At 32.8% G+C, this 1052262-nt stretch overlaps 34 protein-coding genes, 3 long non-coding RNA genes and 1 other non-coding gene across 69 annotated transcripts; 21 read left to right on the top strand and 17 right to left on the bottom strand.

Moving 5' to 3' along the window:
• Positions 1-23692: 23692 nt before the first annotated feature.
• Positions 23693-122808, top strand: ASPP (Ankyrin-repeat, SH3-domain, and Proline-rich-region containing Protein). 3 transcript variants are annotated; one of them, XM_070107889.1, is made up of 8 exons: positions 23693-24346; positions 52861-52922; positions 111841-112108; positions 117561-117781; positions 117850-120266; positions 120342-120559; positions 120647-120849; positions 121836-122808. In XM_070107889.1, the coding sequence occupies exons 2-8, from the start codon at positions 52890-52892 to the stop codon at positions 121878-121880; spliced, it is 3405 nt and encodes a 1134-aa protein (XP_069963990.1). In that variant the 5' UTR covers positions 23693-24346; positions 52861-52889; the 3' UTR covers positions 121881-122808. The 3 variants fall into 3 exon arrangements, with proteins under 3 accessions (XP_069963990.1, XP_069963989.1, XP_069963988.1); XM_070107888.1 differs by lacking the exons at positions 23693-24346; positions 52861-52922 and adding exons at positions 61124-61273; positions 105741-106850; XM_070107887.1 differs by lacking the exons at positions 23693-24346; positions 52861-52922 and adding an exon at positions 105595-106850.
• A 4531-nt stretch (positions 122809-127339) lies between these two features.
• LOC106626153 (UDP-glucosyltransferase 2) lies at positions 127340-133130 on the top strand. 2 transcript variants are annotated; one of them, XM_036362275.2, is made up of 6 exons: positions 127340-127499; positions 131093-131254; positions 131349-131445; positions 131532-131990; positions 132047-132525; positions 132595-133130. In XM_036362275.2, the coding sequence occupies exons 1-6, from the start codon at positions 127497-127499 to the stop codon at positions 132985-132987; spliced, it is 1593 nt and encodes a 530-aa protein (XP_036218168.2). In that variant the 5' UTR covers positions 127340-127496; the 3' UTR covers positions 132988-133130. The 2 variants fall into 2 exon arrangements, with proteins under 2 accessions (XP_036218168.2, XP_069964087.1); XM_070107986.1 differs by lacking the exon at positions 127340-127499 and having other exon boundaries at positions 131066-131254.
• A 3653-nt stretch (positions 133131-136783) lies between these two features.
• On the top strand, positions 136784-143147 carry LOC106623376 (UDP-glucosyltransferase 2). The gene is made up of 6 exons (XM_070108528.1): positions 136784-136928; positions 140637-140786; positions 140934-141030; positions 141113-141574; positions 141755-142233; positions 142301-143147. Exons 1-6 carry the CDS (start codon positions 136926-136928, stop codon positions 142691-142693), a joined length of 1584 nt encoding a protein of 527 aa, XP_069964629.1. The 5' UTR covers positions 136784-136925; the 3' UTR covers positions 142694-143147.
• A 2584-nt stretch (positions 143148-145731) lies between these two features.
• On the top strand, positions 145732-152329 carry LOC106623379 (UDP-glycosyltransferase UGT5-like). 2 transcript variants are annotated; one of them, XR_011396048.1, is made up of 7 exons: positions 145732-145913; positions 148980-149135; positions 149232-149328; positions 150064-150525; positions 150593-150796; positions 150862-151814; positions 151869-152329. XR_011396048.1 is itself a non-coding variant. In XM_036356772.2 (6 exons), the coding sequence occupies exons 1-6, from the start codon at positions 145911-145913 to the stop codon at positions 151542-151544; spliced, it is 1605 nt and encodes a 534-aa protein (XP_036212665.2). In that variant the 5' UTR covers positions 145732-145910; the 3' UTR covers positions 151545-152329. The 2 variants fall into 2 exon arrangements, 1 of the variants encoding a protein (XP_036212665.2); XM_036356772.2 differs by having other exon boundaries at positions 150862-152329.
• Positions 152330-155568: 3239 nt separating this feature from the next.
• LOC106623377 (titin) lies at positions 155569-188921 on the bottom strand. The gene is made up of 3 exons (XM_036356774.2): positions 188751-188921; positions 155940-157160; positions 155569-155877 (listed from the first exon to the last, which is right to left on the bottom strand). Exons 1-3 carry the CDS (start codon positions 188755-188757, stop codon positions 155810-155812), a joined length of 1296 nt encoding a protein of 431 aa, XP_036212667.1. The 5' UTR covers positions 188758-188921; the 3' UTR covers positions 155569-155809.
• Gyg (glycogenin 1) lies at positions 157280-188893 on the bottom strand. Of its 5 annotated transcripts, XM_070108524.1 has the most exons (8): positions 188751-188893; positions 173796-174106; positions 173426-173715; positions 173166-173346; positions 166733-167563; positions 162598-162811; positions 158139-158794; positions 157280-158108 (listed from the first exon to the last, which is right to left on the bottom strand). In XM_070108524.1, the coding sequence occupies exons 1-8, from the start codon at positions 188755-188757 to the stop codon at positions 157692-157694; spliced, it is 2907 nt and encodes a 968-aa protein (XP_069964625.1). In that variant the 5' UTR covers positions 188758-188893; the 3' UTR covers positions 157280-157691. The 5 variants fall into 5 exon arrangements, with proteins under 5 accessions (XP_069964625.1, XP_069964627.1, XP_036212668.2 ...); XM_070108526.1 differs by lacking the exon at positions 166733-167563 and adding an exon at positions 172865-172912 and having other exon boundaries at positions 157280-158794; XM_036356775.2 differs by having other exon boundaries at positions 157280-158794.
• A 2779-nt stretch (positions 188922-191700) lies between the features above and the next one.
• LOC138857068 (uncharacterized) lies at positions 191701-241510 on the top strand. The gene is made up of 6 exons (XM_070108487.1): positions 191701-193372; positions 239087-239656; positions 239724-239838; positions 239899-239989; positions 241039-241269; positions 241343-241510. Exons 1-6 carry the CDS (start codon positions 193036-193038, stop codon positions 241508-241510), a joined length of 1512 nt encoding a protein of 503 aa, XP_069964588.1. The 5' UTR covers positions 191701-193035.
• On the top strand, positions 213087-216235 carry LOC106625040 (uncharacterized). The gene is made up of 4 exons (XM_070107796.1): positions 213087-213828; positions 213894-214124; positions 215373-215474; positions 215791-216235. The coding sequence occupies exons 1-4, from the start codon at positions 213688-213690 to the stop codon at positions 216082-216084; spliced, it is 768 nt and encodes a 255-aa protein (XP_069963897.1). The 5' UTR covers positions 213087-213687; the 3' UTR covers positions 216085-216235.
• Positions 241511-286098: 44588 nt separating the features above from the next.
• Positions 286099-289285, bottom strand: Ir41a (Ionotropic receptor 41a). The gene is made up of 11 exons (XM_036378267.2): positions 289178-289285; positions 288856-289106; positions 288644-288800; positions 288330-288577; positions 288104-288239; positions 287647-287755; positions 287510-287587; positions 287097-287450; positions 286885-286987; positions 286713-286821; positions 286099-286656 (listed from the first exon to the last, which is right to left on the bottom strand). The coding sequence occupies exons 1-11, from the start codon at positions 289233-289235 to the stop codon at positions 286208-286210; spliced, it is 2052 nt and encodes a 683-aa protein (XP_036234160.2). The 5' UTR covers positions 289236-289285; the 3' UTR covers positions 286099-286207.
• An 11766-nt stretch (positions 289286-301051) lies between these two features.
• On the top strand, positions 301052-334421 carry LOC106621413 (uncharacterized). 4 transcript variants are annotated; one of them, XR_011396257.1, is made up of 10 exons: positions 301052-305584; positions 319367-319492; positions 320638-320733; positions 323556-323741; positions 324926-325243; positions 325321-325518; positions 325631-326140; positions 327864-328067; positions 332023-332149; positions 334053-334177. XR_011396257.1 is itself a non-coding variant. In XM_070109188.1 (9 exons), exons 1-9 carry the CDS (start codon positions 301730-301732, stop codon positions 334166-334168), a joined length of 5532 nt encoding a protein of 1843 aa, XP_069965289.1. In that variant the 5' UTR covers positions 301054-301729; the 3' UTR covers positions 334169-334421. The 4 variants fall into 4 exon arrangements, 2 of the variants coding, with proteins under 2 accessions (XP_069965290.1, XP_069965289.1); XR_011396258.1 differs by lacking the exon at positions 332023-332149 and having other exon boundaries at positions 334053-334241; XM_070109188.1 differs by lacking the exon at positions 327864-328067 and having other exon boundaries at positions 301054-305584; positions 334053-334421.
• A 4055-nt stretch (positions 334422-338476) lies between these two features.
• Positions 338477-339659, bottom strand: RNASEK (Ribonuclease kappa). Its single transcript, XM_014240260.3, has 3 exons — positions 339406-339659; positions 339093-339212; positions 338477-338912 (listed from the first exon to the last, which is right to left on the bottom strand). Exons 1-3 carry the CDS (start codon positions 339472-339474, stop codon positions 338814-338816), a joined length of 288 nt encoding a protein of 95 aa, XP_014095735.1. The 5' UTR covers positions 339475-339659; the 3' UTR covers positions 338477-338813.
• A 311-nt stretch (positions 339660-339970) lies between these two features.
• Josd (Josephin domain containing) lies at positions 339971-341278 on the top strand. The gene is made up of 3 exons (XM_014240259.3): positions 339971-340242; positions 340292-340463; positions 340540-341278. The coding sequence occupies exons 1-3, from the start codon at positions 340167-340169 to the stop codon at positions 340892-340894; spliced, it is 603 nt and encodes a 200-aa protein (XP_014095734.3). The 5' UTR covers positions 339971-340166; the 3' UTR covers positions 340895-341278.
• Positions 341249-342555, bottom strand: kune (kune-kune). Its single transcript, XM_036378263.2, has 2 exons — positions 342418-342555; positions 341249-342355 (listed from the first exon to the last, which is right to left on the bottom strand). The coding sequence occupies exon 2, from the start codon at positions 342334-342336 to the stop codon at positions 341542-341544; it is 795 nt and encodes a 264-aa protein (XP_036234156.1). The 5' UTR covers positions 342337-342355; positions 342418-342555; the 3' UTR covers positions 341249-341541.
• A 205-nt stretch (positions 342556-342760) lies between these two features.
• Positions 342761-345852, top strand: d4 (double PHD fingers d4). The gene is made up of 3 exons (XM_014240271.3): positions 342761-343473; positions 343680-343949; positions 344014-345852. The coding sequence occupies exons 1-3, from the start codon at positions 343083-343085 to the stop codon at positions 344865-344867; spliced, it is 1515 nt and encodes a 504-aa protein (XP_014095746.1). The 5' UTR covers positions 342761-343082; the 3' UTR covers positions 344868-345852.
• Positions 345853-346579: 727 nt separating this feature from the next.
• On the top strand, positions 346580-347583 carry LOC106621408 (uncharacterized). Its single transcript, XM_036378265.2, has one exon. The coding sequence runs from the start codon at positions 346761-346763 to the stop codon at positions 347211-347213; it is 453 nt and encodes a 150-aa protein (XP_036234158.2). The 5' UTR covers positions 346580-346760; the 3' UTR covers positions 347214-347583.
• A 259-nt stretch (positions 347584-347842) lies between these two features.
• LOC106621401 (uncharacterized) lies at positions 347843-349903 on the top strand. The gene is made up of 4 exons (XM_014240255.3): positions 347843-347994; positions 348092-348336; positions 349475-349585; positions 349684-349903. Exons 1-4 carry the CDS (start codon positions 347857-347859, stop codon positions 349832-349834), a joined length of 645 nt encoding a protein of 214 aa, XP_014095730.2. The 5' UTR covers positions 347843-347856; the 3' UTR covers positions 349835-349903.
• A 1196-nt stretch (positions 349904-351099) lies between these two features.
• Positions 351100-355327, bottom strand: LOC106621406 (cytochrome P450 4p1-like). The gene is made up of 8 exons (XM_070107938.1): positions 355025-355327; positions 353191-353388; positions 353043-353124; positions 352874-352974; positions 352155-352416; positions 351870-352087; positions 351486-351800; positions 351100-351420 (listed from the first exon to the last, which is right to left on the bottom strand). The coding sequence occupies exons 1-8, from the start codon at positions 355221-355223 to the stop codon at positions 351251-351253; spliced, it is 1545 nt and encodes a 514-aa protein (XP_069964039.1). The 5' UTR covers positions 355224-355327; the 3' UTR covers positions 351100-351250.
• Positions 355328-364761: 9434 nt separating this feature from the next.
• Positions 364762-368591, bottom strand: LOC106621402 (cytochrome P450 4p1). The gene is made up of 8 exons (XM_014240257.3): positions 368224-368591; positions 367936-368136; positions 367703-367784; positions 366152-366252; positions 365777-366041; positions 365490-365713; positions 365104-365418; positions 364762-365041 (listed from the first exon to the last, which is right to left on the bottom strand). Exons 1-8 carry the CDS (start codon positions 368420-368422, stop codon positions 364875-364877), a joined length of 1554 nt encoding a protein of 517 aa, XP_014095732.2. The 5' UTR covers positions 368423-368591; the 3' UTR covers positions 364762-364874.
• A 1059-nt stretch (positions 368592-369650) lies between these two features.
• fdl (fused lobes) lies at positions 369651-414928 on the top strand. Of its 4 annotated transcripts, XM_014240268.3 has the most exons (9): positions 369651-370279; positions 374575-374750; positions 408048-408230; positions 408316-409118; positions 409911-410646; positions 410718-410941; positions 411027-411121; positions 411775-411869; positions 411940-414928. In XM_014240268.3, coding segments are annotated over exons 2-9 (2298 nt in total). In that variant the 5' UTR covers positions 369651-370279; positions 374575-374748; the 3' UTR covers positions 412100-414928. The 4 variants fall into 4 exon arrangements, with proteins under 4 accessions (XP_014095743.3, XP_014095745.3, XP_069965427.1 ...); XM_014240270.3 differs by lacking the exon at positions 374575-374750; XM_070109326.1 differs by lacking the exons at positions 369651-370279; positions 374575-374750 and adding an exon at positions 375069-375430.
• Positions 382633-397394, bottom strand: s-cup (stanley-cup). Its single transcript, XM_036378260.2, has 4 exons — positions 396421-397394; positions 393753-394271; positions 391279-391426; positions 382633-384360 (listed from the first exon to the last, which is right to left on the bottom strand). Exons 2-4 carry the CDS (start codon positions 394238-394240, stop codon positions 382792-382794), a joined length of 2205 nt encoding a protein of 734 aa, XP_036234153.2. The 5' UTR covers positions 394241-394271; positions 396421-397394; the 3' UTR covers positions 382633-382791.
• A 3435-nt stretch (positions 414929-418363) lies between the features above and the next one.
• LOC106621409 (uncharacterized) lies at positions 418364-419200 on the top strand. Its single transcript, XR_011396127.1, has 4 exons — positions 418364-418390; positions 418458-418521; positions 418590-418715; positions 419068-419200. It is a non-coding gene; the product is annotated as an uncharacterized lncRNA (long non-coding RNA).
• A 3555-nt stretch (positions 419201-422755) lies between these two features.
• On the bottom strand, positions 422756-486629 carry Dh44-R2 (Diuretic hormone 44 receptor 2). 8 transcript variants are annotated; one of them, XM_036378236.2, is made up of 16 exons: positions 486233-486628; positions 483761-484497; positions 467482-467579; positions 444882-445322; positions 444404-444823; positions 441230-441368; positions 437220-437421; positions 436843-436939; positions 436600-436693; positions 436450-436530; positions 434224-434303; positions 431099-431209; positions 430208-430396; positions 429951-430075; positions 429836-429886; positions 427414-427856 (listed from the first exon to the last, which is right to left on the bottom strand). In XM_036378236.2, exons 5-16 carry the CDS (start codon positions 444617-444619, stop codon positions 427811-427813), a joined length of 1431 nt encoding a protein of 476 aa, XP_036234129.2. In that variant the 5' UTR covers positions 444620-444823; positions 444882-445322; positions 467482-467579; positions 483761-484497; positions 486233-486628; the 3' UTR covers positions 427414-427810. The 8 variants fall into 8 exon arrangements, with proteins under 8 accessions (XP_069964982.1, XP_036234129.2, XP_069964977.1 ...); XM_070108881.1 differs by lacking the exon at positions 427414-427856 and adding an exon at positions 422756-423253 and having other exon boundaries at positions 444404-445322; positions 486233-486629; XM_070108876.1 differs by having other exon boundaries at positions 444404-445322; positions 486229-486628.
• A 3453-nt stretch (positions 486630-490082) lies between these two features.
• Positions 490083-493655, top strand: LOC106622520 (acyl-Coenzyme A oxidase at 57D distal). Of its 2 annotated transcripts, none has more exons than XM_014241725.3 (7): positions 490083-490367; positions 491126-491285; positions 491340-491632; positions 491693-492605; positions 492668-492773; positions 493043-493198; positions 493262-493655. In XM_014241725.3, exons 1-7 carry the CDS (start codon positions 490226-490228, stop codon positions 493520-493522), a joined length of 2031 nt encoding a protein of 676 aa, XP_014097200.2. In that variant the 5' UTR covers positions 490083-490225; the 3' UTR covers positions 493523-493655. The 2 variants fall into 2 exon arrangements, with proteins under 2 accessions (XP_014097200.2, XP_036234105.2); XM_036378212.2 differs by lacking the exon at positions 490083-490367 and adding an exon at positions 490416-490671.
• A 1433-nt stretch (positions 493656-495088) lies between these two features.
• Acox57D-d (acyl-Coenzyme A oxidase at 57D distal) lies at positions 495089-501509 on the top strand. 2 transcript variants are annotated; one of them, XM_036378211.2, is made up of 9 exons: positions 495098-495207; positions 495293-495448; positions 496735-496891; positions 496966-497258; positions 497328-497733; positions 497806-498312; positions 498547-498652; positions 498728-498883; positions 498952-501509. In XM_036378211.2, exons 2-9 carry the CDS (start codon positions 495307-495309, stop codon positions 499210-499212), a joined length of 2028 nt encoding a protein of 675 aa, XP_036234104.1. In that variant the 5' UTR covers positions 495098-495207; positions 495293-495306; the 3' UTR covers positions 499213-501509. The 2 variants fall into 2 exon arrangements, with proteins under 2 accessions (XP_069964975.1, XP_036234104.1); XM_070108874.1 differs by having other exon boundaries at positions 495089-495448.
• Positions 500368-501054, bottom strand: LOC106622516 (transcription factor B5). Of its 2 annotated transcripts, none has more exons than XM_014241722.3 (2): positions 500529-501054; positions 500368-500459 (listed from the first exon to the last, which is right to left on the bottom strand). In XM_014241722.3, exon 1 carries the CDS (start codon positions 501052-501054, stop codon positions 500590-500592), a length of 465 nt encoding a protein of 154 aa, XP_014097197.3. In that variant the 3' UTR covers positions 500368-500459; positions 500529-500589. The 2 variants fall into 2 exon arrangements, with proteins under 2 accessions (XP_014097197.3, XP_069964983.1); XM_070108882.1 differs by having other exon boundaries at positions 500368-500456.
• Tfb5 (transcription factor B5) lies at positions 501138-501359 on the bottom strand. Its single transcript, XM_070108883.1, has one exon. It carries the CDS (start codon positions 501357-501359, stop codon positions 501138-501140), a length of 222 nt encoding a protein of 73 aa, XP_069964984.1.
• Positions 501510-502965: 1456 nt separating the features above from the next.
• LOC106622515 (acyl-coenzyme A oxidase 1) lies at positions 502966-510560 on the top strand. The gene is made up of 8 exons (XM_014241720.3): positions 502966-503236; positions 507246-507402; positions 507796-508088; positions 508153-508558; positions 508617-509123; positions 509186-509291; positions 509909-510061; positions 510122-510560. The coding sequence occupies exons 1-8, from the start codon at positions 503110-503112 to the stop codon at positions 510380-510382; spliced, it is 2010 nt and encodes a 669-aa protein (XP_014097195.1). The 5' UTR covers positions 502966-503109; the 3' UTR covers positions 510383-510560.
• Positions 510561-510960: 400 nt separating this feature from the next.
• Positions 510961-902221, bottom strand: LOC106622514 (syndecan). Its single transcript, XM_036378214.2, has 7 exons — positions 902080-902221; positions 899423-899813; positions 605450-605569; positions 545509-545791; positions 544407-545081; positions 517162-517335; positions 510961-517065 (listed from the first exon to the last, which is right to left on the bottom strand). The coding sequence occupies exons 2-7, from the start codon at positions 899642-899644 to the stop codon at positions 516893-516895; spliced, it is 1647 nt and encodes a 548-aa protein (XP_036234107.2). The 5' UTR covers positions 899645-899813; positions 902080-902221; the 3' UTR covers positions 510961-516892.
• On the bottom strand, positions 806608-846527 carry LOC138857147 (uncharacterized). The gene is made up of 3 exons (XR_011396153.1): positions 846347-846527; positions 838721-838762; positions 806608-806671 (listed from the first exon to the last, which is right to left on the bottom strand). It is a non-coding gene; the product is annotated as an uncharacterized lncRNA (long non-coding RNA).
• LOC106624583 (uncharacterized) lies at positions 897971-907505 on the top strand. 2 transcript variants are annotated; one of them, XM_036378246.2, is made up of 3 exons: positions 897971-897990; positions 906371-906662; positions 906772-907505. In XM_036378246.2, exons 1-3 carry the CDS (start codon positions 897986-897988, stop codon positions 906928-906930), a joined length of 456 nt encoding a protein of 151 aa, XP_036234139.1. In that variant the 5' UTR covers positions 897971-897985; the 3' UTR covers positions 906931-907505. The 2 variants fall into 2 exon arrangements, with proteins under 2 accessions (XP_036234139.1, XP_014099802.1); XM_014244327.3 differs by lacking the exon at positions 897971-897990 and adding an exon at positions 906135-906287.
• Positions 903588-906782, bottom strand: LOC106624582 (probable serine/threonine-protein kinase dyrk2). 2 transcript variants are annotated; one of them, XM_036378242.2, is made up of 2 exons: positions 906699-906782; positions 903588-905049 (listed from the first exon to the last, which is right to left on the bottom strand). In XM_036378242.2, exons 1-2 carry the CDS (start codon positions 906707-906709, stop codon positions 903693-903695), a joined length of 1368 nt encoding a protein of 455 aa, XP_036234135.2. In that variant the 5' UTR covers positions 906710-906782; the 3' UTR covers positions 903588-903692. The 2 variants fall into 2 exon arrangements, with proteins under 2 accessions (XP_036234135.2, XP_014099801.3); XM_014244326.3 differs by lacking the exon at positions 906699-906782 and adding an exon at positions 905167-905359.
• Positions 907506-909446: 1941 nt separating the features above from the next.
• Positions 909447-910274, top strand: LOC106624581 (ATPase inhibitor, mitochondrial). The gene is made up of 3 exons (XM_014244325.3): positions 909447-909675; positions 909767-909905; positions 909976-910274. Exons 1-3 carry the CDS (start codon positions 909629-909631, stop codon positions 910057-910059), a joined length of 270 nt encoding a protein of 89 aa, XP_014099800.1. The 5' UTR covers positions 909447-909628; the 3' UTR covers positions 910060-910274.
• A 79-nt stretch (positions 910275-910353) lies between these two features.
• Mthfs (methenyltetrahydrofolate synthetase) lies at positions 910354-913053 on the top strand. 2 transcript variants are annotated; one of them, XM_036378245.2, is made up of 4 exons: positions 910354-910431; positions 912186-912320; positions 912389-912644; positions 912733-913053. In XM_036378245.2, exons 2-4 carry the CDS (start codon positions 912201-912203, stop codon positions 912960-912962), a joined length of 606 nt encoding a protein of 201 aa, XP_036234138.2. In that variant the 5' UTR covers positions 910354-910431; positions 912186-912200; the 3' UTR covers positions 912963-913053. The 2 variants fall into 2 exon arrangements, with proteins under 2 accessions (XP_036234138.2, XP_036234137.2); XM_036378244.2 differs by lacking the exon at positions 910354-910431 and having other exon boundaries at positions 911595-912320.
• On the bottom strand, positions 912991-919701 carry vir (VIR_N domain-containing protein). 2 transcript variants are annotated; one of them, XM_070108969.1, is made up of 7 exons: positions 919463-919701; positions 918688-919370; positions 916995-918616; positions 915329-916645; positions 914425-915127; positions 913319-914359; positions 912991-913267 (listed from the first exon to the last, which is right to left on the bottom strand). In XM_070108969.1, the coding sequence occupies exons 1-7, from the start codon at positions 919526-919528 to the stop codon at positions 913081-913083; spliced, it is 5619 nt and encodes a 1872-aa protein (XP_069965070.1). In that variant the 5' UTR covers positions 919529-919701; the 3' UTR covers positions 912991-913080. The 2 variants fall into 2 exon arrangements, with proteins under 2 accessions (XP_069965070.1, XP_069965071.1); XM_070108970.1 differs by having other exon boundaries at positions 912991-913255; positions 919463-919700.
• Positions 919702-919960: 259 nt separating this feature from the next.
• Positions 919961-921719, top strand: LOC106624357 (ATPase inhibitor mai-1, mitochondrial). Of its 3 annotated transcripts, none has more exons than XM_014244080.3 (4): positions 919961-920030; positions 920201-920267; positions 920814-920958; positions 921325-921719. In XM_014244080.3, exons 1-4 carry the CDS (start codon positions 919982-919984, stop codon positions 921451-921453), a joined length of 390 nt encoding a protein of 129 aa, XP_014099555.2. In that variant the 5' UTR covers positions 919961-919981; the 3' UTR covers positions 921454-921719. The 3 variants fall into 3 exon arrangements, with proteins under 3 accessions (XP_014099555.2, XP_036234142.1, XP_036234141.1); XM_036378249.2 differs by having other exon boundaries at positions 919990-920056; XM_036378248.2 differs by having other exon boundaries at positions 920001-920077.
• Positions 921720-923724: 2005 nt separating this feature from the next.
• LOC106624359 (uncharacterized) lies at positions 923725-924446 on the top strand. The gene is made up of 3 exons (XR_011396191.1): positions 923725-923909; positions 923969-924029; positions 924115-924446. It is a non-coding gene; the product is annotated as an uncharacterized protein (transcript).
• Positions 924447-927864: 3418 nt separating this feature from the next.
• Positions 927865-997290, bottom strand: apt (apontic). Of its 2 annotated transcripts, none has more exons than XM_070108131.1 (5): positions 995617-997290; positions 932577-932682; positions 931050-931310; positions 930441-930687; positions 927865-930314 (listed from the first exon to the last, which is right to left on the bottom strand). In XM_070108131.1, exons 1-5 carry the CDS (start codon positions 995617-995619, stop codon positions 929471-929473), a joined length of 1461 nt encoding a protein of 486 aa, XP_069964232.1. In that variant the 5' UTR covers positions 995620-997290; the 3' UTR covers positions 927865-929470. The 2 variants fall into 2 exon arrangements, with proteins under 2 accessions (XP_069964232.1, XP_069964231.1); XM_070108130.1 differs by having other exon boundaries at positions 927867-930317; positions 995617-997289.
• A 26912-nt stretch (positions 997291-1024202) lies between these two features.
• On the bottom strand, positions 1024203-1025395 carry LOC118683833 (uncharacterized). Its single transcript, XR_011396056.1, has 3 exons — positions 1025158-1025395; positions 1024665-1024785; positions 1024203-1024397 (listed from the first exon to the last, which is right to left on the bottom strand). It is a non-coding gene; the product is annotated as an uncharacterized lncRNA (long non-coding RNA).
• Positions 1025396-1052262: the final 26867 nt, after the last annotated feature.

Here is a 1052262-nt window from a genome sequence, read left to right as displayed (position 1 = left end):
ACATGAACCAAAATGATTGAGTTGATCCTTAGGAGATAGTGAGATCCACTGATTTTCTCTGATACCAACTCGACGACTTTCAAACTCTATTTCTATAACTTCTTCGAAGACTTATCGTCATTAAGAAAGATGCATGGACGACTCTGATAAATCTAATTTTCGATGACTTCACAATCATCACTAAATATTTTCACACACTGAAATACTAGTGTACGTGATAGAGAGGACTATTTTGTAACATTGTCAATGATCAGGCACCAAACCTTGAATCGCTGTCTACAAAAGGCATAACGAATGTACAATACATAGTTTTATTGAGAACACTAAATGGGTTGAGAGCAACGATGAAACGAGTTAACAATATTATAAAGGACTTACGTTAGTGCATCAAAATGGCGCATCCAGCGCCAACTGAGCCCAGGGTGGCTGCATTCTTATCTACCTACCTACCTACCTATAAATTCACCATCCTTCATTGTTCTTATCAGTAATATAAGTAATAAAACTCCTTAATTTCGCATTAATAATAAAACTTATTGAATTTATAGATAATCGGCAAATTCTGACCTTTTATCTTACGCCCACTATAGCAAAATATCCATTGAAGTAAACTCATTCATTAAGAATTTTAAAAATAATTTACAAATAGACTGCTCACTTATTTTAATTGGAAATTGTCTTGAAAGGTTGCCTTTACTTTCCAAACAACTTAGTGCTGACATTTTTTTTGTAGATGGCGTATAACTATGTCCAGTAAACGATACATTCAACCAAATAGCTACAATATTGTGGCTTTCTTTGCCATTGAGATATTTCAGGATTGAGTTGTGATACGCTACTGCGCTTCCGGTGTGCTTCCTTAACCTTTTAAGAGAGTGTGCATATACATTTTGGTTGAAAAGTTTCTGTTTTTGGTATGAAATATATATTTTTTATTCAATACAATCTCCTTTAACTTCAATACACTTATTTTAATGATCCTCCAATAATTTTATGCCATTCCTATAATGACTTTCCAGAAGCTTTACAAAATACACACCTGCGACTGTAATAGCTTCTTCAATCGACGAAAAACGCTTTCCACGAAGGAATTGTTTCAGGTTTCTGAAGAGTTAGTAGTCGCTAGGGAGGGAGCCAAATCCGGTGAATACGGTGGATGCTCAAGCAATTCGTACTTTAATTCGTTGAATTTTGTCACTGTTTAAACATCTTTGTAAGCAGGTGCATTTTCTTGATGAAAAAATATTTTTTTGTGCAGCAAAGCAGGGCTTTTCTCACGAATTTTTTCATCCAGCTGATCCAAAAGACTGCAATAATATTCAGAGTTGATTGTTTTAACTTTCTGCAGATAATTAATCCTTTAATTCCTTTTGCATCCCAAAAAACCGATGTCATAATCTTCTTTGCTGATCTTTGTGATTTCACATACTTGGGAGCTGAACAACCAGCTTCAGTCCGCTGTAAACGTTCTTATTTCAATTTAGGATTATGGTGGTAGATCTAAGTCTCATCTATAGTTATAAATCGATGCAAGAAATCGGTTTTATTCTGCTTAAAACGCTCCAAATTATGCTCAGAAATTTGTTTTCGATCCAGTTTTAATTTTTCATATGTAATTCTCTATCTAAAATATGAAGTACTCGTTCATCTGAGATGCCTATGACATTACCATTTTCACACTTTGTCAAACTTGGATCTACACTAACAATATTATGAACTTATTCAATAATTTCTGGTCTGGTTGCGGTTTTTGATTGTTCTTCGCGTGGATCGTCTTCAAGCCTAGTACGACCACGTTTAAACTCACCAGCCCGAAATTCAACGATGCGTTTTGAAGGGGAGGACTCTTCATATACTTCTAACAATTTTTCATAAATTTCCTTTGCTTTTAAACTTTTCAAAACAAAGAATGCAATCACTGCTTGATATTAAATTTTTTCAATAATAAAAAATATTCTGACATATCAACTTCAAATGGCTTCTAAATAAAGAATTAATTGATAAAATGTCTTGTAACTTTGCATGTGTTCTTACGACAGATGTACCAACTTGAGAAAAAAAACAAATTTGGAACTAGTAGTGCTATTTCTTGGTCAGAGTTAGCAACTTTTCAACCAACCTGTATATATGTATGTATTTGTAAAGCACCAACTCACCTTTTTAAGTTTTTAAACACTCAAAAGGTGTGGTCTAAGACACAGCTCCTGTTATAAACCTATGTATATATGTTTAAACAAATATATTTTCCATACTTCCGCTTCATATTTACTAAATTTAAATACAAGTAAGTATATATATATGTAGTAGTGCGCTATAAATCGATAACGATGTCAATAAAGAAAATGTTCAGATTGCCAATGGGACTCTCAACGGAAATAGAAAATACAATATAATATTATATATGTGTATATACTGCACGCTGGGGATGAAAGTGAGTTGTTGGTTTTGCTGAGTTGGACAGGTGAAAGTTTGCATAAACAAAAAGACCCTTTCGCTTAACTTGTGTTGAATACAAACACTAGAGACAAACAATAACTCAATGATGGTCTGATAAAAATTGTTTAATTATTTAAATTGTATGCGATTTATGTTTTGTTTAACTTTTTTTCATGCTAGTAATTTTTTTAAAATAATTATTGAAAACTTTATATTGGACGATTATTTTCTTAAGTTGCTGAAGCCTTAAATCCTAAATAAACGTAAGGAACGACTTAGCAGCAGTGTTGCTTTGGTATTTAAGTTGTAAATTCCTCACCAACTTTCTAGAACCTTCTCTCTCTAAATAAATTACGCCAATTTATACTCCATAATATCCTAGCAAACTTCTTGAAAAGAACTGTCCATTAGAGGCGAAGTTTTGGTTAGACCAAGTAGTACTTAAAAGAATTAGGATAAGCAAAATATTTATTTTATTTAACTTATTTCGTTTGCTTCAAGTCTGTATTACTTAAATAATGTAAATTCAATTGGTGGACTCAAAATGCAGAATGGTTTTTCTTTGTCATACTCAGCGGCTCAACTGCCGACTTAGGTGCACCTTAATCCCACATAATTTATGCGAAAGTAGGCAAGTTTCGAGACAGCATGCAAATAAAAATAATATTGTAAAATGAATTGAATTAAGAACAATAAAGAAAGCAAATAAGAAGACGGCTGCGGACTAAGGCTATGCACATAGTGAAATGAGAGCAAGCGAAAAACAACAAAATTTCTGTTTCTAAAGTTTATAAATATTTTTTTTTTTTTAATTTTCACACGGTTTTGACAACAGAAAGTTGTTGTTCGTTGCATGAAATCTAATTTTATTTGTTGACAACCTACTGTTCACCCTATTTGTATATATTTATATATATAACCAGAATTGACTTTAACGCTATACTAATTGTATTATTATTTTTAAGCAACCACTCAAAATCTACTGCTTCTCCTTTAACTAATTTCATTTGGCGATCAAACATCTCCTTTCTCGCTTTTGATCTCCACTCTCATTATGAATTCGTTACACTATGTCCACAGCCTTACGAAATGAACTAGCCGAGCCTAATGGTAGTTGATAGCTAGACAATAATGCCGCTGAAGAAGCTGCCGCAAGATGTGCACATTGTTTTGAATATAAGTATAATGACATACATACTTGTATATATACATATATTAAGTAAATTTCTGTGTTGTTGTTTTAGTGACACAATTTTGTGTAAAGATTTCCATAACACTACCACCTACAAAACCAAAAATATATGCAAAAAATTTCAGACAGGAGTCGTTTCATAATGTCACAGACACATTCCATTTGTTTTCATTTACTTTCTGGTTTCTTTCGCTTGTGAAAAGCACTCCCATTTGTTTTGTGTGATTTCCATTTACTTAGGGTGTATAGTTGTCAGTGCAGGAGCAAACGAAAACGCAGTTACAAACCAACTGACAATGCGATGTTCCTGGTATGAAATTTTAGCACCATCTGTTAGCTATATTGTAGGGTAGGTTACTTTTAGTTAGAGTTTTTGATATCAAGTTTTTCAAAAAAATAAAATCACGAGTTAATAGCTGTCCTCGATTGGTAATTTATGTGATCTCTTGTCAAAAAATCATGTAAAAACAACAAAAACCGGATACCTCATTAAAGTGGTATAACTTCTATTTCCAATGCTGCCAAGTTTTGTTTTGCTGATATTTTTTCATTTTTACTATTGTGAATGGCTCAAATGACAAATAAGATTACAAAATATTTTTTTTGTTGTATTTTTAAAACATAAGACTTAAAATCAATTATAATAATTTATAAAAAAAAAAATAAATTGTTACAGCAACGTAACGAATCGATTAGATTTTTTTTCTTCTCGCGATTTAGTCATAAGTAATGAATTAATCGAGAGCGAAAAAAATTTGTATATACAAATAAATATGAGGCTGCTTAAATGGAGTTTATGTCTTGTACTTGTCCTAATTATCCAGTTACATATAGTCTGCGTCTGAGACATTTAAAAATATAATCCATTAACTTTCATTCCTTTAAATGGCGCAACTATTTTTGGGGTATTTTTTTAAATATTTTATAAATTACTATGATAAGCAAAAAAAAAGCCTTTGGTTAACCTCGATTAGGAAAACCTCTCAGCACGTAACACTCTCTCAATATATTCGGTTAAGGCCATCCCCAAAAAGAAGTAAAATTATTATATTCTATTCAGTTGAGAAATCTTTCCTGCAGGGGCTATAACTCAGTCATACCCACATGAAAGCAAGGTCACACCTGTATACTCGCACATACATGCTCTCTAGACATATATACTGTTAACATAATTCACTTAGCATCTGCTTTTCATACGAAGAACCCACACTCTGAGCTTTCGCCTCTCAAATTTCCATTTGCCATTACTTCTAATTTCGCCGCATTTATGTTCGCTGACAAACTGATTTAATTCTTAGATTGCTTGTTGTTGCTGTTTCTGTATTGTTGTTTGGTAGTCTAGCTGCTCTTCTATATTATATTGTCTGCAATGAAATTATGTTAAATTATTCCACCTCAAGGTGCGATTTAATTGTTGGTTCCGCTTCACGCCAACTACCATTCCTATGCTCTTTTTCGTGATTATTTGTTGTTTGTATACAGGGTAGTATTGAGGTGACATTAAACTAGGAAAATCCTTCATGTATTAAAATTCTAAATTGTAGTTCCGCGACTAATTTGCTCCGAGTAGAAATTGTCTAATAAGTTGGAATAAAAAGTAAGTAAACAATGTTGCCAATTTTCAGGAGTGTAAACGTTTATTTTAATTCAGCATCAGACTGTAACTATTTCATAGTTCTGCAATCAGAAAATATTTTTTGAAAATATATAAAAAAACAAACAAAAGACCCTTCTCTTTTTAATTCAATTGAAATCGGGTTTTCGGTGTCTAAAATTTTTTTATGAAGACTCATAATTACTAAAGCTATAGAAATCTGGGCATAACCTTTAATATTATCATCCGTTTTCCTGCTTTGGATTGAGGGCTTAGTAAGCGATCGAACACCACATAGTTCATGAATCTTGTGAGGAGAAATGGGAATATTTTAAACTTTCTCTCATTGCAAATGGAAATCTTTCAGAATTGCCGATATAGGTCCTTGGTTAAGTCTACCTATTCTAATGGAAATTTGTAATTTTCAATATTTTATGAGACTTCCTTCCCTTACACTACATTTTTATAAAACATCTAAGTGGAGTCAATATGAAATTAAGAAGAAATACCTATTCTTCAATTAATTTATCAAAAAACATTTCGCAATAAGTTTATGACAATTAACTCTTGTGTGAACCAAATAATTTTAAGCATTCATATTTAATATCAGTAACAAAAACTCGAAACCATATTCTAGGAACTCGTTTAATTCACTATTCTCACCCTTTATCCTTCTCTTGAGATTACTTTTCCAGAGTTTATCGAATAAAGGGTTAATATGAGCAATATAGGAGAGCATCAGCGGGTTAAAATCTTCGAAATGATTTTTTTTTTGTAAAATTTTTGTACTTCTATTGATGTGGTCGAAAATTGATTCCTCCAAATATAGTCACAATGAACTGTGGAAGAAATAAATTCTCATGAAAAACGTTATGATTTTCCACCAAAGAATTAAGTTAATACGGTTAATTTTGAAGAGCCTTAAAATGTTCGCTGTAAAAGAAAAACAAAAAAAAATTAGAAAACGATAGAGCTATACATACCGTTAAAAGCCTTCTATAGATGAAGCATTTGTGATTTTTATGCATCCCTTCAGACAAATACATTCATCTTGCTCACACTTTAGGCTAACAACTTTTAATAACAACCACAACAAGTTAAAAAAGTAAACTTTAAAATCTTTAATGCCAGACAGCAATAAAGAGTGAAGAAGAGTAGATATATTCGTAAAACTTTTTTATGAGTTTATGATTTCGCGGCGAAGACTGTCGCAGAAAGCAGAGCTAGACATAACACGTCACGGCATGGCATGGCTGAGCAACGAGTGTTAAAGTAGTCATAAAATGAAAGAAGTTTTCTGCGAAAAGTTTTATCACTGACACCCAGTTTTTATGAGCTTTCGCTTGTTGCTATTGTTGTTGTTTCAAGTGTATATATACACATAAATACATAGTTGGAGGAAAGCACAAGACACAGCTGTAAATGTGAGTCAATTAAATCAACAGGTTTTTACGACTGATGCGGCTCTTACGCGCTTTGCTGCTTTTTGTTGTTGGCTTTCTTTGCAAGTATATAGCATACCCATATATTTGTGTATGTATGCGAGTGCATGAGTTGAAGGTAGCTCTGTATGACTGCCATTAAATATTACGGTAACTGTCTGCTTGCGTATGCGACAGTTGCGCTGATTGAATAAAATTTGAATTCAAATCCGTGAAACGCTTTCACATTTTTTGGCCTCAAAGGACTACTTATTTCAGTACTTCTCGTTAAACGCACGATGTGCTCACTAACACAGCTACACTAACACATTTAGCGCAATATTTAATTGGTGTCATTTGGTAGAGATTTGAGATTTTTTTTTTGGTGTGTGTGTTTCTCGAAAGCTACTGGCTTTGCGCCTTGCGATTATACTCTTTCCTTCTTTCCATTACGAAGCACTCTTTATGGCGTTTATCGATTTATTTACATCCTTTTCGTGTATATACTTACACACCTAATTACACATATACGTACAAAAAAATATGAAATTTGATTTCAATGTCAGTGTAATACCTTTTATCGCCGCTGTCCAAGTAGTACATATTTACATATTTGAGCGCTAAAAATATAAAAAAATAGTTATTGAATTTACGGTTATGTATATGCGTCCCACGTATGTAGCAACTGCGGTTGCTTATGTCTTTCCTGCTCATATGTGTTTGACTTCCGTTTTCGCCTACGCAACTCTTAAATGTTTATGCGCGATTACGTGCTGGGCGTTTGCCATAAAAAAGGCTCAAAAGTAAAGCAATAAAGAGCGTGGCGACCTTGGGAAAACAAAAAATAATATATGTTTAAGTAAAGAAGTCAAAGGCGTAGTCTATAGGTTTTGCATATGCAACATTTTTTTTTTTAAGAAAATAAATTTCAAGAAAGAAAACATTTGGGAGCATATTGCACCTAAAGTGTTGGAAAAACAAGAAAAAACGTAAACTTCGGCTGCACCGAAGCTTCAAGTATAATATCCTTCACAAATATATTCTCTGTGCCTAAATTTCGTGAAAATACCTGGTCAAATATTAACTCAAAAGCAGCCTATTTGGAAGGCGATAATAAAGATTTGTATTAAAATACGTGAAAATGTTTTTTTTTATTAGTCTGGTTCAAATTTGATCAGATGATATCGAATATATATATCGAAATCCGTAACTTAGCAAACTGAATTCTATTCACTTTGTTGAGACTTCTTGAAAAATATTTTTATAAAAAATGCTTGGTTGAAAAATGTTATTTACCGTTAAAATGCGCCTGTTTTAAATTTTTTTTACACCCATTTTTCTTACTTCACTTATCCTCTATGCTATTTAAGTCTATGTATTTGATTTATTTGCAGAACAGGCATATATTTTATAGGTGCATTTATGTGGAGCGAAAGAGTGCATATTTCTTATTATTTATGATTAAGCATATTACTGTTGGCATTATAACCCTAACAGGCGTGCTATTAGCATTGAGAGCGCTTTTATTGCGGTTCTTATAACATTCATGAAATGTATAGTCGACCGTGATTTATGCAGTGAATATGTATGTACATATGTATACAATGACATACTTAACTGACTGTGTTATATATATATGTCTAAATATATTGAAGCCGTAGAATCCACATAGCCATTATGAAAGCAAAAAATATATATTGAAATACTGATTTATTATGGCACCGTAATGCATTTATGTGTAAATGTATATAAAATTTATTTGGCGTTCATTTGCTCAATTGCGAAAGCTTTCAGTCCTACTTAAGAATTTGATGAATGAGTGTATGTAGTCATTGTAGTCCATATAATGCACTGTTAATGCTAGTATTCGAAAGGAATATTTACAAATATATATGTGTGTTGCTCTATTGGTTTTTGAGTCGAGATATGTAGTAATGAGTACTTATTAAATAGTTTTTTTTTTCAGTAAAATTAAATTGTGGAAACTACAACAAAATTTTAGTCAAAATACACTCACCCGGAAGTATGATACTGAACGGATATGAGATATGGCTCGTGTCTCTGCTAATCATTTTTGCGAACCAACTTACCAACGTTGGCTCTCAAACTGTTGCTTTGTATTTAGACATTGATAGTTAAATGTTCCACAATAACAAAAATCGAACAATTTTGTTTAGTTTGGTTTTAGCTTTTAGATCAATTAGACGAAGAAATTAACTAAAACTCTAAAGAACAGGCTTCGCGATATACTATTTCAACCGAAACTGCATTTCTGCATAATTTTACAAAACTGGCGCATATGTTTAATAAGCAAATAACCTCTGAAACGCAAATAGTTTTCAAGTATCTCTGGCGCACCTTCTCAGAAATTACTTAGATTATGTTGCCTTGGTTCATTCCAGTTTTCTCCAATCACTAAAAGTTAGTATAAGATCTGCATGGACCTGAATTAAATGATTTCATAAAAAGATTTGAAATTCATAAATTTTGGCAAAGCTTGTTTCATTTCCGCAAGAAAACTTTCACATTCAGCTCCTTCAGATCTTTTAGGCTTTCTTATGACATCACTTAATTTATTGTTACTCTGTTTATGTTATTTTGTGTTAAAATTTCGACCAGGACCAAAACTGAAATAATAAACATATTCTATAAACGGATGGACCAAAATGATCTTTCAAGTATAATTCTGTTAAGAAAATCTTTAAAAACTCTTACGGACTTTCTTCTCTTTCAAATTTCCGAAACTTTTGATATACTTTTAAAAACTGTTTCCAAACAAACACAAACAAATGTCCATAATTTTATAAATAGTTGGCAACGCGGATCAATTATCTAAAGGCAGACTTCATTCAATATTTTTTACAGAATTAAATATCTTCGACTCTATTATGACCTCACTTAATTGGATAGTACTCTGTTAATTTGAAAAAACCAAAGTAATGATAGTATTTTATAAAGCATTCGACATAAACGGGAAAAATGAAAATCATTCAAGGACAATTCTATCTTGAAAATCTTTAAACTTTTATGGTGCTTCTTCCCTTTGAAATTTCCGTTACTTTCTGAATAGTTTCAAAAACTGTTCTCAAACAAAATACAAACAATTTTCTATAAATAGTTGGCAAAGCTGCCGAAATTATCTGATGACAGTAGGTGGAACAAACGAACAATACCTGCTTAAGTGGAGAAGCCAATATTACCTGCCTGAGTTGAACATACATGTATTGCAGAGCGTTTCTAAATATTTAAACACTCTCTGTCTTACGCCAACGTAGCGTGGAGAACACACCAAAACAGGTAAATTTTTCTTAGTACACCGACACACAGATACAGGTGAGTTCAAAGCACATACAGGTGAGAGTACATAAACAGCTAAAAGCAAGAGAAACAGCAGAGTGTGAGAGTTGGAGAGCGCAAGTAAGCGTAACACAAATACAATACAGCAAATGAGAAAAGGTTGTTAACCAGAAAAAATTCAAAATACCAACGATCGACCACGCACACGATTAAAACAGCTCGAAGCGAACAGGTACGAAGTGCCTACAAGTATAATATGAGTGGCAGTGTAGAGGCAACAAAAACTTAACGAACATAAACGGCCGAGAGTAGATGACTGTTATTGACATTTACCGATTCGCTGCATGTTCGAATGAGTAGCGCTGTGTGAGTGTGGTGGTATGTGTGTGTGTAGTAGTAGTAGTAGATGTGGGAAAAAGTGACTGCGCGAGCATTCTACGCAGCGTTAATAAATGATGAGCACGCTGTTTGCGTGGGAAAGAGCGTTAATGCCAACAAATGAGCTTCACAAGTTCACGAATGAGGCTGGCAGTGAGTATTTTATTCTAAATTGCAATACATTAGGAAAAGACATTGTTTCAGGAGTTGTTGCAAGGTATTTCTATGTTAAGATGTCGCATAGTTTATTGCTTTATTCAAAAAAACTCTAATGCGCTGCGAGGTGGCGCGCTCTTCCCGCATGCGCGCACACACATACATATAGCTTGCGCGCTGAGTAAGTAAGTGCGCGTCGGAGCTGGTAGCGGCTTGCTGGTACCGTCTTTGCTGGTGCGCTCGCTAAAATCGAAGTGCGGCTCAAATAGTTTCCCAGCGCATTTACCTGTTTGCGGACGTGTTTTTCGGTGTGTTACGTGCAACAAAGCTAGAGCGTGTGCGCGCGTTACCAATTTGTTGTTTTTGAGGCAGGCCCGCTTGCTTGCCGTCTACACATGAAGGTGCGCGCTTGTGTGTTTATATCTGTATATGTTTATCTTTGTGTGTATGTATCAAATTTGTAGCTGTGTTTGTTACTTACTTGGCGAATGAAAGCGCTATGCGCATTTAATTGAAGAAAATATCACGAAAAGATGTGCCTCAAGATGAAAGCAACAAAAAATTACTAGAAAAAATTAACAGAGTATATAATTTTTATGCCGCCATGATCATTAGTACTTCTATATACGTATATTTATTATAAAAAATTAACGCGCACGTCTATAACGTAGCGGTTTTTTAACGACGCAGTGCAATTATAAAAATATGCCGATTTATTATACATATCTACATACATATGTATTAGTATATAAGTACTTAGTTGTGGAAAAATACCGTAAAATATATATAAGTATCCAGCAGAAGTGCAAAAAATCTACGAAAGTTCATGAACAAGCACATTTCTTTGAGTCACTGTAATTACTAGATATTTCAAGTCACAAAAAATATGAAAAAATAAAATAAAAAGCCGAAAAATACAAGAAATTCCTGAGTGTAATTGACAAACGTGCATTCTTCTCTGTAAATACATACCAACACATAGGCAAGGTGCAGTAGTGTGTGTACAGCTTAAGCTGCGCCTGTGTATTGGTCGCTATGGCAGTTACCAACGCGCCTATAAGTGACTTCGCCGAAAACTATAAATAACATTCAAAAAATGTATGCACACATACATCTAAGAATATATATAAAAAACTAAATAAAAACCACAACAGTCAAAATAAAAACTCAAAAAAAAAAATATAACAAAAAAAAAAAAATTAAAATTAAAAATATATTTAAAAAAGTTTAAAAAATTTTAAAAGTTTATGAAGTGAAAAAACAAATATTTTTAAAAATTTTGCTAATGCGTAGATCTCAAGCATTGCTACAAAAAAAAGCACATAAAAGCAACAACAAAATAAATTACTCCGCAGCAAATCAAATCGCTTACTTCCTACAACTGTCTGCGTTAAATACGCAACAGCAACATTTAAATTCAAGCGCAAGCAAATATAATGCAAAATTTAAAATTAAAAAACAACAACAATAATAAATTTACAAAGTTACAACTTCATTGCCAGCGCGCGCTCCGACGAGTAGCCGCGGTAGATGGCGCCCAACATAGCGCAGCGCTTGCCTAAAACTTCCCAAAGCCAGCCACTTAAGCATATATGTATATTTAAATGTGTTTGTATGTATGTACATACCTACCAGTGTATATTGGATTTCAGCATTCTGTGCGGCCATCAATCGAGCGCTTCACTTCACTACACTTCACTCTACATTTTGCGCCAACTCACCTACTCCAAGCAGCGTCCAACGCGCACAGCATCCCAAACTCCCCCACTCGCCCCAGCAGACCTGCACTCACGCTATGTATAAGTACTCTTGATATTCCAGCACGCCACACATGGCGGTACAGCGTAGCACACCACATCGCTCTACAGAGCAGCGCTGCGCATCGCATTGCCTTACATACAGAGATTTGCTCTTGAAAAATCCACATACAAACCGCCGCGGCTATGAAAACGGTATAAACGTGATTTTTTGCCGTTTTGTTTTTATTTTTTATGATTTTTTTTGTTCGTTTGCGAAACGCGCGCTGTTCACCGCAAGCCGCGCGCTATGAAACGAACTGGAAATCATTGCCCGCCGCGTACACGAGCAATACTTCACTGTTTGGCTTATGTGTGTGTGTGTGTGTGTTTGAGTGCTCGCTTGATTGCGCGGTTTGCTATCCGCTTGTTTTACTTGTATGCCGCAATGCCAGCGACGCGCGGTGCGGTCGCTTGTTTCTTTTTTCCCGCCGTTACTGGTATAAAGTTTCTCAACGTTGCGGCTGTTGTGGCTGACTGAATGACCGTCCAGCCGAAGCTGAGCTGTTGTCTGTGATGCTGACTGGTGATGTTGACAGAAAAATTCTTCTTCTGTGATTTCAATAATTTATTGTTGTATTTTCTTTATTTATTAATGAATTTCAATGCGCGTCTGTTGATTGCTGTGGTACGCTTGCGGGTTGTGGGGTTTTCGTCCTAATATCCATTCAATGACAATATTGCTCCATTCATCACGTCATCCCATCAGCTGATGATGAGTTTATGTAAGCCGTGTTTGTTAATCTTTATTTAATGCACTCAGCGAGGTTTGGTCGAAAATCTTATTTTCGGACGATCGTTGATCACTAGATCGAAATTTTAGCGACGTTAAAAACTGCTTTGATATGAAGAATAGAGTGTAGAATACAGCTTACTCGTAAACATAGCATCTAATAAAGTCTGCGCTGTGTTACTAGTTTAGATCTACTCTATAGCTCTTTTGGTTTGATCCACAACAGAAAATCTCAATAAGTATTCGATTTCTATTATGCCAGAGTATAGATAAGTTATGACGTTGAGGAGCCCATTACAATAGCAAACTTAATTTCTAACTAAACTCCAACAAATTCAAGTAATTGTATTCATGTCCCCGGAAAAGCAGAGAAAGTAAGTTAAAATATGTTTGCGGTCCTCTGAGTTGGTCAAATGTTCACATATGGGTTAAGCATACAATACTACAATACTTCTCTACATACAAATCCATAAATCACAAAATCCTCATTGTATATTGTTAATACATAACTCGAAACTATCTAATATATCGCGTAAAAATTAACGAAGTATCTGGTACTGGTTCCGATCACAGATTTTTGTGACAGATCATTCGTTTGCTAAGACGGACTAATAAGTATCATGAGAAGCTGTAAATAACATGCGGTTTAAGAAGTTAAAGTTTTTACACCTGTAATTCAGTTCGTAAGCCCATGTAAACTCATCCCGTCAATTCTTTCCAATAAACTCCACTTGCGAGTTCATTCAGTTCCGCTCACTTCTACATTAGAAAGTCATATAAATTTATGTAAATAGCAATATTTATTTGGTTATGCCATAAGTTCTATTACAAGTTTAAAGTCCAATGGATTCAAGTCTGGACTTATAGCCAGCCAAACATCTGCAGCTATGAAACCAGTAATACTACTTCTAAGCCACGGCTGGGTGATTTTGCCTTATGTGCTGAAACAAAGTCTTGCTGGAAGATCCAATGCTCTCCATTGAAAAGAGTATTGCTAAACAGTTTTACCACGCCTTCTAAAACAACTTACTGGTAAACTCAGTTTCAAACCCTATTTTACAGTAGTCAATATGTGTACCGCCATTACAAAAGATTCCCCACCAAACCATTACAGCAGTTGAATAGTGACCACGTTGAACCCCTGGCAACAAATTTTTTTTTGTCCAAGGAAAATTTTGCGTTGATTTTGTCGTTTTGCTTATTCAAAACTTTTTCAAAAGTAAAATTTTTTGCCTCTATATAAAGGAATACTTTCATGGCCGCTGGCCGCGCGCCAATAAAAAAGCCGCTTGCAACTGTTGAGCTTAATTTGCTGCAAGCGCGTTGTCAGAAGATTATCAGTTGAACGACGTTAGGATTTCATGTGAAGATCATCTCTAATAAGTCTTGACATTGATCCGGTCCATACAAACATTTCCTTTCAAAAACTTTTCCGTTTTTAAAGCAGATTTTTATAAAAGCGTTTGCAAATAGTTTTTGTGTCGAATGCGAATTTTTCCTCGCTGTATGCAATATGTACTTGGCAACAGAATTTGTGGCAAGGCTAAGTAGTATATCTGTTCGATTTACCACTCTCCCAGTTTTGGCAAATCGTAGACACTTAATCTTACATAAGATTTATGAAAACTATTATTTGTGAGAACGTTGCGACAAATTCGTAAATTGAATTATACCTAGAACGAATTATTGTATAGCTGGCGTACCATAATTTGATCAATATGGTTTACTATGAAGTCATATTTAGGTCTTTCCAGTGACTGTTGATGCCGTAAGAAATCTCTTTTCTCAATTAGTTGAGATTTCCGATGATTTTACTAGATTATATACCGGTCATTCTAAGGTTAATTTTCTCTGGTGTTACACAGGGAGTAGTTTTAAAACTCCAATTTTAGTTTGTAGTCTTATAAAAAAAGTTCTAATAGGAACGGTATTTGTGATGTGTTTTCTATACTCGAGTAAACATATTCATTACTTCTCAGAGTAATTTTTACATGGCTAATTTCAAATTCTATATCCTATAGAGTCATAAAACATTCCGCAATCACTTTTAAAGAATACCACGGAGTTGGATGTAAACGTGTTCGGACGAAAATCTGGGTGTATTTTTCTCTCATAAATCGGGTTATTATGCGAACGATCCTCCAGGATCCTTTCTTTAATGTTGCAGAAAATTTTCATTAATGTTCTGCTCCGATATGGGTTCATTTATCGTTATACGAGTATAATAAGCCTTCACAGATTGGTTTAAGTGAGTTTAATATACTTTTAGAGTAATTTTTAGAAACCGATTGACAAATATACGCACATATATTGAGAAAATGTGGTCCGAAGTTATCTGCGTAATAAAAAAAACTTTTTGGATGCCCTAGTAGAAGAATTTTGCAACAGTGAAATTCTCAGCCATCCAGAGTCTCTGATTCGTTTAGCTAGCCTTATTATCTCAAATTCACTGTTCACACCACATCCCCTTATAGTATTGTTTAACTCACCGTTTCTTCGCCAGCTCTTTTGTGCTTGGGGAAAATATTTTTATTGAGCCATCAAAGGTCTTGCTAAGAGTTGTCTCCTTTGCAATTTTCTCTCCCAGTTAAACAGTTTAGACGCCTCGTCACTTGCCCACTTCAGTAAATGTACAATTTCATTGTACAAGCATCCGTCCGTTTAACAGGTTACCACCAACCACCTACCTTAACCGCTAGCCGTCATCCACCGGCCGCCAACTGGCTATTTGTTCATCCGCCCATCCGCCCATCCGTTATTCATCCGGTCATTCAAACGCACAAATGACTTGTATACGCGTATTAATGGCGGTTGGCCACAACTTGTCTATTGACTATTGATTAGCGGCGACACATTCACCAAGCAATTCATTTAGTTATTGGACCACAATAGAGATACGTATGTAGGTAACCATGGTGTACGTTTGTAAGTGGGCTGACAGCCGGACTAAATGACCGATGGAGTGGTACATCGGTGGTTTGCTGGAGCGCAGTGAGAATGTCGTTGTGCTTGGTTGAATGAACAGATTTGTATAAATATAAATATAAATTTAGGAGTAGTTATATAAAAACGTGCATTAGGGTGGCACTTAAAAAAACAAATGGGAGATTTTTTCAGTTTTACTACCCTGAATCAATAATAACACGGTTAGGGATAGCACGCACATATTGGTGGCAATTAAATAACATTTGGGTGTGTCGAAGTCAAATCCCAATTCCAGACATCTTTGAAAAATAGGAAATTTTTGAGGATATTACATTTTTTTCTCATAACTTGGTCGAACAAGCTGACTTATTTAAATATATATATGGGCGTAGATTTATAAAATCATGGTTTAGGATGATCCTTGCGAAACCAAATTAAGGATATCTCTCTGTTTAAATTCTGTAGTCAGTAATATCACGGTCAGTATATCAAATATAATATCGGGTGGTATTAAAGATCATTAGGGTGTGTTGCAGTTCAAACTTACGATAATCTTCAAAGATATAAAATTGAGTATGATAATTTGTTCGAACGGTCAGTTTTATATAAATATAACCATAGGCGAATAAATATGAAAAAACTACTAGGTTGATCTTAGAAGACCCACCATGACATATATTTTTCTGCTAAATTTTAGAATTAGTTATATCCCGGCTAGGGATATCTGTTAAAAAATTGGGGTCGGTTGAGGATCAATGGGATTTGTCAGACAGAGGTATAAATTCCGGGTACCCTAAAATATTATCAAATTTACTTTCTGATAAATAAAATTGTTACTAACATATTACGTTGAAGTCTTCATACAGATAACTGTATATTGAACCCTCTAGTAAAAGTCTAAATTGTCCCCAACAATATATACTGATAGATAGTCGGTGCTACTGATAGATCTTTGCCAATATTACTCATAAGTCCTAGGGTGCGTCGAAGAAAGGTCAAAATTCCGATCTTCTAGATGGCTCAAAAAGTTAGCATATTTATGTGTCTGATACTTAAAATCGATACTACCACTTTAAGTGGGTGATATTACACTGGTGTATATACATTTCGGACCTTTATAAGCCAATATAGTGCAAGCCGATCATTGAGCTCTCTGGGAGAAGCCCAAACTATCTGCAACAGTTTTCATGTGACAACTGGAACTATAACAGCAGCGATATAGTGATAAAATTTCAGGACGACCCTAATAAAGTATATCTTTATAAAAATATCCGTTCCACTAAATAATGCGATGGATTGCCGGTGCTGCTTAAAGAGCTCTTCCAATATTGCGTATGAACATACATCGAACAGAGTTCAAAACCCCGCGCTCATAGATGGCTTAAAAAATTAGTGTTTTATTTTTCTGATACTTCAAATCGATACTAATAGTTTTAGTTAATGATATCACATATATGAACATTGCGGAACTACATAAGCCATTATTGTGTATTAAGATGCATGTAAGGACGACCCTAATAATTTAATAATGTCCGTATATATATTTTTTGTAGTAATATACCAGTTGCGCTAAATGTTCTGATGCTAATATGGATTGCCGGTTGGCCGGTTGGTCGAACGGAAGGCTGCATGCCCCGCAGCTTTGCTGCTTAGAAAGCTTCTTTGCCCATATTACACTTACCTCGGTGAATGGTTGCACTGAAAGTGGGATAAATGTGTGATTGGATCGATTGCGCGATTGACTAATAGCAAGCCGGTGTTGAGCACCGCTTGCACCGTTGTATGGAAAACCTTCGCTCGAATCACTGCAGCACAGTTTCGCGTGTTGAATTGCCTGCGCCGGGTCTGGTCCGGTTATATATCAAGTATGCCGGTTGCCTTGATCCGATATGCACCGATATGCGTAAGCTTGTATGTGTGTGTGGCTATTTATGGTTGATTGCTTGACAGCTGCCGCTTGAGTGATTAACTTCACCATCAGCATTGACGATGTGATATCGTTGACCGATCTTGAATTGCATGCGGCGATGCGATGACGGTGTTCGAAAACTGGCTGTGCGCGAAGAAAAGTCGCCCAACTGCTGTCGCTGTGCAAATTTTATTTTGCAAAATATAGTTTACAACGACAACTGTTGTTTTTGTAATAGTTAACTTAAGTTTCAACTAGATCAATCGCCTATGCGGCATGAGTGAATGTGCGCAGCGGTGTATATAGGTGTGCGTGCGCGCGCATGTGTGGTGGTTTCGCATAAACAGCGCGCGTTCCACTCCATTTCCCTGACGTTATGAGCGTACGTCAAGAGCGCTGGCAGGCGCAGGCGCAAACGCGGAAGAAGACAAAGCGACGTGGTGGCGGCACACTTACATTCGCCTACACTGCCACTCCAACGCTTCGAATCGAAATAATAAAAATCACAACAACAATAACAAAGTTGAAAAAACAACTAAGCGCTGATTTTTATTGTGCTGCTGACGTGTGCTCTACAATATTTTGTTGTATTTAACCGAAGCGCAGCCGCTGTCACAGTTGACGCCTGCTTTGGAATGCGCTGCTTTCGCTGGCGCAACATTATTGTTGTTGTATATCGTTTGACTCAGCGCTGTGCTCTCCGCTACTCTATAACAGGCAGCGCAGCTTCCCCACGCGCGCTCTCCCAACTGTTGCTTCACCCTGCTGCGCCACATACCGGTTTTTATTGCTGCCGGCGAACTGTTTGCTGCCCGTATTTGTAGCGCTCACTCTTTTCTACTGCTTTTTGTTTTTTTTTTGTGTGCGCTTCGCTCTTTACAGCTCCACACGGCCACTCAAGTTGTTTGCTGCGTATTCGGAGATTTCGCGCTGCCCAGCGCTGACAGCCGCAAGCATTGAAGCTAAGGGACCAGCGGAAAAACTACAAATAACACAAAACATTAAATGAATAGTAAGAACAAAAATAACAAAAAACTCTGCTTGACTCCACGCCGCGAACAATCACCGGGGAGCGCTTGCCGAGTTGCGCCGCGCTGTGCTCCAAGTGAAGCGTAGTCTACAGCGTAAGAGTAGAAGAAGAAGAATAGAAAAAAAAATAAAACAGAAACTGTAAAAAGTAACAACAAAAACAGGCAGCATTCACTGTGAATGTGATTTTTCAATTGTTTGTGGGTGCGGAGCTTATGGAGGGGCGCAGGCGCTGTGTACAACGCGGCTGATTTGTGGCAACCAAACTCAATTGTAAGGCAAGCGAGTGACAGACGTTGCTTTGTTGTTAGTGTGTTGTTGGTATTGCTTGTAGAAGGAAACAAATAAGAAGGAAGCAGTAAAGTACCGACATTGTGACAGACGTAGGCAGCATTGCGACAACAACAATAAATAAAATCAGCAAGAAATGTTTGGGGAACAATGGCACGAAAGACGGCAATACAATAAATACACACACACCTACAAACATATATATTGTATAGCGTATATATCAAATGCCAACTATGGGAAACAAAACAACCGCAAAGCCAAAGCAAAAAACAAAAAAACAAGAAACATAAAACAAAAAGTCAAAGAAATCACAAATAGCAACAACATCAACATATGTACATAAGCTTTTATGTAGTCGCATTTTGTGTACAATGGGAATTATGGCACAACAAAACCATCAAAGACCGCTAAGCGTCGTGTAGGAAACAAACCACGAACTTCCTCCCTTTGTTGCTAAATTAATTGTTGTGATATTTTATTTACTTCTTTATTATGGCGTTCATTTCGCAGTTGCTGTTGTTATTGTTGCTGCAACTTACTTTCTTGCCATTTTAAAGCTCTCACCAAACATTGTGCGATGACTCATTGCGTTTTAGTTGGAGTTACTAGCAACTTCGTCTACAATAACACTCACACACACACACATACAAAGCAATACTAAGTTGAGCATTACCGGCTTGCGGTCTTGCAACAAACAACACTGTGTTTGTGTTTCGAAAACAAAGTGGCAGTAATGAATAATACCGGTTGTACCGCAACTTCGACACTCTACGACTTCGTTTTGAGGTTAACCGGGTTTTCATTTCATAGCTTTCATACTGTGATACATAAGAATGAGATATCCTATCGCTGGCTTTCAGATTCTCATTACTTTGAGGTTAAACTGGACCCTTTATCATACTAGATTCATTTCTGGACATATTAATGAGTTGACTACATAAGTCTTCACTACCAAAAATAAAAGGAAGTCTATCGTAGGCTCAGATAAAAGAAAACTCCTAAAAATAATATGAAATAAAAAAATACCAATATGATTGAGTAGGTTGTTGGGATTCAAGTTAATATAAGGTCTAGATAAAGCAAATCCATTATTTTTCCAATAGATGGATTTAGTAATCTATATCTCGCGACTGGGTTACTTTATACAGCGTTAGATAGACAAGTGGCCAAGCAAGGATAGATGGTTAGGAAGATTTTTCTTTATGTTTGGTGAGATTGGCAAGGAAACACCTACTATGAGCTACTTTCCAAGGCCAAACTCTTAATTTGGATCTGTACTGTTTACACTTGGACAATTGAAGAAAGCAATCACCCAGAAACGACCAACTTTGGCTAATAGGAAAGGAATTGTCTTCCATCAGGGCAAAGCCAGAGCACAAACATTAATATTGACTCGTTCTGGAAACTTGGTTGGTCGGTTTTTTGCAAACACTTTGTCGCACGGATTTGGCACCAAGTAGATGGAGGTTTCTATAAGAGTGACATCATGAAAATTCCATTAAAATATCAACAAGTTATGAAACTGAACGGTGCATATAAAATCGTATCATTCTAACTATAATAATGGATTTCTGTTTACTAGACTTTATTTAACAAATTCTGACGTTATTGTTCGCTGTTAATAAAGGAAAAAGAGGTACTCACAGTAGTACTCTCTAGTTACCCTTGGCTTTCATACTTTGTCAACTCTCATGTCTGTCTCATTTCTGATAAAATGTTAAGCCATATTGGTCAAAATTCCGCCTTTATCTGACTTTCCTACGTGTATTTTTCTACTCGCTATGATTTAGCTCTGCTCTTTTGCAAAGATTTACATGGAAAATAGCAGAAAAGTTACTCAGCTTAAATCTATGAAAGTATATGGTAATTTCTCATCAAATTAATATACGGTAGACGCTCACATTTCCTTTCTTTATTATTATGCCAAGCTATTGCATTAAATACAGTTTGTTCGATTCGCTACTCTCTAAGGCAAAAGTCCGAATTTTTTATTTTTAATACGCTTTTTTATACTTCACATCCTCTATAGAAAGAAAATTGTATAACTCTCATACAACTCACACAAAAATCACTAAAAATTCAGAGAAAGTTATAAATCTGCCCCATCACATCATATTACTTAACATATCCTTTTATTTACGTTAGCTTGCCGGTTGACTTATTGAAGCGCATTACTTCGGCTTAAATCTATTGAAATTCTCATTAATTGCATCCTGCGCTTGTATCTATTTAACTCGTACTTTTGTTTGTGTATTCTGTGATAACTGATTCCGGGAATATACAAAACACTTAATGCGCTGCTCTGGATCACTCTCTTACTTCCTGTCCTGCTCTCCGGCGTCCAATCAGTCGCAGTCTTGCTTATATTGAAGCGGGGGTGGTTTCCACGGCGCTTATTGGATTTTCTTTCTTTTCTTCTCTACTTTGCTTATGTATATTTACGCCTACAAAAAGAGCTCGAAAATAGATGAAATAAAAACGATAAAAATAAAAGAAAACCGCCACACGCATTTAGACAACTCGAGTCTGAGTTTATGAGCATGAATGAAAAAAATAAACATTTCCAGCGGCAGTCAAACAATTACGATGAACGTGAGCGCAATGGTGACTCGAGACGGCACAGTTGTTTTTATTGCACAGAGCCAAGAGTTTGTGATTTGCCGATGAGCGTGGCGATTATGCTGATCGTCGGTTGCTTAGTTGAGTTATGAACGGTTGGGGCGGCGCAAGCGTTTGTGAGATCTTTAAGATATAAAATCTGTGGCACATCAAAAAATAAATAAAAGTGAAAAAGTAAATGTTAATGGTTTAGAAAAGTAATATATATAGTATACGTATATATGTATGTATATATTTACAACATATTATTGAAAAATATTGTGTGTCTCTGAAAAAATGTGGAAAAAAACCATTCAAATTCATAATGAACTGTAAAAATGCGTGCTTTAGGCAATTAGATGCCGCCGCATCAAAAATTCCACGCTTAAATTAGTAAGACAAATTTCTATATTAAACGCATTTACTTATCGCTTACCGGTTTTCTACGCTTCTGCTGGAGAAATGTGAAATATTTTTGTCTGGCTAGTAATGTGTGTTATTTATATATTCAATTTTTGTTTTGTTTTGTTTTCTTACATTTAGTATAAGCGCGTAGTTACAGCAGCTAGACGACTACAGGTATTTAAAGGTGTATAACAACAACAACAAAACCAAAACTAACAAAGTGAAAATACAAAATACTAACAGAAAGCCGAAATATTAACGCAGCACGACAAAATCAACGAGCTAATGAAGTGTGTTAAAAGCGGAATGAAGCGCGTTTTAGTAGTGAAATAGTGAAAACAACAACAAAAAAGTGAGTTAAAAAAAATTGTGTGCTCAAACTGTGCGGCAAAAGTGTTGACAGCGTTCGAAAATGAGTGAAAAATGCTGAAAACGGAAATAGAGGTAAAGGAAAATGGTAAATGGTAAATTAGTGGGCTGGAAAAATTTGAATAAATTTAAAAAATATTAAAATTAAATATTTATGATAAATATTACTAAGCACATGCAACAACAAAACAGCTTAAATAATTAAATATTATTACAAACATTGCATAATATACATAAAAAACGCTGAAAAGTATAGGCCAAATTTAAAAACAAAAATAATTTTTTATATACATTTATTTATATACATATATTTTTTTAACTATTGTTGGAAACTAAAAAGAGGCAAACAGAGCTTAAATATTATTTTTAATACTTTTCTACAAAAAACAATTAAAGCGGTAAAAAATAAAAAAATTTATGTAATTAATATATATTCCACCCAAATAAACATGATACACATATTTGCAACGTGAAAAAATTAAATGGGAAGCGCTTGCGCGCCTTTAAAAAATATTAATGAGAAAAAAATCAAAAAAAATAACACTTAGTGGAACAAAATATTGAAAATAAGTGTGGGAAAAAATATTTTTAAAAATACCAACAAATTGCTATAAAAATAATTATGAATATCTCGCTCTTTATAGTGCAACAACAACAAACATTTATTTTTTCTATTGTTTATATTAATAATGTATAAATTATTAATTAAAAACAACTAAAAAGCAAAGAAACAGATGGTAAACTATAAAAAGACAACAAAAATAAGAAAAATAATATATAAAAAAGGAAAATATTTGTATAGAAAATACATACCAATTATAAAAATTAGACAAAAATTAAATTCAAAAATGTTGAAAATTTTATTAAGAAAAAGTAACAAAATATGTAATAATAAATAATAAAATAAAAATTGAATGCAAAAAAATGTGAGACACGAAATATTTAACAAAAAATGCTATATTTTTTTTTTAAATTTTATTACATATAAACATTTTTTTTTACAAATTGATATTAAAAAAGTTATGTATAATAAATAAAGAAATAGAAAATAAATAAATATTAATAAAAAGAAATCTAAAAATTCGATGAAAGATTGTGGAATACGAAACATTTGACGAAAAGTGCTTTAAATTATATTTTTTTATATAAAAAATATTTTATACTTAAATGTAGTTAAAAACAACAAAATATTAAAAAAAAAGTTTAATAAAAAATCAATATTAAATGTAAAAAAATATTTTACAAAATATGAGTAAAGAAATTTAACAACTAAATAAAATTTAAAATATTGATTAAACAAAAATTGAAAACGCGAGAAAATAGAAAAGGGTATCTAAAATATTTCTCAAAAATATTTTTTAAAAACGTCACTGGCATTGCAAAGTTTAGCTGATGACAAGCAATCAGCAGCGTGTCAAGTCAACAATACGGTGCAACAACAATAAAACAATTGAAATAAACCTAAAGTAAATAAATAAAAAAAACTCACACTCAACAAAAAAGAAAAAATTGTTAAAAAGAAAAACGGCTAAAAAAATAATAATAACAACAGCAACAACAAACACTGTCGACAATCCATCAACACAGCAATTTTTCAATTCGCTCACCAAATTCAAAAGTGCGAGTGCAGCCAGCGAAACAACAATAACAACAAGCGATAGCACCGTGTGACCGACCTACCGCACGCATACAATCTCACACTCGAGCAAGCATACACGCGGATAGCAGATAGAAGGCAACAACAGCAACAACAACAAGCAGCAGCGGCGGCTAGTTTATTTGGCAATCGTTGAACCTGCAACGGCGCATCAACTGAGGTCAGTAACACCACCGACTACAAGTCACGTTTGTTTACCTCATAAAATACACACACATACACACATAGAGCAAATTTAGAAGTAAAAACTTGCAAGCAGACATACTTATATATACATATGTTTATGTACATATGAATGTATATACCTATGTGGATAGATGGCGCGCGAGCGCTTGTGTCCATATAAGTTGAAGGCAGATAAACCATAGTTGGGCACTGCCTTTGAATTTGGCATCCACACCCACAAATCATTTGCGCTACACAAGCACGTACACAGTCACACATACATGCAAGCAAACTGAAATAGATATATGCGAGTTGGTCACATGTGTGCCACCATCTGCAGGCCATGCGTCGCCAGCGCGTTACTCAATAGCGCGACTTTGTTGTTGTGTTGTTTGTATTTTTATCTTTATTTTCATTTTTCTATATTTGTTTGTTCTTTATTTGCGCGCTGATTTGAAATTTCGCTTTCAATCCGAATTCCAATTTCGAAATATCAACAGCGCACGAGCAGCCGCGCTATTTCTGGTTCAACGCTTGCTCCACTCGTCAGCCAGCGCCAATTCGCCTGTGTCTATATGTGTATGCATGTGTGTGTTGTTATTGTTGCAATTACTTTGACTCACTTTATGCGCACATTTTTCGCAATTTTAATTTTATAACTTTTTTGCCTTTGATTTTTGATTGGAAGTTTTTATGCGATTTTGTTTTTCATAGTCGAGGCACACACATCCCTCCATGTGAGTACATAAATTTGAAGTATGCATTGCCCTTTACTCACATTCGCCATGGGGGCTTCTGGAACACGCCCCAATGCGCTTCGATTTGGCGAACTGTGTCCGCGTGCGTCGCGTTTCGCATCTCTAGGGGCCTTAAGTGGTCCAACGGCGCATATGGCAACTGCCAGCGATTTCAATTCAATACTCACATATGTCGCGCTTTCAGCCGCAATGAAGCGTGCTAGTTGGTGCACAGTGTGTTGGAGTAGTAAAATTTTTTGTTTAAATGTGTGAAAAGAGAGTTGAAAAAAAATATTCTGTATAAAATAAATTTTTGAAATTAAAGTCAACAAAAAGTTTTGTTATTTGCATGACACTGCTCTTTTAGGTGTGCGTCTTGGATAAATCATACTAACAGTTCCTAATTGTAGGCAAGGATTTAATTATAAGTTTTGCTATTTTCATTGAAAAATTAACCTAAAACCACTTGCGAACTTTAAAACATCAATGATTTCTATTAATTAATATTCATGTAAATTTGAAGTTGTTCGTTAAAATAGTTTCAGAGATAAGTTAAAGCATTTTTCTCGAACGAAATTTTCAGAATTGCTGAACTGATCAAATTGAAATTTCATACGACCTTTTTAAAAACATTTCTCAGGTAATAATCGAAGGAATCCGATTTTTTTAAATAATTTCGATTAAGCACTCTGAAGTGTAAATTTCTTCAAAAAAAAAAGATATTTATTGTCAAAATTCCAAATTTTAACTTGTTCTTCGATAATTACCTGTATCTTTTTAAAATTATTATAATTTTTTTTTGAGTTTTTGAATTTTAGATAATTAAAGTTCAAAATTCTTTTAAACCGCTAGACACCATTTTTCGAAGGTCAGTAGAATACAATTTTACCAAATAATTTCGATTTTTTTGGAAAGCCGCCATTTTTTCAAAAACACGGTTTTGACTAGTTATTAATCAATATCTGTATGCAACTATAGCAATCAAAATTTTTTTTGGTTTTCCGATTTGAGATAATTTTGTGCAGAAAAATTTTCCTCAACGCTCAGAACTTTTATTGAAAGTAATTTTGGAGATCAGCTACATGATCAAGGGAATCCAAATTTTTTAAACGTGATTGCCGCTTATTAAATTATAGTAAAGTTCTATAAATGTATATTTTTTTCTTAATTTTTTAAATAAAATGTCTTTTCAAAGATAAATTCACCAAAGAAGACATATTTTCTAACTTACAAGTGGAAAATATGAATTTTTATTTGATATAAAGCTATCGCTGAATACGTGAAAAACAGTATTTGAAATCATAGTAGTTTTGTGATCGACCTTTATTTTTGGTATTTTTCTGAAAGTATTTTTTAATATTATATTTTCATTGCATCACAAATTTCAATTTAGGGTTATGTCTTAATGAAAATCCATCAAGTGTTCTTACTTAGAAGTATGAGGCATCCTGAGATGTGGCATACTTATAAGCAAATATACATAACGTCAAACCCTTCAACTTTTGCTCCACAGTGATCAGATTTTGTTACAAAACTGACTTGTTTCTCCATAAACATCAAAAAATGTTATTCAAGTAGAATTTAAGAGTAATATGTCAGTGTTTTTGAATGGTATTTAATGGTAAATTCCAAAATGGGTATTAAACTCGATGTGTCAATGAGTTGCTATTAGCTCGAAAACGAAAAAAAGGCATTTTTGAGGCAATAAAAGGCAATGAAAAAAAGAAGAGTTTAAACTTTAGATGAATTAAGCTAAATGACCACATGATCTCTACAAAAACAAATTATGAGGGCCTACTTATTTTATGGGTTCCAGTTAATTGTTTTATAGATTATTGAGTATCATCTTAGCTGTTTTTTTTTTGTAAAAAGTCACGCTGGTTTAAAATTCTGATCCAAATAATCTTTTGATATGTCTAGTATCCCGGCAAGTCAGCACTACTGAATATCCACTAAATTGGAAGAATTAGCGTACATATATACACCGTGTAACTGATAAGCCCTTTGCGTAAGAAAGGGATGAACGCTTACATGTACACAAGAGTTTCGCTTAGATTTGTCAATTGCGCCTTAAAAACACATAGAAACTATTAACGAAATTTCTGTTAATGCTTTTGGTTAATAGTTGCCTTCATGGAATTGTTTCACTCATTTGAAGCTTTAATTATCAAATTTTTCTGATTCTAAAGTTTTTATTTATTGTGATGTTTTTATACGTAATACATCGTTGTGACCTACATTGCTACTGTTCTGCTGCATGTGTAATCAAAAATTTATTTTATATAATAAATCACTATAAATTTGGACGACTTCCTTACACATACACGCGCGTTAAAACTTTTTTAAAACATAAATGCGCACATCGAAGTTGATGAAGTTTTTAATATAATTTTTTCACGGTACTTACTTGAAAAAAGGGCACCAAAATCAATTTGCTATAACTTTTTTTTTTCTGCATACACATTTATTTGTCCCTGTAGGAAAAATACGAGCATAATGCTAAACATCGAATTGACAAAAATTAGCTTAAATAAAATCGAAAAGCTTAGGGCATGACTATAATTTGAAGCAAAGTACCCTAAAAATTTAAAAACTGTATTTTAAGCGAAACTGTCGTTTGTAAATAAAATTAATGTAGTGCGAAAAAGTTAAAAAAATTCAAGAATAATATATGGTTCCTCATAAGAGTAATCTTTAATAAATAATAATTAAAGTTAAATATTTTTTTGCAAAAAGTACTAAAACGTGTATATGTTTGCGTTGGTGGAGAGTAAATTATTGTGCTAGTAGTTCTGGGTTTTACCATTTTATCCGCTGACTTTTATAAAATTTCAATAATTTGTTTTTTATTAATACATATTTTAATAAAATATCATAAAATGTTCTAAAATGGACTCTCGGTCGCTTGTTAACCTCCATATAACCACATTTTGGGGGTATTTTCCCCCTACCATTTCATTTCTCATTTCACTGTAGCAATTTCCTACAGGCCACGGCAACGGCATGTGCCACTGTTTACTTACACACACAAACGCATGCACATATTCGGGCAGGCATGCGGGCGTGTTTACTCACAAGTAGTCACACAAACCAAACATACGCTTTTTCTGTTTACCTACAAATATTCATACGCGCTGTAAATGCAATTAAACAGATGTACAACAACACTTTAGCACACACTCACATTCACTTACTTATTTTGTGTATATATAATATGTTATATGTGTTTGTATGCGCTGAATATTTCATTGTTGACTCACTGTGGCATCCGCCTGTCGAACATTGCCGCCAGATAGTTATCTATGCATGAGCATGTGTGTGTGTGTGTGTGGGTGTTCGTGTAGGGCAGGATCCTATTGGCAACACTCCCATTTACAATTAAATATAATTTTTTGTTTTTGTTTCTTTTTCGTGACATATGTCACGCTTGCGCTCACTAGTTCGCTAACCATATGAAATTCACTTTCTCTTGTGTGGGTGCACATTGGTTGGGATACCGCTGTGTTCTCCATATGGCATCTCCTGATATTTGTAGATTTGTATGTATTTATGTGTGCTCGTATGTGTAGCAAAGTTCCCCAAATGGAATTGGCAAATTTCGTCAGTAAAATTTTAATTGAGCCTCTGACAAATTGCTGTTGTGTAATGCAGTGAATACCGAACGAGCGGCGTGACATTTGATCAGTGCGCGCACAAAAGTATGCAAATATTAATGCATTTAGCATGTTTGTGTGTGTGTGTGTATTTGTCCGGGTTTAAATATTTAGGCTTCTCTGTGGATATTTGGCAATTTAATATTTCCCTCTGTTTTCCTTGGGGAAATGTAAATTCAATTGTTCAATTATTCAAATGGTAAGTCAATAGCGAAATCTGCATTTGTAATTGGGATATTTACCTCAGATTATTGAGGTTAAATCACGTTGGTGGCGAAATTGATACGAGCTGAGGTATCCATATATATATATATAAGTATAATTAATGTAATTGAATTAATTCTCCATAGAAGTGAGTAAGGGTATGCATAACACTATGAGACTGATAGAGATCTTTAAGCGGTTATATTCTCTTGAGAATTTCAAAAAATCAAATTATTATTTTTTATATATATGTATATATCAAATGTACATAAATTTGAAAATATTCTCCGAAATTTTGAGATTGATTCGGTTAATAGTTTCGAATATATGATTTCGAATTTGTAAGAAAGTTTAACTTTTTAACTAATCGCCGTCCAAAATTTTACAATGGTTTTTTTTTTTTTAAATTCTGTTTTCAAAATAGATAAGGGACATTTCTCGGAAATGGCTGACCCCATCAACATTTTCACCTGACCCTTTTAAATATATTTTTGATTTTTAAACCACTCTGAAGTGTACATTTTTTTACGAAAATTAATTTTTTTGCGAAGCCGCTATTTTATCAAAAACTAAAATTTTAACTGCTTCTTCTACCATTACCTGTAATCACCTCTGGCAATAATAAAAATTTTGTATTTTCGGATTCGAGAAATTTATGCAGAAAAATTTTCCTCACCGGCAGACACCTTTTTTCGGACAGGATAAAGAGAATCCAAAATTTTTCAAAATTTTTCCTTTATTTACCATTCACTTCTCAAGTAGATAATAATAAAGAACCCCTACGGGAAGACGATTAGTGGGTTCACTCGATCTTCATAGGGCAACTCTTAACCTTCACCTGTTTGTCATTTGCAAAAGCATACTTTTAGGCTTTTCATATTCAATGCCATTTATTTCGTTCGTTGAGGTGATTGTATGAGTAATTCTCAAGTGGTTTGAAACTGAAATGAGCTTAGTCTATTCAGTAATATATCTATCGGTGAATATTCCGAGCTAATTCTTATGTATTTTATTTTTTATATTTATTTATATCATAACTACTACTAATTTATAGTATAGTTATAGTTTTGTAAAAGTCATATTTTATTAAAGGTATATTAATATTGGTTTGTGTTTCCATACAGAGCATCATTGAATTAAATTTTAGGATTATTAGTACTTGAATAATATTCAACTGTATGTTCCTTTAATGAAAGTATTATAACACTTTATGTTTCATTGTTTTCCGATAGTATTGAATTAGCTAAGATTAACTACTTCCTGACAGTTCCTTAACGAGCGTAGTTTCCTTCGAGAAAGGGTACAACACGCTTTAAATAAAGTTATCATAAGTAACTCGTGGCGCTTCTCTAAACTCCTGAATTTAGCAGGTATAGCTTTATGCTACACTTAAATTCCGTTAGTTAGGACTCGCACCTCTTTCCAATAGATCTCATCCTAAAACTGCACTAATAGTTGTACTTTGTAGTAAAAAAGAGCTATTGGCTTTACTTACTAGTTGTAAAAGCAATTTCCAATATTTCTTGCTCTTTAAAATATATTTCAGTCTTTAAATCTCTTCATAATTTTGTAAAATATCTTACAAACCTAATCGAAAGCGATGACTTCACATTTTACACTCGAATTGGGCATATTCTCCCAGCTACTTTGCATATTGTGGGTGTGCGTATTATTTTTTCTCAAATTTGATTTGTAAAAAGGGAGGTAAGCTTGTTTGTGGGTAGCGCCTTTTGAATTTATTAACGGGTTTCACTTCGCTCTAGTCTGATATGCATACAGCTGAGACGCTTATGCGTTTATCCAAGCTGATCATATCAGTATGCAGACAAAAGTATGCCGCACGAAAGCACACATTGATAAATTTATATAAATGTTTTATAAGAATACATATTGTTGCAACATAAGTGAGTCAGGACTCCTTTTCATACATATCTACCTACTATAGGCCAGCGTATGAATGAACTGAGCGAGCGAGTGAGTAGTGAGTGGCGCCCACGCACCGCCAACCAACACTCAATTGATGTCAGGGGCTTTCAGCAAATCTTTAGAGCACCATTGCAACCTCCGGTACTTCACTGGCGAAACTGCCGAAACTACGCAACCGCCAAGCGGCTGAATGCCGGCCGCACAGCTGTACAAATGAGTTGGGGCAAATGCGGGCTGTTTGAATTGATTTGACCAGCTGTGTGTGCTGTGCAACGCTGTGCTTTTACTCGTTTGTATGTATATTCATGCGACTGTGTACTTAGACTTGAGTTACTTGTGCTACCAACTTTAAAGGCTAGCCACCAAGCCGGAGGGATTTTCCACTGAATTTGCATTCATGAAAAATTTCATCAGCGCCAGCGTAAATTTGCCAGCAAAGGGAGCAAAAAAAAAACAACGATCTAAATAAAAAGTAATCAAAAATAGCAGGGAAATACGTGTATTTAGGCAAATAAAAATATTATAAGCCAGCGCGAGCAACAGTGCCTCTTGTTGCCTCCCACCCCACAGGTTGTGTTCCAGAGTTCAGCATAAAATGCACAAAAGAACAGAAAAAAACTTAAAAAAAATCGCTCCAAATTATGCAAATTAGGTGTAGGAAATCAAATACGAAACACCACGCACGGGAAAGCGGTCATTGAGGCAGCCAGGCAAACAACAAAAACTATAACAAAAACAGAATAGACAATGCTGTGCCCACACGAGGCGACAATAAAAGTTGTTGCGTTGAAATTTTTGACTGGCGTACGCTGATTAACCCGACTTTTGGGGTCACCAGCTAACATTTCCTTTATGTTTATTTGTTTTTGTAGGTATGTATATGAATAAATAATTGTTTTTGTTTTTTTGTGTTTTGTTTCGCCAACTTCGCATTGCGGAAATCGCGAGTAAATTTTTGGCCACTTAAGCACAATGGACACGCAAAGCGAACTGGCTTAAAGTTGAGACAAAAATATGATAAAAATTTTCACAGCAAAATTGCAGTGATTTGAAAACAAAATTAACGAAACAAAATAATTTTTGTAGCCAACGGCTGTGCTGCTTGATCGTAAGTTGACATTGCAGTTAATTACATAATGTGTTAGTTCAGTTTTCCAAGTATGGCTTTACTTTCAGTAAGAACATTTCTGTTTCTTAAGTAGCAAGGTTGTAGAAGACTCCTTCTAAAAAAGGAAAATATAAACAAACTACTACTGAAAATCCGTGTTTATGAACCATAGGCTGTTTGTAAAAATTTCAGGAGAGAAACTTAAGAAACACTCCAAAACATTTATTATTTTTCTTCTATGAAAGGGTCAAAATCAAAAATCAAGTGAAAAAAAATATTAAACATTTAAATTGCTCGATATTGTGGAAGTAAGATATTTATGGGTCAGAAACTTATATGACAGATATCGTTTATTATCCACATGGCAGTTGTGTTTTGATTTTCATCGTATTAATGCTTATAGCAACCAAAAGATACGTATTTCGGTTCAAAAATATATTCATACGAGTCTATAAGACACCAAATTCGAATTAGGCAGCCGACAATGAGAGAGACCGTTGGTTATTTCCATGACTTCCTTTGAATGAACGAAAGCTACACTGGCTTCCTGTGATAATTTTAGCAACTTTGACATTGTTGTAAGCCAAGGCCAGTCGACTGGGTGGCTGATTGAATACCCCTGCTCTAGGAAATGATCTGATAATCTGAAATAATGCTAAAGAGCATAGGATATATACAAGTATGTACTACAAATTGAATAAACTTATTATTGTTGTTGCTATAATCTATAATCTATAATCTATAATTTATAATTTATAATCTATAATCTGTAATCTATAATATATAGTATATAATCTTTAATCTATAATCTATAATCCATAATCTATAATCTATAATCTATAATCTATAATGTATAATCTATAATATATAATCTTTAATATATAATCTATAATCCATAATCTATAATATATAATCTATAATATATATAGTCTACAATATATAATATATAATCTATAATCTATAATCTATAATCTATAATCTATAATCTATTATATATAATCTATAATCTATAATCTATAATCCATAATCTATAATCTATAATCTATAATCTATAATCTATAATCTATAATCTATAGTCTACAATATATAATCTATAATCTATAATCTATAATCTATTATATATAATCTATAATCTATAATCTATAATCTATAATCTATAATCTATAATCTATAATCTATAATCTATAATCTATAATCTATAATCTATAATCTATTATATATAATCTATAATCTATAATCTATAATCTATAATCTATAATCTATAATTTATAATCTATAATCTATAATCTATAATCTATAATCTATAATCTATAATCTATAATCTATAATCTATAATCTATAATCTATAATCTATAATCTATAATCCATAATCTATAATCTATAATCTATAATCTATAATCTATAATCTATAATCTATAATCTATAATCTATAATCTATAATCTATAATCTATAATCTATAATCTATAATCTATAATCTATAATCTAAAATCTATAATCTATAATCTATAATCTATAATCTATAATCTATAATCTATAATCTATAATCTATAATCTATAATTTATAATCTATAATCGTTAATCTATAATCTATAATCTATAATCTTTAATCTGTAATCTACAACCTATAATCTATCACCAATCTATCATCTCTTTGTAAGAATAAATGTTTAGGGTTCTTAGCATAATGTCTTCATCAAGCTAACTCTTAGGTAATTGTGCATTGGGTATAAAAACTAGAAATCAGAAAAAAAAATTTAACTACAATACAAACAAATGCTCAATCTCCTGCAATTAAAGTAAAATTACTACAAAAGCAAGTAAAGCTTTCAGTGAGCCCGAAGAAGTCTTTCAACTTATAAATTGTACTTACCGTGGCTAAATGGACTAAGTGACTGACTGACTGATTGCTGTTGCTGCGACGATTACTATGACTTAGTGGTACGCAGTTGACCCAGTCTGTGGCAATAAACCGCAGACGCTTCATCAGTTTGACTGCCAAAGCCGTACTGCTGACAGGCTAGAAACCGAGAAGCGCTCATATTACGGCCAAATGCATATAATATGTGGGTTATATAGTAAACAAGTATAGCTACTTGTAACAGATATGTATAAATGTAAATATATATATATATATGTTTGTGTATATGTGTTATAGTAAATATATATACTCATGTTTTATGAAATAAAAAGCATATGCTTTGAGCGCACTTAAAACGCTTGTTTCACAAAATGGTGTCAAAAAATAAAAAACAATAAAAAAGTTGGCAGCTGCAATTCACTCGCATCGGAAATCGGCAGATGCGCCGAACGTCATTCGCCCCGCAATGCATTTCGCACTCGACTCGACTCACACATTTCCCGCATTCACACGCGTGACCCTCACTACATTTCATTTGTCTGACAGCAGCTATTATACTCACACATACATACATATGTACAACCGTATATGTGTTTTTAAATAAAAAAACGCTTCCCGCTGCTGTTTGCGCTGTTTGTAGGGGGCGTACATTTCATTTCATACCATTTTTGGCCAGCCAAAACTCATGTTTTCATTTTTTCCCATATCCACTTTAAATTTATCTCTTTAGTTTTGGGTTCAAAAACGTTTCTACTTTAATGGCTTATAATGTAATGGGGTTTGTTTTCACACATAATTATAGTTGGCGCAGCAAATTTTGTTGGCATTTTATTGCAGACACAAACGCATAAATATGTCTATACTTTTTTATATAAATATGTGTATAAGTAAAACTTTTGACTTGAGTCAGCGAAAAATATATTAATATATACAGCTAGCTGTAAAGGCGTTGAATTTATGCGCTCTTATTATTACACTACTGTAATAAATTAACAACGCTTCGAAATTGGAAGCGGAAGTCTCAGCCTCTCTGACGGCAGTGGCTAAATGCAAATATAATTAGTCAAAATTTGTTAGAATAAATTGGAGTTGAAAGTTCACTGTACAAGGTTATACTCGCTTAATTGGCGAAAACTTGAACTGAATGAAATGAAGTGAGCTCGATGCTAATAAAGTTGGGAGGCTTAGATCAAGGCTACTAGCCGAGATTTGAGAAACTATTTAGCTGAGGAAGCTCCTTGCCTCAGTTTCCATTTTATGATGAATATTAAATTTATAATTTGTTTTCATTTGAAATTAAGTTTTTTTTTTAAAAGAACGTGTTTTTCTCGTGTCACTTTGTATGACCTTCATCAACTTCTCTACTTTTAAATAAACTGTGTATATAGAGACACGGCTTGCCCGAGTTACTCTCACTCGCTCTCTCAACAAACATAATTTGGAGAGATATTAACGGTGCACGAAAAGGTTTTTACCAGCGCTTTCGGCTTGCTATTATTAATTTTTGAAACAAAATAGTTATTGCTCCTTTGGAGACCTATCATTTATACATTCTTATAAAAATGTACCTTTATTGACGTAGGCAAGGCTTACGCGATTAAAGCCGAGTTAAAAACCGCGAACGAGTCATTTCTTCTTTCCGAGTACAGCCAGATCCTTTTTCACCTGATCTCCCCAACGGAGTGAAGATCTTCTTCTTTCTCTGCTTCCACCGGCGTGTACTGAATCCAATACTTTCAGAGCTGGAGTGTTCTTATCCATCCGTACAACGTGACCCAGCCAGCGTAGTCGTTGTTTCTTCATTCGCTGAACTATGTCAATGTCGCCGTATATCTCATACAGCTTATCGTTCCTTCGACTGGGGTATTCTCTCGACAACTCCGTACACCGAAAATTGATTTTTTTTAATGGAATGTTCTGTCACTTTATATCATAGTTGTATGTAGAAGAACTCTACAAATTGTTACGTTTTTTTTAGCGAAAAGTATATAAAATTTCCAACCTTTAAGAAGTCGCTTAGCATTACTTCGAAAAAACACTTTTTGCAGTCTGCTCCATCTCATGTCCCAATATTCACAACTAATAAATTATGTTCAAGAAATCAGATTTTATTTTCTTATATAAATTTTGAATTACACTCTGATAAACGTCAATAATGATTACAATTGTTCTTCCAGTAAAACCTAACAAGAAGCACTAGTACAACGATTTGAATCGTGGAATACAATTTAAAATAAGTTGTATAGGAATCCTTTCAGTATAAAATTGCCTGAAGAGCAATATATTTTATAAGCATTTAATTTGTAAAAAATCACCCAAAAAACTGCACTCGAACTCCTTAACACACTAAACGAAATATAAGGGATCTTGCAATAAGGACTTGTTGAGCAGAAAGTGGAATTAAATGCAAGCGCTATTATTGCGAAAATATTGTTTTATTGACTTTTGTTATTGAAAAATGTGCGTCCGTATAAATGTTTTGATTTTTGTATTTCAAATTAGATTATTCCCGGTCTCAGCTAAGTTTTGGAAGATAATTAACTTCATCACTATAATAATGAATAATATTTTTCAAATTGTCCTAGAGGAAGTTCATAGAGAGTTCAATGTGTCACTTGCAGGCGGTTAGTTACGATAGGCGATTCTCAGCAAAGGTATTTATGAAGTCATGAGAAGTCCTATACTCGCCTGAAATCGCCATACAACAGATTATTTTTTAGGATTTCCAATTTAAGGAAAAAAGGTGAAAAAACTTAACGATTTTAGTGACTACTAATTGAATATCGGACACTAAGAGAATATTAACTAGATTCTTACGCATATTTTCATGACCTCGGCAGAATTTTCAACTTTTCTCAGCCACAATGAGAATCAATCGTACCAACTCAATGGAAACCCCCTCTATTTACACACTTTCTACTCTAACACTCTTTTATATACTTAGATAGGATATGGTGTGTAAAGTATTCACACATTTCACGCGGAAAAATAATACTCACCGAACTTTTTCACAGAGAAAAAAGTGGGTGAAAAGGCGACACAAAAAACCGTTAAAAATTGAAAATGCATGGAATTAAAAAAAGCCATGAATGATGGCGAATGAGTTTCATTGTCAGCGTTGGCAAAAAACGACTGGCTTTTGTGTAGAAAATCGCGTAACGGCGGCGACCTCTTTTTATTTGTCATTTTTTTTACCGACAAACGAACCTCTTACTTCGCGCGTAGTTATAGTTTATCACACTATTGTTGTTGTTATTTTCGTATGCAACGCCTTACACACCGGTATAGCAATCATCGGGAGGAGGACTTTCCTTTCATTTTCACCACAATACACATGACAGTATGTCTGCGGCTACACAAGTTTGTCTCTTGGAGTGTATGCGTGTATATGTTTGCGTACGTGTGCTTTACAAAGGAAATGAAAAGCGCGAAAGTAAACACTTTGACAAGCGGAAAAGTATGTTACCGCCAAACGGCGCGGTGTCGGTGCGACTGAGTTTGTGGTGAGACGAGCAAACTTTGCCAATAAAAAAAAAACAAACGATGAACAACAATAACAAGACAAGTAACAATGAAAGCTTAATAACGGGTAATGAAAGCAACGGTCCATGTAGGGTACCATTTCTTGCCACATCATGCCCTAACTGACCCATTGCGGATTAGATACTTTTTTCTGCTTCTGCTATCATCGAAAACCGCATTCTAACTGAACTGCTGCTCAGGCTTGTTGGCTCCGACTGTTAGTTTAACAACTAGAAACCTCTTGCCCTTGTGTCCTCTTATTTTCTCGAACTCTAATGATTAGCGTGGAATTCAGTAATTTGTAATCACCAGTAAGCATTACTAGCATGCGGTTCTCCAATCATTTTTGCTTTGAGCCTTCTTTAGAGCTCCTAAAAACTGTTGGATTCAGTTTGGGAAGATCTTCCGAACTCTTCTACTTCTATAAGATTAACGCGCTGTTAAATATTTTGTAGAGCTTTTTCATTTATTTGTTTTGTCATCAAAAAATTGTAGGCTCTTTCTTAAAATATAGTTAAAAAATGTTTGGTTTACGAGTAGAAAACACGCTTAGTGGCATTCGACAAAAAATGTGCACGAATTCAGATATTGAGCAGGATTAACGAGCTCCTCTAACCACTTCTCTATTGGTGCTAGTAGATTGCCGAGGCAAAAGGGTTTTTAATTGTCATATTATACTTACTGTATAGGGTGCTTTAAACTAGTGATCTAAAGAAGTAACGAACGTCATATACAAACTATTTTCATTAACTATACATAACATTAACCAAATTTATCCATAGCACATAGCTTCAATAGAAAATCTTTCCACGAATGCGACAAATAAAAAAACATTTGTGCGAAATTTCAGATCGTTATCTCAAAAACTGAGCGACTAGTTCGCGTATACCAGGGGTATCCAACGTTTCCTTTTGGATGTTACAAACTTCGTGGCAAACTTAATATACCCTGTTCAAGGTAAAATATGATAGATCTGCATTTTTCCTACAGGGCTAGTTGCAGCAACCGTTACATACAAACAGCATGTCGCGTTCAAAAGCGTGCTTATGTGTGAGCCTTAGTGTGTTTATTCACTGGGCTTTTCAGTGATTTTTTATAGCTTAATTGTTCAGCAAAGTTTTTTTTTTTCTTCAGTCTACATGTTTTTGGCATTTTCGCAACAATTTTTTCCATCGCGCAGTACCGACAAAAACTATTGAACCGTATCATAAGTACATGTTACGCTTTGTGTAGCGTCTTTTTGTCTCACATAGCATTTATAGTCCGCTTATTTCAGGGGATTTTTCCGCTTTTGTCAAAACCTATTAATTTTACTATGGTTTTTTTTCATCACTTTTATTTTACAAATTGCATATATCAATATTTTATCAATGCTATTTGGCGCTGCGCTGAAAAAATTCGGAGAAATTATTTTAAATTGAATTTTTAAAATCGGCGTCAGGCATTTTTGCAATAACAATTAATGCGTCGGAATTTATAATAAACGTTGACATATCCATAAAACTGCAGTTTTTATGTGTAGTCTTAAAAATGTTTGCTGGCTTAATTAAGTTCGCATTGTTTTCCCCTATTAAAGTTAATACATTTTGATAAAGTCATTAATTTGCTTTGTTGGGGGTATTTTATATGAGTTTGCAGCAGTTATATTAGGTGACAAATTTTAATTGAATGATGGTATTAATTTTTAATGGAAAATATGAAGTTTAATAGCACTCTTTTGATGCATTGTCCGTCATTTTTGAGGACATTAACGCATCAAATTTATTATTGTTATTTTGAATTTTAAAATATGAGGTTTCAAATAAAATTTAGGGAATAATATTACAGATATATTTAAATAACAATTCCAATAAATTTAGTTCAATATCCACAAATCATATATCTAGAAACTCGAGTTTATTGGCCGTTTCGTGTTAAACATTAAACACTACTCTTGAACACGGTTACATGGTGTATAAAAAACTCGTGTTTATTAGTTCTTTTGATGTGAAACATTAAACATATTTTCATAAACACAAAGTTTAGCATACACATATTTTCCTTTTATCTCGACTTAAACACCGATCATAATACGGACTGCTATGACAGTTTAATGGTGTATGTTCGCACTGCATATAAACCTTTGTTAAAACAAAAACCTTCAACTTAAGTTTTTGGTACAAACTGAAAAAGTAAGAACAGATATTAAGTTTCGTTCACTGATAATACATGAGATTAGAATTTACCACTGATATTTTTAACGCTCAAAATTACTTATTTAGGCTGTAAATCCCTACCTGGCTTTTCAGAGATCTATGTCCGTTAGAATCCAATTGAATAATTTAGCGAAGTCGCCGATAGCGTTGTTGAGCATTATTTATGTGTATGGAATTCTGAAACTGAGGCCGTATGTCGGTCATAAATTTGGGTCCATCCTAAAACATAAAAGCAAGCAAAATGCTCTTGTGTGAACGAGTTTCGAGCTTTTTCAAACATTTTGCTCGAAACCCTCAAGCTCGCCACACAATACTCTTTACTCGGTCAAACATAGTATTCTTCCAGCTTTCATTTATGTAATCAATTTACTCATTCGTTTCATAGTTTAGTCGGCTGCTGTAGCTTTTGTGAGGTTATGCACTATGTGAACTCATTAGTGATGCGTAAATGTGTAGATTGTGTGCGGTTGTTTGCTAAGCTGAATTGCAAAGTTTTTAACGCGAAAATAATTACGGTTCTAGAATATCATTATACAATTTCCCTACAATACTAACAACAATAATTGTAATCATAATCATACCTTTAATGGCGCAATTGAGAATTGCGGTTGGCATTTTAATGTACTCTTAATGAATAGTAATATATATGTATATATATACTTATGTGCATATATGAAATAAATAACAAAAACAACCAGATTAGATAAACCAACTCGACTGATTGAGAGTGTAATCGCATTAAACGAATATATCAATTTATAATTTATTTAGGATATTTGTGTTTATTTTTTAAATATTGTAATTTGGCCTATTCGATTTTTCTGCGGTTGAAATTCTGTGTAAACAAGTATTTGTGGATTTATATATTTGTTTAGCTTTTATATGGATTTATATTTAAATTTTTACCTATGAATTGGGGTGGTCTCCAATAAGAAAATTTAAGACTTATTAAATCTTTATGGTGCTAATCGCCATAACTGTGTAAGATAGCACATATAGGGCGTGGTACTTCACTGAAGTTGTTGAGATGTGTCTCAAAGGGTATTTTGGTAAACCTGACGTGTCTAACCGCAACTGAAATTAATTTCAATTAGCTCTGGAAATATATGATTCGAACACAAAACCGGTATAAATTACTTATACTGGTATATTAAAATAAACGCTACTGATTCGTTAGAAACTGTTCTGAAAAAGTTGAGGAGTGGTACATCAAACATATAACTGGTATAAATCACTTAATCTTCATTTCCTGTATGTCCCACTGGAGCATAGGGCCTCTCTACTATAGAATTCGTGTTAATGTGGCAGGAAATTTTACACCTCCAATACCATTGTGTAGGCTGCCGAAGCAGCGAGACTTCTCGATGCACGGTAACCCCTTGGAGGCTTGTCAATCTTGATCCATGTGTAAATCACATGAACTGGTATAATTAAATATAAATTATATATTCGGCCGATTTAAATTATTATTGGATATTAGAAAGTTAAGCAAATAACTGGTATAAATAACCAAAACTGGTATAACAAAATATATAACACTGTCGATTCTAAGATTGTGTAGATAGTCGTATACTAAAATATAAACTGCCTTCGGCTCGAAGCATATTGGGCATGATCACCCAGACTGGGTGAATAGAAACTGCCATCCATTTGGTAGATTTTTTTGTATTTTTATAATTGAACTACATTTCATAAACTGGCATTAAGCAATATAAACTATCTTCGACTTGATATGTTAGATTGTGGAGCCTAGCAAACCGAGTAAATAACTGGTAGAAATTATTTAAACTGACATAAAGAAATTAAAACTTATTTTTAAAAAGAATTTTAGATTGTGGAGAGGGCAATCGAATAAAATCACATAAATAAGCTGTTATAAATATATAAACTGGTATAAGAAAATTCGATAGATTGCAGAATTTAACAAGTTAAAACAATAACTGGTATAATCACACAACTGGTATAATCAAATAGATATTTTTTCACAGCCTGATAGGCTGTGTATACTGTAAACCGAGCAAATAGCTGGTATAAATTACTTACACCGGCATAATCAAATAGTGTTAGAATTACTAGCGCTTATACCACTTCAATCAGGTATTCACATACACTCTCAAATACGAAATCACCGCGATTACCTTATAGTTGCTTTCACATGTGCAATTTTGAAGAATATTGTTGAGCTCTTATACCTTGAGGAGTCCTGGTGAAGCGAACACGCCTTATATACGCAACCAGAGCACATTAGAGAGTAGGAAATTCGAAATTTTTTTTTACATTTAAGGATCACCCTACTAACAACATATGCATTGATGTAACTTTGAATACTTATAGAGGAACACATATACATATGTATATTCCCTACATAAACAAATGCATTCATTCAATATTTCTTTTATTTGAATTTTTAATATTTCGCCGGTCATATATATTTCACGGCTCGCATATTTATCAACTTCATCGTAGTGCCGTTTTCCACCGATATGCGATTCAATTACCGCACAAATAATTTATTTATACTATATTTGATGCATCAATGAGTGCAGTGGATAAATCAAATGAAAATTGTATTTTCAAATATTCACATCCGCACACATATGTATGCATGTATGTGTGTTTGTTTGCGCAAATTAACGCGCCAAGCTAGCAGGCCCATTTTGTTTACCGGCATACATCATTTGATTATCGCCAGCGAAACGAGAAATCCGCCGATGTAATTACACGCATACAAACACACCTAGGTATACATATATTGGCACATACTAATATTTGTATGAAATTATGGATGGAGGCACGTGAATTACTCGTGCTTATATACCTTTGGATGCGCACTTTGTACTTACACAATGCATTTGTGGAATTTCAATGCTTTTAGTTGCAAACACACATACGCCCATACATATAACTATAGCTATATAAGTAGGTTTGTATGTTTGCATGCAAATTGCTATGTTTACCTACTTGCCCGCATTCGGTGTCAGTGGGTGCGTGCAGCTGATCGGCATTTGCACTTTGCATAAATGTTTGGCATAAACACTGGTTAAATAGCATAACTAAACGCATAATACTCATGACCTAGTAGTTATACCCATAACCACATACATAAATATCCTACAAGAACAGTGACAGTCATCTGACCGGTCATATGACAGTCACAGCTGAAAAAATTTTGTCAGCGCGCAGAACAAAGTTTCTATAATTTTCTTAAGGACCTTGTGCAAAAACTGATGTAAACAAACGTATGTGTGAGAGTTTGCATCTCTCTTTAATACATAGATATTCGGAATTGATTCACTATATATCTATACTGCTCACTCTCATGTCTTTTTCTGAGACATTGCTGACCATCATAGCTGAAAATTGTCAGTTATGACTGTAAATCTATCACAAGTGAAAAATTCATTTGCGCAGTAGATAATATAATTTTTATTTCTTTAATAAATTCAAAATTTGTAATTAAAATTAGTTATAATAATATACAATATACAAAAATAAAATAAAAATATATTTACAAAAATAAATTTTGAAAAGAAATTTTCACTTAATTCTATGGTTGTTCCTCTCAAAGGCTCTGTTGTACGTGTTTCTTTAGTTCGTGAATATTTCGAAATATTTGAAAATGCGGAAATAAAAATGAAAATTAACTAAAAATATAATTTTATTTGAAACTTAATAATAACTTGCTTATATTATATTTGAAAACTCCTTCGTTATCTATTTATTTTTAATAAAACAAAAATTGTTATTGCACGGAAGCACGCAACACTTTTGGTTTATCGCACGAAATAACAGCTACATAGGTATTTCACAACTTCGCGAAACTTCTATGGAAATGTATACTGTTTCTTTTCAACGTATACAAAATTTGCTTTTGGAAAAATCGTAAACATTGGCAGTCATTTTACTGTTCATATGACTGTCAGTACAGACACAATAAATGTGAGTGCATTGGTGAACCCATCAGCAGTTTCTTGTAGGGTACATACAAATGTATAGCTATAGACTTATATACAAATTTCATACTCGAACGCATACATCTATAAAATTTTCAAAATATGCATGAAAATTTAGGGTTTGAAATCCTTACGGAATACGCAGCGCAACTATTGTCCATGTGAGAGACTTTCAGAGCAATTACGATAACGCAATAAATTTTTCATTCTCAGTTGGGGAAATATTAACAAAAATTAGTTATCTGTTTAATTTTGAATAATTCTCAAGAATATATATTGGAGAAGGCTAAGAACGTCCTGTGCGCCAAAGAAGTTTGAAGCGAAAGCATTATTCAATGAATATTGCTGCCAAACATAAGACGAGTTCGCAGAATATTTGGAATTCACTCAAGATACATTTAAAAGTAGTCGCATACATTCACAGGCAAGGAAATTGGGTGTCACACGAATGTAAGCAAAGAGATGTTGAAATACAAATTTACATGTCAGAAATACTGCTTGAATATTACAAAAGAAGTCGCTTTTTCATCGGTTTGTGACTGGTAATTCAAAACTGATCCAATAAAACAACCCTAAATACAAAAAATAGTATGTTATAATCTTGGCTAACCAACCAAATCAACGGCAAGCCGAATATCTATGACGCCAAAGTAATGCTCGGTTTTTGGTGAGGTCAGAGATGGTTGCTGATGAGTTTCTAAAACCGGATAAAACCACTAATGGGGAAAGCCACTGAGAACAACTCATCAAATTGAAACGAGTGATTGCAAAAAAACACCCAACATTTGTAAGTAGACACGAAGCAATAAATTTCCGTCATGACAAATTTCGGCCTTTAAGGTGTTATAATAATAACCCTCTGAGTATATAGCTGCTAAAAATTAACACATCATAAATCGAAGTTTTGGTTTATTAAATTTTTTTTCTCAGTTAAGCTTAGTCTGGTAGTATTTCAATACTATTCTAAAAATCTTAACGCTATTCAATATTTGCTAAATCGTTTTATAAAGTGATAAATTAATTACAGTCTTTTAAGCATATTTTTGTCATGGAAAAGTTTCTCATATTATATAAACCATCAGACGTTCGTGTGCGGCTAAAAACTTGTAGAACCCTCACTGTCAGCACATATAGTCAAGGCGTTCAATATAAATAGGAAAACCTGACCACTCACTTAGCTAAGAACATATATATATATATAGTTTAAAAAATTTTTGCTAGACATATGTGTCTGTAAGCTTTATTTATATATTGTACTTTATTACCTATAAGATTTATGTAGTTACATAACCCTGTACCTGTTTCTTTATTCAAAACTCTTCGAAAGCATTTAGTAATAAAGAATCTTGGGCACCCCTCTCATTTTAGCTGCTAAGTAAAGATGATTGGTAAAGTGTCGGAATATTATCAAAAGTATAAATCCTACTTTAAAGCCACCCACATAAACCTCTTATGCATTAATAGTTATATACAAACATATGTATAAGCATCATAAACCTTATACCTTCTAAATAACCTCACACAATCAAATTTATGTCGCCAATGTTATTTCCTTTGTGTGCAATTTCCTACCACTTCATCCGATTGCTTTGGTTAATTAGAGTAAAGGTCAGCCAACTGAAACACAGACATTTGATATTTAGATTTTTTTGCGACATTATCTTGATTGTGTGTGGTCAAATCTAATTTCACACTTAATTGAGAAATTTTCCTTTTTGGAGCATAACATAGAATATTCGTAATTACGAGCAAGAATGCATAAATATTACCGATTCCATTACTGACTTGGGTACAGTAGTATTTGACTGATGCTTTAGAGTAATTGCTCTACTAAAATGGGGTTGAAGTTATTAGGATAGCCATTTTATAACTGTACGATTAACGGTTTGGGGAAATTTTTATATCAAGTTTCTCATACTTGTAGAAGCATGAATGTTTCTTTGTGGTGGATTGAGTTGTAACGGCCTCTTTAGAGTGAGTTGAAAACAATATTTGTGTGTGTACAGGTTTAACGAAGCTTGTTGAAAATTGGTTAATCACATATGTTAATGTGTGAGAAATTCAATTAGACTTTAAATTTATAAGTAATAAATGAATTTTGCCTAGATTTTAATTACTTAAATTACGATAAATTGTTCAGATCTGCCCACTATAGCATAAAGCTGCCATACAAACTTATGGGTCGAAAGCAAGTCCTAGTAGTGAAAACTTGTATGAGCAACCTTGCATTTTAAATCAATTCACACGGAATTCAAAAACTCATTGTTCCCCCTCGTAAATGCAGGAAAGTATTTCTTTTGCATTTATGTACACTCGTGTGCACACAAAAGTGATAAATTTCTGTCGTAAAATTGATTGAAATATTAATTAAAAGCTTGTGAAATTTCAATTTTGATTTCCTCTTTCAAAATGAGCTTAAATGTGTGTGTGAACTGCAGCAGTCATTCAATTAGAAAGTTAAGCGTCTTTTAATTAAAAATTTATTAGCCAACGATTAAAACTGCTTAATTTGAAGTTTAAAGAAGAAGAAGACACAAAAACTAGTTATATATTTTACCTAAATGTTCATTTAATTTTCTTCTTAAAGTAGTTTAAACTTTAAACAAATTCAATATATAGAAGTTATTGTTATCGAAATTAAGCCGCTTAAATGTTTTTATCCCCAGATTGATTTGAAAAAATCTAAGACACCACCTATGTACATGCTTGATATTTACATAACTGTAAACGTTTTCACATAAATTTAAAATTTACCACCAACGCACGGTGTGTACAGCAACAGCATAGACGCATGTGAAAATGTTTAAGTCCGAGCAACTGATAAGCTGCCACACACGTGCTGCCTTTGTGGGTGTCATAAAAGCAGCGAAGAGAAGAGAAATTGAGAGCAAAAAATGAAGAAACGAGGGAAAAATGCACATTTGAAGCAGAAAATAATTTTAGGAAATCTTCATAACGCATTCATTCATAATATCGCTTGCACTTACACCCACATACACACTCATTTCATATAGCAGCTGCTTTGAGGATGTATACAGTTATGACACACTTACATACAAACATATTAAATAACAATGACAACTGACAGTGATAAATGATGCAGCCGAAGGCATAACTAATACTTAACTAACTTGAATTGCCACCTGGCGGCTTGAGTGAGGAACTTAGCAGGTGTAGTTTAATAAAGAAATCAAATAAAAAGTAAATAAAAATCAATTAAATGATTTGCCTTTGGTTGAACCGTTAACACTGAATTGAAATGGATTTTATTTTATAATATCAACTGACTCTTATGAGTTTTGAGTTACAACTGAGAGGCAATAAAATTGAGTGAAGTTCGTTAAGAGCATTATTATGCTGTAAATAACACATAAATTGTGGGAATTTCAATAACATTGCTCAGATAATATTTATGTATGTAAATTTGGAAGGTTTTTAGTACAACAACCGTTTTTGTATTTGACATAATGTATTATAATCAAGAGAAAATACCTTAAGATCAGCCCTATGAGAGAAATCTATCATTTCCGATGCTTATTGGAAAACAATTTTGCATATTGCGTGCTCGAATTATTTTTAGCTATTTTTCTATTTCATTTGTATATCTGTAAATACGTCTGATCAACTGTGATCCGCACTGACGATAATACAAGTAGAGATTTGCATTAATCACATACACTCACAAAAGCTCAGCACTCTGATGAATTCCATGAACGTGCTAGGCGCTCTTGACGTGATGTGATCCAATGGCCTTAAGCATGCGTCTACAGATCGTTGTATAATCTAAAATCATGTGCTCAGGAGCTTCCGGTTCTAAGACGCAAAACCGGCAGTTTACCTATACAAGAAGCCATACCCCATTGGACAAATGCTTCTATAGCCTACAGTGCCCAGTGTAGAATGCGACCAGTAGACAGAATTTACCTGGGGTGAGGTTTATCATGTTATTGAACCTTGTAGGGTTGTAATCTCTCATTAGTAGCTTTGCATGGCACAAGCCTGTTGCATGTCGCCAATAACTTTCTCTGCTCACTTTTTCCTCCGTGCGGAGCAGGTGCTTTATGGTGTAGACACCACCTTCCACCAGCGATCTGGTCCCGTCATCCTATAAGCTGCAGCAGAGTGGGCGAGCTCGTTAGCCAGCTCATTGTCGGTTAACTCTTCATGACCTGGCCACCAGATCAGGTGTACACAGGATGTTTTAGGGAAAATATATATGATATAATATATACTTGTATATATGTATAATCATTAACATATATGTGTATACTTTATAGGGTCTCCGGAGTATTCTCTTGTGAAAGCATTTATGCCATGCTTGGTTTTCTAATTTTGTTTTGCTATTCTGCATTACGTTTCGTTAACGTTATGGTATGCTACCATCCAGATGTTTAAAGACATTTTTCACGAATAATATTTTTATGGAATTTGGAAAACAATTTATGTTTAAGTAAAATTATACTATACAATATGCTTTCTTATGTTATGCTTTGTTATGTTACGCCGATATATTATGGTATGTAATGCTAAGTTGTGTAATCTTGTGTTCCATCTTATGTGACGTTTCGTCAGTTTATCTTTTGCTGATTGTTGCTTTGTTATGAAATATTTGTTTCAGTAAAAGAGTTTGGAAACCAAGAAAACTGTGGTATTTCAAAAATAAGATTTACCGTCGATGTCACTGCTTAAAGGGTTACATGGGTTTCACCAAACGCCAAAAATACAATTTTCACTTTTTCTTTTTTTTTCTCCATCCAATATTTAGTTAATGGTCTTAGTTCAAACATGTATTTTTTCTTTTAACTTTTGGTGCTCCTGTCAGGAATTCTGCTGTCAACGCGAAACCACCTTTTTTTCGAGAGACTGCCGGAAATGACGTCGTAATGACCGAGTTTTGAATATTTTCTTTGAAAATTTCACAAAATATTTATCAAATATATATCTTCAGAATAACAGAAACTGTGAATAAAATATTTAATTTTTTATATGAAAAAAAAAAATTTATATTAGGCCGTTTTTTGCTCGACGACACCCATGTAACCACTTAACAGAAATTGATTTTTTTTTCAAAAAATGTGCAGTTAAACTAACTGATATATGAGCCTATATAGTCTGGAATAGTTTCAATAAACATTATGCTTGAGGTTCCTATAATGATATCTCGAGATTCTGAGTGTTGGTAATAGGAATGTCTTTCCGAAATACACACAAACAATAACAATAATCCACTATTATTATTATTATATTTTAAGCAACTCTTGGAATGCCCATTACTATGCAAATATCAGCAATTACAATAATATATATATATATACATATAAATATCTGAATATATACATACATATATACTTACATATATCCAAAAGCGTTTCCAATCCAAACAATTTCCCAACAAGCAACCGCGCAGTCATTGACATTTGAAAGGCCATATATTGAAAAGAAAGTTTTCGGACTTCTCCCAAAAAAAAAAACAAAAACGCAACAACAAGAAAAAAACTTACTTAAATACCAGTTTTAATCGTTGGCAGACATTACCGAAGCTTGGCACGTAGAAAGCGCACGAAGCAATTATCAAACAAAAATTTTGCTTCGACACATGAAATTTTCAAATACACTTCCTTGCGCAATTTCCAAAGCAATCTACCACTTCTTACTGTCAATGTTTTTAACTACAATGCATACAAACACACACACATATATATACCTATAGAGATGTGCATATGTATGTATGTATGTACATTTGAAGCTTAATTGCTGCAGACACTTCGGAGAACGTCAAAGCTGCTGCCGTCCACAATAGTGCCATGGCGCAGCGCAAGCCATGATGAATATGTGACAAGCAGTGTAATTACAACATGTTTGTTTGTGTATGTATGTGTGGGCACACGTATTGCGAATGATCGGAAAATTAAATTGGAAGCTGGTTTTAAATGCAGCAGCAAACCGGCACAAACAATTGCATACTAGTAGTTATATGGCAGTACTTATAGACATACATAGTTGTATATATACACATGCACTTATAGTATAAGCATTAGGGTGGATCAAGAACGAATGTTCTTTTTTTTGCTTCCTACTCTGTAAAAGTGGTTGACAAACACCTCTAAGAAAGCCTCTCCAAATATGTGCTTTTAATTCTAACGGGATGGTGCTCCGCTTAACGGTTTTATATATTATTCTTATTATCGAATAAAAAAATTCATATCTCGCTAACAATATCGTAAAGAAAAGTACCCACTCTAATAAGCATGCATATGGTTGCATGTACTCATATTTGATTTGCGGCTGTTGCAATTGCACAGCTGCAAATGGCAACTGACGATATTTGTTGTTAATTTTTATTGGCATGCTAACATATGTACCCTTATACAAGCATACGTAGATATTTACATACATATACATACACTCATAAACATTTATATGCTTGCATGTCTGCTGTCGTTTAATTTTTTGTTTGAATTAATTACTTGTGTAAACCTCTAATGCATACTTGTATTACATACTGACATGCATACACTTATACATATGTATATATACACGTTATGTACAATATAATTTATGTCTTTTATATCTTTGAGTTTTGACACATGACCATCAAACAGTGATACACACATATATATTTAAGTCCAGCGCAATAACAATTGTCTCATTAAGTTTTATCTGGAAATGTCCATATGTCACTCCTACTATTTTTGATCGCCGCCCCCACACGCGCTTAGCTGGCTACCCTCTCATTACCCCTTCAAGCGTTTATGCCATGGCATGAAGCACGTGTGGCACGCAAGGTTAACGGTATAAAACTGTCATTAACCAAGTATATGTTTTTACAGTTGATGATAAAAATTAAACAATTTTCCGAGTAAACGAAGTTGACTTGCTGCTAGGATGGTTCAAAAAAAAATTTTTTTAAATATGGAGAATGAAAAAATTATTGAATTTAATTTATGTAGTAAAGCCTCAATAGAAAGCTTTTTTTTTAAATACTTTCGTTCTTCAGAACCAGTTAGATCAATGCATTTGTCAAATAAGCTCAATTGGCACACGACAAATGATAGATAAGGCACGAACAAGTATCTAGCGCATAATATTATATATTAACAAGAAACTGCATGAATATGCATAACTATTATAATTTATTATCGTTGCATTAATTTTAATAGCGTATTAAGCTGTTCAAGTTAATGCTAAGAGCAGTTTAATTCATACGAACAGCTCTGATAAAATAATCCATTAGCAGAGAATTGGTAAAAAGTGCTTTCAATAGCAATGTAAAATCAATAATCAATAGTTCCCATCAAATGTTCGAGCGAAGTCTTAAATATATTTCAGTAATCCTATCCCTTCAAGAGTATTATGATTCCGTAATATTCTATTTTGGAAAAGCTACTCTTGAAAGTGGTGTACAAAATACTGGAATAAGTTTTTCGATGCAAGATATCGGAATGCCAATGCAAGACATTTCGTTCTTAAGGGTTTACCAACAAGAACCCATGACATTGTGGGGATGCAACTGCGTTTCCTGAACCAGACGAGGATTCGACTCACCCCAATAGCGGCCATTTCGTATGTTGACAAAGCCATTAAGCCAGAAATGGGCCTAAACTGAAAATATGATTATTCGATGACAATCGTCGTTTACTTTCATCATTGCCAACGCTCAATCGGTAAAGCTATCGCGATTCAAAGATTATAGCGGCTTCATTTCTTGTGCCAACATAATCTTAGACTGTTGCAGTGCCAAATTCAACAGCAAAAACGCCATGTTGTCATCGGAGAGAGACGCAATTGTGCGGATCGACGTTGAACTGATTGATTCGGATTGGCCTCAACACTGTCCTGAACGCCATCGATATTTTCTTCACTACGCGCTTTTATTTGTCGAAAAGATGGCACACTATTGTGGAGATTATAATAATTTTCGAATTTTTCAATTATGCGCGTTCAGTTGGAGCATTATGACGACCGTGTTTGGCGCGAAGAGCTCTTACAGTAGTCACCGAAGAACGTGAATTTGCGCGATAATCTTGAACAATTTTCAAGCGTTGTACCAAAATGAAACGTAACCCGATGTAATGATAAACCTTACTGAACATACTGACAAAATTTGACACAAATCCATAAACAAACATGGCCGCCACAAGCTGTCAAAATCGCCTCATTTCTATTGGTAGACGCCGTATATGCAAAATTTTGTTTTTGAAAAATTACTTTAACATTATTTAACTAATGTTATCATTCGTGAAACCCTTCTACATATTTTTCGTTAGATCTTTAATAAAATTTAGGCAACCTAACCTCACAAAATCTCACATTAGCCCACCGAAATATTATAAGCATCTATTCTTTCTGTTTATTTATTCAAAGTAATTTTAAAATTTCTTTATTGCTATTCAACCTCATGACTGTCACCCGTTCGATAACGAAAATGTATATATGTACCCACTAATAGTGTACATATGTATGTTTCGCCCGCCTCGCTTAATGAGCGACAATTATTTGTATGCAAATTGTGATGAACAAAACTCCCACCCAAATTCAGGAGCAACCCGAAATGAAAAAAAAAATACCAAAACGATTTTTTAAGTGTTGTTTAAATAGCGGAAATGCGTAAGATTAAATCACCGGCAATTATATGCCTTGGTCGCGGGGCTGCCGCAATTCTCAAACTGAAGAGAACGAAGAGCGCATGCGACTTTATCCATGGCATTAGCAATGAAAGCGTTGATTTTGGCGCTGGCGGCGATTGTGGCATGTCAGCTGGACGGTCTGCCATGCAATGGAACGCGTAGCGACGACGTTTCTGCTACGCAACGCTGCTCAAATTCACTCAAGCATGGCAATCCAAGTCAAGCCAAACCAATGCCATTCAAGCCAATCCAATTCAATTGAAGCCGAACCAAGCCGCATCAACAACCATATCGTTGCTGTGAAAATATTTGGCAAGTTTTGAAAGTGCGCCACACCGCAACGTTCCCGCCGCGTCACGTGTTCATGCAAGTGTGCGCGGGCGCGGACGGACATTCATTTTAATTGTTATCAGCAAACGACATTTAAATGCAAATAACTCGTAAAAGTAGCGGCAATAGAAATGACGCCTTCATCGGTGCACCGCCCGTCCATTTGCGCTCCCTCACTCTTTCTCTCTAGTCTTAACTTCGCTGACTGTGCTGTGGTGCGCACGCTACCCGGCCATTTAGCTAATGCCATGTTATGGCGGCACGCAAACCCGCATTTTGTATTTATATTTACTACATTGTCTTTATGTTTGTGTGAGTGTATGTATATGTGTGTGTATATTTGCATTAATTTTTGTTGTATTTAACTTTTCTTTTGTTATTCATTTAATTTGCAGATTGCTGTGCTGCGCATCTACGAGATGGTATGAAGGAGCCGACGAACAACTTGGACGATATTGTAAGTACGCATAACAACAACAAATAAATATACTAACGAGCCTGCCTATAATCACATAGAAATATATATATATACTTATAGTTATAGTTGAGTTGAAATCATCATCAGAATCCTAGTTAAAAGCGGCGCGACAAACACACAAGCAATATGTCGCAAATGCGAGCGCTTGTCGCACCCTGTATGCATAAGCAGTCTCGCGCGCATATAATACTTTTTCATCAACAATGCTTAGCGAAAACAAAAGCAAAAATTTTCTAACAAAAAACACGAAAAATGAGCGCGCAGTGGGGGAAGCATTAGAACAATTGAATTGGGGCAGGATCAAGTTGAAAGTTGAATAAGCATCATAGAGAGAGGGGGAACGCGGGCGCCAGAGAGTGGTTGGTAGAATTAAATAAAAGAAAATGCCATAAAATAATAAAATAGAATGTAATGAAATGGCCAGGCAAGGCGCGCTGGAGCTTTGAAAGACTGCTAGGCGCTGCGCTTTGTTTTAGTTTTACTTGACTTGATGTGACCTCGTGCCGCGCGTCGCGCGCGCATACAAACACGCGCGCACATTATGTACATCGTATAAATTCCAATTTAAATATGTGCGCCCACATGTGTGTGTGTGTGTATGTATGTGGGTATCAATCTGCCAGCCAATTGTGCTAGCATTGCATCAAAGTAGCAGGGCGACTCGCACACACAAATCGCTAACAGAAGAAGAACAAGAAAGGAAAACAAATATTTGTATGAAAATAAGTTTTGTCGTAAAAGCGTTTGAAAATTCTACTCGAACTTGACATTTTTGAGAAATTAGCACCGTTACTGCGACGCGCCGTGCTCTGGCATGCAGATGACAATAATTCCAATGTCTTAACTCAGCGACACACACACACATGCATGTATGTATATATGCGTTTAGTTAGCACTGCTGACAGCTAGCAAAGTCGTTGTGAGTGCCTTGCCTGAAATGGCGCAATTCAACACCTTCTCAGCGCATCAGCAGTCTGTCAGTGGAGAGCGGCGCGCGCCATGCGAACTCGCAGTCAGTAAGTTGGGCGACCATAGCCTATTCTAATCCACTACATACATACTAAAGCTAGTTATAGCTAAAATTTTGTTATGCAAACGTCCGCAAGTCTCAGCGGGCACAATTCCTTTGAGGCTCACTCGGTTGCTCGCGGTTGCCATGCAAAGGCGCGGTTGTGGTTGAATGTACGCAGTGTAGCATACTCTAGGGCGCTATTGCATGTGGGTTCGGTGCTTTGCAGCTTTATTGTTGTAGTAAGTGATAGTAGCAAAACTATTACTTAATTGCATGAAATATTTGCAGTAATTACTAGTTTTAGGACAAAGGTAGACCATACACTACATATATAATGATATTTACTAACTATACAGTAAATATGTACTGAAATCATATCTACCATATATATATTTTTTTTTTAATATCTAGATAAACGGTAATTTCTGTATATCTAGGAACATACTTTTTGGTACTATAGGCAAGTCTGTAGGTAAGCTAGTAAGGGTTCAGAAATGCTATCACATAATGAAATATACTCACTCTATGAGTTTTCGAGGATGGTGCAACAGACCATGTTTGTTTTTACCTTAAAGTACTATAATTTTCTTATTATGATATCACTCTCGTGAGAAGGATCAAAAGTAGGTTAACGAAGTATAAAAAAAATGCATGCGCACGTGAGTTCTCTTCATCTTTCCATACAATTATAAAAAAATCTAGAGCTACTAGTAGTTTACTGTAATTGTTCATTATATCTGTCCGCTAATGAACTTAAGTAATGTCGTTTATTTATGGTATCTGTGAATATACTTACTTCTATGTACATATACATATGTGGGTTCAAAAATGTGGTGGACTACGATCGAATCCGAATTGTTATTGCGTCAGCAATTAATAATATAATGATGATTTCAGTTATTGCTGTTGAGTTTATAATCTTCAGTCAAATATCGAACCCGGTCCGTTACGGGTCTACACACAGTCGTTTTTTTGTGAAAAATTTACACTTCGGCTTACGTAACAAACATATCCAGAAGTTCGTATGAAAATTTCTAGTCGATTGCACTAGTCGTTTCGGAGAAATTTTCCACATCGACTCTGAAACCCGAAACACTGAAAAAAGACGTTTGAAGTTTTGAAAGTCGATTACACTAAGTTAAAAAACTCTTGCAAATACGCTCATATCTCTGCAATTCTTCGTTGGCTTAACTTCAAATATTCGGTAAATATTTTCATCGTATATGCAAGAAGAAACATCGATTTTTGCAGAGAGATGCGTATGAAACATTCCGCACCGATTTACGTGAGATACTTTCTGTTTGCCTTTTTCGTCTTGAAATTTACATGTTAATAGTTAAACATTTCACAATACCAGCCATTATGCAAAAAGATACGACGAAAAATTTGTTGATAATTCAAAAATTCTTAATATTTTTTTTCTACCTAAAATATGATCTCAAATACTAATCTAACAACTCGTACATGTCAAAAGATGTTGGCTCCTTAAGTTTGCCGGTTGCAAGTAGAACCGTGTCACTCAGCGAATCAGACTAACGAATCTCTGCAAAAAAATATTTCGTACTGCTGAGAAGAAAAAGAGGTGACTTGACTAATCATCTTGGTTTACAGATTTAACTTTCATATCTTCTTTTTGTGAGGGTATTTAAAACTCAAAATGTATGACATTAATCGGTACTCAGACCATTGTCGCGCCCCAGGCAAAAATTCGTTTGCTTTAACGCTCGAGATTGCCGAAAAAGTAATGGAAAAAGCTGTTGTTTTTAAAAAATTGAACAAATTTATTTCCTTGTTTACATTTTACAAAACTTTTATTATTTATTTTCATACGGTTAAATTCCTCTCGAAAATATTTACTTTAGAAATTGAACGAAACAATAGAAAATTAGGTGACCACCAGAGGGTTGCTTACATTTCGCTAAATAAATTTAACTTCAATGCAACTGCAATGCGCTACACAAAACAACAACAAAAATATAAACAACAATAACAGCACGCTGTAACAGTTTCTATGGCCAGCTTTAACCCACCTTAATCCCACCGGCGATTTAAGGCAACCAACCACGCTGCGAGTCTGCCACTATATAATACACACACATATACATACGCACATACATACATATATACATTATCTTCATTGTGTGGTGTGTTGCTTTGCATTTTTAATTCATTTTGAGCATGCAATGTTTACATTTTGTTGCGCTCAATGTCAAATTGTATTTATAAGTAAATTAATTTGAGACAAGCGAATTGGCAAGCGAGCAGCTGGAGGCCGGCAGACACATGGATGACACAACAGCGAATGTGTAAACAGAAGGTGGGAGATGGCAGAAGTCGCGGCAAAAAAAAAAAAAAAAAAAACAAAGCAAATACTCGTAACAAAAAAAAGCACGAAAATGCGAAAAAAGAAAGCGAACAAAGCAAAGGAGTGAAAACAGTTTGCATGTATGTCTGTGTGTGTGCGCGTGGGTGCATTAAAAGTAATAACAATGTTGTAGTGTAATAAACAAACATATTGTGCAGTTGACGTGGCACAACCAGCCAGTCAGCTGGAGGCGTAAATAGCTGGTGGGCATGTGAAAAGCCATGGACAGCAAAGTGGGGTAATGGAAGCAAAGGCAGACAATCGCTCACAAGTCAAAACTTTAGTTAAGCTAGCAGCGCGAAATACCAGAATGCTTATGGCAGCCGTAAACATATACATAAAAATAATAATAATAATAAAATGATAAGGATTATAATAAAAATGAACTGAGCGAACGTCAAAGGGTTGAAAATTGTACACAGCAGACAAGTGCTGAAAAATAAACAAAGTAGGGAGAAAATGTGCTTATGAAATATTCTGTTGAAGAAGATGAGTGGAAAAAATAAAAAATTACTTGCCACATAATAAGTCTTTATTGTTTTAGTTTATTATATTTATTATATTACAATTATTTTAAGCTGCTTACATTATACGGATCATAACTAACAAACGTGTCGAATATTGTTGAATTTGGTCGAGGGGTTCGGCTTGTATAGTTTTTGACCATAGGTTGATAATGAGTCGACTCATTTGTTTTCCATTTTTACTCGATTATAGTAATTTTACGTATGGCCTATCATTAGTATGATTTCTCAGTTTCTAAAACTACTGTTATACTTAGCTTATAGTTTTCCATTCTCGCGCAAGCGCACCGCATCGAAAATAAGAAATTTGTTTTGTTTTTTATTTAATTTTTATTTATATATTTTCTTTTAGTTAGTATATTGGCCTTGATCGATATTAGCCACCCACACATTTGGGATAGATTCAAATATGTCCGTCGATACAGAAGAGTCTGTGGATCAACATCTGACAGTTTTTGACTATTTTTTATTGAGGGTAGACACGTATCAAAACTTTAAAAATCTGTTACAATAGTAAACAATTTGCTCCCAATAGTAGGTATTTTTGTATTTTTTTTACCTATTCTTCAATATAGGAAGTTTCAAAAACTGGTTTATGAATCGATCTCTATAAATCTCAAATTCCATCTCATCTTGCTCTCTCTCTCTCTCCGTAATATCTATTGATCTCGAAATCCATCCTCTCTCTCTCTCACTCTCACTTTTTTTTATCAAACTTCTTAGAGTTAATTAATGCCTTGCTTAAAATTTTATACGCTTTAACTAGTTTCTCAATCTCTTGTTGAGTTATTCTTGGGAAGAACAAAATGCCAAAGGGGAGCTTTAAGGATTCTCCTGGATCAAAATCACATACGCTTCAAACCCAGAAACACCCTCAAAACTGTCGCAAACTAAACTGGTTCCGAATTTTTCAGACAATTCAAGGCAAATCTTCGCATAAAGTACTTAATTTCCACTCACATACGAGTTATGGTAACTAATCCGTAAGAAGCGCATTTAAAAATCAAACTAAACTGAAAATGTCAGTGAATAACGGGATGTGCAGCAAAGTGGCACTTTCATTTCCATGTGGGCGAACTCCTTGAACTCGAACGTCATTAAAAGACAGCAGAAGTGATGTCTACTACCACACACACACACACACACTTGTTCGGAGTGTGGATGAGTAAAAGAAAGGAAATTGCTAGCAATACAATAGTTGTTTTTGTGGCCATATTTTGAGTGTGGTATATTTTTGCATGAGCCGCTGTTTAACAATGACAACGACAGCTGTCACAACGGCTGCCACAGCTTCCGCTCCAAGCGCGCTGCACGCCACACGCGGCGCCTTCAGCTAACGCTAGTTTTTCGTCAACAGCGGCTAGCCACTTTCGCAGAAGCCAAACGCCACCGCGGGCACGTTCTTCTGCATGCTCTTCATGGCTGCAAAGCCTTGTGGCACGTACATATGTATTATATGTAAGCGCGGCAGAGCCTTGGACAATCTTTCATCAACTAATTCGACACTCGATTCGAGCGCTACATGTTGCATGACGCAATTGTAAAATGAAAGAAAAAAATAAAAAGAAAAATTTAAAAAAATTACATCGCTGTATGTATGTGTGTGTGTCTGCCACATCCAATTGTCCGCGAAACAAGTGTTTTAGTTAACATCCGTTGCGGCAGCTTAACTCGCGCAGCTGCTACACTGCTTCACCCTCTTGAGATTATCTTCTGCAACGTTACTTTTTTGTGGCGCTTTTTGTTGTTGCTGCTTGTTGCTGGCTTTTGGAGCAATCGCTCGCGCCACATTGCGCGAAATTTTAATTTTCATCAATAATTCAAACAAAACGCTGACAGTTCAGCCGGAAGGTGAAGTCATTTCTTTTAACTGTTGTTGCTCTATTCGCATACAAAAAATATATATGCATGCGTTTGTGTATATATATTTGTGTGTTTGCTTACAATTGTTAGCATCTGGCAACATGGCGCACAGCTGTGAAAAAGTGCCACAGCGCTGCAAGCGGAAAAAGTCATGTACTTCTGCATATGTGTATGTGTGTAAATGTCCATGTGTTTGTATGTGTATGACCCTGTAGTGCTGCCTACGCGCGGCATTGTTTGTAGCGCTGATGTTGCAGCAATCGCCTCAGGCATTGTGCGCTTGCTTCGTGCAACAATTTACTTACTGACTTATAGCCTTGCATCGCACCCTCTCGTTTAGTTATCTACTTCTTAGCACTTGTCGCTCCATACTGGCCTCACTGCCCACATTCTTTTGTACCCCTTTCATGACCCCTATCTGCGCTGCTTCAGTTTTACTTTTATCCATTTCTTTGCATTCCTTTACACTATTTCTTCCATTTTGGTATTTTCTATGCAGCGCTTCTTACAGGCATCGTTACACATATCCTTTCTCACACACACACACACACACATACATACACTCATACTCATTGCATATACTTGCATATTGACTCCATTTAATATTAACTCAAAGTAAGCGTCATTATTGGGGTCGGTCATGTCAGCGTTGCTTTTAATCTACGCCCCTCTCCTAGCCTCTCGAACTGGCACTTCAGTGTTAATGCAACAATCTGTTCAAACATTGTGCCAGTGTTGGACAACTGGGTAAAATTGTACCGTTGTAGGAAGCCTTTTCTAACGGTAGAGATATTTTCAGTGAACTAAAGAAAAAAAGGTTAATGAATTGGCCATGGAATCAACCATTTATTCCCACTGAAATCTCTTTAGATCTCGAGCCTGAAGCTTCATCAGTTATACTAACTGGGTTTTTCGGTTTCAGAGCACAACAGAGGGAAAGGACCGCTGATATAACTCTAATTCAATTATTTTCGTGCCCTTAGTAACAGAAATGCTCTGCAGTTCTTTCAATGCCTCGACATTGCACTCATCGGTCTTAGCTTAACGCCATTCAATTTTGAGAGATAGCTCCCCTAGTATAGCGCAATGACAAATTTTCAGTATAATATGATTTCAAAATAAATTATTAGCTTATTAGTTCGCTCGTTCGTGTTTTACTCCAGAAACTGATGCTGTGCAGTACGAAACTGGCTTCATCCACTGGAAATCGAAATGTGGCTTTGCGGAGGGATACTTCAGTAGACGATCAATTCCATACTATCTGGTTATCGGACCATTGTTAAAAGGTTTACGGAATTCTAAGTGTGTGTGTTGGATCTCAGATCATTTACCTATTTGCTTGGGACCTCAGTATTGACTTCTCAGATTTGTTTTTTAAGTGAATTCTATTATCTGGTTCTTAAAAAGGTTGGCTTACTAAGATAATTTACTAAAACGGACTTTAGCTTATTTTATTTAAAAGTTCCAACACTGTCCTTGTACTTTCGTATATATGTACATCTAACATGTTCTAATAGGATGAATTTCCATTGCAACTTCCTACATATGACCGTAACAGTTCGTTCAAACACGCTCACTTCGGAACGAACACACTCAACAAGTTAGCGGAAATGCGCTCAAGCTATGCCACCACGCCAGACTCACTCAGCACATTGTGAGTCGAAGTCACTCAAAACAAATGCACACACACACACAAGCGATACGTATAGTTACCCACTCACCCCACACTTCACAGTTACTCCACAGTGTCCACAGTGGAGTCCACACCACCCACCACCCAACACGCACAACAGCCCTTTCGCTTGCTCGACAAACGCTCGGTTGCTGGTGGTGCTCACTTCGTGCAACGCTACTTCACTCGTTTGCTCGCTGGCGTTTTAGCCGAACTCGGCGTGCCTCCTTCGACTGCTGCGACTGTTTTCTATGCACTTTTGGCTTTTAGCAACGCATTCAAACATTTCGGCCAACGAGTTTAGTTGAATTTTTGACTTTGCACATTGCGGTCACGTGTGTCAAGCCCCAACGGTAAAGGTGAACTTTGAAGCATTGAGTTCTAACTCGTTGACTTTTCGTGCGTATTCGTGCAACACAAGTGACACACCGACTTGTATTTATACGAGTATGTTAGAGAGGCGATGGTTAAAATAAATCAAAACGAATGTGTTTAGTAGTTGTTGTTGTATTCTCTAGTGGTAACGACAACAAAAGGGTATATCGTGCGTGCGCCCCAGCAAAAGTTTTCATGTCAGTGGATTTAATCAGAAATTTAGAAAAAAATTGAAAAAGCAACAAGCAAAACGAATGTAAAAATTAAGTAAAATAGCCAAAAAATACAACGAATTCGGGTGCTAAACGCAAAAGCAAAAAAAAAAAAAGTTAAACATAATAAAACAACAACAAAAACAAAAATTTACAACTATTTTGTAGCTTGTATTCGTTAGGTGCGCAACAACAACAATTTAGTTTGTAAGCGGCAAGTAAGTTGTTGGGTTGTTGAAAAAAGTAGTTCAGCAATTATTTACGTTTGTGGCAACAACAACAATATGTATAAGCACTGACTTTTACGGTAAATTTGCTGCCCTAACACAACTGAATTATAACTTATCAACATACACACACACACACACTCACACATCTTAACACTCTTGTGGCATAAACTTCTTCCGGCAACACAACGACCTTTTCTTGAACTTCCTACTGAACTGATAGCTAATAATAAGTCGGTGAGGTAGAAAGGTCATTAAAATGCTATAAAAAAAGATACATCGTAAGCATATGCAAAATATTGGCAATACAGCGATTATCTTCGCTTGCAATTTGCGACAGACGAATGACAACTTCTTCCTCACATGACACGAGCCACAGCGTCTACATGCCGTTACAGAGTCTTAAAGGAAGTAACGGCAGTGTGTGTGTAAATTAATAGGTGGAGCGCTGGAGGAGTGTGACAGTCGCAAAACAATAAAAACCGACTTGATGACGGTTAATGGTAAATACGAAGGCATGCAGGGAGCTGCCATTGGGCCGGCCGAGAATGGCTAGCATTGTTTGGGTAGCTGAATGAATGTATGAATGGCGGACACCAAATGCATACGTGAGCCAACAACATTGATTGTTTTTTATATAGTATGCATGTATGTGTATTATTGATATGAATGTTTTTACTATATACAAGTATGTATGTATGGCACAATACACGTACATTGAAAGCTAAGCCTGTGTGTCCAGTTCGTGTAGCTGCGGGAGAGTTTAAATGAATGGGCGAGTCATGTGTTGGTCAACTGGTCGGCCGACTGGCTCAGCTGGTGGCAACTCAGTCATATGTACCAGAGTGTGTGAAAGTGTATGTATATGTGTAGGTGTATGTGCGTATCGGTGGTCGGTCATTAAGGTGAAAAATTATGAACCTGCAAAGAACAGTGACAGTTGTTACACTAAACAAAAAAAGTCGTTAAAACGAACCGAAGGGTCGGTCAGGGCCAGACACTGAAATACACACAAACACACACATATAGCAATACAATACATAAACCGATTTAATGTGCTTGATGGACGCTGCAATGGATTGAACATGATAAAGCGAATGAGTGAGAAAAAGCATATGAAGTGTTGTTGGTGTTGGCAGTTGGGCGCGAATGGGTTAAGAAGAGGGAGGAGTATGTTTAACAAAGCAGTAAAATCGCTTAAGACAACGCTTAAGGGTTGAGCGTAGCAAATAGAATAAACGAAATATTAACTCGAGTGTGCCACGTAACAAGCCACGTGGTCACGTGGTCGCGTGGTAATGAAAATTCGAAAGCACTTGCCTCAAAGTGGCAAAGAAATGGCAAACTGCTGGCAGCGTGTTGCATGCAAGTAAAGCGTCTATCAGTTTGCTTACATATTACTTGAAGTTAACGACAAATGCCAACGCTGACACATGCCAGCTGTTAAAAATGAGGTAGCATCTTAGTGGGCGGTGGCACGAACGCAAAAAGCAGAAAGAAAATCTAAAAAGCAAAAAACCAGACAAAAAAGCAGAAAGAAAAGAAAACAAACAAAAAAAGTAACAAACTTTTGCAGGAAACTAAGCATTGCAAATGACATTTCAGGGAATTTCCGGTGTTAGTCAAATGCAAAGATGATTAGCATGATGAATGCAAGCAGCAGCTGTGACAGCTGTTCGTACACGTACAACAATGAGCAGAACAGTGAGCAGCTAAGCTGATATATACAGTGATATAGTTATAGTGCGGATGAGGTGCAGTAGCGTAAGAGTATGCTAAAAGATCATTAATATAAATGGGTGTCAAGCAAGCAAGAAGCAGCAACGCAGCAAGCACAGCAATCACTGTGCAAAAATATATGCGAGGTTGAGGGTGTTGAAAGTATGGTCCACTATTATGAAATATGTCTGTAGTTGTGCGCAAGCAATTAGTCGAGATGATGATTGGTGAGGTAAAGGAAAGTGGGTGTTAGAGAGAGCAGATGACAAGCACAAGCATGAATTATTGCAATGATGATAGAAAATATGAACTGTAAAATGAAGCAAAGGATTAAATTAATGATAATAATTGATGCTAACAGTTTTGCTGGATTTTAAGCTAAGTTTATGCTCATATTTTTTAGGAGTTTTTTTTTTGTTGTTCGAACGATGGAAAAATTGTGTATTTCACTGAAATATTGTAATAAAATGAAAGAATACCCTTCACAGGTGCATTTTTTATAGCATAAAAGTTTTTAAGTTTTTAAGCATTTTCATTTTGATAGGTTAGGTTGTATGACAGTTATATGCCATAGTAGTCCGATCCAAATAATATGTTCGGAGATTGTAGTGTTACCTTGTACAACAATGCGTGAGAAATTTGGTGAATATATCATGTCAGAGGAAAAAATTTTTCATACATGAGCTTGATTCTATACGGCCAGTTTGTTTGGCAACTATCTGTTATAGTGGTCCGATATCGGCTGTTGCGACAAATGAATAGCTACTTAGATAGAAAAAGGCGTGTGCCAAATTTCAGATAATTATCTCGAAAAGTGAGCGACTGATTCGCATATATACAGACATACCAGGGGATGGTTAAATCGATTCAGCTCATTACGTTGATCATTTATATATATATATATATATATAAGTACTTTATAAAAAACAGTCCGTCCAAACCCCAGAAGATCAGCTATTAAATAAGCCTCCCTTCTATAACTCTACATTTCGACTCAAATGAAAAGAATGCATCCCTGACTCTTTGAGTGATAGTCATACGCTCAACTCAACCAGCTACGGTGGCAATCATTAAGAAAATAGCAAAAAAATTAATACAATTTGGTTGTTGTAAATCTCATACACATATTATCTGGTGTGTGTAGGAAGAATCCATCGAATAAACACCAATTTTTTTTTTTTTATAAAAGCTGTTTGGCTTTTTCTTTGTATGTTACCGTCGCAATAAAAATATTATCAAATTTTACGTAGTTTCATCAAGCTGAACATGCTGAGACTCATCATTTAATGAAACAGTCTTTAATGTAAAATTTTTGTAAGAGGAAAGGAGATTTCAGTTACTATTTCAGGGACTTCTTATCCCACTGGGTCGTAGAAAAGATAGCGCAAAGCAACCATACAAAAGTAGTTATTTATATATAAATAGTCTTAAGGAATAATCTTAAAACAATGAGAGAATCTACGAAACCCGAATTATCTTCTTACAAACTGCATTATGTGCAGAAAAGAGGAGGAAACGAAGAGTATTTGGTTTTCAATACCAAGTGTGATATCATCATTATTTAAATAATTTCTTAAAATTAAAAAAAAAAAAAAATTAAAATCTCATATCATCATACACGAACCGACCGTGTCTTCGTTACTAGAAGCGATCATGCTTCAGAGTATCACTAATCCACAACTCATAATTCCAGCCTTGAACTGCAACAACCTGCTATAATTACCCCCCATGGAGTCGACGTATATCCTCATAACCCAGTAATTAAGGCACAATGTGAACATAAGCATATCATTTTCATAGCAGCACAACATTAATACGCTTCGTTGTGTGCAAAACAAATCAAGACAAATAAATTTAAATGGACTAAGTAATATCTGCAACAACACTTGCAGTAATTTCCTTGACGATTCCAACTTCACGAGCAGCAAACATTCAAAGCAGCTGTCACATCTGTCACAAATTGCCTTATTGCATGTGATAGCGACAAGCCGAAGCGCACACACACACACAAACACCGATAGCAATTGAAATATCAAGAAAGCCATTTAGAGGCTTATGAGCATTGCATAAGTACACGTACGTAGACGCGGCAAGTGTTGCGGCAGGCAGTGTGTATTGTAAGTGTTTTGCTGCGTCGCCTTTATTGCAAATGACTGCGCCTGCGATATGAAAGCTCTTTAAGTTATTTGCATAAGTATGAGTGTGTATATGTGTTTGTGTGTATATGTGTGCTTCTAATTGACAATGTGTGCGTGTTACTGTTTTCCACTTTGCGTTTTGTTTATTACCAGAAATATTTTTTAAGATTTTTTATGTTCACAACATTGAAATCAATATTGCATGCTTGATAATGCATACAGGTGGCAACGCTTGTGCATAAAATTTCACATATATGTGTTTATTAATAACGCACACTGTTCATTAGAAACGAACGTTGATGAGGCCAAGCAGCTGTGCGTGTGTGCTAATGGTCGGAGTAATTTTGAAGCGACAAAAGGAAGTCAGAGGTGAAATATTCGCAAAAGTGGAAAGGGGGCGTAAGGGAGTTTGGGCAAATTACAGAAAAATAGTGCCACAGGCGTGGAGTGAGTATCGAAATTTTCACTGCTAGAAGAAGATGCGCCTTCCAATGATTATGTCGATTAAACGTCGAGTGGCGCAACAGACATGCGATGCGGCGGTGTTGCAACATTCGTGAGAATGCTTGAATATACTGAATGTGTACTAAATTTCTTGCAGCTGAAGAAGATATTAAGCCAAAATGATCGTAAGTCCCAACGAATGCCGATCTGTCACACTGTATGCCTGCTATGCGCCGCTATGCCATCCTAAGCCATCCTATATTAAGCTATGCTGTGCTATGCGCCGCTATGCGAAGCCATGCGCTTTGTTGCTGTCTAGCTTTGCTATTTAGGTCTTCTCTATGACTTTCAAGTGCTGTTACTGTGTATTAATAACTGCCACTCCGCCGGCTATGCAACTCCAATTTCTATGTATAAGTGTGTATATGTGTATGTGCGCCTGTGTCTGTTTAATGAGTGCAATTTGTGAGATAGAATTACGCGATTCTATGCGACTCGTCCATAGCATCAACCTCTACAGTGTTGCCGTCAAAACATTCACATTTCAGTCGAAACAAGTCAAAGCAACAATCACATTTCGCAGACAACAGGCGCAGAGCTGAGGCTAAGCGCGCTTAAGAAGGCGATGACTATGCGGGAGGGGGAGCGCCGGCACGGCGTGTGTAACGTGGCAGAATAATTCAGGAGATTGTCGGCGAGTGTGGGCATATCTCCAGCGCACAGTCATTGCAGTTATTTTGGAGAAACTCGCGAAGCTTTGCATATGCACATACATACATACATACATTCATTCATATAAACTTGCTGCACAATTTCTAAATAAAAATGGGAGAGCGTTCGAAAAAAGTTCTCGTTTTATTGAAATATTTTCTCCAATGATGTTCGAAATTTGAGTTATTAAAAAACCAACAAAAACTTTGCTAACAGAATTGTATTTTTCAATGGTTTCAGCGCTGTTATTGGAAACCAACAGGGTGTGTCATAGAGTGCTAAGACTTTGTTCACAAAATTTTTTTGGTTTTTTAATATGTCTAAATAAATTGTGTTTTCGCATCTTTTGCCTTTTATGAATCTGAGGTGTTCGGCATCGGATTGCACAATATCGGGATCCCGAAAAATTTCGTAATATAAAGTAATTTTTATTTTTATGGTTATGCTATAGTGACTCGATCTAAACAATTTCTTCGGAGTATTCACCGTTGCCTTAAACAAAAAGCCATTCAAAATTTCATGAAGATATTTCGTTAAATAAAATTTTTTTCATACAAGAACTTGATTCTGATCGTTCAGTTTGTATGACCGCTATATGCTGTAGTAGTCCGATAATGGCGGTTCCGCAGAGGAAAGGAAATATGCAATATTCTCCAAAACTGAGGGACTATCGCGTATATACAGACAGACAGACGAACGTGGCTAAATTGACTCAGTTCGACATGCTGTTCATTTATAAGTATATTTTATAGAGACGTTTTCTGCTTGGTGTTAGAAACTTGATGGCAAACTTAGCTATTCAAGGTTATAATTACCAATCGGTTAAAAAGAAACTGGCAATGTGTTTAAGTAATTAAACTCGCTCGAAATCACGAAATATGTAGTTGGATTAATTGAAAACTCATTATAATTTTAAATTTTCATTTTATCAGCAATATTTTTATTTCTCCTACAGCCTAAGCATAAAGTCTTCTAATATAATGTGTTCTCCACAAAAACCTGTTTTATCCCAAATCGCACCAATACATGGCTGTAAACTCGAGTGTATTGATCAATTTGATGCTTGGTGGTTAAACACCATAGACTTTTGCTTTCGTAAACATCATATTTGCCGCCATCTGGTGCAGTACCGCCCCCTAGGAATAACTAGAGAATATTCCTACAATATGCTAACGAATTACAACAATATATCGTCATAATTTCGGAAGTGACAAACTTTAGACGTGTACTGACAGCCATTCATAGCGGAGCTATTAACACTCTCACTGACTCGCTCCCAGTGAATGGCGTCCTTGAAATCGAAATAGCACCCATCGCCGACCTTGAGCCCGATTTACCGATTGAAATCATTTATTTAACACAGTTTTACCTACAGTCTGGACTATAGGGACTCCGTTTCCTGGACCTACCGTTATATGACTGCGATGATAGTTTGTGATAAGAAGGAGTTCTCTCTCTCTGCATCTAACAAAGTCTTAAATTTTCTTTCATCCATATTGCGACAGTAGTTTTAGGTGTAACTTGTGGCTTAAGAACATTTTCTTTTAGACCATGCGATTAGCGGCTATCTACCCATGTTAGTCATAAGCCTCATCATCAGGCTAATCAGGTTAAAATATAAATAACGATTTTTAATAATTTTAGAAATTTTGAGCCTATGGATATGATTCCATAAATTTCTTTATATAAAATAAAGTGTGAAATACTTGGCACTGAGCTTAGCACGTAACTCTCGCCAACAAGAAAAACCTCCACGAATCGAACGTTTGCCTGATCCCCGTAAAATCTGCATATTTGATTAAAATTCGTGCGCTTATCGGCGCTTACATGGAGCAACAGTGACTCATAGCTAAAGTCAACGCAAAAGCCTCTACACATATTTATACAGCGATGATTATGATTACTCCGACACTGCTACTGTCACTGCGCCACACTACGGCTGACAACTAGAGCATGGGCACAACTTGGTAAGAGAATAGGGAACCCGCAGCCGAGCCTTGATAAAGTATAAGCGCTAATTCACAAATTCGCGGCTTGCCTGCTGGCCTGCTCGGGTGGTTGCCTCGGTGACGACGTCACTCCACACCCTACCGAGGTGGTATTTGCGTTGCGCGCTTGCCTCACCTAACGGACCGACTGAATGGTTGGCTTGTTGTTTGCTTGATGACTGTTGAATGGCATTGCCTTTGCTTGCTTGTCCTCCACCCGTTCCAAACCAACATGCTTCACAGGCACTTCCTTTCAGTCTGATTCAAGCTAAAGAGCTTTGAGGCGCATAGCATTTCAGTTACATGCAACGCTGCTGCTGCAACCTCAAACGGTGTAAGCGTGTGTGTTGGCTTGTTTGTTCTCCATTGACTCTCAGCAGTTCAGGTAACCGAGCGAGGTTAGATGCCAACGAGGTTTGCATTTTTTTGTTTGTTTGTTTTGTTTTTGTTTCTTCATTTAAATGCATGCAACATGCGCTCGTGCAGCGCTATGCGGAGACGGACGTTGCAAGTATGAATGGCAACAACGATGCCGGCAATTTAGCGGCGGCGTTGCGCAGCTGCATACAGTGTCAAGCCACTAACGGTAAATAGAGCTATGACGTGGGCAGCAGCTAGCAGCAGTGGAGGCGGTGGCAGCGGCCGCATTGTAGGCATTTACGCTTTTTAAATTTTTAATGAAGATGCAACATTGCGAAAGAGCAGATTTTCATGTACATTCACGCTGTTTTAAGTCGACAAATGGGCGCATACAGGGTGCTCACAAACAAATAACTGTTTTTAGATTATTTTTTTAATTATTTTGTTTTGTAGTGCTGTTGTTGTTGTGCTGCTTGTGCGTGCTTTTTGTGCGCAATCGTGTTGTGTTGTGTATTTCGTGCGTGAGTGGTTTTGTTGTTGTCATTTGGCGCGTGATTCTAAATGCAACAACCACAGTTAACAGTTAACAGTTAAAAGTGAAAGAAGCGTAAACAAAATAAAAAATAGCAACATAAACTAAACAAACACGTTACAAATTCATAAAAAGAGTAATAGCGGAAAAATGTGTTAAACAACAAAAACAAAACAGCAGAGCGTACAAGTTTTTAACTCACCTAAACAGCGCCACTTTTGGCACTCTGAGTGGATTTCTTTGTAAACTTTGTAAATTATGTCGTCATGTCATGGTTGCCTCGCTGCTTAACAACGCTTCCAGCACGCAAACGAAGTGACGACCTTTTTTCTTGTTTACTGTTTTTTAAATATTTTTTTTCTTCGCTCTGCGCTGTTTTATTATACCCTAAACAGTGTTGTATTAAGTTTGCCACGAAATTTGTAATACTCTGAAGGAAATATCAGTGACCTTTAAACTACAAAAACTAGTCTCTCAGTTTTTGAGATATCGATCTGAAAATTTGCACACGTTGTTTTATTTTCTAGAAGTTGCTCATTTGTTGAAATCGTCAATATCGGACTCTTAAGGTGTTACGCTCTATTTTCATTAATTATTTTTCATATAAAAATTAAATATTTTATTCAATCTTTTTATTATTTCGAAGATACATATTTGGTAAATATCTTGTGAAATTTTCAAAGAAACATATTCAAAACTCAGGCATTACGACGTTTTTTGTTTTTTTTTTTAAGAAAGTGTAATTGAAAAAAAAATTCTCCGCGGCAAGACCTTGTAAATTATATGTCAAAGTAACCTGTGTAAAATTTTATTAAGATCGGTTGAGTAGTTCGTGAAAAATCTGGACAACCGATTTTGAAAACACTGTTTCGCGTTAAAAGTTTTAAGCGACTATATAGCTGCGCCGAGCGCGCAACTTTTCAAAGCTGTATCTCCAAAACCATTACTGGTATCAACTTGAAAATTTAGGAAAATATTCTAGAGATCTTGTCGAATTAAATTAGACATTTAATTTTTTTTTGAAGCCATGAAACCCATGTAACCCCTTCTTGCATAAAGCTGCCATACAAACTGACCTTTGAAAAGCAAATACTTGCATGGAAAACATTTTTATTTCATGAGATATCCTCATGAAATTTGGCGTGGATTATTATCCAAGGCAACAAAACTAAAATCTCTGAAGAAATTGTTCAGATCGAAATACTATAGCATATGGCCTTAATACAAACTAACCGATATAATTGTCCTTGTATGGAAAATATTTTTATTTGTTAAGGGTATTTTAGCTTCGTTGCAGCCGCAGTTAACGTTTTTTCTTGTATAATTTATATTTTTTTCTAACGCTTTACTGTTTTTTGTGTTGTAGCATATTTTCGCAAACTTTTTTTTATGCTCAACACTGTATGTAAGGTCAAATTTGGAGCTTGTTTTTGTTCTTTTTATTTTTAAACCTTTTTTTTGCGCTTTCAGCAGCTTGTTTGTTGACTGTTTTAATTCATAATTTGGGATTTGTAATCAAGCGCTCTCAGCTTTTAGGCTGCTTATGGATGTTGTTGCTTATTACAGCAGACCCTTTAGCGCTTGCTGCTAAAAAATGCTTAATGACAATATTATGACAGGCGTGGAAACAGAAATGGAAAATACTGTGCACTGTCTGTGGGAGTGTATGTATGTAATCAGCTTTGTACTTCACACTTTTGGGTGTTACCTCGTACATTAATGCTTGTTATTGTGCATGTGTATGTGTTGGTGTGAGTGCATTACCTTGAGAGCTATTAAGAGACAAGCAAATGCATTAATGCATTACATCCGAAAATCCGCTAATAAAACAGGCTTTTGACACATAAACCTGTATGCAGTATATATATGTATGCATATATATATCAAGGTAATATATATATATATATGTATATATATAATATGTTTATTTATAATACGTCTATTTATAATATTTATTAAGTATGCCTTTAAGTGCGTAATTACCTATAAAAGTATTTAGACATGCACGTGTCACTAATTATTTAATTACTGTGGTAAATGTGAGTTGTGAATTATATAAATAATGCGTAATTTTCTTTAAAATGCTAATGAAGGCGAAAAATCAGACAGGGATCTGATTTATCAGTTGCATTTTATTTCATGAGAAAATGTCCATACTATTTTAATAGGTAAGGTTTGACGAAAAAAAAAATAAATAAAACGTTATCTACATATACTTGTATAAATTGGACATTCAGATGCCTGGTCTAAACTCTTCTCCATTTGTTGGAGTTTTTATAATTTATAATTCTAAAACAATTTACGACTTGGTGCACACGTCGCTGCTGACAGTCATAACTTTAAAGTCGTCGATAATTTCGGCTATCTTGGAACCAGTATTAACACCAAAAACAATATCAGACTTGAAATCCAACAGGTGCTACTTTGGACTGAGTAGGCAATTGCTAGGTAAAGTCCTCTAGTAGTCATTGACACTATAGTACCCAATATCTACCGATCTAAATTGAAACATAAAGTCAAAGAGAATTTGCCTATAGTACTTAAGTTTAAGCTCTAATATTTAAATACAATTTTAAAGCCTTGTAATTATAATACATATTTTGGGTCGGAGTAAATGACCGATTAGCAATGAAACAGTTTAAATTTCACTTAAGTATAGTATAAGATATTATTTTATTTATTAAGTAACTTATTAATTTTTTTTAATTAAATATAAGCCAAAAGCTGAGGCATAATTCTGGTTTAACGGGTACATATATAAATAAAAAGTGCCATATTTGAATTGCAAACCTGATTAAGACTGCATATTTTCTTGAATTTCAAAAACTGTCCGTTCTAAAGGGTTGGTTGTAATCAGTTGTGAACTCTACCGGCAAAATATTTGCTACTTGTTGGTTCTTCACATTGGAAATATGAGAAATATTAATTTTATTGGAACCAACTTATATCACGAAATAGGCTCAGCTAGCTATCTAAGTCAAGTGATTCGACAAACTTTAGAGTAGTTTTTAGAATGGTGCGGCAGTCCGGGTGGTCATATGCTCGAAACTCTGTTCAAGTGTTTGAGTGCCACAAACTAATAAATATTAAAGCAAGAGCTAATTGTGGTAGTATTTGGATTATGTTATAATTTTTTCCTATTTTTATGTAAAATAAAATTCCAATACTACAAAAACCACCCGTTTTTGGTCTATATACTTTTGTATAAACCAATAGAAGTGAAACCAATTTCAAAATAATAAAAAAATACAAATTGAAAGTTTAGTGCCGTAAGTCACATTTAATTATACCGTTATTGAATATGCTCAACTACAATATGAATGTGTATGTACATGTGTGAAATCACTTTGCTATTTTACCTGTTATTATGTGCTCTTAATTAGCATTTACCTGAAATATTTAGATGTGATTCCATTCAAATTGATTCTAACGGGTTAGCTTTCAGGACTCAATTTGTTCAGCGTCCGAATTATTGCGTTTTGTTATAAGATACAATTGCTTGCATCATAAGGGAAAATTTTTAATTCTTAAAATTGATAATGAAGTAATATAAGTATGTATTTAAAAACATTATATAAGACCTGTCCTGTACAAGCGACTGAGTAAAAAGATACACCAAACAAAATCGTGAATAAGTAGACAAAGAACAGCACCAGAAACCCGATATTGTAAGTACGAACAAAATCAAATTAACTAAATAAAAAAATATCGAATCAATATTTCTGTGAAATTATTTCCACTCAGCAATACAAGATTATGATAGACATAACTAAGTGATTACTAAGAAGTACGAGTACAAGCGCATAGAAGAACATCGCCATTGACCACTCAAGTTGCTTCAAAAGAGTTTACAAAACTAATTTCACTGAAGATGGCTTAAAATAAATTAAAAACGCGCTGAAGTCTACTCAAACACACATACACACACACGCACGTGCAAAGCAATGAGAAATAAATAGGAATGCAAACAGAAAAAACCACAAGAAGACATTTTTTGCGATTGCAAATTATGCATTTCAAGCTTGTTCAGCTATTCAAGCAGAAGATGATGAGAAAGAAGAGGAGAAGAAGAAGAGGAAAAAAGAGGAGGAAGAATAAGCAGTTGTAGGAAATAAGCAGCAAAAACAGTTATGCAAAAAAAAAACGCACCGCTAGCATGCTTGAATTGCCTGCATTGCAAGGAACGGGGATTATTGCAGATTGTCTTCTTAAATAAATGATAGTAAATTTGCGCTGCGCTGGCTCTCTTCTAGTGGAAATGCATAAATAGTGACAGCAGAAGGCGATGAAGAGAGCTGGAAAGTGTCATATATATATAAGTGTATATATACTAAACGTTATATATATATTTCATTATATATTTAAATTTATACATATTTATACATATATATTTTTGCAACGGTGTACTTATTAAATGCCGTAAAAATAACGGAATTTTCATTTTTATTGCTGCAGCGTACTTCACTGCAAAACTACAGCAACAGCAACAAAGCCGCCTCGCTGCCATATGCACTTACTCACTGACTCACTCAATCACTCATGCATTCGTTCATTGATTCAGGCATTTTTTGCGCAATGCTTTTCATCTCCTTTGCTGTTCATCATCATTTAGTTGCACTTACATTGCAATTTCCACCGAAAACGAAAATGCAATGCACATCAATAAGGAAAGTGTTATACACTTCATTTACTTTATTCACTTATTGGTTGTCTGTCGTTAACTTAGCTTGCTCAATTCAAGCTATTCTACGTTGTTGCTTTTGTTTTTATTTTGGTTGTGCTATTTCTTATGCTTGCCTCATTCAGTGGCGGCTTTGTTGGCTTTAATGCAGCACTTTTGGCCTGAATGATGGGCATAAAGCGTTTATAATTAATGCAAAAATTTATATATATATATACTTATACAAAACTATAATACATATGTATGTGTATGTACAAACACTTACAAATACAAGTACAAGAATAAAAAACAATAACTTCGCTTGCAATGAAGCTGTAATACCCTTCACAAATAAACAAGTTTTCAATGCAAAAATTTGATTTTGATTGTTCAGCTTGTATGACAGCTATATGCTATAGTAGGCTGGTATCGACAGTTTCGCCAAAAGAGCAACATATTGGTGAGAAAAGGATGTGTGCAAAATTTCAGATCAATATCTCAAAGACTTCGCGTATATACAGACAGACGGAAAGAGGAGCAGACAGATGGTCCACACTAAATTGACTCGTCTTGTCAAGCATATCATATATATAATATATATTAAAGGGCCTCCCAAGTTTCCTTTTTGATGTTACATACCTCGTGGCAAACTTAATATGTGTTCAGAATGTAGCAAGTAAATGAATAGAGCAGCCAGTAGGCAAGCGCAGGCTTCACTGGCATAGTTTGCTTCCAAATTCTCAACTACAATTACCACTTGCTTTGCTATTTTACATTTTATATAGTCGCACATACTCACACTTACACACACATTTATATTGAGCATATTTATGCGCTGGTGGCTGGCTAGGTTTCGCTGGCAGCATCGTTCTAAAGTATTTTACAATTTTTAATTATTAATTTATCGTTACTTTATTGCCCAAAATGGGCTATTCTCATGTTTGGGCGTCTCTGTATGTGTATGTGCTTATTTATACAGTTGCTGCATATAAGTTTGATAGTGTGTGTGTGTGTGTGTATGCTTGTATATGCCGCCTTTGGCTTATGGCATGCCGAAATTGACCAACGTAAAATTAAATTACACAATAAATTAATGTGCCAACTTCATTATTGAGTTTACATAACATCCGCACAGCGCACACAAACAAACAGCGCTGAACGATCTGCCTGTAATTACCCATTTTCGGCGACTTAATATCCCTTCGTAACAGATAAAATCGACTGGAGGAAGCGTTGAAATGCTTTTTATTCTTTTAGTCTTTTTGTAATTCTTCATGCGTCAAGTGTAAACAAACGTCTCACGAGGTTGCTCATACGTCGTGGCTCACTCGAAGACAGTGAGTTAAAGAGGTTAATGAATACTATAGTTATTAAAGGTTTTTTTTCAATCAGGAAAATCTTGAATAATTTTTTTTTTATTAAAAATCTTTCTTAGTGCCCTCTCTAAATAAAATTTTAAATAAGCTTTTTACGCCAGTTCAGCTTAGGAATCTAATTTTGAGCTTCATCTATCAAGGAATCTCTATAAATATACGAGGCACCTTCTTTAGTATAAAATGTGGTCGCTTTAAGATAAATGCGTTAGTGAATATTATTTAAACAACCCTTTTGTAATTTTTTTTTTTTAGAATAGTTTTTCAAAAAGTTATTGCTTAGAAATAAATACAAGTGAAGGTGCTCGTTGGTGACTTGGATAAATTTTGAGGGATCAACGTTTGAGAGTTAAATGAGCGAAACCTACTCATATTATATAAACCTCATTCGATTACACCGAAAGCTTTAAGAGGAGTAAAAAAGTATTGAGTTTTCACAAATGGACACTCATTTATTCTCTAATAAGAAGATCAACTGACTAAGCAACAACAAACACTTAACGCAAACTTGAGTTCGAACTTAAGCCTGGAAGTCTGAAGTCCTGAGTCTGAACCATCACCGGTTACCAAATTTTCACTTAAATATAATTGACTTAAGCCTGAACTTTATCCTTAAAATAAATTGAAGTCATAACTCAAAGGCTTAAACCTTAAGCTGAATTTGAATCCTAACATAGATCTGAGCTTGAATCTCAACGCGAAACTGAATGTGAACAGGATGCAGAAAGTGATGTTGAACTTTAAACTAAACTTGAGTCTTGATTTGCATCTGAACTTGAGTTGAGACTCTGTCAGACTCTGTCATGAATATAAAAACTGCAAACAATATTGAAATAATATTTAAATTTTAACAAGTTTTAACCCGAATATGAAGGCAAATATATGACTAAGCTTGAATCTTATCACGAACATAAGCTCGAAACTTCACCAAAAAACAGAGCTTGAACTCAAATATGTGCCTAAGCTTGAATCTTATTGGGAACATTAGCCTAAAACCAAAAACAGAGCGTGAACTTCAATTTGAACTTGTAGTCATACGGAAACTGAAATCTGTACCGAAATTGTATTTAAAATATATAAAAAATAAGCTTAAACTAAAATTGAATAAATTTGAATCCCAGCCCTTACCTAAAACAGCTCAGACTCTAAAACTGCGCTTAAACTTGAGCTTGAACTCGTTTTTTGTTATAAATCTCTGTCGAAGTGCCATCCTCAGCTTCGATGTGACGCTTAATCCCGACTTAAACTTAATCTTTAATTAAAACCTGATTCGAATCCTGTATTTTGTTTATAAATTTATTGATCTGTTGTCAACATTTTATTTTTTTTTGTTGAAGAAACCTTTTCTATTATAAATATTTTTTCAGATTTACAACAAATTAGTAAACACTACATGCAACATTTCCTTAGCTTGAACAACCACAAATCGATCCTTTAGCTTTAGTTTTTTTTTGATGTTTTTGTATCGTAAACAAAATGCTGTACAAAAGGAGAAAATCAGTGAATCAGCAAAATACACTTTCCATTACGGAAATTGATATTTCAAATGCAGCAGAGCCACACAATGCCACTGAGATTGTTAATAGAAAAGTTCACGCCTGTCTGGCGATGCCAATGCAAATCGCCCAGACAGACACAAAAGCATAGATACACAGTTTAAATGCAAATATATGTACACTAGGGCGGGTCGATTTTCTTGCTAAAAAACCGCGTATGCGGAAAATGTTATACGGAGTATATATTAAAGGACATTTCTAGAAAATTACAAACTCTCAGATTTTTTATTAAAGGCAGGCAGCCGGAAAATAAAATAACTGCATAATCGGTTGTGTGGGAGATATGTGATATAGTTGTCCAAACTGGTCGATTCCAACAAGTGATCAATAGAATCTTAAAATGCATTCGGATATCTCAGAAAGTGACGAAGAAATTTTAAAAATCCCCAAAAAAAAATCCACTTAAAAAATCGCTGGTTTAAAACCAGTTTTAAACCCATATTCTCTCAGGCAAAGATGTTCAGAATAATACCTAGAACATATCCCGCATACGCACTTATTAAATTTTTTTGGCAGCCTGTAAATCAACCCGCTCTAATGTACACATATACTCACAAGCATAAATTTGTGCTTGCGATTTAATGAAAACTTATGTAGGCACACATACACACACACATAAATACACTTAGCACAATTCACAAGTGCAACAAAAACAACAACGATTTTGAGTTAAGCAAATATTAGGCTATTCCTGGTCTTATTTTATTTGACTAAAGCGGGCGCAAATAAATATGATTGTTAGCTAAAGCAAACAACAACTTGCTTACAAACACATATGCATGTATATAGGTATATACACACACACACACCTTGCATACCAAATTGCTGACTTTTGAATTAGCATGCAAACATTATAGAGGAAGCATAGAAGAACATGTGTGCGAATGTGTTTAAGTAGGCGCTTAGAGTCGTAAAGCACAATAAATTGCAGACACCAATCTAGCATTGAAATGTGTCAGCACACAGATGAAAAAGATAAATAGAAAGAGAAAGAGAGAGTTCAAAACAGAATGAGAAAGTGAAAGCATTCAAAATGTTGGTAAAAGCAATCCAGCAAACAGCGGGATATATTTTTGTTTTTCTTTTTTGCTAGAGAGCGGCATGCCCGATTGAGCACCGTTATCATTTTGGTAATTTAAAAGCCGGAGCGCCGGAAATTAGAAATACTATTCTTGGAAAATTAAAAAAACAAATTTAAATTGAAATCACAAAAGTTTTATTGCCAAGCGCTTTGAGTGTGTTTGTGTCGACTGCTGTCGATAATCAGTAGATACCAACGAGCATTGAACACGATTTTTCCTGCAAACTTTCTATGTTAACTGAAGTTTTTTTCGATGCTACAAAATATTGCTGCAGCTATTTTTAAATATAAATTGAAATGCTGGCAGGCTTTGCTTGGCTTATTTTGAAAAGCCTAGCATATATACAGGCGCTGACATGTACTACAGAAATATAATATTTTTAAGCGAAGGTAAAAGCTTAAATGTTGCAATTGATTAATAATTAAATAGCAGGAGTAATGCAGAAATAAAATAAGAGAAAGTACTCATATATTTGTTTGTATTCAATATCTTGCTCTACAGCTGGCAAATCTGGATTTTTTATACGATAAAAAATTAAAAGTTTCGACAGTATATTGCAAAAATTATGAAAGTGTATATAAATACGGACACGTTTTACAATAATTAGGGCCGTATGTCGGCAATAATTGACCGAATATTTTCTTCGAAAGCGCCAGTTGTCTCGGGCTTTTCTGCGTGAACAAGCGGCTCTCTCTCATGAAAAGTTTCCTTCAATAAATTGTTTGTTACATTGGTGGTAGCGCCGTGTCGTTCGAACTTAAGGTTGTCCACATCATCATCTTCCAATTTCAGCACGTGGAAGTCATTTATAATGACCCCATTGACTGTTAAAATTATGGCCGGCTTTATGTTTGAAGAAATATGTACCAATGATTACTACTGTCCATAGAGCACACCAGACCATGACTTTTGAGTATGAAACAGGGTTTTAACAATGGCTTGTGGATTATGAACACTCTAAATGCGACACTTTCGTTTATTAACGTCCCCATTCAATCAAAAGTGCGCCACATCGCTTAAAAGAATTTTCTTGTAAAAATCGGCATCGGTGGCCTACTTGTTTTGGGTCCATTCACTAAACGTTCGACGCGCTTGATGGTCGTTAGGTCTGTTTATTATTAAATGGCAAACCAAATAGAGTATAAATCAAGTAGCAGCTATCAAAAAGACTAAGTATTGCCTCATTGAAAACCACACGTGTTAATAAAACACCCCTTGAATAGAAATATTTCTTCTTCTTCAGTTTTCAGTCAAGAAGATTCTTTTATGGATGCAATGTTATATTATAAATTATCTCACAATGCAAAGAAAAGGAAGAGTTATCGCCTACATTTAGGATATATAAAGAAAAGGACAGAAATTGTGGCCTACATTTGGGGGCGAACCAGTTGTAAAGTAGGAGACAAATGTTTAGCTAATAGATTTTTAAGCAAATTACTCGTTTTTACCTAACATTTAAATATATAAGTTTACTTTCGAATTTTATTGGCAAATGGTACTGACTAAAGCTAAGAATTTAGATAAATGATGGAAAAACCTATACTGAAAAAATCGAATCATGAAAAATTTGCACACTTGCATCATAACCGGGTTCTATAACAATTTTTAATCTATTTTAAAAATGTTTGTGATATGGTTTTTTTGTTCTAGTCACTAGTACCTTATACTTATCTTTATTATTATTAGAACTTACTTCAAAGTAGACCAATAGAAAAACGTGTTTAAGTTAATATTTTATATTCTATTTTTTTTTATAAATATTATTATTTCTTCAAATTTTCATAGACATTTTTCAGCTTTCATTTAAATTACTTAAAAGTTTACATCTACATATTTTTTTATTTTTTGCTAAAATCTCCAAAAGCTTCTCATACTCTAAATAAAAATAATTATTCCACGAATAATAATAATTTTTGCAAAAAATTCAACATTGTATTTAGAGACAAAGACGCAACATTGTTGGTGACAATAAATGTCCCAGCTCGCCTAAATCCCTTCCCCCTGCACCTAGCGCATAGCTGTTCGCCCTTTGCAGGTAGATGTGCGCTGTTATTGTTGTTGTTTTACTTTTAAAGTGCTATGCAATTTCCAGTAACTTTGCGCTCAACATTTAATTATCCACCACAGAAATTATCTCTGAAATATTGAAATACCAAATTCGTTGAATTTGTTTAAAACTTTGTGTTGTGCTTAACTCTTTTGTGGAAGAGTTGCATTTCGAAACTTACTTCGTTTAACTTTCGGCCAAGTTTGGCAGTAATACATGTAATTTATGAAAACTTTCGTAGCATTTGCAAATTGTCGTAACGAAGCCCAAAAAAGTAGAAAACAATAGAAGGATTACCCAATCTCCTGTTGAAATAAAGCTAAAGAATGAAGCAAGCTAGGGAACGCAGAGTTGTTGTCATAGTAATGATATGGATAATATTGCTGAAGGTGCTGCAGAGGGTTTTAATTTAAGAAAAAATTATTTTTACAAAGTTTAAGAAATATTATCTTCTATCAGTGTTGCATCTTAATTTGCTGTCTTGGCAAAAAATAAACAAATAATATTTATCTCTTCCAAAATAATTCAAGCAGAAAAAATCAATAATAATTAAAATAATATTTAAAATATTAGTTACTGTATATAAATGAAAATAAGTTTCAAAAATTTAGGATTTCCTACGATTTCATTATTGTAAATGATTGTAAAGTTATTAGCATAACGTTAGATAAATTGATTTTGAAAATTTGTATGCTAGTTCTTGAACTCTTTCTCATGAACGTTTGCTATATCTAGAAACGAACTCTTATTGATATATATGTATACATGTATATATTTTCAAATAATGCCTAGGTGGTAAACATTTTTTTCATTAATCATCACTATAAAAACCAGAAATGCTTATACAAAAAATATACCTGTCATATACAAAAAGTTTCCAAGTGTATGAAGTATTAGAAAAACTTTGAACATACATTTAGGCGCTGAAACCTAATTCTATCAAAAGTTCGCACAAAAAATCATAGCATTACCATTAAGATTTACATTTACGTACCTAAACTTATATATTACATCACTGCACCTTGTTGATATTTAACAACTCTAGGTACCTGTAAATTCTATGCTGACTTCGAATGCAATCTGGATATTATGAAAAGCTGACAGAGATACACTCAGTGCTTCTGTCGCTGCCAACCGAGGGCCACCGCCATTTGATATTAGGCGCAAAGGAGAATGAATTAAAGTTTTTTAAAGGGTGTGCATCTCGAGCCATTATCTCGAGCGCGCCACCAGAATCTGTGAACAAGTTTGGTAGTTATTTACGGCTTTTATTTGCATGATAAACTAAGATACAAAGCTAACCAATTTCTTTGAAGTAATCATTTCTACAAAAATCTTTAAAAATATTTCTTAAATAACTTGCTAGTTTCCTATAACTAAACTTGTACGCACTATAATTTTTATTTTAGCGCCACACATATTTAATACACTATATTAATAATGTATTTATATGCGGGTCGCTGTGATACTGTCATAAATGACAAGGTCAAAGTTATTGAGTTTTCACGCACGGCAGCGCTGTGTCACGAATTGGAAGCGATCAATTTACAATGAAGTTAAAGGCATAGTATTTTTTGTGATTTATTGCGAACAAATGTGATATGGTTTATGAAAGCTTAAACTGATTATATATACTTTTATACTCTGAGGTCAAAAAGTAAGGTGAGCGGATTATCGTGGTGTGGTGTACTATGAATATTATTTTAGTGTTATACTTCCTTGGCGCCAAGCTATTCGTCTGAAATTGCCGGAACAATGGGAGAACAACTCTTGATTCCTTCATCAAGATAATGCACCATATTAAACTGCATTGGTTCTACCCAACTTTTTTGTCAAGAAACTTGACTCATATCATTCCGCAACCACCATAATCGCCTGCTTTGGCTCCGTCCGATTTCTGGCTATTCAACAAATTCAAAAGGTTAATACGGGAATGCCGTTTTGACACGATTGAGGAACTAGAAACCGAGTACAAAAATGTTTTGTAGGCTATATCGGGAAAATACTATTCCGATTGGTTTTATCAAACTTGAGATTACTTTGAAGAGGATTAAAATGAGTTGGAAAACTAAATAAAGAATTCACTTGGAACTTGATTCCGATCGTTCAGTTTCTAAGACAGCCATATGATATAGTGATCTGATCTGAAAAATTTCTTCGGAAAATACATTGTTGCCTTAGATAGTAACTTAAGCCTCGTCAAATAAAAAAGTTTTCTATACAAGCACTTTCCTCCGATTGCTCAGTTTGTATGGCAGCTATATGCTATAGTGAGCCGATATCGGCCGTTCCGACAAATGGGCAGCTTCTTGGTGAAAAAAGGACGGGTGCAATATTTCAGATCGATAGCTTATAAACTGAGGAAATGCTTCGCGTACAGACGGACGGACATATGGACATGGCTATATCAGCTCATCATGCTGATCATCTACGTGTATATTTTATAGGGTTTCCAACGTTTCCTTCTGGGTGTTACAAACGTCGTTGCAAACTTAGAAAACGCTGTTCAGGCTATAAAAATATTGCTTGCACTACTCAAACATAAACTCATTGAAATTAAATGGAAAATATATCTTGTATTAAAACCTCTCAACACTTATACCTATATATATATGCCTTTATTATAACATAGTTCAACTAAATTATTATATAACACATATTTATATAATATATATTTGCAACTAACTTCAAAAGCGTCTTTCTACTAACAATATTTACTTTCGCAACAAAAGCTTCGATGTCCTTGTTACCCGGCATATTTTGAAAGACTAAGCTTACCATTCTTCAGTTGCTTTGTGTAATTAATGTTTCATAAATCTCACCACTAATCACTTACGTGCCTCACTTGTCACATTCTCATGACCTTCCCGCATGAAAAGCAGAAAAAGGAGGACAGAATCGAATAGAAATAAAAGTTGAAGGACACATTGAAAGCAGTAAGGAGCACAGTGCTAATAGCACGAAAAAATATTTATATACATATATACACACACACTAACACATAAATACCATTAGAAAAGCAAACCTGCACGCTTGTGTGTGTGTGTGTGTGAATAAACAGTGCAAACCAGCATAGCGTGCAGCGCTTTACATTCAAACACACACACACATGCACATGATATACTAATCTATTTCCTCGCTTCAAATGCAGCTGTGTGTATGTGTTGGTTGGCGCTGGCATTCACTATTTGTAAGTCCCTGACATTTCATGTCATAACTTAATACAACTAAGTCACATGACAAATGTCAATAATATATGATTACTACAATGCCAACAACTAACAAGCGCGCGCTGTATAATGCTCGTGAAAGATAATAAGAAAAGCGGACTGTGGCTTGAATTGGTAATGGAAAAGTAAACAAAATGAGGAATAGAACTTAAATATAAAAGATAAAATAAAATTCTGGTTTCTATTTTCTTGGTTTGGTATTTTCTTGCTACACGCTGTGGCACTGTGGCGCTGTCACTGCCACATGCCACATACCAGCAGCTGTAACAACAAATAAGTGAGCGAGGTAACATAGAAGAATGGTCGAATGACAGTGGCTTCGTTATCAGCGCCCTGCATTAAGCGCTTGCGACTATTGTGCACTCTGCCCTCTACACTTTATGTGTGCATTTTGCTACAAAAACAACAAATGACCTGCTTTTCGCCTGTGCCAAGTGAAACGTGGCCACTTATTGAGTCTAACAAATTCCTTTCCCATTTGTTGCTATCTTCAGCATATCTGCAACATATCAAATGTGTTCGACAATTGCAAAGGAAAGGCAGCAGCAGCGAAAGAAGTAGAATTATAAAAGCACAAAAGTGGAGCGTGCACAGTTGGAGAAATCGAAAATAAATTGCGCCCACACTCGCCACTGACTAAATAACCAATCTATTGTTGCTACGTGCTAGCTTATATGTGTATGAGTTTGTATGCTATGTATATATGTGTGTATGTATATGTATATATGTGTGTGTAGATATGTCTAGGTGTATGTGTGTATGCATTGCATTCAGAATGACCAAGCATCGTTTTGCCGTCCACAATTCGATTGTGAATTTCTATTATTTTGCTTAGCATGGCTGCCGTGCGCTTGATTGTTGCGTATACGCCATGGCATGCGGTGTCACAGTGTGAATATTCATGACGTACAAAGGATTGTGAATGTTGCGCTGCGTTTTGCAAGTGCTAGTGCTACTGTGCTAGTAATAAATATATGCCAGCGTGTGTTCATGTAATTTAAGCGTCCGCACGCATGTGTGTTTGTGTGCATTTATGCGGAAATTTGCCAAGTGTCAAGTGCATTTTTATCTTTGGGTGTTCAATAAAGTAGCAAAATCTACTTTGCTCAACTCGAGCGTGCCGGATGTGGCAACAACAAAACAAAAAACTAACTAAACTTACATATATTAATATGTGTATGAATGTGTGTGTGCAGAATAAAGCTTGTGCTAATAAATATGCCGAAAATAAATTATTCTAAGCTGGTTTGGAAACTCGATGGTTATGGGGCCATGCGGCCTTAAATAGTTACGCGTGTGTAAGCCTTTTATCGTATTCAGTTCTCCACCTTTGGTCAACAGCGCACACATTTCATTTGATTATAGGCAGTGTGAAGGAAAATAATTTGATCGGAATTACTTGTCGTAATGTTCCATTTAGTTCTAACACTTATAAAGATATTAAATAGTTTGGGCATATGCGGCGTATTTTTAATGTTTTTTTAAATATTTTTTCGGTGCATTGTACTGTTTGGCCTATATATTGTAAAAATCAAAAAGTTAGATTGAAAAATGTAATTTTACTCGAAAATAATTGATTAATATTTCCTTAGTCGGTGAGTTGCTGACTGCTTTCTATTCCAATACTTCTCCCTTTCGAAAATCTTTCTTGAACTCAAAGAATTTTAAAAATGTTTGAGTTTATCATAAAAATAATAATTTGCGTATTTCAAAGTGTTTAGTTCATAATAGCTCTGGTTTGTAAAAAACGACACTTATATACCAGGTAGACAATTCAAATAACGGTTTTATTTAGATTTTTATTTTAAAAGCATCGAATTGCAAGGAATCATATTACCATGAGTTATTTGAAATCTAATTAACAAAACTAAGAAAATTGTATATACCAGCAAAAAAATTATGCATCATGGTAATTATTTCGAACAGCCACTTAATTAAGTCAATTTAATTGTATCGGACAAATTGTTAATTGACTTAAGTAAAAAAAAAGTATGTTCCATGGCCATTATTTTAAAGAGCCGCTTAATTGAGTCAATTAATATGTTTCGAACAATTTGTTAATTGACTCAATTAGGAAAAATATTTATCACAGTAAGCGTTTTGAGCAGCTTAATTCAATTAGTTTGTAAATAATTAAATTGCTAATTGACTCAATTAAAAATAATATGTGTCAAAAAATATGTTTGCAATTTCTTATATTGTATGCCATGTATTGGGGGAAATTGCTAATTGACTCAATTAGAAAGTTGTCTAACGTAATTGAAGAATAAAACAAAGACTATAACAACGTATTAATGTATTACAATAAACACGTTTTTTATTGATTTAGTTTATTTTATGTTTTTATAAAATAATATTATGGTACAAATAAGGTATATCGTTTAATTATATTGTAATTATATTTTTTAAGTGTTTATTTAGCAATTATATTTATAACGCCTCTGAGTTTAATTTCCAAAACAACATTAAGAGCATAGAACTTCAACTTAAAATGTAAAATGGGGAAGTTTTACTGCTTACTAACTAAGGGTTAAGCATAACTCTGTGTAAAAAAACTCTAGTGAACTTTTATTACGGTATGAAATTGATTATATTATTACTTGAATAAAATATTATTAAGAGTGACAAAATTAAAAAAAAAAACAAAAACAAATTATTTCAGAAAGCCAGCACAAAATCAAATTTATAAAAAAAAATTGTTTAATTAAATTTTTTTTGACAGCAAAATAATTTTAATTACTTTTACAGCATGTGAAATAAGTAACAGTGCTTTATCTTAACATTTTAAGAAACCTGTATCAATTTTCTTTAATAAGAAATGCTTAAATTTCTTAAACGAAAAAGGTTTGCTGTAAATTTGTCTATATTAATTTTTCTTACACCCACTACTCTTACACATACTTTTTTGCACAAACTTGTAAAAACTTGCAGTTTTATCTAATATTATATTACGAGTATATAGTACTCGCCCACTGTGTGCCAGCAGCATTCGCCAGCACGCTTGATTGCACTACTTTGACAGGCCGGAAAATTGCCGCTACTCAACTGTTGCGCCGACAAACGCGCCGCTGAGTGTTGGTGTGGCATAATGAGTGAGGTTTTTAATTTTTTATCTGATATTACTCATTCATACATATATACTTTTTTATTATTTGGTTTTTGCCAGCTTTTTGCTTGTTGCACGAGATGGAAAATGATGTGCGGCTGCGTTTGGCATTGCGCCACACTCTAGATTTCATTTAACAATCGTAACAAGTTTTAAGTGTGTTCAACCGCACACATTACGCATACACACAGACATAAAAAATGCACAACACATACAAGCATATACATATATATATATATATATATATTCATAGAAAAAAAGGCGGACTCGCACAAACGAGTCGAAAAAGTGCAAAGTTTTGCGCAATTTAGCAGTTGACAGCACCCGCGGGACGTTTACGGTTGCTCGGTTAAAGCATGAAAGTGTGTTGGTGCATGTATGTATGTGCGTATATAGTTTTGCTAATGTATAAGTGTGAATATGCGCTTTTATAAGTAAACATATGTGCGCGTAAATATAGTGAGTACTTATACACGTGTAAACCAACTTATGTCCGTATGTGTACCTGTTTGTCTGTATTTATAGTATATATATATAGTTATACACATACATCTGCATATCTGCGGGTGCCAAAGTTACCATAAGTGTCTGACGAATTACAATTGCAATAAATTTTAAATTAAAATTGATCAACATTTCATGTCAGAGCCACACAATGACTCATACAAGCACACATACACATACACAGGAGCGAAAGCGCAAACACCATGAACGTGGTACATGTGTGCGTAAAGCAGGAAAATCACGCACTCAAATTAATTCGCTTAGAGGCCGTAAATCCATTTGGTAAGACTTTACTTGTACGCTTGTAAGGCCTGGTGTTTGCGAGTGCTCACCTATGTATATACATGCATGCTTGTATGTGTGTGTTTGCAAAAGCATACTTGTGTCACTTGCGCTTTATTGTTGCTATTTTTCTACTCCCTATGACCTTACAGCACACACACGTGAATTTCCAGTGTTGTACTTCATTGCTGACTGCACCTGTCACCGTCGCCGAAAGCACTGAGCTTCGCCGTGTGCTCATACTTACATATACCTGTATATATATATGGGATGTGTTCGTACACATGTCTTGAACAGCAACAAGCACTTTGCTGACAACAATCGTAAGAACTTCCACTTGAACGTGCCCTGTGCATGGCAAGAAAGCGTTGCATGTAAAACTCATATGTACAAGTATATATTACATGCTTTCACACATATGTACATATTTTTATGTAAAGAAGTACATAGGTTGCACCCAACATAAATTCTGATAGTGGTGATATAAAATTGATGGTACTACAACAGAAAATTTAATTTTGATATTGATTACTTTCTACATTACTCGTAATGGATATTGTAATGTGTTTCCAATTCAAAGAAAAAGTAGTAAAAATAAATATAAGAATGAGTTTTATTAAAAAAAATATGTTTAAAGTAACTTTTTCGTTTAAGTTGTAATGATTACTTTTCGCATTACTAGTAATGCGTACGGTAATATCGACTTATTGCAAGTAAAAAATAGCAAAGTACATAAAAAATGAGTTTTATTTACTAAAATAAATTTTTGTAAGCTTTTTCATTCAATTCCTGCATTTATTATTTTTTGCATTACTCGTAATGCATATTGAAATGTGTTTTAATTACAGTCAATAATTAGTAAAGTACATATTAGAATGAGTTTTGTTTAAAATAGTATGTTGGCATTTTATTAAAATTGTAATGGATTACTTTATGCATTACCGGTAATGTTCTTAACAAAAGTAAATGATAAAACATTACAGATTAGAATGCCTTTTATGCATAAAAATATATTAGGTCTTTAATATAACGCTTTCATTCAAATTGTAATCTTTTTATTTCACCAGATTACCAGTAATGCATATTGGAATGTCTACTTAATGAAAGAATACTATAATAATACTAATATAGTGGCACAATGGCTAATTAAAAGAACATGTTATTTTCTTTGACTCATCAGTATTGATTACTACTTGCATTACTAGTAATATATATAAAAGGATACATATTGTAATTAAAAAACTTAAAATGCATATAACAATAGATATCTTTAAAAAACAATGTTTTTGAAACATTTAATTCAATTCGGTATTGATTACTTTATGTATTACCATTAATATGATTACTTTCTGCATTACTGATAATGAATATTTTAATGTCTTGTTATTGCAAATAAAAATTAGCACACTGCAAATTATAACGGATTTTAACTTTTGGGACTTTTCATTTGATTTCGGCATTGATTACTTTATGCATTACTAATTGTAATGCCTATTTATTGCAAAAAAAAATAGCATAGCACATATTATAATGGATCTTATTAAAAAAATAAATGTGTTTGGAATTTTTCATGCAATTACTGGTAATGCGTATGGTAATGTTTTGTAATTGCAAATAAAAAATTGTAAGTTGCTTATATAATAACGAATTTAATTGTAAACAAAATATTTTTCGATTTTTTCATTAAATTTCTGCAATGATTCCTTTTTGCATTACTGGGTTACATCGCGACATATATTATATGTGTTTGTTTTCACGCGTGTCTGTATTTAAGTTGCTCAATAAGTCAAATTGGCTTCTTCCATTGATGTTGGAAAAAGGATAAAAGCGTCAATTTGACTGCACAAAGGAGCTGAGAACGGTTTTATTTGCCATACTCAATATGTCAGAAGTAACTCATTGTGACTCACACTTGCGCACACTAACAGCATTGTAAATTTTAATTTGAGTAATTGCTCCCGTGTAACCTTCTACTTCATGGCAAGAAAAGCTAAATGCATAAATAATTGCTAACAGCTTTGCCTTAGCTGCCAAACACATCAAACGATGTTTAACACTTGCACAAATTTGCAGTTACTTATGTATGTACATAAGTATAGCTGAATACTTGCGTGTATATTGACTTTTAAATTCATTTCAGCTGTTTATTTTGCGCTTATTTACTTGCGGAATTGATTGTAATAAATAAATACTTGCAATTTATTTGTTGATTGCGTGCGACTTTTTTTTACTCTTATGAGATTTCTTTTTCGTGAATATATATATATTTTATGTGAAAAATTTTATTTTAAAAGCGTAAGAAAAAAGTGAAAATATTTTTTATTTTTAAATCTAAGCCCTGCGCCCTACGCTGCGCTGAATTCAGTGTTGATAGTAATTTTTTCGCCAACTCACAAGATATCCCGATTCCTCCGGCTGAAGGCTGGGCATTCGTAAAGATAATGATTATCATCGATCATGCTCTGCGGCTCTATTTTTCAAAGTTTCTCAAGATAGTGTCTCAGAGTTAGGTCCCCTGTAACTTACTTAGTTCCCTCTTACCTAAAAGTAGAAGCGTTTTGATCTGTCTACCATCAACTCTACCACAAATTACTTCTATGGTAGGCCCTGTGTTGTCCTAGACCTAAGGTGTTCCTTTAGAGTCCATTTCTTCAAACAATCCTTGAAGGAGCACTTTGTTCTCTCTTATAATGCCAACAATTTCAGCCGTCTGTGTATGGATTGCTACAGAAGAACACTGCTTGTGTTCCCGATTCACTGTTTTTGATGCATTGGTAAACACATAGATACAAATAGATTTCACCGTTGGAGCTGTTGTTCACACAACGATTGGTGTATATTTTCTTACTATGGAGCTTCTGCGCTATCGGTTCGAGATCTGACAAAAGAGATAATTCAGGTTCAATTACTTTTGCACCAGTAGTTAAGTTTAAGCGTGATATGATTGGAGATCCTGTATATCAATATAGAATGGTACTAGAATAAATGTAGATTGAATGGATGCGGCTGTAGGTAGGTGCATCGTCAGAGTACTCTTGAATTTAGAGAAAATTGTTTATTTGTATGAAGTAGAAAAAAAAAATAGAAACCATTTGGCATATTTCTTACCAATATATACTCATATAGGTTTATCAAACTAACGAATTTTCATTCCCATTTTTATTATATTTTGCTATATATTTATCATATGTTGGACTTCTAGTTTCAGTAGCAAACCTCCATAGATTCATGGCTTGTACTCCGAAGCGAATACTTGAAATTTAGGAACGGCAATCATACAGCGAGTATCACATTTGTTTACAAAATGATCTAAGTGATGATTTTTGTTTGTATCCCATTGGCAAGTCACTCTTACGTTACCACTAAAATCATTTAGTATATTGCAAAGCGTCAAAGTTTCGAGTGACTCATTTCACAATCTCCCTAAAACACTTGTACACAGTAACATTTCAACAATTTTCTGCCGAAATTCGATGCCAATTGGAAGCATGGAATTGAAGGAAACATTTTTAGGTTCTTTTTTTATTTGTTTGAATAAAAATGGTCAATTCAACTTTTTGTTTCAGAACCAAAAATCTGTCAAGCATACACTCTGTACATGCTGTAACTCACAACAACTTTGCACAAGAGATTGTTGAAACTTAAATTCGTTAATACCATATATTTTATTTATTATATCATTGTTCTTATTTCTAATTTTTGTTTTTTTTATAACTTGAACATGGTATATTATGTTTGCCATGCAATTTTCAACACACAGAAGGAGATGTCGGAGACTATATACAATATGTATACAAATGATCAGCGTGACAAGCTTAGTCGATTTAGCCATCTCCCTCTGTCTGCCCGTCTGTTTGTCTATGTATACGCGAGTTTTTGAGATATCGATCTGACATTTTGCGTACTTTTCTCCCTAAGAAGCTGTTTGTTTGTCGGAACCATCGATATCGGACGATTGTAGTGAAAAAGTGCTTGTATGAAATACTTTTTCATTTCACAAATTATTTCCACAAAATTTGGTATGGTTTATTGCCTCAGGCAGTAATGCAGTCTGCAAAGAAATTGTTCAGATCGGAGCACTATAGCATATAGCTGCCATACAAGCTGACCAATTACAGTACTTATAAAGAATCTTTGTATTTGTGAAGTGTATTATGTCTTCGGTAGTTAATGTTTTACCTTGTTTTTTTGTTTTTAATTTATTTATTTTTGTTGTTTTTTCGTTTGCTTGTTTTGGTAAATCGAAATTTCTGCACTTGAGGTGAATTATAGTCACAACATTTTGGCATAACTCATTATTTGCAGGTTTATTGCGAAGTAAAATTTCTTTAGAAATATTTTTAAAAAATACAACAAATACTGCAAACACATCTTACTGTAATAATGGTGCAGCATTTAGCATGCCATAATAGCTCATTGACAAATAAAGCATTCAAATCAGCAAAAATAAATTAAATTTCGTGTACTAAGCTGAATTGATTGCCAATTCAGAGATGAATAATCAATTAAATTTCGATTATATAATATGAAATGAGTCTGTATGTAAGGCTGAGTATGTGTATGGATGTATAATTATATATATGTGTATGTGCTTCTGCTAATGAATTTAAGTAAGCCATTCAATTCATTGATATTCATTACTCATTAGAGGCTGCAGCTGCCCTGGAGAGTACAAGTATTTTAGCAAGAAATAGCTACACCCTGCATTCCATATTACCGCAATATAACGGTCACATGTGCATGCTATGCGAAAAGTAATACGCAAACGAATTGCTTTATTGGCTTCTTCTGCGAATTGTAATTTGTAAGAACAGCACGAGTAAGAAAAAAGAACACAAGTGGAAAAGTAGAAAAGTTGAAAAGTGCAAATGCGCCTGTCTGTGTGTGCGTGTGTGTGTAGGTGTGACCGTAGTGACTGCGGCCTACAGTGCAAGGACTCGCAACAGCCTGCCGCATTGAGTGCACATATACACATAAATACATACATACACAGCTATATATATATACTAAATATAGGTGTGTTTGTATGCGCTCTACACTTCTATTTTGCACTTGGCCTGCTTCCACACTTTCGCTGCATTTGTGGCCTAGAGCAACACTGGCGCTGGTGCACATAAACCAGCATTTGTACTTACATATTGTACCTAATCGTGCACGCTTCTTCCGGCTTTTTTTCCATTACTACACAGCAACACCAATACACAGCTCACCAGCCTGCAATTGTTTGTTGGTGTTGTGCTCTTTCGCATGCAACAACAAAGCAATCATAGCAACAGCAACTGGCAATGAAAAGCAATAAAGGTTGTAATGGTAACAACTGCAACAAACAAAAAAATAACCACAACAACCAAACCAACTACAACAACATTATAAACAACAACAACAAAAACGAAATTAACAACAAAATCAAAAAAAGAAGGACCATAGTAACGACAAATCAAAAGTAGCAACAACAACAAAAACAGCAAAAGCATCACAAAACACCAGTGACTGAGGCGGCAAAAGAGTTTCGCCAGAGCAACTTTATTGTATTTTCTTGCCATTTAGCATGTAAATGGGAAATTACTTTTCCATTTCCAATTTCAAGCGTGAGCAGAGCACACTGCCAAGTTGCAGCAGCATTAGTGACGCAGCTGGCAGCGGTGTTTATCCAATTGCCAGCAACTAACACCGGCTTGCAAACATACACACACATATATATATACAGCTCATAGATGTTTGTGTGTGTGTGTGTGCGGTGTCGAGTTACCATAACGGTACAGTTGTAAGTAGCGGTCGAGTGTGCAACTCATGAAAGCCGCAGTATTTGCTTAGGAACTTTTCAAAAGTTGAACGGCTGATCAACAGCAACTGCAACAATAACAACAGCAACAACTTTGCATTGCCTGCCTCAGCAACGGCCGTATCACACGTGCTGCAACTTGACTAACACACGCCCAAAGTGTATGCAATGCGACAACTCAAACTTTTAATGTTTGTTAGGGCAGTGGTTGTTGTTGTTGTACTTTAGTAAATTTTTGTTTTGCTCGTGCAAATAATTTTCGTTTTCCCTTCGCTCGGTGTTGCAATGATAAAGCGCACTGTGGTCACTCCATTCATCGCTTGTGTGGTATACAGATATACAAATAAGTAAGGTATACACATAGATGTATGTTTATAGGTCTACATATATGTATGTGTGTGTGTGTTGTGCAGCAGTAGTGAAAGTGCAAATTAATTAACATATCAAATGCCACAAATGCTGCAAGTCAAATGCAAATATTATATCTGGCAACACGCACAAGCATTTTATGTACATACATATGTATGTGTATGTATGTCCATGCAATTTAACATTTACTCTCATTTGTTCCTAATATGTATGTGTGTAGCCCACAAATGGCCACTACACAAGTTTTTGAAGAAGTAGTTATACGAGTACGTGCCTGTGCAGCATGTGTATAGTTACCCTTATGAACGAGCCCTTATGTGTATAGTTACCCAATTTTTACTGCTCAATATATGGTTCAACAGTGAAGCTGCATTAGGGTGGTTCAAAGTTTATAAAAAATATTTTATTAACATATTATATAATATCCATTAAGTATATAGAAGTGATAGATTTTAGTTTAAATAGAATATGAATGGAGAAATTATTGTTGGTTTTGTTCTTATAACAACTTTTTTTATAACTGATACTGTAATTTCGACGTAACAAAAATTACATTAAATCATTTAAAAAATTATAATTAATTTAAAAGTGCTCTCAATGAAAATAGTCAGAAAAATTAATTTTTGTGTCGAAACTTTTTTATAAAGAATTTTTGTAATGAAATACAAAAAAAAGTCAATTTATTTGCTAAAAAAAATTAATTAAATGAAATTAATTTAAAAAATTTAATTAAAAAAACCAATTTAAAGAAATTTAATTAGCTTTAAAAAATTAAAAAAATAAATAAAATGTATATATGTATATATAAATATAAATAATATATTTTTTAATAAATTAAATTAATCTTTTTTTTTTGGTATATCGTTATAGTTTTGTCTACTAAAATTCTAACTAAATACATTTTTTTTTTTAATTTAATTTAATACAATTTTTTTGTGGTACTTTGTTGTAATTTTGTCTATTAAAACAGATAAATGTTAACCTTCTCGATTTTTTCGTTGAGACCACTTTTTGGTTTATAATTTTCCATGACTTGTATCATTTGAAAAATCACTACTAAGTCAAAAAATTTGTTAAATTTTACTCGATAGAAAATTAGAATGGGCTCCGAAAGTTAAAAATCCGAAACTAAAATATATGCATAAGTAAATTTTCACAAAATTTTATATTTTGTTCTTAATTGTCGAGTTGTTTTGATAGCGAGTATCAAACAATTTGAGAATATAGTAGAAAAGCTATGATTTTCATTATAATTAATAAAAATATAATGAAATAGAAATATAAAATGGATATGCCTTTACAAATCAATTAATATTTTATTGGAAAGTTTTAATTCTAAAAAAAATGTTGCATATTAAGCTGAGACCATTGTGAGATCGCCGGACCATCATGGCTAGAGCATCATTCGTGGTACTATTGTACGTACACGTATATGTAGCGGAACATTTGTGCTTCAAGCACAAAGATATGGAAGTTTGAAAATGTGATTGATCAAAACTGATATATCGATAATTTGGTCATTAGTTAGCGCTAAACAATATTTATTTGCACTATTTGTACCTCTGGATTCGCAGAGGTTGTTGTTGATAAAAATTAAATTTTGTGAAATTCACATGTGCTTTTGGTAAGACCTTCATTTTTGCTCTGGAATTAGCTTCTTTTATAGACAAAAATTACTAAATAGTTTATCTGACATTCTGGCTGCTTCCATAACTACAGTGAAAGGGTTTGTCGTTTTGATCAAATTTTAAAAGTGCTAATTACATTGTTTAAGAAACTCAAATAAAATTGACATTTGTTTTTGAATTGGAAGTATATATCAGATGATGATGATGATGTCAGCACCGGAAAATTTTTGCACTGGAAAACATTATTTTTAAGCGACAAATTTTGAAAAAGTCGATCATATTTCAATTCCTTATACCTTTAAAAATAACATACCAAAATTCAAATTCAATATCTCAAATAGTTTTTTAGTTTCAGCCATTTAAAGGGTAGCCGCCCAGTTCAATTCGGTCCACGACGTTTTTTACGCCATCACACTGAGATAGCTGATTTAACTAAGCGACTACATTTTAGAAGGCTGTAACTGCAAAACTGTTTGAGATATCGGTTTAATATTTTAGTATGTTATTGTCAAATGTATAAATTAACGAAATATAATTAAAAATTAAAGATTTTTTTTATTTCACACTAGGTGTGACACGTAACGTCCTTAGGTATATATGTCGCCGAGAAAGCGGTTTATTATAGACATCAAAAATCTACAGAATATCGCTTAATATGGCAAAAACAATTTCTTAGTGACAAAGTTCGTCTAACAACAAAATGGAGTCATTATTCTTCCATATGTCATCCAAAAATTGAAATTTTGTTGAAAGAAGCACCCTATCTAAAGCATTAAATCCAATTAAATCACGCTTAATTTGAGATGAATTCACATTTAAAGGGTTTCAAAAAACTTATTTTGTTTTATATTTGGTGTACAACAACAATTTATTTGCAAGCAAAGTTCTTTGCAAACTTTTTCAATTTGATTCTGATCAGCTGAGTGTTTCGCAAAATCACAAAAATGCAAGAAAAAAAAAACAAAAACAAAAAGTATTTAAAAGAAAGAAACCCAAGTTGATTCTGTTTGCTTATCTCTTATTATTTGTGTAGTTTGTTTGCTTGCACAGTGGCTACCCGTAGTTTAGCTAATCAGTGTAATAGCAAAGAGCCATCAGCAGCTAAAGCTATTCGTTCGAATTCGAAGCGACAGCAAGTAGTATTCTAGCAATGATAACAGACGCATTGCGAGACCGCTGCCGGCGGACGTCACTCAACCAGCTGTGCAGCCAAGCCAACAGTCACAGCCAATCAGGCGTATAGTGCGAACCCGCAAAGCAACTAAACTTAAATCCAAACAAACAACCAGAAAAGTAAATAAGTAAATGGCTTAATATGACTCGCACCGTACAACAAAGTAAATGTAGATGACCTTACGCCCAATATTTTCATTTTTTTCTTGTGGTTATTTTACCCTAAACAGGGTGTATTAAGTTTTCCACGAAGCTTGTAACACCCAGAAGAAAACGTAGAGGAACTTATAAAATATATGCTCATATTTAAATTATCATCGTGGCGAGCTAAGTCAATTTGGTCAATTCCGTCTGCCCGCCTGTCTTTATATATACAGTCTGGTCCCTCAGTTGTTAAGATATCGTTCTGAAATTTTGTACGTGTGCTTTTCACTCTAAGAAGCAAATTTTTTATCGGAACCGCCGATATCAGACGATTATAGCATATAACTGCCGTACAAACTGACAAAGCCAAATTAAGTTCTTGTATGGGAAACATTTGTATATGACAAGATATCTTTAAGAAATTTGGTATGGATTATTTTCCTAGCTAACGGTACTATCTGCGAACAAATTGTTCAGGTCAGGCCCCCATAGCTATTCAAGTCCAAGAATCTTAGCATAGTATAAAATACAAGCCAATGCTACAATCTCTGACTATATGGTTTAGGTCGGATCACTATAACATATAGCTTCCATACACACTGACCGAGCAAACAGATGATAAAAATTTCCTAATATTATTTTATAGTTTTAGGAATGCACCTGTGAAGCGTATTACAGTTTCGATGCAACCGAAGTTAACATTTTTCCTTGTTCTTATTTTTGTTGCTACTTTCATTATTGTTGTTGCCGTTGCTACTTTCCTTGCTACTGCTTTTGGTCGTAAATTTGGCAAGTGCTGCGCTGCCTGATTTCTCTGGTAAGAGCAAACAAACGAACCGTTACATGTGGCACGCCTCTGCTTGGCTGTCACACCACCTCAGCCACTTAACTGTTACTTTACTCGGCTAATGCCTCATTTTCATCATTCACAGCACCCACCCACAAATTTGCGAAGCCAGCACGCAAACATACAAGCATGTATTTATAATATTTATATACATTGTTGCTTATACATATACCATATGTATTAGGGTGGAGCGAAAATTTTTTTTTTTTGCTTAGCCTGAGGGTCAAGTTTGTAGATTATAAAAAACCAAAATATGTTTGGAAAAACAAAATTATTTTTTAACATCTAGAGGGGCCGCTTCTCACTTTTAAAGTAAAGATTCGAATTAAAATTTTTAGTTCACAAAAATTTTTTGATAAGTGTTCTAGAAGCTATGGAGAGTCCTCTTTCTGACCAATTAAATGTTATCAACTTAAATCAGTTTTTTGTGGTCATTATTGGAGTTTACAAAAGTCTTAAACGACAACATGCTTTCCTTAAGCGTTAAACTCAGCTAATATATTTAAATTTTCAGTCAAAAACCGTTAAATTCGGTTATTTTTATACAAATGTGAAAAGTTTAAACCAAAACAAAAATTTTCTGGCCAAAAAAAATTTTAGCTCGAAGTTAACTTTAAAAGTGAGTGCGATGTAAAAAAAATTAATTTTTTTCAAAAATTTTATTTTTTTATAATCTACAAATTTTACCTAAGGTTAAGCAAAAAAAAAAAAATTTTTCGCTCCACACTAATATATACAATATATACAAACACGTGTACATACATACTTTTGCCTTTTGCCATTTGCCTTGCTGTGTGTCGCCTCCGCTATGTGAGTTCAGCGCAACTAGGCAAAAGTGTCACCGACATGAATCCACTATCGTTGTAGCAGTTGTTCTTGCTGTTGTAGTTGTTGTTCTAGTTGTAACTTGCTATCGTGCGTTAAATGCGTAAAGGTTGCGTGCGCCCATCTTTACAAGCTGCCTTGCATTCGAGCGCACCCAGCACAGCACATCTCAGTCGAGTCAAGCAAAAGGCCATCCATCAGTACGCATGAGCCTTTTCCCACACACATACATACGTGAGCGCCTGACACTTCCTCTCTATTTAGCATTGAGCGCATGTGTGCTTGTAGCGTGCAACTTTTCATGATAATGGAAAACAAAGTAGTCTCCAAGGATCAACGTTGAACTTGATATGCTACGGCATACGTACGACGACACATATCCGCTGCTCATACGCACACACCTACACAAACATGCTCAAATGCTCACTCGCAAATTCACACAAATAAATAAATTGCGTAGCTATTATATCATCGCATATAGTTTAACGGTTGTGTGACCCTTTATTTCTGTGTATTTAAGTGTGTAGGTATGTTTGAGCGCACATACGCATAAAAGCAATTGTTCCCTCTTGGGAAAACCACTGGAGATCTCTTAATAAAGTTGAATTTCTTTCTGGTTATATATATTTACAACAAAAATATTTCAAACTAGTACTATGCGATTTCAACCATCTAGGCGAGTTTATTCTCGGATATATTATTTTCTTTCAATATTTCACACACACAAATTGCAAAGTAGAAGTTCCCGACCGAGTAATAAGTCCGCGTTCGCTTGCCCATGCTGCTTATGATTTCATAATAAGCGACCTTAGATCATAACAAGATCCGCAGGACACATAATAGCTTAATTATTAAGATCAGATATAAATATTTTTTGTTTGATTTGCAATTGTGATCCACCAACCATTTCATAATATACTTCCTTTGCCAGAGTAATATAAAATATCTTTTAGATCAGTTCAGTTCAGGTTCAATAAAATCTATGTTAAAGACGTTTTTTTTCATAAGAGATGAATTAACTTAAAAGTAATTAATTGTTTTTACGAGTATATCAAAGGCCCAGATTTCCTATATGGAATTCAAATGCAATTCAAATAATATGTAGTTGAATATTTCGACTCTCGTAGTTATCTCACTTGTTTCTTGGAGAGTTTTATACGAATAAATTAATTTTAAAATTGAAATATATTGTATATTCGGCCCGTTCCCTTAGTCATTGTCGTTTTAAAACGAAATGGGAATAGCTATGTGGCATTCCTGTTGGCGTTATAGTCATTTATCTAAAATAAATTAAAATAAAGTAATGGCATGTTAGCAGTCGTTCCTTGTCGTTGTAGTAATTGAGAGCGCGATAGAAATGAGCGCGATTATTTGAAGTGAATATAATAATTACTAACACGAAGTAGTTTGAAATTTTGGTGTCCGAAATGGAAAAAAAATTCTGCGTGATCTTTTTTAAATAATTTACACGTCCGAGTAGCTTAAAAATTAAAATTATTATCAAAAGTCTTATTCCTTCGATCATTTCCAAACATATTTATGAAGAAGATTTAGCGAAAATTTCAAGTCGTTTCAGTCGTTTCAGAGAAATTTTTTTCACTGACTTTGTAAAGAGCGTTTCGAGCAAAACTGCTTTAAAGGTTTGGAAGCCGATTATATTAAGCTAAAAAAATTCATACAAATATGCTTGTAACTCTTAACTATTTACCGGATCAATTTTTCAACATTCAACATTCGATATGCCATATATTCAAAGGCGACTTATTGAAATTCACAAGTTGTTATAAACTCTTACGTAAAGCGATGTTAACAAATCAACTACCTTGTTGCAACAGAAAAGAGCCCTAAAGTAATTAGGAGCAATGCTGCCGAGTTGACAATACTTGGAGAAATCCGGATCTGTTCCGGTTACGTAGAACCGACTGGCGTGGGAACGGATCGCTTACATTGTGTACAGATTATCCGTGATCATAAATTATCTCTTCGGCAACGCTTAGTTGCTGGGTACACGTTTTAAAATTTCTTTCGAAAAATAATTGATTTTTCCGAAACAATTTCAAAGCAAAAAGTTAATTATCAAAGTCGACCCTGGAGTTGTCGGCAGTAAAAACTTTCTTCTCCACTAGTATAACTTTAGATTTGTGTTGTAGACAGTATGCGTATATATTTAAAAGATAAATATTTCTTCTAATAAATATATACCTAAAACTTAGAGAACCAAATTTAATTGAAAATTAGTATTTTCCAAATTTTTTTTCTGTGTTATATTGTGTGTCCTACAGGCTATTTATAAGCCTCTAAATAAAGTTTATTAGTGTACGTAGTTATATGTCAATATATACATATGGTATATCCTAACATTTTTTGCGTGTTTCGGCTATTTTACACAGTTGTTGTTGTTGTCATTATTGTTGTTGCTGTTATGCGTGCATTGATAGTACCGACTTGGCCCAAACGGCATTTAAAAGGGTAAAATCAATAAAAAGCTTGTTGCTCAACACAACAAAAGCAAGACAAATAGCAGCAGCAACAATAACAAAAACAACTATAGTAGCAGCAACTACAACAACAAACAATATAATGAATCACTACGTCGACAATAATAATAATAATAATCGTAAAAACAACAAAACACATTTCCCACTACAACAACTGGAGGAGGAAGCTAGCAACAACAAACAATAACCGAGCAACCGCATGCACGCAATACAGCGCACGCATACAAATGTATGTACATATTTGCTTACATGACGCAGCGTATACCAGCAGCAGTTTGAGGGACAATAAGCAACAGCACCGGTTGACATCAATGACAGGAAGTGTCGGTGGTGTCGGTCGACTGCATGTTAAAGTCATTGCCGTTGGCGTTGTATGTATGTGTGTGTGTATCTTTGTATGGGTGTATGCGTGCAAATAACTGTTATAATGCTGGTGGTCTTGTGTGATTTTTCCAACATTTGTTGGCGCTGTTGTAAGCAATATTTAGTCCAGGCTATACGTATGCGTATATCACTATGGCTGTGTATGCATGTAAATATGTGTTGGTGTGCGAGTGTTGTACTAGTTCATTACCGACTTTCAATTTGCACCCAAAGTCTTGCTGTTACCACTAAAGTTGCTGCCATTTCTGATTTCTATTTAGACTCTGTAAGTGTCCTTTCCCTTTTTGTTGTATGTGTGTGTGTGTGTGTGTGTGTAATGCTGTGTATTTACTGCTAACAAATAAGTTGCAAGCTTATATTCGTGCGCTTGTGTATCGGTTCATAGCCTGCAGGTAAAGTTAGACGAAAACATCAGCATTCTTTTTGCGTTCACTCTACTTATAAACATAACGGCACTATAAATATGATTTTTACCGAGATTCTAAGCCATGCAAGTCAGCAGAAAATTTATGTGCATAATTTGGCACAATGAAATGGGGCTAATCATAAAAGAAAATTTTAATTCAATTTCATGCCAACTAACTTTGTAATTTGTGTTATGGTAGAGAAAACTTCTTGATGGCAACGTAAAAGCCATTAAGGCTAGTTCACATTTTTCCATAATCTTTATAATTTTGGTTTTCCTTTTCCTTCTCGTAGTGAACTGAGAGAAATACTAGCTTCAAAGGTAGTTATGTTAGGTACTGGTTCAGTTTGCATTTCTAAGGTAGATGTGCCGAAAAGAGCAGCACGTGGGTGGTGAGCATGTTAGATTTCTATTAACCAGAGAAAATTTAGGTCACCGTATGAATTATGTAGGCGATAAGTTAGCGGTTAAGATTATATTAAGGGATTTTATAATATATATATATATATCTATTCCTTATTCAAAGAGATGGTTTACAATTTTTAAGTTTTTTTTAGTACGGCAGTGCGAATCCTTTGAAAATTGTAAAAAAACTGAATGAAAGTACATAATACGTAGAAACCTATTGGAAAAAGCAGACTAAGTAACAAAAATGAAAAAATAAAAATTTACGTTCAGAAAGCGGATGGTTGAAATTTAATGGGCTAAAAATGGGGCAAAACTACGACTCCTATCGCAAAAAGTTGTATAGCAAAGTTTCAGCTAATGAAAAGATATATAACTTTTGTATCAATACCTTTTTCACGTAACCTCAAAATATTGCATATGATATGAAAAATTAAAAAAAAAAAACAAGTTTTCGGTTTTTTATTTTTATTTTGTACAAAGAAAAAAAAACTTTTTTCTAATTTTAAATCAAAAGTTCCCGACAGTAACTAAAACATTGCTTTAGAGAAATAGAACTAGTTAATTAAACTTGTTTTGAACCATAACTATATTTTTTCTAGAATATCTACAAAACATTGTAAAGGCAGTTGAGTAATGCATATGAATAAGAGTCGATACTGAATAGTTGACAATTTAATTGCTATTTTTTCGGCAGAAATATAAGAACTATGTATCGTTATTATATGCGAATACTTATGCCCACTGAATATTTTTAAAAGGGAACATCCGAAAAATTTGTGTTTATTGATTGTGCGCTCCTGGCAGACTTTTTTGTATTTTTAAATTAAGTCAAATTTGTTACACTGTGTGACGTTTTCAAATCCCAAATTCACAATTTTAAGGGATTTTTATAACCTGAACAGGGTATATTTAGTTTGCCACGATATTTGCAACACCCAGAGGGAAACGTCGGAAACTATACAAAAAAGCATGACGAGATGAGTCGATTTGGCCGTGTTCATCTGCCCGTCCGTCTGTTCGTCCGTTGATCTGTATATACGCGAACTAGTCTTTTAGTTTTGAGATATCGTTCTGAAATTTTGCACATATACCTTTTTGCCCGGGAAACTGCTCATTTGTCGGATCCGCCGATATTGGACCACTATAGCAGATAGTGTATAGTAAACTTTTTCATTTGGGGAGATAATTTCACGAAATTTTGCACGGGTTATTATCTAAGGCAATAATCACTATAGCATTAAGCTGACAAGCAAACTGAACGATCAAAATATAGTTATTTTATTCTTTTGAAGCTTTTGCGTTTGTGAAGGGTATTATAGCTTCGGTATAATCGAAGTTAAAGTTTTTTCTTGTTTTTAATCGAATTTAATTTCTCATAGCAGTGGAGTATTCAAAAAAAAGTCAGATGTAAAAGAAAATATTTTGTTATTAAAAGTTCTTGCAGTAAGATGTTGTGTGCGAAGAAACAGATTCTTTGTTTTTCTAAAGCGATCACCAGAGTGCGCTGTGGTTCAAGAACTTGAAAATTCCACCTTTTTGGCTCTTTATTTCTTAGGAAGAACAAAAATGCTTGTAGAGCTGAAATTTTTTCAGCTGTAGTGGAACTATTTTTCTACTAGAATTCAAGCGCTATTTAGGCCTGCTGTTATTATAGCGGCAGAAAACACTTTTAAAATAATTTTATGAAATTGTAGTGTAGTGCTTTTTCAGATAAAAATCCGTTCCTGTTCTGGTTACGTAGACCAGCACTGTAGTGGAAGTCTCTAAGCTAGTAAATTTCAGTTTGGAATTGTTATATGAATGTATTTACCGCAAAGTCATTTAAATATTGTGAGAATAAGTAAAATTTGGTTTATTTGAGCGTGACTGCATAAGAGAATTGAAGAAAATTTAATATAACAATATTAAAGAGCTCTTAATATAAATGGTTGAAAAGTTGTTGTGTAGTTCCTAAAAACTCCATTTTTGTAGTTTCTAATTCCATCTATATATTTTAATGTATCTGTTAATACAAAAATAATAAAAATCTTTTATATTGTTGATTTTTTTTTTTGCATTTTGTGGAATAACAACTCTGGCTTCCTTTAAATTATTACTTTAGAACTCAGAATATTATAAGATTTTAAAATGACAACTTTAATTTTTCGAATTAAAAAGAAATTTTTTGAGCACTAAATATTCAAAAATTACAGTATAAATGCATTATTTCTCTTCCCGGTACCCTACAATTAACTTTATAACAGCCAAAGCAAATAATTATATTTTATTTACAATTTGCCATAATTTTGTAACACAAAGAGACATGCAAAAGATTAAACTCCCATTAGTAAAGTCAATAATTATCGCCTTGAGTCGGAAAATCAATTTGAATTCTGAAATTGTAATTCCTGGTTTTGGAAATAATATATAATATAATAATATTATATACTTATGTACTCGTATCGTATTTGTATGTAATTTTCATAAGAAATTGTAGGCATAACAGAATGGATGTTTAATCGTCTTAACTCAGTTGAGTTGTGTGTGTGTGTATGAAATATTATAGTTTTAGGTTAAAGTTCATTTGCAGAAGTAAGCTTTATGGCTTAAAGTAAACCCTTAGTCCCTCTTCTCTGCAAAAATTTTAATTTATATACATATATTTGGCAAAATAATTTAAATATTTTAAACCTCCTATATTTAAGAGGTATATATAGCGGAATATATATGGTATATAATCTGAAACAGTTACAAAACATTTTCTGCAATCGCTTACACGCATGTATATGTTTGAAATCCGCTTTGACACTTAGTATCGTATGCGAGGAGTAAGCTCACTAATAGGTTAGTGAGAAAAGAGAAATGGGTGGATATATTGGGCTTGAAAATGATGTTGTCGTTGTTAGCGAAATTTGTGCTAAAATAGTTGGGAGTGCAAATGTACGTATGTACATACATATATTAGTTTATACAGTATATGTGTACTAGGATGTTGGTTATTTCCAAACAGTTTGCTTATTGTAGACGCCTCCTGAAGTTTAAATTTTTGTTCTAAACAAAATGATCCATAATAACCAAGCTTTTTATTTTCGATATAGATCGTGCCTAAATCATTTTACTTTACTGAATAATATTTAAGAGGGTTTTTTTTTGTGATATAATGTATTAAATTGAATTAAACTCCAAATTAAATTAACCTGCGACTATGAAAATCTGATATTCCAATGCAAAATTTAGCGCTCTACAAAAAAGGTTCATCTAATTTTTTCCATAAAAGTAATCCTTTAAAAGTTATACGCACTTAAAATAATGTCAAATGTATTGAGGGTTCATACAAGTGCCTTATAAATTCTGTGTTGCTCATACGGCATGGCGTACTAGTATATGAATGCAGCACTTTTGATGCATAACTTTAACTGAGTATAACTTTTGAAGGCATGCTTTTATGGAAAAATTCAACAAGACACTTTTTGTGAAACGAAAAATTTTAAATAGAATATCATATTTCTAAAGTTGTAGATTCACTTGCTAATTGCAAAATATGAAAAAATCACATGATATGTAGATAGGAAATGAAACATGATTTAATAGACTCGATAAAAATTCACAATAAAGTTTTTATTTGGCTTGGACATTTTTTTAAGACAAAAACTGTAAGTTGAGGGTTCGTCTGCAAAAACAAAAAGCAAAAACACTGCCAGTGTAATAATGGACACTCTAGCATATATGTTAGTCTGTTTGTGAGTTTGATTGGTATTTTTATACAAATTTGTATAAGCTTTTTCGCTTATACTATACCCAGAAAGAAAAATTTTTGACATTTTTACGGAAATGTTGAGAAGTATTTTTAACCTTTTCTGTAATTATGAGATATGGTATAAAGTTCAAAAATTGTATATACTTTGAATTTACCCTTTTCAGGGTATACAAATATTACATAAATTGTATACATATTTTTTTTTACCTTGAAAACTATTTTTTCTGCTCAGTGGGTACAACTTTTGGTTATTGTTGTTGGTGCGATTATAGTTTCTTAATATTGTTGCTGCCATATTAAGCTGCTATTTTTGTTGTTACTGCTGCCATACTCGTTTATTACATTAAACTGATTATTAGTAGTGTTGCCGTAGTTGTTGTTGCTGCTACCATTGTGGTTTACAGCTGTGTCTGGCATAACAAATACAGGGTTAGACATGGTAGTTGCCACAGGCAACAATAGGCTAGTAACCAAAACAATTATTTACAAAAAAACAGCAAACAACATTTACAAGCACACACAAAAAACTACAAGTGCACTTAAATACAGACACACACACACAAATATATAAATGCTCAAAGAAATAGCCATGAAAATGGCTTCACATATCCTCAGTGGAATTTCAAGTGCGACAAAAGCAGACAGACAAGTGAACGTCGACAAAACAGTTAACGGAGTGAATTATATTGAAGTGCAAGTCAAAAGCTGTAGCAGCAGCTAACTGTAAAAGTGTTCATTGTGCGCAAGAAAAAGAAGAATTATTAGAGAAACGAAGAAGGCAAGTGGAAGAAGCAGCAGCATATTAAGTGAATAGGAGTGCGCCTAAAAGCCCATTAGGCGCATACATGTGCAGAGTGCGAGAACATTAGCCGAAAAGATAAATACAAAAAAAAGAACAAACCAACAACCACAAAAACACATCGACTAGCTAAAGAAAAATTATACAGTATATTCGAGCGTCGAATAAAAGACAAAACGAAAACAAACTCGCATGGTGTGAAAAAGGTGTTGCCATATGAAGCAATGCGCGCACACTAAGTTGGTTAAGTAATTGGTGAGCGCCACAATAACAACAACAAAGTTGCACAGCACGCAGCAGCTAGCTTGTTGTGGAGGCAATGGTGCACAGCTTGTGTCGGTCAGCGCCTGACACATCATTATAAGCACATCAGCAGCACATCAGCAGCACGTGCGAGCACATACACAAGCGCACGCATATACAACCACACATATACATGTATGCTTACAAAAATATCGCACGCGCTTGTATTGTCCTTTTGTGTGCACGTCACTGTAACCATTGTGCTGTCGTGCTCTTTTAACAACAACATTTTCGTATAATTTCACATTATTTCTGTGTACGCCTCAACCGCAACGTGTCTGCCGTGTCACTGTGTGGCGACTGTGTGTGAGCGCGTGCATGCGTGCGTCAGTCATTTGCAGCCGCAACGTCCGGCATTAGAGTACCGCGTCTACGTCAACGGTAACCGCAACATCACACACACACATACACGCACATTTACATTCGTAATCCAAAATAAGTGTGGCAGCGCTCATCAAGTGCTCAAAACAATGCTAACTTGTGTGTGTCGTCCCGTCTCCGGTAATTTGCCGAAAATGCCACCAACAATGATGCCCGCACCGAAGCCGCCACGCAGCGCCATCGCCATTACCGGGCTCGGTGTGACGCCCACTGTTGTGGTGACAGCGGAACCCAAAATGAACGTAAGTTACTAAGTTGTGCATGCAAACACACACACACACACATATATGCATCTACGGTAAGCTGTGAAACGTGACTTGGCGCCCCTGACAGTGCGCGCGGTTGACCTTGTCACTCAGCGGGGGGCGTCAGCATTGACCGCGTTGCTAATTTGCAGTGCAACTGCGCTGAAGTTCGAGTTGCTACAAAAGTATCCATTGTTTGTATGTGTGCGTGTGTTTAGTGCTTTTTGCTATTTGCGCGAACTCGACTTCCGCTTACGGCGCTGCCAGTTGCTTGGCTTAAATAAAAAGTGATAATAGTCATAAGTAGTTTGTAAGCTTTCGCTTTGCTTTGCCACAATTCTGCGGTTGATCCTTATTTATTATGCATGTGCAAGTTATTTTTTCGTATTCACTTTCGTTTCTTCTGCTTCTTTATTCTACTTTATTGTTATAGTTTATTGGATGGCCGGAATCGGTGTAATACAGTTTCGTATGTTAAAAGTAAATCAACTGTAATCATTACTTATAAATGGCAGCATTAGTTTAACAGTGTAGTATTAATGTACAGATGTCATGCAAAATATTTACGAATGTGCTTGAGAACATTAAAATTGAAAATAATACACAAATATTTGGAAAACAAAATAGGTACATTTTCCTACTCATATATATTCTTTGAAATAATTGCTTAAATTTGTCTTTAGATATTCAGTGAGAATAAAATTAAACTAAAATTTGTATAGAAAAACAATTTTCAAGTTAAAAAACTTCAATACTCTGGTATATTTTTAATAATAAAAAAATGTTAATTTCATAAAAAAGTGTATTCATCTGGAAATATATAGAAAAATTTACAAGTATCTTGGAGTATTTTCAATTCCTTTCTATTTTGCATATTATACTTCAGAATATTTTAAATTTGATCCGAATCTTGCAGCTATTAGAATTCGAATTTTAAATATCAAAATATCTTTTGAGTTGCGTGACCATACTATATAATAATATATACTATAAATAATTTGAATTTTCGGATATTCACATGTGCGGGTAGTTCCAACGCTGCTACTAAAGCAATCTCCAGGTATCTGAATATCTGAATATTTAATGTCCGAATATCAGAACTTAATGAAAGTTGAAATGAAGGGAACAAGAAACAAGCAGTCTTAGTGACAACTCAAAATCCGCAATTACCGTATCTCATTCAAAGTTACTCACATTGTCAGAAGTGCTCGATGCGGACGCAAGAGTAGTGATTGAGTAGTGTAGTTCAACTATAACTGAATACCCAAAGTAACTATCACACCCCATTTACTACCCATACCGTATTTATATTTTATACAAAAACTTTAAGAATTAATCTTTTCAATAAAATTTGAAAAAATTTTCGAAATTTTCGCTCTACAATCCATAGCTTTCGTAGCGAACTTTACGTAAAGAATTTTTAAGTCATTTTTTTACACCTTGGCTTACATTATTTTTAATAAGGATTCCTAACTTTTTTGAAAAACGGTTATATTTTTCATTATTAAGACGATTTATAAAGATTTAATAAACTTTATGAAAAATTAAAAACTTCGTGAATTGCTTCACATTTCAGAAGCCATGGACAAGAACCACATTTTAATACGTTTTTAAAATCAGTTAACAAAATCTGTTTCTGGTATCAAATAACATGCTTTCAACAATTTCATAATAGATTTGGTTTAATCTACAAAAAAATTACTAAATTTATGAAATACAGTAATACTTTTTTGAAGATCGGTGCAAAATTTTGCTTTTTTTTTGTATGCTTTAAACATAAACGTATTTCCTTTTCTTTTAATTTTTTCAGAACAAATATTTAATCTTAATGTGTTTTGTTTCTATAATAAAATAAATTTAATTTAATATTTAAAAAAATAAAGAAAAAAAAAGCATAAAACTTATACATTTATCATTTAACATGAAACAGCATCAGTTAATGTTTGAACATTGACACCTTACCTAATGATTACAAACACTTTTTTAGAATTTGAAATTTATATTCAGTAAAGTAATTGTTTATTAAAATCTTTCGAGTTGCTAGTTTTTAAAAATTAAAAAATTATTTTATAAGCCGAACATTTAAGAGGATTTTGGTTGACGACACCCTCATATAATATATGAGGGTTTATTTTTAAAGCCTATTAATGAACGTATTAAATCAGCTCAAAAATAAATCTAAAACTCAAAATTCCGAAATATTATTATTCAATGAATTTAAATTAAGGAAAAATTAAAATTCCTAAACAAAATAAATTAATTACTTAAGCATATTATATTGCTCTTTGTTACAATATATATATTAAAAAATTAAAAGTGAATAGAGTCAGCTTTTACACCTGAGCCCGTTAATCTGTTGGAACTTGATTGATAATTGTTGATTGTTGTTTTTTGTACAGTTTTTGAATGAAAAAAGTTAAATTAGATGTTTGTTATTCAAAATAATTCAAAATTATATGGTGCAATATGTAAAAAAAATATCTTTTATTTATTATATTTTTTTTTTAATTATACATAATCCATATCCGAATGCATCTAGGTATATTTCCAATAAATAAATTAATAAACAGCCAAAAAACTTGGATATTTGCATTTTTCATATCAAATCTGAGGTTATGTGAAAAAAATGTGTATACAAAAATTGTAGATCTCTTCATTTCCTAAATCGTTGCCATATAACTTTTTTCTATAAGACTCGTAGTTTTGTAGAAATTGCGGTAAACCATTTTTAACCCTTAAAAATTCAACTACGGCCCTCCCTTTCCCCTCTTCTCGAACACAGATCGCCCGTAAATTATTTTTCCTTTCATTTTTGTTATTTATCTTTGGTTTTCAATGCGCTTCAACCTGCTTTAATGTTTTTTTTTGTTTGCTTTCAAAAATTGTCTACGATGGTCTATTACAGAAGTGGTCTTAAACAGCATTCCGTCAGAGAAAAATGCATTCGAAGTAATTTCACTGATTTCACTTTAAGTCAGGAAAAGGCATAATAAATCTTTCATTCGGCTCAACCCAAAAATATAACGCTGTTCATTACTTAGTTAAGTAGGTTTTTCCATTTATTGTGGAAGTGCTACTTCATAAGCTTCTCACCGAGTACATTAAAATTTCATATATGTTTATATGTTGGTGAAGGCAATATTAAGCACTCATGAGCTCTGAAAACTGCACTTTAAGCAAAAACAACAACAACCACAACAGTAATGAGTGCTTAATACTATTGTTATTAAACTATTATTACAGATTTGAGTGGCTGTGTTTTCGCTTGAACATTCTCTTAATATTCTAGGCATTTCGGAGTTCTGCGATATTTTATTATTTAAAATCAAAAAATGTCAGAAAAATTTAACATCTTTCTTTAAGCATCTTTTCTTATAAAGAAACTTTTTATTCAATCTTTTCAGTTGTGTAATTTATCGGAGAATAGAAAATTTTGATTCATATTAATTTTTATATCCTAAACAGGGTTTATTAAGTTTACGCCGAAGTATGTAATACTCAAAAAGTAATGTGAGAGACGCCATAAAATATATATGTATATGATCAGTAAGACGAGCTGAGTCCAGTTAGCTATGCCTGTCTGCCTGCCCGTCTCTCTGTCCGTATATACCCGAGCCAGTCCCTCGGTTTTTGAGATATCGATCTGTAATTTTGTACGCGTCCTTTTCTTCTAAATTAGCTGATCATTTGTTGGAATCGCCGTTGGAATGTCGGACCATTATAACATAAAGCTGCTATTCAAACTAAGCGATCAAATGCGAGACTTTGTATGGAAAACTCTTTTATTTTACAAGATATATTCACAAACTTTGGCATGAATTAATTTTCAAAGCAGTAACACAATCTCTGAAGAAAATTCAAATCACACTGCTATAGCATATAACTTTCATAAAAACTGATCAATCCAAATCAATATAAAGATCTTTGTATATCCTTTTGTACCTATATATATATAAAATAAAAAACCTGTGAAGAGTAATATAGCTTCGATGCAGTCGCAGCTTACGCTTTTTCTTGTTTTTAAATTATTGAAAACTACTTTCGATTATTTTTAATAAACATTTTTTTATGTATTTTGTTTTTTTTTCTTTTATTTTGACTGAAAAAAAATTTTGTACAACTAATACTTCTCTGCATTCCATATACATATATTCCATAACAGAATATTTTTCATATTGAAATATTTTAGTGTTTTCAATATTTTGCCTACACCCTGTGTTTTTGGAATGTTTAAAATAATGCTATCATTATAAAGATAGTATTAATAGTACCACAGCAAAAAATTTGCATATAAAAGCTATTTCAAAGTTTCAATATTTTGTCCTGGGAACCTGTCATGTCAATGTAAAAATGTGTATAATTATATTTTTGCGTGATTTAATAAAAAACACTTTTTTACTCAAATTTTCCAACTTTTCCATTATTGTGTGCACGCACTGTACCATTGTCCCACTAAGCATAATTTTGGTCGCACTTAAGTTAAGCTGTCACTGTTGTCAGCACTTTGTGCGCACCGAAAACTTTTATTGCCCCTCATTCCTTCATTTCAGTGCGCTGTTTATTACTTTTATGATATATTGCTTGTGATTGATTAACTTGCAGCTTATTCGTACTGTTTATGCTTATTACTACAGCTTATTGTATAACAGACTGCCTGTTGTGCTTGATTTTACCACACAGCAAACTCATCAAATTTATTTTCTGCTCTTTTCTCTTTTCATTTCACCTGAAACGCATCGCTGCTGGATGAATATATCTCGAAATAATATACATACATTTCGAACACTTATGTCACAACGTCAACATCAACGTCAACCCAACCACTATTACTATCACTATCAACAACAATAAAATTCAAATTGAATTCACGCGTTCGCGCTTCATCAACGCCACCGACATCTTACCACCCCGTGCAAACGGCGCTGCTGATGAAATTAACAAACTCACACACATCCACTATCGCGCTGTAACTGTGCTGGTGTTGTAGGTGCCTGGCAGGCTGACATCAGCCGAATTACGGGCGATGGCATTGCGACAACAACAGCAAATCGACTCGCAACACCAGCTGTTGGCCACCAAGGAGCAGCGCTTGCGTTTCCTCAAATCGCAGGAAGTGCGAAATGCGGTCGCTAGCGCCGAAGGTGAGCGCCTGCGACGTTTGCGGGAGCGCGTCGAAGCGCAGGAATCCAAATTGCGGCGACTGAGAGCGCTGCGAGGTCAAGTGGACTTACAGAAGACTTACAATGTTACGCTGAGTAAGTACTAAAACAGGCAAGAAAAAGTCACGCCAGCCCTTAAAGTGTGTGTTATATGTATGAAATATGAATTTACAGTTGTAAGCGCGCGCATGTGCTCGTGTGTGTATGTGTGTGTGCGTAATGACAACTATTTTGCGCTGTCATAAACATATTCACATGCTGTAAGTAGCCTTGTTGTGTTTTACGCTGCCTCTTTGCCTGGCATTTGTATGTTGAGTGCGCCAACAACAACAACAACAACAACCAGAGTGTTCGTGTGTGACTTGCAACCATATGCCGCGAGCAGTCAGCCATTTGCGGTAAACACACCAGCGGCTAAAAAACATCAACGAGTCGTCATGTCAGTCACAGCGCCACAAAAATCTCCGTAAAAGCGCTTTTGGCAAATTGAACGAGCACAAGTGCTTTGGTCAGTTGTTGCCTGGAAGTGTTTGGTGAAATATGTATATGTCATATAAATATTAAGCAATGTGAGCTTTTCGTAATTTGCATGTTGCAAAGTTATGAAAATTTTATATCCGGCCATTTCATTGTTGTGAATTTTAGTGACTTTTGTACCCAGGGATAATTGTGAGAGAAAAGGAAAACATTTTAACAAAATTTTTTGTTTGAGAATACTATTTGCATCTAATAAAATTAGCGGGTAGAACTTTTGTAGAGCATATTAATCTACTATCGCCTCGAAGCTGTTATTTTTACAAAAACGGATTTCAAATGTTCCACATGGTGGGTATAACAAGGATTAATATATATAAGATAAATTTGTATTAAACTAAGTTTAACTACATATGAAACTTTTATGCCCATAGTGTGATAGCTTAAATAGGCAATTTTGAGCATTGAAAAAAAGTTAAATTTTTAAGTTACAGTAAAGTTTTTAAAGGAAAAACTTAAATATATTTTGAGTTACCTGCGATTTCTGATGACGCAAAAAGCACAAGGCCTTCCTGTCGGGAATTTTACTCAAACTGGATCTTTGATCTGCCAAAATTCCATCGAATCAAATTCGAAAAACGCTGTTCCGAGTAAAACGCCTTCAAAGACAAACTGATGGAACAGAGCAACAATATTTTAGAAGCCAGTAACTCAAAAAATATTTGAAATATTAAATTAAAAATTTGGTATTGTGTTTTTAATTGTCTAAACTTACGAAATATAAGCAAAATATAAAAATATAATTTATTTTTTTTTTCACACAAGGTGTGCCTCTTTAAGACCATAAAAATTGATAAAATTAGCGTTTTCAGACGTAATGTTGTGTGGATCCACACTGGCGAGGTACCGTTAACTGGAAAATTGGACCTACGAATCAGAAAAAGGCTCAGATTTCGATATGTTCAACGTTGTTAACTTAATATCTTAATTCCAATTAATCAACTAGTTTTTAGGACCGCCAATTTTCCTTGATCGTACTTATATACATATATTAAAAATTTGTTAAATTGAATAGAGGCAGGCCTTCACCTAGTGAATAGTGGTGTTGCTCAAAGTTAAAAAAGGTGTGATAATTTTAAACTAGATATCGGTACAATACACATGTATGAAAAAATCATATCGCATTATAACTTATTTCAGTAATGGGTGTGGTGATAACAATTTTTCTGTTAATTTTAAAAGTATTTCAAACGTCACTTGTACAATATGATTAACAACTATATAATAATTTTCCACACCATATAATCGAAAATATTATACTTCGAATTTGTAAAACAATTGACAATTAATGAGAATACATGCCATATAATGGTAACCTGAATACCGTTACTTTTCTTTTTTATTTATATATATTTATATTTTTTTTTTTCTAAATCGAACACTCTTGTTTAACTTGACTTAAAAATCATCGAAAATAATCCTAACCTCTCAAATTTTGAAGACGTAATTTTCTCCACAAGTGCATTTACCTCTCAATCTGTCTGTATATACTCGAACTAATCTCTCCGTTTTTGAGATATCCAACCATTTCTCTCAAGAAACTGCGCATTTGTCGGAATCGCCGATATCGGACCACTACTGCCATATAAACCGACCAATCGAACTTAAGTCCTTGTATGGCAAACTTATTAATTTGAGGAGATAGCCCAACGATATAAACGCTCCTTACTTCTTTTGTGTTTACTATGTACTGTGTTCATATGTATATGCGTACCTTTTTTCCAACATCCGCTCTCCCTTTCCAAGACATTGTTGCGTGGCACTACTTTTATTATTACTACACAGGATTAGCCTGGCTGACTCTTAAGCATTGTTCTACTTACAACATGTTCTTCGACTCTAATTGGATTTGTAAGTGCGGCGCGCTGCTTCCTCCCAAACCTACATACACACAAGCGCACAAACTGAGGCTTCAACTTTAGCCTCGCGCCTGCCCTATTATTACACTCGCTCGCAATCACACTCAAAACTCGGAACTCAGAGCTTCACAGCATGCCACTTGTCAAATTTTACATTTCATCATGCCACGTCGACCGTGTAGAAAGCACAAGTATATGTAGAATGTATTTAGTCTGCAGCATGTGCTTTGACATGCTGCTGCGGACACGTCAACCTCGTCAACCTCGCCAGCCTCATCACCGGTAAGCAACGGGACTCTAAGGTACACGAAATCCGTGCTAAGCGGATTATAACCGGCACGACATTCACAGCTTCACAGCTGCGTCGCTCGCCAGCGCACCAGTTTAAGCCTGCTTTTCGCTTGGCTGTGGAAAAAAATAGATATATATTTGTATGTGCGTGTGTGTGTATGTGTTCACTTAGAGCGACATTAGTGAAAGACATTTGCACGAATGTTCTAGTACATATTTTAAGTAGAGCTTTATCCTGCCAATGATAGCCGTGCCGCATGAGCGCCATTCAACCAGTTGGCTGTTAGAAGAGCATGGGGTTGCTTGTGGATTATGGGGTTCTGCCTCGACCACAAATTGGGCACAATCCGTCCACACTGCCGCCCCAACCTTCTCGTAATACCTTTAAAGCTGTTAACTAATTAAAATGTTAATGGCGGTTGACGAGTGTTCGGCGCTCAAAGTGAATAACGGTTAAAACTTTTCTAATATATTGTAGTATTAATAATACGCTCTCGCACGCACCTACTTACAAGTGTGACTACAAAGTGTAGGCGCTTGGGTCTAGCTAGATCACTCACGCACATGTAAATTTGCATGTTTTCGCATGTAAATTAGAAGGTTGTGATGTTTTTTGGTTTTTGTTGATGTTGATGTTGTTGCTGGAATATGTGAAAAGTGATTAGATTTTGTGGTTCGTGACTTGAAAGCGTTGAAATTGAAAGTATTAAATTATACGTCCCATTAAGTTTTAATTGCAAGGGTATGCTTATACGTAAGGAAATACATATGTATGTATATAAGTTTGTATGCAAATATGTATATGTGTGTATAGGTGTGGGTTTTATTTTTATGAAACTAAATGCTTTTCCGAAAAGTTTTAAGGTTATTTGCATACGAGCAGAACGAAGTGGAACCGTTTTAATAGTCCTAAATTTTTAATAGTTTACTGCTTTAATACCGTTATATGGCAAAAGTTCATTTATGATAAACAATTGATTGAAGGGATGATAGTTTAGACCGTTTATATACAAGCCTTGATAGCATATTAAAATGTATTTCCAACTTTGTTTTCGTGTTACTTATGAATACAGGATGAACCAAAATTTTAATATTTTATGATATTCTGCAAAGAGTAAGTAAGTTTACCACGAAATTTTTCATATCCAGATGAAAACATTGGCGACCCTATAAAGTATATATATAAGTGAACAGCATGACGCATCGATTAAGACATATGCATCTGTATGTTTGTATATACGCGAACTAGTCTCTCACTTTTTTAGATATCGATCCGATAATTTCCGCACTTTCTGCTCTTCCCAAAAAACTGCTCATTTGTAGAGAACCGTCGATAGCGAACATCCTACATCGGATATCTGCCATGGAACACTTTTTTATTTTACAAGTTATTTCCACGAATTTTGGCATATATTATTTTCCATGACAGCAGTACAATCTCCGAGCAAATTGTTCATATCGGTCCCCTATAGCATATAGCTGCAATATAAACAAACCGATCAAAATCAAGATAAAGATCTTTTATACCTTTTTATGCAAAATTCTTGTTCGTTATCGTTTCGTTATAGCCGCAGGCTTATTGCTTTAGGAGAGTTCGGACAACAGAGCGCAGTTTGTAACTTGCTGAAATGCTGAAAGGTTCTGAATCCTTCTTGTCGGCTTTTGCATTACATTCATTCTAAATCTTAATAACTGTTGCATTCAGTTGCCGTTTTGAGGTTAAACGGACTATTTGGTCCATCTTGTTCCAATAGAAGATTTATCATCATTTGTCGCATTACTAAAACAAGAAATTTGTCCATCTGTCTGCTTACCTTTAACTATCAAACAAATTTTACAGAGTTTTTGTCTTTTGTAATATCCATTTCTACCACAGGTTATATATACAATAGATCTAGTACTCTTATGCACGAGTTATCATACCTATTGGTCTAGATCTAGAAGCGGTGTATACAATTAGTATACGAGATTTTGAAGATCATATGAGTATCATTACTTTAAATAAAAATTTAGAAAATGCTGCTATACACTTCAACTTTGGTGAGGTGAAAAATTTTGTTAATTATTCATGGTCATTACAGATCGGCTTTATTTGCTTATAAAAGCAAGTGATATATCCAAAAATTCGGTACTTCAAGGTCAACGCGTCACCGAAATGGAGGAGACTCATTGAAAATGCTTGACTTAACTACTTAGTTATTATTACTGCTGTACTTTTTTAAAGATTTCTGAAACGTCTAAAATCGATGCCTATATTCACTAACATTACTTTATTTTCGACTATCTCTTTTGATCAGACCATTTGAAAAGTTAGAGGGCAAATTTGCGATACATTTAATAACTATTTTTGTTTTTCCTTTAGGTATGAAGAACACCTTGTATGTAATATGAGAAATAGAAAAATAACTTGATAAATTTTAGATTCTATATATTCGTTACTAGATTCTAGAATGGCTTAATTAGTTGGAAGTAGAGATTCTAGACAATACCTGGCCTTACATATGCGAATTCATATCAGCAACAAGGTGCATTGCGATCTCTTATAATTTGTATGCTATTTTGGATCGAATACAGTGCTCCAAAAATGCCAAAACGGATCAACTATAAACTTTTTTTTACTACCAAAATGCTAGTCAGAAAATTAAAATTAGTTCCTTTTATAAAATTTCTGAATTAAAAAAAATTTATCAACATCGAAATTCAACCATAATCTCACGACTTTCCTGTGAAGATGGGTGACATTCCCTGTCACAATTATGCTTTTAATTTAAAAATAATTTAGCAAAGCATATTTTCAGAACGTTCTGTTATATTTAATTATAAAAAACTACATACAAATTAACTCTACTCTCCCCTGCCTTCAGGCAACGATCTGGATTCAATTCGTGCGCTCTTCAGCGAGAAGGAGAAAGAACTTAGTTTAGCAGTAGCAAAAGTTGAAGCGCTCACACGACAACTAGAAGATTTACGACGCGATCGTCGCTGCCCCATAAATCTGCTATCAACGGGCAATAATAATGGCAACGCGCAACCGCTACCACCACAAGCATCACGGGAACTCGAAAAGTTGCGACGCGAGTTGGTGGTGAGTAGTAAAGCAATCACTAATTACGCAATACAATTTATGAAACTAAAATATCAATGCATTTTCAGTATCGCAATCAATTGTCGCTGCAGCAGGATGCGCGCCTGCATCTACAGCGCGAGGCGCTGCAACAACGACAGGCTGAACTGCGCTCCGTTGACCAGCGCATCTACGAGCTACAGACGCGCTTGCAACGTAAGAAGGCCGCCAATATACAAAATAACGCGCAAAATCAAAATCAACTGCATATACCACCGCATGATTTGCACCAACAGCAGCAGCACCAGAAACAGCAGCAACAACAGCCACATCAGCAGCATCAACAAAGCGCGTCACAGCAACAGTCACACCCATCACCGACGCAGGCGTATAGCAAACCGCACACCAATATTGCCTACAACCAACAACAGAGCGGCCATCATCACAAGCCAAGTGGTGTGGCAGCGCTCAAACAGCAGTTGTTGCAAAAGCAAGCCAATAATCTGTTGACCACAACGCAGCAACAGCAGAATGCTTCGAAATTCCCGAATATCATCACGCGCGAGCAAAATCGAAACATACCGCGCGGCAATGTCGCAGCGGTGGAGCCATACATACACACGCCGCATAAGTCTGCTGGTGGCGCCTACTTGGGCGCCGGTAATATACTAAAGCATGCCGCCGCTACAGCTAATACGAATCAGCAGAATCAACTGATACAGGATTTGACACACATGAAGCACAACATAACTGCCGCTACGCATAGTCCACAAGGCGGCGCGCCGCACAGTGGTACAAACGCCGCAAGCGCGCAAACATTTTTCAGTGGCGAGAGCGATGAATCAAAGTTGGCGAAGAAAATGTTGACAGCGTCGCTTGCCGCTGCCAAGGCCGCAGAACCGACGAAACCCGTGGAAGTGGACACATCGATGCACATCTATGCCGAGGTGGGTCCAAAAAAGAGAGATTTGCAAAAAGCAGCAGAGGCTGCCAAAGCGGCGGAAGCAGCCGCGCGCGCGGCTGAAGCAGCTGCGATGGCTTCAACAAGTGGAAATGGCGCATCCACCACCACTGCCATCACAACTACCGGCAGCAAAATACCGAAAAGCATCAGTTCCTCCACCTCAGCGACTGTTTTGATCAGCAAACTGAACAGCGCCACCGCTGCCTCGAGAGAGGCGCGCACTGACTTGGAGCGAAGATGCGAGGGTGCGGCAAGCGAAGCGCTAACTGAGAAACACAGTCAGCAACAACAGCAGCTAACTGTGCATAGCATGCCACTGGGCACTGCCAATAAGTCACTTGCCACTGCTGTCGCGCACACGAGTGCATCTACGGCTACAACAACAACGAGCACAGCAACTGCCGAAGGCACCCATACGAAGCCGAAACCACTGCAGGCACACTCAGCCAGCGGTCTGGCAATACCGCCGCGCAAGCCAATTAGTAGCGTAGCGCCCACATCGGTTACAAGCTCCATACCGAAAATGGTACCCATTAGTCCTAAGGTCAATCGCGTTGCGCCGAATGTCGTAACAGCCACATCGACAGCTACGATAAGTGCGGCGGCAGCGACAGCAAACACCGCATACCCAGATCGACCGGCGCTGCCACCGAAACCAAGCAAAATGTCGCCTACAGAACACGCAAGTGAGCACAATGCGCAAGCTACAACAACGTCAACAACATCAATGCTGAAAAAACCCGCCGTACACGCCGCGTCAATAACAGCAGCCGCGTCAAATGAATTGCAACAAGCCACCCAAGGCTTGCAAACGCTCAATATAAATGATAATCTGCCGATCAAGGCGAAACCGCTGACAATACGCAAGCAACCTATGTGTGAGCAACCGCGTCTCAAGTTGAACAGCAATGTGCCCAAACCACCGCTACAAACCGCGCGAAAAATGGATATGCCAGCCGCATCGTCGTTCCTCTACCCCGCGGATGGTAGTCAACGCGGTGAACGCGGCAAAGATGCACAAGATAATGGCAATAATAACAACAATGCTAACCGCTCAACTGTCTCAGGCAGCATCACATCATCGGCCGCCTCGTCGCCGGAACAGCTACCGCAGTATTCGCTGCCACAAGTCCCACCACCAACATCCAATGTGGCAACGGCACAGTCACAGCATTCGCCAAACAGCAATTCGCAGACGAGCTCCAGCTTAGACGAATTGGATAAAATTGAGCATCACAGCGATGGGGTAAGCGGCATTGAATCTACCACCGATGCAAATGGTATGAAGCGGCGCGCCATATCCACAGGTAGCGCGCCAACATCTTCTTCGCTTTCGTCAGCGTCTAACGGCAATGGCAAACCGAAATTGGCGCGCCGCGTGAGCTTCGATCCGCTCGCTTTACTGTTGGACGCCAGTCTCGAAGGTGAACTGGAACTGGTGAAGAAGACCGCAATGCAAGTGGCGAATCCCAGCGCCGCCAATGATGAAGGCATCACCGCACTGCACAACGCCATCTGCGCTGGTCACTTCGACATAGTCAAGTGAGTACCAAGAACCCAAATACTTGAAGTGCTTTTTTTTACTTAACTGTTCTTTTTCTTTATCTTCTTCTACAGATTTCTCGTGGAATTTGGCTGCGATGTCAACGCCCAGGATTCCGATGGCTGGACGCCATTACATTGTGCCGCTAGCTGTAACAACTTATCTATGGTGAAATTTTTGGTTGAAAATGGCGCCTGTCTATTCGCGTCGACACTGTCGGATCATGAAACGCCGGCGGAGAAATGCGAAGAAGATGAAGAGGGGTTCGATGGCTGCTCTGAGTATTTATACAGTAAGTACTATGACGCTTGATATGAGTTCCGTGTGTCAAGAAATGTGTCTAATGTTATTTCATCCGTACATTCTCTCTCTCTCATAGGTATTCAAGAGAAACTCGGTATACTACATAATGGCGAAGTGTATGCGGTATTCTCGTATGATGCTCAAAATAGCGACGAACTAACATTCCAAGTCAACGATCGTCTCATTATCCTGCGTAAGGGCGACGATGCCGAGAGTGAGTGGTGGTGGGCCAAGAATGCGAATGATGAGGAGGGTTATGTGCCCAGAAATCTGTTGGGGGTGAGTAAAACTTAATAAATATAGATAATACGAAAATCACAAGAAAAATTGTACATCAGCCATCTGCGGATCAGTACAGAGACATTAGCGGCGTAAAATATTTACATTTATCTCAAAAGCTCCTATTGAAAGTTCTCTTATCCAAACTTTTTTTCACAAATTTTAATGTTTTGTCTCTATTCCTAAAATAGGAGACAATGCTATCCACGAAGACGTCGGGCTTAAAGATAGTTCGTCAGATAGTCGTGTTCATGTATACAATAGCACTACTTTCGTATATAGTTAAGATTACCACAGCAAGATTTGCTGAAGTTATTTAAGACGGCTTTCATGTACAACAACAACATCTAAAGCAAACTTTACTTAAGAGTTTTTAACTTTTTGGAGATTCCTTTCTTCTTTTTCTTATATTTTACCTCGGTTAGATTAGGTTAAAAGGTCGATCCTACTAAGCTTAGAATGCCTTAAGACCTATATAATTGATCATAAGACCCTCATAAATCGACAAAGAGCTTTGCGTCTATCATAAATTTGTTGAAAGGAATTTCTAGTGCGGACAGCTTTGAGCGCACAGTTAGCGAGCACAGCGCTGGTATTGCCGCTCTGTTGTCGGAGTGTGAATGCTCATCTCCATAATAGAAGCTGTGATTCGGTAGCCTGAAGCTAAGATTGACGGAGACCTCCTTACTCCCCTTCCAACCTTCCCTTCTAGCTTCGACCCATCCATGAAAAATGTCACTGTGCCTCATAAAGGGCAGATAAAAAGCAACAACGAGTAGCATCTGTGTCGCAGTGATCCAAGTTTTCAAGGATGCCGTTGAGTGATTTTTAGTGTGTCCTTGTTCAGACCCCCCCTGCTTATATTCAGTTTCCATTAAAATCAAAATCACAAGTTTTTTTTTTTATTTATGAAAATATGTTCGTCTATAATACATACATATACTAATAATCTCTCTCTCTCTTTTTATTGTCTCTCTGTATTGCAGCTCTATCCCAGAGTTCCACCACAGACATCCAACTTCAACGATTAGCAGTTAATACGATTTTATATATGTAAAAAGAAATCGGGTCGTCTGATACAAAAACACTACATTTCCAAATACTTGTAATAGTTGGCAAGACATAACGGAGAATGAGTGCAGAAGACTACAAACACACAAATGCACACGTGTGGAATGCAAATAAAAATAACGCACGCGTTGCCGCATAACGGTCGTTAGTAGCATACAAACTACTTTTAAGCAATAACTAATTATTTTTTAAACTATATATTAACTTTGTCTAATTTTACGCATACATTTTAAGTTCTTTTTCTAATTTAATTTTATGACAGCGTTTTGTTTGCTGCCGCATGAAAATGTCCATAGAATGTGCAACATTGATATTTAAGCGTTTTCGAAGGTTTTCTACATAAGTCCTAAATATGTACATATATAGAGTACATATGAACATATATATTTGTATATACATACTTACTATGCTATGTTATGTATGCTCAAGCGCATAAACTAAAAATAAAAGCAAAAAATAAATAAAACAAAAATAATTCATATATATTTGACTAATGCTATGCAATAAGCTACTTATAAATAATAAAATGTTAAAGCTTACAATAAAAACAATATGTAATAAATACAAGCACACACAACAACTATTTATTTATTAAACTTTACACCTTCAAACTTGAATGAGTAATGTATATGTATGTCGTTTTTATAGTCGTTAATTGCCAAGAAATGGTTTACGACGGTTACATAAAAAGTTTTTGGTATAAAAATTGGAATTAGAAATTTTTTTTATTGTAGAAATAATAGAGCAAGCTTTCCCGATAATAGCTGTATAACAATCATTTTAAATAAAATTCTATATGTACCATATATATCCAACTTTGCACAGTTTTCATGAATATTTTTTCTAAAACGGCACAGTTTCTTTGAAATCTAAAAAAATACCACATTTTTTAAATTATTTTTTTTTTTAAATTAAACATTGTCTACATCTTAATATTGCCTACCTTTAGGCGCATTATTTAACCACCCAAATTTTTATTATTTGCATACCCCTCAAAAGTGGAGTTCAGTCGGTTCGATTTAAATATTTTTTTTTTAATTACAAGTACTTTGCTAAAATTATAAAGCTGCTTTATTAAAAAACAATTTGGAAGAAAAATATTATTAAAATTTATAATACATTTTTACCAAATTAGTACCCACATTTCAAATTTGCATCTATATATACCACCACATACAGGCTGTACCGTCATTTATACCACTATGCCGTTTGAGTTAGTTGGCGATCTCTATTCAGTACCATTCTAATCCAGAATCGATTCACATCGAAGCGATTGGAATAGATTTCGAAAAAGTTTTGTTTATTATTTCTTCCCGAAAATGCGAGAAAAAATTTACCGTTTACCGATTTCAGTCTATCTAAATTAAATAATTTCTTGAAATTCTGATGCCAAAAATAAATGATTAGCTGACCCAGATATTTGACTTCTTTTTAAAAGGTTAAAAGGACCATCGACAGTGGGTAAGAATCAATCATCTGATCATTCGCTCGATACTAGTTAAAGCATGTCTAAACTTCTTATCTTTGGCAATGAGTTACTTCCTGATTAGACTGTATTGTGTGTCCGCTGGCCACAGCGGAATGCAGGAAACCGAAACTTTATAGGTCATTCTAGCCCAGGGTAAATCATAAGAGGTTTAATGAGCTCTTTGTGCTCAGCAAAGTTCAGCTTTAAATAGTTGTAAGAATTCTAATTGATCACTGTCCGATCGGGATTCATGCGGTAAAATTGAAAGCTTTACTTTTCATCCAGGGGAATAGCGGAAATAGAAATAAAGCAACTAAACAGATACTACAAATCCGACTTTTTAAAAGAGTTAATAGTCAACAACATGGTTGTTTATCTGGCTTCACGATGGAGGATGGAGATGGTTAGCCACTTAACCTAACCTTAGCTATTCAAGTACTCGAACCATTGACGTATTCACAGTAAATTTTTGCGCCGAAATAATCACTTTAACAACCAAAAACGCTCATAGGTGTATAAAAAACCACAGAAAAAAAAAGCTGACCTTGCTGTGCTAATCAAGAAATAATCCAAATAAAAAATTACAAAAAAATATTTCAAATATGAAAGTCGGATGCTTTTTTATAGTGATTTAATGTTTACACACCGATGTAAAAAATTAAGCACCGTGTATGTGCAGAAAAAATATTTATTCATGTACGCACTTCTGTTGTTTTCAATTTCTTGCTTTTATTATTTTTAAACAACAACACTTTAATTGTGTTACAAATACATCAATAAATGCTCGAAATAAGAGCCAACTTTTTCTACGGCAACATATGTTGCTTATCAACAATGCTGCGCAATTTCGCCTTTCTCACACTTCATTCATTGTGCAACATTTTTATAAACGTGTGCTTGTATGTGTCTTCACATTAGCTTACTCACACACCTGATGAAATTTCACCTAAAGGCTTCAAATTTTCCTATCATTCCTATCTTCCTACCATATAATGTGGGCCACTCTTGGAGAGTGTTCAAATAAAACACATCTAGTATTAAATAATAAAATTATCCTATCCAACCAAGATTTGCCTAATTAGTGTGATTTATATAAGGTATTTCCAGCTGCTTTTAACCTTCTTTATAGCTTATATCTCAGAAATCAGTTAGCAAAATTCTTGTATATAATATATATAGAATAAATATATCTGCATGAATATACATATAAACATATTTGTATGCAATGAAAGTTAAGATGCGCTAAAAATTTATTACTAAAAAATATTGCTACTACACAAATAAATCAAATACGAACAACAACTAGTAATACGAAAAAAAACAAAAAAAAAATAAATAAACCAATAAATAATTTGAATAAAATCACTTAACTCGAAAATATTCGAAAAACAATCAATGTGTTTAATATCCATATGAGGTCATTCAGTTATATGTGCGTATATTCAATAATATTTAATTTTTTTAGAAAATATTTCTGGTCACTAAAGCCCTAATAATATTTTTGCAATGACAATTTTTAAAAGTATACGGTAAACAAATATCAGACACATATATATACTTTGACAGCTATCCCGCTTAGCAATTTGGTACCTCGAAAAAATTACACAATATATGCTTTCTACAGCAGAATGTTAGACATGTTCAGTTATTAAAAATTAAAATTGAAAAAAATCTGCTGTAGATGCAATATATTATATAAAAAAAAAGTATTCATATATTAAATCAGGTATGCTTTTTTGGTGTTTCACATGATCATTAAAGAAATTAGTCAACAAATTTTGATAGGCTTAATTGGTATCTGCGTCTAAAGTAAAACATGCAGCGTCATTGACTTGTCACATGTTACATGTCTAATCAAATTTGGTCTTTCTCCATGCAATTTAACATACTCATCACAATGATTTGCAAAAAAAAAATGTAAACAGTAAGTGCTTAATAAAAATTCATTGATAATAAAACAAACTGATAATTCTTATCTGGTCCACACAATCAGTTTCACAATACAAAATTTATGTTAGCATCAATACCCTTTGAGACGTACATTCTCATCGCAAATTTTTGATTATCATGTATAATAGTACTATTTGAAAAGTAAACAAATTGCAGTTTTTTTATATTTTTTTGTAATTTACTACAAAGTACTATTTATAAAATAATGAGACGTTAAAGCTTTTCGTTGTCAGAGCATCTCACTCTTTTGCTCACATATTACTTATTCTTATGAGATTAGCTATGTAAATAGTTTAACTAGTTGCCGCCTTACATTATTTATTTGGCAGCAAATTCTTTAGTTAGTGATTATTTACGTCAGAGGGTTTGTCTATTAGTTATTTTCACTTAATTGTTGTTATTATGTAACGTATTATAATAGCAAGAGAAAACAGTGTTACCATATGTTCCATTCTTTTAAACATAATTCTCGCCGTATTTATATTATTTAGTGCTAGTTTAACAGCAATTAACCATAATCTAAATTAGATAATATTAGAAAAATTGAGTAAAAGAAATGGAAATACTGTTATACTGGAAATATTTAATTGTGCCTTACACCAATATGTTAGAAAATCGAAGCTGAGAATTGACTTGTCCTTCCAAGCAAGCAAATTAATACAGCGGGAACAGATGCTTCTCAGTTTTTCGACACTAGATTAGATTCTGACTGTTTCTGCTATCCATTCTTGTCAACCAGCTACACGATCTTTAATTTCGTTGTCTGAGTCAACTTAGAAAAATACGAATATGATGCTAGAGTCTTGTTATCTAACAAACTGCCTTCAATACTAAATCTTATTCCGCTTATTTAGGTCAAATATGGACCGTTTGGTTCGAAAACTGGTTGCTTTTTTGTAAGGAGTTGCATTATGACACTAGCATCGAAACCCTCAAACAGTCGATTTTCACAAACTTAAGGCGGATCTTTCACCAGCAAAACACTTCGCCATAGAAAGTAAAAGGTTTGTTGCCAGATCCGCATATGGTGTACTCGTATGCAAACGAACTTCTTAAACAAGTTCCCGGAGCTTTTAGCGAACCACTATCGATGTCTTGGATCCGACTTGTGCAGAAAGTGCAAATTCTCAGTTTTCATATCCAGTAAGAAATTAAGGCCGGTAGAATAATAATAAAATTGGGTATTCGTTTTCGCAGTGTAAGACTGTGTTCACAATAGGACTCTTTTGTTACTTAGTATTGTAAAATTTTATTTTAATATCGTTTAATGCGTTCATAAGAGCAAGGCGAGGCCGACAACTTGAGTTTGCATTTTCTTGCATATCACATTCTCAAATTCTTGTACGCAGTGAACAAACATATTTTTGATTACATTTTTTTAATATTTTCTAAAATATTTCTCGTATATTATGCAAAATAAAATTCAAATTTCCAAACGAAATGAAAATATTAATTTGAAACCGATTGCTAATGCAATCATGAGCAGAACTTTAAAATGAAAAGGAATGCCGAATTGCGTAACAGCGGACTTTTACGAACACATACACAAAACGTGTCACCCGAGCACGAACGGAACTTCTCTTAGTCTTTATACAATAACCGGTTTGGTAACAAAAGAGTCCTAGTGCGAGCATAGTCTAAGCCTAAAAAAAAAATCTTGTAAACAAATTTTAAGATTAAAACCACATAATGTTCGTCTTCGAGAAGAAAAGTTTTTGTTTTCTTATTTGCAAAGGAAAAAAGGGCGTTTGGAATACGTTTACTCTAAATAAATACTGAAGCGCTCAACTTGAGATAGAGATGAAACACATTTCCAGTACATGTGACAGAATCCATACCTATTATTAAAACGTAATCTGGCAATCCTATTGAGAGATAAGTGATGATACTTACTAGCAGACGGCACTACAAATATACATAGCCACTCAAAAAAATAAGTTTATCAATAACAATTTTGCAAACTTATTTAGAAGCTTATAAGTTGAGTGCCAATAAACGAAGCGTTATCATTTTAGTATCAAGCTTGTTCTGTTAGCGTTCGGTGGCCTTGCGCTTGCCCAATATCTGGTGTCAAGAAATACTAAATAGTAGAAAAAAGCGGAACTAACTAAAATAGTTTCGACAAGGGATATACAAGCCTTGAACTTGAAAGCTTAAAATGGTAAACACTGTATGCAAAAAGTGTGTGTTTTTAAATGAAAACAAAAGTAAATTTTAATAAAATTAATAACAATAGTTTACAAGAAAGTGTATTTCAACGAATTGAGAATAAAAGCGTTTTTAAAGACTCCTTCAGTAGAAAAAATATATGGGGCACATCCTCTACCGAAATATTTTTAATACTTTTTTAATTTTATTGCCAATCTTCTTACTTACTACTTCAATATTTTTGTAATAATATTTAATATTAAGTAAAATACGACGTAGTATTTTATGCTCTCATCACATCTCTATTAAATTACCTTTCTTGTAAAACATTTATTTATCGATCTAATTAGTAAAAAAAATTGTTCTTTTGAAATCTATTGACTTTCATAATTAAGTTTGATAACATGTAGTTCAAAATCCTTCAATCATCAATTTGGACGTTTTAAACGTAAAGTTAGCTACTCCTGAAATCCTGCCCTGTGACGAGCATGATCGGTGAAATATTTGATCCTTAAATTTGGTCGTATATCTGAAAATTCCATCAACATGTTCCATACAAGTTTTTTACTTTTTTCAAAGCGTTTATCAATCCGGAAAGATTTTTCACAAATGGCATGATGGCATCAATACTGTTAGATCATCTTGTATTAGAAAGACAGTGAAGTAAATTGGGTATTTTGGATTTCAGAATTACCCAACATAGTGAGCCACTATTATAAAAATATTGAAACATATTTGAACGAGACCAAGATAAGTTATTGCTCGAGGATAGTATTCAGCCGAGTAACCAGCGTGTGGGCACCAAAGGGTGAAAGAACTGCATACACGCTCCTTCGTATTTAACGTTCATATTACTACTATTATCGTAGGTACTGTCCACGGCAATCTTCCAAAGGAATGTTGTAATTTTCCAATGTTTTGCAAATTAAATGCTCGAAATAAATGCTCGAAATAATAACCTATCAAAAGCATTACTATTTTCAACTAATCACACAATTTTTTTTTAAATATTGGCCCCTTTGAGAACTTCGGGCCCGGGGGGAATCATCAGTTTCAAACATGTAGAACTTGTAGAAAATTTACCACTCTGCAAAACTGATCGTGTTTTCTCTATTTTTGTTTATTTTATTTTTTTTTTGTTTTCCTTTGATAGGCATTGCTGTTTGACAACGAATATCTCGTATACGCTTAACTTAATCGGAAAATTATACAATTTTTATAGAGCAAAAAATTTCCTAAAAGGGCTTTTGAAAACATTTGTTTTTTTTTTGACCCACTAATATATTATATAAGTAGGATGTCTCCCTTATGTGCCAGCCTAAATAAGGAGATGTTTGGGAATTTAAAAGTAAAAAAGACTTTAGCAATTGTTTTAAAGATTTAAGGTGATATTTAAAGACATTTAAAGAACATAAAGTAATGAAAAAATTAAATATTTTTTATGAAATTGAATAGATAAAAACTGATAAGTCATTGTATGGAGAACAATATACGAGATGTGTTCAAAAATTAACGAATTTTTTTTATTATGTTAATATACATACATACATGCCCCTGAAATACGATACAATTTTAGGCTGTATTCATTGCTATCGTGGCTCTAGCAGCCGCTAAGGCTAGACGTGTTTTTATGAGCTTGGCGATTAACATTAAACAAAAAATGTAACAAAAAAATTGTTTTTATTTCTTTGCAAAAACAATACTGCAACGATGCTTCAACCTCCATATACGACAGACATGGCTCGGTGTGGCTTTTTCCTACTTCTAAGAGAACCTCAAGGAGCTGTCGTTTTATACGATAGATGAAAATCATTTTAAGAGCTAAAGGCTATCCCAAACATTGAGTTTGAGAAGTGTTTCGACGATTGTATAAAGCTCTAATATAGATGCATAATATCGAATAGGGACTATTATGAAGGTCATAACATTAATATAGACGAATGAATACATAATAATAAAAAACGAAAAATCCGAACACCAAATATTTTTTGAACACAACTCGTAAAGAATAGCGCAGACAAAATTTTAAAAAGATTGAATAATTTTTACCGAGTAATAACTCAAGCCAATTTGATAAATGTAGTTTCGAGAAAAATTCATTTAAATATGGTATAAGCTGAAAACTCTGATTAAAGCGAGCGTTTACAATTTAGAAAGCTTTAAGTCAAAAACTATTTAAGATATTAATGTAAAAATATTGTACTTTATTTTTAAAGGTATAATCAATAGAAATATGAAAAAAATCGATTTCTTTTTAATTTTACGCTAGATGTACCCTTTCCCTTGGCTGGGGAAAACAAAACTGGACATTTATTTTCATTTTTTTCGGAGATACATTTTATAAGATTATATCCCCAAGTCAAAACACGTGCAAATGAATCGGTTTATTTAAATGGTGGTCATCGGATAAAAACAAGAATTATATAGTAAGGAAGGGCTAAGTGCAGTTGTAACCGAACATTTCATACTCTTGCAACTTGCAATGGTGAAAGCCGGCTAAATATCTTTAGGTGTTGGCAATATTATATTAAAAAATGTAGCGTAAGGGTTCAACTTCATTGTTCGACGAAATTTTGAATAGATTCCAATCAAATTTGGTATCATATTAACTCCCCCTAAGGGAGGCTTAAGTTAATTACTATATTTTACTTCCCGTTAGCAAAAATTATACTAAAATCATTTTGGCTACTACTTGAAAACTTATTTTCAAGCAATTTTATAAATATATAAATAAAAATATATTTTTGGAGTAAAATCAGCCGGCTTTTTCTAAAATTGTGAATATTAGTTATATGGAGGCTAAGGCAAGTTTCGCTTTTATTAATTTTAGGCACAAATATACACTGTTATTGGAAAAACACATTCTCTCAATTTCGTTAATCTTTTTTTTTCGCTTGGTACAATCAAAAATTGGGGACCATTTTTGTAGAAAATGACTGCTCTACCAAAATGGTCTCCAATTTTTAAGAATACCAAGAGAAACAAAAAAAATGTTTTTTTCTACCCACCCTAATGCAACCTTAAGTAGTATGTAATCTGGAGCACAATAGAATGACATGCAGTTCTAAAAACAGAATACGAGTATCTTTCCTTCCTTAATGTTTATAGGTTTAAAATCGAAGGCAACAACAATTTTCATAAGCGCGATAAAGCAAAATTTGTGAACTGCTTGACAAATAAACCAAAGACAGGTAGCGCATGTAAATTTCAAGGTGCGCTCTGAGCGGTTACGCAATTCGGGGCACTCATTTGTGTGCCTACTAAACAGAACCTTAAAGAAATTTCCATTATTCAGTTTTACCCGGAAGCGATACATTTTTTTTTATGTGCAAAAGTAATAATGTCTGTTTGCTATGTTGATATGAAGTGACCTTCCTACAAAGGATATTTAGATAAAACAAACTAAGGGACAGTATAAAGAGACATTTTGGTGCTATATAAGTCGGATTTTAAGGCTAACTTCTTCAGTTACTGGTGACAAGCAAACGAAATCTTTGCAGAGTTTCAAAACGATTTCCGAAAATATTGCTAAAAATTAAGTTAGAATATATTAGTAAACAAAATTTATTACTGCGCTTGATATACAATTTTAAAATGTTTTTTAAGCATACAAAAATGCTCTTCGCTCTACTGGCACTGGCAGTGCTGGTGGCACAAACGCCGGCAACCGATGGCGCCAAAATACTCGCCGTCTACACATTTCCGGGCAAGAGTCACTACATGATGCATCGTGTGCTGATAAGCGAGTTGTTGAAGCACGGACATGAGGTATGTACTGACATATATACTTATATAATTATATATATTTTATACAAAATTTCAATCAAATATTGTTATTTATCTTTTAATTGCTGTTCCTCAGGTCACCATGATAACGGCACTAACGCTGGAACCAGAAAAAATGGGCAGCAATTACACGGAGATACTCATAGAGCCGGTTTATGACTTTTGGTCGGAAAGTATGTGCAAATAACATCTAATACCATATTATTAGGCATAAAGTAATTACCCACAACAAACACTAAAAAAAATATTTTACTTCCAGTATACAACACATTCGGCGGTAAAACGGTCTATGACATGCGCAATGAATTAGATTTATTCATGAAAATGTGTATACTTCTGGGCCTCTCAACGACGGAGCATGCGATGAAACAACCGAAAATACAAGCGCTCATCAACGCCAAAGACACACAGGGTGTCTACGATCTCTTGCTAGTCGAACAATTCTATCAAGATGCATTCTTGGCTTTGGCGCATGTTTATAATATACCCGTTATAAGCTCGGCCACATTTGGACAACAAACGTTTATGAGTGAAATGTTTGGCATTATAACACCCTGGTCATACGTGCCACATGGCTATTTACCGCTCACAGAACATATGAGCTTTTTGGAGCGCGTACATAACACGTACACCTCATTGCGCATGGACTTGGACCGCGAGTTTACCTATTTTCCGAAAATGGACGCGTTGGTGCAGAAATACTTCGGACACCTGCCAAGTAAGTAGAGGCTAAAATTTTAAATAAGCCACAATTCTTACCTAGGCTACTTGCAGTTAACTTTCCCAGCATCTCCGAAATGAATAGGAATCTCTCAGCCATACTGATCAATAACTACACACCATTATCGTCAGCTGGACCCACGACCGACAGCATGATCAATGTCGGTGGCATGCATATCTACCCGCCGAAACCATTGCCCACCGATATACAGCAGTTCTTGGATGAGGCCGAACATGGCGCCATCTACTTCAGTTTGGGCAGTCAAGTGCAGAGCAAAGATATGCCTATGGAAAAGTTACGCATATTCCTCAACGTATTCAGTCAGCTAAAACAGCGTGTGTTGTGGAAATTTGAAAACGATAGCATTACGAATTTACCCTCAAATGTTATGATAAAAAAGTGGATGCCACAGAGTGATATCTTGGCACATCCTAATGTGCGTGTTTTTATCGCGCACGGCGGTCTCTTCGGCTCACAGGAAGCTGTCTACCATGCCGTGCCCGTACTTGGTATGCCTTTCTACTGCGATCAGGTAAATTCAATTAAAATTCAAAAAAGAAATATTAAAATTAACAGTTTTTCCCCCCTTTCACTCCCACAGTACCTTAATTTGAAAAAAGCCGAGGCCAATGGTTATGCCATCATGTTGGACTTCCAGACGCTTACAAGTGAGCAATTAAAGAATAGCCTCCAGCAAATGCTGCATAACAGCACATATCGTGACAATATTAAACGCTTCTCGGGCATTTTTCACGATCGGCCCATGGGTCCACGTGAGACTGCGCTCTACTGGATCGATTACGTCATACGTCACAAGGGTGCGCGTCACTTGCGCGCTGCCGGCTTGGACTTAAAGTGGTACCAATTTTATTTGCTGGATGTGGTCGCTTTGGTCGTTGGTGCCGTTGCTGTTGCTCTTGGAGTTCTTGTTTTATTGGTGCGCTGGATCTTGCGGCGAATCAGCGGTGAACAGATCAAGCAGAAAGTTAATTAGTAGAATATAATTCTATGAATTGTTGTTAATTTAAAAATTATATAGTTATGTGTAATAAGTTCTTTAATATATATGTAAGGCTCATTTTGAGCTAATAGTTTTCTAAAATAAAAAAAAATTAATAAGGAAATATTTATATTAAATATATGCATTTCTAATAGGAAATAACTCTAAATTATTAAACACTTAAAAGGTTGCATTGTCGCCCAGAAATGGTTACATTTAGCCAAGAGTAGAGGAATTATGTTCCATCAGGACCGCGCCGGCCACAGATATCGATTGTGACTCGGAAGAAACTCAGTGAGTTTGGTTGGGAGATTATTATATATCCACTTTATATATATCCACTTTATAGCTTGGACCTGGCGCCAAATGATTACATTATGCCTGACATATTAATACATAGTTAAGCTAAATTCTTGACCATAACATTTAATTATATGCTTCTTGATTCTTCTTGAAACCGACATGTCTAACAAGTAAGGAAGTTCTAAATTCGAGTGTAATCGAACATTTCATACTCTTGCAACTTGCCAGGATCAAAGCTGGGGAAAACCACCTTATGCATAACGACACATTGTTATTAAAAAAAATACTCTCATTCATTAAGATAATTTTTATATTGACCGATATACTTGTATGCGGTATAAAGTCAGCCGGAAGTACAAAAATCTTTCTATTAGGTATTGGAGGGCTAAGGGAATTATTGATTCAACCTATTTTTGACGTACAGGCCAACTATTATCAGAAAAATATTATTTTCGAATTTCTATAATATATCTCACAGATTCACCGATATTTTCAATAAAAAGTTCGCAATGAGAACTGGGATCCACATACTTATTCGATATTTGGGGGCTTGAAAAGTTTTGCTCCAATGTTAGCAATTTTCGGTCATAAGGTTGCGTACCTCAAAGGCACTATTCATGCAATATATTATCAGAATGTATTGATTGGCGCTTGATTTTTATACTGGAAAGTGAAAGAATTTGATGAAATTTAAATTTGTGTTATATAAAAAGTAGGCGTGGTTTTATCTGATTTCGCGCATTTTCTCACTGTGACTTAGAAACACTAGAGGAATGTTGTTAGTTATGAATTTGGTTGAACTCGGTCGAGAAGTTCTCGAGATATCTGACGAGAAGCCGGTGCCACGCTCATCGTCCAAATTATCCACCAGTTAAATCGGATCAATACTTCCCTTAGCTCCCATATACCTAATATAATATAAAGTTTTGCGAATTTCCAGTTGACTTTATACCACATATGTCAGCCAATGTGCTAATTATTTAAATGAAATTGACAGAGCGAATTTTTATAATGACAGTGTATCTTTGTGCCTAAAATGGATAAACTCGGACGAAAACGTACCTTAGCCCCATAAAACTGCTATTCACGATTTAGAAACGTCCGACTGACTTTACTTCATATACCCTATACGTTTACATTCATATATTTATAAAATTTATTGAAAATAAGTTCTTAAGTAAACCTGAGCAATGTCAAAAATCAATGCAAACAGCTCCACCATTTCTTTGCCCGATATATCATAAATGAGTATAATGATTTCCGTCTTTCTACCCGACTTCAAACCGTGTAGGTTGGTCAAAATGTGTGTTAGTTTAATGAAATTAAGTGAAAACGTTTTCTTAAAAGGTATAAAATTATATTATTGGTTTGCCGCACAATTGGTCTTGGTCTAAGCCTCATGTCCATAATATGGATAATTCTGATCCTTTGGTCGACGGTTTCTCACATCAACTCATTAACACTACTACGATTTAGCTTATATCACGTATATCTCATTTGTAATAAAACTTAGGGAGTCCGTGGCCTTCAAAATAAGTTAATATGATAATTAATTCATGATCTTGTCAAACAATGAATTTGAAGCCTTCCGCTACATTTTTTTAAATAATAAGATATTTAGCCCGCTTTGATCCAAGTTGCAAGAGCATAAACTGTTCGATTACACCCGAGCTTAGCGCTTCCTTACTTGTTTTTAATCATATTTTGAACATATTCACTAATTTTCTGCTTATTTTTAATATACATATATAACCTTGAATGTCTGTTTTGATCAGATTGCTAACTAATTATATTATTATAATTGTGACCGTTGTGACATTTTGCAAATCAGTAAATCTTCATGTGATTTCTAAATATGTATGTGTTAAGCTCCAGATGAGTTTAGCGAGTCGGAATATAAATCGCTTTGTGACAAAATTTTCTGTCCTCACCTCGATTATTGAACAATTAAATAAATAACGGTAAAGAGAAGAATAATCAAACATAATTACACAAATGTACATATTTACGTATGTGTACGCTCGGCATACTGATAGCACGACGGACGACTTGCACGACGCATGCACTCGGCCAAAACATATGGTAGAACACATTCTAAGCAAATGCTCGTTTTTATGTTGAAAAATACATATAGGTATAAATATGTACAGGTTGGTTGAAAAGTTTCGGCTCTCACCAAGAAATAACACTACTAGATCCAATTTTCTTTCTCTGTCAATTAATTCTTTGTTTACAAGCCATTTGAAGTTGACGTGTCAGAGTATTTTTTTAACATGGAAATAAATAGAATATCGCGCAATGAATAGATTTTTTATTTTGAAAGTTTCAAAAGCAATGGAAACAATTTATGAACAATTGTGAGAAGTGTGATTAGTTCTTACCTTCAAAACGGACCATTGAATTTTGTGCTCGTAAATTTAAACGTGGTCGTACTAGGCTTGAAGACGATCCACGCGAAGGACGACTAAAAACCGTAACCACACCAGAAATCATTGAACAAATTTATAATATTGTTAGTGTAGATCCGAGTTTGACTAAGTGTGAAAATGCTAATGAATACAGGCAACTCAGACGAACTAATACTTCATATTTTACATGGATAATTACATATGAAAAAGCTGTTTAGAAACTTAGTGCCTCGCACGTTAACAATTCAACAAAAACTGGATCGAAAACAAATTTATCAGCATAATTTGGGGCGTTTTAAGCAGAATAAAACCGATTTATTGCGGCGCTTTATAACTATGGATGAGACTTAGGTCCACCACCATGATCCTAAATTGAACGTTTGCAGTAGACTGAAGCTGGTTGTTCTGCTCCAAAGCAGGTGAAGTCACAACGATCAGCAAAGAAGGTTATGGCATCAGTTTTTTGTAATGCAAAAACAATTTTGTTGATCCGCCGAAAGGTAAAAAAATAAACTCTGAGTAATATTTATTGTAGCCTTTTGGATCAGCTGGATTAAAAAGTTCGTGAAAAAAGCCCTGGTTTGCAGGACAAAAAAATAATTTTTCATCAAGACAATGCACCTGCTCACAAAGGTGTTTAAACAATGACAAAATTCAACAAATTAAAGTACGAATTGCCTGAGCATCCATTGTATTCACCAGATTTGGCTCCCAGCGACTACTAACTCTTCAGAAACCTGAAACAATTCCTTCGTGGAAAGAGTTTTTCGTCGAATGAAGAAGCTATTTCAGCTAGGTACAGGCGGGTATTTTGCAGAGCTTCTGGAAAGTCATTATAGGGATGGCATAAAATAATTGGAGGATCATTGGAATAAGTGTATTGAAGGTAAGGGCGTTTATGTTGAATAAAAAAATATATTTCGTACCAAAAACAGTATTTTTTCATTTACAGTGCAAAAAGTTTTCAGCCAACCTGTATATGCAGTTATTTGTGTAGTTATTAATGAAATGAAATTGTTGAAAAATCAAGTCTTCAAAATTGGAAAGCATTGTATTGACATTTCAGTACAAAATCTAACTTAAATGTGTTCGGCCGCAATTGTGGAAAATAATAGCGAGAGATAAACGAAAAACAAAATTATTTATTTGAAATTTCATAAAAAACCACGAAGGGAAAGAAAAATAAATAAATAAAAAGAATTGTGTATTGTATTTTAAAAAATGGTAATTTATAAAAAAATTTTTAATAAATAATTAAAACAAGATAAAACTTTAACCTCGTTTACACTGACGCTATAATATCCTTCACAAATACAAGCACTTCATTCCGATCGTTCAGCTTATATGGGAGCTATTTGCTATAGTGGTTTGATATCGGCAGTTTCAACAAATGAGCAGCTTCTTGGAGAGAAAAGGACGTGAAAATTTCAGATCGATATCTCAAAAACTTAGAGACTAGTTCGCTTATATACAGACAGGACATGGCTAAATCGGCTCGGCTCGTTATGCTGATCATGTATCTATACATTTTATAGGGTCTCCGCTTATAACATTAGTCACCGGAGACTGGTATAATGCGGCCAAACAGACAGACATGCTAGCTAATATATATTCTATATTCTGACCTAGAGGGTTAGCTTAGATTATACATATATCTAAGTCTAACGATTTGAGAATAAGTAGAAAACAGCGTGACAATTTTTGTTATCTAAACGAACTGTCGCGTCAACCGTAAATTGGTCATAGATATCACTCCATTTCAAATGGTATGCCTTGAAATTCACTCAGCAGTTTTCATACGAAAGAACTTCAGTTGAATGATGTCTATACCTCGTGACCAAATTCCTTTGGAGGTTAGGTTGGAAATCATATTTGTTGTAATAGATTACCCTGGCTATGTTTCAGCACCGGAATATGCATATTAAACTCTGAAGACTAAGAGTGTTTTTTTTTAGATGTGTGGTATTCAAGAAGAAAGAAAACTAATATAAGTTATTGAGAGGCCCAATTATCGATCATTTTTTGTAGCATACGACGCCAATATGTCAGCAGTAACGTGCTGGGTACTGTCTTCCAAGACGTCATTGGTCTATCATCTCGGGCTCATTTGCATAGACAAGCGACTTCACCCAAATCCCACCAAAAATGGTGCAGCGGTATTAAATCGCACGATCTTGGAGGCAAGTGACTTTTTGAGGATGTAATGGCGTCTCAACAATGGTTTGTGATTTAGCATCGCTCAGAATGGGACAATTTTGTTGATTAACATACCCATTGAACCAATAGTAAGCTTCAACTCTAAACAAATTGCATTCACCCAAAGTGCGACGCGCCTGATGGTCGTTCGGTTTCAACTCTTGCACGAGTTCATATATCTTCTTCCGTTCCGGATGTAAGATCTGATTATTAAGGCATCCTCCAGATTTTGTTAAGTACTTGAGTTGCCAGTGATGGTCATTATATGGAGTACAAAAAAGTTGGCAGTAAAAGTTACGCATAACCTCATGCAGCTTAACTTAAAACTTGTAGGTGGAGCTCACTATATGAGATCAACCATTAAGCGGCGGTGTTATTCTAAGAAACGAGAGATGTTACTCGATTGAAACGACACTTGTGAAAATGAATTTCTTTCATCGATACCAAAAAAATCGATTGAATTGAGTTGAATTACTGCGGCTCAATACTCTTCTTTACCTCTACCATTTCTCTCTCTAAGGTTCAAGCAAAAAATTTTACGCAAATTCTAAAATAAAGCAAAGTAAATTTGCGTTACATTCGCTCACGCCTACATTTTCGTTGGGTCCATTGTTTCATAGCCAAGGTTTTGTCCTTGAATGTTCAAGATTAAATTTATGTGCCAACTTTTGCAATAAACACACACACATATATACACATGTGGGTTTAAGTTCTATTAATGCGCACTCTCTAATTCTATGCGGACTATGTAATGTGTGTTTATAAATCAGCACGACTAATATAGGCACACTTGCATACATACAAACATACATTTGCTTTGCATCATTATTAAATGAAAGGAATAATCAATAATTGCGCACTAACACACATGAAAATCACATAAAATATAATATTTTCTAATTTAATTATAGCTTCGGTGTGATACTTTTATTATCAAATATGCATTTGTGAAACAATTGTCAAAGTAACTGACCTTAGACAATGACAATGTTAGTTTGTCAGAACCGGTTTCAATAATTTTCAACAAAATTATTTATGAACATACATATTATATACAGTTTAATAGTTACTGATTTATTATTATATATATATATGTATATTATATATTATATATATATACGTTTTTTTTTTTTGGTTTTATTTAGTATTTAAGAACACAAGAACTACTTATATATATATATATATTCGATTACACCGAACTATAATACGCTTCTCAAATACAAAGGTTCCGGACAATAACTTGATTCCGATCTAATTTCGTGAAGATACCTCGTCAAATACAAAAAGTTTTCAATGCAAGCACTTGATTCCGATTTTTCAGTTTGTATGGCAGCTATATGCTATTGTAAAATGGTCCGATATCGACCGTTCCGACAAATTGCCAGCTTCTTAGTGAGGAAAGGACAGGTGCAAAATTTCAGATCGATAGCTTAACAACTGAGCGACTAGTTCGCGTATATACAGACCGACAGACAAACGGACAGACAGTCGGACATGGCTAAATCAACTCAGCTCATCATGCTGGTTTTTTATGTATACATTTTATACGTTTTTTTAATCTAGAAAAGTTTTCAAGGAATAAACAAAAACAATTTTTTAACATTATGAAAAATAAAAAATTAATTAACTTATGGTGATGACGTACCATTTTTATAAAAGCATAAAATCAAACATTAATTCGCTCGAGTGGATTTTTTATCATAGATTGAATACGATTTACAGGTAGTGCGAGCATTAACCATGAAAATTAGATTTAAAAAATATGGCTTATTTGCAAAAAACAAATCGATCAAAAAGTTTGTTGCCATGTACATATGTGCTGTGTCTTAAATTGACTTGAATATTAGTTTGTTTTAGAACTTCATTAAATGAGAAAAATATATTTTAATTGAAATTGATTTTCCAGCAGATGAGGATCACATTAAACTATTACGCTCTGAGAAGACGTTAGCTTCTCGCCGCACACAGTTAGCTGCCAAAATAGAAAATACATAAATCGTTTCTAAATTCCGTAATTGTATAAAAATATTTCGGAAATAATTTCGCAACATCAGCAACGAACTTTGAACGTTAACTTTGGGCTGCACCGAAGCTATAACACCCTTCATAACAGCAATTCTTACAGTTTTTACATCCAACATCCAACGGAATATGTTAATTGTATTCCAGTCGTTCCATTACAGTTATTCCATCCAGTTCTAAGTATAAGCAAAAGAGAAATCTTTTATGAAGATCTTTATCTTGATTTTGATCGAATAGTACGTATAGCAGCTATATTCTATATTAGTCCGATCTCCAAATAATATATTTAAAGAAAATTGAAAATTTCTGAAAATTAATCTAAGCCAAATTTCGCGAAGATATCTTGTAAAATAAAGAAAAAAATTTCCTGCAAAAACTTAAGTTTGATTGGTCAGTTTGTATGGCAGCTACATGCTATATTGGGTCGATATCGGCAGTTCCAAAAAATTAGCAGCTTTTTGGAGAGAGTAGGACGTGTACAAAATTTCAGAAATATTTCTCAAAAACAAAGAGACTACTACGCGTATAAACAGACGGATAGACATGGCTAAACTCACTCAGTGTAAAAAATTATAGATTTTATTAGCTAAACTAAGGAACTAAGTTTTTTTATATAATGAAAATTTATATTAAGATTGGTGCATAGCGATTTGGAATTGATAGAATTCGTTATCTGTTACCTTGGTTTAAATTAAATTTTTTCTATACTTTCAGGAAATCAAAGTTCTTATTAGCATAGTAATACTAACAACACTAATGGCCGCTGATGCCGCCAAAATACTGGCGGTTTATGTATATCCGGGCAAAAGTCACTTTATGATGCATCGCGTGCTGATAAGCGAGTTGGTGAAGCATGGCCATGAGGTAGGTTAGCAGCGAGAATCCATCTTCGCTTTTTTCCAAACACAAATCAAATAAAAAATATTACTTGTCGTTGCAAAAAAATATTTTATATATGTGTATGTATGTATGTATACTCATATAGTATACTATTTGTCTATATGTGCACAGGTAACCATGATAACGGCTTACACGCTGGCGCCGCTATGTCTGGGCAGCAATTATACAGAAATACTCATTGAACCGGTTTACGATTATCGAAAGGATGGTGAGTGGTGGGAATTGCATTGAATGTTTATTTTGCTACTTTATTCTTATTTAGTATTTAAGTAATTGTTGTTTTTACTTAGGAAATGCTGACACTGGCAGCAACACAATATTCGATATGTCAAATAATGACATAACGGACTTTATGAATATGATGAAAGCAATCTGCATGGGCAGCACCGAACACGCGCTCAAACAGCCGAAGGTGCAAGCGATTATTAATGCCGAGCAAACACATGGAGTCTACGATCTCTTACTGGTCGAGCAGTTTTATCAGGATGCCTTCCTCGCTTTGGCGCATATTTATAATGTGCCGGTGATTAGCACTGCCACTTTCGCCAAGGAACATTATATGAGTCAAATGTTCGGCGTAGTAACGCCTTGGTCTTATGTACCACACGGTTCACTGCCACTCACAGATCGCATGAGCTTTTGGCAGCGTATACAGAATGCCTATAACATAGTAAACACTGATTACAGTCGCGAGTTTAAATACTTTCCGATGGTGGATGCGTTGATCGCGAAATATTTTGGACATTTGCCAAGTGAGTAGAAGTATGGTTGTACTATGGCTGATCCCCAAGCTGAGTAGATATTTGAAATGTACTTGGATTTAGTTTTTATAAGCTCCATACATATAGCATTCTTTCTAAATTCCATTAACAAACAAAGATCGATGCAAAACTTAAAATATTCTTTCCTCATTTTCTTCTCGTTGTTCTCAGTTAAGTTTCCCAGCGCCTCCGCCATGGATAAGAATCTCTCCGCCATACTGATTAACAATTATACACCGCTATCAACTGCCAGTCCTACCATGGATAATATGATCAATGTGGGCGGCATGCATATATATCCACCCAAAGCACTTCCGGTTGAGTTGCAGACGTTTTTAGATGAAGCTGAGCATGGCGCCATCTACTTCAGCTTGGGCAGCCAAGTGGAGAGTAAGGATATGCCAGCTGAGAAATTGCGTCTGTTCCTCGATGTATTCTGCAGCTTGCAACAGCGTGTGCTGTGGAAGTTCGAGAATGAGAGCATCACAAATTTGCCATCAAATGTTATGGTGAAAAAGTGGTTGCCACAAAGTGATATATTGGCACACCCTAATGTGCGCGCATTCATCATGCATGGCGGTTTACTGGGCACACAGGAGGGTGTGCACTACGCAGTGCCTATGCTGGGCATGCCCTTCTACTGTGATCAGGTAATTTAGTGATACACATTTTTCGACTTTTTTCGATCTTCAAAATCTATACACAACTCATTTGTAGCACCTCAATTTGAAGAAAGCGGAGCTGGGCGGCTACGCAGTAACAATGGACTTTCACACGCTCACGCATGAGTCTTTGAAGGCTGGTCTGCAGCAATTGCTCCACAACAGCACATATCGTGACAACATTAGAAGGATATCAAAAATCTTCCACGATCGTCCAATGGGCGCACGTGAGACTGCGCTCTTTTGGATCGATTACGTCATACGTCACAAGGGCGCTCCACATTTGCGTGCTGCTGGCTTGGACTTGAAGTGGTATCAATTCTATTTGTTGGATGTGGTTGCTCTTTGTTTGGCTGCTTTATTATTAATGCTGAGCATTGCATTTGTATTAGCGCATTGGCTCCTAAGGAGTCTTGGTAGTAAGCAACAAAAACAAAAACTGCAGTAGTTATGTATTTCTAGTAAAATTTAGTATTGAATTATAATAAATATTTATAACTTAAGAAGATCATCCCATGGGATGGGCTAAAAAAATATATTGCTTTCTTAACATGTAGAATATAGTAGTAAAAGTCGTTTTGAGATGCTGAAATTAGAAGAAGGAGCTGTTCAGAGCGGTTTTAAGCGAACTAGAAACATCAAACGCATTTTTATCAAAACTGTGATTGTAAAACTTTCCTCCATTGTAACTCAAAACCGACTTTACCGCATTACTTGAAATTTGTAGAGTACACTCATAATAAACTTAAAGCTCTATATATTTACTATTACTAAGAATATTTTACCTAAAGAGTAGTTGAAAACATTATGTGAATTAAATTAAGCTAGGCTCTACTAGGCTTACTAGGCTTACTAGGCTAAAAAAAAAGAAAACTACTACATTAAATGTTTTTAAACTTTAAGGATATATTTATACATTGAAGGTTGTCCTTTTAATAAGGCCAAAGCGGAGGTAGACTCACGCGTTTATGAGGCAGTGCGTTCAGAGCCAACCAGCGCAAACAGGGAGTCGTCTCAACCTCTACCTACCACACCAACCTAATGATGACGAAGGGGAACGTACTTCGAAGCCTGACAAGGTTTTAACGTCACAGCCTTGGCATTAATCAACAAGTCATTACTGCAGAGTGTCACTCCTACATACCTAGGTGGCAGACCACCCCGGCTACCAGCCCAGAGCTCAACCAAATCCAAATATGTCATCCTAAGTATATGCCGTGTCGATCAGGCGCCAATGGTCCGTAGCAGTTCTGCAAGGTCGTGAAGGCCGGAGGTCCAAACATCCTTACATCCAAAGGAATACAAAGTAAAATGTTTGCAAAAAAAATTTAAATATGTATCGAGTAATATGCGATCTTCGACGATGCTTCAAAGGAGAACCTAAAAAACTTAAAATCTTTTTCACTAGAAGTTATCGTCCGTACAATGACCAACGGCCGAAAGCAAAAAAATCAAAAACTAACAAAATTGCGGAGTTTTATTGCGAACGTTAAATTTTACACAAAATCTTGGTCGTTTTCAGCCTGCCAAAATTCGATTTTGGATCAGATCAAAAAACAGCTAAGTCGTCATTGTATGCAGAGGAGACAAACATTTGATAGCGATCAGAATATTTGTCTCCGAGTTTCGAGATAAACGCGTTTAAAAGGCTGTAACTTAAAAAATATTAGAAATATTCATATACAATTTTTGTATGATATCTTTCAAGGTATAATCTACTGATATATGCTAAAATAATTTTTCGCAATATTACATTATGTGTGCCCCTTAATTTAATACGCACACATGCGAACACTCATTATATGCATGCACTATATTATTGTGTTAGCCTAAAAGTATGCAAGTTATTTTTAATTCTAACACAAGCATGCTTGCGGGTATTCACAACCTACGCACTTTTTTTGCTAGTGGAAAATAAGAAAGAGCATATGTACGTCATTGTAAAAACTAGGTTCACTGCGTGATTGTTAACATAATAATTACTTATTAAACAAAATATATTACTTATGAAAGCACATTGCACTGAACTGTTGTAATTAGTTTATAAGAGCGTTTGGTAATCCTTGTAACTTGATCTGGCAACAGAGATAATGTTAAAAACATTTAATAGTGAGTATTTGGAAATTAAATAGCAGTTTTGAGTGTGCACTTCTTTTGTAGATAAACGTCAGTAACTATAACAAAAAATAAATAAAAAGTGCAACAACAATATTAGTAACAACAAAAACAAAATAGTGACTGAAACGGGTTGAGTTAAAGTTAGAATGCAGTCTTATTTATAGTTAATATAACGTCATTATTAATATATCGTGCAACAACAAATTCATTTGAGTTGATTACCTGCATATGGTTCGGCTGCAATTGTGAGAAGTTAAATGGTATTAATACGAGAGCATCCGCTTTGTAAACTGTTAAATATTTTGTACTTTATTAATTTACTATGAGAATTTCTAACGCGCACGCAATCCAAACATAACATTCCTGCCCACTTATAGAAGTACCATAAACCCTGCATTTGTGCCTATGAGAGTCAGTGTCAGAAATTGACACAATTTGACAGCGATCACTTAATTGCTCTTTAAAACGTAATAAATACTTTGTTTGAGATATTACCTAGATGATTTCAGAGAAGTTTATAAAATTTATAATTTTAAAGATACCATCTGGATTCGTACAACTTTTTCCATATTCAGGCTTTAATCTCCATATATCAATTAGTGTGTTATCACAAACACAAGTATATGAGTGGCACAAAGCATTAAGTGAAGGTCGTAAAGTCATCAAAAACTTGCCTCATGCGAGTCGTCCATCCACCGTTGTAATGGACGATAACATCGGAAAGATTTAAAGAAATAGTGCCTGAAAATCGTCTTGTTGGCATCAGAGAAATAGCAAAGGATATCAACAACTCTTGTGCTGTGTATCGGCCCTTCACAGTTTGGTTATTGTTTTGGGTATGAAGTATGTTAATACCAGACCCGTACCAAAAAACCTGAAACTGAGGCTCTAAATTAATCGAATACATCATTACTGGTGACGAAACGTAGGCTTACGAATATGATGTCACAACTTTCCAATAATCTAGCGATTGACGCTCCAAAAATTAGCTGAAACCGAATAAAACAAAATTCGATGAAGACGCTAAAGTTCGTCCCGGCTGAGGCACATAAGAAGTGTAAAGTGTATGGAAAATTGAATTAAACATAGGCATGCTTGTATTGGCTCAAAATAAGCCTTTGTTGAATAATATGTTAATACGCTTGGTAATACATCACTTTCTTCTTTCTTATAATGCAACTAGTTGTACGATGCACTTTATTTGATTTACTGGACAAGTAATATAGCTATTTTTATAGCAGTTGGCTTCAGCTACTGGGAAGATTTGCGAGAACCAGGCGCTACATAGAGAATAGCATCACATTTTAGAATTGAAAACTTAACACAAAACGAAGATATTGAGATTAATCGCCGCGTAATATTGTGAGATTGAAGTTGATTTTCGGATCAGTGCAAAGGAATCAGCCGGCGAAGCAACATCATTAACTGTGTGGCGCCTGGCGCTTAAGTTGAGCTGTGGGAAGTTATTGTAAAAGCGTTTAAATAAATTTGTATCAAAGGAAATTAAAAAACTTCTATATTGTGCTGAAAGAACAAAACGCATTAATATGGTAATTGAATATAAATAAAAAAAAAAAAGATTTAAGACTATTTATTAATTGAAAAAAAAATATTTTATTGTGTAAAAAAAATTTTATAATAATTTTACTGTCTTTTAAAAATGTGTAAAATTATTTATGCTATTTTGTGAAAAATTAAAACAATAATTTTTGTTATTTTCTCTCATATTATTACGTGAGAATACGCTAAGCATATTACAATTGATTGCAACAAAATTATGTTATAACACAAAATTTCATCACACTCGCAGTATGCAAAGTAGCCTCAAAGTTATTGCGGAAATAATTGCATTTTTTGTTTGATTGCTCAATACATTATATTACCCGGATAGCTTAAAACTAAATATTTCCAAAGGTTGCCACCTGAATGGAAATTTGAAGTATAAAACATTTATATAATAACGCTTACCGAAGTAAAGATGTCTAAGAAAGCTAAAAGTTGAAAAACAAGTTAAAAAGAGTTGCCACATTTTCAAATTATTTATTATCATAGCTTTAAATTACGGGAAAATTAAATATTACAATATGCACACACAAAATTAAGTTTAATAAAATTTTAAGTTGATATATAATTTCTTATGCATATTTCTTGAGGAGAGTTGCCAGCTTTTTAAAACATTTAATTCAATATATAAATTTAATTTTACAAGACGTGCGTGAAAACTTAGTGGTTTATGGTTTACAATTTAAAAAACAATTGTAAATATTTTTTTAAGAAAGGTTGCCATTTGCTTAAAAGTTTAATAAATTAAATTTAAAAAAAATCTAAATATTACAAAAAGCATACCAAAAACAAAAAAAAAATGGTTTCAGAATTTTGAATAACTTTTAACAAGGTTGCCCTTCTTATAATTTTTTTTTTAATTGGTAATTAAATCGGTGAAATAAATTAAATAATACGATAGACTTATGTGACCATATTTTTGTCATCCCGGACGGTTTTTAGTCATCGATTCTTTTCATATTATAATTCACTGAAAATCGCGACATAGGTATAATAGGTAAGAGAGCAACTCCGGGACGCTTAACTCGGAGTCCGGACTGTGCCGGCCAAACCGGGACAAATGGTCAGCTAACGATAGACATATCACATAACAAGGCATAAAAGCAGCTAGATAATACCGTAGATAATAGATTTACTTAAATAAAGCAATCAATCATTAGATCTCTATCCTATAGCTCTTTGGAATAAAAAACTATATACAACTACATCCATATACAGAAAACTAAGTGTAAAAAATGTTATAATTTCTGTCAATGTATACTTATGTATACACTCATAACAATTTTTTGCCTTATTTAAACTTAATATATATGTATATCGAGTTTGAACCACAAAACAATAAACAACACAGAAAACCAAAAACAGTCTTGACTACGTCTTGCAAAAAGAAAAAATTAAAATAGTTCGTGGATGCATGTCACACACTTACATTTTAAAATATATTTAATTCTTTTTATTCCTACTTGAACTTAATTTGTTTACAACAATTCTGGAATTGAAAACAACTTATCTGAGGAACACCATTACTGAGTTATATAATATATAATAATATAAAACAATTTGAGTCATACCAACAGTTCGATCAAAATAAATTCCTTGTAGGGAAATTTTTTTTTTATTTTACAAGAAATTTGACACAGATTGCCCAAGAAAATGCAACAATATCCGAAGAAATATTTTTATGCTATAATAAACTCATTTTTACTTTTTATAGTGCTATGGTTTAAGTATGATAATAATATTCATCAATTTGTAATATAAAAAACATTAAATAAAAAATTATGGCAAGTTAAAAGCTTCTGGAGATTGCAAGCACGCCTTAATGGGCAATAGTTTGTAAATATGTATATATTAACCTATACTCAGCATTCGCGTGCTTACTAGAATTTATTATTTGTTTCAAGTACTTTCTTCTACATTGTCTCCATGTGACGTCTTTTTAATTAGTATTCTCAAACTAGCTGACATCTCGTTTCAGTTTTGCAAATCAGATAGCGGGCGACAATACATAGATTAGGGTACCCCTTATTTTCCAAGTTGAGTATTTTTTGAATACACCGCCTGAAGTTTCAGAGACTAAAATATAAAGTTTTCTTTGTACAAGATAAAAATAAAATACCCAAAAGTTTGAATATTTGATTTTTGCACATAAAATATTAAAAGTTGTAGTTCATTTCATTACTTACAACATTGTTATATAGCTTTTCTTTATAGGACTTCCAGTTTTCCCATAATTTAAATAAACCCTTTTTGACCCTTCAAAATTCAATTACGTTTGAAATCTTCAAGGGACGTTTGCAAAAAAAAAATCTGCTTGCAAAATAATGGACACCCTAATTTACATGCACACACAACTACCTGTAAACAAGTTTTGTATATACGTTAAAGCGATGATATAAAATAATCTTCGAATGTTAATTATAGAACAAATTAAAATGAGTTAATCGTATTCATAACAATTGCATGCAACAAAGTAGTAAGTGTTAAAAATGATGAATGATACCAGACGGAAAATGTTAATTATATGTTGTAGTCCTACTTGAATGCAAATGCAATATAAATTGTTTGGAGCAACACTATGAGAAAAACAGTAAGATCAAAATTTTAGTTTAAATATTTACAGATTTTCATCTAAGAAGTTAGATTCTTACGACTTTTAAGCTGCCAATAAACATTTATAAGGAACTGAACTTTTCATAAGTCATATGAACTATTTATTGCAAAAAATCCATAATTAAACTCATTATCAAAAAAAGAGTTAAACTGAACCCGATTTGATTGTAAAAACAGAAAGAATTATTCCCTGTGCCGAAAATAGTTATTTTACTCACTCTTATACATAATTCTGGAGTTATGTATAAAATGTGTCTACGCGCCGAAGTGTAGGCAACACTGGTTGTGATATTTTGAAGCAAATTTAAAAAACGAGTTTCATAGAATAGTTTTAAAAATGTCTTTTTCATACAAATATACTATTACCAACAAATATAGTACCAATATCAACAAATTGTAATAAATTTTCTTAAAAAACAATTATTTTTACATTTTTCTAGAATTCCAAAATTTTACTAGGCCTACTGTCACTAGCTGTAGCTATCACATCCACCGCTAATGGCGCCAGAATACTCTCGGTGTATTCCTTTCCCGGCAAAAGTCATTTTATGATGCAAAAAGCTATAATAAAAGAGTTGGTTAGGAACGGACATCAGGTAGGTCCGCTTTCCCGAAAAAATTGTTGTAGAAATTAATTTCACTAATCAAATTTGCTATACCTTATATGTGCATTCATCGACTGCACTGCGCAGGTCACGTTAATCACAGCACTTTCTTTAGCGCCACTCAACTTGGGCAGCAACTACACTGAGATACTTATTGAGCCAGTCTATGATTTCTGGAAGGATGGTGAGTAAAAAGATTTATAGAAATAAACGTTTCTTACTCCTTGAAAATCACAATTTATTTAAAATCTAAATTTGAATGCCTAAAACGTAGAGATACAAACAATTATTTGCATTTATCTTAGTATATTTTTTGCCATTTCAGGTATTTTCTTTTTGATCTATGGTTTAATTGTTTTCAATTTATTTATTATCAGTTTGAGTTTTGCGTTTAACTATTACAGTTATCTTAAGTAGTTCTGAAAAATTGTAACGGTTGTAAAATCCGCTGGCATCGCTATCAGTCCCAATTTGCAGTCTCTCTAATAAGAGCGCCACTCATTAATAAGAGTAGTGATCTGAGCATTGCACGGTCTTACGATTTTAAATCTGCTCTCCAGCGATACTAAGGGTGGTAGTAATGTAGCTGGCAGAAACTAAAATTTTGGAAAGTATATTTGTCATATTTTTGTACAATAACTCTGCAAGCCTCCATAATCCCTAGTACCCCACCTTAGAAGATTAAGCACTTCGGAGTAAATCCACGTAGCCATACTACTTGTAGATCTTCTTAAACACATGTGTAGAGCAGAAAGCGTAGTCTGTCTATCACCCGCCCTCTTCCGACGAAAACTCCATGCTAACGGTCTAGTATTCCACAGTGGTATTCTAGTGTACTACTATTTATGGATGTACTTAAACAGCGTATTAAAAAACTGAAATTGAACGAAAAATTCTTAATTATATTCTATAATTTCAGTCAAAGAAGATGCCGGCGCACGTAATATCTTCGAGTTCACCACCATGGAGCTAGCTGGTTTCCTGCAGATGTTACAAGTTTTAGGTGTTGCCACCACAGAGCATGCGCTCAAGCAACGCAAAGTGCAGGACATTATTAATGCCAAGCAAACCGAGAATATCTATGATTTACTGCTTGTCGAGCAGTTCTACCAAGAAGCCTTCCTGGCGCTCAGTCATATTTATAAAATCCCGGTGGTTAGTACCAGCACATTGGGCTATGAGAATCATATGAGTCAAATGTTTGGCATAATATCGCCATGGTCCTATGTACCACATGGTTTCCTACCCTACTCCGACCGCATGAACTTCTGGGAGCGTGTGCAAAACACTTACAACTCACTCTATGAGGATCTGCATCGCGAGTATGTATATTTCCCTTTGATGGACGACTTGGTGGCGAAGTATTTCGGACATTTGCCAAGTGAGTGCGCGTCGGTTACTATTAAAACATAGTTTTTTAAAAATTGGAAAAAAAAAATTCTAAACAGTTAACTACCCGAAAGTAACCGAGATGGAGAAAAATCTGTCAGCCATGCTATTGAATAGTTTTGCACCTTTGACTAGCGCACGTCCCACCATAGATGGCATGGTGCCTGTAGGTGGCATGCATATTTATCCACCCAAAGCTTTGCCAGCGGATATGCAAAACTTCTTGGACGAGGCGGAACACGGCGCCATCTACTTCAGTTTGGGTAAGCACCCTCAAGTTAGATATATATCATAAGTCATTAAATAGCCTAATTTTTCACCGCCACAGGCAGTAATGTGGAGAGCAAGGACATGCCACCGGCTTATTTAAAGATTTTCGTCGACGTTTTTCGCAGTATGAAGCAGCGTGTGCTGTGGAAGTTCGAAAATGAGAGCATCATAAATTTGCCACCAAATATTATGGTGAAAAAATGGCTGCCACAAAGTGATATACTGGCACACCCTAATGTGCGCGTATTCATCACGCATGGCGGTTTACTGGGCACACAGGAGGGTGTGCACTACGCAGTGCCTATGCTCGGCATGCCCTTCTACTGTGATCAACACTTGAACTTGAAAAAGGCCGAACTCTACGGTTTCGCCATCAGCTTGCACTTCCAATCCATCACTTATGATGTACTAAAGTATGCGCTTATTGAGCTGCTGGAGAACCCCAGCTATCGTGCCAACATCAAGCGCATCTCGAGCATTTTTCACGATCGGCCGCTGAATGCGCGTGACACCGCCGTCTATTGGATCGAGTATGTGATACGCCACAAGGGTGCTGAGCATTTGCGCGCCGCTGGTCTCGCCTTGAAGTGGTATCAATTCTATTTGCTGGATGTGATAGCTTTTGTTGTTGCTGGAATTGTGCTAGCTGTGCTGGTGTTTGTTGGTTTGGTGTGCTTCGTTTTGCGTTGCCGTGGCAATGGAAATAAACAGAAGGAGGAGAAGAAGCAGAAGAGGCAATAGATATACATATATATATATATATATATATATATATATATATTGTTTTTAATTGTAGTAGACATACAAACCAAACTCCATTTTCATTGAATCTTTTATTATATTTATTGCTCTTTTATTATTTTTCAAACTAGTGGGTTACAGTCAAAGTTGGCGAGATGATATAGAGAAGGGATAACCTCAGCGTTTCCTTCTTGACTGTCCCATATTTGCAAGAATTTCACTTGAACTCTCACTTCTTCAGCTCCACTGGTATCGGGAATTGTTACTTTGGTGAATTAATGATGTCGCGGATTGTGATGCCGGTTTTGAAAGATTTTTTTACAGGTTTTGGTTTTGACGTCGTTGACATTTGAGGTTATACGGAAAGGGGGGGGCCTCATTATCAATAATTCTATGTCATTCTCATTGTGCGGCAATCTTCTTCGATTTTAAACCTTTCGTCTTTTTTTCCCCCCCAATCATCAATACACTGTTATTTAATATTTGGCAATACGGTGCACCATGACGTATGAGCAATCTACAATTCCTTTGAAAATATCATTTGAGCGCAACCCAAGCACTCTGCAATATTTGCACCCATTGACGTAATGTTGTTTGTATGTAAAATATATATATTTTTAATCTCAGCTGTTAATTTAATTTATAATCAGTTCTTAAGTAACGATCAATTTTGTTCACTAAAGGCAAACCAATGTTTCACACACTTCGAGGCTTTCTTGATGTTTGTAGCAATCGATTCATGATGTATTGTTAGGAAGAGCAATAAGCGCAAGAGAAAAGGTTAATTTCGGTTGCACCGACTGTATGACAGCTATATGCTATAGCAACTTCCGAACTGAACAATTTCTTTAGAGATTACACCATTTTCTTAGACCATAATCCGTACAATACTTGAAGATATTTCATTAATAAAAAATTTGTTTTCCATACAAATAATTAATACCGATTGTTCAGTTTGTATGGCAGCTATATGATATAGTGTTCCGATATCGACGGTTCCGACAAATAAGTAGCCTTTTAGAGAGAATAGGACGTGTACAAAATTTGCGTATATGCAGACATACGGACGTACATGGCTAAATCGACTCAGTTTTTCATACTGATCTTTATAAATATAAATTGTATAGAGTATCTTTCTGTATAATTACAGTAAGCCACCTGATTGAGCGATGACGTTTGCTAATGTTGCGTTGGCAGACAAATCTTTTGCGTCATCTGAGTGGTATTTTTCTCCAAATGAAAAGATTTCTTATTTGTGAGAACTTTGTTTCATATACTTATGTCAATTAATACGAACGATTTATTACGATTCGCTCAAAACAAGGTAATATACCCAAAAAAAATATTACCATTTCAAATAATGCAGCCTTATTAAAGGCTTACTGCTTCTGTCCATACCTTCCTCTGCTCGCATTGCTCAATGCGATGATTCATCAAAAATTTGAATTTTATACAAAAGTTCGATATACAATGATTTTTTGCACATATTCGTCAACTTTTATTAAGATTAATTACTGATTTTTAACAATAGCAATGCATTTAACCATATAGCATATCTCACACAATATCAGAGCGACGTTACACGTAAATCTTTTTATACATTTATTTGTTCATTTTTACATTTTCTCGCATGAGTGCATTAAGGTACATATATGTAAATGATATTCTGCTCATATGGCTATATTCTCCTATATAGGTATATTTGTATATCTTTATATTTTATAAGCTTCTGTAGTACCTCTTTTTTTGCACCGCTTTATGGTCCCAATTACAGTCCCAAGCAACACAAAAGCACAATAGTGTTTCCGAAGTGAATTGCCATTGAAAATGCAATAAATTCGGTTTACCGTGATGCACATACATATATTCACTTGCTAGTAGATTTCAACTGAATGCACCATATGGTACATATGCATATACATATATTTTACAACTGGGAAGTTACTGCTGCTACGCTTAAAATATAAAAAAATTAAGTCTGAAATATGTGGGTCAAAGGTAAATCACAATGTGGTATTGACGCCGCCATGCACTCCCATAAATAACAACACGACTTCTGATTTACTTTTATGCCATTTATTTACTCGTATTTTAATTTGCTCATCGAACGCCTAGAATTTTTTCAAAATATATGGTGCGTTTTTTTTTGAGTTACAGATCAAGATTTTACTAGAGGTTTACTTGTCAACTCAGCTGTCAAAGTAAGCACTTGCGTTTGACATTTTTCCTGTTTGCTTTAGCAAATACAAATTCACGAAAATTTACCTATAAGATTTGACTCCGTTAGAATAGTTTTGTGTTGGTGTGTGGGGCAAATGTTGTATGCTGATAAATCCGAAGCGACTGAAAACTTGGAAATCAGCCTTACGAGCTTTATTTCAAAGTAAATGTCGATTTTTCTTGAGAAAATTGTACCAAATCGGAAAAATAAATTGTTTTTCTAATATGTAGCCGTGGTTGGTGTATGTTTGCTCTAAGTTTTATTGGCTATTAAACTTGCATATCTCTAAAACAATACCCTTCATTTTTTGGTGCGAAGAATTGGTTTCCATTATTACTTTGGTTTATGTATATTTGCTATTGAGTAATGGGCAACTACAGCTTTCTAAAAAAGAATTAATAATTTTAAAATTTAGGACAATAAAATGGAAGGAAAAACCGCTGTTTTCACCGTCATAGTTAATAAGCTCATAGTAATAAAGTCTATCTAATAAGTTTTCGAATAATCGTTTTCCAATATCATTGAAATTCAATTTAAATTCTCCTCAAGGTATATGCTAAAGTAAATTATCTCTCACCGTGGTGACGTGAACTTCTTCTTGTTGCGTTCTCTGAACTCTTAGGTACATATATGTCCATGAACGGTAGTCCAATGTTGAGATATGTTGTTTTCACAAAGAAACAAAATGCATACTATTTAATGTTATTACCAAGAGTTAAGTTTTATTATAATGCTAAAGAGTTGACCTTATGTTTTAAAAAAAGATTTTGGACAAGTAATCGCCAGCAAAGCGGCCTAGTTTTCGACCACTGTTTTCAGCCATCAATCGTCTCGGGCTTATCAAACGACTGTACCAAATATAATATATTCTAGAGGTGTTAAATCGCACGATATTGGAATCCACGCAAGTATTCATTTTTTTAAGAAATATAGACCAAAGAGTCCATCTGCCTGTAAAGCACACCATACTAGTGACTTTTTGAGGAGATAACGATGTCTGTCGTCTCAACAATGACTTGTAGATTACCATATTGGGCGCATCGTCGGTTGAACCGAACCATTATTTTGGTAATAAATTTGCACGATTTGCAAATATTGGTTGAGCGCAAGTATACTATTCATTGTGAAATGGCAAACCAAACTGCGTATAAATGTAGTAACAGCTGACTTTGAAAAAGGTATTGCCACATTGAAAACCACACGTCAAATAAAAAAACCGTTATACCATTTAATTAAACCAAATAAACACTATAACTTATAAAGATCGGTAAAAATATATCTTTATACGAAATATTAATATTTTTCTTGGCATTCACACATCACTGTATTGTGTTTTGACAGCTGTCAGTTAACATATATTATGTTTCTATACAATACGCTGACTTAACGTTACTCACCCTTTAAAAATTAAAACAAAAAGTATTTTTTATGCATTTCTATATATATTTTTCCTCAAATTTAATAATTTTTTATTAATATAAATGAATTTATCTGCATTTCAAAAAAGTAAAATTACAATAGTATTTTATTAATTAAGTACAAAATATATGATTTTGTTTATTTTCAGCAAATTCGATCAAGGAACGAGATAACTAGTGAAATAATTTAGAACAAGGCTTACGAAAATTGGTATAAAACCGGCAACAATTGATACAACTGGACTCTGAAATGTGAAATGGAAAAGGGAGGCGAAAGTCGTATAATTTTGTGTCAAACCAAAAATTGTTTTAGAAAAATTGCTTAATTTTTAATATAACAAATTTTGAATTTTTGGATTTTCCACTCATCCTATTTTTTTTTAAATTTTTTTTTTTTTGCATTGCATATTTATTATTGTGCCTTTGCAAACAAGTGCATGAGTATGGTGTCGATATGCGAACGTGTGTTTGTATGTGTGTTTTATGTAATTTGAAAATGAGTTCTTGTTTTTTTTTTTTATATAAAAATGGTATAGGCACCCTGTGTAATTAAAATTGATATGTAGCAAATTTGCGCTCCACACATTCATCCGCTCTTGCAGCGAAGCTTTACAGCGTTTAGCAGTTTAGTGGCTGATCATCATGGACTTCTTTACCTTTTTCTCGGTCTTCTCATGGGTGACGGTGACCTCTTCTGTAGACAAAGGAAAAATTATGTTTCACAAAAGTATTTTGCTAAAGAAATGTAGTACTAACCTTCGAACTTCTTTGGCAATTGCTTCACGGTCTCAATAGTGCGCACATTCTTTTCACCAGGCTCAATGATCTCCTCCTCGTACTCCTCTACGATCTCTTCCTCGCTCTCTTCGCCACCATTGCTTGCCACCGGATCGTAAACAGTCTTAACGGCCTTCTTGACGATACCCTCAGCGGTGACAGTGGTGTAATGATATTCAGTGCCACCTTCAATTTTAATGGTTTCAACGGTAGTCACATCACCGGGGTTCTCAGATGGTACAACTTTCTTGGTGCCCGATTCAGACCTGAGTTTCTTTGTGGAGGTAACATTTTTATGCTTCTCAGCATCTTTTAAGGTTTTCTTGTAAGCGCGTATCTCTTCTTCAGTCAATTCGGCTTCTTCTTCTTCATACACCGTCTTCGAAGTGGTGATAGTTTTGCCCGATTCCAATTTTGTAGAGTAGGTGTACTCAACGCCATGTGGCACACGCTTCGAGCTCACAGTGGTGGTGTCGTTCTCAATGAAATCTGGTGGTGGTGGTGGTATGTTCGACCTAGTCTTCTTGGTCTTCTTCTTGTCCTTAGTATCAACACCGCTACCAGTGGATGAGGTAATTTGTTTGATATTTTGCTCTTGTACAGAGTTCTTGCGTACAGTGCGATTATTTTCGGTGATCTCAGTGCTCTGCATGACACGACGTGACTCCTCCACAGTGGTTTGTTGCTTGAAGTTACCCTGTTGTTGGTCGGTACGTTGTACAATACGACGCGATTCAGTTGAGTCGGTCGAGTCTACCGAAGATTTCTTCACCAAAGTCTTCTTCTTATTCTTATCGACGGCAGGCACCTTGTAGTCTTCGGGCAATTCAGTGGGTATCGAATCAAAGAAAGTCTTAGTGCGGGTGCTGCGTGTGCCATCCTCGTTGATGATGGTGTAGACTTCTTCGTAACCACCTTCGATTTCGCGTGTCAACATGGTTGTATTTTTGTCGATGCGTACCTCCTTGCCAAAGCGCCTACGAATCTCTAGCTTATTTTGTGCCTCGCGCTTCATATCCTCTTCGCTGACGGGCTTAGGATCCCAGAAAGTGCGCACAGCGGTCTTCAAGGTGCCATTTGGCTGAGGGGTGATGGTGCGTACCTCATAACCGCCATCGATAACCTTGTATTCGGTGCGTGCCTTGGTGACAGGGTCGACCTCGACTTTGCCGTCTTCGATGTCAGCGGATGTCAAGAGTTCTGTGTATGTGTATGCGTGTGGAGTCGGTGTAGGGTTGCCATTCGTTTTATGATGTGGTGCGTTTATTGTTGTTTATAAAGAGAAGAGGTGTGTGTGTGAATAAATAAAATTCGGTGGATTCTTTGCTCTTGTATTAATTTTTTTAGTTTTGCTTTAGTTTTTTAAGCATCTTAAGCAACTAATTTTAACAACTTCAGCTTAGGTTTCAATCAATAAAGCACTTAACCGCTACGCCTGCGCGCAACTTTCCCTCTCTTCTTCAACGAGTTATCACTTTGAGAGTAATTTCTCTCGTTTGTAAATTTATTGATAAGTTTAGTATGCATGTGTGTATGTGTGTAAGTATTTACAAGGTCTGGGCTCTTTGTGAAAAACAACTACAACTGCAACAACAATTTCAAATTCGTAAGTTCAACTGTCTTGTTTTGTGCTCATACATGTACTGGGTTCGGTAATCGTACGCCCGCAAGCTCCTCAAGGATGCACGTGGGCAACAAACAACCGTAACGTGCCACCAATTTCAGTAACTGTTATTTGGATTTGCGATTCGATTTGTTGGCAAGCTGCTTGGCGGCAGCGCTTTGTGCCTGCGCTTGTTGTGATGTCTGCGGTAGTTGTTGTTGAAGTTGATGATGTTGGTTCTGTCTTGGTGGGCGTTGTGGTTGTTGCGTTGTCGGTTGTTGTTGTTGTTGTGGTTGCAAAGGCGTCTGTTTGCGTGGTTGTTGTGGCTGTAATAGTTGTTGTGTCTGCAGTAATGGTTGTTGTTGTATGGGTGGTGATAGCAATGGCGGTGGTATTTTGCTACTTAGTGGCACCGGTTGTGGCGCTTCCCTCTGTACTGTCACCTTTTGGTTCTGTAATTGTCTTTGTACTGTTACCTGTTGTTGTTGTAATTGTCTTTGTACTGTCACCTGCTGTTGTTGTTGTGCTTGCCTTTGTACTGTTACCTGTTGTTGTGCTTGTCTTTGTACTGTCACCTGTTGTTGTTGTAATTGTTTTTGTATTGTTTGTTGTTGTTGCTGCTGTTGTACTTGTCTCTGTATCGCCTGTTGCTGTTGCTGTTGCTGTTCTTGTTGTTGTAATTGTTTTTGTATCGCCAGTTGCCGCTCTTGTTGTTGTAATTGTCTTTTTAACTCTTGTTGCTGTTGTTGCAGCAATTGTCTTTGCAACTCTTGCTGTTGTTGAAGTTGTCGTTGTATGGCTTGTTGTTGTTGCTGTTGTTCTTGCAATTGCAGCAACTGTTGTTGTGTCTGTACTTGTCTTTGTTGTTGTTGCTGTTGTTGTATCGGTCTCGGTGAGGCCGTTCGCTTCAGGCCTCGTTGTGTATTAGTATCGTTGTTGTTGTTGTTATTTTTATTGCTTATACTAAGATTAGTGTTGTTATTGTTAGTGTTTTGTTGTCGTGCTGGCGATCTGCTGCGCGTCGAAGCGGTGTTAGTCGGCGCCGCCAGCAGTGGACGTGTAGACACGTCCTCCACTTTCAGCTCTTCCAGTTTCTCAGCGCTCTTTTGCAACATGCGATTAATGCGATTTAAGCGTTCCGATTCAGCATCCTCCGCTGGCGCAATGCCACCTATGTGTAAAGGGATAAAGTTGTTAGGAGGCATTGGATTTTCTATGTAATGGTGTTCTGCTGCAAATAAGAAATAAATGACAACTAACGGTATTAAAACAGATAAGTGCCATTTTCTTTTTTAGTACTGCAAAAATATACTTTTGGTTTCTGTTTTGTTTTTATTTTGACGTATGATGATCGTTTGACTTATCCGATGATTAATGGGTTGATTGCTGAGCTTATGGCGATGGTGAGATTGTTGATGATGAAACAACAAAAATCAAATTGTAATAGTTTCAAAAAATTAAAATAAAAATTTAAATTTTTTCTAAACTTTTCATCTACAACTCAAAGTAGCAACTAATATATGAATATATTTCTAATTAGCCGATAGTTGTAAATTAAAAGTTAGTATTATAAAGGCACACTGTAACCAATGGAGCAACATAATGGAAACCACTAGAGCCAATGAAACAGAAAACAAAAAGATCATTTATACAAGTTTATAGCCAATATACATACATATATATTAAAGATGACAGTATGTGATAGGCCACCAAAAAACCCACTAATAAAGTTAACAGGAGTTCAGCTAACTCTTATTTTGAAGGGTAGGGGAACTTTCACACTTCATTCGAAATTAAATTTGAAGATTAAAAAATACTCTTTCCATACTAAAGCTGTCAAATCTTTCTACTACACCACAATAGTGGTCCACTAACAATACACCAGAAACAGCCGAGAAGTTAGAGAACCGAGAAGTATTAAATTTCATCCAGCGTGTGTAATCTGTAGGAAATTAGAAACTTTTTTTCGATTTTTCATCAATACCAATGCATTGCTATTATTAATGGTAGCAAAATATGATGTTGTAAGTAGTGAAAGATTTATCGTCAGTATATAATATTTCTGCTTCGGTTCTTTCATGTTCAACATGTTTAGGAGTCTCAAAAGTTGGAGAAATTATTGGACTTTTTGGAACAACTAAATTTAAACATGCAATTACAGAAGCAACAATACGAGTTTTCACAAGTGTTTTGTTGTGTTGTAAAAACAAAAGCAATTTACCATGAATTTGCGAAAAAGTTTGTTTATTTGTAGTGAGAATATGTTGCCTTACGAAAACAATTTTTGTTGATAAAGTATGAGATTTCCAAGCGGTATATGTTTATGAATATTATTTTCTGATTTAGAAAATGCTGAATTTTTTTGAAATTTTTCTCTCAATGATATAAATTTATGGAATAAGAGTATTTGAGCACATTTACTGTTCAGCGCATCACTTTTTATGACAACAAGGATTACCGAGATATCCTATAATGATATGCCATTGTAAAGATAACACCGTTTTAAAGTTGATTATAATTTTGTTTTATATACCGTTATAAGCGTAAAAACAGTTTAAAATATTTTGGAATAATATTAATTCTTATATAATGGTGTGGTTATTTCTCTCAAGAACGCACCAGAGAAATGTTGAAAATTGTGTAACTGTAAAATGGTCAAATTTTGACCGGTCTAAGTGAAGACTAAATACGGCAAATAATTTACACTTTTCGATGAATTTTAAATACTAAATTCAAAATTTGGTTTCAAGTCGAGAAAACATTACATATGGTTACTCATACTTGGCTTAAGGTTATTCATAATTTTGTATTGTTCGAGGAAAAGTTTTTTGGAGATCGTTAAGTACCATAAAATGTGCAAACAGATGTTCGAAAATTCGAAATTGAAATCAAAATGATCATGCCCAGGTGTCGTTTTTCGAAAATATGTGTGGAATAGAACATAATATTAAATTAATTATGACAAACGTATCAAGAACGGTTGACTTTTTCCATTATCGATAATTATGGATTAATATTATTATTATAAATTATTATAAATTATTATTATAATAATCATATTATTAATACGATTTTTAAAAGAATAGTAAATGCAGCAAAGTTTTATTAAACATTTATATAATTTTTTTTTTTGATAAAAATTGTTTGATAATAAATTTATAAAACATCGCTGTTTTAAGAAAACTTAAGAAAATTTAGAGAAGAAGACTTAGATTTAGAGTCTCACAACCTTAGTTGAGATAATTTCATATATTTTTGTGACTATTGTTTTATTTTTTACATCATTTCATAAGCACAAATATCACATTATTTATATTTGTTGGTCTGATTTTATAAAAATTTTCAATAGAAAAAAATTGCGTTTTTTAAAATTTTAGAAAAAAATTGTCGATTTAAGAGCACCAAAAAAACTGTACCATGTGATTCTTTTAGTTTTATTATTATAATTATTTTGTTTCGGAAATACACAAATTGGGAAATGCTTTGCTTGCATCATATTTACAATTTAGCTCTTATACTCATTCATTTCATCATATGTAAAAAAAAAAAAACCATATTTTAGAGCAAAATGTTCGATAGCATGCTTGTAAACATCGAAATGTTACCATCACTCTTACTAAGGACATTCACATCACAAATAAATCGGCAATAGGAAACAGAGAGTTTCACGAAGTAGTACACGAAGGGAAGACAAAGTTATCAACAAAATTGTACTATGTTAACCACAAAGTTCCGGACTATTTAAATATGCTGCAAATAAGAATTGATAAATTTTTATAAACATATAAATTATTATAAATATATATACATACATACATAGAAAGTACTGTAAGGAAAACATTAAAAATATTGAATTAAAAAAAATAAAAATTACAAATACAAATATGTTTAATTATATTTTTTTATTGTGTAGTACAAATAAGTTTCATTCGAAAAATATATAACATTTGTTATTCATGTAATATTATTATTGATATAACGGTGTTTTGCATTTGATCGCGCTTTTTGAAATATTATTACGAACAATGCAAAATTGTCTTCTTTCAACTTAAATTTTTATATTTTTTTTATTTTTTTTTTCTTTATTATTATTAGTTTTTTTCTTGCAAAAGTCTTCAATAATTATTCAACAATTTACCGTTTCAAAATACACAAATATGCATGGTGAAGATATGCATGTTATTTTTATTAATATTTAAGTAAGGGGGAATATATATTTACGCCTTAAACACACACAAAACCCAACGAATGCGAAACAAACAAATTGAACGAAATTTGCAAAAGTTTATTAAATACAAAATGAGTCTTACAAAATAGTCGAATTTTTACAGTTTTTAATTTAAAATATGATTTTTGTGAAAAACAATTTACAAAAGTTATCGAAATAACAGCAAAAATAATGTTTGATACAAATATAAGAAATAATGCGCAACTGACTTACTTAAATAATGAATTGTTTGTTAGAAAATTAAGTAAATTGTGTAGATAATTAACAATTGCAATGATGTGGGTGCAATGATATGGCAAGTATGAGTATTTTTAAAAAAGTGATTTTCGATTTTCGAAAATCAAAGTGATAAATTTTGGCACTAGCGCTGCTGGAAAATTTTGACTCAAAATCGAAAAAATATTTTAAATTTAATAAAAAAAAAAATTTTTCGACCAATGTCATATAAAGTATGTGCCTTCACCTTGTGCATATTTTATTGTCGCATACTGTGCCTGCTTTTCAGTATGTATGTATGTGTGCGTGCGTAATATAAAAAATTTGTTCATTGTGCTTTGTTTTGTAGCAAACATTTTTTGTTTTATTGTAAATGTAAAATGTTTGTTGTAGTATTTTGTTCTTTTTTTGTGCAATTTTGTATTATTTTTTCAGTATTTATATATATATATTATTTTTTTTAGTATTTATGTAGCTATAACTGTGAAGGACGTCACTTTTCTTTCATGTGCTTGAAAATGTTTCACTTCATATTTGTTTAGAAGTTATTGTTTTCTTTTTATTAAAACATTTTTTTATTTATGAAGTACCAGACTTATCCTCCTCCTGTGGCGGCGTGGCGACGGGTTTCGATTCCAAGGTTTGTGTTATTTTCTTCCAAATATTGTCGAAGGCATCTCGGCCCGTGTAATCGATTTGTCCGGCCTCCCAGCATTGACGACGCATCAGCTGTTCATAGACCTCCTGTTCGGGTGTGCGTTGCTCGCCGAGACGCAGCTGCGACAAAGCGCCAGCCAAACCAGCCTATTGTGGTAGGTAGGGTGGGGAAGGAAGATAGTAAAGAAAAAATATTTGTTAGTTAGAAAAATTTTCATTGAATATAACAATTTTTATGGAAAGTCACATGGAAATTACATGAATTGTGTTTATATACATATTTTTGGTGTCTAAACTGGTCAAAAAATATTTGCAGTTTGGAAGTTATGTCTGAAAATTTCCTTTATAAAAGCTTTAAAAGCTTGTCGCGATACAATTTGTTTTAAAAATATTTTAAAAATTTTCTTCGAATTAACAAATATCTCACCAAACTCTGGTAACACTAAAAAAAAATTTCGTCAAAATATCAAATTAAAAAAGAAAATATTATTTACAAAAACTTTTATAGACCAAGTTTTTCTTCTTAAATTAAATAAAAATTTATAAGACGTACACGCGTAAACAATTTGTAAGTTTTGAACTAATTACAATATGTACTTCCCCATAATTAAAATATAATAATTATTATTTATTGCTGGCAAAGTGAACACCCCTAATATATTATAATGAAACTTTTGTTCATGTTATTGCAGTTTTAGAGACCCTAACTACTAGTTACTTAATAAAAGCTGTCTTCGATTCGCCACTTCTCTGCTCACTTCTGCTCTCTTGTCAAAAAAATTACATTTGTTATAAAAGTAACAACAAAGTTGTCGAGTTGAATTCGCGTAAGATATTTTTGAAATTTAAGACTTAAAATCAATGATAGTAATATATAGAAAATAAAAATAAAGATACACCAACATTTTTTAACGCGACAAAAATAAAAAATCATAACACTATTGCGCATACGTCAGCATACATGTTAGCGCAAGGTTGCACCACAAGCGCTGCCCGTTTGAGCATTTGGTAGCGTTTGTTCGATTCATTGCAGAGTCAACGGTTGATGAACCGAAGACAGCTAATATCTCAACAATACTCGTTTGAGTTTTAGTTCGTCAGTGCTAAGCGAATTTGGAATCGAACAAGCAACTGGCATAAATTAGAAAAAGTAGGAAGATAAAGAAAAGGTTTAGCTCAACTCAGTAACTTTGTTGTCGCTTTTGTATAAAAAGTACTTAACAAGAGATCGGAGTTCGAAAAACGAAGGTGGTGAATCAAAGACGACTATTATTTAAATAGAATTAAATAAAAATTTTCAATGTTCAAAGATACAGATTCAAATTTATAATTTAATTAATTTTATAGATCTGAAATTTTTAAATTAATCGTCACTAGGATTGAGTAAGAATTAAAGTTAAGTTTTTAAATTGTTAAAATACTTATATTTTATTATATACAATTTTTTGTCAATACCGTAATATTTAAAATAAAAACAATATTTTTACAGTCGCAATAAAAATCAAATTAAATTTTAATTTTTTTATATTTTTTTTCTAGCTAAATAAGCACACCCATGGTTAAAAATGAGCATACCTCCAAAATTATTGCTCTTAGAACTAAAATTATAAATGCCACTATAAAAATGTTATTTATCATTCAATGACCAAACTTTAAATTTTTTTTTCCAAATTTTCCAACGGTTAAATAATCTGTTTTCTTAATTTATTTTTTTTAAATCGGAAATTTTTGATAATTTTTTTTTATTCCTTGTCAGCAAATATTTTTTTTCCAAACCCATATTTAATAATAATAATTTATGTGTGTATATGTAGAACATAAAATATTGTGCAAACCAAAGCATATATTTAAGCTGGGTTAGTCTTTAATATGTAACAGAGAACATGTAATTTTAAACTTGTATTTAAGCAGCAAACACAAACAAAATAATATATTATATATATATATATATATATATATGTTATTAAATATTTTTCATTATAGAAATTCCGTTAAACCAGACTGTACATTTGTTAGTACGAAGCAGCATCCAAACGCCAAAATATTCGTTCATTCACCTTCGGGAAGATTACTATGGATACCAAAGTGCGCGATTAATTTAAGAATAACTTAATCCATAATATGAATAATTTTTTTTGATAAAAAATGGAAATGAGATTGTGTTGCACACAAATTTATATTGTTTTCCGATGAGATGATTTTGATTTAACAGAAAATGAATTCGGTGTTGCAGAAAAAAAATACCTAAATTAAATGGATGCTTATGAAATTCTAGCAATGAATTATGTGAAAATGTAATACGTCGTTTAACCGATTTGATCAGTCTGGATCAAAACACTCTTGACCACAACACTAATTTAGAAATATAATCGAGCAAAGAGGCCTACCATACTACTACTGCTAAAAGCATAGTAAATAAGTAGAACGGAACTTAGGTCTCACCTCAAATGACCAATTTTCAAAATTTTGTGTAGGGAAACTATAAATTGTAGGCCTCCTACCATTTATATAGTTTATCTATATTACTGAATATACTGGAATTTAAGTTCACAGAAGATATATTTTCTCAGGTTGAATACTGAAATTAATTTTCAGTTGAGGAACAACTTCGAAAAATGAATAGACTTAGAAAGGTTTAGAATTAGAACAAGAGGGAAAATAATTTTTACTGTTGAAGTCACGATCGAGCCTTCTGATGGCGACGTAATCGGGAACTCCTATTTTGAAGAATAATTTAAGACGTATATATGTGGTTTTTATACTAACGTTTTGAGCTTTTATTCCTGATAAACAAGAAAAAGCTAAACAGTAGGTTTATCCCGGAAATTGAAGACACTTTGGCTAGAAATTTTATTAAAATTGTGAAATAAGTACGATGCCGAGAGGCTAAAACAAAGACTTTTCTCTCCAGATACTACCCAAAGCCCTTTACAAGCTTCCATATATTTTTCGGAAATATAATCGTATGACATTAATTTATATATGATTATCGCAGGAAGCAATTCGTGTGCGTTGATGGTGAATGAATGAATATTGTATTAGAAAACATAAACAAATGAATGAATAAAATGACAAGCACGCGAACTGACAGCAAAACTATGATGAAAAGCGATATTAATGAATATAAATATGACGATATATGAAATATATAATGACAATTGACGTGACAATTCTAGATTTCATCTTAAATATTGTGTGACTATTACTAGTGACGAGACAATTGACTAGACTCATGACATATGACACATGACATTTGATTATATACGACACTAGAACCATGATTTGATGACTCATAACATGACTTTTGGCAGAACTGTTAATGAGACTTATAACATGACCGCTTGCATGACTCATGACATGACAGCTTGCTTAACTCATGACAAGACTATTGATATTTCAGGTGACATTACAAATGACATGCCTAACTAAGTTTGACTAATGACAATACAAATGAAAATATATATTACTCACACTATTATAATGACATGAAAATACTTGAAACGATGTCACGTCTAATATAATTTTACTTTGACACAAAATGGCTGACAAGCTAGTGATAGCATGGCATGATCTTTGACGAAGCGTATTAGCTGTCAAAATGATTGAAAAAGTGTTAAATTTTGAGAATGAAATTTGAATGAAATTATGAATAGTGTCTGACAAGGCAGTGAATTTTTAAATGCTCAACAAATTTTGAACGTTAGACCACAAAATATTTATTTTTTTCATTTATTGAAAGCGAAGGGTATGCACCACCAATTGTATAACAAAAGCTCGTCTACGCCAAAGATAATGACATGCTCTAGTAATACCACTGATACTCTATGATACCAAATTGAACGTTTCAACAAATCTGGCAACTCCCAAATATTTACAGACAATTGCACTTCAAAGTTGCTATTTTTTTTTATTAAATATTCCGCTATGCAACACCATCTAAGCCGATACTAATATACATATCTATACCCGAATTTGAATGGAGTGCTTTATAAATAATACTAGATAATAGGAATTCAACTATATAGCACTTGAGTAGGTGTGTCATATGATCGTGGCATGTCACTTTACCTCATTCTTTTCTTTAGTTTTGTTTTTGTTTTCTCTTTCTCTTTCATTCACATCTTTACTACGGAATGCTTGCTTATCTGTTCTAGACCTAGTGCTAACGGTTTTTTTCTTTGTCCCATCTGTACTTTGTGATTTTTGCGTTACAGATGAGGAGTCTTGTTGTTTTTGGGCAGTGTTCTCTTTATGAATATCAGCTTCATAAATTCGTTGCTCAGTGGCAGTAGCTTCAACATTTTCGCTTGTTGAGGTTTTTGTACTTTGCTCATGGGATTCTTGGCTAACAGGGGTAACATGCGTTTCATGGGATTCATAGGCTGCTTGTTCCTGATATTGTTCTATTGGCTTGTCTTTTTGTTCATGGTACTCTTGTGGTTGTGGCTGTGGTTGTGGTGTTTCGACAACCGCAGCTTCTTCTCTCTCATAATTAGCCTCATAATGCGCTTGTCTTGATTGCTCTTCCTCTCTGCTGTGCCACTCGTGTGCTGGCTCTGCTGCTGGCTGTTGCCATTCGTGCTGGTGGTGTTGTTCGTGTTCGTGATGTTGTTCGTGCTCGTGATGTTGTTCGTGTTCATAATGTTGTTCGTGCTGCTGCTCACTCGCTTTTATGCTATTACTACGCTCTCTGGCTAAATTCTCATAGTAATCTTCCCAAGGATCACGAAATTCTTTGATATCTTCGAACTCATAATAATTCGGCGATGGTGAATGTTCGTGTTGCTGCTGCTGTTGATGATGTTGCTCATGTTCATAATGTTGATAGTAATGATCGTGTTGTTGTTGTGCTGGTGTTTCAGGGCGATAGTGATAGTAATAATGAACGACGGCGCCACACTGTGCAGCGAGGACATTTTTTCGTTGCGGAAGATTTCGCGAATTATTGTCGATTTTTGTTTCGAATTTCGTTTCAGTTTAACCGCAAGCCAATAGTGTTTTATTGTAATTTTTTACCATATTGGAGATAACACATTCATATGAGTTAAAGCATAAATGCGTTTCGAATACAATTTTTGATTTTTGGTTTTGAATTTGATTTTGTGAAAAATTTAGTTGGGTTTTAAAATTTCATTTGGCATGTTAAGTATTAGAAAAATATAAAAATATATAACTTTTAGCAGTTGTTAGTAATAATTTGTGTAAAATAAGAAAATAATATATGCATAACGGTAGTTATATATAACAATTAGAACTAGCAACAGCATGCAGCAATGCTTTAAATGCTTAATTTTTTATATAAATTATTTGAATTTTAAGGAATGGCGCTAAGGAGTAAATATCACCTGAATTTGAAGCTGTATTAACTAGTATATAGTCTTTGAAGGAAATACATAATTGGTTGTTTTACACGTAGGTAAAGAAAGCTAAAATGTTGCTTTAAACTCCCTTATGCATTTGAAAAAGGATAAAAATATTATCTATATTTAGAAATGTCTGTCAAAAGGCTTTAAAAAAGATGTTATGTTTCACAATTATTACATGTACAAGTAGGTTGATATAGCGTTAGATATGACCTAACTTAAAAAATCCTTACCTCTCAATGGTCTCCCATGTTTAAATACAAATCTATGTGCCTTCATAAATATACTATAGAATTATTTTTTAACATTTTTTTATGAATATGACATCTCCTTCTTATTTTGGGAAGTGTCTTTCCATAATTTGTGCCGTTGTAATATACATATAGGTATATTAAAACTACAAGTCAATTAATGACCTTCGGACCATCGAGATATATGCAGACAAATCTCATCGATTTCACTTTCTGAAGTGTTGTACTGATTTTTTTGCCAAGAAAGATTAAGAGAACTTAATGTTGAAATACTTTGAACTTCGAATTTATTTTAACCCTTAAGTGGTCAACGATATATTAACTTAAAAACACCGTTCAAGTATTTTCATAGTAAGAAGTACGGATATTCATGAGTTGATCACTTCATAGCACAGCTTGATAAAATTAGCACTGCATGTACTTCCCACAAATAATAAACTGTTGATATGATGGCAATATTGTACGAAATTTTTAGTTTTGCCTAAATATATAGCAAGACACAAATATTGGTTGCTGGGTTTTTATACAAATAGAACTTTTGAATCTTTCCATCAATTTCTAACCTTAAAATTATCAGGGCGCTCATTCAAAATGTAGTTATTTCGGATATTTATCCAAGCTCGGTAGGAGTTTTGGGCAAATCCACTAAAATGGTACACCTGGAACAATATAATAGGTAAATAGACTGTTCCGTGCTTCATGAGGGCACGTATAATCCCACTTGACCAGCTTTTGGCGCTTGCTCGTTGTGATACCAAGCACTCCTAGGTATGAATCAAAACGACCGTCATAGAGTCTGCCACAAATTTATTGAGGAGGCTAATATCAATTCCAGCCATTTGAAAAATGCAAGTTATCAAATTTTACTCAAAAATCTGCCGGGAACGTTTAACAATTTTATGAAATATTATCTATTCTAAAAAAGTAAGTTCAGAATAAAATTGGAGTAGCTGCAGAGACTTTTTTTTAATAGGTTGGATAATTTTTTAAACTTAAGGAGTACATCTCCCAAAACATGTGCAAGAAAGTTCTCTACTAGCATTATGCTTATTAAATCGTTGTGAGCACTTACACTTATTTTCAACCTCAGGATAAAATTAATATTTAGTAACATAAGCAACAAAAGAAGTAAGCTATTTAAAATGTATCTAAATGAATTGCAAGTGACTATTTCGAGGTTAGAGAAAGGGTGCATACAATAACCACTATATTGAAGCACTGTTCAGTTTTATTGAGCATTTTCCTAAATTGAAAATTTTCTTGAACGAAAACATAATTTATTTTTTAACAAAATTTTATTGAAAATCATTATTCAAAACGCAATATACGTACATATATATGAGATACACTCTAGACATATATATAACTACATAGATATAATTGTATATATGTATACTAAATATCCTTAATCTATTTTCTCTGTCATTGTATAAATAAACTATGAACAATTTGTTTACGCCGCTCTCGCTGGCCAAATGCCAACATCACGCTGCGCTAATCACACTTCAGAACAACAATGAATTATGCATAAACACACACACATACTTGTATTAAAAAAAAGAGAATAATTGCGCAGATTTCATCGAAATTTTTGAAACGAAATTGAGGCGATTGCGCTATTTATGCGTGGAAAGTGATTTGGGTGTGGCGACCATGACTTGATTTGAGGCTGTTGGCAACGAAAAATCATCTGCAGATGCGCGGAATTGGTTATGCATATATATAATATATATATATTTGTAAATATATATATATATATGTGTATATATATTCATATGTAGTTTTGTAGGCGAAATAAACGCAAAATATGTGTTTTTTTAGTTAATGCTCTGAGCTGCAAAAATTTAGATCACAATAGATTAAAGAGGAAAAAGAAAAATTATATCAAAAGAAAAAAATTAATTATATCTTCTTTTCATATTTTAGCACCATATTAGCTTATTTACCAATCTAGTGATGTGCTTGTGGCAAATAATGTTCAAAAACTGTTTTTGCAATTTCGAAAACAAATATTTAATCTAATCACTTTAGCCTTAAAAGTCAGCACTATTTATCCATTAATCCATCCATTGGAGGCAGTTTGTATAGTGGATGCCAAAAATAGCTAAACTTGTGTGGGCTGTGCTAATAAATAAGGCTTAAATACAGAAAAATGAGTTCACAATATTTGCAATTGCTCGTCTATTCACCGAACAATATTGACAGCGCTGTAGAGATTTGACAGATGAAGGAAAAAAATTGTAAATAAACAAATATTTTAGTTGAAGAAGTACAAAAAGCTTTTGAACGCATTACGTGTGTGTGTGTGTATTTTTAGAGCGAAAACATATTTGTCCAAGTGTGTGTGCCGAGTCTAATGCTGCATTAAGTGTTGAAAACTATTTACACGAAATGCGTTTTTGAAATGTTTGCTTCGGTTGTCGTGTATTTATTTGCCAAATTTAAATAGTAGCATGGTTTAATGTTTTTTTTTTAAAGCTTTAGAATGTTTTTGTAATATTTGTAAGTGTTCAATATGTGGCCTTTTTGGAAGTAATTGAATGAGATTTTAAAAATAAAATTTGGGAAGACGCTATTGTCATTCAAGATTTTTTTAATAAAAATAAGGAAAAGTAAATATTTTTAGTTTGATTTCACAATTTCTATTTAACAATAAAGATTTCCTCCTATACTTCCTAATTCGTACAATTAGATTCTTTTTGTTTAAATACGAAAATATTTCTATTCGAATATTGTTCATAGAAATTGTGTTTGGAGTTATAACTTTTGCGCGTTTTGGACCTAAACTCTTAAAAAATTTCCAATTTTCATTTATTTCAGTTTCTCATATTAGAATAATCTCGAAAACGCATTCTGCTCACCATTCGAAATAAAATGTTTTAATTGATCGGGATTTCGATATAAACTTTTGCAAGTTTTATTTTGCGATTAAAAATTTAGTTTACTTAAAGTTCCTAATTAAAAAAAAAAAATTAAATAATTACATTTTTTGAAATCCATATTCTTAATTGTTCAAAAAATCGAAATAAAGTTTTAGAATTTTTTACTTATATCATACAAAAATTATAAAAACGTATTTAATGTCCTCAAATTATTAAAAAATCAAACATTTTCTCTAGCTCTTCTTTCGAGAAATTCAAAAATTTTATTTCCAGTTTTTGGGAATTCGCTTTTGGACTTTTGAATTTTTAAAATTTTAAATTTTTATTTATGTCAGCTCCTCATATTAGAAAAAAGTGAATCCCTTGCTTCAATGCTTCTTTTTATCATTTGAAAATTAAAAAATATTTAATAATTTAATAATTTTAAGTTCCATTAATTAGAAGAAAAGCTAAATCCTTACCAACCGAGGTTTTACATTTTTTGAAATACAAATTTTTCATTGCTCAAACAATCGATACAAAGTTTTAGAATTTTTTATTCTTCAAACTATTAACAAAAAAGGTTAAATTTTTTGTATATTACACTTCATTTGACTTAATCGAATTATCGAAAATTTGGGTTTTTAAATTCGAATTTTCGAAACTCGAATATTTTGCTATCGAATTTTTTTTTCGGTTTATAATTTTAAATTTCAGTGTCCCCAAATAGCTAAGATCCAAAAATTTAAACTCGAATGTCGATATAAAGTCACCTAGTCAGCGATGAACTTTACTATAAAAGTCTCATATCAGAATTATATTTTTGAAAAAAGCAAATGCTCAACTCAAACATTTTTCGGTGTTTATAACTCAACTCAATTTAAACAATTTCCGAACATTCGAAAAAAATATATAAATGCTATTTCGAAAGTAAACTACTTCAAAATATAGTAAAAGACATTCAGGGATGATTTCAATGCAACTATTCTATCAAAAAACGAAAAAAGTCAGTAAAAATTAAAATATTTTTCTCCACGCGGGTGTTGTAATAATTTGTATATATTGGAGCGTATGTTATCTCTAGTGATTTAAAAAAAAATAGAGGTTAGGGTAGTCAAGTCAAGGTAAAAGTGAGATAAACAACAAATTTGACAAAAAAATTTCATGATATAAAATGACCTAAGCTCTGTTATTAACCGCCGCCAAATTTAGTTTACAGATGGTGAAACAATTTTCAGGTTAAGACGGAATATTAAAGTGAGAAAAACGAAAAAAATATGATCTAAAGAAACAAAATTGTATATTTTATGTTGAGAAATGATTTAAAATAAATGAAATTATAAATTTTATATATTATATAATTTCTTTTCCATTATATTTAAATTTTTATTAAATTTAATTTTCTATATTTTTATATAACTTTGTATATTATATAATATTGTTCATCTCACTATATTAAATATTTACACACGCTTATGAATGGTGATCTCGAAATCAATTATTTACAACAAAAAAATGCGTACCCGCTACCTTTGCTTTCCAAACTAACTAAGCGTACGAGTATTTATAGCTATGTATATACATACATATGCATGTAAGTATATATATATATATTTATGCTGTACAACATTCATGGCGGAACAGTGAAATCGCTACAGTTTACTAAGTAGGTATATGTGTGGGTAGGTTCTAATTGATTTATTTTAAGAAAGCGCTTCGACTTACATATCTTACCACCACAGCTTCACATTCACTACTAAATCCTTGCGCAGACTTGTAAAGGAATTTGGAAAAAGGCATTTTGCAACAATTTAGTTTCATCAAACAAATTCGAACAGGAAAATTCAAGAAATTAATATTATTAAGTAATTAGTAAAATAAAACAGTAGATAACTAGTAAAAACTGTTGAAATTATGCTTTGCGTTTAGCAAAAATAAATTTAAAATAAAAATAATATTAAAAAATACAATAGTAAGTAAATAAAATGAAAAAAATATATATTTTTTTTAATTTAAAAACACTCACCATATCATCGGACAACTGCTGATGCACATTGTCGCAGAAGATGTTCCACCAGAGCTGTATCAAATCGGCGGCATGCGCATACTCTGTGGGCGTCAGTGCGGTGCGGTTCTCGGAATTGAATTGTATGAGCCATGGCTTCAATTTGCCCGCAAAATGCAAAATCTTAATCTTATCTCTGAACCTACAAAGCGAAAGTTAAATGCATAAACATCAAAAAAATTGTTTGATAGAAGAAAGTCGCAAAAGAACACGCCACCCACTGTTTGAATGCGGGCAAGTAGCAGTACGAAGCGAATGCGGCCACATTGTAGATGAATGGCAAGTGCTTCTTGATATCGCTTTGCGCCCAATCGCCGAAGAATAAATTCAATAAACCCTGATCACCACCATCGAAACTGCCATTCTCTATGGCGAACTGTGTGATTTTGGCGAATGTCTCCAAACTGGGACGATATACGAACACACCGGAGTTGAAGCAGTCGGGCCAGCTAACATCGGGGGCGGCCGACAGTTCCTCGCGCTCGAACAGCTCATCGCAGTTTTGCAGCACCTAACGGGATGCAAGAGAAACCAACAAAAAAAAATTAATTTAAAATCACACGCCGTCAGCATTAACTCGCTCATACGCACCAGTGTGTCAGCATCAAGGAAGACGCACTTCTCGAATTGCACCAGACGCCAGCAGTGCAGTTTTGTGAATGTGACACCCAGTTCGGGGCGTGCGAGCAGTGCCAAATTGGCGGCATCCTGTGAGTCCAAAACATTCACCTCCTGCACAACATTGTAGACATCTTGCAAGCGCTGGCGCATGGCCGCCGACACGGCAGGCGTCACTAAGACGGCCAGCTGATAGGCGGTGCCGGTGCGGCGTAACGAGTGCGCCAACACTAAAGCGCCCAGCGAGTACGTGTCATTCGTTGTTAGCGTCACCCACGCAAATTCTACGAGAACACAAAGGTGGAAGAAAAAATAACAATAATAATATTAGACTACAATTCGCATTATAAAAATATGTTAAGCACAAAAAATATAAAAAATAAATCAAAAATAATAAAAATGCTTGAAATAAAATACCAACAATATGTTCATAGTTCTTTCAAGCTTCAGTGAATTTTAATTTTTAGCCATTTCATTTGCTCATAAAAGAAATTATGAGTGCTTGAGTGCATAATACATAAAATATATAGAAAAATTATATTGTTTTGTTTTGGCGGCTCATTTCCGCTGGCGAGTGGCGACGGCGTTGGGCTTTGGTATGTGGCTAGTAGAATGGTAGTAGTGATAGCGTTCGGCGCGGCGTTGTAGGCGACAGCGGGTGGACACAGCATAAGCGACAGCTGCGTGCTTCAAGCGCAATTTATTAGATTTATTTTTAATTTCAAAAAACAAAAATTTTTTTTGTTAGCATTTTAATTTTTTTTTTTTTAATTTCTTAATATTATTGTGTGAAAAATGTTCAGCATGTGGGCGTAGCGCTTTTAGTTTCCCGAATATTTGCTTTAAATGCAGTTTTAGTGTTTTGTTATATTTATATTTTTAAATTTTTTGTGTTTTTGTTAATATACATTTTTCTCAAAAATTTTCTATTCCATAAATTTTTTTATTAATTTCAAAAACTTATGTATTATATATTGATACACAAAATTTTTTAATTGCGGTATCGACAAAAATATGTAGTTTTTTCTTAACAAATATTTGGGAAAAGTATAAATATAAATTTTTTCTATATAAAAGTATATTCTATATATGTATATTGCAAATATACAAAAAAAAAAAACTTTAAGAAAAAAAATTATTTAAGAATTTAAATAAAATATATTAAAGTTACACTCGTTTTTATTGAAATTTAAATTTTCTCAAAATTTTTCTATCCCTAAAATTTTTTTTATTATTTTCAAACAAAGCAGTATACTCGTATATAATATTTTTAATCGAGTTCTCTCTCAACAAATTTTCGGAAAAAGGAATTATATTGTGTATTGCAGAAATATATTTAAAAAAATTATTTTCCAAAATTAAAATTTTTTTCCAAAAAAGTTTAGTGATATCGTATATTGCAGATTTATATAAAAAAATCATTTGCAAAAACAAATCTTATTTGGAATTTCCAAACAAAAATTGAGAATTTAAACAAAACTATATTAAATTAAGATTTTTTAATGAAATTCTTGTCAGCACAATACCGAAACTAGATTTTTTTCATAATAAAAACAATTAAATAATTAATAACCAATTTAAAAAATAGACAAAGTATCACCGAAAGTATTTTAATAACAAAATTTTTTTAATTTCAGAGAAATAGAGAGTTTTAGAAGTTGTCTAAGAAATTTTTTATTCAAACTCTACGAAGTTTATTTTTAATTAGAAGAGCATAAAAATATTTACTATAGTGAAACTTAGAAAGAAAACTAAATTTAGAATACATTTTTAATAAAATAATAATAATAAAGTGATAAATAATAAATTTTAACATTTACTTTATTGAAACGCGCAAAATAATTTTAAAAAATTTCAATTATATTTTTAATTAGAAAGCAATAAAGTACTACACTTTATTTAGCTCAAAATTTTAATACATTTTTGTCCCACATTTTATACTATTTATATTAAAATATTTTTGCATTCTTAATATAATTTAAACTTTTGTAAATTTTCTTTGTTTGCTAAGCAGCTGACAGCAAATCAGCAGAATTATATTTCAGCACATTAATTAGTGTCATTTAATTGTATGAAATTTTCGTTTACTTTTATTCATTTAAACATATATAACATTTATTTGTATATATATTTTGAATTTCGTAAACTTTGTTGGCGATAATTTAAGTAAAATTGCCACAAATAAATTTCAAAATTAAATTTTTGGCACGTTATAACAAAGTAAACAAAATCAAAGGTTTCCAAACATCTTCTTCTGAGAAATGTGTATCAAAATATACAAATACAAATGAAAAAACCTTAAAAACAATTAGGTTATGAGCGAATTATTGAGAAGAAAATTGCCAAGTTTCTATAGTAAAGTTATATGGTGAAACCCAATTACTCCCTTTTTTTAATGACGTGACGAACCAAACTGTCAAAATAAACTCTGTCAACTGCTCGCTAAAAAAGTAACACAGCGAAACTATCATAACCTCTGTTTCTATCGTTTTTGTCAAAAATCGAATATTATTTACTTAATTAATATTAGTGGACGTTTTCTATGCTACAAAAGTACTCTCAGGCAACTAAACAGAAATATTTTCTATCGTAAAGTAGTTTTTTTTACTACACAACTCTCGAATGCTTTAATAAAATTAACAAAAAAAAATTTCAAAATTATAAATATTTGTTTAATAAGATTATTTAAATCCTCTATTTTTGAAGAAAATAAGTTTTAAAAATTTATTTTGAAAATCAAAACCGCTGGAAAAAATTGGATATTAGATAATTTCAGTACTTCAATTTTAACTGCATTAAGTAATTATTTTTTAAAAAAATTTATAAAAATATTTATAATATAATATAAAACTACACTCTATTAGCCAAATTAAAACAAACAATTAATAAATTCTCATTAACAATATATGTATGAGTAAATTTATTTACTTTCAATTTCGATATTTACAAAATAGTATAATAATTATAAATTAATAAAATTAATTTCATGGCTGCATACGGCAACTCCAACAACATCAATATATACAAACATACATAAGTAGATGTTTGAGCGGTGATTAGTGTCTGTTTGTATGATAATTGAGATAATTGAATTTGTTAATTAAGTTACACAAATAGTTATAAGTTAATCGAGACAATAAAATCATTGGTGATAATAGTTATTTAGTATTAATTACATACAAGGCAATCAGCAAAACTATAGTATTAATATATAATATTAATGGGGAAAGTTAAATTATTGAAAATGTGAAAAAATAAAATATTGAAAAGTTATTGCACGGAAAAAGTGAATATAAATGAGAAATAAGACATCGATCTACCTTTATATGTTTACAAAATGCATTCAATTCACAATCCACGAGCATCAAACGCTGCTACTACATGTACATATATATAGGTGGAGTGGTGTATGTGGTTGTGTGCGTATGCGTGACAAATCAGCTAATGCACCAATCAATCAATCAAATGCACATAATCTTGCTTAGCTTCGCTTTACGCAGCGCTACTGCTGCGGCAGTTGTGTGTGTGCGTGTGCAGTGGTGTTGGTGACAGTCGCAACTCCGCAATATGCAACAGCGCCTAAAACTGCACTTTTCTATACATGTATGTGTCTTCCACTTTCATCTTTTGTAGCGCTTCAGTGACTTCACACTTCTTTGCATTTATGTATTTGTGCGTGTGTGTGGTTTTCTTATATGTGTGTGGTTGTATTTTGCATATTTTCTAGGCGCTGGCGACATTTTTCTATTTCTAGGGAATTTTCAATGTTTTTTTCGGGAAAGGTGTGTGGGCTTGTTATATATTGTTCGTATATGCGTATGTGTGGGTGTGTAGATGTGTATGTTCGTAATTAATGTGACAGGTTTTGTGAGTTCGCGCAAATGATTATCACAATGGCCTAAAATAAAAATGAGTTAATTTACTTTGACTTGCTTTGTGGAAAAACTTTGCTGACTTACCGTGCTCATTTTATTTTTATTTGTTATTATACTATATACATAAATATATATAAGTATTTATATCACTTTTAACATTGAACTTGAAAATTTAAAAATAACTGGACATTCATGCTTATAAAGAGGTAAGGATAAATGTTTGATGAGGTACACAAGTATTGCAGATTTCGAAGCCGAAAGGTAAAATACTTCGAGAAGTATATTTTTATAAAACAAATAATTATTTGAATATTTATATTATTAAACTATAATTTTTAAATATTTTTTATAATATAAAAATATATTCTTATTAAAAAAAATAATAATTAAAATATTTAAATTATTATTTGCAAAAAAAAAAAGGTATAATGTTTAATTAGTTTTATTATTCTTTTTTATAAATTTACAAAAATTTTTTTATAAAATTATTATAAATTTTTATATATATATAATTATAATATTATATTAATTTAAATATTTTACATTCTATTTATTGATATTATTTTATTTTTGGTTGTATAAATTTAAATTATCAAATCTATAACTTTATATTTTAAAAATATTTAATTTTTTTATAAATTTGAAAACATTTTTTGGAAAAAAAATTGTAAATTAAAATAAATAACTTTCAGCTTTATAAGCATTAAAATTTTTTTTACAATAGTTAAATTGTTATTGTAATAATGTAGTAATATTTAATTTAAATTTTTATTTTTTTTATGAACTTAAAAAAAAGGTTTATCAGAAAAATTAAAAATTAAAATAATTAATTTTTTATTTTAAAAATATTTAACTTTATTTAAATGTCAACTTTGTTTTTATTAATTTTAAAAAATTTTTTTTTATAAAAAAAATTTAAATTAAAATATTTAACTTTCTAAAAATATTAAATTTAATTTTAAATATTAAGTTGTCTTTTATCAATTTTCAAAAATATTTTTTTTATAAAAAAATAAAATTAATTTAATGAAATATTAACATTTTAAGAAAAAATTCAATAAGTTGATTTTTTTCTTGTTATAGCCAGTACCAGAAAAATAATAACAATAGTAGATCTCAATAGATTTACACCCGAGGCCCTGAGGTAACAATTATTTAAAAATTACTCTTTCTCAAGAGAGTAGAGATTAATAGTTACAAAAAATAAATAATCTTCTTTGACTGAGGGATTATTTAAAAACAAGAAACTAAATTTAAAATTAAATACTTGTAATCAAATAAAATTAATTGTTAATTTTTAGTTAGTTTTTATGAAGGAAAAATTATATTGCCAATAAATTGATTTCAATAAAAAAAATTTAAAACATTAAATATTTCACAAAAACGTATATTTATGTATTTGTATAAATGATATTTTACCAAAAATATGCATATACAACATCCCAAATTCTATACTAATTAAAGGAATTGGGGCATATGCATACATATATACATACACATATGTACAGTGAGGCACATGGTTTATATGTCAATGATTTTGAACTAAAATATTATCCAGCCAAAAGAAACATAACAACTACTGTCTATATGTACTTTCCGACAAACATATAATATATGTACATATATACTGAAAAATTAGAACAATCCTTAAAACAACACAACATTTCATAGCCAGCTGCTTGTAGAGCTGCCATATCACCACATGGAAATGTCAACTGTCCATAAAATATTACTCAGAGTTAATGTTTTCTTTCAAATTATATTTAAAAATCATTTTCGCCTACTCGGACAATAAATTGGCTAATGCCTGTTTATCCGAGGCGAGGGTTGGATGACGCATTTGTTTACGAAGAATAATTAAATGTATAAGAGAATGCGTTGAGAATTGTTATTTTAAGAAAAAATTACAAAAAAATATATATATAGTGCTTTAATTTTTGGGTTTTTAGGTTGTGTGAAAGAAGAGAATATAGGTACCACTACTGGCCCCGTACTGTATCACCATATTAGGGAGTTAAATTTTTTGAAATATTTTTCAAGAAAATTAAATTTTTTATTGTAAAAATACTTTAGTATTATAGTAAAAATTTTGAGTTGATTTCAATATATATTTTGTTTCATATTATATTCTGAATTACCTAACGTTATTAGGAACGTCTGTTCCTTGCAACAATTTTATCAGAAAAATTGCAAAGAAAAATACAAACTAAATTCTACATTTTAATTAAAATTAAAAATTAATTCGATTGTTTGTTGATTGTTTTTTTAATTTAACTTATAATTTTTTTTCTTTTTACGTGTTCTTACTTTTTAGAAAAACATTAAAAAATAAATTAATAAAATATTGAACCACTAAAATTGTTGCCCACAAAACTTTCACAGTGCGCACCAATCACTCTCAGATTGCATCAAAAGTGCCGCTATTGAAATTTGATCATAAACGTGAAAAAGCAAACGTTTTCAAAAGGTTTTCACTCCACAACCTTCGTAATAAATATTAAATGACGGCAATAAAATCGCAATATGAAATAATGTGACGTTATTATGCACAATTCATGTCACAATTAAGCTGAAACAGCTGATATGCCACTCTCTGACTCGATATATATACTATAAACACCCTTTTTACCGGCGTTTGCGCAGAGCGAACAACAAACTCACTCAACAAGAGAAATTCAAGTGAGTTTTTAGTAAGAGAATCCCATATAAGAGCATAAAATATTTAGCTGAGCGGCATTTATGATGGCTCATATTTACATATATGTATCTAAATATATTGCTGAATTACTATGTATGGTCATAAAAGTACATAGCTACAACTCTCAGCACAAAGCATTCGCAAATGTAATGCGAACATGTCTTTCAAGTTCAATGCAAACCACAGTGGGTACTTGTATTAAAGGCGCCTTTCAAGCGTGAAATATGTGCTAAGGCACATACACCGTTAATCAAACATATATAATATATGTATGTACAACTTTATAGATGTTAGTAGATTATGTATTATATAATAATATAACTGAAGCATTCGCCGCACTTGACCTACTGTAACTCTAGATTGATAGCTTCAAGCGCCAAAATCTGAAGCGGGTAATGTTCTTAAGTGCGAGCACTTAACGGTTTGTGGACACAGTTGGGGGCAAAAACAATTCTTGAGGGTCGAGAAACGTATTGACTTTATCAACAGCAAGGTATTTATCTATTTAAATACACTTGAGATATGAGTAGCTGAAATGAAAGTGACGCATTTGAATTGGGAGGGGCAAAAAAAAAGAAAAAAATATATATAAATACGGGCAAAGTGCTGAAATAAACAGGCACTAACTAAATTAACTTTCATTCCTAATTCGAATAAATCTAATATCTTTTCAAGTATGTGTAAGGATTTTGTGGCTTGTGGTTGGTTTGATAACGCCGCTTTGAAATTAAAATGAGAAAATTACATATATTAAATTAAGGCATACAAACAGGTTAATTTAGATTTGGTCTTAATGCTGATCGCCAAACACCAAACCCACGTAGAGAGTTGAAACACAGGTACCTTTTGCTTTTAAAAACTGTTAGGTGTGGATCAAGAGATGCTCAAGTATCGACGAAGATCTATGAGCATGTCAGAAATTAGTTGATTATTATCGAACCCAGCCATTTCACCAAGTTAACTGCAGGTATGTGTATCTAAGATGTTTCAACTATAGACTACAGAAAACTGGACTATCGAGATGAAAGTGTCGAGATATTCTTAATATATGAATGTACTATGAAATACAATCGCAAATGTTAACTTGCTGTCTATAGGTAATCAGTAAGAATATATATACATACTTATAATATTTTTTTCTCCAACATTTGTAAAAATAAAGGCACTTGTAAAAAGCGATCTCGAATCTCTCCGAGACTCGGCTACTCATATATAGTCATAAAACTGAAAGTTCCTTTTATAAATCAGAATATTGAAATAAGTTATGTTGGACATGTTTCTTTTCAACTTAAGGACACAACTAGAGTCCAAGCAAGATTGGAACTTTCTTCTCGTCTCGCAAGCAAAGACACTCTAGATAGACATTTGAACTTACCAACCAGGTGTTAGTAAAAAAGTTGGAGTTCTTCTCATTACCTACAAATGTGGCCATTACTTTTTCATAAATAATTATAATTTATATGGAATTACTAGAAAAAATCTCGCCGCTTTAAATGTCGAATTTTTCCGATTTAATGCACTCTAATGCCAACGAGAACGTGAATGCTCGCCTAAAATATTTTTACTATCTCTATGTGACTATTTAGCCACGAAATGGATTTATCCTTGAATTTTCATAAATTTTGCAGCTCGTTAGTATGTCAGCGGGACAACCAAATAATTTCAAATGATTAAAAAGAACTGATTTATTTTTAGTTTTATATGAAAAATCGCATATTCTGCGGCATACCAAATTAAATGGCTCCGCGCTATAATATGCTCGCGCATTTTTCATGTCAAATATCGTGTCGAGAAACATTTTAGAAACATTCTACAGAATTTCAAATAGAAGTGTTAAATATTTTCCATGCGCCAGCGAAGCCAATTAGACATTTTGCTGTTTAAAAGCTTGAGATATATGTATGTGATTGTACATATTAATACGTGTATATATATGTATAAATATGTGTATATGCATATATATTTGTCTGTGTGTTCACACTAGAACTGACAGTTGGCCATTTGAAATGCAATGCATGTGGGCAAACTAGATTTGGCGAAAAGAAAATGCGCTCGGCAACGCCAACGCCCTCAAATCTGCTTATGTGCCACATGTATGCAATGATCGATGAAAGCAGAACAAAAATTAAAAAAAAAATGTAATCTTTGCAATTAAAAGTAAAACAAAAATGGCATACTAATTAATGCTACGTACTTGCCTGCTTCAACACGTGTAACAAAGTGCATACACACACATACACACACAAGTATGCGGCAGTAAATTAAGCCGGCACAGCGATTGGAAGAGTCTACGCAAAATTTCAATGAACCGCCACGACCGTGCGATCAAGCTTCGAGGCAGTAAAATTGTGCGTCATTGCCGGCAACGAAAAACCGGCATTGCTGTGGCAGTGGCAACTGTTGCACCGACTACGAAGTCGACTGTCACCACGCTAGTGAATGTAGCTGTTATTGTTGTGCTTCTTTCTTGTTTTTAATGGCATTTGCTTGCGAGGGCAATTTCGCCGGCAGCACAACAACACTTACATACAAACGCACACACATGTCGAGATTTATGTGGCGCATTCATTTGTGGATCCGCTTGATTGTCTGCGCACAAAAGGCTAGGGACCAAACTGGTTCATATTAACTGCATGTGGTGGAATGTCGTTGCATCCTACTGCATTTTTTCTGCTATGTTTTTGTTCTTTTTTTTTTGTTTTTTTGTTTTCTTTGCTTGTGTCTGCCTTCTTGCCTATCTTCCGCGCTTCACTGACTCGCCACGCTTGCATAGTTGCGCTCGTTGCAGCGGTCTTCGATCTTCGCTGATCGTCGCTATTCGCTTGGCGCGGCGCGGGCCGGCGATGTCGAGAGTGCGGGCGAGGTGATCGCTAAAAATACCCTGCAATAATGTTTTCTGAACTGCGTTGTAGGCACTTGATGCACTGCGCCACATTTCACCAGTTCGAGTGCGCCGCGCTGCCGGTCCGTGTGGTGTGGCAGCGGTGGCAAGTGAGTGTGTGCTCAAGATAATGTGAATCAGCGCGACAGTGCATGCTTATATATGTCGGCATGTATGTATCTGTATACGTACTTCAGAGGCGGTTGCAACATTTTAGATAATTTGTGTTACTTCCAGTTGCAAGTACAGTGGGCGCCATTAAAGTGGAAGTTTTATTTGGTTTTGTTAACTGAGCTTCCATAGTTTTGAGATGGTATGGACAGGATAATTCTAAAGTTTGGGTTTGTTTTATAAGGCCTCTCATTTTATGGTAAATATTTTGAGTAGTTTTAAGTATTTTTGTGTATTGAGTACTTCTACTGGATATCGATTTATAAAACTGTTATTCTTGCACAGAAAATAGTTTTAACTTTAAATTTAAACTATCTTGTGTTATTAAGTACTTTTCGAAAGTTTTGAGCTTTAATTACTTTTTGTATATTCAAATAGTTTTGAGTTTTCAAATATTTTTTGTGGTTTTGAGTAGTTGAAAGCGGTTGAATATCGATTCATACAAGTGTTATTGTATTATAGAGAATGGTTCTAACCTTTTACTTTTTTTTTAAACTATCTTGTGATATTAAGTATTGATTACTTTTTGTATTTTTGAGTAGTTTCAAATACTTTTGAGTATCGAATATTTTTTGTAATTTTGAGAAGTTTCCTTAGCTATCGTATAGAAAATAGTATGAGTAATTTTAAACACCTTGTAGTAGCGAGCCTTTTTTTATTGTGATTTTGGGTATTTTTAAGTATTTTTTGGGAATCAAGCACTTTCATTACCTTTATATTGCATGTTTAAAAAAAAAAAAATACGTTTAGTATACCTATATGTAGTACTAATGCAAAATTAAGTGCTTGAGTTCTTTATATCAGTAGAGAGTATTTAAAATCGGCTCTTAAAATTGCATAAAGAAGACAATTACTTTATATCAAAACTAATGATTTATAATTGAATACTCCAAAATGCTAACCAAAACTGTAAATATATATTTCATGCTTTATATCAGTGGTAAATCAATATTTACATTTTTATTACTGATTACTTGAGCCAAATACTTAGTAATTTATGTTATTGCTCAATATTTTGTGTCAACTTTGAGTACTTTCACTCAATATTGAGCTCATTAAATAAACTCTAGGTAATAAAACTAAAAAAATCTAATAATTTCAGAGGATGGCCTAAGAGAATCATATAAAAGAATTTGTTTAGACATTTTCCTTAGATTGCCGAAATATTATTTAAGTTATCAAGTAAACGATACAGGTACATATGACTTGAATTAGCAATAAAAATTGCTTTTAAAATATTAAATATAAAATATATTTTAAGCAAATGAAAGAGTGTCAAAACTTAAGCGAACAGCTGTGGCATCGCACCAGCATTTTCGATCGGAGACTTTTATAATATATATGTCTGTATAAATAAGATAAACATATATAAAGCTCCTCTTCTAATATATACATGTACATAAATTTTTATATACATATGTACCCCACACTGCGACATGAAACGCTGACAGTGGGCGTATTTTAAACAAAAGTAAAAGTAAAGGAAAAATTCACGAAAATAAACGGTCATAAGTCAACAGCTCGCCAAGTAAATTATTGCAACCAAAATCGTTTTGCTTTAAATTTAACCAGCGTCATATGCATTTAGATACAATATATATACAAATTTTAAGTTTTTTTTAATAAAAAAAAAAATTCCTTCAACTGTTGTTTTAATTTAAATCATGAGCAATAAACCGAAAGTATAGAATTTTCTCATGTTCATGAAGTCGGTGCTTAATTTTCTGCTCATTTATACATGTCTACAAATTATTTGAATATGAGGAGAAATGTTATTATATACATATATATATATATATGAATCTAAGTATGTATATTCATATGATACTTAGTAGGTATATCTATGGTATATTCTCAAGACGATAGTACAATTCATTTTCGTTGCTAAATTTAGTTACACATAAAGCTATGGAAATCACCTTTAATACCACAAAATGCGAGCGTTGCGCATCAGTGTTGAAAATAATGCGAAGATTTTCCAAATTGTGAAATTAACTACAAACAGATGTCTTTGGCATTTGCATGGAAAATGCTAAGCACATATAAATTGCCATCAAATACTAGTGACAGGTGATTTTGTTTTTACGTTTTAAAGAATTTTTTTTGTGTTTTTTTTTTTATTTTTGTTTTAATGATGATTTTGAAATTTATTTTTAACATGTGAAATAATTTTTTTAAAAAACGAAAAATTTTCAATAGATTTATATTCTATGACAAAATGTTGAAAAAGTTACTCAAAGTACTCAATATTAGCTCAAAATACCAAGTATTGTCTTAAATCACTCTTTAGTAATCATTATTCATCGATATTTCCATAGTTAAAAGTTGTTCGTTAATTTGTAAAATTTGGTTAAATCTAGTAACAATTTTATGCTCTCAAGTTTGAATTTACTTCGTCAACAATGCCATTTATTATTCGTTTGGTATTTAGGTTACTCGAAAGTGACTCAATTTATTTTACATCAATTTAATTTAATATTATATATTTATTATTAAGTGAGTTTAGTATATTTCAATTTCACTAAGTCTTAACTTAGATTATTCATCAATTTTTTGAAGCTTTTAAAGAACTCTGATTTGATCAGATTATAATTGATTATGAGTCTCTGATTGGAAGTACTTAAAGACCATTTAAGTCCAATTTAGAATAATTTTTTATTTAAATTTTGTTTTAATTTAAATGTTTTCCTAAGTGCTCAATAGTTTTTGAAATATTTTATCATATCTGAGTGACTGCTTTATATTTTATAAATAACTTAAGGCAATAGCTGATCAAAAAGGTAAGTGAATTCACAAAAATTAAACCCAAAATTATGAGTGGTGTTACGTTGGCTGCCGAATATAGGTACAGGGCGAAATTAGTGAAATTGCAAATACTATGGCATTTCGAAATATGAGTCGTCGAGTTCGAATAAAGAAGGGCACATTTTACCTGCTTATATCGCATGCATTTCTAGCAGAATGGTTAACATTTATTCAATACTAACAAATTTTTAAGATATATCAAAATAAGAAAAAAAGTTCTAGAAAAAACACGAGATCTTTATATTCTCTTTCCAATAAAATTTTTCAAAATAACTTTAAGGTTTAGCCATATATTTTCATTTAGTAAATGTTCTTAAATTGATCTCATCGTTTAATTATTCCAGAACTCTAAATTTCACACCGTTTTCGAAATATAGTAGTGCCACATACGAATACGATAAACTTTTCGGAAATCTTTATTAATATCTGAATGACACCGCTCAATTTCCATACTCGAGAAGATTCAAGAATAAATAAATCGATATAGGGGTGTTAAGATTCTTATAGATATTATTATTCCTTTAACAGACCTCTTAAATTAAAGTAAGCTGTAATATAAATTTTCAAAAATTAAGAATAAAATACTCTCATGCACTTGCGGCAATCTTCCGAATTACAAAAGCACCAACTAATCAGAGTGTAGCGCCCCCTACGTGCGTATCACCGCTTATCAGTGAAAAAATTCGAAAGACCTTCACATTTAAGTATATATTTATATATGCATAGAACATTGCCGGCACTTGATTACAAATGCGGATAGATACTGCTGATGCCGCAACGCTTATTTAAAACATATAAAATTCAGTACCTCAACAATACGAATCATCAATGGAAATATGAAACGTGATATGCAAAGGCATGGAGAGGGCGCAAACCAACGGAGAGCACACGCAAATGCATGGAGCCAAAAAGAAAAAAACCAGCCGTACGCTATAGCATAAGAGAGTAAAAGCGATAGAGAGAGAGAGAGTTGCACCAAATAATATGTGTGAGATGACACATTTGACACTTGACCCCATTGACGGATGAAATTGATTATCAAAAGTTACGCTGACATGGCGTGAATGACAGATTTGAGGGGTGTCAACGAGAAAAATCCAAAAAATTAATGCTAATAATGAAAAAATTTTAAATTATAAATAGTTACAACAACAACAAACACGCGCAATGGTCACACATTGTATGTGACTCTGTGAGACTGTATGTGCGTATGTGAAAAATATGTGCAAAACATAAATATAAATCATGTCAATGACGTTCATTTCGACAAGTTTTCGCAAAACCAACACACGACGAATAGCAACAACAAGAAGAACACTCGAGTGCATATAATCGCTTGTGAATTTAGAAAAATTCAGTATAAAATTAGAAAACTTATAGCGTGAGTAGTTATTGTATGTAGTGTAGTGTTGTTGTAGCTAAAGAGCGAGCGCAAGCCAACACAAATGGAGAGCAGAAGAGTCAGGAAACTGTTTTTTTTTTTGCTTTTTGAAATTGTAGTTGGCGCTGCGACATGCAGGCGGCATACACGCTGAAGGTCACTTAAGGTCGCCGCTATTGCTACCAATGCAAAGGAAATATGCGTTTCAAACAAAAAAATGCAGACAACGCGCTGATAACAACAGCACTGACTTCACGTTGAAGTTGCTGTTTGATGTAGAAGGAATATTACAATAACAAATACAAAAACAAACTAAGTATATAAATTAATTTGCTTGCGTTTTGGCGGTTTCAATGCTTTTACAGGCAGCTGCTTTGGCATAAAGCGGCGCCGCGAGTCTATACGGGCATTTGTTGGAAGAAAAGGAGGGTGTAATTGCAGGTTATGCGCTTGCACATTTTACAACTCAGCTTTTTTCAATAAAAAAATGTTTTTTTTTTTATAACTTTGAAAAGTTGCTAAAAATATTAAAAAGAGGAGGAAGCGTGGTAAAGGTGTGCGCAAAAAATATTTATGATGATATAATTTTTACTAATACAAATAATAACAAGGTGACGCAGGTGGGGTAGGGACACGGCGCGCTAAATGGCTGATAAGGCGCAGCTTTGACTCGGAATTTGTTAGGCAAGCAACTGCAGGTATGTGTGTGTGCGTGTGCCCCATAAGCCTAAGCTGCCAACTAAGGCACAGCTGACAACAATGTTTTTGTTATTGTTACTCCTATTTCTGCGCATATCTTTTTACTCATATTTCATTATTGCTAACTACTATACAACTCAGATTTTTACTCAGCAAAATCTTATTTATTTATTAACTGTTAATTTTTTTAAATTTTTATTTTTGCGCTGCTGAAAGTTTCGCTATGCGAGATTTTTTCTGATTTTTCTTTTTGCAATTTTCTCGCTTGCCTTTTATTTGCTGCTTATATTTGCAGTTGTAAATTAATTTAAAAAAATTGAAGCTTGCAACGTGCGTGCGTATTTTATTAGATTTTAATTTTTTAGATTTTTAATAAATTTTTGCTTTTAGTTCTTCAACAACTTTGGCTCGAACTTACTGCTCATTTTGTTTAAACTGTTGTCGTTGTTGTTAAATTGTGTAGAAATGAAATTTTATTTATTTTTTATTTTATTTGAACAAGTTTTTCACTTTTCTCAGCACTTTTTATTTTGTTAAAAATTCACTCGTGGTGTTTTGGGGTGGCTTGCGTTTGCCCAACTGACTGACTGACTATACTGTCTGCCTGTCTTTATGACCCGTTCTACTCAGTCTTCTACTCAGCGTTTTGCTTGGCGCTTTTCACTTATGCTTTTGCTTTTGCTTCAGCTACGTTGTTGTTCCGTACACGAGCGGCGAGAAACTGATTTCACGTTGTACCGTTTGACTGCAGCAAAGCGCGTACAGCCAGCCAGACCGCGATTCGACCTCCCCTTTAGAGCAGCGAGTAAATACTTTTGTTCTTTTTCATAGACATTTTGCATGCTTTCACTATACATATATCCACATTCACTCGCATGTATTTGTGTGTTTTGGTTGTGTTGGTGTATCGCCGTTGTGAGCGCTCTGTATCTCCTCGCTTGTGGCCGAAAGTGACTCGAATTCTAAAAACGTACAATTGTTTGTTGCTGCTTATTTGGTTATTTTGTTGTTGATTTTGCATTTTTGTCATTGCTATCGCTCACTCGTTGTCGTTACTCTGGCTGCTTGTTGGTGTAGTCTCCGAACGGTAAGCATCGCTTGTGGTGATTTCTTTTGCATTATTTTTAATCACTCAGTAGGCGCCTCTGCCTATGCAATATATCACCAGAGATGAATGTTGGAAATCTTTGATGGATGCTGTTGTTGATGACTTTCTAGCGACGAATTAGCGCCCGCTAACGCACTCAATTATTTAATTAGCTTGTATTGAGCGAGGCCCCCAGAGTGGGTTGTTGGTGTACAGAGATTGTTTTAAGAGAACCAAAGAAAGAGAATGCTATTACAATAGTTGAATGTTCTGGTTTCGAGACTTCTGTAAAATATATAAGTGATTTATTGTATATTATTTTAGACAGATTTAAAAAATATACAAAAATGTATTTTAAAAGTATGAATAAAATTCTTAAAACTATATTTAAATCATTTCGATACAAACTGATAAGAAAAAGTTTTGAATCAGCTTTTGGAACAGACATGTTCCAAGTCGAGCACTTTAAATGAGTGATTCGGCACGGGTCGAATAAGGTGTCTTGATCGTGCAAAAGTATTTTATTCAGTTGGTAGTTTTCTTCAATCGTCGTTACACACATCGGGTCTACGAACCCGGATTTTTATCCAGCCAAGGATGGTCAATTCGACAGCATTCCTCCAAATTATTTCAGATTTGTTTTCTGCCGCTACAACAGCAGCAATATTTTTTACTGCTATGTATATCTCACAAACCCTCTATTTGATCACAATTAAAAAAAATATTTTCCGAAATTGACCCAGCAAATAGTTGAGAGATATGCGCGTATTTGTATGATTTTTTAAATCGGTGTAATCTGCTCCCAAAACATAAAATGCATTTGTCTCCAAACGCTGTTTTCAGAGTCAGTGAGGAAAATTTCTCCAAAGCAGACTTTCTCAACTTGAAATGTTCACACAACCTAAATTTATCTATTGTTATAAAAAATTTTTTTTTTAGTTTTTAGATATGGGATAGTTTTAAGCAACAAAATCTTCCTCAGCAGCTGTCACTTTTTGGCGAAGGTCCTCCTGGATATCGATTCGGGATCAGAGGAATCAAAAATTTTTCAAAATAAATTATCGAATATTGAACTATATCAAATTCTATAACTATACATTATTTTTATTTATTTATTTACTAAACAAAATGCCTAATTAACAAAATTTACTAAAAAACGGTTTATTTTGTGACAAGTGACAATAACCTTCTAGACGAGATCGAGGAGACACAGAAAACGTCCCTCCTTAATATTAGTTTTCTCTAACTCTCACAAAGCCGAGTCAAGTTTGAAAGTATATATCGTTCTAAACCTCTCTAGCAAACCTACAATTACTTTCCAATATTCTACTGCTGCTTTCAAAAAATTGCCGAAAATGTATATAAAAAGATGGACTACGTCAAAAGATTCACTCAACGTTTGTTCATTCATAGGTTTATTATTTATTCTCACTTTGAAGTTGGTTGGATCGAAACCGACTGTGGATTATATTTAATCGAAAAGGGATCAATCAAGAGATAATACTCTATTTATTTAATGGTGTACAAGTATACTGATCGGTCGGTAACTAAATAAAATATTTCTTAGAAAATCGCCATTGGACAAAAGACATTTTAATTACCGTGAATAACCTATACATATATCCTATATATATAAACCAGGTGTTTCTTTCCATTCCGACTAGATTAATTTCGAAATATAGTTCCATCAGATTCACTTTGAAAGCCACGATGGCGCTGTGGAAAGTATTTTTTTTTTGGTGTACTTTGAATAGAACATGTATGAAAAGACATGACTTCCTTCAACAACAATCCATGTAAAATTTTGTGCAGATATGTCGTCAAATAAAAAGGTTTTGCATATAAGGACTTGATTTTAATTGATCAGTTTGTATGGCAGTTTTATGCTATAGTGGTCCGATATCGGCTGTTCAGACAATTAAGCAGCTCCTTGGGGAAAAATGTTGTGTACTGTAATTTCTTATCGATATCTCAGAAACTGAGAGACTAGTTCGCAAACTCTTAATAGCTAGTTCGACTGGCTAAATTAGCTTAGCTCGTTGCGCTGATTATTTACATATATTTTTTATGTGGTCTCCGAAGTTTCCTTCTGGGCGTTAAAAACCTCGTGACAAACCTAATATAGCATAAAAGATAGGGACCAACTACTATCGTAACATTGAGCAATTTCTGCAACCCCACTAATCTATTACAAATTCAAATAAAACTCGCCGCACAGCTGATTATCTTCGCCCACAAGCACTGCGCATGACTACGTTTCAGCCACCCACAACAATGACAGCAACAATAATAACAACTACACGGGCGAAGCGTCTTGAGGAAGAAAACAAAAAAATAAATAAATAAAAGAAAATATGAAAAATCAAGCAACACAGGCAACAAACCGCAAAGCAACGAAGAAATGCGATTCGCTCTGCCTGAATTGTCGACGACGCTAACGCTGCTGCTTTCGCCACGTCCAACAGCAATGTTACAGTCACGTGTAACGATGGCATTTCAACGCCGGTTCCGTATTTACCCAGCCATGCAGCAGCGCGGCGACGCGGCATAAATTTCCAGCGCAACAATAAAAATGTAGAATATTTGGAAAACCAGTAGAAAGGGGTTGTGGGGTGTGCGAAAAATCGACGACGTGTGCAATGCGCCGTTGCATGCAACGTCGCTTGCCACTCAGCGATACGGATTCGCCGCTGCGTGACTTCAGTTCAACGCTAGCTACGCTCACAAACGGTTGGGCCTTGGAAAAATATAGATTAGCAAACAGAAATTCACACAGAGAAAATAGTGAAACGAGTGCTCGCGCCTAAAAGTGGATATGAAGGATATACAAGCCAACGCGGCAAGGCCTTACTGAAGTACGGTGTGTCGTAAGTGTGTATTCGGTATATGTAAATAGAGGTGTGTGGAACGAGGGTTAAGTTCATACGAGTCAAAGGGTCGCAATTGTGGAAATTTTATCGGAGAAATTTTCAAACAAAAGTTGTGAAAAATTAGAGAAAAAGTGTTGTTGCTTAAGTGAAAAAGTCTAGCGCTAAAGTAATTGATTTCAAAACAATTACGGGAGTGTAAATGCGTGTAAAAATATATGCGCAGCAATTATCTAAAAAGTGTAACAGGCGAAGATAAATTAAATGGAAAAATAAGTAAAATAAAAGTGAGTGCAAGTATTCTGTGTTCATAAAATATAAGGTGAATCAGTGCAAATCGCAAAAGGAAATAGATAAATATATTTTTTAGTATAAATACTCAGCTCAAGGCCTTTCCGAAAGTGGCCAAGTAGCAAACAACGACACATCGTAAACTAAGTTTAAGCTGCTGCGCTCTCCAACGCGTTAACCCACCCCCTCGGTACTAGTGGCACCGCCAAGTGAGCGTCTATTATGCGTCGTTCGCATGCGAAAAGTTCACGCAGTGGAAGTTAATTGACCTTCAACTGTAGAAGAAGCAGCATTTGTGACATAGTTACACGATACACGCCTCTAACTGCCTTCAAATGCCATCAAGCTGGATATAAGTACACAAAAATAATCAAAAGAAAAAATCAAGAAAGAAAAAGCAAACAAATCAAGACAAGTATTTTTTTCTGCGCGCTTAACAATAATGCATAAGAGCAATTATGGAAAATTCACCATCGAACTCGATTGAAAAGCAAATTGATAATTTTCTGGAACACTTCAAGCGCAGCGCATCCAAAGCCATGGATGCAGACTGGTGCAGCAGCGGCTCGGGGTCTAGCATTAGTGGTGGCGGCGGCGGCGGTAGTGGCGGCTTGCCATTGAATGCGGGCGCTGATAGCCTTTGTAATAATATTTGCAGTGGCATCACCGCAAATGGCAGCGCTGTCAATCAGTCGCCGATAAATCAACCACAACAACAGCAACAGCCATTACAACATCCACTCTTGCAACGCACCAAAAGCCGTTCGAGTTGTTTGGATATATCCGATTTATCAGGTGAGTTTGTGTGCTGGTGTCTATATATATATATATCTATATATCGATGAATTAGTGTGCGGTAATTCGCTTAGTAGACTAGGGTGACGCTAATTGCATTTGGTAGTTGGAAAACTTTTTTTGTGGCTAAGGCATTTATTGACTTTTACATTGTATATATTTTATATATGTATATATATGTTTATGCTTTAAATTAAATAATAATAACGGCACATTGGCAAGTATACTTATTTATAAATCTATTTAGGTATATATAATTTTTTAAAGGGTTATATCCACTTGGAAATAAAAAAATGTGATTTTTCCCGTGAATTTTTTTTTGTAGAGGCATTTTGTTCAATAAATTAATCAATATTAGATAAATTTACAGATTTAATGTAATATAATAATCGGCAATTCATTTTTACACAATTTTGATTCCCTCGAGCCCGTAGTCGATCTAAAGGAGGACTTCCGAAAAAAGGTGTGTAGAGCTGAGGAAGATTTTTCTGCTTAAAATTATGTCAAGTTCAAAATGCATAAAAATTTTTCCCGACAATAAATTAATGCAGGGAAAGATCGTAACTTTATTTAAAATTTTGATTTTTGACAAAATGGCCACTACCCAAAAAAAAAGTCGTTTTTTGTTAGGAGTGTCATCACAGTGGCTTAAAAAATCTAAATAATTATGAAAAAGTTTTATTCTTTTGATCATTATCCGACAAATATGTATACCAAAGAAACTCGTGTAAAATTTTAAGTCGATTGAGCTGAAAACCGCGTCGTGAAAAACGTTTGGGAACCGATTACACTAAGTTAAAAATTTCTTTAAAATACGCCCTTATCTCCTATATTATCTGTATATTTCAATATCTGTACATTTGATATGGTACTTCCGGAAATTAAACAATTTTTATTTATAAGTGGATATAACTCAACTCCTTAAGAATATTTTAAGTAAAAAGTGTGGTAAGACAACTTATGGTATAAATATAGATATGGTAGAATATCAGGTTTAATAAAAAGTAAATCTCTTTCGGAATTCCGCAGCACTAAGATACGCGCTAAATATTGTAGCGATTACCCTGTCATCAGAAGACTATAAAAAAACTAACTGAAAACCCTTCAACATTTAAGGCAATCAAAATTTTTTTTGGAATCCACTTCTTTTCCTAGCGTTCTATAGATGTATATTTAAGAACCTGGTATAATAAGATAAGTTAGAACATATCCTGAAAGCAACCCTTATTCCAAGAAGTTCGATGTTGAATTATAATCACTGGTAAAGCTCAATATCATAGTGGTTTCATTCATTTTTATAGCCTGAAAAGTGTATATTAAGTTTGTCACCATATTTATAACATCCAGAAGGAAACGTCGGAGACTCTTTCAAGTAGATATAAAAATGATCAGCGTGACGAGCGGAGTTCATTTAGTCATGCCAGTCTGTATAAATGGTAACTTGTCTCTCAGTTTTTGAGGTATCGGTCTAAAACTTTACATATGTCCCGGAACCGTCGATAACGGACTACTATGCATATAGCTTGCATACAAAACTCAAGTCCTTGTATGGAAAATTTTTTTATTTGACAAGATATTTTCCCAAATGTGACATGAATTATTATCCAAGTTATCGCCAATACTTTCGAACAAATTGTTCAGATCGGACAACTAGAGTTTATGGCCACCATACAAACTGACCTATCAATATCAAGTCCTTGCAGGAAAGTTTTTTCAATTAACAAGGTATGGTCACAAAATTTGGCATAGTTTATTATACAGGAGATCGCTGCAATCTTCGTATATATTGCTCAGATCGTACCAATATAACAATGAAGTCTATCTTTATATCTTCTCTTTTTTTCATTGAAATTTATTTGAAGAATTAAATTAAGTCTCTTATTTTCCTTAACTTAAATTTTAAAAACACTTCACAAAAGCGATGCCACAGTAAATCATTAAAAGTCAATGTCTCCATCAGGATGGCCACTACTACAAGTCGTTTCCTTGCTAAATCATTATGCATTTATATATAGTTATATGTAAGCATTTTGCATAAGTGACTAAGGGACATTCGCAAAGAAACACGTCTTGTCACAGCACTGAAGTATCTTAACCCTTTTGCACTTACAATTGCAGAAATTACTTGTAAGAGTGTTGCCTGTAGGAACAAAGAAAATATTTTGTAAAAATTGATAAATAAATAATGTCAGAAACAATATTTCTTAAACAAATGTAATAGTTAATGCTCAGAAAAAATTATTAAAAGATCTTAAATTTTGCACAATATATTTTCAGTCGCAATAAAAGTGAATGCTAAAGCAACAAGTTCACCTAATCGAAAATCCTTGAGTTTAGTTGACTATTGAAATATTGGAGCATTAATTGAGTATTTCGTATTTGGATCACATTCTCTCATAGATAAAGAGAACCTCTTCTCACTCAAAGTTGAAATATTCACCCATAATGTTCTACTCTCTCCATACTTCCCAAAATACTACATACAAGTACACTAGGTCTGCTTTCAACGTGGTGGCCCTCACTCAGTTGCCTTAATAGCAGCTTAAAGTTGGATTCGTTCCGTTGAAGTTTTGACCGCAAAATTTAAGCGACGAAAACTATAATTCAATCAGTATCCATATTAATATTTTGGTTTTACATTTATGGGCTTGGTATCCGCTCCGCGAATTCGGTTTATTCTCAAAAGGATGTGTTGAAGTTTATCTTCCTTTAGACCTTTATACTAATTTCCTATTTCCAAGTCTTTCGTCTAAAGGTATAAAAACACGATTATAGGTGTAAATGAGTAGACAACGCAGAAGGTTTTAAAAATTATGGTATTCTAATGGACGTTAAATAGAAATTAATAGTTATATTTAATATTTACTTCCTCCAAATATATATCTTATATTCTACACACTATGGTAAAGCCAAACTCACTACCGTTGCCTACCTTTAGGCCGATTGTGAATAAGTACGCAAAAGACTGCAATAAATTAACTCAAAATGGTCAAGATTTATACTTGATATTATTCTATCACCTCATATTAGAAGTGGAAAGGCATGGGTCCGTTTAATTTTAAAGTAAAGCTTATATTTATTGCTCTTAATACTCACAATGACTATATATTCGATTTCGTGTAAGCATTTTCCGGCAGGGTCTCAAACGTAGCCACATAACCACAGTTAAGGACGCATAATAAGCTTAAAGGATAACGGAAACAGCTTGAAGACGATTGTCTGCCTTAAACGCTAAAGTCGCACTGTCAGCTTTTCCTTCTTTTGCCTTTTTTGTGTATCCCTTGCCTCATATTTCCTTCGCTTTCTTTTTATATGTCATTCGAGACCGCCAGAAAGACGCCAACCACTTAGCAAGCGACAATGACTGCAGTAAAGGGCGTATATTTACCCATTACAAGTTAGTGGGTGGTCTTTCGTATTGATTTTATTTTCGCTATAGTTGTTATGGAGCGTGAAGAATTTGAAGTCGCACAAAACGTAGGAAGTTGTGAAGAGAAAAGTAAGAAAGCAACTCCCTGCAGGAGCGCCAAAATGCTTAAGCAGAGTAATTATCACTGTGCCGTTGGGTGGAGCAGCTCGAAGACGAGGTGAACCATGATAACGAGTTATTGGCCTTTAGTGGCTGTAATTAAGCACATTTAGCAGTGGTTTGCTTGAACGCACTCAAAAGTGTTTGACTTCAGCTGAGGGTGATATATAATATTCATACACGACTAAGAAACAAGTGGAGATTTATGTATACCTATGTGCACTGCGTGAGTGGCAAAGACACAAATGTCATAAAAAAGATGCGCTACTTTTTCAGTTTTATTGCTTGACATAGTTTTATTTGCTAGCAACGCGGGTGGTTGCACACATACAATCAGATATGTACTACGAGGCAAGCTTGTTAAGCCAGAAGAGTTTTTTAAATGTTGTGTTTCTCCTCCACTGGCGTTGACACACCTTACGCGCTTATAGTCGAGTAAGTTGCAGCACGCCAGCCGTTTGTGCTTTTATCAGTTTGGCGCCGATTGGAGGTACCAAGTGTAGCCAAGTCCTTCTCCACCTGATTTAACCAATGGAGTGAAGGTCTTCTTCTTCCTCTTCTTCGACCGATGAGTACTGCATCGAATACTTTCAATGCATGAGTGTTCTCATCCATCCGGACAATATGACCCAGCCAACGTAGCCGCTGTCTCTTAAATCGCTGAACTATGTCAACGTTGCCGTATATCTCGTTCAGCTCATCGTTCCATCGACTGCGATATTCGCAGTTGCCAATGCGCAAAGGACCCCAAATCAGGGCTGATATTGTCATTGGTGTAAATGCTGGTTCGAAGAAAGACGAAATTATGTACGACTCCAAAGTTATGACTGTCAACAGCGATGTTTGATGACAGGATATATTTCGACTTTACTTTCTTTACTACCAGCTCCATACGCTTTGCTTCCTTATCTAGTCGGGGAAAAGCAAAACAAGGGCGCGGTTGTTGAGCCCAAAGATAACAATATCATCAATTCTCCTACTCCATATTTTTTTTTCATACAGACAACTCCCCATAACATTGGTACTCATGATGCATCTTAAGACTTGAAAATACCTAAATTTATCGAATGACTTAAATTTTTACTCCATTAACAGATGAAGAAGCTCGCCATAGCAGAACTGTGGCGATAATGAAATATTAACATATCTTTAGCAGTTTGTTTCAACTATTTGTGTCTGAAGATTTATGTATATTGGATAAACAGTTATATGGAAAATATATTTCCTGATCTGGTTCCTTCGAAGGATGAACCTAAATTCAAGGTTGACCGATTATTTAGATTGAGCATTGGACGAAAGCTAGTAGCAATAATAGAAGACGCGGAAAAAATCAAAGCAAAGACCTTCTTCATTCGATTGGACCCAAACAAGATTAACTCGGATCTATCTAACTCTGAGATCCTGCCGGTTTTCTGTATTCAAGTCTGCAGAAATGTTTTTCTACCGAAGAAGCAAAATATTTCAAGAGCCTGACATGTCAAACCACTCTTTTCCTATACATTTCAATACATATGTACATACACATGTATATGAACATTTGTCTTTATTTGGGCAGCCAGGGCGTATGAGTGCGTAAGCTGCATGAAAATGCAATTCAGAAATCAGACGTTCGCATTTGCGCTACACTTGCTCATTTTCCTTCATTGTACGCTTTAGTGCTTTTAACTGCATTCTAAGTTTTTCAAATGTGCTTTTTTATTGTTTTTGTTTTGGTTTTATGACTGCATTTGCCGCTCGCTTTTCGGTACTAAATGCAAATCATCTGACAAACAAGAAGACGAACATAATTTCTCGAGAGCTACTTTTTTGCTTATGCTTATGTTTGCATGAATGTGTGTTTGTGCAAATGCAACAAAGCATACTTTTTATAGTCTTCAAAACCGTTATATGCTTGTGGCAATGCGCAATTAAATTGTGTGCTTGTTTGTGTGTATATGTATATATATATATATGTATGTGTGTGTGCCGAGGCGTCGCAGTTGCACTTCAATGGGTGCACTGAGTGCCGCACGCACACATATACACATATAGGTCTATCACTCACATGCATACAAATATAGATAGTTGCAAGCAGTTGCTTTTGGTGTCTCCGATTTTTTTGTTTTTGTCTGTCCACATGTAGTTTTCCATCACTTTTTCCACTCGCCATCCACTGTTGTGCTTCATTCGGCTTAGTCTTGTATTTTTCTTTTGCCGTCACACCCCACTGTTCTTAATTGACGTGCCTTTATAGTAAAGTATTATATATATATATATATATATATAGCTGACGTTTCTCGCCCCCCCTACCACTTGTTGTGCGCTCTTTATGTTGTGGTTGTGGCATGTTGCACTGACTTTTTGCAACAATTTTCCAAATGTTTCCGTTTCGGTTTGCTGCCCAGCGGGCTTCTTTTTTTTACAATCCATATAATTTTTCTTTCCTTTCCACTTCGTTCAGCAATTTTCGCATTTTGCTGTCTTTGAAGTGCAGCACTTTCAGAGATTTTGTTTGTACAGTAATTTACAAAACGACCTTGAGTTTACTAGGCAAATACTCGTACAAGAATGAGGGGGGAAATTTGTTGGTAAATGCAGCTGTCAAACGTACTTTCTAAATAAAAATGTGTTAAACCAGCGACGCATTAGTCATGGTCATTCAGAGGCGGGTTTCTCTTACTAGCATTCGTGAGTGTAATTTCCGTCAAACTGTTACATTGTCTATTACAAAATTTCTCTAAAGAGAAAACAATGGCTAAGGTCCTTAACTCAGTGCTGACGGTCATAGATAGCAACAGTTTCTTTATTTTTGCTGAAAAGAAGATTATCTTAACCAGTTGTCTTTACTCCTTTAAGGATTATGATGGCCTTAGCGGATTAGAAGGAATTTTATGCGAAGACAGTCTGCATACACCTTGGCGGAGTCCAAAAAATCTTTATCGAATACCATACCTGACTCGCGGATTTGGGGTGATCAGCTGATGCCGAGCTGTAGACAGCCGGACGGGTCACAGCTTGCTCACTTTAGATGTAACGGTTAGCTGCAAATAACCAATAAGCAGTCCCGAACAGCATTTAGCGGCTAGGGGGGTACGGTATCGGAGGAGCTCAGTGAGCCAACGGTATCGTCTAGGGACTTCGAAGAAGTCTACTACTTCTATGTGTTAAGTCATCAACAGACGGTAGTCCTTACCAAGATCCCATTTTGTCCTTATAATTATCGCAGAAAATCTATCAGCTTGAATCAGACTTAATATCAACATGGATCAAAACGTCTAGATTGGAAAGTCTCCAAGGGGTAACCCTAAATCGAGTAATCCATTGGTCCGCAGTATACATAACGGATTTGGAGGTGCAAAATTTATATAAAGTTAACACGTTAACAGTTCAATAGCAGAAAAGGCAAGGAAATGATGCTGATCGCTACCACGCGATAGCGAGGTCCTTCTGACCGGGGTGAAAAGCAAGAGTAAGTTTCTCTCTTTATCTCGATTTCAACACTGTCGAAGTTGTCTAGAATATGGCGAGGTGAATTTATCTCTCCAATTCCGCCTTCTGTATCTTGCTTTGTGACGCAAAAGGTTGAAGACTTGGAACTGTATGAACTTACTGGGTTCGTAAATGAAAAAAGGTTAGTCGTCTTGGATTCCTCAGAATTTCCTTTAGACCAATAGATTCCAAAAAATATAGACATTTCTCCTTTAAAAGTCATAAGATTATCTAAGGGTTGCCAACTGTCATAAAATGAGGATAATATCCTAAATCCATTAAATAGAGCTACTCTTTTATGTAATCTTTATCATTAGTTTAAAGGATTGTACTACTTATGTACTATTCCCACTACTTAAAAACGAAATGCATGTATTTTACTTGTTCATTCTTTTTGGCTTATATCTCCTGAGCACTCACTGAAATGACTTCATGTCATTGCGCATTACCCCCAATTAATTTGTGTATTGTTCTTTTCTCGTATTTATTTTCTGCTGTAGTTGATGTTCTAAAACATTTTTCCATAGTACTTATGTAATAGTTTCAAAATTATCAGCAGAAATATGGCAAAACCAGTTCATATTGTCTGACATTTATGGGCCAAAAAACACTTACGAATTGAAGCGAACATAAATCCGCTGCCTTACCTCAGCCACCCTTATGCTACTGCCTCACTACTTATGTAAATATCTCTTTTCCCACCATCTCTTTCACTTGCCCCACTCATAAACACATTGCGAAGAGGCACATTTCCCATCGCTTTCAGTTCATAAAGTTGGCATTTGCTGCCAAATATTTTCCGCTTGTCTGCATTTCAGCTGCTCAGCAGATACGAGCAGACGCGCCACGACGTCATGACTTTGTTTACCTGAAAGATTGCGTGCGCGAAGCGCATTTCCGCGACTCCAAATAGCCACAAGTCGCCGCAAGTTGGAGGCAAATTTTTAGTATCAGCAATCGCATGTTGATTCTTGCCTAATTCTTCTGAGTTTTCTTTAGATCTTCAATCTCCTGATTTCATTCTTAATATCTTCTTTTGGTTACGCACTGTTTACCGCTCGCCTAGTTCGGCTTCTCAGTTGTAGAAGTTCTTCGAAAGCAACGTTTTTTTTTTAGCCCACCAGCCTGCTTTGGTTAGGTGCTTAGTTATCGAAGCACATTATGTTTGTTTGGACGAAGTATTCTGAGAAGTGAAGTCATCATTGACGCAACGTTTGGCAAATTATGTACACACTTAATTCGAAGCGTTGCGCAAATATTAATGGTGCCATAAAGTTTAGTTGGTCTGCAGTTTGGGCAATGCACTTGTTCTGTTTGAATTTTTCGTACCTCCAAATTGAAAATTTGTTTCTTGACGATGGAAATGGCACTCGTTTGAAAATTTATTTTTGGCTTTCCGGATAAATAAATATGTTGTTGTTTAAATAGGCATGCCGGAAAGCGTCTACACCTAAACAATATATTTCGATTGTTATACTGAATGACGAGAAGTGCCGAAATCCTCCGAAGCTCGAAAAAATAAGTAAAAGTTCTACAGTAGTAGAGACTTTTTTGAGTTAAAAACTACTACTATCTAAGAAAAACCATTTCAAAATCTCAAACTTTCAAAAAATTCGACAGCAAAAAAAGTATCAGCAGAGCTTAACAAGAAAAGAACGGTCCTCTCTGTATTGATGCCCAAGAGACATGGAGCTTTGCTTTGTTTGATATTAAAAATTGTTGTCAAATTATTAAGCATCTGGCAAGCTTGAGTGAACACGGCGATGAAATACCACTGGTCCTTGAGACTTTTTAACTGAGCACCAATTCACGATTTGTTTCAAACGATTAGATTAGTAATAGTTTTAGTAATATGAGACAGACGACAGGCATACCGTGAATTTTTTTTTGCATACTCTCTTGTTGTCTACAAATTTCTAAGTGTTTAATACCTTCTGCGGATCATATCATTAGACTCATTGTCCAAGTGAGTCCAAATTAAACCCAAATCAACACCTCGCTGGATTTAATGTAAAACCTAAGAACTTTCCAGCCTTTATATCCAATTTCTTTTAGATTGGAAGATGTGGAGCCAGTTCCACCTTATCAGGTTTCTCAAGTTGAGATCTCAGGGGTTGGTGTACTGTGATAACTCCATATTACTCATTTCGCCCTTCCTTAAAAGTGAAAGTCTGCTCACTCTCCACACCATCCCAAAGTAATTGTGTAATACGCCCTGTATTTTCTACAACCTGAGGTCTAACATTCATGGTTTGGAAACCTATGAAGAAGCTGACCGAATTTGTAGGAATTTTATTTCCGACCGCATAAATTCGTCCGTGGGCTTAGTGGGTTCCACATCTAGTCCAATTTTCTCATCATGAGTGTAGTCTTATAAAACCTTGAGATTTACTTACAGCGAATACGTGCAATGATCTTACGCACTAAGAAAAATTAAAGTAACTCTCCAATACTGTCATTTTATACCGATGTCTCTCCTCAGTCCTTGTAAGAAAAGCCCCAAAGCTTGCTATGAATATTCCGCAATCCTTGGAAATGGAGAACACTTAAATTTAGCGCTTAGTGAATTTGAATGCCGCATAATTAGCAGAAGTCCACTTAGTGGCGTCCACTTAGATCCCTAATATTACGAAGCAAATCTGATGCGAATGAGATGGACGATGATAATCTAGCAGACAATTACTCATGCAAACAAAAACAACAATGTACCCATATGTAAGTATTCATATATGTATCTGCATAACGATGCTTCACAGAATGAGTCATAAGTGAAGTCCAACCCCTGCTCAATCCCATGTGGGTGGCAGCATAAAAACATAAGTGGTCTCATTCATGAATGACTTTCAAAGTTAGTGCGCACAGGTGGGCCGAGAGAGCATACGCGGAAAACATGAATCATTTGCATTTTGCAACATACAAACATATATATGCAAGTAAGTATACTCCTAGGCGGCTAAGAGTCGCCACCCACTCGTGAATGGTAAACATGCAACACATACGCCCGCATGCCGCTCTCGCACAAACCATCTGCTACATAGTGCTTTGCCCTTTTCGGCGACGCCACTCAGTCTAAGCTATCACAAGAAGTGAAGGAAAACGGAGAATGCAAAAAAAAATGTGGAAAAGTCTAACAGAAGAAATGTGTCATTGCAACTAAATGCACCTAAAAGGAATATGCACACATACACATACCATTGTATGGGAGCCGATGAGCGGGAGCTTTCAAATGTGTATGTATATGTATATGTGATATACTTGGTAAGTATTTGTGTGTACCCTATTGTGAATATGCCCCAGCTAAGCGCGTTTCATTTGACTTCAGCTCATAAAAGTATCTGTGATATTGTTTTTTTTTGCAATTTGTTTTTGTTATTTTTCTAGGATAGCTCTAACAAACGAAATGCAATGACGATAAAATTTTTTTGAGCTAACTAGGGCACAACAATACCACATTTACAGCTATTTACTGTATCATGCCACAAGTGGTGCCACAATGGCTGCAATCGCGCATTTTCCAATTGCTTATACAGTTGTACGACTAATGCAAATATTTTTTTCTCCAACTTCGAAGTTTCTTATCGCCATAAGTGACCTTTTGTTCTCCTTTTTTAAAAATAAACTCAGATATACATACATACATATGTACACAGATGCGAGTTTGCGTGGAGCAAAGTATGTGTGAAGATATTGCTATTATCTATATTTGCTTAAACACATGCAGATATACATACTTATTCAGTTTATTAAATATAAATATTTATCACACATTTTTTCTACTCTTGAAAGTGACTTTCGCAAGCAATCGCCCATAAGCTTTTTAAATAATTAATTTGTTCATATATTGGCTGCGTTAGATATAGGAGCTGCACCCGCTAACAAAAAATATATTTGTATGATTAAACTATATATTCTTGTACGCTGCTTTTTTCATCATATTTGGTAATAAATTTCGCACGTCATCAACGGTAATAAATTTTTAGAGTAAGGTAGCATGCCACTGAAATATATCTAAAGCTCTTTGTTAACCAGATATAACAAAAATGAGAACAAAATAAAACTTTTTGAAAAAAATTTGATTTGAAGGCACACACTTACTTCAAATCACATAGTGTAAAATTTTTAAAAAATATTTATTTTTTTTATTTTTTACATATATCGATCTATACTTTAAAGATGCCATACTAAACTTTTAAGTTAATAATTCAATTATTAATTGAGTTACAGGCTTCTAAAGTGTAGCCGCTCAGTCCCATCAGCTCCATTAGTTTGTCTTTAAACGCGTTTTTCTCAAAACGACATTTTCGAATTTCTTGTAGTGATTACTTGAAGACAAATGATCCAATCACTATCAAACTCTCCGCATGCTCTATATATGTCGAAGATAGGCAGCCCAAAAACCGCCGAAATTTTGGAATAAATTCAATTCAATTGGAATCACTGCAGCAGTGAAGGATTTATTTTTATCGCTGTAGGAGATCGCTTGAAAATCGAAAACGATATAACTTTTTTTCAAAATGTTACTGTGTATTTTTAAAATATGTATATTTCGTAAAAAAATTTTTTATAAGTGTTCTAGAAGCTTTGGAGAGTCCTTTTTCTGACCAATTAAAAGTTATCAACCCAAAATATTTGTTTGTGGTCATTATTGGAGTTTTAACTCGAAATTTACTTTAAAAGTGAGTTTTTTACACAAAAATTTTCTTTTTTTATAATCTACAAATTTTAGATTCAGGCTAAGCAAAAATAATTTTTTTTTTTCGCTCCACCCTAATATACATATAAATATAGTATTTCCTTTAACCAAAATTAAAGTGTTAAAGTCGTTCCGCTTTTTTGCGAGTTGCTATAAACTATTCCAGTTAGTATAAGAGTACTTCATGTCGGCAATTACCATACGTTGCCATGAAGAGCAGCTCTGCAAAGCTCAACAGTATATTTTCGTAGTGTATTTCCTAGCCAACCAAATCAGCTAGGTTTGTTTATAAGCTCTATGGGTAGTTCGTGCTTTTTTTTTAGTAGATTTTGATTGGAGATGATACGAGGCCACTTGATGCTTTATATTTTTCGTAAACACGAGTTTGCAGTTTCCTGCTTACATAACTTTTTTGCATTTTTCATGAAAAACGGCACTTCTATTAATGATTTTTGTATTAGTAATATAAGAACAATATCAAAAGAATTATATGTGCCATATATTGTTAAGGTATCTAGATATACCGTAAAATCTTAACGGGGAAGTACCCGTCGAAAAAATCGATATATTTTATTGCCTTAATCGATTGGTATATGTTCTAAAAAATTATTGCACAATTCGAAAAGCCGATCTTTAAAATTTTGCAAGATATGCCGCTTGAAAGTGGTTGGCGATGAGCCGGCCGACCGTTAACCGAAAGCTTTAACGGATATACCTACTAGAAAAGTAGTAAACCGATTTTCTTCATCTATCTTTAGATAGACTACGGACATTCGGTAGGTAGAGTGGCTATCTGACGACACACCTAGGCCCATAGTTTGAATTAATTGTTAAATGAAAAATTTTGCGAAAAGCCAAAGTTTGTTTTGAAGACCGATTTTCATGGTTATTCATCGAATTTTCGGAAGATGACGGTCTATCTTGAATAAAAATGCTTCGACCTAAATAATAATTCATAATTAAACATTTTTATTTTTTAAACATTTCTCTAAATATATTACCTTATGTACATAAAATATCAATTTTATAATCTTCATTTTCCATAAAATAAATCGGTGCCTATATGGATACTGCCCCTTTTAATGAAAGCGTTTCTTTCATAAACTTGCGATGACAGTACAAAATGGACTAATTAAGGCTAGCCCTCACGTAAAATGTACCTAAATTTAATGTACACAGCCACTTACATATTTTTATGCAAAGTTCTATTTAAATACTGCTACTACATTTAATAACTGTTAACATGGCACTTCCTTAAAATCTATTACAATATGTTAACCTGATAACAGCTGCAAATAGCATATATTCTAACAACTGTTAACATCATAACATAACATAGCCTTATCAACGGGAGCAAAATTAATTGGCTATAAAAGCAAAAATATAAATATTTATGTTTACTCACACACACACTCACACTCTCATACACTTCTGGGGGCTGCTTGCATTTGCTTTTTCAATGCCAGCAGGAGAGCGCTCATTGCATTCTACCGCCGAGCAAGAGCGTAACTGGAAGCGAGAGCGCACTCGAGCGCATAAACAGCAACTAAGAAAGCGAAATGTCAAATTTGATGCTCCGGTTGACCGCAGCATCACCATATGTAACGTGAATTTTGCGGCTGTGACAACTGAAATTTTTCCCAAATTTTCATCAAATTAAATTGCATTCTTTATTCGTTAATTAAACATTATATTCAAATGAAATTATTGTGCCAATAAGTGAGTGTGTGTGCGTGTGTATATGGAATAAAATTAAGTGAAAACGGAAGTTCCTATAACAAATGAATAGCCACCAAAGATTCTTCCTCAGCAGGCAAGCCTCAGTGATAGAACGAATTACACTCATACATACATACATAATTTAGGAAAATATACAAGTAAGTAGCGATTGTTTGACCAAAATTATTATTTCGTCTGCATTTGTGCATTTGTTGCATGTTTTATAAGTGATTTTTTTGATTTTGTTGTATACTGTGAGAATTGTAATCTCATTTGTGCAGTTGGAGGAGCTGTTGTGGCAGAGAGTGACGGTTCAGCGGCCGTAAATTGAACTCGCAGATATCGCTAGTAATAAAAGTGGTTGTTGTTGTAGTTATAATAGTTCCGCTTGCAAGTGTTTATCTCGTTATTGATTTTGTCTGGATGCTCGCTGTAATATTCTTACATACTTATGTACTTACTTACATGTGTACATACATATTTCGGGGTGCAGCATCAGCCGGGCGGCAGTAACCCCGCTGTTTGGGTGATTGTCTTGTATCTTTAACAGCTAGCAATAACACCAACGCCAGTTGAAAGCAATAATAATAATAGAAGCAATACGTACACACATATAAATAGTATTGATTACTAAACTAAAATTGTGTGTGGAGTTTTCAAACCACCCAAAGCATAATTTCTAAATGTTGAAGTTCAAGTTCATGAAAATTTCTGATAAGAAGTGATTTTGTATTTTGTCTTAAATTACAAGCGAGTTTAGTGCGTTAAAATATTTATGAGTGGAAAATACTTAATATTTTTCTTTTTTAGTATTATCTAAAATATATATATAAATATATATATATATCCAATTGTTAATTTCAAAAAATTAAAGTTTGATTTTTTATATATGTATGTCAAATATATATACATTTATTACATATATATATATATGTTAAATGTATATTTGAGAATATTCTCCGACATTTTGAAGTTGATCTGCCAAATAGGTTTGGAGATATGAGCCTAATTTGTACGAATTTTTACACTTAGTGCAATCAGCTCACAAAGTTTTAAACGCCATTTTTTTTTGAAAAACTGTTTTCAGAGTCGGTGAGTAAAATTTTTCGAAAACGGCCTCCAATTAGTGATATGCTTTGTTGTTGTTCGACAAGTACAAGTAGAAGTAGAAGTAAGGGTTTTCAATTATCTGATTAAGGTCAATCGTTTTGGAGAAATTTTCTTTGATATTTACTGGAAACTGTGTATAAAGTAAGGTTCTGCGGAGTGATAGTACTGACATGATGAAAAAGGTGAAGAAAATTTAGCTATCTAAAGACAGGCTGCTGAGAGTTAGAATTGATAGAGACTAGTGAAGTTTTAAGAAGCTGTGGTTAGTTTGTTCGGTATTGCAAAATATTTGCTTAAGAATAGTATAATATGTTGAAAAGAAAGTAACTATAAATATTTACATCTATCCTATGGTTATTAGACGAATGTCAAAGACATATAAAAATATCCTACTCTATTTATTATGCTATCTCTAGGCAACTGTTAGTTGAAATATCACATCGATTTTGCGTGTATTTTAGATATTTAAATCTAATCCTGTTCAGTACAAAAATAGAATGTCTACATAATTCAGAGATGTAGAGAGATTATATATCATAACCTCTAATATACCATAACATAATGAGCTTGCTTACATAACAAATGCGTGCCTAATAAATAATAGCAAATATTCTAAAATTCAGTCGATATCTCGAAAGCAGCTGAGAACTAAATAAATTAAATAATATGTTTTTTAAAATAATAAATCTTTATACCAAATAACATAGTAAATTGATGTGTGGCAAGACATTACATGCATACATATGTACGTACATACTACATATGTGTGTACTTACGATAGTGTATATATATATATATATATATATAATTACGCACGAAATTGTGTTTGTGTACCTGCGTTAAGTGGCGTCGAAATGACTCAAGTGTTCGAACGCCAAATGTGCAATTTATGTGACTCGCATATAAATATTTTCACAACCGATCGTCGCTGGCTTTCATCATATGCAGGAAAATAGTAAAATTTTAGTTTTTTTTCTTATTGTTATAGCTTTTAATACTTCAAAGGTATATTATTTAATTTTATTTTTTATTTTGCAACGAAGTCGTTGGCTCTTGCATATTTTGCAGGTGTTTTATAATTTTTTTTTTTTAATTCCTTTTTAATTTCCTTTTCTTACAAATTAACAATTATAAAACAATTGCACATTTAACTGGCACATTTGCCGCAATTTTTCAACGGAGCCCAAACAGTCACATTTCCGATTTGAAACGGCTTGCAAGGTTGAGTTTGAAGTGTAGTGCAAATACGATTACAGTTATAACTAAGCGGAGAATAAATTTCAGTGCAAAGTTTTATCAAAATTGGGTTCATGGTGCTACAAAGATCTATATATTTATCAAAAAATTATTGCTAAGAAGAGTTCTTTAATTTTAAGCGCCTAAAATTAAATTTTGAGTTCTTAAGTGTTAGCGTATACAACGAAATAACCAAAATGGGTAGAAATAAACGTTTGTTTATAAAAAATGTTAAATATTGTAATCCGTTCAGCGGCAAACGAAATAATGACGGCAAAAGTAAGTCAAACATGCACGATCGGCTTTGAAATAAATTCCATAAAGACTGAGGTACCCAGTACCGAAAATTAATATTCTCTATTATAGCATAAGTCAAACATGTTCTGAGTATTAGTTTCATAATCTTACAAAAAAATTAATAAAATTTGTTTAAGGTTCATTCATCGTTCATGATCGTTAAATGACACAAAACTCGTGATCAGACCTTATATATAATATATTATGAATAATTTGAAAAGGCATCTTCACTCTTATAATATTTTTTGAATTTAAGTTGGAAACCGTAGCACAAAAGCAAATATACGCAATTATACTCAACTTTTGACAAGCTTCGATATATTTTAGAATCGATAAGTAGAAGTTCAAAAACAATAACCGTTACCAGTTGCCAGCACTAAAAATGTGAATGTATAGAACTATTTCCGCGCCAAAAACTTATATTATTGCGCTTCTTTCTACAAAGATAAGAAATCTGACAACTCCAATTTATTATGGTGAGATCCGTCTAATTTCCCTATCATGTATTGTTTTAATGTACATATCTCCTAAACCACTAAAGCTACAATAATTTATATAAGAACCCTTACCGACAATGTAAAAATGGATGAAATCTGATTATAACCCCGCACTCGCCCTATATAAGGGTCTTATTATAAACTACTAAAAGCACGATAAATCAATAATTAAATGTGCCAGACACATTAAATGTATATCCAAAATTGGACGATGGGCGTGGCACCGCCCGCATTTAGGTGAAATCACATATCTCCGGACCTACTAAACCAATTTCAACCTAATTCGGTATACAAAATAGTCGCTAAAGCTATCCACAAATAGTGCATTTAAGGTATCCTTGCATGTTGCAATAGTATAAAATGCTCGGTTACAACCGAAATTTGCTCTTCCTTACTCGTTGAACTTAGGGCGGACTCATAGTATTCTAATGTCAACTTTTCAAGTACCTTGAAGACATTTAGCCACAACAAAATTCGTTTCTTTTCAATGCAATTTCCCATACACTTGTTATAGGTATCGGCTGGGATGTTCTTCCGTAATTTCAGCGAATTTTCGTTTTTCGGGTTTCGGCTCATTTTTCTAGTGCCAGATTGTTGCACAGTTTCGGCGTCATATTTATAACCGCACCTCACGTCAACAGTATTCTGCGTTGGATGAATGTAGGGACAGGTATTTTGGTACAAGTCTAGCTTTCACACGCTTAATACCCAAAACATTAACCAAAACGATTTGAGACGCTCCAAAAGAGATATAGAGGTCATTTGCTATTTTTTTGATCCCAACACCATGATTTACAAACACTGTTACTTTAACTTTTTCCGATGTTATCGCCATTAAATGAGGTGAATAGATAACTCGCATGAGCTTATAGATGAATACAGTAGGACACCCAAAACACTTCTGCAACAAGGATTACGTAGCCTTGACTACATTGGTAGACAAAATTTCAAGAAAACTCATTCTTATATTTTTATCTCATGGCAACAGTCGTCAGACTAAGTTTTCGCGTTGTTACAATACAGACATATTTAGTAAATCTTCAACTAAAGTGTGCAGCTTGGTCTGAAAGAATTCAATTTTATTTTTTATTGACCTGCGCCTGAATGTATAATGTGAGTTTGTTTAAAACTTTACCTAAAAAATTTTTTGAAGTCTAACCATATAGAACTCCAATATCAGCTGTAATATTTATTGTAGCTTAAAATCTTCATCAACATAAAACTTTTTACGTGAAATAAAGTCATAAAATGCATATACCCTCATACCAACATTTTTTTTTTTTTTTTTTCAGAATATATGCTAGTTTTTATGAGCCTTTATGTTAATAGCTTTTACAAGCCATTTCATTTAATGTGCATTCAGACCAGATATTTTTTTACACGCTTGGAAGCCTACCAAACATACCTACATACAATGCCTGTTACCCACTTACCCAATCCTCGAAATGTCAACGAGATGCATCAGAAACTGTCATGTTACACACTCACGCAATATTAGAGTATGTGCACAAGTATGTGTATTTTGACTACACTCCTTTGTGTGTGTTTGTGTGTACGAATATTGCATAAGCCAGTTATGATTACCTCGAATAACAGTACATGACACCAGCGTTGATATGCCACTAACTTTGTAAGGGACCCACAATGTTTGCGGCACGAACGTACATACATATTTTGTATGTATGTGAAGGCGCTATGTAATCGGGAAGTGGGTGACAGCATTGTTGCAGTGATTGCCCACCAGTGAATGAATGAAGGAATGAATGAGTAACTGAATGAAAGCCTATCCAGGCTGTCTGCCGGCGTCATCGCATTCAACGCTGCTGTTGATGCCACTGCTTCTGCATTACTTCAAGCTTGACTGCTGTCAAGTGCTACAATACACCGCGTAGATATGTATGTATGTAAGTGTATGTTGTTCCCTGAACATCAACAAAATTTGAATACTTTAGTAGAATGCTTTGTGCACCGATAACAGTAACTAGCAGCTGCTATTTATATGAGAAGCTGTGACAGCAGTAGCGCCAAGCTGCTTGCTAGACTATAAAAGTTGTAAGTTTCTCGTTCGTCGTCGTTCTATTAATAAACTATATAACCACGCATACATAAATCGTAATTGTACCTATTTGATCACCACAAGTTTAACTGCAAATGATGTTTTAACACAAGTTGTAACCGGATCCGGTTTATCTACTGACGTAAGGCGAAACATAAACAATGTGTGTGTCAAAAATCTCGTGAAATAATCATGGAATAATGTGTAATAGAAAAGGTGTAAGCTGAAAACCAAATTTCCATTTGATATTATACCGCGGCGACCCTTAAACTCTCCCCAATTGTGTGTATATAGAGCATACATTTAGGTGAATGTGTATCAAAATACCGTTAAATACTTTTATTCCACTACTTACCTATTATGTTTGTGATGAAGTTCGCTTTTAAAGCGTCAATATCCGCCCTCAAGTAAAACCGAGTCCACTTTTTCTCATTTTCGTTTCTTCTACTACAATATGGTGAATACCGCATCAAAAACCGCCCTGCTTAAACCGCATTTTCTTTATCAGAACCTTGCTGATATCGTCTTCAGTCATCAAACATTTTTTATCATGCACAGTGTTAGAGGTCTTGCTCCAACACTAAGTTAGATTTTGATACCATCTGATCAATTTTGACCCAGGCTGGTTCAATTAAACTGAGCGCACAAACCGATTCGATAATTTTCTTTTTCGTAAGCTCTAACAGCCTTTGTTATGTTAATGTGAAGTTTGTTCTCCATATGTCAATTAGTTTGTATTTGACAGCTGTTTGCTTACGACACGAGAAGTTTGTCTGAAGATTTTTCCCATGGAGAAAAAATTAAGCAACGAATTCGGGTGAAATTTTGTAATAGTTAGTTTTACTTTTCGTTTAGATAACTTTTTTTTTTTTTGAGATATATAACGTATTGGAACAAAATATACTTTATCTTAAGACTGTGGTATTCCGGGATTTCCATCTCTACAGCTCTCTGTATAGCAAGCGCAAGAGACCTAGAAGCAAAGAGACAAGTAAAGAGTGTTTTATTGTGTACAAAATACTCGAAGCTCTCTGTATCTTTATATTCTAAACTAAATGTACATAAGTTACATTCATATACAATACATATAAGTCTGTCATGGCATATACTCTGTTATTTTGTCGGTTCGCTAACGCATGCGTCAGTTAATTACAGAATGTTTTGCTCAACAATCGTGATTTAGCTCCGAAGAAAAAGTGCTTGATAATACGATTTAGCAAACTTTACTTATTTAATTTAGTAACTGTGTTCGTAAAATATACCGTAGTGTTAACAAAAAAATGTGTTTAAAAAAAAAGGAATGCAATAAAAATATGGAAGTGTCATTGTTCTAAGGAATCAAATAAAAGAATATATTCAAAATCGACAAAGAAAATTGCCAGTACCTTTTCAGCTCTGTAAAAGTACTGTTATTTTTACTACTTTAAGAAAATCAAGAGTTTTAGTTTTATACTCGCAATCTTCTTAGAACACCAATCTCCTTGGTGAACTCACAACAATTACGCTTTTTGAATAACGCTCATATAGCTTGGAGCTACGCCCGGAATTCAAACACCGACTATTTGAGTGGATACAGAAATGTGATAAAAGTGCAAAAGAAATGGAGTATGCTCGAACACGCATATCGCCAACGATATCCGTAAAAAGTCAGCCTGTAACCGAAATAAAAATTACAACAAAACCAAAAAGTGAGCCTGCAACACCAATAAAATGACAACAACAAAAACTGAGTTGAAATATAACGCCGAAGCAATGAACAGTAACACACTAGAATCCAATGGCGATGACGGCTTTTCAGATATCGATGGACACTCTCCGTATAAGCTTTCGAATACTAGTTGCCACAAATATGTATGCGAGCTTTATGTATCGTTTGTTCTTAAGTAGTAACGACTGTTTCTTTTCAATCCCGAAAGCGTTTGACCACTATGATACGCTCTTGCCGGACTGATTGTCAAAAAAAGTACGAATATAATAGCAATGTTCTAACGAAAGCGGAGCGTCGAAAACTTAGTCGTGCCATAGTTAAGTACTTTCGACTTAATAGGATACGTGTGAAATCAGAAATAGCTAAGGATTTGGCCAAACAGATAATGCCGCATTTTCACACAGAAAGAGATGTATGCCAATTAAGGATAAAATCGGTGTAACTAAATATCACAAAGGTTTAAGGATGTTTAATACGAGAATAATATCAGGTCTCTTATTCCATGTGACTATTACGGTAGACCCCTAAGCCAACGCAAATCCTCATATCTCAGTAAAACTTTAGAATAAAAGCTATCAAAAAAGTCGAACTTTCCGATTAGAGTTAGGGTCTAGCGATTCTGGTTATTGTTGATGTAGTACAGTTTGATTTGGACTTTTTGCGATGATGCCCGACGAAAAAGTTGAAGTGACCTTTGTAGAACTCAAGAATTTCTGTGTAAGTCTGGGAGTCGTGAAATATACCAACAATACAACACGCCCTCGTCACGGCAGGCGGTTCTACGTTTCTAAACCCCCGATTTACATTATATACATAGCTTCATGCAGAATAAAAAAGTTCAGAGAAGCTCTCCTTCAGTTTGAGATGGTGCGAACTGCTCTAACCGAATAAATAGTAATAAGAGAATATGTTCTAGAGTTTAGAAATTTTTTTGTAGTAACCCAAATCTTACCGACTTTGTGGTCTCAAGTATGGTATGATATATAGGTAGCTACGGTATATTTTAATTATTTGAGATTCCGACCCCAAAACGCGATTCATATTTTCAAAGCGCGCATGGTATGAGCATAAGAACGACAAAACTCGCGGCCGCTTACATAGAAGGTACTATAATTACCATCGTCGTAAAGAACGTCAAAGGTTCACAACTAAAAAATTCAGACAAAAATCGGCGACATATCTTAATTTACCAAAGCCAGGCAGCCGGTGTATCCAAGACGAAGAATCATTAAAACCAGAAGGCTTCGTAAGATGTGAAGATGGTTCTGATTTTCCAAAACTATATGGTCAGTGTTTGCAGGACGAACAATCATTATAGTACGGGGGTACTTTCCAATGTGCTGATGATTATGATTGTCCAAAAGCAGAAGAGCGCTTAAAATGCTTTGCTAATGGTACATACATACAAATAAATAAACAAAATTTCTTACCTTCAGGCATGCGTCGCGTTCAGCTTTGGCTGCAGAACGTCGTCAAATGTACACGATCGACATTTGGAAGGACACTTGGATGTATCGAAGAGAACAGCTCGAACGCCTACAGCCTGGCCACAGGCAACAACTCGAAGCGCTGCTCCCCGAATGAGAAGCCTAAACGGGCGCCAATAGCCGGCAATTGGTAAACGACTCTTTCTTACTTAATTTTTGAAAACAGTTTAATTATTTGTTTTCTCTTTGCACTTTTGCAGCTGAGCTATGACTTTGAGCAAATCTTCCCCAGCAAAATAGAAATATACAAAGAGCGTTTATGTATATTCAATGCATACATCATCACATTTATGGTAATAAATGTAAGAAAAAAAACTTTCAGAAGTTCCATCAACAGAACAGAAGTGTGGTGGACACCTTTAGTAATGATATATTGTGTATATATATATATATATTGTTTATACATATGTATATATAGTATATTGTAATTTCATATTCTGCACTTCGCTTCCAGACGACCAAGAATGCGCGTTCATTCACCTGATGCACGACATCATGCACCCGTCAAGCTGTTACAGCATGCCAGAGGGCTCACGACGTTACATTACCGCCGAATCACAGCGAGCAACCATGCGTGTTGTACAGAACGAATGTGAGGTGAACAGCTACAATTAGTGATATTCATGCATATTCGTCATGGTGGACAAAACGCAGGACAACAATCGGTGCATTGTGGCTTGGCGCGATTTGCGTTATCATTTGACGCTCAGCGAAGCCTTGCTCGTCGCCATGCAGCTGTACTTGGTCTTCAAGTTGGAGTATCCACCGCCGTGTGTGAATTTCTGGCATTTTGTACGTGACTACTTCTTCGATATACAATTACCGCAGGATATATCTTACCCTATGTTAGCTAAGCTAAGGCCATTTATGCAACTATTCAGTACAGTTCGCTGCCGCTCCCTGCAAAGTTAAAAGATATCCTCTCTCTTTAAAAACTTAAAAAACTTACTAAAAGCTTTTAAAAAAAAATTAAAATTTTTTTTGATGTAATGAACGTCAAATCACCAGCAAACATAATTTGTCAAACTTCAATTCACTGATTTTTTTTTAAACATAAAATGTCTCAAAATAAACGCAACACCACGAACTCCAGTAACGCTACGAATTCGCAATCGGCCGCCACTTTAAAGCCGAATCTTTCATTTGACACTTACCCCGAGGAGAAGCTTGATAAGCTCATGGGTAAGTGCTGGACGGACTGTTTAATTAAAGGTGGCGCCGGTTTTGGCATCGGATTTCTCGTTACACTTTTATTTATACGACGCATGTGGCCACCGATTTTGGGCAGCAGCTTCGGCTTGGGCGTGTCGTACAAGGAATGCGAGCGAAATCTTCAATCGCAAACAAAGTGTGAAGCTGGTGATAAAGTAAATAGAAATAAACTAATGTAGTATTGGTATTTGTGTTCTATTTTTTGAAAATGTTGATAAAACTTACATAACCTAAAAATATACTAGATATAATAAATCTTTGCGGAAACTATAGTATGTGCTTTAATGTTCTTCATGGTAAGTTGGTGTGTTAGGTTGATAATTTTTTATACGAAAACTTATCAGAAATGCAGAGCTTTGATCGCAGAGTAGTCGCAAATCCTTTGTATATAGTTTAAGATCTTGCGATCTTTTGGAGGAGGACAGAACTTGAAAAAGATCTAAACATATATGTTTTTACCTTAGTTGACGGCAATACCTCTCTTATTACAGAATTATCTGGTTTTGTTACAAAAAATTGTTCTAGTTGAGCGCCGAATAAGATATTCGAATCAATGAACTGTATTTTACTCTTTTGGACCTATGTAACTTGCTAGTTGTTCTAAAAAGATAGTCCTGCGCAAAGCTTGTGTTGTAAATATAACAGATCACCAAGTGTCATAGGCACAAAGCGCTTTGTCGGCATGTAAGGGTTTATAGATCTGTCTCATAGAAGTTTTGGCTACCACAACGGACCGGCGTTTAAGCTGTCCAAGTGTGATCCTTCTTGGGATCAACCCTCTAACCTAAACTAACCTAACCAATTGATACCGACGTATACCTTGTATAATAGGTTAAAGCTACGTCTTTTGTAACTTTTCGGAGACCCTCGGAATGATTTAGAAATAAACAAAAAAAAAAACCTTAACTTCGGTTGCGCCGAAGCCTTAATACCCTTTATTAATACAAAATATTCCATAAATCAACTTCATTTTGATCGTTCAGTCTATATGGCAGCTATATGCTATAGTAGTTCGTTCTGAACAATTTCGTCGGATATTGCATCGCTGCTTGAACAATATTGCTAAATTTCGTGAAGATATCTCGTCAAATACAGAACATGATGATAACATGACATTTTTGATTGATCAGTTTGTATGGCAGCTATATGCTATAGTAGTCAGATTCCGACAAATTAGCAGCTTCTTGGGGAGAAAAGAACGTGTGCAAAATTTGATCATCGCTATCTCATAAGTTAAGGGACATTCAAGTCCCATTCGTATTAGTCGAATTCATTGCAAAAAAGATGGTCGTTAATCAGATATAAAAATTTGTCGAATTGTGTAGAGACTCTTCTTGGTCGAATTTATTTTGAAGCCTACTAAATGAATAAACTTAATCTTTTGATTATGGTGTTCTAACAACCCGGTGTACCGAATGTGTTGTCTAGCAGTTGAGCAGAAATTTGAAAGCGATTCTGTTTTCGCTTAGGGTTCAATGCTTTAAATAATGTCATCCAGTTAGGTATTGTGATTAAGAGGTAGCATTCTGATCTACATATATTTTCTGTAATTCGTATAATCGAAAATATTTATTATTTCAATTTAATTTCGATCGTTCCAACTCGAATACCTAAAGTTTGCATAGCAATATTTGCGTTTCATCTATGTAAACCTTTTCATCTTTATACCTTCAACATTGGACTCCATAATAATTACTATGTATACTATATATGACTATAGAAAAATTTTTTGTTTACATATCTTATCAGTATCAGCAACATTAAATATTGCTGTAAACAATAGAGCGGCATGCGCTTGATAAGCAACTAAGCGATAAAGCTTTAATTTATTGTTACTCGCTCGTAGCATAATGCTGTTAGAGATTCTCATGCTCTCTAGAATATATTCATTTTAGCAGAAAACAAGGTTGTCAACGTCGGAGTAATTCCGCAATCTTTTCGATTTGATTTTTATACTTTGGAGATTTTTGAATTTTTCTAATATTTTAAATTAAAGAAATCGTTCGCTTGTCTCAATTAGCACCTCTACTAATGGCATCACCTGTGGGGTTCCCTTTACATAAGTTTTTACAAAAAATTCCCTTCGACTAATTGCACAAAATTTATTTTCTTTGTGTTCTAAAAAGTACTTTTATTTAAAAAAATATCTAAATAATGTTAAGAAGGCGACGAGGTGATGTACTACATTAAATTTATTTATTAGATTTTGGATGACATTTTATACATTTTCTGAGTAGTATGGTTATCTTATTTATTTGATACTTTCCAAACCCTCCAGTTAACTACACTATTTTTGAGAAATATTCCAATATTTTTTATACATAGTTAATATACAAATAATTATATTCCGAGCTGCCTAATATGATGAACTTACAACAATAAACTTTTGAGTACTCTTCAACCCGAAAACTCACCTTCAAAATAGAAGTTAATGTATTGTATAAGAATTATTAACAAATTTAAAATCAGCAAATTATATAAAAGCAATTTATTTATATTGAATTTACTTTATTTTCAGCAAAAATGAAAATATTAATTAGATTCAAAATTTTCACCAAAACAAAATTTTTTTCTAAATCGAAAATCAAAATTGGTTTCTATATTGCTCAAATTTGTACAAAATCACAGAAGACATGATATAAACATTAACAATTTGGCAACTCTGACAACAAATAAATCGGTTGTTAAGCATTCTGAGCGCGAGCGTCAAAGCCAAACAGGAGAGTAATAGAAATATAATAAATGAACGCGGCTCCCACCTCGCTACATAGTTGGTGAGCCATTTTTAGTGCGATCTCCACACCAAATGTTCCACACAGCGCCCATCTCGTTTGAGAGAAATGCCACTTAGAAAGCATCTGACGCGTGTGAGACTGTCAGTGGTGGCTAATGACGGAACGCGTGAGTTCAGTGCTAAATGCGGAGGCCGTAAGCAATTTTCTAAAACATCGATATTCGCGGAGGCAATTTTTTCGAGCGAAAGTGCATATTCTTAATGAATTTCAAATTCAAGCTTAGTTGATTTTTAAGCTTCTACATCAATCTAAAAAGTTTTTTGTGTTGAAAGAGTACACTTTAAATGATTCTAACTACCTGTATGATCTTGCAGTGATCGTATATACGAAAGTGCGTGTGTGTGTGAAGCTAAGCATCCCGAGCGAAATTGCCTAAGAAGTGTTGAAAAAGTGCGCGTATCATTCAGCTAGTAAATAATGTATGTAATGGAGCTTGTGTAAGCTGTTAAGCAAAATCGCTTTAACATTTGTACATGGTCGGTATTTAGGTATCGACATTAGTATGTACTAGAGTGCTTGGTGTGCCTCTGTCACAATTCTGTGCGTGTTTTTGTTATGCGTTCGCTTTCAGCTTTTTTTGTTGTTAAGAATACCTATCTGTCGTAGGTTAATGACGTACACGAGCGTTAACTCCTAATTGCATTAGCGGTGTTGTCTGGCTGACATGCTTTACGCTTATATTTAGCTATGCCTTAATCACATACATAAGTGTAAATACATATAAACATGTGAGAGTGCGCGAAAATACAGAGAATATATAGTAAATATATATATGTATATAAATTTATGTTTGGCTGTGTCACTAAAGTGCAAACTTTATATTCTATTAATCAAATTACTCTACTGAATCAATTGCATTAAGCTATATATATAACACATATACATATATATATAGCTATAGTTACTCAAATATGTGTGTCTAAAATTTAACGAATCAAACATTTCGTTATCAGTTCACAAATTTTCGCAGAGTTCTAATATGTGTATCTGTCTTTTTAACTAGTATCTAGTAACAAGTAGCCTATATTTTGGCGCATTAGACAAAAATTTTAATATAAGCCATGAAATCTGTTTTAAAGTGCTTATAATGTGATTTCATTATAGCTTATTTTTCAGAATTTCTATAAAATATACTCAAGGTAATGCGGAATATATTACTCTTTCAAATTTTTTCTATCTTCTTTTTATAAAAAAAACTTTAATTATGCGTATCATTTATTTCTTTTCGCATACAGTGCCATCAATTTTTTGGATTTTTAATGCTTTTTTCAATGGCAATTTTGGTTCAAAACTTTTCGAAATTCAGCGGGAACAAAAGATATTAAATTTTTATCGTTTGTTCTCTTTTATGTGAAGGGGATCTAAAACTCTCTATGGGCTTAATCGGCTTGTATTTTACTAGGTGTATTTAGAGACATGAAAAAATTACAATTTTAAACAATTTTTCGCCAGTAATTAGTTTATTTTTTAAAAGTAAAAACATAACATCATTAAATAAGGTTTAGACTTGACTGAACAGAAATTTTAATAAAAAAAATTTCAAATTTTTAAAGTAATTGATCCAGTTCCAACCAAAAGTCTTTGCAGTGAACATCACAATTTTTTGGAGATTAATCTAAAATCAGTCAGACAAAAAAAAATTGTTTTATTAATATTGTAGATAATCTATTACCTAAATTGAAAAAATTATCTTAATTATCTAATTTAACAAAATGGCGACCTGAGGAACATTTTTTCTAGACTTTCGGGAGATAACTAATAGCTAATTGTTTATAAAAATTCGAAATAGCAAATTCTAACTAGCGGTTTTCAATATACAGTGCTCGACAGTTCAAAAAACAAAGTTCTCAGAAAAATGCATTTGAAGTTTTACAGTTTCGTTCCAGATCGCCCGAGCAACCTTTGCTAATTATCGAATGATTCGAAAAGTATTTGTAAAATTTACTTCAAAATTTCACAGAATATTTCTAAGATATTATACTTTAAGAAACTGCTAAAATTCGATTTATTTTTGATTCTGACTACCCCCAATCCCTTATGCAAAATTTAGAAAACTAAACAATGTAGGGTATTGTTTTTAGGGTATCCATTTACCAAAAAAATATGAAATTTTTCATGGAGGGTCAACATTAAGTCTTCTTAATGAATCCAGTTTCATTTGATTTGACCTGATCTGTATTATCAATATGATATATCGACATATGCCTTAAGTGGAATGAGACATTGCAGAATGTTCTACCAAATTTCCTGGTAATAAAAGGATCTGCATCTCTTCTCCTTGAGAGAGCATATTGAATTTTCAGGGTTAGGAAATTTGTTGTAGCTATGCCAGAGATCATTTAGGTCTCAGTGTATTTCGTCAAGCTATAAAAACCGGAAGACATATGTATGCGCCATATTCCGTTTAGAATTTTATTCTGATTTTTTTTGTGGTAATAGTTTTCATGATACCTCCACAAAATCGAATTTTGACTAAAGAAATAAACTCGATCATAAAACTATATAATATCTTGTGAATCCGATAGCGATCAAAATTTACGGTATATACATACATACATATATAAATACATATTAAATAAAAGTAACTAAATTTGATAAAATTTCTTTCACACCATTTTTTGATTTAATAATACGTACATAACTGAAATACGTATTTATTAAATCGGTATAAATTAACAAAAAATTATTCAGTGAAAAAAATTTACACAAAAAAGCGAATTAATGGTATAAACAAAAAATTATACGCTTTCAATTCACCATTTTAAAAGTTTTAAATTCATGAGTTATAAAAAAAATTGGAAAAAATATTAAAATTTTTTAATAAAGAAAAAATGGAAAAATATTAAAATTTTTTATTAAAAAAAATTGGAAAAATAGTAAAAAAAATTAATTAACAAAAAAAAATTGTTTGATAAAAATGCTGTTCGAATTAAAAAATTTTATTTTCGCACAATATGCACCATGTGCTTTGCATCAATATGTATGAACATTTCTGCTACTGTATCGAGCGAAAATTTGTCAATATACTGCGTCTTTGCGAAATTCTATTATTTTTATCGCTCTGCATTGCCTCCTTGCTATTAACTTGGCTTTTATTCTTTGCTTCAACTGTTTTTATGCTTTTTGGGTTTTTTTTTTGGTATTTTTTTTCGCGTTTTTGTTATTTTTTCTTTCTGTGCATGCTGAGCGTATTGATGTCCAAAAATAAATCAACGAACTGTCAGTGCGCCGTATAACGATGGGAAATAACAGACACTGACAGCAATCGACAACTACAAAAATAAAGCAACGCACTGCACCTACAAAATTAAAAAAACCATCAGAAATAAAAAAAAAATTAGAAATAGAAAATAGCAACAAAATATGAAATAAAACAGCAACTACAATAATTTTTGACAATGAGAATTTCTTTTTTTATCGTTGTTTCGGCGGCAATTTAAGTTAAGCCGCTTTAGTTTGTGATGAAAAGAAAAACTCAAAAAATTCAAAACGTAGAAATGTGAGTAATTGGATAGGAAATGAATGAAATAGAAATTGTGTGAAGAGACAATTAACTATTGTATTTAAAAGACGCGTTAAAAACGAAAAGCTTTTAAATTTTAAGCCTTATATTACATTTTTAATTTTTATATCTCAAAATATTTTTCATTATTTTTAGAAAAATAACATTAAAACAAGTTCCGCTTTGTTTTTAGTAAAATAATATTAAATATGAAGTAAATGTATGCACTTTCGATTTGCATACTTCTTTTACATTGATATTCTTTCAATACTCGTTACATCTTTCTTCGGTTTTCTTTCGCATGATTTTCATAGAAAATAATTCTGGCAAAACGTTTGAAAGTGAAATTACTTACTCTGACATAAAGCTATTGATATTTGATATTTTTCATGCATGTACATATATGCATACATACATATGTATACCAATACCAATTATATGGTAATAAGTATTTATAATTAGTAATTTTTTAGGTGGCCGCAATTATTTCACCTAGGATTTCATTATTCATGCCTTCGAATGAAATCTCAGTTATCCTTGACTACACAGACCTACTGTAGAAGGTTTGCTTTCACTTTTTATTTTACAGCAACAACATGTTTTTATTATTGTTTTTTTTTTTTAGAAAAATAAAAGCTCCTGAGTTTTAACAAAGTTCTACAAAAAGCTTTTTCTATTTCACTTTCAGTATTATAATAAATATACAGGTGGTGATCAAAATAATTGAACTTGCAAATTGTATGACTAATTAATTTCAATTTATTATGCAAATTGACGTTATTTGATTTCAAATTGCGCTGGTCTTCTTCATTGCTGGCGATCAATGAAGGAGACCCGTACCAATTAAAAAGCAATAAAATTTGCTGGCCGTTATATTATTGCGCTGATGATAAGGTATAAAAATAGACACAGAAATATAAAAAGAAAGTATATATAATTTTTTCCATAATTTATTAAATATCTATAGACATAATTTGGATATGATTATTGATGCTTTTTCACAAAAATATTTTTTAAACCTAATGTTGAAAAAATGTTTTTAAATTTTGTAATCGAACCTGGATAGCTTAGACTTTCGGAATGAATTAAATACTAAACACTTTTTTGTAACCGAAAGCTTTTTATTTGTGTCTATTATTTCCATTTTTGGTATGGTATATTTCAATAAATTATAGTATATACTCGTATATTCAATTAATTGAAATTGATCTCTGAACGAAGGTAATCTGATTTTGTTCTGGAAATTTTATTCTGCTATACATTTAACTCTTTAGTAGAATTTATATACGCACCATCTAAAAAAGCTCTTTAAAAGTTCAATTTCAATTGGCGAATCGAACAAGCAACTAGGCATAATCAGTTAACCTGGCACAATCAAATAGAGACAGAATAGAAAAAGGTGATATCACTTCAATGAGGTTTCTAAATCCTCTCTTGGGATGAGCGGAGAACTAGAAATCTTATTTGGTACAAGCAATTGTTTATCAAAAGAGTGCGCAAACAAACAAAGATATGACGTATCGACGATGGCTATAAAGATTCGTACGTAGAGTACGTTCAGCACAGTTGTTTTTTGTTACCTTTTTCAAAATATCGCATATCATTATTAATTGGGAGTTTTCATTAAATCTCTTCACCATGATTGCGAGTAAAGCATAGAAACAGAATTTCTATATAATTCTTTAAACGTTCAGAATTATTTAAAGTTTCAGAATCATTCCTATATGTTCAATACTAGCTATTGCACCACTTAAATTACATATACCCTGAACAGAGTATCTCAAGTATGCCAAGATGTTTGTAATACCCAAAAGGAAATGTTGGACACTCTATAATATGCATATATACATATAGATCTGATCAGCGTGACGAGCTGAGGCGATTTAGCCATGTTCGTTTGTCTTTCTTTCCGTCCGTCCCTATATAGGAGAACTAGCGCCCTCCACACTTTTGAAGATATAGAACTGCAACATTACACCTGTCCTTTTCTCCCCAAGTTACTGTTCATAAATGTGTTGGAACCGCCAAAATCGGAACCGTATAGCATATGGCTGCCATACAAACTAATCGATCAAAATCGAAAAATTTTTTATTTGACAAGATATTATCTACACCAAATTTGGCATGGATGATTGTCTGAGACAATGCTAAGATCTCAAAAAATTTTCAAATCAGACAACTATAGCGTTTATCTGTCATTCAAATGGTTCGATCAAAATAAGGATACTGATATTTTTATGCTTTTTATTCAAAAAGAAATGCACCATTGAAGGGTGTTATAGCTTTGGTGAAAGCATTTCCCACCAAGTGGATTGGTCGTATATAATTTATACAAATAGGAGACACAACTAACGAGATTAAAATAAAAATAAAAATTAATGTTATTTCTTCAAATGAAATATTTTAGCTGCCATGGCAATATTTATATTATTATATATATTTTAGAGTTATAAATGTGCCCTCAAATGACCCCTTCTTATATGGTTTAGCAGTTTTGTAAATACACAACTTTCATTAACTTATAAGGCACATAATATATGTGCCTTCGCATTCAAACGTAAACGTTAAAAAATAACAACAAATTAAAATTTCAACACTAATGTAAAAGCGCCAGCTTCAACGCCTCCACAATAAAGAAGTGCGAACTGCCAAACAAATCAAGAAAGCAACAAAACAAAAAGTCTGATAAAGTGTTAGTGAACTTGAAATCTTAATAAAATTATATGTATGTGTGTTTCTTTGATGATATGCTAAATGACAGCTATAAAGCGAGCATAAAAACCATAAACAATACACAATTGCTAACTACAGCTACACCATGTGCCACATACCAACGATTAACTGCAGTTGCTAGCTGTAAAGAATTGTTGCAGCTTCGGATTAAATACTGTACAAATAAAAACATATTTATTTATTAACGAGCAGAACAAAGTTTTTAAACGCAAAACTACAACAACACCAACAATAATGCATGTAATGACTATAAAACTGCAGTCTGGTGGATGATCACCGCTTTGTTGCTCGGAGCAGCGATCGGTCGCCGCTACAAGCACTAAAACCAGTCAGTCATTGGCAGAAGCTTCTTCTTCGGCGGGGCCATCCATCACTCCGAGACAGCTTAAGCGAGTACTGATCGTTGTTCATTAATTTAATTGATCTTTGTTTGTATTTGCAACGGTATATATTATATTCGTTTTAAAACTTAACTGCCTTTGAGGCCACAAAAGAAACAGTGTGAAGATTTTTTGTATTGGAGAGTTCTTAGACTAAGCGGCTTGCAATACCGACGTTGCAAAAACGTTCTGTTTTAAATTTAATGCTTTGCTTTTAGCACTTTGTTCAAACATACATATATTTTTTTTCAATTTCCTTCTTTTTTTTCATTTTACCGCTTTCACTTTTCAAAAAAAAAAAACAAAAAATTAAAGCAATAAAGAAAAAAAAAAACAAATTAAAAGAAGAATCTAGAAAATTAAGAAGCATTTCATCCATTGTGATCTCATCGAACTCTCCAATTATAATACCTAAGTCTCCCTTGCATAATCATACGTATACATATTTATTGATTTTTTGAATATGCTACAAAGAAATGATCAGAAACAGTGTGTATTAGTCAACTCTGGAACATAATATTTTTTCTTTGAAGAACTGATTGCAAAGTACGAAAAAACCTGTTTTTTCTGGACCTGGTTTTCTTTTAAGCTCTAACAAGTCAGTTACAGAAATTATGGAAAGGAAATTACTAATAAAATACGAACATAGTTTCCAAAGGAACTAGCTTAGAAGAAAATGTTAGGGTATCATTGTTGGTTGATCTTGTCTATTTTAAAATCTTCGAAGGTTTCTTATTATATTAAAATAGGCTTTGCAACTTTTGGATCTTTCTCGAAAAGCTATAAATCAACATCGTTTGCTTAAAAAGTAGTTGAAATATAATCCCAACTTGAAGAGCAAGAGAAACATTTTGAACTTCTTGACAGTAATGGATCTCAAAGTCAAGAAGAACAAGAAACCACTGTTGGAATGACACTATCTATTTTAAATTGGTTGTGTTTTTTAAGAAATAAGGAGTTATTTCAATAAGCAACATCGGGTAATTCAAAATCGAGGTAGTACTTTTGAGAGAGTTTTCTCTCACTTTTCAAAAAAACAATTTTCTGAATATAAATGGTAGAAATGGGGCTATCTTCTAAAATGTCTTCTTCGAAGAACCTTAGACGATGCTGAGGTTTTAGTGCGTCTGATCCGACTTTTTATAAGTATAGAGTGCTATTAAAAAAAACAATCGACAAAAGTAATAAAACTCTAGCTGTGAAATATCAAAATAAAAATCGCGAAATGTACAAATTTCACAGTGTTTTCTTATTAAAATTTATTATCAACGTATTTTTCAATAATCTGTATATACAAGTATATACAGTACACTCAGCGCATAGGGAGGGTTCGGTTTATTTTTTAATTTCTTATCTTTGAACCGAAAGCCACTAGTGGTTTGATTCATAACTGAATTAGAGCTCTTATTTTTCGATCTAGTTTGGAAATACAAAATATATTTATATACAAAAATATTAACTTCGTAGAATATACTCATATGAAGAATATCAGTTGTTTGCCACCAAAAAAATGGGCATCTGACTATTTTGGCTTGTAGTAGTTAGCAACTACTTCATTACACTGCCAATTATTAGTTTGACTTGTCAAACATTAAAGTGCTAATATGAATAGACAACAAAGCACCAACATCTTTCCGCTCGACAAATTTAATTGCTCTTTTTTCTTTTCGTTTCTTTTAAACTTTTTATGCGTTTTTATTTACTATTATTATTTTTTGTTTCATTACAAGCCAGAAAAAAATCTCGTTTTGCAGCAAACGTCATCGGAGCGCACAGAACGAACCCCACGGCCACACAATCGGCAATGTCATCAGCACGGCTGACATGCTTGTTGTTGTTGCTGTGGTTATATCCCTACCCCACTTCTTGGTTCGCGGTTCTGTGTGTGTTCGCTAATACGCCATTATTGCAACGATCTGTTGACAATGCTAAAACGTCACGATCAGCGGTTGGAGGTGTTGCCGGTGCAGTTGTTCTCTATATGTATGTGTTGCTCCGCAAGTTGTCTGCGATTTTTGCGCTTGTTTTCTGCCGAGACTTCCAGGTAACTCTTGTTTACCTTTTTACTCGCCACTCGTTGCGCCGCGCTGCTGCAATATTTACTCGTGGAGTTGCTTTGTCGTTGACGATTCCGAGCTCTGTTTGATCTTGTTTTGCTCCAGACTTGCAGTGGGACAGCCGACGGAGTCAATATTTTGCGCGACAGTTTCAATTGCGCACAACACAGTGGCAGCGCATGTCGGTTGGTGGATCACGGTAGTCGCATTATATGTCGTTGTTGTTTTAGTAATATTTGTTAAACACGCTGTGGTGATCGTAACTACTATCATTAATATCGTAGTAAACGATTTATGGCGGATTTTCTTAAGTGATCACCAAGAATTGGTTGTTGTGTTGTGGCTTAAGTGGCAAAACAGCTGATTTTGTGATTCCGTAGATGTGGTTGAGAGTGTGTGTGTGTTTCTTAATTCTTACGAATATCTTCCACCACTTCAACAGCTGTTTTTGCCCATTAATGCTGTGCCAAAGATATATTTTGTTTGTATGAATTTTGCAAAACCAACAAAAAAATTTAACGAAAATTCAGTGTAAAAGCGGAAAGCACAAAACATATGGAGAATAATGGTGGAAACCAGAAAAAACGCGCGCGACCCTCAGCAAAGAGCCAAATAAAAGTGTTACAAGAAACGTGCTTACCTTACATACATACAAACCAGCAAACATATTTACATATGTACATATGTATATAAACCGAAATCGAGGAGTTGTAAACAAATATCGTTGAATTATTGGTGTAGTCAGCCAGGTGAGGGCAGCCTGCATAAGAAGCAAAAACTTCCCACAAAGCCATTTTATTGCATTCGACACGAATTCAGCATGGGAATCGGCACCAGCACACCCGTTGGCGGTATGAAATTCCAAATTTTACCTTTTTTCACCAACAAAAAAATTATGATTTTTTCGATTCTATATAAAATCATATTTTTGCTAACTTTGCGTTTTTGTTTTGTCTGGTTTCTGTGTAGCAGTATTTTGTTGTTGTTGTTGGTTTTTCGTTTTATTGTTTGATTTTTTTGTTCGACGTCTACAGACTTTTGTAAGTACTCATGTTGAATTGCTATACATTTAATAATAATAGCAGCAAATTACACTGCGCAGACACATTTTTGAATACTGAATACTTTTTTATTCAAACAATATTATTTCTATTTGTTGTTGGACATTTCTGTGTATGAACATATATGTATGTGTTGTATCTTGATTTTTATTTTACGTGTAAGGTCTAGTAAAAAGAATTCCGTTATTTATTTGCTTTATTTAAAGGTTTTATTTAGCATAGCTCAAATGATCAGATTCAGGTCAAATAACACTGTTTTGTACGATAACTTGTTGTCATGTTAAAGGTAATTTCATAATGCCACTTTTATAGAACCAATCTTCTTCATATGCTGCACCTTATAGTAGAGGATTTCCTGCCAATCTCATTAAACATGTAGGAAAACCTGATTGTTAATCAACTCGTGGTTTTTTGCGCAATATCTATATCTATATCTATATCTATATCTATATCTATATCTATATCTATATCTATATCTATATCTATATCTATATCTATATCTATATCTATATCTATATCTATATCTATATCCATATCTATATATAGTGGGGTAGAGCGAAAAAATTTTCGCTTAGCCTAAGTTTCAAATTTGTAGATAATAAAAAAAAATTTTTATCATCTAGAGTTTAAAGTAAAGTTTCGAAATTTTTATTTCGTAAAAAACTTTTGGTAAATGTTCTAGAAGCTGTGGAGAGTTCTCTTTCTGCCAATTAAAAGTTATCAACTTAAAAAAAATTTTTGTGGTCATTATTGGAGTTCTAAAAAAGTCTTAAACGACAATATGGAAAGCATAAGCGTTAAAATAAATTTTTAGTCAAAAACCGTCAAATTTGATAGTTTTTATATAAATGTGAAGAATTTAAACCAAAAAAAAAATTGTTTTTGTCCAAAAAAAATTTTAACTCGAAATTTACTTTAAAAGATGTTAAAAAAAATTTTCCAGTACTTTTCGTTTTTTATAATATACAAATTTGACACCTCAGGCTAAGCAAAAAAAAAAAATTTTTTTTTCTCTCCATCCTAGTATATATGTAGGCATATCTAATATATACATAAATATTACTCAAACTCTCAACACCCAGTTTTTAAGATCTACCAAACAACTTCCTATCCAAAGTTGTGTCAATTTCGAAATATTACAAAAACTATTGTTGAAATGTAATATTTTCCGTAACAAAAAGTTGAATCCCTGAATTTCAGACCAAAGTTAATTTCGAGTCTAACTATGCCAACTAAATTTTTCAGTTTCATATTGTCTTTTTACCCTTCTCCATTGGAACTTTTGGATTGATGTCAGTAGAAGCCTTTGTAAAGGCATTAAATATGTTTAAATCTCTTGACTCTTGATTAAATGGCGAAAAGTACTCATAATATAATAAGGCTTCTTTATATATAACATATATACTTTATATAAGTAAATACTTACTTATTTACTCATCAATTTGCTTGCATTGAGAATATGAAATAATGAAAAGTATTGTAAAGTAATTATTTGCTTTATAAAACGATCACTAAGTGATTAGTAAATGTCACGAGTCGATAATTGAAACATATCTCACTTTTTTAATGCACACGTTACTCCTACAGTAACGAGTGCTTAAATAGTTCAGAACATGTCGAGAAACAAAGTGAACAGAAGTTATTGATTTATTTTAAGATTTTTTAATTGTTTAAGAACCGACTTTCTGCGATAATATCATCTTGTACAAGTTCTTGCTAAATGAAAACGTATACTTTAAACCTCGAATTATAGCGGCACTCAAATTACGACTTATGGTTGGTTGGTTGAAATGGGTGACGCCAGACCGCAGGCAACCACACTGACTTATTGTAACGAATTTTACATTTAAGTATAAAAATTAGCTGATTGACTACAAAATCATTTTTTTCTTGCTCATAATATAATATATATTATATATATATATTATTTATATTTTTTAAAGAAATTATCAGCAATCTCAACCTAATTTCCGCTTTTTTAACAGAAATAATTGTTTATGTTTGTCAGCTCTTCCTCTTCTCTATGAAGTAAATTTTTTATGTAAGTAATATGTATTAAATAATCACGAAACTTTCAGCAAACATCTAACATTTATTGTATATGAGCTCATGCACATATTTAGAATTTTCTGCTACTAAAAGATTTCTCTGTTTACCCATACTTATTTATTATATACCATATATATACCTATTATATTATATGTACATATGTCCACACACAAAACCCTTATTATCATATTTGCTTGTGACGGCATTTTTATTAAATTTGTATAGCTTATTTCACGTAATTTTGGTATTTACTTATTTTCTCACAGTAAATGATTTACACGAACTACGTGCCTAAGCACCCTGTAGGAAAAACTATTTCGTCAATGAAAGGAAATTATTATAGTTTTCCATTCTCGTATCTAAATTTGGCACGAAATTCGTAAGAATTAAACATCGGTTGCCCTTATGTATATGTATATATCAGATAATTTATGATTCTTAGTTTTTGAGATATCGGTCTGAAATTTTTTGCATATGTCTTTTTCCTGTAGAATATTTCAGTGAATTCAGCATTAAAAATTTCATCGTTTATTTTACCCTTCGTATATTTTTCTACGGGGCACAAATTGGTGTATTATGGTCTGTGTCTGTTAATAGATATTTTTTGCTAATGAATAAGTGCATACCTAAATGCAGATGTAAACACATATCGCGTGAGCTGATGATTGAAATTACAGTACTCATATTTGCTCATACATATTTTATGTGACACACGCTGAGGGAACGCCCTTCTGGGAATATTAGGGATAGCACTGAAAAGTCTGCTGTGATATAAAAATGTATGCGTATATCTGATTTTCTTTGAGAAAAACATATATAACTAAAAAAACTAAAATTAAATATATAAAACTGTAGCTAAATGAACAGTGATCCAGATACTTTGATCCGCGAAGATTTACTCTCTCAAATATGGGTATAAATGTCTATCGCCTTGATAAGTGTGTGCAATGTTAAGGTGAACTGGGTTACTTTGAGCAGCTGTTATTCCACTTTGGTGGTAGAACAGGTGCTTGAAAATATATATATTTACATAATTCGTAAAAATGTACATAAAAAATATATAGGTTTCTTCATATAAGTCAATACTTAAGCGTTGCTTCTTCAACACAATTTTTGGCAAGTAGACCAGGTTAGATAACTTTTGACAGCAATAAAAATCATAGCAGGGCTAAAACCCATTTGAAAAGAAGGATAAAATAAAGATAAAATTAAAGTGTAGATAATTTACAGGCGAAAAAGTGAAGGGAAGAGGAAGGGGAAAGAGAGGATGGCTGAATTTTTAGGAGTTTAAAACGGCTTATCTCGATTTCCGGCAAAACTACGAGTCCTATGGAAAAAAGTTACTTAACAAAGTTATAGGTAATAAAAGGATCTACAACTTTTGCATTAACATACTTTTAACATAACTCCATAATTTATGTGAAAAAATTAAATAACCAAGTTTTGATTTTATATTTTTAGCTGTTGCTAAAATTTTTTTTTGTTCATGGAATGTAGGGTTAACTTACCTTTTTATGTTCGAAAGAATTATATATATACTTTTCCAAAATTTTCTTTACACAGTAACATTACGAAATTACCCCCCTCTTCTATCTATTTTAATTCTATTTATATATTATAAAATGTAGAACACTTTCTTAATATTTATATTTATATTTATATTTATATTTACATTTATGTATGTATTTATATGTATATTTATATTTATATTTATATTTATATTTATATTTATATTTATATTTATATTTATATTTATATTTATATTTATATTTATATTTATATTTATATTTATATTTATATTTACATTTATGTATGTATTTATATGTATATTTATATTTATATTTATATTTATATTTATATTTATATTTATATTTATATTTATATTTATATTTATATTTATATTTATATTTATATTTATATTTATATTTATATTTATATTTATATTTATATTTATATTTATATTTATATTTATATTTATATTTTTATTTATATTTATATTTATATTTGTATTTGTATTTGTATTTATATTTATATTTATATTTATATTTATATTTATATTTATATTTATATTTATATTTATATTTATATTTATATTTATATCTATATTTATATTTATATTTATATTTATATTTATATTTATATTTATATTTATATTTACATTTATGTATGTATTTATATGTATATTTATATTTATATTTATATTTATATTTTTATTTTTATTTATATTTATATTTATATTTATATTTATATTTATATTTATATTTATATTTATATTTATATTTATATTTATATTTATATTTATATTTATATTTATATTTATATTTATATTTATATTTATATTTATATTTATATTTATATTTATATTTATATTTATATTTTTATTTTTATTTATATTTATATTTATATTTATATTTACATTTATGTATGTATTTATATGTATATTTATATTTATATTTATATTTATATTTATATTTATATTTATATTTATATTTATATTTATATTTATATTTATATTTATATGTATATTTATATTTATATTTATATTTATATTTATATTTATATTTACATTTATGTATGTATTTATATGTATATTTATATTTATATTTATATTTTTATTTTTATTTATATTTATATTTATATTTATATTTATATTTATATTTATATTTATATTTATATTTATATTTATATTTATATTTATATTTATATTTATATTTATATTTTTATTTATATTTATATTTATATTTGTATTTGTATTTGTATTTATATTTATATTTATATTTATATTTATATTTATATTTATATTTATATTTATATTTATATTTATGTTTACATTTATGTATGTATTTATATTTATATTTATATTTACATTTATGTATGTATTTATATATATATTTATATTTATATTTATATTTATATTTATATTTATATTTATATTTATATTTATATTTATATTTATATTTATATTTATATTTATATTTATATTTATATGTATATTTATATTTATATTTATATTTATATTTATATTTATATTTATATTTATATTTATATTTATATTTATATTTTTATTTTTATTTATATTTATATTTATATTTACATTTATGTATGTATTTATATGTATATTTATATTTATATTTATATTTATATTTATATTTATATTTATATTTATATTTATATTTATATTTATATTTATATTTATATTTATATTTATATTTATATTTATATTTATATTTATATTTATATTTTTATTTACATTTATATTTATATTTGTATTTGTATTTGTATTTATATTTATATTTATATTTATATTTATATTTATATTTATATTTATATTTATATTTATATTTATATTTTTATTTATATTTATATTTATATTTATATTTATATTTATATTTATATTTATATTTATATTTATATTTATATTTATATTTTTATTTTTATTTATATTTATATTTATATTTACATTTATGTATGTATTTATATGTATATTTATATTTATATTTATATTTATATTTATATTTATATTTATATTTATATTTATATTTATATTTATATTTATATTTATATTTATATTTATATTTATATTTATATTTATATTTATATTTATATTTATATTTATATTTATATTTTTATTTACATTTATATTTATATTTGTATTTGTATTTGTATTTATATTTATATTTATATTTATATTTATATTTATATTTATATTTATATTTATATTTATATTTATATTTATATTTATATTTATATTTATATTTATATTTTTATTTACATTTATATTTATATTTGTATTTGTATTTGTATTTGTATTTATATTTACATTTATGTATGTATTTATATGTATATTTATATTTATATTTATATTTATATTTATATTTATATTTATATTTATATTTATATTTATATTTATATTTATATTTATATTTATATTTTTATTTTTATTTATATTTATATTTATATTTACATTTATGTATGTATTTATATGTATATTTATATTTATATTTATATTTATATTTATATTTATATTTATATTTATATTTATATTTATATTTATATTTATATTTATATTTATATTTATATTTATATTTATATTTTTATTTATATTTATATTTATATTTATATTTATATTTATATTTATATTTATATTTATATTTATATTTATATTTACATTTATGTATGTATTTATATGTATATTTATATTTATATTTATATTTATATTTTTATTTTTATTTATATTTATATTTATATTTATATTTATATTTATATTTATATTTATATTTATATTTATATTTATATTTATATTTATATTTATATTTATATTTATATTTATATTTTTATTTATATTTATATTTATATTTGTATTTGTATTTGTATTTATATTTATATTTATATTTATATTTATATTTATATTTATATTTATATTTATATTTATGTTTACATTTATGTATGTATTTATATTTATATTTATATTTATATTTATATTTATATTTATATTTATATTTATATTTATATTTATATTTATATTTTTATTTTTATTTATATTTATATTTATATTTACATTTATGTATGTATTTATATGTATATTTATATTTATATTTATATTTATATTTATATTTATATTTATATTTATATTTATATTTATATTTATATTTATATTTATATTTATATTTATATTTATATTTATATTTATATTTATATTTATATTTATATTTATATTTATATTTTTATTTACATTTATATTTATATTTGTATTTGTATTTGTATTTATATTTATATTTATATTTATATTTATATTTATATTTATATTTATATTTATGTTTACATTTATGTATGTATTTATATTTATATTTATATTTATATTTATATTTATATTTATATTTATATTTATATTTATATTTATATTTATATTTTTATTTTTATTTATATTCATATTTATATTTATATTTATATTTATATTTAAATTTATATTTATATATATATATATTCAGATTTATATTTATATTTATATTTATATTTATATTTATATTTATATTTATATTTATATTTATATTTATATTTATATTTATATTTATATTTATATTTATATTTATATTTATATTTATATTTATATTTATATTTATATTTATATTTATATTTATATTTATATTTATATTTATATTTATATTTATATTTATATTTATATTTGTATTTATATTTATATTTATATTTATATTCATATTTATATTTATATTTATATTTTTATTTATATATATATATTCAGATTTATATTTATAATTTTTGTGTAATGCATTTATAAAAACCACATATGTACATTATATAGTAAATCTGTGTGTTGTCAACCGCAACGGTCTCCATTGTTTACGTACATATTATTGCAGTGAATCTATAATTTCTACTTTTTTTAAAACCTCTACTATAAAAACCGAAAAAAATTATTTCCTAATTGTTTGGTGTATTTCTATTTATATAGTTTTTATTATTTTTCCTTTTTTTTAGAATTACAGATTTAAATTCGTTTTGCCTTTTTCAGAAATTTTTGCTTTGCAAATTTCTGTTTTATTTATTTTTTGCTTTGTTTTACCACAATAGCAATTAACTTATGTTTTACTTCATCACGTCAATTCTTCTACTTATATTTATAGTTTTTGTATCTCTCTTTTGTTATTTTCGTCTATGCTTATATGTTTTATATCGTATTAGCTGGTTATTACCTTTCTAATCGAAAGTACAAATGATCGTGGATACTTCTCTCCATGATTATTTGTGTATGCATGTATGTGTGTATGCGCGTATCTGTAATTCACTGTCAAATGTTACAAATGTGACGTCTCCATTGTGAACTCAACAAATTCTAAATTATAGTGAGAGCTAGAGAAGGTCAGTTAATTGTTGCCTTTCTCGATCAAAATGCATTCTGTGTAGGACGCCTGAGGGCAGTAGGCGGTGTTGGGTTAATATATATGTATCAATGTGTATGTGTGACAAACTGTTAATTAAGTCGGAAAACGATTAGAGACAAATTACAAAAGAGAATATGAAATATCTGCCAACTATAATTTTATGAATTTATGTAATTACAACCTGTTAGTTAGTTTCATAGGCAATTTAGTAAGCTGTTACTTCTATTTAGAAATACCAATGCCAATATAGATAGGACTATAAAATTTCCGTGATTTGTGAATGTAGTTAAAAGTAGTTAAATTAAATTTGAGACATTTATCATAACTTGATTACTGTTCTCAATGACGAACCAGCTATATTCTTTGCCACTTCATAGTCGTTTTTTTGCTAATTTCTGACGCCAAAGATTTACTTTGTTAACAGTTACTTGTAAAATAAATTTATTTTTCTCTAACCAAAGGTTCATTTGCCAATTGTCAGCATTTAAAGTTGCAGACTTTTCTAACTACAAATGAAGTTATATGGGACACTCCATAATTCTTTACAATTTCAGTCAATTAAGCTCAATAAAAGTGCGTATAGTGCAAAAGAAAAAAATAATTAAATAAAATAATAATAAAAGGAAAGAAAAAAAAACATAATTTTTTACAATATTTATTTAGGTTGAAATTTTTCATAAGCTTTCAACAGTTCGCCAGACAGCAGAAGGCAATGCTTTATTTTTATTTGCCAAATGAAAGCCAACAAAGCTTGGCAAAAAATAATAATAATTAAATCAATGTACAAATTAACAGAGAAATTGAAAATACTTTACATTTTCTTTTATACAACTTTTCGTGTTATGTGTTACTATGTATTTTGATATTTATTTCTGATATTCAAATGAAAAAATAAAATTTTACGATTTATACATTAAATACTCCTGATCCGATGGCATGGCTAATGCACAAGGTCAATAGTCAGGTCATAGTCAGCCACAATAATACTAGAATATTACGTCGCATTCAGGTATTTTGGTACGAGTCTAGCATTGATTCACTTTATACGCAAAACATTGACCAAAATGTGTTGATACGATCCATAAGAGAAGTTGACATCCTCTGTTGTCGTTTTAAAGCCAGCACAACGATTTTCAAGCATTATTTTGTCAACTTTTTCCATGTTATCGTCATTAACAAAGGTGGATGAACTAATCGCATGAGGCAAGTTTTCGATGACATTACGATCTTCACTGAATGCTTTGGGCCACTCAAATACTTGTGCCCGTTAAATTTTTTTTCCAAAGTGAAAATCGCCAAACAAACTGTTCGTCGTAAAAAAAAACAGCTACCAAACACAAACTAACTGGTATAGGGAGAACAAATTTCACAGAAGCATAAGAAAGGTTATACCAATCATATAACATGTGTCAAATTTCGTGAAGATATCTCTTTAAATGAAAAAGTTTTCCATACAACAGCTTTATTTTGATCGTTCAGTTTCTACAGTCATATGCTACAAGTATAGTGGTCAGATATCGGCGGTTCCGACAATGCGCAGCATCTTGTGTAGAAAAGGAGGTGTGCAAAATTTCATATCGATGTCTCAAAAGCTCGGGTGCTTGTTTGCATATATGCCGACAGACGGATAGACTGGGTTTTACAAACTTTGTGGCATACCCTGTTCAGGGAATAATATAAATACATATATAATTTTTTCACTTTGGCCGCTTATGGCTTATCAATTTGAAACTTTTACCACAAATTTTTGTGGAAATATGACTAAAGGCATTATTATTTAAATTTGCTCTAAAAACTTCTACTAAAAAGTGTGGCAAAATTAATTATGTTGATCGGTATATATTTGGCTTTCGCCTACATATTAGGCCGATCCCTAAATTGCTCCGTAATAGTTCTGTCATAACTTAACATACATACGTATATTTTACAAAACATTCTAAGGATTAAGATTGAGATCTAATGAAGATATATGTATATACATATTTTGAGACACAGTTTTTTATACTTATACGATAAAATCGAAGATCCAAAAATAAGACACTCGTATTACTACATTACACATTAAATTACTAAGCATGCGCTTAAATCTCAACTTAACTAATAAATCTCTGTTGAATATTCTGCTAAATTATTTACCATCGAAAGCTTTCTTATCATAACTTTAAATTAGTTTATGATACTCATTTGCATTTACTTTTCTCACCATGTTCTCTCTTTCTCTACAGATAATGACGTTGAGAGCGTACTCGCTGAATCGCAGGCAATTGTTTTGAGTGCCGCACAACAACGCCAACAACAATTGATTAATCAACATATGCTCGAGTCGCAAACATCGGTGAGTAGTGGCGCCTCAATACAAACGGTGTTGCATCAGTCAATGCTCGCGAGCACCACCAGCACCAGTAGTACACAACAACAGCAGCAGCAGCAACAACAACAACAACATTTGCAACGTACCGGCAGCATATCAAGCAACAATACAACGCCGGCACACAGAGCAGCAACACCAACAAAAACACAACAACAAATTGCAACAAGTAATAACAGTAACGGCGGTATTAACAGCAATCCAGTAACAGCACAGAGTGTCTCATATGCCACAGAAGCGCTAGTAACATTGCGACCGCAAACACAAACACCCCAACAACAACAGCAACTGCCGGCAGCTGAGTGCATTAACTCGCTGTTGGAACACATTAGCCCAGCGGCGGCAGCAGCTGCAATGAGCGGGGAGGGTGTACTAAATATTGCCGATGTTGCTGATCTGTTACATCCGCAACATGCGATCATAACAGGTAAACGCTTCGAAACTAGTATGTTATCATTACATTGAGCTTAATTACTTTGTACTTCATTTTTTAGGTGGACGGTCTCATGGCGGTTGCCCGCTAATCATATTCCCAGATAATAACAATTTCAATTTATTGGAGGAGGCTGATTATCAGAAATTAATTTTATATCTCACATCAGTGCCATCGTAAGCAAGGCATTGTCAATTTTATGAAATATTTTTAGTAATGATTTCTAACATTTCTAGGCTGCAAGATACCGATTTGGGCTTTCAGCTGATCATCGATCGACGGAAGGACAAATGGACGTCGGTGAAAACAGCGCTGCAGCGAATATCGGTAATTTATTTCAAACTTCCAAGTACTAAAGTAGAATTTATATAATTTCTATAGTCAATCGAGGGTGCAGATTTAGGGTTTTATGGTTTTTAAATCGGAAAAGATAGCAAGTTCTATGCTCTGAACCGACGTTAAACTGTATTTAGATACCTAAAATTATTTAAAAGTATTATCTTTAGACTGTGAGAAAATATACTTATTTGCAAGTTTTAAAAATGTGTATAACCTTAAAATAGTAATTTTAGTTGAGAGCAAAAAAATTCTACAGTCAATGCACTATTATAAGCTTAAGCAGTATATGACTGCGAACTTAACCTAAAAATACTTCGAAAATATGTCGATCCATCAATACCTACTAACGATATACATACTCTTTCTGATATTTCTAAGTTTGAAAGTATATTGAAGAGCAGAAAATTGTTGACCGCATTTACTTTGAATCTAAAGGTCTACATCCTTTGAAAAGTCAGACCTTGCCATCTTATTATTATAACATCACAGCTTATTCCTTTATCTATTTCATTATTTTTATTGTTGTTGTGATCCGAAACACACTACTGATATTTTTTAGGAAAGCTGTCGAGGTGATAGTTCTTATCCGCATAAAAATGTAGGATCTTTCCGCTTACGTTGACCCGACTGTCGGGAAAAGAGCCGCAATGATTTTGAGGAATAGTGCTTGGAAGTTGTTGTCGCGGTTGAAAACATATCGCAAAAAATTTCGAGAAATACTGCCGAGTTTACAGTTTACAGTTCTGGTTAAAAGTCCGGGTTCGTTCTCATACGTAGACTCGACTGTTCAGATGATAGTCCTTTAACTGATATAAAATCTATACACCGCACTTTCAGCCATATGACTTAAGGAAAGCTTGGCTGGTCTCAGAGTTGAATAGCCTTTAATACCCTCTAAGCATAATTTACATATAGAACTTTATGGCGTATAAACTTTCTTAAACTTTACAATATAGTATTAATCTGTGAATCTAAGTAAAAGCTTCCCAAATTTTCGTAGACAAACAATTTAGCAAATATTTCATTATTTTACACAGATCTACTTTCCCGGCGTAATACATGTAGTGTATGTACTACGGCCATCAGGACTGTTCCAAAAAGCCATATCCGAAGTAAGCACAAAGTTCTCAAAAGATGAATATCGCTTTCGGCTCGTAGTATGTTCGGCGCTCACTGATCTGCACGAGTACATAGACAAAAGCCAGTTAACAGTGGATATGGGCGGAACGTTAATATATTCCCATCACGAGTGGATACAGCAACGAATAGTAAGTCAATCTCCCACATATTTATATTACAAGAAACATAAATTAATTAATATTATCTACACTCTCTCCACAGTCACTGGAGAAATTTTCTAGTCTCACACATCAGGTCTCAACCGAATTGGATATTTTCATACAAACCATACACGACACGGAATTCCCCAACTCTGTGGAGGCCACGCAAAAGCTAATTGATGTGCAAGGCAGCGATTATGAGCGTTTGAAGGTTTCATCTATAAACTAATTTGTGAATTTCAAAATTATTAATATTTTTATTTTTTCGTGTAGGAAGAGATTTTGGCCGCTGCTAAACACGGCGAAACTCTGTTGAATAATATCAAAGGCAATGAAGAGATTAAGGAATTCTCCGAACGCACCGGCAATGTCAGCGCAATCGAGCGGTAAATTTTCTATTCACACTTTTTCGTTACTCACTTAACGCCTGTCTGTTCTCTAATTTACTCTTTCGTGCTTTAATTTGCTTTCACTTGAGTATATAGCAATTTTACAGCAGCCTTGATTTAAATTTCAAACTCTCTTTCTCTATAACTACCAAACTTCCAACCACTTTTCCTTTAACTGATTCCTCTGGATATCCTCCCATACAAATCCTTTGGTAGTAGTATTTCAAATATATATATTTTTCTTACTTCTGTATTATTCACTGTAGTAACTCTTTTCTATGGTACATAATTGATTTGCGTAACATTTATAGCTCTGCACTGGTTTTGTAAAGTGATTTTCAATTTTATATCTAACTGTAAATTGACTACAATTATACGATATATTGTTGTTGGTAATATGTTGAAAAGGAAAATCATAAATTATTTGTTCTGAGTAAAAAATACAAAAAAAAATTATTTTTTTACACTTTTACAGTTATGTAATTTTAAAAATATGTACACATAGCTGTAGTATTCTAATATGGCTTAAAATTTTGCCATAGAATACACTGTGAAAAATTATATTTAGTTTTATTTTTCAGTTAGAAAATAACCTTACTTTTTCATAATAGAAATTCGAGATCATCGAAAATATTCTTAAAGAGTATAAGTTTTGATACAATAAAAAAAAAACGTTGTATAGCGCTAATCGAGTTCAGTTGCATTAGTAAAAAGAAGTTTCGAATTTTTTACAAGCTATAATTCTTTGAAAATACTTGCCACAAAAACTCGATTCTTTGAATTTACAATTAATTTCATTCAACTTAGTTGATTCTAAATGGAAAGAATTTTATACTCTTATTTCGCAGAGCGTTCAAAACAAATAATCGAAATTAAGCTGACTTAACGATTAAGAGAGGATTCTCATTTTATATACATAATTATAAAATATTATTATAGGAGCAGCTATGAATTAGTTGTTTTTATTACAATAAAATAGCGTCTGCCAAACGCAGTGGTCAAGGTTATGGTTATTATAACGGAGTGAAAATTCCCATAATATTTTTGACGAATGTTAATGAGTTGCTAATTTATTTCCGAATAAAAATACGTGTAAATGCTGGTTACGTAGTCTATCGTGGCAAAGGACCAATCTTTAAAAACAAAATATATTAAAATTTTTGACTTTGTGAAATAGGCACATTATGTTTTCTACATCTACAAACCGATAAATTTTCAGAACTAACAGAAAAAATGCTTTTAGCATGAAGAAAGAAGTTAAAATGAAAATAGGTTATTCAAGAAACATAAGTTATTCTTACCAAATAATTTGCAAACAAATAAAAAAAATTATAAATAAATATCGAACTGCCATATAAACTGAACGATCGGAATCAAGTTCTTGTATGGAAATCTTTTTTATTTGACGATATATCTTCACGAAATTCGGCGTCAATTATTGCCTAAGACAATGTTGCAATCTCCGAAGAAATTGTTTTGATCATATCTCTATAGCCTATAGTTACCATACAAACTGACCGATCAAAATCAAGTCGTTTTATGGAAAACTATTTTATTTCACAAATTATCTTCATGAAATTTGGCATAGATTATTATCCACAGCAACGCTAAAATTTTGGAACAAATAGTTCAGATCATATACATATATGTATATCAGCATATAGTTGTACAAACTTATCGATCAAAATCAAGTTAGAGATGTTTTTATACCCTTTATGCTATAAAAAATACACCTGTAAAAGGTATTATAACTTCTGTACAACCGAAGTTTATGTTTTTCTTTATTTTGTTATTTATTAATATTGTTTCTCATATTTTTTCCTCAGTTGTTCATAATCGCATGCCCCAAGACACGAGATTAGCTTCATACAATATAAAAAAAATATAACTATATATTTATTCCTCTATAAAGTTGGATCCGTTTAAAAACCAAGCGCTTACTTGTTAATATTGTTGTTGTCGTTGTTGTTATTGAGTATACATACATACACCTAAAATTAGCTTTTTTCAAAAGTGATTTAGTAATTTTAAATGTTGCATGTTTATGAAGAAGTTAAATTAAAAACAAGCATTAAATATATATTAAAAAGGATTGTGCTCTTAAAGTAAACAACATTTCCTTTGATTAAGAGTTATTATATTTTGAAATATAGCATTAAGCATAATAACACAAGTAAAACGGTGCGAGGCTTATGAATATAGAAGATTTCTTTAAGTACATAAACAAATAAATTACATTTGTATATACAGAAACAATTATAGCAACGTTATTTGTTGTTATAAAAATATTTTATGCAACGTTATTTTAGTTATTATTTGTTTCATTTTAGTTTAATTTTTTTAAGAATAAAATTCATAATCAACATAAAAAGATATTATACGAGAAAATTTAGCTCTGAAAAAATCAAGAATAACACACGCTCATTCGAAGCATATTCCATTTTGTATACACTCCAACACCCAACAACAATCAAACGGTACTTTTTAAGTTTCATACATATCTTATTATCAAAATTTCCAAAACTTATTACCACGCTCAATCGGGTTTTCAAGCACACACACGGCATACACTTCAAAAATTCTTACCCGCACTCCATCACCAAAAAAGAGCACTCGTTAATTTACATATACGAATTTCTACAACAACTTCAGCGAAACAACGCACCGCTTCATTAGTCTGTCATTGCGCTCATCAGCATATTGTATTCTCTTGTCTCTCTTTTTCACTTTATTCGCCACAAAAAAAACACATTCTAACGCATCTTCAATAAATCCGATTCTTCACGAAAAACTTACCGCAATTACAAAAACCCCAAATGTGTAACATTGCATTTCAAAAACCAAAAACAAAACAAAAAAAAAATAAATTATGATTTTCTTTTAATAAATGCAAATACGGCTTAAATGCCGAAATGTTGCAATGGCACGCCTTATTTGGCCGTGAACTTACATGCAGAGCCAGTGCAGGGAACGCTAGCAATCGTCCACCTCATCAAATAATCTATCATCAACAATATAAATTCAAAAAACCACAACATTTTGATGATTGTCGCGATTATCGTAGACTCCTGGTGCAGCTGGAGGAGACCGAACGCCGCTTCGACGAATTCTGGCGCACACATCGGAATCGCCTGCAACAGTGCCTGGAGCTGCGACGATTCGAGCAGGACTTCCGCGAGCTGCAGGTAAGTTTTGCTTGAACAGACACTCATACACATACACACACAAGTATATATTATATTTTGCTGCAGACAATTTTCGACGCCCATCTGAAATGCGTCGCCGAAATGACCGAGATCGGCGAGAGTGTCGAGCGTGTTGACACCCTAATGGCCGATACGAAGCACTATCAGGAGCTCAGTCGTGTGGATATTGAGCGTGCCGGTGAGGTTATAAGCGCCGGGCAGCAATTGCTCGGCGTACGCGGCGTTTATCCGTGGGAGATCGTGCAGCCGAAGTGTGACGAATTGCAGCGAGTGTGCGATATAATATCGGAGCGCTTGTGCAAGCGTGTGGAGATACTTGGCAAGAATCGCGAACTCATGGAGAGAGTAGAAAAGGTAAACAATTATATGAAACTATTTATTTAATTTTATATAAAAAAAAATTCAAACTATTTTTGCAGGCTAATCAATGGTGTGCCAATGGCGTTGAGCTATTAGCTTCGCAGCGCATCGAGAAATGTTCGGCTTCGCCGGAAATTGCCGAACAAAGTTTACAAGAAATACAAGCTTTCATCGCATCGGCGGCGGAATTTAAATTATCTAGTCCAAGTGAATTTAAGAAAATCTTCCTGGAGAGTACAACACCCGAAACCAAAGCACTTGTATCGCAAGTAAGTAAAAATATTAAAAGAAATATAGCATAACATAGATTAGATTATCCTAAACCAAGCAAAATAGCAATTACGCTTTAAACTTTGTGAGATATAACGACAGTTTACGTATATATTACACACTATAGTCTATTTGTGTTAGTTCAAAACAAAAGAATTAAAATTATAATTAAAATAAACGCGCTTATGATTAATAAATTCAAAATTTTCGAAAATCGTTGCCTACATATGGGCGCTAAGCGAAAACTAGGTCTTTCTAGTCCACTTTTAGATTAAAAAAATTAAAACACAACTTCTAAAAAAATATTTTATTTAAAAAAAAAATTGTATATAATTAAAATAATTATTATTTATAAAAACATTAAATTTACTCAAATTTCAATAATTTTTTACCACCCTAACAAATAAAGCTTGCAATTGCATGTGGGTGGCAATAGATAAAAAAAATACAATAAGTCGTTTTAAAAGCTGTTCCTATGTACATATTTATGTAAATGCATATCAACAAAGTACATGTACATAAGTATACGAAGCCTTAACTAAACATAGTAGTATTATACAAATACAAATTTTTCAGTGCAATTGTACTGGTGATCAACTGGAAATCATAAAATACATATTTAGGTACAAGTACTTAGTACATGCGTAAGTGTTTACATATGTACGTCAATGATAACTGCAATTTTTTTTTTACCGTAGACTTGATTCATACATACATACTCCGCTATTACAGTTCTTAATTTATATAAAGAATTATTTTATGTTGGAAATGAGGCATATAAAATTCTTCATGGGAAACTAAAATTACCACATTAAATTTCAAATACTCGAATTAACTGTTAAAATGCTAAAAACAACAAAAATATAACCTTCAAATGGAATTTATGAGCGATATAGCGATATGCCTGCTAAATGTGATAAAATATTTATTAAAGAAAATATTCGGAATATTTATGCGTGTACAAAGTGCAGAAATAAATTCTCTATATATATACATATATTCTCCATATATAAATTTTGCAAAAAAAACAAAAAAAAGTATGCACATAAGGTTCCAAAATTGTGACAATTTTCAATAAAAATAATACACATTTATATTTATGGGCTCAAAAATAATCAAAGCCAATATGCAATGCTACATCTTTAAGTACAGTCGGGATTGCTTAAATGCAATGCAATGTTAAAAAAATAAAAATTTCTAAAATAACTAAATATCAATAATGTGTGAATTTACCGACTCAGAGAAATCGCGAGCAACCTTAAGGCTTACTTTTACAGCACTCAGTAAAGAATTAAAAAATGTTAATCCATGCCATCAAGAAATGTTTTAAAAACTTGTGCCTATGAAATCTTGATCATCAATTTGTTCTTGATTAAGCTGACTTATGTTGGTGACGAATCAGTAGCCAGCTTCGCACGATGTCGGTATGAATAGGGCTTTATTAACTCTTATATTTATCAGGCGTTAGCTGTACATAAGTCCGGTACCGTTTCGATGAAGTAAATTCGAACTTTTTTCTTATCGAAACTTGCCGATACAACATAAATGGGTCTAGATTATCTCAGCTTATATTTGAGTGCTCAAGTGATCCTAAATTCCGTGTTTAGAGACACACCTAGTGCGACAGCCTAAAGAAAAGGAGTTTGAAAAAACTACCATTTTGACTTTTTTACAGGGTATATTTATACATGTTCTAAGAATACACAGTAATACTATATTAACGTAATCTTTTTTGAGTTATACGAAATCTCCGAAGGCGCTAAAAAAAAACAGGTCCTCCCGTACTGCAATGATTCCGGCCTTCTCCGTGTATAAAACCTACAAAAAAAGTTCACGTTAAACTAAGATATTCTCCGTAGAATAACCTACGATCAAAAACTGACACAATGGCGGCGTTTTTCAAAAAAAATTAATTCTACCCTACATTTTGTTCGTATTTGCAATAATTGCAAAAAAAAATTTCATGATGATCGGATCATTTATCTTCGTGTGATCACTAATTGGAAAATTCATCGAATTTGAAAAATGTTGTTTGGAGAAAAACGCGTTTTAAACCAAACTGGTGGACTGGATTGAACAGAGCTGCTACCCTTCCAATGGCTGTAACTAAAAAACTATTTCAGATATCGATTTAAAATTTTAGTATGTTTTTTTAAAGGTATAAACTATCGAAATATGAAAATCGATTTTTCAAAATTTCACAATAGGAGGGCACACCTTAATTTTTAAAAGTACCCGGAAAAAAGTGAAATATCGGTTTAAAATTGATCAGAGCATAATTTAAGAATTTTTAAAAAATTATGAGCTGGTATATTGGACTTTATATTACTACTACTTGCGTCATTATACCCTGCGCAGGGTATATTAAATTTGCCACAAAGTTTGTAGCATCTAAAAGGAAACGTGGAAAACCCTATAAGTATAAATGTATATATATAAATGATCAGCGTTAGAAGCCGTATTAATTTAGCCATGCCCTATCTATTGGTCCGTCTATCTGTCTGTCTGTACATACGTGAACTAGTACCGCAGTGTTCGAGATAACGGTCTGAAATTTTGTACGCGTCCATTTCTTTCCAAGCAACTGTCGTTATAGAACCAGTAGAGACCATAGCTGCCATACAAAATGGTCGTTCGAAATCAAGTCTAGTTTGGGAAACTTTTTTGATTGATTATTTTCTAAAACAATGCAATAATCTCTTAATATATTGTTCAGATCTCAGATCGGACCACTATAGCATATAGCTGCAGAAGTTAACGTTTTCTCTTTGTTTGGTATTCGTTCATCGAAATATATTGGTTTCCAAAAAGAATTAGATAAAGAAAGATAATATCTTGCTCCTTATCATGCTATCGATGGCTTTAAAAGTACTCATCTCCACTACACTTATAGCGCTCCCATATATCGTCACAACACTGTAGCAACACGTCTATTTGCCCTGTGCGTTAGCAGTGCATTGTGAATCACAGGCCCACAAGCTGCTTAAAAACTGCTATATACAATTGCACAAGTAAATATGTTTTGCTTGATTATAAACGCGCTGTGCGCCCCATCGTTTAGCCAAAACAAAGCAAACGCTTAGTTTTCGCACATACGCCGTTCAAAGGGCGAATAAGTGGCTCAGCTTCTATTTTTTCTTAGTAAAATGGTTTTTTTTTTTCTTTTTGCTTCTGAATTATGTTTTTAAATGTTTTTCGTTTCGCAGTAGTGTCGATTATTGTTGCTGCTAAAATATGCGAGGCGTTACAAAAACAAATTCCAACACACCGAAGTTTATTTGCATAAATTTTCGTTAGAATCGCGTCGACAATTCACACCAAAACGCAAAATTATAACAATAATAGTAATACTAAAAAAAAAAAAAACAACAAATGTCCGTCATATCGAGCGATGTGTGCTTTTTTAGGCGCTGGTCCAGTTCGCCTATGGCAATGGCCAGCCACGCAGCGCGATTGTGTAACAGTGCGACGACGGATTCCGATAAAAATAATTCCAACAATGATATGACGGCAAGTCACAATAACAAATGCAGTGTTAGTGGCAATTACAATTGCAATAATGAGGCACATAAAGAAAGCATGCAGGAAAGCATATGCGACAATAAAAGCAACAACAGCAAAGCTGCCGCGACGTTGCCAGTGAGTAATGCAGTGCGGCGCTCAAATGCCGTTTTTGTTTTATTATAATTTTTTAAATTTTATTTTTCCTCATTTTATCTGCAACATGTTGTGTGTCGTACACAATTGGACAGCCTTGCCATAAGTGATTAAACGGTGCAAAAAATTACACATATTTTTACTCTTATACAAATGCTTTCAACGCATACACGCATCACCAAAATTGAGCAAACACGCACACTTAAATCAAAAAAATCCGAATATGCGTCAAAAGTGTTAACTGTGATTGCAACAACATGCCAGCAACATTTTCGCCGTTATACTTAGGCATCGAGCGAGCGAAATTCTGCTGCCGACGCACACTTAACCCATATTTGTCGCCAAAATGCACGCCGCGGCGGCGTTAACTGTTAAATGTGGCATGTTGCAGCATGTGTTGCATGAAATTGCATATACATATATGTTGTTTATATACGGTGTATCTGGCTGCAAAAAAAAAAACGGTTATTTCCTTCAACGCCAATTCACTTACCTTGGTTGGCCTTTAATGGTGGCCGTCAATTGCGCCCATGCGCGCACATGCGCAATACTTGCTCGGCCAGTTTTGCGCCCACAAAATGTACCTGTTGTTCTTGTATGTGGCAGCGGTTAATCTCGATTCGCGCAAGCTGCAATTAACACAATCGGACGTTGAAATAGCGCAGCATCGGCATAAATCAGCTGAATGAGTTGTTGTTATTTTTATATGGTTTGCTATTATTATTGTATTTGGTTGTTATTACTCTTGTATTTGACTGTTAATGTTGTTGCAATGGCTGTTACTGTTGTCGTTTGGTTTGTTATTATTGTTGCATTTTTTGTTATTGTTGCTTTTTGTACAATTGGCGCGTGTTTGCTATGGAAATGTTAAATGTTGCACATCTTGTTGCACAGTCATCAGCTAACTTGTTTTCGTTTTTTGTTGTTGCAACTTGTTTTTGTTGTTTTCTTTTTCTTTTTCTTTCAACATTTGCACATATCTTTTAACGGCTACTGAACTCCGCATAATCAGTGATTTTGTTTTGATTGCACATTTTCATATCGCAGATATTTCCTGTAAGGATTTAAGCTTATAACAGACCGCAGTATGAATGTATGTGTGTATGTACTTACAAGTTTATGAGCCAACACAATTGCTACTTCATGACAGCTTGACTGATTTAATATACTCAGCGGCATCAGCATCTGCTTTAATTGTCGGATCAACAATAACAAAAGCTATAACAAGCTAGTAAGAACTAGGTAAATTCGAGCAGAGCCGCACATTAGTCACGTGACTTGGGTTAGAGATTTAAAAATACAATTTAACAAGAAAAATCGTTTACTTCCACTCCACATACAAATTACATTATTTTGATCAATCAGTTTGTATGTTAGCTATATGCTATAGTAGTCCGATCTGAATTATTATTAATATAATTTATTTAAGGAGAATTGCTATGCCTTGGGTACTAATCTGTGCCAAATTTCGTGAAGATATCTCGTCAAAAAAATAGTTTCCCTTATACAAGTAAGAACTGGAATTTGGTCGTTCATTTTGTATGGCAGCCATACGCTATAGTGGTCCGACATCGACGGTTCCGACAAATAAGCAGTGCAAAATTTCAGATCGATATCTCAAATAGCGAGGCAAAGACAGACAGACAGTCGTGGGTAAATCGACTCAGTTCGTCACGCTGATCATTTATAGATATTGTACTTCAAATGTGCTCCGACGTTTCCTTCTGGATGTTACAAACTTCGTACGTAACTCTCCGACTCGTACTTGTACAAAAATATTTCAGCGCCATGAATTTATTAAGGATCACGACCATGATGGTCAGGTCTGCGTAACCGGAACGGACCCGAATTTTTATTTCGTTAATTCGGCAAGATTTCTGAAAAATTTAAGGATTTGGTCTTAATATCCCTTCTTTACATTTTACCCGAAGATTGGGTTTATCCATGTTTCTCTCGAGATTGCGCACAATTCTATAATATCCTTTGCCACCTATTGTACTTTTGTATAAAAATAACAAAAATAACTACCTGCAATAAATAATTCTACGAGTGTTATGCAATAGCGAGTATATTAGTCTTCACGCTCCTGGAATTTTATCTCGATTCGTTGAATGATTTCCTTTCTAAGCGATTATTTATTATATGTCTGTCTGTGGCTACATTCCTTACTTTCTGATTAAGCGTTGCCACTGTGACTAACGGTTACATAACTGCTATTGAATTACAGAAACAAGTTCTCCTGATCGGCATATGAAAATATGTGAGAACACTTATTCTTACAACAACATACTAATTACTACGATTGTACGCAATCACGTTCACTTGAAGACGCCTGATTGACCACAATCTAAGAAAAAACTAAATGCCATTGCCATATTTGGAATGCTTGGAATAGAGATTGTCAGCAATAATATACATATATGTATATACATACATTTGTATATGCATATGGTGTATATAAAATAGTTCTTGAAGAGTTGAAAGACATTTCTTTTATATTTAAGATATTCTTTAAACCTTAGTCTCCAAGTCATAAGTGAAATTAACAAAATAGAGTTAAGATTTTAGGAGAGTTCAAGGTTCAAATACTATTCCAGTTCGCTGAGAGCACCACATTGTACTGCAGTTATCATTTTTTGCTCACGTTTTAAAGAAAATTGTATATAAAATGATCGAAAGAAACTTTGACGACCCACGGATATTTCTATAATGAAGACCAAAAATTTTACTTGATCATAACCGCAACTCTGTGATCACTTGTTAACACATATATTTTTACGTATTACGTTGAGAGGACATTTTTTAACGAAGTAGACAGAGTAGGTGGCTAATTTCGCTCTCTCCATTTGAATCCGAAGATTATTTTACTTGCAATACCCGAAAAAGTAACTTGATAAAATGAAGATTCGCGTCCGAAAAAATTACTCAATGCATATTTAGTAGAATATGCCTTCTAAAAAAAACACAAATAGTTAGGAAAAGCTTTGGGACAAACGAAATAAAACTATTCACAAAAAGCTACTGATGCACCGTTATTTCCAAGTTGCTTATTTTAACATCGCTCTTTCAAGACTCCCCCAACAAAAAAACAATTGAAAAAACTCCTCGAGAATTCATATTTTGTTTTGTATTTTCTACATCACTTGCAACTCGCAATTGTTTCATTCCAACTCTAACACGTTGCAGCAACATCGTCAATGTTGCGTAACACAATGCTGCATAGCGAACATGTTGCAAGTCGTTATCTTGCAATATTATTAATATGACCATAATTTTTTGAACGTGACATTTCATTGCATAAATTCTAAATACACTTGAACTGACCTCGCTACGGTCGATGGACAACATTAAGCTGGCCACCAAATCGACAATAGCCAGCGCACGGCATTTGAACCACCCATCCATATCCACCAACTCTACAATTACCCCACTAAAGCAAACTACCAAACAAACCGGCCTCGCGTCATGACAGTATCGGTGCAAATCAGTTATAAGCTAAACTTGAAAGAGACTGGCATTCCATTGCCCGGTGCGTCTGCGCGTTTGTCCACCACGTTGCCTGGTCACAGTTTGTTGCAGAACAGGATTTTATTGCAACATAAGAAGTTGCAACGCTATTGTGTTGCCGTGCAGAATTCTAAGTAAATACATAAAACCTGAAATTACCGGTCGGATTACACAATTTCAATTTGCAAACTGCTTTCTTTGAACAAAACAAGCGTTGAGGTTGAGGTTAGGTGGACATATGGTACATAGATTTTCTATGCATGTATGGCAATAATTGAAATCATGTGACGCTCGTTATCTTGATCATTTTTTTCTACACATTTATAACAGTTATTTTGATAATTTGTTGTTGGTAATTTTAGATTTTCATACACTGAACAGGGCTTGCCACGAAGTTTGTAACACGCAGATGGCAACGTCAGCAACCCTTTAAAGTATATACTTACATATCTAAAAGATCACCGTGACGAGTTGAATCGATTTAACCATGTTCGTCTATTTGTGTGTACGTCGGTATGTCTGCCTGTGTATACATCTGAAATTTTGCACTCGTCTTTTTCTCCCCAAGAAGCTGCTCATTTGTCAGACTACTAAAGAGTATAGCTGTCATACATACTGATTGTTAAAACTCAAGTATATGTATGGAAAACTTTTGATTTGATTAGATATCTTAACAAAATTTGGCAAAGGTTATTGTCCAAGACAACGCTACATTCTCTAAACATAAGAGAGGCCACCAAAATTACTTGTAATTTATTAAGGCACCTCAGATCGTTGGCTACATTAATCTACCTCTATAGTTTCTGATTATTTCTGTCGGAGGATCATCAGGTTTTTGAAATCTGTAGGTTATGCTTTAACTCTGATGTCACAAAATATAAACTCTAATTGGGTTCATTAGATTGTTGACACCTCTTATACGAAGGGTAGAGAAGCTACGAGAACGTAAAGGAAAATACGTAAAAGAAATTGGTGCTTGCCTAATTTATTTCTAAATGACTTTGAAAAGCCTACTACGAGCAACTCCTTGAAGTGCCTGGTCATAGCGAAATCGCTGATACCTGCAAAGCCGGTGAGCTAGCAAGAGTGGACTTGCCCTGCTCACATCGCAGTGGGAACGAGTTGGATCTCTGTTGCCATCCTGCATTCTAGTTGTTCGACGATGTGAGATTCTTTTAGCCTAGAGTTGAAGGCAGGAGAAGCTCTGATCTTCTTTCGCTTAGCGAAATTATTCGTGCAGCAATGGTAGGAGTTCTTACAGGGCATTGTTCACGCAAGTTGTTGAACGCAAGTTGTCAAAGTTGTATGGAATAAAGTGAGGTGGAAACATCCAAGCATTTTCTCCTCCATTGTCCAGACTTTGTAGACTTTTTCAGACCTTCGGCGAACCTAAAGAAATAGCCGAAACTGATATTAGCCACCTTAACAAATTTGTGATAAGCTCAAAGCACTTTGTCGATTTATGAGGGTCTTATAAACAATTATATAGGAGTTTTAGGTATCACAACTTAAGCTTTACAAGCCACTAATTATTAAGTTTGTTTAGGCAATATTGCTTTATACTGATAAATATGAAATAAACACCAATATCTTGAAATTTAGGCAAAAAACGAATTGGGTTCTTCTACAAAACAAATTTACTGACAATATCCCCGTTTGTAAGTACATACAGTGCAGGGTTTTACCTAATTACTTGCCTTCATGGTCTAATCCAATATAAAATTACCACATTGTCTAAAGAAATATTTTTCATGCAATTATGACGGCTATAAAAATACTCAATGCAAAAGAGTTGTAGTTCGAAAAGTCACAATATTCCATATATTTATAATTTATCGTCTTTCAAGCAACATTTGTTAACTGATATTATTATTTTATAGAATAAGACCCGAAAACCCCATACACGTTTAGAATTATCAAAAAGTAATGTCGGTCTTCTTGATCGAATCATTTGTACAAAAGATTTTTGGTCAGATTTATTTCTCTCCATTTACTTTTCATGCCATACTTATCAACCCCCCCTCCTCTTCTTCGACCACTCATTTAAATGGTTAAACTATTTGACTGGATTGAAATGGGTCACCAAACGGATTTGTTGTAGCTCTCGGCAGTATCTACCGAATTGCATTTCTGTATATTCTTAGACATTTATCATAAAGCATATATTTTGTTGCAATTCTTTGTAAGAAAAGCCACAAACATATTTACTATTCTGCATGCCATTCTCCACAACTATTAAAATCGCCACCAATATTTGCTGCCTTCTGCGGCTCTTCCTTGTATGTTTGTTGTTATGTATATCCAAATGTATACATGTACAAATACAATTGGCTCCTGTTGGATGTTGCAGAAATATTTGTATGTCATAATTTGGTCAATGCAAACCACTGATTAATGAAGCAACGCAGTTGACCTACTTCGAGCGAGAGAACGAGCTTCTAGTTCTTCAACATATGTAGACAAATATTTATATTTTTTACCTGGCATGTACCAATGTATGAAAATTACATTTTGTGCAATGAGGCATGAAATGTACATATGTAAACATGTTCGTGAGTGTCAATGCAAGTTCTGCGAAACTACTCTGTCAACAATCGGTTGTCAGGTGAAGTGAGGTCAACAATTGTTTACAATGTGTTAAGAATTTAATTTTTTCTAACCAGTTTTTCAATTTTGGTAACTTTATGATGAAATGGTTTGTAAAAATGCGTAAACTTTTGTTACAAGAAGCTTGAAAGTAGCTTATATAAATATTTTAAGTTTAACGAGCGCCAGAAATTTGAGTTCAAGTTGAAAAACCGCTAAACGAAGAAAAATCGTCGATGAAATTCATAGAGTGATATTGCAGGAAATTCGAGGCTGCAACTGTGCAGTTTTTAGGCATCCCGATTACGATTAGTCAACTTGTTATTGCAATTTTCTTGAGTTCGGCGTCATAATTTAGCATAGTATGCCCCTGTGATGTAGATCAGACCTTGTAGGTCCTAAAAAGCGCTGGTCGTCAACTCTCCGACCGTTTCGTTAGGAACTGCTGCCTTATATGCAGCAGGTTCGTCGGGTCTCTCTTGTGCACCTGTGCAGCCATGTTTTGTTGACAGTCATAGAAACTCCTTCAGATAAATCTCATGGTTGCGCTTGTTATCCGGAGGGAGAAAACGTGAAACTCCGGTCTTTTGAAAAGCCTATTGTCTCAGCTTTTGCACGCACCTTCAAACCGTGGCCTGGCAATAAAGATGGTGAAGTTTTGTTTTACTCCTCCGCGGTATTTGTTTTCGGAGAACCTGGGCGTGGCTCATCAAAAACCGACATGCGACTAAGTTAAAACTCGTTAAACTAATTTTGGAATGTCGCCATCGAAGAAGAACAGTCGCCGTATGCAGAACTTCAGATATTTCGATTTTGCCGCGGTATTTTTCTACGAAATAAAAGAATCGTATCACCGACCATATTTGCTCTTTTGTCACTTTTTTAAAATCCACGGACACGCCCACTTCTATATGTGGTTAAAACAAAACTACGTCTACAGATACGATACGAGGCTAAGTACTTATCTCGGACCAATCTTGTATACATAACTATTTTATAAAGTAGTCACATTAATCAACATAATCTCGTAAATCTTCCAAACATCATTGCCACTGTCACTTCCTTAATACCGACGCATTCAACTTTACCTTGTCATTTGCCACAAAGTGCCGAAAAATCCCACATACCTGAACCCACACACATACTTACATCGCATTTACACGCACCGTAAATCACATTGCGTGCAGCTGTGCGGCCATTTTCGCGCGCAAAATAGCCAACACCTCGAGATTGCAGCCCGCTTACAGGTGGTGCGAATAAAGCCATGAAAATTTACTGCCGCTTTGTTGCAACACCTAATGTTTGCACTCGTGCCAATTGTAGTTTTATTGTCGGTTTCACTTTTAACTGTCTGTTAGCGGCTCTTTCTACTAGCTTTCTTGTCTTTCATTCAGTAAACAGTGGTTCATTTTTCCTTCGAGTAACAAAACAAATACCGTTAATGCGAAAATAAATAATTTACTGGCTACTAAAATATAAATCATGCATTAACGGCCACAAAATTTACAGCATTTTAATGGTCGCTCGCGGTGAACGCGTTAATCAGCAATTGATGTTTGACTAGTTGCCTTGGAGCTGCTGCAGAACCACTGGAGCGGGTTTCTTGCTTGTCAGTGTGGAATGGAGTTAGAAGTTCTGAAATGAAGTATAATAAATGTTTTGTATACACTATTGGTCACTATTGAGAAAGTACTTCGATCGAATAGTTTGATTTTTCTATTTTAGTCAGAAGAAACGGGTACAAAGCAGTTGGAAATTTGTTTGTTTGATTGTCTTTTATGTTCAAAGACTTGGCAATCCTAGTGTTCCAATCTGGCCACTCACAACTTTATCGTAAAGTTTGAAATTTTTGATATTATACATACTCAGAACGTTTTGACATACGAGCGCAATTTGTGTTGCTTACAGTAACTTAAAATATTCATATCGCTCAAAAAATAGAGTTAAATCGTGAACATTTCCGCGCAATTATTTTTTTACATTTTTCCACGTGGATTAACTCAGCAAGAGTGCATCAATGAACTTAATTAAGTTTTTGGCGATGAAGCTCCATCTAGGACCTGTGTTTATTGATGGTATGATCGCGTCGTAGATCACTCCAAGACGAATTTCCTGAAGGTCAACCAAAATCAGTGGTTGTTCCGCAAACTATTGCCGCTGTGCCCAAACTGACACTGCAAGATCATCATGTGACCTACTGTGAGATTGTGACAACTATAGGCATACATTTAATAGTGTATCAAAATGTGACTTTCAAAGAATTTGTTCACGTTCAATCCCACACAATTTGTCAATCGCGCATAAAAATGCTCGTGTCGATTGGTTGAGAGAAATGGTAAAAAAAAATACGATAGCGGTGTTTCGAAACACATCTATGGCATCGTGCAACAGTCGACTGCAAATCCAGCAGTTGTAACAGATCACTCTTCACCACGACAATGCGAGCTCTCACACAGCGACTGAAAGTACTGCATTTCTGAGCACTCGATTTGATGAGTCATCTACCGTATAGTCCTGAATTGGCACCGAATGACTTCTGTTTGTTTCCGTACATAAAAAATAAACTTAGAGTTTTTGGACATCTGAAGAGGCCGTTAATGAGTTGAGAACGCTTGTTTTGGAGATACCTCAATCAGAGTGACCAACTTGCTTCAATTAGCAATTAGTTTAAACTCATGCAAAACTGTATAGATCTTAATGGAGAATATTCTGAAAAACAGTAGCGCAATTTTCGAATTATAAAAGGCAACCCTCGTAGAAGCAGCGGTAAAGCAGTTAAGCAATATTGTAATCAATGGAGAACATTGAATCTTCCAGTAAGATTCTGCTTCAGCACACAAGACAAAAACTACCTAGCAGATAACAGTTCTCCAATGGCATGTCGAATACACTTTAAAAACTTTTGAGAGTCTCAAAAAATCTTTGACTTGAGCAATTATTTCGAATAAAGCTTTGCACAAAATTGAGCTGACAAAAATGTTTATACTAGCGAATTATTAATATATGTAGACCTATTTTAAGAATGTTAACTCATCTTGCATATATCACTTTCTATATGTAATTTTTCCATAAAACTTATCTGTGCCTAACGGAAAGTGCAATAAGTAAAAGAAAAATTCACTTCTTGATTCAAACAAGTAAATTTCTCTTTTCCATGTCCAAAAATCACAGACACTAATGGCACATTTTCGTTTTCACTAAAAGCATTACACGCCAATCTTCCCATCACAGATCCTGCCACAGGTAAGATGCAAATGACGCTAACTTCAATTGTTGCCAAAAGCACACATAACATACGCTCCGAAGTGTGGCACTTAATTTCACGAAGAATACCCACAGAACCAGTAAGCATTAAGCCATTAAAGACACAAAAACACTGTGGAAAAACGACCACACACCGTGTTCAACCAGACCTCAGCCTGAACCGAAATAAATCATAGAGGAAAACAGACGAAAAACACTTAAAGTGAACGCCAACACGCTTGGGCAAAGGCCAAAGTGGCGCGCATCTTCCATTGCATGCGAACAACAGTTACGAACTTGCAACGTTGGCTGCAGCGGCCGCTTGCATGCAACATGTCTGCCAGCAGTCAGCAGCCATCAGCGAAGAGCCGTCAGTTGCCAGCCAGTGGCAAAGTGATGTCAAAAGGTTCATCGCGATTTCCTGCTTAACGCAATAGCAACAACACTTTTTGGCAACTGCCAGCAGCTGTTGCACGCCCTCACATGTGCTTGGCCTCGCCCACTGCCAGCTGCCACCGACACTGTTTGCGTTTATTGAACCGTTGCGGCGTCAACAACGCTGTGTTGTTGTTGCAACTGTTAAACTCTTGTTGACATTGACAATGTGTCGAATGGCGGCGAAGAAGCGGAGGAAAAGAGCCTCAAGCACCGTTAGCTGAAATAATGACACCGCCGAAATTTATTGCTTTAATAATCGAAAATTTTTCCTCGCATACAGTCAGTAAAACTTAGGTTTTTTCGCTGCTAAGTTGTTGCTGCACTTAGCAAAAAATGTCGTTAGCGATGTAACGACTTGTTGTTGCGATGGCTGAAGATGCGCAGAACCAGTCATGCGACACTGTTGCACTTCCGGTCGCATGTTGCGCATTACCAATGCACATTGTGCCGCAGTGATCGATTGGAAAATTATTTTTGCCATGGGAAGTTTTGAAAAATTTTTTGGATAGGGTTGCCAAGTACTTGGTTGAAAATTGTAGATATTAGGAAGAGGCGAAGGAAGGTAATATGTTTCAACGAATATGTTTATCTATTATTTGTGACAGCAACATTCGAATTCGCAAAATAAAAATAGTTTAGAATTATTTAAAGTGGTTCTATGATTCTATCTCTCCTGAAATTTTTCAAAGAAAACTTTCGGAACTCCAAAAAAGAACAGCTGGATGTCGAGCAGAAATATCTAACAGGTATTTGAATTAATAATCCATCAAATTCACGCCTGCTTAAAGAGCTTCTAGAGGATTTCTGATATATCCTTGCAATATTATATTTGGACTAACCTTCACTCAGATGCTCTCATCATTCCGTAAGATAATCTACAGATTTCGCAACATAATCGATAATTTTTATTCCCAACACACAGTTGGCAACCCTAACGACCACCACAAAGTAATCAGTTATCATGAAAATTTATTTTTTTGGAAATCCAAGCAGGCGTTGAACCAGCGCACCTTGGAAATTTCGTAACAAGATGGCGCCTTGCAGCAAAACGAGATACAAAATCTGTCATTAACCGAATAATATGGCAAAATACAACAACAAACACTTGCAACATAAAATAACGTGCAATATTAGCAATATAGCAAGGATGAATATGCAACAATAGCAATAACATTAACAATATAGCAATGCAAAACCGATAATAAACAAATACGAAATCATAATAAATAACATCTTCAACTATTCGTGTCGGTGTGTGCGCTGTATTGGCGAAGTGAAAGCGCTGCGTGACACGATGTTGCACTGCACCCACAACAGCTGTTTGGGCAACCATTAGGTGGCCAGCTGCGAAAGTTCAAAGGCAACAAGTTGCATAAGTAATGTCAATGGCGGACGGACACTCGTGCTATCGTGGCTGATAAACAGCGTACGTTTGGCGCAGAGTAACAAAACGTGTAATAAAATTCCAAAAGAAAATAAACAAAAAATTTAATAGAAAATGAGAAATTAAATAAATAAGTATATACTCGTATGTAGTGGCATTGAAGGAGAGATCATTATGCAAGTTTCAAAGAAAGTAAATAGTGTTTTAGTATACGTATTTAATCAACACTTTGTTAGCAGTATGCAGCATGTTGTAACCATAAAACATTATCAGCGCCGCGGGAATAAATTTTTCGCACACTTTAACATTTCCACAGTATATTTTGGATTTGTTTAATCTAGGAGTACAGATTTCATTGACGGAAGATAAAATGTATTGGTGCTTTATTGCAAATCACGGTATCATAGGTGTGTGTGTTTGTATGTACGTATTAATGACTTTTCTTATTTGATCAATTTGTAATTTAATTACGAACCTATTAATATCAGCTCTTTATGAACTTTCAATGTTGAAGTAATAAAGCGACACAGTGTCATTAACGGCAATCGAACTTTAGCTTTAGCTTTTACCTATAATCTATTAAAAAAATTTGTTGGTAGCGATTGTATTTATGGCAGAAGGTCGTTTGATTCTTCAGACAATATTTGTATATAAACTTTTCGGCAACAATTTTTATTTTTTCGTTATTTCAACTTTCCATTTAAGACTTATGCTAATGCTTTTGGCGAAATTTTTAAAATCCTTTCCAATAATAAATTTCCTCATAAATATCAAAATGAATATTGGCTTTGGATCGTTTAACTAGCTTGGAAGTTTGTATCATTTTAATAAATAAATAATTTTTAGAAAAATAGTCGATTTTAATAATCAAAATTGTTGCATCAGATATATCGATTATTGCATTTCTACAAATTTTCGATACCATTATTGAAGTACAGTGTCTTTTAAAATAAAACAAAAACCATTTCATTCACCATTCTCTTGAGGTCTGAGAACAGAAAAAAGTCGAAGTGTGTGAAAGCCTCATCAAAAGTATTACGGTGGATGCGAATGCAATTCGAAGTCCCTTTTAGGAATTTTGCAATCGTTTATTTGCTTTGTGTTTTTATAAAACATCTTTTTTGTCATAGGGAAAGCTTTTGTTTCGTTTCAAGTATCATGAATCATATATAAAGTTCGTGATATTTCCTCTCCTTCAAATAGTCATACCTATCCCAAAATATAGACGTCTGTAGCTTCTTTCCTTGTTTTGGATACGGAGGGTACACCACCCTGCGAAACTCCTGTTTAACTGCTGTCAGCTTAGAGTTTTGACCTCAAATCATTCGAACTATAATTAACGATCTGTATGATTGACAGTGTCAAAAGATTTTTTGACAAGTCCAATGCTACTAGAATAGTTCTCTTACAGCGGGTTTGATTAAGGTCATGAGTTATCTGGGCGGTGGTGCTGTCTACTTTATAGAACCCATGTTGGTGGCTGACTACACTTAGATGACTCAAGTATCTTCAGTACTAGGAAAAGTAGAGTTCATAGTCCATAAGCCTACTCAGGTGAGATCACTCTTTTAGTTTTCAACATATCTGGTATGCGAAGACTGATCTGACACAGACTGAGGACTTTGGTGGTGAACTGTACTCCCGTCGAGCTTAGATGATTGAGCATCAACATATTCATGCCATCTACGCCGTAAAATTTTAACTATTGAGTCTTATAGATAACACCTTGAACCGCTTAGTCGCATGCAAGTGATGCGCAGTCGTTTGGCGTTTTGCACAACCGTCGGGTAACACGTCTCTTTTTCCTGTACGTCGTAAGGTGCAATATAAATTATCGGCTAAAGTAGCCCGGTTCCTCTTCGGGTCGGATGAGGCATATCTATCGAGTTGGATTTTAAGATCCGGTGCTCAACCAATTTTGTCCGTTTATGCTGGTTTACCAGTTGCCGAAAATCCAAATTGAGATCCCTTATATGGAGTTCACTGAGATCGACCTGGCGCTAGATGTCGCGCGCATTTGCTAAAACAACTGCTTCGGCGAGGAAATTGAGCCTGATCTCAGGAATTTTTCAAACCGCAATAAAGCGAACAGTAGCAGCAGCGATCATCATTATGACCTCATTGTCTATTAATCATTTTTTCTGAAGTATTTTCTCTCCTCTCCTAACACACCTAACCGTGAGCAGGAAGCCTGAAATTTAGGCTTATGCAAAAGTCACGAACACAATTCTTTAGACAAAGTAAAAGAAATCGAAAAGTACTCTCCTGAATATACTTAATACATGAATCCATATGCCTTCATCACTTCTCATAACTGACTCAGCACAATTTTTATTTACCGGCCACTTTTCTCCTCTCCAACAACGAAAGTAATAATCAACCTTGTCGATACAGCGTGAACACGCATGCGCGAAGCCTATATTCATTAATATACCTAAGTATTATATATATATATATATATTGTACATGCATTGATCAGTCGTGCAAACTCGTGTGCATCGCTAATTGCTGACATCTCACGCCTGCTGTCAGCGCAAGACCGCAGCGAAATGTGTGCAGCCGATTGCAGCCTCGTAACGGTGGCAATAAAATGTTAAGATGCAACTGTGGTGAATTGTCAAAACGTCAAACGTCGGATGAAATTTTGATTAATTGCCAGCTGAGGCGTAGCGGACCAATTGCAAAAAAATACATACAAATACATTTGTGTGTATGTGTGTGGGCAACTAATTGCTAATAAAAGTGAAAATAGTCTCTGTGTAAATATCTCTTCTCTCAGAGGCACATTGCAACGCTTGCAACACGCTCCGACTAGCAATCTGTTGCCAACATAAATGCGCACAACTTTTTTTTGAAAATTATGTTTTTTTTTTTTTTAATATAATATTTGTTTTTTTTTTTGAATTTTGTCGTTTTTATTTGCTTTTTAGTTTTTTTTTTTTTTTTGAGTATTCAATCAAAATCAAATAAACAAGCTGTCTTTGATAGTTTTGTTTACGACGCACGCATGTGGCATGCCACATGAGCAACTTGCAACAGTCGCTGGAAAAGTTTTATTCATTTTTAATAAATTGATAGCTACTCCATTTTATTGCCAACGTTAAGGAGACTTTTCAACCTATTCAGAGCTTTCATGCTCTTTCTCGTGATTGGCAGTCACTTTTACTCTAACGGATGTGCGCAGACAATTGAGATTTTAATAAAGACAGCATTATTAGATGAAGTCCACTTTAGACGCATGCGCACTTTTGCTTTTCCAAACTCTAGCTCTCTTTTTTAAAGGGAATATGATTTCCTTAGTTTATCACCTCTTTCTCTCACTTCGAGGTGGAAGCGAAAATTATATATGTGATGAAGCATTTTACAATTATATAGACATATTCTTTTATCGGAGATAAGGTATTCATTTCCACAAATCCACAAAAAAGCACCACAAGGATGCCTTTTTGCTTTTCTCGTCTATCGCATCTCTCGAGTGTCGTTGATGTCTGATTTCAGATTCACGAGCACATCAAGCAGGCGAGCAGTGTCACCTTCTGTCTAAAGGGTCACAAATTCCACAAGTACTATCTTATTTAACTTGGACTCGCCCATTTAAATTACGCGCGAAAACCAAATCGATAAATTCTTCTCTTTTAGTATGCGTTTGCCAGCAACACGTTAGAACACGATTTTTACCATTAAATAGAATTTAAAATAAATTTTCTTGAAGTTCTGGTTTTCTTATGGAATCGTTGAAAATGTTCCAGAAATATCATCGGGAGTCTACTTTATCACGTTAAAGAAACAGTGCTTGAATATCGTCGTGTTGGCATCAGAGAGATAGCAGATAATCTTAACATCCTTTATGGAACGACTTAACACATTTTGGGTTAATGTTTTGGGTATGTAGTGTGTCGATGCTGAACCAAATATAAGACCAGAATATATTGGAAAAACGACTTCGAATAGAGGTTCCAAAACAGATGCTTGAGAATGTAGCTGAGAACCTACATTTATCAAACGTTTCATTACTGGTGACGAAACGTAAATTTATGAATATGACATCGAAACTGTCCAACAATCAAGCAAATAGCGCTTCGAAAAAGAGCCGCAACCGAAAAAACTACGTCAATGTCGGTCAAAAATTAGGGTCAAACTAATCGTTTTCTTTAATTACTGTGGTGTGGTTCACCATGAGCTCATTCCATAGCGTCAAACGGTCAATAAAGAATACTACTTGACCGTTTTGAGACGTCCGATGTTGTCAGTCCCGGAATGTTGTCAGTCCGAGTCATATTTGATCATATGATAGAAATAAAATTTTTCTTTACAAGCATTATAACTCTTTTTCAAATTGTAGTTTTAGATGTTTTTAGTACAACCTCTCTCATATTTTAAACTTGTTAACGCCACTGGAATAATGTATATTTTATATTATGAATATGTACTTTTCCACTCTCTAAAGAACATAGTGATTTATTTGTAGAAAATTTGTACTGAAAATGCAAAGCAATGTTCACTTCCAAATTGCTACGCTTTTCACGGCATAATTTACACATTTTCCATACAAACTAACCAACTTCAATGCTACACATCCATCCATATGTACGATATGTATATACATATATACATATGTAAACTTTACAAAAGCAATGAAAGTAGAACATTTTATTTCATTCTTTTATATTTAAACAACATTATAATTGTTATTATTGTTGTGATTGAAACACACTTTGAACTCTTTGCACTGCGCACATGCGCCAAGCAACACTCATACCTCTATGCTTCCAAACACAACGAGGTGGCGAGGTGCAGCGCTGAACTTTTCACTCGCTTTCTCCGTGACGCGCGTCTGAACTGTTCTTGGTAGAATACTCTTCTTGATTGTATTATATTGTTGTAGTAAAGATTTTTTATCGGCAACATAACAAACTGTAATGAAAATGAAAAGTCTTTATTACTACTTTTTTTAAACCAGTTCGCTTTAAAGAATCAAAATTCTAAATTGATACCTGTGGGTAAAGCAGTCAAGAAAGAACGCTCGAAATTCTTTTTTTTTTGTTGTTTTTTTTTTTTTTTGTCAATAAAAACTCTTTAATACAATAGCTCCTTTGTCCGCGACATCAAAATGTAAACAAAGTATCGTAAAGCGCTTTAAAATGTCAAATAAACATTAATGAATCTCGAACTAAATTGTTGTCAATTATAGGGGTCACTTTTTCACTTTTGTTCTTTATTTTTTTTTTTTTCAGTTTTGTATTCTTATGTCGATCAAACGTTGTTACAGTAATGCTATTCTATGTCAGATTGTATTAGTAGCTTTTAGAATTTATAATATAATATCCAGATAAGAGTTGACGGTATTCATAAGTGAAGTGCTGAGGTTCATCTGTTTGTACTTTATGCTTTAAGATAACTTTCTTCTTTTTCAAAACGAAAATAGACTTATAACAGTCGGCCGTATAATACGAGATCGGTCCAATAAGGGTAGCTTTCGAAAGACCCACGAAAATTTTGGGAAAAAAGCGATTTTTTTTTACTCTACTTTTAGTTAGAAGTAGGTCCGCAAAGTAGACGTGGCGACAGCGGAGGTGTGAACCGATGTTATTATTTTGGGTTTTCTTCGGCACTTTGCTATTCATTTAAAATTTGTCGTCGAGCCGACCTAATAATGTGGCATAGTAGAGCCCTGTTGCATTTTGCCCTTCTCTAGGTAGTCCATGAAATTCCTCATAAATCGCAAAAAAATATCGTTTTGCCGGCCGTTTGGACACTTTATCCCATTTTTGAACAGATTCGTCGAGTGAAGTTCACTATTTTGAATATTTCCAAAATTCTTGTACACTCCCGCTTCTTACTTGACCCTAACTCATACTATAACCGACCTCATAGTAGAACCGACCTCGTACTAACAAAATTAAAAGACTATTGACAACGTTTTAATTCATTAATTTAATAATTATTATCCTTATAAAAATGTATTTTAAAGAATTGAAAAAAGTTATTATATATAAAATAATTAAAAAATATATATATAATATTTAAAAATATATATTTTTTAATTTTTATGTCGAATTTTTTTAATAAAAATAAATACTCTACTTATCTATTGATTCCCTTCTTTTCTACTCTGCACAGGTTCTCCAAAGAATCGATGATGTGTCATTAATGTGCGACAAACGCATTGCGAGTCTCAAGAAGTTGGCCGTCAAACCGCAGAGGCCGGTACAAACCGTTACGCCAGAGCCGGCAGTGCCCTTACAACCACAAGGCGGTGCACCGCATCTGTTGCGACGGAAACATAAGGTAAGTACAGCAAATAGAAATTGTTGCAAATATATAAAAATAACAACAAAAATGGTAATGTCCAGACATGACTTTCTAAGATAAAAACAGTTGTTTATTTAATTTCAAATTATGTAGAGCAGCTGCAAGAACAAAATAAATTAGTATTCACTAACCTTTAAGATTATGTATGTATGTGTGTTGTAACAAAAAACTTACAAAAAGCACGTGTTACATGTAGAGTCTACATTTTAGGCCCTAAACACACACATCCATATATATACATTTCTCTACTTTGTAACAGCTTGTTCTCTTTTCACGCTCCGGTGCGGCCACTGCACGCTGCTGGTGGCAACAGTCAGTTCATTCTTTCTCGTACTATTAAATATTTTTTGTGTGCATCCAAAAAGCATAATTAAATTTATGCACTGGTCAAATGAAAATTTTGTAAAATCATAAGCTCTCAGTACATTTTTAGTTGAGATGCGTACGAGAAGATATGGCTCTGCAGTTAGTATATTTGATAGGCTATAAAATTGTTGTTCTATTTCCGCTTCTTGCTAATGTAACAAACATATATATATATATATGCACATATATCCAAGTATGTAACAGACATACATACATATGTATGTATACAAGTATTTACAAAAACTAAGTTATGAAAATTGCTGTGTAATAAAAAACATTTAAGATTCTGACCCAGTGAGCAGCGCAAGCAAGAAAACTGGAGCATATGCTTCATTTTAACAAAAAAAAAGTATTTACATATACATATATGTATTTACAAAAGCACATAAGCATTAAATATCTGCTTATATTTAATAAAAAAAAACCGTTAGGGATAAAAAATAACGGATGTAAATTTTATTATTCACGATTAACATAACCTACAAAATTTTGTCGGCTAATTTTTGATATCATATTTTGATGTGAACCACATGCCAGTGTGGGCGTTCTGCATCGACCGGAACAATTGGTAGTCAAACGGGGCAAGGTCTAGACTAGAAGACGGGGCAGACAAAACTTTACAGCCGCTGTTTTCCATATAGTTTGTAACCGGTCTTGCATCATGAGACTGAACGTTTTCATGATGGAGAATTATCGCCTCGTATCGAGTCGCGAATTACGGGCGTCTTTTGGCAAACGTACGCATCAATTTGATGAGTTATTATCGGTACCGTTCCCCATTAATGGACTCGCCCGATTTTAAAAGCTCATAATACAGCACGGCCTTCTGATCCCACCAAATACGAAGCATGACCATGACGGCATGTATATTCGGCTTTGCCGTCGATTTGGCCATGTTTCAAATATCATTTTATACATTTAGGTTTGCAATCCGATGCAAAAACGACTTCCTTTTGTAGTTTTCAAACAGCGCTTGCGAAATCAAGGCTTTAACACTTGAGAGCTCACACTTTCAGAAATACCACTTAGCTGGTCGGATAAGAAATTAAACACCTAAGCATATTTGTAATGGCTCAAGGTGCACTATCGACCTATCAGATCGGATACAGTAGCGCTATTTTATGGCTTCACAAAGGACTACATATAGTAGTCCAAGTGTCATCTTGAGGATCAACCATTGAACCTAATCCAACGTAACCTATATCAAAAGATGTTAAATCCTATTGGGCAAAGTGCTGTGGACTGCTTCAAGCAATGAAAATGGCTTGCCTTATCAGAATTTAGATACAGTTTTTTTTAATGTCCTATAGCAGATAGTGGCTTGCATGTTTTAAAGTTATGATTTCTAAGTTTGAGTGAAAATATTCGTTATCTTTATATTTCAAACTTAGGAGTCTTAATAAGATGTTTCGATGAAGAAAAAAAAAAACTCAAGTTGAATTGAAATCATTCAAGCGCTTAGTCAGCTTAAAACTAAAATCTTTTCAGTTTTATTTTTATTTTCTTTTTTTTACAAAGTACGCAAACCTTTTTCATATTTTTTTAATGTATATGTATATACATACATCTTTTTTTAAGAGTAACATTTCAGATTTTTCATTGACGCACAACAACAATTAGTACTGACCGCGATAACTCCTTCTTTTTCTTGCTGTGGCCTATGAGTAAGACAAATTCTTCAATTGTTGTTATTATTACAAATTATATTTATATATTCATTCTACAAATTGTTCCACACTTACTTAAATAAATATGTGTCTGAACGAGCGAAAAAATTTCTTACTTCTTATAAACAAATTAATTTCTTTTTGTGTAATATGTCACTGTATATCAAAAAGACTCATACTTGTGGCACTGCAGCGGTTAGTTCAGACATTTTTTCACGGCTTCAGTGACTTATGCTGTGCGCTGTTGACCCAGTTAATAACAATAGTACAATAATGGTAGTCATAACTTGTAGTCTCATATATGATTTGAGAAATTTATATAGTAATAACATAAACAAAATGACCAGGCCAATAGTGCTGGCGGCTGGTTGCGGTCAGTGACATTGCACATTTCTACAAACTTCTTTTCTTTTTTTTGTTTCTATTTTTTCTTCTAGACAATATGGCAGCCCAATTTCAATGTTTCTCGCTTTCTTAGAGGCTTTTGGTCTTACTTAGTGTTGTTTTAGTAAAAAGTAAATAGTCGAGAGATAGTGTAAAGCTGTGTAAAGAACTGCGGGAACTACTCTGTCATATTCTAAACTTCCGCACTTAAGCTTAGAAGATGCTAAGACTGTCTGTCATGCTTAGTAAACTTGTCAAACGCTGTCATTTGGTGAATAAATGCTTGAAGATGATTTGTATACTTAGAGACATGCATGTATATATATGCGCATAAGTATATATACAAACACGTATTATTAGTCATCACTTCGACTAGTTGGTTTATTATTTTTTCGGTCATCACTAAGCAATTAGTGCTACTTTCATCATTAAGCGGCTGCGGCTATACTATATATGTTTTATACATACATATGTATATACGATTTCATTTTTCATATTTTACCTACATATTTCATTCAAATGTACATATATGTATGTATGTATATATACGTATAAAGTCGCAGATTTCGTATATCATATCAACATTATCACCACATTGCCACTTTAGTGGCATTATTTGCCATTTTACTCACTCGCATTTGCCAGTCACTGCAACTAAAACAGTTAATTGTTAACTTGAACTTTCGAGTGTCACACATACACCCATATGTATATAAGTATACATATGCGAGGGCTTGTAAAATAAGCGAGCACATAAGAGAAATGCCGCCAGCTAGTGCGTGGGTACTTTCCGGCTTTCTTGCCCAAGCTGGAAAATGTCTTGCCTTGAAGAGATGGCATTACCTATGATACATTTATGTATATATGCCTGTGAAAATCTGATTACCGCAGATTAATGATAAGTATTTACTTGAATTCACACCTATAGTTACATTTAAGAAGGATTTGTATGCAAAGAATTTTGTTAGACAACAGCATTTTTGCTACTATCTTTTTCTGTTGCTTTCCACAATTTCAAAAATGTTAACTGAAATTAGAGTGTTAAAAATTAGATCACCTCAAAAATACTATTTAATTACCGAATCGAATATTTTGTTTTAAGTATTGTATAATTATGAAAACATATGGCACTACTGAATGTTTCAGTTATGTGCTGCCAAAAAGGATTCTAAAAGGTATCTTAGTTGTAGTACATATACCATGAAATATACCTACCTTGTAATCTAGCCTGATCTGTCAAAGTGTCCTTAACCACTTTTAAGCCGACAAAACGGCAAAATGTAATTCTATAAACCATCTGATCAAATTTTACCTAAACTGACTAAACAAACATTCTAACGAATTTTAATATAAATCTTTCGAAATAGGCTCATTTTGAGCCAATAAAAGGGTTTTTCGGTTTTGACTCATTCGCTAGATTATAAGACAGTATCGACGTCATGTTCGTAAACCAACGTCTCGTCACCATTAACGATGCGTTTGATGAATGTAGGGTTCTCACGTTGTCAAGCGGAGAGCAGCTCTTTTGTGACCTCACCTCGACGTCGTTTTTGCAAAAGATTTAGGTCTTTTGGTACAAGTTTAACATTGATACCCTTAATACCCAAAAAATTAACCAAAATGAGTTTAGTCCGCTATCTTTCGCTTCTCCGCTATCTCTCTGATGCCAACACACAATGATTACCAAGAACTGTTTCTTTAACATTTTCGGTGTTATCATCATTAACAGAGGTGGACGGATTTCCCAAAACACTTCATTTTCAATGATTCCGTGGACTTCAACTTTTGTAGTATAAAATACTTTCATATGACAATGATGATCGGATTGTTGAGAAACTGTTGAGAATTTATTGAGTTTTGAGAGAGCATTAATATTTGCATTAACTTGTTAAAAATTTGAATAAATAGTTATTTACGTTTATAGAACTAGTAATGCACGACTTAGCCAAGAAACCTATTTCAAGGAGTTGGCGGTTGACTTTTACATATCTGCTTCTCAGCTACGTGTTAATTGTAAATACAACGCCAAACTTATGCTTTTAAAGTGTTAATGAAAATACAGATGTGTCTAGCGGCAGTAACTAGGGTATATACAATATAGATTATATACAAATATATATAGACGAATTTAATACTATGCAAATACCAACAAAATTAGCTTTTCTGCAAGATAACAAATTACCTTATGCACAATCCTAAATTTTCGCAAATAAATTTCACTTTTAACCGCGGCAACATTTCACCTTTAAGTATGTACAATCTGTGATCGAGCCCCGTACTATCCTATAGTATCTCAATGTTAGCTAAACAGAAAACACCAACAAATGAGGCGAAAACCGCGTGGTGACAAATAATAAAAAAATTATTTTAGTTTGAGGTTAAGTAAATGAAGTTTAAATGTATGCCGACTGGCAGGGTTACCACGCGACTGCAACGACTTCGTTTGCCCTTTATTGTTTCACGCAAATATTCAGCATTCGCATATAAATTTGTTTTATTTAAAACCACAGTGGTAAATCAAATGTGTGTGAGTATGTCCATATGTACACATGTATACACTTGTATGTATGTATATTAGTATTATAGTAACATATAATGCTATCTTTTATTTTACCACTGTGCTCTGCCGCCGTTTTTTGAACGTTAAGACAAGCACACTTATACACATAATATAATACTGTACAATTTCCCACTGCACATTGGCAACACTCTCACTTTTGTTTCTGAAAATTCATACAAAGTTTGGAGTAAACCATCAAGCTATTTTCAGTTCTGCGCCACTCCACGGGGTACCGAACTGTGTTTATAAAATCAATATTCAACCACAAATTCATATAATCGCATAAAAATCAATTGATGTTGAGTTATTTGCATTTTCTTCATCGCAACAGATATGTCTGATTGATGTGGGTTAGTTTAGGTTAGTTTAAGAGTTTTGTCCTATTAGGGTTTACACTTTGACAGTTAATAGGGCGGTATCTAAAACTTCTATAATTTTATTACGAATTGGTTGAGGCGGCTAGTCGTCGACCAATGCCGACCTACGTTCACATGAAGTTCTTAGGTTCAGCGCTGAAATTCACCGGACAACGGAGACCCAACCCGTTACCAAACCGATGTAAGTGAGACAAGAACGCCTCTCTTGCGAACTGATCGGCTTTACAGTTTCCAGCGATTACGCGATGACCAGGCACCCAAATAAGTCTAATACAGAAAAAGCTTAATGATATTGCCAGTGAGGTTATGTACTCCTTGACTAGCTTGATGCGCACAATAACCGAGCTCAAAGCCAGGATAGCCGCTCTGTTATCGGAGTGAACACACAACTCTCTTAACGAAGATACACTTCGGAGCAGTACGTCTACTGTTACCTTAATGGCAGTCACCTCCGCTTGAAAGACACTACAGCGGTCTGGTAACCTAAAGAGAGTTGATAAATTTTTACACACAGTGAAAACATAATTTGACTGCCTCACTAGTTGATGAAAAACTTCAGCTTATCAGCTGTCATAATCGCACACAAGACCTGCCAGGCTCTTTCGTAATAACAACGCAATGTGAGATATTTGCGGAATTTCAAACCGTTGACGGAAGGATAGTCAAAAAATGTTGCTGATAAAGCCTTTCATTTCCTTATTAATATGAAACGTTGGACACATCCCTCATCAACTTATGACAATGGTATGTTAGACCAGCGATTTTTGTTGCTTTAAAAATGCATAAGTGTTGCAAGATAGCGATGATTAAGATAATTGCAACAACTATTGACAGCGGCGCTGAAAGAGGTACAAGAAACACCACTGACTTACTTCCACGCCCACAGCAAGCTATGCATATTAATGAGGCATACACATACATACATATGTATCGAGGTCTATATATATGGTTCCAGGTGTATCTATATGTATCAAGGTATATATATACATACATATATATAATATATGTTTCGAGTTATAGCTTTGTGCGGCAACACACAGTGCAGCGTTGACAGTGAAAGGAAAAAGTTCGCCTTAAATCATAATGACACAATGAGCGCCACAATTAAATGCAGCGAAAAGGGAAACCGGAAAAGGCAAGCGCTTCGATAACTGTTGACTAGGGCGCACGAGATTAAATAGGTGTGTTTACATATATGTAAATACATATTGCGCGGCAACATATCGTGTACGTGTAACTGTTGTTGTGTTGCATGTCTAGGAAATGTGCGGAATGGCAGATGCGCTGCCGTTGCAAATCATAACTTTAACAAGCCATTATGCAATGCTGTAAGAAGGTAATAACGTTACACATATTTACATACAGGCATGCATACATACTGCTATTTTTATACATATACACATATGTATGACTTTGATTATTAAAAATATAGTTTAAGAAAGTGTGTTGCCACACATCCCCACTTAAAAACAAATGCACTGATTAATTATAACCACACTTCTTCTGTTGCATGTGCAACATGTATGTATGTATGTTTGTACAGTAGTAGTTTATTCAATTTTCACACCTCTTCCTGGCTTTATGTGCCCGCGGCAATTGGTTTAAAATAAAAAATTAAAAATTAATTTCCGCAGTTATGAATATACAGTTAGCAAATACTTAGACACACTAACCAATTGTGGCAAGCAACATGATTTATGCAGCAATTTACAAACATAACACAGTTTTTCTTGCATTTCCTGCTTCGCCGTTACGGTAACACAGTAGAAGTGGTCTTTGGGCCTTAACTATTCTACATGTTGGCATTTTCTATTATTGAAATTTTCTTTTATTGACCATAACGGTGCGTTTCGGTGCCACTATTGCTCGCCCTTAACTGCTTGTGGCTTATTGTTCGACCGAGCGTCTGTAACATCACGGTTATCGCGCTGTTGTAAGTTGCAAGCCACCGGAACCGATTAACAGAACGTGTTGCATGTTCAGTGGCGAACAGTTTTAAATGCAAACATAAGTGCATGGCATTCATATGCAACATATTATATGCACTCAAGTATACTTTGTGATGTTACTAAGTACAGCTGTGGCCGCCAAAGTCCAATCAGGTGTAGCTCGTGTTTGCAAGCAAGCAGGAAGAAAATTCTTTACCGCAAAGTGCGCACAACAGTTGCATGTACAACAAGCGGATATATTTTACCTTTACATAACACAAATTGATATATTACGGCAAGAGTACGCAATAAAACTGTTTGAGCGGGTTTCGTAAATCAATCGGCGTTTTGTCTTAATATGGGGCATAAGTATTTGATTGCTTTCTTTAGCACATTGTTGTAGAAATATTTACTTGTGTTAAAAAATTGTTTACAAATAACATTATTTTTACTGTTATTGTAATTAATAAATTGAAAATATTAGTTTGTTATTGGGTTTCTGTGTTGTCTTCCATTTTCATATCTTCCTCAAGTTTAAATATTTGACTTTCATATATCCGGGGTCCGTCCAAGCACGATATTTGAAAAATCGAAAATTAGGTAATGATATAAGATTAAATGTGTTTAAGAGTGTTTTTTTTTCATTTGAGGAAAAGCAAAAATATATGCTTGAGAAAATTAAAATCATTGCTTGTGGTACATTTCATTTTATTAATAAACAAAAATGGATTTTTGTCAATATACTCTAGTCTAAAAAGAAGCAAGAATGCTCTAATTACTTGTTTCAATTTATAATTTCATACAAAAGACAGCATTGGCTTATTTATAAGAGAGGGAAGCATCCAAAGCCGGAGTACGGAACTTTAATCTGCTAACTCTAACATACACCCAACTCATAGCGCTCCAACAGAATCCCCGGAAGCAGTATTACTTCAGTGATTTAAGAAGACCTTTTTAAGTTTTAAGCCGAAACTGCTAAAAATTACAGAGTGTTGATATAATTAAAGTTGTTACTTCGCAAACAAAACTAACATATGTGTGTCGTCAAATTTGTTAGCCAATGCATTTCGCGTACTATCTATTATCTAGCATACGATTTGACGTCTAGTGGCGGAATCCATATTGAAGCCACATGCAAAGATTCAGAAAGTAAACGAAAGATTATCCACCTCTTTTTCTTTAATATTTTGTACGAGAATAGGTGCGGACCTTTCATAAAGACTATCACAATGGAAAAAATTAGGTAAAAACTATGAAGTTAAATAAGCGGCGAATGAATGTTCTTGAAGTTACTGATCGGGCAAATCGTGTTAAGAATATCTAAGATAAGAAAAAATATTCACACAACTTTGCAGTGACCATTCAGTCTCGATGTTGGTATGTCATGCGTTCCAGTCTTACCGTTTTAACTTAAACTACCCGACATAGTAATAGATTATTGTAATAATTAGAATGAAAAACAATCTAAGATTTCATGAAAAAATATCGCGAAATACAAAAAAGATGCATACCCAATTTTTTTTTTTTTTTTTAAATTTTGTATCACAGACAATACCTCAATGTTGCCATACAAAAATATTTTGCTCATCCAGGGCACTCAGTTGGGGTGCTATTAAATTTTAATTTGTCATTTTTAATATGGAATGTTTCACAACTTCGTAAAAATCAGGAAAATGACTAAGCAACAAACCAAACAACAAATTCAATAAGAGGCACCGTAACTTTATAAAGCAATTTGTTGACCACGGTGTACGCACAATTTAGTGGCAGCGTCCTAAAACAAAACACCTCCATGGCATACATATGCATACACACACAGATACCGCAGCAATTTTTTTTTCTTAATTTTGGAGGATGTACGAATACCACCGCGCTAGCCTTAGTCACTGTCACACATACAATTGTACATGTGTGTGTATTTGTGTAATTGCCAGCGGAAATTGTGTAATTCGCTTAGTGGGTAAGCTTGTGAAATGGCATTCGCATGACCAAACCATATCACCAGCATGCCACCAGCAGCTTTATGGCCCTCAACATAACGACAATTATGGTGTTATTACTTGCGTTGTTGTTGTCATTCGTGTTGTTGTTATTGTCGTCGTTATGTTTTGTATTTACATCAATCCAGCATTTGCTGCTGGTAGTTGTACAGATAATGCAAATTTTCCCTCTGACGCCGTTGATCAGTTGGGGTGTTGTTTGCGGGTTATTTTGTTTTGTTTGTTGTTGTCGCTGGCCACTAATCGCCGCTGTTTGTTTTTGCTATTGTCTAACGGCTGACACTTAAGCCTAATGTCATGTAATTTCGCCTTAAAAAAAGTTCAAAATAATTGTCGTTTTCTGTAAGTTTTGCGCAATTTATATTATTTTGCATTTTAACGGTAAACATAATGCACACATTACTGTGAGTAAGTGTGAAAAGTTAGAGAAGGCGGTTTTGTTTATAATTTAAACATTTTGCATAATGCCAAACAAAATTTACTAACCTAAATTCCAGTTGTTGATGGAAATATGCTCATATAAAGTATGTGTGTGTTTTTTTACCTAAATTTGCAGAATTTTATATACATGTTTTAGTTGTACATGTACACGTATTAATAATAATTGCAACGGTGAAATATTTTTTTCTCAACAAACGCATCTTTATTATTGTTTAGGTTTGTTTTAATAAAATATTTCATCAAAAAATGTTGACCCAGGTTCCAATATATTCTCGTCCTATATTACTAAATTTCAACTGAAGTCAATTATATTTTAAAACTTGGGCCTGGTTTCACCAGAATACGATTCTAAAAGGTTCAATAGGATATTCGAAGAATATTTTGATGTAACAAATAGATTTCTACCCATTTCTTTCCATATTAAGATGACAAATATTCAAGAGACTCCGTATCTTGTAGAAATTATTCAAATTTGTAGGTGTAAGTTCGGCGCATTTCTAAATATACGAAAGTGATTTTGGCACACAATAGGTTGGCACCATGATACCATAAAAAATTTGTTCGTGATATTAATATTTAGCTATTCATTCGTAACTCACCTGAATTGATCTCTTTCATAAAGTCAACCCAACATATTTAGTCGTTCATATGTTTCTCATTTCATACATGAGTTGATTTAAAATTCGAATATTGTTAAACAGCAACTAAACATATTAGTTTTGAATTGAGTTCAGGAAAATATGCGATCTATATACCTATATGCAGGCATAAATATATATATTTTTTTCATAAGTAGTCTACCAAACAATATTTTACCCATGATTTTTTTATGGAATTGAAGAATTTTTATGAATATAAGAAAGAAGATACAATATTATTATCCCTCAATGAAAACCATAGCCAGACCTTCAGCACATCGATACATTTTAACTATAGTCCCATTACAAATGTCGCAGCATTTAAAATCGTGAACAAAAATATGGCGACCTTGAGATGTGTCTCTCTCTATTAAATTTCCGTTTGACATCCAATCTCTTACTGCAGCAATAAATTTTTTTAAAAAAATCGTACGGAGTGAGTTCGGCAAGATCTCTCAGAGAGCATGAATCTGTCCTTGAAATACATCCTCATTCTTTTGCATCTGCCTTAGAGACGAAAAAGCAATGCATTAAGGTATACTATTCTCAATTCTCTAAATCAGAAGAGTTTTCAAATGGTTTTCCCAAAATGTTTCTAAGATAGAAAGATTGATTCAACTAAAATCAGACCAAGTTTATAATACTTAGCTGAGGTTCTATTCTATTTTATAATAATCATGAAATAATAGGGGGTCTTCAAGGAAATTACAACTCTTTGCAGTGCTACTGTGTTGCTGCAGTTTTTTTTATACGAAATTTAATAAACATATCCATGTTTTACTGTTTATGTAGATTATTTCACCATCTTTGTGTCAAAAGATGTGTTTGAATACGTAAACACGACTAAAATCGTGATTTTCGCATGTAAAATAGGCGAACCTAACATTTTTGACTAAAAATACAGGCTTTGAAAAAATACAGACCCTTAACACCGTATTCAACCGGGTTCAAATATAGATCGGAATCATTCTAGAAATGTTCTGAACAATTTTTTCGATAAAGAGTATATTGTTTTTTTGAAAGTCGAGGTTTTTTTCGAAGAACTTTCTTGTCAAATATATTTCTCCACACTTGATCAAAGGCGTTCACTATGATGTCTTCTTTTTATTGAAATTCAAAAATTCAACACAAAATCTCGAATGAAGTATTTGTATCACGGGACTCGTAGCTAATTGCCGCACAAAGTACCCTGAGGTACATATTATTCCTTTAATTCTTCTGCAATACTTAACAAAGTCATCATAAAATGTGAATAATGTTTAACTCTTTTGTTGTTGTGTGTAAAAAAAATTTACGATAGCCATTAGCTGTTGCTATTACTGTCACAAATACTGCAATATTAGTGTTGTTATTAATGTTGTTGTTATCGCCATCATTATGTTGTGCATCACCTGCGTCGTTTACAAGCTAAACAATTCAATTTATCGACGCACAAAAGAAATGCAACGCCAAGCGCGCGGCAAGAACAGCAGACAAACATGCGAAAGCGCAGTTACGCATGCGCAACGCATATGCGCTCCATTGACAAATCGACGCGCTGAGGGCAGTGCAGCAGAAAATTAGCAGTCAACACTCGAGACACCATTGACAAACAATCAGCGCTAATTTAGCGAACAACATACAAACACATACATATGTAATAGAGAAAGGTATGGCATGGCAGCTGACGGTTGCGACGATTGACGTATAGTGCGCGCGCATGCGCAAGCTAAATTCACACATTCTCACCGTGTTGCAGCGTCAATTGTTACAGTTGTTTGCTGCCAGCCCGACGCTATTGTTGTTGGCAACTTTCAGATTGCATGCAACATTGTTTACATTGGCGGTAATGCGCGCTGTGCTGCATTGCATTCACGAACTTTTCAGTTTTTTTTTTGCTTTGCAGCGCTCGTCTGCTTGTCTGCGGGTTGACATGATTTTTCAGACATACATATACGTATACATACACTTGCCGGCGGCGTATCAACGCAAAATTTTCTCAGCGCTCAAACATAATGGTCGAGTAAATTTGTAATTGAATGCCGGCATAATAATGCAGCGTTGACTTTTTTCACTACTTTTCGTCTATATTTTATTTGATTCGCTGTTTTGCGGCGCATTCACACTTTCATAATGCATTTGCGGTTGTTTTGTGGTGTGGTGAGTTTTGGCAACAGCGATTGCACTTGCACCGTAGAAATTCGCACTTGTTACACTCTTGACATGCTGGTCCAGTGCTCTGTGCGGCAATAAAAAATAATTGCTCATAAATTAAGATTTATGCTCATGTTGCATTTTGTATGAATATACCCCCATATTTAGACACACACACACGTTTATGCATATTTATAATCTACTATTTTAGCTTTACGAGCTCGCTGTCGTCGCGATGGTGGTCGACTCATCGCCTCTTCCAATCGCTGTTGTTGCGAATTTATTGCGCTTCTTTCTATACATTTACAATTGTATTTATGTATGTGCTTTTCTATTATTATACCCTTAACAGGGTATATTTAGTTTGTCAAGCAGTTTGTAGCGCTCAAAAGGAAAAGTCGGAGACCCTTAAAAGTAGATATATAAATAATCAGCGTCGATCGATGAAGACATTTCCGTCTGTCCGTATATACGCGAACAAGTCCTTCAGTTTTTGAGATACCAATCTGAAATTTTACACACGTTCTTTTCTCCCCAAGAAGCCGGAAATGGACCACCATAACATAATGCTGTCAAGTTCTTGTAGGAAAAGCTTTTTTATTTGTCAAGTTATCTTCACGAAGTTTGGCATATATTATTGCCTAAGGTATCGCTACAATCTGCGAACAAATTGTTTAGATCGAACCACCATAACATATAGCTGACATACAAACCGACGGACTAAAACCGATATAAAAATATTTTTATACTTTTTTATACCATAAGAAACCCAACTGTGAAAGGTATTATAACTTCAGTTCAGCTGAAGCTAATGTTTTTTCTTGTTTTAAAAGAGTTTCGCCAACATTCATTGCCCTTTTCATTGCGAATTTTTCGCCATCAAAACTTCGTTATACTCCTTTGGCGCTTGCCTTTCGCTTTTGTTTTTATGTTTTGTCTCCGCAACTTGCACTACAAATTTTTATGCTAGCCGTTCCCACTCTATTCACCTTAAACGCCCTTGGGGGCAAGAGGGCATTAGGCTTGCCGCAGTTCTGCGGTAATTAACCTAAACATTTGCATTTACACAGCTGATAAGGGAAATTATTGTTGTAGTTAAAACGAAAGTGATATTTTTTAACGAATACGACATATACATATAATATTATATATATTTGAGTAAATTTTTGTAGACAAAAGTGCTTCTATGATAAAGTAAAAGTACAAATTCTTTCTTGCCAAAAAGAGATTGTCATCTTTAGAGCTTAAATGTATGCCAGTTTTGCGTGTGAATTGAAGTGATTAAATGCTCGCAGTCTTTGATTCGCCATTATGCCCATTGTGTTTGGAATATACACTTTTATCATAGAAACAAGACAGCAATAAAATTATCCAATTCTATACAAGAGAAAATGTGCTAAGGCTGTATAATTGCATGCTATTATATTTCCATTCTGTAGATTATATAGGTATATACATATTTCTAAATGATTATCAGGCTCTTAATGGGGTTATACCAGTTATTTGTTTCATTTGTCACTTTTAAAGGTGACAACATAAGTATTTGGAACGCTCGATAAAGTGGTATAATATCTTGCTATTATATTTCTAATTTTTTATGCCAGTCTATCTGTTTTATACCAGTTGTCTGTTCGGTTCGCCACTCTCGATGGTTATAACCAAATAACTGTTATAAATAGCAGTTTGAATATGATAAAAGGGCGACCAGATGTTTTTGGGATTTTTAAGTGACGATTAAGGACCCAAATAAATAATTATATATTTATAATAATGTGAATATATTAATCTAAACGTAGATAAATAAAATAGTGTAAAAAAGAGATTTTATACTTTAAAATTCCATAATCCAAAAGATAATGAAATATTGCGACCATCATGTAAGCAATATTTCGAATGCCCAGGAACTAAACATGGCACAAGCAACCGTTTATGTGATTAATATCTGCTCCTGTCTATGGTGAATGATGTTGGTGGCTCACACCAAAGAAAGTCTACTGTTCCAGTTTTATTGCCAATAGGGAACAGGGCTTCTGAGAGTGTGTCATTCAGAAATTACCTTCAAAATGCAAATAACTTATCGAACAAAACGGTGTATGTTTTACCTAATATATACATATATGGTATATAATTAAACCTTCAATTTAACGCAAAAGTAGTGGATTTCTATTTACTACTAGAAAGTGTTCTCTGATTCTCATGAAAGTAGAGATAAGGAATGTCTGGAGTCGCTAATATTGTCTATATAGCTCGCTCAAAAAATTATTCGTAGTTTTTAAAGTAGAGCCTGTGAGCTTGTTCTTCTGGCTTTAATTCCAGCTGAACTTCTGTAGTTATGATCTAATGAATTGAATCAACTAACTAACTTCCATAGTTCTATTGTTTGCGAGGCGAAAGTATTGTTCCGCTGAATGACGCAGTGGTTATTTTAAAACCTCTGCTAATCCTGCCCTGGCGGCTAAAGTCAGACATTCATTCAAATGAAAACTGGTTCTTGGTTCGCGCTGATTATTTTCAATGAATACAGAAAACCTTGTTTTCAAATACGTTTTCAGATTTAACTTTGTTATGTTTAGTTGTTCTTCAGCTCCGATTTTATTAATTACAAGTTCGATAAAGTTTAATATTTACAAGATTAAGTGCTTATAACTGGCTAAAGCTGAACTCGTCTGAAGATTTGTGCAATTTTTCTCTGCTAACTGTTCTTTGAAATCGGCTTTTTTAGGATTGGTTAGTTTACTTGGAGTGGGTGAGGCAGAAGCAAGGTCTTATGATATGCCAACCTTATAGCATTATTTTTTAAAATATTATATTATAATTTCATTCATGTTGCATACATATTTAATATCATATCGTTTTTGTTTTGTAACCAAACGCCTACTAAATAAGGTGCTCTAGTGTGCGCTATGGAATATTAAAATTAGCAACCAAGGTGTTATTAGCAATTATCACCAATGTGTCTGCTTGCCTCAACTCAACTTTCTTTTAGTGGGTCATGGCCATTTGTGTGTTGCGAAAAAGCGCAAAAGGCGACAATAAATTTAGCAAGGAGAAAATATAGAGACAAAAAAAATGAGCGTAATATACAAACTAAGAAGCTTAAACGCTCCTCAAGTAATTATGGTGAAATTTTTGCATAAGAAAGCCCCTTAACGACTAGCCTCGTGTCCAACTGGCCAGCAGCTGATGAGCTGTTGACCAACAGTTGGCAGCTGATTGAAAGGTTAATGTGCATACATACAGACATACAAACCCGGCACGTAGTCTGGTCTATGAGCGGTTTAATTTTTTTTCTTGTTTTCAACAAAAAAGGTAACACTTTCATTGCGTTTCGGTGGCAATTGTCTGCACCGCCCCAAGAAAAACCAAAACAGTGCTGCAGAAAAGTGTCTCTACTTGCTAGTGATTATAGCGTGGCATTCCTTTGGAGTCATATGCGCGGGTTTTGCATTGTACGAGGGTGGTGCGATGTGTCAGTGAAACTTTTTTCGGTAGAAAGCGTTTAATTTTTAACTGGGACTTATTCAGTTTTTGTTTTCTCCAAATCGGTGTTTAGTATTTTTCAAAGTATTGACTATTATTCGTTTGATCATCTCTTGTCAACGAGTATCTTAATCGAACTTTGGAAGCAAAAATAGTCCAATGATTATTGATGTCTTCCAAAAACCGCAAACAACTCAAAAAATGATCGTTCTTAACTCACTTTCAGGCAAAACCACATTTTATCCATATTCTCATATCTTTTAACACATTTCGAGTATTGTGAGAAGTACATACTTCATTCACGATCGTTAAGCGACCCCTAAACCAGTTCCAGACGAATTATTTCGAAGTTATTACTCAGTTTAACTGATGAAAAGAAAGCTTGTCATGGTTAAATATTGAGTAAACACATTTGATCCATGCCTCAGATAAAATGAATCCACAGAATTTCGAATATGTTTACTTCTTTTGGAGACCAGGTATTTTTTGAGGACCTCTCGTGTCGTTGGCAGAACTGTAACCTTATCGAAAAAAACAAAACTAATAATAATTTTAAATTTTTTCATAAAATAAGAGAGTTTTTCTTCAATGGCTGTCAAACTGACATTCATTGACATTACAGGCTCAAATTTGCTTTTATTCCAACGACAACCGCAGTGTTGCATTTCAAACCGCCGCGAGAAAAATGCTAAAGCCTTTGTTTATACTTATTCGATTGCCCTCGTATAGTTATAATAAACACGCATGTATTTTTGCATAATATTTATAGTAATAATCTGAAGTATATACATTCCAATATATTTATACACATATTTGTTGTTGTTATGCTCAGCAAGGCATATGCTTTTTTTTCGAAGCTTCTACAAAAAAAACACGTCACACATGTCCATACAAAGTTCGCGCACAAAAATGAAAACAAACAAACACATCCAAACCAAATTATATACTTTTCTAAAATATCCACACACTCACATTTAAAATACACAACCACATATGTAAGTACACGCCTGTGCAGCGGCACTTTCGTCACGCCGAACTACTGTCGCTTTTGCCGCCAATTATATATGCACTACTCATTGAATTTTTAATTACCCACAGCCGCTTAGTTTTAGTTTTAGTTGCTTGCTTAGTTAGTGGCTTGAGTGACTTTTGCCTGCACTAACCACATACACATACCTGTAAATATGTATGCGTGGCTGTGTGTGATTATTAAGCATTGGAATTAAAATTATTTTAATAATTTAGATTGTAGCGCAAAGGCAGCAAATGCCATCTGCCGTTATTTCTAATAATAATATGAAATTATTTTCGAGCAATAAAAAAATGGAATTTTTGTTATTGTACTCGTGTGTCGTTTGATAGCAGCGCAAGTGCCGCGAGTCGTTCGCTTTTTACTGCTATGTACATAATAACAACAAAAAACAACAAACTTCAAATTGGTTATGTGAATTACGAAAACATTTGTGGTAGTTGACGTTTTCGAGAGTTGAATACTTGAATTTCACTTTCAATTCTGCCTTGCATACTTTTTTTGTAGTATTTGTTTATGAATTTTAATGAAATAATTTTCATACGTAATCTCTAATTTGTACATAATAAGTATTACTACACACCTGAACATGCATTATTAATATTAAAACATATTATGTATACTGCAACAATAACAATAACTAAAAACACAAATATTTGCTGAGTGTCACTTGCTGCCCCTAAAAGATGCTCTCTATGAATAGATGGAGAGTAAAAATAAGAAAACATATAATATAATAAAAATTTTAGGACCTTACACTAAAGGTTTCTTGTACTTATATACATAGTTAGTCCTGCCAAAATTGCTGTTACAAGTTCAGGCCGTTATAAAAATGTACAAAATTTAATTCGAAATGGTTACCTTATGCTTTCATAAGCCCCTAAACCATTCGGCCAATGAATAGCAGCACTCACAGTTTCTATTGCTATTTACAACACTGCTCAAAACAAAGATTTTTGAGACTCACCAAATTTTGGTGGAGTATTCGACAGGCCATGTTCTCCAACTCTGACCACAAACTTTAGTCCAATGGATTCAAATCAGGACTTCCAGACGGCTAATCATCTCCTGTGTGATTTTGCCTTGTCTGTTTAGAAAATGTATTTTGCGTCCTTGGTAGTTTTTGCGTAAATTTTGTCATTTTGCTTAATAAAAACTTTATCAACACTGGATACTTTTTTATATGTAAAAACGATACTTCCATGACCCTTGAGCACGTACCACTGAATATGCCGTTGACATAATTTTCTGTTTTCTAAGGAGATTTCTGCGAATGCGTTTGCGAACAGTTTTTATCGCTGTATTGGTTTGCGAGGACGACCACTTCTCTTTCTCTCATCAACATCCCCAATCCATTGTAAATAAGTGAAAATAAAAAGTAAACTGATTAATACTTGTATATATGAGGAGATACTGCATACATACTATAATAAAAAGAAACGACACTTTTTTCTCGCTGCAAGGATCGGTTATTCTGCAAGGATCGGTTATAATTAATAAGAGCATGGTGGTTGAAATTATTATATCTGTATGCCACATAAATAAATAATTCTAATCGCAAATATATGTGTATGAGTTATAAGAAATTTTGCCGACGAGAATGAATTTAGCCGAATGTTATTCACATTTGTTTGACTTACTTGTACTTATTTTGTGTGGAACGTCTTAATGTCAAGGAAGTATCCTTAAACTGTGGAGAAAATTTTGCTGTAGTAAAGATTTAAACCCAAAGTCTAGTAAAGACACACACCTCAAGACTTTTACTATCCCAATTTTTCACCGAAAGAATCTCAAATTATGTTTTTTAAATGTTGCAATAATTTCTAAGCCAAATATTGCAGTACGACTTTCTATCTTAGAACTCAAATCTTAAAACCATAATCACCAAAACTTGAAATTGACATTCAAGTGTCAAATAAATATTTTCTCAGCAAACCAGTACAGCAACTTATATTCCAAGCACTGTATGTTTTTGACTACTCCCAGAATATAAGAGAACAGTTCCAACCAAAGTGTGAAGATTAAATTACAACAAAAACGCAGAACAAACTTAATTACATCGGCTTCTTTTGAACCACCGGCGCATAATATTATCGTAGTTCTTATATTAACCATCATCTCCTCTTTTCACTTTCGCTTTGTAAATTCATAAATCAATTTGCAACTAAAGGTATGAAGAAATTTCTTTCAATTTATGCCTTAAACCCTCCAGACGAAAACAGACAGACAAAAGTGTCTAAAGATGTACGGCAGACGGGTCAAATTCACTCGCTCTTTGTTATGGCCCACAAAACAGTGGTTGAGACAACTATAAACATGATTTATAATGGCCATTTGGATTCACTATTCGGTTTTAATATAATTATAGTAATGGTATAATGAAACGTAATGGTATAATGATGATTACAGTAAAAATTTGTGCAACAAAATATAATCAACAAAATAGGAAAAGGAAAATAAATTTTTACTTGGCAGAAATTCTAGTAAGTTTCTGGTTCTTTCAAGAATTTTTTAATTTTTATTTATTTCTTCTACCCATATTTTACTACTAATTGACAAGCTTATATAACTTAGTTCCAATTCCACACTACACCTTTTAAAGACTTCCTTTCATTAACGGCATGCTCAGCCACTTTCTTGGTACGCTTCATATGATCCAACAACAGTTCGGTCAAAAAAGCCAAAAATGCGCAAGTTATACCCAATAACCACAGCAACAACATGCCCACAAAATTCGCCATGCCCAACTTAACCGGACCAATATCATCTAAATTCGAATACTGCAAAGCCATCAGCTCCTTCTGTACGGCACCATCCAAATTGTCGGCTACAATGCGCCACTCCCAAAATTTATCCAAGCCCGACGAATGCCACATGAATACCATTTCATTGAAACTGTCCAGCAGTGGCCACATGCGCGCGGTAAATGCGACCGTGTACTGAAAATAAATGTCCTCAACCATGATTTTCATTTTACCCAAAACGTTGAGCGTCAAGTGCTCCTGCACGGCGAAGTGACCTAGAAGAGAAGATGCTCTTTTCTCTAGGGCTTTTGTGATTTTTAATTCAATTTACCGAAGGGCAACCGTTCGATGGTAAAACCCATCTCTTCCTTCTGCGCCAACACCGTAAGCTCTTCGGCGCTGTAAATATCGAAATTGCGCAGCAGACCCTTTATTATTTCCTAAAAAAAAATCAGAAAGCAAATAAAGTTAAAAACTCGCGGCACTCGCAAGTAAAAAATTACACTCTCATCGTCACGTATAGCCGACACCCAGGCCTCAGAGTCCGCACCCCATTTGAGTTGGAAAGCGTAGAGTCGCTCTACGGAATCGGCTGCTTGGCCAAAACTATAAACATAAATATATATATTTTTAATAATTAGCATATATATATATAGCTATAAACATAAATATATATATTTTTAATAATTAGTACCCAAACCTTTAAACAAGTTACCTCGGTACGGTGAGTATGCTTGCCAATCCACCGCCATAAATGCTCGTTATGACGATGTCATTCAAGAAGCTGGCGAAGAGCATTAGCCTCAGTGGTGTGAAGTTCACCATGGTGCCCTTATTCGATTGCGAGACAAACAGCAACATCGTCGTCGAGAAAGCATACTGAAAATTGCGAGCCCAACTATTTTGCTTTTCTTCTGAAGCACGCATCGTTTCACTCAATGATATAATTATCGGACGCGCGTGATCTATAAAAAGCAACGCTATGATCTCCACGCACAAACAAACAAATACGAAAGCCCAAAGTGCCGGCTGAAAGGGTTCAATGGGCAACCACAAGCTTGCTAGGCGCCTATTGTGAATAAATGGAAAGTATTATTGGAAATACGTTCCGAAAAGAATTATATTTACTTAGGTGCCGGCACCACACAAGTTATACCCGATCGTCCAATATACATCGACATATCCAGCGCTACGTAATCGGCGTACCTATGGATTCATATTATATAAATATTTATTTTTCAGAATTTCCTTCTAGTAGTACCAACCATGTATACATGGCGCTCATGCCCACCTCTGCTTTGCCCCTAGCTATCATACCCAAGGCCGCCTCTCCAGTCATATTCCTGTAAGCAATGCCCCAGTCATCGGCTTCAGCTGTCATTAGGAGAAAAAGATAAATGAAAAATTATATGTTATCGCCCACGAAGCCACAATATTCCTGATATTTATATTATCTACCGTTTTCTTTAGTTTCAAGTTTTTTAAAAACCAGATTCTTAATCCTAAATACACAACAAAAAAAATTAATATTATTTCGACGTGGAAAAAAATTTCTCAAAACGTCAATCCAATTCAAGAGTAATCAGACAATAAATTGCTCAAAGAGTATCTCCGAACTTACCTTTCAGATAATCCTCAAAATGTAATTTTCTTTCCAGATCGAATATATTTTTCCAAATATCAGCTGAAGATATATACTTTATTCTTTCACTTGTTACTTACACGTATCAATATCTACTGAACAGTTATGCTTTTCACAGAATGTTTTTAAAATTCTCTCTTCTGTGCCATCCAATTCTACATCGCCATTTGTATCATCAGGTGCAAATGCTCGGTCACGAGATGGAGCGCCAGGATACTAAATTTAAAACAAATATTTAAAAACAATCTATTTAACAATCTGCTGCTGCGAATTTCTCAAAACTTTTTACGCAGAAATTCCACGCACATATTTCAAAACCACATCAGGTCTATAGTCAAAAGCGGCCAAAATCACCTCACGTCCCTGTAAATTGGAAAGCTTATCCGGAAAGAGATCATTGTCATGAAGAAACGTATTACTTTCGGCATTGAAACGATCGAGTAAATACAATTGTTTTGGGTTCTCAGCTCGTGGGCCGACAAACTTATTTGTTTTCAAATCGAAAACTGCCGGATCGGTAATAGATCTTTCAATAAGAAGTATGCCAGTTTGATCTGTGTGTAAAGAATATTAGTCACATATTTGTAAATAAATATATATTCTAAATGAGCCGAGCTCACCTTCGAAAAAGCGATGTTCAAAGTGTTCGTCCGGCAAATCGTCTCTATTGTAGACAAACACAAATTTATTATTTGACGAACGCCAAATTGAAAAACGACTTGCATTTATAACGGCATCAATGAAAATTGGAATATCCATTTGAAAGGCTATAAAGTTCTGCCGAAAAATTATAATTTGTATGTGCTCTAGAGTGCTCTTTATGTATATATACCTGACAATGTGATATCTCTATTGACAAAGTCAATTTTTCCACAAATGGATTTAAGACCAAATAATCGTTAAGCAGCTCCTCACGCTTAGCTGTAAAGTCTACAACATCTTTGGAAAATGTTTGCTCCAAATCACGCAGTCGTATGTTTATGATTGCAGCGTCTGGCGGTTTGGCGTACTGCCAGCTGATGGAGAAGTCCTCATTATCCGGCCAAATGATGCAAGTCGTAGTGGACAAGAGATAATTTTGCACTGATGAAATAAAATATAAATTTTTGAAAAACAATATTAAGAAAATATAATACACCACTCTGCGCACTAACTTATCACATTGAACATTCGTGTCCAATAGAAGCTGTTCAATAAATTGGCTGGCAACATTTTCGATAGTCAGAATTTTAAGGAAGTCTAGTTACTACTTCTTATGAGAATCAAAAGGAACTCACTTTAAGAAGCCAATACCCTCGCTTTTTATGTAAATTTTTATTTGCTTAATAATTATTGTATTCTTGTATGTCATGCATTTTTGTTTTTTTTTTTGTAGCTAATAAAGTAATTTGCAAATTTGATGATGGCCAAATTGCTAGGCAAATAAATGGTTAGCATGTAATAATGGTGTATTTAGACTAGGACAAATGCCGAAAAAAACAAAAGCATTGCACTGTACATATGTGATGGTATGTTCGAGGATTGAAAGAGAAAGTAAAATGTTTAAGCCCTTTTTCTTTAAAAAGCACTTATTTAATACAACCCTGATTTCTTGAGTTAATATGTGGTATCAATTTTAAATATCATGAGTCTTTAAATAGTCATGATATGAAAGTTACGAAAAGCTTTTTTAAGAATCTTTCTCACTAATATTGTATATTAGGTTTGGTTTTGATCTCCATTATAAACTTACCATACTTTCGAATAATAATTAAAAATGTAGATTCTGAAGTTTATCGGATATACATATGTAGTATATATGACACGATTAACAATGTGAAGTCGAAGTCCAATTTAGAAAATTAAAAAAAAGCCATAAAAATAAGCCTTTTAAAAGGTTTATAATGGAACAATATATTTTTCGGGCCTCCAAACGTCAACGGGAATACCAAAAAAGGAGCGTTCAACCCTATTAGTGCTCCAGTAACTCTAGGAACAGTCTCGGGCCATTTAGATGATATTAATTGAAAAAGAATGTAAGAGAATAGCACAAAAGATGATTTTGGATAAAGCTTCAACTTTTTTGGGAAGTTAATATACTTAAACTGCTATGCATCCAATCTGCACAATCACAACAATGCAGAAGTAGGAAGAAAACGGCAAGTTACCCCTGATATGAATTATTCTCCTGTCTTTAGAGTTTTCCATCGTTGAATTTTGTTCAAATTTGCTTCCTACGAAAAGTTAAATCTTTTAAAACTAAAAAGTAACTTTTTTTAAAGTATTTTCTATTGATAATACTATATATTTAGTAATACATTTTTATGTTCTAAACAGGGTATATTAAGTTTGCCACGTTGTTTGCAACACCAAAACGATAACGCCGGAGACCCCATAAAGTAAAATATAAATGATCTGAGTGACGAGCCAAATCGATTTAGTCATGCCTGTCCATCTGTCTGTCCGTCTGTATATATGTACGCGAACTATTCCCTCAGCTTTTGAGATATCGACCTCGATCTCACCAAAAAGCTGCTCATTTGTCGCAACCGCCGATATCAGACCACTGTAGCATATAGCTGACATATAAACCGACCAATCGAACTTAAGTCCTTCTATGGCAAACTCAGGAAATATGTCGTAAATTATTATCCAAGGCTTTGCTGTAATCACCGAAGAAATTGTTCAATCTGACCGAACAAACTCAAATCCTTATGTGGGAAAATTTTTTATTTGAAAAGGTATCGTCACTAGCAGTTTCTCACTTTATTGTTCAGATCAGCACACTATAGCATATAGCTGCCCTATAAACTGACTGACACATAAACTGATCAAAATCATAAACTGACGAATCGAAATTATGATTTTTTGTATCCTTTTATGCTATAAAAAATGCACCTGTTAAAGGTATTTTTATAGGTATATTTATTAATAACTTTCTCTTATTATTTAATCCCTTTAATTGATAAATATATATCTAATTTTTCATTATGGAGTGAACTCATATTTTCCACCCACCCTATGAGCAACCCCACTTTGTGACATCATACACGGACTTTTGTTATCAGTCTTACACGGACTTATTGTAGCAGTCGCAATTTGTTTATTGGTAGATAAAATGAGTTTAAAATCACGCAAACACATTCGTTTGTTTGTATGTGTATGTTTGCTAAGATGTTGTTTGGATTACGCATCTGATAAACGAATTGTCGGAGAAACTTTTGGTCTAGTCTAATTATCTAACATTCTCTAGAAGATTAGTTAGTCATGTATCAGGTTTCTCTATTAATGGTTTATGTAAAAACGATTGCCGACACAAAGAAAACGGATGGAAAAGTGAGTGAAATTAAATAAACAGTATGTATTAAATTGCAAAATTGTTCTAAAATAAATGTGTGTTTTATTTTCTGTGTTGCACTCACCACAGGCTAACTTTCAGCATTAACAATACTATTAATAGCTTTCTAAGCTGAAAATTTCTATTCCATCATAGATCGCCTGAAAATTAAAAGTTCGCAGCTTCTCGCATAACGCTATAGTTTTTGCGCTGAAAATTATCTACTATATATAATTTCGGTATTTTATGTTGAAGCCTTTCTGAGAGAATTTGTTAAATTGGCTACTTAAAATATTATAATTTTTAGCTAATTTTCTCATTTACCACGAACAATTCAAAACATGTGTACTTACATATTACTATTAATATATTTTACTAGGGTGGCTTAATATTTTATTAGGATGGTTTAATAAGTCAGCAACTCTGTTTCTAACATTACGTTAATATTGATATTAGGAAATCTTCAGATTTTCTAATAAAAAATATCTACCAAAAATATAATCAAAACTATACACGACAGTGATTTCTATGAGTACTCTAGGTTAGGTTACTTTGACTACAATAAAAATATCTTGAAAGGTTTTATTTCTTCTAAGAGATAAATAATTGAAAAATACGTGACCAAAGACATATCTCTATATATAATATATATCAAAAAAAATTAAGTTAAAAATGGTAAAAAATTAAGAAAATTCTTTCATTCAAAAATAAATTTATCACGCTACCCTCGTATTTATACAAACATATTTGTAACTAAAGCTAATTAAACACAGCGCTGTAGCATAGTTTTAATTATATATACACAATTTTTTTTGTTTTTGCCGCTTTCACAAAATTTAGTTGACTGAAGTCATAGGCAGAAATTACGCAAATTAGAAAATCAATAATAGCGCTGTTCATTATAACTTATACTTGTATACTTTTGTGTCCAAAAAAGGCTGCTAAGTGGTATAATTTCAGTATTTAAAGTGATTTATCATTTTTGCTGGAGAAAAGTAATATACTCATGCTTTCATACCATAACTGCGCATTTAGTGTGATTTCACAAATATTGAAATAATTTCTACAAAATAAGAATTCCTAGTGGCATACAAACATACATATCTACAGGTATATAGGAGACCTATTAAAATTTTTTGTGAATTTAGGACGCCACTTTGGATTATTTTCCCTAAAACATTAATATTTTGGTTGAAAAATAATTGTTGGTGGCTTCTCTTTAAAAAGTGTTTCATGGAAACTGTGGATATGAAGTGATCTTTTCCAGTTCATGACCTATAAATGTAGCGTTTTTTCAATCTTTCTTCACACAATATTGGAATGTGATAAGTTTAAGTATACAACTAATTAGAAGACACCATAGTTTTATGAGTGAAAGTTCTCATTGCCATTTCACAAGTCCAGGGCTTAAAAGTTTTTTTTTTTTTTTTGATTCGAACTATTATTGGCCTTTTGCTTATATTCCAGAAAAATACATTATTTGAAACAATTTATTTTTAAATAGTGAGTAGTAAAGATTGATATGGAGCATATCTTCAGCTAATTTACTTGCAAGCTCGAAAAAAAGGTGTTGGAGTGGAAAATGCCACCTCAACCGAAAAATTGGTTTTTGTAAAATTGAAAATAATTTCAGTTATGTCATTCATTATAAATCATTGTCAAACAGCTTAATTAAACCCATCAAAGGTTAATATTTGAACTGTGACCCATTCTTCCGGTTTAGCTTTTATCAAAAAAGTTTAGGCTTTGAATTTGGATACAACTTTTATAGACTATTGTAATAAAATGAACTAATTAATTAATAACAGTTCAGTTAATCAGTAGCAAAAATTTTCTAAAATAAACACTATTAAACGATTTGAAAATTTGAGTAGATTTAACCTCAGTTTTTGAGTTATCGATCCGAAATTATGCTTACATTCTTTTCTCCTCAAGAAACTGCTCATTTTTCGGAACCGTCGATAGCGGACCACCATAGCATATAGCTGTCATACAAACTGATCGATCGAAATCAAGTCCTTGTATTGAATACTTTTTTATTTGAAAAATTATCTTCAAGAAATTCGGCAGGAATTATTGCACAACTATACAATATCCGAACATATTGTTCAGGTCGGGCCACTATAGCATATAACTGTCATACAAACCGACCGATCAAAATTAACTTATTAAGCAACCTTAATTGGACTTGAATGTTGTTTATATCAAACAACGTGGCTATAAATAACTAGCAAAACGATCATTGGTCGGTTACGTTTTCAGATTTAGTTATATTTATAGTTTTTTCCTGGTTTGAAGCTAAAAAATTTTTATAAATAAAGTTATAAATTCAAAGCAAAGAAAATGTGTAAAATTTTAATAGCATCGGAAATTTGTTTGTGAAAGCCGCAATTAACTAATCAGGCGAGTAAAAAATAAATACACTTACTACAAAAGAAATCGGCAAATTTGCAATCAGTAAGCCCAACACTAAAATGCGTAATTGTTAGAAATTATAAATTCGTCATTAAACAGACAGTTGTCAGGCCAAAGCAGCAATTGCTGAAAACAAACACGTTGTAAAATTGTATTAAATAAAAATGTTAAACAAAATAAAAAAATATTTATAATATATGAAATATTTCCGCAAACGGCGAATTGTACACATTTGTCCAAATTGCAGGCGAAAATCTTTAATTGATTTTCAAAACGCATAAAGTTGATGAAGGAAAATTAAACAAAAAAAAACAAAAATCTCTGGCTTTACAGCTTAAAATTAACTGTGTATACATAAACTCTGCTTGATTTGCGTATTTTAAATTTACGGGCACTTTCGCTGAATTGGCACGAACACAATTGCCGGTATGTGTATTCGGTACAGATGCGCATGAGCACAGGCTGCGGCACTTAAAAAAGGTTGGCTGGTGGAGAGGCTGCCGACTTGTATGCATTTAACACGTAGTAACGCAAATGTTTGCTTAAGTCATAAATGAAAATATAAAATATACGAGTATTTATGAGCAACAACTCACACGCTGCGGCTAGTGCGGCAGGCGGCTGTCGTTCGGTAGCGCGGTAGCGGTCAGACACTTCACAAAGCGCTGAATGCGCCATTCAGTGTGGCATTAAACTGATTTACGACCAAGAGTAATACATGGTAGTCGTGAGTACCAAAATACAAAAACAATAATTTTCGGAAGTAATCAGTACACGGCTTTTTTCATTGCACCGCAGTTTCTTTTTTTGTTTCTTTGTTTAATATCTTTCATATTTTCGAAATCGACGTAATAATTAATTTTTAAATACTAGAAACTACCAAAAATATCTCACCGAGTTGTTTGCTTTGTTTTTATAAAGCGAAAGAAAGGGAAAGGGTCAATGCTTTGCAAACAGCAGCAACAGCCGTAAATAAAACACTAAAAATATGAGATTTACTGCAATTTTTGGCTTGCAGTTTCAACCAATTATTTTTATTATTAACTACACTTGAGCTTAAGAAAAATCGAAAATATGAATTTGACAGCAAAAAAAAAATTTAAAACTACAACAATTATGCACACTTGCCGCAATTTCACCGGGCCTATTAGCGTTCAAGTGCTGAGCGCAATTTCGTTGGACAAATTTTTGGAAAAATGCAATTTAATGTGTATTTTTATTGCCTATATTTTTTTTTGCTAATTTAAAAAAAGTATTTCACTTTTACTAATTTAATACTCGATTTGAGTAATTTTACACTCAAATATATATAAATATACTTTTTTATGGCATGGATAACTTTAAAAGCCGTTAGTTTCACTCTAATTTTATTTCAGTTTTACAAAACACAACTATTTTACTTTAGGTATACATTTTTTAATTAAAAATTTTTTTTTAATATTTTTTGGTTTTAGTCAATTATGTTTAGTTACTAGTTTGATGTTTATACGGTTTTGGAAAATTTATATAACATATGATCAAAATTGACCCGAACTGGTCCATTTAAACTGGGCCAACTGAATCAATAAATATTATAATATAATATACCAATCTAGAGTACAACGGTTTTTTATGTTCGTGTGAAGTTTGATCTCCATATGTCAATTATTGTGACTTTGGCAGCTTTTTGTTTACGACGCGAAGAAGTTGTGTATCGATTTTTACCATGAAAAAAATTATAAACAAGTTCACTTGAAATGACGTCAAAACTGTCCAACCATATAACGAATATATATTGTAGCCGATACCAAAATAATCAAAATTCACGGAAGGCCATCCCAGCCGAGATTTATAACAAGTGTAGGGAAAATTTAATTAAGTTTGTTTTGGCTGTAGTTTTTTTGTTTTGGCAGTCCGGTTCAAATTTGATCTTATGGTAATAACTAGTGCAAAGAGAGCTTAGAGTTTTGTACTTCAAAAACCACGTTTCCACTAGTTAACAACGTATTATATAATATTAAGGGAATAATACTTCTCTCATTTTTATTTTGCTGTATTTAAAAAAATGTATATGTTAAAACAACAACTGAATTATCCAATACAAGAGAGTAAGTTAAAATCTAATTAAAAATGTTTTCTATCAATCACTAGTTGCTTATGCAAGTTTATGTGATTTATACTAGTGGTTTGTTCGATTTTCACTTCTCGAAATTTAGAAGATTCATTATTTAAAGTACTTTCGAAAAGCCCACGGAACATGGTAAGACACAGACATAAGACTCAAACACATCTTTCATATAATTTTATGTAGAAAAATATTAAGAAAGAATTGAATATTCGTTATGCGGTTAGAGATACCTTTAATATTTTTCTATGCAAAATTTTCTTAACATTATAAACAGCCTAAAAAATGGCGATTTTTGTTTCAAAATTTTTAAGGCGGCATACTTATTCATATATTAGAATTAAACAGTTTTTACAAACAAAAAATTTAATATTTTTCAAGTCAGATCTGATTGCTGACGGCGCTGTAGCGATTCTGGCCTTCTTCGTGAATGAAACATAAAAACATATTCTCTACTAAAAGGTATTATCGTACAATGGCATACGGTCGAAAAATTTCAAAAATATTGTAAGCGTTTAAAAAAATATTGAATTTTCTCAAAATTGTAAGCGTTTTCGGAAAATTTTAAAAATGCTGTTTCGAGAAAAACGCTAAATTCGATTGTCCACATTGACTATTAACTTTATTTATTTGACATTAAAACGCTGTAAGTCAAAAAATATTTGAAATATTTATTTAAAAGTTTAATGTGTTATTTTTGAAACTATAGAGTATCGCCATACATATGCAAGAATAAAAAATTTTATTTTTTCTAAATTCACACTAATGTTGAAATATTCTAGTGGAAAATAGAGAACAAACTGTTTAAAAACTACCTCAAAAGTATCTAACAAATCCATAATTTAAACTTTCGTTCGTTCATCGGTATTCAAAATATATCGTAGAAATTATTATAGAAAATATAATAACTCAGCATATATCCAGTCTGTTAATTAAATCTACTCATAATCGTACACACCTAAAAATCATTACGCTCAAACAATGTTTGTTATATAGACGGCGCCGTAGTAAGGCATTTTCCAAGTAATCTTTATTAAAAATCGTTTTTTTTCTACCACTCATGACAATTTATGCACATACATATATATAAATATTTACAGAAACAGAGAGCCAAATTTTATTCAAGCAATACTCGGAAATTCCAATGATACACATAAATATATGTGTCTACATATATATAAAAACAAAGTTGTATGTCAGATAGGCATGAACGCGATCACCGACTGATAGTAAATTTAAAGATTTTCATCACATTTCAACTGAGGAATTATAATTATAAAAGTCGAAGAAAACGCCACAGCTGCAGTGCCACTTTTAGTGTATGGTAGGTAAAAATTAAATATACATATGTATAAAAGCAATAACAGCGCAATGACAGCATAACTGCGTCACTGCTGCAATTACCTGCAGCCCACAGTGAAAAAGCTCAGCATATCGGCAGATAGATCTTTTTATGAAAATATAAAATTAAATGTAAAGCAACAGCCAAATAATGAAGCATAACAATATATATTATATATTTATGTACATACATACATATGTATTTTTATACTTCAAAATTATTATGCTGCCAGAGCTTATCACAAAATGCTCGCACACAAGTTCATAAAAGTAAGTCGATAGTTGATCAACAGTTGTTGGATTGTTGGAATCAACTAAAATCGTTACTGCATCTATCGGTGAGGCTGAGTTACTTATCTTGGCGTGGTTAAATAGCAGTCTCATCAAATTACTTTCATTGGCGCTTTGACTAGTTGCTAGCAACACTTATGTACATATGTACAGTATATATGATTGTTATTATTATACCTATACTTATATATATATATGCTTTATGTATATATCGATGCTCAAGCCTACTTATTTGCGTGTCTACAATCTTAATTGTATAAATTCTACAATCGAATAGACACAGTGCAACTTTAATTTAGTTAGTGATACCATAAGCTATTTGTACCAGCATAAGGACCCTGTGGGAAATGTGAGCTTAAATTCTACTTGTAGAGCTCAATTTTTTTGCTGTCGCTAAGTTATGACTTCTACTAGAAGAAAGTGAATTTAAATCATATCCGAAGCAAACTTCAATATTTATGTAATACTAGTATGTATATACGTAGGGAGAGCTCCTTGGTAACTTGACTTTCTTAAGATAAATAGCTTTTTGTGGAAAGAATATGACAAATGTATCTAAGAAAGTCGTGTGAAAATTTCCAGTCGATCGATCCAACCATTTCGGAGAAATTTTCCACACCGACTCTGAAAACAGCGTTTCGAGAAAACCGCCTTTACAATTTTGGGAGCTGATTACATTAAGTGAAAAAATTCTTATAAATACGCTCATATCTCCGAGACTATTTGTTGGCTCAAATTCAACTCTTCAGAGAATATTCTCAAATATATATATTTTCGATATTTATAAAATTCTCAAAGTCCGACTTTTACAAATTTCCACTATACGTTTGCTTTGAATAGAGCACGATCCAACTTTTGAATATTGAGGTTATTTAACTTGAAGAACATATAAAAAATACTTGAAATTTCAATCGAGTTCCAGAAAACTCTCACAACAACGCTGTTGAATCATTTCTTCTTCTCTTTCTTCATATGGCCTTACTTCCTGCAATCAATTGCCTATTGGGTGCTTTCGCAAGCATGCCATTGTTTATTTAATTAAACACAGTTGACAATTGAGGTGTCAAGCGTGACGTGAATCACTGTCAGGCTGGGTGAGCGTGCTGTGGCGGAAATGTATGTGGTGTATACTTACCTACATATATATACTATATATACATATATATAGATATATTAATGTTGTTTTTGTGCTGTAAGTAGCAATTGCAGTAAATACACAAGTTTTCTAATCGAAAATGAAAGTTTTTCTTCTGATTTCTTATTTTTACTAGTAGTTAGCTAAATATGAATGTCATATAGTTATTTTCTTTAGTTACAAGCCGTAATTTGTCATTTCTTAATGCTTTTATTGCTTGCAATTTCAATATAGTCGGAAAAAAACTTGAATGAAGTTGAGAAGCTACGCAACTTTTATTCATTTCTTTATTTACTGATTTTTAATGTGTGTCAGTCAAGCGCTTTTATGAGATTAATCATTCACAAAGTTGCTTAGTAAAGTTTCCTGATTGCAAAACTAATAAACAAGTTGTGGTGTAAGCACTTATCCCCCTATAGAAGTCCATCATCAGTTTGAAGACTGACTGGAGCTCCAATTATTTTTAGTACATGTGGAACTGGAACAGCTTTAAATAGATTTCAGCTATGTCATCTTCTCAAATTATATAATATAAGTAATACTTGAATATGACTTTTAGAAATACCGTGGTACCATCATCTCTTATCAATACTAAAGAACAGTTGTTCCGCTGCTATTTTTCCTCTCAATAATTTTTATATTTTTAGAGCAGATACATTCTTCTAGCTGAATTTTGTGGAGTCATGCTAGAGAATTGCGATGATATAAAGTAAAAATTTAGCGAAACAGTTGTCTGTGACAAATAACTCCGATAGCTCAGCACTATCACACTAAAAAGAATTTAAATCACATTTTAAGTCAGCACGTGGTACTGTGTTATTCTTCAGCTGCTTACACTCGTGCTTTGAAAAAACATTTGTATTCGTATATAGCATCTACATCAAAACAGATGCGTGATTTTAAGTCGACTTTTTATATATTCTAAGGCCATCTGAGAAATTTTTTTATCGTACGAAGTTTTCAAAACATTTTCATGATGCCTTCAAAGAACGTTTCAAAATACTGTAAAATATCTGAAAATTAAACCAAAAACCCATTTCGTCTTTATTTATAGAATTTGCAATTTTAACTTAAATCCAGTCCAGGCTTTGTCCACCAGATTAATATAATATGTAAAGACACAAAATCAGTCAAAGATTTTGTTAAATAAAGCAATATATAGTTTAAATATTTTAATATATCAAGGAACTATTCGCAACCCTAATACAGAATATACTCATAATACGACGACGAATTGCAAATTTAACTAAAAATCAGTCATAAATTTAGTCACATTTATAAGTAGTCAAATCGAAAGAGTAGGCGTTCTCATTGCCTCTGTATTTCCTATTTCGTTTATATCGATTCTGCATTAGAGATTCTTATTGTCTAGTTACTTGTTTCTATCAAGCATTGGCAACATATTCTTTGTCATTAACATCGGGCAGCAGTCTAACAGCTTCAAATCTCTTTTTTAGTGAAGCTTAAGGCAATCGAAGTCCGAGTTTTAAATATTTCCAAAATAAAATCGCCAATTACCAATATGATGTTTTCCGTTTAACAATAAAAAACCTAATCGGTTGTTGATGATATCATTTCTGAGTATTCAGTTATGAGTATGAGTAGTTACAGCCGCTTTTTAAGCGGAGACATCTGAAGCCCTGTCTCTCTAACTGATAAGCGAATACGAAGAGGATGCTACTGCGATTGCAATTGCGATGAAATATTGAATTGTTGAGTTCAATCACAAGTTGATCATATAGGACAAAGTCAAAAGTTCTCGACAAAGGTTTTTTTCTAGAATATAAACAAACAATATAATGTAGAACTAAGAAAAAGACGAAAAAATATATAGATATACATTGAAATAAATTTTTTTGAAAAAATATATAGATATACATTGGAATAAATTTTTTTGAAAAATAAACTTCTGGTACTACTTGTATTGCATCAAAATTAAGTTTATTAAGTCAGGCTAATAATAAACGTTTCAGAGAACAAGAATAATATACTAGCTGTTCGCCTTGAACTTGGAAAGTAATATAGACAGAGATTGTGCTTCCGTAGCACGCGAATAGCTTATATAAAGATAACTTAAAGTCGAAGAAAAAACAGTTTAACCAAACATCAGCTTAGACAAGAGCTTATAACTAGAACTCTATTTGGTATGGACCGTAAAATAAATATAAAAAATGGATGGAAATATTTTTTATTGAATTTCGGTATGCAATTATTGTAAGCTCATTAATAGCTTCAATGCAACAAATCGAACTATAACCAGAGAACTTCATTTACATTCTGTTTCAACTCCATCATACTTCGAACATGTTCGATCAAACACATTTGCGCAGAATTCAAGCGAACCGTTTGCAGCAAAAAGTATTCGCTTGCTCTATAGCTTTAGACCCAAAGCTGCTGGTAACCACAAACTTGGCTTAGTGCAGCAAACAGTTTAAGCCGAAGCATTGACGCGTTAACAACGATGAGCGGTTGAAATGGTGATGGTTATTGTTGAAACTAAAAAGTGTTGTACAAAGTTAACAACAACAATGATTTGCAGAAATGAAAGCAAATTAATTATAAACTATAAGTGATGAAGGCGCATGCGCCAACGATAGCGGGCAATGATGGCTACTCAGTGTTCGAGAAGAATAATAAAATGAAATAAATAAATCATAGAAACAAAGCGAAAAAAGTGAAAAAATATTTTTGGCGTTGAATATTGTTGCTCAATGATTGTTGGTTTTTATTATTAAATACCTTTAATCCGAACCAAATTTCAAACCGTCTCATTAAATTTTATATAATTGTGAAAATATTAAAATAAACGTATTATTTGTTTATTGTGTTGAAAGTGATAAACAAAAATTTTACGATACTACGGTAAAAAATCAGCCAACACGAAAAGAAATCGATAAAAAATAAAGTAGAAAAGCGAAATAGTGTTCGAAGTGTTTTGGTATGCGGCGCAGCGCACGCGCACGCCAAAGTGCAAAGTGTAATTGCCATGCAATGAAAATAATTAAATAATTGCAGTATTTGCAACGAGAAAAAAATAAATATGTAAATTGCATTCGTCAATTAAAGAAATATCAAAGTGCAAAAACTAGTGCAAAGCAATAAAAATGCCACACAACAAATTGCAACGCAAGCCGTCCAGCGAGACGCTTGCCAGCATGGCATTGGATAGCACGCTAGACTCGCGCATGTCCAGCGCCGAAATACCGCAAATGGAATTGCTCAAGGTGAACTATGTGCAACAGTGCAAGGAAGTGCGTATGCCGCGACCAACTGCTGCAACGGTGCAACAAAAACGCCACTCACTAATAGCTGTAGGTGGCAAATATCCAGGCTACAAAGAAGCTGTCGACAACAGTCACAGTCAGTTTGGTGGCGCCAAAGCAAATATAAACAATCAAAGTAAAGCAAATGTAGGCGCGATCAATGCACCACAACGCGCCGCACCGCTTAAGAGCAATATGTCACAACGCGTAAAGCAACCACTGCCGCCGCCCACAATTGAGTCGTGGAAGTTTTTACAACATCAATTGCCGCAGGTAAAAACTCAACATACGCAACAAACTCTACAACAAAAGCTGGCGTGTACTTCCACTCCTCCTAAATTGCAGACGCAGCAAGCGCCAACACATGCCACTACTACCGCCAAGAAAGCTGCGCACGCTGACGACGATCAAGATTACGTGGATGTACAGTCTTGCTGCAACTCCTCTTGCGAATCTGCTGCACAGTCTACTGCCTCTTCGGATGATGATGTGGATGATGACGCTTCTACTATATACCCTGATTGCGAGAAATCACATAGTTGGAATTATCGTGCGCGCATCTCCACATGTGATATACGCCGCGATATTGCACGCGCTGGTATTAAGTCGCGCGCCGACCGTATAGCGCGTATTGAACAAACCGATTGCGATCCTCACAAACAGCAAAGCACAGCAGTTAGTGCTGCTTCTGATGATAAGCATGCTTCAGCACCGACCGCAGCACAGCAATGCGGTGGCAAGCCAATACCGGCAGCTGTAACGCAAATTAATCGTCTCTTCGAACAAGCTAAACGACCGGAACAGCGGCGATCAACAAAACAACATCGCGCGCCAGCACCGCCGCAATCAAGTAATGCATTACCTGCACAAACTAGCATAATAGCGCAACCATTACGGGCTGCGCCAACCCCCATAAAGGAACCCAATATGCGTATGCGCGCACGTGAAATGTTGCCGCGCATTGACGAGCGTGAGAACCGTTTAAGTAACTCCAGCGCGACTAGTGATTGCTATGACTGTGTTTTGGAAAGTAATGTCAACGCAAGTGAAGATCAAAACGTGCGCGTTACCGCTGATGTATTGCGCCCAATGCGCGCGTCACCTGAACAACGGCAACAAGTGTCGCGCATACCAAAACCCAAAAGTGAAGCGCTGCAACAACAACAACCACAACAGCGACACTCTACCAGCTCCGCACAGCTTTACAATGAAGCAAATGTGCAACTGCAACGGCGCATACGCCAAATGTTTGATCATGAGCAGGAGCGCACACACCAGCTGCAGCGACAAGTTACCGACGAGTTTCGCATGCAATGCGCGGGTGAGAAAATAAAACTGCGCGCCACCAAATCGACCGCATTCGAAGCGACAAATAAACCTGAACGTGGTAATATGGATAAGTCTGATAGCTGCGATGAGCTCGATAAGCACTTGTCAAAACAGACGCGTCAGCATGTTTCCACAAATTTTCAAAAGATCAAAATGGAGCGCGTACATATACGTAAGAAACGCCAGCCGCTGCTGATAATTAATCAGCTCAATGAGTCAAAAGCTGATAATAACGATAGAACATTCGAAGAAAGAGCGCACGAAATGAATGAAATGAAATATAACGCGTCACATAAGCTATCGAAGGAGGCAGCTTCTAAGCCTATCCACGACGCCAGCCGACGCACATGCGGCTACAAGAATTGCACCTTCACCAACTGTCCCATGTCGGCCGCGAGTAAAACAGCTGGCAGCAGCAGCAGCACGAGTACACCACAGCAATCCGATGAGGAGTTGAATACGCGCAATCGCCTATCGCTCGAGAGTTGCTGCTCAGACTCTGGCGTTTCCTCTTCCACCGATGTGAAAGAGCGCAAAACTAATGAAAACAACATGAAGAATATTGAGAAATGCGCAGACTGTGTGAAAATACTGCAACACCAAACAAGCGCTGACACAACCGTAATGCAACACAAGCTGAAGCTATCCAGCACTGCGCCAGTGCCAAAATTGAAGGAACTGGATGGTAACTTGAAGAAGGAGGGACAAATTAAGATACGCGTCGGGAAAGCGTCCGTAGGCGATCCAAACGATTTACAAAATTTTGCAAAAAAAAATCTCACGAAGGCCACTACGGATGAGCTATTGACTGCAGCGGTGGCGAAAAACAACTTGTGCAACAAAGTAGGCGCTGTTGATAAGTTGTCTAACCGGACTGTGGCCGCAAGCGCCAGCAATGCCGCCAACCAAACCAAACAATGCAACATCGAAAATGACCTCAAAATCAACGAACAGCGTATTTACAATAACACGAGTTGCTGTAACAGCAACAACAATAATCACAGCTGTGGTGGCAGCAAAATCAACGGTAGTGAACGCAAACCGTTATGTGCTACAACAATAACAATCGATGATAATTGGTTGCAAGATCAACAAAATACATTTGATACGGACTCGTTGATGGTGCCACCATCGCCCCCACTACGCATTTCATCCAAAGTGGCGAGCGCGCGCCAACCATATACAAGTAACAACAACAGTAAATACAGTCACAGCGTCATTGGTGATAACGATAAACATAGTGTAAAGATTTTCGTGCGCAGTTCCACAAATAGCGGCGGCGTGGGCGTCAATCCTGCGCGCGCCTCATCCGTATCTATGTGCTCATACACTTCGCAGACCTCGGGCTGCTCAATGAATTCAGAAGCCTCCGCGCTCACTAACGCCAGCAAAGCGTCAACCTCCGGCAGCTCCTACACAACGATTTCGAGTAGCGCTTCAAGTACTGAAGGCATATGTAATTGTCGGCGAGTGAACCGCAACGCCAACGCAGTCACACCAAAAGAGCTGGACGAAAGAGTAGATGAATGTGAGCATACCGACTACTATTGCAGTCTAGAGCACATGCGGAAAGCAGGTGTTTTCTATAATCACATCTCAGGTGCTGCTAAAAGTAGCCATGGCACACAGAGCGACACGTTGCGCGTATGCGCCTCCTCACCAACACCCTCGATGGGCACCTTCAGTGTGGTTAGCTGCGTTGCATGTGGCGATGAGCGTGAGCAGCAAGCAAAAAGCCGTCAAAGCGGTGGCAGCAGCGGTCCCATTGATGGCGTCTTCTGGAATAATTCATATTTTCAGCAGGATGCTGATGTAACTTTAGAGAGCGCTAGCAATGCGGCATATAAAAAGAGCACCTTAGCAGGCGGCGCGCCAGCAACAGTTGAACACAGCGAACCGAGTAGCGATGACAACGAGCATTGTTGCTGTAGTCTAACAAGTTGCGATGATGACAACTGTTCTTATTATGAGTGCGGTGGCAATGCGCAGACGGATGATGATCATTGCGTGTCGCGGATCGAAGTGCACGCCAGCGTACACACGCCAAGTGGCGCTAGTGAAAGTAATAATGACGACTATGAAGTAGCAGCAGACGATAAAAGTAAAAGCGGTATGAACTCAAATGACGTTTGTAATTGTGACGCGCGGCACTACTGTGCTGAGAATACTAACGCAAAAGATAAATATGCGCTCGAGATAGAACGGCAGCGTGTACGGGAGCTCGAGCGATGTGCCGCGCGCCAACAGCAACAGCAGGAACAGCAGTGGTTGCGGCAGCGCATGCGCGAACGCGAACGGCAAATGCAATTCTTGCGAAATAGCAGCGCTGAGGAGATTTTGATACGCAACAAAAAGTTGTTGAGAAAGGTAAGTGTTTGGTGCGAGAACGTTCGCTAATTCTTATACGAGCTTTCGATTGGTTATGTTTAAGAATAGGGTGCTTAACTTACATTTTTATAACGCGCTCCAATCAGGAAGGTTATAAAACCTAGAAAAAAATTTCGCGACTCACTTTTAATTTAAGCAGCCCTTAAGTCAAGCTGTACTGAAACCAAACAACTTCGTCATCACCACTTTGCTCTAAGTTGTGAACCAATTGATTTTATGCTACATTATAAACCTTCTTTTGCATGTGTATCTACACTTGGCACTTAGTTATTTCCATAAATTCTTTACTGCAATTAACACCAACATTTCATTTAAAGCCAACGCGTATTCAGAGCGCAGACTCGATAAACTATTTATCACCTTGAGATATGCAAATCAACTTGCACATTTGAGCCAGTTTTACTACTTTTACTAAATGCCAATCTTTTTCCAATTAATTGTACATGATTGATTGTTTTTGTACAACAAATTCATGTACGAATGAGTTTGGGATGCCGCACTACCCGTCTGTTAGATAATATTTTTCAACAAGTCTGCATAACGTTATTGAAGATGTTTACCTACGCACAGGGTGTGCCAATAAGCATGATATCGTGTGTAAAAAGGCGCTTGCGTCATAGGCGAACTACTTGCAAATGTTGCTCGAAAAGAGGAACCTTCAAATGTATGGTAAATTTTTCTTCAAGTGTCTCTTATAAAGTTAAGCGTTGAATAAGAAAACACTCTATATCAATATGGAAATACTGGTAGTTCGGTATGCTTTAGAACTAATTCGAGAGTGTTTTTCGTATAACAGTTAAAACTACCTAACCAATTTTACCTAAACAGAAACGAACGTATGGTTCTTCTGAATATGCTCTTACCATAATTCTTCAAATCCAGCGCTCGGCGGGTTCAACAGACATTTTTAAATAGTAGAAATCTCGTTATTAATCTAGGAAATCACCTAATAATATTATGTTCTCTTCTTAACGATCGATGAAAAAACTTCTTTTATATAACAAATATTTTATAATCAGTGATGAAAGTAAAAAAAGGAATGTTTGAACATTCACTAAATAAACGTAATAAAATAGTCGACCAGACTTGCATAATACCGTAAATCAAATGTTTTTTTGACAGTTTAATATATGTACTTAACTGACTTTCCAAACCTTGGGGAGTTGCACCACGGTGGCACCAATAAATTATAGAGAACGCATAAACTGAATAAAATAGAGTTCGAATAGAAAGTGATTATACCACTTTATGAGGCAAGAACAATAACGCTTCTATTAAATAACATTATTGTTGATTTAATAAGAGAATTTCGTGTCGAGATTCGTATCTACCTTTTCAAACCTTCAATATTGGAAAAGTGAACCAATAAATTATAGAAAACACATTAACTGGTATAACAAAAAAGAGTTCGAATATAAAGTGATTATACCACCTCATTGAAGTAATTTTTCTATTGAAAAACATTTTGGCGTAGAGTTGCCAAACAAACTTCGCTGTTTCCAATAGAATATTCAGGTTATCTAGCATATATAGGTATCTGTCGGCGAGTGGGAAGCTGGTTGGGAAAGTATTTAAAAAGGACTCTTGAAAAGTATTTGTGAAGTTTTAATTTCTTTATTCATGTTATGATATAAAGCTACCACTTAACTGAATATAAAATTGTATCATTTTTTTCAAATGTAGGGTCTTTAAGAAAGAAACACGAAAATGTTTTGGAAGAAAAATGTCACTTGCCACAAAAAAAATATAATAACAAGTATCGAATAAAATTTAGATCGGATAACATCTATCAGATCTATTAGCACTTACATAACAAGTACTTTCATATGTATTAACATGTATAGTAAATTGCCTACTATAAAAATTTATGCTTTGTGACTTAAATAATTGAACCAAACTGAAATGAAGCAAAACGTTATAAAATTTTATGCATCATGACACATCAACGACAATATATGATGAGGATAGTATTTACTATATTGAACACTTTAAATTGAGAAAAAAATTTAAATCGTTTTCGAATAATTATATAAGATAAAAAAATATCTAAAATTTGTATTCAGCAGATAAGCATCACTTTCAAAACAAATAGTGGAAAGTTGAAATTATAAAATATTAAACAACAGCAAAGTAAAGAAGTAAAAGTATGTAAGTTCAATTACTGCAACAAAACAAATGCAGTACAGCATGCGCGTAAGCGATTTTCGCAAGTGATTCGAAGTAAAGTTAAAAAAATTGAACCGGAAATCAGCGAAATTCAAATTTAGTATGCAGCGAATAAAAACTGCCGAATTTAAAGTATAACGAAAGCGAATGTGTACAGTGTGCAAAATTACCAGCGCTTCAATAATTAAAAAAACAACCCAACAAATATATTTATATAAACGCAGCTAAAAATACAAAAAGTTTTGGCAAAAATTAAAAAAAAAACACATTCGCTCGCATTACGCTACCTTCCATTTTTAGGGATGTCTGCAAAAAATGCCAATCGCGTGCAAATAAATTATTACTCCTGCATACTAGTCGGTTATGTGTTTTATAGTCATTTGCGTATTTTTATGCTTAACTAGTTTACAACTATGTTGCTTTCACGTATCACAAGCGCATCAACGCCGCGTTGTCTGATGTCCAGACAAATAAGTCAGTTGGATTAAGCGGCAGTGTTGTTAAGATGACGCGCTTGTCTTATGAAATCTGTGAAATCTCTACGGAAAGGCAAAAAATGCGGACTGTAGCGTTTTTTATATTTTTTTCCTCCTTATGGGTATGTTTGGTTTTATTTTATTAAAGCGAAGTGAAAAATGTCGATACAAATAAATTAATTAATATACGTATTAATAGAAAAAAATAATAATAAATCATAAACTACTAAACCTTTTACTCAGCAAAAGCTCGAAGTGTTAATGAACAGCATAAGTTTGTTGATAGGAATTCGAGAAGTAGACTTCGTATGTAAAATATATATCTATATTTATTGGCTTAATTGATGGATTTCTACAATTTCGTTTTTTGTAGAATTTCATACAAATATATATCGTATATATGTACATAGATTAACTATACGACAATGTAACGTTTTATCAAAGCTTAAAGCTCTCCAGAATTTTATGATCAATACCAAAAGAATATAAAAGATAATTGCTCATCATCACTGACCAAAGAAGGTAAAATTATATTTTCTAAAAATGAATATCAGAATTAACTAATACCGAAACGAATTCTTCTATGCTCATGGAATATAATCGATCTTTCAACTTCCTTAAAGAGCTTATAGATAGTTCATAGAAATAGTTTGGAAACGTTGTTTGCTCATAAAAGATGATTATATATACATAATTAAGAATACTTAATAAATTTCTTTAAGAAAAAGTTATATATTTTTCGAGTTGCACGCGATCTTCGACGGCGCTAAAGAAAGTTCGTCCATTGCTACAGTGATGCCGAACTTTTCGGTTAATGAAATATAAAAAAAATCACTAGAAGATATTGTCCATACAATAATCTAGGGTTGAAAATATATCAAAAAATTGACAAAAGGACATTTTTAAAAAAATATAATTTTGTCCACAATTTTGGTCATTTTTAAATTCAGTTTTTGACCTGCTCAAAAAACTGGTAGGTCATTGGACGGAGAACTACATATGTGCATATACGCAGAATATGCGAAAAAAAAATTGATAGTTATCGGATCATTACTCTTCACTCAAGGAAATTCGAAAAATGCTGTTTCGAAAAAAGAACATTTAAAAACTGATAGAGCTGATTGAACTTATGGAACTGACCGGTTACGTTTTAGAAGGCTGTAACTGAAAAATTGTTTAAGATGTCGATTTGAAATTTTAGTATGTTATTTTTAAAGGTATAATCTATCGAAACAAGAAAAAATCGTTTATTTTTAATTCATACTAACCTTAAGACCTTCTCTTGCTTTAAGCGTCTTCCCTTTCTAAGCAAATATTATATATATGGTACACCTACAGTCTGGGGTGTTTTGAAAATATTAATATTATTTTTTATATTTTTTTTAAATACAAAATTAGGTAGCATTAAATTAATTACTGCAAAATAAATTGGAAAGTTAAACTTAGCGACAAGTTAAAACTTCACGCAATTTATTATGTTTAGTTTACAGTTTTTCACTAATTGATCGATTATGGGTTAATTGTTTATGGAAGCCACTGCATTTCAAAAATACTGACAGGTTCTAGTAATTTAATAATTATTGGAAATAGAGCTTATAGTTTTTATGTCAACGCCGAAATTTAGGCAACGGTTTAATTCAACTTTGCAGTTATATAATGTGCACGAATCTAACTCGTGAGATTTTGACTATTTGTGGAAGTTTCTACTCGAAAATTTGAAAAACGCAATCGGAAATTAAACATATTCGAAAACCCATAATTTTCATATCAGCACCCAAATGTAGGCAACGGTTTCAACATATATTTTTTTCAGATAGAATATAAATTTCTTACTCGAGAGGTTAGATTACTTATGGAATTTACTATATTTAAAATATTAGAGTAGATAAAACATGTGCAAGATTAAATTGTATTCATTACATTCTCAGCGCCAAAATGTAGGCATCCTTTGCTATTTCAACTGTTCTATCATTATAGAATACGCATAGTAATATTTCGATAATACTTGTAATGTTCATTATTTTATAACCTTAGTTTTATTATTTGAATCTTCAATCTCTACATTTTTTACTGTTATTCTTTTTTTTTGTTGTTTTTGTTACTTTTTTCATTGTTCCACCTATTACAACACCGATTCACGGATATCAACCACCAAAACTGTAGCGAAAAGTAGTAAAATGTCATTTAAATATTACGAAAAATCGTTTATTATTTTTATTTTTTCTAAAGCCATATGCACATCGAACCATGAAAAAAACTGACCGCATTAAAAACCGTTTGTTGCATATGCCGATTACACATTACGAATATGCAATATCAGGCGGCGTTGACGCCAAATACACACTTCGTGCACGCATACGAACAAACATATTTACATAAATAGCGGTTCATCGACAGAAAGCCCACTTTGTGCTTCGCTCATTGAGTCAGCAAATTAGTTTCTTTTTTTGTTTTTGGTTCGGTTTTCATTCAACCCATATGCATATGTGTATGTATGTATGTATAAATGTTTGTATATATTTATATATACATTTATTTGTATATGATCGAACGGTCAACAAAACTAAATCAGCACACACTTTTATTGGCGTCGCTCGAATTCCAAAGCATTCGCTGGTGTGTGTAAATAATTTTTTGTTGTATTTTTTTCGCTGTTGCAATTTGTTGCTATGAAAATATGAATTGTAAAGTAAAAAATAAACCAAAAGCAATACAAAAGTTATCAATTGTTGCCGCTGTTGACATTAGTTTATCATATGGTTGATTGCCCAAATTACATATTATTATAAGTATATACATATGTATATGCACATACATACACACATTTTTAGATTCAGTGTTGTTTATTTGTAATTTCACTATTTAGTATATCGACAATTTTTTTTTAAATTTTTTAGTTAAAAGCTTTTACTGAAAAGGAAAGAAATAATATACATAATATAATAATAGGAAATATACACTTTGACGCTTTGATTTTCCACCGATGTGATAACAACTTTTGCTCCAAAAATCAATAGAAATGTACACTTACTGAAGCAATATTAATAGATACCTATAGCTACCTTTTACGGTTGTACAATTTGTTTTATCGGCAAACTGGATTAAGTTAAGCTATATTAGGGTTAAGCTGAAATGTTTGGTATAGAAAAGACGAATTCTGACTTTTAAGAAGAAACCCTAATATATTTCGCCACTCAGCTGAAGCAGTGAGCTTATAAAATAATGTATGCAAAGGCTACCAACTGGACAATGTTACGTAATTATACACACTTCCGTCTCCCTTCACTGCATTTCCATTAGCACAAGAAGTTCCCCTGACCTTCGCATGTCGACCATTCGAATGCATGCAAGTATGCTTGCTTGTTTTTGTTGTTAGTGTCAGAAAATATTTCCTGAATAATGTTAAGGAATACCGCCGAGTTGATAAACCTTGGCCGACCAAAAATGCAAATCAGTTATGCGTACCCGATTACCGTGAGAGTAGACAATTTGTATGTACCCCAGCTCCAACAAGTTCTGGTATTCTCTATGGTAAAATATGCAATATCGAGTGCACTAACTAATATTGAAAATTGCTACACAGCCAAAACTGATATAAAAGTATTCCACAATCAATTTCGATTTAAAAGTTTCGGCCGCATTTCTCTAATGACCTTTATTTGGAACACATAATTGAAAGAGAAACTTATAAAATTAAAAAATAAAAATTAAGAATATTGGTTAGGTAATAGGCTCTTAAAGTTACTGCTGAATATTTTATAACATACCGAAATATTTTGTATAGTTGGTTTACTTTGGCGTGCAATGTTGGTTGACGTCATTCAAAGCTTTTGTACCTTTATGGTTGAAGACTTTGTGCTGTCTATTAAATATAAAATTAATCGAGAATTAAAAGAAATTCCAGTTGATATCCTTGCTCTTTTGAAGACAGTGTACATATGTAGGTATATCAATGATTTCCGATAGAAATCAAAAAATTACGCGCATTACCATGGTCTTGCATAGAGCTGGATTTAGTTTTGCTTATCGCTTTATCGGTCTCAGATGGAATCATCTTTCGTCAACGGCTTTAAGTTACAAAATTTCTATCAAATGTAGCTTCTTCCGCGTAGTAAAACAATAGACGATTTCTAAAGAGCGTACGCAACTGCAGAATCCAACGCGAGAAACAAAGTTCATTCCCAAATATGAGTCAAAACAAGAAAAGCATTAATTTCGGCTGCACCGAAGCTGTAATATCCTTCACATGTACATTTCTCATAACATAAAAGGGCATAATAAAATCTTTATCTTGATTTTGATCACCCAGTTTGTATGGCAGCTATATGTTATAGTAGTCTGAGCAAAAGCATATGTTCGGAGATTGTTGCGTTGCCTTGGGCAATAATGCGTGTCAAGTTTCGTGAAGATACCTCGTCAAATAAAAAAGTTTTCAATACAAGAACTTGATTTCGATTGTTCAGTTTGTACGGCGTTTCCGTCAAATGATCAGCTCCTTGGGGTCATGCCCAAAAATTCAGAGCGATTTCTAAAAAACTGAAGGACTAGTTCTGGTATCTATACAGGCAGACAGACGGACTTGACTAAATCGACTTAGCTCGTCAAGCTGATCATTTGTACTCGTATAAATATTTTATACGGTCTCCAACGTTTCCTTCTGAATGCTACAATACTTGTACATTGCCACCAAGTGACAAAGCATAAAGTTATTATAATATCACTCAAATTGTGATTGCAACGTAGTAAAGTTTATATATGGTATATATATTTACATAACTTATATACGTACATACCTTATATACGTACATACCATATGTATATGTGTGTATCTGAGAGTACTTGACACCACCATGCTGTGCTCGCACTGTTGGGCCCTGCCCTCACAATTATGAACCGAGTGACACTAGCATAATTTATTATTACCTTAAACCATAAAGATATATCTACATACACACACATATACATATTTAGATGGCGCGCACTGCGCGCCTGTGCAATTACTGTCGTATCGCAAACGAAAATGAAATCACACAAAAATGTAAGTGAAATATTTTTTTTTATTTTTGTTTTTATGTGAAATAAATGACCGAAAGAGATTTGACTGACTTCAAGTACACCTTTTCACCTGTCTGTCAGTATATGCGACTGCTCCACTGACCATTGCGCGCGAGTGTGAAGGCGCGCGTGACCAGGCGCGGGTGACATTGCCAACTTTCATTATTTTCTTGTCATAATTTTTGTAGTGGCGTAAGGCAAAAATTATTCTCATTGTTGTATGTTATTTTATTTTTGTCATTCGCCGCCTTTAAATTTTAAAGTAATGGAAATTAATTACTTACACTACAGTGAACTTTGGGGTGCAGTATGCCCCAAACCATGGTGACGTACTTGACTCTTCAATTGTATGGTTAAGAAAATGAAATAAAAAGCGCTAAGTCACTGAACATCTCGCTGTTCAACATTGGAGAGCGCAGCACGACATGGCGAATGTGTCGTTTTTTTTTTTGCCTGGAAGCAAATTGTTGAATATGAATGATATTACGTAATACTCATAATTAACATATCGTATAAGTTATTTGTTGTTAAAAAGTACAAGTATATTTGAGGAGATAAACTAATCGTGTGAACAGATTTGCTATGGGGAAACGCAAAATTTATATTATTACTGTAAATATTAGGCTAAAAATAGCTGGATAATAAATCTTAGCCCAATATAAGATTGTGTGTTAGAGTATCTTCAATTTACGCAAGAAAAAAAACACGTTATATAGTTAGTAGTATGTATAATCAATTTATTGATTTTATGATTTTTATAGTGAAGTTTAAAATTTTTCACGAGATGGCTTAGCAAAGAAAAAGTAATTTTCTGGGAAAAAACTCACACTTCAGAGTAGTCAAAAATTCTTTAATTTGATTATTACTTCAGATATATACATATATGTAAGTCGTCTGAAAATTTTGGGTCAATTGATCTAGCCGTTTCGGCGAAGTGTTTCTCTCACTAAACTCTAAAAGTGGCGCATCGAGAAGAACGCCTTTAAAATTTTGGGAGTCGATTACATTAAAATAAAAATTTCTTACAAATACTCTCATGTCTCTGAAAGTATTGGTATTTGGATCAATTTTCAAATTTCGGAAATTATTCTCAAATATATAAATACATATATAGAAATATAAAAATCGCTTTTTTGAAATTCACAAGTGGATTTAACCCTTTAAAGTAATTTAATACCGTATCAGACTATGTTTTTGCTCTCAATTTCTGCTGAAATTATCTTATTAAGTGTTTTTATTACTTAAAAAGTCACTTTCATATAAAGATATAAATATATTCAATTTCGTCTATTGGCACTATCCATTAACCAGATGTACTACGATATAGAGTAAATTTTATACAAAGCTGTCTTCGATTCGCCACTTCTCTATCCCTGCTCGTTATGTTGAAGCTCTGCTTGCTTCTCTTCAAATCTACCTATAAAAGTATCAACAAAGTTATTCAATTTAACTCAATTAAAGAGAGTTTGTGAAGGCCTCATTAAAATAGTAAAACCATATTTTATTCTATTTCCATTTCATGCTTGTTGATAACACAGGTATTTATGATAGTTGTTTGTTCGATTCGCCACTTTCTTTCCATATTATTTTTGATACATGAAAATAACTTGTGTATTTGAAATTGAGTGTATTAGCTTTTCAATTCAAGTTATGCACATTTCTGAACTCATACATTGATAATCTATGAGCCAAATTTCTAAATTATAAAATATATTTTTAAGTTGCATACATTCTTAATTATTAACATATCTTTAATCGGTTCTGTTTTTTGATGATTTATGACTCATGCCTAAGTGAGTCTTATATTTTATAGCAAAGCTAGTTTTCTATTAGAAAGTAACCAAAATCATATAATTGTGAAATTTTTCATTTCTTTATTTTGTAAAATATATATTTATATTAGTATATTTTTACTTTATATAATTTCTGATTTTTTCAAATTATTATATTCGTGAATTTAAAAAAAAAACAATATTTTCTAAATATCTAAGCGTAATACTGTTTTAAAGGGAAATACATACTGAAAGTGAGAGCTTATAGAATTTCACACTCTTATCTTAACGAAATTTCTTTTCTATAGTACACCAAGCGTAACTCATTCTCAAGTTTCTATATTTTTTAAGACACCATTGAGTTTTTGATACCTCGACTTTCTAATATTTTACGTATGTATATATATATTTGTTTCATTTTAGCTAGTAGTCTAAGCGTCTTAATTTTAAGTTAATTCAATTGTCACACTAATTGTTAAGAAGCAAATATAAATACACACATTCTTACGGCCAACACCATTTTCTTCATACATATATATATGTGTATAGGAATGGAGCTGTAAACTAATTATGTTACACCCTGGTGGGCATTCAGCTTACAACTCTCGATCTTGCCGAAGCAATAAACACTTCTTCGCTTTATCTTCTTTTAATTGCACGCCCATCTACTTAAAAAATTTCACTAACGCACCGGCTGTCAACAAAAACATTAGCAACAACTAAATTATTTATAAGCACATATGTAGATACTTAATTGAGTATACTATATACGTGGATATGTGGGTATACGAATGTGTTTTCTAGAACTACAGACTTACATTTGATATTCGCTAGTAAAATAAAAAAAAGTAATTAAAGCCAAGCTACCTATATATAAGCATATATGTACATATATATGGATATTTATTTTTTGCTGTTCGTTTTCTGATAAACAAATTGATAAAAGATAGCTATATATTATTTTTATCAAAAGAATTTTATTTTATGTAATGGCATTATTATGATTATTAAAAGTCTAAAAATCGATATCTTTTGCACGCACCCTAAATACCCAATACGCAGTCCATTAGTTTGAGAATACGTAATATAAGAAGCATAACTACCTTGTAGAACTTGAAAATAATTTTTTTTTGTTTCACCCTCGAAATATGAGCTAAAACCACTACTACTGCATTTAAACACTAATAACAGCAATCGTTTCCACGACAGTCGGGTCTATAAAGCCAATCGGACCAGCATTTTTATCAGACCAATTTCGACTGTAAACTCGGCAGCATTCTAAAAAATTATTTGGGGAAAGTTGTCTGCAGTTGAAACCACCAAAATATTAATATAAAAATAATAGTCCTAGTTGGCCTAGGTGGTTAATACTTTACTGAGGAATTTATATAACTTCAACTACATTATTATAAAACCTCAGTAATACGAACAGCAAGACTATATATATTTTATTTTGTGTAATTTGTTATATTTTTAGGGCAATTCGAGCGAAATAGAAAAAACTATGCTAAATATTTTTATACCCTTAACTTTAACACGAAGTTTGTAACACCCAGAAGAAAACGTAGAAGACCCTATAAAATATATACATACCTATACAAATGATCAGCGTGACAAGCAGAGTCCATTTAGCTCCGGCTGTTATCCGTCTGTCTGCATATACGCGAAATATTCCCTCAGTTTTGAGATTTCGCTCTGAAATTTTGCAAATTCTTCACACCAAGAAGATGCCCCTTTTTATGTACCTGTAAAGGGTATTACAGTTGCAGCCGAAGTTAACCTCTTTCTTGTTTCTTCTCTTATATATATTTTTTTTTGTAAGAACTCGTATTGACAGTGTAAAACTAAAATACAATACGGAAAGCTATGGCGGCGATGGCCTGTTCGGCTGTTTTTAATATTTTATATGCGATAATTTTTATGAAAATGTGTTTTTGTACTATAATTATTATAAAGGAAATTTTATTGTTAAAAAGCAAATGCGTGCAAAATAAATTAACAGTGAAAATCAGCGCGATATTTACAATTTCATGCATTAAATGATTAGTTTTTAGGTTAGAAAAGATTTTTATATTTTTTCTGGACGGAAAATTCGAAATTTAAATAAAATTATATATATGAATATGTATGTAAGTACGTATTTTCACTTTACCACATCTTATAGAAGTGTGTTTTTTCTATAATAGCCAGCTTATTGATATATTATAGTAGTTAGTACTGCTAGAATTCTGTAGTGTTGAAACTTATATTTTTTTTTATTCACTCTACTTCCTATTCCCAACTTCTTTCAAGCTGCTACATATTCCTTACCTTCTTGTTTTTTTTATTGTATTGTAAGCCGCTCAAACTCCCAGCGAGTAAGTTTGTGCTTAATGATTTGACGATGCTTTTGTTTTCATTTCCTTATTACTTTTGTTGTTATTGCAATTTTGTTCGTCTGATTTTAAGTCATACCAAAATAAAACAACAACAACTGCTTAAAGTCACAGCAACACATTAACACATTGAGGAAATTTTATACATATTTACAATACATACAAATAAATATGCATACTTTATGTAAATGTATATGTGTATAAATATATGCATATATGTGTATAAATATATACATGTTTACATAAATATATATGTATATAAATATATATAATGCATGTAATCTCACTGCCATAATGCTGGCCACATTACTGGTATCCATAGCCATGAGCAGCATGAGGTGTCAGTAGTCATCAACACCATCGGCAACGCAGTTAATGACGCCGCTGTTAGCTGCTGAAACTACACACATCTACATACATATATACAGACGAAGACATTTCTAGTAGTGCCAGCTGTGAAACGAGTGGTATAAAAAATAGTGCTTGGACTTGTAAATGGCTGACTTACTCACCTACTGATTTGCTTATGCCTCAATTTACAACAACAAAAACAAAGCAACAAAAAAACGTAAATTACTAAAACAATACAACAAAAAATATAAATTACAAAAACAAAAATGTGCGCTTCTTAAGCAACAACAAACTGAAACCATAACTTACTTTGCTAATATTTCTAAGAAATAAAACTTTCAGTGTGCTTGTGGGCATGGTGTGTATGTATGTATATAACAAAGGTGAGTTAGAGTTGCTTTTGTGTGCGTATAGGCTAGGTAAATCGCTTGATTCGACTTTTCTACACGGCGGTCATTAAGCGAAAGTGGTGCCATCGCAACATTGCTGTTGGCTACGGGCAAATTGTTGTTGTTTGAGATAACTAAATATATGTGTATAAGCAAAACGGCTAGCAGACAACAAAATACAACAAAAAGTATGAAAATATACATGGCTTTGCTTTGGTAAAACAGCTGCAGCAATACGCAATAGTAATATATCAGTCCAGTAAAAACAAAAGCAACACACAACAAATACAAACAAAAAAACCTTAAAATAGACATAAACTTAACAATTACAATAATAATAATGGTACGATATGCATAACAAAGAAAAACAAAAACAAAAAGCAAAAAAATCTAACAATAAAATAACCGTTTTTCACATAAAAATTTGAATATTATTACTTGATCATTATAAAGAATATGTTGTTATGTATTAGTGTGTGTGTGCTTCTAAATATCTAGACTTAGATTTTGCTATTAAAGCAGCGAAGTAGGAGTGTCGGAAACGAAAAACTTATGTAGCCCTTAGCCAGCAATATCAGTTGCTAAATGTTGTTATTGTTGTATGAATGCTTAGTAATAGCAAAACGAGCAGTCTGTCAGCCATAAACTCAACAGTTCACTGGCTAGTCATTCAAAAACTGTATCGAAGCAGTCGGTTTCTTCTTTACAAATGTTTAGAGTGAAGAATCTAAGAATCTATGTCAACCGTTATTTCTTTTTGTGTTGAAGATTTCTGTGGGATTTTCTCTAATTTTTTTTTTTCTTCTTGTAAAAACAGTATTCAATCGCTCTTAGAAAGCAAAGCAACTAAACTTTTAGATTTTAAAATATGTTGCTTACGTTACTTTTGTAATTTTTATATAAATTTTTAGTCCAAATCAGTGCTGATATTTATTGAATTGCGATTCAAAAGCGTAAACTTTCATTTGTTAATAGCAAAAATTTTAAATATATTCTTCACGAAAAATTAGTAGTGAGAGTCTGTGATACTCCATGAAAGTAGCAATATAAACAAATTGATTGTAAAAAAGTTCGAAGCTTTGAAAAAAAACTCTATATCTTAACACTCTTCCCTATATCCCTTATTCATAAAGTATTAACTTACTTATTTTTGATATTTTAATTTTTATACTTTCAGGCTGATCTAATACATGAATTTCGACCGAGATCGATGGATGGTGTCATTGACTCATCTTCGGGCTCATTAAATGGTGATACCACCGGTTCAAGCCCAGATAGTGCGAGTCATTTACAAAATCAGCAGGTAAGTCTCAAAAAATATACAACTACTTATTTTGATTCAAAAATTTTGTAAGTAGAGTTTATCGGCGCATCTACAGAACTGAACCTGAACCTCTAGTAAATTTTGGATAACTTCTAAACTAAAAAGAAAATACAACAAAATTTGCTAAGAAAATCTTTGAAAAAACATTTTTGCATCGTAATCTTCAAAATTAGAATGTAAATCTACAAATAAATTTCTATAAATATGTTCCACGAACTCTTAGAACAACTTGGGATACCTAGCAATGCATCTGTGCTAATAATAATGACGAGCTCTCTGACCAAATACATCATTCCGTTAACTTGACTGCTTCTCTTTGCAATTGCATGTAGTTGCTCTGATGTCCCCGCCAACAGCATTTTGTAGGCCAGATTCCTCTATTGTGAATGTGACACATAAATCTACATTAGCAACTATACGACTTTACAAGTTGCCTTAGCTTAGCTTTGGGTAAGATTGGGTTAAGCTGTCGGAATCTTTTCAAGTTGTATCCCCCAGCAAAAGCTTCGCTGGCTGAAGTTCAGACATTTGCCGGCTGTAACGATGCTTTAATTTTTTTCTATGATGGTGTGTGAATCTACTGCAAAGAAAAACTCTGATCCTATCAGCTTGGTGGCCGCTAAATTACTAGCCATTAGCCTCGCAACCACCATATTATTAAGCTATTCAACTAACATTTACATGTCCGGGATATTTCCTTACTAGCATAATATGTGCAGAGTTTACGACTGGACTCTTACACATAATCGGATACAAATGTTGGTTTTGTTCCAACAAATTAATATGTGACATCTCAAGGCTTGAATATATTATTATATATTCAACTTAACTTTCTTCTGAAATTCAAAAAACTAATTATAACAATTTTTGGAAATCTTTTGATTTAGTTTAGCGATCTATTCCTTTCCAACCAAAGTGACAAGCAAAAATTACTCCCGCAAAGAGCTGTCTAAATTAACCAAAATATAGATTAGTATCCGTCGTATTTCTAGAAAATTCATAAATTTTATGTGGTAGAATCAGATAATATAATATATAATATCTTAGTCCTCTCACCTCTCCTCAGCCTGTATTGATCCGGCAATGTTCTACTCATCACTAAATATTTACTATTATTTTTCCAGGACGCTGAAGCGCGACGCGTACACCGAGGTCATGTACTTACCGAATTACTAGAAACAGAACGGATTTATGTAAATGAAATGGCCTCTATTCTAAAGGTATGTTATTAAATTGTACTTAGATATTTACAGTGGTATTGTAATTACCGTTCAATTTCGTTATTAAAACTAATTAAATTAATATGATGATAATAGGTGGTGTAGTAATTGAATAACTATACCGATGCTGAAAATGTTTCTATATTGATAGCATTTCCCTATATCTATTATCTGTAAGAAAAAAAAAAATATATGGAATAGCTCTTTATGCTTAATTGATCATGCAAATAATCCATATTTATAATCGACCTGCACTCATAGCGGTTTCAGTAATAACTTAACATATCTCTGCTAAATTATTAGGGTCTGCAAAGAAGAAGAATGGTCGTAGTACCCAATCTTAATTTTAATTTTTTTTTGCTTTTTTAGTCAGGCTTATGTCCACTTAAATAAAACAAAAATGGTATCTGAGAAAAATATCTATTGAAAATGTGACAGTTATATTGTACAAAGATCCAAACCGACCTTAAATTAAGAATACATTTAATATAATTGTTCGAGTGCAAACTAAACAAAATAAACGTACTTGATGAAAGTTTGGAGTATTTTCTAGAATAACAAGGATTTGTTATGTATTTCGATAAATTAAAAGGAAGCACTTGGTCAACGTTTAGATACTACTTTGGACTGCCTAAACCAAAGGAATTCTAAAAATACGAAATCGACCATAACTCTACTGGAGCACCATCAGCAAAGTTATTTAATAGCTATACCACGTATCTGGTTTTTATATAAGAAAACGAACTTGAAGAGGCTCATAACCGATTATGTGGCGGTTAGCATAACAAACTAAAGGAAACCATGATCATGATCTTGATCATGACCATGACCATATCGCATGCAATTATTTAGTCAATATTTGTGGCCATAATGCAAGTTGGTCAGCAAGCGATCGGCCAAAAACATTACTGCAGATGGGCGGAAAAAAGAACAAAAATGTAACAGTAAAAACTTATAAAAACGGTGGCAAAAGCACATTTAAAAATAATTAAGTCAAAGTATTTTTTTTCTCGCCGACTTAATTGGCTTTGTCTGCAGTTAACAGTTTTTGCCACAGTTGAATGCCTTCGGTTGCAATTAGTGCATTAAATATGAGCATAATTTTCCGCTTTTGCTAAAGTAGAATTCATTTGAGATAAAAAATTACAATGCAAAGCATAATATTGAGATCTAAGGCATTTGATGAGCATATATATTTTATTTCACATTTAACTACCGCGCCGAACAGTCGAACCGAGTCGGAAGTTTCTAGGTTCTAAATATTTATAGAGTTTTTGCTTAGTTTGTTTGATAAATATAGTTGCGCCTTGCAAAAATATGCGTTACGGCGGTTACGATCTACGTAAGGCATCAAAATCAAAATCGCCATCATCGCACGGCTCCTTACGGCTGAAGAAAGTACAAAATACTGCCTGCAATATAGTCGGGCGCTTCAATTTGAAAATCAGCGATTCATTAAAGATTTTACAGCGCCAACGAACGCATTCGAACTTCTGCGAATCACCGGTATCCTTTCGCGGTTCACTCTTCGAACAACACGGCAGTGTAGGCAGTTATCGTGCAACGCCCACAACTAGCACCTACAGCATAAGTTACAAGCCCACTGAACCGCAGACAAATCGTTATCGTTACGAACGTTCAACAACAGACGAGAGTCACTCGATAGGCAATAACTCACCACAGAATTATATATTCGGTACGAATTTATGTAATTTCTCAACGCACAATCTGCTAAACGGTAAATCTACAATCAAAATCATAAACACCTTCAAAGAGCTCGAAGCACAACAGAGCTTGAGCGATAGCGCCATCGTTTCGAATAGTTTACAACGTTTGAAGGACGATCGTAAGACGATATTTAAAGAGCTCATCGAACTCTCGAGTTGCGACGAATCACTCGAATATCGTCTAGTCAAAGATTACCTGGAGTACAACACATACTCGGAAATCGAGAACGACGCAGAGTTCAAGGAATATTTACAACGTAAAAACTACAACGACATACTGGATTATCTAGATGAGGCACAGTCGAGGAGTCTCACGTCGATCTCGTCGTCGGTAGCACGCGCTCAGTCGGCGTTGAGTAAGCATACGTTGAGCCGCACCAAATTATTAGCCACACCCAAGTCATTACATTTCACCGGCAGTGATACATGGCAATTCAAGAGAAAACTTTGTCAATCATGTCGCACAAGTGTGGACTGCAATGAAGCGCTTAAGTGGTCGACGTCGCGTGCACCAACCACCAAAACCACAACATCGTGTAATCAGACAAACGGAAGTGCTGAAAAGCAAGGAACTGCAAAGAGAGTTAGTGCGCAATTTGGCGAACCGAACTTTTTCGCAAATTCCTACAAAGAGACTTTGAAATTTTGTCAAGAATTCTTCGCAGAGAGTGTGCAAAGAAAGTCGGGATTCAAACTACCAAAATACAAGATGAACACAAAGTTCGATCAAACGAATTACGAGCGCGTATTGCGTGAATTCATCGGTGCGCAAGGATTTACGAATGTTGACGAATATGTTCAGGCGAAATTCGGACATTTTTTTAGCGCCGAATTCGATCGAATAGTTAAGGATGAAAATTATGATTCGGAAGTGAAAAGACATACGGTAAAAAAGAATATTAAAGTAAAATGATTTAAAGTATTTAAAATGTACTAAACGGATTCAAATTCAATTAAAAACTTTATCTAACTAGATTTTAGTATTTTTTATTGTTAGAAAAATTTTAGTTCATAAAAAAATTTGAAATATCTCTGTTATGCCTTATTATTATCTTTCTTAGTTTATATATGTATATCTTCTCCTTTTATTTTTAGGGTTATCGTGATCAAATGCTATCTGAAGAAATGATGCATCTTGTACCCGCTAGCCTGCAAGGCAAAGAGGATATATTGTTTGGCAATTTACACGAATTATATACGTTTCATAATGAGATATTCCTTAAGGATCTGGAAAATTGTATATCTACAACGGAGTTGGTGGCGCTGTGTTTTGTTCAGCGGGTAAGTAAAAAGGCTTTGAAATATTATATGTAACTCTGAGAAACTGAGACGTTTTCGATTTTTTTTTCGTTATTGGGTTGTAAACCATTAATTAATTCAGTGTCGAAATGTGAAAGGAAGACACTAATAAAGTACAAATAACTTAGCTTAACTTAATCTTTCGATTTCGCCAATTCGCCAATTCGAAAGTTTTGTCTTACGGTGGATGCAATTTTTTTATTTAAGAATTCGAATCTGCAAATTAGTGCTTTTAGGACACAGTTCTTAGAAATAACTACAGAGGATTGATTTAATAGGGAGAAGAGAAAATACGCGACTGTACACTAAGTTTTTCTTCGATAAATGCGAAAACGCAACCTGCCGGCTAGTGCTTAAGATCCTGGCATTGTGACAGCCAATCACGAGTAATTTTGGTAACATCTATTCCGTTCTGATACTTTTGATGTCAAAGATGTACAACGCTCTGGAAGACCAATTATCGAAAATATCGAAATAAAATAATGGCAATTGTCGAGTTCAACCACCGATTTCAATTGCTCAGAAGCAAAGCAAAAAAATCGATCCATTTTGAAGCATATAGTTTATGGTGATAAAAAGGGTATCACTTACGACAACGGTGAACTGGTACAAACGGTGACCAAGCCAAGATTTTGACGGTCAGGAAAGTTTTGCTATGTGTTTGGTAAAACTTTCTACTATGAACTGCTCTCCTACGACTAAACTATCAATAAGGACCTATACTGTCAAAACTTGATCCGTCTGAAGGAACCGATCGCACAAAAGCGGCCAGCTTTGGACAATAGGAGAGAAGTTGTGTTCCATCAGGAAAACGCCAAGTTATACACATATGCATTCACCTTATAGTCCGGACCTGGCACCTGGCACTTTCTAACTAAATATGTTGAATAATACCTTTAATTAATGCAAAAATAATAGATTTATTTTTATTACTATTTTTACATAATTACAGGATTATATTAGCAGTAGTGTTCGACTTTGTAGGTGAAATAATCAAAGCACTTAATTTAGTTCAAGATCTGCTGAAACTGAAGTTTCTAACAAAGAGCGTTGAAATTTTCATCCTAAGCTACTTAGAGTTTAAGTTATTATTTGTTCGCTGCTTGTCTTTTAGTTTCATTGGTATTTCTGCATATCGTTTATGATCTCCTCGTCTCTATTTACAGCGTGACACCTTCTATCGTTTGTACTCTTTCTACTGCCAAAATATACCGCGCTCTGATCGGTTGCGCGAAACGCTCGTCGATACACATCTCTTCCTGCAGGAATGTCAAAAGCGTTTGGGACACAAATTGCCATTGGGCGCTTATCTGTTGAAGCCCGTGCAGCGTATTACCAAGTACAAATTACTGCTCGAGAATTTGCTCAGCTCCAGCGATAGCGGCAGCTGTACCAAAGAATTGCAAAAGGCTTTAGATTGTATGTTGATTGTGTTGCGTTGTGTGAACGACTCGATGCATCAAGTGGCTATAACGGGATTCCCGGTAAGTAAATTCGCATAACTGTTTATATTTAGGCGGAGTAACAATTTTTAGTTGCTTTTTAATAATTAATTTTACAGAGCAATCTTTCGCAACAAGGCGAACTGCTGCTGCAGGATCCCTTCCAGGTGTGGACTGAGTCGAAAAAGGATTTGCGACTACGCAAGAAACCACAACAACGACACATATTTCTCTATCAAAAATCGATGATATTTTGTAAGAAAACCTCAAAACCCGGCCACAATAAGAGCACTTATCAGTTCAAGCATCAACTAAAGGTACACAAAGCAATTCAAAATTGAGTGCTTAACTTTGATTGAGTCTTTATTTTACTACCTCTATCTCTCACACACCTACTAATATCTCTTTTGCGCTCTCTCTCACTCGCAGATGTCACAAATCGGCCTCACCGAATCGGTGCGCGGCGACTCAACTCGCTTCGAAGTCTGGTTACAAGGACGCCAAGAAGTGCACACGATACAAGCACCAGGCGAAGAGGTTAAAAATAAGTGGGTCACAGAAATCAAACGTCTGCTACTCAACCAGCTGGAAGAGCTGAAGGGTGAGAAAATCAAACAGTATAGCATGAATCATCATGGCCTCAGACAGACCACGTCATGGGATACGCCCAACATATTGCTGGGCATGCCGCAACGCGCCGTGAGCTGTGATGCATCTTCGGAATCTTCGAATCGCAATTCTAACTGCAGCAGTAGCGGTGATGATGCCTATCCGCACGGCATGCCGCAACTGAGCACAACAACGGGCAATGGACACGCGCATGCGCATGGTAATGGTGGTAGCGGTGCGGATAAGGAGCAACAGGAGGCATGCGGCTGGAGCTCGGACTACTCGAATAGTGAGGATGAAATGTCAATAATCGAGGATAATAGCGCGCCGGTAAGTTAGCCATGTTCCGTTATGCGCGTAAGGGGGGACAACATAGGTGCGCAACTTATGTTTGTACATTTTGCTATTTCAATACATATTTACTACTGAAGACAATTTAAATACTTGCAAATACATTTTTGGAAGGAGCGAAGTTATTTTTCAGTTCATTTTTTATTTATTTTAATCTATACAAATTTCTATTTTTAAGCTCTTTTTTATCTTATTGTCTTATTTGTTGGTATATTTTTGGTTTCGGTTTTCATGTAAAATTTGTTATTTATTTTTAAATTTACTTTTTAGATTTAACTTTTATATATAAATTGTTTGATTTCGTATTATTTATCCGCTTTACTTCTGTAATTTTTGTAATTTGTTTCCGTTTTTTTTTAATTTTTCTTCTCGCTTTCTGTTCGTTTTATTGTTATTTTTTTCGCATATTCATCCATCATGTTGCATAGTTTCTTCTACTATATGTTTTATATTATTTGTCTTATTTAATTTTTATGGGTTCTCTTTTTTACTTTCATGCACAAAACACTTTGTCTTAAAATATTCCAATATACCCACAACTGCAATTGCAAAATGCCACCCTGTACAAATGAACATAAAAATGGTGTCGTGTAATTTGTAAAAATGTCTATACAAATGTTTGTATATAAAAACTAATTTAAAAACAATAAATGAAAACTTTAATGCACTCTGTAAAAAAAATATATATCTATATAATAATATATCCAAAACTATGAAAAACATAAAATTATAATAAATTAAAAATATATAATATAAATATATAATAATTAAAAAAAAAAAAAAATGCACATGGATTTTAAAAATATAAAATTAAATTAATTTAACAATTTAAATAATATTAATTATGCGAAAAAAATTTTTCAAATTCAAAAAAATTAAACAATTAAAACTTAATCACTTATTTATCGAATTCATTTATCGAATATTTTCATTTATAAAAATTATGATATTTCAAAAAATGCTAAAAAATATTTCAAAACAAAAAATTAATTTACATACATAATTTTATTTAATAAAATTAATATTTTTTATTGAAAACCAAAATAATATTTTAAAATTAACCCATTATATACATATAACATAAATATCTCATTTTCCAAAATAAAATATTGTGTTCATATACATACGTATGTAAAAATATAAACAATTAAACCGCATTATAATAAAAAAATTATAACAATAAATAATTTTATAATAAATAAATAAAATTGGGAATAATAAAAAATAAATATACAACAAAAAATATTAACAAATTTAATTTCGAAATTGAAATTTTTTAATGTCTGCAAATAAAAAAAATAAAATAATAAATAATATTATAATAAATAAATAAATTTTTGAAAAAAAATTTTTTAATAAATTTTTTATGCAAATAAAATTAAAAATAAAATGTATACAAAAAATAATAAAATAAAATTATAACAAATAATTACTAAAAATATAAAATAAATATAAACAAAATTTAATAAATATTAAAATAAAAATTCAAAATTCAAAATTACACTTGAAATTAAAACTAAATTCCTTAACAAAATATAATAATTACAATAAAAAAATTAATTGCATGATAAAATACTAAAATGCAAAAATAACTAAAATTCAATTAAACTAAAATTTTAAAAACCTAAAATTATTTAATAAATTAAAAAAAAAAACTATAAAAATGGCAAACTATAAAAATTGCGAATTGAAAATCACACAGCGTTTTATGAATTTTCTGGCTCAGTGGACCTACAATGCCGATGGTAATGGTGGTGGCTCTTATCCGCGTAGCAGTAAATCAAATTCCAAATTCTATGTCTCCGTTGAGCATTGAGCAAACATGGTTCAAGAGAAGAGAGAAAATATCGTAAAACTACAAAATGGATGACACACCAACCAATTACCAAAACCAAAACGAAAAAAAGTATGCAAAACCAAAAAACTAAAATGTAAACAAATAATTGCTAAAAGTAACGCAGTGAATTAATAGTAAAAATTTTAAATCAAAACCGCTTAATTTATAGTACAAAATAATAGTTAGTTCTATGAGTGTAAATAAAATATAGTGTTTTCAATAACAGCAGCCCTTGACAGAAATAAAGCGAAGATATGTCAGCTCAAAGAGGACATAATTTAGTGCCTTTAACAAATTTAATGAAAATAAGTATATCAAAAAAAGCATAGTGTTGTTGCATAGTCTTCTTATGTAGTAAAAAAACAAGTAAAGTGTAAAGAAAGTAAAAATAGAAATGCATTATATAAAAGTGACTTCATTATATATAAAATCACCCGCAAACTATATAAAAGTGCACGCATTAAAAACCCGTTTAGAATCAATAAAAATTGCGTTCAAAATTTTATTTCCCCTCATTTCTGAAAGCTCAAATTGCATACCGTTTCACTGTTTACAAAAAAAGTTCAATTCAATACAAACATCTCTCTCCCACTCACACAACTCACTCACTTCCTTTATCTATTTGCGCTCTTCAACATTCTCTCACTCAAACGCACTGCTTGTACAAATTCCGAAACTCATACGTGTCAACATAATTCCTCTCTTTCACGCACGTGTGTGTATATATTACAAAAATCGTTCGCTCGCTTCATATATGTACATATGTATGTATGTATGTATGTATGTGTGCTCTCATATAGAACTGTTCGTTGTACAAGCGTCTTCAATGAATGCCTGCCCGTCTTCTGACTCACTCTCAATATCGCTATCGCTCTCTTTCTATTGCTTCCTCGTCAACCTAACGATCGTGATCGTAATCGTAATCGTTCATCATGCCTACGTATCGTCATGAACCGTTATTTCATTATGCATTATAAATCATCAAATATATAATATAATCTCCGTTTACAAAAACAAAATGAAATACTAAAATGGAAGCAGTCTGTCAGTTAAACTCTGCGTAAGTTTTTTTTGTTTTTAAATAAAATGATCAAATAACTGTATGTTTAAGTTAAATATTAGCTTTATGGTTGATAAAAAAACAAGTGTTTGTTGTTTTCTCAATACACAAATCTTTGTTGCTGCAACATGGCAAAACAATATTAAAGTTTTGAAACACATAAAAATAAATTATAATCACACAAACTAAATAAAATCTTTAATGGAATGCCACTAACAAGTGTTGCCATATCTGGGCAATTTTTATCAACTCACAACAAAAAATTTTACTCGCAGAAAATTGCGCACTCTCACACTGCTCAAATACTCAAAGAAAATTAATTGTCAACTCTTACAAATAAAAAGTAATATATTTCTAGAGAGAATGCCACAAGCTTTCCACATTCGAAATTCTTATCATTATACGATCGGCTGCAGCTGTGCGTTTTTTAGGTGTTTCTGTAGAGTTTTTGAAGTTCAAAAATTAAACTCACACAATTAGTGACACAACAATGCACGAATTTCAACAAGTTATAATAATATATGTACATATATACCAGATAAAAAGAAAAGTCGAGGAGTCATATTATACATACAAATCATCCATACATACAATATAAATTATCACATTGCATAATCTAAAAGAATTGAATTATATGCGAGTATATTCTGCGCGACATCAAAGCTGTATATAATATTATGACTTTGAGCAAGGTACATTAAATTTTCCGCGAAGTTTTTAGCAGCCGAAAGGAAACTTCGAAGACCCTTTAAAGTATATGCAAGTATGTAACATATATACAAATGATTAGTTCTTTTCTCTCTAAGAAGCTTCTCACTTGTCGGAATCGCCGATATCGGTCCACTATAGCATATTGCTGTCATACAAGCTGTCCGTTCAAATTCAAGATATGCTCTTTTATGTAATAAGGAATTGTGAAGGATATTATAGCTTTGATGCAGCCGAAGTTAACGTTTTTACTTGTTTGTTTAATCTTTATATTATTAACCATACAATAATGAGTTAAGTTGGAAATAAAAATAATATGGAGTACACAGAATGGCCCGGGTATTAAAAATTTTTAAATTTCTAATTGCAAGATTTTTTAAAAAATCAAATTTTAAATAACCACCACTCGCTGGTATTTTATTAAGATATTTTCGAAAATTTATTCATAAAGGATTTGCGATAACTCATATACACATACTCTACTTTATCGTTTCATAAAATATGTACACAAAGATTTTTTTCGAAACAACAGTACTTAGGCCTAATGTTTTGTTTCTACCATAACGCTATTTAAGGTGGACAGTGCGTATGCGTAACACTTATCAACTTCGTACGAAAGAAAAAAAATCAGAATCAAAATGAAGCCGCTAAAAATAAATAAATAATTAAAAATACTAGATATATACATATATATTTATTATTATAAAATTTATATATGGTTTTTCATAATTTTTAATTTTTTTTCTTTATCGTTGGTGTTAAAGAATTACAATTTCAACGTAATATTCACAATTTTTTTAAATATTTTCTGCTAAATGGCCATATGTCTACTTAAAAATTATAATTAAATGTATGTTTGAATTTTATATACTATTTCAACGATGTTTCATAAAAATGTTTCAAAAATAATTTTTATTAAAAATTAATTTATTTAAATTGCTGATAAGAAGAAATCGTTGAACAAAGAGTTCGAAAACATAATTAATATAAAAAAATTGTTAGTTTAGATTTTTTTTTTTGTTAACCGCTGCTTACGACGAATTTTTTAAGTATTTTTTTTTTTTAATATTTTAACAATTTCGATTTTATTTTTCGTATTTTTCATATCTAATCAGCGTATAAAACTATAAAAATAGCAATATTTTAAGAGAAATAATTTTAAAAATTTATAAAAAAACAAAATGGTTTACATCAAATATCATATTCGCCATTTTCAAATACACATACAAATATCAAGCAATATGATAATTTATATTATAACGGTATGTATGTGTGAATATATTATTAGAACATCCACAATTTAGAACAGTGTTTTTAGCGAGACGAAGCACTGCTGCAAATGCACCAACAACAAAATAAAATTTAATACCTTAATAAATCATTCACCATTCACCAACCCAAATAATTTTGCAGTACATACACATATATGTATTTTATACATACGCACCCACCCACAAGCACACACATAACAGCACAAATCCTCACAACCATGCACAGAAGTCAAGCTTTCACGCATAGACCCACATATACATACATAAACATGCAAATCCTCGAGTGCATAACTTTTTGCTTATAGATTTTGTTTAATTTCAATTGAATTTCGTTGATTTTCGTTAACTTTGATTTGTACGAAAATATCAAATAATGCAAATTAAACAAAATTAATTGTTATAATAAACAAAAATGCTTAAATAATTCATAAGTTGTGTTGAAATTTAATTTTTGCGCTTATAAATAGTGTTTATGTAAACAATATGCTATAATTAATTTTATATTATATATGTATATATGTATAAAATCGTATTTGCCTCGGCGGCGTTCGTTGCTCATTTTGTTTAGTTCTTCATAGTTTTTGCATTTCGCGTTTGCCTTGCGAACACCATGCAATCTTAAATTAGTGCAAAGCATTGCCAGCGCCATTTTTCATGTTGATTTACATAGCGTTTCACATATGTATATATAAATATTAAATGCTGTCTTGTTGCAGAAACGCTTCTTGTTAACGACACAAAAGCATTTCTTACAATCCTTTTGCTACAATTTAAAATTATAAATTTCAATTGATAAAAATTATACGTAAAATAGCGCGTGGCGCAATCTTATGCTAAATTTCACCAAAAACAATAGAAATTCGAAATTCGAAATTTGAAAATGCAGCGTTGCTTAGTTTAAGTAGCGTTAAAGTACAATTATTGATAGCATTATTTTTAAATTGTGGCATGCAATTTTGTAAAATAGTTAATTGTATAATTTTAGGGCAGTAAATTTGTTGCCCTTGCCGATTATACGGCTATGGGACACTCGGAGGTCTCAATGCGCGAAGGTGATGCGATTGAATTGTTGAAGGTGGGCTGTGCCGGCTGGTGGTTTGTGCGTGTTTTAGGTAATTCAATTGTATTTAAATGGCATATGTATATAAATATATGTGGATCAGTATGCTATAAGTATATAGTATAAAAATTATGTAAATTTGTATATGCTTAGTATATATGTAAATATAATGTACCAAAGCACCAGTTATATAGAAAGTATTAGTATGAGTAGTTAATATATTATATATAAATATATATTTATGTATTAATATATAACTTATTATTAATATATATGCATAAATATATGAGTATATATTTGTTGTGGTGTTGGTGTTTCTACGCTTTTTTAATAGTATTATATTAAATTTCATATATGACGATATTTTATATACGCGTATATAGTTTAAGGAAAAATAAATGCTTTACATACCATCTCATCAAATTTGATCCGTACTGCCGAAAAAAAATATCCAAATATGTGGCCTTCACATAGGCTATCAAACTCTTCTGCAACATTTTCAACGATTCCGTTGCCGTCGTGCCATTGGAAACCCAAAATTTCAAGCGAAGTGCAATCGTAGTTAAATTTTTTTCCATGGTAATAATCGCCAGACATACTTTTCGCATCGTAGAAAAGTTTGTATTAATCCAGGAAAAAAATTGCGCGCAGTTTAGATAGTCCAGTCTGGGTCAAATTTGATCAAATGTATGCAAATATCCTGAGAACTACTAATTTTAGCCACAAACGTTGATCTATAATCAGTAAAGTAATTAATTACTACTAGAATGAGTTTATTTGTGCTACTCAGTCCTTAAAACGTCGACATTCAAAAGTAGTTGCGATATATTAGCAAAAGTAGCTATGCGTTTGTTGCACAATAATGTTGCTAGATCAATTCTAAATCATATATGTGGCAACAAAGCTGACTACCTTCATCAAACGCAAATTTTTCTATTTCAATTTTGAGCGTTCGCTTCTCATACACAAATGTTGCAAACGCAGTTTACAAATTCCATTACTAAAATTTCAAGCAACAATGTTGCTACAAGAATATTGCTGAATACCTATTACTTGCTAAAATGTTGCGAAGCTTCTTATTTGTAAATAATGGTTACAAAAATGTTACCAAACCAATGACAACAGAATATTTAACTAATGTTGCCAAAAGCTAATATGAATTTTGTATATATGAGCTTGTGATACAAATAATGCCTAGAAATGTCGCTAGGTGCATATCTCTACTTCAAGTGTTGCTCAGCCATGTTGCCAAGAAATTTTTAAAATAAAATAATAATGGAGCTAATTGCTATAAATTTGTTGTTCAAACGTTTTAATTTTGATATTTGTCATATTAATGTAAATGTTGCGCAACAAAGCCCAGCAACATATATTAGTTTAGCAACATGTTGACAGCGATTTTTCATGTAATGCAAATTTGTTGCAGTATTAAATTTTAAAAGCTTGTTTACCATAAGACAATATCGGTCTTCCATTATCTCACTTTTAATCTCACCTTCTTAATAAACATTAATGTGTGGTCGATAATTGAAAAAAAAACTTGATATGAGCGAATGTGCGATATAAATAAATGTATTGGCGGATTTATTATTTGATAATGGCACGATTAGGTTTTTTAGAGTTAGCTTGCCACCTGCTGTAATAGCTATAATGCCAGAAACTAGTGAAAATTTAAAAAAATGTTTTTGTTACAAAATTATTTTTTATTATGAATTGTGAAATTTTTTCAAGCAATATACGCATATATAAAAATAAAAAATTTATTTAGATTCACAATGATGTAATTTCATTAAAAATGAAATTTAGCTTGCTAACATCAGCGTCCTTTATAGTATTTACCATAAAAAATAATATATATTATAAAATTATATAAAATAAAATTATATAAAATAAAGTTATAAAATCTAATTTTTCGCTAAATTTTTTTTTCTTCAACAAATTTAACATTCCCACAGAAACCAATGCAGAAGGTTGGACTCCAGCGGCATATTTGGAACCGCTCAATCGAAAATCTTCTCGAAGCTCGAGCCGCAATCAGGAGCGAATAAATTTAACCAAATGCGCTGAATAAATTAGCAAACAACAAAAACAAAACAAAATTTCATTAAGCGGAAATTAGTACAAGCGGAAAGCGGAAATAACGGGCCTTTTGGAAATTTTTGCAGAATCTTAGAATTGAAGTCGCTTACATATTTATACATATACATACATACATAAGTATTTAACATTTAAGAAAGCCAACCTAAACAGGAATCCAATTGATATTAATGAAATTAACGGAACAATTCAAATCAATTTACATGCAAATTACATATTTGAAGAAATCTTTTTGATTTAGGTTCATAAATACCTTTGCTAGTGCATACAATTGTATTGAAGTCAAAAATATATACTATATACAATATTGAAGCTCTACATTTACATATATATAGCACGTATGCAGAAGAAAAAACGTGATTGCCTACAAAAATTGAAATTCTAACAATATTTAGTTTGAAAATTGAAAGGGAGAAAGTGAAAAAAAATTAAAAACTGTTTACATACTAAAATATTATAATAATTGCATTTTCAGTATGTTGTATTTAATTAATTCTTTTATTTTTATTTTTATTTCTTTAGTAAATTTTTTTATTTCTTTTCTAAATTTTCTTTTTATTAAAAACATTCATTTTAAAATATTTTTTTTTATTAAAAAAAAAACAAATTATTTAAAAAAAATGTTTGAAATTTTTTTAACAATATTTAATTTAATTTTTTTTTTTTTTTTTTGAAAAACTCAAAATTTATTATTTTTTTAGAACAGACTTATTTTAGCATACTTGTATGTAAATTGTATTTTTTTAAAGTGTATGTTTGAATTTTAATTGTTTTTTATTATGTTTTATATTAATATTTTAACACTGATTGCACGTTTTTATTTTTTTATTAATTTTAATCGCCTAATGAAGTAAATTCTTGTAAAAAAATTATTAATCTCTGTTAATCAATATTTATTTTTCATTACCTTTTGCATTAATTTCCAATTAACATATCATTGGAAATAATTTATTACTAAAATATTAAAAATGTACACCAGATTGATTAAAAATATGTAGTTTTGTAATGAATATGCAAGCAAAAGTTATATATAGAAACAAAAATAAAAATTATTAATATAAAGAATCTAAATTAAGTACAGTTGTATATACAATTTGTTTGAATTTCTTCGAAGGCCTAACAAACTTGTTATCAAAATATTTATATAAGCAACTAATTGCTAAATTCTAAGCATATTTATTCACAAAACTAACGTTATATAATACACAAACTTACAAGTAAAACTGAAAACACCAAGAAAATATAAAAAAACGATTTAACTTAAAATAAAAAAATTTATGAAATTAATGAAAAAACTGAAATTTAAATAAAAAAACTGAAATTAAAATTAAAAGATTTAAACTAAAAAAAAATTGAATTAAAAAAACTTTAAAAAAAATAAAAAATTAAATATTATACAAATAAAATATATACATATTTATGCAGATTAGTTCAAATCGCTAAGTATTTTTGTACAATTATTATAAAGCAAAAATGTAGTAGCTGAAAGTGCGCTTCTTTTGAGTTTTTAGTTGTGTGTACATAAGCATATTTATAATTTTCATTAACGTACTTACTTGTAATTAGCACACAAACAGCATTAGTTGCATATATTTATGTATATAGGCATGCAAGCATACATATATATATGTATGTATATGAGGGCTTACTGTATGCATACATAACCCTAAAAACAGTATGCATGGGTTAAAGTATACGTTTTTTTATTTATAAGTAGTAAACAAATAAAAAATTGTGTTGGTGTAACAATACACAAACAAAAATTTATAAAAAAAATATTAAAATATAAAATAACTTATTATTTATAGTCAATAAATATGTATAAAAATACTAGTAAACGTATCGACAGGCATATATACATAATATAGCTAAAATGCTAATATAATATATAAAATAATAAGTATAATTAACTTATTGTAAAAACTTTGAAAAATTTATCGAATTAAGTATGCAAAAATACCTGCTTAAATATAAATATTTCTAAAGTTAATATTAGCTATTATAATATATATAAAATATCAAAAACGAAAAGCGTCTAAAATAAAATATGTTTGAAATCCAAATGCGCTGTTGTTTTATTCAAAATAAAAAGCACACGCACAACTAAAAATTCGTAAATTAAAAACTTAACGAATTTTATTTGAAAAATTAATTTTTTATAATTTTTGTCATAGTTTTCACACCCTGAACAAGGTATGTACATATATTAAGTTTATTAGGAAATTCGAAACACTTATAAGGAAACGTCGAAGAGCCTATAAATATCTAAATATATCTATATGATCAGCGTGACGAGCTGAGCTGATTTAGCCATATTCGTATATCCGTCAATTTTTGAGATATCGCATATAGCATATAGCTGACATTCAAACTGAACGATCAAAATCAAAATATTGTGAGGAAACCTATTTTATCTGACAATATACATATCTTCCACAAATTTTGCTTGAATTTGCTTTTGGACAACAAGCAATACCATACTATATCCGAAAAAAATTTTGAGATCGGAACACTATAACATATAGCTGCCATACCTACTGAACATTCAAAATCAAGTTTTCGTATGGAAAACTTTTTTATTTGACAAGATATTTTCAAGAAATGGTGGTTTTTTGTCCAAGACAATGCTACTATATCTGAATAAATTTTTTAGATTAAATGACTATGACATATATATACATAAGGGTGGGCCGAAAATCCGTTTTTTGAGAATTTTCATTATTAATACTAAAAATATTTTTTTTTAACAAAGATTAAGTTTCAAGAAAAAAAAATATTTTCAAGAAAAAAAAAAATATTAAAAAAAAAAAACATATTTTCAAGAAAAAAAAATTTCGGTGTTTTTTCTTACCTTATATCGATCGGAAATTTAGTTCTCTACAAAAAAGGTCCTATAGTAAAGTTACGTTAAGTTGATAGTTTTCAATATGGTATTAATTTTTATAGATGAAAAATGTATCTGATCTTATTATTTTCATAGGGAATTCTATTTTCTACTGCATAAATGTAAAAACAATAAGAAAAAAATTTTCCAAAAACTTTTAACTTTAACTGGATTTGGCAAGCCTGAGATGTCGACCGAAAATTGTTTTTTTCTTGAAAATATTTTTTTTTAACAAAGAAAAATATTTTCGGTATTAATAATGAAAATTCTAAAAAACGGATTTTTAGCCCACCCTAATATATATACATAGCTGCCATACAAACTGTGCTTCAGACAGATTTGGATCATAGCAAATTTAAGCACATACAGTGTTTTTGTAGTGACATATACATAAATATGTTGTAAATACATATATTTTTTTAGTAAAATGCTGTCGAATTGACAGTTCTGATACCAATTGAAAATCATTACAGTTTTACATCAGATTTGGAGAACTTACACTTTTTAAAATTTCAAAAACCACTTTCACCAATAATAGCAAACATTTTCAATCGTTTTTGTTTTTTCTATTTCATTTATTATGTAAATAATATTTATTTAATATACACTTTATTTATAGAAGTTTAAACTTTCAAGATATACAACACTTTCACTAGCTTTTGTAGTGTGTTCCATATATGGATTATATATGTATGTACTTTTTTAAGTATTTGCTATATAGTTTTATACCTTTTACTTAATTTACAAGTTTTTATTAAAATTTACAAGAAAACAAATAAATGAAAAATAGAGCAATGCACAAATTTTTATGCGGAAATCGCAATACATAACGTCACGTGACTGCACACACACATCGAGGAGACTATAGACAGTTTTGCCAAAAAATTCAGTCACGTAAAAGTTTAAACGCTTTTTTCTAAATAAAAATAAGTGCATTCATTTAAGTAGTAATCAAGCGAAATTTGCAAATTGTAGCATATTTATATTTGGTCATCTATTATACAAGTGGCGTAAGCTTGTGCTTGAAGTAAAGTGAAAGTATAACGTCCAGCAAATACACGCAGCGAAGGATACATATAAATAAAAAGAATACTTTTGCGCACATTGCTAAAGCAAAGTGGAAGCAATACCAGACAGCGAACTATAGCAGACAACAATATATTTGCAACATAAATAAAATTATAATAATTTCGTAAAAGATTTGGACGATCATGGAATGTGTTTAGTTTTAGTTGAAATTTTTATATTAATGTTGACCGAAAATCTCAGAAGCATACTGAAAACTCGAATTCAAAGAAGGGAGAAAGAACATTTTGTTTGCGGATATTTTCCACAAAACAAAAATATATACCGTTATTTACATCTACTGTGGTTACACAAATAATGTTAAAGAGTTACTCAGTTTTTTGTAAAACTATATTCTTGCATTGATAACTGCAGACACCGCTTACTAAAATGAAAAAAAAAATCAACAATAACGACGACGCTGATGATCTTGAGGTGATACATTGTGTTGTTGCGGCAGTTGCATGCTTCCATATTTGCTCCCATTTAATGTCCTCGCAATGCTTAACATAACCTGAGCTGCTTTTTTTATTTAGAAATGGCTGCAAGCTACAACTTCAACAATATAAGATGATGGTGGCGGTATTTAGAACATAGTACGTCAACGAACTAAACAAGTGGTTGTAGATGTTTTAGGTTTCTTAGGTTACATGTTACTCGATCTCTTAAATTAATTGGCAGTTGCTCTGCTGTTGACATAGAATTGTTGGGCAGACAACAATAGAGTAAGCACGTAGATGCAGGCAGCAATCCAGCAATTGTAAGCATTCTAAAAACAAAATTAAAATATAGTGGAAGTTTAACGAAATTTCAGAAGTGTAATTATATGCTCTGCAAAATGAAATTTTTTAAATGTTTCGACTGTAATGTTAGTTTGATCAAGGTCATGAACACATATCACAAGTAAATATGGATGTACATATACGTTCAATTAATAATTTCACCATACCTGGTTATACGCCCTGTTGGCTGCATTATAGAATTCCTCTACAGATGTGAAATCTTCTGCGATAGGCAAATCTTCAATAAGCGCAACACTGTGTATAAAGAAGAAAACACCCATCAACACCTGAAACAAAGAAACAAAATTAAAATTATATGGAGCTCAAGAAAATAACGACAAATGCAAACAAACGTATTACTTTAGTTAATAATACGTAGTCGTACAATTTACATTAATATTCACGTTTATATCTTGCATGGCTTATCTATAATAGAGGTAATCCCCATAACTCATATTACAAAAATTGTTGGTTACTCACCAATTGTATGATCCCCCAAACGGAGATGATCAAACCGCAGAGTGACAATTTTGGACCACAAATTTTCATTTTTGTTGATTTATTTTATTTGTGTTGCACTGAAAGGTAAACGGCGACTTTTCTTCTTGAACCTCGTACAATTTTCCACAAGGAAAACTTGCAAATTTTCAGCAGCCGTCGAATTGTAGTTAAAGAAATTCGCCAAGAAAAATGTCAGTCAGGTGAAAAATATAATCACATGACAGCTTCGACCAGTGCTACGAGTGCTGTCAGACTTTAACGTTTGAAATTAAAAACTTTTAATAGATTTTTGCACTAAATTGAGAGATTTTTGTGCTAAAAGCTCAAGCCGATGTAAGTTGAATATTTTATAAGCTTAAGGAAACTCTAGGGAACGTCAGTAAGAATCGTACTGAAATCAGTTAATTAAAAGCTGTTTATTCACAATTTAAAAAAAAAATTGTTTATTAAAAAACATAATTAATAATTGTTCCATAACAAAGCGTTTTCCATCACTGTTGTAGTTTGCTTTTCACAATAGGACATGCTTCTTCTTTTTAATAGGTTGAAAGTCACAATTAGTTGTACAAAAATTATGAATGACTCTTTAGGTCTAATAAAACGAAGAAAATAAATAAAAATATAAGTAAAGCGACGAGGACAACAAAGTTCACAAAAATTTACGCACTGTAAATAAATGCAAATTAATCAATGAGATATTGACAACTAAGTATCACTAAGTAGCGAGTGAGTGTCCGATAATGCCAACAAATATTTACCACGAAAGACAGACGCGTCAGCTATGTGCGCTCCATACGCTTAATAATCTTTTCCAAGGTAATATATTCGGTTATTTCAACGTAACATACTAAAACATCTATTTTAGGTCAGCAATCGTACACTAAAGAACAATTGGATCAAATATGCAACGATCTAAGTCCAAATGTTTGGATCAATCCACATCGTTCACCATTGGGTTTAGGCAATTATGACATTAATGTTATTATGACGGCACTGCAAATGCGGAACTGCGAAGCAGTTTGGTTTGACAAACGCAAGTAAATGCAAAATAATAATTAGTTTAACAAAAATGTTTGCTTACAACATTATTTCATTATATTTACACATGTGTAGAGACCCGTCCTGCATAGATTTGAATGCAATTGTCGGTTTCATTCTTAACGTGCCTTCGGACTACAAATTCGCATTTGTCACATTGCCATTGCAAAAACGTCACTGGATAGCCATACGTCGTATCGATGGCAAGTACTACAATTTAGACTCGAAACTGCGGGAGCCCGAATGCATTGGCGGCGAGACTGACTTACTAATCTATCTGAGGGCACAACTTGAAACAAACAAGCGGGAATTGTTCGTTATAGTTGAGAAGACGTCAGCGTCTAGCGAACAGCAAAATGTAATTTGGTTGAAATCTGAGACAAAAGCGAAACCGCCAAGCGACAGAAATGGTTCCAACCATATAGTCTAAGGGTAAAAATGAGATAATTTTTTGAGTCGGCTCTAGTCGTTTTCATCTTAGAAAAATATTAAGTAAAATGGACAGCTTAAAATGTCAACGGCTTTCGTGCAATTCAAATGTTTTCACTCACTGCTTGATACTATTTTCTACATGTAATTCTAAGGATAATATAATTAGTCTCGAACAAACTTTTGCGTAACTCCAGAAACCAATAATGTACAAGTATGGAACAAAAGCGCAATTGCAACTATACAAATATTTCGTATCATTCAATTAACTGAATTAAAACTATAACTGTATATATAAATTTGTATGTAAAAATCTTTATTAGAGTTCTGTAAAAATTATATATAAAAGACATAATTTACGAATATAATAATGTATAAAAGACAAGTTTATTGTGTATCGAATGTGACGCATATTTTCTTAGGTTTTTAAATTAAAATATATGTAATTTCTACATATTTATTCGAAACGGACTTATATATGTCTATAAAACACTTTTTATATACTTGTACTGGAGTAAAAATACTAATTGACTAAAAACTAGACGTAACGTGGAATGATTTTGACGCACTCACTAAAAAATGGACGGATTTTGGAGATTAATGTTCGTTATTAAATTTCTTTGTTTTTATAGTTTACTAAAATATTTCTCAGATGTCGGTTTGTAAGCCGCCTGCTTTGGGTAGTGCAGCAGCTGCTGCAGCAGCAGCGGCAGATGTACTCTGACCAGGTGGTGGACGCCTAGGCCTAGTTGGTTCAGGTGCAAAATATTGTTGGGCCTGTTGTTGGTAAAACTCATCTGTGGGACCGCCATATTCACTAACATCACGATTACTTATTTCATTTAAATGACGATAACGTTCACGTCGCGCTTCCACTATATATAATATACCGGCTGGTAATAACATGACGCCACCCACCACAGCTAAGGCAAATGACCAGCCCATGTCATTGTTTTGCCATCCTGGCATCCAATCACGGGAATCTCCTTTCGCACCGAATATTACAACGGCGATAAAACCGAATAAAGAAGCTAGTACTTGGCAGGATCCAATAGTTAACAACAGGAATACATAACGGTCGTCGTCACGAGAGGTACGCAAAAAGGATAATGTCAGCGGCAAAGCGAGGAGACACAACACGAAGCAGAGTGTAGCAAAAACTTGCACAGCAATATAGAAACTTGGTAGAAGAAAATCGTGTATAATGTAATATTCTTCTTCGAATACCCACATGCATCCATTAAACACGGTATCGTAGAATCGATGTATATCTTGGAAATTACGGAAACACACTTCCCATAGTCCAAGATTTGTAAAGCGAGGATTGTCAATACGACCATCTGTGATTAGCCAGTAGGGTGTGACGAATGCTATTAGAAACAATATGAAGGATATAGCCGAAATTCCAACAGCTATGCGTGTTGTGCGATTACTGGCCCCCATGATGGTTATATATCACAAACTTAAAAACAAATACCAATTAAATATGCTACAATAAAGTTACAACGAAAACAAAAATCTTACTAGAAAACAAAATTGTTTTTGTTCCTTTTCCACGCCCAAATCAAAAATTTTATGACACACTGGCGTCGAGAGTTGCCCTATTAACAAGTTTCTATTTTATGTTTAAAAACGTGACCTTTCTTTTGTAACTGTCCCTATCTGCAGAGAACGTATATCATAATATCTGTGCTAAATTTTAGGAAGTAGTCTTCAATACTTTTCAAATTTATTTTATATTTATAGTATTTATATTTTTATATCGACAATTTTGGGCACTAACCAAAAACCAAAGGACCAAACTTAATAATCTCGCAAAACTGTGGATAAATCTGTAAAAGATATGGCAGCTTGTCTCAGTGTTTTTTTTGTGTACTCGCTTTGTTAGAGACGCACCTGAAGTTTTTTGCTTTTATTTAAGGTATACTTTTGTCAGAAGTGAAAAATGTATTTTTAAAAGGAAAACATTGTGCTTTTTTTATATTGTAACTAAAAGAGTTTTAAAAAACGTAACCGAATTAGTGGTATCGTCTCGGACGATTAAACACTTCGAAGGTGCTATAAAACAACCTTCGATATCTGCCAGACTGTTTTGTGCAAACACACAGATTCACACGCATACAAAGATACGTAAAAGTAGTCCATTCAACTTTGTCAAAAATTAATTCAAAAGCAGAGTAAAAGGGATAATGGCTTCCGAAATTGAAGTTGTAAATCTCAACAATTTTGAGAAAATACAGAATTTTCTAAATGACTCAGCTTACAAGGAAATATTGGAAAATAGCGAAAACTTCAATACACGGTTGTGTATCGAACGTCGTCTACGTATGCCATTTTTGGACCCACAAACTGGTGTTGCGCAGACACATTGTGCTTTATTTATGAAACAACGTCAACGTATGCCTGGTTTTCGTGACGGTCAAATATACACCTATCCATCAGCACGTTGGCGCAAACCGAAACGCCAGTATTTGCTTAATCATCACCATAGTTACCGGGCCTACCAGTATCGTGAACCTCACTACCATCAATCCACTGGCAATACCTCAGGACGCGATCATTATCAAACGGAAAGTGCAGGTAGGCGTATTTATATGTATGACTTTTGAAATACTTTGTTGTTATATTGAGCCGATTGCAATAGCAAAAAGCAAAATCAATAAAAGTCTGCCAATAAAAGTTCCGTGCTGTACTTGTTGTGTAAATATTCGCTATAATTTCTACTTATCTGAGAAAAATTATATTAATTGTTTTTGTAATTAATTTACCACTTTTATACTTGCTAGCAATCGTCGCAGCAGATGGCAATTCCATGAGTGCTTCAGGTGATAATGACAGCAAAGATTCACATGCCAATCCAGAAAAGGATTGGTTCCATGAGGACCTTGACATGTCGCACTATCACCATGTCGACGATTTTGAAGAAGATTTTGAATCAGATAATGACTACGATGAGTCGTACAGCAGCCGTGGTAAACGTAAGCGGGGTTCACGCTCTTCTCGCAAGAGTACAATAACTGCTGATGGCACGCCAAAACGTGGCCGTAAAGGGGGCGGTATGTAAAGTTGCTTTGAAATAAAAAACTTCAAAAGTCTATATATATGATATTACTTCTGCAGGCAGTCGTCGGCGTAATAACGCAGATGGTGAAGGTGGTGGTCGTCGACGTGGTGGCGTTAACAATGCCAACAACAACAATGCAAATACAGCAGCGGCAGCAGCTGCCGCGGCTGCTGCTGTGGCGGCTGCAGCAAGTGTTGTGGCTTCCAGTATGGAAATTAGCAATTCGAATTCAGCTTCACCAATTGGTACAAATGATGAAACTTCGCAATCGGCAATTGTTATGCCAACTACTGGTGCACCGAGCGGTGCGGGCACAACTTTCGACAAAACATTAAGCGAACCGAATGTAGTGGCTACTACTGCAGCTGTTACTAATGATGTTGTTGCGCCTGTTCTACCCAGTACAAGTGCTGTTAGTAATGTTACAAGCGTCGCCGCGATACCAACTGTCACACCGCCTGTGACAGTTGCTCCAAGTGTTGTTGCGCCAGTTGTAACAGTTGGTGGTGCCGTGAAGAAAGATCTTAAAAACAAACTGCGTGCCGATCGCGAGATAGCAACGCCGTCAACTTATTGCGATTTCTGTTTGGGTGATCAGCGTGAGAACAAAAAGACAAATTTACCCGAAGAATTGGTGTCATGTTCGGATTGCGGTCGTTCCGGTCATCCGTCTTGCCTACAGTTTACCCCAAATATGATTATCTCGGTCAAACGCTATCGCTGGCAATGCATCGAATGCAAATATTGTTCTATATGTGGCACTTCAGACAATGATGATCAATTGTTATTCTGTGACGATTGTGATCGTGGCTATCATATGTATTGTTTGTCACCACCATTAATAACGCCACCCGAAGGTTCGTGGAGCTGCAAACTTTGCATGGATGAGTTTCATAAAGATGAAAAATAATAAAGCTTAAGCAAAATGGCCAACGAAATATAAACCAACTAAATAAATACCGCTTCCAGTAAATAGCAACAATGGAAATAGACTGAGTTGAATTAAGAGCACGAAATTGTTTAAAGCGGAGCACTGCGACTTGGTCTTATATACATATATACAGTTTTCTCATTTATGTTTTTGATTTAAGTTAAAAGTGCAGTATTGTCGCATAGAAATACTTAAAGTAACGTCATATTGCATTGCTTACATTTTTTTGTTTTAATAATATTTTCCTTTATAATTTTATTTTTCAAATATACATCAGGTAACAACTTAACGCCGCCAACTAAGTTCACAACATTTTTAAGAGCTTTCATGTAATTTTGTTTTATATTAGCTTAGTTTTAAGTTCAAAAGATTCATACAGTGGCAACTTTTTGTGTTTTAGATTTATAATTAGTCGTATAACATAATGCCCATTATGCCTCCGCTAATCTAAGCAACTTTTAACCGTGAGTATATAATAGTATTGTATCTGGAAAGTCCAGTTTAAGGTACGTTACAAATATTTTGCTTTTATATGTTTCTATGTGCATATATATTAAAATCATATTAAAATTGGCTGATAAATACATATATGATCAGTAAAAGTAACTACGAAAATGGTATTTCAATAAATCTCAAATTGTATTTAGTTCAGTAAACTTGTAAGTGTATTATGTGAATTATGCGAAATTATAAATAAATATACATTTTATAAGTTTATAACTTTAATTTGCTAAAATTCAAAATCTCTTCCAAGTTTTTGGGCAATAATTGCAAATTTATTTAAATTAATTTAATTACAATATGATAAATATTCAACTGTACAACCATGTAACAGTACATATAAACATTTGGAAGTACGCATCAATGGGTATATAATGCAACTCATTAATATTTATTGCAATATACGCTCATAATTGTCGCCAATGAGCTTAATAAGAATAAATCCTTACTTTCAACACAATAAGCTTGGTTTCGTCTCAACAATTTTATTTGTTAATTGTGGTGTTTGTAAAGTTTTGCCTAAAGCTACCAAGTCATAAGAAAAAAACGCTAACAGCGGTTGCATCGAAGCTTTAATACCCTTCTCAGGTGTATTTCTTAAAGCATAAAAGGGTATACAAAGATCTTTATTTTGATTTTGATTTTTCAGTTTGTATAGCAGCCGTATGATATAGTAGTCTGATCTGAATTTCTCTTAAATTCAGCGGAGATTGTATTGTTGTCTTGGATAATAATCCATGCCAAATTTCGTGATGATATCTCGTCAAATACAAAGGTTTTCCATACAAGAACTCGATTTTAATCAATCAGTTTGTATGTCAGCTATATGCTATAGTGGTCCGATATCGGCGGTTCAGAAAAATGAGCAGCTTCTTCGGGAGAAAGGGTCTTATGCAAAATTTCAGTTTGATATCTCAACAACTTATTGTACATACAGACAGACGGACATGGCTAAATTGACTCAGCTCATCATTCTGATCATTTATTACAAACTGCAGTGTATAATTATGCTGTTGCAATAACGAATTATTGCAATTTTAATATATTAGAAACAATAACAATAACAAATCATTACAAGAAGTGGTTTTCTAACCATTATTTTGAGCCGAATAATTTAAATTTCAAATCTCAAAATTTGATTGAGCACAATTTTCTATTGAGAATACACACAAACAAGCACGAAATGCTCTGTAAATGTTTGTTGTAACATTTATACTTTTCACAGTTGAACTCGAACAATTTTTTTTTATATTTGAAAAAATTGCTTTTCATGAACTCAATTATTATTTGTGTTGTTTAATTCTACACTTTTTTTTTTAAATAAAATCAACAAAAAATTCGGAAATACAAATATTAAGCAGCTTAGTTATTATGGAAAACGAAACGCAAACACAACAACAATTGCAACGGCATGAAGAACAGATATTGCAACAAGCACAAGATGATGACGAACAAGATGTACAATCAGAAGATATGAAAACTGTATCAACAGAAATTTTAAGCGACGAAGGTTGTGTAACAGAAGCTGACTCCGCCAACTATATGTGTGTGCAAGAGGAAGAATATGAGCAAGAGAGCATTGCAAGTGTTGCCGACGCGTCGTCGCAACAATTGGAATGCACACAGCAGAAGGCGCAACAATATGCACACCAGCGCAGTCGCAATCAAGCACAGCGTCAATATAACCCCAAGAAGAGCGTGTCCTTCAAGACACTGGTCGATATCTTTCAATTGAGCGACGCCTGGCAGTTGCATGTGAAAAAGAGCAGCTTGAAAACGGAGGAGGATCAGGCCAAACGACGCATTCTGCAGCGCAACTATTAAATTATCGTTAATTGCACATACACACACACACACATATGCTTTTCATAACATTTGTACCAGGCACATAAGGGCTTGCAAATGCTAGTACAACAACGTTTATGTGTAATCGATCAATGTTATTTTCCTTTCAATGGACGAACAAATTCCTAGTGTACTATATTTTTAAATAATTAATAGCTATCTTATGTATTCGCTATAATTTCTACAATGTCTGTAATGTAAGTGTGTAGTTGCGCGCATGCGCTCATACACACAACGAATGTTTAGCTAGCTTTTTTTCTGTTTTCATTTCGTCAAGGCATATGTAAAAATCTACTAGTTTGAATGCTCGCGCAAATAAATGGTGGCATGAATGTAACAAAAACAAAAAAAAAAACGTTTTTAATCAACACCAAGGTAGGCAGTGTTAAATTTAACTGTTGGCACAGATGTTGGCAATGGAGTAAAAGCGTCGTTTAGTGCGCAAGTGTGAAGTCATTTCCATGCAATTAGCATTCTCACCTTGGCAGCATCATGTTGCACCCCGTTAAAGCATAAATATACGCATAAACATGCATACATTTTTACAGAAAGAAATTCTGTATAGAATCTCTACATTAATGATTGGCTTAACTAAGGCTTTAGTTGAATTGAGTTGTTCACAATGGCTGGTTGTTCTCTATGCTTTTGGGTTTTCGTGTTTGTCACACTCAACAACAGTTATATGCTGATTGACAGCACTAAATTACTAAGGAGTAAGCGGTTTCTGATATATCCGCAACAAGCGCCTACACGTTTGGTTGTAAGTAATTAGCACATTCCTTTTGATAACATCAACGCGCACTAAATATATTTCATTTTAGTAAATATTAATTTTTTTAACGAAATTTTATATTTAGTTTATTATTGGCGTTGGCATACCAGCGGATCTGGAGTATGAATCTCTTACCGTTGGATATGCCCTGAAGGCACAGTTTTTGCTTCCCATTAACGCTACTAATTATCGTGAAAATACATTTTATCCAGAATATAAAAGTCAATACAATGCTACATATCATGTTAATCTTGATCGTTATGGCTGGGAATCGAGATCATCGAAGCTGCGTTGGAATTTGTACTCGTGCATTGCTCAGCGACTTGATAGGTATTAGAAAAAACGTTAACTTCGGTTTTACCGAAGCTGTAATACTCTCTCTATAATATCATTTCTTGCACCATAAAAAGGGGATTGAAAAGATCTTTAGCTTGATTTTGTGTGGTTATTTTGTATGGCAGCTATACGCTATAGTGTTCCGATATCGCCGGTATATTAGTCTGGTCCGTTTATTGTTCTATGTCGTCGACGTAATCAAGAATTATCCCTTGATGCTCCTAGGAGGCGGTACCGCTCTAAGCAGATATTTTCAGGTGTTGACAAATTCTAACGTCAACCGGAAAATCAAAAATTATTACAAGGGTTTTTTAGGGCTAGGGAAAGATCTGGACTGATACCTTTAATTAACATTTGGCGTTAAACTTAACTAAATGTATGAAAATCCTTATATTAGATATATGAGGCTGGGAAAATATTGACCCGACGTAAACTATTTTTGGTACAAGAGATCATTATTTTCACAAAAGAGATTCGTCAGAATATCACTAATATATATCGGAACCATATTTTCTGTAAAAAGTCGGCATCTGGTGGCGTAAAAAGTTATAGTCCTATTTCGAATTTTTATATTTGTAACATGTAATTGATATCTTAATTGGAGATTCATTTATATAGTGTAGAGTGATAGAATCTGACAGAATTTAATATGTTTTATATGGGAATCCAATTACACAAATTATCAAACTATAAATTTAAGATGTCAAAACAATATTTAAAACCAAATTTGTATGAAATCGGTCGCATAGTGGCTGAAGTATGGATTTTAAACAAGAAGTGATATTATCCAATTTTTATATCGACTTATGGTGTTTACAACGCTAACGTAGCCGTACCATCTTTACTGTGAAATTGTATCCGTTTTATTTAGCAAGTTATCGCTCTTTAGGTAGTTTTGAACATAACCGTTATAGTGGAATGGGCGTGGTTATTATTCGATGTTTACCCATGCTTACACTGTGTGATGGAACCGTTCGCATTTTACTATCGGATATGTATGCATATAAAACATATTAGAAGGTGCGGCTACTTCCACTTTCCAAAAATTTTATAGAAATAAAAATAACAATTATATATTTTATATTGTATATTATTTATATAGAAAAAAAAAAAATTTTTTCTTTTATTAAAGCTACGGCTATAGCGGCACGGAATGTGTGCTTAAAGCGATATGTGAAGCGAGCTCGCTAAGTTTTCAGCGACTTCATGGTGTCTTCGAACAGATTATGCATATTTTGCTGAGGTATTTATGTCACTTTTTATTTATTTACAATACATACTTGTATATTGGGTATTGGGTACCAGAAAGTAATACGAAAATAATGAATAATGTTTATTTAGCCCCAGCAGCTCCGTTGACCAAGCGACGTCACAAAGTGTTCAATACATAGAAGCAGAGAAAATCGGTAGACTTTCTGGTGATTGTGGTTTTTACAATTGTAAAATTAGTATATTGGATTGGATATCAAGTGTACTCAAAGTGGAATCATGAAAGTGTAAATATTCAATTTCACATGTAATTTTAAAATAAAACTTTTATTAAGCGCCATTTTAGTAGGAATATTTTAAAATTATTTATCTCATTCAATTTATAATATTTTGAGACCTTAGGTTAGGTTAGGTTAGGTTAGAGGGTCGATCCTAAGAAGGATCACACTTGGACAGCTTAAACGCCGGTCCGTTGTGGTACCCAAAACTCCTATGAGCCGGATCAATAGACCCTTACATGTCGACAAAGCGCTTTGTGCCTATGACAAACTTGTTGAGACGGCCAATATCTGTTTCGGCCAGATCTTTTGGTCCGCCAAAAGTATGATTGCCGAGATGTTTCAATCTCAGCCTAGCAAAAGCCGGACAATGGAGGAGAAAGTGTCGGGATGTTTCCACTTCACCCTCCTCCATACAGCTTTGACAACTGCCATCGGGTAGTATTCTAAGCCGCACCGCATGAGTTCCCATTGGCTCCTACCAAGGCAGCAAGGTGAACTTTGTTCAAGGCGAGAAGATCCCCCGACCTCCTGCGATCCACTCTCGGCCAGAAGGATCGCGCAGTCGCGCAGGAGCGGGTCGTCGACCAGCGTCTGCTGAGCGCATGCGAGGTCCATTGGTCCAGAGCCAGGATGCAAGACGTTAGTGGAGAACCAACTCGATCCCATTCCGATGTGAGCGGGGCAAGGGTACCCCCCCTGGCCAGCTCATCGGCCTTGCAATTCCCAGCGATTCCGCTGTGACCAGGCACCCAAACGAGCCTGATATTGAAGTAGCCTGATGCTAATTCTAGCGTGGACAGACACTCCTTGACTAGCTTTGAATGCGCGGTTCGCGCACTCAGGGCTTGTATTGCCGCTCTGCTGTCGGAGTGAATGCTCACCTCTCTAAACGCAGCTACACTACGTAACAGTACTTCTACCGCCACCTTGATCGCGGCCACTTCCGCCTGAAAAACGCTACAATAGTCCGGTAGCCTGAAGCAAAGATTGACGGAGAACTCTTTACAGAAAACCCCCCCTCCAACTTTCCCTCCTAGCTTCGACCCATCCGTGAAAAAGCTCACCGCGCCTCTTCTCCAGCGGCTTCTTTCCCTCCACATCTCCCTCGTCGGGATATGAGCAGAGAAAGAGCCGCCTCGAGAGGCCGCTGAGACGCAGTGATCCAAATTTTCAGGAATGCAGTTGAAGGAGGAGAGAATTGCGGCGTGTCCTTGTTCGGACCTCTTCACAAGCCCAGCTTCTCTGAGCCTAATAGCACACCATTTTGAGATCTTATTAAAAACATTATATGTTTGTTGATCAGTGATAGAAATATATATGTATACCGAATTCTATTATATACTTAAATAAAGAAAAAACTACAACAAATTGAAATCAATACAAATAGCTTGATCATCTAAAAATTCTTTCTTTCCTTTCTATAACTTTAAACTCCTTTTTTCCAATTTAACTTTAATGATATTTGGTGTCCTTATAATCATGCCGAATTCCAACTTTATATCTTGATCCTTCATTAGCGGTAAAATTTTAAAGGTCTTTATGATGTTAACTAAAATCGTCTTAAGTTCCAGCATTGCAAATTTTTGTCCTACCAAAAGATATATAATTTTACATAGTACATATTTGAAGAAAACTAAAGTCTTCAATACATACCGATACAATTTCTTTGTCCTGCGCTGAATGGTACGTACGCGTAAGGATGTCGTCCGGCTGACGCTTCCGCTGTGAAACGTTCCGGATCAAATTTATTCGGATTTTCATAGTATTTAGCACTTCGATGTATATCTATTATATGTATGGTTACTTGAGCCCCTTTCGGCAATATTAGGTTATTGGCGAGACGAGTTTCATTCGCAGCCTCACGCGCTATAACTGGCACTGAGGGGTATAGACGAAGCGTCTCCTTAATGAAACACTCTAGATACTGCAATTTGGACAGCTGCTGAATATTCAATTGGCTCAAGTCATCTGTTGGCGAGTGAGAAATAAACTTAAAGGCAATTCTCAAAGCGACAATCAAGCGAAAGGGGCACAAACCTTCAACGCAATCAAGTATTTCTTGATAGCAACGCTCCTGCATTTCTGGATATAGTGAAAGGTTCATAAGTGAAAATAAGAGCGCCATCGATGTGGTGTCGTAGCCTTCAAACATAAATGTGTCCACTTCCTCACATATACCCACATGATCAATGAGGCCATCGCGTTCGGCGCGTAAGAGTGTGTCCAACATAGCGTAGCGTTTTTTCGTATAGAAGCTAATGCAGGTAAAAAATGGTTGTATTTTTATTAGTAATTTGTGAAATTTTGTTTCAAACGGCTTACCCTTGATTGTCCTCCTTGTCTTCACTCTGCTCTAGTTCTTCCGCGAATGCTTGACGTCGCTTGTTAATTATCTCACTGGAGAAGTAATGCACAATTGAAATGTGTTTCTTAATTTTAGGTGCTAAAAATACTTTATATAGGGAATCTATAATATAAAACGGATTATGGCATCGCATCAAGAATACTTCCTCGATCATTTTGAAGCTGCCACGATATTGATCAGCATTCATTTGCTCATCCAATTTGACACCCAATGCGGTCTCTGTAAAGCGAAGTAAAGCATTTCACAAAATAGTCAGTAAAATATAAATCAGAAATGATCTCTTTAAGATGAACTGGTATTTATTAGACCTAATAAATTGTAAGCCACGTTTCGATATATAAAAATCTAAAAACATGAATCCACGACAAGTTCTATAATTTTTGGGTGTATGCTTATTTGAAAGTTTAACTATTGTGAAAACTCGCTGAGGTTAATATTGAGTTTGTTCTTTAGATTACAGAATTTCTACTAGGATCTGAGCAAATTTAATCCGGACGACTTTAAAGTTTCGTTCACTATCATATATGGATTCATGCCTCATGGCAATTTTTCATTTTCTCATTAATAAATTATGTAATAGCCAACTGCCTACAAATGCGGGTTCGGATAATTTTTGGTATTAAAATTCATCACTAAAAAGTATTTGAAGGTATATATATTATTTTTTAAAACTTACCACAGATGGCGTTGAGTGTAAATTTTGGTATAATTTCGTTTAAAGTCACAGAACTTAAATCGCTAGCTTCCAAACTCTCCACAAATTTTTTGCTCTCTTCTCTGAAACAGATGTATATACATATGTAAATATATTTATTTACAATATATTAACGCTTAAAAAAGCTCACTTAAAAATCTCTTCAAATTGTGTAAGTATTTTAAAGTGGAAGGCAGGAGTCAGCATTTTTCTACGAGAGTACCATTTTTTGCCTAAGCCATTGGTGGAATTAAACAAATATTTACTCCAAATAACAAATTTTCAAATAAATGCTGTACCTGATGACGTCAGCAGTCCTCTATTCAAGAACGGCACAAAAAAATTATAAATAACACCCTTGTGAATCAGATTTTTCTGATCATTCATCACTAGCTCAGCATCCTCAGCGGTGATTATGTTGTAGAAAGATCTGAATAGTCCATATTGTAGATAGCTGCGCTTCATTTCCGCAGCAAGTTTTCGCAAGAAGTCGAACACTGCACGGAAATTTAAACAATATACTGAGTTATATACTACATATAAAAATTGATCTGGGTGAGTTGAAATCCGGTTGAAAGCGTCCGTTCGTCTGTTTGTGATAACTTGATAAAAATTAAGATGTTGTAATGAAACTTTGTACACGTGTTAATTAGTACTGAAAGAAGGTGTGGTCGAAATCGGTCCACTGCCACGCCCACAAAATTACATTAGGCGAAAACTTATAAAGTGCTATAACTAAGCTCTAATTTAAGATAGAAAGCTGTTATTTGAAATCGGATCACAACCGCACCTATTTTTTATATAATGCCATTTTAAGTTGAAGATATCCGAATACAATTTTGTACAAATAGTGCCCTCAATGTATGACATTTCACATCTAAAAATTTTGGAAATCGAATTATAACTTATAAAGACCATCAAATAGCATATATTTGAATCTGAGTGTCTTAGAGAACATATTTTCCTTGTAATAATGTGTCTTGGTGCTAAAAAAGGGGAAATATACCTAATTTACGAATTTCAGACCTCAAGTTGGCTTTATACCGAATATATTGGTTAAGATCTAAGTTGTGTTGGCAAACTTAAGTGAACGTATAATATGAGATAATATTAAGTTTAATGCTGAAAATGTGTCAAATCGGTTCTCGAATTACTTTAGCTCTCATATACTATATAAAGAATGAATATATATGTATATTCAATAATTTACGTTGTTCTAATAGATTTTATACCGAATATATCGGTCAATGTGTGGACTATTTCCTAAAACTTTGTAGAAACATGTTTTCGAGCACAATTTAATAATGTCTAAAGTTAATGCAATCAGTCTATATACTTGCCCCAATACACCCTATATAGTGATTTCCGAATTTTCATTTAACTTTTAATCGTTTATGTCGTTCACAATGTATGATATTTTAATGAAATTAAGTGAATTAAGTAATAATGGTTTTGCTCTGAGTACGAATAAATCCCTATTATACTGATTTCAGATTTCTTTTTTTTTTGGTCTACTCACTATTCAAAACTTAGCTCTTGGGGTTGAGTTTACGTTCGTTGTAGCAACTCACAACTTTATCGTAAAGTTCGACATTTTTTAAGTTATACATACTCAGAACGTTTTGATGTTGGTGCGCTATTTGTGCTTCTTACAGTAACTTAAAATATTCATATTTATTATATATATATTTTAGCAGCAATCATCAACTTGTAAAATAAAAACTACATCGACGATGATGTAATAAATCAATTAAAAGTTACATGTTTATATACATAATCTATATAAACTTTGATAAAATTACTGAACAGTGATTAAGACAACCACAACTACTGTAAAATTGTAAATTTAATACAATACAAAAAATTTGAAAAAACAAAAAAATTAAATTACTTTGTGTAATGACATTAATATATAAGAAATATATATTCTTAAATATTTTTTACATTTTTAAGTCTGCATATGTTGAATAAAGCTGAAAGTGTATACACATCTTCATTCAAGTTCAATATCAACTCTCGTTTTAGTAAGTATTGGTAGTGGTAATGAGTTAGCAATGCGTTCTATAAACATAGTACACTCATCCCTCAAGAAATCAGCAATTTCTGAAACTTTAAATAAACACACAAACTCACTTCCTTCAGAGGCTAATGCAAAATCGAAGGCATTGCCAAATATTGTGAGTCCTTTGGGGAGCGCCACTGAATTCTCCAAGGGAGTGCCGTCAACTGTTCGTACCCGCTTAGTAAATAATGTCAGCACCACATAATCCTTATTTAGTTTGTATAGGCAAGCGATTATGATCGCACCAATAATTAATGTCCCGAACACCATGGCGTATGCGTTACAATTCAAATTAATGCAAATTCACAATGACAACAAACAAAATGACTTAAGGAAAATCAAAAAACTAAAGTGTTCGCTAGAAAGTCAAGATCACAACTGAAATTGTATAGAATTAATAAAGTCTGGTGAGCGCTAATAATAAAATCAAGAGCCGCGCCATTGTTTATCGACGTGTGTGTGCATAATACACAACTCAAAATATTGCAGATAAGATATACACATGTCTATGTATATGTGTGTTCGTATCCCTACAACAACAGTGACAGTCATCTGACCGGTAATATGACAGTCACAGCTGAAAAAATTTTATCAGCGTCCAGAACAAAGTTTCTATCATTTTCTTAAGAGTTTATTTATTTCTTTAATAAATTCAAAATTTTTTTATTTTAAATTAGTTATGATAATATACATATATATAAAAAAGGAGTGCAACAAAAATATAATGAAATAATAAATTATGAAATGAAGTTTTGCCTTAATTCGATGCTTGCTACTCTCAAAAGCTCTGCTGTACGTGTTTCTTCAGTTCATGAATATTTCGAAATTCAAAAATGTCTAAATAAAAATGAAAAAATATAATTTTATTTGAAATTTAATAAGAATTTACGTATATTATATTTGAAAACTCCTTCGTTATTTATTTTTTTTAAAGGTATTTCACAATTCTCGAAACTCCTATAAAAATGTGTGCTGTCTCTTTTCGACGTATACACAATTTTCCCTTGCAAAAATCGTAAACATTAACAATCATTTTACTGTTCATTTGACTGCCAGTGGTGACAGTACTAAAGAATGCAGTTATCTCATACTTACACATTCTTACTACTACTATCATTAGAAAGCAATATAAATCGTTAGGGGCTCTTTTTAACGATAAAAGTGACGGTCTATTGCCGGGTAAATTAAACGTCAGTACTGACAAAACAAATGTGAGTTAATTGGTGAACCCATCAGCAGTTTCTTGTAGGGATGTTTGCACCCACTACTGAGCCGACTATATTGACTGTGTAATGATATGCACTTTTTTAAAGCCGTTTAACTTATTTAATAATTTTGTTAAAGGCAATACATATTATTAGGTTATATGCAGTTCGTTCAAAGTCGCCCTGAATCGATAAAAAGTTAAGTCAGAGATAATACATAATATTTTAAAAGATATTGCTTGTTGAAATGCTCGTTACATGCGATTAAAATTGGTGATAGGAAAATTTTCTCCACCTCTTCTTGTTCGAACAAAATTTCTGTTGAATGTTTTTTCAAACTATTATTCAAATTTTTAATTACGACACCGTTTACAGTATCCTCGACCTCCTTTTCTAGTCTAATAAAATCGAAAATTGAAGATCGAAAAATTGTACAATTTCTATTGTGTTATTACCATTGACAAAAAGCGATTCGTTAAAACTTTCGATATTTTTTTTCAAAGTTCGCCTTCGAGATGCTGCTAATATATCAGATTTTCACTAAAAATGTAGAATTTTCTACATTTGGTTCGGTGGGTTAATCAACAATACTTACTCACACGATTTTAAAAATAGAAGACAATAAAGCAACAAAAAATTGAAAATAAATTATATGCAGTTATAAAATGCATAAAATAGCAAATCACATATAACTGATTAAATAATCCAAATTTTATGTGAAATATTTTTGTGCAGCATTATAATCCATTTATATTGCCGCTATGACGGCAAAAAAGTTCGAAAATCTTTCTACTATATACATAGGGGTTAGTCAAGTACTGAGCTGATGTTATCTATTTGTAGCATTGTGACATATTATTTCAAGTGAAAGATATTTTCTAACTTTCATTAAGCCACCTCACAGCCTTACTGATATCAACAGTAAAAAGTTAACCATAGGCACTGAGGTCCAGATATACGATATATGGCCACATGAAGCCGCACCGTATCATCTAAGGTGTAAAATTTAATGTCTCCGACCCATTTAATTATTGAGTTATCGTTGCACGGACAGACGGACCAACAGTCACTTGGATTTCAACTCGTCATGTTATCCTGATCGTTTATATACTCATATATATGTATAACTTAATATCTATGTCTATTGGTTGTAGGTGTTACAAACAACCTTTAGGGCAACAAAACTTTTGTTCTCTCTCTAGCGAAATGTTGCGAGAGTACAAGTATAATAAGAAAAATATGGTTATGTTAAGCAGTAAAGTGAGTGTGGTCATTTTCGTAATATGCAAACCATATTATTCCATTAATTTATGAATACTTATTGGAACTTTGACCCTGATAGACTGGGTAATATTTAATTCATATATTTATCGGTGACTATAATATATGTTTAATTTTATTAACTTAACGATTTTCCTCCTCCCATCCAACCGATGCGATGGGCACAATTCGCATATGTGCGGCATTAGCCGAGTCATGACAACAGTCAAGAGAGTTTTTTAAGCGTCGAGATCTAGAACTGCTCAAACTGTAACGTAAATAAATAATAAACAATTGTATTTTTTTTTAAATGTAAGTTTTTTTTTATTTTAGTTCATAAGAGAGCTTTAAAATTGGATAATTAATAGGTGTACAAGAGCGTGATAACTGATTTGTACTCAGTATTCTGATAGCAATGAGCACGAATTACTATTGTATACATTTTAATTACATATGTACACCGCCATTCATAGGTATAGGTACTATTAAGGTATGAATTCTAGTTAGTACAAATTTTACTGTTGAACTTCATTAAAGTAGCTTATTTTATGAGAATGCATTACTTAACCCTTGCTTCATGCGAGTCGTCCATCCAATTTAAAAAATAGTCATGTTGGCATCAGACGATCTCAACATCTCTTATGAATCGATTCCACCATTTTGGGTATAAATCGTGTTAATTCCAGACTCGTACCAAATGACCAGAATCTTTTGCCAGACGGCGCTTGAAACGTAGCTGAGGACCTTACATTCATCAAATGCATTATTGCCGGTGACAAGACGAGATTTGTCATGCAAACTTTTTTTTTTTCTTTTACGGTGAGGCGTGTTTCGTTTATTTTTTTTACAGACGGAATAAAACAGTATTTACTAAAAAATATATTTTTTTTTGAATACTAGGCGCAATATGATGTACATAATTTGCAAACAGGATTACTTTACAACTCTTAAAAATGAATAATAAAATATAAATAATTTATTTTAAAACTAATATTATTTATAATATGTACATTATACTAGTATATCATCTTACACAATTTTAACAACAATACTCAATAATTTAGAGAATAATTGTGAATTTTTCAAAATTGCTTAGGAAGATTGGCCATTTAAATAACTCCTTCATTAAAACATAAGATCACATAACTTTTATAAAATTTAAACTCTTTTTTCCAGTTTAACTTACATGACATTTGGTGTCCTTACAATTAACCGGCTTCGAGCTTTATATCTTGATCCTTCATTAGACGTTAAATTTTAAAGGGTATATATATATATATACATATTATATGTATAGAAATTTGTGCACCTTACGGCAATATTAGATTATTGGCTAGACGAGTTTCATTCGCAGTCTCACGCGCTATAACTGGCACTGAGGGGTGTAGACGAAGGGTCTCCAAATACTTCAATTTCGCTAGCTGCTGAATTTCCAATTAGTTGAAATCATCTCTTACAGTATAATAAATAAACTTAGAGACAATTTTCAAAAGAGCACGGAACCAACCGTCAACAAGTTGAAGTACTTATTGATAGCAGCGTTCTTGCATTTCTGGATATGGTGCGGTCTCTGCAAAGCGAGGTAAAGCATTTTACAAAATGTATACATATAAGTTAGCAAAGTCTAAATTAGAAATGATCTCACTAAAGATACTAGATACTTTGAAAGTGTGAATCCACAACTTAACTTTTCGAGAGCAACTTTTTTGAAAGCCTAACTATTATAAAAACTCGATATTAATTTGGAGTTTGTTCCTTGGATAACAGAATTTCTACCAGAAACTGTATTGTGTAGTGAACTTTTCTCTATTCAATAGATTTTGTGTAGGGACGGAAGCCTTCCTGGCGTTTAGAAACTGCTTTTGAAACTAAAGCTGAACTTTTGAAAAACACTACATTGCGTTAGCTTCGTGGATATTTCGCTTTCCCGTTGATTTGGAAGGTTGGCCACGTTTCACATATGATTTTTTGATTTGATTCATATATAATCCTTATTTAGTTTGTATAGCTATGCGATTATGATCGCACCAATCAATAACGTCCAGTACACCATGACGTATAAGTTACAATTCAAATAACAAGAATTAAGCAAAGTAATGCAAACTAACAAAGTAAAATGTTCGCTAGAAAGTCAAGATCGCAACTGAAACTGCATGGAACTTATAATAAAATCAAGATTGTGCCATTGCTTATTAGCTATCTGCAGCTAATAATATTGCAAATAAGATATAAATTATAATAAGATAAAAATACACCCTCTTTGAAGGTTAGAACTGTTGTACTCTCGAGCTCTGTCAAATATCTAAAGCTGGAGAGAACACATTGAGAGCAGGGCGTCCAAAACTCTTTCGAAACACCCCAAAGTGTGGTTTACGACTCCACATAATCTATTGGCTCTAACCCTTACTAGGCCGAAGATCTATATACCATATAAAGGGCATGGAAAATTGTATTAAACATAAGCATGCTTGTATTGGCTCAGGAGCCTATTTTGAAGACGATAAAAATTTGTATTAAAAACGTAAAAGTGTATTTTTTTGTCAGTACGGGTCAATAATGTACCCAGAGTTATTGTGCTGAAGAACTGAAAATCTAAAATGGAAGTATGCATTAAAATTATTATGAATTACTTGCTTAAGTAATACAGTTTTATTAATAAAATAAATAATTTAAAACTTGTGCTCTCTAAAATCGACCTGAGGTAAACAGCATCCTGCATTTACTTTGCAGATCTTGGATGGGGCTTTATAATATTAGTTAAATTATAAAAGTTCAGTTAAAAAGTCACAGTCGCTTAAGGGTTAACTCATTATTACTATATTTGATAAAAACAAACACACTTTTGAACGATTCTCCGCAAAAACGCCTGACTTTAAGCATATCAAAATATAATATAAGTTTGCTTGACCAATTACCTCTATTTAATATTAATATATTTTCTTAAAGTTATATAAATTTTTTTTCGTGTTGTTGACGTTCAGCTGGAAAAAGTATAATTCGTTCTTTGTACTTGTTACCTTTAAGGTTAGGTGTTTTTATTTATGTTCTTTACAGTCTGAATAATGTATTTAATATTAATATTATTATATATTAATAAAATTAAATTTAATATGTAAATATATATTTTTTGCATTCTTGAGCGTAATATGATGCACAAAGATTTAAAATTGAATTACATAACAACGTTTGAAAATAAATAATTTATTATAAGATAGTGATTATAGTGAGGAATAATATTATTTATGGTCTTTAAGGTTAACATTTTTAACTTTCCTCCTTTCGGAAACTCAGTTCTAACCTCAAAATAAATCGTTAATATTTCAAGAGGTGACGATTTTGAACTTCTTTTAACGTAAGTAGAAATTTCATAGATTTTGATTATTACCGGAACTTATCCCGTGAGTGACAGCTATGATGCCACAGCTAATGGATACAACAGAAGAAGTTGGAAATGCACACGATTACTTGATTTCAAACTATCCAAGAATATTTGTCATTATTTTTCTAATAGTGATCAATACACATATATATAGGTACAGTAAAATATAAGTTATTTATTTTAATTTTAATATTGTTTATATTGTATACATTATATTTTGCTAAAGATACGGCCACAGTGCATACAAGTAGAATGAGTACTAAAAGCGATATAAAAAGGGAAGGCTTTAAATGTCTTAATGTCCACCATAACGAATTTTCGTCCTACCAAAAGATATATAGTCATACTCGTACATATGCGATGGAGAGAGAGAAAAACATACCGATACAATTTCTTTGTCCTGCGTTGAATGGCACAAAAACAAAAGGATGTCATTTGGCTAAAGCTTCCAGCGTGAAACGTGTGTCCAACATGGCATATCTTTTTTTCGTATTGAAGATAAGGAAAGTACCAAATAGTTGAAATTTTACTATAAGTTTGTGAAATGGATTTTAGTTTCATACCGTTATGCTAGCTCTTCTGCGTATAAATGCCGACGCTTGTCAATTGTCTGGCTGGCGAAGTTGTAGACAGTTGAAATGGGTTTCTAAATTTTGTGCGCGAAAAATATTTTGTATATGAGATTCAAAATATAAAGTGGATTGGCAAGTCGCATCAGTAATACTTTTTTGATTTTTTTGAAACTGGAAATATATTGATCGATATTCATTTGATCATCTAATTGACACCCAATGTGTTCTATGTAAAGCGAGGTCAAGGATTTCACAAAATATATACATAACACTCAGTAAAGTCGCGGTTCGAAAGTACCTAGCCAAAATAAGAAAAAAGAATTTTGTAATATACCAAACCCCAAATTCACTGTCTAAGGTCTTTTTGTAATTTTACCGGTTTTGATTATAACTGTTTTTGTGTTTCAGAAAATTATAGACCATTCCTGGAGTATAACTCGAAAATATAGTTCATTCGCTCACTCTTTCGTATTGACAGACAGATGCTTGAACAAGCGCGAGGTAGCTGAGATAGTAGATAATTCGAAAGTCCGCGCGTTCAATTCTGGACATGAAAAACTGTCTGCGCGCTGAGTGCCACCTATGCTTACTTCGCTGCTGTTTAACCGCAATTCGCATGAATTTCTTTGTCATTCTGAGACCGTCTATGAAACATGACTGCACTGGCTCATACCAGAGACCAAGGAATAGTCAAAACTATGCAAACGGCTGCAGTAAATAGTGTCCTATATGTCGAAAACGTTATAACCACGGCGGCCTGGGTCTTACAAACGTTCAGGGAAAGAACAAAACGACCACAAGGCTCTACTATTCCATATTATTGAGCAAACACGATCCCGAATTGCCGAAAATGCGGCCCCAATGGCTGAAGAAGGTGTTCGTCCACCGGATGAGCTGAGCTAAACGCACTATAAAAATTACTTGTAGATCCAAGAAAAGGACATCAGTTTATAAAAACACTATAATAGTTTCTCTGCTGATTAAATTCGAAAATAAAACGTATTAAATATTTATAGCTTACCACTGATAGCGTTGAGTGCATATTTCGGTATAATTTCGTTTAAAGTCACAGAACTTAAATCGCTAGCTTCCAAACTAAATTTAAAAAAAAATTATACTATACCGAAAAGTATGAGCATATTTCTATAAAATTATTTGAAAACTTACTTAAAAATCTCTTCGAATTGTCCACGTATGTTATAATGGAAAGAAGAAGTCAGCATCTTTCTACGAGAGTGCCAGTTTTTGTCTAAGCCATTGGATAAAGAAAATATAAATTTAATATAAATTCATACAGACAAATAATTATGGCACCTGATGAACAGCAGCATTAAACTATTAACAATACACTTGGTGATTAGATTATTCTGTTCGCTCATCACAAGCTTAACGCAGCGGTGATTATGGTATAAAAAGGTGTAAAGAGTCCATATTGCAGATAACAAATATAAATACATATATATATATATATATAAATTTTAATTAATCCTTCTTTATAAGTGTAGCAGTTAAATTATGATATCTCAATTGTCACATGAATTATCGGATGACCCGATTGTGCAAAGGGACAAATTAATGAAATCAATACGCACACCATTCTGAACTTTTTGATGCATACCTACTTAATAATATATCTATATATCTATAAGTTCTATGTATCATAAATAGTATTGTGTAAACTCATCGTTATCAGAGGATAATAGAAAGTAGAAGGCAATCTGTACGCAACCGTTTAGCAAATAATTATACCACCACATAATCCTTATTTAAACAAGTGATTAAAACAAAAAGTGGCATAATAACGTGTTTGCTTATTTACATAATATAAAAGCTATTGATGCTTTCAAAAAAAAAAAAAAAAAAAAATATGAAAGAAGGCGCTATATTTAAGCCATAGATCAGTGACTCATATATATGTATGTATTAACGGAATTAAATAGTAAATAATTGATTTTTATAATGTAATATTGTACATATAAAATATTTGTTTTATTTGAGTACTCAATATAAGTGAGTGATAAGAACGAGCAGAATTTACTATTTCAGGCATTTAAGCAAATTACAAATGTACACTTACAAAGATATGTGCGTAAATGCCGGCAGGTGCGCTTTATTTATAATGAGCTTCTTAATTAAGTAGCTTATAGATTGTATTTGCTTAACCCTTGTTAAGTCCGACGTTCGATGTCTTCTTGCGTTTTTAGTAAGCGCGGGTCAGAGTGATCCGTAAGAGGTCCTTCGAACTACTAGCTCTTAACAAAGCCAATCTCGTCCCAATTGTTAGTTTTCTGACTGGACACTGTCCAATAGGTCTACACGCGGTGCGGCTAGATATTCTGCTGGACGCTCTTTGCCAAAGCTGTATGGAAGAAGGCGAGGTGGAAGCGATTTGTCACTTTCTCCTATATTTTCCGGCTTTGGACAGGCTGAGATTGAAATATCTCTGTCCGCACACTTTTGGTGACCCTGGCGAAGTGGCCTGGTATTGAAGTTAACCGTCTTAATAAATTTGATGTAAGCTCAAACCGCTTCGTCGATCGATGAGGATCTGGTGATCCACTTTTACGAGTTTATGGATAACCCAATTGACAAGTATCTGTCCAAGTTAGATCCATCGATTTTGGATCAACGCTACGACCTATACTAACCTTATATACATCAACTTTCCGTGGTTTTACTTCTCTAACCTCAAAGTTAAAAAAGCTAAATGTCTCGAGATTTGATGATCTTCAACAGTGGCAACAATTATTTGATAATTTGATCGAAGGGTATATAAGTACATACAGTTTGATGTAAAAACATAACCAATTATTTAGTTTCGAGAGAGAATGCTTGGAAGAAAAAACTGCTCTGGTTACACAGATGCCACTGTTGTTGGATCAGACAGTCTTCGGATGCATAAAAGTCTAACTAATAAGATTAACGTTCCTATCCAATAAACAAAAGAGAGCTTGAATGAGCTTCTAGAACAGCACTATATATATATATTGTATATATATATATTTCCTACAACATAATCACTAAGGTTCAGTATTATTCCATTACGAGTACAATAAAAGCCGAGAGCAATATTCAAACTGATCGTCATCCACCACGCACTAGCCATAACCATCTAATTGCGCTCGGTTTTCTGTAGTTTTATAGATTTGGGTCGTCAATATTTTTTAGCCTCTTAAGCCTCACAACGGCTAATAATATAAATAGAAAATAGTTTCACTTTCACCTTAGATCGCAGACCAAGTTCCAAATTAGAGTAGAACTCTATTTGAGATATACTCGTATTGCGAGTTCTCGGCAGACGATCAGAGCAACGATCGACTGCTTTTGTTATCAAAAGTTGATGTCTTACAGAATGAGCAGCGTATTTTGTTCATAAGTAAAATGTACAATACTTTAAATTTTCTAATATTGAATTTCTTTATTAATTCATTTAAAGTTTTGGCATAAAATTGGTTATATGAAATGGCTTCAATTTCTGGATGCTTTTATATGTTCTAAGATGGAATCAGGTACTAGATCTCTTCTGCAGTTTCACTTTGATCGCGTTTGGTGTCCTTAAAATAATGCCAGTTTCAAACCGCAAATCTTTTGAATCCATTAGTGATAAAATTTTAAACTTCTTTAACATATAAACCAACAAAGTTTTTATCTCCAACATGGTAAATTTTTGACCTTAAATAAAATTAAAGCATATGAAGATAATCAAATAAAATATCAAACCACAGTAAACTAACCAATGCAATTTCGTGGCCCAGCGCTAAAAGGTATGTAGGCGTAAGGATGCCTGCCCTCTGAGTTTTCTGGTGTAAAACGTGTCGGATCGAACCTGTTTGGTTCTGGAAAATACTTGGGATCGCGATGTATATCAAAAATATGTATGGAGATTTGAGTGCCCGCGGGCAAAAAGACGTTATTGGCAAGACTGGTATCGCGCATTACTTTGCGCATTATGCCCGGCACTGAGGGATACAGACGCAAAGTCTCCTTAATGAAACACTCAAGGTACTTCAGTTTGCCAAGATCATTGACATCCAGCTTTTGTAAATCATCTGTAGAAGAGAGGAATGAAAAGTATATACATATATATGTGTATATTTAATCTATGTAACGTTCAACAAACTGTCTATGTGCTCGAGTAACTCTTGATAGCATAACTCCTGCATTTCTGGGAACAGCGAGAGGTTCATCAGTGTAAATATCAGCGCCATCGAAGTGGTATCGAAACCTTCGAACATAAATGTGTCCACTTCCTCACAAATACCCGCATGATCAATGAGCCCATCACGTTCGGCATGTAATAGTGTGTCCAACATGGCGTAGCGTTTCTTTTTAGTAAAACCGAAGCTATATTAAATTAAGAATAATAATTAAGTAAAACAAAAATAAAAGAAAGAAGCGCAAATTTACTTTTCATCATTTGCCTGCTTAACCGGACTATGCTCCAACTCTGCGGCAAATAACTGTCGGCGTTTGTGTATGATATTGCTGGAGAAATCATGTACGGTTCTCAGATGTTTCTCCATTTTAGGTGCCATAAAAATATCATATATAGTATCGATCATATAGAAGGGATTACGAATACGTGCAACAAAAGCTTCCTCGATCATTTTAAAACTCGCACGATATTCTTGGTCATCAAGTTGTTCATCCAGTTTGACACCCAAAGCTGCCTCTGTGTGTGAAGTGTTAGAATCCGAAATTTAGCATTTGTTAAAGTTTTCGTATATTATCGATATTATCGCAATTCGTATATATGTTATATCTCAATACACACTCACTAACCACAAACGCTATTTAATGTAAATTTCGGTATGATTTCATTTACAGTGACTGCGTCAGTTTCTATGGCTTCTAATTTGTCCACGAATTTTTGGCTTTCCTCTCTATAATATAGTAATAAGTTGATGCCAATTTAAATAATAACGAAATACAAAAATAATATTAATCAAGCACAATTTTTATTGTACATATACATTTATGTTGGGTTAGTGCAAAATTAAATCAATTTTAGAAGGAAAAAATTTTAGACCATTGGCCAAGTGGTCATTGGCAATTCGAAATCATGCATTCTACGTGGAGTAGTCAAATATAAGTAATATAACATTTGAGAGTTATTAACTAGGTCTATGAATAGTAAAAAGTTTCATACAATCTGAGTCATCAAAATTACGCTGGACTAATAAAAATGTAAGCTCTAGTAACAAGTAATCCTTTATTTTTGAAACAGATGGATGGCTATAAGTATCTTGCGTTTTAGATAAAAATCCGTTCTAAGAAAAATTCTGAGACAGTCGTGCTTGACTCCCCAGAAAAAAAAAATAAATACGTTATACTATTTAACAGTATTGCTTTCACAAAGGCGAAAACGCAAACCAGGCGGCTAAGTTAGATACAGAAAGGACTTCGATCTATGGCTGCCACATAAATTAAGACACAAAACCTTATGGACCGATTTTACATCTGCGAATTGGAATAAAGTCGCTTCATTTCTGAAGGGTATGGTTACTGGTGATGAAAACACGAGCACAAAGTGAATCGAAATCGGTAGTGGTGGAATTGCGGCGAACCGGTGCAAATGGTAGCCAACCCTTGACCTTTTGGAAGGATTTGCTATATGTTTAGTGGGATCGGCTGAGAACCATCTACTATGAACTGTTCCCCTACTGCCAAATTTTTACCTGTACTGCCAACAATTGGACCGCCTGAAGGTAGTAATCGCTCAGAAACGGCCAGCTTGGACCAATAGAAAGAATTATGTTCCATAAGGACAGCAACAGACCATACACTTCGATAATGACTCGCCAGAAGCTCCAGAAGCTTGGTTGGGAGGTTCTTATACATCCATCTTATAGTCCGGACCTCAAGATAAGTTCGTGAACATCGAGTTTTCTACGAATAGGGACGAAGGTTTCTATGAGAGTGACGTTATGAAATTACTTTCAAAATGGCAATAAGTTGAACAAAGCGGTGCATATTTGAACTTGACCAGATCATTCTAACTATGATAAATAAAACCTTAAATTTAATCCAAGAATAATGGATTTCTTTAGACAACGCCGTATTTCATAAGAGCCTTAAAAATGAAAGAACTTGCAGATATAATTGTCGAACTGAGTATCTATAATTACTTATTATATAATGGCTATTGGATACATTAATTATGGATTTAATGGCTCATACTAACTTTAGCTTTAACTTTAGATTGAATATTTGAACCGATTTTACTTTATCTCCCAGTTATCACTAATTAATGCTTATAATTTTTATTTTATGTACTTATAAGTAAATAATGATTATAAATATTGTTGTATGGTCTTATTAGTAAGCACTCACTTGAAAACCTCCTCATATTGTCCAAGTATATTGAAATGAAAGGCGGGTGTTAACATTTTTCTGCGCGTATGCCATTTTTTATCTAAAATATAAAATTGTATAAGAAAGAGTTTAGTAACTTTAAATAAAGGTATATGTAATATATATATAAATAACCTTACAAAATTATCATACAGCATTTTTTAATCATTGTAATCACAATACTTTTAAGTAACGCCGTACCAATTAATTACCTGTTGATGTCAGTAGACCCGTGTGTAGGAATGGTTCGAGGAAATTGTATGCAATACCTTTCGTAATCAGATTCTTATCATTCAGCAATAATTCAGCATCTTCGGCGGTAATTACATTATAGAAAGTCGTAAATAGTCCATATTCCACATAGCTTTTAAGCAGAGTGGTCGCTGAAATGCGACAGCTATCGAAGAGTACAACTGCAATTTTGTAAATTATTATTATTACTAGTATCTATTGTTTAGTACATATGTATGTAGGTATGTAGGTGTGCTTAGTATTCTAACCATTATCAGCGCCAAAATAATCGAAAACATTTGCAAATATTGTCTCCGCCTTCGCCTGCGGCACAATATGCTCCAGCGGTGTACCGTCAACGGTTTTTAAGCGCTTGGCAAAAAATGCCATTACACAATAATCCCGATTTAGCTTGTATAGCCAGGCGGCAAGAAAAGCCAAAGCGACGATGAATAGCTGGAGCCACATTGCACAAACTCCACAATTATCTTACATAGGTATACCTATCTGAGCGTAGGTATGTATTATGCACTCGCAAGCAAAGCTTCAGGGTTTGGTTTGTATTAAACCTTTTTTTTTTTAAGGAGAGTATTAATTTAGTTTAACTATGCGCCAGAGCGATCAAAACATAACTGAGCTCTTGTTTTAGAAGCTCTGCGGAATTGCATGAATTTTAAGATAGTTCGTAACAGTATGTACCTTTGCATGTATATGAATACCGTGGCGTATAACATGTAATAAAAGCTGGTGTGTGTATACTAGGAGCAAATGGGGCGGATGGGGTGCAAATGCTGTATTTGAATATTAGATGAGGTATGACTGACAGATGAATTTAAATACAGGTATATACATATGCACGTATGACGGGCAATGATATATAGTATATGTGTACATACATACATATATGCATATGTTCATATAGATATAAGTAAAAATGAATTTATTTGTGATTATTGTTTTTGTTTCGAGCTTATTTTAATGCAGTAATAAATTGAATTAATTTTTATACCATAAGCCGGGTATATTAAGTTTGTCACGAAGTTAGTAACAGCCAAAAGAAAATGTCGGAAACCTTACAAAGTTAGTATATAAATGATCAGCGTGATCTAATTTTTTTGTTATCTTATACATTTGCTGCTTAATTCACAATTTAATTTATACCCATTATATACAAGTTCTAAAATGAAATTTATTCTAAGTATAATTCTTAATGCGGTTTATTAATTGGCTTTAATACAATACTTACTTTGGGTAATAATTTAACACCTTCTAGGAGTTCCTTGAGTAAAAGGTTTCTAATGAGATACTTAAAATTTAAATAAATACAAACTCCCGCAATTTTAAATCGTTTTTACTGACTTCTTTTACTTCAGAAATAACGATTTTTTTATCATATATACGAATATTAATGTAATGTATTATTTACTAAAAAATAATTTAAAAATTATTTCTGCATCTTTTTATACATATATTAAGTGTTGACAAATTCTTATTTTAAGCATAAAAAATAATGAAACCAATTCAAAAATGTCCCCATTATATTTTTATTCCCACTATTTTCCAGCCACACAAAGTCGTTGTGCGCTCAGTTACTTTTATATAAAAAGTGGCAGCACTCGTCGCAGCGGGAATGCAACTGTCAGTTCACAAACAATAACAAGAATTGTGAACACAAAGCAAACCGTCAAAGTGTCGAAACATTCCCTCCCGACCGTAGGTTCCAAATAGTGGCATTAGAGCAAAACTGATTTGTGGTGTCTGTTGGAATTTTTATAAAACTTTAGTGTTTAAGTAGATTGAGACAAAAGTTTAAAAAATATTTTAATTTATATAAAACTAAAAATGCATGTTTCCATTCATGTGTGAATTGGTGCTGCGTTTCCAAGTGTTTTCCATGTTAGTAGTGTGTATTCTACGTGTGTAGCGAGTTTCTACTCCGGTGTGCCGATTTGTTAAATATTGGCGTTCCTATGCGGTTTTTGTAATCAGTGTAAAAAAATTGCATTTGCAGCAATTTATGAATTTGCAATGTACAAACTTCACGAAATCTTAATCGAATATCATGAAATTGTAATAGAAAATCAACGCAACCATAATTTATAAACGGAATAAAAACGTTTGTTCCAACGCTGTGACGTAGATTTCATCTCGTGCCAATTATACAGCAGCCTTTGCTTTTGCCTAGACAGCAATAAAAAGCCAACCCACAAGTATACAATTACAACAAAAACGGGACGTCCAGCAGCGGAGAGTGCCTTTAGAGTGTGAGATTTTAGGATATGAAAAACGTCTTCTGATTGCCTGCCTCAAATTGACTCCATTAAGGTGAATATACAGAATTGTATAGCTTTTATGCATGCGGAACTAAATTAATTTTTGTTTCACCCCCGCAAGTGTGGGACATGGAACATTTTGTGAAGATGTATAGATGTAAGAAGATGTATGCGGCGAAGAGCAGTACTTGTTTTTTAATTAATGTGGTACTAGAACAAATCTACAATTAATTTTACAGTTGTACGGTGTTACATATAAATTAATGGTAAAAGTGGAGTACTATATGACATTAAATACACACAAATTATTGAAGGGGTGTGAAGTTAGATACCTACTTAGACAATAAATAAATTTACAATGGTAAAAATTCTATAAGTATCCATATATAAAGTACAGTATGCATACATACATATATATGTATACATAATAGTAGTTGCAAGAGTTAGCTGATAATGTGTGAAAGGATTTGACTTCGTTATTATTCATTAGATTGCAACGTGCTTTTTCGAATAGAACATATCTACATACATATGTATGCATATATGTACATATAGCGAATGTGTATATATATTATTGTAGTATACTTATATAAGACATTCCGGCCCAACTTTTAATTAGTCCAAATGTCTTTCTATTAACAAAGAAAAATACGACATTTTTTATATTATATGCTACAAAAAATATATATCTTTTAGCAAAATAAAAAAAAATGTCAACAGTTCGTGCGTTTAAGTGATGGTGATTATTTCTTATATTTTTACTAGCTATTGTTTTAAAGATGTTTTTAGACAGTAGAATTATGTGTGACTTTGTATACTGCTTACCTTTTGAAAAGCGTTTAAATTACTAGTTAATTTAAGTTTCCTTGTGACAAAGGCATTAGAGTGAGTACGGCGTGGGACCACCATTTGAAGTAGTACGGTAGTACACGCATATTATTAGTGAATTAAAAAACTTGACAAACCGTCTAAAAATGAGATATGCCAAAGAATATAAATGAACATTTGTACATGCATATGGGTTGACAGTCCTTAGATGGATAAAAATTCGGATTCAATACGGTTACGTAGAACGGACTGTCGCAGGCATATGTAATCATAGGTATTGAAAGACGAATATTCAATATTCAATACAAAATTTATTTTGCGTGCGAGTAGACATAATATTAATTTTTATTCAATTTAGAAATGTCGCGTGTTTAGAAATTTTTCATTTATCAGCAATTCTGATGATTCTTATAGTACACACACAAGTTAAAACGCATAAAAAACTGTAAAAAGCGCTAACAAGCGAAAAAGTGGAACAGAAATAATAATTAAAATATTTTATATATGTACATACAAAATATACAATCTATACAAATAAACTTATTTAAAAACGACGAATGCTGATTACACTTGAAATACTTAATTTTGTACGTCGTTATCAATTTTATTTACTTCATTAATAATGTTGGGTTTCCATTAATATGAACGACCCTGTATCACGAAAGCGAAAAAAAGAAGAAAGCAACTATTTACTAAGTTTTTGGTTTTGTCTTTGCCTTTGTTTACCTCTTTTGATTTTTACACGCATACATACATATATACATGTAGTTCATTCAACCCAATCGCAGCGGAATGCTAATAAAGTTGACCGCTCAGATAATAACATTGCGGCTTTATAGTATCTAATCGCTTATAAAAAAGTCGCAGGTAACAAAAAATTTTTAGTGCCTTTCCGTTTAACGCCAATTGAAGCTACTTGTGTTTATTTATCACAAATGTTTGTATTTGATTAATCATTCCATGTGATTTAATTACTCTAGCTACCATATGTATGTATGTTTAATCGTTCTGTTTGTTCAACGGCATTTGTTATTCGCTCAATTTGATGAATATTTTGTAAACATATGGTTTTATTCTATTCAATTGCTTATATTAATAACAAAATTAGTAATCGCCTATTCTCTTATATATATTATTTTGTATGTATGTATCTGTATTAGTGGGCCATTGGTTTAATTTTGTTGTTTTGCGAAATTAGAAAAAATGCATCTACACGTGCCATTATTTCTGGCACAAGTAAAATTGCAATGTTTATGCATAACTGCATGCTTTGTTATTGATATTGATATACTTTTGGATTTATACCCTTGACGAAAAAAGAAAGTTAAAAAGTATAGTTAATTGAACGGGATATAAATTAATTCTATTTTTTTTTGATATTTTAATGTTTTTAGAAATTATTAAATTTTTATAAACAAAGCATATGAATTATTAATAACTGTAGCAAATAAATGTGGTTTATTCATATTTCACATAATATGTATAGTAGGTACTCATACAATCAATTATTGTTTCAGTTGAGCTTTTATTTCTTGGAATTGTATTGCAATGTCTCGATCATAAATTCAGAATTTAAATATAAACACAATTCAAAGAAAATTAATTATCAGCCGTCATGAAAAGGGGTTTCACAAATGCTCTATAGTAAAATTTTTTAAATGTGAACAAATTAAGCTTAAGGTAGTAGGAGCATTTTATTATCTGCTAAACTTGCTTTTCACTCACTATTAATCACTATTGTTAATATTTTCTGTATTTTATTGATCTAGTAAAAGTAATACAATGATCAATGTAGTTTCATAAAGTCAAATAAGTTTTTTATGTTTTTCTCATCAATTTCTTGTTTACATTTTGATGATTTTCTGTGGTTTACAATCTATTTGTATTCAGCTTTTCCTCCAAAAACATATTTTTATTGAGTGGAATGTTTGAAAAATATACATATATACTTGTATGAATCATAAAAACAAAGCATAAAAGCTGATTTTGACGTTATGCTTTAAAATATTTTGACTAATTGTCGGCTATCGATACAACCTTATATAAGGTTTGCTGCTAGCTAACAAGGAGAAGAAGAATTCAACTTACTACCACAAAGAGCGAAATAACGACAAAGTAAAGAAATGAAAACAAGCAGAAATAAGCAAAAAAAAATTGTATTTAATAATCACATCATATCAAAATTTGAAAATTTATATATATAATAATATTTTTTAGCCCAACTCAAAACTATTAAATCAAACCAAATTTAAGCAAATGCGTCAAATATCGCTTGTTTACACTTGTGTTTTAACAGCCGTTTCTTTGTATGGCAGTAGCTATTCAACAATTAATTTCACTAGAAAAAAACTAGCAGCTTTTCTTCATCTTACACTCTTAACTTGTGCTCTATTTTTTTAGTTTCTTAGGCTAAGTAACTCTTTTCTAGCAGCAACTTGACTATTTAGTGATAGTAAACAGTTAAGAAAACAATCTCTAATTGAATTATGTGTAGGTTTAAATATGGTGAACAGTTGTCAAATAATGAACGTTTTTTAATAGGTATAAATTAAATATCTATTGTATTTGATTAGAAACTCATTTGTTTAAATGTTAACAAGTGTTGATATATTTTTTTGGGTAAACATAAGTTTTTGCCTAAATTTTTCGTCTATAGCCAAGAATGTTGGAGACAAGACTGTGACATTCAACATCTTAACCTTAACGAACTGTGAAATGTTCGTTATAAGTGTAAATAAAGCCTCATTCATGGTGTCACAAACCAATGTAGTTTTCTGTCAAACGCATTCCAAAAAAAGTAACGGAATGTAATTGTCGTAATCACTATTTCTATCATTTAGTCTTTCAATTTTTGAGATATCAGTCTGAAAATTTGTACGCGTTCTTTTCTATCCAAAAAACTGTTCATTTGTCGTAACCGTCGATATTGGACCATTATAGTATATAGCTGCCATACGAACTGATCGATCAAAATCAAGTCTTTGTTTGGAAAACTTTTATATCTAAAAGATATCTTCCTGATATTTGGCATAGGAATATACTACCAGGAATATACTACAATCTTAGAACATATTGTTCAGATCAAACCACCATGTCATATAGCTTATAGCAGCATAAATTAGGTTGATATGCCTGGAAAATCATAAAAGGCATTGAATATATAAATTTTAGACTTTTTTCTTATTTTATTTGCAATAATTTATATGTGTTGTTTCGATTTATTGCAAAATTGCTCAATTTATTTTCTTTCATCCGAATAGTATACACCTTTTCGCTTTGCTGCGTGCATGGTATAGAACTCCATCAGTTATTAGTACGCTTTCGTGCTACTATATTTCCATCAGCTGCCCACTTTCGCTCCCCATACATATATATGTACACAATTATGTATTAATTGATCTTTTGCTTCCCATGCTTTGTGCTTTTGTTTTTCATTTCAGTCGATATTCATTTTTCCTTCACAATATATCTTTTACTTTTCAATTGCAAATTTATTAATTCATTTTTTTCTTTGTTCAGCTATTTTTAAATTGTGCCAGTTTGTCGCCCATACAAACGTAGATACTTGTACATATGTACATACAAATATGTATGTGTATGTAGCTCTGTGCATTGGTGTGTAGTGATTATACCATGGATTGAAACGACGCAACATTTAAGCCCACTTGTCCGCACTAGATATTCAACGTACACATGTATGTATGTTTGGCTATGTATATTTATACTTGTATATATGATATGTATGTATATGAAAATGTGTTAAAACATGCCGGCAGCCGTACGTTCGGGGATTTATAAGCGCCAACAGCTGTCGCCGTTGTGACCAACATTGTGCGCGTCCGCTCACCTTATTCGCGTGTATTTATTTGCCCACCCCAGACATGTGGTGGCGATTGTGAACGGCTGCTGCAACGACGACGCCGTCGCTGGTGTTGTTTACGGCAGTGGCAGCGCCAAAGTTATCATCGCCTTAGCTGTGTCCGTTCACTTTGCGCCACTTTAGTGCTGAGGTGTTTCGGCCAGGCCATTGGTGGCACTAATAGAGTCTGCCGCTTTAGTGCTGCATCATTTTGCTAACGTTTCAGTTGTAATTAACGTGCGAATCCAATTGGTAGTGATTGTCGTTGTAACTACTTCCCCAACAATGGCAGTTCGTCGTAGATTTGCTAGTGTATTGATAACTCACTACTGAGCCGACCGCATGCATTCATTATTGGTCGTGTTTTTGTTATTGTGCTGCTGCATGACGTCGCTAAATTTCAGCTAACTCGGGTTTTATTGCTCGTTGCTTTATTTGTGTGCACTGCATTTTAGGGAGCGAAATTTTCCGTGAATACCCGCAAGAAATGTTGAGAAAAATGCTGTTGGCGCGAAGGTAGGCGGAAAATATACAGTTTCCCATTGCATGTTTTTGTCATTGTTGTAATTGTGTGATGAAACAGGTGATTAATCCATGGAAATGAAACAACAAATAATAACAATAAATTTGAAATAAGAAAATAAAAGAGTAATAATTATATAAATGCATAAACTCATTGTTAACCGAAAATGTCAAAAATATATTCACAAAAACTATTTTAATTAACTTAAATAATAAACAAAATGAAATAAATTAATTAAAAATTTAACAAGAAATTGTACTATTATATTAAATTATTACTCAAAATAAAAAAACCACAAAAAACAATAATAAGAAATAATAAAACAAAAATATTAACAACCGCAATTGTCAAAAATATATTTACAAAAACATAACTAATTATAAAAAAACAACAATTAACCTAAAAAAAAATTCATAATTTAGCAATAACTTGTGCTATTATATTGAATTTTTATAAAATTAATAATAATTCATTTATTAGTTAATAATGCTTAAATTTTCTGATCAGTTGTGTCTAATGAAAAAAATTGTGAAAAAACATAAATAAACGAATTAAAAATTGTCTGCCTCTCTTGCTGACGTTGATGCTTATATACATAAATAGTGACCATTTGGTAAGCTTAGAATTTCCAAAAGCACCGACGACCTACACGTTTTTGTAATTTCAGCAGTATGAGTCGGAGGTCTTGAACCTTAAATATTTAACAAGTACCAAAATGTGCAGAGAATTATGAAAACCCCAGTGAAACCAAAGTTTCTTAAAATGCTTATAAACTATATATAATATATTATGGTATTAAAGGATTAAAGTTCTCAGAACTGCCAAAAAAGGTCACTGAGTGCTAAAAAAATGTCTAATAAAAATACGCGTGAAATTTAATCTAGAATTGAACAGTGCTAAGAAAAAAATATTTCTTTAAAAAAATGTTGAATTCAGATATGAATACCAGACATACAGCAAGCAAGCCCAGCTTGGTATGATCAATCCAAAATCGATGAAATTAATAAAGAAATGGTGAAAATTAGTTGTGAAATGTCAAAGTATTTTCACATATTTTTGCGATAAAATTTTTTGGAATTGGACGTAAAAGTTTTTACAGTGTATCAATGCACTCTTTGATAAAAAAAAATGAATTATAAAAAATCGATTTTTGTTTTGTGCATACATATACCTATATCGAATGTACATACATATATTTGAAAATGTTCTTCGAAAATTTGAAGGTGAAGTATTTATAAACTTAGTGTAATTGACTCCCAAAAGTTTAAACGAGTTTTTCTGCAGACAATGTTTTTAAATTCGGTGAAAAAATTTTCTCTCAAACGGCTGGACCGATCAGCTGTACCGATATATTGCATGTTTTTGTCATTGTTGTAATTGTGTGATGAAACAGGTGATTAATCCATGGAAATGAAACAACAAATAATAACAATAAATTTGAAATAAGAAAATAAAAGAGTAATAATTATATAAATGCATAAACTCATTGTTAACCGAAAATGTCAAAAATATATTCACAAAAACTATTTTAATTAACTTAAACAATAAACAAAATGAAATAAATTTATTAAAAATTTAACAAGAAATTGTACTATTATATTAAATTATTACTCAAAATAAAAAAACCACAAAAAACAATAATAAGAAATAATAAAACAAAAATATTAACAACCGCAATTGTCAAAAATATATTTACAAAAACATAACTAATTATAAAAAAACAACAATTAACCTAAAAAAAATTCATAATTTAGCAATAACTTGTGCTATTATATTGAATTTTTATAAAATTAATAATAATTCATTTATTAGTTAATAATGCTTAAATTTTCTGATCAGTTGTGTCTAATGAAAAAAATTGTGAAAAAACATAAATAAACGAATTAAAAATTGTCTGCCTCTCTTGCTGACGTTGATGCTTATATACATAAATAGTGACCATTTGGTAAGCTTAGAATTTCCAAAAGCACCGACGACCTACACGTTTTTGTAATTTCAGCAGTATGAGTCGGAGGTCTTGAACCTTAAATATTTAACAAGTACCAAAATGTGCAGAGAATTATGAAAACCCCAGTGAAACCAAAGTTTCTTAAAATGCTTATAAACTATATATAATATATTATGGTATTAAAGGATTAAAGTTCTCAGAACTGCCAAAAAAGGTCACTGAGTGCTAAAAAAATGTCTAATAAAAATACGCGTGAAATTTAATCTAGAATTGAACAGTGCTAAGAAAAAAATATTTCTTTAAAAAAATGTTGAATTCAGATATGAATACCAGACATACAGCAAGCAAGCCCAGCTTGGTATGATCAATCCAAAATCGATGAAATTAATAAAGAAATGGTGAAAATTAGTTGTGAAATGTCAAAGTATTTTCACATATTTTTGCGATAAAATTTATGCGAATTAGACGTAAAAGTTTTTACAGTGTATCAATACACTTTTTGATAAAAAAAATGAATTATAAAAAATCGATTTTTGTTTTGTGCATACATATACCTATATCGAATGTACATACATATATTTGAAAATGTTCTTCGAAAATTTGAAGGTGAAGTATTTATAAACTTAGTGTAATTGACTCCCAAAAGTTTAAACGAGTTTTTCTGCAGACAATGTTTTTAAATTCGGTGAAAAAATTTTCTCTCAAACGGCTGGACTGATCAGCTGTACCGATATATTTGTCAAATAATGATCAAATGAATAAGATTTTGACAATAATTTAGAATTTTTAAGCCACTCTGAAGCTTAAATTTTTTCACCAAAACGATTAATTTTTTTTTTTTTTGGTAAGCCACCATTTTGTTTAAAACCAATATTTCGACTGGTCCTTTGGTCATTACCTGCTTACATCTATAGTAATCATAAGTTTTTTTAAATTTTTGGTTTGAGATAATTTTAAGCAGAAAAATTTTCCTCACGCCGATACGCTTTTCCGAAGGCTCTCCTGCAGTTCAGCTACGAAATCAAGGGAATACAAAAGTTTTCAAAATGAATCACCGGTTATTAAAGTCCATTGAATTCTGTAAATGTGCATTTATTTATTTATTAATTAAATAAAATTACGCTCAAATCACAAAAAATACGTTTTTTCTACTTGAAAACATTATCAACATTTTTCTAAAAATTGTATATAAACTTTACATTGTGTTGTCAGAAAGTAGGTCTATGCTGTAATGCTATATATTTACACATATTTTCTTTGCAATTATATTTAAAAATAGTTCAATTAATGTTTTTATTTTATATGGCAACTCTACCAAATAATTTGCCTTGTCGAAATAATTATTATAAAGGCGATATTTAACGCTTTGGTATTTAAACTGAATATCCTAGATGTGCCATAAAACTATATATCAATACAAAACTACATAGGTATAACTGTAATTGTATTAAAAGATGCATAAAAAATGCATATACGTACATACATACTTATGCATATGTATGTTAGTATGTCAAATGACCCATCATGCATATTTCATTAAGCCGCATTATGCAGATTGCAGCAAGATATTGCATGCACCGCGTCTGCCACAACGCCCTACGCCGTTGTAATTGTTGTTGTTGTTGCTTTTAGTGCATTCAGTGGGTTGTACGCATGGTATGAGTGATTGGCTGTGTCATTGCGCCGAAATATTACACACAAGTGTGCCGCAGGTTATGTATACGCCACGTTGCACCTTTCCACAGCCACTTCAATAGCAAAAAACAAAAAAAAAATTCATAATAAAATAAAAGCAAATACAATGAAAAGCCGCTTGAGCGTCTGCGCGCTGACAAGCATGTTGCATGCATTAACCGCTATAATGCTAACGGTCCTACATACATATGTTGACTGCATTTCATACCACATTATGCATTGGCTTATTATCCTTGAAAGGATAACTAAAATTGCTGGCATGTGCATTGTTTGCATTTTTATTTTTTATTTTTTATTTTTGTCACATTTGTCGTCAGCTCCCCAGCAGCTGCACCTTATCACAGCCTTATTCACCTAGGTTTCTATGTTTTGATGTGTATATGGTTGGTGGCATGCAATCATGTGCGCACGGCCTACATTTCAAGGTTGCAGCACCTGTGTCAACCAGCGTCGCTGCAATGTCGATTTAATTGTCTGCAAACAACAACACCCGCTAAGTCTGTCCGTTCGGCTTGGCTGTGCTCCCTGTTTGCCTGCAACGCCGGCACTGGCACACTTAAGCACTCGTATGTTATGATTTTCTGTGCATGAGAACAAATCAGATTCATTAGAAACTGGACATTATGTGTTGGCACAGAAAAGTCATGTGACTCTCCTGTATTCTCTTTGTATGTATGCATGTGTATGTATGTCACGCTCGCTAATACTGTGCTTCGAGCTTGTACACTTGTGTTTATATTTTTCAGATTTGCTGCCATTAAGCACTAGACAGCACCCAACGTCTCGCAGAAATATGCAAATAAATATGCAGATGGCATGCAAATGAAGCGAATTAGATTTGTGGTTCCTTTTACAGTAGTACAAATGTAAATATACACATCATGGTCGCATTGTGTCGGACAATCTATAAACACGCAAGGCGCTGCTTCACACGCCTTGACCAATTTAATATGCTATAAAATAGATATAGGGTGTTTCAAGGTTGTTGTGAATTTTTTCAGTGTGTTGCAGCTTAATGTTTTGAAGGGAAATAAAATGTTCTGATTGAAAATAATTAAATGCTCAATCCGTCGCTTGAATGTCAATTAAATTATTTTTTTAAATATTCTTAGCTTTGTTTTAGCTCCTTTTTAATCCTTTATTCGCATTATATAATACAAAATTGATTTGGTTTTAGTGCTGTTGTTATCTCTATTTTCAAAGTTTATATAAATAATGTGCTGACGTCTTAAAAGTTTCGTTTTGATCTTGAAATCTAGACCAGGAATAGTTTATTACAGAAAATTCTCAAATTATGTATATATATATAGTTTGATGACATACCCATTGAGCCACAAATGTTCCTCATCGCTGAACAAAATTTGGTTCGAAAACGTCGGATCTTCTTGGAACTTTTCCAGAGCCCATAGAGCGAAGTCGCTTGGGAAAGTCGAGCAGTTTCAGTTCTTGCACAAACTGTTTTTTGCACTCTTTTAATTTAAGATCTCGACGTAAAGTGCACCAAGTCGTTCCATGCGTCAATCCGAATTGCTGTGCACAGCGCCGAATCGACTCTCCACAGTCTTCGTGTATACTCTCAGCTACGGCTACTATATTTTCTTTACAGCGTGCTGGACGTGGTCTATTCGGTCGAATATTATCCAATAATGAATGCTGGGTCTCAAGACGGGTGTTGGTGTTGCAAATAGTACGCTCAGTAGGCCGATTATGTTGACCATAAGTTAACCATAAGCGAGGCGCTCGAAACATATTCATTACACGTGAATTTTCGTAATAAAGTTGAACGATTTGTAAACGTAAGTCTTGCCATGATTAAATGCCAAACAATACTGAACAAAAATAACATGACAGCTTCACACGACTCATGCTTGATCTGTCAAAAAAGGCTACTAACTACTTAGATCACCTGTTAAATTGAAGTTACTTTCCGCGAAAGATATAAGTATATATTATTTACTTACTATAATAACAAAAAACCTTCACAATAATCACACCTGTTTTCTTGTAAGTTGAATTCGACTGTACCACCCTGTATCTCCTTATGTGTACACTTACTCGAGTGACCCTCTCAGTAGATGCCACCCACTGTGCCGCTTAGTGTGACAGCTGACACGCAAACCGACCAAGAACAACCAACACGTGCTGCATGGTCACACATACCTATATACTTGTATGTATGTGTTTAGGTACGTGTACTATGTATTTACATATATGTAGATATATGTACAAGCATATTCCTATTTGTTTACTCAATATCATTAGTTGACAGTCTTCATGCGCCAGCGCTAATCCTCAATACACGCTACACTTAACAAATAAACGCTTGTGCGGCACTGCACATGTAAATAAATACATCAAAAGCAAACGGTAATTATGGGTTGCATTTTTCCATTTTTAAAAGTGTGGCAGATATCGGCATTATCGATTGTCTTCCATTCAAGCTTGGCGATTAAAGAAAATCAATATGACATCGTACATGTCTACATTAATACATACATACATATTTATATAAATACATAAATATATGTATACTTAAACGTAGATACAGACCAGCTTTATGCCAAGTCTTAGTATTTCTATAACGATGCATCAACAACCCTGTGTACTCATTCAAAAGTTTTCCTAAATTATGCTTTTGAGGGTAGGCTGAACAAGAGAAATTTTGGAGTTTTCGAAATTTCCAAACCACTTTCTTCTCAAATATAATTATCGAAGCAATTGAAATAAATTATTGACATATCGTTACACTTGATCGATTTTGAGTACTCATTATTGATTTTAAATATTCGTTATCGATTGTGTTAATATTTTAGAATTTATGATATACCTATGTTACCGTTTTCAAGTACCTGCTATCGATTTTATATTCTTGGTACCAACTGAATGCCCTGATCGTATGTGCTCTTTATCGATTTCGAATGCTTGATATCGATTTCAGTTTGTATCGGTTGCGATAGCGATCCGAATTTTATCGAAACAATTTATCGATTACTTATAGGCTTTAGATATTTACTCTAGACTTACACTTTATCAATTTTGGGCACTCATTATCGAGTCTTGATCGTAGTTATCGATTTTTTGAGTTTATCGATTTAAATTATTTTAGATATTTGCTACCGATTGCATCTATTCTGTATTGATTTCGAATACTTATTATCGAATTTAAATACTATTATCGGCTGCATGCGCTCCTTTCGATTAAGAAAGAAAACCCAAATTTTATCGGAAAAATGTATCTATTTGGCATGCTAATTATGGGCTTTAGATATTTACTGTAGAAACTACATTTTACACTTTATCGATTTCGTGCACTCATTATCGAGTTTAAATATTAGTTATTGATTGTTTCAGAATTTATAGACATATTTATCGATTTCTAGTACTCGTTATCGGTATTAGACACTTGCTACGGATTGCATGTACTCTTTCATTCATTTCGAATACTTAATGTCGATTCTAGATTAATAAAATATCGACCCAAATTGCTCGGGTATTGTTCTCAATACGTATATTTTAATAAAAATTAATAAATGATCGACTTTGCTTGTTTGCATATAATTTTTTCTATATTTTTACGATATTTTATGCTATATATGTACTGTGTATTTAATAAATCGCATGCACTTTTAGCGACTATAAAATACATTTTGACTCTTTCGCAATTAAAACTAATAAAGCACATCTATCTTTTCACTAAGAGCGTCAATAAGTTCACACATATCCACTTGATTCCAGCTTTGCGGCTGCTTCATAGGTGGGTAACCCTGTCTGATCGATGACCTTGCTCATATCGACTCTAATTATGCCACTATTGGCATTAAGAACATCCAAAGTATTATGCTCCGGTGAGTTCGGCGACGAAACATCATCCGGGGTAGTGTTTGTGGTTGCCTCGCTGTCAGCATTTGATGTGCTGCAAGTGTTGGTTGCACCAACAACTTCAAAATTCGCATTTTCGGTCATCTCCATGCTCTGAGCTGCGACCGCGCTTTCATTCTCAGTCACTTCCCGACCATTTGCATTCTGATCGATCATTTCTGTTGTATTTTCAACAGTTGTTTCGTCGTGCAATTCATTAGATTGCGCTTTCAGGTTGTTTGCGGCATTAATTGGTACGATGCTGTTGTTGTTATTCTTGTCATTGCAATCGCTATCAATAATAACAGTGGTTGGGGATTCTAAAATATTGACGACACACGCACATTTATCTAACTGTTCATGATCCAACGCATCTGCTCCTCTTGCGGCCAATCGGCGTTCACATCCGCCCCTGCCTTCCTTCAAAATCACATCGTCTAACGCAGTTAGCTGCTGACAGCTGTCACCTAACCTCAAATCCCGACTGCCGCTTACTTCACCTACATTGTCATTAGCACATACTGCCGCCACCGCACACCCTGCTGCCGCTGTTGATGTTGAAGTGTTTGTGGGTTCGTCCAATCCACTCTCCACTGACAGTGTGAGCGCATCATCGACATCGTAACGAAATTTGCCACATAGTGGGCAACCGCGACGATAATAAGTGCTGTGATGTGCGAGGTAACGACGTGCGCCCGATTTCGCTGTGAATTTCGCGGGCAACGTCAATGGCAGCGGCAATGATTTGCGCGCCAGCAACATCGGTGATATGTGACTGCGGCTGTTGTTGTTGTTGCTGCCGTTGCTACTACCGACTGCATTGTCCGCTGTCAGACTGGCGGCACCACAGGGCGAGGATGTGGCATGTGAGGCGCGCACCGCCACTGCAGCCGCGGCAGCGTTCCACATATTCTCGACCTCGGCACGTTGCAACGAGCAGCATGACTGTGCATTCAACGCTTTCTTCATGTTGAAAAAGGCCGCACTGTTGCTGTTGTTGTTATATCTATTACTCAACGCAGTAGGTTTGCCACAGGCAAAGAAATTGCTGCAGCTATTGCCGCCAATGCTGTTGCCGCTGATGCTGATGTTGCAACTGTTGCTCAAATTGCCGTTGCTGTCGTTGTTTAGCGTATCTATGGCCATGTTGCTGGTTGCGGCCGACGCGGATATTGTTGGTGTTGGCATGTCGTTGACGGTGAGCGTAGAACGATAGCCTGGCGGCGGGGAACTGTGTTGTAAATGCATTGGCTGTTGGTGCTGTTGCTGGCATTGTTGTTGGTAGAGTTGGTGTTGCAGCAACTGTTGCTCCTGCATGGCCACCACAGCATCATACGAAGGTGGCGGCTCGTGATGTAGTGTCGCCAAGGTGGTGAAACCGTCGCTAGACTCACCCAAAAATAGGCCGGAGGTTTCATAGCTCTGTAAAGGCGTAAAATTAACATAGTTAAGTTATCGGAGTTCAAGGCATATATATCTCGCATGACTTTCCCTAAACTGTTGTTACAACTACAAATGCAACCAGTCTGTTGAAGACTAGTTCTCGACCAGTTAAAATGCTACGCATTCTTTTGAGAGTCAGTTAAAATTCGGTTTTCAAAATTATAAAAAATGTGAAGTTTTATTCATGATTGTTTTTTATAATTTATAATTATAGTTTAATTCCAAGTTTCTCTAACTCTCTCAACCTAGTACATTAAATTTGCGCGAAGTTTGTAACACCCTAGTGTAAATTCGGAGTCCCTATAAACTATACGTATATATGTATATAAATGATTACCGTGAAGAGGGTGCCTGTCCGTGGGTCCACCCGTCTGTATATACGCGAACTAGTCCCTCAGAGTTTGAGATATCAATCTGAAAATTTGCGTAGGTTATTTTCTACCCAAGAAGTTGCTCATTTGTCAGAACCACCCATATCGGACCAATATAGCAATGGCTGCGATATAAGCTCAACGTTCTAAATCAAGTTCTTGTATGGAAAACTTTTTATTTGATAAGCTATCTTCACGAAACTCGGCATGTTATATAGTCCAAGACAATGCTACAATCTCCGGACACAGTGACCGATAAAAATCAAGATAAAGATGTTTTTATACCCTTTTATGTTATAAAAATTCACATTTGAAGAGTATTATAGCTTCGGTGGATCCGAAGTTAACATTTTATCTTGTTACTACACACTTACTGAGCAAGCGAAAAGTGAAGAAGCACACAATAAAGTATAGCATGAACATTAGACAAATATTGGCTTCCTTATGTCTTGTTATTTGACAAACAAAAACCTAACTCTACACTTTCATTGGTTGTGAATGAGTAAATATTAATAGCAGTGCGCTAGATTGGTAAATATTCAAAAGGTGCTTACACTTATTTGAAGCGATGTTTAACATTGTTGATTATTTTTTAAATTTTTCTACTTATTTTTACTAGTTAATGCAGCGTATTCAAATCTAAATAATCCTTTGACTTTTTAGAGGAAAACTCAACTATTGATTTATTAAATATGTGTATATTTTTTGTATAGTATAGGTATACACATCTATTACTTGCCTACTCTTAATTTAATACTAATATTATTTATGAATGAATATTAAATACATGGAATGTCAAATGCTTTAGTTCAGCTTTTGCATTTGCCTATAAAAAAGAATTTCGAAAAATAAAATATATTAAAAATAAAAAAAATATAGTGTATTAGGTATACAAAATTTTGTTGGTAAATAATAACTGCTTTCAATTATTCAATTAATTTTGTTTTAATATGTTGTTTTTATATAATTTTTTATTATTATTTATATGACATATGAAAAAACTATTTTTTACTATAGTATACTCTATTACTATATTTAATGTCCATTCATTATGTACATGTACCATAAATTAATCTATATGTTATTAATCATGCCTGAGTAACCTAAATACTCGAATCCCAAATACCTTGTGAAATTATCACATATTTTCAGAAGTATGACCATCAATCAACCGAATAATTTCAGACCTACATCGAAACAATTACTCCATTACTTTTTATACACATACACATTTATACAGGACTAAATATATATGTATGAAAAACATGTATTTACATTCATAAACTAAAATATATGCGCTTATATGAGATCGTTGCAAATTTTGTTACTCATACGCCCTGGTGTCCCATGACTGTTGTATATAGAATATTGTTTATTTTTATTTTCCTCCAAGAGACTGAACTCTTTCAATTACTGGAAGTATTTCCATAATTTACAAAAATATTTACTCATATACAACAACTATATACATTACACTAAAGTGATTTGGCATTGGATTTTACGATTTTTCCAAACTGACTGCGTTGTTGTTGTTGCACCAGCAAAAAACATTTCATAGAAAATGTTGAGAATAATATCGCGAAAATTTTCTTCAACTTCTCTTATAACAAGCTACACTGCAAAAGGTGTAAAAAATTTGCGTAAACTTTAAAAACACATTTTTGGATTAAAATTTATTCTATTTAAAATTTTTGTATCCTTTGTATCCTAGTTGAAATTCCTAAACAATTTTTGATATGGCGGTTTCTAAGCCATAGACAGTCTAGACCAGGGCTGAAGCCTTTGAAAATGGTAAAAAACAGTAAAATAGTAGGCCAAACGCTATTAGAAATGAAGAAAATATAATAAAAATGAAAGAAAAAACAATTTACGGGCGATCTGAGGCGTATGAGACCTTAAGCGTAAAAAACGGCTTAACTCGATTTTCAGAAAAACTACAAGTGTTAGTTAACATTGTTAAGTGGCAAAGTTAAGGCTGATGAAAAAATCGACTACTATTTTCACATAACCTCCAAATTGATGGGAAAAATTCAAATAATCAAATTTGTATTTTTTTTATTTTTTTCTTTTACAAAAATTCTTTTTATTTCACGAAATTACACATTCGCAGATTGCAAATAAATTTTTGTACCATAAACAGAATATACAGAAGGAAACGTCGGAGACCCTATATATATACAAATAATCAGCGTGACGAGCTGAGTTGATTTAGCTATGCCCGTCTGTCTATATATACGCGAACTAGTCCCAGTTTTGAGATATCGCTCAGAAATGTTGCAAACATCCTTGTCCCCCGAAAAGCTACTCATTTGTCGCAACTACCGACATCGCTATACTAGTCGCTATAGCGTATAGCTGCCATACAAACTGAGCGATCGGAATCTAGTTCTTGTATAGAAAACTTTTTTATTTGACAAGATATCTTCACGAAATTTTGCATGAATTATTATCCAAGGCAATGCTTCAATATCCGAACACATTTTTCAGATCAGGCTTTTGAAGCCTATATCTGCCATGCAAAATGACCGATAAAAATTAAGTTCTTGTATGGATTTTTTTTTTATTTGTGAAGAGTATGCCAGCTGCGATGCAACTGAGGTTAACGTTATTTCTTGCTTTCCATTTAATTTTGGTTATATTCTCTTACTTTCCCAATGAGTTTCCTTTTACTATTATTTTTTTGTTTTATTTTTTATTTTTTTATAACTTTCACGCTTTAATTTGAAACTTATTCTCCACAAATTTCAGAATTTCAATTAATCGTTCAAACTCTCCAATTCTTACTAATAATTTCCTCACTCATTTCAACTTTATTCAACATGGTATCATATCTCAATCGATTTCAATCTAGTGTTGTCATATGGAACTTACAGTGTATACGTATGTATCCGTGTTGTTACAGTTGTGTGTACGTTAAGTAAACATCAAAAAAGCAAGTGCCCTATATTACAATACTTGCTATTAATTTACTGATTTAACGATGTCAAATGTCCCATTTAACCCAAAAACTTATCACAGCAACTGGTGTTGCTGTAATGCCGCCTTTAAAGGCAAAGGCAAAAGCAAACAAAAACGTCGCATAAAACTTAATTATGTTTACTTAGCAGATACGTATTATCAATAAAGTCGGAGAACGACAAGTCAACTTACAAGATATCGCTTGATTTAATGTAGTGGTTTGTAAGAAACGCTATTTCAACATTTTACGCTGACTAAAGTAAAACGGTGAAAAATGATGACACGTTAGTGCGGTGGACAGTCGTAAAGTCACATTAAGCTAAAAGGAAATATGTCTGAATGGATTGGTGTTGCGTGAAAGAGACTATTTATAATGATTCACTTCAATAAGTAGAGTACAATTGTACTTTTTCTGGCACTGATTATTGCAGAGTAAAATTTCCTATAGCTTTCTTAAAAATATAATATACATATAAAGTAGAGCAAAGTATATAAAATATTTACGTTGAGTTACTCCTAATTACTTCCAGGACATTATCTGCTAATCAACATGCCTAATTTTGTAAGTGACCAGTGTCCTGTCAAATTCTATGCTTAAATCCATGCATATGAAGTGAGTATTGATAACATATTTTTTGATGATTAGAGCTATTATTAAACAGAACACACTGGTGCAGCGAATGTATGTACATTTGTTTGGGGGTTTTACTGGCTAGTTGAGGCCTAACTACGAGAACAGTTTAATAAGTCAGTGAATCACTTCAACAAGCAACAACACCAGTTTATTCCAATTATTTTATACCAAACAAATACACGACAAGTCAAAAACGCTTTTGGCTGCAGTACTCGCCGAAATATCTTCAAATTAAGGGTTTTTCTCAAGTAGATTTTTTTTTGCTTATGTAAGGAATGTAGCCTCCATAACTTTAAACGCGTTTATTTGCAACGCTGTTTTCAAAATCGGTAAGAAATATTCTATTTTAGCCGGATCTTCTAGAGATATTTGTCAGGTAATCGTCGAATACTTGTAAATAAGATTTTTAATAGTAATTTCGATTTTTCAAGCCGCCCTGAAGTATACGAGTAAATTTTGTCACAAAAAACCACTATTTTTTTTGGGAAGCCAGTATTTTGTCATCATATTAATTTAATAAATAAAGTTGCCTGTATTCATATATTGTTATAATAGTTTTTTTTTTTTGTTTTTGGACTTCGGCAAATTCCTAGCACAAAATTATTAAAGTAAAGCAATTATTAAAGTAAAAATAGCGTATTATTAAAGTAAATTAAATTCTCTAAATGTTTACTAAATAACATACCCCTTCACAAAATAAAAAAAAATTACATAAAAAATACGATTTTTCTGACTTTCAATTGGATATAACCTCATTAACAACTTTCTAGCGACTTATCCAACTGCCCTCGTATTGCCAACTATTTTAAGGCATCACCTTTTCCTTTCCACTGCACACTAGCCGAAATTATTTACATGCCTCACTTACTTCCACACATATTCACATTATTTTAATATCTCAACTTCTAATATTGATTACTTTACCTTTGAGTAATAAAAATAAGCAATTTAGTAACAGTGTAATATATGCCCATAAAACAAAAATATACCATATGTGAACGATCAATAATAGTTTCACTTTTGTATATATACATATTAGGGTGTTCGTTCTCACGTTGATTCTCTTCTTGTATTCCCTGAAGTTTCACTTTTTGCCCTAAAAAAGGATCCAACGTAAACCAGCTCTTTATTTTCAAGTTAATAAAATTTATTTTCCCATGTATATACCAATATTTCTGTATATACTTGATAAAACCATGTATATACCTTTTAATTTTTTTTGACATTTTGCGTTAAACAAGTAAATCAACAACTTTGAAAAAGCAATATTCCAATAAAAAATTTTCCGCTCTACATATTTTTTCCATAAAAACATTGATTTAAAAGTTATACGCAGTTAAAGTTATACATCAAATGATACATAATGAGCATTCATGCTGTGATTTATACATTCTGGGTTGCTCATACGACAAGGTGTACTATACGAATTCCCAGAACATTTGTTGTATAACAATTTAATTACAGTTAAACAATTTATAGCAATTATTAAGATCATTTTTGTATGGTGGAAAGTTTTATGTTAGAATATTCCTTTTTTAAATTTATATAATTATTTGCTTTGTAGATAAAAAAATTATTGCAAAAGTTAAAATAAATCCGATGTCCAACGTGTCCGATGAGGGAAAAATGATTAAGGTTTGAAAGTAAAGAGCTTGTTTACGTTGGATCCTGAACTGAAATTTAAGGGAGTGTTTGCAAAAAAGTGTTAACTTGGAAATAACGAACACCCTAATATATATGTATATGTAAGTATGCACATAATAAATAATTACTGTTCGGGTATACTTCAGTCTGTCATCGAACTACTTCACGATAAAAGTAATATGGGTGTCTTGTCACAGCAAAAACTGAAGAGGTAATTTTGTTTCGGCTCTAGGTAACTCTTAAGTAGTCGTTTGCGTCGCTCTGTAGTTGTAGATTTTTCATCAGTTATTGTTTAATTGACACATCGCACGGTAAGGATTTACACAGGATGAAGCATCATGGATCTGACCTTACGCCATCTAGCTGAACTTTCCGGAATCGGAATGAATTACTTAAGTATATCTGTGGTGGGTTTTAGGCGCTTTGTTGAGTTGTGGAATCTAACTTCAGAGCTTATCTGGCAACACAAAGAACTTGTTTTTAGTTCTAGTTGTGTGTCAGGGATATGTTATATAACCTAATACCTCACTCAAAAATATGTAGCTTTTAGAGTTTTTTGTACAGCAGTATACGAATTATTGTAATGGTTATTAATTTTATTTTTTTTTTGCAAAATTTGATTTATTTGCCTCGATATGTTGGTCTATTATTACCATTTCTGGAGGCTTATTGTTTACATTTTGTCAGGGAGGAATTAGTTTGTGTATACTTTGAAAAAGTGTCTTGTGTCGGTCCTAAAATGAATTAAAACTGTATGGTTCACTTTTTCATCGTTTGGAGATTTTCACTCACATTTTTTTTTCAAGTTTGGAAATAAATGATAGCGGCTTTAAGGGAAGCAGGAGACACTGGAGTGTGGGTGATGATAATACCGAAACCTAGTTTAAGCAGAGCTGCTAACAAAACCAAACACTTTAGTCCACATTAATCATGATTAGCTTTTGAAATGATTTCTTCAGGGCTTAAAATGATTTCATGTTTTTTTTTTTTTTTTGAATAGTTTCCAAATTACAAATTTTGAGGGTAACTAATTTTTGTTTGGGTAAGAATATCTATGAAAGCATTTAATTATCTATTAAAACTTAAACCGATTTGTTTTGTTTTGGTCGAACCAGAATTCGCAGCCAGGGCTCACAAAGTGATAGAACGTATTTCGAATCATTAAACCAACGTAGGTGCTAATGATTACAAAATGGTTTAGGTTAACCTATCTATTTCACGCGGCAAAGTCTCCTAATACCCAATTAAAAAAGCTCTACCCCTCATTAAAGCATTTAAGTGGCAACTTACCTGCTCCACACTATATATTTCCATATTGGGATCACTTTCCAGCCATTGGTGTTGTTGGCGATATGCCGCTTCGGTGCGCTTCTTTATGTTGCGATGGCAACAATAACAAACAACGCATAAAATGGTGGTAACCACTGACAGCATGGCGCTGCAAGAAAAGGTCAAATACAAACAAATATAAATAAAATGGAGAAAATGGCAAAAATGTAGAAGAAGAAGTAGGCTATATTATTATTAAAGCAAGAAATACAGTTATTTCGGTTTTTTTATGTTAAAGCTGTTAATCTAATGAATATGCAAGCTGTGACGTCATTGACTTGATATGACGAAGTGACGGATATTTTTTTATCGAAGAAGTTTTTGATATATTAAATATTGTATGTGGGTTTCGTTCGCTATAAATAACCTCAACGTGGGTGTCGAAAAAATGAGAAATTTATGCGAGCATTTGAAATGGTTTCTGAATTAGCATTATTTCTCACTTATGCACTTCTTTTGTTTTCAATAAATATTATATACGTAAAATCAATAGAGTGACCAGCGCGAGAGTGGCGCGCGTGTTCGCGTGACTTTTGTTTCACTTTGTGTCAATCGCATTTGACAGGCAACTTATTTATATTCCTAATAATATGTACATATATGAATATGTAACAAAATTTAATTTATTGTACTTTAGTATAAAGATATTGGATACATTTTTCATTTCAAGAGAAATTATACCAAAAATAATTGCATTGTTACAATGACAGTTAGGTTTGTAGACACGTGATGAATTTATATGAATGTATTGTATGTATGTGCGCTTATATATGTAATTGAAACAGTTAAATATTGCTATTGTTACAGTATCATTATTGGTTTAGCGGACCATTATTATGGTCATAAAACTGTGTAATTTAGCGAAAAATGTACTAAATTGAATATTACATACTCATATATATACACATACATAAGCATAAGCAGAATAATATTTCGTATTTACTCAAACAATATTGTAAATATTTATATGTTTCTTTTTTAATTTTTTAAAAAATTTTTCCTAATGTCTTTTTTTTAAATTGTGATACAGCCTAAAAAACGGCGATTTTTGGGAATAAAAAAACATTGTATCAATCGATCAATTGACATCAAATAAATCGCATTTGGTAAAAAAAGATTTTATCGATAAAGAAAATATTTTAGCGAAAAAAAGATATTATACATATCAAAAAAACATATCTTATCGAAAAAATCTATATTTTACCTAAAATTGAAAATTTTATCGAAAAAATATATTTCAACGAAACAAAATTTTTTTTCGTAAACGATATATTATTTAAACGTATTTTATCGAAAAAAAATGTAATTAATTTAAATCTTGCCTTGAAATGGTCGAAAGAATTTATGTAAATTTCAAAATAGCTTTAAAAATAGTGGCATTATGATTAGTGTGAGTTCTAAATTATTACCTCAAATAAAAAAATCTAATATCTTTATCGAAAAATATTTTCTAAAATTATCGAGCGAATAAATAATGCTCAAAATTAAATTTTTAAATAACTTTAAAATATGCTTAAAAATATTTTAAAGAACGTATTTTGTATTAATGACAATATATGATTTGTCGCGCGTAACCCAAAAGACCTATTGGATATATCAAAGAAATAAACCACTAATTAATCAATATCTTTAAATTTTTTTTAAATTCATGAGATTAAATAATTAAAATAACCATCATCTTAGGTCTTGTTTTCTTCAAAATCGGTGTCTTCACCAAGAGAACATTCATTGCAAATGACGTTTCGACGCTTGCGCCGTGAATGAAACAATTGTGCTCCGTGCGGTTAGGGGGCCGCAGGGAGTACGGGTAAACTATTTATTTGGTAGGTAGTGAAATCACGATAAGCTACTTTGGACATAATATGCATGCCATGAGAATTATTAATATTATCCGCTAAAATGTATTGAATGCGGTCGCTTGAAGATTCGAACGGCAGAAGTTAAAACTTAAACTAAAAAAAAAATTAAAAATGAATTAAAAAAACGTAAAATCCTGTCACTTATTGAAATAATAAAAGTTTAAAAATCCCGCATTTACCAAAAGGTAATTTATCGACTATTTTCGATACCTCTCTGCACATATTTTCTATGACAATTTTAATGTCGCTATTTCAAATTTCAAAATCGAAATCGCTTTCTAAAAACTTTATTTACTTTCAGAACACAATAAAAAAATTAACAGTTATAAAAAGTTGTCAATAAGTAAATTAAATTTACAGAATTTTTATAACTATTGAAAGATTTAAATTTGCACATTTCAAAAATAATCGAATGATCGCTTAAGTTGTTGGTGTAAATTTTAAGCCTAAAAGAACATATGTACGTCGGTTTGCTTGGTGTAACATTCTTCGTTTGCAATTAAGTTTATATATCATAATGTACATGCATATGTGTGTATGTGCGTAATTAATAACTGTGAATTTCCACTAACTCACCCGCATAACAGTAAATTGGCATTTCCATTAATTGTGTGAGGATATGTCTGATGGCCACCGCCGATATTGCCACCGCTGCTAATGCCACCTGGACTGTGGCCGAAGAGACCGTTTACGCCGAAACTGGCGCGTATCGTTTGCAATCCGTTGCCGCCATCCGCGTATGTGTTAATTATACTCGTGTATGTTTCATTGCTGTCATCGCTGCTATTGCCAGCGGCGCTTTCATCGGTGTAACTAACATCGTCGATAATTTGATGCTTATTATTTTGTTTGTTGTTACCAGTTGTTATTGTGGTTGTTGTTATTTGTGTTTGCTTAAAGTCAACATTTGTTGTTGCTGTGCTTTCTTTTGCACTTTTCTGTTGGACATTTGTTGTTGCAGCTGGTGGTGTTGTTGTTATATTAACCACATTTGAAGTATTGTTGTGCTTATTGTGCATGAACGTTAACGGTGCAATTATTGCTAAACGTTTTAAGGACATCATCGAGACTCTTTGTTATTGGATTTACGCCAAACTAGAGAGTTAAAAAAATTGTTTTGCAAGAAGTGATTATATTTTTCTGACGTAAATCGGATATAATATTTGCGGGTTTTTGTTTACATTTACATTTAGTTGAGTTGTTGGGTATATGAATTGTCTCTGGTAGTTAAAGCACAGTGCACAGTACTTAAGAAAACACTAAAGAGATAATAATATTTATATATAAGTTTTCGTGTAACATAACAAAAACGAAAATTAAAAAGAAAAAACGTTAACTTCGGCTGCACGAAGCTTACCTTATATCTTTCACAAATGAATTTTTTATAGCATAAAATTGTTTAAAAAGATCTTTATTTTAATTTTGATCGATCAGTTTGTATGGCAGCTATATGTTATAGATCGGACTAAACAGTTTGTTCGAAGACTGTAGCGTGACCTTGGATAATGATATATGCCAAATTTAGTGAAGATACCTAGTCAAATAAAAAAGTTTTCCATACAAGGATTTGATTTTGATCGATCAGTTTGTATGGCAGCTTCAACTTATAGTAATCTGATATTGGCGTTTCCGACAAATAAGCAGCTTCTTGGGGAAAAAAGTACGTGTGCTAAATTTCAGATCGATGTCTCAAAAACTATTTCGTGTATATACAGACGGACAGACAGACGGGCCGACATCAGCAAAACAGACTTAGCTAAATCGACTCAGCTCGCTTCGAGGATCATTTATATAAATATTTATATATTTTTAGAGGATTGCTTATGGCTGTTTCAAAACTCGTAGCTAATTTAATATACCCTGTTCAGGTTATAATAACGTTTCATTTTAAATTTCTATATGTTCGATATTCCCGGCACAATTTCTGGTCAGTCAGTCGTTACTTAGTACAGTAATCAAAAATCTTAGCTGAGATATTCTCTCATCAAAAGTTACTTTACTAATTTGCAAGTTCTAAGTGAATGTCATTTAAGATCTCACCATAATTCATAAGATCCATAATATGGCATTGCTATCTCTTTGCTATATTGCCAAAATTTTTAAGAACTTACTTTCAAACCCGCAATATTGCTTACACTTCATTAAGACACATTTTTCCGCTGAATTTAAAAACCTTCACCATTTTTTATTTTATATCACAAATATGATAAGGGATTTACAAAATTATTGTTAGGTTGGGTGCAGAGGGCTTTGTTCATTATTATTTTCCTAATAACGCCATAGATGGAAGCTTTCTTTTAGTTTCAAGATTAAACTTCAAAATTGTATTAGACAAGTGTAGCTGATAACCTTTATAAAGCACAAAAGCAGATATCAATCTAGCTAGAAAATACTAGCGACTGTCTAGTGTCTATGTAACTTAGACGGTATTGTATTCTTATGCGCCCCAAATATGATTAACCTGGCAGCAATTCTACAAATGCCATATATTTGTAGAATTTTTAAGTCGCTGTGAAATCAACTCATTATCTCATCATTATAATGAGGTCGTATTTTTTGAAGCTTTACTCAAAAACTGTGCGTTATCTTGAAAGTTAATAATTAATGTTACTCATACGTCGTGTAGAACACTTCAATACCTTTCTGAAATGGTTTCTCAGATCTGAGTACACATTGGTATGTACATATTCAATGTTTTTGAATATTTTTTAAGCTCACAATTATAAATATTCAAAATTTTGTTTTGTGTTTGAAGTTCGATATGAATTTACAGCGGTATCAATTAATTTTTCCTGATATAATTTTTATAATTTTAAATTCGCCTGATTGTAGGCAAAGTATTTTCTCCTTTTTATTAAATTTTTTTTTACCAAAAATAAATATTATAGAAGCATACATTTAGAATGGCATTGAAAAAAATATGAGTATCTAAAAGGTGGTATATACATAGACTCTAGTTTCCGATAAACTTCTCTGGTTTAAATGAAAAAAAATTTAAATATAAATAATTATATGGTAAATTATTTAATATAAAAATTTAAAATAATTGACAATAAAGGTTTGTTTTAAGGTTATGTTGTGCGAATATATAAAATTCCAAGTTCGAATCGATTTTTAAGACAACAAAAATATAAATAATGAAAACAAAAAATTCTGCAAACAAAACAAAACATCTAAAATTTCGAAAATTTAATTTTAACTCCTAGCATTTACTGTTTAATATTTAAATCGATTTTATTTTCACTTTACTCTTAGTATTTATTCAAAGTTACATAACATTTTATTTTTTTAATTTAATCTACCAGTTTTGTCTATAATTACTTCATTAATTGAATTATAGTCTCGTAAACTAATAAATTTTAATTCTTGTAAGTATTATTAAAAAACATTTAACATAACCACAGATAATTCCTGTGGCATGTAACAAATCCTTTCACTGAATTATTACAAAACCCTTTTAGGTGATTAAATCACACACACACAAAAGTTAGAGTCATCGATTAGTTCACCGATTTACAAAGTAATCGCCACACTCATGGTTATTAGTTTCAATTTAATTGGATACAGATGAAGTGAATTATCCTTACTACTTGCTTTGATTCACAATTATTACCACTTTTTCTATTAAAGACGTTGACACTTTAACGCTAATTTCAACTGTGATTACTTGAGTGTTAATTGGAAATCTCTTGCTTTGCTCACTGACAGTTACATTGTGTTAAACGCTTTTCAAATAACGATTTTCTTCTGTCGTCCATCACGACTACGCAGCTCGCTCACATTTACCAAACTAGTCGGACAGGATAAAGAGTACGTGCTAGCGAGTCTAGTCTAGTCTAGCACGATTGGCAGTTACGAAACTAATACAAGCACGACGAAGGTGAGAATATATGTGTGCTTGTATTTACATATTCCTAAGGCTCCTGCCACCTGCATTGCGCTCGTGCGTCGTTTACACTCCCACTATCCGTTTGTGGGACGATTTTGCTGTTCTAAATAACGGTCCAATATTACAAATAATACTATGCATCAGTTGATTGCACACATTAGCGGTGTGTTTGTAAAGTGTTGTCTTTTTTGTATAGTAACTTTTTGATGTACCTAAGAATCTACTTATGGCACCTGATTTTGTGTTAAAGTAAACTATTTAGCGGGGAAAAAAATTTTTAATTATTAATATTTAATACAGGACTCGACGTCAGCGTACCCTAATTTAATTTTTAATAAGTTGAGTTTGAGTTAAATATGTGTTTTTATTCAACTTATGAATAGATGTTCCAATTTAACTTTTTTTCAATTGAGTTTAATTTTATATTGTCACGTACTTTATAAAAAATGCTTCTCAAGCTTAAAAATATTGTAATTTTTCTTTTTGTTCGTTGTGATTTTTTTTTTAATTTTTTCCACGAGAAACTTTTAAAAACAGCATTTAGTTTTCTGCACCTCCTAGAAAAAATCTTCTTTTAGGTTAAAATTTTTCAAAAAAAAAAAAAAATACCGATGCATTACTGCTGCATCATGTTATATGTCAGTCAAACTTGTGTCATAAAGCTCAAAATATATAACTTTAGTTTATTTGATAACCAGCGGTTCTTTTACGTAGATTGTCAAACTTCACAACTTCATCCGAAATGTAGGCAACTTTTTTCTGTAAATTATGCTTCGAACTTAAATAAAGCTAAACATAAATTTACAAAGTCCTTCTATAGGAGCTATTATTTAAAAAATAAAAATAATAATAAAAAAATTGCCTACCCTTAGGCGCTTTCTTGAAAAACAATTTCTAAGCAATTATATAATACGAACAAAATTATCTGGCATGTCCAAATTTATTCAGCTGACTGACACTGGTTTAAATTTACTAAATTGTTTACTATGATATTAGAAGTTATTGTAAAAAAATTGCCTACAATTAGGCACACATTAGAATATCTACAAACTTTATATATATCTATCACTTTATTAAAGTTTCAAATCTAATATACTTATCAGTTGCAACAATCGAAGCACACTTTTGGTTTTAAATAATAGTTAAAAAAATCTAAAAGGTTCTTGAGAGAATGGTTAAGAAACCGTTTTTTTTGAGTAACAGACGTAGTAAAAGTAAAAGTTGCAAGTTGACTACAGATTTGATCGTTTTTATTATCATTTATATTATTATTATTAATATTACTACAAGTACTATTGTTATTATTATAATTATAATTTTTTTTAAATATTATTGTATTACAATTGTTTATTTTCATAATTTAAAAAAAAAAAAAAAAATTTGTTTGCCTTTTATTTTTCTTTTTTCAATTTATGGGTTATTTCGGTTAGTTTAATTTTTTTTCTTATAATTCTATTACAAGTAACAAATTGTTTACATACACCGTAAAACTTGTTTGTAACCGACCTTGTGAATCACTCAAACATTTTTTTCACTGTAACCTTAAGCGGCCGCATTTACACGCACAGTCATAACAAAGGGTTCACTCGCACGAACTTCGAAACCTATCGAAATCAATTCGTACAACTTGACACTTGGCCACCATTTGTTCAACTGAAAACTGCCGACCACCAACAATATTATTGCGAATGATCCACACTTTTCGATACTCAAAAGACAAAAACATTCCTTCAGCGCATACTAAAGACCCCAACACACACACACACACTCGGCCACACACGCTTGCAAATATGCTCTACTAACATGGCTACATAAGAAATATATGCACAACATAAATGCATAGGCCACCCATTTCCGGCCGCCACCCAACGACCTTCCCATCGGCAATCGGCTCATTCGCAAAGGACACGCAACTCTTGCAGATAACAATCGGCTACTACGTAGGTACACTTAACTGTATCGAATCGAATCTTTCTCGCCGCCGCTTGCGGCTTTTACAAACTGCTGTGTCGGCTTTTGCTTGTTGTTTGCCGAATAACACTACGATATTTTAGTGTAGGTTCGGAAGTACCGTAACAGCAGACAGATTATTTGCTAGAACGAATTGGGCTAACAAAAGAGAAACACGCTAAGCTGCTCTCTTTTGTTGGCGCACAAAGAAACCGTTAAAGAGTTTCGTCAAGCACAATTTGCTATTGTTTTTCCACATAAATTTAACTACTTGAAAAAGTATCTTGTTTTCATGTGTGTAACATGTGCACATACAAACTATATTGCAAATCTATTTGGCTTTTAGGTTTACTGTCAGAAGGTTGATTCACGTGAAAAAACGGGTTTTCCAATAGCGATCATATGATTTCAAAGTGTCGTTCGGGCCATTCATTGTATTCAGAAATGTTTACAATTTTATCATAAAATAATATATAGTTCACCAATAAATAATCGTTCACCAATTGCAACATTTCGTGCGCTTTTGCCATTTTATGGTCGTAATAATCGTCCACCAGTACTTGGTAAATAAACAAAACTGTCGATTTGGGTGCGAAGAAAATCCACAAATTATTCATGAACAACCATTATATTCACCTAAATTGACAGTTTGGTGTGGTTTTTGGTCTGGTGGAATCATCGGTCCGTACTGCTTTCAAAATGAAGCTGCTGACACCGTTACTGTCATAGAGAGAGGTATAGATCGATGATTTTTACAGCCGCAATTGGAAGAAGTTGCGCTTGACAATATTGGTCATTGGCCTTTGGCAATAAACCAGACTCTCTTCAATCATTAGATGTCAATATTGAACGTGCGGTTCATGAAATACGATTTGATTTAGTGAAAAAAGTACTCGAAAATTGTGTTCATCGAATTCGTTTCTGCAAAAGAAGTCGTGGAGGCCATTTGAATGATGTTATATTCCGAAGTTAATTGTATCGATTGTACTTCACAATAAATAAAAAACATTTGCATTTCCTTAACAATTAGTGTGTTTGTTTTTGCAAAAAAAAAAATCATATCACCCTTATTGAAAAGCCCTGTATAAACAAGTACACGTTATTTAATGTCCTTAACGGTAAAAAATTATTCTGAATACTGTTTGCTTTCTAGTAAATATTATAGGTAATGTTTACGTGTAATGTAATACTTGTAAGGTTGTTATTAAGTAAAGAATAATTAATTCAGTACAGTGTTGGCAACCCTATACTACAGAAGTTGAAACGAATGTGGACCGTTTAAAAACTGTATGTTTTTTTGAATACTTTCTCAGCAAATAGATTTATTAAAAACAAAAAAAAATCGGTTTCTTTTATATAATATACATTTTCGTAGTTCTCAGAAGACCCTCATTATAACCTCTTAATTTTACTCAATTCACTTAATTCAACTTGTGAATTTCAAAATATCGATTTGCATATATTTCGAATGTACGTCTACATTCTTTTGTTTTTGAAAGCGCCATTTTGTCAAAAATCAAAATTTTGACTATGTAGTCCTTCAATCATTACCGGTATTCATCTATGGTAATAATATCTTTTTTGGTTTTTGGATCTGCTATAATTTTAAGCTAAAAACTCTTTCTCACCGCTTGACACCTTTTTTCGTAGGTTAACTAGAAGTTCAGCTCCGGCATCAGGGGAATCCAAAATTTGAGTCACTGATTTCTAAAGTACATAAAGTTCGAGTTGAACTCTCTTTGCCATACGCTAAGATGAAAACAAGTACACAGTTTTAATACCTCTTCCATTCTTTGTTAATTCTTCTTATGGTAAACTCTCTCCCACTCTCTTATTTTTGTTGTTGTTATTGGTTTTTCTTACGAAAAATATCAATTTCTTTATTATATAATATTGTCACATATCTCAAAACATGTAGGGATTCCGAAAATTTTACACGGTAATTTGGTAGTGATTGTTGCGTACTTTTCATGTTAAAAATTCGTAGTGCCGAGTGACGAGTTAAATTCGTATCTAATGCAAATAAGAAAAAAAATCATTAGAATAGTGTGTAATGAAACAATAATACAGATTAGGGTATTTGAGATGATAAAGGCTTATAAAATATACCGATTCTCAAGGTCGCTTAGTGCTACAGAAGTTTATATTAAATACATTTTTTTTTGTCGGGGTTCCGAAATTTTGTCATGCAGGTACAACTTTTAAAGTATGATGAGATATGTGTTCGCCAGCCGTTAAGAATTTTAATATAATACTTAATATTATAGTCTTCGTTGCTCAGCTATTCTGTTTTTCACAATGTGGCCAAGCTTCTTCATGTCTTCAAAAAACTAATTTTGTAAATGCAAACATTTTCCTAGAACTGAAAGTTAAAATTTGTTGTTTGTGTACATCAAAAAATTTATTGTGAAAGGCTTAAGAAAAATAATGAAAAAATAATAGGAATTCTGACTATTTTGACTGACAACAGCTAGACCTGTACTTTGTTTTTTATTGCACTCTTTTATTGCCGATGCTTTCTGCGAATAATTAAACTAGCTTAGCATTTATATCTCATAAGCTTCCTCATAAAATGATTACATAGTACAAGTATATTTTTTGATCAGGTGAAAATTAGTCTGGGCATCCAGTGGATAGTAGAGCACGAGGTAGCGGAAATAAAAATGTATATTTCTATAACTCATGGTTGCATGGGTTTATATTTATATACATACAAGTATATTCAATATCATATTGCCTTGTATTATCAATAGGTATTTTCGTTGCTTTCATCGTCACTCTGCCTCGCGCTGCACTGTGTGCTTACCCTAAAACGACAAACTACGTGTTTTAGTTGTTAATTTATACCAGTTATTTGAAGAGTTTTATTTATAAATTATTATACCCTGAACAGGGTATATGGTATTAAGTATGCCACTAAGTTTATAATACCCAAAAGTAAATGTCGGAGACCCTATAAAGTATATATAAATGATCAGCAAGACGAGTTGAGTCCATTTAGCCATGTTTGTCCGTCTGTGTATACGAAATCCCTGTTTAGAGATATCGTTTGAAATTTTGTACAAATGCCTTTCTCTGCCAGATGCTGCTAATTTGGCGGAACTGTCGATATCATACATATACCTGCCACACAAACTGACCGATCAAAATCAAGATAACGATCTTTTAATACTCTTTTATGCCATAGCAATTGCACCTGTGATGGGTATTATTACTCTGTGCAGCCGAAGTTAAAGTTTTTCTTGTTTTTTGTATAATTTTTAACTGTAATAAAATTTTATTGCTTGTCAAGATAAATATTTATTATAATAATTTTGCGCGTTTCGGGTATAAAAATATGACCTTCATAGTCGTGACTGTTGAATTATGTCAATCTGCAGCCGATTTGTGTGCTTAAATTATTGTTCTGAATACATACATACATATATATGGTGCGTACATACATATACTTATAAATATATGGCACTGTACTGGCGAAAGGTTTACCCAAATGAGTTTAGTGGCATAGCAACAACATTAGTATTGCCAAAAGGTAAACCATTATATCTGATCTAGTACGTACAAATCACAGAGGTCAACATTCTTCTTTTCGTTTACTGCTGTCTTTTCGCATAACGACATCGGCTGCTATTTCGCCGCTGTCAGCCTGTTACCGGGGTTTTGCAGCGTTCCACACTTTGGGCCTCACTCGAAAACTTTCAATTGTGACTGGGAGCTTTGTTTATTGCTTGTGTTTTGGTGCTTCGCCTTTTACTTAAATCCACACTTATACACTTATAAATACTTAAATACTATATTGCATACACACATATATGCACACACACACTTACTTATCTTATTTGGCCTTTTGACTCGCATACACTTGTAGGAAAAACACAAGAATTTTCGTTTTTGTTTTGGTTTTCGTTTTTCTTTCGTTTTTCTGTGTGTTTTTATGGTTTTATTGTCCCGCTTTGTATTTGTGTGTGTTTGTGCGGTTTTTTGGCGCTTTGGTGTGCTAATAATTTTGTTACACGCGATGTCTGACAAGCACTGGCTGGCATCACTTCGCCGTTGAGTCGATGTTGTGTTCAAAGTTAAATAAGGCGCGCACTCGCTAGCACCACATCCAGCGGCAAGGACTCGAAACTTGACGAGTCATACTACATTTAAAATTTTTTACCGTTATTATACATACATATACTTGTATATGCATATGTATGTGTGCCGCAGACGCGCTATTGATGTTAGTGAATACACGCGTTTGTTAAAAAAGAGCGAAAATTCCTCGTGCGTTTATGTTTCGACTGATGGAGCCACTAGTGAAGTGTTGCTTTTTTACTAGTCTCCTAGTTTTCACTGTTACAAAGTTGAGTGCGACGGGCGCTAATGTGGCAACAGGAGCAGCAGAGTGAAATGTTGCAGCTGTTTTATTATTATTATTTTTTTTGTTGCGAATGTGTGTGTGTGTATGTATGTTTGAAAAACGCAACGCCAGAAATGTCTGATATTTTGTAATGCCTTTTTTTGTTGTGATGAAAGAAAACTGAAGCTGGTTTATGCAGGCGAATAAAGTGAAACTAAAAGTGTGTTAATATTGCCAAATCATGTGCGTCGCGAAAGCCCTAAATTGCGCTTAAGTCATTTAAATAGACGCCGGCAGAAATAAAACAAAAACAACGTCAGTAATAATAATAATATTAAAAATAAAAATATAAATAAAAATAATAATAATAATAATAATAAAAATAATAATAATATTAATTACTACTCACTATTGAAAATAATTTTTGTACATATGTATTTGTATAAATTGTTTTTAAATATAAACAAAAAAAATTTAAATAATAATAAAATAAAAATTTAATGAAAATATGTATAATTTTAATATAAGGTAAGACATAGTGCAGATAACATATGTATGTATGTATATTATTACAAAATATGTTTTGTATTAACTATCTGTCCCAAATTCATTAAGCGTCGCTTAATTAATAAACTTATAGAACAGTAAATTTCCTACAAGACTATGAGCTTTATAATTTGAAATGAGTTATTTTTATTCGTTTATAATATTTAAAAGAAAAAAAAAACAAATTTGCCTTTAAATAGTCAAACTTCAACCTTTAATATCTTCTAAACGGTTATGTTTACGAAAAAATCGTTTGAGACTTTTTTATACAGCATTCAGTTTCTTACAAAATCTATGAAACGAAATATTTTTACAAGTAGTTGGTAACAAGATAAGCATTTTTCTATTTGATAATTAAAAAAAAATAGATAACTATTTAACGGAAAACCTTCCGTTACAATTAAGGGCTCATACTTGGATAGACTTTCTTAGAGGTGTATATCGACCAATTTTTCGGAGCATTAAAACACATTCCTTTTTTTTTACTCACCCTAATGTGTATATATAGGTATCAAAGCCATAAAGCAGAACCGTTAGCGTGTTGTATAGCTTTTAAGTATATTTTCTCATAACATTATTGTAGACACCCTTAACACTTATTATTATTCAGTGTATATAAATCGTGCTAACTTAGCTCTATATATTTTTTATACGCTAAACAGGGTAGATTAAGTTTCCCACGAAGTTTATAATACACACAAGGAAACGTCGGAGAGCCATGTCTGTTGTTGTTGTTGTAACGGCAGAATTCCGCCGAGTTGACAGTCCTTGGCTGGATAAAAATCCGGTCCGTTCCGGTTACGTAGAACCGACTGTTGTGTGTCCGTCTTTCTGTCCGGCTGTATACACGCGAACTAGTCCCTCAGTTTTTGAGATATCGATCTGAAGTTTTGAACATGTCCTTTTCTCCCCAAGAAACTGCTCATTTGCCGATATCGCACCACTGTGGAATATAGCTGCCATACAATTTGATCGAGCTACGTTTTTATGAAATAATTTTTTTTTACTATTCACGACTCTTACTAAATGCTTCATATCACTCAAATAATTGTATTTCGGATGATTCTTTACTCTAAATTCCAAATATTAAACGAATGTTTTGTTTTATAATTTTGAAATGTAAACAAGTTGTTGTTAACATCAAGTCGTCTGGTCACCTTACACATTATAAAAATTCCTGATCTTTACCGCCTACCTCCGTCATCAGTAAAAATTTATGTAGGGAGTATAGCCTACTTAGTCGGCTCTTTTACCAGGCTAATTCCATCTGGGTAAAAATATTTTAGATTTGACTTTTTAAACAAGGATCATTGAACTTTTTATCGTATATTTCGAAGAAGGCCGATCTGGTCGTCTTTATAATATATTGCCGCGGGAATCCCTTATACTTATGTTGTAGTCCATCTTAGCATTTTAGGATGTTGCAAGCGGTAGTAACAGCCAATAAAGAAGGGATGGATCAACTATTAGCGTGAGTTACTGTAGTCAAAAACATAAATATCTGTTGACATCTATGACATCACCCGCGCTTAAAATAACGTTCTAGTTAATAAATAAAGAGAGAACTAAACAGATGTGCAGTTAATTTTTTTTTTTCTTTTCGCTGGTTTCAGTTTATCGAATTAACTTTTAAACAAACATGAGATCTTATAAAACCTATGAACAAGATAAATATTTCATAAACAATTATTTTTTAATTCAAAAACAAAAACAAAAAAAGCTTATTATTTATCGTCTCCATCTCAATGTTGACTCAACTGTTCATTAACTTTCAGCACGAAAACATCAGATCAGAGACACATAATTGAGTTTATCGTGTGAAATCGAGTTCAAGGTCATATTGTGTTTTGAATATACCATGCTTTAACTGAACCAACTGACCAAATAATCAGAGTATTAAGTTCATGATTCCAGATTCAGTGATGTCAAATTAAAATTAAAATCTTTCACATTAACGGTTTTCGGTATTGTAGTGTTAAAAAAGAGAATCCAATCCAAGTTGAAAATTGTGAATTTCCGAAAACCTTGTGGTGTGTTAAATACCTAATATATATAATATAATAATAAATTTGACTAGTATAGGCACCAGCTCAAATATAATTTATTTTCTCAGGAAATTTACTTACGTTCCGCCAACTATATTCGATATGTAATTAGTGTTGCCTTGTCCTTGCTCACATTCCGACATTTTAATTATTTCTTTAACATATGTTCGAGCGCAAGGAAAGCTCGAAGGTAGGAGCCAATAAAGCGGCCAATTGTTTAAAACATCTGTCGCTTACCCACGGGAAGTCTTGCCTTCAGTAAATATATATTTTTATATATGTAGTAAAATACAACGTAGAATCCTTTTAATAAATTTTGTTATATGTTTAGTACCTATGTATACAGATAGATAAATTAACATATAACGCTTTCAAAGACAATTGAGTGAAGTACTTTTTTTTTCTTTATTTTTCAAACGATGATACGCAAATAAAGTTTTTTTAATTAGTCATCGCAGCCACCTGTAGTGAAAATGACTGTTTGGCAGGTGCTTTTCTCAGTAATACCTTCTTAAAGTTCTTCAAGTGACTTAAGGTGTTGAAAACTTTACATTTTAAGATCCATAAAAACTTGTAAGAACCATCCTTCTGGAACCATGTATAATTTAGACCATTTATTTTGACGTGAAGAACCAAAACGTCGCTCAACTTTTAAGACGTTGGATGCATCCTTAGTTCTACAAAATGAAGATCCTATATGCTTTCGCTTTACATTAGACAGTAACTTATTTTTTTGTTTTTGGCAGCAAGAGAATCTGTAGAATCTACTTAGTCTATTTCCGCACAGAACACGAGTTTTGGAAACTTTCCTGATTTTCCAACGTCGTTCGGGTGTAAATCTGCTTTGTAATTCATCAAGTTATATTGAACAGAAACGTCAAACGATATAACAACAAGTTTGACAGCTATCTGAAAATTACATATGTAAAATATAAAAACACTTAGAAACTGTAATTCCTACGTCTAAAATTTCATATATCAATATGAATTAGATTTTTCATTATATTTCCATATATCGTAAAATCGTGATATTCCAAAAAAAAAAACACTTTGAATCAAGAATTAAATGCCAATGTAATGCAAATATACAATATATGGTATATATATATATATATACTTGTATGCAGTATATAAATAATACAATAACAAAATGTGAGAATACACCCACATAATTAAGGCGATAGCGCAGCATGGAACGCAACAACTTCAGTTTGCAGAAATATATTTTTGTTTTGATTTCCATGGAATTCTGCACTTATTCATTGCACTAAATGATCGGCTTGAATATAATAATATACAATTATGCATAAAATGGCAAATAAGGTGGTGAATTTAGACACATGTATTTGGTTACAATATACGATATGCCTGTACATTTTATACCATATATAAGTAGATGTACGTCGAGTTTGAGATAAGTCCGAATGTTATTCATATTTTAGTTTAACTTAAACTGGATATATTTAGTTTGTCACGAAGTTTATAACACCCAAAAGGAAAGGTCGGAGATCTTATAAAAAAATGCATATATAATATATAAATAATCAGCTTTACGAGACAAGTCGTTTTACACTTGTCCATCAATTTTTGAGATATCGACCCTAAACTTTGCACACGTCCTTTTGTCCCAAAGAAGCTGCTCATTTTTCGGAATCGTCCATATCGGACCACTATAGTATATAACTGCCATATCAACTGACCGATCGAAATCTTGTCCTTGTATGAAAAACTCTTATATATTTGAGAATCGTCACGAAGTTTGGCATAGTTTATTGTATATATATATATATATATAAAGCAACGGTACAATTCCCGAAGAAATTATTCAGATCGGACGACTATATCATGTATACTAAAAATTTGTTTACCAGAATTATAACAATATTATTAATACTTAAAAAATATTGAATTTCGATAAAGAAAGTTTTAAAAATGTATATGTACATCATAATTTAACGATATCTGAATGTTTTTTATTTTAACAAGGAGTTCTTAAAAATCTCAAAAATATTTAATTACTAGATTACAGAATATATTTTATAAATATTTTGTTCAAATTTTAATTTTTCTAATTTTCATCTTTTTAAATTTTTCAGGTTTCGTCACATCCTTAAAATGGCCTTAACTGTGTCATTGCGTCGCGTATTATTGTTGCTTTTGATGGCAACGATATTCATACTGATGGTTTTGTACTGGAATCAGGACGGCATGAAACCACAATCGTTTTTAGTTGAGAAATCGATGAAACGCCGAGCTGATATTAATAAGCGGCCACCAATGTAAGTTTAATATTTAATTTAAATTATATACTTCCATTTCTGCAACACAAAAATCTGAAATTTCACTAAATTCCTTTCCCCGCAGACCTGACGAAAAACTCTGGACCTATAAATGTGAAAATGAGCGCTGTGTACGACGCACGTATCCCACCAATGATGGCGTCGGCGCCGCCTCAGATCGTCGTATACCGTTTATGACATGCGCCATGACTTGCGGCGAAGTCAATATTTGGCCACATCCAACAATAAAGACTGCCATCAGTTCCGTATCGTTGAAATTCACCATGGAAGATGTACAACTGCGCATGGACACACCGCACAGCGCTGTTGAAACGCAGTTCAAGCAAGCATTCGCCTATTTTCTAAGTGATCTTCGGCGCATACAACGGCTACCGAGTGCGGAAGAGAGCACTGATAATGTCGGTGGTGGAGTTGGAGGCGGTGTTGGTGGCGCTGACCGGGCAACGGCTACGGATGTTAATTCGGGTGGTCGATCACCACTTTCCGAACAGAATGCTGCTTATCAGCAACAACAAAAGCAGCAGCAACAACATCATAGTAGTCGCGCACGACGTGACACTTCCTATGCTGTCCATCAAAATACTGACGCACATGCTGGCGCTGCTGCTGTGGGTGTTGCTGACGATGGTGATTCGGAGACGGCGGGTGCTTATCATCATCGGCACAAGCGTCGTCACATCGACATTGGCAGAGCGCTGGGCAACACTTTGGGTGAGAATATGGCACCAGCGGCTATTTTGAGTAATGTCTTCAACACACGTCGCCATTGTGACGTGGATACGCTGCTCGTGCAGGTGGAAGTGCATAAATCGGGTGAAATTAATTTGAGTTTGGATACCGATGAGAGCTACAAGCTATCTGTTGCACGTAAGTAAAGAAAGATACTTTCAATTATTGAAGTTGAAGTGAAACATTTGTCTTAGATAAAGACTTCTTTGAGTGCCTATAGAATTGTTGTTGTTGTAGCCGCAGAATTCTGCCGAGTTGACAGTCCTTGGCCGAATAAAATCTGGGTCCGTTCCGGTTACGTAGACCCGACTGTTGTGGGAACGGTGTCGATAGAATTCGTTTGGTTGGCTTGAAAAGTTCCCGTTTCCAGTTCATTATTGTTTCGAACTTTTGCCATTAAAAAAAAATACAGGTGGAATAATTGTACTTGGTGCGACGCTGCGTAGTTCTCTTGATATATATAATTCGCGTAATCAGCTGATTTATAGTATATTTTTCTCTAAAATTTTGTGAAGATTTTGTATGTTTGCTATATACTATAACAGTCCGATATTAACAACATGTTCGGAGATTGTAAGGTAGAGTTATATTGTTAAACAAAAATGTTTTTCATTGTCTTAGACAATAAGCTGTATTAGATTTCAAGAAAAAATCGCGTTATATAAAAAGGTTGCCTTACCTTGCCTTGATTTTGAGCATCTTCTTGAGGAGAAAACAACTTGTGCCAAATTTCACATCGATATCCGAAAAGCAGACGGACAGACAGACGAGCATGGCTAAATCAACTCAGCTGAGCGTTATGCAGATCACTTATGCATATATATCTATATTTGTTATCGGATATCCGACGTTTTATTCAGAGTGTTACAAACTTTGTGACAAACTTTATATATAAATAACCCTTAACGATTCCTTTATTTTATTTTACAGATGAACGTCGCACCGTTAACATCCACATCACAGCGAATTCATTCTTCGGTGCACGCCACGCCCTCTCCACACTACAGCAATTGATTTGGTACGACAATGAAGATAATCTGCTGCACATCCTATCGAAGGCCATAATTATAGATACACCCAGATTTCGTTATCGCGGTCTTATGTTGGACACATCGCGTCACTTCTTCTCTGTCGAGGCCATTAAACGTACCATTGTCGGTATGTCACATGCGAAACTCAATCGTTTCCATTGGCATATAACGGATTCACAGAGTTTCCCTTACGTATCGAAGAATTTCCCCGAAATGGCTATACATGGCGCCTATTCGGAGCATGAAACCTACACATTCGAAGATGTGCGAGAGGTGGCGGCATTTGCGCGCATTCACGGCATACAGGTCTTACCGGAGATCGATGCGCCGGCGCACGCTGGCAACGGTTGGGAGTGGGGACCAAAACGTGGCCTTGGCGAATTGAGTTTGTGTATAAATCAACAACCGTGGAGTTTCTACTGTGGCGAACCGCCATGTGGTCAATTGAATCCTAAAAATAATAATACTTATCTGGTGCTGCAACGCCTTTATGAGGAATTATTAAATGCCACCGGTCCAACGGATTATTTTCACCTTGGCGGCGATGAGGTGAATCTAGAATGCTGGGGTCAGTACTTCAATGACACCGATTTGCGTGGATTGTGGTGCGATTTTATGCTCAATGCAATGACGCGGTGAGTTTTGAAATTATATAATACATACTTACATGATTATAAGTTGTTTTCTTATTTGCACTGTGTTTCAGTTTGAAAATCGCCAATAATAATGTGGAGCCGCGCGTAGTGAGTGTGTGGTCCAGTGGTCTGACCAACACCAAATGTCTTCCAAGCAACCGTGTTGCTGTGCAAGTATGGGGTGGCAGTACGTGGCAGGAGAATTACGATCTCATTGATAACGGCTTTAATGTGATATTTTCGCATGTGGATGCCTGGTATTTGGATTGTGGATTTGGCAATTGGCGTTCAACTGGTGAGTGTACATTAGTGATGGTGAAATAATTGTGTGTCGCATATTTCCACATATTTACAAGCATACATATTATTTATATCCATAGGCGAAGGTGCCTGCTCGCCGTATCGCACCTGGCAGAATGTCTACAAGCACAGACCATGGGAGCGCATGCGTCTCAATAAATCGCAGCGAAAACAGGTAATTTTTTATTTTTTTTTATAAGTATTCATAATACATCAAAATGTTGGTATTAAAAATTGAAAATGATTAATTAACTTTACTCAAGACATTTTAATAAGACTGAGAACATATTCCCATACACAACACGAAACAACACGTTTCCTAGGACTTCAATGACAATCAATACGTACCTTACCACCCAAGCGGGAACTTGTTAACCGCCACAACAACAATAACTGAGAACATATGTTTAGTATTCCTATAGTCTATTAACTTATTCTCTTGTATCGAAAATAATTATTTCCGTCCCCTTTTTAGTTTTGGTAAATTGGTCAGTAGGAGAGACATCTTAATAAATAGTTGAATGATATAATTTAATATGGCGAAATATGAATGAGATCTATATCACTCATGTGGTCAAATAAAACAATTATAGTGATAAAAAATTAAATATCCCAGTGGACCTAAGTAAATATGGTACCTTATATATATATATATGATAATTTAATATCAATAGAGTAACTTGTGCGCAATTGTTGCATGATTATACGCAATAAAGACATTTCCTATTTTCTACATCATATTTGTGCAATTTTGAAGACATCTCTTTCTGTCTGATGCGTCCTTATTGAGACTATTAGTAAAACAATCTATATGCTGTTTCTTTTTAGGTATTAGGTGGCGAAGTTTGTTTGTGGACTGAGCAAACCGACGAATATCAATTGGATAATCGATTATGGCCGCGTGCTGCTGCGCTGGGTGAAAGGTAAATTTCCTACTATCACTACTTAAGTGTAACAATGTTACTAGAATTTTAAAATGTGCAAACATTTTAGGTTATGGAGCGATTTGGAGGATGATCGCGAGTTCGATGTTGTGCCACAGGATGTCTTCAAACGTATGTCCGTGTTTCGCAATCGGCTGGTCGAGCTGGGCCTAGAGGCGGAGCCAATATTTCCTAAATTCTGTGCGCAACATCCCGGCGAATGCATTTGATATTACTACTAAATGCCGAACTAAGCAGCATTTGTACATATGTATGTACGCGTATACGCAGGTATATATAAATCTCGAATTACTCAGTTTGGATCGATTTGTGCCTAAACAGTGTAAAATTCATATTCAAGCCGGAGTTGTCAAAATTTTACATTTTGATTTTTTTTTGTATTGTTTTCAACTATAATTTTTGTTAAAAAGTTACACGATTGATATTAGTTCTAGCATAAGATTAATAAAATTAGTCAATGTAAATCTGCTATATAGCTGGAAATTTATAAAGCTAATACCATAACATTTGATGACAAAGAGGAAAGACGAAGTACAGCAGTTTTGTTAATAGGAAGTAAGATGTCTATGAGGAAATTGTGGGATATTTATATACTCGTATATGTATCGTGTTTTTTAACATCTATTAGTGCAATTGTTTTGTATTTAACTTAGTTATTTTTATTTAAACCCATATACATACATATTTACATAAATTATATTTATAATATTTTACACTGTTTAAAGAAAAAACCTGCAAATTATTTGGTTTATCAAAAGCAATCGAATATTATGTATCGCATTTACGCACATACAACAATGCATGTAGATTATGTTCAAACGGGTCAACTAATTCAATACTTACTTTATTTTAAGCTGCTGAAAGACAAAATTTTTTGTAAACACCAGGGTTGCGAATTTTGTAATTCAAAATTTTTAGATTATAAATTGAATTTTCAGTTTTTAAAAAATAAAAATGGATGTCAATCCAAGATGTTGGGGCTAAAAATTAAAAAATCAAATTTATATATCAAAATATCGGAATTAAAAGTTAAAAATCTAAAATTAGAAATCAATTTTAAATTCGGTCCTTGAGGTTAGGTTTTTTTTAATTCGATATTTGGGGTTAAGTTTATATTTTTTCAATCTGGTTTTCAAATGTTAATTCAATTATTATGCCCTGAACAGGGTATATTACGTTTGTCACGATGTTTGTAAGCAGTAGGAAACGTCGGAGATCCTATAAAATATAAATATAAATGATCAGCGTGACGAGCTGAGTCGATCTAGCCATGTCCGTCTGTCTATCCGTTTGTCTGTAAATACGCGAACTAGCTCCTTCAATTTTTGAGATATCGTTATAAAATTTTGCACACGTTCTCTTCTCCCCAAATAGCTGCTCCGCCGATATCGGACCACTTTAGCATATAGTTGCCATACAAACGGAATGATCGGAATCAAGGGCTTGTATGGAAGATTTTTCATTTAACGTGATATCTTCACAAATTTCGCATGGGCTATTATCTGAGGCAATTATGTAATCTCCAAAGAAATTGTTCTGATCGGATAACTATAGCATACAGCTGCAATACAAACTAAACCATCGGAATCAATCAATTTTGTAACTAATGTTTTGCATTTGTGAAGGGTATTATAGCTTTGGTGCAACCGAAGTTAACTTTTTTTAATGCCTTATTTGCAACCCTGGTAGGCACATATAAGTAAGGGATTTTTATTATTTTTTATTTTACTATATAAAGAATTAATTTTAATGTGTTGAAGTACGCATACGCGATGATTGTGATATGGTACATACATATATGTGTATGTGTGCACATACCTACATGACATATTACAGGACAACAACATACAGTGTATTCACACTATGATTTCTATGTACAAACGTATCTTTTTGAATTACCAGCGAAATTTTAAATATGTCTAGCTGTTATTATTATAGAATTGTGTGTGTATGTCTATTAATTGAGAACTCTATGACAGTTATTAGATGCATATAAATGAAAGAAAAAAAAAAAACATAACCTCAAAAAATGCATACATTTTAGACCAATACAACAAATGTTCTATAATTTTGTTTTTCAATTTACGCTCTGCAGGCGTAATTGACACGTGCTTAAATGCTGAGGATAATGACTTGTAACTAAGCAAAATATATATCTAATACATATTAGCATAAATTGAAAGGGGGAAAGCTGCTAGTTTTAAGGGATTTTTAGTGATACAATGTGACCTTATTTGGAAAAAGTGAAAATATGACAAAAAACCTAATTAAATAAATTATTACATCATAACACTGACATTAACGCATAAACTAATTGAATTGTGTTTATGAAACCAACGGTAGTTGTAAACAAAGCTTTACGCATATCAAAAATCATTCACTCGAAAGTCATGAGAATTAATATTTAATAAAAAGAAAAACATACTCAATTTCAGATTTCTTATCTACAAGTATTACCGATATTTTAGCCAATTATGCCCATTTAGCAAGCCAAAAAACAAAACAAAAAATTACTGAAATGTTCTACCGTCAAATGTCTGTTCAAACATTTTCGCAATCATAAATGCACATAAATATGTATGTAATTATGTATTTTTTCTCGAATGCCTGTATAGTTTTAACCTTTATATTCTTAGATAGGTTTCAAGCGGCATCTGCGCCACAAATATGTACGTATGTTTATTAAGCATTCATTTATGCGGTTATCCATAGCCTAAATTATATAATTATGGTTTTTTGTAGCTTTGCGTATAATGAAAATAATGATATTAATTGAAAAAAGAAGCATAATATTCTCATTAATAATGAATTGCATAATAAATAATGATTAAATTATAAATATTTATAATATATAAGAAATAAGTTTAATATTTAAGTACTGGTTATACAAATTGACTTATGTAACAAATTTGTACGTACAAAATATGTGCGAATTGTATAATCGTAGGCAGTCGGATATACAGTGACACTGTTTTCTTTTTTTAACAAGCGATAAATTGTAATTGTAGTTGATAAATAAAGTACTTATTAAAAAGAGAGACATTCGATTTTGTATTTATGGTGTTAAAGATTATTGTTATGAAAGCACGAGCGTTAAGTAGTGCTATGATTTAACGAGTTAGATTCAAAGATCCACTTGTGAATTTAAAAAAATTGATCTTGCAAATAGTTTCGGAGATATAAGCGTATTTGTAAGAATTTTTTAGCTACGTCAGTGTTATCGGTTCCCAAAAGTCGAAACGCGTTTTTATTGAAATGCTGTATTCAGAGTCGGTGAACAAAATTTCTGCAAAACGGCTGGAGCGATAAACTTGATTTTCGCACGACCTTTTTAAATATATTTATCAGGTAATTATCAGAAGTATAAGATTTTAAGATAATTATCAAAAAGATTCAAAAATATAAGTTTTTTTTATAATAATATTCATTTATAAGCCACTCTGCAGTGTAAATTTGTTTATAAAAATCGATTTTTTTGGAAAGCCACCTTTTTGTTAAAGATTAAAAATTCAACTGGTCCTTCGATCATTATCTATTATTTTCTGTATTCATCTATATTTATAATAAATTCGTTAATGGATCGGCTGCGACTTGCAAGTGGATACAACCCCTTCAATGAAAAGCAGATTTATTATACGACTAGCTTTTTCCCGCGGCTTCGCTCGCATCGAATCCATATTTGTGTTATTTCTCTGATTTACGTGTTTTATACATTTATGTTTTCTTTCATTTTTAATTTTTTCGACAAACAATCATTTCTGCCAAACTTTTTTTTTTCAATTTCAAAATTTTCAAATTTATTTTCCAAACATATATAAACTTCCAAAATAATTTTTTTAATAATCCGTAAAAAATTTATAAATTTTGTAATAAAAAGTATCCTATGTTCATTCTGACACCTCTAAGAGTATATGTTCAAAATTTCATGATGATCTGTTAAGTAGTTTTTGCGTGAAAGCTTAACAAACAAACGGACTTTCGCATTTATAATATTAGTATAGATTAACAATGGTTAATTATACACTGAACAGTTATATTAATTTTACCACGAAGTTTGTAGCACACAGATGGAAATGTTAGAGACCCTACAAAATATATATGTGTATATAAATTATCAGAGTGGCGAGCTGAGTCGATTTTGCCTTGTCCGTAAGTCTTTCTGGATATACGCGAACTAGTCCCCCAGTTTTTGAGTTATCGATCCGAAATTTTGCTCACTTCCTCTTCTCCCCAAGAAGCTGCCCTTTTGTCGGAACGTCCGATATCGGGGCACTATAGCATATGATGAAATACAAACTAAATGAACTGAATAAAGGTATTGTAACGGAAAACTTTTTAATTTGACGAGATATCTTCACAACATTTGGCAGGAATTAATGTCTAAGACAGTGATAGAATCCTCCAGAATTTTGTTCAGATCGGATCGCTATAGCACATAGCTGTCATACAAAGTGAGCGATCGAAATCAAATGAGTTTTTTCATTTGATGAGATATCTTCAAGAAAATTAGTATATGTTTTTTTTTAAAGCAATGGTGTAATCTCCAAAGGAATTGGTTAGATCGGATCACTATAGTATATAGCTGCAATACAAACCGAGCGATCAAAATCAAGTTCTTTTTCTTGTTTTTAATATAAAATACTAACATAATTTTGAATAGACGTACTATATATAATATATCTCATGTGCTTATATTATATTATTTTACAAATTACCGTTATTTGAAAAAATAGTGTTTAATAACGTACATTAAGTAATTTTTAATTTTTTGTTTAACAAATATTTCTTTAGAAAGTTTTACTATAGCAGCAAAGAAGGTTCAGGTATTTCAAAAAAAAAAAAATTGTTCCTAACTAGCTCAAATTATACTTATGTACATTATTATATTCACAAATTTAAATTTTTCTATAATTATTGCAATTATTACTGAAACAAGTAAGGAAAGGCTAAGTTCGGGTGTAACCGTGAGACTAGGGGAAGCTCTGGACTGATTGCATTAACGTTTGATATTACTCAAGTAAACTCGAGAATATATTTTCATTCAAATTTGTGGATATCACTCACACACTAATCGACATATTCGCATAAAATATGCTAGACTAACGAAAACCATTATAAATAGTATGTGGGCACTGGGGTAAATTGAGGACCGATTTCACACATTTTCCGCATTACCTATGCTATACAAGTAGTATATTCAAAATTACATGCTCACGGTTTAAAAGCCAAGCGGAAGTTTAAAAATCTTATAAAGCATATAGGAGCTTGGAAATATAGTGACACGATTTTATCCAGTTTTGATATTATGACAAACTCGTATTATCATCAGAAATAAATGCTATCGAAGCCTCACAGATTGACCAATATTTAAGGTATTATGTCAAGCGGATGTTTGTTATCCTCGATTTTATCCATTTTTTTCATAAGAATACACTGTTATTAGGAAAAGAATTTTTCTGTATTTCAATAAAATGTCGTACATATTTACCGATATATGCGTAACAACGTCAAACAAAAGTTCGAAAATCTTTATCACATATCAAATATATATATGGTAAGTTTGGCACAACGGCATGCTATTATCATAAAAATATTCTCTTTGAATTTCAACACTAGACCTCACATATTAAACCATATTTTTGTTAAAAAGTTAACCATAGGCACCGCGATCCACATATTCGGTATATGAGGCCTTAAAAAGTTAAAGTCTGACTTCGACACGAATTTAAACACGAGATGGAAAACATAAATGTCACTAATATTGCAAAGAACTTTCTACAACAATGTCATTGCCTATCAATTGAAAAAATGTACAATGAAAGAATCAGATTGAATTTAAAATTGTTGTTTATAGGAAGTAGGCGTTGTTATAGTCCGATTTCGGTAATTTTCGCAGCGCAATATACGAATACTAAAATATTGTTATGAAGCATTTCACCTCAAGGTGGATGGTGTCATGCCGCCTGTCCAGTTTTGATCATAAGTTTTAGGTGTTACAAACAACCGTTAGGTGAACAAAACTGTAATACTCTGTAACAACATGTTGCGAGACTATAAAATTGTATGGAGTTGCAACATTGTGCATTGTAGCCGAGTGGATTATGTACTTGACGGTCACAAAATATTCGGTTTTTTAAACGTCAGATTGCCGGAAAGAACCCTTACACAATATCTTAGCACAATTATGCTACAACAACAACAGAAACCACTGTGATTTTATCCCTAATCGCTATGACTAATCAATTTCTCCAAAAAATAATCATTAATCTGACAACTCGCAATTAATATATTATTTTATTTCTTAATATTTCCTACAAGTACTTACGTTTCTTAGTTTAAAAGCGGAAACAAAGCAAACTTCATTCTTAGCTTAATAATTTTTTTTTCATTTTCAATTTTTGTCTCACAAAACACATGAAAAATTTAATTTTAATTTTATTCATTTATTGCCTTTGAAAATGAAAATTTATATACTCGTACTGATTTTATTTGCCGCGCGGGTAAGTATACGAATAGCGGCACTAGCTGAAACATTCATACACTTAAATGTGTTTTTTTTCTTCTTAGTTTCTTGCGGTGCATAGTGATGGACGACTACATACGTGTGACCTCGATCTTGTTAGCGAAGAGGGTAAAGAATATTTTAAACCACTGTCGGCTAAATTCTTGAATAATAAATGTGCTGATATCTTCGCAAAGAGAGGAACAAATGGTGCTACGTACAATTTGTATCTGGCTGAAGCGAATGCATTTAGGGAATTTATTATAGCGATTGAAACTTATGAGGCAAAAAAATCTGGAAAAAAATTGTGTGCGAACAATGAAGTAAGTGTACTTAGGGTTCTTGTTTTTTATTTGTACACAATTACACATGCTTTAGAGGGTGCAATTTTGCTCCGTTCTCTGTTGGTCTTGGTTGTATGTTTATGCTAGTTCCTCAGTTTTTGAAAACTTCGAATATATTGTTTTGATCGGTTTACTATAAAATGTAGTGATCTAGATTTAGCTACACATATACATAGTTGCTATAAGAAATGAACCTTTAAAGAGTATTATATCTTCGGTGCAGTCGAAGTTAACGTTTTTTCTTGTTTTATATACAATACAATACAATTATCGAATTCTAAAAATAAATATATTGTATATATATGTACATTTGTGCCTTTAATTACGCAAGTAGTATGCCCTCGACATCAGTGAACGACAGAAATTCTACGAGCAAGTGAATTTGTGTGACTGCTACAAGAAGAATAATCAAGAAACTTTTCTCCATTGTCTCATAGAAAAACGAAAAGAGTTGACAACTATAATAAATAATGCTAACGACTAAATTAATTCATATATTTAAAAGCTGTATAATATACAATACAATTATGCATACAAAAATTTTCGTACTGAATGCGATTTATATATGTGAAATTTTTAGTGAATTTGTAATTTTTCAATTTTTATAATATATGTACATATGATTTGTTTAAAATATTTTCTTAAATAAACGGTATAAAATATAATAACATTAAAAGAGCGTTTTAGTGCCCAAACAAGTGCACAAATACAAGGTGCGTTCCAAAGTAAACAGTAAAAAAGTAACAAAGTAAACTCTAGTGGCGCCATCTATATTTCGACAAGTGCGTTAGAATCTGCTATCCTTTATCGACTTCCAGTAGAAATTTCATGACATTTCATCTATTGGAAGTGAGGTTATTGCGTTTTAAGTGTCAGTATGTTTTTGTCATCGGTGCGAAAATGAGCTTCGAACAAAGAGCCAACATTAAATTTTGTTTTAAAATTGGTAAAACTTTTACCGAAACGTTTCAATTGATGAAACAAGTTTATGGCGATGATTGCCTATCCCGTAGCAGAAAGCATGAGTGGTTTCAATGTTTTCAAAGTGGTCGTGAGGATATAAATGAGAAATGAGCCGAAATCCAAAAAATCGCGCCTAGAGAAGTCAAAAAAGAAGACAATGCTGATTTGTTTTTCTGATTCCAAGCGTATTGTTTAGAAAGAATTTGTTCCACCCGGCCAAAACGTTAATGCGGTATTGTACCTTGGAGTTTTGAAGCGTTTGGTGCGCCGTATTCGACGTGATCGGCCCGAATATCGCAAAGATGGAAGTTGGCGTTTGTTGCACGATAATGCGCCGTTTCATCGATCGACGCTTGTGGCCGATTATTTGACCAAAAATCACATTTTAACAATCAACCACTTCCCATATTCACCTGATATGGCACCGTGCGACTTCTACCTTTTCGGAAAAATGCATTTGCCGATGAAAGGAAAGAGTTATGCCGACGTGTAGGCATACCGGACAACGAGCTAAACACTCGTTCGACATGTACTTGTACATACTATACTACTACTACATACTTAACTAATTTAAATATCTATATAGTTATTTTTATTGAAAAATGCAAATGGTTTTTACTTCAGAGTCCCTTCTTGAAGTTGATCCGGCAAATAGCTTTGGAGATTTGAGCGTATTTTTAAGAATTTTTAAACATAGTGTAGTGAGAAACGATCTCAAAACTTTAAATGCATTTTTCTCGAAATTCTGTTTTCAGAGTCGGAGAGCAAAATTTTTCTAAAACGTCCTTTAATTATTACCCCTATTCTTCTATAGTTATAATAAAACGTCTTAGCATTGGATTTGACTTGAGATAATTTTAAGCAGAACAATCTTCCACACAGACAGACGCCTTTTTACAGAGGTCCTCCTGGACCTAGATCAGCTACGAGATCAATATAATCCAAAACTTTTCAAAATTAATCGCCTATTTTCAAAGCACATTACTGTTTTTTTTTTTTTTGCAAATTACGTTTATATTAGAAGTAAGCTTGTTTGTTACCTAAATATACAAATTTTTAAGCTATCGCAATATGTTGCACAGAGTATAATAATTTTGTTCACCTAACGGTTGTTTGTATAACCAAAAATGGGCAAAATCGAGAAGGTATAGAAACAATTTAATGAAGTGATAGTGAATATAAAAGTGATATAGAAAATTCATTATAAATCGAAAAAACGCACTTTAAATTGTAGAACTTTACAGCTTTAAATGCAAATATCTCAAAAACTATAAGTTTCGCGCGGTTATATCTATATATCCTTGATCTGGAGCATACCGCCCACTTCTATTTTACTTCCGAAAATTGGAGGAAAAAGTTGTACTTGAAAGTCACAAAATATTCGGTTTTTTAAACGTCAGATTGCCGGAAAAAACCCTTACACAATATCTTAGCACAATTATGCTACAACAACAACAGAAACCACTGTGATTTTATCCCTAATCGCTATGACTAATCAATTTCTCAAAAAATAATCATTAATCTGGCAACTCGCAATTAATATATTATTTTATTTCTTAATATTTCCCACAAGTACTTACGTTTCTTAGTTTAAAAGCGGAAACAAAGCAAACTTCATTCTTAGCTTAATAATTTTTTTTTCATTTTCAATTTTTGTCTCACAAAACACATGAAAAATTTAATTTTAATTTTATTCATTTATTGCCTTTGAAAATGAAAATTTATATACTCGTACTGATTTTATTTGCCGCGCGGGTAAGTTTACGAATAGCGGTACTAGCTGAAACATTCATACATTTAAATGTGTTTTTTTTCTCCTTAGTTTCTTGCGGTGCACAGTTATTTATTTCCAGATTTCTATACGTGTGATTTTGATCTTATTGATCCCAAGGAACAATGGAGGCGTTACCACTTCTCTGATGATTGTCTGAGTATATATAAAAGAAGGCAATATAGCGATACTTACTATTTGTATCTAGCTGAAGCGCATGCATTTAAGAAATTTACTATGGCCATAGAAAATTATGAGGCGAAAAAATCTGGAAAAAAAATGTGTGCGAACAATGAAGTAAGTGTAATTGGAGTTCTTATTTATTTGTGCACAAGTACGCATGCTTTAGAGGGCACAAGTTTACTCCGTAAACGCTTCCAGTTTGTTTGAACAGCTGGTCTAGCATTAGATAGAATGAATCGAACGCAGTTCACATACATACTCTGTTCGTCTGTTTGTTTATGCACGAGCTAATCTCTCAGTTTTTGAAAGTTTGGTTAAAAGTTTTGCGCCTTTCACCCAAAGCATCTAGCTGCTCATTTGTCGGAACCGGCGATATCGTATCACTACAGCATATACCATAGCTGTCATGCAAACTGATCGATTAAAATTGGGTTCTTGTAAGGAAAACTTTTTTATTTGACAAGATATCTTATCGAAATATGGCACAGATTATTATCCAAAATACTAGAATGCGACAATCCTTGAACATTTTGTTTCGATTGGTTCGCTATAGCATATACGTTTTCAGATTAGCTTTACATAAACCATAGTGGCTATAAGAAATGTACCTTTAAAGAGTATTATATCTTCGGTGCAGTCAAAGTTAACGTTTTTTCTTGTTTTACATACAATACAATACAATTAGCAAATTCTAAAAATAAATACTATATATCATATACATACATACATATTTATCTGTTTAAATTCATATTGTGTCTTTCATTACGCATGTAGTATGCCCTAAATCTTAGTGAACGACAGAAATTCTACGATCAGGTGAATCTGGGTGACTGCTACAAGAAGAGTAATAAAACAGCTTTGCTGAATTGTCTCATAGAAGAACGAACAAAATTGACGACTATAATAAATAATGCCCACGGCTAGATTGGTTAATATATTGATAACCTTTATTATATATAAAACATTTACGAACTTAATGCGTTATATACATACATATGTACTATATGTGAAATGTGAATTTGTAATTTTTGAATTTTTTTTTTGATTTGTTTACTATATTTTTTTAAACAAACTTCATACAAAAATATAAATAAATAAGAACGTTTTAGCGCATACACAAACGCACATATATACATTATATAATAGTACATAGTTATAGAACATGTAGTTTTCAGATAGCAAATTGATTTCATTTTTATACAATCAAACATGTTTACATACATATGTATATGTACGAGTAAATGCTACATTGAGTTATACATACATATATTATTATAATATAGAATTTCGATATCTTTATAGTCATTAAAAAAGATTAAGGTACATAATGCCTTTGGCTGTTGTCGCATATTAATTAATAACCTAAATATATAAAGTACATGTAAATAGTATAGATTCAGCAAACATTGTGTTTAAAGCAAGCATTGTATAGTTTGACAAAATGGCACTCGGGAAAGTCTTTCCGGTTCTCGTTCACCCTATTGTTGCACATCTTCAAACAAAGTCGGTGCGTGTGTGTGTTGAGTGTTGATAATGCCGTTTCATAGAACTGAAGCTGTTGCTGTGCTAGGGCCTCACACAAATCATATACTCCTCAGTACTGTGAAAATGTGTGAAATATAAATGCAGAGACGAGAGATTTGTAATTTTTTCAATTAAGCACTTAAGCATGCAGTTCTTAAATAAATAATTTCTTAGAAATAAATACATTGTGTATGCATTTGGATCGGCGACACTTTCTAAAATTAAATTTCATCACTTTTGCAATTTTTTTTATTATTTATTAATAATGTATTGTAATAATTTGTCAGTCAGTTAAAAGTGTAAAATATATATAAATTATATTTTTTATGGTTGTAAATAAATTTATTTAACTAAATTTAATTTAATTTTTTAATTTAATTTAATACTTTTAATATAATTTATTTATTTATAATTTAATTTTTTTTTATATTTCTCTTATATAATATAGTTGTATAAGATTTTATACAACTTTATTATTATATATTTGACATCAACTGACTTAATTAGTTTTTATCTCTTTTAATTAATTGCTATAAATTTGAAAAAATAAATGCTTTCAACTACTTACTTAATTCGCAATATACATATATATTTTTTATTTTTTATCTTTTATATTTTTTTATACTCTTGCAACATGTTGCTACAGAGTATAATATTTTTGTTCATCTAACGGTTGTTTCTATCAGCTAATACAAATCGAGTTAGATGTAGAGTTATATATATATGTATAAACGATCAGGATGATGAGACGTGTTGAAATCCGATTGTTTTTTGGCACCATAAGAAGTTCATTTTTGTAAAAGGGCGTAACCCCACCACTGCCATGCCCACACAACGCCAATAATCGTCATAGCTCCAATCCATTCTCGATTTAGATTTTGCTGCAATCTCTGAAGAAATTATTCAGATCGGACCACTATAACATATAGCTGCCATACAAACTAACAACTATATGCTACAGAGTCCGATTTGACCAATTTACAAAGGTGTCATTTACTCCATAAAATGTAAAGAAAGGGTAATTGGCCCCAATTGTTAACAAAGGTTGTTGACTTCGCTAAATCTAAAATAGGTTGTGGACTTGGCTAAATGTAAACAAAAGGTTCATTGACCTCATAAAATGTAAACAAAGGGGTCATTGACCATATAATGTAAACAACAGGGTCATTGACCACATAAAATGTAAATAAGAGGGTCACTGACCCTTAATGTATACAAAGGTTGTTGACTTCGCTAAATGAAAAAAAATGGTTGTGGACTTGGCTGAATGTAAACAAAAGGTTCATTGACCTCATAAAATGTAAACAAAGTGGTCACTGACCTTGGAAAACCGTAAACAATAAGGTTATTGACCTCATAATGTAAACGAAATGTTCACTGACCCTAAATGTGAACAAAGGTTGTTGACTTCAAAAACAAAGGTTGTTAACTTCGCTAAATGGAAAAATGGTTGTGGACTTCGCTTAATCGAAAATAGGTTGTGGACTTGGCTAAATGTAAACAATAAGATCATTGACCTTATAATTTAAACAATAAGGTCATTGACCTCATAAAATATAAACAAAGGGGCATCGATCCCATAAAATGTAAACAAAAGAGTCCCAAATGTAAACAAATATTAGAGAATTGGTTAAATGTTAACAAAAGGATACCCCGTGAAGGGTATTAGTGCTTCGGTGCAGCTGAATTAACTTTTTTCTACGATAATATAAAGTTCTGCTATATCTGAATGTATTTCCCCTACTTTGATCTTTGCAAGTTGCAAGAGTTTAAAATGTTCGGTTACACCCGCTCTTTCTTACTTGTTAATTATTATTATCTTGCCATATCTTGTTACAGAGTATAATAGTTTTGTTCACCTAGTGGTTGTTTGTACCACTCAAAACTAATCGAGTTAGATATAGGGTTATGCATGGTATATATAAATGATCAGGATGATCCATAAGAATTTGGCACCATAAGAAGTTTGGTATTGCAGATGGGCGTAATCGGACCACTGCCACGCTCACAAAACACCATTAAACGAAAACTTATAAAATACCATAACTCAGCACTAAATTAAGATAAAAATCTGTAATTTGGTACAGGAATATACATTGGGGAGGGGCATTATGGTTTGAATTATTTTTTGAAAAATGGGCGTGGCTGCGCCCCCTTAATAAGTTTAATATGTATATCTTCTTAACCATTCCAGATATATGCCCTAAATTTTCACAGAATAAATATTTTTGACTCTTTCTTCGACAGTGTGAAAAGGGATGAAATCGGATGATAACCACGCACACTCACCATGTGACGGTTTTGTTTAAAACTACTAAAAGTGCGATAAATTAATAACTAAATGCGTCAGAGACATTAAGTTTTACATCCGGGATGGTACAAGGGAGTTCATAGGAGCCGATGTGAAAATTTAACAATGGGCGTGGCATCGCCCACATTTAGGTGAAATCATATATCTCCAATACAACTTGACCAATTTCAACGAAAACAACAAAAAAAACTTTGCACAAATACCATGTTAAGTCTAAAAATTGTCAAAATCGGACCATAACTACTCAAGTCCCCGTTACCGAATATGGGGACCCCAGTACCTGGTGCTAACTTTTACCGGAACTAACAATCAATCTGTGAGACATATTATTTCAATACGGAAAAATGCTCTTTCTATCAATAGTATGCTTGTATGTAAAAACTGGATTAAATCGGGTCAATAATTCTCTTAGCCCTCATATACCTTATCGAAATATTTTCGAACTTCCGGTTTACTTCATATCGGCCAATATGTGAGCTATCTTAATAAAATTAAGTGATTGTATTTTTTTTTATAATGATACATTTATGTGCCTTAAATGAGTAAAATCGCGTGAAAACTTGCCCTTGCTCCTATATAACTAATCACCGAATTTTCAAACATCCATTTGATTTTACACCATATATGTTAGTGATAATATGTGAGGTACCTTAATTGAACTCAGGGAGCATTTCATTTTGTTATATACCTAATAAAAGATTTTCAATATATAGCAGTCAATATGTAAGATATCTTATCAAAATTAACTGAACGTATAACATTGGATATGCTATACTTGTAGTTAAATGCCGAAAATATGTGAATATAGTTTACGAATTTCCCCAACTCCTGAATACTACATATATCGATTTTCGTTATTCTAACAAATCTTATACCGAAGATTTCGTTCAATATGTGAGTTATATATTTATAAAATTGCTTGAAAATATGCTCTCAGGTATACCCCAGCAATATCAAAATTAACTCAATCAGCTCATAACTTTATGTGTCGCCAATATAGCCTGTATAATAATTTTCGACTTTCCACCTAACAAAATATGTGATAATTTAAGACAATTTCGTGAACAAGTTTTCTTAAAAATTGTGTGGGAATATGAATGAAATTGGTCCAAACCGTATATCCCTAAAATAAGGAATTGCGATTCTCTGGTTGACGTTTTCACATCAGCTCATTATATTAAATTTAGCTTCCTCAGTTGAGTTTATATACCATATATCTCATTTGAAGATGATTTTATAATAATTTTAGCTAACGCTAAATAAAATATAGTTATAAGCCTATCATAATTAGGTCTATGACCTATAATATAGCTTAATAAAATACCCAATTTGATTGTAATCGATTTACGATTCAGTCGAATAATGAATGTTGAATTGTTTCGCAAAATTTCTCCTTACACCTGAACGTATTTTCCCTGCTATGATCCTTTCAAGTTGCAAGAGTATAAAATGTTCGGTTACACATGAACTTAGCCCATGCCTAACATACTTGTTTATTATTATTTCGTATTTCTTTAATTATTAAATACTTTTTTTATCTCTTGAATTTTTTTTTAGTTTCTCATATATTTATATTGATTTGTTTGGTTATTACTTTCTTTTTAGCTTTTTTTTTAAATATTTTTCTTATTATTATTGTTATCAATTCGTTAATTATTTTTTATAATTTTTTTATGTTTTTAATTGTTTTCTTTTTATATTTTTTATTTTGTATTTATTAACTTTTTTTATTTTATATTTTACATTATTAATTTAATTAAATATTAATATTATTTTATATCAATTATAATATTATTTCTTTAATATTTCTCATTTCATTAATTTTTTTATGGTTAATTTTCTTTTTAACGTTTACAATAAAAAATAATAATAATAAAAAGTAAGAAAGAAACTAACAAGTACTGCAAAAATTTAAATAACTTTTCAGTCACTTAAATCCATATATTTATATAAATTAGTAGCACATACATATATACGAGTATACTTATACGAAAATGAGCCAGCATTAAACAATATAATTATGTAATAGTTACTTTAAGAGACGACAACAAGATTACAAATAAATAAAACTAAAGATTAAACAATCTCAGTAACGGAGATTGTGTATATTTTGCAAACTAATAGCAAAAAATAACGGTAGCTGCATACGTGCCCACAATATTTGGTGCCAAACCAACAGAACCATAAGAAATGTGGCATTTGTGTACACAGCAGAGGTGCTTTAGGAGATTTTTCAATGTTGGTACAACACCAACAACAATTATAAGCTATGTTCTTCAACTGGTTTACAGTTGATTTGTTTGTGTTTTGAGAGCTTTGCGGCTAGTCATGATTGAATCCATTTGGTACCGGGCTAGTTGATGTAAGCCTGAATTTTTAAATGAATGATAAAAAAAAAATAAAAATAATATGCGTAGTTATTACAAAATATTAATATTAAAAGAAAAAACATTTCCATGCACATAAGTATAAAATATTCGCGAAGTTCAAAATACTGAAGTTTCTCGTAATATGATAAGACAATACAAGTACTATTCACATATACAAGTATTAAATCCTTACTGCAGAATGGTTTAAAATATTCCCATATTATTAAAACAATAATCGTATATTTAAAGTAGAATAATTTTTCGTAAAACGCAAATTTTCCGAACTAACGTGAATAATTCCTCCTTACTTTGAAAGAATTCATAATTCTGAATTGGTTGGTTGCAGGCGGTCACATTTATGCCATCTTAGGTCCATTGTACATCTGACCGGTAGACCAATTAGCCTTATCCAGCAGCTCAGTGGATTTGGTAAAATACCTAATTTTATTTTGGAGCATTGATAGCTGTTGAAGACATCCTGTCTCACCTTGCTGAAGATTGGGCATTCGAAAAGTGTATGCCACATTAGCAATTTTTTGAAAATGAGATCTTATAGCTAAGTGCTCTGTGATGATTGCTTGCCTAAAAGCTTAGGGGAAATCTGTTCCTGGCTGCCACCTAGCGAGCCAACTCCGAGTCTCCCTACTAAGTGTCTAGTTATTGTACAACCTAACGTAGTGAGACTTAATTTAGGCGCTACGAATAGCCTCTATTGCTGCTTGGCTACTCACTAGAAGGTTATGCTGGAAACAGTCACCGACATTCCACCCCTCCGCACTTACCACCCGTATCAAAACAAATTTGTCAAAAGTTATGCACGTAGTGGCAACGTAAAAATATGTCATTCTCTTTTGTTTTCATTTCAGCCATGTTGACATTATTAAATTTGTATACACGATTTTTCACACATTTGGATTTTTAGTTATAATTTTTCATAATGTAAAAGCTCAAAAATACAATCCAACTATTAAAAATACTCTACCTATTTATGAATAAATGTATTTGGTTGTAATTTTGTGATATTTAAAGAATATTTCAAATATATTCAAGTTTATTTTTTAATTACTACAAAATATCGCGATTAGCAACCCTGCGTTGCAAGCGAGCAATCAGCTCACTCGTTTCAACGGTGCCAGTCGGTATATCCTACTGTACAGTCTGTAGAAGCGGACGGTAGACGCGGTGGTCAGTGTTCAGTTACATTGCACTCTCATAAGCTAGGTCATATCAGCTGATTCGGTCTACGGTTTTGCTTCGGTGACTGTTTCCAGCATTAATCAACTTGACTGGCCGTGGTTTAGTACTTTGTATTCTGCATAAAGCACTGTGACATCTCTCTTACCGACTGGCACTGGGAGTACGCTCAATAAATATATTGGCGACAGGAAATATGTAACAGCTTCGACAGGAGGAAATTTGAAAGACTGAGATTCAGCTATTAACTCTCATATAGTGGAAAAATATGCTGGTGACAGTTGTACTAACGGATTTCCGAGTGAATTTGGTTTAGATATATTGGTGTTTACATCTTGGCCGAGTTTCTCCTCTGATTTTCGGAGCGCGTTTTGAGATTAAGCGACCAATACGAGATCCTACAAATTTCGAACCACCTCCCAATTGTTAAGAAGTTTTTTCATGTTAGGGGGAACATAATACTAAGAGAAAACATTTTCTTGATGTTGGAAGAATAATCGAAACTTGACTTTATAAAAGCCTATTCACATAGTTATAAGGTGTACCTCATTCTTTAGAAAAGAAGACAACGCAAGAGACTCAACGAAACAAAACGAAATGAAAAATACAAATTTTAAAGGATAAGTAGGCCATTGAAAGAGTAATAAATTTGAAAAAAAATAGTACATTTACATGCACCTTGTATATACTTTATAGCACATGCACCATTTATATTTATATAATATATGCGCATACATACATATCAAATTTTCCTAAAATACCCGGTCAACTTCGTTCTACTTACCGTAAACTTTCCGTTCTAGAGCGATGTGAGTAGTCCTTAGATAACCTATTTCTGGAAAAAAATTAATATTGTTAGTAAACAATTTTTAAATACTTTAGTATTTATATTTACAAACCTGCGATTACGATGTATGCTGCCATTTCGTAAATTCCGATTGTCCCGCCATCTCATGAAACGATGACGTAGAGCTTGACGCACTTCCGAATTGAGGAAGCAAAAGAATAAGGATACGAAAAATCCCTAAGAAATTTAAATACTTTTAGTTAACGATTATATTATATATATACCTATATATCTCATAGTCTAGATATATATCTCATATTTATATATATATAATTTTAACGGAAGCTTAAGTATATATGGTATACATGCCTGTGTACTTATAAGAAAGACACGCAGATTTTCAAATACGTTTTGTGTAATTCCTTCGCCACCAGGGCAAAATAGTACAATAAGATATGTGACGCCAAATAACGGTATAAGCACAAGCAATGCCTTCGACGCCTTACGATATTGTCGGGTCTCCAGTGTGTTGGCCGAGCGCAATTTCGTGATTAGTACCTGAGTGAGAGAGTTAAGTGATATGTAACATATTATAGCTGAATTTATTTAAAATTAGATTAAATTTTTTTTGAACGGTCAGTTTTTATGGCAGCTACATATATGCTATATTGGTCCGATCTAAGCAGTTTGTGCGGAAATAGCAGCGTTGCCGTTGCACAATAATCTGTGCTAAATGTTGGTAAAGATATCTTGTCAAATAAAAAAGTTTTTCATACAAGTACTTGATGCTTGTATGCCAGTTATATGCTATAGTGGTACGATATCGGCAATTCCGACAAATGAGTCGCTTATTTCAGATTGAGGGACTAGTTCGCGTGTATACAGACAGACGGACATGGCGTACTCGACTCAGCTCGTTTCTTTCTGGATGTTACGAAATTCGTGGCAAACTTAGTATACCATGTTAGGGGTATAAATATATTAGTAAGGAGCTATTGTTACTCCAGTTTTGGTAATTTTGGATAGCAAGTAGGGGAAAAAAACTAATCGAGAGATTTCTAGGTACTCTCTGTATCTATGGAAGCTTTGAGTTGAAGCAAAAATATAAAAGGATAGAAATAAACCATGGGCTATGATCAGTTTCCAATGCAGGTCCGGCCACCTGTCCAGCATACTTAAATTTCTCACACCATTGTTTTCATTATATACTAGGAATATTAAGATTATATCAATCAAATCTCAAAGCAATCATATACTTACCCACATGATGCGTATGAGAAATATTAAATTGAGTATTAATACAAGGCAGGTAGGTGCTTGAAATATCCAATCAATGTGAGATTCCCTTAGCCACGAGCACTGAATGAACAACTGAAATGCAAAGCGAAAATTACAAGTATTTTCAATTGAGTGCAAGTGTGAACAAAAACTTAATTATAGTAATATGTCTTGGTATATTATTGAGCAATGCAACGAAGGTCCGCTGATTTATAATTGAATTAAATATCATTATATATCTATAATATATATGTACATGTACCTGTGTTAGAATACTATAGCTGGATTCGGTGTGATATTATACAATATAACTGAATTAATGGTTTCTAGTCAAACCCTTAACGTGCAGCCCTTGCGTGAATTGCGCAGAAATTATTAAAAATTAAGAAATAGCTATGAATAATTATAATGCATCGAAGTGTAGTGAGCTTCAAAGAACGAATTTTGACAATAAATTGTGGAGAAGTTCAGGTCACATACATTAAAGATATTATTTTCGTGAAATATTGATCACTTCGATCTCATATATGTATAAGTTTTATAGCTTCTTTTTTTTACTTTCACCTTAAATATTCGTTTATTAGATACATTTAAATTCTTTATTCGTGGCATATTCGAGGTATTGATAAAACTATCCGGCAAAATCGACTTTTTCTGACTATTGGGCCAAATCAAATTTCGAGAGAATGAGTCATAAATAAAAAAGTAATTTCTACGTTTTCCGAACATAGTCACTAAAAGTAAAATATTTTCTTGGAATTTCGAATTTGAGTTTATTGAAAACATCATTATTAAGTACCATATATAGGTTCCTAAAGTAGTAAAAATATGCGCATCATATACGTTTTCTTATTTTTGCAATAGTGTATAATATTTTTCGGTCAAGCTTACATGACAGACGCTATAAGGGTTCAAAGTCGAGAAAGTTTAAAAATATTGGATCGACTTCGAAACCTTACAACATCTCTCTTTCTCTCTCGAAAAATCGACTGGTTAATGGACTTAGACACCATTGACCAGTCGGTGTCGATAAAGTTTTTAAATGAAAATTTGTTTATTTATAAATACAAGTACTACACCTTTAACTTCTTGTCACACGGAGTTATATAGATATATCTAAAGTGTAGCACATATTGGAGCTTACAAATACGAGCCTATTGTTATTTATCAAATTACTATCAGGAAGCTATACTGATTTATGATCTATTTAATGCCAATGATAATATAATATAATCTGTGAGTCGGATTTAAACCTTCGAATGTTTTTTTTTTTCGATAAAAAAATCTTAGCATTAAACTGTAACAGCAGAAACACATTTAGACTCAGAATACAGAACTACTCGTAGCCTAAATTATAAATTATTTGCTTTGTTAGTGGTTAAAGGTTACCTACTTGGTCCCAATCATTCAAATCTCATAACCGTTAGATGGTACTTTTCAAAAAGTAGAGAGTAGGTATTTTCGAGGCTAAAAAAATTTGATTTGAGAATTGTTTGTGTAGTTTTTAACTTCAATTCATTAATGAGTACATTTAACATCTAGGTATTTGCTGGTGTTCCTCTGTAGCTATCCTAACGCAGAAGGTAGCTTCGAACTAAATGATTACAATTAAGTCGGTCAGGTCAAAATGTTGGCATATTAACAGGCGTCAAGTGTGCTTCTGCTCTCAGTAGCAAGTTCATTAATCTTCTAATAAATAGACGAGCACCAACTAAGGCCAACCCCAGCGCCTATACTAAGTCTCGGTAAAAGTAATCAGCGTACCTAGTCTTATAGGAATAAAAGTAAATGAAAAGGCAGATAAATTGGCTCGCTCAGAGGTAATGAAGAACATAATTGCTTTAAGGTGCATGTTGTAAGGCTTCTTCAAGAGTTGCTTGAAGCAATGGGGTCCAAAAGAACATCTCAGGTCTCGGAACACTAGCAACATAGCGCGCATCGCAAAGGTATTTTGGTGTAGTGTTGATGGTGGACAAACCAAAAGGCGTATACTTTTTGGCAATCAAGAATTAAGTAACATTATAGGCGTATTCACTGGATGATGAAGCGTTGGATCTTTCCAACTTAAAAGGCTTTAGGCAGCAGGGGTGGAAAAGTTCAGGTATTTTATCAAATCCACTTATCCATTTAATATTTTTATACCCTGAACAGGGTATATAAATTTTACCACGAAGTATGTAACATCCACAAGGAAATGTCAGGGACCCTATAAAATATGTAAATATAAATAATGGGCATGGTGAGGTGAGTCGATTTAGCCATGTACGTCTGTCTAAATATACGCGAATAAGTTTCTTAGTTTTGAAGATTTCGATTGGAACATTTGCACACATATTTTTCTCCCCAAAACCACTATAGCATATACTTGTAGCTGCCATACAAACTGAACGATCGGAATTATGTTTTTGTAAGGAAAACTTTTTTATTTGAGAAGATATTATCACAAAATTTGTCACGTATCATTATCTAACGCAATATTTGAAGAAGTTAACGTTTTTTTTTGTTTTTTTTTTTTAATATTTCCATTATTATTGAATAACTTTGATAATTACAAATCGATTGAGTTGTTTAGACATGCTTTAGAAATCTTAATTCAGTACAAATCTAAAAAATAGTGACGCTTTGAAGACTGCCGTTTAGTGGTATGAACTCACGGAAATGGAAAAAATAGTGTTGGGTCAATTTAAATAAAAATTTTCAAAAATTTAACCCTATTTTCATAATTTTCTCTAACTTTATTCATTGCTTACATGTCGCCAAAAAAGACAACGCACCCTAAATAATGTATGTAACATCGGTCCAAAAACTTAAATATGACCACAACAAAATACTGTCTACCACCAACGCTGTTAGTGCCATATGGCCATATTAAAACAAAAAAAAAAAACAATAAATAGAGTCCGGCAATGACGTAAAGCGATAAAGTGAAGAGTCCGAACCGGCTTACATACATATGCTCATAAAAATCGGTAATACGATAGCTGCAAACGAGCGCAATTTCAAATATGAACCAATTTAAATGCGGCGAAATCGCATTTACATTATCGCAGCCAAATGCTAATTAAAATAATAAATCTGGGAAATGCTGCAATAATATTTATACTTACACCGTTAAAATGCTCACTCTCCAATGATGTGGCGAAGATTTTTGCAATTGACCAAATAAATGTTATAACAGCGGGGCAACCTATAAAAATTAACAGCAACATTTAGATAATTGTAACTGTTTGTATATATGTGTATGTGGGTGTGTGTTTGTGTGCGTAAGTGTTTGTGTAATAATAAATTAAATGCTTTTGTTGCAACTATGTTTGCGTACGAATTGTGGTTTAAGGAGATGCAAAACAGACCAACAATGTATCATTGAATAAATATAAAGAGAATTGCAACAATTGAGTAAACAAATACACTGGGAATGTAAATACAATAATTCAAAGGTAAAGGTAGTGTGCATTCGTGGTTAGTTCGGTATAATAAGAAGATAAATTGTAGAAGAAAATAAAGAAAATATAAAATTAATTTTAAAGAAAATAAACAAAAGTTCAAAGAAATGAAATTAAGTGAAATAAATCATAAATTGTGAAACTAAGAATAGAATTTAATATACTATCATAATAACATGCTCAATATTTAATAAGGAGTTAGACCAGTATAGAATTTTCAAAAAATCGACAATTTCGTTTTCGCTTAAAGTACACTAGAGGGTTGTAAAAACGTGTTTCAACTTGTAGAATAATGGATAAAAAAGTCGCAGCATTCGGGTCGATCAGCTTCAGCACCTACAACTTAGGTGGTTAGGTAGCGTTGATGTTTGACGACGCAACTAGGTCTTTGGGTGGACTATTGTGAAAACATCAAGACTAAAATCTTTTCACCATATCCTGTCTTTTCTGAACCACTGTGTGCTCCTCATGAAGTTTATCAATATAAAAAGTTGCATTTGTGCAATCTCCGACACACCGTCAGGAAACCCTCGACATATAGTTACTATTATTTTCCTACACAAAGCCTTGCATTAGCATACCCGATGTTCAATAGTATTTCTTTCTTCTATCTCTTGACAACTTCTACATTAGTCATTGTATGCTGTAACCAGTTCGCTGGAATGTCTGGCAATCAGACAGCAACTTTCCTACTAGAGCTTTTACGCCATTCTTTTTAAATTTTAATTGTCGGCATGTGCGGCCCATATTCCATTCATGCCACCTTTGCCAGCTTGTTGAGTAAGTTAGGGATTAACTCCACCGAGTCACAGCTATAAACATGTTTGTCGAATAATTAATAATTTACAAGTAGCAAGAAGTACATACATTCCCTCTTTTTCGGAGTTTAATTGTAGGGTGTTGCCTATTCTGGTTAATTCATCTGCTTCACAATTGCCAGAAATATCACTTTGTCCTGGAAGCCATTGCAGGTTTATCGTGAAATAGGATGTTAGATCCACTAAAAGATCAAGGCGTTCTTTTACCATCTTTGATGAAACCCTAAGAAACTTTAGGCATTTCAAAGCCGCTTCGACAAATGTATATATAAATATATTTCTTGTTGTGTGCACACTCTTTGTCAGAACAAGAAAGCTTTCTTCATTTGCTGTGATCTCCGCTTGGAAGATACTGCAGTGGCCTGGTAGTCGGAAGAAGATTCTGGTATTAAATTTTGCTGAAAAGACACCACCTCCCACTCGATCTGTATACATGCTTATTCATACTCACGTAAAACTAAAAACGCGTTTTTCTCGAAACTTCAGTTTTCAAATTATTGTCTAATAAACTACGTGTGATTTTTTGTTTTAATTACTACTTGATTCCATTTCATCAAATTTGACGCGGACTGACAAAAAACTAAATTTTTGGGTTTTTAATAAACATTTTTATTATCTTATTCAAAATAGGCTGTAGAGGCAATATCGGCATGTGAACGCTTTATCCAATTTTCCATACACAAGCTAAAAGCCTCGGAAGGGATGGACAAACGGAGATCAAACTTTACACGAACATAAAAAATGATTGTATAGACCAGTTCATGTCACATTTAATCAGGTGTTGCTAATTTTTTCGATTGAGATTGCACTGTTTTTACAAGCCATTTTCCCAAAAGTTTATGTAAATCTAAAAACTAACAAATTTTACTATATGACTGGAATAGAGTCCAAAAATTTATATTCGTTCAAAGACTTTCTATACTCTCATCGGGTTTACACTTACAAAAGCATTAATAGCATTAATAATCAAAACAAAAAAAAATCACTTTGACATTTAGGCTGACTAAACAAATGTTTTAATAAAAGCAAAAAAAAAAATAGTGTGAAATATTTTTTTTATTTAAAAACTCACCCCAGCCTATGCAAGCGTATATGAAAAACCGAATATTATCGCTAGAAAATGTCTGCACCACAAGTGTATAAAGATAGAGACCTGTAGAAAAAATTTCGAATTAAAATAATTTTGTTTATATTTAAAATTAGTAGCGCATATGCCGCATACCTTCCACAAACATCCAGAAAAAGTTAGTCAAATTAAAATAGTGAAACATCATGACCAAAGTGATGCAGCCGGCCTCGCTGGGGTGCTCTGTCATCTGAAAAATAATGCACGAACAAAGCAGAAGACAGCCATTATTAGTACCAGCTATTAGTTAGCGCCTGTGGTCGAGGCATTATAAAAGCAAAAGTAATAGAAACAACAAAAGCAAGTGATGTGTTCTATATCTCTTAATGTTTGGCTTACCACATGCAGGCACATCGTGAGGATCCACAGCAGCGCGGCGAGTATGTATGTGAGGAATAAATTCGCATGAATGGTGTTGCGCAGGCATTTCAAGTCTCTGCAAGTAACCAACAATAAAAAATTAAATACAAAATAAAAAAACAATAAAAAAAATGAGCAAATGGTTGTTTTATGAATAAAACAGAAGAATTTTAATTGTAGACAACATTAAATTTTGATTATTTATATAATATTTCAACAAAATTAAATTTACTGCTAACTTCCTGAATTTGTTTAGCTTAACCACAATTGCAGTACTATTTATGTATATGTATGTGTGCATGTGTAAAACAAAAACATGTGAATTTAATTATGCAAATGTTTTATTGTTTACTCACTTGAAGAAATAGAAAACGATCAGTGCTAAAATGAGTGACGTTAAACTAATGAAATATCCAATGAAATATATATAGGATGATAATTCGATTGTTGGCGAAAGATCAGCCAATTGTGGCGGTAATATTGTAGACGGCTGACAACGCATATACTCCGTGTAATTGTCCCACGTGCCGTCCGCTAGGCACTGACGTGTTACATTTTCTAAAAGACGAGAGAAATTTATAAATACATATTAGGGTGGTCAAAGAAAAACCCATTATGGTTTTTTGCTTTATACTCTGAAACATTGGTTGATTGATACCGAAAAAACAAACAAGTAAAAACGTTAAACGTAAAAGCTATAATACCCTTCACAAACACAAAAGATTCCGTACAAGAACTTTGATCGGCCAGTTTGTATGGCAACTATATGCTATACTGGTCCAATATCGGCGGTTTGACAAATGCTCAGCTTCTGGGGGAAAATGTGTACAAAATTTTAGATCGAAATCTCAAAAATTGACAGACAGACGGACATGGCTAAATCGAATCAGCTCGTCATGTTGTTCATTTATATATACATACATATTATATAATGTATAGGATTGCTGACGTTGCGTTTTGGGTGTTACAAACTTCATGGCAAATTTAATACTCGTATACCCTGTTCAGGATATAAATATCTCCAAGTATGAGCTCTTAATACTGACAGCAAGGTCCACCACTTTTCAGTTTCATATTTTTAAATTATTATTGGATGAAAAGTTTATATGTACTATTTGAAAAAATAAAAAAAAATATTGACTCTCATATTTCTTCCTAAACCTCACCGTTAAAAATAATCGATTTTTACCCACCCTAATACATATAGACTAAAAATTAGAAAAAAATAGTTTTCTTAAGTTCTTAGTAAAACTCCAAGTGTTGTTTCACCATATAGAGTATTTTTAGGTTATAATCAATTTGGAATTATCTATGGTACCTTTGAAATTTCTAAGGCATTTTCAATGTAATCATTGTAAATTACACTATTTATATAAGAAAATCGGCAGTTAAACTTCTTTAAAACTCACTCACGGTCGCACTTTTTCGGAACAGATCTTATCTGAACTAAAATAGTATTATTTGATCATAGTGATAAATAAACAGCGTGATAAGCTGAGTCGATAGTATATATTAGTATGAGTATATACCCAAACTAGTCCCTTAGTTTTTGAGATATCTATCTGAAATTTTCTACACGTCCTTTTTTTCACAAGAAGCTGCTTAATTGTCGGAATTGACGATATCGGACCATTATAGCATATATCAGCCGTACTGAACAATCAAGTTCTTGTAAGAAAACATTTTTTATTTGTGTAGGGTATTACTGCTTCAATGCAACCGAATTTGACATTTTTTCTGGTTTTTATAATCTTCAGCAAGGCCTTTATACGGCATTTTAACTACTTAGTGCAAATTAAATCTTCATTAAATGGCACAAAAATAACTGTTTAAATAAATACCATCTAATTTCATAACTAAATTAAGAATACACATCTTCCTATTAGACCTAGTACCAGTGCATTTAATGTTCTCTTATTTGTAAGCATTTGTAGTTGATCTTGCGTGTCACGCTTCACACTCCCACTTATCACACCACCAGCGAGGCCGCTGCACTTCACTAACTTTTACTTAAATATACATATATATTTGCAAATAATATTGGCTAAGTGTTAGAATTTTAAACAGTGACATAGAGACATACTGTCTGTGAGTGTGTGTGGTAGACGCGTGACGAAGTCGTGTGAAAGTGCTAATGAAATAGTAATTTTCACATAAGCATGAAATACCGTATATGTAGAAATATGTGAGTATGTGTGTGCATATTTTGTTCTATGTTTATTTGCCTTCATAGGTGTTTGAGTAATATAGTGAAGTAATTCAAATTTCATTTGCAAATATTTGCGCTCATCATATACTCGACAGCCTCTCTTGCCACTCTGTGTAACAACTTCGGTTGACATCGCAAACGAGCTGTGTTTTAATGATTTAGTTTGACAATATTTAATATAGTCAGCACGTCAAGTTTAAGCTGACGCGCCGAAAGTGACATAGACTCACAAATGTATTAATTTATAACTGTATACAGTTGATTGACATTTGCAGTTTGTTACCAAAGACAGTCCAACAGAGTTGTCAAAATTATTAAGTGGCAGCCGCAGCCACAACAAAATAATGATATACCAAAAATGCTGTTTTATGATTTGAAATTTGCCCACGCATATATAATATTTGTATAAAGAATCGTCACAAACTCTATTCATCCTTCTTTTTCGAGATTCCACTGTTTAATTTGGTTCCATCTTTTTCATGAATAACATAATAAAAACTGTAGGATTTATAACGTTTGCTGTTACCATCGTGATAATTTTATATATTATGTTTGGCTAATCTATTCTAACCCTTACATATAGAATAAGGTCTAGTAATAAAAAAAAAAACGTTAGAAAAATAAGATTTCGTACTAAAAACCCTTTCAGACAGTTTTGTGATTATATTCTTTGTCTCAGTATTGTTAGAGCACGCGTCAAGGATGGATACCACTATGAGGAAAATACGCCATAGTTTACAGTTTTTCATAGATAAAGTCGACAATGAAAGCCAGGTGGATGAAACATGTATAGTGTTTATGCTATGCCTAATACTGTACTGTATCGAAAATATAGATAAATCAAGAAAATCAAAAAAAATCCTTTCGGCACCTAAAACTCCTATATACATATTGATCATAAAGATCCTCATAAATCGACAAAGCGCATTGAGCCTCTCACAAATTTGTTTATGCGGCTAATATTATGTAGTCTCGGCTGTGTCTCCTGGTTGGCAGAAGATATGACTGCCGAAATGGAGAATGGAGGAGAAAGTGTAAATGTTGCAAAAGTCTTGTGATATGTTGTAATGAGTTCAAAGTTTACATAATACTATTCGATATTTTATAATGTGGGCAATGTAGGTTTTCAAGCGTAAAAACATAATCATTGTAGTTGTATGCTTTTATATTCAGAAATTCTTTAGCAGTCACACCTTTTCTATATTTCAAAATCAATTTGCCGAGCTGTATATGTCGTACATGGTTCAAATTAAAGTCATAAAAACTGACACGCTTATTTACCAATATTATAATGCAGTCAAAAATTTGCCTACGAAATCAGAACATGTTTACTCTATAGGTTTATTGTAGCAATAAATAACAAGACGATATAATGAAATCCATATATACTTGTATATATATAATATATTCACATATACACATACACAAGTATGACAGTGACAGATCACCATTCGTGCAAATATAAAAAGGGCGTGTGCTCAGCGACTAAGAAGCATGCGATTTTATGACAACTTTTTGATTCAAAAATTAAATGTATTAAGCGGTCTACCATATATTTGTTTTATTTGTCATATTGATTAGCAGTTTTTTATTATTAATGAGAGCCTTTATTTATGTCATCGCAATCATTAGTCTGTGCAAAATCACCGTCAAAGCAACTCACTTGCCAAATATTTGAGGAATCGATCAAAAAAATTTATAGCAAGAATAATCTATTAAAGCCAGAAGAGTAATGCTCTAAACTGGTTACAACATGTCTGGTAGCTACTAAGTACAATATTTTATCACATATCAAACCACTGTACAATAATTGTATACCGTGAAATCTACTTTTTTTCTGGATATTGGTCCAAACCAATTTTTTTCCAGAAATTTAATCTTAAGTAAAAAATTATTTCGTCGGATTTGGAAATTGAGCTTACGGAAAATATAATTACAGTATGGAAGTTCCTGAGATAGTAAAAACATGAACATCATCTATGTTTTCCTCTCATTTTCCGTGGAGCATATATGACAGGTGTTATAAGGTTTCAAAGTTGGATAAGCTTTTTTTTAAATACCGAAATAAATTTTTTTTTTTCGAAGATCCAATTTTGATCTACTTTGTGTCAATTTGTTATTGCTATTTATTATTTTATGCAATTAATTAATACTTACCTGTTGTATTGTAATGTATGCCCTTGAATTCTGCAAAACAGGGTTGTATGGCTGTCGTGCCGGCCAGCGTTTCCTGCCAACAGAGCACAGAGTCAAAGGAGGGCGCACAAGTTAAGTAGGAGGCTGAGGCATTGCGTGGCTGTAAGAGTTGAAATAAATATATTTTTGGTTAAAATTAAAAAAATCCAACTAATTTAGGGCTATATGTGAGTGTAAAGTGCTAATTAAGTACTGTGATCGCACCGAGTTCACCGTGACTTGAGTATTTTTACATTACGAGTCGAGTGAATCGCGTAACTTTTACTTACTGATTTTTAGCAAATTTTGTTTTGGAATAAAAAGGTGTCACAAAATATATTTCGATCGGTCGATCGGTTAGCTTAACTTAACCCACATGTGGAACCATTATTACAGCGTTAAGACAAGCAATAATAAAATTCTCCATAACAAAACCATGTACCATGTTATATGAAATCGCCATTGGCTAGCAAAGCTGTTAAGTATTGTGAAAAGTCTATGCCAGCGCGGTCAGAATTAATAATGTTCTTATTGTTTTCAGATATAACCCGACCAATTTCACATCTGATAAGGCAGTGTTTTGGTAAAGGGTTTGGCTTGAATGGCGAGTTTATCACCAAAACATTTCGTTCTTCAAAAGAAAATATTAATATTCCAAAAGTCAGTGGTCGGTTCTTCCATCTAGAGAGTAGTGTAATAATTTTTATTTGCTTTTGTTTAAAAAATCTTTAATATTCATAAAGGTATACGGATGGCTTTCAAGTATGTATATATGCCAATATTTATTCATGTTTAAAAATGTGTATATGTGCATACATGTGCAATAATGTTTACTTTAAATGCTATACTGCATCGCTACAAACAGCACAACCAGGGGATTGGTCTAATTAATTTGTGACCCGCGGCGTATACTTTATTGCGTTGGCTCGTGGTCGCAATTTGCTGACTTGCATTGCCGAGAGTGGTTAATACAGTTGCAGAAAATACAGGAAAACACATGCAAGCAAACATATATAGTATGCACCACATACGTACATATATATAAATTGCATATTACAAAAATTTTTCTATCACATGGTATATGTGCCTAGTAGAGTTTACGAGCCGCTTATAAAACTAACTAATTAACTGAAACTGAAGGTTTCGTAGAGGATATTTTTTTAATTGAATAAAATTTAGAATTTTGATTAAAATGCAATTAAAATTTATTCAAAATTGGAAAGAAAATTGATATTATTGTATAAGTATTGAGGCTGTACGAGAAATAATTACAGTGATAAAAATGTCTGACATAAAAAGGGATGTTCATAAATAAACGATAATTACAAGTACTTTAAAATCACAATGCTCATTTGGTTAGATATGTTCTCTGTACTTCCGTAGGCGGTTGGCTGTTCTGAGTCATTAATCGACATCACGGCCTTTCAAGTATATTTATGGCCTAAGAAAGTTTCCTATATAATCCGGCAGCCAAATGGTAAAACATTTTGAAACCTGCCAAGGATACTACAATCAAGGAGTCTTTTATATATATTCTACTAAAGCGTGCGGTAATTTTGACGGCGAATTGGTAAAAATCACCTGCTTCAATCCCCTCTCAAAATAAGCGAAATCACCTGAAAAATTTTCCGAAGTGTAAAAATGGAAAATATTTGGCAGTAGTGTTCATATTTATGTTTTCGAAATAAAGCTGCAGACCTAAAATTTTTATAAAATAAGTAAGGACCTTATACCATGTTTACAGCGATCATTTAGCTGAGACAATTAAGACGAAAATTGTTACATCATCACTGAATGCATAAATTATTATTTAGCTAAAAAAAATAGTATTTGTAAACTGTAAAAAAAGTTTTGTTATAGTTGTGATAATAAGACTTTAGTTTAAATAAAAGAGATGATAACTTAAGCGGGTATACTACAAGTAGTTTAGAGGCATGAATTTTAGGTAATTTTTGAAGTAAAAAAAAGCCAATCAATATTTTGACTATCTATTTTTTTATTAGTTATTTATTAACATGACAAGAATACAGTAAAAAGTCAAAAAAATAATTTGAATTTTGAAAAATTCTTTTGTAGATATTTTCTTGAACAGTTAAATTTTGAAAATATACAAGACAAAAATTTTTATTTTATTTCTAGACTTGAATACTTCCTTAGTTTTGATACTGAATTAATTTAGTTCAATGCAAATATTGATCCTTTGATTAGATTTAGAATATCTGATTAAAAAGGAGGGAGAACAGCTATTGGAACCAATAGCAGTACAAAAAGCTAGGTAGGTTTTGAATAATTTCATTTGTTTTGTTCTTCACCAAATTTTAAAAGGTTGCCTTGGTTTTCAATATCAATCTATCGTTAATTAAATGCTTATTGGGCAATTAGTTAATTGTTCTACCGTAAGGTAAATTGATAACAATTAATGGTTCAATTGCTGTAATTCTCTTAATAAAGTGAGCCAAAAACTAACTTATCAAATTCATGACATAAAATGAACCTATATACAGAGAAAAAATATACTTGCAATGAGAAATTTTTTGCTTAATTTTGAAAGGTTTAAAAAAACATATTTTTATTAAAAATGCCATAACTTTTGAACCGTTTAGGTAAACAATTTTTTCATCGTGGATTTTAGTTGAGCAGAATATTCGTTAAAAATCTACCTTAGGGTGAAAATTGATGGGTGAATTTTTTTTATGGCTCACCCTAATGAGCATTTATTAATCTAGAGTGGGAGTATATGAAATATAGTGTATAAATTGATTTCATAGTTTTGTTGACAACTTTTTAACTTATGGGTAGGCTCGTGAATTTCAAAATATGTATTTTTGATTGCATATACTAAACTAACTAAACACATACAAATTAACTGAATTATGTTGCAATAAATTATTTTGTGCACCGATCTGTTAACAAATACGTAAAGAATAATAATTACAAAAATTTTCGCACTTCGAACGAAATTACGGAATTTTCCGCGAATTCAGCAGCAAATTCGCAACACAATTCAGCAAAAGCAGCGTTATCAACAACGCGTTCGGAATAGCACTATAAATTTCGGGCTTAACTCTGAACTTATAAGTATGTATGTATATAATGTATATGTATTATAAGTATGCATTTATGTGTGTGTGTTTATGAAAGTGAAATTGTACTCACCGCGGTGCGCCTGCCGCTCTTCTCGCAAAGCGCCTTCAACGTTTGGTTTATGGAAATTTCGTTCATTGCAGTCGCATCAGGGATATCTTTGTTCATGCGCAGCATTTCCGTTGAGAAATTGGCAATAATATTTTCGATATCGAGCACTTCGGCCGCCGCTGCCGCTGCCGAATCATCCAATCCTTCGAAAAAAGCATGCAGATCTGTGTTGGACATTTTCTGTGTTGGCAATCCAGTCTGTGTTGCCGGTATATATGTGTAGGTGCTTATATAATTTGAGGTGTGATATACAGTTATATTAGCGGTGTGCGTGTGTGGATGTGCAGCGCACCTGGCTTGGCTTACTAGCCACAAGAGCTGATGGTGTCGCTGCTGTGGCGCCTCTTTTATGTTCCTATTATTGTTGTTGTGGACTTTGGTCTACTAGCAATTAGTTGCTATTACTAAGTTGTTTGTTGCTGTCTTTGTTGCAATTTACCTAATGTTGTTGTTGTTGTTGTTGTGAGCGCTGTTGACTCTAGCGCTAACTTTATTGGCGACGATTCTGGATCATTGCAGCCATTTTATCGGCAAATTGTGCGTTTACAATTCGCATTGTTTTTGTTTGTATTGCTGCCTCACTATTTGCATATTTTACTTGCTGTTTCTTCTTTCTTTTTTCGTCGTGCTTTTGCTGGTGGTAAGGTGTGTTGTGGTAATTATACTTTATGCGCGTATTTGTTGTGTGTGTGTGTTTTTTTTTATCACGCAATATTCTAATGTAACGGTACCTTAGTTTGTAAATATGATTACAGTGGCCTTCAACCAGCCGCAACAGTTTGCCATCTATATCACTTAGGAAATTCAAATGAAAGTGAAATTAGAAAAGGAAATTTTATTTGCTGCTGGCGATGCGTTGCCTCTTATCTCTGGACAATAACTGTAAATAAAGTAGAAGTAACAAACGAAAAAAAAGCATTCAATTAGACAAAATTTACAGGTCTTAAGTATATGAGTAAGCAAAAGTAAAACACTCGGTAGCAAACACGAGTTTAATGCATTGGTATACGAACAAATACAGTCTGTCACATAAGTGTGGTAACAAAAAACCGTAACTCAAGGAAATTTCGTACTAAGTGTGGTACTTTACGAACCATACCAACTATGACGCTCAAGGTTTTGCTGCATATGGCACTGGTGGACATAGGAAGGTGTATGGCTGCGAAAGCTGCTCTTAGATTCAGAGAAACTGGGTAATTTGATGACTGCGAGCCTGGGGATTACCTGGTAGTCTAGCTTAGTTTCGTCTGCCATTTCTCTGCTCACATACCTTCGATGGAGGACGGAGACGGAGCTTCGCAAAGAACTGTACATACCAGTCTAAGTGTGATCCTCCACTATTTTGAGGGATTAGCCATCAAACCTAACTTAATTTAGTAACTATTAGTTCCATACTACGATATTGGTATGCACAATTTTATTATTATTTTCCTTTCCCCATATGTGTTCTAACTAACATTGCACAAAACCTAAATTTTTCAAAAAATCTTCGAAAGTTCCTTTAAACTATTCGTTTTGATTGAAGGCATTTGGCATTTCCACTCAAAGTTACCATTACTTCTCTACTCAAAATAAATTTATTTCATTCTAACAAGATTCCGATACCATTTTCGTAGTATGGCTAGTCTCTTGCTTCAAAATGGCGATTTCTATCCATGCTCTCGAGTTCTGAAAACAAGGAAATAGCGAGACTAAGTGAAGAGGATTCGGTGGATGTAGGAGCAGTTCGAAGCCTAGTTAATATATAATTATATTTAATTTACAAAACATATGGATTTACTTCTAAAGGTGGACTAACGTAGAAAGTCAGCCAGTTTTAGTCAAGCTAGTACCCTGACGGTAGGGAGCTAATAAAACATTTTGCACTAAAATCTTCATTCAATAAGAATGCAAAGGATCATATTCAATACATTGGTTAAACCTTATCCGTTAACCTTTAAATGAAGAAAAAAAATCTGTTTTCAGCCTAATTCTTTCAACAAGTAATATTTTAGTAATACTTTTATCTATACTACATTCGTCCGCATCTATTCACAATACTATATGTATGTAAATATGTAGATATTAATTTTCATAAAAACCGGAAAAAATCATATTCTTATTTCTTACAGAAAAATATTCAATCAATTTAAACAGTTTTCTCTGTATTCTATATATTCCTGTACACCTACTATTATGTTCAACTGTATACACAGAATTATTATATATTGCCTGCAAATCAGACATAAATTTAAAAATTTTTAAGTAAACATGATTAGATAAACTTGGTTTTGTATAAACTCAGGATAAAAAAAAAGTTATCAGAACTTTGATATCTTCATTTTGATAAACTTGTTAAAAATCAGTGTGCGATTACGAGTTCATGCAGATAAACGCTTTTATAAAATTAATAAAAAAAAAACCTGTGCAGCAACGGGGCAACTCTCTTTTATAAGTTTTTTGCTTAACCTGTTGTTAAGATTGAAATTAATAAAAATAGCATAGAATAAGAATAGAAAAATTTATCTGGGAATCTCGTGGCGTGCAGATTTCTTAACTATTGCGCAGCGTTTGAACTGTCGTACTTATAAGAACTCTCTCCTAATATATTGCTACAAAAATACCTGCATGATTCTGCAAAAATGTGAGCCATCTTAAGTTCTCATAAATTACAGTGAATTTATCTAAAAACGCAAATGATAACTAAAATATGACAAAATAATATGTCTCAAGCTAGGACAGACCTAACCTGCCTTTATGTTGTCACGTAATAGACTGCAATTCTTTAAATTCACCATTCAACACATTAATGCAATACAAACTCGCGAAAAGGTTGGCAATGACATTTTGACAAAGAAAATCCCATAATTAATTCGTAGTAAAATAATCACGTTTTGATTGTATAAATAAAAAGCACAAATAATCGAACCTAACGTTAATTGTTTATACTCAAAAAGAAAATTTCACAATTTCTGTCCTTGACAGTGAATTAACATGGTCTACTTATAAGACTGTTTTCAATGGTGCTGACACCTATTATAGCAAGTTTTCATCTCGACGTTTTATATACCCCATAATTTCAATGTCTTGTTCATAATAAATTTAGTACATCGGGATTTTAAGTACGGTTAGACTAGGTTAAAAGGTCGATTCTGTTAAAAATTCCAACAAGTATCTCACTTGCCAAGCTAAGAAGGCTGCTCCGTTGTAAACTCCTATAAATTGATTAATTGACCTTTGAAAATCGAAAATCGGTAAAGCGCTTTGAGTCTAACACAATTTGGATAAGCCTCCCACTCTTGGTTCGCCGAAAGTATGCTTGCCGACAAGTTTCCATCTCAGTCTTGCAAAATGTTCTCACTTTACCTACTTGCATACAACGTTGACAAGTTGCGTCCGACAAGTTTGCGGTAAGATGAACCTTGCTAAGGCCAAGTAATTTAGTGGATCTCTTGCGTATTACTCTAGCTCAGAAGGAACGCCTGTTATGTTCACTCGAGCAGGTCTAGCGCTAGAACGCAAGAGGACAACGGTGATTCATCTCGTTCCCCGTACAAGGTTGCCCCTACGTGTGAGCTCAGTGGCTTTGTAGTTTCCGGCAATTCCACGATTACGACGCACCTAACGAGTCTGTTAATGAAGTAGCTTGATGCTATTGACACTCCTTGACTAACTTTGAGCGCACAGTGTGCGAACTGCTGCACTTTTGAGGAAAAATTCTACTGTTACCTTAAGTGCAGCCGCTTCTGCGTGAAAAGCACTATGGTGATACGTTACCCTTAAACTAAGCTTGACGGAGAGCTCCTTATAGAAAACTCCCCCTCTAATTTTCCTAGCTTTGACTCATTACTGAAAAAGATCACTACGCTTGTTCCCCAGCGACTTCTCGCCGTCCACATATCCCACATCGGTATGTGAGCAGAGAAAACGCTACCTGAAGTGACTTTGCGACGCAGTGATCCAAGTTTTCAGTGATGCAGATAAAGGAGGAGAAAATTTCAGCGTGTCCCTGTTTGCACCGCTTCGGATCCAGGCAAACCTTTGAGTTCGGTTAAAAATAAATGAAAATCGATTTGAATTCATATTTTAATACTTTTAGTAGTTTCATGAAGGCCTCTAAAGTGAGGTAGTGCTTGAACATTAAAAGCAAACATATTTAATTTTATTTTCAGTCATAACTAAATCTTTCTAAAAAATTTCAGTAATTTTAAAAGTTATATATTTTTTATATATACAATTGGAAAAATTCTAATTTTTTATTAACAACCCTAATATACACTGATAATATATTGCTGGCTAATAAAGAAGCAAGTGAATCATAAAAACAAATTTCTAAATTTTGCAAAACAAAAAAAAATATTTTTTCATTCATAAATTTTTTATTGTGCAAATATGTATCGCCGTTTGTAGTTTGTGTTTTACTGCTTGCATGCGATTTTATATTTTAGTTATAAGTTGTTTTGTTAGTTTCGGAAGAATACTTATAAACAAGCGCAAACCGACACGCACACACAGGCACACAAACGCACAATCTTATCAAAACTAAATTAGTTTTCGTTACGATTACAGTTATATACACTAACTAATGTTGTTGTTTATTATTGTTATCAACAGGTAAGCTAACTGCTAACAACAAGTTTGGTCGTTGTTAAGTTTGTATATATGTGCGTCAGGTCTATAAATAGGCTGGGATAACCAGATTTTTTTTTTACTGAATGCGTGCTGGAATTTGTAAATCAGAACAAAAAACAAAAAATTTTACATATATATAATATAAGCATAAGTATATGTATTTTTAAGTGATATATGTTATAAATTCTGTCGCATGCGACTTTCTTCAAATATATGTATATAAAACTCTATACAAATATGCAAACATATATAATAAGGTTACACAGATAAAAGTTTGCATTAATTATGTACATATATACAAAATATATGAGTATGAATCAAAATTGGTACATTTGAGGTTATCGTAATGCGGTGGAACATACTGTCTGCGGTCTGAGACAGCAACTGAATTTTTTGAAAATTATTGCTTAGTGATGTGAAAACAATATCTTAAACCTCATTATATACATCATATGTTTGTTTATATATTATATATCATCCTATGTCTGCTTGTGAGAGTTAAAAAATGTTAATAATTTTTATTAAATGCTCCAAAATATTTGAGCTGTTGGCAGCGGCAATCTTTCTCCAGAAATCGAGAAGATACCAATGAATGAGAATCGTCGAATCATCGTTAAAGTAGTGACGGATCAATCAACCGTTCTCCGCATTAGACTTTTTGGTGTCTCTAAAACTCTAAAACTGACATCTATTTGACAGCTGTCAACCCACGTCTATTTGACAGTTGCCATATGACGTTTATTTGATAGTTGTTATCTGGAACTTATTTGACAGCTGCCAATTGACATCTATTTGACAGCTGTCATCTAAAAACTACATCGCTGATAAAGCTCAAGGGTATACGAAATAGTACTTATCCGAATACTTTGAGGATTGCAGGAAGCGTTGAAATATTATATATGAATAATACTTAAGAGGGCTTACTTTGATTGAGACAACACTGAGTATTGAGTGCTGAATAAATAAAAGAGTTAAGATTTATCTTACTTTTTCGAAACACATATTTAGAGCTCATTCCTAAATACTGCCAGACAAACTAAACGTGCATCCAAAAAGCTGGATCGAGAAAGCTGTCACTATTAAGATATTAAAACAACGTTTTAAGCATATCATTTTTGAATATTTGAATATTTGACATATTGGGTTTGGCGGGAGCTCAAAATTTACCCTTATTTATAGGCCGCTAGCAGGGTTTAAAAAGCTTTCGCACCATATAGAGATCGTCACTACATGACTACCACTTACGTACCACTAAAACACTCCCCGCTTATATCATGGATTTTTAACTGCGCTATTTTACAGAAAAAGACGATTCATAATACCACTAAAATATGGCAGCGGAAAAACTTGAAGATAGCTTCAACGATCTAAAAATATGTTCATCCAGTTTGATTTAACAATACTTTTTTTATCATTTTATTTTGTTATCAAAAATGCCTCAAATAGTTTGGGGTAGCCCTGTTCTTTTTTGGCAATGCAGAAAGCTACTAACAATCCACAGAATTATTACCATTATTCGAAGCACACTTGCCTTCGCGTATCGGGATCTCATTACTTACCATACATCAACCGATTTTCGGTGTTTACGGCTGTGAGCGAGTAAGATATTGAAGAAATACACTTTGATTTGATTTGTGACGAAATGATAATCACCTCTAGAGACAAGATAAGTAAATATATCATAGTAATTTGCTGTTCTCTCTTACTCCTTATGACTTTTGCACCGTTTCGAAAAAGTGATGATCAACAATATTTATAGTTTAATAGATCAAAATTATAGAACATTGTTTTTAAAGACTATTTATTGCTCAATATCGATTTTTATACAATTTATGAGGTAAAAGAATGTAATACATATGATTAATTTTTCTCTATATTTCTAATTCGCTTCATAAATATGCCAATGTCTTTGCATTGTCTAATAGTGGTAAACATCATAATCATCATCCTCTAACTTCGTGTTGATAGCCTTCAACTAGTCACGTGATATATTTTTGTGTCATACATACTATATGGTATATATAACAATAAATTTTATTAGCGTATTTAATTTTAAAAACAAGTATTTTCGCTACACTCCATTTAGCGTTACAATGTGACGTCGTCTGTCGCAACAGCGTGTGGCTAAAAATAATTTCCATATAAAAATATTTGCGCTAGTAGTACCATCTGGGTACATAGAGCTAGTGTTCTCACACATATGATTTATTTATATTTAGGCACGCGTCCGTGCTCAACACTTTTTTCTGCATTTAAGCTTTGCATTTGTGATTATTCTGTGGCCGCTGGGTTTTAGCACATCGCGCCAGTGCCAACATTAAACGCGCCTATTTACTTAGCAACTAGCGAACGGTTCGTACGTTGCACTATGTGCGTACATATGTGTAATTACTATCGCGAGTTCGCTCGATACGGCAGCCATTTCGCATAATTTGAAAAGTGTTAATATGACAATATGCACATATAATAACCACCACCACACCACTACACCGCGCAACCAAGCATTACCGGTTGATATATTTTTATCTCATCAGTCATCATTAAACCCCCTCCATAGTCACTGCAACCTTCATCTAAACTGTTATTTCTTCAATGTGGCCTCAAAGAAAGACGAAAACAAGAATTGCACAAACGAAAACCAAAAGTGTCAACTTCATTCTTTGCTACGTCAGAGAGACTCTCGTGGAGTTGTGGAGTGGATGTCAGTCGCCGTAAAAGTGTCAAGTGTTACATTAAAGTGAGTGTTCTTTTACGCAGCGCCTGCGTACCTCACAAGCACGCATACGAACATATAAACACATACATATGTATACTCGTATATATAGTAGAAGTATATAAATTTCCATTTGTTATTGCTTTTTCGCTCTTAGCTGAACCAACTACGTAGCTGAATTCTACTAGTTTTTATAGTTTTTTTTTAAAGAAATTATTATTCCATGACCTTAGTGCTCTTAGCAAGTGCTTCAGACATAGATATGTCCATAAGTAGGGTAAATGCAGAGACGATAAAAGTCAATAGTTGCTCAAGGACTGCGGGAAGTTAACAAGAGTATTCGATAAAAAAACAATTGATGACTTTCTAATGTTTTCAAATCTGCTGAGTAGATGTGCTGTTTATACTGGAAACTTGAGAAGGACAAAGAACTTTGAAATATGAAAAAAATTATTTTTAGAAAATCACTTTATAATTTAGGTGTTATATTTATAAGTTTGAACTTTCGAATTAATTAAGCTAAATTGTGGGCAGAAACATATGGCCACTTAGTTTCATTATCCATTTGGTATCGCAAAGGACCAAAACTGGTCTATGCGTGGCTCAGACTAACCTAACCTAACCTAGTTTCACTATCATACTTGCATATCACATATTGATCGATTTACTATATATAGAATACAATCTATTGGAAAGAAATCCAAATATGAGAAGCAGTAAAATAAATACATTATTCGATTTCACAAGCTTTTCTTGAGGGAAGTTTTTCACTAGCAAAAACAATCGCCATAGACAGAAATAGGTAGTAATCACTTGACGGTAGATCCAAAATATTAGGTGGATGCATAAAAGCATCTGAAACAAGCTCCCGCAGCGTAGAGTCCCTCTCGATGTGTGTGGCCTGCAATTGTTCTGATGAATAAAAATTTCTTTTCTATTGGTCCAATTGGTGACAATCCACCAACCCTGCCAATATCCGCGTGTTTACGGCAAACCCTCCCGAACAATTAATTTTGGTATGGTTTGATCCGACTTGGACACTTTAGAGGCACCCTTTGTGGAAATTTTTATTACAATATCTTCATTGATGCTTGATTTTAGAATGAGAGAGTTTGATGAAATTAAGTGCCACTTGGAGGAAGTAGGCGTAGTTGTATTGTCCAAGGTGCTATGCTCTACAAAATATTATCCTTTTAATATTTAGTTATGAATATACCCAGTATTTTCTATGCAAACTACACTAGTAAACATATTATATATGTTTATCCTAAGGGATGCACTTTAAGTCAACCATTTAGAAATATGCTATCTATGAAATACAATATATATAAATTTGCTTATGTATGTATATGTAGATGTGCCTGACGAGAAAATGGAAAAATATTACATGCATATTTCAAAATATATTGTCATTTACAGTTATACATGTAAAATATGTTGCAAAAGGTTAAGAAATATGTTGATATATGACCATGCAACGTACTCAACAAGCAGTATTACAGTTACATCTAACGACGTTTTATAATAATAAATCCTAGTAGCTGCAAAAGACTTGTGCTACAATCTAATGTTACCAGGAGACATTACAACAATAAGTGAACATGATAGAGAAAGTGGCAACAGTTATGCACACTGAAAATGAACTAAAATATTTTTGGAACATGATTTTACTTAATCATTCAGCCAAGTTTACAAATCTGTAGTTATTTCCAAAATATTTTTATAAATTTTACATACATACACATACGTATATGCACCATATACAAAGGTAATCGAAATTGCAACATTACTAAAATATTGAAGATTTGTTTGAAAAAATAAAAAAACAATTATTTCAAATAAATTTTTTTTAATTTTATTATGTAGATGGTTAAATTTTGGCGATTTATCTGAGGCATACTGGGTTATAAAAAGAAGGCTCAATTATAATACTTAAAGGGGTGTGTATTCATATGTGTCTGCTTGTACGCTACCTTTATTATATAACAGTTGCTAATAAAATTAGATAAGGAGCTAAGGGCAACTGTGATATATAGGCTTTTTCTTGTAGAGGCGACGAGTTTGGAACTGTAAAATAAGTCATCATATTAGTATCAAACCATATACCACATACACAGAGAATTTTCTAAAAGTCTAGCAGTCAAGAATAGCTAACAGAGTAGATACGTATGTTGGATATTTATGTACAGTATACCTCGTTTAATTTCCATACAAAGGCTTACTTTGGAGCAACGTTTTAAAGACGTGAAATTGTCTACCCAATTTTGCGTTCTGTTCGACAAACTTTAAAAATATTATGGTTTAGAGTATTAGTGCTTTACTACTCTTTCTTTTCTCTGAACCACATTATAATATTAGTGAAGAATACGTAATGAATTGAATTGAATTGTACATTTCAGACTGCTATGAATGAAAACCATTAACTATAATTGTTCCATATATAATGTCTCTAAAGATTCATATGCTGTGTACTGATATATTCTCGGTTATTCCAGAGCTCGCATATAATCTTTAACACCATTGTTTAATTTTTTAGGCTCACTTATATGAATACAATGTGAGACTACCCATTAAAACTATTCTTATCGCTGGATAGTTAGACATTATGTTTCAGATATGTACATACATATATATTTTTTTTTGACATACTGATGACTTTAAGAAGTTTGATAAACAGTTATAATCGTCTGAATATAAGCCCACTTTTGTTGAAAATAGCCCAAAATAGCTACATAGTAGTTAAGTTTATTTCTAATTTTTTTTTTAGCTTTTAATATTTATCTGGTTCAAATATAAATATATTTCCTTCTCAATTCTTGAAACTTGTTTATTTTAACCTCTCACACATCAAATAATCTCCGTGCAAGCACTTATTCCGGTTAAAAAGTGCAGAGTTCTATGCGGGTCTTAAGTGAATTATGACAAGGATTGATAACTGATTGTGTGTAATGTTCTCTGCTTTTAGCAGATAGTTACATTACACCACAAAGAATACATAAATCTAAATATAATAAGAGAAGTATGTGCAGCATATGAAGTTCTAAGCATTGCACAATCTGTCTTTTCATGCTTGTATATTTCCGCTGCAATGTTGCTGGAAACGATTTTTCTATGCTCGACAGCGAATTTTCCTGTAACATGCCAGCAAGCAAAGCTGCCAAGAGCAGGACTGCAAATATTTATAATATAATATATACACTGTCATATCAGCACTTGAAACTCAGTTGGAAGAAAGTATGAGCAGGTATATGTACTTCGAGAATGCAACAGACAATGGGCATGCAAGTGAGCAAATGTCCTGGCGCAGAAATGTCCTGGTCCTAAGGACAAATTGCAATGCTCTGCCAAGGGTCAGCGCAACGAACCATATGCATTTTTGCACTTTAAACCTAAAAGAAAAAACTCTTTGTAAGCTGCTTGTGCATATGAGATTAAAGAGTGATGACATGCCGGGCGTATACGTTACCTATTGTTATGCTGGTATTTGTACTACATTGTTATTCAAGCAATCGGACACTGGCTAATGATTGGTTTGCCTCGCTAGTTGAACGTCAGGAGATGTATTTTTAAATATGTGTGAGAACAATTTACATATTCATGATTTTTAAACGAATATATATTTGTAAAAATACAGCAATTAAGCTGCGTCCATACACCTTTTTAGTTAATTTTGTGGTTAATTTTTGCGTGTCGATCACATGATTTCATTTCATTTGTGTATTTATTTTTGCTCGCAAATGGATTTTCTGCGCTTTTAATGTACATTCATCGGTTATTTTAATCTTTCATATGTACACAGTCACATACGTAAGTAAATCTATGTGTATGTGTGTGTTTTAGGCTTTTATTGGTATGACTCTTATTTGCATTACTCAGCCGCACAAATGCGCACGAAATTCGCAAATAAATAAAAAAGCAGCAAAAAACAATTCACTAATTCGGTTGTCCGTATTGTCTTTGGTTTACTTTTCAAATTAAAAGGCATTACTACTCTGCGGTGTTATTTATATTTGCACGTTTTTTGTGCCTTATACATTTGGCACTTGTAAACAAAAATGAATTACTTCGTATATACTACCTTCAACTTGTTCGAATTAAAATGTTTTTTATAATTTTTTTTTCTCTTCCTTTGTGGTTTCTGGTAGAAAAAGAAAAGAGTTCGAAACAAAAATAGCTGCAAATGTAAATATTTATGCATTAGTGACTTAAAAAGCGTTGCATCCGTTGCTTTGGTCTCGGTTTTTTAGTTACGTGGAAATTCCAGTATTATTTTTGGTTTTGTTCTTTTTTTTTTTGTATTCCAAAGAAAATCGTTTAAAATTAGTACAAAAGATGAAATATTTTAGAAATTTTTGACTTTAAGATATGTTATATTTAAGAGTTTGGAATACTGAATATTGAATATGGCGCCAAAAAGCGGATTCACACGTATTAAAAAAGTTCAAAAGAAAGTTGTAAATTTAGGCAAAGAAAAATTTAGGATTTAATAGCGGGTATTGGTAAACGTGTTGATTTTATTCAAAAAACAAGAAAAAACGTACATTCGCTGTGCTAAAGCTATAATATTCTTCACAGGTGCATTTCCTACAGCAGAAAAGGATTAAAAAGATATTTATCTTTAATTTGGTCGGTCAGTTTATTTGGCGACTTACTACAAATTTGTTAAGGCGACTAAGATCAATCACAGGTAATTCGTTAAGTTCGCTGATAGTGTGTCTACTCAAATGGTTCTTCTTATGTCTGGCAAAAACTTGGTAGTTGAGAAAAAAGTTTGTAGATAATTCCAGCTCGTCTTCTTCCATACAGCTTTGGCATTAGCAGGCGACAAAATATGTAGTCTCATCGCATGTGAGCCCATCAGGTCAGTGGATTTATTACTAGAAGGATCTCCCATCCGCACAAGTTCCTTTTGTTGACCACTGCTAAGGTCCATAGATCTACCTCTAGACCATAAGAGGATAGCGGTGTATCGACTTGTTCCCAATTTGAAGAAATTGGTGAAATTTTTACAGAACTGTAATTCAAAATGTGCCGGAAAACGATTTACACAGTGGTATCCAAAAAGTTTTGAAAATGGTCAATCGAACTAACAACTACTATAAGACTGGCGATATAATATCACGCAAGCGAGTTGGCGAATCGAAATGGGTAGCAATAATAAGCACAAATGGTGAAGATTATTGATATTTAAAAACACATACTATAACATAGATTTTGCGATCGATTTTTGTGGACATAATCAACCTGTCATTCCGACAGGGTATTAAATATTAGTTGTCTTCGATGCCTCAAACTTTGGAGAATCGAACAAGAAACTGCTTTAAACTACATAGAGTGGCATAATCAAATAGAGAAGAATAGAAAGAAGTTATACTACTTTTTGAGATATTCACACACTATCTTGTATAAAGTTCAAGTGGCAACTGATACAAATCGATTATAATTAAAGGGAATACAAAGAAATTATAACATATTTTAAGTTATCCACGTATTATCTTGCAATAATATCAAAGATACTATGAAGAAGCTATATCACTTTTTTTGAGGTATCCTCATAATCGTTTGTATGGAAAAAGAAACTGGTATAAATCCAATAGAAACTAAAGAAGTTTTACCATCTTAAATGGATATCCGCTCGGTTTCTTGAATCCGACTGAATAACACGAAGCTTGCATAAATATCTGATAGTATATTGAAGTCAGAAATCAAATGTGGCAGAAAGAGTATAAGGTGACGAATCGAATATACATATTATAATGTGCTAAGAGACGAGGGCAATGGCAAATTATTGTACTATAATGGTGGAATGGAAAATGTATTCCCATATATTGACAAAAATTGGCCTCACTAAACCTTATTCTTTCTACTATTCGAAAAGTATTTTGTGGCAGCACACGCCAGGTTCAAAATTAATAATTTGTCTGGAGGTAGTGCGGAGGTCTAACGACACAATTAGGCATTTAACATAGAAAGCCCATTGCGCAATTTTTAAATACTTAAAAGTCTAAATTTTCATCGATAAACTACATCGAATATTATTAGCAAAATACCCGTTGGAATGCGAGAAATCGTCAAAACAGCAGACAGCGGAATCGTAGTGTGTGCTTATCTCAAAATAGCAAGTGTCAGCGATTTTATATTAAGACAGCGTTATTATGTCTAATAAAATTAAAACTCTCAATGAATCGTTTTATTCATTCATTGTATATTTATAATTTTTTTTTATAAATTTACCATAACTATTTTTAAACAATTTCTGATAAGTGAAAAGAGTTTAAGTTAATTAAGACCAAAAATGATTACACTAAAATGTTTATAAAATTATTTTATTAGCTATAGTATAAGGAATTACAGTCTGCAGTCTGTCTCTTTGATAATAATAAATAATACAAGTATGTGCTTTCTACAATCTTTTTTTGTTTTTTTGTCTTGAGACGCTAAATATTAAATGACAGTTGTTAGTATGTATTTGTAATTACATGAGCTACTTTCAAGTACCGAAATGACTGGCAACAATTACATAAATATGTGGAATTAACACTTAAATCTCACTGATAATTTTCGCCTACTTTTGTTTTACAAATAATTTATACTCAGGAATTTTCGCTACTACAAATTACTACTTGCTGCTAAGTAGTTGGTAATCATATGTAATTATATACATGCACGCGTAGTGTTTACAAGTATATTAATTCGCCAACGATCAAAGGCTTTGGGTCCATCATTTATCAGTTCCATTTTCGAGTGCCAATATTGCCACTTACAAATATAACTTAGTTGTATTACTATACAATTACATTGTTGTAGTTATTTACTTACTTGAATATTTACACAACAGAACGCCCCCAATTGTAAACAATGCGAATAATGTAAGTGTGTGTTAGGGTGGGCCAAAAAAAAAATCGTTTATTCTGCATGCTTTAGAGATCGTGAAAATATCATTAAAAATTACGAATAAAAAATTGTGGTAAAATTTTAACTCTTAATGCTAATATTCAACAGGTGGGGCGATATGATTTTGATTTCCCATATACCATAAATAACACAGGAATAATTTCTTATTTTCTTTTAATGTTTAATTCATTTGAAAAATGTATTGTGTAATAAAATGAAAACTTATTCTTATAGAGTATTTCATGATCTATAAAAAGGTTCGATATACGATAATTTTCTGCTTTTTCGACTCGCGCCAATATTATTCGAGGTTAAAGTTCAACCTTGTTCGTCTAAGCTAATTAAAAAAAAAAAAATTCAGAAATAATGCATCTACATTATAAAAAGTCTTATTCTACTCTGAACAGGGTACATTAAGTTTGCCGCAAAGTTTGTAATACCCAGAAACTTCGGAGCCCCAATAAAATATATATAGAAATTATCAGCATGACGGTTTTCGAAATATCATTCTGAAATATTCCACACGTCCTTTTCTCTCCAGGAAGCTGAGTATTTGTCGGCACCTCCGATATCGGACTACTTTAGCATATAGCTGTCATACAAACTGAACGATCAAAATACAATTCTTGTATGGAAATTTTTTTTATTTGACAAGATATCTTTATGAAATTTGGGGTGGATTATTATCCGAGGCAACGGTACAATCTCCGAAGAAATTCATCAGAGCGAACCACTATAGCATATAGCTGCCATATAACCTGACCGATCACGAGCATGTTCTTGTGTGGAAACGTTTGTATGGGTGAAGTGTTTCATAGTGTCGGTGCAACAAAAGTCAAAGTTTTTTAATTATTTTTTTTTACTTCATGTTTTTTTATTTGGGCTTTTATTCAGCACGATTGAAAAAAAACAGCAAAAAGACATTTTATAAAAACGTAGTTGAGAAAGTATTTTTTAAATATTTTCCTGCTATTTAAGGAAAAAAAATTAAAAAGCTTCTTTGGCCCACCCTACTAAGTGTACCTATATACACGAGTGTGTGTGTGTGTGCTCAAGACTTTGTTTGCATTCGTCAAATTGAATTACATGTAATTTAAAGTGTGATGATAAGCACTTCATGCATTTTACTTGTAGAAAGCAGACAAAATAAACGAAGAAAAGTGTCCAAAGCAACAACAACAACAACCAAAAGCTTGCCGGCATATAACTTTTATAAATTTATGTATGTATGTATACATGAGATATTCAAATCAGTGTTGCTTTTATTACCTGCTACACTTGCTGTTTTATTGTTGTTGTTGTTGTTGTTGCTGCGCCCGTTGGTAATGATGACACTTGTACTATTAAATTTATTAAGTGATTAAGTGTTATTTACATACATCTGCGCCACAGCAAGCTGCTAAACGACAGCTTTTTCACTAAGTTATTGACCGACTGAAGACTCGGTCAGAGCAGATTAGAGCACAGCCATGAGTGGGAGCGCGTCGTACGGTGGGTGGCGGTTAGCAAAGTGGCATAGCGACACAAGTAACTTATTTAACCCCATGACATGAGTTTACTTGAGCGTGACTTGCCTTTCTACCCGAGTATTACTCAAGTACTTATCTCAAGTACTTATCTCCAGTGAGAGCGTTCTCCATCAACCGGAACAAATTGGGGTCAGAAGGAACAGGGGGTAGGACGGGGGAAGCAAAGCTTCCCAGCCACATTTTCCCAAATAGTTTTTACCATAGCCGGCCTTGCAATATGAGGTCGAGCATTGTCATGATGGAAAATTATTTTCTCGTCTATTGTCTAGTTGCGTGCGGTTTTCAGCGCAATCGCTCGTTTCATTTTGATGAGTTGTTTGTTGTTGGCGTTCCTCATTAATGTTTATAGCACGCCCTTTTGATCCCACCAAATACAGAGCATTACTTTGGTGTCGTGGATATTGGGATTTGCCATTAATTTGGCTAGCTGGCCAGGTTTTGCATATGAATTTCGCATTTAGAGTTGTCGTACGGATCCATTTTTCATCATCAAAATACGATGACTTTCGGCTGAGGTTTTTTTTATATTAACGTAATGAAGAAGAACTCCTCGAGAAAAGATTTTCTCTAGCACAAAGTTTGACATACATAAAAATATTGTTGTTTACGCTTCAAATGAATAACATACTATATACTGAAAGAGGCGACAGTAGCTTTCTAAGGCTTATTCGGAATGTTAGAACAATGGATTAATAATAGAGTTACGCAAAATCTTTGCAAACCGCACAAATAAAGTTATATATCAAATATATATTCCCCGTCCTAGTATATATTGAAACACCAGAACGTAATAAGCTTTGAATATTACTCTTTAAAAAAGAAGGACCTTTATTAACTGTCTTAAATTGGCCACTTCTCAGATCGCTATGATTGTCAAACTTGTCACATGGAAATGCTATAACAAAATTATCAAGAGATTTCAAAGTATGAGAGTAACTGAGTATGTGAACAAATTATTAATGTGGTATAAGCGCTGGCTAGCAGTTATGCCAGTAGTTTGATCGATTTGTCACTTTTCAAATTCCATCAAATTGAAGATAACCACAGCAATTTCCGTTCTATAGTATTCGACTTCGTCCGAATTTTATGCTTCATTACCTGTTAAGGAATACAATTGTCTTCATTGTAGTAAAGCCGGTTAATGCTTCTGCATTAGTAGAAGATCTCTTAAATATATAGGCGATGTGCGTTTTCGCACGTTCGATTTTTTTTCGTACATAGCGACAATGACCACCAAGGAAGTGAGGAACTGAAAACACTGATTATGTGGAGGACTAAAGTGCTAGTGATTTCTCTCGTATACGTAATAGGTTGCAGGTATAAGAATATCAAATGTTTTCAAATAAGTTTACCAAATTTTTTATCTGTTAAATTTTATCTTTGAACGTTCCTGAGTCTGAGCTGAAAATTGATCGCAAACAATGGAAATTATTTGAAGATTCTATGTCTGCAACTATTCTTACATTTACGTCGAATTTGTCTTGTTTTATGTATAGGGAAAGTCTAGTTAACACAAAGCAGTGGTACTGAAGGATGTTTAGAGCTTTATAAATACGAATCAAGAGGCGGCACTCACAACAGCTTAGCAAGCGTGCGCCAGAAAATTTATTTGTTTGCTGATCTCACAAATTGGGTTTTTGGATATCATAGGAAATTTGGCATCCTTGATTAGACTATGGCTGGAGTGCTCTAACAATTCTTTCCATATGATTCACCGACCCAGTTTTTAACCTAGATCTAATATTAAATTAATACCATTCCCTAGATTGTTGGACAGTCGACGTCATATTCATAAACCAACATCTCGTCAGTTGTTGCGTTTGGTGAATGTAGGGTCCTCAGCTACGTTATCAAACATCTTTCTTACAACCTCTATTCGATGTTTTTTTTTTTGACAAAAGATTCAGAACAAATTAACCAAAAACATTAACCAAATTTTGTTGTGTCGAATCATAAGAGATGTTGAAAACGATGATTTGCATGCACGTTTTCTTTAACTTTTTCGAAGTTATCGTCATTAACAAAGGCTCATATTTCAAAAGAACATAAAATATGGTATAGCAATGTACAAACAAGTTTTTTATCGATTCGATGTACGCTCACCTTATATGGACCTGGCCGGGTAAAATTCTGATTTTTGAAGACTATCAGAACTTCTCATATCGCCTTCTTTTTGGAATGAGGTCGAGGATGCACCACAAAAGGCCTAAGGCTAACTCAACACTTTTACCAACCTAAATACTTGAACAAATACAGTTCCGCATATTAAAAAACAGACAAACGAGGGTGAAACTCAATGAATCATTAACGACGCTCGACATACAAGTTGTATGATTGGCGCCTCATTTAAACGCATACAGAGCGCTAACAGTCATTGAAACAGAAAATCTTCAAAATTCTTAGCATTAATATTTAATCATTAAACTTGGATATGATCAGCAAAAAGCACATCATGTAGATTTGCTTCCAGGTAAATATGCATATTTATACATTATATAAAAATTTATAAGCATAATCGCAAAATGATGAGCTGCTCTTTGGCATTGCGACACTCATGAAAGATAAACGAGATAAACAGCAAAAGTTTTTTGCTGTCTTCTTTTATATTTGCTAACGAACGCACAAAAACACAAGCAGACATTTTAAGATATGCAGAAACAATTCGGCAATGTGGAAGATAAAGCATGTAAACAAGCATAAATTATAATAAAATTTACATACATATATATATAGTACATACATACATACATAAACAGCAAGTGCCGACGCCGTAAGGCAACATTTGAGCGCCACATCTACCAAAATATTTACTACATGTGTGTGAGAGTAGTTAAATTTAAGATGCTAGAAATGTGCTCGAGTAATAAAGTAAGTAACGAAAAAGTAGCAAGCATAAATGTGTAGACTTAAAGTTAAAATTCAATGGGCTTTATCTGCGAGCGTTATGGAAAATTTTCATGTTTGAAATAATTAAATTCACCTAGGTTTTTTTTTTTTTGTATAAATATTTGTGTAAGACTAAACTCTGCCTACTTTCCTCTTCTCAAAAACTTTGCGGTAGATTTACTTTTTAAAAACTCACTGTTTCAAATTCGGGTTATTTATAACAATATCTTTAAAAAAAATAAATATTTAAATAAGGAAAAAATAAAATCTTCTATCCCTTTTAAATTAGCATTCACTGAACTTATTTCAAATACAAATAACTTTATATACACACATACAAAGCAACGCAAATAAATCAATTAAAAATTGGCAGCGATATTTCGAAAAATATGATCGAAATTAAAACGAGTCCATTGTTGAAGAAGATAAATGGAAATAAGCGAAAATTCGATTTATTTTTGTTAATGTACCATATGTATGCAGGTATGTGTATGTGTATGTATATATGTATGTTTGGAATAGTCGTATTATAGACGGCATTGCTTTTGACTTAAGGGTCTGCTAATAATACAATTTCCACTTTATTTGTTTTTTTTCGAGCCAATACCTGTTTAATTTAATCTTAGTTCGAGTCTTAGTTCAAACACGTATTTTTTTCTCTTTATCGCACCACGTTCACTCTAGTAGATAAAGCTCAGAGACGCCATACATGCGTACCGAAGACGCTATGACGCCTAAAACGAGATGTCCACCGATTCCGGTTTACACAAGATATTTTGTTCAACGATGAAGCTAACTTTTGGTTGATGGACAGAGAAAATCATTGGTCTATACAAGTATTTCTTTAAAAATGAAGCCGGTTATAATATGGAATGGGGAACGCTATAGATAACATACAGCAACTAAACAATCAATTTATAGAAGGAATATTTTTTTGAAAAGTGGGCCTCTCGCTTGGTATTTATTCGAGCCAGTCGCGGCGGTCATTTGCACTAAATTATTTTAAAACATAATGATAAACTTGTATGGATTATTAAGCTTAATTCTTGGCTATAACATTAAATTATATGCGTCTCATTTCTTATTGAAAACCACATGCCGAAAAAAACCCTTTAATCTCTGGCATATGTCGGATAACTTTTAGACGCAAATCTCAAATTACAGGTAAAATTTGTTGGAAATATACTTCCGATAAAGCAATCAGAATGACGGTAATAAAAACTTGCTTTCACACCAGATGCCTAGGTAACTGACAAATCGGCGACATTCGTCAAAATTATTTACGGTAAAGAAAGCAAAAAGCCTTAAGCCAAGTAGAGTGTGGGCGTTATGAATTTCTCATTCTTAGTCCATTCAGTTTCTAGACTATAGAAAAGCTTAAATAAGATGCTGATCTGACTTTTCAATGAATTAAATTAAGCTCTTTCAAATCGATATTGAGATATTCCTTAAAACCTGCGATAATAATACATCATAATTTTATTAATTTCGAAAAAATAACCACAACAAAAGCTTTTTCACTATATGTATGTCGTTTAGCTTTTTTAAAAAGTATTTTCTTTGATTTCAACCAAGTAAGCGGAAGCCTCGCAGATGAAGATAGTTCCGTAAAGATTGGTATCCATTAATGTTTTAATCTTTGTTACTAAATTTTGTTGAGAGTGTAGCAGAACTAAAATATTTTGTAACTGAACTATAAATGCCAACAAAAGATTTAGGTTAAGGATTATAAGTAAAGAAGCTTGTCAATTTGTGCTCGTTCTTGGCTTTGAGGTTATATTCGACTAAATATGAGTTGACAGCTATTTACCTACAACTTAAAAAACTTAACATTTTCAGAAAATATATGTACTGTACCTGAATTACTAACAGGCTGCTTCAAAATTTAGTCTTTGCTACAAATGCAATTGTGAGACCCGATTTCCGATATCCGTCAATCGGTTTATAAATTCCTTGCCGTCAGATAATCAAAGAAAAAACGAAAGCAAATTAAATTAACAAAAATAAATAAAGAAAATTAATGAGGTTAATATTTATACGGGAGAAGCACTTTGACGCTGGCATACGAAAATAAATACAACAAACAATTTCCTTAAGAACTCTTCCAGTTGCATGTATGAATGTGTTAGTGTGCTTGTGTCTTGCGCGTGCAGATAAATATTTGTTTCGCAACAATTGTAGCCGAAATGTGAATTGCAACAAAGTCAAGCACTACATTAATGCATACATACATACGCACTTATATTTGTTATTTAAAATTCGAACGAATTTAATTTGCATTGAAGTGCATAAAATAACTCGCAAGTGCAGATGCCCCTTGCCAATAAACAATTCGGGCTGAATTTCATTATGGCACATGATATATGTACATATGTGTTTGTATACTCGTATATGTACATATACACGTTTATAAGATCATTTGTCGATATACATACATGTACGTGTATATTTTGTTTCAAAATGTTTGATTTAAAATTTTGTTGAAAAGTTTGTGTATATAATTTGCAATTGTTTATTCCGAATTATAAAGTAATCGGGATTCATATTACTCTTTGCACAATTGTAAATGCTTTAAGCCCTGACATTGGATACAATTTTGAGAAGAATATGAGTGGAGACTTTATTGGTCTTCGCATTAGTAGGATGTGCTTGTTTGTGTTTTTGTGCTATGGATTCTTACCCAAAGGTGTTTTTCACTCCCTTCGGCTTCGGTCAAGGTTAGATAAAATATATGTTCTTGCTATGGATAACTATCTCCATCTCTATATCCATCTGTCTTTCTCTTAATCTTTTTGTAAAAACATCTCTATAATTTAACTCAAAACCATTAATTTGGTATGTACTGAATAAGAATACTCTACGGATTTCCACATGCGAATCGCAAAAAAATCTATCAATTTCTAAAGCGGATGGTTACCGTTAAAAAAAATGGGGGTAATTTCTGAGAACCGCAAGCCAAAACTGTCGCGGTGAGACGGCGCAAAACGTCGCCAAGTGAGGATTGACATTCAAGAAGGTTTTGCGAGGAGTTTGGTGGAATTGTCTGATCCATCAGTTCCATTAGAACAACGCCAGGCTACATACATTGATAGTGGCTCGCCAGAAGTTCTTGGAGCTTGTTTAGGAGGTTTCTAAGCATCCATCTTATAGTCCGAACCTGTCATCAACTGATTATTACCTGCTCTTGCATAGGACGAAAAATGTTGCTTGTGAAAAATTCGCCTCAAGATAAGCTTGTGAAAATATACTATCTCAGTTTAGGGATGAGAGTTATTAGCAAGAGTGGCAAGGTAACTATGTTTCCTCAACAAAATCTCTATCAGTAGTAAAAAATAAATCGCTGATGTTAAACAACAATGACATTATTTCCTAGGTGTGATGAAATAATTTATTAGAACTTTTTTTCTTTATTTCTTAAATTTACAAGGTTTAAGTAAGCCTAAGTCAGTGTGGTTTTGTATAACCTCATAGTAACTTGCCTATACTTATTCGCCTGTCCCTATTCTTATGCGAATCGTACTATCTTTGAAATATTTTTTTTTTTATAACTTGGAACTTACGAATCACAACAATAACTTTAATAATTTCAATTTTTTTGAAATACAATGTTGAATCAAGAAGTCGTTGACACATAAAGCCATCTTAACGCTCTGACAATCTCCAATTCCGGAATGCAGAAGCTGTTTGTTTCTAATTTATGTACATATATTAATATGCCCACCATGAAAATTAAGAAATTGCATTCAGACTACAGTAAATACAAATATATTCATGGCGGGTCATTATATTTGTAGCCACAATTATTACGAGTGTTTGCTTGCGTGCGCCAGATGGCGCGTAGTGAAAACAATTACAGTTACATTTTAAGGTCAATGTAAATATTTATACATTTATTAAGAAAGAGGGGAATAATTTTGTAAGTTATTATTTTTATGGTATACAAATGCAAGGGGGAAATTACTAAGAGATAACGTAAAATTGTTTAACTTTTTGGCGGAACTTTGAGCTTCAACTGACTAAAAAATTGTCTGAAATATAATATTTCTCTCGCAAATTATTAAAATCTTAATATGACACATGTAAATTTTCTATACAGAAGAGTTCATTGTTTAACAAGAATATTCAACAGTTGTGAAATAGCCTGTGAAAAAACTTTGGCTACTGCTGTTGGTGGTCAGTCAAATAAAATGAAGTATAAATTTGATATTCCGATTTTAGTTCTTGGATCTATTGCCCGATTAAAAGCTTGTTAGGACCTTTTTTAAAAAATTTGGTAAGCTGTAGAAAGCTCGGTTAATTATCCGAGAGTAAGCATAAATCGTTTAAGTCAAAAGTGAAAATAATTAAAATATAATTTATAACTTATAAATTTAGAATTGTAAATTTAAAATTTCGAATTCACTTACCAAAGTTTATCAATGTTTTTCACTTAGTATTCTGCTAGAGAATATTTAACAAAATTAGTCGAGGTTGTGGTGAACGTACGCAGTTTGTATAAATATATCTACAAATAGACAATAAAATATTTAATTAATTTTCAAATTCATAATTATAATAATATTAATATTATATTTCACAAAAGGAAATAAAAACAAGAAAAACATTAACTTCGATTGCACCGAAGCTAACTATAAAACCCGTCTGAAATAAAAAAATTCCATACAAGAACTTGTTTTTGATCGATCCTTTAAATGACAGCTATATGCTATAGCGGTCCAATCTGAACAATTTCTTCGAAGTTTGTACCGTTATCTTGGTGTTTAAAAAATTTTAAATAAAATATTTAATGAGTCTGGCAGGTTTTGAGCATTCAATCAATACTACAAAATGTATTGTGTAATGTATAACACCTCTCACTATTGATTTCTGGAATTGTGGAGAGAGAAATTGCTGCGCATATATATATAATATATATATATATATATGTATATGTGTATATATATACCCGTAAGCAAACAGAATATTGAGATCAAAGTTATTGGCATTTACATTATTTTGGCTGGAGGTGGCAAGTGAAGAGGGAAATTTATCAGCTCTAGTGTTCACCAATTAAAGAGGCATATAATTTGTTGGTTTGAATTGCCGGCATATATATTCAAAAGCCGACATCTATGCAAATTGGAGAGAAATTCTAATGATTGACACAATTTTTATAAGAATTGTCATAGTCAGTGATATTTCTTGGAAACCATTGTATATAAAATAAAATAAAATTTAATGTTAAAAAACTTTAGAAACGAATTAGCATGAATGCAAAATATATCGAATCTACCTACAAATATAAATATTACATATATACCTTATTATTATATAAGGTACATATGTATTAAAATTTCATTTGGTCGATGACACATAGAAGAGACAGGCGATAGTAGGGTCGTCTAACTGTTGTAGCTTTAGTGGCGTCCGATGAAATAAGTTGTCAATTTAACATACAGGCATGTGCTCATTGAATCACAGAAAATAGTTACAGTGCCCAATAACAATACCAACAACAGCAGCCCGTATTTCAAATGAATTTTCCAAAAACACCAACAACAAGTAATGTTTATTGTGTTTTATTTGCTCAGTGATGTGTTCTATTGACAAAGACAACTGTCGTAAATCGGACACGTTTATTATGGAAATGGCTGTCAATACATACAAACTTACAAGTATTACCTTGGTAAATACTCACATATACTTGCATATACTCCAATAATTTTGCGAACAACTATATGATACAGCTGGTGCTCCAGTTGGTATTCTGAGAACATGATAATGAGAGATATGCTAGCAGCTTTATAATGGTCGATCGAAAGTCAAAACAAAACAAACATAATGATATTAATTTTAATGAGAGTGATGTGTTGGTCTATGCACTTTTGACAATCAATTGAGATGCAGAGCAAAGAGCAGGATAAATAAAATTGACAGCATTCGATACAGGCAATACTGACATATGTACTTCTACAGATATGTGTATATATACATATGTATGTATTGTATATGTCTATATCCCCACAGGATGACACAAAGGTAAAAACGACACAATAGAAGATTTCGCATGCCAATGTGTTTTTAAATGTCAAAAACGAAAGTGAAAATATAAATACCGACAAGGCAGGAAGGCACATCTGCCAGCTTCTTTGTTGTATAACAGCTATACAAAGCACTAAAACAGCTTATTATAAGTAAAAAGCAAGCAGCTTGTGCAATTGCCATTTACTGGATATAAATATACCATATAAGTACATATACATACAAGTATGTATATAGCATATATACAATCCATAGTCATCTAACTAGTTTTCTTAGATGTGCCCTCAGCATAAATTAAGGGTCAAAGTGCGTCATTGTTTGATCTTAATAGGTTTGTATTATTATATACAAGTCCATACCTTTGATAAAGCCATTTTAGGCTAGTAGGAGATAATCACAAGACTAGATAACTACATTCAGTTCTATATAACCAGAACAAACCCAGATTTCTATCCGGGCAAAGACCGTCAACTCGACAGCTTTTCTGCAAATTACTTTAGAGATATTTTCTGCATCTACAAAAACAAAAAAAAAAACAACATCAGATATATGCTAACCTAGACTGTCTCGCTATATCTCTTATGAAATTATTGCATTTTCGCTTGATACATTATAGTTAATATTCACTCTCACTAGATGATAGCCAAGCTGTAACAAAAGAGAGCATCCAAATAAGACCTTCCAATTTTATGCTTATTCTTCGCGAATAGTTATCGTGAAAGTTAAATTAAAATATAAACATGTCGACTTATAAACTTTTGTAGAAAGCAACTCGAGAACATCAGAACTATTTTTATAGATTAAATTTAGTTTGTACTATCTAGTAGTTTCCTTTCATTAAATAAATTCTGTCGGTAATATATGGGGAAAATGGGAGATTTTTAACAGAACTTCTGAATCAACATCTGTCCTTTAATATTATAGTATGAATCATTCAATACTATGGACTGTTGTAGAATAATTTATATTTATTTATACATCTAATCTTCGAATAGAGCTCTGCTTGAAGAAATGGTGAGTTGTGAGAGTGGTCTGTGAATACCCAACATGCATTTTAGTCACTTTAGAATTCTCAAGAAGATATGTATATTGTAAACGAATTGGCTGGAAAATAATTGTAAATATTATATCCTTCAGCTGAATTTTTTTTATAACATTCAGTGAACTATTTTTAGGCAGGTGGGCAAGACAACTAAGAGATAATTGCAAATAAGCTATATTTTGCTTAGTCTTAAAGGCTTGCAATTAGATCTAAATTTATTTTAGGACTAACTTATACCTATATTTATTAACTGCTATATTTATTAATATGAAGAGACTTAAAATTTGTGCTCAAATTTTACAATAGTAATAATTTTCAAAAGATACCCTTGCAATATGTACTTCTTCGAGTCAATTTTTTTTTAAACAAGATAAATAAAAATTTATATGTTCTTATATTTTTGCGAAAAAATGCGTTAGTTTCATTGAAATACTTTAGGGAGACACCATGACGTATGAGTAACGTCAATTTAAAAATCGTCAATTGTAGTCGAAAACTGACACATACCATAGTTAACAGAACCGGTTAAAAAAGTGAGCGCAAATACCTCAAAATCATTGCTTGAAAAGGTTGCAGCGATATCAAAAATATTGCAGAAATTTATAGCTCCTACGACTCGCACTTTAATAAATGCAAATAAAGTAAGACGACAACACCTCTTAAAGATAAAATTGCTGACCCAAGGACATTAAGATTAAATATAATACATACCTTGATGTCATCAGTCTAACGCTGAGTGACACATTTGTCTACAATGCTGATACATTTCTCAGACGAACTGCTTTCAGTTATTAAGATGCCTATAGCTAGTACCGTTTAATCTTGGTAAAGCTCTCTAGGTATGAAAGCATTTAATTGTGTATATAAGTATATAGGTATGTACCATATATATGTATTTGTATGTTATAGAACTTGTACATTGGATCGTACACCTGAAGCGCCGAAGAAAGAGACACGAAGCCCGCTAACAAATGCAATATTCACGAAAATTACCAACATTAAAATCATTTATTAATGCCCAGCATAGTTGAAATTAAGCAAAGCAAAGCAGAAATAAGCACAAAAATTCAAAGAAGAAGCAACAAATCAAATCCAATGTATATATTACACATTTATCTAAGGTGAATATGTAGAAAAATATAAATAAAGCGGTCGAAGATGAATAAAATATGCGCATACAAATGCTGTCGGTCGTCACACAATGCTCGTTGCAACAGAACAAACAGGCGTAAAGAATTCGAGCCGAGCACCTTGCTGCGTTCGCAATAGAAAATGTTGAGTATATTGTACGCCTCTACTGAATAAGGAACGTCGGAGATAAGTAAGGACGCTTGAGTGAAGTTGTATGCGCATTATCCTGCGGGCAAAACAAAACCGCAAGCAGCCAAACGGCAGAAACAAGAGAAGCGAGAGGAGTAAAGGAAGCAACCTAGCACTAGTATGCAGCTTAGGACGTATCTTAGTACGTAGCAAAGTGGTGTGTGTATGTGTGGCCGGGCTGTGCTGTAGCGCCAGCGGCAACATGAAAGCCAGCAAAAACAATAGACTTACTGTAATGATTACAATGCTGGCACTGAACTTGCACTTGCTTGTTTGTAATCAAAGTTAAGAAAATCACAATAACAACTATGTAAGGTTTTATTAAATCGCAAAAAAATTAATGAAAAGTTAACGGGAAACTTCATTGCAGGCAGTTGAAGTTCCGTTGAAGTGCAAAGTAGAAAGGTGACACACACCCATTAACACATATACTGATACTCACATGTACATGTAGTGGTACACATACAAACATATATATATATATATTGATACATACACATATACATTCCATATCCTTACTTTCCTATCTGATTACTCCACAAATCTTTTTTTTTCCTCAACCTTAAAGCGACTTTTCATGTTTTATTTACGGTGAAAAATGTGCTAAATGAATTTAATAAAATCAAAGCACATTTGTTCTTATTGCTTTTCACTTTGATTTGATAGGTGAAAACTCGATTGAGTTTAAATTAAATTGTGCCGCACTCATAAAGAGTAATGGAGGGTGTTATTTGCTAGGAAATTAATATAATGATATAGGTAAAGTGTCAAGAAAACCGCAGGAGTGGAAGACGAGAGCGAAAGTATGCCTAAAAATTACAATAATGTGACCGTGTTTGACGATACTTACAACTTAGAGAGTGCATTGAGTCTTCCGATGAAATAACTTTGTGAAGATCATATTTTAAAAAAGCTGGCAAAGGTTAAAGGCACTTCCGCTGAGTAGTTTTTACATTAATTTTCAATTATGAATGCTGAGATTGTTCATTTTCAATTACAGTGCTTCAGTTATTTACTTAGATATATAAAAGTATAGACCTACTCTTTCTGAAACTTGACACTAAGTTTGTGCATAAATTCCAGTAAAATTTTCATTGGAAATTTCTTGGGCAACTGATCTCGTCATAGGCGACTTAAAAATTCGCCAGATCTTTATAAGTATTTGACACTATTTAAACCCAAAGAAGACTTATCGTGTGCTTGAAGATCGTCGGGTAACATCAAAGATATATTAGATATCAGATATCAGATCTCTTACGGTTCGACTCAACTCATTTTAGTTAACGTTTTGAGTATGAAGCGTTCAATACTAACTTGTACGAAAAGACCTGAATCTTTTACAAAAACCACGTCGAGTAGAGGTCGCAAAAGGGATGCTTGACAACATAGATGAGAGGTCTTGTCCATTCATCAAACCCATCATTACTGGTGCCGAGACTTGGGTTAATGAATACGACGTCGAAACTGATGAACAATCTAGCGAATGACGCTCTAAAAATTTGCTCAAACCGAAACAACCACGTCAAAGTCGGTCTAAAACCAAGGTGTTGCTCATATTTTTCTTTGATTATTACGAAATACTATTTGACCGTTTGAGGCGTGCAGCAATTCATATATGATTGTGGCAGACTTTTTGGCCAAACACGAAATGATAGTCATCGCTTATCTAGGTCATTCGACTGACAAATCCGCTGAAGGCACTGCAGGCTATCCCAGCAAACAATATGTAACAAAATCTTGAATATATTTAACACTAAACAAGCTCAAGGATGTGGTTAAGCTTTTTTGATAATATGTTGCTCTTTAGAAAGTGTTAAAACGGCTTAAACGTTTGCCTGTATTGGCTCAAAAGCAGACTATTTTGAAGGCGATAATAAAGATATTTATTAAAATTCGTGAAAATGCTGTTTTATGTCAGTCCGGGTTAAATTTGATCAGATGGTATGACATGTTTTGACCCTCACCTATTAACTTTATAATTTGATTTTGTTGTCTCTCTCTTTCTGAACATATTAGCACCCTACCGATCTTTATTGACGACATTACGTCATATCTTAGTCCACACTAACTGTCAAACAAAATATAAATCTTTTGACAAGTCATAAGTGGCAACAGGGTAACAGCAGTGGTTCCACTATCCACTGAAGTGGAAACAAATGCTTCCGAAGCTGCAAGTAACTGCGCTACATTATAATCGTAGCATGCTGTGGCGATACCTTCTCCTAGCACCTCAAGTGCTTGTCTTACATTTTCAATTACAAATTCACTTCACTTACAAACAAACGAATGCATTAATTTAAAATTAATGCATTTTAAATGGTTTTTGCAGCATCATTAATGACGCCGTTATAATGGAGATAAAAGTATTTCAAATGTACCGCAAGTAGCATACTTAAAGATAGGGGAATTGAGTGGCAACTGAAGAAGTCAATCAACGAAACTAAACAATCAAGCGAGAAACCACCCACAGCATTGAGATATCTACGGATATATTTATGTATGTACCATATATGTGTGTGTGTACGTCAGTCGTTGAAGTGTTGGGAACACCTGCTTAAGAGCAGGTACACATTAGCGCATGCAAGTGAGGGGGTTTAGGGGAAGCATGCCTGCAAGAGTGGTGAGTCAATGAATGAATGTTTGCGGTGATCTCTCAATGAATCGGCAGCAATAAATGCTAACGCAAAAGTAGTTAAAACTATTAAATTTCAATTACACTAATAAAATGAATGGTCTTACAACAACGGAAAAAGTAGACGTGCCGACTGAATGGGAGCCAACGGATGCATTGGCAATTGTACATATGTACATATCTGCCTAATAGAATGCAGGAAGCTAAGTGGAAGTAGCGTGTGCGTGTGCCTGGAATTAATAAATTACTGTACCAAGTGCAAATGCATTTAAATTATCAATTATCGGTGAGCAATAAAAAAATCTGTTTATGCGTTTATGTGGATATTAGAAAATATATATGTATGCTTCGAACAGTTAGCTGTTGTATTTTTAGTTTCAATTTATACATATACTAATTAAATATTGAGGAATTCAGAATATGCTAAACTGTTTAAGTAATGGTTTGAATCTTATTTTAGGAACGAATTTGAGTTCTAGAAGTTTTTTTGGTAATATTCTTAATTTAATTTAAATATATATACAAGTATATAATGTGTTTGTATATACATATATATATATGTCTTAAATATGAATTTTTTTGATTATATTTGATATCAAAAACGGTTGAGCGCTGGCTATGATAATAATCGATTTATAATTTTGTGAAGATAACTTCCATATTTGACAGCTATGTGCTATAGTGGTCCGATTTGAGCAATTTGTTCGAAAAGTGTAGCATTATCTTGGAAAATAATCTATACCAACTTTTGTGAAGTGATCTTGTGAAATAAAAAAATTTTCCCTCCCCTGACTTGATTTTGATCGCTCAGTTTGTATTGCAGTTAAAAGCTTTACTGGTCCGATATCGGTGGTTCCGACAAATAAGCACCTTCTTGGCAATAAAAGCACGTGTGCGAAATTTCAGATCAAAAGCTGAGATATTAACTATTGTAGTCATGACTAAATCGACTCAGCTCGTCACGTTGATTATTTAGTATATATATTATATTTACTTTAAAGGATCTCCAACGCTTCATTCTAGGTGTTATAAACTTCATGGCTATCTATCTCGAGTAGTTTAGGTATTACAAAAAATCGTTAGCACGCGCTGAAAATCAAATCTGAGAAGCAAAAAAAAAAAAAAGACAATATATACTTGCTGGCTTGAAGTTTTTAAATTTTATTAGTAAAATAAGAAAAACATTTTTGCAACCTAACCTAAATCATTTTAGCTCTTTAAATTCTAAAATAAAAATTCATATCCCAAAATAAAATGATGAAAAAATTTATAAAATACCTTGCCTTTCTAACTTTTATAGCTAAATGTGGACTTAAAAGGAAAACAGACACTGATTTTAATTGATATTGATTTACATGGTTTGCTGCCAGCAAATTAATGAGTTATCGGCCACAAGCAGCAAATGCAATATTTTTCTTAACTCAATAAAGTAAATATATCACTATTACACACTCATACATACGTACTTATATGTAAATAGCGACAGCTCAAATAAAATGCCAGCAAACTTTTCAATTACGACTAACGGCAAGTTACAACAGATGAGAGAAAAATAAATTATCCAGCTGCAATGTTTTCCTACATGTTCATAGGTATGCGCATGTGTGTGTTGGTTTGTGCAAATATATGGAATTTTCAATTGATTTTAAATATTCAACTATATGTACCAGAACACCTACGAGTGTTACAATACCCATGTTTAGTTGAAACATCGTCGAATTTACTTCTGAATTCCATATCACCGAAGCGGCGCTCACACTACCCCTCTCGTTCGCTGCACACTCCCGCTGAGTTAATACTCGTTGACAAATCGAATACAGCTAGCGGGATTAAATGGATTATAGCCGAGTACTTCAGTCTTTTGTTAACGACAGCTCGACATCGCAGTAAATCCTCAATTCAATACAGTCCATTTAACTGTTGTTTATTTACCTAATTTAATATTATTGTTATTTTAAATGCCGTATCGCCAAAGCGGCATATATGCAATAACATAACATTGTGTTATTTTTCACGCCCATGCATATGTCATGTATGTACATTATTATATACTATCTTAAAGTAAAAATGGTGGCTGAATTACTACTCGGTACGTAATAAGTTTTAGACGCGAGTTGTCAAAGGTAGACGTGGTTTATTATATGGTCAAAATAACACAATATACAAACCTTCAACAACAATAAAGGTACTAGCAGAGATCATTCCACGAGATATTCTGAGAGACAAACCCTTTAACGCCATAATTATTTTTTATATGTATATAATATTTAAATATCGCTCGTAGCTGCCCGTTTTAAATGATTGACCAAGTTTCTTCACCCATATATGGTTGATTTCCTTGATTTCAACCGTTATACAGAATATATTCGGATTGCGTAGAGTTTCTAGTATTTTAGATTATATATTAGATCAGAAGGGTTAATATATTATTCAACTGAATCTTCATTACTATAAAATTTGATAAAAACTTACTTGAAACAAAATAATTAAGATCTACAATTTTTTATTCTCCGTCCATAACAATTAACGGGGAACAGGGCCTAATTCTCAACGCTTACAAAAAATTTCATAAACTCTCACAATAAATCATTTCGAAATTTGGTCTAATAGCCAGACAAGAGAGCTTCAGAGATGACGGATACAAATATATCTATATCTTGAGCAGCGTATAATTAATTTGACACGAAGTTTGTAATACCAAGATGAAAACGTCGGAGATCCTTAAAAAATATATATATTGTATATATATGTAAATGATCAGGGTGAAGAGTCGAGTTAGCCATGTTTGTCTGTCCGCCTGTATGTACTCGATTTAACTCCTTGATTTTTGAAATTTTGCGTAGCATACTTCCTTTTTTTCTAAAGAGCTGCTTATTTGTCAGAACCGGCGATATCGAACCACTACTTAGCATACATAATTGACATACAAACTGATCGATACAAGTCAAAGCGCTTGTACAAGTATGTAGAACATCTTTTTTGGCATAGTATCTTCACCAAATTTGGCACGGAGTATTGTCTCCAACAATGCATTAATCTCCGAACATATTGTTCAGATCGGAGCACTATATAATGTAGCTGACAAACTGACAAACCAAAATTAACTTTTTTTATGAAAACTTTTTTATTTGGTAAGAAATATAGTTGCTATAAGATGGATTGAATTTTTATGATTTAAATACAAGTATTTGTGTCCGGCCATTTACTTTAAGTGGTGTAGCCCATTACATTTTATAATGAAAATTACAAATCGACGAGAAATATCGGTGTATATATTTGCAAGAAAATGTGAAGCTTTTGTTTAATATCTTTTTTTGGTCCTTTGGGTTCATCTTATTCGAGAATATTTTAATTTTGTTAAGACCCGTTAAAAAAAGTCATATTACAAGACAAGCCATGAATCTACATACATATATCTCAGCTTAGTTAATGGAGTCAGGAAATCGGTGATGAGTCAATTACTGATTCATCAGGCTAGATTAATCGCCTTGAAAACAAATGCTATTTACTTCGCAAATGGCAGGTCGTTTCCCCCGGCTTGAACCTCAATGTCATCGCGTGTGTTTATTTCGCGCTTTTAGTGGGCAGCATTAGCTAAAATCAAAGTGTGATAATCAGATCACTAACAGAATTTCATCAAAACACACACTAATATATTTGCGCAAATTGTTTGGCACATTCTTGGCAAAAACAAAAATAAACACTTTATAAAAGTGCTCCAAATTTATATTCCGGCAATTAAGAAGAAATTCTACAAATAAATTAGCATTAAAATAGCTATTTTTTCCACACACACATACTAAATATATATCTAATACTCTATCTGATTTTGTTTTACCTATATATTCGCCTGCGTTTGTATGTGTATATGTATTTGTGCTAGCTATTTAAATCCTAGTTTAAGTGATTTTTCATGTTTTCATCTTCACCGATTTTATTAAAAACAGTGTTTACCATTAAATATTGTATATAAGCCGATAATCCAGTGTCAACAGCAATTCAGACAGCTTATAAACACAGTGTGCACTTGTATGCATACTTTTAGTACCCACTGTGCATAAATATCGTATAATAACAAACAAATATGTACATAAATATTATTCTCTCGAATTTAGGTTAAATTTAAATTTTGTTTAAATCTGATTTTAAGTCATAAATACCGTTAATTGAATGTGTCAACAGTGTGTTCTTGGTCGATTAAAAACTATTAAATGTTTGTACATGTATAGTTGTTGGTATGGGTAAGGCTGCACTGGATTAATATAATAGTGTATTGGTTTGTGAAAAGAGTTCGGTAAATATTTTTGTAGAATTTGTATCATAAATAAAGACATGAATTATGTATATACTTATGTATATGAACATATATATTTTTTATAAATTTAGAAAGTGGGTTTATGGCCAAATTGGTTGGAAAATTTCCCAGTTATTTATAAACTTTAAAATTTTGAAAGTTTTTTGAGAGGGGAAGTCCAAAGCGATCGTCTTTTATATCGATAAATTTTCAAAGTACTCAAAAACGGAAAGAGATTAGCTTACAATGGACAATCTGCAAATGGACTAGTCCAAAAAATATTAGTTAACAACTATTTACATATTCCGGGCTAGAAAATAATTAGTTTCAAAAGACAGAACTGGCTATTTCGATTGAAAATAAACAAACCCAAAAAAATGCTAAGCAAGCTAAAGTTAGTTTATTTGCTTTTAATCATTTGTTTAGCAATTTTGGTTATCTATTTTAAGGAGCACACCTGTTGTGATATTAAAAAATATCGATTATTTTTGATTTTTTCGATAAGATTTCGATTAAAAAATAACATACTAATACTTTAAATATTGCGAATAATTTTTGAGTTACAGCCTTCTATGTGTAGCCCCACAGTTCAAGCAGCTGCATCAGGTTATTTTTAAATGCGCTTTTCTCGAAAAAATAATATTTACTCGGACAACTGATCCGATTAAAATATAAATTTTTTTTTTTCATGCTCTGTATATACCAGAACTTGATACAATGACCTACCATTACTCTTAAGCGGCCAAGGCCAAAAATTACCTTAATTGTGTTTACAATTTTTAAAAATACCTTTTTGTCAATTTCTGAGAAGGAGGAAAATACTACAGCAGTGGAAGACCCTTTTTAGCGTCGTCAGAGATCGCGTGGAACTCTAAAAATATTGAATTTTTTCTTTTAGGCTGTTGAACTAGATGTGCTCCTTGCCCGAAATTTGATAAACTGTAGTAAAAAAAAACTGTGGATTCTCTTATAATAAAAAAAGAGATTTTGGATTTCTAGAGTGTAATAGTACAATTATTATAGAAAAAACTGGTCGTACTTTTTCTAAAATTAAATACAATCTTAATATCTATTTTTAAAACATTTTCTGAAAACTCAAACGGGAGTCACGTGAACCAGCATTAGTATTACGATATCATTACAATTTGGTTTGATATTGAAATTTAGAAATGCTAGTCAAAAAAAGTTCGACACAAAGATTTTGACTACGCGGAGTGATTCACAGATATCATATGAATTGTCCCTTTCTCAACCTCAACAACTCTAGACTCTAAATGAAGGGTAATTAAATTAATAGGCGTATTAATTAATAAGGATTGAATTGGTTTATCATAAATTAATTAAATTTGGAGAGTGGCGAATCGAACAAAAAACTCTCATGCATCAAATAGACTAGCATAACCAAATAAAAACATACGCTCTTTTATTGAATTCAACTGGAGAAATATTACATTGAAATTTTCGACAAGATCAAAAGTAGCGAGCTAATAAGTGAGGAAGCGAAGACGGCTGAGATCCACTCGATCCTATATAACATGTACTGTCATCTAAAACTAAAAGTAAAAGTTACTTATCCAATTAACTGTTATGATACGAGTTTCTCGATTTTTCAGTTTATTTACTAATGTTGACACCAGGTGTCTAGATTACTTCAAGTTGTTGTTAATTTCAAAATTTAAGAATTGTAATTAGCACAACTTTTCATTATTTAACCGCTAAACACGATCAACTGAGTGACTGGCAAAACTTTCATGTGATTAAATTTAATTACCAAACATATGGGGCTAGTTTGATAAGTGGATGAAAATTGAAGGGTGTATAATAAATATAATTTTGCTCTAGGTAAAAGGCAAGAGACAAATCTGCTATCTTTCCAGCTTATAATAGGAACTTATATGGGGGGCTATAAATGTAAAGGTTAGACTATTATCAGTGATGCAAGTTTTGACGGAGAAGTTCGCTACTTTGACAGCTTCTCAGTCTCTAAAGTCCCATGATGATTGTATATATATTTCACGTAAGGTGGAAAAAATTGCAGAGTTTGTGAAAGGAGACGGAACGTAAGAGAGTGGGTGTTACCCAGTCTCAGCTGATCAACACATTTTCATTATTGAACCACAAATCTTCCACCAATCAATCAAATCAGCGATTTCTGGCGATTTCTGGCGATATCCATTGACAATTTGAAAATTCAGCCACATTAGCACTGGCACAACCTCAACAGAGTTCATGGAAACTCTCTCAAAATAGTACAGAGCCACTGTAGTGTTCAATTAGAATATGTTCAGATGAGGACTTTTTTTGATGCACAAATGAGTTTTTGTAGACGAGGGAACGACGAAAAAAGACTAAAGGACTTGCGCTCGGCTATGCAATTCGGCATTCTTTTTCACTTTCAATTTGCTTTCATGGTTATATATAATATATATATATATGTTATAATATGTAAATATGTAAATATGTATGTTAATATCCATAATAGATTAGAAATGTGTTAGAAGAGGGTGAATAAGAATAAAGATTAGGTAATCAAAAATAGTTTAAGCACTGCGTACATGAAACGTACAAGAATTTCAGAATATGATATGAAAGAAAAGCAGAAAATTGTTAAATTCAAGTTATCGGACTCGTGTCGCACTTGTGAACGCAATGAGCGACAAGAAAAGAGAATTTGCCAATGATGGGCGACAAAGGAGCAATTTTCTGAACGTAGTCTTATTAGGGTAGCGTTTTTATGGTCAAATTGGCTTTAGTCCACTGCTTTGAAGAGAGCAATTGACAGGAGCCGTATTTTCAAAAGTTACTTATTTATCAAACTACTCTTGTAGCTATAAGGTGTAAGTTTTTAATTAATGCTTGCTCTTCAATATTTATTACATGAAGAATAAATAATATTTGCACTTCTAGGAGTAATGTAAATGAGTAAATGTGTTATAAACAAATATCTTAAAATATTTTAATTATTTACCTCTTTTTTTGAGATATATTAATTATTTTTTATATTTATATAGCAGTGCAAATATTAAAACGTGAAGACTCATGGAGTGTTTAACACGAGCATTAGACTTTTTATGCTTTGTGTTAGATCAGCAAAGGGCAAAAAAATGATTTAGGGTCTATATTTCTAACAGAATTCGCTATCGATGTTTATTTTGGAAAGCGTGTGGAATCGGCATATATAATATGTATGTATGTACGTGTTAACGGTTCCTTCCTTACGGTAGTATTATATTCGCTCAATTTTAAGCAAGGAAAGTGTTAAACATGAAGTTATAGTGACAGAGAGAACTAAATGGTTAAGGGGGACACCTATTCTGAAATTACCAAAAAATAATCAGTATTTTCATACCTCGATAGATAACGCACTAAAATTTTATTTCAATGCCTCAAATAGTTTTTGAGTTGCAGCCTTCTAAAGTATAATTGCTCAGTTCAATCAGATCCAACGGGTGTTAAACGTGCATTTATCAACATTGTGGGTAAAAATCATTTTTTTTAAATGCCAGCCTTTGATTTTTTTTCGATCGTAGCTTATTATACCGATAATATTTTAAACTAGAGACCATAGGTCATTATACCAACAAGATCTTCAAGTAGAGCACTTTTTTTAGATTCATCCGCGGACAAGGGCGGAATCATTATATCAGTGGAGGACTTTTGTTAGCGCCGTCAGAGATCGTATGTAACTTGAATAATATCTAAAAATTTTCTTCAAAATGTTTTTCAGTAATAGAAATAAGCTGTATTTTTTCGTTGACAAGTGTAATGGATTTCGAGTTCAAATCAAGACCATGGTAATATTTGAAACAACAAAAAGCAGGGGCAGGGAACGTTGAAGCTCTGCAGAAACATCTGAGGGACATGAAAATACCTATTCGATGACTATGTATTAATTAAGCGGATAACATCTAGGCGCAACCTAGTAATTTAAAGAGAAACTCAGTTAAATATCTAACAATGCTCTGCTCTAAAGGCTTGACAGTGCTGAAAATTTAGGATCTAATCTTCAGAACAGATATACGAGTGTAATTCTGTAGTGATTTACATTCACTTATTTTACTTTCTAGCTCAGCCATTGGATCAAATATTCTATGCCTGCTTCGATGTAAACCAAAATAAGATTCATATGCTAACTGTTATAGCACGATCGTTTTGAATACATTCCTCTAATTGCTTTGCGAATGTGAAAATGTGAAGTGATTTCAAGTAAGATTGTAGTGTACTACTGACAAACAGCTGGCTGTTAAAGGGCTAGAACGATTATTATTTTATTAGTAAGATTTATATGACTACAAATGAAGTTTGTGAATATCTAATATTTAAGTTTTGTTTATCATATCTTATTAAGCTTAAATTCACTCTCTGCCCTTTCAAAGCCTTTGTAGCCCACTAGTAAAAAACTTTTTGGCGAAATTAAATTTTAAATACCAACTCGCTTCACTCTTTCATAGTTTAATGTCTATCATATAAATTATCGAACTATTTATAATTAAATAAATATTTTATAAACCGTAACACATATGCATACATATATATATATATGTATATGTATGTATGCGTGAGTTATGCTTTATGTCCGTTGCGTTGACAGTTTATTTCTGTTCATAATATGCGCATTCTTTATGGACACATGAAATATTTATTAAATAATATAATGTTTTTTCTTTTATTTTTGCTTAACACTTCCAGCTGCGTTCTCGCCAATAAATCAGTAATAAAATCAACACTTCACAATTCTAGCCAAAACATTTCTCTGCCATCAGCTTTTCACTCGTTCTTCACCGTTAATTGGCCGTGTGTGGTTTGTCAATGTGCATTTCTCGTAGAAATATTTTACAGTTTTATTTTACTGTGTTTACGAATCATAAGTCAAGAATACACACACTCAAACGTACAAGCAAATATATATCATAAAATATTATTTTTCATTTGTTTTGATAAAAAGCTGCAAGCCGACAAATAAAAGGTGCGAGTAAAAAACTGTTTATTTTATTTTATTTTCTTTTTAATAAATTAATAAAAACTATTAGGTGTAGTAGTAGATCTAGTACATACATATATAGAAAATTGTTAAGAACCGAGAACCAATAAAACCAAAATAACAAAGAAAATGGAACGCAGTGACATAAATTGCAATTGAGCGACCTTAAGTAAAGCTTTTAAGCATTGCCGTCTCAGATCTCTACCCAATCCAAAAATAGCAGATTTGTCACACATTAGACCAAATCGAGAATAATCGCAATTCGCCAAATTATTTCACGTTTTTCGATAATAATTCATTAATTGTCTGAATATGGTATTTAATACGTTGAACTTTAATATTTTTCTTCACAGTTTTAAAAAAAATGTGTTTTTACAAAAATTTAAGCACTATACCTTTGGCAAATGGACTTTCAGTGGTTAGTCTAAGGGCAAAACCAACAATTACACTTAATGTCATCCTTCATATAGCACCCATAGACATAACATAGCTGGAAGCTGTATGACCACTAACGTAGCTATCAAACTCAGAGACTGAACACGCTTTGAATTCAAACCAAACCAAACTCTGGCAGTATTTTCTTCGCAAATAAACCTGCGCGATGTGAATGAGGAGAAACTGAAAGAGTGTTGTAGTGAGCTTCTTAATTGGTGTAAGATTGGGGATGGTTTGTGAGAGATTGCAATTGTCAGGAAATATTTATTAACCGTAGCTTCAGGTTTCCTGGCTACTGTAGCGTTTTTCATGCCGAGATGGCTGCCATTCAGGTTGCTGTAGATATATACTGTTCCGTTGCATATTTGTGTAAACTTTTCCTGCTTCAAAGTAATGACTATCCACTTAGAGAATAACTCGAGATATCCAAACTGGCTCTCAACGGCATCAAATCACTTCGTAATAAAACTAGCCAGGAGGCCACAGCGGAATCGTAGCTAACTACAGGATAGCTGGGTATCGCAGAAGGCGTGAAAGGCTACCATCAGCTCTTGTGATTTCGACAGATTCTTTTGGCCCACAAGTAAATCTTAAGTGGTCTAGTGAGCTCTGCGCCGTCCGTAAGGAGTATTGTCTGTTTTATGACATTCTCTTGTTTCGAATTTTCCGTGTGTACGTAAGTTGGTCACTATTGCACCTGTAAAAAAAATACAGAATTTGTCTTATTTCAGTATACGAGTATTTCTAAATATCTATCGTTTCGTATTGAAAATAAAAGGAAAATAGCAGTCTTTGGAAAACAGATAATCCGTGTTATTCGTGTAAGATCCGCAGAGTCTTGAAAAAGATCTTGTTGGTAACTGGTTTTGACAAAATGCATCACAATGACAGTCAAACTATATTCACTTTCTGAAACCAATTAGGTCTGTTGTCAAAAAGCGGATACATTATCTGGATCCAGATCTCCAGTTTCGACTTGCCGACTTTTTTTAGAAGGTTCTGTGAATTGCAAGCGAGCAAACCTCGGGTCATTGGTTGGCACAAGGCAATAATGTATGCATGAGGCATTGCTCCATCTTTCGAGTTGATCGAAAAAATAGTTTATTTTGCTCAATTGTTGTTTTTTATAAAATAAAAAATTGCTAAGATCCAAACTAAAATTAAATATAATGAATATAATGGCATAAAAGATGATGCACACTCAATGTTTAAGTGAAATTTAATAGTTTTAATTGTACTGTGCACGCGACCTAATGTTTGTATGTAGCTTATGTAGTGGTGTTTGATGGGAGATTTAATTGAATTGTTTTTTATATTAATTATACCCTAAACTGGGTATATTAACTTTGCCACGAAGTTTGTAACAGCCAGAAGAAAACGTTAGAGACCCTCTAAAGTATCTATATAAAATAAATGGGCAACGTAACGAGCTGAGTCGTTTGAGCCATGTTCGTCTGTCTGCCTTAATGTACATAAGCAATTTAGTCCGTCAGTTTTTGAGATATTGGTCTGAAATTTTGCACACATTCCTTTCGCTCCAGGAAGTTGTTAATTTGTAGAAATCGCCGATATCGGACTACTATAGCATTTAGTTGTCATAAAAATTGATCGTTCAAATCAAGTCTTTGTATGGAAAACTTTTTTATTTGACGAGATATCTTCAAGAAATACGATATAGAATATTTTCTAAGGTAACGGTACAATTTTCGAATGTACTGTTCAGATCAGACAACTATAGCATCTAGCTGCCATACAAAATGGTATTAAGATATTTTTATACCATTTTATGTTATAAGAAATGCATCTGTAAAGGATATTACAGCTTCGGTGTGGCCGAAGCTAACACTTTTTCTTGTTTTAAACAGTTTTTACACTTTCACATAGGCATATATGTGTCATAAAAAATACATTATATAATTAAGGGTATATTAAGTAATAAAACCGCTGATAATTATAATCAATTTGTTTAAGAAATCTATCAATTTACTTAATGGGTTGTTAATAAACAATTACAGTATGCATTATATAATGGACGCACTTTTTTTTTTTAATTAATTGGTTTTTATACTGCAGGTAATTTTGTCAATTCACTTATATTTTTTTAATACCGTGTTTATTTACATATTGTATTTACAAATATGTGTATTTATATATACATATATATATACGTTTTTTATATACTTTTTTGCTTCAGCACACTTCGGCACAAGTCAACTTAAATTAGCATTGAAGCTTTCATTAAAAGTTCTTAATTAAATTCTACACAACTTGTTGAAAGCATTAACAGCCAAGTAACTACATATATTCAACTTGTATACCAAGTGAACTACTTTAATTACGCCTTTTTAGCGTCTACTATTAACACACATTAAGTTTTTGTTTTGAAATTCTTAATTAAAGTTGGCATAAAATAAAGCAGAACACTCACTTACTCAATAGAATAATATAGAACATAACCGTATATATATTTTTGCTAAAAATTTACAAAACTCAAAAACGTTGGAAAATAAGCAACCACTGATTTATTCCCGCGTAAATTTCACTAACAAATCACTCACATACACACACATTTAGGTATGCTGACAAACAATCGGTAGTCATGCACCGCCGGCGACATTTATTGTTGTAATGTAAAGCAAATTAATTGGCGTTAAAATATTTAACTTGGATTTATTACACTTTAACAACAAGTGACACCGTAACGCTGTTTGATTTGAACTTTTATGCACGCGTACGAGTATTTGTTTTAACATTTAAATATTGCACCGTTATTGCAACCACCGGCCAAAGCAAACGCACAGAATGAATATCGAACAGCAACTAAAAGTCACAATTCATTCAAACAGCTGAGTGGGTAGGTGAAGCAATAATATCCATGTGCATATATACAGACAGTGGAGAACTTAATTGAAAGCTAACAAGCAGCTGGTAAACGGCATCCACATACAGTTATTGGGATATGTAGCCGGGCAGGCAGGCGCAGGGATGATAACAAGCGTGTAAACAAAAAGATTGGCCTAACTGGTGGGTGGTGGATGGTGTGTGGTACGTAAATGTGGATGGTGGGCTAAGCAGTTTAGTTTATTGGAGCGGAAAAAGCTTTGTGCTGTTATCAAGAATTGCTCCATTTAACATATCAAAAAATTGCGAGAGGTTTTGTGCAGAAATTTTTAATAGTTCAGCATTGAAATGACGGTTGGAAGGATGTAGTAATGACGATGAGTTTTATTATTTTGATTAAATAACCAAATTTTGGTAATCTAAAGTCAAATTGTTTACAAATAATTATTTAATAAATAAATGTGCATTATTAAATATTAATAATTTGCTACAGTCCTTCAATGAAAGCAATAAAACTGTAAGTGCTTTGCAGTAATGTTAAAAAACTTAAGCGCATCTAATATGTACAATATATTAGCTAACGCTTCAAATCAAATTTTTATTAAAAATGCTATTTGCAGTAGCAATTCATATAAAATTTTTATGCTTATAATTATTTAAATATTCCCTGATTACAACAGTAAAGCATTAACGGATAATGTTAATGAAATAATGAAAAGTCATTAACATTCTCTGGTATTATGCTGCTTAAAATATTTCTGTTAATAATATTTAAGATTGCTGTTAACACAACAGTCGCTGCTAATGAATGTAAGCTGTGTCAGAGAATGTTAATGAATAAAAATTGTTTATGGTAATTGTTATTGCTGTTAGCGGCTGAGTGTTTATGGACAATGTTATTCTGTAGCATTCGCTGCTATGTTTACGTTGCTCTTCATGTTTCTGTAAACTATTGCCAAAGCTGTTAAAAACCACAGCTGTTGGATTTGATGTGGGTGGTGGTTGTTGTTGACTGACTTATGCCAGTGAATGTTAACACAATTTTTTTTTATTAACATTCTTTGCTTATTCAGAATGCTAAGTCAGTGGATGTTTATAAAATTAATTTAACATTATCTGATGTTAGAAACATTTTCGATGTTTTCTGCTGAAAACAACAGATTAAGATTAACTCTCTCAAAAGGTATACAGTGAGAGACAATTGATGTAAGAAATTTGGAAAAGTTTCCGGTAAACATATTTACAGTTAAACCCAAAATGTCTGCTAGATATGCTAACCACCTGCAGAGATAATTTGAACGATTTTCAGTTCTTTAAGTTTATAAAAATAATTTTTCATTTTTGGGAGCAGAAGAGAATCGCTTTTGACAAGTATAACTATAAGTTAAGAAAACGTTCTATATAAAAAAGTTTGCATGTGCACATCAAAAAGTTTAGTACTTCTCTAATTTTAGAAAACTTTATACTTGCTTTCGTAAAACTTGTCTGGCAATCTTTGAGCGCTATTTGATTGATATGATATTTTATCCCTATGGTAATGCAAGAAGCAAGTACATTGTATTGTTAAATTGAAAAGAGTAAAAAAATCACTCTCGCCAAACACAACATTGCTAGTGGAACTCGACCACAAAACATACCGAATGCCGGCTTCATTCCGAAAATGAATTGAGGAAAATGAACTCACTTCATTTTTCTTTCGATACATATTTACACTCAAAAAAAACTACATATCTCGTATCAAGTTATAAAATTTGTTAACATAAAAAATTCTATGATATGGTAAACAATGAAAAACCAAGCTTATCACAATATCTAACTACCGTAATACAAATAATTTTTTCGGCATAAATTTTTCCAGAATGCTGTTGACAGTTCCCTGGTCCGATCAAAATCCGGATCTCTTATGGTCCATCGAGTGTCGCGGGAACGATTGGTGAGGTATTTTGGTCGTCGGGGTCTAGTAGGCCACAGATGAAAAACCAAACAAGAACTTCTGTACCCTTACCAAAACAAAAATATAATAACACTGGGTCAGACTTTTCTATATAACAAAAAATGGTAGGTACGAGCGAGATCTCAAATGTATACCGTTTAGAAATTTTTATCTTTGGCTTGAAAAGTAGCATATGCCCTTGAGTTAATTTTTTTTTTGTTATCCTGAAGTCATTTATTGGTGTAAAGGCTTGATTTTCATCTACACATGTCTTTCTATCTGCTGATAGAGTCATACTTGCATATTCAGATGTTCTACGCCAGGCGTCGTGATGCTGAGTCGGATCTGAGACCCATACGCGCTGGTATATTAAAAAACAGCGTTCTTGCCCCTGTGTCATACATTCTTTACACAGCGTAACCATCGTATGGAATTCTAATCTGGGGCAGTTCAGTTGAATCAAAATTTAAAGTTATTCAAGCCTTACAAAATAAAGTTCTGTGCACATTGAGATCTAACGATGCCTACTGTAAAAGAATATATAAGTGGATTTTTCAAAATTCTAATTATTTTGGTAGGTATTTTGCTGATCCGGTATCCAAACTTCGGCTCGGCTTTACGCGATACTATAAACGTGTTTTTTTCGAAACTGTTTTTTCAAAACAATGCCCACGATTTCGCGGGTTCTGCTTGACCGATTTACCTGAACTTTTTACAGAGTCTTCTTTATGGACTTATCTATGGGTGGAACTATCCATATCCCCAATTTCAATTACTACTTGTAAAAAATTGGAAACAGTCAAAAAAGTGGTACACATATTTTTTCAGGCAATCGCTATTTCTTAAAAAAAGTTTCGAACTTTTTTGTAGAATCTGACATTGCGACATTATTCTAGATTACAAATTTTTTGTTTTTGGTTTCAGATTGCTGGGAGTGTTGAAATCGTGGGTATGGTCACGTGCTAAATTTTTTAGAACTCCAACTTCATCAGCTGTTTATTTCTGAAATTTTTGACTTTTTGATTTTTTTCTGTTTCTCTTTTTTGTTTTCTAATAAGAAACGGAGTAAAAATATTAATTGCCGTTTTTTTTTAAATTTCAAAAATTGCCTAAAATTATTGCGTCTATACTAGAATACCCCCCTTTAGAGTATAAGTTACGATAAATAGCCCGCTGTAAAAAATGATAGTAATATTGTATGGAGCCAAGTTCAACAATTAAACTAAGTTCAAAATGTGTATTTTTATACGTTTGATAAACCAAAAACAAAACTCTAATACGTATTCCTATATTGGCTTATCATCGAGCTTTTTCTCTTTTGTTTACCGACACGGTTTTTTCTATATTTACTACGAATATATACAAATATTTATGATTACCAGCTGATTGCTTTCTTCTCTAGCCACGACACGCTCTACCTACAACATCCAAATAGCTCCTCCAATTGAGCTTTTCTCACTCAAACCACACTAAAGAACTGTCGAAGATACATAAGAGTTGGTTGACTTAAAAGTATGGCGATCAGTTGGTGCGCGAACGTGCTTAGAGAAACTATACATTGTTACATTCGGGAAATAAATTGTGTGACAAATAGTTTACAGATAAATTATTTTCTTTGAAGTAAATTACTTTTAATATAAAATTGTGAAAAATGCCTGCCAAGAAGTATTTGGTATCGGACATTGTGAATCCCGATCTCGAAATGGAACGCCACGGTGCTAGTTTTCGTGTCGACGAATTTGCACGTTGGTGGCATGGTGGAGCAGAGAAATTACGTTTCAAAAGAGAATTGGGTAATGAGTGTTTTAGTTGTTTTAATTTTCATATTTCAAAAATGCTGAACTTTGAGCGTGTTTTATACCTATGTTGAACTGTATGAACATACTTTCACCTTTCAATGATCAGTAATAATGCGAGTCACTGCAAAAATAGGCAACTGTGCGCAGATGATGAATCCAAAGTTCAATAAATCGGATATCAATTTTAGTTAATGTGCTTGCGTATTTTAACTCGTGACTTTTTTTGTTTTTTGTTTATGTGGTGTTACAATGAACTTCATGAATAGTGATATGATATGGTCTTATCTTTGATAATATGGTAAGTTTTTATAGTTCGAATGTGGAATTTTTAAACGATATCAATGCATGTGAGTTCAATGTACCTTAAATGCAAAAGATATTGACGATTACTAATTTAAAAAAGACAAATGACATTTACTAGCCATCCAGATCTCGAGCGCTGACTCTACTGACTTCTTTTGTAAAGAAAGTAAGGCAGCAATCCTCAGACCATTGCCGAGCTCAAGACAAACATTCATTCAATTCAAATAGAACTCCAAATAAACCCCAAATAATCCGGTCCAAAAAGTAAAACATTTCCACGTAAACTTGTAAAAAATAACAAAAGATCGGAAACAACACTACAGACGGTCATAACTTCATAACCAAATGCCCGTTCGACATTAAATTAAAGTACCATTTTTCCAAAAGAATCATTTAACAACTATGGTTAAAAAATTGTTCTTACAATCCTAAAATTTTTTCAAACCTAGAACAAGACATCTTCAACGATATGACCGAGCACAATACACTTTTTCTCTATAAATCACATGAAGAGATCTCCGAGTTGGCGTTAAAGCAATCTTTTGATGTGGCGAAAAAGTTGCGCACCATACAAAAACGGGTTAACCCTGGCGGCAATGATATATGGCCGTAAGACCAAAAAATTCCAAAGTATTAGCGAGCTCAAAACATTTGTAATTTCAGTAAGCTCTATACGTCCTCCTGGATATGGGGTGCGATGCCTGCTGAAAATCCATTTGGCGTACAGTTCTCGATGATGGTGGACGCAATCAAAATGCAAGGTACTGATGAGCAGTGGGAACGCTTTGGCAAACGCGTTGAGAACTTCGAAATTACGGGTACTTATGCTCAAACTGAATTAGGGCATGGCACTTTCTTGCGTGGGCTAGAGACACGTGCCGATTACGATCGTTCTACGCAGGAGTTCGTGCTGAATACACCGACGCTGACCGCGTACAAATGGTGGCCGGGCGGCTGTGAGTAATGAAACACAATGTTTTGTTAATTATTATTTTTAATTAATCTCACACCTTCAGTGGGTCACTGCTGTAATTATTGCCTGCTGGTGGCTCAGTTGTACATTGACAATGAGCCAAAGGGAGTACAAATGTTTTTTGTGCAGTTGCGCGATGAAGAAACACATATGCCTCTACCGGGCATCGATATTGGTGAGATCGGGCATAAAAAGGGTTTCTATGGCGTTAGTAACGGTTTCTTGGGGTTAAAAAATGTGCGCATACCACGTTTGAATATGATGATGCGAAATGCTAAGGTACAACCGGATGGCACATTCGTCAAGAGTCCCATTTCCGTGCTCACCTACTTCACCATGGTAATGATGCGCTGCATGATAGCGGCAGATAATGCATTTCTGCTTGCTATAGCGGCTACAATTGCAACACGCTATTCCGCTGTGCGTCGTCAAAGTCCAATCAATCCGAATGAACCCGAACCACAAATTATCGATCATGTAACACAACAAATGAAACTCTTTCCCGAAATTGCTACGGCAGTCGCACATAAACTCGCCACAAATTCCCTGTGGTCTATGTATCATGAGACTTACGTGGCTATTGAGCGTGGTGATTACACACGTCTACCGGAATTGCACAACTTAGCATGCGCTCTGAAAGCACTCTGCACAGCCGATGCAAATGCGGGTGCCGAACGTTTACGTTTAGCTTGCGGTGGCCATGGTTACTTGACCTCAGCCAATTTGCATACCCTCGTCGCGGCTGCCGCAGCTGCTTGCACCTATGAAGGTGAGAACACCGTGCTGCTCTTGCAGGTCGGTCGCTTTCTTATGAAATCATGGCGCGCAGCTAGCGAAGGTAAGCCACTCTCACCGACAGCAAGCTATTTAGCAGCGCCGGCGCAAGGCAAAGGGTTCGACAAATGGACGGGTGATTGGGCAAATATTGTGAATGCGATACAATATGCGGCAGCGAGGTGAGTCAGCGGGGGGGTAAGAATTTCCAGACGGTGGTTAATATATGGTTTTATGTTTGCAGTAAAGTACGCTTGGCTTTTGAAAATATGTCACAACGTCTGAAGCAGGGTCAAACCGAAGGAGAGGCGGCCAACAATACGGGCCTGGAGTTGACACAAGCCGCAGAGGTATGTGTTTAGGATATAAGGGAAGTGAATACCATCCGCTAATTAAGAAGTAAGCGACCCAAGGGGTTCTAATCTGTGAAATCCCTACATTAGAGATTCAATATACTTCTCTCATAATATACTATCTCCATTTGCAAACAGCATAAAACTTATAGGTGCTTTTATTCATGGCCCAAAATGTCGTATACCAGACGATAAATTCTATTTTTACTATATTCTTATATCCGCATTTAGATATGTATTCTTTTATGCCGTTTAAATTTTTCCAGCTTCATGGCCGCTCGTTTATTGCCGCGACATTCCTGGCCCATGTTACGGGTCCTGCAGCTGCAGAACGCTCTGCTGCTTTCAATCGAGTGCTGCAGAACCTTTTGGAACTCTATTTGGTGCATACAACACAACGTCATCTGAGTGCTATACTACAGGTGGTTGATGTGAAAATTATTTAGTTTTCTTTCTTTTACTAACACGATCTCATCTGGATCTAGTGCATCAGCTTGAGCGACGCTGAATTGCGCACGCTGCAAACTCGTCTCGAAATAGCTTTGAAGAAACTGCGCCCAGATGCTGTGGCAATTGTCGATGGCTTTGACTTTCATGATTGCACTTTGAGTTCCACCTTGGGTTCCTATGCTGGTAATGTATACGAGAGCCTCTTTGCTCTAGCCAAACAGAGTCCGTTGAATCAACAGCCAGTGCCAAAGTCATTCCATACAATTTTAAAACCTTTTCTTAAATCTAATTTATAAGTTATTTTTTGTAAATATTATTAATGTTGAAGATGGTTTGGGTTGAAACCGGTGTGTATATATGTTTTGTAAAAAGCTTTCAAATTATCTTAATAAATCGTTTGTACTTAAAAAAAATACACACAAGAAATAATTTCATTATTTGGGAGCGGAAATCTAGCTTAAGCAGAATATGTTATATATGTATATCTGATAATATCATAAATAAGGTCTTGAGCTCCATGTAGTCTCTTTTGCATAAAATTTCTCGACTTTGTGAGATACAGGAAACGTAGTTTCTAAAAGTGGCATAATTGGACAAGAAAAATTTGAAAACGGGTATATTTCTACGTACACTTTATATTAAAACAAGAAAAAACGTTAACTTCGGTTGCATCGAAGCTATAATACCCTTCACAAATACAAAGGCCCCTTACAAGAACTTGATTCCGAACGTTCCATTTGTATGGCAGCTATATGATATAGTGATCTGATCTACCCATTTTTTGCGGAGAATAATTTGTTGACCTAAGCGATAACTCGTGCCTAATTTCATGAAGATACCTCGTCAAATAAACAAATCTTCCATGCAAGCACTTTACTCCGATGGTTCAGTTAATATGTCAGCTATACGCTATAGTCATCCGATCTGAATAATTTCTTCGGATATTCAATAAATGCCTTAAATAATAATCCATGCTAATTTCGTGAAGATACCTCGTCAAATGAAAGAGTTTTCCATACAAACACTTGATTCCGATTGTTCAGTTTGTATTGCAGCTATATGCTATAGTGGTCCGATATTGTGAGAAAAGGACAGGTGCGAAATTTCAGATCGATAGCTTAAAAACTGAGGGACTAGTTTGTATATATACAGACAGACGGACAGACAGACGGAAATGGAAAAATTAACAAGTAAGGTCGTATATAGGGTAAAAGACTTTTGGACCCCATATAATAACAGATTTATGTGATATTTGCTAATAATACTAATGTTATATATAAGTAAAATTGTATCTAACAAGAATGATAACACCTTTAGATATCACCTTCTTATCTTAGAGTTAATTATACAAATTAAAAACAATTTTTTGCTGCAGATTTCAGTATCACTTTACGTAATCTTATCTACAAAATTATTATCAAATAAAAAGTGAAATGGAACTTTGGCTTGTCATTAAAATTATATGAGAACCAAGTACAAGATAAGATTTCAGAATCCACAAACTAATTCCTATATAGTGAATGTAAACGTAAAAACAAATATAAATTAAATACAAAGTATAAAAAATATTATAAAATTAAAACAATATTGTAACAAAACACTACAAAAACAAAACTTAAGTGAGTGATAATGCATTCTTAAGCGTGCTGACGTGCAAAACCACAAATTAATACAACGCTCCCATATGGTAAAAAAAAAAAAAACAATAAACTTTGGTCCCCGGAGGGGATGCATTATTCAAAACAACATTAGTATATAATCAGTGCAATGATAAGAAAGCTTTAAAAGAGAGCGCGAGAGATTACACTCTCTAACACTTCATACGAGCAAAGAGCAGCAAATGATCGTTTGGTTTTATGGTCTGTGAGAGGGTTTCAAAAAAAAAAAAAGCTTCAACTTGTTTTGACACAAAATATATTTTTGTATTAACTAGGCGACTATTTTATCTTTGTCAGTAGCTGTGGTTAGAGATAAAGTTGTGGTACGCAAATACTCTGTGACGTGTGTGTGATAATCTTAGTTACACATATAAAATATAATATTCGCAATAAAAAAATATATTTTAGAAATAATACTAAAAATGCCGATGAGTAAGAGTCTCATACCAGCACGTGTTAATCCCGATTTGGAGAAGGAACGCAAGTCACCCAGCTTTAGTGTTGAAGAATTCCAGTGCTGGTGGCATGATGGCGCAGATAAATTGAAAGATAAACGAGAAATCGGTAAGTCAACAAGACGGGGTCAAAGGTGTAACGGGTGGGAGGTAGCGGGATTGAAATGTAAGAGCGGTAGCTTGTGAACTATCATTTAGCGTAAGAGAAAGCAAAATAAGCGAATATTAATAATAATAATTAAAATAAAATAAACTATTATAAACACTACTCATTTCAGATGTCTTGATTACGAATTTTACGGACGTTCAAAAATTTTCCACCACTTCAAGCTATTTTTATCATTTTAGTAAATGGTGGTGGTTTACATCTCTTAACTACAACACAAAATATCCTACGTATTAGGAAATTTGTATTATCATTTTCGGTTTTAGCAACTCAAAATTAGCATGAAACAGCATTTAAAATCACAGTCGCAAAATGACTGTAAACAAATGTAAGCATTTTTTTATTTCTTCAAACCATAAAAAAAGTAGATTAAAGTTTCGATATCTCGTTTTAACTGTTTTTCAACATGCTGGCTTATATTAATAAGATACATACTAAATACGAGTAAATATAAAATCATTTGCACATTGACTCAGCTGATCATTATCATAATCAAATGGGTTTTTATAATTACAAAGTCGAAATGTGATAAGCAATTTTTTTATAAATTTAATGTACTTAAATAATTGTGTACGTGGGTAACTCAGAAAGTTTTGGAACAAGATAGAATAAGCTTACATAAAACAAAAAAAAAAAAACACGTTCATTTCGACTGTCAGTTTGTATGGCAGCTCAATTTATTCGGAGATTACACCGTTGCCTAGGCTAATACTATATACCAAACTTCGTGATGATATCTTCTAAAATAAAAAAGTTTTTCGCACAAGAACTTGATTTTAATCGATCAGTTTGTATAACAGCTATATGCTATAGTTGTCCGAACGGCACAATATATTTAGAGATTGTAGAAAAAATATTTTGCCAAATAAAAAAGTTTACCATACAAGGACTCGACTTGGATCGGTTAGTTTGTACGACAGCTATATGCTATAGTAATTCGATATCGACGATTCTGACAAATGGGCAGTTTCTTGAAGAGAGAAGGACGTTAGCAAAATGTCAGGTCGAATATCGCGAAAACTGCGGGACTAGCGCGCTTATTAACAGACAGACATACGTTCATTGCTAAATTGACTCAGCTTAAACTATCTTAGGGTAAATATATATCCGGTAGGGTCATTTCCTTAACATTACACATATTTTATATTGGCAAAAAATAAACAATGTATATACTGTACTTACGTTTACGTTACATATAATTACTCACTCAAGCTATAATCTAATTATAGAAACGTACCTTTATAAGGATCTCAGAGATGGTCACCTACACGACTACCTTTCACATGAAGATGTTTACCACTTGGCAGTAAAGGATGTTACGGAGGCAGCAGAAAAGCTACGTAAACTACAACAAATACGCAATCCGGGCGGCAATGACATTTGGCCGTAAGCGCACTAGACAACCATCCAAGCATCAAGTATGACAATTACATATATTCATATAACATTTATGTTTTCAGCAAGCTGCTCTATGGCCATACCGCGATAGCTATGATGCCCGCTAATCATCCCCTTGCAACGCATATCACCATGTTTGTCGATGTGCTTTTCAATCAAGGAACACCGGAGCAAATCGAAAAGTTTGCCAAACCAGCAGCCAACTGCAATATAATCGGCACTTATGCACAAACCGAACTGGCGCATGGCACCAATGTGCGTGGCATTGAAACACGCGCCGATTACGATCGGAAAACCGATGAATTTGTCTTGAACACACCCAATGTGCAGGCCTACAAATGGTGGCCGGGTGGATGTGAGTGCAAGCAAATAACTTTAAAGTAATTTTTAGTGCTTATAAAATTGTTGAAATTATATTTTGCAGTGGGTCACACCACCAACCATGCCATGGTGGTGGCACAACTCTACATCGATGGCAAACATCATGGCATACAAATGTTTATAGTGCAGCTGCGCGACTTGGAGACGCATATGCCGCTACCGGGTGTGGATATTGGTGAGATTGGCAGAAAATTTGGCATGGCCGGGGTTAATCAAGGCTTTCTGGGCTTCAAAAACGTACGCATACCGCGTACAAATATGTTAATGCGTAATGCGAAAGTCTTGCCGGATGGCAGTTTTGTTGCTAGTCCTGCGTCAAGATTAAACTATATGACTATGGTGTATACACGCTGTTTAATAGTCGATATCACCTCTAATTCGCTGCTGCAAGCAGCCACCATAGCAACACGTTATTCGGCGGTGCGACGACAAAGTCCAATTAATGCCAAGTAAGCACACATTTTATATAGATCTAAATATTTTTATATTTAGTATTATCTTCATAAATAAATATTATGCAGCGAACCAGAACCGCAAATCATCGATCATGTGACGCAGCAACAAAAACTCTTCTCAGAAATAGCAAACGGCATAACTTATCGTCTTTGCATACGCTATATGTGGGAGATGTATGAACTGACGCAAAAACAGATTACCAATGGCGATTATAGTCGTATGACGGACATGCATATCATTTCTTGTAGTCTAAAAGTACTTTCAAGTACCGATGGTTCTTTCGGTATTGAACGTCTACGTTTGGCTTGTGGCGGTCATGGCTATTTGACATCGACCAATTTCAGTACTTTATATGGCAATGTCGTTGCTGCATACACTTATGAGGGCGAAAATACAGTGCTGTTGTTGCAAGTGGGTCGCTATTTAGTTAAGACCTGGTTACAGTTAACACAAGGCAAGCAAATGCCGCCGCTGGTTGCCTATTTGGCGGAAATGTATGGCAAACATGACATGTCACCATGGAATGACAGTTGGGAGTATTTGGTTAAGTTGTTGCAGTTTACGGCGACAAAGTAAGTAATTTGGCAAAAAAAAAAACAAGAAATAACGTCAACTTCGGTCGCACCGAAGCAGTTTGTTGACAATATATAAGTTTTACACACAAGGAATTGATTTTGATCGTTCACTTTGTACAGCTGGTTGTTACAAATTTGCTGGCAAATAGTATATAATATATTTATATTTACCTTGCTCAAGGTATAAAAAAATATTTTATAAAATGAAACCAATATTTGTTTCTATTACAGTAAAACACGTGTTGCTTTCCAGAATCTAACCAAACGTGTGGCCGAAGGTCAAACAAACGAGGAGGCAGCCAACAACACAGGCATTGAATTGACGCAGGCAGCTGAAGTAAGAAATTTTATTGATTTACGTTTTGTAAACGTGTATATTTTCTAATAAATTTTCTAATATTTCCCTAAATAGCTTCATGGACGTCAATTCGTCGCTTCAGTTGTTTTAGATCAAATCACTGGCACAAAGTCTACTGAACGTTCTAAAGCTTTAAATTCCGTATTACAGAATATTTTGGAATTATATCTAGTGCAAACTGTGCAGCGTCACATGCACGATATTCTCCGGGTAAATTAACTTTCAAGATTAGAAGTTAGAGTTTTTAACTTTTTACTTATTGCTTGTCTCATTTACAGTTTACTACAATCAGCGATGCTAATCTGCGTTCACTACAAAATCGTTTGGAAGTATCTTTGAAGAAATTACGTCCAGATGCTGTGTGCATCTGTGATGGTTTTGATTTCCATGATCGTGTATTGAACTCAACTCTAGGTTGCTACGATGGTAATGTGTATGAGCGCTTGATGGAGGCGGCAAAGAAAAGTCCGCTTAATCAAAAACCAGTGCCTGACTCTTTTGAAAAGATTTTGAAACCATTCTTGAAGTCAAATTTGTAAATTTCTTTTTTCATATAATATTTTTAAATATTTATATTTGGTCTGAAAGAATTGTTATGGGGCATTCCATGGTGACTGGTGGGGCATTTGACTCCAGACATTGACTAATTATAAGCTATAAAATTATAGTCAAATGTATCTCATAATATAGAGAAATAACTAATTAATAATATCTCTTACTAAAAAACCTTGATTTTTTTCTGAGTTTCTTGTAATTATCACTTAAATGAGTGTGACTTGTGGAATATCGAAAATCCTCCTCTTTTACCACGGTAGACTTAAAAATAAATTTCACTAAACTAAACTGTGACTGGTGGGACATATGTCAAAACAGTCTATAAACTGTAATGTGGACATTTTAACATTTATTAGAAGTTTAAATTATTTAAAATATGTGTTTTTACTTCTAACCAGGAAAAAAATTCAACAAGTAAGATTTGAGTTTAAAAAATCAACATTTCAATTGAACGTTGTGCTTATTTTCATATAACTCTTCTTCTGTAATACAAATATAAACTTGCTGAAATCAATTAGATAGTTAATATATAAAAGTGTTGCCAACTAGAACAACATTTGCTCCGGATACAAGTTAGTACGACTCAAAACTTAGAAGGAGCAAGAAATCCATTTAAAAAAAAACTATTTTCAAATTAGTTAAATATTAACTTTTTAGTTTAAGTTTGAGCTAAATTGGAAATAATTAGAAATTTTAATTTTCTAATAAAATTTCTGTTCTGCATTTATGTAAAAAATTAAAAGGTATACAGCTTCTCCTCAGTAAAACTTTTCGTTAAAAAAAACAAACTGTCAATTCACTTAAGTAAGTCAAAGTTTTCGCTTAAAATAATGGTTTTTACCAATTAGGTATGTATTTAATGTGGACATGTGCAAAATTTCAAATTGATATCTCCAAAACTGAGGGACTAGCCAGCGTGGCCAAATTGATTCAGCTCGTCAATCTTATCATTTATATACACATATACCCTTATATATATATATATTAATATATATATATATAACTTCCTTACTTCCTACTCTACATATCATTAAAAATGGTCCTTCAGATACTTTAAATGTGACTTGCACGAGCTCTATTACAATTTCTGGTCCTAAACAAAAATTTACCTTTTCGCACAAGGACGCTTGAACATAAAATTTATATTTTCAAATTCTTTATTTTTGCTTGAAGACTTGTTTGTAGTTTCATATATATTTTAATACTTCAATATTTTTCTCATCTTCATCTGCTGTAAAAAAAAGATAATAGCAAAATAATTAAAATGCGCTTTTCATATTTCCAACGAAATTATATTTACCATCATAAAACCCCCAATGTAACTTTGTAATCCAATAAAATTCTATACTTAAAAGAAAGTTTCAAGCGGTCCATTTGAGACAACGCGTATCCTGATGTGTGCCCAGACAGCGAATACAGCAGTAGTGTGTGCCACACGCGGTGCAAGTGTATTTTGAAAAATTACCACAAACTGCACAGAACCGACGTGGCGGCTTATTTGGTGCCGGTGCCAAAGCATTCAAGTAGTTTGGCGCATCTGTAGAGTTCTGCTTACATTCTTCTAAGAGCTGTGGAAAATTTTTACGATACTTCGCCCGGTAGTATTCGGCACCTTTCCGTTTGCTTTTCTTCTCTTTGGTGTTTTTGATGCCATCTTGAAATTTCGGTAATTTCTTTGACATCACCAAATCTGCGTGTGGATCTTCATGGAAATTATCTTGCTCGAGTGCTTCAAGCGCCTTGCGTGCGCGCCGTTGTCGCGCAGCTTCATCAAGCACACGTTTTTTCTCCGCATCTTTTATACGATTGGACTCGCGTCCGGTCATAGTTTTTTTTTTTTTTTTGTAATGTAGGTTGGCTTATAGAGAATGACTTGTCTTATATATTTAGAGTTAATTATATTTTTAATTTAGGGATCTTTTTCATGCAGCGGAAAACTTATGCGGTCCATTAAATCATCCACACGTGCTTGCAAAGTTTCTACAATGTCGGTAGAAATAAACAGATGATTCTCATCCAAATCTTGTATGATGAATTTGCGTCCCAATGCAAGCGTTTCGTCGAGATGCAAAAGAAATTGTTTCATAGCCGGATCACATTCAACAAATACACCTTTCATAACATTCACCATTGCTACGAAGTTCTTAAACTTTTTTAGAACATTTGTTAAGTCCAATAACTTGTATTTTACATTAAAAGTTTTTGAAATTCACTTGCAGCTTTGCTTTGTAATCGGGGAATTTCTCGAATGTTTACAACTGTCTACAAAAAAATTTGTAAATTAGCGCAAATTGCTTGCGTTCCACACGCAATCCACCAATGACAGTTGTCAGTAATATTTTGTGCTGCCAGATGTAAGAATGCTATAGCCGGTCATTTCTATCAGAGAACGTGTTTCTATTTGTATCGTATTTTTGTTAATGATTTAATATATGCAGTTTTTTAAATTAATTAAATTTTTTTAATTAAATCAATGTGACATAAAATATTTCTTTAAAAATTAATTATTTGTATTTTCAAGTTAGCCAAGACACATACCACGATTATTGACTCTTCCAACGCTTTTCGTTCTTTGCCTTCCGTTATGCCTTAATTTGTGTTTATTTAAAATATATTTTAATTGAAGAAGGAATTGATGTGAAGGATTATTGTTATATATTGGAAGTCATTAACCTATGTATTATATGTCAGTGGAGAAATACCTAGCGAATAGTGTCAATTGGTTACATTGACATCTCGTTGATAATCATCCAATATGTCGTCTCTGCAAGTTTGAAGAAAATTGATGCAAATAATTCGTTCAAGGTTGTTGTTTTTAAAAATCTGAAAAAAATATGCAAAAATCATACAATATAGGGATTTGATACAGGATATTCGAATGCTCCAAATAGGAAAGGTCATCGTTATATAAAATAATCTATATACGTCCATGGATGGAAATTCGGATAGTAAGTAATTTGGATGATGGTTTTGTTGCCTGGTAAATGCGGTCTGTTTGCCACCTCCCTATACTATACAGGATAATTTACCTTAGTTATTCGAAATCATCTACGAAGCTTAGTCATAAAGGGTTATAGCTATTAACAGGCAGTTATATTCGGTACGGGTGCAGACTTTGTGAGCTCTGAAAACTGTTTGAAAGTACTTAATTGCCTCGAGAGAAGAGATTTTGAGATATCATTTTGTGGCCGCCAAATATAGGAGTAAGCCACGCTTAGACCAGTTTCGCTTCTTAGCGATACCATGAGTATTAGTCATTCTTTAGGATATCAGCGCTTGACGCGAACTTTAACAGATTCTTTCCTAACTAACGATACCACTGCATGGGTTTACCAATGTCCGTCATGTTCCCCGATCCTGTATAGTTACCCTCGATACCTTTGTGAACTGACACACAGTAGCAGTAAGGTCGCTTGAAGATAGAAAAACCTATGCAAAAATTTGGATGTCAATGCTTTTCTCTTTTAAAAACTTGTTAATGCAGTTACTCGTAGTTTACTAATATACATACATATATACAAGTAGTACATATAATATAAAGAGGAGAAGAGTCACAACGTTTTGTGGTGCACTCGGAGATCTCCAAAAAAACTAAGAGAATTTTAAGTATCTCCAAATATCGACACAAAATACATACATATATTTATATCGTAGAGCCAGAGAAAATAAATGATCATTTACGTTCTCTGGTTGAGCAACATCAGGCACAATAAACGATCTCAAAGCAGCCAACTACCCAGTCAGTCGAACTCTGTTATCCGTAGTAGATTGTTGGTGATTGTTCGAGGCGGGTTTAGTGCATTCGACGTGTGGTTTGTTTGTGATTATTTTAATACAAATTCGGTTAAAAAAAAGTTGTGCCAAAAAATTAGTTCCTAAAAATGACCATACCAAAACATGTTAATCCTGACTTGGTGAATGAACGCAAGAAGGCCACTTTCGATGTGGAGGAATTCACCGCTTTTATACATGATGGTGAAAGTTTCTTGCAATTGAAAAGATTAGCTGGTGAGTTGCTAATTAAGAAAATAGCGAGTGCAATGCGCTGTAAATACCATATTATACTATGCATCAGAGATATATATACATATGTATATTGATTTAATGCATTTGCTCTAGTATTTATTGATGCTGTTAGTATTGTTGTTGCATACAATGGCAAATTGCATTTGGTTTTTTTTTCTTTTGCTAAGTGAAGCTCTAATTAAAAGGTTTTATGAAAGTGATAACTAGCTCAAATACTTTACCAAATGATACATATATCATAATCAGTGGATAATTACGGGATATATATACAAATCTTTATTATATTGGTCAAGTAAAAAGTTCGTTCGGTTTTTATCTAAGAGATGGCGTTATTGACCACTAGTGTTACGTGTCGCATCATGTCATACTATACGGCGCTAAAAACGTGTTATTCGCGCTAAAAGTTTGTCTTTGACAGTTTTTCGATTGATTGACTCAGTACGTTGTGAGCGCTCGTCAAAGATGGACACCAGCAAAGAAAAAATTCGCCATATTTTACAATTTTTCTTCGATCAAGGCGAAAAAGCAGCCAAAGCGGCTGAAAAACTTAATTTAGTTTATGGGCCCGATACTGTAAACTAACGTGTAGCACAAAAGTGGTTTGCTAGGTTCCGTTCCGGTAATTTCGATGTCAAAGATGCACCACGCGTCGGGAGGCCTGTCGTCGAAAATTGCGATAAAATCATGGAAATAGTGGAAACAGACCGTCACGTGAGCACTTATTTAATTGCTGAGGAACTAAAGATAAGCCAGAAAACCGTTTGGAACCATTTGCATAACCTTGGATTCAAAAAGAAGCTCGATGTTTGGGTGCCACACGCACTAACGCAAAAAAACATGATGGACCGAATTTCCATCTACGAATCGCTACTGAATCGCCACAAAATCGACCCGATTCTGAAGCGGATTGTGACTGGCGATGAAAAATTGGTCACTGACGACAACATCGGGCGCAAACGGTCGCGGTCAAAGCTCGGGGAAGCGGCCCAGACAGTGGCCAAGACCGGATTGACGGCCAGGAAGGTTTTGCTGTGTGTTTGGTGGGATTGGCAAGGAATCATCTACTACGAGCTGCTCCCCTATGACCAAAAGCTCAATTCGGCCCTCTACTGCCAACAACTGGACCGTTTGAAGGCAGCACTCATCCAGAAGAGGCCATCTATGATCAACAGAGGCCGAATTGTGTTCCATCAGGACAACGCCAGGCCACACACGTCTTTGGTGACGCGCCAAAAACTCCGGGAGCTCGGATGGGAGGTCCTAATGCACCACCGGACCTGGCGCCAAGTGATTACCCTCTTTTCCTGTCCATGGCGAACGCCTTCTACAAACGGGGTATAATGAAATTGGCATCTCTTTGGCAATAAGTTTACGAACAAAACGGCGCATATTTGACTTAAATCGGACAAATGTACACAAAGTTATCATCTTTTGAAAAATCAATAAAAACCGAACGAACTTTTTTACTTCACCTAATATTATATAATACAACAGTAGACCTACTTCCGTAATAAGTTCATAAAAATATTAATGGACTTTGTGTTAAATCATTTATAAGCAATTAGTTAATTACGAGCGGTATTTAATGTAATACTTACATACATATAATATAAAGATTTGGAATTGATTTTTGATTTAGATTAACATACTACAATTGTGTGAATGGTGATTTGTTCAATGCTTGTATGAAATTTTCTTCTTGCGAGTAACGGTTTATTTTTGGTTTAGAAAGGAACCACCAGATTTGTATATACCAACTGATCAAATTGGACCCGGACTGGTCCAATTGAACTGTGCGCGCGAAACCGAAACGATAAGAAATTGGGACAACAGTTATACTACAATGTGTGTGCGGATTATCGTGGTGGAAAATCAATAAATTTTCTGCCCACAAATCCGGTCGTTGCACGACCTCAAAATGAGTCTCAAAACGCCCCAGTAGTATGTCTTATTGACCGTTAGACAATGTGAAACGAATTCATAGGACCACCAGCATCACCTTGGGTTTTTCGGTTTCGGCTCACTTTTGTAGCTTCATTTGTTAGATTGTTGGACAGGTTCGAGGCCATACTTATAAATTCACGTCTCGTCAGCAGTAATGATGCATTTGATGAATGTAGTGTCCTCAGCTACGTTGTCAAGCATCCGTTGAATTGATCCATAAGGTATGTTGAGATCCTCTGCTTTATCTCTCTGATGCCAACACGTCGATTTTCAAGCACTGTGGTGGATGGACGACTCGGTTGAGGCAAGTTTTCGAAGACTTCACAGAATGCTTGCTGCCAATCAAAGTGATAAAATAAACTTCCCAAAACAATTCTAACACATTTTCAAAGATTTCGTAGTCGCGATTCCATTGTAAACACAAAGTTTCAAGCAAACACGTTGTTAATTTTTTATTTTATTTCTTAGATCAATGTCCTTTTTGTGATCTCGACTTACTTTCTGTAAATAATGTAGACCCGCAAGAAACGTGTAGAGACAAGTTCATCTCTTTACAGCTATCAATATAATATACTTCACTTTTTCCATGTTGAACATTTTTTAGAGAGGTTAGGGAGATTAAGTTTTTATTAGATGGACTTGGTAAAATAACTTAGGAAAATAACCAAGACAACGAGGACTTTGTAAGCACGGACTCATTACTGTAAGTGTTATCATATCTGTGTGTTGGTTTATTTTCTCTTTACTCACAATGCCATATTTTTGCTTAGCCTCATGGTGTATTTTAAAAAAAAGACGTATTAGTAGCCGTTGATTTGCAATATTGAGCTTTGAGACTTTATAAAAGGTGTTTATAGCGCTTACTTTGTAGATGATCGCGGGCAATAAAAGTAATTTATTTCTAAAAAGTGAAGTGAAGTAATTGAATTCTTAACCTTTACTCAAAAAGTTCTAGATACGGAGTAAATATTAAGGTACATACATATGTATGCCACGCGTAAATATCCATATACCAAATATATATGTATGCACTCTGTTTGTTGCCGAAAGTCAACAACACAGACTTTAATTATCGAAATTTTGTATGCCAAAACGACTTAAATACGTGTGTGTACGTACATAAAAACATATATACATATGTACATGTACAATATGTAAAACGCAAGTCATGTAATTAAGAACCGATATGCGGCTTTGCCACTTTAATTTCCAAATTTAAATCCGGCTTGGCTTTTGTTTTGTTGATTTGCTTTCTTCCTTCTCATTTTTGCTTGCATTAATTCGATAGGAGAATCAATTTTGTTGTTGTTATAAAAATATATAAATTTAGTGTATAATTATTTAATGTTTGTTTGACTGAGAATAAAAGTTAGAGATGAGGTGATAGTGAGAAAAGAAATTTCTCAAGATTCAGATCATACTTGAACCACTATATGTAGTCCTTTGTGAAGCTATAAAATGGGAAATCTGTGTCCGAGCTTATAAGTCAACAAAGTGTCTTTAGCCTAAGTGGGATATCTCAAAATGTGAGCTTGCAAGTGTTTAAGCCTTGATCTCGCAAACGCAGGACAGTCAAGAAGGAAGTGTTGAGACGTTGTCACCTCTTCTTCTTCTATACAGCTTCTGCAGCTGGCATCCGGTAAGATTCTCAACCTTCAGTCCAGTGTGGACGCCGATAGGGCAATGACCTGTTGCTAATAACTGGATAAGGTATTTCTTAACCAGCCTTGAACAAACGATTAGTGAGCTCCCTGCTATACAAGGTGATAGTTACTTCTCTGAAGGAGGCTGCAATGCAGAACTGCAAATCTACCACTACCTTAATGGCAGCAGCCTCGGCTTGATAAAACGCTACAGTAGTCAAAAAGTCTGAAACTTGCTCAAAAGCATATACATATGTACATATACTGTATAATACATGCTAATAATTATCAAATCGCTCTCAAATCCATCAAATGTACATCCGAAAGAAAAAAATAAAAAAAAATATAATCGATTTCTTGAAATTCAAAAGTGGCTATAACCCCTGAAACCCTTTTTTTTTCAGAGAAGGAACTATTTGCAGACTTGCCCGATCCTATCGAATTGGATTATCTGTCGTACGAAGATGTCTACAATCGTACAGTTAAGCAATCCGTAGACGCAATTAATAAAGTAAGAGCTATGCAAGAGCGCGTGAACCCTGGCGGTGCTGAGGTTTATCAGTAAGTAGATATGTAGGCTTAGTAAAGTACCCGATATTACTAAGGAAACTGTACGAACACAGCATGTACGATTTGTCTTGATAATAGATTTACGTGAAATATTGTATGTTGAAAAGGAGCAAGGCTCATTTTAGATAAGTCACGAGAGACTTCTGCACTTCAGCAAGATGTTTAAAACTACAAAATGTTCAATTTCACATAGACTGTCTTATAACTTGACTAAAAATGCCATTAAAGAAATAATTTTCTAATCCAAGTTTTTGGAAATCTTTTGATTTTATGAGCTACCCCTTTTTGTGAGCTAAATATATTATGTTCTTAATTTATAAACACTTTCTTAATCCTCACAGGCTCGTTTTTAATAACATTGTATATCTCTATATATTTCAAAAGTACTCTCATGACTGGACCAATGGGTACGACTCTGATGCCCGGCGGTACTCCGATGTCAGTGCACTTTCTAATGTTCACACGTGCGCTTAAAAATCAGGGTACACCCGAGCAGTATGAGAAATTTGGGCGTCGAGCAGATGACTGCGAGATTTTCGGTACTTATGTGCAAACGGAGCTCGGTCACGGTACTTATCTGCGAGGATTGGAAACACGTGCTGACTATGATCGCCAAACCGATGAATTCGTGTTGAACACACCAAAACTGACCTCTTACAAATGGTGGCCCGGTGGTTGTGAGTATTAAATAGCCTTCTCTCAAGTCTTAAAATTCTTACTGCAACCTTGCCATTCCATCAGTGGGTAACACCGTCAACCATTGCATTGTGGTGGCACAGCTCTATATCGATGACGAGCCATTGGGCTTGCAGTTATTTGTCTTGCAGGTGCGTGATGAGCAAACACATAAGCCACTGCCGGGCATTGACATCGGTGATATTGGCAAGAAGATCGGTTTGCAGGCCGTGAATAACGGCTATTTGGGTTTGACCAATGTGCGCATACCACGTACAAATATGCTTATGAAGAATGCCAAAGTCCAGCCGGATGGCACTTTTGTTAAGTCTCCAGTCTCACAGTTGGCCTACTTCCCCATGGTGTATGTACGCTGTATGATTGTGTTGGTCAATAGCGGTTTACATGCAATGGCGGCGACCATAGCGACACGCTACTCGGCTGTTCGACGTCAAAGTCCCATTCAACCGGAGTAAGCGCCTCTATTTTATCGCCATCTCTGAACTTAATCTTGACCTCTTGACTTATAGTGCACCGGAACCGCAAGTGCTGGATCACGTAACGCAACAGATGAAAGTTGTGCCAGAGATTGTTACGGCTATTGCTTATCGTTTAGCCGGTGTTAAGCTCAACAAAATGTATGAAGAAACCGCTTTGGCTGTCAGCCTCAGCGATTACTCGCGGCTACCGGAGCTGCATGCCTTGGCCTGCACCTTGAAAGCGTCGTGCACGTATGATTCAACATTTGGTATTGAGCGTTTGCGACTCGCTTGCGGCGGCCATGGTTATTTGGCCTCGGCCAATTTCGGCAACATTTTCACCTGGGCCACAGCGGCTTGCACCTATGAGGGTGAGAATTCGGTATTGTATCTACAAGTTGGTAAGATTTTGTTGAAAACTTGGGGCGATATGTTAAATGGCAGGCCGCTGATGCCTACCATGGCATATTTGAGTGTTTGCGCCAGTTGGCACAAGTTTCGGGATTGGACCGGCGATTGGCAATGCTTGGTGCAGGCTCTGCAGTATGCGGCTACTAAGTAAGCTTATTATAATTATTTCTGGAGTTTATATATCTCTTAATATTTTGTTGTTATCTTAGTAAAACCCGCATCGCTAGTAAAAGTTACACTAGACGGTTGGAGAGTGGCTTATCTCCTCCGGAGGCATTCAACGTAACTGGTATAGAGCTGACTCAAGCGGCTGAGGTAATTAAAAGTGGGCTTAAGACTGAGTGCAATCACTTTAATTTTGAAGCATGCCATTTCATGCATATGCACTTTATCACATGACTTCTGATAATAGCGCTTGTAACATTACTTAATTTTTTTTTATACCCTGAACAGGGTATAATAAGTTTGTCACGAAGTTTGTAACACCTAGAAGGAAACGCCATAGACCCCATAAATTACATATTAAAATGATCAGCATGATGAACTGAGTTGATTTAGCCATGTCCGTCTGTCTGTCTGTATATATACAAACTAGTCCCTCAGTTTTAAGCTATCGATCTGAAATTTTGCACTTACTAAAAACACACTTTAACACTTCTTCTCATTTCATTCAATTTTCCTACTATTTTTATATCTCATCACGTGATGGTATTTTTTTATTAAGTTTTTTTACTTCACATCACGTCGTTTATTCAAATCACATTATATGACTACATCAGTTCTTATATTTTTAATGCAATAATACAATTTACTTTTATACTATTTTTATACAATCAATCACCGGCACATTTCACCACATCACATGACACCATCTGACATCACATCATAACTTAAATTTGCTAATCAAATTCTTTTTACTACTTTTCTTGCAGCTTCATGGGCGCGCCTTCGTGGCCAACACATTCTTCGAAGAAGTTAAGCAAAATAGAGAAAAACGCTCTGCATCACTGAATAATTTGTTGGAGCATCTGCTCGAACTCTATCTGGTGCATACGGTTCAACGGCATATGGCTGACATATTGCGGGTTATTATTGTCACCTTCGATTTTCAGTTCATTACTTACTTTTTTTTTTAATATTTACAGTTCATTCATCTGACTGACGATCATTTGACCTCACTACAGCATCGCCTCGAAATAGTGCTCGCTGAGCTACGTCCGAATCTCGTTGCTATTTGTGATGGTTTCGATTTTCATGATAAAGTCTTGAGTTCCGTTTTAGGTTGTTACGATGGTAATGTCTACGAACGTATCTTCGAGGCGGCTAAGAAGAGTCCGCTAAACCAGAAAGACGTTCCCACGTCATTTGAACAACACTTGAAGCCGTTCATGAAATCGAGTTTATAACAACTGGTCTTTAAATCGTTGAAGAGGGATGTGGTCAGGTGGTGCTTGGGATAAGACCGGTGATATTTGGTGTGGTGAATTAATTATACAACTATATGTTTGTACAATTTTATTATTAAATATCTAAGAACAATTACAAGAATTAGAAAATAAAGTTCTATATTACTATTTTGATAAATATTGTTCATGGACCATTTATAATTAGCAATCCGGTTTAATACGTGCAGTGCTCGTGTTGAAAAATTAATTGCGCTATATCCTTCTATGCTTTTTATCCTTAATTATTCTGTTCTGACTTCCTCAATTCTACCGAAAACTTTAGGGTTGTATAATGTATGTATGCCGTATGTGGGAGACGCTGGAACACTTCCTCTGCTTTTGTGTGGCCCTATTTAGACCTCGCATATCGCTCTCATTCTAACTGACTTCAAATGCTTGTATGAAAAAATTTTTATTTGCCAAGATATCTTCATGAAATTTGATAGTTGTAGATATAACTCATAATCTACCAGTCGCTTTCTTCCTCTCCCTCTTTCTCTCTTTCGCTATAAGCCATTGTTAAATGAGAACACTTTGCATTTTTTGTTACAGTTTTTCCATTTTATTAATGAAATTATTCTTCTTTATGCCTTTACTGTTTTCACGTTTATCATAATCTTTGTTCTTGTTGTTGTTGTTGTTGTTGTTATTATAATTCTTATTACTTTTATTGTTATACTCATTCTGTTGCAAATGAAAAACCAATTTCTTTCAGTACATTTAGCATTACAAACTATCAAACTCTAAAACGCTTAAGTGAAAAGCAAAAACAAAAAAAAAATGTTTACCCATAATTCAATGTGTAATCAGATGTATGTATGTATATTTTGGGAAGAAAATTAAATCGAGAATTCATTTATTAATATTAAACTTAAAAATCATAATTGGAAAGACAAATTTGTAAAGAAAATTTTTTAAATTAGTTGCTAGTTATACATACAAGTATATATATATAAAGTTTTACATATATATAGATATATATGCTTGTATATATATATATATTTTTTTTTACGATTTCGTAAGTAAATATGCTTCACAATTGAATAATATTTTATTTTTCTTGTTGTAAGAAGAAGAGCAGCTTGTATTTTTTCCATCTCATACGTGTGTGTGTGTATTGTATGCGTTTGGGTGTGTTTGTGAGTGTGTGTATGGTAAAAGAAAATTCTTATCTTTGCGCGACTGATTTTCTGACGATTTTCGCTACACAATTTATAATGTACATAATTATGTAACATATATACATATATCGGTATGTATGTAATTATACAAGCATGTCGTGTGAATTATGTAATTATATGTGTATGTATGTGTATAAACATATGTAAATTGCGGTTGTTATGCGTTCGAAGTGGACACTTTTCTAACTGTTTACATTTAATTTTTTGTTTGCTTCTTTTACAGTTATTTTTCTATGCTTTAATTTTTTGCTTACGTTATAATTTTTTTTTTTAGTTGTTTGCTACTATTAATATGTATATATGTATGTATATAATGTTTTATATTAATCTTCACACTAGCGCTTAACACAAATAATTTATGCATAACTCACAAATATTTTTAACAGTGTTTGCAGTTTTAAAGTATAGATGTTAGGCTTAGAAGCGTGTTTGTTGTTTTTGTTGCTATTGTTTTTCGAGCGCGCAGTTGAGTAGCTTGTTTGTTATGGGATAATGTTGGTTTTCGCTAAATAATTTTTCACTTTAAAAATTTTAAATTATTTTAATTCAGCAAAATAATAAATTTTTTTCAGCGTAAAAAGCTTTTTTTTTTGTTTGAGAAACTTAAATGTTGCTAACAAATTAATTTTATTATTGTTTTTGTTTTATAGAAATTATTGCTTAATTTAAATATGTATGTATGTTTGTTTGTAAAATTTCAAACTGGCGTACCGATATGTATGTATTTAAGTATGTATGTTTTCAATATTGCAATTTAAATATAAACATATATATATTTCATAGGATTTCCGCGCTTTCTTTTGCGTAATTGATTGATTTTGCTAGTTTTTTTGCGCAGCTTCTTTACGAAATATGTTTCGCGGCATTTTTAGACACACAAAAGTTTAAAATTCAGCGGCAGTAGTTTACAGTTATTAGTTTTAAATTTTCGCTTTAGAAATTTTCATTATTTTGGTTTTTGTTAACTGCTTTGATGCATTGTGATTGCGTTTTTATTTTTATTTTGAGTTAAGCAATTAGAATAGACACTTAACGGATTATAATAATTAAAGGCTAATTTTCATGAAAAATATTTTGATTCGTTTGCTGGTTAAATTAAGAGAACTAGATGCAGCAATATGTATATGTGTGGGTGTGTGGCTGTGTGTGTATAGCAAAGTAAAGGCAACTATGTTCATTTAAGACATTTAAGGGAAATTATTTTTTTAATTTTTTTTAAGAAAAAATATTAAAAGAAGAATTGAAAAAAAATTAAATAAAAAATAAATTTTAAAAATATTTTATGAAGAATCAATTAGAATGAATATAAGAAAATAAATTACAAAAAAAAATTAATAAACAATTTTAAAAAATATTTTGTAAAGAATTAATTAGAAAGAAAAATTGCAAAGACAATATTTTCAAGTATTAAATTAAATATCTAAAATTTTTGTAAAATGGAAAATTGCATTTTTGGAAAATGTTTCTGAATGTTTTTTAACGGAAACTGAAATAACTATTTTTAAACGCAAATTCGTGGAAGAGAAAAACGTTTGTGGGTAATGGTGGTAGTTGAGAAAAAGTATTTAGGAAAATATTTATAATATAAAAATACATTTTTATCAAGAAAATTTAACAGTTTTTTAGTTAAAATTAACAACAAATTAAATTATCAAATGCAAACCAAGAAAACAAAAAAAAAAAAAATAAAATTAACAAAGAAGTTGAAAATTATCAAATTATTATTTTTTATTGCAAATTTCAAGCAAAATATTTATTTGTGTGTTAAAAAAAAAAAATGCAACTTAATTATAAATGACTTTCTTATTAATTAGTAGTAATTACGTTAATTAAACATACGTTAGTTGAAACAATTGCAGTTATGAATTAATATTTCTATTTAAATTATTTATTTATATAGTTAAATGCATGTAGGTACTTGAAAAAAAATTAAAAAAGAAGGCATACAAATTTTATTGAACGGGCACTTGATTTTAATTGCAAAAAGTTGAAGAAAATGTTTAACTAATTAAGCTTTTATCGCAGTATTTCTGTTGATTTTAATATTTTGCACATTTATTGCGTGTTTTAATATAAAAAAGGCAGAGGGGTGTTAAAAAAAATGTTGATTCATTTAAGCTGTTAATTATAAAAAATTAATTTTAGTATTTTTTAACAAAAAATTATAAATAATGAAAATATGCGGCATATATTTGACTATATAATATATTTTATGAAGCACAATGCATTGAATCAGTAACAAGTAAATTTGTTTTAATAAAAAAAAATTAATTTTACAATTATTTTCTTTTTTTATGAAATATTACCCTAAAGATGCAAGAGCGAAATAGCTTGCGTGTACTAAAAATTATTATTTAAATTTTTTTTCACATGGCAACTATATCTCTTTTTTATCTCGCTCAACTGCATGAATTTATCTTCAATTCTTTTATTTTCTGTTTCGAAAGCATTTCCTTAACTCTGCTCTTCTTTTGATTTATTAACACTGCATTTAATTCAAACTATTTTTATTATTGCATATTTCTGCAGAAATCATAGTTCTTTTGCTAACAACAGATTATGTTTTAAGTATGCATGATAATCGTAATATTGTATAAAAGTTAATAGAAAAATTCTTAAATAGCGAAATATTTAGTTAATCGTAATTTTTGTTAATATGTAGCGTATTTCATAATCATAAATTTAAGAGTAAATAGTAATAGAGAAAATATTCGTTCATAAGTTTTTAGTTCCTCATAATTATTTTGCTTATATATGCAGTTAATTATAGGTTATGTTCTATTTTATTATTATTTTTCGGTATTAATTCCAGTTTATAATAGTAGTTGTCAGTTGTATTATTATTACGGGTTTTTGTTGTAATTGTTTACTATTAAATCTTCAACTAAATTTTATTAATTTTTTTAAATTTAAATTTATTTTGTAGAGTTTTATATATTTTTTATTTAAGTTATTTTGTGTGATTTTTATAATTATAGTTATTTAATATTTAAAATTATTGAGGCTTATGTTTGAACCTTTTCATTAATACAAAAATTATATTTGTTAAATAAAAATAATTTATTTTTATAAAAATTTATTTATTGTAAATAATAATAATTAATTTTTATTTTCAAATATTTTTTTAATTTTTTTAAAATTATTTTTAAATTTAATTTTTTTTATATTTTAAATGTAAGTAATCAGTTATATGATAATATTTTTTTATGATTATTTATATATTTGTTATATTTATATTTAATATTATTTTATAAATTTTAATTATTTTGTAGTTTCATAAGTGTGATTAATATTTTATCTTTTCATTTTAATTCACTACTTTTTTCAAATCTATTTTTTCGTCATTGTAAAAACATTATTTATAGTATTATCTTTTTTTTAATCATTATATTCCTTTCAAAAAATTATAATTATTTTAATTTATTATTCAATGTTAATTTATTATTATTTAAAAAAAAATTTTTTTTTGTCATTTCAAAAAATTTATTGATATTAATTAAAGAAAAAATAATAATAATAAGAATGTTTTATATTTTATTACAATTTTATCTCTTTTTCATTCATTATTGTTTTTATTTGTATTTTTGTTTTCAAAAATTTTATTTATATATATTATATTATATTATTTATTTATATATTTTTATTACAATTATCTTATTTTATTTCAAACTTGTTGTTATTATTTTTTAAACTTTTAAGTTCCTCATTTTAGTCAACTTATTATGCTTCCTTACTGTTTTCGTGCTACTATTATCAGTTTTTTTTTTTATTTTCGATTTTTAATATTTTTTTAACTCATTAGTTATTTGCTGTTAATATATTTATAACTTTTACTTACAAACAATAACTCTAGCCATATTTTTATTTTTTTTTATTTTACAAACATCATAATATTTGCAGTTCACAAACTTATAATATTTTTTCTACATTAATTTTATTTATTTTAATTTTTTATCTTACTATCAATTTTATATATTTATTTGTTGTTTTTTAAATGTTTTCGGTACTAAAAGTTTACATACATATTTATGCTTATTTGTATTTTTATGTGTTTTTTCTTAATTTTTCTTTAATATTTCGAGTGCTCACTCGTACACACACATTCACATATATATTTACTTAATTATTAAATAGTTGTGTGTGTGTGTGTTTAGCACGGCGTGTGTGTTTGTTGTTACTTGCATTTTTGTTTCTTTGTTTGTGGATGTGTGTGTGTGGATTTGTTAAATTTCACTTTTTTTAGTAAATTTTGCTACATTTATGAAAAGTGTCCCGCCCTTATAAAGTATTTCTTTTATCCATTTAATATTATTTTAATGTTTTTTTATTTTTTTTTTTTTTATATATGTTTTCTACGTCTATATGCAATTTATTTTATATATTAATTTATATAATTTCATAATTTCCTTTAAACGTTCGAAATGAGAATTCCATTTAAAATAATCTGATATTTTCTGGCGCGCGCTTGCCAGCGTCTCACAATTGTTGTTGCATTTTTTGCTTTCCATACATATCTATGCTGTATGCTCCAGTGTTTTTGTTATTGTTTGCGTTATTCAAACTAAAATAACTTAATTGTTACAAATAAAAAATTCAGTTTCTTTTCTGTTTTTCTCCGCATTTTCGCTTGCGCTTTGTTGTTTTTGTTTCACTTTTTTTTCGTACACAAAAACTTGCAACTAAACTATTTGCTTGCAAGTTTAGCCAGAAAAAACTTTACACTTAATCGAGTTATGCTGTTTTACGCGCGAAATAACCGTTATTATTCTTTTTGTAAGTTCTGCTGCTTCTTCTCCCAAAATATTTTCGCTTTTTTACACCAAAAACAAACAACTTCATATCTGTAGGCACGTCCAGTGCGCGTGTGTATGTATAAATATATGTATGTGTAGATGTGTGTAACTGAATTTTAATTCCAAACTTTTTTGTGTGTAGCAATTTAAAAAAGAAATTCCGAAAAATTTTCAGAAAAAACTAATAATTGCTTGTTATAATTTTCGTTATGCTTGCGTTTCACACGTTCAAACTGTTTTGTGGTTCTGCTGCTTTCTTTCTTCTCTCTTCTCTTTTCTTGTTTCTTTGTAATTTGTTTCACTATTCACTATTTACTTATTCGCTTACATTTTATTAAATTTTATTTTATTATATTTTTCCCATTCACTGCTTCACCTTCGCACCCATCGTCCATACTCTCTCTACTTCCTGCTGCTGCGCTCGCCGCCAACTTTACACCGTCAACTCGTACTACCTGCGCTACAGCGTCTACTCTCTAGTAACGTTGGGAATTATCTCAGGCATAGAATTCTCGATTATTCGCGTTTTTCGCATAGGAATTGACAGCCGGTGAGCGTTTGGGTTCATCGAGCGCATAGGAGCCCTCGTCCTTTTTCCGCATGCGGTAAACGATGAACATAACGACGAGAATGGCGCAGAGCAGGCCGACAACAGCGCCACCGATGACAGCTATAAAAAATGCAGAGAAAATGAAAGAAAGAGTTTAAAATATGCCGGAGGAAAATTACTTGCGAGAAAGAAAATTTTTGTGGAAGAGCCACTTACCTGCTAAAATGCCGGGTTGTGCGAAGAAGCTCGCCGTTCGATCGTCGTCGCTGGTATTCATGATGAGTACTTCGTTGCCGGTTGTGTGTTCGATCACTTTAGTGTCTGTCGGTTGGCTATTTACGTTGTTTGTGTCCAATTCGTGTATGGTATTGCCTTGATTGGTGGTACCTCCTATTAATTGCATGGGAGAGCGTGTGTTAAAGAGATAAAGAAGAGAGAGAAAAATATTTTATATTATATTTAGAGTTGCTGTTGTATTTTTCATAGATTTTCTTAAATTTTCTGCTTTTAATTGTTTTTTTAATTACTAAAATTAATAATCGAAGAAAATTTGAAAAAATATTGTTTTAGGCTCAATAATTAAATTTTTCAAATTTTGTTTTAGTATTTATGTAGCTACGCCAATTAATTTAAATTTAATTTTATAAAATTTACTTTAATAAAATAAAAATTAGTAAATTACTTTATTCAATATTATAAAAAAAAAGATGTTTATAGACAGAACACTGTCTGTTAGTTTGTTTATGCTAGTTTACGTAATGTTTTCATATGCGAATGTGATGAGTGCTGGTTACTAGGTTAGATGTTTAAGGATGGTTCACACATTCAGAGCTCGAATTCTACAACACAACTACAACTACTAGTGCAAGTGATTTAAATATGCGTGTTTATTTATAAATTACTACAAATATTCAAATAGTTGTCTACAAAAGATTTATAAAAAATATTTAGAACAAAAGAATAAATATATAAAATTTCATTACATAACACACTTAATAATACGCTTAACAAAAACTTATATTTTTAAATATTTTGTTTGAAACTTCTTTATGTATACCTATTTAATTCCATATTTGTTATTATAGCAAGTTGAAATTGTGCTTCAAAGAAAAGCTTAAAGAAAGCTTTCTGATATTAACCAAGCCAGCGATTTATCTCTTAGTAGTTAAAGTTGATCGGTAGAAAGAAGACCAGTATGCCAACTGATAAATTTCTTTTTATAGAAGAACTCTTAACATCTCTACATTCTTCACCATAACTTTTCGTGCTGAAGCCTTAGCAACAGTTGTGTCGTGGCACGTATAGCTGCCTCATAGCCTGCTTTAAGAATTCTACATGAAAGTTAACATAGAAATTTGCGAATAAAAACACTGCAGCTTTTTAAGTTGAGACACTACATCTATATGCATGGGAACTATTTATCTATACTAATATCATAAAGAGGAAATATTTGATTGTTTGTTTGAATTAAATAGCATTCGAAACTATTTGAAATGCTTTCACCGTTGAAAAGCTACACTATCTCCGGTGAACATAGGCTATGTATATTATATTTTCCAAAAAGTTAAGGATTCTTACTAAAACATCAACAATATAACCCAAGTTGTAAAAAAATGACCTAAATATCCTATATCGCATGCGCTGCAAAAACTATTGATTATAGCATAAAATAATGTATATATATATTATATATTGGACAATATGTGGAGGTATCTTAATGAAACTCAGAGGGAATTTTTTTTGCAAATCTAAAGAAATATAGGTGGCTTTTTCAAGTTGAAAATTGTTAATATACCAAATGGCTAGGATGGTTTTTTGGCAGAGCCATGGAATAATATTATTTTGTAGGAAAATATGGCTTTATCATTTAACATAATCTCCATCAAAAGTAATGCATTTGTTGAAATGGTTCTCCAATATTTCTACACCGGTTCGATAGAGGAAGTTTCGAGGCCTTCAAAATAAACGTTTGTTTGCATACTTATCTCCTTTTTTGAGTAAAATATTTTTCCATCAAACTAATTTTTGAGTTTGGGAAAGAACGGGTCATTAGTTAATAGCTTAATTGTCTTAATTTTTCGGTCGCATCTCAAGCACAATCAGTTTTTTATTTTCATTTTATGTTCATCCAACACAATTTCACGAATTTTGTGATGCCTTTTGGGTTACAAACTCTTGTGTACTTCCTTTGAATGGCAAATCAATAAGTAAAAAGTAGACGAAGGCTGGTCTAAACTTAATTTGCCTCTTTTATCTTTTTTTTGCGTGTATTGAACACCATGTCGCATTAGCAACACAGTTCGAAAAAGTTATAAAATTACTTCGTACCTCTTAACTACTCTAAGTTTGTGTTTCAAATTTAACTTAACTTAACTATATGGTATATCCTCCCTAATACCCAAAATTGCATTAACATTTATGTAAATATTGTAGAAATCGCCTTGTTAGCTAATTTCCAATTCGGATACACGTCTTTAAAAGCAATATTTGCTTCCGCAACTGCTTAGGTAATCAATCTAAAGCTTATCAAAGTATAAAGCGTTAACGGCGTTACATAAGCAGACGCATAATAGCCACACAAACACATAAAAACAAATGCTTAAATTTATTTCAGTGGCCATTGTGGCCAAAGCTTTGAAACACATTTGCATATATTTCACAGAAATGCGTGCAAGTGTTTAGACACGTGCTCAAACTCGCTCGAGCGTTGACTATCTTTGTCCAATCGACAAATAATGTCTCGGGCAAAAATGCTTACAACACGTGTAAATTTTGTCTAGACACACCACAGCTGGCACCTCTAATGGTTTCCCTATTCACACGTACATATATATTTACATATATGTGCACAGGTACACATCATTAGACACGATTTTCATATTTATGAGAGTGTCCTAGGTGTTTAACATACAAGCAAACATAAATGTGTAAAATTTGTGCAAAAGGGTGTAAAGTTAAATTCCATGAAAACTGGCCATAACACTGTGGATGGCAACTATGTTAGCATACCCTGTAGGAAAAATTCGCTGTTAATTTTGAATTGTGACAGCTCAGGAGCATGAAGGGTAAATTTATTCGGTAATTTTAATTACAAAATACTATTTAATGTATCGTAATTTTGAAAATATTTATATAGTTATAATGATAAATTATGTAGATATTTTGACGTTAAAACTTTTTTATGTATTTACATGTTAATATTGATTTTTATGTCTATAGTGATACACAGGCTTATATATTTAATGAAAAAGGGTTGTATTTGTAATAAATGGCCTAAAAACTTGAAAAATTTTCAAGAAATTATTAATTATCACATGGTCGAATAATCAAAAATAGTTAGAATACCACCTAAAAATGGAAAAAAATGTGATATTAGCTAACTTTTCTCGTTAGTCTACTAATTTTTTGATAGAGACATATTTCAGGTTAAAAAAAATGGATATCTCTTACTATATCGTTTCTGTTTAAATAAAATAATCGGAATATAAGCTCACTGTTCCAAAAATTCGAAAAATAAACATATATTGAGAATATTCATTTAATATTTTTAATTTTTTTCCAACGTATACCGTAGAGCGTATAGTTCTACACCTATTGATGCATAAACATTAGCTTCAGAGAGACAGATACAGAGAGAAAAAAGGAGAGGGATAGGTTTATTTTTTAGAACGTCAATTTTCTTTGAGACAGTTTGGATCAAAAAGATTAGATACTGAGTTTATTGACAAGTCTATAGGTATGTTTTTTAGTAAGACTTCACATCGTGAATATGTATTTTTCCTACATGGTACACATGTTTATATTAACGTTAGAGTAGTCAAGTTTCTTCTTTCATTATAGTAGTCATTGAAAAGGAATTGTATAAACTTTTTATTTGTTTATTGACGCAGGCGAATCCCACAGGAGAAAAGGGCAAACAGTAAACATGAAGAGTAAAACAAAAAGAGAGTTGCACTTTTAAGGAAAATAAAACTATAAAGCTAAGAGACCAATAGTGTAAAACTTGTGTCAAGAAAATGGGTTAACATGCGTATAAAATAGTTTCGTGAGAAGTTTTAACGAGAAAAGAAAAAAGGGCACTAGTATAAAGAACAGGAAAAGAGGAAAAAGTGTAATACAACGAAAAAAATGAGAATGGAAGAAAAAAGTAAAGGAAATATATAGAAGAAGGATGGGAGATAGAGCTTTATATAGCTCTTAACGCAGAAATAAACTCATTAGCATACAAATAATGCCGACTAATTTTAAAATACTTTTTAAGTTAATAAGAAAAAATGCAAAACTTCCGGTTGCCTAAACTTTAACGCCCTTCATTCCAGTTAGCACCTTCCGTATCTCATTTAGTCATTAAGCAAGGGAAAAACTTTTTATCAAGATCAAAAGTACAACTGCAGCTGCTACTTCACGAGTAGTAAGCAAAATTTGAAGTATATTTTTTTTTTGCTTGCCACATAAACTTTTATTCGCTGCCGTTGAAAGACAAACCACACAATCAGTGTCTTCATCAACAGTGTCATTAGCTGTTTTGGGAAATGCGCTGTGAGGTTGTGGGAGGTCGGGAAGATGAAATTTCTTTATTTGCTTTTCGACGTTGTAATGGATGGGAAGCGCCGGCAGCCAGACAAACAAACAAACAAATAAACTAACAGCTCTAAATTGATGAATTGCTGATAGGCATAGACATGCATGCAGAAGGAGTTGGCAGTGAGTGTAGTGGCAGGCAGGAAGTAATGGACGAGAGTGAGATGGCAGACAGGAAGCAGAGCAGTCGAAATATTCATTACTAATGATAAATTTGTTGCGGTGGCTTAAGATATATCAGTGTTGATTATTGGCACAAATCATTTCGAATCTATCAATTTGGAGAGTGTAAGTTTTGTTGTTTGTTTTCGTGGCAAGTATAGCTCAATTTGATGTCGGGAAATTAGTAGAAATGCCGCTGCTTTCATTATTGATAAATATTATATACTTGTGGCACACGAAATTGCTGGTAAGCTTTATCATTCAATTTGAAATGTGAAAAATAATATCATTAATTATATCGTCATAAAAAATGGATAAACCAATTTTTCTTAGAATATTTTTTTGTATTTATTTGCGATCATTCAACATTTTTGTTTACACGCCTAATTGTTGCATGTTTATAAATAATTGCAATTCATTATATTGGAATAAATTTATGTGTTGGTAATATCCTTAAATTTTTTTGTGTGGAATGTTTGCGGATTCTATGAAACGAATACTGGAAATTCTCTCATTCTATGCTTTCGGTATCGAAAAAATTTGAGCTAAATCGTCAATAATATTGATCAATATTTATAATACTTGAAACATAGAATTTTAAAATTTTTATATTTTCACACACATCTTCACTTGTAAATGTCAAAATATTGCAGTGATTTAAATCTTGGTAGACATTGTCGGCTCGAAAGTTACTTATTAAATAGTGCTGGTTAAATCTCGGAGCATATTTAATTGAAAAAAAAACAAAAAAAAGCGGCATGAATTAAATAACTAAGGACATTTTAAAATGAAAATTTTTGAGTGTATTTTTCAGTTTTCAAACTCTAACGGACCAGTTATTATTTGGTTAGCAAAATATACTTCAAATTGATTCAATATCATTGTGGATAACCTCTACAATGCATTACAGCATATCGGCAGATAATATATCATATGAGTTTAAGACTAACTCAACTTTATGAATCATTACTATGAAAGTCAAGAAGACACAAATACATATAACAATATATATATACATATATATACTAATACCAACTCATACTTGGAGAACCTTTCTTGGGGGTGTCTATCAAACAATTTTACAGAGTATGAAGCGAAACAAAAATTAAAAAAAATTTTTCTTATTTATCACAGGAATTAATTTCAAAATGTTTTCTCGTTTTTACAAGTATTTGTTGATATTTTTATGCACGTGAGCACACGCATAGCCATGTGCACAAATACACACTTATATATGTACATATATGTCCCTACAAGGACACAGCAATGGACAAAAATGTCGCATTAATTGAAATTTATATAAAATTTACTTTGCTCTTTTGCTTCAACTTCGAGTGCGTCGCAACGGTGCTCAAGTGAGCAACCAACACAAGAGAGGGAGAGAAAAAAAAACAAAAAACAAATAAATCAAAACTGCTACGACCAAGTCAGGGCATGAGTTGTTTGGCAATAAAAGTTAAAAGCGAATATGTAAATAATTTTAATTGCGAAAATAAATCAAGTGGAAATGGGAAATTCGTGAAAATGAAAACAGAAATGTGAAAAAGTGTCATGCGAAGTTACGTGGAAGTGTAAGGTGTAATTTTGTTTGATGTCGGGAAATTTTTTTTAGAAAGGAAAACGTATGCGTACCTACTTTCTGACCTAATATACAATATTTGTTTAACATAAGTTTAAAATTAATAATAAGTGGTTTTGTCGTGGGGAGAGAGAAAGATAATGAGAGGGAGAAAGTGTCTATAATAATTATATATTGCATGTTGTGGACATATTTCGACTCATAAACGAGATTGTTGCATAAGTTAGTCAGAAGCCACTTGGGTCTATAAAACAGCAACGATTCGAATCTAGATCTGGTCGAAAATAGCAGCATCTTGAGACTTAAAAAGATACTGAGAGTTTCGATGTTAAAATTTTTAGTCCGGAGAACTCCAAGTTATAAAAATTGAAGGTAAGACAAAATTTGTGGATGCTGGTAGATGATGAATACAGCGAAGAAATCTCCAATAGTTTTGGTTAGACATTCGCCCAAGTTTAGAAGGAAAGTATAATGAACGAACAGGCCATTTGGTCCTGAGACGACTCATATTTAAAATCACTCTCTTTCTTTTTTAAGAGCCCAATAACTAGTCAAGAAAAATATATTATGAGAAAAAATATTGTGGAAATTCATCAATGAGAATGATTTAAGGTAGACTTTCCAAATACCTCGCATAAAACATATTTAAAGACGAAGTTGGAAGCCAAACTAATATGGTGCAGGCATTTGCAAACATTCAACGAGTAATAATAGCTCATCCGTAACTCTGCCGTTGCAAAGTAAATTCTGTCAGCTTCAGATGCAAATTAATAGCTTGGCGCAATGCAGCACAACTTGCGTTTTGAGACACGCGCAAACCGCAGAGTAAATTTCTATGCACACACATAGATAACGGTCATAGCGCTACCGCTACACAAATAGATAAGCACAACACACTCACACATACACTCTAAGCACACACACCCAGGATAACCACAAGTTATGGCAACACTATGGTCACTTCCCGCCACCACTCAATCTCCTGTATGCCTGTCATGTTAATCACCTGATTTGCATTTGTCGGTTAGGAAATATACACATGCACATATATAGAAGAAACACTAAAGGGGCGCACAGTCGTGGAGTGACCGCGGCATTATCAACGAAATGGCAAGTCGCTGGCTGTCAGAAGCCAATAATCAGCAGGCATTTCAAGTGCTAGCGAAGCCTTAGAAAGCCACATATACTCAAGTGCATGTATGTATGTATTTGTGTGTATGTGGTGGCGCTGCTTTGCTTTTCGACCGACCGACATGACCGAGCGAGTTAAGGCAAAGTGATTGGGTAATTAAATGAGAAGTTATGGCATGAAAGTGCAGCAGTAAGGCTTGGGCTCAGGGATGCGGTTTTCAATTAGAGCGGCAAAGATAATAGCGAATAGACTACCCAATAAGCAAAATGTAAGAAAATTTAAGAGTTTAGTAGAGATTTCGTTTTAATATATTTCGTAAGCAAGCTATTTATAGAGGACTTTCAGTAATTCGAAGTGAATGTCGAATATATTTTGTAATAATTATTTTTGTGAAAATTAATTATTTTGGTTTTCATTATAGTAAATTTAAGTGGTTAACTAAAAAACCAGAAATAAAATAATAATATTGATATTAATGATACTATCTTGTTTGCTTTGTTTAGTAGGTAAAAATCATTAAGGCACAGTATACACTCATTGAATGTTTGATATGTAGTCGGCTTTTAGGAGCCCATTTGATTTCATAGAGATTATTGCGGGGGGAGCTGAACAGCAAAGATACATTTTTATTAACCACAAACTCAAGAATTTATGGGAGAAAGCAACAACAACAAGGAGTAAAAACAACCAACTTAGCATATACATTTTTTTATTTGACTGATTGTTTCGAAATGCCTCAGAAAGCTATTTATTTGAAGCTGCAGGATGAGTAACCAATAGGAAACTTTGTTAAGCTAAATTTTTTTTTATTTTTGGTGAGTATTGTTTTTTTAAATTTTTTTGTTAAATTTTTCAAACTTTTGGTTAGCGAATTTAACTTAATTTAACTATTTTAACTAAAACTAACTACATTAAGGAAAATATATTTTTTAGAAAAAAATGTCGGTTAAACGAAATATTGAAAAATTTAAAAATATTTGAATTTCCAAAAATAAACAGGTGGCCATGTATATGAAATATTGCAATATATTTTTTTAATTAAACACATTAATAATTGAAAAGCAAAGTATGTTTTTAGGTGTATTATGTCAAAAATAGAGTTACCACCTATCTAGTAAATAAAAATAGTAAAAGCAAATGCTAAAAGAGAAGTTTAATTTTTTAATATTCATATGAAATATACTTTAGTCATTAAATTTTATGAAAGTGTTGCCACACAAATGAAATTTGGAAGGTATTCATGGCATTTTTTAACAAAATTTTGATATTAACGTCTTTTATTAAGTGGAACGAAAACTTAATGAAACAAAAATTCAAAATATTCTCGACTTTGAAAGAATACAAAACATAGTTGCCAACGTTTTGACATTAAAAAATTTTCAGATTTTTGTTTTTTTAATGCTTATATAAGTTGCGTAAAATATTTATTGTTTAGTAAAAATAACAACAAATTATAGTTTTAGTAGAATTTATTTATATCGTTGACATCAGTTTTATGGTTTACTAAGGATTTTAGTGATGAAATTTTATGTATTTTCATGTAAAACTTATGATATATTTTGGGAATCCGTACGGTTTTTAATTGAAAATTTATTTATTTAGGTTTATTACTTAAAAAAATACGTACTGCATATGTCGAAATTCACAGAAATACGAAATGAAAAAGTAAGTTACTTGGAATTGCTGCATATTAAGCACACTTCAATAGCTCGAAAACTTTTAAGAGATACTTTGCGCATCGCAATATATTTTTAAAGTCTAAATAAAATTTCTCTAATATAGCACTCAGTTATAAAGTAGCAATGATTGAAAAATCCTTTGCAAAAACTACTTACTTACATACACACTTCAGTATTCTACAAGGACATTCCTGCTGTTGGCCTTACGCTCCAACCGGAGTTTAAGGAAATACTATATATATCAACCAGCTGCCAATATTCAATTGAATTCAATTCAATTCGATTCATTTCATTTCATTACGACTCGTTTTGCGTAACTTTCAAATAATCTGAATTTACAAACTTGCAATAAGCAAGTACAAAGGCATATCGAGCAGCGCTGAAGCGCACGAGCACGGAGGCAAGTGAATGAGAAAGTGAGGACTTGAGGAAGCAAAGAAGCAAGAAAGCAAGCAAACGAGTAAGCATTTGAAAATAGTTTGCAAAATTTGAAAGCTCAATTTTGACTTAAATAAGTTGTGATACCAGTTAAAGGGAAATACTAGAAATATTCTGAAAGCAGTGGCAGCCTTGTTTCTGTGTCATGTGTGGGACAGAGTATGAAGAAGAAGCTTTTTGTTTATCAAATATTTTATTTCTATTGTTTTAGTTTTGGATTCTTTTTAGTTTTAATTTTTTCGAAGAAACAAAGATTGTTGCCAAGGTGGATTTGCTGGAAAAGTAGCTGAAATTATTTATCTTCTGAAAATTTATTTAGTTGCCAGTATTACTTTGGAAATTTTTATTATGCTTTTAGCCAAAAGCAGCTTAAAAGTTTAAGTAAAACTAGATAAAGTACAAGGATTTTTTACTAGACGAATAATTGTAGTTATTAGTTGAAATTGCAAGCAATACATGTAATGTAATGAGTTAAAGTGAACTTTTTTGGGTTGGACAAGTAAAGGCTTTGTACTCAAAATTTTTGCGGTTTGAGGCTAGAATATCACTTTGTGAACTTCACTTTGTGAGTTCAATTTGGATTTGAAATCTAGGAGCATTTTAAAAGATACCTTGACTGAACGAAAACATGCCTTGAGACACATGAATTTTTTTTATTAAACTAAAGGGTAGAATAATTCCCTTCCACACATATCAGAATCAGCTTAATGAGCATCTGAATGAATTGTATTCAAGAAGCTGCTCATTTGTCGTGACCGCCGATATCGGATCACTATAGCACATAGCTGGCATATAAACTGAACGATCGGAATCATGTTCTTGTTAGGAAATTTTATTATTTGTGAAGGGTATTATAGCTTCAGTGCAACCGAAGTTAAGGACTTTTATTATTAAATAAATATGAATTTCTTTATAAATATATATAATATTTTCGCAAACTTAATACTTCATTGAATTTCGATGAGCGTCAGCAATTTCTATACAAATCCATATGAAAAGCTGAGTTCCGGAAGATTGTGCGTAACGAAGCCTCAGCGCGGCAGCCATATTTATTCATATAAAACAGGAAAGGAAAGGTGTCTTACTTTCTTCTCTCTGTCTCCACTGAAACCGTCTTGAAGTCCATAATTGAATACTGGCAGCTTTTAGAGCTGATTGTATTTGAAATGCGCTCTGCAGCAATTCTCTCTGGCCAACACTGTTACTTTTATGTGATTGTATAACACATACATATGTATATGTGTTGTGTGTGTGTGTTTATTGCTTGTGGGCAGCAAACTTTTAACTAACCGTGCGGAAAGCAATTTTAATGAAATTGCCAATCGTCATTGATTTTATGCAATCCTACGTCGGCATATCGCATTGCAAGAATGTTTGGGTGTATAGGTGAGCGAAAAGCGAAGTGGCAGCGATGGTATGCAAGTACCGTTGCAATGTGCGTCAATATGGTAATGAAGGTCGTAAAATCGCATTTGCATTGATTATAAAACCAATTTAGCGCTGAAGGCCTTGGCAAAATTGCAATGCAAAAGTCATTGAGATTTTAAATGGTGGGTAATTAAAAGTGTTTAATTTGAAAGCAAATCGAAAAACAAAATAAAAATAAATATTTTTTTCTATACTTGAATGCACTTTTTTGTAGAATATTGTGTTTTTTTCTTTAAAATTGTTATTAACAAATAATAAAAAATATTATTGAAATCAGCAATAAAAACTATTTTTTTTTCATCAAAATCAAAATTTTATAATAATTTTTTTTTTTGATGCGATTACCCAAAAAAAAAAAGATATGAACCCAATAAAATAAAATAAAAAAAAATAAATAAATAAATAGAAATAAAATTGATAAAAACATAAAAGGGTTTACTTCGCGTTCTTTATTTCTCAAGAGAAATCGGAAACGGAAAAAATATCCTCAACTGCATTATTTCAATTTCCATTAACGCCTGTGAAAAACTGTTATAAAAAAAAAAAACAGGAAACAAACCAAAATGCAATTAATTTTCATCGAAATTCTTAAACAGGTCTCAGCAGCTTCCTGTTCACAAGCTTTGAAAACTAAGTTTGTTCAATTCATCTTAAAGCAATGGATATGCTGGAGAAAGTAAAACAAAGGAGAAAGGAAAATTTAATTTTAAGTGAAATAGAAAATTACAGGACGAGTTCCGGTTTCCGGTTGCGGCAATCAATTAAGAAACAAAAGTGAAACGAAGAAGGAGAACACGAAGAAAACACTTAAAAAAATGTTAGAAAAAAAAACAAATACACAGCAAGAATAATGTAAAAAAAACACAAAGAATAGTGGTGTAATAAAGTGGGTTAGCAGCTACAAAAGAAATTAAGAAGAAAAAAAACAGAAAAACTTCCTGTGAAAAAACTACGCTTTCGTGAACCTGACAAGCAAACATTTATAAAAAAAAAAATTTGTTCGCACTAAAAATTTCTTTTAACAAATATCAATAGCCAGCGCAGTACATGTGAGAAAAATATTGTATAAATCTTTTTATTACCGGAAACAGCATGGACAATTGTTTTGACCGCATGCTACTGTTTCCGCAGCGGTTTCAAGCACCACTGGCTGCGCAATAAATTGTGTATTGCGATTCGGTGGGCTCATCGCTGCGGATATTTATAATTGTTTGCGGCACAAAAAGGCTGTAACAAAAGCAAAACACATAATAAAGCATAAAGGGAATTGAGAGTTGCAAGGAAATTGGATACTTCATTCATGGCTTATGGGATTAATGCAAAGTGGGAGGGGGCGTATGAGTAATGCTATTAAGTTGAGAGATTTGAAAGTGATTTGAAAAGTGGAAAGAAGCTTTTCAATTGTTTAAATAGTTTTTGGGAAAAAAGATCATGTGCACCCATGGCGTATGAGTGATATTTGGTTTTCTATATTAAATAAAACTATTCAGCAAAATGTTAGCATTATAGCATTTATTAAAATTATAGTTGTCATTAAATTATCGTTCTTAGAAATGGGAGTTAAGATAGCGTGAGAATATTCTTTCTCAAATCAAACTTTTTAGAAATTATTACTGAATTTATTTTTATTTCTTTTTAGTTCCTTCCATTTTTATTCACTATTCCAAGTTTTTCTCACTACATCGTTGCATAAGTTTTGTTTTTTCTTTTTATTTCTACTATTAAAATAATTTTTGCTGGAATCCAAGTTGAGCATAAGTTTTTGCATCGCATCAACATACTCGTAAATATATGTACATATGTCTTGTTGCGTTGAATTTTACCCCAACTAAAAGTATTTCGTTTCTTTATTCAAGTATTTTCATTAATTTTTAATTTCTTTTTATAAAAATTTCGTTACTTTTTTATTTACTTTTCATTTGTTGCTTAAAGAAGCATCGAAATCAATGGAGATATGCAATAAATTATGATTTAGCATCAACAAGGTTATAAATGTAAAGAATGTGAGGAAAAGTTTTTTGAAAGCGAGAATGTGTAAAAAATGGGGCAAATTATAAGAATTGGAAAGAAAATGCAGTAGATGCTGGCGAAAAAAAATGTTAAATATTTAGAGCAAAAATCAAGGGAATTGTAACTATATAATAAATTATTTCATATAGACTTCATTTAAGTTTTCGTTGAAAGCAAAATAAATATATTAAAATATTCATGTGAAACTTAAAATGTTATATTATACTATTATTAGCTAAGTCATAACTAAACTCTTTAGATGTGATATTAGCATGGAAAGATAATTAAATAATATATTATTGAATAACTTATTTTTGTACTTATAGTTTTACGACATTTATTCTTTCAAAATTTTTCAGCAAAAACTTCTTTGTTTCCTTTAAAAAAGCATAACTTTAAATGTCGAAGTTATCAAATTATATACAGTGACTTTCTGATTCGATTTGTTATAATAGGCTCTTATAACGTATGCTGCACGGCGTATACGTAACCTCAAATCAGTTCAATCATAGCATATTTCTGAGGTTACGTATACGCCGTGCAGCACACATACTAAGCCAACTGGAGGTATTTTCTTGAGAAATAAGCTTACGTAAAGTGGAAATTAAGATAAAAATAACAAAACAAAAAAACAAAAAAAAATGCGATTTCAGCTGGATTTTAGACGAATATTAAAATATTGTGGTTGAAAAATTTTTTTTGAGATGAAGTATTGTAATATATTTTATAAAGTAATCAATTAAGTAAATGTCTTCAAATAAAACCTCATAGCTAACAACCACAAATGCAACAACAATACTAGTACGTGAAACACATGTAGCAAAATAGCATAGATTGTTTCGAATACATCGAGAATTCTTTCGCACGGAAAACGCGCTGCACAGCTAACGAAAATCGATCGATTCGTGTAATGGAAGCCAGCAAGTAGAAGTGTGAATACAAATGTATTGTCGCTAAAAGCTACAATTGGCACTGAAATCTTGACGAGTGCGTTTTTTTTTTGTAATTCACTTGTTAACAACAACAACAAAATGGCACGACAATTGTGACAGCAAAGATTTAGCACACATTGACGATTAGGATTGGCAGTCAGCTTGACTTGGCACGTGAACACTACACGCTATGCGGTTCAGTGAAGGCAACTGAAATGCCGAGTTGGAACTTTGTTGCTGCAGTTGAAGCAGCTAACCTACAATGTGGCGCTAATGTTGCTGACGTAAGCAAGAGTGCTTCGCCTGCATGTTTGAGGGCATAAGAATGTGGTTGCAAGTGATGCTTTCAGCAACAAATTCTGTGGCATATATGACGTCTGCAATGTAAGAAACGACAAAATGAATGAATGAGTGACGTATGCGCAATGTAACCATGATGTTTGCACTAAAATGTAGTGAAGCAAAGGAAATTGCCGTAATGTTGTTGCTGACGGTAAAAATTTAAAGCAATCATTGCTTTCATTTACGGGCAATCTTACTTCTTGTTAGTATTTTTTTTTCGTGAAGCAGGTTGTGGGTGTTGTGTATTTAGCAATTGAAATTCTTTGTTGACATTTCACTTAAGTGAATAACAAACTTAAATATGTTTGAACTGCTCAACCCTGGGTAAAAAAATAATTTCATAGAGTGTGATAAAATACTTAAAATTAAAAATTTTAGTTTTTTGTCATCTATAAATGGCCAGAAAAATACTCATAGTCAAATGTATAGTACAACTGTTGCTAGGACAGATAAAATTACTAAACATAAATTATGCAGAAAATTCAAACATTATTCTTTTATGTGAATAAATGCAAAGCTAGTTTTTTAAAAATAAAAAGAAAATGTTTGGCAAAAAAACTTAGCAACATGTTGCGCATATAAAATGTTGCGAAACATTGTTGCTTAAAATTATAATTTCTTTCGAGAAATAAATTAAACTTAGACCATATTTCGCATAATAATGCAAGTGGCTGTTATGTACGAGTATATACAGAATGTATAAACATAACATATAGCACAAATGTTGCTAGAACATAAAAAACTTACCCAGAAAAATTATGAATAAATTTTAATCATTAAGTATTATGTGATTAAACCTATTTTTTTTTAAAGTAAAAACCAAAATATTTGTAGCAAACTTGGCAACATGTTGCAAATAAACATGTTGCGAAACATTGTTGTTAAAAATTATTCACGAAATGTGTGATTTCTTTAAAGAATAAGATAAATAAGTTTAACTTGAAACATATTTTCAAAGATAATGCAAGTGCCTTTTACGTGCACAAATTCGACTAGAAAATTTAACTAAAGTGTTGCGCAACATTTTGTCTGCAAACCAATAATTTAAAATTAATATTTTTTGGTTTGTTAATCGTTTATAGGCACTTAACGGACATAACTATAAAATAATAAACTGTGCAACAACCAAAAAATCTAAACAATATTATTTTTAGAATAAACTGGCGAACATCTTAGTAACTGAAAATAATGCTAGACAGATTTAGAAAAGTCTACAGTGACAAAATGTTTTTAATATTTTTATGATAGGTTCACGAGAGTACGAGTGAAATAATTTATTTAAAGAAAAGAAATGTGTTTGAATAAAATCAATATATGTACATGTTGAGCAACATTGTTGCTCGATAAAAAAAAACTATTGTTGCTTCATAAAAAAATAAGAGCACGCAACCGAACTGCGTAAACATTAATAAATTTTTTTTAAATTCATGAATTTGATTAATTCAAAACAAAATGTTTTAAATTTAAAATATATCTTTCGAAAATATTTCCCACTATTTATAGAATATATTTTTTTCTGAAACCTTAAGCAGATCGTCATCATACATACACGCGCATGTAATTACTTTAAGTCAAAGTCAATTTGACTTTTATTATGATTGAAAAAGTTTCTTCGACAGCAAGTGTAGTTACGAGTTAGCAGTAGTAGGAAAATGAAAGAAAAAGTCAAACAATAAAAAAAAGTACGTTAATGACAGATGCATTAAGTTTTTTTGTTTAGTTTTCTTTGTGTCTTTGAAAAACAGAAAAAAAGAGAGAAAAAAATATAAAGCAGGAAGGTGAGAGAGAAAGTACTTGGTTTAGTGAAAAGAAATATATTGAGAGCTATATGAAATGAGTGCTGTTGTTTGCAGTTGGGATGTCAAGACAATTTTTTGAGAAAAAAAAACTACCCTGTGGCACCATCAAGTTTTTCTTAATGCATTATTTTAACGAAGCTAACTTAATGTTGGTGATTATTTGGCTGAACTGACCATTTAATGTTCATTATTCAAAAACGCTAGCAATGAATGCGGCTTGCTCAGAATTATTGGCAATTTTGGGAACATTATTTGGTAATAGTTTTAATCATCAGCAAAATATATGTTTGTAGGATAAGAGGATTTTTGTTTTAGCTTTTTTCTTGTTAATCAACTTTACTAATACGCTCCACTAGGTCTTAAGAAGTAGTCTCATATTAAGAAGAAAAAAATAGCAATTCGCCTTAAGGTGTGCTACGTACATTATTATTTAAGCTTTTGATGAAAGTGACAGATGAATTCGCCTAAAGGTATGCTACATAAATTTTTATTTACTGTTTTAATAAAATTTGCATGTAAATACGCCTAAAGGTATGCATCCTATGTATTTAGTTTTTGATTTTAATGCAAGCTGCACAGAACTTTTAATGTGAAACTTAATCTGGAGAAAAATCTTTGATATAATAATACCCAAAATTGAATTCATCAAATTCTTAAACATTTTTGAAAGTTCAAAGTTTGTCAAAAATGTTTCCTTACTTGATTTTACTTGAAATATAACGTACATATTTCCTTGTAGAAGCACAAACTCACTTAATTACGTGCTCATGCAAATGCCCAGCTCAGTTTCAATTTTCGATTATGGCAACGCTCACATCTCATCTATTTGCACCGGCACACTGTGATAATAAGAAACTTCGGAGCAAATATCTATTAAAACCAAAAATCACGTCTGCGTAAATTCATATTTGCTTGGACACGCTTTCACATCTACATATTTTAAGCAAACTTGCTAACGGAGCGCTGCTGCAAGTCTCAAATAAACAGATATAAATGAAAACAGCAAAGCTAAAACGAATTCCGCACCTAAAAGCTTTATGCCATCGACAAAAATGTGCATTTTCGCTCATAAATCTCAAACAATACGCAGAGGGGATTGTTTTTTTTTTACCCCCACTCAACTGCCATACCTTTATCTGCGCTTTTGCATTTATGCATTGCATAAATTTAGGAGCTTTTGTATTGGTTTTGCCAGCGCAGCTGCATTTTAGTGCCAGCAACTGCAGTGAAGGGGGCACAAATAGAACGACAACTGCGCGCAATAACGAAAAGAGACACCAGAATAATGCATACGTAAATGCTGTGCGTACACACACACACGTTTGTATATATGAATATGTGGCATGCACCGAATGGATGTGCTTGCTGATGTCATGGCACAGGTGAAGTGCAAATTTTTGCACCCACACATATCTCAATTAATACTGTTTTATTTGTATACATGTGTGTATGTGCGTTGAAATAATTGCTGTAGCATGCTTTTTGGCGCAGCAGCAAAATTATGCACAAAAGAGAGTGTGTGCGCTATATTTGTTATTGCCAGATGGTGTGCGGATTTTTTAAAAAATATTCTTCACTTATTCCGACTAAATACCGGAATATTTCGCGAATATCGAACAATTTGTGCGTTAACGGCTGTGGCTAGAAAACTGCATGGCACTGCGAAAAATCAAATAAAATAAAAATCATAGCATACTTTTAGGTGTAGGAACGCGTTAATGCATTTAGAAAAGTCAAGGTTCATAAGCGAAAAACGTAGATACTAAAAACCGTAGAGGATATTGCAAAAAGAAATAAAAAAACACATAAAATGCTTTTAAATAGTCTAAAAATTCCACAGCAATGCTCGCGTCGAAGGTCTAAGGTTGTTGAAATTGCTATGGGGCGCGCTTGGAACTCAAAGTGTCTGAATGCGAAGGCGCTGTATATGAAAAGGGTCGGTGGGTGTGCACTTTAACGCTTTGCAATACTGAGTGCCTGACAGTAACGACCTTGGCAGCGCAGTCAGACTAGAGCAAGGGTGCAGTGTAGGTAAGCGCAACAAAAAAACTTAACTGCCAACTCAGCGGCGCTCGCACCTACTTGGTGGTGCGAAAGGCGTACGTTACCTGGCAGGCAGCTCGGGTCAAATACGAGCTGACGCAAGCAGATAATGTTACTGAACCCACTGTTGCTTGGAAGACACTCTATCTACGTGGGTGTACAGTTGTGTGCGCATAATCAGAAAAGGTTAAGGCAAATGACGTAGAAGCCAGGGCATCCGCACTGCGCTCGACAAGTAGCAATCAGCACTTTTAAGCAGCGATGGCATAACAAAAGCCTGAATGAAAGTGTGAAGGTGAAGTGGAAATAGAAAGGCTGTTGAACCGCGCTGGCCAACTAACTGAGATATACAAGTAATAAGCGCTGCCGGCAGCTACCAGAAGAGTTGGCCCATTATGCTTGTGGCTATAAAAATGTTTAAGTTTGGCTGATGGTGCTTTTGAGAGGGGGGGGAAATAGCGGTGGAAAGTGAGAATGTAGCAATTTTGAGTTACGAATTTATATAGGAAAAAAATTGGAACAAAAACGAAAAATATATTTAGAAATCAATGCTAAAATGTCAGAAATTCAAAAAAATTAGAAAAAAGTAAAAATATACAATAAAGAAACAAGTAATAATAAAAAAATAATTAGAAAATTATTAAATTTATAAAAAAAAAATGACTTAAAAGATATGCAAAAAGTGGAAGATATATTAAATTACATAAATAACAAGAAAACTTTTAAAAACACAAAAGATTACACACAAGAACTTGATTTTGATCAGCCAGCTCGTATGACAGCAATAAGCAATAATGGTCCGATCTAGAAAATTTCTTCAGATATTGTCATTTTGCCTTAGATAGATGTTAATTTCTAGAATATATCTCGACAAATAAAAAAGTTTTCTTTACAAGTACTTTATACCGATCGTTCAGTTTATATGGCAGCTATATGCTATATTGCTCCAAACTAGAAAATTTCTTCAGTTATTGTAACTTTGCCTTAGATAATAATTCAAGCCAAATTTCTTGAAAATAACTCCAAAATTTTTCCATGCAAGTTTTTTAAACTGGATTTAGATCGATTTTTAATAATAAAAATTTTAAATTAATGCTATTTTAAATAAACTTTCACGCAAAAATTTCAAACAAAAATTAAAAAAGGTCTAAAGAAGCAAATTTCACGGAAGAACGTTGTCAGTCTGGTATCATATAACAGTGATTAGCTTTGGCAGTAAAAATAAAGGTAAATTGATTGATATTATATATTAGATACTTGTGTATATACACATATATAGATACGACTATACCATATATGTATAGTTATATATACAGATCACACAAACCATTAACACGCCGAACCCTTCCATTGGTTACACCGCAATACTCTTAAAGCAGAGCAAACACGAGAACAGGAAAAAGCGTTTGAACAAAAACAAAACCAATGCGAACAAGAATTCAGCCACATCACTTTGGCGAAATTCATTCAGTCATTTATCAAGAAAAGGATTGATTTGAAATGTTTGATTTGGCAGGTTTGATTTGAAGAGACGAGACAAGCCAGCATTTTCTACATTCATCATTTGAAAGTGTGAGTGTGCGAGAGTGTCAGAGTGTAGGTGAAGAGTAAGCGAAAATTTAAAATAATAATAAAAAGGGGTCGGAAATTTATTTTTGTCGTTTTTCATTTACTTTTGTAATATTTCTCATGCACTCCACCCGCATTTATCAGACGTTTTTCGACATTTCAACCTTTAAAGCCTTTTCTCTTTATTACTGAGTGTTTGCGGAAAGCGCAAATCGATCTTTTAATGTTAACGATTGTGAAATGCTACATAACTACTTTTCCATTTAGCCCACGGATATATTGATTGGTGGCAAAAATGTTTGATTTATGTTTTAATGATAAAAGCTGATAATGGATTTTAAGAGTTGCAAACGTACATTACAGCTAACTCAATTTGATTTTGTCTTTTCATATTAACTGGTGGAATTCTGACAAGAATGTGGAATTCAAAAATTAATTAATTAGCGTTTGAGTGGATTGAAGTAAATTGAATGTAAGTCAATTAAAACAAGCTGTAAACTGCCAATAGTGACAGAAAATTAGAATAGAAGGTATTTCAGAAGAGTTGGTATTAGGTTATTGTCCTTGCATTGCTGCATAGAGTAACATTTTTTGGCTTAAAACTGTATTCTTGGACTTCAACTTCGCTCAATTCAACTTCTCAAGCAGTAAGTTTATTTTCGTTGAGACAAACAACTCCAAGAAATCGAGAACACATATACCTGCACTCAAAAAAAAAACAATATTATTGAATTTTGAAATCAAGTCCTTGTATGGAAAACTCTTTTATTTGACAAGATATTTTCAAGAAATTTGGCATGGATTAATTCTAAAAATATTACTACGATGATGATATTATAGCATCGCTGCAGCTACCATTAACGCTTTTATTTTGTTAACGTTTTTTTAGTTAAACATTTTTTTTATGTCAATTACAAAGTTCCATGCATGAGTGCAATGCAGTCATCATCAACTGGCGTCAAAAGCTTTCAACAAAGAAATCATATGTCTGTGAAGCCATTGTGCGCTACACTTGCTGAATAGCTGAACTTTAACTTTGTTTATTCATATTGTGAATATTGTTTGCCTTTTGCATAACCTTCAATTGTTGCCGCTAACAAAGCACAAAAGTCAGCTTTCACAAAGTTCGCCACCTCTCTTTCTTTCTCGCTTCACACTTCCTTCACTTAGCTGTGCAAAAATCCATTTCATCAACCTTTTTGTGCGCATTCATCTATCTAACCTTTTGTTAGCACCCCTTTCATACAAGTGATTTCGCCGTTTATTTATTTACTCACACGTTTTTCGAGAAATCTGTGTATAAATGTATGTGTTTGCATAAGCCAGTTTCACAGTTAGTTACTCGCATTTCCCTTTTTTATCGATTACTTGTCGTGATTCTTGCAGTCAACTGCCGTCGCACACACATACACACTTTTCTAACTTTGTTTGTGTTTGTTTGCTAAAAGTTGCCGACAAACCATAGGTGTTGCTGCTGCAGCTGTTGTTAACTCATTTCATTGCTGCTTGATGATGTGTTTGATGGCATTGTTATTGTCGCACACACATATACGTACATACACATAAATATATATATACTTGTATATTTTTTCAACGCAACGATGTTGCTGATTATTGATGATGATCGTTTTTGCTTGACGGCTTGAAACACCAATACATATATGGATACATGCATACGTATATCATATATACAAGTATTCACCCAGCTATATACTTACATACAAACGCAAGTATGTGTGCGCGTTTATAATGAGCAATTCATTTTGCAACGAGATTTATCTGAGCAACAGCGTTACATGTATATTTTAAGGTATTCGTTATTTCCCAAGTAAATTTTTGTTTTTGCAAATGCGCCAAATGCATCCGTTTTTTGCCTTAAAAAATTATCCAACCTAAACAAATTGTTTACGTATAATTTAAACCGTGCCTAAATCAATTTATTTTTTCCATTTATTTTACATAAAATTTTTAATCTTTTGCAACGAGTTTTATGTTTCCAAAAAAAAAAAAAATATAACTTTGAAGAAGTGATAGTCGTTTCAAAATTTTCCGCTCTACCAAAAAGGTTTCATGGTTTTTTTCGTAAAAATATTTCTTCTAAAGTTATAGTCATTTAAAGTTACGCAGCAAATGCATTATTTTCATGCAGTACACCATGTCGTATGATCAACACAGAATTTATGAAGCACTTGTATGAATGCTCAGTACATTTGACATATAACTTTAATTGTGTATAACTTTTAAAGGAATGCTTTTATGGAAAAAGCTTCCAAGAACTTTTTTATAGAGCGGCAAAATTTCTTAATTGCTTAATGAAAAATGAAAAATTGCCATATTAAATGAGTTTCACACTTTATAAGACACTTGAATGAATGCTTAATGAAAAATAACAAAAAATCCCATTTAAAATACATGGAGAATAGTAAAATGATTTAGGGTGTAAGGAGTTTATTTACGTTGGACAATGTTTTTAGGGCAAAAACTGTAATTTTAAAAGTAGGCTGCAAAATAAATTAAAATAAACAATTAGAATATCTCGAAAAGTAATGAACACCCTAATATACATGTACACATGCTTTGCTTTATTTCCATTCATCTTTATTATTATCTCAACTCCACCGTTTCGTTGCCGTCATTGGAGACTTTTGCTTTGTTCAGCCGTCTGGTAATGAGCAACATTGGCTCAACATGGCGTGTATTTATATATGTATATACATACATATACAGTTTAATGGCACTCATTACATATTCCGCTTGTGTGCCTATAAGTATGCTTTTGATTTGCAGACAATCCGATTAAATCTTGTTTCAAAAATGGCATTACTTACATAGATCGGCTGACAACAAAGGCTGTCAGTGAAGTCAAGGGCGAAAGGTGAAGGTGGCAAGTAGTTGACATTTGCAGGTAATAATAAAATGAAATTGTGAAAGGGTAAGAGTTAAGTGGAGAATAGTAAGGAGAGTGTTGTTAAAAATTATTGTTGTAAAAGCTTCAGTATTTGAAAGTCTAGGGGCTAGATATTGATGTGTTTTTTTGTGAAATTTATTGAAAATATTTGATATAAACAAATTTAATACCACCTTCTTCACCAGTCCGAAATTGCTCATGAAGGTGATAAGTAGAAAGTTTTAAACGGACACTCTAGAGGGGTTCTGAGCACTGACAAAGAATTTTTTAAAATCTAAACTTCGAGATTTCTACTTTTAAACTGTGGTGTGGCGAGATCTGTCCTAAATTGAATTGAGCCGAAAATAACAACAGCCTCGTACCATCAGTTCTTCTATATGCTTAAAAAGTTTGTCTTAAAATGATTTAACGAGAAATGTATTCCAAGTTGAAGATATGAAGTTTGGCAACTTGCCAAATTATTCAAGAATCTGGATTCTTTTCATAAGATTACCAACTTAGTAACTGCAACTAAGAGCTTCCTATTTTTGTTTATTATTCCCAAATTTATTAGATCCCAAAATTTTATACGCGATTAACTCGAAACGCTATTTTGAGAGTCGATGAGGAAAATTTCAAAAAAAAAAAAATTTAATACGAGCATTTAGATAAATTCGCCAGATAATGATCGAAAGCTTAGAAAGTTAATCGACATTTTAAGAAGCACTGCAGTGTTAATTTTTTCACAAAAAAAACAATTATTTTTGGAAATCCGCCAATTGTGGTAAATCAAAATTTTGAATTTGTGTAAAAATAATTTTTTTGGGTTTTTTTATTGGATATTGGCTATGGAATCAAGGGATTCCAAAATGTTTCAAAATGATTCGCTTAATATTAAAGTACATAAAATTCTGTAAATAAAATATAAAAAAAGTGCATCTTCAAAAAAAAGTTTATAAAAAAAAGCAGTTTGCTGCCTTACAAGTGAATATGACCCCTTAAGCTAAATTTCATTGCAAAAAAGTAAGAATGTAAAAAGAGATTGTGAAATGTTCTTCGGAGAATGAAGCAATATTGCGAAAGTGTGGCATAGCTTTAGGCGCTATTATATATTTTATGGTTATATACGGATTAACGTATTTGTATAAAACTAATTAAACACTCTGAAAATCAGCTAATCATCTTAGGTATTATATATAACATATATATATACAAATATAAATATATATGTATATGGATTACAGGCAATAGACGTATAAAACTATGAACCACTTACCTTTCCGCTGCAAATCATAAGTGTTGTAAACATAATACTACAACTAAACACTTAACAGCTGATTATTGAAATTTTATTGCATACTTTTAGGCTTAATTACTTTTATTAGAAGCAATTAGGCTTGTTTTAATTAAGTGCATTACTTTAACGGCATTACATTAAAATGTTGTGACTGATTGTGAACACAACGTCAACAACGGTGCTTTATAATGCGCCTAAAAATATGCAAAACTATTAATGAGTAAAATTTATTCGCTATTAATAATGATAATTTAGTATTACACCAATTGATGTGGAAATATTATAACTAATATTATGTCAGCAAAAATTTTATATCAAAAAATCAGAACAATTTTAATTTGTCATGCAAAAATAATTATTAAAAATTACAAATTAAATGTACACCACTAAAAAATTATCTACAAATAATTGTGAATGATAAGCAAATTTATACGGTGTGTGTTATAATTAATAAAATACAACAAAAAACAACTATTTTTACAACAACACTTTTTGGATGAAACTACAGCTACAATGTACACTACAGTATGTACCACAAGTATTGAGACTATTTAGTGTGAGATTTTACATGAAACCGCAAATAATTTGGCGTCAATGAAATGGAAACACAAACCTAACTAAACACGAACACACACGCATACGCACATGTATGTATATATGAAACGAAAACGGACATGTGAAGGCATATATGAGATGAGGCAATGTTTGAATGATTAAAAGGCGTCATGAACGGTTTAATGAGTTAAGACATTTCGGGTTGTATGTGTATTAATTCTATGAAATTAAATATTTTTTCTGCAAATAAGCGGAAATATTGCATAAATGTGTCTAGTATGCACCGACTAAGCGTATCGACTGTAATGATCGTCTTGCAATGGATGAGTAAATCAATTGCATGAATGATTGCGTAATTGTGTAAACAAATCGACACGTAACACAGCGGTAACTGGATTAATATGCGGCATAAATATTTATTTAGTCAATGAAAGTATGAATTTGTTTTTGTATTTTTTTGCTCGTATTATATTGCTATATATTTTTCAGCATTTTGCATTGTGTGAGTGTTAGTGACTGCTTGTTATAGTGTGAGCGTGAGCGACAAAGCTATTGACAGCTTTTTTTTTGGTAGTTTGCTAGACAAGGCGCAGATGAGGGCATGCTGCCAGGGCGAAGTTGGTTGCGCTACGCGCAGGCAGCTGGTGATTGATTTCTCAAAGAGTATTATTTTAATATTTTTCGATTTTTTTTACGCGTGATTATAAGAGGTTTGGACTTTGAGTTTTTCGAAATTTTCGGAATTATTTTTTTAAATATTAAATCGCGCCGCAACTTTTGAACGCCAGTTTGTCAGTTTCAAAATATTTAAATAATTTTCAAATGGGATTATAGTCAAAAACAAGGTGCGAAAATAAGAAGAAAATTAAAGTTTTAATTAAAATATTTACAATTTACAAATTTTAATAAAAAATAGCGAGTAAAAATATTTTCAGAAAATCAAAAATATTTAAAGAAAATCAAAAATTACGTTTGGTTTAAATTCCTCTTGATTTCTAAATATTTTTTTTTTTAATTCCAATACGATGCAAATACGTTTCTTATTTTTTCTCAATGCCTTCAAAATCGATATTCGAGCATTTAATTTTTTGAATATATGCATTTGTTCCTTTAAATCTAAATTACATTTTTCTAACTCTGATTCTCTGAGCTCAATAGCTTTATTTTTTTAGAAAACTTGTATATACTTTCATTAAAAATCGCGTTTGGTTTAACTCCTAATCAAGTCTGGGGATAGACCTTTTTTGAAAAATACTTTTTTTTTTTTAATTCTAAAGATAATCCTTTTTTTATATTGCCATCTACGCTTTCAAAATCAGTTTTATTCGGTGACCTATGTCTTTAGAAATATAAACCTACAAGCTATATTTTTTTAGAAAACAACAATTTGTATATTATTTTATCAAATATTTACCTATATTTTATACTGAAAATACTTTTCTTTCCGAACCAATAATTATTGTTCGCGTCCGCAACTGTTGCACTCATATCGGTTTGCCTTCTGTTTATAAATACTGAGAACTGATAAGCTGCAAATACATATTTGTAGCATAACCATAGGCGCAGTGTTGGCCAGACTAATATTTACTTCCTTGTGTAAGCAAACAAGCTGAGTATATAAACAACTAAGCACTCTTTACAGAGTTATATGATATACAACATTGAGGTTTGCCTAACGTAAACAATTTTAATTGAATATAGTAGTATAGTTTTTGGCGCTTATATTAAAAACGATTGTTATGCAAAACAGTACTCAGAGGTATGTGAGAGTAGAATAATCAATTGCTATTTCATAATTTTTAAAAACCAAAGGCCTATGTACACAGTACCTCACTGAGAACGAATAAATTTTGGGTGTTGGAAAAGTTTTTAACAAAATTTTAGTTGGGTATTACTAAATTATTGGCACGCACTTAGGCTCCTAAGAAAGCTGAGAGCGCTTACTAGTAAACAACAAGTAGGAGATTTAATAAAACAGATTTTTCATACCTTCAAACGGTTTTTATATTTTGTCTTTGTTTTGACTTCGAATAATAAAGAGAGTTATTTGATATGATTTTAATTCAAGAAGGCATCGAAACAAAATTTTTTGGTAAGAAACTGGTTTGAAGTTACATGAATTTGTTAAGAAATTTTTAGCATACCTATAGGAGGTTGTTTACTGTTTATAAGTATAGCTTTTGGGTGTTTAATTATTTGTATTTTTGAGCCATTAGGGATTTGAAGTCCTAAAGTTTTATAATATATATATATATATATATATATTTTAATTTTTTTCTTAAAAGTTGGTCGTTTGGGATACTTGTAGCTCATCGGTAGTAAGCGTGTAGGCATAACGAGCAGGATTGGTGAACATACTGAGTAAATAAAGACTGACACGCGACATCCCTGAAAAAAATTCCTAAGTAACATTTGAAGACGATTACATATTACATCTTTTCCAAATTTCAGATTTCTTCTATCAAAGTCTATCAAAAAAAAAGTAAAAAAACACCCTCCGAAAATATTTGACGGCATCTGTAATCAGTTTTTCGCTTATTCTGTTCCCGGAAGGCTATCCTTAGACTTATGAATAAATATTAAATATAAAAAATATATCAACAATTTAACAAATAATGATTTCAACTAAATGAAAAACGAAAAACATTAGCATGCGCCACAGCATGGTCAAAATGCTTAAATGTGCACAAAAGTGATAAACAGAAACTAAATTACTTCAAGAACAAATAATTAAGTAATTGACAATGTAATAATCAAACTGAGCGTTGCATTAGCGTCACTAACAAAACAAAACAAAGAAAATAAAAAAGGAGACAAAAAAAAAACGAGCAAACACATATCACATAAAGCGCACAGCAAAATCATAAAGCAAATACTAAGAGATAACCAAAACAAAACCAACAAAAAAAGCATTAAATTATAATAATTTAAAACGCTTAAGCAAATTTTAAGTAAAATGCACTAAACCAATAACAATTAAAAATAGGTAAAAGCAAAAATATTTGGAAAACAAAGAAAAGCCACTGACGTTCATTGTCCTGGTCGTCACTGCCGCTCTTGGCATTCGGCTCCGTGCCATCAATATACACTTCAGTATTGTCATCCTCTTCATGCAGGCGATCATCCTCATCATCCTCGTCATCGTCCTTGTTGTCCTCATCGTAGGTGTCATCGAATTCATCCTCTTCATCAGCGTCTACATCATGCTCGTCGTCGTTGCCATGCGAGCTCAAGATCTTCTTGCGATCATTGCTATCGCTGCTGCTGACGCTGCCAGTGCTGGTAGTGGTGGACGATGCAGTGGTACTGCTTGTGCTGGTCCCATTCTCTATAGTGGTGGTTGGCTCTTTGCCCACACCGAAATCGTATTTCGGTTGATGTGGACGTTCGATGAGACCCTCATGCTCATCACCGTCATCCACATCGCCCGTGTGATCATCGTCATCGTCATCACCATCACCACTGCCAGCGCCGTCGTCATCACCTTCACCGAGATCGAAGTCTTCGTCGTCTGTGTGCACAGAGCCACCTGCAGGGTAGTGAGGAGCTGCAGGTAAATGGGTTTGTGGGACTTGGTTGGGGTATAGGGATGAGCCGCGATTTTTGCCCGCCGTCGCAGAGCTTGTGGTGGTGGTGATATGGGTGAGAGTGGGTGTATTTTGATTTGTGGTGATGGATGGTGACGCTTGTTTCGTCGTGGTGGCTGTTGATATGAACGATGGCAATGATATTGATTTGATTGCATTAATGTCTTTTAAAAGTGTGCATATGTATGTGAGGAATTTCGATAAGTTTCAATAAAATTTCGATATTCAGTAGAAGGAAAGTTGGTGCAGTTTTTTTTTTATCCCGAAAGTATTGTCGCTCATTAACGGAACATTTGTTAAAAAAATTTCAAAATCAAAAGCGTGTAAGTGGGAAGAGTGTGTAGGTGAAATTTTGATAGTGAATTGTATGGAGAGTGAGTAAGTGAGAGAGTATGACAGTGAATATGAAAGATAATTTGCGTGAGCGCATAGAAGATATACGATAGAATGAATGGATGATAAATAAAGACGATAGTGAATGATATTGATTTATATATGGCTTGATAAAAGACGTTGAATATGAAAATGCTCTATGATTTTTACCAATTGTATTGAGGCCAGTGTTGCTACCACTATTGCCACCGATGATGCCTGAATTGCTGCCGCTATTACTGCCAATAATTGTGCCACTATTCGTTTGATGATGAGTTCTACTCGAAATGAGATCGTCGTTGTCGTCGGTGGTCAAAACTGTATTATGTTTACCCGATTGTGTGTGTATATTGTTTCCGCGATGCGATGGCTGTAAATCGGTGGATGAGTCTTCGTCATCTGGACCAAAACCGGAACCGGAATAATCGGGATCCTTGTCTAAATCATCGTGCAGCTAAAAGAAGATAGAAAGAATAGGGATACAAAATTAGTAATTTGCATGATTTATATATTTAAAGCGATAAAACAAAATTTGTTGATAATTTATAATTTTATTTCGAGTGACGTAAGTGATTTTGAATATCAAGGTGGAATTATCGATAGTTTTACCATTAAGTAAGTGATATTAAATAATGACATAAAAAAAGCACTACAATAATTTGTATCTTGCAATTGATAAATAAAATTCCGATAAATTGTAATCGAATGAATTATCGATAACTTTTGTAATAAAAAAGCAACGAGTTTCTGTGTTTAAAAAATGAGTTATACTCGTAATGCATCGATATTTTGAAAGAAGATAATTATATTTTCAGGCAAGTGATATCGATAAATTATGAACGATACTCAGAAGAAATTTAATTTTAAAAGCCGCTTGACTGAAATATAAATCATCACTTGTTATTTCGTACTGCTCGATAGTTTTTGCGCCGAGCTATTGTTAAATCCACGAAACGCTGTTAATAACATTGGACTTGTCTGAAAATTTTAAAAAGTATTCGATCAAACTTAGGATTTTAAATTGAGTTAGAAAAACGTTTGTTAGAGAATGTCGATAAATTGTGTTTATCGAAATCGATTTTAACTGAAACTAAACTAATAAGGTTTTAGGCAATTTTTATAATGTCGATATATCGTTAAACCCATAATTTGTTTTTATCGAAATCGTTTTGATTTTGCATTAAACTAATAAAATTGTAGGCAATTTACTGAATGAAACCTTTTTTAATTGAGTTAGAACAACGTTTTTAGCGAATATCTTAAAAATCAGTAAATTGTGTTCATTAAAATCGATTTGATTTGGAATCAAACTAATAAGGCTGTAGGCTATTTATATCACTATCGATAGATTGTTAAAGCCAATTATTTTTTTTATCGAAATCGATTATTCGATATTTTCAATAAATTTTCTATAAAATTTGTAAAGTAGTTTTTGACCATTTTTAATTCTTAGTAAATTACTTTGCCTTTTTATTTAATCATAAATGATAATAACCGAAATTATGAATAAAAAGTTAATCGATTAATTGATATATAAAAGTATTTAAATATTTGAAGGAGCTTTCTGGACAGTCTAAAACTGAATTAATTTTATTGTATTGTAATATATTTGGAAACCCACACAATTTATCGATTAAACGATACCAACAAATTATCGCACAAAAACTATAAATATTTATTTTCAAAAAACATTTCAATCTTAATAAAAATTTATAGAAGAAAATCATTTAATAAACGATAAAGTTTTTCGATACTTTACAAAAGAACATCGAACTTTTTTCCTGTTGGCAGCAAATGAAACATTTAAAGTTTTACAGTTTTAAAATTATTCATAAATTAATTTAATAATTTCATTAGTAATTAATTGTAAAACAACTGCTACCAAGTTAGTTTCAACAAACCAACTTCTTAGCAAGCACAAACTTAACTATACCGTCCCTTCTGTAGAACACTTGCGGCTTGGCCTAACTCCTTGTGACACATATTTATTTGTGCGCTGGAAAAGGTTACCACAAACGCTATTTAGATAACATACGCTGTCACATGCTTCGCAACTGCTCCAAGGCAATAGTGGCACGAATAACGGCGTCCATGACACGTCTTCGGCTAACCGCAATTTATGTGTCCCCGAAGTGTCAGTGTGTCAAGGTGTAACTATGTTGGTGTGTGCTGTGGCGAGGCGCATAACGTTTGTGTGGAAATAATGCAATCGCATTTCTATTTGCCCGTGAAGCTTTTACTCTGCCACTATTATAATTTGAACGCTAATATATATTTATGCGGTCGGCACAAGCGTATGTTCAATAGATATGAATTTATGCCTGGCAAATGGCTTTGGGTCGTCAGCGCGTTAAAGCAAATTTATGTTATCCGTTGTGCGCGCTCTTATGCGTGGAAATGCCGTTGACGCGTGCAAAACTTTTACGCTTATTGCAGAAAATTGCAAAAGTTTCGTTCGCTTTTCATTACTTTGGTCCAAGTTGTGGGAATGTCGCATATCCGGTGCCATTCGCACGCAGGAAATGGACGTGGAAGTGGAATGTAATTGAATTTAATTACAATTTTGCATTAAGCAATGTTAGACATTGCAGTTTTATTGCAGTATTGGTATATCTAGCTTAAGTAAGAAGCGATTGGATATGCTTAGTGTTGTGTATTAGAAACGACTACAGGATTGAATTGACACTCCTCAATTGGTAATTCAATAGAGAAGAGAATATTAAAGAGACTTTTTGGTATGAAAAGAAAGAATTTACTAAAAAAATGTAAAACTATTCAAGCTACAGAGCTGTGTGATAGCTTCTACTTTTCTTACTGTGAACCATTTCTGCTATCGTATATCAGCTTTCGAATTATTATTTGGCAGGTAGGGATTTAAACTGAAGATCTTTGGAAGTCTATATTTATACAAGACTTTAGTTATTTTGATGTACTGGCAGTATAATTTTTAGCCGTGCTCAATAAATTCACTTTCAACACTTGCTGTGTTTCGAAAGCCTTTTGAAGTTTGACACGTGGAATATTGATCCAAAAAGCAAAATCTGTAGGGAGTAATTTTTCAATACTTTGGTAATAGACACTGTTTGTTTATAACTAATAGAACATAATTGAAAGTAATATCTGCTCCCATACCCATATCGGACTATTTCGATAAATCGAGAGGATTTAAATAATATTTGGCTGAAAAAAAACTCTGATCAAACTCTGCTTGGACAGTATCCAGCTATTTATTGCATTTTCTAGGCAATAGGAAATTAAAGACTTTGTAATACAGCATTTTCAACAACAACTTGAGGGAACACCGATGTACAGAAGTATTCCCTATGATCCAAAGATGATCTATATCCTTCCATCATGAGGGTGAATTATGAAACTTTTGCAAATTTCATATTTATAGGTGCAATTATACTGGCTAGCAATTGAATTCTAAAATTTAATATTGAAAAATTGTCAGCAGCAACATCGGTGTACTTAAATCATTTAATCTGTGTGATATTGAGTAATTTTCCAGCGGCTCCCAAACTACTCAAAACGTCTTTCAAATAGGATTGTAACGATGTACATAGTTTTCCAAATATTTTTGATAAAAGTTGGTTACACTTCGGTGGCTGTAGAGGAATTTCGGTCCTTTTTACCAAAGGAATTTCAACGCTCTTGCGAACAATGTATACAAATATCGATTGCATTCGGCTTGTAAGAGGCAACTTCATATTTTTTGATGCTTCTGTGTGTGCAGAGATGGTGTTCTCTGGATAAAATTTAAAGAGCGGAATATTTTTACAACTAGAAATAACTGTCATGAGATAACTTTTACATGAAATAGTCGAACGATTTTAGTAAGTTATGTCATAAAAGAAAACAAATTTGCAGAAAAAAAGTGCCGTTATTTTTTACTATAAATTTCATATACATATATAATAATCCATTCAGTGTTTGCTTTCGCTCATTAACAATGGAGTGGGGAGCTAAGAAAAACCGTTTTGCGGTGATTACTTTGCATAAGTGTGGAAGAAGCGCAAGCGAAATTTATGAGCTTCGTAATGAACTTATTATTTCGGGAAAAGGTTGTCATCGCATGGTTCGAACCAATTCAAATCAATATCAAGACTTTTTTGTGATGATCTCCACATGAAAGCCAACCTTCGGTCAACTGGTCATCTTCTGACATCGCGTTTGAAGCGAGTTGGGTTCAACAGTTGAAAAAAGCTTCACTGTTGAAGAAGTTTTTAAGAAGTAAAACGACAAAATTGACACAAAAAAATCCCTCTACTGCACGGTTCAACATGGCCATCAAGCTGCTCTAATGGTTTGATGCGGACGTCTGGAATTGCGTCGAGAAACAAATTACCGAAGTTTGTAAAATATCTATAATCTTAAATAATTGCGCAAAGTTAATTTATTTATATTAAATGATTATTAATCTATTCACTAAAATTTCTCAACCGACTTTCTATATCCCTTTCTATGAATTTAAGCCCTTGCTGGGCATACTTGTTTAACTCAGCGCGATTTTAAATTAAATGTTTATTTTACTCTAATTTTTGATATAAACTTTATTGCATGTTGCAACATATGGCGTGCGACAACATGCCGTTATATTACATTTTTGCGCCCACTTAATAAATTTAGCGTAATTTCCGGCAGCTCTTGCGTGTAGCGAAGGAATTTTGTCAAGGATTTTTTTCATTTCTCCACAGCATTTATTGTTTGCAACAATTGCTGCATGCTGTTGCACGCCAAAAGCGGCTACTTACAAATCGGTGGCGGAAATTTTCGCCGGAGCATTTTGAACAAAACAATTTCGCAAAGTTGATGAAAAGGAAAATTAAAAATTGTTCAAAAAATAAAAATATACATAACTGTATATGTGTATATAAGTATATATGATTGTATGTATCAAATAATATATAAATATATATATGAGATATGTAATAAAAGTGTGGCTAGAATGAATATTTAAAATAAGCTGAAAAAAGCTATTAGATTCATAAGAGTATATGTAAGAGTAACACCGCGTTTCAGCACACGCATTATGGTGCATGGCTAACCCACTTTACGAAGTATTTTATTTTTCTAATTTTAGAAAACCATTTTATATTCCTTTTACTTCATTATTTGAATTTAAAAAATTTTTTCCACACCACAAGTTGCATGCGAGTTGGCAATTGCTCAAGTGCTTGCTGTTTATGCGTGCCACAATGGGCTAAGTGGCCAGCAATTGCTCGGCGCTCATTAGCAATTTTTTATGGTTTAGTTCTAGTAGAAGTTCTATGCCGGAATCTACAAACAGGCGTACTTGTGATCATATATAAGCGCTTAAATGTTTTTATATGTGCAAAACGGCAAAAATTAGAAGTAAGTTAGAATGCTGTGCACTCCATATACAGTTTTTCTTTTGAGTGGCTAAGTCAGCCAACAAAACATGCACTAGTTTGGAATAGTTTTTGAATGAGAAAAAGTTTAGCAGTTTCACTTTTATTGTTGGAGTGCGAAAGTGAGTTCAAGTAAGTTAGTTGGGGGAGTTCGAGTTTGAGTACTAATTTGAGTGTTAGTTGGAGTTTGTATGTGAAATCAAATAAGAGTTTAAGTTTGAGTATGGGTTTAGATTTTATTTTGAATTTATTTTTAAGTGAGTGAGAGTTTGGTTTAATATTTGAGTGTGTTATAATATGGATTATAAATCAAGTTTTATTTGAGCGCATTTTGTACTGACATTTGAATACATATTTTTGTTATTGTTTGAATTGTATTTAAACTTTAGCTCAAGTTTTAATTTTAAGTTGAGTTGAACTATTTTTGGAGTAAAAATTATAATTTAATTATGATGTGAGAAGTAAGTATACCCATAAATGACTCAAATGTAAAAATTTAATAAAACTCAATTGTTTTTAACATTTTTGAGTAGTTTTGAAAATTTCTTTGAGTTATTCTGAGCTAAATTTGAGTTATTCTGAAGTTTTTCTTTTGAGTTATATTTCAAGTTAAAATTTTTAAATTTAATTTCGATATATGAGTGTGCCCATAAGTGAATTAAATAACATTTGTATGTAAACCTCGTTTGTTTTTAACACTTTTGAGTTACTTGGAAAATTCTTTTGAATGCTTTCGACTTCTTGACACTAGCTAAGAAATCTTATTGTTAAAATTTATGTGCGTAGTAACAAAAATATATATATATATATATATATTAACTCAGTTTAATAGCGCTTTATGACTCTCAATCGCCGCTTATGACCTACAATTTTCAAACAATTAGTCACAGCTTAACTCACAGCCACGCTCAAGGCAGTCATCTCATTTTTATGACCAACACCATTTTATATGAAAAGACGAACAATTTCGTTTAATTACAACAGCAACAAATATATTGACGCTAAAAGTCGAGCAATAAAGTTTAATTGCAATATAAATCACTTTAATTGCACGGACTCCTTACAGCAGGGGCAAGAGCAAGAGCAACGAGGGAGGTCGGATGACAAATTGAAAGTCGAAAATGGTTGCAATAACGAGGTCAAGCCATAAACCAAACTGGCTAAATAATATTAGATGCACAAACAATAACAATATTTACGAGTATTTTTAAATTTACACAAGGATACCAGATTGTGCGTTTGGAAGTTTATTTTATTTTTTTTTTTTTTAATTTTCTTGATTTCATTTATTTGCTTTAGTTCTGAGCAAGGTCTGATACTGTAACTTCAATATTAGTATAATACCTTTTCATAACAAAAAAAGCTCCACTTAATTTAATAAATTTTGCTAAAATTTGTGAGTCAAGACAGTTTGTACCACAGCCAAGTTTGCTTCAGCTTTTCGTTACTCTGATTTTTATGGGCTTTTGTTTATATTTTATAGCTTATACTAGTATTTATTACAGCCAAATTTACAATTTTCCTCTTTGTTTACCGCATTAATATCTTGCGTAAACTTTTTCTATAAATAAAGTTTTTGACTAATATCAAATTCTAAAAAAAAATATTTTTTTTATTCAAAATTTTTATAATTTCATTTTAAAAAGTTGATATATTTTGCCCTTATAGAAATGTCATTACATTCAGTGGCTCAAAGGAGTTTTATTTTTGCGCAAACATAGTTAAAAGTGTCATCAGGGCATATTATAACGCACATGACTGCATTTCAAATATTTGCCTAACAAGCCAAAAAGGAAAATGAATCAAATAACACTAATTTTCAGTTAATTAACACAAGTTTGCACAAATACGTTTTTTCAACAAACTCGCTACGAGCTAAAAAGTATCAGTTTTGCAACGGAAAATCGATATTAGAATTGAGAAAGCTTCCAAAAAAAAAATCGAAAAATTACTAACTCACATGTGATAGTACAATAAAATCATCAAAGGAATTTTTTGCGATGTTTTGTTTTGTTAATATATGATTGTTTAATATTAATGTTGTTGCATTAAAAAAAATTTTCAAATCGAAAAATATTACTCTCTTCACTCACTTTGGCACACAATTTGATTATCTAAAGAAATATCTGGAATGAGCATTGAAAATTAAATAAAATTGTGTAGTTCATTTTTTATAAGACAAGAAAAAATGTTTCAAAAATCTTCCCAAACGAATGTTCCAAATTTTTTCAAGTTTCGAAATTTATATTAAATATTATTAATATTAAAATAACATTTAAGAAAATATATATCCTTTCTTGAAGCGACTTTGGGACACATTTTTCTTAAATAACAGAAATGATTCCAAAACTTAAAGAACAGAAAGTGGAATAATACTTTTAATGTTTATGAAAAAAATTTCCCAATTTTTTTTTCAAATTTCGAATTACAAACATATTAAATTAAATTAAGAAAATGTCCACTAAGAAAAGAAAATTTATTTTTTTGAGGAGTCTTAAATTTAAACATACAAAAATTGCTAAAAAAAACAAATATTTGTGTGAGTTTTGTTAAAGCGATAATAATTTGTAGTTAATTTTTTTTAAATTATGAAAAAATTTCCCAAAAAATTGTTACAAAAATATGTATATCCCAAATTTTTCTCAATATTCAAAATTTATATTACATGAATTCAATATTAAACTTCATACTTAGGAAAGTAAATATCTTTTCTTGCAGCGAATTTGAGGCATATTTGCCTTAATTTAAAATATATATAAATTGTTCCAAAAATTTTACAACAAAAATAAACGTAAATAAAATATGAAACAATTTTATTTATAATTTTGTATTTAAATTAAACAAACCAAAAAAAAAAACATGAAACCTCTAAACGTAATATCTATAGGAGTATTATGAATATATCAAAGTCGTTAGCTTCTTTAATGCATTTTTGGAGAAATTTTGAATATCTTTAACGTGATTTTTCCCTAAAAATATAATTTATATATGAAAAGCTATTTCGAAGTAAATTTAATCAAACCAATATATTGTACAATAAGTTTTTTTTTTATAATATACTGACCTCAGTAGAATAAATCAAAGGTTCCTTCGAAGAAAGCATTTAAAAATATAAAACTAACTCAAAAATGTGTGGAATTTCTGTCCCGAATAGTTTGAAAAAAATGTACGAAAAATTCTTTAAATAACTTTTGTGTGGCGTTCTAATGTTTTTAAAACAAAATTTTCAATAAATAAATATACAATATTTGCAGTTCTCATGCGACAAAATATATTTCTACTGGTTATTGACTGCTAAGTTTTGTTTTGGGGCCACTTTTTCTTTTGACATAAAAAAATTGCATAATAATGATAGTGATACACAGCCCTCATTAATTAGTACTTTATTTTCAAAAGATACATTTTAGGAAACGTGTCCCAAAAATTGAACGATACTGAAGGTTTTCTTCTTCAAACTAAAATATCAAGTACACTTAAAAAATTTAAATTTTTATAGAAAAAAAAATATAGATAAGATTGTAACAAAATGGGCAAAAAATTACCAGCATAGTTTCTAGCAAGTAATAATCGCAACTCTGTTAACTAACAAAATTAAAAATATGCTAAAAACGTCCACAAAAACATCAACCTCCTTCAATACGGGGGAGTACACCGTAGGAACATTTACATTTTGGTGCAATCTTTTTATTTTTCAGCCATAAATTTGAACTTTCTACACCGGCAAACTTAAGTGAGTTAAGGTACAGAAACTGAAGCGAATATGTTGAGAAGAAAATTTGCACAATATCGGCCAAGGGTTCAAAAATATGCTTGTTAAAACAAAAACAAGTACAACCAAGAAGTATGCAAAATGCCAGTGAGGGTAAATTTCCGAAACCAAAACGTGAGTGACATTTAACGCAGTTTGAAAATTGCACCTTTTATGGTGGGCAAACATTTCAAATATACCCCCTTTTTGTTGGCAAGCGTGCTCAAAACTTGAAAGCAGAGCATGCAATACATTTCTGTTTATTTTACAACGCCGGAGAACGGAGAATTTTGCACCGAAAATAGAAATTTCCATGTAAATTTAATTTGGCAACGACGAACATTTAAAATATGCCAAATTTAGTAACAGCAATTGAAAGCACAGGGGTTAAAGTGGAGTGCGAGACTTAGTGTGGTTAAAAAAAAGAGTGAGCAAATTAGAGTAATGGTGAGTGGAAGAGCGACGGTGTGGCATTTTGCTGTCATGATGCCGCCTAAAAGTCGACCGACCGAGAAAATGGAAAAATAACTGTGTATTTTATATGAACTCGTTGGCTGCGGCGGCGTTTGTCGGCTGACTAAGCCGTAACTGTCATGTGCTGATTTGGGTTGCCAGTGTCAAAAGCTGCCGTTATGTTAAATTTTTAATTTTTTGGTCTCAATTTCAAAAGTTGAGTATGAAATTTGACTAGTCAAAGCGACTTTCAGCTGTCAAAATAAGAGACTAAGTTTTAGGTAAAGTTCCAGGTTGAGGTATTGAAAAGTTGTAAGCTCAAAAGATACCAGATTTTGATATAAATTAGAATTAAATATATTTTGTTAAACATTTTAGCGGATTTAATTTAAACAAAGAAAAGTTAAATGAAAAATATTTAAAAATTATGGCACCACTGGCTGTGGTTATGCGTATACTCATTATATACTTTAGGCTAAGCACATAGTAGCGCAAATATATGTAGCATAAATTGTGTGATATTTAATTATCATATACATATATATTGGAACACGCTATTTTTTTCTATTTGACCCACTATGTGCATAGCCTAAGCTTTAACCTGCCCATAATACACAAAACTCAAATTTTAAAATATTTTTTTGGGAAAAGTTACAAATTTGCAAACCCATAAATTCTGCTGGCAACTCCCCACTACACACCTGTGTACCATATGTAGCCTCAAAAATCGAGTAGAAAAAAATCTTTCGCAAAAATTTGGTTTACTGCCCTTTGGCTCAATCATTTTGCCGCTGACCTGTCAAACCATTTACCAAATTTGTTGCCTTGCCAAAAAAAAATTTCCCATCAACTATGTTACTAAGCCTTTTGTACTGCAGGTTTTCACCACTATTGCGTCCTCTACAACAACTGCAGTTGGTTCTTCCGACCCCCACCACACGCAGCTTCTTGGTTACTTTGCCAAGCTTAATGGCGTTGCCGCCTGAATGACGTCATTAAAATTCATACATGACCTATTTGGAGCGAAAGCTAGTGCACTAGGTTTTTCTTACCACTGGCAGATTTGCAAATGAGCAACAACAACAACAGAAAAGTGTGCGCAGGCAAATGGCAAAGGACCAAAAATCAAAATTTCACAGAAGAATTTGGAAACTTTTAGCGAGTGGCCTATAAAAGGCCGGTGGGTAGCTGCTGTGCAAGCAACTGACGCAGAAAATTCACAATTTTTCGACTTTGCCAAACATTGCGCCTATCTAAGTATACACACACATGAACATAATGGTGTCCATACATAATTAGCTGCAAAAATTTTTCATTATGAAATGTGAAATTTATTCAGATAAACATCTCTGACATTCCACAGGCTTTGCGATAGCTGCCTTTGCATAGCATTCTTATTTTTCGATTAAAGTGAGTCATGTGTGTATGTGTAACACTGTTTCGCAAATTAAATTATTGCCAGCTGCCAGCGAAAGTCTTAATTAAATTGGTCCGCTTTGAAGTTGGTTAGGTTGCAGTGTTGTTGAATATATAAAATCTTTTTTAATTAATTTAAAATAACGGTTGGCAGTTGTGTGCTGACCAGCATATGTATTTATTTGTATATTTATATTTTTCTACAAAAGGCAAAATAATTAAATATAACTTTACTGAAGCGGATATTGAATTAAGTTTTTCTTGTTTGTTCCGTTATGACAGTCATATCCGTAAGGGATAGGGCAGCTTTAAAAAACAGTGGTTTAACCAATAAAATCAAAACTAAAAGCTAGTAAAAGACTGCCGTAGGCTTTAAAAAAAAGCAGAATAGTCTTAAAGTTATGAACTCAAATATGTAGTAGAGTGGATACACAAAAACAAAAAATGAAAAAAGCAACAAAACGACAAAATGAAATAACTGAAAACGATATAAATACAGTAATAAAGTAAAAAAGATAACTGAAAAGGATATATGTCCTTGGTAATTAAATGCTACAAATTTGTATGAAACTATTTTTATGTTTTAAGTTGGCAACGCTAAAAAATGTCATTTAAAATAACAAAAACTAATAACTAAAAACTTGCATACAAAATTCAATTGTGTATTTTTAATTGGCAAGCATCATAAAAAATGTGTTTAAAAATTCAAAAAAACAATTACTAAAACAAATGCGACTATTTCAAAACTAATTAAGATAGTAAAATAAAGTTTAGGAATTTTGCTGAATGAATTATTTTTATATTTTATGGTGTCAACGCTTAAAGTTTGAATTAAATTCTTCAAAAAATATAGCACTGATAACTATAACAGAGGTAAATTCTGCATAAAAAAATGAAGTTGCAAATATAAGTGTTAAAAGCTGTTTTATTTAAAGTTTAAAGCAACATTAATAGGAATTATTTTCAAAAATCGTTAATCAAATTTAATTCACTAAAAAAAATATTATGAAATAACTGAATTATTAATAAATATTTCGTTTTAAGTAAATGTCTAACTTATTTTCCAAAAAATTATTATAAATTGTAATTTTTTTTTGTATTTCGAGATATATTTATATATTTTAATAATGTATTAAAAACATTAAAATTATTTTTAAACATACTAACCAACTAACTACAGCCTGTTTTTATAGAAATAATTTTCTTTCCTTAAATAAATGTTCCTGAAAGTAACACAATTTTTGTGCAAAAATTAAAATATGGCAACTCAAAATTTTAAGGGATATTTATTTATGAGTGCGTAAGTTGTAAGAATATTTCGCTATTTTTTAAGTAAAACTGCGTTAGGTACGGTAGTAAAATTTTGGTACAAAATTCTGTTACATACGAATAAAAGCCTCGATTATATTGAAGTTTAAATCTATTTAATAAATATTTTCGTCTCAGAAAGGGTGATTGTTTCAACAAATCAAATAAGTGTTTTGAATAAACAATAATTAAATGATGTCTCTAAAATATCCATCAAACTGAAGTTTTTTCAGGCAGAATTGCCAACTGTTTCAAATTGATGTTATTCAATATATGGTCTTAAAATTAATATTGAAAAAAGTTAAAAATGCTTGCAACTGAAAGTAATTTTAAGAAGAATTACCAATATTTTTAAATTTGTTTTCGTATCCATTAAATCTCAAATATTCGATAATTCTTTTTTCATTAAAAATCGCTATTAGTGTTATTTTATATTGACAATGTGAAAGTAAAGCAGATTTTAAGCAAATTCGATAGAAAATATTGAATTGAGTAATAAAATTCATAGTAATGTAATTTAGATTTTTTTGTATGGGTGGCAACCACTGTTCTTAGCAAATATTTTATTATTATTAATTTTTAGAAATTTTGTTTTAGAAGTTTATGTATAATTAAAAATTTTAATTTTCTAATAAGTGGCAACCCGGTTAAAAAAAAGACATAACATTTGTAGACACATTTCCATAAGCTTGATAATCAATTTTCAGTAATATGTTTTGGTAAATATTTAAAATTAATTTTTTTTTTTAATTTTTAACATATGGCAATCCCGCTAGTAAGAGGTACAAAACAATAGCGTTATAGTTGTATACATGCTTTAATTGACTAAGTTTAGGAATCAATTTCCAATATGTGTGTGATTTTATATTTTTACATTGTTGGCAACCTTGGTTTGGGAAGAGATATTGTTATAATTTCGTGTTGCAATTGTATTTGAAGTATTTCATCCTAACACAATTGAGTTTATAGCATTTCGAGAAGCTTATAGGAGAGATCGGCTTAAGTAATTTAGGGTTACCGGCACATAAGTTCCAGTCGAAGTGAAGTACGAATACACTCACGATAATTTGACTGCAGCCTCTCTCCACCCAAAAATTAATTCTTGAGTCTTATTCGAGTCACTTAAGATGAGATGTCCTTCTATTCTTCTATATCTTTAGGACATTAAGCGGTTCTACAAACACATCTCTGCTCTGAATTTCAGTAGTGCCGTTTCACAAAAAATCAATAAAATTCACATTTAATATTTCTTCCTGCCACCTGAGGCTCTTGACCAGTTTCATAACCGATATACATTCATAAATGTACACAAATACCGAAGGCATAAAAATAAACCTGAGTTACAAATTCAATTTTCCTATATAAATAATTTTTTTTTTTTGTGTTTTTGTTTCACAATTTTTCGCCAGTTTTTATATTTGATTTTGTGTCTCATTGCCTTGCACGCCTGGCAAATAACGCAATTTCAGTGGGAAACTATGGCAGTTAGTTGGTTGATTTTCACAACTTTGCGGTTGCGGCTGCTCTGTAAGAGGATTCGGCCGCACCACTGTTCGTTGGTTTGCTTGACACACATTCGCATTCATGCAACAGTGGTTGAGTAAGTTGGCTAGCGGCACATTTGGTAGTTAAAATGAAATCGGAATTGAAATCGAAGTGAAATACGCTGTTGCATAAAAGATGCGCTTTTTATTGAATATCCTTAATGCCAGCTGAGCCCGCTTTCAACATGCCTCTACAAGTATGTATACATTTGTATACCACGAAAGTAGTTGAAATAGGTGGGATGGTGTGGGGGAGAGCATACATTTCAACTGAGCCAACAATTTGCTGATAAAATGAAAGAAAGAAATCAAACGGTTCAAATGCCGATATTTGTTGGGATTTCGCTTAATAACTCACTGCTGCTTATAGCTTTCTCTTGCTTTCTCTCTCTCTCTCTCCCCCTCGTTTCTGCCTTTGCCAATTTGCTGCAGTTTGTCCATCACTTTTCTGCACTTTTCGCAAAAGCCTCTTTGCCTCAGCTGCGACGGCTGTGCACAGCGAGCATTATACAAGCAAACCAAATTAAAAACTTTTTCCATTTCCTGCAAATGCAGTCAAAGGCAGCAGCAAACAAGCAGCGCACTTGCCGTCAATGCAACTCTGTAACGGCAGGAAATGCGGTGCACTATACTTATGTAACCGTGGCTACAAAAGCTGAGTGGGACGGCAGCGATAGTGGCGACCGACAACGATGACGAGCACATCGACGAGGAGATCACTCGACTGGATTCTGTGAATGCCAAAGTTAAATTAGGAAAATTGTTCGCAACAAGCTTTTAACCACGCACTCACTCACGCGCACAGTCGATGTAGCGGTTTGAAGGAGCAGCTGAGGCGAATACACTCGCAAGCACTATGCTACCCTGTAAGAAAGCGCAAGTTAGTTAGGCGTATTTATATTCTAGTAGTAGGGATATTTCGTTAAAGTACTGACCACATAAATGTTTTCATATATAATATTACCATATGATGAATTATGCCAAAAAGATTATATAAAATGTTAATTGAAAAACCGGAATAAAAATTCTTTTTCTTAAAGAATCATAAATAATTTATTTGTCTTTAGAAAGAAATCATCTCACAATAATACTTTTTTCATTAAATTTAGAATATAAGTTTGTATAAGCCGCTGCCGTGATGATCTATAGTTCCTTCAATTTACGTTTTGTGAACTCAGAACGATCTACGATGAGCGAATATATGAAATTCGTGGAAAAGTAAGCCAAAGAGAACTAAGTTTTACGAGGTGATTGCTTGTACGATGTCTTCGGTTTTTTTTCTTCCTTTTATGTTCTCTTTTGTGGTTCCATACCTAGCACATCCAACAAAGCGTACACAATCGAGAAATTGAGATCCTCTATTTTATCTATATAATGTTAATTAAACATTTCTTATTTATTTTTTGCACTTATTCGATGTTAACGTCGATAACGGAGTTGATTTAACAACTCATGTGAGGTAGTTAAGGCCTTAAAAACTGGCGAATTCGTTTAAATAGATTACACAAAAGACCTTTGTAATATCTTCGAAGCAGCATTTCTATCCTAGAACATAGCAATACTAAAATTGTCTACCGTTTACCCTTTTAAAAATTACAAAAAAACATCAGCACAAACCACTAGTGGCGCCTAAAGCATTAAAACCAAACCAAATTCCTCATAAGTTCGATTTCCTGCAGGGTATTCCCAAAGCAAACCGCATACTTTGCTATTGGCAACAACTGTTGTGCGGTGAGCAAACAGAAGAGCACACATCCAGCCACAAACGCCGCTCAGTACAATCTAGATTCTATTGAAATGAGGTCGCTATGGGCTGCGTGCGGGCAATGCCTTGCCGTTTTAAGGCAGGAAGAGATGACAGTGAATTCGCCAAAGGCTACTTAAAAAGTGGCACTACAATCAGACGCGCTCACCCTGGAGATTACTTTGAAATCGATTGAGAATCGTTAGTGAATTGCTTGTTAAATGTTGTTATTGGAACGCTGGTGGATTGCGAACGACCGTTTTGGTACTCACCTACTCCAAACAAACAATTTAAAAGGCCTCTACGAGTAAATAGTTGGGATAAGCCCGCCAGCTAAGCTAACACTTCCAGCTTGGCGAATTGTCCACATGAGAAGTGCATACAGTCATAAATCTATATATCCACATATATGTAGGTATATCCATGGACCACATAGAGCAAGTGTCCAGCTTTGCATTCAAAGGCTCTCAGCACCAGCGCACTACCATTAGCGACAGCATACATCTTTTCTACGCTGCCCACCCTCTCTCGAGCGCTCTTACCAAGCTGTGCGTTTAGTTAGTTGCCGTTTAAGTGTTTGTTCGCCGCTTGTTGCCGAACTTGTCAAAGGCACACACAAAATTTATTGATGTCATCGTTAAGCAAAAGTTTTCACCACAAGTGTGGTGAGTGAGCGGGTGTATGGACGACAGAGTAGAGAAGAAGCAAAACTGATTGGCCATTTAGGCCAGTGGGTAACTGCAAGAGATTTTGAGTTATTGAAAGCAATTTATATGAAGGAAATGTGAACATGAAAATGATTTGTTGAAGCTAAAGCCGGCGTTAGACAAAATTGAAAAGGTTTTATGTGTATGTGTGCTTATGTGTGTGGATGTGGACCACACGAGGCACGTTACATGAAAAGACTAAATTTTGTGATTGAAAAATGTTCATGAAAACAAGCGCACTAATATCGCCAGATTAAATGGTTATATGAAGCGGATCACTTGAATAGAATATAATATATAAAGAGAAAAAAATGTAAATACTCAAATCTCATACCAAAATATTATTTTTTGAAATTGTAATATCTCTTTAATCCAAATAAATTTACGGAAATAGTTGGAAAACTTTTATTTTTGGATATAACCTAAAGCAAGACGTGGACGCTCGAATTCGAATACTTTAAAATACTTGGCTTTTAGCATTATGTAAGGCGACTGGTGTATAATTGTCAGTATAGTATTTTTGTTTAATGTATGACTACTGATATCACTATACTTGAAAAATTGTTTAGTGACTATAAAGTCATAAGAATTCAGTAATTAAGGTCTTAAAAATATTTTTGTAAACAAAAAAATTCTGGACAACTTAATATTATTGAAAAATATGTTTTAATTAATTATTTAAAAAACCACTATTTTTTGGAGATTGATGACTGATTATGATGGATGATTTTACAATTGGAATAAAATCCAAACAGAACGATTAGAATCACGCTTTTGTATGTTATATTTATATATATATATAGAATCGTTCAGTTTGGATGGCAGCTAAATGTTATAATGGTCCGATATCGGCGATTCCGAAAAATGAGCAGATTGCTGAGCGTAAAAAGACACGCGAGAAATTTCAGATCGATATCTCGAAAACTGAGAGAAAAGTATTTGTATTTATATATTATAGGGTCTCCGACGTTTCCTTCTGTGTATTACTAACTTCGTGGCAAACTTAATATACCCTATTGAAGGCATACAAAATAAGTTACCATTAAGTATTTAACGAATAGTGATTTTTGTGGAGAACAAGTTTGGTAAAATTTCCTATAAATTAGTAAATAAAAAGGTATACATTTTTTAAAGCTAAACATATCCTCCACTAACACTTCAAAACTCGCAAAGTACTGTAGGCAAAAAGTTTTGAGTAATTGCAGTGGACAGTTCTATGATAAGTGTTGTTATTGTTACTCTGTTGCCTATTTTCAGTAGTCGGTTTTCATGCATTAAGCCAATTTTGGTGTACGGTTGCCTAACGGCTACTCACGCTGGTTGCCATACATTGTGTTGCAATATTATAAAGTAAAATTATATATTGGTGTAATACTATGCTTTTGAGGCAAAGAAAAAGTCTCATAAACAATATTACTTGATACGCTTTAGTAATCGATGAGATAAAAAAGCACACCGAGAGCTTGTCTAAAAATATAATAATTAATACAAATTCGATACGCTTATTTTATTGTCTGAGTTGAAAGAAGTACCTGGTTGAAACGAAGTAAGTTAGAGTTGATCAATAATATTTCATTAACTTTAATTTATTTAAAGCGTGAAGAATTTTAAGGCAAATAGCGCTTCCTTAAAAAAAATCAAATATTCTCTGTAATTCCAACACTCACTCGAAATATTTTACTTGCTTATATCAGTAAATAGCGTTTTCAAAAAGCGCTCCAAGTATTTGCTGACGCTTCAGCACTAAGCAGGGGAATTAAAATTACAAGGCACTTAATTTAATCCCAAGTGATCCTTATTTAGCGTGAAAATGTTTAAACGAGTCGACGAGCGTAAATGCCGAAGCCCGCAAAAAACTGGCCAAATAAAGATAATCATAAAGAGAAGGAGGGGTAGAAAGAGATGAAATGGGGTAAAGCACAACAATCGCTAAAAGCGAAAAGAAAGTATGTAAGAAAAAATAAATATTTTATACATGTTGTACAAAAAAGCTGAAACTTAATAAATTGCCAATACGAGTTAATAATGCTGAGTAGTGCTTCCTTTCATGCTGCTACAGCCCCTCTGTACCCTTTTGGCAATTATTTGCCGTTTATGGTATTTGGGCATGACTTTCTGTTAGCGCAGAGCCTTAGAGCAAAGGACATGATAATATATATTTTGTCGATTGCTGTTAGTACGTACTGTTGCCATACACGCTACGCGCAAAATTGGCACGTGCACCACTACATACAAATACAGTCCCTAAGACTTTATTTAGAGTGTGTTTGTTTTTTTGTTTTTTATCCAGCTGCGTTTAGTACTCTCTTCTTGTAAGTTGTTTCTTTCACTGATTGCTTCTTCAATTCAGTTGCATTGCTTGTGTCTTTGCCTTTTATCTTTCGTCCTTGCCGCTGGCCTCTGCTTTAATTGTAGCACTTTTGTTGTTGTTATTGCACAGCAGTGGAGTGAGTGGCATCGAGGGAAAGCGAAGAAAACAATGAGAGAATAGCAAGCTAATATCCTAGTATATAATTTCGCTTAGCAAGTAGTGGCCCCAACAGCATCATCATCATCATCAATGCCATATCCTTTTTTCAACTCCCGATGGCTAAAAGCTACTTAAAATTATTGGGGGTATGAAGCTATTAAACGAAATACTTAAGCAGCCGAAAGCTAAATAAGAAATTAAAAATAACCAGAGGCGCGGAGATGAGCCTGAACTGCTGACTACACACATTCAACGTTATTTCCGCAAGGGACATACATAAATGCAGACATATATAAAACAACACATTTACAATCGAATTATGGCTTTTAGGGATTATTTTAAAATTCGCACAAAATGAAAAGTAAGGAGAAAATGAGTTGCTCCAGATAACTTTCTGCTTTGTAATTAGGTATTTTAATTTAAAATATTTGGCTTTTGGTTTTATGTTCTTACTTTGTTGCGCCTGAGAGTTTGCTTGATATATTTTCATATTATCGAAATTTGAGTTTATTTTTCTAGTATCTAATTAGCAAGGAAGAAGAAAATTATATTACACTGATTTAAAATTACCGAAAACTTAAAGAAATAATTAAGCAAAATTTGAAAAATGGTCAAATATTTAATTAAAATTTTTCTGTAATATAAATAGCAAAGCAAGAAAAACGTTAACTTCGATGCCAACGAAGCTACAAAACCCTTCACAAATAATAAATTTTCCATACAGCTTGGTTTTGATCGGTCAGTTTCTACTACATCTACATACTATAGTGGTCTGATCTGAATAATTTATTTAAAGAGTGTAGCCGTAATTTGGAAAATAATATAAGCCAAATTTGGTGAAGATAGTTTGTCAGAGAAAAAAGTTTATCATATAAGGGCTTGATTTTGATTTGTCAGTTTGTATTGTAGCTACATATATGCTACAGTGGTCCGATCTGACCAATACGTTCCGGGATTGTTGCGCTGTCTTAGAAAAAAGTTCGTAATAAATTTGGTAAAGATACCTTGTCAAATAGAAATGTTTTCTATACATGGACTTTATTGCATCAGTTTGCAGATATACGCTATATTAGTCCGATCTAAATAGTTTAATCGAACATTGCATTCTTGCTTTGGACAATAATTCTCAACAAATTTTGTGAAGATATCTTGTCAAATAAAAAGGTTTTCCATACAATAACTGGATAATGAGTGGACAGTTTGCATGGTAACTATGTGCTGTAGTGGTACGATATGGGCGATTGTGAGAGTGTGCAAGTTTCGGTCAATAAGGGAAATAAAATTATGGGAGAATACTTAACTTGGTCTTTAGTGAGCTGATTCCAAATTTACCAATTGTTGTTAGTATACTTGCCTTTGGCATAAATAATTGATGAAATCAAGGCTATACAATGCAAGATTTTGTAGACAAAACTGCGCCCGAGTTTAACCTCATAACGTGCTTAATTACCTTTTCGTTCTTAAATATGTACAGGCATATCCAATTCATAGAGAATGTTTAAGCGCACAAGAAATGCGACTACTCATCGAAAGCCAATTAAAAACAAAACACGTAGCCTACTTTTCTGCTTTCAAAACCAAACAATAAGCATACATTGCGTTGCAGATATATTAAGAAAATTCCTTACAAACTAGTGGGAGAACAAAAAATGTAAAAAAAAAACCAGCAACACTGCAACTAAGCTGAACAATAGGTGTTTTCCAACTTGAGCCCGAAAGTATGCTATATACATTGAATAACCGGCGCCGTTATCGTGAGTAGTTGGATAACCCTAACAATGACTAGCGAATATTTACCTTAACCTCAATTGTATTGTGCCCGCGTTGCGGCTGTGTGCGTGTAAACGACATCATCAAGTTTAACAAAAAGGAAAAACAGAAAATAAAAAGATGAAAGCAGAACTAGCAAGAGGAGGAGTTGAAGCAACCATGGCGCAATCAACTCCACCAACAACAATTTACGTTGCGTAACGTTTATGCCATTGTTTTCTGCACCGCAATTACGCTGCAGCACTAATACATAGACGCACACTCATACATCCGTCATTGCTTTTGGAACTATGCATGTGTGTGTGAACATTTGAGGGAATAGCGGCCATGAACAATAGTTGAAACACATTACAACAGGAGCAGGGGGGAGCGGTGATAAGGAGAGTGTAGTGGTGTAGCGCGCAGAGTGGATAAGCAGCGCATGCCAGAAAATTGCCAACGAAAAACATCTTCGTCGTAAGGTTCGCTTTGTTCTCGGCAACTGTAAGTACTGCAGGCGCCATTAAAGTACTAAAGTACAATGAAGTGGCAGCAGTCGATGAATAGTTGTTGTTTGCTTATTTGCTCAGTTTGCTCACATAAGTGTTGTTGTTGTATGTGCGCACTTGTGGTTGGTTGGAGTAGAAGGCGCTGCGTAGTTGCAGCAGATTAAATGCCTGTGAGCCTGCGAGCTTGTCGTGTCCTTAGAGAGTAGCGCTGTCGAGTGGATAGGTTATGGCTCAAGGTAAATTGCCGTATAATAAGACATTATTATATACATATGTCCATACATCGGATTATTACTATATTTTTATAAAATATTATATTTTTTCATTTCTAACTGCTTCGGGGCATATGACAAGGCTTTGAGTAATGAGCTTTCAGCATAATTTTATAACTTTTCAAATTTGTAACATTTCAGTCTGTAAATGTTTTAGTGTAAATTTCATTTTGAGGGCAATTTCGATTTATTGGTTCAATATAATTGCTGAATGGGGATAAAGCGAAAATAAATGAACATAATGTAATAAAAAAAACAGTTAATAAATCGTAATTAATCTTATTTTCATTCTGAAAAACTTTAGTGTCTTATTATTGCAGACTTTAGGGCTGAATATACAAATTTATATTTTGTTGCGTTTGGCCTTCACATCAGTTTATTACATAATAATAAATGAAAAATAAAAATTTTATACAAGAATTTGGTCTTGATCAGTCTGTTTGAATGGCAGCTATATGCTATAATGATCCGATCTGAACAATGTGTTCGAAGATTGTACCGTTGCCATGGGCAATAATCGCTGTCAAATTTCGTGTATATATCTTGTAATATTCAAAATTATTCCATACAAAAAACTGACCGATTAGTTTATACGGCAGCCATAGTGGTTTGATCCTAAAAAATGTGTGCAGAAATAATAAAGTTGCGTTGGAGTATACTCTGTGCTAAATTCAGTTAAGAAATTTTGTAAAAAAAAAAAAAAAAATCATACAAGAGCTTGATTCCGATCTTCAGTTAGTATGGCAGCTATAGCAGCGGTTCTTGAAACTTGCCTACATATCAACAAAGTTCTTTTGCAAGGCTATTTCTTTCGATTATATTAACTTTTTATTGCAATAAATTTCCAATTCGGCATAAATAATTTAAATTTTCTAGTGGATAAATGCAAAAAGCGCAAAAGTAAAAAAATAGTTATTTCAAATGTAAATGAAAAATAAATTTTTAAAATTTGTATCCTTTTGAATGAATTATTTTTTACAATATTTTGCTTTTTTGGTACAATTTCTTATTCTAATATGTGAAATTACTTCCTTTACTGAACTAAATATGTCATGCTAGCATTTCTGTGAAGGCTTTAATTTACATATTTTTTCTTCCACTACCACTCTGCTATAGGCAAAACTTGTCGCATAACAAATGTAACTTCTTTGCTCTATGCAAAAATACATTAAGTACGCAGCTGGTGCCGAAATATATTTACTTTACGCGCAATAAAATCCAAGCAATAATATTATACTTTTCCACTTTCACTTTTGCGCAGTAAAAGTATTTAGCATAATTTTCGGTGATTAATTTTTATTGCATACTTTTATGAGACTGACTTTTTCGCTTACAATCGTTTACAATTTTTTTCATTGAAATTATTTTTATGCAATGTAAAAAAGAAGATCGTTACGTCTAAAATGAGCACAAAAAATGTTTCTAAGGGTAAGCTTTTAATGAAAATTTTAATAATATTTTTCACCTGCTCGAACAAAATTGCATATTTTACAGCGTTTCATGCCGCAAGCTACTCATTAATGTCACATATAATATGTTAAGTAGGGTCACACCGAAGAAATGCGCTTAAGCCATTAAAAAAACACGCGAGAAAGAAAAAGTTGAAACAAATTCCAACGAATTATATTTCGCTTAGCGCATGAAAGTATGCTATTCACTCAAAGAGAAAAAGCCAGGTGGTGTTAAGAACGGCTTGTCACTGGGTAGAAATATACTTGCAATATAAGCTTGAAAGCTCAAAATTAATTAGCATAAAAAGAGCAGCGTTAATTCTTTTTGCTGAATATATCATTTCTAATAGCGGTTGAACGCGGAGGAAAAGGTATGGGGCAAATTAAAATAAAATTAAAACAATTAACTCTTTTAAGTTTTTATTAAATTAATGCATTTTATAGGAAAATGCGAAAAATAACAATTTTAAAAAAAGAGAATTTGAAAGAAATATAAAATTAAAAAGTTTAATTCAGTACGCTATTCTGTAGAAACGAAGAACATAAACATTAAAAAGGATAATCTTTTAGTATTCACACCAAGTGTGAATTTCTCTCATAAAGCTTCAACTTGCCACTTGCTGCCACAAGTGTAACCCACCAGCAACAACAACAAAGGCAATTTCAAAGAGCAGCCAATGGCAATAACTTGACTGTCACCACTCGAGTGTCTCTTCGACGATGCTGCTGCTTACTTTGTGCTAAGCAATGCACTTATTAACTTTCGCAAGTTTCTGGGATCCTTAAGTATCTGCAACTAATTAGTAAGTAGCGGTTGATGTGGAAATTAGTATGAACTTAGACCCGCGAATAATTCAAGCGAATACAAAGGATTTGAAGTAATGAGCAGTGTGGGTACTTAAAACAGGGGAATAAAGAAGAAAGGAATTGATTAAAGTGAGCTGCTCCTTCATAACTTGAAAGCTTAGAGTTGATAATGCTTTGACTTAGTTTGAGGTTGCAAGATGCCATTAAAATAACGAAAAAAATCTACGAACTAGATAAATATAGATATCAATATAAAATTTATATGTCATACGTCTTTTTCTCCTCAAAAAGCTGCTCATATGTCGGAACCGCCCATATCGGACGACTATAGCATATAGTTGCCATACAAATTGGCCGCTCAATATTAGGTCCTTGTATAGAAAACGTTTATAGTTGACGAGATATCTTCACGAAATGTGGTATAAGTTATAATTCAACGGTACGATATACTTTTCTGCTATAAGAAATGCACCAGTGAGGGTATATAGCTTCGGTGCAGCCGAAAGTAACAATTTTTCTTATTTTCTTTTTATTATAATTAATAGTAAGTTCAACATTTGTTTTAATTTCCTTGATACATCTCGCAACTAATTTCCTGATAACCGATTGCGTATACGCAGCGTCATCTCTTTATGGCCAGCTCACACATGAATTCAGTTTTTTTTTTATTTATTGCGTTTTTTATTATGTAAAATAGCTTCCTTACTATTTTCAATCTTTGACCAATTTATTTATTTCGTTTCATATTTTTTCATTAATATTTCTGCGGTTCATTTCCTTTTGGCGGTGCTTGTGGAGAAAAATCCGATTTTTATTGCTCATTCGGCTCTACTGCTCTTCCGACCATATTCAATAAAAATTATTGCGGTTTATTTTCATTTCATAATTCACAATACACATCCCATACATATATAAATATATACATATATACGAGTGGCATGAATATTTATTGCAGTTGGCTATCAATATGCTACATACAATCGAGCAACAACGGTTGTGGCTTTCCGTTTGAGTTTATTTTGGTTTTAAACCATGGCTTATTCAATAATCAAAAATTCAATTAAAACCTCGTTGGTAGGGAATACAATTTCAGCTGATAATTTGCATAAAGAAATTATATAGGGATACTTTTTTTTTGATTATTTTACTTTTTTGTATACTTTAAGGAGTAATAACCTGTATAGCAGAATTATCAGTTTAATTTTGTTGGAAGTAATGGAGTCTAGGAAACTTTATTAAATTTTCGTTAATTAAAAGTTCTTCGCTTGAATTGAACTGGTAGTAAAAAATATGTTATATAATATATAATTGTTGCTAAAATTTTTCAGTTATTACAAATTAGGTGGCAACTATTGAATAAAACTATTTTAATGAAGGTCAAATTTGTTAAGTAATTATATTTTAAAGTCAATGCATTATTTTTTTGTGTGCAGTAAAGATTTAGTTTCAAACGCAATGGCAACCCTACAGTGTAACTTATTCTGCAAATAATATCAGAAAAATATTATTTCCTACGGATTCAAAGAAAATTAGTGTGTTGATATTTTTTAACAAAATAAAATCGAAAAATATTTTAAATTTCATGCGGCAATACCAAAAAACACACAATTTTTTTTTTTAACAACATGTCTTTGAAAAGAGTCCTGTATTAATATACATATATTTGAAAAATGAAAATGAAAAGCTTATTCAAAAATACACAGTGGCAACACCACGCGTTTTATATTGCTTAGCGTATGCTAATGAAACATATTTTGGCTATGAAATGTTTAATACTTGTAGGTTGCAATGAAATTATTCATACAACAATTAAATGGCAACTCTTTTAGAAAGTTTTAAAAGTGGAAATACATTTTTCATACATAAAATGTAATTTATTGGAATAATAATAAATAAATATTTAATCTGTTAATTAAAATTAGATTTTTATATGGGTGGCAACTCCATGAAATATTTTTAATTTATATACTTTTTTACCACTGACACTGATCCACTCTTAAAATTAACCAAATTGAAAGCAACATTTGGAACAATGTCTTCTTTCTCACTCCCCATACTTGCTCTCCACAAAGTTGCAAGGAAAAGAGTAAAAAACCACAACTAAGTAAAAATGAATGGAAATTTAGTTTAAGGTTGTAGCCTTTTCTATAATTTAGTTGACATTCCAAGCAATAGAAAGCAATTGAGAACATAGAGAAAATAAGTACAAACAAAACTAAGAAGCATAAAAGCGATTCTCAAGAACGAGAAAGAGAAAATATCCAATATTGAAAAAGAACTCAGAACCTGAGAAAAAAGCTTATTATGGAAAATGTTATAAGAAATCAATTGAGGAAAGCCTTTAATGTAGGAAAATTCCAAAACATCAATTGCCGTAAACTAAGATTAAGACAAAAACTTCTTATGCTGCATAGAAGTTTAAATTGCATGCAATTCAAGTCGAAGCAAGTAGTGCAGGTCCTTTATCTTTACTTTAATTCTATTCTCCAGTTTCTCAGTATAATTTTTCAAGCTTCTAATTTATTCTTTGACACTTTAATTAACAAACATTGTGAAGTTCTCACGAAATGGCAACATGCGTAGGCGCACACACACATAAATAGCTAGTAATTAAAAAGCCGAACAGACAAATGCGATTTACGGATAAGCCTTGAAAGTAAGCAATGAGTTAATAAGCAACAGTCCACTAGTCAAAGAGTTAGCCAAGGCGATGATGATGCAATTTCTTATCTAATCAACTAATACAGGATGCCTTTCGCAAGCGGAGTGTAAGCAATGTGTGTAAGCAGAGAGTTGTAGTAATCCAAGTGGTATTTGCTTATTTGATCTTGTTGCAGTTGAGAGTAGAACTAGCGCAAATAAGCTTTGATTTAGAGTGCTAATTTTTTAATTAAACGAAACTCATTAAGTTGTCATGGTGATAATGATGCTCAGTGCAAGAGCACTAAGCGCTTTTTTGAAGATGTTAAGTTATAGTGAAAGAAGGGTGAAGGGAAAAATGCCAAGGGTAGAGCTCAGATATTACTGAGCGATGAAAAAAAATCATAAAAAACATGAAAGAAATGTTAACATCGGCTGTAGCGAAGCTATAATACCCTTAACAGTTGCATTCCTTAAAGCATATTTGATTCGCCAGTTGTCAGCTTGTATGGCATACAAGCCAACGACAACGTAGCATAGTTCCGATCTGAACAATTTCTTCGAATATTATAGCACTGTCTTTGATAATAACTCATGCTAAATTTCGTGACGATATCTTGTCAAATAAGAAAGTTTTCTATACAGGACTGGATTTTGATCGTTCAGTTTGTATGGCAGCTATATGCTATAACCATCCGATCTAAGCAATTTGTTCGCAGAATGTAGCCCTGGTTTAGAAGATTATCTGTTCCAAATATCGTGGCTATATATTGTTAAATAAAAAAGTTTTCCATACAGAGACTGTACAGCTATATGCTACAGTGACTTCATATAAACAATTTATACGGTATAATCGCACAGGAGCTTTAAAAAATAATTTCTGCCAAATTTCGAAAAAAATATCTTGCAAACTAAAAAAAAGTTGATCAGCTTGATCGCTTAGTTTGTATTACAGCTATATATTATATATCCCTTTGTGTTCCGATATCGGCGGTACCAACAAATGAGCGGCTACTTGGGAGTAAAAGAGGTGTGTAGAATTTAAATATCGATATCTCAAAAAACGATCGTAATGCTGATAATTTATATACAAGTATGTTTATACTTTACAGGATCTCCGATATTTCCTTTTGGGTGTTACAAATTTCGTGGCAAATTTAATATATCTCATGCAGGGTATAAAAGTAAAATAACTGTAGATTATGTAAACATGGTCTTTATATAAAAAAAATGATTGATTGAAAAATATATAAATTAAATTGAAATTAAGATGTGAATGAACATAAAATGCTTAAAAACCAACAAGGAATGCAAAAACCATGGAAAAGTTAAATAGTCAATAAAAAAATATAAAGAGAGATAGAAGTGATAAGCATGAAAAAAACATTTAATATATATAATTTGATGATAATTTTAATCCTTTAAAGCTTCATGAAATTAAAATATATTTTTTTACCCAAACACGCAATTTAGTAATTTAACGTTTTTTTAAAAATTATTTCGCAAATCTCCTCAAATGAAAAAAATACTAAGAGCAAGCGAAAAAAGTCACAGCTGCTTATCAGCTTAATGGAAATTGCGCAAAGTAATAAAATAATAAGCGTGAAGTTTAAAAAAGGCAGTGCACTGATGCTTGGTGAAGCGAAAAAGGGGAAAAAAGTACTAATGGCAGCAACAATTTATGCGCGACTAGTGCAATTTCCAACAAAGTAGTAGCAGTTGCAGGGGGTTAAAATAGGGCAAAAAGCAAAAAATAGAAGAAAGCAAAAAACAAAACAAAAAACCGAAAAGCGTGTAATAAAAGCACTTTGCAAAAAATTAATAAAGCGGAAAAAGTGCATAGCTGGCAGCAGTAGTGGTAGTAGCAGCGGCAGCGCCAGCAAAAAGGCAACAATTCACGCAATCATTTTGTTGTTCGCTCTCGTTTTTCTTGTTTTTGCCTGCCAGCTGAGCAGTTGAGTGCTTGTGTAGCGGAAGTAAAATGCAAAAATGCAGCTGCTACCAGCGGCATCGAATGCAGTTACAGCTGCCGCTGATGGCGATGATAATGCCGTTGCTTGCAATGTTGCAGCTGTATATGCGTGTGTTAGATGGAATAGTGTATTTGCTACATAACTAGTCTTATTAAGACAAATAAATTTTACTCGCCGCCTGTATCATTTGATATGCCAATATGTGCCTGTATAAGCTGTTAAATGCAAATGTTACTCATACGACATGGCGAACAGTTAAGATTTCGCTAGTAAGTAGCTGCAAAGATGAGTAATGAGCAGATAATTTGAAAGTTTGGAATTTTTCAGGAAAAATTATATTAAACTATGATTTCCTGCTTGTTATTTAACCTTTTATATATCACTAACATTTTTCGAATGATAATTTTTGTATTAGAAGCGGCATTATGTTTATAATACGATTTAAAACAACAACAAAAAAATTTCGGCAGCATTGAAGCAATACACAATACACTTCACTATATCATACGCCTTCCTTACAGCATAAAAGCATATAAAAAGATTTTTACCTTGATTTTGATCAGGCAGTTTGTATGGCAGCTACATACATACATACTATATTGGTCCGATATTGGCTAGAAATAATGTTATCATTAATATTTAAGACAACATGTAATTACTTGCTCAACTACTTTTTGTTTGTATTTAATCTGTTCAATCATCTTATTGGTCATTATGTGGCAATTTGAAGGATTTAAATAACAAATATTGTTGCAAAACTTATACAATTTTCCGGAAAATAGCAGCCATGTGTGAAATCTATAATACTTATATATAACTTTAATATATGCCACATGTTGCACATATGTATGTAACTCGGCAGGATGCTCTGTTGAAAATGCGTTTAATAAGCCCATTTTGTAGAGCAATTTTCATATCAAAATACGCTTACAACAAATAAAACAACAAGGTGCAGCACATTGATGACGGTTTATGCTGATGACAAAATACAATAGTTGCAACATATGTGCTGTTTTTACTGTTGCAACCATCAAAGTAATTGTACGCCATTTAGGTGTGGCAATAATGAACTTAAAATGCGTTTAAGTACTGATGAGCATATGAGGAGTATATGCCAGCAACAGCATGTGGCACACGAGTGGCAACAATATAGTGTATATTGTGTGTGCCGCAAAGTGCAACCACAACTGCAAGATGGTTTGATATGTTGTTAAATTTCAGTATAATTTCCACTTCGTGTCGTTTTTCACCCGAGTTGCTGCACACAATATGGATAGTTGTAAAAAGGGTTGCTTGTGCGTGTTAAAATGTCAAACTGCCTCGTTTGGTTTATGCAAGGAGCTTGTCGTGTCAATTTTGCGGCGACAATGTCTGCGCTTGTGGAAGAGTAAGCAGTAGCCACGGTGGTGCTGTAAATGTATGCAAAAACTTACGCAATTGCTCATCTTCCCGGGAGTCTGCTGATGAAGCACGATAAATCAGCAGCAGCGCCGATTCGCTGTGCAACATGGGTGCGTCATTAAAGATTTAATGAGTGTTTTGCTGGCTTTCAATGTGGTCTATGTGCAACCACAGGCACAGCAGTGTGTGCAACAAAAAATATGCTGTAAAATGAAGCCAAAAAATGTGTGGCAGTACTGAAATTACTCGGCAGAGCTGAAAATTGTATGCATAACATGTCTGTAAGACGCACATTCAGTTGTTAATTTGTATATTATACAATTTTTGAAACTCACTACCGCGAATCTGATATAATCACTGCTGCTCCGCATAATAGTCTCCCGAGATACACGAGATATAGTGTCAGAGTGCGACACTTACGCTACCTTGTATATGTATGCTTAAACTAGTGTGCGTGCTTTGCACGTTTCACCGCCGTGATATTTGTGCAAGAGTTTAAAATAAGAGTTTAAAATGTCACTCATACGACACGTGGTGCCAAAACGGTGCAGCAGTGCGAAATGGGGTCAGTCAACAGCTGAATTGGTTAACTGTATGTTGAATCTTAATGCGGGAAGTATGAAATTACGTATACTATATGGTATATTGCAGGCTCAAAATATAAGTATATGTATATATATAAGGAAATCGATTTCTTTATTGAGGATGTAATACAATTTTGTGTAAACAAAATGACAAACAGGGAAAACAAAAACATACAAACAAATACTGATAAAAAAGTATTAAATAATTAATCGTTAATAGGAAAAAAAATAATGACTCAAGTTTATTGGGAATGTGAGAAAATTTCAATAAAAATAGTAAAATGAATTTAAAGGGTTTAAAAAAGCTTATTAAACAAAAAAACATTGAGAAATATTGGTAAAATGCAGAGCAGTTGCTTATTAAATATTACTGCCTTACTAAACAACGCAAAAAAAGCTGGTTTAAAAAAACAAAATCAAGGAAATTTATGGGGACATCACTCATACGCCATGTAGTACGTCCGATTATTTAACCGTTATATTGCCACTTCTGACAAACCGGTAGTTACTAGTTTTAGTAAAATAAATAAATAAAATTTTTGGTGTAAAAGATTTGCACATGAAAATTGAAATCTGTAACGATTTTTTACCTTTTGCCTTATAGCACTAGTAATTCATAAAAAAAAAGAAATAAAATATTTAAAATATATTAAGCTTTAAAAAACAATTTTCGTCCCTATTTACTTCTTCTGCTATTAGTTAGAGATTAAAGTACAACAAACATTGTAAACACAAAACTAGTAGTCTGAAGGAAAGTTCGAAGATAGTTTCGAACTTTGTTGAAAAGCTGAAAACCAAACACTTTTTTGTTTTATTTGAATTTAGTAAAAATTTATCATATATAATAAATTGACAATAGAAATACTAACGTTTTTCTGCTATTTATATATCATTTCAATGCAAATATGAATTTTAAATGTACAATATTCGTACATAATATCCAATGTAGTTTGTATATTTAAAAAATTTAAACACGTAACTATTTTCTTTTATTTTCTCATACGTGTTTAGCACTCATAACTCATTAAAAAAAAAAACAAATTTTAAATCTAATTTCGAATTTTCGAATTCGAAGGTAAATTTAGAGTTCAAAATAGTATTTTTCTTTCTCGTTTCCTCCTTCTGCTATTAGTGAGAGATTGAGTCTATTCGAGCAACACTTTTCAATATACACGTTCAACTATCTATCGAAATAATTTTATTGTAGATACCTTAACCCTTATGTTAGTAACCGGGTACCCACCGCGGTGTATTTGTGTGAATAACTTAAAAAAAATTCAATATTTCATTTTAAGCTCTCAAATCGTTGTTTTTTAACTTAAAAGAAAGCCATTTGTGAGTTCATTATTTTTTATTTTTTTTTTATTCTACGTTGTTATTTTATTTTTTTTCCTTTAAATTGACACTGACTCTTTATATTTGATGAAAAAATTTTTTTAGAAAAACTTTTTAGAATTTTTTTTTTTAATAAAATAAACAAAACAATAATAATACTCAGATCGTGGGTACCCCGGTACCCGGTTGCTAAAAGACGTCGGTAAAGTTGTTTACTACCATAAGGGTTAATATCTATTTTATATTTGGAGCGTTATGAATAATAGATGTTATCATTGAACTTCAAATGATTAATAGTTTACAAATCCTAGTTTGACACTCAACTGCTCCAGTTATATTAATTCAAAAATAGTCAGTTTTTTTCATCTCAATCTTTAGTGAAAAATTTTATTATTTTTTACTTTGCTATAAAACAATAGTGATGAATTGCGTTTGAGTAGATATTGATTACTGTTGTTTGTCTCTCATTTCATTTCTGCCACAAAATTCGTTCTTTGTTTACTCAATAGGCTTTCTTTCATTTCCTTCAATTTGTGCCCTAAACCTTTTAATTTGTATGTTTTTCATGTTGCCTACGTAAGGATTACGGAAATGTCAAAGCAAAAGACATAACACCTAAGCATTCCAACAAAGTAAGCCTACCTGAGTATCCAGGCAAGATATTCCTAGTAAAATTGCTACTTTAAACCTTCAAAGCGGATGTTGCACGGCATAAACCAACAGCAAGCTGAGTTGGGGTGAATACAAGAAAAACAAGTAAGGAAGGGCTAAGTTCGGATGTAACCGAACATTTTATACTCTCGCAAAGTCAAATAGTATACTCGTTTGAGATTTCTTTGTGGATTGGGTGAAATTTTTTCGGTAGAAGGTCAACTATAGGCACTGGGGTCCACATATTTAGTACTTAGGGGCTTAAACAGTTTTGGTTCGATTTAGACAATTTTTGGCCACAAGGTGGCATACTTTAATCGCATTATTCACGCAAAGTTTTATCCCGATACAGTCATTGTTGCCTGATTTGCATAGTGGAAAGTGAAATAATCAGATGGAATTGAAAATGGTGTTATATGGAAAGTAGGCGTGGTTGTAGTCCGATTTCGCCCATTTTTGCACTGTGACATAGAAACATGAAAAGAACGTTATGCACCGAATTTGGTTGAAATCGGTTAAGCAGATCTCAAGATATGGGTTTTCACCTAAAAGTGGGCTGTGCCACGCCCACTGTCTAATTTTGAACGCGGTTCCTATAAAGCCAATTTATACCATCCCAATTTAATGTCTCTGGCGTGTTTAGTGCTGGATTTATCGCGCTTTTAGTAGTTTTTAACAGTACCGTTATATGGGGAGTGGGCGGAGTTGCCACCCGATTTCAACTATTTTCACACCGTCAATAGAAGTGCTAAAAATATTTGCTTCCAGTGAATTTTGTTATTATAGCATTAGCGGTTTAGGAGATATGCACATTAAACCTATTAGAGGCGGGACCACGCCCACTTTTTTAAAAAAAATTTTAATTGCAGATGCCCCTCCCTAATGTGATCCTGTGTACCAAATAACAGTCTTGTATCTTATTGCGGAGCTTAGTTATGGCAAGTTATTTGTTTTTGATTAATGGCGTTTTGTGGGCGTGGCAGTGGTCCGATTACGCCCATCTGCAATACCAACCGTCTCACGGTACCATGAAACATGTCTACCAAGTTTCATAAAGATATCTCAATTTTTACTCAAGTTAGAGCTTGCACGGACGGACGGACAGACGGACAGACGGACGGACGGACAGACAGTCACCCGGATTTCAACTCGTCTCTTCATCCTGATCATTTATATATATATAACCCTATATCTAACTCGATTAGTTTTAGGTGATACAAACAACCGTTAGGTGAACAAAACTATTATACTCTGTAGCAACAGGTTGCGAGAGTATAAAAATTGGAAGAGATGTGAGGGTAATGGTAAAAGAGAGCAAAAGCGAAGGCAGCAAATAGAGTAAGAGCGAGAGTGAAAGTTCTGTGCATGCCATCAACTCAAGTGTTGCCAAGCGCTGATAATAAAATTAGTAATGCGCATATAAAATAGTTTGTTTCTGCGTCAAAATGTCTGAGATGACGTGTAGCTAAGCTGCTGGCTGTTGCTGCTGCCAGAGGTGAACATGAAAAACGAATTTAGTAGCTACACAACACAATTCAGGCGTGTTGTGTAAAGGTACGTGTTTGAGCAGGCAGGCTGTTGGCAAGGGCAAGCGGCAGATGACAAGTCAAAATTGCCTTGAAAGTTTGGGCCTATTACAGTATAACAGCCGAGGAAGTGAAATAGGAAAAGGAAATGGTAACGGTAATAGCAAGAACAAGTCGTTGTAGCGGCAGTTACGGTTAGACATTTCGTTTGGAGCAAAAAAAAAAACATTTTCATTGCAGCATCAAAATAAAGTTGTTTCAAGGCAATGTGTAGTGGAGAGCATAGAATTGCATATTTAGTTGGTATAAAGGTGAAATTAGACAGTGCTACATACTGACGCCTAAAAGTAGGCCAAGCATTTTTCTTTTTCGCTGATAAATGCTGCTGTAACTGTACTAATTTGCTAAATGATAAGCATATCTGGCACAACGGTGACGCCTACTACCCCACATACATCTGCAAAACTTCCGGTGCCGTATATTTTTAATGCCGCTTCACCTGTTTTCAACTATGTATTATTAATGATATAATTTAGTGCAGTTGATCAACCACGTCTGTTCGTGTGCAGGATATTCGAATTTCGAGCATTCATTAGAGCAAATTAATAAATAAAATTTAATTAAAGCCGAGCAAAGTGCTTGTGGCGTAGGAAGCTCTTCGATAAGGCGTATTGCGATACATCGGTGTTACATAGCTCTGTCAACTTCCAGTCGTCAGCACAGGTACGCCATTAAGGTAATAGGAAAGCTAATTAACAAGCCACTTTCAACTGGCAGACGGATAGTATAGCTCAGCGACTTCGGCAAAGCTTAGTTTGACAAATAAACACACACACATATATATATAGCACACATACACTTATATAAAAATATACTGGTGCGCTGATCCTTACACACAAAGAAATATGAGTACCTTGTCGCTCTGCCGCTTTCTTGCATTTGCACTTTTCGCCACCTTTTCTCTCCCCCTCACTTTAACCTGAAATCCTTCGCCGCAGTAATTAAAAAATGAAGCTCAAGTTTATTTGCATTTTGGTTATCTTTGAGCAACAGCAATTACCGAAACAACAACAACAGTAGAACGAGCAAAGACAACAGCAACAATGGACAGAGCAACTAGCAAGGACAACAACAACATCAAACAATTTTCGGCTTGCCGCATTGCCAAGCGCAGCTCACGCCATTCATAGCATCTAAGCACTGGGCTGACATGTGGCAATGCTGCAGCGTTAGATCGTAAGCCTCCTATACACATACACACATGCAAGCACAAGCACACACTCAAAGCAAACGTAAGCTAAAACATACATAGAGTCCTGCAGACTGTCGCAGTAGATAGATAACGTAGACTTTGCTCACACGGCACTCCTATGTTATGTAATGTTGTGCTGTGCGTTGTTGTGTATCATAAATATTTATACATATTAACAAAACTTCCTGCATATTACAGCGTGTGGCATACAGCAGCACTGTGGCGCATATAAAATGCATTTGAATGTGCAAATTAAATAGCGGTTTGTGGTCAGAGCGTTGTTAAGGCGGATTGTGTGAATTTTCAAGTTGGCAATTTTATGACGTTTTGTTGAAGTAGCGTAAGATTGAATGATTTAAGCATAATAACGGTTATTTAAATCAACTAAAATTTGCATGTGTATTCATTGTGGTTGTAGAGATGCAGCTTTTGCTTCGAAAGATCATTCTGTTTATTTCGAGTATCTTATTTTTCGACTGGAAAATTTGTCATAAAAACAATTCATTAACTGAAAAACTAAGAAGACGTATAGACGTCTTCATACCAAGCTGTTTTAACTAAGGTATACATCCCGTAACTTCAAATTGTCGGTTTGGTCTTTGTTTAGAGTTCACTGTTAAGATTTTGCGGTAACGTAGTCTCCGATTTAGCTTACGTTTCGTACTCAAAAATCTTGAATTATTACTTTAGATGAATTTAATGATTCTAGAAAGTTCTTCATATTTTTATAGTTGGTACTTTTAACTTTCAAAGAGCTAAATTCCACAGTATCTGCAACAAAACCAGCTTACTTGTATGAAATTCAAAAAATGTATTTTTACTTTAAATTTCGACAGGTTTTAACAGGTGTTTTCTTAGACGAATTTGGTTTTCTATTAATACTTTTTTCGGTGTTGGTCTTTTTGACAGCTGTTATTTGATTTATACTCAGTTTGCTTTACCGTTTCATCATGAATAGACTTACTGCGTAATAACGTATTACCAAAATATGGATTCGGCTCGCGCGAAGCTTAGCACGCTACGTCCAATATTCGATCGACATCATCGCACAGCAGAGTCGGTAATTCGAGCAACCATTGATCGGTTTTGCACCACGTTTACTCAAGTGGATAATGCACACGCTGTACAGAGCGTGCCGAAAACACTATTGCTGCTGTAGAGCAGAGTATCCAGAACCAGTCCATCCGCCATCGCTCGCAATCCACTGGAGCTGTGCATCCTGGTTTGCGGGCTTATAAAATGCAGCAAGTGCAAGAATTGAAATCGAATGACCACCAAGCGATTATGAACAAGCCATTGTTGAGATGCCCTAACATTCTCAAAAAGTCACTGTTTAGTGTGATCTATGGTCAGAGGGAATCATTGGTTCATATTTATTCAAAAATTAATGTTCAAGTGGGTGACCTTTGGTTCCAACAAGACGACGCCATATGCCAAACAGCCAACGAAGTAATCGATTTATTGAAGGAAACATTTAGTGAGCGCATTATCTCGCGTCATGGACCTATAGCATGGCCTCCAAATTCGTTCAATTTCTATATTTCTTCTATCGTCCGACTTTGGATTATTTTTTATTTGGAGTTATATGAAATCGCTTTTCTACGCACATAATCCGAATAGAAAAATCAATTGCTACAAAAAGTGGTCGAAAATCGGGCTTATCGGCTGGAATTTATTTGAATTTAGAAATCAATTTTAGAACATGATAGCTAACATAGTCTTTATAATAAAGGTAAATTCTTGGCCATAACATTAAATTATATGCGTTTAATTTTTTCTTTAAAAACACAAAAGTTTGCGAAAGTTTTGGGAACGATATTTTTTGCCATGCTCGTAGTTGCCGTTATTTTACCTTCCTCCGTTTTATTATTAAAGAATTACAATAACAATAAAATTTGCTTGTTTTCAAAATGGCAGCTTTGTTTCATTTTGAAAATGGCGGTTACAAAAAATAACAATAAGATTCGAACTCGAAAAAATGTGAAGCGCACATTAGAAGCTTTAGAGACGTATATCAACTTTTTCGTTTTTGAACTGTTTCCCTTAAATGTGGTTACCTTGCCCCAGTATTTAATTGATAATTAGCTTTTCCTTGGAGAAAAGTGTATAATTACAGCTACAATTGAATATTGTGATAAGTCAACCTATGCTGTTATTAAAGTGTTAATACAAACTGTCATTCTTTTAGCGAAACTCAATTCAAGTGAATCTATGGTTGCCACATTGAGGTAGTGTAAATGCTTTTTACTGTCTCCATATTTGATTAACTTGATAGCTAGTGGTTTATTCAATTCCATACTCTCTAAAGTTTGACGAATCGAACAAACGACTTTTATGTTATATTAATTAATATGAAGTTGCTTACCTGAAATGAGAAGAAAAAAAAAGTTTATTAGTTGGTGTCATAAGTGAAAATCGATTCAAATATGTTTTATTTTTGTATAAATATTTGTATGTACATATATAATATTTAGGCCTAAAATATGGATAAATATAAACAGTGAACAATTAAACACATTTTTTTAAATCTACAATAAAACCCAAAACCAATTAATTTCCATTCCTAATAGCCACATAATTATTACACAACTTCCTTTTGGCCCATACAAACGCCGGTAGTTAACCTCTCAGTGGACAAAGGGAATTGCAAGCATAGTAATAGCAACAGCTACAGCTACAATCCCACAGCTGTAGTAGTCAAAGCAGCTGTGGGCAAAACTATTAAAACACAAAACAAGAAACATGGCAACAATAATACGAGAACTAATTTTTAACTTTCTGATAATTGTTATCCACTGGAGTAAAATTCTCGCTTGAATTCCGGAACAGAAACAAGGCAAAAATATTAAAACACGAACAAAATATAATATTAAAAGAATAGGCGCTTAACCAGCAGGCAAGCGGCAGTCACTCAATTGCCGCACGATGCCGCAGTTATCGTTTGTGAAGCGGCAGCCGAGCGTAACTGAAACTGTGTAACCGAAAGAAGTCACTGGTTGAAGCTGGAGACGCACGGCCGAGAAAAAGCAGCGCCGTGTATTGAAGCTGTGCGAGTGTTCGTGCACTGATTGCCACCACCAGCAATAACAACACCAACAACAACGCTGGAGTTTAACTAATGGCAGGAGCAATGAACGCTGCCAATGTGGGCCGTTGCGGTTGTCTGCCAGTGTGGTTGGCGCGCTGAGGCGTATGATGACGCGGATGCAGCTTGTCGCAAGTTGTAATTTAAATAATTTAGCATATGATGCTGATCATGGCGAGGACCGACGGATTGCGTCGGTATGACTATTGCCGTTAAATATTCATAGAGGCGTACACACACACACGTATTTATATTGGTATAGTATTAAAGGCGGTCGCAATTTATCTGTGGTCGTGTGATTGATTAAATGAGCTATGGGAAACTCGTGTAACCACTTAGAATTTCAGACCCTGTGGAGAGATTATGCTGTGAGTGCTGTACGAGTGGGCCAAATAAGCAAACGCTTGTGGTGGAATTGATGAAGGAACACTTCAAGTTTTGTAAAAAAACACCTTTTAATGCAATATTTTTTTTTGAAATAAAAAAAATTTAATTCCAATTAAAAAAAAACACAACAATACTACACTGAGATTTGTTTAATTTTTTTTTAACAGAAATAGTTTTATAATACTAAAAAAATAAATATCAAAATAATTACATGATAAAAAGAAAATATTTAAAAAACTCTTACTAAAATAAAACTAAAAAAAAAAAAGTATGAAAATAAAAAACATATTACTAAGTTTTTTCTACTTGTAATACTATTAACATATTTTTAGATAAAAATTAAACTATTGAAAATTTAAATAAAAATCAAATTATATTAAATTAAAAGAAAAAATATGAATTGCGAATCTTTTTTTAAGTTTTTTGTTAAATAAAAAAAATTTTTACAATTAAAAAATATAATAATGAAATAAAAATTAAAATTAATGAGATTATTACTTAAAGTTAATAGGAAATTATCATCAAAAAAAAAATTAAAAAAATATTATTAAAATTGAAACAGAATTTTTAAAAAAAATTAATTCGCGTTAAAAAATATTTGTTATATTATAAAAAAATAATAATAAAATATTAAATTAAAAACTTTTGAGATTAAAAAAATATTTTTATAATAAAAAAAATTTTTACAAAAATTAATTCGATTTAAGAGAACAAATATTAATAAGGATTGTGGGATTTGTGTAAAATATTATTTAAATTAAAAATAATTTTAAAATTTAATAACAAAAAAAATTTAGTAATAATTAAATTTAATAAAACTATTACTAAACGAAAAAAAAAAATTTATTAATATATAAAAAAATTATTTTTAAAATTAAAAAAAAAATAATTGGGTATAACCAAATATATTATTAAAATATATTATAAAAAAAAAATAGTTTTAAACAATGAGTAATTTAAATTGAAAAAAAAATAACGGTTATGAATTTGGATTTGTTTTTCAGACTTTTGCAATAAAAATATTATTTTATAATAAAAAAAGTTATATAATTACTTAATTAATAGTTACAAAAAATTAAAAAGAACGTTGAAGAATTCAATACTGATGCCTATTCAAATGAAGAGAGTCGTGTTGAAAGGGATATACGCTCACCCCATATAAAAAATAAATATGAAAATTAATGATGATGAATGGACACAGCTTCGCATATTTATTAAAGCAAACGCTAGACAAATTCTTTAAGAAACGTGTGCTCTTTGAAGTGAAGAAGTTCAAAAAAGTAACAAGAAAACGTTTCACCCTCAAAAGGTTGAAATATGTAGTTTAAAAGCTGAGAATATAAAATACGTAAAGAAAAAATCATTTTCATTTTAAGACATCAAAGGTATAAATATGCAGGAAATATGGCAAGAATGTCGGTTGACTTGCACAGGAGAAAAGTAGTAACGAAGTACATAAATTGGACAGCACGAAGTGCAAAGTTCAGTTGGGTGGCGTGGAGTTGAGTGAATTGAACACGCAAATGCAGGCGCTACCGAGCCATCAACCAAAAAGGGTTCAACGCAACAGTGGTTGGCGAATAGCTATTGAGGATGATTTTACGGTAATAAAGTAGTAACCAAATTGAGCCAACTTGCAGTGAGTGCGCTGCAATGCCCAAGTGAGTAAATTTAGCAAGAGTTCAGCAACTGCCGCATTCGCTTGCTTTGTACCTTTCGTTGCTGGTCAAGCTGTGTTCGGTTGAATTTTTTTTGTTTGTGTTTTTGTTTTTGATTTTGCTTTTGCTTTTGCCTTTTGGTCTGACCATCTGCTTAGCAATCACTTCCATTAACTATCTACTGATGCTGCAAGCAAGCGGCGCACCCATCAGTCCCACGGGGCGTATACGTAATCTTAGTCTCATGAAATTGTTTCGTAAATAAATTATAGGCTTCGTTTTGTAAAACAATTTCTTTGTTGTTAGTTTTTTTTTCTTCTTTTCTCTTTTTCTTGTATTCATGCTCTTGTTTCGCATTTCATTCGCCCGGTCTTCACAATGTAGTTACGCAGTAATCCAGTTTGCATATTGATATACACTTTGCCTAACGAGATTTTGTCGCTGCCTCTTAAGTGCTTAGGGCTATGGAGCACAACAGTTGCGTGGTGAAGTGAGAAAAAAGGGGTAGCGTAGTGGATGTAATGGAAGAAGACACCGAAATATACAGAGCGCAAGTATAATGGCGTCAAGTGGATACACAAATACTGACAGCAATTTGTTTAGCATCTTGTTGCATGGATTTTGTTAGCGAGGATATAACTGGTGATTTGCATATAACCCTTATGGCATTTGAAGTGCTTCATTTGGTCGCATATAAATTCATTAAAATTGTGCGGATGGGATAAGAATTGTGCTCAGTGTTAAGGGTTAAGGCTTAGTCGCTAAATTGAATGACGTACTAGTAAAAAAATATCTTTATATACTTAATTAAATAACATTTACTGTATATAGATCGATGAGAATACACTTTTGCTCAGAATAGTTGTCCAAAATAATGAGTCTGCTGAAAATGCAATTAATATTAATTAAAATAATTTAAGAATTCTTACTATTATTTATTCTAAACAGCTAAAAAATTTGGTTCCACGATCTTGTTCGTGGTTTTAATTCGTAAACATATTGGATAAAGTTTGGAGATTAAACGTTGCCACAGAAAATATTGGGTTCAGAAATAGATATAAAATGTTTATTCTCCGCCTATAATATTGGGATGAGGAAAATATATAAAATATTTATTCCAGCAATAGATTTGAAATAATCGATATATCGATGAATATCGTTCAGATCGTTTAGAGATCAAACGTTTTGGCATTATAAAATATAAGAAACCTTATATATTAAATCAAAGAATAAAATCGAGATAACCGATATGTCGATAAATAACGGAGAGTTTGGAGATCAAACGTTTCGGTATAAAATGTTAGAATCATGGAAATATATAATAAATGTTTCTAACATAAAAATCGAGGTAATCGAAATATCGATTAATATCGCTCATAAATTTAGTTCAAACACTTAATTACTTAATTTTGGGAAGAACATAGTAATCAATGTAATAAGTTCGTTGAAAAGATAGAAGGCTTGGTATATCATTGTACTCAAATATCGATAACATATAAAAGAAAATAGTGACACAAGCATTACAAATAATATGTATTTTAAACAAAGTTTATTGCTGAAATAATAATTTTTGAGAAAAAGAGAAAATATTTGCAAAAATATTTGATGAAAAATTTTGGTTTTAAAGTCATATTATATATCTTTACTTTGAAATATTTAATCGAAAGCTCGAATGTAAGTTTTTGGTTATTATAAAGAAATAATAACATATAGATTTATCGATAACATATGCTTTAAATTGTTTTATATCGATATACGTGTGCACGTTTTTTGCTATAAAAAATATTTAAACCAAGTAATTAATGTAATAAGTTCGAATAAAGAGAGTGAAAGCTTGCTACAAACATATATCAGTATTAAAACTGAAAAACCGATTTATTTAGATATATTTAGTTGATAACTAATATACCTGGCAGTCAACCATTACGATAAGTATGCATTTTTTCTAAGTTTTCAATTGGAATAATTAATTTAAAAAAAAATTAGAAATATTTGCAAAGAAGTTTCAAAAAAGTTTCAAATATCGGTAAGAAAGGATGGCAAGTTTAAATTTTAAAGTCATATCGCATATCCTTATTTTGTAACGTTTAAACAAAATCTTGAGTTTTTGTGGTTATTCCAGATAAACAAAAATATTTCGATTTATCGATTTGTAGCAAACATCTTATTGTTGTTTTTGAAATATAAATTTTGGGAATTTGGAAGTTTGTGGTCTAAAAAGTGCTCTAATATGAGTTTTAGTGATTAACTTTATTTAATGTTTTATATTAAAACCCATTTTTTTGATTTATTACTGAAAATATCTGAGGAAATACCTAACTGCTTTACACAATATGACTTTAATATATTTGTTTTAGTTTTAACTGTAAAATTTAAAAAAATTTTAATTTTAATTATAAATATTAGTAATTTAATATTTATTTTGCCCAAAAATTTTATATGTATTTAATTAATTTTTATTCACACATATGCTTCCATTATATAAGTATTTAATCTCCTTCATTGAACAGCGGATGACATGGCGTATGAGTGACAGCTGCGCTCAATCTTATCACTATCTGGTAAACATGTCAAAAGTGGAAATTCTTCGTACGTTATACACAAATATCTAAATATTTGTATCAGCAAACGTCAATAAGTGCTTACATGTGTCTGTTTGCTTATTTTTATTCTATTAGTCTACATATTAAGAGCTCTATACAAGTATATATCTACTTGTATGTATAAGTAATTAAGCCAACAGGCGCTAGTCATTTCGCCAAATGACGAACACGTCCATTAATTTTCAACAGCTAAATGCCACATGCATACACGCATACACACATACATGCATGCGTACAAACAAAAACATTACACAAATTAATAGAATTATATACACAAACGGATGTATGATTAATTTTACGGCTGTCATTAAAACGCGCGACATTTATGTGCAGCTAATAAATTTACGACTGCTCATAAGCTGCCAAAGAGTCGCCATACTATATTTGTGTGTGTGCAAGTAGAGAGCATTGTGATATTATATTTTTAGAGTGGTTATAGAGAATAAAGGTAAAAGTACAGGGTGCAAATACTTCAAAATATATTTTTTTAAATATACAGGGTGTTTCAAAACACTTTTTTTTATGTTTTTTAAGTTATATACTTTCATCTTTCAGCTATATAGACAGAAATCTACCTTTTTCAATTTTGATTGATTTCTGTTCCCAAACCACCCTATAGCTTAGTGTGCTTATAGAAATTTTGACAGTGACTTGAATTCGGCCATATTATGTAACGGTGATTCACATAGCTACCCCTCAACGTGCCAGGCCAACAAGCATGACACGCTTTCTTGCAGACGAGTCCCTATCAAAGCGAGACAATGGAAGACAACGCACACACAGACACACATATGTATATTACCGATTTTATGTGCGCTACTGAGCGTGTCCTGCAAAGTTCCTGGCAGCCTCCACACCAGCACCAGCACCAAGACTTTTTGCAATTTCAATTTGTCGTAAAGTTAAGCGAATTTATTGTCATAAATTAAAGACTCGACAGCAACAAATAGCGGTGCTCTACCAAGCGCCGAACAACAACGAGGCATAAAGTGTACGAATTTAAGCGAAAGCGGAGCGTGCGGGCGGACGGTGGCAGATAGTGGGAGCGTGCGGAAGTGTAGGGAAGCCAAAATGTTTAGGAATTGTCTTCTTTTCCTCATTATGCAAGCACATATTGAATGGTGGTGTGTGCTTGCCATTTGTTTATCTCCTTAAATTGGTAAACACGTTAAGTGCTTTGCTCCGCCGAGCTTTTGTTGTAACTTGTTTTGTGTTGTTTTGCTATTTTATAGTTGTTGTGCATTTTGTTTTTGTATTTACCAGGGAACGCAGTGAATTCTGTGTTGCTATTGTATAATAATATGTATATATTATGGTATATTTGTAGCTATACACTCATATATTTACACATAGGTATATACACACCCACATATATAGATATATATATATACATACATAAATGTATCCTCCTAATATTTTTTATGTTCTATTTTCGTTGTAAGCTTTACCCGAGACTCATTTTGCATTTGCGTTGCTTCACTTAAATGAAAATATATGTCGGTTGTCGTCGGCTGGCACATCAAGGCAGCAGCTAGAGACTAAGGATTAGCATTACATGCGCATTAAACACAATATACACAGTAATGTAGCAAGAAATTGGCACTCGACAGGCGGCAAAATAGTTGTGTGCTTTTGCCTTATGTTTTGATTGTGTACGTAAAAATGAAATAAAATTAATAGCAGTGAAACATCAGGGACTTAGAAGCGTAAACTGGAAAAAAGTGGTAAGTTAAATAAGAAAGAAAGATCTGTTCGAAAAAATATAAAACTAGCCTGTATGACATGAAAGCTCGTGAGTGGGTGACTATATGCGCTAGGTGAATAACCTGCAAGGGGAAAGACTTAAAGGCTTAAAGAAAAAAAATTATTTTTTTCTAACGATTATGTTCCAAAGCTATTTTAAGTTTAAGCACTTTTGAAGAAGTTGAAGATGCTAAAAATACCATATCAATAATTAACACTTTATAATAATTTCAAAATCTGCAAGAAAATAAAATAAAAATTCTTCAGAGTGAAAATTTAAAAATTATGGAAATCCACACTAGTATGTAACCACACTTTTATAGAAATTTATTACATCCTTAACTCAAAACTGTTGCATTAATTATAGTGCTCAACAGCTCTAGTACCTTCAAATCTACATTCAGAGGTTACTCATACGCCAAGGTGGACACATTTCCTTGCACCAGCATAAATCTTTGAAATGAACAACTTTAAGTACGAAAGAAAGTGAGATGAATAGCATGGAGATGAATAGCAGCAATAAAAAGCGACTTCGTTACAGGGAACAAATATTCACAGAAAACAGTGGGAATAATTGGTAATGAGAATATAGGAAAAAATTGAGATTGACATAAGGTAATAATTAGAAAGTTGTGGCAGAAATAAATTTGCCAAGAATAATCGTTTGTTGTTGGTTAGAATACCCTTCATAGGTGCATTTATTACAGCGTAAAAAGCTATAAAAATATCTTTATTTTGATTGTGATCAGTCTGTTGTATGGCAGCTATATGCTGGAGTGGTGCGATCTAAGCAATATGTTCAGAGATGGCAAATCTTGTTAAATAAAAACATTTTCCATGGAAGAACTTGATTTGAATCGATCAGTTTCACTGACAATATATACTATAGTTGAACAATATCGGTGGTTCCGACAATAGAGCGGCTTCTTGGGTAGAAGAGGTCGTGTGCAAAACGTCAGATCGACATTTCAGAGGACTAGTTCGCATTTTTACAGACGGACATATCTACATCGACTCAGCTATATTAAGCTATTAGATCTTCATTGCAAACTTAGTATACCCTGTTCTGGGTATAAAAATGTGTCCAATATATGGCACTGGTATCTACTTATATTAGACCACATTGACAACCTTCCAGCAGTGATATATTACAGTTTTACTAGCTATTAGTATATAAATCTTATTAACATTGAGCTCGACAGACTATTCAGTAGATAACAAGATTTCTAAAAAATCAATATTATTCGTTGGTTTATACCATATATAAAATATTGATATATATTAACTCTTCAAATATGATCGAGAATTGAAAGTACTCAGTACTGGATGCGTTGAAGAGTGACTCATTCGAATTGAAAGATCTTTGGTGGCTGCATGTATTATATGTATTATCAAAAGTGGTACATATGTCAGGAAGAAACATAATTGTATATAAAATTGTGAAAGGTAATTGCACAATAGATCATCAAAAATTTCGAAATTCAAAAGAAATAAATATAATACTGAATGGAGGCTTAATTTATTACTATTATATTCTTGCTTTTTTTCTTCTTTGCATTCATTGCAAATATCAACACTTTTTTATGTCCGATATATCACTAAAGTGACATACATAACATACAAAGAAACACGCAATGCATTTAATGTTTCCTGCAGATTGTTCGCTTTCATTTCATATCGCATGCTGCTTTCTGTCACGCTGTCGCTGTCAAAACATTCATTTCAGTGAACAAGTATACAACACATACATGTAAGCCATACACACATACATACATATGTGCAAGCACATGAGCGCACACACATGAGTGCAATCATTGCGGTTCGCGCCCACTTTATTGCAACTGACAGTTTTATTATCTCACGTGGTCATAAGACAGCTTACATTTACTGTCACTACAACTACCAACACTACAACAACAACACAGCAAATCGAAGCAATGAATTTATGGCGTTTTATCAGTATATTTGCAGGCACTGCCGTGTTGCAGCTCAGTTGCTGGTCACTATAACTACGTTGCTTAAAAATTAATTGAAGGGCTTGTTGTCCGTTCGCTGCAACTCAGGAGTTGCGGTTGTTCTTTCCGCATGGCTTCACACTTTAATAACGTGAATTGTAATTTGATGGCTTTGTAGAGAATTTTTTTTGAGGTAAAGTATACATTATAAAGTATACATTAGAAAAAATTTGTTTGAAATTAACTTTGAACTGAGATATTAAGGGTTATAATGCTATTATTGAATTATATGAATATAAGAGAAAGTAGGAGTGTAGCTGCATTTATTAAAAAACTTAAAATTATTAAAAGTTTAAAGACAAATTTTTATAATTTAGTCTGCTCGATTTGTAAAATATCTAAAAATTATTACTATTTATAGAGTATTTAGTTTTCGAAAGCTCAGTGTTTGTGTAGGCCCGTACGAGGCCCTTATTTAGCTATGGTGCTCACCTGATGTTATTTTTAAAAGTAAGAGTACATTTTACACTCTTCGCTGAACCAAATTTTCCAAGAATATGAAGCTTGAAAGTTCGTATTGAAAATAATTTAGTTCAAAATACACATATCGAAAGATGTGTTTCGTCAGATAAATAATAAAGTTTATGAGATTCCGGTGCTGTTAGCAAGAAGTTTTTTGTTACGATGGATTTCAATAAATTAATTAAAAAAGCGAGTATATAAAAAAAAAAGATGTTTGAATGGAATCGAAGTGCTGCTCAGCCAATGCGTTTCCTATCGATCAAAATCCTATCAAATGGTAATCAAAAGGTGCCAAGTTTGGAGAATATGGCAGGTGGGGTAGCAGCTTTCAGCCTTTGACTTTGACTGTATCCTGAACCGATTTTGCTTTGTGTGCAAGTGCATTGTTGTGTAACATAATTACTTTGCCGTGGCTTTTGGAACATTCTCGTAATTTTTCGATCAATACATGGTTCAAATTGATCATTTGTTGTCTGTAGCGATTAGTATTAACAGTTGGACAAGGTTTTAGAAGCTCATGATATACCACATTCTTCTGATCCCACCAAACACAGAGCATTGCCTTCTTACTGAATTGATCTGAGTCCAAGTTGATGGTTGTCCTGGAATAGCCCATGATCTTCTCTGCTTAGGACTTTTGAAGTACATCCATTTTTCATTGCCAATGACGATGCAAAACTGATTTTCTTTCGTGTCTTTGAAGCAAAATTTCACACGTTTTTTTCGGTTTTTCATTTGTCTTTCATTCAACTCATGTGGCACCCATTTTCCACACTTTTGGGTTTTTGTCGTAGCTTTCAAACGTCCTGATTTTTTTTTTTTTGTACAACATTTATCATGGCTGCCATCTCATTTCTAACATCAAAATCATTACCTCTGATTAAAATCTGATAGAACATGATCACCATATGCCTCGACCAGCATTCGATGCGACTCTTCAGCAATTTCCTTCAATCAAAAATTAATGCTCACTTTCCGGTACAAAATTTGACATTTTCAACACTATGAAAAAATATGTTTGTTCAATAAAAAATTTTTTGTTTGTTGAATTATGTTGTCAAGTGTGTCTATTAAACACTCGTAAGGAGCAATATACGAGTATCTTTATAAAATCTGATCAAAGTTTACTCGATACTAACTCTTCAGTGAAGATCGTGAAGTCATCGAAAACTTGCTTCCAACTCTGTTAATGAGATAGATATCATCTGTTATAGATGAACTTACCCTATTTTTGTTAAAGTTTTGGGTATGAAACGTGTCAATGCTAGATTCATACCAAAAGAGCAGAACCTTTTACAAAAACGACGTCGAGTAGAGAAGTCCCAGATTCATCTATTGTATTATTACTAATTACGCGACGTGTATTTATGAATTTGACGTCGAAACTGTCAAATAGTCTGGCGAATGGCGCTCCAAAAATGAATCGATACCCAAAATACGAAAATTCGCTGAAGGCACTGCATGAAAAATTAGATTAAGCGTTGGCATGCTTGTATTGGCTCAGGAGCCTATTTTGAAGACGAAATGTTTTTGTTTTGTCTAGGTCAATTTTGCACATACACCGAATGCAAATAATTTGTAATGCTTAAAATCAATTTTAAGACAATTCAACAGTCTTAATTTATTTGTGAGCATTTTAGACGAGATACCACACATTTTTGAGAAATTTATTAATAAACACTAATTATCCACATATAAAATTTCGCAATTAATTTTAAATTACTAGACGACAATTGAATAGCACAAACGGTAAATTTTACTTTTTCCTTACCCCGGAATTTTACATAACCTCACAGTGGGTAGCAACATTAAATTAATAATAATGACAGTGAATTTGATAACTCCTAATTTGATGAATTATGCATTAGCTTTTCCGTTTATGTTTCTACGTATACATATACATACATACAGAAACAATTTGAAATGAATATGAATTTTCTTAATGCCAGATAAATATGCAATTCACCAATACATCAATATTAAAATAATACAACACACATACATACCATAAACACATGCTTATATATTGTATATAACATATAGAGAGGGAGAGAGATCTGGCAGACCACTGTGATGAGCTTCGAGGCGACAATACCTACGGGAAGGGAAACAGCAAATGGGCACAGCTGGCGCAGCCGGACAATGGACGTTGAACATGTAATAAGACAACTAAATCGGACAGCAGCACAGAGGATAATGCAGAAAGAGAGAGTTGCCAACATGGCGACACAAAACCAGCATGACATCGAACAACCTTAATGACATTTAATAGAAAGCGAACAGACCGACAACAGTTGAATGCACAGATAGATGAGGACAGCGAGAAATGCTATAGATGTGCTTCTATGTGTATGTGTGTGTGTGTGTGCTGAGTAGAAGTGAAGGAGACAGTTATATGAAATGTTGACAGTAATAAATTATTAAAAATGCTTATGGGTGTGTATGCATGGCTTAAAGGATATGATATCAGCATGACAACTCAAACAGAATTTATTGAATGCAATCAAGCTGATATTGACACACACCTACACGCAAATATACATGCATGTATGCTTGAGTAGTATAAATAATACAGTTATGAGGAACATTAAAATCATATAAAGTTGAGTTGTATTTGCACCGAAGTCTTAAGGACGTGTGTAATGTGTTCAGGCTTTTATATGCCTATAATATGTAGTAAATATAATGTTTATGGCTGATTGCATTTGTGTAGAAAGTTGTGGTAGGATAATTGTGAGGAGAAATAGCTTTTCGTACGTGCTGATCAAAGCATTTTTGCTGTTGGGCGAAATATGTCGAATACAATGTATATAATTCTGAATAATTTTCTCCATTGCTTGCTTCTCCGGGTGCGGAAGTGATCTTTTTGACCAGAAGAATGCGGCGATTTTCTTATATCTCAAATTCGAAAATCGATGTTGAAAAAATACAGGATTCTAAAGCTAGAGTTGGGTGAAAAAATTAATTTTTCCAACAATATAACACTAGTAGTACTAATATTGTACGATAATGAATAAATACTAATGAATAAATATTGTTTTAACTGTAATTTCATTATTTATTTATCAACTAAATCAATGTCAAGTTTTATTCGATATGATCTCCACATGAAAGCCTTACGTTGGTCAACTGATCATCTTCTGATAATGCGATCGAAGCAATGTGGGCGCAACGGATGACAAAATTTTTACTGCCGAAGAAGAATTTTTCAATAAGTGAAACGACAAAACCTTCAAAAGGTTTTAGGTAACTTTATTTAAAATGTTAGCACAGTTTCATTTTTATAACGCAGTGAACTTGTAACAAAACTTATGGCAGGACTGGCAATGAAGATATAATGTACATAGGTATATCTCTTACTGTAATCCTTCGAAATACTTCTCTTTACACACTTGCGCTGACGGGTTCGTACAGTGCAGCCAGCAGGGGTCTTGTAGCTGAAACTGTTTTTCATTATTTTGTATACCTTATATTTTCATGAGTATTGACAGTCCGAACTGTAGTTTTTCAAGCTTCAAGAATGATGAATTTTGCAATGTTGATAGAAGGGTATAAATAATTCATGCGTAAGTGAATATGTGCACGATGTGACAATATTGCAAAATCGCACACATACATTCATGTAGGTATGACATAAACCCGCAGCTTTCCGAAAACAAGCAAAAATAATCATCATATATAATATGTATTGTATTATTAACGTCCATGAAATTACACTGTGTGCCACAAAAGAGAGCAGAAAACAATGAATAGAGAGATGGGATATGCTCCATTTGGACCAAGTGCGCAAAGCTTACAAAAAACATATATTTATATGCATTATTGTGGCAGGTTTATAGTGAAAGCTTCATGTTGGTTGTGTAACCTTCTCGCCGTTGAATCTCTTTCGTGGGAAGTCAATGCAAATCAACCTTGAAATTTGCATAATAATGCGAATTTCTCTTTGCTTTTTTGTTCGAACTGAGTTCGTTGTATATTTGTTTTATAATTTTGCTGCAAATTTCCAGAGAATTAACGGGAAATTTTCAGTTGACTACATCCTCCGAATTGTGTGTTAATTTCACGTCAAAAATATTTGATTTGTTAATTTTAAAATATCTAAATATTTCTGCTTAAAATAACAATAAGATTTATGTCAGCACAACTTGAGGGTTCACTCACTTATTTCTGTATGCGATATTAATTTGGCTGGCGATGTTGGACCATTTTTTGTAAATTTTTTATAACCCGCATGGTTTGATACCAAAAATGGTTAAGCGGTCATATATTTGATTAACTTTATATTTCATTAATTGAAAGCGGTATTTAATATACGTATAAAGCCGCAGTCTGCTCTTTTTTATTTTCAATATGTTGACAATAGATTTTTTTTAATAAAAGTGAGGGTTTCTTTCCGATATTAACACGAAATAAGAAGAAAAATATATGTTTTAAGTAAAAAAAAATACAGCACGTTTAGTATATGGAAAGGTTAATTCTCACCAAATTTTGAAAGAAAAATTGTTTTTGTACAAAATAAAATATAAAAAACTGAAAAACTTGGTTTTTTGTATTTTCACATTTTGTGGAAAAGGTTTCAGAACAAAAGTTATAGTGTTTTTTTTAGAACTCGTAGTTTTGCCGGAAATCAAGATTGTTTTAAATTTTAAAAACTCAACCACGCCCCTCCCTTTCGTTAACTCAATTTTTGGTTGCTCGTAAATTACTGTTCTTTTCATTTATGTTATTTTATCTTCATTTTACAAATGGTTCCAACCTACCATGATTTTTTTACATTTTTTACAATTTTCAAAGGCTTCTGCACTGGCCTTATAAATCAAATACAAATATGGCAATCCTTGTGACCTTGTTTTCTAAAATTTTCAGCAAGAACAAACTTTCAAAAGTATTTCTTTTGAACTGAAATGCTTACCACGTTGCCATAATACAACACCTGTCCACTCGCAATAACTGGAAAGAAAATCCAGAGAAATGTGTTTCTCAAAAATTCAATACCTTTGCCATTGTACAACAATGAAAATAATTAATTTGTTTATTTTTAATCAAATTGCAAGAATTTTAGGTTGCCCATTAATATCAGGTAATTGAGTTACGTATACGCACTGGTGACTCGCAATGGTTATAAATATTGCATGCGTGTGGTCAAAGTGAGGAAAGGAAGTAGAGTTTAAGTTAGAAGTTAGAGTTTAAACATAAATAATTTCTTTCCGTTTACAAAATTAATTTGTAGATAGTAAATTTTTTATATGAACAAGAAAATAATTGAATTATTAAAAAAGTATGTTTTTTGAGCGATTAAAATTCATATTTAGTACTGAAAAATCTTTGTGTGTTAAATATTACGGCAGTGTAGTTCAATTCCGAAAATATCTCATCTACCACTAAAATTTTGGAAAATTATAAATTTTCCACTCTGAAAATAATTTCCTACAAGGCACGCATCCACACTTTCATATTTATGCACCTGATTGTCACTAGCACTTATTGGCCGACCTTATGACATACAAACCACGCCAGCAGGCAGCCATTTGAAAGGCAAATACAACTCAACTCTTATTTATGTTGCTTATTTATTGCTGCCACAGCTGCTGTTGTTGTTGCCAACTTCATGACACTTGATAGCCGATGGCGGCGAATTGCACATAAAATTTACGAAATATGCCATGACTCGGATGGGGAAAAAAATAAACATAAAAATTATGAACACACAACAAATAAAAAAGCAGCCGAGGTGTACTAAAATGATTTAATGGCAAACGGATATGGTGACAAAGCTTGGGGCGCTGAGTGTATATAACGATATTTATGAAGAATGTGCGTGTGTGGGAATTAAGCATAGCACCTGCGGCAACCTGAGCACACATACACACACATGCGTGTTACTAAAATACGAACAATTTGTTGCGTTGCGTCAGTGGAACAACAACAACGACAGACAGAAACTGACCCAGTGTAGATTGTTCAACATGTAACCGCAAAGTCACCATTTGCAAAACTGCATAGTTGTTGTTGCAAATGCTTATGCTCTCATTTCCTTAGAAATGTCGCTGATGAACTGCTTCACCGCTATTCCCCTTGGAGGTAACAGCTGCGGCAGTTGAGCAGTGGCACTTTAGGAAATTGCAGAAATGAAAAAGTGTAGCAAACAGAGGTGTAGAAAAGGTAGTAAAAGAAATGAGGTAAAAAAGTAGCAGAAAGCTAAACGGAAATGGCAGCGACCGAATTTTAAATAGCAGAGCTGCACGTACTTTTGCTCGTAGATGTATGTGTGTAATGGTGTATGTGTGCTGCCAAGTCGTTGGCATCGCTTTTGACCGATATGTATTACGGAAATTCATTTTGCACAACCCAACACACCGATACCGTTTGCAAGTAGGCCTTTACGACTCCCGCGTATTAATTTATACTAGGTCGAGTCGAGTCGAGTTGAGTCTGGGGCGCAGCAGGCAAGAAAGGAGTTCGCTTTATGGCGCAAAGGATATGCTTACAAACGGCAACATATCCTGCAAGCGGATATTACATCGGCGTACGCGAATGTGATACACATTCTCACATATGTTGGTGCACATAACTGCTTGTGTATGTGCATATAAATCTTTGGATGTATGTGTGCAGGCATTGTTGCGAAAAAGTTTTACACATGAGCTACAGCAAAGGCGCGCTTTTTACGCTTTATGGACGGATTGCTTTGTTTTCGCATATATTTAAAATAAAAAAAAAAATTAATACAAATTTCTTTTTAAGTGTTTTTATTTAGTTCGCTTTGTGATCAAGAAATTTAACCCACATTTTCTTATTCATGTGAGCTATCTGAAATAACTTTAATTTTATTCAGGGAGCTTGCTGAACTGCAATTCTCAGTGGGTTTATGAAAACAAAGAATTATGGCAATATGTTTGTAACGGAATTTTTCGTGAACATGGTTGCCACTTATAAGAAAATAATAGAATTTTAAAAGGAACCCAAGTAAAGAAATGTAAAATTTTGCGAGAATAGAACATTATGCTTGGAAACATAACTAGTTTGTAAAATTAATTGAATTAAGATTTAAATAATTTTTGTTTTGTATTTTGTTATCTTGAAAATCTTAATTAAAAATACTTTTCAAATATATAACCTCAAATACCATAATCGAAGAAAAAAATAAAAACTTTTTATTCCGAAATGCCTGATTGGAAAAAAAATAATAACTACAAGTTTTTAAAAAAATTAAAAAAATTTTAATCTAAGTTTATAATTAAAAATTAAAAAAAAAATGATTTATGTGTTTAAATTTTTCGCGCTTGCTACCACTTTAAACCAGAGCTTACACAGAGCTACCACTTTCATTACACTAAGCACTTATGCATTCAAACGATATATATTTTTATAAATTTTTATTCTGATTTTGGGAAATAAAATTTTCAATTTTTAAATTCGATTTTGCAATTAATTCACTCGAAAGTCGTTAAAAATTAGGTAATAATCAAAAGTTTTTGAAAAACTTATGCCATATACGTATAGTGTTAATATATTATATTTTTTGTCTTAACCCTAAATTTTTATTTTCCAGTTTTGCATATTATTTAGAAAATCGTGTGTACATGGATCAAACGAAACTGGTGTAAGTATATTTATTTCAAAGAATATTTTATGTTAGATTTTTGTTAAATTTTTATTTTCCAGTTTTGCATATTATTTAGAAAATCGTGTGTACATGGATCAAACGAAACTGGAGTAAGTATATTTATTTCAAAGAATATTTTATGTTAGATTTTTGTTAAATTTTTATTTTCCAGTTTTGCATATTATTTAGAAAATCGTGTGTACATGGATCAAACGAAACTGGAGTAAGTATATTTATTTCAAAGAATATTTTATGTTAGTTTTTGCGTTTGGTACACGTTTTTCAATTATTTTTTTAAATTTTTTTTCAGATAAATGGCAACTCTGTTCGAAAATATTTCAAAGTAGGACTTTCTAAACAGTTGCTTGCAGAATTTTGTAATTTTTTATTATAATATATGCCAACATTTTATCAGGAATGGTGGCAACTCACTGCAGAAATATAATAGTCAAGATTTGGAATTTTCAAAGCCTGTTGTATACCATATTTCTATATATTTTCTATACTTTAATTGATTTTTTATTTAAGTTGCCGTATTTAGTCTCAAAGCCCCAGGATCTAATAAGCTTCCAAAACAAAGTGTATTCATCAACATTTCTCATTTTTGTCTTTTACAGGTTTGTCACTTGTATAGTATAATAAATATGTAAAAAGTTCCATTAGGTAAGTTAAATTGTGTTTTTAAAATTCTGCAAGTTAAATAATCTAAATATATATATTTATTTTAAAAAGTGTTGCCACTGAATTTGGAAACGCCAAATAAAGGCTGAAGAAAACTCATTTCCTCACAATATTTTAATTTGAATTGAATTTTTTACTTTTTGCTCTACCTTAAGTTCTGCTGGAACTGTTTCTAATTCTATTAAATTTAAACTCACGAATTTTATTAAAAAGTGTATATATATCCAAAATATCGGTAAACACATAAAGCTCATTTAACATCATAGCTAAAACTCAATATATGTTCAGCGCTTTCTCCCAACGCTTTTTAACTGGAAATTCGCATCAGCCATAAAAATTGCATGTGCTCCATAATAACCGTGTAACCCATATAAATATGTTTATGCTTCAGCCGTGTAACCAGCTGTCTCTTGTAGGCGCTTACTCACATCGAATATGTACATATATTTACATAAAGCAGTTCATAATTTTATTACCACGCTCTGTCAGTCGAAACTTTTGAATATTGAGTTGAGTAGCGGTGTGTTTGTCATTTTATTTGAGTGCAGCGCAACCACCCACTAATTTTTGACAGCTGTTGGAATTTTCATAGTGGTAAAATTCGTACATGCAGAGTGTGCTTCATGTGCATGCCTTTGTTTTGTATGTGTATTTATGTGCATTTGTGTAAAATACAGCGACAAATTTGATAATTTTGTAACTCGGCTTTGTAGTTGACATATTTCTGACCTCAACTGGGCATGGCATATGCCAAAAGGATATTCAAAAATATTTTGATACTTTTGGAAATTTTTGTTTTTACTGAATTTTAGTTAATGAAATTTCAGAAAAAAAAAAGATTAATAACCAAATTTCTATATAATATATATACACAATATATACACAATATATATATATATAAATATATTACTTGTACATATATATAAGGGTGAGTCAAAAAAACGAATGTCTTTTTTTTCTATTTTTTTCTTATTATGAGATAGAAAAATTCATATCTTGCTTCCAACTACTTGAAAGAATATCTCATTTTATAGATTGAAATTAACTGCTCTGACTGTAGGACTTAAACAAAATAAAAAATAATATATATATAATAAAACTGTAAGAAAACTGCAAAAACAAGCAAAAACGTTAATTTCGGCTGCACCGAAGCTGTCATAACATTCACAAATAAAAATTTCCACACAAGAACTTGCTTTTAGTGTGGCAGTCAGTTTGTATGACAGCTAAATGCTACAGTATTGAAAACTGCCTTGCTTTGAAAAAAAACAAAACAACTGATACTCAATATAAAATTCAAGAAATAATGATTCATTACAATCTACTAAAGGCTGATGTTCTCAACTTCCAAATACCAAAAGCTATATTTTAGCATACACTCCCTTAGTGTGCTTAAAACCATTTGAAAACCAACTAGCCCTTATTGAAAAAACCTTAATTATTTAGTAATTACGACTATATGACATGTAGTAGTACACCGTACTGTACCATATATGATTAATGAAATAATACGCAAGCGGATAAGATATCAACATATACACATATCTTATATATAAGTATATATATTCGATGTCAACAGCCCAAAGCTGCCAGCCCTTCATGTTTTAATGTTTTGGCACATGCAGCACCCGGTGGCAGCCGATGTGAAGCAGCAGACAGCGCGTGTTGATGTTGCGAGAGGCCACTAAATTAATTTTGAACTGACAACAAACGGAAAAAACAGCAAAAGCAAAAAAAAAATAACGGTAATTCAAACTCAAAGCGTTGCTGGTGGTGCACCGAAACGTGGTTCTTGCTGTTGCTGCTGGCGCGTCTGTTGGGAAAACATGACATGAAATTTAATTAAATTACTTTTTCGCAGTATTTGTGTTTTTGTTTTTAACCGTTTTTTGTTTGTTTGTTTTTGTGTTTTGGTGACAAATAAAGCCTGAATTGAAGTGAGCTGCGAGTGGTGAAGTTATAAGGCTGTGTAGGTTTGAGCGGATTTTGTGTGGTATTAATGAGTGTAGTGCACGCTGCGAGTGTTAGAATTTTCATTTCGATATTTTATTATTTTTCGAATGCTTGCATTTGAACGAGATTGACTGAACTGACTAACTAAATCTGTGGTAAATTGATTTTTTTGATGGGAGTACGATAAAAAAACAATTTTTTTAGTGTTTTGTTTTAGTATAAAAAATTAGTTTTTAGAAAGCAAATATATTTTTTTTCTTAACAAAATATAACGAAACTTGTTTTAGATATTTAACGTTTTAGCCGGAAGTGCTTCTAGAGAAAATTCAATTATATTTATAATAGGTTTGAATGTGTTCCAACAGTGCAGCTTCGAGTCTCAAATTAATTGATCAGAATAACTCGTATTAGTACATTCATTAGGCCAATTTAAGCTTGCTTAAAATATTTTCGTAAAAGCCGCACAGTATTTGGTAAATTCATATATTAATAGATTGTTACAAATAAACTCCGAAATCGAGTCTCGAATAGGTTCGTTAGAAATTAATTACATCAATTTAGTCGACTTAAGCTGTTCTATTATATTCCATAGGAAGTGAGGTGCGTTCGACCAATAATCACCACACCCTGAAAGTGCTCAGTTTAGAATATAAAACCACCCTTACATTTCTAAAAACTCAGAAATCTTTAAAATATTTTTAAACAAAAAATTTGGCATAAATGTAACTCTGTTTTGCAAATAAAATTCAGGCACCGAAAACAACTATGTCTATATTTCTCTGTAATCTAAACTTTAAAGCGAGTACATGTAGTTTATTTAAGTCCAGCTTCATTGGCCCACAGCCAATAACTCAGCAATGAAATCTTTACAACGGATACTCTAATCCCCGACTCTCCTCTTAGCCACCTAGCGCACACTTGAGTGCACTCGCGCACATTGAAAGTGCCTCGCCAAACACTGGCAACAGCATGTCTGATACACAAGAGTGATTCTCTGTACTGGCCACCATTTGGTGAGCCATTAAAAATTATCTCCGGATGTTGCAGGAGGAAACTGGCACATGGTCTAGTTAAATTGTGATTGCCGTGCAGTGAATGATGCCGATGGGAGCAAAAGTTAAAACAATGAAAGATAGGAAGGCGTAAAAGCGAGCAATAAAATAGCGAAAGCAAAGAAACAGGCAATAAAACGATAAAGAGTAAAAGGTGTATGAAGTGATGATGACGATAGAGAGGTATCCCCCTGCAATTGGCAGTGAATAAAATCGTGCTTTGTGGACCGTTAAGTTTCAGGCAGTTAAAAATTGTGTGTAGTAATGAGCATTGCGTTGCTAATGCGTTGACAAAGAAGTAAATATGTGATAGTTGTTTTAATTTGTAGGCGCTAGCGCCTTGAGTTATGCAATGGAATTTAGGTTTTCGAAATTAAGTGCTGAAATAACGGAGTATTAAACAATTTTTCATTCGGAACATAAAATTTTATGTGGAAAAAAATTGAAAGTTTCCATGAAACTTTTTCAAAATCCATAATTGCTGCTGCTGTGAAGACTTTTTATTATTATTATTTACTCTCTATCGTAAGTCGCTACTTCAAAAGTTATGCCCTTATTTAACCGATATGCTCACATTTCGACCAATTCAACACGTTTAATTGACTTTATCGCATTTGGATGTTATTAGCAGGCTGAACATTAAATAATTTGTACATATTTTGTCATGTAACTGTTCCAGTCAGCGTAATTTAAGTGAGTTTTCATGAGACTGAAGTTGTAATTTTTGAAATATTGCAACATTTCCCAACACGACATCTGAATATTTAGCATATCTCGCATGCAAGACAAAAACTGCATTTTGTGGGATATGCGAGCACGCACAATACTCTAATATAGTCATATATTATGCAAGCAAGTATGCACTAAAGTGTACAACAAATGCATAAAAGAAAGTAAAATAAAGTTGAGTATGTTGAAGTTGAGTACCAGCGTACATCTTGAACACCGAACTGCCAAGCTTCCAGTCGCAATTTAAATTTTTACATATTTTTCAAATGTAGTGTAGTATACCTTTTGGCTGACAAATAAATATCAAATGCAGTTGAAATATGAGAATGAGTGAACACAACTGTGTACATAGTACTTAAGATGTGGTTAGATGAAGCTAAAGCAATGTTTTACGGACCGAGTAAAGCTAAATTTTTACATACACATATACTTTTATGAAAATGGGTACATGTTTATATACTATTAATACAACCTGTTGTCGGCGTACTTGAATTTTGAAATTTTGGGGTTCAACTGCAGAGTTCTATACTCGACGCGAAGCATCTATTATAAAATTGAGTGCAAAAAGAAAATATTCAACTCAAGATAGAAATATTATAACTATGATCTATTTCCGTTAAAGCCTATCTCTAGGCAGTCAGAAATATGTTCAACAAAGGATTTTGATCATTGAAAAGACGAAGTAGAGTTTAAATATACTAAACTGTTCCTTTAATTTATAATTTAAAGTTTTTCATTTGTTTGCGATAATCGTTGAAACAATAGGAGCATTTGTGGAAATATACTGTATACTTTCAGGTAGCAAAACTTATATGTAAAAAAAATGCATGGCTATGAGTAATATGCAATGCATTAGTAATCAATAATTTTTAATAAAAATTTGTTTTACACCTAAATATTTTACCTATTAAATTTTTCTTCTGGCAGGCATACTTTTAGGTGTCGGTTTCGGTTATAAAAACAGCTTTGCTTAAGTTTCGCAATTAAATTTTATAGGGCTGCATATAGATTGTAGAATTATTTTAAACAACACTGCATAACATTATTTGTAATTTTATTAATTTTTCTCTACTAAAATATTATTCGAAAGATAGCTTAATTTCCTCGACATAATGCATACTTTGGGACAACCTACACGATTTTCGTGACTTTTTTCAATTTTATCAACATCTTTTTAAAAAGCAGGTAAGAAATAAGAAAAAATACTAGTTATTTGCACAACTTACCCCGCCACGACCGCCAGATCCCTCAATACTCTCATCGTCAATGTAAATTTCGTCTTTAGGCGTTGCTGAGAGACTCGCTGATGATGACAACGGCAATATTGGTGATGGTTTAACAGTCTTCTGCAAAGAGGAGAAAAGTTTTGCAATTAAAATAAATACGAACAACTTATATACAGACTTATATACAAATATAGGTATGTGCAACAAAGTAGAAATGTCGCGCAGCAAAATTCTGCTTTGCCATGTCGCAACTTTCAACAATCCAATGACGGAAATTTTTTAGATTAATCAAGTGTTTAGACGCATAGCTCGGAGGTAGAAAACTTTAGAAGCCTTTTACACAACAAACCTATTTCGATGGCAATTTTAAGAAATTGTCGCTTGTTAAGACGCCAGACAATGCATTTCAAAATTTTCCGAGCATACGTTTAGGTTTGTGCAACAGCGCTGGCGCTTATTAATGTCAAGGTGTATACAAAATGCAAATTTTTGTAAATTTGTTTAAAAGTTTGCATTGTTGCGAGGAATTTATATAAGTAGAATGGTGAAACGTTTTATGTTTATGTAGGTCAACGTGTTTTTTTTTAGAAAATATAACAAGCAATGATATTGATTTCAATTAGTGTTTTTCTATTATGAATTCGATTTAACAGTAGAGCTCTGTTACTGTGTTTGATGCCTTTCATGCTATTTTAAAATTATTGTCATGCCTTCCTTCAATATCAATTATTTAAAATTATTTGCTGGTATATAAAGCTTTTCATTGCATATTGTATGGCGTCGAACAGTATGCATTGCATTATTTATATAATTTTTTAATATAGAGTTGGCAATTATTACGCAACGAAGCTAAGAAGCCTATACAAATTAGTTTTTTATATGAAATGTAAAAAAATATTTGCCTACTTGTTGGCATTCATTATATGGTTTCAAGAAATAAAAAGTATTTGCCTGCTTTTTGGCGTTGTTTATATATTTTCAACAAATAAAAGTATTGGTTAATATTCATGTAGGTTTTTTGCAATTATTTAATAAATTATGACTGCAAATGGCAAATATGTGAATTATTGACGAATATATGTATGTGAATGTTTTTTTAATTTTGATAAATTAATATATAAGTACTTGCAGGATGTTAGTTTTCTATAGGGTAAGTTATATAATGCTTTAGTTCGATACATTTTTATTGATAGTCAATAAATGAATTTTAATGTTTGACTTCAATATTTCAATTACGTTAAATTTTTCCTCAGATCATACTGTGTAATACATTGCAGTGTTGCTAAAGTAGTTTTTGAGGAACCAGTTTTAAACTAGTAATCGGTTTTGACTAGTAAAACATTGTTTTAACACTTCAAATTTAATTGGTTTCGACAAGTTCAATTGTTCATATTATTTCACAATTTATAGACATATACACTCATGGCAACGTCAAGTTATCTAAAGCAACTCTAACGAGTCAGTTGACGGTGCCCGCATACGCATCCTTTTTACACAAATAATCATATTAAGCTTAGACTTTTCTACAATTTTCTTTAAATCATAAATTGCTAGTTAGTTAAAAACAGAGTTGCAATCTCATTGTATGCCAGTATAATTTTGAAATTAAAAAATTGAGATGTTTCGACCAAACACGTAAATTATTTAAGTTTAGCCGTTATTTAAAGCGAAAATATGGAAATTTATTTCTTAGAAGGGTTACCACTATTCGAATTATTTCTTAAAAAATGTAGAACTATGATGGAGCTAATATATTCATAAGCACACACCCACATAGAGTTGCCATATATTTTGGTTTTGAAATTTATTTCAGGTCAAATTTGACAAATGTAATTTTTCAAATAAACTAACTCAAGCCGAGGGAGCAGCAAATATTCCTCGCATATTTTTTATAAAGGGTTGAAACCCCGTAAAAAAAGATAAGGAAAAAGATATTACGAAAGAAAGTAAAAAATAAAAGTTAGTATATATAAACTAGTTTTCAAGTTTTTTTCTAATTTTGGGATAAATATAGTAAAATATTGAACAATTATAATTAAGAAAAAAAGTGCAATCAAGTCTAAACTAAGTTTAATATTGCCCATGGTAAAATAAATGTATACTAATATGATCAGTGATTTATTTTGAAGCATTTATAGCAAATTTTGCTCAGGGTTGCCACTATAGAAGCTCAAGTAATTAATTTTATAGTTTTAATTATTAAATAATTGCTAGTCCCTAAAAAGTACACTATAACATTAAATATTGACGGTATATATTACAAATTATGTCATACAGCGTTGCCGCTGAGTTTCGATTTGTGCATTTTATTCCACAGTTTCAGATTTCAAGCAAACAAATAGTATTTTTTCGGTTCTAGAGACTCAAATCATAAAGCTTCCGACTTTCTGCAAATCCTGTTAAATTATAATAGTAAAACAATAAAAAAAAAAAGAAAAACCATAAGCGTTACATATTATTAGGCGCATGATTTATAACACCTTAGCAAAAAACATTATTTTGTATTTTAATAGCGAAAGGCTCAAAACCAAATGCATACCATGAGTATGCAACATAAATCATGCACAGCTTGCTACCTAAGCCAATGATTCGAACAAATATAGATGATTGAGTTTGCTGCTTGGCATGCATTTAGGCGCGGCAGCAAACGAACAAAAATTGTTGCAAATAGACAGGCATTGCAACTTATAAACAAACAGGTGATTTTCTATGAAGCTGATGCCGTGTAAGACTCTCTTCAAAACTGTTGTACTTTTCGTTTAGTGTCTGCTGTCACTTAAGCGCATTTACGCTTCAGTGGCTGCGTTTGCTCGAACGTCCCGAACGCTGATTCGTTTGCCAACTGCGCTGTTTACTTATCAATATGAAAATAATTCGCTTTACTAAGCAAGCCGAGCAAGGTTGACAGGAAATTACAAGAGATAGCGCACAAGGCACAACTTTTTGGGGTGTGAAAATAAAAAGCGAAGAAAGCAATAAAAACCAAAATCTCACCTTAATGTTACTTCACTCACTCAATATTCAAAAACCGATAGAGAGGAAAAGCGCTGAATTAAATGAAAATGCCAAGTCACCGAAAGTCAATGGCGTGGAAAGCATGAATTATGTGTAGCGGCGCTTACAACCTCATAGAAAAAGATGTGTATTTGCGCTGCGCGCTGTATAAATTCGTTACAGCGCCTTAAAATATGCTGCATAATTTAAGAAATTTCTTTTCAACACTCTTTATGACAATGTTATAATATTGTAGGCGTTAAACAAAGTACGTATTTTTATTTCGGTTTGTTGGCTTGCGGTACAAATATGCATAATATAGAAGCTGAATAATTTAGGCGCCACAACAGCCAATGTGTAAATGCAGTTATGGCGGATGAACGTGTCAACGCATATTGTAATTCACGCCCACACATTTAAATGCCGACTCTTTGCCATTTCATATTCATCAACACCATTTGCTGCATCATTGTCATGCATGTAGCATGCTGTTGGCTGCTACACATGATACAAAGCGCACTTGCAGTTGTGGCAACCGCAAAAAAACAATTTTCATGGTAAACTGCGCGACAACAATTACTTGTGTATTTTAATTATGCAATTCAATGCGCGAATTGTTAATGTGGCAAGCAAACACACAAGCGCCCATATGTATAATTTACAGTATTATAATTATATATGTATGTGTTTATGCATGCAGTTGATGTGCTGGTATTAATACAATTTACGCTGTTATTGCGAGAATATGGCACAACAACAACAACAGCTAAAAAAACAAATTAACGCCGGTGGTAATAAAATTTGTTACAATTCGCGCCTATAAGTATGCCAAGCTCTATTTGAGCGCATACAAATCCATGCGCATGCAATACTCTTGCCATGAAAGCCGTCACAATTGCTGTATTGCGGTTAACGTACTATGCCGACGTTGCATGCAACACGGACAGATAATTAAAAACAAGCGCTGCCACCGTTTGTGCGCCCCTGCCTGCGGTTTTCTCACGTCTTTGATGGGCAAAATGTAAGAACAAACATGAAATCGCTTGAAGAAGTTGTGGTGCTATATTTATACTCTTTTTTATTATTCTTTTATATATTTTTTTGTTTTACTTATTTTTTTCAGTTTTACCTTTTAAATATTTTTTTGTCTGTTAAAGTGAAAAGGAAGTAGGAAACAGACGCAGAAAAGTTGGTGTGCAACATGAATGTGGCAAGTTGCTGGTGCTATTTTTCATTATCTTTGCCTTCTTTGCGCGAAAAACAAGTAATTATAGCATACTTGCCGGCGCTGCAGCTACAAGTAATGACTGTGGCGTTGTATCGGCTTTTCAGCGTAAGCGGAAAGCGAAATAAAGACAGCAGTAAATTGCGATAAAGAAGGCGCAGACCAATAAAGCTGCGGTGTGCTGGCGCAAACCACCATTCTCGTGACGGCGAGAAGTTTGCCGTGCAACATCATTAATTTGTTTATGCAACTTACGGCTTGGTGATGAAATGCAAAGTTTTCCTCTTCACCGTTTTGCCGGCGTTGCGGCTATACGCTTGCCATTCACCGGCATACCGACATCGGCAAATTATTCACAGTTTATGAGTGAGCGTGCAAGTTGAGACGGAAGTCATGAAAAGTTGTTATAACACAGCACAAAGGCAGACAGACACAGCGAGTTAAAAGGAAACATATAAAGTACATATATATGTGTTTATATATGTATGTATGTGCGCAACTCTTAAAGCTCTGCATATGTAATACGAAGAAAGTTATTAGTGAGGCATTTCTTAGCGCAAAGCTTTTGTGGTTGGCATTGTGGCGCTTGCAGTGGCGTGTGGTCGCTTGGCTAGGCTTCAAGTTGTGCCACAGAAGTTTTGCAGCGCACACACAATCTCTCTTTGCCGGCCTGTTGGGTGTAGTAAATGTCAAAATGTTAAGAAAATTTCCGGTATTCACAAAGTTAGCTGCTATTCAAAAGAAGTTGGCACTTTGCTTCATGCTAACTACTGGGTAAGCAGTTAAGTTGCTCGTGATACGTGTTGGTGGGCGGCACGTGCTATATAGTTGGGTGCATACACTCTATGTACTTATTAAGTATTTTGTATTACCGGTATTCAGCAAAAGTTTTCGTTTTTTATTACTTTTTTTCTCTCTTTATTTCTTTAACTTTGTTGTGTTATTTCCACTGCTTTGCTGGCAGGCACGTCAAGTTGTTGTGTGGTCTCGAAAGACCTTTGCAGTTTTCTTGTTATACACAGTAGCTTTTTGTGGAGGAAAGAGAAGAGAGAAAAAAATCTTCAAGATTTTTTTTTTGTTGTTAATTTTATTGTTGTTTTTGTTGCTATTTAAGCTGATTTGTGCAAGGGAAGCTTGTTGGATTTTTTTGATTATTTTATTTGCTACTGTTTTTAAGAATTTCGCTTAAAATTATAACTTTTTTATACAGAATATATTGATAATATCTCAAAAAAATTTTGACACAACTTTAAAATTCAAATGTTTTGATAAAATGAGAATAATAATTCGGTAATAATAAAACATTGTTGCTTCTATGTCTTTATTTTGGATTCGCCACTGGCATTGCATTTCATTTTCCTTTTGGCATTGTGCTTCTTCAGCGAATTTTACTTTATGGCATTAGTGGGTTCATAGCTTGTTGTCTTGGGCAGATTTTTGGATTTCGAAAATAAGAAAAAGTCAGAAGTATACAAATTTTACAAAAACGATAGTTTTTACTTCTGCTTATCCGTTGAAATATTTTTGCTATGTGTCTTTACCTTTGGTTTTTAAGAGTTTTGGTACGTGTGCTGCTGCGAAGGACTGCATATCAAAATATTGATTAAAAATCTATATAGTCAACTGAAAAGATATATTTTTTCTACCTCTGCTGTTTTTCTTCTGGCAAGATAGTTATTTTTTAATCTTTTTAATAATATCGTAGTTAAGAGGGATGGAGGTATGACTGACCTGTATTCTTCACTAAAAGTACTCATCAGAATATTTTCTAAAGTAAAAGAATGATCACAGAAGAACTTATAATATTTTGGGAAGCCTGAAGAGTTTAAAAATTTTCCAGCGGATGGATTTATTGGTAATGGTGTATTGAAAGAAACTTTTTTAATATTCAAGAGTTTGCATATAAAACCAACTAACAAACAAGCGCATCTTTGCATTGGTATTTTCTGAGAGCACAGTTCCATAGTGTATTTGAAATTATTGTTCTTGAATAGCAGTGGTAAGCTTTCTTCACAATAATCTATATTTGGACGCACAACAAAAACAATTTTAATTTTTCCGCATTACTTAATATCTACAGGGTATATAAGGATCAAACACCTTGTCTTCAAATAGCTGCTTGCCTTTTATCTTCGCTCTTTTTTTGTCTCACGTTAAAATAAATTATTGCAAATTTCTAATATTTTGTTTTGAGGGAAATGACCTTTAATTAAAGGCAATGGCGAAAATAGGATTTCAAAACGTTAATTAATTTTTCGAGGTGAAAAAAAAAAAATAGCTCAAAATGTGCTTCGAAGTTTTTCTTCCTTGGATGAGCTTGAATTATGTTACACTGCATAGAGTACATTAAATTTGCCAGGAAGTTTGTAAAGAAAATAAAGTATAAATAATCAGCGTGATGAGTTGAGTCGGCTTAGTCATATCCGTCTGTCTGCAAGTGCGTTATCGGATCACTAAAGCATATAGCTGCCATACAAACTGAACGATCAGAATCAAGTGCTTGTCTGGAAAACTTTTGTATTTCTTGAGATATCGTCATGAAATTTGGCATGTAATATTGTCCAAGGCAAAAGTGTAGTCTCCGAAGAAATTATTTTGATCGCACCGCTATAGCACATAGTTGCCGTACAAACTTCCTGATAAAAATAAAGTGCTTGTCTGGAAAACTTTTTTATTTGAGAAGATATCTACACAAAATTTGGTATGTATTATTGGCCAAGGCAAGGCTTCTATTTTTGAATATATTGTTGAAATCAGATCACTATAACATATAGCTACCATACAAACTGGCCGATCAAAATCTAAATAAAAATCTTTTTATGTGTTTTTTTGCTATAAGTAAGGCTTCTATTAGTGTTATTATTCGACGCTGCTAAAGTTTTTCTGGTTTTGTTTCACGTGAAAAAAATTAATTGCTAATCTTCTTGCTATCATAACAACATTTTATATATTGTATTTCTTCGAAAGAAATGACTTTTGATGAAGATCAAAAAGTATAAAAAAAATTGCGAGGTGAATAGCAAATACTTCAGAATAGATACTTCTAGCCTTGCCATAACTTTAAGCAAATTAAAACTAATTTTTTTTGTTTCCATATAGCAAACCATCATTATATACTTTTTTTCTGTTGAAGATTTATCTGAATTCCTCTGAAATTAAATAAAAACTGCTCTCAAATATCCAAACATATTTCTGATCATATCTCTGTATGCTGCAACTTGCAACAATTTGTGGACTTTAGATAATTTGTTGTATGTGGCAGCAAAGGAAATGAAGAAATTGCATGTTTCTTGCGAAAAAATGTGGTAAACAAAATGAAAAAAAAAAATTGCATGGGTGTGTGAAAATTGCAAGGAATAGCATATAATACAAAAGCAAAAACAACAACAACAAATAATGAAAAACTACACACAGGACGTAACTGCCACTCAAATGTAACTGCAGCAACACTGCCATAGAAAGGCATATAAAGCAAGCGCTAGAAAAGAAAAAAAAGCAAGTAAAATGTAAATAAAAATGTTTACAAAAAAGAGAAAAAAACACAAAAAAAAAAGAAAAGAAAACTCGCAAGAATATAAAACACGAACTCCTGGCGTTGAGTAGAAACGTTTTTGGCACAAAGCAAAACATAAGAAAACAAAAGCAACACGATGTGGAGCGACAATAAGCAGGCGCAGCATTGCTGACAGCTGGCATGTGATGGCTGCCATTGGAGCTGCCTATGGCGCTGCCACATAGCAATTTACGCGCTGCTAACCGTTGCCACACGGTAGTTTGTGCGGCAGAGACGGCCGGCAAACAAAGTGATGCGCCTGACATACGGTATGTTGTAGCTTATTTTTCCAGCAATGTTGCATGCAACGCATTTTGTTGTTGTTGCAATTGCCGCCTTTATACAACTAGGACGTGTTGATGGGCAACAAACGGCTTGGCTTTGCTGCAAGCAATAGTTGGCATGTGGCGCATAAAACTTTATTTGTAAAGAACCAAGTGAGTGGTGGAGTGGGCAGAGTATTTGCTAGGACATGAACGCAGCTGCTGGCTTTCCGTTTAGCATTGGAGGCAAGTGTCTGCTGCCAAATTGTGTTTTGTCATCAGCGGTGCTTTAGTTTAACTGCAAAGTTCTCTGTGTGTACATGTGTTAGTGGCACACACATTGCGGCAATCAAGGTGTAAATAACTGTCTGCAACACAAAAATACATAAAAGCTTTTCTCCCGTTTTCAAGTGGCAAGTTAGTATTTGGTATGTACACTTATAAATAAATCTTTGTCTGTCTGTCTGCTTGTCTGCTGCAGACGCTAGTTTGCTCACCTTTGCATGCAGCCTTGCCACACAGCTTCTTTGTCGCTGTTAACCTCGCTTCCATTCATGCTTTTTGCTTGTGTGACTTCTCACACCCAGCTGTTTGTGCCCCACATACTCTTCTAATGCACTTCTTTTCTAAGCAATTTTCGCACATTCACCTTTTGCATTTTTTATCACTCGCTTTTGTGCACGTTGCAACATCAATGTCTGCTGCACATTTGCCACAAGTGTTGCCACATTTTTATTAGCTTTTTTTTATTTACAACAGCATATACTAATAATATATGGTGCTAGAGGTAGTTGCATGCAACATTGAGCTTCTTGCGGTTTTTCTCTTAAAGTTTTTTGCTGCTGTTGTTGCTGTGTCGAAAATTATTTGTTGCAATTGCAAGTGAGTCAGACACATGACAACATACGGTGCACTAACTCAAGTTGATACGGTAAAGGTTTTGTCTGCGGTTTTTATGGTGTAGAGATAATATTTTGAGGGAAACAAGCAGGTGGTTGCAAACAGAAAAGAAAAAAAAATGTGAACGAACTTGTGTTGTAGCGATTGTTGGCGCTAAAAGCAAGCTTAGTTTTAGGTTAAAAAATATTTTCTGTAGGAGGCTTTGAAAAAAAATTAACTACTTGATCTTTAGTAATGGTAATTCGTTGATTCTTGAGACACTTTTTAATTTTTTTATTTTTTTATATACACTTTTAATGAAAATATATTTTATTTATTTTTTATAATTTATTTTTTACTCTTTTTAAAGAAATATTGTTAACAAATACTATACTATAAATTATAAATGTAATTTTATTTTTGACAAGTAAGCAAAGCCTAAAATCGGGTGTAAGCGAACATTTTATACTCTTGCAACTTGCAACGATCAAAGCCGGCTACATACCTTCAGGTGTTGGTAATATTAAAAAATGTAGCGAAATAGTTCAACCTCATTGTTCGACGATATCATGAATAGATAATAATTAAATTTTAAATTTTTTGAACTTATTTCGAAGGTGGTAGTCTTTCCATTCAATTCATTTTTGAGACAAGGGTATATGCTTATCAAAAACACATTTTCTCTGAACTTTAATAATATATCTTACAGAATGACCGATATTTTCGGCAAAAAGTCAGTCATAGGATCTGGGGTTAGTTATGGTCCGATTTTGGCAATATTAGGCCTATTAGGAATACATGTCTTAACAGAAATAAGTTTTTATCGCGATATATGAATTAGTGCTTGATTTGTATACTGGAAAGCGAAAGAATCAGATGGAATTTGAAATTGTGTTATAATGTATGAAAAATAGGCGTGGTTTTGGTGTGATTTCGCCTATTTTCACATGTAGGAATATCAGGATTTTATTACATACTGAATTCGATCGAAATCAGTAGTAGTAGTTTGCCCATCTCGATTATGCCCATCTATGAACTGGTCCATACTTTTTTACACATCTATGAACTTGTCTTTTACATTTTTATCTATATTTTAATCCAAGTTACAGCTTGAACGGACAAACAGATGGATAGACGGACGGAGAGAGACTCACTTGGATTTCAACTCGTCTCGTCATGCTTATCATTTCTATATACGTAATCCTCTATCTATCTCGATTAGTTTTAGGAGATACAAACAACCGTTAGGTGAACAAAACTTTTATACTCTGAAGAGCAAAAAAAGAAAATTTCAAGAAAATGTTTATATATATATTTATTACTTAGATTTAAGCGAATTTTATTTAAATTTTTAGTTAAATAAATAAAACTTAACTTTTTGGAGACTAATTCGGCTAAGCAGTAATAAAATAAATAATTTGATTAATTTGATTAATTTATATATTTTTTCATAATTTTTAAATTCTTTTTAAGCTTAGCTATATAGAAATTGAAACAACAACTTAAACTCAAGAAAATTTGTACAAATTTAGAGACAATTTTTATTTCTTATTTACTAACACTAATGTGATCACATAATATTTAAATTTTTAGTTAATTAAATAAATAGATTTTCCGAAAATCTAGTTTTTGAAATAAATTGCAAATAGTAATTAATTTCAATGCTAATGAAAATCAATATATAAATAAATGCCGCAAAGCATTTCAAATTTCAGCACTGCAACTGACAGGCATATGTGTATATATGTTTGCTTTTCAATTTATGCTGCAATGCACACATACGCATAGCCGTGAATAAACAAACATATCAATATATTAAATTGAATAATAAATTTAACAAAAACTGTTTCTTTTGTGCAAACACAAAAGTGGTGGAAGCTGAAAAGAGTGAAATGAATATTTTAAAAACTCATCGAGTTGATTGGGGAGCCGAATAAAATATTTCGAATTTCGACATTATTTGCTTTAAATTCAATATTTTGGTAAATCTTTTGATTTTAATATTTTCCCAAAGCAATGGTTTGCATTCATTCAATAAAATTACGCTTTGGTTTTGCTCTCATCCAACTGATATTGAATGAACTGACATACACATGCTTCGTAAATGCCGCACGCTGTATGCGCCATGAGTGTGTAAATGCGCATAAAGTTGTGCTACCGAAAAAAATGAAATTTTTTTCATTGAAGTGCGCTACAATAAATTGCAGCAAATTACAGTACATAAAAAATAAGTAAATATGCTCTCACATAGATGTTAAACATAAAAAAAATTATTTAGTTGCAATGGAAGCGCAACTCGCTGAAATCACTGTTTGTCAGCAATAAATGGTGTTAGCGCCGAAAAGTAGACCACAACATGTACTCCACTCATAGACGTATATATGTATGCATTAGTATGGGTATGCAAATATTTCAACACTTTTGTTGCATTGTTTCTAGGCTACTGCAATGCAGCGTACTGCTAGCACATGGGCATTATGCATAAACAAAAAATAAAAACAAAAATGTGTGGAGCAAAATAAAACCGCAGCAGAGTTGAGATGATTTATGTTTGCTAAATATTTGTAAATGTTGCTGTGGCCAACAGTGTTAGTGTTGTGAAGTGTGGTGGCTTAGTTAAACAAATCCTTTTTTTGTGCAGAAAAATTTCATATATTTTACTGGAATGGAGTTCCCGATATAAATATTTTAATAATATAAAATTGGTATCTACGAATGAAATAAGTCATGTTATTGAGGAATTAGAAATTTATGATTGCATAAAGAAGTACACTTTCAATTTTGTGAACTCACCCGGAACTGATGACTTTGTCACTAGTTTGTTTCTAGTTCGTTACAGAAGTTTTTTTTTTTAAACTAAACAATTGTCTGTTATATAACAGCTCATTTGAAATTTTCGGAACTCATCCAAAACTGATGACTTTGTTACTAGTTTGTTAAGAGATCGTTATATTATATATGTGTTACTTAAAATTGTACAGCTTTTTGCTGTATATGTTTAGATCGATATATTTTTGGAAAATTTAATTCGTTGGTAAATGTTTAAACTATTTTTCATTAAATATTGCCTACAATCAGGCGCAAGTGCTGCTTAGAATGCATAAGGCTTCATGTCTTTTTGTACTTTGTCGTAATTCTTAACTCTCACTCGAAGTCCTTTAGGAAATTGCTGTCTCAATTGTGTGCTTATTAGCGGAATGTTGGAGTATGCTTTTAGGCGCTTCAAAAAAATGCTTTAAGTCATTGCTTGTGAAATGCTCAAACGTAAAGAATATATACCATCCAACTTACTATTCTATTTATTATTCGTTTATGCAGCGGAAATAAGAACTCCTCTCACAAGCGCCTAATTTTAGGCAACCGAACTTGCAGAAACTATGTAGTGTATTCACAGCAGAAAACAGCTTCTACAAAATATTGTTTCTTCATTTTTGCAATCCTTTTAAGTGCTCCTTAACTCCACTGCAGTGCCGTTGCGTATTCGTGTTGGGCATAATTAGAAAATTTTTCGCCCCAGCTTCACATTCACCGCTGCATTTTCGGTAAACAGAGTACTAATGCACATGTTTTGATCACTCATTTGCTCGCAATATGTGTTTCGCATAAACCCCTAAATATGAAAATGCATACTTTCTCATATATGCAGCACTGCATGCAAACACTTCCACTCACATATGCTTGGCAATTTGCTTTCGCAGGCATGTCAAGCTTAAAAGTGCTGCAAACTGCTTGTAAATTACACTTGGGAGTGTACTTGGTATAAATGCAGAAAAATTTGTGTTGGCGCATAAAAGTATGCAACAGCTGCTGCTACAACACAATACTTGTCTTGGCATACAGCTGTGGCTTTCATTTATGCCTTCTGCTGCTTGTCTTGCATATAGATAAATTTTTATATCTTTATATGCAACTAAGACCGCTTCTTAAGGCCACTGAATTAGCTAATTTTTCTTTCTTAAATGGACGGTGTAGTCTATTTTTGGAAAGTTACTTCATATGAGAGCATATGAAAATTAGTTCAGATGGTACATAAAGAAGTTTTCATACTAGTAAGAGCTGGAATAGCTAGTCCACCAAGTGCTACTCAAGCGAGCTATGTATGAGATTTAATACTTGTAGTACGGCTGTAATTATCAGTAAACTATGATAATTAAGGAATCTCATAAGGGAAACATATTTCGAACAATTATATAGTAATTCGTCTTGAAAAGGTGCTTTATTACCTATTATTTTCGATTTATTAAAAAGTTTAATTATCTTTTAAACTCATCTGAAAGTATTGACTTGGAAACTAGTTGGATGAGACTTATGTATGTATTCAATATCTGGATGGAATAAACATCTTAAGAGACGAAGACACATACTTGTGTTTTTTTCAACTCAACGAGATTTTTTAAATTTGAAACTAGTTAACTATATCAATGTTTTAACTAGTTACAAAGTGATGCTGTTGTAACTAGTTGATAATTATCTTAAAAAATTGTAATATCGATCAAAATTGAAAGAGTATATATTTTTCAATATATCCCAAACTGGTGATTATACAACTGGCTGAAACTAGTCCTTTAATTATTGTGCTTGTAAATAATTCGAGAAAGTTATATTGAAATTTATATACTGTGTTGCATAATGCTATATAATGTTGTGAACAACTTCCAATATTTTTTATAGAAATTGAAATTTTTAAACAACCTTTTTAGGTATATTTGCCAGGTAACTATCGAGAAACGATATTTTTGATCTGAAAAATTAATTTTTCACACAAAAAAACAGAAAAAAAAACAAAAAAAAAATTTTTTTTCTGACAAGCCGCCATTTTGTCAGAAAATTAAAATTCGACTAATTCTTTGATCATTACCTGTATGCATCTTTTGCAATAATACTGTTTTTTTTTTGGTTTTTGGATTTTTGAAAAAACTAAGCAGAAAAAAATGATTGCAAGATACCAAAAATGGATATTTTTACATAACAATTATATAATAATTTTAGTATAATTGAAAGAAGTATAGAGTCGACCACTGGGAGTCAGTTTGTAACCAGTTCGCAACTATCTATTTTCGATTAAACTATATAAATTATTATTTGGCACAGATACATTCGGGAAAATTTTAAACTTCCTTCAAAGAAGGCACGCTTCTTCTCATTTAAGCTCTGCCATACACAAACATTTTCTCAAGCACACTCAAACTGATGCTTTAAAGTCAACAATAACCCACGAACTCTATTTTTAGGCGTGCATCAGCTTTGTATATTTCCAAGGGAAATGCACAAATTTGCACAAGACTGTACTGGTGGATGAGAGAGCGACCAAACAAAAAGCGGGTTAAGGGGCTGTTAACCAAGTTAAAGGACCTGACACAAATATGCAGAATGCAGCCCATGTAACTGTATATGAATGAGAATAAGGGCCGAAGAAAGGGAACATTTTGCGAAACAAAGCAACAAAAAAAAAATAACAGCAAAAAAGCAAATATCAGCAACTCAGCTTTAAAACCCACTCGGTTTAGCATTCCGTAACGCCGACATAGTAGAGTTGCGAGAAGTGAGTTGTGGTAATAAAGGCGCTCTTTGCAAGAATGTTGTAATTTTCATGTTTCACTCAAACAAAGAATGAAGCAAAAATGCGAAAAAATCGCATAACAATGCCGCTCGTTGTACTCGACTGTTGAGCCCGTTACAACGCCTGTCGAGCTGCTATGACAATAAACACGAACGCATATACAGACATACACACATAACTTTGTGCATAGTTATGTAAAAATGGTGTCTTTTCAGTTGGTTGCTCCGTCTCTATGCGGCAGTGGACTCGATTGAAAAAGTTGTGGAAAAAGTAGATGCCGAGAGGTATTGAGAAGGCAAACATTGTGATGCTTGAAGAGAGTTTAAAACAGATCACAAAGTTGGACTCATATGCAATTTGAAATGTAGGCTTACCACTAAGTGTGAAAGAAATCGCATGAGAATTCACAAAAGAAAGAAATTAGTTCACGAAAGCAACGAATTAACCATAGCATACCTTTAGGCTTTGGTTGTAAAAAATCTGTCGAGATTCATCTGAAAATTGATAGTTTAAACAAATTATCTTTAGATTTTAGATATACATACAACATTTTCCATACAACTGTGAGTCTACTAAAATTACTAAGCGCCCACTTAATAAAATTTCAACTCAAAACCAAAGTTTGTCTTAAACTTATTTCATGTCAACAAATTTCATAGAATTAAAAAAATATATATATTTTCTTCTTCTATATTAACCAAAAATGTGACTGTCAAACCAATAACCAGCTGTTGTGACATAACAAAGGATGCGCTAACATACTTTCAGGCGCTTCACAAGTAAATCACACAGAAAAGTATGTTTTAGCAACTGTTAAAAAGCAATACGTTTTCGGCAAAAACTTTGTAACCTATTTTATATATGCCTTTGTATGCATGTAGAAAATTGTGCAAACTAATTTTGCCATATGTTTGGAAAGTAATGCAGCGCTTGGAAGTCTGCAAAAGTGGCACAACAGTAAAATTGTAGCTACGAAAACTTTTGATTAAAATTACAAAAGGTAGATTGGGCCAATGTCAAGTGCGCTATGAGAAATTATTAAACATTTCAAAGGTTGTTACAAATGAAAAACTTTTGGTTTTCGTTATAGGTAGTAAATGGCCTATAGGGATTGTATAATAAAAAATTGCACAATTTTTAATGCCTCCAAAGAAAAATATATATAATTTGCAGCATTTTTAGTGTTTATGCAAATGCAAAACTCTTTTATAACAAACATTTTGCAGAAAAATATATCAGTATATAATGGGTTTGAATGTTACAGATCTCGTAGAGAAACATTAATGGTCGTTGATGACCTTTAAACTCGAGTTTATCCCGCCATATGGATACACAGTCATAAAAATAATCCCATATAGAGTGCGAATATTGGTACCGGAAGTCAATTAGAGCTCTTTTGATTTGATTGTTTCAGATATCCGGCGTTTTGATAAACAAAATGATTTTTTTGAACATAAAAAACACTGAAAAATGTTCAAAGCAGGAATGTTCAAAGATCAATGATGAAAGGATGAAATTATGCTCTGTTCTTTATACTCACTGATTAAGGATAATGATCATTGTATCGATTTTGAAGAATATTTAAAATTCATCATACAAATTTTTTTTTCAAACTTCAAAAATAAGAGTTATGGCTTGTATGAAGTGGCATTTTCGTTTTCAAACTATGGAAATTTTTCGCTTCGACTAAAGCATTTCCCAACGGTGCAAATTAAACGCAAAAATTAAAAGTTAAATTTTTGCACGCTTTTCACAAGTCGTTGGGAAATCCACCCACCGCCCCCCGAAAATACCATAGACGTGCCAGAGTGCGTATGAGTCAAGAGCACTCTCGACTCGAAGTGAAAGGAAACGCATGCAAGGTAAGCACACTCGTAAATAGATGAGTGTACCGACATTTGGGAAAGCGTGCGTTAAGCTAAGTTGGAGAACTTTCGACGACTTAGAAATTTATAAATATTTATGCATACAAAGGCGCACACAAAGCTTTGAGTATACAAACATACATATGCATATATTGTGTACTGGATAGGTGTGTATGTGTAAAATCGCAAATAATGCAAAAACAAGTACAAATATTGTAAGAAGCTATACATGTTCGTGAGAGTGTGTGTGTATGGTAAATAATGTGGCAGTCGGAGCGTTGCCTGTGGTGTGAATCTAAGGTTCAACAAATAATCTGAAAATAAGCAGCTACAGCACATACGAATAATAAAATACGCAAGTGTGGGGGCGGTATTTGAGATAGCAAGTATCTGCGACTATACTCGTATTTGTATACGTTTGCGTATGAAAGTATGCGCTATACCTATATATATATGTAGTATATATTCGTTTTCGTGGCAGTTTGATAACTGTTGGTTGCGCATAACTCAGCGCAGCAAAAGTCAGTGATTGTAAATAAATATTTTTCGCTTTGTATGAGGGTGTCTGTGTGTGTGTTGATTGCTGACAGGAAATGTAAGTGTGGTCTTAGGTTTGACTTTATGCTAATATATAAGATAGGAGAAAACTGGAAAATTTTAGAAAGTTTCAAGCGTTTGGGATATAATGAAAATTTATGTGAAATAACGAAGAATTTTTTGGGTAATAACCGCTATGTATTAATAAAACAATATAATTTTTTTTTTAATAAATGTTTTTTTTTTTTTAGATTAATCCAAAACTTATTTAAAACTTTATTTTAATGGATTTTCAAATACATTTCTATAATCCAGCAGCCGATTAGAAAATGAGCGATTTCTTGTAGTAAGAGCGCTTTGTGTTCATGTATTCTAAAAAATTGGCTAGACTCTGCCTACTTCTAGGCGAAATTTGAAATATTTAAAACTACACGACCGATTTGAAACAAACCTAGTCAGATTTGAACTATAGACTTGGACCATAGCTACAGACAAGAAATTTAGCATAGATTATTGCCTTAGCTAATCGCTGAAGAAATTGTTCAGATCGAGTCACTATAGCATAGAGCTGTGATACAAACTGACCGATTAAAAACAAATTATTGAAAGGAATCGTTTATATTTATGAAGGGTATTATAGCTAGGGTTCAAAAAAAATTTAAAATTTTTACTTCTTATGAATATAACACAATTTAGTTCAAAATTAAATGAAATAGGTCAAATTATTACTTACGTCCTTCTGGTCAGTTTTATACCGCTTAAATCGGTTTGAGTGTAACATAATTAAAAAAAAATATTTCACTCAACACAATAATTTAATAAATAATTTAAAATTTGAACCAAAACTGAGTAAAATCGATACAAATATTTCTCCAGTTCTCATATGATAAATTTTAAAAAAAATTTTGGTTAATCAAGTTAACCTTTGAATATTAAAGGATACACCTAGCCTGACTGCCTAAAAAAGACGACTTTTGGGTGTAAAAAAAAAATACTGTATAAATTATTGTAAAACTTCAAAAATATATCTAAAAAAATATTTTTCGAGTCACACTCAAAAAAATCCTCCACTGCTGTATTGATTCTGCCTGAAAATTCTCTACTAGAAGATGTTCTCTGTACAATAACCTACGGTCAAAAATAGATGAAAGACTGTTAAAATGGCGGCGATTTAAAAAAAAATAATTTTACTAAAATTTTTAGAATTTTTTTGCTTTCGATTTTCGATTAGATCATTGTATTTCCAGATATCAATTAAAATGTTAGTGTGTTATTTCTAAATAAATAAATAAAAATTTATATATTTTAAAAATTTCGGACTATATGTGTCTGCTAAGTAAGATATAAGAATGTATACGAGTGCCTAGATGTTATATAGTATGGTTAACGTATATAGTACTCTAGTAGTAAAAATTTAATAAATCGTTTGAAAACCTCACAAAAAATTTTAATAGTTCTTTCAAAATAAAATTTTGTAGACATCGAAAAATATTTAAAATGATTGTATTGTATTATTGTATATACATACATATTTATATTTTCTTTTACAGAATTTTAAAGTAATAAAAAATAGGAACAAAAAATTAATTAATGTATACACGTATATTTACATGCACCTACATATAGATCACATATTAGCCTTAAAATCCGCAAAATAATTCCTTTTTGCTCCCAAAGTCAACGATCTAATGCATTTTAATATCCTTCAAGCCGCCAAACAAATCGATTTCCTGCACGCCCAAAATGGATTTCACATTCTTACTCTTAACAAACATAACATCTAACTAAGCACACACACACACACAGTCAAAGACATTATACGCTTATATACCGCTAAGTTTAGCATAAGCGAGTCGAGCGGCAAATCCTCGCAGTTACGCATTAGTAGCGCCGGGGCGGGGGGCAGAAATGGTTTATGCCCGCACGTAAAAAAAACCGAAATAAAAAGTAATCAGCAATAATTGTGTGCCTAAGAAAAATACGTATATATGAAATGATGATATGGAATAAAGGAAAGAGAAAAACAGTGAATATGCATGAAAATGACAAACAAAAATTGAACGTGGTAATAAAGTATTTCTTTTGCGTTGGTGTGGGGAAGACATAACTTCGTGTTGTTGTTGTTGATGGAATGGCAGCTTAGCAATGGGCGGCATGTAAATGGCATATAAAAAGTGCGTTTGAGTTTGCGTGCGCAAAAAAGTTGCAGAGTAGTTGAGAATGAGCTTGAATGAGGTGTCACAGTATGTGCGCCATGTGATAATGTGTTGGTGGCATAAGCAGGTTTGATGGCGAGTTGTTGGAAATTTTTATGCGAATGACAGTTGAAAGTTTATAGACGACAGTTGAATGAACTAATCACATAATTTTTATTTTATGTATGTGTGTGTGAAGCGAAGTTGAAGTAACGCTAAAGTGTTTTTTCGGACTAGTTGTGGACTAGTTACAAAAAGTTTTCGTTAATATTTTAAGTTTAAGCTTTTATAAAATACATAAAAATATAGAAATTACTAGCAGTTGTTGGTCAATCTATAATACGCAGATGGATTTGTTTGATGGATGGATTCTTTCTCAAATTTATTCATCTAAGATACTTCGATTATAAGGTTTTTTGTAGAGATTTATTTCAATTATTTCTTAGGAAGGTACCAAAAATTTAAAGTTTTTAAAACTCTGTTAGATTATTTATAAAAGTTTAGGCCAACATGTTTAAAGAGAAATATTTTTACAGAAAATGTCAAAATTTTGTTACTAAATGAATCTTTTTCTAAAAAAACCTAAACTAAAATTCAAAGCGAAGAAAAATATATAGCTTCGGAAGGTTTTAGAAGGTCGTGAAACTTGTCTGTGACATCAAATTGAATTCAGAAAAAATGCTTAGGATGTCACACTACTTATAATAGCAAAAAAAAAAAAAAAATTTTAAATGCACTTAAAAAATTTTATTAAAAATTCTTAATATCTAAACGCATTGAAAATTTACTAATTTATTCAGCACCCAAAAATTGCGTACATAAAATAATCCACTCGTCGCAGCTGCGCTTTCTATTGCATTTCACGAATTCCAGTTTGACTGTGGTGTTAAACTTTAGAACCAAAAGAGGGGAAAAAAGAATGGAATCAAAAACTAAAACCCACAAATAATTTCGTATTCCCGAGCGCACATCAAAATACAAAAACGCGCTTTGCATGCACAAATAAATTCAAGCACGTCACATACACTCACAAATATGTCCGTGTGTTTGTGTGCTGTGCAAGGAAAAAGCGTACGTGATAAAGGCGAATAAACAGCGCGAAAAACTAGAAACCAGAAAAGCGAGTAAGCAAGCAACAACCCACAACACAAAATGGAAGAAATGAAAGCACGTAACAAATATCAGACAGCCGCGTACACAGGGTGAGGGCGATGGGGTCAGGGTTGATACAGTAGAAAAGGAAAAAGATTTGCGTAAAATAAATGCAACTACGCGCTGACAAGTTGACACAAAACTTGCGGGGAATGTCATTTAAAAGGCAAGTGAGCTGTGCGTATGCTGCCACGAGCGACTCTTAAGCATACTCCGCTCTCAAAAAGAGGTGTGAGGAAAGTGTAATAAAATAAATGCAGCATACTCAACGCTTTAAAATAGTGACTGTTGCCTAAACCACAATGACATTTGCCACAAAAGTGATTTAATTGTTGGCGATAATAAATTTTCAAAAACTCTTTAAAAAGACAAATAATTCTTTGGTATTAAGTTTTAGTTGCCATTTCCAAAATATATTAAAGTAGAAATTAGTATGAGAAATTTAAATTTTCCCTAAACTAAAGATTCGTTTTCGTTTTGTTGCACGACTAGTGACAGCTGACAACTGACATATCATAACATTGTGGTAATTTACAGTTCCCTAAAAATAATGTAGGCTATTTTTATATATAAAAATTTATTTTAAAGACTTTTCGATGTCTAGTTGTCTTCGCTGAATAATATAGCAGATGAAAGAGTTAGGGATTTAAAATGTCTCGTATTTGCACTATAAATGAGTAATGACACATGATATAATAGCATAGATTGTGTTACATTATAACTATTTTGTGTATAATTTCTTCGAACTATCTATAAATCTTTAATAAATCACTAATAACTCGAATTTTACTAAAATTCTAATTCGAGTTTAATCTTAAGGAGTTTATCGGAGTTTGTGGGCAATTCTAACTCGAATTTAATCTTAAAGAGTTTATAGTAGCATTAAAGAAACTTTAACTCGAGTTTAATCTTAAGAAGTTTATAGAAGTGTTTAGGAAATTTCAGCTCTAATTTTATCTTATGAAGTATATATAAGTGTTTAAGGAATTTCAACTCAAGTTTAATCTTAAGGAGTTTATAGAATTGTTCAGGAAACTTTAACTTGAGTTTACAAGTATTCATAAGTAGTTTATAGTAGTCTTTGGAAAATTTTATCCCGAGTTTAAGATTATGTGTTTATAGGAGTCTTTGAGAAATTTCAACTCGAGTTGAAGGTTAAGTCTTATAGGAATATTTATAAAATGCAAAGTTTGAAAGGACATTATGGAGATTTACTGAAGACAATTTTTTTGATAGTCAAGAAAAAACTGATTGAAAAACAGTGCTGCAACTCAATAAGCGTTAAAAAAAAGCGGTGTTGAAAGTAAATCTCGCAAGTTCGATAACAGTGTTCAATGTTTATTAAGAAAGTACCTAATAAACTCGAGTTAGTGGCTTGCAGTGCAGCTTGTTTAGCTAAACTTTAACAATTAGCTTTGTTTCCTATTTCGCTAGATATCTTGCCGAACATTCTTAATCAATAGGAAAAATATATTTCTGTCCTTACAACAGATAATTGATTTATGAAAAGTGGATGACAGAGGTGTATATATTGCGAATCTAAAATTCGTCGTCCTCGGTATCTTTTTTCCTTAATTATACACTTTTTTATGTTTATTTGTTTATCAAAAAGTAAGTTAAGTTTCTAAACATTGTTTAATAGTTAGACTTTTTTTAGTAAATAATCAAAAATTTTCAAGTATATATACAATATTTTTACTAAAACTTTGTTCCGGTCGTAAACTGTCTTCAAATTTCAAAACTGAAACGCATAAAACTCCGTAAATCAGTTGATTTATTATTAAATTGCTATCTAAAGCCTGAAATTACAGCACAAACCTAACGGAAAACATTCCAACAAATCGCGAAACTAAATCACACGACCATTAAAATAGATGTGCCTAAAGGTATGCCATTAAAATATTTATCAACTGTGCAACAGTAAATCACCTAACATTTTACTGCCTGCAAAACACATAATAAGCGAGCGCATACAACAGATAAACTACAGAAAAAACAAAAAATAATAATGAAAACCATAGCAGGTCACGCAGTAAGCCCATAATCTGCTTAGGCACAGCCACAGCGCCAAAATTAATGCAATCACTTTTTGGCAAACACAAGCGCCAATAACACATAAAGAACGGTGGTGAAAGCAAAACAGCAGCAGCAGCAACAAAGAACTAAACAATTTAGAATGAATAAAAATTACATGAGGCACATATACATGCGCACATTGTTGTAAATACAAAAAGAAATTGACAGTGAACAACAATAAAATTTGGAAAATACAAATTTAGACTGTGACAAATGGAAAATAAAAGAAATTAAACAAAAACAACAATAAACGTCAAAGCAACACAAGCAATGAATATAATATGTTAAAATCTGTTGCCTATTGTTAGGCGCATAACAAGCGAGCTATTGATGGGTGCATGGTGCGCACACACACACATGCATAGCGCATATAAGGCACGCCATAAATATTGCAACACTGACCTACAACAGCGGCGCACAATTACATATATAGCAGAGCAAATAGTTCACACAAATATACACATGCATACTTCACTAAATATATCTGTGTGAATAAATGCATGCAATTTGTGTATTTGACATGCACTTGGCAAGATTGACATGTTTTGTGCTTGTATTTGTTATTACTGCAATTGCATTGCGGATTATTGACAGCTTAATGTGTTGCAATTTGATTTCGAGCATATGTGCACAACTGCCATGCATTTAGGCGCATGGCGTGCGGAAGCTGGCTAGGCTGGCGGACTGCCATAAAATGTGATTAGGATTTGTAGAGTGATGAAGTGCTAAAGCACAAAAGCAGTTAAAATACAACAAGGACTTACCTAGCGTGTTGAAATGTTGGTGCGCGCATAAAAGTATGCAACACTTTTTGTTTTACACGTTAAATTGATAGTGTGCTTTAATTTATTTTATATATTTTTTTATAAAAAATGTAAGAAACACTATTTTCAATGATCAAACTTAACAGCTCACTGTTATTTCACACACAAATTGTTTATAATTTCATTTTATTTTCACAAATATTTGGCACACAACTCGCACGTTTGGCTAAATTGCAGAGCGCGTCCGACCGCACACGTCACTGGAAAATTTCAAACTATTCGCACAGCATGCGCTGCCATGTGTTTTTGTTATCCAACTGCTACAGTCACATACGTTGCTGTACCTAAAAGTATGCAATGCACAAACGCACGCACGGCATCTTGCTCAGGATGGCAAACATGGAGAGAGCGCGTTTATCGTTTGAGCGATGTTCAATTCAAGGCAGCCATGTTGGTGATGATGCTTGAGCAGTAGAGCGTGAGAACGCGTGAGTGAGCGAGAATACAAGTACATATAAATAAATGTTTTCCTGGACCTAGAGCGCTGCCAGCTTAAGGTAAATGTATACTGAGGTGCTGGTAGCTCAATAAAGTTTACAGTGTGGCAGCCTTAGAATCCTTTGGGTCACGTATAGAAAGCTTGCGAAGTTTCGTGAGCGAGAGTGTTAGTGAAACAAATGCATGGAGCGTGGAGAGAATATATATAAGCTGTAAGCTTTTTGGAGCTTTTTCAGGATGTAAAAAAGAAAAATTAAGTCGAGTGTGTTGCCAGACAAATATATTACAAAATTAGAATACGAAACGGTTGCTAACCGTACATTATATCGATATTATATATAAGATGCTAGGTTTGATTACGCTTTTTGGCTGACAGTAAGCAATGAAATTTTTAAAAAATTACATGACGTACACAGGTGACAGTCGCGCAATTTTAATATTCAATTTTTATTACAATTTCAATTATCAAAAAACTGCTGAATTAATAAAAGTTTTGCAGTATAAGTGACAGAAGGTAATGACATACGACAAGTGACACATGACAGGTTCCATATGAAGATCACTAAAGCTGAAAAAACAACAAGTCATATAGCAAGTTTCTCTTTTAAAATTATCGATATTTATGGTGATTTTGCATTAAAAATGATAATATGACATATGACAAATATTTATATCAAAATTTAAATACTCTTCAGAATTTTGGTAAGAAAAAATTTTGAAGGAAAATTATGGTCATAAGTCGTTGAATAAAACTACTGCTAGATAAGTGCTTGTGTTTTCGGCATTTCTAAAATTAAATCTGAGAAGTGACAGCTGGCGATTGCTACATCGCACATCAACACTTTTTGATAAATGAGATAGATAAGTAAATAATGATATTTGACAAGTGACAGATGACAACCAGTGTAGATAATGAAAAAATATGTCGAAATAAAAAAGAAAACACAATTTTCAAACCTTAAACTAAAAGATGACGATTGACAATTGAAGCGAAATAATATTTGCTAATAAAATAGTACTGTTAGTTAGCACCTATAATTTTTAAATAATCGACTTTAGCGGCATATAACTAACCGATTAGTACCCAAAACGAAACACAAGACAAATATTTAGTATATTATTATCCTTTCATTTCTATATTTTAGTCGGCACACAACACAGACTTGAAATTTACTAAAATTGCCACAAATGCACACAGCAGCCATATTTGAGGAAAACACTGCAATTTTACCAATTAGCGGCAAACAAGGCAACATATTTATAATGCCACGAAGCTTTGCCAGCTCGCCAGCTAATATAGGTATAGCTTATGAAGAGCAGGCAATAATTAGGCATCACATAAATGGCCATTTACATATGTGTGTGCGTGTGTGTGAGTGCGATGGCATAAAACCCGGTATCTTGTAGAAGTAATTACATGAAGCTACTTCTGAAATTGAGTGTCGCCGCAAAGTATGCTACTAAAAATAGTTGCATTATCTACTGTAAACAGGACACAGACAACAGCTTGTCGCTATTGTAATTATCTGCAACACACACTGCCAAACACACAAATATGTGTAAATAACTTCACAAATAAGGCATATGCCACAAACACGTGAACGTTGCAAGGTTAATATGTGTGTCTTACTTACGTTTAGCTTAATTGAATTACAAATGCAGCTGCGCTAAATGCATTAAAGCTTGCACAAATTTTGTGAGCAGACGTAGAGCGTAACTCAAGGCCGCTGGCAGGTTAGCAAAGGCGAATATGGGTTATGAGCTTTTGGCGTGCGTGAAGCTTTTAAGCTTATGTGTATATGATACAGCTTGGAAAATTTGTCATGTGAAAAGCTTGATTTTTAACGTTAAAGTTTAGCGAGCTAGCGGTTTGAAAAGTGACATGCAGCAGCTTGCATTACAAAGATTTCTCGAAAATAAAATGCGGAAGAGCTTTTTAAAGCTTTTTAAGATTTTTAAGACATTTGGAATCTTGCTGACAGTTTTGTGACCATAGAGCTTTGACTGTGCCATGTGTTGCGGGAAGTTTTATATTGAAAAGCTCCGTATTGCTTCAGGAAGTTGTTATTAAAAGCCGACAGATGGCGTTAGCAGGCAAAAAGAAATTGAAGAGGCTCTATTGCAGTGTGAAAATGGATGCAAACAAAACTAAAGGAAGTATTGATAGAAAAGGGAGTGAGGTTTAATGATCAGGAAATACTGTAATTAAACGGTAAATTTTAAAGAAGGAATAAAGAAAGAAGCGAACGAAGCGAAAAAAAATGTATAAAGCAAAACAAAATTGAATATAAATTGAACAAACATTTTTTGGAAATGAAATATGAAATAATAATATTTATATTTAAAATTTTTAGGAAATGTAAAGATTTATAGGAAGGTAGTAGAAAACGTATCGCTTTGAAGAAAACTATTAAGATAAAATATATAAGGAAAAATGTTACTTAAAACAATAATCAAACAGGTGATATGAAAATTGGTAAACATTAGTAAACAGTAGAAAAAAATATATAATAAATAGTAGTTGAAAAATAATATAAAAAAGTGGTAAAAAGAGTTGTAGAAATAGTATTTTTTGAAGCGCGTCAAAACTAACATAAAACAGGAAAAAACGTTAGCTTCGGTTGCGCCGCAGCTATAATACCCTTCACAGATACAAAAGTTCCTTACAATAACTTAATTCCGATATAATTTCGTGAAGATGCCTCGTCAACTGAAAGAGTTTTCCATACAGACACTTAATTCCGATTGTTCAGTTTGTATGGCAGCTATATGCTATGGTCATCCGATCTGTACAATTTCTTCGGAGATTGCACTATTGCCTTAAATAATAATCCATACCAAATTTCGTGAAGATTATATATCAAATAAAAAATTTTTCCATACAAAGACTTGTTTCCGATTGTTCAGTTTGTATGGCAGCTATATGAAATAGTGGTCCAATATTGACCGTTTCGACAAATGAGCAGCTTCTATGGAACTAATTTGCATATATATAGACGGACAGACGGACGGACGGACAGACGGACATGGCTAAATCAACTCAGGTCATCATGCTGATCATTTATGTAAATATATATTTTTTAGGTGTTAAAAACTTCGTGGTAAACTTAGTGTACCCTGTTCAGGATATAATTATCGTGATTTTACTAGATGCATAGTATTTTAATTAAACAACAACAAGTTTCCAGAATAGATTTTAATAAAAATGTATTTTAGGCTATATTGAAATGAAATTAGATCCCCTAATTACCATAATAGGCACAAAAGTTGGAAAAGTAAACTATTGAAATGTTGTGAAAAAACGTAGTAGAAATAAGTAGTAGAATAGGGAGTAGGACAAGTATATATTTAAAGCAGTAGAAAAGTTAGCAGAAATAATTATTGAAAATAAAAAATAAAATAAATTGAGTATGCAAAAAAATTTAAAAGGAAATTTTAATTAAAACAGAATAAAGAAGGACAAGTGTAATAAACTAATAACAAACTAAGGAACCGTAATGCTATTTAGAAATACTTCTTTAATAACTTATGTCTATTTAGATAATATTTTCATTTAAACATCTTATGTACAAAAGCAGCAGTGGAATTACACAAAATTTATTGCATTTCTCATAAATGCAGAAAGCTTCAAAAGAAAACAAATAAACTGTAGAAAACTAATGAAGGATATGAACTACGTAGGAATATGACTTAGTTTCTGTGCGCTCATTGCCGTTACCATTTCCCGCACTTCCGCCATTTTCCAATCAACTGCAGAGAAAGTACAAGGCAGTTTATTTTCAGAGCGAAGAATTGAACGAATAAACGCAAAGTGCAAAGGAAAAAAACCATGCACACACAAAAGATGAAGAAATGCAAAGAAAACTGTGTTGCTGAAAAAGTGTTGCAAAAACGAAAGCTTGGGCCGATAAGCGGACATGGTGTAATTTCATGAATATAACAATCGGAGTGAAGTAAACTGAACAAAATGATGCTGTAATAAGAGGGACTAAGCGAAGGCCATAAGTAATATGCCGCTGAGCTGGTAATACCGCGTGAAAGCTTATGAGGCGAGGTGTGCTTTGTTGTTGCTACAGCGAAGCTCGAACATGACACCACCGGACTGACTTTCCGCCTGTCCAAATGACGTTGCGAATTATTATAAATGAGTAACTCAAAAATGCGCGTTTCCGGAATTTTTTCTATCGCTGCCCTCTCCTTTCTCTGCTGTCGCTTTCCGAGTACTTCTGCTTGTTTGAACTTTAGCTTGGACTTTCACATTTCACTTTTTATTCTCTTTTTTTTCGATTATTTCTGCAAAATAAATTACAAATGTTCAACTTTTGATGAAGCGCTGTGCAAATGAAATGTGTACCGTCATGTTCGTATGTTTGTGCGTGCATGTCTTTGTCTCTCTCCTTTCTTTACTGACTTTGTGGAGTTGGCAGAAAGTTGAGTGAAAGTTACACCTTAAATTATGTCAGGTTATAAGTTTTGTTAACGTTGTTCATTATTCTATACTTTAATACTTTCTTGTTTGCCGCTCAAAGTGTAAGGGATATTTAAAAATAAAAGAAAAAAAATCGGATGCCTAAAGTCTGCAGAATGAGTGGAGAGGGTGGAACTAATTATATAAGTTGAAGACAAATTATAAAGCTTTCAATGCATGTAAAGAATATATCAAAGCAATCAATGAGATTTATTTAACTCCAACTGAACTGAAAGTGGAAATTTTACTTCGAAATTAAAGATAAGAGTGCCTATGAGCCCAGGTATACAGGAAAGTTGTTGATATAATATGAGTGAATTATGTACAATATAAATATTTACTTATTATTTTGGGGTTTTCAGAATTCGTAAAGCGTCATTGAACAAATCTAAATATACAACTAACGAAATATATTAGTAAAATATTTTATATAATATAACCTTTTCTGTCATGAATTTTGCTAGTTCTTCTGTTGTTTGTGTTAAATCGAACTCAATCTGAAACATAGTAAGACAAAATCCATCAAACGTTTACTATTAGGAGAAACCATACCATAATTCAAAAATTGTAAACAAAATTTTATTTACCAGCGACAGCTGACAAATGACAGCACTTGACAACAATACATTATATATTAAATCTGATAAATCTCAAATAGCATGAGCGAGTCCACCAAATATCTACTATTAGAATAACGCAACATAACCGATACCAACATTTTAAAATTTTTAGAAACTTTTAGATCACATTTTGTTTGCTGGTGACAGCTGACAAATGACAACATTTGATCACAGTGCAGCACAAAATTTCTGCAACTATACTTACAAAAGCTGCAAGTCATAGCCAGCGAACTGGTTAATAAATTTTTCATTAACATTCAGGTGAACACTAGCGACAGCTGACAAATGACAGCATATGATAGCAATACAGTAATCATAAAAGGCGCAATATCTGCAACTATTATTGCAAAAGATGTCGGTACTAGTTAAAAAATACTTTTTCTCCAACTATGACAGCTGACTGATGATAATTAAAAAACTTAAGTAAACATTTTTTCCAAAGAAAAATGTAATTACATCTATAAGTCAGCTTTTTGGTGTTTTGTTTCGAAATATAAAATAAATAAATTTAATAATCAAAAAGTATAGTTTTATTGAACGACTAAGAAGAAGAAAAAATTGTTTGAGGTATTAGATGCCTAGTTTCTGATTTTGAGGCACAATTTTAGATAATAAATTTTATGAGCACTTCCGGTGTACTAAAAACAATTAACAAGATTATACAATTTTGGTTAAAAAATCGTAAAACTAAAATTATTGCGTATTTTTTTAAATCACATTTTCAATTAATGATACAGAAATTAAAAATCCCAAATACATGTATTACTTTAACTGCACAAAGAGTGAAACGGAAAGGAAAGGAAACACATTAAAAAGGAGGAGTGAGCAGACAAGACGCTGAAGCACACTATATCTGCTGTGAATTGTTACATATTTTTTTTTACCTTTTCTGGCTGCTCTTCAGCCTGGGTTGGTTAGCTTAGCTAAGTGTTTAGTCTGCTCTTCTTGCTTGTTCGTCAAGTTTATTTGTTGGCTAACAGTTATGCCTGGTTGGCATGTACAATTAACTGGATGATGATTTATATTATTTAGAGTATGTGGCTTGCAGACAAATTCTTTCCAAGCGAACACACAAAAAAACAAAAAAAAGCCAAGAAAAAAAAACAGGCAATCAGTTCAGTTGTAATACGTAAGAGATAATTTTTCAAATTTCTGTATTATTACACAAAATAATGGCTCAAAATCAATTAGACACGAAAGTAGTATATATTAAGGCGCTAAACCCTATAATATACGAATACTGTTAGTTTAATACAAGTAAGCTGGAATTTAGTACCACAATTTATTGTTTCTCACACTTTTATAACACCTACCATTCTATAGTAAGATTTAATGCGCCTACTATTGAGTTCTTTATATTCAATTTCCTCTTCCGATCTCAGTATACACATTAAATTTTATGTACAGTAGCCAATTTAGCGCCATATTCACGCTGACGCTATTAATCAGCCACCGATTTGAAGGCGTATCATGCATACAGCCTATAAGTATGTAACAACATAAAAATTGACCGTTAATACATAAATAAGTTAAATCAGAAACAGCAACCAAGCACGCAATTGCAAATGTCAGCAACGGTAATAAACCCACAATCATACATAAAGCATGCTATCAGCACACATATGCGCCTGAATGTAGGCAACAGCATTTACACTTTCTGCACGCACAAGAAAAACAACACACATAGCACTTAATCAGCGCCTAAAATCACTTCAATTAAATATTTACGCATTGTTGGGCAGCGTGTGCTCACAGGCATGTCGGTGTTGCGTGGCTGGCGCATGTATGTGTGTGGACATCTCGGCGTGTGCGCTTATTTGTCGACAATCTAAATTAGATTTCCATATTCTTAACGCGTTAAAGTACGAATATAACATTTCGCATTAGGCACCGTCTAACACCCAAGCCCTTAAATACAGATATTTTTGCTTTTCGCTCATGCTACTTTAGCTTTTTTGTGCGCGTCATGTATGTCAGTTGTCCTCTATGTTATACACTTAATGACATTAAATAACAAGTGACAGGTTAGCTGTAATTTCTCATTGGCTGGCGGTCCGCGCGGCAAAGTGACACATTATAAATTGTTATAGCGCGGCACTTCAACGCTTTTTCGCCGCCGTTTTTATGTACACTCACACTAACATTTACATGTATATCTTGTAGCCTTTTTTTACCATTTTAAGTGCTTCAGTGTCTGCTGACAGCAGCGAGCACTTGTCTTTAAATGCCTGCTGTGTTGCTTTCTTATTTTCGCACAATTTATGCAATTTGCTCTTTCTCTAACTGTTCATTTTGTGCCTTTTAATGTGCTTTTTATTTCATACATTTTTTCTTCACTCTCCGCCTACTCACTTATTTACCTCATTTATGTCTGTTTTTGCCACTTCCTTCATTTAGTCGCTGCCACCTTGCCTTCTAATTACAAATTTTTGCACAAATTTGTTTCTTCATTCTCGACGAGTAGACATAATTTTTCTTGTCGCTTTTAATTTCATTCTTATTTTTTTTAATTTTTCTATCTTCATTGTCTCTGTCTTTTACGGGTTTTCCTCTGTCGTTTTAGCTACATTTTACAGCCGCCAGTGTTCCTATTGCATACTAAAAGGCGTAAAGTAGTTTTGTGCAACAGTTAGACATGATTTTACTCGTTTATATGTCTTTGGTAACTTGCAATAATTGTTGTTTTACTTAAGTTGAAGTTAATGTTTTATAAATAATAAAGGTTCAGGAAGTACGTTGAATTACATTTACTTAGCTTGAGTTAACTGTACATTTATGTTAGCCTGTCTTAACAAGCTTTAGCCGACTCCTCTAGCTTTTCTGCGCCTTATCTCTCTTTTATTTCTTCCGTTTTATTCATGTTTAGTCGTTTTTTTTAACTCTTACATTTTTTTTCATAAATTTTCATCAGCTTCATAATTTTTTATTCGCTTCCTGATTCATTGCTTTATTACGCTTACCATTTACAATAAAAGCCGAATGCGCTCTCCAATGCTAGGTGTAACCTTTCTGATTCATTCATAATTTATTTTCCACTCATTTTTAATTCTTTTTTTTTTGTTTCATGTTTAACATCTCATTACTGTCTCGCCGTGTATGCTTTGGCGCGCTTTCTTATTTATGTAGGTATTTATATAAGTATTTCTTTGCTTTTCAGAAGTTGAAGATATTCACCTGCCTGCGGCCGGAATTTTAAATCCTTTTTACAGACATTCAGCGCCGGCTCATTTCTGCCGTATTATTTGCCTACTTATTTATGCACTTATATCAGCTGCGTATTTGATTTATTTTTTCTTGTTGTTTACCGTTTGTTTACCTGTTATTTTTGCATTGTTGAAACGACTAATTGACACGGCAATGTGAACCCTAAGGAAAGGCAAATGAGTTGTGAGTAAATAAAATAAGTGTGTTTGCACTACAATAGAAAGGAGCAGATGAGTCAGCTAGTAGCCACTCAGCTTTAAATGTACGTGTTGAAAAGTATGCAATAAAATAATGTATACAAATTTATGTTGACTTGGAAAGGTTTGTGATGGAGAACTGTTGACTCAAAAGAGAGTAGCAAACTTCTTAGAAATAATATATTTTTCATTTATAACTTTAAGAGCGTTTTACCTAGCACTGGGAGGAAATTATTATAAAAATGGTATATGGAAGCTAAGTATTTCGCTCGAAATTTTTACACCCTGAATTGAGTACATTTAATTTGCCGCGAAGTTGGTAACATCCAGAAGGAAATGTCGGTGAGCAATTATCTTTACTAAATTTTATATAGCTAATTGTCCAAGATAACTGTAGAATTTCCAAACATATTGTACAGATCGGACTACTACAGCATATAGCTGTCATACAAGTTGGTAAACAACAAACAAGGTAAGGATCTTTTTATACAATTTTATGGTATAAGAAAATGATATATGTTTAGTTTGTTATTATATTCCTTTCCCATTCCACTGCAAAATTACAGAAAAAACTAAAGTAAAGTAAACAAAAAACTATTCCACATTTTATAGTATAACAATAAAGCAATGAATTGAATTTGATTGCGCTGCCACAAAGAAGGAGAAATGATAAAAAACTAGCAACGAAAGCGGTTAACCGCAAAGCCGCATGTTTGTGGCTGCAGCGCTAAAACCGATTTGCATAACCGGGTAAAAAAGTTATGAAGTAACCGTAAAGGCGGCATGCTCACACACACACATAAATACAAAACAAAACAAGAAAAAACGTTAACTTCGGTTGCACTGAAGCTAAAATACCCTTCACAGATACAAAGGTTCCTTACAATAACTTGATTCCGATTTGATTTCGTGAAGATACCTCGTCAAATAAAAGAGTTTTCCATGCAAGCACTTTACTTCGATTGTTCAGTTTGTATGGCAGCTATATGCTATAGTGATCCGATAGCGGCCGTTCCGACAAATGAGCAGCTTCTTGGTGAGAAACGGTGTTGTGCTAAATTTAAGATCGATATCTCATAAACTTAGGGACTAGATCATATATATATATACGGACAGACGAGCACACAGATGGACAAACAGACGGACATGACTAAATCGACTCGGCTCATCTTGTTGATCATTTATATATACATTTTATAGGGTCTTACTTCGTGGCAAACTTAATATACTCTGTTCAGGGTATAAAAATAATGTTATGAAATGATTGTGGAAGAAAAAGGATGCAACAAAGTTCAGAAACGAAGTCAGAAAGACGAAAAAGTTATAAAGCAAGAGAACGACTAACCTGAAGAAGAGTAAAGAAAAAGTGGTAAATAAAAATGGCTGGAAGAGACAGAAATAAACAGGAAACAAATTATATTAAGCTATAGCTTAGAAGTGAAAGCTATTTGCGTATGTATGCATGTGTTGAGCGCAACGGAAATGCAGCAATCGCGGTTGTGTAAATTTCACATTTTTTTTTCTATGCAACTTGTGTATTTTTCACCTCTGTTGCACATTTTTCGTGTTGTTTACAACATAATTAATTTTTTTTTTTAATTTATTGCAAATTAACAATTTACTAATAATTATATATAATTTATATTTTTAAAAGAAACGTGTAATTAAAATTATCTATTTCCTTTAATTTAAAGAAAGTAAGTTTTGGCAATAAATATAAATATGTATATTTTTTGGAAGGTTATTATATTTAATCTTATAAATTTTATACACGAATTTAAAATTACATAGTAGAAATTAATTGCACATAATGAATTTTACTATAAGTATAATATATTACAAGTAGTTAGGAAATAATCACCGTAAGGCAAGTAAAAAATCTGTTTGTATTAAATATCATTACAAGACGTACTGGGCGTATGAGTAACATTCAAAAATTTGCTGATAACAGAATTTATAATTAAATTATTTGTGCATTATTATATAATATTTAGCACTGCCTATAAAAATTGATATTAAAGTTATTTTTTTTTTTTTAGTTTTATATTATTTTGCAAGTTGCAGGTTCATTAGTATTTAAATATTTATTTTTAAAAAATTTTAAAAATGATTTGGCTAATACTTAAGCACGGTTTGTGTGTCCGAATTGCCATTAAACTTTATTACCAACAAAAATTTTGAGACTGTACGACGGGGCGTATGAGTAACTTCAATTACAAAAGACCTTGTTAGAACAAAATTTGGTTTGGTTTGGTGCTTTTATAAGGTGTAAATTTTTATTAAAAATATATTATTTCTTTCGATTTTTCAAGATATTTCGCTTGGCTAGCAACTAATCTAGTCTTAACTCATATAATATCAATATTTAACTTATAAAAAAATATTTACAAAAATAAGCGTTAGCGTGCAAATTTTAAGTTGATAACACTGGACTATGAGAAATCAGTCCGGTAACTTCATAGAACAAATTCCCATATAGTTTACCACATTAATGCAATATTCATCATATTACCTTATGAATTTTCCCACATTTTAGCTACAACCAAAGCGTAGCTGAAATTATTAAAAGTGGGCGAAAATAATATAAATCGACAGAGAAATATATTTTTTTCCCATCAGACAAAATTGTGCACGAAATGACCGGTTTAGTATTAGTAGCTATTGATAAATGTAAGAAAATGTTTCGCTGACCATTTCTTCCATTTATGCATTAGAAACTAATTGTGAGATCAATTTCCCTAAAGCTTTGCTATTCTGTTTTCAACTTATTCATATATATATTTTGTACGCTTTTGTTTGGCGTTTAGGATTACTTATTATTTGTAGCGGCAGTGAAAATGGCAGCAGCCAAGCGAAAAGCAACAGAACAATCAAAGTGAATGGTAGCCATTTATTTATATGTATATATATGTACATATGTATGTATGTTTCTATTGTATATACGCATGTTCAAACGCATGTGTTTTGTAACATACAAAAGGACATTAGCTGCGCAATGATGCAATAAAATTGTCAGTAGATATCTTGAATAGTATTTCTTTGCTTTCGTTGTTGCTATTGTAGCATCGCTAGTTTATTAATTCTATATGTCGTGGTATATAACTTTTGACAAAAGCCTAATCACAAAATAAATAAATGCAACTGCGGCAACAAATATATCCTTATTATAACTATCAATAAAAAATTGTAACTAATCCCGAACCAAAATCGTGTTATGCGCCAAATCAAATATTATCAATTTAGAATTGTGATTAGTTTTCACATTGTTAAATTAAATGAATGCCAAATTTTTGATTGGAAATTATTTCTACATTTTTATTGGTAACCTCAAATAAAAGTGTCAACTTCTGGTATACCTTTGTTGACAAATTCTAACTTTTATATTTAGTTTTAATTAATTTAATATTCTAATTTGCATAATGCAGCATATTGTGTAAAAAAATTACATTTAACTTTATAGCTGCTAGCATAATGCTCTTAACTGTATAACTATTTATTTTTAACAGCTTTTTATTACTCATACGCCCCGGGCGACCACAATATGGTAGTACAATGCCAACAAACTATAAATTACGAGTTTACCTTTTATTTACGCAGTTTACTTGTATAATCGGAAATGCTATTATACCAATGATTAAATATTTGAAAGCTACTAGATTTTGAAGTGGCTAATTGTTGTTTACCTTAATTTTCCATTAGTTGCTTTTAGTGTAACAAGAGAATTGTGTTTTAACTGATGCAGAATTTGATATTCTAATTTTAATTGAGTTTTGATAGTGATTTAACATAAATTGACTTAAGGGGTATTATAGCCTAGAGGAGGCATTTCCCACTCAAAAAACGTAGCTTCGAGAAAAATTACGTAGTTTAAAGCTAAAAGTTAAATTCAAAGCTAATTTGAACACTGAAATATTATTTTCGAGATAAATTGTTGAATATCTAAGCTATCGAAATTAGGTTAAAATAAAATATTAACATTTCGCCACTCACATAAGTGCTAAACCTAGCGCGAAATTTAACAAAAATCGATTTTTTTATTGAAAAAAAAAAGTTTTTTTCATTATAACTAATATAAATTTCATTTTTGGAAACAACGCTATTTGATGAGTTGTTTTAAATTTTTTTTTTTTAAATCATTTTGCCACATTTCAACTCATAAAAGCCTAACAAGTTGTGTTTTTGACATGAAATCTTTGAAGTCATTGCTCCAGAGTCTCAATGCAGTAAATAATTCTATTAATTATAGCTGTTAATTCTCTGTACAACCGAATAAATAGTACTTGGCTGTCAATATTTTCATTCCATTTGGAAGGAGAAATTGTATTTATCTTGTCAAAACTGACTTCCATATAAAATAATACGAGCCATATAAACATTGAAATTTACTTAATGTAATTACTAATTAATTATATTTTTATTAATAAAGAAAACAACACAATAAGTGATTAAAATGTATAATCAACTTTGAAATTATAAAAAAAAAATAAAATAAAATAAATTTTAGCAGAATATAATTTAGCAGGAAAACAATCGAAAAGTTCACACACACAAGCACATTTCATTAAAAAATAAATACATTATTAATGTAATTAAGCATAGCACAAAAAAACAACTTTTAATTTTTTTTGCATATACTTGGTTTTGCTTAAAAATATGTAAAAAATCGCGCAGCCAAGTAGCCATGAATAAATAAAAATAATGAAAATAAACCCAAAACAATTAACCAACAAAAGTAAATCAAATGCGTAAATGTATTTATATAGTTAAGTGATGCACCAAATTAAATTGAGTTATGCATAAAAACCGATTTGCAAATGGTAAAAGCTGTAAAAAACTCATTGCTTTAAGGCAGCGCCAATACACGCGAATTCGATTTGACTTTAAATACTTTTTGTAGCAATTATTATATGATTGTAATTTTAAATGATTTACAATTTGTATATATTTTTGCATATTCAATTACACATTTTTTACAGTTATTTAAATTTTACTGCGTGAAAAACGCGATTTACGCATTACTACGTCTTTTTTGTGGTAGCACCACAATCGTGTCCGAAGCGCGGCATGGCGTATACGCAACAGGCGCAATTTGCTCTATTTAAATTGTAATTAAGTTGCCGCACAATTACAACGCGCTTACTCACTGCATCTAATAAAGTGCTGCTGATGACCGCTGCACTGTGAAAAACTTTAACGAATTTTCATTGTTTATGCACGTATTGTCGCTAGCTGTTGTTGTTGTTGCTGTGGAAGTCTCTAAATTATAAATAACTGTACAAATTGACTATAAAAGCTTAGCAATATTTAAAATTACACACTGTGTGTGTGTGTGTGTATGTATATATGTTGTGTATATATACTGCTGTTAATTATGCATTTAATGAAAAGCTACATGTTTGCAAGTATATAAATTTATTTATGAATTAATTGCCATGAAAATGTATTAATTATTAATAGCTGCTAAATTATACCCACAATTAATATTTTGTGACATATGTAGCTGTGTGAAAAAATTATGTGTGTATAGGTGTACCAAATTTATTTCTAAAATTTATTGAATAAAATATGGCATACCATATTTGAAATATTTTTGAAAATATAAATAGTTTTAGCATTAAATTTTTCTTAAAATTCATTAACTTATTTATACGCCATATTAAATAGTATGACATACATAGATATTTTTTTATTTATTTGTAAGATTTATTAAAAGTCTGTAATAATAATATTCCATATTTTATGGCATATCATAAAGTGGCATGACAAAAATTATGGTATTTGATATTTTATTTGTATCAAATTAAATAGTTTTAGCTTTAAAATATTTTTTAAAATTCGTAAACATATTTTATTCGACCTATACATATGTACATGTAAGAATAAATAAAGTATACATAATTTTAATTTAACTTCTTTTTTTGGAATAATAGTATATTCATTAAAAAACGATATGATCAATGTCATATTGAGCAAGGCATAATTAAATCAAGAAACCAATACTTGTTTTTACACAGTTTTCTCCACGGAGTGTTTTTTGGCGAAATTCTGTAAAATAATTTTTTCATGGCATAATTTTTGACTAGCTCGCGAATATTGTAAATACGCTCTGACTAAAAGTGGAATGAATCAGACGTGTAGTTCAACAATTATCAGTTGATATTTATGACTGAGCCTTTCTTAGTATTTACTTTTTACTTTCTAAGAAATATAGAAATTGAAGTATAAAAAAAATTATGCACTAGTAAATATATTATAAATAATTAATTTTTTTTAATGCTTTTTGCAGAACATTAACTATGCACAAAATAAATTAATGCACTTTCATATATAAAAATGTCAAAACCTAGATGTCTAACCATAAAATATGTCAAAACATATGTATTAATAGTAATATTACTATTTTTATTTAAAATACGAAAATGAAGAATTTTAATGAAAATGTCATAACATAAATGTCGTGCCATAAATTCTGTCGAGACATATAAATAGTAATATTATTATTTTTTATTAAAAAAATGTGAAAATATAGCATTTTTATTGAACTGTCACAACATAAAATATGTCATGACATATAAGAATTAGTATTCGAGTTCTTAACGAAATGTGAAAGCATTGAAGCAAATATGTATATTAGATCTTTTTAACGAAATACGAAAGTGAAGCAATTGTATAAAAATTACATACCATATAATATGTTATAAATATTGATGTTCGCATATAAAACTAAATATTATTGCAAAAGCTTCTAAAAATCTACTAAAAAAAAGAGTACATACACACAAAAAAAATTAATTCAGTTTTAAAAAATATCGTAATATAAATGTCTTACCATAAACTATGTCGACACATATAAATATTGATATTCGGTTTTATTTAAAAATATGAAATTCCAGCAATAGTATAAAAATGTCAAAACATAAACTATGTCAACACATATAAATATTAATATTCGATTTTATTTAAAAATATGAAATTCCAGCATCAGTATAAAAATGTCTAAATATAAATTATGTTAACGCATATAAATATTGATACTCGAATTTTTAGCTAAATGTGAAAGTAAAAGCAATAATAAAAAGCTGTCTAACATAGCAAAATATTCACATAAGTATAAGCCAGCATTTATGTCTCAACTCACATAGCTACTACACCATATCGCATGTCTCGAAGTTTTATTGAAAATCTTTGCGGACAATGCGTCGCATAATCAATTGCCATTAATACTATTGAGTGATTGAATGCTTGAAGAACTCTAATATATATGTACTTGTACATATGTAGTTATATATGATTGCAATGGCGGACGTCGACGTGCCTCAACAGAACTTTATATATAGGGGCATGAAAACTTTAGCAGCACAAGGGTGTCAGAGAAATCGCTTTCGCAAGCACATTACCGGTATAATACTACATATGATATACCAAAAGATAACAAATTTAACAAAAACAACAAAAGAAGTTGTTGGTTGAAAAATAGTAGACACTACAATGACACATTCCAGCCAAGCATTTCGAGCTTTTCATATTGAATTTAAGCGAATTTACGCACACATGCGCATATGTCACTGAATAACATTGTAAATGTGTGAGAGTTGAAGTGTTTGCTTACATAAAAGTATAAATAGTCGCAATAAAAGACAAGCACTGAGTGACATTGATACAACTGTGGTTGAGATTTTCGACTGCTGATGCACCCACCCCGACCACTCAGTGCTGCTCAGAACAAATGACAATAGTGCTTGAGAACAGCAGCACGAAGCACGTTGCAATTGTAAGTGTAAAAGTAACTGTATAGACTAACACTAATATACACGCATACATACGTGTGTATATATAAATCTAAGCAGCTGTGCCAAACGTTGACGGTTGTGTGCCAAAGAAAAATGAATGGAATTAAATTGAGTGAATGGATGCTTTCGATTCGATTGTGGTGATGATGGTGATAATGATGGTTAGACAAGAAAGTGACAAAATATATAAAATATGTATATATATATGTACGAGTATATACGTAAATACATAAAATACAGAATATACAGACAGTTGAAGTACAAAAGTAGCATTTAGAGCGTTGAATTAAATTTTTGAAAATACTAGTGAGTAGTAAGTTGACATGTGTTGAGATAAGAATGAAGATAGTTTCAGATTTTTCAACATTTGTCAACTGATAAAATCGTTTTAAAATTTATTTGCTGAAGAAAATTATTAATGCGCATATGTGTTTTTGAAAGTTGTGATAGAAAGTTTTAAATATATAAAAATTAAACATATTCTTAACATATGGTATGCCAAATTGTATGTCATAGAACGACATTTAATCTAATTATTTTAAGATAATATTTTAAAATTATTTTGTATATTTTATACTAAAAATGGCATGTCATAAATGTTTATGTCATATGTCATAAGTCATGACATATACATATTATACATTAAAATATTAATTTTATATGAGCAAAACATATGTAAGCTTTGACATTTTATACATGATATACATATTACAGTTATAACGACTACTTTTTTTTTGTTTTTTTTTAAATGCAATAATGTTTTTCTTTTTTTCTTCATTTCACATAAGGAAAGCATTAAGGAAAAATTAAATTTGAAAAAATTTATCGCATGAAAGAAATATACTACATACGTATAATTAAAACCTTTTTTATTCAAAAATATATTTTAAAAAAATTTCTCGCAAGAGGCAAATAGTTTTAAGCTATAATGATATAAAAAAAAAAAAAAATTTCTATGGATTATTGATTCAAATTCCAATTTTTTCCATCCCCGACAAAAATATATTTTGGCAAAATTTATTGCAGGCGAAAAAAAGTTTTAAACCCAACGAATTTTCATAGCAGCAGGATGAAAATATTTTTTAGCATTGTTTTACTCCTAGAAATTTTCATATATGTATAATGCAGTTATAGTAAATAATCTATTACTTCGTACTTGTATATAGTGCTTCAGAGGCATATTATATTTTTACTTTGTACATAACTTTCAGTTTACAAGAAAACATTTGATAAATAAGGGGTTTTACAACAACAGTATTAATTTTTTAGCTGTTTACTTTGGAATTACATTTAAATTTTGACAATCAAATGCCTATAAAACAGACGACAAAAGCTTTAAGGCTAGAGCATTGTGACTTATGATATTAATTTCGCAGCTTGGATTTTATGAATCAAAATGACAAAGCGTAATGACAAAAGAAGTGAAGTTTAATAAGCAGCTAGAGGCAGAATCTAAGCAAAAGTGGCCACGTTTCAATACGAATTATGTAAAATAAAATACACAAACAGTTTTTACATATAAAAATATTTAAGTATATCACAAAATATAAACATAAGTTCTTGTATGAAAGTTTGCAAATAAAATGGGTTCTACCACAATAAAATATATCAAAATATATACGAAAATTGGGAATTAAGAACTTTAAATGACTTTAATTTCAGCTAAAAAACAATTTAACAATTAGTTAAGCTCTGATAATTATATATATATTAGTAGCATACTAATACCCAGCGAAAGAACAAAATATCAGTAAATGCACGAAAATTTTGTAAAAATACAAAGAAAAAATTATAAAAATATTTATAACACAGTACCGAAAAGTACACACTACTAATGCCGATAAAACTATCAACATAAAATGTTACGCATACGCAGCGGTGTACCAGCCAAACCAATGTACACTATTAGAATAAACTCAATTAAGACTAAAATATGAAAAAGAGACTTAAATAAGTAAAGAATGTTTCATTTTCGTCGGCATGCCACCTTAAGACACAGCAAGACACAAGCCAGAATATTGATATGTATGTGTGTGGGCGTTAACCAACCAGACAATATTTTGGCTTGTTACAACGTCTTCCAAATGAGCATACGCTATATATCTCCATCATGAAACAGCGAAATTCTATATATTTACGCACACGTGTGCAGCATTTTGGTCAACGCAAAAAAGTTTGCTTCAACTGCATAAGCGCAGCCATAATGGAAGTGTGTAAATGGCAAGCGCACATAAATAAGCGCGTATATTGGACCAATAAATAACAATACCCACATACTAAGTGTATGTGTGTGCTCTATATATACATAAGTATACTTTATTTACGACGTTTCTGCGCCATCTGAAATAATGTCCTTTAAATCTTTACTTCCACTTAATGGGCACATAACCGTTATGCGCAGATATTAGGTTAGTTACTTGCTTTGTTTGCTGATGAATGTCATCAAACTTTGACATTTCGCTCTAACGCAAGACGTCACCAGCTATTTGTCTGTGTGCGTGTATGAGTGTGGTTGTAGGTGTGGGTGTTGTTAATAACCTTTTAGTAGTTATGTTGTTAATAATAATAACTGCCACATATTCACATAAACCTATGTGTGTATGTGTGTTTTCTTGCAGTTAATGACTTAGCTGGCACTTGGATTAAGGCAATGATAATAGTGGAGGCTGTCGGCTGTTGGTTTGGCGCTACGTAAAAGCCTTGAATTAATGTGTTACCTTTGGCCTGGCCATGTTATTATTATTACAACTGTACATACTTTCTAGCATTTAATAGCGACATTCATCTTTTGCTCTACGACACTACGTGTAATAAAGTTGAATTTAGCGTCATCGCACTAGGAGTTATGGTCAACGGTCACTTATATAAATCTTAATATATTTTTGCTGTGATTAAGTTGGAGGGTTTTAGTTCACATTTTTGTTCTAAATTCAATATTCATACAAGCATATTAAAATAGATTAAAGAATAAAAAAAAATATTTTTTTTTGTAAAGAAAAGAAGAAGTCAAAGTCTACTTTCTAAAATTAACTCATTAATCATAATTTTATCTCTACTATGTATTCCTCTTAAATTGTTTCGTAAGTATTGGCGAAAATGTTTGAATACATAAAGCAAATACGTGCTTCCTAAGTTTAACTAGAAAATCTATGTTTGTTCTAAAATATATAGTTAAAATAATATATTTTTTTTTTACTTTTCGTTGCAATTTTTTTATCTTTATATATTGAAATCCATTAGTATTAGTTTAGTTTTTAGACAAGTTACCCAATATATATTCCAAAAAAATACTTGAGAGTACTAGATATTGAGGACAGAAAAAATAATTTGAGAATATCTTGTAGTTCTCTGTGTCTACATATTCATGTCTACTTCTTTTTCTATCTACATATATATGTGTATCTCTTTCTCTACCATTGCTTGTAAATTTATATCTATACCAATCTCTACCTCGATCTCCATTTCTATCTCCATTTCTACCTCTATCTCTATATTTTTCTTTATCTCCATATATATTTCTATATCTATCACTATCACTATCTGTATCTCAATCTCTACCTCTATGTCTGTTTTTATCTCTATCACTATATCTATCTCCATTTCTAATTCTGAATCTTTAAGTCTCTAACATATTACTCCAAATATGAGGACTGTTATCAATGGAATATAATTAGAATATAATGAACGACTCCATGAGGGAAGTTTTCGATAATTGCACGGCTTTGTGTGACTCAAATTCTTATATTCGTGATTAAGTAGACTCTCCAAAACACTGCTGTAACTTTAAAATGATTCCGTAGACGTAATTCTATTGGAAACACACAATTTCGAGTAAATTCGTTTTTAAAACTATTATATTTGCGCTTGCAGTTTAAATGTACCAGTGCGCGTCAAATTTGATCAATTTCTTACAAGGATTCCATCACTTCAAAACTCACTCGTAACTCTTTCTAAATGAGCGCATAAGTTAAGCACGCACTCAAACTAAAAGGGTCACACATTAAAAGAGCGTCGTATGTGTACGCAACGTGAAGTCATAAATAACTACTTACACACATATATACTTATTTAATTTACAAAATGCCACAAATAAGTTTGCGCGCATTAAAAGTTGTCAGCATAAAGTTTACACAAGCCTACGACTATGAAGCAGATAAGCGCCTAACTTTAATGACAAGCACTTACGCACATATAAACACACACAAATACATACATACTAACATATTTACATTTGTAGTAGTATATCCGGCGCTCATTAAGCTGTCAACGCTGCTAAGTATTAAGAGATGTATTTAGGCGCACATTCAATATCACATACCTGCAATAAGAAATAAAGAGAGAAAGAGAAAGTAAGAAAATGATTAGTGCAAAGTCTTTTAGTATTTTTTAATGACTAAATATTAATAGAAACGTGTGTATGCTTAAAAGTTCTAGCTGCTTAAAAGCTAAAAAGTAATTTCCCGCACTTGTTTTGAGATGACTTTATTGCGGCGATCGCTGCATGTGGCAAGCTAAGTAAAGGCGCCTCTCTCTGTTTTTTTTTTTACTTTTTCGCTTTACGCCCGGAACGCATTAAGTAACGCTGCTGTTGTAGAAGTGCAAAAGTATTTTAAAAGTTTGAGCAGCGAGCATATACTAATACATATAAAGCTTATCTACAACCTCACTGCTCTTGTGACAAACTACGCTGATCTGCTGCTTACTGCCAAGTCAATATATATAAGCAAGCGCTCACACCCTTCTCGCCCAACCACACATCCACATTCATACACATAAAGAAATGTAAGTTTGTTGCTTTTTTCGCGCAGCGTCACCACCGGATTCATCGCCGCCACCGCAATATCTAATCACGAAATTTTTAATTACTGCAGCGGCAATGATGCCCTACCGGTCTAACGGCGCTTCCGACGCGCCCAAAGTCTTAAGTTTATACTCGCGCTTCTGCTCATGCTTTCTCACATTTCCAACTCTCGCTCTCCCACACTTACTCACTAAATTCCTGTCGGCTCATCATTACCTTTCGCTTCGGCGCGCCGATTTGTGTGGTCTGTTGGCCAAATAAAAATTAATAATTAATTTCTCAGTTTGTTACTTTTGCCGACTTTAGCGCCAGCTACTTTTGCTTAAGTGCACAATTTTCCAAAGCACTTCGAAGACGCTCTTACCGTCTTTCCGGCCTGTCGGTCGCATCACCTGGCACAACTAACTTGCCACTTGCCACTTGCGTTGACAGGCGGACGCACTTAAGCATTGCTCATGCCAACAAAATTTGTGCACTCATTATTTGTGCTCCCTTCCCTCACGATGCGCTCTCTACCCGCCTCGCTTCTCCACTTGCAAGTCCATTCTTGACTTTACAGTGTAATTCTATTTGCAGTTAGCCGGCTTGTCCACTGCGTCATTTACTTTCTGTTGTTTCATTTAATTTCAAGTGATGTTGCAAAACTTTTGCCGGTGAAACGAAACTATTGAGTTTCGGTGTAGTTAAAAGTTACTCTTCAATCGGTCTCACACTTCGCACTTTTCTTCACGAAGAAAGGTTTTGAAAGGTAAAGGCAGGAGTGAATTTTAGAATGGGTGGACTGGCGCTTTTTGGTTAGATGAGGAGCTAAAACCTCACTACTGATTACAGAGAGCAGTAATTGAATGGAAAAGTAATGAGTAATTACTAGAACTATAATGTGTGTAAAGATGGTTGGAGTGCGAATCTAAAGAGGGATAGTTTTTCAGAAACGATTGGGAAAGAGTATAAGTAGAAAGAAGATTTAAGCTTACTGATTACTAACGATAAGAATTTGTACTATGAATCTGAATCTCTAGATCTGAAATTAAGTAACATAAGCTCGATGAAGCTCTTGCGTCAACTCGCAGACACCAAAAAGCGATAAAAACTGCCAAAAATTCTAGCACCCGACTAGAACCCTAGTAGTGCTCCATTCAATATCCACATAAAAAATATGAAAACTTTGCCGAGTTGTCATTGTGGCTGTGTTGAGTCAATTTCGCTAAATTCATCTAGCAGTAGCATCTATATTTATTCACCAGCATCGTCACTAATAAAAAAAACTATATTTATGATGATCAGCAGAAGATTCTAAGGAATTCGTTTTACACACATTTTTTTTTGATGGACTCTTTTTATATAAAACTTCAAGTATTTTAAGACCAAAAATATTAAGGCTGCAAAAGCTTTCATATCTAACTGAACAATTGAGCTCGACTAAGCTATTGGATTATTTTTCCTAACCTCATATCTTATAAGCTTTATTAAATTTTTTTTTTATGAAAGCTTCGGAGCTTTTTATATTTACTATAAAAGTTTCCTTTGTCAATATTATGCTATTTGATTTCCATTTCATTTAACTTAAAAACCGCCAACTATCAAACGTCGCAAACCATGAAGCTTTCACTAGAATATACGTGAAAGTTCTAAGCTCAACCAGTGCAAAGTAAAGTGTGATTAAAAATGTAACGATTGCAAGAAAATTAAATCAATATTTATCCAAGAGACAAAACCTAAAAGAGGAGAAGAGAAAGAGAAAAATTGAGAGAAGAGATGTTAGCACTCTACTACTTTTTCGAGACTTTTCTATATATATCGCGCTAATGTAAAAACTAAGAAAAATGCTAGTGAAGAATAGCAAAGTAAATGATAACAAAGGAATTGGAAATACAAAATTAGCGGCAATTGAATGGATTTTAAATTCGTGAGTAATAGCAACGGTTTAAAAAAAAATTTTAGTGAAATGCAGATAATGCTATGGAATGAAAACAAAGGCTTCACAAAAAATTTTTAAAAATAATATAAAGCTTTTTTATAAAAAAACTATATTGTCTGCTTGGTAGAAACGGAAAAGCAAGTGAACAAAAAGAAAAATAAATACTACTAAATGTAACAAAGTAACTTACAAGTGAAAGTAAGTTGAAGCTGCCAGAAGTGAGTGTAAATCAAGCGAAAGTGATTGAAAGTCAAAATTATGGCGTGCAAACAGCATGTATAATCGGAAGCGGGAGTGCTGTCATACATTCGTACTTCTATAGTCAGAAGCTGAAGTGGAGGAAGTAGTGTGAAGCATGCCAAATCGCTTACAATAACATATAATGCTAAAAACTTGTTGAAGTTGCTGTCTCACATCATTAATACTATTTGAAGTATTTATGAACGAGCGATTTGGTTTCGTTGATAATCTTGTGTAGAAATTCACATCTCGTGTGCACCAATCTTTTATAAACATTATTTTATACGCTTTTTCACAGACGAGGATTTTTGAAGTTATTACAAGTATTACTAACTTTTTGAAGCTGATCACTTAAGTTTGACTTATTGTGAAGTTTTCTGTAATAATTTAAGGATTTGTGTTTTTATGTAATTACAAGTACATAATTAATTAACTGAGACCCATATTAAATATTATTGAAATAAAGTCATTATATGTTTTTCGTAACAATAGCAATATCAAATGATATTCAGGGCTTATCTCAGCGTATTCGAATCAAAAATAAAGTTTAGTATAGGGTTATATTTTTCTATATCTACTCGAAAATGGTCAAAAAGGTTATAATCAGTGCCAAAGTAAAGATAAAATAGTAGAAATGGTACGACTAAACGTGGAAGTAGTTACTCGAAAAATAAAGAGTAGGGTTAAAAGGTGAAGAAAAAGCAGGCTATATTAGTTTGTTCGTAAATATAACCGCTGACTACGAGTATGTTGCAAGTCTAAGAATTATAATATTATATACTCCATGGTCAAAAATATTTTTTAAAGTTTTTGAAACTAGGAAAACGAGTCCGGAAGTGAAGTAAGATAAGATGAGATATAATATCTCATCCCCAGATATACTACACCTAATTTCTGCTTTTTGTTAAACAATCTTCGACTATACTAAAAAAATGTCTTTCCTGCTGCATTGATTTCGTCCTTCTCCGTTAATTAAACCTTAAAAATATTTCTCGACAAAAAGTTATTACATCGAGAAACAATCAAAAATAGACAAAATTAATTTAAAAAAGAAATTCAATTTTACGCAAAACATTGGTCGGTATTGCCCAAAAATCGATGTTTGAGCTGGTCTAAAAGCTAGTAAGATGTTGTATAGAGAATTATATGCGGAACAAAGATTTAAATAAGTATAACGTATAAGGCATAGAATATGGCAATAGTATCGATTTTTTTTTTTAATTTTACAATAGGTGTGCATCTTAAACTATGAAAATGTATCAAAAAAAAAAAAAAAAAATGGAAGAAATTAAAACAATTGCCTAACCACTTTGTGCTCAAAACTAATCTCACACTTTGGCTTTTGAAAAGTAATAAAATTATAAACCTGATAGCATTAGAAAAAACGCCTTGAGACACATTCATTATATCACAAATGCTTTGAGATTTATATTCATACAAACAAAGATACGTAATAATGCATGTGTATATGGTATATGCATTAAAATTTTCCAAAGACAATATTTGCATACCCATAAATTTTAATTGGTTTAGCTGTGTTGCTAAATTTCAAACGAAAACAATTGCATATTTATGACAAAAGTTTGCATATTTACATATTTATTTACCTATGTGCTAACAAAATATGCTTGTAAATATGTTATATGTGCTAAGGAAAGGTGTGTGTGTGTATTTACAGGACATCCTCTGAGCAAGTATGTTTTGTTCACGTCTTTTCTTAACCTTCGCAGCAGTCACAATGTCTGGCTGTCAAATGTGCTGTCGCCTAAGACAATAACACATGCGTTAATATACACATAAGCATATATTTATATATATGTATTACGTCTGTATATATGGTTAGATGCGTGGACTATCTACTTTGCTGACTTGTGCGTTTCACCCGCTTCCACTCTAATTGCAGAATCAACTCAATTATTTTGTTATGTTTGCCATTACTTAGCTAAATTTTCATCAAAACAAGGCAAAGGAGTTTTCACCAAAAACAACAAGAACTTAAGCAAATAACAATTAAGCAAAAATTTCTTGACATTTTTGCAAACGAGCAATTATTTATATGGCATTTAGATGCTCATACAAAATGACAAATAAAAAATATGAAACTCAAAAGAATAGTTTTGGATTTAATTGTAGAAAATTTTAGTGAAGATTCGAGGAAAACCAAACCACTTGACAATCTGCGAGGAAGAAGTTTTCATTTCTATTTTGCTATTTCTGCATATTTGCAAATATTTCATTTTCAGGAATGTAAGACAAGATTATAAATCTGAAAAGTGAGTAAAAGAAGGTCTACACGAGGCACCATTTAAAAGAACAAGTTATATGCCCTCCAAGAGAGGAGGTTATATAAATTAGTAAGAATTGCTATGTGGCCCAAAAATATGTAATGCTAGTGGAAGCCTAGAAAATTGGGCATGGTTAGCTAACGGTACTTTCATGGTGGGTCTACTAGTCGAATAAATTTAAACATTTGCTCCAAAATATCAAAAAAATTTAAACTATACATTTTAGCTATGTATACTTTTAGGGGAATTTGAGTTTTATATTTAGGTCTTCACATCATAATTGAAGTCGAATTGATTTTGAATTGTTGTTTCGAGATATAAAAAAAAATATTAAAAAAATTTTCAACATCAAATCTACTTTAAGGCGCATAAAAGTATATGTTTAGAGGACACTTAATTGTAATTTGAATTTTATTTTCAGACATTTGTAATAGTTTAGAGCTGCTCTTTCGAGAAACAAAAAAAACTAAAAAAAAAAATTGTTAATATGAAGTATATATTAGACGCCTATGAATTTCGTTTAACGATTATGTAAATAAAAAAGTTTGAAAAATTAGCTGTAATGCAGGAAATTTAAATTTTTCGCCAGAAAATTACGTGAACGTCTCTATTTCCATGTAAAATTATTTGCAAAAAGTAGAAAGTCTGCTTTCAGGCGCATAGTCCAAAAACAATAAATTCTAGCCTAAAAATATCATGAACGCTGCCATATATTTTCATAAGCGAAGTGTGCTTTTAGGCGTATGAAATAATTCTTAAAGCCTAGATTGGTTCTTTCAATTAATCAAAACTATCACTGCTGAATTGCGAAAATTAAAAGCTTTAAATCCGAAAATATGCAATTAATTTCAAACTCAAAATTGCACTGAGAGCAACAGATATATAAATAGGTTTGCAGCCTTTAAGTATATAAATTTACAACAGATTCTATTATATGGTACATTATACATACAGCCTGTGAATGCGCAGGCCCACAACTTTGCGTAGGCGGCTTAGGAAAACAATAAAATATTTCTGAAAGCCAAAAGCCTAGCCAAAATAATATAAATCAGCCCAAAAGTAGACAAAGTTTTGGAGAAATACAAAACGAGAAAAACTATAACTAAAAATTAGATTAATAAAATAGGAGAGGCAACAAGCTAGAACAAAGCTCAGAACAATTTCAGCGGCAATAAAAGCAAAAAGCTTCGAATGCACACAACTCGAATTAAAGTCAAAGCCAGCCGCCGAAAATCAGCTTATGAAAAATCGCATACAGCAACATGAAAACACACGTCCACCAGGCTGTGAATTTGTATTAGTGTTGCAGTTATAGTTGTTGTTGTTGGTGTAGTTAAATTTAGAGTTTGAGTTAAAAGTCGTTGTTAAAGTTAAATATGCAATACAACCAAAAATTTGTGGCCAACAACAAACAAACTGAGCCGCTGGCGCAAGTCTGCGCCTATAGATATGCGTGTTTTTATGTGTGTGTTTAAAATATAGTTTTATATGTACGAGTATGTATGTGTGCGTAGACTACAATGCATTTACATTTGTTTATATATTTTTCGTTATATGTATGCAACGATGTAGGTGTTGTTGGTAATGGTGAGCGGCGTTTACTGTGCTTACACTCCGGTTGTTGTTTTATTTATTATTATTATTTTTTTTTAATTGTTGCTTTTTACTGGCAGCACTCGCAAAATAGTTGGAAAAGTTTTGAGGTTAACGTTCTGTAAATGGTTGGTGTAGGCAAACATTTGCGGAAGCAAAAAGTTAAATAACGGCTTTTGTACATATACATATACACATGTAAACAAATACAGTTAGAAGTTGACTGTAAAGTTTTATATAAAAGTATAATAAAAATAGCTTGCCAAAGTATTGAAATTATATTATTAAAAGGCATGAATATAGTAAAGATAGCAGACAAAAGTAACTAGGAAGACTTAAAGAATCGTAAGTGTTCTTACTTTTTTAAAAATATAAATATCTATATTTAAAAACTTTATCAAGCCTTCAAAAAGTTAATAAAATATTTCAATTTTTCTAAATAAATAAGAAAATATTTTTTTAACTTTACAAATATTAACAGATTTTAATAACTCAATGAAAATTTTGACCACATATGGTGCTGTAAAGAAAACAACCCCAAAATGAAGACCTAAGTGTTATTAAGCGGTTATCTCTACCGGTAAATTTCAAAATCGATTTAAAGATTGTACTTATATTTGAAAATATTCTCCGAAATTTTAAAGTTTATCCGGTAGTAGTTTCGGAGATATGAACGTATTTGTAAGATTTTTTAATTGCTATAATCGGTGACCAAAGCTTTGAATATGTTTTTCTCTAACGCTGTTTTCAAAGTTGGTGAGCAAAATTTCTTCAAAATGGCTAGACCCATCAGCTTGAAATTTTCCACAACCTTCTTAAATAGTTTGGTCAGGTAAGATCGAATGAATATTTTGACAATAATTTTGACTTTTTAAAGGTAAAATTTTTCACAAAAAACTACTTTTTCGCGAAGCCGCCATTTTGTCAAAAATCAAAATTGGGAATAGTACTTTGTTAATGGTTTTTTGGATTTCAGATAATTTTAAGCTGAAAAATCTTCCTCACCGCCAGACAACTTTTTTTAGAGATCCTCCTTCAGATCGACTACGAGATCAAGGGAGTTCAAATCTTTTTCACAAATGAATTATTATTCGATTACTAAAGTTACATGTACTACTAAAAATGTACATTTTTCTTATTTTTTATATCCTGAACAGTTTGCCACGACGTTTGAAACACCCAAAGGAAACGTTTTTAAAATATCGATCTGAAATCTTTCTTACCAAGAAGCTGTGTAATTTGTTGAAATGACCGATATAGGATCACTATAGCACATAGCTGCCACACAAACTGAACGATCGGTATGAAGTGCTTGTACGGAAAACTTTTTTATTTGACAAGATATCTTCAAAAAATTTGACATGGATTATTATCTAAGGCAATGGTGCAATATCCGAAGAAATTGTTAAGATAGGTTCACTATAGCATATAGCTGTCATACAAACTGACCTTTCAAAGTTCTGGTGAGTCCTTTGTATTTGTGAAGGGTATTAAAGCTACGGTGCCACCAAATTTAATTTAATTTTTTTTTTGTTATTGCATAAAAGGCTGCTTCAAAGAATTTCACAAAAATGCGCGTGTTTTCTAACGTGCACCCATAACTCCTTAAAGAGATTAAAGTCAAATTTTTTTAATCAGATAATATTATACATACGAGTATGTATGTATATAAAAAGCATGTCTGTAAGTAAATGTGAAAATCAAGTTACTTTGCTCAATTTTCAGTCAATAATTTAAATCGAAAGCTAAGACCTACCTCTCACTTTTAATTTAACACTTGTTAAAGTAGTACTTGAAGAATCTCATGAAAAATCTGGCATCACAGTATTTTTGGAAGTGAAAATTATCTTTATTCTGAGCTAACCAAGCATTCTGAATATAACATGGAAAAGACGTTGGTGAAGAAAGCTGGGTGTAACAACAAAAAAATGCTGTAAGTAAATTAAGTAAGAAATTAAACTAAAAAAAGAAATTTTTAAAACCAGCAATTTTTGGAGAATATTTTTTTAAATTGATTTTGTGTCTCTTTTCGTAATTCTGGATGCTAACTAATGAAAATACAATATGGAGCATTTTATTCGAAATATTTTATGCTTTACTTTTTTTTATAACAAAGTTATGTTCTTCACGTAGCCACATGCTCTCTTATATTCTTCTTCAACATTTTACTTATATTCCACAGTCTGAAAATTCAAATGAATCTACACACTTTTAGTCACACAATGCTGAGCAAGCGCAGTTCCTCCAAACCTCCCAACAACGACTGCTGACCTTAGGCCAAACACTGCTACTACACACACACTAGTATATATGTGGTATATATCTGTTTTTGCATATATAATATGTGTGTACTAGTACGAAAATGTATGTAACAAAGTGGCGGGCAACATCAAGAGGCGTGTCGTAATGTCAAAAGTGTAAAACGTGAGCACGCATCAAAGACAAACTTTGCTAGTTTGTATGCTAATTTCTGAAGCTAGCGGCGAGCGAACTGCTTTTCGACTAGTCAGCAGGGCGGGTGCAACGCAGGCGGCCTAAGCGAAAACGAAAGTTTGGTTTGACCAAAGAAAAACAAAATAAAACACATATAATAACACATTTTATAATAAAAATAAAAACATAACATTAGTTGCGGAATTTTGTTGCACTCTTGTTTATGCTACTGCTTCAGTCGAGGAGCTGTGATAGTCTCTGGGCATGCCTCTCACACATGCTTTAATAACTTTTGACTGTTTTTTATGGGTTTAAATGTGTCAGCGAAAGTTTTTATTGCATTTTCCTTAATGCCGTCAGGCGTTGCACTCACACTGTCTCACTTGCATGCTCACAGGCAAACGCACATACATAAGCATACAGATTTTATTCTTTTGGAAAATGAAAATGTGTCACTTTTGCTGCACTTTGGAAACAATGTGTTGCACTTTTATTTGAAATTGACACTCATACGCCATGGTGCATGCATTTTGTTAGCTTTAAAAATTGTGACAAAGTTCATGCCAAACAAAGTATGTGTGAAAAATTCAGTTGAAGATTTGGTTATGTGTTCATTTAATAATAAAATAAAAACATAATAAAAGTTTAAGGAAAAATGTGGAAACTTACAAAATTCAGCGAATTTTTTATTGCGAATGCGCTGTTATGTATTCTAAAGGGTGCAAAATTTTTGAATTGTAGTTTGTAAAAAAAAAAGTTTCCGGATCCCGAATTATGTTATTAAAAATTATATTTTTTAATAGAATATAATTATTTCCTCAGCGTTTTTACTGCAAATATAAAAATAGTTTAGATTGTTGTAAATTTTTGTTTTTAAAATAAGTTTTCGGCATTGAAGTGCTTAGGTAGAGTTAGTATTGCCACTTTTCTTTATATATAATTCATTAAGTTTTTGCTTAGTGTTTTTATAAAAAATTTGTGAAGTGTTAGATTGCAGCAAATACCTCCTCCACTGGTGTTGCTTGCGTAAAAGGTCAAAGAAAAAAAATTTCAGGATTGCAAAATATCTGTTTTACACAATTTTCAGATTGACTGCATTTTCGTTTTAATTCGGCCGGTAGTGTCTAATTACTGTCTCTTAAGCTCTCTCTTTATTTTCGTTACGGAATTTGTTGATTCAGTCCCCACGCTCAAAACGCGCAATAGAAGCTATGCAATAGCTTAAAAATAAATATTGGATAGTCCGGATCCCGAAAATTTTCAGGACTAAACTTTGTGGTTTATAAAATTTTTCATAAAAATAACTATTTAGTTAACACATATATATACGTGTAAAACTTTCCATTTATTATACAAAAAATCAAAACTTTTGTCTTTTTGCATACAAAGTATGTTTGCATAGTCTACATGCAAATATATGTATGTTTGTTTGGATATGCGTAAACAAACTAGATATGTACATAAACACCGCTATTATATATATATATATATTGCTAATTATGTACCAAATTTGTCTGCATTGCGTTTTTCAACGCCTGCTCTAATGTCCTGCAGTGCAGCCGTATGTTGGCGAAAACCACAAAAACCAATGTTGCTGCATTTATTTATTGCTGTGGACAATTAGTTAAATGTGGCTAAAGGTTGCGGCAGTGCCAAATGGAGGCCAAGTGAACTGAAAAAGTGTTTCATTCAATATGCAATTTTACTACTGCGCCACTCTGCTACCCAGTTGACCTGATCAACTTATTTGGGTAATCAGAAGCCAATTTGCTGACTAAAAATTTACAACTATTCGAGTTCATTATTTATTTGTGTCTACATTTAGGCGTAAATTGGGCAAATGTTTCGTTATATGAGTCCATTATGTACACAATGCAACAATTATTGGCTGCGCATACAAATGCCATCGAACCACAAAAATGCGCAGAAAAATATGCGTAAAGCAATTTGTATATGTAGCCGAATTTAAATAGTCATTGCAAAAATTTCAGTATTTTTTATAAATCACAAAAAATATTTGCTAATTTTTTGCATGTGCAACCACTACAAAAGCTTTCAACTGCCAATTGAGTAAAGTGAGCATGAATTGCAAATATTGTAGCATACTTTTATGAGCGTTGGGTTATTATATTATTTGTAATTTAGTTTAAATTTTAAGGTTTTCTGGGGAAAACAGTGAATATAAAATAGTGGTTAGGTATCAGAAATATTTTATAAAATAAGTTTTTACTAATTTTTCCGATTATGGCATTCTAGGAAGGTAATGTTTGACTTGCGATAAATGAAATACTACATATTTATTGCGTTGTTCATCATATTCAAAATACTTCAATTCTAATTTTTTAGAAACTTTTATTTCAATATACCATTGAATGACTTCTTCAATTATGTTTTATTTGCTGCTTTAATTACAGTATTTAATTTTTTTATTAAACAAAATATCTGGCAATCCTATCCAAATATATTTACAACCTACATAAAAGGGCTGTTTCTAATCTGTTTCATTTTAAATTAAATTTTGCAAACTTTCTACAACCATTCCGGAATTTATCAATGCCAGCACTTTTGTATGAAACTAGTTATTTTAATTTGCAGCCTAAATTGTAATAATTTTTATATTATTTATTTTACAAATAAAAAATGTAAGAAACTGGCAACCCCCCCCAAAAATATTTACAACTGTAAAACCTTTAAATGCGCTCTTTAATTTAACTCTCATATTGCTTCACCGCGTACTGTTGATCAATTTTAGTGTTTATAATATTTTAAACAGCTGGCATCACTCTTCGAAAAACATTCATAATTAAAAATGTTTTAAACCTGTTTAGTACGAAGAAAATGTCAGTATTTTTTTATCAAATACACTTTTTTAACCAACAACTTTGGTTTCTAACTCACAAACCAGCGGCAAGACTCTATATTTTTTTCTTAACTATGTGAATAATACATCAAGGAATCCAAAAATAATATTTTCATCGGGTCAGCGCACAATATGAAATTCAACTATATATATTTGAAGCGTGACGAAATTTTGTTGCGCTACTCAAATTCGTTGCATTGAATTATTAATAATTGAATCTCTTATTACAAAGCCTCAGAAATATCACAATCGCTGCCGCAATATTAAAAAATGCATTATGAGAATAAAGCACGAGCATACACACATACACACAAACATTTTTCTTTTATTGTGAACAAACTCCCACTCACAATATTGCCCTACAATTCACAGTCGTTTATCAGCAGACAGTGGCAGAAAGTAGATAATATATGCGCTACTTACACAATAAGAATCTCACATACACACACTTACATGAAAGCAATCATAATAAATACATGAATGCATTCGCATTTTATGTATTCACTATTGCATGTGTGTATATGTGTGTGCGCGAACAATGGTGGCGCTGCACAACAAATGTCGTTGCATATTTCACACATTTGCCGATAAAGAAGCAGCAGACAGATAAATTACGTAGAGGGAGAGGAAGTGGGGATGAGAAAAAAATCATATGGTAACAAGGCTATAGCGCTGTGTTGGTGTTAAGTTGCGGAACGTCGATGAAGAAGATATTTAGAGAATAAAATGGCAAGCATTGTGCTTGCATATAAAATTACAATAAAAAAAAAAAATCGCATGTATCGCGAAGGATATGCAAAGCAAAAAGCATAAGTATCTGTGTATGTGTGCTATAAGCTTTGCTTATGTATGCAGATCTGTGAGTGTGTGTACACACAAAGCGCTGCTGAAATAGCGGAAAACTGTGAAAAATACATCAATTTATATGCGGCAATTGCATCTCCCCTCGCGGGGTTACTGTAGCTGCTTAGTGTCGTTGCTGAGGTATAAACTAATTTCTATGGTTAATGCTTAATGTTTTTAATATTATATTATATTATGGGTATACAATGCTTTTACGGCAATTTCGTTTAATTTGATAAAGTTTATGATTGACGAATATTATTATTAATAATCAGTAAAACAGAATAGTATTAATTATTAGTTGATGTTATTTATTTTGTATAAACTAGAAGTCATTGATAAGAAGCCACAAATATTTCGTTGTTACCAAAAAATTATTTATTATCCCAAGATTTTTTATAATTTAATCAAAACTGCGAATTTATAAGTTCAAAGTCACAAATCACAAATTTTGATATTTTTGAGTTTAAGTATTGAACACAAGTTATTAGGCGTTCTTCGTAAGTAAATCAAGGAAAATAATCATTATTAAAAATTTCTTAATCAACCATTATAAAAAAAAAACAGAAAGTGAGTAATCATTAAAGTTGTGAGCATAACAGTTATTGTTATTAGAATTTATCAATAATCACTTTTTAATCTTTGCTGTTTATTCGGCAATCATAAAGTCATTAATAATTACTCAAAAAGTCATCAATTATTTGTCGAAGTCATTAAAAAAGTCATTAATCATTAGTCAAAGTCGCCAGTCATTAGTCAGAAAATCACTATTCATTAGTCATAAACAATATCCACTAGTCAGAAATCAAAAATCTAGTTTGTGCTGATTAGCTTTCAGCTATGATTTCAAGTGAATTAATAATTAAAAGTCATTGTTCTTTCATCATTTATCATCACAGTTCAGTCAGTAATCATTAAGTCATTAATCGTTAATCAAAAAGTCATTAATCATTAATCAGAAAGTCATTAATCGTTATTCAGAAATCATACACTTAAGGAGAACGCCGGAATCACTGCAGCGTTAAACTCGAAAAATATTTAATAATAAGAATATTTTTTTTTAATTACCTAAAATCGACTTTCCATAATACAAGTAGATTAAACTAATCTTTAACAGTAAAAAAACGGGCTACAAATGTCAAATACAAAATGGAAAGTTAGATTTTAAATGAAACCTAAAATATTGAATTGATTTAATCAGTCAAAACATTTAGTTTAAGTCATTATATTCTCAACCTCAGGGGAAGCAAGGTGTAATCTTGGTTAGTTGAAAATCGGACGAGTGAGTACCATGCAATATATTGAGAATATGCTGTTTGAATGTCATATCAATCACATTTTATTATTTTTATGAAATCCAAACATGTTTTATGTCTTGTTCCATAATCTCAAATTTATTTTCCACACAAAAATGGTTACCTACTAACACACACTTACTCTTATCCGCTGATCTTTGAATGCCGGCAGTAACATCCTATTACGCGCTAATAGGAAAACTTATTACTTCATCACTGATAGTTCACATCCGCCTCATTTGCATATGTTGATGGTAAGAAAAACTAGCAGAGCAATATACATACACACTTAGAGATCGACGTGAGGAAACCATATATTATGCGACGGAATAAATTTGTACGACGTCACTCAGGGCGGAAGTGTAAGTGCACAAGCAGCGTCGTAAGAAAAGTGGAATAAAAAAGAAATGGCAAAAACGTAGCTCAAAGCAGACTTAAATAAATAAAGGATAAATGGAAAAAATCAGATTGAATCAGTGATTTTGAATTGCAAATAGCAACTGCCATCGTATGAAACTTCAAGAACGGCATCGGTAGTTGGTACGAAGTGAAGGCACAGTCGACGCGGTGGACGCAAAACGGCGGAAGCGAACACGTACGAAAGCATGCATTATTGCCTTTGTTATTGGTAGTTTTGCTGCTTACCTACATACCTACTTACAGTTATTTGGTATTTTTCTTAACGCCAATGACATGTTTTTCTTGGATCAGTGCGACTGCAGTGCGGATGAAAATTGACAGCAATAAGAATAATGCAACGCATCAACAGAAGTGGTTGTGCCTCGTTGAAAGTGTGAAGAAGTACGTGCTAGCATGCAAACGTAAATAATAAGAGCTGTTCAGGAAGGTTCTTACAGAAAGTAATATGTTTTTAAGCAACCCATAAACGGTTTGTTATTAACTAATTTTACACTAGTTACCTTGTGAAACTTTTTTAAACCCAACTTTGTATAGATTAGTCCATAATTATTTTAGAAAAAAATTTCAAATACATTTTTTTTGGACTAGTACCCGACTGGTTACGGGTTAGTTACAAACCAGTAACCAAATATTTACTGAGACGTGTTCAACAATTTCCATACTAACTACTATTGAGTTTTCATCCAAATATTGTCAATTTATTGACTAGTTGCAACTAGTTACTGAGTAGTAACCGATTAGCTATTTTGACTAAAATGACATTCTAAAGCACTTGGTTAAAAAGCCTTTATCAAATATGAAAAATTTCCTTTTATATTTTTGCTCACTGACAAATTTATTCGCAATATGTATTTCTCTTCATACAAAATGTCACACCATATCTAGTATTCCACAACATAAACATACGAAAGTTACATACATGCATGTGTAAATAATGTATGCCGTTTGTGTGCCTACGGATTTACCAATAAGTTTACCGGCAAATTCAATAATCCGAAAGTTTATGGCTATAGTGCAAATTTCATATTTGCATACTTTGCGGCGCAGCAAAGATTCAAATGACAGTAAAAATAAATAAGATTTTCCATGACTATAAATTGAAAATGATTTTTGTGGCTATGTAATATTTAGCTATTGTAAGGATTAGGAAATGTATAGTACATAAAATGGTGAATGTATGAAATTTATTTTGTGGACATAAGCGGTAAAATAGGTTAGTAATAAAACTGGTAGTAAGAAATGTGTATACAAAGTAGGTAAATAAAGAGAGTAAAAATGAAGAAATATGAGTGGGAAGACATTTTGATTTATGTTAATAATTGTATGCATACTAACTTAATAAATAGTATTTCAAAGCTAACGCCTAAAAATATGCTACAAATATAGTTTATTTTTACTTATTTTTGAAAAAAGTCAGATTGGGAATGTGCAATTCAAAGAAACACATTTTCGGTGTTCTGTACCACAAAACTATGCAACAGTTTTTGTGCTTTCTGTGTTATTATGGGCCTATTGTTACTCTCTTAACTGTTACTAAGTTCATAAATCTCTATTTTATAAGTTCAACTTTTCAAATGTTTGTTTAGTTACAGGCTTGACAATTTCTTTCTAGTATTTTTAATTATACGTACAAATTGCATCTAGCAAAATATTTTTCAATATTAATAGAACATAATACTTAAAAAATACATTCGTTTTAGGAGCTTTGTAAACACAAATGACAAAATCGCCTAAAAGCAGGCAATACTATTAGGTTTCTTTGAAAGTATGAAGTGTGTCTTATTCGTTCCAGTTCCATTATTTCCCCAAATATACATATGTATGTATATAAAATTTGCTGCTAACGAAAAAAATTATTTAAAAAATATTTTAGTTTTCCATTTAAATGTACATATTTTGAGAATTTGACTTGTGAACATTTTTGTAAGCAGAAAGCTGACATTTGAATATATCTCATTTTTTTTCTACAATAGAGTTATTTTTTTTATAACCAATTATCAACTTCACTGGAGCTACTATTCCACACAAGTAACCCAAAATTTAACCAAATCGCCTGCAAGTATGCAACAACGCCGACCACAATAGCAATTTGACCAATAAACGACGACTGTACTTATCAATTTCACTGGAAACCAATGTGGAAACTTTTTCGAAAAAATAAGCAAAAACAGTTAAATCACAAATCACAATCTTAAGAAAAAGATATTACAAAAACTTCAGAAGACGGGTAGGAAAGAGAAAACACAAAAACTCTCAAAACCAAATCTAAACCAATTACAAGAAATCTCTCATCTTTCCGGCATAAAATTTAATTAATTTAGTTTCGGCTGGTCACACACTGCCGCAATCCAATACTTTGTACGCTAACAGTACACTGCTGTCGAGTGCAGAGCAATGCTTAGCCTGGTGAGTGTGGCAAACTTATAATTGTAAACGAAAACTTGCAGTGAGTGAGAGTCAAGTGCCAAAAGTGATGTGACAAGCGAATGTGTGAATGAAGTTTAGTATAGCGGGAATGAAGTGCTTTAGAAAGGCTAAAAATAACAATACATGCAGACACTGATATTCAGATACTGAAAAGTAATAACTATGTTGTTACAAACTAGTAGCCTTTCGACAAGCAACTCGCTAATTAAAAGGATTATAATTTATTTAAAATAAATTTAATTAAATTTGTAAATAATTGAAGTATTTTAATTCCTAACTTTGAAATGGAATTACATAAATTTTACATAATGATTTCTAAATCTTTACGGAATATATGGGAATTAGTATTGGGACTCACTATAACTTAATTGTTAGCAGGCAGGAGTACGACGAAAACAAAAAAATTGGGAAGTACCTTGACTTTTTGGAAGCTTCAAAGCATTTTTTATACCAAAAAACTGAAGATTACAACTGGTTACTGTTTGGACCCACTTGGAAGTAGTATCGTAACTAGTTGCAAAACTAATTGAAATACTTTCTTACATTAGTTGCAACGTTTTTTACTATATATATATATTTTTTTTGGCTACAGCTATATCACTAAGTGCAGTTTGGCAAACCAAAACCGCGTCTCTGCCACCCACCAATCGCCGCAAAAAACTTTTTGGTTTAAAAAGCGTCTATAAAACTTTATGAAATCGTTAAAATTGCGGCAACGCATGTTACGGTGTTATGCAGTTATAATTTATTTTTATAATTTTAATTGTGTTTGAACTTTTCTTTTCTTTTCATTCGACAAAATTTTTTATTTTTTTTCTGTGACAGCCTAACCAAAGTTGTTTGTCAATGTTTAAAAGCCATTTATGTTCATATAATATTTAGGTATATGTATGCATCTATATTTAAGTATATAATTAATAGAATATACACACATGCACATATTGGCCAACAAGTGTTACAACAAATAACAAGCGCAGTGGCCGTAATGACCAGATCCACATGTTGAAGTGGCTAAAAGTCAACGACTGCATTTGTTGGGTAAAAACTTACAACTTTTGCAATTCGAGTGTTGTTGGACCTTGTTTGGCAACAAAATTCTAATTACATACATACATATTAGAAACTGTGTTGGTGCCGAATATTTAAATGAGAAAAACATAGTATGAGGAAGAACGCCATAAGTAACGTAACTTTACTTAATTGAACTTAATTTTACGTAACTTAACTTAACTTAACGTAACTTAACGTAACGTAACTTAACATAACATATTATACCATTGCATAACATAACTTAAAATAACATAACGTCAGATGAGAGAGCATAGTAATATATACTTAATATAAAGATACTTCTAGACACTTTTTCCTCCACTGTTCAGTTTTCACCAGACTTAGGTTGAAGCATCTCGGTTGCCAATAAATTTGTGGCAAGCCCTACCCGTTTTGTCGATATGCGACGGTCTTTTCGATCCATAACTAGGAGTTCTGGGATTCACAACGGACAAGCGTCTTTAGCAGTCCAATTGGGATTATTCGTGGCTTTACGAGAAACCAGCCTATCTACCTAACTTAACCTAACCAAGTATAAAGTGAGTATTTTCACGATATTATTAATTTATAGACAGTCTCATACGTACTCACACACATAAATATTGCATATATGTATGTACATATATTATATATGCAACTATCCACCTCAACTGCCACCTAACTCGCATTAAGAAAGTTGTTTACAGAAAGAGCAAAAAGTTTCACAGTCACGTTAGTAACAAAATGTCCCCTGACAGTCGGCAACCAACAACACTCTCCAAGTATTTGATTTCGCAACTCATTTCGCTGCCTTTGCTTGTTTCACAGTACGTAATACAATGGCGTTAGTTGACCCAGAAGACTCAGGCGAGTCATGTGTATGCAATAACGGTGCAAGTTCCGAGTGTTAAAATGTGTGAGCATGCATTTAAACAGCTATAAGCTTATATGTGTTTGTGAGTATGGGTATGGGTCAAAGTAGGAAAGTTACTTAGTATTGCAGCAAGGACTTCACGCCAAAATCAGAGTACGCGAGTATATATATTTATGTATTAAAGTGACTTTTGAATGTGAAAACTTTTGCTGGCAGCCTGAGAGACTCATAAGTCTACAGTTACGAACAAAAAAAAAATAAATTAAATATTTAATAATTAAAGAGAAATTTATTTTAACAAAAATTCTACTGAATTTTTAGGTATAGAATGGCAAACATGAACGGTATACTCGTAATAATTAAACATTTCAAAATGGAAAAATTATTTCAAAAAATACTACATTGAAAACCACAAAAATGTATTTAACTCTAAACATAATCAAGTAACTATCGAACTTTTACTCTTCCAAAACATAATATCAAACGAACTCGTACAAAAGTTTTTTTAACATTTAAAAAAAAAAATTTATATATACATAACTCTATTGCCAACTGCAATTCTAAGAGAAAAGCACATTCCACGCCACTCTCCAGTGCTCAATCAAAACCACACTTCCGCTTTGGAGTAAAAAAGGCAACAATACTTGGCTTGGCAATGCTTAAGGCAAAGCAAATGAAAGTGTCAAAGATACGCCCAAAACTATGCTTCACTTTAGGCTCACGCTTGTAGTGCCATAAAGCTGACATAAATAGCCGCTAACCGTTATTAAAATGCCAATAACAAGGAAAACTAACGCCGAAAAAATTTGCATATGCAATTATGTAAAAGATATGTATGTTAAAGGTACACATACACGTATAAAACTATCTTCTGGGAGTAAACAAAAATAGGTTGTTGGAAATTAAAAAAAAAAGAAAAAAAATTTTACAAGTGACTTACGAAAAATTAATTTATTAAGCATAAAGGTGGATATATAATGTGGGCGCCGGATTATCATATTCATAGTGAAATTACAACTGGTAAAATGTTAAGGGTACATATTTAACTAGACAGCAAGCACATCTAATATTTTATATTTCGAAAACTATACTTATTTGAATGAATATTAAAAGCGAAAAATTGTTCAGTCTAAAAAGTATTTTTGAAAAAGTTATATTAAAAAATTTTCTGGCTTTATCTTCAAAGCAAAATATTTTTGAACTACTTACATGCAAATGTATTTTAGTACTAGTTTATTATAAACTAGTTAACACATACATCACTTTGTAACTAACGCGTGTTTTTTTTACTGATGATTAAAAATGTTGTGCAATAATAATAAATAATATGTTTATGAAGTTATCGTGTAACATTACTATTTCTTTAAATTATAAAGATATTTATTGTTCTTGAACTGGCTTGAAAGTAACTAGTTACATACTGGCTTTTGATAAAATAAAATGTAGTTATAGAAAGTTTAAAAAGTTGGACTTTGTCGTGATAGTGATCATAGCTGGCCTTGAAGAATGCTAGTTGAAATATATATTGCGTTGAATAGCTACAAAATTAATTTTAATTATATTAAGATGCCAAGTAGTTATAAAGTAAGTAGTTGTGAGTTTAATTTAAACACTGTGTGTAAAATTTATATAATTGTTATAACTTTTTTTATTAGAAAAATTGTATATATGGTAATACAATATAATAAATGTAAGGGAATTAATTTTTTTTAGTATTTTTTTTTTTTTTTTATTATAAATAAAATAGTTTATTCTTACTTTAAGTTATAGATTTGCTAATTTTATAAAATATATATAACTGTTAACACTTAAAAATCACTAATTTCGCTGAACTAAATTTAACTATCACTTTCCTACTGGGTAGCTTCGCATATAATCACTTGCTTTACTTCATTGTGCTCAAAAAAGTTTAAAGTATTTATTTGGTATTATTTTAAGTAGTTGCAGTTTAAATATTTATACACTGTAGTTGTTTGTTGTGGTATTTTTAACAAGTTGCAATCGCTTGAATTTTAATTACTGAAATGTTAATTAAAAATTTACAAACCGCAGCGAAAAAAAGGCGATCAAGTGAAAGTAGCAATTGGCAATACAAATTAGTGAGAAAGAATGCGAACAAAAAAATCAAGAAAATAATAATTTATAAAAAACTAGTGAGCAGTGTAAATGCAAAAGCAACGTTGTTTTGTTAAAAAACACGCTTGAAAGCGAAAATGTAGGAAAATGCAAGAGAAAAAATAGCAAAGAATGAACCAAAAAACAAAAGATGAAACAAAAACGAATAAAATAACGAACACGGGCGACAGCGACCACGACAATAGCAGCAGGTTGACACGAACACATAAACAACAATAAATTAAACAGTAGCTAAATGCAGTTACAACAACAATAATAAAACGCCACTACAAGCGAACAACAAAAGCAAAACAACCGCAACAGTAACATTTTTAATTATGCTGCTATCGCCCACCAACGACAATGGCCGGCCACTGAGCAGCTCACCGAAAAGCAGTTGCATGAAAAATTAATGCAACAACAACTGCAGTAGTGGCAACAGTAGAAACAGTGTCAACAGCAACCATAAACAGACGAAGCGGAAGAACGCCTCAAGACCCAAATGGGCGAACGGGTAGAGTAGCAACGCCGAAGCAATTTATAAAAGTCAAATTTGTGCCACAAACAATGAATAGAGCAGGGTGAAAGCAGCAGTAACAGCAGCTGGACACAAGCAAAAGCAACGGTAACGAAGACGGAACGGTACATAGTGAGACGCAAGGCGTGATAAGGAGCAACAAAACAAAAAAAAAAGAAAAGAGTAAGGCAAACAACATGAAAGGGTAAATGGAAATAAAATTGCAACTGAGAATGCAAGCGCAACTGGAAAATCTTTTGACCGGACAAGCAAACACCAGCTGCTGCTGCTGTTAGCGACAAGCTACTGCGAGCTCGCACGCTTTAAATACATTTTTATTTAATGAGCAACAACAAAAGCAAATGAGGCAGCTGCAGGTGAAAAATGTGGCAACATGAACAACTGGTGTACTCAGCGCTGAGCAATGAGGGGGTGAAGCCAAGGAAAATCAACGAAATTGATGAAAAAGTCAGCAGCAACAGCATAAATAAAAGCAGGCAACAACAACAAAAACACAACGAAAAACATTGTAATCACCGGTAAAAAAAATGCAACCGTGCGATATGAGCAACAAGCGCTGAAGCACGACACGGTGCGTAAAGTACACGCACGCTGCTGTTGCGATGCTGCCATGGCACCCACCAGGGCGTATGAGTGATAAATTCGTGTGCTGAGTGACAGGCGACGCAGCATGCTAAGGGAATCGCTAACTGCGAGGCGGTCAGCAGCGGGAAAGCTGATAATATGACAGTGATTGTGGAAGACACTGCATGCACAAGCACACACGCACACACACACACACACACACAAACATTTATATGCATGCAAATAATGCATAAAATTCATTGCCGTCAACAAGCATGTGAGTGTGTAGATCCGAGTGTGTGTCTGTATGTGTGTGTGCTTCGTAATTGCTACTCGCCGTTCCGTTACTTCATTGTATCTCCTGCAGTGCAAGCGGCGATATCAGCAGCATGTTTACAAGCAGTCAACCAGCCAGCAAGCGAACCAGCCATTCAGTGCCCAGCGAGCCAGCTCGGCATGCAGATATGACACTGGCTGAGAATAATGAATTTTCCATGAATTTTTGTCTTTAATTCGCATGTCGCTGCCGGCTGACGCATGCAGCAATGTAAGAAGAGTGCCACTTTCAAGTGATAGCAGTGGATTTGCGGGTATGTTTCGTTGGCAGTTGTGTTGGTGCACAATTAAGTGTGTGTTTGCACGCGCGTGGGTAGCTATGAGAGCTATAAATCTCATGCAAGTCTTTGTAGCAGTAAATAATGAGCACTGCCGGCTAACGAGCTGTTCGGATAAAATGCACAGCAACTGAAAATGAGTATAAAATAAAAAAAAGGAATGGAATTTTCGGTGAATTTTTCGAAAATAAATTATGTATATGATTATTTAACTAATACGACAATTAGTTTTGTTAATTTTTCTGTTCATAATTGATGAAAATTTATAAACAAAATTTTACTAAATGATATTTTTTGGGTTTAAAATTTTAAAATTCTATAAAATAAATTTAAATTAAATTAATTAAAGATTGAGAATTTAATTGTTCGTTAAAATGTTTTTAATTAAACATTTCAAAAAAATGTTAAATCAATATAATTTTTTTTTTAATTTTTATCAAATTTTGATTATTTATTTTCCAATTTAGTAATTGGGATAGTAAAATTATTTTTAATTTTCTAATCCGGTATTTGGGATTAGAAATTTGAAAATTATTTTTAATTAAAAGTTTTGGGATTACAAAATAAGAGATACTTAATTTAAATATTAATTTGATTTTTAATGCATTATTTGCAACCCCGTTTTTAGCTCAGCAAAATATTTATAATAACAAACTTGTTTTAAAAAATTATACATTGAAGCTTATATTTTTATTCTTTACGTCCCATAAAGGATATGAATGAGAAAACTATAGGATTGATGATTTTAGAATAAAATATTGGCTAGGGTTTAGATTTAGGTGCGGATATTCTTTTGATTACTTAATTTGAAATATTATAGATTATTAAAAAATATATTTTGGTAGGAAAAAAGAATTTATTTTTATTTTTTTGCAAAAAATTTCAAAAAATTAAAAAAATTCCAATTATACGAGAAATGTCAAAATTGAATACTTTGTAAAAAAAATATATTTCTATAAATAAAAAGTTGATTGCTCCATAGCCCCTCGAATGAAAAACGTAGATCGCTTTAAAGTATACAATAAAAATGTTTACTAATCCCCTACTTACTTCATTATTACTGCCAAGTTAGTTAGTATCAGATTTCCATTAATGTACAATTATGGAATTCGATACATTTTTTGTACTTATGGATTTTATTTTTAAATATTTTGAATTTCCTTGATCCCGTAGACGGTCAACAGGAAAAACTACGAAGAAATATTTATGGTGGTGAGAAAGATTTTCTACTTAAATTATCTCAAATCTAAAAAAACCCTTAAGGCTCAAATATTACTCAATAAGTTTTCTAGGTTAGCTTTTTGGTACTAATCAGAATTTATAACTATGAATAATGAATAGCATCAACAAACGTGTTTCATAACAAATCCCATAAATGACTACGCCCAAAATTAATACACAAAATATATTCTTATTCACAAATCCTTAATCCATTTTCCCAATCATAAGGCGGCTGTCAACAACTATCTACTTTCGCCACATCCATTTTACTACCACTCTAATACCTCTTAATAAAATTCATGACATGGTGTAATGAGCTTTCATAATTTGTCAATTTAACATGACATCCATGTAAGGTCTCACACACGACCTCTTCGCAAAAATGAGTCTTATTCGGTAGTTTTGTTTGTAATAACTTTTTTCATGGTTATGATAATGAGCGCACTTAAGAGCCTACCAAATTTAGTAGCAAAAACTGTAAACTACCATGCATACATACACTTGAAGTAAATTTTAATATGTGCAAACAATTCTCACTATGGCGCACAACGCCGACATGTTTGCTACAGCTTTTGAAAACTCTTTATTATATGAGCTTATACATGAAAATTAATTTTACTTTCAACTAGGTGCATAAAAATTCATCGTCTGTACCGTTAACTGTGCACTAAAAATAGCACAGCAAACACGTGGCGTCAGCAGATTGTAGGAAATGTGAAAATAAATTAAATGTGCTGAGTTGTTGGTGTTAACGATGTGTCTAAGCAGTCAATGGGGTTGACCCATGTTAAGCAGGAGTTGACAAAAGCTAAAACAGACTTGTGGTTATTTGAGTAGATATATTTTATCACATATGTAGATATGTAGGTGTATTTATGCTAAAGGTTCCAGTGAATTTAAAAACTTTTAACTTATGGGAATTAATTAAAACATTTTGAAAATATTCAAAAACAAAAAAAAAACAGAAATCACTTAGATAAAAAATGTATAAAAAAATTAAAAAAAAACTAAAAAAATATATGTAGATATATTATCGGATCAAAAAAAATAAACAAAAATTTAAAAAAAATGTACATAACGTCGGATCAAAAATATTAAAAAAAATATACATTTACAATCGAATCATATAACTCGAGTTGATCCAATTATACTGCGCGTTTAAACTGAATCGATAAACATATTTTCCCTAGAGTAACACAATATGTTTTATGCTATGAATTCCTTATATTTTTTTTTTATAGCATATATTTTTTATAGAGACTATTAAAAATCTAAAAAAGAAATAATGTTGAATTTTTAACCAACAATTACCATTACGCGCACAAATGAAATATTAAAAAAAAAAAATTCAGACTGAACTTTTTTCCCTAAAATATAAAATAGTGTTTTGTAAAGCCACAAAAAAAAAACTATAAAAAATATATAATATTAAAAAAAAAAATTTATGAGAAGCAAAAAAACGAGTTATTACAAAAAAAAGTTTAAAAAAAATCTTTATCACAATTTAATATTTTTTTGTATTGTATTTGAAAATTGTGCTTCATATTCGTTTACAATTAATTAAAATTCTTATTGAAAATTTTTCAAATATTATTCTTTTAAAGAATTTTTTTTTCTAATATTTTTTGCAACTTGAAAAATATATAATTTATTTTTTACTAAAGCCACTTTAACCATTTTATCTCGGACACTGCGAACAAAAAGTCAATTACAATAAATAACTAAATCAATAAATACACATAGCCCCTGGCAACTATTTCTGTGCCTTGCATGAAAAATGGAGAATATAAAATGTGCAAACATACACCAAGCCCAACAAGCGTTAACATCCGTTTTGATTATACACTACGGACGAATTTGTTGCATTTTTTATTTGCAAGCGAAAGTGTTGCATGCGATAGAGCGCCGGGTTATACCTATAATATGTATGAACAGGATATTGGAATGGAGTGTGAAAAAATAAATGCGAAAAAGCAATGGAGAAAATAATGATAAAACAAAAAATACAGCAAAATAAAATATTTAGAAAAGTGTTGGCATTAAATTTTTTTTTTGTTTGAAATGGAGACATAAAAGTGAACTTTACAGTGCAGTGTGAGTCGTAAAAATATTCAATTGGAAAATTGTATTTTTTTTTTGAAGAATAATATCAGAGAAAAGATTTTGATGCAAATATGGATATATTGCGATAAAGTTTGAACAAATATAAAAAATGTACAATATGTTAAAAATATTTCAAATATTTATGAGAAGCTCCAAGTCTTGAATTGATATGAGCATAAGAAACAGAAACTATTGAAGATAATTAAAAACCTAAAATTAAAACATTTTTTTTAATAATTAATATATATAAAAAATATTTTGAAAACAAAAAATATTCTAAATAAAATTTTTCAAACACCGAAACAAATTTGTACTTTAAATCAACGAATAAAAATATTATTAAAATATTTAAATTTTGGTAAATAAGAATTCATAAGAATGCACATTTCCATACTACTGTAACCACTGCACGCCAAACTGTCACTTTATGGTGTCAAATCGGAAATATGGTTAAGAGCAAAAATTAAGACAGCAACAAGAAAAAATCAGCATAACTGCATTGCCCCAAATGAAAAACTGACAAAATATAATATTACGCTTGTTAAGTGGTTGCCGTTACAATAACAGTAAAACAACATAGCGGGCGGAAAGCTACTTTTTTAGATTTTGTCACAATTGGTATAAACATATATGCATAGATACAGAGGCTGCTATAAAAATAGCATATGTGGCATGATAAATTGAACACACAATAAAATTTCAGTGCTGGAAATCTGCAAAAAAAACTTTATGACTATACCAACAAAAGTCATTTTAATTATTTTTTTAACACTCCTCTCTTTTATGTATTTTCGGTAGGCAACTCAGAGGCGAGAAATTGAGTAATGACAACGAAAAAATTGAATTAAAACGGAAAATATAGTTCACCAATACAAAATTATGCATATATATTTACGAATGTATATAAATTTTCTTTTGTAAAATAAATAACAGCAAACGCACTTAGTTTGGGTTATGCATACGATATACCATTTATTTATAACTTCAACCCAAATTTCGAATTTATTTGAGACAATAAATTACCACAGCTTGGCTGATGATAAAAAAGTATTCACCAAATATTTACAATACTAGCAGTAATTTTAAAAGGAATCAGCGCACCACCAAACTAGCAGTAAGCAAAAGTACACCTTCAGGCGCAACATAAATCATTGCTTTGGAAACTTAGTTTGTAGATAAAGAAATTCGCTTTTAATTTAGTTTTATGTTGATAATCCACAGACATTTTAAGGTAGGTTCTATTTTAGAACCCCAAAGTTGTCCAAAAGTTTATTACGCTAAAATAATGCTGTAGTTTTATTTATAATAGTTATCATTACTATTAGAGAAGGTAGCGAAATTAGGTGATTCGATCTTTTTTCTTTGATTAAATTTTGTAAAATTTAAAAATTTGCGTATTAGGTGTCACGGTTTATCAATATAAAACTATCCTAATAGTAAAAACTTCTTCTTGAGTATTCGAGCAAGCCGTACAACACCAGATATCAACCGAAAACGTAACACTCTGATTACCGCAAGTATTGTTTCAATCATATTTTACATAATATTTTGGGAATATTTTATTTTATTAATAAAAAAAAGTAATCATTACAATAAAAATTACTAGTAATGATTACAAGTACTGCTATAGTGCTGCTATTATGATAACATTCTAAATGCATCTTTGACGTTACTATTATTATTTTCTACAAATACCAGTAATCATTACTTTTAGAGCAATTATTATCTGTGATATGATCTTAAACAAAAACTTTACTGCATTTAGAACTTTAATAAGCCGAGATTTATAATAATACTCGTACTCTACATGTTAAAGGGTGGCAGCACCATTAGCCGTAGAATCGTTAGAAGTCGTCAAATGAGTCGTGAAGCTGGAAAGTAGTCAAGTTGTCGAAAGTCAAAAGGGTCAAGTCGGAAAGCAGCGGTCGAGACAAGAGGTCGTCATTTCAGTAGTTAAGCCGTCGAGCCGACAATTCGTCGAATCCCCAAGTCGGTTTAAGTTGTCCGAGCAGATTATTTTATGAAATCACTCTTATAATTAAAATTTAATATATATTTATACTTAACCAACAATTCACAAAAAAATATTTACTTATCAACCTAATAAAACCCATTAGAATTCACTCAATATAACTACTAGCATTACCACCAATATTTTAAATAATCATATTTTGTTTGACAAATAAATATTAGTAAACAGTACTTACACCGTAATAACTACTTTTATCATTACAATTACCATTAAAATTACCAGTAACATTATCATTACCATTATCATTACCATTAACAATACCATTATCAGTACTATAGTAATACTATACTCGTACTAATATTAGTAATTACTTTTACCATTAACATTTTCACTACCATTACCATTACATGTAATCATTTGACATAAGTAACGATTCCTTAATATATTAACTAGCTGAGCTTCTTCTGTTAAGCACAATTTTTTTAAAATCTCGAGCTTGTCTTGCATTCAGCTAACATCAATTTGCGAATCTTCCCATCAGCCAAGTGAGTTTTCGGCACTTTGGCCACATAACATTAAGATTCAGCTTTCAATACACAAATTGACAATATATGACATTTAGCAGCGTCACGTAACAAACACTTGTAAACAAACGTCTACACACATTCGCCAAAGTAAAAGGATACACATCGGCTTCTACACATACATAATTCACACATATGTATATTCTCCGAACTATACCGCAAGCATTGCATTGTGAGCTCGTAAATCTTGGCAGGCAGACGCGCGTTGTTTTGTAGTTCGTGAAAAGAATGCTCTGTCATGCTTTATGTACGACTTAGCTATCACTAGTATATGCTTAGCGTGTGCTGTGCTTTGGCCTGACTTGACTTAACTTTTTGTGCCTCGTTTCCTCCGAAATGCTTCCGGTGCTTTTGCATCTATGCTTTGGCTGTGACCTCGATTTTTAGTGCCACAATTTGTTCCCATTGCACTGACATTAGTAGATTAGTGGAACATAGCAACAATAAAAACGAAGATAGATAACAATAATAACAGCAACAACAACAACAAAGCAATAGTAATAAAAACGACATTGGTGTACCAGCATCAGTTTGGCTAACAACGCGAACTCGCTGCTGGTAAAATACAATTTTCCAACTAAAATTCAGTGCAACAATGGCAGAATATGTATATTGACGTTGGCTGACGCGTGGCAACGAAGTATGCGCGAGGGGGCGGGGGTGTGGTTAAATAGCAAACGAAATAGCTGCTGGTGCTAGAGAGGAAACCAAACAGAATATCAGCTTGGAACGTGATGCATGCAGCTGTTGCAGCATTACTAGCGCAAAGCCACATACACACATATATATATATAAATATATATGTATATATATATATATAAATATATACATAAGTATATATGCGTCACATATATGCGTGGTATGCGCATGTGTGCATGTACTTGAAGTTTTGGTTGCATTTCGGCAGCTACGACACAACAAAAATTTACTCAGTTTGTTGCTATTGCCACGGCAAATATCAAAATGAGCAAATAACGTGCAACATTTTGCACATCACCAATACAGTAGCAATAACAGTGTGTCGTCTTTTACTCGTACGCGTTGCTCATGTGTATGAGTGTTTTCCGTATTTATAAATGCAACAATATATGGTGAAGTTATTTTTATTTTGGCTTGCAACATTTGCGACATATTTTGTTATTGGCTTTGTGTTGCAAGTTACCGAGCTTAATGCGTTGGAGAATGTTGTCTCCTTTATTTTATTCTGGCATAATATTTGTATTAAAAACATTTTATGTCATGAGCATAAGCTTTTAATGCGCATTTGATCAACAGCTGCTCGAGGTTGTTGAGTAATAAGTAATGGTAACTATGTATATTGATATTAGTAACGGTAATTGTATTTGTAATGGTAATATTATTGGTAATTATAATGATAATGATATCGTAAGTTAGACTGGTATTATAATGATATAGATGTTGGTATTGGTACTGGTATTGGTATTGGTATTGATATTGGAATCGGTATTTGTATTAGAATTGGTATTGATATTGGAATCGGTAATGAAATTAGAATTGGTATTGGTAATGTTATCGGTAATGTTCGCGGTGCATGCTTGTATTTATTTAAGATTTGACTAATGATATGAATTTCATTTTAACAGAAGTATAAGTGACGAAAAGGAACTACCAAATTCTACTCAATCGTCCTTTCATCATTTTTCGTATTCAAATGGGCTGCTAACCACGTGCCACATCTCCAATTGGTGGCACTAAATCAAATTTGAAAGCCATGTAAAGCAAATATAGTTAAACACGTAAGTATGTAATCATATTTTGCACTTGCATTAAGAAAATGTAGCAACAATCTTAAGTCGTTGATGGTGTAGCGTAGCATGTTTATATAAGTAACATTGTTGCATACGCTCAGGCGAGGGAACATAGAAAACAGATGTGCACAATTTATAGCATATAAAGATGGTAGGTATGTGTATTGGTGTGCACGTTAGACATGCCAAAATACAAGAAGATTTCAGGCATGCGAACCGGCAATACTTGCGAACAACGGCGTTGCAAAAGCAGAAACCTCATAAGGCAAATAAAATTGAATTAGAAACGTGAACGCATGCATTATCAATTGATGTGGGTTATATTTTGGGAGCACATTAAAAAATCATTAGCGCTTATTATTTTCAAATTGTGGTATCGGTGAGACATTAATTTCAGTTTCGGACTCTCTGAGTATAAATATGAGCAGAAATATTTAATAAACTTTAACAGATCAAATTGCCATTGCATATTTTTTATTGAAAAGTGCGAAAATATCATACAATAAATTCCATTTTATATATTTATATCAATTTTCATTACACATCTTTAAAAACATGCACCAATAAATTCTATAATTTAATTTTCACTCACTTGAGACAATCATTCAGAGTCGAGATGAAATCACTTCAACACAAAACCGTTGCTTACCTGTAAATAAATAGAGAAAAGCGCAAAAATTAATGAATTGCGTAAACAGATAAATAAAGACGAAAATAGTGTGAGTAGAGATAATCCAGGTTACTGCATTCACCGACTTGCATTCGTCGGTAATTGAGCAAGTATATTCGCATTGAACTTTTTCTAAAACTAAAAATTTAAATTCTAAACAACAATTTTCCTCTCAATTTGCTGCTCTAATGCTCGTGAAAAGCGAAAGGGATATAGTATATAAATAATCGCGAATTTACAACAGAGTCGAGTGCTGGACTCACCAAGCTACTGAGCTTTGTAATATTGTTGTATGCAAACGGAGGTACGCAATACGTGTAAATGTCTGATGTCTGAAGTTGCGCTAATGTTACTTTTTCATTCAATTTACAGCAATTTGCAACACTTGAAAGGGAATTTATAAAAAAATTAAAAAAATTCTAAGTAATTGAGTTGCAAACTAGCAAGGGTTGAATGTTTAGTCATGGAGTGTAAATAGAAAGTGCTGCAAGGTAAAACAGAATGTAAAATAGAGGGTGTTTCAATAAAGGTTTTCCATCACTGTGGCTGAGGCTTGTCTTTAGAAGTTTTCTGCAAGTGATTCATATTTCAGTGATTAAAGTCATTATTATATAACCTAAGAGGATTGCGCTAAGCATGTAAATCAGAACGCCTCACGGTAAAGCCCTTTGGGATCATTTGCAAAAAAAAAAAAGTAAATCTTTCCAAGGCAGAAGTTTAAGATCGGTAAAAAACTTGATCAGATCACGTTTGTGTGAGAGATAAATCTTACCTCAAATTCGCAAGCTAAAAACTGGTAATCTGGTCTCTTTTCCATATTTCTTTAATCCGGCTACGAGTTGGCTTTATCAGCTTTAGAAAATAATGGACCAATATGAAGGTAGCTCAAAAACGCAGACGCAGTTCTACAATGTAATTAAATCAATAAAAATATTAACAAGCCGAGACTCAGCCCAAGAATGAAGGACTTCAACAGCGCAAAGAAACATAAAATCAATTTTAAGCGACGAAAGAGGCTCTGCTAAATTTAATCAAATCTCTTTCCGTCTCTTTCTACTTTCTCAAAAAGAAAACAGACCAAGGCGCTCCAATTGACTACCCCTACACCAAGCGGAGCATATAAAAAACTGCAATTTGCAACTTTATTTGCAACATGGCGCACGTTGCTTGGATTTCTCTCTGCGCTCTAACTACTTTCATTTCATTTTATTCCTCATTTACAATCTCTGTTTTGTTGTGTTGCTTTTTCGTTCGTCGAAAGTGTAATAAAATTAAGTGTGGCACAGACAACTCGCTGCCACCGCAAACTAATTAGACACGGCAGCATAACGCTTGCTGTAACTGGAGCGCAGAGTTGCTTTGTTTACTGCCAACAGCTGTTGGTATGGGTCTCTAGCTGTTTACTCTTCGCATACTACGTCTGTAATGGCGGCGGTCTCGCCAATTCCTACAAAGTATTCACTTTTCTTCTGAAGTCTCTAGGCTGGTGGTGGATTTGTGTGTGCTCGATGCAAGTAGCATATGTTTTCTTATAACTACATACTTGTATATTTACATTATATAAAGGCATGTAATGGCAAGTGTGCTTGTAGCGGTATGTTTGGCACATTTGCGCTTGTAATTTGTTGCAAATTTGGCTATGGAATTAAGATACCTTCCAGGAAGCGATTAGCGAATGGAAGCTGTCATTAAGTCGAATTTCTAATATTTGGTAGAGCAAAGTTTATAATTGTATGGAAATGATTTCTATTTTTAATTAGAAAAAATTTGTGAAAAATTTTATCTATTTTTCGTAGTTATATTTTCTTATGGGTATATGCCAAACTAAAGTTCTTTTAATCTCAATCTCAAATACAATGGCGTCTGTTTTTGCAATCTTTCTAACTAAGAGCAGAACATCTATATTTGAATATTGGGAGGTGTAGTTACTGTCATAAATATTGTCTTTAGGCCTTTAAATACCTTTGTAAAATGACCGAATGAAATTATGATTTCAGATTTCAGTCCAGTTAGAATGCTATAAGTGAGACGGAGAGTTTTCTACAGTTTTACAGTGTACCGAACGTCGGTACGTCCGTCAAACGTTCGGTAAGAAATTCTGCAGGTTTTCGTTATTAAGTATTTATTAAGTTTTTATTATATGTATATATATTTAAAAAACTTAGAAAGTTCTAATATAGCGCTAAATGGATGCAAGCAACAGCTCCTACTAAAAAACTGGAAATATATCGCAGGTGGTGGTATTGTTGCTGCCAGCGTTAATCAGTAGCCTGTTTGTGGTTGGCCCAGTCAAAGCTGTGAGACTCAGAAGGGTTTATATCCACTTACTACTTCGAAAGAAAGCTTTTTTTGTGATTTTTTGTGTAAAAGGCATTTTACTTAATAAATATATACAAATAATTAATATTTACAAAATTTATTAATGAATAATAAACGATGATTAATTTAAAAAAAATTGAATTTTCTTGATCTTATAGCAGATCTAAAAGGACGAAAAGAGGTGTCGGGCGGTGTGAAAAAATTTTCTGCTGAATAACCAAATAACCAAAAAATATATTATAACAATAGATAAATACAGGTAATGATCGAAGTGATAGTCAAAATTTTAATTACGGACAAAATATATTTCATACGAAGAGTAGTTTTTTGTCTGAAAATGGATATTGTTACTAAAATTTTATTCCTTCTATCGTGACCTGAGAATAATTCTTGGCGTGTTCTCTTGTGAAAATATCTGGTCTATAACTTTAGCCGCTTTAGAGAAATTTTCTTCACCCACTCTGAAAACAGCGTTTTGAGAAAAACGCGATTTAAGTCTTAGGAGCCAATTACAAATTATAAAGCTCTAACAAATACGCTCATATCGCCGAAACTATTCCCTGCATGAATTTCATGTTTTCAAAGTCCGATTTTTGAAACTTGACAAGTGGCACCTTGGAAATATGCAATATAAAAACAGACCTCTATGCTGGTTAAGAACGAATTAATAACTATAAATATTAAAATTCGTGGGCCATAGTGAATTTTGTTTTCATAAGTTATTCTTAAGCCCATTGTTATTTTAAAATTAATTGAAGGTATGAACTTATTATAAGAGTCGAAGATCTTCGATTGATGATTTTAAGACCAAACGTAGACTTTATTTGCGGAATTTAAAAGGCATTGCCGCTCCAGTACTTATATTTTGATATGCGCTTGCTTAAAAGCCTGCAGTTACTAGGCCGATAGATGGCGCTGGTAGTTAATTTGGTTTAAATAACGCTAATACTACTTGATTTGCCACCATTACCATTACTTAAATTTAAATTAGCTGTTAAAATATAAACACATTCTTCTAAGGTTAGATGGCATGAGGCGCTATAGTTAACTTATTTGAAGACAGTACAATTTTCTGGCCGATATAATACAAGTAGTTCGTAACTGAAAATTGTCTATCTTATATAGTATTGACTACCTTAGTAATAAATTTTGTATAGAATTTGCCTGAAATTTTTATAATTTTCAAATATTTAAATACAATTTCGTTGAGAAGTTTAAACTCGTGCTTATGTATGTAAATTGTATGCGTGTTTAATTGTAATTTAATTTAGTGTGCATACATGTCATTGCAATGCTGTCAGGCAAGCTATTTCCTGTTAACACTTCGTTTTCCAACTATTCAATCAATTTAGACTAAATCTAATTGCTTGACAATGCCGTTATATCAGATGACATAATTAATTAATAAATGACTGCATTGACGTCTGCTGCTGGAAATAAGTGACTGCATACTGCCCATATAAATAGCTGACATTCGGTATAAAGGTAATAAATTGAATTTGCATACATGAGTACTAAATACTTGCAACAGTCTTGGCAAAAATTATTAAGCAGCTGCAAAATTTTACACTTTTTGAATTTGTTTATCAAAAAAATAAATCTTGTGTGGGTGGCTAAATGATGCTCGAATCAGAAGTGTAAAGTATCATTTGCTGAATAATTTGTGTATTTTATCTTTCACATCGGATTTCCGATTTAATGTGAAACCATAAAAAATCTTCACAATATATTTAAATAGTTCCAAAGATAGAAAAAGCGAGTAGCAGAAAATTTTAGAAATTGTCATATCTTTTTATTCTCGCGATGGAATGCGCTTTCATGCGGAAAGCTCTCTGATCTCCTCGACTGATGGATAATCTCTGATGGGGAGCTTTCATATGTAGAGCTGAAAGCTCATTTATAAATTTTCTCTTTTGCAGAATTTGTGCGACTGAAAGTTCTTCAGACAGAAATAAGTTTATTTATTAAAATAAAATATAGCTGTACCCAGATGTTAAACTTTTTAAACTTGTGCTGTTTTTGCTTGAAAAAATTTTAAACAAGATAAAACATTAATTTTGGTTTCTGCGAAGCTATAAAGTCCTTCACAACTACGAAAGATTCATACAAGATCTTGATTTTGATCGGTCAGATTGTATGGCCGTTACGTGCTATATTGGTTCAATATCCGTTGTCTTAGGCAGTAAATTATGTCAAATTTCATGAATATATCCATTTAAAAAAGTTTACTATGCAAATACCTAATTTGGTTTGTTCAGTTTGTATGGTAGCTATATGATATGGTCATCCGATATCAGCGGTTCTGAGAAATGAGTAGCTTCTTGGGGAGAAAAGAGCACGTGCAAAATTTCAGATCGATATCTCAAAAACTGATAGACTAGTTGGCGAATATACAGACCGACAGACGGACATGGTTAAAAACGTTGCCTTCAGGTGGTTGCAAACTCCATGGCACAGTATACAATATACTCTCTTCAAGGTATAAATATTAAATATCATTTTTCTTCAACTGTTTAAATTATTTCACATATAACAATTAATTTCCGGTTAATAGAATAAGGTAGCCACATAACAAGTGTTATATGTATTTTCATCGACAAAAGCATTTAAATTAAAAAAAATACATATGAAGGTGTGCTAGTTCCTTGTCGCAACTGTACATTTCAATTTAATATGAATAGCTCACCAACTACAAGCAGCCATCAAGTCAACGCCAAAGCCAATCTACTAATACAACCGACTACATACATACATAATTGAGTCATTGGCAGACCTGCTTCGGAGAATCGCACTAACACCTGGTACGAGCATATATATCGATTAGTAAATACATATATTTCTGTAAACACATACAGTCTTTCGTACTTAATTTACTATATACTCACAGAAATATACAGTTAGCCACGCTCATCGATCATCTGACATATTTGCATTGCCATCATTCAATTAATTGACCAATAATGGCAGTAATGATATCACACTGCATGTTCGCACAAACACACACCCATAAGCGGTTGATGTCATTCTAATCTATGCAGTTTTAAAGAATAACACAACAAACTTTATAAGTGACATTATGCTTGTTGTAGCAATTCAATTAATTGTAAATGTTTTAATTATAAAAACTGGCAACTCAATGTAAATGGAATTCAATTAATGTTTTTATCAGCAGCTAATAAATGTCTAACTGGTTTATTTAAATAATTAATTTCTTGAAACTAAGGTAACGTATTAATTGTGAGCAAGTGGAGATGTAAAGACTGATTGACTGTGGTTTTATATATCAGCATCGAAAAATTAATATGGAAAGGAAATTCAGATATATTCTAAGTACAGTAGTGACCAAAAGCTCTTAAACTTCTTAAAATTATCGAATTTTAATACGTAGGAGTGGATAAAATGATGTTTCAACAACAGTAAAAACAAATTAACAGTATTACGGAAAATTAATCCGAGTCTGAAAAATATGAACTTTTTCGATTCTTTACATCGAAGTAATTTAACTGTGGCTGGCTCAAGCAATTACCTAAGCTATGCTTAAGTTTTTAACAGAAAAAAAGTAAAAAGTAACCAGAGCTTTCACATTTTTTTAATTTCTAAGTTAATTACGAAATTTTCTGAGCTTTCATAATTTATATTTTGTGGTGGTTGTGTGAGTTTTCATACGAAAACCAGTGAATTTTAATGTATTTATATACTCAAACGAGCTTTCAGACTTTATTATTTTCTGGCGTTTATGTGAACTTTCATAGAAGACCTACGAGTTATCATATTTGTATATATTCTAACGTGCTTTAAAACGAAAAATAATGAATTTGCATATTTTTGATTTTTTGGCGATTACGTGAGCTTTTTTATGAAATTCTACGAGCTTTCGTATTTAAAGATATTCTAACAAGCGTTTAAATGAAAATTCATGAGGTTTTATAGTTTTTTTGTTGTGTTTTCTGGCAGCTTAGTAAGCATTCTATACAAGCTTTCATACACATATGTATATAGTTTAGCGCGGGAATGAACTTTTATTGGCGGTGCTCAACACTTGTTGTGTAGGAGAACCTAAGAGGTGCTTAAAGCTTTTAGTTGGAAAAATGTACATAAGACCCGAAAAATATATGTATATATGCTCAAAACTACTCCCAACGTCAGGTTCAGATTATCATTATTTGGTGCAGTCATTGGCCTTACAAGCTTTTATATAAATTAAATTTATTTTATTATAATTGACTTGAGAAACTACAAAAGCTTAATATTGACGACAAACACCATAGAATCACTATTTTATCACAAAAATGACAGCCTAGAAATTCTGCGAAAAAAGCTACAGCGCAATAATTAATAAAGTATTATAAAGCCGCTGCCTTATGTCAGTGCAATGTTAAGCTTTAAATGAGAGTTCACATATTTTACAACTTCATCAAAAAAAAAAAAAAAAGCAACGAAGCAGATAACCAGTTGTCAAGCAGTTATGAAAGACGTCAGGAGGGTCAACTCAGTTAAGTGCATGTGCAACAGTATTTATGTGTGTGTGAGTGCGCGAGCGTGTGTATTGAGGCGCAAAACGCGCCACATGAACTGTTTAAATGTTAATTTTTTAAGCCATTTAATGCTATCTGAGCGCCAGAAATCTGCAAACATTTAAAAACGTTTTTTATTTACACAATAATCTTTTCACTATTTATTTTTTATTTTTATTTAAATTTAATTTTTTGCCTTTGTTTTTGCGTGGCATAAATAACTTCATATTAAGTAAAAAGCTCATTTATTTTCATTTTTTTTTTGGAAATCGCGCTTTTGTTAGCAACGCATTTGTTGTTGTTGCTTTTTGCACATCTTCGCATTATTTACGCATTTTAATTGCTGCGCTTAATTAAGCTGCTGCAATGCTGCTGTATTGTAGCGAAAATAATTTGATGAAGTCGTCGGGACACAGGTGACCGGTAGCAAGCCAATTTTATTAATTAGTGTGTACGCGGGAGAACTTTATATGCGCGGATTAAAATAAAAAAATACAATTAAACTTAATAAGAAAAAAGTATGCACAATGAAAGAAAGAAAGAAAGATTTTAAATATTTAAAGTATACAATTTTAAATATAATTGAACAAAAAAAATGAGTGGTGAGTTTAAAGAGATGACCTTTGAAAAACAATTTTCCTAACAATTAATTATTGGTTAACAAAATAAAAAAATTTAACTAACAATTCAGTCTTTTATATCAGTAAATATTTTTATATATTGCTTTTATAAATCTATGCTGTTTCTATTTTTTCATAATTTTTTAATATTTTAAAAATTTTCTTTACTTTGTCGAAAACTCTTGACTTTTTGCGAGTAGAAAAACATTTTGTTCAATAAATTTTATAACTCATATTTTTTAGTTTTTTTTGTCAGTAGTTCTTTCGAACAAAAACTTTATTTGATATTGGTTTCTAGTTGAAACGTATTTCGCAAAAAATAGTATATGGTAAATTTCCTGTTCATTGGGTAGACTGTTTTATTTATTTTTCATACTCGATAAGTATGTACTAGGGTGGTAATATCTTTATAGGAATTTGAGTAATACTAATATATGCAAAAGATATTCCAGATATTAATGTGAAATCGGAAAATCTTTCATATAATATTAACCATTTGTCCTTTATGTCAAATTCACTGACTGATTTGCTAATTTTATCAAATTTGCTGACTGACTTGCTTATTATGTCAAATTTACTGACTAATTTACGCATTATGTGAAATTTACTGCCTGATATGTTCGTTACGTCGATGCCACTGACTGATATGTTCATTATGTAAAATTCACTGACTGATGTGTTCATTATGTCAAACTCAACTCAATCGCCAACTAATTCATTCATAATTTTACTGGCGTTAAATAGACAATAGTACTAATTTTTTAAATATTTTCCCAAACTGAAGAATGAAACTGCGCAGTCATTTCATAAAAAGTTTAGTATTAGAATTTTTTCACTCGTTTATAAAAATATAAGGTATGTTTTATTCTTATATTATTATTACATATTTATTGAAAATTGATTGAAGGAATCCTAAGATTATCCTTGAGATTATCCCTGTACAAAAGTAGAATTTTAGAATCAAACTAAAAGTCATGTGTGATAAGTAGTATTTCTAGTTCTATTTTACTATAAAACATGTATTTAATTTAATTCTATGAAGTTTATATCAAAACCAATAAAGAAAATATATATCTTGTAAAAATAATAAAATGAAATTTTAAATTAATATTGACTTGCTCAAATCATGTTCACTGGAACCAATAAAAAATATGTAAATAAATAAATTACAAAACTATTTAAAATCTCCCAAACTACAAATACAAAACTCGAATGAAAATCGGTCGAGAAGAGCTTCAAATTCAGACAACACTTAGAAATACCTGACTGTCCCATACACCAACCAGTAATTTACATAGGCCCTCAAGCTTAATGAAGCGTTGCATAGCTGCAGGCGTTAAAGGTGTCTGGGTGTGACTGGACCAACAGCTGAAAGCAGCACCACTACCCGCACAGTGGAGAGTGACAGAAGGCATTAAGAGCGTAAAGGCAGTAAAGCATGCGCCAACATAGACTATTATGCAAACACGTACACAAAAAAACACACATATATATATATATATATATATATATATGTATATAGACGCTGTTGGAGAGTAAGTGAAAAACCCTCCAGTATTTGCATGCAAAGGGCACTTCAACAGCTACTCAACTTTGTGAATATACGAGCCAAAGACTGGACCAACAAAAGCTGTTAGAGAGAATGTCAGCTGCAAACTCCAAAAACAAAAACAAAACCAAAGAAGAAGGGTATAAAAAGTGAGAGCGTCGAGTGGGCACACTCATGACTATGTTAAGCGATTATCTCAGTTAAAAACCAGATAGGCCATGCCACTTGGTACAATTAGAAACGAGTTGCGCTACACCACCACTGCCGGCACAGACATTTACATGTGCAAAGTATGTGGTGGTGGGGGTGTTAGCACCTAAAAGCGCGCACAGCATTCAGGTCAATTGGTTTTAATGGTCGACACGCTGTGCCGCGCCGTTGTCTGTATCTATATGGCAGGTAGCATAACATGCAACATGTCACTCAGCGAATAGTACAACAACAACAACAGCATCACTGAAAACAAAGTTAGCATCACTCACTTCACTTCAACAAGCCGGGCTAACGGACAGCAGACAGGTGGGTCTTCTAACTGACCGACTCAATGCGGTTTGCTAGATTGACGGCGGCCTTTGTGGAGCGGACATGAGAGCGGGTACACACAAACACACACATGTAAATGTAATGAAGCAATAGAAAGGTGATTGACGTCGGCGGTTAGCGGCTGCGGTGTTGCACGACTGGATTTTCGACTACGTTTTAATTTCGAAAAGTATGCAGTGCTTTGGGTTTGAATGAGATTGCGTTATCGTTGTTGTTGCTGTTTTTGGCGAAAATATTGTCTGCATGCTTTGGACATGTAATTGTGTGAGTGATGGCTGCCATCAATACAACGACAACAACTACAGCGCTCGCAACTGGTGAATAGCAGCAGCACAGAAAAACTAAAAACAAAGAAAAGTCATCAATGAAGCAAATAGACGAAGAAAAAAATTAAATAAATATAAAAGTTAATAAATAAATGGAAAGGGAGCGTCTGCCGTCTAATATGTGCGCCTGCATCCAAAACAAAACCGCATTTTTATCTATCACTCTCACCGAAATATACCCGTCCGCTTAGACCGTAAGGTAGACCGACATCAAATTGCTGTTGTTGTTAGAGCCGACACGACATAGCAGTCAGCTCGCAATGACAGCAGTCATGCCCTCATTTGATAAGAACAAAATAAATTGACAATGTGCAAGGAATAAAGCAAACATTTTTCTCATTTCCAATGAGAAAGAGTAAAAATAGAAAATAACCCAAAAAGAGAAAAGAAAATTCTGCGCACCTTTTGTCAACACAAATATACAAAAAAAAAAAACAGACGACTAGTAGAATTCTCAACTCTTAGCGAAAACTTGAAAATCGAAATCATAAAACGTGCACCGCATACAGATCACAATCGTTCCGTTATATTGGGTGCTGCCACATTTCATTCGTTCTTTTGTTTTAATTTCTTGTTTTTTTGTGTGCTTATGGAATGTTTTGTAATTTATTTGGCGGCACAAAAATGAATTACGATTGTCGGCTCAGCGAGTTTTCTTGATAAAAGTTGACCCACAATCGAGAAGAGTGGTTGATTAGTTCGACGCTGTTTGCTTGCAGGGTTGCATATTTAAGCAGTTTTTGTGGCATACATTTAGCAGTGAGATGATTAAATGTGCCATTAAATGAAAGTAAGTTACTTAATTGTAGTTATATTAAGTTAAGTGTATGATAATCTATGACACATATTTTTTAATTTAGACCAAATTTAAGAACTAAGTGCCTACTTAAAGAACTTAAGATCGAACGTTAATTGTTATTCCACTCGCTGTTTTGCTGAAGTAAGATTTGTAAATTTGAAGTCCAGGCTTTTTCAACTCTTAGGGGTGTATATTGTTGTTCGATTTTTTTTAAGCTTTTTTGTGTTCTTGTGAAGTTGGATCTTCATATGTCAATTGGTATGTGTTTGGCAGCTGATTGCTTACGACCCGTTTTTCTCGCGATTTTTTTCCATTTAAAAAAATTCATTAACGAGTTTGCTTGAAATTTTGTGTGCTTCAAATGGAATCACGTCTAGGGAATCATTGAAAATGTTGCAAAAGTGTTTTGGGGAGTCTACATCATCACGAGCACAAGTAGTTGAGCGACACAAAACATATAGCGACGATTGTGAAGTGAACGAACGCCATGCGAGTGAGAACTCTACATTCATCAAATGCATCATAACTGATAACGAGATATAGGTTTTTGAAAATAGAGTCGAAACTGATGCTCCAAAGATGAACCGAAACGGAAAACCCAAAGTCGGTTAAAATTCAAAGTTGTACTCATCGTATTCTTTGATTACCAAGATATGGTTCATCATGAATTTATTCCACAGAGTTAAACGATCAATATGGAATACTGCTTGGTCGTGTTGTGGCTTCTACGTGAAAGAATTCGTCGTAAACAGACAGAGAATGCATTTATTTTTCAACGCAATATTGTGCTGTCACATTCTAGCATGGGTATGACTGACTTTTTGGCCAAACAAGAAACGAGAGCCATCGCTAAGTCGCCGTATTCTTGTTACTGTGAATTTTTTATGTTTTCGAAACTGAAAATTCCGCTACGGAGAACGCGTCATGCGTCCATTGAAACCACTAAAAACCATTCGCTGAAAGCATTATTTAATTATCAAATAAAATTAATTTTTTGTTTTTAAATTAATTACATTTAATTATGCATGATAACGAAAAGAGACATATGTACTACTCATATTTAACAAAAAGTAAGGAACTGGTTATTAATAACAGTTAGGGTGTCCGTTATTTCTAAACTTAATATTTTTTTTTTGTTTGTGTTTGTTGAAGTTTCTTGAAATTTCAGTTTTTGTCTTAAAAAATTAACCAATGTAAATAAGCACTTTATTTTCATACAGTACACCATGTCGTATGAGCAACATAAAATTTATAAGGCGCTTGCATGAATGCTCAGTACATTTGATGCATTACTTCAACTGTGTATACTTTTTACAGGAATTATTTTTATGGATAAAATTACTCAAACCTTTTTCTTTTTTGTAGAGCTTCCAACTTTATATTTAAAAGTTTTGGTTTTATTTGCTTTGGTGCTAAAACTTTGAAAAAAGAAAGTTAAAAACTAAAGAGCTTCTTTTCGTTGGATATGTTTTTAGGGAAAGAGCAACTTCACAGGGCGTCGCCAAAAAAAAAATCAAATTGAGAAATAAGGCACATCCTTATATGCATATTGCTGTATAATATATTACTATGGCAAACCATTAATAAATAATTAGTTTAGATTTAACTTCATTTAAGTATTACATTATGAATATATATTCAATAAATTATTGCCTATAATGCTGGCAACCTGATTGAGTTATGCCAATTTATTGCGAAAGCAAAAAAAAATATATAGAGTTCACACAGGTTTTGCATATTTGCAAATATTGTTTCACACACACACATATACATACGCAGAAAAATTAATATTGAACGCGCAGTAAATTAATAAATATTTGACAACTATAATTCGTTTTCACACACGCACACATAAACACCTCGCCCAGTAGCTAAACTAATTTTCAGTGATACTACCGCAAATACACATACACACATGCAAATACAACTTATGATTTTATAATTCGATTTAAATTGATGCTGTGAAGCTGCATTGCGGAAAATTTAATTAATTGCGAACTTTTTATTGACATTAAAAACTGCAAAATAAACTAAATGAAACAAAAAATTAAGTGAAAGTAAATTTAAAGATAGATAATAAAACTGATTTCATTTAAAATTTACGAGCGCAACTGCAGGCACATATCTCCTTTATATATAATATAGATATATATTTATAAATATGTATATGTAAATAAAAATATACATATGTATTGTATATTCAATATATAAAAATATAATTTCGCTGACGTTGATTGTTTAAAAACTTTGTGACAGAATTGTCTAGGGTGGCAAAAAAAATCGAATTTTTCTCTCAGTTTATGCTCAGAATATGAGGTTGGTAGATGTCTCAAAAAATGTTTTCCAAATATGAGTTCTTAATATAAATAGAAAGATCTTTCGCTTTTCAATTTTCTAATTATTCTTACTATCGGGAAAAAAATTAATTTCTCAACAGTTGCCATTCGAAAAAATAATATCGTCTCTTATGCTGGTAGCAATTTTGATTTTCTAGAAAAACTATCTCGTACAATTTTTTCACAAACCTCACCGATAAAAAGTTATTAAAGATTAAATTTAATATGTTTTAAGAAATATATCCGATATTCATGAGTTTTATAAAACGATATTTTTTAAAACAGTCAATACTAACATATGATTTTTTTTTTTGTAGCTAGAATACTCTACACAAATAAAGAAGTTTCCATGCATGAACTTGATTTTGATTGTTCAGTTTGTATGGCAGCTATATGCTATAGTGGTCCGTTATCGGGAATATCTCAAAAACTGAGGGACTATTTCGGGTATATACGAACAGACGGACGGATAGGCGGACATCGACTCAGCTGGTCTTGCTGATCTTTTATATATATATTTTATATGATGTCCGACATTTCCTTCTGGGTGTTACAAACTTGGTGGCAAACTAATATACTCTCTTCAAGGTATAAAAAATATGAAAAGCGGAGATCCTTCGAATTAATATTAAGAGCCCATAATTGGTAGTGAATTTTTTTTTGGTGTGTAGCAACCAATTTTTCAAAATATAAAGTGAAAGTGTTTTGTTTTTAGATCCACCTTAATTCACACACACACAACAAGCTCGATTTTACTTGTTTGTATAATATTGTCTTTATTAAATATTATTAAAATTTTTTCGTCTGTTTGCTAACAGAAATGACATTGCGCTTGTTGTTGTTTTCCATTTGCAATCGCATGTCTTTTTCGGCTTAATTCTTTCATACCACATTTGCTGTATTTACTTTCCACTGTTGTTGTTGTTACTGTATTGTTAAATTTTTTCGTTTCAACACGTGTCCAACATGATATTTATATTTTACAAGAACAAAAGTGAAAATAAATTGAATTAATAAAATCTCCGCATATTTACACGAAGTTAATGCCGCGCTGCGTCATGCAACATGCGCCACAGTATATCAATTAAAAGTGGGCGATGGCGAATAAATAAATGAGATGATCGATTGAATGTTGCTTCACGCCTACTTATTTACGCCGATAATTAAATATTTTATTTGTGTTTTTATATGAATATATCCATGGAGTTATTTCCTGCTTAGCAGGAAAAAAATATAACTTGAGGTCACCTCTTGAATTATTTGGAAGAAAAAATGGATTATCATAAAAATTTGAATTTATATTTTAAAAAATTTACTCACACAAAATGTTATGCATACTCATAGCTTAATGAAATTTTACCAAGTAACAGATTTATTTATTTAGTTAAAGTGTTTCCTTATCTAAAAGTAAGCCGCTTGAAAAGCGAAAATTGTGTGGCGATTTAGACAAAAAGCTTTTAATATACGAGTACTTTAGTTTAAACAATAAAATATACATAGAAGTGGCGCGTAGTCAACTAAACAAGCACTTTTTCAGATAAAGTAAAGTAAAGTAAAGTTATATAATTTTTTAGACATAAAATATTAAAGTTTGCGGCTAAAACTCTAAAATGCACAATTTTTGTATTGTAATATTGGAAATTCTTAAGTGTAGAGTAATCGGCTCCCTAAACTTTAAACACGCTTACTTCGATACGCTGTTTTTAAAGTCGGTGAGGAAAATTGCTCTGAAACGGCCAAAGGTATAAGATTTTTGAAAATAAAACTAATTTAATTTTTTTAAGCTAATTTGAACTGTAAATTAGATTATGTTAAAATCAAAATTTTTGACTACTTCGAATATTACCTGTATTCATCTAAAATAATACTATTTTTTGGATTTTGAATTTATTATAATTTTAGGCAGAAAAACTTCCTTGCCACCAGATAACTATTTTTGGAGGCCTTCCTGGAGATCGCCTGAAAAAACCATTATTTCAAAAAATCTTTAACATTATTTTTATTAATTTTATTATATAAAAAATGAAATGAAGCTTTTTACAACCTGAAGGAAGCTTCGGAGACCCTATAACATGTTTATATAAATAATCAACATGACAAACTGAGTCAATTGAGCCATAACTGTTTGCATGTGAACTAGTCAATTAGTTTTTTAGATATCGATCTGAAAATTTGCATACTTCCTTTTCTCACCAAGAAGCTACTCATTTGTCTGATCAGCCGATATCGTTCTGGCATATAGTTGCCATACAAACTGAACTATCAGAATCAAGTGTTTGTATGGAAAACTTTTTCATTTGGGAAAATATTTTCACAAAATTTTGCATGAGTTATAGCTCAAAGAAACAGTGCAATCTCCGAACAAATTGTTCAGATCGAGTCACTATAGCATATACCTGCCATACAAACTGACGGATTAAAGTGCTTGTAACAAATCTTTTGTATTTGTGAAGGGCATTATGGCTTCGATGCAACCGGAGTTAACACTTTACTTGCTTCCTTATTGCTAACACTCAATTTTTTTTCGGAAAGATAACTTTTTTTTTTTTCGTCGAGTTAGTTTTCCGATGAAAAGAAGAAAAACTTCAACGCCTCATTTAATCCTTAAAACCTAACTGCTTCTCTGTATATAGCCTAATGTGTCAGTGTAGATCCTATATATGCATGTTCTACATAGTTTTGAGCTCTGCAGACAATACGAATTTAGTATAATTTCGAATTTATCCACTTGCATTTTGGTACACCTTTTTGTGTAATACACTGTGTATGTGTGTATATGTGCACGGATGCTAGTAATTAGTGAAAATTTGAAATAAAATCAGCTAAGCAAAGTCCATTAAACCGATATTGGACGAAATAAATGCGAAATCTAAAATTACACAAAGCAAAAGCTTCAACACACAAACACACGCCTGCATTTGCAGGAGCCACACAGCCAATCGTTCGCTGGCAGAAAGTGCTGTGGCAACAACAGCATTGCCGTTTTGTGATCACCGAGTGGCATTGGAAAGCCATATTTACAAATCACTTAACCATAAAGCTTTCCAACACAATGTGTACGCGAAAACGTTTTAAATTGCATCTGCCGCCCTTTTGAATGGTTTTGCCATCGTCTACACTGTGCTTGTGTGAGTGTTTGCTTCTAGCGCGCATACGCACTGTGACATGTCGCTAATTTTATCACTTTTCCAACGAGTATTTGCTGTCATGCTGCTGCTTACGCTAATCACGGTTGTGCAGTCCACTTGCATTTTGGTACACTTCATCATGCCGACCCTGGCATACTCGCACACCCCTCGTCGCTGCAATTCTACACGCTTGAGTGTGCAGTAAACTGAATTTCATTAGCTTCATTTTATTACATAATTAAAGTGGTTGAATTGCTGCCATAGCAGTGCGTTCGGATAGGTGGACATTGCACTCTCTGTCCGTTCGTACGTCCGGCCATTTAGCGGGTGTGTTTTGCTTATGCTGTTGCTGCACTTGCCACAACACTTACGTCAGCCAGTTAACTAGAACCAAACAAAAACCAGCGCCATCAGTATTGGTTAATTTGTAGCTGTTGCTGTTGTAGTTGTTGCTGCTGTTGTAGTTGTTGTTGTTATTTTCACTTATGCTTGGATTTAGCTTTTGTTGCTGTCATTGCAATTTTCAAAACGTTGCTGTTGCCAGTGCGTGGCATTAATGGTATCATAAGCAACATACGCTGCCACATACATATCTACATACATATACATATACACACATATACATTAAGTTGTGCCTAAAACAATAGATAGCGTGAAAATATTTATGTAACTCTAATTAATCCACAAAATAATAGCTCAAAATCCTATTTATTATGATTTTTGTTGTTGACAATTCATTGGTAATCTTTGAACAAATTGTTTAGAGTGGACCACAATAGCTAATAGTTACCACATAAACTGACCGATCAAAATTAAATTCTCATATGGAATAATGGATATTGTTAATTAATTAAAGAATTTTGTCCCACCCCAATATACATACACATATTTACTCTATACTATACAACCCCCCCACAACCGCGCAGTATATTGCATCATTACCATTTTTGTTGTTGTTCTAATCTCTGCTAATACTACACGCAAAATTATTGCTTTAATTGTTGTTGTTGTTGTCACTGGCTAACACTCAGCTTATACCATTACATACGCATACCTACATACCTACACTCTTCTATATACACGCTGCGGCATGTAGCCATAATCACTTTAATTTACTCCTAGCATAAACGTGCATCACACCCTCCACTCTCCGCTCTCTGCTCGCCGCTTACCATTGACTCCAGTCATCCATTTAATCGATTCGCCCATCAGCTAAGTAGTTAAATTGGCTGGTGTGTAAATACAGATGCAATGAAGCGTACTCATTTGTGATTTTCATGAAGCAAATTTTACACCCGCGCACAATACTTTACCAACACACTAATACGAGCAGTTTCACACTAGTAATGAACAATAAATGATTTTCCGAAGGTTCGTATTCGAGCGTGGTTTAAATGCAGCAAATGTTTAAATAGTTTTCGCGCAAAGATTTGAGCGATTTGGCTTACTTAGCGGGTGTGAGCGAAGGTCTCGTTTGTAGAAAATTGTTGTTGCTACAGTTGTTGTTCTTTTGCGTATTTCTGCTGCGCTGATTGCTCATAACTAAGCACCCGAATGCGCTTTTAGCTTTTACTCTTATTGATTTTAGAATGAGCAGCATTAATACCCAAGCGGTTGATAGTGTTACGTATACGCAGTGTGAACCGCCTGTGATATTTTGTAGAACTTTAACTCACGGATGATTATTTTCATTAAATGTAGTTGAGCAACAATAACTGGTGCGTAAATAAGTAGTGTGGTAATTAAGGAGTATTGTTGCTTGAATATAAAATTATGAATTTGCGTTAATACTGTAAACTCTTGCATTTTGAAAAAGTCGTGAAGTGTTGCAGCTGTTAATTAAATATGGTAATTTTAAGTGCTGCAATATATTTTATATGTTGCGGTTGATGAAAATTAGCATAAAACTAGCAACAAATAAAATTGCTATAATTGTAGCAAGCACGTTTTTTTGAAATTTCACAATACAAGTAGTTTGCAGTCAATATTAAAATTTGTATACAGTTCACTAATTTGAAGGCATTGTAAATGTTGTAAGAACCATCAAAAAAGCTTCACTATTTTTGGAGCATTACTTTGAGCATTATTGTGAACAGAAGAAATGTGAAAATTGTTGTTTCCTTTTAGCTTTATTAAAAAAGCATAAACTTTTACTTTACCAAAGTTATTACCAACTTAAACTCACAAAGCGTCACTCTTTCTTACATAAATTGATTATACAATCTAATCAAATTTGATCCAGTTCATTTCTACTGCCTTGAGGTCCTGTCATAATTGATGACGATACGTAGCGCTTCAAAACTGAGCCGAAAACGAAAAAACCCACAATTCAATGGAGACAAAGAAGGACATCCAGTCAAGGCTTAACATACATCGAGTGTATGGAAAATTGGATTAATCGTTGGCTTAAATGAAGCCAAGATTTAGCGCCATAATGAAGTTTTTCAAATCAAATTTAATCATATGGTATATAGTAAATATACACTAATGCAAAATTATCATAGGCTATATGAATATAAATTAGACTTTGTTTATATGTAAAACTTTAAAAGTCGCGTCACAAATTGTTATGTTTGGAAGCCTTCTTTGCATTGACATTATTGAAGTCGTCTAAATTAATTTGAAAAAAATATTGAGCTGCAGCTCAACTGTTTATATCTTACGCTCATACTATACAGGGTCATACTTTATGTTGTCGGACTTAAAAAATACTTTGCTGCTTTCGAAAAAGTATATATAAATATTTTTTTAGTTAAATCAAAACTTAAAAGATTTTTTTGCGTAATATTAGGCGTAAATCCTAGATTTCACAAGTTTTTAGGTATTGTTTTAACACTCTGAATCGAACACTGAATACTTCTAAATATATGCACTGCATACGAAATCTAGGCAATACTTCGCAGCAAGTGTATAAAAACCACTTGAACATATACTTATCGAGTCTACAAATCTATGAAATTAAATGAATACCAGGTACCTTAAGACATCTACTTATATGATATCTTCAGTGCTGTGTATTCCAAAACTTATTATTTCAGTTTAAGATTTGAGCGCATATGAATCTTTAAAAGAAATTATATAGCTGTTTGCTATAGACATGTTATGATTTTCACGCTTCATATTGATATATGGTATACAATAATTCCATATCATATCAGAACACCTATTATATGAAAAAAAGTTCTTTTGGCACTAGCAACTGAATTTTATAAAGATAGCGCTTGCTTTCTTTTATAACTTTTGATGCTACGTATATAGATTTCACCTTATAACCTCATGTCATATAAAATGACTTAGAGAAATGTTTCTGAACTACTCTCAGTAGTAGTAGAAGTATTAGTAGCTGGTGGAATTCATATATTTTACAATAATTTATATACACCGAATCTTTCAATTGCCTTGTTCTTACATAAATCATGTATCTTATGGTCTTTCCATTTAATTGAAATTAAAATTTTAAGTATTGTAAATTATTATTTTTTTTTTATTTATTTTTTTTTTTATTTATTTCATCTGGTACATGTCTATAGAGATATTTAACATCTGCGCATAGAACCAGGGCATTAAAAATACAAAATATTTAACAGCTTATTTCCTAATATTATAAATATTCTAGCATAGATAATAGTATATTAGACTAAATATTGCGTAACAAAATTATACATATAAACTATAAATTATACCAAGTAAGAGCATAAGCATATTGTATTATAAACTTTTGGCCTTTCATTGACATTCATTCAGAAAGCAATACAAATGGCTGAAGTGCTCTAAGCATGAAATGTAATGGTAACTTGCTTCGAAAGCCAAAGAACCTCACTATATTTCAGTATGTCCGATATGGCTACTTATAGCATTCCCCTTAACTACCTTTGTTTTCGATTTTCGGTTATAGGTTTACGGTTTTTCAAACATAAACTTTTCGGCTTTTCACTTCACCAACTTGGATTAGAGGTTCATATATTATGTTTATGAGCAAATAATTCAAGTGTAAAGATACTAAAGATTCGAAAGAGAAATTATATACCAATACTTCATTGCAGAAAAATATATAAATAAAGCCGTTGATCTTACTTTAAATTTACCAAATAATGTTAAGGCATATTCCTCGATAAAAAAAGTTTGAATTTACCTGAAAAGAGAAGAGAAAAAATTATTTTTAATATATAAAAATTATTTTAATATATAAACATTATTTTTAAATAAAAACACAAATTTTTTTATTATTAATTTTTATTTTTTATGATCTTTTTTTTACTACTACTGTTCAATTTTCTAAGTTTTTTGAAAATAAAAATATTTATAACCTAACGTCGGAGTTACCATAAAGTATTTAAGTAAATAATCAGCGTGATGTACTAAGTTGATTTATGTAGTTAAGTCTGTCTCTCTCTCTGAATGCAAACTACCCCCACAGTTTTGGGATATCGATCTGAAATTGTGCATACGTTCTTTTCTGCTCAAGAAGCTGTTCATTACTCATAATTGCCGATATCGAACCACTACGAGATATAGCTACAATACAAACTTACTGTTGAAAGTTAAGAAATAGATATATTTGTACCCTTTTGTGACATAAAAGGTGCACCTATGGTGAATGTTATAGCTTCAATGTAGTCCAATTTAACGTTTTCTTTTGATTTTTTATTTTTATTTTTTAATTTTGAATTTGTTCATAATATTTTTCAATATTTTAATTTGATCAAGGCAAAACTACTGGTACAATAATTTTTGATAGTATTAGAAATTTTGCGAAATAATAAGATCGATTTAAGATGCTCCAACAAAAATTACGAGGCAACATTATTATTAACAATTATTATGTTAACTACACTAGATTTTCTCTTTCGACGTCTTTAAAGGACAACATTTATGGAGAGTCGTAAAGCTAACATAAAAATAATATGCCGATATTATTAACTTTAAGTACACTAAAACAAAATTCAAGGAACCAGATTAAATCAATAAAAAAAACACACTCTCTACATTAAGCACATTCAACTCTGCTTTCGTAGAAAAGATATAAGATAAATCCAGAACGTCAGCACACAACCACCAGCGGACAATCTTGAGTGCTTGTGTGGTGATATAAAAATTATTATGTATAATGCCGAGTATTCTGCCCGGCAATCACAGGCGACTTAACTGTCGAATTGGTAACCCAAATATGAGCAAACAAACAAGCAAACGCAACAAACACACACACATACATACGAAAGCATTTCAAAAGGATTACAAAAAATCAATAGGATTTACTTTTTCCGCCAGAGCAATTCAACGGAGGAGCCAGCGAAAAAGCAAGCGAGCGCGACAGACACAGACGAATAATTGTGGCAGGAAGAAATATGTGGAAAAACTACACAAGCAGAGTGGTCCCTCATTGCTGAGGGTAAGCATAAATGCATTTGGTAGGAATATATATGCGATCAAAAATATAAGGTTATACGTTTCACTGGCCAACAAAAAAAAAAAAAACCGAAAATAAAGTAAATAATATTTATAAAGAAATGCTCCATTTCACTTGGATTCAGTGATGCGCTTACTGCCACTTACAACTGATGCAGTGGTTGAGGCAAATAAGCAAACTATCATATACTTAACAAGAAACTTACCAAATAGCCACAATGAAGGCAGAGAGGAAGTATTGGGGAGCCACTTCAAAATTCATAACTGCTGGAGAATTGTAAGAGATTTTATTGCACATTGAATTGCCAGCGATGAAATGATGGCTGGCGCAAAAAAAACGCGATTGCAATAAAAAGTTCACGCACATACACATAAACAGATAGACAGACACACACACATGTACAACGAGCGTTCGAAATATGGCATATGAGCGTAAAAGTCGAAGCGCTTGAATGAACGCGCCACAACTGTGGTGTATGTTAGCTGGTGCCCCGAATATCTGCATATTTATGGCACATAGTAGCATACTGTTAGGCGCTGCCCAACGCACACACACATACACCAGCATGTGAGTGCATTTTGCGCGTCTGACTGCGCGCTGATGAAACGATTTTTATGATTTCTGCGTTTCTAGTACTGATTCTCAATGGAAAAAGCATCAGAGCGCTTGCATGTGTGTACATCTGTGTGTGTGTGTGTGCTTGGGTTGGTGTAGTCTTTGCGTGTTTGACTGCGTACTGTTAGCACAATTCTGCTCATCATTGCTTGGTGATACCCGACGGCCCTGCGCTTTTTTCGCTATTGGACGCTCACAAAGCTTATGAATGGCAGCTGCACGATTTGGGAATTGTCGCAGATATGAATTGCAATATTTTGCAGCAATTTAACGGTGAACTTATTTTTATACCGTTAGAAAGTATATGCTATTCAAACAATGTCTCGAGTGGGCAGTGGGTCAGAGTTAAGGGTTGCTATTTCGTTGATTGCACTGTAAATTATATTGACTTGCAGCATACTATACATTTACAAGCCATTATTTAGCTGCGACTTATTTATAGAAATTAGTTTTATGGACAAACTTTTGTTAGAATATACAAAAAAAAAAATTACTGGTTCAAAAGACCGAATGAAATGATAAATGTGTGAAGAATAATAGTATTAATATAATATGTATTAGGGTGCGACCAATTTTCAGAATTTACTTAAGTCGAAAAGATTTTTTGAGAAAATGTATAAAAAAAGTCGGGTGGAATCATAAATATGCTAAGATTGTTATTATTTATTTAGTATGCACTAGGGTGAGGCATACTTGTGGAAATACATTTTTTACCCTATGCGCTTTCTTACGTTCCTAAGTATATTTTTATTATTAGTTATAAAATATTAAAGTTCTTCAGTAAGCATACATTAGGGTTGGCCACATTTGCTGAAATATCGTATAACAGTTTTACAAACATTACTTTTCTGTATACAATTTTTTTTTATAAGAAATATTTAACATTTTTCTCGAATTAATATATCCAAATGTGCTGATAAATATATCTCTACAAAATATATTTCTATTTTCTGTTCCATATTAAATATTTTATAAAGGATTTTAAGTATTTTTTCTTAAATAAATTTAAATATTAGCATCCTTGATGCTTCTTAACGTTTAAATTTTTTCCATTGCAAGTGACATTTTGTAATAAGTTCAAAAATTGTGAATGAAAATTTCTTTATTAAGCTCGAATTATTCCCTCAAAGTACTTAATACTTCGCAACAAAAGATCTTACTAAATTTGATTTCGGAATAATATTATTTATTTTGTTTTTGTACATGTGTATTACGGTGGAGCGAAATTTTTTTTTTTGCTTCGCCAAAACATACCTAAAATCAGTAGATTATAAATAAAAATTTTATTGGATAAAAAAAAAATTTGTTAGCCCTAATGTGTATAATAATTTTTAAAAAATTTGCGTCCCTTTGACTTGAATTGCTTTAAAACCACTTTTCGTTGCACCACCCTAATGCTAATAGTAATATATATCTTTATGGGTTATAATATAAAAAACAGCTTTTTCTTACCCTCCCCAAATTTATAAATTGATTCCATTTCAGAAACGCTTAATTTATACACAATCCCTGCATACCACGAAACCCATCCATACCACATAATATCTCTCGCATTGCTATACCTGTTATCTCGCTCTCTCTTTCACTCCCGTTGTTCCGGAAAGTAATCAAACTTCACTTTTAATCGCATAATAAAACTTTTACTTTCATCATTTGCGCTGCATTTTCAACATACACTCGGTACAACACACTTGCTCATGCTCTCACACGTTGGTCGTTTAAGCGCCCCTTTGTGTATGCTACAACTTTTGAAAGTAACTAAAAGTGTTAATCTGCAAATGACAATGGATGTGAAGTTTCTGTCATTGCATGTACACGGTACGTGGCGCGCCGAATGGGTGATACTATGGCCTTTCGAAATACCGTTAACGCCATTTTAACTCACACACACACACACACTTCCATACAGAGTTGATATTCTGCTCTTTCTGCCATGCTATGGCAAGTTCGTTCTACTAAAATATTCAACGTGGCTGGCAACTCACACCGCAGCTGCTTGGTAATTAAACTTTTGTATATTTAACATGTGTATAGTTTTAGGCTCGCGCCCTGCTATGTGCGCATTTGCTGCTGCCTAAGCGTTGCGGTTACATGTAAGCCCTCTAAGCCGCCGTTCTTCATTAATATTGCACGAAATTGATAACAATTGCTTTGTACATGGAATGAGTGATGCTTTGCTTTAAACGGCAGACATGATCTGCGCCTTGGCGCCTGCGGGTAGGCTATACGATATTGAATAAGCAAGACACGTTTGCTTTAGTTTTAAATAGCGAAACGTGTGCGGGACCTAGTAATATGTGTGTTAAATATAGAAACTGCATAACTCAGATTACAAAATATTGATTAAATAACAAAATATCAAATATAAATTTTTTTCATAAAATTACCAAAAATGGGAGTTTACCTTGAAGTCGACTTAAAAATATTTTATTCTCATTTAGTTTTATCTCTTGCATTAAAATCATCGACCTTTTATCATATATTTGAAATTATGCGATTTTGAGTTAAGCGACTTTAAATGTTGGCGTTGAATGCTCGTCCTTTTATTGCCAGAACTTTGTTGCTATTGTGCTTCTTCATTAGCTGCATGACTCCACCTCTCACTCTCTATCAATATTGTTGTCTAAATTGTGACAGTTTTTTTTCTTTTGTTTTCGTTTTTTATTTAATGCTGCACATGTCGCGCCACATGTAACTCGCTTTTGAAGGTTATGACTTTTTGACATGTGTCACACATTTCTGATTGGCATGCCTTTAGCGATATTTACATAAATGAAATTAATGTTTTGTGCTGCGTTGAGTGTAAAAGTGGAAAGGAGAAGTTGCAGTGAAAAGTGTTGAAGGATGAAAAAGACTTGAATTTAGAATATCTTGGGCTAATGTCACTACGACTAATTTTTAGAATTAAAATTTTATATTTTTACATTTTTTTGAAATTATGGCCTATAATATTTGGTTTATTAACTTTGTTATACAATTAAAGATATAAAGATTCCACGATAAAATGTTCTTAAAAACTCTAATTTGATAAGATTTGTGTTTATACTAATATTTACAGCGTCTACCAATATTGGTGATGTGATTTTGAAAGCTCTTGGCGGCCGCGTTTGTTTACGGATTTGTGTCAAATTCGGGAAAGTTTGCCATTTCATCGAACGCAATTATATTCCCAAAATGTTGCCGATTTTTTTTTACCGAAATTTGATGAAATCGGCACGGACGATCCCTGCTTGTAACAAGACGGCATGCCTCCTCATATTTCACGTCTAAACATGAACACATTGTATGCAAAGTTCAGCGACTCGCTAATTTCAATAAATGACTCAGATAAATGGCCGCCAAGATTATACGATTTAACGCGTCTAGATTATTTTCACTGGTCATATTTTAAATCAAAGGTTTACGTTAATTAACCAGCAATGAGCTACATAACAAAAAAAAAACAGAACCCATTTGAAAGTATTACAATATTTCAATTAAAGTCACGTAGTTCCTGTTGGAAAGCCCTACAAAACGTATCCTAAAATATCATCTATTAATATATATATAGAATATATACAACTCCAGGCTTTGAAAAAAATATTTCAGGTTCTTTTATTTGTGACCATCTATACAATAGTATATGAGGTACAATAAAAATAAAGTCAGATCTATGAATCGCTGTTGCATGATCTATGTCATATGAATTACTATATGTGAATGTGGACATTTTGTGGACCTATGAGCTTGATCTATAGCATACGAACTCCCGTCTTCCGTTTGCTTCCAAAAAAATGCAAGTTATTATATTTTTGATCATCTATGCCGTATACTGAATGAGGTGCAGTAAAAGTAAAGTAAGATCAATGAAATAAGATTGCTGATCTATGAGTTATGTTGTATGCATTACTATATATGAATAAAGGTTACATATTGCCATACGACTCTTTAATTTGAAAATAGTACTTAATTTATCTTGTAAAAAGTATTTTCTATACTTATGTGTTCTCACTCTATGTTACTTATGTAATACACTATGAATGATTTATAATCTATAGTGCAAGAAACCTAATAATTTTTCTCTATTCTATAAACTACGGCCTTTTTGTGAAGGGCTTGACTTTGGACGATGGTATTTCGTCTTTAGACTGTAGTACTCTTTGGGGTTTTGATTACTCAACGAGTGTCCTTCCATATTTGATGACACCCGATACATAGCATATAGTCACTAAATGACTTTTGTGTGCTAATATGATCTGTGATCCTTATTTATGGGGCTCCTATAATTCCGTGGCCTTGGCATCGCCCTAAATTTCTCTTATATGGAAGTTACTATTCTTTGGGAATCTGAAAAAATTTTCATTCTAAAGCTCCAGAACATACAATTCTTATTCAATATCAAATACAAAAAATATGTTCCTGCAAAACTTTCAATCCATAACAATTTTGCAAAAATTGCGCTTAAGAGTGTGCTATAATGTCTAAGATGTTAAGAAATTTAGTTTAATCTAACACATTAGGAAAGAAACAATGAAATATATTAAATTTATAACGAAGAACTACCTAATAACAGTTAGAGCCACACTTTCTCTCAGGATTATGTATACAAATAATCCGCCACCATCTTTATTTATAAAACAGAACTCGCCTACCAGACGTCGACACAACATACATCGACACAAGAAGCGGAACACCATGAAAATAGCGCCGTCAGCGAGAGCTGTTGTTTGCCACAGACCGAGAGCCACAGCTGTTGCGAGCAGTTGCATAGTTGCTGAAACGGAGGAGCGGTATGTAATATGCAGAGGAAGTTATGCTCAGGCGACATGCAAATGATGTATACTTTCCGGTGCAGCAGTTCAACTACACCGCAAGCATAGTCTGGCCGCTGAAGAAAAATAGAATTTAAATAGAATATAAGAAAATTGGAAAAGAAGCGCTTGAATATGCACACGCAACAAGACAACACATTCGGTGCGGTTGCGGCTAAAGGCAATTCGTATAGTATACTTTTATGCGCGGCGTCCATGCTTTTCGACACATTTGGTGTTGTCTACTTTTGGACGCGTTATAATGACGTCGTTGAGCTGATTTTTATTGTGGCTTATTGTGTGCCGGAAGCTGAACTAAAAGGAAGAGCTAAGCAAATGAAGATAAATAGCGTGTGAAAAGTAATAGCCGTTTGTGGAGTGCTAGCAGATAGGGGGGAGCTAAAATATTATAAAATATTTCAGAAAGCAGCCACAAAAAGCAGCGAATGAATTATGTGTTTTAAAAGTGGCAAACGAGCGCATAGATCAAGCATAACGGTGAAAAGTATACAATGGAAAATGGTGTGACATGGATATCAGGGATTCACACACTAATGGCTGAAAAATTAAACATATGTATATCGAAGCGCCGAAAAGTCGGATATAGATGAGGGATAGGATGAGACCGAAACCAAAAATTATTAAAAAGTATTGTATATTATTGATCTACTTAGGGTCAGTATTGCTTCGGACCAAACGGTAATATACCTAAAATGAAATAAATCCGCTCGAGGATTTAGAGCTAAAATAAAAGGAAACATTCTAACTACTTCTGGCAATATTCGTTATTATGCCTCTAACCCCAACATGAACTTAATACCAAAGTCATACATTAGACAAAAAAAGAATTCATAATGCCTCTTTTAGGCGCCAACATCCGTTTTCAATTCAGCGCACGCAGAGAATGATATATATTGGTCACATTGCGGCTCACAAAAACGCAGAAGGTAAGCACAAATTATGATAAATTTACGTGTAATCGATTACACGACTGTTGACTGGGTCATGACGCGCCAAAATATAGGCAACATTATTAATTTTGCGCGTGTACTCATACCCCTGAGACACGCATGCGTCTAATACATGACATTACAATAGAAATACAAAGAATACATTTAGTTCTATTAGAATTAAGCTCTAAGTACATAATGAAAGTTTGTCAGACATTATGTGGGCGCCTAAAATTATGCATTGATTATGAGGTATGCTTTTTGTAAGTCTTGTATTAATAAACAGGAATTAAGGAAGAAAATATTTATATAAAAATAGTTTATAGTTTTAGTTTGCAAACTAGTACTAGCAGTTTCAATTTGACAGGGTTGCCAATTTTATTTTAAGAGCTATTGCAAATAATTTAAGTTAAACTATTTAAAAGAAGGTTAAAATATATTATTTTAAATATTCTTAAAATGGGTTGCCAACGATTTTTATTTAAAAATACTATCGTTCTGAATAATTTGATAGCAAATTGTCTATAAGATTTGTTCTTATATGAAGTTTTCATATTTTTTTTTTCATACTTATATAGTTGTATGTCTTTTTATTAATACGGTTGCCACATTAGCATAAAATATACATAAGTGGCTCACAAACAAACAACAGCGTTATACCTATATACATAAATTAAGTAATTTTGAAACATTATAAAAAATATTTAAAAGTTTACTTAATTCATTCAACAAGCCCATCATTTAGCAGAGTTGCCACATATTACTTGATATATACATGTGGTATATATGTTTATTCCAAGTTTGTAGTTGTATTATAATTAAGAGCCCCGCTTACGATTTAAAAAGTAATTTTCAATAAATATAAAAGAAATATAGGTTATTAACTACGATTAGGGTTGCCAAATGTTTCTGACATCTGAGTTGTTTTTTCAGAAAATCGATAGTTGCTGACAAAAATAACAAATAAAGTGAATAAAGAAATTCGCTAGTAAAAGAAAGATGCTAATAACTATAAAAAATGTTAAAGACAGTGTTGCCAACTAACATAAACTATATACATAAATGAATAATTTCGTATTTATTTTTTGAAATTATATATAAGCATTGTCTATAATGTAAAAGTATGATTTATTGGCCTATAAGTACCCGATTTTCGTAGGGTTGCCAAATATTTTTTATACTTTTGTATTTAACAGACAATAGAAAACTATATATATATAGATAATAAAAATATAAACTAAATACCGTAAGTTTATATAATTCACGCCAAAGCCAAGCGGGATGCCATATAAAACTTACTATATACTTTTTTTAAAATATTTTATAATGCAGGTGGTAAAATTAAAAGTACTTTTGTAAAGAAAAGTTAATAAATTTCAACATTTTCATTATGTTATTAATTTTGCGAACCCCTATGGCATCACTATCTACTTCTAATTTCTTTGAGTTTATTCTGCATTTAACCAAAAACTTTTAAATCTGCTTAATCAACAAGAAAATTTCATTTTTCCAATTTCAATTTCCACAATTTGCCCAAAGTTTAACTGTAATTGTTAAAAGTCGACTTACATACAAACACATATGTATATTTGAGTGTGCTAAAGCAAGCATATGGAGTTTAGCAAAAGGTCACATCTTATATAAATCGAGTGAACCAAATGCAACATAAAATAAAATTAACAAAAAACATAATAATCAAAAGCTAATACTGAGACTCCAATGGACCGCACAATATTCAAAGTAAATACTAATAAGCGAAAGCATGGCATTTTGATACGTTAGAGCAGAGAAAGTAGTTGAAAGGAGGCAAACGATTGAATGGTGCAGTAAAGAGAACCACAGCAACAAGAGCAGCAGGTACCGTTTTGTGGAAAGGAGCATAAAAGTAATTGCAACAAATACCTGCAAGGCACTCGCATCCTACTTTCTGGTGAACATTTTTAAACACATACATACATATACAAGTACATACATATATATATATATGCCTATACATACATACACACAAAACCACATGTATACAATAACACGCTTTTACCTTTGCCTGCAATTTATTTTGCTCTCCAACATTATTTACTTTTGTGGCAATTTTTCTCAGAAGCAAAGACAAGGAAATTCAAAGGCGAGTTCGAAAGCTTTCACTTTTACAGTATTTTTTGTTCGTATTTGGTTTTTGGTTATTTGTTATTATTTTACTTATACTTGCTGCGTACAAGCGAAATATATTAAAATTAAGTGAGTAAAAATAAACCAGTGAAAGGTTGCCGGAAAGTATGCAACGTTGGCGGTAAAATATTAAAGCATATTTCACACAAGCACTTACATATGTACACATATTATATATGTATGTATACATATACACATGTGTTTGTGCCATTGGTCGAGCTGCACCTACAGCATATACAGGATTACGTGGTCGTCGCACACAAAAGGGACGCGTCCCTGGCATACTTTAATTTGCGTTTTAAGCAAACACTTGCGCCCACAAGCACGCTGGTCACAGGTATGCGCCTTTTGTGTGTGCATTGGTGTCATCGGGGAACCGTTGTAATACAAAGCAGCTGGCTGCCAGCTGGTAACAACGGTCTTATAAATAGAACCCTAAATAACAGGTAGGAGTTTAATTTATTTTGGGTAGGTCGAAGTATGGTTTTAGCTGTTATTGGTAAATATTAATGTGTACATAACTATGTATATATGTATGTAAGTATACAAATTGCATTGGGAGCAGGGTTAGTATTTGATTGAGTAATATCCTGTTTGGTTTACATGCTTTGGCTTACAAGCTATTTTGATATCTTAATACGGTTCTCCGAAGAAATCAGTGGAAGTTGGTTTGTATGTATGGTATGTATGTACAAGTATTGTACAAAAAATTTAAATCGACTCAATTGTGGTTTCAATATAAACCAAGTATTTTGTTTTTGCATTATTTAAGAGGATTAGTAATGTATGCTTTAATATCTACCGATATTTCGGTATTTGATAATGTTAAATTTATTTATAACAAATACCAAAGTTAAATTAGAAATAACATGAGATATAGGTCTAAAAATATTAATAGGAAATATATGCTAATAATTATTGAGTTACAAATGGATTTTCAACTTCAGACTTTATGCTGAAATTCGATATTTTTATTTATCATATATTTTAAAAAATGCGCAAGATTAAAGCAACACAAACATACAAATCAAATCAAGTTCAACATAATTCAAAACATGGGTGAACTCTTTATGAAGTCCGAAAAAATATCGAAATGAAAACAAAATGTCAATTACGGAATTTCGGGACTGATAATTTTTAATGAAAAGAAAATGTCTATATCATAATACCACCACAACTTGATGAAAAAGAGTTCAGTCCCGAATTTTCGGGATTAATACTTGCTTTTAATTTCGGGATTTTTTATTTTTAAATTTTTTGATAAAAACTTGCTTTAAGATACTGTTTTAAAAATACTAAGTCCAGATATTTCGCGATTGACATTCTGTTTTCAATTCGAGTTTTTTTATTCTAAAAATTTTGTATAGCGTTTTCTTTTCTCACAAAAATGTTGCATTTATTCTGTCCTATACTCGGGCTCAATGTTGCCTTATAACCTGAGAAAAGGGCAATGTAAAAACTTCTTTTGTCATGTAAAAAATGGAACATTTATATAATGTTTCCATACAATGAGACAAGAAAACTTTACTAATAAAATGTTGGTGTAAGATTATGAGCAATGTAGCACTAGGCCTTCGAAGATTACAAGCTCCTGAAATTTCGGGATTGACATTTTCCTTTTATATGGAGTGGGTAATTAGAAGGAGTTCAGAGTGTCCTGAGGCTTGTCCGTGTAAGATATACATATATATATATATATATTTATATTTTTGTCGTAAGCGAACAGTCATTTTAAGGAATTAATTGTAAAACATTTAAATAATTAACACTATCCCAAAAATTCAGAGTTCAAACTGTACAAAATACAAAGGGAATGCAGGGGAATTCCTGAGTCTTATCCAGTGTAAGATATTTCCCTCTATTGTAATCCAAGAGCCGTTTGAGTTCTTAACACCACAAAATTCAATAATCAATACAGACGACTTAATTATCCCTAACTTAAACCACTTAAAACCACTGCTCTGTGCATTTCGAGAAAATACGTAAATTACGCTGCTGCAATTTGCTAAAAACAGAATATTTTTTAACAAAAAAGTGCCAACTACAACTACTTGTATATGGGAAATGTCGTCGTGTACTTAGCAAATAGTTAATAACCGCAGCAAAACCAAAATCGCGAAGAGCAAAATCAAAAGAACGCAAAGAATTCATTAGGTCAACGGCAGCCAAAAGAGTCAGCGAACTAAATGCGACAAAAAAAATAAATGAAAATCACTGAATCCTAGCAACTATGTGCGGAAAAGTAAAACAAAAATAAACCATAAAATACCAGCAGAAATGGTAAAGTGAAGGAAGAGGAGAAAAATGCAGTCAGAGGGAAACGAATGATGACAACATACAAGAAAAATGATGCGCTGCTGTGGTGAGCACGATGGAAGGGAGGGGTGAAAAGAGGGGAGAAGATAACCCAAAAATCCAGAGTTGCATTCGGGTTTCAAACATATTATACACTGCATGCACTATCTATCCGCCGCGCGTGTGTTTGAGGCTGGGAAGTGATAGCTACCCCCCACAACTTCCCTTCGGTAAATTGAAAAACTATCGCGGCAAACTTTTGCTGCCACAAATGCGCAAAACGTGGAATATGCGAGTGTTAGTGTAAAGTTTTTCACGCGCCGCGCATTTGTTGCATACTTTATGGCGTACAGAAATGTGCAGCTGTGGAAGCTGTTAACAGTACAACAACTGCAGCGCTGCAGCGAAAAAGCAACAATAACCACATATCAAGAGATAACGGCAAAATTGCCAAAAATGCGTTGACAAAGAAGAACATGAAACAATAACAACAAATTGTGCTCACTTTGTAGCATTAATGAGAGAAGGAAGCACGGGCAATGGCTTTGGCGATTTAGTCGGCGGAATTTATACAATCAGTATGACATTAGCGCGCTAGCTTTGTGGCTGTTTACAATTGCAAAGCTGAAATATCTTTTTTTCTAAGTATTTTTGAACTACTTGTTTTGTGTTTTACTTTTGTAAAGTGTTGTCATAAATACAACTAAATTTATAGTAAATAGCGTGTTAATTAATTTCTGATGACTATTTCAATAATGATATTGAACTAGTGACATTTGTACTGTAATCGGCACTAGTTTTTTTAAATTAGCTTAGAACTAGCTCAAACAGAAAGAATGTTTACTTTTCGAATTATGAGTACATCTGTAGACATATTAGAAATATAGTTTAACCCTTATTTATATTTAAATTAATTTAAAATTACTACTTTAAAAGATAGATTTAAGGGGACTAGTTCTAAATTTAATGTAAATGAATTTAGTAGTGATATTCCATTATTCTAACACAAAAAACGTGAGTTGGTCCGAAAGCAACTAATTGATAACTAGTTACAAATTAACAAAAACGTTTAAGAATATTTGAAGTATCTATACATCATTTACTAAAGTTAAAAAGTCACCGGATTAAGGTTTCTAGTATGTTAATAGTACTAAGGTATTTTACTTTCATGCCAAACACCTCGTTACCATTAACAGCCGAAAATGTTTAATTATAATAGGTATACATAGTTATATAAATACAAACAACGGCATTTTGCAGCAAGTAGTACTGCTTCTCTACTACAACATTATTGGGCCATTAGCCTTGTCTACTAATGGCAGCCTCATTTGGCGCCAAAACGCACAGCAACTTGGATTAATTGGCGCGCATTGATAGCAAGCGTCAGAGAAATATGCCAACTATGCTGGTACCACCACTAATGTGCTAATGCGACTTTGATAATTAAGGTTTAATTATAAATGGGTTCAACTCAAAAAAGTTGGCAACGCCATTTTTGAGTGAAATTCCATTTAAGTATTTCTTAAGCTAGATTTAGACGCTAAAAAAATGAAAGAAAGTTGCTTCATAAAAGTGGTAAAAGTAAAAAGGTGTTTTAATTATTGAACGTCTTTAAAATCTTCTATGAGGCGGTAACGAACAAGGGTATACGAGAGTTTTGATAATATTGCTCCCAATCCTAAAAGTATGCTTGAAAATTTTCAGGTAAAACTCGTATTTAAAGATGTTTTATGGACAAATTTGGAGCGGTTAGTTAGAAAAGCTTGGATTTTTTTTATGTAAGGTATGTGTATATTTTTTTATGTCTGATAGTGAATCTAAGTATTTAATAGTTACGGAATTTTTTTTTATTTATTTATGGCGAGATAAAAAAGTATTTTGCATGATTAACCTCAGAATAGTATAGAATCCATTCCATAAAATTCTATCCTTCAATAATCGTAATCATATGAATATTATGTAGTTAATATATTCTTTTACATTTTTAAGTTTGATCAAACTTTCGTTTTAAAATGTTACACTTAAAATTTTTAACAGGTGGCAACCTTCTTTAACAAAAAATTTCAAAATATTACAGTAATTATTTTTTTATCAGTTTTATGAACTATTTTTTAAAGGTGGCAGCACTGTCCAAAAACTGGTGCTATACAAATTCAAAATTCTAGAGAATTTGTTATCATATGGCAATAGTTATTATATTTAAAAAATTTATATCATATCAATTTTTTTTAAAGGTGGCAACGGCCAACTACAAAACTCTTCAGGACTCTTACCAAATGAAATTCTTACCGCAAAACTGACACATTTCACTACCATATATCCCCTTAAGCACATAAACTTAATAGCAAGATGAGCTACTTAGCAAAAACCGCAAGTACATGAGACCAATACACACACACACACCAACTAAACGACACGTGCTACGCATGCAAAGCACTTCTTAAAATTAAAATTAATAATAATGAACTAAGAAGCTTAGCAGGCGCCAACGTGCTAACATCAATATGCATGTGTTAATGCCTCATCCACACACATACATATATATATATATATGTATGTATGCATGTGACTATAACATCTATGTATGCAAGGCATGTAGCGCCACTTTTGGGTATCTTTAAGTGAAATGCCACCGGCGCACACTCGGCATATGCCTGCGGCTATAATGGCTTAATTGCAGCTCATTTATTATTGCTTGCAAGCAAATATGCAGCTGCGACAGGTTGTTAATAAATTTCAATTCGAAATTGAGATGCAAGCGGGTAGGTGTGCGTGTAGTCAGGCAAACATACATTTGAGGCGACTATATGAACTTGGAAAATGTGGATTTTGTGTGAATTATTGCAATATTAATGACAATTATGCCAATTACACATATGCTATTGTGGTTGTTGTTGTTGTTGTTGCCGTAAATGTAATAACGTAATTCAATTGCAACATTACCGAGGCCAATCACCTCAGGTGAGCGTGACACCCACACACAGCCAAGCGCATAAATCAAAAATATATCGCAGCACAGATACACAGAGATACACATGCATATAATATAATATAATATAAGCGTGCCACATGTGTACGAGTTGACAATTTCATGTGCTTTACAATGCGTCAGTTGTCATATTAGATTAAATTCTACACTTGTCCACCTGGCATTATTTATATGTCTGTAAGGATTCTTCGAGTTTATGTGTTCCTGTTTTATATTTACACTTTATTTGTTGTAGTGCTTGCTCACAAACCACTACTAAAGTCAGCTATGCAAGCGTATGTATATGAGCATTTGCTTCTGATTATAAATTTATATTCAATTTACACCCCACTAAGCTGGAGAGATTTGTTATTAAGCAATCTAAAGGCCAACCAATCAGTGTGAAATTCCATCAAGATGTATAAAATTCAACTAACAGCAGCTCTAAGAATATACGGTAGTGCTGAATGCAACATATATATTTTCAATAAAAAGTGAATGTCAGAGAAAGCAGTTCTTAAGAGTCTTGCTAAGAAGGTAACACTTTAATACGATGGAAAAATATCAATTTGTTTAATGGTTTAACGGTCCATATTTAATACTACGGTTTTAAGCACGCAATATTTTGCTTTGAAATACATATTATTTTAATAAAAACATAACTTTTATAAATAAAACGAGTTCAATTTAAATAACGAAAAAATATCACTTCATGTCACCTTTTTAAATAAACTGGTCCGAAAATTACTAGCTGAGGACTAGCTGCAAATTGATACATTTATTTACAATTCGTCTGTTGACAAGAAAACTATTACTATTAATTAAGTTAATTTAGTAAAACGTCAAATGAAACGCAAAGTTAGGGTATCAACAAAAGTATAGGCAGAAAGCTTAACAGTCAAAAGCTTCCTTCAATATATAAGTAAATATAATATATGCATATGTATATTGCAGACAAAATTACGTTCGGATTGCTCAAATTAAGACAGTTCCTTAATTTATTCAATTACTAAATTTTTGTTATTAATTTTTTTATTTAAATTACTCTTAAAGTAAAGTAAATAGTTAAGTCTACATACATATATTTGCATATGATGCAGATACTTTCAAACTCAACTCTTCAAATTCAATAATTCATAATTTAATTTTCATTTAAATTTAAATTTAAATTTTAATTTGAAATTTATTATTTTATACTTAATTTTGGTTTAATTTTAATTTTATTTCTAATATTAAATATAATTTTATATTCAAGTTTGATGTTTATTTTTATTTATATTTGAATCACCATTTTTCGTTTGCTTTATTTTGAAAGAATTTTAGAATTTTTGAATAATTTAAATTTTTATTTTTATTTTAATTCTTTATTATTTTTATTTTAGATTTATTTTTAATTTTAATATTAATTTTGTTTTAAATTTATTTTTATTTTAATATTAACTTCAATTTCAATTTAAATACTAATTTTAATATTAATTTCAATTTTAATTTTAATTTTAGATTTAATTTCAATTTATATTTAACTTTAATATTAATTATTATTTCACCAACAATTTTGTAATCTAAAATTTAAATATTTTCTGTTCGCATTTTAACTTTGAATTTTTTATACCGGCGTCATAACCTTCTTCCGGCAACAATAAATCTGAAATCGCAAAATTCTTATACCAACTCCTTGACACAGAATCAAGCTTTATAAGCGAGTTAACATTTTACATAACACAAACTCATTTCAGTATTTTTGCCTTACATTTCTACAGAGTCAATATAGTTTCCACCGTAAATAAGGAAGTTGAAGACAAGTAACGCAGTGAAGTCCATAAAGAAATCGAATGCCTCAAATGAAAATGCTCGTACATATTTGTAACATAAATCAACAATCAATGGCAAAGATTGTGCTGCCACACTTGTGAGCTGAGAGCAAAAGAAACCTGCTTCTCGAGTGGCTCAAAAATAAATAAACCCAGCACACCACCGCCAAGCAATTACACAGTTGAGTTATGGAGAGCAAATATACAACTAGGAGCAACAGGCTAGAAAACAGTAAATCGAAGCTGACAAGATGCGCGGGTAGACTGAAAGTGATCTTGAGGAAAAGCGGAGAGAGTGGCGGTAATATGAGGTGAAATACAACAGTTGAGGCGCTGTAGAAGAGGACAGCGCAGAGCGGCGACGAGTGCTACTGGTTAGCGTTAAGGCATGCACGCTATTGAGCTTAAGCGAAAGGGAAAGGGAAATGCGCCAATGGCAAAAGCAACCGAGGAGTAAACCAACTAAAGGGACAGGCTTAGTGCCCACGAAGCTACAAAAACACGGCCATTTGGCACTGTGCGACATTTTAAAGCTTCTTCGGCACGAAGGGTTAAGCCCTCGACGGCAGTAGAAAGTAGAGTTGGCATTTGTCAGAAATAAAACCGGGCAACAAGTGTGTCGTAGACGAAATTTCCTACAACTACACACACATACAGGCTGGAGATATTAGTATTGTGGGTGGCCGTGGCGTATGCGCAACCTTTGATAGCACGGTGAAAAGTATTGGAAAATCATCGAACGACTGCAAGCGGGAATTGGGACTGTATTAAGGATGTGCATGCAGAGGTTTGGGTACTGACCAGCGTTCGAGTGAGTTGTTCAGAAAAAGTATATGAGCTAGGGGAGAAAAATTTACGCAAGAAGCTAAGGAAGCGTATAAATTGTTAAGGCGAAGAAGGGAGTCTGTTGGGCTTATATTAACGCCGTTAGTAAAATATCGATTCTTATTAGACATGGCAAATAGTAGTAAATGGTACAGTTACTGAACGGAATATTTTATCGGGTCAAGATGTAAGCTGCTTGTGCCTGAGCATAAGTATGAGTTTAATCAAAAAATTACAAGTGAAGTGTAAAATTCAAAAACATTTGTGATCCTATGATATAATATGACAAGGTTAGTTATGTAAAATTGTATTCCACATACTTACATAATTACAAAAAGAAAAATCTTAAAAAGTTATGGTTCGTTAAATTATGTCAACTTACGGTATGCTAGGTTGCGTTATGTTTGTTCTGTTATATTATGTTCTGTTTGTTCTGTTATATTATGTTCTGTGATGTTTTGTTATGTTATGTTATTTTATTTTATGTTATTTTTTGTTATGTTATGCTATCCTATGGTATGTAATGTTACGTTGTGTTCTATTATGTTATGGGATTTTATGTTGCTATATTATTTTATGCTATGCTATGGTTTGCTATGTTATGGTAAGGGATGGTCATGCTATGTTATGTTATAGTATTGCATGATTATGTTATGTTATATTATGTTACATAATGTTATGATATGCTTCGTTACCAATTTTCATTTACATTTTTTATTTTCTTTAATTAATAAGTTAAAGCATGTCTTCTTTTTATAAAATAAACAGGGATTCTCAGCTCATCATTAATCATATTGTATTTTCAGTTCATTTTCGAAATTTTCGCTCCATTAACTTTTGTACAGGCCCGAAAAGAATCATACATATGCATTGAAAAATTTACCACCTCCACTTCCTCCGTTTCACTGCAAATAAACTGGGTGAATGAAATGAGTACATTGCGCATATTGAAACTTCGCCGACAACAACAACAATAACAAACAATTGATTTCAACAACATCTTACAACCAGACAGCTGGGTAATACAACCTTGCCAGCAAGCACTTAACCAACATTTTACCTGCCAAACCCATCTGAACTACCTTCCAGGTACGCACAGTTAGTAGAAACTGTATGAGAACAATTAAGTTCACGAGTAAATGGAAATATATATAAGTAAATATGTGTTTATTTGGAGCATGCCACATAACATCCATTTCACTCTTGATTTGCACGCTTCAATTTTTTTTTTGGTAGTGGAGCCAATTTATATGGAAAAAGTGAGGCAATTTATTTTAATTTTTATAAAATACACAATTTTCAAGCATAAACGAATAACGGGAACAACTGATTGGTAGCAATTTATATACATATTTCATACGTTTACTTACTTAGACATCTGAGTAAGCAAAAATTATTGAATTGTAACAGGAACGACGCTCAAGGGCTGCACAGTAGCTAAAAGCAAACTGTTGTAAAAGTTTACGTCGCTAATTGAGTTAAATACATATTTGTGGCAAGTACACATTAATTAAATGCTTTTTTCTAAACACCTGCGCCTAAGCAAAAAAAAAAAAATAACAACCAAGTGGCTTAATTTTCCATTTAAAAATGTTGAAATAAATTAAAAAGCGTACAAAAGTCTGGCAATAAGAGGATGTCAAGAGGAATTGGCGAGGTTTGAGTGCAAACAGGTAAGCAAATAGCCAAAGATATTCTTATTTTATGTAGCACTAGCCTAAAAGTAGGCTAAGTTCCAAACAAATAATTATTATTTACCAAGCTTTTTTTACTATTAAGTGTAAATATTGTTAGGAAAAATCATGATCGTAACTCTCAAAAGTACATACATGTCACTTGTCAAATATTTGTGATAGTACCAAAATGTATGCTACTTTTTGTAACCAATTTATTATGTGTGGAATATATTATTTTAATATTTTACTGTTATCAAGAATTATATAAGCAAATAATAATCTAAATAATATGTATAATCAACATACAAAACATATATTATAATTTATAGCACAAACAAAACAATCGCCTAAATGTATGTTATTTTTACAAAGTATAATTACATTGAGTTTGAACTATCGCTTATGAATTTAGCAAAAATAAATAAAAATTCTGTTATAAATAAATAAATGTGCTTTTAGTAATACCGAAAAGGGGTTTTAAATAAAATCAGCGTAAAAATCGTCTTACAGTAGACAAATCGAAAAGACTTTGCGAACATGAAATTATAGTTAAAGGAATACCTAGTATAAATAACTATTGAGCTGAACAATTTGTTGTTTTTTTTATTTTTATTTATATAAAATTTTATTTTTTTGTAATTTAAGAAGAATTTTAAGACTGAACTGTCTTCAACATATTTTTTTTTGTTTTACATTTTCAAAAATATATGTATATATGAATATTTCAATATTATTTTGAAATTTTTTATATTTTGAAATTTCTTTCGAGACATCTAAAATTGATATATCAACCAATTACTGCTAGTCATATTCACTCTAAACACATCTAGGCTTTATATGTCATGTAAAACAACAAATTGTGTTGACAATCACCATCTGCAACGCCTAAATGCACGCAAAACATATTGTGGATTTGCTAGCTGAACATAAGATTTGCGCCCAAAAACCGCACAATAAATGCATGACACACGCGTTCCAATGCGCAAAAATAGCTGACTAGTCATAATTACAGCACCGATTATACAACAATAACAACGACAACTGACCACAAACAAGAAAACACTGTAACAGCAAGAGCTACCAACAGCCGCAAGAACAACAGTAAAATAGCAAACCGCTAGCCGCCTACGTGACCGATCAACCAAAAGCACTAATTCGGCCAGCATTACAAACAAAATCGACAAAAAGTTTAGATGCATATTAATATGTATATAAGTGTCTGGATTGTGGCAGCATTTGTGGACAACCGTTATGTATGGATATTGTGTATATATGTTACGTATGCATATAAAGTTGTTGTCTATTGCAAAAACAAAATTTGATAATTCCATCAAGTAGCAGGCAAATTGATTGAACTCGAATTATTGCCCATAATCAATGTTAACCGCATTGCAAATGCTGTTGTTGCTATTTTTGTTGTAGTGGTTGGCAATATAACAAATTTTGATATTTTGTGGAATTGTTGCTGCTGCACACGGTGGGCAGTCATTAATATTTCACACCATTTTATAAGTGGCCCACAACCAATTACTGTTCTTGTTGTTGTTGTTGGCATTGTCATTTCAATCGCTCGACTGACTAATCAAATTTCATTTAAATGCAAACAATTGACAAGCCAATTGACGGCATATGTCAACACAATTGAATGAAGGCACACAAAAACATACACACACTTACAAACTCATACACACTCATAGTGAAGACACACATAAAGGCAGTTAGGCATGTATAATTATGCATACAAGTACAACTTGCTGTGCAACAATTCTATTGGCTTCGAATTAATGTTTAATTATGAATTCCATGCGTTCCAATCGAAATGGGCGAACAGCTCACTACTTATATAAGTGTGAGTGTGAGTTATGGGCAGTGCGTTTAGCTGCTGTGTCGTGCAATATTGCCTTCATTTGCCCCCAAAATGGCCACCTGCGTCACTCATAACATTTCGATTATTGTAATTATTACTGGAAATGACGCAATGAGTACAACTATTTATTTTACCATGAACTGATGTATCAATAAATGAAAATGACATGGCTAGCTTCCGATTTCTAATATCTGCTTTGATAGAAATATTTCCGTGTTAATTTAAAAATTATTAGATTATAAAATATGATGAGAAAAGAAATATTTTGAAATATAGATGAACATATGGTGATCAAACTTTACACAAACATAGAAAACGGTTGTACCAATCTAAGGAAAGAATATTTTTTTTGTCTATCGATATCGTTTATTTGGAAGTGTTGGCGTCCAATTTTATTTTAAGTGTAAGACACTATACGACAAAATCGACTTTTTTCAGGTATTGGACCATACTATTTTTACCGCGATATTGAGTCACAAGTAAAAGAGTATTATTTTGGTTTTTCGAAATTAGCCTTTAAATTAGATATGGTAAATTTCAAGTTTCAAAACGAGATATTAAAATCCTCAATATTTAATATACAATGTACCAAACTAAATATGGGCCCCATTTACTTATTTCAATTGTGTATAACAGTTTTCGGCAAATCCTCAAGTGACAGATGCTACAAGAGGTCATGTCAGATTTTCGAAAAAAAAAAATTCACAAATACTGTCACGACTTTGAAACAAGTAGCATCCGTTATGTAAGCTTGCACAAAAATCATTATAAACCATCGAAATAAGTAGATGATTCTAATAATATTACTATTTTAGTATTATACATTCTACATAAAGGATTTCTATATGCTCGAATTCGACATTCGAAGCTAACTTAGAATTTAAGCTAACTTAGAATCGGCTACCAAGCCGAGTGTTGTACAGCGTAATAATTTGTTTTTATATAATTTTTTTTTTAATACTTACGTTCAGGATTGCAAATAATGCATAAGAAAATTATTGAATTAACATTTGAATTAAATTTATTTTTTATTTTGTTATCCCAAATACGACCATAAAAAATAAAATAAAATTTAATTCCTCATACCGGATTAATAAATAAAAACAATAAAAAAATGTTATACCATAAACCGAAAAAACCAAATAACATTTTTTTTATTAATTTTGAATTTTTAATCCCAACAACCAGATTGAAATATAAGAAAAAAAATGTAACCTGAAGCATATAATCCCAACATCGGGATTAAAAATAAAAATTTAATTTTAATTTAATTTTTAATTCAAAGTTTTTTAATTAAAAAAATCGTAACCCTGCTTTCGTTTAATTTTTTTTTAATATTTCGTGCATACAGGAATAGCTGTGAAAGTAAGCACACGTGTTCGACAATTATGTTCAGTAAGCTTTTGCAAATACGCGTATTAATACTTACACTGAAACAGCTTTAAAAAATGTTAAACATTTATTTACCAAACTCAAATTTTTTGAGACAAACTTTCATTTATATTTTACCATTAAGTCAACTTCACTGATAATACATATGTATTTTGAAATTAACGTGTATTTAACCAAGCTAAGTGGCCAAATAGGGAGGTTGAAGAACTCATGAGAGAGAGACTTTCTAAGTATTTGTAAAAGGTTACTGCATGGTTTTTGCAGGTCGAAGCCATTATTGGTCCACACTGTGTAAAGACTAAAGATGAAGGAATACCATACGTGAATAATTCTCAAGTTTTCAGGTTAAGTGCTAAATAGCTTTAGCTCGATGGATAGAAGTACAACAATTTTCAATTAATTTATTCTGGGCTGAGCGAAAAGTAAATTTATTAATTGTTAAGAAAATTCGTTTTAACATAGTGTTTTTGTTTTTTTGTTTTGAGCGACACTTCCTTTATATATAAAGATTTTCAAAGAGAGTTATAGTCTTACTCTTCGCAGAATGGGTATAAACTGTAATAAACGTAGAATAAATGTTGAATATTCAAGTTGCTCCAGCGCAACTAAATTCAGCCGAACTGGAATGAGCGCGCATTTTTTTGTTCACACAAGAATTGAAAATTTATTCTTCAAAATATTATTTTATTTTAAAATATTTCTACGTAAGTCACTGATCAGCACGCAATCTTTATAAGTTAGCTGAAACATATTTTACTTACTCATTTTTCAGACAAGTTTTTGTGAAAGAAATTTTTCGAAATTGCTGATTTTTGTTAAATTTACCTGAAATGAGAAAAAATAGCTGGTTTAGTAAAAGTTCCACAATTTATTCTATAATAGAAAAGGTCATATAATTTAACAAAATAGTTTATAGAACATGCAAAATATATATTGTATAATAACGAACTTTTTTAGATAAAAATATACATTAATAAAAATTTTCATTACATTTTCCCAACTGAAGCCATTTTCTGCATTTTTCTTATTTTTGTGTATTACTCTTACGTGTGACGTAGAGTGTAATAATTGGGTTCACATAATGGTTCAATAATTGTAGCATCTCCAACTAGTCGAGAAAGATATACAAGTATAACCAAAACTTACCAGATGAATTAATTTTTATTATATTCTATTAAAAAATTGAACGGTGAGCGTGGAAGCACTCACTTTTGGGCAGTCAATTATATATCAGTAACTACTTGTTTGATTGTACCAACATAACATAATATTCTCTCTTTGTATTCCCTTACTGCTTGGGTTAAATCTGACTAAAAACAGCCTTAGCACGAATTCCATATTTACTTATACAAATATTAAGATATCAAAACCAAACTTAGAACAAATAGTACAGCTGATATTGGTGACTCTAATCTAAAACTGAACGAATATGAAGATTTCCGAGCTGATTGCTGACTTTATGCAGAAAATATCAGTCAATATGTGAGATACCTTTAATAGATTAGGGTGACATGTTTTAATAAAGAAATAATAGTTTTCTGCTAAAAGGGGATTAAATCTGTATAGATTTCCTTTCTCTAATTTCAGAAATTTTAGGATGCCACCTACTTATACATATATGCAAAAATTTCAAAAAATGTACAAAAAATATGAAATAATATTTATGTATATAGAAAAAGTTTTAATGCGTAAAATCCTGATAACTCTGTCAGCAAGCATAATCCAATGACGTTAACGCCACCCAAAGCACAACACCTTTCATGGTCAATTGCCGAAAATTTATTAAATTCAATACTACGTTAATGCTATGCATAACCGGTTTCGGATGCGCATATGAAATTTAAAGCTGTAATTTATGAGCAGGCAATTGCACAAAAACACATACGAAAAATATATATAAAATATAGACATATAAATAACCGACATTCATAGGTTATATTGGTATGACCCTGTAGGAAAACTCGAATCACTTATGACGCAGCTATACTACAGCAAGATCTGTATAAAGCAGGGATGTATAAATTTTCACCGTTTCAGTATTTCATAGCACACTGTTGACTCATTTCGGCCCATTCAGTATACCTTGAAATAACTACCGCTTGAGATTAACTCATTTCCATAAACTATAAAAATTACTATTGTTTTCGTTGTCATCTATAAGTTAATACTGTCATTGCCATTTGTGTATACGCGTCTAGTTTCTATACACATTAATGTAACTGTTGTTAATTTTATGTATTTTACTGTGTCACTGCAAGCGTTTCGTTGTTGTTTTGCAGCTTTTTGTTGTTGCTTTGTAGCTTAAGCGGATGGGCTTATATTTCAAAGCTTCCCGCTGCCAGAACTTCGTCCAGTTGATTATATATAATACCGTTACTATTTGTGGATATTTTCATTAGCGATGTTGGCGCCATTTTTGGATTAAGGGTACTTTATCATTTTCGGCGTACACAATTTCAACGCTCACATTTGAATTTCTATTTTGATTAGGCAATGGAATGGAGTCAAACGTGGAATGCGTAATTAAGTATATATATACTTATGTAGTATAATATACAGGTAACGAAAAAAAAAGTTTTGAGTTCTTTGCTTTTAAAAAAATATATAAAAAAAATTATTCTGGAGACCCTATTACTGACATTGTTTTTTTTACTTGTATTTTTAAAACTTAAGACTTAAAATCAATTTTAGTAATTTATACAAAACAAAAATAAAGGGCTACTGCACTGTTTTTTAACGCAAAAAAAAAAAATTTTTTCCACTAAGAAAGAATAATAAAACTACTGCGCATGCGTCAGACGATGAGTTAGCGCATGGTTGCACCACAATTGCTGCATGTTTGTTTAAACATCTGGTATAGTTTGTTCGATTCGTTGGAGAGTAAAGCTTGGCGTATCGAAGACAGCTAGTGTTGCTTAGCATCAAATTACATACATTTTGCACATGAGTAGTCTCATATATGTAGTGGAATGAGGTGCAAACTGAGAATGAAAAGAAACACCAAATAATTGAAATTGAGCTCAAATAGCGACATGAGATTTATTTGTTAACACATTTTTGGATGGTTTCTCATTGCTTGTAAATATGAACTAAGTTGTCTACTTCCACTATGGTGTTTCATGTTTTTTCAGTACAATAAAGCCAATCCAATTAAACATACAGTGATAAATATTAAATACAGTTAGTTAACATTATAATTTAGAAACACTACTCATATAGTGGAAAAAAACGAAAATCGGCTACTATAGCGCTATAAGATTAATTTATGAACACATTTTTGGTCAGCTTCCTGTTGCTTGTTTAATTGAATTAGGCTTTTTCTACTTCCACTATGTGTTCAGTGTTGTTGTAGCAGTTTTCACTAAAGCTACGCGCATAGTGGAATGAACTGAAATATAATAATGGAAGGTATTTACAAAGTGCCGAAGAGCAGCACATATGATATTTTGAGAACGCGCGTGGGAAATGTTTGAACAAACTTGAAAGACTCTAGAACAAATTTATTAACTGAGTATCTATCTAAGTAATGCCACTGCTTTAATTTTAAGGTATGTACGGGGGAGGTTATATTATATTATTATACTCTAAGCAGGGTATATTAAGCCACGAAGTTTGTGACAGCCAATAGGACACGTCGGAGAGCATATAAAAAATATAGAAGTATATAAATGATTAGTGTGCTCAGTAGGTCGGTACATACTCAGATGGTATACGCGAACTAGTCCCTCAGTTTTTGAGATACCAACCTGAATTTTAGCACACGCCATTTTCTCCACAACGGTCGGCATGTGTATATGTGAAAGTTTTCATCATTTATGAAATTCTTCCACATAAACTTGTTGCATTTTTTCTGCAAAAAAAACTTCTTTTGAAACAGCGATTTCTATGTTATGTTTCCACCCAAAACATTGAATAATATGCAGCAGTATTTCCAAATACTTTCTGGACAACTTTTCCCCACAACAATGCAAGCACAGCAAATCCCAATTCCTCACTGCGATCGCTTGCCTTTCAATGACAGCGCAAATTTGTTAGAATGTTTTGTTTTTTAATGTTAAATAGGATTTAACAGTGCAAACTTTGACGCCACAATTATTGCAACTATGCGCGAGAAAAGTTGTTTTAAACTAGAAATAATATTGCGGTGACTGAAAGGCAAAAACAAAAAAAATGAATAGCAAAGTGTGAGTATTGTTAGAATTGCGCGAAAATCGCTCCATTTCAGTGTAGGCACGAGTGTGTGCGTTTGTGGCTTGAAAAAATGCCTCAAAATAAAAAACACATAAAAAGTTGAAAAAAAAAATTTAAAAAATGTTCAACCAAAGCGCCCGAAGCAATTAAAAACTGTTAATGAATATAAGTTGGCATGCAGTTGTGAATTGTTTGGCCACAGCAATCAAATTGCTAGTTAAATCGTAAAAATATTTTCATAAAAGGTAATCCGGCGGGAGTTTGAGATTTAGAATGTGTGCATGTTGGCTGCTATTTAACAGATTACTCTTAGTTTCAGGTGTGAATAATTAACCTAAAAATTACAATTTTTATTTGAGGTTAAGTTTATATTTTGATTATGGGTTGTGGTTACTAAAATTAAAAAAAAAATTGTTATTCCGCTAAATGGCGCCGGATTCGAATTACTAAGAAAAATAGTAATAAATTAAATTGGTCTGGTTTAGATAAAATTCGAGATAAATATTGATGAAATAAGCGGAGGTTGATGTTAAAGAAAACCCGCAAGGTGGCGCCTGCCTGTAATTATTACTAATTAATAATACCTATGGTCCAACATTGTTGATATTTAGCCTGTTTGGCGTATAGAAATAATGCAATATCTTAGTGAAAGGTTAACTCATTCCTCACAAAAGAAAATTGTTTTGTCAATCTTAGAAGATTCAAATCAAAAAGGCACTTGAGGCAAAGCAATGCCAGAAAGCTTTTCTAAAAAGGAAAAAAAAAACGAAACATTAACTACGGTTGCACCAAAGCTATAATATCCTACAGAAATGCCTTTATTATAACATAACAGGTATAAACAGATCTCTATGTTGATTTTGATGCACCAGTTTCTATGACAGCTACATATCTACTATAGTGGTCCAATCTAAGCAATATGTTTGGAGATTGTAGCTCATGCCTGTGCAATCATTTATGTAAAATTTCTTGAGGATATCTCTTCAAATATAAAAGTTTTCCATACAAGAACTTGATTTGGATCGGTTAGTTTGTATGAAAGCTATATTTTAGAGTGATCCGATATCAGCGGTCCCGGCAAATGAACAGTTTCTTGGAGAGAAAATATAAAAAACTTGTAAAAAAAATTTCCTATTGATATCTCAAAAACTGAGGGGCTAGATTAAGTAAGAAGTAGTTAAGACTTTGCTAATCACGCTGATCACTTTTATATATTTGTGCATGTTTCCTTCTTACAAACTTCGTAGCATTCTTAAAATAACCTTTATAGGCTATACAAACTTTAACATTTGTTCTATCTCAATATTGAATATTTCGTAGAAAAAACCGGCTGCTCTGCAGACTATACTAATAAGAAGTGCTCAATAAAATACGGCTTTTATCTCCTTCGGAAAACTACATTACGCGATCCATAAAAGAGTACAAGTCTATAGCTGCAACAATAATTAACACATCACTAAGCAAGCGGATGTCTTTACCGCTTTTGATGTAGTTTTTATGGAACAATTTAATTTTTATTGGAAAACATTTACTTGCCAATACAAGAACTCAATTTGATGTGCACTGCAGAACTCAATATTTTCGATATAGACACACACACACACAAAAAATAGCGAGAGAGAAAGAGAAATAATAATGTGATGAAAGTAAACACATCTTGATGGAGCGCGAAGAATTTTTAGAAAGAAATGAAAATGTAAAGTTCTAATGAAATGAAGGCAATGTAAACAAACAGAAATGGGTGCAAGCGACTGGAGTACAAGAGATAAAAATGAAAGGAGAGAGATATTGATAAAATACAGCACAATGGAAAGCTAGTACGTGTGAATTGTTAGCTGAAGGCAGAACAGACCTGCAGTATACTAAAAATCACACTTCATAATCTTAGCGGCTTCTTGTCGGCTACTAAAACAACAGCAACAATACTGACGTGATTATTTTGTAAAGTATTTGTTGTAGCTTGTGGTCTTAGCAAGCTTTGTTATTCTAATAAAGCGGCTTCTTTTATTGTAAATACAATGGGGGTATTGTTGCGGTCCATTTGGCCTCTTTCCTTTACTTTATGATTTGTTTTTCTTTTGAAGTAAAGCAGACCACCAACAGTTGCTGATAAAAACCGGAATCGCCGGTTGTTATCGCAATACAACAACACGATCAAAAGAAATATATATGCATAAACACAATAGATAAGAAACAGTTACAATTAACTACAATAACAACAAACACAATGAAAACAAGTAAGGAAGGGCTAAGTTCGGATGTAACCGAACATTTTATACTCTCGCAAAGTCAAATGGTATACTCGTTTGAGATTTCTTTGTGGATTGACTGATATTTTCGGTAGAAGGTCAACTATAGGCACTGGGGTCCACATCTTTAGTACTTAGGGGCTTGAACAGTTTTGGTTCGATTTAGACAATTTTTGGTCACAAGGCGGCATACTTTAAACACATTATTCACGCAAAGTTTTACCCCGATACAATCATTGTTGCTTTATTTGCATACTGGAAAGTGAAAGAATCAAATAAAATTTAAAATGGTGTTATATAGGAAATAGGCGTGGTTGTAATCCGATTTCGCCCATTTTCACACTATGACATAGAAATATGAAAAGAACATTATGCACCGAATTTGGTTGAAATCGGTTAAGCAGATCTCAAGATATGGGTTTTCACCTAAAAGTGGGCTGTGCCACGCCCACTGTCTAATTTTGAACGCGGTTCCTATAAAGTCATCTCATACCATCCCAGAGATAAAATTTAATGTCTCTGGCGTGTTTAGTGCTTGATTTATCGCGGTTTTAGTAGTTTTTAACAGTACCGTTATATGGGGAGTGGGCGGAGTTGCCACCTCATTTCACCCATTTTCGCACTGTAGGTAGAGGTTCTAAAAACATTTGCTTCCAGTGAATTTAGTTATTATTGCATTAGCAGTTTAGGAGATATACACATTAAACCTATTAGGAGCGGGACCACGCCCACTTTAAAAAAAATTTTTAACTGCAGATGCCCCTCCCTATTGTGATCCTGTATACCAAATAAGAGTCTTGTATCTTGTTGTGGAGCTTTGTTATGGCAATTTATTTGTGTTTGATTAATGGTATTTGTGGGCGTGGCAGTTGTCCGATTACGCCCATCTGCAATACCAACTGTCTCACCGTATCAAGAAACATGTCTACCAAGTTTCATAAAGATATCTCAATTTTTACTCAAGTTAGAGCTTGCACGGACGGACGGCGGACAGACAGTCACCCGGATTTCAACTCGTCTCTTCATCCTGCTCATTTATATATGCATAACCCTATATCTAACTCGATTAGTTTTAGGTGATACAAACAACCGGTAGGTGAACAAAACTATTATACTCTGTAGCAACAGGTTGCGAGAGTATAACAACAATGTGTTTATTATTTGTGGGCGTTGAATTTGATGACCCAAAATGTAAGGCTAACGCACGAGTACTTGGCCGCAAGCGCTTACGTAGATACCCACAAAAACATTACAACAACAGCAAAGATTAACAGCAGTGTTCGATAGCTGATAGCGTGCAATTTGATATATGTCTATATATATATACAAGTATATAGTATATATTTTCTTTGTAGTAAACTAAAATCGCAGCCCAGCCAATTGTTGTTGTAATCGAGCACGCTAAATGAAAGCGGAACTGCAGGAAGGCACGAAGTCAGACGTGCGTTGTGTCAGCTTGCTATTGTTTATAGACTTTGCCATCCGCATTTTCTACTTTACTCCCACACTGCGTCTTTGTCTTATCTTGCCACGTTGCTGGGCGACTTCATTAATATGCCGCTAATCTGGTTTGTTGCCTCATCATGCTCAGCCTTCGCTCGCCACACGCACACACATCAATTCTCTCATTCATTTACATTGTTGCTGTTGGCTTTTATTCACTGCATTCTGTAGTGGGTGTTGTGCGGCTTCAATTGGGCCAAATAATTAAGTCGTTTGAACTCAATCGACTGCGAAGAGATAAGCTATAAATTAAGCACGTCAATGTGGGGCAGTTGTTCTTCGCTTTTGTTTCTTTTGTTGTTTTGTATCTTCTTTCTGTTGGTTGCGCGGCAAAAGTTGCCAAAGAAATTCTTCTATTTACTTGAGGTCAAAGAAGAAACAATAAAAATTTTACAATTTTAATTATTATGGTTTTCAATAAAGGCGCTGTTGTTGTGTTGTAGTGAAAGATCTAAAAATAGAAATTTTGTAATAAATCAGACCTCCGTGCATTGTATCGCTGTGGTGGGTGGCCCATATTGAAATTTATGATAAAAAACTGATGAAATTAAATTTAGTTCAATGGAAAAAGTGTAGAATCGCCCGTCCGCTATAAAAATAAAAGCCTTAGTTTACCGAGTATTTTGAAGTCCAGAAATTTCTTTAAGATGTCTGTTATGTCACCGATTGCGTGCGAGGCTTGTTTGGGGCTTTATAAGTGACATAGTATTGATTATTGCACGAATAAATATATATGTAGATGAGAACTCTTAAGTTTAACTACAATCTGGTGAGATAAAAACTAATTTTTAATTTAAACTTCGGGATCTCCACATTTTTGTGTTCTTATTTTTTGAATATACAACCTGATTTAACTTTTATTATATACTGACGTTTAAAATGTTATATACATGTTTCAAGATTTCGGGATACCGAGATTTTTAAACTTTGTTTTATATAATTCGTTTTGCAGATGAAAATTCGATCCATGAGGTTTTTTGTTAATACATTTCCTAGACCTTTTATGAAACAGCAGCTTTATTTGGTTTTAAGGGGTTCAAATTTTACTCTTTATTAATTTGTTGAGACTTGTTGCCTCATTTATATATTTTGAAGCATTTTCGAATATGCAGTAGTGATAAAATAATAAATAAATTAAAATAGTTTTTACGAAAACGCCATTGAACATTATAACAAAATATCATTATAGAAATAGATGGCATAGGTTTTCGGGATCCCGGAAATTATACTAGACCCATACATGTCGACCAAGCGCTTTGTGCCTGTAACAAACTTGCTGAGACAGCCAATATCCGTTTCGGCCAAGTCTTCTGATTCGCCGAAAGTGTGATTGTCGAGATGTTTCAGTCTCAGCCTAGCAAAAGCCGGAAAGTGGAGAAGAAAATGCCGGGATGTTTCCAACTCACCCTCCTCCATACAACTATGATAACTAGTATCGAGTAGTATTCTAAGCCGCACCGTATGAGTTCCCATTGGACAGTGCCCAGTGAGAATACCTACCATAGCAGCGCGATTAACTTAATTCAAGGCGAGAAGTTCCTCCGACCTCCTGCGATCCACTCTCGGCCAGAAGCATCTCGCGGTCGCACAGAAGTTGGTCATCGACCAGCATCTGCTGAGTGCACGCGTTTTTCACTTAAAATTTTAGTACCATATTATTTTTCTTTCAAAATATGCAAAATCAAAAAAAAGTTTGTCGAAGCTTCACTTTAAGTTTGCGCTTTCAATACTGTACCATATATCTACAATTTCCGGTAAAAGGTTTTTAGATACTATGTTCAATTTTCACGAAACTAATTAATTATTGCGTGATTAATTTCTTTTCTTTCTGTTATTTCAAAATCAGTGATGATATAATTACAGCCATACTAAAAACCACACCGACTTATGGCGTCAGAAAATAAAAATTTTTTTTTATCACTACGTACGACTTAAAAATTCATTTATATAATTGGTAATTTCAATTTCAATAAAGCAAACTGCATTTCCAGCAACAAATATCAACATCAATATGCAACAAACCATTTTCACTGACAATCTACTGTAATTTTCTGCAAATATTTGCTATAAATTGTGTTCAAATCGAATTTTCATTTCATCATTTTCGAATTTTTCGCACGAAAATTATTTCATTACATTGGCAAACAAAATTCACAGCCATCACGGCCATTGCAACGCGACATACACACCCACAACTCCACCAACACTTGTACTTATATATGTGCGCCAAAAAATAATTAACTCAGTAGTAATCAAGTTTAGTAGCAAAGATGCCGCGCAACGACAACGAAATGGCATTGAATGAAAAGCGAACACTCATACGCCCTGTTGGCCACAGTTGCGGTGACACGTGCTTATCGTGGGCGGCCACGCGTTTTACGTGCAACTGTAGTACTGCATATAAATGCATACACAAGCGTGCAAGCAGAGCACCTACACACATACATATACACAATCTCACACGTATGCATCATCACGCATGCACCAACACACGCGCGCTCGCCCTTCACAATTTCCCCAATCAAATTACAATGTACTAAATGCAAGCAATTGTTGTAAAAATATTAATTTGTTTGCTGTTGTTTTTGTTGGTTATGCAGTTCCCATGGCAATTCGTGTAATTCAAAATTTTGTTGATTATTATATTTTTTGTTTGTCGTTTTTGTTCGCTTGATTTTTTGCCTCGCGCTATTTCTGGATTTATTTTTGCCGCTTTGGTGGAAAATTTCAATTTTGTCACGTTTCAGCTGATGTTTGTCACTGCAAACCGCATAAAGGAAATCGTATATTTCACGCTGCATGGAAAATGCATGCATCAGCAGCTGTCACTGGCGCTCGCGCCGTAGTGAAGGTGAGGAAGGTGAAGCTGCAAGGTAGGAGAGAGTGTTTGAGTTAAGCGTACTCATCGCATTCATATTTTGAGGGGACGTAATAAGTAAGGTGATGCGCCAGCTGGTGGAAAGGAAAATTGGACAGATTTTTAATTAAAATATGCATTTGGCGCTTATGTAACTGTGGTCGGACAGCACACGAGCTTATGGGCAAAATTTAGTGTGGATATTTTTGCGCAAAACCACAAAATTTACTAGGATTTTTAAGAATTAAGTTTTTAGAAATGAAATTTTCAACACACACATACAAGCATACAGATGCACATATGTATATGTACAATATATGTATATACCGTGGCACTCACACTTACATGTATATGTGCCAACAGGCCGTATGAGTGAGCGAGCTGGTAATCTTCTTCAACATTTTGGCTTTAATTCGGTGGCAACAAGAATTGACACACACATACACACGCACTTGCGGGCATACTAGTGCACACACCAATACATATGCAGATCTAGGGTGCAGGCAACTGCAATAATTAGACACACCTCGGCACATGCTCTGCAGCGGTTAGGGTTTACACTATACCAACAGTCGGGCTGGGATCACAGCACACACACACATATATATATATATATATATATGGAAACAGGAAACACTCAAACGCAGACACACACTCTTATAGAAATTTTATCTTCCATAACCGCATATACTCGTCTCTAGCAACGCAGTTGTTGCAAAAGTGAAAATTCTTTTGCTCTTTTTTTGTTGGAATTTACCTCTAGTCACTAGGTCACTTTAAAATGCGAGCTTTGCATATTCATGTGGTTTTTATTGTTGTAATTTTATATACTGTAAAATTGCAATAGTTTAGAAAACTGACATTCAAATTAAAAATAAGAGAAAATTATGCATGCCGGCGCATCGCTGTGATCCTTGGTCGCCTGTAGCTGTGCTTGGGTGCTCGTGCTGCAACTTGAGCACGTTACGTTACGCTGGACCATGCTTATGTGGTATGTAGTAAATTGTATAGTAGCTACCGGAATGCTTGAGAATTTTATGCGTGAGCTCACAGCTGGCTCAGCGCTGCTTATATTATATATAGTGGTTATAACAAGAGCTCGGGTGAGCTCGGCGAAGGTTGCTGGTTAACCTAGTGAAAATATATAAATATGTATGCCATCGTAATGAATCTCAACTCTTATTTAAGAAACTAAACTGTGATCAAAAAATTAAGTTATGATATTTTTTAATATTACTGAGAATTATTTCGTGCCGGTTCTAGTCAAGACGTTGTGCTGGCGCTTGGACCACAAATTCAGTAAAATATAGGGATGAAGACTAAAGCTGCTAGATTGTTAACAAATCTCATATACAGCTCTTTCAAAATGATACTGAGGCGGAGACTTGAATTTTCTCCTTTGGATATAAATTAAAATAAACTCAAAATTAAGCGTCAAATGAAAATTTAGTGTTTGACTCGAGGTCATAGATATGCTGTCCTAAATTGCTCATCTTAGTTAAGTTAATGAGCTTACTAAGTACTAAAGCCAACAACGAAATAACAAAACTGACACAAAAAACATCACAGCGGTCAGGCTAACGAACAAGAGCGGCACTAGATTTTTATCTGACCCAAATTTGTGGGTTGCTTTATGTTTCGAAGAGCTTAAGAAGTAAAAATAGTAATACCTTAAATACAGTTCACATCAGAGAACAGGTTGTCAAAAATTGGCTTGATTAATTCTTGACTGCCAAGCTGGCGCAGTTCTTTTGGCGATGGAATTCACAAATTGTCATAAAGATGGGAAAATGTTTTAGCTTCAAATGGACAATACTTTCAATGATAGCATGGAACATGTTTTTCTTAAATGAACGTTCAAATTTTGTAAAAAATCCCAAACCATTGCTAAAATTTTGTATAGTTATGGCAACTGACTCGCCTCTGCTTTTTTCATTTTAAAATGTTTGTAAGAGAAAGAAAGAAATGTTTTGTCTGATGTAGTCCATAAAGCTTAACGCTGTGTATCAAAACAGCTTAGAAGTACATAATACTATTAAATCTACAACATGCTCTATCTCCTCCATTCGATTTAAAGCACTTGCGTGGAGTACTTTTGAGGAAATTTTAAGGAACTCGTACGAAAATTTTCATTAAATTCAATTTGGCACGAAAATTTTTCGAGGCAATGGATAAAGTGGCACTCCAAAATATGTTGGTGCATGTCATTGCAGCTGTTATTGTTACTCGCCTAACAATGCAAGTTCAAGCGGCTGTATGTTAACTCATTGTGTGTGTAGCATATGTATGTAGGAATAACTGCAGCAGAGTCATACAGCCAAGCCAAAGTTGAAATGGCAAAATTGCCTACTTGAAGATTTGCTTGCTGCCACTGACGCTGCGCTGCAACTTGCTGCTGCTATAGCCCAATAGACGACTACAAGTTGCTGATATAAATTGTGGAATTCTTAGCAGCAGCTCAAGTTCACAAAAACAAAAACAGCAACAACAACAATAACAATAACAACAGATGCAGTAATGCAGCCGCAAACACAATTGCAACGAGTTAAATCGAGTGTTTGCCAAGAAGTGCAGGCAAAGCAGAAAAAGGCACTAAACCGGCAAGACCTTCAGGGAGAAAAATGAAGAGCGGGAGATTGTAAAGTAGCGCTCCATTGAATGTAGGGTATTTTGTGTGCAGGCAATTGCAGCTCGTTTCAAAGGCAACTGATTCGCACACACATGGAAATTCGATAATATGAGAGCGCATGCAAATATTTTGCGCAACATACACATTGAAGCATTCGCCGGGCAATTGTGGGTACGCACACAATTGTTTGCGGTCAAGCCGTTGCATCAGGCTCATCATACGCCTTGTATGCACGCATACTGCAGCGAACAGACGAAGCGTAAAATGCATGTAACCGATTGCAGTGCTGCCACCCGCAAGCCGGCCGGGTGTGCAACTGTTGCTGTTACCACGCACACACATACAACGATCATTTTGGCCATCAGCACCAGCACCACAACAATCATCATTGGCAGCTGGCTGGGCAAGCCAACATTCATCTCTGCATAGCGATGCGGTCGGAGCAGCTGTAAAATTGCTCGGTTGCATAGCAGCCAGCTTCAGTGGCGTAGGCGTATAAGGGGTGAACCAATGTGGTACGAGCATTTTATGCTATTCAAGGTAACTGCACAAATTAAGGATTTGCCATATTTATTTCGGTGCTTGTGGTTTGCTAATGAAAAATACCAATGAATTCACAGGCGAAGAATTCTCTAAGGAATGCACAAATAATATTAGTATTTCAATTTGCTAACCGTTTTAAATTAAAATTTTAATAAATGTGTGCAAGCAAAAATAGTACTGACCAAAAATTCAGAAAATTAATCAAATTTGTTATAAGTATTGGAAATAGTCAAGAATAAGTAGAAATGTTAATTTTGGCTGCTGTCACAAAACCTTTACAGGTGCATAAAAAGATTTTGTATTGATTTTCATCGTTCAGTTTGTATGGCAGCTATATGCTATAGTAGTCCGATCTGAACAGTTTCGTTGGAGAATAAATCGTTGCTTCGAGCAATGCTTTTTGTTTTCCATACGAGGACATGTATTTGGTCGTTAAGTTTGTATGGCAGCTATATGCTGTAGTAGTCCGATATAAGCGAAAACCGTCCTTTTTAAATTTCCGGTTTTTGAAAATTCTTAACGCATTCTGAAAATAAGCTAACCTTATCATACAAAGTTTGTATTCAAAACAACTAAAAGTGCAATATATGTTTACGGCAAAACGACACAAGCTTTAAATTAAACGTTAATAAAAGTCATATCGCTGCACACCTTTAGTGGAAATGTCATAACCCAGCAAATACTCATCCAACTTCAACCAACTTTGGTTTCGAAACATTGTCGTGCTACATTATTGAATAATTTTATGAATAACGAAAGCGCACTACAGCCACGCTTACTTTCTATTTGACGTATATTATAATTTTATCACATTTCTTTACTCTGCAATACAAAAATCAAGCAAAAATTAAGATATCGCTGTACAGCTAACATAAAAAATAAAACTTAAAATAAAAGTGCTTATCAAGTCTGACACTTCATTTCAAAAAACTATTGAAAACGGACTCTATCTGTTCGATCCTCGATATTTCAAAGATGAACACTTCAGTGCTCATGGCTGAAATTATAACTAAAATATTAGCCAATATGTAATTTATCACAAACAAATTAAAATTATATTTTATTAAGCTATGCCAGTATATGTTGATGTTGAAAATTGGTAAAATCGGTTCATAAATTATTGCAGTCTTCAAATACCAAATTTATTGATTTTCGATATTCTAATTGACCTGATGATGAATATATTGTAACGATCAATCAATCTTCTACATATTTTTAAAATTCCAAGTAAACTTTTCTTGAGCATACTTTCGTATAATGACAAAAGTAAATGATTTAATTTTTCCCTTAGCTCTTATATACTCAACAAATGTGGATAAATCGGTACAAACCTGCCCCTAGTCCCCATATATTTTATTCCTTTACTTGTTCTTCCTTATTTGTGTTATATTTATTGATTATTTATGATATATTCATTTCATATTTGGTCATTTCACATATTAACTTCTCATTATTTGGAGATATCAAGAGAGAATTCATATTTGATTTTCAAAAAAAAAAACACAGTTGTTTGCTGATGTCTGCAAAAAAATATGTATTCCGCATACCAGTAAAATAATAAAATATAAATTTAAGAGTCTTTACTTACAGTAAGGAAGACAATGGTAGGATCGAAAAAGAGAGAAGAAGAGATAAGCAAAGAATGCGTGATCTTATCATACAAATACAAATACTCGTACAAACAAAATTCAGTCATTGATCAACGCAAAGCTAAAAGCTTCTGCACTGAAGCAAATACCGGCATCCGTTACACAAAACACTAGACTTCCGGTGCATGCAGCAAAATGCAACGCAAACTTAGAGGCAAACACGCGCACATACTCAAAGCATGCATAACAACAATATGTTAAGGAACTTCGGTTGTGGGAGTTGTGTGCGTGCTGGCATGAATTGCGGCGGCAGCAATGAAAGGATGAAAAATTATTTTCAACATAATTTTCTCCACAAAAGTGCATGACGACGAGTAAACGTTAACAAGGGCATGAGTGGTGAAAGTAAGGATCAATATACGCTGAGTGTATTATGTGCGAGGAAGGGCTTAAGCAGAATGAATGAAAAACGGGAATATTTAATGTGAATGCAGGGTTAGCTGCAGGCAAACATCGAAAAAGAGAATTGACTTTGCAACCCTGACTAACACACCTTTATGGGTGCATGCAAATGCAGTCCTATGGTAAAAATATGAAATGTCAGTTATGAAGGGCCAATATGAATATGCACAACCAGTGTTCATACAAAAATAGTAAATAAAAATCGTTGCATTTAGCAAGCTGAAGCATTTTGTGACCTTACATACAGCAAAAATATGTACACAGGTTGACGAGAGTCTAAACGGGTTGCAGCGATATGACGAACGTATCTGTCATAAGGGATAACAAGAGCTACAAAACAATATGCCATACAAACCATAACAATATAGTATTCATAAATAAGGTACAAGTACCATGAGTTTGTTGTTGCACATAGCAAGTGGATCAATGAATTTGCATTTTTCTGGCTACCGTTATGTTTTAAGGACTGCTGTTGCGGAATGCAATATTTTGACTCTATTATTAGTTGTTATTGAAGCCAAGTGTGAGTGCCTAAATGGATTAAATGGAAGAAATTGACCACAAAAATGCTCGGACAGTTAATAAAACCGGCACTTTTCATTACTTTAGTATTGCAATTTTGCTTAATAGCCTCAAAACGCTCAAAAACTACTCTTTAATGGCCGTCTGTCCCGTTGGAACAAATTCAGCATGAACCAAACCGCCAATATCGAAAAAAACAATTTCCGGAAACTTTCTGGTATAGAGTATAATAAACGATTTTAAGACCAAAACCTAGTTCAATACCATCAATCAACCACCATATTCACCGGATTTGACCCCCTGCGACTTTTTTTTTTTGTATCCAAAACTAAAGTTACCACTCCGTGAAACCCTTTTCGACTCGATTGAGGCTGTAAACGAAAATTCGCAGAAGGAACTGTAGGCGATCCCGGACAGCGCTTACCAGGCATGTTGCGATGGAATGGCAATCGAGGTGGCATATGTGTTTTGCTTCAGAAGGAGCATATTTTGAAGACTACAAAATAAATATTGATGAAGAGTAAACATTTGTCGTTTTATTTACAATTTTCGGAAACTTACTGGTCACAAGTTATGTTATTCATTTGAAGCACAAACAACAGTAACAATTGCTTTTGACGGGAGTTATTTAATATGAGGTAAATTTCAGCCGAAAATCATCGTAATTTGGTGGAAGTTTATGGTGAACATGGTCGAGCTGAGCGAATGTGCCAAATGTGGTTAGCACAGTGTATATTGGTGATTTTGGCTTGGAAGACGAAGAACGTATTAGGCGGCCGAGAAAGTTGGAAGTTACTGAAAACATTACTGGAAGAAGATTGTTGCCAAACATAAGAAGAGTTCGCAGAGTCTTTGGGAGTCGCTCAAGCATACTTTCAAAAAGCATGAAAATCGGAAAATAATATAAAAGAAGGCTAAAAGACGTTGAAAGACGATTTTGCATGTCAGAAATTCTGTTTGAACGCTACAAAAAGAAATCGTGTTTGCAGCGAATTGTGACTGGTGGTGGTGAAATATGCACCATTACCACAAACCTACATGCAAAAAAAAATTATAAAACCTGGCAAACAACAAAATCAACGGCAAAGGCGAATTTCCATGATGCCAAAGTAAAGCTTTATATTTGGTGAGATCAGAAGGGTATGCTGTATCAAATCATTATTGTTATCATTAAAATCATTAACAGCGAGTGCTACCAATAACAACTCATCAACTTGAAGTGAGGGATTGCTGAAAAACGCTCAGAATTTTCGACTAGACACGAGGCAAAAATTATCCACCATGACAACGCTAAGTCCAAGTTGCAAACTATTTAGAAAATAGTACCTGAGAAGTTTTGCCTCAACTACCGTTTGTTCCTGTCAATGCAGAACGCCTTCACTGGAATACGGTTCACATCAGTACAGGCTAGCAAAAATTGGCTTGATTCCTTCTTGGCCGCAAGTCGGTGCAATTCTTTTGAGATAGAATACACAAAGTGCCAGAAAGATAGATAAATGTTATAGCTTCATATGGGCAATATATGAAATATGCATGAAAGACATCAGACAGAAGAAGTGGAATATATGGATATAGCTTAAGAGCCTAACTATTATATACTTGTATACAATTTTTTAGTATAAACAATTGAGAAGTGTGGACCTATGGCGACGAACAAAAAAAAAAATTATTAAAGTAAAAATTAGTAATATATTTTCATTACGCTAAATAGAACGATTTTCATGCTATATTTTTCACTAATCGGTGGAATAAAAATACTGGCCTCAGAACTACTACTGTTCACCTAAACCCTTGTTCTTAAAAACCAAGTTAAAAATAAAAATGAGAATAATTTATATTGTTATGCAAAATTTTAATCAATATCATATATCTCACAAAAATTCTATTTTCCATTTCAGCGCATATATTATTGGATTAAAATATCAATATCATTTTACAATCGAAAAATAAATATTTTAAATTCTTTTCCAATTTTACACACACATAAGCTTACAACTCGTTTATTTTCCTTCACACACACAGCCATACATATATTTGCAGATATTTGTTGGATCTGCTGCCCCAGCTCCTGCCAACACCCGCATAAATGAACTCCAATTGCATGCGGAATTTTGGCGTATTTCAAATTTTAATTGCAACTAAGTCTATTTGTTGCCAGTTGATTGCACATTTTCCATGCCACAAATGCCTGATTGCGAGTGCTACCACTTTTGCAGTAGAAACAGCAACAACAAAAGCAGCGGTGCTTGAGCCTGCTTTTTGACTACCGCATTACTAGTTGGTTGATTTCCGAGTCGGGTTTTACGGTGTGATTCTGCGTAAAGCCTCAAAAAGTGCTGGTATAAAAATCGTGCAACATGCAACATACTAGCTGCTTGGCTGACTGCCTGGCCGATTGCATTGTGCTATGTTTAATTAAGCATCATGCCACCACATATGTATATAGTATTTTCCAAACCAGCAACAACGATATGTTGCAGTTATCATAAATTTGCAACGGCACAAAAGCTGCAACGCCACACATGCACACACGTCGATTTGTGGCAAGCAAAAATGCAACATTAATACACAGCTATGTATATGCACGCACATAGATTCTCTATTTGAATTTTACGGGTGCACATGCATACATGTGGCATGCAACATAGTATATAGGGGTGCATATAAGTAGCCGGTATTAGTTGCAATTTTGTTGGTTGCACATTTAAGTTTGCAACAAAATCACCGAAAATGCCAAAATGCTGCCGGTCAGTGGCAGGCAACAAACAAAAGTCTCCGGTGATATCAATTTAAAGCACTCAGCGGTGGTCAGCTTTTGTCTACTATGTGCATGTGCCACATACCACACAAGCCACAAGTTAGTTGAATTTGGCAATTTTTGCATTTTTGGTCGGAAAATACTTGGCAAACTCACCGTAAGCCACCACAACTCCTTGCAAATGTGCCACAAATGCAACTTTGATGCAGTCAGCCAGCAAACCAGCTAACCGGCAATATTGACCCTTGTTTCCTGCACATACACAAATGCACTGGCGTCCATCAGTGGCCGCTCGTCACATTGCGTTTGCAATTGCGCTTGCATCGTGTGTCAACACATGTGCGGTGAAGTTGTGGCACACACACAAACACACACATACTCACAAGGACACAGTGGCAACCGCACCGATCAACTTAACTCGACCGTCAGCGCCCGAAATCTTCTTCCAATTGTTTGATTTGGCACATTCTGTTGATTGTTTGGTTTACTATAGTCTCCCTTCATAGTCGTTATGGCCCCTGCCGGCGCGCCCTTTACACTTCATCCCTTTGGTTAGCTCATCTCACACCGCCTGCTGGCAATTCCATTTACTGCACTCACTTGCAGAGATAACCAACTTTGTTGATATTTTCAATTTTAAACAGATCATGCAACATTCAAAGAAAGTGTTGAAGCGTTAAGCGAATTGGTCACGCCCCAAAGGTCGAAAGGGGTTAGAGTGCAGGCACCTTAAGCTTGCATGTTTGTTAATCTTGCAAATAAGTAACGATAGTGGTGATTTTGACATATTCTATCATCGTTTTTTATTCTATTTAAGAAACAGAGTGTTAAGAGGGGAAGAAATCAACCGGTTTACCCCTCTAACAACTCGCTTGGTTGGGTTCAAGTTATCCAGGGTGGCTTAAAAAATTATTTACTTTTTTTTTGTAAATAATTTTCTCGGATTATATTAGCATTCCGAAGTGAATTATTATCGGTAACAAATAGCACTCAGCGCCAGATCCAAGTCTTTACTCTTTCAGCATAAAGCTTTCTTCTTTCCTGGTTTTCAAAAAATAAATTGTTTTATCTATAAGTATTTTTCTATACGAGTATTAGCTACTACAAATATTCTAGGCGAAGAAATATTCAATCTGGTATAGGTATGATATATTGAAAGAGGTTGGGTTCTGACTATAAGAATAATATAATTATTAAAACCTGCAATATTTTACAAAATGGAGTGTTTCAAATGTTGAGAATTGGCGGTGAAAAAGACATAGGAGGAATAAAGTCAACATATCTTGCCAAAGCCAAGGCCTTAGAGCCGACTATATAGGCTGGTTTATATTATAAGTGTTTTACCGAAAATACTTTTCCATACTACTTACGAGCAAACAATACCAAAAAGTGAATTTCTTTAGAATTTCTATACTTTACTAATCTATAAAAGGTAGTCTGACAGAAGATTTTGTAGGGACAAATATATTACCTCAGCTTGTGGAGAAAAGCTTACAAATAAAGGGTTGAGTAAAAATTAATGTAGCGCCAACTAGTGGTCCACATTCTTTTCCCTTACTACAAATATTAATTTTAAAATTTAGACTCACGAGTTAATTCTTGTTATAATTTGACTCTTGCGCCAACTAGCGGGAACAATTTTGCTGAAATTTCACTATCGACAATCTCATCGTTTCAATAGCACATATGCATTTGTAAACTTCAAAACATAGATACATGTTTTTGCTTTCGATATATATCGAATGTACATACATATGTTTGAGAATATTTTTAGAATTCTCAGAAGTTGATGCGGTAAACAGTTTCGGAGATATGCTCGTAGCTATAAGGACATCTACGAGCATTTGAATCTGCTCCAAAAAATTTCAAATCGTTTTCTTTTAAATGCTGGATCAATCGACTTGAAATTTTGAACGACCCTCTTTCATGGTTAATTTGTCAGATAATAATCGAAGGAATAAAGGTTTCATAATAATTTTTATTTTTTAAGCCACTCTGAAATAAATAATGATAATATATTTTTTTTTTGTATTTGAGATAAATGTATACAGAAAAATCTCCCTGATCGCCAGACAATCACATATTTCGTAATTTTTTTTTCATTTGGTTTATATTTCATTTTCTTTCTTCTCTTCGCTACACCCGTTGTTCATATTTAATCCAATTAAACATGAAAACGTTCAATTTAAGCGCTCACTGGTGAAACTAAAGTGAAAAATATATGAAAGGAAGGAAGGAAGGATATCGAAACATTTATTTATACTCGCGTATGGATTTGTATTAGCAGCCGTTATATTTACTCGTTTGGATTAGTTGGAAGCATGTGCATGGAAATGAATGTTTACCCATAATACTACAAAACAAACAACGCTATAACTAAGGCATGCGAAAACATTATGCAAATACCATGAAAATGGGAACAGCGAGAGCGCCTAGCGATGGCAACGAGCTTCTGGAACTCCGAATACCCTACAGGAAACTAAATGTACTATGACTTTTATACTACTACTCTGAGGCGGGTATCGCTAGTCTCCGAGGTGGTTTGGTGGTGGTGGTTCAAAATACAATATTTTTTGAGGATTATCAGAGCAGTATATATTGGTCTATGAAATTGTTGGACCGTCGTATTAATTCACAAATGTTTGAGTGAAGAATTCAAACGAAAATAAAATTCATTACTTACTCGTCGCGGAATAAATATCACGTAAAATTTCCTGCAAGGTTTGTTTGCAAGTATTTACAAATAAGATATTTTATAAAAAACTTATCTTTCGAATAACATAACATAACATAACGGATAATAATTTGAAAAACAAAACACCTATAAAATATCTAAAGCAATATGGAAAATATAAGATATATTTACAGAACTTACATACAACATCATATGGTTTCATTTTCGAACACAGAGCCGACAAATTGCTTACCTGAAAAGATAAAAAGAAAAATATAAATAAAACTTCTCGTTTAGGATAATATAATTATATATAGTTTCGAATAATATATAGTTACTTCAGCAATACCATAATTTCGGTACTGAAATATAAATCACCTGGATTTAAGGTCATATTATATAATATGTCTTTTACTAAATAATAATATTTTTTCTTTACATTTGACAATGTTAATAACGGGATCTCGCAACTTCTTCCAACATATATAAACTAAATTTTTATCATCGTAACACACAGTGAACTTATGAGAGCTTTCTGATGCTAGTTATGTCTTAGTCTCATAAAAGGTGCCTTATAACTTACAAATTATGTTTGTGAATGCAAGCGTACAAGTCGGAATTAGCGAAATCACACGTGCGTACTACGACTATTCATCTGACTATAAGTATATGTATGTATATTTACGTCTTTTTGTACAATGCCATTGCTAACCAAAACCACTTCTGTAAAGTCATAGCTAACAAATTGTGTGTGATGAACGCAAATATGTGGATTACGTGTAAAATATTTCCTACATGGTGTAGATCAATTCGGGTTATCATAAGAGAGATAAGATTTAAATTTATTATATTTATCCTTAAATAAGAGTAAGAGAATTGCAAAGTGTTTGAAAATTGAAAGTAGTTGTGTTGGGTCTGGTGTTGATGGCGAAAGTGGTAATACAAAATGCTATATTAAGCAAAGTGAAAATAGTAATCGTAATGGTAATAGTAACAGTAATTGCATGAAATAAATAATTTTCCCGGTAATATAATGACGATAATCGTAATGGTAATTTTGATGGTTTTGGTTGCAATAATTGAATTAAATAAGTATATCCCCAGTAATCCAATGGCGGTAATCGTAATGGTAAGTGTAATGGTAATGGTAAAAGTAATTGAATAAAATCATAAAATTTTCCTGTTAATCAAATGGCGGTAATTATCATGGTAATTGTAATGATAATAGTAATCGTTATGGTTATGGTAACAGTTTTTGAATGAAATAGGTAATTTTCTTGGTAAGATTGGCGGTATAAATGCTTATTGTAATGAAAATATAATAACAAAACAGTAATTACAAATGTACTTGTTTTGAAAATAATAATTCTGATTAGTATTACAAATATAAAACTCAGTGGTATACACAATAACGCTGGTACTGACAATAAGTATTATTAAAATAAGCACAAATTCAAGAAAAATTGTAACATTTATTGTATATATAATAGTAATGGTATTGATAATGACTAAACTAGTTAAGTATTAATTTAAGTGATAATTAAACATCTTTTTAATCACAAAAATACTTTGCTAATAGAAGTAGTAATTCTTATAATTATGGTAATTTACATTAGTAATGATAATGATAATTGACATTACTATAATAAAAATCAGAATGGTATGAGACATAAGAGTTATTTCATAATTGGCGATGAGAAGTTCGCTAAGTTTCGAAAATGGTAAAAATAATTTTCCACTTAAATAATACCTAATTATTAACAGGGAAGTACTATTAATTATTATTCTATTATATAAAAGGAGCTTTGATGATAGCAATTAATTTGTAGAAGTAAAAATTTACTTTTAAGTATCTTGCAATTAATTAATAATATATACGGCAAATCTTATAGAAATGTGAAAAAAATGGCAATGGACATAAATGATTATATTTTTAAAAGTAACGGTAGTTGGTAATCTAGAAAAAAATGCTACAGATTTGTTTACAAGTTCAAGCAGTAATGCAATACTTTTCTAATTAAATATTGAAATATGATGTATTTTCAGTAGATTTTAAAAATGGTTTTAACATGTTTCTCTTTCTATCTTTTTTCATACAATATTTTTCTTCACTTAATTGGTGTCCTTTGCACATGAATATTCCCTTACGTCAGCTGCCTTTGCAGTCGTACCGCTTGCAATATTCTTACCGATAACCCTTTAGGTATTATATAAGTTGATTTTCGATAACAACCCTGTAACAGAGCAAATATACCATCAACATATCCTCATATGTGTGTATTTCCGACCTACATGGATTAGCTAAAGTAAATATCCTTATTTCTATTTATTTGCCTTTTCGAGTCAGGTAAGAGGAGTTAACAAGGTAAGAGAGTACCGTAAGAGGCCAGGCGCGTGCTTTTCTCTGTCGTGCGTATCATTAGTTACATATACGTAGGTAAGCATGTGAGCTTGTGTAAGTTTTTATTTCAACAAAACTGATATTCATTTCAACAAATAAGGATTTACAAACTGGGACTAAGCGATGGGACTAAAAAATGAAATGCTAACGTAGCTACAAAGAAAGGAGTGAAGACGCAATAGAAGCGTAAAAATAACAACAATTACTAGAGTGGGGGTTTAGGATTGCATGTTGAGCACACATTCATCCAGAAATACATAAATAAAACTCTCTGTATCCACTTTACTCTTCGGTATGCTTATCAGCTGCAAAGGCAATGACAACAACAACACGTTTTATAAAATGGAAAAACTATCAGAACGAGTTTTTCCACCTTCTCCATCAGCTCACTGATATCCTTATTTTCCCATTTCAAGAAATCTTAGCGAAGACGTGCTAGGCGGTAAGCTTGCCTAGCAATGGAGCTGCTAAGCGGGGAGGCAGCTACAATAGCAATGGCTGAAGTGCTTGAACCAAGCATTAAATGGCAGAAATTGAGGATTTCCACATATGCTATGTGTGCCTGTATGTATGTGTTGGTTTATTTACAAGTAAATATGTATATGGGGATATGACAACTAAGTTGCTGCTTACCCGCACCACTACATCGATGCAATAAGCGTGTATCATGTGACTTGAATTTTCGCCGTGTAAATGTCTTCTAAATCATTGGAAAATGTGATAACAGCAACACCAGACAAACCGAGCGACAAAGCACATGGCATACGCAAACAAATGAATGGAGTGGCAAGCAAATGGAATATGGACGCGGTGCTAGCGGAGGTGTGATGTGTAAGGCGACGGTAACGGAGTGAAAAATGGCAAGCACACATCTTTAGAAGCTTATATACACATAAGCATAAGGATGTCCGTTATTTCCTGTGTTAATTTTTGTTTTTTCGCATACCTCCCTTGAGTTTTCAGTTTTCATCCAAAAAAATGCCTAAATCATTTTCCCATATATTTTATATGAGATTTTTTGCTATTTTGCAATAAATTTTATATCTTCAAAACAAATAAATTTAAAGAAATGTTTTTATGGAAAAAAAAAACCATTAATACCTTTTTTGTAAAGCGCTAAAGTTAAGCATGTTATTTATGTGGGAAAGTGATTTAGGCACCGTTTAAATTGAAAATAAAGAACTTATTTGCGTTGGATAATTTTTTTCCGGCAAAAACGGAAACTTCGGGCGGCGTTTGTAAAAAACAAGACGATTTGGGAAACAACGGACACCCTAATATACACATATTATATATATATATATATGTATGTTTATTGTAATAGTTACAAGCCATTGGCACACTAACCAAACAAGCAGCTAGAAAACATTATCCCTACATAGCGGCAATGCTTGAGTGGTGGAAGTGGACGGACGAGCATGTTAGCTTGTATACACAAAATTTTTATGTACCTACACCCGTATATCAAAAATAGAATATACATATATATATATATATATAATATATATGTACATGTGTGCATATAATATATTTTATAAATGGAAAAGTGAGCAAATGAATATGCTGCTGTAAATTCGCTGACTGATTGAATGTCTGTTTAGCGCGTTGAAAAATTCAAATGTTTGACTGACTGACTAACGTCTTGACTGATTGATAGGCAGACAAAAGGGGAAGACAAATTATATTGTAGACAGATATCAACCTAAATTAGTTTTCAAACTAGGTATCTAAGCTGAAGTAGAGACATTTTTGAGTACGGATTTTAGCGAATAATAGTCTGGACTTGAATATCCATAAACTCATATCTAGTTATAGATTTTGGTAAATCCTTTTCTCAAAAAAAATTAAATATTAAGTTTGGGTTATCACCTTAATCATAAAATATATACTTAGTTTTCACACGACGCTGAGAAAAATAGTCTACTCCTAAGCTAATAGTCTCAGTAAGCTTGGAAAATTTGCGCTCAGCTTGGAATCGATTCCTTCTCTTTTAAGTTTTTCTAAATTCTGTCCTCTTAATTTCAATTCGAGAAATTGTATTCCTCTAATGTTACTAAGATAAGTAAACTTTTGCAAAAGTGAGTTCTCTAATTGTCAAAATCAGAGTTGCAATAGCCAGCAGCGTTGTTTTGAATGCAACAAAGATATGCTCACGACTTTGCAATGACATTCACATCAAAACTATTCAGCTCGGTTTATCTCAGTGAACGAACAGTAGAAATGAAACGAAGTGTTGTCTAATACTAACTTCTGTTTAAGGTAAATAAGAAAATAACGGTTATTTTCTATGCTACTTTGTGCTTTGGTATAACAATGTTGGTTATTATTGATTTTCAAAAGAAAAAATTATACTAATATACATAAGAACAAATTTATATTTTAGATAAAGCAATAATAGCTAAACTTTAAAATTCATATCACCTGAAAGAGGAAAATATTTTTTGCATAATTCTATTTTGGGTTTAACATAGATTACATATACGATAAGATTTTTATAGTATTCTTTGTCTTTGCCTTTAAAATAGTACTTAGTCTATGCTATTTCTTTCCAGTGATCATTCTTAAGATCTGAGAACGTAGAGAGCCTGATCTGGAGAAAAGTAAGAATGAAGGAGCAATTTGAAGCACATTTAATACAATTTTCTCAACGTCTTTGTTGATTAGTGATTTGCAGGAACAGTAGACAGTGAGCTCGAGGCCTCACTTGTACAGAGCTTTCACATACCCAATTATACATGAACGATAAATCCAATATGTTGCCTTTACATCGCTAGAGTGTCAACAAACAACTTCATTTTACGATATATCAAAATCATTTCGGGAATTTTTTGTTACTTTCATCCATAGAAGCCTCTATGTGAGGTCATGTAAAAATCTGGACGATTTTCAAAACTGAACGGGGTCTCAATAAATACGAATTTAACATTCTTAGATAAGTAAAGTATTATAGAAATCTATTATTATGAGCATTCTTGGTATAAAATAGTATTTATTTGGTCAATAATAGGTTATGTATTAACCACAATTGAAACATTCTTGAGTAGTTCCCAAATCCATGATTTGACAAATACAATTTCTGCCACAATTTGTGGCACCAAAATTTGTATGATGAAGAGTCCTTTAGATAAAGTAATCTGAACACGAAGCACTCCCAAATTTCCAGTCTACTTTCGCCCAACCTCAAACCACCTCCCCACCAACACACATCAAAGTCGCTGCGGCTATCTCTTCATTATTGCACTGCAGCAGCATTAATTCTCCATTTGTTTTGAGCGCACTTTGGGGTATTTGCGAAATCAGAAAGTAAAAAATAAAAGTGCAAACAAAAACACAAACCAAAAAGCCAAGCAATGGCGGTGAAAAATGGAAAATTCCAAGTGGAAAAGCGTGTAAAAAGCACGTAGCGAAATTCGGCAAAAACTAAAGCTGTGGCAAAATCACCAACCAACAGACAATGCACGGCAACTGTATGATGGTGCTTTGTGCATGTGCGACAATTTTCGGTGACGCCAACCAACCATCGTGCCGCAACCGCCATGCCAGCCGACAATAACAACAACAAAAGTATTTTGTAATTTTATAGTATTTTTGCAGGCTTTTGTGGCGTCCAACAGCTGCTGCTATTTGGTCAAGTCACAGCCTGCAGTTGTAGTGGTGTTAGTGAGTGACACATCTGTGTGTATATTTGTGTGATAGCGCGCCCACTATTGTGTAGGTGCGCTGCTGCTGATTGCGATGTGTGTGCTGCAATTGTTGCATGCCACCAGCGCTCGTTGCCAGTTAAGAGCGGCAACAAAGCGTCAGCTGGCTGGCAACGCTCTGGCATGCACACTAACTCACTAACTGCCGCAGTGGGCAGCAGCTCGATTTGCCGTTGCTATTTTATTACTTGGTTTTTGTGTCCGTTTGAAAACTAAAAATTTTATATATTTTTTTATTGCACGAGTTGCTGCCACTGTCACACTGTTGATTTTCTGGGTTACTGCACCCGAAAGTGTTGGCTAGCAAGTGCAGCGCTCTGCGTGATGAGGGCTACAATGCGGGGTCGCTATATGGGTGTTGTTGTAGGAGCATAGAAGCCAGCAAGGGTTAGTCACCTCAATATTATGGCCAATTTATTGGTTGATTGGGCGCCTTTGGTGACGAGGAACTTGTGAGCTGCGACGACTTTAAGTAGACGAAAATGAGGAACTTGATTGGATGATTTGAGAAATTTTTTAAGGTTCAACTGATGGTTGAGTTTAAAATTACTTGTTGTTCAATGATGATTTGAAAAAAATAGGTATCATGCATTTTTCATATATAAATTTACTAGCTAGAATTGAGCACTCTTTATGGAAGTACCTAGTATGCAAATATTTGATAATTAAAAAAAAATTATATATGTGCGTTTCGCCCACTAGTGTTAAAGATATTATACCGAAAGGTTGCTACATAATAACAATAATCGATAATTTCTTTATTATTTCAGAATGAAAATACCTTTCGTATTGTAGCAACTGGAACTAGTCTGCATACTAACATACAACTATGAATTTTAAAACAATTATTGTTAATTTTTAAATATAATAAAATAAAATAAACTCTTATAAAACGCATTGGGCATAATTTAATTTTTTTAACGTTTTACACATACTGTGGCAACCCTTCGAATTATATAGGCTAGTCCAAATTGCCAGAAATGTTTAAAATGCTGCGCACATGTCGATAATGGTAGTAAAAAATATTTTTTTTTTTTTTTAAGTATTTTAAATCAAAATTTAAGAAATGAGGGGCAACCCTGTTTTCAATTCATTAACTTCAGCGTATTATTCACATTTCCATGCATATTTTAGGATTTGGGAAATTACTTTTGGTGAATAATAGCAAAATTTTGTATAATATCGAGATATAGAGTTGCCGTATCAAGTTGTTTAAGTAACTTTCTGTTAGTATTTAAATTACAGTATTTTCATCTAGTTACTTTATGTAATAAAATATTCTTCCGACCATTTTATTTTACTTATCATACAAAATGGCAATGCTATTAACTATTTTCGTCTCTTGTAATAAAATTGTAAAAATTTTGATTTGAGAGTAAAGTTGCAGTAATTTCTTAATAAAAATTTTACATAAATTATTATAACAATTTTAATTTAATACCCCTTATTTTCAGTTTACTTAATAAAGAATTCGGTTTCGGAAAAAAAACCACAATATGGCATCAATTTTGAAGGCTTGACAAGTCACATATTTTAGGTGATTTTCAGTTGATACTTTTTATTGGAAATATCAATTTGGTGATTTTACTTTAATTACTTCATAATATCAAAATTGTATACTGATCGATTTATATGACTTTACTTCAACTGTGGTAACTTTATTAACCATTGTTTTTAGTTTTTCTGGAACTAAGTAACTAAATCTTTAAATTTTTATGTGATAGAGAGATATTACTATATTTTGAGGCATTTGATTTTGTAGGGTTGCTACTTTTTTCATAAAAAATTAATTTAAACAAAATTTAGTAAAGAAATTTGTGATATTTTTTAATATATATTCAATGATTTAAAATTTTATTTCACAGAAAGATATCAGTAGATTTTCAAGTGTTTCATTTTGTAGGGTTGCCACCTATTTATAAAAAATATATGTTAAAAAATTTAAAAAAAATTGAAATATTAATTAATGCTTAATATTTCACTTTTCGGCGAATAAAAATATTAAATTTCACTAAAAAGTGTTCTTTCCTACGATATTTTATATGTACCATATATAACAACTAGTGTTACCTATTAGCTCTTATTTTTACTTTTTATGTGACTGAATCCAGTGAATCTTACAATTATTTAATAAAATTATAATAAAAGTTAGTACTTTTTTACGCATTTGCATGTACACAGTTGCCAGTTGTTTATAAAAATATAAGATAATAAATTTTATAAAAAAAAGTAGAGCACATTTTTTTACTACGCTTTTTTATTTTATTATCATTAATCTTACTAACTTGGAAGGTTTAAATAAAAAAAAAATGTTAGTAAAAAGTGTAAACGATGTTCACAATATACTGTACATACATATATAAATAGTATATCACAATTTGGGTTTTTTAGAAAAAATTACTATTTTTTAAGCTGCACTAAACCTAGCTTTAGATAAGTCTTCTCTTTGCTCAATTTATCTTTTGTTAATGTATTAAGTTAATTTACTCAAATAATTTAGGCTGCTCATTATACGAAGTGGATCAAAATTTCACGATTATACATTACGAGAACAAATACAACACCCTTCGTTGACACAAGAGTGACTTAGGTATATCTGTATATTTATTGGTCTAAATATGTTCATAGTAGTAGCAATATTGGGTAGATTTATGTGTTTATGATAGTAGAGATATGAATGTGTTTGCTTCACCTAACCCTATCATCACCTACGGTCAAGGAATTTATAAAATATCCAGTTGGCGGGTCAGCATTAATCCTTGTATATAATTAAATGTTTGTCTTGTCTGCGGATTTCATTTTGAGTTTTGCTAACGATAAAGAGGCAAAGGATTATCCGGAATAGGTGCCAAAATCTAACAACTTTTAGCAGGCATAGGCGGAAAAGTTCTTAGAAAAAGTGTAAAAATGATAACTGGTGTGCAAATAAAAAAGATAAATGTTTATACCTATATATCTGAGCATTTGTAAAATATATGAGATGCCATTTTCTCACAGTGCCTAATGGTCAAATTCAATAATTCTACTAATTTTAACCCGAAAGTACTCTGCTCTCAAATATATTAAAATTATTCTCATCTAGCAAAGTCACAAACCACCAAACAATTAATCTGTAATATTTATTATCATTCCGATGAAGCATAGCCAACTTCAAAGTATTCCTTACAGCTCTTAAATCAACACTTTGGCATTTCTTTTATTAAAAAAGAAGAAAAAACGCACGTCCCAAAAACATATGTATATACAAGTACTATTAAGGTGATCGTATTTTTGCTGACACCCCTGAAGTTTAAGTTTTTACGCTAAAAACACTTATCCAACCTAAACAAGCTGATTACTTTTCATATAAGCTGTCCCAAAATCACATTTCTTTTCCCATATATATAACATAAAAATTTTTGATATTTTTCATTGCCCAAGTTAACGAACAAATTTAATAAATAAATATTTGAAATCAGTATTGTATGCCCTATAAAAAGAGCCGTGTTTGTTTTTTCCATAAAATCGTTCCTTTAATTGTTATACGCAGTTAAAGTTACACATCATGTACTGACCATTCACACAGTACAACATGTCGTATGAGCAAGAAAATATAACACGTTTGATGTTTATATAATTTGAAAAATAACGGACACCCTAATGTGTATAGTTGTCGCTTAGTTTTACCCCAAACGATTTCTTAGCATTAATTTTCCATTGTTGGCCACAAGATTCGACGCAGCCGCTGTCGCAGCGCAGAACCGCTCCATTTTTTATTAGCACTCAAGAAAAAGTGCGACAAATTGGGATGTAGATAAACAAAGCTAAAGCCGAAGATGAAAGCAAAGCCGCAAAAATCCTATTTGAATAATTTGTTTACATTGGCGTAGCAGAGTGTTTTGGCACCGGCGGCGAGTTGGTGTCGTCCGTTGGCGGCAACTAAGCTGAGTGGAGAATGGCAACACTTGAAAAAGTGGCAGGCAAACATACAAGTGGGTACATATATATACTATGTATGTGCATAAAAAATTGCATACATAACTGTATATATATACTTACACGCGCAGGCAAACACTTGAGGCTGCCGTGTCCACTACCAACTACTCGGCAAGTGCTGGCCAACATGGCGTATGAGTGTTTACAAATTTTTTCTACCTTTCGGCAAACAAACTACTGCCACTACTACTAACACACGTACAACCAGTGTTGCCACTACTGCCATACCGCCGAGTGGATTTCATTGGTGTTGTGTGCAGAAAGGCGAAAAACAACAATTTAAACATTTATGACTTGCATGTGTTTGCAAATGCGCCAGTGCGTATGTATGAGTTTATGTGTGTGCTAGCATATATATGTATATATGTGAATTGGTGCATTTGTAAGTGGCCACTGCAACAGCAACAGCAGCGCAGGTGGTGATGTGACGAAAAGTCGCTTTATACGCGGCAACTTTTTCTCCAAGCAAATACACAAGCACATATGCACACAACGCTTATATGGCGATGTATGAGTGCACAAACTAACAGTACTTTTGTAGAGAAGTTTACATAGTGGCTTGTAGTTTGTTTAAGCTGGCGATTTTGATTTTACTAGTAGCCTTTATTGTGTTCTAAAGAAAAAAATTTTGCGCTGTTCATATGAATGCGTGTGTATGTGTGCGTTACAGTTTATGTAACTGCAAATATTAGTTGAGCGCGGAGCGACGAAAAATAGAAAGCAAAATATGGCGAATATTTTATGAAAACTTTAGTAGGTTTTACACTATTTTTGGTTAGACAATTAAATATTTAAAAAAAAATTTAATAACATAAAAAATTTTATGAGTTAACTGTAGTTTTAGAAGTTACTGCGACAGTTGTGTAGAAAAATGTATTTTAATCGCATTCGCCTTTTGTGCAATGTTCAGAGAAAAACGCAGTCAAAAACTAAGGCTCATTAGATTTTATTAACAGCTATCCTCCTATTGTCAAATCATATGATTAAATATTTTTTACATTCTATGCATGTAACTTTCAACGCATCAAATGCTCCTCAACATTTAAAATTAGCTCAAACTTTATCACGAATTCCATTATTGTATATTCTATATTTGTATTTTCATCACATCACATCAGATACATATCACCTCACATCTTTACCGAATATCAAAATTTATTTGCATAGATCGAATTACTTAACTTACTTAACTGTATCAGTTGAAACAAGTACACTCCTTGTTCTTACCATGATTTTTCACCTTGCACGTTCTTATCGATTGACTCGTGTCGACATCACATCAACCTTAACATATTACGCTAATTAATAATCAATATGGCTATTAAACTAGCTCTACATATAATATTACTTCAGTTTACAACACATTCTTCATTAAAACGACATCACTTTTATTAATTTTTCAGAATATCACATCACATCATGTAAAATCTCATCACACCATATGAAATCACACATACGGAATTTAAATCTGACTAAATTGCACCAATCACGCTACATCACATCGAGTCGTTGCATCACATCATATAACATCGCTTTATTTTAAAACTAGGTGCTCTTCATAATCACATCACATCTTACATCCTTGTAGGTGTATCAATCACTACATCCCGAATGCAGATTGGAATATAAGATATTACATTAGATCGCATCGCATCACAGCACACACATCACATAAAATATCAACACCACTTGGTACGCGAATACTTGGAATATATCACTTCATCATCAAGTCGCAGCAAACACAATAAATGTTGACAGAAAACACTATGACATCAACTAAAAGCACAAAAGACCGAATTTTACTACGAAAAAGTATGGAATCCTTGACAATCTTTTGTTGAAATAATTAAAATTTATGAAACCATCCTTATAAAAATAACACCTACGAAAAACCAGTTAAGAAAGAAAATTTCGTATTCGTTAATAAATGATAATTTTTTGATATGGTGAAATAAAATGTTTGAAATTGAAAAGAGCAGGTTGCAAACTATTTAAAAATGTACAATAAAAGAAGTTATGTGGTAAAATTAACTACACAATTTAGAATAACTTTTTCAAAATTTAATCTTTGAATAAGGTTGCCACATATTTTCTTAATTTAAATATATTTCAGGGGGCACCTTTTAAAATTTATTACCAGTTATATAATGCATTAAAATCAATTTTAAAACTTAGGAAACATTTTTAAAGTCTTCAAAAGTCAGTGTTTAAGGTAGACACATATATTTTTGAATTCAAATATATTTCAGCTGTCAACCTTATATGGAATTTAAATATTTATATTAAAATTAGAATTTATTAGTAAGACTTTACTGTTACAGTGAGACCACGTTTTGAAAAACGTAAGTTGAAAAAAAAAATTCAATATTCCGTAAATTATATATATAAATTATATGTATCACACGAAAAAATAAAACAATGCGAGCTATATAAAGCTTCTAGGGTAAGAACTATTCCATTATTCTTCGATACAATACTAATCTTGCAAAATTTGCGTTCAATTTTAGTTTATTACTTCTTCTACTACCACCTTCAATCAAAACATATTTTCAGATAGGGTTGGCACCATGCTACATATATAGTATGTATATGTCACGTTTTGTTTTTGTAAATTTTTTTTGTGTAAATAAACCAGATGCTGTTCTTCGATTTAAGCAAGTACTCGTTTTACGAACGTATTTTTTTATACAGACATACTAATATGTAGGCATTTTTTATAGGGTTGCCACCTTCAATATTGAAATAAGTATCTTATAATCTATATGTACATATACATGTTGAATAAAACACGTATTATTAATAGTTTGATATTAAAATTTATAGTGATAACTTTAATCGGAATAAATATATCAGTTTTCAACTAAAAATAATCAACAATAAAAAATTATTGATTTTATAAAAAATTTATAAAATTTAACACACAGCAAAAATGTACAATTAAAAAAAAGTAAAATATTTCGTAATAAATATATCAGAGTTACCACCTTTAAAAAACCATAAATAAAACAATTATTTACTTCTTAAAGAGTTATACCTAGACTCTATTACACAGCAAGAAATTAGCATTTTTTTTTCGTAGGAATCAAAAGTTTTCGTCATCACTTATGTTAGATAGATGCAAGTCATAAAAACAGGTTGATCCAACGCTTAACGGTTCGTTAAATTTTGCTGGTACTTTTAAACAATTTTTGCCCAAAACACCCAAAAACAAACAAACACACGAGCAATAGTATCTTCATTTGTTAGAAGGAAACCCGAATAAATTAAAGTTCAAGACAAAATGTGAAAGCAGTAATCCATTGCACGATATTACAACAAAAAATAAAATATATATAAAAACGGGATACCAAAACTTTTTTCTTTCCATTTATTTTATTTTAATTTTTGTTGTTTATATGGGTGTCTGGTGGAAAACTCTTCAAAATGGAATGTATCGAATTCTTTAGGGTGTAATTGAACTGAAAAGATTTGATTTTTATATGCAAAGCCGAAAAAGTACTTCAGGAATGTCAGCAGTAAAGTAAAGTAAAACAAATCAGAAAAAACCAAGCAAGTGTTATCATACATTAATTCAATGTTTTTGCTTTTTTCTGTAAGGCAAAACTCATTGTCAGCGCTTGTATCTTTTAACCTCTGGAGTCTCCATAAAAAAAAGAAGATTTTTGTGCTCTCTATGGGCGCTCCAATTCCATGTGAAATTTACATGCAAAGATGAAAGCAAGCACATTTTCGCTCAGCCAATTTGGGTACATTTGTCGTATAATTTCGTTGCTTTCTTTTTTTCAATCTCCCCGATTTCCCGTTATTTGTGCTTCATAGTGTTTTCTTAAATCACACGCGCACGAAATAAAATCATATAAAAATTAAATAAAGCGCAGTATCGAACGCTATTTGAAAGCAATGGGCTTACACATTGGGCTGCGGCATACTTTGTCATCTGCGTGTGAGTTGAGTGGTGTGTAGAGTAAAGAGATTTCTTTAGAAATTTTATATTTCCACATTCTGCAAATTCTACGGACAGTTAAATTGAGTGTAATAGTCACTGTAACCGGATTACAAGCGGTTACGTATATTTATTGCATACTTTTAGGCAGCTGCTGTTTAGTAAGTGCAGTGGATTTGGCATGGTAAATAGATTTCCTGTGCCGAAGCGGATATTTTTAGGTTAAGACGTTTTAGTAAGAACTGCTCTAAATGCATTATGCGCCTATAAGTAGGCTTAACATATAGAGATATTGGATAAAGTAATGTCATTTTAATACAAAGATTCAAGTGGGTGATTTTAAGCGCAGCATTGTTGTCATTATTATGCTGAAAGGAGAAATTTGTTCACAAAACTTGAGCCAAAATGTATGCTTCAGTTTTTTCCGAAACAGCACATTGGGTAAATAAGTTCGAAGGTGGGAGGAGAGTGAAAGCCTGAGAAAGATATTTAACGCTTTTTCTGTAAAACTGAAAATAACCAACACCAACTAGAGCCCATATTACTATTAAAATTTGAGTTCACAATACAATTCGCGAGCGAATTGAATATACACGCCCACTCTCACCCTCACCACTAGATACATGGGAACACCAAAAAATCACAATTATTCCCACTTTTGCTTGACTCAGGGGAAATAAAAGCCTTCACTCAAACAAGCTATGTAACAAATAGAAAGGTATAAACCCTTTGCATAATAAACAACAAAATACTTAGCATATTCTAAATGCCAACGCACTTTAATTAATTTCATCATTGTCATTGTCAGCGGCAACATAAATAAGAACACCACATACATGTATGTACAACAATAACAACAGTGTCGCGGTCGCCAAATTTCAATGGTAAACCACGAACATGCGCTCTAATGCTCTAAGGAGAACCAAACCACCATAACAACAACAACAACAACAAATATGGGCGAGCAAATGCATTTGAACACATTAACTCGCCTCACCCGCATGTGTTCGTGTATGCTTGTGTATGGGAATAACACACACGTTGCCGCTGCGTAAATGAGCTGTCATTTTTGACAAAGACCACACAGCAGCAGTAACAGCATAAACGATAGCAACAACAGCAATATCAGGCAAACAAGCATCTCATATTAAAAGTGACATGCGACAATCGGAATGCGGCATGCGGCATGTGGCATGTAGCAGATGAAAAGTGCACGAGACACACGTGTGTATGTGTATATGTAGTAAGATAGCAGTGCTGAAGTGATGAGTGGAAGTATTTGACAACAGTAAAGCTCTGAAGTTGGAGAAAAAACACAAAAACAAAAAATCTAATTTGACGGTATTAAACAAATTCTGAATTTTGATTGACAGTTTTTGCAAGCTATTAACAGTTAAATAACAGTTTCAAACCGCATATGGTATTGGTAAAAGTGAAAAATTTTGTAGGGCAAAAAATTTTATAAAACTTTATAAAAAGGGCAGAAAATTCATTCTTAGTAAATGTATCCAATATATCAGGTATTTAATCAACGTGGTGTAATTTTTTTTGTTTTATTTTTTGTTGGTTTTTTTGTTTTGGAGAAGAGCCAACGTAGAGCAAATCAGGGACAGTTTAGCTTGTTAATGGAAGAAAACAGGATACTTGCAGCTGGTGGTACATATTTAATCGAATTCATTAAAGCCTTAGCCTTAGTTCCTCATTATAACTCTTTACGATAATATAACTTATTTACGATGAAACCAAAATAAAATTAGTTATCATGTGGGTTTAGAAAATGACGAGGATTTTAAAATTAAGGTGGTATTCTAATCAAGAGGTATGATTTTTAGGTAATTTTTGAAGTGTCGCAAAAAAAGACAATTAATATTTTTACAATCCATTTTTCTATTAGTTATTTATTAACATTACAAGAATACAGGAAAAAATTTAAAATTTAAATTAAAAAACTTAAAAAATTAGCCACTAATGAAGAGACGTCTTCAACCCTCCTAGCAATCCGAAACCAAAAAAGAAAGTAAACCAGTCCAGACATAGACAAGACTATAAATAAAACTCTCTAAAAATTTCAGGTAAATCGTTGCAGTAGAACCTGAGAAATCGTGGGTATCGTTTTGAAAAAACAAAAAAAACGCGTTTAAAGTTTCAGTTCTAGCTGAACCAGTTCAAATGCCGGGTCTGTTTAATATCTATATCTCTTGTAGACATATTCTTGAATAGTTAAACTTGAAAAATAGAAAACAAAAAAATTTGTTTAATTTTTAGACTAGAATACCCGCTTAAAACGTAGAGAGTTTGGAGAATCCAATTGTCAAAACTTGTTTTTATTAAGTAGCATACATGCCCCTGAAGTACGATCAGGCTTTCAGCGTAAGTAGACATTGAACTTTGTCTGTACCAGCTTCTAAGATTAGGCGTGTTTTCGTGAGCTTGGCGATCTTCGTTTGCTAAAAACTCACACTTCGTTGCTTGTTCGTGAATTCTTGGTCAAAAAAAAATACTACAACGATGGTCTAGACTCCATATTCGCCAGACTGTGAGTTTTTTATAATTCTTACAATAAAGTGAACCTTAAAGGGACGTCGTTTTACAAGCATAGATGACATTACAAGTGCATTGCTGTAGAGCTAAAGGCTATCGCAAAAATCGAGCTGAAGTAGTGTTTCGACGAATGTGGACTATTTTAAAGGTGACAACATTAATGTAGAAGAATGAATAAAATTTTTTTATGAAAAAATTAATATTTATATTTTTTGAAGACACCTTGTACAAGAAAATGTAAAGCTAGATCTCTCTAAAGCTAGATATAACAGTAAATTGTAGAAGCAAATATTTTGGTTTCTGGTTTTAATAAAATTTAATTTTAATTATTATTAATTTTAAAATTTATGTTGTTTTTGTTTTTTGTTTTGTTGTTAATCATTTTTTATTTTTGATTTTTAACGTTTAAAAACACCTCAAAATTTATTATAATATTATATTATAGAGATTTATAAATATTTTTTAAAATATTCTCGTTAAATATTTCTGATGACAACGCTCTTTTCTACAACACCACATTTTCCTTTAGATATTAAATTCCTTTGCTCATAGGCATTACCTACTTACTACAAGAGAGCTTTGGAGTATATACCTATGTGTTTTGATTTAGATTGTGGTGGTGAATTAAATAGCTCCAAACATGATCATAATCTGGTTTACTTTTTCTTGAATGTAGAGATTTTAAATAACACATGTAAGATTTTCTATCTTTTTTCAATGCTTTTTAGATGAATTTTGAGACTTCAATAAAATTGTCCTCAAAATACTCGTAATCACCAGCATTTAAGAACAGTTTTCCAGCACTAACACACATCTCTTTTCCTATACAAGTATAGGATGTGTATGCAAGTTGTGCGTCTACATGTCATATATAATTTGTTACAGCAGCGTAATGAGACACATGACAAGTCAAGGGCGAATAAGTAATGATTTGAATTAAGAAAATCTAATTAACATTAAAACTAAACCACCATATAAACGGCATACCGACAAAGCGGAATTGCTACACGCAACCAGCAGCAGTCCAACACCACAAACAACAAAAACACCAACAACAGCAACAGCATCCACATCAGCATTAACACCCCATACTGTGCACCTAATGCGGCTATGTGATTAATAAGAGACACAAACACCTACACTCACACACATGTAATATATACACACCCAACCCCGGCTCGTCAAACGAGACACATATTTGTCACAAGACGCCATTATATAACGGAAGACCGAAAATGTGGAACAAAGCGGAAGCATAAAGCCATAAACTGTGAATGACTCTGCTGGAATGTGTGCGTGAGGAGAGTGGAGAGGGAGTGTGTGCAGAGCACGTATACGCACAGGTGCACATTCACTAAGTAGATGAGATTGACAAAGGCAGTGTAGTGACATGTAGAAATGAGCGAGGCAGGATGAAGTGAAAAATTGAAATGAAAACAGGAAGCTCGGTGGTAAGTAGATAAAAAAGAATAATCGCTAAGTGATTTTGGGCGCTGAAGCAAGGCGTGAAATAAGCAAAAAAGGCAAGAAAAGCAACCACACAGCAAGTTTTAAGCGATTTGCAAGCGTTGATGAATAATAGAACGATTTAGCGCGCCAACGCTGAGTAGGAATAAGTTAACAAGTAGAAGCTGTGAGTGTGAAGATGCGCGTTATATACGGAGAGGGTGGTTAAATGGCAGTTGAAGGGGTATATACACTTGTATTAAAGAATATATGGGTATTTCTATAAGAAATCGGAGTAAAGGGAGGATATACGAGTAAACTGCGTGGTGAATATACGAAGAGAATCAAAGATTGTAAGATGCGTAAAGAATATTGCACTGCAAATAAAACGGAGAGCAGAAAAACAGATGATGAAGTAAAAGATGAAGAGTATAAAGAGTACCCAAAGGCAGAGAATAAGAAACAACCAAAGACTGACATTCTGAAAGAGTGAAAATGAAAAGAGAAATACAAGTATTTGGAGAATAAACAAAGAAAGAAGATGCCAAAAGACAAACTGATGAGTAAATGCCATAAAGCTGATAAAGTAGAGTAAACCAGCGAGGAAAGTCAAAATGAAAGCACAAAAGTTAACAAAACCGATAAGTAATGAAATCGCTGCTGTGAAAAGGTAAACGCTTTATCAAAAGAGAAATTGGAAGATTTACTGTTAAATGAGCAAAAAAATGGAGATTTGAAAAATTTAAAAGAGAGTTATCTTATGATAAGGAGAATATATTAAGATTTTTTTTTACTCAAAAATCACTATTTTAAAATTTGAATGATAAAAAAAATTAACTATTTAAAAATGTTTAATGATTATGTTAATAGAATAAAAACTAAATTTTTACAAATTTTCTTCTTTTTTTCATTCAAAAAATATTTGAGAGAATGTTTTATAAAGTACGTTTTGTTCCAAACTTAGACTGAACTGACGTGATGCCCAAAACTATCCCCAAAAAAAGATAAATATGCACAGAAACTTCAAAAAATTTTCAAATGTTTCACATAAGATTTTCAATTTCAAAAATTCTAAACATTTTCCCACTTTTCATTTTGTATAAATTAGAAAATTTTATTTATAATAGCATATTTTTATATTTTTAATTATAATATTATAAATATAGCAAAATATTCATAAAAGTGTCGAAAAATACCGAGTCTCGAAAACTATTTTTGAAGTTATTTTGGTGAAAATAGTTTAAAACAATATTTCAATTCAAAAAATTTTTAATGGATAAATAATTTTTAAAAATATAATTCTAATAATAATAATAAAAGTAATGGAAGAAACAAAAATATTCAAAAACATATAAAAATAGCTACAATTTTTTTTTTTGAATATTATTTTTCTCAAAAATTTTTTTTTCAAATTAATTTTAAAATATTTTTTAAGTTTTAAAAAATTAATAACTTATATATCAACATTTTTATTTAATAGAAAAAATTTTTTTAAAAAATATATTACAATATAATATAATATAATTATTATAACAATAATAAGAAAGAAACAAAAAATAATTTTAAAATTTTAATTATTTTTAATAAACATGTAAAATATTTTTTTTTTTTGTTTTAATAAAAAAAATAGATATTTATAATTTTTTTAAATTATTTTTCTCTTTTATAATTTCAAAAAAATTCAATCAAATGAAATACCCCATCCCTCGAAACTCCGCGCCCCAGGAAGTGATATGAGAAATGCTTTTACGACAACAATACAAATGACAAAGTGGCTCCCCTCCTCCAAACGCTAAAAAAATTTTAAACTACGCGTCATCATATCAGCACTAAGTGGTGTCATAAGGCATTGATTTCTCGCAATATAAGTGACAATGAGTTGCGCCGATACAAGAAGCCAAGAGCAAAATGAGGCAAATTTGAAAAGCAATAAAAGTTGGTGAAAGCAACGAAACGTGAGAATGACAAATAAGTGATGTGATTGAAAGAGAAGAGTGCCAGAGGAAAGCAAAGGCAACAAAAAGCAAAAAACACGTTATGATGGGCTCGTGAGGGGGCCACAATGGAAAAAAGCAAAAAAGAACCAAATACTAGAGAAACCCTTAGAAAGAAGCTCGAACTCATGAACTCGAGGCGAGGTAGACGGTAAGTCACCAAATTGATGAGTGCAAGCATAACCGCCGATGATGAGATTTAAAACTTGATGAGTTTATGCGTAGATTTAGGGGTATGGGATGATTGAATGGGGGATTGAATGGCAGCCTTGCCAGCTTGAAGAGTCGTAATGGCGCGCACGGTGAACATTTAGTATATATATTGTGTTATATCGTAAGGGAAATATATATTTTTTATGTAAGCCCCGCATACCTTTGCAAACGAAAGACAGTGACAGGTTCATATACCTATACTAATATATTATTAAGTATCCGGTAGGGAAAATTTGTATATACAAAATTGTTGACTAAGTTTGTTTTGATAATAACTTAGAAAAGTTAAACTTCATTGCTGGAAGTAGAAAATGTAAAAAAAAATTTAATTTTTTAAACATATTTATTATATTTTTTAGAAGAAAATCATAGAATAATGAACAAAGAAATCTTAAAAAGAGTCTATTTACTTATTTTATTATTAATTTTCTAGCCGAAAAGTATGCAAACTTACTACACATGTTGTTAAGTTTTAGATACACAAACTGGTACTGTTACTGTTCAACAAAATTAACGCCCAATACACAAAATGTTGCCTACATTTCGAAGCGGAAAATTTTTACTCATAAATTACGTAATTTTCACACCGGGAACCTACGTAAGCGATTCGCGCAACTAATGACATCAACTCACCAGGTGCTGTTTGTATGAAGGAGCCCGCATACAGGTATATGTCTTCTCCTGCTTGTCTTAAGACAATCCAATTTGCAGCGCAGCGTGCTCAGCTTATAGGTGTAAGAAGATATGTGTGACCTCACTATTAATGTATTACCCGATTAGATTACTTGCGCGGCATAAATTGCATTTTGTTGTTATTATTGCCGAAGTTTGCACATTTCGCAACAATATCAAACATTCGTATTACAGACTTTTATCTATCAGCTTATAAAGAGAAAATATAATATCCGTAGAAAAAATAATATCCGCGTTATTGGCTGGTAGTAATGCGTTAATGGAATGCATGGAAGAAAGCTAAGCAAAACTGCTCAAACGTATATTATATTCTTATATATAATATATATTATTATACACAAGTATGTGGCTATTAACTAAAGCATGTAAAAGAGAAATCTGGAAGATGGCGGATGATTAGCCGATTTATTGAAACTAAAACAGCCATTTGTGGAGAAATATATATGAAACACTTATATTCAAGCAATTTCTGATTTTTTAACTTTAACGACAATTTCAAGTTTACTTTACACTCTTAGTAGTTTTGATCTTTGCTTTTCGTTAAATTCCTGTCTTGGCGATCATTGAACACCACCACACATTTTCCTTTCTAATTGTCAACCATTAGGAGCCAGACGACATAGCTAATTATGCATAAGCTTTTGCAGCTGCTTTAACTGGAAGCTTTCTCACACACATAGGTATATTAATTTCATGAAAATTAATTACTTTACTTGGCTGGCGGCATTCTTAAAATAACTTAATGAATAATTAACTGAATTAGCTTATGTCTGACTAAAGGGTAGGCAAATTTTATATTATGCATAGACCTAACTGTAAAGTGAAGATCGGAAAAGAATTGAAATTTTAAATAAAATTATATTTTTCACGCGAAAAGCCTCACAATCCAATCAAAATTTGTTGACAATTAATTGAACAGTGTGCGCACTTTCTACATTACGCCTAAATGTAGGCATTTATTTGAATTATTGCCTACATTTGGGATCATGTTCGAATAATTCTTAAGCTCAAAAAATTTAGTATTTGTTTCAATTATTTCTAAATATATTAAAATTTTTAAGTAGAGCATTTTACTAGATTGTGTATTGTGTATTTTCACGGAACATATAATACTAGGTAACCATGTATACATAGATGGAAAATCTTTGTAAAATGCACAAACATCTAGATTGCTCTTTATAATTGAGTCAAAGATTGCAGAAACTCTTGAGAAGCATTTATGGGTAAAGGGAAATAGTTTTCTTTATGCCTTTTTCGTCCACTTTGAAAATAAAGTTATAGCCAGAATGTGAATATACTGACCTATGCTCAAAACGTACTTGAGCTATTTAGTCACATTGTATTAAAAATTCTTGAAGTAAATTAAACGTTTTAGAACGATTCAGAACATTGCTAAATAGCTGGAATAATACAAAGAAAATTAAAATAATTTGTGAAAAAGTAAAGTGACTTAATGAAATGACGGAATATTTTAACAGTTATTACTATTAAAATAAGATCTTTATAAAACAAGGCGCTTCAAAAAAGTTATATGCTCAGTATATGTGGCTTTAATAGCGCTGTGGTAAGATCTCAAATATTTATCCAACGCAAGAACTCACTACCAATAAGAAGGAATGAACGCAATGACGACTTTGCGGCAACAAGAAGGCAAGCAACACCTACAATTGCAATAAAAACTAAACAAGATGACTTAACAAGCAACAAATAATTAAGAAAAAAATTTTATATATTAGAAAGTAAGAAGTAGCGAAGAAAGTAGATGCGGCAAAAGAAACAAAAACGCCAGCAAAAACAAAGAAACTGCAAATCATTCAAACAACAACAATTTGACTTGAGTGAACAAGCAAACAGTGGGTAAAAAAACGTTGGAAAAATGCGAGGGCTTAATGGGAATATCGTAATGTATCGTAGCGACCAACAACAGTTAATCATGCTGCTATAAATGTAGATAAATATAAATGACAGGTGGGTGAAAAGTCACAAACTCATTCGCTCGAATTCGCAAAGTCATGCCACAAGTCATGTCAAAAGACGATGTTGCAGTTCGAGCATTACCTAGTATAAAAGAGAGTGAGTAGAGACGATGAGGGTTGTAGACACCTACTGCACTTCTGTATGGTATTGTTCGTGTAAATACACACAGTCAAGTGCTAAACTTGACTTGAGACAAAGGTCTCAACGTTTTCTGATTAATCCAGAAGTCTTGTTGTTGACTTAATGTGCAACCATGTTGCCGCCACTGCAGTAAAATGGTAAACGGCAAGTCGTGAAATGCCAAGAATTGTTTGCTATTGTAACAAGATGGCGGATGACAAATGAAGTAAGCTGGAGACTAGGCTGAAGAGAGTCAGCGAGGAATTAAGCTGAGTAAATAAGGAATTTTGAGTGGAAATGAAAAATGTTAAATTGTTGAGAATTTTAAGAAGAGGGTACTAACAAAAAAATCTGATTCAATGTATGAGCTTTCGGATAAAAAATGCAAAAGACTTAGGTGTTATATGAAAAATTATAAATTTGACAACTTTAACTCGGTGCAGATGCAAATTGCAGGCGAAAATTCTACGGAAATCAAAAAACCAGACAGAAAGTCAGCGTCGTAACGACCTTAGCTACCACCAACTAATGGCTAACATATGAAGCCATGTGTAAAACAAAGGCTAACAAGCTCAGCCTGACAACGCCTCTGCTATACACAATAATGCGACAGTTGGTCACATACGAAATATGCCTTGACGCAACCGGAAGTGATGATGAAGCATTAAGGGCGCTTAGGCGAGTGTCTAAAGTACCAAATTGAAAATAATAATACAAAAAAAACTCAAAAGTGAATAATGACAATGCGGCAGAGCGCCTCAAATGGCAGTGAACAAGAACATGCATACATCAAGAAAAAGTAAAAAAAGAATTAAGACAGTCAGGTAAGAGCACAAAGGAGAGGAGAATGCAAGCATGAGAAGTTAATAACGAACCGAAACTGTGAGCATGCAGCAGCACCATAGACAGCTCCAAGCTGCCAAGTATGCATTTTAGTGTCTACTTCTAGGCGCCATAGCAACTTGAGCGATGCCTCACTATGACAGCACAGCGCAATGGCGTACTCGCCAGCCTAGAAGAAGTTAAGACGAAGGGCAGCCTTGCACTTAAACCGAATAACAACAATAACAGCAACACAAAAAATGCACAACAACAACAATAACGAGAGCAGCGGTGGTAGCAAAAAATTTTACGAAGTAAATAAACTTGATTTATGTCATGCTGCAACATGGCAGTTTTTACTTGCCACACTTAAAACAATAGAAGTTGCAAAGTGACTGCTTTGGGTTGACGTTACAGCTAGTTACACCAACACAGAGACACAAATGCATTGCTGCAGTGCTCGCGTGTCAATGTTAATGCCAAGCAGCGTCTTAAGTACAGGCTTGTTGCAAGTAAAAAGAACAAATATACATACATATAGAATATATATAACATGTATACATATGTATGCATATATGTATGTGTGGGTGTGTAGTAAAACCAGTTTAAACTAGATGGCATTTGCGGGAGTCCCTGTGGTGTTCTTCGTCTTATATTTTGAATAAATTTCGCTGCAGCAGTGGAGTAACTAATGTTATTTGGTTATTGTTGTTGCTATTTTTGTAATTATTGCTGTTGCTGTTTGCTGCTAGCCCATGTGGTTGAAAAAATACACAGACACTTATCCAAATTTAATATATGAAACTCATTAGAAACGAGTTGAGATGTGGTTGTTAATGAAAAAGTTTAAAAACGTTTTTATTAATTTACCAAAATTGGGAGATTATATCTAAATTTATTATAAAGTAATAAAATTTTAAATTAAAATCTTATTAAAATTCAAAATTTTGAGTCATCATTTGTCATCTAATTATTCGATGTTCTATGTTTTAATAGTTCTCATAAAAATAAAAACGAAATCTTTTTATATACAATCTATATATCTTGTATAGTATGTGAAGGCAAAATGAGCACTCGAGCTTCCAATTACAGGTTGGTTGAAAAGTTTCTGCGCCTGCTTTTTCATATGTAATTCTCCATGTAAAATATCTAAAATTTCACGCTTAGTCAAACTTGGATCTTCACTAACAATATTATGAATTTGCTCAATGATTTCTGGTGGATCGTCTTCAAGCGTAGTACGACCACGTTTAAATTCACCAGCCCAAAATTCAACGGTGCGTTTTGAAAGTGAAGACTACTTAAGCACCTCTAACAATTTTTCACAAATTTGCTTGTTTGGTATTAAATTTTTTAGATATTAAAAAAATACTCTGACATGTCAACTTCAAATGGCTTGCAAACAAAGAATTAATTGACAGAATTACTTGTAACTTTGCATGTATTCTCACAACAGATGTACCAACTTCAGAAAAAAAAAATTAGAAAAATTTCTTAGTGAGAGCAGACACTTCACAACCAACCTGTCAGTTTGCCACGAAATTTGTAACACCCAGAAAAAATATATACATAAATTATCAGCATGATGAGCTAAGTTGATTTAGTCATGTCCGTATGTCTGTTCGTCTATCTGTATGTACATATACAAACTAGTTGCTCAGTTCTTAAGCTATCGATCTGTCCTTTTCTCATTAAAAAGTTACTCAATTTTCGGAACAGCTGATATCGGACCACTATAGCATATAGCTGCCATACAAACTGAACAATCGGAATCAAGTACTTGAATGGAATGCTTTTTAACTCGACGTAATATCTTCCATTTGGCATAGGTTATTTCCCAAGGGAATAATTTAATCTGTTTTTTCGAGTTTACGTAATTCATTCACAGTGAAAAATAAAAATTTATTTTTATATTTAATTCAAAATTGTGTGATAAAAAAATGCGTAACTCTGATTATAGTTTTCATTTGAAGCTTATAATTTAATAAATTATTTTTAATAAAATGTTCTCTAAAAAAATAAGTTCCAATATTATATATACTTACAAAATTTATAGAAAAGAAATAGTCACAAAATTTACCTGGAAAGAGAAGATAAGAAGTCAGTCAACAAATACAAAGAAATTGTTTAATAAAAATATTTAAAACAAATACTATTTTCAAACTAGCTCAAACATATTTATTAGCAGCAATTCATATACTCATGTATATGCAAATCATATATCATGGTTGCATCCTTTAGTTTCCTGAAATATAACGTATGACGATGCATATATATAATTACAAAAATTTTTTCGGTTACTAGCACAAAAGCGTGCTTCAAATTAAAAAAAAATTTTAGTTCATTGCTAGTAAAATAGAAACGAAACATAAAATAAAAGAATGGAAAAAGCGCAGCGCACAAGCAATCAGTTTTTCGCGCGCAAACAAAAGCGAAGAATGCAAAATATGTTGTATGTCAATAACAGAACTGTAAAACATATATACAAACACCCATAAGGCTAGTGAGATGAGTGAGGTTATGTATACAATAGCTTGCACTTCAGCGCCTTTGGCAGGGCTGGCAAATTTCACTTAACACATCACGTACTCTAATTGCGTGCAGATTTAAATAAATTGAATTTCGTTTTAGCGCTAACGCTCGCTTCGATCAGCCAATAACGGCGTTGATGCTAAAATAAAAGCATACTGCCAGGCGCCGATAGCTCAGGTGACTGAATGGAAGCGCTCCACACACATACATATGCATATATGGTATTGAATGTGCATTGAAAGCGTGATGTAAGCTAATGCCGAACAGCTTGCATGTAACATGGTGGTAACTGTATATGTGCATATGTGAGGGCATAGGTGTGGAGGTTTTTTTGTATGTGATTTTTATCTACGCAAGCGTGTAGACAAAATAGCCAAGCTAATCAAAGAAAAACTCGTGCGCTTTTCAAAGTGGCTTATATTTTTGTGATGTGGTGTTGAAAGCTAATTTAATTTTCCAGTAGCTGCTTTGTCTGCGGAATTCGCATATTCCAAGAATTAATTTTAGTTTGACTTTTTTTAATATATTTATTTGATTTTTATTTGAATTTTTTACTAGAACTCAGAACTTATTTAAAAAAAAAAATAGTTTCTAAAAAATTCTACCGCAATTTATTTTCGTTTTATTTTAAATATCATGCAAGCAGTTTTGGTTGATTGCACAAACAAAGCGCTTAGCTTTTAGTAAAGTAAAATCAATTAACAGATTTTTAAAGTATGCGAATATAAATTAGTATAGTTACATAACCACCAAATATTAATAAAACAAATGCGTTGAATTTGAATTTAAAATTCAAACTTTTAATAGCCAATCAAATTTTATAAATAAAAAGTAAAAGAATTTGAAAAAAAAATTTTATCATACACTAGAAAAGTCTGTCATAATTTTTAGTAGAAAACCGTTTATCCTTTAAAACAAATTAAAAAATCATATAAACGCTATTTATATTACACTTTTATGCAGCGCTAGAAATAAAAATAAAACGCTTTAAAATCGGCAGTAAATTTGATTGGTGTGCGCCTGGAATTATGCTTTAAGCCTTTAGAAACCGTCAAAGCGCAAATAGAATTCATACTTTATATACGCATATATGATAACGGTAAGCCCTAAATGCAATGCCATAAAAACTCTGCCAATCTGGGTGAGAGCCTGCGCTTACAATTTTCCCCCACACGCTTGCTCTCCTTGTCCCAATATTTTTATTTATTTACTACTTATCTTACCAAGCGCACAAGCAAGTAAATACACATGTATGGCATTGTTGCGCCACATAAAAATGTGAGCTTGTTATGCGCTTAAATAGCCGAAAGTATGCAATTAAATCGTTAAACTCATTTTATGCACTGCAATGTAGCCTAAATGTATGCTATAAATATGAAAAAAAAACACAAACGCGGAGCAGGAAGGCAGCAAATGCAGGCAGTAGGGCACTTAAACAAAGGGAAATCTCAAAAGCAGGCACTCTGCTGAACACAAACACACCAGCGCCGACAGTCACGCAAGCGCACACACATACACATGTAGGAAAGTCATACAGGAAAGCGCGAAAATAAAAGAGAAGCAAGAGTAAAGTACAGTTTAAGCGGTGGATGTGAGCCGATTTAAGGGGCCACAATGCAGCTTTTAAGCTTTAAATGCAACAAAAAGCAAGTAGTTGCTTTTTTCACCGTAGAAAATGTGTTCGTACAAATGCATACTTAACCTCAATTAAGACAGCGGCAATGCGAGTGCGTAAACAAAATATATATGTGTACAAAGCGATGCAGTCACGCACATGCTTCAAATATAAATTTTAACTATGTACTAAAATGTATTTACTTATATATATATATATGTATATGTATGTATGTATGTAGTAAATATGTGTATAAATGCATTGTGAAAGCATTAAGATCGCACTTGACTCACTAAGCGTTGTGTCAATTTTAAGTGCGCTTGAGCCCATTATTTTTATACATTTTTCCCTTTACTACTACCATAGCGCTCTCATCACCTGATATTATAAAACGTTTGGAAAAAATATCAACAATATCTCTGTAAAAGTAGCATTTTGACAGAAGCTGATTTCGATGTAGGTCAAGTTGTTGTATTAGCACCCTAAAATATAGACACTTTATTTGATGAATGCTGCATGTGACAATTAAATATGCATAAGTATATGAAAAAAATAAAAATATTCTAAAAGCTGTTCTGTAATCGAATTTTGGGGGGTCAGCAAAAAATGAAGTATACCATAAGGAGCTCAGAGTATTAATCACCGACTCTCAAAAGCTGTACACATGAATTGATTCAGAAGCAAATTGAAATTCAGACTTAACTAGAAATTAAGAACTAACTATTTTTGAAAACAAACTACATACGACACTATTTCAAAATCAAATGCAAAACTATTTTAGACTCAAATATAACCTATTACCCACAATCAGAGTTCACGCACATTTAAACCACACTTACACTCTAAATTATTAGCGCCCAGTTAAGTCTACAACTTGGGCGCAATTCGAATTCAACTCAAATTTTTTTACGTCAGAGACCCTATAAAGTGTATATATAATAGATCAGCATGAAGAGCTAAATTGATTTAGACATATCCGTCTATCCGTCTGCATATATGCAAACTAGTCCCTCACTTTTTGAGATATAGACCAGAAATTGTACACACTTCCTTTCCTCACCATAAACTGAACGAACTGGAATCAAGTGCTTGTATGGAAAGCTTCGTCATTTGACGAGATATCTTCAAGCAATTCGGCATGGATTACTGTCTAAGGCAATTATGCAAACTCCGAAGAAATTGTTAAGATTGGGCAACTATCACATACAGCTGTCATACAAGCTGACCGAACAAAATCGAAATAAAGATAAGATATTTTTATACTCTTTTACAGTATAAAAAATGCTCGTGTGAAAGGTATTATAGCTTCGGTGCAACCGATGTTGACGTTTTTTTTTTTTTGTTTTTAATTACCTTGTTGACATATAAAATAACTTTTTTTGCATTGCATAACAGAAAACCAAGTTTTTATTCACAGAATTTCCAGGAGCCTCCAAAGCTAAAATTCTAAATTTTTCGTACCGCAACCCACTTCGAATTTCAACTTTATACACCCTACATCTACAGTCTCAAATTTAAAATGTTATACATGTGGATGCCCTTTTCAAATGAATTCTTGTTTATTTCTTTTCTAAACATTTCTTTTCAATTTATTTAATTTTTTTTCGTTTCACATTTAAATTTTTCTCACATCGGTGTCATTCGTTCTCTCGGTGATAATTAAATGAAGCACTGACACGTAATGTATGTATGTGTATGTGTGTATGTCTGCCATTCATTGCATAGTTTCGGGCGCAAAAGCTGGTCGCAGACAGAATAAAGTGGCAAGGCAAGAGTTCAGCAAAAACACATACCAACAACAAGAAAGAAATTTTTTTTTTCTAATTGTTGTGTAAGTGTGCATTATAAATGAGTTCACTGCGCTTGAGTCGCCTTAATTACGGCTTTTAATACCAGTGCAAATGGCAAGGAGGGAAAGAATAGTAAAAATAATTTAGCAATTAAAAAAAAAATCAGATTTGTGTGCAAATAAAATTTATGCACGTTTTGAGTTGGTAGCCAATAGTTGAATTTGCATAAATATTTTTTAAACATATTTGAAAAAAGTTTTGCACCCAAAAATCAGCTTCGAAATTGAGTTAATGTTGCGGTTGATTGCCTTTTTATTTTGAGAAGTTGTATGAAACTAAAACCTTATTGAGAAATCTATTGAAAAAATAACTAATTTTAAAAATATAACGCGAAAAACGTCTAGTTAGTCTAGTTTAAGCTCAAACGAGTAGTTAAAATCAAACTCAAGATCTAAGTGAGAGTTAAATTCAAAATTGAACTTTAGTATAGACTCAATTTCAATAGTTACATATCTATTCCAACTGCACGTAAACACCAACATAAATCTTAGATCAAAAGTTTAACTCAAACTTTGGCTAAACTCATAATTAGGTTCAATATCCAACTCAAACTCAAATAAAAAATCAAGCTTAATATTTGATGAAAAATTTCATTCAAATTTAAACCAAAACATGCCCCTACTCAATTTAAAGGCTATGTTAAGTTCACAAACTACTTCGAAGTTAGAAATAAATAATATCATAAACTTAGTGAAAACTCGACTTTAAACTCATACTTACTCAAATTCATATTCAAAATTCAAAATGAAACAAAAACTCAAAATAAAAATCAAAATCAAAATCATATTCAAAATCAAAATCAAATTCAATTTCAAATTCAAATTGAAATTTTAAATTCAAAATTAAACTGAAACTGAAACGCAAACTCAAAATCATAATCATAATAAAAATCAAATTCGAAACCAAAACCAAAATTCAAAATTAAACTGAAACTCAAAATCAAAATCAAAATCAAAACCAAATCAAAATCAAAATCAAAATCAAAATCAATATAAAAACCAAATCATAATCAAAATAAAAATCAGATTCGAAACCAAAATCAAAATTCAAAATTAAACTGAAACTCAAACTCAAAATCAAAACCAAATCAAAATCAAAACCAAATCAAAATGAAAATCAAAATCAAAATCAATATCAAAACCAATTCATAATCAAAATAAAAATCAGATTCGAAACCAAAATCAAAATTCAAAATTAAACTGAAACTCAAACTCAAAATCAAAACCAAATCAAAATCAAAATCAAAATCAAAATCAAAACCAAATCAAAGTCAAAATCAAAATCAAAATCTAAATCTAAGCTTAAACTTAAACTGAAACGCAAATTCAAATTTAAAGTTAAAGTGAAAGTAAGCCTTAAACAATAACTCACAATAAAACTTAAACTTCAATTCACGCTTTAGGTTGAGCTAACATGTAAACTTAGACTCAGCAATAAACTCAAACGTAAAACTTACTATAAACTCAAATTCAAGCTAAATCAAAAACAAACTCCAAGTCCACTTAAAATCTACCCCTAACTCAAAATCAAACTCAAGCGCTGAATTAATTACGCTTAAATAGAAATTGATCACAACTTCATAGCTAAAATTATTGTTAATTATGCTTTCTTTAAACTACGCACATATATTCCATAAATTACTTAAAACTTTGCCTACCGGGCAAATCAGCTGTTACTCAACTAAGTAGATTTAGTAAGTAGATTTGCTTGTTGTCCGCAAATTAACCTTGATTGCTTAATCAACAAAAAGGCTTACACACACACACACACATACACATGCACAAACACTTGCAACTAATTGCCGACAATTTAGAATTTTGCAATCGTTGCGCTCCATCTTGTACACAAGCAGACTGCAGGCGATCGGTCAACCCGCGAATGCTCCGCCACCCACCGTTGTCGACATTCAAAGCCGTGCTTTATATTATTTTCCGCTGACAAATCAGTCCGTCACGCGCGCAAATGTGCAGGCCACTTCACCTTTCACTAGTAAGATGCTGAAACAAACTTTCGCAGTTGATTTCAACTAGCTGAACTTGTATGCGCTTGCATTTATTTGTAGGCGCACAGCGGTCTGCGGCGCATTTACCGTTAAACGCTGACAAATGCGCAATTCCAATGTCGTAATTTGCTTGATTTCTTTGGTTTTTTTTTTTTGTTCATTTACAAGTTTGAATTTTATTAATGCTGATTTATTATTAGCTGCGTCGTTATAGGGTTTCAGCTGATTGTTTTTGTTGGCATTTGACTTTTTGATTGCCTGTGATTATGGCTTTGTATGGGCGGCAATGTAATGAATGAGTTTATTTTCAGCAAGATTGACTGATGAAGATGCTCTATGACCATTAGAGATAAGCTGTGGTGTGGAATTAATTTCAACAGTTGTATATATACAATTTTTAGAAATATACAAAAATGGTATAGGTTTATACATTGTCTCATATTTTAAGACATTTGTGTATCGTCTTCATGCCTCTACTCGTCTCGAACAAAATTTTTTAACTTAAAAATCGTTTTTAATTTTTTTTATAACATTTAACTTCGTCCGCATTGTAAAAACAAACAGTCGAATAGCAATTGCTTAACAGCACTCACTCGAAACATTCCATTGATGAGCCGAACGAACTCCGCATCACTCATACGCCGTGTCGGTCCGACACTCACAGCGCGTTGTTCGCACTATTTAGCGTAGCTTCCATTTTGGTTAAATGTGTCAAAGTAATTCGATTAAATGCGAAAATACTCCAAGTATCACATGACACGCAGTAATTGTAAAAACAAAAGTAACAACAACAAAAGCAGTGCGCCAATCACATTTATGGGCCGACTGCCTTGGGAGATTCGCCACTCATTTCGATAAATTTAATTAAAATTTCGCTACTTAATTGTTGCAATTGATGCAATGGCATTAACCGTAATTTCTGCTTACATTTTGCACAAACACACATACACACACACATACGTGCATACATACAAACGAATGTGTATAAATCACACTATAATTGCTGAACGCCAATCGATTTTCTGCTAATGAATTTTAATTTATTGAAAAGAGAAAATAAACGAACTAAAGTGAAACGAACTAAAATTTAATGAAATTCAATGAAATGGAATGGCAAAGCAGCGCACGCCGACTGATGACAATAATTGCCGCATCGCAACAGAAAAAATAATAAAAGCGTGACATGATTGCCTCAGCCAATGAAGCTGACAATAAACGTTAGTGGCGCGTAGGCTGCTGTGAATTGTAGCAATTGAATCGCTATGTAGCATGCCTCAATCGTGGTTTGGGTACTCTGCTCCACTATAATTCGCTCTTTTTTTAATACTATGTGGCTCTCTTCTATATTTAAAATCACTTGGAAACAATTTATGTGACTTTTGAAATTGTTTTCGCTTATATTGGTGCAGTATATGGTATGTATAAGAAACCCGCACTGAACAAATATTTCGGAGTTTGTAGCTTGTCTTGTCTTGCGAAATAATCTGTGCCAAATTTCGTGAATCTCCTCTGATATAAAAATTTTCCATACAAAGACTACAGTTTGATCGATCAGTTTATACGATAGTTAAATGCTATAGTGATCCGATCAGAACAACTTCGTCGGAGATAGTACCACGATCTTGAAAAATAAAGCATGTCAATTCTCGTTAAGATATTTCGACTAACACAAAAGTTTTCCCTACCAAGCCTGAATTTTAATAGATCATATTGTATGGTAGCTATATCCTATAGTGGTCCGATATAAACAATATTTCCGGAGTTTTCACCGTTGCCTTTGAAAATAATCCATGCCAACTTTTGCAAAGATATCTTATTAAATAAAAAAGTTTTTCATACAGAACTTGATTTTGATGGGTAAGTTTGTATGGCAGCTATATACAATACTAGTTCGATACCGGCGGCGCGAACAACTCAAGAACCTACTCAAGGAGGAAAGGATGTGTGTAAAATTTCAGATTAATATCTCAAAAACTGAGGGACTAGTTCGCGTACATACAATCAAACTAAGCGTGAAATTTTTGTTGCAGCAAAAAAACATCTTTTGCCTCTCTCAATAAAGTATGGTTTTCACTTTATTTGCAATGAAAATTTAAATAAAATTAACTTAAGAAATCATATATTAAAATATAAAAATATTCGACGCAGATTTTTATCACGTGTCTTCTGAAACAAAATTTTTTTTTTTTTCAAAAAAGCTGAAAAGTTTACATACCAATAAAAATAAAGAGATCACCTAGAAATATGCTACATTTTTAACTGTTTAGGAACTGTATTGAACAAACTGACCCAATAGTTACTATATTGTTGTGCCAATTACCGACTGGTTACAAACGGACCAGTCAATTATATGCTACTAGTGCTTCAGATAAACTATCCTGATTTATAATAAGCAAACGAAATGAAGTTTTTAAACAAAAGATTAGTTTTACTTTAAAATTATTAAAGAAAAAATTTAACTTTGATGCTTTAAATAAACTAAATTAAATTGGGCAAGTTGGCCGACTGCTGTGTATATTGTGGGATTCACTTGTATGTAGCTAGTGCGAAATTATTTACAATGAGTTCACTAAACCCTCGCAGAGTTCATTTAACTAGTTTGCTGCTAACTTAAAAGTATAAATAGTATTAGAAAAAACATAGTTGACAGAATACTTTATCATAACACATTTAGAAATATTTTGTGGTCTATACCAAATCATAACTAAGTCATATTTTATGAAATTTTGCAAAATATAAAACTAATAATACTTAAACAAAACTTTAACACATTAATACCAACAAGTCTTTTCGAAAAAATGCTGTAAATTTATACCAACACTACCTAGACTGGTATAGTCTGACAACCACAATAGCATTGATATTATGTTGTCAGCAGCTCCATGTTCAACACCTATTACCTAACAGTATACAATAATATTTGCACTCAACTGCAAAATGCGTAAAGTGCATATATATTTTTGCAAATTCAACACTTTAAATCCCACGATTATATTACACGTTATAAATACAAAAAAGTACGGTTTCAAGTAATGTGGCATGCCACAATTTTATTGACACAGTTGTTTATGGTTTAACTTACAGGCAAATATAATTGCATATAAATGTACAACATATTGTGTTAGTGTTGGTATGTTTGAAAAGTTCAGCGTGAAATCGCTTTTAATGCGCAATTGATGGTGTTGGCCACAGAAACCAAACCGATCTGGACGAACACGCAAATACTAGTGCTTAAATGCTACACAAGGACACTTTGTGGCTGCAGCAATGACATGTGGCTGAGCCTAAGAGCTACGTTATATATCGAGAAGATACATACACACTAGCGCTCATATACACATATATTTTGTGCTGGTCAATTCGCTCGAGTTGTTGCCACCCACATAAATATCAATAACAGAAATTTCTGCTTGATTGTATGCTTATATTTATACGTAAGGCTGTTTGTTATAGAAACTTTTTTGGACGCTTAAACTTTGCCCCATAAGCTATTTTTTATTCTTTTAATTTTTATTTTTATATGTCATCAGTTTTTCCGATTGCTTAAATGATATGGAAATAAAATAGTTTTCACTGAAATCATTATTTCAAAGTTCACAAAATTAAACTCAGTGAGAAGAACTTTTTAAGAGCTTTTCTAGGAGCTTTTAGTCTTAAAAGCTTTTAATGAAAGCTTTTGCCGTTAGTGTGCATTCACAAAGAGTAAGTATTATTTGAAAACATTGCAGACTCATATTAAATAATTAATAATTTAATCATACAATACAACGCTGTGAGATCTATTTCTGACAAGCTTTTTTCACTTACGGAATTAAGATAGAGTCATATATAGCGACAATTACTTCAAAATATTCGCAATCTTATAATTAAAAATTTAATAAATAATCTGAAAGTAAAACGCTTTAGAAAAAACTTTCTGGAAAGCATTTTTTCAACCTTTGCAATTAATGTAAATTCATTGATAGAGAGCATTGCTTAAAAAGTTCCGGAACTTTAAATTGATAATTAGTTAAATAGTCTTAGATCGTGGAAAAAATTTCTGGAAAGCTTTTCAAGAGCTTTCGGAATTACGATATATTGATTGAAAAAAGCCGCAATCTTATAACTGAAAATTTATTTAATAACTTTTAAATACAACGCTGTGAAAAAAGTTTTTGATAATATTTTCTAAAGCTTTTGGATTTAAAGAACAATGCTTGAAAAAAATAGAAACAACTGCATTAATACATTCCCAATACGATAATTAATACTTATATAATTAATTTTAAAAACATAAGGTTCACAACAAAAAAGTTTTATTAAAAGTTTGTTTAGAGCTGTCGAAGTTAAAAAAGATTCACTGATACAGAAATTTTTTAATCCACAATTTTATAAATTCTAAATTGTATACCAAAATTCAATGTTTTGGAAAAAAAGTGTTTTGAAAAGCTTTTTCAGAGCTTTTTGGTTCACATTCTCATTCTCTCCACGATCAAGATAGTACAGTTGTTGTACTAAGTTTGTTTTCACAACAATAACACCAATTCCACACAGTATAGTCGAAATTAAAAAAAATGCCAATAACAATAACAAAAAAGTCACAAAACAAGACTAAAATTAAGAACAACAAATTAAAGCTTCGAAGCAAATGACACATACAACAACCAAATACAACAATGTACTCTTTGTGCAGAGAAGTGCTGCACTGGCGAGTGTTGATTGTGCTAACCAACACTTCAGCGCTTTATTTCACTAACAACAACAACAAAGGCTACAACGTGAACAACACATTAAAGCACTATATAATACTAACGGAACAAACTCGTACAACAACTAAACACTTGCCAATTGCAAAACAGAAGCAGCACACACCCATGCATATGTAAACACTTATAAGTGTGTTTGTGTGTGCTTTGCCTACCGTACATTGAACTAAGCAAACACTATGCAAAATGAACACACCTGCCAACAAATATTAAACATAACAAGTATAGTTCGCAACAAAAACAAAGACCAGCGTGTAAACATAGATACACGATGGCGATCCACACACATACACACGCGCACTCCTTGCGTTTGAACAAACAAAGCAGCGGCGGAGCTGAAAATTGGCTACCAGCGGCATCAAGTAGAGGCCGAACAATGACGAATACAATGAAGTGTGTCAATTCGGTAAGAGAGCAATGCTGAGGATTATACGCATGATGACATTCGCTGTCATTCTCAGCTGGTTAATTTTTTTGTATTTTCTTATAGGTCCGAAAATACGAGATAAACTTAAAACTTAAAACTTAAAACTTAAAACTTAGAACTTAAAACTTAAAACTTAAAACTTAGAACTTAAAACTTAAAACTTAAAACTTAAAACTTAAAACTTAAAACTTAAAACTTAGAACTTAAAACTTAAATCTTAAAACTTAAAACTTAAAACTTAGAACTTAAAACTTAAATCTTAAAACTTAAAACTTAAAACTTAAAACTAAAACTTAAAACATAAAACTTAAAACATAAAACTTAAAACTTAAAATTTAAAAGGTAAAACTTAAAACCTAGAATTTAGAAGTTAAAACTTAGAACTTTGAACTTACAACTTACAACTTATATCATACAACTTAAAACATGTAGCTTAAACGTCAACCCCAACTTCAACCATAACTTCAACTTAACCTTAAACTGTAATTTGTATACTAATTAGTAATGAAAATGACATCACTACAAAGCTTGGTGTCACCTCCATATATGAATGTGCATTTCTACAAGAGACCACAAAACCACTATCCACAATTGTTAGCGCTACAGCTATTTGACAACATTAAAAGTAGATATTGATCGACGGTCGCGGTGGTTGTTGTAAGCAAAAGGATATGTTGCCCAGCTATCTGACGAATATGGGTTACCACAATACAGCTGCTAATGCTGCCACAAACCAGCTAAAGCCGCAGCAACTCAATCTTGGTGACCGCGCCACGAAACGTTAACGAACTTAGAATCGCCACAGTTTTGTGGTCACCATTTCAGCGGCGGCCAGTTCCACAAAGACAACAATAGTGACTAACGACAACAAGTATTAAGTACAACAAGAAGTATGAGTTACAACAACAAGTATACGCCGTTACATAATAGCAGTTAATTGCAACAGCTTACACGCAAAGCTATGCCAACAGTACTAAATACAATGAAAACTGCGTGAGAAAGAGGGATACGAGAGGTGTTGGTCTTCTTTATACATGTATGCGTGCAGTGTTGCGTTTTTATTGCGCCGCAGAATTGTGGCATAACTAAAATGTCATCAATTTGTATAAAGAAATATAATAACAAATAAATAGCTGAATCCCGTCATCAAGGCACACCCACACACACACACTGCTAAGTGACTATAAACGCTAACTTTTACGGCGTACAGTGTTGGTGAGCGTGCAAAAAGCGGTGCTAGCTTAAGGCAGCTTAAAAATAACGAAGCGAAATCTAAAGGCAAACAAAAAATTACAAATAAAATAAATTGTAGACATATGTGTGTGTGTGTGTGTAGGTGCGTCTGTGTCCTCTGGTGGCCAACACAAAGTTAGTCGCCTTAAATCCATGGGTGCAATAGCTCGCCGAAATTGCAAGTGATACGGATTAACACCGCAGAATGACAATTTCATGCACCGACGCAGCTTAAAACTGCGACGCCACTAGTCGAAAAGCAAAAATAAAAACAAAAACAAAAAATGCACACAAACAGAAAAAACAACAATAACGTGCTTTAAACGCTGCTCTTACCACCTACAAATAATACTCGTCACTGGTTGCATTCCCTACAACAGCAATTTTAGCGCAACGAAGCGTGTAACGAGTCAAGCAGCATCGGCAAAAGTCGCTGGCGAACCACAAGCGAAAAGCCAAAAAAAAACTATAATAAATAAAAATTAAATAAATAAAACAAAATCACAAAACAACAACAACAAATTTAAGCTTGCGTGTAATAAAATTGCAAATCCCACCCGCCGTTCGCCACTTTCGAAGCCACAATATGCACCGCAAATGCATTAAAAAGCGCGTTTACGCCGAAGACAAGCGAAATTGCGCTATGTGGCAAGTGCAAAGTAAACGAATTTGTTAAACAATAAAAGTAATATTGACTCCTACCGACACATTTTGGTATTTTATGCAAACATTTTATCTCATTGCTGACTTTTTTCTTTTATTTATTTTATGGTTATTTACATTTGTATTTATTTGTGTTTACTTTACTTGATTTTTATATAGGTCAGTTAAATTATTGTTTTGGAGTGAGGCATCGACATTTTGTCATAAAGAGAGTATTTCTGCGGAAGAAACCTCTAGAAATATATGTACAAACAAATGGTTATATGTGCACGTACACATATATAAGTTATATATATAACAAATAACAGCAAATACTTTCATTAGTGATAAAAAGAAGTAAGTAGAAAGTTCACATTTAATTTTATAATTTGTTGTAATTACTTTTTTTCTCGAACAAGTGGCAACCATTCTTAAAAATACGCATCAAAACTAAAATTAATTCTTTGCGCATTATATCTCTATGTCTCATTTGTAGTGTCAACTGAATTATGTAATAAAATTTAAGCAGGTGGCAACTCTACGCAAAATATTTTCAACTGTAAGTATCTAATTCATTATCTAATTTGTTATTTATTTCTTAATAATTGCACTATTTTATGCATTTTACTGAATACATTTTTTTAACAAGTGGCAACCCACTTTAGTAAATATAAACGGCTGTAAGTTGTATTAGAATTCTTCAAATTGTTACCCTTACTGTAATATTTTTATAGTTATCAAATTTATCGCAGACATGTGGCAACCCACTTCAGTAAACATATTCGGCTGGAAGTTTGATTAAACGGCGCCGAATTTATATACATACTGTAATATTTTCTGATAATAAATTTGCTTTTTGCAATACATTTTTGTAAAACAAGTGGCAACACTGATCGGAAATTATGTTCTCTCGCAAATATGATTGAGCTTCTTCAGTTTGCAAATCATACTAACGTGTTAATTGAATTATTTTATAACAATATTTTTTACAAATTTCAAACCGGTGGCAACAACCATTAGAAAACATATTCTTAACTAAAGACTACTTCCTTAACTTAAGATTTAATTAATTTTCTAAAGTAAACACTTCACATAAGTTGCTATCTTTTAATTTTTTTTAGAAATTATGTCTAATGTCTTGCGCCTAAAAGGCAGCCACATGAATATGATTGAAAACTCAAAGCTAAAAATAAAACAGAAGGCGAAACACTGGAAATGGAAAAAAAAACTTATTTACAATTTGACAAGTTTCTTACTTGCCACATTTTGATTGCTGTCACTAACATAAATTGAGTAGAAAAATCAAAGTTAAAACTTAAACGAAATGTTGCCAATAAAACAAGCAACAGCAACGAAAATCAAATCATGATAATGACAGCACTTCAAAGTCGAACAAAGTAAAGGAAATTTGTAAAACCTAAAATTATGTAAATTTTGGTGGAAATATTTTCTTTGCAATTGCTAAAAAAAAATGTCACAAATTGTTAATGAGTAGGGTTTTCTCCTACTACTTTTGCAGAAATTTAAAAAAAATTGTTAAAAAAAATATGTTTAAATATCACAGAAAATTATAATATAAAAAATTAAAAAAAAATACTTTACTTTATTTTTAAATAAATAATAATAATTTACTTTTAAATACTATTTTTCGCACAGCAATATCTTTTTATTAAAAATGTTCAAACAAAATCACTTCAAATGGCAACACTGCTTTTAACTATTGTACCTAGCAAATTTGCATATGTAGGCCAGCTAGCAAAAATTCTTTTTATAACTGCACCTCCACCATGCATTATCTTTCCTACATCAAATATTCCCGCTAAAGTATTCGGATATAGCAATGTTGCCAGCCAATTTCAAATTTCGCTTGATGCAATCGCAAAAAAGTGTTGAAATGTGCGAATCGAAGACGGAGTAATGGTGTTATAGATAAAAAATTTAGCGAAAAGTTGAGAAAAGTAAAAACAAAAGCAAAAACGAAATGACGACAAAATGCAGATGCTCCAAAGCACACAAAGGCAAGCAAAAGGCACCAAGCAAAGGCAGCCGGCAGTGGAAGAGAGCAAGCGCAGTGTTTTACTACTTTGCATGCTTTTTAAGTGAGAAATTTTTGGAACTTTTTACTCGCTTTTGATACAATTCAATATTTAAATATGTATCAATGCTTATGGCTTTTTGCTTAATTTGGCGGCGCTTACACTTTTGCATAAATATATTCCTTTTACAAGACCTAGAAGTTACTCGAGTGAATTTCTTAAGCTCCAACATATATATGTACATATTTATATAGAAACCTATATACTACCTACATATGTATTATATACATATCAAGTAAAATTTTTTTCCTCACTCCACTATTATGCAAAGCACCGTGTTGCCGTATTTACATATTTTATTTTATTCCCCTTTTTATTTGCACTTTGCTTAATGGCAGACAGCCTACTTTCTGGAATTTGTGAATTTGATACAGTCTTTCAGTGGGCGCAACAAAAATAAAAGTTTGCCTATAAGTTTCATTCGTCTTTTGTGCACCTCTTTCACAACTTAGTGCTTCCTGTACGGCGTGTGTTGGTGCCTCCATTTTTTTTAAATGGCGTTGTTGGTGCCTTAATTTCCATAGTGCTGGAAGGGCGAAATTTCACCAAATACTTGCTGCAAAAAATTTGCAAAATAAAGTCGTAAATTTGTAGATAAAAGATTTCTGTTAAATTGAATTCTCGCGCCTGTCAGTGTGAAATTGTTGTTTCCTGGCAGAGTCTTGTAAGGAAGAATTTTTTTGGTATGTTAGCAGGGTGATTTATAGTACCTTTTAGGATGTATGCAGATATCGGTGTGTAAGCTTTTGGTTGAGTTAAAGAAATATTGCTTAAGTATGAATTTATTATTTGTATGAACTGATTATTTATAGAAATTATCTTATATACAAATTGGTTTTAATTTTACTGTTATGTTAACGTTTTAGTCTATTTTTGAGTTTGTGTTATGTTTAAGTTATGGGAAGTTAAATTATGTAAAATTTAAGTTTAAGTTTTAAGTAAAGTTTAAGTTTGTTTTAATTTAAATTTTTTTTCTACATGTAATTTTGAGTTTGCGATACGTTAAAGTTAAGTTAAGTTACGCTAAGTGTGATATTTTAAGAATCAAGTTTTAAGATTTAAGTTTTAAGTTTTAAAATGTAAGTTTTAAGTTTAAAGTGTTAAGTAATAAGTTTAAAGTTCTAAGTTTTAAACTTTAAGTTTTACGTGAAGTTTTAAGTTAAGTTTTAAGTTTTATGTTTTGAGTTCAAAGTCTTAAGTTTTAAGTTTTGAGTTTTAAGTTTTAAATTTTAAGTTTGAAGTTATGAGTTTTAAGTTTTGAGTTTTAAGTTTTAAGTTTTAAATTTAAGTTTTAAGTTTTGAGTGTTAAGTTTTAAATTTTAAGTTTTAAGTTCTAAGCTTTAAGTTTTAAGTTTTAAGTTTTGAGTTTAAAGTTTTAAATCTTAAGTTTTATGTTTTGAGTTTTGAGTTTTAAGTTTTAAGTTTTAAATTTTAAGTTTTAAGTTCTAAGCTTTAAGTTTTAAGTTTTAAGTTTTGAGTTTTAAGTTTTAAATTTAAATTTTAAGTTTTGAGTTTTAAGTTTTAAATTTTAAGTTTTAAGTATTAAGTATTAAGTTTAAAATGTTGAGTTTTGAGTTTTAATTTTAAGTTTTAGCATAAGTATAAAAAATATTTTCTCACTTCACTATTAATTACTTTTTTCCGTTGGCATTGCATGGCAAGCAGCATTCGAACACTTAATACCTTCTGAAATAACCTCCCAGAAAGTTTACTCAAGGCACCCAAGCAAAAGAACAAAAAACACAGAAGAAAGTTTGTGTTAAAATTTTTACTTCAATTAAATGAAAATAATGTAGACGTAGCGTTAATCCGCCATGCTGATTGATTAACTAGCTGCTGAGACTATTGGATATTGAGCTAGCTGAGATGCTGAGAAAAGTTTATAGAAAGCATTGGGAAGCGGTAAAGCGATTTCTAAATGTCAATAATATTGGAAAAATAAAAATTTAATTAACTGTAATGAAGAGAAAAGAAACTAAGAGAGAAATGAAAGAATGCGACATGGCGTATGATAAACGCTATTTATGTATTAATTGGCATATACTTGTTTTTTCACTAATTAATAATGTTATGCTTTTGGAAATGATGTATTATTTGTTTTTAGATATTAAAAAATTTATAAGAAAACACAATACATTTTTTTTTTGGTTTTCCAGTTAAGAAAAAATAATAAAAAGGTATCATGAAATTAATTAATTAAAAGAAAGGAAGTACAAAAATTTACTTTTTTTTAATTTCTGAGTTAAAAAAAAAGAATAAAGATGCAAAAAAAAATATTTATTTTAATTTTCGAACCTTCCGACACAACTTTCGCTGGTTCTTTGATTGCTGAATGAATGAGTCAAAAGGTTAGAACACTTTGTATAACTCAAGTGAATTACAACATATATTTCCTACTTATTTCCACTCAATCTGTACGCAGTAAGACTTTTCTTCATTACGACGCATTAAACAACTCGCCGACACCTGTTCTGCTTGCCACATTTCTTTCCGCTCCACCCTCACGTCCGCTGCATGTCGACAATCCCGGCCACAAATAAGTCGTGTTGCACCTGCTTGTTGCACATAAATTACACCAGCAAATACCCGAATGCCAGCTGTTTTTCACTGCATGTTTAAGTCACTATCTCTGTTACGCTGGCGCTTTTGCAACAAAAAATTTACACACACTCGCATACGCATTTTCGTTTTACACACCCATACAAATGAGTTTGAAAAGTTATTGCCGCTGCGAGAGAGCGCAACATCCTGTTTACAATTTCATTAACGTACACACACACATACACATGTACAGTGGTGTAAAAAATTAAATTATATGCAACGCAAAAGTAAAAAAAAAAAAAATTAAATACAAATTGCATGTGCGCGTACGAAACAGGTGCGAAATGCACTAAAATGAATTTATACGTACTTATGTCAAACAACACCACCACACACATATGCAACTGTGTTGCGTACAATTTCACCGCTGCATGCAGCAATAACGCGAGCAAAACTTCACACTTAAGCCGCTGCTGTGGCATATAAATTTGGCGTATTTACTGGCGACTTCTTCGTTTCCTTCTAGAATTGTTTGCATTTCTTTTATTTGCTTTCGCTTTGCAACTGTATAACGCCTTGGCGTATGCAACAAAATGTTGCAGCAACCGTAAAGTTCGCCATACTTATGCCTCGTGTTGCTTTATTTTTGCTTTTTTTTTTTTTGTTTTGCTTCTCTTTTCTTTTATATGTGTGTGTTCCACTTTTTGTCGAGTGCAATGCTTTTCTGCTCTTTTACGCGCAATTTTCTTTTTCTATTACTTTAAGTTTATCGCCACCGCATGCATGTCTCCAGCTTTCTTATGCATGTACTGCGAAGTTGTTTGCTCGTAAAATGTACGTCGTTCGTATGTGGAAACTTTCGTGTCGCCAACGCGAATATTCAGCCGTCTCCAAATGTGTGTGGAGGTATAATATTTAGTACGCTTAGCAACTCCGCCTGCAGGCATAACGAAGAGAGAAAGTCAGCTTTACCGAATTTAAGGAATTTGTGACTAATGACTTAAACTAAAGAGGACAGTACCTTAAAGGCTTATTTTGATAGTGCAAACTAACGCCTATGTTAGATGTTTAAAATTAATGCACTTCTTAAGACGTTTACTTACAGTATTCAAATATAATTGATTTTGCTTGTGAACTTAAATAATTATTCACTTAAATTCATATCCGGTTATATGCACATCCGGTTAATTGCATATCAGTATCACTTAAATGAACACTCTCTTCGATAAAGGCGAAACCCCAAACCAGTTGACTGAAAACGTGAACACTATTTATGGTCCTGTTACAATAAAGAAGATTCATTACCAATAGTGATCCGATCTGAACAATATCTACGGAGATTATCTCGTTGTCTTAGACTATAAATTCAGCCAAATTTCGTGAAGATATCTCGTCAAATGAAAAAGCTTTCCATAAAAACATTTGATTCCGATTGTTCAGTTTGAATGGCAGATATATGCGCTAATGTTGCGATTTCGGCAGTTCCGACAAACGTGTGCAAAATGCCAGATCGATATTTCAAACACACAAGGACTAGTTTGCGTATATACAAACGGAGAGACAGACGGAGATGTCTAAATCGACTCAGCTCGACACGCTGATCATTTCTATATATATCTATATATGTATATTTTATAGAGTCTCCGACGTTTCCGTTTGGGTGTTACAAACATTATCGCAAATTTAATACACCGTGCTTAGTATAAAATAATGGAAATCATCAAGTTCGATCGTCATTTAAACACTGTTTCAATTGCCTAAGAGATAAATATGGCGCAAAAGACCATTTGCTATAATTTAAATAAGGCTGAGCATAAATATAAGCTCAATCTATGGATGCCATACGAGTTAGCACAAAAAACTTTGGCCAATAGAAGAATTGTAGGCCACACACAATGAAAAGGAGTCGCCAGAAGCATCAGGCGCTCGGTTGGGATGTTCTTCTGCATCCATCTTATATGAGAAATGCATAATTTACTTAACTTCAATATACCAACAAGATATCGAACAAAAATGTACATATTTTATCTTAATCGGATTATTCTTACCATGCCAAATAAAACCGTTAATTTAATGCAAGAAATGGCAGATAGCATCTATGTAAGTAGAAAGTTGGCATACGCTTTAAGAGATTTGCGCAAGTAAACGGACTTTTCCGATCTCTTTAGAATTAGTATATTGGGAGATTGAGGTATCATTAGAAGGTATGAGCACTTAGGTGCATAGCTTTCTACTTCTCAATTAAACTTACATATTTCAACAAAATTTGATTTAAAGTGTAATCCAAGGACATTTTTGCTTACCTGAAATGAGAAGAAAATATTTGTTTCACTAAGTGATTATTTTTAATAGGAAGTTTCATGATATAAAAATATATATAATATTTAACAAATTCGCTTCATCAGGCGCATTTGAAAAAATAAAAAAGAAAAACACATTTTTGAATAGCGAAACTAAAAAAAAAATTTCGAGAAAATCACTAGTCTAATTCCATGTTCACACTGCGTTGTTTTTTAGCAAAAAATTTAAATATTTTTTTTTAATATTTTAAAATTAATTATTATTATTAATTTAGATCTTCATTGGAACATTTACTAGAAAAGTTGTAAAATGCTAATACCAAGCCACAGTGGAAAATTAAAAAAATGCTTTTCAGATGTATGACATGATCACACGTGACATATTACTGCCATTCGTAATGTAGTTCCTAATATGGGAAACAATACAAAAAAAAAAAAAATCATTCGCAAGCCATTAAAAAATAGCATTTTGTTTTTATGAAGATTTTTATACGCTGTACAGTGTATATCAGTGTATATTAAGTTTGTCACGAAGGTGGGGTCCCCTTATAAAAATCAGATATTTGCTAAACACCTGCACACAAAGCACAAACGGTTCAGGATACAATCAAAGTACTTAGCTGGGAGCTGCTACTCCACCCGCCGTATTCACCAGATTTGACACCTTTCGATTACTATTTGTTTTCATCGCTGGGAGACACGTTGCCTGAGCAGCACTTCGATTCCTAAGCAGAAGTCGAGAATTGGTTTGCTTCAAAAGACGAACATTTCTATTGGATTAATATCCGCAAATTGCCGGAGTGGTGGTCAAAATGTGTAAAATGTAATGGTCAATATTTTGACTAAATTTTTTTTACTTTCCCATTCCAAATAAGTATCTCATTTTTACAAAAAAACGCCCAATTCATACCTGATAAATCAAGCGCGTGATGAGTTGAGTCGATTTTGCTATGTTCGTCTGTCTGCTCATACGCAAACTAGTCCCTGAGTTTTTGAGATTCTTTTCTCCCAAAGAAGTTGCTCATTTGTCAGAACCGATGATATCGGTGCACTTTAGCATATGGCTTTCCTGCCAACTGATCGGTCAAAGTCCAGTCCTCGTATGGAAAACTTGTTTATTAGACCAGATATCATTACAAAATTTGGCACGGATTATTGTCTAAAGAAACCTTAGAATATCCAAGTAAAATTTTTTATAACGGAGCACTGTATCTTGTAGCTGTCATACAAACTGAACGCTCAAAATTAAGTTCTTGTATGGAAAACTTTTTTATTTGACAGGATATCTTTAGGAAATAGAACGTAGATTATTGTTGAAAAATATATTATTTACTTAATCAACCGTCGTTTTAGTATCAAGACGCACTTCCATAAAATTCCTAAATATTTGGCAATATATCTGCCTGCTCTCCCCTAAGAGAGCTTCATATCTCATACTTATGTATATTTACTTGTTTGTGTATTCCAACCTTCTGACATGTGCGCCATGCCCCGTTAGTTCTTAATCGCAATAAAAGAACTGTCTTATACCTTATTAAAATATACTCCTTGGCATGCATATCTGTCAATGTACGCCTTAAGCAAGTGTTTAAGCCGCGGTTTTATTTTGCTTTCAACTTTTCACTGATGTTTTTGTTGTTTTTGTATTTGTACACCGTAAAATAACTTGCACAACAATGCAATTAATTTCAGTTTTTAACCGCCTTGTCTCGTTACATTTACGCCTTTATCGAGTTTACTCTTCCAAGCCACTAGCTTGGCCGGGCAACAAGCTTATAAGGATGCGTTAAAGTGCAGGAATATGCTTGTATACATACATATACTACAATATATGAGTGTATGTGTGAGTGTGGGTGAAGAGTCTGTGCGTAAGCTACTGTAATTCTTTTCTGCTTGTCTCCATCTTTCTTTTTGAAGAGAAGAATTTTTCACTTGGCAGCAGCACACATACGCAGTAAGAGTAAGTGTGTGTGTGTGTGTAAATAATAGCTTCATGCGTTGAGAGGTGTGCGTCTGTTATTTTCGATTATCTTTCTCATATAAGTACGCATACTTGCTGATATAGTGTGGATTTTTAATTTTTTTCTCAAATACTTTTCAAAGGTTTTTCTCACTTTGCTTCAATACTTTTCTCAACAAATCGTAAAAAAAAAAAATTAAAATAAAATTAAAATGATATAAAAAAATGTAATGAAACTTAAAATTTTGCATTTCCCAATGAAACTTCACACCTGCAGTTCAATAAAGATAAAGGTAAATAATTTATGCAAAACTGATAGTGTGGCAACATAGTTCGCCAAATAAACTAGAACTCATTCATAGAGAAAACTATAAATTTTCAAACGCATTTCCGCGTTTTACCGCTCTCACCTTCACCCCCTCTTAAACGCGCTTTTGCAAACAATGTTTTAATTCAAGCTGCCAGCAGCGTTGCCGCTGCCGCTGCCATTGCCACCTGCCGGCTGCCGCCACATGCAATGCACTGCCTTTTTGCGCAAATAATCAAATAAATCAGTTAAATTGGACGGCATTTTTATTGCAACAAAGCAAACTTTTACGTTAGCGAGCATTGAAATTGCAATGCGCAAATCGGCAGCCTGTGAAGATGTGTTTGCGTGTGCGAGTGCTTGTAATAGCACGCGCAGTGGCAACAGGAAGTTGCACGTAAATTGAATTGTTGCAAGCGGCGCTGTGTTGCTGTTACCTGCACACAAAATGAATCAATTTACGAAAATTTGCAATGGAAAAATACAATTTTCGCAAAATAATAAATTTTTTAGAGCATGAAAAGTATTCGTATTTTATCGCCAGTCAACTGTAATGGCCACAGCGGCGTGTGTGTGTGTGTGTACCCTTATGTGCGAATTTACAGGTTTTACAATTTTTTTATTTTTATTTTTTGCTCTTGCAACATGCAAAGCAGTTAATTTTCAGGCGCAAATATAATAATTTGATTAGCGGAACTACATAACGAAGTGAATGTGAATCGGATTTCAGTAGTGTGAATGCAAACGTTTTGAATTCAATAGAAAGATATTAAAAAAATTCAGCGGCAATATAAAAATTTAGAGCACAATTTAGTGCGATACTTCCGTGTTTAACTTAAATATAAAAGGAGTTAGCTGATAAAAAATGAATTATTTGTGACTTTTATGATATTTTTTTTTTATATTAAAAATATAGTAAAATATTCAAAACATATACAAATATTTATTATAAAACGTAAAGAAGGTATACGACGTATTATTTATTTTTAAAATTTTTTTATATATTTTAAATAATTTTCAATATGCCATATTTTTTTCTACGAAATTTGTAAAGCCCAGAAGGAAACGTCGGAGACTCTATATGTTACAGTATACATATAAATGATCAACATGGGGTTTTCGAGATATCAATCTGTAATTTTGGGGGGTATCAAAATCAAGACTAACAAAACACAATGAACAGAAGTGAATAAATTGATTCAAAATTGTCATTTAGTTGTTGTTTAACGAAAATTATTATTCCGATAAACAAACGATAGAAATAAAAATTTTGACAAAAAGTTGCACGACAGATGGCGCTGAGATTGAAACCTTTGAAAAATTAGCCTACAATCCAAAAACTTGCAAATTTTTTTACAATAATATACGGGGAACTTTGAATTGGTTCAACATTTTACCGACATTAAATAACAAGGGAGCGGATAAGAAAAAATTATACATTAAGTAAGATAAGAGGATTTGCTAAAAACAAAGAGGGATATAATATTGCAAATATTGAACAAAAATCAACTTTTGAATTGTATACTCTAAAGTAGATTTATAAATTATAAAGATAGGTGGCAACTCTTTTGTCAATGTCAAATTGCAACTTCCGTTTTTTTAAACGTGATTTGTACGTACAATATACAATATTTTAGACAAGAATATTTTTTTTAGGTTTCGTAGACGGAGAAGCGCAAAATCACTACAGCAGTGGATAATAGACTCAAAACTGCCAAGTGTACTATAAACATTTCATTACTGGAGATATAACCAAGGAGAATTGTTAATGTTTAAATAGGTTAAATAAATACTAAGCTTCAAGTAATTATTATATGCAAAAACTATAAAACTTGGTACTTAATTTAAAAAGCAACAAACAACAGCAGCGAGAATTTATTTTCCAAACGCAATGCCGTGGAGAAAAGTTTTCGAGCACATTTCCACCAAAAATTTGCTCTCCGCTTAGAATTTCAGCCCATAGTTGATGTATACGCCTACAACAGCAAAACTGTACAAGGTAAATTAATAACACACGTAGGTGATTTACATAAGAAAGAAAAATTACTTACTTAACACAAACAGCAACTTCCAGTTATTAAAGGTAATATCACATGCCATATAACTTCCAAGGTGTACACGTCCCGCATTTGAGTCCCACTTTTGCTTTTAATACATTCATTCATTGGCCAAATTATTAGGTTTCACTTCGCTGCTCAGGCGTAAAACTACAAGGACACGCAACGCATATGTACGTATGAGACCACGCGTACTCCCGCTAACAATAAAAACTTGAGAAATTGTTCTAACACACACACACACACAAATGCAGCCACACACATACTTATGTATGTACACAAACGCAATTTTAACGTATTTACACGCCTTAAACTTAACACCACACCATTGTGCCGTGCCACCCACTCCCTCAACACATTTATCTTACAATTTGTACGGACATTTTTCTACGCTGTCATTTCGCTTTGGCCTCAAATTGCTCTTTCTGCAACTTTGCCGAGCGAGATAACCGTAATATTTGATGATTATGTTTGTTGCAAAAAACGACCAGACGAGCGAAGGTCTTTGTAACACTACACATTCTTCGCTGTTGTTTTTGTAGTTGTCTTTAGTATTTCCTTGGCATAGTTTGCAGTGTGGGCATTCGCATTTTGTGGCACATTTGTCTGGCAACTCAATTTTCAATGCCGGCCTTGCGTCGCCTCGCCAGTCTAATAATTGTAATGACTCTCCGGGGATCTGTTGCAAATTATTCGAAATGATACTTCCACTTTGTTGGCTGTTTTGCAGTTTTAGTTGCAATAGTTGTTGTTTTTTCGCTTTCGCTGTTACTGGCAGACGCAGTTGGTGTGTTTGTTTTATTTTTTCGAAATAAAAGGCAAAATTATGGTCATGGCATTTTTTAATACTATTACACTTAGCTTATGTTTGGTGGTCACAGCTGTTTCCAAATCTTTAAAATGCGATTTATTTGCGAGCAAACTTTTCAAAAGCTTTCTTATTAGCCTAAAAAAAAGTTTATTTAATTTTAGAAACGCTCAAAAAATTAATGAATCGTTGAAGAAACTGCAAACCATTTGACTGTGACCCCACAAACAAAGTTACCGGAGTGGCATGCATTACTTCAACTGCCACGTTTGAAAGCCAAAACAAGAGTAGAATCAATAAAATGTCACAAAAATATGCAAGCAATAATGGAGAGTCTGGCTAACCCGCATAACCAAAAACAAAAAAACTTTCCTCTCGAACAGAAACTGTCAAATTTATTGAGTTCATAAAGAAATTTAAACTTATTTTGCGCCATCGTACTTTTGGCAGGCAAATTTTCGGTCATTCCTGACAGAGCAAAAATTGCTTTCCGGAAATACTTTCGCGAAAAAAACACAACTCAAAAGCGCAATCTTTCGCATCTTTACACATACCGACAAACAAACACAAGCCGACAGCTGTAGATAAACAGTTTGAGTGGTAGACGAGTCGAGCCAACAATGTGGAGAGTAGAAAGTAAAGAATAGTGGAAGAAAAAATATACTCGCTAAGTCAAAAACTGCAAGTTGAACGATAAGAAATGCAGACAGCCGCCAGCTTACGAAAACACACAGCTAATTCTAGTCAATCCGCTGGCGCAAGCACAACTGACGCATGTTTTAGACGATTAAAATACCAAAAAAGGAAATAACACCAAAAAAGCAACACCCGAAAAAATAACAAAAAAAAAATAGAAAGAAAAAAAAAGTAAAGAAGCGAAACATGGCGCGCCAAATCTGGCTTACATTTAAGCAATGAAAAATTGCAGCAAACAGGCAGAGAAGTTGAGTTGAGTTATAGCAAAGCTGGCAGGAATTATCAATGTTCATACAAGTGGCTAAGCGGATAAGCGGCATTGAGTAATTTCAAGTGTATGCAATATATATATATATAGAGAGAGAGAGAGAAATACCGTAGCAAGCAATGACTTTTGGGTGATGTTGGAAAATTGAGCAACTGGTTGCTGCTGTGACGTTGGCTGAAGATATGGGAAATGTACATATGTAGTTTAAAGGAATTTCCTTAACAGCTTAAATTTGACGATATGAAATGGATTTAAAAAAAAATTGTCGAATTTCATAGTATTTTCATGGTAAACTGTTTCGTTATTTTTTCTCTATTTTCACATTGTTTCACTTGAATCTGAACGATTTTATTTATTTTTGTCTTACAAATTTATGCCGAAATATAATTTTTTGTCATGTATTCAAAAATTATTAATATTTTTCGTAATTTTCGTAAGTTTTTTTTTGTTTTTCCCGGTCTGTTTTCCTCTCTTTCACTGTTTTTGTGTCTCTCTCAATCTCAACTTTGCTTTTTAACTCTAAGTTTTGCTTTTCTTTCGCTTTCTTATATCAAACCTCTCTTTTCGTTGGACCTATCACTTTCTCAATTATTGTCTATTTGTTAATTTTCTTTCTCCCAGCCTTCTAATTGAAATAAATAATAATTATATTTTTGTTATATTATTTCATATCATACTCTTTTTCGTATGTTTTCTATTTCCTTTTGATTATTATTTCATCTGTCCATTCTTTTTTATCTCTTAACTTCTTTTATAATCATTCATCAATGTTTCGTCTTTAATGTTTGCTCTTTTTTTAATTTTTTGCTCTTTTCTTTTTATAATGGTTCTTTCTCGTTTTTTTTTAGTTTTTAAAGTTTTCATATAATTCGGAACGAAATTCTGTATGATTTATCACTCTACGACTACAGTGTCTTCCAAGCGGAGGTCACAGAAATTAAAGAAAGCCTTGTTGTATTGAAAAGGAATGTGATCGCAACAAGAAATATATTTATATATACAGACAGCCAGGCGACTTTGAAATCTCTAATGTCTCATAGGATTTCGTCTAAGGCAGTGAAAGAATGCTTTGGTATCCTAGCGGATCTGACATCCAAGAACTCTAGTAGGAGTGCTAACAGGCCATATTCTATGCTCTATATGAGGAAAGAAACGCAGCTATTGGTCGAGGGTTTCTTGACGACGTCTCGGAGGTTGCACGGATAGAACTTGTCTTACAGATAAAGTTCGCCAGAAGTACGGGGTGGTTCAGAGAGGAGCCAATAGAGTAAGGGAACCTTGGTCGCGGTGATATCGCAATAAGCCTCCTAAAGGCCAAGGTGTGTCGAAAGACAACCACTCTACCTACTTACCTACCCAACACTCTTCTGGTCTTGGTTTGAATGTATTATTTTTCTACTTCAAATTCAAATATTAATATATTGTACAGTTCTCTCTTCCTATACTAACGACCTTTTAACCCTTACTCTGCAACTTTCTACCTAATGAATCTACCATAGAGTTTTGACCCGGTTTTATCAATATTACTAGAAATGTTGAACTTTATATCATAAAATGTTGGTCAAAATACATCGGTGGTTAATAATTTGGTGTTATTGAGGGTTGACGGTAATATAATACAAAAAGGTGGCTTAGAGATAAGAAATGACGAAAGAAGCATATAAACACTTATTTAAAAATTACTTTTTAGTCTTCGAGAGATAACTTGAAAAAGGTATTATTTTTAAGGACAGAACTTTTTTCGGCTCTCAAAAATTGCATTCATTTCACAGAGAAGTAAGGCTATCATAAACACATGTGTATACAAAAATTACACTCGCTAGCCACATTTCCATTGCACAAAGGTGTAAAACACTTTAACTCATCCACTTCATCAGCAAAACATGCCACCCCCGAAGCCAATCAACAAACTCCAAATGACTGCAATTTGCTATTGAATGCTATTGCTGTCAGCATTTTAACCACCGCTTGCACACACATGAACAACCAAAACAGACACACAGACGCGTCTTACACAGCCATTTACACACATTTGTATGTATGTGTGTAAACTGTTTCACTTATAAAACGAATGAATGGACAAACTGAAAGAGCAAAAGCACCAAAATAGAAATAAAACAGATCCAAACTGTAATGGAATAAAAAATAGATTCAAATTTGAGCAACGAGTAAAACTAAGCAAACAAAAAACTGAATAGGTGAAAAGCATATGGTGCTGAGAAAAGTGAGTGATGGGTAGTGACACTGGCAGAGCGAAAAAGGAAAAGGTGGAGGCAAAATCGTGCTGCGTTATTTTGGTAAGTTGAAAGAACATTAATCGAAAAATTGCAGAATGCAAACGATGAGCGCACAACTGCACATGGAATTGCCTGACAGCGCCACACATGCATACACATATATACGCATACATAGACGCGCACACTCACATAACACATAGACACACATTCAGAGAAACGAGTTAGTTATGACTAAATATTGTTAGTGACTGGTTGGTAATACCGTTAGTTTTTGCACGAAATCTGCTTCACTGCTGGTCGTGCTGTAATTGCTTTATTCTCGTGAATAGTTTGTTGTTATGGTGTGGCTATTGTTTTTGTGGCATATCAATAAACTCTTTTACCACGTTTAGCGTTGAGAATTTTCTTTTGATAACAAATTTTTTTTCAAAGTCTCTCTAAAAGATTGTAGTCAAATTTTCGAAATAAAAAAAAAAAAAAAACACACAAACATGTTTCCTTTTGTCAGCGAGCTCACACTGCCACAACATTATGTATGTATGTACTACGTTATGCCTTTTCACAGTGCGTTTTTTTAAATGGCCCTACATGGCGTATACGCAACTCATATTCTCTGTGCCTGGTTTTGATATTCATATGAATATACATATTGTACCGTTATGCATGTGTTGAGTGGCATTTATCAATTTCACTGCGACAAGCTGCATGCCCCGCTCGCCAACTCCTCTTTCTATGGCTTGTTGTTGTGTTCGTTTTTCCTTTTTTGAAATTCATTTTTGATTTATGCATAGCAATTGGGTTTGTTTGCCTAACTCGTGCGCTTTTACTCTCTCTCTCTCTTCTGTAGTTGAGGCACACACTCACATATCAAAGTTTGTTTGTTGCTGTTTATGAAATGCTCACATTCAACGGCTTGGCCCGCTACAGTGTTCTGATGTCAGCGCCATGCAGAAGTGTATCGAGAGGGATTTCCATGAATGTGTAAGCATGGTTGTAAATAGAACTTGCTTTTTGTGTTTTTGTAAAGTCCTTTGTAGAACCTGGTTAAGGGATTTATATCTGCATTTGTGCTCAATTCTTTGAAAGGCTTCAATTTCTAGTTAAATGGGGTAATTGAAGGTATTGAGCACAGGCAATTGGCCTATAAAGACGCCAGCAACTAATGCGAGTTGGCGAAGGACGAGTATTTTTTTGAAAACAGGTGGCAACAAAGAATCCTTTTCGGTAGTTAGGTTGTTGGTATAATAATTTAAATATTAATTGAGAATATAGTAAACTGATAGGAGAGCAAAATGAAAATAAATATTTTTTTACCAGCGTTAATAATAAATACTGTTATCAATTTTTAAACATTTTTTTTTTTAAATATAAGCATTCAGAGCAAACACTTAAATATGATCAAATATAGGAAACAAATATGTTTAAGGAATATTAAAAATTTTAAATTGTATGGCAACCCTATTTAGAAATTTTTGTAATTAAAATTAAATTGAAGCATAAAGTAGTTTTGAGTCAAGCCTAAATTCTCAACAAATCTGAGGTTTCACTAAGATGGCAGCATTAAGTAAGGTTTCTGTTTTAATAACTACTTAACTACAACTATACTACCAACTTAAACATTATTAAATCGCCAATACCTGGCTAACAATTGGTTTGAGAGTACAAAGATGTCTTTATATAATATTTTTTATAGCACTTCTCTTGCAAGAACTTTTATTTGTAAAAATTAAAAAAAAAACAAGCTTATAAAAAGGTGGCAACACTATTTCAAATTGTTATTCTTTTTGCCGAGAATAACTAAAATACTATTGACGATATTTTCAAATAAGTATATTACTTTATTTTTGAATTTTAATCATTTAATTTTTGATATTGTCATATTTTTCTCTGAAATTTTCGCGTAGTTGGCACAAAAGATATTATTTTTGCAGAGAATAGCTAACATATTGTGAATTTCGAATTAGTTTATTTTGAAATTTTTTTTTTAAATCTTTAAATTAATTCCTTAAAACTTTTGTACCCTTACGACTCTAAAATTTAGTTCACTTGTAAGGAGCAAGAAGAAATCTAAAAGCGGTGAAAACAAACAAAAACCATATAAAAACTCAGACAAGCATCTAAGGTACATAAAAAACTCTTAAGTTTTTCTAACACGCACACAACATGCATGCATGCCCAATATAACTGTTTGTTCGAACGAACGACTTCTTGTCGAGTCGGTTATCACTTCATTTACAAAAAATTAACAGGAAACATGACAGAGGAGAATAATAAAAACTAACGAAACTATAGACAAAAGCAGTATGAAAAACAAGAAAATACAACAACAATGTATTGCAAAAGCAGCTTTAAATTTAAGAAAACAGTGGAGTAAGAAAAAACTAACTAAAAGAAATAATTGAATGCGAAAAAAATATTTTTTTATAATATTAAAGTTTTTTTTATAAAAATTTTAATTTTTTCAAGAATTATATAATACAAACAATTGTAGATATTTTTAACATTTTTCAGCATTATTTACAAAGTATCTCAGAATGTACCATAACACCCTGATTTGTCAAGCACCTAGCACATTATATATATATTTTTACAACAATAAAAATACATAGAAACGCAAAAAATCTCCGCAACTTCGAATAAATCCATTAACTTATTAAATCACTTAACCATTCAAGCCAGCAGTCATTCATCAAATCATTCAAGCGTGTACTGTCATGGTTGTTCATAAATGTCAAATTGACAGCAAAGAAGAGTGAACAGATTTTTATGCCTCAAGCATACATACGCACATACATACATATTACATAAGCATAACAACCACTATTTGTAAGTGTGTGTGTGCTGTTAAGCGTATTAATAACAACACACACACTTTCTCATTAAGTAATTAAAAATCGAATTATTTTCTTTCCAATCAGAAAATATTTACTTTCCTTTGCAAGTTTTTTAATTTTTAAGTTTTTACCTTTTATTTGCTTGTAGAAGCAGCTCACAGCAGCACTCGCAGACTGCTCTTAAATCAGCATAAACAGAAGCAACTACAAATTAAACGAACTACATATGTATATATAGATATATATATATAATCACACACAAAAACCGTTATACATATATACCTATTGTATAACACACATAAAATAACACGCGCTCAAGTAGTATCTACGTACATACACTGCACACAAATAAACACTTGAAAGTGTTGTAGAGCACAGACGCCGTGGCGTATGAGTGACCTGAATAACCGACACTCAAAGCGTTTGCATAACGCTGCCATAAGCATAAATAATACGTACATATATACTGTATACGAGTATAAGCGGTAAATATAATGGCATATGCAATTACAAATAAGCGTTTTACATTCATTTTTTATAAATATGCGCGCGTGAGTGTGTGTGTGCGAGTTTGTGTGAGCGTAAAAGCACTTCGAGCAGCCGCCAAATAGCAGTTGAAGTGCGGCCATTTTGCACTTCATTGGATCGCGCAATGTGAAAGTGTAAGCAATGAGCCGCTAATGTAGTGCATATATGTATATAAATAGTAGTATAAATAAATATGTGATTGAGTAAGTTTGTGCAAAAAAATCACATATGGAAAATTCAGGTTTTTCTGGATATTATAAGGAATTTATTTGCCTGTAGACTCATAAAGACTGAAACAAATAACAACAATCGGAACTATTGCGAAAAAATCAATTTTAAATATATAATTATAAAGGGGAAGAGCCAGACTTGTTGAAATTTGAGTACAACTAATAACATACGAGTATATTATATTAATATATTATTAAAGAATATAAGAAGATCGTAAGACGACATTTATATGTAAACTCGAGTTTATAGGTTATGTTGGCGTTTGATTATAAGTTCTACTAAATAATAAACACAAATTTTTTTTATTTAAGTATAAACAAATTTTACAACAAAACATCGCTGAAAAATTACGACATTGGCTTATTCGTTTTTTTTCAAATCTCAAACAATTGGTAGAGTTATTTCGGTTTTTAATAATATAGTTAACTCTGCTCACAAATTAAAATATTAAAAATTATTTTAACTTGTTATAAACACTTTTGTGTTTATAGAAAAAGTTTATATTTCAGTATTTAGCAATGAACTCTACTGAGAAATACAAATATTAGTAATTTTCAATTTACTCGAATTAAACAACATTTTTCTAGAGCTTGTTGAAAAAAATATATATTGGTGATAATCTCTACTAAGCTATGTTATTATTTACCATTTTCAATTAAACAAACATATTTTGGCATTTGGCGATAAACTCGACTGAGAAATATTAATACTAATAATTTTAAATTAATTCGTGTTAAACACCACTAGGTGTCTATGGAAAAAAAAATATATTTTTTTGTATTTAGTAATACATTCTGCGGAGAAATACAAAAGTCCATTAACTCGTCTGCACACTACTCTTTTTCAGTGTTAATCGAAAAAAATATACATTTGTGTTTAGCAATAAACTCTACTTAAAATTAACAATTTTTAATAAACTTGTGTTAAACACCACTTTTTTAGTGTTTATGGAAAAAAATTATATTTTGGTGTTTAACAGTAAACCGCGTTAAACATTAACGAATTTCCTTTAAATCGTATTATACAAAACTTTTTTGGTGTTCATGGAAAAACTATATTTTTTCAAGGAGTATTCTTTAAATCGGTTTAAAAGCTCGATCGATTTTGTTTTCTAAAACATCGCGTACATCATTCTAAACCACTTTTGCCTAAGAGAATATGGTCTAAAACAGGTTCATGCATATGCGATTTTTCCATTTTTCTGGCTGCCTGTACAGATATATTTTTTTTGGGAAAAAATTGCAAAATTAAAGTCAGCACTTTCTGAACTCAACTCCTAATTGTAATGTAAAACTTAGGCTGCAATGAATTTTCTTAAAGAAAATATGAATATTTTAAATAAATTTTTTTGCTATTTTTCCCATAATTATTTATTAAAATTAATTTTTATTATTTTTCACTAAAGTTTTCATTGTTCCAAGAAATTAAACTATTCCAAAAATAAATATCGTAAAAGTTGCACCAGCATGCCATTTTTTGCTTGAAAAACTAGCTATACCCAAAGACTTAGATATGGATACGGGCATTAAAGATTGTGTGTGCAACACTCAAAGGCGCCAGCAGCCAATGCAAATAACCTAAACTTGCGCACACATAGTGCATATACACACAGGCGTACCAATGAAGGTGTACTCACTGGAGCTAGCAAAGTGAGTGGCAGGACGGTGTTTTACTCGAATAGGAATGGTGAAAAACCGGTGTAAGTAACAGCTAAGCAGCTACCAGCAGTTTTTAGACAATTTAGACAATCAAACGAATGAAAAGAGCTTGAAGCAAGAAATGTGAGAAAAAAGCACACAAAAAAATAAACAAAAAAAATAAGGAAAAGCCAAAACAAAAATTGAAAAAAGTAACAAAAACGCACCGAAAAAAATAAAAAATTAATTTAGAAACGAATCTAGCCTGAGCAGCCAGCGGCAGACGAACTGGCCCAGAACGCTGTCGTTGAACCGAAATCAAGTAAAAGAAAACGCAATGCAACGCAGAGCGGACAGCAGCAGCAAAAAGTAACTGAAACGAGAACTACGGTTGTAAAATTAAATAGTTTTTATATGGAAAGTGTAGAAATACCATGCACGCGTATATAAATGTATTTAAGGTGCAAAGAGAACAATGTTAAAATGTAATTTTAATGCTGAAAATGACACACGAAATTTTGACATAGACAGTAGTTGAGAAACAAAGTGAGCATAGCAGCAAGAGAGCACCAGCAGCCGCAATTTTATTGCCAATTGAAGGCTGAAGATGCACACAGGCAGCGGAAAGAGAGCAATTCTGCGCTAACATTACTTAAACATAAAATATGTAAATACGATGTAATGCAACGGTCGCTATGGTATCCAAATTAAATAAAATGGTTTGACAATATGCTAAGTGAAATTTTATTGCGCCTTATGTATGGTACCATATTGGAACGCTGTAACGCTATACCAGGGTATTTGAATATGATGTAATTTCATTTTGTGAGTGAAAGTTTCAAATTATATTTCGGGATCCCGAATTTTAGGACTCGATTTTCGGTATCCCGAAATAAATTTGAAATATTCATGTCGACAGGTGAATATTTTTGGTAAAAGAAAAATACAATTCAAGTCTTAATTCATGGTAATATAGTAACTATATTATTCTCAAAAAAGGCATATTTGAAAATTTCAACCCGAAAAAAAATGTGTTGTACATTCGGTATTCAAATGTATACAGTTGTGCAGACAAACAATCTGCTATTTAATATTAAAGTAAAAATACTATTTAGCAAATATATTTTCGACAAATTTATTTTAAATATAACACAGTTCAGAAGTGCGATCTTGAAATTTCGGGATTCGTTTATGAGGAAATAAGTTGAATTTACAAATTTTTTACGTGAATGGTATTATTCTAGATCAATCTAGAAAATTAACTTAAATATTTCCAAGAAAGTGAGTAAAGCCCATATTCCCGCGATGCGTTCCCGAAAACTAAGCCCGCAGTTTCGGTATTTATTAAATAAGACAAATTTTTTATTGCGAATTTCTAAGGCCTTCGTTTAATCGACTTTTTGCGAGATGACACAAAAACTTTAAGCACTCCTTAATATACATACATATACTAGTACAAATTTCACTTAAAAAAATTTATGGTAATTGAATATTTTTCAACAAAAAGAAGAATTTTTGTATTACAAAGAAATAGCTCAGTCGCAAAAAGTGATTCGAATGTCAATCCCGTAATTTATATACAATCCCGAAATTACGGGACTTATTAATCATATGTATTTTTATATCTGAAATTTCTAAGACTTCAGTTTACAGTTGAAAGCAATATATAAAACTTTTTTGGAAGCCGCAAAATCTTTGGAGCATTTCAATTGGTTTGAAGAAATTGAAAGAGTTTTTGTTTTACAGAAACTTAAAGAAATTAATGTGGTGAGACGTAATTTAAAAGAAATGAAAGTGGGCTTGGAATTAGTAACAGAGATTTTTGTTTTTTGTTAACTCTGCTGTACACGCTTGAAGCTCACTAAGTCGTATTTTTGGGTAGGCCTGAATTTTATTGTGGACTTACCTTAATTATTTATAGATTTTTACGAGTTGTATCAAATATTCTAAGAATAATATATTTCCTTACCTGAAAGTTATAAACAAAAATATAATATTAGTTTTTGTAAAAATAATACAAATGCCAAAAATATTTGAGAAACTAAAAAAAAATTATATTTTTAGTACATATATTTTATTATTACTTTCCCACATTAAAATTCTTCAGAAAAAAAATATTATACAACGTTTTAAAAAACTCTAATTCGTAAGCCAAAATATCTCCATTTTGAGCCAAAATTTTCTCAAAGATACGCCTTTAATATTTTATGCAAAAATATGCAGAAAATTCAGCTAAAAGCTAAATGAAGTAAACGGACTGAGCAGGGCAAGAAAATTGTAATTTCACTGCGTCCGCGACATCCTTTTTGACTGAAGTCGTCCGCTTCGAGCTGCGAATTTCGTGCAGCAACCAACCACATCCTGTGCCTTGGCAGAAAACACAAACGGCCATAAGATATTCAGAGCATAGCAGAGTGGAGGAAGCGCAGCAGACGAGCCAAATTAAAACAACAACAGCAATAATACAGCGACAGCGTAAGCAATACACAGCGACAAAGCGGCAACCCTCAACAACACTACATCATTGATAACTGTTAAAGTGACGATGTGATAGCTTTTCACGCAGCAGGAGAGTCGGGTGAGTCGAGAGAGTTGGTGGTTGTAGGCGCTTCCTGCTTTGCTCGCTTTCCGCTTTGTGGCAACAACAACCGTTGTGAACGCTGCGTGCGCTCTTTGTGATCACCGCCGAGCCAACTTCTCAAGTGGGTGACAGTCACACGCTGATTAAGTAATTCAGATTCAATATTCGCCCACGGTGCCCAAAAGCGAGCTGGTGCGTAAACGTGGACTCCCGTTCAGAACCACAAATGATAATGGCGTCGCTAGTTGGCTGATGAGTTGATGGCTTGATGTGCTGGATGGGCTCATCGGTGCACCAGCAGTACAAAAACTTGTTTGCGGTTGGCATCCGTCTTGTTGTTGTACTCCACGGATTGGTGTTGTAGCTGCAACACACATACACACACACACACACACTGATCCATGCATACACAGCCATGTTGCCTGTTGCCATGGACAATCAAGTTCGGAGTTTGAAGCGGCTGTTACGTGCATTTGAATGGCGTAAGCAGGTCAAGAGATCGTTCCCGCCAGTGGTAACCTTAGCTAAGCTAACTAACACCACTACACGACAGAAACAGGATGTTGGGCATCGCTGGTTGTAGTGTACTTCAAATAGATGGCGGTTGCAGCCACTAGCTGGTGCCAATAAATGGTGGAACGTTGTTGTTGTTATTGTTATACATTGTTGTTGCAACAGCGGTTGTTGCGTTTCTCACTTAACTACTTGCGGTTGCGATTGGCACGTTTTACCAACACCAGCAACACTAACACCAACAACAACAACAACAACAACGGCATATGTATGGTATGCCTAAAGCAACAACTAGCACCTCGTCCAACAACAAACTTAATGGGTGGTTGATTGTGAGTTTGTGGGTGGTGGGATGGTCTCTTATGTTAGCGCTTGATTGCTGTAATATTGCAGGCGGGAAATGAGCCCGTTGTGTTGTCGCAAATGAATTTTCATGTCATGCACCGTTGTGCAACATTGCTGCAGGCCAGCTGCGCGCGGGTAATTGTGAGCGTGGAAAATGCGTGAACAGTTAAATAATGCTATGTACCCGCTGCGGGCGGTGCTCGAAGTCATCTCAAGGATTTTCGCTTTAGGCATTGCGTGCAAAATGTTGTCGGTTGCAGTGGCGGATTTGGCATTGGCGTGGATAATCCGAAATTCAATGGATTTAAATAAAGGAGCTTAATTATGCTTAATTGGAGATGCGTGAAATTATTTCAAATTTTTTTATAATTTTTAACTGTATTTTTGATTGTAGCATTATTACAATTATATTGTTAGAGTCCAGGTGATCGTTGAAATAATCGAAAAAGCAATAATAATTTTCACTACTATAAAACAAATTGACAAAGGTGTAAAAATATTTTCGGGGAGAGCAAGCTATCAAAGGACTTCATTCATTTTATATAGAACTAATTTTCTTGTATAATCTTACGACTGTTTTGATTGAATAAGAAAAAATCTTAACTTTAGCTGCACCGAAGCTATAATATCCTTCATAAATAAGAAAAAATCCATACAGAACTTCATTGTGATCGGTCAGTTGGTATGGCAGATACATGCGATAGTGGTACGATCTGAACAATTTGTTCGGAATTTGTAGCATTGTATGGAAAAATATTTTAAGCCAAATTTCCTAAAGATATCTTGTCAAATCAAAAAGTTTTTCATACAAAGACTTGATTTCGATTGATCAGACAGACAGACGGACATGGCTAAATCTACTCAGCTCATCACGCTGGCCATTTATATACCTTCGTATTTTCCTTCTTGTTGTTGTGGCTTTATTACATCGTTTTTTTTTTTTTTGGTGACATTCAGTGTTCAATTCAGTGAATAACCGAGCATCTGGTCGCTTCATCTTTTCACCCTTTATTCGTTCATAGGAGGCATTTTCTTGACAACAACGCGACGAACAAGAATTTCCAACTGATAAGGAAGCCTGTTTTATAAGTATTTATCACGGACTTTCAATAACCCTATGACATGATCTAGGTAGTTAATAAACATTTATTTCTTTATATTTTACGATCGTTACAAGTTCGATTGATGAAAGTGAAACTTTCACATTATACTTGTACATATGGTACATAGCGTGGTGCACTGTATTGCATACTGAAACCACTCAGCACAAAAACCATTAATATTGATCTGGAGAACCAAAAAGTCGTGCATAAGTTATCGGTCAAATTTGATTGTAAAGTTGGCTCTCTCTTCAGTTTCAAAAAACACAAATGGACCAAAAAGTAATAAAACGGTAGATATAATATTATCGCAAAAATCAGTTTTGGATATAGGTATGAACGTTTCATAGATTTTGTACCAGTTTAAGTTTTTATATGGTCACTTGTCAAGCTTTATTGCAGATAATTGTCAAATAAAAGTGTTTCTATTGACAGCAAGTTTGACAGCTAATACCCTAGAAAGTTGGGCACGGTAATATGGCAAGGTTTACTGAACATAATACAAAAGAGATGTGTTTACTTAGATGCCAGGTTTAACTGACTGGCAACTATTTTGACAGTTATCCCTGTAGGAATTTTTCAGCTCCACACCGATGAAACTAAACATTACGGAACTATAGTATACGAGTATGTATGGATATTAGGAAAAGGTATAGGACAGTTTCATCTATATTTGATATCAAGTCTGCAATATGCTGAGAATAGAACTTTATTTTAATAGCAAATCTTAAAATATGATATAGACTGATCTGTATATTATAAAGTTGTTTGAAGCGAGGACAAAGCTTTTATTCGGGCCTTTATATAATATTCATTTATTAATTGGCACTATATGTGATTTGTTTTGGATTGATAGATTTATGAGTGCTTAAGATAAATATTGCAAAGTTAGAAAGCTGTATGGACTCAATTTGGCTTAATATAGGAATTAAGTATGGCTGGATTTTGATAAAAATAATATTTGGTTGGCACTGCAATTTTCAGCTTTATATCATGCATTCCTTGTGTACCTCGCTGTGGTAGCAAATGGCTAGGTGTTGCCACCTGAACACAATTGATTATTATTATTTTGAATATAGAAAAAAGTTCTTGTACAAAAAGAGAATCAGCAATGCAAATTCAAGATATTTTTAGAAGTTTGAGTAAATATTAAATTAAAATCATGAATTTAGGTACACAGCTGTCATAAAATAACTTGCGACTAATAAGTCTGATTTGATAAAATTTATGTGAGAAACTTAATGCATAAGAAATACAAATCCAACAAATGAAAATTTATATTCCCACTGCCACCGCAGACAATAATTGATTGCATTAAATATGTAATGGCAAAACAATAGACAGATAACGGCAAACATTTATTGCCTATACACTAGAATCTGAAATAAATTAATATTAAAAATATATTTTATTCTTTTGTTTAATCCGACAAAATTCAATCAAATCAATCAACACAAAAATAATTTAAAATATTTTAATTTGAAATTTCAGATAAAATTGCATAACTGCATTAAGCATGTGTGTGTGTGTGTGTGTACGTGTGTATGTATGTATGTGTGATAAATTCCATATTAAAAAAATTGCATTTTTATGATTTAGTTTTTGCGTTTTCATTTACTAGAACTACACATTTATTTGCTGAGTGCATGTTTCACTGCTTGAGCATTGAAAAAAAAAAGAAACAGCCTTAATCTGCTTAGCTCCACACTTAGTTGTTGTTGTTGTTTGCTAACTGTAAAATGCAAAATAGTCAGTAAATTGATTCAATACAATTTTTAATTTGCCACACATTCAATTCAAGCAATTTATTTTTCATAAAAGCGATTAATGCGCAATATTTCATGGATACACAGTGGCAAGTGGCAAGTACACACACACACATAGCTAAAGCACACAGCACAAGCAGGCACGTGTTTTTTGTATAAAATTTCACTTGTTTAGCAATTTTTTATTTACATGTATTTATTATATTTTTATTTTTCATTTTGCATTGTGTAATAAAATCCATGATGCAGCTGCCTTTATTCTAACGCCACAATCTATGTGAGTTTAGTTAAAATTTGTTTTTGTAATTTTAACAATTTTTTTTTGCATATATTTTTTATTTCTTTTTTTTCATGCATTTATAACCAATTTCATTTTCAACTCACTTCATTTCAATGTTTATGCAAATTTTGTACTCGCCACTGCGCAAATACGACGCATAACAACTCAGGCGATTTCAATTAAATTATTTAGATTATTTTACTGTTAGACCAACATGACGGACTATAGCTGGCTAGTCGAGCAAACACGACAGACAATACAAAGAAATTTGTTTCTTTTTACATGATTGTAGTTGTTGTAAATGTTTGTTATTGTAGTTGTGGCTAACCGAAGTAAATAAATAAAATACTAGACTATTCTTCTTCTTCCTATAAACTTTTTCACTTATCGGCATTCAAAATTAAGTAAAACATGCCAACTGTCACCTTGAACAAATAGACAAATATATATATATATGTAAAAATGTACTACTTCCTCTCTCAAACAATTTTTTGTAGATTTTAATTGCATTTGCTCAAATCTCAGTCCACACTTCGATCCATTTCATTCATTCACAAATTAATTTCGATTCACTGCTGGTATATCCTGTGTTTTCAAGCAGCCGCACTCTCCCTCTCACCGCTCCCTCAGCAGCCTCACACTTTCCCACAATATCCAGTCTCTCTCCTCACTTTCTCGCTCTCGCTTGTGAGCCCATGGCCGTCAGCGAGTATTTGAAAAGCAAATTTCTTACTAAAAAGGGAAATAACATTAATTTATTCCTAACTTTATGCGACCGACCGACTTTTCAGCGGCGGGTGGGGAGTGTGTGGGGAGCACAAAGCAAAATCTCTGGAAATTCATGCCTCAATGGACAACATCGTAAAGACCGACAGACAGACAATCATTTGAAGATGCAAGTCTGCTATGGAATTTAGTTATAGCATTAAGAAGGCTGATGATTTGATTTCCACATCAACGCCAGCTATGGAATGAGCGTAGATTGAGTCAGTTGATGAATTTTCAGCCATTTTATTTTGCAAAATATAAAGCAGCTTAAAGTTGTTTATATATTTTATTATAATTAAGTGGTGTAGCATATATTAAATAGGCTGAAATTGAAGGAAATGAGAATTTCATTCAATTTTCAAATTCTCAGACGGTTAATGCTGTAGAAACTTCATAACCTTTTCCTAAGCTCTCAGCGAGATTTTGATTTCTCAGAGTTGGCTTAAGCATATGATCACTGGAGATTTTCTTGTCAGAAAGAGTTATTCGATAACAATCAGTTCAAAATTGTCAGAAAATCTCAATACCTCTCCCTCTATCTATATTACTTAATCGTTCCAGTATCTTTCAACCCAAGATATACAATAGGTATAGTTATTCGACTTTTTCACAAAGAATCTCAATACTCTCGCTCTCTGTTCTTATACAATACCCTTCCAGTATCTTCCAACCCAAGATAAGAATCTAAAGAAAAGAAATTCGATTCTTATTTCCATATTCTCAGGACCAATTGTCAAAGTTAGACTTTTTATGGCTCTCGACTGATGTTGACCACTAAAATTTTTTGATGGGGACACTTTTCTTTTACAAAATATATTTTAAATTTCAAAGAGACAACAAGCTTATTTTAAATGTTTAGTCAAACTTTCTTTTTGATTATACTTAAAAAATCTGGAAAGAAGTTTTCGCAATATTGTACAATACCTCACTAATGAATACTCGGATCGCAGAATTCAATAAACTGGAAAACAAAGCGTAAAAAAGTGAAATAACGGTGTTGGCAGTTATGAGTGCCAAAAAAAGAAAAGAAACTAACTGTAAATGAGTGAAAAATTAAAACTTATTTGAACTTGTGGGAGAGAGAATACAAAAGCAAAGCTGATGAAGCATCAAAACTTATTATAAACGTTAATACGTTGGGGAGGACTAAACTATAGAATGCGCAGATTATGAGAAATAATTGAAAGCAAAGGGGGTGCAGTAAAGATACTAGTTAAAAAGAGAAACGGGAACCCAAAGGAAAGTTGTATTAAAAAACAGCGAAAAAAAGCAAAATAGTGAAAAATTAAGCAACAGAAGACAATCAATAACCAGCTGCGCCACAAAAATCAGAGTTACTAGGTGTGTACAAAAAACTGTAACCATAACTACTGAATCTACATGCAAACCAGGAAAAGACTCACTGAAGCAAACGTTGATGAGCGGTTGTCCGCAACAGTATGACGGCGCAAAGCACATAAACTCATCACACAATGACACTAACAAGACAAGCAAATGAAGAACTTATGTACGAATACAATAGACAACTAATACGAGGCATGAAGAACCGAGGAAAAACGACGTGAGTGAAGCTTGAAGGTGAACAAAGCTACTCAACTGACAAACGTACCGACGAAGGCGACGTTGGGTAGTTTAACAAGTGCGCAATATGAACTCACATGCCTTGTTAGAGTTTCAAGTAACTGCATACTGGTTATGCTAACGGAGAAAATGGGAGAGGGAGAATGATGAAAAAAATTAAAAATTGTGTTTTAGACAAAAGCTTCATTAACAAAAATATAAAGAAGCTTAAGAAAAAGCAGCACAGCACCGGAAAGACAGGGTAGGAAGGAAAAGCGAAAATGAAAAAAAGGTGGTGGAAAAGAGGAAGCTGTAGGAAAAGAAGAAGGTGATTGCCTACTTTACGCTGAAGTAGATGCTAACAATAATGACAGCCAGTGAAGACGGAAACTGAGCTGCGTATGTGCCTGAAGACTGCTTTTTGTTATAAATTTTTTTGAACTTTTTTCAAACTTTCAGTTTTTCTGAGTAATATTAAGTTGCATGCAACAAGAAGTTAGCAAATTGCGAAAAAATATATTTTCGAATAAAAAAAAAAGAGTTACCCAATGAAGCGCCGAACAAATCAAGTCAATCACAAATACAAAAGCAAAATATGCAAATAACGGTAAAACTCGAAAGAGAAAAATATAAAAACACTGTTGTACCAAACAATATATGCGGGAAAGGTAACGTATGTGACGAACTTGAGAGACTTTTAGCAAAAGTAAGCGATACGAAAAGATGAAAGTAAAAAATAAAATAATAAAATTAAGAAGGAAAATACGAAATACATAAATAAGCTATACAAAGAGGATTTTAAATTTTGCCAATATGCATATACATATATATAATACATACAGATATACATTTATATACGTACATACATGCCTGAATATTAAAAAAGTTGCCTTTGAGTTATCGAGGAAGCTGTGAAGTACCGCAGAGAAGAAGAGAGGCTAGGTAATATTGTAACAAAAAAAATTATATGCAAGATAGTGTCAAAAGAAGAAAAATTAATGGAAATCGAGAGCAGCTTGCACGGTCTTCTTTTGGCTTTATGGACAGATAACTTTAAGTAAAATATTTTACATATATATCTTTGCGCCTTTGAGAAAGCTTTAAGATTGACATTTTTTAGGGTTGCCACCTTGTTAAAGTTTATAAAGTATATTCAAAAGTTATCCCAACATGGGTATCAAACAAACGAGGTTTGAGAATTTTTGTGGACAAAAATATTTTTGAATAGAGTTGCCATGTCGGCGTCAACAAAATAAGTAAAACAAAATACTGCAATGGCTGTCATCCAATAGAAAATATTAATCAATAAAGGCAGTAAATTGAATGAAATAAAACAGGAAAATTTATTTCTAAATAGCGTTGCCAACTATCTAGAAATTATAACTAAATAAAAAAGTTATCAACTTAATGGATATATTTCGTATTTACATAACTATGGAAGCTTGGGAAGGTTTGAATATTAAAACATTTTTGTGTAGCGTTGCCACCTTTAAGCAGTCCGTAAAGTATATAAATAAATAATAAAATATGTTTCAAAAGTCTTGTAGACCAAAATATTTTTTAATAGGATTGCCATCTTTTCGTAGTCAGCAAAATATTTAACACTAAATAATATACAACTTTCTACAAGTATAAGAAAGAAAAATCAAGCAGTTAAAAATCTATATATCAGCTAAATATATATTTGATTAGGTTAGCCACCAGTTAAAAAAAGTATACAATAAATAAATACAAATCAGAGCTTAAAGAACAAAACAAATAATATAAACACACAACAGAAGTTGAAGTATTCTTCACTGTGAAAAATCTTTTTATATATTTTGCCAGCTGCTCCGGATGATGTAAAACCTTTAGGTATCTATATTTTGTCGGATAAAATCTGCTATTTATTTATTATCGAAACTATTGTTTTGAGTTGGTAAAGGGATGAAATGATAAAATAAAAGTACTTGTTAAATAGTAAATTAGTTTCAAGAAAACACTTCTTTGTTTAATGTTTATTTCAATGTTTTTACAAGTACTTCTGTTGAGCACCTAAGTTCATATTTTTAATAAAAAAAAAATTATTCAAATAACCACAATACTATAAAAATAATTTACATATGTACATTTATCAATTTTTTATATACCAATATTCAAAACACCCAATTTAATTTTGCTTCCAGCAAATTTTCCACATTATTATAGGCTTGAATAAATTTATGATTTCCCTTTTACTTATTTAACCACTGTGGTTATCTTTTATTATTTGCTATGTACTGCTGTAAATTAAATATTGTGGCGGTGTAAATGCCCAAATGTCCTTAAACATATGTACCTATGAAAGTATACTCATCTACTGCCTTCGTTTACTCTCCTCTTCATTCATTTCTCCTTACCTCAATACCGCCTTCTCCAACGCATGAGCTTCTTTGGTGTCACTGACTTTGGCCACATGCGTTTTTTTAGTTCATTTATGATGATAATAATTTCCTATTTTGTTTTCGTTATTTTTATGTGGTTTTATTGATATTGATTTCATGTTTTTCTCAATTTTTCTTGGGTGCATATAATTTGCCAAATATACCCAAACACATTTCTATTCTAATATTCGCTTCTATTCTTGTTATTAAAGCAGATTTTCAGTCATAAAATTGTGCAATAAAATAAATGCTGTCAAACGATTTTTCTATAACTTTTCCTTTACATCTTCTTACCTCGCTTTGTCATTGCCTACCCAAGTCTGGTTGTGTTATTCTGTTTTGGAATTTCTTGCAAATATTTGCGTATGATCGCCATTTATTTTGCATATTTCATTTTTTCAGCTATGTTGGTGTTGTTATCTTGCTGTGCAAATAAAATATTCTTATTGTTATTGTTTTATAATAAACACTGTCATATTTAATGGTGTTGACCTCAAATGCTCAGACGTTAAACTAAATAGCATTTTGAGTTTATTTAACTTGAGTGTTGCATTATCTTAATGGCTCTCTCGAGTTTACGCACAGTTACAGCATTTGCAAAGAAAAATATGCCTTTCAAGCCGCATGCTGTTGAGAGTTTATCAAAAGCATATAAAAGACGGCCATGAATTTTTTAAAGGAAACGACTATGAAGGACAATATGCACATTTGGTCTTTAGTACTTCACATAATACTCAACTTATGCAGTTTGAACTGAAGAAGTATCACGACTCTCATTTGCCTCATATTTCTCTAACCTTAAAGGCCTTGAAGTGACTTTAAACCTGCAACAAAATCCAATCGAGAATCGAACAAACAACTGGTATAAATCTCAAAAATTTACACAATCAAATTAAGATATGGTTAAATTGCAAGCCGTTCGACTATTTTGTCTTTTTTTTTTTAACTCAACTTCGCAGCGTTTGATTTTTACTAGAACATTTTATAGTCAAGAGACCAGACCTCAAACATAGCTGATTAAGAACTGGTCTAGTCGATGACGGTTTAAATTCAACAAATACTTTTAATATACTGAAGCTAAGCGAGCGCAACCTTAACATGATATAATATTAGTAGACAGAATGCTCCTTCTACAAGTGTCTTTCTCTTAGTTTAATTTCCGTATAACATCCCAAAAAAATATAGTATAAACTATCATTTCTAACATAAATTTTTTAAACTACATAGTTATACCAATATCTGGGCACAAAATCGCACATAATAATAATGTCGTCACGCTCTTCAAAACCGATTCCATTGAACCGTTATATCTAATAAACATATCCGTGAGGCATTGAATAACTCTATATACAATCTGGTCGAATTTGGACACTAGTAGGACATAAGAAAGATTATCTCAATACGAAATAAATTTTGTCTCCAATAACTCTGTTCCGACACCAAGTAACAGCTTAATCTCCGTCTTTAATCCATATATTTGCTAGATTACTTTTAAATACGGTTGGGATATATTTCGATTTTGACGTTAGTTTAATCCAGACATGAGTTCTCTGTGATGCTTTTCAGTGTTATTCTCAGTTGGTTCTTGATACTTTCGACCTTAAAATGATAAATTTTATTTTGAATCAACAAGAAGGATACACCAAACACCCCCATTTCATGTGCTTATGAGATAACCGAGCCAAGATAGAACACTGGACTAAAAACGTTTGTCCTTTGCGAGTGAATTTAGTACCGGATAGTATGAATGTGATAAATGTCCCTCTAGTAGCCAGAGACCGCATTATATTATTAACAGTTAGGTCTGAGAAAAGAGTTTAAAAGCTCTAAGAAGGCTCATAAAAGAAAGTTTTTTTCATGTTAAGTAAGAGCAATATATTTTTTAATCTTAAAATTTTAGTATTTTTGGCTAAAAATGTAATACAAGTATGTTCATATTTCGAAAACTAGAGCTGCTAGAGAAAAACTGACTACATATCTGGAATCAGCGTGGCTAAATCATATAAAATCGGATAATAAACTTCATAAAACAAAACTTCTATTTCCCAGTGTAATATTTTTGTTGTCGATCCTACGCTACTATCTAAAGATATACGAAAATAAATGCTTAGAGGACGCCTTAATGATGCGAACAAGTCTCAAATGAGTACTCGACCAACTCCTGGCCCAAATAACCTCGAGGCCAAGCAATAACCCGCCAAACGTAATTACCGTTAAGCTTTTCTCGAGATAAGTTCATTTTGGAGCCCAAAAGTTATTTCCATGAGCCATCTCTATCTACAAATATCATATCCAGAAAAAATTCTCTAGTAAGCTAACCAAATGGATGAAAACTCATTTAAAGAGTAAAATAAAGGCATTCGGCATAATTCGAAGAACTTTAAACGAAACCATGAGTGTTGACCCAACTATTAAAAGGGGTGGATAGAACTGCCGCAAATGAAGACGCTTCACAACAAAATGGTACTGAATCGCCTGGAAGCAAGACTCGAACACACATGTTTCTGCACCAACAACAAGAATTTACCTTCCGGCATTTCTCAACAGCGGCCAGCGCCCCCAAACCAACAACTTCGCAAGGGGGACAGAGAGTACGTATGTGTGTATGTGTCTGTGTTGGTCAGAAATTCCCCAAACTACATGCTGCGGAAAGTGCGATTAATGCAAATGTATAACTGCAAGCTATACATATCTATATATATGTATGTGTATATGTGTGTGGGTAAATGCAACTGTAGTGGTGCGCCTTGCGGCAGGTGTTAAGATGACTCACTCACAATGCAGCCACGCAGCGATTGCAGCGACAACTGAGACACTGTACGAGGCCATTAAAAGACACTGACACTGACATTGCAACAGCGCGCTGCGGCGAATTGTGGAGAAGCAGCAGTGCAAAGCAATGTAAGGAAATGATAAAGTGCGGAAATGTGGCAATTGTGCGCACAGTTGCGCTGTGAATGAATGCAGCGCAGTGATGTACACTTTTACCGCTACTTTTTTCGTCATACTCATGGTACTCACTTTGCTCGCCGGATGCATTTGTATGCGTGTATCTGCTGTCATTTTGGGGCGGACAACAACAAATACTCATAATGCGCTCTCAACGCTTTAGCTGCATTTAACGGTGAAAAATTGTGGTTCCGCCGTTTCATTCGACGCTTTGGCATTCCGATTCACTGACCATGAAAATTATGTTAGCGTTGATGTGTGCGTGTGGCAGGGAAGCACAAACGGAAATTGTCACAGAGTGTCTTCGACTGTTGCGAGAGTTCGGATGTTGTACTATGGCAATATTGAAAGCGTTTGAGATGAAAAGAAATATTTTTTAAATTTTATTCTTGCTAAGGACTTAATTTAGCTCGACCAGTTTGTAAGGCAGCTATAAGCTATATTAGTCCGATCTAAACCATATGGTCGTGGTTTAAAGCAGTAGCTTGAAAAATGCTGTGTGTTAAGTTTCATGAGGATATATTGTTATATAAAAAAGTTTTCCATACAACGACTAGATTCCGTTAGTTCAGCCTGTATTGCAGCTATATGATATAGTGGTCCGCTATCGGCGGTTCCGACCAATGAGCAGCTTCATGAAGAGGAAAGTATGTATGAAAATTTTCAGAGCAATATTTCGGAAACTGAGCAAGTAGCTCGCGTATATCTATCCTTTTTGGAGTACCTTGATCAGGGTAAAAAAAAAAAAACTTGTACCTACCACAATATTATGTGAGTGTAAAATTCTAAAGAAAACCAATTTCATATAAACAACAGAAAATTCCGAGAATGAAAACTTAGAGTCCTCACTTCCTTGAAATATACCTGCCTGCCTGTTTGCATGCATAATCGGATCGTACGAGCACAAATCCGCATAATTATGGGGTTCACTTGCACTCATTTCCAGCTATTTCCGCACACATACCATACAAGCCATCACTTGTCCTTCACCCAACCAATTATCTAGCTGCGAACTGACACCGAGGCTACAATGCAAACTCCTTGACCCTCACACTCAAGTACTCAATAAAGTCCCTGTAATTGTAGATAAGCACTACTAAAAGTAATCACGAAGCGTTCGTAATGCACAATGATAACGAAGAATGACAGAGGAAACTATAAAAGAATGTATAACGATGACAACGAGCGTCACCCTGCAACAACACAAACACACCAACAACTAAGGGAGAGGCAGGGAAATTTATGAGCTGCTGGTCGAGTACCTGAAATGTGACCAGCAATTTGCGCACAATTAAAATCACATCACAATGCAGGTAATTGCAATGCCACAGCCAACCCAACGCGGCAGTAAAAAGTTATGCCAAGCAATCAAACGCACATACTACAAACGCACCAATATACTGATGCCACCTACTTTTCAGCTATGGTGTTTAGTTATTTGTAGAGGGAGTGAGGGGAATGCAATGCAATATTTTTTGTTGCATTTGGTTTTTTTTTATATTTTTATCAAATCAATGCAGCGGAAAATGGCAAATTTCCACATTAAATCAGTGCGCTCAGTGGCGGGGAGGGGAGTAATGGTCGGAAGGGAAAATAAACAAGTGTAAAGCAGATGCAATTAAGAATGTATTTGTGTGTCGGAATGCGAGCAAACGAAATAAAGAAGCATACTGATATTAAAAAAAAAAAGTAATAATAATACAATAGCTTAGAATATTATGAGGGGAAAATTAGCTACATTCAATATACATATATTAAATACATATATAACAATAATATAAAATCGAAGCAACTACTCGCTAGACATTATAGTCTAAACACAAACCTTGAAAAACAACGGAACACAGCAATGCTCGTAGTATTTCTTATATGAGCTTATATTATTCTAGTGTCACGATCTTTAAAAATTAGCTTTGTGTTACAAAGAAGATCATACATACAGCTTAACGGTTCTCACTGTAGCTTTAAGTCGAGAGCAAATAATGCTATCAAAATAAAACTTTGCACAAATTGCCTCTAAGATAAGCTAAATCAAGTCCTAAAATTTGTGAAATTTTTAACCGAAAATATTGAGAAAACTCGGAGATGTTTATATGACATGCGGAAAGAATATTTTCCTGATAATAAGATGACATCGTGTTAACACTATATACAATTGGCTCAATACTTCCCGTAGTCCTCATATACTTAATATAAAGATTATACCGCATATATCGGTTAATATATCTGTTAACTTAATGAAATTTGGAGATAATATCTTTCTAATAACAGCGTAATATTGTACCTAAACCAGATAAAATCGGTTGAATACTTCACATAGCCCTCATATAACTAATATAAGGATTTTCAGACATGCGCTTGAGTGTATACATTAGATATTGCTCAATCTGTGAGGTATCTTAATGTAACGCAGAGAGCATCTTTTTCGGCTAATGCTACGTCGTAATACCAAAACTGAATAAAATCGGGTCAACATTACCCCTAACCCCAATCTAACTTATATACGAATTTGAAACTTCCGGTTGGCTTTGTATCGTATATATGGTATAATATGTAGGATATCTTGGCAATATTAAGTAAACGTAAAACACAATATATTATATAGTTTATTACCAAAAATATATGAAATCGGTCCACTGATTGCCCCAGCTCATATATACTATATATTTATAAGGATTTTCATTATTTTAGCAAATTTTATTTTATTTACTGTGTTATTAATTCCGAATTAAAATTTTAACAAAATAATTCCACTAGCATTCGAAATGTCAGCAAGTTCTTTTATCTCTGCTTCTTTCTATTTTTTGCTTTGAATATTGTCCACCATGTATTTCTATAGCCCACTCAATCTCACATACTCACACTATCCAACTTTTTGGCGCCAGAGTGCTTTTCCAAGCATTTACCTACATTTATCGCACCAAGCAAAGCAGAAAAAGAATCGTTTGCCCAGCACAACCAATACATTACCACATATGTACAAATACAAATACAATATATGTGAGCATGTATGTTTGTATGCATGTGTATGTGTTGACAGCTTGAAATGTATAAATATTAAACTAGAAATACAAATCCTTACTCAAAGGTTGCTATTACAGTCAAAGGATACCATTGACGACAGACGAGTGTGAATAGCTGTCCACAAACATGCATATTATACCTACATATGGTATATACACATATACAAGTATGTTTAAGTATATGTATATATATATGCATATAGCAGCACATACATACATAGATTACCAAGGTAATTTGCACTAAAAGCAACGCAAAGGTTAAGTTAAAGAGTAAAAACTGGCAAACCACAGACAACAACAAACCAGGCATAACAACAACAACATCGCATACACATAAACAAAGCAACCATCAACTGACCAAACCAGCTGATTGACAGCAAACCATTCAATGAGCATTAATTCCTTCACAACTGGAAGCCAATTTCGGTTTGATAGAGTTCTCTCATGCATTCTCTGCAAATATATATGTATTTGTACATATATAGCTGTATATAAAAATATGTATGCATATACATATAGATATGTATCAAATGACAAATTGATGTGTATACTTCCGACTGGTGAATGTAAATTTAAATGAAATATTGAGAAACTAATCGAGTAAGTAATCAATACTTTTTGTGGTAAACGAGGTGCTTTTGCAAGCTTTTCGTCACACTTGAAAGTCAAATTAAGTTCGTCGAAGTCCATGACATAATAAAAGAATGTAAAACATATACTTGTGAACAAATTTATAAGAATTTATTACTATTTGTGAGCATTTAGATTTAGTATTTTAGTTGTATATTATTAGTGAAGAAATCTGTAGCACAAGTATAAATAATAAAATATTTGTCTCATGTGATGAAATTTTACGTTTAATTTATCATTGTATAAGGTGTAAACGCATAGTGAAGCACATGAGGGAAAGGAGTTTAAATAATAGAAAACAGTAATTTCGAGCTTTAATATAACAACAAATCGGTAGCTGCTTTGGGAAACAAAGCAGCGTGTAATAATTCAGATCAATATCTCAAAAATTGAGGGATTCATCGCGTAAATACAGACAAAGGGACATGGGTAAAAATATTTTAGAATAAGATTTCTATATTACAATGAAATGATGCATTATTGGTACCAAAAAAAAAAATGTTAAGACAATGAGGGTAGCAAACCCACTAGAAGGTTACCCTGTGCCGCGCCATAAGCAAAGAAACCACTGACTAAACAGAGTTGTAGCCATGGCGTTCGATCAAAACACGATTATAAAAAAGTTTTCATATAAAAATTGCATGAGACTTCGGGAAAAAATATATTTACTTTTAATATAATATCATAAATCAAAACTTCGTAACAGTTTATCTATATTATTCACATAAAAAATAAACGAACCAAGCCGAAAGAGAAGAACGGAGAACAGAGCAAACGTATTTAACTACATGAGATCTCCACTTAAACACAATATAAATATTAAATATTGTACTGACTACGTATTTTCTAATAAGCCTAGGCTATTACATATGCACATAGCCACCCGAAGATCCCTATCTTATACTTGTATCCTTTGCAGTTATTGAAGGGATTACAAGCGTTATTAGGTAAGGGAGCGGTTAACGAAACGCCTAATAAAATTACTAAAATTAATAATTCAACACGCAATCTAAACGAAATTGATTAACGAAGTGCAAATCGTGACGAAAACAAAGAAAGTGCTTGTGAATGGCTATGGATTATATGGAGTGGAGTGTAAGCAATAGAAATGATGTGAGTATTTCAGAAAATTTGAGGTTGGAATGATAAATAGGATATAAGAAGGGAGTGTCATTGAAAAAGTGTGCTTGGAAGACAGAGTTTATATAAGTATATGTATTTATTAGTACTAAGCATGGCAATGATAAGTGAAATTCATTTAATACTGATAAGAGAGTTGTGAATCGAACAACTGATAAAAATTAAATTGACTGATATACGTAAAAAGAGATCAAATGAGAAGTGTTATGGATTTGGAAGTGTCCACATACACTCTTGTATTAAGCGCAACTATATAGTTTTCTTGATAAATTTTGGGTAAGACAGAGTTCAAACATATGTAGTTAGTCAAGAAATGACGAATCGAAGAACACCGCACGCTTAATTAGTTAAGAGCTGATGATATAGTGAGAACTAGAAAACATACAACATAACTAAAAGTTTTGGAAAATTATATACAGTAAATATTTAAATACGCGCCTCTAAATTTGTATAGGGTTGCCATGTTATATTAAAAACCCATATTTTTTTATATTTAAAAATGTATGTGTCATATAAATATTAAAACAAAAATTAAAAAATTAAACTATAATTGAATATTTTTTTTACTGACTAGAGTTGCCACTCAACAATATAAAAAACAATAACAACAAATGATATAGTTAGTTTATAACAATATTTCAGTATACCAAAAATTAAACAGTCTTTAAAAATTAATATAAAAAATATTTGTAATAAACCGCCAGAGTTACCAAGCTCAAAAATACAAATTAATTTAGCCAAAAGCTTACACGTTGCAAGCAATTAATTTTCTATATTCACATATCAGTTACCTTTCACATTAAAATCTCAAATTACTTCTTCAAATTCACCATTTATTTCATTTATTTCAGTGCCATGCACCACCGAGTACAAATACTAACGGAGCTAGGCAGGCGAATAAGTATTTAGCATAATCAATTAAATCCTTGCTAGCTCGTGTTTAATTAATTTGTTCAACGGCACAGGAATATCTCATGGGTATTTCGGCACACTTCAGCTTAACCCGAACACACGTACACCCACTTCATTCAAAAATGCATACCTAAATGAAATGCTTTTGCAGAAGCCTGACCCGCATTAACAAGTTATTGGTAAACCGCTCTTTCTTACTGTCTTAAGCACATGAGCCGGTAGGAAAAATTTGTGAGGTGAGAAAATTTTAAGCAAATATAACCGAAGAAAACAAGAAGACAAAAATCGAAAAAATAATGATTTTGTTGATAAAGAATTCCGTTTTTCTTAAGGTTTTGAACACAAAATGAATTTATTGCAAATTAACCTTTACATGTTATATTAAGTTTACAACAAAGTTTGTAACACCTAGAAAGTCGTCGGAGATGCTGCCTCAATTTTTGAGATATCAGTCTGAAATTTTGCACACGTCTTTTTCTCTGCACGAAGCTGCTCACTTGTTGGAACTGTCGATATCGGACAACTATAGCATATAGCTGTCATACAACTGACCACTTAAAATCAAGTCTATGTATGAAAAACTCCTCAGGTAATTTGACATAGATTATTGTCCGAGATAATGTAGAAATTGTTCAGATCAGTTAACTATAGCATATAGCTTTTTAACCAATTTCATCCATTTATAACATTCTCAACAGCATATTCTTCACAACCTTGCCTTTAGAAACACGTCTTACATTTTCCAAGCAGGTTCTTAGAAACATATATAATTATACTTCCTATTCCAACCAGTACAACTTCTATCCTTTCGTTAGCACATGCACCACGCTCCACTTCAGGCAAATTGTTGTACACCATTACTCTTTCGACTACCACTTTCACTTCATTTTAATTTTCTTCCATATTCTTTCGGCAACACAACAATTTATGTTCATTAATTTTGGGTTTAACCCGAAATTCGATTGTTGTCGTTGCGCTCGTTATCCTTTCACTAGCTTCTGCACACATGTATATATATTCACACGCACATATGTACACATACACATCGTTAGTTTGCCGCTTCACTTGTTTAGTTGGTGCTTTTAGGAGCTGATTCTGCTCACCATACGGCAACCGTCTAGTGGCTGCTCGGAAATGTGCCAGTAATTTTATGGAAAAATGTCTACATTGTTGTTGCTGTTGGGGAAATTTTGTTATATACTCGTTGGCAGCGCCACTAGATTCGAATATATACCTATATCTATCTATATATATATGAATATATATGTGTGTGTGTGTGTGTATGTGTCCATGCGGACGAATAATAGCCATAAGCGGAGGTTAGATTAAAATCACTGTGGTTGTTCTTATAGTTGTAATATGTAGTCGACTTTTAGGATTGTATAACAATATGCATTTATGTGAGTGTGTGTGCGTGTGTTAAAGGTTACTTACATGCATGTATAACTAAGTGCGCATATATGTTGTTTGTCTTTATGCATGCTATGTATGCCTATGTGTGTGTATGTGTGTTGAGTTTTAATTCAACGGCGTCAAATGTTCGCTGGAGGTTTGTTTATTATTTGTCTAAAAGATTTTATGGATTTCCTATTTTACGGACAATTTAGAAAATTTCGAAGAGTCAGCAAATAAAATTGTTGCTTACTAAAATGGCTTTTTGGGTTTATATATTTGGATATTAAGGTTAAAATAATATTTTTGTTAGGGCACCTAATTACTCTCATTATACATTTTTGTGAACAATTTCAGATTTCAAAATAACAAGTTAAAAAAATAATTAGAATTAGATAAAAATAAAATATTTAACTTTAACTTAATTAAATAACTATAAAAATAAAAAATAAATAATTCAAAATATTAAAAAAAAAATTTGCAAATAAGGCCAACTAACTCTAAAAGTAACTGATTAGTGTTCAAATGAATATTCAGTTAATGCAATAAAAATATTAAATTTTCATAATACATTTATAGTATAAAAAATTAATTTTGCACTCAATATCGTTAAATTTTATTTCATATAACTAACTAACATTTGATTAAAATTTGGTTTATTTCTATAGCCTCAAATCAAATTGTTTAATTTATAGCCTTTTTTTATAACATTGAAAATAATCACAGAATTAAGTTGAAACAACTACAAAACAAGATCTTTTAGATATATTTTTCAATTACTAATCAAAGGAATCAAATTTTGGCAATAAAATCGATATTTTAATCCACTGAGAAGTGCAATTTTTAACTTTTTGTAATTGCCGTCATTTGGTCAAAAATCTAAATTTTTACTAGTCCTTCGATTATTATCTGTATTCAACTAATATTATAACTATAATTTTCTTAGTTTTTGGATTGCTGTTATTTGTAAGAAAAAACTGTTTGTTCACCGCCAGAGAAATTTTTTTCGGCGGTCCTCCTGGGGATTGGCTAATATTGTAGAGCACAAAATGCGTTTATTGCATTTTTTCGTATATTTTTTTATTAAATAAAATGTCTCTTAAAAAATTGCAATAAGGGCGTTTTTTCTGACTTGCAAGTCGATATCACGACAATTAATCTTAATGGATATAAATCAAATTATTTTACATCAATTTAACTGTTTTTAAATTAGTTGAATTTTATAAAATACCATTTAGTGTGGAGCAATTGCTTTTCAATTCAGCTCAATTAAATTCATTAAAGCAAGCTCCAACGGTTCAATTAGCTGAGACAATTAGGCTCTTAATTGACTCAACTGATTCACAAATGCACGCCATTTAGCTTAAAAAATTCAAATCTCGAATAAAATGTTGTATATTTTCTAACTGGATAATAATTTATGTTAATTAAACTTTAGCAAATTTATTATTAACTAATTACTCAATTTATATCATGTCAATTTAATTTAATATAATTAAGTATGTTTAGCTTAATACAATTTGGGTGAAGTCATAAGAGTATAATTCTTAAATAGCTCAATTAGCTGAGACAATTAAGCTGTTAATTAACTCCTCCTGCTTTCAAATGCACTCAATTTAACTTAAACAATGAGATTTCGATAGTGAACCAGAACATTAATTTACTTTCTTTGTGAAAATTCCCTAGTTAATAACATGGATAACCTACCATTGAAATATTGGATTTTGTGTTTAAAATTATGGGTTTTTGACTAAAACAAGTAGGATAGCATGACTATTATGTATTTTTGTATATCTCATGGGCTATTTTTTTTATAAATTTATTATCAACTATTTTTACTTCGGCAATTAGTCAACTAATACTTTTTATGATAAAGTAAAAAAACTAAGATTCTACTTGTTAAACTTTTTCTGAAAATGTTAAAAATATCAGTAACTTTCAAATCTTTAAAAAAAAATATTGAAATAATAATTCCGAGTTCATTAAACATTTATAATTATTTACGAATACCACGCTACAAACGTGACTCTCACTTGTATATAATTCCACAGTTTTATATATTATACCAAAATATTTCTGAAATTATTTGGGTCCCCCAAACACGCTCCCAGTTATGTAATATATAATATTTTGTAGTATTTCATATTTAATAAAGTGTTTACTACTTATCTCTATTATCAATAGGCAGCAACATTTGACCCTAAACTGAGATAATAACAAATGTATGGGTTTTCGACTAAACTAAACGAAAACAAAAGCAACAACAACAACAAGCGAATAGCACACGCACAAGCAGTTTATCATCTATCAACATTTCAACAAAGTTTTTATCTCGATTTCCGCATCAATGTGACCCGAAAATGTCTGCGTGCAAACAGCAGCAAAGTCGGTTTTTCGGTTTAGCATAAACAATAGCAATAATAACAACAGCTATAATAACAAAGTAAATATATATAAATGAAAAATAAATGAGAATTACTTGTAGCGAAAGATCAAAAAAGCAAACGAAAGCGAAAGCGATTAATAAAAAATAGAAGAAAGAAAACATACTCAAATATGCAGATAAGAAAAGCGTACGAAAAGAAAAACAAACAGACAAATAGTAAATGAAGCAAATCTGCAATTTTGTGAAACCAGTCGAAAATCAACAAAGCAATTACATTTAATTGTATGGGCACTGTGATTTAATTGTTTGTTTGTTGGTTTTGGGGGCCGAAACAGTGGTTTATAATTCACCATATATATTGTATTTATAGGTGTATATATGTGTGTGTGTGATGTGCAAATTACAGGCCACAAAGCTGACAGATATACAACAAAGGCAAAAACAATTATAAGTTGCCGAGTATATTGGTTGCAAATAAACAACAAATTGAACTGAAGGAAATATATGCAATATGTATATATACCTATGTTTGTATATCAGCAATTTGATTTCGATTGAGTGAATTATTTTTGATTTAGTCGCACAGAATATAAACTGAAAGATATGTGTGTGTAAATTTTGATGCCAGTTGTTGGCTATTATATAATATAGGAAAATAATAGATAAATGTTACGTAATAATTTTGATGAATTAACTAAGCAAGGAAAATGGAAGAGTGAGATTCAAACGAAGAATTCAGACTTATTTACAAAAAAGATAAATGTTTTTTATTAGTTTTGAACGAAAATAAAATTTTTTTCATTTTGAATTACCAGATTTTGGAAATTATTATTTTTTAAATATTAAAACTTTAACAAATTTCGCTATTATTTTTAAGAACATCAAAATTATCTAAGCATATCGAAACAATTCTCCAATATAAAAATTTTTTTCAAACATTGGCAGCCTCTTCATAAACTTCTTTAAATAACATAAAATATTTACATGAATTTTTATTAATAAAAATGCCGTTTTTTTTGGGCTGATTCTTTTTGCGATTTTTTATTTATAATAATTTTTATTTTACCAGTACATAAGCTATTTTTTGCATTCTTTTAAGGCAACAAATAGGTGGCAATACTGTTAACTTAAAACTTCTCTGCATTTAAAAATTTCATTTAATTTTTTTTAGTTCCACGCAATAAATGAAAGAAACAAGCAATGTTATATAATTTTACTTTTAAAAAGTGGCAATCCTATTTCAGCTAAATAATTTGTCTATAGCAAAAAAAATATATATTTATCTTTTTATGCACTTAAAAAATTTTGCGAAATAATGTTATATTGCTCAACACTACACGGAAAAGCTCACCTGAAAAAAAACTTTCACTATCAGACTTTATAAAAAAAATAAGTGGCAACCATTTTTAACACTATTTTCAATTATTTAAGGCACATATATAGCTATTAGTATCCTTTTATTTAGTTTTAGCTTTGCCGTGTAGTAAACATTTACTTTTAAACAAATTTTCTTACATTTGAAATAAAAAAAATTAATTGTAGTTACAAATTAAAAAAAATATATTTTATAAACCATTTTTAACACTATTTTCAATTATTTAAGGCACATATATAGCTATTAGTATCCTTTTATTTAGTTTTAGCTTTGCCGTGTAGTAAACATTTACTTTTAAACAAATTTTCTTACATTTGAAATAAAAAAAATTAATTGTAGTTACAAATTAAAAAAAATATTCTATAAACTCTTGAAGCGTATCTAAATAATTTTTGAAATTAATATTTTTTTAATTTTTACACAATTATTGTCATCATAACTCTTTATATAATGTCGTATAGTATTTTTTTCCAAACTACGTGGCAACCTTATGCACAAATATTTTTTTACTAAGGCTTTGTATTTTATTTCTTAACAATTGTGGTAAAATTATTATGAAACTCGATTTTATACTAAACCTTCTTACTTTTTTTTTAACTGACCTAATTATTATTCGGAAAGTTCTCTTTTCTAAAATATAATAAACTAACGCCCGCGTTTATAGTATGATATTATCATATCTAAATAATTCTTATTGTTCTGATGGTCTAGTACATCAGTTAAGATTTTAGAATCGACCTTCGTTCGTCGGCACATCTCATGAAATTCAAATCCGCTTCGGCGGTCGCATTTCAATAGTAGCTACTTTCATCAAAGCATACATTTAGGTTTCTGAACACTGTTGATTACACTATCAAGGTCGTCAAATTTTCCAGCAAAGAAAATTACACAAGTACTCTTTTTGCGCAATAAATTATTTCGTTGAAGCATTGCCGTGGGAAATTTGGTATTCCCATTGCGCATTAAATAAACTTATATAATTTTGTAAGTACAAATGTATATATGCGTCTATGTATGTGCAAAAACCATTACAAGTCAATACGTATGGGTTTTCCACTTCAAAGTGGTTTTCCCAATATCCTTTGGTAAATCTACAATCGAGAATATGTTATTAGTGGCACGTATACCTAGGCATATATATAAATAAGTATTATATACATACATAGGTATGATATATACTGAAAGGTAATATATATACATACAGCAGTATTATATAATCACCTATGCTTGATTTGCAATACTAATTAGTTTTTGAGAGATGATGTCAGTAATATTGTGAAATACCCGTAAATTATAAATTTGTTGTATAATTTTCATCATGACACACTTTTCAAAGCGGATATATTATATAATTAGAATATATAATGGAAGTAAATGGAAAAAGTGGCGTGCCAATTATCCAGATAACGGTAATCGTTTTAAAGCATTATTTATTTAATAAATTTACTATGTTTTACAAATATGAATTAAGAAGAGAAAAACTAGCAAAATATTGCAACAGAGTTGCCAGATGGTCAGCTAGAGATAATCAAGATTCATACTCAGATATCTATTTGGTATATAACTGTAAATATAAAGTAATCATAAAGATTCAAGTACTTAATTTAATTTGAAAGCAAAAATTAAAAAAAAAAAATGTTTTCCAAGCCTTTATTCGACTTAACCAATCAAACAAAAAAATAAACAAATTTTCACTTTTTTTGTTGCCTTGCCGCACATTGTAATTTCCATTATTATTTCAACTAAATTTGCTGACATTGAGTGGCAATTCCTCTGGTAATTCCATTATTTGCTGACTCATTCTTTCATTGTCCTGCAACTGCGCGCTTGTTGTTCTAATGTTTTTTTTTTCGCTCGCTATTCACGCTACTGTTTGCGCTTTTTAAATATTTAAGTGATTTCTACTCACAGCCATTCTGTGAAGTATTGACAGGTAATAAAAATACAATAACGGAAACACGGTAGTTAATAAAAGCGCAGCGAAACAATGGATATTGAAATATATGATTTATTAGAAAAAAAAACATAAAAACAACAATAACGGAGTCGCGCTGGTAAAAGCCTTAGTGTTGCAAATAACAGTAAAATTACCCGTTGACACGCAAAAATTTCCATTGAACGATGGCAATTTAATACACTATTTAAAATTTTTTTCGTATATACCATACATGTATTATTTACATACGTATATATGTATGAATGTAATATCCTTGGAGTCACACTACAATGTTAAATATACAAGTATGTATTATATACAAAACGGACACTATAGTGAAGGCTGCACATATAGGGAGAATGTTTTGAAAAAAAACGGGCGAAGGTGGCCTGTTTTATATAAAAGTAATTTAATTATTTTTGTTGAAGATGAAGGCAAATTCTATTAAATGAAAAATAAGGTTTCGCTAAAAAATAATTTTCCAGGGGTTACAAACCTTTTTAGTTATTTACATGCAACGATAAACTACATATATTAAATACTCCAAAATGGATAAGAAGTTAATACGCTTTAAGAAGGCTTAAACCTAATAAATATTGCTCCAAGAGTTGCCACCTGCTTATTTATTTATATAAAACGATCAAATATATTGCATATTACATATGGCCAACAATTTGATAAGGTTTAAAAAGACTTAAACCTAATAACAACTTTTCAAAGGGTTGCCACATGTTTGTATTTAATTATATAGAACATAAAATATAATAAAAATTGCAAAAAGGGTAACGCGTTAATATGGTTTCGAAAGACTTATAGCTAAAATATTTTTTAACCGAGTTGCCAACTGTTTATAAATATCAAATTAATTAAAAATTGGTATCAAATGAAAGATATTTGAGAAATGCTTATACATATAGAACCATTTAAAAAAAGATTGATTATAAGTGATGAAACAAATTAGTAATTAATTTAAAAAATTGTATAAAAATTATCATAACTCCGAAAACTTAACAATTTAAATCAAGAAAATATCAAAACGAAAAGTTGGTACAAGAAATGCGATTTCTTGTGAAATTTCTAAAGCGAAAAGTAAAAGGAAGTAAATCCAATTACCATAAAATCGGTTATGTTTGATCAAACGTAATGCAAAAAAAAAGCTGGAGAACGAATGAAAACGAACAAGGAAGGAGCACATGCCACAATATCAACGAATGGTAAATGTCATTACTCGCAATTCTACTAGAGAAGATGTAACGATTTACAATGAAAATTTGTTTGTTCAATTTTTTTTCTCTTTTCTTTCTTGATGAAATTTTGGAGAGTACACAAGAAAAATTCATTTGAAAATTGCAGCAGTCAGTTAAATTCTGATAAATGTGTGATTTCATCAAAAGAAATTAATAGATGAAATGAAGTATTATAATCTTAAACCTCAAACTTACAGTTGAAATAGTTAAATAGCAAATTTTATTTACGTATGTATGTCATATAAATAGTTAAAACTAGTTATTTACCAACTAGTAACATTAGGACTAATTAAATGCAAAACTGTATTGATTTAAAAAATAAGCTTAAATAACACACTCCAATAGAAATAATTAAAATGTAACTAGTTCTATTCCAACTATAGCACAACTAGTAACATGCGGTACACTCAACGGAAAATCACTCTTTATGCAAAAACATGCTTAAACAACCTTCTCAATTGAAAAGTTTGAGCTATAATGAGTTTTTGTAGCATTAATTTTACAATAAGTGCCTAGAGCAAAACATGTCCACCGAAACCCAAGCGATTTTTACTTGTCCTCCATAACTTCATATTTTCACTTCTACGCAGCAAAAACGCAGTTGTTCTGCTCCACACTCCAATACAGTTATTGGACCACATACACATTTAAAACAACAGCCAGCATGACAGAATAGACCCGTTAAACGGGCTTGAGTACACAATGACAACTTAGTCAATCTAAATGGCGATCGGCGTTGTAGGTGTGTGATTTATGGTATAAACAATCAACCACAGTTACATCCATATTTACATATGTGTGTAACGGAAATAAAATGCACGCCATTGGTAACAACATGCAACGGACACAAAACAATAGAATACTCAAACAAACAAACAACAACAACTCACTCAACAAACAGGGATGAGTAAGTGCGGATAAATTAATGGCAAATATTGACACTTGCAAACTCATTCCCCACAGCGCCGACACAATGTCGCAAATGTAAATAAGCTAAGCTTTAAGCAAAATACGCGGTGTGTGATTGTTGTTGCAGCTCTTGTTATTGTTGTTGCAAATATAATATGCGTTCGTTTTATTGACTCGCCAAAGCATTATTGTAATGCCAGTTAATTTCCTTCCTATTTTATCGTTGCCATTGTTCTTTATTTGTATTATTATTATTATTATTATTGTTATTGTTGCTTTTGTTTTGGTTTCGTTGTGCTACGTTTTGTTGCCTTTTGCGGCGTGTGTCCCTGATTGCATTGCGCAACTGTGGTATTTCCATTTCAGCAAACATATTGTCGCTGTAAATTGGCCTCTGATGCCCTTCGTCATGTCGGCCAACAAGTCAAGGCGATACAAGCCGAGCGCATGCATACATACAGCTATATAGCTGTAAATAGATGCACACACATATAAATAGGCATGTATTTTTACAAGCGCTCGAGAGAATTGGCTGCGCGCAACCTTGAAATGTTCGCAAACAAACTGTAAATTGTTACCGTGACATGCAGGCGCTGCAGGGGTGGAAGGCAGAGGATTATATGTACACATGTATTATGGATAGTGAGTTTAAGGGCGCGAATAAAAGACTATATTACACTTTAATTGATACACTTTTGGCTTGGGGGCTATCGTAATATAAAGTAAATATTGAAATCGATTATATAGAAATCCATTTTCATTTGTTTGCTCGTTTCGTTTGCCTTCAGAGTTCGTCCAAATTCATCAATTTTTTGTAAGCTTTTAGATCAGTAGGTGGTACCAAAAACCGTTTTAATGATTCGATTTTCTTTGCATTAATTAAATTGTGAGGAGACTGGTGGAAGGTGGAGAAATACTCCGTACGGAATAACATTAATTGAAGAAGGAATATCAAAAGTAACTAATATATTTCTATGCCAAATATTAGTCCATTTTACCGAAAATAATTTACGATTTAAAAAAATTCACATGATCCATGAAATGGCTATGTTTTTCTCCCGCTTTACTGCTCTTCCGAGCGAACCTTTTCGTTTTGCTAAAAAAAAACCGCAAAATACTTCTGAGCCACCATTTTCCAGAAAATTTGCAATTTATTCTAAGCCCCCAAAGTTAAAACACTTATCAATTGGAGGAGACTTCTTCCATTGGAAAAAGAAAATTAGCAAGCCTTTATAAAATAAAAACTTTACCAAGAAGTATCTTATCTAAAGTACTCTTGGAATTTGGGAAAAGGTTACCAGAAGCGTATTTACACTTGGAAAAAGTACGTAGAACAATGATTAATAAAAATTTTTTTTAGTTTTCATCAAACATGAAAGGCTTACCCCATATACTAAACTTGTGTTGATGCCAAACTAAGAGTAATCGGATGCTCGTGTTCGATTATATAGTTCAAACGTAAAAGCTTTCAGCCACAAGCCTTACATTTTTTTATTATCGTAGCAACCCTTTAAAGTAAAGAACACATCTCTATGTATAATATATAAGAGCATGATTTGATTAGTCAGCAGACCTTTTTCCTCATTTAGGTAATTATCGTAAAATATAAAATTACTATATATACAAAACAAATTTGTTGCCCACATTTAGGCTGATGCAAAATTAAAAAAAAATACGGTTATAGGTTAGAGAAAATCGGTTCAAAGTTTTAAAGAAGATTAAGATGATTTACAAGAATTAGCATACAAATTTAAATTTTTAAACGATCTGTACGCTTCGTATTAAAATCACAAAAATGATAATCGCTGTAATTAACTATAAAATATATGATATTCGGAAAATAAAAATAGCATGAATATAATTGTGTATAAAAAAAAAACTTGCTACCACACTCGTTTAGTAAATAATATTGTATGTATACAAATAATAAGCTTTCTGACGCAGCAAAGAAAAAACGTTGCCTACATTTAGGATGGTATTGGTATTATAAGTATATGGACGGCTCGAATAAATTAGAGAACATATTTCGAAAATTAGTACCATTTGAATAAAAAAAAGCAAGAAAAAATATTTAAATATTAGAGTATTCATACAATAACATGATTTTGACTAGTCATTTTGTATGGCAGCTATATGCTATAGTTGTCCGATCAAAACAATTTGTTTGAAGATTTTACCGTTTTTTCGAACAATAAGCCATGCCGAAATTCGTGAAAATATCTCGTCAATTAAAAAGTTTTCCATACAAGGATATGCTTTTGATCGTTTAATTTGTATAACAGCTAGGTAGAGTTGTCCGATATCAGTGGTTTCGACAAAATGAGAATGAGAATGAGAATGAGAAGATTGGGATCAGATATACATATATTGTATATTAAAAACTAAGTGACTAGTTAGTATAGTTAGTTTCCTTATGGGTGTAAGAAACTTCATGGCAAACTTGATATACCCAGTTCAGAGTATAATTAGCTAAAATAAGTTAGTTATGATATTTATTGTATATATAAAACAAAAACAATAAAACTAAATAAATTTTTAGAGAAAGAGAATTCAACACACTGTGGGGTACATATTCTTAGTAAATATATAAATATTGTATACAGCTAATCCATAGTACATGTCTGTATGCATATACATATATAAAGTGATTTGTTTGTTTTACTATAATTTATTCTCGTTTGATTGATGCGCTCAAGAGGAAAATGAATTACTTCAAAAATATGGTATTATGGCAAAAGCAACTATTATCTGTTATATAAGCTGTCAAAATATATGAAGAAATACATGGATATAATAGTCATATAAATAATGAATGAATATATATAGCCTATAATGGTATATGCTTATGTTAATATAATTATTTAATTATTATTTTTCAATAAATTTATTCATTTTTATTATTATTATCACATTTCAGTGTTTGAGAATATTCCCATTTGCCTGATTTAAATACAACAAACGATACCAAAGTAAGTTAAAATTTTTACTTTAACAAATACAACAGAATACCAAGCACACACACCCACACAATGGAAAAGTTGGAAAGGAGCCGCAAACCAAAAATCTAATCCATCATAACTGTTGCTCATATTTAAAGCTGCTATCAACGGGAAATTCAGAAATATATGCAGAACTATATAAACATAACGGAATTCCATGTTAGTGTATAACTACACTTATATCTTTTTGTTTATGCGTGTTTGCTGTCACAATTTTTCATTGTCAGCACGCACACTCGTCCAAAAAATATTCATATTTTACAAGTGTATTTATAGCTATGTAGATAAGTGTGCGGCCACCGAAAGCTCTCAAGCTAAACATATTTTCAGGCTACACATTTTAGTATTAAATTTCTGCGGCTACAATATAATATAATATATCTGTGTGGGTAAGAGTGGGTGAGTAAGGCACACCTTATGAGAGCTACAAAAAACAATAGAAACTGCCAACAAACAAAAATCTGAATGTTATTTGCACAGACATACTTACTTAAATACGTAGAGAGAAATGTCCTGCAGGAATCGATTGACGTATCAATAAACTTAACATAACATAACCGAATGTAACGTAAATTAAAGCAACATAATATAACGTAACTTAACTGGGTTATTACTTAAATTTACTTAACATAACGTAACATGGTTTTACGTAACGTAACTTAACTTAACGAAATTTAACTTAACGTAACTTGGCTTAACGTAACGTAATTTAACGCAACTCAACATATCGTAACTTGACTTTACGTTACATAACGTAACATAACATAGCGGCACGTATGCCTTTATCGGTTATAGGACATGTATGGCACTATAAGCTTAGTACTGCCCACCGAAGCGGCAGTTATGTTTTTTACTTATTTCTTTGTACTTTATAAAATTCACTGACCGCCATTTGCCACACACGTAATACAAAACATGGACACATATACATATGTGCCTCCAACGTAATTTTAAGCCTCAGCGCTACCCTCAAGAGATGCCTAAAGGACCCACAGGCGTATACCATACATAATATTTATGTGTTAGAAGTTCATAAAATCTCATATTTCTATATTTGCTTGGGTGCGTACAAGCATTTCCATATACATATATAATATATATATAACAGACATATAAATGTACTCGTATGCTTGTGATATATATATGTGTGTCCTTTCATGTATGCACTTAAGTACACTGCCGCTCCCAGCCTTCGTTGGACGCGTGAACGCACGTTTTTTGGGTCAACAACAGCAACAGCGGCAGTCAAGACACATGAAATGCTAAGTTGCCAACAAAAACAATGTACAATGCAGCATAGCAATAACAACTGCAATGAGAAATATGTTCGTTGCAGTTGCAAATAGCACAGCGTGTGCGTGCAACAATGGAAATTTATACATTTTCCTATTCGAAACATGTTGCCGAACAAGCGCGTTAACAACACTTTTGCCTTCATAAATACATAAGAGTGAAGGGATAGAATGAGTAAAAGTTGATTTTTTTTATTGCTGCTGCATCATTTTTGCTTGTTTGTTTGGTTTTCATTCAAGCTTGGCTCTATGCTGGCAATAACCGAAATGTTCTATGTTCAAAGGATTAAAGTGGATTTTATGGCACAATGTGACGACAAGCTTTTAAGTGCATAAATATGCTTTAAAAGTAACTTACTTTGCCGAAAAGAACATTTTATTGAAATATTTTGAAAAGTAAATATTCTCTTTCAACTTTGATATATAAAAGCTTCTGAAGTGTAAGGGATTTAAGTTTGAAAATTTATAAGTTGTTGGATTATACAAAATTTGAAAAGTGTTTGAACTACTTACGTCTGCGTAAACCGATAACAAATATTTGCAAAATTTTCTCACCTGAAATTGGAAGATATATATAAAAATGTGTTAGTTAAACTGTAAGAATTTTAGACAAAAATATGTGATGTTTAAATTTTCAAGTGTATAAACATTATTTTGATGTCCAGTAAAAAACTTATGATTTGGATATAAAAAAAAATGAATATATACAGTTTCAGTTTTAAGTCAGCAAATTTTTAATGTAGTGCATGTAAATACAACGATTATATGTATACTTTACCTAAAAACTATATATATTTAAATTTTTTAGAGCCGTACCTTAAAAAGCGGTAAATTTCTTGATCCCGAAATTTCAAGATTGAGTTTTGGGATTTCGGGATTAATTTTTTTAAATCTAATAGTAGTCGTGCTTGAAGCAACATAACCATATACATAATCAGCAACATATTCCAAAACTATTTAACAATTTTCGCTATACATATGGCGACGTCGGGATAAATTTACATATCTTTTCATTCTCCCATTTTCGTCAGAAATTTTCTTGAGTATTTATTATATAGTGTTCAAGGAAAAAAGAAAACTAATAGAAAATGTGTATACCAATGTTATAAGATTAAATCTAAAATTTATTTAGAAGCTTTAGAAGGCCACACACATAAATAATTGAGTTACGCTATTTCCGCTTTATTACTTAGAATCGCAGTTTTCAATTCTTAAATACGAAATTTTTAACTTTTTGGCACAATCTTTCCACAATTCGGAACTATCTGGCAGTCTTCTTAACAAATACCGAAATTTCGGGACTGAAAAAATTTTCGGGATTGAATACTTTGAGAATACTTAACAAAATATTAATAAAGAGAAACATAGTAATAGTATTAGCTCGAATTTTTTCATTTAATTAATTTTTTTTACGAAGGCAATATAACATTACATAAGCTAACTTTAAACCTAAGGATTTCATTATTCAACATATTTTAGAATTCCAATTTTTACTTTCCTTGATTCCATGTAATACATATTTATGCTTGATTCATTTCTTAAACAAAATAATTGAAATAGTTGAAAAGTTTTTCACTACCGCATTTCTTTTGAAGTATCCATGTCAATAAACATTCTTAAAATCTTTTTAATCTCCATTTCTGATTTGTTATACAGTTTTAGTTATTTTTGTTTAAAAACTTTGATCATCCCGTTCACTCTCCGCTTCAATGCAAACGTGTCTAAACAAAGTCAGCGCGAAAAATTCCATGAATTCCAAAGCCGACAACACAACAACACTAACTAATTAAATGCATATGCAAGTCATCGCAAAGAGATTAGCGCAACAAATAAATCGAATAAAGCTGACTTATGCCTAATCCGAAATTTCTAATGAAATACCTAAATGTTTCTTTGAAAAAAATCTTACTCACAAGGCAAGTATACGAAATATATACATTTTTGTGCATACTGACGTCAACTACAGCTGTGTTATTTAAAGTGAGAGGTTATTTAAAAAAATTTATTCAAAATTCTGACAATTTGTAGTTAACAATTTAAGAATATATTTTATATAATTTTTTTTACGCAATTGAAATTAGGTTTGAAACAAATTAATGCATTTCGTTTTAAATTTGTTACTCACTCTTTTTTTTTAAATACGTATTTCAGTCAATGTATTTATTGAGAGAACACTTTGGTGAGCAGATAATTTGAAATCGAAATGTTCGAACGAGCCATCGAAAATTTGTCTTAACGGATGGACCATCTGAGACGTAGCCGCAGCCAACATTTGAAAGAGAAAATCTTCAAAAAATAAATGCCAAATTTTCTTTCGAATTATAGCAAACATTCCACATTCAATTTAAATTTTCTATATTTTTTTCTTTAAAAAAGTAGGGAACTTCGAAATAGATCACTCTTTAGCATATAGCTGCTATTCAGACTGACTGATCAAAATCAAGATAAAGGTCTTTTTATATATTTTAATGCTATAAAAAATGCTCCAGTCAAGGAAATTGTAGTTTTGGTGCAGCCGAAGTTACCGTTTTCTTGTTTTTATTTTTACAATATTCAGTTTTTTAATATTCTCATTATTTAAATTATAAAAAAATTGTATTTCGTTTTTATTTTTATTTGACTTTACTTTAGTTACCGTAACTTTATTCACTTTAAGTTACATTACTTAACTTAACTTAATTTTTTTTCTTTACCTTACTTTTATTTCATACGATTTTTGCAAAATTTTCTTTATTTTATTTACAGTTATTATTTCTCACTCTTCTCGTCTATTTCTATTTTTATTCCATCCTCATCGCTACCTCAAAATAGTTTTTGCTCTGCACCAACTTTAAAAATAAACGTTGACTTAATCGTTAAGACAAATAGTGGCTAAATTTTCACATTTGATGTTGCAAAATTTTTCGCAGATTTTTGGCACGAAAAAAAACTGTCGAAAATGTAAACAAAACCAATGAAAATTTAACTAAATTCAACAAAAGCAGCTGCGAGGGCGTCGTACGAAAACCGCAGGCGCTAAGCAGACGCACACACACGGCTATCAAACCGCTATAAATGCACACACACACATATATAAGTAGTTGTTCACATACACACACATATATATGCAAATGCGTGTAGCAAATTTAGCCACACAGACGCGCCTATTTGCTTTACACATCGACAAATATAAGCGCTGCGCGTACAGCGACCGACAACAGTGTGCGCAAATATTTACCAAGCACTAATAACATACACACATCTGCTTGTGGCTACAAACATATGCACTAACATAATACCGCAAATTATATTTTCGTGCATTCAAAAAGTGGAAAATCATTTCGCTATATGAATTTAATTTCACAAAATGCAAGTGTGTGCGCGTAATGTGTAGCATTGCTTGCTGCTGGAAGGTCAAACAATAACAAAGCGTAAAGCGTAAACGCATAAAATAAGCATCAGCAGCAGCAGTAGTGGCAGGTTTTAACTTTCGCCGTGACAGCGCCAAAATATTAAATGCTAAATTAAGCGTTGGTCTTGTTGGCAAGCAGGTGAAGTAAGGTATGGAAGCGGTGCGTGCGTATGTGGAGAAAACATATGTTTAGCAGCAAACAAAATGTATAATAAAAAACATCAAAAACGAGTAAAATGCGTAAAGCACTCAAACTTGCATGCAGGCATTATATGGTTTTATGTATGTATACATATGTATATATAAATATATATAAATATGTATGTTTGTAGTTGAACGCCCACAGCAAACATGATAATGTGCCAGTGTGTTAGTTGTATGGATAATTAAAAATATAACGGTATATTAAATTCCTTTATGTATTTATGCAAACAATAGGTGGAATTTGTGCGTTGCAAATGTTATTAAGTGAGAATAAATTTGTGAAATTAGAGTGATTTTATTTAGTTGTTATATGAGTTGGGGAAAATTATGTTTACCATTTAAGCTTTAAGCTTCTAAAAGTTACTTTAGACAGCACAAGCACTTAAATTTCCATTTGGCCTTGATTGAATTTTAAGTAAGTGGTCTACAGCTAGTTACATATAAACTAGTTACTGACTAGCTGCATTTAAACTAGTATATCAATACAAAACCCCATTGTTATATGATGCTGATAAGCATTCCTGAAGAAAAGTTGGCATATAAAAGAATCTGTAACTGAAGTTTGGTTATGAGTAACTAGTTCTAAATTAGTTACTTACCATAAACGACACACCGACTGTGAAATTTAAAAAAAAAATTTTGTTTTTGTGCATATTTTTATACCTTTACAAATACCATACGAATTTTTTAAACTCACATCCAAAATAATTTTTGAGCTACAGCCTTCTAAAATGTAGTCGCTCAGCTCAATCAGCTCCATCAGTTTATCTTTAAGCGCTTTTTTCTCAAAACTAAATTTTTCAAATTCGCTTGAGCGCTTACGCGATGACAAATAATCCGATCACTATCAAATTGTTACTGCATGTTCTGTATATACCTAGTTCAAGAAAGCAAAAAGTAAATAACCTACAAATTTTTTGACAGTTCAGAAACAACCAAAATTTACGAACAATATCTTCTGGTAGATAATTTTGTTTAAATTTCCGCCTCGAAGTAGGACGATCTCACTGCAGCAGTTGAGGACCATTTTTTTTGCCGTCGAAAATAGTTTGTACAAATATACGCTTAAAAATTTAAAAGAGATGTGCCATAGTTCACCTTTTTTTGGCTGTGCCCCTTAAGAACTAACCCCAAACTGATAAAAATTGTTTTATTTTAGCCTAATACAGTACGATATACTTTCTACCAAAACAAATGACCCATAAAAAATCTTTAGCTAGAATTTTCGAAAGATCTTTGCTCTAATCACCTATTAAATAAAAGCTGAATAAATTTAATAGTGCAAAATTACGTGTGATGGCATTTGAGTTTAACATTATTATATTGTTTCCTTAACCGATTACTTATTAGCAATTTTGGAATTGCTGCACAAAATCTATCAAACTAGTCAAAAATGGACCAATCCAAAACTAGTTGCATATATTGCTTTTCCTAAGATTTCCTACAAATAACTTACGACTTCAATTTGAACTTAAAATATATGTATATGAAATTTAAACATTCTAATTTTTATCTAAATTTTTTAATATTACTATTCAAAAATAATATCCCAAATTTTTTTTCTTAATGCAAAAATCAGACCAATAGTTAATTTTGTAGACTATAAAGACATAGAAAAGAAAAGTATTTAAAAGGCTTCAATTCTTGAATTTCTAAAAAAAAAATTTCTTTAATAGAATATCAACAAACTACTTCAATATGAACTAGTTCTTGAATAGATGTATTTAAATAAATTTGCCATAGCAATAATATAACTTTAAAATGAAAGGTGGCGAATTTTTACAGTAACCTAAGAACTTATTTTTTTTGAAAGCTCGGATATTAGTTTAAGAAAACGCACTTCAGCCTTAAAGGTATAAAGTATCGATATTTTTCACTTCGCAAAAAATGTCTTAGCAAAATTGAAAGCCCTACAAATCTACAGAATAAAATTCAACTCACTCAAAGGTTAATAATCGAAAAAAAAACACGATAAACTCATCACTCTTCAGCAAAGAGAAAATCGTACAGTAAGCATTTCGTTCGTTTTGACATTCAGTTTTTAATTATCTCACTATTTATATAAAAATGTAGTTTACATAAAGCTTAATGCATTTTTTTTGTTATATAATTTTTAGTGTACTTTCTAATCCAGACCTTTAATATAAGGCATTTATATAAATAATTTTCTAAAAAATTATACCAATATAACAATAAGATTCAAATAATCTCTTTCCCCTCACTAAGAAATTCAATAAATTCAACTCAAATAATTTTAAATCACACCAGACCGTATTATGCGACCAATAAATTGTACAAATCAACCAACATTTTGCAGTCAATGACATTTGAAGCAACAACAACGGCAACAGTTGCGACAAGCCAGCGGCAGAAGAAAAGGCGCAGAGTTCACGGAGTCGAGTTGCGGTGCAGGTTGTGCAAATAGGCGCAACATGCCGAGTGCCACCATCATTTACTTAACAATTTTCCGCTCTTTTTCCTTACCAATCCAATGAGAACGAGGCTGACAGATGAGTCAACAGGCCGGCTGGCAGGCAGACAGACAAATATAATGCGAAATGAAAAGCGACAGACGGCAAAACGAAATAATGCAAAAAAAAACAAAAATGCGCTTTAATAAAAATGAATGTAGCAAAAGGAGAGAAAAAAAGTGGATAGAAAATGAGGCTGATCTCGCCATAGCGGTGCTAAGCAAAAGCTTAAACAGCAGGTGAATGTGCGGGGTGCTGCAGCCAAAAGTATAGGTGTATAGTAAGTCAAAGGAGAGTAAACTAAAAAAAAATAACTAAATATGCAAAAAGTACCAAATGCAACGGTATATTTCTATAAAACGTAGCACAAGCTGACAGGATGGTATTGCGACCCGAGCTACAAAAGCGGTACGTTGTGGCCGACTGCGTCAAACAAATGAGAAGAAATTGCAAAAAGTGTTTGAAGCACAAAAAAAAGCAAATAGCAAACAAACAAGCAAATGCGAGGAAATAACAACACAAATAACAACAAAATACAGGTTACGCCTGTCAGTTGCAAGAAAAAAGCGCTAAATGCGACGACAAACGACAAAAAAAAATGAAAAAAGCAGAGACAACCCAACACAGAGACGGCGAGAAAGTTGTTGCAGATGGCTCTTTCAACATTTGCCACGTTAACCTATATTTAGATGCTACAGCATGTGTCTCGTTAGGCGCAGCTGTTATAATTTTTCCTGCTTCCATTTTGTGACGACTATGTTGTAGCGCTCTCACAGCGCATTTTAAAGCCGTAAAAATTTATTTTACAGCTATCTCCTAAAAATGTTGCACAGCAAAATCATTTTAGTCTTATTAATAATGTCCATCAACAGTATGTGTTAAAAGCATTTATACTTAATGCAAGCAACTCTTTTATTTGTTTTGGAAGTCTGGTGAGAAAATGTTGCTTAAAATTAGAATATATACTTCTTGACACATAATTTTCACAGCAAATGTCAAGCACTCAAAATGTTGCATGAATCCATCAAGGCTAATGTCCACATCTTTTATACAAAGAAAAATCATTTAAAAATGTTTTGTAAAATAAGAAGATTTTAGTTGTTAAGCCAGTCAAGATATAATTTTGATCATTTTGCCTGTGAGTAAAAACAAAAGTAATAACTTTATGAAACATGTATTTGGGTTTATAAAAAAAATTTATATTAACATTTTGATACAAAATGACGGCTAATGGATAAATTTTTGGAATCGTCTTTTCCGAAAGCATCTCTACGGCCGACCGTTTTTCTAGAAACACATTCTCTCATAAACAAAATACAAAATGCTATCATTCACTAGATAAGACTTTCTACTAAAAAACGTATGATTTTAGCTTTGAAAATTTTTCTCGGAAAATGGCGGATTTGTAAAAAAAAGCTTCACTTTTTGACCGAAAAAATCGCTTCGACATTATAGTTGATCGAATATAATAAATTTTTTACAGTATTGCTCCAACTAAATAATGTTTTCAGGACCGTCAATTGTACTTTAAACCAAAAAAATCTATATATTTTAATTCTAAATTAGAGGGTTATATCCACCGGCAAGTCAGAAAAATAGGTATATTTTTCCAGTTTTTGTTTTAAGAGGCATTGTATACGTATTTAATAAAAAAAATAAAAGAATATACATTCATAGCATTTAATGAACTTTAATAAGCTGCGATTAATTTTGAAAAAATTTAAATTCTCATGATACCGCAACCGATCTCCAGAAGGACCTCCGAATAAAAGTTACCGCCGATTAAGATTTTTTAAAAAAGAACATAAGAACAATTATTACTATAAATTAATATAAGTAATGAACAAAGGCCTAGTAAAATTTTCGATTTTTGCCAAAATCCGGCATTTGTGAGAAAACTACATTCAGAGTGGCTTAGAAAGTCGAGATTGCTATCACAAATCTTTTTCTTTCAGAGGAAATTTGCTCACCGAATCTGTAAACAGCGTTTCGAGAAAAAAAACGATTAAAGTTATGGGAGCCGATTTTAATCAGTTGTACAAGAAAAAATGTCTTACAAATATTCTTACTTACGGTCATATCTCAGCAACTACTTCTCAAATTAACTTCAAATTTTTGGGCGTCTTCTTCAATATATGTACAATTCAAAAATTAATCGATATAAAAATCGATCTTTTTTAATTCACATTTCGATATATGTATGTATCGATATAAAAATCGATATTTTGAAATTCATAAGTGATTTACTCTACAGACTTTCTTCCAAAACAAGCACAATTTTTATAATGACAAAGAAAGTGAAAATATTTAAATACAATAAAAAATATTTTTTAACGATGTATGAAAGAACGCCTGCTGAGATGTGGGCACATTCGTGTTATGTTTCTGTACATATAAGCATTTCTCTTCATATAAGCATTTAAGAAAATATAAAAAAAGCACACCACCCTAAAAAGTGTAAGTAAAAAGTGAATTCGAACAATTTGTAAAGACTACGAAAGGTTACAACGCAACGACAGCGCCAAGCGTCGATGAAAAATTATTGCAACAATGAAAACACACACACTGCGCGCATAAACCATCCAAAATGGCAACAAACAACCTTTCTTTTTTGAGTGTCTTCCGCTGCAGTGGCTCGTGCAACACCAGCATTTCTACCTACCTTCATCTCCGCCACACTCTCACCCTACCCCTCTCATATTCTTTATCACCATTCCGCACCTTTATTCAAAAGCTGCATGCGACATGGCGTATACGTAACGCACTGCATACCAGCTACATTGCACAGGTCGTCGCAGCGCGCTGTCCGCTGGCTTGCTCGTTACCTTTCAACTACCTGTCACCTGCAATGGCCTGCCAAGTGAATTTTTATTCATGAACGAAATGAATTTTTCGACCGATATTGCACGGCATAAATACACTTGGTACGCGCAAATGTGTTTGTATGCGCATGCTTGTATATTTTTGTGAGCTATTGTCAAAACTCCAGCTATCAGCTACTGCAGCGGCGTGTGTAACGCTAAATATTTTATATTCATTTGTATGCTGGACACCACATACATATGTACATGCGTCGTCGTTATTTCTTACACATGTGTTGTTTGCTGCCACATATTTGCCAGCTGACGCCGTTTTGTCATTTTTTCGGTCACATTTCCGGCTCTATTATAATTTTTTGTATTCTTGAGCATAACAATACACACATACATACATGTATACAACTTGTTTTTCGTTGACAGCGCTCACTTGCCGCCATTTGATGTCTGCTGATCGGCGTAAATGTTTTTTATGTGCATATATACTGCATTTATATAGTTATGTATATATCTTCACTGACATCCTTTTATTTCTACTTATGTTTTTACTTGTGTGTTCCACTTCTTTGTTGCTTTAATGAAGCATTTTTGCATTTTATACTTTTTGCTCATTTTAATTATTATTATTATTATCCTTATGACATCCTGTCAACTTTCATTTGTATGTCATGCACAATGAATACATATACAAGTATGTGCATAAATGTGTTGGCATTTATATAAATCTATAGCAGCCTTTAGTGCAAAAATTAAAACTCTTAAGGGGAGAAAGATGTTTAATGTTTCATATGGAATTTTAGCAATCAGCCAACGTTGACCTGTTTTTATGCAATTAAAACGCTACATTTAATTTATAATTTTTAATGTAATTTTTAGGTTTCCAATCATTTTTTGATTACTGACTTATTACTCATTGCTTACACAATGTTTGCTTATAATTATGAGTCCTTTTATGGAGCTGGTACAAACCTAACCTCTAACCTTTATTAAAGTACGAATCAATACTCGGGTTTGTCATAGAATCTGGTACATCTGACATTGTTAAAAAAGCAGTTTGTGAACTACGTATGTGATATTCTCGCTAAATGGAAATGTATACCATAAAAATATTTGAAATTTACCGTCCGATTATTATCCTTTCGATGGCACATAGTCTGGCTTAGAAGCAGTACCACTCACAAGACGGCATCGAAAAATTGCTTTATTCTTGGATAGCATCACAAAATGAACAGTTTGGTCGTGGTGATATTCGAGCTTTGCCAGAAAGTTGAAAACAAGTTTTGAGTAGCAATGGACAACACTTTTTGAATAATTCATTCGTCGAAGGATTGAAATGGTAACATAAAAGACAACAGAAAAGACTTCTCTTCAAACCCTACATAGCCTTAATTCCAAACTACCTGAAACTCCTCATAATATTTTTTACTTCGAATGGCTACATTCTTTTCATGTAGTAGTTAGCCAGATTACGAACTGACTAGTTTTAATTCTCTCAAAGACGTCAGATATATTTTGTCCTGAGTTTTTTTTTTTTAAATTGTCGTCCAAACCCAACAGTATAGTTTTATAAGATATATATAATATTATAAGATGTTTCATACACCTATGAGATAGAAAAATTCAGTTCACTCCAAAAATGAGTCAAATACTTATATGATATGCATTTTTAGTACAACTTTATTGCCTACGAGAACTTTTACAGTTTTCTAGTACAATAACAGAAATAAATTTCAGTTTAAGTTTAATTTTCCTCTTACTACGAACTAAACTTAAAAGTAAAGTATGCTTTAGAATGGGAATATAGACGACTTATAGCTCAAACAGTCACCGACATTCCTCCCTGCCGTACATACCGCACGTATCAAACCACATTTGTCAAAAGTTATGCCCGTAGTTGCAATGCAGAGATCAGTTGTTCTTTTTGTTTTTCATTTCACCAATGTTGCCATTATTCTATTTGTATACACGATTTTTCACACATTTAGTTTTTTAGTTATAATTTTTCATAATGTAAAAGCTCAAAACTAAAATTCAATTATTAAAAATAGTCTACCTATTTATAAATAAATATATTCGATGGTGATTTTGAGTTATTTTAAGAATACTTCAAATATATTCAAGTTTATTTTTTACTTACTACAAAATATCGAGATTGGCAGCCCTGTGTTGCAAGAGATTGCCTCTCTCTCTCAACTCAATCTTTGCTATAGGAAAATTCAATTTTCGCGGATATCCTATCGTACGTTGACATACAGCTGACGTACAGAAGGAAGGAATGTCGGTGACTGTTGGGACAATCAAGCTTCACTTTCACCGCAACACATTTTCATACAACTTCGTAGAGCAGCTTCGTAAGTACCACAAAATATAGATACTCGTATATATGGTACTTAAGTACTCACGTACGAACCTCCGACATTAGCCACGTCGCTGTATTTGCAAACTTATTCTTACTCCATTTGCATAAAAAGACTTTCAATTAAGTTATTTATCGAAGTATTTGTGTAATTTAGTGTTCCGACTAGAAACATTTGAAATTTTGTGTATTTGAAAATAAATAACAGAAAAAACGTTAACTTAGGTTGCACCCAAGCTATAATAGCCTTCACGAATACAAAAGGTTCCTCAGAAGAACTTGATTCCGATCATTCAGCTTGTATGACAGCAATATGCTATGCTGGTTCGATATCGGCCATTCTGACAAATAAGCAGCTTATTGCTAAGAAATGGTTATATGCTAGATTTAAGATATCTCAAGAACTAATTCGCGTATATACAGACGGACGGACGGACAGACAGACATAGCGATATCAATTCAGCTCATCATGCTGATCATTTATGTATATATTTTGCAGGGTCTCCGACGTTGCCTTCTAGGTACTACAAACTTCGTAACAAACTTATTATACCCTGTTCTGGGTATAAATATTGAAATATTTGTGAGCAGCAGCTGTGTCATTGTAAAGGTCAACTAAAAAAATATATTTAAAAAAATATATGTATATTCATATATATAAATATGTATATATTACGAGTATTTACCACATTTATATATCGAGCAGTTCATATCCATAAATATTTGCAACTCTTAGTAATTTTGTGTGCGTGCGAAAGTGTCTGTGCTTACAGGAGTTTCAATTTTTCTTTTCATTTATATTTACATGTTTATGTATGTATTAAATTTTTAGCAAATCTTGCAGTATATGCATTGTAGACGTGCTGTTTGTGCAGTGAAATTGAAAATTCTAAAACAAAAATAAGATTGGCTATACTAAATATAGAGAAATCACACCCATACACAGGCAAGCCCAGTAGGAAATGTACGGAAGTATAAAAATTTTCTCAAAATTTCAATTATTGTTTGCAAAGCAAATTAAACGAGAGAATAAAGTGTATAATAAATTTAATACAGGAAAGCGATGAGACTTCCTGCCAATTTAATTTTTACAACAGTTATTTTGAAAAATTTTAAATATTTCCGACAGAGGTTACAATAAAAATATATAGTACTAAGAAATGTGTATGTTTATATAATAATGTAGGGTATTTTTAGAGATAAAAATTTTTGTTGTGGGATAGCTGTCACGCCAAGTGTCAATATCTGAACATGTGCTTGACATTTATGATCAGTAAACTTTTGAAAATTAAATTTTGGTCTTTGAAAAAAAAGTTTAGTGGGAAAAGGGCAGCAGTGAAGTCCCGACAGGAGTAACTGTCATTCATAAGACACGGTCTTGGTGGATAGATGTGCGAAATTAGCTTCAAACTCAAATTGCCATACAATTTACCAACTAGTCAAGGCAAATTATTGTTCGTCTCGTGAACTCTTTTGTTTTTAATCTGCAATAAAATTTCTTGCCTTTAAAACAACACCCTTTAAAAATATCCACTTAGATGCACAAATATAAATATTCCCAAATAGATGAAATTTGAAATTGCAAAACAGCAGGACTTCGCTTGCTGCTCCAAAGCATGTCGAAAAGCAATTTTTTCATCGTTAACACCATATATCTTTAGTATACGAGTATAGTAACAGAGAACATTAAATACTTACGTCATACATACATATATACTATATATAATTATACGACATGTGTGTGCTACTTTTAAGGAACACAGGAGCGGCAATAGAAAGCGCGAGCAACAAATTTCATTTCTTTTTTGCGCCATTCGATCGTGACGGGAAAAGTAAAATGTAGCGAATATTTTTGTTTTTATTATTGTATGCATATATTTAAGGCATACGCACATACAAGTATATACAGTTTTTTAAATTTTTTGCAGACTTATTAAAAAAAAAGACAATCGGCAGACAACGGTGGCTATTAAAGAAAATATAGCGCACCAGGAAACAATGTTTGCATTAGAGAATAGAAAATTTCCAAGTTTTCCTAAAAATAGACAAGTACTGTGTTCCGCAGTTTTATAAGGGATGAGAGAAAGGAAAAATATGCGCCGAAATGAAATTAGAATTAAAAAAAATTTAATACTTATTTGATCCTAATTGAATTAAAGAAAATATATAAATTTACATTAATTTGAAAAACCAACGAATCACTTTTATTCGGTTGGAAATTATGTGAACCGATAACTGTTATCTAAATAAAAGTGATATTAATTGAATTATAAATCGGTGATGAAGCTGCAGAAAGAGTCCAAATTATTTTTAAATTGAGTTGCACTAAAATTAGTACATTACTACAATAAAAATAATTAGATTTCATTGAATTAATATATTAAACACGTAGTGTGATAAAATTGTAATTTTTGAAAATTAAAAGAAAAACGCAACTCTTTCAATTATTTTAAAATTTCAAAGGTTTATTTATACATATTTTTTAATACACAAGAAACCTTTTAAAAAAATAAACAAAAAAAATTTTAAATTTTCGAGTTACTAGCGATCTCAGATGAGGCTAAATGCAATATGTTTTCCACCGCCCTTCTCCCTGAAACAAACCTAACACAAAACTCTCTACTAGAAGATATTGTTTGACAAAATAACGGGGTTTGTCCAAAAAAATTTTAGTTTTTTTAGAAAAATGGGTTTAAAGATAAACTGATGAAGCTAATGGAATTGAGCGGCTACCCTTTAGAAAACGGTAACTCAGACACTATTTAAGATTTTGAATTAGAATTATAGTAGGTTATTTTTAAAGATCAAATTTTTAATTGAATACTCAAGCAATTACATGAATAAATTCAATAATTGTTTCAAAAACACTAACTAAAAGATTAAAAATATAAATTTTAGCTTAAAATACTACATTTTAAATTGATAAATTATAAAACTTTTGGACAGATCTTTAATCAGAATAAATGTGCAGAAAATTTTTGCTAATGCTTCAATTAAATGGCAGTCTGTCTTTAAGGCTTTAATTGAATCTAAATTTACTAAATATATAATTACAATTTTACTACAAATTGTCGTATGATTGAAGAAAATATGACACATAAGAGAATTAAAAGTTTAAATATGATAAACTGCATTAATGAAATATTTTGTAAAATGATTCGAATTAAATAAAGCTAAATTGAGCTAAATTAAAAGATTTAGTTAATTATTGTTTTGTTTCAATTATAAATAAGTTATCACTATTGTTCAAGGTAAAGCGTTTTGATTATTTGGTTTAATTCCTATGAGCATTTAACTAACGTTAATTATGTAATATTATTTTTAGTTAAAATGGCATTAATACAAAGTAATTAACACTTTTATTTTAATAATAAAATTAATTTAATTATTTATTAATGAAATTTTTAATTGAGGTTATAGATACCCTTTCTAGTGACTAGGTTTCAACTTTCTCACTTATTTCAGATGTAAAATTGTTGAACGTGAAATATTTTAAATTAATTACCTGCAATAGAAAAGGAGAAGATAAAAATTAAAATCAGATTTATAGCAGATATAAATAACAAAGATAGCTGCATTAATGTTGATAATCAAAATAAGTACAATAAAATGATATTGCTGGCTTTGGTTGTGCGAATATGTCCGATTTTTTACCAAATAATCGTCATTTGCGGGAAAGTGTTGACTTTCTTGTATGATACATGATATTTCATATATTTTGCAATATCTCATGGTAAGTTCTAAACTACTTACGAGTTGCGATATCTTCCAAAAGATTTATAGTTACATTGCTGATTAATTAACTCAGAGAAATATATTTAGTATTGGCTTTTGTTTATATTATTTCTTTACTTCCATAATATTTTCAAAAAAATTAAAAACTGTACCACAAATGAAAATACTCAGAGATCACACTATACTCCAAAGAGGAAAAATAATAATAATTTTTTTGCAAAAACGCCTAAAACTATACTTGTAATTCTCTGGCAAATACTGACAAAGCAGCAATAATCGGAAATGAACAAAAGCGTAAGAGTACTGAGTGAACAAAAAGCGCAAAAAAGGAGAGCAAAAAAAAAATTAACAAGACACACGTGTGCATTTCTTTTAAAGTAAAATTAAGAAGGAAAAAAACGAACGAGATGAAGGAAAACAATTGGAGCAACGAAGGCAACAGCTTAGAAAAGCGAGGCCAAAGTCGTTGTATGTGTGTCAGTTTGTGGTAAATGTTCGAGCAGCTGTCGGTTCGTTGACACAATAGTAACGACGTGTCGCACGTCTCTCAATACACCTCGCCACCATGCGCGCCATAAAGCGATTACACTAAATATATACATATATCCATGTGTGTGTGGGTGTGTGTGAATGTGCATAAGTGCTCGGATTAACTGATCTCTCATGCGGGTGTGCTTAACGTCAAAGCGGAAATTGGGCCGGCAGTGACACGCACATGCTGCAGCGCTGTGCCAAAGCGAGGCGCTCAACTGTTCAAGTGCAAAGTCAAAGGACTTGCGAGTGAGCGGCAAGCAGGCAAGCGCAGCGGTGCCACATAAAGGATATAAGTGAATGAATGTGCGGCAAAGCCGACACAATATGATGACGACAACTATATATTTAGTTGAACAACAACAACAACAACTATAACGATATGTGCTAAATGCGCACAAACAACCGTTTTAGGGGCACTAGCAGGTGTGTTGTCGGTTTGTCTGTCTTTGCGACACGCACAAATAACCGGCAAGTGTGCCGCAGAGACAGCACGGCCACAGAATTTAGTGGGGTGATGACGCTTAGACTTGTCGAAACAGAAAATTTAATTTCACAATATTTGATTATGTAAATATGTGTGTGTTTACTTATATAATATTGTGTTTGTTGTTGCAATCGCCTGATTATATTTATATTATGCATAGTTTGTGTGTTTCACGCTGAAGCGCCTAAAGTTATGCAACAGCTTGCGTACAAGACATGCAATTTATGGCCTTCTCATTTTACATTTAGCGTTATTTTTTAATTTTTTTTCATTTTCATTTTCAATTTTTGCTGCCTTAACTTGGCGAAACTAATTTCACTTTAAAGTAGTTGTGGCAGTTCGCGCCAAGCGCCTTTAAGTAGGCAACACAAAACATTCAAATACATAGTAGCAACCTAAGTTTGTGTGCGTGTGTGTTGTTGTAAGCGCGTGCAAAACAAGACAGCTAAGGCTTGTTTTAATAAAAAACTTTTCCTCTTTTCTTATACAATATTTCGCTTCATTTTCTTTTCGCCCAACACAAGTTAATGTTTCTGTGTGTTCGAGTGCGCGCGTGGAAGCTTGGACTAGCGTGTAGTATTTGCTATGTACTTGTTGTGCTGCATGAGCGCGCTCGCTCGTTACACTTCTGTCAAGTAGTAAAAATTTCTAATTCCAGCAGCAAAAACAGCAACAAGAGGGAACAGCGAAAGCCTTCAGGCTTGGCTGTTTAATAATAACAAGTTGTACTTATGGTGGCGGCAAGGGCAACTTCGGAGAAGAGCTAACCAAAATGAGAAACCCACACAGAACGGAACTCTTAAAAAGCATTATAATAATAAACAACTTGAAACAAACAGCTAGAAGGGCGGCTTTGGAAAATTAATACAACCCATTGAGAATTATTGCAGAACTTAATTGCAAACAAGAAAAAAAATTAACTTCGGTTGCACCGAAGCTGGAATATCCTTCACAAGTTTACATCCAAGGACATAATTCTGATTGTTCAGTTTGTATGGCAGCTTTATATATATTATAGTGTTCCGGCATCGGTGATTCCGACAACTAAACTGCTTGTTGTGGAGAAAGGGACGTGTGCAAAATTTCAGATTGAGATCTCAAAAACTGAGAGACTAGTTCCCGTATGTACAGATAGGCAAACAGACGGACATAGCTAAATCGATTCAGCTCGTCATGCTGATCATTTAGATATATATTTTGTAGGGTCTCAGACGGTTTCTTTTGGGAAAAACAACAGCATGTTAGATTAGGTTACTTTAAATTTCGTGAAAAAAAATTGTGAAAATGAAGAAAATAAAAAACCAAAACCTTAGTTATTTGAAGTTTTTACATAGTTGTAGATCCTTTTATTACCTACAACTTTGCCATACCACTTTTTTTCATAGGATTGGTAGTTTTGCCAGAAATCGGAACAGACCGTTAGTAACCCTTAAAAATTCACACAACCACCTCGCCTTCCTTTGTCGTCCTTAGATCGCACATAAATTATTTTTCCATTCATTCTTGTTATTTTGCCTTCATTTTCCAATTTCATTCAACCTACTACGATTTTTTTCACTTTTTGCCATTTTCAAAACCTTCAACACTGATCTAAAACCTTTTTGAAGCGCCATTTAGTCGTTTTTAATATTTTCTCCCAAGTAGTAATATTATAACTGCTATTAGCGACCATTTTCAAGAATGTTATATGAATTTTCTACAACTCAATTTATGACATAATTGCCTCAGCCAGTTACGACGAAGCTATAAATTCCATTTCTAATATGTAATTTCTAATATAAGGTAAGCTTCTCTATACGACTGTAACAATTTACGTAATCAGAACATGATGAAATATAATGGAGGGACTAAATAAGTTATGAAGGCCACGAGAACGTAAATGGTCTTTTAACTACTAACAATGGCGTAGGTACTGATTTTTCCTTATAGACTAGTAGTACATATTGTGGTGTCATGTTTAGAGTTCGCAATATCACTCCGAAGAGTGGAGCGCTCCTTTCCCTTCCGAAATTTTATCGAATCGCGGCAAACTGCGTATTTTATTTCTAAGAGGAAAAACCGCTAAACCTGCCGCTAAAATCTTACAGCAATTTTGAAGCATATAGATGCCTCGATTAATGATATAAAATGTAGACGCACAACCGCACCGAGAAAAACAGTGTGACCCAGCATATTTGGGATAATAAACTACTTTATACCTAATAAAACCCATAATTTTTACACTCACTCATAATCAGTTTTTAAAGAAATGTTATACATATTTGTATAACTTAAGAATAATGACTCAAAAGCCACTGTGCAACATTACTACCCATTGCACATTGCAAAAAGTAATCAAAACACGCTCGCCTAAAAGAGTTTTCACGCTCCCGTCCACCACTGGGACAACGGCAGCAAAACCAACAAACAATGACATCAGTAACTATACAGGCAAAGCAGCAACAAAATAAGGCGATACGGAGCAATGGCATGCGACATGCCGCATGTTGCACATATTTTGCATGCAACATTTGCCATTTCAACATACAAATCGGCACCAAATGGCAACACAGCGCAAGACACGAGCTCGAAGGCATCACATACACTAGTGAAGCTAGAGGCTTGCAGGCGAAGGCGCAAAGCTCAAAATCAGATATAATGTAGAAACAAACAAGCGTGTGGCATGACAGTGGATAGTGCCAACTGAATTTGCAATTTTGTTGCAAACTTTGAGAATTTCATACGAAATGAATATGCCGACTGACTGCCGGCCTAGCGTGTCTGCCACTGTCGGCAGCAGTGAATGGCAGGCTAGCTGCTTTTTGTATGTACGTCCATGTGTCTGTATGTGTGTGTGCAACAGCATAAGACGCAGCCTAACGGCTTGCAACTTAACGGGCGTTGTGACGCCATTGAGCCTTCGATTGCGACTGCATGTCAAGCAATTTGTGTATTTATAAATATCTCTATGTAAATATGTGAATGTGTGTGTGTGTTTGTGTCGGCGCATGCAACCCCATCTCACTTGATCGCAACTTGATGCGGGCACAGCTCATTTTGCCTTGCAATATTCATGTCATATGCAAGTGCTGCTGGAAAATATGCTCATTTTGTTGTTGCTGCTTTTTGTTGTTGTGCCAACTGTGACAACGCATTTTCACAGTATTTTCACAGCGCACAACTAACGCCGAATAACATGTGCTTGTGTGGCAAATGAGTTGGCAGATAAACTGAAGACATCGCCTGACAGATGAACACTTCGTGGCGCTGGAGACATGTCACTCAAGCCGCAACGCAAGTCTAGAGGGGTGGTAAGGGTAGGGGTAAGAAAACTTCTCGAGACCAAACAACAATCATGTCAGCCGAATCCGAGGGCTTCAGCAACGCCTGACGTAACGGCTGACTGTCGTGGCGTGAGTCAATCATTTGTGGATTTCGCAACCCATTTTTCTTCACAGCTCCCGCTTCATCACATTTCTTTTGTTTGTACGACAGCGCTATTCAAGCGCTCACTCGTAACCCCGGTCATCATGCGGTAGACTGCGTCAGTCGTATCGAATATTGACAGCGCACTTTTGCGCACACACACACATACAAACACTCGGCTGATCGGCTGTTTGTGTGTGTGTTCGCTCATTTTGCGTCCAAATATTTGACGTTGAAGCGTCTACTTGCTGCCTCGACGCAAAGTCTTCACACATGAGCGGCATGTGTTGGGCATGCAGTGCGGTTTCATATCTAATATAAACATGTATGTGTGTGTGCTTGTGGGCTTTTATCGTTGGCGTAATGCAAATTTATTGCGCATCAGTTGCAGACTATTCGCAAATTTGTTTCTCAGCAATTCGAATTATTTTTTTTTGTTTTTGTTATTATACCCTGAACTGGGTCTTTTACGTTTGGCACGAAGTTTCTAATGCATAGCAGGAAACGTCGAAGACCCTATACAGTTTATATACAAATGATCTCCGTCTATCTGTATATACGATAGCTGGTCCCTCAGTTTTTGAGCTATCTCCCTGAAATTATGCACACGTCCTTTTTTTTAAGAGATTGCTCATTTGTCGGAAGCAACGATATCAGATCACTATAAAATATAGCTGCCATACAAACTGAACGATCGGAAGCAAGTCCTTGTATGGAAAACTTTTTTATTTGACGAGTTATATTCATGATATTTGGCACAGAGTATTGCTAAAGGCAAGACTACAATCCCTGAATATATTGTTTAAATTGGCTGAACAAAATCTATTTCTTGTATAGAAAGGTTTTATTTGTGAAGGGTATTATAAGTTTGTTGCAGCCGAAGTTCACGTTTTTTCTTATTAGTCTTTTTCGCGATCTTATTTTATTTCACTTTATTTCCATGCAATAATTTTGAGTTGGTTCTTCAACTTATTTTGTTTATTTTATTCATTCCATTTTTATTACTATTATGTATTTCGAAATTTCACAGTCGTCATCCGCTCAAGTGGAGGAACCGTTTCCAGCGCATGAAACAAATTTGCAAAATCGCACATATTTACACATATACAATATATAATATAGAGTATCGTACGTCAGCGCATGTGTGTGCCCATTTTGCAAATGTGGCTATAGCACATGCTATAAAATCGAAATTACAGCAATCAAATGTACTTCACTTCCTTTGCAAGATTTTTCTTTTTTACATATTTATTTTTGTTCTTAATGTTTTTTCTATGTAGGCGCACAAATTTAGCTGAAAGTAAACAGGAAGTGAGAACATTTCCGCTTGTTAACGGCTTATGGCAGGGCCAGGCGAAAGCGTTGCAAAAAATTGCAAAATATTTTGTGGATGAAGAACAATTTTCATTTCGAATGAATATTGGTAAGCTGATCTCGCATGTGCAGTTAGTTTTTGTTTTTTTTTTTTGTTAGCTGGCGGAGAAGAGAAAGTTTATAATCTATTTCGTATACTATTATTTTCTATTACACACTCTTTATTACTTTGCCTCTACCACTTCTTTTTTTTCTAATTTATTCTTTTATTTTCTTTTTTTATTTATCTTTTTTTTCTTCTTTTTTCTTTATCTTTTTTTTCTTCTTTTTTCTTTATCTTTTTTTTCTTTTTTTTTCTTTAACTTTTTTTTACAATATTATTGTATATTAAATATTTTGTTCTTCTCTTCCGCTAATACTTTTATTCCTTCTATTCATCTTTATTTTATAGATCATTTATTAAAAATTGACCGTTGAGTTTTATAGTCGGATTCTTTAAACTTTTTTTCAGCATTCTTTTCTTCCGCTAATATTACTATTTTTCCATTTTGTTTTTATTTCTTCCAGTTCTTAGCATGTTCCTTAACTTTTCTCGACTTTTATTTCATGTTTTCTGCCTTCCAGCATATTTCTTTGCTTCGTACTATTTTATTTTTTTCAATTCTTCATATTATTTTCTAATATTCGAATCAGATCAGAATAAATCTTGCCTTAATTATAGTAAAATTTGAGTACTTTAAATTTCTATAATACGTTACCAGATAAAAACCCAAGGACTCAATAGATTTTGGTTAATGTTTTGGTTAATGTTTTGGCTAATGTTTTGGTTATGAAACGTGTCAATACTAAACCGGTACAAAGAGTTCGGAATCTTGTGCCAAAAAGACGTTGAGTAGAGGTCGCAAAAGAGATACATGATACATAGCTGAGGACCCTACATTCATCAAACACATCATTACTGGTAATGAGAATAAACTGCCTAGTAGATCGCAACAGTATAGTCTCAAACAATTTCGAATTTTTAAATTAAATTAAATCCCTTCAAAGTAATCTGAAATCAATCAAATGTCAGCTTCAATGTCGAAAACTATTTCCCACAGTGCATCGGGAACAATGTCTGCTCATTGTTTTTAGGCTTTCATAATTTCATTGTCAGGCTGAAAGCATATTTTCCATATTTCATTTGTGTATAAATAACAGACGTTTTTAATATGCGCTCGCTTGCAGTCACTTTGCATTACTAAAACACCAACAAATAGCAAGCATGTCATATATTAATTTTATATACACATGCACACATTTCATTCAAAGTAACAAAGTCATGCGGTCCAAGTAGCAAAACACTTGTCTGTGTATGGGTGTGTGTGTATACCCGACCATGTCCGCACTGTGCTTCGTATTTATGAGTATTTGTCAGGCCAGCTAATGAACTACAAGAAGGCATGAACAAGCCAACCAACTGACAGCGCTCGGTCGCCGAATGTCGACTGTAGTCGGTTGCCTACGGCCTGCATACCAGCTGATCATTAAATACTTATAGTCTCGGCTTGGCTTGGCCTGGCTTGGTAATCAATATTTTAGCGTCCACAGCTACTGGTCTTGAGTTGTTCAATGAAGCAACCAAGAAGAAGAACAATGTGTTGCTTTGATTCAATGAAGACGCGCCCAAGTGCTTGTAATGTAGCAGCACATGGCCACCAAGTTGATTTATATGCCAGAGAGTCGAGCAAGCGGATGGCTTTAGTTGAAGACCAGCAGAACCCAGTGCATAAAGTAAGGGTTCTGTTTCATTTTTTATTGCACTTGATAATGTGACGGAAAGTTAAGCTTTGTATAAACTCATTGTTGAACTCCAGTTTGCCATTGAATTAAATGGGGGAATGTGTGGCAAATGAATTATTAAAAGTCGTGAACTTTGCAGGGCGGTGAAGAGGATGGAAAATCGTTGATGTGAATAAGAGGTTTTAAGAAATGACATCAGTTTTCAAACAAACTTTGGACGTAAAACTATTAAAAAACAAACATTGATATGATAACTCTGGATGTGGTTTGCAATATTTCTATCCATGGTTGGGTATGTTTTTTTTTTTTTGAAGTTTTAATACGCTATCTGGTCCAAGCGAGAAATTAAAGAAACCGGAACTAGCTTGTTTTTGCGAGACAGTTTTTCACAGAAATAAACGCTTTTCATAGGATTTGAACCCAGAAATCGCGATAAAAGTCACACACATTGATAAGGCGGCTGCCGGTTGATTACTCCATGAGTCGCCTAATCGTCACTATTGAACTCTTTAGAGTTACGTCATTGCTAAAGGCTTCGTGTGATCAATAAAATTTCGCTTATATCAACTGAAGACTGAAAAATGCGAAGATTGGAAGAGGCATGTAAGATCTAGTCGATATACTACAAAGTACTGAAAGTTGGATACTAGTTAGAAGTAGAGATAGAATAAGAGATAGAACCTAAAAGTCCTTTACTAAGTTCGAGCTACCCCATCATAAAATTTCTAGTAAGTTTATTCATCTCTCTCTTTATTCTCTCTGAGTACAGATATGTAAGATCTCACATCTCCTGCTTTTTAAGGCCATAGTAAACTAACCAATTGCATAGACGAGAAAAAAATAATAGTTTACTGCGTTGGTATAAATTTCAACGCTCTTTTCTTTTTTAGCACCTATTCTTAATAAATAATAGTATTTTTATATCGGGAATTTATTTACAGAAGGGGAGGTGTGTTTATCATTTGAAGAAAATGTAAAATTATCCCTCTTTTTATATTTTTTGGATATCAATAGCGAACCTGGTTCGTGCCAGCACTTAGAGAAAGATCAAGTTCTGGTGCTAAAGAGCACTACATAGTTTTGAAGTCGTTTCTCGTAATCTCGTTTATAAGTGAGTCAGTTAAGGTTACTCTATCTCTCATCAACTTCATCTTCCTGTATTTTAAGGTAGTTTTGAGGTTATGAAATTTGACTTCAGGGCTCGGAGCCTTGAGAAAAAGTACTGGCATGTAATATCTCAAATGTTTTGAGAATAAAAATATACCATCTGATAGCAGCCGCGGCTGGGTGACCTTCAGTACCTTCAGCGAATTTTGGTTTTTCGGTTTTGGTACACTTTTAGAGTGCCATTCGCTAGATACTTGAACAGTTTCGGCGTCATATTCATAAGCCCGCGGCTCGTAACGAGTAGTGACCAGTTTGATGAATGAATTATCTACAGCTACTTTGTCAAACATCTCTTTTGCGACCTCTACTCGAAAAATGGTTGTGCCAAACCAGGAAAAACTAGTCCGGGTCAATTTTGATCAGATGATATGAAAGCAGGAACAACTTTTCCGTTTACAAATTACACAACTTTCAACAAGTTTACACCATATAAAATGTATATTGTCTGAGCTGCAAGAAATCTCACAATAATCTTTGTGAATCATATGAAGTTTCGAAACTCTCTTCAAACCAGTAGTAAATCCAACTTTCTTCTCTCTATCTCTTAACAGTAAGTTATTTGATTTGACTTTCTAGATCGATATCTAAGCACGTACAATAATACCTAGCACTTGCAACACCTTTCCACAACTGGGTTGACAGTGTGTAAGACAAAAATCCGAATGCAAAAAGAATTCTCAAAAATATTTACATAAATAAAAAAAACAAAAACAAAGTAGAATCGAAAAATAAGATACAAGAACTTATTTAAATGCTTTGCGCTCACTCGAAATTTGCATACCCCATAACAATTAGCCGCACACAACTCCCCGCGCCAAGCCAAAGCAGTCGAGTGATTTTAATTGCTACATTGCCAACTCGCCACAATTCATTTAGTTAGCCGAGCCTGTGCTGTTTCTGAAGCCCCTTGTAGAGTGCATGTAGTTAGTTAGTTGGTGTAATGAACAGCTTCTAGGAAAACAACAAAAATGGTATATGTATGCAAACAACAACAAAAACAACTGGTGCAAATGAAATGCGGCAGACGGATAGCAGAAATTCTAATTTTATGTCGTTGTTTTTGTTGCTTATTGCTTGTGTTGTTTTGTTATGAAATTATGCAGCGCAATTATGCGCATATTGTTTGCTATAATTTCAGAGTTGTACTATTTTTCTCATTTTCAGCTTTTTATTTATAATTTTTTGTTGTTGTTCTCGCTGTTCCTACTGTTGTGCAAAAAGTTTATATTGTACATGCGTCAGTGTGTCGTTGATTGAAAGGGTACAGTGATATGCTATGATATGAGACGACTGCTGTGCAACATGTTGCCGTGACAAGTGCCAATTTCATAGAATCAGGCGCAGCGCTCAAAGAAGAAGAGGTGATAAAAGGTGCACTGACAGATAATTGTTGCGCACAGAGACAGTTTATGTTAATAAAGGAGGTTAGAAAACTAGCGCATGTTTAAAAAGCTGTAGTTCTATGAAGAGGCAGAGATGTATGAAGAGTTGAGGAGGGAGGAATGAAATCCTCCCTCCTCCCAAGGTTCAATTTCAATAGTTACTACCTGATGAGAATACTCGCTAGTTGTGATTAGAGATGAGGTTTAATAGAGGAGGAGGATTCATCTATAGCGACGTGTTCAAATTGGACTGCGGAGTAAGGACGGCGGTATACTCCGTGGATCTTGATATCTCTCCCTAACCGTCTACCAAGCTCAGCTAGTATATGCTAGATGGAATAAATAAGGAAGGATTCAAAATTCTACTATATACAAAGATAGTCAGGTGGTATTGTTAGCCTCGTCGTTGCCAAAGAAAGAAAAAAGATTTGTTTACATTTTGGTTCGCTCATTCCATATATTTCCTAATTAATTCGCCTAATTTTTCACTCTCTCAATTAATTAAGTCAAGCAGGGCTGACTTCCAACTTTTAAAACAAAATGTTATATACTCTTCATTATAATTTTTCCTACACCTTAAGAAATACCTTATTTTAATATACACACTGCCACAATTCAAAACTGTCAATGCAACATGTTGCAAGCATCACCAGCAAACTAAACTACAAAAACAAAAAGCTTTAAATTAAGTACTATGCTCACGATTATAATACTGCAAGAATAACAGTTACTAGTTCAATATAAAGGGTGATTTTTTTAAAGCGTTAGCATTTATACTTAAAATAATAAAATTTATAAAAAATTTTGAGATTGTTTTACAATATTATTACTTGTATATTTGTATTTTTTAGGCATATACTGAACAGAATTTTAGGTATATGAACTACCTTAATGTATGCTTAGAATAACCGATTATCATATTGGCTCACTTTTATAATATCTTTTACAGCTTAGTCAACCTCTGTTTGCAGTTATAAAAAGCATAGAAATAAGTCTGCAAACCGCACCAAAGCTTTTTGGTTTGTGGGATACTGTAGTCACTTCGGCATTATTCGAAAATCATCTTTTCTTATTTTCAAAAGTATAGTGAACACAAATATGGTAACAAACGCATGTCAGATAACCCTTTAAATCGTTCTGCATCAAAAAAATCACCCTCCACTTAGATACAAACAGCCATAAACACACTAAATAAAAAATGAGAAGTGTCAACGAGGGAAAAGGTCTTGAAAACGTATTTCTCTTACGAATTTTCGCTTAATATCCCTCTCTTACACCTGCTGTTTATGGCTCTACATATTTCTTGAGCGCTTGTTTATTGCTTTCGTTTTTGTATTTGCAACGCCGTTTATCGGTTAAGCAAGTTTATTGACCAGCTTAAGCTGCAACCAATGAAGAGTTCAATTGTTTTTATGCGGCCAGACGTCCACGCCAAGGTAACTGTTAATTGTAAGACGTTAATTTAGAAATGTTTACAAAAAGGTGTCGCCGCTTTTTTAATTGTATCAATTTTAAACAATATTGAATTTTTTTAAGAATTTTATAAATTTCATATTCATACAGTTTTGTTCGGACTTCGTAGGAAAATTTAATAAATATTCAATACTATTATTATACAATTATAGATAATAAGAGTAGTCATATCTAATTTTCAAACAAAACGTGTACCTAAACTTGTAGGCAAAAAGATTGAGATAAAAACAAACTATTGATTTGCATAGAAATCCTTTATTATTTCTAACTTTTTCCTTATCTTATCTCCCCATTTCTATTTCCTTCCAATTCGATCCCTTTCTTTATAAAATTTTTACATCAAGTGAGCTGAAAAAAAATAACAAAATATCTTTCCAACACACAAGACATTTAAAACATGTCAAGAAATTGTCAAGCGTGACACACAACTTCAAACATAAGAAACCACTATCGTTCGCTGAGTGGTTGCAATGGGGAAGGATGCAAGGGAACGAACGACTGATGACGTTTGGACTAAAAATTTCGCTAGCATGTGGTGTGTTTGGTAGCGGCGCCTGACCGGAAATGGTTTTTTTCTTTTTCTTTTTTTGTAGTTTTGAATTTTTGGCCGTTCCTTTATCAGACCTCTGTAGTTATAACAGAATATGCGTCATTGAGTATATTTATGTTAATTTGACGTACACGTCACCAATAAATCCTCATGTCATTATGAACTGAAGTGTTTCTTCTTGAATAAGAACACGCAGTTAATCATAATGAAATGATAGAAATTTAGGAGTAAAGGAAATGTTTTTTTAGAAAATTTTTAGAAAAATGTTAAAATAACTTTTGCACTTTTGAAATTAAAATTAAAAAAAAATTAATTTACTTTGAGTCATAATTAATTATATTTATATTAATTTCAGAAATAGGTAGCTAACATTAAACATTGTTGCTACACTTATGTTTTGTGTTTTGCAAGGAATTGTTCTTTTGCTAAAAATTAAAAAAAAAAAATTTTAATTGTGCAAAACCTTAAATTCAATATTTTTATGAAAAAAAATGTATATAACTTTAAAAATTTGGTGATTTTAATTTTCAAGAGAAAAATTTTTCTAATCAAAATTTTTTATAAAAATAAATTAGCAACGGTGGCAAAACTTAAAAAAAAATTAAGATTTGGGTTTTCGAGAAAAAAATTTTACAAACAATTTTTTTTTTTTGTAATTTATAATTTTTGAATAGAAGTTTGAAAATGCGTTTTTTTGTTCAATTTAAATACCTAAGACAACAAAACTGCAATGAATTCCGAAAATGAACTTATATATATTATATAATGACATTTGATCTTAAGAGCAAAATAAAAATATTTAAATTAAAAAAATTATAAAAATATTAGTTTTATATAAAAAAAAAAATTTTTTTTAATTCATTCATAACTTGAAAAAGTAAATAACTTAAAGTTTCGAAAGTTTACTTACTTTATATTTTATTTATATTTTTCATCATAAACTAAAATTTCGAGAACATAAGTTTCCGTTTTTGAAACTAAATTTTTGAAAACAATTTAACTTAATGTAAAATATTTACATATGATTTTTAGTTTCGGTTTTTAATTTTTATAATTTAACAAAATGCCTTTAATGCATTCTCCAAAAAAAATTTTTTTTTAATATCATTTCAAAGAAGACATTTTTATATCCTGAACAGGGTATATTAAGTTTGCCACGAAGTTTGAGACAGAAAATTCGGAGACCCTATAAAATATATACACAAATGATCAGCATGATGAGCTGAGTTGATTTAGCCATGTCCGTCTGTCTGTCCGTCTGCCCGTCTGTGTGTATATATACAACTAGCCCAATCATTTTTTAAGCAATCGATCTGAAATATTGCACCTGTGCTTTTCCCACTAAGAAGCTGCTCATTTATTGGAACGGCCGATATCGGACCACTTTGGCATATAGCTGCCATACAAATTGAACGATTGGAATCAAGTTCTTGTGAGGAGAATTTGTATTTGTAAAGGGTATATTGGTTTCGGTGCAACCGAAGTTAACATTTTTCTTGTTTTCTATAAAAATAATTACATATGTACTTATATTGAAGTCGAGTTACTATATGATGAAGACTTTTTTCTGAAAATTTAAATTTTTAATTTTTGTATAAATTTGAGAAAAATTTCAGTTGTTGTTTTCATTTTTTTTTCAGTATATAACTAAACTCTCATTGTAAAAAGTTCATGAACAATGTAAATAAACAAATTTTGAACAAATAACTATATTTTCCCAAAATAATAATATATATTTTATTTTAAATTAAAAAATATAAATCGATAATTTTAGTATAATAAAAATAAATTATCCACTCCATTATTTTTCATTATCACCCACGAGTGTTAAAAACTCTTCATTTTAATGCTGCTCTCTTGTTCTGTTTTAATAAAAATTCAATTTCGAAACTACTACTAAAGACTTCAACAACAACCAAAGGCGAGTTGGTAAGTAGCAATTTAATGAAAATCAGTTACTGCAAACTGAGTGTCACCAACAGCAACAGTCATTCGCCTAACTGTATACTCCTATGTAGGTAATACTAACTGGCTTCAGCTTTTGCGCCAAAATGTATGCAACTAAAGAACAACAATTTGCAGTTAATCTTGCCATACAACAATAATGCCCAACTAAACCGGTTGTTTGCGTTACTCTATGCGATACTAGCAGAAACACACATACACGTAGCGTGTAAGTAGCCTGCCATACAAGAGATTTGTGGGGCAGACGATTGGGCGGCTGTTGGCATATGCAGATTGTATAAACGTAAACGTTCATTGGCCCATGGGTAATTTGAAATTCAAGCAATTCTGCTTTGACTGCAATTTCATACGCTGCTTCGCTTTCATGTTGTACTTCAACGTTGCCATTCTTTTTTTACCACACGTACTTATGTGTATGTATGTTTGTGTGTTTATATGGCAAAGTAGCCCTTCTACTCACACGCACATACCAGTGAAAGCAAGAGGATCATTCACATACTTCTTCTTTACCTCACCTTCAAGCGAGCAAATGTAAAACACTACGCTGCTTGGAGTTTCATGCACCCATGTGTGTATGTGTGTTTGTGAGGATGCATTGAAAACAAAAAATGCAAAGCATTAAAAGGCATCGAGACCATAAAAAATTAAGAATAAATAAAAGAGAGTAATATATTAAACATGAAAGCAAAGCGGTTGTGAAAAGAAAATCAACATATAAAAAGGTAAATAACTTCTGAAGAAGAAGAAGAAGAATGAGTGGCAGGGAGGAATCGAAAAAAATAAAATAAGGAGAAAAAATGTTAACCTCGGTTACACCGAAACTGTAATAGCCTTCACAAAAAAAAAATGTCTATACAAAAATTTGATTTGTGTTCCACGGCGATTTTGGCAGCACGGCGATGCGTACAAAATTTTTGGTCGATATCTCAAAAACTGAGGGACTAGTTCGCGTATATACAGTCGGACAGACAAACACACATGGCCGAATCCACTCAGCTCCTCACGCTGATCACTTATATATACATATATTTTTATAGAGTATCCGATATTTCTTCCGGGATGTTACAAACACCTCTGTGCAGGGTATATTGAGAAAAAGTTAAAAGAAAATTGCTTGGACAGAACAGAAACCAGCGGTTTTGCATACGAGTACACTCACACACACACAAAGTCCCACAGTCCAAAGCACATACAGGCATACAAGCTCACCGAAGGGCGGTTAGTAGTCGGCCTGGCGCGTTCGTATAAATTTCACGTGAAACTACTTAGCGGCAGCGCAACGAAATATGTGCAAGAATTTGTGCGTGCGTGTGAGTTGAAGGCTATGGTTGCGGATTGAGTTGACGTGCGGCGCGCTGCCAACAGCCTCAAGCATTTGAGTGAAATTTATGTAAAATATGGTGAGGCGGCGGCGCGAAAATAAACTGGAAGCAATGCACGTGCTTGAATGCTTTGAAAATATATGCACACATATATACATACTTACAGAGGAAAATATTTACATGATACATATACATAGTTATGTGCGTAAAAAGTTCAAAAAAAATTAAACGCGTGTCCAAATGCATATATTTAAACGAGTTAAATGCCTACAGTGAGCCGCCAACAACAACAGTAATAATAATAACAACAGCAACAATGAAATATAACAACAACAACATGTTCGCACGCAACAAACACAACCGGAAGGATGACATATTTACGAGCATAAACAGGTAAATACACATTCACATACCCATACAAACATTTGTGTGAAAATATGTGAATGCAGGCGACCGCTCAATAATAATAATGAGCATAATAAAGCTAATCGCATGAAAGAGCAATAAAAACGGATGAGAAATTACGAATAAAATTAAAAATTCCGTAAGAATTCTAAAAAAAAAGGTTAAAATACAAATACGTATATTTGCAGTATTTATATATATTTATATAAATGATTTTGTGCCTACATGACGCATATACATACATATATAAGTATGAGTTTTTTAATGAGGTAAGCGATTTTGTCGCACTTGGTACGTGTGTAAAAAAATTGCGAAAAAAATAAAACAAAAACTAACGCGACTTTGAAAAAACTCGATAAAAATGGAGTTTTAAATACAAAACAAAAAATTACAAAAAATCATAATTTTTTACAGTTATTCGTTTTTTTAATTTTCCTGAATTTTTAACTTAATGAAATAAGTTACTTTTTGAATGATGATTCATTTTTATAAAAAAATTAATTTTTAATACATAAGTCGTTTAAAAACAAAAACAGAAGAAAATATTATTATTAAAAATTTGGCAGTTTAGTTAAAATTTTTATAAAAACATTTTTTTAATGTATGAATGTCATTTCATTTATATCTTTTTATAAAAATCGGAATTTTTCAACATTTTAAAATCCGTGTTTCCTGCTCAAACAAATAAAGATTGTAGTTCTTGAGAAGAAAATTTGATAAAAAGTTTTTTTACAAAATTTATTTTTTATAAAAATCATAGTTTTTCAATAAAAGTTTCACATTTCATTTTTTTATTTAAAAAAAAAATCGCAAAATTTAAATTTAAAAATCCGGAAGTACCACTTAAATATATAAAAGTTTTAGTTTTTGAGAACAGGATTTAAAAAATAATTATTACAACAAAAGTACGTCAAAACATAAAAAACTATAAATGAAAGTTTTGGGAAAAAAAATATTTTTGTTTTGTTATTAGTAAAAATTATTGAAAAAAAATTATTTTTTTTATTATGATAAAAAATTACTGAAAAATAATATAAATAATTTTTCAGTAGTTTTTATCAAGAATGATGTATTTTAAGTCAAAATTTCTGATTAGGTTCAGAACTAATCAATCACATTCTTCATAACAGAATAGTTTACTTGATTTCCTCTTCATTCCCTAAGACGCAGTGCATAAATTTTCTTTCCACGCCAAAATGTAGGCAACATTTTTTTACATAATCTTATTTCAGTATTTTTCAGGCTCGGCAAAAGAAGGCAATTCGACAATTTTTCAAAGAAACATTATCATTGCGTATTTTTAGGATTTTTTTCACGAAACTGAAGATAAACTTGATTTCAAAATGTTTATTTTATTTTTAAGGTTAATTGCAACTCGTGATAGCACCCTTTTTAATATTATTCTCAAATTCAACAACATGTTATATATATCATTGGCTTGTAAACATAAATTAATAACCAAAATATTATTTCATCCCCTTGTAACATAAAAAAAATTTGTATTAAGGTTTTATTGTTCACCACTATTCTGTTCTTTATTTTCATTTTTCACCCTGCTCTTATTTTTACATTACAAGTCCGACATTTTTATGACCCTTTGTCTCATTGTGATAAGAAAATGCGCTCAATTAACTTTACAAATTTAACGGTCCAGAAATCACAATATCTACCGAATTTTACCTTTTTTCTTACCCTTTCAGAAAATGCCTTAAATTTTAAGGTACACCAATGTGCTTAAAATGTCACAAAATTTAAAGAATAAATCAAATTAAGCTGTGGTTATTTTCTTTTTGCTAATATGGTAAACCTATTTGGACTCGTAGTTTAATCGGGACATCTTAATTTGCAGCCTACATTTTTTGATGACGTCGTTCTAGAGCATATATCTGTAGCAATTTTCATTTGGGTGTTTCTAATGATAAATTTTGTGAAAAAAAATCTGGAGGCATTAACGAAAAATCCGCTTATAAGGTTTTCGGAATATTATATTTTAATATAACATAGGGATATAGAAAGTAAAGAAAATGCCGCTGAGGAAATGTAAATGAGTTTCAGTAATTAATTTAAAAAAAATATGCAGAACGAAATCATTATCGATAAATTAAAATGACTTTTGAAAAAATATATTACCTACGTAACCTAACTTTTATAATGGTTTTATAAATTTTTCATTTTAAAATTTCAAGTAGCATTTTCAGCATTTTTTTTTACTTTTTTAATACACCAAAAGATAGGCTAATATGTCCCAAAAAAGTATGCTTTTACTGCCAAGACAAGCTTCTTAAAGATAGACGCCTTTGAACCCATCCAATACTCATTAAAATAATTCAAAATTAAAATTTCCTATCATAAAACGTTGGAGATAAATTTTGCTAAATAAAAATTGAGAAAAACAAGGATAGTGAGAGAGAGAAATTGAGAATGAGGAAAAGAGACAATTTGATTAGGTTTATTCAATATTGTATTCGTAAGTAAGAATTTAAAAGAGCACGACTTAAAGGTATGATCCAATGTATCTCAAACGAAGACATCGAACAATAAATTTTTCAACGAACTTAAGTTAACAATTTCTTTGGTTGCTTTGCCTTCACACTAATACCTCACACTAATACCTCAAAGCAATGTACACATATCGATCGATTGTTGGTTCTAATGCTCCTTTTGCTTCGTATCACAAACATATATATATTGTGTACATACATGGGGAAATTCGCTTACAAAGCGATTAAGTTGTCAGTCGGTCACAAATTGGTGACGCCAATGCAAAGCGATTTGATTTCAAATGCAAATGCGATTATCAACAAAAATTCAAATACATGCAAACACATTTGTCGTATGTCTATATATTATATATATAATATATACCGAGTATATACATATTTACTTCTTATAAGCACATATGTTCGCTACAGGCTGGCACGGCACACATACAAATGAGCTTAAATACATTGCAGTGTTCGGTAAAAATGCTAAAATGCACACACACATTTGTACAAATTCCGATCGATCGTTTAATTTAAGGTCACTACGAGTTTATCAGCAGCGCTAACGCTGATGTGCACCTTCAGTGACATTTGCATTTTATTTCCTTCTTATTTTTACTCTAATTGTGCTTCCGAGCGTGCTTCGTGTTGTAAGCCGTTATTTTAAACACATTTTCAAAGTATTTATTTAAATTAGTATGGCAACGTTTGCCACTAAGATTTATTTCGCTCAAAGTGATCAGCTTGCGAGTGCATGAATGAGTTTAGCATTTATGTATAATTAGTATACTATATATGTGGTTATACATATGTACATATATAGATACTAATATACATTTTTATACCCGCAACAGAGTATACTAAGTTTGCCATAAAGTTTGTTATACCGAAAAGGAAATATCGTAAATCCTATAATGTATATCTATATGTAAGTAATCAGCGTGACGAGCTAAGTCAATTTAGCCATGTCAGTCTGTCTTTCTGTTTGTATATACTTGTACGGGAACTAGTCTTTCAGTGTTTGAGATATCGATCTGAAAATTTTCCGAAACAACACTACATATAGTTCAGGTCGGCCTACTATAGCATATAGCAGTCATACAAACTTGCCAATTAAAATCAAGATAAGTATCCTTTTATACCCTTTATTCCTAAAAATCGCACCTGTGAAGGATATTATAGCATCGTTGCTAATAATCACTTATTGTGTCCACAAGCGTAAACTTGTTGAGTCAATTGGAATATCAAAACGATCATGCAATCACGTAAATCCACATTTTAATAGTTCATTTACTCAGCTGACTAACGTGACAACTATGTGCATAGTTTGTCTGTGTCTATATACAATACTTAGCTTTGTATGCACATGTTTCTAATTTGTCACCGCTTGTTACTTTGAGAGATCATCTAACAGTTATATAGTCAACTTATTGCTCAAATATGAGATAATTATTGTTGTTATTTCTTTACAAATTTATAATGAGCTGCATGTACGAGTATTGAACTGTGACCCAAATGTTGACAACAAGTTCCCAACAATTTTCTAGAAACTGATAAAAATAGCTTAGTAAAATTCACAGAAAAAACGGAGAACATGTACATATATGTATGTACATATAATAATATAAACAAATTGTTTATAAAATAATTGGTATTTATAGAATTATCGGGAAGTCACCTTGTTACTTTAATCAATTGTCGAATTGTTTCGTCAATAGTATATAAAAAAGTATATTTGTACCATATATACTATATTACATACAGAGAATCTGTAATAAATTGTTCCACGTAACCGAGAAGAAACTTGAAGTGATCGGGAGGAAAAGACACGGGGAACTTAATCTAGTAAATAAGGTATTTTTTTTTATTGCCATTTTCTATATTCCGTTGAAAGGCATTTCGATCTATTCTCTTTGTGATCATAATTTCACAGAATTTTTGCGAAGAATTTAGTTCTAATTTTACATATACATACAACTTCTCTAATGCTAACACGATGATATTCAAGCATAATTTTCAATAATCTCATTAAGAGACGCCGAAAGTTCTCTTCACCGAAAAGTCAGTTAAATGCTGCACTCTCCATAAAGTAGGATACCAATATACTTTCTCGATTTTTCACCAGTTTCGTAAGATATCGATCAAGGGAAATTCATTTAGAAACAAAAAGTTTATAACAAGCCGTAAGAAATCATAAAATAAAATTTCCAGAGCAAATTTTTATATCCTAAATAAGCATTTGTCAACAACAAAGTAACTGTCATACCTTGTTCAAGCTTTTTTGAAATGACAAAGGTAGTTGTCCTAACCCATAAAAATTTAATTACTGATCCCTTTAGATTGTTAATATGACTTAAGCAGTTAAAGGGGGGCATTTTAACTATATATAATATTATAGTTTGTAACTTTGTAGTATTATATTTAAATATAGCCCTTATACACATTTACCAGATTTTATTGAAACTCTCTGTGATTATCAATACCGAATGAAGATGTATTACCTGAAAAGGAAAAGAAAAAATAATTAGTCACAAGAGTTTAAATAAATATTAGAGTGTTACACAAAAGCAGTTATTAAAATTCGAACAACAAAAAAATTCATCAAATACACTTTACATCAAAATTTAGTTTTTTTTCTGACTATTGCACTTAACCAATTTTTCGAGGGATTAAGTCTTAGGTAAATAAGTAATTTTCTCATTTTTCGCGGTCAACCAGCAAAATTGAAATATTTGCTTTCGAATCTCAAAATTATTTTTGATTGAAAACATTTTATTTATTACAAAAATCAAAATATATATATATCCACTCATTTCCATCGTGTATATCATTTTTCGGTCAAGCTTATATGACAGATGTTATAAGGTTTCGAAGTTGGATTAGTATTTTTGAAATATACAATCTTTATTTTTTGGAAGGTCCGACTTGGGCCTCTTAATTTTACGCAGAAGATGTAAAAAATATATGTATACTTGGTAGTGATAGGGTTAATTTTTTCAAAAAAATTTATATAATATTATTTTTAGTAAGATTACCGAAGGATCTATTATACCTCATCAACAATTTATGTGGCATATCTCACATTATTTTCTTCAATATAAGCAGATTTCAAATGTTTCTTTGTTTAAAAAGTGTGCTTTGAAATATTTGGAAAAACTTTAGTTCGAAAAATTAAAGGTGTGTGTCTCTGCTATTTTTAGGTTGTTATCTAGTTATTTTTTCTTTTCTATGTTCTATACTAGAATATAGCCCATATTGCGATTATTTTCTCGCCAAACGGCTATAAAACGCGCTAAGTCACACTTCTCCAGCTGTAATGCTGCCTACCCCTGGACCTAATATACTTGTAGTAGAGAACACATAAAAAGTTTTATTTATTTCTACGAAGCCATACGACAAACTCTATTAACCAAATGTCATCATCTCATAAATATGTAACATTTTATTTTGTTTTATCTCGAGTATACTCGTACAATGAACGAACCGCATTATATGAAAATATGGTATTATATATAGAAAAAAAACAAAAAAAAATATGGAATTTTTAATTTAATAATCATTATAAATACTCATATTTATTTAAGAAAACCTAATATACTTGTAGTAGAGAACACATAAAAAGTTTTATTTATTTCATCTCAAAAATATGTAACATTTTATTTTGTTTTATCTCGAGTATACTCGTACAATGAACTAACCGCATTATATGAAAATATGGTATATAGAAAAACAATTGTAATCTTGTTACAAAAAAAAAAAAAAAAAAATATGGAATTTTTATTTAATAATCACTATAAATACTCATGCTTATTTAAGAAAACCAAATTAAAAAAATTAAGATTTCTGAATTTTAATCCGTTTAACTGAAAAAAATTCAATAAAAAATAAATATCAGAGTAATTTTAATTAAATTTCAAATAAATATGTATATGTTTTTTAAACCGAACAAAGCTGAAAAAATCTATATTGCGCATAATTTCATAAAACTAAGTAAGGAGTAAGCAAAGTGTGAAAAAAATTTTATGATTTGCGCTCAAAAATATCTGCGTATAATAAATTCCATAACTCGCTTAAGCGCGAAATTCTTCTTACAATGTTATTTGATTTACTTTATTTATTTTATGTAAAAAAAAGTACTTTTATCGCTTTTTATGGCGCGACTAGAAAGGCGGAGGAATATCGTTGAATAATTTCGAGGTATTTGGATTGGTTATTGAGTAGCTTTTTTGCATGTGCATACTTATATTTGCTTATGTACGAGCTATGTACGTATGTAAGAAGCTATACAGAAGATATAAAAATTAATTGACTGTGTGCCTTAAACCGCGAATCGATGAATATTATAAAGACTAGGGGAAAATGAAAAAAATAGTATATACATAGAGTTGCTTTCTTGAGGATAATCCTTAAGAAGATAACATATGAATAATCTTATAATTCAAACCACAAGGTATTAAGCTAGTCTACCTGGACAAATCATAACTAACACGAGAAGGTCTTTCAAAAGAGCACCTTGATAACTCAATTTAACATATTTCCCTTATCAATAACTTGAACGACTCTACTTCTATTTTGGTATATCGGAGTAATTTTGAAGCTATAAACTCATAAAATAAAGCGAAAATCAATCTAAAGTACTACGTATAATGGAAAGGGCTTCTCAGAAGATAATGCAGTTTATGTAGCTAATCGAGAAGATAAACATGCATTTAGATAGGTAAAAACTGAAAAAAATATATCTCAATAGATTTTCAAGACAAGCTTTAATAAAAGCAATACATCAACGAGAGTACCAGCCATTAAATATGGGCTAGAAAGTATTAAATAAGGATAGTAATAGTATCAAAATGGCGAACAAATTGTTCTCGAAAATCATTATTAGGACATTAGAGAGATCTTATGTTTCATCTAGGCACTATGGAATATATACTATATATATACTATATCTCTTGCGGAGTAGCTCAACATATTTTTTAAAAACATCGCCAATAAATTTTCGTAAGAAACAATCTGAATTTGAATATAAATAAAATATCGAGTACCGATGGATAGTGAACGGTGAAATAAAGAGCAAAATAGAGTGAGGTAACCCTTCGGAATCTTATTTTATATAGAGAATATTAAATAATATTATAGGACATATGGGAAACATATAGGAATGTGTGATGATCAAAGTAAAATTTCTTAAAGGATGAAATCGATCGATTTTATTACGAATTTCCCAAAAAAATTTATAAATTAGGTTGCTAATCGCATAAAATTTGAAGACGCTGTATAATGGGTCAATAGAAGAGATAAGTGTAGAAAATTTGTGAAGAAAAAAATATTTGCCAAAACAGTTTATTTTTGTCACAAGCCATCTCAACATTATTTACCCAGTAGATTTCGGAAGAGGTAAATGAACTTCATATATAGATTTATTTCTTCATATGCACATATGTATATGAACATATGCAGACACAACAGATTGACCATAAAAAGGAGTGGCTATTAAGCTTAAAACAAAATTGAGCAGAAGCAAAGGCGAGCCAATGACCACCAAGGCGCTGCTGGTAGCAGTCGGTAAGTTGATTGACTATATAAAAATGCAAAAACCAAAAAAAAAACAAAAAACCAATTTGTGCATATATGAGTATGTGTGAGTTTCTGCAGAATTGCATAAGATTATCAGCTCTAAAAGATTTATTTGCTGACGTGTATGCGGCAAACACTTAAGTTAGCTGATTGAGCGCCACACTCGACGCGCTGACCAGCAACCTTTGCGGCCTTATTTTGCCGTAAATCACTAAATACTCGATTGTGCGAGCGGTCAATGTCTTCAGCTATTTATATAAACAACAACAATATTTAACTGCACTTAAGATTTAATCAAGAATTAAAGTAAAGTGAGTTCGTGAGGCAATATGTGATGACGTAATAAGAGCAAAGAGACAACGCAGGGGAGAATCAGTTAATGATATTGAGCATGTGAAGTGTTTTTAGTCTCTTTTAGGTTAAAAAATAGTTAAACTTAAAACAAATTACTTCACTAATAGTCTCGCTAGCGTTTCATCGCCTAAATCATTCTACAATATTCTCAGCCGAAAGACTGTGATGGGCTCTACAAAGCACTTGACACTTTACCTAGACATGTCACGCACAACAAAATATAAGTATTTTTATTTACATTAGGGTGGCTCAAAAAAAGAATGTTTTTTGTTCGCTTCATACTCTGTAAAATTGATTGATATACCCCTCTTAGAAAGGCTCTCCAAGTAGCAGCTCTTAATAGTAACGGGAAGATCCTCCGCCTAACAGTTTTCTATATTTATAATTTTTTTCTGATAATAAGAAAAATGTATAATGTTTTTCCTAAGTGTCTAACAAACGCGCCCTAATATACATACATATGCATGTACTATCCAAGTCGATAATATTTTGTAATTTAATATATTCAGTGCGTGATTAACATTTCCTCAATTATTCAACAGCTTAGAGGTGCGCTTGTAAGCTTTTAAAAATAAAACAATTGCTGAGCGCATGGAGACTAAACGGTAACTGACTCATTATTTTGGATTTTGAGAATATGTGAGCATACACCGTTGGTGGTTTTAAGCAAATGAGAGCGCTTTAATGTTATAGGCTGTGTTGCCATATTTTTATGCTGTGATTTGCGCTCTTTTTATATAATAAGATGTATGTACATATTTGTAGGTAAATGTATATATGTACTGTTACACCTTTTATTCATTTTGGTGACACCATTCAGGTATTCAGAACTGACTAAAGTTCAGCATTGCAGTAACATAAATGATTTGAGTAGAAATATACTGGAATTCGCCACAAAAAAAAAGCAAAATGAAATTATAAAATAAATTAACGAAAATCTAAAGTAACACTGTACCAATATATAAAAATTTATTCCCAGATTGGTACAACGTTGTTGAAGTTTCATTTCCCTATATAAATTAGGGTTTGTATACGGAGTTAAAGATTTGTCTAGCGATTTTTACCATGAAAAAAATTTAACAACGAGTTTGCTTGAAATTTTGTGTGTTTCCAATGGAATCACGGCTGAGGAATCGTTGAAAATGTTGCGAACGTATTTTGAAGTCTGCTTTAGCACGCACACAAGTAGCTGAGTGGCGGAAAGTATGCAGTGAAGATCGTGAAAACTTGTCTTATGCGAGTGGCAAATTTACCTTTTTTATGACAATAATATACAAAAAATATTGAAGAAAAAGTGCCAGAAAATCGTCGTGTTGTCATCAATGACATGGCAAAGGATCTCAACATCTGGCTAATACGTGAAGCGTGTCAAAGATAGACTTGTACAATACCAAAAAATCAGAAACTTTCGCAAAAACGACGTCGAATAGTGGTGACAAAAGAAATTATTGACAACGTAGCTGAGAACCTTGGCACTTAATAGAAAAACGGAAATCTGACAATAATGCAAGACATGCCTAAACATAAAGACTTCAAGGTATTATTAAAAAATTTCGATGAGCATAAAGGGTTTCAAAAACCTCATAGGGAAGAAATCCATATATATTTTTAAGTAGAGTTGCTATCTACCGATAAATTTACATATTAAAATATGCATGCATACATAAGATGTTTAAGAAAGCATACCGAAGGCGAGAATCCATGTACATGTATTTTGGTGACAACTCTACCTACGAAATTTTTTTAAAATATTACGATTTTACAACTTTCTTGTATACTTTTAAAATTGATTATTATCATTATTATTATTATTATTATCATTATTATTATTATTATTATTATTATTATTATTATTATTATTATTATTATTATTATTACTATCATTATTATTGTTATTATTACTATCATTATTATTATTATTATTATTTATTTTTTTTAATATTATCATTACTATTAATATTATTATTACCATTTTTATGAAATCTTTTTATTTCTGATTTTTTGTATTTTTGTTTCTTGATTGATTTTGTATATAATTAATATATTTTTTGTAATATAAAACTACTATAATATTCCAAAATTAATGCAAAATGGTATTAAAAACTTTAAATTTTAAATTCCAAAAAAAAACAAAAACATTCACTAAATTTTTTTTAATATTTTTAAAATAAATAAGTCATGGGAAAAAAATTGTAAAATATTGATGATGCGGTCGCAGCCGCCGCAACAATAAACAACAACACCTACAATATTGCAACAGAATCGGTTTTAAATAACTGCAGTGGCGTTAGCAATTTTTATAGATTTATTATTTGTTATTGTAAGGTGTTAAATTGGTATCACGGTTATGTGCGGTTAATGTCGCAGCCATGTAGCTTCTTGTGTGTCAACTTTTTGTGGCAGAGTGATAAATTTCAATTCACGCCCACGAAATACCGCCATAAAAAGAGAGATTATTGAATTTCAGCTACCCTTGGCACACATCATATATATGTAATGCATAAATGCTTTTTTTGAATATTCTTAAGCTGTTATTGATTCGCCACTCATCCACTCGCTATGTTTGTGAAAACAACAACAAAGTTATCAAAAAGGAATCAATATAAGAGAATATGTGGATATCAGCCTTCTTCTTTCTTATTTTCCAAAATATAACCAAAGCAAAGATTTTAAAGGGCTTTTAACGGTACATTGGATACAACGAAACTCGGAAAATTTGATCGCCTACTATAAAATGCATTAAGCGAACGAATGCAGCGCGCCGCTACGTCAACTGAATTCTTAAACAGGCAATGCCATCAATTCGACTGGGTCAACAACAGCAACAACTACAACAATAGTAATAATTCAAAACTACAAGGGATTACAGCAACACAGCTGATGCTGAAGTCCCTATATTTATCATACATCCGGTTGTTGTTCAGTCTGCAGAGTAGCCAATCAAAGCCGATGACAACAGGCATACTTTTCGATTACTTTTTGTTGTTGTTGTTACTAATGAAGTGTACGTAGGTGGCAAAGTTAAATGCGCTGATGAAATATAGAGCATGCACAAAGAGCAAACACGGGAAGGGGGAGATTAAGAGCGGAAAACGGAGAGAGAAGGAGAGGTAAGTGGAATATGCCATAAACAAGTTGGACCAGTTAACGCATTCTACGAACTGTTGCTTGCCAAACGTATGTTGGGCCCGCGGCGCTACCAGAACGACAGCTATTGACCTCAACTGTTGCTGCTGGTGCTAAAAAGTCTATTGCAAATGCAAATCGATTTGCACGTTGATTGCAGCGATGTTTCCACAACGATATGCATGCTCGTAAATTACGCATATCTATGTACAGTTGGGCTTCTGTAATATTACTTTTGTGGTGTGTGTGGATGAACTGCACTTTTAATTAAAACTCCAGCAGTTAGCTAATTCTGTTCAGTCCACCAATTTCCCAGGTATTGAGCCAACAACAGTAACAAATTTCTTTTTTATTTACTTGACTAGTCAAAGGAAGACAATGAAATTTGGGAAAAGAATGGTTTGGCATATGGTGGGCGGATCAAGAGTTTCTAAAAAATTGCATAAATTATTTAGTAAATCCAGCTAAGTTCCACATATATTCTTGTACATTTTCTGGAAAATCTCATATCTCATCTGGGTAAATCCAAATGCTGAAAAGAATCGATTGAGACGCTTTTTATGTCTCTTTTACATACTCTTTCTGCAAGGATGTTAAATTTGGAAGCTGCATTCAACTGTCACCTTCAAATTGAAGAAACCAAAGTTTCGCTGGTATTTATTATCTATTATTTCTACCCATTAACCAGTAAATGTTTTACCCTAGTTTCCTATGTTCAAGTTCAATTTTTATCAAAAAAAAAGTCAGTAGAAGAACTGTTGTATTCCAAGAAATATAGAGCAAATTTGTTTTCGCAATTTATACAAGAATTTTCAATTTTAATTCTCAAAATTTAAGAAAGATAACAAGAAAAACCGTGTTCCAATTCAAAAAATTTGTTCGTTGCCTTGGACAATAATTCATGTCAATTTTGGTGAAGATATCTTTAAATAATCGTTAAATACCAGATTTTTTTATACCAGATTTTGATTTTAATCGTTCAGTTTGCATGACAGGTATATGCTATAGTGACCCGACCTAAAAAATTTGCTCGGAGATTGGACAATAGGCCATGCTAAATTTTGTGAAGATATTTCGTCAAGTAACAGAGTTCTCCATACAAGCACTTGATTTTGATCGACCAGTTTGTATGGCAGCTATATGCTATAATGATCCGATCTAAACAATTTGATTGGAGATTATGCCATTGCCTTCGACAATAAGCCATGCGAAGTATCGTGAAGACATCTTATCAACTAGGAAAGTTTTCCATCCAAGGACTTGTTTTTGATCGGTCAATTTGTATAGCAGCGATATGATGTAGTGGTCTGATACCGGCAGTTCCGACATAAAAACAGTTTCCAGAGAAGAAGAAAAGGATATATGAAAACTGTCCGGTCGATTTCTCAAAAACTGAGGGGCTAGTTTGCGTGTATACAGACGGTGGGGCAGACAAACGGGCATAACTAAATCTATTGGCTAGGAAAACGCCAGTAGAAGTTGATCGACGAAGATAAAAATTAAAGTATTTTGCTGGAAGTTCCGCTCTCGACAAAGGAAAATTTCAGTGTATAAAAAACTTGATGCCAATAATATTCATTGAATGCATTTGATGCGTCAAAGTTTGAAGAGTGGCAATCGAACATACAGCTCGTATAACATAAAGAAGTTCATAAAGAAGATATTAGACTATTATTCTTTTCTTAAACAGAGTCATTATTCCGTTAGTAATGTCATAGTAAAGTTAAGTCTTTATAAAGGCCTCACATCTGCTGGATATGTGGGAATTCCTGACTTTAGTTGGAAGCCAAGTCTGTTATTGAAATATCGAATTTGTTCCTTTGAACAAAGCATATCGGCATGTTCACCTTTTTTCATTTCTATCGAACATTTTCCCATAAGGTCATGTTAAAAAAAATGTGAATGTTAAAAACTAGTGCACACTTTAGAAAAATCTCAATACAGTATTATAAATATATATATATATGTAATATAATTAAAAAATTTCAAGGGTTCTTCATTTTAAAGATTATAGCGATGACTTCTATATGTAGACAATTCCCAACTGTAGTAAACAACTATTAGCTTTACTAACTCGAAATAGATAATATTTCGGAAGAAAACTTCTATCATCAAAATATTTTTTTTTTTTCGTTTTATTAATAAATATTTTAAAAAGGAAATCATATTCTGCTCCAAAAACTGATAAAATCATATTTCCTTATTAAATCAAAATTAATTACAATGAAACATAAACATGTGCATAAATAACCAAAATCATTAATAATTTTATCACACTTTAAACATTTTTACGAAGCATACATATGTACATGCACACAAGCCTATTCAGGTAAGTATTTATACTGCTAACACAGCCCAGAAATAAGGATAGAGACATACCCAAAACTGCATAATGCGATTGTATGTATTAGGAATTACCTTTAACTTTTACTGTTATTTTCTAGAAATACAATAATATTGTTTTGTTACTTGGCGTCTTTCCCATATAATTTACTGTCACGTAACTTTTCATTTCAGCATGTCTTTTGCTGTCTTTATTTGTTTGTTTTGTCTTTTGACAAGTCTGTTTGTTGTACTTTGCTCTTGTTCTTTGTTGTTGTTGTGACGTTTGTTGTAACAACATAGTGCGCAAGGTGACGTGTCGTTACGCTTGTTGACTACCTGTAATAACTGCATACGATTTTGTTGTTATTGTAGACCATATAAATTCGTTTTGCTATTTTAAAGCATTTACAGAAGTATTGCATTGTGATTCGGAAGCAGAATTTATTCTAGAAAAAACTATCGATTACGATATATTTATCGCATTTAGATAGCTATAAAAAATGGGTGAAATTAAGATCTTAAAAGAATATTTAATTTTCGAAATTGCTTGAAATAATCAAAAACAGTAGTTCTCTAACGCTTCACTCTTTTCTAGCATTGATATGTAATTTAAGAATTAACTCACATTTTACAATCTAAATCCTTTAAAATTCACCCATGAAATATATGCAAATAACTCCCTGAAAATGCTAGTATATATATATATTAGATAAACTGACTTCCACTGAATATACCAAAACAATATTTGTTGTTGTAAATAACATTAAACATTTCCTTAATTAAACGAAATATTTGTTGTTGTATTTGCATGTACTGATTATCATATTACATTTCGTTTAGCGTATTAGCCAAAATACATACATATGTACATACATCGAAAATACAAAGGGAAGCAAATAAATATATTTTAAAGAATTTCATATAAATTTAATAGTAAAATGTTCACACATTTATTTTTTTAATTGTTTTTGAATTCAAATAATAAAACTTTCTGGCATAACAAACAATACATTTGTTATCTAAAAATTATGCATATTGCTATTATAATTAGATTTAAAAGAAATTTACAAGTAAAATCGGTTATTTACTATACAATTTTTAAATACAAAAAAATTATTTATAATATTTTTTTTCTCATGTGATTATAACAATAAATAACTAAACAGAAATATTTTTATATACATTTAATATACCTCCTGATCAAATTTAACCCGGACTAGTACGCACAACTTGCGCGCGCAAATCAAATCGATAAAATTTTATTTCCTAGATGTGTCTATCCTTTTTTTATGTTCGTATGACGTTTGATCTTTATGTGTGTATGTCAATTAGTGTGTGTTTGTTTACGATTTGAATAGTGTGACTGGCGATTCTTACTATGGATAAAACATTGAGTGAATTTGCTTGAAATTCAGTGAATGAAATCGCTGAAATTTTTATTAAAATGCGTGAAATTTTATAATTTTGGTGAGTTTGACCCAAACTTAATCAGATAGTATATTTTTGTAAACCAAAAAATATATATACAAATTTATATTTTTTGTTGAAAGCTTATTTTTTAAATTTAGTTTAATATCATTCTTAAGTTTATAATTTAACAATTGATTGCTTTTCTAAATAAAGCCAAAAATTATTTCGTTTAAAGCTGAAAACTCAAAAATTATCAAAAAAAAGCTTTCTTAACATATTTTTTCTGAAACGACAATACATTTATTTTAAAATATTAAAAAGTAGTTTCAGATTTATAAAAAAAAAAAAGTCGAGTGCAATTATTTCATATATATATTATTTTATAGCATTTAAAACAAATGCAAATTTGAGCTACTATTATTTTTTAATTAAAATTTTAATTTTTTTTTTCTTTTTGATTAAAATTTGTATTACTTGTTTCGAATTGTAGTAGAAATTATATTTTATTTTAAGTCTTCAGTATACTTTTATTTGTTTTTCAAACCATAAAATAATGAATGTTGCCTACATTTTGGCGCAAAAATCAAAAACATGTAAACCAAGCTAAAATAACTAAGTAATGAATAAGAAGTATACAAATAAAGTGGAATGGAACACTAAACTGTTGTTTTTTTTTAAGCAAAAGTATTTTGCAGCTGCAAACTTTGAAACGAATATATTACTTAAACTTGCGCTGGGTATAAACTACAATCACTACCAAAATTTAAAGTATCTTTCGCCTCTTTCATTAAGTTTTAGCGCTGATATTCATTTCTCTCACAAAATCAAAAGAAAGTGGTAAGGAAACACAAAAATGTCAAAGGTGCACTTTTCGTATTTAGAAACTTATATTTCAAGTTGGCTATTTAAAGGGTTGTATAACTCTATTTATATGTAAAAAAATTATATATATATCTACTTGTATATAAGTATATAGATATGTATATAAAGCGAGTGCATGATACATTTGACAAATCCAGCAATAAGCTAAAATTTTACTCCGCAACTGAGGCAGCATTTCGCACTGAAGCCCCACGGAGGCGAATGCAACCGTTATATGCATACAATACTTACGCTATATACCCGTATATACTGGTATATTTATTTATACATATGTACACTTTTTATGTTCTTGATGGCATCCAACTTTAATGATTTACAAAACTGCTGCCCTCAACTCCACCTCCACGCTTTGCTGCCGCAACGTAACACTCGTCGCAAGTCGCTGCCACAATTTTAGTGGGTGTGCGAAATGAATTCGATATCCTCTTCGCCGCTTGCATTTCGACCTGCAATACCACACCCGTCACCAACAGCGCTGCTACTCGCTACGAGCGCGATGTACGGCGTGTGGCATGTCGCGACGTTTCGAATTGCTTACGTATGTACATGGTTGGCTCCATTGCCAAATTGTATACGGCAATCTTTGCATGCGCTTGTATTCGTGTGTATGTATGTGCGTTTACATGCGTTTGTAAGCTGAGTTTGGTGCAAATGTAAGCGGCTTAAATTGGCAACCATCCACCCGGTAGCTTAAGTAGACAGCGCCAAATTGCTGCCAACGGCCACACACACACGCAAGCAACCTAAATGGCAAAGGTATAATGAAGCAGCGGCGAATAGTGGCATATACAGCCGGCGCACGAGGCGAGGGGTTAGAGCGGGTAACACAATGCTCATTTCCCTAAATTATTCACAATTAAGTTGAGGTTTCAGCAAAAGGGTTAAAGGCTAATGGCGTGTATATTCATTATGTTTGTAGTTGACAGCAGCACACACATATGTACATATATATACATATATACATATGTATGTATATATTTCAACTCAAAATCACCAACTTTGGCAATCGTCATATGACATCCCAACGAAATAACTTTCTAATATAAAGCGCCCATTGTCTGATATATAGTCATGTAGGTATGTATGTATGTGTATGTAAGTATGTTTGCTGGTGTTGGCGGTATGCGCTAAAAAGCGAGCCATGTGTTGGCACGGCTGCTTGCCAATGAGATTTATTTCGGCACGATAAACATTTGTAAACAAAAGGGCTGAGATTGCATGAGTCAAGGATTAATATTTGTAATTATTACACATATACGCGCAAGCACACACACTTATCTGCATACACATAATGTGTATAGTAATTTCATTTTGAAATAAGGACTTTTAATGTATATAAATTAAATATGTTTTATACGGCAATTGGCTGCTTGAATGAAGTTGAAAAATATTGAATTGGTTTGAGTGTTCATTTGAAGTGTAAATCATTAAATTGAACGTACATTCTAATGCCTTAACTTAACTTTAAATGCCATAACGTATCTTAAGTTGACTTAACGTAACTTAAGGCCACTTAACGTAACTTAAGCTGACTAAACGGAGCTTAACTTAGCGTAACTTAATTTATGTCGACTTAACCTAACTTAACTTAACTTAACTTAAGTTGACTTAACCTGACTTAAAGTGAATAAAGTGCACTACTATTGTAGCTTAAATTAACTTTGCTTAACTTACTTTTCTTTTAAATTAATATAATTTTCATTTTTGAAATTTTATGAGTGTGTCATGAGATTTAAAATCTGGCTGTACCAATATTATAGATAGAGCTTTTTTAAAAGGGTAGGTATTTTGAAAAGCAATGAAAAATACGTGCCAACTTATAGTTATTAAATTGCATCAGTTAAATGATAATTTTTACAAAATCACGCGACATTTGCGATATTTTCAATTATTTGATCTACATCTTTCCGGCTTAGGTTGGTAGATAGGAGTGCGGCTTCTTTGGGCTCAATCTGAGCAAAATGGGCTATCTTGATGCATTATCGTAAGACGTTTACATTTTTCTCGTTTCATCATTATGTTCAAACCATTTGGTGCAGACAGCCATTCAAAGTTTGGTACCTGATGGATTCCAAGCTCGGCATTCACTAAGAAAGTGGAAAAGTGTTTCCTTATTGCCTCCTAGTTTGCAGCTGCGGCAAAAGTTGTATATACATCGGTCATATCTGCTTTTTCTTGCTATTGGTTATAGATTTTCATCTTTTCTTAGCTATTAATTCTATTTGCATATAAAAGTCTTCCTTGATCGTTCCTGGCGTGCAAGAAAGTTGAAACAAGAAAACCATTAACTTAGGCTGCACCGAAGATATAATACCCTACGCAGGCGCATTTCGTAAAGCATAGAAGGATTTAAAAAGGTCGGTCAGTTTATTAGGCAGCAAATCCTATAGTGGTTCGACTTAAACAATATGGTCGCAGAATGTAGCATTGCTTTGAACGCTCGTCATTTATATACTTATATATACTTTATAGGTTCTTGTGTATGTTTCAAACTTCGTGGCGAGCTTAGGGTATAATTATCTTAATATATTTTTAATATATAGTTAACCCTCAGTAGTATCGAATCTTAATTCAGTTAATATTTGTGATACATTTAAAAGGGTTTGAAATGAATTTAATTTCTATAGATACTAAATTAACATTTTCAAGAATATATACATATGTACATACATTTATATGTAAGTCACATTGTTTATTGTCAAGACTATTGTGGCTTTCTTTTTACAGTTAATATACTTTATAAATATATGCTTCGCTGATAAATATTTAGATATAGATATATTGTAGAATATATTTTAATATATAAGTAAAACCTTCGCATACATAAAAACACAAACATGTTCTTTTATCCATCAATCAATGACTTTTCATTTCTCTTCATTCATTTTCTTCTACTTCAAAGAAACTGTTAAGATATGAGATTACAACGCTGATAATGGAAAAATCGAAAATGACATCTTTTGATCAAACATGGAAATTGTATAAATTTATTTCAATTGCCTATTACATAGAAAACACACACACATACTACCACAAGAGTTCTCTGTAAAGTTTACTCGTATATTTACATATACATACATGTCATATCAGCCTTAGCAAGTGGACAAGCAAACAGAAGACAAAAGCTGATGAGCTGGCCAAGTTGACGGACACACTACTGGGAGTCGTTTTTGAAGCGCTGATTGGGCGGCAATATTGAAAAAATAGAATAAAAGTCTAAAACATAGCGCTAGCGAGGCGCCGAGGGAGCCACACACATACTCACATACGGATGAGTGAAAGCATAAATAAGAAGATGCCCACATGCAGTTGTATATATACACATATATAACTATATATGTATAGGGATTTGTACGCGAACATTATTGTGTGGGTTTTTATATCTGATGCTTGCAACAGATTACATGCGGCGAGGTTCTACACTACTAAATACATACAACTATATTTTTGTTGCTTTGCCATCACATTTTCTTGTTTATATTAAGGCTTTCTGCTTTTCTCCATTTCTACTCTTTCAACGATTGTTTTTCCCCCATTACTTTTTTTCTTTCTTCATTAATGACATGTAAACAAATGCGTTTGTTTTGTGCCAAAGACCCGAGCAATTTGAGTGGGCGGCGAACTTAAGCCGTTGGTGGCCATGCTACAGCACCACAGGGGAATACCCATCTGCACAACAACAAGGCAATGACACGACTCGAGTAGCGTTGAGTTGAAAGTGAGTCGAGTGAAGCCACACTAGAAAGGCGTCCAATATCAAGCATCAGGCGACAGGCGCTGGACTCGCATAACTACATACATAACATATATGCATATATACCTATGTATGTATGTGTGTGAGTAGCGTGAAGCACGGCCGTTTGACTAACTGGCAGCTGAGTTGGCTAATGTGGCATGTGCATTAAGAAGGCTAACTTGGAGACCATGCAACTTTTATGTTTTGGTTTCTCTTGTTTTTACCATTTTTGTAAGCAATTGCTCATATATATAACGGTAATTGTGTTTGCCTTATGCGGGGCCACACAATCGTTCACGCCGTATTGGTCACTGGTATTTTTGTAATTAAATTTTCATATTTAATTGCTTTAGTATACGATTTCGGTAAATTTTTTTTTTGATTATTTAGTTTTTTTATTAAATAATAAATTTCGTTTATATTTGTTCACATTCGAGAAAAAATATAGTGTTTTTCAAACTATCATTATAATTATCAAAATTTATTTTTCAGTTTTAGTTTTTCAAAAATATTGCATTAATTGATTTTTATTTTTAAATACTTTTCTTTAATATTTTTCGAGCCTAAAGACTCAATATTCATGATTTTTTTTACTAATTTATTTGAGTTTAATATTGTTCATATTATTAATTTTTGTTTTCTGTCTTTTTGATATCTTACATAACTTTTTTTTATTAAAAAATTTTTTTTTTGTTTTATATTAAAACCAAAAAACATCAAAATTTAAAATTAAAAGAATTTAATTTTTTGTTTTCAATTTATTTAAAGCCAACATTATTTTTATTATAATGATGTTATTATTATCATTTTATGACCATTATTATAATTCTATTTTTTTATAGTATGTAAATATTGATATATTTCTAGTTTTTTTTTTTTTTGTTGCAAAATTATGATTTTTTTAAAATTTTCATAGCCAAACAAATTTTTATTATTTTATATTTATTTGAATTCAATATTTTTATTATAGCTATAATTGTTTTAACTTTTTATACACTTTTTTATTTTAAAAATATTTTTATTAAGTTTTCAAAATTTAAATTCTGTGTTTCTGAATTTTTTGTTCCCAATTTATTTAAGTACAGTATTAGTATTATTTAACTTTTATTATAATTTTTTTACTATTAGTATAAGATTAAGTTTTTCAAAATATATACTTATATATTAAAGCATTCTTAGTTTAGTTTTTTTTTTTTTTGAAAATTATATTTTTTAAAGCCAAACGAATTTTATAATTTTTTATTCTTCTGGATTTATTTGAGTGCAATATTATTATTATTGTTATTATTATTACTTTTATTAACTTTATGTTTAAGTTTTTTTATCACTTTCATCATTTCTTTGAAGATCAAGATCTTCATTCTTAGAATTTCTTCGAATCAAAACTGTTAAAGCATTAATATTTGTGTTTTTTACATCAAAAATCAAATAATTGAAACATATGAGCATAGTTTTTTTCCAATATCAATTTTAATTGATCTTAGTATTTATTAGTAATTTATTAATTATATTTATATATTATGTATTTTATAGGACCTTGCGAACATTCGTTAAGCTCTTTTTAGTTGCTTATTTCTGAAATTCGTATTCTCTTTTTAATTATTTTACACATATTCGTAGTATTTTGTAGTATTTTATTTCTTAACTTTTTAGTTACCAAAACGAAAACTATATTTTTTGGAAAACATATACAAACATCAGCAGAACTGGAATGCCTTATAAGCTTTCAAGTATTACTACAGCATAAAAATACGAATACCTTTGCAAATAACTGTAGAAATAAATATATTTTTGTAGAATTAAAAATGTTAATGCACATACTTTTCCCCCAGAGTGTATGAGTAACCACATCAATTTAACAAACAACAAATCTCATAAAATATGGATTTTAAGTGCAATTCAAATATGTTTATTATATTTTCAACGTGTCGCCACTAGATTATGCTTAAATCGAAAAATGCCAACTCTCTGTCATTTCCGGTTTGTCTGCTGACATTTGACATTCACATTCAGAGAATCGCATTTTAATGTACACACGCACACGCCACATACACACACACACGTGCGGTATGTAAACCTGACTTTGGATAAAAGAGTGAGAGCGTGCCACACGCGTTTAAAAACATGTGTGGCATGTGAAAAAGTCATTAAATACACTGAGAAGCAATTAAAATGTTGACAACCGTCGCAAATATATATATTGTACATACAAACAGAATTATCGAGCGTGTCTAAATAAGTGATGTATTTTCTGTATTTTCTGCTTCTTCTTCTTCTTCTCTTCTTCCTATTCAATACAATTTTATAGAATATGTCAAGCGCCTCAGAGTTTCAGATCATCTTTGAAGGCTGATTAATTGTTAAAGGATGCCTTTTCGTGTCGAAAGTTTAGTAGCAGAACTTGTTTCTACGAATTCGGAATTTGCTTCTCCGCGACTTTTGAAATAACCACCCAACGTGTGGTTTTTACGCGCTTCCCCAACAATCGGTTCTATACTACCGGAATAGATTTGAATTCTGATCAGGTTATGACTTTGAAATTTTTGTTTTGAAATCGCCAGCCAAGATAAGTACAAATTAATAATAATGTTGCTAACATTATGACGCGGAATATTGCATAATTTATTTTTATTAATTTAAGTTTTATTAAATTTCATATTTTTATTTGCAATTAAAAAAATTATATCTTAAATATTAGAAATATAAGTGATCGTGTTCGGTTTATTTCCGTTACGGAATTTCTTGATGCAGTGCCCCCTCCCGCTATAGAAGCTATGCAATAGCTTAAAAATAGAAAACCGTTAGGCGGAGGACCTTCCTGTTACAATTAAGAGCTCATACTTGGAGAGGCTTTCTTAGAGGTGTCTATCAACCAATTTATCAGAGTACGGAGCGAAGAAAGAAACATTTTTTTTTACCCCCGCTAATGTACATAAGTAGATCCATACTACACATACATATACATATGTAGATATTATTAAAAAAAACCAAAGTTGCGAATTTGACTCATTATTTAATAGCAACTGTGCAATATCAAACCAAAAATTATTTGGGAAAAATTTTAATTATATCGAAGTATATACATACAAATACACAAATGCACAGTGCAACACAAACTAAAGGATTTATAAATTTGGTTCTTATTTTTGCCTCCTAAGCGAAAAGTCAAAATGCGCGCGTACCCGCAACTGCAGTAAACAAATACAGAAATAAAATGAAATGAAAGAAAAAAACATGCTGCGAAATATAAACAAAAACAGAAAATTCCAAAACGCCGCGCAACAACAACCAACCAAAGGCAGACGGCAAACAGAGTCACACAAAATTAAGCGAACACACACACAGAAAAACCCATCAACTAAAATGTACGCATAGTACAAACATGAAGAAAAATACCCAAACAACTACAACAACAAACAAATAAACAAGCAGCCAGCGAGCAATAGACAGCGCAGGCAGCAGATACAGCGGATACGCCGACGTTGATACCGCAGATGACAAGCCACAAAAATTGAAATATGGCAACAGCGCATTGTGCCGTATATTGACACATTGCGTTACGTTGCTCTACCCTCCTTGATTTGCCATATGCGGCATTGTGGCCGATGCACATGCGGCGCGGTCACGGGTGCTGTTTATGCGTCGCTGGCGCATTTGACGGCGTAACCGGCGCACACGCATGCCATTACCACCGTCATAAACACTGGAGCCTCACCTCTAGGCGAGCGTTTGTTTATTTGATTTTATTTTTTTTGCTGTAATACCTATGCTAGTTTTGTGTCTGTTGTAACTGTCTAGCGTGTTTTTTCACGCTGCTCTTACTATAATTATGAGTGTATTCTTAGCTTTGCGAGTTGATCCGGCCCATACATTAACTCGCTCTCTACAATTTTCCTTTTCATGTTTTCTTTTCGTTTTTTTCAAGTTCTTTATTTTCTCTTCTACTCTTCTGCTTATATATATAGCTTAGACCTTTGCTGTTTTTATATCACTTCTTCAACATTCTATGCCATAAACACTCTGTCACGATGTCAGTAATTTCTGTTCTTATTTTCGTTTGTGTCTTTTGTCAACAACTTCGTCGCCCTTAAAACTCCAGCAGGCACTCTACTTTTTGCTCAACAAACAAAATACCAAATAAACACCCCGCTTACGCCTTCGCTTTTTTCACGCTTCTTTTACAGCCTCTTCTTCAGCTACAAATATGCTCTTTAATAACTTCAGTTGCTCATTTTTACTTCATTCTGCTCTCTTGTACTTCCATTGAGTTACCTTCCAAATTTACCTGGCGCTCTCACGCTATCACTCTCTCGGAGTGGAGCATTTGCCACATTATCTTATACTATACTTCCAAGTGGATTGGATTTACTTCTTTTTCTGTTGCTACTTCTTCTCCATATCATTAACTTCTTTCCACGCTTCAACCACACTTTTATTCGCTCATTCGCTTTTGAACGGTTTTCTATTCTAATTCTGCTGCTTACTGCCTTCATTTGTATACAAAACATGTGCATTCACTTTACTATAACCAAAAAAAAACAAAAGCAAAACTACAAAAACAGAAACAGAAACAACGTTTATACGCATATCACTTGAATGCAACATTGCTCTTTCCTGCCTTGTTTGCGTTGGCATTGCCGCCCGCCACCGCTTTCAAACATGGAAATCACATCCGTTTCCAATAGCTGTTTTTAACTGTTCATTTCGCCTGGGTTAGAGCGTGACAGCATAACCGCTTCCTACGTGTATCTGCCTTGATTGCCTTTTATTGACGCTGGCTGCTGTCGACGTCGGCGTCGCTGCTGTGGCTGAGTCAGTGAAGACATTTGTGTTTGCTGCGTGTGGGCTCCGTGTTTGTGGAATTTATTGCTTGCAAACTTAGTGCATTGGCTCACAAATTACATTTAGCAATTTAAAAGAAAATGAAATTAAATATAAATATCTTTGAAATAATAAGTAATAATTTACTTCCTCAATTTGTTAAACTTATCCCAAAAATTGAAAAGTTAACGGATTATAGGTTCCTCTTCGCAAAATTGTTTGCACTTAACGAAAAGACAGTGTAGCCATATGCCATATAAATTTGAATCTTTATCAGAATTAATGTGTTTACCATACAAAGACTTGATTTTGATCGGTCAGTTTGTATGGCAACTATATATATGCTATAGTGGTCCAATCTGAATGAATATTATATATATGCTAAATTTCAATAAGATTCCTTAGAAAAGAAAAAGTTTTCCATGCAAGAACTGGTTTTTGATTGATCAGTTTGTATGGCAGCTATATCTTAAAGTGGTCCGATATCGGTCGGTTCCGACAAATGAGCAGTTTTTTCAGCTCGATATCTCAAAAACTGAGTGACTAGTTCGTATAGGAGTATATGCAGGCAGACTCACATTTCTAAAAATTAACTCATAGTTAGCTCATAGTTTGTAACAAACTATATACCCTGTTCAGATTATAAAGATATCTTATTATATTAATAGAATTTATTTAATTGTTTAAGATTGATTGAGTAAAAAGTGAATATATTTTAAAAAGAAGCAAGTACCGCAACTTTGTTCTGTATAATGTAGCAGGTTAAACTCTTATCTATCCAGAATCGACAAAGGGTCCGGAAATGATATTAACCACCTTTTTGAATAACTCAAGATCAAATTTAACCGGACTGGCCCATATAAACTGCGTAAACCGAATTAATAATTTTTTTTTTTCTTCTAATGTGGAGACCCAACTTTTTTTTTTATAATCGTGTTTGATCTCCATATATCAATTACTCTATGTTTAGCAGCTGTTTGTTTACGATGCCAAAAGTTGGTCGGTCGATATATACAAGTTTTTTATTTTTATTGTGAATGTAATGAAAAACTAAAGTTTAAAATTTTTTTTCAATGAATCCCGTCGGATTTTACATGAACACAATAACAATAAATCATGGCTTCAAATTGCGGTTGAGGAGAAATTGCGGTTGCGGAGAAATCTGAATCATATACTCTTATGTACATAGATCTTTCTTGTAATGATAGTCTATCATGAAAAAGATATTCACTTGCTTCTAGCTTCAAAGAAATAATTTTTAGAATACATCAACAATTCGTAAGTGTCGTAAAATCTTTTAAGAATTTCTATTTTTTAAATAACTCAAGTAAGCCTCATAACACAATTCGGTAAGCAGTCTCTAGTCACTATTTGAAAAATTTTGAAGTAAAGTCTCAATTTGTGAGTCTCAATTTGTGAGTCTCAATTTGTGATTTCTAAATAACGAAATATAAAAGCTGATTAAATCTGCTCGTTTTCAACTGAAAGAAATTGAAAATTTTTTGTGACTGTCACGTACTGAATTGCAAAGTCGTCTCAAGTCAAAAAAATTATCTCTAATTTAGAATCTCAAATTTAGAGACTTGTGACTGTATCAAAGTGCTGAAATCCATTATTAAAATATTGTTAAACTGAGCCCTTTGGGCAATCAATACTGCATATGCGAGTTTAATTTGATATTAAAAAGCTTTTCTTAATCAATATTTGCTTATAACTTTTAGAATATTCTATTTACAGTAAAAAAATGTGGAAAACGGTTGGCCTCAAGGGCCATCCCTGCAACTTCCCTCTAATTTCATACGCTAACGTTCAAATTTCGCTTTTTTCACTGCTTTTGAGCTCTTCGAAATTTTTCGTTTTCGATATCTAGCAAGTAAATCAACCGATTTCGACCCGGTTTGCGGCAAACAATGTGTTTCTTCAAGGTTTAGAACTAAAACGATTTTTCAAAATTTTTATTTTTGAGATTTCTCAAAATCTACTGGCCCGATTGGGTCCAAACTCACACGAAATTCAAGTGCAATGAAACCCTTTGGAATGCCGTTTAGTTTATTCAAATCGGTTGAGCCGTTTAAAAGTTATAAGAGGGTCACATACATCCACACACACACACATACATCCACACATACATACAGACATACGGACATCATCGTAGAAATGTTCGGGGAAGCTTCCTCGACCCTCAAAACGTCGAGATCTGTTGAGAACTCGATTTTTGCAAAATGGGGTGAAACCAATATCTTCCCGATTTTTAGAAAATTTTCAATTTTCTTAGCGGGAAGTTAAAAAGTCCGAACTTATAAATATTATTATTATTATTATCCTGACTTGAAATATACCACTATGACTTAGCCTTTCAAAAATATTCTCAAATTAAATAACTTAAAAAATCAAAAAATTGTCAGCGACTGTATCTTAATAAGTATTTTCTCTATGATTATCCGATTTGATCATGAGATTACATCATCATCAAACAGCTCAGCAGGGAGAAAATTATCAATATTCGCGAGCATTGGACTTTAGGCCAAGTTTTTCCTAGTTACAAATCGTGGAAAGAACAACAGATTTTTGAAGATAAATTATTTTAAGAATACGCATTATTCTAGGATCCATGATGTATTCGAAAGCAAAAGAAAAAATAAAAAAATCTTATAACTATAACTCTAATCCTTCTTTGTGTCCTTAATTATAGTAGAAATGTATATATATAATGCATGTCTGGAATCATGTTTACTTCAAGTTGTGTGTGTGTTAAAGGAACGATACTAAGCCAGTTGCAACAGGCTTTACACTCTGGTGTTGTAAATAATCACTTCAATGAACAATAATAACTCTCATTCCCCAACGAAAGTGACGGAGAAAACATCCGATACTTGTAAATACATACGTACATATCCATGCCACTACCACACAAAATATTCGCAAAATTTTGTGTTTTCCAAAGAAAACAAACAATCTTTCAATACAGCAACTACCAAACATGCATTGTGGCATGATCGTAAAAATTAAAACAACAACAATAAGAATGTAGTCAATTGCAACAACCATAATACATCAAACGTCAAATTGTTGGAGTGACAGTTGTCAGTAGCTGGCACCAGACAAATGAAATAGAAATGACAAACAGCAACTATAACTGCACATATGCTACAAATACCAAAAAAAAAAACACACACACACACAACCTATAAATGAGCGTATTGAAAATACGGCATTGCATGGTTAATGCGCTTAAATATTCGATACCGCTTCTATATTTCTATGCATGTTGGTCTCTTTGGGAGTATGTGACCTTTTTTTGAAGCGTTCAATCTAAAACTAGTAGTTGCAAGTATTAATGCAACAACAAAACTGAACAACCGACCCACTGATAAAAGTCTGATGAATAGACGCTGTAGTGGGCAATAACGTACGTACAATAGGCCAGGCAATTGCAATGAATGGCACCGTCGTCAGACAAGCACGAGTAAACAAATAGCCACCGCAGCAACAACAACAGCGGCACCTACAAAGTATAACATTTGTAATGGTCAAACTGGTTACATTGTATGTAGAAGGAACTATTGTAGTAGCAACAGCAGCCAAAACAACAACAACAGCAAACATTGTAACAGCCGAGTGAAACTGCATTTCCTTATTGTGCGAAAATTGTGACGATTTCGCAAAGTTTTTTACATTTCTTATATGCATGTAGTATGTATGTAAGTACCTATGTGTTTTTTGGCTGTGCAAATGGACAACTGCTGCATTTAACGAGCCGACGTCTGTCTACATAGCGGCAATGCAGTTGTTGGATAGACATTCGTCAGCGCAAAAACAAACAAACACTTGCGCAGGCGAAGTAAAGTGTGGGCAAAGTGACCCAAGAGGCCGTAGTCATATGCCTACAAGCTATCTACACCGCTCTCTTCAGGTTTACAATTTTTTCCTTGGATCCTCTATCATTCAAGCCTTTCTTCGCATATATGCATAAATGTTTTTATTTTTATTTTGCACTTTTATATGTTTGTATATGTATGCAGGTCGTTCGCAAAGTACCGTTTAAATGCAGTTTATAACCGTTTAATAACCATTCACGTAATTGTCAGCATTTTGCAATTTTGCTTTTAATTATTTACTCCTTTCAGCGATTTCTCAGTGCTACTGGCTGACGATCTGCTGAATATGCATAAGTTTTGCTGCGATCTCACCATTTGTTTGAGACATTTCTTATTTGCATTTAGTTCTTAGAAAATAATTTTGTGGCGAATGTGTTCTTTGATATTGTTTTATTAAAGTTTTGATGAATTGAAGCAGCTGTTTTCGAGAATCATGCAGTATGAGTGTTGAAGGCTAAGTAAACGTGTGAAAGTGTTGTTTTCAGACAAAATATATTTTATAATCTCTTACTTAACACATGTTGTTACAAAACATAACTTTAAAATATTTAAGCAATTTTCGCAAAGTAACAGGAGTGAAGATTATAGAAAACTTGCCTGGAAATAGGTTCATAAATGTTAGGAAATTGTAATTACTAACTCAAATCTATTGAGTAGTAAGATAGCATATACAAACAATTTATATTTTATCATTCCATTATTTCCATTATTATATAATATTATTATTCCGAAGTAGTCCATTTACACATGTGAAGTTTTATCTCCATATGTCAATTAGTGTGTATTTGGCAGCTCTTTGTTTACGACGCGAAGTGTTTGTCTGGCGATTTCTACTATGCTATGCTAGTTTTACATTTGCTTAAAATTATTTGTCCAATGAAATCACGGCTACAAAATCGTTGAAAATGCTGCAGAAACGTTTTGGAGAATCTACTTTATCGTGAGTGAATATCGTGAACTCTTTAAAAACTTTGCGCATGCGAGTTGTCCTCTTTAAACAACGATAACATCTAAAAAGTTAAGGAAATGTGTTTAAGAATTATTGTTTTGACATCAAAGAGATAGCAGAGGATCTCAACAGCTCTTCTGGATCAATTCAACACATTTTGATTCATGTTTTGGATATGAAGCTAGTTAAATCGTGTCATCGTACCAAAATATCTTAATCATTTGCAAAAACGATGCCGAATAAAGTTCGCAAGAGATATGCTTGACAACGTAGCAAACGACCTTACATTCATCAAACGCATCGTCACTGGTGACGAGACATAGATTTTTCACTATGACGTCGAATATCCAACGAATGGCGCTCCAAAAATGAATCAAAACCAGAATTCGCTGAAGGCACAGAAGGCTATCCCAGCCGAGGCTTTTAACCTTTGTATAGATAAGTGGATTAAGCGTTGGATTGCTTTCATTGGCTCAGGAGCCTATTTCGTAGGCGATAATAAAGTTGTGTATAAAAATACGTGATAATGTATTTTTTGTCAGTCCAGCCCAAATTTTATCAGATCATCAGATGGCAAAAAAATTTACCTAAGGAAAAACTTTTTTTGTTGCAATAATAAATTAATATATATACAATATATATATATATATTTTGAAGATCTACAAGTAATCTCACTGATGGTTTAATGTTAACAGATATACCATTAGTTGCTTTTATGCAACGCATATCATTTACACTGTATCTCATTTACTTACACACTTAGATCAGACAATAATGCATATGTATCAAAACCCAACTTGAACTTTACATATTCATTTAATTTGTATATTCAGAAAATTAATGAACTAAGATCAGATGCACTTAACATTCTATTATCTGCAATATATTAATCTTATTTAAAAAACGGCTTTACTAACTCACCTGATCAGTAGCACCATTAACGCTGGCCAACAGGACAAACAGCGCGACTGCAAGTAAAAATTTTCTGCTACCGCTGGTGGTCACATGTGTTGGCGTGAGACTGGTTAAAATGCCACCAGTCGCGCGCCGTTTGCCTGCCGTCATCTCCGAACCAAACGTTGCCGATGACGTTGCTATCCAACTAGTTGAAGTTGGTGATGCGTTTTTGTAGATATTACACATGGTTATTGTTGGTTTGGTTTTTAATTTTGCTTGATACGTTGATAACGTTTGAAAATTAAATTCTATTATACCAAAATACGTAGTATACAAAAAACGTAGTGATAAAAGAGGAATTAAATCCCAGAGATTTATTTGCTTTCAAACTTATTTTCAACGCCTAAAAATTTTACTGAATAGCAGAGGGGAACAAAACAAAATTTAAATTTTTTTCAAACATTTTTTTGCAATAAACACAAATTTTCAATTTTATTTGTAAATTAATTATTATTATTTTTAACTCGCGCGATTTAAAAAAAAATTTTTTTTATTAATTTAATTTAATTTTTTAATTTATTTATTTTTCAATGTTTTTACTATTTCTGTTTAAATTTTAAGCGTACGATTTTCGTATTATTTTCTTTTATTTTATATTTTTATACCAAAACAAATTGCGAAATTTGGCACACTCAACCAATAAAAAATTGCTTCAGACTACCGGTTTGTCCACAATGCCTACGCGTTTGCCGCATAAACGTAACGTAAGGTGGCCCCTTTTCATTAAATGTAATAAAAACTATATACGAAAATTAAACCATCAGCAGGAAGGCTGGCAAACACGGACGGAACAGGTCGGCAAACATCAAAGTGGCCAGCAGAAATACATATGTATGTAAGTTTACGCGCTGCCGCCGCCATGAAGACGAAAAGAAAAATATTGAAAATGTCTCAGTAAGAAAACACAAACAAAAAAATCGACGAAGCAACGAACTTGTCGGCATAGTTAGTCCCTATAGTGGATGCGCTAAGTGAAGTCAAAGCCACCGGAAGGCAGGGTGTAAGCATAGCAGACAACTATAAACATATACACATATATATTATGATATAAAACAGAACAAAACGAGGTGGAGAACTTGAAGATGATAATGGTGATGCTGACGATGACACCAGCGCCATAAAAAAAAATAAAATGAGTAAAAATTGCTTGTTTAGCTTATGAAGTTATGGTCGACGGATGCTGCACAAAAGCGACAACGGTGTTTACGTTGAAAATATTAACGCTAATATTTAGTGAGACGAGGTTTCTTATATCGACAACACCGTAATATGCGCACGCAAAAAAGACGAAATGACAAAAACAAAGCTTGAATAGAAAATATAATAAAAGACAATCAGCAACGGGCGCACACGTAAGAAGTGGGACGCAACGGTATGCGGCGTTATACGGCGCGTTATACGCATATTTCATTATAGACGTAGGTACACACAGCCTCTGCGGAGTTGACATAAACACGCACAACACCCCTCAGACAGAAAAAATATTGAAATATATACATATATAACGAAAACACACACGAATGCGCTTAAACAAAGAAATAAAATACAATAAAATGACATGAATAACGCAAAGCAAAACGCGGCGCACGCACGCACTCGACAATTGAGCATATTTATTAATTAATTAATTTCCATTTGCTAGCTGCTGCTGCACTTCATGGCAAAATTAAACTTCGAACAACACTTTTCTTTTTGTATGCAGCCATTTTGAGGCATTGCATATGACGGCACTTTACAATGGCAACGTTGGCACCCGACCGACCAAACGACCCGTACGATTTACCGCCTACAGTGGAGCACTTGCAGACGCGCTGTTACACCACTTTTTTCTATATATAAACGGATATACATATATGACGGCGCTGTGGAGGCGCGCGGAGTTAGAAACGTTAAACGCGTTGGCGTTTCGTTGCGACCAAGCAATGCAAATGATTATGCCAAAATGTGGTAGGTGCTCGTTCATTCACAAATACGTAAAATTCCACTGATTTGTTGCACTGTCTAGGCGCATAGGCGCGCGCTAATCACCGGCATTTTAGCTTTAATCAACAAAAACAAAAAAATTTGACCAACAAATGTATAGCACCAAACAGTGTTAATTTTGTTGTTTTTTAGTATTATCTCTTTTACTTTCCAATACAACAACACTTTGCGCTCAAGCGAGATTTATTTAGCCATTTAACAAACCAAGCTGGCAACTCGCTCACTTGGTCTCACCAGCTGAATTGCAAAAAAAAAAAACAAATTATATGAAAAGACACTGGCACTGGATGAAAATAGTAGAGAAGCCACAGACGGTAAGAAAAAATTGACTATTATTGAATTTACACATAGTGTATATAGCGGCGACGGCGCCTACACTGACTGCTGCCTCTACGCCAACACACAAATTTGCTCACACGCACAAATGATGCTCCGCCGCGCACTCCACACTTCGTTTATTACAGATAGTAGCCTTTCGTTTTTCGCGTAATTCGGTAATTACATACATATATACTATATACACTGCGTTATATTTTAATATAAATTAAGTGCTATTCGCCACATTATTCTCCATTACTAAACAAGTACGTTTACTTTACACGCGTTTTACAACTCAATTCACTTTGTGTGTTTTTTACCTTTTCTGCTCTGTAGTCTTGCTTTAGCTATTTTATTATTATTATTCGGTGCGTTTGTTCCGCGCACAATTTCTCGATACGACCGCACCACGTCTAGATGTCGCAAGCACTCAACGCGTTCAACTACTGCTAACTGCGTTATACCAGAATTTCCGATGGCCGCCACTGCCGGAGCCGCTCGCCATTTGTCCGCACTCACACATTCTCGCTCTTTATCATGTTCTATGCTTTACTACGCGTTGCGTACTCTCAGTTAATTGCATTTCCAGCGCGCTCAGTTGCATTGTGGACACTGGAATCTTCCTATCATTTGCATTTGCAGTTGTGATTGTGTGCATTAGCAGTGAGAGAGAGAGCGTTGAGAGAGTGTAGGCGCACTGTGAGTGTGTGAAAGTTTGTGAAGAAAAAGTGATTTGAGTGGGAATACTAACAAGTTTCTGAGTTCTTTGAAGCAGAGTTGTCGAAATGGCGGTAAATGAAAACAATCCGAAAAAGTTAGAAAACCGTTAAAAATTGTTTTGAATTTTCTGTTAATATTGAAATTGATCTCAAGATTATATATGGACATATGTGTGTGCATAGTTCATGCGACAAAATATTTAGAAGAAGAATTATAAAAGTAACGGAAAACAAGAAAAAACCTTAACTTCAGATGCACCGACGCTATCATAACCTTCACAACTTGATTTTGATTGGTCAGTTTGTATGGCAGCTATATGCTATAGTGGTCCGATATCGGCTATGTACAGATTGATTTCTGAAGGACTAGTTCTTACAGACACCACACGGACAGGGCTAAATCGACTCAGCTCGTCATGCTGATCAATTATATATATTATATATTATATAGGGTTTCCCATGTTTCCTTCTAGGTGTTTAAAACTTCGTGGAAAACTTAATATACCCTGCTCAGTGTATAATAATTTAAGAAGATTTACGAATTTTATATTAATTAATTTTCAAAATCGAATCACCGTCTCAGTTTCTCAGCGAACATACCCATACTAACAGCAACGATTTGGACCAGACGACATAAATCTTAACGGAGTTGCCCTTACCCATCTTCATCACCGTAAGCACCGCCATCTGTGGACTAGTCCTTCATTTATGCAAATCAGACTCTATTACTGATGATGAGAACTCATATGCTGATTTCTTAAACGGAAGCTGATTAGTGAATCGACCTTAAATTCAATTCATCGGTCACGCTCAGTCTGTAGATACAACCTTTTTATCAATATTATTCAAGGTGTCCGGTGAGCCGAATAATAAAAATGAATCAGTTTAACCGAACCAAGCAGTCCCAATTATACCCCCGGTGGAGATTATAGTATTCAGTATACAGCAGTGAAACAGGGACGACAAAGAGTAAAAATTACTTCGTGAACCCTGAACATGAACATTGGAGGCAGTTCCGAAACATGGATAAGTTAAAGAAACTTTAAATTCACTACAAAGTTTCTATCTTCCCGGCTTGTTCGTTCCCCTGATACACATCTAATATTACATTTAGTAAAAGAAAATTTCTACACATTTATTTTATTATTTATTACAATATAAAAATGATAAGACTAAATAAAATTATAACAAGTTGCTTGTATTGCTATTTTTACTCAAAATTTGAACTTGGCTTGCTGCGGATTAGAGCTACCATTGCCCAGGGCTAACTTCAAGCCCAATAGTGCCATTTTTTCCGCCTTTAGGTAGTGTTCATCTTCGAATTGACAGAGGAACTTCGGATATGCATCAGTGCTGACATCAGCATCCAAGAAATTCCATTGTGGTATGTCGATGGTGAAGGGTTTCGTGGCAATCTGTGAAAAGCCGCTTAGCGCCACATCTGCCTGTACGATGGTGCCAGCATCGAGATTTGTGCCTTCCCATGTGTCATTCCCCGCTACACCCAGATTTGTAACTAACGCCTTTGGTCCCACCAATGTGGCAGCGGTGCCGTTCATTTGTTTGAAATGTTGCTCCAGGTAATTGCCATACGAAACGTCATTGAAACCATTCTCAGTGGTGCCGCCAACACCATTCGCTTCAGAGAGTATCACAACATCGGCATCATCATCGCATTTAGGCAGCGTGACAACTAGCGGCAACGTAGGCTCGTTAAGTAACGCTTTGCTAGCGTTCGTCGTGCTGGTGACCGTCGATTCCGATGTTGTCGTCGTAGACATAGGTGAACCGGCCGTCGACAGTGGTGTATTACTTTTTCGAGGACTGCCATCTGGTGGTGTGGAAGTTGTAGCACTCGCACTTGTGGAGGCTGTAGTGGCGACACCATTTAGACTGGGAAAAAGTTCACGATCCGTCTCAGTTTCACTAGCCGAAGCAACTTCATTCTCATTCCCATTACACTTCAGCAGCGCTTTTGTGAGCTTCTTCTGTGCAGTGTTAGCGGTGCGACGTGGTGTGAGTGTTTTGATTTTCACCAGGCAGGAGGAACCGGCACCGAATAGCACATCCGAATAGAGTGTACCTGGGCGGCATACTGATGTAGAATCAGCGGGACTCACATAAGTCACCTTTTCGGCTATCTTCACGGGTGTATTGGGGAATTTCAGCCAAGTGGGTGAGCGCTTACGCAGCGATTTCGATTTCTTGCCAGCAACGGAAATGCCATTGTAAGTGGATATTTGCTTTTCCGAACGCTTCCAACTACCGGATTTCACTTTGGTTGGCGGTTTCAAAGTTGACTTTGAAGTACTAGGCGCCTCCTTGTTGGCGTTGCCAGTACTACTGCTGTTACTATAATTACTGTTACAACAGCTGCTATTGCTGGGTCTTTCCACTGTCTCTTTGCCTTGCGTCTTCAACAAGTCGGATATGGACTTCTTCGAATCGGTTTTCGACAATGAACGCTTTCCTTTCTCCGTCTTCTTACGTAATTTCGGCGATTTTGCATGTTGACCATGTTGTTGTGTAGACCCATGTTGTTGCTGTTGGTTTGAATTGTTTGCATTTTTGCTGTAAAATAAAAAGATTCGTAATTTATTAGTAGGACAATATTTAAATCAGCTGATTTTGCCTGCCATTCCGTTAGGGCGGCAGAAGACGCTTAACTACATGAGAATTTTTGGTTACTTGGAGTTTTTGGAGCAAATAAAACCGCTGACCATTCTGGTAAGAAACATTTGCAGTAAAAGTTGGAATTTCTATGGCTTCAAAGTTGATGTTTTGGACAAAAATTTATTTGACAAATCAATTTTGGTGTTATAAAAACGAAAAGGAAAACATCAAACTTATTTTTAGTAAACGTAAAGCGATAGTTGTAGCACAACGAATTTTGAAAAGGGTGCTGGATCTTAAAGTATCAAAAAAAGTTAGTTTGAGGAAGATAAAAAAGTGGACTGATAAAACCAAAGATCCGAAAAGGGAAGACTGTAAATGCAATACGAGTCATGAGGGCCGGAAAAGGAAATTAAAGAGGAAGAAATCTGTAAGATGAGCGTAGTTCATGGGATGTAAGAAAATCATGAAGTGCAAACTAAGTCGGCCGAAATCTAAGAGACTGAGTATAGAGAAATAGAGTATAACTCAGATTTTCACTGGGTGTCGTAAAATGTAGGTACGTACATATATGGTATCGGTTGTGAGAACTTGAACTCGATTTCTATTCAGCTGTTGCCTTGACCTTGCAAAAGAAAACAATAGTTATAGAGTCCATCCAAAATAATTTATTCATCCAATATTACAAATGAATGATTTCTACCAAAGCAAGAGAACCTATCCGCTTTTTGACTGATATTTCATATCCCTTCTTTAAGAAGTCAACCGCTCTCTTCAGCGAGATTTCCAAATTTTTGCTTTGAAGTTATTCACTAGAAAGGTTATTCATCTTCGTAATATACCTATACACAGTTGCTACAAGTTCCTGTATTTTAGGTAAGCTGAAGTCAAACCAAAAAAAATACGAAAATAGACAACTGTCATTAGGTTTCACTGTATTACATACCGATCACGATAGACAGTCGGTCCCTACTGTGAATACATTAATTTACAAATGCTGTGCAACAAATAAAACCCCCCTTTTACATGGCTTCCAACAGTAATCTTGGTACTTTAAGTCAAATGAAATTTGTACAAACTTTTTGGAAATCAAATAATTTAGTACGAAAAAATATATTTTTTTAAGAAAAAAAAAAGAATATGTTGGCGAGAATCATTAAACGCGGCCTTTTGGGTGCACAACAAAATTTTCCGAGGTACACTCCACCTTAATACGTAAACTTTGAGATAAACGTAATGACTATTTTCTTGAAATTTACTTATTCCCTCTTTTTTGCAGTTTTTGCGCCAATCGTCGCTTTACCAATGAATACAGTGCGCATATACCGGGCGGTGGCCTCGAGAAATTAGCTGGCTGCTTTAAGGAAGAAAGTTACTTTAACATGAACGACTTAAAACTTTTGCTCAAGATGCGCGAACAGACGCTACGCGGCGCCGGTTATGACACCACCGACATGAACAATGTGATCGACGAGATCGAAGAGCTGGATAATGTGACGCCAGCACATCGTCAGCAGAGCTTAATGAACAAGCATAAGAATTGCATGGAGGAGCTTTATTTCCTAACCGAGGTGAGTTCGGAAAGTTTTTGTTTTTATTGTACTTACTAAAGTGGCATAATTGTTGTACGTCGTTTTTCACTCGTATTTGTTTGTGTATATTTCGTCGTCTTCGCTGCAGGAGTCGATGAACTTGCGTCGGCTCGAACAAAAAATGCACTTGGAAGCCGAGCAGAAAATGCGTGATGATATCGCTTTGGAAAATAGTCGTCGCGCTTTGCAGTTTTCAAATCAAGCGGAGGCAATGTCTAAAATACGCAATGCCCGATATACGGAGTGAAAATTTTTTTCTTTTCAAAATTGTTATTTTTATTTATTTATTGAAACAGACGAAAAAATTAAGCAACAAAATAATATTTTTTTTTGGTAAACATAAGTTTATATGCAAGTTGGCTTTTTTAAATTTTTTTCGTTTTTTGTTTTTATATTTTTTTTTTTAACATTTTTGAGAACTATTATGTACGTTCGTTTCCGGGGAAAAAATGTGGGAAATTTAAAAAAGCCCAACTGAGCAGAGTTGCACGTATTTGCACACACACGTACGCTCACTCGCACACAAACAAGCAATATTGCTATAACGGTGAATGCGCGTTGCCAACGCACAACCAGTTGTACGTATGTAAGTTTAATATCGAGACTCACATATAAACGTGGAAAAATCGGACACAACATATAGATAATCGATATGTGAATATGTTTTAGACTAGCATATGTGACCCAAGAGCGCCATTTATGTACATATTTATTATTTAGTAAAATTTTTATATGTAGAATTGCAAATGTACACATATATTTTTGATATTTTGCCTTCCATAACATAGTTGGAATATTAAACTTAAGCGATTGCCAAAAGAATCATCTATGCCTATTAATTGACTATTTTATTTCGAAAAGCGTGGGTGGGCGAGAAATCAACGATTATAAGAAAATGTTGTTTAGATTCTTCGAGTATATTGAATAGTAGATGAGTATGATGTTGAAGGTTTTAATTACCTTTGGCTGTATGCGATTAATAGTAACGGATTTCAGGTGTCGATAGTCTAAAAATATTTCGATCTTGACAATTGGTATACCTGAGTATTGCAATATGAAGAGACTTTAGGTTTCGGTGATGCCAATGCAACTTGGAAAGACCTCGGAAAGAGCAGCGAAAAAAAAAGAGAAAAGTACTGGTTTCAAACTGCGCACCTTGACATGCAGAGATCAATCTGTACTTCAAAGACGAGACGGCTTCAAGTCCAAAATGACTTCATGATTAAATTACTGTATCCGTAAGGTGAGCAGATTATTTGAGGTAACTCTTCCTTAGCTCTCAAATATCCTAAGATAGGATAAGATCTTGTAAAGAGAAGAGAAAGGTACAAAAAACCATGGGTCGTAGTAATCGTAGGTCTTCTATAATCAAGTGTTGCTAAAAAACACGGTCTTTGCGGCTACTACTTAATAGATATTTTTATGTAAACAAAGCGATAAATCAACGCGACTTGACTCCTCTGTCAAATACCCTGCCTATTTTTATGTGGAAACTTGGACGATTAGAACATTAGTGGAAAAATAAACTATCTGATCAAACTTGAACCGGACTGATAAAAAAAAATACATTTTCACGTATCTTTTGACAAATCTTTATTATCAAATTATTGGCAAACATGCCAACGTTTAATCCATGTTTCCGTACACTTATTATAATCCTCGACTGGGATGTCCTTCAGAGGCTTCATTGTATTTTGGTTTTGTCGGTTTCTGCTAATTTTTTTAATAATTTTGGAGCGACTTTCGGTAGATTGTTGGACAGTTTCGACGCCATAATCATATACCAAAGTTTCGTCACCAGTAATGATGAGTTTTATAAATGTAGGGTCCTCAGCTACGTTGTTAAGCATCTCTTTTGCGTCTCTGCTCGACGTCGGTTTTGCAAAATATTAAGGTATTTTGGTACGAGTTTAGCAGTGACACACTTTATAACCAAAAGATGGATGGGCGCATGAGGCGAGTTTTAGACGGCTTCCCGACCTTCCCTGAATGATTTGGTGATACAATTTTCAGCGATTCCGTAGCCGGGATTGCATTGGAAACTCGTTACATTTTGTGTTTCATGATAAATCGCCAAGACAAACTTTTATTTCTTTAAAATAATTCCGTATCTAGTTTAATATGGCCCATGGCCAACTGCTCGTATATCAAATAGCGGAAATGGAGATAGATAAGTCAAACACTGCGAAAAGATGCTATAGAAGTTTACCGACAAGCTCTGGATTGGAATCCCCAAGGAAGTCATAAGAGCGGTGATGCCTACAAAAAAAATCGATGAATGCGGAAAATCATGGAACGAGATAAAGCTGCGAGCAAAACAAAAAAAAACGGGGAACAGTTGGAAATGCTTTATTGAGGCCCTATGCTGCAGTGAGAGATACATGAAATGATGATGGACTAGTTAATTATGTCACTACGTATGATCTAGCAGTGTATTCTACTTTTCAAAGGTAACCATTCGATATCTCGATATATCAATAAAACCTTTTATTGTAAAAAAAATTGGTTTTATTGATTCTATCTCCATATTATAGAAAAGTACAATAAAATGCTCGAACTTGTGGTGTTCCAGCGTTGTCTCGGAGTTCTATCCCGCAATAGGATAAAAAAGTTCAACTTTTTTGTTGTTAAATGGCTTTACAATTATCAAATGCATTTTCCTCTGCCACTGTATATGTTTACACTATCACTTCAACAAGCATACATTTAGGCGCAGACGAAATGGGAAACAGCTGATGCATTTTACAAATTTCATCGAATATTCATCATTCTTCATCACGCACTTGTGATAAACAGACAAACAACAGCAGACACATTTAAGAACGAAAACAACTTTCGATTAGTACATAAAACTATTTTTAAACAAATTAGTGACAATAATAAAAACACATATTTGTGAAATACAATAAAAATTACTTGTTAGCAGTGAAATAAAAAGCGCAGAAATGCTACCACGTCGCTCAATCGTTGTTGTACAAGCGTTGAAACAACAGTAAGTCAGTTCCCAGCTACTTCATAGATTATATAATATAGCTCTTAGCAGAGGAACAATTATAAAAAAAAAAACAAATTTAAAAATTTAGTTGTCGCAAAATGTCGCAAGTCGGTGAGTTAGGCAGCGGTGCAGGCAAGGGTGGCGGTGGTGGTGGTTCCATACGCGAGGCAGGCGGCTCTTTCGGCAAAATGGAGGCAGCACGCGAAGAGGAATTCTTCTATAAGCAGGTGCGTGGCAATTTTACTACTTAATTTAGAATATTTGCTATGCTTTTGTTTTCACTTTCACAATCATTAGCAAAAGGAACAACTGAAGAATCTAAAGACCAAAAGCGACGACGCAGGAAAGCATACAAATGCCACCGCACAACCGGCGAAATAATGAAATGATGCAAGTAGACGAAATATAAACTAAATAGCAAGGAATTTTGGAACAACGCCAATTGGTGTTTATACCCCAATTTTTTGCACGCAAATGTGCATATACGAATTTTATAGTTAAACGAGTAGCTTTTACTACTAATACCAAATATTTAAATATGGTATATTGTTACTGATATTGATTTACCCTAATATATACAAAAAAAAATGTACAAATTATGTTTATTATTACTTCTTAATAGTTTGTTGTTATTATCCAATCTGTCATAAATAATCGATATCGATAATCATAACACACATCGCCATAAACCATGTCGCTTAATTTTTGTAAAATATTTTTAAATGCTAAAGAAGAAAAGAAATTCATATAATTGTACGTGTTTGTTGTAAATATCAAATAGCGCCACATACATATATACATACATCTACATAGAAAGCTTTAAGTGTAATCGCGCTGAGTAATGAACTCTGCGGTATTTTTTTTTTTTTTGTCAACTCTGCAAGCAGTTATAGTTCCCATACATTTTTTATGATAAAGAAAAAAGCAATGAACAAAATTACAACAAAATAGGCTGACAGCAGAACATAATTATATAGCAGTGATTAACACTTTATTTACATTCGCTAAGAAGCTTGAACGTGTTCAAAGAGCGGCTCTCATCGGCATGCATTGCGAACTACAACAACAATATTTTACGCATAGCACCCGTGCACATTGCCGACAGGTGCATTGCTGCGAAGCATGCTCTAAGGCTCATGGAAGCTATATAACCAAGGGGTACAAACAAATTCTCTCCTCCTTCAAGTGCATCCCTTAAAACTTGGAACATTGCGTCACAGAGGCCCTACTCATGATGGCTTTTTCTCTGCTCTTATACCCACGAGGCATATGTGGATGAGAAGAAGTCGCTGAAGAAGAAACGCAGTGAGCCTTTTTACGGATAGGTCGAAGCTAGGAGGGAGACTTTTCTGCAAGGAGTTCTCCGTCAAGGAGTCAAGTTTTCAGGCAGAAGGGGCTGCTATTAAGGTAGCAGTAGACTACTAGGGAGTGCAGACTCTTTCAAGGAGGTGAGCAATCACTCCAACAACGAGGCGGCAATATTAGCGCTAAGCTCGCTAACTTTGCGCTCAAAGCTAGTCAAGTAGTATCTGTAATCACTAGAAATAGCATCTAACTATTTCATCATATTGTAAGGTGTCCATTCATAGCGGAATCGTTTGTAACTGCAAAACCGATCAGGTAGCAAGAATGGACGCCCTTGACACACTCACATCGGAATGGAAATGAGTTGGATCTTCGTGGTCATCTTGCGTTCTAGCACCGTGCAAATTTGTGATAAGCTCAACAGAGGTCCGTATTTATGATAAGCGCGAGCTGTGCTTATGTTGCTACGGAAATATGTGTGGCTTTCTCTATGACTCTTTAAAAATCGCCTTTAACACTTTATCGCCTTTAACTTAAACAATCTGTATTCTCTATTAAATAATGACGGGGTATAAATTGTTTTGGACCACCATTAAACGCGGGAAACTTTTCTCTTATCAATTTTATTTACTGTTTGTTTATTTTGAGATCATTGCTTGTTTATGGCACACTCATTGAAGGCAGGGATTACCTAGGCATGCAAAATTTAAGTGCGTTTATCAGTAACAAAATTCAACTATATAAAGGAAATAATTTTCTTTCGGATCTAATATTGCTGTATATATATATTGTATATATTATATAGTTCGAAAACAATAAGCACCTGGAGCGAACCGGGGGAAGTTTTTATAAAAGTTTCAATGATTTATGATCAAAACAACACAAATGTAAATAGGTGTATGTGCTTTTAGACGACAAACATAAGGCCTGCGCAAAAACAAAACAAACAAAAAAAACCTGTAAACTGCTCAAAATTTGAAGTGATAACCCCGGCAGCAAAGTGGATGTACATGTAGTAGAAGGAGATAAGAAACGCGGCATTAGTTTGAAAACACGCAGATTAGACATATAAAATATCATCAAATCGTGCAAATTTTGAGTTTTAGTGATAGTACAATTTTACACAAGTCAGAGCGAAGAGCACGCAAGACAAGCTAAAGGATATAGATAATTATTATTATATTATTTTTCTTATATTTAAGTACTTAATTAGAAATATGGCTAGTGCAATTGGAAATCCTTTGAAGAAAATCTTGCGACAACGCATGAAGACAGAAGTCATACCGGCGATTAGCGCCGAGTCTATAGTGGAGCAGTCGAAGGCAATTTATGAGAAGGTATAAGATAACAGCACAGTGTACAAAAATACATTTATAGCAAAATTTTAAATTTTAATAACTTGCAGGTAATCGCTTCCGAGGCATTTCGTCAGGCAAAGCATGTGAGCATCTACCTCAGCACTGGCAGCGAAGTCGACACATTGGCGCTGCTGCGTGAGCTCTTCAATCAGCAGAAGAATGTTTTTGTGCCCACCTACTATGGCAGACTGATGGAAATGGTGCGCGTCAAAGACTGGACCGACTATGAGTCCTTGCCGCTAACCAAATGGCACATTAAACAGCCAAGCATTAAGGATGGACGTGAGAGCGCCTTGACAAATGGTGCGTAAAATTAGTGAAATGTTGGATTCTTTTCGTGATTTCTACTATGTGTGTTTTAATGTGTGTTGTTGCATTTACCTTTATGTAGGACGCGGCATTGATTTATTCTTGATGCCCGGTGTGGCGTTTACGCTAAGCGGCGATCGTATGGGTCATGGCATGGGTTATTACGATGGTTTCCTAAAGCGGCATTTCGATACTTATCCTGAGAAGAAGCCGATACTGATGGCGCTGGCATTCCGCGAACAAATCGTTGAGGAGGGCACTTTGCCACTTGAGCCGCACGATGTGCGACTTACGACTGTGGTGACGGTATAAGTGTGTGGTGATTAATGGAAAGACGCAATTTAGTTATGTATGTATGTATGTATTTTTTTTTTTTAATAAAAAAAGAGTAATTCAACTTAAATTATTTGCCAACGCATGTGCTTAAACTCTAACGGAGGTAGGGACGAGGACGTCCGCCACGGCCGCGTGAGCGCCCACTGAAGTGCGCACTGTTCGAGTAATGTGTATCGCCAAAGTGCGGTTCGGTGGTGGCGCTGCGATAATGTGGTGAGCCGCCTTCGGCCCAGGTTGACGGCGATGCGGTGCGCATCACCTTGGATTTGCTGTAAAGTGAACTAATATTTAAATGGTTTTCGTTTTTTCAAGTCGCTTATAGTTTTACTCACCGAAACGCTGCTGCCGTCGATATGCGTGTGCCGCGATTGCGGCCGACGCGTGAGCCGCGCATCATAGGCGGTATTTTGTTGTAGCCCGTCGGGCCGGTAGGTTGCGCGCCGCAAGTCTCCAATGCCAGGAAATCGTCGACATGCAAAGAAGGCGGACGCGATGTGTTAGGCGGACGCGAGCGGAAGAGATCGCCGCGTGAGGGTGGCGCGCGTGCGAAACCACGTCCGCGTACTGGCGTTATGTAAATTTTCTTCTCCGGTCGGCCTGTGCTCGGCTCCACTTCGACACGACGCGTACGGAAGCAGGGTGCGGTGGGTGTGCGCTCACGATTCGATTGCGGCGATGCGGACAAGTGCAACACGCGCTTACAATCGGTTGTGAGATTTGTTTCGGACGCTAAATACTCTGCAGCCAATTCGGTGAGATCGCAAGCGACGCGCTCATATTTACCATCATCCCAATCTATACAATCCACCTGCAACCAATAACGCGCTAACAGTTGTGGCTCATCTGCTGCCGCGTCGACTTCTACGAAAATCGGGCGCGCAGCGAATTGCATGACTATGCCCTCACTTTGTGGCAGCGTTGGCTCAGTTACATGGGCGCCGATGGCGCTGTTGTCGTCTTCACTCTCTGCGCTTGCGCTAGCGTCAGTGGCGTTCAATTCGATGGTGATTTCAGTAAGTAACTTGCTGGCGGAAGTACTATCATCTTCTGATTTTATTTGTGTTGGCGTTTTATCTTTACATTTTATCTGCGCGTCGCTCAAACGTTGCATTAGTGTGGGCGTGGCATTTTTTTGGTAGCCAAGTAGATGGTGAAGCTCCGCTGTAGACAACTTTAAGCTGCGTTTGGGTAACGTTTTTTGTTGTTGTAAATAGTCGGCAATATGTGTAAGCGAATGTAGTAAATTTATGAGTAGTTCAATGGAGGCGAGACGCACCTCAACGCCTTCAACAACGTTAAGGAATTTGTCAAGCCACTGTTGAAAGTCGGTGCGTCTTTGCTTTAGCTGCTGCGTCAAGTGGTGCATCGTAATGCTGAAAGGCGTACGAAAAAGGTTAGTTGAAAATATCAAATATATAAAAAAGAACAGCAAACTCACTCAAGTTCCGTTAGCAAATTCAAGTTGTTCAGCGCCGACTCACACACCTGCTGTTGCGCATCGCTATTAAAAAGGTTAGTCAATGTGGCCTCAATTATGCGCGGTATTAGCTCTTTCGCCGGCAATGCCGCGGCCAAATTCAACTCTGGCAATGCTGTTGATTTCGGCGAAACAAAAGAAATGCTCGGATCTAGGAAACTTCTTAAAATATTATGTATGGCTAACTGGGCGCGCTGTACCACCTCTAAGGAGGCAGCGCCCGTATAGCAGAGCACCGACTGAAAGAGTTCCCATAGCTTGCCGTTGAGTATAGTGATGGAGGAAATTTTCAACGCCGCGAATGAGGTTAGGCGCGCAAAGAAATTCAACAGGCGTGCCAATTGCGCAGTCGGTGTTGCCGCAGCTGACTGCCATTCGGCACAGAGCAAATCGCTGAGTGTTTTCGAGATGAGCAGCGTCATGTTAGGCGCCAAGTCGGCGAGTTGTAGACACACCTTTGTCATGAGATCCACCAAAGGCGGAAAGGTGGTGGGTGCAATAGTCTCAATCAGTTTGGCGATTTGAGCGCTAAGCGGATGCAGATGAGCAGACCACAGTTTGCGTTCGGTGATCAAACGTTGACTCTGCGTTTCGGGTACGTGCACCGCGGCGGGCAGCGGCATGGGCAATGGCAGTGGCAGCAACTCAGCCAGCACATGCAACCCTGTAAACGCAAAAGTTTTATAAATTGAAAGTAAATTAAAGAGAAAAAAAAGGAAAGAAAAACTTTAACTGCGGCTAAGCTGATCACGCTGGTCTTTTAAAAATATAAAATTATATGGTCTCCGAAGTTATCTTAGGAATAACAACACTCGTAGCAGACTTTATATACCCCGTTCAGCGTATAAATATTAATAATACGCACCTGGCAGGAAGGTGGAGGGTCCATCGATGTTCTTCAATATTTCTCTAATCATTTGCGTCCATAATGACTTATGCAGTGACTCCTCATCCTGTTCATTTGGCTGTGTGTAGGCCAGGAAGATTTGTATGATCTCATGTTTGGCCTCAGCGATTGCCTGGGCCGCTTGACTACCAGCGGGGAAATAGTGCAAGAGGAAATATGCTTTCATCAGGTGATCGATGGCGGTTAGATCCTTAAATTCTGCATCGCGACACTTTATTGCGAACGAGAGCATAGCGCGTAGCACCTGCAAGGCAGGCAATATTATCTGACAACAATGCAGACCTTGTAGCGTCATCAGCGCTGGCGTATGCAGGCCCGGTTGCTCGAAGTACGAGCATAATTTCTCTAAGATTTGTATAATTGTTTGTACGCCATCGGCGGTGTAGAATTGCAGCGTGACAAAACGATGTTTCAGCTCCTCGGTTTGTGAGCTGCGGAATGCTTTGCTATCGGAACCGATAGCCAAGTGACGCAATATGCGCAAACCCATAATTAGATCACCCGGAAAAGTGGTTATATACTCCATGGAACGAGTAATCACTTCGACGAGTGGCGTTATATTGTCGTAAGCGAAGATGTGTATAGCTTCTGATGGTTTCAAGAAAACAAAGAGCTCCTGCAGCACGGCCGATACTGAGGGTTCGAAAGTTTCATGATTCTTCGCCAATTCGAATATATTCTGACCATGCTCAATCAGATAGTCCAGCTGCTCACAATGGCGCACGCAACAATCCACCATATCCACCGCATAGCTCAGCACCGGACTCTTGTATTTAGTGCCCGGTGAGGCAAGTTGACGCTGCGCTTGTAAGCGTTGCTCTTTCTGTATGAGGTCCATAAAGAACTGCATGTTGTTGTTCAAGCCGATCACTTCGACGGTGTGCTGGCGTCCGGGTGACTGACACGTCTGCGAGTAGAGCGCATGCAAATGTGTCGCTAGGCGTATGATATCATACTGTTCGGCGCGTGTTAAATGCATAACGGCATCTAAATGATAGCGTGTTTGCACTTTGTAAGCCAACTCTACGCCGATTTGTTGCAGGCGATGTAGCAAAGGTCTGCGCAGCGGCTGTGTAGACGCTTCATGACGCGCTGGTGTTGACTCTTGGGATGATGCAACTTTCTCCGACTGCTTTGCGGGCTCCTCTGTGTCTTTAGCTTTCGACTGCGTCTCGGACATTGTTGTGGAAGCGCTGTCGTTAATGGCCTGTTTGTCGGCGGCATCAACATTTTCAGTTTCCAGCTTCGGTTGTGTGAGTTCCTCGCTCACTTTCACTAAAATTGCAAAGGAAACGGTAAATATTATTAAAAAAAAAAAAAATATTAAAAAAAAAAAAAAAATATTATTAAAAAAAAAACAATATTATTATTAAAATAAAAAACAATTATTAAAAAAAATATTATAAAAAAAAATATTATCATAAAAAAAAAATATTATAAAAAAAGTATTATAAAAAAAATATTATCATAAAAAAAAAATATAAAAAAAAGTATTATAAAAAAAAATTATAAAAAAAAAAATTATAAAAAAAAAGTTATTGTAAAAAAAAATTATTATAAAAAAAAATTATAATAAAAAAAAAAAAATTATTAAAAAAAAAATGAATTAATGTGCACCACTTACTTTTGAAGTCCTCTTCCTCGGTGGGCGTCGCATCTTCGGGCACATCATCAATACCCAGCAACACCGCCACTAACAGTCGCGTAGTTTCAAAGCAATCGTCCACAAAATAATCCACACCGACATGTGTCTGCAACATTGCTTGCAGTAAATCCAACACGCGCAGCAGCAGCGTTGGTGGCAACGCATTGGCATTGACCAGCAATAGCAGCAGCGATTCGCCCAGTGTATGTAGCACGAAGTAGGACTGCAAATCGTTGGCGAAACTACGCTGCGCCGCCGTATCAATGGCGATTTCGAATTTCTTAGATGCGGGTAGAAATCGTTTCGGTTGTTGGTAAGACAATGAATTCTGCGTCAACGCGTCCATAATTTGTGCAATCGCATGTTCGATGGCGACATATTGTTCTACCGGTGCAGCTGGTGTATAATTGGTGAGCACGAAGAGTTTACTGCAATTTTCACGTACACATTCGAGCGCCTCGTACAAGTGCAACTTCTTGACGATCGCTTGCAAAGCGATTTTTGTGCGCGTGAGACGCGATTCTTTCAGCGTATAGAAGAGCAATTGATAGCCGCCGAGTTTGCCACCAACCAAAAAGTGGCGTATGCCTTCCTTAGTACCTAGCAAAGCATAGATGGCTTTGAGCAACATTAACTTGATGGATACCGCCATATATTTCTCTTGGTAGAGTTTGAAGAGCGCGGCGAATGGATCAAAGTTTTGCGTTTGTAGCAGATACTCCAAGAACTGCGGCGCCGATGCAAAGAGCTCGGTGAGGCGTGCACCTATTTTTATGTGACGTATCTTGAAAGCCGGTTGCTGTTGCAGGCAAGCCGATTCGAATTCTAAAGCAATTTTTAATATATTAAAGGATTTTAGCAAATATTTTGCATCGTTTGAGAAAAACTTTTTTAGCACAAAATTGCGTCGTTTGAAATTTTGCCAAATGTAAGACAAATGGTTGATTAGCTGCTCGCTTAAATAGACAAAATTCTCACGCTCCTCTATTGTGGTAGTCGGATCATTGAAAGCGTCTACACTTACGCATTTCGTTTGCACATCAAACTTTTCCATTATAATGAATAGTGTGTCTACTTCCTTGTGGTATAGCGCTTGCAAATCACTATCGTAACGTGTAATAGGCATTGTGAACGGATCAAATTCTTGTATGGCTGGCAAAGCTGCATTAGCGGCAGCCAACAGTTCTGCTTCGAAATCATCGCCCATAACTTGCTCAATCGCATTATTGGAATCGTCATCACCGATAATCTCATCATCGCTGAGTATGGGCTCGTATTGTTCGCCGGGCGTACCGGGTGTTTCGTCATCGTCCAAAGGTTGCGTATCCGCTGCCCCATTTGTCAGTGATTCATCGGAACGCATATAACTACGCGTTTTAAGTTTATAATGTGCATCATCCTCTGAGTACTCCATGGTGTCAGGCGAACGTGGACGTGTGGGTGAATCAATCGATGCAGGTGGTGTGCGTGGTGGCCACTTGTGTGACTCCTCGGCGTCGGAGCGTGAACGCTCAGAACGTTTGTGTCGCGAATGGCGTAAATATTCTGGGCTGCGTGACCAATCTCGCGATACTTTTTCACGTTCGCGTTCACCACGTGAACTGAAAAGCAAAAAAATATATATATATATGTATAAATTATAAAAGTAAATTAGCAACAAATCACAACTCACCGCACATAGTCCCTTTCATTGCTCTCCGAGTGCGTGCGATTACGTGACGGCAATGAACGTTCCGAGGAATGCGAAGTCTTGCGTATATCACGTTCACGTTCGTCTCCCGAATGTTGATAATGCTCGCCGCCACGCCCAACGCCATATTCTAATTCATCACGCTCAAAATCACTAAGATTCGTCTTGTGTGCAGATGGTACTTCACTTGGTAGGGGTTCTTTCCATTCATCTTTGCTGGTCTCCTCGGGTATGCTGGGTTCACGTGTTTCTCCGCTACCACTTAAATTGCAAATCTCTTCGGGACCAGCTGGTTCACAAGGTGGCGGTGGTGGACTGGCAATTGGTTCATTCATCGAATTTGTTAATATACCATATACAGCCAAAGTAATTGTACTATACCAGCCACGTAAGACTAAACCATCTGTAGGTATTTTCTCATGGGTGCATTCTAAGTGAATGCAATCGTTTTGATTATATTTCAATTGTCCTAAATTTTCAAATGTCGAGGCACCCGGCATGCCCAAATCATTGACGAAAAACTCAATATCAAATTTGGAGGGATTTGTGGCCCCAAGGCGCACACCACCGGGGAAATCGGCTTGTACGCGTGCTCCCAATGGTATTATACGTACTTGTGTAATATATACTGGCTTTGGGAATTGCACAAGATCGAGATTGATATCCTAAAGCAATGAATGTTGAAATACAGTTCGGTGTTGTTTGAAGAAAACGCATTTCATTAAACGCTAAACTACTATAAGAACCGTTTGCTTACCGTGTCCACTTCGTGCGAAAAAGTGTCGAAGAAAAGAAGCTCAGCTGCATCGTCAGTTTCCACCATTTTACACTAAAGTGCTTGTTTACTTATTTTATTCAACTTGTTCCTGATAGGTTTACACAAAATAAAATTAATAAAATATTAACAAAAGGGGAAAAAATTACTATTTTCCACAAGCATTAGCCAAACTTGGCTTTCTGCGAAAAGTTGACAACTCGTAATGCTACTTCTTCTTCTCATATATTTAGCAGTGTTGCCAATTCTTTATTGCCCTGAAGTGTTACATATAAAAAAATGTGTTTAATACAACATTTTTGTATCTTCAAAATATTATTATAAATACTGAAATTTTTAAATATATTAGTTATATTTAAATTAATTTACAAATTATTATTAGAAATTCAACAGACAGCGTTATCAGCTGTTAATACACTCCGCGACATCTGTCGTGTGAGAAACAAAAATAGTAAGCCTGGAATATCCAGCATTCCAGCCCCCAGTTTCCATTTAGCTCCGATGGCCAAGAGTTTGACATTGTTTTTTTTTATTGCAAAAGTGACAACTGGTAAGAATTGTGAACCATTTTGCTGAGTAATAAATAATATATAAAGAGTAATTTTTATTAGTAAAAAGTACTTTAGCAATTATAACATTAAGTTATTTATAGTAGAAAAGATCTAAAATATTGAATCCGCTATCAATTTGTTCTAATTACTTTCTATTCTTTATTTACAGAAAATACTTTATACAAAATGTTCGTAGTACGTCGTAGCGCAGCGCGCCTTTACCCCAGTGGAATGCAGTAAGTATTCCCTGCCTTAGTGAGGCATTAAAAAACTACAGCCGGCATATGTAATTTAAGTATTTTCGTGTATTACAAAAGCACAGCGTTTTAATACAAATAAATTTGTTGAAAATATGATAAGAAGGATAAGATAAGGTTCGTTTGCTTTTCTCGCGATCAAAAAGTATTACTTTCGGCGAAATTCTTAAAAATTCTCTTGCGTTATGCAATATTAGCCAATCACTAAACCAAATTTAGTGCTCTTTAACAAGGCAGCATATAACTATATGTAGTAGTATATCATCATCTAAAATTCAATATAATTTAACATCACCTTTTATAAGTTTTGAGGAAAATGAAAAAACTATATAAAATAAAAACTACTCGTATTGAAATTAAAATTTTGGTGATAAATTGGTAAATAAAAAACTAAATTTCGAAAATTGCGTTCTAGGTGACGATATGTTGTTTTTGCCTTTTGTACCTGTTTATTATTAAGATATATGTACATATTTACTGTTTATACAAAAAGCAAAATTTAAATGCTTTCTTTGTTTATTGCAGATTTGCCAAGATGAGCGACAGCCAAATTGGCGATTTGGGTAGCGGTGCTGGCAAAGGTGGTGGCGGCGGTGGCACGATTCGCGAAGCTGGTGGTTCTTTCGGCAAAATGGAAGCGGCGCGTGAAGAAGAATACTTCTACAAGAAGGTACATATACATACATTAATTTGTTGTGTGACGCATGTGATTTATTTAGGCCAAGAAGAGGCTCGTCTATTTCTTTTACCAAAACACAGCTGACTGTGACTTGACGACATATCTAAATTTATGTGTCGGAGATCACATATGCACATTGTATACTATATATGAAAACACACATTAATTACGGTGTATATTTTTTAGCGACATACATATAAATATATATATATATATATACATTTTTTGTTTTGGGTATATCGTGTTATAGTATTTTAGTTTAGTATTTTTTTTTGCTTTTGTTTTTCTTGTTGCATTTGTGTTAATTCTATATTTAGCATAATAAATTGTTTAATGGTTTTATGTTATCCATTTTAGCAAAAGGAACAACTCGACCGTTTGAAAAACGATCAAATCCACCAAGCTGAATTCCATGCTCAACAGATCAAGGAACACGAAGAAGCTGTCCAACGCCATAAGACCTTCCTCGAGAACGTTCAGAAGTGAACACAAGAAGCCAGAAGCTATAACATCACTAAACGGCCGCAGCAAATTTTTTAAAAGAGCTTTCGAAATTTTAGTATAAGACCAAAAAAAAACAAACAATATCCGATTATTTTGCACTTTTTATATACTTTATTTTTGTTATGTTTTCAACGTCTACAAAGCTATTCAACATTTTGCAGTATTCAACATTTTGAACGATTTACACAATGGAAATATAAATAAAATTGAGCAAATGCAATAAAAATATTAAACCTTTTAATTTGAAACTCAGGAGTGTTTATTTATTTATATATTTTTAAACGTTGTTAACTACATTTTTAAGCAACCATAGTTTTCGGTTTGCCATTTCTGATGGGTGCGTCGTAAATAATTGGTCGGTCCATCTTCACTGGTGGTAGTCTTATGCCTGAACGTACTGACCGTGCGTCTCGTGAGGCTCTAGCGCCATTAAATATGCCGGCAATTATTAACAGTAAACCAAAGAGCACAAAAAATCTCATTTTGTATATATATTGCGTTGTGTTTTAACGGTTCTATGAGCGTGTCTTCTATTTCGAAGCTAAGATACTTTTGTTTTAGGTGATTGCTATTTGCACGCGCTTTTATACTGAGCCAAGCATCTTTATGCTGCAGGGGTATGTGTGTGCTCGGATTTACCGCATACAGAAGCACATACATATATACTTATAAACAAGTGTAAATGCATGCTTTTGACTATAACATCAATGCTGATAAGAAAAGGGGATTTCGGTCTTGGAAATCCCAAGTTCAAAGTAAATACGTGTTCAGTTGATAAAATATGTGGTTTTCGTTGATTTTTTTATTTTATTTTATATTTTTCTTTTTAGTTCTTCACATTCTTCACTTAATTAACAAACATTTGCGCATAACTATTTAAGAATACTTACGATGATGTATAGGTTGTTGTTATTATACCACCATAATACACTACACTATATGGGAGAGGTCCTACCGGAGTCCTGTCAACGGACCCTATCATCGGTACCAACATTTTATCCCGTCAAGGAGGAAAATATCACTCGGGAAAATGTTCACAAGTCATTTGGGGCTTCGTAACCAAAATGTATTAATATCCGTACAATTCCCACAACACCCGGTTCTACGTTACCGGAACAGACCTGGATTTTATACGGCCCAGAGCTGTTATTTAGAGGATATAACCCTGTTTGGAACGGTAAGTAAAAAATAAATATTGCCATCACTGGCGTAAATCCCTGCCTAGGCTGCTCTATATCTGCCTGATCCGCACTGAGCCTAATACGGAGCCGGAGTAACTTTTCTGTTGCATATACGCTTGATCGAAATTCCACACTGGATGGAGACATCTATAGACCTGCTGAGGCCTTAAGGCTAGTTCTCGCACTGTTCCGCCACTCTAGCCGAGAGGCAACCAACTGATCGCAACGGTCTCAAAGAACTCAAGTAGGCAGCATGTCTCCCAGTCTTATTAGTCCCATCCACAACCTTCATCATCCCGGCCCCTCGCACAGTCTGCTCTGTCGTGAATGGAAGTGTGTCCTACGCTTCCCCTTAATGCAGTAGTCTGCCCACGCAAGTACTTACAAAGACATCGCAGAACAACACGACTGTGCGACAACCGATTCTGTGGGTTCTGCAGCCGCAAAAACCTCCAATTATACACCATTACTCCACTTTCGGGTCACAACTACTTTCCCGCGTCACATAAAACTTCTACAATTCAACTGTAACGGACTCCAGAGCAAAATCGGGTTAGGCGATGTCGAGATATTATTATATATATGTACATCCACCCATTTACATGTTACCCAACAGGTTGTCACCCTAACAACATTTCTTGGTGAGAACCGTTTGGTACTTGGTGACTTTAACGTGCAGTTATCTTTGTCATTCCTGTCTGTCAAACGATCATAAGGGGATGGAGCTAGCGAAACAGTTAGACAATTCGACATTCCGCACGGGGCCCCACCACAAAGCCCCCAACAAAATTATGGGCACTTGTAATAGTCCGCCTCACATTGTTGTGGCTAGTGGTGGTCTGATCAAATTACCTGCCCATAATTATCTTGATCGAGAAACCCCCCGAATTCTTTCTGTGAGCGCCGTTTCCTTAGCCAAATGATCAGTCACACGTTTAACTGAATACGCATGTACCAAAGAATCCATACTAACAGCATACATTTAGACAAAGCCATTGCTAAGCTCATAAGCCTTTCTTAGTACGTTGGGAACCCTTTGGCAAAATTTGAAGTATTTTGACTTTTTGTGAGAGAAAAACTTTTAGTAAACAAACACCAAAATTTTTAAGAAAAAAATTGTTCGTAAACTTTTTAAATAAAATCTTATTGATTTGGAAATTTTTCAGGCAAAATTAAATTCGTTCCAAAAATGATGCTGCTCCCATGCTGCCGAGTTTGGAATGTTAGAAGCAGAATTGTCATGTTGGAAACGATTCGGTGAACTTAAAAAAATATGAAATTTTTTGCAATATTTTTACAATTACTTTAATTTTCAGAATGTTTACAAACTTCGAAGAAAAAGGCAAAGCAGAAGAAAACATTTACTTCTTGAAAGAGGTATGAACACACTTAACCCCGTAAACCCACATATATTATTTTGGAATAACCTCTCCTTCGTTTAATCCATTTGATTTCTCCTTAGCAAAGAGAAAAGCTGCGTTTAATGCGTAAAAAAATGCTGGAAGTGGAGGGTACGCTTGATGAAAGTATCCAGGCTCTTGAAAAAGCCGTACAAATTTCGAAAACCATAAAAAGAGAAAAGACGAAAAAAGAATAATGATGCAATTGAAATCGTCGTAACTAAAAATGTGAAACCGGTTAATTTAAAAAATGGCGCGAAATTTGAAAACAAAAGTTTTTGCCACCAAATTTTTATGTGAAAAGTAGAAAAAGTTGTTGTACTTGTAACGATCAAGCGGTAATGTTCCGTCTTTGTATAGGGATTAAAAATGTACTTCTTTTTCTATTCAACAACACTTTCATTTGACGGCATTTAGCTGTTCGAATAACATGAATACAGCTGAAAATTTCTTCACGGCCAAGTAAGTCCACGGCACTCAGGATATTGATGTACATACTACTCAATAAAATAAAGCGTGAGGGGTAAATAGGAGAAGTCTCTGGGGCTAAAGCATTCCAGTGTCTTCCGTATTCCGTATTCGGTGCAGGGTACACTTTTTCCAGAAACACTCGGAAACGCTTTCCATCAAGTTCGGAAGACATTGCGAACTTTAACCCCTAACGGCATGTTTCCCAACTTTCTCTAGTCGAGGGAAAACCATATCTTATCTATGATATTATCTGTGATGTTATCTATGATACTGAAGAATATATTAGCGTAGGCAAATATTCTGGAGACGTGAAGAACTTCTCAAATAATAGTTTACTCAAAGTAAGTATGTCAAACACATGGTATAATTAACCTTAGATGACTTTAACTATGTGTCATCTTCAAAGCAAAGAGTTGAGATATGGAAGTATCGGGCAGGTAAATCTTTGACAGTAACCAAGTAATGTTAGAATATACATGATTGTCTGACCGATAGTATCATTCCATATCCTTATCGAGTAATCTGCGAAACATTACAAAACATTTCTGAAATAATTTTGAAGAATGCTTCCTAGTTGACAGTGCTTGGCCGGATAAAAATCCTATATATAATACTTGTACAAATAAGCCACTCAGAGAAACGTCTCGAAAACAGTCGGGGAAATTGAGACTCCATCATGTAGACATAAGAGTTCCTCGTCATTGTCTGTATGAGCCAGCACAAAAGGATGCAAGCGATAATCCTTACCAGTCTACGGATCCAAGACTAATTGTAAGAAGAACAAACGTTTTTGTTATTATATATACAAAAAGAGGTATATTTTGACCAGCACCAATATAGTAAGTTAGGTTAGGTTAGTCTGGTAGGCAACTAAGCCACGCAGTTTTGGTCCTTTGCAATACCAGATGAAGTTGTGTAACGAGGTTCATGAGGAGTAGTCATCATTTAGGATGCTTGCGCTTGACGCGAACTTTAGTAGACTTTGTGGCCTCACTATCGATGCCTCATCCAGTATTTCATATTTGGTGGCCCCGTTACCAAACATAAAAATAGTAAAAAGGCGTATTTTTTAAAATGAAAACTTTTCATTTGTTTCTTGTATTTAATAAAATCTGATTTTATTTGTGATATATGTTTGTGTGTATAGTATGTACGCATGTATAACTAGGTTTTGTTCAAAAGTATTTATATACTTAGCCATACGTTATATAATATGTGTTAAGTGGTTGAACATAAGTACTAAATATTACACTATACAAATATATTTATGTATATGTATATATATATATTTCGTTTCTTTTTTTTTAACTATAATTCTTAACTATTATTAAATTTATTATTGTAACAAGTTCTCATTTTTATGCATGTGTACATTATTATTTACAGTCTACTGCACTCTATGAAACGATATTCTTTTTTAAGTATTTCAATTTCTTTACATAACTTCTTGAACTTTTTTTACAGAATTCTTTTTTAAATATTTTTCGATGCAAGCAATTTTTGTTTTTATTCCTTTACAATGGCAAAACGAGATTTGTAATAATTCAATTGTAAACTACAAGTAGTAAAATAATAAATCTAATAAAAAATATTAATTATTTTTATTCACAGAACTCAAACTTAATTTAACTAAAATAAATAAAATAATTTCAAAAATTAAACAAATAAAGATTTATAATTCTACAATTAACAAATAATAAGAAAAAGAATTAGTAAACAACTAATAGCCAAAGCAGGTGTTAAACAATAGTTAATAGGTATATCAAAAAAAAAAGATTTTAATTGAGTGCCAGGCGCACTCACAATTATTATGTTTTTCTTAAAAATAAAAGCTTGTGTTGTAATTATTAATATAATATAAGTAAGTTTGTTATTTTAAGTTAATTAAATCTTAATGTTAGAAAAGCAATTAAATACTTAATACTTAAGCAAAATGTCCACAATACTCAAATCAATAGTTTGTGCCTTTTTATTGCTTCTTAATATTTGAATTATAATATTTGCATATAATAAAAATAAAGTTTTGTTCTAATTTTTTAATCATTATAAGGTATAAAAAATGTATGTATTGACTCAGTTTTTTATTTTAATTTGATTTTGTCATAATCAATTTCAATTTTTTTATATATATAAACATTTTTTATTTTATTTATTTGATATTATTTTATTTTCTTCTTATTAATTTTTTTTGTTAATGTTATTTTTATTTTTTTATTATATTACTGTTTTCTTTATTTTTAATTTTTTTATTTTGTTTTTTATTTTTATTTTTATTTAGTTATTTTATTATCTGTTTTTATTTTACGAACATATTATTTTCTATTTGATTTTATTTTTTAATATTGTATTATTTCATTAAATTTTTTTTTATCTATATACTTTTTTTAATGTTATTTGCTTAACTTTTTATTTTCATATATATTATTTACTTCTTAAATTTTAAATTTTATTTTATTTGTATCTTCTCTAATTTATTTATTTCATTAAAATAATTTTTTTTAAATTTAATTTATGTTTTGCTTTTATATAATTTTTTTATTTTAATTTCTTTTGAATCTTTAGTTAAGTTAAATTTATTTTTTAGTTTTTTGATCATTTTTTCCTTTTAATTAATTTTAGTATCTTTTTTGATTTCTGTAAATATTACTTTTTATTTTATTTTATTTTTTAATATTGTATCATATAATTTAATTTAATTTTTTTGAGTTTATTTTAAAATTTTTTTTTGTAGTTTTATTTATTTAATTTTTTTATTTGATTTCATTTTATCATCTTTGATTTTCTTTTTAAATTTTTATTTATTTGTATCTTCTTTAGTGTTTTTATTTAATTAAAATATATATTTTTTTCAAAATTTAATTTAATAAGTTTCTACTATTTTAATTTTTTGATTATACTTTTTATTTCATTTTCTTTTTAAATCTTTTTATTTTATTTAATAGTTTTAATTGTATAATTTTTAATTTATTTTAATTTTGTTTTTTAATATTTAATCAGATTTAATTTATTTTAGTATCTTTTTTATTTAAGTAAATTATTATTTTTTATTTTACTTTATTTTATTTTTTAATATAATCATTTAATTTAATATATTTTTTTAAGTAAGTAAGTTTTTTTAAATAATTTTTTTTTTGTTTTTACTTTTATTTATTTAATTTATTCATTTAATTTAATTTTATCAGGATTTATTTTCTTTTAAAATTTTTATTTTTATCGTCTTTAATGTTTTTATTTTATTAATATATATTTTTTATATCTATTGTAATATAATCATTTTCTATTTTAATTTTTTTTATTATATAATTTTATTTTCTTCTAAAATTTTTTTATTTTATTTAAACATTTTTAATTTATAATTTTTCGTTTTATTTATTTTTCGTATAATTTTATTTTATTATTTATATTTAGTCTCTTGATAAGTGCCTTGTAACAAATTGTATATAACATTTTTTTTGCATTCACTGTTTGTGCTTATTAAATAGTATTATTCATTTCCTTTCAATGTTACTTATAATTTTTTTCCAATGCGTTTTTCTAAACTACAATTTTTATTATATATCTTTATAGGTACAAAAATATTTTTTTTTTTTTTTATCTATATACAAATATTTTCAAACTCTTAATTTCATTAATGTTGTGCTGTTATAACACACTGTTGCATTTCGTAAAACTTCTTAATACTTTAATAGCAGGAAAAGCTTTTTGGAGCTTACAAACTTTCTTAAATATTATAGAAATTTTTATTTGGCACCTTTTAGAGCTTTCAGATTGTGTTAAATTAATTAAAAATTCCTTTTTCAAAAATATTATAACGGTTTTAACATTAAATTTGTGCTAATTAGTTGAGAATTTTTTATATTTCTCTGCAATATCAGCTCTAAATTGTGACTAAATAAAAAGTGTCCATTAGCTTTAGCGCAAATACATAATTTTTTAAACAAAAAATTTTATATTTAACATTTTTAACATTATGTTTTTTATTTTGGAACTTCTTCGTGCTTTTGTCATAATTTACAAGCCACGGCTTTAACGCGCCGTAAGTAGCTTTTGAAAACCAAGAGCTTTTTAAGCGCAGCTACTGTAAGTGTCTGCATGTATTTCTGTGCTTCGAAGCCAACTCTTTTACAACTACATAAAAGTAAAATATAAAAATAAAATAAATTTGTGCAGCATATAATAGAGTGTAACAGCGCTAGGTATACTATAAAAGCTGTGAAAGAAGTAAGTATATAACTGCGCGCGCAAAAGTATGCAACAATAACAGTTTGTATTGCATTTTTGTTGTTAGAAATAAAACTGTTACTTCGTTTTTTAATGATTTTGGACGATCGTAGCTTATTGTTAATTGTTTTCAAACGTTTTGTTTTCGTTTTGTTTTTGTTGTAGCTTGGTTTAGACCACTGAGGTAGGGCTATTTCGTTAACTAACTATTGCTTGTGAATTCAAATGATTCCTCATTTGTGCTTCGTGTAATACTTTTATTTACTGTGTTCTACTGTTATTTTCAAATACTGTTATGGCAGAAAATACAAAAAAGAAAATAACTCAGTTTTCACATTTTTATTTTAATAATTTCTGTTATGATATATTTCATTGTTTTTCTACAAAATTTGTGACACGCAACACAGTAACAATCGAAAGAGCAACTATTTCTAGGATGTAACAGTAAATTAGGTTTTAACGGGAATGTTATTTCCATTAAAAAAAAATACATAAACGTATTACGAACTACTATAATTATTTTATTTTTTAACTGATTCAATAAACAAAAAAGTAAACTGTCGTTTTTACGCAATTGTGCGTTAGCGCTTTACCGAACTGCCGCCAGCTTATCCACACGTACGCAAAATACAGCTGCCTTTCCACGCAAACATTTCTTATAAAAACTACCGTTAAATACTTTGTTACCCAACAATTCCCACCTTCCATTCTTCACACGTGCCTAGCTTAGCTGGTCAAGCGCTTGCTGGCCAACTCCTGCAACTTCTGCAGCGCCAATGTCTTATTGATTTCGACCAGATCGCGATTATATTTGGCCGCCTGCAACTGTACTTCGAGTATCTTCATACGCATCAGGTGTTCTTTGCTCTGCATCTCCATGAAAGCACGCATCTCTGGCGTGCTGCTAGCGGATGCGCCCAACGCGCTCATGCCACCACCATTGCTGGCGCCGATGGGCGCGTTGGCTGTGTTAACTGTTGAGGTATTGGCAGCGGCGGCAGCGCCATTCATGGATAAATCATGTAAGACCTCTTCACCGTTAGCGCTACCACTCGAGCTGCGTGGACGCTTCACCAATGGCTGATCATCACCAGGCGACATTTGTTGTTGTTGCTGTTGCTGATTATGTTGTTGGTGCTGTTGTTGCACAGCAGCGGCGGCGAAGTTATTCTGTAAGGCAGCGGCAGCAGCAGCAGCGGCTGAGGGGAATTGTCCGGTACGCAACGCATTCAAGGCTTCCAATGTAGCGGAGATGTTGCTCATGTTGAAGGCGGGCTGAAAGGCGCCCATATCGCCGGCACTGCCAACGACCGCGGTGCCACCGCTAACGCCATTCTGTGACAGATAGCTGGAGTTGGCGAGTTCGCTGGCCGTCGCCATATTGCCGGCTGGACTATGTAGGCTAACGCGTTCGAGGTCGTGGTGTGCACCCAAGCGGCTGAGGTTCGGCGAGGAAGACGATAAACGCTCACCGTGCGCCATTGAATCATTATGTGTGTTTGTGTCGTTGAAGGTCTCATTGGTCTCCTCCTTGATATCGACATCGCAGAGCTCCTGTGGTGGTGTGCGACTGCTGTAAACAAAGAAATAAAGAGTAGTTTGTTTGCGAAGTGAAATAAAGAATTAGAACTTATATCGAGAATTCATATTTTTCTATATTTTCTTCAACATAAAGTGTATTCAATTTTCTACTTACTCATCCATATCGTGATCATCCTCGCCATTCTGTTCATCCTCGCGATACTCATAGTCCTCTTCGAGCGCCAACGGTATCTTGGAGTAGTCAATTCCATCTAAAGCTTCAGATTTGCAAGCTTTCTTAGCTTCTTGCATGAATTCCCACACTTCGAATGTGAACGGTGATGGCTTTTTGCGATCGGCAACCTCAGCACCAAATCTGGCCAAGCGATTATTGTAGTCCAATATTTCGTTACGCGTACAGGCTGCAAGCCAGAAAAAAAGATTCAAATTAAAATGCCGCCAGAAACGTTAATCGAATCACATAAAATAAAATAGAGTCAAGATAATGCAAATGCTAATACGATGTATTTCAATAAGTCAGACGGATTGGATTACACAAAGTAGTAAGTCCGAAATAGAAATATAAAATTTTTATATTTCTGTAAATCCACTGCAGTTTTTACAAATAGTTTATTATTTGAATAATGCTAAAACTTTTAAAGCTCTTCAGTCTTTTCTATATTTTCAGTTGCCATACTTTCTCCTTAGGCCAAACCAGCAGTAGAACAAAGAGCACATTAATGCTGATCAACATCACGAAATTTAATTTATTCCTCCAACTCACCTTTCATGCGTCGCCATTGCTCCTTTAAACGATTACACGTTCGATCTGTTCCGAATTGACTTGAGAATTTCTGATGTATAATCTTCCAGGCTTTATTCTTTACCGCCGTCAGTCCCGCATCGAGTCTTTTATTTTCAATAATGCGCATATCCTTACGACACAAGTCCAGTAGAAATTTCTTCTCTTGGTGATTCCAATTCTGAGTGCGTTCACGCTTTTTATACATATTCATGGCTGGACTGTTCATGTACTGTTGCATTTCTGTTGAAGGGGGGGAATATATTATATAAATTTTAGTAAATGCAGATACATAGAATGGTTATCAATAACGTACGTGCAAAACATACCTACATATTACGTCGTTCATGTAAAATATTTAAGGTGTCATATAAAGATTAGGTAATGTATTCAAAGATATCATTCAAAAGTTAATATTTTGACAATCCCTTAAATGAATCAATGTATCTAATTGTACCATACGATCAAAAATGACCCGGACTGACAAAAAAAATGTGTTAGACTGGCTTAATCTTTCCTTATGCCCATGCAAACTTGATCTTCATATGTCTGAATATTTTCACCATTTAAAAAATTTTAACAACGAGCTTGAAATTTTATGTTTTCAATGGAATCACGGCTACGGAATCATTGAAGATGTTGCAGAAGTGTTTTGGAAAGTCTAATTTATCACGAACATAAGTGTTTGAGTGGCACAAAGTATTCAGTTAAGGTTGTGAAGTTATCGATAACTGGTCCAATCGAGTCGTCTATCAATATCTGTTAATTACGATCACATCGAAAAAGTTAAAGAAACGGTCCTTGAAAATCGTTGTGTTGGCATCGGGGAGATAGCAGAGGATCTCAACATATTTTATGGACCGATTCAACATATTTCAGTTAATGTTGCGCTTCATACACAATGCTGAACTCGAACCAAAAGTTCTGAAACTTTTGCAAAAACGAAGATGAGTAGAGGTCGCAAAAGAGATGCCTCACAACTGAGCTAAGAACCCCACATTCATAAAACATATTATTACTGGAGACGAGGCGTGTGGGTTTATGGATCTGACGACAAAACTGTTCAACAAAAAATCAAAAATCGTTGCAGGCACTTTAGGCCATCTCAGCCGAGGCTTATATAATATATCAGAAAGGCTTATTTTTTTTTTTTGTGGTTAACCCAAACGACGAAAAATTGTATTTGACATCGATGTTTGTTGGCATCTTAACATAGCCGAAGTTGAAAAAATATATTAATATACATTGATGGTAGGGTAAGACCAAGCAAAAGTAGCCCATATCCTTTTTATAGACCCGTACCGTTACTCGTATTAGATCTGGTTACAACTTATAATATTAGAAGCGAACAATAATAAGGCAAATATGTAAATTTTGTCAGTTTAAATTTAATTTTTATTTCATGACTTGAAAGCTCTTTTATTAATTGGGAAATAACTTGGTTGCTATTTTATTTTTTCACAGGCTGATTTTATAGACGTCTAAAATCATCGTTTGATGTTCACTTACCTCCTTTTATATCAACTCCTTCCAGCAAATTGTGATTGCTATTCTGCCAATTGACGGCGAGTTTCATAAAAGCCTCCAAATCGGTGGCTGTATATTGTTTATTAACCTGGAAAAGAAGAAGAAGAAAAAATTAGTAAGTGAGTTGAATTTAGGTGCAGTTTTTAGGGAAATATCTAAAAGTTATATTTATATCATAAGAAATTATGAAAATAATATTTTATACAAGTTCAGTATTCAAAATTATAATGCCTACGTTCTCATTACAAAACAGACACGATTAATGTTCGGCAGTTATTGTGAGTCATATCGTTCAGAGAGCCATTTAAACGCCTATTAAGACCTTCGAGACTATCGGAATGGTACGGTTAGTAAGTTTTTTGCATAGTAGCTTAACTCCATTTCATTAAATTTTGAATTTTTTATGTATATATATGGTTATATTTTGAATATTAAAAATCACACCATACTATTTTAATTGAAATTATCTCTAAGAGTATGAGACGATAGGGGCTAAAAAATATTCTTACAGATTTTAGCTCAATATGGTAAGTTGCAAAAAGTTAAAAAACGTTTGCGAATTATTTCAGCTTAGTAAAGTGTAAAAATTTCAATTAATTCTGGATATCATATTTTGACATATTTAAGTTGAGTTTTTAACTTAAATCTACAAAAAAGTGTAAAAATAATAATAACCAGGAACAGTGGATCAACAACTCCCGACTGACAGTTGATTCGAATAAAAATTGCCTTAAATTAAATTAAAGAATCATCGATCTCAAAAAGATTTGCGATTCATTGCTGTGTACAAGCCGTAGAGGCATTTAAGCGTACTTAAATAAAGTTTATAAATACCTACATGATCCCACTTATAAATTCAAAAACCGTCAAACCATAAAATTTTATTAATTATATAGTCTGAAAAATTCAATGAACTCGAAAGTAAAAAAATAAAAATAAAGAAAAAGTAGGATAAAGAATAAAAGCACAAGCTTTACAATGGCGCATGAAGAAAAATGATTCAATAGAAATTAAAAATAAATAATAATAAACAAGTGACAGCTTTAATAAGAAAAAAATTATAAACATTTTTTAAATTTACTTCTTACAAATTCATATGTCAGTTTAATTGCACAAAATGCATTTGGGTTAAAAAAAAAGTATATAGATGAAAAATTCTAACCACATGTCAGTTTTTATAACATTTACATATCTACTTGTGTATACTAAACCTCACATTTGATCACCAATTAAATGCCACCATCGCTCTACAACTAAACAATCGCACAAAAAAGATCTCATAAATAAAACAACAAATCGCGACCAGTTCATTAGAAACGTTCTAAGTGCTTTTCGAAAAACACTCGCAGCTGATTGGTTAGTTTGTTTAGACGATTGAGTTTACTTACGCGTATTTATTCGTATTTATTATTAGTAGCCACACAAGCATACATACATACATATGTAGGAATAAAAGCGCTTGAGTCTATTTAAATGTGCTTATATATGGCTGAATTAATTTTGAGAAAGCGGCCATTTTGTTTATATCAACGAATAGAAATGTATTTTATACTTAAATGTGTTGCTTGACCATTTTTTAACAGCTTCCATTAAGTGAAAGCTTTCGGTAGAATATTTTCATTGAAGCAGAAACAAGTCAAAAATAAAAAAAATTCATAAAGAAAACATTACAGCACACACCTAAATACATATGTACATATACATACGCACACTATGACCACTTCGTCGTAAGTGATGATATAAAAAGCCAAAATAGAACACTTGAAAATAATAAAATAATTCAAAACAAATAATGCATGTCATTATAAACCATATGCGAGTACATAAATCCCGCTACAAACACATATACATATGTTACTATCTGAATCTATACATACATGTATGTATATATATATATATATATATATGTATATACACACACATGCATTTGATGGCATGTAAATTTTTGGTTTTCGGCGTACAATGGCATTCAATTATTTGAGCAGAGAAAAATACATCACCCATAAATTCTCGCATTCAATAATTTTGATGCTTTTCATATTTTATCCATTAAGCGGCGTATGCGAATAAGGCCGTTGGACTTGGCGGGTTGGGCTGGCTGAAGTAAGCTCACTTACTTAAGCAGTTGAATGACTTTGAATCTGGTTCTTTTTGTTGTTGCTTTTGTTTGGCACTGTCGTGGGTGTAAGCGGGTTACAGTGTTTATTGAAAATATGCAGCTAATATTTGTTGTGATCGTGCATCCTAAATGTATACTACGCGTTTAGAAAATCCTTAATGCAATATGCGCCCAAAAGTGCGCTACAATATAGTGTGATTTTGATGTTTAGATGCTTCAAGTTGCACACTCTCTACAAATCTAAAATCTAATTTTTCCCATAAAACGCCTAAACTTTTTTTTAAAGCCATCAATTTTGACGCATTAAATCAGCACCGCAGCTTATATATGGTAATTGGGAGTTGTATGAAGAATAATAGGAAAATTAAAAATGTATAGCAGAAACTTAACTGTTTTTAAGTCTACTTAATCGGCTGCAATTCTTGTAATCAAAAATATTCAACAATTTGGAAAAAATTTCAAACCAGATTTTATTTATATATTCGTATATATTAGTAAAGATCTATAATTGTAATTGTTGTGCTAAATCTCTTCTAAAGCCGCCAATGTTTTGCTCAAATCAAGGTTTATCACAAATCTGCCTGGTTTTTGCCCAGAGAAGTAAGGTTAGAGTACCAAAATCGTTCAAAACAATTCACTTAGGATTTAAGAATATAAATTTTTATATCAATGCCTCTTAAATATATTGATAATCAAAAAATTTATAAAACCTTTTATGGACCACTTGAATTTGGAACCTCTATATCTTTAATAGTGTTTTTTATAAATATTTTTTAAAAATATTAAATAGATTGATAATCAAAAAGCATTTTATAGAAATACATACATATATTTTTTTAAATATTTTTGAAAAACATTTTTTTAGAATTTTTTTTTTATGTTATATTTTTTTTCATTTTTCATTTTAAAGATTCTTTTATTAAGGTTTTTTTAAGATTTTTGTTTTGTCTATATTTGTAAAATTTTTTTTTCAATAGATTTTTTTACTATCAGTATTTTAGGTGTCTTCGATAAAATCTTTATTTCATACGACTGTCTGCTTAATTTATGCCACCAACCAACCAATAAGATGCCCGGCCATCTTGCCTACCCAACTTTCTGCCGCCATTTGCTTTCACCACCATTTAGTTTTTTATTAAATTTTCTTATTTACTTCTTATTATAATTTATTAATACTTTCTTAAATTTGTTTTTCCATTGAAATCGAGTGATTTAAAATTACTTAGTGCCTCAGTCATTATGGTCAGCGATCCAGGCATTCCACTGCATAAAACAACAATTCATTCGATTGGGTGATTTGTGTACTGACAGTTAAGCTTTTAAGCACCCGCTACAGCGCAACATCCTCTCCACCTCAAATCAATATAATACATTATGTCTTGCTTTTATTTTTTTTCAATACTATATGTAAGTATGTGTTGTTGTTGTAGCTCTTTGTCTTTAAAAAATACCACATTTTGCATACGGAATGGCGGATTATTGATTGTAAATTTAATGAAATCGAAAATAATTCAAAATTAAACACAAAGTTCGAAAGGATGCACTCACACACTGTGTGTGTGTTTGCTATATATGGTATGTGTATGTGTGCATTGAACTTAAAATGAGTAGCTGTGAAATTTTCGTTTACCACACATCTTCATATAAATTATAAAGTAATCTTAAAACACCAAAGCAATTTTGGATTTTTTTTGGATATTTTTTTTTTTTTTTTTGATTGCCTTTCCCCACTAACGGCAGCATTGACGAGCGTACATTGTAGTCATTTCTGTCCGTTCGTCAGTTGGTATGTTGTTGCTTTCTTTGTTGCAGTCATTTGCGCTATGTTGATTGGTCGGCTAGCCGCTAGCCGTTATGAACATCTGTTTTCGATATTAAATTGTTTTTTTTCGACAGCCAATACAGCTCAATTAAATTAATACAATAAATTAACGTACGATTTGGTTGGAAATTGATTTTTTTTCTCCAGTTCCAATGTGTAGTGTGTATGTACGTATGTATACATGTTTAATGTATGTTAGTGAAAAGATTGTGGCATGATTGAAGCCATTTTACTAAATGTTAGCGGTAGTGAGCATTTCCATTACTTCAAAGGAAGTGAATAATGATGTAGCAATTAATGATTATGAATTTGAAGTATTCAATAAATGTAGTGCGAAGAAAAAGGCAGAAATTAAAATGTTTAAGATTTTTAATATGATATAGACGGTATACGAGTACATACTCATGTAAAATTTGGTACTATTATGTAATGCAAAATGTAATTTAAACCTGAAAAAATTACTGCTCTGTAAAGAAGTAAACAGTTAAAAGTTTCTCGAGCTATTGTACCTTCAAGAAGCTATAAGTCGGTACTGAGCATATGCAAACGACTAATTATATAGTATTGAAAAATAGTAGCCACTACAATAACAATAATAATGCGCGGTAAGAACTTTTGTGCTAAGCCTTCGTCATTACAGCTCCACCGTATGTCCTATATATTTCGTCAGACACGAACTAGTTCCTCAGTTTTTATAATATCGTTCTGAAATTTTGCACACGACCTTTCCTACAAGAAGCTGCTCATTTGTCGGAACCATTGGTATCGGAACACTATAGGATATAGTTGCCATACAAACTGATCAATCAAATTGAAGTCGTTGTATGAAAAACTTTTTTAGTTTACAAGATATCTTCACGAATTTTGGCATGAATTATTTTCCATATCAATTGTACAATCTGCGAAGAAATTGTTCAGATCCGACCACTATAACATATAGCTGCCATGCAAACTTTCCGAACAAAATCAAGTTTTTGTAGGGATTTTTTTTTATTTTTGTAGGATATTCTAGCTTCGGTGCAACCGTAGTTAAAGTTTTTTTTTTTTGTTAATAGTACAACTGTAAAATATACACCGTTAAATGTGAATAGTTTTTCAGTTACATCTAAAATCACACTCACTCATATTCCAAATTTCTTTAAATAATTATTAGGTCACTCTCTTGTAGGAGTAAGTTAATTGTACTTGTATATATCATTCATGCATACAAATCAACCGACATATAATCTACCTTGTTTTTTAAAGTTTAAACTTCGTAATAATTTTCGTATTTGACCACAACATAAAACTTACTTCGAGTAGTTTTTCTTACTAAGAATAAATATTGCTTTCTCACATGTATTTCGAACAGTTGTTCGACTTTTTTAGTCACGCGATAGTTAAATATAATTTATATTTACAAGTATATGAGAAATTAAGCAAAATAGATACTTAAAGTATCTAAAAAAATATTGTGGTAAACCGCAAGCAGCGCCTATTGTAAGAAAATTCACAAACTTGCTGCATAGCTGCTATCCATATTATTTGATAAGCTTTTATTGGTTCTTTTTATAAAAAAAAAGCTGGTAAAAGAAGCGCCATCAAAAGAATATTAAAGCTCTGTGTTACATGCCCAAAACAAAGGCAATTTTTTATGGCTTTAGAAATTAATGAGTAATACTCAGCTAACCTACTTGGTTGATGATTAATGGCAGTTCACACTATTTTTGTTTCTTTAGATACATTTTTTGTTGACAGTCTAAAAAATTAGTACTATAAATATTATATATATATACGTCTAATTAATTCTTAGTTAGTTGTTTTTACTCTAAGTTTTTAATTTTTTTGTTGATTGTTACATTGCTGCACTATTAGCTGAGTCTGAGGTGTTGGCGTATAAAAGGAAATTTCTAGTATGAAAGCATACTAACAGGCGAGTTTTGGGAATTCAAAAGAAAAAACTGCTGTATTAATTATTTTAAAAATTTTAAGACATATTCATACATATTTAAGGAATACACAGTACAATTTTTGAAAAGAGAAAGATATTGTTGTGAGTTCGAAAAAAATGTTACCCAAAACTTAAGCTGTTTTTGGCTTACAAAAATTATATATTTGAATATTTTATATAAATATAAGAAACGTTTTTTGTTAATTTCACACTACGTGGCAGCATTAATTTAATGCTAGATGAGCATACACATGTGTATATGTACATATTTTTCAAACTAGTTCAAAATAAAACAGTTTTCTAAGTACTCAGTCATAGGTGCAGGGAGAGGCACTTGTAATATAGTTAGTCAAAAATATTTAAAATAATTTTTTTTTTTAATAATATTTCATTTTAAAATTTCAATAAAACATGGAGTTTTACAACATTCACTGCCTTTAAAACCAATTTAATGAAAGTAAAGTTATATTATTATAGCAAAAAAGAAAAATTATCAACTCCCAAATGGCTAAACAATTTTGTAATTCATAAATTATGTACATATGTAACTATATGTCCCATTTTGTATTGCTTTAAACACAATGACACTTGACCTCACAATTATCGCCACTAAAGTACTTGAGCTCACACCAACACAATATTTTAAAAACATAAAACTTAATGCAACAACAACCAAAAAAAAAGAGAAAAGTTACTAAAACGAGAGTCGAGTCAGTCACAAGTCAACAGGCGACAGCATTTCATACAGACGCCCACATACTTGTACCTCTACGACTTGGCAAGCGAACAGAAACAGAAGTTTACAGGAGCACAATTGGAAATTATGCCATATGTTTGTGTAGTGTATTTTTAAGCATAAAAATATGACTTTTCTTGCTGAGTAAACTTTTTATAATTTTATATATGACATAACATATGTATATGTGCATACATACTTAAATATAATAACTAACAGTATTATGTAAATATATACATACATATACATTGTGTGGGCTATGGATAAATTGTGAAGTTGTCACTTAAAAATGCTGTTACTCAAAAGTCAAAAAAAAAAAAAATTTGGAACCAAATTAAAAATAAAATAAAATAAATTACACACACTTAAAAAACAATTTGTCAGACAAATTGTGCTACATACTTAATGTACGGGAAAAATGCGTATGCTAACAAAAACCATTAAAAACAACGGAGTTTAAAAGCATATATGGTACATAGCGGCTAAGCGACAGATAAAATATCAGTAAAGCGCTAAGTGTTAGTATTACACATAGAAACAGATATGTGAAAAAAATTAAAAAACAATTGTTTGTCAATATGTATGTATGTATGCATATGCCGTTAATTCAAGTATCAACTGCTATTTGACAAATTTTATTTCTATTTTTTTATTTTTCATAAAATTTTTTTTTAGTTTTTTGCTTGTTTTTTAATTTTTTTAATTTACCTTTCAAAAAATTTGCGTGCTCAGTTCCTTTTACTGTTCTTGTCGTCAGGGTCGCGACACATGCGTACTTGTGGCAAATTTATTATGATAATTATAAGTAAAATAAAAAACAACAAAAAATATTACTTTAGAATAACTTAGAATTGTGGAACTAGAGAAAGAAAAACCCACAAAAGAAAATAATAAAAAAAATTAAAAATGTATAAATAAACTAAGCTCGTATCTGTATCTAAAAACAAATGTCATCGAACTGTCGTAAGTGTTGCGGCATTAACCACAATGAGATATAGTACACACTATATTCACATACATACATATTTGTTTACCTATATGTATGTATGTATGCATGCATAAATTCGTGTACGCTCGTAACACTTAAGTTCAAATAGCAGTATGCTATTTAGTATTTCAATTTGCTGATAGGCAAATTCTACTATTTGCATGTGTGCGCGTTTTACGTAGACAGTGTGTCGTTTGCAAAATATAGTGAGCAAAAATTAAAAATTTCGGTTTTGGATAAAAATTTTTTTGGATAAAATATGTACGTAATTTTAAAATAATTGGTAAAATTTAGCAACCAAATAATTAAATTTTAATAAAAAAAATGTATTCAAAGTAATATTTATTTTAATTTTTAATTTTATTGTACTTTATTTTTATTCCACTTCATTTCATTTAGTTTTATTTCATTTTAATTTTAATTTTAGTGTTAATTTTGGTTTTAATTTTAATTTTAATTTTAATATTAATATTAATTTTAGTTTTAATTTCAATTACAATTTAAATTTAAATTTAATTTAATTTTATTTTATTTTTGACTTTAACTTTAATTTTAATTTTAGTTTTAATTTTATTTTAATTTTATTTTTAATTTTATTTAATTTTATTTTATTTATTTATTGTCTTAAGACATATTTACAAAGCGATAGTACATTAAAATATCCAACAATAGTGAGTAAATGTTATTTTGAAATATTGTATTGTAAAAAATATGTTACAATTATTAATGAAATTCAAGTATTCTAAGCTACTTGAAGTGCTTGCTAAGCAAAATATATATACACACATATGTATATAGAAGTAACCATATAATATAAGTGATGAAATAAATTTGTAACCAAATTGGGCGAAATGTCAAGCTTTTGAAAGAGCAGAGCTCTTCAAACAATTTTCTATAGTAAATATGTAAAAAAAAAACTAAAAACAAAGGAAATATAAATGAAAACTGAAGTGTCAGCTTTAAAGTAAGTTTTGAAATAATAAACAAATTGGACTTTGAGTTTAACAATTAGCACCATATTGAGTAAAATATTGATTACGTGTCTGCGCTGGAAAGTACCCACTTATGATATGGATTCTCATTATACTCAATATTAGTTTTAAAAAAATATACAAAATATTTTATGTATTCAATGTGAGTAGTAAATTACTCTATACTTAGTATAAATAAGGCATAACCAATATGTGTATAAAAATGCAAACTAGCAAATATTGTTTAAAAGTAAGAAATATTTCTTTAAAGATCTCATAAATTCTGTATCATTTAATGGATCAGTCAGTTATTACACAAATTACTTAATTTGATGCATTCACTCAATATAACAAAGTACATGTATACTTAGACTGTCTTACTCTCAAAAAAACTTCAAGTACTTAATATCGATTAATAGTATTTGGTGTGATTTCAAGGTAGACCATTGAATTTAACGAACATTAAAACTAATTATTTATTTTAAGCATTAGTTATAAAAATATAAATAACAATATCGATTGTAAGAAACTGAGCATTAATTCAAAGTAATCAGTATCGATCGTAAAATTAGTTCAAGTACTCATTATTCATTAAATCTACTAATTATCACTTCGATGTACTCATTATATGGTTATAAAGAGTACGTGGTACTTACACAAAATATTCCGTTCTAAGTAATGATTTCATTTCTGCGTAATTAATATTAATTTAAAGTATTCAATTATAAATGCAGAATCTAATGTAATTGTAATGAGATTTTAAAGCGCTTAGTACTTAAATAAAGTATTCGGCATTAAATCAAGTACATTTGTTTAGGTCAACCAATACTTACTTGTATGTATATTCTTTCGATTTTGGAAAATTACCAGCTTTTTAATTTAATGATTGCTTATACTTTCGTACTCATTTATCTCTAAGTTAAGCGAATTGGGTGCTTAATATTTATGATTACGAAATTATTTAACAAATTTAAAGAAATTGCTCCGCTTTCTGATATTTTGATACCCTGGACAGGGTATATGAAGTTTAAAACGAAGTTTGTAACACCTAAAATTAAATATTGGAGTCCTTAAAAAATATATACATAAATGATCAATGTGAGGAGCTGAGTTGGTTTAGCCATGTCCGCCTAGGTGACTGTCTACAAATACCTAGATACACATGTGTGTCGCAACCGCCGATATATTATATGATCGCTATAGCATATAGCTGTCATACAAACTGAACAATCACAATTGAGTGCTTGTATGAAAATCCTTTTTTATTTGTGAAGGGTGTTATGGTTTCGGTGCAACCGAAGTTAACGTTTTTTTCTTGTTAATACTATTTATACGTATTATAATTCTCACCTAGTTTATTTAACGGGATTCTAATCGAAGAATCGACTTACAGAAAAGTTTAAAATAAAGTTTATACTATTTATAGTTAATAATAAATAATTTGAAAAAGTATGCCGACAAGATCGAAATAAGCCCTTAACTTTTATTTACGGTAAAAATGTTGAGTTGCTGACCAAAATTTCAACTAATTAGTTGCGCGAAATAATAAAAGTAAACCGAATTCAATGTGAAGTATTTAAAAATTCACTTACATGCAGGAACAATTATGCAAATGTATGTGCTGTTAGTAGTTCACTGACATTTCTGCCGATTACAAACAAAAGCCATACAACACAAACATACAAATGTACGGCATATTCACGTATTTAAATAAAGTGAAAAGTGAGGCTAATAGAGGCGAAATATGGCCAAAATAAATAAAGTGGCAGTCAGTACATAAATATGTACAAACAAATCTATGTATGTATGTATGTAAAAAGAAAAATTGCGTAGACGCAGTGAGGCGAGCCGGCTGGCCAAAATAGGTGATGAATGAGTAAGCGCAGGCGCGCATGCGCGTAGGAACAGCGATTACACGAGGAAGTGCGACTGTATGAGCACAGCATGCCAACACAAGCAAACGCAAGCTGTACGCTGACAAACGGGCGTGTACTAAGCGTACGTGCGCCAAATTAGAGTAGGTACACAATGGGCTGACTAAAAAAATCATAAAGGCAACAACATTAACTATTGAGAGTTAAAAGTAATGTAGGCAGCCGAAAAAAGGTAAAAATTGCTGGTGCTTGCAATACATGTTTGTGTGTATATGTGATAGGCCAAATTGCAATTTTGGCTAAAATCTGCGCTCGCTCGAGTTGGAGCGCTTTGCAGCTAAACGCAATTGCGTGTGCTAGAGAACTGTGAGCTAAATATATATATTTTCATATGTATGTGTGACATATTGAATCTCGGCATAATTCTGTGTATGTGTGTGTGTGTGGGTATGAGTGTGCATATTTTTTGCGACTGACAGTTGTGACCGCAGCTGTGAAATTTAAGCTGGCAGGCACAAATCTGTGACAACTATAACACACAACAAAAACACAAAAAAAAGTAACTAAATCACCTTAGGTGTAACATGCAGGCAACAACAGCAATTTCTAATTGTAAAGTTTGAGAGTTGGTAAAAAATCAAACTAAATTTGCTGGAATAGAGGAAATTCGGACTGAAATAAGTAACCAATGTCCGCCTTTGGCAAGCAGCCACCAAGAGCTAGCAAACAACAACAACAGCAAGACCAACAATTATTGCCATTATTACCTGTGATAACAATAGCAAAAATGACAACGTTTAGAGCAAATGGCAACAACAATTACGGTACAGAAGGTGGCAAATAGTACTACATAGATAAATGAATGTACTAGCAGAACAAATACATATACAATACATACGTACGTATACGGGCCATAAAATAGTAACAGCTGGCCATAACAATAACACTCGTGCAACTGCGCAAGAATGCTGCCTTACGAGTCACTCACACCGTTAGTCAGTCAGTCAAGTCATTCGCACAGCTATATTGTTGACGGCGAATTTTTCTTTGGCTGTGTTGTTGTTGCTTTTCGTTCAAATTACATGTGTTCGCCGCTTTCCATTTTACGCATGCAGATTGTCAGCTGACAGCTGTCGAATTCCAGGAGAGTTGTGTTGCACATTTTTTACAAGTATATATATTAGATATGTATATAACATACATACATATATATATATATACATGCATGTACATATTTGTGCTTGTGTTTACCCTACAAAAACTTCGACAAGTCCAGTTAAGAAACATGTGACTAATGACACTTTTAATCTTTTTATATGGAATGAACTGTTACTTTTTGTTCGAGCATGCGCTCTGTAGAGACTCAATTGAAAGTCTACAAAAAGAGACTAATCGTAAAAATTCGCAAAAAAGGGTTATTTCTTGTATATGGTAGCTAAAGATATTCGTACGGTACTAATTAATACCTAATTGTATCCGAAAGATATGAGTTGAAGACTAATTCATTGCCAATTTTACTCTATAGAGAGCAATCCGGGTGTAATCTCTTTTAAGATTACTCGCAAAACTTTTTGCAAGGATGTTCTTAATTCAGCTTAATTAAACTTAGCAGCTAAAGTCAACTTAACCAAACTTAGTAGCTTAAATCAGATTAGGTTTATGAGGTGAATGGAAGTTATACCGATAAACTTTTTGGAGCCTTAACGTCTTAAGTCAACTAAGCCTTATTTAACTTAATTGAGAAGTCATGAATGGATAACAATCATATTTGGTATCATATTAACTTATTTTGAAGGTCATAGACTCACTTAGTTTTATTACTATATTTTAACCATATTTCACGTCAACGAAAATTAGTTAAAATCATCCTTAAATGAGATATATGTGATATAAACACTATCGAAGAGGTTAACTTTAATATATAAAGTTAATGTGATAAACGTCAACCAGATAATCGAAATTTATTACTTTAGGAATATGAAGTTTAGACCAAGACCAATTTCACTTATATTGAGCGCCAAAGCACTAATATTATCTTATAACTTTAAAAAGAAGGTGTCGACTTAATTTTATTAAAATATCACACATTTTGACCAACCTAAATGGTTAAAAGTCAGGTGGGAAGTATATTGCGAGCTGAGAAATGGAAGGGCTGATTGTATTAATTTTTGACATTGTTCAGGTTTACTTGAGAACTCTGTTTCAAACAATTTAATAAATATATACGTACTTATAAACATATAGTAAAAACATGGAGTAAAGTCAGCCGGATGTTTCAAAATCTTGAATATCAGTTATATGGGGGCTAAGACGAGTTTTTAACCGATTTTATCAATTTTAGGCGCACAGATACACCGTTATTAGAAAAATACGCTTTCTCAATTTCTTTAAAATATCTCCCACATTGGTCGATATATGTGGAGTAAAGTCGGCTGGAAGTTCGAAAATCTTTATATTAGGTGTATGGTGGTTAAAGGAAATATTGATCTAATTAAACCTGATCATTTCATCCTTATCATTTATATATATATAACCCTATATCTAACTTATATTTTAAGGTGATACGAACAACCGTTAAGTGAACAAAACTATTATACTCTGCAGCAACAATTAAATTTAAAAAAATTAAAATTAACACTGCAGAATCTGTAAGGTAGAAAAGCTGTTATATATTTAATTTTACTGATTATAGCGAATTTGATAAATATGAATCGTAAATGATATTTACTTAACCTCTCCTTGTACTCGATATATTTAAAATAACAACAACTGTAAATGCAATTTCATCTATTTCCTATTGAAGTTGAATCTTATCTTTTGACCCAACCGACGAAAAAGCTTTTTCCACGAAAGCTTTATAAAGTTGTCTTAAATCGCAATGGTAAGCAATACATTTATAGCCCTGGAAATCGACTTTAGCAGCATTATGTGGAATTAGAATACGAGTTAGAAATAAGTTTTAACAAACATAATTAAAATAATTAGTTTCTGACAATTTGATTAATGCGTAATTTAAAAATAAAATGTGTGACTTTTAATTATAATATTTTTATTATATAATTCCAAGCTTTCGAAAACAGATTTGCAATAAATATTTTTTTAGGTTAAATAGAGAGATATATATATTTATGTATTATATGTAATATAAAAGCTCTTAAAATCTTCTTTTTTTTAATGTGGAGTATTAATGAAGAAACTAGTTGATAGTGGTGCAGTAGTTTCCAAATCGAAGTGAGACTTTACACAAAAAATACACTTTAAATTTTATCGAACGAAAGCAATATTATAATATAATAATAAAATATAGAATTAGCACATTAAGGTATCAGAGCTTATATATAAAATTTTAAATATGAAAATAGAGCTTTAAGTTATCACAGCTTAAAGCTATTTTCTTTTTAAATTTTTAAAGTTTCGGTTCTTTGAATTTGCCAAATCTACCCTTATGTAGCGGTGTAACTTTGAAGTTCTAAATTTTTTTCTTAGCATACCTATTAATAACTCGAGAAGTTACTCGAAAAAAGCATTAAGAAATACTTAAATGCGTCTGGCAGCAATCAATCTGAATTCGAACAATTAATGCGGCTAGTGATTATGAGTATTTCAACGAGTTTGATTTGCTTTATTATTGCTGTTGTTGTTAGACTTTATATTTTTGTTTTTCTTCTACTTCAGCGCATATACAAACACTTAAAATGAATAAAAGAGAAAGAAATGATGGGGAAATCTCACTGATGGCGTATTTGTTTGCGCCTTTTTTCGACTTTACTGCCCTGGAGTTGCTGCTTAGTGGTGGCTATTTGCCTTTCATAGCTATAATTTTACAAAATCGTTATTGTTGGTTGTAAATTTATATATTTGGCAGCTTAGTTGCGCCATCACTGCCAGATAAATCAAATGAAATTTAATAACAAATAGCCAAAAACTAGTGAGACAAAAAAAAAACAAATTCAATACTTAAGTAAAGTACTTTGATGTACAAATGCATGTATGTGTGTGTATGTGTGTGTGAGGGCATTTATGGTGTATTTTTGTAAGTAAGTCGAGGCGAATAAGTAGGTATGGCAGAAAAAATCCAACAAATCATTGTGTGATACGATTAAATACCAACAAAAAATACAAAGGTAAAATTGTAAAAGCTTACATACATACAAACCTAAAGAATTCGTCAAAATCAGCTAAGTGAAAGACGAGCGCTGCTGTGTGTGTGCAATTTGTGTGGAGAAAAGGCACAGGTTGTAGCTATGAGAATTCTTGCTTAGCTTTGGGTTGAAAGATCCACGAAATATTTAAATAGAAATTAAACAATAATCAAGCAAGTGCACGAACACGTGTGTATTTGTAAAAAGACAACAAAAACAGCGATGAGCTTGTAACGTCTATACAAGCCATCAAGGCATTAAGGCATCGATCAACTGCAGAGCATTTACTTTTGCGGTTATTTGAATACTCACACAAATACGCGTAAGCATTTCCAAGCACATAAATATGTAAGTATGCTTGTATGTATATACTGTACTTTGAATGGCAACGCATTTAAAAAAATGCTCGCAGTAAGTGAAGAGGTGGTAAATACTCGCAATGTAATAATGGCCATAGTCATAATCACTATAAAATCACACAGCTCACATACATGCATATGCACCCACCACCAAATTACTAAGTCGTTGGGTGAAAGACAAAAGCGTTCAGAAATTTTATTTTTGGATATTTTTGTTTTTATTTTTTTTTGATTTGGTTGCGACGCAAATGGCTTAAAAAGCCGCAAAAACAACTGAAAGCAACAATGACTAATGAAATTTCATAGTGAAAGATGTTGAAGTGAGTCGGTGAGTTGGCTTAAGTGAAGCAACAACAACAACAACATAATATAGCGTATAGTAACCCACATCAAATAACAGTCTTTTATAAATTATCGATTTTTTTCAGAAATTTTAAGACAAGTATTTTTTAATTTTTTTGTTTGTTATATATTAGAATTTCTTTCCTTGCTTTTGTTGTTTTTCCTTTTTTGTTTGGCTGTTGAGTGGTGAAAAAGTATCCGTGTTCAGCTCCGCCTTTCAATTTTGCTGCATTAGCAATAATTGTTCAAACTGGCTTTTGTAAGTTTCGTGGCACAAATTTTTATTGGTGCTGTTGTTGCAACCACTTTATATAGTGGCAGTAATTAAAATGTTTCCACGCTACATGCAAGCCTGTGTAAAATTTCTCACAAGGTTTTCGTGCCCTTTCGTTCGATTCTTGCCTGCCCACGCATATTTTAGTGTAAGCTTTGAATACAGTTATAACTTTAATTACGTTTAAAATAAGCTGTAAAGGATAAGTAACGATAGAATTCCACGCATTTTTATGTGGTCAAGGATCGTAATTGCAGCAGCTTTTCCCAAAATTAATCGAGAAATGTTTGCTGTTGCGACGAGAATAATGTACGGTACTTTTACAAAGCACTGTCCAATAAAAAAACATGTAGAAGCCACATGTTGTCGAAATTGCTATATGAACTGACCACTTAAAATCAAGTCCTTATATGGAAAACGTTTTCTCTTGCTTTATATAAATTATAGTAGAAATATTGTATATAACCAAGAATTATGGATATGAGATTGTGAAATGAACTGTCAAACTTTGATAGTAATTGGAAACAAAGCCCAGTCCTAGTTTCGTTCATGCCGTCACGAACTATTGAGTTTTTCTGACAAGGGCTATGCAATAAAGTTACGAGACGAAACCGTTGCAATCCTCATATATTTAGTTCTAGGTCAGAACTGTCAATTCGTCGGCATATATTTAAGCATTGTACTTGTAGGGTCCGAAGACAATTCCCAGCACTTGAAAGAAGATTAAGATCCATCCACAAACTATTTGTAAACTCTAAATTTTATAAAAGTATAATTTTATAGACATAAATAACGGAACGAAAACTATATTTGTAACATCAGACCCGACAAAGCTGTCCGTAATCCGTGCGCAGTTATTTAAGTATTGTACCAATAGTGGTGACCGAAGACCATTCCGAGCGATTGTAGAACGACTAATTCATAGCTAAATTTTCCAGCAAATCCTTGGCTTTAAATTAATACCAGAGTATATAGTTCTTCGAACATTTTATGATCTTAGCTGGAACTAACAGTGGTCAAGAGCTCTAATTAAAGTAAAAACAAAAAAAAATATAATGCTAAAGAAGTTTAGTTTTATTTTCTACGTAAAATATATAGATATTTTCAGGTTACCAATTAGTTTTCGAACATTCGGATCTACATACATACATACATAGAAATAAGAAAAAAAAAGAGTATAAGCTGTACTTGCATGAAGTAGCTATTTATTTATAGCGCAAATTTGAACCAGAAACAATGGCAAATTAGCACCAAATATGTATAGAAACATTATTTATGTGCATATGTATGTATATAAAGCTATATACCTAAGTATATGTGTGTGTGTGTGTTTCGAAATTATTTGTTGTTAAAGTGAAATGCGGCGGTGGCGGCAAAAAACTCAGGCGGTTGCTGATAAATGCTAACACAGTGATGAATATGTTTTTGCTGTTGTCGTTGTTGGTACTTTTGAAGTTATTCACACAGAAGTATGCATATATACCTATATACCATACATACATATGTATGTATGTTATAATTTAGTGAAGTTAAAGTTGCGGTTTTCTAAACTTGTCGGCTAAATGCGTGGGTGTGTTTGTGCGCATTAGAGCAATTGTAAGCACGGGTGTACCATATATACATATGTACATATATATGTACCTATGTATGTAAGTATTGTAAATTAGACATGTCTGTAAATATGTAGCGCGTGCGTGCATATTTTTTCCATACCCACTCACTCACTCACTCTCTGCCTCACGCTTAAGGCGAATGAACTTGCCTGAAGCACAAAATTTTTAAGGAGTGTACTCATACTTAAATATAACCGTACTTCGTGCATATCTGTGTACATAGATATATATGTATATATGTATATAAGAAAGTTTTTCGATTCAATTTTGAATTGTATCTAATCTCGACACTTTTTAAGACGCAATGCGAGAGAAAACTGACAAACAAAGCAAAACAAAAGTATTTAGACAAACATATGTACATACATATAGCATATAATATACATACATATGTTTGATGCAAATTTTATTTGTAAGGAGTGGAAAAAAGGTTGTAGGTGCTGCGAGATGATCTTTGCGATACATTTTATGTAAGTATATCATGCGATAGTTTTATACACATCTATGGAAAATGGATTTTGTACATACATATTATATTTGTATAAATGCTAATTATGTAGTTGCTCTTTGTTTTGGGAAAATTTTAAAAATTCAGTTTAGCTGATTTGCTTTTGAAAAGCAAATAAATTCAAATTTCGTTTCGCTATTTAAAAAAATTGTGTTAAATAAATGTAGGTAATGCAAAGAATTATTTAGCACACATTTTGTTGTTAATATTGCTAATTTTTGACCGATTTTTCTACGTGACAACAGCTCTTTGGTACATAAAATTATTTTCACATTCCCATGTAACAGTGCGAGAATTAAGAAAATCAGACTACTTGCCATATAACACAACTTTACATTACATTAATATATCGGGATACAAATTTGTACGAATGTGATTTTAAGGGACGCCATCTTAGGTCTAAAAATTTTCAAAATGGCACCATAACTATTCAAACCCCAGATACCGGAAATGTGGACCCCAGAACCTAATGCTGGCTTCTTGCCGAAAATATCGATCAATCTGTGAAATATAAATATAATGCAAATTCGGAGAAAATGTTCTTTTGATAATAATATACCTTTGTGTCAAAAATGGGTTGAAACGGATCAATACTTTCCCCCCATAAACCTAATACAATATAAAGAAATTCGAACTTCCAGTTGACTTTCTACCACATATATCGGCCAATGTGGTAGTTATTTTAATAAAATTGAGACAGTGTGTTATTCTAATATCAGTGTATCTTTGTGCTTAAAATGGATAAAATTGGGCGAAAACTTGCCTTAGCCGCCATATAACTAATATTCACGATTTTAAAACGTTCGGCTGACTTTACTCTATATATATGATTATATATACATAAATATTTATTAAATTGTTTAAAAAAAGGTTCTCAAATATACCGGAGCAATATTAAAAATTAACGCAATCAGCCATTCCATTTCTATACCCCCAATGATTTTAGTATAATTTTCGCTGACGGGAAGTAAAATATAGTAATATAACTAAGTGAGTCTATGATCTTCAAAATAAGTTAATATGACAAAAAATTGGATTGTAATCCATTAACCATTTCATTAAACATTTTCGCAACATTTTTTAATATAAAGTTTTGCAAACACCTGAAGGTATTTAGCCGACTTCCTTGCAAGTTGCAAGAGTATAAAATGTTCGGTTATACCCCTTACTTGTTACTTATAAATTGTTGTTGACAGTAATTTTTTTGTTCTAAAGTTACTCTCAGATTAATGCTGATGTTACACCTTAAAGAGCTGTAATCAAGCTTTTAAGCGGCATACCCAGTGAGAAAGTAATAAAAAAATCGAAAAACAAAATTTTGGGTAAAATTCAATTGTTTTTTAAAACAAGGCGATTTTGTCAATTTTGATTTCTTTTTGACCGTAGGTCATTGTGCGAACAATAGCTTCTAGTAGAGATTTTTTCCGCCGAAGATCGTTACTGTGTATTCATAAAATATACATATGTAAATATGCCTTTTAAACCTAAATTAATCGATACACTAGTTTGTTTTAATTCCTAAAACTCGTATTTTTTCTAGGCTATCACACAAGGTGCCCTTTAATTTTTTGTTCTACAATTACTCTCAGTTCAAGGCTGTCACATTACATCTTTAAATGTAGTAATCAAGATTTTAAGGTACAAGTAAGTAAGTAATATATTGTAATTCATACTCAGTCAAATTGTCAAAACCAAATGAGCTGGTGACGTCATTTTAGCAAATGATCAGATGAGAGTTTTTTGTTGAATCTTTTTCAGCTGACAGTTATTTATTTAGCTTTGGGTTTAATCTCACTTTAATATCTATCCGATCAGATATTGACATTACGCCACAAAATTACACAAAATATATCTTTCGTTAGAAAAACTAAAGTACTTAGCGCTACGCGCGCAGGGTTGCATTATACATCTAGTATGCATGCTTACTTATCACTGAAACTACCTTTAAACGATAGGAAAGAACTTGGAAACATTAAATTTTGCTCTCGAATTGATGAAGATTTTGAAAACGAGATATTTCAATCACCTTAAACTAGTTTTAAAATAACCAAACTTCTTAAAATACTATAAAAATTATCTGTAAATTTCAAATTTCATTTATTGTAATTACAAAATGAGTACCGAGAATGCTAGTTGTACACTTCAAAGTAGGAAATCATGAATTACAACGTAATGTATAATAGTTACATTAGACACAGACGAAGTTGAATACCTTGAAATAATCCTAAAACGTGTGTAAAGTGAAGAATTTTTCAGTAGAATAAGCAATACATACATACATATATGTGTATATGTATGCGTATGTGTTGTAAAGCGTACGTGTTACGTGACCTTGGCATGCATGGCAACGCAATCCTGTTTTTAAGAATATATACTAGATCTAATAAAGACTTCGAATAATGCCAACTATTGTGCGATGTGGGTGTGTATGTGTGCATTATATACATACAAAGAAACTACGTTCGATCTGCTTTAATTTTTCTGGCATTATATTTTATTATATTCTAAGTGACAATAGGTACTTTGAAACCAGTCTACTAACTAAGCTGCAAGAAAAATATTATAGCACGTACATGGGCAAATATAATATATGTATGTACAAATACAAATACTGCTATATATAATAGTCAAAAGCGCGTTGCTGCTTTTTATTGGTTATTATTCTTGTTTTATACAGATATACATATAAATAAATCTGTACTTATGTATACACATATGTACTCTATGCTCCTGCTTAAATCATTTGCCATATTATTTTATGCAGAAAAAATAGTATAAACTTGTTGGTAAATATAAAGTATATTTACTATTTATAAAGCGCAAATGAAATAGCAAAAGAACGCAGATAAAAAATCTCTAAGTACCCACCACAGTTTGTTTTATTAATTTTTTATTAAAATTACCATAAAGCAGTAATCACTGTCAAGCTTATGTCACTGTCTTTTGCGCCAGAATACCAAGTGATCACAGAAAATCACACTCACACAAATAAACATAAACAGATATATACTCGCGCTCATTGCTTGGCCTGCTGTTAGTGGGCAGCTGCTGCCCGCTGGCATTCGTACCGCCTCAAAGTGGCTACCGAACGCGAAATTGCGCAGCCGCGTACGCACACACACACACACGCAGGTACGGTGAGCGCTCCACGGCTACGCTGCTAACTAACAAAATACAATATAATTACAAATAATCATTTGTCAATTTTCGATATGATTATGATTTCAACACCGCGCTGCGGCGCGCTTACAATAACAACAGCAAGTTAGCAGGCGTTTGGCGTTTGGCGTTTGTTAAGCGCGCGGGAGTAATAATCGTTATTTGTATGTGTGTTTGTGTGTTAGCGCAGCTTATAAGCTGAAACTCAAGTACTTGCTTGCTCTCGGGTAATTTTGTTTAGTAAATGAATTTTATTGTTAACGGTTAGTGACCCGAATTGCCACAGCCACCGCCACAACTATGCTCATAGACACAGCCAAAACGGTCGAACAATGAGACAGCTTACACACACACACACACACATACATACATACAAGTATATTTCTACAAACTTATTGCCAATTGCCACTGTCAATGTGCGCCGCGCTGCCACACCGTAAGTCAGCCGCGCCGACTAAGCAACGACCGTCCGCCTAACTTTTTGTAAGCGTATGTGACGCGCTAGTTCGCTATGTTATTACAATTACTTAAAGCGAGCGACGCTGACGATGTGAAACTTCAAATGCAGCTCGATCGACATTAATTGCGACCGCAGAACGCGAAGACAGTCACAATAAGAGTAAAAAAGGCAAGAATTAGCGCATTGCGTAAATAAAAGAAAAGCAAGCGCACGCCCACAAACGAACACCCAACGCATAGCTAGTACCATTTTAGCAATAGAGCGCAGAACAAAGAGGCACTGCTAGAAAGCTAGAAAGTTAGGCGCAGAGCTATGCGCAAGCGCATACCTACAACAAGACCGTATTTAAATGTATGTGAGTACATCTACATTGATGCATGTTTTGAGATATTTGGCGCGTCAAAAAAATACAACAACAACAGTAAACATGATTGGATCGATAGATAGCTAACTCGAGTTGGAGGCGCATGCACGCATGAATAGCGCACTTATGAGGCGCTCACATCACTGTCATACATACATACGAAAGCGCTTAATTATATAGAGATCATTAAAGAATACATACATACATATAGAGAAACATACATACATGTGTTATGTTATATATATATATGTATGTATTTGTGCAGCACTTATAGCCGCATAATGAAATGGCACTAGAATTAATATCTTTGTACGCGATCTTAATGTGTTTTCTAAAAGCATAAAATCAGCAACAAAAACAAAAAACAAATGTATAAACAAGAAAAAACGTCAACTTCGTTTGCACCACAGCTATAATACCCTTCACAAATAAGTTTGCATACTAAAACTTCATTTTGATCGGTCACTTTGTATGACAGCTATATGCTATAGTGGTCCAATCGAAAATATATTTTTGGAAATTGTACCGTTGTCTTGGACTAAAATTGCTGTCAAATTTCTTTAAGATAACTCGTCAAATGAAAAAATTGTTCACACAACCACTTGAATCCGATCGTTCAGTTTGTATGGCAACTATAGTCTATTGTTGTTCGATATCGGTGGTTCCGACAAATAAACATTTTCTTAGGAAGAAAAGGATGTGTGCAAAATTTCATACCGATATCTCTAAAATTGAGGGAAAAGTTCGCGTATACATACGGACGGGAATCGGCAAATCGATTCAGCTCATCAGGCTGATCCTTCTGGGTGTTATAAACTTTGTGGCTCACTTAATATACACTGTTCAGGGTATAAAAATGCCATAAAAAACAACAAAACAATTAACTGCCATGATCAATGCTGCGCGTTTCATGCATTAAAACTAAACCAAAGCGGTAAGCGGTACATGAAGGCTTGCAAAAAAAACCGCTAATTCACGTTGCCGCCACCCTCAACTTGAGTTCACGCCCCTGCGCTCCGCCATGCTCCGCTGATCCCTTGCTAGTCAGTCTAAACTAGGTTAAATGACAAATTATCGCACAGATAAATGAGCATCACATGGATAAACAGAGATACACACACACATATACGCATTTATAATGTGGCAAACACTGCAGGCAGCGTGTGGAAAAATGCATAAAGCTTAACTGAATAATTGTTCTTATTGATGTTTTGCTTAATGTGCTGGCGATCGGTTCGTCTTATTGATCGACAACGAGTCGCGCACATTTAGACAACTTATGCATGCACACATACATGCATGCAACATATGAAGTAATAATTAATTTATGCATTTAAGTGCATGCATTACTTGAACAGATACGCTTTTACAGCAACTTCGCTCGTTAATATGTGTTTTCATTTGATTTCCTCATTTCTTAACTGCAAAATTGATTGTGCCATATTTACAACGCACAAATATTGTACATACATATGTAGTGCATATTATGTATATATGTAAATATGTATGCATATGCATCTTCGAATAATTTATAGGTCGTTTGATGTTGCTGCCACATGTTTAGAAATATTTATTCAGACACATGTGCCGTTGCTGCGTGGTTCGTGAGTTCTAGCGCGGGCTGCTATGAGACTCTTGTCACGCATTGCTAGTCGAATGAGAAATTTTGTTTAAAAAAAAAACACTTGTAAAGAGTTTCCTCTAATTGGAGGAATAGAAAGGAAGCTCGGAGAAAATTTGTATATTCAATAAGTTTCTCTATTCTAAGATCAATTAAACTTATTGGGGTTTTCACTAACTTAAAAATTTTATAAGTGTGTTCGAATTTATTAGCCGTTCTATAAGATATTCAACCCTTCATTGAAAACATAACATAAACATTTATAATTAACTTTAGTTTATTGGAGGGGAAAAACTAACTTCAAAACCACATCTTAACTTAACAAACTATTGATCTCTATGTTATATGAATTTTCGGGTTTATAAAATCTTATTTTCAATCAAAAGTCAAATGTTTGTCTTTTTCGTTTCTTTATTTTACCTTTCCTGCTACGATTTTTTTCACATCAAATCCTATAGGAGCTAAAACAAGTAGAGTTACAGATTTTAGAAAAATTCTCAATTTGCCAAACTCCGTGAGTAATCTCGTGTTTTAAAACATAATGTCCCTCATTAGAGCGAACTTTCTTAAAACAACTCACTTTCGATCACAACCCGTTCACCCTAATCAATTTTTTGTCTGATGTTATTATCCTCTCGAAATGAACGATTGGTTTCGAAAGGAGAACTTTCGTGACATGTCACCAATTTTATATTATTATATGATATTAGATGTTTTCACTTTTCATTTTCGACTCTCTATGCTTGAACTTTCCTGTCTTTAAAATAATTATATGTAAAAAGTCAAAACAAAAGTCACAAGCTAAATTAAAGTCACGTTAGTCCTGATGCAAAATTTCCTATTATGTTATGACTACCTAATTCCTGCTCTTAAACATATACCACTTGTGATATCCGTCTTTCAGTGCGATTGTTCTCTCTACAACTGGCATAAGTTGCACGTTCGTTTCGCCACTCATTCAAAGCAAAATAGCTCTCTATAATAATTTTAAATTTTTTTATATTTGTAAATATTGAATTTCATGGTATATTTCATAAAACGGAGTTTAACTGTATTGAAAGGATTATATTACTAAGAAAAGTAACTTACAAGCGCCATTTTCAGTGAGTAACAAATAGTTGCTGTTCGAAATCAATAATATATTTTATTTATTGGTAGCTTACCTGAAAATATAAAAAAGAACATATATTAGCTATATTAGTAAATTTTAACAGACTTTTAAATAAAAAATTTAATAAAAATTATTAAAAATGTAAAATAAATTTGTATTATGAATTTTTTTTTTTTTAATGAAGAAAGTTTATATTTTATTTTCCGGTTTCGAATAAAAAGAAAATATCTAAGATTTATAAATATACATATATTACTAGATAGATGTTATCCTTCTTAAGCACAATACTTATCTTTTACAAAAAAATGTGATCTCACCATTTAAGGCACAGCTGAAAGCAATGTTCCCAATATTACCATTTCTTACTATCTTCAATTGCTTTATTTATTTTGTTTGCTCTTAAAAAGTTTCACTGTGACGGCATTGAAACGTCGCTAACGTGACGTAGAAGAAATTCTTATTATAAGAGAAATATTATTCCTTTTAAATTTTATTATTTCAATGCATAACAAATAAATTATCTGTGCGCATACTTCAAAACTGGTGTTTATGCAAAGGGAACCGGGGCAAAAAAAAAAGCCAGCTAACACAACCACTTATGAGGCGTTTTAGAAACAGCTAGTGCGCTGCTCCAGCGCTAGATCACACGCGTAAGAGTCAGATTGATTTTTAGTCAGTCATGCTGACAAACAAACATAAAAACACATATACACATATCTACATATTTATTCTTAAAATGCATAGCCATATATATAGTAGTATTATATTGTGTATATTATATATCTGCATATGTGTGCCACACTACTCTTCTCAGACACAAGTGCTTTGGTGTTATATATTTCTTATTTTTCATGCTTTTTGTTTACTAAACACTTCAATATACATATTTGAGATATTTTTCTTAATTCACCAGCAACAATCTAGCGCTAGATTTAAGTTTTTTCAACTTTTCAGTTTTATCTTAATTACTCAATTGAATTTTTTCCAGCTGCAAGCATTTTTCTTAACATATTTACAAAGAGATATGCATGTTTGTAGCATATATGTGTTGTATACATATATACAAATATTAATTTATAAATTTAAAATCTTTCAAAATTCATTTTCCAGCACTTAGTGTCTAAATTTTCCTAATCTCACATCATTTCCTCTTCCTGTGGTAATTACTTTCAAGTACAAACGTACATATATGTACATATCAATCTTATTTTGAGCAACAGTTCTTTCTAGAATGCCGCTACAGGCACTTTTATTTTTTGAAATTAATCTGAGTAAGCTGAGTCGATTTAACCATGTCCGTCTGTGTGTGTGTGTATGTACTAGTCCATCAGTTTGTGAGATATCGATATTAAATTTACACAATATATACAATACAAACTGAACGATCAAAATCAATTCTTTGTATCAACTACATTTACTAGTACTAACAGGTCACTGTCTAATTGGCAGACATGCCAGCAGGCTAGGCGTTCCTTACAACGATTATTGTAGAAGCTGTCAGGTGGTAGAAGAAGAGGAGTCTGCAAAACATCTTCTATGCGTATGTAAAGCTCTATACAGGAAAAGAATCGCAACTATAGGTCGTGGGTTCCTTGACGACGTATCAGCAGTTGCTAATATAAAATTATTTGTACTGATTGGCTTCATCAGGAACAGAGGAGACGATAGAGTGAGGGAACATTAGTCCCGGTGGTATTACAATGGGCCTTCTATAGACCTAGGTGCGTCGTTAGACAGCCACTCTACCTACCTACCTACCAACTACTTTTTATTTTACGAGATATCTTCACGAAATTTTGAGCGGATTATTGTCCAAGTCAACAGTACAATTTGCGATAAAATTATTCAGATCTGACCAATATAGCATATAGCTGTCATACAAACTCATCAATCAAACTCAACTCTTTAATGGAAATTTTTTCATTTGACGAGATATCTTCGCGCCGAGTTTCGTGGATTATTGTCCAAGGCAACGGTAAAATTTCCTAAGAAATTGTTCAGGTCGAATTACTATAGCATATAGCTATCATACAAACTGAACGATGAAATCTAGTTCTTGTATGGAAAGTTTTTTAGTATCTTTCAACAAATTTGATATGGAATATTACCCAAGCCAATGGTACACTCTCCGAACAAATTTTTTAGATCGGACTGCTATAGCTTCTTCAATACATAGCAGCCATACAAACTGATCGATCAAAATTTAATTCTTGTATGGAAATTTTTTTATTTGTGAAGAGGGCAACCGAAATGAACGTTTTTTTTTTGTTATATGCGTATCTACTTTTTTTCAATATATATGTATGTAGTATAATATATCTTTTTGGCATATACTTCTCCTACCTCTAGTATCATTTTTAATACAAAACATTAGTTAATTTACCTCTCTACTGCTTTCCTCACTCTATATACAAGTATAATATAATACATAAACCTACATATGTATGTGTGTATATAAATACAGAAAATTATGTGCTCTGCGCATGCGTTCTGTGATTTGTATCAGTTCTTCATTATATCTGTGTATTTTCGTGAATTATTTTCATTTTTCTATGTTATGGTTATTTTAATTTTGTTTTTTTGATGTTTTTTTTGAATTATTCAGCGTCACTACCGATGTGTTATAGTGTTCCAGTGTTGTTTAATGCCGTTGATATACGCCAAGATCACGTTCCTACCTATCATGAATGTTATTGTTGACGTTAATTTTATTTTTACACACACACATACACATTGGCATGCATAACCACACACATATGTGTATGCATATACATTGTATGAAGTTGTTATTGGTGTTGTTGTTATTGCTATAAAAGTTGTGCGATTAAAAATTATAGTCGCGCAGACGAAGCAATGCTTCGCATAACTTAAGTGACTTAAACTAAACTAAGTAAATAAAAAAACAAAAAGAAAAGAAAGAATGAACGAAAAATAAATCAGCCACAACTGAGATGTGACGTGAGGAGCTGTATAGCACATACATATGTATGTATTGTACATATATAGTAGGTGTGTAATTAAATGTATTTGAACGCTTATGACACTAAGCTAGGTATGTTAGTAGAAGAACAGCGCAGCAAAAAAGGTAGCAATGGTCTTAGAAGAATTGGATGGAATCCAGGAACAGGCTGAGGCACGTACGACACAAATGCTAAATGCTAAATGCTCAACGTGCCACACACACATACACACAAATATTGTTTAACACACTCCCATACACAAAAATTATATTTCACACATACACACAATTACACACTCGAAATAATAAGCGAAAATAAAACAAGTTGAAGCAAAATGAAAACACACCGAATTGAAAAGAATTGGTTTGGAATGTCTGCATATCGCCACTTTATATCTCTGCAAAGCATCTAAAGCATAAATTAGGGATATTCTTGAACGCACACACATTTGTGCTTAAACATTTGCTTACACATACGTATGTATGTGTGTGAGTGTTCACATACATAGAAACAAGCATAACGTACAACTCAGTCGATTCATGCACTTAAGTATTCCTCACCATGCCTTTGCTTTAGTTTAAACGCAGATCACCAAAAGCAAAACGTTACAAACAAAAAAACAAAAAAATACAAATAATACACAAAAAATTTAAAACAATTTTAAAACATTTCAAAACATTTTTTTTTTAAATTTTTTTTTTTTCAATAATGAAAAAACTCAACAAATTTCAAATAGATTTGAAGAAAAAGTTAAAAAAAAAATTGTAAAACATTTTTTGATAATAACCAAAAAACAAAATGTTTAATAAAACTTGAAAAAAAATTGTAACAAAAAAAAATTATTTTAAAAATAAATTTTCAAAAATTAAAAAAAAAAAATCAAAAGAAAAAAATAAAGTTAAAAAAAAAAATTAAAAATCATAAGAACAAGACATTTCCTCACAAAACTCAACTTCAATTGGCATTTATACGATTACTGATCGTTAATACACAGTTTTTTTTATTGTTGTAATGTGCGCAATCATAAGGCGATCATAAAATTCCCCCTTCTCCATTTTTTCACTTGCAATGTGTGCGCACACTTACAAAATGCACTTGCAGCTGTGTATGTATTCATACATTTTATGGCTTTACATGTATGGCGGTATGTGCTTGTGAGTGGCGCACTCGAAAGTCTTGCATGTGTGGTTATTAAACTGTATCTTTTATCTTCTTGCATCAATTAATAATATTTTACTCCTTGCATTTTGTTGTTGTAGAAATTGCTTTTTGTGTTCCTTTTCTCGTCACTTGACTGCAAATTGCTATTGAAATGGGCATGCAATGTTGTTTTAAGTTGTGATTGGCATATAAATTAATTTTAAACGCTGGTGCTATATGAAGGAGAGGTTCTATTTGTATATACAAGCATGTTTTTAGGGGTTTGTGTGTTGGCATCTCTCGATTATTTAGGGGAATAACGATTCATGCTAGTTTTTTGTTTGGAGACTGCCATATGTTTTCTGGGAAAAGTATTCATCACTCTCTAAGTGAAAAGTAGAATTTTTAAAGAAAACATTTGTGTGGTGTTTAGTAGTTGGCTTTTATATTTTTAACCCGAAAAAATCAAAAAAAAAATTTTATTTAATATTAATATTCTGATTGAAAATTCTTAAATTTTTTATTTTATTCCAGCAGCTTCAAAAATTTATTTGCTTAAGCATAAAAAAATTAACTTGCATATGACTTTTGCAGCTTCATTTCCTTCAGAAACAACTTTAATGTGTCAATATTGATGTTCTTAATAGAGAAAATTATTCCAAAAAATTTTTAAATTTTTTAAATACTAAAGAATATGTTTTTTTAACTTATAGGTCGAGAAAATTTGCTTTTTCTATCATTCTTCGTAAAAAACAGTGAATAAAATGAAATATTTTGCCACATAATCTATATGTTTTCCCACTATACATATGTACATATATTCCTTGCCGAACCTTTATATTTTATACATTATAATTTTCTTTATTTTTTCTGAGAAGAGTAGCTTACTGAATAGATTGTAAAATTGATTATAAAAACATAAAATATTTTAAAAATGTTGTTAAAGGAATCTGAGTTTTGGAATTTCCCTTGAAGAGTTTTGTAAAATGCCAACTATTTGTTAAAAAATTTTTTTTTGGCAAATATTTTTTCCCCAAATTTAGTTCATAATTTTGAATAAAATAACTATTTTTAAACTGACACACAGAAATATTTATTCTAAAATATAAATATATATAGATATATGTATGTTTCCAAAATATATCATTAAATGTTCAATAATGTTTAAACCATAGATTAATAAAATTAAATGATAAAAAATATTTTTGAATGTGCATATCCTTTTTTTAATTATTAAAAATTTTTTTGCATTAATATTAATTTTTTTTTTCTAACACTTTCCTCATTCTCGCAATTCATAGTGATCCGATCTCAACAATTTCTTCGCAGATTGTATTACTGCCTTAGGCCAAATTTCAGGAAGATATCTCGTCAAATGAAACAGTTTTCCATACAAGTACTTGATTTCGAGAAAAGTACGTGTGCACAATTTCTGGTCAATATCTCAAAAACTGAGGGACTAGTTCGCATATATACAAATGGACAGACAGACGCACATGACTAAATCGACTCAGCCTTGTCACGCAGGTAAATTATATATGTATATACTTCCTAGGGTCTCCGTCGTTTACTTCTGGGTGTTAGTAACTTCGTGGCAAACTTAATATACCCTGTTCAGGATATAATTAAAATAAAAGCTGTTGATAAAAAAAGTTAAACTAGTTAAAAAAATTGAAAAACAATTGGAAACATTTAGAAAATTAATTTGTTTTTATTTTTGGCAAATTTTGTATACGAAAAATATTTTTTTATAGAAAATGATTTTGTTTTTTTATTTTACAATATTTATTCCAAAAATTTTAAATTTATATCAATAAATACTTTTTATGATAACAGAACATTTGGAAAAAAAAATTTTAAACAAAATTTCGAAAGTTATAAAACTTTTTGTCTTGGGCAAAATTTTTCAATGAAAAATTCATATATACGACATTTCATAAATTTTTATAAATAATTTTAGAGGATTAAATAATACATAATAATTTTATGATACAATTTTAATTTTTTTTTTTAAATTTAATTTGATTCATATGTTAAAATTTATATGTGAACTATTCTTTTTAAAAGTTTTTTATAACCCATTATATATTTAACATTTAGTTTTCAACCACATTAAACTCTTACATATACATACATATATAAAAGTGCATAAGCACGTAAAAACATCTGCAATCAATATTCATATAGCTCAAATTCCATATAAGTTGTGTAACGCTGTAAGAGAAGCACGCTGATCGCCAATTATTAATTTGGCCTGGTTCAAAGTGCAATGAATACACATTCTTATGCACAAACAAACATACATATATAAGTATAAGTTAGGCTAAGCTATTTGTACACTCGTGGAATCAAAGCACTTATTTATGTTTAAAATGTGTCGAAATCGCTGTTATTGAAATGTATCATATTCAAAGTTTTCAAGACAAGACAATTTTATTGCAAGCGCAGCAAGCGTTGACACATTTCGGAACCCCTCGGCAGCGCTAAGCATATGCACACATTTGTTTTAAATAGTTTAAAGTATGTGTGTAGGTGTGTGTGAGCGCCTGGTAACTACTTCAAAAGTGAGCCAAATGAACCGATTGCGCGCGCACAACCCTTACAACTCAATCCAGCTGTGAATTCTATTGAAAATGTCGTCAATTATTCTTGAATTGGCAGATTTTGGTTTCGTTAGCCAAAAGCATGGCAGGAAAAAAATAAAACAAAACTCAAAATAAAAAAATTAAAAAAATGTTAAGAGAAAAATCTAAAAAAATGTAAAAAGAAATACTAAAAAAAATAAAAAATGTAATAGATAATAAAAAAAATTAACTGAAATACAAAAAATAAAAATAGTAAACGCTGCACAAATGACGTTCAACAATTGCAAATTGTGCGCAGCAAGTCGAAAATTAATTTTCTGCTTGAAACTAAAAATGAGACTCCAAAAAAGTTAAGGCGAAAAAAACTGCAAATTTATGTTGAAAAATTAAGAAAATCTGCAAAATAAAACTTCGACAATTTTATATGATTCATACACGCTGCTGCAGCGCAAAAGTCAATGGACAACAACAAAAGCAAATAGCAATAACAACTTATTGTTAATTCACAGTTGGTATCACATTTTTCTGTCGTCTTTGCCCCCGCCACCAACGCCGCTGTACGACAGAAGATCGACACAAAACAAAATGCAAAAGTGTAACAAAATAATAAAATTGTAAGTCAAATGCAAGCCGCCGTACAAACGAACAAACACTCAAACACAGTGGCTTAAAGACGTGCATAGCAAGCGGAGGGGGATAAACTCGCGCAGTAGGCAAACAGTCATATGAAAACAAACACCATATAGTCGCTGAGCCGGCGCGCAAACAAAGAAGGCAACATATTTATGCTTTTCGTCGTTGGCGGCAATGCCGGCTGTGGCCCATATTGCACGTGGAAACGCGCGCTACACGCGACACACATACAAATCAATGACGCAGCGCGCATGTGCGCCGCAAACAACAATAGCAACAACCAAAGTGCGCTGACGACGACTCGCTCGCTTAAAGCAACAGCTAAGCTTCTGCGCTTGCTCTGCTCAGTGAACGCCCCCAACTCCCCTTTGAACAATGTCTACAAGCGGCGGCAAGCAGCTAGTTCCTCATTCCCTGCTTAAATTTGAGTCGATTGTGGGTTGTTTACACACACACACATATAGGCAATTATTACGCGTGCTGCCGTCTATACTCACTTTATTGTGCATGGGAGGCAATAGCTCTACGCGCGCACACACACATACACATACATCTCACATGTGCGGAACTATGATTCCTGCCGCGGATAAGTCCAGGTGTTCACATACCAACGAGTCGGCTCAGCTAACTCTGCGGCCCAGCCTTACTCAGACGCTTAGCGTAGACGCCTTGTGTGCTCCACATACTTCACTTCAGCTGGCTGTTGATTTGTGCCGCTTGCTACAATAAATTGTCGCCCAGAAAATTATGTGTTAACATTCTAGTTTATTTAGTCATGTCACAGGCTTGTGCCAAAGCTGCAGCTTAAATGTGCCTATATGCGCATATACACACACATATTTGTAGCTATGTCTATCAGCTGTATATTAGTGCCGCAGTCTCAGTCCGCACTCTTTACGCCGCGGAAACTCAATTCGCTAATACGTCGATTATTTGCATATGTAAGCAAATACTGTGGCATGCTTTTTTGCAGAATTTTCAAATTAATATTTACATAGAAACCAAAATACATAAATACATGCACTAATATGCATATAAGTATGTATGTATGTCTATATAGTCACTGTCGCTAGCTACATTGAGATGAGTCAGCGCATAAAACGGAGTCATATGGGGTACTGTCGCAGGGCACATGTTTTCACATACACACGCACATACATATTTATGTGAATATATATACGCACACACCCATACTCACTCACAATCCAACAGGGAAGACTTGACTCCACTTATTGAGCGCGCTTACTATAGTATTATAATAATAATTATTTGCAATATTTTTTTTTTGTATTTAATTTTTTCATTTTTGGTGTCGTTTTCCTCAATTTACTCATTTATTTAGACGCTTCATTACATTTCGTTTCGTGGCGATTCATTTTAATTCGCCATGATTAATTTTATTATACTTTATATTGTGTACGTCTGCCTGGCCATAAATGCTGATTGGGTGGCGTCGCGTATTGCATACAAATTAGTTCGTATTGAGGTGCTCGCTTCGATTTAAATTCGTTTTAAAAGTCGGTATCAGCGTTGTAGAAAAAGTAAGTCATGCAACCGCAGGCTGCGTTTTCTTAGAAACACGGGCGTATACGCATCTATGGTAATAGAAACATTTTAGTGAGTTTTGCAAAAGTTCCCCCAGTTTGCTTTTGACACAATATAATTTTAATGAGCTGTACCACTAAAGGATGACAAAGAGGTATTTTTAATTGTTATATACATGAGTATATCTTCCGTTGCATACTTACCGCACGCACTGTGAGTAATATTAGATGTATGATATTTTGGGTAATCCCTGAGGATTAATTTAGTAATAAATATGAAAGTTATTCAAATTTTGCCTACATTCAGGCGATTTGTTGAATAACACATTAGAAAAAAGTTGTTTTTTGAAACGTACAATTCAAGAAAAATATTCCTTTAGATGTTTATATAGGTATTAGATTCATGATATATAGGGTGATTCCCAGGATTAGGTTGGTTATAAAATGTCAAAGGAATTTGAGTATTGCCTACATTTATTTACTTATTAGACTTTTTTGTACTCGTGCTTTTGTGGTCTTCCGATATTGAAAATATTAGATTTATTCACACAATCGAAAAATCCTACAGAAATTCCCAGTCCAAAAGCAATGCTGGATAAAATTTACATATATATAAAAAAATATATATTATATATATCTAGATGTACATATATACATACATATATGTATACACCACAAAAAAATATAAATATATATTTATATATATTTATATTTCATATGTGAGTTTATTTATCTACGAATATATTTTATAATTTCGCAACTTTACCATTAAGTCCCCTTATGATGATACCCAGCCCAACCCAAGACGACCCAAATGACAAATGGTAATAAATAGTAATTAAATATATAAATAATCACTCCACCTTAAACTTGCAGACAGAAGTTGACGAAATACTACAAATACACATATATGCAGATACAGTTACATACGTATATTTATGTAAGTACATACATACATATATTTACACCTAAGCTCCATGACTTATCATTTAATTTATTGTTTTTGGGTTTTTTTAATTTCTATTTGCAAAGTTTGTCTCCAACAATTAACCGCTACCAGCCGAAGCCAATAAAAATACACATGCACATACGTATATACATATACAGGGTGCCACCAAGTACCATATATTTGTTTTGACGACACAACAACAAAACATAGGTACTTAATAAAAGGAATTATTTACCAATTAAAGGTGCTTACCAATAAGCAAAGCAGTAAACAAATTATGTAGTTGAGTGATTTGAACAAAAAACAAAAAAGTAAAAAAAAAAAACATGCATGCCTACAAACATACACACACACACACACATCTACAGAACATATGTATAATATAAAACTCTGTGACGACAAAATAAATCAAACGCATGACTTTAATTAGAATTTAATACAATAAATGCTATATTTGCCAACATCAACTACTAAATGGGTGGCAAGGGGGTATTGGGTATGGGTATTATTATCTAATTAAGGCTGGAAAACTTGAAGGTAGTTCGTCAAGTCAGTCAAATGTGTATTTGTTGGACCGTAAGTGAGTGACTTGATGGATACGAAAAATCAACAAAAAATAAGTTTCTTGGTAAAATAATTAACTAATTACTGTAGTTGGTAATCGATCTAGCTTCGTGCTATATTAGTAGGGTATTACGTGCCGTTATACAAGTAAGACGCTGATGTGTTGGCTGTCGTCAATGTGCTTAAGTTGTATGCGAGGTGTGGTAATCAATGAAGAAAGTCACATTGATTTTAGGCGGAAATTACGCAAGAGTATTTAATATTTTATTAATTTCGTATCTTATTGTGCTGGAAAGTCAGGGAATCGTGATATTTTCGATTAATGTATAGCAGTAATATAAAATTTTTTTATCAAATAATTTATGTTCTTATAAGCTTTTTACATTTAAAAAACAAAAACAAAAAAACAACAATAAACCACATGCTAAATAGGTAGATTAGCTCAGAATCTGTACTCGGATGCAAACACGACTGTCTTACGTATATATTATATATATACATATATATATTCCGATCTGTGCAAAGAGCCCGATCTGTACTAGGAGCGCATAGCCGTATTTTCGGAAAAAAAAAAATTATTCGTTAAATTATATACCAAATATTTTATGTATTCTAAAGTTTCTTATAAATTTTGAAAAAAAACTAAATTAATTAAAATATACAAGATAAAACTTATATGCTATATAGTTTCATTAGCTAAGAATCTCTGATCAGATATAGACACGACTGCCTGTGGAAGAGCAATCGAGTAATGGATTTTTGAAAAAATTTAAATAACACTTTTTAACTTCACTCATTGGATATGGTTATTATATTTTTTATTTATTAATAAAATAGTTTTAATACAAAAAATGAATTATTTAAATATAAAATTATTTTTTATTAATTTTAAGTAAATATTTTTTAATTATTAATTATTATTAATATTATTAATTGTTTTTTTTTATTCAAATAATGAATAATTTAAAAACAATATTATAATAAAATTCATTTTTTTTTGTAATTGATAATTATTAATATTATTAATTATTATTATTTAATTTTTTTAAATAAAGATGTTCAATTTTTGTTAATTAATAATAAATGGTAGTTATTAATATTATTAATTATGTTCATGTATTTTATTATTATTATTTTTTTAATAATAAATAATAATTTTAAATTTTTGCTATATTTTCTAAAATGATTTAAAAAATTATTATTTAAGTAAAAGTAATTAATAATTAAAAATTTGTTAAATTTATTATTTTTATTTTAAAATATTCTTATTTAATTATTTTATAACAATAATAATAATGAAATATTTAAAAACAACATTAGTTTTAATTTAATTTGTTTTTCTTTAATTATTGATAATTATTGATATCATTAACTATTTTCATTTATTTTAAAATTATTTTTTTTAATAGCAAACATTATTTTAAGCTTTTGCTAAATTTTCTAAAAATATTAAAAATAATAATTATTTAAAGAAAAATAATTAATAATTTAAAATTTATTAAATTAATATTTTTTTCATATTTTTATGTAACTATTTTATAACGTTAAAAAAAATTAAAAACATTAGTTATTATTTTTAATTATTAATTAATAATTAATTATTTAAATTTTTGTTGCATACAATATTGGTTTATGTTTTGCTTAAAATATATCGAGCTTGCGCAAAAAATTACTTTTAGATTTTTTTAAATTACATTTTTTTCAAACACAGCGATTACTAGAAGAGTATTATAACTAAAAAATAAAATAAGTTAACTGCACAGAAAAAAAGCATAAGTTATTGTAGTTGGAAACAAAATATCAAAACGACAACTTCTATATTCTAGTTTCTGAATCAATTTATTCAAGAATTTTATCTTTTTAAAGAGTTTCTTGGGGTTAAGACTCTCTTCAACTATTATGCATCGTGCATAGTTGCCTATTAAATTGTGAAACATTCAAGGTTTTTCTTTAAAAAGACAGAAAGCGTTGTAAAACCCTCTAAGCTCGGGAAAACAGCTCTATAATTTTAGCACAGTTCTTCACAAGAGCTTAGCGGCTCAGCTAGTCTGATGTCACAAAAGCGTTTACTTAAAAAATAATTTGTTTCAAAGTGCGCGGATAAAAATATATAAAAGTTATTGTTGACGCAAGCTAAAAAATGTTCTCGGCGACTAAGAATCATGTCAAGAAAATTCCATTACATATTGCTTTGCAACTCTGCGCTGATCAGCGCCTACGAACCACTCTGCGCATATCTCAGTCGTTGTCGTGCGTAAGTAGCCGCGTCTTAATTTCTATTTATTCTGCTAATTGAATTTAATTTGTATGCAAAACGCTTACAAAATCTTCGCTATTCTAAAATGTGCGTGTAAAAAAATATTATTGTAGAATAATGGCGTTGCCGATCGTGCAGATCGTCAGTGACGCGTGTACTGCTCCATGGCGGGTGCGGAATACTAAGCTTTTAGTTTTTACAATTATAAACTTAAATAAGCAAATAGTTGAGTTTGTGCTATGATACTTTGTAATTATTAAACAGAATTGGTTTTAATGCGAAATTTAAATTTCAAACACGCTTCAGAAAGAATTTCATAAATTAATATATACCATATCTACATACACATGTAGGCACATATGTATTTGCTTGCTTGTAGGTGTCATGCGTAATTAGCCGACGTCAATTGTCGCTATTCTTAATAGTAATAATAATAATAGTAAAAATAAAAAAATAAATTATTTACTATAAGTCTAAGTAAATACTTAAATTTTGAAGTGCGCCCAAAATTACCAAAGACTTGATCGAGGTAACACGCTATAAAAAAATAAATTGAGGATGGGTTTAAGTCCAATAAAAAATGTTTCGAGTTCCTTTAGTTTGCTTACATGCAAATAAAATTTATTTCTACCAGCTTAGTCGACGCCTGCCATGGCATGCCTTAGTCGTCAGACAATCTAAATTGGGTGTGCTGTGTTTTTTATATTTATATGTATGTATTTACATATTTATATTTATATATTGTAGTAAAAATTTATAGATTTGCAAGTATGCCTTCCAAGTTTAATATGTAGTTGTTGTTAGCGCTGTCATTGCCATGTTTGTATGTATGTATGTATGTATAGGAGTATGTGCGTATGTAAGTTGGCGCATCATACATAGTTAACCCTACCCCACCTTAGCTGTAAAACAACAAAGCGCTCCAAGCATTTATGCATTCATTTAACTATCCATAACTATTATCTAGCTATCTAACCATTTATGGCATATAAATTTATGTGACTATATGCACACATACATATGCTGTTTGTGTGTACGTGTGTTTAGATTATTTTTTTGCCCCCTATTAATTGTTGTTGCTTCTATGATTTCTTATATCGCTTTCCTTCGCCATGCATTCTACAAATTGTGCTCATCGAGAATATATTTACATACTATATATAATAAAAAAATTAATTTATCATATGCAAACTATTTATTCTTTAAACAGCTTGTGTGTGTGTGTGTGATTTGCAACATGGTTTTTATAATTGTAAGTATGTAAGCTCATCAGAATCGCAGCGCTTCATGGTCGCTATTGGCTGCCTAGAGCAGCTGCTGATTTACCTTCTGGAAGCAGCGTATGGTCGGGGGTAAAGTGTATACAAAGACTAACTGACAGTTAGTTTGTTTAATTCGCGTCGACGGGGTCTTACCCATCCCTAAATTGCCTAAGGCACTCATATAAACATATGTGCACAGAAACTTGTCAACAGACCCAATGGGAAATCTGAATATAAAGGTCTGATTGTCCCAAAAACAACCAGACTGACCCAATCAACACAATCAATGAGCGACTATTTTTTACTTCTAAAAGTCTAATTTACTGATCGATCTCCTTGGTATGTTTGTTCAGTTTCAATAAAGGATTGATCTATCCATAACTGTATATGCCATATAACAAATGAATGCAGCCTTCCGGCAAATTGAAACATTCGAATCCATTAATTGAGTATTAAGCTTTATGTATTTTGGAAGTGTGTCATAACTTAAAAATCTGTTAAGTTTTGAATAAGGAAATAAATAGACATGCTAAATGTAATAAATTACAGTCTTTTAAGAGTTAATAAGGCACTATGTTCCATTTAGGCACTATGGGAAAATATATATTTATACTTACATAATGGTTAGTAATACTTAAATCCTAAATTAACTACGTTTTTATAAGCATTTAGAACAAAACTGCTCTTTTAACAAAAAAAAAAAAAAAAAACGTATTGCTAATTACAATGAACTAAACTAATTATAATATTCTAAGAGCTGACTATAGATATTAATAAGAATGATGATATTCGTTTCATTCAAGGTTCTACGGACCCTCTTTAATATTATATATTCTACAATGACAAAACAACTTTTTCATTAAGAAATAAATCGGGCCCTGAAACACAATTAGGACTAGGTATTCACAGGTTATAAGTAAATTCCAAAAAGCCTTTTCCAACCGGGTTTTACAAATACAAACAAACAAAAGTAAGTACGCAAATGCGTGTCTTACATTGAAGTTTGGTATTTTTTCCTTACGTAAAATATATTTTAATTATTATCGTGCATTATTATTGCTAAGTACTATGGTTGGCTGCTAGTGAAATGCTGCTCCTTAGTATTGTTGTTTTTGTTATATTTTATAGCTGCATATAGAAATTGCTCATTGCTTACTCGCTTGCCTTTATAGAGACATATTACACTTACATACGCACAAACATATGTATATGTATACGTAAGCGTAGATCTTTTTTACTGACTCTCGCCTGTTTTCTTTGCAGTTAATCGGAAATTAATATTTATTTAGGCGCGTTGTATGTTATTGTTTCTTGAATTACAAAAGATTCACTGTATAAACGAAGATATAAAATGGTTCTTTGTGATATTATGAGCAGTACGTTTCTACAAATGTGTATAAGTATGTATGCCGGTACACATGTATCTATGTATGTATGAAGTAAGGTATACATAAGTATCTACATAAGTATAATCACAACCGCAATTAGAGTGATAAAAATGTGCGACCGCTTATGGTTAATTGTTTGTTTTAAGAAATCAGAAAAAATCGCTGCACTAATAAAATTAAATAAATAAATTCGAGGATTTATTCAGTATACTATCAGCGGTAGCCACACCGCGAAAGCTAGCGGTTAGCTGTGTTGATAATTTCAATAAGCAGATATATGGTTGTTGACTGAATAGTAAATATGCGCCTAGTTAATTAGACTATATAAGGCTTAAAATTTAATTAAAAAGTTGCTATTGGAAATTAATTATTAATTTTGAAGTGCAAATATACTTAGGCTTTGGGTAAGCTGCATATAATAACTGGTAATGAGAAATAATTGTGGTTATATTTTCATGACGTAATTTTATAGAAACTCTACTTCATTAAATGAGTTTACCAAGAGATTTGCTGAGCTGTATATATTTGAAGTAGATCAGTTTTAATATATCAAATTCATTGAGAGCAATATTTTAGTATAAATATCAATATAAAGCTTTTATGAAATAACGGTAGCATTTGTAAAGAAAAATGACACAATATAATTGAGGTTATAACACTTCAAATAAATTTGATCGCAGTCTCTTCAAAGAATCGCAGTGAAGGACGAAAAATAAAAGTTTTTCAAAATGTAATTTTGAGATGAAATTGATTGAACTGAGCTATATTCTATAGTAGTCCGTTATCAGCGATATCGATATGATCAGCTTCTTAGGGAGAATGGTTCGTGTGAAAAATTTTAGCGCGATATCTCAAAACTGAAAGATTAGTTCGCGTAAATTAAGACACACGGAGAGACAAACATACTGGCATGGCTAAAACGAATCAGCTCGTCCCGCTGATCATTTGTATTATTACTATATAGGGTCTGCGACGTTTTCTTCTGGGTGTTACAAACTACGTTGCAAACTTCATATACCCAGTTCAGTGTACAATTTTATATAACTTTAATCACAAAATCTTGATTAAAATGATCGGCTGAGGTTTGATGATATTGAAAAAGATCTTAAAGCGCCTTATATCAGAGTTTTAGTGTTGATTTAACTGTTGATTAAATAAACCTAATACAATATGAAGCCCATCATTAGTATATATGTATACTTCCAAATAAAACTAGTAAACCGAGCACTACTGCTCCGAACATCCGATCAAATTTACTCGTATTTATCATACTCCATCACTCAGCTCTAATAAATATATATAAAGATTGCAGCAGCCGAAGGTCTAACTGATGAAAGCGTATTAATGTAGTTTATGAAATTCAAAACGCATTCGCCTCCTCTTTTAATCCAAGATTAATGGAAAATCTCACGAAACCACTCATGCTTACCGCGAACATGCATTATGACTTTTTATTTCGTTTTTTTTTGTTTGTATGTTTTATTCGTTGAAATGCGATCACACGCGGGCAGCGGCAAGAGCAGCGCAGGCGCAAAATATGATCAATCGCTACAGATTAAACGACTCCCAAACCCAAATCAAATGTCAAAAATCAATACAGAAATTAGAATTAGGGTGTGTAGTTTCGCAGAAGAAAACGAAATCGATTTAGTAATAATAAAACAACTGGAGCTGCAGCTGGCAGCTTAGATGAAGTCGATGGCGAAGGCGAAGATGACGACGATGACGATCACGCTGACATAACTAGCAACAAAGACACAAAAAAACAATAACAAATACGCTGTCGCTGACAAATAATGGTAATCAAAATGCGAGTAAGTCAAAATCGAGCGACACTTCCACGTTCGCTGGAAAAAAAAAAAATTAAGCAGAAAAAATTTCTTAAAACAACGCCAATGGCATTTGTTAAATCCTACGAGCGGGACTAAGCGTGTTTTTGTGAGAAAAAATTTCTATAAACACAAAAATTAGGTGATTATAAAGATAAAGCGCAGTGAAACGTTAGAGTATTAAAGCAGCGCCTTAAATAGGAAGAGGGGTGTACCGACAAAGAGAGTTGCGTTGCGCTTTTTAAGTGGAAGTGGAAATGAAGTCAGGCAAAGCGTTGTGACACAGAGAAGACTATGCCAACCAAAAAGCTAGCTAGCGGTCTGTGGAGACTTATGCACGTACTTAAGCATATCTTTAAACATACGACTACATAGCTATATATGTATATATGCACATATTTAATGATTCGAAATCAGCCAGGCAGATGTTTGAATGATTAGCCGCAAGCGTTGCTTTTATTTGATTTGCTTTTGTTCTCAAACTTTTCTGATCGCGTCTATATTAGTTGTGTGCGTATGCATGAGTTTGGTGCTGACTTGCAGATGTGATTGAAATATTAATAGGGTTGTGTCTCAAGACTGATCGAGATTAGGCGCAAGCACACGCAAATATATACTTCACAAACACATATGTACATATGATTGTGTGTATGTAAATGTATTTGAATTTGTAAGAAGTTGGCAAGTCAGCGTGCGCTCTTGTTTCTAAGCAAAAAGCTTGTGACACTTGAAAAAAGGGGTGGAGTACATACATATGTGCGTACATACTTTTTTTGGCGGATATTCATGTGCTTTTAATGTTATTATTAGCTATAAACAATAAATTAGAAACTCGATTTGTGCGCTGCTTTGTCTGAGTATTAAATGGCTTATAGAATTTGAAAAAGAAAATTGTAAAGTGAACGAAAAAGTAAATAAGTGAGAATCTACATATTTATGGTATATTCATATACATACATGTGTGTACATATGTAAAACATTATTTTAAAAACTTATAAGTTAAAGCTATTTATCGCAATAATTTTGTGGTTTTCATTCAAAGGTTATCAAGTTAGAAAAAACGTGTTGCATTTGATTTTTTTAAGTGGCATTTTATTTGATAAATAAAAAAAGGGGTTTATTGACAAAATTTAATGTCGGCAATTCAAAAATTTTGGATTCCTTTGATCCCGTAGCCAATTTCAAAGAGGACCTCCGAAAATAGGTGTCTGGCGATGAGAAAAATGTTTCTGCTTAAAATTATTTAAAATCCAAAAACCATAAAAAATTTATTATTACAATAGATGAATACAGGTAATGATCAAAAGACTAGTCAAAATTTTAATTTTAACAAAATGGTGACATTTCAAAAAAAAAATCGTTTTTTGTGAAAAGAACTTACACACAGAGTGGCTTAAAAAATCGAAACCGTTATCAAAAATTATATTCATTCAATCATTACCTGACAAATATATCTAAATAGGTCATGTGATAAATTAAGTTATTGAAGTTATTTTATTTCGTTTTATTTCATTTAATATAATTCTATTTTTTAATTTATTTATATTTTTTAGCTTAATTAATTTTATTTTATATTATTTTTTTTTATATTATTATTTTTTATATTTTTTTATCCTAAACATAGTATGTTAAGTTAGCCACGATGTTTTAAACACCCAAAAAGAAACGTCGGAGACCCTATAAAATATATATTTAAATGATCTGCATGATGAACTGAGTCGATTTAGCCATGTCCGTCTGTCTGTCTGTCTCTATATACGCGAACTAGCCCCTCAGCTTTTGAGATATTTATCTGAAATTTGGCACACGTCCCTTTCTCCACAAGAAGCTGCTTACTTGCCGGAATCGCCGATATCGGAGCACTATGTCATATAGCTGCGATACAAGCTAAACGATCGGAATAAAGTGCTTGATGGAAAGCTTTGTCTTTTGACAAGATATCTACACAAAATTGGACATGTACAAGTTTAATTGCCCAAAGCAACGGTGCACTCTCCAAAGAAATTGCTCTGATCGGATCACTATAGCATATAACTGCCATACAAACTCAACAAGATATCTTTACAAAATTTGATATAGATTATTTTCTACACAATATCTGAATTTTCTAGATCGTACTAGTATATTAATAGCTGTCATACAAACTGTAAGATCAAAATCAAGTTCTATATGGAAACCTCGTTATCTGTAAAAGGTATTCCAACTGCGGTGCAAGCGAAGTCAACGGGTTTTCTTGTTTTATTTTATTTAAATTATTTTTAATTTTTTTCAACTTAATTTATTGCAAAGTTTTATATTGCAATCTTAATTATATGTTTATAAATTTTGTTAGTAAGTTTCATAAATTAACGTAATTAATTATCACAAGACCGAAAGTACATGCAATGTAAGATTATTGGTCTTAACTGAAATATAAAGGATTATCCGAAGGATTAATTTTTACACAAGATTATAAAATCGAAATTTCAAAATTTACAAAAAAAAGAATATTTTAATATATATACAACCCAAACACATATGTATGTATACATTTATATGCTATCTTCTGCACGTTTATGTAATTAGGAATCAAAGAACACACCCAAAAATCCATTTGGAAATTTTTCAAGCAGACTGAAAAACACAAATTGATGCTTACAACACAATTACAATTATATATGTACATCTATGTATGTATATATGGATAAGTGTTTCTCAGCGCATACAAACAAACAAATGCATACGCTTGCAATCAACAATCCCCAAGTGACATATACTGCGATTGGCCATCATTATACCAATCTATATACATACAAACACATACATATGTACATACATACACAATATACACATGCAATAAAGGGTTCGTCGGTTCATCAACTGAACATTGAGTATTGAGCGACTGCGACTGTGCGGCTGTATGGCAAAGGAATGTGCAAGGCGACAATCCGTCATCATCAAATACATTTGTACAAGAAAGGAGCGAAGCCAGCAACAATAACTACAATAATAACAACAACAACGACATATAAAGTTATCGAATGTTGTATAAATGCATTCGCGTGTGTATTAAGGCAACAACAACGCCAAAGAGTCGATATGTATTTATGTAAATAGCAGCAACAAATGGTGTGATGTATGGATTAATGGTTGCAACTGAAGAAATTTCTTTCTTCTGTTTTTCGTTATATTTATCAGTAGATATGCATCTGTGTGTCACTTAAGAAATTCAATTGAAAGTATTTCTCCGAGCATAAGAATTCTACGAAAATGTTTATGACAAATTTATTTAACAGCTAAATGCTTAGTTAATTTTTAATGTAAATCAGTTGAGTCTTAGCATAGGTATATGAATGTAGGAGCTATCGAGCAGTCCTAAAAAGGTTGTTTTGAACACTGTGGAGGTAATTACCATTAGTGGCTTTACCAGAAGCTGGGACAACTGATCTATGGATTAAAATTTATGTTAATAAGTATTAATGCTCCAGTTTTTTATAGATAAATGGTATTATTACTGGTAATTGTTACTTTTGATATATAATCATAAATTAATAAGAATTAATACCACAATTTTTATAAAGTAATGGTATTGGTAGTGGTAATTGTAATTATATGGCAAAGTAATTATGATTTCTTTAATATCTAATCATGCAGTAGTAAAGTATTTGTTGCTAATTGGTACTGGTACTTGTAATTGTAGTGATAATATAATGTAAAAAGTAATGTAGTATTCAATGGTAACAGTTTTGGTAACTATATTAGGAGTAACTGTGTCGTTATTACCATATTATAAAATACCAATGATATGATTGATTAAGCATTTGTACTGAAATAATAAAAATAGTATTTGAAGAGGAATCAAGTGATGAGCAGGCATGGTAATCATATATAATCGAAATATTAGTACTTAATTGTAATGGCAATGGTACAAATGTTGATAATACTTTATGGAATGGTAGTGAGGAAGTAGTTAATCGCAATTTTAAGCTTCTATAAATTACGCGTAAAATTCAAACCTTCTTCTCATATTTATCACACATTTAGAAACACATTCCAAAAGAGTTAGCAACTTTTTATTTTACAAACGTTTATACATATACATATGGTATACATACGTATATATGTAAGTAGCATTTGATAGAAGTAGAATATGCGGTATTTATATGCGCATACATATAATACAGATATAAGCACATATTCCTTCCGTGTTGTTAACTCCTTTAAACTCGCTTTTTCAACCCTCTTTCTCCATAAATACTATTGTACTTAAAATATCAGCTCGTATAATTAATCGCCCATTAATTATGTTTGTAGCGTAAAAATACCAATTTAGAAAAAACTGATCTAACCTGTTTATAATCTTACTTGTTTTAGCGCTCCTTGATTTCGTATTGTTCTCGCCGAATTGTTGAAAAATTCTCATACTCAACTTTTTCTCGTGTTGCATTCTTTTAACATGTTTTGTTTAAATTTGCGCAACGAATTCCTAAAATTTTAAGCTAAAACAATAAAAAATACTATTTTTGGTGGCCTCATTCTGGCCGAGTGCGCGCCAGCTAATTTTTTCCATATTTCTGTCTAGTTTAACTTTTTACATTTTTTTCTGATTCCCTTTTTATTATATTATTAATTTTATCAATGCGAATTGTAAGCCATTTTTAAGGCGCTTTTTATTTAATTTAATTATTTAGTTGAATTTTTCTTTTTATTTCTCTTTTTTTCAATTCACTTAAATTGTGAGCTTTTATGTAATTGTCGTCTTATTTATTTTTTTCTCTCCGTCTACATATTTGTTTGCTCACTCTTATTTGTCGCTTTGCATTTACCTTTTGAACTGGTTTACATTAAATTCTCATGATTAATAACAATTGCCGTACGAAATTCTGATTTGTCAACTCGTTTTAAGGTATTTCTGTATTCGATTATTTTATTTGCCCAAAGGTTGTTCATTTTTTGTTACTCATTTTGTCTGTGTGTTTGTGTCAACTTAATTCGGTTTGAAGTTATTTGCCAGTTGTTATTTGTTTCTTGGTTGTTGTTGCCTAGGGGGCGTTTACAAAAATGTGCGCCGACAGGATTTTTCACTATTTAAAGTTATGTGTCTGTCTAAAACGCACACGCACATGTCGTTTTACTTAATTATGGGTGTGTTTAAAGTAATTGTAATGCTTACTTTGCAAGTGGGTGTGCTGTGAAATGCGTAGTTATGTATGTATGTATACGTATATATTTATAAAAGTGGTCTGTCTATATTTACAGAGTATTTCATGATATGTGATGTGGGAATTTGTAATGGTAAAAGTAATTGTGATTGTAATTATATTGGTAATGGTAATGTATTAAAATATTGATAGAAATAAAAATGTTCCTTACTATACGTACTTTTGAAGATTACTTAGCTAAATTATAATGGTAATTCTATTAGTAATTATAAAGTAATTTTAATTTATATAAAAATAATTATTGCAATTTTGATATATAATAATAATATTAGCGATAATCATTGTTCATTCGATAATGCTAATGGTAATTACAAAGTTAATGCGTAGATACGCTATGTATGTATGTACTATGTGTACATATTTATAAAAGTGGTGTATTTATAGAAAGAGAATATTTCATTAAATGTGATGTGAAAATTTTGTAATGACAACTGCAATTGTAATGGTAATCATAATGTACCTAAATATTAATCAAATAATGATAAAAATAAAAATGTTCATTTAGATACGTACTTATGGTGGTAACTTTACATAATAAGCATGGGAATTATATTGGTAATTGTAATGTAATTTTAATTTATATGAAAATACTAAATGTAATTGTTTTACAAAAGCATTGTAATAGCGAAAATCATAGTAAATTACTTAATGCAATTAGTAGCTGTAAAGGTAATAGTAATTATAAAGGCAATAGTACTTATAGCGGTAATACTCTTCAATAAAAATCATAAAACTTATATTAAACTGGATTGTGCTAGTTCTATTAAGGGAAATTTTCATCTCGTAGCTGTTGGAAAATTTTATTGGAAATGGTATTTGTAATTGCTTAATATTGCAAAAATAATTGCCAAAAATAATGGTAGCAGAATTAGTGTACTAAAAAGTAAAATAATAGCAATATAGTGGTATACGTCATGACAGTCAAGTTTTAAGGGTTGCAGTCTTCGTGGGAATATCTAAATATGTGGAACATGCTATGGGTGGAATTGATAATGATTATAGTCATTAAAATAATGCCGAAAATTTATTAACGACTATTGTAATAAAATAATTGCAATAGTAATACTGTGTAGTGGTCAACATAAAGGGTTGGCAGTTAGGTGTAATTGTAATAGTAATAATAAAATTATAATAATGTGTGATAATGGTAATGGTACATAGTAATGGTATTGTTTTATATAGTAATGCTGCTGGTAATGTTTTTCTGAGTTGCTAACCCAAAACAGATGCGCAAAAATTCACTAATTTGTCAATGGTCCGGAATTTTTTCAAATCTTGATGTTTTTCAAAGCTTTAAAAATGACTTCATTTCCAATACTTTCAAAGCAATTTAGATTGAAAAGCATATATTTATGCCTAAGAGTGTATTGCAAAATAAAGCAACATGACTTTAGCTAACACAATGCATGCCAAGCGTAAATAAATTAATGGAATTTTAAATTAATTTATCGCCTAACTCAACCCCTTAGAACGCGCTTAGCTGCAACAACAATTAAAGTGGATAAATTTAAAGAAATTTAGAGTGGTATGTTGTAGCAATTAACTTGCGCCCAATTTATCTTCACATATGCAGTGAATACTTGAGCATATTACATACAAACATGCGACCATTTTAAGTTTAAACCAAAATTACATTTCTAAAAAATACAATATTGGTATTGGTGCACGTGGCACTAATTTATAACTTTAGTCCACACACATGAAAATAAGTATGTAAAAATGTGCGCATATCTGTATATTTGTGTAAGTGCGTGCGAGCATCTATTTTAAAGTATATTTTAAGGGGTCAACCCTGACAAATCGACACATATACAAACTGATATGCATATTATGATTGAATATATGTACAAGTAGATCTCACTACGTCACAACAAAGCGACTAATTGCATGCGTTGAAAGAAAATGTCCGAACAAAAGCCATGTAAATGGACAATATTTTCAGTGGAAGGGGGGGCCCAAAGCACGCATTTGTTCGAATTGATTAAGTATAAATGCGGCCAGATGATAGAGATGTGAGGGGAATAGCTGCGCACACATGCATACAGACATGACAAAGTCTAGCAACCCTTCGCTGGCGCTATAAGCGTTTGTATGTATTCGTATGTGTGTATGTTTCTGCTTAGATTAATCTTAATTGTTTTTGTGCATGTGCGCTTAAATTGTAACTAATAAAAATACAACAAATGGTGTGTAAATTGCAATTAAACTATAGAAATCATACATGCACATTTATACGAGTAACTACTCATATATGTATGTGTGTATGTGTTTTCAAAACTATTATTTATATGCAATTACTTAGTGTAACTAAATTGTGAAAAGCAACTATTGAAAGACGACGTATTTGCTTGCCTGCTGGCAGGCGCTAAACTACAAACACACACACACACACACATATTTATATGTTTATATGCTTGTGTGCATGTAGTCACACGCTATGCGCGCACCACCCAACAGCTCGTGATGGCGCTGTCCGAACCACTTTCAGCTCAGTTGCGCACAGTAGCCGCCACCAGCTTGTGCCTGATGGCCGCGAGCGTTGTGAGCGACTGCCGAAACGAGCAGCAGTTGCCGATGTGTCGGCTGCTGGCCTGCGGCGCTCGAGATAAGCGCGTGTGCGCCGCATATGCGCGAATATCGTGATCTTGTACAACAAAAACAACAATGAGCATGGCATAAAAACAATGGAAAAAGTTGAAAAATGCTTGCCTTTAATATGGTGAATTATTTAAACTAAGCCAAAGCGGAGCATTGTCAGGCACATATGCTTAAGTATGTAAACATATATTTGTTTGATTTTTAGACACATAGATATTTACATACATATGTATAAATATATGTATATTTGTGTGATTGCTCAAAGTATGGCATGCTTCTGCCACTTTCCTCACACATTCATTTCTATGAAAGCGCTTGGCATTAATTTATTTGTCTGCAACATGCAAACCAATTGACAGCCAATCGCAATTAGTCACAATTTATTTAAACAGCAACATACAGTATTACAACACATACATACATACAATAAGATTTGTTATGCGCCACTCGGCTTCATCAACCGAACGCGCCAACATTACAATTGCGGTTTGCCTAATTTTTTCTTTTTTGCGTGTGGATGCTTTCACACTTTTACTCTACACGACTATCCAGAGAAAGGAGGGTGCACATAGCCGCAAATATAATATTTTATAATTCGGTTTTTCGTATTATTGCAGAATGCTTGCTTAATTAGCGCCCGCAGCACTTTTCTGAATTCCTTTTAATCTAAGTAAGTTAAGGGTTAAAGTTCGTAGGCAGTTGCTGTTGCTTTTTAGTGGCGGTAATCAAAGCGCATCAATATAAGTATTTTCAGCTAAGGCAAAATATTAATATGAAATGCAATAACCCCTTCGTTAGGTCGTTTTTTCGAAGGATGCTTCGTAGAATTGTGATCAACTGTTCGCCTTTGGCATGAAAAAAGAACTAAAATCACAATTACTGTGGGAAATTTAAGATCAAAGCAAATATTTACTAAATGAGCTAATGCAAACCGAAAAGGATTAATTATTGTACATACACATATGTGAGAGTTCTCAGAACAGTTAAGGGTGACTATTTTCTTTTTTTCTAATATTCAAAACTAAAGTCGGAAATTGATATTTTTTTATATCAATATGTGCAGCTTGAAAATATACATATGTACATAATAACAGACATACATATTGATATGTTTTTTAATTACAAAATTATTTCTGTACCAATGTGTCAAATATCGTCGGCTTTTTCGATCGAAATCTAACAATTTTAGTGGTGATCGTGAAAATATAATTTTTTTTTGTTGTTTATAAAAGTAGTTATATGCATTACAAGAAATTTATAATCAATTATTTTCCTTCATTTATATGATTTTTATTTTTTCATACCTTATTGTAGGATATGCACTTATATTTGTTATCAGATGCAGTTATAAGGATTAAAAGTATTTATTACCATTTTATTAGCATTTACTTATATATGGCAATATTTTAATATTTTTATAGAGCTTAATTTACGTCAAACAAAAATATTTTTGTTTTAATCTTTATTTTTTATTCTAGTGTATTGGTATTGGTAATGATATTGGTATCGTTATTAGTATTGGTATTATCATTGTATTAATATTGGTTAAAGTATTTGTATTAGTATTAGTATTGTTATTAATAATGGTATTGGTAGTGGCATTGGTGTAGGTATTGGTATTTGTATTTGCATTAGTATTGGTACTGGTATTGGAATTGGTAATTATATTGATATTGGTATTGTTATTGATATTGTAATTGGTATTGGTAATTGTATTGATATTGGTATTGGTATTTGTAATAGTGTTAATATTAGAATTAGTGTTCTTATTATTATTAATAATTACATTGGTATTTGCATTTGTAGCCGTATATGAATTATTATTGGTATTGACATTTTGTTCATAAAAAAAATCATGCAAAATTTAAAAGTATTTAATTCCTTTTGATTAATTTTGTCCATATTAAAACTAAGCTTCGACTGTTTCAGAGCCAATGTGTTAACAAAAATATCTCTAATATAAATCAATGTTTTTATATTTATTTAACATTTACTAAAGCTTTCCCGAAAAGCAACCAAATAGCTTATATTTTTTTATGAAAATAATTAAATGTTAATAAATTTTCAAATATTTTCTTCTTTTTGCACTTCCTGTATGGATTTTTGGCAAGAAGTCTTATTTTCGTAACAACACAAATGTATTTAAAAGTTTTCAAAGTTATAACAGTACAATTTTTTTCTTAGACGAATAAGTTTTAAAATTTTCTTTGTATATATATTATTGTGCCCACGCAGAGTATTTACATACATATACTTACATAAATATGTATTTTATGCTGAACAAAAGTTTGATTAAACAAATGTATATCGATCAATTAATGCCTTCCTTCATGTATATACGCCACACAGCTGACAACATATCGCGTTCATACATACAAAAATAATAATGAAAGCACATGCAACTCTATATACATATATGAATTTTGGCACTTATTGATGGAATGTTTATTTACAACACTTTGATTTTAATTCTTAACATTCGAAATTAATTTTATAGTTGTTTACGGCTAAGTAGATGAATGTTATGTTGTACAAGCATGCACTTAAATACATATGTATATACATATGTATGGGGAGGAGACAAGGCTATATGGCATACAGAAAAAACGCAACCACATGAGCGGAACTAAAGCAAAGCCTGTTTTTATATGCAACAACACACTTATGCATAAATATGTGGGTATACGCACATGTATGCATGTACGATTGTATGTTTGTAGATATGTATGATTGTATGCACGTACGTATGTGCGCCTGTATATTTCAAAGGCGACATGATTTGTCAAACTTCGTTAAATGCTGCCCCTAAAATCACGGTAGTGCTCATACATAACAACAAACATTTGATGGACATTTTAACATAAATGCACGCGTACATACATACAGACATACCTACCATATGTATTTAGATTGCGCGTCTCTAAGGTATCCACTAACACAATGCATAGGTATTTTATCATATTTCCATTGTTTTGTTTTTCAAATTTTTTTTTTTGTTTTTTGTTGTTTTTTTGTGCTGTGACGCGATGATTGATTGTCAGCTTTAATATCTTTCGGTAATTTTTTTCCAAGTACAAAGCAGTCCTGCATGAATATTTTCAACTTTTTTCCTCTGCTCTGTCAAACATTTGTGTGTTTTAACAAAAGCCGATCTAAGCTATACTCACTTACATACATATGTGTGTACCAAAGACTTTTTTGTATTTGAAATTTTTTCCTCAACTTACAACACTCCAAGGATCGTCTAATAGTTGTTTTTTTTTTTTTTTTTGTTTTTTCTTTACTCTCGCCACCATCACTTCAATTAACTGCGTTTGCTTAATCACCCATTTCTATGGAGTGTTAATTTCTTCACACATCAATGTCAATAATCAAATGCAGCTGCCTATTGCATTTCAAATACTTTTGCACCTACAAAAATATCTAAATATGTGTACATGTTTGTATATTCGTCTACCAGCTATCAGCCTCCAATAGTTATACTCTCGCTAACTCTTCTCAATTTCTCAGCATTCCTTTTTCTCTTCATTGTTCAATTACTGCATTTTTCCACATAAACCGTTTTTCCTTTGTCCGTCTGACTGCTCTTTAATGTAATGGAACGAATTTGCATTAAATCCGCTGCGATTGTTGTTTGTTGTAGATGCTGGCATGTAAATACATGTGTATATAATATTTGTTGTTGTTGCCGCGTAGTTGTATTCATATGTGTGTAATCTTGATTTTATGTTTTTATTTTCCTGATTGAAGTCATCAAATTGAGCGTGTAAATGCATTTAACTGCTAATACTGCTCTTACTGTGACTTTTTTCTATGAACGGGATGATAATGGGAGTGCTAGCATTACCATTACCATTAGAGAATCAACTCCTACTAAATTGACAACAATAGGGATTATTTTACCAGGAATTACTTTTCAATTAATTTATGGATTCTGGATTTTGTCGGTTACCACTCAAACTGTGCGACTATTTCAGTATTGCACTTTTTTCAGTCTTCAAAACTCCAAAAACATATGCATAGTGAGTGAAGAGCTCTACGAAATATAAGTATTATCTTATGTTAATATTGGTATTTATCCAGTAATTATACGAGATCTATCCATACTTTTTATGTTATACTCGCAAGAGCTTCAACTGTTTGCAATATTCTGAGGAACAATTACTCAAAAAGCCACGTATATTAGCTGTTGAGTCTATTCACGCGATGCACGAAAGAAATATGAAATAAGCTGAATTACTGAAATTGAATGGACTCTAAGAAAATGAATTAAAATCAAAGTATTGTCAAAAATATACATCTTTATGTTTCATCTGTGTACTATAAGTTGTATCCTCACATAATTTTACAATAGAATTATACTCTCTTATCAATTTCCCGCCGATTTCTCTTTTACATTATATATTCTTCTAAATTCTTCAATACCCAATTTCGAAGTATTCGTGAGTTCGAAAAGGCTCATCAGTTGAGCAGATATAGGAAGAAGTGTCAAAAAATCTTCCAACACCTAAAACTAGACTTCGAAAAAGTTTCCCAGCTTAACAGTGACAGGAAGAAAAGTCTCCCTAACACCTAAAACTAGGCTTCACTTTTGATCAAATTACGCAGTTTAGCTCATTTACAAGTCGTATATGCCGCGCAACTGAGCTGCATAAAGCACAATTTATATAGTAGAACACGCCAAATTGATCGCAACAGCTATTATTATTACAGTTTATTTTTATAACCTCTATTTAATCTTTGCTTATACGCCTAAGGAATGCTATAAAGTCGAAGACGTCAATAGCTGCCTGTAAATGAACTAGCGCTAGCGCACCATAGCTGTGCTATTACTAAATAAAACTCTGTGTGTGTGCAGCGTAAATGTGTACCTGTGTATGTAAGTGTAAGTACGAGTAACGTTATTAAAGTAGCAGGCAGAAAAGCGGTTAAATCACGCAGCCACCCAACCACCCAATAGCCAACGAAATATGGCTGCATATGCATATGTGTAGACACACATGTGTGTGCGTGTGTGCATGTAGGCAATTCGCAGCCCATTTGCGCCCAGCTGTTGACGATCGTTCGCGCTCTCTGCTATCTTAAAACAAAACGCTCTAGCTTATACTAGACGCATGCACACATACAAAATGTAGAGAAATGTTGCTGAGTATGCCTAATGTGAGTTTGAGTAGCAATGCTGCAACAGCCGCTGCAAAAACAAAAACAAATTCCTACATTGTTACGAAAATAAAGTAATAAAAACAAAGAATAATAATCAATTAATTTATTTATTGCCGCAACGAATCGCTATGCTTTTCATTAGTTTGACGTTTTTGTAGTTTTTGTAGTAGTCATTATTGCTGTATATATGTTTTTGTCATGGCTATTGTCGCTGCCATTGTGGTTTAGTTTTAAGAATATACCTATGTATATAAACATACAAATATACATAAGTACTAAATAAATTCGTTATAAAATTTGTTTAACACACACACACATACATACACATGAACACATACACATGCCTACATACATTTTTTTTATGTTTTTATGTACACATATTCATACTTGTATATAACTTTGTAACTCCACTGGGCACTTATAAATATAGTCATGCAAACATACATACATACTCATATGCATATCGTCAATTTACGCCTGTATTGCTTTATTAGAATATTCTTTTATTGTCTTTTTCGCAAACATGACTTTTTAGTTTAGTATGAAATTGCAGTGAATGCGCTTATTTGTTGTGTTTTAAATGCGCTTCTCAAATAACGTCAGCCAGATTGGCAATATATCACATATGAATGTATATATATGTGTGTGTGTGCAGAGTAGTTGGAAATTTGTATGCAATATTAGTGAAATTGCATATTCATCGGGTGACGTGTTGCAAGTTGCAGTGGCTTATATTTGCATTGAATTACGAGAAGAAATTGCTTACACAGAACTTTTAATTGGCGCACTAACTAATATATGAAGATTGCAAATGCAGAACGCAGGAAAAAATTATTTCGTGCACTTCCATCAATTATTACAATAGTTCAAAACAATTAAATATACAAATATGCATACAAACATATGTGGCAAATGCTTATATTATAGAAAATTTATAAAAAGGGTGGCAAAATATAAATAATTAAAAAAATACGGAAATAAGGGATAAATATTTTTTTTCATATTTTGGTTATAAAATCAAAACAAAAAATATATATAATATATAGTTTTAAAAATATTTTTTATAAAAAATATATATATTAAATTTTCAAAACTTTAAAAATTTTGTTATAAAAATATTTAAAAAAAAGCCAAAATTCCTAATTTTAAAAAGTTCAAAAATTTTATAACGAAAATTCAAAATAACAAAATTTTTAATCACTTTGGTTATAAGGTTAAAAAAAAATTATAATAATTTAAAAAATATTCAAAAGAAAACAAAAATTCTAAAATGTGAAAACTGCATAAATTTGATTACAAAAATGCAAATGGAAAGTTCAGAAGTATTAAAATTTAAGTCTTGCATACAAATTCTCAGTGAATGCTTAAAACCAAACAATAAATAATATAGTATATTAAAAAACCAGATGTGAAATAAATACAATTTTAAAAATGTTAAAATAAATTTTTTATAAATTATGATGAAATTGCATTGAGAGATTTATAAAAAATACCAATCAACAAAAATTAATAATATTTCAATTAATTAAAATAAAAAATTAAAAGCTTTAAGAATACAAATTAACTGTAAAGACCAATTTGAATCAATATTATAAAAACTTTAAAAATAATAATAAAAAAAATTTTTAATTCAATGAAAATTTGTTTGCTAAAATTAATATATTTTTTTATATTCTTATATATATATATATCTCATTTCTTATTTACGCAAATAATTTTAATTGCTAAGCAAATATAATTATTTATTAAATTTATTTATTTATTAATATTCATTTTAAGTTTTATCCTGCTGTATACAATTTTAATAAAAATTGTGTATTTAAAAGAAATTACATATAATAAAAAAAATTCGCTTTATCAATTTTCAATGTAGCTGTCTTTATTATTATTTATTTATTTAATTTTTTTTGCTTTTTTTTAATTTCCTAGATTATTATTTTGTGACTAAATAAATCAATTTTTTCACATTTTTTATAAAAAAAAAATATTTTAAATAATAACTTTATGAATATAGATACAAATTTTAGTTTTATTAATTAATTATGTTATAATTTTGAAAATTACTTCACCAAAAATCTTTTAGTTGAACTGCTAAAAAGCTAAAAATACAAAATTACATAAAATGTAAATAAAATATATTTCATCTTTTTTATAATATGTTTATGTCTTCTTTATATATATTATTATTTATTTTATTTTTTATTTTTTTAGTATGCTCTGTGGCAACAACATCTCATTAACTAACAACAGGAAACGACAATGCGTCGCTGGAGCAAAAGCCGAAGCAAGCAAACTGTAACAGCTGTTGTTGGCCGCTGACCTGCGCCATGGCATATGCCAACAACAACCACTAACAACTGTAAGAATAAAAAAAACACAGCAATAATTTTTATATAAATATGGCTCTGGCCGTCCCTAGCAATTTGGCATCAGTGCCATAAACTAATTCTTCGACTGTCGACTAACTCCATATAAATGCATGTGTGAGCATACCTATGTGACTCCTTTAATCATCGCACATTATGTTTACGATTTTACTTGCACTTCAGATTCTCGTGTGTTTTGCTTAGTTTGGAATTGGGCTAGAAAACATTTTTTTTTCGATTCTCTTCTTTTCGATTTCTTCACTAAAATTTGCGTTTTCCGTTCAGTTATTTTTATATGCACAGAATTTTACATTTTTTTTTTGGTAATTTTAAATGTTTCACTTCAAATTACCGCTAGTCTACATATCTACATGCATGATTGTGTGTATGTTTGCAGAATTTAAAAATATTTGATTGCTGTCTTTAGCGTACCTGGCAGTCGGTCGTCTATCTATAACTTAAAATGCATATATCATGCGCTTACGAATGTCTCTGCATAGGTGTGTGTGTGTGCGCGAATATTAAAAATGTGTTGGAATTATTAAAAATAGCGTGGCAAAATCATAACCGCAGAAGTGTGCATAAGTACCCATGTACATATGTGAGTGTGTGTGTGCGAAGTGCCAAATGCACCGCTACTAAATGCTCCTGCAGCTGCAACTAACCGCCGCCCTGCCGCCGTTGCGCGCATAAAGTGTGATTTTAAATCTTGTGGATACCTATGTATATATGTATATGTATGTATATATCATTGTGTATGTACATATGTGTATGCGCCGCTATGCTCCCAACGCATTCAGCGCTTCTTTGCCCACCGCTTAGCCATCATCCTGTGGCAGCATCTTTCCTCTTCATCTGCAATTTCTGCCACATTTCATTTTGTCCACATTGTTGTTGTTGTATTTTTCGTAGCCAATTGTAAATAATTATGAATCGCTTTCGATGCTTTCACGGCTCATGCTCGCACAGCTGTTTTTGTTGTTGCATTCATTTCATACATTTAATATCTGCTAAATGGGAGCGCTGCTGCGGCGCTCCTTTAGTATTCAGCGCATGCACATATACATACTTAATTTAGTTTATTTGTTTTTTAAACACACAAAATTCCTTTTATATCATTTTGTTCGACACACACACATGCGCAGATACATACATACATATGTATATGTACATATATATATATAATATATAATGAATTTGTGTGTTTAAAGACCCAAACTAACTAAAATACACAGTTGCAGCTGTGTCACTGCTTCTTTGCCAATTTCACGTTGTTGTTGTTGTTGCTGATGATATTTTGCGCTTTATGATTTATCATTCGATCGACTATAACACAATTTTATTCAATGTGCCTGAGTGTGTAAGGGCTTCTAAGAAATGTCTATTCATACAGACATCCACATACATACATATGGTATAGTAGATATTAAAATATATATATATGTGTCTGTTTGGTTGGGCGCTAACATACATTTGGTATACATTTATAGCAAGAGTTGTTATTAATTTATGAATGTGTTATTGAACAATTTTATTTATAATTCTTAACTAAACGCTAGCAATTGGGTACATGAAGCGAAAAAATGTTGAACAAATATGCATATACTTACTTACTATATATACTTTTATGTACATAAAATATAGCAATATTATGTCATTTCGGCTAATTGTCCACAATGAGAAATTATTGGTGAAGAAACTATTGAAAAACTGTTTAAGAAATGTTATTTTCAAATACTATAATTTTTTTGTAGTTAACAATCAACTTAAATTGTCAAAACTGTATAGTATTTCCCTTAAAAAAATTTGGTCTCTTTTTTAATACTATTATACCTTGAACAGTGCACATTAAGTTTACCAAAAAATTTGTAACACTAAGAGACGTCGCAAACGCTATAAAATCCTACTGAATAAAATCCAAATAATACAAATACATCTGATCAGCGTGACGAGCTAGGTCCCTCAGCTTTTGAAATATCAATTTAAATTTTACACACGTACTTTTCTCCCCAAGAAGCTGCTCATTTATCGGAAATGCCGATATCGAAGAAATATAGCATATAGCTTCTATACAAACTGATCGATCAAAATCAGGTTCCTGAATGGAAAACTTTTTTTCTACGAGATACTTTCACGAAATTGGGCAACTTTCGAAAAATTGTTCAAACCGGAGTACATATAGCTGCCATAGAAACTAACCGATCAAAATCAAGATAAAGTTGTTTTTATACCATTTATGGTAGAAAAAATACCCTTGTGAAGAAATTTTTTGCTTTGGTGCAGCTATTTATAATTTTTTTATTTTGATGTATTGTATTGTTAAGAATAAATATAAATTTTTAAAACCCTATCTCCAACTTAAAAAAAGTTTAATATTTAATATTACAATATAAAATTGTTTTAAGTATTATTTTATTGGTTTTATTTTATTAAATTTATTTTTTTATTTTTTAATTTTAATATTGATTTTTGCTTTTATTTTATTTGCAAATTAAAACATATATTCCGACTACTCCTTTAAAAAATGCAAAATAAGCGTCCCTATGGAAAATGAGACAAAAAATTTGGAAACAGTTTTTCTGATTTTTTTTCACTTTTTCCGCTTTTCAACTTGCTTTAGATACCACTTTTTACATTTATTTAATCAATTCTCTTCCCACATGTTTCTGTAATCAGACAAAGAGTCAGAATTGATCGAATCAGAACTGATGTTTAATTAGTCATATCTTCCTATACAAATATTATAAATTTTTTATAACCAAAAAATTATTCTGATCATACACAAGAATTTGTAAAATATTTGCACACAATCCTGCTGGCTGGCAAAAACAACTGATTTCCTTTATTTTTAGGATTCCAAAATATATTTTTTATACATTCCAGCCAATGAAAATATATTTGTGAAGTAATAACTGAATAGGTATTTTACATAAATCACACAAAATCATGTAAATGTAAACAAGAAATTTATGAGAAACCCATAAAATGGTTATTTGACATTTTGGATTAAAAAATATATTACTAAGAAGAAGCACGCTCTGAAGTAACATAACCTTATATTATATAATTGAATCATCATCAAAAAATACTCTATTTCTTTTAGTAGAAAAACATACCTATGCGTTTTTGTATTTATTTATTACTTTATGTAACTACATCTCTACTATACATACTTGTAAGTACATATTTTAATAAATATTATATATGTATGTATGTAAAATATTTTGAGAAGTAAAATGTCTGTACTAAAATAGTTCAAATTCTTTGTAATATTTAACACATATAAAATGTTAATAAATCGTTACCGAAATTACCGAGAATTTATAAAAGTGCATATTTACTTGTATAGTATAAGGATGTACAAGTAAATCCGCTTGTTCATATATGTACATATTATTAAAAATGTACCGTGATCACCTCCGCCTCAACGGAATCCCCTGCATTAAAATATTAATAATTAATTTTTCAGCTTCTTTGCAACAATTTTAACCTAAACTTTGTGCTTCCCTTTACTTTTCAGCAGAAACGATTTTTTTTTCTGACTAAGTTTAACGACATTACCAATCTTGTCCGTCCCGGCTTTATCTTAAATATTTGTAGTACTTCAATTAAGCAAATAAGCAATAAGTAAACGCACGAATGACTCAAATCCAGAGCAACTGTTTTACCATTTTTGCACAGGGCATTACAACACACGCTTACAACTACACACATCTGTAGCTACATATATTGTATTTCTATGTACATATGTGTGTAAAACCGAATTGGTGTATTCAATAAATAAAACTACTGTTAAATGTGTTCTTGCGCTTTAATTTCACTTCAGCTTACTCTAATTTATCAGGTCAAAGTCATATTTAGTTTGTAATCAAATTAGTCACCTATTAGTAAGCACAGTGTCGTTTTTATACTCATTTGAGGAGTGTATTTGCCGATGTATGTATATGTGTGCTTTTTAGTTTTATTTTACGGATGTAGCTTAGCGCTTAGTGAGTGCTCTTAATGTGTGACTATACCAGCTAATAATTTCCGCTTAGTCGCTTATATTTGCTAACCAGCTGTTGGGGAAAACTCATAGACTGATATAATATACATATGTATGTACATATGGAGCACTGTAAATAATTTATATAGAGACATGCATGCTGATTTAAGAATTAGCATGTTTCCATAATTTAATGATTTAGCCGACGGTATTATAAATAAGTTGCGCTAATTTAATCAAATGCACAAATACAATTAGTGTATTTTTTGGAATATTTTTTAGTTTTAATTTATATATATACAAAGAATTAAAAATAAATATATGTACAATACTTGAGACCAGAGTATACAGTAAACCAGCCGTTGGCAGTATGCTTATTTGACAATATATACATGAACGAGTTTGTAGTAGTTTTCTTTCATTAATACACCTGGTTTAAAAAAATTAAAAACATTTCTTTATGTGCTTCTAAAGTAAGTCTAAGTCTAAGTAAATTTGAATCTTAGAATTATTAAAAGGTTTAAAATAAAACTCAACAATTTAAATAACAAGTATTATTTGTTTTTATTTAGTTTTTGAAAAATAATTTCACAATTTCACAGCAAACACAAATAACAACTATGAAGGTTATACCACCCACCACAAACAAATAATTTACAAAATAAATTATATACTTCGAATATAAAAGGTATATCCTATATTACCTCCATCTAACTCAAAAAGTTACTATGTAATAATTCTAAAGAAACTACTGGGTTATTTTAAAGCAACTAGTGGTTCTTCAATGACAAACACTTGCGAAATGTCTCCAGCAGAGCACAACACCTATCGTATATTATTAGAGCTGGTGGCAAACTCAGTATTTAGTCAGGGTAGTTTTATAATCTGCATTTACTTCAGGTATACTTGTACAATTGAACATACAACTATGGAAAGGAAATAATCTTCTTACCTAGCAATGCTTTTGCATATTGAATTTTTTTCTTTTATAGAATTTCAAAGTACAAGTTCTTATCGACATAATACCTTCTTTAAAATAAAAAGAAATTGCGTACTTCCAAAAAATTGTCACCAAGCTTTCTGCCACAAGATCGTATGCGCTTCAAAAATAGCTTAAGCTTATAGTAGATCAAGCGCAGAGTTCTATGGCTTATTAAAAAAACACTAAACACTTTCTAATAGAGTGCAAATCATACAAATGGCATAGGTTCGAGCGTGGAATGAAAGCTACAGATGCGATATGATATTCAGGCTTGAAACCAGATTTAGAGAAATTGTGGCTATTTTAAGAAAGTTCAGCCGTGGATCCAGAAATAATTATCACAAGATTTAATATGCCGCAAAGCCATATAAACATCACATATACGTGTATATCTAATTTAGCATCTGTAAAATATTAGAAAAAAACAGCACTTAACAATAATTTTATTTCGCAGCATAACATATGAGAACAACACTAAATCTTAGTGACAGTTTCGATTAGGGCAACCAAGATATTTCCGAAGCGATATTTTTTAATGGCGGTGAATTTTTCGATGAAATTGGGCTAAGGAAATTCATTAGCTGTTCCAAAATGACTTGAAACTCTTTAGTAACCCGCAATACAAGGAGATATAAATTTTGATAGTGCTACCATATACAAATTCAATATAAATAAAAATGGACAAAATATTCTTAGTGTATACATATCATATTCACAGGATTATAAAAAATTTTAAATTTCACACCACCAAGCGTTGATTAGACAATCATTTCTACACTAGCCTACAAGAAACAGCAGATGGCTCCTTTTATTTCTTTCCTACTGCATAAAACACTATAATTAATAAATCACAAAATAAAAAATAATAAATAAATCACAGTTAGCGACGTTCTAATTTCTCAAAACGCAAGTACTTTTTGCCTGTTTAGCTTTAAATTTTGAATTTCGTTCAAAAAAAAATTTATTTCACGAGTATTTTTAATCATTTTGGAAAAAAATTATTTCAACTTCATGTTTATTTTTTTTTGTATATTTTTTTTTGTTTTGACTAGGCATGTGTGTGCGCATGTGTATGAGTAATTCATGTGATTATCCGCTTTAGAATTTGACTTATCAAGCAAATAAGTGAGACTAATTTTTTAATGCACAGTAGTTAAGCGCATGGGCACATGTTTAAGTAGTTAGAAATTATTAAAAAATATGAATTTCCTTAGTATATTTACCATTTTTGCCGTTATGTCTTCCACTTTTAATCCTTTTTATACTGACTGCAGAGATTGTTGATGCTTGGGTTTGTATGCTTGAAGCACGCCTGCGTATTTGGACACTGTTGTAGTTGTTATAAAATTTTCACAAATTATAAACAGTTTTGTCGCTTGTTCTTTATAGCTTTTTTACACAAATTAAATTCACTTTTTTAAGTTTTTATTAATTAACAAATCGGAGAGAATAATTTTTATTTCTTTATTTCGCACAAAATTCACAGCATGTCTAGTTAATTTCTATTGAATTTTAAATTTTATTTCTGCTTCTAAAGTATTAAAGTATATTTTTACTTGTAAAGATCTTTACAAAGTTGTTTGTACGTAGTTGATTTTACGTCTTAATTACTGTGTGTGTTAATATTTGTTTAAGGATACTGCAGTTGTTGGACATATTATTAGTAACGCTTGAGTTTTATAGTTATTGTGCGTAAGTTTTATTTACAGTTAGACGCAACAGGATCGTAGTATTAATTTTTCTTAAAATTTGCAGGTTATTGTTGTTGTTTTGTAATTTTTAATGCCCCTGGCGAATTCACAGCTATTTAAAATTGTCTGTGTAATTTATAATTATGTGTAAAAAACCATATTCAAATTGTTGCGTTATGTTTTTGTTTTTTTTTTTTGCTTGCTTGTTTTTGTTAAAACTATATTTTGTAAAAAAAATATTTTTTGTAATACAAATATGTTTTGCGTTTAACAACATGTAATTTATTTAGCGCTCAATTCTATATGTTTTTGAAAATTTTTTTGTTGTTGTAATAGTTATGATTTCAATACTTTTTTAATACTTTTAATTGTTTTAAAGTATTTTTGTTGTTGTAATAGTTATGTTTTCCCTCCTTTAAATTTGTTTTCAATAAAGTTCTAAATATTTTTTTATATTTAGTTTAAATTCTATGTGTAACTCTGTGTTTCTGGCAACTCGAAATATTTTTTAATTATTTAATTTTTTTCATTACGCCTAAGTATATAAGTTTCACTGCAAATTTTTTTCCAAAACAGTCGAATTTTTTACACTTATACATGCACTTTTAGTTTCAAAATTCATACAAAGTATTTGTTTTTATTTTTTTCAACTAATTTTCTTCCTTTTTCCTTTTACCTCACGCGTGAATACCACTTTTCTGCCAATTGTCGGCACCGTTCAGTTCACTAGCATCTAATTTACGCCAAAAATGCCGTTATACATCAAATTAAATGCCGATAATTCTTGTGGGAGGCGGCGCCAATCTACCGTTAGCAACCGAAGACCGCGTGTGAATGTGTGGAATGATAGCACTTCACTTCAATAATTCCAATGCAAGCGCACAAATGAAAACAAAACACACAAAATAAACACACACAAGCGAAATTAAAAGCAAAAAAGGCAACAACGTCCAACCAATTCCGAATATCGAATGCAAATGTTAGAACGCGTACATTTTTTGTATCTGCGCTGCCATATATTTATTATCTGCCACAACTGTCACAAAGCAAAACGTTCTTGCCACTACTATACTAGCGCGTTGCTTATTTGATTTTATTTAATTTATTTGCTGTTTGTTGTTGTTCTTGGTTGTAGAATAGTGTTGCCGCTTTAGCCGCTGATTGCGCTGCTGCCTGCCGCTTGCACGTTTAGTCAATGACTAAGGGCGCGCAATTCAAAAAATTTTTAAATTCAACACAACTCAACACAAAAACCAAAAACTAATAAAATCAATTTCACACACACACACACCACCACCCATAAACGAGCGCATACAGCGCACACACTTACCCTAAAACGCACATGCACACACATACACACACGCAGGCATTGCCTTCCGCTCAGAAGCGTCAGCAGCAGCAGCAGCAACGGCAGCAAAACAAAGTGTAGCCGGTGAGCGGGCAGCTAAATGAGCGCTGTTCCACACTAGCGGCGCACACTAAGAGAGAGCACCACTAAGCTAGTAAGCCAGCTAGCAAGCAACAAATTGAGTGGGAAAACTGTAACGAAAACGCTGCAGCAGCGAGCAGCAGCAGTAGAAGCTGTAGAACATGTGAGCATTGTATGTAAGACATATTAACGAGGGCAACAATAACAATAAAAGCAATGCTAAGAAAGTGTTTATAACAGCAAGCAATTGCCGGCTGTATACAGTGGAGTGCGATAAACTAATAAGTGCTGATAAATATATACGACGGTTTTATATAAGTATATTTTGGTCTTAGGTGGTTAGGTCTAGGTGTGCACCGTCTGACAGCCAAAAAAGATGATTTTTGGGAATGAAAAAAACAAAACTCCTATATTAATTGATATACAATTTTGAAGAGTATATTTTTACATACTATAGGAATGCAAAGCAATATTTTTTAGAAAAAACTTAAATATTTTTCAAGTCACACGCGATCCCCGATCTTTTTCAGAAACAATCCTCCACTACTGCAGTGTTTTCGGCCTTCCCCGTGAATGAAACGTAAAAAAAAATTCTCTACTAGCAAATACTGAGCGTACAATGTACTAGATTAAAATTTTAGTATCTGGTTTTTAAGATCTAACGTATCTAACATTCAAAAAATCTTTTTTATCTACTGCATCGGTTTTCAATATCACACTCGGGGTGCGCCTTAATATAAGAGAGTATGAATCTTTTTATACTTTTAAGGAGAAAGTAAAATATTCTCGTACAACGAAACATTTTTTATGTTAATTCACTACCATGAGTTCAATATCCACGCCTATTCCGATGTAAAATTTTTCTCAAAATTTTCCTGGAGCCATTCAAAAGTGGTCGTAAGGAGCAAATTTTTATCAGAGATACAGACGTTGACATCGAAATAATAAATGGGCGCCGAACTAAATTTTCAAAAGCTGAAGAATCATATGCAAATGTACCATTTTGATATATTGTGGCTATGGATTAACAAACAAAGCTCACTGAAACGGAATTTTCAAAAATGCCAACCACCACCGCCATTCCACAGTCTTCCGGCATTATCAGCTTTCACAAAACAAATTTTTCAGTGCCACGAAGTATTCTTTTCATTTGCAATATATGACGCGATACCTTATTATTTAATTAATTGCCACTACTTTACCTTGCAAATATATGTAACGGCACATTTTTTCCAACTTTTCTAAGTAAAATGCTCTCGCTTAAGTTTACTTTAGCTCCAATTCGGAATAAAATATCCGACTATATAAAATATCAAGCTTTTGTATACCTATTAAAAATCCATATTATATTCCAGCAAAAAAAAATTAATTATATGAACACCGGTTTAAATAAAAATGTATTTTTCTAACAATATTTTTGTATTAATAATATTTTAAAATAACCCACTGTACAAAGCCAACGAAGGAACACTCGCATTATAATTTGACCGCATCTTCGGCTCATTCTTCGTTACTCAGCTGTTAGTTCGTAAATTCGTTGTTCATATTCGTAATTCGTAAATTTGTACATATTTATTAGTTTGCGTTGATTTTTTATTATTATTGCTTTACTTTACTACTCGGAATACTAATTCTAATTCGCTCACACTACGCATTCAGTATTTGTGTGTACGCCTGCTCTCTTTGCTCACACACTCTCACTTTGGCTCTCTGCCTCACGTTAAACAAGTAGCAACAAATTTACTAAGAAGAAAGATATGGTGATTATTATGGCAATGTCTGTCAAGATAATATGACTGTGCTTAAGACAAGACAGACGCGCACACACACATACGTATAAACATATCCATACATACATATATAGAATAAGTAAGAGAATGATTTTTTTCCTGTTTTGCCATAAGTTGGTGCAACCCTGATTTAACAGCAACTCTGACACATGGACACACTAACACATGTTTACAATCAGAAATACATTTGTACGGACAATTCACAATATTAAGCAGAAGCTATTGGAATAAATATTACTTGTTGTTGTTGTTATAAATAACATTATCACTCCTGCATAAAAATGGATACTCAAAATTTCAAAAATTTTTGCTCATTAATGTCTTTGTATGTGCGGACAAATGTTCGTACCTTATTCAGACGCTGAGAAATATGGGTGTAGCAGCAATGACAACAACGGAAGCGTCGTAGCAATGTAAAAGTATTGATGTAAATGAAATTGGATAAAATTCTGCTAATCATTGAGGTGTTCGTATTGTTGTAATGCTTCAATTGTAAGACAAGTCAGTTAACAAGGATGAGGTCGCTAGGAAATTAAGAGTTGAATTGAAACTAGTTTAACTAAGTTTATTAATTGTAAAGCTAAGAGGTATACTTTTAGGCGCATGAGAGGAATAATTAATTGCGAGAAAATATTTTGTTTTAGATATATCATTTTTTAAATTTTTTACTCAATTTAACATTATTTAAGCAGAATTTTGCTACTTTGATCTTAATTTTAATTTTTTAACATTACCATTCACTTCGTTTCATAAAATTAGGTTAAGAAAGTACATTTTAAAATTATTAAGGTATACCTTTAGGCGCGGGAAGTTTTAAGGGGCACGCCTAGTCTAATAGCCATGAAGCAGTGAATTTTGGAAATTAAACCAAATTCTTTATCAATTGTTTTAAAATGTTTAAGGGGGTATTTTTATATATATTACGAAAACACAGTTTCAAAGAAAAAAAATAAATAAATCCGCTGCTCTGGTGATTCCGGGATTAAACAGAAAATACGAAAAAAATTTATAGAGATCAGATCAGTTGCCTCCCAGCAATCACTAAAGCAAATTTGAAAAAGGTAGTATTGATCAAAATGCGTTTAAAGATAAACTAATAGAGCTGATTAAACCGAGCAGCTACACTTTGGAGGTTTGTAATTCAAGAACTATTTTAGTTATCGATTTAGTCTGTTATTTTTAGTATGTTGTTTTCAAAGGTATAACCTGCAGATATATTAAAAAAATCGATTTTTTTTAAATTTGACTCGATATGTATGTAAATAATACTATTTCTTTAATTTTTCAGCAATCATCATAATTAAACATGTAGCCTGTATTATTATTAAAATGGAAAAAAACTATGTTTGATGTTTGTAATACCCAAAAGGAAACGCCAGAGATCCTATACAGTATACATATCAATGATATAAACGATCGGAATCAAGTGCTGATATGGAAAAATGTTCCATTTGGCGAGATATCTTTAGAAATTTGGCATGTGTTATTGCCTAAGTCAGTGCAATCTCTGAGCAAAGTGTAAAAATATCAATGTTCTCAAATACAAGATTATATTTTTTAAATTTTATAAAATTTTCTACAGGGTGGCCTTTTTCATTTGGTGCGTCACATGCATTTGTTTTCGTTTTTATAGCAAATATCTGCAATTAATCAAGCAAAGAGAAATCTGAAATATAATTTGTAAGCACACACCCATACATATATGTATGTATATACTCAAATAAAAATGCATACATGGTTATGTACATATCTACATATATATATACTCATACAAATATAATATATATGTAAGTGTGCAAAAATACTATTTGAAAGTAGATATTTATCCATTGAACCCTAGGAATACTTATTTGATTAGAAACAAAAGTTTAGGAAACGAAGTCACAGGTAAAAAAGGGAAAGAAAAAAATTATACAAGTATATGGTATATTCACTATATATGTAGGTATACATATGTATATAAATATTATGTAAGTATGTATGTACACTCGTGTACATAAAAGTCACGTCAACTGCTAAAAAGGGTTAAAAAGGACAATCTCAAAAAAACGCAAGACAAAAATCAGCAGATAATCATTCAAATAGCAGAAAATATCTGTGTGTGTGTGTTTTAGTGTATATGTGTAACAGCAACAAAACATCAGAGAGCTAAATATTGCAATTGTCACGGCGAAGTTGGTGAGAGAAAGCAAAACTGAGAACGAAGTAAATATTGAATGAATTACAAATTCGAGTAGAATTCCAAGACGAAGATTGCGACGAGGAAGTGGTGTACATGGCTATGTATGTATGTATATAGGAAGGCAGATGATGAGTGTGGCAAGAGATATTCGCAGTACCTCAGTCAAGTTTATAAATGCATATATTAGTATATATAAACATACATACATACGTATATTCATATCAAAATTGCCACAAAATGCGTACGCAAGCAGAACTGCAGTTTTTTGTTGTTTAGCTTTTATTTTGAAGCAGCTGCTTGTGTGAGTGTGTTTGTGTGAATGCGAAAGTGATGATAACAACAAAACCAAAAAATACAGTACAAACATAGTATATATGCGAAACTAAAACAACGAATCTGAGGCAGTAATAATAATAATAATAAAGAAGAGAGGAGAAGAGCAGAATGTAGAAAAGGAAAAACGACAACAATAAACCGTAGTACCGGCGAATTAAGGCGCGGTAGCATTGCTGACGGCAGTGATGTGCACTACAACAACTATAGCAACAGATATTAATTTATAAAAAAAAAAAAATAGCAACAACAAAATTTTGCAAATTGCAAATAAATGAGTAATAATTTTTATAGAATCAAAATTGGAATTGGAAACGATTTAGAAATTGAGTGAGTTGACTTAAATTTTGGTTGCAAATGGAAAACTGCAAATTCACATTTAAAGAAGACATATCAAAGGGTGTAGAGTCTTTGACGTAGTCCAGATTTTCAGGGATAATTTAAAAAACAAATATATATAAATAATATTAAATATTAAAAAAAGGAACAAGTTAGTTTAAAATATGATTGTATGACTGAAGAAGAAGAAAAATGTCGTATATGACAGAGACAGACAAAATATTAAATCATAAAAAATCGATAAATTTTTTAACAATTTTGGTTTTATATTTTTAAGTAAAGAACACCGATCTTTTGGTATTATAGAGAGTAAAAAAGTACGGTAATTTGACAACTGGTTAAAAATCGAGTGTTCCAGTAGGAACTGTGAAGTACCCATACGCCGTTCCGCGGATAGCAAGCTTGTATTTAGGCTAAACATTAGAGCATTTTAAGAAGAAAAAAAACATTTCATAAAAAAATAAATATGAAAGGCCATAAAATATTAAGTTAGAAAATATTTAGGAAAAGTCTCCAGACTTAGATGTTTGCTACTGCATCGGTTGTACATCTAATATAATAATTTTTAATAATTTAATAACTTTAATAATTTAAGACATAACAAATAATTTGAGCATGAAATACACCTGCAGTGGTAATTCTACAAGATGATGTCCTACAAAAAATTGTCGGAAAATAGGAAATCAACTAACCTCTGGGATTTGATCACGTTTCTTCAATATCGATTTTAACGATAACAATTTAAATATACCTAAATGTAAATAAATTATGTATATTGAAAAATTTTAAGGACATACATATTTGTATGAATTCTTAATTAAGTGTACTCGGTTAACAAAACCGTTTAAAGTTCGGTATGGAAAATTTTTTAAAAATGGTTAGACTGATCGACATGAAATTTTTCCATTTTTAAAACCACCCTGAGACGTAAATTTTCGTAAAAAATACTTTTTTGTAACCGTCATTATATATACTTCTTTTTTTGGTTTTTGGAAATCAGCTCAAGCGAATCCAAATTATTCAAAATGTGTTGCCGATTATTTAAGTACATTAAATTCTGTAAATTTACATTATTTTTATTAATTTATTAAATAAAATACCACACTTAAAAAAAATTCACAAAAAATCGTTTTATCCGACTCACTGAGAACACTTCATAGTTGTTCATAAGCACCAAATCTCTTAACCTCTAGTTTATGACCATATATCGTCGCCTACCTTCGCGCCCAAATTTCGGCCCTATTTTTAACAAAGCATTACAAAACAAACTACATTTACTTTGAACAATTTTTTATAGTTCATTAATTAATTTTTAAACTTAGATTTATAATATAAAAAAAAACCGTAATGCTTTTTACAACTCTAACCTTGACGCGTCCTTGCATACACCACTTTCGGTGCGACGTACTTGACTTCTTGGCAATAGATTTCTGCGCACGGCCGGGTTTGGGGTCGATATCTCGTAAACCACTTTGCTTTCCATAAACATTTTTATAGATCGTGTTTCAAGTTAAGTTTATATTAGAAATATATAAAAAAAAGTTTCAAAGCGCGTTGGTAGACGATTGACCCTTAAAATAATTCGATTAAAATTAACAATGATAGGTTTTTTCATCATAAATGATTTTTTTACTGAAGTTAAGTTTAAGCTCAAAACCGGTATGTAATAAGCCTTTGTAAAATATTCTCTGTTTATAGATATATATAAACAAGTACCTATATACAGAAGGCATCCTGATTTAAAAATGTTTGCAGGTGTCCTGTTCGAATAATGCTTCGACACAAAACTTAATCCCTTTGCTTCTATTATTACCTCTGAGCCCTTTACTAGCTGGCATTTAACACCGAAATTCGTATTTCATTGCGAATGCTTAAACTTCCGCATGGATGTGTTTGTTTGAGGATATATGTGTGAATGTATATGTTTGTGTGTAAGGCCGCTGTAATTATTGTACACGCATTGGATATATTTTCAGCAATACAAATAATATTTGAAAGCAATATGTGCACATGTGCCCATGCAAGTATTAAAAATTGAGCCAACAGAAACAACACGACAACAACAACAACAATAACTAATCAAAGAATTATTGTAATTCAATGCCGATTGCCTATTCACAGGCGCATTAGCTTAAGCATTATGTGTACACGCTGAAAGTCGCACGCACACACGTGCATCGCCAATTCGCTTGCTATACTCGTGCGCTCAATCGTTCTAATAATAACAGTTATGTAAATATGTATGCGGTGTACGGATGCGCACAAACAAATAACGGTTAGTCAAGGGTGTGAAAAACAATGTCCTTTCGTTTTGGGTGCGACTTAGCGCGCTTTTAGCTCAGCACTGCTGTACTTTTGCATAATCGCACTTGACTAACGCGCTTTCCACAGTAAGCCGAGCGCGTATAGGCCGCATACAAGTATGTATATACATATGTGTATGTGTGTTTAACCCTCCACTATTTCGAAAAACAATTTCATTTACTAATCCTACATTACCAGGTTTTTTGATTTACACTCATTCTACGCAGCTTTTTTCTAACATTTCTATTTCGACTACACAATGTGAATAATCAAATGGGCAGCGCTAAAAGCTGCCAAGCCCACTCGAGCATATGTGATGCTTCGGCAGCGCGTTGCGGCGTAACAACATGAGATGTTCGTGAAAAGCGCGAGGGGTGAGTTGAGGTGAGATGAGGACAGGCGCTAAGCAACTGTCTCGCAGCTCAGTGCCACATAATTATCCGCAATCTTGTTTGCTTCGGCGGCATTGTTGTTTGTGCTACTCTTTTCTTCCTCTCTTCGTTTTTTTTTTTGTGTTGCTACAATTTAATACCGTTATAAAACAAAAGCGGGAATGAGTAAAACCACTGATTTCAAAGCAGTGGAGGTTTGTGTGTGACTGGAAGTCAAAGGCTCTACTCTTGGGGTTACAGCAATGATCTCAGTGCAGCGATCGGGATTTAATGAGAGTGCACACTATAATAGATGGTTACTCGTTAGATTTGTTTCGGCCTCTGATTTCACTCGATTTAATCGATTTTTGGCAATCACTCGAGACTGGAATTAATTGCAGATGTACATAGAATGTGATGATTAACGGTACAATATTTATATGAGAAAAAAATTGAATCTTGCTCGCAAACTTGAGCGCAGCTAATGCGGAGTGTTAAAAAAATAGTTGAGAACCCGCGCAAAGTTTGCTCAACCCCAAGACATATTATGCTTGTAAAGAAGTTGCGTAGCATATATACCTAGTTAATCCAACATGGTTTAAGTACTAATATAACCATTTTGATAAAACTAAAGGTGAATAGTAAAAGAAGAGCGATGACCAAAATTTCTATGCTGAGAACAACTGATGCCGTCCTACCCTTAAACCACATACGACAGCTTTTCAGCTAAATCTTGAAAGTATTTGGAAAAATGCAAAGCTAAGTTTTGAAAACTTGAGGCAACTTAGTGGAAAACAGAATTTTAAAAAATTAATATACAAAAACACGTTAATTTCGACTGCCTCGAAACTATAATATGCTTCACCGGTGCCTTTTTCATTGCATAAAAAATCTCTACCTTGATCGATCAAATTGAATTGCAGCTTTTTCGTGAAGAAGCCTTGTCAAATAAAAATTTTTTCAATACAAGGATTTGATTTGATCGCTCAGTTTGTATAGCAGCTATATGCTATAGTTGTCCGATATCGGCGTTTCAGACAAATGAGCAACATTTCAGATCGATATCTCAAAATCTAAGGGACTAGTTCGCGTATAACCAGACAAACAGGCTAACATACTAACATGTGAGAATCGACTCAGATCGTCACGCTGACTATTCATATATATTATATATTAAACGGTGTTTTACATTTTATTGTGACCACTGCATGTAAAAGGGAAAAGATTAGAAAAATTTCAAAATTAAATAAACGTAGGATGGATTGTATCAGAACTAAGAGTTGTGATTTCGTAAGCACGAAAATGTTTATGACATTTGAGCTTCTGATGCAACCGTAACCTAACTAAAAATGGCCAGCGAAACCTCTTCTAACTCTCATCCAGGATGAATGTTCCTAAATAATCATGACAATATTAATTACTAAACATTGTTGTAACGTGGAACACCTGTGAGTCTAGCAAATTTCCAAGTTACAATTAGATAATTATATATTTTGATGGCACCTCGGCGCCATATTATTATTAATATTCCAATTTTGTTCAGATTTATCAAACAGTAAGTTCACTCTGGAAATGCAGTGTTGATTTTTGTTTGTTGGCAGAACAAGGGGTCGGAAAACATGTGATTTTGATCCACCTATATATACATACATATAACAGCTTCAACGAGAGAGACGAGATATAAATAAGTAATGTAAGCTGTGGTTTAGGCGACTAAAAAACCTCACGAGATCACCTCTGACCTAGTATTGGCTTCAAAGTCTCTTTATAGTTGCAACGGTCCCTTAAGGTACTGAAAGTCACATTATAGAACAGCATACACTACATGTGGTCAGCAGAGTCTTGAACTCGTTTAGGCTACCAATAGAAGATTATGTGCTATTTATGTAAATATATACCCAAAAATATTATTAATAACTGAGATGGTTTCTATGTAGATAGTTAGTTCGAAAATCACGTTAAGGATGCTTCAATAACTTTTGTAACGCCACATCCAATTGAGCTGAATTAAGGGAGGAATAAAAGTGAAATAATAATTTATTTTACAAAGTCCAAGTTATGATTATATCAAATGTCCATCTGTAATGAAAGCAACAAAAGAAGTCATACATATCAAATCTTTATGTACAAGTATATGTAGGTATATATGTACATAAGTATATTTGTTTGAATTTTCAAGGAAATAATTTTACATTTGTTAATGTATATAATTTAGACCATAAAACTTCATCCCTTTTCCGACTTACTACTTTTGAGGCTGAAAATCAACCTTCATTATGCAAGTACAGCAACACACACACACACATACAAATGCTAAGTTATACAAGCAGACAGACATAAATATATGGAACTTATTTAGTTAATGTACTTTTATAACTTGTTGGGCTTCCTACACAGCTTCACAAATACATATGTGTGTATATTGCCCAACGCACACAAATAAAAATAAACAGATTTATACACAAACAGAAGATACTTTGCATACAAACATAAATATGTACATATGTAAATACAAGCGAATAAAAACATAAAATCAAATAATAAAATAGTAGCAAGTAAACTGTGCACTGACGACCGTATGCCGAGCATCAAAGCGAACAGCGGCAATGCCAGCAGATATTTATCGAACTGTACTACCGTTATATTTGGTTGAATACCCAAATACAACCCCTTATTTCGGGCAATTACTACTAAAATTCAGAGTTAGATTATTCATATTACAATGCGACTCGAGTGGTAGTGGTGTGAGTGCACACATACGCATGCAAATACAAATACAAATAGTGTATGTGTGCAAGTGTAAAGTGAAACCCTTCCGAGTATACCATAAGCTTGTGAAAAGGTCGCGTGTCCATTCATACTCGCCATCTATGCATGTTGGTGTGTGCATGTGATTGTGTTCGTTGGGCGCACGCATTTGATTACTACCTTTCGACAGCCTCTCGAGCCTTCCGGTTTTCCATTCATTTCGATTGTCACAGCATCAACAACTGTTACATTTACTTCTCATCATTACCAACTTGTACTAAATCAGTTCCGCCCAGTAATATTCTCAGCGCTTATAATCAGCAGCGCACAAACAATCGATTAGATTGGAAATTTCGTATGGCCGTGCCTCCCCCCGGGGATCTGCTTTTAAGAGCGTACAACTGCGACAGTCTCACGCACAAATATGTATATCGCACCGATAACAGCCGACTGGCGTTCGCTCATTCGTTTAGTCGTTCTAAGTAATTTTTAGTCAACACTACCACCACCACCAGCAACAACAACACGAACTTGTCTGGGTGGTGAGAGCATTCAAAAATCTCTTCGTTGTTTTTGTATGCGCACTTTCATCAAACAATTCAATCGTGGACCGGTCGTCCATTAGTCCCTTTTATTTTATATGCTTTACTTTTCTTTTGTGCAGTCGTTAGTTTGCACTGTTCGAGCATTCAACTGTTCAATTACGAGACCACACATACATACATACATACATACATACTTACAATCCCTCAACGTTGTTCACCCGTTCATTTATTTCCTTCGCTTACTCGTTCGTTATTAATTTGCACCCAACGACAGAAATAACAAAGAAATCTAATAAAATATATTAAAATGAAATGAAATCAAAATTCGTTCTTATTATTAGAAGGAATATGGCTATTAGTAATTCGCTTTGCCATCATCTGCCTGTCATCTCACTCCAACTTAGTTAGTCGAGAGTTTCTAGAGCAGAACTTTGCAGGTACGTACGGTGGGGAAACCGTTTTTCTTTGGGAAGCATTTCCAATTTATATATTATTATTATTACATTCCCCTTAATTATAGAGAATACTCTTCATATCCCACAAGAAATTTCGATCTTCAAGACCCACATACATATACATACATACATAGGTATCAGATCCATCTCGGTATATTGGTAAACTATAGGGTAACTTAACTTAACCCCAAACGTCATATACCTAGATTGGACTAGACAGCCAAAGCGCTTATACAAGGCTAGACAGTTTTTTTCTAATCTAGACATACATATTACTGGTGCCTCCTCTTTATACTTTGAACAGGTTTTATTAATTTTCCCATGAAGTTTGTAACCACTAAACGGAAGCGAGTGGAGAACCCTTCAAAATAATATGATCAGAGCGACGTGCTAAGTCGATTTAGACATCTCCGCCTGTCTGTCCGTCGGTCTACTTGAATATATATACGCGACATTTGGAACACGTCCTTTTCTCCCCAAGATGCTGCTCATTTGTCGAAACCGCCGATATCGGTTCCAAGTCACAGTATAGAAAGCTTTTTTATTTAACTAGATACCTTTACAAAATTTGGAATATATTATTTTCCAAGGCAACTTTACAATCTTTAAGCAAACTATTTAGACCGAACAACTATTGCATTTAGCTGGTATATTATTATTTTCCCCTTTTGTCTCATCGGTCTCGAGTTAAAAGACCTTCAACCTATTGCGAATATTTTTACGTCTCATTTTCTTTCTTAATACGTTTATGGTGGTATTATCTTTCAACTCACTCCAATTATTTGTAAACTATACCTTCTGCTCAAATATAAACGAGACTTTATCCATAACTCGACAAGGACATGACATATGGCCATACTTTTTTTTGCTTAGGTTGGCAGGACTGTTATATATTTACATGTCAAATTATATATATATTGTATGTTCGATCGTATCGTGATGTCATCTCTTGTGAGATAGAGACTTTTGTATCGAGTAATCATCTTAGTGAGAAAGCAGTGGCTGAGGAATTCACCTGGATCTTGATACATAACTTTACCACTTAAGTTGAGTAGTATGTTACAACTATATAAGCTGGCTACCGTGACAACTCTATATATACTATTTTGATTCATATACAAGCGACTACCGCCTTTTAATATCCGCAGCATCATAAGTCTTTCGGGTTTAATATAACTTTGTAATCCAATAGTTAGCTTACTTCCGATTCACTCTCTTACGTACACTTCTCTTAGTTGCCTCGACTCGCAAATCTTTGCTTTGTAGATAGATGTTACCTAGTACTTTGATCTGAGTACAAAAAGTTAGCAAGTATGTATGGAGTCAGAGTTAACATCAAAAATTCTGACAATTTTACAAAACCAAACACTGTGCCACATGTACAGATGGCACCGAATAATTTGGATGGTACCAAACAGACTTTACAATTACATGACGCTACTGCACCACTCAAGATTATATATGTGTTTGTGTGCGTTTTTTTGCTCGAACAAAAAGTAACTTTTTCATCTTTGCGCAGCCATAAAATTATGTGCTTTGCAAAATTTGGGCGATTCCTTTGTACTAATTTGCAGTTGTCATATGCTTTATTCCTTCACAAACAAAGAGAAAGAATAATAATCGTCATTATTATAGCTAGGATATTGCTGCTACTAAAATTAAGTAGATACTCGCATAGAGAAAATATTGGCTTGTATATGTGTATATCTGTATGCGTGCGCCTTGTCAACCAGATGGTGTGCTATGAGTATGCTGGTGCTCTGGGTACCGAACACGAAGGCTTCTTGTGAATTTCTGTTCACTACCAAACCATGGTGTAAAGCTCGCGGGATTTCAGGATTCTTTCTAAATATTTCTGGATACCAAACAAATGGAGTATTTTTCTGAAAAATTATAACAATAAGGATTACGTAAAAAGCAAAATACACCGATACTGCCCTGCTAAAATCACGGAATCTCAAATTCTTGAAATCCCGTTATCAAATAATACGGGATTTCATGTCTGCATATCGTTTTAAATATTACTATAACATTATTTGCAAGTGCGATTCCTTATCTCATTCATACCATCACCTCCTATTTATCCGAAAGAAACCATTCAAGCCAAAAGCTTAATACATTTATAAGTATGTCATATATGTATATGTATGTATTACCAAGGCTGCGAGTGAACATTGGGGTGATGTACAGCAAGCTAAGTCGTCGTTATAGTGGCGTTTACACAAGTTGAAAACGCTTTTAATTTGCCTTGGTACTATTTGCTCAGAGCATCTCTTTTGTTAAAATAATTTGCGAAATCATTACAAAGGTTGAATACACTTTTTGATTATATTTTCTATAACTGTTTATGATGATATATGTGTATAGAATACATCAGTTTATTTGCATATACGCACCGCTAAATAAAGAGTCCTTGCCGTATGGCTTCTTCCCCCGCCTTGCAGGTCACTAGTGGCAAAAAGTGTACTGAATTGGAAAATGTACAGATGATGATTGCAAAATATGTATATATGTATGTATAAATATTTATAATTTTCTTTAACATTTTTGCATACACATCTACATACATACATATATGTTTGTAATTATTTTCGATATCGACTTACGTTTTTCTAAGCACCCTCAGCAACTAAAAATTCTGTATTTTCATATTTCACACAAAACCACTTATATATTACTTATATATATGTACATATGTATATAAATATGTGCTCCATTACTTATTGGTAACTTGAGTTTTCCAATTGCTTTTTTTTCCCCCTCAAATGTCTTCGAAAGTAAGCAGTTAAACGTTAGGTAAACTTCCTGCGCTATCTAACTCGCATATTATCTAACATTATATTATTTTTCACTTGGAGCTCGTCTACGAATATGCGTAGAATCTGAATACGAGGTTTACCTGTTCTAACTAAAACAAACAAATTATCAAAAAGTCGACATTAGACTGACTACCTGAATTTTATGTCTGTTTATTTAGTGTGGTTTGACAAATGAACATAACAAGCTGTGCCAAAAAGCAAAAAGGACATATTAAAACGTGACGGTGTGACTGAGGGGACGACACTTTTTATTACTCATGAAATTTCTGATCTAAGCATTTGTGAATATGATAAATATTTCTAACATGAATTTAAAACCATGTTTTCCGAAACGCAAGGCCCACTGTCTACTACAATCAAAACGATTCAATTTCCCAGAATTAGAAATTAAATGGCACGTATCTATAACTTACGATAAAGTCTACATATATTTGATCCTTTTGACTATTTCGTTTTCGGCGAACAAGCCTAACTTTGAACCAAGTGAGTTGAGTAGATCAGCATTACTTCCAGTAGAAGTTCGAAGGAAGTCGCAAGAAAATTTTCTAATTCCGATTTTCTTCTAGAACTCTACTTGTCTATCTTAAATCTCTTAACAAAGATTCATCATTTAATAAATTGCAGCTAAAAATTTTTAAAGGAAATAACCGAAAGAACGTTAAATGAGCATATCTTTCTATTTATAACGACGAATCAAAAACCTTTAAGGACAAATTGGGAATTTTGAAAGTTTAATGTCACTCCCAATAAAAGTTGAGAAACTTTTAGATATTGGAAATTTCCTGCTAAAGAACGATTGCTGTTGAAAAGTACTTTTTCTATTTGTTTAGATATAACTTTGACCTGAATTGGAACCCTGCATGTCGTATAATAATATTCTAGAAAAATTATTTAGTTTCTCGCTTTAATATCTCCAACCTTATATGCCTAAATTTAACTCTCCATATTTTATATGTCCAAACCAATGGACACGTACCAGAATTTTATAGATTACGGAGAAAACTGTCAGATTATACCTATATATATATAACTTTACGAGCATTCATATTCACAGTGCGTGTTTCACGGGCTAACTAACACAGAATTTTTATAGATTATTGAAAAAAAATTATTTACCATATTATCTTGCTTTCCTTTGGCGTGAATGATATTTTCCGCACAAAGTACCCAATCTACACCGAACATGTATCTATAGGAATATTAGTAGTCTTCCTAAAATACAACACGCACATAGGCGTTGAAAATTTGTCAAAAATGCCTAAACAAATTCCACATAGTAAAAACTACAACATTCTTGATAAGATTTAATGATTTGCCATTGCCCTCACCTGCCATAAAACAGAAAAGAAAAATGAAAAAAAAACACAACACTACAAATATAAATTCAAATAAGGTTTCTTATACAACAACTAGCAAAAACCATGCGAAGGATCAAAACGAACAGGTAGGCCTCAAAACTACTTAGCATCTACTTTACTTTGGCTTAAGTATTTACTAAAGCAACGAGGGTATCATCGAGATAATAAGAAAATGTATAAGTATAGAAGATTAAACCAATACTTACTTACTTTCAGAGAAAAAATAAACAACAAAAGGTTAGTAAAATTGAAGGATCGTCGGTGCGGTAGTGATGAATATGTTGAAAGTGATGAATAATACCAATCACGTCACATCAACTCACCCAAAAACTTGTCTCTGTCACTGGAATAATCAGAGGAATTATAAAAAATGTTTTTTTTTTGTGTATTCTCTTTTCATTTAAGTAAAGAGGAACAAAAGTAAAAGAAGGTGTGTAAATGATGTACGTTGATCGGTTTGCTGAATGTACCCTATTGGAAATGGAGATTGATTCTGTATATTCAGGCACTGTGCAGAGGTCACAATCAAAATAATTTTTAAATAAAACGATGTGCTAAATTAACTTTTTCGAGGCGAGTTGGGTCTGACCGGAAGTTATTTTTAGATAGAGGTATAAATAAAGAAATAATAGCTGGGCTTTGAGAGCGAAATTAATTTCCTCGCTTAGAGCAGTTCATCAACGTTATATAAGATTTTAAACTTAAAAACACGGGGAAAATGTTAGAGATTTTGAACAGATCTTAACCGCAGTTACATTAACTTCTATGGAGGGATGAGTGGTATTCCATGTATAGAAACGAAAATTAGTAGACTACCTCCAGTATTGTTTAAAGTTTATTGAAATGTATCGTTTATCTTTCAAAAATATTTTAGTCTTATCCGTGGAATTCCATAAAGTTTCAGATTTTCAAATTGAAGTCGTTTTTTCCATGTAGGGATGTGTTAAGCAAATACAATACAACTGGGGTCAATATATTTTAGGAGAACTGATGGCGAGATTGTAAGTCGATATACATATATATATAAGTATTCCAGGATGAACGTAGTGAATTGGTATCGAAAACTGACACAGGTTCTTATTACTTACGAGAAGAGTTTACAAGATAGATATAATATCTCTCTATCAATAATTAGCTTTCTTTCCAAATGAAGTCAAATTTCAGCGAAAAATCAATTGCATACGAATCTATTTAATTTCCTTGCAGGGTATATTGTCGTATTTACCTTTACATTCGTATGCTAAAAGTGAGGGCGGCTGCATTAGGGATAGTCTGCATAAGTCCGAGCATGTAGGCAAGTGTTGCATTCATCTCATGTGTATGGGAGCTACATATCAGACAAGTAAGGATCAGAAAATATCACCACTACATATGCAGTTGGCAGAGAAGTAGAAATTCGTGTAATCACTTAACAAAATATACATACTAATGAAAATCAGTTTCACAAAAAATAAAAAATAAAACATTTTTTATTTGTCTTTACACACACACAACTTTAAATGTTTGCATGTATGCATGTTGGCTCATACTATATGCACAGTTGCTCGCTGTCAGTGGATTGATTGTTTGGTCACTATCAACTACTCTTTGTATGCACTTGCCGGCCGACCCAAAGATCAAGTGAGTTTGTCAGCGCGACTAAAGCAGCAAATGGCTCTTTGTTGTTGGTTTTGCTTGTTAAAAGAACATTGTGCGTACATTAGTCTAGCAATTAAAAAAAAATATATATATATATATATAAATGAAAAATCTACTTTTGTTACCTTTTTCGTAGTTTTCTTATCGTCGCCGACAATTTTTCACATTCCTTCCTCGCTATTCACTCACTATTCGTCAAAATGATTGATTTTAAGGTGATGAATTATCATGGTGTAGCATAAAACTAAACCAAAGCATGAAAGGTGAAATATTAAGAAACTGAAAATAAAAAAGAATAGAAGCCAAGAAAGCAAAAAACAAAATCATAATACGAAGCCAATCAATGTGCGACGTGTTCGTAAGAAAAAAGGTATGGCAGGCAACACTTAATGGAAAACAGCATCGACTGTTATCATTTCGGATATCTATTGTTTCAAATATCAATAAGTCCAAGCGCTTATTCCATAGAAAGGTTTTAGTAAATTAATGCGACGTCTGGGAATTAAGCTGCTTTTGTTCAGCCTAAATGATTGGAGAGTTTTAAGTAAAATAAAAAAGTGCTTAAAACCAGTAAGCCAGCCTTAGATCGTGTTCAACTGCATTTTTAGTTACATACATATGTACATATTGCATACGCTTCCTTCTTGTGCTATGATCAATTACGCTATCACGAATTACGCTATTTCGAAATCGCCACTATCTTTCTAAATTCATATTCTTCTCCATTAAAAACTAAAATATCAAGTGAACCGTATCGATAAAAAATATTTCCTAGATTATTAAGCCATTTTTAAGTTCCTACTATATTTGATCTCTATATGTCAACTAATGTGTGTTTGGCAGCTGTTTGTTTACGACGACAAAATTTTATCGGACTCGTTAAAAATGTTGCAGAAGTGTTTTGAGGAGTCTACTTTATCACGAACAAAAGTATTTGTGAGGCACAAAGTAACCCGTTAAAGTCATGATATCTTATGGATACTAGACTCACACGAAAAATTCAAAATCTTTTGCAAAAACTACATCAAGTAGAGGCCGCAAAAGAGATACTTAAGAACGTAGCTGAAAACACTAAAAGTATATTCATCAAACGCATCATTAATGGTGACGCGATGTGGGTTTATGAATATGACATCGAAACTGTCCAATAATACACCGAATGGCGTGCCAAAAAAGAGCCGGAACCGAAAAAATAAAACAAAATTCGTTGAATTCACTGAAGGCACTGAAGGCAATACCAGCTGAGACTCGCTATATTTTTTTATGCAAAATGATTTTCGTTTTACCTTTCTTTCGCAATTTTTTATTTTTCCATTTTTTCATTTATTCATTACTCTGTAAACGGGGAGTTTATGCTTTGGATGCTTCGGGATCAGGATTGGATGGATTGGTTTCATTTTGGATGACATCAGTAAAATACAACCAAACACAGGAACAATACAATTTAGTAAATTAATTTTCAGCTTCTTGATTTCAAGTCATGGAACTTATTGAAAAGCTTCTCTTATTATAGTAAAATAAGATTTTTACGCTAATTTAAGCATGAACATATCTACATAGCAACAATACATATCTACATATAAGAAATATCTACATACTTGTATAAAAAATATACAAAAGTGGCGTAGAAAATCTATAAATCATTAAATATTTATGACACGCTACTCAATATTATTTTTTTAGTTATAATTTTAATTAATATTAAAGCGATATGCTTCTAACTTAATTTTTTATTCTTGAAAATTTTCTAAAACATTCTGAAAGATTCTTTAAATATCATTTCAGCTAACCTGAATGTGTGACCGATATATGTACCTATGTATCTCAGGTGATCAGAACCAGCTTTCAAAAGCTTTCAATGGGAAAACTGGAAAAACTGTACCTGAAGTCGGCTATTGAACTGAATCAGTTTTTATGGAGACCTGAAAAATTAAAAAGAATGTTTTATAATTAAAAATAATCGATAAGTGTAGCATACCAAATTACCCTTATGATGCTGTTATGCGCTTTTTATACTTACAAAGAACTTTTATTGCGTTACGAGTTTATAATAAGTTCCCCCATACTAATAATTTCACACTAATTCTGTCGCATACAAACCAAGTCGAAGAAAATGCCTATCCTGAAGTTAGTCGCTCCTTTGTTGGGTCTTATACTACTGATGTCATACAATATGGTAGAAGCAAATCCTAATCCTCAAGGAGTCAAGGGTGTCAACACCCCGTTTAAAGAGTAATGAAGAAATAAAAAAATAAATAATTTTTGCGCAGCAGAAATCATTTGTTTTATTCAGTGATTATGAGAGAGAGGGAGAGAGAGAGACGTAATAAGGTGGACTAGAGGAATCATTTTTTAACACTAAAGTGTGTTGGAACAGAGTTTTATTCGGCGTAAAATGACATTTTTATCGGAAATCAATCAAATGAATTTGATAGAGTATTTTGAGTTTATTTCCAGTAACTTTTCTTTTTAGTTGAAAGACTTTTTCTCCTTAACTTGAAAGTACTTTCGAGACTACGGAATTAGGAAGTTATTACTTGCTGCATTATGATTTTTGAAACATTTTTTATAATGGTGTTTTTTACACATAATACCTCATTTGAAAAATTATATCGGGACAGTGCAAAGTCTTCAACAAGTTCTTTACCATAGCGTTCATTTTGAAATCTGCTGCGAATGATATTTAAAATGCATATATAGATTAAATTGGCTTGCTTTTCGAGTACTTATGTACAAATGGTGTCACAAGGGGACATGTTTGGAGGCCGGGGCTATAAGGCAGCTGAGGCAAAACTTCCCAACCGCTGTTTTCCAATTATATTTTAACCAATCTTGCAACATGAGGCCATGTGTATAGTCGTGAATTCCAAATACAGGGCATTACCTTGATGTCATAGATATTCGGCTTTGGCATTACTTTGGCTGGTTGACTAGGTGAAAGCCAATTAATAGATCCATTTTGCATCACCACTTACAATCTGGTGTAGAAACGGGTTTGTAACGTTCAAGCAGCATTTTTGACATGCTATATCGTCTTTCAACGTATCTTGGCTTCAATTCATATGACACCCTATTTCATTGCTTTGAATCTATCCGGCTGCTTTTAAACGTTTTGAAATAGCAACTTGAGCCGTACCCAAAAATTCTGCGAGCACTTCTTGTGTTTGCCAATAATCTTCATCGAGCAATCTTTCCAGTACCTCATTTTCAAACCTTCATGCTCACCATTAGCTTCCACCAAAATACGATGGCTTCCGGCTGCGGTTTCAGAAGTATATTAAATATTTACACAAATAAGGTGAATAGTTTTGTGAAAATTTCATAGCAAATATACAATAGATAAATGTAAACTATTTTGTATGTAATTAGTTTTGAGTACCTTTTGATTATTATGTATACTATATATTATATATATCAAATAAGGAAGGAAGTAATAGGTGATCCACCGTATATTAACCAAATTTCATTATTATTATTAAAAAAAAGGCTGCTCTGTGTGAATACCAGCAAGCAACCTTCAATTTCTCTAACCGATATTCACTCTAAGTTAGATGTCACGACTTTCACTTTCGTTTTAAATGTCACTTGTAATATCTTTTCTTATTTTATATGGTTATGAATATCAGTTCTTCAACAAATTTTCTATGGTGCGTAAAAATATCCTTGAGCTTTTGGCTTACTTTCAGAACAAGTGTAGTTATAAACCTCGCAGCTGTTCGCTATGATACTTTACATAGAATAATTAGCAAGAGTAAGTCTAATAAGCGCATAACAATGTCATAACGGCAATTTGATATGCTACATTTATCGATTATTTTTAATTATAAAACATTCTTATTATTGGAATATTTGATATTTAAGGAATCTTAAGGAATGTTTAAGGAAATTTTTAAGAATAAACAAGTAAGGAAGGGCTAAGTTCGGATGTAACCGAACATTTTATACTCTCGCAAAGTCAAATGGTATACTCGTTTGAGATTTCTTTGTGGATTGACTGATAATTTCGGTAGAAGGTCAACTATAGGCACTGGGGTCCACATATTCAGTACTTAGGAGTTTGAACAGTTTTGGTTCGATTTAGACAATTTTTGGCCGCAATGTGGCATACTTTAATTGCATTATTCACGCAAAGTTTTACCCCGATATAATCATTGTTACCTGATTTGCATAGTGGAAAGTGAAAGAATCAGATGGAATTGAAAATGGTGTTACATGGGAAGTAAGCGTGGTTGTAGTCCGATTTCGCCCATTTTCGCACTATGACATAGAAACATGAAAGGAACGTTATACACCGAATTTGGTTGAAATCGGTTAAGCAGATCTCAAGATATGGGTTTTCACCTAAAAGTGGGCTGTGCCACGCCCACTGACTAATTTTGAACGCGGTTCCTATAAAGCCAATTTATACCATCTCAGAGATAAAATTTAATGTCTCTGGCGTGTTTAGTGCTTGATTTATCGCGCTTTTAGTAGTTTTTAACAGTACCGTTATATGGGGAGTGGGCGGAGTTGCCACCCGATTTCAACTATTTTCACACCGTCAATAGAAGTGCTAAAAACATTTGTTCTTAGTGAATTTGGTTATTGTAGCTATAGATGTTTAGGAGATATGCACATTAAACCTATTAGAGGCGGGACCACGCCCACTTTTTAAAAAAAGCTTTAACTGCAGATGCCCCTCCCTAATGTGATCCTGTGTACCAAATAACAGTCTTGTATCTTATTGCGGAGTGCTTAGTTATGGCAAGTTATTTGTTTTTGATTAATGGCGTTTTGTGGGCGTGGCAGTGGTCCGATTACGCCCATCTGCAATACCAACCGTCTCACGGTACCAAGAAACTTGTCTAACAAGTTTCATAAAGATATCTCAATTTTTACTCAAGTTAGAGCTTGCACGGACGGACGGACAGACAGTCACCCGGATTTTAACTCGTCTCTTCATCCTGATCATTTATATATATATAACCCTATATCTAACTCGATTAGTTTTAGGTGATACAAACAACCGTTAGGTGAACAAAACTATTATACTCTGTAGCAACAGGTTGCGAGAGTATAATAATTAAATTAGAAGCATATCACTTCCATATTAACAAATAAATACTAGTAACGTATAATATTTATTGATTCATAGATTTTCTACGCCTCTTTTGTATGATTCTTATGTGTATGTATGGTTGTTTTAAAAAACAGTTTTTTATGCTTAAATTAGCGTGAAAATCATGTTGTACTATAAATAAGACAAGCTTTTCAATAAAATTTCAGTTGATTTGAAATCAAGAAGCTGAAAATGAATTTCCTAAAGTGTATTGTTCCTTTGTTTGGCATGTTTTTATTGATGTCATCCAACATGGTAGAAGCAAATCCTGATCCTGAAGCAGCCATGGATGTAACCGCCCCGTTTGGAGAGTGATGAATAAATGAAAAAATAAAAAAATTGATATTTATTGCACAAAACAAGTCATTTGTTTCAGTTCAGTAGATAAGGAATTTATTAAACGAAGGACATAGAACTTTTATTCTGTTGCGAAAATATACGGGTATAAAAGAGGGGGAACTTCTTACACTACTTATTTCATACGAATTCTGTCGCATACAAACCAAGTCGAAGAAAATGCATTTCCTGAAGTTAGTCGCTCCTTTGTTGGGTCTTATACTACTGATGCCATACAATATGGTAGAAGCAAATCATAATCCTCAAGGAGTCAAGGGTGTAAACACCCCATTTAAAGAGTAATGAAGAAATAAAAAAATAAATAATTTTTGCGCAGCAGAAATCATTTGTTTTATTAAGTGATTATGAGAGAGAGGGAGAGAGAGAGGTAATACTTGTAAGGTGGACCACAAGAACCACTTCTTAACACATAAGTTTATTGGAACAGAGTCTCATTCGGCGTAAAATAATTGTTTCTTCGGAAATCCATCAAATGAATTAAATAGAGTATTTTGTGTTTTTCAGTTTTCTATAATCGTGGTTTTACACATAAGTATTCATGCCTCACTTGGAAAATTTTATCGGGATAGTGCAAAGTCTCCGAAAAGTTCTTTGTAATAACAGTGATTTTGAATACAACTGCTGCGTATTTTATTTAAAATTATATATGAATAGCTTCGGCCTGCCTTACTTATCACCATGGCAAGGGCGTATGGAACATCACACGAAGCATACAAAGCAAATATGGTGATACTATTGGGCCAATAACTATATTTGTGCGGTTTTTTTCTTTAAGTTGGAACTTTTATTTAAGAAAAACATATGCAACGGTAATAATCAAAGTATTGGTCATCTGTAGCCTTAACATTTTCTCATCTTTCTGGTAATTTTTGTATTTCATGTCAGCGTGATGAGCTGAGTCTATTTAGCCATGACCATCTGTACATCTGTCAAGTTCTTGTATGGAAAACTATTTATTTGAAAAGATATCTTAACGAAATTTGGCATGCATTATTATCCAAAACAACGATATAATCCCCGAAGCAATTGTTCAGGTCGGATCAGTATAGCATAAAGCTTTCATACAAACAAAAGTTATTGAAAAGAAAACTTTCCTATTTGCGCAGGGTATTTTAGCTTCGGTGAAACCGAAGTTAACGTTTTTTCTTGTTTTAAAAATTTTTGGGTGCTCAGAACGTTCTTTTTTTTCAAGATCGCGCCATTTTCAAATCGCGCAACCCACTTTTGGCAAGTTCGCTCAGCTAGGGCATGCTTACCATTAGCTTCCACCAAAATACGATGGCTTCCGGCTGAGGTTTCAAAAGTATATTAAATATTTACATAAATAAGGTGAATAGTTTTGTGAAAATTTCATAGCAAATATACAATAGATAAATGTGATCGCAAAACTATTTTGTATGTAATTAGTTTTGAGTACCTTTTGATTGTTATGTATAACATATATATATCAAATAAGGAAAGAAGTAATAGGTGATCCAACGTAACTTCAACAAACTTTATTATTATTATTAGATATAGCAGAAAGCAACCTTCAATTTCTCTAACACATATTCACTCTAAGTTAGATGTCACGACTTTCACTTTCATTTTAAAAGTCACTTGTAACATCTTTTGTTATTTTATATGGTTATTAATATTAGTTCTTCAACAACTTTTCTATGGTGCGTAAAAATATCCTTGAGCCTCCGACTTACTTTCAGAACAAGTGTAGATTATAAACCTCGAAGGTGTTCGCTATGATACTTTACACAGAATAATTCCCGCTTTAGACCTTCGTTTAACAAATTCCTTATCAACTGAACTGAAACAAATGACTTGTTTTGTGCAATAAATATCAATTTTTTATTTTTTCATTTATTCATCACTCTCCAAACGGGGCGGTTACATCCATGGCTGCTTCAGGATCAGGATTTGCTTCTACCATGTTGGATGACATCAATAAAAACATGCCAAACAAAGGAACAATACACTTTAGGAAATTCATTTTTAGCTTCTTGTTTTTAAATCAACTGAAATCTTATTGAAAAGCTTGTCTTATTTATAGTAAAACCAGATTTTTACGCTAATTTAAGCATAAAAACCTGACTTTTAAAACAACACTACATACACATAAGAATCATACAAAAGAGGCGTAGAAAATCTATGAATCAATACATATTATACGCTACTAGTATTTATTTGTTAATATGGAAACGATATGCTTCTAACTTAATTATTTATTCTTAAAAAATTCTTAAAGCATTCTGAAAGATTCCTTAAATATCAAATATTCCAATAATATCATTTCAGCTAACCTGGCTGTGTGACCGATATATGTATTTTAGGTGATCAAAACCAGCTTTCAAAAGCTTTCAGTGGGAAAACTAGGCCAAATTTTACCTAAAGTCCCTTTAGGAACTGAGTAAGTTTTCATGGAGACATGAAAAAATTAACAAGTAATGAAGTTCTAAGTTCGGGTGTAACTAAACATTTTTTACTCTCATTCCTTTTATACTCTCGCAAAACATTCTTTTTATACTCTCTCAACATGTATCCATTTTAAATTCCATCTGATTCTTTCACTTTCCACTATGCAAATCAAGCAACAATGATTGTTGCCTACAGTTGACTTTTTACCGATAATATCGGTCTATGTATAAGATATAACTATAACTAAAATTCATATAATAAAATAAATAAATGGAACCCTCGATAATAGTATATTTTTGTGTCAAAAATGGGTGCAATCGGATCAATACTTCCTACAACCCACATATACCTAAAATAAAGATTTTTGAACTACCGGGTGACTTTATACCGCATATATCGGCCAATATGGGAGTCATCTCAATGAATTTGAGAGAACGTGTTTTACTCATAACAAGGTATCTTTGTGCCAATAATATATATTAAATCGGGGGAAAAGTTTACCTAGCCCCCATGTAACTAATATCAAGGATTTTCGAACATTTGTCTGAATTTACTCAATTTGATTGGTGATGGTATGTGAGATACCTTAATGAAACAGTAGGAGTATTTTATTAGTCTGTGGCATGTTAGTAGTATATGGTATTGGCAAAAATTAATAAAATTGGATTAATACTACCCTTAACTTCCAGCATGGAACTCAACCAACTACTAACCAGTTTTATGCCGAATATGTCGGTTAGTAAGTATTAATATTTTTTTTCTCAAACGAGTATACCATTTGACTTTGCAAGAGTATAAAATTTTTGGTTACATCCGAACTTAGCGCTTCCTTACTTGTTTTAAATTGCAATGTTTATTTAAGAAAAACATATATTATAGTAATATTCAACGTATTGGTGTATTCCATCCTAAAAGAATTTTTCTAGGGGCTAAAAACGAATCGACCCAATTTGATAGCCTGTTCTGATCTAAACCGTATTCCAGTGATAGCGTTTTGCAACGACCGGAACAAATGGTAGTCACAGCGGGTAAGATTCTGCGAGTTCTTCTAGTGTTTAGCAATAATCTTCATCGAGTAATGTGTACAGTTCCTCATTATTCCCTGAACAGGGTATATTAAGTTTACCACGAAGCTTGTAATACCGAGAAGAACATCGGAGAATCATGTCCAACTGTACATCTGTAGGTCTGCATATACGCCAACTAGTCCCTCAGTTTTTGAAATATCGATCTGAAAATTTTCACACGTTCTTTTCTACCCAAGAAACTGCTCATTTGTTCGAACCGCCGATATCGTACTATTATAGCATATAGCTGCCAAACAAACTGATCGATCGGAATCAAGTTCTTGTATAGAAACATTTTTATTTCAAAAGATATCTTCACGAAATTTGGCATACATTATTATCCAAAACAACGGTATAATCTCCGAAGCAATTGTTCAGGTCGGATCAATATAGCTATAATAAATATAAGTTAAACGTGATCGCAAAACTATTTTGTATGCAATTAGTTTTGAGTACCTTTTGATTATTATGTATAACATATATATATCAAATAAGGAAAGAAGTAATAGGTGATCCACAGTATCTTCAACAAACTTTATTATTATTATAAAAAAAGGTTCCTCTGTGTGAATACCAGAAAGCAACCTTCAATTTCTCTAACCGATATTCACTCTAAGTTAGATGTCACGACTTTCACTTTCGTTTTAAATGTCACTTGTAACATCTTTTCTAATTTTATATGGTTATGAATATCAGCCCTTCAACAAATTTTTCTATGGTGCGTAAAAATATCCTCGAGGTTCCGACTTATTGTACTTTCAGGTCAAGTGTAGATTATAAACCTCGAAGCTGTTTGCTATGATACTTTGCACAGAATATCTCCCGCTTTAGACCTTAGTTTAACAAATCACTCATCAACTGAATAAAACAAATGACTTGTTTTGTGCATTAAATATTAATTTTTTTATTTTTTCATTTATTCATCACTCTCCAAACGGAGCGGTTACATCCATGGCTGCTTCAGGATCAGGATTTGCTTCTACCATGTTGGATGACATCAATAAAAACATGCCAAACAAAGGAACAATACACTTTAGGAAATTCATTTTCAGCTTCTTGATTTCAAATCAACTGAAATTTTATTGAAAAGCTTGTCTTATTTATAGTACAACATGATTTTCACGCTAATTTAAGCATAAAAAACTGTTTTTTAAAACAACCATACATACACATAAGAATCATACAAAAGAGGCGTAGAAAATCTATGAATCAATAAATATTATACGTTACTAGTATTTATATGTTAATATGGAAGTGATATGCTTCTAACTTAATTATTTATTTTTAAAAATTTCATAACACATTCTGGAATTTCTTATTACCTATTTAAAATATTACCTGAATCCCTAGATAGGTCATCCTAAATAATTCTGGTTAAACTGGATATGTTAGCAATGTACGTCAAATAAGAAGATCGCAGCGCAAGTTCTTTTCCATACTCAAGACGAACGATTTTGGGCTGCAACAACAAAAACAAACTAAACAAGTTTTCTGGGGCTGGTGAAAATTTCTCTCAACTCTCATTTAAGCAATGAAAATTTAATCTTATGATTATGATTGCTCGTAAGGTAAATCCAAAAGTTCCATATATCCAAAAAACTTAACGACTACTCGTAGGTAATTTAAAAATACTAATCTCGTTTTATAAATTTTAATTGAGGTAGTCTTTAAAATCGGCAACGATCGGAAGATATTATATAAAACAAGTATTCATAGAGGCGTGAATAATTGGGAGGCATGTTTTTAATTAAGATTATGGTGGTAATCATAATATGTAAGTGTAGCATACCAAATTGCCATTATGACGCTGTTATACGCTGTTTATACTTACAAAGAACTTTTATTGCGTTACGAGTATATACGAGTATAAAATAAGTTCCCCCATACTAATAATTTCGTACGAATTCTGTCGCATACAAACCAGGTCGAAGAAAATGCATTTCCTGAAGTTAGTCGCTCCTTTCTTGGGTCTTATCCTACTGATGTCATACAATATGGTAGAAGCAGAGCCTAATCCTCAAGGAACCAAGGTACACCCTGTTAAAGAATGATGACATGAAAAAATTAAAAAACTAAAAATTAATGCACACAATAAATTAATTGTTTTATTTATTGGATGTGAGAGAGATAATAGGGTGGCCCGGAAGGACCAATTCTAGTTGGTTTGAAACAGATTTTTTCGGCGTAAAATAATGCTCTAATTGAAAATATTTTGAAAGATTATTTTGTGTTTATTCGCTATATTCATATTTTAATTTAAAGGACTCTTTTCTCCCTCGAAACTACTTTCGAGAACACGAAATTTGAAAGTTATTAATGGCTACTTGTCTAACTTAAGCTTTTGAAAGTATTTTTTTTACCATGTTTTGCAAATACATACAAGTATTCGGGAACAAACAAGGAAGCTTTTCGATTCTGTTTGGATTTTTCTACGAATTTTCCATCTTAAAATTAGATGATAACCACTTAATTCTAACTACTATTATTCACTTAAAAGTCACACAAAACACACGTGCTTTGAAACTAATTAACCGTTTAGTGTCGTTTACTCAATACTCGGTTATTATTATACTTGACCTCTGGTAGCTTAACTGGATGCTTACCTACAGATAGTTTAATCATTGTGAATGCGTGGGGAAACAGTTCACAAAACTTGCTTTGTGAACACGCAAAACTGTGTAAACGTCATGGGCTAAATATGTGCATGTTCAAACGAGGACTCTTTTTGTCGCCCAAATCGATTTTCATAGGCGTAGAGACAACGAGGAAATACGAAGAAACTGTGCCGCTTGTGTTCGGGTGGCACACTTTATGGTATTTTCCATAACAGCTCGCTCCTACGCAATTCGACATTTGTTTTTTTTTTAATTCCTTTCATAAAGGCATTTACATTATATTCGGAAATTTAAATGTTATTGTTATGAAAGCAAATATACTCAATATATAATATAATGAAAATGAGCGACAAAATAGTTCTCCTCTGAACGCCGTCTATGAAGCTAATTTTTCTTATAGATATTAATATAATATTAACAGCTGTCATTTCATGTTCTGGTTAGAAACTAATAAAGACTCCTTCTTTCGGTAAAGTTTAGCAAAACTTAACTAACAGTTGGTTGCTAATCCATTCTTTGTATGGAATCAAAACTTAAACTGAACTGTCCTTAGTATCAAGGTTTATGTATTTTTACTACATATACATGTATGTTTGTGCAATGAAACAGACAGCCTATATCACCAGACAAAAAACTCGCATTTTCGGATTTTTGAAAGAATCCTTCTGAGGACCTATCATTTAAAGAGATGGATGAGAAAAAAGTGTTACCAGTAAACCGAAAATAACTGTTATATTATAACGACTGCGCTCGCAATTACTATAAAATCACCGTTGCATGTACATATATGTATATGTATTTAAATATAAATACTTGTATATGGTGGCTAAAAAGCATAGCTACCACCAACACGTTTAACTGTCATCATAACCATTATATATGTATAACAAACTGTATCATAATGCGCCTCGCGTGCGTTATCAAATCAGCAGCTATTGTTCGGCCCAGCAGGATATATCTGTGCATTAAGCAACCAGACAAAGGCACACAGCCGTCAAGTATATACACACATACATACATAAATACATGCATAGAGCATTCAATTGTTAGCGAAAAAGCACTCATTAATATTATTCCATTCATTCATCATTATCTGCAACGCGATCAGCAACTAAGGCAGCAGCACAGCCGCTGGCAGTAGTTAGACATTCAATTTTGTTATTAAAAATTTAGAATGTCAAAAAACCGAAAGCATCCCATGCCACATTCGTACAACTTTTTCCACTTTCACACGGCTACTCTTCGGCTGACTGTTTATTTGTTTGTTTGTTGCCGCTTGCGCTCAAGCAAACGCTTGACTTTACGCAAGCTAATGCCACCTTTCAACCACTAATACACATACATACAATGGAATGAAATGTGGAGGGTTTCTTTGTAAACCTATATATGTATAAGCATATACTATCTATCTATCTATCAGCTTAGTGCCGTTCGCTTCATCCTATTTTATTTGAAACGCGTAATTACTGGCATAACTACGCGCTGCCGCACAGCAAACCTAGCGACACACTCAAATTGAGGCATTCATTTTAGCATTTGCAAAATGAACGGGTATTATTAAAAGTTTTCATATCTCCGCGCAGACATCAACCAAGCGCAAGCGAGAAATAAAATATTATAAAATTATAACATTAATAAATGAAATTTTATATACATGTGCGCGTATGTGTGTGTGTGCGTTTAAATATTGCCAGCCATATTGTACAATGCCAACAGCTGCTAGCTGATAATAGCCAGCAAAGCAATCCACCGAAAACGTCCAAAACGCCAGCCAAGTCAAAAATTCAAGAGTAGTCACTAAAATCCCACACCAGAGGCAGCGCCACAAAACTCATCTTATCAACAACTGCACTTCACCCCTCCAACCGACCGAAATAATAATAAGAGTAAGTATCTTTCGCTTGGAACCCTTCGTTTTTTTCCTTACTTTGTATTAATAACTCGTGCGACCACCATTCGTTTTTGTACTGGTTGTTGTTGTTTTTGTCGTTGAAGTGGAAAAATATTTCAGCGCCTTTTGTCGTAAATGTAAATACTTTTGTCTAAGTTTTTGGGCAATGATTTCGCCTGCTCCATCCACAAAACTTGCTAACCAAGTCGCAGCCGTCGGTAGCATAGAGATACTGGAATAATTACAATTACATTCAGAGTTACAATCACAGTTACAAACACAGTTACAGCCACAGCAACTAATACTTACGCAAAAACCGAGACTTAGTTGAAGGCATTCAAACGCAATAAAATTTCGTATTAAACACTAATGTAAGTTCGTGCGTATGTATGGTTGTGTAAATGTGAGTATTGTAGGTTAAAATGTTCTTGAATCGCAGTTAAATTTGAATTTTCGAAATTTTCACCCCACTCGCCTTTGAGTGTAGTGCTCGGCTTTCGTTCGGGCATCCCTTTTCATCAATCGCCTACTTTCATCAACAAATGTGTTTTATTGCAATATGCTTGGGTTATCTTTGAGCATCTCGAATACTTACAAATGAATACTTTGTACTAGTACCTTAAAGCCAGCCCAGTAGAAAATTGAGTTTTACGACCTTTAAGAAAATACTATAATAAATATTTTATAGAATTAGTTCAAACTCACTTCAGCATTAGCACCAACAACAATGTCAACATTGAAATCCAATACAGAATCACACTTGAGAACAGATGCAACTTCAGACTAAGTAACATAGACAATTGAAAAGTAAAGTCCTCTCCCGACGAACAAAGACCAAACTCTACAAGTCCCTCATTATTCCCGTCCTGCTATTATATGGTGCGAAGGCATAGACAATGACAACATCTGATGAGTCGGCGTTAGGAGTTTTCGAGAAAATGTTTTTGCGAAAGATTTATGGTGCTTTGCGCATTGGAGATCAGGTGTTGGAGAGATCAGGTGTAGAAGGACCTGATTGCACTTGGTATCTCTACTTGGAGCCAAATAGCGAAAAGAAGAAACAACTGACACACTTTTGTTAGCTTGACTATAATCGCATAAACGATGTGTACACCAATAGCGAAGAAGAACGTTAAACTCGGAAAGAGTGACTTGATATCCAATGAATCTGCGTAAAGTGATTTATGGGAAATTTAGAACAAAGATGTATTTACATCACTTCTATAAACGAACGGAATATACAATCAATTTTAAGCTACTGAAGGTACCCATCAGCTATTTGGAATCAGCTTAAAAATTTCGGCTAAGCTTTTTTTGTGGAATAATTGCCCACTACAATTACAACAAAAAATTCAGTCAAGCAGCTACCTGAATTATTTTCAGTTGGGAAATAAATCTAAAGTTTCTGCCTGAGCATAATAGTCGGGGATACAAAATCGGAACGAGCCCACACTTTAATATGGTGTGTGAATTCCACAATTTTTCTCAAAATTACGTAAAACTTTTTCTTGTAATGTTCTAGGTCTATATCAATTAATTTCAATCGACAGATTCATTCTTTTTCTTTTCTTTCTTTTGAAATCAGCATAACCACAAAAATAAAGTTTTGTAACAGATTTTTAACAAATGTACACTTTCTGCTTGAAACGTCAGATCACAGAATCAACAGATCACCGGCAAATACTTGTAAATACACACATACTTGTACATAATTGATATATTCAAAGGCCAAAAATGTACACGATTGGAATTCACAATAGATCTGAGTTGCGATTATTAATGCTCTGCTGAACATCACAAAGAACAAATTGTACCGTAATCTGACCGCATATATTGCACACCTCTGAATACATATATAAATATATACCTATGTACATACATACATATATACGCATTAGATAAATTGCTTTTAAGTAAATATTTATATATGGATTTACTTATAAATATTAGATATATATCTCAAGACTAAGGCAGAAAACATAGTCTTACACCAAAAAACATACATACATGCACATATACTCGTAGGCAAGTATTTACTCAGACAATCGCTTGTGAATATCTATCGTATGTGGTCGTTTGTTGAAAGCATTTATATAGTAATTACATATTTATATACCTTTCGAATATCCATTGTAATCTATAGATTCGGAAGTACGTACTTAGGTACATATATATGAACTTTGTATGCGCACTAAAATATTGTAATTTATTTGGGAACTAGTCGACATATTTGAAGTATGTATCTACAAGTATAATTTGTTTTGCTTTGTTCCGTTTTAAATATTTTTAACATAGAACTCTTACGTAACCTTGTAAGCATATCCATATAAATATGTACGACAGAATTCATAAATATGTATCAGAGATTTTGAAATATTAGAAACTATTTATTCTAGTATTACTCCGGTACAAATAAAATCACAAAGTTGTAAGCGACATATTTACTAAAAATATTGTACAATAGGATAGATTTAATTTTTTTTTTTCAAGAAAACTTTTTTTGATTATTTTTGTAATAAATTACAATCCGAAGATTTTCAAAACTGTTAGCAAATTGTGATTGCCATTTTAAAATATCGTAATCGAAGAATTGAAATTTATGTCAAGCTCTAACTCATGGTTGTAGGTCAGGTTAACATCACCCTAAATGTAGCCAACAATTTGAAATAGGTACAATAAGGAAGCAAGCTTCGGACACAACCAAGTGCTACTGTTGTAATTCGTAAGTCATAAGTAAGTTAGAGATTTTGCTTCGATTGCGCACATTTTTGGTATCCAATTAAGTTACCGTGTACCAAACATAATAATTAAGCTTTGAAAAATGTGAAATACCTTTTTTAAAATAAAACATACTAAGTTTGATCATATGGGCGCAGTGAAGAGATTTTGACCAATTTCGTGCATTTTTGGTCCAATTTATTAAGAAAAACATTATAAACATGATGTAACATTTTATGAAGGTGTCTCTTAACCGCTCGTTTGAACCGATTTCAGCACATTTTTAAATAAAGTTGCCACCTGTAAAAATGTTCCATAAGATAGATTTTTGTTTTTTTAATTAAAACAATCGGTAAACATAAATATGTTATATATAAAATTTTAATTTTTTCTTTATAGTTTTAGGAATTTTTTTCCCCCTTATGCATATTGGAAAACTTTTCTATTTCTATTCCAGTTTTTAAATCTTTTACATCATCTAAGGTGATTTATTTCGAAATTTTCTAAAAAAAATTTTTAATTTAATTTTTAGAAACCAAGTATGAAACCACATCTGCCTGTCAGCAGTAAGTATCAAAATTTTAAATCATTTATTTCACTGGCTTTTTTACCCTTAAATCCAGCAGCCAAGGCGGCAATTTAGTTGCACAATACTGTCTGAATATATCATTAACTATTGGTAACTACATGTGGACCAAGTAGTAGAAATAAAATATACACATAAAATGCATACTCTTATAAAAATCCTCCCCGCTGTGATATTAAAAATACGCACTGCACTGCACATAAATTCTAACATGTGCGTATCGCAGTATGATTTGTAATTCAATTCTAGGATTTAATCTTCAACTAAATTTTATACCTATGTATGCAGCGTCCTCAAAAGAGCCACCCCATTTCATAATGTAGTTTTCAGATATTTCGCTTAAATTTTAAAATGCTCATTTGATGAGTAAATCTCACAGCTGCCACTAGTTAACATACCATATATATGAGTATACTCATAGATAAAATGTATATATATATATATGTTTGTATGTACATAGAATAGCCTAATGAGAACTTTCAGTTTCGATAGTAATGGCAAGCCTTTGCTTTTGAAGAAATCAAAGTTTTATTCAAAGTTATTTCCGTCAAAATGTCGTTTTTTTTATGTCATTACAGAGAATGATTCGGGTTGCATATTTATTTGGCTAGATTGAAGGCTTAATTGTTATACATACATATATAAATGACCATCTATAATAACTTTATGAAATTTCTGCTACTTCTCTGTCCAAGAGACAAATAGGCGCAATAAATAGATTTGAAGCTTAACATTTTCAAAACTTATTCAAAAAAACGAAGAGATTTATTTGATCAGATTTTGAAGATGCAACCATCAAAAATGGCTTTACTTGGGCAATTTATTCAGGGAGTACGGGAGAAAGTACCGAATTACTCGCTTTCAAGCTTTATTAAACATTAATTTGAGTCCATCAAAAAAAATTATAACTGACAATTAGATTGAAATTGGCTGCTGCTGAGTCAGTCCTCAAAATAGTCTTTTTCTATGTATAGGGCTTCTACGGGTGACGATGACTGTACCTATAGGAACTCTTGTTATATGAAACAAAATTCCGAATTAAATTGAGTCCTGCTAAATAATAATGAATTTGCAAAGAGACCAAACAAATAGACAGTAAATTGTTTTTAACAAAAGTCGCAATAATAAAAAAATAGCCGATTGACCCAAACGCTTTGACATTACAGCGGAATGAACAAGAAAACATTCTTTCACAATTCGATCAATTGAATGAGGTTTATACAGCTACGCCAAATTTGAAACTTGACGCAACAATCTCTCCAAACAAATATCAGAATATGTAAACCCAACGTTGTCGCTGGACTATTTTACAGAAACCTGGCGTGTAACCGGCCACCTTACTAGAAACATTCAGAGCTTTGATGTGTACCTATATAAAAATCCAATTTGGAACCCAGGACTATATATATAAAATTGCGAAAATGAGTATGGAAAGGTCACTTACTGCGCAAATATGCTACAGAAATTGTCTGCAAACTCTGGATCGTAACCCCCATGGAGGTCGTAAGAGATGCCGCCCTAAAGTCACGTGGAGAAGATTCTTACAAAAAGAATTCGATAAATGCAGAAAATCGTAGAACTAACTAAAAATTCTAGCAACAAACAGGCGCAGATGGAAATGCTTTATTGAGGCCGTATGCTCTAGTGAAAGCTACTATAAATGATAATAATTCACGAAATTTGGTACACTTTATAGTTCAAATTCTCTGCAATTTTCAAGCAAATTGTTCAGATCGGACCACTATAGCATGTAACTACCATGTAAACTGGCCGATTAAACTCAAGAGAAAAATCTTTTTATACTTTAGTATGCTATAAGAAATGCATCTATGGAGAGTATTATAGCTTTGGTGCAGCCGAAGCTAACGTTTTTTCTTGTATTAGTGTTCTTTAAACCAAAAAAAACCGAAACCCTAAGTGGTCTAACAACTTAAAAAATAAAAAAAGTCCATAACATAAAATTTATACATATACAAGCTTTCAAAAATTTGACCTGGGTCAGATTTTCAAGAATTTTAAAAAACTTCATTAGAAGACACGCTAAAATCAAATTAATTAATTACATACCCATAGTTATCATAATTCTATATTCACTACTCAGCTTAGAAAAAAAAGGGTTACTTTACAGTTACTAAAATATAAAACTTCATACATACACACATCCTTACAAACCTACAAAGCCCAAATAGCAAAAGCATGGGGTTGAAAGCGAAATTGCGACATTCTTCATAGCACAAAATATTATCTATGTACAATTTTTAATAAACGCTACCCAACACCTGGCCCTGATTTTCATATTCACAGCAAATAAATCTCAAGCACACACATACACATACATAACACAGCCCTGCCAATATGCACACAAAATAAAATTTCAAATGAAGTAACCAAATAGCAAATCTTAAATTTAATAAATGATTCTACATAAACGTACCTTTTCATCTCCGCCTCATTCAACACATTTCATATCTACTCATTTATTGTTTTCGTTGTTTGCTTTTTTCTTCCGCTATTGTTTGCTGCTTTGTATTGGTTACGAAGTGTAATTCGTAGATCTTCGAATCGCATTTCCTGCTTAACGGGCTTGGGAACAGCTGCTGCTCCTAGTACTACTAAATATGTGGCACACATACACATACACATACACATACACATGTATATAAATATATCTGCAATCTACTTTTACAACGACCATACAATAATAACAACAGCTGAGAAGAGCTCAGCATAAAATTGTATAGTCGGCTGGAATTTTTGCTAAAATAGCAATTATATTTGCACTAGCAATTGTGTGTGTATGCATACCTCTTTTGTGTGTATGTGTGTGTATAGTTAGCGCAGATCAACATTTTTGATGAGCACTAAAAATGAGCTGAGAAAATCACAAATCTATTCGTATTGGTAGCGAAACAAAAAAGCGAATTGGTGATTGTGTATGTATGTGTTCTATGTATGTGTGTATGTTTAGTTTGTGCGCCTTACTGCTCTTATTCATACCTGTACCTTTTATGATCCACATCACGGCAATTTGATTTTGTTTTTGTATTTGTGCAGCCATGGATGCACTTTTATGGTTGTGCGATTTATTTTGATTGTTATTTTTATGCTTTTTACGATAAGAAATATACATACATATATGCTTATTTAGTGAGTATAGTACCTACTAAGTACTTGTATGTTTATATGTACTAAGTATCCTGTAAAGAGTTTACCGAAAATTATTAGGGGAAAACTTGTTGCTAGTTCTTCCTCGTTGTTTGATATAAACAACATTCTAGGCAAATTAAGGTCACTTAATATGGAAAGATAAATTGTATGAAGATTTTTATCTGGATTTTGATCGACATGCTTTAAAGGTCCGATCGAAACCATTTGTTCGAAGATTGTAGTGCTGCCTTGGATAGTGATCCATGCCAAATTTGATGAAGATATCTTGTCAAATAAAAAGTGTTCCATAGCACTTGGTTTTGATCGTTCAGTTGCTATTGCAGCTATATGCTATAGCAACCCGATATCGGCGTTTGCAATAAATAAGCAGCTTCTTGGGGACAAAAAGACGTGTACAAAAATTTCAGATCGATATCTCAAAAACTGAGGAACTAGTTCGTGTATATACCGATAGACGGACAGACTTGGATAAATCGAGTCAACTCATCACTCTGATCATTTATATATACACATGTATATTTTTTAGGGTCACCGATCTTTGCTGTGCTATAAACTTCATGGCAAACTTAATATATCAGGGTACAGATATAAATAAATATATTTATTATAAATAGATATATGTATTTAAATGTATTTTCTCATATAGTTGAAACAGTTGACAATGTAAAATAACTATTAAGACAACTGAACTTTATGTAAGAAAATTTACAAAAAAAAAAATCATGACAAATTACTTTTCATCAAAGCTTTGGCATATCATACATAAATAGTATTATATAGTAAGAAACTGTTTGCATATATAATTATTCCCACAGTTAAGCTTCTTTCCGAAATTGCACAATAATTTTCGGAGAACACATACAAGTATATCAGATACATAATTCGAGACTCTAGATAAGTTTAAGATTATTAGAATACATAGTAACATATCTATATCTAATATGAAAGCACAACTGCTTTAAAAGCCCAAAAACGCCAATTTTTAGCAATTTACTTGGATATATTTTCTAATACATTTAGTACAATCGACTCCTTCGGCACATCCTTTTAAATTAATTTCATTTTGATAGCAAAGATTACCCCTAACTAGGGAAACAGTAGTTTATGAGGACTACGTTCTTCGAAGAAGATTAAACTCTCCCCAAATATACCATATGTAAGTAGCACAACATGCCAGGTGGGAGCCACTAGGAACGAATTCTTTTGTTTTGAAAAAATTTAATAAAAAGATGGAATAATATTTTTTTGTGGAAAAATGGTTTGATGAGTTTCATACCATCTATAATCTGTGCCATATGAAACAGCCATTGGTTAGTTAGTTAAAATCCGCACCAGAATTATGGTCACCAAAAACGATGATTCAATGACCTGATGATAAATTGAAATTGGTCGACATAGCTAACGGTCTAAAGACGCTCTCAAAGAACGATATATATGTTATCAATATGCCCATATAGGATGTTAATATAAGTATGAACAAAATGGAGTTTAATGAATGAATGTAAACAATGCAAAATTTTTTGAGCTGACCTTTGAATCGCTTTAGCATTCATCGTATTATACGAATCTGGTCTTCAATGATTCTTCCATTATCTGACTTCGAGAGAATGCTAGAAGCCTTACTATGATACAAATAGCCTCTGAGTTATTACACCTTTCTTAAAAGTGATGGACAATGGAATGATAAACTTAAATAAGAAGTTAGGTGAAGGAATCAGAATATTATAAAATAATAATATTTAATTTTATTTTAATAAAAATAGGCAATTCCCGGTATGCATTGCAAGCAATATGTAAATATAAGCCAAATGCTAAAGTCCTTATCACACGATCACTCTACAACAACTGTAAATAACAGTAGTTTGAATGACTGCGTGTATTTGACGTTTTAACATTCACACACACATTTAAAGGTATATTCTTTCTACGCTGCTCATCCCCATTCGTAGTAGCAAGCTCGTAGTAATAAATATTATAAACAGGCGTACACATACATGTCCATATGTATATACATATATAAATATGTGGAAGTTTATGTATGAGTATTTGCGCAGTTGCTCTTTGCTTCCAATTGTAAAGAATAAAATCTCCGTAATTTTAGTAAACAATAAGAATTTTAAAACCTAACCAAACAGACAACAAAAACGGCATCAAAAAGTAATGTGTATATGTTTCAACGTACAACGGTATGTGTGTACTTGCTTAGCTAAATCTAGATAGGTAGAGGAGCGTTTTGTCTGCATTAACTATTTCTATTTGTATGTTTGCATATATTCATCTATGTATGTTTGTGTGTATTAGCTGAGCGCTTGCATTTGTTGGCAAATCGCCGCTTAGGTGTCAGATCACATGCCCACCTAGCATTATACTATGCATGTATTGTAGTAAATCCATTTGTCTCCATCTTTATGCATCCTTCAAATCTTCCGATAAGCATTCATGCTACACCTGGCTACCGTTGCAAATGAAATATGACACTGCATTTTTTAGATTTATTTGTGCGCATATTATAATTTTGTATATTATTGTATTTCTTTTTTTTTCCTTTTGCACTGCATTCATTGCATTATTTTCTACAGCAAAAATTTGCTCTTTTCCCACTTGCAAGTAGTTACACTTAATTTATGTAAGTATGTATGTTTGTAAGTACTTTTTCCACAAATTGTTCAGTGTGCTAAGAGGTGTGCCGAATTTTTATCGATAGAGATTATAGGAAAAAGATTTTAGACCTTTATGGGATTAATTTATGCTGTAAAAATTATAATAAAAAAAATCGGATTAGTCTATATTGGAAAATAGAAATTTTTTGTAGTAATTGTCAGCATGTATTATGGATTTGTACACACATTTTCTAAAATTTTAACATTGTAATTGGAGTCTGGAAATTATCTAAAAATTATTCAACGTTTCCTTGAATCACAAATCTTTCGTTTCTAATAATTTTATAAAATACCATTGAAATCGATAGCTAAACAAATAAATAAAACATCTGAAACCACTGAAGGCTAAAGTTCTTACATTAAAATTATATTAATTAAAATTAAAACAAGAAAAAATGTTAACTTCGATTGCACTGCAGCTATAAATTTCGTTTTCCATACAGGGACTTGATTTTGATCGGAAAAATTTGTATATGCAATAGTGTTCCCATATCGACAATTCCAACAAATGAGTCGCTTCTTGTAGAGAAAAGTACGGGTGCACAATTTCAGATCGATATCCTAAAAATTGCATATAAATGTGTAGACAGGCAGACGAACATGGCTAAAGGTGTATACTTTATAGGGTCTCCGTCGTTTCCGTCTGGGTATCACAAACTTCGTGGCAAACTGAATAATAGTGTTAATGCTCACATTCTTATATGGAAGTTCCTTATGGTCCACTAAATTGGCAATTTTCTTGTTAAATTTTTCCACATGTACAATGATCGATATTTGTAAGATTTATTTTCTAAAACAGATACTTTTTTAACACAACTACTATTACGGATTGGCAAAATTCAGACTGTTCTAATGCTTTTAATAATAATTCAAGCTGCCTATCGTTACAATCTGCTTCAAATCTAGTTTACATATCTTGTCATTATCGATACATATTTCGGTTAACTGCGAAATCGGACTTATAAATCCGGTTTTACCCTGAGCAGGGTATATTAAGTTTGCTACAAACGTCGGAAACTCTATAGGTATACATCTAAATGATCAGCGTCACGAGCTGATACGATTTAGCCATATCAAGTTTTTATATGGAAAACTTTTTAATTTGACAAAACGAAATTTCACACAGATTATTCTTGGAGGCAGTGCATTAATCTCCGAAAATATTATTCAGATCGGGCCAGTATAGCAATAGCTGCTATACAATTCGACCGATCAAAATCAAGATAAGATATTTTTATATTTACTGCTTTGGTGCAGCCAAAATTAACATGTTTTCTTGTTGTTGTTCACAATCTGTTTTGAGGAATAGGTTTCAAATTTCTCTGAAGCATTCAATGGGTTAAAGGTTTCAGTATATTTAGAAAGTATTAGCCATCAGCCTAAATTGCCATATACGAACCAAATCGTCTTTTAAACTGCTCATTAAGACAGATACGTGCATGTTTTATTATCAAACACCGAATATCTGTATATGATAGATGAAAATAATTTTGTATAAGTAATCATCAAATATGAAGTCACATTGGAAGGATTTTTCAGTTTTCTTCTTACAAGGGAAGGTTCGGCTATCGAACATGATCCCATTTAAAACCTTGTAGGGTTTTTGTTAAGATCCACATCCACATAAATGCTCATGTTTCCATTTTACCAAAGTGGGGCTGGTAGCTTCCAGATAAAACATTAAACTCAGTATACACAAAAAATTTAAAATTACAATAATTATACAACTATTCAGACGGCTCTAATAAATTTCACAGCACTTCGATCTAATTTCACACCCAAAAATTTTAGATGTGATGAAATACCAAACTGTGTTTTTCTTCGAATCAACCTCAGCATTTCAAAAACCTATTAATTTTTTTCTGCACGGAGCTGCCAAACCATTAGGTTTCTCATAGAATAAAAATAAAAATTACGAATGCACGAGTATATGATGTGAACTTTCCATAATTTCGATTAACAGTTAGAAAAGCGATTTTAATTCAGTTAATTCTTTTATTTATTACTTGACGCTTGGATTGATGCATATTGCTTTGTTTTTTTTTCATCTCCTTATTTTGATTAAAAGCGTGTTAGAAGGGGTTTCCTTTACGATTGCACCGCTCATTCGGGGTGGCTTTTACGTCAATAATTTCTATGTGTGTGTATTTGTATGCCACAAAATATGAATATACGTATATACAAATGTTTATGTGCGTATATGTGTATTTATTACTTTTATTGCTCGAATTTAATTTTATTATTTACTTTTTAATAACGCACAAGGCTGTCGGGGCATTAATATTCTCACGATTTCAATAGTTTCTATGTGCGCCTGTAGAAAAGAGATAGAGACACGGATATTGTAAGAAAAAATAAACTCGGCAATTTATATTGATTATTCAATGCATTATCATGAAAGGAATGTGATTAAGTGAGTTTTTTAAATATATAGATATAACTATACATATATATGTATATACCTACATATATACATAACATATTTAAGTACGTAACCATATTTGCATTTGTAATTGAGTATAATTCTAGTAACAACGCATTTTCCATAAAAACGGCAATAAAATGTTGGGAAATGGGTTAAGCAAATTGTATTGAAATGTATTTATTTATTTGGAAGTGTAATTCAATTTTTACAATTTATTTACATTTTGATAGAAACGAAAAGCTTATAAATTATTTGGTTGGTAGATACTCCTGGCACATAAATTATGGGTTTTTCAAAAGCAGAATAAAGGCTTTAAGAAGACACAACTTTGCTAACTTAAAAAAAATGTTAACTATCATATTTACCAAGAACTACGAAACTCTAATCTTAATCTATACGAGAAAAGACCAAACCAAATTTCAAATCGCAATATACCACCAGGTCAACAACTATTTTGAATTATGGAAATGGATTTGGCAATTGCAAACACCATGTAAAGAAGAATGCATTTCCACCGAATATTTGCAACCCAACTGCGGAAGCCTTACTCTTTTGTCACCTTTACGTTCAGAGCTGAAGCATCTGAATCGGTTTTGGTATCAGCTAATATTCAGCATGTGCTCTAAAATTTTCAATATTGAGCAAAGTATATAGGTACGTATAATTTTAATATATAATATGATTAATATATACATATGTATTCCTCATATAGCTCTTGAGAATGCTGCCGAATTGATAGATAACGATTCTGTTGCTCCGTTTCATTGTCAAAAAATGTGAGATCAGATTCAGAGTTCTTTGAAACACAACTCGAACTCTCTACATAAATAAAACAATCTGTGAACGCTTGTCTCTTGTTTCTATAATAGAAATCAACTCATCATCATTTCATTATGTACTTAAAAATAACAGGTATAAAATATTATAAACGTAATATGAAATCACCAAACCCTATACAAATTATTTTCGATTAATATCGAAGCTTTAAGGTTAGAAAGAAACCCCACACCTCTCATTTTATGGTTCCCTGATATAGAATACAAAATTCTTACTCTTAAGCTGCTCTTTTTCCTTGACTTACTTGTTTTTATAGCTATAAGGTTAAAATAATAATTTGAATAGTACATTTAAATTGAAGTCCCGAATCACCAATACTAACATATTAACTATCAGTCAGAATACCGGCACAGCAGCTACCAGCACATGTCAACAATTGTTGAATCAACTCACCTTTAGTGCCTACAGCCAAGCCGTCTGACACACATATGTCGCTGCTAAGCCATTTAACTCGCTACTTTACGATGCCACACCTGTTGAATGAGAGGTCACTTGTTGCCCCAACAGCGAGCATTCTACGCAAATTCACACAAACACATATAAATAAGCACAAAGGAAATATACAAACATGGGCATACGTATTAATACCTTGTACGAATTTTTTCGCTACAGAACGTATTTCCCTACTAATTCTCTTATGAACAGATATTACTACTTAGAAGCTTTTTAAAACGACTTATTTAAATGGCAGTAACATTACACCAGCAGGGTTGCCCACGGACTGCAATTGAAAGCATAAAACTTTTACGGAATAAAGTACGAGATATAATGGTACCGAGAACACGCAAGGCCGGTAGGATATCCCAAAAATACAAAGAAAGTATCAAAAAAAATGTATCTAACTAGGTTAAAGAAGTATCCGATCTAAATCCTACTTTTAAATTTCTAAAGAAATGCAACAGCTATCCTAAGCGTAATTGGCACAAAGATTAAATGCTCTAAACCTAGTACACCATCATCATATATGTCACTGAGACTTGAACCGGTAATAGTCTCTAAAATACTAGTTAGGTGCCAGTTCTAGCATTGAGGGTTTTCTTATAGGACTTGTTGTTATTCATCTCACAGGAGCGTCAGTAAAGTCACTACGTCACAGCTCCATGTATTACCTTTGAAATAATGAATTCGGGTATGTGTGTATGTGAAACTTGGTGAGTATGAATTTGTATAGTGCACGACAGGAGCGTGCGCGTGTCCTTGCCGCTCTTGCTTTTACTCAAAAGGCAATAAAAATACATATGTACATACACACAAATTATTTTACACTTCGCTGCTTGCCTCAACACTGGTCTGACCCGGTTTTTTGCATTTTCATGGTTTTTCGCCTTGAATTTCGTACATCTCGTTTCCATGCTTACAGGGAGTTTTAACAACGCCGCACGACTAGGATATCCTGCTGTTCGTTGTGTTTATGCGGCATGTGTCCTGCCGCACACACACACACAATCGATTAGCGTACCCACATACTCGCATACATCGACAAATGAGAAATTTCTGCACTACCTCAGCAAAGAGATCGTTCTGAGGTTTGTACAGGTTTTTCTACACACTCTTCTCTTGCTCTTGTGCTCAGAGGTTGACTGCGGGGCTTCTTCGTCGGAGAGATAGGCTGACAGCACTGTCAGTGTTTGTTTGTTTGCCAGCAAATGTGGCATGTACCTTGACCGGCAGCGTATGAGGGGAAGCAGTCGCACACATATGGGCAAACAAGTGAAATGGTAGGCAAAGGAATGGAATGGAATAAAAAGGAATACCAGGCAAATTGAGTTGCCTACGCACGTTCCTGTGGTTATTTGCCTTTTGTGATATTTTTTTTCAGTGGTTGTTTATACATTTTCGTGTCCTTTTTATTCGGCACCATCTGTGTGTTGTTGTTTTGCACGCGTCCAGTGTTTAGCGTGTCAAAACATATGCGACAAGTGGCCGATATTTTGACCTCAAATTGATACAGGTTTTAAATAAGTATGTGTGATATAGATTGTGTGTATGTGTGTGAAGCTTACATATTTATAAGAATATACAAAATATACATACATACAATCTCATCTTGTAGACGCTTATGTTTTCGGTTTGTGTCAGCATAAGGATGCCAGGGGACCATTATAATCTTGTGTGCTAACATGTGGTCACTACGGTCGATAATTAGAATTAACAGCTTGTAGTATTGATTGTTGTATAATTATTGGGGCTACTACCAAGTATAATTCAGGTGAAGTAATCGAAGATGCAGCTATCGAAGGGGCGAAAAATGGTTAATCTATAAGTATGCACATCTGTATAAACAAAATAACAGCAATTTTCTTGGAGCCCGCATCACGCATTGAATAAAATTTATAGTTTTATGTGATTTAGTTTCATTTAAATATCTTTAAGCTGATGTGTGTTTGTGAGAAAAAGTTGCCACTTGTATTTTTTTGAGAAATTTTAGATGACATACAATGTCAAAACACTTTTGCGACATAGATAATATAACTGTATGATTATATAGCGTTGCCATATGACTCTAAGCCTGATTTATTTGCAAACAAGAAAAAACAAATACAAAAGATTCCTTACACTAACGTTATCGGCCAGTTTGTATGGCAGCTAAATGCTATAATAATCCGATGTGAACCATTTCTTTGGATATTGCACCATTGCCTTAGGCACTAATACATGCCCAATTTCCAGAAGATATCTCGTCAAATGAAAACGTTTTTCATACAAGCAATTTATTCCGTCAAATCCGTGAATGATGCAAAAGTTCGTAGCCTCACTCACAATTTGTCAGTGTCGACTGAGAGGATGTGAGCCGTTTCATTGTCATGGTGGAAGAGCATTTTACTCCTTCACAAATGTGGTCGACTTTTCTACAATTCGGCGTCAAACCAGCCCTATAAAGCGGCATACCGCATGTACCGTTTGTTTATCTCCAGGCCTTCAACTTACCGTCCTCTAAGCCAGTCTTCGCTTTCTTTGGAGCAGGTTTATCAATTGAAGTCTACTATTTTGACTGTTCCTTGGTTTACGGTCACCATCGAAAGAAATAAGTAATCCTATACAATATCCACGAGCTCTATGAGTTCATCGTGAAACTTCTAACAAGTATCGAATCACCGAACAATATTGCTCCCTTTTCATTCTTCGAAAATCCGCAAACACGTCCGCATTCATGGTAGGTCAAAACAAAACTAAATGCTATCCAATCCGGATGAAATTTTTACAATAGATGTTTATAAGAAATAATACACGAAGCTAACTTGTCTTGCTATAGTGGACCCATAGAGCGGTAAGGATAAGCTCTTATCGGACCACTTTCGCACAATTTCTTTCAGAAGACACCACTTTATATTTTACATTGCCTAAATTCTTTCCATTTCTAGCAAATAGCGTAATTTTTGTTCTGTTTTTGATACTAATTTGTATTTTCATATTATATTCAGAGTTTTATTTTACAATTTCTTAACTCAAATTTACATTTAAAATTTATTACCTTCTAACTTTCTAGGAAATACAAATCTATACATAAGTATGTTTATGTAAATATCCACATCATTTAACACTGAAGTAAATAATATGCGCAATGATATGCACGTAAACAAAGCTAACTTGACAAATTTGCCCTCGGGTATGCATTTTTTTGTCAGTTACTCCCCCAAAGGCACTTTACATATGGCACATGACATATTATATACATACATACATATATATGTGTATATAATATTTATATACATATTTATAAGCGTATGAATGCCCGATTTGTCACGCCAGCACTGAGGTTATACTCTAGCAGGCCCAGTGGAGACCAGTGGCATTCTGCGGCAATTGGTCATATCATGGAATGATCAATCTGAGTGGCCACTTAAGCGAGTTCCACACGCACGCGCACACACAGAACACAGTTTGCAAACATTCCTACACACATATGAACACATGAATCTGCGCGTTTGCTGTCAAACAGCGGTGTACGAACGCTACATCGGCGAGCGTAATGAATTTGTTTCAATATTCAGCAATATAAAAGGAAGCAACAACAGCAAAAGCTACATATGCGAAAACTAACATGCGTAGCTAAGCGCTGGATATGAGGTATGAATATATCTACATGCATATATATGTACATATATGAGCTCATATGTATGCATTTTAAATTTTTACAAATAAACACTTAAGCATAACTGAGAGATTTGCGTACGCAAAATGATACTTGAACTTCGGTAGTTAAATACGCCACTCAATTTAGCTTAACCCTTAGTTAACTCAGAAATTTTAAATTTTTTACAACACTTAACTTAGAACACGAAAAAAGTTTATGAGAATACTAACAACATTATAGCTTTTTTGTAGCATAACTTTTCATCTTGGCCTATTGTTAGCCTTCTACATTCGCCTTTCATTACAAGCTCTTCCCGAACTGAGCTGCTAGTCTCAAGTTAATGAGGTAAACAACGTTTTAAATTTTTATATTCGTTTCTCATATTATATATTATAATTTTGAGTTACAAGTACAATATAAATATACATAGATAAATTAATATAAAAAAAATTATATGTGCCAACAAAAGGGTTAATCATATAGTGAGTATATGTTTAAATATATATAGAAAAACTATTTGGGGTCAGTTAATCAGAAATATTCAAGATATGGAGTACAGCATATCATCGAATTGACTATTAACCGATTCTGAACCGAACGAATTTGAACCGTAAAACCGATATCCGATAAGTAGAACCAATCCAAAATGATACATACAGTTCAAACCGTAACCCAAACCGCCTTTAAACATTTTTATGATTACATAAGCTTAGATAAATGAAAAACATCACAGAGAGTCAAATCTGTCAAATTGGTTGCTTGAGCGACTTTTATTTGTATTCTCTTGTACCACCTCTACTCGACATTCTAGTTATAAGCAAAAGATCAGGTATTTTAGTACTAGTTGGGTAGCGACATGCTTTGTGCGGTAAGGATAAGCTAAAAATTCATTAAGCTAAACTTTAAAATATTGATTACGTAACATACCTCATACAAAATTTGCACAAATGTCGGTGAAAGTTGCACCCCTATGAAAACTCCTAAGTATATATGAAAAGTCCCGCATATATCGACAATGAATACGAATATTTTTTTAAACAGGTAAGGAAGGGCTAAGTTCGGATGTAGCCGAACATTTTTCTCACAAAGTCAAACGGTATACTCGTTTGATTTTTCTTTATATATTTTGCTTGAATCAGATAGATCACTATAACATAGAAATATGAGAATATAACATAGAAAAATGAGAATAATGTTATGTACCGAATTTGGTTTAAATCGGTTAAACACCTTTTAGGTGATACAAACAACCGTTAAGTGAACAAAACTATTATACTCTGTAGCAACATGTTGCGAGAGTATAAAAAGTGTTATTATTAAGTTTGCAACGAAGTTTGTAATACCCAGAATAAAACGTCGGAGACCCTATAAAATATCTATATAAAGAATCAGAGTTACGAGCTAAATTGATTTAGCCAAGGCCGTCTGTCTGTATATGTTATGGTATACGTGAACTAGTCCCTCAGTTTTTGAGATATCGATCTGAAAATTTACACACGTCCTTTTCTATCCAAGCCCAATGCTAAGCTACAATCTCCGTGCAAACTGTTTAGATTAAACTGCTATAGCATATTGCACATAAGTATGTAGCTGCCATTCGAACTGACAAGTCCTTGTGTAGCAAACTATTTTATTCAAAGACATATTTACACGATATTTGGCACAAACTATTTTTTAAAACAACATTATAATCTCCGTACAAATTGTTCAGCTCAGATCACTATAGCTTAAAGCTGTCATACAAACTGACTTATTCAGTAATCTCAATCCGACTTTAAGGTTATTTTTATTAAAAAACTTGGCTTAAAAGAACTATCAAAACGTTTTCTATTGGATGCAAACCATTGTCCAGTTACGTTTTCAGATTAAGTTATACATACATATGTACATATGTACTGTAAAAAATGCATCCATAAACTTAACGTTTTACTTTTTTTTAGTTAATCAGTTACTTCAAATAAGAAACATAATCTGCCCATAGATCTATAAGTCAATAATACTGTATAATATATGTATACAGTCCATTAATTTCACGAAGACACCAAAGCTCGTTGTTTTTTCACAACTGATTTCTATAACAAAATATATAATATTAGTAAAAACTCTTCAATAGTTAGTTTAGCTAAACAAATGAATTTAAATTTTATATTTATAAATATTCAGAATTCCCAGTATTATATATGTAATTAAGTCAAGCAGAAATTCAAGCGATGAAGTTATTAATTTTTTTAACAACTTATTTACAGCATTAAAATATATATGACCTCGATTTCTACAGAAAAAAAATCTTAGTAGCCATCTTTAACTCTACCATTTTTTCCAATAAGAAAATCGCTTCTCTTTGTCGAATAAATATTCAGTATTTTCATTACAACCAATGGCCGACAAAGGCGGATTGGCCGACTGGTTGCTGACGTCTTAGCCAAAGCAGACAAAACGCCAAATTATTAACTCAAAAGTATTTAAGATTCATGCATAAATAAATACACACATATTAACTTACATATGCATAAGTGTGTATATCCGAGCATCATACCAAAATGCAGACCACTTAAAACCGACACACGTTACATATGTACATATGTATGTATGGCGGTACGTGTGAAAGCAACATGTGTGAGTGTGATTATACTCAGTCATTGGCACATGGCGTGTAAAAGGCGCGGCATAAGTTGAATTAATTTTTACAGTTTCATTTGCCTTTATCACTCATATTCGTATATATGCATAAGTATGTACATACATATGTATGTATTTATGTAAATAAGTATTTATTATTCTCGTTATTAAATTTAATTCCTCCGCCTTAATGTACGTATGTATGCGCACATTTATCTAAATACTTGTATAGTATATGTATGTATGCATGTAAAAGCCCACTGTCTTACAAATTTACGCATTCACTCACACACTCACACGCGACTAAATATTTATTAAATATTTATACATCGCATTTAATTAAAACTGTTGTTTTCTCATTTTTTGTTGTTGCCATGGTCAAAGCCAGTTTTGTGGCGCTGATATTCGCCGCCATAGATGCTAATAAAAACGGACAGAAGAAATAGTAGCGAATTATAAGCCACAAGGTAAGAAATACGCGCATTCCTATATATGCATATACTTGTGTACATATGTATATAAAAATATATGTGTATGCATATATTGTATATTTTAGAGGCAAGGTAAGCGTTTTCATTTTATTATATTTGTTTTTGCTATACTTAATCGCTTAATGTTATTAAAACAGCAATCAGAAATCGGCGGCTGTGCAGCCACCGCGACCGACAATCAACAATATATAATATACATACTTGCATGTACATATGTATGTATATGTGTGGGTATTAAAAACATGGCTGCGACACAAAATCCCCCACATACACACACTTGAGCTTTATTTCATATAAATGTATAATAAATAAATATGTATGTTTGTACAAATACGCGTACGAATGTTTAAGAGTTGGGTGGAGCTTAAGCAGAATCGCTTTTAAATAATATTAGCGTTAAAGACAAAGCGAACGCCGCCTGAATTCTTTTCGGTTCTCCTATATAGTGTAGTTTTTGTATGCAGGTTCGCTTGTGTGTGTGTTGGCATATTTACATTTCGTTATAAACATTTGTCACTTTAAAAATGATAAATGATAATTAAAATCGTTTATATGTTTAGTTATAAGTATGTATGTATGTGCTGCGTAGCCAAATGGAATTGTTTCATAAATTTTATTTTAATTTTTTTTTTTTTTTTTTTTGTTGTGAACAGTAATTTCGTGGAAGCAAAACTTAATGCTTAAATCCAATTTTTGCTGAGAGTTTTTTGTTTATTTTATTTTCACAGAAATCGGTTTGTATATTTTGATTTAATCGACAAAAAGAGTAAACTTCTAATGTCAAACTAGGTAGTAAAGTAGTTAGCATTATTATTTTAAGGGGCAGACCATATGTGGAATAGAAAAAAAAAAATTTTTTTTTTATTCGATATGTTTGTTATATATGTACCTTTAAAAATAACCTACCGAAATTTCAAATCTATATCTCAAATGGTTTTTTAGTTACAGCCTTCTAAAGTGTAGCCGCTACATACAATCCGATCCATCAGTTTATCTTTAAACACTTTTTTCTCAAATATACATTTTTCGGATTTGCAGTGATTACTCGAAGACAAATGATCCAGTACCTAACAGATTCTCTGTATATAGTTCTCCATACAATAACCCATCAGTTTTTAGATATGATCATTTTAGCTAGCATTTAATTTTTTTTTAAATGACGCCATTTTGTGAATTTTTGATTATACTGTATAAAAGATATTTATCTAAATTAGTGCACATCGCTACCAGATTTTAATACTTAAGTCGTCCTCTTTAAGCTCCAATGACTTTGTTGATATAATATTTAACATTTTAATCGTGCATGAGTAAGAGTCCAAATATTGTCTTCTCTAAATATATAACCACTGACTATAGAAAAATCAACAAGGGAATATTTACATATGTACATATATTGTAAATGTATAGGCATTTGGGAGTTAAAATTCTAACCGTATAGTTATCATACAAAGTAACTGTTTTTTTTATAAAAATAATGTCGCAATTTCTTCGCGATTAAGACTACTGTGATGATTAATCTACAGAAATGTAAAAGCTTTCAGACGAATGCTTCTCCATATCTGTTAGTCGGTATAAAAACAGCAAACACAAATATACACAAATGCATAAATTTATATAATACAAACATACACCTTTATGCATACACACATACAGACATATGCATAATTATTTCGGCACCCACGAAATAATTCGTGGTAATTGTATTCAGTTTGACAACAGTTCAAAATCCTTTTGGCGGCGACGTGTCCGAGCAACAACCGAGAATCACATCGCAATCACTTGAATTCACTTTAATTTCATTTAATAATAATAAAATGTCACTTAGGTATAAATAAAATGATTATTTGATAAATATTTTTCTCATAACTTTTTGCATGTTTACTGGTATATACATATGTACGCATGTACATAATAAATATATGCATATTATAAATACTTATATGTATGTACATACATATATGAGAAGAACTGTTTGTATTTGCTCGTGGAGACTGTCAGTTTGGACGTTGCTTTGGTGTCGTTGAAATTGCCATTTACGAATTTCGATCACGTTTCGAGACAATTGAACGCAGAAAAACTTTAAATATTTGTGATTTTAACTAAAAAGTAACGAAGATATAAAAAAATTAAGCGTTTAACGCTCTTATTGCATTTTATTATAATGATTATTTCATACACATCCATTAATTTAAAGGCAATTTATTTACTTTTTAATGAGCTATATTATTTTTTAAATTCTTTAATATACAAGTAGGTAGGCATACAACTTAAAAATTCACACCGAAGCTGCTATAAAAAACTTTTATTATATTTTACCAATACTTAACCTAACATTAAATGACTATCAGCTTACTGATCACTATCATTTATTTATAATTAAATAAAAAAAATATTTTTTTTTTATATAAATTCGAATGCCCAATTGAAGTAAAATACATACATGAATGTAATCAACAATATATTTAATAAAAACAATAACCCACTAGGATCTGAAAATTGTTTCAATTTTAAATACGAATTCACCAACCAAACATCGTAAAACTGTATATGTAGGATGTGTACTCGGATTTGGAGAGTCCAAATGTCAAAAATTTGTTATGATGTTGTTATAAATAAAAATTTCAGCTGTATTATTTGCTTACTTTGTCTGCAGCAGCTGCTAAGGTTAGAAATATTTTTATAAGCTTGGCGATTTTCGTTTGTTAAAAGCTCACACTTCGTTGTGTGCCAATTCTTGGCCAAAAACAATATTGTAACGAAGCCACCGTACATAATATCGAATGGAGACTATTTTTAAGGCGACAATATTAATGTAGACATATTAATAAATATTTTTTCCGTTATTTTTTGAACACACCTTGTATGTCTACATATGAAACCAACATACCACTGACTGATGACTCTAACGAAATTGGATTAAAATAAGTCGAATTCACTACCGAAAAGCTCATATTAGTTTAAACCCACCATAAGTAAATGAAAGTGTAGCCATAAAATGACGAATTATGCCGTGAGAATCAATAATTCACTCGGATCGATAAAGAAAAGGTATACTTATGACTCCAAACCAACCTTAAGGGTCGAGACTCTTAAACGCAAAATACAATAATATAGGGTGAAGTTTAAAAAATCATTTTTCGATCCCAGCACATTCATAAACGATTACGTAAGTACTTGTAGATATAATGAAAGATCCACACACTTTATACAATAATGAAAAGTTCAAGAGAATTCAGTATATTAGTAAGTTTAAATTGGAGGTTTCTCTGTATCAGTCAACATCACAGAAACTGTTATAGTAAAGTATTATACCGTTAACTTTCGCGAAAAAATTACATAATAGCCCGGTTTGAATCGTACAATATAGATTAAGTATTTACAGATATCCTTTGAACTTTAGGGTCTCAGAACGTGTTCACAAACGCAGATATTTGAATTTAGCGAAGAGGAAAAGCTTCAAGGTAATCAAATTTATTCTCGTATTTATATTATTTTGAAAGATATATCCATATGGAGCAAATTTTTGTGCAGCAAAATACCACAGTTTACCTATAGTGAAATACCTCAGAACTCAGAACTTTTGTACTTCTGAATAACTAATAAAATATGTAGGATGCCGAAATGGTTATGGTATGGTTCCAAAGAGAAATAATCACAAGGTTTGGAAAAAAGTCCGTAGAAAATCTTGAATAAATTCACACATTATAGCATTTTGATACACTAATTTCAGTAATGTATTGTACCTTGAACATACATACATATGTATGCACATATATAAGTTATATTTATATATGGTATATTTATATTTAGACATTCACTCATATTTGATTAGTATGGCAGGGTATAGAGTCATACCAGATACGTATAGTAATCCTATAGCTACGATAATAAATACAAACTTCACACTCAAGATCAGTTGCATTGTAGGTAGCCGCAGAAAAGCTGTGACTACACTTTTATATAGAATGAAATGTGTTTACGTGTGAAGAATGTACGTTTGTATTAAGTAAACAGAGTAAGATATCTAAGTGGCTTAAAATAAGACGAACTTGACACTAAGTAAATACCGCCAAGTTTTCAAATATATATTGTATATATTTATAATAGGAATGTCGGTGCGCTTGTCGGCGTGAACACATCCTCATTAACACTTAGTAGCTTTCGTGTAAACACCGATCACCGACTGCCGCACCCACGAATTCCAACACTAATCACTTTTACTAGGGCGTCAATTTGCCGACGGTTGGTGTCGTTTTGCAGTTATTGTAGCGTTAGAATCAGTTTAACGGCAAAAGATCTAATTACAATTTTCAAACAAGTGACGAAGATATATATATATACATATATATATATATATATATTGTATATTATATGTGCATATATACTTGTAGTGTAGTATATGGATAAAGATTTTTTTCTACGTCAATTTACATTATCTATCTCTTTTTGCACATGAATTTAGTAAATTTATTTTGTAATATATTTAAATACAGAAATATAAAATTATTGCATCAAACCGATTCCATTGAATTGGAACTAAATTATTGGAATTACCACTTTTCACATATCTCTTTCTTTTTTTTCCTTCTCTCTCTCTCTCTCTCACTCAATCTGTTTCTGCCTTTCCCAGTCTTCTTCATTTCATGTCGAAAGAAAGATATTTTAAAAATGGTATTGTGAACATGGCACATATAGGTTATGTTAAATCACACTAGGACTTTTTTACCATAAAAATTGACCCGGACTGACAAAATACTACATTTTGAAGTACAATATTTTAATACAATTCTTTATTATCGCCTTCAAAATAGTCTCCTCAGTCGATATAAGCGTGCCAACGATTAATCCAAT

Source organism: Bactrocera oleae, chromosome 4 (genome assembly GCF_042242935.1).
Source record: "Bactrocera oleae isolate idBacOlea1 chromosome 4, idBacOlea1, whole genome shotgun sequence".
Lineage (NCBI taxonomy): Eukaryota > Metazoa > Arthropoda > Insecta > Diptera > Tephritidae > Bactrocera > Bactrocera oleae.
The sequence above is the reverse complement of the archived record's forward strand: the minus strand, read 5'-3'. Positions and strand labels throughout refer to the sequence as shown.

Bases quoted from the DNA above. Each gene is read 5' to 3' on its own strand.
- ASPP (XM_070107888.1), top strand. From the start codon at position 106,698: ATGCTAACTTGTGTGTGTCGTCCCGTCTCCGGTAATTTGCCGAAAATG. The intron at 117,782-117,849 runs GTGAGTAGTAAA...ATGCATTTTCAG, and splicing joins AGTTGCGACGCGAGTTGGTG to TATCGCAATCAATTGTCGCT. The intron at 120,560-120,646 runs GTAAGTACTATG...TCTCTCTCATAG, and splicing joins CTGCTCTGAGTATTTATACA to GTATTCAAGAGAAACTCGGT.
- LOC106626153 (XM_070107986.1), top strand. From the start codon at position 131,081: ATGTTTTTTAAGCATACAAAAATGCTCTTCGCTCTACTGGCACTGGCA. The intron at 131,446-131,531 runs GTATGTGCAAAT...TTTTACTTCCAG, and splicing joins TTATGACTTTTGGTCGGAAA to TATACAACACATTCGGCGGT. The intron at 131,991-132,046 runs GTAAGTAGAGGC...GGCTACTTGCAG, and splicing joins ATACTTCGGACACCTGCCAA to TTAACTTTCCCAGCATCTCC.
- LOC106623376 (XM_070108528.1), top strand. The intron at 140,787-140,933 runs GTAGGTTAGCAG...ATATGTGCACAG, and splicing joins TGGTGAAGCATGGCCATGAG to GTAACCATGATAACGGCTTA. The intron at 142,234-142,300 runs GTAATTTAGTGA...ACTCATTTGTAG, and splicing joins TGCCCTTCTACTGTGATCAG to CACCTCAATTTGAAGAAAGC.
- LOC106623379 (XM_036356772.2), top strand. The intron at 149,136-149,231 runs GTAGGTCCGCTT...TGCACTGCGCAG, and splicing joins TGGTTAGGAACGGACATCAG to GTCACGTTAATCACAGCACT. The intron at 150,797-150,861 runs GTAAGCACCCTC...TCACCGCCACAG, and splicing joins CGCCATCTACTTCAGTTTGG to GCAGTAATGTGGAGAGCAAG.
- Gyg (XM_036356775.2), bottom strand. The intron at 167,564-173,165 runs GTGAGTGTTTTT...CTCGCTGCACAG, and splicing joins AGCAGTTGTCCGATGATATG to TGTGGCGCCGTCGTTCATTA. The intron at 162,812-166,732 runs GTAAAGTGACAT...CTACCACAATAG, and splicing joins AAACTAAAGAAAAGAATGAG to GCTGGTTTGGCTGGCGCTTT.
- LOC106623377 (XM_036356774.2), bottom strand. The intron at 155,878-155,939 runs GTTAGTACTACA...CTTTGTCTACAG, and splicing joins ATTGCCAAAGAAGTTCGAAG to AAGAGGTCACCGTCACCCAT.
- LOC138857068 (XM_070108487.1), top strand. From the start codon at position 193,036: ATGGAAAATTCACCATCGAACTCGATTGAAAAGCAAATTGATAATTTT. The intron at 193,373-239,086 runs GTGAGTTTGTGT...CTTTCTCTACAG, and splicing joins GGATATATCCGATTTATCAG to ATAATGACGTTGAGAGCGTA. The intron at 239,657-239,723 runs GTAAACGCTTCG...TTCATTTTTTAG, and splicing joins GCAACATGCGATCATAACAG to GTGGACGGTCTCATGGCGGT.
- LOC106625040 (XM_070107796.1), top strand. From the start codon at position 213,688: ATGACAACAACAAAAACTGAGTTGAAATATAACGCCGAAGCAATGAAC. The intron at 213,829-213,893 runs GTATGCGAGCTT...CAATCCCGAAAG, and splicing joins ATACTAGTTGCCACAAATAT to CGTTTGACCACTATGATACG. The intron at 215,475-215,790 runs GTAAGAAAAAAA...TACAATTAGTGA, and splicing joins TCACATTTATGGTAATAAAT to TATTCATGCATATTCGTCAT.
- Ir41a (XM_036378267.2), bottom strand. From the start codon at position 289,235: ATGTTGCCAGCCAATTTATTGAACAGCTTCTATTGGACACGAATGTTC. The intron at 288,240-288,329 runs GTGCGTGGAATT...TTTTAAATTTAG, and splicing joins CTGATGTGGTTTTGAAATAT to TATCCTGGCGCTCCATCTCG. The intron at 287,588-287,646 runs GTTGGTACTACT...ATGAATCCATAG, and splicing joins ATGAGCGCCATGTATACATG to GTACGCCGATTACGTAGCGC.
- LOC106621413 (XM_070109188.1), top strand. From the start codon at position 301,730: ATGCCACACAACAAATTGCAACGCAAGCCGTCCAGCGAGACGCTTGCC. The intron at 325,244-325,320 runs GTAAGTAAATTC...TTAATTTTACAG, and splicing joins TGGCTATAACGGGATTCCCG to AGCAATCTTTCGCAACAAGG. The intron at 326,141-332,022 runs GTAAGTTAGCCA...GTATAATTTTAG, and splicing joins TCGAGGATAATAGCGCGCCG to GGCAGTAAATTTGTTGCCCT.
- RNASEK (XM_014240260.3), bottom strand. From the start codon at position 339,474: ATGAAAATTTGTGGTCCAAAATTGTCACTCTGCGGTTTGATCATCTCC. The intron at 339,213-339,405 runs GTGAGTAACCAA...TCTTTGTTTCAG, and splicing joins TTTGGGGGATCATACAATTG to GTGTTGATGGGTGTTTTCTT. The intron at 338,913-339,092 runs GTATGGTGAAAT...TTTTGTTTTTAG, and splicing joins CCAACAGGGCGTATAACCAG to AATGCTTACAATTGCTGGAT.
- Josd (XM_014240259.3), top strand. From the start codon at position 340,167: ATGCCAACAAATATTTACCACGAAAGACAGACGCGTCAGCTATGTGCG. The intron at 340,243-340,291 runs GTAATATATTCG...CATCTATTTTAG, and splicing joins GCTTAATAATCTTTTCCAAG to GTCAGCAATCGTACACTAAA. The intron at 340,464-340,539 runs GTAAATGCAAAA...ACACATGTGTAG, and splicing joins GTTTGGTTTGACAAACGCAA to AGACCCGTCCTGCATAGATT.
- kune (XM_036378263.2), bottom strand. From the start codon at position 342,336: ATGGGGGCCAGTAATCGCACAACACGCATAGCTGTTGGAATTTCGGCT.
- d4 (XM_014240271.3), top strand. From the start codon at position 343,083: ATGGCTTCCGAAATTGAAGTTGTAAATCTCAACAATTTTGAGAAAATA. The intron at 343,474-343,679 runs GTAGGCGTATTT...TATACTTGCTAG, and splicing joins TTATCAAACGGAAAGTGCAG to CAATCGTCGCAGCAGATGGC. The intron at 343,950-344,013 runs GTATGTAAAGTT...TTACTTCTGCAG, and splicing joins ACGTGGCCGTAAAGGGGGCG to GCAGTCGTCGGCGTAATAAC.
- LOC106621408 (XM_036378265.2), top strand. From the start codon at position 346,761: ATGGAAAACGAAACGCAAACACAACAACAATTGCAACGGCATGAAGAA.
- LOC106621401 (XM_014240255.3), top strand. From the start codon at position 347,857: ATGGCTGGTTGTTCTCTATGCTTTTGGGTTTTCGTGTTTGTCACACTC. The intron at 347,995-348,091 runs GTAAGTAATTAG...TTTTATATTTAG, and splicing joins AAGCGCCTACACGTTTGGTT to TTTATTATTGGCGTTGGCAT. The intron at 349,586-349,683 runs GTATTTATGTCA...ATGTTTATTTAG, and splicing joins ATTATGCATATTTTGCTGAG to CCCCAGCAGCTCCGTTGACC.
- LOC106621406 (XM_070107938.1), bottom strand. From the start codon at position 355,223: ATGGTGTTCGGGACATTAATTATTGGTGCGATCATAATCGCTTGCCTA. The intron at 353,389-355,024 runs GTGAGTTTGTGT...ATTTCCGTGCAG, and splicing joins TGCATTAGCCTCTGAAGGAA to TGTTCGACTTCTTGCGAAAA. The intron at 351,421-351,485 runs GTATGTATTGAA...ATCTTTTGGTAG, and splicing joins AGGACAAAGAAATTGTATCG to GACAAAAATTTGCAATGCTG.
- LOC106621402 (XM_014240257.3), bottom strand. From the start codon at position 368,422: ATGTGGCTCCAGCTATTCATCGTCGCTTTGGCTTTTCTTGCCGCCTGG. The intron at 365,714-365,776 runs GTAAATTTGCGC...AATTTAATATAG, and splicing joins AAGCAGGCAAATGATGAAAA to CTTCGGTTTTACTAAAAAGA. The intron at 365,419-365,489 runs GTTTGTTGAACG...TCTCTTCTACAG, and splicing joins GTTACTCGAGCACATAGACA to ATGATTTACAAAAGCTGGAT.
- fdl (XM_070109326.1), top strand. From the start codon at position 375,402: ATGTTGAGAAAAATGCTGTTGGCGCGAAG. The intron at 408,231-408,315 runs GTAAGTTTAATA...CTTTCCCCGCAG, and splicing joins ATTAATAAGCGGCCACCAAT to ACCTGACGAAAAACTCTGGA. The intron at 410,942-411,026 runs GTGAGTGTACAT...TTATATCCATAG, and splicing joins TGGCAATTGGCGTTCAACTG to GCGAAGGTGCCTGCTCGCCG.
- s-cup (XM_036378260.2), bottom strand. From the start codon at position 394,240: ATGATGTCCTTAAAACGTTTAGCAATAATTGCACCGTTAACGTTCATG. The intron at 391,427-393,752 runs GTGAGTTAGTGG...CTTTTCTTGCAG, and splicing joins GCCAATTTACTGTTATGCGG to CGCCATGCTGTCAGTGGTTA. The intron at 384,361-391,278 runs GTAAGTTGCCAC...ACGCCTTTACAG, and splicing joins AAATATATAGTGTGGAGCAG to AGCTATGAAACCTCCGGCCT.
- Dh44-R2 (XM_070108876.1), bottom strand. From the start codon at position 444,619: ATGTCCAACACAGATCTGCATGCTTTTTTCGAAGGATTGGATGATTCG. The intron at 436,940-437,219 runs GTGAGTAAACAA...GGTTACTTGCAG, and splicing joins ATCGTTTTCTATTTCTTCAA to AGACTTGAAATGCCTGCGCA. The intron at 436,531-436,599 runs GTATGCGGCATA...TTTTTTCTACAG, and splicing joins TTTCTGGATGTTTGTGGAAG to GTCTCTATCTTTATACACTT.
- LOC106622520 (XM_014241725.3), top strand. From the start codon at position 490,226: ATGCCTGCCAAGAAGTATTTGGTATCGGACATTGTGAATCCCGATCTC. The intron at 491,286-491,339 runs GTAAGACCAAAA...TTGTAATTTCAG, and splicing joins GGCGGCAATGATATATGGCC to TAAGCTCTATACGTCCTCCT. The intron at 493,199-493,261 runs GTGGTTGATGTG...ATCTGGATCTAG, and splicing joins ATCTGAGTGCTATACTACAG to TGCATCAGCTTGAGCGACGC.
- Acox57D-d (XM_070108874.1), top strand. From the start codon at position 495,307: ATGCCGATGAGTAAGAGTCTCATACCAGCACGTGTTAATCCCGATTTG. The intron at 496,892-496,965 runs GTAAGCGCACTA...TTATGTTTTCAG, and splicing joins GGCGGCAATGACATTTGGCC to CAAGCTGCTCTATGGCCATA. The intron at 497,734-497,805 runs GTAAGCACACAT...AATATTATGCAG, and splicing joins CAAAGTCCAATTAATGCCAA to CGAACCAGAACCGCAAATCA.
- LOC106622516 (XM_014241722.3), bottom strand. From the start codon at position 501,054: ATGACCGGACGCGAGTCCAATCGTATAAAAGATGCGGAGAAAAAACGT.
- Tfb5 (XM_070108883.1), bottom strand. From the start codon at position 501,359: ATGGTGAATGTTATGAAAGGTGTATTTGTTGAATGTGATCCGGCTATG.
- LOC106622515 (XM_014241720.3), top strand. From the start codon at position 503,110: ATGACCATACCAAAACATGTTAATCCTGACTTGGTGAATGAACGCAAG. The intron at 508,089-508,152 runs GTGAGTATTAAA...CCATTCCATCAG, and splicing joins CAAATGGTGGCCCGGTGGTT to TGGGTAACACCGTCAACCAT. The intron at 510,062-510,121 runs GTTATTATTGTC...TAATATTTACAG, and splicing joins ATATGGCTGACATATTGCGG to TTCATTCATCTGACTGACGA.
- LOC106622514 (XM_036378214.2), bottom strand. From the start codon at position 899,644: ATGTGTAATATCTACAAAAACGCATCACCAACTTCAACTAGTTGGATA. The intron at 545,082-545,508 runs GTAAAAATCATA...TCATATCAACAG, and splicing joins CACTGGCCTCAATACAATTG to CCACCACGACGAAACAAGCG. The intron at 517,066-517,161 runs GTAAGTGGCTCT...CATTTTTTATAG, and splicing joins ACAACCCGGCATTTTAGCAG to CTGTCATCGGTGGCGCTGTT.
- LOC106624582 (XM_014244326.3), bottom strand. From the start codon at position 905,216: ATGTTTCTTACCAGAATGGTCAGCGGTTTTATTTGCTCCAAAAACTCC. The intron at 905,050-905,166 runs GTAACCAAAAAT...TTTATTTTACAG, and splicing joins ATTTGCTCCAAAAACTCCAA to CAAAAATGCAAACAATTCAA.
- LOC106624583 (XM_014244327.3), top strand. From the start codon at position 906,232: ATGTTGGCGAGAATCATTAAACGCGGCCTTTTGGGTGCACAACAAAAT. The intron at 906,288-906,370 runs GTACACTCCACC...TCTTTTTTGCAG, and splicing joins GCACAACAAAATTTTCCGAG to TTTTTGCGCCAATCGTCGCT. The intron at 906,663-906,771 runs GTGAGTTCGGAA...TCTTCGCTGCAG, and splicing joins AGCTTTATTTCCTAACCGAG to GAGTCGATGAACTTGCGTCG.
- LOC106624581 (XM_014244325.3), top strand. From the start codon at position 909,629: ATGCTACCACGTCGCTCAATCGTTGTTGTACAAGCGTTGAAACAACA. The intron at 909,676-909,766 runs GTAAGTCAGTTC...TTAAAAATTTAG, and splicing joins GTACAAGCGTTGAAACAACA to TTGTCGCAAAATGTCGCAAG. The intron at 909,906-909,975 runs GTGCGTGGCAAT...CACAATCATTAG, and splicing joins AGGAATTCTTCTATAAGCAG to CAAAAGGAACAACTGAAGAA.
- Mthfs (XM_036378245.2), top strand. From the start codon at position 912,201: ATGGCTAGTGCAATTGGAAATCCTTTGAAGAAAATCTTGCGACAACGC. The intron at 912,321-912,388 runs GTATAAGATAAC...AATAACTTGCAG, and splicing joins CGAAGGCAATTTATGAGAAG to GTAATCGCTTCCGAGGCATT. The intron at 912,645-912,732 runs GTGCGTAAAATT...ACCTTTATGTAG, and splicing joins TGAGAGCGCCTTGACAAATG to GACGCGGCATTGATTTATTC.
- vir (XM_070108969.1), bottom strand. From the start codon at position 919,528: ATGGTGGAAACTGACGATGCAGCTGAGCTTCTTTTCTTCGACACTTTT. The intron at 919,371-919,462 runs GTAAGCAAACGG...TCATTGCTTTAG, and splicing joins TTTCGCACGAAGTGGACACG to GATATCAATCTCGATCTTGT. The intron at 915,128-915,328 runs GTGCGTATTATT...TTGCGTTTACAG, and splicing joins ACCCTCCACCTTCCTGCCAG to GGTTGCATGTGCTGGCTGAG.
- LOC106624357 (XM_014244080.3), top strand. From the start codon at position 919,982: ATGGCCAAGAGTTTGACATTGTTTTTTTTTATTGCAAAAGTGACAACT. The intron at 920,031-920,200 runs GTAAGAATTGTG...CTTTATTTACAG, and splicing joins TATTGCAAAAGTGACAACTG to AAAATACTTTATACAAAATG. The intron at 920,268-920,813 runs GTAAGTATTCCC...TGTTTATTGCAG, and splicing joins CTTTACCCCAGTGGAATGCA to ATTTGCCAAGATGAGCGACA.
- apt (XM_070108130.1), bottom strand. The intron at 931,311-932,576 runs GTAAGTGAACAT...CCCCTTCAACAG, and splicing joins AGGAGTTGATATAAAAGGAG to AAATGCAACAGTACATGAAC. The intron at 930,688-931,049 runs GTGAGTTGGAGG...TCTGGCTTGCAG, and splicing joins GCAATGGCGACGCATGAAAG to CCTGTACGCGTAACGAAATA.